A 941,335-nucleotide genomic window follows, 5' to 3' on the forward strand; every position below is an offset into this window, starting at 1 on the left:
GAAAGTGAGTGTAAAGGGGAACATGCACTCAGGTCAGTCTGTGTTTGTGACTCAACAAGACAGTCAGGAACACCAGTCTTGGGGGAAAAGATAAGACAAAAGACATGAATTCCAAAACCTGGAAGAAAAAGCAAGTTCAAGATAAGAAAACAGTGAAAATGAAGGATACTAAATAGAACACTCCAGAACGTGCCAGATTTTAAAAGCATCGCATTTACAGGAATTAGCATGAACCTAGAAAATGCTGCTGCGGACTACTTCAGTTTTTGCAGCACTTTGAACTTGAAAAGATTGGGTAATTGGTGGTATTAGTATTGTTAACAAGCTATCCTGAATTCCTGGCAAGCAAGGCAGGCAAAATGTCTTTTTTGAGGTCCTAATGACTGGTTAGACAGCTCGAGCTTACTGGAGAACTGACAGATTGCTGTCTGCTATTGTTTTGAAGGCTGATTTGTGAGATTTGGTTTTGAAGAATGGCAGCAGAAACTTGAAAAGAATCTATTTATACACAGAATTGCTTTACATGCAACATTAGAGCTGTTACATTTGACTTGTTTTTGCTTAAGACACAGTTTTGTTGCTATGCCAGTGATAGAGGAGCATACCAGATGGTATGTGGGCCTTCAGAGAACTTTATGAAGGTTTATAGATCAGTGATATATAATAATGGCCCAAACACTGAGAGAAGTAAAAGAAAACAAAAATATCAGTTTAAAATCACTCATTTTGAAATTGATACAAATTGAATTTGCATTGTCTTTAGCAGAAGGAAATACAATTTTAACGGTTTGATAACAGGAGTTAAAACCTGGGAGACACAAAGAGTCACATTCTGTGTTACATTTTGCAAACTGGCAAGGCAGTAAAATTGTTGTTCATTAGTAAATAATCAGCCAAGACAAAATGTGTCTATAGCCATTTCTGACAAGTCTCTATTGTTTCAACTATTGTTCTTTCACCTTTGATTCATGCCCTTTTGTGCCCTGTCACTTCAAGCAACTTTGTGTTAGGAGAAGGTTTACCTCAGCTACTGTATGAGAACCCACTGAAGTTGTACTGTAGCATAGAATCAAAAGGGTGTGTGGCAGGAAAATGCTTACAGCACTTCTGTTGGGGCTTGCCCCCAAACATTGTATAGGATAGGTGGAAAGTGTTTCTGCTTTGTTGTAAATGGTGAGCAACAAGACCAGCTGTCAAATACAGATGGGTTTGTGCTCGATTCTAAAAAAAAACCCAAAACCCAAAAAAATTAAAATTCTATTAAAATGTTGAAACGAATTCAGCTGCCACAGAAAAAGTGACAAGAGTTGTGTGTAGCACATGATGTTGCTCTAGCAACCTCACCATCCCTAAATATATGAATATCCAAACTATTTTGTTGTGAGAGCTGCACAGTCATGGCAGAGTAAGGCCTCAGGTTGGAACTGTCTCTTTTCTCACTTACCCAAGGGTTTTTTCTTTTTTAATGTCCATTGCATAGACAGGGGCTTTTTTTCTATTCAGCAAACAATAAAAACCAATACCCTTTGGGAAAGAATAAGAGAATAAGGCTGGTTTTGTAGTATGACACGTTTTAGATTGGTATTACTTTATCGTGATACTTGGTATCATTATTATGATACTTGGTATTATTTTTTGTGTGTATGAAGATACTTTAAAGCTGTCTGGTGTGGTTCATGTTTTCTGGAAACATGAACCATTCTGCTGCTTTACTACCATTCTAGAACATTTCTACTTTTGTTTTTTTCCTCACTTGAGGTTATTTGAGGTAATTTATTTCCAGTACTGTTATCTTGAGATTGAGCTTATTGTATATGTATTTTTTTGTTGTTGTTGTTTTACTTGTAAAAAAGTAAACACATTTTAGTTTATTGTTCTCTACTTCTCTGAAGTAGTTATTTGCTCTTTTGAAGTTTATATGTATTTGATTAAGAAACAAGAGAGAGAAAAACTTGAGTATAGAATTTCAGACATTGTGCTTGCTACCCATGTTGTTCATTTGGGCAAATGTTCTCTCAGAAATCAAGCTAACCATAACCAAAGGTCTGGCTAGCTCTCAAAAGGCTGTGACTTGTCAGAAACTATGCATCCGTGATACTTCTGCTGGGTTTTTTTGTTTTAACTTTCAGGTGTATACTACTTACGCTTGTGTTGTGGATAAATCTGCCTAAGGCTGGAACAGCCGTTTCACTGGGACAGTGGTGGAGTTTCCCATATCATTCTGCTCCCACAGCAGATCTCCCATGCAGAGTTCACCACAGGACTGCAGGCTATCTTTAGATCCTTTAAACAATTTCTGATAACACATAGTTATGGATGATCATCTGCTGCTCAATTTGTCATCCCTCAACACCCCTGATTTAATGGCCTCCTACATTTCCTGAGCAGTTAGAATCTATATTGAGTGACAAGATTATGCTAGAAAGGAAAGCAGTAGTTGCTGTCTATTTAACACGAGTTAAATGAATTTGAAAATATGCAGCTTCATCAGAATCAGTTTTGCATGAAATGCTGAATATGTGACCTTTGGAATGAAAAGAAGGGTCAGAAGTGTATGAACATACATCATTATCGAGGATTTTGGTTTGTTACCTGCATGTGAGGCCTCCCGTAGTGTTTGCAGACAAACCACTTTTTTTGTTTTGAGGAACCATTTTGAGAGGAGCATAACCTCAAAAGTGCAGGCCAACAGGTATTTTTTACCTCCTGAGTCAATTGAAACAAACACATTTCCAGTGTGTGCTTCCATGCCTAATTTTTGGCTTACTTCTATCAGGCTACAGTGCTGTAACTCTCCTATACTGTGGCATTTTTGACGTTGTGTAGTACAGAAACTGACAGTTAAAATGAACAGAAAATTCAGCTTCTGGCCCAGCATTCATATAACTGTCCCCATAATTCACCAAAACAATGTCACAGGGCTTGCATAAATACATACACAGGAGCAAATACATATTTGCACCAAACATTTTTACAACATCATTTTGGTTTTGGTGGGTTTTGGTTTTTTTATTGTATTTATAAAACCTGATCCAGCTATTTTTCCCCAGATAATTTTGAGAGAGAGAAGGGCTGAACTGGACTTCTGAAGGAGTACCTTTCAAGAGCAGAATTTGTCCTTACGCAAATAAAATCTATTCACTAGCATGTTATTAGTGCGTAAGCAGAAGCAGAGTTCTGTCATGTACTGTTCTGAATCTCAAAAGAACTGGAGCAAGGCATATACAATCTTTCATTACATACACTTATGTGTTATATTTTTTATGTGTTTAATTAATGAATTTAAATTCTAAAACCTCATTTTACACCAAATAGAATGCTAAAAGAATCTTTGCCTGCACTGGATAAAAAAATAATCTAATCCTAAAAATGGCTAGGCCAGTTATTTTTCTAAGAGAAAAACTCAAATCATCCTTTGAGCTGTTTTTGTACTTTCTTCAGGTTTCTTTATAACCTACTATAATTTGTTACTTCAAATATTGATATTTAAAAGCTGGAGTAATGGTTTTTGTAAATGCACACAGAAAGAGAGTAAGTACAGGTACACTTGCACTTCTAGGATCAGAGTTCCTTTCTTCATTTCTGTTTCTGTAATCAGAACAATACGCTTCGTTTCATTTTATTTTGCATTCAAGGAAAATAAGCCTCGTTCCTAAAAATATATCTTGATATAAGAGAAATATTTTTACTTCCCGTTTCCAAACTTGAAAATCTCATTAAGAAGCTATCTTTAAAACGTCTGGATTTAGAAGGGTCACACAGGTAAACTGGGATTTACATGACATTTTTTAACTGCTATGTAATCTAACACTGTCATATTATTATGAACGTTGCAAGAAAGGGTTACTGTTACTAGGCTGCATTTAACTGTTTGCACACAGTAAAAGCTTCACACATTTGGGGAAAGGATGACAACTTCCTGTTCTATCTGTGTAGTGAGATTTTATATTTACTGTAAAGTGAAAGATAATTTTCAGGGCTGTGACACAACCAAGCTTGAAACACTTTTAATGAGAAAGAACTAATGCCAATAAAATGCCAAGAAGTTATAATCACTTAATGCACACCCACACCCTCACCCCACACACACACCTAGGGAGCAACAGCCAGCATGGATTTGTGAAAATGGGCAACATCAAACCAATTTAGTTTGTTTTGAAGCAGAGCAGGAAGGTTTATGAATATGGAGAAAACAGCAAATGTTATCTGTGTCGACTTCAGTAAGGCTTTTGGCAGCATGTAATTATGACATATCCATAACTTGGGGTATCCTATGGTATAGCCATAAGCCACAGAAACATAACCCAGATCAATTTCCAGAACTGATTAATGGCCCAATAGTGAGTGGTCAGAATAGAAGAATTTATCATATGGGGGTGGGGGTGTTCATGTGGCTTCTGTCCAATCCTTGTATTTACAACCCAGGTCACAGGATGCAAACTGCAGATGACACCAAACTGAGACAGGACTGTAAACATGCTGGAAGTACTGCACTGAACTTAAGATTAAAATCCAAAGTGATCTTGCAAATTTAAGAAACTGTTAGAAAATGATTATGCAGCAGCACAAAAATCACTGTTCTATACAGGATCAAAAAGGAAAAAAATAAAGAGTGGCATAAATACAGATAAAACAGATGAGGAAAAACATAGCCTACATAACCATTCTTCTGCAGAAGCATAACTGGGAGTGATAACTGGCCACACCACTATGAAAAATGGAAATGCTGTGTTTGGTTGTACTAAAACACTACATCCCCAAGACTGCTCTTTTCTTTGAGCAGACCTGTTATGCCCAGTGCCCAGTAAGGCAAGAGCACTGTGTCCAGTTTGGGGTATACAGTTTGGGATATACAGCTTTATTGTGGCTGGCAGTTCAGAAACCACCTCTATTTATTCTCATTTCTTGAGATCATGGCTTTTAAGGAAAAGTTTAATAAATGGGATGTGCTGAATATAAAGCAGAGAATACCAAGGGGAACATGTCTGCAAGTGCACATAAAAACACTGCAAGAGGTAGACAAACATCTGTCCCCTATTTTCATGAAAAACAGAACATGTAGTGATTGCACTAGGCTTAAGCAATTCTTTCAAACCACAGAGATAATTAAACACTGGAGTATAACATCTGGTGAGATTGTGAATTCGTCATCATTAGAAACTTTTAAGAACCAGTTAGGCAAACATCTGTCAAAGCTGACATAGTTATAGTTGATCCTGCCTTCGGGCAGAGAAAGAACTGGATAATCTCCTGCTGCCTCTTCCAACTACGTTTTAAAAATTATAATTTCTCTCTCTTACTCTGTTTCCTTAGTCTGCTTTCCCCAGCTCCCTAATCTGTTTTCTTGTACCCAGTTTTGACAAGAACAACATGGGACAACTCAGAAAGTCATGCAGACCTCATGGAAGCTTTCTTTAGTTAAGACTTTCAATTAATTTTTACCGGATGAGACAGAAATATCACATGAACAAGCCCGTGCAGTTGATTTTAATACATTACAGTTTTCTTTGGTCAATATGTACATATGTCAAATGAGAAAAAACAATGTTTGAGTCTATTTACAGTATGAGTTGTAATGAGACTATCAGGGATGTAACAACTCCCCAGATTCCCAGCTCCTTTTAAGGTAAGAACATAAAGAGGGAAGAGGCAATGCTGAATAAAGGAGTGGATCTCAAGCTGTGATGAGCAAGCCTACAGGTTCTAGAGGTAGATGCTACTGCCTCTAAATACCTGCTGCTTCTTCCCCCATGGTCTCTGCCCCTCTGTAGCTCAGGGATGAAAGGAAAGACAGGCCCATGACTGCATGGACAGACTTCCCAGGCCCTGACAGTGACTGCAGCTGTTGCTAGGGTCAGGGATCCACTGGTCTGCCAGGGGCTGGGGCTGGCAGGGGTTCTCTTATCCCTGCTGCCAACCACACTTTGTGATGAATGTCAAAAAGACAGACAGACAGACAGAAAACTGTGGCAAACGTGGAAATGGGCAACTTTCCTTCTCCTGTGATCCCACCAAAGCCAAGCGCTGGAGCACAGAGATCACCCAGCCAATGCATCTCCAGCCTCCGAGGTGAACTCAAGCTGATAAGCAGTCCATAAAGCACCTATCAACCAATGGACATGATCCATATAAATACCATGTTGTCCCTGGTTTGTTCCCATACAGCATGTTTTTAAAAGGCCCTCTCTTTCACTGTGGGAGCCAGCACAAGAGGAGCTTAGCATCACACAAAATTAATCTCCAGAGTTTTTTCAATTTCTGACTGTTCATATTTGCTTCTTTTTGAAGGGCAGGGCAAGGGGAATGGTTAATAAGGGTTTCTGAAGACTTGCTTCACCTTTTAAGGCTTTGTTGGCATTTTCAATTAAAACAGAATAAACCTTTTGGGATGAAAACAAATGTGCCTCTTAATTGGCATGGCACATTAAGCACAAATAAACACAATATATATTGCCTGCATAGCATAAGCTATTTACTAAGTATTCCCTAGTAAGTACTGTGGTGCCTTATTTTCTAACTTCCTGTATGCTGACAGTTCCGTTTTCAGACACTCATGAAGTCATTAACATTTTTGTCACTTCTGTCTTAGCTTTACAAGCTAATGATTTTAAAGTACATTCTCTCCTTTAAAAACACCAAGAAGAATAAAATACATATTTTTAGGCCTTTCTCTTTTCTGGGGCTATTTAGTAAAACAACTTAATTATGACGGATTTTTTTACTGAAGCAAGGCAACTCCATCATCTGCATGTCATGAGTTCAATTACTGCTCCACTGATATTTTGAGTACCACTCTGAAGAATTCTCTCGCCATTTCTATCAAAAACAAAGAATGACTTGTGTCCTACATACTGACTTACTAGCGATTTTCATTTTGGGCAAAAATCTCATCATCAGACTAATAAGAAGGGAGAGCAGGAGCCGGGATGTTGCTGATTTAGGAACCAAAGCAAGCTCATTCTCCTGGCCACCAGGGGGAGAAAACTGCCACCGACATTTATAAAGTGCTCAAAATCAACTTAAAGATGAAACTTTTTTCTCTCACTCAGGCTTTTTCAGAGGCTTAGGTCCTTCAGTTTTCTTACTGGATTATTTATGAGAAAATTATAAGGTTTTTTTCTAAACTACTGTAAACCCCCCACTGGAATACAATTTTACTTAATTAACAAATGTAAAATAATTTAATTATCACATGGGTCATGTTCTTTCCTTCTGTTAATGTTGCATGCTACCATGTTTTAAAGCTAATCCTATTATTTCTAATGGGACTGAGTGCACAGTAAGATACAACTCAGCCTAAGTAAGTACAGAAAAATATTGCTGTAAGTGAAAGGAACAAATCTGTTCAAAGCAGGGTGACACAGGGTGACACACACTCACCCCTTGGCCTAGTATAAACTCTGAATAAGAACAAAAATGTAAAGAAAAAGAAAGAAAATGCATTTAACTGTTGACTCAAGGAGAGTAATGTGCATTCAAATTATCTTCAGAATGTAAGGAAAGAAGTTTAGGGGGCTTGCATCTTGTTAGAACAACCAATAAGAATATATCTGAGATTAAATGGTAACAATGCGAGTCCTTCATGTAGTTACTTTTACTGATATTGTATCTTGCATCTCTCCTTCTGAGCAGGTATTCAGCATTTCCTCACATATCGTCTAATGTTGTTTTTCCATACATTTACATTCATTGTGGGGAAAAAACCCATAGAAAATAGGATTTATGGCGCTAAAGCAAGTTCCATGAAGGAGCTGTTTATAATAGAGCTCGACTTTTTAAGTGGCACCTGATCAGATTTAAGAGTTGCCATGAGTTTTTAACCACAATTAGGACTAAATCTGAATACAACTTGCAGTCAGGCACACGAACTTGGGGTCAGGACGAGGTTTTGGGTGGTGTATAGGCAGCCTTCAGCCCTGCTAACCAAAAAGGCAGAAGTGATGCAACAGCTAATGTCCACTAGATGCCAGGCTTCCTTTGCGGAGCAGAGCGGTGGCGCCGGCTTTCCACACGCTTTATACCGATGGCCTCCGAGGTCTCCTTTTCTCTAGTGCTGTGGACAGAAGCTTTAGTGTTTAGCACCAAATCCTGATCCCGTTCAGGCTGCCTCTGGGTTTAGCACTGTTATCTCTCACAAATTTTTAAGAGAAGCAAAAGGCTTTCCAGAAGAACTAAAAGTAGGAATTATCACTAAGAAGAATTGGGCATTTTCTGAGTCCCTCCTTTTTGCACAAGCAGAAAGCTCCCAGTGAAGAGAATGGGATGAGTTCTGTGATTGACGTATTCAATCTGCAAACAAACCTAGCTGAACAGCGGCAAAGAAGAATGGTGGCTGCCTCCTGTGCTCCTGCTGCCATCATCAACAGGTAGGTGACCTCCAACCTCTGGCTGTCATCAAATAGGCCAGGCAGCAGCCCAAAATATTGACTTAAAACGACATTGGGGCAATATTTGCTTTCTGATTGTCTTGCTTCTGTAGTTGAGAGAGGTTTGCAGAGTGCAAGCATCCCTCTGTACGGGGGGAGAGGGGGATGGTGGGCCAGTAGCTGTCCATCAGTACCTGGGGCAGAGCACACTCTATCTCTCATGGTGGACCAGCCAGAGCAGCAGCAGAACTGCACACTCCTCCAGGAGGTCAACAGCTGTTGGCAGTGCTTCCCCCACACGCTGGCACAAATTCAGGCTTTTCTCTTGGGATTTGGGTTACCTCTAAGAAAATGGCAGGGCTATTGGAAGCCACACTAGCTCCAGTTTCTGAAGAGACCAAAGTTGTGTGGTGCTTGTGGTCTTACTAAATGGAATGGTCTTAGTAAATTCTAATTAATCTTTAGAATCACAGAGTCATTTAGGTTGGAAAAGACTTTTAAAATCATTGAGTCTAACCATTAACCCAGCACTGCCATGTCCACCACTAAACCATGCCCACAGATGCCACATCTACATGGCTTTTAAATAGCTCCACGGATGGTGACTCCAACGTTTTCTATTGTATAGGCAGCCTATTCCTATTCTTCACAGCCCTTTCTGTTAATTTTTTTTTTATAATATTTTACATTTTTTTTCCTAGTATCCAATCTAAACCTCCCCTAGTACAACTTGAGACCATTTGTCCTATTACTTGTTGTTTGGGACGAGAGACCAACCCCCACCTGGCTACAGTTTCCTCTCAGGCAGTTGTAGAGAGAGATGAGGTCTCCCCTGAGCCTCCTTTTGTCCAGGCTAAACACCCCCAGCTCCCTCGGCTGCTCCTCACAGGACTTGTGCTCCAGACCCTTCACCAGCTCCGTTGCCCTTCTCTGGACTCCCTCCAGCACCTCAATGTCTTTCTTGTGGTGAGGGGCCCAAAACTGAACACAGGATTTGAGGGGCAGCCTCACCAGTGCTGACTGCAGGGGCATGAACCCTTCTCTAGTCCTGCTGGCTGCACAATTGCTGGTATCTTAGTTCAGCTCAGTATTTATTTGCTGTGAGTAGGCACCTTAATTTTAAAGAAATGGTTGCAGAAGAAAATACTTGATTTGAGTAAAGGCCTCTGGCAAGTTAGAAGCTACATTAGTTAAATTGTTAACTTAGAATATTAACTACTCAAAAATGACTACCTATATTATTCAGAAATTCCTTTCTTGAATTCAAAACAGGACAATGGATATGAAATCTGTCTGGAAACCGTAACAGACAGATTAATTTTTAAAAATCACTACCAGAAAATAATAATAAATGCATAACATACTTGCCTCTCTGCAACCAACACAGTTTCATTAAAAAAAAAACCAAAAAAGAGAAACTTTTTGATTCATTCATTAAAATCAACTTTGGCAAATGGACCAGTTTAGAAGCATTCAGTATCCATGTTTATTCTCTCTGCCCTCAGATTTTGTCTCTGTGGGCCCTGTGTAGATTTGTGGTATGATTTGTGAAGCTCCTACAGACTCTGAGCAGAGACCAAGGGGTTTGAGAAAACCACTGAGTGAAGCAGTTCTCTGCTCACCTACCACCTCTCCCCTATAATCCTGCCGTACCCTACTTGCTGGAAACAATTAGGGGAATAGAATAGGGCGCTCTGCCACTTTGCCTGTCGTCAGCCTCCCTGTTGAGATCAAGTTGCATAAACGTTAATGGTCCTGCTCGTCTCATGCTCAGCGTCGTTGCATCCCTAAACGCCGCAAAACTTTGGGCTTCAGTCAGAGCAATCAACGTATGTGAAAGGATTGCTGTGGTGTAAAACTTTGTCAGCACCTTGAGCTGGAGCTTTATTTTAGAGCTCGATTGTCCTAGTGAGCAAAAAGAAAAAATGATGAAATCGGCTACTAGAATCACATACAGGAGAAAATGTTATTCCCTACCCACGTTAGAGGAACCAGCCATTTTACACTGGGCAGATGCTCGCAGATAGAGACATTTCTTTATTCATGTAACTCAGTGAGTGGTAAATGAGGCATGCTCACAGAAGTTATTTGGGATGGAAATGAGTCTAATTAGTCTATCCAACTTAGGGGTAGCACTGTGAAGCAAGTCTGGGGAAGCTGGGAGTTAGCAACAGAAACAGCAGTGGAGAAACAGAGTTACGTGCTTTCCACAGTTAAGCAGAATATTTATTTGAGGTTTCATCTGACAGAATAAACAATAGATAAGGGGACAGTTCAAGCAGGCAAACATTTCTAAGAAACTAGCTTTAAAACATTCTTATTTTAATTGCAGTGTCTGTAAGTAGCCTCCTACATATTCCTGCCTTAGTTTTCAACTTCATGATTTGTTGTACAGTAAATAGTAAAAAGCTGCTCAGTTACTTTAGAGCTTTCTCAATGGAGCAGATGTGCTCCAAACTTAAGTCATACCAATAAAAATTGGTGTCTTTTGAGGTTAGCAAGGGCATAACGGCGATTTTAAAATAGGCTGCTAGAATATGTACATGTATTTTATGTACTGACAAATCTTTTAATCTGAGAGAATCACATCTCGTAATGAATCGCATTCTTGGAGTGAATAATTCAGCCCTTGACGCCAACCTCTGAGGGAGAATATTGTGGTCATGGTGTCTGAACAGTGTGGTAGCTATGGCTACCTATATAATTCTTAGCAATGGAAAAAAAAGTGACAATGACATTAAATTTAATCAGGTTCCCCTTTTCTGTGGTTCCCACTGGGATGAGCCACTAGTGTCTTGCCTTAAATATTCAAAGCCTTCAAAGTTTGCATGTGTTCATATACTGGGACAATATCCTGCTAATACAGAACAATGGATCTGTCATGTATTTTTCCTGTGGGTAGCCGTAAGTCTGAATTTAGTTAGTATAGGGTATTATGATTGCTGCTTCTTTAGTGATTGTCTTTACATTAGTCTTCACTTAGAAGGAAGTAGAGCAGTAATGAAATGTAGCAAAAATACAATGAACTTGGCTATTTTGGTTTGGAAATATGGAGCAAAGGACTGTGTCTTCTTAAAAAGATCCAGCTTTATTTCCAGTCACACTTCATCTGATATGAATGAGCTGGTACTACATATCACATGGCTGAATACATTTGGGAAACATGACCTAACATATATTTAGGAAAGAGAGCTTAGAATCAAACTAGAGTAGTTAAATGCACAAATTCTTTGAATTCTCATTTGGCAAAATTCATTAATTCTTTTTGTATTTTGTTGATAAAGCTGTGAAAATGTGACTTTTATTAATTAATATTTACTAGTGCAAGAACTTTCCTTAATCTGCAGTAAAAGTCAGTAGTGAAAAAGTTGAAACTGACTAAATATTTGTGAGTATTGATTTGAAGCAGATATTTTAAAACACAGTCCTTGAAAACCATTTGCTTTGTTTATTTTTAAGTGGGAAGAGAAAAGAAGGGCATTTTTTGCTGTTAATTTGGAGATAAAAATTTCACAGCAGGTAAATGTGCCACAGGGAAAATTGGTGTCTGTACAGTTAAGCACATTTGAAAGAAAATTTTTCTCTCCTTTTGTATTTCTTTGGAAAGTCCCTGTGACCAGAAAATTACCAGATCTGTGATGATTTAATATTTTCTCTCACTTTTTTTGTAGCTTAATGATGCTTATCTCTGTTTGTCTGGCATAGTAAACCCAAACATACTCTTAATACTTTCTGAGAGCATCAGAACCACGAATTTGAAAGCATCCCTAGTAAGATGTGCCTTCTCTCACACACATACTCATGAAGGAATACTGGTGAGTGAACACACTGCCACAATTTCCACACAGAAATAAAAAAAAAATACAAAAAACCGTTGAGAAGAGGTGGCTTCCTCTGCACACCACGTTCTTACAAACTTTATCTCATTAGATGATTGGAATGAAAACTAAAAAACTGCCGCTCTCTTCTACAGTACAGTACATCATAAAGGAAACAGGATGTCAGCCACCTTTATTTATTTTTCTAGGTTATTATACAGTCATATATGCTACTTATGATCTTGCTGCCTGAATGCTTCTCACAGTTATGATGTATTTATGTGAAAGAAAAATAAAATCATTTCTCTTGCCCTTTCTTTGCTTTGTTCATAACAGAGCAAGCACACAGCTTTATTACCTATTTGGTTATTATTTACCTATTTGGTTTAGGTAATTTAACATTAAAGAATTAGATATCTGTTAAGCATGTAGCAAAGACTGCATGCTTTTATTTTTACATCATAAAATCCATTCTGTAGGGAAAAAAAAAAATCCGAAAAGTTTGTTTGAGCCAGTGCAGTTTGCATTTTAGCTAAAGAATCAAACTCCACTGATCAGGGCCATCAGTCTCATCAGCCTCAGTCCCTGAAGCTGCAGCACACCAGGAATAATCTAACAGTAGAACCAGACATTTAATTTTAGTTGAAAATAACAGCATCTTTTTAGGCACAGTCTGTCACTATGGGATCACAGAAATTCTTGCCCAAACAGTAGCAAGAGCAGGAGTGTCCATGTTTCCCAGACACACTTGCTTTCTCTGCTTGGAGATTTTCTCCAGGTGGGATGCAGGGACTCTGGCCCTTTGTCTAGGTCTTTACAGGCTGCCCCACTTAGCGCCAGCCTCTTGCTCTGAATGCAGATTTCACACCAGTGGCTTTTACACATGCACAGGCTGACGACACAGTGTGCGTGCAGCAGTTCCAGTTCTTCCCCAATTTAACACACGCGTGAAGGTTGGATGTCTCAGGCTGCCCATGGGCGTGTGCTGCCGAGCACATGCTTCCATCCAGGAGACATCAGATAAAAAAGGCAAATCTGCCCGAGACTTCTGGGTACCTTCAAGGATGAAGAGAGGAATGAATTCAGCTTGCATGAATTCTCTGTTCCTCCTTGCTCATTACCCAGATGTTCTTGGTGATGATTGCCCAGCCCTGCTGCATGTGTACAGATTTTGGGTTGAGATCCCTCTACCTTTTAATCCTGTGTTTGGTCCTGTTGTATGAACACTGATTCAGACTTTGATGTATGTTTTAAAACATCTATAGGACTAGTAATCCCATTTTATTTTTCTGTTTTACTTATCATTTTCTGTCAACCTCCCCTGACTTAAATCAACTTATCCCTCTTACTGCTGCTTCAAAAGCTTTGCTTTACAGGTTGTATCACTGATATGATAACGTCAGAAAAAAAGGCTTAGGAGAATAATCACCCCAAGCCTGTTGGCACCACAAAGTGATGTCTGGTCTAATTAAGGCCAAATAATGGGGTACGTCTTAAGATAGGAAACAATACAAAGTAAGTAATGAAAAACAAGTTTTACCCCTTGCTGTGTCACACTTGTTAACTGGACAGTCAAGTGCAAGAAATGACACCTGCTTTGACAAAACAACTTTTGCATCTCCAAAACAGAGACAACAAAATTTAATCTACTTAAAGGAGTGCCAGATCTTAAGCACAGCAGTAGCAAATACCTGATTAGTAGGTAGCACATTAAACAGGTCAGTAAATAAAGGGCTGAACCAGTTGGTTTAAAATTACTGTGCATGCAAAACTGGCCAGAAGCTTCCAACCTCTGTCCTGCTCCAGGGTTTCCCTGAGAGCTCAGGGATTTAAGGGGAGTCAGCTCAGCTTTCTGATCTGACTGAGGCCTGGGAAAAAAAGAGTCATTTCACATTTAATCTCAATACAAGTAGATACTGTGCTTTCTTTCATCTGTGTATTTTATGAACATTTAGAAACACAACAGCTAGTCACTGTGCCTTAAACAAATATTTTTATTAGTATTTCCCCCCGGAATAAATAAAAGGTGAGTTCAAAGTAAATTACTACTAACAAAACATTTCTTACCCAGTCTCATAGCAAACCTACAAACTGGGACACCTAGATATGGTAACTCCTGCTGGTCTATATGTTCTTAGATGAACCCAAAAGGTAAAAAGTTCTTTCCCCACAGAAACTGCAGGAACTCCTTTGGGAGCAGATATTACAGAGGTTGAGAGAAACAAGAGTCTTCCAAGGAACTGATGACAACAGGAGGGTTCACCAACAGCCAGCAATGTGTGAGCACTGCATTTCACACCACAGAGGTGCCAAGAGGAGTCAGCATAATCATGAGAATATTTCATCAGAAAATCACTGTTCTCTCTTGCCTGGACAGATCATGTCGCTCATGGTCAAAGCACCACTCTTACCTGCCTGATGATCACTAATTGATAGACAGTTGTCAGAACTATACATCTGAGAGAATAAATTTGTCATAGAAGCTTTTTTTCCTTGCAGTAATGTGTACCGATAATACGCACTGGTAGGCTTAGTTGTCATTTTAAATTGAAGGATATACCAGGAAAACAGCAAATTACAGAAAGAACAAAATTACTGTAAGTGGGAGTAGAAAAGCAGATTGTGACAAAATGTTGTGCTCAACACAGAGACAAAAATTCAAATGTTGGCATCTCAGTTTGAATTTTGTCTGAGATTCCTACAGCAATTACTAAAAGCAAGCAAGAAAGCTACCATGATCAGTTTTTTCTAAAAAGTAGTAGTGGACCAAGAGAGAAATGTCGGGAATTTTTGTCCTTCCCCCTCCTCTTGAAAGCCAAGTCAGGATCTTAGCATTAATGCAAAAAATTACTACAGAGTTCAACCTTCTTTGTGCATGTAGGGAAACGATGATGGTGCCATCCTGTGTTTTCTTTCTGGTTCCAAGGTTAGATCCTAGTGCAGGGCGTTACATATGGATTTTCCAAGTAAGTACAAACTTTAAGGGATGTTTAAAGAATACAGCTATAAAAACATTTAAACTACTTTATAAGTAGGGATAGTGGGGGTCATTCTGCTATAGTGTGATACCTAAACTTAGGTTTGATGCACGTTCTGTTTCCTGTGATTACAAAAAGTACTGCACATTATCACTTCTTCATTTAACACTTCACTTATCTTAAAATTGCTTCACTCTTTTATCATCATAGCTTTTAACTTCAAAGTCTTGAATGGTCCAAGACTGAAATGGACATCAGTGTACATATATTTAAGCTCTAGAATCTGTGCATGTCTGCATAAGTATATATTATATATATTATATTAGTATATATAAGTATATAATGTATGATATGATATTATATTATATAAGTATATACAAGTCCCAGTATATCAGCTTCACTCCCTGCATTTTCACAAGAGAGGCACAAAATGTTTTAGATAAGATACTGTAAGTGCTAAAACTGACAAATGTGAGCGCCCAAGAGGTAAAAACAAATGAGATGTACACAGCGACCCCTTCCAAAGGACTGCAACAGAATTTAAAATAGTCACATCATCAATAAAGCCATTTAAGCTAGAGGGAAGACTGATCATCTCAAGATTTGGTAGAAGAGCTGTGTCACTAAATAACTTTACCAATGGATAATAAAAAAACCCAAACAAACAGGAAGAGCCTTTTGAATCAAGACAGCTAACAAGAGCTGAGGGATTGTTGCTGTGACACAGGATAAAACTAACTGTAATACAGATTTCAGATTATGTGGTTAATAGGCCACAAATTAACACTTTTTTGCTTCAAATGCTAGTTCCTCCAAACCTGTTGCAAAAAGCACACACATACTCATACCCCAGCTATCTTGCTGTATTTTAGATGCAAACTCTATCATGAAGTCTTATCTGGGTATGATTAAAATAGCAGTTGGCCAAAATTGAAAGTTTTTTCTTTAACTTTCTGCATTGACCATAGGGAAACCACCTGACTCCCTTTCTGAGGTAACTAAAGGTACTAGTTAGGTACTAACTAAAAAAGATGCTGTTACAAAGTGAGGCTATGTGGGCTTAATGAAGGTGTGGCTTTTTATTGCCCAATTTTCTGGATCCCTGTGATAGCTCTCCAGGGGGGAAGCAATATAATAAAAAGGGTAAGCTGATACGGCCCTTTGAAACAACAATCTTCTTAATTGCTTTATGCATCTCTCGCACGGGCTCACCTCAGGGGAGCACACCCTGTTGTCAAACAGCAGGTTCTGTAGCGCAGGTATTAAACGCTGATTCCAAAGGGCACCAACTTGCGTGTGCCCAGCAGAGCCCGGCTGATCATTTATCAGCTCAGCACAGGGGTGATAAGGTTATTTATCATCCTGTGGCACAGCAAAGTTAGCTGTAGATAATTCTAAAACACGCTCCTGCAAATCAGTATAATATTTATATTATTGAGTGTCAGGACCATGTTAAGACTGGGGCATGAGCTACATATCTGAAGCCAGGGATGTCCTCCTGAACTAACAAAACTTCTGACCTGGTGGCAGGTGTGTCCCTGTTTAATATCATATATCCCTTTAAAATGGGGAATAGCTCTCCTGAGGCGCTATTATTGTTGGGTATTATTGTTGTCACAAACTGAAACATACAGCGTGACGTCTGTGGAGCTCTCTTCTTGGGTAGGATTTGGTGACAAGCAAATATTCTACCTTTGTTATTATGACAAAGACTCACTGTTCTTCCCATTGCGCTAAAATAAACCAGCCAAGTTGGCACAGTTGGGTTTCAGATTCCAGGGGACAGTGAGTCTCACTTGGGAGAAACTTTTTTATTTCACAGACTGAGGGACACAGACAGTATCAGTTGGAGACACATTGATTCTGTTTTGTTTTCCTGGTATTTGTGATCTGGCCTGCAAACTCTGCTCCCTTCACAAGCCAGTCATTCCCGAGTTTATGGGAGGTGTAGCTTCCTCAGTCTCATCAAGTACTAAAGCCCCATGCTTGCCACTGTTATATGAGGAATTTTTAGTGACAGTGTTTGAATTAAAAGAATCTGTGAGAAATCTAGGAACACCTGAATAAGTTATGAACAATTAACACCATCAGATTAATGAAGGATCAAAGGGGAGAAGTATCTATAATATATTGTGATTAGAAGGGGTACTATAGGCTAGGGATAATTTAATACAGTTGAAATTCTGCTTTATGCGGTTTGAACAGATGCCACAAACAGAAAAAATAATTTACAAAACCCATCTGGGCAAATACAAACAGCGCTGTCCTTCAGGAGAGTAACAACTGGCATATTAAGACTCTCACATGTACTTTTGCCCAGTGATTCTAATCAAACTCGTAACTTCTCAGCATAATAACCAACTAGATGACTGATGGCTGGGATACATTTGCACTGCCCACTGCTGCCCATGGCCCTGCAGGGCTAAGGCAGCCCTGGCGGGAGGAGTGGATTCTGCAGCGTGGTGGTGGGCAGCTGCAACCACCAACCTCCTCGACCTTGCACTAAATGTACCTTAAAGGGAAGGGGAAAAAAGTCTTTCCTTTTCATGATGGGCCCTTGTGAGACTGAACACAGCATCTCTCTTTATTTTTTCCTTTGAGACTAAGAAAGTATTCCATGGGTGCTTCTTTCTGGCCTCGGGAAAAAGCCTCCTGAGAACTGCATCTTAAGATGACCTGTTCAGGATTGGTGCCTGCATGAATGGCAGAAAAAGCTGTTCCCACTGCTCCTGGAAGCCAGAAATAACATTTGCACTCTCCAATGAAGTAAGAGGGCAGAGCTGTGACTGAGTCATGACAGAAACCTTCCTTAATTCTTTTGAACAGACATTTTATGCCCCAGTGTGTACATCAGTTGAATTCTGAAACATTTTTTGCAGCTTTCTTAATTTGCTTCCGCACATCATAGTTCAGTATCAAATATTCATACACTCCTTGTTCCCAAAAATATTTCCCTTTTTTCATTCCTAATATACTTACTAGTGTAAATTTCATTGAGGAACAGGGAAAAATTTTCTTAGTGAGCATAAATAGAGAAAAATATCTTTCTAAAAAAGGTGGGCTGTTAAAAACTCACCAAGGACTCACTAAAAACCATAAGGATTTTTTTTTCCTTATTTTGTAATTGAATGTACTTGCAAACAAGCTAGCTTTTTTCTTCCTTTATATCACTACACATTACCAAAAATGTGTTTTTTCCTATATTCCTATGAGCTAATCAAACTTTGTCCCATTAGGAATCTTTGATCTATTCCTATATTGTGTTGATAGTGTGATAGAGCAGACACTTACAGACAAAGAGTGTGGCATTTCTCATATTGTGCCTATCCCAGCCTTTGAACTTGCAGCTTTGAAAAACAGGGGTGATGTAGAAGTACAGAGAATCTGTGTCAGTCAGGCAAAATTACCAGTCCGAGGAGTTTTGCTTCTTGTTAAAGTGCATTGACTCTCTCCGGCCCAGCTTAGTGCTTTTGTATGATGACAGGGAAATTCTTCTGGGTAAATAATAAATATTTAGTGAGATTGGCTGCTTCAGTATTTAGGTGCTTGAACATTTTGAAATGGAATAGGAAAGAAGGGGCTCAGTTTTTTCCTTATTAAAGTTCATGCCTTTCAAAAGACAGCTTGGACCTCCAAAAATGGCGAACACAGAGCCTGGTGACTTTCCTGACAATCCTTCTGGTGGCTTTCAACCTTTTTACCTCTGCAGGAGCACCCCAAATCGCGGAGATTAATGTGAGAAATGCCGGTGCCGAGCGGCTCAGTGTGCGCGCAGCCCGGAGAAGCCAGGGCACCTGACTCCTGCCCGCGGCCGACGTTGATGGATGTCCCTGCACAGCGCCGGGTTCAAGTGCTGGGATTCCTGGCACACAGGCCGCGCTCCGCTCCCCTCTCAGATGCCCTACCGCCAGCTAATGGGGCGACACGGCGCGCCAATCCCCAAGGTTCAGTGTCTGCTACTTGGGCTCATTACAATTAGTCAACTTGATATATTGTTTACAATTTACACCAAACAAGCTTGGGGCTAATTATGACTTAGCTAGTTTGTCTCTTTGATGTCAAGATCCTCCGCAGGAGGCCCAGCTACTGAGCAGCAACTATGTTTAGTCTCAGGCACAGGTACAGGGAATCAAAATGGCCTTCTAATTCAACTGTAGCCGTGCAAAGTCCTCAGGCACTAAGAATTATATTAGCACAGCTGATAAACTTGCTGCAAATAGATTTATTTCTACATCCTCTTAAAACACCTGCTATCCAGGAAAGCAGCGATTAAGAAAAGAAGCCGCACGGCTGTGAATTTCAGCCATTCCTTAGGGTGTTCAGACACAGCGAGGCTTCATCCACACAAAATGCAATGAGAGACATACAAATATTCCTTCTTGGCACTGGAATTTATGGATTGTTTTCCTGGTTTAAGTTGTATCATCATGAAAGCTGCTACATAAAAGACAAATGGCTTGGCCCTTTCATGTAGAATTCTAGGTTTACTCCACCATTATGTTGCTAAAACAATGTTGTATAAATGAAAGCTACGTGATCAGATGCACCAGTGCATTTAATGTGCAATTCCAGATCACAGAAAGGCATCAGTAATGTTTTTAAGGGAGAAACTAGATCCAGTCAGAATTGATATAGGAAAGTAAAGGGTTTCCAACAGAGCATGGTGCTCCTTCCACCAATCAGAGGAATGAGCCACTAAAGTCCCCTTGGACACCACTGTCAGATCACTGACCTTGACTCTCACTCACACCTTTGGCACTGGGTGTATAACTCATGCTAGAACCAATTATCCCATCAACAGGCCCACAGCAGCAAGAAACGTTGTGGTTAGAAAAGTCTATGGTCTATCATACAGGCTCTCTTAAACACTCCTAGGTCAAATCTGTGCATTTTGGAGCTCAGTTGTGGGTTGGTTTTTACACCCTTCATTTATTCAGCTCAGCATAGGAAAAATGTTTCGTACTTCTTTTAACTCAGTAGCAGCAATAAAGGAGCTGCAGCTTGGTTTGAACCAAAACTGCAGTGCTGAAGTGTCACCAGTGTGGGGGATGGAGAGACTGAATTCACTGGAAGAAGTCTCATATCTCTCCCTAAAAGGTTAAGTAAAATGTAACAATAATAACTTAGGATTTCCTAGTAAACTCTACCATATTCCTGAACAGTAATTCTATCAATTAGTACATAAGTATTTCTAAAAAATGAAAGATGAGTGCAAAACAGGTGTTAGAAAGAAACTCTGTAAAGTCTGATTTATACAGTATGTTCCCAGCAACTTTATATTCCTTTATCTCCACCTGCAATTTTCTGTAATTACAGCAAAATTTGCTTTACTACTGAGGCAAAATGAGGTAATGGATGGGATAAAAATTGGGATCAGGAAAACATTAAAGTAAGAGTGGGTAATCAGACAAGATAATATCTGTAAATGCCACTTTCCCTGCCCACCTATGGAAGTAACCACTTGTGAGCAGTAAGGGTTGAAGGAGAATCATAGCTAGCATCCCTCTACAAAATACCTTGCCTGACAGAAATCAACCCAGTTCTGCAGACCTTATTTTTAAAAGCTATTTCAGTTGTGGACTTATCCCTTCAAGCGTTAAGAGATATGCCTCAAACTTGCAGTCTGAAATTAGCTGCAAACGTACCCCACCATTTTGACAGCCAGTCAGCTTGTCCACAGAGATGGTACTAACTGCAGCTTTCAGACCCTTAACCCATCTCTGCTACACAGAGCAACCTGCAAATTGAAACACCAATATCTGAGAGAGTCCTAACCAGCTTCCTCACAAGCACAAAAAAATAAGCTTTCTATTGGGTCCTTTTGGGGAATAGCACAGGGAATTCAAACTCCTCACGGGGCCCAAAGTCCTCCTGAATGCCCATGTGCATATATGAGAAGATAACTGCAATCACAGCAGTTATGTTCAATATGGAAAGAGTTGCAATGCAAAGTTTACCAGTTACAGATGGGATTTTCTGTTTCTTTTGAAGCTGAGGGACCATTGTGTGGCAGCAATGGCTGCTGTTATCTGCTATCTTTATGCCATTTGAAAATCTCTGACCTCTGCATTCCGTGTGTCATAAAAAGAACAAAGCAGTGAATATTGATTAATAAAAGTCTTTGACTCTACCAGCAAAACAGTTACAAGCACTGGGAATTTGTTTGAGTTGAAGAATATGTCCTCCAAGACTCAACACCTCTAGTTTCCACTCTTGTGACCCACAGGAACCTGCTTCTCTCTCCCTCCACTAAGTAAACTTACCTGGCCAGGTATTGTATTTCTGTTTCTCCCACAATGGAAGGATAAAGTTAAGGGAATGTTATAATGCCTTTACAACATGAAAACCAGTGGTGAATCTGAGCCACCTGAGTCCTGTCTCTGCAGGACAATGATAAATGTCCGCCTGAAGTGCAAAGATCAAGTGCTGGGAGAGCAAGGTCAGATGCTTTACATGACATCTAATGTGACTGTCATTTCTCAGGCTCGGTAGCCAATGGAAATGTGGCGACAGGATGAGCCAATCACTAAGGTACCACGTCTGGCATTTAAATAGAGTGCAGCAATTCCAGCAGTGCCAAATGATTAGAGATCTAATTGCCATTGTCTAATGAATTCCTCTGTGGTGTGGTATGCGTGTTCAAAGAAAGTGTAAAGCAAAGTCCAGCAAGGTACTCCCACAAAAAATGCATTTTTAAAAGATCAAATTCTGGTTTTCTACTCCTAAATAGTCTCATGAATTAATAAAAGGTTCCATACAGGCGTATCTATAAATAATGGACGACCATTTTGCTGTTTTATTGGGAATTACCTTTCTACGCATTCCAACATTTGGCTCTAGGGAAATACCACTGTCTGTATTAAATGCCCCTCCAAGATCATGAGAACTATACAATTCAATTTTTTTGTTTAAAAATCGTTATCAACTTCTTTTCTTCAAAGAGTGTATCGCCTTATGATTGTTTCAACGTACCAGTGACAGATACAAGATATAAACTATCTATTAAAGGAGTGGAAAATATGATTTATTGGGACACTGAAGACCTCCCTGTATTCAAGTTAAGGTGATTTGGTTGCACCCTTGAGCACCTTTGGGGGAACAGAAATTTGGTGACAGATTGCTCTTCGGTTGATTTAACTCAGGCTGTTACACCATCCTGTGGTGTCATATAATGAGGGCAGCTTGGGTAAACTCATCCAGAAAATCAGATGCCCCTTTTTAAAATGGGATAGTAGCTAACCAGCCACACAGTTCCCAAAGACCGTCATCACCGTTCTCTTCCTGCTGATGTCTAAATACAGAGGGAATTTTTATTTTCCAGAAAGCTATATTCTCTTTCAAAGAATTGCATCCAAAGTCAGGCAGTTCAATGGGCTGCAGCGGTGTGATTCCTGTCTGCTCATGTAATCTAAACATTCCCACTTGGATTCATATTTTGACACTGGTCTGTGCCACCTCCCCTTAGAAACTTTAGAGCTGTGAATTTGACTTGTTCCTATTCCAGAAAACTACAAAAGTCATAACTAAAAGTGTCATCAGCTGAACATCAACTGAAGGGAGGGTTTTATCCACCACTGAAATCCACCTTTTTCATAAATGGAGAAGTCTTTAAGTGCTTCTCCACGTCACTTTCTGATCTCCTCCTAAAGGTCAGATAAAGTAAACAAATGTAGGCAGATAAAGTTGAATGTGTAGGAGTCTGAGCATTTTTGCAGATCCTGTGATTGACAGCTAAGGCCTTGCACAGTGACAGTGTCACTTGAGAGACCCTACACTTTTTTTCCCAGGTTTTCTGCAGTCTCTGGTGTCACAGGGGGACAGCCCCCTGTGGTAATGCCAGGCTCCTCGCTGTCAGGGGGCTAAGACCTGGACTAATTCATTGCGGTGCAGTTTAATTAAACTGCACCGGAGTTGTTTCCCTGGTAAAATAAGTGTGGGAAGAGAATGTGTGTCAAAAGAGACATGCCTCTTACTGTGTGTGCTTTATTGTTACACCACAGCTAATATATTGTGGGAATTCCCATGGAGTCAATGATAAACTATATTATCAAGCTCCATAAAATAGGCATTCTACTAGTGAGGGTTACTGTAGCCCACAATTCCATTAATCCTCCTAATTTATTATATTATAGCTGTATGTGAGGTCTCATAAATTTATTATACCCCTTTCATCTTGATAAAAATGCTTGTTTCTCGTCTCAAATAAAAACCCTTATTATTTGTTGTGTCTGTCTCTAAAAAATAAATGTATCAGCCCCTTGCAAGAAAATATGATTATTGGCTGAGAAATGTAAACTGCATTTGACATGTCTTCTGACATAAAATTAAAGAATTTTATTAAACCTTGCTTTCTGAGTACAAAAACCAGTATATGAAGGCCCATTGAATTTTTATTTGCTTTTGTTTTAGAGCGTTGCATTCTCTTTTATATATATATATATATATCTCTCTTTACAAGGTTTTGTAATTTAAAGCCACAGAACCTGCATCTGTCAGCTTTGCCTTTTATGAAGAAGGCAATTTCTGAGACTCAACATTACATGTCTCTTGGAAATTCATGTGGGTGGGAAATAAAATCATTGCCTCTTTCAGGGCCTTTCACATGACTAAAATATTTGTTGATAGGTTACGTTGCAGTAGTCTATACTGAAGCATTTGATATATGCTAATATATGTGCTATATTGGGTAAGTATAGATGATGAAAATAGCAAACTTTTCCCTAAGAGCTTGTGTTCCTGAAGGGGGTCAGAGTGGCCTCTTTCACTGGAACGCAATGGGTGGAATAGAAATCTTGCATCATCCACGATCAAAAGAGAGGAAGTCCTCTGTCATGGTTCAAAGCAAAATATGAGCATCAGTGGAGTCTCACAACGAGCAGTATCAGGTTGGACTGGGGAACACAGAAAAGGCCGTGCTGGTTCAGTCCAACGGCCCCTCCAGGCCAATGTCTCTGATAGTGGCCAGAAGCAGGTGCTTAACTGAGAAAAGGGCAAAGACCCTCCCAGCTACTATCTCAGGCTGATTTCAGCTCAGATTTCTTGAGAGTCACGTGGTTTGTCTTATTTGCTCATCCACCATGGACCTGTCTTTTGAACATTTCTTCATTCTCTTCTTGAACCCTTGCAAACTTTTTTAAATCCACAACATCCATGCACCTACTTTGGGTTGGGGTGAAAAAACCCATCCTTGAGGTAATTTTTACCCTGGTTTGTCTGTGATTTGAGCACCCTCGATTTTATATTAGATGAAACAACAATCCCTGTCCATTCTCTCCACACTGCTCCTTACGTTGTTGATCTCTACTGTCCTCCCACTACATCCCCTAGGCTGCAAGCTGAAAAAGTCTAAGCCTGCTCAGTTGTTCCTTGTAGACAAGCCACTCCTTGACCACCTACATTTTAAGAACAGGATTTCCTCAGCCTCCTGGTTTTTTTTTTTCCTTTTTTGGATTCTACTTCCAGTTATCAAATTACAAGCTTTGTTATGTCATGACCATCCTCTAATCCATCTCTCCTTGCAAGCTGAGTGCAAGAAAAGCTGCAATACTCTTAGTAGAGCTTTACCCTGGAAACAGCTACCACCCAAGGTACAGTCACCATCAGGGAACAGTACCAAAATGTGGTTCCAAATCCCAGTTCAAAGGTTTGAAGCACAAAGAAGTGATGCTGAAATCCTACTGAATAGGAGACTTGCAATATATGGAATAGGGTAGCCTAAATCGATCAGTCAAATGTAAACTTCCCCCAGGCCACATTACAACTAGCACATCATGTGGATCTATAAGTAGTGAAAAGTTGCTCGTGTTAAAGATTACTTTCAAACATAAGCAAAAAAGCTGAAGGAAGAATTTTTAAATTTTGTGATGTGGTCTGAAAGGAGGAATGGGGGAAGTGCAAGAAGGTGAAGAAATGCTCTAGGCAGAAACTCTATTGTGAAAGAAGATTCAGTGTTATCTCAAAAACCACCTAATTTTCTCTTTCAACACAGTTTCCTGTTCCAAGCTAGAAAAAGTCTATTATTCCAAAAAACGTGAAGCTGTTAGAAGTGTCTGATTTGGTATAATTAACTACAATTCAAGGAATGAACATGAAGCAAATGGTTTCATTGGGAAACTGGGAAGAAAAAGAGTATTGTTTTCCAAACAGCCTGAAAAATAAAAACTGGCAGGTATTTCCCAAGCACACCTTTGCCAAAATTCTTGGGGAAGAAAATGATAGATTTAAAACTGCATTAAGAGTTTAACGTCACAAGTCTGGGTAATTAGTAACCACAGAAACGAGGCTAAGAGAGCAGTGTCTGGTATCCATGCTGGTGCTTACCAGGGCTGTGTGTATGGGAGATGGGAGGTGGAAAAAGCTCCTGTTCCTCAAAAGAATTGATAGGGTTTGTCATTGTAGGGGAAAAATTCTTTTCCCCTCAAGCTGTTTAAAATAGTCTGATGAGAGTTGCTTTCTATAAATCTTTATGAAAGCCCTCCATGTGTGGAACGTGCAAATCCAAGGCAGGACTCAATCATTTCCATACCAATTTGCACTACAGAGCACGTTTGGACAACACTACTAAAAGTATCAACAGTGGGACTTTCCTGGCAGTGAGAGAAATAAGAATCTGGTCCATATCATAAAATCTGCCTCTCTCCACAGCACCCACTTAACTGCACCAGGATGCACTTCAGGACTCTTAGCTGCCTTGAAATGACATCATGTTTGGTAGGGAATGAGCTCCCAACTGGTGCCACTTCCTGGTGTGGCCACTTTTAGACTGTTTTGTGTCTAAAAGCTTCTGATCTCATAACAGAAGAAAGAACTCTTACACATTAAACCAAGAACATGTCAGTAGATTTAAACTCTTAGGCCACATTTCTGTCCTAGTTCTGAAACCATGGTGCGATTCACCTTCCACAGCTGCATTCGGCACCACAAGATAGAGAAATAGTTGTGGAAACCTGAAACAGATCATAGGCTGGCTGGGCCATGAAATGTGATACCCTTTGCCTCAACTCTGTTGTTAAAATTTCAACAAAAATTGTAAGGCTAAATCAGAGTGAGATCTTAAGCACAAAGCTGGTATATCCTGGGACAGTGCTTCATAGAGAAATTCACTGTTCAAGTGGCAGCATTTCACACACTCTTCTTCCCCTTGACCCTTTCCTTTGTGTCAAAAGATGGTCTTTGTTCTTCAAATAAATACATTGCTTGTGATGATTTTATTGTGCTGAGTTGTTTTCTCAGTTAAAGAAATCCTTTTTCATGTTAGGTATGGATTTCTACCTGCCAGCAGATTGTTTCCTACCTAAAGATGCCTGGTTTTTAAAATGCACATATCCATATCCTGCTTGTAGTGACCAAAAAAAAAAAAAAAAAAAAAAATCCCTATGAGCTGGCAATGTGAGACAGTCTCTCATTCTGGAGTGCAAAAAAAAGACTCTTTAACACTGAAAAGTCTTCAGAAGCTTATGCTGCATTCTTAAATTTATGGTCCTATTTTCAGTATTTCACTTAGTTGTATTTAGCAGCCAGGTGATAAAGACAACAGAAATCTTTAAACCTCTTTACAATTGGTATCCTCAAACATGAGCAAATTTGTTCTATACTGTATTAAAATTATGCATTTCACATAGGAAATTGATCCATCAGGATTACAACATCAGAAGTGTGCTTCAAAATCAGCTTAGTACAGTAACCCTTAAATACAGCCACAGTTTATGACTCTCACCTTAACAGTCTTTTAAGCAGTAGGTATTTGCCACCCAGCTGGAGGATGGGTCACTGCTTTCACAGAGAACTTTTAGTGCCTGTGGGTTTTTTAATTTTTCCTTTTTAAGATATGTGAAATTTAGTTCAAGATTTTGACTAGTCAAAGTCCAGTACTTGAGGCAGAAGAAGCATGGACCCAAATATGACATTTTATCCCACTTAGCAACTTTTAGCATGATGCTAATAAGATTAACACACCCTGTTATTAATGGGCATTGTCTGATTCTTGTGGGATTTGCTTTGCTCAAATACTTTGAGATACCTGTGTGACCACTGCCACCACTGTAAAATGGCAAAGGTCTTCACACAAATCAAGGCTTTGCATTTTTCTGCTTTAATACAAGAAAGTGATTCAACAAATAGAAAATATTTGGCTTTTAAAGCCAAGCTGCACAGGTTGGAGGAGTGCATGGACCCTCACTGACCTGCCTCGGCTAACAACTTACAGACAGTCAGTTTGTACACACTCCACTAATCCCAGATACAGGAGCTATGCACAGGAGAGGGTGTATTATGCACATAATCCAGTGCAGAGATAGGAATCAAATTCAAAAAGGCATTTTGGACCAAATGCCGACAGAAGCGAGGGACTGAGGCAGCACACGGATGTGGGTAGGAGTACTTCTATATTAAAATTAATGAATATGTAAAGCAGGGAAAACTCTGTCGCACAGTTTTCTACAGGTCTAATTTAGGAGTATAGCTTAGAGGGAGACTAGAACCATGTGGAGACTGAAGCTCTGTTTTCTCAAGAAAGAGGAAGAACATTTGGTAGGGTTAACTGTGCACAGGTACAAAAGCACAGTTAGTGATTTTCACATGGGTCAGAAGGAGAAGGCAAACTCCACCCACATTTTTCAGCGGTGTTTAACTCAGATCACTGAAACTTGTACATTATTTTTCTTATCAGAACAGATCCTATTATTAGTAAAATAACTTAGGAAAATGCATGCCATTCCATTTTGTTAGCACCCCATAATCTGTAGGCTCTTAGGACCCAAACTGAAATTAGAAAAAAAAAAAAAAGATAAATAAGATGTTCACAGAATTGATCCATTTTTATCAGTAGGATGATTTGATGTAGTTGATTAAAATTGGAATTAACCCGCCATACAAGAAAATTTTCCTTAAATTCTAGTGGGCAAGTATGAATCCATCACATGTGCATCCTATCTTATTGACACATTGAGAAAGTACAGCTGCACAACTTGTTCAAGAATAGAAATGCACCAACAAACTAATGAAGTTACCTCCAGTCCAGACAGCAATAGGAATCTCAAAGCTCACCTCAGATACAAATGTTTGGAAAAATTGATTTGAATCATGGCCAGAGAGTTGACACTGAAAGGCACTGTGGGAAAAGTGAATGCTGACAAAGAGAACGTTCCAGGGAAACAAGCAAGGTTCCTTGTTCTGAAAATTAAAGCCTCTGCTCTAACTTGGCCAAACTCAGTTGTAGCATCAAGGGGGGAGAAGGGATGATGCAGGCTAATGGTATAACTTTTATATTGCTTTCTATTTGGAGTCCAAAAATTTAGTTGGGAAAAAAGATCAGAGTTTTACATGACTTGGCAAGGAAATGAAATGTGGGCAGAGAGGTGTGTGGGCAGGGAAAGGGTCCAAATATGAATTACTCTAATAAAGTTAAGAAACAGTTCATTCAAAGTTCTTCCATGTTGGTTGGCAGCAGTCCTGCGTTTACAGCGTGTGGTGAGCCTTGAAATTAAATAGACTCCAATGACAGCAATTGGAAAAGGTTGTTCAGTCTTAAAACAAAAATAAAGCCATTACACTCTGTCTGGAGGAAAGTTCAGGAGGGGGAAAAAAAGGGATGAGAAAGCTGTACAGCTGGTCAAAGTGAGGAAGAAATAAAATCACAGGACACAGATTCTCAACCTGGGAAGTTGTTTTCACTCTGCTTCCATAGGGACTTCATTGGACTTCGATTTTTTTGCAGCACTTCTATAACTTGCAAGCACTCTTGTCATGGCTAATACCTAGTGACCAGGTATCAGAGCTATCAGAGCTGCTTCTTACACTGTTTTTCGTCATTTCACCCTTTTTAAATACATTTTCCCAAATGCACAGCTGTGCCCTGTGGTAGGTCCATTGGAGCTGGCTGCCAATACCTGTGTCCAGTATGGGTCAGTCTCTGGCCTCACCCCACAGAGGGCGGAGCCCCTCCAGCCCCACACTGTCAGTGCCTGGGCACCTGTGCCCAGTACTCACAAAATTTCAGTGATAAAGCTTAATTAGAACACAAACCCCTCCCCCCCCCAAAACAGAAAGACAAACCAACAGAACGCCCCAACAACAACAGTTAAAGAGATCATATGCCAAGGGACAGAATCCCAGATACATATGTGATATGTAACAAACAACAATTAAAGATTAGCATATAGCAAAGGACAGAAACTCATTTATATCTATATATATATAGATGTGTGATCTCCCTCCAGCACCTCCTGCTTTTCCCATGCATGACTGCTTGCAGTCCAAATTCCTCCTAATAACTTTAAAAGGGGTATGTTAGCGCATTTGCCATTGATAACAGACCAATGCAAAGGAATTGAAAATGATACTGCAGGTTACAATCTCGCCTCTTGGCATTCAGGGAAACCTCTCCCAAAGGCTTTTTTAACATCTCCCTGTGAGCCCCAGTCCCACTGGGGAGAGGAAGGACTCGCTGCTGGCAGGTTGTGCTTGCCTCAGGCAGGATTCATTCCCATTCTCAGTGCAAGCACAGCCTGCTCTGCAATAACCCCAAACCCAAACACACCCAAATGCAACCCAAGTCCCACTAGACATAAATTTTACTTTCACATCTCCAGCCTGCCGCCGGGGCTGGTAGGAGCCTTGTGTCTACACTGAGGATGTGCTTCCAGGGGGTGGTGACAGCTCTCAGAAGAAAGCAGTGACTGAAAGGGGAACATGTCAGGGGGCCCTGTCTGACATGGACCTTAGCAGCATGGGAGAGGTTGCAGGGACGGCGGAGGGAGTCAGCGCAGCCTGGCAGGGGATGGGGCAGTCGGCATTAATTCTCACCCTTAGACAGAGCCTTCTACCAGCAGCTCGAATCAAAAAGAAAAGTTTGCTTTTAAATCACAAGGAAAGTTGCTGGGTGATAAAAAAAAAAAAAAAAATTGCCCACAATAAATGATGCAAATTACATTAAAGTAACATTTAAAATGGACTAGGAGTAATACACATTTCTGATCGAAACAAAAACTATTTACCTCAGACTGCTTACACACAAACCAGTACCTTTTGATATCAAGTCCACCTTGTCCCTTGACTGTTTATGTATTTTACTGATTTGTTTGAAACTCTGGTTGGGGACTGTTAGGAATTTGCTGTAAAACAACGTTACAGAGATCAGAAACACCCTGGGTGTTAAATAACCAAGGGCACCACTTCAAGCCTCAGGAACAGCCTAAGAAATAAAATGAACATTTTCAAAGATAAGTTTCCTATTTCTATAACTAAGAAATGCAAATTAAAGTCAGAGATTGTGTCCAGTGTATGGTAAAGAGCTGAAGCTCAGCTTTTACGCGTGGATTAACTTGTGTGATTGATCACCCAAGTCAGAGCAGTTTTGCTTCTGCTATGAGCTGGCTTCATCGCTTACAGAATTCAGCTTTGCTGAAGTGAGAAAAATGCCAATCCACAGGTAACAGTTTAACCAAACCATCCACACTCTGGAGAGAAAACAGGCAGTGAATGTGAAGGCAGTGTCCTTCCATCCCTTATTCCCAGGATTCTTTGATCTCACAGACAGAGCGGGCTGGGGAACGGTGGCTAGAGAGGATACACACTCCCACATTTATCCCACAGACACACTTGCTGGCTGAAGAGCAACTAGCTTTATTAATCCAGCCTTGAATGGAGAAGTCTGAGTGCAGTTCCTTTGTCCTTGTTTTTGGATTTTGGGGAAAAACACCAATGCAGATCTATCATTCATAAATAACACTCTAGTAACAAAACAGTAAGCAAGGGCTGGTGGTTTTCTGTGGTTTTGTCTGAGAATAGGGGGAGTTGGCAGGCATTTGAAATAATAATATCTTTCAGAGGTGCTCTTGAAGAGTACTAATATGAATTGGCCTCTGATGAGTAGTGAAGTACATACAGGACTTACTTGTCTGTAATGATTTGCAGCACAAATTTCAGTAAGTTTTAAGGTCAGGGCATACTTGAAATATGGACTTTTTCTATTACAAAGTTAAATCAGAACAAACCAACATTTTGTCATGGAGCAAAACCACCCATATTTTTAACACAAATTTTTGGTAAATTAATTGTAAAACAGCTTCCAGAACACATATCACACTTGCTCATATAGGCAATCAAGTGGTGAATATCTTCATTAAGTGCAGAAAACAGTCTCAGTAGGGAAACACTCCTAGTGATGCTGAATAAAACCCCCATTAAAGCATATTTCAGAGACATACTGAAGGTGTAGATTTGAGTATGGCTCACATTACCACATGCAGAAAGCCAGACTGAGTCCCAGGTTACCAGGCTGGTAAGACCTGAACAGGTCTGAGATAATATCGCAAGGTTGCAAGGGAAAAAAGCACACCACCTATCAGCTATCATCTTTAGACAGTATCTAGAATAAACCAAAATAGCTCTGCAAAGGGCTTCATACAAGCCTCCTCTGCCACAATGGTGTAAACACAGGAGAAGTGGCAGGAAAAATTGCACAACAATCTGGAAACCTGTTGGGAAAATAAGCAATTAAGAATAAGAAGCAGCTGTCATTCACTGGCCGTGCCATGAGGTCATTTCTGAGCATGTCTTAGAGATGTATGTGTCATATCTAGCATCTCCAAGTATTTTGCTTGGCTAGAGAGTTTTAAGGACAAAAATGCAACCAGGAAAGTAAAAATCATGGTCCATCCTGAATAACAATAAAAAAGAATCAATCCAGATTCACCAACCTGGACACTTTCCAGACATTTCCTATTGCAAACCAAAATGAAAGAGAATTGTGAAAAATCTTACCAGGAAGAATTACAGGAGTGGTAATTCTGATCATTTGTGCTCCATGGACATACAATCCTTTTAGAGGAGTAAGGGAAGGGCTACCTCTGGAGGTTTTTTCACTCTGGCAAAACCTGGTGCAGGTAACTCCATGCTGACTTCTGGATTTCTCACCATTGTGTCAGCTGGACCTCGGTAACAGCAGCTCATTTTACAGGCAGCTTTGGGAAAGATCTGTCAGAGTTAGTCTTGCAGGCACAGATTGTGACACTCTGTAAGGTCTCCCAGGTTGTCTAGCACACAAATTGCAACTGCAGAGCAGTTATTGTTAAAAGACAAATAATGATTTGGCAATGTGTTGAAGACAAAGAACAAGTAATTGCTTGTTTTCCTTATGGATTATAAAACAGAACTTTAGGCAAAAAGTGTCAGTTGCCATTAATTTCTAGCTCAGTCGATGAGAAATCTTTGTGGCACAAAGTGAGTGTGGACCCCTGTCAAAGTGCAGTATTTTCTCTTGTCTGTTTAAAGATATCAGAGAGGAAAGTGCAAAGGAGAAATGCCCCTAAGGAAGGCCAGATAAGCTCTGCTCACGTTGAAAAGAGCCTGGAATATAATGTGGTACCAGCTCTTCGAGCCAATCTTTGTGCAAGGAAGTCAACATTAAGGCTTGAAACGGGAAACTGAAAGAGGTCACTCTGCTTTTATTGAGCTTTTCCTTCATGTCAAACCAGCGGGTTGTGTGTTATACTCCTCACGGGTCACTGAGAGCCTATCACAAAGCCTCTCTGTTTGGATGCCATCCCTGAAACCTCACCAGCCAGCAGAGCAGAAACACTAAGGTAGAGCTACCATCCAAAAAGCTTCCCAGCACAATAGCTGCTGCTGTCATGGCAGGACAATAAAGTGGATTTTATGCTGGTATATTTTTCTCATCATATGCATGACAGAAAGTCTAATGGGCCTTACTAGTTTCTTAGTGGCTTTTAAGGCCCTATAAAATAGCCTACTATCAGTTCGATCTGTGTTCTCAAGACGTCTGCCTGAACATCAGAGAACTCCAGCAGGAGCTATGTTTTTATTCCCCCAACCTGCAGGGAAGAGATAAGCTAATTAGCTGAGAAATTAGAGAGGGAAACTATTAGCATCACAGAAGTGAAAACAAAAGCACTATGAGAATTTATAGATGGGGAAGACCTACCCCACCTACTGCTCTCTAAGGTCTGGAGGGGTTTTGTTAACGTACTCTTTATTTTCCAGGGGAAAGCAGTTCCTGCCAACAGCCATGGTAAGAAGGGACTTCTTTAATATTGGTGGAGAAACCCTTTACTCTTCAATAGTCTACTTGCAGTTGGATCTCTGACTCTTTATGTAGTTCCAAAAGGAGCCTAATTCCAGAGGACAAAAAGATTGTGCTTCAAAATTACTGATGACAGAAGCTACAGAAAGATTTAACAAGTAGAAGGGGAGATGCTTCTCTTCTGACCAATACATCATTTCTGGCCACTGAAGTCATACCCCTATCCCTTCTTTCTCAGCAGCCTAGGATTGTCCTATGTCATTTCACTTGGTGCCGTCTCCTTGGGACTGGTAAATCCTCATCCTCCCCTGTATCCATTGTTATCCTTGATTCAGGACAAAGTACAAAACTCATTAGTTTTTCTCTCTCAGTCTTGGTTATACTGGGCTGACCAACTGCAACTGAGTCCACAGAAACAGTACTTCAAGAACAGAAGAGAGATGGATTGCATAACCTTTTTGCAGCATAATTTACAAACTTGATTCTTAGAAGACAAAGAGATTGATTTTTTCTCTTTTCCATTTTACAAAGATTCAGATTCACTGTCTTGCTTCTAAACATATTATTGAAAAGCTGCAAATAGGCAAAAAAAAGCATAGAATCAGGATAAATCCGCCAGATATATCACACAAACCAATCATGTATTTACAAAATCAGCCATAAAACTCTTAATTTTTAACTTCTTCCCTGAGTTATGGCTATCCTCAGGATGTCTCCTGGAAAGATACCCTTGGCTTTAAACACTGCAGAAATCAAGGGTGAAGGTAAGAAGGAACAGAGAGACAGGAGCAGACCTTGTTCTCATAAAGTCATTTCTCTCAGAAGTTTTGTTCCTAGTTCTGACCACAGTTCCTTCTGACCAAGGAGATCACCTTTCCTGTCACATCTCCTGGTACATCTCTTTCCTGAGTTACTTTCCAGAAGGTTCCAGACCTCTAAGGGAGAGAGTACTGCCAGATCTGCTCCAGACTTCTCTAACAGCTCTTCTTCGTGACTGTTCCCGTGTTCCCTTCTTGCTGCTGAAGCAACTCTCTTTGTTCCTCCTCATGTCTCACAGAAGATGCATTCCCATAAATAGGTAAATACCAAACTCATTCCTTTTAGGAATTTAAGCCAAGTACACTTCTGAATAAATAACTTCCCCCCAATAGATCCTTTCCTGGAAATTTCTATGCATAACAACAAAATGAATGCAGCCATCAGTGCTGTGTCCCTTTCTGCCTGATGTTTCTTTAAATACCTTTCCTTAGATATGTTCCCCATATCCATGCTCCTGGAATCCCTCTTGCCTTCATGTGGTCCCACAAATGGAAGCGACCATCTAGGGAGCAACATGCTCCAGAAGCCAGTTCACAGAGGGAAAGACACTGTTTTGCTGCAATAGTGAATTTGGCCACAGGGTGCCCATATACGCGCCCCACCTCTGCTTCAGGCTAAATGCGCGTAGAGCGCTGTCTACGCTTTGCACAAGATAGCTCAGGGAGGTAATTACAAGTTAATTTTGCAGCTACATGACGGCTACTCCCTGTGTTACTGTATCCAACAAATCCCTGCAGCTGCTACCAGGGCTCTCTCTGCAGCCTCATGAAGCAGGTCACAGGCAGACACCCACGGAAGCGGAGAGACATCTCGGTTTACCCAAAGTACCCAGGTCAGGAGAGATGAATATGCATCACAGGCAGCCTTTCCTGGTGCACCCAGGCCCATTTTCAGGACAGAAAACACTTGTTTTAGTACCTAAACATATGTATTACAGCAGTACCTGGCTCTGTCACAGACATCTGGGAACAACCTGACTTCCTGCACTCCCCACCCCTCTCCTATGCATTGCAAAGACATGGGATTATGTGGCCCAATGTCCTACAATAGTGCCTTTGAAGGACATGGAAAGAAGTGGAAGTTAATAAAACTCTCTCAATACCCTCTTGAAAAGGCAAAGATTTTCAGCAGCTATTAAGGCTTCTTCTGTTGACTAGTACTTCCACTGAACAGATATATATTTACATAAACATTTTGTATATTTACTGGTGGTCTTGAGAGACATAATACACGTGTCACTGAGGTCAATAACATTTTAATTCTAAAGAATTTTTTTTTTTTTCAAATCCACCTGGGAATGGTTAAAACAGGATATGGGGCTTTTATTCCTGCCTGCCTGCCTTCACGAAGGCAGCTCCATTCTCTGCTGTACACACGATAGTTGCTATGCATACAGATAGAGCCCTAACAATACTATTCTGACATTTAAGTATTTCACGCTCTGTGCAGGACAGCCTGTTTGTATTTTTAAGCTTGGTTCTTGGGCCAAATGCAAAGAGACTACTGTGTGACTCTGAGCTTATCTTCTGTACTCCCATCTAAAAAGTTAATGCTTGGGTGTGTCAGGTATCACCTGGGGATTCAAGCAAGAGGCTTTTTGCAGTTAACCCAATCCCGTGACCTGCTCTGAATTACCTTTGATTTGAAGGCAGTTTCATTAAGTACCCAACTGCCCCTTCCACTAATTGGAATCAAATTCTCCTGAAATGTGGGTGCACAATAATTCCTATTTTACCTCCTTAATGGCTCTATACATACTCTGTTACACCTTAGAGCAGAGGTACTGGTGAGACACAGGTGGAGAAAGTTGTTTTGTTGTGCTCACCTTCTTGAATCTGATTTTCTTTGCTGAATGTTTGCGGAGTAGCAGCATCTAGTTAATCTGGCAGTTGTCTATATGGAGGCTAGTGCCTCCTTGATAATAGTGCCTTCTCATCAGTAGGCAAACAATTTATTCATTACTGGTTTCTGTTCTACCAATATTGTGATAACAATCACTTTTGCTTATCTCGCAGCATCTGGAAAAGGAGGGTAATAGGCATTAGCTTTGTCTCCTTTCTCTCACTACTGATTGAAAAGGTGGCATCCAACTTGTGTAAAGAGTGGTGGCATGACTGCCTTGGGGGCTAAATAAAATCTAATATATGCCCTCAGTCAAGGGCTACAGTAGGGTCTTGTATTGACCCACAAAGGAACTGAGCAGGTGATAGAGGTAGACAAAACAGCAAATTGTACTAAATGGCATAGGCAGTGGCTAAGTTATCAGCTGGGGTTTAGGCTCTGGAAGAGATGATCTGAGGGATGAAAGGATTACTGCTCCAGACGCACTGTGAGCCAGGCTCATCATCCCACCCCGGGTAATTCCATGCTGTCCCTGTATTGGCCCACAGAAGGCACAGGCAACTGTGGCTGCGCTGACACGACTCCTGCAGTGCCCTACAGCATCCGTGGGGTCAACCCTGCTGCTGCAGCCAGGATCAGCTTCTCTTGCAAGTCAGATGACTCCATCCCTCTGCAGCAATGCCTCCTCAGCTGTAGCCATGAACTATTGCATTGTGCAGAACAGGCAGCTAGAGGAGCATTTAAGAAATTATGTTTCAGAAAATATTTAATGCAGCATCAGTGACATTTACTTTCAACAATTTACCAAGTTATAACTGTCTTATAAATGCTTAGTTATGGCAAGAGTAAATAGCAACTGAAAGAGGAGCATCAACTGGAATTGAGCCTGGAAAGCTGGTATGTTTCTAGTCTCCATCCTTCACTATACCTGCTGAGTTTGTCACTGCTGTAGTTACAGAGACCTGTGCCACATATGCCACCTCTTTCTTGTGCAGGCTGACTTGCCCACTTAGGGAATGGTGTTTTTCATAGATATCCCATGTTTTACTTCCACAACTGGTGCAGAGACAGAGGCTTTACAACGGAATCCCTTATTTTGACCTAGGGGACATATGGACATGTATGTACATGGCAATTGTTATAATTTTGCCTCTCTAATCATTCCTTGAGGGCTGGTGCCTTTTGCTTACTGTCCCTCAGGTTTTTTGAAGCAGACAGATTACTGGTTATGTTTAAGATACACATTGGATACAACTTTTGGTAATTGAACAACACCTCTTGAAAATCCTGCTAGGAATTGTCCCCAGGGTGTTTCCTCTGGGACATCCTAACTCAATTTTTGTGATTTAAAGGTTCTGTCTAGTTCTTTTAAATATTCCTTTGACGTTGTAGTGCTCTGCTTGTAATAGATTTTTATTGCCCTATATTGGGTTTGCAGAGTGAAGGTAAATCTTTTGTGATGTGATTGTGCTACCCCAAACTCAATATTGTTCAGAGGTCCTTCATAACTCTCTGGTTTCACTGCAACAAGCGGGACAAATTTTCATTTTTACTCTTTTAGGTTTTTATTCTCTGTTCTGAAACTCTTAGGGACAATATTTACTGGCAATGTCTAGTGCACTTTTCATGAACTGAGAACTCAAATGCCGTGGTGGGACTGCAGTTATTCCCCCATCTCAATTTACAATATACTTAGGGACAGAGAAGGCAAGAGAGACCACATGTGAGTCCTGGCATCTTAGAGTAGTATTCCTAATAGTGTAGAAAACAAAAAAGCTTCCAGTTCTGGTATCAAGTATATTGTGGCAGTTCTTGCTTTAAAAATACATAAAGTATAGATTTTCATATAATATCCCCAGCCTAATTCCTTACAAGGGTTCTATAGGTATGGGAACCAGCTACACACCACAAAAGCCTGGTAATCAGAACACTAATGATCAGCAATCAGTAATCAGGTAATCGCCCATCAGTACCCTACACAATATATAGCTATGCTTTTTCCATACGGGATCTATACATGCAAATGTGTACATAAACACACATACAGTGGAAAAGTTGCTTATTTTTATGTCTGCCCAACTGATTTTTGTGAGAACCCTTCCTAAATGGATAAGTCAAATTTGGCAAGCATGATGTCAGGTCGCACAATACAGGTCAGGAAGCCTTCACTGTTTGATGCTACAGACCCAAAATATCTCTGAGTGCACGAGTCCCTGGCACATGTCTTGAGTGTCTTCCCAGGTTGCAGGCGTGCAGTCATTGAGAGCAACTGCCCTGCTCCTGAGAACTGTCTGGGGAAAGGAGAGTAGCCCCAAGGTCACTTTTGCAGTGGTCTTTGCAATTGCGTTACAGCGGGTGTGTGTGACAACCCCACTTCAAGGGCACCATCCCTATGCTTTCTCTTGTTCATCACACACCTTGGGAGAGGAAGGCTCCCCTGCTGCCCAATTCCCTCACAGAGGTTTAAATAAAACCAAGCAAAACTCTGGAGGCAGATTGCATTTCTTGAATGAGGCAATCAACTTCAAATTTCCTCTCACTTCATTTTTGAATATTTGGTAATGGCAGTGCATGTAGAATGGGGGTTTAAAATTTTGTCAGAGAATTAGTATATTTTTGCATGAGAATATCTTCATTTTGCATTCTGCCAAGTAGCCTCCTAGACAGAAAAATAAAGACAATTCTCAGCTTACAGAAGGATTTATTTAAACATCAACTGCTCCCAATCTCTTCTGTTTCTCTAAATGCTATGACTGCTTTTTAATGTTCAGGTTTAATTTGTAAAGCCACTCTGACTGCAGAGACAGTGTTTCTTCTGAGGAAAAAGGGAGCATTCTTTTTTTCTCATCATTGTATTAGCAAAAAATATCTGTACTGCCTAGGGCTATTTCAGAGAGAGACTCGACATTTATGCTGGTTAATAAAGCAAAGCAAGAAAATAGTTTATCACTATTGTGTAGCTCATCTTGTTTCATTTCGGTTTTCATTTGGGGTCTCTTTTTTTGTGTGTGCACATACTTCTGAGGAGGTAGGATTTCATTACAAATGCTAAAGAAAACCAATCTTAATTAGTCTGAAACACACCAGTAAACTCAAGCTTGCTGGCTCAGAGTCATGTAGTGTGAAAGGCCGATACACTGGGGTCAGTCATGGTGAGTTAGTGGTTTAGTAAGACTCCCATGAGTCTACCTCTCAAAACTATAAGCGGTCAGCAAGACAAAATAGCCTTGATCAGCATTCAAAGTCATGCCTCTCTGGACAGGATGGTTAGCTACAGTTTTCTGCCTACTAATGTTGCAATTATTTGTGGTGCCCTTTGTATCCTGGGTCTCTTATTCTAAAATGTTTGGCTCAAACTCTTTTCCCAGGTGAGTGCGCTTTGCCTTTCTCTCAGTTAGAAGTCCTTTGTGAGATGTGACTTTTACTCAGAGAACACGATCTGCGACTATTTTATGAGACATTTTGGGCTAAAATCCACTCCAACATTCAGGCAGACACCCCCTGCAGTACAGGCAGTGATGGCCAGGACAACAGATATATCTATAGTGTATCAAAGACCTTGGGGTAAACTGAGCTGAATTTCACTGAGACACTCAAAACACTTAGAACACAACAAAAAGCTGTTGATTTTTTCTGTTGTTCTGTCTTATGTTTTTTTTTAACATGCTGAGCTGAAATAAAAGAGATTTTGGACTTGCTGGGAACCCTTTCAGGAGAGTGGAGAAGGACAGTCATCAGGAAACGGAGAAGCCAGTGAGCAGGGAAGTCCCAGGCTGAATGCAGTGGGGGTGTCTGGTTTGGCACTGTGGGCCACTGTGTTACAGAAGGGGATATTGTCCTCACTCAGAACAGTAACTTGTCCATTTCAGATACTGGGAGTCTGTTCCAGCAAGAACAAGGGATTTAAAAACAAAAGTATCTTGTGGGTATAATTTCTCATTTGGTGACTTTCCTGTGGTCACAAAACTGAAGGTATCTTGGGAGGAAGGATTAAAAGAGAGAGAGATTGCTAGGCATTTGGAGTAGAGGTTTGAAAGCAGAAGTTTCAAGGCTATTCTCAAAAATTCTAAGTTCTGCAATATTGTGAACTGAGAGAAATGGTATCAAATGGTATCAAATAAATAAAAAAATCAGCATTGCGAGACACAGAGCAGCACTGCAAAGCTTTGGCACCTACAGCCTAAACAGACCCAACTAAGATAAGCAACCACAGAAGTATTCCAATCCTGTCTATTTTCCGAACAAAAGGCAACACACTCACCAAAAGAAACCCCAAACCACAATGTCCTTGCATCCTCAGGAGCTTCTGCTTCCCCTAAGAAGGCAAAGGAAGAAAGGGCATGTTCTGGTGTTTCTGCTGACATGGCCAAAGAAACCACAGAAACAGCTCTGGAGAGACTTCAGGGGGATGCTTATTGGATTACAAGAAGCTGTCCAAATTACTGCAAGGAACGGAGTAAAACTGCAAGGGGCTATTGGAGACAATCCCCAGCACAGCCCAAGGGAGTTGGGCTCCTGAGCAGACCAGGAGAAAAAGGGGCCCCAAGGCCAGGTTTGCCTATTTCGTTGGGATTTTTTTACGTCTGTATCTGTGTGGAGATCTCTATGGCTGATGTTTAGCTTTCTTTGTAGCGATTTTATCGCTGCTACATAACACATCCCAAGGCATTAACAAAAGAATAAAACTTCTGGGACAACCCAGCTGATCACCAGGCTCTGATAGGAAGAGGTGCCATCATCTGTCTTTTAACTGAGAGCCTTGACTGAAAGGAAGCTGGAAATAGGAGGCGAGGAGCCAGTGCCCAGTGACATTTCAGGCACCGCAGGAGGAAGATCACCTAACGCATTTTGCTTTCTTATTGTTAGCTTTGTCTGCTGCCGAGGTACAGGTGCTGGTAGGTGAGATTTCCTAGGGTCACTCCCCCTCTTCACACTCTGCATTAACTCCTTCTCTGCCCCATGGTGACAGCTCTCACACACCCCACCTACAGCACTTTGAGAAGTTATGTGGAGAACTGACAAAGAATTCAAAAGAAAGTCTTCCAGTAGTAAAGAACTTGGAATGGAAAAAGTACGCTGAAAGCAAGGAAAATTGTACTCTGAGTCTTCACAGAGCCTGGCTCCTTTGGGTCACATACACACACTAAAGCTTAGAGATGTCATCTCTTAAGGAAGATCGTAGCTTAATTTATACAAACTGGAATTTCTGAACCATGAAATTATTCTTTCTGCAATGAGTAGCAGAGAAAGAAAATCAAACATCATCTTTCCCTCCGTTCCATGTCCTTTCTCCCCCTTCCCCAGACTTTGTGGGACGCGTTTTTCCGAAGAGTTAAACTGGGTGTTTCTCAGGGGTTTACAACAGGCATAACTATTGCTGAAAAACAATCTGATACATTCAACTTAGCAAGGCCCTGCTCTTTCCCTCTAATCTTTCAGCAGGACCCAAGGGAGGCTAAAGCTGAGATCGGCCTATTCTCCCCTCGAACTTTGATTTGCTATTAAATTCCGCCTAATGACGATGACTTTGCCATCTCACGTTCATCAGCGGGCCCTGCGCAGAACAATGAGGGCCCAGCGGCGTATAGAGGGACATTGTTCCTGCCTCCTGGGTGCTCTGTTTGAGCAGCATCACGTGGAAACCCTCACAGAGAAGGGACATGTAAAACCAGCAAGGAGTATTACTCTCCAGGGTGCGACGGTAACTCAAGTCGTACCTTGTGCACAGGCGTTTGTATTTATGTGATCTCCTGTTGAGTTTAGAAAAACAACAACAAAGCCTACAAAAGAATAATGTATAAGGAACTACCAGACAACTTGGTGGAAGGTGGCATGCAGGGCTGTGATGGAGGAGTCTTGTTCACGTCTGCTGCCCGAGTGACTTAATGACCTGTGCTAAAATCCTTTACCTCAGTCTGTACACCTGGGCATGGCAGAAAACAATTTTTACAGCCTTCTAAATCCCTGATTCCTTATCTGTTTATAAATAGCACAGCCTTCAGCAAGTCAGCATTTTCCCCATCACTACTGAACACTACACAAAAATTCACATTCAGATTTCTGTGCCATTTTACGAAAGTGCCCCAGCCAGGAGCAGCTCTCGTTACTCTAAATAACAACTTGGTTTTCTTTCCTGTCCTGAGAGCTTATCAGTTTCTGAGATTTCCCAAGCAGACACATGTCAATGTATATCTGCTGTGATAGCCACAGGGTGCCACACGGATTGTGCCATGGGAGGCTGTACCCACAAGGTCAGCACACACAGCAGCCCTACCCCTGGGGTTGGGGGGCAGCCAGAAGGCCAGGAGCTGGCCGAAATACTCTTCCCCACCTGCATTATTTCACCAGGTACCAGCCCTATCGTTCTGTAACAAGCACAGCAGTTCTCTTTTGTTTTCTATGTCCCTACACAAGGCAAGAAAACAACAAAAACCCTGCATTTGCTAAACTTGCTTTCCTTTTCACACACTGTAACTCTTCCACTGCTCTGCTCCAATAAATAACGTTACAAAATCATTGTAAACTCTCTGGAAAGCTGTAGTCCAGGCATAAAGAATTTTATATGTTAGAAATTACTAGAAACAAGGATTCTGTGTCTTTGCATCATTCCCTTGTCTCTTAAAACAACCCTACACCTTTAACAAATTCAATTTCATTATTTCAAATATTTTTCTAAACTACTACAAATCTTTTCTAAACTAGTTTAGTTTTTTATTCAGTGAAAGATATACAGATACTCAAACTAGGTGTTTTTTTGAGCTGGTGCCCAAATATGTTAGTTCAACTTTTACCAATCCAGCTCAAAGAGAATCCACTGCAAACAGGAGTCATGTGCCCTTTATTTACCTTTCTGCTCTTTTTGCACTAGCAAACGCATTTTTAACCATTCCATACAAGACATCCAATCCAAAGGAGCAGTTCAGTACCCACTGACAGCAGGAAAGCAAAGTAGAAAATGAAAAAAACCAACCCTATGCCACATATCAGAAAGTGTTAGAAGTTTCTCTGCTGGCACACATGTCAGCCTGACTCAGGAACACAACCTCTAAAGTCATACTAGTGTCAACATTGCTTAGGGTCAAAGAAATCCATTCCCCAGGGCAAAACTTAATCTGATTTTTCTCACAAAGGTGAGATTTTCACTTGAGTCACTAGAATAAACAGATGCAGATATCAAATCTGGTACTTGACACAAATTTACTGAAAATCAGATATTAACAGCTTTGCAGAAGTTTGGTATACAGTAATTAATGTCCAGAATAAATGATCAGAAATAATTGGTGAAAATAGAAGCTTATCCAGATCACTAGAATAGCCAAGCTTGAAGCTACCTGCTCATTTATGAAAGGACTTGACCTAGGTTCGTATTCCATGAGGGCACTGAAATTTGTGCTCATTAAAACACAAAATACTGTCATGATATTACCCTCACAAGGGAAGAGAAACTGAACTTCAGAAGCTGGCACTTTTTTATTATTGTCTAAAAGGTCTTTCAGTCCTTTTTCTGATTATACCAACAAAAGAACAAAGAAAGATCTAAGTACTGGCAAAGAATGTTTTAACCCATGTTCCCATCAAAAGGAAACAAATTACTCTGCCCTTATCTGTGAAAGGAGATCGAGTCCCAGAATAACTTGGCCTCATGCAAGGATGTGCCCAGTACCAAAAAGGAAAGCTTCAGAGCAAAAAGGAAAACTTTTTGGCTTTGTAATTATTTTTATTACCTGGTACGTTCTTTTCCATATCAGGCACACACGTTAGGATTCGTTTACCTGAGTGGTCACAATTTATTTCCCTTTTTGAGACAATGAAAAAAAGTCTCAGCTCCTTTTGTGTGCATCTCTCAGCCATTTTGAAACACAAGCCACAGCTCTCCTGTGGGATTACTACTCAGGTTTGTTCCTTGGTTTATCAACCAAACTTGTGAAGCATTGGCTCTGCCAGCCTCTCACAGATGAGCCCCTGCTGCCAGTGGTGGGGAGTTTCCTCCCCACCTTCCCCGGGACAAGCAAGTCCCACTCTCATTCCCAAAACACCCTGAGTTCCACCCCACACACTTGACTCCCAACAACTTTGTAGGTGGCCTGTTATGGGTTTCACACCAAAAATTAATTCCAGTATCTTTTATGGAAGCAGTGCCCCATCCAGACTTCCATTCAGCTCAAACCACCTTGAACCACGGTAACATCCGGACGGGTCATTTTGACAGGGGCAGAAACTGGCATTTCTTTACTACATATAAATATCCAGGCAAGAACTACTTATAAGAAATAGATAAATCTTTCCTCAACTCCTAAAACCAACCCACACTGTCAATTACATTCCCACAATTACTCTGAAGCCAGTACAAGTAACAGACACAGGAAATCCTGTTGCTGGTCCATAGGAACCAATATACATTTTATATATAGGCCACTTGTAAAAATTATCTTTGAACAAGATATAACTGCTTTAATCAAAAGTATTTCTACTATTATATTTTTTCATTTTCCTCCTTTTTAGTTTTGGCAGAGGTGTTTGCAATCAATAATTATTTCATAAAGCAAATGTTATTTCACATACGAGGTAAATTTCAAATCTTCAGCTGGCCTATTAATCACAAAAATCTCAAAATCCTAAACTTTGGGTCAATTGTTCACTGTGCAAGAGAAGCAAAAAGATTGCTGTAATATCATGTTTTCTTCCATCTTTCACTCATCTTTCAAAACTCGGATGTGAATGGATTTTTCCCCTCTCAAAGCCTCTCCCCTTTAAATGCTTGTTGTCTCTACCACTGATCAAGTTTCTGAGAAATGACTTTACGTAAGAGATTGAGCAAGATAAAGTTGCCACATTTCGTTTTATCTTTTTGGTTGAATTATTAGGACTTAAAGTTGTGGTGACAAGACTGCTACCTTCTAAGGCCTTGTTGCCATGGGAGTGGGCTTTTTGAAAAGAGCAAGACCCATGGCCACCAAGACCTTTTTTACTATTATTTCCATCCTCGGCCAATACAGAAATCCTTAGTCACAGACAGGAAAATGTGGTGTAGTATACACAGTAACACTTGCTGACAGCGAAAAACAAAAGGAGTGGAAACTAATACTGCAGAAAGCTGAATTGCATCACAGCCTACAAGCAAAAGCATTTCTCTTCTGTAAAAGAAATTCTTTGTGCATCCAAACAATTCCCTCGCTCTGGGACTTCTTCAGAGATAAAAAGGAAAGAAGGCTGTCATCGTACAAAGTAGGCATTCCAGACCTGACAGGAATCTATTTTCCTCTGGAAGAAGAAAACACTATGCAGCAAAAACAGGCAAACAAGCAAAAAGAACCTGCCAGTGGTCCACCAGCTCTGGTGCCTGGCCACCACCTACACCTGGAGTGGGATTAGCCACACGGAGATGATTAACAAGGGAGGATTGCTGTTCATGTGTAGAGGGAGACCTGCTCCTGCCACCCCCATACAGAGAAATGGCATCATTCTGATACAGAACGATTAAAGCCCAGATGGTGAACTCAATCTGGAATCGCCCACCAGAATACAAAGATCAGGAACAGGTTGGAAAACTCTGGTGTCTTCCTGTAGACAAAGGTTTCACAGGCTTGATGTCTGCACACAGTCAAATCTTTAATTAAAGAGGTCTGTCAGGTAAAGCACTAAGTACAAACTGATTTTGGTGATTTAATACTTCTACACGGCTGAAAATTCTGAGATTTGTCTGCAGTTCAGCACAGCACCCTGCAGACTGCTGGTGAGAGAGGGGTAAATGGTGTGGTGGCTGGTGGACATCGTAAACAGTTTGCCTGTATGACAGATATTCACTATCACTTTATTCACAGCTATTAAAAAGAAAAATCAGTTTTATCAATAACAAAGAATTCTCTGAGGAAGATACTAATTTAGCTGCAGTCTAAGACAAAACCAAAAAAAAAAAATCAGAAAGCTAGAAAGGCATATATCCATGGAGCTGTGTAGAATTGATATGCAGCAAGTCACCTCTGCCTCCTGTGTCTTCAGAGGTGATTGCCTTGCTAGAAATTCAAGCCCCACAACTGTGGCAAATGCTACTCCCATTCTGCAGTGCAGCTCCTGCAAATTTGCTACCAAGTCCTCTGAAACAGAATTGTACGCAATGGTGTTACTACAGTTTGCAGTAGAAGAGATTGTTTAGGATGTCACCAAAGGGCATAGTCCTGGAGAAGAATTTAATTGGATGAAATTACTGCTAGCTGGTAGCATGTTATAGGAGCTCCAAGAACGTGCAGATCTGTAGGTAAATGAAGTTGTTCCCTTGATGCATCTGTGGATCTGTACTAGTTCAGTACTTTGGTTTAGTACTCTGACCTGAGCAGGCGACTTCGAGCAGCCTTTATTTCCTACAAGCAAGCAAACAGCTGCGTGGACATGAGAGAATGTTTTTACTTGGAGAAGTGAGCAGGTGAGGCTACAGGTCAAGCTGGATGAATCAAGATATCTCAGCAGCTCTGGAGAATGGGCCAGAGCGAGTCTCCTGGAGAAATCAGGAGGTGGATATTGATGGTCCAGGGGAGGGATCCAAGGATTGCAGGGGTCTCTAGACAGGGTGGTTTCTTTTTGTTTCCCTCCCCCTTTCCCACTACTGATCTGCACTGTTCCTGCAACGCCCTCCTCCTAATCTCACGTACAGAACACCCATCTCAAGGAGATGCCTGCACTTGCATTTACATCCTTACAAAATGCTCTCTTCATTCTCAGGCTTCAGTGCATCTCCCAGTCACTTTCAGGCATCTGCCAAGTTTTTCCAAAAAGGGTTACTAAAGGGTTTGGGGCTCAGAGGAAAGTAACAAATACATTGTTAAGCCAAGGACTGGGACCAAAGGATTTTCTTTTGCTGCAGCCATAGGAAAATGTACATGGTAGCTGTTGATGTTCAGGATCAAAGGTGAACTACTGGTAGTGCTGTTAGATGTTATATATATATGACTAATTTTAGTTCATAATGAAACAACAAGCTGTCTCTAAATGCTTGTTTAATGAGTTTATGTTTGGACTCCATGATCTCAAGGGTCTTTTCCAGACTAAATGATCCTACAATTCCTTTCTATGGTTCTGTGAATGTTTAATCAAAAAGTGCAAACAAAAAGAATAAGGTGAAATAATTCTGATGGCTCTCAGGACCTATTTTCAGAATACATTAAATGTGCAAGCAAAATTAAGTTTCTGGGTAATATTAAAGAAAAACAAATAAATAAGACTTATGAAACATAGATAAGTCACTCAAAACATGTTGAAGAAGGATACACATTTTAAATATGAGAAGATTGTATAGGAAGTTGAGGACTGGTTGGACCAGTAAGATATTCACTTGCTGAGGTATTTCACAGTTCTCTACTTATTCTTCTACTACAAAGAAAAAAAATCAGTTCATTTCCTGGAACATCTCTACATATAACATTATTTCTTATATGCACAACATTTCTCTTCCCACTATTTCATATTAAAAATACTTACTAATATCAACAAAATGCCAGGACTTTTATTGAGAGACACTGGGAGGTGCCTCTAAATTTCATAGACATCACTTCAATTTAATTTATGTAACAGAAATGTCAAGTGTCCATGAGAGTGGACCTCCTGGGAAGCACTCAGAAATGTAGATGTAAGGCCCATGCCTGCTCCTATTTAACCACATACACCCTTAGAAGCAGAGACTTGAAACTGAGTAGGGGTATTCTCTTGGTTGCCAGCTTTTTCCAGGCATGTATTTCAAAACTGGCTCCATTTTCAGTCTCAACTTACACTTAGTATCTGTCCCCTAAGGTAGTTCCATAAGAATCTGGATACAGGGCTCTGCAGAGAACGTTGTAAAGCAGACATCTCTATAAGTATCACTGTAATAAGTTCCAACAATATTTCCAGCTATGCTCAGGTGTCGGAACACTTATACCAGGTTCTTCCTCACTGACCCCAAGCACCTCCTGTGCAAGTAAACAGCTAAAGAGATCCACATTTCCATCTTACCTCCTGCCTCCACACCCCTACAAGCACGTGTTTTTACACCGACTTTCTTCTTTTCTCTGAGGGGCTGGTATACTGGGGGGGAAGCACAAATAAAAAGCCATGGTCTTTAAACTTGATTTGAAGGTGGCAAGTTTTGTGGTGGTTTTGATCTCCTCCAGGCATTCCATAATCGTGGGCCAAGTTGCCTAGAGATCTTTGTCTCCCACACTTCCAAGTCTCTCTGTTGTGGCTGACAGGTCTATTGTTTTGGAAGCATGTAGCTGTCATGGAGGTCATGATCTCCCAGGCGTGAGGCAGTCCCTTTCCTACTTTGGGTTGGGCTTTGAAGATAAAAATGGTAAATTTGAACTTGGGCGCGAGTGCGTTTGATAGAAAGCCTTCCCTTGTGCTCCTTCAAAGCTTGTGCCAGCAGACAGTGGGCACTGCAACAGCAAACCTCAGATCACAATGATTTTTATTAAATATTATGGTTTAATAGCTGAAGCCAGCTGGGTCAGGGCCCATAGTGCCTGGGATAATGCAGACACATAGTAAGTGGCAGTCACTTAGCCAGAGCACTTCCATTTGACCTTTATATTCCTTCCACTCTGTCCCCTCACTTGTCACCAAAAAACTTCTGCAGTGACACCAGTGTAGTGCCAATATAGTATTGCCTCATAAATTTAATCTAAGACAGCTCCTGAAAGTGAATCCCATATAAACACTTCAGAAGCGTAGATGTGAGGCTCATGCCTGCTCCTATACGATAAAATTAAAGAAAACCCACAACAAACATGTCTATATTACACACCTGGTGTGGATTCTGTGTCTTCCTACGTTGTATCTGAAACATACACCATTTCAGGGCATATCACCTCCCTCTGCAGAGGGGAAATAACATAAATATAGATACAGGCAATATTAGCTACCACTGAGCTGACAGGCACATGCTCAGGTGGTCCTGACTGAGCCCTTCCTTGTCGTTTTCTCAGGAACTAGCCCTGCAGCGTGGTGTGTGACTTCAATCATCAGGGTTTTTTTTCCTTCCTGCACTGATGCTCTGTCATCTACGGGTACCAGCAGAGTGGATTAGAACTGCCTGTCAGCTTTCTCTGCCTGTGTGAGCTCACAGAATAGCCCGGGCTCACGGCGCGCTGGCCCTGCTCCTCCTGGCAGAGGACTGAGCTCTGGTTTCTGGCAGCGCATCCCCCTGGCACACGACAGATGTGGGGCTGCCCTCACCCCAGTGCAGCTGGCAGCCTAACAACGGCACTGGGCCTGTGCTTGCCCAGTTTCTTCTGCTCTTACACTGGAAGGGGAATACAGCATATTTGTAGGGATGTATCAGCCCCTATATGAAGGGCTGTACAGCGAAACCGCACTGGAGTAGAATATTGTCAAATAAAAAAAAAAAACCCAAACAACAGAACAAAACAAACCAAATTCTACAGGGATTAAGAAAAACATCTTTAAAAGCAACAGAGTTATGTAGCTCAAAACCTGGTTAACACTGCCTGCACCCAGCATCACACACCTGCCTGCTCCCCAGCCCACCTTGGCAACTCAGGCTTCAGCTGAATACTGGTCATAAAAACAGAGAGCCAGGACTTGGAAAAAGCAAGTAAAGGGAAGCATTTTGCTCCAGCATGTTCTCAGACGCCTGAAGAAAGCTGCAAGACAATGTCTCTGCTGATCACTGTCACACCTGAGAGTTGCTGGATCTCTGCTTTCAAAATAGACTCCCCCAGGATGTACCCTCTTGTATTAAGGGCCAGAACCAGACACATTAATCAAGCAGCACTGCCTAAAATGTAGGCTACCGCTGGAAAGGCAACCTGTTGCTGGCCTGCTATCCCAACAGGCAAACCCTGTGGGCCATGCTGAGGGCTGTGCAGGAGGCTGGAACACTCAGTGTGACAGCACTGCCCAGTACCTCTATGGGCACACACTGCACCTGTGACAGCTCTGCACCAAAGGGGATTTGGGAACAAGCTGGTCACTAGAATTCCTCTGGGTCCTCAAGTGTGCCCTGAACAGCAGCATACAAAGACCATACTCCCCCTCAGACAGGTAGTGCTGGTGCTCTACTAAGCCAGGCAGATGAGAACATCAAATTTCAGTGGGTAAATGCAGTCATCTCAAAGGTCAGTTTGGGTGAATCAGGTGGAAAGGAACATTACTGGCACTGTTTGTCCCTTGTTCACCCATAAAAAGCTTTAACTAGATAAGATTCCAAACACAGTTTGTCTGTATGGTTTACAAAATCCAAAGTAAATACATTGTTATTTGGAGATGGAAGAATTGTACGTGGCAGATGCTGTAGGTGACTCAAGGTGCTAAAGGAAGCCTTACTGAATAAACTAGAGCCTCCTGGGAGGTGCACTTGCTAAGCTTTCCAATGTGAACCTTCATTCTTGATCTGGAGGCAGCTTTTGTGTTGCTTCTCCTTCCTCAAGTGCATTTCTGCAGAGAGAGAATTGCACTCACAGAAGCCCAGAGCAGCATTTACAGGTCAGCAGGCTTGGGATGGGGCAGCTCCACCAAGAGGGAAATTTCCAACGGGAACCCAGACTGAAGAACCCCAGCCAGTATGGTGGAGCAGGATATTCTGGTTTGGAGGCAGACATTGTGGGCTTGGATTTTAATTTAAGAGAATGCCATAAAAAATACTACGGGAAGTATTAATGAAGGTATGAGACCTTAAAAAACTTAAATCATTAGCATTTCTTGCCAAGAGGAGGGGAATAACAGCTTGTGCCCTGCTTTGCCTGCATCATCACCAGGCATGAATTGTCTGCTTTTTTCTTCAGTCTTTTTCTGCTTATACAGAAGTGTTAGTACTTGCAAGTACAGTGAGAAATAAAGAACATGCTAGTAAAAGATTAATATCTTACAATGCTGAATTACTCAGTGCAAAAATTGCTATTCCTGCTACCAATGTAATAATTTTTTAATTTCAACTAGATTAGATGATTATGTTTTTTTAGGTTAAAAAAATACTGGTACTGAGTTTAAGGTTTTAAAAATTAAAATTTATCCATTATTCAAGTCATTAATTACTTTGATGAGTAATACTGCCTGGAAGCTACTTCATTGTATTATCATTGTTTGTCTTTCATAATCATGCTTTCTCCTGCTGTTTCATGGCATGAAAAAATGAGGCACCTTTGGATAGCCCAGGGTCTGGCGTTTTCCAGATATGGGAGAACACAAGGATTATCATGCAGCATGGAAAAGGACCCTGAACACTGGGAAAGAGTACTCATATGAGTGGTTGAAGAGCATGGGTAACCGTGGTGGAGAAGCAGGGAAAAGAAACCTGACGCGGAGGAGATGAGGCCTTTGGTGAGACCCTCGTGTGAGAACAAAGGGATGGGGCAGCAGGGAGAGCTCTCAGCCACAGCTCCCAGCGACCCACGTGTTCCAGCAGGGCCTGAATCTGTTGACCTTCAGTACCTAACTCGAATGTTGACTAAACACTTAGGCTGTGTGTGAGGAAGGTGTTTGGGGAGCTGCTTTGAATTTTCATTTTGCCGGTTTATTCGGTTTGGCCTCTTTGGGTTTATAGCACGGGCACTAGTGAAGATCACTACTGGCAGGTTGCACTGCAGAAAGAGAAACCAAAAAATAAATAACTGTTTTGGGGCAGAGACTGGGGAAAGGGAGTCTTGGATACTATGGAACAGGAAAAAACAGAGGAAAAAGTAGCTCAAATCTCAACATGATAGCAATAAATAACCCTCTTAGTCTCTGCTTCAGTTTAATGTACATTAAATGCAAAAATAATTTTCATAGGAAAGGTCAAGAAATTATGATTATTTGAGAATCAGGCTGGGACAAGAGGAAGTGAGCTCACCCAACGAAGTACAAAATTGAAAAAAAAAGAAATGAAATGGGAGGGGGGAAAAAAAAACTAGGAGAGGAATTGGAAAATTCTTTCTTCCAGAAGGACCAATATTCTGAACATCTGTCTTTTCAGTTGTTATCTTTTATGTATCTTTCAGGTTTTTTAAACTAATTCTTTTATAGCCAAGAGGGCTTAGGGAGTTTTCATACCTAAAACCCAAGACAGACAAAATGCTTTCTCCCTTTTAAATGGACGGGAAAGTGATGCACAGGTGCAATCATTTGTTCAAGGTCCCCCAAGGAAGTCACTGACAAAGTCAATTAACATCTTGTCCACTCAACCACAGTGCTCTGCAGTGAAGTCTCTTCCATGTGATACAGGTCAAATTCATTGCATGAGCCATACCCACAGATACTTTGAGTTTATTCCTCAAAAATACGGATAAAGCACAGGTAACTTATTTTTATAATATTCTAAAACTTCATCCTAGTTCAGAGCTTCATCTTGCACCCTTGTTCCACCATCATATGTTACATTTATGTAGATGTATGTATCACTCCATAAAATATCCTGATGATGCAATATTTCCATTGTTAAGCTGTCAGCAAAACCTTGACCTTTGCTCCTTCCAAAACAAACTTTCCTGTCAATCACTATCTTGTTATACATGGATATGACATTAGACCTGTGAATAACAATCTCATTGATGGACAGCGCATCTGCCATGACTCTTTAAATTGCCCAGACTTTAAAGCCTTGAACAGCCAACCAACCACACTCCCCTCTAACCTGAGAGCTGTGCTTGAAAAAATGCAATTAACAGCCACACATACTCTAATTCCCCCGAAGCAAACAAGCAAGTTGGAGAGCTATAAGTATCTGAGGCTACACCTGAAAAGTAGGGGAAACAGAGGAAAACGTGCAAGAAAGCAGCAGATGATTTTGTAGGGCTTTTTTTCCCACCCACAAGGGGGCTGGTATTTAAACGGGGACATTTTCAGCGCATGACTTTAAGCAGTTACCAGTTTGGGGGAGAGAGGGAGGGAGAGGGGGGTAAAGTGAAGTAAACAATAAAACATAGATTAAAGAATAGCTGATTTCTAAACCAAGAGCATCAGTGACAAAAATCAGAGTCATCTGAGAGCTACTGAAACTCCCACCAGCTTGATGCAGTGACTCTGTAGGAGACCTCACACCTTCTTTATCACAAAAATAGTAGTAAGGGGCTAACACCATTGTTTCACAGTGCATTTTTACCACCCAACAGCTTAGTGTGTGGTCACAGACAAACTCCTTGACTTCAGGTCACAGGGTAATTTGGGTTGAAAAGGAGAGCAAAAGCTGTCTAATGCAACCTCCTACTCAGATCAGGGTCAGCTAGGAGATCAGACCAGGTTATTTATCCAATCAGGTATTGAAAACCTATTCATTTTGATTGAAAATTATCTCATTACTAGAGTACTTCCGTGGAGTATGACCTCCAAAGAACTCTGCCACTCCTACCTTTTATCAAATAAGGAAACAAAAATTGCAGTGATAGATGGGGGGGGGGGGGGAGGGGGGGGGGGGCAGAATCATTCATTCATTCATTCATGAGGATAAATTAGAGAGGATATGCTTGAGCCAATAATTACAGCTTCCAAATAGCATACATTTTGTACCATTTTGTTCATTCTGCTGCCAGAAGGGCATCAAAAAAGCTTATCTGTTTCCTGCTATACCATTCATGCGCTCATTCTAACTAGAAAGGCTTGAGATAACTAGCCAGCAATCATTCAGACTTGGCATCTTCCTTTAGAAGCTCCAGAAAAGCAAAGCCTCATAGAAGTGCAGAACGATGGGGGTCTGTGCAGCAGAACCCGTTCACACCACAGCTCCTTGGCATCCAAAACTCACCCACCTCCTGGCTGCTCCTGCCCATGCCCTCTCCCATGCACCAGACACAGGCAAATGCAGCAGAGGAAAGAATGGTACTACTGCCATTTAGAGCACTGGAAGGGCTTTGGAGAAGAGCACTGAGCATCAGAGGCGAGCAGAATGCCTTGCTGCTGGCATCTACAGGAGGTTTTCTGCACCACTCAGTTGAAGTCAAGCCCTGACCAACAGGACTCCAAGGAGAATAACGCTGAAAAGACACACTGTGGTGGAAAAGACCCAACGTGTCAGATGCTGAATGATGCAGTAGCACTTATTAAAGTACCCTGTCAGACACTCACATCAATATCATTTATGTGTGCCAAGACCATTTAACCTCACAGCTTCCTTTGAAGTGCTGAGGATTTCCTTCAGGTGCACTGGGATCAGGAAGTGGATTATCTCCCAAGAGGCTGCAGTGTAGCTTTCCCTTCTGTTCTTGCTTTTTCTCTCTCACACATACTCCCTTAGCTCTAACTGCAGCCCATGCTTCAAAGCCACGGAAAGGGAAAGCTTTGGACAGCAGAGCACAGCTTGCTGATTTGCTTTCCTCCCACTTCTCCCAGCTTTGCAAAGGTAACTGATTATTTCTGTGTTAATGTGACTTCTCTAGGTATAGGGCAAAGACAATGCTCCTCAGCTTTATATAAAAAGAATGAATGTCCTTGGGCTCTCCAAAGAATAAAGGATTTGGGTTTAGGGATAGGCTGAAGTTCAAGCATCCCTGTCCCTGCACTGCAGAACTTGCTGCGTACGAGGACATCACTGCCCTTGGTCAAAATCTGGAGTACAATGAGTGGATATTCTCGCAAGTTTCGACTCAATACGCACTTTGTGATTACTTTTTGAAACTGCTAAGAAACTGGATTTGGGGACAGTAATTGTTATATTAGTTTAGCTGTTGCTGTATAAAGTACTAAAAGTTGAAAAGTACTGGCTGCTCTTTGACATTACCAGATCCATCCCTGCTTTTTGTTGCAAGGCAACAAAAACCATGTTCCATCACCTACAACAGGAGCAGAATCAAATACAGCCAGGTGGTTTGCAGGACAGGTTGTCACATCCCTCCCCCAAGAGCTTAGCCAGAGGGCTCCTTCAGTCACACCTCTTCCCTTTCTGCAAACCTCTTCTCAAAAAATAAAAACGTCTGATATCTCAAACAAAATAGGGTCTACATTATTTATCATGGCCACACCACAGGTCCGTATGATTTACAGATCCTGTAATTTAGGAGAAGGCAGTGAACAGGGAGGGGATTGAAAATGGAATCAAGAAAGAAGGAAACATTATCCTATTCTACATTCAGTAACCATATTGGTGTAGATGCACTATTGTAAGGAGCAGTGTTTTGATGTAACATCAGAGAAGATTCACTTTTACGAAACAAAAAGTTTTGAATTAATGGAAGATGAGAATTAAGAACTATACCCTACAAGGAATCCAAAGAAAAAAAAACCAACTTGAACCCGCTGAATGTCATACCTGAAATATTATAGTTGTGTTGTTTTTCTGGGTGTCGCTTTCAGATTTGGGAAATTACAGGCACCGTGATAAATATTTCAGGCAGTTGATTACAATGAAAAGTAATTAACCCAGCTACAACAACAGGTGTTGTATGGGGAAATGCTGGCTTTTATCATAAAGTTGCGGGTGCATGTGCTAAATGCATTCGTCATTTTCTCCTTTCTTTTATTCAGAGAATGCCCTGGGGAAAGTATTCTAGTGCCAGCATTTATAGGATATAAAGAAAACCCATTAAATATGTATCTGACCGCTAACAACAGTGTAGAGAAAGAATAACTTAACTATGGTTATGTAAGGCTTCCTGTTCAGCTGGCTTTGGTGGTGGTGGTAGTTGTAATAATCCCATTTTAACTCCTTTGCCCTGTACTTAACTGCTGGTTTTGAGTTGAGGGGACTATTCCTAATTTTTGTGTCTTTTCACTTTCTAATTATCAAACGCACACAATAGGATTCAAACTTTGGCTTGCTTTAACAGAAAGAGTCCAGAAAACCCCTAAGTATGAACATGACTGTCTGTAAATAACTAGGGAAGAAAGTTCAAAATGAAAATAACAGCTGTTCAGAGAGCTAACATGTAGCACATGTGTGGGTTTAAATGATGTTGTACTTGCTTGCTGAGAGCCCACTCCTGACAGCCAGGCTCGGGCAGAGACTGAAGAATTTGGGAAAGGAGGATGCTGCAGTCAGTGTCAGAATTGGACTCACATTTTTGGTTCTCTTTTCCTGCAGCAGTCACCCTTACGTAGAAAATGCCATATTGCAACCCACGCCCCTCAACTAATGCAAAATACATGCAGAATCTTCACTCTTCTGCTCCCATCTGCATTTGGAAGGACACTAAGAAGCTGTGAGTCTGCTTTTCCTGCTTTCCTCTAACCTTACATGACCTTCCCCATGCTTCAAGAGTCTTGAACAGAAGACGAAATACAGACAAAATCCAGAGCAGACAAGACAGCTGAGTTGCTTCTGTAGCATGGCAGGGGAAAAGCAACACTGATTTTACTGCCCCAAGCCTCCTTCTCCTCCAGACAACAAGAACCCCATCCTTTGCTTTATTGCAAGAGATGTCTTGGGCTGCCTGGGCCTGTGCAGGGTTGGAAAAGGGTCAGGAGAAGCAGTTTGGCACAGGGCATCCTCTGTGCTTACAAACTCCTCACAGCCCTCGAGGAAAGGAAATCTCCCAAGGAGGAAATGGAGAAACACAGTCAGCATTGGTGACCAGCAAGCTCTGTGATCTCAAATACTTTGCATTTTCTTTCCTCTTCATGGGTTATTTCTCATTTAGGGCTACGCAGCAACATGGAAAAGAAAAACAGTATAGATTGCTATTGTCTTCCTCACCAGTGCTGCATGAATTCCCTACAGAAAAGGGCAAAGATATAACATTTACGATGGCACTTGTTCTTTTTCTCCAGAAGGAATAGACGCAGGGGGTGTGTTTGCGAGGCGGGTTTGTTTGTCTAAAGATAAACAGAGTCATCTCCCTTAAGCCAGCTCCATTATTTATGAAGGAAGACTTTTCAGCCTCTAAACAGCCTTAACAGCCCCTAAACATGCTCATAAAGTGTAATGTTCCTCCCGTCTGAGGCTGCGTGAGTTCAAAAGTCATCTCCCACTTGTGCAGGGATCACCGCTGCCTCATAAACTGTGAATTTACGGGGAGCAGGTTACATCCACTGACCCCTGGAGACAAAAGCTGAACCTGACACTGATTATTTAATATCTTACTGACAAATGCAGCTCAGAACAAAAAAAAAAAAAAAACAACCAGAAAAGATTATTTAACTCTGGGCATTTGGAAGTCTGAGCTTTCAGGTTTGGGTTGGACATTAAAACTGCGGTTGTTTTGGGTTTTTGTGGTGCTTGCTGTGTTATTTCCCAAATACAGACAGAAGCATCTTACTAGAAGAGAAAAAAAAAAAAAGCCTTTTCCTTATCACAAATGCAAGGTGGTTCAAAAAACCATCCATGAAATAAAGGACTGTAACTGCTTGTGGTGGATTTGACAGTACAGTTTGGCAAGTAGAACAGAAAGAGGACACAGTGTGAGGCAGGTAGAAAATCTATTTGGGGGTAAAAGGTCCTTCGCCTCTAGCAGCTTTGGGTTTCTGTGTTAAGCACCTACCTTAAACCTGCCACCTAAACAGCCACAAGCAGCTTGCAATCCAAGCACAAACACGTTTATCAGTCAGGTAAGGCTGTGCCTTGGCATCTCCAGATTGATAATTTTAATAAAGGCTGTTATCTGGCAGGGGGTGGTTTACCCCAGTATTCTGTAACACCTTGTTGGTGTGCACACGCACGCACACCATAAGCGTGTCAAAAGCACGGCTGTCTTCTGGCACCAGGAGCCTTCCCCCTGAAGGAATATCAGCCCTGTGCTCATGCTCCTGCCGTGCCATCGGCTCCTCAGTGTGCCTGGAACAGCCCCTGCTCTCCCAGCTCAGAAAGGCTCGCCAGGAAGATCCTCTCCCACCATGGAGTGAGAAACAGAACTGCAGGAGGGAAGCCCTCTGTTTAACCAAACACTGGAAGGGGAGGATGGATGCTTCCTCGGGGTGTCCTGGCTGGCCACCACCTCCCACGGTTGAGGCTGTTCCACGTCATACCAAAGAAGGTCCTACCCACATTTCTGCCAGAGGCTTCTGTACATCCTCACATGAAGCTGACGGCCAGAGGGGCTGGTCAATGCACTTGCTATTCCTCTCTCAAAAACACAAACAGAAATTAAACCCAACGTCAAGCAAACTAATTTCACTAAGAAAGCAAAGCAACTGCAATGACAGGCAAGTGCCAGGTAGCTGTTAAATAAAATCCATGTCTGAAGCTAATAAAAACCAAGATATTTAATGTCTTTGGGGAGAATTTTTTCCTGTTTTATAAATTAAAAAGTTACGAGGATTTTACCTAGGGTCTGTTTTAGTATTATGCACCACACAGCTGTATTCCTAGTCTGTAAACCATGTTAAAACAGGGCCAGACAGTAACGGGCAAGGAACATGGCCAAATTCTTCACAAGGTGGGATGCCATTTCTCTTCCTCCTGGAAAACCCTGCTTTCTGAAAAGCTCAGTGGCAACAGCTGGAGCTGAAGCAGTGGTAGATGCCTGCCTATGCCTGCTACAGGATCATAAGCATCTTGGACTGAACACCCCAAATTGGTCCAGACTTTAGGAATATCTCATTATTACTCTTCCTGCCTCCACCTCTCAAAAAAACCCGGCTCCACACACACCCCACTGCCGTAATCCCAAAGAGCCGTCTTGGAGCCAAACTGCTATCTGTGAAGCACTCAAGAAATTGGGGGGGGGGGGGAAGGGAAAGGGGGAGGGGGAATAAAAGCCTTATAGAAAAAAGTATCACCAATGAAATAATTGCTTTGTGTACATAGTAAAACATAAACTGCATACATTAAAAGGGGCCAACTGAACTGTGCATTCAGTAGGTCAGTACAAAAGGAGTTACCCAGAAATTGAACTAATTAACCAGTAACAGCATCTTGTGCAGAAGAATTGCACGCTAGGATCATGTAATTAAAAAAAAAAAGACCTCAAGCATTTAAAAATAATAAAATCTTAGGAAGTGGGTTTTCACAACAAAAGTTAATCTGACACCCTGTAGCTTCTGAAATCTTTGTATTTTCACCTTTTACATTGTTTATAAAATACTTCACAGATGGTTAGCTTTTTGTACATAACTGAGGGCAGAATGCCCTTCAGAGGGGTGCACCAGCTCAGCTCCCATACACATGGGGGTGATATTGCTTCTGGGAACCAACTGCTAGAAGACTGCAGAACTGCAGGGGTTTTCCTGAGTGTTCATAGACAACAGTTTATATCTAAAGTGACAAATTTTTAAAAAATCACTTGCATTGGGAGAGGTTTTACTTCTTATTATTTAAAAAAAACCCCAAGCCAATAAATGGACAAAATTCTTTTGTGACACTGACTCTAATTTAAACCTCACTTTAGCTAGGCAGCAAGCACAGTATTTGTGGCACAAGCTGACGAGAGATGCTGAAAGTGCAGCCTTGGCAAAATAAAGGTTTGAGGGAAGCTATCTGTAGTATTATTTACAGACTGGACAGCTGTGCTGGTGACTGAAGTAAAACACCCTGACTAAATATAATCTGAAGCCAGAGATAAGTAAGTGTTTCAAAGCTGCGTCCCTACAAGAGGCACATGTTTAGCTTTTCATGCATCACAATGGATGTCCCACATGAACTTTTTTCTTCTTCAGGTTTCCTTCAGCCCCCGACTGTCCCTGTCACCCTGTGCCAGATGGGAAGTGAGAGCTAAGCCGATCCACCTCTTTGTGGTGGAAACCCCCCGAGCTTCGGCTACAGGTTACTGAAGCCTTCATGAAAAATTCAGAGCTGGTATAACAAGCTTGCTGAAAGTAAAATGCATGTCACATTATCCACCCTCCCTTTTTGCTAGCACTGAACTACCACCGCTGAGAGCTAGAAAACATGCCCGTAACAAACTTGTACAGGGATTCAGATGCAAAAATAAACATTAAACTCTGTCCTCTTTCTGCCTTTTATTTTAATAAAATTAATATGGTGTGAAAATGAGGCAGCAATAAAAGAACACTGGAAATTGATTTATAGACACATAGGAGAAGTGGACACTGAAAACTGCTAAGCTGCTAAAAAGATAGGGATGTGGAAGTAGTTTGTGCCTTTCTCAGTAGTTAAATCCCTGTTGTCTCACATTAGATGTCATTTATGAGTGGTGTAATAACAGTTAATTTGTAAAACTATTTCAGAGGTAAATGTGGTGCCTATTAAAGGTGTTATTTGCTTTAAGAGATCAAGCAAAACAGTGGAAAGAAGAATGGCCTGAGCAGAAATCAGCTGTGTAATTTGGCCTAACCTTCCTCTGTGTGCTTTTGCGCTGCAGGTGTGAGGGGACACACACTCCCAGCAGTTACTGAGGATCATGGTGCAAGCTTGTCCCTACTCTCCAACACTCAAAACCCTAGAGATGGGCCAGGGAAGCAACAAAAACACAGCACATGGCTCAGTTCAGTAAGAGACCATGGGCTCGGGGAGGTGGGGAGCAGCCTTCTCTTTTCAGCCGACTGCCTGCCATGTCATCCCCAAGACCTTTGCTTCTTGCCTCCATGCTCTGTACTTGAGGATTTGTATGGAAAGGCATAAATAAGAGGGGTGGATCAATCAGAGAGAGGCTGTATAGGGATATAACCAGATTTAACCAGAAAAGGAAGTTGTCTTCAATGACAACTTCTCGCCCCACACCTCTTGAGTGGATGGGCATCAGGATGGGAATGTGGGGAGCAAAGTCTCTCCCAGTGTATGTAAAGACCAGGTTCATGACCTCCTGAGGAACCTGAATGTCTGTGCGTCTCGATGAGATGCATCCCAGAGCCCTGAGGGATTTGGCTGATGTACTTGCTAAGCCACTCTCCATGACATGAAAAGTCATGGCAGTCAGGCGAAGTCACAGGCAGCTGGAAGAAGGGAAACACTGTACCCATGTTAAAACAAGATAGAAAGATGGAGCCTGGGAACTACCACCCTGTCAGCCTCACCTCTGTGCCTGGGGATATGATGGAGGAGATCCTCCTACAAGTATGCTGAGGCACATGGAGAACAGCGAGGTGATTTGGGACAGCCAGCACCGCTTCACCAAGGGCAGGTCCTGCCTGACCAACCCAGTGGCCTTCTACAATGGAGTGACTGCATCAGTGGACAAAGGAAGGGCTACAGATATCATTTACCTGGACTTCTGTGAAGCCTTTAACAGGGTCCCCCACAACATCCTTCTCCAAACTGGAGAGTGATGGGGTTAATGAGTGGATTGTTAGATGGATAAGAAATTGGTTGGACAGTCACATCCAGAGGGTTTTGGTCAATGTCTCAGGGTCCCAACGGACATCAGGGACAAGTGGTGTCCCTCAGGGGTCTGTACTGGGACCAGTTGTTATTTAATATCTTAATTAATGATGTAGATGGAGGGATCCAGTGCACCCTCAGCTAATTCCCAGATGACCCCAAGGTGAGTGGTGCTGCTGACACACCTGAAGGATGGGCTACCAGCCAGAGGGACTTGGTCTAGCTCAGGAAGTGTGTCCCTGGGAATACCATGAGGTTAAACAAAACCAAGTGCAAGGTGCTGCACGCGGGTCAGGCCAACCCCCAATATCAGCACAGGCTGAGGGATGAGCAGCTCTGCCCAGAAGGACTTGGGGGTGCTGCTGGATGAGAGGCTGGACATGAGCCAGCAGCATGTGCTTGCAGCCCAGAGAGCCAAGCCCTCCTAGGAGAACAAGGGAAGTCTTCAAGGTGTTTTATGTGCTGGCTCCTACTGCGGCAAAACCTCACACTTGCCGTCAGTACAGATGCTGAGCAGACATTTCTCTGTGGGATGGTGGGAGCCAGGGTGGAGGGGACACTTCCACCATTCCTTCCACGCTAATTCCAGAGGCTGACATAGCAGACAGGAGGGACCCAGGAAAGAGACTTTGCAGCTGCATGATACCTGGAGAAGCAGAATTCAGAGGGAAGAGGGCTGGGCGCACAGCAATCTGTGGATTTCAGTAACTATATAAAACACAGGACCTGAGCATGCTGCATGCAGCACACCCCAACTTCACAGCAGGATAAGCTGTATTGCCTCCCTTGCCCTTAACCTTTTTCCTGGGAAGCAAATGTGGGTGTCCAGCCAGGGCTGGAGCCAGAGAGCTCCTGTGCCTTCCAGGCAGGCAGCAACACTGCCAGGGTGGACAGCCCTTGGGACTGCCTCAGCCAAGCCTGGACACCACATACAACAGCAGCCCTAATAGGCACCCCAGATGTGATCTCCCCAATGGTTAAATTGTGCACGAGAAAGCAGATTCCTGGAAAGCACCTCACTTGTAGTGCATACAGGCAACAAGTGTTGCTCCATGGCATTTATAGCAATTACAAAAGCAGACCTTTGCTTTTATTAAAGAGCACTTGGATTAAGGTATAATTACATGCTTGCTTCGAGTTTAGATAAGAGGTTTTAGGCTAAAAGAATAGATTGTGCAGACATGATGTTATTTCTACACACGTTTCTTGCCTTTCCAATTTCTTCTTTCCAAGAAAACTCCAACATAATAATTTCTGCATGAGTAACCACTGAGAGGACACCACAAAAGACTGCTGTGTACACAGGCTACTGCCAACATGTAAGTAGTCTCAGACACATTGGAGGGGAACCACAAGGAATAGAAACTCATATGACCACATCTGTCTTTCAACTCACTACTTCCTCCTTTTGCCAAACTCAGACATTAAATTAAAAAAAAAAAAAAAAAAGAAAAATCCCAATCATTTTTTATCTTAACCTCCTCTGAGATTTGTGACATGGTTTTACTCAAACTTGAGGTTGAAAAAATGATTTCAACTATTTCCCTAAGTTACATCCTTTCTACTGATGTTTTGTAGAACTCTGTCTTCTGAAATCATATCCATCATATCCTACTCTGCCGTCAAACACTGGCACAATTACGTTAATGGAAGTGATTAATAATTCACTGATGTTTTCTTTTATGGTATAGGAAGGTTTTTGACAGTTATAAATAACATTCAGCTTTGTTTGTTCAGGATTTTTTCCTTATTTTCCCCTATCTCTGTTATCTTACAACATAATCGTCTACCTACCTCTCCTGGCTGCTTTTACACTCCCTCATTGTTTACAAAATGAATAATTAATGATTGATAACCTGCAGCCAAATCCCTCCCACCCTATTTCTCCTGCCTGGTCTATGCCATTTTCTAGGTTATTCCAGCAGCTTGGTTTACAGAACTTGATATCACTCACATGTTTGAAGAAGAGAAACGGGAGCAAATAAAAATGTAACAAGGTGAAAGTTCAGGTTAACCTGAGCTGCAGTACTCACCTACTTGTAGGTCATTTTTGTGGCATTTGTGATACAGCAAAATGAAATATATCTAGACTTACTTTGTGAAGTAAATAAAAAAAGCACAGCCCTTCTACAGCAGCAAGAAAATCACTGCAAATGCCTTGTCCACTTTCTGAAGCACTTCTCCCATTTCCCAGCACCAGCCTACATCATCCCTGTCCCTCAGGGCATCTTCCCAGTACCCACAAACTGGCACTTGAATTTTCCGGCTCTCATGGTTCAGCAAAACCCTCACGTCCACCTATCACTCGTTTTATCATATTTTGTCAGTCAGTGCACAAATGTCAAAACGTGATCTTTGCCCCAAGCAGCAAGTGGCAGCTCACAAAGTCTATGAAGCAGAGCCATCTCATGGGCACGCCGGCTCTCCATGCGGGGATGAGCTTCCGCTTCCCCGCACAGCGACAAAGGCTGGGTCAGGGGATGCTCCATTTGACTTTCCTGTGATTGCCCTGACTTCTGAAGACTCATTTTTAATTTGATTTTCCAGCTCAGCATCTAAAGTGAGACCTGACTGTCTTCTTGCTTCCATTGCTTTGCTCTAGCAGCATTTTGCTAGAGTCACATGTGAGCATCACGGTGCAGGTGCTCAGCTGGCCCAGATGTGTCCCTCAACACCTGCACAAGGAAGCTGAAGCTGCCCAAACTGCAGGTGAACAATAAACTAAAATAAATAATAATAAAAGACGAAATTCATGTGATCTGGACTAGGCATGCCATGAAACTCAAATATTTGGCATCTGTTTTTCCTTTTCAAGCTGAAGTTGCATATATTTCTTTGCTATCGGAGGCAGCCAAACTTTGTAACCAGGAGCACTCAGATACCTGTGCTAACATGAGTGCACACCAGTCTAGTTTAAACCTGCTGAAGGGGGCTACAGAGCAGTGCTGATGAGCTGCTTATTTTTCATACACAACACCCATTCAGGTGGGAGTTTATGAACCAGAAGAGAAAAGCAAATGTCACTGGTTTTGTTGATGGGTCAAAAAGTTAAGATAACACACCTTTATTGTTCCCCCAATGATACATTTCCTGCAAACAACTACAAAGCCTGTTAAAATTGCTACCAAGTATATAATAAAATGCATCACATTCTGTAAACTTATAGAACAAAAAGAACATTACGATGAAATAAATTAGTGAAATGCAAAAAGCAAAGCTAAGAATTATGAAAATGCCCATGAATTGTAAAAACTGATAATTTTTTATTTTTAAATTTTTATTATAAATAGTTTACAGTTTTTCATGGCAAAGCCAAATCCATGCCTGCTAACAAATAAAAAAAGGACAACTGTCTCAATTCCATTTAATTTGGGGCCTGTTCATCTCTGATGGACTTAGCAGAGGGCAGAATCAGATTTCTGGGCTTTAGCAGCACTTTTACCAGCACAATGAGTTGGTGGTAAATCCTCTGCCTTTTGAGAGAAGGAAATTAGTCAAGCTGGCTGGAAGATCATTGCTTTGAGACTTGATTTTGTTCCAGCATCCACTCACTAGAAATTCAGAGATGGACATGGTTTTCGACATGCCACCTCCAGATTTCTGAAATGAAATCTGTTTTGCAGATGTGCAATGAGAGAAATGAGTTTCTGTCAGCAGCTGCCTGCAAAATCCCAGGCTCTGGGCACATCATGCTGGGTCCAGACACTGCCACTGCTTCAAACCACTGTTTTTCAGGCTCCCAAGAACCCCAAACCATCCCCCAGGGGATTTAATGAACTTTCACTGCCCCAGGTTAATGATGATCCTGGCATTGGTGGCATCCCCCAGAGCCATTCACACTGGAAGGTGCAAGTCTCTATTTGTCAGAGATGAATTCTGAAGGGCAGAAGACCTCCAAGCCTCACTACCTTTGACAGAGAGACAACCTACCTACATCTCAACAAATGTTACTTGAACCTGGCAGGTTTTCTGCAGAACAGTTTGCAAAACACACTACAAAGCAATTTTTTCCCCCTGCCAAGTTATTTAATTAGAAAAACCTGAAAAGTTCACTTGTTTAAAATTAGACATTTCACAGAGGGGCACTTGAAGAGGTTACCAGGGCAAGATGGTAGAAGATATGAGAGTAGTCAGTGGGACATGAACAATTGGCACTATGTTCAAGGTATCACCAGCCAAAATACCATTGCTGGTGTCTCCCTAGGAGGGAATAGCAACTTCTGATCATTTCTGCTTTCCGAAACCAGCACGTAGTGGTAGGATGTTCAGCTATGAGCCACGAGACGCTGGCTTATTCCTGACTGAATCGCAGAGGTTAGAAAAGCAGCTCTGAATCAGATCTTCCGCAATTTAAGTGGGGATGTTAATCCCAAATGTAGCTCATCAGGATACTTAGGCATGCTCCATCCAAGCACATAGTAGGACTTGTAGTTTTAGGATGACAAGTGTTATGAAATACAAGGGAAGTTTAAAGCAATTTGGTGGGACTGTTGAAAGGAAAAGAACAGGAACATGGTAGAAAGCTTCCTGCAGTCACAGGTGAAGAAAAGGGGTCAATAAAAGTTGGCATAGGTATAGAGCAGGTAAAGAGAGTCTGAACATTTTTGTAGGGAAGGTATCAAGAAACACATGAAAACTTAGGGTGAGATGTGAGGACATAAGAGAATGTTGGAAGGAGACAACTATGAAACTGCTACATGAAATGAAGGGCAAGGAAGGAAACTTTTAGAAGGATTTCAGAATAAGCAACCCTATTCCAGTCTAGTCCAAGCACTACTCATCTGTCTAGCCCAGATGCTAAAGAAAAATTTGGAGAAGTGGAGAGATATAAGCACTGGGGATAAAGAAAGGAGTAATGGTATCATCATGGCTCTATCATAAATCAGAATAATATATTTCTAAACTTAGCAGAGAACCAAAGTATTTCTGTAGGGAAATCTCGTACTAAGAAAATGCATGGCTGCCTAATTTCCAATTAAATCCAATTAAATTCAAGAGCTAAACATTTATATTCTTTGCATTAAAAAATTAAATATGGACAAAAAACCTTTTAAGAAATTTAATACTCTAATCCTCAAGAGACACTTTTATAAAAGGATGCTTACACTCAGCAGTTAAACAATTTCTACTAACAAGACGAGAAACATACAAAGACATTTTGAAAAATTATATCCACCTATGTGTTGCATGCAGGGTTTGGGGCTTTTTTTTTTTTTGCAGTCACACTATTGCCAAAGTAGCTAAGAAATGAAAAGGACCCATTAAGAAATAAAGTAATTTTTATTTTTTCTTTCTGCTACAAAAATTTTACACAAGCGTTCAAAAGGAAATTCTTTCTGTGTTTTTTATTCCAGCCGTAAAATGCACTTTACAGTAGCACTGAAATGCAACAAGACACATTTATGCTGTGCTCACATGGCTTTATGCCACCTGGCCAAGAGACATTGGTAAGGCAGTGGAGTACACACCCTGTCATGCATACTCAGCTTTTATTGCCCACTCAGAAAGCCTCGTTTTCATCATTTTGAAAGGGAACAGAACTCGCTCCAAGAAAAGCCCAGCTTGGATAAAATCAGAGCCAAAAGGAATCTGAATGCCAGCCTACCATGCTGAAAAATATTTAGCTGTTTCACTGACGTTTGCATTGCCATACTCTACCCCCCTGTTACAAGCAGGACTAAACTTTTCAGACCTATTGGTACCACATGAAGCTGCTGTCCAGTTATCTAATTTAAAGCCTTTTCTTAGGAACTACTTACTGCCCCTTTTCAGACTGGATAACAGCACAAATATGTGCAGCTACCTGAATTTTCAAAGCAGGCCCAGGAATGGGCTGGGCTCAGTACCACATGCCAGGCTCTGCCTGCCCTCCTGCATCCCCATCTGCCAAGTGAATAGGTACTCATTTGTGTAGGAGGCTTTTGAAACAGCCCTTATGGCTGTGTAGGAGAGGGCAGACACCCACTGCAAATACCATTGTTTTGGGGCCCTCCGGTAGGAGTTTCACACAGAGCTGGAGTAGCAGCCCTCTCCGTGGGCAGCTCCTGTGACAGAAGAAATGGCTGTGCTGGCCATGTAGCAGTTGGGTCTGCTACAGAAATGGGAATGAAATTCATTTCTAAGGGAAGGAGGTGAATTTTCCTATTTGGTTCTCTTTTTTTTTAAGCAGGGATCTCTTCCACATGACCCAAACAACAGAAATGCTCCTGGCAAAAAGTACTCTGGTACTTCGGTAAGTGTCTGGCAAGGGATCGATTTCTTCATGTGTTTTATGACTTAGAAGATCACCCTTTTTTCAAAACCTAAATGGCAAAGATTAACTTTTACAAGGTTCCCTTAAAACACACCATGAGTTGGCTTTTGTGCAGTGTGAAACAGACCCTCAAGGCCCGGATCCCAGCGGTTTCACCTGCGCTAACTGCCTTTGGATACATTAATACATGGAGTGCACAAATGATTGCCAGACATTCAAAGCCAGGGCTTACCACCCTTATTCGAGTGATCACAGAGCCCTAAATGAGACACCCACAGGACTCCAGCTGTGTTTGTGTCAGAAGGGCTTTCCAGCTGCTAAAGATGCCCATGTGAAACCAGCAAAGCTAGAATTATACAGCAAAACATCGAGCACCCACACGGAACATGCTAAGAGTGTTTTGATAATGTTTTATAACATCAACACTGAGGGCTTTCGCTTCAGGCATGGGATCCTTGTTTAGATTATGTTGGATAGCCTGTTTTAGTTCGGTTTATGGGCACATCCTGTGCACTCTTGCACAGTTGAGCAATCCCATTCAATTCCAAAGGCTTATTTATGAGCGTAAAGATGACTTACAGTAATAAAGAGCTACACCCTTGTCGTTCCAGCACTCACCTGCTTACTGAGAATCTTATCATAGTACAAACAATGAAAAAAATATATACTCAGATTCCATTTTGAACCATGCCTGAGCAAAGCAGAGAAGGATAAACAAGGATCCTCCCACAGCTTCCAATTCCTGTAGTGGTTTGAGGTGAGAGAAGAAAATTTGAACTACGGTTCTTAGAAAGATGAAAAGTTCTCATTTCACTGTGGATTCGAGACTCACACTTCTGCCATTTTTTTCCTTCATAGAAATGAAACACCTGCTTTCAAATGCCATACTTCTGGGTTTTCTTTTGGGATTTTGGTTGTTGTTGATTGGGATTTTTTCATACTTTGAGTATTCCTTTCTGTCATTATATCAAAACTAAACTCTCATGCAAGACAACCTAACTTTATCAACATACTGCTGTGCGATAGAATTGCAAATTCAAATGGATTATAGGAATGCAGGAATTTGGGATTTTTAATTCTTGTTTCTGTTATATTTTGTCAGTGGTTTTATTTCCACCAGCGATAAGCCTCCATGTTTCTGTTTCACTTTTTTTTTTCCCCTACAGAAGGTACACCAGGCCTGTGCAGATTTTCATCCTGTTTGCTTCATGTCTCTCTGGGATAAAGGCCCTGCTGCAGCAGAGGACAGATTAACATCCTGGGGTAGGCCCAGCTCAGACGGAAACAGATCTTTCCCTGCCAGTCACATCCTACTGGGATTCTCCCTACACACAGGCAATTCAGGGAGAGGTTCCTGCCAATATAAATCCAACTGGGCTCTGTAAACAGAGAGAAGGACCAGAGACTATGAGCACCAGAGGGAGATTGCTTCCTTGTGATAGACTAAGCTAATAAATAAGTTTTTAAAAGACCAATATCTCAAATGCGGAGAGCTTTAAAGAAGGATCAGCTTATGCAAAACTTATGGCTGATGTTTTGGAAAAAAAAAAAGGTTACTTTCACTGGCTGAATGCATCCTTTATTTATACTGATAGGAATAAAATCCTTTTAAAGAAAGAAAGAAGGGAGTAAAGGCCTTGCCTATAACACCACAGCTTACCCCTACCAGTGCAACAGGCTACACTGGCATGCCAGAGCCAGAGAGGGAGACCCTGGAAATGTCTGTCCCTCATCGTGTGTCACCAGCTAATGTCCCCTAACAGATGTGAGCTAACAGCAGAGAGCTCATGTTAGACATGTCAGGCAGCTCTGGGCCCATCACCACAAGACAGACACTGAGGTGCTGGAGAGTGTCCAGAGAAGGGCAACAGAGCTGGGGAAGGGCCTGAGCTCAGTTGTATGAGGGAGCTGGGGGTGTTTAGCCTAGAGATAAGAAGACTGAGGGGAGATCTTATTGCTCTCTACAAAAAGGAGGTTGCAGCAGGACTGGACATCAGTAACAAGTGACAACGGGGGATGACCTCAGATTACACCAGTGGAGGTTTAGATTAGATATTGAGAAAAAAACCAAAAAATTACAGAAAGATCTATCAAGTATAGAATGTGCAGGGAAGCGGTGGAGTCACCGTCCCTGGAAATGTTAAAAAAATGTGTGGATATAACACTTGAGGACATGGTTTAGTGCTGAACATGGTCGTGGTGCTGGGTTGACAGCTGGACTCGGTGGCCTTAGAGGTCTTTCCCAACCTTAATGATTCTATGGCTGTATGATTTTAGACTGATTCTTAGCACAGCTTTTGCAAGAACTCCTTATATTTCATTCTGAGCATTTTTCCAATATTTAGTTTCCTATTAAACCTCATAAATTGAAATACAGACTGGAACAATATTGTCTGCTTTCTGTTACGTCATAACTAAAATCTGTAGACCCCATAAGAAATTACCACTGTGTCACCTGTGTCACAAGCCAAGCTTCTATGCTTCATATATCACTGAAGAGTTTTAGCTAGGGGTGATATATATTAAAAACACACGCGGCATTGAACAGGGCGGGGTGGAGAGGCTCGCACTGAGGTATTTGGTGGGGCTGTTTGGTTTCTTTTTTGTTGTAGAGTCAGTATTAGCAGGAAGGGACTAAACTAAGGAGGGGGAAGAGGACGAGAGGAGAAAAGGGAAAGAAATACGAAAAAAAAACCCCAAAAAAATGTAAAAAGAGAGAAAACTGAAAAAAAAAAAGAGGGGAAAAGCGATCACAGGCCCCCGAGGGTCTCTGGCAGAGCTGGGAGCCGCAGCTACCATGGACAGAGCCCGCCGCCCGCTCGGCCCCGCCCGCAGCGGAGGAGCCGCCGCGGCGCTCCCAGCGCGGCGCGGAGATGCCGGCCCCGGGAAGAGCCGGCCCCGGGAAGAGCCGGCCCCACCGGGCAACATCCTCCGTGCAGGAGCTCCAGCCAGGCCCCCAGAGCCGGGAGCGGCTCAGCCACGGGTTTATGGGCTCCGCCTCACGCGGTTTTATGGCGGTGTCTGGCTTAGGTTGGGCTCCCCTGTGTTGATTCAGGGCATCCTTCGGAACACCTGCCTCCGAGCGCAAAGCCGTGAAGTTCAGTTGCAATAAAAAGTTAATAAAAGGGTTTATTGCAGGGTGCGTAAGCCGAAAATTTTAAATTAATCAAGACAGCAGCTCACAGGCAACTTCAAAGGCTATTTTTTAAAACATAACAGTGTCCTACTATGTACAACACAAAAGCTTTGTGGTTAAAAAGGTTTTGTTTTGGACAAACTGTTCTTCCTGCAGAAGGGGAAATATGAACCCTGACAGATTTTCCTTTTGGCTATACAGCATATTCATCACAGGAATTCCATATTATGGATTCTGTAGCCCACTACTCCTGCAGGATGGTTATTAGTAACACCTATTTTACCTAGATAATGTGATGCTAAAGGGAAATCTGAATTTGGACACACTGCAATACATACAGGGAGAAAGGGATGCAACTCCATGTAAGCGTAGGGTTAAGTGTTGGAGAGGAGAAAAGAAACTTAGAAAAAAAGTTTAGAGAACTAATAGAAAATATCCTAATTCTCTAATTTGATTTAAAAGTCAGACTTCAATAAAAAAACCGGAATTCATTTCAAAAGAAAAACTGTTATAGTCAGTTGTCATAAACCTGTGCTTAGTAATGTCCTTAAAACCAAGTGCATTGCTGAGGATGTTATTTCATGACACTATTTACATCCTTCATAGAGAATGAAAAATTCTGAATGTATTTAGCTGGATAATGAGGTATTATCATGCTTCTATTTATTACTGATAGAGTTTCAATAGATTTTTTTGATATTTCCTGAGAATCCCCATAATTAATGACATGAATTCACCTGCTGGCATTTGAACATCAAGAATACACTGTTAATGCTGTCTGTATTTTGGTAACAGTACTCCCTTTCTTCAGTAAAGTGTGGAGTTTGTAATGCTTAGGAAATTCCTTCAGAATACAACTGGTTGAATATTATATCGTGGCTAAATGAGAGTTTTATGGAAACACTGAGCTTTCTGTAGAAAATTAAAAATAGTCTTCCAAATTAGGCTGCTGATCTGGTTGACAGTATTGAATTGAATATTGAATATCTACACTCACAATTTTGTGGTCCTCCAAGTTGTGCTCAGGGCTGGCCGAGTACTGAGAGGGTTTCAAAATAGCTGTGCTCTTTGAAAAAGTGTGTCCATGCTCTGGAATGTAACATATTACTTGAGGGTCACTGTTTCTTAAGGCAAAACGATGTGTGGTGGTATGGTTGTACAAAAATATGTATTGGGCCATGGTGACAGAGATGTGTCACTGCTTCTGGGGTAATAACCAGAAAACTATTCATGGTCACAGCTGCTGAAAATCTACCTAAAGTTATGGAAAATAGGGGGTGAGGAAGGTAAATTTCAGCTTTGTATACACCTTTTTAATAATTATTTGCTTATTTTCACAGGCACAAATATTTGTCCGCATAAGCGGAAGTTGACGGAACTCCATTGCACATCTATTAAAAGACATCGTTTACCACTAAAATCTGTGGCATCACAAAAGTATCCCACAAGAGCTGTGTTCTCTGTCTCAAAAACCCTGAAATATTATTATGCAAGTTAGAACAGCACCTCCTGGCAATAACCACAGCGTTGTGCTCCAGACCCCTCACCAGCTCCACCGCCCTTCTCTGGACACGCTCCAGCATCTCGATGTCTTTCTTGCAGTGAGGGGCCCAGAACTGGATGCAGCACTCGAGGTGCAGCCTCAGCAGCGCTGAGTACAGAGGCACAATGTGAAAACAAGCATTTGGATCAGCCCAAAAAATGGGCATTGGTGTCCCTGTTTGTGGGAGGGGAGATGGAGCTAGATGATCTTTAAGGTGCCTTCCCACCCAAACCACTCTGCGATTCCATGGTTTGCCAGCTATTACCAGATCAGACAGGAAGAACACCTGCACAAGAGGGCCAGTATGTATTCAGAAGGGCAACCCCTGCAAAGCAGGTCATGACATTTGCTGTTAGCACATCTACTCTTCATCATTTACTCCAAAACCACAAAATGTGTGTAATGGCCAGCACAGGCAGATTTAAGCAATGGTCTCACATTTCTTTTGATGTCTCATCAGATTTCTTGGTCTTTCCAAACACAAAGAGAGGAGCTGTTTCTCCCGAGCAACCTGTCCAGATCTGTGCATGAATATAACCCCAAATAACTACACAGTATGGTAATTAACTATCTCCTGGCTTTGTTATTTCTCTCATCTTTTCCATTTGGGAAACCTCTGGTCAGCTTTCCTATGGTCTGTTCTTTTAGTCAAACTGTTTCCATCATCCAACTTAGATCACATTTCACTTCATACCACAATACCGAAGGTGGCAATTCTTTTCTCCAAAGAGGTGAGACCTTCCTGAATACAGAGGAGGTTTATGCTGATGGAAAACTGTCACACTGCTCTCCTATCCAGTAGTATGTTCTAAAAGGTTAACATTAGACTGCCACTCAAAAATCCTTACCCATTTTATTAAAAAAAAAAAAATTAAATATTCCTTTGAAAAATCAGAGGCCTGAAGTAATTTCCAGTAACATTTGATGAGAACTTTAGGATATTCTCTTCCAGTGAGGGTATTAGAACTCATAGAGTAATTCAGCCATTTGTTTTCAAACCTCAAAATGCTTGAAGGAGAAAATAAACAGTGCAATGCAAGAATTGTCAAAGGGAGTAGTTAGATGAAGATAGCAGAATTTAGGAAAATCTTTAATGCTATATTTTCTATTATGTTAATCGATTTTTTTAGCTGATTAAATATATTGATGTTGGTACTGTAGTAAAATCACAGAAACTGAATGCGCCAATTTTGCTGGCTTCCTTTTTTTCCTCTAGGCATGCTTATAAAATATGAATTTTGCACGAAAAAAAAAAATTAAAACCCAGCAGGAAACTTTCTTTCTCATGAAATCCATACTTTCCAAAGGCTGATGGCTCAGTTTTCCCAGAGTTGCAGAGTCTCCTAATGAAAATGCCCTGGGCTCCACCACAGAGCAGTCACTGATCTAGAGCCATTCACAGGGTATGAATTTTATGTGATAGCAGAAAACACGGCAGGTGTAATACCTACAGACTGGATATCAGGACAAAGAGGAGAGGCTGGCAAGAGTGGTTTGATTTTGTTTGATAGGAATGAGAGGGAAAAAATGAATTAGAATATATTCTTAATTTTTTTCAGGCAATAGAAAAGCTGAAATGGAACTTCTGACACTTCCAATAATTTTTCAAAAAGCTCCAAAAGTAGAGCAAACATCTTGAAACTTATGTTTTTACATTTCTCAGATTTGAAGCATTGAAAATCAAGAAGATCCATCAAAACAGATCAATTCAAGAAGGAAAAAAAAAAGTTCTCATCTCTGATAGTCTGTTGGGTTTTTATTTGAATAAACAAATTAAAGGTCTGCCAAAAGATGACATCAAGTTATTTGTTCCAAATGTTTCTTGCAGACTCCGGAGAGCCTTACTCAGTTTTTGCTTGCTGACCCTCTGTGGAGGCCCTGATTCTGCACCACCATCTATTTCAGGAATCTCCAGGTCAGTTCCCTACAGCAGCTCCACAAATACTATTCAAGGTGTGCGAGGATAATAAGTACAACTGCAAAACGCACCCACAGATACCACTTCAGTATTCCAATAAGAGTCCAAGTTTTCCTTCCCTGCTAAGCACCCAACTGCCACAGAAAACCTCTGAACACTCAGCAGCTTTTGAAGACCAAAAGCCTGGCTTCAGAAGACCAAAACACTTTAATTTTTATTTCTATTTTGGGGAATATTTTTTTTCTTGTTCCTGGTTTAAGAATGCTTGAAATTATGACCACAGCAGCTCTAAGGTAAGTTTAGACCCATTGTTTTCAGTTAGAAGATGCTCTTCTATTTACACTTCTCAGTTATTTAGAAAAACAAAAGGAAACCAAATATAGAAATATCCTTTCCAGGTGTCACTTGCTCGGGGGGTGGGAATACCAGGGGAAAAGCTATGAATTACTTTCTAAGCTCTTGTTTAGCCTGGGATATGCAAAGGTTAACATCCTTTACCTCACTTGGTGTGTGTAACCCCATTACTTCTTAACCCCAAAGTTACAATCAGCAACGCTCCCAAGCTTTCACTCTTTCCCAATATGAAAACCCTGGGAACCCTATGCAATTCAGAGCCTTTCCTTCCTTGAGAGGAAGGAAAAACAGACTTTTGTTTTTTAAAGAAAAAGCTTTCAGGATGTTCTGCAATGCAAAGAGGAAGCCACCAAACTGTAGGGCAGGAAAGAGAGTTAATTGAATGTCTTGATAGCCAAGTAATACAAGCATAATTGATTTAATCCAGAAATCTTTCAACAATCAAATATGAACCACACAAAAATTTGCTGTGAGAGTGTTTTTGCAAGACATTCTGGTAAGTGATGAAACATAACAATGTAATTCAGGCTGCATTTATCACATCTTCACTACAAATATTGCAGCACTGCTAACTTCAGAAAAATAAGAGATGTTCTCCCTACCTGAGAGGTGACCGAGGCAGGGAGGTAATACATATTCTGCACATCAGACTGTGCTTTAGAGTCTCACATGCCCTGGAAAACTACCTCACAGCCATGTTCTCACCCATCCCAGTGGGGAAACTCCAGCAGGAACAGATTCAAACTTAATGAGGGAACAAGCTATGAATCAGGAGAATCACTTTGCTTGCAAAAGCCTGCATCCACTCACCATCCTTCCCAAAATGCTGCTCAGCTTTATCATGTATCAGAAAATTCCACCTCTCCCTCCCTCTTGACCCACCCTAAATAACAGGCTACAGCTGGGGGCAAAACAAGCTGCTTCCTTGGGCTTTGGAAAGGATGACACTACCAAAAACCTTGGTGAAACATCTCTGGAAGTGTAAAGACAGCCCCTGGTTGAATGTCCTTTGCTTTGAGCAAAGTCTTGCAACTGGAAATACTTTTGAAGCAACTGGAATAAAGTGTGTTGTGTGAGAAAGTGGTGGCACACATCCTGGGCTCATGACCCACCTGTGGCCCTGGGCTCCTGTTGTCCACAGCAAGCCACTTAACATTGCTGGGCCTCAGGTCCTTCTCCACAGGCAGGATAATTCCTCCTCAGGCCAGAGGAGAAGATCAGGGACTGAGAACTGTAAGTAGTGCCTAAATTAGCCTTAGGCAAGCTCCCAGCTTTACATGTCTGTAGGATGGTTGTGCAGTCCTACCACAAATCATCACAGCTTGTATACAGTCGGCATTTTGAGGGACCTTCATGTAACACCGGCCCTTAGTTCAGCATTAGTACTGGCATGAGAAAAATAAAATAATGTAAACTGTGGCTAATATAAAGCAAATACTGAATTTACTTTCACCCACAGCAACTGAAATCCAAAGCGGACAAGCTGTGTGGAAGCACTTATCCCCCTTTTCATTGCTTTCCAAAATGGAGTATGAAAGAGCCCCCTCCCCGCTCTGAAAGGGATCCCTGCTTCCCCTGCCTTCCCTCTTTGCTCTGACCCTGTGGACAGCCCACTCCCGCTCCAGTGGAATAACAGCAAGGCTTCTCCCAGCCTCTCCAGCCGCAAAACGTTTAGGCAGAACTATCTTTTCTGTGTTAAAAACCCCCAAGAAATAAATGCACCACCCTCCTCCTTTTTTGAAGGAGACTTCAGAGAAGAGATATTGTAGGAGACATTGTCATGCACGGCTCTTACAGAAGCTGGGCCGATGGATTTAATAAATGAATGAATAAATAAATAAAAAAGCCGATCTCCTCGCACTGCTCCCAGGAGAAGTGGGGGCAGCCCCAGCTGGCAGGGAAGGGGGACCGGGGTGTAGCTGCTGGTCGCGGATGCCGCCCCGGAGCCGGGAGCGAGCAGGAACCTTTCTCGGGCAGGATAAAAATGTTGACTGTAGATAAGCGAGGTGCAGGTGGGGACTGAGGGCACGGCGGCGGCTCCGGCCGGTCCCCGGGGTTTGCTTTTGGGGTTTATGGGAAGCAGGTGATGCCGCTCAACGGACTCGAGCTTATTCAGCGTGTGCCCTGAACCAGAGTTCAGTCAGTACACGTCGGCGGTCCGGGCATCTCCCGGCTTTGCAGAGCCTTTGGAGGAGGAAGGGAGCAGAGAAAACAAATAAAAGCTCAGAAACTTGCAGAGTCAAATGCTTTCCCCTGTCCGGGGCCGCAATTCCGATAGCTCCGCTTGCTCGTTGCGGGGCGCATCTCAGAGGTGCCGGGCTGCTGGGTGCAGGCTCGGCATCCTGCCCGGGCTTATCGGCCCCGGACGGGGTAGAGGGACGGGCCACCTCCCGGCGCGTCCCGCCACAGCAGCGGTGACGGGTCCCGCGCTGCCCGCGCATCTCCCACGCGTGCCGGGGTCCCGCAGGCCGGGGGGCGACGTGCTGTCCGTCCCGTCCCCCCGCACCTGCCGGGCTCTGCCACCCTCTGAGCCAGAGGATTTTGCAGCGCAGTGCAGTGTTACACCTCAGCCCGTACGTGATGCGCTGCTCGCTTTCCATCCTGGCTCCTGCTTCAGGATAAAACTGCGTTTCTGAGCGTCGGATGGGAACAAAAAAAAGCCCCCAAGGCCGAAGATGTTGAAACACAAAAATATCAGTGGGTGGTTGTAGCTGAAATGATACGAGCTGACCCGGTAGGGTCGAGGGATTTGCTTGTCCTGAGCAGGTCTTTTAAACACCAATCTGACAAGCCGGAGAGGGGTTTACCGCGCCGGTAGGCCGGGTGTCCTGTTTCAGCGAGTCACGTACCATTAAAGAGGCACTTTTACAAGTTTGCAGCGAGGCGCTGAGGCATTCAAAGCTGCTCGCTCGGGAGGAAAACCTGCGGCGGCAGCGCTTGGGGAAAGGGTTAACCCGCTGGCCGCCCTGCCTGGGAAATGATGGTAAATTACCCGGCGCGTTCTCTCGGGGAAGAAATTAGACTTCAAAAGGGCTGGAGCCCTTCTGAATATATATCAAGCAGATGGGCTGATGCGCTGTCTCGCTGATGTGCCATTGATTAACCGCCCCACAAAAGTGCTGCGGCCCCGCTCGCCCGCGGGTGCGCGCCGCCGCCCGCCTCTCTCCCGGGCACCCCGGCGGCGGCAGCGCGCCTCGGAGTTGAGCGAGGGAAAAGGGCTGGCCGCTGCAAGACACCGGGAAAGAAAGATAAGAAGACATCAGAGAGGGGAGAGCAGGGGAAGAAGGGGAAGAAAAAGAAAACCAACCCAACAAAAAACAAACAACAAAACACACGGGGAAAAAACCAGGGTGAAATACAAAAATAAATCTCTTCAGAAACGGAGGGGATTTCCTTTCTCATCCCCAAATCTCGCCTTCCCTGTCAGCACTACGGAGAGCCTATCCCCGCGCTGCACAAGCTCCCATCCCAAGTTCCAGCTGCGCTCCGCGCTGCAGCGGGTGCGACGGGCCGGCACCTCCCCACCCCCAGCAACCTCTGTTAAACCGAACTGGGAGCGAAAAGCTGCGGGGAGCGGCAGAAGACCCGAGCTGTTCCCCCTCCCCGCTGCCTGACGGGGCAGAGGCGGCAGCTCCGCCGCTGGCGCCCAGCGGGGAAGAGCCTGGCTGCGGCCCCGGGCTGGGGGGCTGCGGGTGTCGCATCCATCCCCGGAACAGCTCAGTAAAAATGCCTGCTCCCTCCTCCCGGGTCTAAGCGGGGAGGGAGAAAAGCACACGCCAGAAAGTCACCCATTGTAGCGTTTAAATGCTTCACCGCTCAAACCGCCTTTGACACGCCTTGGCTGGGCTCCCGAAGGCATCCCGAGCCATTCGATAGCACTACAGAAGAGGCCTCTCTGTCTGCCCCGCTCTGGGCAGCCTGGAAATGGCCAGCGGCGGCAGCGGCAGCGCACACACCGCACATGATCAGCGCACCCAGCGCACAGGTGCAGCGCAGCCCGCGGAGCCGCGCTCCCATCCACTGCCGGGGATGCAGCAGCTCTGGAAAACGTCCTTAGAGAGAGTCCGCCTGAAGTTAACAGGAGGTGGCGGCAGGGCAGCAGTGGTTTTCCGAGGCCCCAGCCCAGCTCCGGGAGCGCAGCCGGTCGTGCGCCCCAGCCCCGGCCCCGGCGGACACACAGCCCCGAGCAAAGCCCCTTCCGCGTTGCAAGCACTTGGCTAGGGGCGGAAAACTTTGTCCTCTTGTCCCCCGCGGTGCGCCGGCAGCTCCTCGCTCCAGCCTGGCTTGCCCGCGGAGAGGATGCTTCCCACGCGGGGCCGGCAGGGTCCCCCTCACCCACGCACAAGCGGATCCCTCGCCACTTTCCGCGCATTTTTCTCTCCCGGATAAGCCCGTCACGGGCACAAGTGACAACGGGTGACCAGACACAAGGTCGGCTCCTGCCGGGTACCGGCATCGGTGCCCGTGGGTGGCAGTGTCAGAGGTGGGGCCTCGGGAGTCAGGGGCGCACAGAGAATCACAAGCCGGGAGGTGCCCCATGCGGGGACGGGGCTGTGGGGCGGAAAGTTTCCGGGGCGCTTCCCTCTGCTCCCGCACGGAGAGAGGGATTTCTACGTGTGTCCATCGCTGCTGCAGCGGCTCGGACCCCTGTGAGCGAGTGCACGTGTGTGCAGGCGGCCACGCGTGTGCACGCCCGGCAGTGCCGGCCTCCGCGTGGGCTCGCCCGTCCCTCTGTGGGCGCCTGCCTCTCCGCACTGTCGGAGCAGACACGCTGGGCCGTTCCTGCGTATCTTTTTCTCCTCCTTTGTCTCCCTTTCTTTGGCTTTGACTCTTTCAGGTGCCCCGGCGGTGCCCTCGCGTGCTGCTGGTTGCTGGGAGGTGGCGTGGCTGCCACTGCGCTGCTGTTGTGCGAGGGGAGGGAGGGAAGGGGGCTTGAATGCTGGCTGTTGTGCTCGGCTGGGGTGGGGGGCCGCCGAGGAGGAGGAGGCCGATGATGATGATGATGGAGGGGAGGGGGTGACGATGGAGCTCACCGCGGGCGCGCAGCTCCCTGGGGAGCCGCCTGAAAGGCCGCTGCGCTCACCAGCTGACAACGCGTGCTCCGCTCCAGACACGGCGCACCGCGGCCGGGAGCGAGGCCAGACCCCCCCTCCGCCCTCCAGCCCCCCCTGTCCCCCCCCTCATTGTCCGCCCCAAAGCATTGTCCGCCCCGTTCTAATTAAGAAACACTGGCCCCACGGCCAGCTCCCCCCTTAACCCCCCCCGTGGTTCCTGCGCTTTTCTGGTCTCCCCTCTCTGGGTTTAACCCTTTCTCCCCCTTCCCTTCCTCCTCCCTCCCCGAGGCCAGAGGTTGAGCAAACAGCAGCCGGAGAGCTGCACGGCAGAGATGCGCCACGGCCCCGCCACCACCGCGCCTCGTCCCGCTCCGTCCCCCCGAAACCCTCGCCGCCGGGACGGCCGGGCAGAGCCACGCACCGGAGCCCGCGGCCGTTCTTCATCCGGCGACCCAGGCTCAAAAGTCAGCGGAGCCGCCGCGAGCCTCGCACAAAGGCGACCGCCTCCCCAAGCCCCCCGAGCCGCCGCGGTCGTTTCGCACACCCCGGAGGACAGTTAGCGCTCAGCCAAAATTTAACGCTCGGATAGTGCGCTTCTGACTCGCCCTTTTCAAATAAAAGCCCGTTTAGGATGATAAAACCCCACGAAGCAAACCGGGCGAGACTGCTTCCAGGGGCTGGTGCGCGTCCCCGCTCTTGTTAAAAAACTTTGCGGTAGTCTATACAAAACAAACACTGTCGCAAGCTCAATAAAGCGATTTATCCATCTTCATTACTTAAAGAAATGTTGTCTCTTTGTTTGTTTGGGAGATATTAAGCATGCTTAGCTTGCAACACATAGTTGATTCCTTTGCTAGTATCTTGGATACTTGGAGCTGACTTTGGAAGGTAGGAGCTAATTGCTAATAATGGAGAGAAAGGAACCAGCCAGCATAGCGGGAGTGGCCTGGCATATGGGGAATGAGCGGTCTGAAATACTCAATGTTCAAGTTTCCAAAATATTAATGAGATTATAGCAACCTGCAGCTATACGTTACAGCTTGTTAACGGAGTGCAAGAGAGGGGGGCTGCCAAGCGGTTGTTATGCAAACTCTATAGCTGAACCTTAAAATGGGAATGCGGCTGGGTATCTCTTTCAAAGAAGAGTTAAAAAAAAAAAAGAAAAAAAAGAAAAACAAAAAGAAGAAGAAAAAGCCCCTCAGAGGGCGAGCGCTGCGCTGAGGCTACGAGCACCAGCCGCGCCATGCGCTGCGCTCGTCTGTCGGGGGAAGGGACCCGACCGAGGGAGCGGGGAGGATTTTGATGCGCTCTTTTCCACCACCTCGCGTGTTCGCAGCCGCAGAAGCAGCGCCCGGGACGGCGGGGCGGCGAGAGGTTGCACGCACCCCTTCAACTCATGGCCGGCACCCCCGGGACCCCTCCGCGGGTGCTGCCCCTCAGTCACGGGTACCCGCGCCGGGTACATCCCCAAACTAAACCAAATAAACAAAACAGCATCCCCAAAGTCGGTGGTTTTGTGCTCCGCCGCATCACTCCCGTTATGGGATCCCTCGCGTGCCCCCTAAGATACGAGACGGGCTTCCACAGCCCAGAAATCAGTGCCGGTAACCAAAGCTGACCTACCCCGACAAAGCAGGCGTTTTAATAGGAAGGGAAATGACCCTCCCGATAAACTTTCCACCCTGTGGGACCGTACCCCCTTTCGGCAGGTACGGGCGGCGGCCGCGGGTGCTGGCGGCGGGCAGGGCAGGGCGACAGCCTGGGGTTACCGGGGGGGCAGGTGCCCTGTTTCTGCAGGGGAAAGCGACACCCTCACGGGCTTCGATCCCGCGGGAGCCGCTCCCCCGGCGGCGCCTGGTTAACTGATCACCTCTCCGACACCCCTCTCTCAGTGTCACCTGATGAACCCAGCGGAACCTCGGCACCGACACGGCTCCGGTTTAGCCCCGGGTCTGGTGTCACGCGCGGGCTGGGCTAAGCATCAGCCAATCCCCCATTCCCGTCCGGGTTTAGCTCGAGCCCAGGGGCCACATCCTGATCCCCCGGCGACCCGCGGCGCTGCTCGCGTGTCCCCAAAACCCCGCCGGCTTCCCCGCCCGCTCCCGGCCCTTTTTGCTCGGCTGATACAGAGGAGGCTCCGTGGGGAGATCCGGTCGCGTCCCCGACTAGAGGAGGAGGTGGGAAGAAGGGAATGATGTGACTCGAGCGGTTGTGCGGGGACAGGCGCTACAGAGCAGCGACAAGCTCCTTACCCTGCACTTGTTGCAATTATCCCGGCTCCGCTGGGAACTGCGGGACGGAAACGGGACACGGTCCCGGCGGTGCAGGGAGCAGAGGGAGTGCTGCTCCACGCGGGGCAGAGCCCGCCCCGGCCCCGGGGTCCGCCCGTCCCTCTGCAAGCAGCCGGGGCGCCCCATCGGCTTCCCGGCGTATCGCCCTCGCCTCTGTACCTCTCACCACCGCCGCGGAGTTTCACACCACCGCGGCGACGGGAGGGTGAGGGGAGAAGTTGAACCCGACCACGCTTTGAGGCTGATTTTGTTTTGGTTGTTTTTTTTTTTTTTTCCCACGTTTATTTGATTTGAAAAAAAAAAATTTAGAATTAAAATACATAAAACAATGGCAGCTGGCTTTGCTAAAATCAAAATAAACGATTCTTGTCGTAGAAAAGAATTTTTTTTTTAAAAAAGAGAGAAGCAGAAAGAATTGCAAACACTGCATAATAAATACGTTTCCTATTACCACAAAAGGAAGATAAAACGGACATAAAAGTTTGACACGACAAAACTGGTTTCGTTTTTAAGAGAGCGTTATGATTAAGTGGCTTAATTAAATATTGGTCTCCAATTGGCAGTTAGTAGCTTTCCTCTTGAAACTGCATCTCCAGCCGCTGATAAAGTGCTTGCGCCAAGTTTCCCCCACAAAAGACGCCGACATGGTGCTCTAAGGAACATCCAAATTTTCTCCGCTATTTACAGGTTAAGACGGTGCGTTATTGACTTTGTGTGTGTGTGTGTGTGTGTGTGTGTGTTTCCACAGCAATACGACCCACGGCAGGATCGGTGTCCTGGAAGACGGGGGTGTCAGGGCGGGTTCACGGCCGGGTGGGGATGGCGCCGGCGGCATCGCGGCACCCCCGGGGCCAGGCTTTCTCCCTGCGCATCACCTGCTCGCCGACGGGGCGAGCCAGGCTCCGCGCTGCGAGGTGGCGTGTTGGCAGGAGGGAACGGCAACGACTTCTAGGCGAAAGAAACTTTCGAAGTGTTAACTAAAAATGAAAACAAACCAACCGACCCTGAGAGACAGGGCGGGTACAGTCACTCGCTAACAGCCATCCCCCCTGGACTAACCAGGGGCTGCCGGGGTGGGAGACGAAGGGGTGGATTTCAAAGCGACCGAGGGGAGCCGATGCCGTCCGTGGCGGCACCGCGTTCGGCTGCTCACCCCACGGCGGAGTCTGTGCTTCGAGGGGCGGCCTTGGGGGGTGCCAGGGACGACACCCCTGCCTTAGCTGGCCTCATCCGAATCGCTGTAGTGGGAGCGAGGCGAGAACTCCCCGTCGCTCCTGTGGGACCGGGGTGACGTCTTGCTCCTCTCCTGCGGCGGCTGCCCGGGCTGCGGCATGAGGAGGGCGGGGGAAGGGGCTCTCTGTCCCATCAGGGCGCTCTCCGCAAAGGAGAAGTGCAGCGGGTCGAGCTGCACCGAGTAGCCCCCCGCGGCCGGCGGAGGGGGGAAGCGAGTCCTGCCGTGCCCGGGGGGCGACGCTCTGGGCGGCCCCGGCGGCGGCGCCGGTGGCCCCGGCGGCGCTCCAGCCCCTGCGGCGGCGCAGGGCGGCTCGAAGGGGGCCCCGCGGTGCTCGGCCTTGCCGGGGGCGTCGGGAGGGGCGGCGGGGCCGTGCAGTAGCTCGGCCAGGGCGCTGATGTAGATCTGAGCCATCTGCAGCGTCTCGTACTTGGAGAGCTTCTTGTCGTTGTTGAAGGAGGGGATGACATTGCGCAGCTGGTCGAAGGCGTGGTTCAGCCCGTGCATCCGCCGCCGCTCCCGCGCGTTGGCCGCCAGCCGCCGCTGCTTCTGCACGCCGCTCACCTGCGCCCGCAGCCCGGGGCCGCCGCCGCCGCCCCGCGGCCGCCCGCCGCCCCGCGCCCCGCCGGGGCTGCTCCCGCCGCCCCGCGCCGCGCCGCCCTCCGCCGCCGCCTCCTCGTCCTCCCCGGGCAGCAGGTAGCGCGGCGAGGCGGCGGCGGCGGGCAGGCGGGCGGCGCAGCACACGCCGAGCCACGAGCCCGGGGCGAAGCCGCCGCACCCGCTCTGCTCCGGGCCCGGCGGCGGCTCGGGCGGCCCCGGCGGCTCCCGGGCGCGCTCTGCCCACGGCAAGCTCATGGCTCTACCGCCGCGCGCCCATGGGGCCGCGCGCAGCCCCCGCCTCGCGCGTGGCGCCCCGACGGCTCCGGTGTCGGCCGGGCCCGCGCCCCCCTTTAAGGAGCGGCACGCGCCGGGGTCCCCCCCGCCCCCGCGCCCCCCTCCCCCTCCCTCCCCTCCCTCGCGCCCCACCCCTCCCGCCGCACGCCCTCCACTCGCGCCGGTCGCGTGTCGGCGCGGCCAATGGCGCGCGCGCGCGCGGGGCCGGCGCGTGCGGGGAGCCAATGGCGCGCGGGGCGCGGGGGGAGCGGAGGCCGCTGCCGACGGCGGCGGGGGGGGTGAGCCCGGGCCGGCGGCACGCGCGGCCCCGCCCCGCCCCGCCCCGGGCAGGCGCGCGCCGGGCGGGCTCCCCGCGCGCGGCGGGGCGGAACTGGGTGGGGGTGCCCGGGAGCGCCCCGACGGCGCGTCCGCCCCGCGCCGGGCAGCAGCGGGCCTGCCGAACGGGGGGCCGGGGAGAGCCCCGCACCGGGCCTGCCGAATGGGGGGTGTCGGGAAGAGCCCCGACGGCGCGGCGCCCCGCACCGCGCAGCGGCGGGCGGCTCTGCCGACAGAAGGAACCGACACCCCGTGGCACCTAGCCGTCCCCGCCGCCGCATTCTCTGAGGACGCTCCGTCGCGCCCGCCTGGGGAAACATGCTTTTCCATATAGCCGCCGCTGGCCAAACCTCGGAGGCTCCGGTAATTGCCCGCCGTGGCCTCCCCGCGCCGGGCGCGAGTAGCCGTCGGTCCGTCCGGCTCTCACTGCGGCCGCAGCGAGCCTGCCTGAGCTGTCGGTGCGGAGCGCTGCCCGCCCGAAGCGGTGCGGGCGGCGGTGCAGGGAGCGTGGCGCCGCTGTGCGGGGGTTCGGCTGCGGAGCCGCCGAGGCAATGCCCTCGGTTTTAGAGCGATTAATGCCGGGGACACACGGAAAGCCCACGCAGGACCTGGTAGGTGAGAAGCGGTGGCGTTTGCAGCCGGGACAGCACATTGCCCCCAGAGCTGCCACGTTTTCGGCAGGGTCCCGATCCCCCGCGAGCGAGTCCTTTTGTTGGGCCAACAATAGCTGGCCAAAGGTGGTGGAGAGGGAAATAGCTCCGTGCACGCATCTTAACTTCCCTTCCGCGCTGCCTCCCCTCCCGCCACCGCCGCCTGCCTGGAGAGGAGAAGTGGAGGTTTGCCCGTGTGAATAGGCGTGTGGAGAACAAAGTGATGGGCACAGTATGAGGTAGATATGTTTTTTCAAAAGTGAATAATTCGCAAGCCAAGGAGGGAGCGAGGGAGCCCAGCAGCTCAAAGCGGAGTGGCAGTGACATGGAATGAGCAGCCTCACAAGTTTAGGAAGCTGGCTGGGCACGCTTGGTGCAAGCGGCAGGCTCCTGGGGCCCACCTTCCACAAACAACTGGATGGTATTGAGGAAACGCGATGCTGATGGTTTGCTTCCTTTAAAAACAAACTGAGGGAAACTTCCACTGTTCTTTTTTTTCCCCGACAATTATGCTTCAAAGGCAAAAGCTGCTGGATTCCCCCAAAACAAGTTGTCAATTTCTCGCCAAAATGAAAGTGTTTACTCAGTAAGAAAGGTGGCAAGGAGAAGAAGTTAATACCTTGTTTCTGTATAGTATCCATAAAGTTGCCAGACCATCTATTTGTATCTGGTAACAACTTTTATACCCTGCTATTGTTTAACACCCCCCCCCGCCCCCCCTTCAATAAACGCTTCCATCATGAACAGGAGGAAAAGCCCTCTGCACTGTGCTGCATGGTGCTGTTTGCCGGCTAAACTCTCAGCCCCCGGCTTCTCTTTCAGTCTGCAGGCACCACGTGCTCTCTCCCTGGGTCCCCGTGGCACAGGTGTGCTTTGCCAGCAGCCCTGCTGTGCTCTCATCCCCAGGGTTAAGCCTCTGTGTTCCCCGTTTGGGCGCCGGGTGCCACAGCTGTGAGCTGTTCCTTGCGAGGACCGCGGGCCAAAGCTTGGAAATGAGCATGAGCTTTGCTAAGCAGCAGCCACTGACACGCTTTTCCAGAAGCCTAGCAAGCTCCCAGCATGGGGAGAGCCAGGCTGGTGCAGTGTTGAAGTCTTAAACACCTCCCTCCAGGCTGGTGGCCTGTGTGGCTGTTGGGCCTCCTTGACAGCAGGCGCAATCCTCTGTCCCACAAACCACCCACTGGACTCTGGGCACAGAGGGGAGCAGCATCCCATTAGCCTCACATGTGGATGCAAGGTGGCTGATGCCCAGGCCTCTGGATAGCCCAGGGCTGCTGTCTGGTGCTGGGGACTTCCCTTAGCAGTACCTCAGTAACTGTATGGAGCACTGGGGAGATCAGCCTAACACCTCAGCGTGCTCCTTGGACGGGAAAACTTCCCGGCTGGGAAACACTAACAGCTGCTTATTTTTCAAGCGCGTGTTTTGTGAGCGCATGCATGCTTTGAAACTGGAGGCATCTGAGACTCACTCCACAGTTTGCCTTTGAAAGGACACACACAGAAAGGCATTTTCCCCACCAACACCACTGCTCAGAGGAGGAAAAATGTTTCACTGAAATCCAGTACTCTCTGTATGCCTGTAGCTGCTGTGTGTGCACCCACACTCAGAGTCAAAGTCAAAGGCAAAGGGTGGTTTATGTCAGCACTGGGTTTAGCTCTGCTCTCCCAGAATAAGATAAATGTAAGTGATGAAGAACTCCTGGGGCTGGCTGAACTCATTTTGTATTCAACACTGCCCGGCCCTTTTCACTTTCCCTTCTCCCTCTCTTTGTATGTTCAAGCCTACTTGAGTTTCTTTTTTTCTTTTGTAGAAGTTGGTTCTTTTGAAGCGGTTCGAGGCACGCCCTGCAGCAAAGGGGACTTCACAGGAGTCGGAAACACAGGCACACCGGTCTGAAACACTTACTGTACAATAGCAGGAATGTAGGAAGCCTTGAAAATGAATCTGCTCTAAGCAAGTGTCAAAGCTTTCAGAGGAAAACAAACTGAACTTACCCCCGTATCTTCATGCATATTTCCCCCCATCCTCCTTTCCTCCCCCCTCAGCCTGGTTAAGGGCCAAGGCAGCAACTCAGGGTCAGGCACATATTAGTGTTACAGAAAATGTGCTACAAAAGGGGGGAGAGCAAAAAGCCTCCTCTATCATTACAGCCAGAGACATTTTGAAAGCACACAAAGCACATGGGTCAGTCCTCAAGTTTAACTGTACTCAACAGTCTAACTCTGCATTCAATCCCATTTCAAGATCAGATGGCTTCTCTGCCACTGGTCAGAAAGTATTTTATTCCTCTCTTCCCCTTCCCCACTTTTCCCACATGTTCTCCCATTTCCTCCTTTTCTTTTGAAAAGTGCACCGGGGGGGGGGGGGACACATAGCCCTCTTTGTACCTCCCCCAGTCTTCAGGCAGTAAAACCCACAAGTGGATAGAGACCAAGGTGTGAGTCTTGCTCACTGAGATCAGGTAATCCTCAGTGAATCTCAACTGCAACCTTCCCAGGCCTCCTGCAGGAGGAGGGAAGGTGGATTTTTGCCCTCCCGGTGGCTGACCTGCACCCTGGAATGGCAAACCCCATCTAGAAGCTACTACAGTGAGCAACAACACACACAAAAAGACAATGTACAGCTGAATTATTTTCAGTCTCTGCATCTTCAGACTATTCACCCAAATAAAGTGTTCATACTTACATTATTCAGAGCAAGATTGCTTAAAGCAGAAGAGGGTCCAGCAGCAAATGTTTCTTAGGCTCCTCCTATGACCAGTGTCTGATGCTTTACTGTCAAATGTGTTTTAAATACACATTAGAAGGGATGACTGCAGGGAATACAAAAGCCCTGCATTTGGAAATGTGGGAAATCACATTTCTGAAACCTGCCCCTTTCCACTCAGGACAACCAGGACCATGCTGCTGCCGAAGCAGATGTGCCCTCATTTCTGCAGAGCAATCTTCCTGGGCAGATTTTTACACTTACCCAGTGTCATTTGTTTCAGCTCTTGGAGGGTTTGTAAAACTAATTCCCATTTCTTGGTGACATTTACCTCCATAAAGATCTATGCTCTGGGGCTAACCCTGTGGACACTTGCAACTGTATACAGTTAATTCCAGTGCAAGTACCTCCACTGCCTCCAAGAGAAATGCAAAGCATTGGTATAATAATACTTGCCTACCTCCTGGGGCCATTGTAAGGCATAATGAATTCAGCTTGGTGATATAGTTGGAAATCTTTTCTATGGAATTTGTACCTACATACATTTTGCCCATTTATTTAAACGGCTACAGATGTTACTGAGACATTAATTCATATTTTAAAAATAAAAAGCTTCATATTCAAGGAAACATCACTCATAATAATTTTCCCTTAGTAATTTAGTTTTAAACACTTTTTTGTTTTACACTCAGCTTGGCAAGGAGGTTGCACTAAAATTGCTAAATGCCTTCAGTCCCACCAAAGTCTTGGACAGCTGAGGCACTTCTCAGCTGTGGGACACTTTGAACAATGATGTTATTCCAGGTGCAGCTTGTTCATCCTTTGCAGCCCGAACAATTCTGCAGGGTCTGTGCATGCTCACAGGCACCACCCACAGGTCTGTCGTTTTAATTAGTCCTGAAATGAGCAGTAAGAGAACACTAATGACCATCTCTGCTATGTGAACAAGTGTTTTCTAACATGCTTTCATTAGGCTGCTAGTTGATATGTTTTACTAATATAAATCACTTAAGCAAGAAAATTACCACCGTGATCAACAGTTTTACAGCATATGATTGATACTTCATTTAGTTTAAGATCAGAGAATTAACATCAATCCATCCACAGAAACAATATATTTCCTTCAAATCGCATCTGGTCACCTCCTCTTGCTCTCAAGTTCTCTTGCACAAGAGCCCAGGAAGTGTAAGTACTCCAACTTTGCTGGGACTAGATTTATTATTTTTAACTGATCACCTCAGCATTCCCTTTTTCACTGTCACTTTAGTCACTGCACAAAGTACAGTTACAAAGGTTTGCTCTGGGAAAACATTCTAGTCATAGGCTTGGTGTATAAATGAAAAATTTAGCTTGCAGGCTCTCTGTGGCATAGTAGTAACACAAAAGTGAACAAGTGAGAGAAAAAATAACATTTGACATGTAAGCAAGAGAAAAAAAGAAAAAAAATCAACATTTGAAACAATCTGCCTTGCCTCTCAACAGCAGCATTACTTGAGCAGTAACCTGTGAGTGTAGGGGGCTGCTTCAGTTGTACTGGGCCTTCAGTCTGCTGTTCTCACATCCATCACCCACAAAGCTCTGGGCAATCAGGCAGCCCAGTCCCCGAAGGAGGTTTCTTAGCTGTGGAAAAGCCAGCCTGGAATCTGAACCTTTGCAGGTCTCCTGAGGAGGGAACATCTCTAAAATGTAAAGAGTAAATATTTACAGTCACAGAAGCCAAAACAATGTGGAGAACAGTGGTTCCTCTAAGGGGAAGAAATCAAGTGAATGGACCCAGTCTGGTGCTGATCAGCAGTTCACATGAATCCCCAAGAGCAGAGTATTTCCCCAAGAAACCCTTGTCAGCCAAGAAAAAGTAGTACCTTGCCATTCATTGGAAATCCTCTCATTTAATCCCTGACAGCAAAGAACACAGGGCTTCTAGGAACAATCCATTTCCAACACAACACAGCACAAACAGAGCTTTCAGGAACTACCCCTGTGAAAGGCTGTGAAAAGAAACCTTTCTGAAGACATCTTCAGCTGGTTCACTACCTTGTAAATTAGGATGTCTTAAGAATTTCTACCTGTTAAAGAAGTAGAACCATTTTTATTTCATTCCCGTCATGGGGTTAAGAGAGAAAGAAATACACAAAAATTAAGCATTAAAGAGGATTAAGCTTTAGGGACACCTCAAAATTCTGAGCCATACAAAGAAAATGAGAAAACTCTTCCCAGTCTATTAGACATCAGACAGCTTCAGCAGAGCGTTGTTTGCAGTGCCTGTGACAGTGTCCTCATTGGTTTTGTTCAAGCAGCAATGCTCAGCTGCAGTGCTGTAGCTCTTGGGAAGCAGCTCTCCTGTGGCAGTAGGCTTGCAAAACCCTGACTGCATCAAGACCTCTGGTATACCCCTGAGTTGCAGAGCGGATTGGTCTGGAGAGGGAGAGAGACTTGTAATTATTTCTATTCTTCAGGCATGCAGGATGATTTGACCTCCATAAAAGTTTTAGAAATTCCCAAAGGGTGAAACCTAGTGTTCATCTGCAATGAGCAAAAGCTCTGTTGAGGCAGAAGTTTAGGCTAGACACAGCTGATGGCCTGCTGAGGCCAGGTGCTTGAGAGCTTTCATCAGGAACCCACAGTCTGCAGAGGCCCGAGTGTATGGCCCTCATGTGACAGGGGCCACAGATGAACTCAGTGAGAGCCCAAGTGGCTCAGCTTTGGAGGGGGCTATGGCAGGAGGAACCAGCATCTCCCCCTGCCAGGTTCATGCGGCAGAAAACCCCACCTCTTGCTTCAGCACAGGTGTTGCATCCAGGCTAGGAAGAGTTCTCTCTGCCATAGGCCTCTGTGCCTTCACACCCCTGTGAGAGCACGAGGTAACGTCCATGGGAAGGCAGCACACAGGCAATGTCCAGCCGAAGCTGCTGAACAAAACCCTGGTGTCCCCGCGGGTCCTTGAGCGCCCTGCACAGCCGCCTGGGATGGACACGAGGGCATTTCTCTCCTACCTCTCCCAGCGAGTCGGGTCCCCCCAGCTCGGGGCTCCTGCTCTGCTGGTGTTCGGTGAGCACCGCTAGCCAGCCGGGCTGGCCGAGCCCACACCACGCCACTGAAGGTGCCCCCAAAAGCCTCGCCCTGGTGACACGGCGGCGAGGCCACCACCCGGTCCCCTCGGGTGGGGTGTGCGCCCCGGTGCTGCCCCGCTGCCGGCAGCAGGTTGAATATTGTAGGTGTGGGCGATTAAAGTGTCGCCGGCACAATGGCGGTCTGTGTCCCATTCGCCACGCCCGGGCTCCTCTTTGGAAAGCGCACACAAGAGGTGACACGGCGCTGGCCCCCGCCATTATCCCGGCGGCATAGCGGCGCGGCCCGCCCCGTTTCCCGGGAAATGGCGCTCCCCCGGCCGCCGCGTGACCACCGCGGCCGCGCACGGCTCCGCGCTCCCCCCTCCGCTGCCCCGGAACGGCGGCCCCGGCGGAGGGGGGATGGCGAGCGCTTGGCGGGGGGGGAGCCGCAAGGCTACTGCCGGCGCCCCCGGGGCACTTTTCGGGGACAAGAGCCCCCCGCCTCGGGCCGCCCCCGGGCGCCCTCCCCGTCGAGGCACCGGCAGCACGGAGCGCGGCCCGGGCAGGGCCGTGAGGGAGCCGGAGGCGGTGCCGCAGCGCCACCACCCGGGCGGCGCCGGGCAGGGCCGGGCCGGGCCCGCCGCTAAACCCGCCCGGTACCGCCGCTCCTTCATCGCGGCCCTTCGGCTCTGCTAACCCGTGACAACAGTGCTCTTCTCCCCCCAGCTTCCCTTTCCTTTCCCTTTCCTTTCTTTTGCAAGTGCCCACCATTAACTCAGGAAGAAGCCTGTGGCAATGGATGGAGTTCTGCATGCAAATGCACCACACCTGCCAGTTTCTCACATGTCTTCACCCCTTGAAATAGAAACTCATGTCTCTGCTCCAAGTTAACTTCTATTTATGCACTGCAGCAAATTACTGTGTGCCATGGATAATAACCCTCTGTCTGTAATGCCAATCCACTGGGTGTAAGTTTTGGAAAGAAACGCTGCTTCTATCTGTCAATACTTATGGAATAAATGCTGAGGAATATTTATGGATATGTTTTCCCTTTTCAAACAACTCATATAAGACACAGCAGACTTAATATACACATGGATAAACCTACATCTGTCAGACGATGTAGAAAGTCTTAAAAAGTAAAGACCACAGTGATATTTACTGAAGGCAAAAATGTGTCTTTCAAAAGTCAGTTTTCCAGGTGTATCCCCTCTACTTCTACATATCTTTTATCTTGATGTAAGGAAAACAAAGTTCCCTGTGTCCCATATCAGCTCTACTTTCTGTATTGTATAGATAGGCTGACAGGATAACTTTTGAAGCATATAAAGGGGTTCACGGAATTCTGTTTTGTTGGTGGGCAGGAGGTAAGAAAACTTCATCTGCAGTCTCCTAAACCTGGGGAGACATAAAACCAACCCAAGCAACAGCAGATATGATTCAGAAAGGTGGGTAAAAGAGCAAGACAAACCATTCCAGGGTTGCCTGAGCACTATTTCATAGAGTAGCACACTTTCCTGTTACACTGCATCAATTTCTTGCTGTGTTAGCCGTCATGCCGCAGAGACTATTCCTTAAAAATGTGTCAGATAGAAGGAGTAGCAAGTAACCACATTATTAGCTTTGTTCACAGTATTTGCTTTCTTTCTCTTGTTCCCCCGTGTGTAAGCAAAAGAATTAATTAGTAACAATATGGGTCAGCTGTGATTACTCTTAATGTGGTCCCCAGTGAATATTCATATCCAGGGAATATTCAAAACCAAACAAGACCTCCCCACTGTGTGTGTGAAGAAGCATGTCCCTGGCCAGTGGGGGAGAAAGGCAAACTTACCAGCAGTGGCAGGGCTACAATACACTCACAGAGCTGCCTGCTCCTCCTTCTTTTTTCTCCTGGCATTTGACAGGGACATGATCTAGACTGGCAGAGTGCAGCAAATGTAGCACAAACAACCCACAAAAAAGTGGTTTTTTCTTAATTTTTCCAACTGTGCTTTTCAATTTCTAGCAGTTGTATAATATTTACCACCTTCACACTCCCAGGAAAAATGCTTGCACAAGGATCTTCTGGCTGCTTCTGACTGTGCTGAGTGGGAAAAGAGGGTCTCTCCGCAATCAAGGGGAGTAAGTGACACCTGTGAGTTTTTCTTCGAGTGGCAACAAAAATTAGATTCATGTGGAGCATTTTCCTATACGTAGAAGGAGGGTATGATGTTTCCATCCCAGTTGTGGGGAACTGGGATACTGCACCCTGTGTAGCAAAGCTGCTGCTGCAGCCCCACAAGGAGGGAAAAGTCAGGCAAAGCTCAGCTGACCTACTGGGCAACCAGGTGTGAACCCTCAAATTATGTGTGTGTGTGTGTGTGTCTTGTGAGATCTTTGCTGTGAAATAAATTCCTGTTTCCTTTCTCCTCCCATTCTCCATAGCCTACCAGGGCCCTGGTGCTGGGGTCCCAACGGATGTGGAGGTGGCACACGAACAGCTGAAGCAGAGAGAGCAGTGGCAGAGAGCCCAGCACTGAGCACTCACCCGGGGGGCTGTAACACGAGGCACCTGTGGGACTGTGAAAGCAAACCTGCCTGCTACACCTTGGCAGAGGCTGTACCTGAGCTCTGTGGTGGGCTGACCCTGGCTGGGTGCCAGGTGCCCACCGAAGCTGCTCCATCACTCCGCTTCCACAGCTGGACAGGGGAGAGCAAACATAATGAAAGGCTCAGGGGTTGGGATAAGGACAGGGAAAATCACTCACCCATTACCATTGTTGGCAAAACAGACTTGACTCAGGGGAAGATAAATATGATTTATTACCAATTAGATTAAACTAGGGTAATGAGAAATAAGCCCAGATCTTAAAATGCTTTCCCTCCTCCCCTCCTTTATTCCTGGGCTTAACTTTACTCCTGATTTTCTCTACCTTCCTGCCCCTCAGTACCCCAGAGGGACCAGGAGTAGGGGCTGGGGGCAGCTCATCACACATTTTTTCTGCTACTCCTTCCTCCTCAGGGGAGGGCTCCTCGCACTCTTCCCATACTTCAGTGTAGGGTCCCTCCCACAAGGGACAGTTCTTCATGAACTGGTCCCGCATGTGTCCCTTCCACGGTGTGCAGTCCCCCAGGAACAGACTGCTCCTGTGTGTGTGCCCCACAGTGTCACAAATCCTGCCAGCAAACCTGCTCCAGCATGGGCTCTTCTCTCCATGGCTCCTCTCTCCTGGCAGAACCTGCCAGGAGTCTGCTCCAGCATGTGCTTCCCATAGCATTCCTTTGGACATGCACCTGCTCTGCTGTGCTGTCCTCCACGGGCTGCAGGTGCATCTCTGCTCTGCCTTGGACCTCCATGGGCTGCAGGGGAATCTGTACTCTGGTGCCTGGAACACCTCCTGCCCCTCCTTCTGCACTGTCTGGGGCTCTGCAGGGCTGTTTCTCTCATGTATTCTCACCCTCTCTCCCAGTGGCAATTCCTCCTGGGCAGTAACGTTCCCCCATTATTAATTCTGTTTTCCCTGAGGCACTAACATCATCTAGTTGTCTTGTAGAGCTGGCTGGGGTCTCTCAGACATGGAGGAAACTTCTGGCAGCTTCTCACAGAAGCCATCCTTGTAGCCCCTCCACTGCCAAAATCTGGCCACACAAACCCCAAACAGCTCTCATTTACTTTACTGCCACATCAGCTGCTGCAGGGGCCAGGAGAGCAACCTAGGAAAGCACCTGCAGCTGGGTGGTTACTTCAGGAGCTGGATGATTGTCTCATGTACCCCCCAAACCTTTTATTAATTAATGGGTTCGCCTTTTAATTCTTTATTTTCATTTGCAGGGTCAGTCTTATAACTGATTATATCTGGATTTGCAAATAAAGTTCTTGTTAACTTTTGTTTTGGGACTGTGAAGTGATCCCTTATCCCATCTTGTGTTGGTGCGTCACCCCCTTAGAACAAAGAATGGGACACAAGCATTTACTTTTTTTTAAGAAAGGGGAAAAATTATATTGCACTGAAAGAAATATTGGCCTTATTAGTGCTGGTACGAATAATTAGCTACAGAAGCACCGAGCTGTGATGTCATGGTGGAGGGGTGTTGTGTGCTTGCTGGGCTTCAGGTGGCTTTCTTTTTCCACTGGCATGGCAGTTACTGATCCCAGAAAGATTTGTTTTTTCCCCTTACAGCAGTGAACTGGTTCTGAGATGCTGAATTCTTCCTTCTGCCTCAAGTTTCCTGTGTGACCTGGAGTACAGTAGTCAATGACTTGACAGTTCAGTTTTCCAGCTGTAATGATTTTTTTTTCTTCTGACATATCTTGCAGAAATAGAGATTCTGTAGTACACACAAAATATCACACCACTGTGATGAATGGGTCTGGGGGGGACCACAGACTTTGTATGTCTCGACAGGTAGTAAATTTATTTTTATAACTACACCTCCTGCAAAGTATTTTCTTTCTAAATTATGTTCTTGGTTCCTGCAATTTTGGGGCATTGGTACAATTTTTATGTTTAGGATTTTGTTGAGCTATGAATCACTTCCCCTGCTCTGACCTTCTTTTGGAGGCCTCTATTTCTGACCTCATGAGTAATGCCTTGGGTGAGACATGACAAGCTGATAGATCGTGATGATGTCTTCACAGTTGCCCACTGCTGTTGATGTGACACGTGGATACATGTTCATGCCCCAGTGTTTATCAAAAATTTTGTCTGTGACTCAGATAAAGGGGGAGATACTTGGTTTTGACATTTATTTCAAAACAGCTCTGCAGAGTGAAGAGGAAGCATTAATTAGTACCGAGAGAAAAATGGTTAAAGCAGGGCTGTGTTGGTGTGATGCCTTTGCTGTTTTGGAGACTTTTTTCATTAGCTACAGCCACAAGCATGCACAAAGGAAGCTCATTTACTTTTTGTGTCATCACTTTGTGCAGAGTTGAGAAATTAAACTTTTGGGGGGCATTAACCTCTAGCAAGCTGCACTGACCCAGTGAGTGTTGGCAGAAAGGCAGCTTTATGTTCTCATCACTTCATAGCATCCTATGTAAGTAGGAAAGAAAGAGAAAAAGATACTCTGAAAAATCTGATTTGTTTAGGGAAATGGTCCTAGCCCTTTTTTTTTGGTGAAGACAAGAGGGAAACAAAAGGGACTTTGGCACTGGTCGTGCTGCAGCTGTGTCACTCAGGGCTGCAATCATTCACTTGGTTGGCTCAGCAAAACTATTTATCTCCAGGTGTTTCACTGTTGGTCAATAGAAACATCTTACTAGGAGATTCTTCGAAATCAGATAAACATGTTTTCTTCCACTGCTCCCTTTTTGTTTGTAGCTGGTATCTCAAAAAGGTCATATAACTGCAGATACCATGCAAACAACTCATCTTTATAAACAGCTGGCTTGTATCTCCAGTGGAGCTACTGCAGCAGAAACACTTGACAGTCCTTAACACTATTACTTCCCTGGAATTTGTTGTGAAGAAAGGGAAGTGTCACATAGGGTTCACCGTGATGTAGCCCATTATAGAGAGTACATATGTCATACCTGTAAAACTACCTGGCTCTAGAGAGGCGTGTCTGTGAGTGGGACAGGGACAAAGTGCCTCTGTTTAGGTGAACGATCCCCTGAATGCCTGCTAAGCTTAATAGAAAATTGTAAGAGGTCAGAAATATTAAGTGAATAAAATACACTGAATGTAAAAAGCCAGCAGACAAATTTTGGATGCTGCAAGTTAAATTGTCATGGCTGATGTTATTGCAGTACATTCTGCACAGCTTGCTAATGACAAGGTTATTAAGTTTAAAATGTTATTGAAACTTAAAAATTGAGAAAGCCATCATGTATGAAATATGGGCTACCTCCTCTCACACTAAAAGTTTTGTTTTAGGCAGTGTATGTCCAGTATCAGGGAAAATTAACCTCCGTGCAAATAAAGATGGCAAAGTGTGATTCTATAAAAATAAAGGCCGTGCTCCAAGAATATTCCTACATTATATTAAAACAGATGAAAGTGGGATGCAGTATTTCTAAAAATCATGTACCATACATGTCAGTGCTAAGGAACTCTAAACTCATCCTCCAAAATGCTGCTCGTAAATGCTCTCTGAAATCTAAGCCTTAGATTTCTAAGCCATTGATAAACATGGTAAACACTGGTGTTTTCCAAAGATGCTGTTCACTGAGCTGAGTCAGAGCAGCTTGAGGAGCTCATGCCATCTCCATGGGCTAAAACCCTCCAGTAGCAGTGCAGCAAAACCATGAGTACATTACCTTGTCATAGGCTGAAAATCCCCCTGCACTCAGCAATTGAACAGGAGGAAACGCAAGTTTAGAAAACAATTTTATTAGACAAATTATTTAGACAAATTATACACAGAAAGCTCTGCCACTTGTAACTGAGGCCTCCAAAAAGTGTTTTGTGTATCTGTATAATAGGCAACACATCAAAATAGGCCTATTTTAAATATCGTACATGGTTAACAGGTTTTTTAATAGCTAAAATCACTGCAACATCTGGTATGTCCCTATGTAGCTTGTTGGAAAGAAATTTTCTTTTTTTTTTTTTCTTTTTTCTTTTTTTTTCTTTTACTCAGAAGTGTGGATGAGTTCATGAATGTTGCAAGGGGGAAGCAAGTTGTGCATGCTTTTAGACACTTGCTACCCTGGAAACAAAATGGCCTTTTGCACGATAAGAATTCGTTCTGCCTTACACAGTAGACAATATTTGAAGATTTAGTACAAAAAACAGTGACAGTACAAGATGCTCCCCCAGAACAGAATTAGCATCAAAATAGAATAGATCTGAAGAATATACCTTTTATTTTATCCTAAAGCAAATCACATATGCTGATTCCTATTAATCTTAGCCAAAGAATGAGTTAGATTAAAGTAAGTGTATGGCATTAAAAAGAAAACCAAACCAAAAAACTCACAGGATAAACTGCTTGCTTTCTACTTAACCGCATTTTTAGTTTAAGGATTACAAATTGAAAGCTCTTCCTATGTTTCTAACAGGTAACGGTGTTACTTGAAAAAGCTGGTGCCAAAGTGGGCACTGGTTTTGCTCTCACTGCTGTTCTTTATCTTGCTCTATACAGTTGGCACTAATGTAAAAAATACATAGCTCCTCTAAATCTAATTTAACATAGAAAGGATTAAACTGAGTGCCTGTTCATATTTTTTCCCCTTAGACCAATACGTGATTATAATTAAGGCCACATCTGTGTGTCTTGAGGGCTTTTTTATTTTCTCTGTTAACGCCATTATTTTATTGATCAACTGTACTGACTTGGAAAAGGATTTATTGACCTTTGATCCATGTTTAACTGCTCTAGAGCTATATTAGCTGTTCATGAACATGGTATACCTAAGAGACAGTTCCATTTGTCTAATTAATTAAAAGGAAAATTATCAAGATTAGCCTTATAGAATGCTCAAAAGCCAATGCAAAACCTAACCAAAGGAGTTACATCTAGGTACAAATGTTTAATTGCCCTGGATGCTCTAATAGAAAAGTATAAAATATGCTCTGTTGGCAAACGATGCAAGTCAGAATAACATTAAAGCAACCTGTCTTTTCTAAATGAAAAGACACCCTGCACTGTACATCTCTCCTGTATACAACACATTTTTACTAAAGCTTTATTAAATGAATTGCAATAGCAACGGCTGTCATTTTATAGCTATATATACATGTATATATATATACACATACCTGTGCGTATATATGTATATATATATATGTATGAGATACTAATTTATTTAACACAACAGAGGCTTCTGCCATATGATACAGTTTACTGTACATAAGAAAAACTTTTAACACTGTACAATCACATAAAGGTCATATGCACTGTTGCAGTGCAAAAGTAGATTTAACTGTAGTCTTTACTGGCATAGTAATGGCTTTTTGTAATCCTACAAAATTGCATTCTTATATTATGGGGCCTGAATGATCTTTGAACTTCATTTGTTTTCCTTTTTTTTTTTAATGTTTTTTGTCTTTTTGCCTTTTTTTTTTTTAATTTTCCATTTCTTAAACTGCAGGGTTTGCCTTTGGTCCACAGTTAAAAGGACACACAGCAGTGGAGCGCTGACTGGATGCAGCAGAGTACATGAAAAATACTTAAGTTATTGCAATTATAGTAAAAAAAGGCGGTGGGGGAGGAGGAGCGAATGCCCTTCTGTAAAGTAATCCTCAGGGTTTTCCTATGCATGAATCACTGCTTGTTTCCTATATTTAAAGTATATGAAAAGCTTGTAGTAACCAAAACCTAACGTGGTGATAAACTGAAGAATAAGTGATTCAAGTAGTACAGAGAATAAGGGGAGGCAGAAGAGACTGGACTGAGAAAGCAGAGAAGAGGAGGAGGAAGAGTTGCTACTAATAATTCTGATTCTTAAATAAAATAAAGAAAAAACCCCAAAAACAACCCCTGAACAGAAAATAACCCCCAAACAAAAAAAAAAGAAAAAAACCCCAAACCTAAACCACAACCCTCAAAACCAAAAAATAAGGTAAAGAAGAAAGGTTACATCCATGTTAGTCCCACAATATTACAGCTGCTCCTTGCAAAGGGAGTCCTAAATAAGAAACAGTGAAGAAACTTGTTCTGATGCTCAGATGGAGGTGCCTCGGTCTGGATCACTACCGATATTCAGGCCCAGGGTAGGAGTTGGTTGGTAAGGGATGGATGACATTGTTTTGATGGGGCTTCTGAAAAAGCCCCCATTGGGTGCCCTGTGCCTGAAAGGGCCAGTTCGGTGCTCGGGCACACTGCCGAAGGAGAATCCCGAGGCGGCTTTAGCAGACAGCGTGCGGCTCAGAGTCTGGATCTGCTCTGGTATGAAGGTGGTTGTGGTGATGTGAGTGTTCCTGAAGTCACTGATTTGCTCCAGTGCCTGACGTGTGGGTAAAGTGTCAATGTCCAGCGGGGTCAAGTCAATCGAGGAGGTGGAGAACTGTTTATGGGGACTGTCGTCGTCTGTGCAGAGGCTGTTCACGCGCCTGTGGAGGTGCTCCAGGTCGATCTCCTTGTCATCCTGGGGAATGAGAAAAACAAGAGGCACCACTCACCATTGCCATTTGTGCTGGGCTGAAGTTTCACAGGGTAATCAGCACTGCTCGGGGAGCACAAGGCACAATTAACTAGAGCTGGCTCTTGGCTGATGGTGTCCTGAATGTCACCAGCAAACTCCCCCACCGCCTGAAGCCAGGTGGGAGAAGCCAAACCGAGGCAGACCCTTACACCACAGCTACCTTCAAACCCTGGATCCAAACAACAAAACTCAAAGCGCCACTGGTAGATTTTCGGGAAAAGCCAAGCTCGGAGCTAGGTGGGTTAGACTAGCAACAGCTGAATAAAAGCAAACTGCATGATCTCAAATGCCTGGAATGATGCCAGTTCTTCAACTCCGCAAAGAGAACTAAATTTGGATGTCAACATGGGAGGCTCTGAGGGATCAGGTTGCCATCTTTGTCATCCTCTCAGGGTTTAAGGAAGGGCTAGAAACATCTCAGGTTCCTTTTTGCCTTTATAATGTAAATTGTAGCATAGAAAAGCTGAACATACAGAGAAAAAATCCCAAGCACTGGTGACTCATTGACATCGCACAAAAAGGAGTACACCAGGCAATTTTAAATTACAATGCCGACAGAGGGATTAATTATCTCCTTACCTACAAAGAAGCAATTCCATCTATTCTGATGGAATTATACTTTTGTGGGTGAGAAGAGAAGGCAGCCTGATGTATTTATTATAATATAGCATAGCTCCTCTTACCTCTGTCCCTTTTCCTTCTTAAATCTCTCTTCCCAGAGAACTCAATTAAACAGGTTTGTTTGTTATAATTGAGAATTTAAATGCACAGAAGTTAAAAAAGAGGAGAAATCCTAGGTGACCCAATAAATCACCTGTGTTGAAAATACATATTTCTGCTGAACTGCAAAGCTTAATTCAAAGCAGCATTAAGTACACACGTACAGGGGTATTCCCTCAGTCTAAGTAGTGCAGCTCATTCAGAACAAAAATCAATTTCAACTAACCTTAAAATTTACCTTAATCTCTGTGAAATTTACTAGCTCTTCCAGGCCACTAGAAATATCTCACACTCTAGGACCTCACAGAGGATAATTAGGCAGCCGATAGATGTGCACTGATGACTTCCAGCCTTGATTACTGAAATTCATTGACTGGCTTGATCCAGAGCTCTCTGAATCAATGCCAAAACTCCTAGTATACCAAATGGGCTTGAGATCCCTCCTTTCTCTAGGAATGAAGTCAAGCACTCATTCCTAAAAAGTCCACATCTAGAACAAACTGCAGGAGTTCACCTACTTAGCAAAATGGATCACTGAACATTTGCGCTGGCACCATGCCGAACACAGAGCCCGACTGGAAGGAGACTGAGAGGTCAGCTCCCCTCCAGGACTGCACCCTCTGAGGGCAGGGACAGGCAGGCAAACCAGGGGAAAAGGGGAAGGGAACAGGGCATCAGGGATCTCCCAGGGACTGGATGATCACTGACCGCAAGGGCTTTGGTTTGAGCTCATCATGGGAAGGAAAAAATGCAGTGCTCATTTCTCGGACTTAGCTTTCTGTCTATCATTTATTCACAAGTGGACATAGACATGGATGCACATAACAACCACACAGGTGACATCAAATCCAAACGCATTCACCAAACGCTCTCTCCTAAAAAATTTGGAGCTGCATATGGATGCAGGAGAACTGGGGCCACATCAGAAGCTAAAGAAATATACAGAGGCTCCATTAGTGTGTGCAAGTCATGACTATGTCTCTGAGGGACAGTCCTAAATATTTTTCCTTTTTTCGTGTATTTTTTTTTCCTGGTTTTGTTTTTGTTTGTTTGTTTTTATTGTTGAAAAAAACAAACATACAAACACTTTGTAATTTAAAATAAAAGTCGGGAAAAGATTGGAATTACATAGTTTCTGAGCCTCTAAGAGTTACTCAAAATATATAAAATAGTCCTCTTGCTTTTACAGAGATGCATTTGGGGCTAGGGTCAGACCAGTGAAAATATATAAGCGGTGATAATCTCCCATGCTTAGCCCACAACCCAATCTCCACCCAATTGATACACCAAAATGAGACCCACTCACAGTAAGATTGTGCACATCTCCATAATATGATCTTTCCTCTTCTCTCTTGTGTGATCAGTAGTGAAATATTCAGCAGTTTTCACATTTAAATTATCATCAGGCTTCAGAGTCAACATCCCATTGAGATTACTGGGGCGGTTCATACTTCTCTCAGAGCTACTGTTTAAGGCTGTCTGCAGACTCAGGCAGACATCAGTGAATGGGTTACTTCTGGCACGCGACCGAAATGTTATCTTCGCAACCATTAGACAATTTGTTTCAGTATAAATGCTTGCATTCTGGAGCACAAGATGGCAGCCACCAGGAAAAAGGGTTGGCTTGCTGACCACAAACTGGCCCAATCTGACCCCCGATTCTGGACTAGTGGCCTGGAAGAGCCAATGGATTTCATGGAAGCTAAAATGAATTTTAAGAAAGTTAGTTAAGATGTATTTCTTTGCCGAATGACCCCCATATCCAGGATAATGGCGACATTCAGCACATACGTCCACGTTAAACTCAGTTTTGAGCCAAGCTTTTCAATTTAATGTTGAGATGAGCATTTAAATGCTAAGCTAATGACCATATAATAAAGATCAAGGAGGCCAAATTATACCATTTGTGGAAAGTACACACTTGAATTTCTCAGCATTTGAAAGTTGAAATAGAAAATTTTATACTTGCGTAAAATATCTGTGTTGGCATTTTTTTCTTTTCCTTTGTCATTGATTTTCATGTTTTGCACCAGATAAATATAAAGTATGAAGTTCTGAAAGTTTGGGTAAACAACAATCCAGTAAATTTTAGCGTTTTAAAATAATTTACCAGGTGAAACTCTATGGTTTCCGTTCCTGAGAAACCCAATTTAAAGACTAGAGATTCCTTTTTTTTTTTCCTTTTAATAATGGTCCGGTCCAGATCTTGAACAAAAAAGAAAAAAAGAAAAAAAAAAAAAAAAAAAAGCTTGGGAATTAAAACAGGCAAGAAAAGATTAAATGTATTTTAACATCAGTGCCAATGTTGTCTAATTAGGTGGTGTAATTAATCCTGCCTGATTAGACAGCATTAGATTAGCAGGAATAAACACAATGGAGAAACTGCAGAGAAGGCAAGACCACTGCACACAAATTAACAGCAATACCCCACAAACTACACAGATGTGCCTAAGCTACACAGACAGAAAAGCTATATTTGATAGTGCTACATTAAAGCTCATATTAGGTTCAGCTTTGGGTGTTGCTTCCAAGGATATTTTAATAAATCGTTTTGTCCCTAATTTCGTTTTAGCATTTTGCAGACGTAAAAACTTAATTATGAGCACAAGGAATTTGGTGCAAAGTTGCATAAGGCTCAGATGGCTGGTAGAGGGACAGGTAGATTACCACAGGAAGGAAAGCATTACACATGCAGGTGTAGAACCAAACTCGTCTCAGGTGAAAAATAATATATTTCTCTGTGGCCTCTGTCCAAGATTTTCTGAAACTAGCCTGTAGCAGGTTTCAGAAATAAGTCTGGTCTGAACCTGAACAATCTCACGTAGTCTTGCTTCCCTGGACTTCAGATGAAGTAACAAGAACCAAAGTTCATGGAAGTCTCAAGGGCTTAATGTTTCTGAAAATGGGGACAAGCTTATTCAAGAAGCTAACTGCTGATTAAAGGGGTAAATTTTGCAAATGCATTTTGAGAGGCTCAGCCACTGAGCTTAGGGCATGTATTTTTCAAGAAGAAGCTAAGACACCTAGTGAGAATTAGCTGTCACTAAAGGGAACAATGAACTAAATATTGATGTATTAATAATGTACTATTCTACAAGTAACAGTTGTGTTTTACTCAGAATAGTTGCATATTTATACATCATCAATATACATTTATTTTCATTCAAACTTTTCTAGAAAGAATAGCTAAAAAGTTTTTGAGGAACATCATTCACCTTAAAAAATCAGGAAGCTAAAGAAGTATCTCTGAATTTGATTCCCTTCCCTCTCTAGTGCTATAAAGCCAAAGCAGCAATCTTTAGGGTGCATGAAAATTCCCCAGGAGAAATGGAGGGTCTAATACCTCTTTTGATGGAACCCGGGAGCCTTTCCTTTTATTCCACCACGTTTCCAACATTGCAATGAAACAGGATAGGACAATCCCTGCAGCGAGGATGCAGAAAACACCTGCAAAACTTTTTATGTCCAGGGCACCTCCTTTCTGTTTGGTATCCACAGATGAGTAAAGATCACACTGACCGTTCTTCGGCCACCACTTATGCTTCAGTACGTCCATGTCGCCGTTCTGCTGCAGCTCCAAAATCCTTGGGGAGAGAGCACAGAGTCAGGGGTTACAACGGGCCTGAGAGTGTGAGGATGTAAATCTGACTGCCTGCAACCTTCCCACATGTCTCGGAAAGCCAAGCAGCAGATGAACCTGGGCAGACTGATTTAGCCAGAAAAGAAAGCTTGATTATGGGCTTGCCTGTTAGACTGAGCATATGGATATCTATGTCACACTTCAAATACAGGAAAGCACACACAAGTCTTTCTTTCCTTCTTTTAACTACCTCAGTGAAAATGCATTTCTTCATACACTGTATTTTCTCAATTGGCTTTTACTACAGTCTGTGTCAACTGACTTTCATAGTCCGTTAGATATTTGACAATATTTTGAATTCTAATCACTGGCGAAGAGACGTCAATTAAAAAAATCAGAAGGAATACTCATTTCAGATCTACCACACGTTACACGTGGTGTTGTTGTAAACTGATCTTTATCAGGTTACCTACTTTTGCTGCTTTGGAGAGAGAGCAAAGCCATCTTATTGCAATCAGTGATGACCTAAACTAGTCTTGCTTAATGTCAGAATGCAACCTGATGATAAGTGATTCCACAGGAAGGTTCCTTGCTGTGGAATTCACTTGTCCTTGGACCTACATACCCAGCCTTCAGCCAAATATTGACTGGGCAGCTTTGCAAGGACAACATATTTAACTAGACTTCCTGTGGGATGAAATGTTTGAAAAATGAGAATTTTGTTTGGAAGAATATTTTCATATTTACTCCATTTAATTCTAAGGAGAATATTTTTTTAAAAAAGCACCCAGAAATGATGATAATAACATCTGGGTGCCTCCGAAATAAAAAATTCAATGATTTCAACCAAAAAAAGAATAAAACAAGGGAAATGTTTTCCTTCATGTAATAAATTTGTTTTTCATTTCAGTGTTGGAAGGCAAACAATTACTACTGCAATCATTTGACACAGCATGCAAAAAAATCCAAGTGCACACAAACCAGCAGAGGTCTGGGATGTTGCTACCAGAGAGACTGTACTGCACCAGAGGAGGAAGGAAAGCTGTCCCCCTGTCTCAGGGCTACCACAACAGCTCAGTGCAGTGGTCTACATCAGCCTCGAAAGGGAGCTTGAATGCACCTGGGGACCACAGGGCAGCTGCTCTGTACAGAGGTTGCTCAGTCTCTGATGCTGCTTGAACAGGTAGTTGTGTCCATGAGGCCACTTAATCTGCTATGGCACATCCTAATGACCATACACTTGTGCTGTGGTCTTGCCAGGAATGGGAGGCTTGACACAGCCACCAGTGGCTGAAATCCCTGCACGGGTCTGGAGGGAGCTCTCACTTCCCACTTAGGCAGTATGTCCAGTGGCTGGGATCATGACCTGTTCAGAGGGGAACTGCTTGTTCATTCCTGTGCTGTCCCAAAGGGAACAGTGCCCTCCAGGAACAGATCACAGGTGATACACATGTCCTTAGAGACACTGGAATCACCTTGTTCATGTAGCTTTGAGTTTGTAAGAAGTGGGACAAATTCTGTGCAGTGTCTGCTGACAGTGCATCGCTCAAGGTCCAGGCCTGGAGAAGGGTAGTTAAGGTCAGACTTGCCTGGACTATATTTTGACTTCTCCCAAACCCAGAGACAACTTAGGAAAACCTCATCCTGAAGCTTCCTGATGGTGCAGGGATATTTCAAGGATGGGAGGATTCTCTGTTTTGATGCATGAGACAGAATAGCTGTTATGAGCCACCCATGTTCAGAGAAGCTTTGGAGGGATGGGTACCATAGGCAGGATTGCTGCCATTGCTGCCTGCAGCTGCCTGTTGGGAGTGTGTAGAGAAGATCAGGTTAGACCCTCAGTGACAGAAGGAGATGCAACTGGGATAAACTGGAAGATAAGAAATTACAACCAGATAAGAGGAGAATGGGAGAGGTCAAACACTGGAACAGAGAATTTATGGCATCACCACCCTTGGTAAAATTCAAAGACCCACTGGGAAAGACCCAGAGCAAACTGACCTGCTCTAAACAAAGGACTGAATTGGAGACCAAATTACTCCTCTGCAACTGCAAACAGAGTCCATACACTACCCTCGGTCACGGCATGCAGTCCTTATGGAAAACTCACCATAATCCTGGTTCTCGCTGCCCCGGAATCCTGTACTAGGATTAAGGCGAGTATTTTGGCCCAAATATTCCATTCTGACAGGTTAGCAGGAGCAGACAGCCAGCATAAACAGAGCCCTTTTGTATAAGTTCTTGTGGAGTAATAGTCAATTAATTTTCAATACCTAATCCAAACATATGTGCTTTTATATTTAGGAATTACTGTACAGAACAACATCCATGGGGTTTACTTCTTCCAGCAGTGGCTGTAATCCCTGAGCAGGGCTATTTTCTCTCCTTTATTCAGTCAGGAATAGAATGAACCATCCAAATGATTGCTCTATTCTCATTAATTAAATGATTCTTCACTTGTCAGTATAATTCCTGATTACACAAGACATCTTTTTAACAAAAGGCATTTGCATAAAGACACTGAGTTTTGGCTTGTTCCTTAACGGAGATTTATTCCTAATTGTATTCTTGGTAATTATTGGCAATTTTCTTTATGGATGTAACATATAAGTTCAATTATTTAAAGGAAAACGTAAAAAAAAGAAGTAGAAATTGGGGATAGTAATGGTATCATTACATGGGAAAGCTCAAGAAGTGGAAAGCTTATAATGAAGCCTTGTAAAACTGCAGCTGCAAACAAATTTAAGGGATAAAATACATATTGAGAGAAATGATAAGAGCACTGATATCTAACTATATTAATGTCACACAGGTAAAGAGGGACATCCTGCTTCTGTTAGGCTTTGGAAACACTTGATTCAGAATTCACCTGTTTGTGGAACCAAAATAATAGTTAACACACTAAGGAGATTTAACACTTCTAACCTGTTCCTAGTTATGAAACTTCCTATCTTTGCGGCTCATTTTCAGAGAAGAAAATTGCACTTTTATGGAAATTCCAGGAAAAACACAGGAGGAGGGGAGGTTCCTTGCAAGCAGGCGCGCCGCACACGGGCACTGCTATCCCTGCGTGCTGCAGGAGCCTCCCACACGATGGCACTCTTTCCATAAAAATACGTGGATTTGCCGCAGCTCCTGGCGGGTTCCCCGATACGCTAATCAGATGTACCTGTTGGGTGGCAGACACTACAATCAGTTTGTTATTTGATTTTCAAATTTAATAAATGACTAAAGCAATAACACATTAACTAAATGCTTCAAATGATAATGATGTTCTAATGCTGTAATTCCAGCAAGGGCATCTCCTTCTAAGTCTCAGAATTTTACGACTGAACTTTTTCCTCAATGGCCTTGGCTCTTTTGAACCTGCTTATTAGTACAGAGTCGTACTGCAAGCCATAAGCCAGTGGGAAGAGTGGTGGAAAGTAATAAGCAGGGTGCATGACTTCCTGATGTTTTGAAATACCATAGTCTTAAAAAGCTTACAAAAGAAGCCTATATATCGAAATAATCCGATTTGTCCAAAAAACTTGACCTTTAAAACTTGCTTATAGATAGAGTGTAGGTCTTAATATATTTTTCTTTAGCAAGAAAACTGCTAGAGTTACATTTTTCAAGGCAATGACGTAAATTTATTGAGCTGCACAAAAGAAAATATCTGTGTGCACTTTAACTGATTTGGCTCTGAATTCACAGTGCCAAGTGATGTCTCATGGATATAAAAACAGAAAACTAAGCTGCCTGTGGTTTCCAAATCTAACAGGGATGTGAACAAATCCTAATGAATCAATGGGAATAGGGCTGGATTCCACTTGATAACTACATACTTTGCTGCTGGCAGTGAAATGTAATTATTCCTCCAAAATACCCACAGATAAAACCCCCCAACTTAATATGATAGCAAGGTGTCACAAATGCTCCAAAATTGACCTCTGTGACAACATCTTTTTTGATCTAATTTTATTCTCAGCTATCAATAGTGAGCACGAGATATGAGAGATCATTTACAATGATATTGGAAATGCCAGTGCAGGTCCTGAGATGTCAAAGGTGACTGAATATCAGCTTCCTGCACCAGGAACACGTTGTCCAGAGGGATAACTTCCCCATTGGCACTGATAAGGAAAAGGATGTGATGAGGTGCTTGGCTCTAGTCAGCAGATCAGACTGCTGCAGAGAGCAGATTTGTAGAACCAATGTAATGAATGCCCGCTGTCAAAGAGGGAAGAAAAAGTAAATAAATTAAAGAAAAATGCTATAGTTGTGTACCTTGGTGGGCTCTGTCTCGGAAGCCTGAGCCAAGGTCCCAGCCCTTGTGCTGGCTCCCAGGGGGCTCACATGGGTCGCCTTGGGAGCACTTGGTGCTTGCAGATGGGACCAGGCAGTGACAAGACCTCTGGTAACTTCTGCTAGCCAAAAGTCAAATTCCTCAGGCAAAATCTTCTTGCTGGAGCTTTTCTAACAAAAATCTGGTACAAAGTCTTTGCAGAACTTGGTTCTCCTCTTCAAGCAAGATACAAAACTAAGCTAATGTGTAAGCTTCCTTCAATTATCAAAGTAGACAGGGACCCACAAGGAGAGTTTGTGGGTTTTTTATTTCAATGAAGCAACTGCCTAAATCCTTCCTATTCGCTGCACCAACTGGAGTGATGCCAGCTCCTATTGCATCTCCCTGAGCAAGCTTTAGGTTTTGGCAAAGCAGGGTCCTCTCTCGGCAGCAGAGCAGCTTTCACTGGTGCCACCTGGAAGGCTGGCTCAGGGCTGGTGCCAGAGAGGGATGGCTGCTGCCCAGCCTGGCTTGCTGCCTCGTGGGACAGACAGGGGGAAGGAAGAGGGCGATAAGAATGGAGACAGGCAAGCAGGAGACTCTTGAGGTCTTTTTCATCTCCTCTCCTGCCAGTGGTACCTCACTGTCTCATTGAGACCTGGCGAGTTTTCATATTTTACCCTCATCCTTGAGGCCTTGTGGGAGACACACATTGGTGCTCAAAGCCTTGACTTTGATGCCCTAAATCATATTTATAAGATTTATAGTATCACATTTCAGCCAAGAAAAGGACATGTGGGAAGGTGTAGGGCAGAAGTCATTGTCCTGGGATGAAAGAAAGAGGGGAGCAGTGCAGGTGCCTGCTCCTGAGTGAAGGAGGTGATGTTGGCAAAGCTTGCAAAATGAGCAAAGCAGATGGAAGCAGAGGTCATTGCTATAGCAGCCCTTCCTGCTACTACAGATCTTGATATCTGTGAGAATTTTTGGTTTTGAAGAGACTGTTTTCTGTTTTTCTGTGTGGATTTTTTTTAAGCCAGCTTTTTAATGAGCTGCCAGTCATGGGCTCCATGAGAGGAAATTTTGTGTGCCAGCCAAATGCTGCCAGAATAGACGAAGCAGTGCTCCCTCTGCACCCATTCCCACCACTTAACCCAGCAAAAGAGTGCCCTTGGGTCCAGCTGCAAAGCCTGTTTTATGGCAGGGGCTCCAAGCAGATTTAAGCCCAACTAACTGGAGGCCCACGAGGGCGGGCAGGTGGTCGCCTTCTGATCTGCCCCTCAGCAGGGCTCAGCACCACACTGCTGTCAGTAGGAAGTCAGTGCACAGAAACAAGGATAAGCATCTCGCCTTCCAGAGATAACAGAAGAAGCAGTAGTAAACCAGAGCTGCTGTTCAGCTTTAAGGATTTGCACATCAAACAATATTAAAAGAGAGAAAGCAGCTGACCTTCTGTCTTGTTCAGCAACAAACCATTACCTTCTAAAGATGCAGCACTCATCACTTGGATCCCACAAATTAGTATCACTTTGTTCAATTTAGAGAATTTCTTTTTACCTAAATCTGTTGAACTTACATGGACACTCCCTTTCAAATGCAGAAGGCTAGCTTTAAATGAAATGGCATCTGCAGTAATAAGAAATGAGATATTAACTCTATTTATTACATGACTGGTGGAATTTGATAAGGACTGCTCTACGATAGTTTTGTCCAAGCTGAACAGCTTTGCTGAGTACATAATAACAATTCAGAAACCTACATGAAGATAAAAATCAAGTTATTAAAGATCTTCTGCTTACTTTTTATATAGAAAAATAGAAGCGAGCTTTAATGGCCTTTCACTGTGAAGAACCTTCCTGCTCAGGAGAAAGCGGTGATAAAAGTATTAGTACTTATTTATAAATCCCAAATGACAAGAGAACATCTACAGACAGTTGCATAAATATCATGAGTTCATTAAGCTCAGTGCTGTTATGGTAAACACCAAATTAATTCATTATGGTGAGTCACGGTACACCGCCAGCCTTATTAAAACAAAGAAATGTACTTTCAAGGTACATTGGTTCCTGTGCACTACCCAAATTCCAGCCCCCTTTTAGAAAATTACTTGAAAAATGACAGTTACTAGGCTTTATAAAATAATTCAGTACTTCATGGCCACATGAACACCCTGGACATAATTTTCCTCTTGCTTTCATTACCATAAGCCAAAAGCAAGAGCAGAGACAGCTCGTGGAGTCTGCAGAAGAACCGAGCAGACTTTGATGTGCTCCCCTCCACTGGGACAGCTCTGCACTCCCTGTCCTTGGTTTGCTCTGGGAAATGTGCCTTTCTAACTGCCCATGCTTCCAAAGTTGCCTCCAAGATCCACAGATCAGCTGTGGTGCATGGGACTGCCACAGAATGGAGACAGTACTCCTTCCTAAACTTACACTCTCTTCACACTGTCTCCGATGACAATGCCTGTGCAACGCTGAGGGCAGTCAACAGTGATACTGGGGCTTTATGAGCAGATTTTATGCTTACAGACATACAGCTCAAGGACTTGAGTTGCAGGTCCCAAGCAGCATGTAAGTAAATCAGGAGCTCCTCTCAGAATTGAAGTAGCTGATAATTTCACACAAAATCAGGAAACCCCAATGTACAAAGCCAGCAGGAGATTCATCCTTAACTTTCAGACAGCAGAACCCAACACAGAGCACACACGAGAGCCCCAACCCTTCTGGATAGGCTGTGACAAAAGTGGCATTTTTCTGAATCAGTACAGGATTAACCTCGATTAACCAAAAATGGAAGGCTTGGAAATTGCCCTCTCAGCCTGCTGTTAAGGCTAAATGCATACTTCTTAGGTGTCTTCTCCCTCAAATCTCACCTCACTGAACATTTCCTCCAGTGTCACTTGTCAGCTGACCCCTGTCTGAGAAGCTCTGTGGTTAACAAGCTATGTAAATAACTGCTCCCCTGCTTAGCAGGAGAAAGAAAACAATTGAGAAAAGCAGTTTAGTTTGATTTTGTTATTTTTTTTTCCCCAAGAGTGAGATGCAAACAGTTATTAGGCTCAATTACTATTTCAAAATGCATTCTCAGATTTTTTGGACACAAAGCAATAATTCAAACACCAAAAGCTTTCATTAAGAAAATACCAAAATGAAATACGAAAATATTTGTCTTTCCTTTTAAGGAATTATTTTTTAATTAGATCATAAGGAAGAATTTTAACTAATCTGTTTAGAGCCTCTGCTGATGTGCTATGAGAAGGATAAATAAACTAGTTCACTGAACCTGACCTAGCACTTGTGAAGACACAAGCCTTGTCTTCAGCTAAGGAGCAATTACAATAAAAATCAAATCATTAACATGATTAATCTTAAGAGTTGTGGTGACTAGTGAACTTCAGTTTTTATATATTGTATGTGTTTATGCTGCCTGTAAAAGTCAAGCACTTATTCTGGCTATGACAACATGCTATTTGCTAATATCAAAATTGGATTCCAATGAGTTGACAAGAGGCAGAATGAAAGCAAGCCGAAGAGATGCAAGAGAGCTGGAAAGGAAAAGATAGTGAGTCCCATGGAGAGCCAGAGCATATCTGCAGTCAGAAAGGCAACACCTTGAGTGGTCTTTGAAAATGTCAGCAGCATCCTTAAGCACACTGTGATATTTGGGTTACTGGGTGCAGGAAAAGATCTTTCACTTCAGTGTAAGACCCTGGAATTGATCATGTTTGCTTGGAGTCATGCTTCCAGCAGTGTGAAGCCTCATTCTTATACAAACCACCCACATCTATACTTCGAGAAACAGAAGAGAAACAGAAGACACATTAGCTACACTAAATCCCTTGAACTGACAATCTAGAACAGCTCTTTCTTAAAGTAAGAGATCTAGGTGGCCCTTGCATATTTGACATTTATCTGCTATTTACCTAAGCAAAAATGACAGAAATATTTGGCTGATGATTCTTTCATGTTTTAAACTGCTTGTGCAGTGATTTTTTTTTAAGCCCTTAAAAATTAAAACCTCCAAAATTGCCATTTTTATAGTGTTTAAATGAATGATTTATGTACCTTGACCTAGATATAATAATTTGGATTTTAGAGACCCCAAATCAATAGCTTATAGCTATCTCCAAGGTGAACAGAGTTGTTGATAGAATAGGAGAGGCTAGACAGATAAATACAGAGTCTGAAGATCAAATCACAGTAATATGCTTTGTGTCTGAAATCTGACATTTAAAAATATCTCAAATGCTTTTATCTTCTTGATACTTGGTTACAGGAGTGAAAGCTTCCCAGATTCATTCCCATACAGGGTTTTAAACACACTGAGGTTTGAAACCACTACTTTTGAACACTGCAATACAACCTTATACATCTACATTATACTGAGGGCAGCCGTCTCCAGACAATCCCTTGGACAATGAAAGTAAAAACATTTAAGATTATTGTATAGGATATATTATTGCTTCAAAATTTAATTCATTACTTCGATGTGTTCTCCCAAGCAAAAGCATTTCATAGAGGAACCATTTCTAGAGACACCACCGAAATGTTTTTCTTTAAAGCTTTTTTCAAATCATACCAATGAATACTTTTCAAATACATACACCAGTGTAGAGACTAGCCAGGGAAGCCTAAGGAAAAGCCACAATTCTGCCTAGAAATTGTAAAAGTTCCCACCAAGTTTTCCAGAGGCACTGAAGCGTGGATTGGACTACACTTAAAAAAAATCGTATTTCTTATTCTGCACCTTGGGGTTTGAGGAATTCTACTCCTGCTGTTAAGGCTAAATGTGTGTCAAACCACACTTTTGACACAAGGCTGGCCCAGGTTACAAACAGATCTGCCTGAGATGGACACCCTGGAAATACTGCTTAGGGCACCTTGGCTGGTTTGGGGCTTGCTCTGCCTACTTTCCCTTCCAACCTGCATCAGGCAAGACTTCCTCAAAGACATGAGATCATAAATGTCTCTATCTCCATGAGCATTCAGATCTTTTAACAGCCCCCAAAAGAGGGTTTTAACTTCTCCTGAAAGAAGATTATGAAAGATAAAGTAGTACAACTTTGTGAGCAAGAAGCTGCCCGAGCACAGCGCTCGGCTCAATCTGAGCGCAGCACAAACCCATGGGCTGTGCTGCTGCTGCCTTTTGCAACCCTACTGCTCTTATGGATGGGGAGATAAGGTAGGAAGTTGCTCTTCTTCAAAAGACTGAGTGATTACTTTCAGGAAGGCATCAGCATGCCAGGCTGCCACCTCTGTGTCTGCTGGTTTTCTGCCAACAAGAGAACTTCTTGGCGATCAAAGTCCCTTTCCGTGCTCCCCAGGGCTACCAGCAATGCAGAGAGGTGAAAAAGCCTGGCACACAAACCCTGCTAGCTACTGCTGTTTAGGAAAGTTAATAACTGATGGTTTATTGCCCACCTTCCACTGCAGTGTCTGTCCACAGGGCCTGCAGGCTGCTTTGCATGATAGGAATCAGGCTTTAAGCAGCATGGTGTTTGCTTGAGGGAGCACACTACCTGAGATTTCCATGTTATGAAGAAGTGTCTTGATATGAACCAAGTGCCATTCAATCTGGATAACAATCTGCAGGAGGACTGAGTGTTTATCCTGTTAATAGAGGCAGCTCCCTGGTAATGCTGCAGTTTTTCAAAAGTTTGGCTGTATTCTTGTCTCACAAAATTTGCCTAATCAGGTCCCCTGGTCTCCTCTGCATTTCAATAAGCAAGGGCTGTACCTGTTCATGTGTGTAATGTTATTTTTTTTTCCCTCTGGATTTTAGTGCTTTGGAGCAATACAGAACAATCAAGACCTACCATTATTTTTGCTGGAGGAAGCAGAGCAGACAGGAACTGGCAGGAAGATCTGAAGTTTTGCATTTCAGCTCATACCTTTTTTCCCCTGAAATGTAGGTCCATATTATTCACACACTGATTACTGACCTGAAGGTTATATTCTATTCAGCTCAGGAGAACAGGAGAAAGGAAACATAAACTGGCATAACAATGACAGCACACTTGTATCCTAAAAGTATTCTACAGCTTGACCAACCAAATCTTCAATTACAGCAGATGCCTTGGAGCACAAATCTTTCATAGTCATCCAGACCAGATAATGGGCTTGCTTGCCCTCCATTATAGTACCTACAGTCATGTCTTTTATAGAATTATCAATCCCACTTGCAGTTCTGCAATTTCTACCATGCGAACCTCAGAGGAGGAATCTCGGGAGCAAATAAATGAACCTTTCCCTCCTTCTCCCTTTACTCCCTCTCCAGCAGACACAGCTCATGAAGCAGCTTCCCATGCAGCTTCCCACAGGGGCCACTAAGCTGGGCTTGCTCATTGTCCCGTGACACCGTGCCACAACTGACTGGCATGGTTCACTACTACTGACAGAAGGCAATGCCAGGATTTCCTGTGTAATGTTACAAAACACATCCCATCATTTTCCCGTGCATTGTGCCAAATAAACTGTGGTTGAAAGAAGTAACCCCAGAAATAAAATGCAAGGCATTCCCTGGTGCTATTCTGTCATTTCCCCCATGCAGAATGCCAATGGCTTTGTAGGAAATTTAACATTTTTATAGCATAGGTCAAAACCAAGAGACTTGGCACTGAGATTCAATTTGGATAAGCCCATGAGCCTGCTCAGTTGACCTGTGCATCCCTTTTTCAAGATCAAGGGCATGAAGTCAAATTCTACAGCTCTTTTTGGTAGCACAGAGAAGTGAGCTCCTTTTTGCAGGCAGAGGCAGACCGAAGAGCTCCTGGGCAAGGGCTCCTGTGTCTGCCACCCCACACATCGTGCAGCTCAGAGCATGGGGCAAGTTTGGTGGAAAACTCATCAGAGAGTCTCCCTAGTAAGGGGAGTCAGATGCAGAGTAGATGCAATCAGATGTAGGGTTTGAGGAGAGGCAAAAGAAAGGGAGCTATATAAAAAAATGTCACTTAAGTTTAGAGGAAGAATCAGGACTATCCTGATTTCTCTTGAAAAAGTTGCCTGGCAAGAGAGATGGAAGCATGAATGCCAGGGTATTCCCAACCCTAATTTCCCAATTCCAGAAAGTGAAAGTTTATTTGTGGGAGGGCAAAGGAGGATATTAGCAGGCTTTTATTTTTACCCAGCCAGTTCACCTTTCTTTACCTCTGTGTCTGACTGAAAATCAGGATTCCACTGAATGTCCCTGTCGCCATGGTGCACTTTCACAGCTGCAGAAGATGGCACACAGTAAATCACTGTCCTCTCACTGAGAGCTGCCATAAATAATGCCACAGGAGTTCCCCCCCTGCAAACAGCAGCTGCCTGCAACTGCTGGGAGCAAAGCTGTAACGCAGCCCCCCAGGGAACAGAGAGAAGGTAAAGCAACAGTCTGGAAAATAAGATCCTGGCATTTATCATCACATTAACTTGTAAGCCTCTCAAAATATTTGTCTCTTTTCTTCCACAGGAGAATTTCTATACGAAGTTGTCATAACTTTTGACAAATTTCAGGAATGTCCTTTGTTAATGCTCTAAAAGTATCTAATCTTAAAAGTATTTTCATTAACAGCAAGTATTAGTGCTCTGCTTGTACAGAGCAGAAAGCTGAGTCAGAGCCTGTGAAGCAAGAACGGAAAGATCAAACCTCAGGTAAGTGGTGAAAGCAGTGGCTGAACCCAGTTCCCGGTCCCTCTGCTCCCTTTTGCAGTTGGTGTATTTGCTTGTTTTCCTAAGAGAAGCGTGGAGGAAAGAGAAGGCAAGGGAAAAGAGCAGTTTGGCAGGCTACATGACAGGTGGGAAAGGCTGAAGACCTGGGAGTGTATTAGCCATGACTTCCCGCGCAAGCAGCTGGCTGACTCTATTGCTCAGTCTCTACATCACTGACAGCTCTGAAGGCTGCTGCAGCAGCACAGCCTCTCTCTTGCTAGCCACAGGCATTTCCCAAACACAGGCACAACCTCGGGGTTACCAGCAAGACCGGGCTCTGTGCAGGATTGGCCTGGCAGGGAGCTCCAAAGCAATCATCTGTAGCAGACTGGAAGGGACACGGCCCTCCTGGCAGCTGGGCAGTACCACAGCCCCTCTCCAGCTCCGAGGGGATCAGAGCAGCACCAGTGGCCAGGGACATGAGGGGGCGGTGGAAGAAGGGAGCGAGATCTTCCTCTACATTGCCAGCAAAGCTGCAGCATTTCCCAGCCCTTTACAGCACCACTTGGCACCTTGAGCTCTGTACCATTCACACCTTGGATCACACAGTTGTCCTTAACTGCAATTTCTTCACCTTATTTGGGTCAGACAGACTCCAGGGGATACTTCTCTCCCTGGGAGCGCTTGACTGAAGAGACACATCAACGATATGTATTGCACACCTCACGGACATAGCCTGCAGGTGGGGCTAAATAGATAAAATCTTAGGGTAATGTCAGATTCATTCTTCTCCCGCTTGGCAAAAAGTAGGAGCAGGGGCTTTTTCCAGCTCTGTAAATACCTTTTTTAAATAAAGATGTATTCAATCTCTGACAATCGGTTATAAAAAAAACCCAAAAAAGACACTAGGAACATTCAGATACAAAGATATGACTGTGATTGATAGTTGAGACTGTGATGGTAGAAGGAGCTTTACATGGAGACTGTTCTGTGGGTATTTAGGGTTGGGCAGATTCCAGTGAGGTTTGTGCCGTTTGTTTATTTATTTATTTTTTTAAGACTAGTTTCTAGTTCTGATTTTAATGAAAAACTAAGAAGATTACTGTTTTTTCCTTTCCAACCTTCTCTTTTTGGTTGGGTTTCAGATCAAACCGGATATTCTGACCAAATTTTTCAGAGACCAAGATGCACATGCAGGATGTAGGCAGACTGGGCTCCTATCCTTCTTGCCCGGTTCAAAGCAAGGACTGAAAGTGAGATCTCCTTTATAACAGAGGTTATCAGGTAGAGAAGTCATGCCAGAGACACAGATAAGAGCCCCTTGCAAGTAAATCTTTACTTTAGGAAGCTACTGCAGGGAGCAGGAAAATCAGATATAGGAATCTGCCTGCATTAAGGAAAGCTGTAAACCTCTGGAAAAAATCGGATACTGAAGCTTAGGCTTCTTCTTATTTCCCCCCTTTGAAACAGAATGCTTGTTTTCCAGCCAGCTCTTTGAAAAACTGGAATTAAATCCCCAGCACAGCATTTCTCTGTTGGAGAGGGCCACCTTCAGCTGTCGTCCTGTTGGACCAGAGCCTGCACCAGCCAATCATCGCCCACTCTGGCAAGGTGGATGCGAAAAGTCAAAGCTCACCCACACTGCCTGCTCAAGGGAAGCTCTTTGCACCAGTTAAAAGATGATGGAGGACCAGCAGCAGCACTGCCTGCTTTGCAGAAGTCAGAGCAAACCCTCTGACACTCACCTTCTCTCCATTCCCATCCCTTCAGACGAGCAGAGCACTGCAGCAGAGCCATCCCAGCCAGCAACGTGTTGAGCACAAGGCCATGCCCACGCTGTGAGAGTGACCCAACACCAGCTGCCCAAGGAGCCTCTAACCAGGGCCTGGGGCTTCTGATTGTGTGGTTCCAATTACAGGTGAATGGGACCAAAGGAAATGGAGCCAGCTGCAGAACAGGGCAGCAGGGATTTTCCCCTTGCTGGAAACCCAAGGCGGCCACTCCTGTAACAGGGGTGGGAGGCATGCTTTGTTTTATTGCCACTGCTGGCAGAGAGGAAAGCCAGGCCAAGCAGCCCAGCACAGAAAGTTTTTCAGGCAAAAAGATACTTATATTGGCTGATTTTCTTCTTACACTTGTTTTACTTTAGAGCACTAATGCTGACAAAACCGCTGGTTCTTTTCACATCTACAAGAGAAGTCAGGTTTTATGTCTTGTCCATGATAGATAAGCTCCTTAAGACTGTGCATATATTTGCAAATTGAATTAATATTTAACATTGCAAACTTGATTTTCCCAAGCTTATTTTTAGTGCAAGCACTGAGTCTAACCAGGTTTTAAGTGAAAGGCTTTAGAGTTAAGAATGAAGTTCAAAATTACTGCTTGCTTTTTGATTCTGGTTCTTAAATAAACAAAGAAAAGAATAAATGCCACGTGAAGACTCACTAGCTGCTGGAGCAGGTTCAGAAGAAACAGAAATTCATATTTGATTTTATAATAATTTTTAGGGCTCTTTTAAGATTTCTCTTTTGTAATTTTCCTTCAGAGGACATGAACCTGTTTTACATTTACTTCTATTACCTCTCTTCCCAGTCCTGTGCATGCTCCTGGGGCTAGGGAGAGACTTTACTGGAAAAGTGGCCACATTACAGTGGCTTCTGGGATGCTTGAGCTTTGTTTACCTGCTTAAATCTTTGAGTCAGGAGGAGGGCTCTGCTTTCAAGAGAGAGATTAAGGTCACACAGTTGCTTGAAGTCTGGTGTCCAGAAAACATATGGAGAAAACGACATGCTCCTTGGACACGCTAATCTTTTGCATTGGCAACATTTCCAACTCCCCTAATGAAGCCTTTTCCCTAAAGTACCTGCTGAGGAAGGCCAATGAAAATTTCAGGTGTGCATTCTTTTAGCTGTTCTCTTCATTGCTTAGAGTGTGCATTGCTGTGGGGCAGAACCCCAGAGTGTAACTCTGAGATGCTTGAAAACCAGAGATGAAAATGAAAGATGCATTTCCTTTTCTTTAAATGTATCCCTTTTGAAAAGCTAGTATCTTATTTTGGGGGCTCTGATTCACAGCTTTGGGTTGTGCAGTGCTTTAGACCATCACCATTTCTTTTCAGCCTGCAAACATGGGGATGTAATACACTCTTGTTTACCTCGTAATACTGGTTGACTTCTTCTTTATAGATCACAGGCCTAAAAGGAGGCAAGATAGATCACACACACCAAAAGGCAAAAAAGATTAGAAGATAAGGGCTTATGAACTGAGGCCAAGACAAAAAATTGTACACTTAGAAAAGAGAGGCAGAGATGAGACATGAGTGGAGATGGTAACTACCTGAGAGGTTGCAGTACAGCCATTGTGATGTGATCAGGTTGGTAGAGATAATAGGGTGGCTGAGCTGAGACTGGATGTTTAATCCAGAGCACGGGAGGAAAAGTCTCCCTTAACTGAGGGAGATGTCCCTGGGCTGGAAGTGTGGATGCACTAAGATATGGTGCTGGCAGAGTCAACAGCAAATCTTTCCCTAACTAGGGCACACAGCCCCATGGACATTTAGTGCCTAATTCTCCCTCTCAGAGATTTTGACCCTCTGTGCCTTGTTGGAGCTGCTCTCCTCAACTAAAGATTTAGTGGAGGGGATGGGGCTGTTGAGCTGATTGACCTTATTTGACTGGAGAGGGAGTAGTGGCAATATGGGTAAGTGGCTGAGGGAAGTAAGTGGGCTAATTTTAGCCTCCCTGCATTCTATCACAGTAAATCACAGATGAGATCTTTTATAACAGTCTGATAAAAAATCAGAGTTACCTGGTAAGTGGCACTGGAGAGACAGGTGGTCATGTGTTCCATAGAGACATGTAAAAATGGCACAAAACTTGCTAGTCACTGGGCCTTAAAATGTAATTAGTTTAATTTCTTTTCATATGGACACACAGTATGTAACAGCAGTACATTATCTCCCAAGACAAGAATTTCAGGCAATGTTTTCCAAAGCAGCTAAATAACGTGAGCATGCCAGGGTTTTGCAAAAATACACCATAGGTTTGGGCAATTTTACTTTTTTGACACATTATATGGTGCACCCAATCCACCTTTAACCACTACAGAACAAGTGCTGCCTGTCACCGAATCCCTGACTATTTTGTACATCACTATATTGCGGCAATATCCCGGTGGAGTGGCAGCAGGTTTGGGGATCACAAGCTCCTCAAAGGGGGTGCAATTTGACCACAAGGAGCGCATGTTACAACATCTCCTCGTGTGGAGGTATTGTTTAAAGAGAGGTGAACATTTCCTGCACAAGAGCTTTTTGCTCTGGTACAATATGAGATCTCAGTGCTGAGGGCAGCAGACACACGCACAGAGCCCTGTTAGAACAGAGCAGCAGGCAAATCCCATCATCTTTATGGAGCATGCAATGCCACACATGGCAGCCAAGCAGCAAAGCTATTTTCCTCCTTGTAATTACTTACAACAGCACTTCTTAACCTGTACAGCGCTGCCCCCCTCCACACCCTACCCCACTGAAATGCTACGAGGTGTGAAGCCCTCACCTCAGGAGCCATCAAATATGATAAGGTACAAAAAGCTCTTTTAGGCTGCTGTGGTTCAGAGGAAGAATTTAACGCACATGAAGCTTTTGAGACACTCTGAGAGAGGTCCCTGTCTCGTGGTGCTCATACAACACGAGCTCCAGGGCAGTACTGACCCTGACAGAAAACACAAAATGGCTCCTCAGCTCCCTCTCGGTTCCAAGCAGCAGGTGGGAAGAGCAGCCATGTGAAGCTGTACTGACAGCATCAGGTTTTCTTCCAAAACACAGGGCTCACTGTGCAGAGATAAAAAGTAGCGCAGCCATAGCTACCTTGCCTAGCTGGTGCCTTTATGGTTTGCATCTGATAAAAGCCTGGTTCAGAAAAGGTCTCCAGCACAGACACTTCATTAACAATGGAGACTGTGGCCTTTCAAACATGGAGTCTTTCTTATTCACGAAATTATTTTGTTCCCCCTGGGCCAAGTTAAGCAAAAACACCCCTCAGCTGACTCATTTCAGCAGCCAACAGTTGCTCCGTTTTTCTTATTAGCACCTTCTAAAAGATTTCCCAAGTTAAAAAGCCCTCAACTAGCTAGAAAAATAAGATAAAAGACAACTACAGAAAAAATAATTATCTTAATTATACAGCAGCTTTGTCCTCCAAAGGGAGGGTAGTTTTTCCACAAGACAGCATTGCTCTAATGGAGGATGCACTTTAAATAGGACTATGGTTTGCACACTGCAGTGAACTTCTAACCCCTCAAAACCTGTATTTTTTTCCCCTGGAACTGCAGATCCATTTTGCCATTCTCCTCTATTATGTGATGCCTTAGGTTTTAACTTTCATATTTTTCAAACCCTGTATTGCCTAGTGCGTAACTCTGAAGTTTCCTGTGGCCTGTTAACTACTGTTTTCTCATGCTGGTTAGACACAACAAACCTCTCTAGGTTTGCTCTCTAGGTTGTCCCAGGCCCCAAAATGTGTAAAATAAAGCTTTGGGGGGCAGGGGGGGAGGGCAAGCTTGGGGTAATTACATCATTAACTGAAGTTATAACTGGAGAATTAATCCTGATATGCAAATGGACCAAACTTTTAAAAGTGTGAAGAACCCATGACCTAGTGTCCATCTTGGGTGTAGCCTTTTGACTGCCCAGGGTATACCTTTGAAGGCCCTTCAAATAAATACCTCCTTTTATTCTCTTATTCTGGTCTACTCTCTGTGCTTTAGGTGGCCACCTCAAGGCATCAATGAAACTAAATATCCCATGATATTCCACAAAATAAATCTATACATATGACATTTTTCTTGGTGGGTTTGTGGGGTTGTAGTTTGGTTAGTTGTTTGGTTTTTGTTTTTTTGCTATGGCTGGCATTGCTCTCTCATTTCTCTGTCCCATTCCCTACTATTCTGTCCATCTCCAAGGTAAAGCTGAATGCTCTGAATTACTGTGGGTACCTGCTGTACAAGAGACTGCTGAAAAGGAGTTCTGGCAAATAACCTTTTTTTTTTTGTTCTGTGATGACTCTTTTGTCTTCTTGCCTCCAGAAAAACAGGTAAAAAAAGCCCCTTTGTTGTAGGTAACCTTCCCTTTGCTAATACTAGGTATTGCACTGCACTCCCCAGTTGGCAACGAATTAAGATGTTAATTCTGAAAAATCACACCAGCTGAAGTCACAGAACTTAAAACAGTAACTTAGGAAAAAGCTGTTGCTTTGCATGTTCAGAAAACCATTAAGCGCATCCTAACATGCTGGATGCTTAAGTGTCTCTGGCCATGGAGATCTGTAGCAGATTCTGAAGATAGAGCCCTATTTTACACAGCACATATCTTAACACAAACAGCATTAAAAGCATTTGTCTGCTACATTTTTTTTCTGCAGTGTTGTAAACACTCAAATTCTCTGTCAGGGTTATGCTTTTAGAAGAAGAAGAAGCTGTCCTTTTCTAATCTTACACAAACCAGGCTTCTCCTGTGTGGGAGTCAAGGCTTGGAGAGCATCAGATTCATTATGAGACTTCAGGCCATCTCATAAAACGTACAGAGGAGATATAGGATGGAAGATTCATGCAAGCCTTAAACTGAAATATTTACACAGGAGGTGCTCCTGATCAACAGTTGCTCTTCAAAGGTACAAGGGCAGTTTCTTTTATAAAGACTGGAGTGCACAACCACAGCTTCAAGGAACCCATTGTCAGTCAGGGGTGAGAAAACTCATGTCCGTGATTAAAATGAGATGTGACAGCTATGAAAATTCCTGAAGAACACTGAAGTGACTTAAAAATAGGAAGCTACTTGAAAATTCATAGCACTTCACAGGTTGGAAAAGCTATTTTGTTGCCACCAGTTTAGTCTGGTAATCGACATCACCAAAAAGCTCTCAGATTTCAACAGACTTTAGCTGGCACAGAACACGTTCCATTAGCTTGCTTGCATGTAGATGGGACAGAAAGGAACACCAGTGCTGAAGGACAGAGCCACAACTTCACAGAATCACCAGGTTGGAAGAGACCTTCAAGATCACCTGTGCCCTAACATCACCTCAACTAAACCATGGCACTGAGTGCCACATCCAATCTTTTTTTAAACACGTCCAGGGATGGTGACTTCACCACCTCTCCAGGCAGACGATTCCAGTACTTTATCACTCTTTCAGTAAAAAACCTTTTCCTAACACCCAACCTAAATTTCACTTGGTGCAGCTTGAGACTGTGTCCTCTCGTTCTGTCAGCTGTTGCCTGGAAAAAGAGACCAACCCCCACGTGACTACAATTACCTGAAAGGTAGTTGAAAAGGTAGTCTACCTGAAGGAGAGTCACCTCTGAGTCTTCTTTCTCCAGGCTAAACAACCCCAGCTCCCTCAGTCATTCCTCATAGGGCTTGTGTTCCAAGCCTTTCACCTGCCTTGTTGCCCTCCTTTGGACGTGTTTATCCCAGGAAGTTGGAGGATGTCACTCCTCCTTGCACCTGGAATGTATTTATTTATTTGTCCCAATAGCTCCTGAAAACTCTGTCAAAATGCAGCAAGGGCTGATCCCAATATTGGTGCCAGAAGCTATTGTCAAGAAAGAACACTGGAACTCTTGGGAACATCCTGGCAGCTTTCAGACTCGTGGAAGATGCAAGGCAGGGTAACTTAGCTTGGAAAAGCATTTCTCAACAGGAACACATGAAAGGCACCACCACAGCACTGTCACGCACAGAGATCCCATACCAGAATCTCAAGTCACTCATCTCTGGCAGACCCTCAGAGATAGCAGAAACAGGGTTTCCACCTTCCCAGGGGCAGACACAACTTAAAGAAGTGTTGAAAAAGTGCACCTCCTGAACCCAAAGAGAAAAGTTAGGCCTAAAGGCATGTCATAGGTTAGCAAGCATAGTCCCGGAAGGGACGTCCTTGCTAAGGGGTGCTTACAGTTTCCTCTGGGAACTGATAGAACCTATCAGCTGGCCAGGTTGAATATGGACAATTCTCTAAGCCACTTAAAGTTGTGATCACCTCTGTGATCCACACTTAAGAACAGGCAAACTCCCCCCCAAGCTCTCTCTCGTTTCCGGCGCTGGCACAGGTGGCTGCGGGCCCCGTGTGGGGGCCAGCGGGCCCGGCCAGGCCCTGCTTGGGCCAGGCCGGGCCGGGCCACGGCCATCCTGAAGCCGATGGACCTGTTCCAGCCGTGGAACCCCCCCCCACTGCCTTGCCGTGGGCAGCCGGAGCGGCTCGGCTCTCCCCCCTCTCCACTGCGATAAGAAAAATTCAACATTCCAGCTGCAAAGCTGCAAGGCCGAGGTGAGATTAACCCTTTTACTGCTGTGAAGAGCTGAAAACCTGAGAGAAGAGAGAGAGGAGATGCTTAAAGCTGAAATTCTGTTGTGAAGCTATGATATATCAGAGTATCCTGTTGTAATTTCATGAAGATATGGGGGGTGGAGTGTTCAACTCGTAAGCAAAAGCACCTGCACTGAGATAGGCAGATGCTGACGCAGCTGTAATTTCATGAGAAGTTTGGACAGGGAGAGATGAACCAGATGAGGACTTTTGCTCCAAACGGGAAAGGAGAAAACCTCAGTCCGTAGAGATGAACCAGATGAGGACTTTTGCTCCAAATGGGAAAGGAGAAAACCTCAGTTCCTAGAGATGCTCCCAGAGATAGTCCTAAAGATGAAGATGATGAAGACCCTTTGCTCCGAGGGAAGGAGAAGGGCCTCTGTTTTTGTTTCTGAACGGCTCAACCTTAAAATTGTACCCCAAAAACTTCAAGAGTGGACCCTCGAAAGCAGTTGTGGGAAAAGCTGCAAGTCGGGGGAAAGGACTCACACGCAGGCAGAGAGACTCCTCTTCCTAAATGGACTGAACAATATTTGGAAGTGGGCGGCTGTCTCGTTGTGATACTGTTTTCATAGCATGAGCAAGAAGAGACTTCTCTTTCTAAATGGACTGAACAAGGTTATTATGGCAGTGGTAAACAGACTGAACATCTTAAGGGTTGTCTTTTCACATTGTCAGTGGGAGAAGGGAGGAAGGTGGGGGGAGGAGGAGAGTTCTGAAGGTGGTATAATTTTTTTTTTCTTCTTTTAGGTCTGTTAATAAACTTCTTTATATTCTTTCAAGTTTGGTGCCTGTTTTGCATTTCTCCTAATTCTTATCTCACAGCAGATAAACAGTAATGAGTATTTTGGACCAAACCACTACACTAAATTGGTGTTTCTGCCCGGTTATAAACCGAACCCGCGACAAAATGGTGGAGAATGCGGGCAATTGATGAGAACTGTGAGATAATGACTAATTAGGAGGAATACTGGGCAAAGCAAGTATTAAGTCATAAGTTAAGTAGCATGATAGTGAGAAACTTATATTGCAATTGTATTGAACTATCTAGGGGTGGAATATGGTAGAAGTTGAATGTAATTTTGATAATAATTCTTAGATGTGTCTTCACAGAGGTGAGGGGTGGAGAATGTCATAGGTTAGCAAGCGTAGTCCCGGAAGGGACGTCCTTGCTAAGGGGTGCTTACAGTTTCCTCTGGGAACTGATAGAACCTATCAGCTGGCCAGGTTGAATATGGACAATTCTCTAAGCCACTTAAAGTTGTGATCACCTCTGTGATCCACATTTAAGAATAGGCAAACTCCCCCTCCAAGCTCTCTCTCGTTTCCGGCGCTGGGACAGGTGGCTGCGGGCCCCGTGTGGGGGCCAGCGGGCCCGGCCCAGACCCTGCTTGGGCCAGGCCGGGCCGGGCCACGGCCATCCTGAAGCCGATGGACCTGTTCCAGCCGTGGAACCCCCCCCACTGCCTTGCCGTGGGCAGCCGGAGCGGCTCGGCTCTCCCCCCTCTCCACTGCGATAAGAAAAATTCAACATTCCAGCTGCAAAGCTGCAAGGCCGAGGTGAGATTAACCCTTTTACTGCTGTGAAGAGCTGAAAACCTGAGAGAAGAGAGAGAGGAGATGCTTAAAGCTGAAATTCTGTTGTGAAGCTATGATATATCAGAGTATCCTGTTGTAATTTCATGAAGATATGGGGGGTGGAGTGTTCAACTCGTGAGCAAAAGCACCTGCACTGAGATAGGCAGATGCTGACGCAGCTGTAATTTCATGAGAAGTTTGGACAGGGAGAGATGAACCAGATGAGGACCTTTGCTCCAAACGGGAAAGGAGAAAACCTCAGTCCGTAGAGATGAACCAGATGAGGACTTTTGCTCCAAATGGGAAAGGAGAAAACCTCAGTTCCTAGAGATGCTCCCAGAGATAGTCCTAAAGATGAAGATGATGAAGACCCTTTGCTCCGAGGGAAGGAGAAGGGCCTCTGTTTTTGTTTCTGAACGGCTCAACCTTAAAATTGTACCCCAAAAAACTTCAAGAGTGGACCCTCGAAAGCAGTTGTGGGAAAAGCTGCAAGTTGGGGGAAAGGACTCACATGCGAGCAGAGAGACTCCTCTTCCTAAATGGACTGAACAATATTTGGAAGTGGGCGGCTGTCTCGTTGTGATAATGTTTTCATAGCATGAGCAAGAAGAGACTTCTCTTTCTAAATGGACTGAACAAGGTTATTATGGAAGTGGTAAACAGACTGAACATCTTAAGGGTTGTCTTTTCACATTGTCAGTGGGAGAAGGGAGGAAGGTGGGGGGAGGAGGAGAGTTCTGAAGGTGGTATAATTTTTTTTTTCTTCTTTTAGGTCTGTTAATAAACTTCTTTATATTCTTTCAAGTTTGGTGCCTGTTTTGCATTTCTCCTAATTCTTATCTCACAGCAGATAAACAGTAATGAGTATTTTGGACCAAACCACTACACTAAATTGGTGTTTCTGCCCGGTTATAAACCGAACCCGCGACAAAATGGTGGAGAATGCGGGCAATTGATGAGAACTGTGAGATAATGACTAATTAGGAGGAATACTGGGCAAAGCAAGTATTAAGTCATAAGTTAAGTAGCATGATAGTGAGAAACTTATATTGCAATTGTATTGAACTATCTAGGGGTGGAATATGGTAGAAGTTGAATGTAATTTTGATAATAATTCTTAGATGTGTCTTCACAGAGGTGAGGGGTGGAGAATGTCATAGGTTAGCAAGCGTAGTCCCGGAAGGGACGTCCTTGCTAAGGGGTGCTTACAGTTTCCTCTGGGAACTGATAGAACCTATCAGCTGGCCAGGTTGAATATGGACAATTCTCTAAGCCACTTAAAGTTGTGATCACCTCTGTGATCCACATTTAAGAATAGGCAAACTCCCCCTCCAAGCTCTCTCTCGTTTCCGGCGCTGGGACAGGTGGCTGCGGGCCCCGTGTGGGGGCCAGCGGGCCCGGCCCAGACCCTGCTTGGGCCAGGCCGGGCCGGGCCACGGCCATCCTGAAGCCGATGGACCTGTTCCAGCCGTGGAACCCCCCCCACTGCCTTGCCGTGGGCAGCCGGAGCGGCTCGGCTCTCCCCCCTCTCCACTGCGATAAGAAAAATTCAACATTCCAGCTGCAAAGCTGCAAGGCCGAGGTGAGATTAACCCTTTTACTGCTGTGAAGAGCTGAAAACCTGAGAGAAGAGAGAGAGGAGATGCTTAAAGCTGAAATTCTGTTGTGAAGCTATGATATATCAGAGTATCCTGTTGTAATTTCATGAAGATATGGGGGGTGGAGTGTTCAACTCGTGAGCAAAAGCACCTGCGCAGAGATAGGCAGATGCTGACGCAGCTGTAATTTCATGAGAAGTTTGGACAGGGAGAGATGAACCAGATGAGGACCTTTGCTCCAAACGGGAAAGGAGAAAACCTCAGTCCGTAGAGATGAACCAGATGAGGACTTTTGCTCCAAATGGGAAAGGAGAAAACCTCAGTTCCTAGAGATGCTCCCAGAGATAGTCCTAAAGATGAAGATGATGAAGACCCTTTGCTCCGAGGGAAGGAGAAGGGCCTCTGTTTTTGTTTCTGAACGGCTCAACCTTAAAATTGTACCCCAAAAAACTTCAAGAGTGGACCCTCGAAAGCAGTTGTGGGAAAAGCTGCAAGTTGGGGGAAAGGACTCACATGCGAGCAGAGAGACTCCTCTTCCTAAATGGACTGAACAATATTTGGAAGTGGGCGGCTGTCTCGTTGTGATAATGTTTTCATAGCATGAGCAAGAAGAGACTTCTCTTTCTAAATGGACTGAACAAGGTTATTATGGAAGTGGTAAACAGACTGAACATCTTAAGGGTTGTCTTTTCACATTGTCAGTGGGAGAAGGGAGGAAGGTGGGGGGAGGAGGAGAGTTCTGAAGGTGGTATAATTTTTTTTTTCTTCTTTTAGGTCTGTTAATAAACTTCTTTATATTCTTTCAAGTTTGGTGCCTGTTTTGCATTTCTCCTAATTCTTATCTCACAGCAGATAAACAGTAATGAGTATTTTGGACCAAACCACTACAAGGCACTTTTCCAGTCAATTTTCATTAATTAGGTTTTTCTCTCAGTGGTCTACTTCGAGTTCACAAAAAAACTTCTGATAAAGACATTTCCTTTTCTGCCAAAAAAGCATCACCCACCATGGACGCATTATTGATATGGACAAAACATAACAGGATTTATTTTTGATCTTAAGCACCACTTGTGAAACTAGTTGCAATTCTCTTAATTTATCTATGTAAAAAACCCTATTAAATAACCTGCTCAACATCTGTTCAAGATTCTTTTTGATGAAAGCTATATGGAGTGCAAAATAAATAGGAAACCTAAATATTCCATGCAAATATCAAGACACACTCTAAATATTGTGATCCTACACAATGCACAGTGTCAACTGTGACAATGAAGGCAGGATTTACTGCTCATGGTCCAAATACATAAACCACCATTAGTTCAAGTGCTGCCAGTAGCTGATCTACTTTATGTAGAAAAATTACACTCAAATGTGAATCCTAATTTGAGCTATGCAAGCTGAACTTTAAAAAACTACTTGAAAATAAAATGTTGCAATGGTAAAATAAAAAAATCACATGAATATACAAATTGTATTTTTAGCACCCAGTTTACATAATTGCCCATTTCCAAGAAGGGAGTTTGTCTGAATTTTTGATGATTTTAATGGAATACTTTATTCATCGTGGTGGCTTGTAGAACATCACTTAAATGAGAATGCTCAGACTTGCAATTCCTTTTTTAGTTCAAATAGAGTTGCTCATAGTTGCAATTCCCATTTTTCTTCATGCACTTCCAGTCATGGCTTTCTTGCAACATTTTTTTTCTAGGGATAGTTGTAATATTTTTGAGCATTACCATCTGTAGAAGATCTGTCTCCCTGTTAAAGATTCAGAAGTAATAACCAACCAATACAGATTCAGTTCTTTGCCATGGAGCAGCCATCCTGTGTTCTCATATAGAGAGCCTGATTTGCAACCTTGTTGAAGAGGAGACAAAATAATGCAAAGTACAAATCGACCTTTTATTCTGTGCTGCCAGGGAAAAAATGCATTTCCACTACAAAAATCTAATTCCTTCCAGAGTTCCTATGTCCTCATTCAGATACAATGAACAACCACATGGGCTATACCTACTCTCCTGTCTTGATCCATAAATATCATTATGGAAAGTGTTTCTGCAAGAAACCTTTGTCTAAGGGATACTGCAAACCCTGACACTCAATACTAGAAACCTGGTTTCAAACCTTGGAAACTAAAATTAGGTCTGTATGAAGTTGACATAAATTATGCTTTCTTTTTGTTCTAGAATAACCTAAACCCACTCATTCCTCTCTCATTTTGATAAGCTGAATAGGTTGAGCTTCTAGCATCGTTCATGAGAATCGCGTTTCTCAGATTCCAGACTGCTTATGTAGCTCTGAATTTTTATGAGGTATCTGTAGCAGAAATGAACTTAGTATTAATCACCAATAAAAATACCACCAGTGTTGCACACAGAAACAACAAATCCTTTTTTTCCTGCACAGTAGCATCAAACTTGTGTATTCAATTGCCGTTACTTCTCCTCAGGACTCTACAAATAATTAATTTTAGGGCCTGATTGTAATAGAAAAAGATAATTTAATTTCTAACAAGATATTTAATCTGGCCTAGAGCAAAATGCTTTCTTACAGATTTAAGCACCAAAGGACTTTCAGTTTTTAAGGTGAAATACAAAACAACTATGTTTAAAATTAATTTTGAATAGAAAAATTGTTATTCATATTTTTATGTAAATATTTATCATTCCTTTTTGGGCCTAATTTCTGAGTTAAAAGGAAGTTTATGTCACCATGACAGCTTTTTTTGTCTTCTCCTCTTTTCCCTCCTGAAATCATCCGAACAATTTCTATGAGGGCCAATTTGGGTTAAGGCAAACTGCAAAACCGAGCTACAGTGGCTACAAAGGTCTCGTTTCTATGCACTTTATTCTGCTTCAGAGTGAACCAATTCGAGTAAGAATACAAAACATTTTGAGAATTAATCTTTACATGCACAGTTTAGATGGAGGTGGATTGTAGTAACCTGAAAGCAGGGCCCCAGTAACGCCAAAAAAAAAAGAGTGCACTGGGCCACTCAAGGCAAGGTGCAGTTTGGAGAAAGTTTATTAACTGTGATGCTAAGTTAGCACTGAGCTACAGCAGCTGGCAGCTAGGGAAGCAAAGAAATAGACCTGTTTGAAATGTGAGTGCCACTGATTTGAAAATTTTAAAAACTATGAACTCTGGACCCAGAGGTGTCATTTTATAGTTAATTTTCAGAGAGCTAATACACAGCAGTCAATGCTGGAATAAGCCAACACACCTCACGAAACTATTTATTGTCAGAACCACAGCTGTGATACACACGGTTACTATTCCAGAAAACAGCCCTAGTATTACTTTTTAAAAGGGTAATGAATGCAATAAAAGGTTCTCAGCCACTGCAAGAGCAATAACAATATTAATGTAATTTGAAAAGATGGTCAAAACTCTTTGCTAATGCTCATGAATCATCAGCTGCTTTTGCAATGTAATGGCTGTGTTTGGAAATTGCATTTCCCCACTCATTCACATTATTCTGACCATTCTTCCAGTCTGTCTGTTTTTTAAAGCCATCACGTGTCCAAGAAACAGCAAGCATGAGCCTTGAATGTGCTTTTCTCCTGCTTTCATTACAGAGAAAGAAAATAGACTTGCAGGTGCCCCCTCTGAGCAAGAAAACCCATCCTTCCAGACAAGCACCTCTGCAATGTGACCATGAGCTGCTGATGGAGTTGCTATGGTTATAAAGAGGTCCTCTGTGGGGGACATCTTCACTTGTGATTAGGTTTTGACAGAAGCAGAGGGATGCTTGATGTGGGAAGGAAGGATGGAAAGAGTTTCCGCCATTTTATCAGTGTGAAAGTGAAGTTAAACGACATCTGAAGTGTTTTTGGAGAAAGCCCAAACCTTGTTTCTGACATACAGGGGTTTTCCATACAGGCCAGAAGCAATAACCATACACAGAAACAAAACAAGCAGAAATGGAGTTGGTCCTGACCTGTGGAGTTTCCTGCAATCTCATGCAAGAGATCATTACGCTCTCCACAGGGCAATGAGACTAAAAATAGTCTAACAGGTGAGCGAGCAAAGGCCTGGATGTGGCAGGGCCTAAGTGAGATTTTGTGTTCCTGCACCAGAAGCACTAAAGGCAAAAAGGATTTAGTCTTTTCTTCCCAGCTGCTTCCACTTCTGTTCCTGAAATTGCACCTGGTCACTAACTCAGGCTGCTAAGGAGGGGAGAGGCAGAGAGAAGCCAGGGAAGATGGAGGTGGCCAAGCTAACTGGGGCAGAATTTAAAGGAGTGAAATGCTGAGCATGGGACTGCAGCACCTAGAGACCACTGAGAAGCCTCTTCCTTTCTGTCCTTTGGGATGGAGCCCCTGGTACAACACCTCTCCTCTCTTCCTGCACACTTCTTTCTATCCATCCTGCCAACTCCAGCTGAGTGGGCAGCCTGTCTGAAATAGCACAGGAGGGGCAGCTACCCTCCACATTGATGCTTATTAAATTATTTGCCTTATTGTATAAAATTCATTGGTTTCCTTTCCTCTCCCCACACCCTCATCTTAGATCTCCAGAGCAGACCTTTCCATGGGAGGATGGGGTGGGAGAACTACATCTGCTATGGAGAGATAAACACCCTTGTAAAAGGCAAAAATGAACCAAAATCTCTATTTCAAAATACCAGGACAGCTGAAATACCAACAAGCAAAAATCATTCTGATTCTAAAGTTTTAGTGACATAAAGAAGGCTAACTGGAATGGTTCAGAGTGTGAAAAGTTGTGACTAATAAAAAATATGATTTCTGTTTTACTATAAAATCTCATCACATACAAAAATTGTTCCTGTGAATCATCCTTGATGCTGGCGAGCAGACTCTGTTCAGAGCACAATGTCTGCACTGTCCATAAATATTACCATGGCCAGTAAACTCAAGGCAATGACGAGGGGGCTGTAAAACCATTGAGGGTGCCATACACTGCAGTGGTTGTAAAAAATGCCATAAAGGAAAAATAATCTTTTATTAAATCTTTTGTTTGGGAGGAGCTTTGTATTTTAACAGGGCATTTAGCACCCGAGATAGCTTTCCAGAAGCAGCAGTATCTCTGCCCTTAAACTGGATTTGGAGTCCTGTAAAGTTCTAAAATTACTTCAGCCAAGAACATTTCTACATTTTCTAAGCTGAAACCTTCATTGCCTCGCTCAAATATTTTCAATTGAAACATACAGAAGTTCAGGAAAAAAGTTATTGTTTACTTCTAAAAGCTCAACACACAACTGTACAAGCTCAGTAGGGGAGTGCAAAGTCTGACATCTAAAAAGCTACACACAAGCCAGTTACAACTAAAACCCATCCATTTTATTTATCTTACATAGCTAAAGGTAGTGGCAGGGTAAGAAAGTTGTGTGGGGCCTGATGGGCCAAGTGTTGTGCTGTGGCTTAGTACCACAGATGGTAACCAGGCTGTTACTCTTCTTTTCCTGCAAGGGCATGCATCTGGAAGCACTCTGGGGTATCCACAAAAATCGCAATGGTAGGGGTTTCTGAAGTGCATCCATCTTCCAAGATAGGGGGAAAATTTGATTTTGACCTCTAGACTGTTTTCTGGACTTAAGGCAAATACTGAAGGACCTTCTATGTCCTGACCAGAGTGGAGACAGCTCACAGGAAGACACAGATATTATAAAACTCAGTTAAACTGCCTTCAGTTCTCCTATCAGGACTGACAGGTTTATAACCAAAGCAAAGGAATTTTAATATTAAAAAGCCAGACACAGCCTTTTCTCAGACTATGCAGACAGATGTTGATTACTTCAATGAAATAAAAATAAGTATATTGCTTACAAAATAAATTCATATTTTACAGGTTTGATAGCATTTGTCAACATGTGCAATCGTAACAAAATGCCATATGCTCTAGAGATTAAGTATGACGCTTGTGTAATGCCAAACGAGTACTTTGGGAGTTGTTTTTACATATTAGATGTTTAGAACTTGTTCCTTAGAGCATTAAATATTTCCTTTGGAATAGCAAATTAGCAGCAAATCCAGCAAAACCCTTCACAGTACACTATAAAACAAATCTAAAACAAACTCTACTCTCACCCACAGAGAGGGTAGGATAATCTTAGGATAGTTCCACACTTATTACTATTAAAAAAGACATAAATTCAATCTTTATCATCTTTTCTATTACAACACAGTCTCTCTATATTAGGACATGCAGAATCTAATCAAACACAAATGCTTACTTAAACTAGTCAAGCTCTGTGTATTTTGTACCAAAACCAGCATATTGTATCTAATTAACCCTTCTGCTTTTCTGGCTGTGTTGCTCGGATTGCACTGACCTGAGCACTAAACCCATGACAATGAAATTTAATTGAAGAGCTCACGAGGGAAAAATTGCACTCCATTCACCTTAGCCTTTTGTGGCATAAACCAGTAGCATTTTTAATATGGCCTGTGTTCCACCAAAATGCATCCCACAAATACTTCCGGAACAGCACTAAGGGGGAGGAGGGCAGCACTGCTTCCCCCCAAACAAGATTTGCAGAATCACACTATAGGATATAAGGGCAGTACTTGCTCCTGCAGGCACAGTAACTGAATTTCCAGGCTATAATTGGATGATGTGGTTTGCACCATCTCCAGAACCCCTTGATGGAATTACATCTGCCTGATAAATTATATAGTTTTCAGAGCTGTGTTTTACACAGTGCATGGAGCCCTGGGTCCTAATGTCTTGATGGGTATCATCTACCTTTTGCTCCAGACATCCGAAGGGAGGCCTAAAATAATATGAGCTGCCCTTTGTTCAGACATGATGCAGAACGAGAATGCCCATGGGAGAGCTCACAGAAGCCTTCTCCTTGCCAAAGGGACTCTCACAGGCTGACATTCATTCTCCCTCTCTGGGCTGAGGAGGTAGGGGGGAAAAGGGATATCTGCTGTTGTCTGCAACTCCTTTTCTTCACACAGAAAAGCAGTACAAATCCACAAAGCATCAGCCACTGGTTTTTAACAGGCTTGGTAAGCTGCAAGCATGACAGCACCAGGGACAGGCTGCTGAGGTTGGTTTGACCCCACATGTCTTTATTAAAGAATCTCAGTATTTTTTTACACCTGAAATTTTGATGTGTTGAAACAAAGTAGGAGCTTAGCAGGATTACATTTTGGCTTCCTCTGACGCCTTTATGCAGAAGACAGTATATACCAAGGGAGTGAATTTCAATCTGAGAATGTAGAAGGAATTGAAAAATAACCTATATATAACTGCAGTAGTCCTAATGGCAGCCTAAACCCCTGAGAACTGATGGAAAAAAACAGGGCCTGCCTTCCTCCATCTATCCCCTGACTAAAAGAGAATACACAATGAGGTTGGACAGAGAATAAATGAATGAGAAAATAGTCATTTAGTATACTTATTTAATTAGTTCTTTCTGCTTCTAATGGTAATGTGGCAGAATACGAGACTGAACAGAACAAGGTGGCTGCCTATGGCATAATTAGGCCTTTTAAGGAGGGAGAGAAAGACATCAGTCTGCACAGGCTGGTAGGGAAGGCAACTTCAGCGAGCACCCAATTTCCATAGCTGGAAACACAGAGCTTCTTTAATGAATGCCTCTGATAAAGCATTTAGGTTTTTTGGTTACAATTTTGAAATAAAACTTAGCTGTTACCTGTCAGTTGAAAATCTGGGTTTTCTTGGTTTGAAAACTTGGGTTTTCTTTGCATTACTGGAGTCCCCAGACTTGGGGCTCTCTGGCCTCGAATATGTAAAAGATGACTTGTCATAGGTTAGCAAGCATAGTCCCGGAAGGGACGTCCTTGCTAAGGGGTGCTGGCAGCTTCCTCTGGGTACTGATAGAACCTATCAGCTGGCCAGTTTGAATATGGACAATTCTCTAAGCCACTTAAAGTTGTGGCCGCCTCTGTGATCCACACTTAAGAATAGGCAAACTCCCCCTCCAAGCTCTCTCTCGTTTCCGGCGCTGGCACAGGTGGCTGCGGGCCCCGTGTCGGGGCCAGCGGGCCTGGCCAGGCCCTGCTTGGGCCAGGCCGGGCCGGGCCACGGCCATCCTGGAGCCATGGACCTGTTCCACCCGTGGAACCCCCCCCACTGCCTTGCCGTGGGCAGCCGGAGCGGCTCGGCTCTCCCCCCTCTCCACTGCGATAAGAAAAATTCAACATTCCAGCTGCAAAGCTGCAAGGCCGAGGTGAGATTAACCCTTTTACTGCTGTGAAGAGCTGAAAACCTGAGGGAAGAGAGAGAGGAGATGCTTAAAGCTGAAATTCTGTTGTGAAGCTATGATATATCAGAGTATCCTGTTGTAATTTCATGAAGATATGGGGGGTGGAGTGTTCAACTCGTGAGCAAAAGCACCTGCGCTGAGATAGGCAGATGCTGACACAGCTGTAATTTCATGAGAAGTTTGGACAGGGAGAGATGGAAGCGATGAGGACCTTTGCTCCAAATGGGAAAGGAGAAAACCTCAGTCCGTAGAGATGAACCAGATGAGGACTTTTGCTCCAAATGGGAAAGGAGAAAACCTCAGTCCCTAGAGATGAACCAGATGAGGACTTTTGCTCCAAATGGGAAAGGAGAAAACCTCAGTTCCTAGAGATGCTCCCAGAGATAGTCCTAACAATGAAGATGAGGAAGACCCTTTGCTCCCAGGGAAGGAGAAGGGCTTCTGTTTTTGTTTCTGAACGGCTCAACCTTAAAATTGTACCCCAAAAAACTTCAAGAGTGGACCCTCGAAAGCAGTTGTGGGAAAAGCTGCAAGTCGGGGGAAGGGACTCACACGCAGGCAGAGAGACTCCTCTTCCTAAATGGACTGAACAATATTTGGAAGTGGGCGGCTGTCTCGTTGTGATAATGTTTTCATAGCACGAGCAAGAAGAGACTTCTCTTTCTAAATGGACTGAACAAGGTTATTATGGAAGTGGTAACAGACTGAACATCTTAAGGGTTGTCTTTTTACATTGTCAGTGGGAGAAGGGAGGAAGGTGGGGGAGGAGGAGAGTTCTGAAGGTGGTATAATTTTTTTTTCTTCTTTTAGGTCTGTTAATAAACTTCTTTATATTCTTTCAAGTTTGGTGCCTGCTTTGCATTTCTCCTAATTCTTATCTCACAGCAGATAAACTGTAATGAGTATTTTGGACCAAACCACTACACTAAATTGGTGTTTCTGCCCGGTTACAAACCCAACCCGTGACATGACTTTAACACCTGAATGGTTTTTTTTAAACAAAAGGTGAATAAGAATGAGACAGCAAGAATGGAAGTCTCCAGAAGGAAGGACTGCCCCAAACCTCTTTTTCTCCTTCCCCTCCTCCCCTTTAGAGGCAAAAATCACCACTTTGTATTTTGACTGAGTGTCCTGGAGCTGAGCACTCTCACTTTTCTAATACATAGCAAGTGGTCTGAACACAGAGACACATACCCTGCACTGCCACCCATCACCCCGGAAGAAACCTGTGGAGAATCCACACGTTTTCAGAAGTCATTCAGGCTGCTCAGTACACTGCTGGGAACACTCAGAAGATTTAGTTACCAGCAGCTTGTATAACAAAGGCAGGGTAGCATAAAAAGCTGATCTTGTAAAAGAGGGCTGGAAGCTGAGTGGTTTGACAAATACACCCTTGTATCAGGACCAAACACACCTGTAAGAATTCTAGTTACAATAAGGAAGCAGCCTTAACTAAAATCCTTAAATGAAAAAAAAACCTATTTTGCGCAAAACATAAGTATTTTTCTTGGGCCAAAATGCATATGCACACTTACACATCCTCATCCCCAGGTGAAGTGTAACACCATTATAACCCTACATCTGTAGCATTAAAACCTAGAGACTCAGATGAACTGATTTTTTAATGGATTTTTTAACCTTTTCAGAGAATCCAGCCCCAAATCTCTCTCTTTTCGGAGAATTCTCCAAAAGTATCCAGGCCCCAGACTACTTCAGTGTCCATCTGCAACATACACTGCAGCTTGGCAGAACTCTTTCCCTTAAACTAATCAATTTTGCTCTAACCTACACTCCTGTGAGATGTAGGACAAGCATTATCTTAAGTGCATCTCTGTTTACTTAATAACCTCATTTAGGGTACAATAATTACACACAAGCAGCGATCAGGATCGTGTCTGGTAAGAAGCTGCTCTGACTGAAGTTGATAAATACCTAGCAACCGATTTTAGTTAAAATTGGATTGAACTTCCCAAAAGGTCAGTAAAATTAGTATCTACCTGAAAATTACTATAACCACTCCAAATTGTCACAAAGAATTTTTAAAATTAACTCACAGGATAAAATGAGGAATTAATGCCAGGACATCAACAGAAACCTAGAAAGTACCATTAAAAAATATAGTCTGATGGTGACAATAATTTATTTTTTCCGAATTTAATGACAATAATGTTTATGTCTTTATTAGCATTAATAAACTTGTATTTCCCTGCATGACACTGATCCTTCAGTCTTATTTCTTTTAGGTAGATAAGCACTTCATCAGTTTTTTTTTTTCTTTTTTGCTTAGCCATGCTTAGCTTGGCGTTGCCCTTTCATCTCCTGCAAGTCTGATTATGCAATTAGAAGGTTTTTCTCTTTTATAAAATTCAACTCAGCCTTGTATTTCAGCATGTTACCTTTATCTGGGGAGATGAGTAACAATTCCACTTAACTTCTATGGTTAGATTTTCAAAGTCTGGTGCTGCCGAGGCCATTCCTGGCAGGTGTTTGGCACCAGGCTTGCTCCTGCAGGGCAGGTACCTGGGTTTATCAGTCTGCAGGATTGCAGCCAGCCTCCCCAGCAGCTCATAGAGCAGAGCACCAGGTATCTCCACACCAGCCTGCCCTCACATCCCACCACCCAGGGCTTGGCCTTGGCATTTGGCATCCAGCTGGCACGGAGGTGTAAATCACTGTGACCACAAGGCACATTACTTTCACCTCTATGCAAACAGAGGAGATGTTAGATGGACACCCATGGATCTAACTGCATCCCAAAATCAGTTTCTCTGCATGTCATGATCTTGTCCACTGTGTCTACATGGGGGTCAAGACCTAGAATTGCACTGGTGGAAACCAGAGCTGAAAGGGGAGGTCAGCCCTCAGTAGGCAAGAATGCTGCCCTCACTTAATTTTCAAGAACACCTTTGTTTTTCTGCTAAAGGGGAAAAAATACCAGCAGAGCAGCTGTAGGTGATGGGGGACTAAGCCAACATCTGCTAAATTCCTGGGAAGGAAAATTGACTTAGGTGTGCTTTGGATCTCTCCCTCATTTTGCAGGGTTATTATTTTATCTTGCCCAGGTATTGCTTTATATAAGCCTTGGTGCCGCTTCTGCAAATACCCTGCTACACCTGATTTTGAAAATCCAGAGTAAAGTATAATACCTTTGGAGAAGAGAATTGATATATAAAAAAAATATCATTATCTGAAGTCACTGCCATTCCTTTAATCATAAGCTAGAAGAGAGATTTTGCAATTTTCTAAGTGAGATTTGCTCACTGCTAAGAACAAAATGTGAGCGCAGCTAATGTTAGACTGGGCAGTGCACCTTCTGAACATATTTGTAAGCCTCTTACTGGGAGAAAATAGTCACACGTTTTCCCAATCATTATCCTTGGACAAGGAGCAGCTCTTTCCCCTTTCAGATGGGTTTTACTCACAATGACATATTTAGTGTTAGAGACACCAAAGGGAACAAAATAATAAGCAGGTTTAATTTTTTTTTGTCAGGTCCAAAGCATCAATCTAAAATCGCTATGCCCAGTATCACTTTAAAAAGAGAATGGGTGAACATAGCAGTATTGTGTTCAGGTATTTATCTCAGAAACCAGAATACTAGGGTTTTATAATCAGAATTTTAGTATCTCAGCATTACAACAAAATTGTTTGCTAAATGAATTAATGGGTTTTGTTTATAGTTTCTGTTTATTTATTCTAAATGAATATTTAGGTGATAATGACACAATATCAGCAAGTTGAAGTGCAAAATTTCATAATTAGTGATCATTATGTTACCTCTTTTTTACTATTATTAAAATGATAACAAGCACTATATGAACAAATTAACTTAATAGATAACATGCAAACATTAAAAAAAATCACCTAATGGTTATTATTTATTTTCAGCAGAAATAGCTGCTGTAAGGGTTGGCTTCATGGAAGTCAGTGCAGAGCCGTGTTCTAACCTGACTCAATAAGCCCTGATAACTGACAGCATCTTTCAGAATATGCAGCACTGATACCAAACCAGTATGGTGGGACAGGCACCCTAAAACTACGACCCTTTGAAAGGATTTTGGCCCATAGGTTTCACACAGTGTTGACTTTTCTTCTGTCCTTCCTTCCATTTCCTGCTCTTGGTGCCTGCTAGAGCCTGGCACTGCATGTGATGTGGCTGTTCAACAGACCAAAGTACAAAAAATACTTAATAATGCCTTTTCCCCACCATGGTTAGCATGCAGGAAATGAATGAGGCTTCCTGCACAAGGGATAAATCTATAACTAAATGTCAAAAACTATAACTCTCTCTGAAGGTAGCTTATTAACAATTTGCTATGGTTCATTTTACAGTGACACTTCCATATTCAGGAGTGTCAGAGTACAGAGCAGCAGCCTGGGATCAATTCATTCTGACATTAAAAAAAAGATTAAAAAAAAAAAAAAGGGAAAGGAGGGAGAACAGGACTGGTATCTAACAAAGCATCTGGACTCGTTCAAAGATAAAGAAAATTCAAGGTTCATTACTGAGCCCCCCAGTCCCAATCAGACAGGCTTTGTGACACAGTCAGGGTGGTTATAGCTCACTGGAGGAACACACAGCAGCCCTAAAGCCACATTTGCTTAAGTGGCAGGATATGGTTTTTCCTCCCAAATCATGTATTAAAACTCTGCAGAAAAACAGCATGAGTGAAATACACTGTGTGCATATGACAGAAAGACCAATACCAAAGCTATTGAAAGGAAATTAATGAGTACAATAAACCCAGGTTTCTGATACTATCGGTTTTTGAAACCAATAACAGAAGCAATGCAAGGTTTTGCATAAAGGTTATAGAAAAAAGCAGCTCTGATTCTGCAGGTAGAAAGAGAGCAAGAACATAGGTTTGGGGCTAACAATTAAAAAAAAAATCAGTTGTAGGGGCTGGCTAAAACCTGCAAGTGACAACTTCCCCTCTGGAACAGGACACCTCTGTAGCGGTGTGCCAACCTGGACACAGCACCGATGAGGAGAGCTTCCATGCCAATGGAAAGGGAAATGTCTGCCCACACTGCCTCCTCCAGCACACAAACTTCATTACTGTTTGTCATCATCTTCTGCTTGGGAAATGAGGGATGGGTATTTCCCACCTTTAGAGAAGGTTTTAGACCTTTCTAGACCAGAAAAATTGCAGTGGAGCCAGGTGCAGCTCGAGGGAGCACTGCTCAGCTTGTTTGCTGCCTCCAAACTGCTGCAGAGGAAAGTGGGGAGAATGAAGGGCAAGTGTGAAAAGCCACAATGTGCTCCTCCTGCTGGCTCAGAGGGACCCCTGGCAATCTGTGGCAACAAATGGGTGGTCCTGAAATAATTTTTCTATGAATTTGCTCTCACAATAGCTGTCTGACAGCTGAGATGGGGCAGGTACCAAACTACCTGGGTGGTTATTGGCAAAGTACTTAACAAAAGGGAGTAAGGCATGTTCTGGCAGCTCTGTGATATAACACTATTCCTGGAGCTACCACCTCTTAACGACAACAGTTTGAAGCCACTTTGTTTACATTTCAGTGCAACTCGTGCAGAAAGCCTGAGTCAGAGATATCTGCAATATGTCTTGGCTTTGTTTAGCTTTCAGACGTCTCCAGTTCAGTTTCCCCACTTACATATCCTAGTTCCAAGTTTTTACAGTGAGCTTTACATCCTGGCATTTGTAAATGATAACAGGATAAATAAACAGCCATCTCTTAATTGCTTTTATCTTTCGGAGTGATTTTTAACGCCACATCAGAAATGAAACCCATCTTCTAAAGAACTAAAATCCCCAGCACTCCCAGACCCCTACATCTTTTATGGAGGTTGGTCTGTAAGAGACAGTTTATGAGAAAGAAAATTACTACCTGGCCCAGAGCTTGGACTCTTAGGTGCTACCTGCTTATAAATTTGCAGACTATCCACAGGAAATAAAAACCACAGGGAGAAAAAACTGGAATGCTCTTAAAGGTTCATAAAAGGAATGGTGATCGTAGACCATCCAACTTACCTTTGTATGCTCAGGTGGGGATAATGTTATCAGTAAAAAAGCACAGGTATCTCTAATAAGCTAACAATTTTCTCTTGGGGCCTCCCATTCCATTGGAAGTGTCTCACCTCCATAGTTCTGGATTTGGGTGTCAGCAAGACAGGATGTGGCTTGGAAAGGAGAGATGATGCAGGGCTGGGAGGAGGCCTCAAAGAAACAAATCTGGGGAGATAGTTAACAGTCAGGGTCTCGTGTCTCCTTTCAAAAAACTGTAAATAAATGTAAATGCAAGGAATATGAAGTCTGGTCATGCCATGAGAAATTACCTATGATTTCTAAGAGGCAGCTTTTCACTCTCTCTATCAGAGAAAATGCCTCGAACGGCTCACAATGGCATTACCCATGCAAGAACAGCTCAAGCGCTGCTGATTTTTCGCTCCTCATGAAAATGAGCAGAATCTGCTGTTAAAGAGTCACCTGACATTGCTGAGGTACTGCTGCTGCATCCAGTGCCAGTGTCCCATATGCTTTATATTATTTATTAACAGAGAGAAAAAGTTAAAATAGTTTGAATATTTTAAACAATGAACAAGCCAACAACTCTCTACCGCGAATAGATACAGAGAGATCAAGTGAAAACAGTAACAACAACAAAAATGAAAAGAAATTATTTTAAGAAGGATGCTTCCATTTGTTGCTAGGGATTTTCCCAATACCAGGGGAAGCTCTCCAAGCCCACATGGAGGATGGTGGCAGCTCTAGCGCCTGGGCACCTCACTGCCTAGAGACTGTTGTTACTTGGACCACACTTGAAAGCTCTCTGTGTTCATTCTCTCCTGTGTAAGTCCATTAACCCGGCTTCCCTCCTGGCTGTGCACTGTCCTGCCTGTTTGCTCTGTGCTCCTGGGGGGCTGGAGCTGGCTGATGGGCCTTCAAAGGCAACGTGCAGGGCAGTGCTGCTTAGGGATTGTCTCAAGCTCTGTGCTTTTTGCAAAATCCTTCCCAAGCACATCTCGTCAGGGCAGGGATTGTGACCACGCTCGGGTCCTGAGCCTGATGAAGTGCTTGGAGAGGGACCATTGTGGTTTAATTGATGGGAGCGTGAGCACTTCTAATGCCCTAATGCAGGAGAAGAGGCTTTTTTAGTAACACTGCTGGTGTTAAAGAAGGATTCACAGCAGAAAAGTTAATTACACAAGCACATGCTTCAGGACAAAGCTGAAAAATATTAGATAAATACTGCATTTGAAAACCCCTTCCACTCATGTTTTTTTTTAAGTGGCTCTTGTCTATTACAGTACTTCAGTGTGTTTTTAATCACAGTTTTTGAGTAGAGACAGGATGTATAACTAAAATCTGTTACACATCTATTCGATTTGATGTTAAAATGATTTAAAAGACAACTCTGATGCACATAATGCAATAGGGGATCTGTTCTCTCTCCAAGAGGCAAGGCAGGAGATTTCTTCTGGAAGTTTCTGGATGGGACACGGTCACATTTGCAAACGAACAAACTGAGAAACTCTTCTCCTATCACCTGACATAATTTTCTGCCTGCTTTCTTCTGTTTTAGAAGAGCAGCTTTCTTACTTGTATAGAGAAGAGATAATACCTCTTATCCAAAAAAGATCCCATTTTAATCACATTAGCATTAATTAGCAGAAAAATTTTATATTCTAATGATGATACTAATTGCTTGCAGAGATCTCAATACCTTCAAAGCATTGCATGAGAATGAATAGAGTAATGCATAACTGTGCATGCCTTTTATCAACTCCAGTATTATTCAATGCTCACTAAATATTTTCTGGAATTAAAATGCATGGTACTTGATACCTGCAAGCCCAGTTGTTTGAAAGAATAGAAGCCACAGAAGCAGCTTTCTGTAAGCTTTAATTTTCTCATCAGAGGAACAAAACATGTTTAGCTTAGTGTGTTTGCTGCTTATCTTACTATTCCAGGGAGCACTGCATATTGCAGTTGTGTGTCTGTTTTTCAGAGGGACTGTGGATAAGTACAGTTTATTAAACCCTGCTGAGGCAATCTGTTGTGTCTGTCTGGTTTAATGTTGTTATAAGACAGTTAACCATGTACCATACTTGTTAGCTGCATATATACTAATTTAATGTATTGATGGGCTGTCAGTACAAATACCTAATGAATATTAAAATACAAACTCAGATACAGAAATGCAAAGCAGAGCCAGCATGTGGTCAACATTTTGAGGGACAGGCAGAGAAAGGAGAAGACCAGAGTTCAGAGTAAATGACAGTAAACACTCATGAAATGAACCTGAAAACAAATCACTAGCGGCTTCCCAGGAAAGACGGAGGAAAATAATAATTAAGGGTCTCAAAAACACGGGCTCTAAATATACACTGTGAACTTTGTCTTCTGCCAGCTGATTTCAATATAAATGAAACAAAGGGTGGTTAGCAGACCAGTATGCCAGTAAGACAAAGGGAACTAGAGAAAACAGAATAAAGACACTGTACCAGGGGAGGGAGGGGAGGGGAGAAGGAAAAATCTCCCACAGTCTCTTCGGCAATGCTAATTTTGTGTTTAACAATAGCTCTAAAAATGGATAGCAGTCGATACTTTGCATGCTCTGCATAATACAGTCTTTCAGCAAGAGCATGTACGTACAAATCTCTCCTGCTCCAAGTGAATGTGGCAGGAGTTTGCTGGGCATGTTGCTCCCTATTAGATCATATTCAGAGCTGCAGTCAGCTGCTTGTTAGAGATTCAAAGGCTTGTGCACCATTCAGACCCAGCTCAGAGGCAGGCTGTCTATCCTTCACAAGGTTTGAAGCAAAGAGTGAATTACAAAGAGAAACCCCTTGGGCCAGAGCAGGAAATATCAAACCACTGTGAGTGGGGAGGCAGCAGGGTAGAGACACGTGAGCAGCCACGAGGCTGATCAAACCAGCAGAAACAGCCCCACAAATGCAGGATCTGTCTGGATCTTGATTGCTGCCTCTTTCCCCCTGTCCCACCTCTCCAAAATAATAAACGTGTCTCGAGGGGAACAGGGACCTGGCATATCTACCAGCTGCAGAAAAGGGAAGAAGAACCAGGGATATGCAAAGCTGAGGTGGTCTCCATCTGCAGTCAATAGGGAGAGTGGTCCCTATTGATTGATTTAGAGGTGATTTTCTCAGTGGAGGTCTTCATGCAGGACAAGATGGGAGGGAAATCTGCCAATTTATCTATGACAGAGCCTTCCTAGCTGGCAGCTTACAGCTGTTTTTGTGGATGAGGAAGAGAATATATCTTCATGGATCAAATGCATAAGGATATGTCAGAGTTTCAAGCATTACATAAATGCCCAGTGAAAAGATAAACAGCAAGCCTTTGAAATGAAAAGGAAAATCGGCGAAATTGGAAAATTCTGTTAAGAATCTGAATTTCACATTAAATATATGCTTTCCTAGTGGCATCAGTCACTAAAACATTTTACAATAACCTTCTGATTTAACTGTAACCTAACACCTTACTGCTTGAGCTAGAAGGGTAAACAGATAGCTTTCTTTGACATGTCTGTGCCTTCTTTGCTGCTCCTCTTCCCTGGTTCCTTTTCAGATGATTGGAAATGACTTTAAATGTGCCCCTATAATGCTATGAGGTGTGAAATGCACTCTGCTTCCCTGATCCTCTGGACCCTGCCTGCTCGTCCTGCAGCCTAGGAGAGCAGTAGCAGCAGTGGCCATCAGAAGTCTGCTTGAGGAACGGCAGCTGGGTGGCAGGCTGGGATAGTAAAGCAGAGGAGCAAGGACCAAGCTTAGCTTGGCAAGACGTACTTCATCACCTCTAATTTACAGGTAGGCAATCTTGCTGGGGGAAGTGGTGAGGGCAGGGACATTCCTGAAGGTAGAAGAGAAAAATGACCTGCTGTGAAACTTCAGGAGGAAATGACTCTTTGGGCCACTGGCAGACATTGGGTAGATGATGGAAAACCCAGCTACAGAGATCAGGCGAGGAGAAAGAGCACATATTTTGAATCCAAGGGGAACTACGCTTTTGGGATCGTGAAAAGCAGAAATTTGCACTCATTTAAATCTTTCTCACTCAACCCAAAATATGTGTTGTGGAGAGCTCAGTGCAAAGACACCACCAAAGTTTTAGTGAAGAAAAGCAAGATCTGGACAAGCACTAATGCCTGGGTCCAACCAATTTGTAAGTCTCTCTTCTCTGAATTTCCAGGGTCTTTTTATTTGCTTTCTGCCATCAGAATAAGGCCTGGTACACAAAGGTAGATGTCAAGCAAACATTCAGTTCAGTTTAATAAGATAGAGTGTAAATAACACAGGCTCTACGTTTGACGCTCACTAAATATGACTGCATTATTCCCGTCTCTTGTGGCTTTTTTCATTGCTTCTGGCAGGAAAACATAGAACGGCAGGAAATCACTTACTCCAAGGTAAAGGCTTTCCTTCTGTAATAACTCACTAAAGGCCTAATCCTGTTGAGTTTGAAAAAACTTGGTAAGACAAAGGATGTTTAATTTAATCAAGTATTAAGGTCATGTGCAAAACAAAAATATAAGGAAAATAAAGATGAAATAAAATGCAACCCTTCCATCAAGAGGATGAAAGCAAGACAAAGAAATAATAGTCTAACTGATGGCTTCATGGATGAATGGGTAGTAATATCTGCTATGCCCAGAAAATAACTGAAACATCTGAAATCACCCTTTAAACCAGAAAACAGCTCCTGCTGCTGAAAATGGACAAGTCTGTAAAATGCTTCACTGTGCAGCAGCAGCGCTGAACAGCGGTGCAACTGCAAGAACAAGGCTGCAGCACGAATCTCCCCATAAGCAGAGAGGGGAGGAGGGATGCAGGACCAGCCCCACGTGCCTCCACTTCAGGAAGGATGGAGCCTGCTGCCTCCCGCGAAGTGCAGCTGGAGGGAGATGAGGCGAGGGCACCGCAGGGATGTGCTGAACGAGGCAGAATAAATCCCTGCTCGGTCTTTGCTGACCTGGGGAGCATGGGAAGGTGTAAGTGTGCCCCCTGGGGTGAAACAATTCCAAATTCATCCAGGCACGGGGCAAGGAAAGTGACCTTTTTTCCCTTGCTCAGTCAACAGCAACCACGAGAGAACAAAACACCTCAAAAGCTTGGCTTAGCTAACATGTGCAATCTCAGCTTCCCATCAGTGTCACTCCTGCCTGCTGCTTGCTTCAGCCCTGCCACACACCAGGCCCACTTGTCTTGCCCTGCTTTTACCTGGATGGTTGGTGTGAGGGTTATTGCTGTACAGTCTTGCTGCTCCAGATGCAGACTGAGAGTTTTTGAAACACCTCTTTCTGCATTTTTCTGGCCTTGTGATTTCTGTGTGGTTAAAGGTCCAGAAAATAAACTTGTCTCTGGCACTGTCTTTAGAGGAATTGAAGGAATGAAACTGTATGGCAACTGAATTTCACATTTGAAGCTATGTAAAGTTAGTTCCAATCAAGCTATCACTTGTCAAAAATTAAGAGAAGGCCATCATTAGGCCTCATTCCAGCTGGTTGGAAATTAGTAATTAACTTCTCACAGAAAACAGATAATTTTGCAGGGAATCAGAGGTGACATTTTTACATGTGATATACTTTGTGAGCCAAAGGAGTCTGCATATTGACAGTAAACATTATGCCAACAAACCTCTATAGGCTGGAAGATTCTCCTGCCCTAATTGGGGATGGTTTTCAACAGTGAGGATATTAAAGCTGAAGTAAGAAAACACATTTAGACTGCAGTAAGCAGAGCATTAGCAGTCTGAGGTGATCCTACTAACCACAAGCAGAATCGAGAGAGGAATAAATGCAGCAGCAATCAGCTCTGCCCTGGCTCAGGAGCCTCCATCTGGGATGAAGTAAGCAGGGAGGCAGGGAAAGCCATATCAGCCCACCACAAACCCTCGATTATGGGGCCTCCAGGACAGGAAGGTTCCAGCTTATAGGTGCTTTGCTCTTGCTGGGCTCTCACGCAGAACAGACAGAGGAGCAGTCACAGGTGCAAAACTGCTGGCACCAGGCAAAGGCTGGGTTTCTCTGTAACCACAATGCCCAGTTACATTTACATGGGTCAGTTAGTTGTTCCTTGTTTGCTTTTTTAAGAAAAAATCCTGGGAATTTGGGAAATTATAGAAAAGTCTGTCTTATCTCACACCCAAAAATGCTGGTTCAGGCTAAAATCTGGAAGTTCTGTAAAATGCTGCAACTTTTTAAAATGAACACATCCCCACACATGAGCACAAGCATTAAGAGTGCAGCTGACAGTCATAAATCATGCCAGCTCACTGTGCAGACAGAAAGGGAAAAGAAAGCTGTCACTTTGGTGCTTGACAGCATGGTGATGAGCACCATACAAATGGGTAGTGCTCATCTAATATAAATTAGGTAGTTGTTGCCTAAAAGACTACCATTAGGGAGTACAATGCACTGGCGCTTAGGTAAACCAATAATATTAGGGAAACCATATAATATTTTCTGCAGCAAGCAAGAGAGGAGAGGCACAGAAGAGTGAAGTTTCCTTTATTAATGACTAGAAAAAATACTTGGTTTATTCCACTCTGGAAAAAACCCCAAAACCCAAGACAGCAGAAGCATAGGGAAATTCAGAGCACAGCTGAAGCACTGGGAAAGACAGAGGACAGATCTGCTTTGTCAGGGAAACAAACTGAGCGGTCTAACAAGCCTTTCCCATATCCGATTCCTTGTTTTATGTAAAGGGAAGCATTTTCTTCAGCTTGAAGAACTGCTTCTGCCCCAGTCAGGGAGAGAGCATGGGAGAGAGCACAGTAGGGGAAATTTCCTGGCCTCTTTCTTGCAGGGCTAAAGGCACAGGAATCTGCTAACCTGCACTCTTGCCTCATCTTGGAGGGTCTCAGATGCAACATTTCTACCCAAGTACCAGCACAGCCTTTACTGCTCCAGCTAAGGACCAAATTGGTAACTTCTATGCTGTAAAAGAAATTTAATAAAACCAGGAAAAGCAATTTTATTTCGCTTTGTTCTAAACAGGGATCTACTTGCTGACACGGATCATTAAGTGAAGTAGAATGAAAAAGCACTAGGAATGACTGAAAGCCTATTTAGCAGAGCAGCAGCAATACCTGTAGGACATTAACAGCAAAAAGACAGTGCAGAGTATATAAGGTGCTGGATGAAATTTCCTGTTCATCTCATCATGGCTGCATAGCCCAGCTGTTCTGAAATTTGTTCACGTGAATCAAGAAGACATACAGAACATACTGCAGCAACATGCAATTGGATGAGAGAAAATGAAATTCCATACAATAGTGACACTGAGCACTGTTATGCATGTAGACTCCTTGGAATGTTTTTTATTATCGTCTCTGCTACACAAGGCTTTGAAATGTGGCCATAAGAAGAAAAAAAAAGCTTCATAATAAGACTTGGCAGACAGCACAAGAAGATCTTAGCCCAAAAAATTGCTGTTTTCCTTTCTTCTCTTCTTCTCCCTGTACAGACCAAGACCGAAATTCACTTACAAAATGAGAACAAATAAATATATTTTCATTAAAGATGAATTAAGCATAACAGTCTAGCCTGTCTTACACATAAAAGAGAGGAAAGGAGGTTGTTCCTCATTTAGAAATATACTGCCTTCCTGTGTCAAAATAGCAGCTGGAACCTGAGCTACGAAACCTGGCAAGTGATTAATTGCTCCAGGTATTTAAACAAGTTCCACAGCACACAGAATAGATATAATTAAAAAGAGAGTTTGCTGTCTTAAATCTCCCTATTATCCTTCATCCAAATATGTAATCAGAACTGGCCTAAAGCTGTCGAAGCCTGTGAAACTGTGAGTTTTGTATTTCCACTGGGTCATGTGGGTAATTCAACCCAAACAGACCTTGCAGCACAGGGTGAGGGGAGGAATCTCTGAGATGTTGCTGAGACAGAAGAGTTCCACAGATCCCTCCAGGTAGGACAGTCCTTGTTTGGTCTACTTTCCCAACAGAGTCTTTTTGCAGGATATGGCATTTTTCTTCCCACAGAAAGGACGCTTGGCATGCTGGAACAGATCTATGCCAAAAGGCAAGAAATCTTGAAGGAATAGGCTAACCAGAACAAAGATTTTTTACAAATATCCCCTGTACAGACTGACCAATACAAAAGCTCTAGTTTTAATATGGCCAGAGCCTGCATACTGCTAATTAAGAATGAATTTGAGCATATTTATAATCACTAAAGAATAGGATGCCAAAGACAAGTATCAATCAGCAAGTACTTAGTTTCTTCAGTAATAAAGTGCATTAAAAAAAAAAAAAAAGAGTGCTGCACCAAGACCTCAGACCTCTCAGGGAGCCAGTCAATGAGAACAGATGAGAAAAGACTTGCAGAATTCTGATTTATCCCTGCCTTTTATCCAGTCAGTCTGGAAGGACATGCTTTAAAAACTCTTTCAGAAAAGGGGTAGAAATTAAAGCTGATTTTGCGGGGCATATGGATAATTGTGAATTCTGGAAAATTCCAACAGCTCTCCTTTTTACAAATGTGACAGTGCATGATGTTAAATGCTTTCTGTAGCTGCTCATGCATGATTACAAAAGATTCAAATAGCAGCTTTATGAGTTTTAATGAAAGCAGAAGGTGTCCAACCTGTGAGACTGCTTTGTTAAGAATATTGGCAGGGTTGGTACAAAAGCAGGAATTTTCTAGTAGGACTGGGTTGCTCAGTATCTGTAGCTCAGACTTTTGAAAAACAAAGCCGAAAACCTTCTGCATTTGGTGAATTTGATTCCTGGCTATTGTCTCTCAACTTTGCCAATGGCTATTATATGCAGGTATCCTTTATGTAATAGATCCCTCTAACACATTTTATTTCCTTGGCTCCCACCAACAGTTTCTAGAAAGAATGTGCTGTTATTCACTTAAATTGGACAATTCAACAGTAGTGGAAGGAATAATGGAGAGGAACCACAATCCCTCAAAGTGATAATAACCTGCAGAGATATTTCACTGCTCATTTTTTAACCAAAACCTGACATTTCTCATTATTTCCGAGTGCAGACTACCTAATCCAGAAGTCTATCTATCACAAGTAATTCAGGTACAGAACTGACATTGCAATTATTTTTACTAGTACTAGCCAAAAATGAACTATGTCTCAATGTGCACAGATCAAATCTCTCCTAGAGATATAGCAGTATACCTGCATGGGAAACTTCCAATTATTGGAATGCAAACACACAGTTGGCGATCCAAAGAAAGAGTTTAGGGAATAAAGTGTCCCTATTTGACTCCATTTATTACTTCCCAATAGCCTATCCCTGTCAAATAACAACCGTATTTTGTGATATTTAAGATGTAAAAATCCATCAGAAAGCGTAATAAATTTATCTCTCGTGCAGATATAACAGTAGTACTAGTGCAAAATGCTTGCAATAAAATATCAATCCATGGGAAATGCACTGGAGTTCAGCTTTTGTTGGAGATTCAAAAGCATGCCTGGTTTTGCTATAAGCTTCAGGACCCAGGTGAAGAGCACTGAGACAATTTGCTTTTCATCTCACAGCTCTTATATGAAACCATTGGTTTCATTGGTCGCAATCAAAAATACTACCTCTGACTAGAAGAAAAAGAGAAAAATAGACTTTTTTCAAATTTTACCAAGGCTGTTCAGCTTTTTTTTTGCAATGAAGTGTAGTAAATCTCAGTGGCACCATAGAAAAATTCAAGATTCTTGTAATTGTCCTACTACAATGAATAATCAGAGACCAAACACCGTGCTATTATTATCAGTTACGTCTCTGATGCAATCTGCATTTATTATTCTCCAGGTTTGCAAAGAATAGAGACTTGCTTGGAAGAAATGCAAACTTTAGTTTACAACAATGGAGTTTTCTTCTGTGCCACCATGCCCTTTTTGCTGAAGGTGTGTGGGTGTGAGAAAAGTCAATGGAATAGAATTCCCTCAAAAAAAAGCTCCCCTGAATAACCTAATGAAGGGTTTTTTACCTTGAACTGCATTACTATATTTACCTCAGGTCTTTTCTTACATAAATGAACAAACTGGAATTACTACATTGCTACTTAAGTACATCATGGGGATTTTTCTATGTAGGGCCTTCTTCAGTCTCAGAGTAAAAACAGAGAAAAAAGAAATTACAATATCCCCACATTTATGCCTTCTATGTTTATCATTTTTACTGAGGTTTAAGTAAGAACTGTATACCCCATTCTGAGGGCTGGAGAGAGCACAGCTGATGAAGAACAGCACACCATACCAGCCAGGCATTCATTGCTTGGATGTGAGTGAGGGCAGCAAAGGCTGACACGTAATAGCGGCCAACAGCCACCAGCACAATGAAGTTGCAAAATGGGCAAATGGTGTGCCAGAGCACACCAGCCAAGGTATTTCTGATTCAGATTCTGGCAGGTACACATGCAATCTCATCCAACACACTCCGCACAGCTGGCCTTACCCACCTTCATGAAACCAGAATCAGTGCAGATAAGAGATAACGGGGATGAACAGGAGAACAGAGCTCTTATCTCAGGAGGTAAAAAGCTTTGCTGACATGCATGGAAAAGGAGAACTGAAAGTGGCAGAAGGTAGAAACAGAGAAAAGCAATGTGAGGGAAACGCCAATATTAACAAAAGCTAACAGTTACACACTGGCTATGAAGAAATCTGGACTATAAAGAATATCCCTGGGAGTAATAGGGAGAAGGAAAAGCTTCCCAGCGGGAACGACATCAGAAAAACAACAGACCTCCCAGGGGAAAACACTCAAGTGAAAAAAAATCCCTCAGCCTGGTACTGAGATGGCTCTTGATGAAGCTATGAAAGGACTCATGTGGTGTGCTTGCCTATCATAGCAGGACAATGGATTCGGTGACCCAGCAGACCCCTCTGATTCTTATGGTCATATAACAGCAATAAAGCAAATTGCCTGTAGCTTTGTTGCTTGGGTCATCTATCAGACAAATGAAGATCTTGGGCTGCAGCTCTGAAACAAGCACCCCAGTGCAACAGCAGCAGGTTTTGGCATGCCCCATTGGTGCTCCCCAATGCTGTGGGTGATGTGTGGTGAATGAAGGGCACCAGACCTCTCATCTCCTTGCTCCCCCCGTCTCTGCTCTGTCCTCCTCCTGCCAGTGCCCCTTGGTTCTCCGCCTGCCCGGGAAACCTGGTGTGGGGCACTTGGCTTGTCCAGCTGCAAACCCCAAGCCTTGCTCCCTGTACAGCCAAGAAGCCAGAGGGATCTCAGCCCAAAGATCACATCCGAGGCAATCTGGAGCACCGAAGGCAAAGCAACCTCTGGATACCCTTGTGCAGTGCACAGCTGCCTTTTGAAAGCTGCTGGCTTTTGAAAACAGTTTAACTTTCAATGGCCTAGAGTAAGTGGTCTTTCTAAATAAAAATGTAATCTTAATGAACCACAACTTTATTAATGCCAACCAAGCTTACTTAAGTATTATCATAAATGAGCATATAAATAGCTAAGTAAATGCAAAGATATTTCAGACCTCCACAGGGGATATTAATAATGATAACTTCACTCCAGTGAGACCCTGAAGACTCTACTCAAAACCTAGGGTTTCCTTAGTAAAAATACATTGATCCAACAGAGATTTATTTACAGCAGCCTACTTTTAGTACAGAGGACTTATAACACTATTACTCTGGCTATGTAATTAGTGGGTAAAACACATATACTAATGAGCTTGAAGGTAGAATTCAAGTGTTTTATGGATGAATGGTTCACCCTCCTTTCTGTAAAGATTTTACACTCTTTACTGTGCTAATTTGTGATACTGGGAAGCAATTTCTTTCCTTTCACTCATTACATGTCCACAAAGGAACAGAAGATTAACTCTCTTTTCACCAGCCCTCTAAATACTTGTAATCTCAAACCAGTCTCTAGTGCCTTTTGGTGATAATAATCCTTGATATACAATGTCAGCATAACTATGAAATTAAAGCACATTATGGCAAAATGCCTTCCAACACTGTTAAAAGTTTTGGCCTCCCACATGAAATGAATCATTTCAGTATTAAGTCTTCTTTTGGCTTTGCTGTCAAGTTCTCTGTAGAAAAAAAACTGCCAAGGGTTTTATAATGGCTCCTCTCACCTTGCACCTCATGGCCTCAGAAACACATACTGCTGACTTCAGCTACGGCTTTATCCATAATTTCATCCTAAACAACCCTGAGCCCATAAAAGCCACAGAAGAAAAATCCCCACTTTATTATCATATTGAACATGTCATGTTCTTGAAATAAACCAGCATCATGAGACTTTAATCCTCTTTCAACTTCCCATAAATGCCATCAGTCAGAAAACTGTCAGCTCAAGTGTGACAAAAAACCTGCTTCCATTCCCAAGAGACTCTGTTGAAATGAATATTATTAGCCCATTTTCTCCTCTAAAGGGGTCTGTTACAAAAGAGTGAAGCATCAAGAAATGCAGTCTCTAGCACAAGATCAATATTGATGCCTCCCCTGTTGAGAGGCTTAAAAATGCTACCCAACATACAGCAAACCCTTTGTGGCTTTCCAAAGTGTGTGGTTGAGAAAGGGGCTGGAAAAGTGGCTGTGTGACTTCAGAAGGATGTGACAGGGCCTCCTTGCCTCAAAGCTGATCCATTTGTGACAGTGATGAGTGCAAAGTCTCCACTTTTCCCTCTCAAAAGAAAAGCAGATGATGCTTGTCCAGACTTTTGCTAATCAACTACCTAAAGACCCTTCTTCTCCTCTTTGTCTAAACACAAACTGACCATCAAGCAGTCTGGTATATTCCAAAACATCTCTGCTTCTGTCAAGTTGCTCAGCAAAATGATAAATTCATAGCATGGTGTGCCAGAGACACAGTTTTTCCCATTAGGAATATCTGACTTGAAAGGGCAGCAAAACATTTTCTCCAAATTTTGTAAGGAATTAATTTGATCCCATCCATGAAGCTATGAACTGAGCAAATAGAACATACATTTCTTCTTTCCAGACTTGTTTTGCATGGAAGGGGATTTTAGTCATTTTCAGAAAAGGTCCCAGGAGAGCATATTTGGATTGGTATATATTGTAATACTGCTCCAAGGCCCCACTCTACTGATATTCCCTGTTACTGTTTTACAGAAGAGCATTGATAGATTACTCTTATAAGCACCTGGCATGTTTACATAATTTCCTTTATCTTGCATTTTGTCTACCAATTTATGTCTGTTTACAAGGACTTCATCTTCCTCAGTCAATACAGAAAAATTTCCATACTCATTGCACGTGGATCTCCTTCAAGCTTGTGTGAAGAAGTTTTCAGACTAAGTTCTGCCTCTGCTTCATTAGAAAAATAAACCAAGCCAACCAACCCTTATTAGAAGTGTCAATAGGCAGGCCCAAAGTCCAAAAGCACTGAGATGGAAATTCCAGCCTGTGGGCACTGCCCACAGAGTAATACAGCCAGGTGACAGGAGATATCCAGTTAGCCACCACTTCTGCCATCTTTCTTTCCCAGAGCACCAGGGATGCTGGGGCTAAGCACAGGCTTAGGAACACAGGCTAAGGGACATAAAAAAGATTCCCTGTTGTTCCAAACATGTCTTGGGGCTCCTTTCTAAACTACTTCCTTGTATAAAATGGCCAAACCCCACGCAAGATGGGCAGAGGTATGAATATCACAGCAACCCGAAGAATGACTTCACAGAGGATGACCCATTTCTTTCATCAGTCATTTCAAATGTCATCGTGATTATTAAACCCCAAACCAGTAACATTCATCTAGGAGCTAAACTGAAAGACACACAGGATATTGATTGAAATCAAACTATCTATCAACTGCTGCAGCTCCCAAAATTTCGGTCGCTATGCAGTAACTGTCATTTTATGCTTCTTTGAACTGCTACTTCTTTTGGCCATCAGCTTTCTACACTCCTCCAAGCACACAAGCTGCAACCATCTGACAGTAATTGTCATGACAACTGATGCTGGTCCCAAGAGGACAAAAGACAATACCGCCAGCGAAATTCAATAAGCAACGTAATGAAGTGGAACACATCACAGGAAGTTAGTTGTGGTTTCATGGTATGGAGAATGAGCAATCTGGAGGATCCCTCGAGTGTCCCAGGGCTATCCATGTCCCAGCCTGGAGTATTCACATATGCTGCTGCGCGTGACGTTAGTGCCCTGGATGGGATGGAGAGATGCTGCAAAGGAGCAAATGATCAGCTTGGAGGAGAGAGGCAGCAGGGTGATGTCAGAGGAAGAGTGGTTTAAAATGAAGTGAGGAGATTTGTAGACAGTGGGGCTGGAAAGGCCAGTATAACACTTAGTCTGGCCTACACAGAATGTCACACTGATGTAGAAAAAGCCAGAGAAAGATCTTCAGAACAGAAATTAGGATTAGGCACCTTCCTCGCATGCATTTTTAACTTCCTAAGTTTGCAACTTACTGGCCTTCCCATCATCTGAAGACAAAAATCTAACAAGTTGTAAGAAAATTTAAAAGAAAAAAGCACACTTGTTTTTATCTACTCCAGTTCTAATAACTAAGGAAATGCCTTAATTATAAGCATAGGTTAACTGCATGGCATCATTATAAGGCTGATTTGGAGTTGCATGACTGAATTAACTGCATCCCTTGCCTTCAGGTTTCTTTGATGTGGAACTTTAATTCAGACTTTCATCATCTTATGATGACTGATTCTGGAATTATTATAAGTGTTCTTTTATACTTCTTTCTATCAAATAATAAGTTTTCACTTTCAACTCTAACAAAGATTTCAGTTTCTAATGACATTCAAGTATCCAGCTGACTCCAGCTAATTTAGCTAACCGCTGTGTTAGCATGGAGCAGACAGGCTAACTCAGGAGAAGTGGCATGCTAAGAGGAGCAGTTCTGACTGACAAGGCCTTAAGCTAGCTCCTCATATTTTTCTAATTTGTTCCCTACTTTGACTCAAAAAATAATCGCTAAATATCATACAATTCCCCCCTTCAACCATAAATTGCTCCATTTCGTTAAAACCAAGCCTGGAAAAAGAGCTGAAATTTGTTTGAGAAAACTCAAGTTAAGAGAAGGCAATAAACCCCCCAGCTAGGAAACAATTCTCTAGAAAAACAAATGTTGCCAAGAAAGCTTCCTGCAGCCCCGCTGTCAGAGCGCTGTGACTCAAGGCAAGCACCACTAACTAAGCTCAAATGGAAGCAATGCAGACTGCCACAGAGAACAGCAAACAGAAATAAGGACCCTTTTTGCCCAGATGCAATGTTTGTATTTGTGCTGGCAGTACAGCAAGAGGCTCAGAAAGTCCAGCACCAGGCCTACAGAGAAAAATCCTTTGGTTTGTAGGCAGCACACCAGGTATTCTGCCGTATCCAGGAACATTAAATCATCAGTTTTACCTGCAAGCATCACAAACTGAACTTTAAGAAGGCACCTGCGGATAGGAACAAACTATCTTGTTTATCCAAATCAATATATCAGTGCAGACCTGCAGCATTTCTCCTGGTGAATAAAGATCTGGCACTATTTACACAGAGATAACCTGCATCATTACTATTAAGATTCAGCCATGTGATAATTCCAGCTGTATGGGATAGGCTACAGGTATAATAGTGATCTAAAGGGATGTAACATTTAAAAATTTTAGCAAGGAGCTTATCCTTGCCTAGGCAAGATGAAGGACTGGCATCTCTACTTTTTCCTCAATTCAGAAAAAGATACTACTGGATATGCAATGCCTGCAGGGGATGAGAAAGCTTTTTGGCGAGCAAGCAAATCTTCAGAATTGAACCTGAAATGCAGCACTGTGGGAATCATCTTAAATTGCAACGGGCTGAAAGGCACACAGCATGGTCTTCTCCCAGTCCTGCCAGCCTAGGACAGAAGTTTCCTGGTGAGAGTCTTTACCCAGGTTTTATTTTCAACACAAGAAAAAGATGATGACAGTTCAGCCCCATGAACGGACAAACCACTTACACCTCTGAGAAACAGGGAAAAAGAAAGGAGACAAAAAATCCTCACTTTTTCACAATGAGCAACAGTACTGACCCCAAACAGCAGCTTTGTTTTTGAGGAGGTTTTGAGACCACTACCCCAAGAGGACAGGCACTTACAGCCCTCCCAGACCCAGACTGTGCCCAACCACCCTGTAGGTCACTCCCTTGCACCCACCCGGGGCTTCACCCCACAGGGTCCCCCTTCAGCCCACTACCCCTGTTTGGCAGGGCAAGGGGCAACGGGCTGCTACACAACACTGAACCAGGCAAAAGGGTCTGTGTTAAGTGAAGCAGCAGTAGGAAAACACTTTGGTCAGAAAAAAGGAAACAGGCAGTGGTGCCAAGGCACCAGGTAATTTGAAATAAAGCTGGCAGGAGCGAGAGGAAGGAAGCTGTGTCTGTGCACTGCTCACAGCTGTGCCAGCCCTGCTGCCTCCTTTAATCTCAGCTATTGCAGCTCTCCATGAAAGCAGAGTCTACTTCTCCTAAGCTCAGCCCTTAAAAACACTCCAACACCAAAGCCACCCTGGATTTCTTCTACCAAAGAAGGCCTCAGAGCAAGTAAGCAGTAAATCATGTGGCCTGCACTGGTAAAAGCTGAGAAAATGGGAAGAAAACAGCTAGTTGGAGATGCAAAGGGCTTTGCTAGGCGTTCAAGTGATTTGTGGAGTCAGTTTGGACGTATTGTTCATCCCCCCTGAGCTGAGTGTCCTGTAGCAAGTTGGAGTGACAGACCCTTCACTTGCAAAGCCAAGCAGCAGAGGGTATCGCTACACGCTGCTCTGCTCTCTGCTGCCAGCCCAGCCACACACGCAAATATTTCATTCTGGGGATGAGGATAAAATATAGCCACTGCTGCCAGCACAGCTTACCTATACCTACACATACAACCATGGATATATTTCTCCTTGTGTTAAACACCTGTCAGTGGTTCTTTCTGACACCCTGTATTTTCAAGAGACCTTGTATGTTTAACCTGGTGCAAGATTGCTAGACTTAAATAAATTAAAAATGAGTGTTGTTGGTGTTTTTAACTTAAAAGGGACATGAAGAAGATCAACAAACCTTCACTTCCTCAGGGCTTTAACCATGCCTCTTTTTCAATTGCTTTTCTTCTATGGATTTTACAATTTCCTCCAGACTTATATAAAATGGAAGAACACAGGGGAATTTGATGCTGCAGGTGAAACCCAATAGCTTTTTGAAAGCCCTGATTGCTGCCCAAGTGTGGCTGTCAGAGCTGACACGTTTCTCTAGCTTTGCATAGCACTTCACAGTGTAAGAAGAAGAAATGAACATAAATTCCCTGTTTCATGGGGATCTTAATCTTGAGCCTTACATCTAAATTATGCCAAAGACACATTATAGGATTAAATTCTCCCGTCAGCTAAACCAGTATAAATCTGGAGTAATTCCATGATCTGAAGATCCACTGCTAATTAACTAAATCCCCCCCAAACCCAAGGAAATTAATGCAACCAAACAATATTAAAAATAAAGTATCTATTTCTCAGTTAACTCAAGGCTCAGTTCTTCACAGTTTCTCTCACATGTTGCTGTAGGAATACCCTAGACAAAGCCAAAAAAACCAATCAATCCTGGGCCAGGAACTTCTAATCCCTGCTCTCAAGGCTGCAAAACAGTGCTGCTTTTCTCTCCAAATATTACCGTAATGGAGTTTGTTTGTTTTTTTTTTAATTAAAAAACAATTGGATTTTTAATTAAACAAACAAACAAATCCTAACACAGCTTATCTTTCTTATCAGCTTTCTGTAGGAATCTAATGTCTTTGAGATACTGATGATCTCTTTGGTCCTGTAGAGACATCCCACCTATGAAACTGCAGCCAATAAGAGTTATTTTTCCTTTTAATGCTTGTTACCAGCTGAAACCTTGCTGCTGCTTTGGTGGGAGCAGCTGGAGCATGTACTTATCTACAAAGCCAGGTAATTAAGTGGCAGCTTTTCTTCACTGCTTTGGAAATTCAGCTGTTAGGCTATTCTTTCAGCTGAAGACAAAAGTAGCAAATACAAGGAAAAAAAAATATTTTTCAATTGCAGTAAGAATGAAAGGATCATAACCTTTCCAAAGAAGTGTACTTCTCCTGGCTCAGCCCTTAACTGTGAGGGCTTTTAGAGCGAACTGGCAAAGCCTGTGCATGCTATTAAACACATGCAAGAGGGAGATGTGCTCATGTGCCATGACAAATTACTGCCACTAGGACTTAATCAGGAGTGTAAGCACACGTTCCAGATAGGCCAAAACCCCTTGTGATGTTTTTCTGTGACTACAACGGCCTTATTATTAAAATCCTTCTATTCAGGGGGATCGCTAGAGGAGTATGATAAAGTATTTGACTGAGAGAAAGTCCAAGTAAGACGCACTTTTCTGATTTACTACCAGACAGCTGAAGAGTGCCATTATCAATACCTTGCATATGAACTTGAAAGATCAAGCTTTTCCTGATTAATTCTTTCATATTAGGTTATAAACCCTGCATTCCCATTCTCTCCTCCTTAAAAAAAAAAAAAAAAAAAGGCTGGTCATTTAAAATGTCTATTTCTGTTAATTGACTCTAATTTAATTCTATTTTATCTATTGTTTTTTTCTGAAAATTTTCAAAATTCTGGTTCCATATAAGACTTTTCCCTTAGTCAGGAACTGCAGTCTGTAATAACAGCAGTCAAGGCAGTTCATTCTGACAAATGCATGTCAGAAAAGGACTGCTGTGACTTTGAAATATTGAAAGTGACTGATAACATAATGTGTGAAGCAGAATAAATGCATAGAAATGGAAGTTTTAGCTGAGCAGTCAAAGTATGAACTAAATACAGTGTCAGAGCTCTGCCCTGAAAGCTCTCTGTGCAGGTGGTTACAACAGCAAATTACTAAATGCACTTTGCAAAAGTGTTCTATGAATAAAACGGCAAACACAGTTTTTCCTTGGCCATATCATCATTTTTGTCTGCCTGCACACTGTGTTTAAGTGGAAAACTTGGGTCTGGAAAGGCATTTGGTTTTTAGGACAGTCAACAAAGCTATGATGGCTGGGATCAGGGCTCTGCTTTATTTTGGGCTAACCTTACCCAACTGGTGCTAAAGCAGAATATAAACCACACTGTTGCACATTGTGCAAACAAAAGTCTCCGACATTATCCAGCTGGTTCATGTCAGCAAATGCTTGCACCTGTTTTGACCCTGGAAAGCCTCTCTGCCACCACCAAGTCTTCTCTGGGATTTGGGCAGAGGTCTTTCCAACTTCATGATATCTCATCTCTGGAACATTTTTTCCTCAAGTCTACAGAGGAATCAGAGAGTAAAGGCTTCCTCACCCCATCTTCATCTTCCAACTAATCCAGACCTCTCTAACCACTGCACTCTGACATACTGGTGACCCTGCTGGGCAAACTGTCTGGCTCCTCCTCCCAGTTCCTCATGATTTCCTTGGGGAACAACCTAGAGCAACCTACTCCGTGAGATTGCTCTGAGACCCAGCAGAAGACTTCTCTGGCTAGTTTTTTTTAAGCTTTCTCACTTTGCTAATCTCCTCCTGCATGAACCTGAGCAATAAGGAAGGCTCCTTTTATCTGCCCTCCATAATCACTCAGGAGCACTCAGCTCCTCCCTGTCCTTGCTGCCTGTCCTGTCACTTCCTCTGCTGCTGCAACAAGCTTTCTTCTTCCTCATGCTCTATTTCAGCAAGGGAAGACAGCTCTGCTGGGAAACCTGCTGCCACTCTTCCTTGGCTCTACATTCTGGAGAATTTCCACATGCTCTTTTTCCCTTTCCCTACCCCTGAACTTGGGGGAAGTCATAAACCAAGGCTAGCACCTTCTTCACTTACTGATGAGTAAGTGAAGAGTGGGTGACAAATAGCACATCCGTGTTCCACAGTAGAGCAAATCTCTGCAGGCTGAGGTAGCCTCTGTTGCAGAAGTTCTACTGGTGGAAGCAAAACTCTCACTTCAGATATGCATAAATCCCTCCAGTTGTCATTCCATCGAGTTAATTTCAGCTTTGAAAAGAAGCTTTGTTTTCAGGCCTTTTATTTTTATCTAGGAAACAGGACTAGCTGAAAACGAGCTTTATGGTCCAGCTAAAGGTTAATTACTTTTTAAGGCAACAAAACGGGTTAGCAAAGATCTATTATTCTTTGGTCTTTTGCTACTCTTGCTCATTTTAACTGGAATAGGTTGACCAGGGTTTTGAAAACTGAGGCCAAGAGCCAGGAACATTTGGGAGGTAGTGCTGGTGTGGGGCAGGTGGGTTAAACCCTTGCTTGTGGTTCTGCCATCAGGACAACTGTATGACTGGATCCTTCCTTTTTCCAAGGAAAGCTTTGCACTCATTTTCCACCCCACTTTAAAGGCAATGCTGCTGCTCAGCTGAGTCAGAGTGAGTAGTTACACCTCTTCCTCTCAAGACTGACGCACACAAGTGTACAAGAAGGCAGCCAGAGAAGAAAAAGGTGTACTCCAGGACAGTGTGCACTGACGGTAAACCTAATCTCTGCTGCAGGAATTCATAAAAAGGCCAGTTCTTGGAGGGAAGCCACTCGCTGAGACTTCTTTTAGCTTTACTGTCATCAGATTTATAACCAAGCAGTTTCAAATTCTGCAGCCATGCACTTACTCACTCCATAAAACTTTAAAACACATGAACAACTCAGCTTACAATAAATGTCGCTTCCACATAGTTGGATGAGCAACACTTTTCCACTGACTGTACTGCACACCTCGCTGGGTAATCTCTGGCCATTTTACACGCCAAGTTTGAGGTGCCTGAGGCTGGAGAAGTGGAGAGAAAGTAATAAGAAATAGCTTGCAAAGTGCTATCTACTGATAATTTAACACATTACAATTAGACTGTTTTCTTTGGGGTGGTTCATGGGTAATGATGGGGAATTAATATGCATAAGCATACCCTTACCTGGCTTGCCTTTGTGAAAGTTTGAATGCAGGGCCCTTTCTGAAAGTGAGCATTGATTAGGAAAAAGAGGAAGAAGGAAGCTGCCTTTTTTCATGGTATCTTTTTTTCCCCAACATGCAGCAATGTTGGAAAGTTTTCCTTCACCACAGCGCTGCTTGGATGCAGAGGTGCCTTCCCATGGTGAAGCAGGCAGGCAGCTCTCTGGTGCTCATAGCTCTATGCTGTGTGAAGGCAGGAAGATCTAATGCCTTTCCTTATGATTTTGTTTCTCATGCTTCTTCTCAGTGCTGCTACTTCATGACTCTTTAACTTACCCCATCAATTAATGTTATGGTGTATTTTAAAAGCCCACTAATTTGCTCACTGCCTTTATTTGTTTTGATTGAGTAATTTTTCACTATGTGTATGTAATAAACTCCAGATCTGCTGCAGAATCCTTTAACCCATCTCATCAGTTAATATCACGGGAGATTAAGAAGTTGCCAAAGCCTGTGTTTCTGTAGGCGTCTCCATCCTTTTCAGCTCCTAATCATGAATTTACAGTGAGACCTGCAAGCACCAGATGCACACCATCAAGAATCAATAAAGCCATTTCTCCTGCTCTTGCAGCGTGATGTGTGGGAGCCACAGTTTCTCTGCAGTCCTACAGCCAGCAGCCCCCGCAAGCAAGCGAGTTGGGGACAGGTAATAAAGCCAGGAAACACTGCTGATGACTGTGCAGGAATCTTCAGAACCTGCAGCTCTGCATAGGCAGTTAGGGGAAGAGGATGCAAAGGGACAGTGTCAGATCATCTGGTCCTTGGGGAAAGCGATTAGCAATGTGCTCAGATAGGATTACAGAGCACTGTAAGCCTGGATCAGATGCTCGTGGACCTGGTAGAAAAAAGAAGAGAGAATAGCAGAGGGACAAAAGCTTTATGTTAGGGCTTTCTCATGAAGTAATGGATGCCACTTTTAAAAATCAGAATGAAGCTATGTCTTTGCTTATAATCCATGTGAGGTTACAAGTCTTCAGCCCGGAGTGGGGTGTGCAGAGTGTGAGCACCCTGCAGCCCCAGCGGGGAAGGTGGCTGGCTGAGCAGTGCTTCCACAAGGCGAGTTTCCTGGCATGAAGGGCAATTGCAGTTTGTCTTGGAGGACCTGTCTCAGCAAAAAGGAAGATGGAAGTGTTTTGAGACCTAGGGCCTCGTGCAATTCCCAGTTTTACCCCACAAGTCTAATGCAGACAGTAAAAAATAAGGATAGACTAGTTATTTTGGATGGTCAAGAAATATGACATTGGTGTGGTACTTAAGTTTTTTATTTAGTATCCTGGTTATCTGAGAAACTACCTTGTTAATATGTGCTACTCTGAAGTTAAGGCTTTTATTAACAATGACTCTATCTGAATAAATTAAGACTGGATTCTCATGTCAGACTCCTCAGAAACCTGGAATTGATTTTTTTTCCTCTCACTAATGTAATTTCAGTTATATGAACTTGTGACATGATCTAAAAGCAGACTCTCAAAATTAAACTCTTCTATCTAAATTCAGGAGTTTGCTTGAAGTCAAGTAATTCTCCCAATTTGCAGAGTTTCTTAATTTTCTGGAATTATCAGGAAAAAAAGTGCTTTGGGCGGATTTAGGTAGATTTTACTAGTTTGTCTGCTATATTTTTCAGAATGTTATATATACAGTTCAGAATAGGATTTCAGTTCTTAGCAAACTACCGAGACAAAGCAAAGTTTGTCTCTTACTAAGGCACCACTATTCTGCAGGTGATCACTGTATGTAATAATGAAAAATCCAATTACATCATTATTATCAGTCCTCTGCAGGGTTAGGGTGTAATCCAAAACTCTTATTTTCCACATAGCTGGTAAAAGATAAGTCAGAGAATAAGTGACACATTCTTGGGTTTTCATTAAAAGAATATTAAAAAAACAAAATAAAGAGAGGGGGTCTTCTCAAAGAAAAGGGTACATAGTCCCAAGAGCAGAGAAAAAGAAATCAAGGTAGTTAGGAATCAAGTAATTTTCCTTGCACCGGAGTCTTTGGACATAAGTGACCTCCAATACACAGAATGAAAATGTAACGAGAGAGAATTAATGGTGAGGAGACAGGAGGAACACATATTTATGGCTAAGGGCAGGAACTTTCTAAGACTCAGGATTCTGCTGATGAGATGTAAAAAGGACAGGAGAATATCCATACCATTTATTTAAAGCAGCTGGATAATAATTTGCTAAGGACAGTCTGAAATGCCATGCGATGGCTCTCTTCTTTCCCTCCAAACTTTTGGATATCTGAAAGCGCACCACTTGCTCCTAGGGAGGTGTCTTTGGGCTTGCCATGAGGAAATCATTATATAAAGTGTCCATTTCTTTTTCCCACTTAGGACAAAAAGATGTGATTGGCTTCTCTAGCAGCAGCACAAACTTGCTGTGACTTTTTGCGCATAATGTCAAATCAGACTGAGGTTTCTGCAGAAGCCATATGGTAGTTGCACCTTCCATACTTTTTGCCCTCACACACCCCACCTCCCACAGACAACCACCAGGAATTGTGGAAATGCTGCTGCTTCTTTTGGCACACAGACAACTTTAGGTGTCCATGAGCTTGTACTTGGCTGGGGAGGATCATTTGTGGAAACACAGCTGATGAACAAGCAAGAGTCCCACACTGTGGGCTCTGAGGGCAAGCTTGCCTTTTCTTTTTTATTCTTCCTATGGTCACTGTTTTCTTTTACCTAAAGGGGCAGATCACACACGGATGCTCTTTGGGATGTGAGGGGTGCAGAACAACTATGGCTTGATTTTTCAGTGGTTTTGGGTGTTGACATGTTCCAGTTACTTAAGTGAATAGCTGGCTACTGGCCTCTGCTGAGCACGAAATTAGTGCTTCCTCTCCCTTTGCCTCTAGCGTGCTGTGTGGCCGGGACTGTAGTGCAGAAGAAGAGAGTGAAACAGCAGAGAAAGTGGAGACATGAACAGCATTCCAGCACTTTGCTGCCACCCCTCCTTGACCCCCACCAAAAGCCAGCCACCAGCGCAGTGCCTGAGCCATTGCTGCAGCACTGCAGGAAGCACAGACAGCCTATGAAATACTCTGAAAGGCGTCTGCAATTATAGTTATACCTCCCAGGGGTGCAGTGGAAGTTTTAAAGTTTAGGGCTGAAAAGAATTCTTAACAGGTGTCAAATTTAGTGTCACCACACAGTTCCTCATGAACCAAAAGACACATCCTTTTCAAGCTCTCCTAGGAAATTTGGCAGTTCCTATTATTACAGCCCCTGTCATTACCTTGAAAGAAAAATATATATATAGAGAAAACTGACATGCTGCCTGGAGGCTGCTGGTGTTCAGAAGGTTAAGTCTTAGTGGCAAAGAAAAGAGGACAGCACTCTACCTGAGCACATCATCTCACTGCCTAGTGGCATGGCCAGTTGTGTTTGTTAACATTTGCAACAATGTGAATGAAGTCATCAGGATGGCTATGACAAGTCTACCTTTCAGATACTACCCAGATTCTTTTCTATATTATTTGTGTTACAGCCACATGCCTATTTTCAGGATGGACCCAGAGCACCTGTTTTCAGACAAAGCATTAGGCAGGGACTGGTCACAGATGCTGTGTGGGATCCCACCTGGCTGCTTTGCCATCCCTGTCCAGCAAAAAAGCCAATCTGACACCGCAGTCAGGCCATTCACTGCTGCTCCTGTCTTTGTTTTGGCATAGAAGGGATTTTTTTTGCATGTGAAAAAGAAAGGTCTCAAAGACCAGCTTCTTTACGCTGCTTCCTGTTGGTAAATTTTACCACAGTGTTACCCTGGGTGCAGCTCACATGCCATAGCTTTAGAGAGAAGGGGTGAGTGTTTTTTCTCTCTGTCTTTTCCTGTTTCTCTGGGAATCACCTGAATGTTCAGAAAAGCTTCCTGCACAGAGAACAAAATCTCCTGTAAGCTTGCCAGACCTTTTACAGCTGCACCCTAGGGATTTAACACTGCGCATCTTATGGCTTTATATGAAATTTCTTAGAAGACCTGTATTTTCACATAAATATATTTATTTTGGGAAAGATCAAGAAGTGCCAATATATTTTAAACCAGCTCCCTGATGCATTAAAAAAGTGAAATATTCATGTGAACATTTTCTAATCCTATACAATGGATCTATTCCTCTCTCTATTTAGCATGCAGGCTGCAGCTGCTGAAGGTTGTTGAGCCTTTTCATTAGGAAGAAATGTAAGGATGGTGTGTGAAAACCACACGGATGTAAACTTAAAGAACAGTACAGAAGCATGTTAAGAACAAAACCTTGTAAGCTACCTTGTAAGCATGATTTCTCTTTCATATGTTTGTTTCTTATTTGGTCTTCCACTGCTTTAAACTGTAAATGTATATTTATGGACATAATTAAAAATGCTATATAATATGCTCTCATAATACAGAAATAAGAATGTAAGCACAGCAGCACACACATTTTCAGACCATATATCTCAGGCTCTCTAAATTCTCCAGGAGGTAGTATCACTGCAAGCAAATTCCAGTTTCTCTGTTCAACCATTACTTCTGCTAATGTAATGAGTTATTTTCTCACCAGTGCTAAGTTCTGCGCATCCATCCAGATCCTCCTGTGGCCCAGTATCTGACAAGTAATCCCTCTCTTCATCTACCTAAACTCTGACAACTTTAGCAGGAAATCAAAAATGAGTGCCTATGATCCCTGATTCCACCAGGGGACAACACATGATCTTTGCATTTCATTTAAGTCTCCTGATGCTATGGATTCCCCAAGCATTAAGTGGAAATGGCATTTGCTTTCCTGAGAGATGCTAATGTTTAAGTATTGCTTCGAAGATCCTCAGATAAAAATACCTATATATGTGCAAATTCTTATGCTTCTTTCCTCTTTCGTATAGCTCCAAGATATAATAATACACTGAAAAGCTGAAATTTCCTTATGAAATAAAATTGTACTTGGAAATGTCAGGCCTGCACAGACCAATGATCCAGGAGTCGTTGAAGGCACTGTATCGGAAGAAGCCTCTCCATGTGCTGAATGCTGCGGCCAAGAAGAAAGTCTCTTGCCAGAACCAGCCATAACCTCTTTCCCCATATGCCAAGAGCTATACCCAGTATACAAACCCTGTCACAAGCAGTGTCTAAGGGCAGTTTGGATGCATCCAGCTTGACTTGCAGGGCAGCAGTGGTGGGCATGAGGAATGCGGGCGTGAGCCGTGCCATGTCACTTGGCGCTTTCACCGTGTTTAGTAATAAAGACACAGGCTATGAAATTCCCTAATGTCTTCCAATTTTTGTACTCAAGCTTACGTGGATAAGACTGTGAAGAGGATGACTTAACACCTTGACAAGCACCTGAGAACTCTAATAGGTGGAAGAATTTCTATGAAAGATTACAGGAAGGAATTCATCTCCTTTGTTTAGAGTGCCAGAGATTTTAAGCAGAGCCAGCCTGGTCACAGCTGGAATATGAGAGTATTACAGCATTTGGTAAATATTTGCCTCTAATACTCTTCGTAATATACAAAGCAGATCATGTTTCACAGAAACTACATTTCTCACTGATCCTGTGAAAATTTTATTATGTTGCTGCTACGTTAGCACAAAATTCAGCAATATCACTCCCGATATAGAACAGATTCAATGAATCCAAGTCTTCTCTGTTCATGCTGTAAGTGTGAGCAGAGAATGATTCCTCTGGATCTGCACAGTGTTACTCACTGGCTGCTTTCCCCCCACCATAGTCTTTGGACAAAGGCAAAGGCCCAAATTAAGCATATTTTGTATGTTTACCAGGCAGCCACACAACAGCAATCCCATCGCAGCAACTGTAAAATTTTGCTTCATTCACATAACACAAACGAACAGAAACAAGGCTGAGAGACCAGATTCAGAATGAAAAAAGGATCACGAGATTAGCCCAGATCTCCTAAGCGCCAAACTGCAGATATTACACTTTAAGAAAGTTGGGTAGTTTTTTTCATTTCACACGCATCCTGATTTAGGAATCAATACTGGAGTGAAGCACAAATACTGCAAAGGCACAATACATACAATTAATTTAGTATTTCCAATCCTAATAGAAAGACAGTACCAGTAGCATCTCTAGAGATTTCACTTTTGAAACCCAAGAGATCGATTAGTATGGGGATAAGGACCTATGCTTTTGGTTTCTAATAGGGGTCTTTCCACCAAAAAATCAAATGTTCTTGTTCATTCCCTTTAGTGTTCCCATCAGTGTCCAAATTCACTTTCTTTTTCTTTAAGAAACAGCTTCTGTAATAGGAAGGGTTGAGTTATGCTGACTCTCTATAACAAATGAAGCAACTCTTCCCTCATTTTCCTGCTAATGAAGTTGAGTTCATCTCATTAATGTTTTTCAAAAGAAACAAGAACAATTCAAATAAGAGCAACACAAAGCATTTTTAATGCAGTTTCTAGAAAAGTGAATAATTCAATGTCTCCGAGAAAATGAATGCCTACGCAAGAAATGAAGTGGATTGCAAATACAAGATCTTTTCCCTTCACCAAAAATTCAATTAAAAGAAGGGTCCAGAGCTGAGAGAAACCTTCCCTTCGTACCTGCTGCTCCTACTGCAAAGCCCTACCTTTGTGAGAAGACGTCTCGGTAGGGGCTGCCGTGCTGCAGGGCGATCCCATATCCTCTGTCCGCGACAGTGTTCCCGACCGTGTAGAAGGAGCACTCCACATCATTGATGGCCACGTACTCCAGCACTGCTGCGTCCCACACAAAGGCATAGTTCCCGTATTTCACCTGCAGTAAACAGAGGAAAAGCTCAGCCTACGGATGGCCAAGTCTGAAAGGAGGTCACTGCACCGGGAAATGGGGCAGTTTCAGCACAGTTCTTCAAAGGAAGTGAAGTTTGGGTGCCCAGCTGCTGCCAGCATCAAAGGTGCCCAGACACTGGTGCTATGAGGGGCTTGGGCTGAGCACCTCGGCTGAAACTGAAGAAACATGACCTGAAAACATGCCCTCAGTGACACAGTGCCATGGAGGAAATCTGACTGTCCCTTTTCAGGCAACAAAGGAAACACCATGGTCCCTCCACCAATGCTAAATTCCATGTGAAATCTTCCCCTGTTTTTATTTTGAAGTGTGAAAACAACCATTTAGAGGGAAGTTAGGTATTCCCATTGGGAGAAGCATGGGAGGGTAGGCATAGCTATCCAGAGGGAAGACCACTGTTCAGAATGGTCCACATTTCAGTCATGCTTCAAGTTCTGACGGACTTCACAAACACCCATTTGTCTTATGGGTTCTTGGGTAAGATCACACCAAGTAGATTTTTTGGGATTACTTTTCTCAGCATGAGGCATTTTCACATATCTTCGAAGACTTTCACAGAACAAGATCATGCAAGCCATTTTAACTGCTTGACTAAGATAAATCCAACGAGCTCATTACACTGAAAAGCTTTTAAAGTAATATTTTCCCATCCATTCACACTTGAAACAAATCCAGAGTTAAAAAAAAATTAAATATATGTGATGCATATGAAATTTCAGCATTTATTCAGAAGCAAGCCTTTAAAACCAGAAATTCGGTCTATACAAATCGGTGAATTTCTGCTTTCCAGAAAAATAATGTTTTTCTGAAAAAATAGTAATCTCTAGCTGCTCTACCAGACCCAGATCTTTTACAGGTTTTCTGTTTCATTGGTGTCTGTGTCAGACCAGAAGAATCACTCTGCTCTTTTCCTGCCCCTCTGCTTGGCTTCACTCAGCGCTTTCCCTGTGCTGTATTAGCCAACTAAGCTGTAAAACTAGGCTGAATCCATTGCCTTTGTACATCTAATGGGAATAAATACGTGACGGCTAAGTGAAAAGTAAACAAAACACAAAAAGGCCATGTGGGGCCAGGCAATCCAGAGAGAATTCGAAACCAAGTCAGCATATCAAAGTAAGCAATGTCAGTACATCATTTAGATTAGGCTTTGACAATGTAGATTATGTTTTTAAAGACTGTTTGCCTATAAAAGTTACTGAAGCAAGCCACACCGTCTGCTTGCTCACAAGATGTAGTGCACAAGGAACGATTGCATTTGGGACACATTCCTTTTAACTGCAGGCCTGGCAAGGGAATATTTCCTATTGCCATCTGTAGGCATGGCAGGGGGAGGATTTGTGCAGATTTTGGAACAGAAAGGGAGCCATATTATCTGTGGACTGCACAGGATTTGCAGGATAAAGAAAATTCAAAGTGCACACACAAGTGCAGGACTGGGTCAGTTTTAATCTTCAGGCTCTGAAAATAGTCAAGAATGGTTTTTCGCTCATCCCAGTGGAAGTTTAGGTCTATCTAAACAGTCAGGGAATAAGGGATAGAAGTGAATTTGAAATTAACAAACTATACAACTTGTGTGCTTGTCCTATAGGCACTGCCACTCACAGAGCTCTCCCTAGCATGGGTTGTTCTGATCCTCCTGCAGACACCACTTGAGTAAGAAATAGCATGACTGAGAAAAAAGCCCTTCCTAGGAGAATTTAAAAGGATAATGACTCAGCCTGAAAAAGGACCATGATGTGCAGAGAACAAGGGAGGGAAATAGGAGACAAAAGCAGAAGATCAGAAGTGGGCAAATGAATCCTGGAAAGGATCAGATGGACTTTCTGAACAAAAGAATTAAGGGAAAGTGGGGCTCAAAACTCAAGTAATTTTACATGTGGGACATAACCTTTGAGGTGATGGAAAAAGCAGAGGGTTATGTTTTGACACCCGCTTTTTTCCTAAGCTGCCTTTTTATCATCCTAGTGCATTGAATTCACCTAAGTGCTTGTAAAGAGACTTATCAACTGCTCAGCTGGTCAGAAAAAATTCTCTTGATTTAGCTGCCTTGCTGTAAAACAACTCACAAAGAGAATATATAAAAGTGGTAAAAGCACTTACTGTCAATAATATCTGTGATGAAGTGGTATATGTAAGATCCTCAGAGCAGAGCTGATAATATCACAGTTCAGGTTCCCACAAAGATATTACTTTTCACAGATAAGATCACAGTGAGCCTCAGTTAAAGTGCATGGGGCACAAAAGAGACTGGAGAGCCAGAAGGGATCATTCCCATCATCTACCTTCAACACATGATTGCTCCATGCATTAAAATACATCCTTTTTAGCATTTCTGCCCTATTCACTTACAAATATGAGGAATTCAAAACCATGGAGTAAACCTAAGTTGCAATTGTCATGCTTGCAATCCATCTCTTTAGAGAATTACTTCTTGCTCTAACATTTTTTGTTACTTCAATTTAGTCTTACTACCTATTTATATATATATATATATATATATATATAAAACTTTCTTATGTCATTCCTAGGTATTTTTGCTCTGCAGTTCTGAATACTCAGTCACACTTTGGAGCTGATACTTTTCAATTATTGATGGATCTTTCTGTCACTTAGCCGAGCTGGATATGGCTTTCTTCCATCCTTCCTTGCAAATCTATCAGTTTGGCCCTCCCATTAGCAGTGACACTACTTTTAAACTGTCTCCAATTCTTAATTTTTATGCATGGGAGAAACACCTTTTTCACTAAGAGAGAATCAGTTTTCTAGCAGCTCTGGAGCTACAGGATTTCCTTCTTGGAATACTCTTCTTCTGAGAATTGGTCTAAACTCCCTGTCCAGGGATCTTTCACACAGCTCAAGACTGGTTTTAGCTTAAAGGACTAAGAATAAAATTTTGCTAGAGTATAGCATACCTGGAACATTGCTGGTATTTCACAGATATTTGCACCTACACTATGGAAAGAGGAGATGATGCTCTCTGTAAAAGGACAAGAGAATTTCAGAACAAAATGTCAATTAAAAACTTATATCCTTCCCTCTCTCTCCCTCTTACTATGGGAAGCACATATTTTGTAGCTCTCCAATAGCTATGTGAAAGACTTCTACTTTGGGCCTCAAAATCAACAGCAAAAATTCCAGCTCTGTATTATGAGAAAAAGTTAAGAAACTTAAATTCAGCCAATTATGGGAGCTAAATGAAAGCAAAATCTCCTTGGAAAAAGAAACGGATCCATGCAACGCATGTAACTCAGTACTCGCGGAAAAACTGCGTACCTGATTCTACATTTCCTCACCATTATATTGGCCTTCTGTGCAGAGAGAACAACATTTCAGGATGGTGGCAGATCTGAATGCTGCTCACACATGGCCATGCAGCCCAGGATCACCAGGGAGGTGTTTGTAGGAGGGCAGCACATTATCATTCTGCAGCAGCCCCAGCTCTCCAGTCCACCGGGGCATGCAGAACTGACACTTCGCTCTCCTTCCCTGGGGCTTCCCGCCTGTCACTATGGCAGAGGCTAAAGAGACTTTTTGAGTATCTGATGTCTATTGTCATAGGGGGAAAAAAAACCCCGAAACAAAACCAGGCAAAATTGAAACTGTTAGTTGCTCATCAGGGTATTTTGAAGTCAAGCACCGCAGTGGTCATTAAGTGAAACTGGGAGGTGTGGTACCACACAGAAATGCTTGGCTTGACTTCATGGTCCTGTGAGCAATTCTGAAAGAGTTACTGTAAAAAGAGTTGTTACACAGAACAGGGGTCATCAGCACATAGATGGTAAAACTATTTCTGTAGGGCTGTTATATTTCTATTTTCTATCACTGAACACTTACAAAATTTTTCTTTGCTGAACCCGTGTCTGTAGATATTAGCTAAAATTTATCCTGGATGATTCCACCAAAAACCAGTTGAGTTATAAGAGGAAAACATTTAAAGCCATTGCACTGTTGCATATGCATATATTTTATGTCAAGATGGATGTGAATAGTATTTCTTGCTACAGCTAACCCGCTCATGCAGTGTAAGCTGAATAATGTATTTGTGTACAGCTCTGGCATTCTAAAAATCACATTTCTAGGTCTAGCGAATGTTAAATTTCAGAGAAAGTAATTGTAAGTAAACAACAACCAATTGCTGCAATTTTCCATACGTGTCTTCTTGGATAATATCTTTTCTGTATTTTGAATTCCTCTATAAAAGAAATACAAAGAATCGTTGTGAAAGAAAAAAAATACACAACAGATCGCAGGTTAAAAGGAACTGGCAATTTTTTTTTCCTGCAGGCCTCTTTTAAATATTTCATTGTACATAAAATGTGTTAACTCTTATAAAAACAATGGAACTCATAAGGGCAGGGAAGTCTTACGTTTGAACTGATTAAAATGATGTTAATTTTCTAGAGGAAAATCTTAAAATTTTTAGATAATGCTGATGAAGCCCATTTTCTTAACTCCCTGTGCCTACACCCCAGCGTCACAGTAGTGGTGCTTTTCTACTCCTTTCCATTATCAGTCAGGTGCCAACTGCTGTACACCTTTCCCTGCCTATGAAGTTGTGAGCTGCAGTATTTGTTGTATTTTAGCTAAGGATACAAACTGACTCTTCCCCAGCACAGAAGCAGCAGCTCCAGCTCTGACTTAAATCCAGTCAAGGACATTGGTTAATCACCTGCTCCATACAGCATTTTGAGAGTCCTGTTCTCCAAGATGGACCATTCCACTGCACTGACTACACAGAGGAAAAAACACCATCCAGTGCTTCTAGCTAGACCTTTGCCCATCAGCGTGGAGCTGAGACTTTGGCATGTATAAATACATAAATGAAATTTTTGATACACTCTTGCCATGTTCAGCAAATGTGCAGCAGCTACAGCTTGCAGAGGGATGTGCTCCTCTCTACAGCACAGCCTCACCAAGGCTGCTATTACACAAGGAATGAAGAAGAGGGGAGAAAATTGAGTGAACATTTGCAAATAGATGAGTGAAAGCTGGTATACGTAGTGTGGATATTGTACTCCAAAATGGGAAAAGGAAAAGATGAAATCTGAGGCGGAAGCCTAAATCTAGATTTTCAGATTGTCAGATGTTGGCGGACAGGTTGATGGCATTCACAAGAGAGGGTTTTTTTCAGCAGAAGGGAATGGAAACACTTTCCATAATCCTCTTGCAAGAGGCCAATGAAGTTGTTGTTTATCGGACTGCAGCAGAAGTCAGATCTTCTGCCTTCAGAGAAATTCTCATTTGCTAATTTGTTTTCCTCAGGGGACCAAGGCTTCAAGTCTTGGTTTTGTTCACAAAGGGCACAAATTCATCTGACTTCTGTTTGGATCCCAGTGAAATAAAACCTTACATTTCAGCTTTGTTGAATAGATCCCAATAATTTACAAAAGTAAATCATTCTGTACATCCAAATTGCAATTTTGGAGCTTCTTGCCCCACTCTCTCTTGCAGGACAGCGCGTGTGGCTGATCTGCATAACTTAAGACTGAAATGCAGTCATGCATTTAGGGAATCTGAATCTGACCGACAGCTCTCTGCAGTGCAAGACAGGAGCTGGATTCCCATGATGGTATTAGAGCACAGAATGAAAATTCATATATATTATATATATATATATATATATATATATGTATATATAAGAAACTCATCAAGGTAACCAGCTACTACTACTACTACTACTACTATTACTACTATCACCACCTTTAGTATGTAATTTTGCAGGGCCTATAGAAAATTATTTAAGTTCAAGGGCTACTATTTGAAAAACATTGAAGTGTATTCTTTGTACTTATTCAAACAGAAAATGCAGAATAGTTTCTAAAAGCATCATTGAGCCCAGGAGAAAACAGCAGCAGAAATGAAACACCTGGGAAGCTTAGGGGAAAAAAAAGGAGATTAGAAATCCCAGCCTCATCTCTTCTTCAGTATGAAGTTTATCTTTCATTACAGTGTCTTATCAGCTGGAATGACATGTCTATTTGTTACTTATAAAACTTAATAAGGAAAAGCATTAATTCCTCATATGCAGCCTGCCATCAACTTCTTGAGAAAAGCCTCATGATCACATGTTCACTTGTTGCACTGGGCAGACCTTGAATAATTCATCCAGAATAAGAATTACTCAGGTATGAGAGCTCTGTAATGAGAGGGCACCACAGTGTCAGAACTTTCCCAGTGCTCAGTGCTGTCACATTTTGCCATTGTAATTAAAGGTATCTTGTAAGTTAACACGAAAGAAAATAACAAGCAGAGCAAAACAGTGGAGGCCAACTGAAGGTACAGTTCTGAGGGTGGGGCAAGAACAGAGCCAGCTGCCTCTTCAGGTGATCACAGCAAAGCACTAAAAAACCAGCAGATCATGCTGATCACTGACATGCAGCTGAACCACAGGTTCGCTACAGCAAACATTCATTTCAGATGGAAGAGACACAGCAGAATAAAACAAATCTCAGCAAAGCAGGCCTTTGAAAGGTAAGGAAGCAATACCTTTTTTTTTATTATGCCAGCTTCTCACTTATTCTTTGGCAACCAAGTGCTGCAGATAGCAATACATACTGTTTTAAGAGTATCACTAGTGAAGGTCATATAGAGAAATTATATGAAAGCACTTCAGAAAATTAGATCTGTGGTAACCAAGTGGCAGTCTCAATAATGAGGCAACTTTAAACCAAATGTTGCTAAAGGCATCCCCCTCTTCTGATAAATTAATATTTTTGTGATAGTCAATTCCCTATAAAAGAACATTTAAATGAGGAAACGTACATGGGTCAATACTCCTCATTTGGGTGGAAAAAAAAAAATTGTGGCTTGAAGTACCATGGAGAAGCTAAACAGAGGTAAATTTAGAAAAGCAGAATTCCTCTTTATATTAAATCAATCCAGTATGATGCTCACTGAAGGGTTCTTGTCCCCCTTCTTTAGAATAGAAGCCTAACTGCAATTCTTGGGCAGCATTCCTTTTTCAAAGACACACTTACTGAATACCAACTGCAAGGAGAGAAAAATCATTAAACGTCAAAAAACTACTCATCAAAACCATTCATCAGTTGAAAAAGAACTGTAACCACAAGAAAAATCTTTGCAAAACTACCAGTGATACTGAAAAATTCTTTTTTGAAATTCTATTTTGAAATAATAGTTTCGTTTTAGAAACTTATTTTAAAGAAACTGACTTACCTTTCAGTTTTTTATATTCCTTGTACATGAGCCCTGGTCACTTTCCTAGTGGTAATAGGATTCAAGATGTCCCACTATTCACACAAAAGAATTTAACTACCTTCTTTTGAACCATTGTATTCTTCTCTTTTTGATAAGCATCTCCTGCCCAGATTTGGATGGAGCCAGCTTGGTCAAGACACAGTCTCTCAAGCTTCAAAAGAAAAGCTTCCCAGCCCCTCTTTTTCACCTATCTGAAATTACACTGCACAGCAACTTAGCATGTTTCCCCTCATTTTGATGACCTGCAGGAGACAAGAAGCACTAACTGCTGGCAACCCGCACAAGCTTGGGCTGGAGCACGAAGGAGGAGGTTTGGATCATGAAGCTCAGTGCTTCCATATCCATTTGCTTGCATACAGACTTTGCTTGTCTCAAAAGCCTCCTCTTCCTTTGGAGAACCTGCATGAAACCACTTATCTTCTCTGGCAGTTAATCTTCCCCCTAAGTGCAGCAGGTCATGTGGCCATGGAAAGAGGCAAACAGAGATTTGTCCCCACCCCTTCAGGTTTCTACCTTTCAGCAACCCCTGGCATCTGCTTTCCCTGGGAGCTCAATAAAGGCTACCATAGGGTGTCTCTGAGTACTTTTGGAAGACTGTAAGTTCAGGCTGCTGCACAGACTGGTTCCTAATGTCACCACACCATCCCTTGTCACTGCCTTGTCAGGTCTTTGGAGACCCCACTGCTGAATGCATTTTGATTCGTGCAAGAAGGTGCTTTGAACCCACAGGAAAAGAGAACATTACAGATTTGAGCCATCAAAGTTTTCTCTTTCTTTTGCGGTTTAGGACCCATGGAAGACATCAGGAGCTGTGGGAGGGGAAAGAAGACCAGTGCAGTCACATTTTTTACTCAGTTCAGATTGCCTTCTTGCTATCACCCTGCAGACAACTGAGAAGATGACACAACGGAACTTGTCCCATAAGGTCCCTGTAAGTCTTGAAGATGGCTCCTGTCTCTGCTGCCCTCCCTGCAGCAAGCCTACAGCCCCTGCTTGCAGTCACAAACTAGGAAGTCAAACCCCTCACATAAAACAGTGAATACAAAGGATGCTGTTAAGAGTCATTCACAATGCACAGCCAGGCAGAGCAAGGCCAGGTAGAGGAGCAGGCACCCAAGTTCTGTATGTGTAAAGGTAAATCAAGATGTAAACAGTGTCCAGAAGGAGTTTCAAGTTCAAGCAGCACTCAAAACAGTTCAACAGCTCCTGAGCACTCTTCACAGCCAACTAGGGATTTTATGTTTACTGCCACTCTAATTTCAGGTGATAGTTGGGCTTTTGCATCTTTACAGAGTGAAATACTTACAGCCTTTGCCTTCAAATGTACACAGACCAGTTCATCTCTGGCTACAGGCATTTCCACTTATCCAGGGCTGTAACATTCATTTGGCACACCTTTGTAAATAACAGATGAAGTGCAAGTCACACACTTCCATTATATTTGCTTTTAATTCATCCTGATCTGCCCACACCATAGCTCAGATGCCAGGAATCAGTTTACAGATGACAGAACTGAGAAACAGTTGCCAAACATCAACTGAAAATAAATGAATTACTGAAAAACAATCACTTGTGCTGGAGGAGTCATTCAGGACTGGTATTTTTCATGATTTTTAGTCCCTTCCTTCTCTTGAAACAGGAATCAACAGAAATTCCTGGGCAGGACACTTGACACAAACTCAGAGATGTAATTTTAAACACAGACCTTTTGCTTGGTGAAAGTGATAGATTGAGCTGGACAGAAATTAGTTATCTTTCTGCACAAGGAATTTCAAAATTTTGAATTAAGGAAAAATATCACCAAAACCAGTAAAAAAAAATCCAAACTGGAGAATATTTTTATTCCAAAAAGTTGACTTCAATCTGAATTACTTTCCTGCCATGGATTAACATTTCAAAATGAAAAAAACCCCACTTTGATCAAAAAGAGATAGTCGTTGAATATGAAAATACCCTATGATGACATGTTGACAATTTTAGTGCTTTTGAAACTATGCAGTATTTTATAAAAATACTTATCCTTCCTTACACAGTTTCAGTTTCAATTATGATTATATTCCAGTGAATAAATCCCTAATGATAGCTCACTCTGGTTTACTTGAGCCATGTTTTTAGGCATCTTAAAAAAATCTAAATATGTATAAATAGAATCATTAAGGCAAAAAGAAATTGTATTTCCTGCTCCACTACTGATTTCCTGTGAGTCTAATGAATCATGGAAACTGATGTCTCTTTATGTGTTGCTCAAGACTCTCAAATTCAAACTTGGACAAAGTATGCTGAGAAATCTCATTCTATCATAAACAAGGATAGTTCTTTGGTAAACATACATTATAATTAGTCACCCAGTCTTACTTATTTTCTTAATTTGAATTTGATGTGTATACCCCGTGTCACTGGGTATACAAATAGAATACAATTGGGTTAAAATCAAGTACTTGTTCTAGTCCTACCCTGTTAATAAAAATGCCAAGGTATCTTTGAGAGAAGTCATGAGAAAAGTAAAGTACTTATGTAAGAGAAAAAAAAATTTCATCATGTAATCAGAGCTTATTTGCCATCTTAAAATGAAGTAGCATTTCAGCTGGAATTAGGAATATCAACTGAGATTTTCTTAGTTAGAAAATTCACTTGCAAATCAGGTATTTGTGCATGCAGTGTTGGCAGCTAAGTGCCCACCTAATCATGTACATCAGTAAACATCTTACTTGAGTGAATGAAGTAATTTCATTAGGTAACACCAAACAATGGGAAAGGAAGTTGAAAAACACATGCAAAAGAATCCTAAAATAATGAACTTGATATTCTAGCACTTAATCTAAAGTGTAGCGGGTATCACCCAGCATCTGATGGCTTGAAAAAGGCCACTACCTTGTTAGGAAATGTAATCTCATCAGTGTTGTCTTATTTATTTCACTGAAAACCAAGTTGGACTATGTCTATGTAAAGAAGGAATATCTAAACTGCTGTTCCTTGTTAGTTACATTTATATCACAACATAACTTTAAAATAATTTCTCTTTCAGAGCTCTCCCGTGAGAAGGACAGTGTATTGGATACATACATACTAAAGTTAGGGAAGAACTGCAGTTTTTCCTCTGGCTTTCAAAAAATTAGGTACTTCATTTCACAGGAACATGTGAGCTGCCAGCACAGTGGCAAGGGTGGAAAAAGACCTTAACTGACTGCCAAAACAGAAAAATAATAATTTAAGTGCCCAGTTCTATATTATTGGCATGCTCCTTGTTCCTTCAGTATGGATTTTTAAATGGAAAATGATGAAATCAATGGGGTTTTTTTTACTTTTTAAGGGAGATGCTAAAGGATGCTGCACAGCTTCTGCCACATTGGTGATAAGTACCTGACTAAGTTTTCAGGAAAATCAGCTGCATGCCTGCATCTGTACAAACAGCCAGTGCAGTGCTCTGGGTGCAGATACAGCTCCTTTCTGTGTGCACTTCTATTAAAACATCGTACTGCACACACGTGGGCTCTTCATCTGAAAAGATCATCCCTTCAGACACAAAGGGAAAGCACGATTCCTACAAATCGACATCTATGTCAAGTCCAATATAGTATCATTGTTGCTACATCACTCATGTTCAATTTTGGAAAAACTTTAATTCACAAGATGTATATAAGAAAGCAGAGCAAATACAATGCCAGAAAAATATATCCTCCTTTATGTATGACATATCTATGAAGAGCATATTGTATTGTAGCTGAAGAAGATTAAACCACAATAATATTTTCTCTTGTCTCTTTTAAAACTTCTTTTTATTCTTTTTGTCATATTTCAAATTATTTAGAGCTGAACAATGCAAGTACAATGGGAATCTGAGACCCAGTACAGGCATCTACATTTGGCAGCTAGTGAATAACTAATAGTCAGTTCAATGGGCTTACTCTGTACCTACATGGGGCACACACCAGAACCTAGGTCTAGCAATGTATGGGCTGAATGAACTGAGATAAATCACAGACTGTAAAAATATGACAACAACCTAGTAAAAAACAAAGAACAGAAATCTAGAAATTGAGAATAACATGATAAAGATGAGATCAAAACTGCAGCTGCAAAATTTAGATAAAACTTGTCATGGAGTGTTAGAAATGCCTCATAGCTTAAAAATTTTAGGGTAGAAATAAATAAAATAATATAAATAAATAATATAAATAAAATAAATAACTAAAATAAACTGAAACCTGTATAGAAGGTGTGCAATATAAATCCTGAAAGGATATGGTACAATTTGATGCAGTATCAGCCCAAAAGTGTACCATGTGAAACTCTATGGGGACTGAAGAAACTCCACCAGGCCTAGGACTACTACTAGAAAGAAATTCAAAACAAACCTTCTGCAAGCTTCTCTGTTATTTGGTTGTGATTTGTCCTCCTTCAGCCAGGAATGGATCTGGATGTGATATAACGTTATGTTAAGTAATTCTTGTTGTCATGAGATTTCCCCTTTGTAACTCTGTTCACAAGGTCGGAAACAGCCAAGTCAGCTTCCAATTGGTGAATGGAAATAGAAATTGAGCTGAAGTCTACCACTGACTGCTTTCAATGGATGCCAAATTTGAGCTAAAGAATTTTCATGTTGGCTGTAGGGAGAAATTAACTTTGAAGATAGGAGAAAGGATGTGGTAGAAAGACAGAGAAAACGTTTGATGGGATGTCCTACGAAGGTGGAGAAGCCAGCTGATTAGAGGCTGAATTGGGCAATTCAAGATCTTGAAAAGCAGAACACTAGTTTGGGAGGAGAGAGGTACTGCAAGAAGCATAGCAAAATCCATCAGATATGATGAATTTATGTGATCTTTAGTTACAAGCTTGGCTGATATTTCCACTCCACTAAACTTCATCTAAATTTTGCAAAATCACTACAGTGTCTAATAAGGTGGGGAGATTCTCAACACCACACGAGAGGATGTATTTAGAAGTACAATTTTCTAACTCAAGATTGCTATTGGCATCTATCAAAAGACAAAATAATACCCTGAGTATTTTCCACAACTGTTGTAATTAACAAACATATGCTATATGTCATTACATTAGCCAGAATTTTGTTATGAGCTCTTTTGAATTACTTCTGGGTTTGCCTAGTTCGATTCTCTTCTAAAATCTCATATTGCTCTGCTGTCTTTGCTGTGTTCCATCTGCTGCTCACTTTGTTGGATCTGAAACGATTTAATGATCGCTCTAATCAAGAATAAGATACTGTTTAAATAAAACCATCTCCTTCATTTAGCTTTCAGCACAACCATTGCATAGTCAAAGAGGTTCAGTTTAGTAACAGCATGATCTGAAGGACTGAAAGCACTTTGCAAACATTCATTTATTGATGCTCACGTTTTCTTTTTGTGAGGAAACATTCCTGCCTTTGCTGGTTACACCTGCCCTGTGTGCACCTACATTGTTGTGTGTTGCCTCCTGACTATGCTGTGAACCACAACATTTGGACTCCAAGAGATTCATACAACAACTTGTGCATAAAGACATCACTGGAGAAGAATTGTAGCACTTAAGGCCAAAATTTTGATCCTGAAGATATTGCTGCTTCTAACCACCTAATTTTTTTCATGCCAAATTCTGCTTTTGAGCATGCAGTAGCTGTGGGCCTCCCCTCTAAGAGGGATGAGCAGACTGGTGTCCTCTCCCATACCAATTCTCAGTGAAAACCCATGAATGAGGTGAGTGGGTACTTGTGCCCATTGAGAGGCCCAGTCCAGCAGCTTTCAAGTGCATACTTGAAGTGTCACATAAAACACAACCACGCTCAGAACTCCTGCCACGTGTGAAACAAAATGTAAAGATTTTCAAACTTGGATTTGTCACATTTTTCTGACCACATGCAGTTTAAGAAGCAAGTCCATGCCATTTCTCCATGCTGCAGGACACAAATCATTGTTTTCGGCGTCTTCCCGTGGTAACAAATTCAGACCATTTGGAATCAAGTTATGTTGCAGTACCTTGGATAATCACAAGACATGTCCTGGCCATCAATCTCTTATAAAACAGAGTATAAAGAACTGCATTCAGGACTGAATGGAAGACTGAAATTTAGGGGTTCCCTGGGAATTTGTATTACAGACTGTCAGGGACAAGACTCACTGATGGGAAGGTGCTATGTCCTAGATTTGTTTACTCACAGGTTGAGAATTCTTGCTAGAAATATATTTGTGTTTGTTTTGACTGGGATGGTTAATTTTCTTTGTACTAGCTAGTATGGGCTATGTTTTGGATTTTTGCTGGAAACAGTGTCAATAGCACAGGGATATTTTTATTATTGCTGAGCAGAGCTTCCACCATGTCAAGGCCTTTTCTGCTCCTCCCACCACCCCACCAGCGAGGAGACTGGGGGTGCAGGAGGAGTTGAGAGGGGACACAGTGGGTACAGCTGACCCCAGGGTATCCCACACCATGTGACATCATGCTCAGCATATAGAGCCAATGGAAGAAGGAGGAAGGGGGGAACATTCAGAGTGCTGGTATTTGTCTTCCCAAGTACCTGTTACACGTGAGCCCTGCTTTCCTGGAGATGGCTGAACACCTGCCTGCCTGTGGGAAGTGGTGAATGGATTCCATGTTTTGCTTTGATTGCTTGTGTGGCTTTCTCTTTATTTATTAAACCATCTTTATCTCAAGCCATGAGTTTTCTCACTTTCACTCTGCTGATTCTCTCCCCTGTCCTGAGATGAGGGAGAGTGACAGAGTGGCTGTGTGGGGTTGTGATGCCAGCTGGGGTCAAACCTTGACTGCATTACAGGGAAATCCTGCTCTGAGGTCAGAGTGATAAAACAAAACAATCTTCTACCCTTTGATTGATGCTATGACCAGAACCCTTACAGACTTTTATAATGCAGTTGCTTATCTACTGGGTTTTTCATTACAGATGCCTTGTGTTCTCCACCCATCTTGATACAGCCCCTGGGATTGATATCTCTCCCTCTCTTACATTCAGCAGGGAATGGGGTCTGGTTTATTTGATTAAACAGCCCTTCTGCAAACAGCCATAAACACCAATCAGCCCCCATGCAGCGGGAAAGCTTTAGAGCTGGGAATAGTAAACAACTCTCTCCTGCCATTGTAATTCAGGAAGGGAGTTGTGCAGCCTATCTAGAGCAGTTATTTCATGCAAAAGAATAGAAGAATGATATGTGATTTCAGCCTGGTTAAAATGCTTCTTAAAATACTCCACGTGGCACTTTAATCATCTCCTTCCATAGCTTGGCTCTTGAAAAGAAACTCATTTATTGTAGTCACATTTTCAAACTGGACAACTCTGCCACCTAATTCAAATGCAAAGAGACATAAACTGCTTGATGGCAATTTAACTAAAGAGAATAAATGGTGAGAAAAACCCAATTATAACTACTCCTCAGCCTGAGGAAAGATTTTGCTTATTTAACAGAAGAATTTTAGCTTTATTTTTAGTTGACACACTTTAGGAAAACCCACTTGCCTACCTGGCAATAACTATGGAAAAGCAAAGCACCCCCAAAAGCCTTCGCTCATGTCATGATACCAGACTGTAGTGAAGCCTGACAACATGTGCAGAAGAGACTTTCTGCTTACTGCAATTATCCTGTAAAGCAATAACCCCCTACCTCCCAATCTCAGGATTTTGTTGGCATGAGTATGGTTTAAGCCCACAAACGTTAATCATAGGTTCTGGCATGCTGCAGAGTAGGACAGCAATTACTTTTGAGTAGCAACTATCTAGTTTGAACCACCAGACCTGCTCCAAACTGGTCCTCGTTCTCCTCTCTCCCTCCTTAAACACGATATAAGCATTTCTTTTTCTCATAACACTGTGAATAAATGAATAAGCTTAAGTGACTGAAATAAATCAATAAAATGATATACTCCAACAAAATGCAGTTTTACTAGAGTATTTCCCACTATGTATAATGAAATGACTGTCAAAAAGCAGCCAACAACAAAAGTCTGCTCAGTCTCTAGCCAGGTGTTTTCAGATTAGATATAAGAGCTCTCTCTGGCTGTAAAACTTCTATGTGCAATTAAATGCACAGAGCTATTTAGAAGCACAGACTTGGAGCTTGTAGAACAACCACCATTTTGGGGATGTATAGGGTTCCTCTTCTGTATTTGAAAAATTACACATTCTTTGTGTTTTATTTCTCTCCATGGTATCTTAAACTGTCCTGTTTTGAAACTAGGATGACTTTAAGGGCAATCAACTGTTTTAATTATATCTTCTGATACTTAGAGGCTTGATACTTATACATGTTAGAGATTAGAAAGGTTGATTTTCCCAAGTGTTCTGCGAGTGATTTTTAGTTTGCAATTTAATTTTCCTGCACCATTCTTAGTACTTCACTAGCCTGTCATCGCCTATCAGTAAGTTTATTAATGCATTGACTATTTAAGGATGATATTGTAAAAAGTTGCTATTGGAGCAGATGCAGGCTCTCCTCATCTATCCACTTTTTCTTTTCTATGACTTCCAGCTGTAAGAGTATTAGAATGGAAAAATTCTGAATCATTTCATGAGGAGCTATAAAGTGTCTTACAGTGGAGATTTCCTACAGATCTACTCACTGCAATTGCATTTGCTGATCTCTGGAACAGACATTTTGTTTAGTAATAAGTTGTTGAACAGAAATTATCTAAAGCTATCAAAACTGTTTTATGAATGATTGATATAGCAGCTCCAAAAACATGAAACAAGATCCCTCTGTTACCTCTTGTCCTTCTCTCACGATTTCAGACTCACAGCCTCACAGTCAAAGTTGTGCTTTAAGGCTGGAACATAGGGGATGTATAAAATGCACTCTTTCTCATTATTTCTGTTCATCTCTCTTTTCTATTGCATATATCCTTTAAACAGCCTTACATTCAATCCCATCATTTACATTTGTTAATGCATCCTGAAGTATTTCGGTATTATTAAAATATGTTAATACACAAAAATGATAACTGGAAACGTTAAAGCAAGAAAGTGAATACATTACCAAGTTCTGTGCCTGGAGCAGGAGTGTGCTCTCCTGCCTCCATCTATTGATTATTAGACAGAGCCTGCATCTCCCTCGTCTGTGTGTGATACATCCCCAGAGCAGCCCACCACACTATGAGCCTGCAACCTGGCTTCAAAGTCGGAGTTTGGGAATGCTTCATCTGATTGCAAATGGAAATGGTTGCACAGATCAACAGTGAAACACTGTAAGGCAGTGGAGATAACAAAGGGGATGTGTAACAGTCTGGAGAGGTGAAGGGTGGAAAGAAGGAAGGAATTGGCTGGGGAAAAGTTGGAGTAGCTGTTATCCAAACAGAAAAGACAGAGGGTCAAAAAGCAGACAAATGAAAAAGTAAGAGGGAAGAAACAAAATGAAGTGAGAATTCAGAAGGAAAAGAACAAGCAGAGGTTGCTGGAGCTGCGTAGGAGTCTGTGTAGTCCCCAGACACTCTTGGGAGGGTGATGTTATTAATCTTCATGAACCTAGAAATGTTACAGAACCTCTGCAGGAAAAGCACTAAGTTAATGGAGATAAAGTGGAGAAATAAGAGCTCACAGGACCAGAATAACAGATGCCTGATAACTTTCGTGTTCCCTGTGGCCAAACAGGAGTGCTCCAAATGCCAAACTACTCTTCTTTGTCAGGCATTTTGTAGAGTTTTTCTTTCTTAGGACAACGAGAATGCAAAATGAGGTAGCAATTTTTGACAGAACTTTTCCATTGATGCTTTTTAAAAAGGGATCTGGAACTAGATTTGGGCACAAAAGAAAATTTGTGGTTGCTGAACTACACAAATTCAAATCTTTTGTCATCCTCCCATAGGAAAATGTCTGCAAGAAGTGACCTGAAGAAGTAAAAGAATTACTTAGAGTAGGACATTTTGCTCATCCCAAGTTTTGCTTCCTTACAGGTTGCACAAACACGACCCATATCTGATGTGACCAGACTAGGAAAACATATGCCTGGGAGTTTGTAACTTCCATCAGGAGTCCCTCTTGTTTAATAAAGAGCAATGAATGTGCTACTCAAAAATCCAAAGAATGGAAAATCCCTCCACAAGCCACTGGCACAGGAGGAGGTTCACTGCTCTGCAGGCACCTCAGCACAGTTTGCTCATCTCTCATCATACAGTTTTTGGTCATTTAAAGCTGTTGGTCACAACCTTTTTTTCCAAAGCAATGCCACAGACTGAACAGCCTGAGAAGGTAGTGGATCAATTTTTACCAACAGCATTAGAGGTAGATTCATGGGTTGGAAAAATTCCAAACATTTATTATCTGGCAGAAGTTTCCTTGCATTGCTTTTTCATTACATATATCCAGCATGTCTTCACTGTAAGATGCCACACCAGGACCAACATCACTCTAGCAGCAGGACCCAAATAACAACTGAGACCTTACAAAACTGACCCCTCAGTATCTTTCTGCCCCAAAGAATCTGCATCTCCCAAACCCTTCCTGACCTCTGCAGCCAATAAACTTTGGTTTTAATTGAGAGAGCAACATGCAGCAGAATTTCACTTTGCTACAAATAGATCTGTAAAGACATTTCCAGTCTTGTACTCTTTAATAAATCCCATGTGTTACTCAGGAGATGGTTTGTAACAGCACCCAGGAGAGCTATTTCTCTTTCAGACCTCTCCCCTGCTAATGCATAATAAATGCATTCATCACCTACTAAATACTCACAACCCTTTTTATAGAATATGACAACAGCATTGCTCTGTTAGATGTAAATATGCACAAACTAAGCTACTCATTTGTAGGGGTGGGTTCAGCATCCTTTTCTGTTTATACCATCCTTTCTAAAAGGTGTCTCCCTAACACTGAGTGTGACCAGCTCCAAAAAATTAGGCAACAAATAATACTAGCAAAAAAAATTCCTGTGAGCATTATCCCGACATGCTCATACTCAGCTTTTACAACCACTGACTGAAAATGCATGCCTTTTCTTAAATTAGTTCCTAATTGTCAGTTTTCTTACTCCCTGATACCTTCCAAAATTTTTGATCCTGTAAAAATCCCAGCTTCAGGACAGAACTTGGAATTTCTACAATTAATCACCTGCCAGTGCAAATGAAAGCAGCATTCATACTGCTTAGTTATGCATAAATTTAAAGTCTCCCATAAATAATGCTTGAGATGATGCTATTCAGATGTGATAGAGGCATGGAAACAAATGTGGATACATACTGGTCTGGCAGCAATTCCCAAAGTGCTCAGGACCAGAAAAAGGCACCAGAAGATACAAAGTCCTCACACACGAAGCCACAAGCAGTTACTCCACGTGTGGTGGTCGAGGTACCCTCTCCATCAGAGTGCAGTGTTCCCACCTTCCCTACCTATCAGACACATCCAAAGTTCTCCAGAAATAACAAAAAACTCCAACCAACCAACAACAAAACAAAAAAGGAAACTCCTATTTGTTATCTCAACAGCTAGAGACTGGGGGCTATTAACACAAAATTCGTGCTACATTTTGCATGTACATAAGGATTATTTTAGACCAAATGGCTGGCAGTGCACCCTGGGCCTGATAGTGGCAGCTACCCCTACACTCCTACAGAGCTGGTCTTCTGCCATCAGGCAGGGATGCACTACAGACGTTTTGCTCATAAGTCCATCTTAATTAGTCCAGTTCTACATAAGAAAAAAATCAAGTGAAATCTGCACTCTCAAAGAAATCAGTTTTCCCCTCTGGACTGTTCTGGCCTGTAAAAATAGGGCTCCAGGGTTAGACACAGGCCAAGGTGTGAAGTACTGAGCTTTGCATTTGGCCATCAGGATGAAGGATGGGGACCACACACCCATCCCATGTTCACTCCTCAAAGGGCTGCCATCTATCGTTTCTCCAGCTGAAAAGTCTGGACTCAGCTCTCTGCAAAATGCAGTTCTACAGGACTGAAGCAAAATTAGTTCCTCAGGGTATATTTTGCTGTGTCTTATTTTTATTTCCATTTCTAGTCATGGAATACGATCTTAGTTTGGTAGATACTGTACAAAATAAGCCACCAAGAAAAATAGGATGCCATCTTAGGCACTCCTGACCACTCTCTAGAGAAGAAAATTGCCTGTCTACAATAGCTAGGAAAGAAACTTGGACACCTAAATTAGACACCTCAAGTTACACATGATGGGGGTATACTTATAGCCATTGACAGATCAAGGTGAAGCAAGGTTTTAAGAAAGAATTATCTTTGAACAGAAGATGGGATATATCTGTGGGAAGAGCCCTAAATAACCAAGTTTTCAGGCAAACAAGCATCTAAAAACAAGCAGAAAACTTCAAGATTAGAAACTACCTCTGAAATTAATGCAATGATGTTGTTGTTAATCAATGAGAAAATTCAAAAGAAACATGTAGCTGGCACCACTGAATCTGGAGAAACTGAAGAATAACATGGAGAAATTGCTCAATAAAATCTTATTTCCCCCCTCTTTTTTTATATTGTGTCAGACTGTTATGAACTTTTAGTTCCCATGCTCATCTTTTGAAGTTAGGCTGTAGCTCTCCTCTGAGGATGAAGGCTGAAAGGTCAGGCACAGAGAGTTTGTTTTTTGAGAGATACTATTCATCTGATAATGGTGGTGTTCATTAATTTAGTTCATTCTGGGGGTACAGTAGTTCTTTGGTTTCCCCCACATCCCATCTATGCCAGTATTTAGATGATTACAGTGTGCATTCCTCTCTGCCCCCTGATTTGGCAGCTATAAAATAAACCAAAGGGAGGGAAAGAGCATAAAGAAGCAACAAAACAGAGCTCCTCAGCTGATGGGTACCGATCATAGCACACCAGGGACCTGGTTGTCAATGTTTTTGTTACTGTAATAACAAAGGGGAGTGCTCAGGAGTTTGAAGGAAAGACATGACTACTGTCTTGAAGGAAAACATACCTTACAGAAGGGTCCTTAGAGAAAGCATAAAGATGCCTGCTTGAAAAAGGAGTTGCACTGGAAGCTCACACAAACGATTTCCACCTCAGAAATGAGAATGCTACAGGGAGAGTCAGAATTCACCATGAAAGGCCTTGAAAGTCAAGGCAATTTTATTTATTTATTTAATTTTTACCCAGGAGCATTTTCAATGGAACTAAATGGAAAAAAAATTCTTTATAGAGGCCCTAGAAAAGAACACTGGAAACTACTGAAGTGACAGGCTGGAGGTCGTATGGACAAAACGTAGACATGTCATGGAAAGTAAATTGGCAAGACTTAAATAGACACACCAGCAATAGAAAGCCACAGGAAAGAAAATTTAAAATGATGAAGTCAGCTTCTGTAGGCTGAAGGTTGAGCTAAGTGGTCAGACATGAACAGACAGCAGAGGAAAAACACACAAATTTTATTTCAGATGAAAGAAGCTCAGCTCAGTTTAAGAGAAGTAAAACTTCAAGTTGTCTTCGTGGAGCCAATTTGTTTGGACTTAAGGGACAGGGATAAGCTATAGATACAAAAGAATATGGTCTTGGATGTAGGATGGCCCACAAACATTTCAGAACAGGAATGTCTCCACCAACCAACAAGGAGACGCAAGCTCCCCTAGGTGCCATAGGCTTTTGGAGGATGCATATTCCTGAATACAGCCAGATTGTGAGTCCTCTTTATTTGGTAACGCACAAGAAGAACGATTTCCATTGGGGCCCTGAACAGCAACAAGCTTTTGCCGAGGTCAAGCAGGAAATCGCTCACGCTGTAGCCCTTGGCCCAGTTAGGACAGGACCAGAGGTGAAGAACGTGCTCTACTCTGCAGCCGGGAGCCATGGTCTGTCCTGGAGCCTCTGGCAGAAGGTGCCTGGTGAGACTTGAGGTCGACCACTGGGATTCTGGAGCCGAAGCTACAGAGGATCTGAAGCCAACTACACTCCCACAGAGAAAGAAATCTTGGCAGCTTATGAAGGAGTCCAAGCTGCCTCAGAAGTAATCGGCACAGAGGCACAACTCCTCCTGGCACCCCGACTACCGGTGCTGGGGTGGATGTTCAAAGCAGAGGTTCCCTCTACCCACCATGCCACCAATGCCACATGGAGCAAATGGATTGCTCTCATCACACAGTGCGCCTGTATTGGAAAACTGAATCGCCCTGGGATTCTGGAAATAATCACAAATTGGCCTGAAGGTGAAAACTTTGGTCTCGCTGATGAAGAATAACAAGAACAAGTGACACGTGCTGAAGAAGCTCCACCGTACAACCAACTGCCAGCAGAAGACACACGCTACGCTCTTTTCACCGATGGTCCTTGTCGCATCATAGGGATGAAACGAAAGTGGAAAGCAGCCGTATGGAGTCCCACACGACGGGTTGCAGAAGCTACTGAAGGAGAAGGTGGATCAAGCCAACTCGCTGAACTCAAAGCTGTTCAACTAGCCCTGGATATTGCTGAAAGAGAGAAGTGGCCAAAGCTCTACCTCTACACTGATTCATGGATGGTAGCCAATGCTCTGTGGGGATGGCTGGAAAAGTGGGAAAAAGCTAATTGGCAGCGTAGGGGAAAACCAATCTGGGCAGCTGAAGAGTGGAAAAACATCACTGCTCGAGTAAGAAAGCTGGTTGTGAGAGTCCGCCATGTAGATGCCCATGTCCCCAAGAGTAGGGCTAATGAAGATGAGGAGGACCCTTTGCTCCCAGGGAAGGAGAAGGGCCTCTGTTCTTAGAGATGAAATGCTCCCAGAGATGGGTAAAGAGAACTTTTGTTTCTGAACGGCTCAACCTTAAAATCGTAACCCAGTAATTCAAGAGTGGACCCTCGAAAGCAGTTGTGGGAAAAGCTGCAAGTCGGGGAAGGGACTCACATGCGAGCAGAGAACCAACCTGGGCAGCTGGCTCGTTGTGATAATGTTTTCATAGCACGAGCAAGAGAAACTCCTCTTCCTAAATGGACTGAACAAGGTTATTATGGAAGTGGTAACAGACTGAACATCTTAAGGGTTGTCTTTTTACACTGTCAGTGGGAGAAGGGAGAAAGGTGGGGCGGAGGAGGAGAGTTCTGAAGGTGTGGTATGATTTTTTTTTTATTTTCCCCTCTTTCTTCTTTTAGGTCTGTTAATAAACCTCTTTATATTCTTTCAAGTTTTGTGCCTACTTTGCTTTTCTCCTAATTCTTATCTCACAGAAGGTAAACAGTAATGAGTATTTTGGACCAAACCACTATACTAAATTGGTGTTACTGCCCGGTTACAAACTGAACCCTCTACAGTCTGGAAAGTTCTCCAAAAGAACTGAGAGATAAGAGAGAGAGCAAGCAAAGACAGCCATGGAAGGTAAAATGACACAGCACCATAGCAGGACAGCAGTCAGTGACATCTGAAGTTGTTGAAGTGACTGTCGGGCATACGCAGAGTGACCTTTGAACAGGAGTCAGGAGCAACCTGGGTGCCGTTTCAGGGAGAGGAAAAAGGGTAAGGTACATTCAGTAGCATGTAAGATGAAACAGGAGAAGATGAACTCAGATAAACCTTTCAGAAAAATTTGGAGACAAAGGGAATACAGCAATAGTTGGCTTGCTTAGTTGCTGGATGAACACATGTCCATGTAGATCCACTTCTTGATATGTAGGCTAATTCAAATTCTGACTTATTCATTTGAATAAAGCCCAACTCTGCAGAAAATAACTTTTACAGGTGTTCTACTCAAGATAAAACCTGTGAAAACTCTCTCGAAAGTCAGTTAGATCAAACTTTATTATATACTCAGAAGTGTTGGTGAGGGAGAGCAAGCCTTTTATTAGACATAGCCTGAATTCTGAGAAAATGTGGTAGTAAGAAAAGTCTTGCATTTAATTTTTAAAGCTATGCACAAAATCTGCTTCATGCTCTGTTAACTGTCACAGACCACTTATTGTACTTCCCAAACACACTGAGCTCCTAAGCTAACCAAGGTAACTATTAGCTGTTTGATAATGCCTGAAAGTAACGCCACACTGTGTTTGTAGTGCTTTCTGGTCAGGATTCTAATTTTTGTCACTGCTGTAAGTTTTTTAAAGCCCCAGATATGGCAGTAAAGATACACAGGATTATGGGAAAAAAAAATAGCCAGACCACCCATGATAATAGAAAAGTAAGGGCAGTGGGTGCCTTTGGTACTCCAAGGCACCTGCCAGCTCTAAATCATGGACTGTACAGGAGACAGTAATTGCAAAATAGAGAGCCTGCACCTTCAGCTGTGGGACTGAACACATCAAGCTCTTAAGGGTACTTGTTAACCTTATCACTTGTAGAGCAGACACAGAACATCTCACCTGCCCAAGAAGCATCAGCTCCAGAGGCAGAGGGGAACCAGGGAACTGGTGTTTGGGTTGATAATTAGCCTGCTAACCAACAGTTGCATAGTGTAGCTGATCCCCTGGGCGTGAACTGAAATAGGCTGGAGAGCTGTCCCAGCATTGTTACATGCTCTCACCTCTTCTGCTGCCTATCCCTTTCTTAGCCACTGCCAAACTGCTGAGTCATGGTGCACATCCAGTATTCCAAAAGTCTGTCTTGGTTCTCTTTTGTTTTCAGTGTCTTTTCATTGGGCTACTCCATGGCCAGAAATGTTCACAGGAAAGAGGTGGGGACTTCCATACATTAACTAGATGTTTTGCGGTGCTATCAGTGAATCTGTCACAAGAACAGCAATTCCAATGGCAAATTTTTAAGTATATCAGGATAATTAATGAATTCAGGAGGGGGTTTGGCCCACCAAGGTAAATATTCATGATGTCGCTACTGCTGTAGACAAATTAAGAATATCCATGGTCAGTTACTGACAATTTGTTCTAGCACAGAATTGCAAATTGTTATTACCCCTTTCTTCCCCATACGAGTAACCTTAGCAGAGCTTTGTTATGGTCTATTCATAAATACTTTTACTATTACAGTATTTTCAGGAGGGTAAGACTGCCATGCACAGTGTCCAGGGAAAACAAATGGGCTGAGCAGTTGCTAGCATGCTTCCACTGGCATTGCAATTAGGATCACAAGGAAATCCACATCTCAAGACCAAATTCCTTTTGACACTGTGTGCAAGCTGAAAAGGAAGTACTAGGAGCCTACAAGGAGTTTCTCTTAATGCACCATCCAGAAGCATTGTTTCACCAGACAATAATTCACAAGTTTTCTAGCAGCTAAATATTTTGCAGATAGAGTTAAATAGACAGAAGAGGTTTCAAACACATTCAGATTCCACCTGGGAAAGGAATTTTCCACTCTGTACTACTGAGAGAAATGAAGACGCTGTAGGCTATGGTATCGTGTTCAGAGGAACAAGGTGGGTAGAATAGGGCATTAGGCACTATTATACTCCAGGGAAGAAAGAGCAGACAGGGGCACAATGGAAGAGCTCCATTATATTTTAAATGGAAATAGTTCCAAGGATAGGAAAGCCTGTGGTGCTTGTAAAGGATTAAGCAGGGTAATGTGCTTTTTAAGAAGACATAAAGAGGTATGTAATGTGATCTGTTTAAGCCTAAATGATTTTTCTTGGAGTCCTCAATGAATGTTTAAGCAGGCATGACTTGGGCCTCTGTAAATCCTCTCTGAATAAATAACTTCCACAAAAATAGACATTCCTATGACAGAATGAGATGCATATTTCATAACCTATGCAAAAAAAAGGAAAATCAATTTGAGATACATGAAACGCTTAGGAATAATAAAGAAAAAGGGAAGATAAAAGTGAATAGTCTCCAGAATTATCCAGGCTTATATAAAAATACAGCTACCTCCCCACCCATGTTGATTTCACAGAGCAGGAAGACAAACAACTGAGTGCTTCCCTACCTTAAATTCAGACTTTCGACAGCCTTTTGCTGCCTTTTGAGAGAAGAAGAGACAATAAGTGGAAGAAAATATCTAAAGTGCCTGTGCTTTTCAGGCTGTCTCCTGTTTGAGGTATTTAAAACTTTTCTCTCTTCAGGGTAAATCTATCCAGCTGCTCTCTAGCTGGACCTGTGGTATTTATAGCTGTTCATTATGGATGGAACAGGAGCACACATGGTGATATGTATGCACCTGATTTATGAGAGGAACAGGACCAATAAATATCAAAACCTGAAAACTTACAATGGCATGATCTCCCCATCCTATTTCTCTTGCCTGCCCTGCCCTCCTGCCAGGAAAAGGAGGTCAAAGCAGTAGAATGCCTGATGCAAAGTGGGACTGTGCAATCATTGTCATTTGGCTGTATTGTGTTTGCACTCATACAGGTGCCATTCCCCACGAAGCCACTGGTACAGCAAGCAGGCAGTCCTGCTGAGTGAGGGAGGTCATGCTCTGGGTGAACCAGTGGTGGGTCCCTCTCCCCTTCCCCCTGTTTATATATACATTAGCATTAGACTGCTACTTTCCTCACAATAAAATGGTGCCACCTCCACTGGAGCTGTCAGAATAAAAGCAAGACAAAACGAAAGAACTTCTAGGATTTTACAAGAATATTTGGGGAAGTGTCTTCTGTGAAGTTCCTTGCAAACCCCATTTAACCTCTGAGGTGATGCAGCGAGGAGAGTTGTTAAAGATGGGAGTGTTCACTTCATCCCTGCACACCTCTCTCCCATGGTGGTCCATCCTATCTCACTCCCTTCATGGTCACTACTCAGCTGAGTGGAAATCCCCTTCCCTGTACCTATTTGGAGGCACTCATTAAGTCTCTGCTGTCTCACTTGGCACTCCAGGAAGGTTTGCTGAGGTGATGGCCAGTCACGCTTTGGTGCTGATGGATGGGGGAAACAAAATGAGGCACAGAGAAAGATCTGCTGGTTTAGCTTGCCCGGGGTTATAACTGGGTTAATAGCTCTGATGTAGCCAGTTAAATTCATTAAAGACCCTGAAGAGCATTATGAAGCATATAAATAGGCCAAGGGGACCCATGAATTCTTTCTGAAATGTTGGCATTTTATGAAGTGTGTTACAGAGATTATAATCTCTGCCTTTTATCAGATACCTTTAAAAACACTAGTTTTCCTTGCCTAAGATTAGCTTTCTTAATCCAGCTTTCTTCCTGAGCAGGCCAACTACAACTTCCCAAAAACTTCTGTGTGAACAGCAGCTGGCAAATAATCATTTTCGGTGTCATTTCTTCCTGTAAACTGAAGAAAGGGGAGAAACTGTGCACCCACAGGTAGATGTGTATGTTCATTAGAATCAGGCCTAAGACCTCAGATTTTTTAAAACTGGAGGGTGGGGGCTTGCTCACTTGACACGACTTAGTTTTTTTTGACATCGTGATTTGCTTATTCCTGGGAAGCAGAAGCATGAGAAATTAGGAACTTGGATGTTTCTGGTTTTGTAGGTTTTGCCATGTTTCCAGGAATGAGAAATCAATGACTGTAGTCTGGAATTACCTGCCAGCAGGATACACCACTTGTTTGTTTTTTTCAGCTAAAAGCTGTTAGTCAGCACAGCTGTGTTTGATGTACTCTGGGTTTTGATCCTTCCAAAACTCTTTTTATAACTTGGGAAGGGAAGCCAGAAGGAGGGAAGGTTTTTGGTTTCGGGTTTTTTTTTTTTTTATACATACAAAAAGCAAACCCCAGCTTTATCAGTCACTTACAAACTGAGCTAAAATATGTTTTCCCAAAAAAAGCAATTTCCTCTAGCCAATAAATCTTCAGGCCCTTTTTTCTTGCTCTTTCAGCTTATGACTTTATCTAAAAGGGTTTCAAAAGTGCATTCCCCAGGGCCTCTCTTGCCTCTTTTATGCTGTTTAGTCCTTCAGAGGAGAAAATATGATCTTGGTTATCCAGAGGTTGGATTGGTGATTTTTAAAACTCCAAATAATCTTTGTTATTTTGTAGTTCTATTATTATCAAGAGCTCACCAGTGATTTCATCATTCTTCTTAACATACTCTTTTCTCTTGTTGCTATCTAGAGTGAGAACACCGGAAATTACACATTTTCCTGGCCAATGGATTTTGGTGGAGACAAAATCGGAGTTCATCTGGATTTTTACAAGTCTCTAAATCGAGATTGTGACAAAGTGAACACACAATTCATGGATATTTTCTCTAAGAAATCTTCACCTTTTGAAGTTTAAAATAAAGTCAGCAAAATATGATATTTCTTTGATTCGGTTTGGAAGTCTGAATATAAAGATACAATGGTAGGGGAAAAGCTTGTTTACAGTCACTCATTAACCTATATTGACTCTTATACTGAATCCTTTCATGGACTGGTGTTTCTATAAAAGCTGTAGCTGTCAGCCACAATTTGGGAGGGAACTATTCCATTCACAAATGTCCCTACAAAGAGCTCTCAAAGTATTTTTCCATTGCTAAACCTACTACAGAAAGCGGTTGTGAGACTCTTCTTTAAAGTCAAATCATTCATTCCTGCCTTCTTCTCTCAAAACAAACATGACCCAGAGCTACAACAGAAAGCCAGGATTTTCAGTGTCAGGAGACTACACAAATAAGATAATCAATGTCTTGTATTCTGGGGTTCTAAGTCCAGTGATCCTATTTCCATTTTGCACCCTTACAAACACACTCATCTCCTGTAAATACACCTGTAAATACTTTTTGGGACAAACAGTCAAGGTACTCACATATCAAAATGCTATTCAATGCCACAAACCTGAGAAGTCCCAATCCTCCGTGCCAGTGCGATGGGCTTTCGGAAATTGGTTCCAGGCATGATCATTGCAAGGGTGCAAATGCATCCCTTGTAGCTAAAAGCAACGACTAAGCAAACATGGTGTTACACAGAGCATGTCCAATGGGAAGCATAAAGGAAGCATGCCAGTACCTTCTGAATGCCTGCGGTGGACTCCAGGACGTTGTTCTCCGAGCCGTTGCTCCTGTTGATCATGCGCCACATCTGGGAATACATGCTGTCCCTCTCGAAGGGATTCATGCCTTTCACTCGCACGTGCTCGTACACTGCGGAGTCCAGGACGGTGCCATAAGGAATATCCGTCTGCCTCGAGAGATCCTGGAGAGACCTTAATTGTTGGGGGAGAAAAAGAGACACAGGAGACTTTAATCCACATTTTCAAGAGGAAGGAGCTGCAGGCAAACAAAGGGCAACTCAGAGGAAGACAGCTCTCAAGACACTTTCTTCTGGTTTTTTTTTTTTTGTTTTTTGTTTTTTTGTTTTTTTGTTTTTTTAAGATAAAGCAAGGCTGAAAATTTGTTTTTATGGTTTAAGACACAAAGAGGAATATGAAGTGAAAGGAAGGGGTAGAAAAAGTGAAAATGGATGAAAAAAGAGCAGAAGGAATAAGAGGATCCTGGGAAATGCCAAGCTCGTTTGAGCAGGGGCGAGGCAGGGAGCATTGGAGTCCTACAGAAGTTGGGTACCTGCCTATGGTGCAAACACACACCCTGCTGTGGGGAGCTGGTGTCAGCACCAGGACTCATGAAATCCAGCCCAGAGCATCTGGGCTGAGCACCTCTGTGTGTTCCTGGGTTACACTGTGAAGGGCAGCGTGGTGGGGGTGTTCCTGCACTGAACTGTGCATCCATCACATATGTCACATCCTGTATTATTTTCAGCAATAAGAAGATTTCTTTAATGATCTTGCACTTTAATGAACTGTTTTTTCATCACGTTTTCATGTTATCATGGTTCATGTTATTTAGTCTAATAAATTTGTTCTGTTTACATGTTGTCTAGTCTTACCCTTCTCTATAAACCAGAAAAATAAACCATTTTAGAAGTTTCTAAAGTATCCCAAATGTGGTTTGATCAACCTGCTTTGGACTTAAAAAATGTATATAAAAATCCTTTAAAGTTTCCTTACCTCTTGGCCTGTATTCTCCTTTCCTGCAGAATTGCTCTCCTGTACCTTTGATTCTTTAATGGCACTCATTAAAATTTCAAAGTGACTACTGCAATATGTCTACTGCTTAAAACCCATTACAGCTTTCCCAGCCAAATTAACTGTGTATAAACTGCACAAATCTAGTGGATGACACATAAGGAGAATCAAGGAGCTCAGTGCTGTCTTAAAGAAGGCAATAGCAAATTGTAAAAGCTTACTGCAGACACAGAAAATGCAAACAGCAATGTAGGAAACTCATCAAATTCCAAGCTGTATTTCTGAAAAATGTAAATATGAAGGCTAGTGAAAATGGCCCTATGGGGCGGGGGATGGTAAAAATGGAATTCTTATATGTTGTAAGGATGGCACTGAAGAAAACAGTAATCACATTTCACAGGATGTGTATGCCATGAACAAAACAGAAAGCAGGAAAAGAAGAAATCAATAGAGATCAATGGCAAGGGTTTAGATGTTAGCTAAGTATAAAAGAAATCCTTTGAAATTTAGACATAGGGGCTTCGAAAAACATTGACCAAGAGCTAAATTCTAGTTAGATAACATATAGTAATTACAAGGAAGGGACGAATGTAATTGTGAGGTGTAAATAACTAATGGTATTGAAATCCCTCAAATCATCTCACTTTCTCCAACAAGATCTCATTCCTTTTAAACAGTCTAGGTACTGGGAACCTGCAAAGAATCTGTACATATATGGGGTCATCAAAGGTGAGATGCTATATGTAACATTTCATGAAGCCAAGTGTACTTCTACCAGAGGACCAAGACATGCCCTATTCTATGAGGAAAAATATGAGACTCTGGTAGACTAAAGCATCAGGACAATAAGTACCGTGGTTAGTTGGCAACTGAAAAGTAAAAAAAAATTATCGAGTCCAGATAAACACCTGTGAGTTCTGAAAGACTAAATGTAGAATGGCTGAGCTGTAAGCAAAAATGTGAACCCTCATTGCAGCCAGTGAGCAAAAGGGAAGCAGTAAATATTTTAAAAAGAGGCAGTCGGGGGAATTAGTAAGCTACTTAGGTCATATGCATAAGTTTAATAAACATACTGAAATAAGCATTGACGTAATTTTAAAGATCAGTCCTGAAGTCGACACAGCCACCAGGTAAGTTTCTCCAGGGAAAGCAGTTCAATCATCTATCACACTTTGAAATTACTAAAGAAACCCTAAGAATTTCAAAAAGAATTTCATCTCACCAAACAATACACAGATGGTGGAAGTACAGACAACCATCGAAGGAGGAATTTAGAAACATTTCCTAGCAACCCTGGGTAGCATCAGAAATACTCAGCTGGAGTGGATGCTCTTGAGGGATTTCAAAAGTAACAAGAACAGCTTTTGCAGAACTAAAAAGCTGAACAAGAAGAGTGTGACCCTGTGGATGGGGGCAGCACTCACAGCTAAAGCTGAGGTACTCAATGCCTGCATTGCCTCACTCTTCCTCACCAAGGTCTCCCAGGCCTTTGTGACTACAGGCAGGGTTCAAGAAGGCAAGGAACAACGAGCAGTAGGTGGTCAGGTAAATCTCAATCAGACAAGGCAGGGGATTGATCGGCGTCTCTAGATCCAGAGAAGTCAGAGTGTGCTGAGAGAGCTGGCCCAAGTCCTTGCAAGGCCACCTGCTTTAATTTTTGCAGGGTGTGAAGGAGGCTAAGGGAGATCCCTTGATACAGGAGAAAGAAAATGTCCAGACTATATTAAAAAAGTTAAAAAAGATGATTAATGCAATTACTGTTGGTCCAACCTCATGGAGTGAGTCCTCTCAGAGCACATTTCTAAGCACGTGAAGGAGAGGCAGCTGCCTGGCAGCACTCAACATTGACTCACCAAAGGTAAGTCAATGACCAATTTGGTTGCCTTCTACACTAAAATTACTTCATTTGTGGACAAGACTAGAGATATTGACATAATTTACCTTAACTTTAGCAAGGCAGCCTGCCTATTTGCGTCCCACAATATTCTTGTATCCAAATGAGATCATTAGGTACAGCTGTGTGGGAAACCAAATTTGATAAATTCCCAATTGGATTGTCATGCTCATAGGGTAGCTCACCTGCAGGCTGCTAACAGGTACTCCAGAGGTCTAACCTGGGACATGTCTTTACCAATAACTTGGAGGAGGTAAGCAAGCACCCTCCTGTCAAGTTTGCAGATGACATGACTTGGGGGGACCAACCACCTGCTCAAGGCCAGGCTGAAACTCAGATGGGCCTAGAAAGGCTGGAGGAGCAGGGCGTGAAATTCAGCAAGGACAAATACAAAACTCTAGAGTTGAATAAAACTCTGCAACAACCAGACTGAGCACAGCTCTGCAGAAAGGCACCCCGGTAGGCAGCAGTGGGCCTTGCTGAGAGTTTCTCCTTATTTTACCATTAGGCAAAGTGTTGTGCAAAGTGCTGACAGTCTATCTGTCATAAGCATCACTGATGAAAGGCACTAGATAAATACAGCATGCTATATTGATCCATTCTGTTACTGCTGCTGCCACCAGTACGCTCCTATAATCAACTGGCAGTGCTCAGCAGTGCAACGAGCTGTCACAGGATGCAGACTGCAATGTCCTGTAATTGTTATTTGTCATATTAGAAAAGTATGCAAAAAAAATTTATCCAGTCTCCAATTTCTAGTGACAACACTTGGTAAAACTGCAATCATTACAAGACTCTGTGTGGCCATATAATTTCTAATATAACAAGCATCAAAGCATTTTTTGGATATATTATTGCTAAGCAGTATGCAATTGACAGGTGTAGCTGCTGCCACAAATCAGTTAAAAACAGCACAAAAGAAAAAGAGCTCCTGCGTATATCTTGTGGCTATAAAAGCAACTTTGTTATTTTCAGAAGGGCAAACCAGCACAAGACATGAGCTATTAGTCTTGAAGTGTACTACAGTCAGGTATGGGAAGCAAACAGGCTGAGAAGCAAGTGTGCTATCACACACAAAGGCACCACCAGCAGGGAAATAACAAGGAGAAGAATTATGTCAATGCCTTCAGGAAGGCATGTTGTAGTTGCCAAGTCTGGCATTAACTAGAGTCTGCAGTGCCTCACTGTTAGATGTGCTATCCTGTAACACAGGATGCCTCTCAGCTGCCCTACTTGCATCTTTTCACAGTTGCAGGTGAGGTTCCATGCTGAGAAAATGATGACAAGAGGACAAAAGCAAGACAAATGTAAGTGTAAACTCTATGGATGCACTCAATGCTGCTGTTGGCAGTAAACCCAAAGTTCTGGTTCACCTGACCATATGCTGAGGAGAAAGAAAGACTTTTGGGAGCCTTGGAGGTGTACATATGTATATTCTGCTGCATAGACAAGCTGCAAATACAGTATAGATCTATCACACATCAGTGACTCCCTCCCCTCACACAAACATGTAAAATGGGATCATAATATATATGACCTCCTTCAGAAGCTGTTTGTTTAATAACCCACAGCTCTGCAGACTATTGCTGAGACATTGAACCTAGAAGCTATGGTACAGCAAAACAAAGAGAAATGACAAACTTTGAGAGAACTACTAGAATTATTAAACCACTGAGGTTCCCTTACAGAAGAAAGAACTCTTATAACTGCTTTGCCTCCAGCCTGGTTTATAGGTTACATATTGTTCAGTGTACCTGTGCTCCTGGATTAAACAATTCCTTCTCTTTTCAGACAAATGCCTTTAGTGGACATGTAAATCCTCAGCCTCACTCTGTCACTCAGTCTCAGCACACAGCTGCCACATCAGATCTCAAAACAAGGAAAAAGCCTCTGTCAAGCTAATTAATTCCTGCAAGGGATCCTTTGGTGCCCAAATTCTGATTCCATTACCCACACTGAAAATTTTTCAATAGTTCTCAGTTGAACTACCTGTAAAGCAAAGCACTCATTAGCATGAGTAAGCAAATGATAATCTCACATTTTAAAACTTTTTTCTCCTTGAATTTCTAATTTTGAAGCAATAAGGTAATGAATGATAAAATTTTCTTAAGAATTTAAAAAAAGCAGATATAATTGAAAAAACTGTTAAAAAGTAAGATACCTTCAACTGAGTTTGTATACATACAAATTCTGCTTCTAGGGAAGTGACCACGCAGCCAGGTCATAATTCAGCTTATTTTTTCTATCACTCATGCAGCACTGTGGGGAAAAATATTATGAGTGGCCTTTATGGTAAGTTTTTTTCCCATTGCAATTACTGGGATAATACCAATATTATCCCAGCATCAATATTACCCTAAATTAACTAGGCTAATAGGGCTATTCAGAGGAGGAATTGAGTCATTTGAGGAAGAATTATTAACAGATAGATGTATTTTTCAGCGTTTGTTGATTTTGTTTAGTATTCTACACCCTTAATCAGGCAGCAGTTGTCAGGTCACTTTCATTTTATGGCTTAGTGCAAATCAATTACTTTGCAATTTAAAAAATTACCTCTGCCTCCAGCTAGAAGAAAAACATAGTAGGATTTGGATATGTTTCTTTCTCCAAAGCATACCCTCTTCTATAAATTCAGATCCTAGACTCAGAATTGGTAACACGTTCACATGTTGGCCAAAAACATTAAAAAAGTACACAGAAAAACGCTGAAAACAAAAGGTCAGCTTCATAAATAAATAAGTAACCAAATTTCTTTTTAGGCGATAAAACACCACTGAGGTCAGAGACTTGGGCATCAACATAGCTTTGTAGACCTGGGTTATAGATCAATTCAGGCTGGGTGTGCTAGGCTTGAGTGATGCACAGAGCTGTTTGTAAGAACCAGTTACTGAATTTTCAGCAAAAAACAACTGATCTCATGGCCTACACTGAAGATTTTATTTATTACTAATACAGATAAAGCTTTCCAGTGCTTTTGAGGGTTTTTTCAGTTCGTTTGTCCGGTTGGTTGTTTTTTTTTTCCCTAGGACAGTAAGGATTAGTTCACAAGCAGATTTAGGGCTAAGGAACGGGGCACATTAAGCCAAGGGGTTTGACTGTTGTCAGGGTCAGCTGTGGCAGAAACCATGTTAAATAAAAGATTAATGGACATGCATTGGGCAATATCTAATTACTGAGTTCTAGGCAACCCCCTTGTAGAAATCCTGTAGTCAGTTGCACTGAGCTGTATAAAGCCTTGGGGACTCCTTAGCTTCAAATGAATCACGGTTTAGCAAAATGTTGTGAAAAGAATGATTAAGGAAGGAAAGACCTGCTTTCCCTCTATGCCTCCATGTTTGGAGGCAGAGGTCTCACCTACCAAACAAGACACACTAGTTATAACATGGAGAACATAACGGGAACTTCTGATTTTACAGAAGACAAAAGAAGCAAACTTCCCCCCACAATATGTACAAAGCTCTTAAGCTTCCACACTTTTAGAAGTGGATTAAACTTGAAACCACCTAGCACCAGGCTTTCAGATGGCAAATCCTCTGACTTCTTCTCTGTTCACCCCACTTCCCCAACCTTCCTGCAAAATGTCAGTGCCCATGTGAAGGTGGTGACACCCTCCCCTATTTCAGAAAACCGTGCAGTAATTTGAGTAAAATCAATCTCTGCCAATGGACTCTAACTTGGTCCTAAAGGAATCATAAAACATAACAATGTCAACACTGGCTCAGTGATGAACTGCAGAGCATGAGCACCTATTAGAAATAGCTCAGGACCTCCAAATTTATTTGGCATTTACCAAGAAAAGTCACTCCTAATTACTATTAATTTGTGTTGCATTTGAGAAAGTGATCCAAAGATTTAAGACACATAGAAATTATGCTTTGCTGTCACGGTGTTTTGGCATTTGAAATGCTGACTGCCTCGATTTAAATGTCATCTGCAATGTGGGTCAAGTGTGAACAAAAGATGCATCCAGGAACTACTTTAGAACTTGAGTGCCTCTGCTCTTGATATTACATGTTGGCAGAAGGTGAAAAGCTGAGCTCCCAAAGGTATTAAGAGAAGCCATTTCTCTGGAAAAGCAGATTTAGCACCCATTCTTTTTCTTCTAGTTTCTGAAAATTAATTTAAAAACCGTAAATATTTGATTCAAATTGAACATTGAAGCAGAGCACAAATGCCATCAAGTGAGGTTATACTGCAAAGATCTACTTTGAGAGTCTATAGAGAAAGGCAACAGTTATCTCTCTAAGGGTCCTCCTTCGTGGATGGATTGATAAAATTTTGCATGCTTTGCTTCTCAAAGTAGAGTTCTGGATACCATGAGGCACTGAGTAGGAAGAGTGGCCCAGTCTTCACACCAGCTGAGGAAGGGAAGCTGCAAGGGCTCTGAACACAAACTAGTTTCATACCCAAAAGCTGAAAGGCAGTAACTACCAAATGTTTAATGGAAATGAAACACGCTGTGGGCTGCATGTAATATGCATGTTATCTTTTGTAAAAGATATCACAAGGACCATACCTACAACAACACACTGTAATACCTGATGCTAGCTGGAAATCTGAAATGAAAAACTATTAACTACTTTTTATATCTGTGCAAACCCACTGACTTCAATTTCTTTCCTTTTTTTCTGGCTTGTCTAAAGCTGACAAGCACTACTAGCAGAATATGGATTTTTTTTTTTTTTTTAATGCTTATACTCATTTCCATTCTGGCCTTGAAGGCTCCCCAAGGTACAATTTGAACTGTCAAAAAAAAAAAAAAAAAAGAAGAAAAAGGAAAAAAGGAGCATCAGCTTTTTTTCTTTATTGCTTATTCATGTTTTCCACTTTGCAGTAATTCAGTATGGTAAAAAAAAATCCTCTCTTATGTGCTTGTTTAAGTTCCAATTTTAGCAGTTTTGTAAACTAAAGTTTTATACTCACACCATAGTTAGGATAACTTAATTCCCTCATGGATACTAAACACATCTAATTACTCTATTTTTGAGCTGGAAGTGCTGTTGAAAAATGTCTGTTCTTTCATTCCAGCAGCTTTCCAGCTGCAACATTTTCTACTGAATAAAACATTTTCAGTGACTTTGCCCATAAATAATACAGCACAAAGACCAATGTAGTCCCAACTGTACATGATAACCTCAAAATTCCACCGAGGCTTTTCTAGTGACATCATAATAAACTGCAAGAAAAAGCTGAAGATGTATTAAATTATAGTTTGGGTATATTTTATTCTTTTTTACACACCATAAGAAAACACAGTAATTTGAACATTTTTCTGGACTACTTCAAAACTAGAAGGGACATGATTTCAAAGCAGAACACAGAAGCCTTGTTCAGTCTTGTAAGGACAAACTGAATGAGTGAATATATAATTATTATTTATTTTGCATGCATAAATTCCCATGTTGTTTCTTCACAGTCCTTAGTCAAATTTAAATCTTTTTAAACTTAAAAAAATAAATAAATCAACTTTCCTCAAAATATCAAGGTCAATGTTGACAAGCATTGACACAGGATATCATTTTACTCCCATATAAATTTTGAGGGGATTAAAATTGAGACTGCAGGGTTAAATGGTTGAGTTGTGTCTAAATACCCCAGCAGCATTGCATAATCTCAAAATCTGTTATTTAGAACACAAAAGAAAATGATAACTTGATTTAACTGGTAATACAACTGTATCAAGGGAATAATTTGCTCATGTGACTTTAGTTCATTTTATATATCTCTGTCTTAGAGTATGTAGCCCTCTAATAGATGAAAGTGGTAAGGTTGTTACCTCAGAAAGGAAGGATAACAGCTGTAAAAAATTCCCAGTTGAATTGGGATGAATAAGGACTGGTAAAGCCTGGGCAATCTGGGCTGTGGAACACCAACTTCTCCCTCCACCTCCATCACCCGAGTCATAACCATGCACTCAAAGTCAGGTTCTGCTTCCGCTCTTGGGTCCGACTTGGGCTTCAGTTGCAAATGAAATTTGTCTGCTATTACAGATGTTTATTTGCCTGCTATTGCAGATGTTTACCAGCACATGTGAAAGCCAGGCCTGCTTTTAGCACATAGAAAATCCTCACCTAGAGGAGAAGTGCCTTTGTGTGAGCAGAGTGACTGCTGGCACACAGTGGTGCTTGATCCTGACCTGTGAACACACAGGAGGCCAAGGCTCCCCCTGCTCAGTCTGTGATAGTGGCTCACTGTCTCAAGGGGAATTTCAGGCAGATTTTGAAAGCAGCTGAACTAGAGGCAGAAAGACCTTAGGTGATGATACACACAAGTCAGGGACTTGAATCAATGACTGGACTGGGAAAATGGAATTTTCCCTAAGGTCATTGTTGAGCCTGACTTGAAGGTCAGGTTCTTACCTTTCTGAAGGAAGAAATATGGTGAAATGTGCCTCTCTTCTTTAAAGTCACTCTATGATTTTTGCAAAGAAGGATATATAGGAAAGGGTAATTTTGTCACTCTCACATACTTTCACAGACTTGTAGCCTCAAGATAAACCTGCTATGAAAAACTAGCCAGCTGCCCCTCACAGTGCTTGGCTAGCTAATGCTTCACTTTATTTTCTAGTGTCTGCTTTGATCCAGGAGCGAGCACTTGAAGGTGAAGGATGTCACTGGAGCCACGGGAGCAAGGATAACTCAGCAGGCAGCTTGCTGAAGGAGAGGATACTGGAGTGCAAAAGGGCAGAGAGAGAGGGTAGAAGACCTAAAAAGATGACATGATCTTCAAAAAAAGACTGGAAGGTGTGACAGAAAGAGTTCACCATAAGAGGGGTAGGAGAAGACCAGGACATTCATTTTAGGGAGGCATGAAGCAAAAGAAGGAATAGATGGGAAAGAGAGAACGATGCAGTCTGTTTATGTAGTAAGAGAGCACCAGGGAGCAGAAGGAGCAAAGATTACTGGTGACTGAGTTTGTTACTGTTTGTTGTGGTTAACACACCTCTGCCTTGGCAAGAATAGGGGAAGTCAGCTTTCAGCTCCCCATACATTGAAGAAGCATTGTGCTCTTCCTGACCAAAGTGTCAGAACATAAGTACTGTGGAATACATCTGAATGGAAAGCAGAGCTGGAGAACGCAGCAACAATACCTTCCCATTTCAAATACTGATGCTGTGTGGTCGTCTCAAACTCAACTGCTTCTTTCAAAATATGTATGTGTGCAAGCTTACATATGTATGTCTGCCACATGGAAAAGTATCTGCTAGAGGCCAACAATTCAAAGTCTAAAAAAAAAGCGTCTCCAGGGAGACTGACAGTCCATGGTATATTGTTATTTTTCTAACTTTCTAACTACTTCTCAAGAGGATAAAAACTTATTCCTTTTCTCACATTTAAGTAGAACAGTTATACCCCTTTACATGTATATTTATGTTCTCCCTCCTTTCCCTTGAATCATTCTTTGCCAACTTACTGGATGGAGTTCTCAATGCGTGTGATGGTGAGGAAAGCTGCTAGGTTGGCCGTGTAGGAGGAGATGACAATCAGAGCAAAAAGCCACCAGGCTCCCATCATCAGTCGGGTTGCCAGAGTTGTGTATGGAACCTCTCCTCCTGTGGGGAAGAAGGAAAAGCAAGAGTTTTCATTTGGCAGAGGAATGCTCATGCACTGCTCAGGATAACTGGACCCCAAGGTTAACAGCGTAAAGCAGTTCATTAAAACCTGGTGCTTCAGTAAACCGAGCAGGACTTGGAGCTGCACTTTCTATGCAAGAAAAAGCACTGAAGGGAGCCCATGCTGTCAGTTGTCACTCCTATATTTAATCTCTTTTGCTATTGTGCCTTTAATTGCAGTTCATCTGCCAGTCCTGTCCAGTAATGGAAATAGACTTCTAGATCTCAGAACAAAAGCAGCCAAAGTAAATTCTTACAATGGTCTTTCCTTAGAGATCTTATCTACAAACCTTAATTAAGTTTTTCTTTCATTCTGGGGAACATAAAGTCAAAAAATCCCATCAAAACACAATTAATTTTCACAGTTCTGTAGGCAGGCAGATGCTCGTGAGAACCGTATGTGTGGGTACAACTCGCTGCAAGTGAACTTGGACATGCAGGAAAAAAAACCACACGTATTGAAGAAGAAAGCAAACATTGTTTTGTATTTCTATGGTTGCTTTCCTTTAAAATCCAACTACCATGTAAACAGAACATGAGCAGCAATTAAGCCTCCCAGGATGAGCTGCACACCATCGATTGTGAGACAAGAGCCTAGTAATGCAAGCCATGAGAAGCAGTAGTCTTTATGCAAATAGCTGCCCCAAAACACACTAATTTGGAGTATTTGCAATAGCTCTTTCTGTTAAAAACATATGAATCTCAGATTTTTAGAGGAAGGAAATGTTTTTTTTTTTTTAATCCCCCTTTGGTCTGCAGTATGTTTTGTCACACCTACAAATAACTAAAGGGGGATAGATGAACGCAGCAAGCACCCACAGTCAACTGCTCGAGATGTTCACCCTTTTCCTCTCCCTCTACACTCAGCAATTTGAGAAGCTGACATTATTTTTGAGGTAGCTTTCTCAGATGTAAAATCTTATGATGGTACAATGCCTGGGATTTGCAAAAGCAATTTGTTACCGATTCAATCATCTGTATGTAGTTTGTTCTTCACTTATGTAAAAACTCCTTAATGTTTCCAGAGCAAGTAAGTTTAAGGGAATACAAATTATAATTATTCACATTCCAAGAACAAATAATTTTCACTTATGTACAGAAACTGTATGTTCAATCAATGTTGTCTATTAAGGATCCTCTTACTGCTTTAATTTTTTCTTACCTATACAAAACACTGGGAACTCTGCATTGCCATACAAATCTGAAAATTTTTTCCTGCATCAGTGATGTGGAATTGTCCCATATGTGAAATAACAATTGCGTCCATTCATTTATACTTTTGGTATATAAACACTGAAATCCTTTGCCTTTTGAGAATTCCAGAACTGAAAGATAAAATCTGTTAGACCTACATAGCTGGAAATGAGTTTTCTTTTATTTCCAAGATGCCATGTAATCGCCTGAAATAAGAATCTACTGATCACATTGGGAGATATTATTTCAGTCTAAGGATTATCAAAGGTGAACACTAACTTCAACATCTGAAGACTTGGGTTTCTCTGCTGCACAAATTTTAAATTACTTTTAATAGAGCATTTCTACTTTACAACAATTTTTGCGATGTCTTTGGAATACTTAATTTAAAAATGATTTCTTAATAAAATGAAAAGAGCAAACAATTATATTAATTTATCAGAAAAGGCTGTTTGTCCTTTTAACTTTCAGCTGCCAATCCCTGCAGATAATCTTCATACTTAATTGAAATGGGTAGTGTGATTGACAAGAAGCCAATAATCTTTTGGGCATCCTTGCATTTTCATTTTTCAGCTTAAAACTCTTAAATTCTCACATTTTTGAATTGAAATTAGATGTCAGAAGAGAGAGGACCATTGAAACTCACACACCTGCCTTCTGGTTCAAGGGAGGATGCTGTGCATCAAGTGAACACGAAAGTCACTACAGATGCCTCAGCCACAGCATTCCCTACTGTCCATACAGCTTTCCCATATGTCTGTAAGGTTGTCCCCACTATTCACTATTACTTTTTCCTTTTCCACCCCGTGTTAAAAACAGACTTTAAAACCCATGAACGCTGGTTAGGCCAAGCACTTTTATTTCATCTAGCTGTTTGTGAAGCCTTGTTCCTAATTCAGAGTTGTACCTTGTATATCAGCAGTCAATAAATGAAGCTTGAGGACAAAACTTGTATCTAAGTACATGTACAATAAACACATACCAAAATAATTCCTCACTCCTCTAACAATCCTTCCACTGAGGCTTCTTAAACCATCATTTCTAAAGCAGGGCTGACACCACAACTGCACAGGTGCAGGACTTTTAAGCAGTACAGGTAGGGTACTCCACCTTTCCCAGAGGAAGAAAAAAAGAAACAAAAATCAAAGGACATCTTTTACTGCCATGGTATAATTTCTTTGGCATCTCTTAGGAGACTTAATGCGATACAGTCTTGTTCCATTGCACTGTTTGCTAAGACACTTCCTGCACCATGACAGTTCACCTTAAGAAACCTCTTCACTCTCCCCAGTTTTGTTCCTGGGGACAAAACCTTCTGAAGTTTTCTTTCGGTCCCAATCCACATTTTCTCAGCGCAGAAGAGTGCCAAGTCACTCAGGAGAGCAACAATCACTGGTTTTCCCTTAACATTACCATGACAGAGAGCTACAGACCTAAAAGATACTACTACCCTTGACTTTAAATTAGTGTGCAGGAGGGACAGACATGCAAACCTCCCTGAGCTCTGCTTTCCAAGGTCTAGGATGAGTTTTGGGTGCGTTGACATCTTTATGGGTGACAACATAGTCAAGTTACAAGAGGCTACACACAGGACACACAGTACAAAGGATATACTACCTGCACATCACCTATGTTGTGGCTACAGCTCCCAGTATAATGCATCTGACACATGATGTGTGCTAAAATCACTTAAAAAAATCTGATCTGCCTTTAAAATTTTCAGATTGTATGTGCAGGAAGGGAAAGATATTTTCCAGGGTAAACTGGACTAGAAAAATCAATCTTATTGGGAGTTTTCTGAAAAAGTTGAATTACTGTAGAAGTCGCAGTGAAAGAAATTACTTTTAGTCCTCCCACTCTCATCTAATGCAGCTCTGCTTCATCAATCCTAGACCATTTTAATGCTGGCCTACTTCAGATGACAGGGTTAGACTGCAACTTATCTTATAAATTTCTGTTTATTCCCATTTCTTTCCAAGTGCTTCAAGCTAAATAGAAGGCAGGAAAAAGAATGCATTGTCTTGACAATGCAAACAATATAATGCATAATTATGACAGACCTAAATATCAGGAAAAACTCAACTTAGAAGATAAAATGTGAAACTCTACAATTACCATACAAATTTGTACATAAAAAAAATTATTTTCCCTCATTAGCAGTCAGTTTAAAGGTTTCTTCACATCAAAAATCACAAAAGAGGAGTACAGGCAAGAAGGAGGGACGAAATCACAGGACAAATGGGCAAAATAGGGAAAATGAGGATCTCAGCCTAGAGAGATCTTGGTATTTTATAATTCTGGACTAAATTTGAAGAATTCAAAATGCATAGGCTCTTTTTCCAAACATCTTGTTCTCAGGGATTTGTCGATTGTTTGCCTGAAGAAAAACCGCAGTGAGCTGAATTTCTGTGTAAGGAGTTTTCTAGATAATTTAAAGAAACATGAAAAATATGTTAATTGTGACTCTTTTGTGGAGGAACTGTAATACTATCAAAATTGAAAGCAAGAATCTCAACTGTGCTTTGAAAAAGAAGGTGAAGAAATAATAGTGTGGGTTATCTGGGGACAGATTTTGATTTTTCTTACAAAAATTCTATCCACATTCAGTGAATTATTGGCCTTTGGTAAGAAAGCACAAAGGACTGGGAGTTGGCTGCAATTTAGCCTTTAGCCTGTTAGAACAGTCACATCAATTATGCTGTGCCTCTGCAATTTCCATAAATAAAGAAATGTAGATGTCTGTTGCAAACAGTTTAGATCAATGTATTTCTTCTGTTTTCTTTGTGAAAGGGACATTAATAGAGAGTGGGTGTAAGGGAAGTAGTTTGTATTAACACAGAGGAAAAGGCATTTTATATTTCCGTTTTTTTTTTTTTCCCCATGAGAAACAAAACCTAAAGTTTGACTGAGCTCTGCGATCTTTGCAAAACTCTGCAAAGCAGAGCTATTCAAAGGCAGAATCTTTCAGGGCACTAGTTATTGCTATTGTTCTGTTAAAAACTTTCTATAAAATTATCTATAAAATCTTTCTATAAAAATTTTCTATAAAATCTCTCCTGTTTTCAATTGGAAATGTTCAATTCAGTATAGGACAAAAAATATTTTACAGTCAATGAAGCCTACACCTATTTATACCAGCTGTGAAGTAAATGCAGCTTGGAACTTGTCGGGAAATCTCTCATCATGAATTTTTCTTCCTTTATTTTCTTTTTTTTCCATCCATACATCTCCATTCTTCCTCGAACTTTGCATGTATTCCTTTCCATAACATCTAAGCTGGCATGCCATAACCTGAGCTTGTAATATTTCATTTTGTGCTAAGTTAACACCCATTGACCACAGCTGGCATGATGAATTATTCTACAGGAGAATACAACCCCTTGAACTGGTAATGCCTTCCAAATAAACTTGTAAATCAGTGGCTGAATTCCCTATCCTTGCAAATATTGGCAGATTGCAGGGGTTTGGGAGTGGAGAAGGAACTGATCATGAGGCAGGGCTGGCAGCCAGGTCTTACAAGGTGTGGAGAAGTTCGAGAGCCAGCTATAGTTTTTACTCACCACACCACCTGTTCCTCCTGTAGCATTTGGTTTGTATCAAAATGTGGTGATTTAAAAAAAAAAAAAAAAAAAAAAAAATCAAAAGAGACATTCAGATATTTTGTTTCACACATGAAATGTTTCTTCAGGTCTTTACTTCCTAAAGAGAGAGCACTGCATCTACATGTTAATACTATACTGTGAAAATACTTCAAATATATTAGGAACTGTTCTTTGAGTTTTTGGAAGTAGTAGGATTGGAAGGGAACCAATTTTTTTATAATCACTAAAGTGATTATAAAAGTTTCCATCAAATCCCAATGATAACTGCTTTTTCAAATAAAATAGTTAAAGTCATGTGTAGACTTTTTAAATGGTTATATGTTTTGAAATTGTTAAACGTCTGTTTATATTTGTTAAGTCTCATCTTGTTACATCCATATAGTAGGATGGAAGAAAAACTTGCACTGAAGTTTCAGCTTGGTCTTTAGGTTTACAATAGATTTTTTTGGTCATCTTTTTAGAACCTGCCCAATGTTCTAAGACTCAAATCAGCAAACAGAAATCTTGGAAGCTGCACAGCAAACTCTCTTAAATGTTTGGGCGAAATTTGTTTGAATTTGCTGATTTGAAACTGTCTGATGTTAGTAGCTACCATTTAACCTCTACAACACAGAAAGTATTTAATTTGCTATTTTCACAAGCACAGAAGAGAAATATTTATCGTCTTTCTGGCATAACGATTTTGAGTGGTGTCACCTTCACCTAATGCACCAATATCATTAAGGTTTCTATACCTCCTAACAAAGTTTTCAGCACCCTCCTTCCTGTTGTTCTCAGCTCTGCCTCACCTCTGTGTACACTTTCTCCCCATGTAATTTTTTCTCTGAAGTTTGTAGAATTTAACACTTTGGTGCAATCAATGTTCCTTTTCCTTTCAATATGCTCTACATATGCATTCCAGATGCTTCAGCGTGGGCAGCTGGAGGCTTGAAACATCCATCACTCAGCCGGACTACCCCTGTTACACCTCACACTTCCCCTTATGTGTTACGGATATGCATTATGGGAGCCAACCATCCTCCACTCCAGTGTGATTTGGTGGCCTGCAGCAGACACTGTCTCCCATCTCATTTTGTGCTCCAGTCATTAGCACACAGTCACAGAAAAAAAACCAAAATCAGTTCTTTCCAAGTTCTCAGCTTCTGAAATACCTAAGGCTATTTTGGCACCTTCTTGCCCATTTGCCAACCTTGTCCATCTGACTTTACTTCCAAGTGTTCCTACAAGATTTCAGAAACATCATGAAGACCAATTCTGTATTTCTGAGTCTAACTGTTCTTGTTTATTATTCAGATTTCTCCTGCTGGTCTATAGGCTGTTAAAGAATGTGTTCACTTTGTCTTTTGGTGCTCTGATTAATTTTTTTTGCCCTTTAATGTCTTATTTCTGAACTAAACAATCACTTACTCTTACCATTTGTTGTTAGTGTAATGATCCCCTGACTAATCTCATTACTTTTTCTCCCTGGAAGATTGTTTTCTTTCAGCTGGGTGGGAAGCACTGCCCTCACTGCACTCCCAGAAGGGAAGCAATGATGCACAAAAGAAAGCTTTCCTCATTTATTTCTCCCCTTTATGTGACAGGGTGAAAATCTTAGACTATCATTCCTCTCCTTCAGGCTTATTTCAAATCACTCCTAGTTATCTGAAATCTGTGAAGGAGTTTGAGAAGCTGCATCTTATACATGCTTAAAGATCCTTATCAACAGCTCTGGAAGCCAGCTAACCTGAGGGTATATGCAAAACCTTGTGCAGGCAGATCTAGGCTTCCCCCAGCCTCCTACCAAGGAGGGCAGGCATGAGCCAGCTCCAATCTGAAAGAGAGATTACCATGCTACCTTGTCACCCTCTGTTACTGCCCACCAGTAATCACCTCCAAGTTACATTTCATATCTTGAAAACTCCCTCTGAAAATCCTCCATTTGCTACTGCTGTGTATCTCTTTGGATGTGCCTTTGGCATTTGACTCACATACTAAGGCTCATTGCTCAGCTCTGTTTTCTCATTAATAAAAAGAGATTACCCATGCTGAGATTTCAAATGCTGGGACTAATCAAGTCACAAAGCCCTCATCAAGTTACATTCCAGAGAGCCCATCTCATAATCTGGTCAGAGGGCCTTGACATACGACCTGATGGACAAATAGAAATATCCAAAAGATTGATCAAAGGCCTGCTCACAAGCTACTTTGCTTGAAGTACAGGTTCTTCAGTCTTGTTCTTTGCAAATATCCTCTCCAAAGCTAGAAAATCCTCTAGCATCAAGAAAAGGGCCAGTGCTACCCAGTGCAAAGCACTTCAGCCTACTACAGCATTGCTCGCCACTGGGCTAGTAACCTACAGTCTTTGTAAGTTTGAGACTCTGCTATACCTATTATCAAATTATTTTTTGATCAGTCTTCAAATACCCAGCCTGCCTAACTTGATCTTAGTGTCTACTGCAACTGCTTCATTCTAGTGACAGAGGGCTAATCATTTGGCCACCAGGCTCCCTTGGAAAATTCTGCCAAGATACAGGAGGAATTGTCAGACGTCCTTGAGTAAAATTTTGTTTGAAAATTAATCTATTTGCAGCAGTCTGTCAGACGCACCACTTCACTATGTGCTTCCCTTTCCTCCCTGGGTGTAATTTATATACAACAGTAGTTAGAGGCACTACAAAGATGAAAAATAATTTGTGACAAGAGCACTCCTAAGGGCAAACCAAGGAGGGCATCCAGAGACAGCACACCTGTAGGTAAAAGGGAGTTGTAACAATAAAGGTCAGCTTTAACTCTGTCTTAACCCTCAGGAACTGAACACACTTCTTTTATAATGTTCACCATTTCCACTAAGCTGTGACTAGATAGTGCAGGATTCAGCCTCAGAATAATCTAGATAGAACTGTGCTCTATCTGCTGCTACTTTATAAAGCTGCTGTGTCCTTAAAGTTGTAAAACTATTCCATAAACTAAACTCTGTTCCTCCTAAAAAAAATTGTCAGGTTTGCAGAGAAGAAAGCAGAGAATGAAAACAGAGAAAATTTATTTTATAGGAGAAGCAATAGCAAGTCAAAACCAAAATCTAATGGACTTTCTTTAAGGCTATTTTAGACAGAAATTCAAGCCTCTATCAGAAAGGAGAGCAGTACAATGACAAAAATTTCAACTGACTTTTTCAGTCAGAAATTTTTAGATAAAACCCAAACATTTAAATATATATTGAAAATATAAAAAAGGGTCTAATAACTACATTCCAGTAGAATGGGATCTAATGTGATAATAAAAAGTCTAAACTCTTTTCAGCTGAGCTGAGATTCCAATTTTCTGCATCACTAGCAATGATAATGTTACACAAACAGTGTTCAATCATTAAATTAATTCCCATTAAATCAATGTCCTTAAAGGCCAAACAGGCTTTTAATAATTACCTGATTAAAGTGATGTTAGCATAACATATTAGTTATAGTATATTTATAATTCCCTTCACAACAATAAATTGTTTCTTTCCACCCATCTTATTGAAAGGGTGGCAATAATGCAAGAATTGGGAAGGGAAACATATCGTATCAACCATTTAGTAAATGCCTGCGGTCTAGCTTCTCCTGGTGTCTGTGATGCTTCAATAACATACATTAATCAGTTTTTCATTCCTATTATGTAGTATTTACAGGATGAATCTTCAAGATCTATAGGAATTAATTCCTGGCTTTTAGGCCTAGACCCAAGGTTAATGACATTTCAGATATTAGCAATTTTGCGGTGGTCAGATTCTGTCTTTCTGGGAATTAGCAAAATGTATTTTCAATTAAAAATCAAAGTTCATGAGAGATAAAAGAAAATGCTACAAACATTAGTGTGCATCAATATAATGCAAATACCTTGTAGTGACTTGTGCAACATAATCAGAGAGAGAGGGGATGAGTAGCCTGTACAGTGTTTCCAAAAGCTCTGGAAAATGTATCACAAAGTATATTTTGTTTTTCTCTCCTGCTGCCATTACAAAAGAGGAGCAATGACTGCAGCTAAAATGAAAATGTAGGCATCTACTGGGATTTGCTGAAGTTACTGGGAGCCCTTAGAAGAATAATTACTAGTCTTATACTACAAGCTGGAAATTTGAAAGTGCATCCTTTGATATCTGTAACTATGACCACATTGGAACTGTGAGGCTTGCTGTCAACCTCTCATCAATCTGCTAGACAAAATATACTGTATTAATGCTGCTGAAATGCACTGGTTTATTAGAAGACTTGGCAGGGTTTCAAATTTAATTTTGGGGTTACCAAATACAGTACCATCCAATTACATAATCATAAATAATTGTGCAATAAGCATAGCAATTTTACCAACAGCTCTTTGCAAAAAAAAAAAAAAAAAAAAAATTCTCTGAACAGATACTTCTTTGTTTCTACTTTTGACACATAAGGCAATAGTTTTACAGAATATAATTATTAATATACACACATGGAGACAAACAAAGACTAGAGCTCAATGTGCATTTGCAAGAAACACAGGGAGCTTCTGGGGATCCTCTTCAGGAGCACTGTGATGTGATGTGTGCTTTTAGGATTGCACTTGATTGCATGCCCGTGTAGAGGTGCTATTTGCAGCCACGGGGAATGCATCAAAGTGATATATGCTTGCTAATATTTTAGAGGATATTGGCACTGGATCTTAAAAAATAACCTTGCATACTGGCAGCATTTAGATCAGATTTCAAGAGATGCTGAGACCCAGACTCTCAATTACTAATGGTTGGATTCAAATGCTGCGAAGCCTCAAAGCAATCAGCCACAATTATCATCTCTGGTACATCTTCATAAGTGGCTAAGAAGATAATGTATGTGTTACTGGCACATTCAGTTTACTTAGTGTGGCCTTTCCATAGGCTACTGACAGGGTTGTGCCTAGCACCTTCAGGGACAGCAGAAAGAACTGTGCACAATGGACTGAAAACAGACCATCTGTATGTAAAATTAACATTAAGCTAAGCAACGTCATTTATGAGGTAATAAAGTGTGGCTTTAGCGGAGAGCCTGTCAGAGAGGACGTTATAAATATGAGGGAGAGAGTCCCCTTTGGCTGAAACTGAACAACTGTGAGCCAAGAGAAACACAAAACAATGCAGTGTGACCAGAAGTACAAACCCTTATTCCAGTAAAGCCCCCACATCTTTTGACAAGGAGTTTTCCCCATAATCTTTTTACCTCTATATAATTCTGTGACTCAAGATTTTAGGGGGTGAAAGGAATTTAAAAAAGGATTACACACTAAAAATTATGCTTTTGCTTGAATTTTAAAAGTTATGACCTGTTTTATAAATCTGTTCTTCCAAGATTTCCAAGCATCCATCAGGACAGAGTGAACCCTGACTACTTCAGAGGCAAGAGAATCACAGGCATCTCAGATACCTTAGTTCACTTCTCGTGTCACTAATTCTAGTTATCCTTTAATTTTCAGAATGCTTCTCTGCAATGAACTCCTAGCCTTATAGAGTTCAATCATTACCAGTGCAGGAGCTCTAACTATGTTCCTAAATAACACATTTTAAAATTCAAACTAAAATTCCACTTCAGGTGCGTCCTGTAATGTTGTTATCAAAGTGATCTCTAAAATTCAGATGACCTAATGTAGTATTATGACTGTGAACAGAGGACAGAATGAATCCCTCATCCTTTTAATTATCAGAGAAAAATGCTATAATGTCATTTATTGATGAAAATCACTAATACAAATGCTTTTGTTTGAAAGCTGAATAACCTGGTTTTCACTGCAAATCAGCTATCACCCTGCTTAAGATCACAACTCAGGGTGTTTAGAAGTGTAAAGAGACTTCAAAGGTGACTTTACAGGATAGCAAGGATTTTCCTCTTTGGGGATATAGAAATAAAAGAAGCCATTGTAAGAAGGAGGTAAATGCTTATAGCTAAAAATATTCTATTAGCAAGTATATCTGGGCATGAACAACGAACACCCCACTCAACAGATTTATTATCACTGTTCCTTAACAGACTGTTTGCAGATGACTTTCTTTCCCCTTTATTGCTACCTTTACTCTGTCTTAGTGTGGGGGAAGAAGAGTCTTCAGTCAAAACTGTGTTCCTTCACGTCCCTTTTGCCTGGTAGGTGAGGTATCACACATTTTTAACCCTGCCCCATCTCAATAACTTCAAAAACACTGAAAAGGTAAAGTCCTACTTTAAGATCTCTCCTTCCACTATTGATAGTGGAGGAATATAAATTAAGCAGCAGGAGACTCCTACACCAGGATGCTGCCATGATGAAGGTAACCTCCTTAATTTCCATGCTGGGAGGCTGACTAAAAAAAATTACAAACACCCCCCCCCCCTTTTACCGTATTTGCTGACACTGGTCTTTCATCTCAACAATCGGTGAAATGAACAGGTTAGTTTAAAAAAAAATCATTTGGTAGCATTTTTTGTTTCCTTTCTTTATTAATTTTGGTCTACTCCTTTTATAAACACTTTAATATTACTAGAGGTTCGAGGAAAAATCCCTCAGCTGCTGAAGAAGGGAGACTTTCCTGCCAGCAGCTTGAAAACCTCTTTGCTACTCCTGTCTTTACAGCTTTCAAACAATTTTCCTGGCACCTACCCACCAGTTGATGTTGTGAAGTGGATCTGCATGGGTGGATGCAGCTATGGCACAGCTGTTGCAGAGGAGGGGCTCCTCACACGGCTGAAAAGCAACAGAAAACTACCACAGGCTCCCTCTAAAACCCATGTTTATCTGGTGCCTTGGATGTCCTCAGCTGAAAAAGGCTGATCAGTTTGTGGATGAAGCTGCTGTCAACCCAAGCAGATGGGAAATATTTTTAATAAAGCTAAAACTCATTTCTCACTTCCTCCCTACCTTAAACACCTGAAGCCGTCAATTTAAGTGTAAATTCCTGTGTAGGAATATCAAATAGCAGGACAAGACTTGCCTCTTCAGCTTCTAAACATCTTTGAAGATAAAACTGGGGGTTATATTACTCCTCCATGCAAGAAACACTCAGTTCCTGACTAAATTGTTCTTCCTCATTTCCCCAATTAAATGCATATTATACACAGGTGAACCCTGAAAAGTCAAAACTGATTACCTAATCTGAATCTAACTTATCAATTCTTTACCCAATTACAGCATATAGTCATATGAGAAATTATAACAAAGAAACTGTTCTGAGTAAAATATTCACCTTAGAATATTTTTGGAAGGAACACAGAATGATGGACAGATGCCATGACCTCCAATTCTACTTTCCTTTTGCCTCGTTTGGTCTTGTTCAGCATTTATACTATAGCCAGTCAGACATTGCCTTCTCACAGTCAATCAAAGCTAGTCCTAGGCAATTAAGGTAGTTTTTGGGCTTTCACACTGCCATTCATTCTCCTCTTCTGAAGTGGTATATCAGACACAAAATCTCTAAATATACTGCCTCACATACCCAGTGCTATTACTCAAGCAACCATGTGCAGACAAGATGTAGAAATGCGTTATTTAAGATGCCTCTGAGAACTGCCTGAACCTTAACTTCAAATTAGGGGAAAATCCAAGCATATCCCCTAGCAGTTTCACACTAGTGGTATCACATTGCTACAAACAAATGCCCACACTACTGAACTGTTTATTTGGAGCACAGTTATTCCTTGGAATTACCATTTCAAGAAGAGACAACCAAATAAACCTCTGAAGGGACATAAAGCTACATCCAAGGCTTACAAAAGCGTACTGTGTACATGACAACAACTCTCAGTGCATGCTGTCAGTTCCAGTGGTTTCCAAATTCGTACAGGATGCAATTGCCAAAATGTACTCATTTTTTGACGCTTTCAAGAGGGCTGGCCAAACCACTGAGACGTGCAAAAGGAGCTTGGGTACCACAGGGCAGCAGTCCCCATTTCAGAGAGATGGTTTTATGAAGGTAAATATACTTACTGATACACTAGCCTAGATTTAATACAATAGCTTGAGGATTTAGGGGCTTCTATCTCGAGGATTTAAGGTGGAACTATCACGTCACAAATAAACCTCTTGGTGTACGAAGTTTGTTTCCTAACATGTTCAATATCTGACTTACCATTTTCCCAGCTCAGTGCTGCGCATTTTAGGCTCAGCAAGTCTGTTCCCCTTGCTACATGAATATGTCAAGACTGGCATTAGTTTGAAGAGCAATTAAAATTGTTAATTAATGAGACTGGCATTTAACTTCTGCCTTCCATCAGAAGATATAAAACATATTTTTATGAAGGAGGATGGGTAATATCTCCATTTTACAACTAAGAACTGATATCTAAGATATTAAATAAAGTTTCTGTGGTCAGCCAGCAGATCAGGTGAAGAAACCAAATTAGGAACTAGGTCCCAGTCTTAAAGCCTTTATACTGGATCATTTTTGTATTTCTAAACATACCCTCCCCCCCCCAAAAAAAAATCAAATCAGGTTTCACCACTAAATATCACATGTGAAGATATAATTAATTTCTAACACAACTTTTCCAGAATGATTCTAGAGTTTTCCTCTGAATATTAAATATTTGATTGTTGTACAGTTAATTAAGAGAAAATGTCACTAAGCAAGAATGTTGCTACAGCATAATGGTTTCCTGCTGATAGGGATATGCCGAGAGTGAGATAAGCAAGATGGAGTAATTTATTAAGCAACAGCAGACTCCAGGCAGTGCATTTCAGGAGGATTATATCACACCTTGGGTGGTGATAAAAGGAAGAAGATGAGAATTCTGAGCAGCTTTAACCATCTGAGAAGTATTATAATGACTTTGAAGTGCCAAAGCTTGGAGGCTGTTTTACTGCTCTTGTGAAATGTAATTTACACAAGGCAAACAGTAAGATTTGCTCATTTACCAGGTATTATCAACATAATTGGCCATTACTGACACCACTGATGACCAATCAAAACATCCAGTTCTGACCAGCATTTTAAACAAATATGAGGGGATAAAAAAATGGCCCACCAGTGGTGCTTTTACATCATCCATTTCATAACTTTGCTAAGTTAAGCAAGTGTAATAAGATCTCTGAAGAAAATTATATTTTTGCAGGTAATACTTCAAGCGCTCATTATCCTATGGTCAAATTCTATTTATAAAACGATAATGAATGTTTGCTTTGTTGCAATCACTAAGAAGTGATTAAATCTTGAATGATTCAGCCATTTAAAAGATATTTTCCATTATAGCAGAAAAACCCCAAATAAAACCCCAAACAAAACAGAGCCTTGCATCTTTACCTGCATAATCTAAAATCCTGCCAAGCCAGCTCAGAAATACCTTCTCTTATACAAAAATTCAAAGCAAAATGAGCAGAATGTGATAAGATAGAGACAAAGTCTTTTATGGTGTCTTTCACATCAAATACAAAACATTGTCATTTTCTCTAACTTCATTATTTTGTCAACATTCAGTTGAATTCTGTTATACTAAGTTAGCTCATCACTGTCTTCTGAAGCTAAATTTCAGAGGCTGCCTTCAAAACAAAATCCCCTAAATCATTCTTCTGCAAGTCCTTGGTAAAAAATTATGCACCATTTCACCAGTCTCAAAAACTGATCTATTATACCAAAAGGGTTGGGAATAACTCCAGACCTTGAACTTCTGTTTTTTAAATCATTGATTTTCTCCAGTACTGGTGAGAGCAGAGTGGTCTCTAGAGTGTGTTGTAACAAGAGCCCCGAATAGGAAGCTAATAGAAAACCTTCAGGAGATTAAACTAGGTTCTCAGCAAGTAAAAAAAGTCATCAGACTATTGCAGCAACTTGATTTAGTTGATCTGGATGAAGATTTTAGTAAAGTTTCTTGAACCCCCAAATTTCTTCTCTGAGAGTTCCTATGGCAGATTCCCAATATTGGCAAATTCTAGTACGGGCAAAGTTTGAGGGAGCAGCAACGATACCATGGCTCAAAAGAAGGAAAACCTTGGTTGTATAGAGTAGCACAAAAGCTGAGCAAAGAGTACATAATATGTCATTATTCATATATCACTAAGACTCTTTGAAGTAGAAAGGGACCTCGTCAAACACACCCTGCCCAAGCAGGGCTGCCTAGAGCCAGTTATCTGTCCAATTGACAAAGGGTAATATCCAAAAGAAGCAAAATACAGAGCTTTAGTTGTGGATACAAAAATGCTGCTAGCAAGGATTTTCTTGCTATTTTCAAAGTCCATGAGAGACTTTTCTCTCTCACAGAGAGGTAGCAGAGTTATGTAAACAACCAAACACCTGCAACCTTGAGAAGCCTTGTTTATGGTACAGTAGAAAAATATTTTGACAATGGATCTTTTAGGATTTTAGCCAATCACCCCCAAGGGGTGGCTGATCCTTTGTCCAATTAGACTATGAAGAAAAAAGTCTATAAAAGAGTTTGTAAAATAATTAAATAAATCAATCTTGCTGCACAATTCCTGCCTGCTGGATCTTCTCTCCTCCTCCTCCCTATGGCTGTGGGACATGGTGATACACCCTAGGACATTTTAATATTTAGTCACTTAGTTTTCTAGGATGACCAAAAGGAAAAGAACAAATTCAGAAGCCATGACACTAAATTTCAAGGCAACTGCAATCTTCCACAGTCTGAATCTAAAAATTTGCTTCATCTTTAGAAGAACAGACATTTCAGAGATAACAGATATTGTCTTAACTACTCATGCCTGAATTCTGACTTCAGAGTCAGAAACATTTGCTTTTAATATAATCCACAGCAGCATCACCATGATCACCTAAAAGTCTCTGCCCTCCTAGTGGTCACAGATTCAGTGGGTATATTGGGTAGGAAGCCAAAGCATTTCAGTGCTCTGCCTGCCTGTTTTTTGTTTGTTTTCTTAATAATGAAGGGATTGAGTACAGGATAAAACCCCCACTTTGTAGTTTATACACTTTTATATTAATTGGGCCTCCCCAGTTACATTACAGCCTTATCCTCATGTATCTCAAACATTAGAAAAGAAAAAAAAAGTATATTATTTTGACTGATCTCTATAATGAATGAACATCAAATAAAAAGGGAAACTTAAAATATACCTACCTCTATATTACCCATCTAAAAATGGTGGCCAGAGCGGTCACTAAAATATGGAGGGAAGAAATTGAAAGCCAAGTTCAAAACCTAAGTTTAAGTGATACAAGTAGCTGTGACATTAAGTTTCAGTCTACCTTTAAGGAAGCAACTAAAAATACTCAAATTTTGTAACTGAATATGACAGTAATTATAGACCTGCCTTAAAAACCACTGGATTGATCTGTGTTGACTTTTGTCTATAGACAATGACACAGTATTTTGGTGTTTCAAAAATTGCAAAAGGTTAAAACTCTTTAACAGCATTTAAACAAGACATCAGAGTCAAGGCTGAACAAAAATAAAAAGGGACACCGTGAACTAAAGCTACTTGCTTAAATCTGCCGAGTTTTTAACTATTTCAGAAGAAATGAGCTCTTAGTTTCAATCATAATAGGTTATGAATTCCCTTAAAGAATGCCTTGTATTTTTTTGCACCAGAGGGCTCTTTTGTCTTCAGAGCTGTGGCAGGTCTGGAGCCAGTCTCCATGCCTGCAAATTTTTCCTCTGTCTAGAGGAGCGAAAGAGAAGATGACGCCACAAATCACTTGCTAGCCCCAAAGGATCCAGAACTATCAAAGCACAAGCAATCCTCGGTTCATGCAGCTTTGCTTCTGTCAGCACAGGACATAAAAGCATCTTTGGCTCCATGTTTTGATAACAGAAATGAGTACCTTGTCATGCTTTAAATCGCTGCTGAAAGACTTCTTTAGTGAACCTGACAGTATTTGAAATGCTGCTGCACTTAAGGTCTGCCAATCACAATTAACAGCAACAGATTTACTATTCCAAAACAAATAAAACCTGCCATTTTTCTGCTGAATGAAGAGCTGATGAATGAAAACAGAGGCAAAATTACCACAATAGCCAGTTACCCTGACAATGAAAATGATTTTCATTTCTCTGTATTCACAAGGATTAGTAAACAATAACGCTTCAGCTAATATTGTTTTTGGTATATTCAAATTGAACGTGAAATGCAGGCTGACATTATAAATGCATCTCTTTTGCACTGAATTTCTGAGTTCTTCTGAGTCTTTATGTTTACTTCAGTCTGTAAGTGTCATGTATTTTGGCATCAACCCCTGTCAATGTGTTTCATTTTTCCTTCTAGCTAATTCAGGACAGTTCTGCTTGTTCTTTGTTCTTTGAAGGAGACATGTGTCTATAGCTTTCCCTTACTCAGTACGAGCCAAGTGAGTATTTTATATTGTTCTGGTGAATTCTATAGAGTTTTGTTGAGAATCCACATGGTAGAGCAGTAAGGTGTCTCTTCTCTCTGTAAATAATTCCTCCCACCTTCCAAATTTTGTGAATTTCTTTTTCTGAAGTCGCACAACAGTTTTGTTGCCCCCAGATGCTTTGTACCACCAGCAGGTTTTACTGAGTTGCACCTCACATCCCTCTTACCATAGGGAATGGATGCAGATCTGCTCAAATAAGTTCCTTTTCTTTTCTTTCCTTTTTTTTTTTTTTTTTTTTTGGTCGCTGTTGAATTCTGTTATTTTTGTCGCCTGGTCCCACTTCTTTTCATCTAACTTCTTCCTCAACTTCATGCTGAATTCAAGGCTTCTCTCTGAGCCCTCCTTAAGCACTCATTTTCACTGACTGGTCAAAAAATCCTTTTCTTTTTGGGCTAACTGAGCATCTATTGAAGGGCTCCCTTTTGGTCCACTCTGGATCTATGAGTTAGGAAATTTCAGGAAACCAGGCAACACAGGCTTCCTTGGGTAAACCATGAGGCAAACAATTCAGGTTAACAATTTTTCAGACTGAAGTGTGTTAAACTAGCTGTGCCGCCTTTGAACCTTTGCTGGGCAGTCTCCTAGAAAGCTTTTAGGGACTCATGTTGAGAGTACAGCAGGGATGCTCAGACTAATAAACCTGTGTAGAATGACTCACATTCATGCAGTAAGGAAACTAATTCACAAGTTCTAACCTAACAGGAGGACAGATGTAATGATTCTCATTCTGTAACAGACCAACTGCTCTCACACAGCTGGATTCCCTAAACAGTTACACTGGGGATGTTTTAGATAGAAAGCTTTATAACCCCACCTATACATATTCAAAAAACTTCCATAGGTCTCAGCTACTCTGAAGTCTTTGGTGTTATTAAAAACAACAAAAAAAAAGGAAATCACAAAACCCCTGAAACAATCTCTTCAGGTCTTCCTCAGCTAGTCATTACTGCTCAATGCAAATGATAATTTTAAAAGTAATGTCTCTATGCTCATGTGTTTAAAATCACCCCTCTTGTGGAAACTTAAAATATAATTTCTTCTTTTTTTGGATAGTGACATTAATTTAGCTTTTTTTACCCTTCTAGGAGCTTCATACTTGATTTTTATGGATACCTTTAGCTTTTGTGGATGTCATCTGATTGTTTCGAAACAAGAATAATGTAATGCTAAATAACATGTTGCCAGTGTTACGTAAATATGACCCCTTTACCTACAGTGTTCCATCCAAATTCAGGTTAAAACACAAGGAACTGTCTGTGAGTTTGGGGCTGTAGTGGCCATGGCTCTTTGTAGAGCAGATGTTCTATGAAATTAAAACAGGTGTACCTGCAGTGCCAGCAGTGACTGAGGAACAATTACATGGATAAGCAAGACGGTGTTCATTCTGTTTTGCTGTAGAGTGTTATTATCTAAACCCCCTTTTGCTCTTATATTAAGCTGTATTTTCTTATTCCACTTTGCACTACAACCCCAACTTGTAGACCAGAATCCTAAGTATTATATACCCAGCCAAGATCTGCAGTCCCTGATGTCTTTAGGATGCATGATTAAAACTCTGCCAGAAGAGTAAGGTTGTGAAGGACTTGGGAAAATAAGCAGAAGTGGGGAACAGCCTGGGCTACACCAGATGCTAGAGGGGATTGAGAAAGCAATCAGGAAGGCCAGAGAAGCTTGAATCTAAACATTATATAGGAAAATTGAGATAAATCAGAAGAGGGAGGAAAGACTATCAGACACAGTAAGATCGTTCAGCACTGCTGACTAGTCTAAACTTAGTCCAAAATCCAAATCCCAGCATTCTCTGCCTATGTAAGAACATAACACTTGTTAATGTTCAATAATTCTCCAGCAAATGATGAGCAATACTCTTTTTTAGTCAGAGCAAAATCACTTTTCTGTAATAACAAAACAACAAATCACAAGCTAGCATGTAGTGCTCCGAACTTCTCACGGTTCTCACATAGGGCAGCCAGATATCTAGGAAATCTTTTAGCACAAGGCTTTCCAATCCTCCCAGCTCTTGTGGGCTGTGGGAGGGAGGCAGGGAAGAGGAAGGTCTCTACAGCAATGGGGAGGACATACAGATTTTCTCTCAGAGGCAGAGCCTCCCTCTGTCTCTTACCTTGTTGCACAAAGGATCCATAGACAAACCACATGGAGTTGCAGAGAGTTGTAGACGTCATGGACCCCATCTGAAGGCGCGGGGGGTTGAGCCAGTTCAAGAGGTAGACCAGGAGCCCGACTAAGAGCACTGTGCCAGCAATGCAGGCCCACAGGGAGAGGTCAAACGGGGCCAGGCAGGCAAACATGTCCACTGTCTTCTCTGCCTTGCGCAGCAGCACGCCCACCGAGTAGTCCATGTAACGTGTTGTGAAGTCCACCACATTTTCCCTGTCCGGGGTGATGGTTAGGGCAGAGATCCCTATGTCAGCTCGCTGAGGAGAGGAGGAGAAAACAATGTGCATAAGTAGGAGCTAACAAAAAGATCTTTGTTCCTCTGTCATTTATAGCAGCTAAGCTTAGGGAGAATCAGATGCCAGGACCAAGGTCTTCAGCATCATATATGTGAGCACAGAAAGGTGACAAGGTAGATAGAACATGTGTCTTAGTTTCTGCAAGCAAACCTCACTTGGTGGACTCTGGCTACTTTATTTTTTACAGGTACAATTAGAACTTCAGTGAAAACAAGAAAGGTTATTTAAAGTGGACACATGAATACCATTTTAAAAAGCCCAAATACTGAGCAATAAGACTGTGAATTCTAGATGTTTTAATACGACAAAAGAGTACTTAAAATATTTAAACTTCTACTACCTTGATTTAATCCATTTTTGTTCTGCCTAGAGCAGTGTGGAGTCCTTTGGAAGAGGGTGAGGAGAGCACAAAAACTTGAAAGTACTGAGTCATTTTATTAATTCTTGAATTTCCTTCTTGCCCAAAGAAGGCAGAGATTCCTAGTTCCTTAGATATGTGATTTGAAATATTGAGTGGGAAGGTATGGCAGCTGAAGCTGATTAGAAAATTTTGTAAATCAACCAGACTCTTTTAATACGATGTGCAGAACACTCTGCGGCCCATGGTACAAACATACTCCTAACCACAGTCCTCTTAAGACTTCAGCTTAAATGACGTTACTTTAACTTTATATTGATTGTTCACTGGCTTGAGAAAGTGGCAGAGCCTAGCTGGAAGCCTGATGATTTGGACAAAAAAGGGTTTGAAAATATTGATTTTCTTAAAAGCTGTGAATTAGAGCTTCAGCTTTAATTTGTGTGTTAAATTCCCTGGTGTCGTAAGTGAAGCTGTGTTGATGAGCACAGCTGAAACCATGGCTTCACGAATTCACTTCAGGTCCCTTCCTACCAAATTCTTGTGAGTGATGATTCAACTGCCCTTGGCCCATGGGCAGCAGCAAACTCAGTCAGTAATTAGAATTGTCTATGGAAATGTTCAGGTTATCTGAGTCTCTCTATCCTCTCATCATATAACTTCTGTTTAACAAGTGACTCAAGTGATTCACAGCATCTGCTGACAGTCAAGTCCTAGCTCCAATGAGAAGGATGCAAACCAGCCAGCACCTGAACTGTTTTCCACAACTGTGAACATAAATATGTTTTAGAAAGAATTTACAAATATAAAAGTCCAATAGTTGTCAAACAGGAAATTACAATTATATTTAATGAATAGCATAGGTTTGGGGCTTTTTCCCTGAATGTATATCAAAAAGCAAAATAGGAATTTAGGGGTAAAGGAGGACATGTGAAAAAAAAAAGTCCTAGACTCAGCCTCTGCTCATTAAATTAGCTGGGTTATTAATTATCAGCATATTACTAAAATACTTCCCTACCCTACTAGATCATTGAGTTTCTCATTCAAGTTGCATTGTTGTAAGATGTTGAAAGATTTTCTACTGAAAAACGGCATACACCAGTATAGATACTTTTACCAAATAATAGTTGACTGTATGACTAATAGAATTTTTTTCTGTTTTCCCCTCCTTTTTACAGGAATTTTTTTTTCCATTAAATACATTGAAGACCATTAAAGGAAAAAAACAGACCACATATGGAATTTATGGATATACTACTTCTAATTTGCGTCTCTGGGAAGCAGGCTCTCTGCATTCCCCAGAATTATGGTTCCACTCCAGTTATCAACCAACTATGACAGTGAACAATATTGTGCTAATGGAAATGTCACATTTCCTTTGTTGCACTGCAGCAACAATAGCGATATAGTTGTGTCTTGGTACTTTATACGCTACATATTTAATTAAGACTTTGAGGTGACCTAATTGCAGCCTTCCTGTGCCTGAAGGAAGCCTACAAGAAAGATGGAGAGAGACTTTTTTTACAATGGCCTAGAGTGACAGGATGGGGGGAAATGTAAACTGAAAGAGAGTAGGTTTAGACTGGATCTTAGAAATTCTTTACTGTGAGGGTGGTAAGACACTGCCACAGGCTGTCCAGAGAAGCTGTGGATGCCCCATCCCTGGAAGTGTTCAAGGAAGAACTCTGAGCAACCTGATCTAGTGAAAGATGTCCTGCCCATGGCAGCGGGGTTGGAATTAAATGATCTTTAAGCCATTCTGTGACTCTATATGTCTTTACTTCTTGAGAGGTAGCAAAGTGAAAAACAGAAAGGAGAGATATAAATCCTGACTTCTTAGCACTCTGATGTTCAGCTGCTCAAAACAAACAAACAAAAAGCTACACTGAAATATGACAACTCATATTCTTAAACTTACTAAATTGGATCATAAACACCAGTTTCCCAGAAAACTACACTTTTAGCACAAAATCAAGCTTAAGCTTCACTTGATACTTGATTTACTGATAGTGAGCATTCTTGATTACATATAGACTCTGTCATCTTGTTTCAAAACTGGAAGATGAAAAAAATTAAATGCTCATCATTAACATGTCAGATTGGATCAGAGAAGATATCAGTTTGAAGAAGTAAAGGTTCACTTAGTGCTTTTGAGATAGAAAGGCAAATGCATGCAATTATGTCAATATTTAGATATAAAGCTGCCAATATGAATTATAAACATGTATAGCTCTCCACGCACTAAGTTTTTGCAGTGCCAAAATCAAACAAGCATCATATGTCTTACACGTTTCTCATGAATGAAACTGTGACTCCTGAAACAGATTGAAAAAAACAGCAGAGGGCATTATTTTGCTCTCTGTCACCTGGACAGGAATTTATATTTATCTTCCTTAGCAGCAGTTCTCCTGAGGCCATTGTAGAGCAACATAACCAGAATGAGAAAATCCAGAAGAAATGACCAAATGGGTCTGATAGCATTGCTACTGGTGTCACAGAACCAGCTTATCAGCAAAGCCTAGAAATCCCTGAAATGCCCCTAAGCTACTACTGTAGCAAGCACATCTCATACACATGGAAAGCAATCTTCTGATGATTCCTGTGGTTCATGATCAAATATAGGGAAAATAAATGAACCTATTCTAAACCGGTCCTGTGAGGCCCTTCATTTTATCCACTTTCAATGTTAAATCAAGTTTCAACATATGCTAGAAGTGATAAAATGCAGTCCCACATTACACAGTTATTAACACGGACATGCAAAAACCAATCAGAGAGATATTTTTACTCAAGTTAACACACATAGATCCAAATAATTCTCCTTTTACTCAGCTATTGTTTTTTCTTCTCACTTCATCCTTCCTATATGATTTCTTCCTTCTTATGCTACCCATCTTGGGAAGGTGCAATAAAAAAAGAGCCTCATAAGAGGTTTCTACTTGATTTGCAGTTTCCCTTAGGAATGATTAAGCACGTATTTTCCCTTTTCTGATGGGCTTAAGTGGAATCAGGCTGTTTTCCCTATGCTATTTGCTTCCTCATGGCTCCTCATTGGAAAAAAAGTCCTTGCAATCAAGGTAGCACGTCGAGATGTGAAAAGCAATGGTTGATGGATGTGAATATCACCAGGAAGCCCACTCACGCTGGAAAGCCTACTGTGCTCTCCCAGAAGTGGCATTAGCCACTTTTCTTGTCTGTCACACAGGCTTATCCCTCAGGCAATCTGGATAGAGGGCAACTAAAGGAATCACTGTGAGAAGACACAGATAATTAACAGCAAGAGAGATTTGTGGTAAAGCACTGCTCCCTTGAGATGGCTTTAGCCTCTCCATGAAGGGCTGCTGAACTAATCCTGTTTGCAAGATGAAGCTCTACAAGATGCAGTGAGAGCCCTCGTCATTCTTCAGGAGAGGGACAAGAGCACCACGTGTTTCTCTCAAAGAGCATTTACTCTCTGAAGACCACCTAGTTCAGATGTTTAGGAAACAGAAAGCTTTGTATGGCATGTTTACATTCAGGTTATTTTGACTAGAAAACATGCATAGACCAAATGTGTACCTAATATAGGTCTTGACAGTCAAAGGAGGGGAGGCTTGAATCAGTTTCCAAGTTCAAATTAAAGACCACTTACTATGTGCTGCTGATTCCAGCTCCTATTTTAGCAGCCAACAGAAACCTTGTCTTCAAAGCTGGAACAGAGTGAACTTGGCTCAGGGTCATGTCTGCAAAGCCAGCTGTGGGCCCAGGGCATGTACTTGGAACAGCTGGGTTCCTGCCCTGCTATCCAACTCCAGCAGGGCTGCTGCAAACAAGATCAGCCTGGGACTGCTCTCCCTGATACCAGGACCTGCACCAGTGACTGCTGCACACTGAAGATGGTTAATGCAAGCAGTGAACATTGATCTTGAACACAGAAATCATGTGGTTGCCACAGCAACTGCTATTTCATATGGCACATCTTCTGTGGTGGCCACAGACACCCTTCTCAATGAGATGCTCTCTACAACTACCTGGAAGGAGGCTGTAGCAAGGGAGGGATCCATCTTCTTAGTAACAAGCAATAGGACAAGAGGGAATGGCCTCAAGTTGTGCCAGGAGATGTTGGGAGAACTTCACTCACTGAAAAGGTGGCCAAGCATTGGAACAGGCTGCCCAGAGAAGTGGTTGAGTCACTCCCCTTGGAGGGATTTAAAAGACAAGTAGATGTGGCACTTTGGGACATGGTTTAGTGATTTACTTGGCAGTACTGGTTTAGCAGTTGGACTTGATGATCTTAAAGGTCTTTTCCAAGCTGAACAGTTGTATGATTCTGTGCACTCAAAAAGAGAAGGCAGCTATTTTCCATTACCCTTGAGTGAGACTTGTCTCTTGCAGAACTCATTCCTGGCTGACACACTAACAGGCAAAGAGTACTCCCACTGTTCCTGGAATTCCTCCACTTGTTGGCCAGTCTATCACGTAAAACTTGGTTGGGAAAACAAGGAAATGCTATGTTTCAAACACGTTAGGCCTTTAATTTAAAACTATTCTCTGCTCCTCTACCTCCCCTTATAAAGCTGCCAAGCGGATGGAAATTTTGGGTCTGGGAGCAGAACTCAGTTCACAGTAAATAAGAAAGCAGCCTTTAAGAACAGCTTGCACTTGGTAAGGGGTAGATAGACGCTGGCTGCTCGCCCAGCAGTTCTTTTGCCTTGAGAGGGACAGAGAATGGGAGAGAAGGACACAGTGAACCTTTACTGCTAATTAACTATATAGGGGTAAGGAAGATGAAAAATTATACAGTGCCACAGTATAGGGAAAACATGGGTTTTGAATTCCAAATGCAGTTCCATTAACTCTTCATGCACTGTAATGGAACAGAAAGATTTCATGTCCACAAAGGCTCATTTACAGCAAAATCATAACAGACTGATAAATCTGTTGCACTCGAGACATCAATTTACAGATCTGGGGGATTACCACTTTCAAAGAGCTATTCTTTGAATCCCTGCCTGCCAAGGGGACAAGAATACTATACATGTTTTTCCTTTGAGCCATTTCAGTTGTTATGAGTTCTGCCTTACGAATCATTCATTGCCAATAAATAGAAAACATTCCAGGCCCACTTCCATTTCCAGACCATCTAGGACTGAGACCCCTCCAGTCTGTGTAATGCAGTGGCCTGATGAGTACTGTAGAGAGTAGGGTGTAGCATAATATCAGATTTAGAGGCAGAAAGAATGGTTAAAAAGAAATCAGTGGGCCATTGTGGTGCTACATCTCAAAATTAGATGAGGGATTTTCAGTTGCCAAGGTTTAGAAGATGACAGAAAATCTACTTCTTTAGCTGTGTCCAGCTTACCATTCATGAATACACAATTCCACCTTCCAGCTTCATAAAGACATAGGGAGATGGCAAAGGAAGTTTATTATTACAGTGTAGCTGTATGAAAGTTGTTATGGGTACAGAATGAGTAGCTGGTTTTTTTCCTTTCCAACAGGCTGCCGGGGTAGGAAGGCAGAATAGGTTAAACCTATCAGTAATTTTAACCCATGGAGGATAATACTTACTTTTTTTTAAAAAAAAATATTTTCTTTTTCTTTATTACAAGTCTTAGGTCCTGTATCTGACTGTGATTCTCCTTTCTGTTTGCTGTGCTTGTGAATTAAATTCCACATGCAGATTTGGAAAAACACTTCTATAGACAATGTCTATGTTATTTACATGAATATCTGCTCCAGTTCTTTAAGGAAGCACAACAAATGTAGGTCTCAATAACTGTAAAAGCTGCCTTCACATGTTAATTATGAGCAAATAAAATACATATATTCATGGTACAACTGAGGCACCAGCAGAATAGAGCCAGCCTAGTCTTCTCTCTCTGTTTGCAGGGAGAAACTGCAAACAAGTAAGATGAGAGGAGTGGGCAAAAAAAAAAAAAGGAAAATATTGCATATGCATTTGGTTCAATTTATTTATTATATAATATTGAACAATTAATGTCAAATTAAGTAGACTAAATGGATTATTAATTACAGAATAAATATTACTCTTGATTCATACATCTACATAATGTGTCATTATATATCAATAAAACATTTTCTGTTGATTATATACTTCACGTATTCATCACGCCAACATTTTTCTAAGTGCTATACGTTATTTATGTAATGTATCACTAATTACTGTAACACCAATTTTTCCTCTTTTGAACAGCCTCTTCAACTCATTTGTGTCAGGTATTGCCAAACTAATTAGGATAATGCACATCCCATTATTTGACCGCATTTAGATTTTACTTTGGGTGGAAAAAAAGAGATTGCCTTGCCTCTTAAACAGTTACTAGCAAGCGTTATTTCCAGCTTTTTTTGGTACTGCCCAATGGACGTTATCAAGGTCTGGCAACACGCAAGAAAAGAAGTGCTATCAGTTACTCATAAAAAAAGGTTACTGGCTGATGCAAACAGAACATACCACATATTCCTTAACTGTATCACACAGCTTTAATCAGTAAATTATTAATGACCTTACCTTAAACACCAGTTCTCCTATCAGGCCGTTCCATGACCCATCATCCTGAGGACTCCCATACTTGTGATCCGGTGCTACATAAATTTCGTATTTAAAGCCGAGGTAAGTGGCCAAGGCTTCCAACACATCTATTGAGAAGCCCTGATACTTCTTTGGTTTCCCCAGAACATTTTCAGACACCATGACAAAGGGCTCTTCCTAAAAAAACAACAAAGGAGGAATCTGTTAATAAAGCAATTATATGCCACGTTTGGGTGCTGGAGGCTTTTTAAACAAAAGGAGGGACTATTCAAATATTACTTATACAAAACTTTTCTAAAATACATAGTTAGCAGTGCCCCTTACATTCTGTGAAATGCTATTTTTTGTTGGATTTCCTTCAACACAGAAATTTTATTCTCTATTACATATTTCAGAAGTAGATCTTCTGCTGTAACATTTCAACTGAAATGCTTTTTAGTAATGCCTGCTGACCACACTTATGGTCAGCAGGACAGACATATACTCAATGTCTGGCCATAAATATGGAGGATTCAACAGAACTGCCATTTTCCACTAGCTGGGCAAACATTGTACCTAATGCAACCACTAATTCATGTTGTAAGGAAAGAAAAACATGGCAAAACTGAAACATGTACTGCTCTTGTCCTTCTACTGAACCCTGAATATAGGTCAGCTAAATTTAAATAGTTCTATCCGAAGAAATTCCATTTGATTAGTTTAGGGACTATCAATTATAGGACTTAAGGCTGTTTATAAGAATGATTCATGACTATTCATCTAAAACTTGACCATCATAAAGGATACAAATAGATATCAAAAGCTGATACTGAAAGTTCAGATCTCCAAAAAACATTTTTCTTCTTACTTTTCCAAAGACTTGTAATAGTTTTCTCTATTCTGTTATTCTTTCTGTTGTGCGATTTCTACACATTCCCCTTCACTTTTTATTTAAATGACACACAAAGAGAGATCATATATCTAAGAGCAAACAGTGTATATTTGCCATAGATGGATTTCACTTGTGCTTGTTCTTTATTTTCTCTGAAAACACCTGCCTGATCTAAGTAGAGCAAAATATTAAATCATCCCAAAAAGCATGGAGGCACTGTAACACTTAGGTAATTTTTAAAATATGCTACATGTCATCCTTTTAATTCATTACATGGCAATTTAATTTCATATGAGGTTAACAGAAACACCTTTTCTGAGGTGCAAAAAAGTTAGTTCTGACTTGTCATGGCTTGGCCAGGACAAGCACATGAAACCACTCCCTGACCACTTTGTCCTGGTCTGCAAAACCCACAAATATATCGAAGAAAACAGAATTGATTTTTTTGCAGTATTTGTGGCCCAAACTTTCATTGTTTCTCCAGTGGAATTCTTGGTAGTGTTTAAAATATTTCTTTATTACTCTACTACTTATATGTGCAAATTACTTTAAAGCCAAAGCATTTTCACAATTTTTTCATTAAGCCTATACCTCACTACTATTTTTAGCTTGTTGGAATGTCCTTCTGTATGAACAAGTGTCACTGAATTGCAAGCAGGATGTTCTTGAAATAAGAAAACACAATTTGCAAATGCTTGAGTAAATATTCTCAAGGACAGCCACATGCTGAGGGTGCTGCCAAAGAAGAAAGGATGCAACCAGAGTGCAGTGACAGGATGTTCTTTTCTGACTCCAGAAAATCCAGAAAAAAACCCAAACCCAAAACAAGTAGAAAATGTACCAAACAACCCCATCCCTGACCAAAAAAAAAGCATTAAGGGTGGACTGCCTCAAGTTATTATTTCTAGTTGTCAGATAGAATTTCTTTCTTCCATATTATCCAACATCAGTGAAATTGACTAAAAATGGAGGAGCGAAAGTAAAATGAATATTTAAAGTTGTTTTCCAGTGCCCAGGTTCCAAGAACATTGAATAAATTGAGACTAAGTTGGTGAAAGCCTCTCTTAAATGAGAGCGCAAAATGAATTCAGTCTTGCTGATCACCTGAATGATAGATTCCGTAAATAAGACTCAAAATTACTGGGAAGAAATGTTTCTGCAAAAAATAAACATGGTAGTTTATCAATCTAAACAGAGTATGCACAAAATTCTAAAGATTTATGTGTACAAAGGATGTTTTAGAAGTTGATAATTTTCATATTAGAAAGGATTAATTTTTATCACTAAATTATTTAGAACATAGTTGCTCATAAACTGATTTTCTACCCAGTTGCTCACTGTAGTGATTTAATGCACTGTTTAAAATGCAGTTTGTCACAACTAATATCAGTCCTTTATTGAGCAATGCAATATTGTTTGCTGTTGAGAGATTGACAAAAAGCCCCGATGTCCAGTGTTCTATATATATGTAATGAAATATAAACAGTCATTCAGCTTTATGCAAAGCAACTAACACTTCCCAATTTTTGTTGAAGTCTGGAGCAGCAAATAATTTAATCATATTCCAAGCAAAACTAAACCAATCTACTGCTATGATTTTTTTTGGTGTAATTGTTTATATTTCTGAGAATGCATTGAAAGAGGACAAAAATATTTGTCTTGATATTTTCCCCTCATAAATGCGGCAGGCTGAAACTATGCCAGTTGTCCTTTTTTTTTTGGGAGGGTGCCACGGGAGCTATGGAATGGTGTATGCATCCCTACAATATGGATGTTAAAACAATTGTCTCCATCCTTGAGAAAGCTGAATTTGCAGAAAGAAAATACACAAAGCAAAGCAGCAAGGATAATGATGAGCTTGTAGAAAGTAGGTGTGAAAAACAGCTGAGCTAACTGATGAGTCTGGAGGTGGAAAAATTCACCTGGATGATGAAAGTTCCATTCGACCCCAATAAATTCAGGAAAATCCTGATACACTTTCTCTCCAAAGCAAGTGTTGATTCAGACTATGTGAGAAGGTCTTTATCAGAGAATCCATACAATTGCCATCCTTGGAGATGCTCAAAACTCCCCTGGACACCATTCCAAAAACCTGCTCTAACATTTACTCTGCTGCACTCAGCTGCCACCCAAGAGTCCCGTCAAACCTAAACTGTTCCAGAATACAGTAAATTGATCCAAGGAAGGCCACTGCTCCTGCTTCTCCTTTTCTTCCTTTTGGAGACACCTCTCTAGGGGTCTTGTAAGGCAAAAGAAGACTTCACAGCCTATAAAGCCTGTGAAAGGGAGGTCTGGAAAAGCAAACAAGTCACAACATTCATGGCTGAGGAACGAAAAACAAAAAGGACAGGTTGCTCAACCATAGCTTCTTGTTTTTGCAAGGCTGATCTGCCTCACTGAACCCCATAGGCACCCAGTATATTTAGGGGATGGTTTTTCACCCAACCTCAGTGGAGATCCTTTAAGGGAGGGGGTATTTTTGTTCAACTTTACCTTCAACATGCCCCCTTTGTCAACTGAATGCAGCACTACTAAGCCAATAATAAGGGTTCCTTTTCAAAATAGTTCTACAATTATCACTGCCTGGCTTCTTCTTGGGATCAAAGCTGTGCTGCCCTGACCCAAAGGAGGATGGGTTTAAGACCTGGTGGATTTTACACAGGACTATGGGTTTACCCCGGTGGACAGCTAAGCACCACACAGCCAATACCGCCTGCAGCAACATGAAAGTCAGCAGCAGACAGCTAAAGGTTATATTGGGTGAAGCTATGCATATTGTTTTTTATGGCTGTAGGAAGACAAAGTTTGGCTTCAGAGGTGCTCATGTCCCCCCCAAGCAAGAGAAACTGCAAAATATTAGACTAGCACACCTTAGGAAGGATAAAGGTGAACGCAAGATCAAGGCAACATGGCATAAAAAAGGGAAAACTTTGGGAAGATAACATGTTGTACAAGTACTTTGGGGGAAGTAGCTCAAGAAAATGTTTGTCTCCATTCATTTCTCAATTATCACACGTTTTAAGGAAGAAGCCACACAATAAGACTGACATAGGTTAACAACATGCTGCGTATTAAGACTGATATAATTTAACATTCCCAGCACCCCTGGAAACTGATGTGAGATGGTATAGCATAACCTCAGGGTCCTAGCTATGCCCCCTCCTAGCTACTGCAAAACTTAACCCTGTCCTGGCCAAAACCAGGACAATTTGCTAAATGCTTCAAGAGTCTAAGATTTAAAAATACAAAATACAGTTCTTATTTACTCTGATGAAATTCTCAGACGTACCAATAATTTGGATAAAATATCTGGTTTGGAGTAATCTTTTTATATTCTTTACTATACCCCCTAATAAAGTTAAAAATAGGAAAGGAGAGAAAAGCTTTTGGGCACAGAAGGCCTTCACGCTTGAAAACAGAGCAATACTCAAGCTAAATAGCGGAAAAGAACAATTAGGCTGAGTTTAACTTGGTTGTGTTAATTAATTAGACAATCAAAGAGAAACATTTGTTTGTAGCTGTGCTACAGATGTGGATGATAAAGTCAAGCAATAAATTCCAGCCTTAGAGGAGGCAGGGAGGGAGAACAAAAGAATAATTGCTTTTCAGAAGTTCAGTTCCCTAAACCCAGAGTCCCTATTTGGGATGATTTTTAGCCAGTAGAATAGTGACTTTAAATTCCAAGCTTTGATAGTAATCTTTTAGTTCCTCAATGAAAATCAAGTTTTAAAGGTCCAGTGTTTTTGTAAAGATCCTCTCTTTTTGGACAAATTACAGAAAACTTTATTGAAAGAACAGAAAAGCCCCATTCAGATCTTAAAGACAGCACCCTAATCAAATACATGAGAGGAAGAAAAAAGTTGTGTGCACTGGGCTGTTTACAAGGAAGTTGTGGTCTTAGCTCAGCTGTTCATGATTTTACCCGCGCCCACCACCTCATTATGAGATCACTCAATGGGCAGTGAGGTAGATTTTCTCTGCAATTACAAGTGTGGATTCTGTGGCTTAAAGCTGAGACTTATTTCAGGATAGAAATCATATGGGGCTATGATACACTGCTCTGCTGCACTTATTTGTGACGGTCTTTTGCTTGCTCTAAATATAAACGTGCTAAAAATCTAGGATGTACTTTACAAATGAAAAAGCAAAAGCAAAACAGAATGGTTTGGATTATTTTCCTGGTCAGCTGAATCCTCTTTGCCCCTTAGCATGGACAAAAAACTTCCTATAGAGGGCACCGTACAGAAAATATTCAGTAAGGAAAATGTTATTGGCTTTTAAGGTGAAAGAAACTAAACACTATTGGGATTTACAGCACAAATTGGAGCCTTATGTGTTTCTACTATCTTTAGAAGAATCCTTTGTTCAGTTTTAAACCCCTCACTACACCAGAGAAGGGCAACGGAGCTGGTGAAGGGTCTGGAGCACAAGTCCTGTGAGGAGCAGCTGAGGGAGCTGGGGGTGTTTAGCCTGGAGAAAAGGAGGCTCAGAGGGACATAACTGCTCTCTACAGGTATGTAAAGGGAGATCGTGTCAAGGTGGGAATTGGCCTCTTCTCCCAGGAAACTAACTACAGGACAAGAGGAAATGGCCTCAAGTTGTGGCAGGGGAGGATTACTTTGGATATTGGGAAAAATTTCTTCACTGAAAGTGTTGTCAAGCTTTGGAGCAGGCTGCTCAGGGCAGTGGTGGAGTCACCATCACTGGAGACATTTGTAGATGTTAGAGATGTGTAGATGTGACACTTTGGGACATGGCTTAGTGGTGGGCTTGGCCGAGCTGGGTTAACGGCTGGACTTTATGATCTTAAAGGTCTTTTCCAACCTAAATGATTCTATGAAGAGAGTTTTGAAATTAGGTAATTATATGGGTGGTTAGCATTCATAAAGCATATGAAAATGACCTCTGTGTCTACTCATCAAAAATTTCTGAACACACTGTATTCATTCAATAGGACTGCATTCATTAAATTTTCCCTTTTTCTCTACTGAAAGTAGTGAGAAAAAAGAAAGCAAGAAATGAAGCTCAGTTGTGGGCAAGACTGTCAATCTGTACTTGCCACTGACTCTAGAAACAGTGGACAGGCACATTAAACCATTCCCATAGCCCAGGATGAGCCTTGGCAATCTCGTGAAGTAAATATTCACTGTGACACTTTAAAAACTCCCATTCCCTCCAAATGTTAAGAAACTGCTCCCCAAACTGAAATTCACTCTTATTACTAGATTTCTCAGCTCCCTTCCAATGGCTGCTGGATGACCAAGCACAGCCATTATAACCAACAGGAAACACTAAGTCTTGTAAACTATAAACAAAATATTTTCAAGCACAAGATGCTATTGTCTTGTTGCTAGGCAAAATCACTTTTTCCTTGACTCATAAAATAATTAATGCCCTCCTTTTAAATGTTAGTGACTTTGCATTTCCTTCCCCAAAAGATTTTAGTGAAATTTGCAGCCCCAAATACTTAATTTCCTCAAGTGCTTTATTGACCACTGTTTTGGGGATTTTATTTGGCTACGAACAGCACAGCAGCTTGTTATTTTTAATTGAACAATAATATACATTAATTCATGTTAGAATCAGTGACCAAAATTTAATTGAAACATTTCATTCTTTCATTACAGAAATTCTCCCACTATCAAGAGTTATAAAATTCCTGCAAAATATGACATAGCTCCCACCTCTTAATAACACTAAAACATAGATAAAGGATTCAAATCTACAAGATCTTGGATAATTAAATACTATACTCATTCAATATCCTGTAGTGCCAATGGGATGTGTAACCGTACTGGCACTGAAAACCACCATTCTCTCTCATCCTGTGCTTTTCAAACAGATTGATTAGAAAGTCACTTGTACTGACAGAAAAGTCACCTCATCTACAGCAAGAAGTCCATTCACATCCCAGAAACTGAATACCTTATTAAAGGGATTTTACATTTGGCCTATTCTTATCCATGTGCGTAGTCTGTCACTTTTTTTGATATTTTTATTGTCATCTTCAACTAGACATGAAGTTTGTTCTTTCAGTTACGGTACTTTAAACAGTATTTTTTCCTCCAGAGTGAAATGGTAGCTTCTGGATTTATTATGGTCTTTAGTTTAGTGGTATTTACCAGAAATGAACAAAGAATGTTAGCCCCTCTTCCCAGTTCCTCCCATTTCTCAGCAATGGGACTAAGACTTCTTTCAAAGTGACCTGTGGCAATGGTCTATTAGGATGCTGCCAAGCTTTGTGCATTGATTTTAATTCACAATAACTTAATGCAGGTAACAGCTCTTTCTGAGCCATATTACAGGAATATGGATTGAGATTGGAATTGATTGGAATGTTTTAGAGTATGTCTAAAGAGTTCAATGCTTTAATGCAGATAGCTCAGACACTTGATTTAGCAAAAGTGTGATATGGGCACATTAACCTGCTGGGAACTACACTGTACTCCTTCCAGCACCCTTGCAAGGGGGCTCCTATTCATAAGGATCGTGTCACACAGTTCAGCTCCTTTTCTATCTTGCATAGCATGGAAGGATAATTACAGTCAGAGTAAGAGCCTCTTTCTGTTTCAAAGTCAAATTTCTGTGAACTGTGTGAATTGCTCTGGAATGCAAATATGCCCAGAGAGCAGATGGGTAAGGGTCAGCAAGAAGATGAGAGCCAAGGAGCCCTGAGAGGTAGCCCTTGACACAGAGATGAGTTAGGTTGGTCCTACCAGGCTTTGCACTGCCCCTACCTTGCTGTTAAACTGTGGCCCCAGCAAGTTCCCAAAGCATTTGAATTGCTTGATATCCACCTTATCTAGTATATAGTACCTGCTACTTTAGAAAAATGGATTGAAAATAACAATAATTGAAAAAAAAAAGGTGCTAGGTTTCCCAGCAGGCTGTGAGATTAAAGCTTGTCAAATGAATGATCGCAGTAGTCAATAACTGTAAGGTTTATGACCTGTTAATACAAGCTAGGTAGCTCAAAGGGATATAAAACAGCCATTCACAGAAACCTGTGCCCAGTCAGTAGCAATTTAAACTTGGCCCTTGTACAGGTGTGGTGGTTGGAAGAGGAATAGAAAGGCAGGTTCTGCCTCTATCGAAGAATATCACTTTCTGCTCTTATAATAATGATTTTAATTATTACTATTTTGGGTACTACTGTAGTCCATTATACCAATACAGAGAGCAATATATAATTCAGTATAATACATGCCTAATTAAAATTATTTTTCTTAGTGCAGAGATAGAGCTGCCTGGCAGAATGAAGAGACTTTACAGAAGTCCACAGCACCCAGTTATGAAATGGGGAACGGGGTTGGGACTGTATAGGAAAAGTGATCACTCAAAATATTGGGAGAACATATAAGAAGCATTATCTATGAGACTATTCCACAATTTATAAAATATTTATTCAATACTTAATGAGGTATCCTGCACATGATCTTCCTGAAGTTGATCTTTATTGTACAGTCGTTCACTGATGTTTTTGTCCTGACATTTTTAAACCTTTATCACTTCTGACTGTTTGTTCTTCCACCTATGCTTAAACATTGTCTTATTTCATCTTTCTTATGCCTTATGTCCTTTCCCCAGTCACTCTGAAAGTTACTCCAGCTTCTTGGAAAGAATTTTTTTTTTTTTTACTTTCTTTAAGCCAGTGTTGGAAGTCAAATCCCAAAGGCAGTTTCAGCTTTTAAAACCAGGCCTTAGCTTCATATCTAACTTTTCATCTTCTCTCTGAGTGGTAAATTCAATAAAAAAAGGGACCGAAGATGCAGACCTCCTGCCAGCTGATGTTCCTAAAGACATTGTCTGCTTTCAAATAACTTTCTTTTCTAATCTGTGCAACAAATGCTCATGAATTTATTACCAGACACTGAGAATTAACTAGTCCACATATGATAACATTTTCCATCGTGCAAATGATGTTTCTTAATTATTTTTTCTTTCTGTGCTTATCTAACCTTTTGCTAGTCCTTTCACTACATCATGTCCCACAGTGCCCACCTGCAGCCAAGGGTGACCAACCTGCAGCTCTGTGCAAGTAACCCAGGTAGTAACTCTCGAGGTACAGTGTTTAGGGATGTATGGCAAAGCATAATTCAGCACGGCTTGCTGTTATCTTTCTTTCCTTTATCCTGCCTGCCTTCTTAGAACCCTCCAGATATGAAAATATATTCCTGTTTGGGAGCTGTTTTGAATTTTCATGTAGAGTCACAGAAAGTCATGTAGAGTCTTTTGCACCATAAGGATATTATACCTTATGCACTTTCAGGAAAGGCTCTGTACCTTTTAGTCAAGGTGTTAATGCTCTAAAACAGGGAAATTCAAACTATTTCCTTTTTTTGAACAACAGGGGCTTTTTTAAAAATATGATTTTACAAATACCTGCGGGCCTTTTCATTGCCAAATGGACCAGATCTCTTTCCAACGTCTTAATATTCATATGAATAATTCAGTAATTGCCACAGCTAGTAAAATTATATTATGAGAGTATCTGCTGTATTGTAGGTCTTTTTCAATAAAACTGAACAACTGAAAAAGAGGATAAACTGAGACAGAAAAAATGGATATATAGCTAAATTTTTTCTTGGCCAATTGTTCATTCAAGACACTCTGAATTTGTTTGGAACTACTATGCTGACCTTTGATTGAGCTACATTTCAGAAACTCAGAATGCATTTCAGAAATTCACAAGCAAGAGACTTGAACTTAAGAGCAACTCGTCAAACACAAAGTTCAGACTTCAGCTTCATATGTGGAAGCAGTCCAAGACAGAGACAGCTGATATTTAAGACAGACAAAAAAACCCCTTTTCTAGAAGTGTACAGAGTTTGGTACTAATCCAACTCAGATTAAACCATTGAATTACATGTACACAAACATGACCATAGTTCTCCTCAGAATAAACCACAAAGAAATATTTCTTATTGCTATTTATGCAAAGGAGAGCATTCACATTTACTGCAGAGGAGCCGGGATTCTCTGCCAAGTGAAACCAGATGATTTCCAGTTTGGGGCTATACTGTATTCTGCCATACTCACAAAGAGATTTTGGTTTGGGTCTGCAGATACATAGCCCATAATTATTAAATTTACTTAGGGAAAGGAATTAGTAGATGGATGATGGGAACTGTTCAGCATTTGCTTACTGAAAGACCGAGGAAAGAAGTCACAATCATTTATTTTCAGACTCCAGAATGTTTCATTTCTTTAGTATAATGCAGTATAAACCCAGGTGCTGCAATTTGCTATCCTCTCAAATTCTACTGCAATTTTTAGAATAAGTCCTTTTCAACATGAAGGCATAACAAAATGAAATTGGAAGAGGAGAAGGGGTACTATCTAGAAAGACATGAGAGATTTGAACTGTTAACAAATTTGCAAATGAATGTAAACTTCTCAACTCTCCATGAAAAAGAAACCTATTAATATTCAAAGGTATATTATTTAATTTTTAACACTTTTTTCCCTGGATCAAGATCATACTGTTAGAAACTGGCAGAATTAATATCAATAACTAATCATTCACAGTCTGCATAGATTCTTTACTCTTAACAGAAAAGTATTGACCTAATTGAAGAACAGTGAGAAAGATGGAAGAGAAAATATAAAGAAGATCATCACTAAAATAAATTTAATTGGTGAAATCCCTCCTGCTCTCACATCCAAGGTAAGAATCACACATTTCACAGGTTAAATATAAATCTCCAATTTTGTCCTATCCAGCAGATATAAAACTAGTGAGGAGACTGAAGTGTCGTGTGCTCTGTCTTGAACTTTAAATGTCTGCTTTCATTTTTATAATTACTACAGAATCCTATCAGCATAGATAATTTTTTTTTTTGTGTATCTTTGCACGTTGATAAATATTCATGCTATAATAATGTGAAAGAAGATTGCTCTCCAGCAAGGTAACTAAGATAACTGGGGATAAACCAGTGGGGAGAGAGGAAAGAAGAACAACTTTATCTTTCTAGGGAAAATCCACAGGTCCTTTTTGTCAACAGATAATTATACTGAACCAATTAATATGAGTATCAGGGAAAACAAAGAGCAGCCACTGCCAACATGATGCTATTTTGATGAACGTGCAATTAAAGTATGATCCTCCCCCTCCCTGTTACTACTCCTTTTTTTCTGTGCATTCATCCTTTCTTGGCTGGCTTTTGCTGTTGTTTGGTTTGGTTTTGGGTTCTTTTTTTTTTAGGTTTGTGGTTCTCGGTTTTTTTTTTTTTTTTTTTTTTTTTGTTATTTGGTTTGTTTTGTCTTGTAGATACTGTCACAGGAAGTTCTCTAGTGTACTAAGAGCTGTAACAGAATGTTTACCCTGACAGATAAAGGTGTTTAAAGGTGTTTAAATACCCATAAAATAACTGAAGGGGTACAAAACTGTTGTGTCTGTGGCACTGACATGCTCTGGTGATTTCACTTTCCACCCCTGTAGGAGCCTCTTCCTTCATCATGCACTATCAGCAATGCAAAGCCTAAAACCTCCTCTTTTCTTGTTCTTTATAAACAAGTGCTGGGCCCTCAGACACTGAACTCAAACATAAGTAGATAGTAGCAAGAGGAAAATGGTTCAATCTAACCTTTACAATTCTGCAGCCCCAGATCAACTTTGTATTTGGGCATTGGTCCAAAGAGGGCTACATGTCTCATATTATTTTCTTTTTCTTTGTTTAAATTTTTTTCCACTCTTAAAAACTTTTCCTCAAGCAAAGTTTATGGCAGGGAATACATTGGCCTCATAACACGAAGTACCTTCTATTCTGGTAGACATTGTCTGTTCAGCTTTAAACCAAGAATTTTCCTGTGGCTGCTAAACACAAGATGCCCACAAAGGGGAAGAACCTGGCTGAAGAAAACTAGGATGGGACAGGAGATGTTTTACCAAACTAACATTACTTGCCCTAAGTTGACCTTGAATATTTCCTGAGTGTGACAATTTGTGTTAGACTGCTCTCATTTTGCCAAGGTGATTGGAATTGAATCATTTAGAGGTTCAGCTAGGTAACTTTAGCTAACAGGGCACTTGAAGTTGCCCTTTATCAGCTCATATGCTTGTCTTACCTAATTTAGAATGTGCTTGTGCAAGAAAAAGGTTCTAACATGTTTGATTCAGTCTGAAATGCACTGTACTGATAAATAATTTTATCTTGTGGAAAATTATCCATTTGTCTGGGTTTTTTTTGACCAGCTTAAATCAGACACTCTAATGCCAACTACCTTCTTGGTAAAATGATGTACATAATAAAAAGATGAGGCAAAAGGAAAAAAAACCCATTCCTGCTAGTGCAGAAGGTTGAGCATCTGCTTACCAGCACAGTCACCACACGCAGAACCACTCCTCGCATGTTATTCTCCAGCTTTCTGTCTGTTAGTGACCCATTCAGACCAGTGATGGGGTTCCAGCAGCCAAGCTAAAAGAGAAAACAAAAATTTTCTCATTGCCCATAAAACTTTGCTAGTCACTCCTCTTAGGTGGCTTTAAGCAGGAACATATGAAATAAACAGAATACCTTCTGGAATCAATGGCATGGAAACTTGGAATGGCTTGTGCACAGATTCAGCTTTAAATTGAAATTTAAGCAATTAAGGATATCAGTTTCTGATTTTAAATATCAGTGCAATGGATGACAGCATCCAGGATTTGGAATTATATGCATTGTTTTAAAATAGCTGAGAGACGACTTCTATATTACTTGAAAACATTTAAAAAGTACTGTAGCTGTAACAATATTTCTACCTTACTTTCAGTAATTGAAGAAATAATAGCTACCATCATTTTAGCACGCTGTCTGCTCCAGCCCATCCTTCCTAGTGGAACTCTGACAAAAGGAATTACACCAGCTTTAATTAAAGCTTATACTATTAATTGCTAATGAAACAGCAGTGATTTTAAGCCAGGTTAAAAATCACACTTAAAGATGATTGAGGAAAAGACCATTGGATAGGCACACCACAGTATTGAGAGAGGACCACAATAGATAATGCAGAAGTTCATCTACGCCATTCTTTGCATTGGTGCTATCGTATTTCTTGAGCTTCTGTGGATGAAGCTTTTGCTCAGGAATCTCTCTAGGATTATCTGCCTTTCAATCTGAGTTTAGTAGATACCGACTTGTAATTCAGCTTCTCTGAAAATACAACTTGCCTGTTTTTTGTATGATGGTAGATGCTTTTTTTGAGCACAGAGAAAGAAATCAATCAACCACACATCGTGCCTTAGCACCACATACCAAGATAACCAGTTTCATTTTTGAAATTCATTACCTCACTCAGCTGGCCTGCACAATTACCAGTGTTAAATCCAAAACCCAACAGAAGGAAATGACTGACTTCAGAGGACTTTGGAGCAGAGTCTCAATTAAGGCATGTAAACCAATTGCCTGTGTAAAGTCATTACACAGCCAAAGAGACAGCCACCTGCAGCTATGAGTTCTTGCTCTGAATTTCCTTCTCCATGGACTGTGAATGAAACCTTTCAAGAGATGCTCATCTTCTGACTCCTATTTAAAGGAACAAAAGGTCTTGCTCCCTCTGACAAATCAAGATTAACATCAGTAGGTTATTGTTGGGTCCAGTGGCCTCTACTAAGACTATTCTCTTGGAGCATTCAACACTGTAATCTGAGAGAAAAAGAACTGCAAAACATCGAAAATATGACTGTAATTTCACACAGAGTCACAGAAATGGCAGGTTGCCTCGAACCATCTGAAAGGGTTTGTAAAGAAGGGGAAAACCTCTGCTGACCATACTTGAGGAGGAATTTACGAAATCATTATTTTCAGCCTTTGTGTGAAAAGGCTTTGTATATGTGTTTCATAGATCTCTCAAAGTAAAACAGAAAAGAAAGAACTAACTTCAAGTAAACAAATTTAACCATTCCAGAAGTGGATAATTTGAAATATTTGTTTTCTTCATTACACCTATTTTGTAGCGACTTCTATATTTTTTAATTCCGATAACATTCATATCAATTCTTTGAAGATGCCTCCTTAAGAAATGTGTGTCTCAAAAAGTAAAAAAAAAAAACTTTCTGCAATGACATAGGAGTTGGGTTTGACTCAATGGTCTCAAAGGTCTTCTTCAATCTCAATGATCCCATGATTCTACGTTTCCCAAAGGAAGATAGCCTTAAAACAACGTAGTCACTTCTGTCTGCTACTTTCAGAAGTACTCACAGCTGATTCTTACCCTTCTGAAGTCAAAGTTATACTATCAGGGAATGAGTGAGGGAAATGCTGAGCATACTTGAAATCTCAAGGAATGACTGAATCAAGGATCTACTAGATCCAGAACACCAGAGAAATTGAAAGCACCAACAGGTTACAAGGAGAATCAAACTCAGGAGGCGTCATGTTACTCTCTTGTAATTGCTCATCTTTCCAATAGCTGTTTCTAAATAAAAGCACAAATTACTCCTGCTTGGTTTCCCCACTTCGTATTCCCATCTGATCACGAAGCCCAACAAGAGATCATACCAGCCCGCTCGGCTTCTTCTGGACCTCCACAGTGTATCTAGCTGTTCAGTAGTCATGGATGGACTGCTGACACGTTCCAGGTCCTCATCACTCCCCTGGCAAAGCCCTGCAACACTTTGAGCTGAATAACCTAAATGCTGAAGTGTGTTGACTATAATAATACAGCGAAATGCAGCAAATATACTTGCACTGTACTTTGTACGTGACAAACCACTGACATCCCATAAAGCAAAGCATTCCACAGGCTACATTTTCTGTACAAAAAATAGCAAAACCAGTACTAAGCTCAGAACAAAACTGCATTAAATTAATTTGATGATTGTCATTCTTAGTCACACAAAGAAACTAATTAGAACTTAGACCCAATTAACATATCTAAATGTGTTGGATGTATAATTACTGCAGAAACTCTGCTGCTTTTGCCAGAACTAAAACCCTAGGAAGCTGCTGAAGAGCCTTTTTATCCTTTTGAGGTTAAAGTCCACTTTTAATTATGTACGTTAATGTGTACATATTTATATAATTAAGTTTTTAGCCCAACCCTATCTTTTTTAAGGCAATCTCCCCCCACCAACTTAACTGATTTCTGGAAATGCAGCATAGCACCAATTTTCCTTTAAAAAGGCACTTTTTATTTTCAATTATTGTTCATTTAATTTTCAATTCAATTGTTCCTTTATGCAGCTCAGTCATGCTGAAGACAAATGTGCAGAGCTTGCCAACAAAGTTGAAATTGATTTTGAGTGGGAGCTGCTTACTGTTATTAGGAGAAAACAAATCAGCCTTTATTGATGACAATTTGAGCTTGCCGTTGGAGCAAGAAGCAAATGTAACTACTGCTGAAACATCGAGATGGGGTGGTATGAAGCTCCCTCTTCAGCTTTGTCTTGTTTAACTGCTGCTGCAAAACATTTGCTGCTTCTGCATTTACTTCCTTTTTTCTTTTGTTCTCTCTCTAATGGTTGAAATGAGAGAATAGATCAGACAATGACAGAATCTCACATTAACTCTGGTAGATTTGGGAAGATGGGTGATGGGAACTCTCTTACTGATCACAGTGCTTGTCATCTTCATACCACATGAAATTTATCATTTGTAGTACTTTGTACTTCTGTTGCAGTTTATTTTATTTATTCTAATGACAGCTTTCACTCTGCTACGTTTGATATAATAAGATGAAGATGGAAAAGTTGTCAGTCTTCTACTTCCTTTGCTATCCAGTTTGCAATCTCTTTCTGTTCATCCCACATCCCAGCTTGTTATCCTCACTATCATCATTGTTGAAATGGGCTTTGTTCTCCTGTTTTGCTGGCAAAGCCAAAAATTTACTTCCCTTCTTCATTAAAATATTTTGACTATATGAACAATGCATTATGAAAGGAATTTAATTTGTGTAGCAATATTAAAGTAGGCAAAAATCTATTTCATGTGTACTTACAATTTCATTATTTATAAGGAACTGGGAACACTAAAATGCCTTTACGACAGAGCTTACAGCCAGTTTTCCTCCCCTACTTCCTATGCAACCATTGAATTCTGCTGAATATCTGAGAGCTTTCACTATTTTTTCTGGCAGAGTAAATTGTGTCAATTAATCAAGAAAAATACATTGACCTGCTATGATCACAGTTGATGACCATCAGAGAAAATGAATAAAAGCAGAATAGTGATACAGATAAATTACTTAACTGCTTGTCACTACATCAAAGTTTAGAGTATTCTGTTACTTCAATGGATATAGAAAATATTCAGGAACTGGTTTATCCAGCACTGCAATGCAACCACCTCAGAACTCAGACTCCATTATCACAACACTACTTAGAGTCAAGAGCAGAAAACACTAGAGAAAGTGCAACGGAAATCTGAAAGATAAAAGTGCACTACGTCCACAACCAAAATCTGTAAGGACATTGGGATCACTGACTCTTTCATTTATTTCTCAGTCATTTAAAGAAAACAACCCCACCAGTATCTTGTTTTTAGTATGGACAGCCTGATGAAACATTTCCAGTGGAAATGCCTATGACAGAGTAGTTCATACAGAGCTGATGAGCCAGAGAAATAGCAGCCTCCTTGCCTGAAGTACCCACATGCTCTTCAGAAACTCTATCCTCCATTTTCACCCAGGTCCAACCTGCTTTAGGAACTAAATTCTTACAAGATCTGACTTCAACAGAAGGAATGTGCCTTAATAATCCTTTTTTCCATTCCAAAGCATACTAAATTCACAGAAATGGAAAAGCCCCCATGAAGCTGTCACAAAATGCCACTCAGTTGGAAGATTCAAACTCCCAGGAGTGCTGGGAAGACTGGAAATAGGACACATAATAAAAAATGATGAAGAAAAAGGTGGATTTTTTTTGTGATATGTGGATTCAGAATTTGCAACATTTTCCAGGACACCAGTCTAGGCAAAATTCAAGGACAACATAGAAATTGTTTTGCACAGAGTACTGCTGATGCCTCTTGTCAGCTGTTGTTTAATATAACATCCAACAGCAACTGGGAAATCAGAGACTAAATCCTATTGATTAAAGACTGTCTCAAAGAAAAAACACCATAAAAAAATCTTTTCATCATCAATATGATACTGTCAGTCATTTAAAATTTAGTCAGATGCTCTGTTACCTGGTTAAAGAATCCTTTCAGTTCAGCTCTTTAGCCAGCAACCAACAGTTTGTCAACCAGATCTGAAAAAAATCTGATGGCCAGGGGTTAACTGAGGGCCTTTGTAACTCTGGGCTTGACTGAAGAAGCAAGGATCAGTTTTGTTCTTCACAGCAATTTCCTAATAGGAGTGGTTAGCAGGAAAGCTTTCTGTGTTTAGCTGCTACCTTCACCGAAGCTTAGGTAACAGTCAGCAAATAGCAAGATGTTAAAATCAATAGAAAATACGGTGCTCAACAATTGGATAATGTATAGCAGCCCTTGTTTCTCCTGCATTCTGCGTGGTGAAATCTATATAGTTCTGTGCATTCAGTTAATTATTTTGTACAGTGTGTTTTACTGCTTTAATCTGTCTCTGGACTAGATGGAATGGCCTGCCCCTAGACTTGCTGTGTTATTTTCGAGCTATTAGGTGGATGTGAATACCCAAGTTTAGTTCTTTATCCAGTGGGCTAAGGATTGTAATTGCAGCAGTCAAGGTGGGGGATTTGTTTTGTTAACTGATCATAGACACAAGTGCAAGTGACCTAAGTAGGAATTTCTTTCCTCAAAGCACAAGGCAGAATAACGCTGACTGGAGTTAATAAAATATTTTGCTTTGGGGACTAACCAAATTTTCTTTTCTTACTGAACTGAAATAAAGAAGCTAATGGAAACTTACCTGCGGGTAACCTGCTGTTCATTTGCCTACTAGCTCCTGACTCATTGTTTTCTCAAGGACCCAGATTGCTGCCAGAAGTTATAATTGTTTTAGATCACTGAAAAATGTTGAATTTATGAGGGAAATGGCACGGACTTCATAGGTGTTCTCACACTCCATGCTCTACTCACAAAGCTGATGCTTAGTGCTTAGGCCAAGATTCTAGAATCTAATGGTATAATTTTTCAAATGTGTAGTAAATTACCACATCTCAAAGAAAATGAACCATGTCTCCAAGCCAGTGGTGTCATTTTAATGATCCCCCACTTCTCCTCCCCCCCATTTCTTTATCTCTGGCTCACTTTCTCTATCGCTTCTTTCCCTTTCATTTGAAATTCGTTGGTTTTAATCTATCATTTTCCCCTTCTGTCATCTCTTATCTTTGGAAAATACCATTTTTTCCCTTCTTTAGTCCTTTTTTACTGTGAATTCAGTACTCTCAGCAGTTCGCTCACCTGTCGTTATCTTCCTCTTTCCTACATTACAAAACCTCTTGCCATCCATTTCTCTTTGTACTATCAGTGTACTTTCTGTCCTCTCTGCTTTTCTTTCCCTTGATCTTCCTTTTCATTTCCTGTGCCTTTTTCCTATCTTGTTTTTTGTTTGTTTGTTTGCTTGTTTCTTAGGGTTTGGGTTGGTGTCTGGGGGAAAAGGGACCTCACTTTTCACTACATCCAGCTTTGACTCATCTGTCAAATCACTTTGTGTCCTTTCCCCTTTCTCTTTGCCCTTGGATCTCCTTTTCTCTCAGGCAGTCCTCTCAGAAAACTTTCCCCGAACTCCTCCTTCTCCTTTTGTGTTATGAAGGAGATGGGACTTAACAAAACAAATTATTGTACAGCCCTGTTTCCTTTGCTTTCATCTTTCTTGCATCTTTTTTACTCCCATCCCCTGACAACCTTACACAACTCTGAAGAGTCAGACAAGGATAATGGTGAGTCAGATGTTGATCTCTTTTCCCATGGCCTCCATATTTCAATTAACCTCAAATACTCAGAAAAGCCTGTTCTTTGACCCAATACCGACATCACCCCTTTGCTAACAAATTTCTTCATACTGCCAGAGTAAAACTCATGAATATCACTTTCATTTTACACTGAAAGCTTTCTCACTAATGTCTGAATTATCCCAAGGTAATTGATAATACTAAGTAAGTTTAGGTTTGTGTGCAGTATAAATATAGTCACTTTGATTTTTAATTGCAAATTACTGTCTCCTTTCTCATTAAGCATATTAAGAGTTAAAAAGGATGTCTTTTATCTAAGTCATGTGAGGTCTGGAAGAAAACCAAGAATCTTAAAATCAGGTTTTATAACTGAACTTGGTCTGTTTTGTCCACCATCTTTATGAAATCAGAGAAAAATATTCAAGGTTATTATTCCAGCTTGTATTAAATCACAATATAAAAGCTTTTGATACCATCATAAAACCTTTGATCAAACCTATTCAATGACAAACAATGAAAAGCAGTTTTCCACTTGGTTGCATGAAGCTCCCTCTCTACAGGTAGCAAGAAAACACACAGAGCACATTTCAGTTTCTCATCAGTTCCCTGGCAGTATTCAAACATTCTTCAGCAGACTCCCAGCTTTCCCCTCAGCTTAGCCAGGCACGTTTTTATGGTCTGAATTTTCAGAAATGGTTTGTCAAAGTGGAGTGTCAACAAAACCTGTTTGCTGTTCAGGGCTCAGAAATTCTGGGGGCAACATTCCAGTAAGAAATCAAAATAGTAATAGTGCAGAGCAAACCCACCACTGTTTCATTTGGAGGAAAGTGGGTTTACAGAGCAGCATTCTGAATAAACCCAGTCCAGCAAACGCCGTAAGTGAATCTTTCAGAGTAAAGTGGCCCATGGTGAATGCCCTGCTTCTGCAGCAGAGTGCTGCCAGCGCTGAGCTGCTTGGGCACCTCCACACTGCATTGCAGTCAGCTCGGTGAGCACGTATGCTGAGAAGCACCTTGGCTTTTTTTTCCCTGCAATAAAGATCTCCCCTTCAATATAATCACTGAATTAGAAGTCTGGGAGTCAGCTCTGGAAGTAAATCCACGTGGAGAATTGTGTATTAGATTCATCATTCTCCAAGCTGGGAAGAAAAAGAGAGGCTCCTGCAGAGCAGTAGTACCGACCTGTGCTTGCACTAAAGAAATCTGTTCTTATTTTAAAGGCAGCAGACAAGCAATGCATGTTTGAGTATATATGGGGCCCAATGAGGCTACAGAACATCTGGGCTAACCTCAGTGGCACCTCTTTAGCACTATTTTTGAAGTGTAAGCAGAATTATCACACCACTGCTTTCACAGAAATGCATCAAGGAACTCTACATCCGGTTATCTTTTCCTAAGAAGTACAATGTTATGAAGTGTACTTTTTTCAGGCATAGCATACGGGAATCTCCATTTTTGTTTGGCAGGCTAAAGGATTTTAAATTAAGCAATACCTCAGCACTATTTACTCAAAAGTATATTTATGTATTTATTTAGCTACTGAATGCTCACTAGGCAGTACTGCTGTGGTTGTTTTCCTCATGCAAGAAGAGCGAGTTCACTGGACTTGGGTGAAGGGTGGGGGATGTTCCCAGGATGCACATACCACGAAAATACATGTCCTGAAAACCTTGGAAATAGAGCAACCTCATTTCATATTATACTTACACTTAGCATCTTTGGCATTATTACACAATTCTCAACCTCACCATGAAACACCAAATAAAAAAAGGACACAGAAAAACACTTCCTCCTTAGTCAAGGCACTGATGTACTGACATGAAAACACTACTTTCAAATACAAAATACAAAGTCAAAGAGAGGCAGCTGCAATAAGATACTATTTTTGTCTCAAAGACTGTGGGTCCCTGTCTCCTCAGACACATTCAGCCTCTCATTGCCAACATGAAAAGCAAAGGAATTAGCATGTAGGTATTGTGGAAACATACAGCAGTGTTCAGCACAGACAATTTCTATATCTTTAAGCATATTTGTACCTGTCTAGAAGCTGTTCAATGTTACACAACATCAAAGTAGCTTACACTTTCTGTTGCTCAGCACAGCGGAGTTTTCCAGCTCCTTCTTAAATGTAGTACAAAGAGAGATCTGACAAGAGCATCTCCTATTCATACATGCTATTGCAACATGCTTCCCAAGCAGAGGGGCTAGGGAACAGCTGTTCACAAAGCATCAACACCAAAACGTAAATATTAGAGAAAAAAAAAAAAAAGAAAGAAAAAAGCAGATGGAGCATGAGAAATTTGCATGAAAGGGCAATTTAGCTTATTTCCATTTTAAATGTGCATATGTGAAGGCACTCTGGAGAGTGCCTAAAGAATGGAGAGCTTAGGTACAAAGTGACAAACCAAAACAAGCTTTTACTCAAATATTGCCTTCAAGTTTCTCACTACAGAGGAGCTAACATGGTAATGCAGCAGGAGTAGCACTAGATGACAAACTGCTTTCCATTGATTCTTCAGATTCCTGGGATGCTTAAATGAGGAACATGGAGATGGAAACAATCTTTGCTTACACACAGATCAATACTCTGTTGTAAAATTCAGGATTTATTCTTAGCACTGGCAGAAATAAAGAGGTCTGCTAAGTTGGATATGTCACAGAATTCCCAGCTTGATACTGGCTAGTAAATCAAAGCTGCATTTTGCCACTGATATGTCAGAAAATATTACTCCAGTATAACCCATGCTCACAGAGTATATGGCTACAGAGTCACCAGATTTTAGTGCATTATGGACCAGATATAACAAGTGATTTACTGGATCATATATTTTTGAGGGTTTGGTAGTGAAGAAAATAAGATTGAGGATGTTTTTTCCCACTCCTTCAGCACAGAGCAACATTCTTAAGAATCAGAACTATTAGTGAAGAAATAAAAAAATTTAGCACAGCAGTGACCAACCAGAGTTAGTTATCAGTACCAGGCCCCAACTGAGAAGAAACAGCACCTTCTTCTGAAGGCTCTCTTTTGACCCTGACACTTGGGGCAGTGGAGAACAGAAAGGTCCTGAGTGAATTTGAGGAGATGGTTGTGGCCAACAACGTGGATTACAACAAGTAACTTCTTCCCACTAAATTCAACTGCAATGAGAGCAAGTGTGCTCACCTAGAGTCCTAAAGATCAGCACAGGTACCAGGAGCATCCACCACTGGGAAATATTTAAATAATGTGGTCTGGTCATAGACCTCTATGGGGTCTAGACAATACTTTCTAAAATTTTTGCCTGCAGATGATCTAGCCTTAGTTGCAAAGCACAGGCCATTTTAGCATCAATAAACTGAAATTTTCTTAGGTCTAGAGGCCATGAGAGAACTGCTATGCTGATAACCAAATGCTATACTGATAATGGTCAAAAGCAATCCTCTAATTACCAACACCATAAACTCACCTTCAGCACAGTCCATAAATTCAACTTCATTCCTTTTTATATACCAGAGGGCATTTGCTTCATCACTAGCTAGCAGAAAGGCTGTCCCTAAAACAGGCCTGTACTCTCTATGGCCTTCTGATGTTGCCTCCAAGGAGACTTCAGAAGCATCCTCCCCTTACCAGCAGAAGAAGTGTAATTCTGACTGCCCAATTGCTTTTCCTGGGGGTGATGCTGTAGAGCTACCACAGCTGTACATAACCTGTTTAAAATATCTGTTACACTTGTGCATACATGATTTAGAGCAAATTTGGAGTCCATTACGCTTACTACTAGTCAGTGTTCCACTGAAGAATATCTAAATCCTATCAAGGTCTGTTAGTAACTAGTTCAGTGGAGCCACATGCAGTAGTGGGTAGTTCTGCAAAAAAGAAACGGAGGCATTAGTGTGAGTAAATTTCGTATGCTTTCATAAATAAGTGGCAAATTATATGCTGTAGAGTACCTGAAGACTTAAATAAAAGATCCTTGTGGAAAACAGTAAACCATTAGTTTAAAAGATTAAATGACACATCTAATAAACCCTGTCTAGAATAGCTGAATCACTAAAATAAATTTTTGTTACAAATGAAAATCACTGCTTTAATGACACTGCAATTTGCCACAAAAATAAATTAGAAATATATCTTAGTAATTAAAACTACAGAACGCTATAAATCTGTCTTGCAAAGGATGAGAATTATATTTGCTAGAACACTATATTCCTACAATAGATTCATACACACTGCTGAAATAGGGTAAAGAAACCAAGAACTTTAAACCACTGAGAATTTTCCTTAGTTAGTTTGATATTGCAAAGATCCTTCTAAGAACACATTGGCATCTATGGCAGTGATAATTTAACCAGCTAAGTATTAATACTGTGCTCTTCACTACAGTCTTTCTGGGATTTAATTTTAAGGGATAATACCTATTTTAAAATCATCTTTCCATTTGAAAAGATCTACTACTTTTAAGAAGAAAGAAATGTCTGTCTTAAGAGTACATTAAGAAATCAGTAGTTAGGCTCAAATAACCATCCCAGCTCCTTCCCATGTGAAAAATTTCTTTCATCTGGGAAGGGTGACTTAAAAATAACACCCTTCCAAATGCTAGACAGAGCACAAAACAAGAATCCTCAAGTCCTTTTTCTCCACAGCCTGTGTGTACCACTGCATTGTCTCCCAATGCACACTCAAAGCTTTTGCCTGGGGACACTGATCATCTTTTAAGGAGCAGGCCCTAAGGTTAACAGCTACTGGGGAAGGTGTAAATGTCGGCAGGACTAAGAGTGCTTGCTTGAAAGCTGACTCTTGGTGGGACTACTCTTGTCTCAGAGTTCATCTCCATTATAGTTTTGATGGAGAATGTTACTGGTTTTCCCAAATTTAGAAAGAAGATATTATTGCTACTAGCTTCAGGCTTTAACACAAACTCCCCCTAATAATTTTTTTAACTTATTTTTTTATTTTTAATATCATGGTCTTTTAAAATTTCACTGCAAAACTAACCTTCATTTATGCAATCCTAGCTAATGTGCTGTAAGTCTCCCACTTCAGGCTAAAGAGACAAGAAAAAAAGCCCAAAGAGCCTAGTATCTGGTGTGGCATCTATTCATTGTCTAAAGTAGAGATGAATGCTAGTAGTCTGTCAGCATTTGTTCTGATTTAAACACTTTACTCTGGATGCTTTATTAACTGTGTTGGCATAGCTATATATTACTGATTTAACCTGCACTTCATTGTGCTTCTAATACACAATCAGGCTTTGCAAACATGAACCTGAATATAAGGCAGTTGAGGCTGGAGTCTGGGTTGGTGTAAGCCAGATTTTAGTGAAAAGAAGCCTCCCTGGCCTATATGAGAATCCAATCCTATCCCTACACCTGCAAATGCAACTATATTTCTTCTTAGAATAGATCCTGAATGTGCCTCCATTTTTAGTACAACACCTGGGAGCTATGCTCAGCTCACTTTTCATTGCATTAAAGCACTCATTAAAATGAGAATTTGTACTGCTATAGAAAACATAAATTGCCTCTATGCAAGATGCACTAAGTGAATAATTCATCTATTTTTCATATACAAATTTATTCATGGAATAATATCATGTAATAGCCTCCTTTATGGAGATTACAGGCAGTTTCTCCAAAGCATTCAGTAATCAGAAAGCTATGCTGGTTTGTTTGCCTGGACACATTGTCCTTACAGGACATCTTTTTCTCATGATGGGACTGTCTGGTTTCTGGCATGAACATCTACATTTATCAGTTTAATCCTTACCAGTTTTACAAGCCGTGAAAATAGAGACCACATACCTTCTAAGAAAGCCTTGTCAGTAACTTAGTGCAAGCATTACACAACTCATGACAGTCCTACTCCCAGGAACCATCATTGTTCAGCAAATTCAAATTCCTTGAACAAGCAGAACTAAGTCCTTGCACAAACAAGCTGTTCTAAGTCCAAGTCCCTGATATCCAAACCTGTCTGTCTTGTGGTTTTGTGATTTTAAGACAGATTTGAAAACTCAGAATACTATTAACAATGTATAAAACTAGAAAATATTCATTAATGTCCTTTTTGCTCAGCTGATAGGATTCATAATTATCTTACTTCAGTAACTAAGAGAATTTCTTCCATATTTCTTTTTTACTCCTTATGTGCTTGTTCACTGACAAAAATAAGATATAAGTCACTCCAAAAGATCTATTCCTACCTTTAGTACATTGACATTTTCTATTCCCATCTCCAGAAACCTATATTAGGCTCATATCTCTTTTGAAAAACAGTCTCTAATCAGCCTGGTCTATTTCTGTGCTAATTATCACTCTGCTCAGAGTGACTACATTGAATAGATAACCTTAACATATATAACATATATTATTTTGAATTTTATGGGCTTCTGTCTCCCTGCTCCTACAGAAGTGTTGTTGTAGCTCTGCTGGTGTAATTCTATGAACCTGCTAGGCTTGTAAAGAGAAGTAATATCTTTTATTAGACCAAGAAATATAGTCAGGGGAGAGAATGAGTTTTGAGCTCAGAAATCTAATGAAAGTCCTCTGAGACAAAAATCTTTCTTGTTTTTCTTCCAGCTGTATTATTTGGTCTTATAAAAGATATAACCCTTTCCCTGTAGGCCTGACTGTCCTTGGATGGGCACACTGTCAGCTGTCTGCAGGAAGAAGGCAAGAAACTGGATATTGCACCAGTGATGTTCCGTGCATCTAGGAGGAGTAAGGATGTGAAGGCACTGAAAGAAGCACTCCTCATCCATATCTGTAGCAAAAGGAAGGCTATGGAATGGACAGGCTTGCTGCACAATGGGTAAGGGACCCAGAGACAGCAAGCTCAGAAACAAGAGGAGGAGCATGCTTTCCTTGACTGGATCTTTATTGTCAGGGTCTGTTCTCAGGCCTTCCAGCTCGTGCACCTCGTGTCAGAGTCTGGGGAAATGAAGTGCTACACATGGCACGGGGAAATCAATGAGGCTGTACTTAAATAAGAAAATGAGTTCAAGGAACTGCACAGGATATAGCTGATAGGGCTGAGGGAGATACAAATCTCTGATGTTTGAAAGTCTTAGTGGCTGGAAAAGGGCAAACACCTCTCCCATCTTCAAAAAGCACAAGAAAGAGGATCCAGTGAGGCAGAGACTGGTCAGTGCAACCTCAGTTCTTCGAGGGATTTTGAAGCCCTTTCCATCTGAAGGTGATGCTCTCTGGGGATCAAAGCAGGACATCCTGTCCATGGGCTGCCCACACAGTTTATGCCTTTGAAATGGGAAAGCAAACTTCTATAAATGGAGTGAGGAAAAATGGTGGAAAGTTTAAAGCCTCTCCTTCATCGAAGCAATTTGTATCATCCATCCAAACAATTCTCTTTTCCTATGAGACCCTCATCCTTAAAGTCCCATTTTATCAATTAATGCAGATTGCTTTTTATAGTAGACAACTCCTCCTCTAGTTATCTGCAAGTTTTATCAATGATGGTTGTCTAGTTTCTTGAAGATTGATATAAATATTTAAAACGAAAACCGAACAAGCCTATTTCCTTGAATATAAATACACCTCAGAATTAGCAGCAGCTGTAATACACAACCATAGAATAAATTTATTTATTCTTAGACATACATAATAGATGGAGGCCTAATCAGTAATTATTAAGGTCACCCTATCATTTGTGCTGTGAATCAACATTTTTTGCTTGCTAGATTTGGCAATTTGAACTACATAGGCTGAAGCTTTCCATACCAGATGTCAGTTCAGGATAAAATAAACTATCATAAATCATACAAATATATCATTGGAATTACAAAAGATGGTGTTTAAATAAATTGGTAATTTTCTAATTTCTGGGTCATATTCAACCTTGGAAAGGTTTTTAAATAGTTTTTATTTTTTAAGTGGTAATACAGTAGGAAGTGTTTTAGCATAACTTTTTACCAAGTTCCCCTCCTACTATTTTTTGACTTGTTTCACACTTTCCAGCTGGAAAAGTTCCAGCTTTTGTCTTCTTTGACTGACATTTAATTTATTTTTTTTTTTAAATTAGGGCAAAATTTCTCCAACTCTGCAAAAGAAAGATTGGAGGAAAAAATTACTCTCAAAATTAAAAAAAGATCTAAAGGTGTCATGACCTACTTTTGATGCTGTTTACGACAGGAAGCTCAATTCAGCGAGGAAACAAACAAACTGTGAAAAGGTTGCATGTGGTAGCTTAACCACTTCTGAGATAGGCAAACAGCTCCACTCACCATTTTCACTTTTATATCATCCTCCAACTCACATGGAAGATGATCTTGGTAATACCTGCTTTTGAAATTTTTAAAAATCTTACTAATGTGCCTTTTCTTGACAGAAGAGGATGGAAGTCCTAATTCACAGCTCAGCATATTAGAATTAGAGGTTTAAAATTTAGCAGGCTTTTTAGAGATTGTTTTCAATCTTACCAAAAGAGGCACTTTTAAGAGAATTAGCACTACCTTTAAAAACCTGAAATTTCCTGTGGACTACTTGAAGCTGTTCCTGACAGCTCTGATAATGGCTTGCTACTAATCAGTCATAAAAAAACCCAACTCACAACACTGTTTTATGGGTTTGGTTTCTGCTGTTTCTTCTTTGAAGAAACAATTCTTTGAGCTTCAGGAATGGCTGTTCTTTAAAGCAAAGAACTCTCTTTTTCTTTTTTTTCCTTTTTTTTTTTTTTTTTAAGTAGAGCACAGGGTTCTCATGTAAAATACCTAAGGAAAAATGTCTCTTTGAATAGGATAAAATTGCCTTTCCTAAGGTAGGCTTGGCTCAGTGATTTGTAATTTCTCGAGGCTTCAGGCAGGCTATTTTATTCTAACCCAAACTCTTCCTCTTTGAAATCAATCATGGGTACACTTCATAATTTGAATTAGCATCTTAAAAAATAGCAACAGACTCCTGCTTAAATGTAGAGGAACAAAAGATTTAGGCAATTCTGTCACTGAAGAAATAATATCTTTTCTATTCTTTAGCTAGTACAGAAATCATATTAAAAAGAAATTTTGGAAACAGCTGTCTTGCACTCAGGTCCCAAATCAAAGACAAGGAACCAAGATTAAAGTCTACCGACTTCAGATATCCTTGGATCAGAGTTCTCTGGCTTAGATGCTCAGCCCCACTTTTATTTTACTCTTCTCAAATTCTAAAGGTATGTGGCTGAAAAATTCTCTGTCAATGAATTACCTCATGGAATGAGCTGCCCCAGTTCCTTGTGATTTGTTCATAGCTATTAGGTATTGACAGAATTAATAAAACACAGAATATGGCAGAGCCTCAGATCATCACTTCAGCATTTCTCTACTTTGAATGCCATAAACTCTTTATTGGATGCTCTGATAGGAAAACACTACGGCACATCCTGGGCACAAGTATTTACCAGAAAATTCCTGGCCAAAGAGCAAAGGTGAGCTATGATGGTTGACTTCAAGCCACCCCCCAGCTCTCGGCTGTGCCATGAGTTTGGCAACAACACCAGCGTTTCTAGAAGCCTGCATAGGCTACAGCACTACTTGAAATCAAACTAATATCTGAAAATATTACCTTTGTCATCATATATTGGTTTTAATCCATGCAGCTCTTAGCCCTAGCATTCCTAGACATAATGCATAAGAAAGACATTCAACATATTGTTAGAATTCAGAAACTGAGTTAATAAGCAATGAGAGAAGAATCCCATAAGAAACAATGGGGGAGCAGTGGGACCAAAAAGGATGGGATTAGTTGGAACACAGAAATGCTTTCTCCTGAATTTTTTGTGTTAACAGTTCTGTAGACCCTCTAATTATTAAAGCACAAGACCTGCAATTCTAAAATGTAGAGTTTAATATGCATCAATCTTCTTGGATTTGCTTTTGCTCTTATGACAAGCAAATCCATTTGGTATGGATTTGCCATTCATTTTATCTGCAACAGTGAAACAGCACAATGACAACAACAACAACACAAAACCACAAACCCCAACAAACCCAGGAAATGGCAGAAAAAGTACCGTGTGCCATAAAATAATAAAATCCGTTGCAGCTGCAAGAATCAGTATAATCAGAGTCAATCTGAAGGTGCAGAGAATTTGTGGAGTTAAAAAAAGAAAAAATCTCCAAACCAACTCTTCTGGCTCAGAGCCAGGATGCACAGCATGTAAATTTGCTAATTCTCACAGACCTTTTGTAAAGCTTACTGCTGCTGTATCACTTACCTACTCAATATTTATAGATAACGGATGAAGTTAATGCAATTTATAATTTTTTCTTGGCTTGTTCCGATTACATGAACACTGCAAAAGCCATAAGCACAAGGGAACTGGGCTCATAAAGCATAAGTTAGCAGTGGAGTTAGGATTTTTCCTGTATTGAAGCCACTGTCATCTTTTTCCAAAACATCATAAGATGAACATCAAACCTCTTCCATAGCATGGAAGATGCTACACTTGCAATGTCTTTAGTCCCAAGTGGGATACGTGGGAGAAACTTAGGGTGATGCAGAACTTCCCCCTGCCCCATATTCAATATCTTGCCCAAATGAGCAGAATCAGACATAAAGACATACTCTTGCAAAAACTGAAAACACACAAAAAAGCCCCTAAGAAAAAACAATTAAAATAGATGAAGGTCCTGGCCAACCAGTTCTGGATCCAATTAACTCTTCGAAAATTCCATATCTTGACAAAAGTCTTCATTATCTCCTTTGATCACCACCTGCCTTTTCATGACCCATTGTAAACCATAAAGGGTCACCAGTATCATATTAAAGAATCACTGTTCCCTCTCCACCTCACACTCCTACTTTTGAAACCATAGGAATGTAATGAACGCCTTACCAAGTATAAAGTCAAAGCTAAAATGTTGACAGCTGTGATGAGAAGAACGAATTTCCCTTTATCTAAAAGTTGTGCTATTCAAGCTATCCATATCTAAGAGGAACATAGAAGTTGAATTTCATACTTGATGCAGTGTTCATATAAAAACATCAATTCAAATAGACATGGTCGATGCTGGTGAGAACTGCAGTACAATATAGACAAAGTTTCCACAATTCTTCCATAGGGCTTCTTATCACTCCAAGTGGTCTTCAAGCAGAATTCATTAGGAACACATCAGTAGTGATAAGGTTCAAACAGACAGAAAAATGGTAAGAAAAGATTTCTTATAAAAATTTCTTCTCTTATTGCTGTCCAACACACAAAGATCTCATTTCCAAAGACGAACTGGGTGATCTCTACTGCATGTCACTATTCCCAACTATTACATCATCTTGGTCTGTCTTATTAAGGGATTCCACAATTTGAATGCACACTGAACTTAGTGCCTGAGTTCTCATTGTCAAAACTGAGATACATTAGCCATCTTACCTCACTAGGATGTTATGAGTATAGTTTCATAAATACCTACTCACCATTTAAAAGAAAAACTTTTACAAAAAGCAAAAAGACACAAGTATTTGAGACATAACTACAGGTCCAAGTTTAAAGAGGAACAGTTCAGAATGACCTTCCAGAACCCCCCTTTGCACCAAAATTTTCCATCTTTTTAGAAGTTTGTGACATTCCAGCACTCCCTTTGCCACAAAATCTGCCTTGAGATGATTCTTAGGGAGTCTGAGCACCCATTTTCTTCCCATATATATTGACAAATGTAATACTGTCCTCACTACCTCCCAATAAAAACTATCTCCTGTTAACCTGACTCAAGCAAACATTCACACAAACACTGTTCACGTTATCTGTATACAGCATTCATGACAACATCAAACATCCTTTCTTAGGTTATTTTGGTTTCAAACCCGTGGTTCTCAAAATTACATGGTTTATTACAAGAGACTGGGGGACACCTCATCACAATCTACAGCTTCCTGATGAGGGGAAGAGCAGGGGCAAACACTGATCTCTTCTCTGTGGTGACCAGTGACAGGACCTGAGGGAATGGCCTGAAGCTGTGTCACGGGAGGTTTAGGTTGGATATCAGGAAAAGGTTCTTCACCCAGAGAGGGGTTTGGCACTGGAACAGGCTTTCCAGGGAAGTGGCCGCAACATCAGCCTGACAGAGCTCAAGAAGCATTTGGACAATGCTTTCGGGGACATGGTGTGACTCTTGGGGCTGTCCTGTGCTGGGCTACAGGAGTTTGACTCCATGATCCTTGTGGGTACCCTCCATGCCAGGATATTATTCTATGATTCTATGATATCTGTAACATGAGACTAGTCTAAGTGCTATATTAAATAGCTATGCAGCAATATTTTAAGAGTAAATCAAAGTTGTGATAAAAGTTTCAGTTCAATGACTGAAACCAAAATATGATGTAGATGTGCTTAACTTATCAATTCCTGATCTACACAAGATGATATCTATTACATCTGTACTTCAAAATAAATGTCATCGATTACAGTGGAGGCCGCAAAAATTTTTGAAGTTTCCAGGGACAGTGGTAATTTCAGCAAGAAGTCAGATACCTCTTTCTTTGCAGAAACATGATCCGTCATCATATATGAAATCACAAATTATATGCACTCTCAGAAATAATGATCCAATATGAAAAATATCATTTACATACTGAATTACCTGGGAGAATTCTATGTGATTATCAAAGATTATTAATCATAACAAGTTGATTAATTTGAATGTAAAACCCAATAAATCTGAAGAATTTTGGACAGTGCTTCTAATTTAGCACAGTGATATTGACTAAATTCTGTCCTCCACACCCTAAAAATAATAATATTGATGGAGAAAAAAATCAGGGATCAATATGCATAAAACTGAAGAAAATCATGACTCAGCATCAAGAGTACACATGTAAAAATGTTGATACCAGATACCAAGGAAATGGAGGATCATAGGAATGAAACACAAGAAAAGTTGATTTTTTTGTTTGTTTAGTTGATTTTTTTTTTTTTTTTTTAATATGAACACACTAAATCATTCAAACAAGACCTTAAATGATTTCTTGACTGCATTTTTGACACATAACTTCTTTGTGTGCTTAGAGTTGATGGTCTTATTTCAAAACTTGACGTAAAAGCAACTAGGATATGCTGGGTTTATTTCTCTTTGGAGATTCTAAAAGGGGGTAGAGAAGAGTATTATTGGCATGTTTATTGAGACACTTTCATTATTAGAGGCAATTGATAACAGTACTTTTTATGTAAATTACTACCTCTGCTATTTATGATGTAGTAGCATTACTATGATTATCGATGTTGTGTTTAGATACCTAATGAATGCTAATATTATCATCATAATGGTGACTGGGAGAAGAACTAAGGCTTTCGTTTGGTGAATCAAAATAAAAGAAGGAGAAACGTCTGTTCCTCAATTATTTTGAGATGTCACTGTCAATCAAGTGCTGCCTTACAGTTCATCTGCTGGAAATATTTTCCTTTCCACTCAAGCTCAGCTGCAGCTCAACTACATCCCATTCAACTATGTGAATTTTTAGATTTTCCTCATTCATATTCAGGAAATATTTCATTTGCAAAATTAAAATGATTAAGACTCTCTCCAGTTTCATAAGGGTTATTTAAGGATGACAGTCAGTCACTAGTGGCTTGGACTGGATTCAAATCAGTGACGTAAACATGGGACATTCTGTAATCTGTTATCATTTCCTGAGCAAAACACAGTGATGTTTTACATGTTCACATCAAGGAAAAGCATGTAATTTGATCAAACTGCAAGTGCAAACTTCTTGGCAGAGCCTGAGAGAAAGCAGTGACAATAAAATGAATAGGCAGGTTGTCAAGAGAAGTGAAAGTATTTTCAACTGCAAAATTTTAAAGCAAGTCTCGCCGTAGAGAGGCTGAAAATATTGTCTGCAACAGTGCCCATGGCTATCCTGGAGGTGAAGGATTAGTTTCTGAACTGCAGATATGCTATTATTAAATGAATTCAGATAAGAGTTAAATTCATTCATTTACTTAACTCTATTGTTGGCAAGGGAGCAAGTCCTCAGTGATGTAAAATGGAATTGGAGCCATGACAATTTCTAGCACGAGTGTCTGACCCTAGAAGTATTTATTTTGCTTGAGAAAGTAAATACAGTTTATATGTAAATGAGAGGCAGCTTGCCAGTTCTGTATAATTTGTCAATATGGATGCTAATTTCACAAAGACTGAGCAATCTCTATTCTAGAATAATAATAGGACTTCATTGCACCAACTCTTGCTATTATGGTGGTGGAACTAGAGGAACAGCTGGACACATATCATACGATACTTTTCTTCATATAATTTCTTTGATATGTTTCCTGGTCTCTTTCAGCATACTGAGGGATGCTAAGAGCTAAATAAAATTCTAGGACACCAATTAAAAGCCGGCTTTTCCATGGATTTTCACGGAGTACTATTGTTTGCAACTGGATATGGGTGTAGATTAAAAATACTACTTTATAGTGAAAATCTGATATTAAAACTACTGCTGCCTTTTTGTTTCTTCATTACAAAGGGATTTATGCCAGGGTGCAGAAAACATTACAGAGCTTAAGCCTGTCACATGAAGAATTTCTTGGGGAGAACTTCCCCTCCTGAGAGTTTGAGATATAAATCCAGATTCTTTGATTTATTCCCACTCTTGATAGCACTGGCCTCAATCTGGAGACTTGACTTTTAAGGATTTGAAACAAGTCTTAAAGCACCTTTAAAAGTGAGAATGTTCAATTCATTTCAAAGTGTCATAAGACCATAATGCAGGCTATAGACATATTTTTCAAAAAGGACACATTTAGTGTTTTATTAGACACAACATTGAATTAAATCACTTCGCCTAAGAGCTACCAAGAGAAAAAGGTGAAGAAAATAAATAAGAGCGTAATTCATTTTCACTTCACCTTCTCCTTGAAACTTTTGAATTTATTTTGTTTTCATTTTCTTCTGACCTCATCAACACTGATTTACAGTTTTTCAGTTGACTAACAAACAGATCCATCAGGATTGCGACATACGTTGTGACACTCTTTTGATAAAGTTTTCTAATAATCTTTTTTCAAATAATTTTGTTTGTAATAATGTCTTTAATAAAAAACAATGCATCTTTTGTGTTATATATGCGTCCTGTGATATAGGTTTAAATTACCTAGAACTGATCTCAATATAAAGCTTAGAAGCATCTGTTCTAACAATTATTCTAAACCTCTGTGTCTGAGGCATGAACTTAATTGGTGAGGTATCTAACTTACTTAACAAAGCCTTGTTTGGTTTAGCTTTGTTTTGTTTATCCCAAATTCTTCTCTACCCTGTCAATAGCTCTTTGGGGCTATAACTCTGCTAATTTTTTATATCCCTTAGCCTTGCCTGTCTTATTTCCTGCTGTCTGCTAGACATAATCTCTCCACCCCTGCAGAAAGCAATGGATATTATTCAGGAACATAATAAAAGCACACAGTTTGGCTTGGCTCCTATCTACCAAAATGCCATGGATGTCACTGGAATTTTAGCCCCTGCTTAAAAATAAGGCAGTGTCAAAAGACTCAAGTGTTTTTCAGACTGGGATAATTCAAAGATGGTAACCTAGGAATTACAGCAGTAACAACATTTATCTGAACTCAAAAGTCAATTGCCATAATTAAAAACAAAGGAGTACATTAGTTGCCTTTGGACAGAGAAGGGTCAGCTGGTACCGTACCAACAATATTAAAAATGGACAACCAGTACCTTCCAGAAAAATTTCTTTTTCATATTCTTAGTGTCACTTTAGTATTTACAAGGTCATTTGCCAATATGAAGACAGGCAGAGTAAATAAGCATATGCCAGCCCCATACTGTTGCTTGAAATATCTACGGAGCACAAGGCTGGAGTGCAGGTAGACATTTCAGCTTTTTCCTAATACTTCTTCCTTGCCACCAGCTACTGCAGTGGTCAGTAACCACACGGTCAGAAACAGGCTATAGAGCTGGGATGATTTTTTAGTCTGACACCATACATCAGTTCTTATCCTACAAAACCAAAAGACCCAAATGCCACGTCACAGTGCACTGCCAAAACATCACTGATGTTCAAGCCTCATCTACCAATCTTATTTAAGAAACTATCTTTATGCAGGATAGCAGATCTCACACAAGCCTGACTAATCTATTTAAATTTCAACACATTTTAAACAACTAAGCACGTTCCATTGTTCTATTATTATTTTTAGAAAGGATGCATTTAAGCTTGGTTTTAACTGTTTGTCTGAATCAGGTCCTGTACATAATTACTCCCAACATCCATACTTGAAACTTAAATCCCCCATAAACAGCTCTGTGCCTTCGGAAACTATAAAACATGAAACATATACTCCAACATTAGTTGTGTACCTCACTGAACGTTAAATCAAGCTCAGAAGCCCAAAGACAGTTTTAAATAAATTAAAAAACAAAACCCCAAATCACCATTATTTCATTCAACTGATAAAGGTGAGTTGCCTCACCTTCCTTTCACTGAAAAAGTTGAGGGGAAAAACTCCTTCCCTTCACTCCAGGAATAAATAAGTAGCACCTATTTCCTCCAGTTTGCTGCACGTCTCTCCAGTAGACTGCTCTTACATACGCAGACAGAAGACTGCAAAACTTGGAATAGGGATTCATGAGCCACATTCTCTTTGAGAGGGAAAATGTTAACAGCTTTTAAGAAAGTAAGGGAACATGGGTATCTTGTGAAGGAGGATGGAGCTAGAATGTTCACAAGTCATGCCTATGCAAAAAGATAAGGATGTAAAACCTGTAGGTCTTCGACTAAAGCTATTTTTTTCCTTCTAAATGTATTGTTCATTAAATGAATTTTTATTTCTTAAAGGACTTACTATAATGCTGTCTTAGCAAGCAGCACATGCGAAATTTGTGGTCTTCTCCTGTGTAAATATAGGCCATGGACACACACATCATATATTTTATAGTCACAATTTGCAACCTTTACACTTATTCAGATGTCTGTACCGTTTATTTGTCCTGTTATTGTCCCAGAATATTTTTATGAGCCAAGGCACCTTTCTTTTTTAATCAGAAGGAATACAGCTAGAAAATATACCAAAAGCAACATTCACATTTTCCATGACAAAAGTTTCACAGAACATAGATAAAGGTGCCCGCCCTTGATGTTTCCAAAATGCACGTTCCCTTGACACTAATGTTTCAGCATCAACTAACTTGGAAAGAAAAATGAGAAACCCAATGTTTCTAAAAAGACTTTAAAAAAATATTTGTTGGTCAAAGAGACACTTCAGAAAACCTCTTATCTTACTACATTTTCCAGTGAATGAAAAAAAAAAAAATATCTTGCCTGCTCTGACAGGTTATCAGGAAACTCAGTTTTGCATTCTCTGGTAAGTATAACTCAGAAAGAGGAAAAATAATGAAGGAAAAAATTCTTTGGTTTATATCATACATTTCACCAAAAGAATGCTATTTGATCATCATTTAAGGAAGTGGAGCACAAAATCATGACACAAAAAACCAAGAAAAGAAATACAGATACATTTTAATTGACAGTGCTGAGGTTTATACTTCTGATACATTTACAAGGAAGTGACTGATGTCTAGGTTTGTAGATGGGTATGGAAGTGGCTAATAGAGAATTTAGGCATTATTAATTTTATATGGGTGTCTCTTTCCTTATCAAAAAATTAGCATAAAGTCAAATATTACCTAATTTGATTGTTGATAGTGAAATGTAGTGTTTTACGTATTTAATTTGATTTCTGAGAAGAGACTGAAATAGATATCCTATACCATATATATATATGTGTATATATATGTATATATATATATGAAAGACTTGATTTCAGCACTGCAATCTCTTTTTCTCCCTCCTCTCAAAGTTAGTTTGCCTAAATTTCTTTAGGTGCAAGATTTTTCAGTTCACCCCATTGATTTATCTTTTTTCTTAAGTAAACACTGACCTTTCTACTCCCAGCCTTTCTCTCGAGGTGACACAGCCCTGTCTTCGGAAAAGTAGACCTGCTAATTTTAGCCAGAAGCAGACAACCTGGCATTTCCCAATAAATGACCTAATCAAACAGGCTTATAACACTAAAACTGTGATGACAGGTAACTTGGTCATTAGTTTAGCTGTTTTCTTGTGTTTCTTCTGGCATTTCACATCAACTTATGAGGCCAGCAGCTCTCCCGATCTGAATAATGCCAGGCAGTTCTGAGCTTGTGTGAGGGATACAAAAAACCCCACAAACCCCATCAGAAAATAAGAGGTCAGCCTTCAAATGCTATTGTCTGGAGAGAGTTAAAAGTCTAACTTCCAGCACTACATTTGTGTTGCCATACTTTAAACAGCACTGTCCACTAACTGTGCACTTACAATGGCTTTTACTTTGTTGAGCTGCTATTTGATTTTTGCACTATGCTTTTGAAAACAGATTGCTTCAGCGTATCAGCAAGATTTTTTTTTTTTTCTTTTTTTTGCAAATAGGACTAGACAATTTTGCGAACAATATGTAGAAGAATGACCTAAAAAGGGCTTTACAGGTAGGAGTGAGAAATCTCATCTCCAGATCTTCGATACAGTGGGTGCAAGCTCGTCTCACAGTACATCTGTGCATTAGGCTCACTCGAATGAGGAGACAGCTTCTGTGTCTAACACCCTTCCTGAAATAAGTTGTCCACAAAAAGATAAGGCAGTGATATTTGAAGAAAAAGACTTATTTTTCCTGTTTTAGGTGGGTGGAGAGCATCAACCTCTTTTGCACAAGCTTCTAGAAACCCATCAGATGGCTCTAATTTCTGTAGTATGGCCTGAGCCAGGATTTAACTGTAGGCTGAAATAAAAGCTCATTGCTGATATTCTGTCTCTAACAAAAAACTCCATGCACAAGGAAAATGTTCAAGTGTATTTCTTGGACTTGGGCTGCCTCCTCTTTAGTCAGTGTAAAAATTTGTGAGGTCTCTAGGAGAAAATTCTCTAAGCACTGTGAAAGGACAGATTTTAAATTTGTAGTACCAATAAAACTAAGACAAGTTTACACAACTGCAGTTCTGCCTCACAGTGAAGCATTTTCATCCAAAACTATTTAAGGAAAATATATACAATTCTTCATCTACAGTCAGACAAATAAAAGTGCATTTACAGTAAACAGGCAACATAAGATATTTAACAACAATCCAAAAAGAGGCTCTAAACCCAACACTTTTAACTTTAATGGAGACAGAAACGCTGCAATTTCATGATTTGCCATAAATGGCATGCAGCACAGAGAGTTTCCTTTACAGAAAAAATAGATGAGTCAAAATGAAACACAAAATAATTCATGCGACGGTGAAGACAGGGAAAGATACTGTAAAAGAATCAGATATGCAGTTAGAAGGAAAAAAAGACATCTAGAAAAGGAGATGTAGATAGCAGTTGGATCTCAAGACAAAACAATGAATTAGCCTGCACAATACCAGGATGCCTTAAGACAAGGGAGAAATCACAGCAAGAGCTTTAAGAGGCAGGAAAGGCTGCTCCAATCCACTGTGCCAGAAACTGATGGGAACCATCAAAAACGCTGCAAAAGAGTGGGACCACTCCACTGCCTTTCACCCTGCAATAACCTGAATAGGTAGCAGGCAGCCTTGGCTGCAGCATTATAAAGCTCAGGTTGCCACATTTCTCTGGTGTTGAGGAGTAACACCCCTCTCTTGCCAAGGAAGATCTTGTTAATCCTGTTCTAGCACAGCTGCCAGGCACCTGGGTTTTTTCAGTTTACATTATCTGGGTTTAGATGTCAGTCCAAGACTTATGAACAGAGCTATAGTTGCACCTACTGCATTCCTCAGACTCTTAACTAGTCACTGCTGCACGGCTGCCAGCAATCCTTTTCTGGGGGTGGTAGCAGTGAAGTATGCATATGGTAGAGCTTAGGAGTATTTACCATCTAGCTGGTGCTCTCTTTCACCCTGCCTTTCCTACAGCTTTGCTGTACTCAGACTGGAGAAATCAGCAAACTACAGAGACTATCTTCTGAATATCTTATTAGTAGAAACAGTGTTGCACAGTAATTGTTCTTTTCACACAGTTCACCAGTGATTATCAGTGCTCAGAATTAAATTCTGTTATTACTGCTGGTAGGAAAATCATTGCTGACCAAAGATGTGGGTGCAGCGATGAGGGAAAGCAAGTGAAGATAAAATCATATAGTAAGAAATAAGGCTTGTGGAACATCAAATTTCGCAACCTATCAGATATAATTACAGAGGCATGAAGCTCTTTGAGAAAGAAAGGTGATAAAGTTGATAACTATATTCCATCTCAAAACAATGTCAAGTTTTGAAGGCTGTGGTTTAAAGCGTTTGACCTCAGTCATTCACAAATATGCTGCTAAATCCTGCAGCCAAATATTACACTTATTCCCTGATTTCAGCCACTGGAATAAATGAAGATAAACAAATGGATGAGGATATGTGAAAGGAATTACACGCACACAACAGCTTCTCATCATACTTGAGCACTTCTGATGTGGTACATTACAACTGAGTATTAAAATCAAGGATTAGGGGCAAACACCCCTCACTACCTCAGAATAATTTTGATGAAATCTTACATGAATGCACATGTCAATGCACATACACATATAGATATATTAATACACATTTGATGAACATGAGCAAGTCAAAGACCTGTGCTTACATACAAGGCCACAGATTTCAAGTATGTGCATTTCCACTTACTCAAATTTCCACAATCAAGGTCTGATTTTTAGAAAAGTTCCACGAAGAGACAAAATCAACAGAAATCAATGCCTCATTAGATCAGTTCTTACTGGGTAAAACAAGCCAATCACTTTACATCCAGAGAACAAAACATAGAGCTTTTTCACCTGTAAAAAACCCCTGAAAAACTCTGTGTCCACAGATCTGTAGCTCTAGTTTTATCTGGAATAAGCACAGAACAGCAAGACACAGTGCAGAGGTCAAGTGAACTTGGGAATAAGGTATCCACAGAGACAAATTTCTCCTACCTTTCTTCTACCCATGTCAATTAGGCGGAACTCACATCCAGGAATTAGGGAAAAGGAAGAGGCCAAGTTGTCAGTAAACAGGAGAAAAAGAAAGAGATAGAAAGATTATTCCCTGCCTAAGTATTGAGAGATGTAAAGAAGAAACAACTGAAGAAAGAACTGGAAGGCCACCCAAGTTCACCAGTCTTACAAGGCGAAGGTAATCGTAGCTACTCAAACTTTAAAGACAGACTTTTGGCTCTTATGAATGTATCAAATCATAATATTCCCATGCTAAGAACCAGATTACAACTTGATGCATTTTATTTTAAAGATGTGACCTTACTGAATGAAGGGGTCGGCTTCTGGCTGTTTAAAGTAGACACATCTACTTTAAACACAAGTCAAGGGAGTTTAGAGCATTCTGTGCCTGGATTCACTGAGCAGTAAGAAAAAGTATTCTTTGGGGTTTTTTCTATGTAGCTGTTTGTTTCTCGGGACTTTTCTCACTAAGTTTGAAATCTGTAATGGCTGTGTGGTTTCCCCCCTATGATTTACTCCCTTAGAAAATTCATGATCAAAACAATATTGGGCATAGTTCCTTCTTATACAGCACGATATTCAAATCAGATGAACTCAAACATCTACGTGAATCAGGCTTCCATATTAAAACACTTCATTCAGTTAACAGGAACACATTACTTAATTTATTATAACCCCACATCAGTACACATCAGTAGCCCACAAACGTCATGTTACAATATTTAACAAAAGATATACTATTAAATAAAGTGTTTGTGAATAAATCAACAGTGATTTGTCTGCAATGTCTAAGTATGAGAAAAGAATTTGGCTGCTGACTTTTTCCTTTTGGTACAAGATACAATTGCAAAATACATTTTTAAATCTTCAATTATGTTGCAAGTTGCAGAGTTTGTCATTGGAATTATTAAGCTGACATTTATCCTTTTTTTCAAATTGCTCTGCCTAATAAAATTACCTATCTTTTTTTAACTACGTAGCTTCCCGATACACATGAGGCTTTAAATGTATTTTAAATATTAAAAAACTTTTCATTAAAATGCAGAAACAGGGGTGGGGGAGCTACTAAAAAAGGCTTTACTCTGTCTCCTTTAGTTTTATGTGGAAGCATTAATCAAAACCTTCATTAATATTGCATGAATTCAGAGCCTTCGCACAATTGGAATGCAGGTTACTTCTTATTTACAATATTTTTATTGTAAGGTGCTCCATTTAACAGAAAAATTAGGAATCTGAAGATATTTATGCACACGTAGAAAGTGCTATATTGCAGAACTCACGTTACAGGAAAACTTCTGGATTTACAAAATGGAAAATTGAAATTCTGTCAGAATCTCAAGCAGCATTTCCAAAAATCTGCATTTGATACGACTGCGAGTGACTGATTACTGAGTGCTTAGGATTTATGGTTGAGGCTTCCTTTCTTCCTTCCAAGACTTGGGGTGAAAAAACATGCACTGTCGACAGATAAAAAATCCACAGCCTTCAGGAAGCCAGGTGAGGTTAAACAGAATTATCAACTGTGCTGCTAGATACATAATTATGGGGGAAACAACATGCCTCTTTTAGATGAAAGTCACAAGTAGCAAAAGCTGTCATGACGTGTAAGGGAAAATTCTTTTCTAAATAACCAATGTTAAATGACAAAAATGATAAGAAGAAAGAAACAGTTTCATATTAGCAGGATATTAATAATATCCTGGTATCTGCACTCGTCTCCTGGGCTCCGCTCTTTGACATATTCATACAGCGTCAAGGAAAGTTGATGAAGAGCAGAGTGGCAAGGTTTGTGTATTGTGCTAAATAATTCAATTGAATAAACATGGAAATGGACAACAAAAAATTCAGATAGATCTCACAGTACTGAGCAACTGTGGTACAATAACAGATGCTGCTCAATGTTGATAAATGTGAAATGTACATTGGAAAAAACTATTTTAACTGTAACAGGACAAAAAACAGGAGGGCAGGATGGCGTCCCAGATTTGCATTAACATCAAAACCTTAAAAGGCTTCAAAAAGCATAAAGAAAAAATGTTAAACACAAAGGCACTATCTTATTCTGAGAAGCCTTTAAAACCTGCACTCCTGGAAGGTGCGATGGTTTGTGGCAGGACTAAAATGTTGTTTTTTTATTCTCTATCAGTCTTCAGTGAAGTGCATTGGACTAGAGGACCCTCTCAACCCCTTCTCATACTGTCTGAAATAGATTTGTTGCTGTCAAAATCAGACTTTTCTTATTTGTTATTAAACACTGTCATTACCTTTGTGATAATAATATTACACTGCACAATACTAAAACGCTATGTGCAAATACTCATGCTTTCACCGCTTCCCATTAATACAACTCCCATCTATTTCTCCTAAATACTGCTTCCCTTTCCATGCCTACAGCTCTTGCATACCCAGACAGAAGCTTCACAAATTGGAAAGGTTTCTTTTCTTTGGAAAAAATTGGTTCTACTGGATTAGTTCAGCTCTATATATAAAGAAAAAGTCAAAAAGTCAGAAATTACTTTTGGAAAAATACCACCTGGAAAAATGGCATCCTGTGGGAATAACTTCATTGAGGTCAAAATTTCACTTGTGGATTCAAACAGGTAGTTAAAATTTCACTGAAAGGCTTTTCAGAATCAAAGGAAGGAGAGGACTTGAGATCAGGCTTTTAACTGGAGAAAAAAGACTGCACAGCAGACAATTTTTACAAGATAAGTAGAATGTTGCAAAACTTTCATGGAATTGCATAATTTTTCCCCTCAACAGGACTCATTAATATCTTCTGGCTATTGGAACATAGATTTAAAAGAAACATAAGGATTTTAGTTATAGGCTAGCTGTTTTGAAATTAGTTAGAATATGAGGGAATTCAGGCCCGGCTAGAGTTAAAATAGTTAAGAGAGCTGGACCTGAAATGGTTTTCAAGATGTTAGTAATTGATTACTGAATGATTGATGATCTGTCACTTGTATGTTTGTTTAACTGTGCTTAGAAGGAGGAACAGAAACATTGGTAAGTCGGTGTAGGGAAGAAGGACAGTTACCAATTTCCTCCCTCTGTGAGAACCGGTCCAAAAGTCACACAAGAGAAACTTAGAGGTCACTAAAGTAATTAGGATTGTTACAATTCAGAGAAGCAAAAAGGTCAAAATGAGGAAGATGAGTTACTTCATGTTTTTAAGACCACTGACCCAATTCAAGACCACCGACTCAATTCAGGACACACACTACGCATGCTTAATGACATTTAAGCTCATTTCCATACGAAGCGGAGACTGGGAGGTGCTAATGTTATGAATATGCATTTGTATTTTGGATATTCATAATTTTTGTAAATAAAAAGCTTTGTGTTTGCTTGGATCAGGGCCCTGCATCTTAGGGAGCTATCCCACACAGTGCCTGGTGCCAAATAAAACATGCACTTTCTAACTCTAAACTGTTAGAGAGTTTTTGTCCTTCTCGGTTGGATATTGATACTAGATCGATATTCGTATTTTAATAAATCACTATGATGTTTTGAATTGCGAGCAGCAACATAAAAATGAATAGCTAGATATGAAATCCAGACCTAATCTGTGAACACCAGTCAGTATTTCGACTGCACTGAGAGACCCAGGTTATGTAAGTAAGCATATTAAATTTATATTCCTAGTTCACTTGTATGGTGTAGGCTTACAATTTATTGCTATGTGAATTTTAGAAACAGCGGGTCCAGTTATTTGCCTCTGCTAGAAACCCACTTGAGCATTTTCATTATATGTATTACACTCAATGAAATTAAAGGACTTTCTAATATTAAAGTGTCATCCTGTGGGGATGCAGAGCATTTAATTTTTAATTTTCAGTATCTTTACTTGGTTTTGTCAATTCTCTACATATATAAAGTACAAAGCTGATCTATATTTACACTGGATGATGTAAGACATCTGCTTAGCTCATACCTTCTCCAGGGCTTTCATTAAGAATGGAATTTATGTAGTTTGGGTTTCACTGCCCTCAGATATTTTTCAGTCCAGAATGAGTTTATATTTGTCTACAAGACTGCACTATAAACATGATGATAACATCTCCATCCCAGAAAGCAAAAAAACCCCTAATTTAATAGTGGTTCCTCTTGAAAAAACTGAGCTATTATGTTAGTGTGAACAAGACTAATAGAAAACTTAGAACTTAATGGAATGTTTTAGATTTATATAATTTCTCTTATTTTACAAAATATAAATGAAACTTTCCTACCCCAAAGCAGCACCACACTCTCTAATACTTGAAATACATTAAATCCACTTCGTAATTTCTAGATTATAGCTCTCTTTCCTCTAATTGAGATGTCCAAGGTGCTAAATTTGCAGGAAGCACCTTTAAATGTTAGTCTAGGAATATATCCAAGTACCATGCGTGTTGAAAATTAAACTGAAAATGTCTTATAAAGCATGTTTGACTGTATAAAACTTGCAGAGTTTTTCATTTGAGATTTTTTCTGCAACCAGCAAACCAGAGGTTCCTCTAATCCAAGGTATACCCGATTGCTGATGTTGGGGGTGGAGGGAGTGTATTTCAAGAAGGGACAAGACAGTAAAGCATCTTAAATTTATTCTAATAAAACTACTCACATTCTGTAGATATAAAATCAAAAGGCGCTTGAGGAGGCCACTGGTCTGAGGAAGCTACAAACCTTATGGGGAACAATTAGTGTCATGGTCCAGGTCAAGCTCCTTCCTTTACCTCATGATGTCCATCTGTTTAGAGTTAACTATTTGGGAGCCCATTTCCTGCTGTCTTTTTAGTTGCACATCAGAGCCCCAGTGGTAATGAGATACCAATTACGCATTTAAAAACAGTTCTGTGTTTAGTGACAGTCTAGCATGCTGAGAAATGAATAAGGAATGTTAAAAAGAGAGGTGCAATGTTAGGATTTAGGAAGGATGCCTTACACTAAAATAGTGTAAATTCTTTCTCCCCTCAGAATAAAAATATGTAAAAGTATATTCTTATGGTAAAGAAACATCAAGAGCTATAAACACTAAGGCTAAGAAATATGAAGAGATAATCCTATCTATTTATGTGTACATATATATAAAACTGGTTGCAGAGATCAATGGAGATGATATGTGCACGGATCTGGTGCACAAAAGTTCATACTGTGAATTACAGCAAGCATGAAATCTACATTACCTAGGGAATTTCCAAGATCCCATTTCCAAGATCCATTTTTTTGAATCAAAGTACAAAAAGGAACTGTCTCCATTCCAGGCTACTGTACGACCTGAACTTGATGCTGAAGATGTTGCTTACAGCATCTGATGCCTCCTCGCCTCCGATACTGCTGTGCTGATATGGACACTCTTCCTACTGCAGGACTTACAATTTTTCCAGTTTTCTCTCCATATACAGTGGTTGTCTTGGCCTGTCTTTACAACCCATGAATGCCTTAGTTATATGGATGGCCATTGCAGTTAACCAAGGTTTTACTATATGTACAACAGACTTAACAGGTAACAGCTAATTATCAGGCAAGATAATTTCAGCCAACCAGCTCAGTTCCTTAAAGAGAATAAGAAAAAAAGACAATTTCTATTGAGGTGTTAGGCTGCATAGAAATTGAAGCACAGTAGAAGGACAAGAATAGGATTGATTAGAAGCTATGATATGTTCACAGATCATGCTGGGAATCTCTGGTAAGCACAATGCATCTTTAATGCAAATCAATATAGACAGTCTGACAATGACCCTTGAGAAAGGAAGTGCAATCAAGCCGCTGCTCCAAGAGACGGAGCCGGTCCAGCAGTGAGCTCATGGGTTCTCTCTTCACAGTGTCTACAGGAGTGAGGAATTCATCTGATAATTAGAGCAGTTCAAATGATTTTTGCTGTTGAGTAGGCTGTGAAATTCAGGAAGGTAGTCTGGGTTTTGCCTTATAATGGCACAGTTACTCATTGACAGAGCACAGTGGCACCATTGTGGTGAGTCACTAGCAAACATCAGCCTCATGAGCTGCAGATGATGCATAATTTGAACAGAAGCTGCAAAGTTTCCCCCAGATTGTCTTGAGAGCTTTAAAAACCCACTTTCAGAGCCATGAAATTTTGCTTTTTTAGTAGCTTTTTTAGGGAGAGAAGTTACAAAAGCAAGGCACATATTTACCTCCAACCCCCCACTCTTAGATGCTCATCTGTAACCACGTAGGCCTTGTTCACCAAGGAACAGTAGGCGGGTAGTAATTTTTACAGTGTTCACTCATTTATTTCAACAGGGTGTCTAGAGTTATTTGAATTGTAATTCAAAGGAAAAAAGGAAGCATACAGCACCCCTAACAACTACATTCCTGTCTGAAAACAATGATTTCTTGAAGCAATTTCACTGAGATTTCAAATCTAGGCACACAGTTGGCAGGAAGCTCTACTCCTGCAGACCAAGAAGCAGAGGCAGAGGCAATGAGAGGACTCGCACCAGCCCTCATGAGGAACACTCATGGCCATTAACTGACCCTGTCCTTTTGCCCCCTTGCCTGAGTAAGTGGCGCAGGGACAGCAGCCAGGAGGGGCAGCTCTAAGACCACTTCAGAGAGGTCCAGTGTGAAGGGTTCAAATCAATTTGTGGAGCCCAGGCCCTTACATTGTGCAGAGCTCTGCAAAGAGAAGCACAATGCCCTAGCAGCTGGAGTGAGCTGAAAGCTTTCTAGGACAGCACTGAGCCTGCTCTCTGAACACCATGGATCTTCACTGGAGGAAATATGCAGAGAGAGAGCAAAGTTAATGATTACCATAAGGATTAATACTCACTCTGCGAGACCTTTGAGAGTAGGGGCTACAGTTTCCCATTGGTTTTTCCAACATACTACAACAGCTTTCATCTGGTGAGGCATCTGAAGATCTCAGATGATAGTAACTTAGACATTCAGTTTAACAGGAAATTTTGTTGCTACCAAAAAGTACATTTCCTTTAAAGCAGGTACTTTTTTTCAAATCCAAACAAAACAAGACAAATAACCAAAACATCACAAATTATTATATAGTGCTTAAAATTCACATGGATAAATCATCCTTGGAGTTTAATTGAGCATACAGTTCTGAATGTTTTGTTAAACAGAATAAATACCTGTAAAGTTGTAAAAATGGTTTAGATGTTATTAACCTCTGCACCTAAATTTAGAAACTTAAATCTTTAATTTGCCATATAAACATTAGCACTTTCATCTTCTGAGATGCTTAAGACTCTTAGCTCCCAATAACTTTGTGAATTTAGATATCTAGCACCCACTAAGGAAAAACAACAACTACATGCTTCTAGTATTTTCATCAAGTATACTTTTAGTTTGGAACTTCCTCTCTGAGGAACAATTATATAAATAAAATTAACGTATACGTATTTGTTCACATTACACACTTAAAAATTGCTTTTATAGTGCACTGCTTTATCTTACAATCTTAAATTTTAGTGATTAACATACTTTTTTTATAATTAACAATGTGTTAGTTATATAAATATCTTACCAAAAGAAAGAATAGTAGCTTTTTCTGTGTGAGCTTTATTATTTAGTCGCTAATCCACCAGACCATTTCTAAAGTGCCCGAAAGAGCCACAGATGAAAATTTATGTCTAAAAGGAGTCTAACATATGTAAGGGCTTCAAGCAGCTTTTCTGAATTTTCTGCAGGTTTTACTCTTGTTGGAATTTAAAAAAAATGAAATTGAACATTTCAGCAAAAAGTATACATATTAAATATATATGTATGTATGTATTTGTGTGTGTGAAGAACAATTCTTCCTAGCCTACATGAAGATACAGTTTACAGTGAAGAGAATCTATCACAAAGAATAACTCAAGCCAATAGAAAAATCAATCCAATATGCTACAGATAAAGTATGTAGTCTAACACATCCACTAGTGCTTAAACATCAGGAATAAAATTTCAAGTGTAAAGATTAAGGACTACTGCATGGCAGAAAAAACCAAATACAGTGCAAGATTGAAATGAGCATAATAAGTGCTACCCAATTGTGACCAGGGACCAGACCATGACTTAAGAGCATAAAATAGATTTGTCTCCTCCTCATAAATCTGCTGTAAGGACTCATGGTATTTCTAATGAACTGCTCCATCAAAGACTAACACAAAAAATAAAAGGCAAGTGACCCTCTTCTAATTTCCCATCCAAGTCACTTGGCTCATTACACCCTTATATTAGAGTGATAAAAGTCTGGTGAGTGATTCATTCATTTATCAGATGAAGAAGAAAATACAATTTGATAGCTTCCCTGAGTCTATCTATCATCATGTTAGGGAGGGACAAAAAGAAGAAAAAAACTGATGACAAGAATATTGAGAGTTAAGAATGTAAGGACAAATGTGCTGGAGGGTAAGAAGAAAAGAGAAACCAAGAGGTAAAATGGCTCCCTGTGAAGCCATTAATCCCAGAAGTTAAACCACGGGCACAATTTCCTGAAACTGTCTCAGCATAATGGATTCATTATTGCTATAAATACTGTTGATGGCGATGCTCTGCATTTACCATGGGCACTTGGGAAGAGAGGAGCTGGGGTGACTTTCCATTCAAAGAGGGCTCAATGACAAGGACAGGAATAAAAACAAAGACAGACCAGTAATATGTGCTACCGTCCAGAAGCAACCAATGAGTCTTTTGGAGGCCTGAAGCAAGCAATCCCTTCTAGGAACTTAGGCATCCTATGAAACAGAGATTTCCAAAAGATATATGATCTTCAGGAGGGAAAAGCTTTAGGGCTTTAGAAATACATAGAAAGAACTCGAGTCAGAAGTCCATCTCACCTTTGGGGCATTCAGGATATCTGAACATCCCGTATGTGAGGCCAGGCAATCCGTTTTCCCACTGAGAGCTCTGTGGTCTAGGGTTTTCTAGGAAAACTGCAGACCAGCAGCTGTGTGTGCATGCACCTATACGTATTTACGTATATGCACATATATATATTAATGAGCTTTTCTCTGAACTCAAAACTGAGCTCAGCCAAAAAGTTTTCTCAGCTACCCCAGGTCTTCCTAGTGCTCTGAACTTTGGGAGAGGGGTGCAATTTAAAGGCACCACAGCTATTTCTACATAAATAAGATACACACATAGTTAAAAATTACAAGCAGGCACTGCACTGGAAATTCTTTTCACTTGTTGAATTACAGGAAGAAATCTGAGGGCAGTGGCAAAATGCTACAAATACATTTTTCTTTCCAGTTAGTTTTCCAACTTATTAGGAAGTCAGTAGGAAAAACTGACAGTGAGATTCTAACTGTAAAGAGGAGCAGAGCAGATTATCTGTATCCAGCTTCTGGCATTTCACACTGACTGCGTGGACTTGGAACACTTGGACAAAACAAAGCAGGAGAGACAGCACAGAAAGCCAGCATAGGAAGCAGCTATATTAATTCCCTGCCCACACTTCTCCCAAAACAGTGGTTTTTTACTCTAAACTCTACTGTTCCCACATTGATGATGACATCCTTGCTGTTGTATCAGTCAGTGATATCAGAAACCAAAAATAAAGAGGCAAAGATGTATTGTTACTCCACAATGTTATTGAAGGGCTTCTTCCGACCACTCACTTTGAGCTCCTGTGTGCTTGCCCCACACTCATATCTCTAATTTGTACCAGTTGTCAGTCTAAAACTCACCTCCAAGGGGTGACTGCCCAGACTAGTCAAATCCCAGACACAGAGAAATGGAGACATAGAGAAATGCATCAGCCAGCCAGGTTTGTACTTTAAGTTAAAACCTGGCCTTTCTACTAATACAGAAATAGTCAGTAGAGAATTCCAGCTACTTGTGAGCCTGTCTCCTTCAAAAATGCAGGAGGGATGGGACGTATCCCACAGGACAGACTTGAAATAACAGCTACACAAGAAAGAAGGCAGGGAACTGTGTGGCAGCCCTGAGGCACTTCACAACACTGTGTACCAAGATTGCTGCATCAAATACATTGCATTTTTAAAACGTGTCATGATTCCTCTTTTTTGCTGTGTTGAAAGAGATATGATTGTTTCCCCTTTCAGTAAAGACACAGGCAAAAAATTTAATAGCTATGTCTCACCCTGGCTCTTGAACTGTTTTTGCTCCTTCTAATTTCCTGCCAAAGTATGTAGTCAATTTGCAAGGTGACATTTGCAGAGGCTCCTTACAGATTGATTGGCTAAACTGCTGGGAAGCCAAGAGAATTCATATAGAGAACGACCTTCGTTTATTATAAAATCAGACCTGCTGATGTTGCTGCATGCCAGAAAAGTCCAACCATTCCCCACATGTTTCTCAGAGAGGGCCACTGATGGATGCAGATCACAAGCAGGACAGCAAACAAGAGGCTGCATAATCTGCAGAGTTCCTGACAATCCTTGAGTGAAAACTCATGTCATGGTGCTGCATGCTGAGTGCTAGACAGGAAAGGAAAAAAGCAATCTTTTCTTGGAAGACATCCTGTATGGTAACAAAGAGCTACCTGGAGGGTGATAGTGACTTCAGGCAGTAAACATGCGGATCCCTTCCCTTTGTGAGCATCAGGAGGCTCTCCTTGCCTGTCCATCACAATTCACCTCCCTTTCAGACTTTTTCTTGAAAGTTGCTGTGCTCTTGGCATAGCTTAAACTTTTAACCACGGACACAACTAATCCTCCATCCTTTCGAACCAGGGGTACTTGCCAAATTTGCATTTACTACAGAAAAAGTCATTGCTCTGTTTAAAAACATTTAACATGGATTACCAGTAACAGCCATTTGTGTTTTAAGTATTTCTCAGCACAAAGAATCATCTCTGTGCTTTGAAAACAGAACAGATGCTGAACTGCTTTTGTGGCTCTGGACGTGTACCACACTTCTGTTTTCTTTCATTTCTTTGGCTTGAAGAAACACGTTGTCAAAAGACAAGATGTATTGGTTTATTCTTTCCCATTCACTCCTTTGTAAATATTGACATAACATAGACTTCCTGAAATATATGGCGAAACATAAGTCATCAAAAAGATCCCTTTGGGAGCTGCAAGTGACACGTACAAAATATGTGTCATTTCTAAATTATAGTCCCTCCTGCAGTATAAACTCCCAGCCTTCCTGAACCAATAATGCTATCATTGAAGAATTTGTTTGATTCCTTTGAAGTAAAACACAGGATTGACTGAAATTTAACTACACTCCCTGATTTAACTTAATCAGATTTAATCATGGCATGGAAATCAAACCTCATGCTTTTTTGTGATGTGTTTCACAAAACTGTTCATAATAGCACATGGTTAAAAAAATCAGCCACAGTTTATGGCTCCATGTATGACTTCTTAGTTCTCCCAGATACCAGGGATCAGCTCAGGGGTAACTCAGGGAGCTTGCAGATCTAGATCTTCTTTTCACAGAGTTTTGGAGGAAAGTCTTTTACAAGTTTTGAAAGAAAACAGTTGAAATTAGCCAGCAAATATCTGGCTAATTTTGGAACTGCCTTGTAGGGCAGTACCTCCTCTCCACATGTGGTAGACAAAGATTACTTGTTAACACACGCCCCTGAATTAGCTGCCTAAAATTGACAGGTTTTACTAAAATAGCACCTAGCTAACTATTCCAGCAAGAAACTAGAATGTCATTAGCTTTTTCACTGCTCACAAGACACACAGACTTTGTTTAAATATTTTTAACAAATATTTTGAAATATTTGTGTAAAATTATGGAAAGGAATGTATTGTCATGATGTTTTTATGAGGTTGAATAATTAAATAAATATTCCTAAACAAATATGTGCACACATCACAGAACAAACCAGTAAGCTCACTCACAAACAAGCTGAAATGAACATCAGAAACTTCATGGACAATTATTAATCCACAATATCCAACTTGCTATGATTTCCTGGCAAAAAAACCCCACTTACAAGAAAGGAAAAATCCTTTCTGCTCTTTAGTTAAGGGTTTGTGAAAAAGAGGCCAGTTTTAACTCTCACCAAGAGAGGGCAGTGACATATCTCAAATTATTAGGAGATCCCATATGAGAACCATATACCTTTATAGCAAGCATGATAGCAAATAATCTCTGCAGACATTTAATTTTAAATTCTGTGGAGCATTCAGCTGATGCTGTATTATTTTTAATTAACATCCTCCCACCCTTAAGTGTGTGTACTGTTGTGTTTGGAGAAAATAGAAAGAGATTATGGATAAAACTGTGAGTCCTGATGAAATAAGATTTTTTTTTCCTTTTTCAAAGAGGTTTTTCAAAGCAGAATATTAAGAAATACCTGCCTTCTACTATGAACCATGTTCAGAGCACTGTGTAAGCCTTATTTTCAATTTTAATTGATTTCTCCAGAATGTGAGGACTTAACCACTTAGCTCTATCCCACACTTTCTATTCTCTCAACCCCCAAAATATCAAGTTAGAGGCTGTTTTTGTTCCCAAGTCCGAAAGATCTTGTTACAGGTAAGCAGCTGTACTATGCTGTTCAGGATGATTGATTTTTTTTTTTTTTTAAGGAAGTTAGTATATCCATTTTTTTGCCCAAAGTTATCTCAGGACTATTGGCTTGTGAAGCTTAAATTGTCCTACCCCAAAATCTCTAATTAGAATATGTCCTAAGTCTGTTATTTTTGGTCTCCAAAGGACTGCAACATCTTCAAGTTCATGGCCTCTTGCACATCTACTGCTATCCCTGAAGTTCAAAAAATACAGCTGGCAAAAACCCAGCACCTTTCTCTTTTTCACAGCCTTTCAGTGGGTAGGTGTAGTCCAGAGGAAAATGTTATGTCTTCTAAAGAAGGACTTTGGGGTTAATTTTCAACAGAATTTATGAGAGATCACACACAAAATCTGTCCAATATGGCATGTGGTTATGTATTATTTTCTTTGCAATTTTCAAGGCATCTTTCAAAAGGTATGGAGAGGAGAGAGGAAAAAAGAGGAAGAGAGAAATACACTTCATTTTATCTATAGTCTTTGGAGGTTTAGAGCAGTTGGAACCCCTCTTTGAAAATGAATTTAACTAGATCAGATGCTTTTATATGGGCTTTTTCTCAATTTCTAAGGCAAATGGAATGAATAAGAAGACACAAAATAAAATAATGATGAGGACAAACATTTCTCTAACAAGGTATCATAACATTTTCTTATTGACGTTTTCTTTATTGATGTGTTGATTTCCCCTTCCTGAATGATTTGTCTCAATATTCTGGAGTGTCACAACAAGCTAGAAAGCAGCTTCTAATGACTAATGGAATGACTGACAATTTAGATGTTACAAACCTGTTAGAAAAGAGCTTGGAAGGAATACATAATGGGAACAAAAAAAAAATTGGAGGAATTGATCTGTAATAAATGTGGAGTATCATGTTACATACCAAGTACATTAGAGAAAGGGGGATGAGGTCCACTATCAGAAAAGTTCATCAGAATTCTTTATTTACTCTTCCTATCATGCCTGACATCACACCACATACATACACCCACACCCTGAGGCCCCCCATTGTAAAAGCAACATAAAAATGTCCACCACAAAATCAGCATCTTGTTAAATTCACTCCCCTTTGGACCAAACAGAAAAGCTCCAGTATATACAGATGCTAAAAGCATTTGTATTCAGTGCACCAGTCCTTGTTTAAGGCAATCTGTTGGTGGCCTACAGTCACAGAGCACATAAAGATTATATTCTCATGTGGGAAGATATCCATCACTGAGTTGGTCTTGTCATTCTTGCTTTCCTGCAGACACTGTAAGTAGAAAAGCTAAAAGCAAGCAGGGTATAAGGTCTTCAGCAGTAAGCTTAGCAGCAAGAGAGGACAATAACTTTCACATTCTGTTCTGTGTACAGCAAGCCCCAAGGCCAAACAGAGAAATCAATTCAACTATCCAGAATCAAGTGTATCAAGAGACTCACTGTGACTTTACTGGAGACCAAACTAGCTGTGAATTATTCCAGTCCTTCAAATATATTTGAAAAGGTAATTTGTGACCATATAGATACAGTGGAAATACAATTTACCTTAGTCTATACTGACCAAAAGGCTGTACTTCAAAATCTTTCTGCTAGCAACCAAATGTGCTGGCAATCCAAGTACTGTATACTGAGATCCAGGTAAAATATTCCTATAAGCTTTTACCATCATAGAAAAGAAAGTTCACCTTACCTGTTCCCTGATAAAAGACTGTTACACAGATAACATAAAAATCCATTCACTTTTGTTTTGCAAATTGTAGCCTCATTCTGGAATAAACTTTGTGGCACTATACCCACTGACCCCCAACACTAGCTACCATCTGTCTGTGGGCATAACTGCTCTGATACGAGGCTGGAATCTCTCTCTAATTCAAAGCTTAGACAACCTCTTCTGTAACCTTCTCTGAGCAGGTTTTCTGGAGCGCAAATGAACTGTTCATGCTTTTTAAGGCATTGCCTACATCCCACAGCAAAGCCTACAATTCTCAGACATTATTCCTTGCTAATAAAACATCACTTGTGACGCACTTTGCAAGAAAAGCGGGCTCCAATGTCAGAAGCAGAGCTCGTAATTTGTGGAAAATAAATGAATGAAGCAGCAAGAAACACACCCATAGCAGCAGGCCTGGAAGGCTGCTCCAGGGATTGCAAGGCAAGAGAGGAAATCAGTTTGTAATGTTGTTTCACCACTGTGGCCTGAGTGGGACTGACACTCCCTTTAAGTAGTTAATCGATATTTTGAAAAAACTGCATTAATTGACACTGCTCCAGTGAGAGTTTTAATAATGGATTTATGCTATTTAACTATATCTTAATTAAAAGACTTTTTTTTCTCACTTTATGTTTATGACAAATATTTGTCTCAAGTAATATAATACACACCTTAAAATAAACTGATTAATGAGAACTCAGACATGCACATTCTGTGGGGAAATCCCACATTTTATCAGTAGCTAATAAATTTGGAGAGCTAAGAGTACCTGAGTTCTACTTCAGAATACTAATGTTTAGAATACTGAAACCTTATAGAGTCAAACTGATGCAAAACACCAGCATCAAGGCTTTAAAATAAAATCTATTATTGTTAAAGGCAATCAAGTTATAATGCAAAATCAGTAGAAGTGTAGAGAAACTGAATGCCGCATTAAAATATTCATATAAAACACTTATGGCTCATTATTAAGGCACTCCATTAGAATGCATACTTTAAATCAGATTTTTATGAGCTCCAAGCCAATTATTTATTATAAAAGTGTGTTTAAAACAAACAAATAAACCCCTAAAATCAAATCCAGCATTTCAGACTAAGAACTTTGTGATGAGGTTCAGAAGCAGACTGGTTGAGCAGTGATCAGAAAAATGTGTTAAAGCTACTAGTTTAAATTGAAACATTATCAACTTAAATGTATTTTTTTCACACCAATGTATAAATTTTGATATGTTATGCTGTATTTTTTCTAAACCAATTTCAAAATTATTTACATATATGATCTAAATTAATTAGAGCTCAAATTTCAGTAGAATGCCTCCTGCAGTTTATCCCATTCTATCCTATTCTGTTTACACAAGAAGGATATTCTTTCTACTGCTACACTTCAGAAAGAAATGTCTGTAATATTTTTCATAGATTTTGAGAAATGGAGAGTAGTGTTGGAATACTGATGAGACTATTTTTTGACATCTGCCACAGGTGCCAGACATATCTTTCTTAATTCCTTAAAATATGTTTATCCCCATTTGCTTCTAGCCTAAAGAGTTTCAAAGCCTTGTTAGTGCACACAATTTCCTCAAAAGCCTTGTTTTTTTTCTTAAAGAGGTTCTATCAAATAATATTAATTCTGTTTATCAAAATGAAAATGTAAAGTATTTGAGACTTCATCCATTTTACTTTTTTTATTACTCCTGCTCTGCATTTTAAAGCAGGAGTACACCATGACAAGAATATTTATTATTAAATTCTATTGTAACTTACCCTTTGATTAAGGCATTATATCATAACTTTAGAAGAGGCAAAAATCTGAGCACTGTAATTTTAAGGCTGAATCATAAAAACCTTCCAACACTATCAAGGAACTATAAATATCATAAAGTCATTGAAAGCTTCACCATCCTCATTTTTATTGTTTGCAAAGATCTCAAAAGGTACAAAGAGGCATCCCTAAACAATTACACAGAGGTAACTTTATCTCTGGAAATCACTTTTAAGAGTCTTTTAATTGCAGGATACAGCTATAACCACTTTAGGGGAAACATATCTCAGCATTGCCATAAACTCAATATTGAGACAAAATGACATATCAGTTCTACTCCTGGAGTTCTTTTAGCAGATAAGAAGACTTAACTGAAAACTTCTACTTTACAAATGGATTTATGCATAGTAAACTCTGCCACATTTTGAAATATACGAGCTGAGTTATGTGGTGGGAAACTACAGTGCATTATAAACATGATACAGCATCCAAATTGAAACCGCAGGGATAGTTCTCTTTGTCTTCTCAAATATCACCATTTATTTCTTATCAGTCTTAAAAACACCACAACAAAGATTTACTGTACTTTCAACTGTGTTTTGCTGGAATGCAATTTCCACTGTCTGATGTGTCATTTCTCCTCTTCCTCTTTAGCAACCATTGTACCCAAGTGCACTTTCTCGTGCAGCCCAAAGATGAGACTCCCCCTTGACTCAAGCTGTTCTTCCTGCAGGGCGGCCCCTGCTCTCACCAGACGACGGCTGACCCTTGACTCTGCTAACGTAACACTTTCTGACTCTTGCCTATAGATGTCTACATCCTTCTGATTCATTTGGGAGCCCTTAGCAGCTTCATGGATGTTTTCACATTTGTGCCTGCTGTAAATCTTCTCCCACAGCTCTGAAGGCTGAGGGTGGTAGATACTACACACACATATATATAAATAGATATATAGAGGGTGTTCTCAGTGGAAATCTACAATCATCATTTCCCAATTGGTTTATGACTTGTCTAGCTCCTCTACATCCCACAGTCTGCATGTAGAGAACTAAAGGGATTAAATGTCTGTGTTTGGATTCTCCCTCCTTCAGTAGAAAATCTCACTGAATATTTTATGGCCACAGAGGCAAAGGGTGTTGGGCTTAGCAGGGTTCCTTACCCCACTGCAGGAAAATAGTGCCTACTGCTGTCAACAAATTATTATTCAGCATCATGCTCAATGAAATAGTCTTTCCACAATACAAACACTGAAAAACAAAACAAAACAAAACAACCCAAAAACCAAAAAATACCCCAAACCAAACAAAAATCAAACCCCAAAAAAGCACATCAAACCCCCCCCAAACCCAAGAAACCCCCAAAAAATCAACAAAACCACCCCAAAAAGACCCAGCCAAAATATCTGCCCAAACCAACCACACACACACAAAGATATCTCCTCCACAAAACCCCCCAAACAAGTAAACAAAAAACAAACCAAGTTTTGTCTCTGATACACATGAATAGTCAGTGTCTAAAAAGACACATTTTTATGTTTTCCTGCTAATACACTAACTTGGAACAAAGAGATTTTACTGCAAAAAATATAGTTCTGCCTACTTTAAACTTGTACCAGCAAAGTTTTGATTAATATGAGCATTCCAGGCCTTTCAGATGCGCCACAGAAGCTCATCCAACTTATCAGCCTACAAGATCACACAGCCTTCAAGGAGAAGCCTTTCACTAAACATGCAAATTAGAAGCAATCTATTGAAAGGTTGGACCGGATGATCTTTGAAGTCCAGCCTGGACTGTTGTACAATTCTATATTATCATGGGATGTGGCTGGGAGAACACAACAGGCCATATAATTGTGTCATTCTTGGCTTGCAGTTCTTGAAGAAAAAGACAATTTATCAAATTCAAATCCTGTGAAATGGCCCAGGTGGCCAATTAGGCCAATGGCATCCTGGCCTGTATCAGCAATAGTGTGGCCAGCAGGAGCAGAGCAGAGATCTTCCCCTTTCTACTCAGGACTGGTGAGGCCACACCTCACATACCAGATTCAATTTTTGCCTCTCTCTACAAGAGGGACATTGAGGTGTGGAACATGTCCAGAGAAGGGCAACAGAGCTGGTTACGGATCTGGAGCACAAGTGTTATGACTTAGGGAGCTGGGAGTGTTTAGCTTGGAGAAAAGGAGGCTCAGGGGAGACCTTATCACTCCCTACAACTACCTGAGAGGAGGCTGTAGTGAGAGGGAGGGTTCTTCACTGAAAGGATGGCAAAGCACTGGAACAGGCTGCCGAGGGAAGTGGTGGAGTCACCATCTCTGGAAGTGTTCAAAAAGTGTGTATATGTGCTGCTTGGAGACAGGGATTAGTGGGGGGCTTGGTGTTGCACTCAATGACCTTAAAGGTCTTTTCCAACCTCAACAATTCTATGATTCCAAATCTGTGTAGATCTACTTTCATGAATTATGGATTAAGATCTGGATTACAACCCACAGATATGTATCAGCCCTCCCAGGGATGTGCACTGAGCCCTTAATTCTGAGAACTGAAGCCTTCACCAGCCTCAAAAGCTAAAATTTAATGTCCCATTTCATATTACCGTCACTTCATGCCTCCTGTTAAAAGAAGCAGTTCAGTCTTTTACCATTCCTCTCTCCTGTCCACACGACTTTCCAGTTATTAGGAATTTTTGACTAGGATACCCAAGTTGCATCCAAATTTGGGTGGAAATATATAACTTACTGGAGATATAGTTATTATCTCCCTCTTCACATGATAAATTAGCTACAACACCCTCATTCTTTTGGATTAATGGAGGGTTAAATATACTTATTACTTCTTCCTATTCCTGGAAAACATATGTTTGTTCCAGTTCGAAGCATTTGTGAAATGAAGTAATTTTCATCAGATGATAACCTTGACTGAAAGCAAAGCAGCTCTAAAGAGCAAAAGACAAGCATTAAAAACTTTAATTCTGGAAGAATCTATAATTCATTGAGACTGTCCACCTTAAAACAAGTAATTCCAAGTCAAGCTAAGTGTTTTATCCTATTAATTTCAAGGATGATGAACCACATTCTTGAAGCAGCACCCACTGAGTACTCTCTTAAAGGTGAAGAGAAGTCCCTAATGGGATTTCCAAAATCACAAAGAAGCATTACTACCTGAGAGGCCAATGAAGCATTAAGTCCATTCTTAAATAATACAAGTTCCTTCTGACATTATTCAAAATGTCAGTTTTGAGGCACTTCAAAGTTTCCAAGCACTTCAGATCTCTGAAGCAAGTTACAAAGCTAATTTCTTCAGCAGAAGCATTTGAGGATAAAAATTCACAACTTGCCAGCCAGTTTTGCAGATCCATGTTCACCGGGAGGCTTTCACAGCTACTCAAGCAGAAAAAAAAGCCATATAACCATAATAAAGGTATTTCAAAAGTGGCCCAACCAATCATACTGAAAACTGTAAAGGGTTCTGCCAATATCAAGTTCGGAAAATCAAAAGTGATCTAATCCCTTGGTCTGGTTGATCTGAGCCAAGTGTGAGCAGTTCAAGAGGAATCCAGAAGTGAAGGAATCATATTTGATGGACACAAATCAAGTTTTACATGCTACATAAACATGACCAACATGCAAATTCAAATTTTCTTTTCAAATGTAGGTATTAAAAACTCATCATGCTAGTTCTGCTATTCAAAAATTTTCAGGACAAAAAAAAATTCTCTTCTGCAAAAATGACTGAAGTTCTCTGCCATTCTTTGCTCTCATGCCCATTTTGAAGCAAAGAATAATCACACAGGAGCCTCTGTGGTTAGGCACTTGCCTAGCAGCATCAACAGAGAACAGGAGTTGCTGCTCCCAGCTTTTTTTTTTTAATTATTATTAATTTTTGACTTATCTTTCTCAAGTTTTCATTGTCATAACAAGATATGAAAGGAAATTAAAAACACAGTTTGAAAGTGGAAAATATTTCTCCTGTTCTTTGCTGTCAAGACAACTATATTTTCTGCAGGAGATGGGTAAAATGTAACCTCTTTTCCAGATGAACAAAAATGACTAAAATGCATGAAACTATATAATTTAAAGTGCATAGAAAAAGATTTGTCTCTCTCTGATGAAAGCAATCAGTCAAAATAGGCAGTCCCCAATGCACTGAAAATATTTTTCCGTAAGAACATTCTTATCAGTTTTGACAGGATATACTGAGCAAAAGAGAGACGAGCCCATCCGTGCCAAAACTGTGAAGAGAAACACTAGAGTGTCAAGGTCCCAAGGGGAATTTCTGTTTGACATCACTACTTCTCCCCAGGGCTCCATTGCATTCTCCCCTTCTCCCCACACTGATCCCAATGCAGGAGCATGCCCCTCTTCACTCCAGAGGGCTGTAGTCGCTCAGAGGCTTAAGAGACTTTTTTTTCCAAATCAGCTCTAGCTCTGGAAGTCACTGTTAAAAGCCATCAAACCTGTGTGCTGGAAACTGGATAAACCTGTATCTTAATTATTTGAATTGAATTTTCAAAAAGCACTTAACCTTATTGTTCTAGACCAGGGAATCTGGACACCCACTTGTACTACAGCCTAAAATAATTTCTCTTTGTTACAACACACTAAACACACTGGAGCTCAGCAGACATGGCTGACTGTTCTGCTGAGAAGAAATAGTGCACTGTGCTTGCCTTGGCTTTGTGGGTATTAGTTTGGAGTTTGACTTCTGGGTCATTTTGCTCATATACCTGATCCTGGTTCTCATGTATTCCTGGTGGATGTTTTGCTCCACAGGTGAATAATTCATGTGGAGTGGGTTGAGTAGTAGCAACTCTGCTCTGCATTTATCAGAAGGATGACTTGAACCTTAAACTTCTGTGTTCCTGGGGCAGCCTCCACCAAGCCCCCAAATTAATCTCTGGCTTTACTTTGCACTTATTACAAGCAAAGAAATACTCACTCATCCAAAGACCCCAGTGTCAGGGCAGGCAGCTGGACAATCTAGCACCAAAAATTAGATTTCGCTCCCCCCAGTCTGAATCAGAGAGTCCAAAAGCTGGTAAATTCTCCAAATGGCACACTACTGATTGAGTCAGTCTGTCTCTCTTTCTGCATCCTCAGATTTTAAAAGAAAATGTTCCATTCAAAAGCAGAGAGGGAATTTTAAAAAAATACTTTTAAATTTTTTAAAATTCAAGAATACAACTATGGATGGATACTTTTATTTCATTTTCTGCTATACTCAAATATGCATTTAGTTTGGCCTTTAAGCTAAACAGAAGTAGACTTCCAAGTAAAGCATAGCTCTCTATTAACACTAGTTTCATTGTGATAGCATGCAAATCCCCAACACTTTGCAGCCAAATTAAATTTCACTGAGATTTGACAAAAGATTTGCAGAAGCTACCAGAAAGTAAAGAATCAGTCTTAATCTATTTATTGCATACCACTAAATGAAGGAAGGAAATGCTACTCTTCAGGAGGCTTACAGCAAAATTTAAGTACTGTGCTGAATTGGAACAGCAGGTCTTGGTTCATCAAGGTATTTAATTACCTCTTTAGTATTAAGTAGTTTACTTCATTTCTAGCAGGCTGATTAAGTATTTAAAGTTGCTTTAGAAAGAGTATCCTGGTAGAACTGTGCCAGGTCCACCTTCTCCATCAGCACTAGAGGCAAAGCAGTCAGACACAGCAACATTTATTTCAACTGTCTAGAAAATACACCACCAATAATGTCTCTGAATTGCAACCACTTGCAAACCACTTGCAAAGATACCATTGCAAGGGTATCTTTCAGTCACATCATAAATTGTATGTCAACCTTTAGAAACATCTACACAGGTCACAGCTTAAATTACCAGGTGCTGATACATACACCTTTTAAAAGTCACATTACACAGCTCTACCTTGACTGCACTCACAAGGAGAACAGGTGAACCCATCATTTACCTCAAGTAGCTAACCAGGAAGCTAACCAAGAAGGAAATACTTCATGTGCTCTTGGTTATTAAATGGGGTTAGTTAAAATGTGTCAGCAGAGCTGTATAACTTATCCTTTTACCTAATGGAACAAAAGGGAATAAGAGATAAAGGATGCAGAAAAGAAGTTTTAACTTTATAAGAATAGACAGCAACTTCCTGAAGATCAAAATATATGCTTGGAACATATGTTGCTCCGTGAGGCAAGTGTAAGGAAAAAATATAGTGTATTAGAAAGAAATGCCACTACTGTAAACAACAAGTGTTTTCAGATGAAGTGGAAGTAGCAATTATTTTACTAGAATGAAAAAATGCAAACAAATAGCACAACTACGGAGTGCTGCTCTTAACCCTTAATAGTCTGTGAAATAAAAACCTGCATGCAGGAAAGTCCTGCCACTTGCACTGGCAGAAGTGAAGAGGAACAATGTATCTGTTAGTGAGGTTTCAATCCTCTCACACAAAATGCATGGCACCACAGATCTGCCTTGTATTAAAATAGATAACATTTCCTCCTTAAGACAATCAAATCAAAATTATTTAGGACTAAGCCCTACAATCCTAATGAACAAATGCAGATGGCCCAAAACATCCTGGGTTACCCTGGTGCCCCTCCAAGGCTAACTGTTTTCCTGCATGCTCACAGCTCTATCCTTCCTCCAAGGCATCTCCAGCTGTCCTGAATGCAAAGGAAACCTTGACATGAACATCTTGGTGCAGGCAGAAACTGATGCAAGAGCAAGGTATATCATCTTGCTGCCTCACTGGGAGGAAATAACCTAAAAACATCTTCAGAGAAGAGAAACATACAGAAGGTGGGTGTATGCTAATATGGAAGTGGAGGCAGAGCAAAACACACCCTGATCTTCAAATGCGCACATGTGGTAAGAAAACCAGTGTGGGAACAGAAAGAAAGTCCCCTAAACTTCAAAAGATGTAGAACAGAGCCTTTGAAGATGAGCCCGTTCTGAATTACAAGGAGCACTGTAAGAAACATGAAAACCACTTTATTTCTGCGGTGCTGTTTTCTACACCACTAAGATGTAAGACAGGACTCGGAGCTATCAACTCCCTTTTGTTCGTTTGTTTGTTGGATGGTTATTCACAGGAATGGCAGCTTACATTTCAGCAGTATAGATAAAAGTATTGCACTGAAATTTAAATGTCAAAGAATACATACGCAAATGTCAAATACCAACAGACAAATGCCAACAGAGAAATGTCAGAAATACACCCATGTCTCCCACTGAACATAACTACATCTGCACAAATGCAAGCCACAGTACGATGTGTAAAAGCCAGAGCTTTTCTTCAGTTCCTTTGGCGTTGTAATACCACTGGTGCCAATAAAATCAGTGTCTGGCAGCAATCTGAGTGTACTATTCCAAGTACCCAGCTCTGGCAAAAAGTACACCTAAGTGATCCGTGGTCTGCAAGGTGATGGATAACATTTACAGTCACAAGGGTACAAAACTGCTGTTTCAGGCAAATCCCACTCCGGGATTTGTTAACTTGTCACTAGATGACGGAGCCCAACACAGCAACCTTTCACATGAATTCTCTTTCCAGCTATGACAGGAGCCCATGAAAGCTGAAGGCAGGGACATGAAAGCAGTTTCTCCTAGATACATGGCTTAATTTGTCCAAATAAAAAAAAAGCATAAACATGAATTCTTAGTGTATCCTAAACTATTTGCTTTTTTGAGTCCTGGGGATAATCACCTATGAATATAAGTGAACTTTGCAGAAGTATAAATGACTCCAGAACCCAAGGAGAACAGATTTCAAGCAGAATTTGGACTCTTGAGAAATTCGAGTGTGTTTTAAAATCTTACTTGCTTTATTAAAATCAATTGACTGTTCCTCAGGAAAACAAAATAGCAGTTCTTTACACAATTGACTTGATGGGAATCTCTGGTCCCAATGACTTCAATGGGCTTTTCGTAATGATTTTACCCTTCATTATGTCCTATAAAAGTACTTGAAAATATGTTGATTAGGGAAGATGCATTAGCTCAGAAATTTCAGTCAGTCTGCTAATTGCAGCTGCTTCTACTAGAGCTGAGAAATAAAAATGCTTAGGTAGTTCTGCAGTCAGATCACTAAATACATGAAAATCTGAAGTGTACTTTAATTAGTGTAGTTAACAAAAATATATCTGACTCCTGTAATTATTGTGATTTGGTTCTCACACCAGTAGCTCTGTAAAGTAGATGTAAAGTAAATCCTAATCAAAGATAAAAGATGTGAATTTTTGTCAAATAATAAAATTCCCTAAAAATTTTCTTCTCTGCCTCTGAAGGAGTAGTTTTAAGAAACCTACCTTGTTTTTCTTATCTCTGTGACATTGACTAGAAATACCACATTAATTTTAAATTATTTTCTTATTCAATTTATTGCAAAAATTTGAAATAATTAATTGGATTTTTTTTAAAGAAACATCTGAGAACAATTATCACATTCTCACAATATATACAGAACTTTCTAAAGAAAATTTCTTTCTGTACACCAGAACTCTTTAAAGCCTTCTCTGGAATACTGAGTGTTGTTTAGGAAAAAGAAAATTCAAACAGTTTTAATCTGTTCTTCTCTGAACCCTTTCTTCTTTTTAACTAGCTGCAGAGCATCACAAAACTCTATGGAGAGGCATTTACTATCTTGCTCAACAGGAAAATTTTCTTATAATATTGATATTTAATTTTAAATGCTCATCTTGGCAAACGAAAAAAACCCACATACTTTCAGTAGCTTAATTTTAAACTTTTTTTTCTCCTCAACAGGGTTGTATGATGCTGACTTTCATAATCTAATTATATTATGAGCAAAGCTCTATTCTCTGACCAACTTCAAATCCATTTCCCTCCAAAGATAGTGGATATCTCTTTGTTCTTGAACTATCCTAAAGAGTAAACAAGGCAGGTTCAAAAAGCCTGTTTGTATTATCCCACTGTTTTACACAAGTTAGGTGTGCCCACAGTCATTAACATCTGTTTTAAAATTAAACTCTACCAACTCTACTGCTGTTAAACTAGCAGTACAATTCTAAATTACACCATCAACCAAGAATTAGAATAGCTAGGAAGTCTTTTTGTACTTCTGTATTTCCAAGATCTCTCTGTGAGTCTCTCTTTCTCTTCTATCTTTTTTGGGAATGAAAAAACACAATTTAGTGCTTCACTCAGGCATTCACCCAGACAGGCCTGAAGTCGAAAAACCCCCAGTCAAAGTCAATGAAACAAATTAAACCAAGAGACACAGATTTGTCTTAGGAAGGTAACTCTAAAGAATAAATAGCTCCTCAGTGCGCAGCATGAAAAATAAGTCAAAATATGTTGAAACAGACAGAACTTAAAGGTAAGGGAATAAGGACTTATCCAACATTCTGGTCTCCCAAAGACTCTGTGAAGTTCCTCCAGATATCAACCAGATCCAGTTCTGTCTAGTTTCTGAAGCACCTATCAGGACCTCTGCTCAAGGTGACATAACTATAAGCACGTGTGTACATTAGGGTATTGACAAGAGATGGAACAGCAGGAACAGAATAACAATTCTGGTGAATAGTGGAGGAGACAGTTCAGTGTTTAGACACCTTGGACTTCTTATTTATCTCTTCCTTCTTTCAGAGTACTTATCTGTTGCTCCAGAAGGTGTGCAGACAAATGAGGCACTTCATCATCTAGTGACGCACACATGGAACCAGTTTACATATATTAAGAAAACTCTATCATTTCCTTTCAGACCTCACGTTCCTCCTGTATAAAACCCAGTATGATGTGATACACTAAATGAAGAGATCTTGGTATTTTTCAGGAAGTGTGTCTTTAAAGGACAGCTTCTCCTGGAAAAGCTTATTACTCTTTTATTCACCTGTGAAGTCCCAAACGACTTTTGCCATACTGGATAAGCAGTTGTTCAAAGCTAAGGATATTCATTGCAAATAGAGACCCGTTTCCACCATTTCTTACACAGGACTTAAATTTAGTTTTAGACTGGCAAAACTCAAATACCAAGAAAGAGTAATTTTGTGGGACATATATGCCATTCCCTGTAACATCCAAGTCCATGCATTTGGACTGTGTCTGGCAGCTGAATACATAACATTAACTTATTCTGTAAAAGTTAACTCATTAAAACACCATGTTTTTATTTCGTGAAGAGACTTCAGAAATTTTATCTGTACTACAAGAGATTTTCTCTTTCCATAGCTATGAATTTTAAATACCTAGCAGGTGGAACATCCCACTTTGACCAAGTATCAGCGACCAATCTCGGTGCTTTAAATATAATTCAGTGTAAAATTTGCTATTTTGGACAGAGGTTGCAAGGGTTACAAAACAACAGCTCTCACTGATCCTTTGGGATAATTGATCAGCAACTCAACACATTCTGTATTACAAATGATACCTTGATCAACACAACCTGCTCCAAGGCCTATTTGAAATAACAAAATAGATGAGTATCTCAAAGTTCAAAGCTTTTCTCCCATCTCTTACTCCTTAACAATACAGAACACCATGCTACCTGCCATCAAATGCTTTTCTATTAACACAGAACACAAGAAAGGTTTTGAAAATATCAGTAAAAATAGTCTCTTGTTTGAATATATGTAGCCTCACCTTGCGGATGCCTCTGCCAAGATCTTCTCCATAATTAGTTCCCAAAATTTCAAAATGTACATTGGGGTTCCCCCCATTTTCTGCAAATTCCAGTTCTCCTGTCAAGCCATTCACTCCACCCTATTGAAAAAAAAAGGAAAATGGAATGAAAACTCATAAGTAGGTAACTGTATTAACCTTCTGTTTCTCAAAGGGATTTATGCACTAACTATGCAGAATACACAGGTAACTACCAGCATGAGGACAGTTTTCCAAAGACCACGTTTCCCTAAAAATTCTGATGCTTACATTATTCTTGCATCATGATTAAGTTCTTCACAGAAGAATTAAAGTCAGCAATGCTACACAGATGCAATACAAGCAATAGTCTTACTCTTAGCATATTTGCACTCCAATTTCTGTTCTTTGACCCATCAACATATATGTATTGACACTCTAACCCCACCAAATTTAAAAGAAAAACCAAAACCATTTTGCAACAAAGTTTAGTGGAAGCAAAGCTAAACACAAATATATAAAAGAAATTGCACAAAAATTAGTTATGTTTGTTGATTTTTGCTTTTTCCCTTTAAATATTTCTCCCTCATGAAAGATTTCCACATGAGGGCAGGCTGAATTTTAGATGAAGTTACATGTTTTTTGAGCTCAACATATGTGATTTGCACAAATGAAGAAGGGCTTGATTCAAGGTCTAGCTGAATGCAGTGATTTTTCTTTCTCCTCCCAATTATCCTTTACTAAGAATACATGACATGTGCAAGAGTGAAGCATCTCTTCAAGCGTGCTTTAACTCTTTTACAGTTTTGCTGGAAGGGGTTAAAATATTACAGATGAAACAGTGAATAATCCCTACAAAGAATTAGAGTTCAAAGGGCTATACACACCACAGCCATACTCAAAATATATTCCAGAGTTAATTCAACATGACACACATTTCATCTTTGTATAAGAACTATGATGACCTGAACTATAAAATCAACAGAACCATGTAAAATGCCAATAATGAAAACCTTTACCCTTCAAAAATTTCTTCAGTGTACAGATTCAGGGAAAATTTGATGTTTAACCCTCTCCCTCAGAAAAAGAAAGGTAAAAAATATTTTTTTTATGTTTTTATGCACACACACACACAAAAAATCTGCCTCTGGTGTAAAACCCTATGAAATGCATAGTTTTTCCCCAAAACATAAGGCAAGAACTTTGCAGTTGTGATTGCTGTTTCACTTAGGAGCTTTTTTATTTAAACTGGAAAAACTTGCATTATGAACTACCTAGCTAAGCAAATGAGCCTTGCTGAATCATGATATTAAAAGCTCTATTCTTACATCTTGAGTTTGGACAAAATCCAGGAAGGACTACAGAATTTGCATCTCCATTGCAAATTGCTGTGAACTAACAGAATGTTCTCCTACTTTTACAAAACATGACTGTAATTATAACAAAAGTTATGAAATTGATCATTGAGAATATCTTTAGAATTTACTAGACAACTAGAAACTAGTACTATCAGGGAATAATACATTAATAATTATATATTAAAATAATAATACAAATATTATAATACAAATACGTAATGAGTGCCATTTACAGTTAAAACCAAGGAAATACTTTGTGTATATACATATTTAATGATTTTTAAAAAATATTTTCCATAATATTTTCTTTCTACAATATTTACTTTTTATTCCATACTACAACAAAAATAAATGTAAAAAAAGAAAGGAAAAAAAATCCAATATCCTGGTTAAGGCTATATCTGAACAGTCTTTTGCAGGAGAACTCTGGCAACTGCAAACCAGACAATTTTGACGTATGCTGGGGTTAGCAAGACACTCTGATTACTTTTTAACTTCACTACAATAACACTTTCATGGCTTTTAGGTTGGGGTTAGCACACCTCTGGCTGGTTCAGAGTAAAGTCAGAGTGAGCTTGTGTTTACCCACTGAATCATTTGAACATATCCTTTGGTAAATAACCGAGTTTCACAAACATGAACCTTTAACTTAAATCTGACTTCATCCTACTCATGGAACAGAAGTGGAAACTTGCCCCACATACCTTTTCTCTCATAGGTTCTTATTTGGCTTTCTGATTACCTAAGGCACAATTTCACAGAACATGTGATGTAGAAATGCCTGCAAATTGGCACAGACCTGCAATAGTTGGGATGCCCAGCTGATTGCTCAAAGACTCCATCTGGACACCTTACCAGATACTGATTTGATGATATTATACTTAATATTTCTTATATTACTTCCCAAAACTTTCCCCCACACTGGGTACTAAAACTGTGGGTCAGAGGTAGATAAAGTGTGAAAATTAATTAAACTGTTATAGACCACCTGAGCAGCACCATGATCTCAAGTGAGCCACAAGCAGGACCTGGAAAAAGGAAGGGAAAACTCTGGAACAAAATGGTGAAAGAAAAGAAATATTCAACAAAAAAAATCCCTACAATCTCTTCACACAGATGCTTTGTACAGCAGAAAAAAGAAATGAAGAGTATAGGATTTTCAATCTAGAAAATTAAAGCGACTTTATTTTCCATATTGAGAGTGGTTCCAATACTTTAAGGAACATGAAGATAAAATCATGTCTAAAATGTAAATGATTTTTTGAGACTTAAGATAGCAATTTAAAATTTTAATAAACTTCTAAATTTTTTAATAATATTTTTCCTTATTTGAGCAAATATGATTAAAAATAATTTAAAGAATCATTTAACCTCAATTATACTTGAAGTAATCAAATCCATTTCTTAAGAAAACACGGGATATGAAAATATATGTCCCCTTACATACAGTACAGGTTAACAGAATTACCTAACATATTTTGGAATTCGATCTCCATCCAGAAACTTTGTATAACTTTATTTAACTTGATTTTTTAAATGGCTGCAATTGTCAGGGCATGATACAAACTGTAAGTCCATCAACTGTATTTGTCTGGAATCCCATCTTAACCACCACAACATTATTTCTTATTTATCTATTTTGGCAATCCTATAAATCTTTGAAAATTTCTCGTTATGGACTGTCTTAATCAGAGCTTCCTCTCCTAGACTGTGTACGTATGAAAATAGTGCAGTAAGAGCTCAGATTAGTTGGGAATGATGCTGGCTCAGGAGGGAAGGGCAGAGGCAAAAATACTAAACAGCAAAAAACTGCCCATTTAATACCAACAATGCTAAATTTATAGGAAATTTCTTGGGGTCTTGATTTCTCCTCCCTACCTGGGACTGTTGTTGGACCATGCAATCCTGTTATTGGTCTCTACTTTTCCTCATTGTCCCACACAGCCTTTTTACAAGGCTTACACAAATCTGGTTTATTGCTTAGGGCTGATAGAGCGGAACAGGATATCGCCTAGGAAGATTTTCAGGACCCTGCTCCAATTTTTATGCATAGTCTTTCACAGTATGGATCTCTCTGAAACACTTGATTTATGGCATGAGTTTTATCCCTCTGCTAATGCATAGTGGAAGGAGATCACAGAGGAAATGACCATCTGTATGACAGCTACTGATCCAGTAACTTCCTGACGAGATTTTTACCAGTGATTTCAGTGTTACTCATGATAACCGGCAAGAGTAAAAGAAATTTTTCGTTGCATTTAACTTACAGGAACAATGCTACTGGGGAAACATGAAGACACATTTGTTATGCACCTTCTCAAATTCTTCTAAGGTTCAGCTGCAACCATGCAATTTCCTGACACATATGAAACTGAAGAGTGAAATGTCAGTTGCTGGGACAAAAGTGTTTTACTTATGATTCTGATCACTGCCCGGGGCTTTGCAGAGCTGTTATAAAGCTTGGCAATATAATTAAAGCCTACTTGAGTCTCATCTAGACTGGCAAGACAAACTACAGTTTATATATGCTTAGGCACTGAAGTAAGTCCCTGAAGAAAGCAGTATTTACCTAGCAGTCAGGACCTCACTTGGGAATGTCAGCTTGCCAATCATCAGCTATAAAATATTGTCCTTGCTCTCAGCTTCTGTTCAAACTTCCTCCTCTTTTTTTTTTTTTTTTCAAACTATGGTTATTCTCAGGTACTAGCTGTTTTGCAATTAAGGATAAAAAATGTGGCTATAGGCAGGGAAAAATGCTACAAACATCAAATACAAGTTCCACATTTCATTTTTGAAAAAATTTGATTTTGAGAACATGGCTGAGTTTTCAACTAGCAGACACCATCCAATCTATTACCTGAAAAACAATTTGGCACCTTTTTTGCAAGTCACCACTGAGTGTCAGTGACATTTCTGAGACCAGAACTAGTTGACAATCCCACTTATGATTCATGAAACAGCTCATTTCCCAGAAAGGGACAGGCTCTATGTTGCTGCTAGCACTAAAAATTTGCTGTTAGTGAGCTAAAAAAATGTGACTGGGAAGAGCCCTGAGATGCGTGAGAGAAGGTAGATGCCATCTTGCTGAGTTGATCCCCCCTCTAATCCTACTTACATTTATTCCCAGACTATTCAGGAAGATTAATTTTTCTCAAAGTAGAATTATTTTCTAGTGATACTTATTCCTCCAACTGTGAAATAGCTTTACTGAGAAATAAACAAGTGAGCATGTGTTTAGGGATAGTTCCTATACAGAAGTGAATTTAAACTAATTGCTGTAGCTGGCCAAATTCATTAGAAGGATTGTATTTCCAGATGGATTTAACTTTTTATTCAGTTCGAGAATGGGTAGAAACTGATATTAGATTTAAATAATTGTGGTGGGCTTAAAATTTTTTCTTTAGGCTTTTTCCAATCAGCTGAATTCACAAAGAAAAAAACCAGCTTTTGTAGCTGTTTGTAGAAATAGTGATGAATGAGTCGAATATTCAACAAATGACGATGAGGAATGATTTAGACAGCTTTTTTACCACTTTAAGAAATGTTTGAAACTCTAATTTCCTCTGTTCCCTACTCTCCCCTAGCAGCTCATTAACTATAAAAAACCAGTTTATTTACCACCAGAGTTCCATTTTTAACAATTGCTGCTTCAGGTAGAACATCAGCATCCCTTTCTCTTACCTTCTTCAGTGAGTAGCTTAATAAAGATTTCCCAACTCTTTTCTTATTTCCCCCTCCAGAAATCAAAGAAAGATTTCCCTCTGTAGCTAAAACACTTCCAGATGTTCCTGCTTCTGGATCTTAAACTCTAAAAGACAGATATTTCTTCTATAAAAGCTTCCTCTAGAACTAGGTTTGCTGTTGTTGTTTGTTTTTTTTTTTAGCAGCAAAAGCTCCATGGTGCTTCTGCTTTGCTGCTGCCAGAAGAACAACTGCTTGAGTTGTTGGTCCTCTCCTGAGGCAGGCAGCCTGGAATTAGACATCTCTTCCTCAACTCAAAACCATACTTGAGTACAATTTAATTCCTAGAGAACCTACACTGGGAGGAGGGACAACCTGAGACCAGGTGATGATTTCAGCTCTACAGTACAGATCATCATGAAGGAAGAATTAAGGTGTTGCAGAGGATGGAAGTTCTTTTTCCAGGAATATTTAAGAAATCTCAGAATGTATTTTCACCCTGAATTATATCAATATCTTCCTATGATATTCCATTATACACTACATCCTGTAAACAGTGGTGATTTCAAAATGAAAACGCAGAACTTTTTATTCAGAAACTATTTAAATACCCCGTGGTGACTTCCTCCTGTTTGCTTTCAAAATTAAGGAAATCTGGTATGTTTTTGTGAAAAAAATTCTATTTCAGTTGATTTTAGAGGACTCCCCAGGACAACAGGAGTGAAAACATGTTTAAAGAATAAGGTGAGATGGGAAAGAGAAGCATTCTCAAGAAGAGAGATTAAGTGGGGGCTTTTTTCCCTTCATTACTTTTGGATTTTATTGTTTTTGTGATGCCCCATCAGGCATTCATCAATGCCAAATTTTTAATTTCAAAAGTACACAGCTGTGATCCCAAAGTTCTTCTCCCTAACTGCTTTAGTGAAAGAAAAGGGAAAGTAGGCCACAAAACTAAAGCAGAATTCCTGTTCTTGTGCAATTCCAACTCTCAGCTGCAATCTTTAGCTTTCCTCTGCCTACGGATTGAAATGCTACTGACATCCACAGACAGTAAAATTTCTGTATTTCATTTGGATTCGATTTTGACTTTCAATTTTAGCACATTACTTCTAGAAATTCATCTCTGTCAGCACAGTGCAGTGTAAGGAGGATTTGGATTATTCAATTTACACCAATAAAATACTTTCTTTTCAAAGCCATCTAATTGAAATAACAGAGAAACCCAAAAGTGACAGGATGGAAGCGTGGTTAGCTGCACAGATCAGGAATTTCTTTGGCATTTGATTAACTTTTTTAGCAAACTAACAACAACTCTGGAATTTCCACTTGCTCCTGCCTTCTTGAACACTTTCATAATTCTCCGGGCCATTTAAATGGAAAAGTGTGCAATGGTATTTACAAAATGCAAGGCAAGAGGCGAACCAGCCTTGCCTGAAACATAGCTCAAAATACACAGCATTGCCAAATGTGAATTTGAAATTGCTCTGATAGGTAGGTTAAGAGCAATACAGTTTGGAGTCCCTTAAAGTCATATCCTGCCCCTGAAATAAGAAATGTGTCCTGGATTATTCTTTCAGTCTCATGACTTCAAACTGCTAGAATGGAAAGCGGAAACAGATACCAAAGAAATCCTTGAACTGTCATTTTGGAGGTAACGCAGATTAAGCTGGGACTGCATAAAATATAAGCAGTGCTCAAAGGAGTCTTATGTTTTGCCTGCATCGTCATAATTTCTGGTATAGCTAAATACCTAATGCAGAATGGCAACTTCTCATCACAACATTATATTTTAAATGGTTTTTATGTTCTGTAGTGAAAGCCACAATTAAAGCATTTAAGATTTTTTTTTTAAAATGGACAAAATTTTTGTCCCTTTTTTTTCCTGTGTTTACAATGCCAGCACTTTAAAAGTAAGTATACATTACAAGTAAGTGTATGCAGACAAATTAGAAGGCAGTTTTACGAAAGATATCAATAACATAAGGAAAATGACATGAATAACTTACAAGGAAGGGCAAACCCTGAACTTGTTCATATTGACTAAATATTGGCCCAGAAGGCTGCAATATTTGTCTGTAAGTATGTGGAGGCTGTAAACATTATGAAGAAAGGAAATGACTAAGAAAAATTTTCTTAAAAGACTGAAGAACAGGAAAAGCATCTTGGGCATGAGCATGATTAAGGTATGAAATAAAAATAACAGGGAAGCAGCAACACTGGATAAAGCTCTGTAGAGACTGTTACAGGCACAGTTTTGTGGTGGCTGAATATAGCCTAGCTAATTTAGGGGGTTCCTTATTCCCATTTCTATGATTTCACTTTATTAACATCAAAAACAGTGCAACGGTGAATTCCACAGAACATTACCCAGGTGTAATTCTGCAACTTTTTTCTTTTAGAAATAAAACAGTAAATTTATTTTCTTTACTTCCTAACCTGTGAAACTTACCTGTTCACCAGCGACACTTTTTCTTCCTTGAACATCCAGCTGGTTTGGTAGTTTTGGTAAACAAACTTATTGATTTTATTTCAATATGATTATTATGACATGGAAAACACAACCAACCAACAAACAACCCAAACCAAATAAAGACTACTTCCATTCAGGAACTGTGAATATGTAAAACCTATACTGCTGGTACTGGGTAGAGTAATGTGCACCTCAGCAGGAAATACTGCCTAATGTAAGTATTTTAGAAATCAAAGATGAGGAAATACAGAGAAAAAGTACCTTCTTGATGGTTTCCAACATTGATCGTCCTCCTTGCCAGGGTTTAGAATTCTTCCTGATGCAGGTGAGGCTGGCCATGCTGTGCCACTTCCTGTCCTCCAGCTTCTTATGAAAGGCATTTGCCAGCAGGAGGACAGTGTCATATACATACAGGTTTGAAATCTGTAAATGGATCAAAAGGGAAGCATTACCACTATTATTTGTAGCCTCCTGCCAGAATTTATAATTTGTTTTGCCTCACCCATAATCCTCTGGTAATTAAATACTTTATTTGGTATTAAGAAGAACCTGTAAGAGGCAAAATGTCACTCCTTTGGGCTCTGGTAAAACCTGCAGCTGGCAGCTGTAACGCTAAAAGTGATTTGCAGCAACAAACTACACACACATGAGAAGTGCAAGCAGCCCAGTCACTGGCACAGCTCCACCTGCCAGATTTACAGCTCTACTTATGACCGTAAACTGACATTCTTTTATTTTTAACCAGTTGCTTGTGAGACTCAAATTTCAGTCACCAGATATTTGGACACCATCAAATTATCTTCAAGGCTGTTTTGTTCTTTTGAAAAGCAGAAACCCTGAAAATTTAGAAGAGATCATTTCATTGTGTTTTTTGTTCCTGATTTGTGCAGTCAATTCAGATTGGTACTTTCTGGTATGAAATATGACTCAATGAAATTTTTGTCAGTGTGCAGTTGCATGTTGATTCTGCAATTTATAGTGTTTACTGTCAGAGTATTTGACATTGGCTCTTAATTCCCTGCAGGACAAAACTCCTACAGAATAAATGTATGTATGTTTCACTGTGAGCAGAGCTGCATACAGTGCGAGGAAGTTCCAGTTTGGGATCAAAGACAGAACAGTGGAACTCAAGAAGAGAAATCACTTGTGTGCCACTTCCACTTAACCATGTTCTAGTTCTATGTACGTGCTTTTGAATGCACACAGTGCCAAGTCAGATGTGAAAGACACAATTAAATGTAAAAGAATAGAACCTCAGAATTCATGAAAACTTATGAAACAAGTAATTTTCAATATAGTTTTATATCAGTCTTTCCTGTCCTCAAATGGCAGGAACATTTAAGTTACTGACAGTATCATAAAAAGAAACCTCAGCTGTCCTGAACAGAGGTTCTCATGAAGAAAATTTATGTTCAGAAATGAAAAAGACTTTTGGGAATATTATTTTTAGATAACCTATGGATCATCTGAAGTTACTGAGGGAAACTCAGTTTCCTCAGCTGCATGATAAAGAGCTCTGTAGAGCATTCCTAGTGCCTGACAACAAATTATCCAGTGGCAATTTGAGGAAAGCTTGCTGGGGCTTTTTCTCCATCAGTCAGACAAGCCAAAAGACATTTTCTCAGATTTGTGGAATATGTTGGCTGCTCTCTGTAAAGGTTTTTTACACAGGTATAGGTGGTGTGCTCAAAGTTTTAGAAGAAAAAGGAAGCTTACAAAAGGAAAGTTTGGGAATTTAGTGGCCCTATTCTGCTTTTTAAATATATCCAAAGACTGGGAAAGCCCTGCAGCTATTGGGAGGGAGTATATGGCAAGGAAGCACAATAATGTTGAGGATCTGAGACACTGATAAGCAAATCCACACATCCCCTTAAAAAAGGAGAAAATAAAAATTAAAAAACCCCAAACACCTCTCTTTCTACCTAATTACTCCTTTCCATATAACATATTTTTATGTTTTTATTTCCTTTGGTAAATCCCATCTTTATGCTGGCTTTGCTTGTGTCATCCGCAACCTGTTGTTGCATGCTGTTCCCAGGAAGGTCTCATGACAGATTCCCTACCTGCATAGCACCCAGGAAAGACGTACTCTCTCCTTACCTGGCCAGAATTACTTAAGACATCCCAAATGACTTCCCAATTTTATCAAAGGAAGACTAATGATCTGCTGCTTTCCCTTGTGATAAGCTGCTGGAATCCTCCCTTACCTTTACAACTCTACACTGTTAGTAGCAGAGATGCACAGAACCTCTGATCCTTATTGCCCCTTTTCTTTAAATGATCCTTCACTCTGTCTTTCTGGAAGGTGCTTCTTTACTCTTACTTGAGCTCCTCCAGTGACTATGAATACTTCCATTTTGGTATTCACCCAGGAACAAATCTCCTTTCTTCAGAGGCACAGGCCAGGCATCACTGTGCATGACAGGATTAAAAGCATGGATTGAGAATCTGGGTCCAGGTTAATCAAGCATTTTTAAAAAAAACTTGGATGATTTGCCTGCATATTGTAAACTTACAAAGAATTCAAAGCATTTCAGCTAAAACTGTGTTTCCACAACGAAGTCAGCTCTACAGGGACATTTGTTGGAGCAGGGAGGGAAAGAATTATCACTGCGCTGTGAGGCAAGCTTTTTTCATGTAAGCCTTTTCCAACAGGAAAAAAAACCCCATACCACCTCTGGAGAGCAGAGGGAATAAGGTCACTAATGAGACTAAATTGGTACATGACCAGCTGTGGATGCCAAGTCATCATTTCCCAACAAAATGACATTGCTTGCAAGGTAACTTCTGTAACCTACTATCAAGGGGAATAGAAGACAATTGTCAGTTCATGAGGAAGGATGCACTCACTAATCTAAGAGTAATATAGCTGGGCCTTTATCCAGTATTAACAGGGCTCAGGAGGACAGAGTTCAGCAGCTATTAAGCATTGTTAGTCCTTCACTAATAGTTGAGCTTAACATTTACAGCAATCAATCACTGATAATACAATGATAAAGACCCTACAATTAATTTCTGTTTCCCAAAATCACCCTTTCCTGCCACTACCAGAAGTATGCTTCATTAATATCTGTCCTGATGAACAGAAGGGGGTTGAAATTTAAAGTCACTTTACACTTTTATTAACTTCCCACGTTAATTTACTAGGGCATTTAATGCCTGGTGTCCATTACTGATCCTTTATTTACTCCAAGCCTGTTAGACTAATAGCTGGTCACTTGCATTACCAAGAAGTATTTAATTGCATAACCTTCTGTTGATGCAGTTCAAAATTCAGATGTAATTTTTTAATCCAGATTGTGGAAGAAAGGCACTTAGCATTAGATTAAGGATGAATGATTAATCTGGATTATCAGTGTCTATTTTATGTGTACCTATAATATTGAACGTAGTTTTTACACAAAAGGGTTACAGTACTAAATTCTTCTCTGAATCCAGTTTTTAACTTTCTGCCTTCAAAATGACACAAACTCATAGAGTTTGTTTCAACTAGGCCAATTCCAAAGACACAGTGAGATATCTTCATCAGAATGCTTTTCAGTGTTTTAATAAAGATGATGAAAAAAATTAATTATTCACACAGATTTTAGTAAATCAGAAAAGTAATTCAGAAAAAAATAAATCAAGAAATTCACCCTTATAATTTCCAGAGAATGTTTCTGATTAGTCACACTTCGATGTCATAAAAAAAAAAATTAGTAATTTCAATTTATAAACTGTTCCTACTCCCCACTGGATTAGAAACTAATTTATAATATTGTTGGGTAGAACAAAGAAGCAGCAAACAAACCCCACAGCTACTCAAAGGACTGTGCATCATATGAAGACACAGGGGAAATTGTGTCAGAGTTTTCCTTCCTTTCAGTTTGTAATGTTGTCTCAGCTAAAATAATGAAGTACAGCCATTCCAGGGAAAGCATGAAAAAAGTGACTCAGTTGCACAGAACAATTAAACCACTCAAGCTTCCATCACTCCTTTGAACAAAAATGCTGTGAAATCTTTCAATAAGAATATTGTAGCTCTCCAAGCTATAGGTAGATCATGGCACATAGGTTAAGGTATAAGATCTAATCTAACAAATTAAATGGAATATGCCAATTTGTCGAGAATAAACTTTGAATTTTAAAACTTATCTTTCCTAGAGTCAGCCAACTGCTGAAGTGAAAATGAAAGTGAAGTAGAAGAGAAAGACAAAGCAAAATGTGAAGCTTCCCATGGACACATGACTCTTGTTTTCTGCCTTGCTTTAGTCAGTAATTTTGTTCATGAGAACTGCTCTTTGCACTCTCTGGCTCCTGCACGTAAGCTCCTGCACATAACACATTGTCCTTAGACTTCCAAAGTTCCCCCTAGGACCATGCTGCCATGACAGAAAGGCACAGCCTAAAGGATTTTTGTACTTCCTAAATAGTCTGTAGAGATATCCTATGCACCAATGGGCATCACACATTCCTGTTTGTTTTGAGAACTCTAATAGGATCACTGTGCACTGTGCTATAGCCAGTTTTTCATGTCATCAATAATTGCTGGCTGGCTGCTTTATGAACTAAAATTACTGACAACAAAGGCTCTTACAACTAATCTAAAACAGGACAAGACTATCCACACTTTTTCCCTTACATATTTTCATTTTAAACAAAGACACTCTTCAAAACCTCCCTATTTTGCTCCTGTTGTTTTCTTGCCCTCTCAGAATCATTAGGTGGCTGCTTTTACCTGCTAGGTCAGATATGCTCCTCCCTCCACTGCTAAAAATTATAGTATGCAGTCATCTTTCTACAACTGCACAAAAGATCCCAGAAAAAAAAACCCCAAAAGTAAAATCAACATCGTAAGCCAATTTCACGCTCCTGATTTGCCATAGCTTTTTCATGATGAACCCTAATGAGAGAGACAGAGGACTTGTTCTTGGAAAAACTATGTGAGGTCAGGAGGAGGGATCCTGTAGCTGAATTCATGTGGTAGGAAGGCTCTTAAAGTTTAATTGTAATCTGTGATTAACAACCCTGAAAATAAGGCCTTGGAACTTAGACCCAGATTTAGATGTATACACTAAGACACTTGAAAGAGACGGTGTGGGTGCTCCCTGGAAGACTTTCTTAATGACAACATATTTGAGGCTTAGAGAAGCACAGCAACTCAGGAGACAGTGACTACGCAAAGGAAATTCTTCTTGGTGAGATGACAAAAATTAAAATTTATCAGGGCAACAAAATGGCTAGCCTACTACCTGGAGATCAGGCAGCTTTTTTTGACATTTATCTCTATTGCTGTGGAGCAGGCAAGTTGTTCTCTGTCAGACACACTCACCCCCTTACTCCAAGTATTTGGGCATGCCATGAGCCATTAAGCTACATGTCAGAGAGGACATGAAAAATAACACTGTTACAGTAAGCCCCTGGGGAAAAACTTAGAAGTTATCTAGAAAGACAATTCCCAGGTGGGGATAGACTGGCATATGAACTACCTCCATGCTTTGGGAGAAAGGGTCCTTCGGATCACACAGCGATGAAGATATTCTGTGGTTGCCTCGGAAACAGCGCTGGCTTACGTTTTGGGGGACTGGAAATGTCTGTCGAATAATTGTTAACCTTCCAATTGACCTTCTCACCAGCTCCTGCACATCCACATCATTTATTTCCTGAAAGATAAGGCAAGGGAGAGAGTATGCATGAGAGTCAAAATTCAGAAATGTAACCACCAAATTATAAACAAAAAATAAACTGAGTGGACCACGAGGCTGTGATTGACACACAGCTATTGTCAAACTCCACCGTAGCCTCAAAACCAATATGTGCATGCTCATTAAAGCAACTGACATACCACCCTTAACTGCAAAGTTCAAGATGTACTGTGCTCAAACCTCACCAAATATTTGTACATGTAATTGGTCCTAGTTGTTTCATTTGGGGTTTTCTCTGCCTCTCCTTTTACCTCTTCTGATCTTTTATTTAAAAGAGTTTCACAGCATCCTTGACAGATAATGTGTAAATCAGTAGGAAGCCATACCATGATGTATTTCTGAGTGTAGCATTGCTTAGGAGTTGTGAAGGTAGAGACAATTTTTCAGGCCTTAAGTGTTCATTTCCTAGAAATAGAATATCAAGAACCTATAAACAAGGTGCAAGTTAGCAAGCATCACTTACCAAAAGGGTAAAGAAAATGCATAAGAGCATTCTAGGTGTGAATGTGCTTGTTTATAGCAAGACCTAACTTAAAACCAAATTTTAATTCCGTAGGGTATCTATTAAAGCTTACAGCTGAACACTCAGCTCTACAGACAAATACTTTAAAGAAAAAATATCTAAGTAAATACACACATATTAAGCTTGAAATATTAAATTTAAGACAGGTTAGGGAAATCAGAAAAACAGTTTTTTACACAGCATAAATTCCTGCAGTTTGGGAACATGGTGTTTTACACAGCTGAATGATGACTCCCTCAGGGAATGTTGAGTAAGAGGAACATGGGCTCCCAAGCACCAGCAACTGACTCCAACCTTCACATAAGAACTTGAACTTTAGTTAAACATGTTTTTTTCCTGGTGATTCAAATAGACGGCAGCTTTCAAGATAATTCTGTGTCTGTATTTTCCTGTAAAATAGTAGAAATAATCTAAAATTTGTACAGTCTTTTTAACCAGGACTTTCCATCATTCTGAACTGTCTGTCCATGATCTCTCTTAATTACAGAGGTTGATGCCCCGAACTTTCCAGACTTTTAAAATTGTGGATATGCCCCCAGGAAGGGACGTGATTAAGAGTCTCCTATTAGCAGCCTGCATTTAATATTCCCTTGCATACAGGCACAGTTCATTGAACATTTTTAATTCTCATGTGTGCATTTATAGCTTTGTCATTTTTCAAAGGATATGGCACATCTGCATTGTTATACCTGTAATGAAATGCCATAATCTTTTTCTGCCTTAGCTTCCTGATCTATAACCATATTAAAGAATTTAGGAGACACCAGGAGCTAGACGTGATCTCAAATTATGGAATCTTTCTTGTGGAAATAAAGCCAAGCTTCTTGAAAAAGCAGCTCTTTAAAAGTTAAGACAACCACCCCAGTTATTTTGGCTTTTTCTGCCGTTACAGTATAATATCCTTTCATTATTTTGAAGGAACTACTTTGGACATACTGGTATTTGTTTATTTCCCTTAAATTTTGAAAGAAAAACATGTGAGATGTAAATTTTAACTTCAACATTCCTGACTACAGTAAAAGTATTTTATCTGCCTTCACAGATTATCACAGTTTCTGAATTCATCTGTTATTAATGTTCTTTATGAAATATAGATTTTTTTTTTTTGCTGCAAAGAGAAATAACATAACATCAGCTGTGTTCAGTGTAATATCTTGCAGTTCTGGTCGATTAATTCTTAATGTACCACAGATAATGGCTTATCTCAGCTTAAGATGCCGTCTTTTCATTTAGCCTGTACCATTTCACTAGCTATGAGGTAAAAAACCCCCATATATAATGCTGTTTTAGCAAAAAAAAAAAATATATATATTATAATACTTTCAATATAATCATAAAGGAGAGCTCAAAAAATTTCTTATCTTGATTTTAAATTATACACTTTCTCAGAAGATTTAGAAAAGTTTGCCTGGTTTCATTATACAGCATGCCCAAACGGTAACACCAAGATTACTAAACTCACTCTAATAATATAAAAAAGAGATGCCTGCATGACCATATTATATTGCCAAATACTACTTTAAAAGAGATTTTGACTTTCAAATCCTCAAGCATTTATCTTTTCTGCCATAAAAGCGTATTTATGTTTTCCGTATTCAGCACTTTTTGGTGCATTTTAAATAGAATGTTCTCATTTTAACCTCTAGGTTGCTACCTCATGTTTTTATACATCACCTGGGAAATAATAATAGAACTCAAAACACCAAAGCCATTTTTGTGTGGTGGCCAAGGAGGTCTACACGTCTATAGATTAATGACAGCTATTATTTTAAATGCTGTGAATTCCACTGATTTTATCATAAATCCAGATTTTAGATTGACAACAAAGCAATGCCATGCAACCCTAAATTCAACATTAGTAATTTGCTATGTATTTCTTTGTCATTTTTTAAATACTTGGCATTGACTGAGTGACAAGCCTTTTATATAATGACTCTCCAATATCATCTCTCATTCTTGAATTTTGGATCTCACTTAAGAAAACTATATAAAGCAACTATTGTATGAAAGGAAACAATTTTCATTTGCACTTCAAAGGAGGATACACTGTAATGATATAAGGGTGGCAGATGATCTGTTATACAAGCATTGAATGTCAAAAAAATTAGAAAGTTGGCCAAGTTGAACTGAGTTGGCACCTGAATAAATTTAGGCTAGGTTATGTGAGGTTGTCTGTTTTTTGTTGGTTCTTTTTGGTTTTTTTTGTTTGGTTGTTTTTTTGGTTTTCTTTCACATGAGAAGTTCAATACAGAAGTTCAATTCTGAGCCTTTCTTTTGCTAGTCTGAACTTGGAATTAAGGGGAGACTGTCCTGTCACAAATGGAACTAGGATAAAAATTAGATGTACACTTCATCTAAGCAGGCAAATAAATAAGGAAACAAATGGTGTTTTAAATTAAGAACTCTTTACAGATGAATTAGGAAACAAGAACTGAAGAGGATCATCTTGACATATAAGGCAAGACTCCATGGGAACCAAGACTACATACTGGACATCTAACATGTCCCATTATTTTAAGATAAGCAGCCCAGGCAGAGACTTACTATTCACCACAGAGCAATTGTACCTGCAGTGAGAGACATGGAGGGAAAGAACTTACTTACATGCTCCTGTATTAAGCACCAAACGAAGGCAGCAATACCTTTTCTTATGGAAACATCTTAACTTTGGGCCAAGAAGATGTTTCCAGTATTTATAAGATAGTGGACGTGCACTATTTTCCAGTGCATGCCAGGACTTCATCACAGAAAATTTTGACACGCAGAGAGGAGTGTTTCTTCCTCCTCCAAAAGTCAGCACAGGGGGAAAGGGTGGCTTAAGGCCTCTGGGCTGCCACTGCCCATGCCAGAGCATATTTTTGCTGTGCCCCTCCTGAATTTCTCAGCACTTTCCAAAGAGAAGTTGAGGGAAAGGCATGGCTAGATGAAGCTCCAAGAAAAGGAAAAGGAGATTTTGAAATGCATCATCACTTGCTCCATTTTATCTCCCTTAGGTTTTTTAGGCTTTGCAGAAAAGGATGAATAAAACCCAATAGAAGAAGGAGAAATCAACTTTTAGCTTTCTCAGAGAAAAAAAATCCAAGATGTTGGAGAAAGCAGAGTTCGCTCCATCTGTGCATTAGCTCTCACTAATGCCAGGAACTGGCAACTTGGTTGCCCACCTGTTCCAAAGAGGGTGTAATTTCACATGGACCCACCAACCCAATGAAAAATGTAAGTGCTCAAATGAAGCTCTAATGCTTTTATTAATCATTCTCCATAAGAAAATGTTGAATTATGTGAGCTCTTGGAACTGAATCGTGATTATAGGACCTGACCTAACTGCTTGAGCTTGAAACATGGTTATGCTCTACACTCTTATTCATGGTGGAGTGCATTAGGCTGAAACACAATGAACAAGATGAATGCATGGGCCAAGGAGAAGCCCTCTCCTAGGAAAAGTCAAAAAGAATACAAACTTTGAATACAACCTTGTAGGTCCCCCAGTCCTCTCTTGTGCTATGATGGGCAAATCTGTTGGACCTTTTCCCATAAATTAGTCTTTAAAAGACTCTGGAGGTTTTTTTCATTCTTTCACCATGAAGGAGTTTTTCCATCCTCTGGTGCCTCTGGTAATTAGAAACCTTTCACCAGCTTTTGACCTCAGTTTACTCATGGACAAATTGAACTCATTTGTTCTTGTGACAGCCTTGTCCTCTAGCCCTTGACAATGATGCATTTATTCACACTCAGTAAGTGTTTACAAACAGAGAGCACATCCTCTTTCAATCTTTGCCTTCATAGGCTAATCAAGCCAACCTTTCCAGTCTCTTCTTACACAAAGCAACTTTTCTGTGCACTCATTCCATTCTAATTGTAATAGACCTGGTTATAACTGACCACATTATTGCAGATGAAATCCAAACAATCCTTTGTAAAGTAGCATTAATATTTTCACCTCCTGTATTGCAACCATAGGCAGTGGAAACTGTTTGGGGCTGTCCTTGAGTAAACAGTAGTAACAGAGAACTGGTGGCAGCCTTGGGTATAGCAAGATAATAGCAAGATAACCCTGAATGTTTTAAGGAAAGAAAATACTTGAGCCAGACATGATTTAAAATGGAAAAAAGGGCGTTTCTTGCATTTAAAAAGAGCAAGGGAAAGTGATAAAAATCATACAAAAGCCCCTTCTTCAGTTCCACTAAATAAAATCTAAGATTACTGTACAGTTGTGATTTAAGAGTCATGGAAGAAATATCATTTTCCATCCTGGGTCATTGAAGCTATATTTACTATTATGCAGAGGAAATGAAGCAAGCAAAGACAGATAGACAGAGGATGAGAGAGTGTGAGAAATCCCTTCCCACATTTTGTTAAGGCATATTTGATCATGACTATGTTCAAATCTATGACTCCTGCAAATTTTAAATAAAGAATTGTAACATCTGGTTTAAGGCCCTGAAGAAATAGGAAAATTTATTGGGAGAGTATTTCCTCAGCTGACTATACTGATCAGAGGAGATTAGCATTATTTTCCACAGTCTAATGCAATGCATTATGTTTTAGAAAATTATGAATTCTTTCATTTCATGGGAACAAACCACCTCCTCCCACACTTACATTATGATACACAGTCTTCAAGAAAATTTGCTGTATTGCATAAAGTAGCAAGTAATGGGACAATAAAAATTAAGGAACTCTTTGCAGGCATTATAGCATTTAAAGTGAGCAATTAAAATAGCAGATGTTACCTCACAAAGCCTAAGCATATTCCCGATCACAAAACTGAAGGCGGTTATTTGCTTCTGTATTACTATAGTTGGTAAGAATGTTGTATTCCCTTGAAACATTGATGGAAAAGGAAAGACAATTCCAGCTTATTTTGGTACCTCAAGTCAAGGAATTATTTGAATCATATGCAGAATTTGTAAAACAATGCATTTTCACTGCCACAGATCATCTTAGAATTTCAAATTAGGAGGCCAGAGAAGCAGCGTTACTTATTTGACAGTGTCACTTAGCCAATACAGGCACTCAAGTACAGGTGCCTAAGCTGTCACAAAAGATTCACATGAGCAACAAAATGGGCAGAACTCTGAGATCGTCTCCCAGTCCTATGGAAGTACTATGGTCATCAACAGTTCATGGATGACCACCTCAAATGGATTGGGATATAAAGACAGCTGTTTTATGTATCACACTGAAAGGGGCCCACAAATAGCTGCATTTCCAAGTCTTGCACTGCCAAATAGAGGCATTGCAATCTCACTACTGAGCTGGCAAAATGTTGCAATAAGCAATTACCCAACATTAAACACTCAGGAAATATGTAGATTTCTGCTTTAATTTGAACATAGTGATAAGGGAAAATTGGGCAAAGCAGAACTCTTGCCATATTATTATTTACCGATCTTATTTATTGCTAATATGATTTCTGCATCCACATAATATTGAGATTATTTGCGTTTTTAAACAAACAGAGCTAGAAAGCTATCTAAGTCTCTAAGTATCTAAGATTTAGGTCCAGAAGCAGATTAAGATGAGATAGCATTAAACATGTTCACCTTCTCTGAAAGAGAAAAGAGGAATTACTGAATGAGATGCAGAGACTTTATTGACAATGGTTCAGATCAGTTTGTTGGAATGAACTTAATCACAGCTTTTACCTTTTTCATACACAAGACTATAAAACTAAGAAGGGATGGTGTACATTTTTCTGCGCAGATCATTCAGCTTTTTCTGCTGCTGGGACTGCAGCCCAGAGAAAGAGTTTTGGAGCAGAGAAGGCAGATCAGTGGTAACCACTTTGATTGCTCTGCCATTTCATCTGCTGCAATGTGCAAATAACAGTGCTTGAAAAGCAGATTTTTTTTTTCCCCATGGAGACACAAATTTCTGAATAAAAAGCAAAGAGAAAGCATATATACTAGGAATGGATCCTTGGTCTTGTTTTGTCTTTTTGAGGGTGAAGGAGCTGAAACAGCTAAAAGCAAGAACATTCTTTAGATCATTTGGAAAGTATGTAACATTTGAAATGAAAAATCAATGGCAGTGTCTTTAACTTGAACAGCAAGCCAAAACCTGAGCTTTGTCTAAGAAACTGCAGTCCAATCTACTCACACAGAAGATGGCATTAGATTCAGTTAATGCTCCTTTTAAAGTACTGAGCGTTAACTCTGAAGTGAATTCTGGTTTAATCTGACACGAAAAAGAAAGCATGCATGTTGTTCACGTGACCACCTGTAGATTCAAGCTGGCTTCTCTCCCAGCAAAGCCCCATTCAGTCCTGGAAAACACACACAGCACCGGTCAGGAGCAAGGCAGGGCCCACACTAATGGTTATGCTGGACCTGGTTTGTCTTCACAGCATTTCCTGAGACATGTTTTTCTCCAAAGAAAACTGGCTAAAAATCCACTGGTTTAGCCCAGCATACTAATGAAAATGCAGTAATTAAGTATGGAAACAGAAGTGTACAGTAAATCCAGATAGCAGAACATGGAATTTACATGCAATATCTCCAAGCAATCTTTTATCCTGAGAATATACAGGAGTTGAATGATTAACACGTTAGGAGATAGTTATCTACTATGGGAATCCAGATATCCTATAACTAAATTATTTTTCATAAAAACAAAAAACCTGAACTGCATTTTTCAATGTTTCGTATACAAAACTACTTCACATATTGACTTGTCATATTTTAACTAACAAGCTTTCATGGAAGAGCTTATTTCACAGTGTAAAAGCAGGATCTCAATTTAATTTTCTTTTTTCTCTTTATGAACATTCATATGTTACCTAATCCAGAAGTCTACCAAAAAGCCTCCCAACTAATCTCAACAGGTCTGGATATCAACCATGATGGAACATTTGGAGAATTCATAAAGGGATGGAAAATATGGGATTTTATTATTATTACTTTGATTATTAAAAAAAAAAATACTAAAATATAAAAAAAAATGCAAGGACTCCACTACATAAGATCACATATTTAAAAAGGGCCTTTAAAAGATCCTGTGAACACAGCCAGCTCAGTAGTGAAATCTCAAAATACTCAGAAATAAAGGGTTTTTTTCATTTTATTTTCCATTTGTTCATACAAGGACTTCCATTTAAAACAGGCAAGACAAAACAGCAAAGTCCAAGAACCTGTCATTCTACTTTTATTAAACAACATCTACTCCCTCAGTGTGCTTGAACTTTGTCATAGCTATTGCTTCCTGTTGGCAAAGTGAGAATCAGCATGAATATTGTCAGTAAGCCTGAAAACAGGATTCATGGTTCACAACAACGTTCACTTGACAGTTACCTCATTTATAATGATCCAGTGACAGTCAAAAGCAACCAAATTAGTCTCCACGACCTGAAATAGAGAACAAACCAGCTATCAGTCAGCTTGCTTGTGAAAGCCAGAAAAAAATTAAATAGATGCTCTCTGCAAATAACAAAAACCAAAGCACATGCTCTCTAGGACTTTTGCTGTTGAACTGAGGATAGAGAACCTTTAGCACTATTCTGCAGGAGCATTTGTGTTATTGTTTGACTTGCCAATTAAACTTGGAAAATACATTTCATTGCCAGAATCACAGGAAAGAATATGTTTCAGCTGACTGAGGAGAGAAATGAACACATTTTTGCCTTAGCACATTGTGCATTGAGAGGAAGCAACAGAGAGGAAGGCAGAAAATGAATATCAAGTAACTTTTGTCACATTTCTGTATTTCTTGCTTCTAAGGCCTTTCCAGTGTATATCTACGCTGAAAGCCTCTGAATAAAAGAAAAAAGAAACAAACCCAAACAAAAAAAACCCACACAACAAATGCTGGAGTTCATAGAAGTGTAAAGAGCAGGAAGGAAAGGATTCTCCTGAGAAAGAGGGCTGTCACAGGGATGACGAATTATAGCCTGTCTCATGTTCCTTGCACAGAAGGCCTCTCATCCTCCTCTCATACATCTTCTCCTTTCCCTTGTTGAAAATTTTTCTAGGACCTGCTTTCATGCTGGACTGAACATGTGCTTCCTAACTCATCTTTCACTCAATCCTTTCCCTCCTTGAATCCACTACACTTTTGTGGCAAGTCACTTTTGAATCAACTTCACAGCGCAAATGAAGAGGATAAAAATACACTTGATCTGCTTTCATTAGGTAGGAAAGAAATCATCAACAAAAGAGAGGCCAGAAACAAACTCTGGAAAAGGCTGGACACCTTAAATTATTTTTTCTAATTGAAATTGAATTAGGATTAACATGCAAATAGTTAAAAAAAAAAATTAATTTCTTTTCTATAGTTACCATGATCATCTTGAGTCATAACTCAAAACTACTGGATACTTAAAAATGTATTGAATACCCCCTTAAAAAAAACACAAAGAAAAAAAACCAAAGAAAAACAGAAACAAATCTTGGAACTGACAGTGTTTAAATGTTCAATTAGATGTCTGGTGCTGGGCTCTTATTACTTGGACCATTGGCTTTTAATGATGACCAACAGAAACAGCACTTGCCAAGGATGGTGGCAAATTATACTGTGCTATGTCCAAAGGAGAACAATTTAACTGGCCACAAATCTTAAGAGCATCAAAAAAACTCACACTGATAACCCTCATTATTAATTCAGAGGCTATTAGAATTGGGGTCACTGCTTGTTTAGCAGAATGACAGGCAAGATTGGAAATTGTGATTTGGAGAGACTTGGGAGAGGGGAAAGCAAGAGCAGCGGTATATGACTGATTTCTTATTTGAAACTCTCACAGCACCGATCAGAAATGTAGGGGAGTGAAAGCCATAGCTGCTAATGTGGTTCTGGAAAATTTCAATATCATTAGCATTAGGAATTAGCAAAGGAATTAGGGTCCTTTCTTTATGTGGAGTACGGTACTTAACAACAACATGATATTTTCTTGTGTTGCTTTCACATTTTCCTGCATTCTTCAGTGCAGGGGTTCCCACAGCACATATAAAAGAATAGGACAGAAACTGAGTAACTGTGATAGGAGGCAGCACAACAGACTGAGCCAGGATGCTTGAATAGGAGCACGGCTGTTCTGATCAGATTGCTCATAACAAACCAGTTGGAATACAAACACACCCAGGAACCAAAAAAGGTCAAAAGAGGACAGAATAGTAACAAAGTTCACAATGGAGCATTTCCTCCTTACATAAACTTCCAAAGGACAGAAAGTTTATCCCATTTACAACATAACCTGTCATTTAAATTTTCCATAAAACAGAACAAATCAAAGCCTTACTAAAGCAGGAACAATTCTGCTAGTCAATCTACATACAGTTCTGCTGAAAGCAGGCAGAATTAAATACAAAAACAGAGAACAAAAGGCAGCACAGTTGACATATTTTCTGATTTCTTGTCAGGGTCCTAGCAACCTTGTCCTTCCTAACTTTTAGCTCTGGGATGTCCTTCTGGGAACGTCTGCCCTGCTGTAACTGCTCTGCTGGAGATGAGGTCTCATAAGGTTCGTGTGGCTCCAAGGCAATCTGCCAGAGTGACACCCTTGAGTCAAGACTCCCAGTTGTGGTAGGAAAATTACAATAACTGTGTTCCACAAAGGGCTCCTAAGCTCTTTCTCTGCTTCCAAGTGGCAGTCAACCGAAAATTCAGATTCAAGGAATCCACAAAATGAAAATTCACATTTTCTGTTCACTTTTTATTAATGTGTTACAAGTGGGCCGGATAACTTCTTTGTGCCCGAAGCTTCAGCTGATCAGATTTTAATGCATTGTATTTCCCATTAAAACTTTTGTTTCAGTTCATTTAGTTTCATAATAAATATTTGGTTTGGAGTACCTATTTTGCCCAGATTCTCAGATTTCAATCAGAGAAGATCTTTTTAATTAAATATGGTCCTAAGTGTCACTGGTTTTGTTATGTAAAGCTCACAGACCACTTAAGCGAGGCACTGGAAGAAGCTGAGTGGTCCCACAAGTCACTGTTATTTCAAACAGCTCAGGGTACCTGTGACAGATTTATTCATAATTTGCAAATAACAAGATGAAATAACCCATTTTTTAGTTACAGCTGAAACTCCTCAGCAGAAAGATCATGTTTTATCCATTAAAGTTTATGCATTCATGAATCTACCTAATATTAAAAGCATTTTCAAAAAGCATATGTCAAATGGAGATGAACTTGTAGCACACTCAGAGACACTCAAACTAATACATTCCAAGTTTAGATGAGCTGCAAATAGCCCCTGATTTAAAAATTCACTTTACCTTTCAGTCAGCTAGAAGCTGCTTTTTGGCATGTTCCTTAGCACATCTACCCAAAGCCTGTTCTAGTATTGACGCTTGCTTAAAAAGATGACTGATGATGCCCTGAGAAAGTTGCTAGATTTTTAATATAAATTTACATCTGAAGTGGGACTCAACACTAGGGCTGGGATTTCAAGGCCATATTTTTGTCCTTGGGTCATTCAGTCTTATCTCTCACAAAAGAGCTGTTCATTCCAGCAGCATCAAAATGCTGCATCTCACTCTCCCCCTTCTTAACATGTCTTCTGCCAGCATGGCCTTTATTGTCCATTTAATTGACTTTAAAGTTGGCAGTGCACATTCTGTCTGTAAGAATTGCAGGACATGATAATGTTATCATCATCATTAATAGCCTTCCCATATTTTCCAAATATTATGCTCCTTATGTTTTTAAGTGTAGATGAATGCACCAGCACATGCACTGTTTTACAGAAAATAAATAAATGCAATGCTATGTAAACCTTCAGTTTTGATGCTTGAGAGAAAAAGTTGCCCAATCCTAAAGTTTTCTTCAAATGCTAAGAGTAGTCATATGCATAAACTTACAGTCAGAAGATTATCAGCAGCTATTAAGCACTAGTTTACAAGCACAAGACTATAATAAATCAGTTAAACCCCCAAAACCGTCTAAATTCAGCATCAACACAACCTAGATTATTCATCAGTACAGCAGTCATTACTTGCACACAGCAGGCCTTTACAGCCATGACACATTGTTCCAGAATGTCCTTGTCTATCTACTGAGTTTACCATTCTCTTTACTTTAAAAAGCCATGGCATTTTCTCTTAGAAGGGATGATAACAAGTAAGACTAAAGTGAAAAAAACCCAAAAAGACCACGCCTGGGTCTGCTTAAAATTGACCATAACCTAAAAAGTACATAAAGCTCAGCTTCATCAGAAGTATTTGAGGCAGTTGTACAGCAGGTTTCTATGCCTAATATGCTCAGAATGGTAAAACAGGTATTCGTTATCTGAGTGATATCTTTTTCTTGTTGAAATTCATATCTGCATGCATATCAAGTGAGCTGGCATGAACTTGTGTTCTGTGCCAGGGAAAAATGAATGTAGAGAATAATGCTTGCAAGCACATAAGGGCAGTAATGAAAAAGAAATCTGAAATCCTCTATTTTAGAAGCAATATAACAACTTGATTGGGGTGTGTGGGGGTTGGGGATTCAAGACCTCAAGCATTTGAATACAATGCAAGTTTCAGATTCATCCACTGGCTCTGTGACAGGAAGCAGCACTGTTCCCTCCCAAAAGGTAAGGGACAGATTGGAAATTTCCATACAAGACAGAGGGCAGGTGAACCTGTGGTTTATGAAGCTCACTTCTTAAGCAAAAACTGAGAAAAACTAGAGTGTGCATTCATAATGAGGGCTGAACACCAAAATTCTACACAGATATTAAATGGAGGAAAGCTGACACTTTCCAAAGCAAAGAAAACATGTACCTATTTGATAAGTTCTCATTTCACACATACTCTAGGGGAAATCATACAAGCTGTGGGTTAATAAACATATAAAGCTATAGGTCAATGCAAAAAGCTCTCTGAAGCTAAGCAGAGCTGCGAGCTGGGAGAGCATTAGGAGTCAGTATCATGTATCCCTACACAGTTCTTACTGTTCCTTTAGGCATTCAAACCACCTTTGGAGCAGTAAGGCACTGAAATAGTCTTTGGTTTAACCCAAGACAGCTGCCTTTGTGCTTCTAAATATAAGTTGCTTTCTTAACTGTGATGAATGGGACTACCTGTAGCTAGAGGAAGCAGAACTTATTAATTCTGTGCTGACTGTTCTGCAGTTCAGACTGTATTTATTTACTGAAAGGGGAAATATTTGAAAGAATCCCCCCCCAAAAAAGCATTTTGTGCTTCTGGGGTCCATTTCTACTATGCCATTGAGGACCTCCACTGTGCAGGAACATTTGTAAGTAGAACTCCGGGGTGAACTGGGGTTTCAGTCTAATGCCCATAGCCACTGACCCTTTCCTGTCTCAGACAACTAAATCAGTGTCAGAGGACTAGCAGAGGACAGCCTATTAACCAACTCCTTCAGAAAACTATTTTCTGAATTCAGCATTTTTTCATCTATAGACTGTTGGTATTCAATTATTTATAATGCCATATCACATAATTCTCCATTACTAAGATTCCAAGCACGCCAGTTAGCAGGCCAGTTCTGAAAGAGACCTTATAAAATTGTGGAAAAACTGGGAAAAAAAATCACTATCTACTCACTCAGCCTTTTCTCAGACACAGAGAGTTCACACTCGAGCATTTGAAAACATTGTCATTAGTTGCATAAATCCTGCAGCGAAGGATACAGCCTGTCAAGTATGCAGCACCATTCATGCACAGTCATAGAAATCCACAGCAATAGATACAAAAGATCATTCTTACCATCTTTGTAACTTCAGAAATGTGTTCATGTCAAACTCCAGCAGTTCTCCTAACACCCTATTAAAATAAATCAAACTTATGCTTCATGAGGAAGGTGTTCCACTTAGTGAAACATGGGTGCTATTGAACTGATGAGCACGAACGTGGATGAAACAGAAACTAATTTTCTTTTTCTAAAGAATTCAACTACACACTGAGGGAGATTTAGCAGAGAGCATAAAAACGCTGCCAAGATGACAAGTGATGAGCAAGGACAAATCATCTGTCATTGGCAGTAACTCCAGAACTTCTGAATCTTTGGAAGAGCTTGACAATTTATCATAACTATTTCTATTGTTCACACTCAAACCTTCAAATGGCCTAAAAGCAAGACAATCTAAAGCAAATAAAGCAGTTGTAGTGCCAGCATGCAGGCTTTTTCCATGTGCAGTAGTAAGCAAGAAAGAAAAAAAAAGGCTTTTTGACAAAAAAGGACAAGTCATTTAATGGAAAATGACATCAAAAATTATCTACATCGCTTCTTTCTTATAGATATGGGCCGGAAAGTGTGGGCAAAAACAAAGATACAGCTCAGAACCCTTACAAGGGAAACAGGAAGACCATTCTGGATTTTCAAAATTCAGCTCCACGCATATGCAGCTAGTCAGACAAGCCTTGCAAACACCTAAGCGAGCGGTAATGTTGCATGTATGAAAAGATCCTTGCAGGATCAGGCCAGCTCAAGTATCTCCTCTTTGCAACACAGAGGAGAGCTCCTGGGCTCCTGTTTTACCTGTGCTACAGCTGGGACTGGTCTGTGACAAGGCACCCAGAGGCCATGACTCGTTTCTCAAAATGCTGAAGGGAAGTGTCTCAAGCTAGAGCTTGCCCTCCTGTTGACTTTCTGCTCCACCAGGAGCTGCAGTATTGACTGTGAATCTCTTTCTACTGGACCACCACAGAGCAAAGCACACTTTCTGTTTGAGTTTTTTCACAAAAGCCAACAGATGGCATTATCTAGCCCATAGCTCTGGGAATGGCTGATATTGGAATAATTCAGGAAGTGATTTAGAAAGTTAGTTTCCCAAGAGCTGAGCTGAGACACCAACTTCCTGTTAACCTTTCCCAAACACTGTCTGCTTATAATATATCCAATTTATGAGGTTTGCCGATCTGAACTGCACTCTTCCAACCAGAAGATGGATAAAATTCTTCCATCCGATACCTCTAGATTTGCTGTCTATGTCTTTTCACAGGCCAGCCTCTTGGAGTCACCACTGCTCTTTTACAGGTGAACATGTCTTAACCTAATTTTCTCCCTCAGGGGTATAGCAATTTGCTGATTATTAAGATATGATAAAAAACAGGCTTCCAGAAAACACATGAGAGAGGAAGCCCCTCCAATTCAACCTTCCTCCCCCCTTCAACCTCAATGCTCCTCTCCAAGAAAAGGACAACCAAGAAAAAGCAACAACCAATCAAACAAAAGAAGTCAGAGGTCATTCCTTAACATGACCTCTAATTAAAGACATGTGATTTGACTAGTTTCAGCACCCAGAGCAGTCTCCAATAGTATAGATGGCTCCTCAAGGACTGGTGTTTAAAGCAAAATATGAACGTTAAAGACTATTAAATAGCTAATGTCCAGGTAGTACTAAGAAAGTTAAGGAATAAACTGAAGACTACCTTAACTGATCTGAAGTTTGGAAAGGTGAAAGTGTGGAGCTGTACTACTTAGTGTGTTGTACTATGTTAAACACTGCAGGACTTGTTCATAGAGATCCTCAGGTTTGTTTGCTTATTTATTTTTACTTTTTTTCCTTCTAGTTCCTAGTTCATCAAACCACCACAATTTTATCAGGCTACTGCCACCATTTCTTCCTGCTGGTGCCACAGCAACTTCTTTCTGTGTCCCCACTTTTATCCTTTGATCTTCTCAGTAGGGAAATCAGTTGTTGATTTATAAAGCTCATTCTTACACACCAGAAACTAAAGCTCATAAAAATCTCTCTTCACCAAAGGCAATATTTTTGTAATTTAATTTTAATCTCTACCCATTTCTACTCTTGAGACAGGGAAAAAACCAAACCACACATGGCAATACTTATTTTTATTCTTCTGGACAGTCACCTCTTTTTGGAATTCCTTTCCCTGATGTTCCTTTTCAGGAAAAAAAAAAAAGACACAAAAAAAAAACTTTGGGTGAAACCTGAGAGACATTTACCAAGGATTAGAAAGCAAGCTTCCAAAGCACTTTGGGGAGGCAGGCAGAAATTGTCTTCTAGTGTCCTCCAAAGGATGGGTGATATGGCTTCATTTTCTTCATTTGCTCCTCTCATGAAAATGCATTTCTTTTAAAAAGAAATAAATAGTTGAAGCACTTGATCAGTTTTCCATTTTTTCAGATTTATTTCAAAGTATGATACTTTTAAACTAAAAGTATTGGGCTATTCCACTGAATAATTAGTTTTATATTGACTTGGCTTGCCATCATAACTACATCTGAAATGAATCAACCTTCAGGGAACACTTTGTATCTGCTGTCCTAAGATTTTAAGAGATGGAGGCTGTTAAAGTAGAGAAATCAGCCCCATGCTAAAGAAAAGAAAACAATTAAATATTCAATAAAAGTAAATAAAGACAGCATTAATACTTCGGTGAGTTTGACCACAGGCTTGTACTGAGAGCACAAAATAAAAACACATTCCGTCTGGTAGAAGTGGCCATTTTAAATGATTCATTTCCTTAATCATTGAGAAAAGCTAATAATGTTTATTTTATAGGTGTCTAAATCTATGCATCTTCCTGAGGTCAGCCTGTAGACTGTAGGTTTAGAATAAAATAACTATAAGCAATTTATATATATTTCGTTTTAAGGATTATTTTATTCTTACAGTTGGTTTTCTTACTTCCAAATTTATGCCTTGATTAATATTCCTATTATCCTTCTGAAAAATGTTTGTAATATCCACTCTAGAAAAAAAAACCCAAAACAAACCACCACAGATTTTTTTCACAAGTTCTGAAACTGCTTTGCTTTAACTCAAACCCATGAGCACATTCTCCCATCTGCACTGCAAGACAGTTGCAAGAAAGCAGAATAATAGTATTCTTAATGAACAGTAATGTACCTTCCACCTAGAAACTATTTATTTGAAAGTGAAAAAGTGACTCAAACCATCATGGAAATGCAGAAATTCAGATTCATGACTGTTGAGTGGTTGCCTGTACCTGTCTTTCTTGTTAAGAACTAGATTTTATTTATAGTGATAGTACTAAATTGATCCCTGAAGATCTCTTGTTCTTTATCTGTTATTTCTATTTTTTTTTAAGCTGAATTCTATTTGGAAATCAAAGCAAAAAACTTGAGTATTTGTGTTGGACAGGGGCTTTGAATCAAAGTGGTTGTCATCACCTTTGAAGGTGAAGAACCAAGCATAAGAAGCCTAAATCTATGCTAAAGTATCAAAATTTCCTTGTCATTATGGATTAAGAGCTGGAGTCAGAAACTTCTCCCAGGTGTGGTGTTTGTTTCAAACACCTCACCATCTCCTACATGCAGACATATTCTGGAGCTACCCTTTTAGTGAACTCACCTAGATTGAAGGCTGTTGACAAGTCCTCCAAAAGATGGAAAATAATTGCCTTGCTGATTTTGATGCCTTTGCAACTGCCTTCACCAAGGCCAGAATCTCTCCACAAAGTCAGGGAATAACGAAGCTTTGTAACAGACTTACACTTACTCCATCTGCAGATGTAAATTATTTTTCTAAGCAGAATAAAAGGTTCAGTTCCTAATTTTAACCTGCTGCAGACCTTATAGGCAGCATCTATATTCCAAGCATTATTAATAAGAAAAAAGCTTTCAAACTGTTAATGTGACATGAGAAGTTCAGACAAACAGTCTAACTCGATGCTTTAACTTGTAGAGGAAAAAGGAATGCCAGTTAGAAAATGGATCATTCTTAATGTCTGCCTTAGGTAGTTAGGCTGCTAGTGAAGAGAGCTTTGGAGACTACAAAAAACCACAGATGATAAAATGGTATCTGTCCTAATTTCAATGTATGATACTTTGTTAGCTCATATAAAAATATGCAACTTCGTATTTGCTTCCTCTTTAAACATATACATAGTGTTTCTATTCATTAGTGTTTCTAACTGAGATTAACCAAAGTTACCACTTTAGTAAGCCAGTGAACAGTTAAGACTGAAGAAAAATACACCTGAGAGGCACAAGATTCCCTTCCAGTGTGGATTATTATGGGTTGACTGAACTCAGCAAAAGAAAAATTGATTCAAGTAAAACTTTTAAAAGAATCATGTAAAGGGTGTATTTTAAATAACCTTTCCCTTCTCATCCACAGTTGATGTTATATAGTTGATTTTACTTCCATAGATTGTAGTACAGTTACACTTTCTTTACACCAGTTTAAATTAAAAGAATATGAAATTAGGATGGAAGTCACTGTCAGAAAGAGGGTAAAAGGTATGGGCCTTGAGGAAAAAAAGTTTTGAAGTGGAGAACAGCAATAGCAGAATAGGGTGCCTGATTCAGAGGGCTATTTGGTAGTGTGAACAAATACTTTTAGGGTGCTATTGCTTAAAAGCCTGCAAACAGAAAAACCAAATACAAACCACCAGTTTTCTAAATAACAGCCATTTTCCACAAAAAAGCTTCCTGTCCAACTCAGGTACCAGCACTCCAAATTAATAAAACTAAAAATACAAATTAAATTTAAACTAGTCAGTTTTGCCCATTTTTTGGATTGTTTTTTGATATTAAGTGTGGGTGCTGTTGTTTTTAAAGGTTTGAAGGAATTTAAGAACTATTAAACGTACAGATAGAATTTATCTCTTCAAACTGAAAACACAAGGCTTAGTTCACCTTTTCCTCTTTTTTTCCCAAGAATAGCACATGAACGTTTTAGGGCCAGACCCTCTGAATTGCTCAGCATCTGTAAATTACTCAGATTTTCCCCAACAGGGGCTGCAGGATGCTGAGTGCCTTTGAAAACTTGCCCATTCCAATCAAGTTTTTAAATACAAGTTGAATGCCTTGAAAATCCAGCCCTGATTATGCTGGCAGTGTGTTGTTTATTTTATTAGTGATATGGAAATGCGGTTTCAACTCCTTTTGCATCTGTTAGCAAACTCAAGATTTAGTCTGACTGCATATCAGGGAAAATGTTAAACTGCATACAGTACAGAATATAAGTGTTGCTCTTTTTTCTTTGCTGTCTGCCTTAAAAGCAATTTTTGCCAAACATCAGACTGGCATTACTGAAACAGAAAGTATTTCATTTTCCTATCACAGGCATTATTAACAAAGGTCACTGTTCAAGTGACAAAATATCGCTAAAGCCATCAGCTCTTTTTGCTCTTCAGCTTCATGGTGGTGCCTCTCGTGTCATTTCACATATCTGTAGAGAACAACAGTGGCAGAGGTTCAAGCGAGATAGCCCCCATTTCTGACTTGCTCATAAACTTAGCATTCAGCTCCTCTCCAAGCATACAGGCTGAAAGCATTTTTTATGGTATTTGGAGTTCAAGAATCAGGAGCAGTTTAATAGAGTTCTGATCGGCTGCAGGCTTGAAGCTCCCTATGAAAAACATCCTCTCAACAGTACATGTACAAAGACAAAATCTGTTCTAAACATATTGAAAACATTCTTATCACCAGATTGCAAAGCCCAGTGGCCATTTTTTCTTCTGTGCTTCACAGGATATGAACAAAATGGATCACTCTTACTAAAGCTCCAAAGGCATTGCAGGCCCAGAAGATCTGCACAAGGACTCGCTGAGTCTTAAAGAGGACATGGATCAAAACAGCAGCATTTTCTCATTATGGTTCTAAATTTTCCTAATAAAGTACCTCTAGCTTTTGGGAAATTTGGCTGTTACTTCTGGGAGTAGTTCAGCCAGTCAACTGCATGAACCTTGGCAATAATTTAAAGATTTTTAATATCACCATAAAAATCTTTTTGATAAGCAATGTCTATCCTGACATCAACCATGTTACACAGTTCATATTCATCTTTTCAACAAAATACTGCTTGCCAGATACCTGTTCGCAGACCTTCAATCTGAATTCCTTCATATATGTCACTGAAGGTTATTAAAAACTAATCTTCAAGGTGAATATAAAGTACTCTCTGTATTACCGCATTTCTCTAGCTGCTAATGGTTAAGCTAACAGAAATATGATAACTCAGCAGAAACTGATATAGATTAAATTATATTCCAGCTCTAGAAAGATAGAAAATCTCTATGTTTTTCATCCTTGTTGGATGCTGGTTTAAAAGCTGGTTCCACACAGTAATTGCATCTGGATCCACGGAGTCCGAGCAGCATCTACTCCACAGACACTGGAGATATAAACATGCCAAAATTACAAGCTCAAGCACACCTGAAATGCAACTGCAGCTGGGACATCGGATCCTCTCTAAAATGGGACGGATGCTAACAGATTGAAAAGAACTTTATCAGTGAAAGAATAGCATCAGAAGCCAATATGTGTTCAATTACAGAAAAAGATAAAACTTTCTAGCTGTCTAGGATGGTTATTCTAACCCAATTCTGGTTTATCATCAGAAACGAAACACAGAGGAATTGCAGGAGAGGCAAAAGTTGCAATCATAAAAAACCAGAAAACTAGAAGCATTTAACACACACAGCATAATTGGAGCCTTTCTGTGCAGTTCTTCAATAATTTATAGGGATTAAGCTGCTAAGAATTGTTTCTCAAATTTTCATTGTGGAAGAGTTGCCCATTTCTTTTGGCTTACTGAGCAAAGAGGCTTAAATTAGATCCTTGCTATCATCTTTTAAAAACAAATTGGAGGAAAGTAAAAAGAGTGGAAGAACTTTAAGAGGATTTACACATCCCAGAAAAGGAAAAACAGAATGCACTTTGTTAAAAATACAATTAGTTCTGCACTTTAAGTTTGTGAAAGCAACTATAGCCCTAGCAAAATGAGCTATATAGAAAAATGAAGGCCTTTTTAACTTTCGTGAAAAGAAGTGTTGAAGACCATTCTACCTAAGCCCATATTACAACTTTATTTTTTTTAATGGAAAACAAGTCAAACTCATAATTGTAATTGCCTTTTGTTTTTTAGTTTAGATAGATAAACAGCAGTTAATTGATTCATTCTCATGATAACAATTCCTCTAAAGTCGATGTGATTACTCAGCTGATGAAATGACTCATGTGAGGAAAATAAGTCATATGTATAAGAGATTACTGGCACAGGTACCTTGATGTAAATTATGAAAGACACATTACAGAGTGTCATAAATTTTCTAGCAACACATTTCTTTTTCCCCCAGGTACTGTCAAACAGCTTTTTACCTTTAAGCACTGCATTTTTGTAGCATTCTTTCGATCATCTTTTTGACTAACCTGAACCAGAACGGTGATATATCTCTCCTATTCAGACTATTAATATTATGAGCACATGGTCTTTGCTTTTTGACGGTGATAGAAGCAAACTGACAGAACCAATATCCAGACAATCCTTGAAGTGATACATGAGCTTTACACAAGAATGATCAACAAGATAGAGCACTATTCTCTCCAGACTGATTGATAGGAAAAACAAGTTGGCTATAAGGCTGCATTTTCAGCTGGAAGCAAGTACATCAGAAGTCCTCTGTGGGCCCCCATGTATACAAAGTACAAAGCTTATCCAGACAGAAGAATAAAAATAAATAAAAAGGAAGAATGGCAAAAAGAAAAAAGGTTATAACAATATAAGAAGGTAGGTTTTTGCTCTATTATGCAGCAGAGAGGAGAAATACACATCTGTCATGATGACCTAAGCAAAATTCTTAATGCGTGAACATAATTATGGCCCATCTGAAGTTCAGTCAAATCCCAGTTTACCTGAGACAGACAGGCTGGCACAGCTCAGTAGAGCTGTGTCAAATGACAGGTGACTTCTTGAGCCATTTCCAAAGCTAAGTCAGGGACAGGAAGGGGTAGAGCTCGTCCCACATACCCCAGCCAGAAACCTCACACCTGCAAGCAAGAAGGGAACATGATCACTGCATACTGCCACGCAATTAAACACAACTGCTTAGACACTGCTAAATACTTGCACCTGACTGCATTCCTACAGCTGCTTTTAGGGCCAAGCTGCACTCCCTCTGTGCTTCATATATGGCACTGCCTATTCTGGGGATGGGCACTTATGTCCTCGTCAGCCGCCGGTCTCTGCCTGGAGCCACCATGTTTTCTCATCTGTCAATGCCACATTTGATCTCCATCCTCAAAGCATCATCAGGATGAGGAAAAAACATTTCAGAGGGAGAGCAGAAATGCACCAACAGAGCCATTGGTGGATATTTAACTGCTTTTCTTGAGTATTTCTCTCCTATGTCTTTTCAATCTTGCTGGTTGGCCCCTTCCTGAGTAGGAAACCATCTGGCTGTCACAGCAAAAATTGTTAGGGATATTGTGATGCATTTTGTTCCACCTCTTGCCACTTGGATAGGCAGTGTCTTTGTATCACATCTTTTCATGGCACTTCTTATGTGCACACTAAGAATTTTGTCAAGAGGAGTCAAGAGAATTATTTTAAAAATGTAAAAAAGTAAACTCTCATCTGCAATCAATCAGAAACTCAGAGAAGACAAAGGAAGGGATTTCTATAGTTTTGTGTTAATGTTCGTGAGAGACAGTTTTGAATTAAAGCTCAGTGTGACAGACAAGAACTCTAAGGAATCATGAGAAATTCATGTTCAGATCATTTTCTGCACTGGCATCCTGCAAAAATATTAAAAACCTTCATTACTGCAGTGTCTGATGCTGGTAACATAGGCTACAAAACACAGCTATCTGAAAACTAAATAAAATGAGCTTGTTTTCCCCTTGTCCCACAATACACAGTTGGTTTATATATATATGCATGCACCACAAATTTATTCCTATTTGTTTCATCTACCATGTCTTATCCTATACACTGTCAGCTTTTCCTGAGAGACCAGGGATCTATCTCTGTACATGTGAAAATGTCCTCTACGTGAGTTATAATCCAGCCCTTAAATTTATTTCCCAAAGCAGGCATTTTACAGGATCCTCCAAAGGAGAAAATTTTCTTCGTAAACATCATAGAAAATTCATTCTACTGAAGAAGATTCTAACTTTGATCCGTGACCCTCTACACATGATAACATGTCTCCAAAATGGAAGAGAGGCCATCAAAATTGCTTAATGTGCATCTATTTCACTCTCCCATGGGCAAAAGATAATAAAAGCAGAACAAGACCATGTTTCTGTCAAAATATGAATCTTCCTGGTTCTATGTTACAATAGCTAATAGATGGCTTGGGTTTTTTTTAACATTTAAGACAATGAAAGACACTTTTATCACTATAGTTCTGTACTTGTTTGATTTCTAACAATGGCATCCTGGCACATGACTGAGCAGTAGCACAAACAAATGGGGTACCTTTTCTAGCAAGAAGTTATCACTGTTCTTATGATTATAATTCGACATTTTAAAGAAATTACTATAATTTTGTCTTTACTTTGAGAACAAATGCAACAAAAAACCTTGGAATTAAATACACAGTACCGTATGTCCCAACCCCAAAACCAAGTCTGATCTGAGAGTAGCTAGGATTAGAGGTTTCATGGCAAGAACTACTCTTGGTTCAATGTGAGAAGGGATACATGGAAAAGAAAGAAAATTGATACTCCTTCACCTAATGAAATTAAAATAAGTGTTGTCATCTTGGAATATTTCATATTCTAAGCATAAAACCTGATTTTGAGGAAGCAGGCTTTTCATTATGTTCCATTTGCAGTTTTCCCTCATACACACACCGAGGCTCCCCACAGCCGTGTTTCACTTGTTCAAAGGGCATTTAAAGTACAAATGCTCTTGACATCAACTAGTTGAAAAAAAGCCTCCAGAGGAGGTCTCAGCTTTGTTCAATCTGTGCATGTATGCTTCTTGTTTTTTGGCAACTGCATACTTGTTTTGGCAGATGAAGGCACTGGAAAGGCAAGCTGAAATATCCATAAGTAAAAATATTGTGATCACATTTTTTAATGCTCCTCCTCTGGTCCTAGGGAGAAGGGGAAAACACAGGAAGTTGTCAACATCATAAACGGGTAGGAGGAGGGAGGTTTTATGGCTCTACCTTCCTTTCCAGGAGCAGGTAATCCTGAAAGGGGCAATTATGATAGGTGCTACAACAGTTACATGGAATAAATATAATGTAACAGGGAATTTTTATAACAATTTTTTAATGCTGTTTTGTCCTCAATCGGCTTCTGGTCCTAGAGTCAGTCCAAGACTTGTGCAGCTGAGCTGGTGTGTTCATATGAGCACTTAAGCAACATTCAAACCTTATTAATGGTGACTGAACAGTGTCTGAGGCCTGTTTATATTAGAGCAGGTTTTGTTCTAAGAATGTACCTACAAAAGCTCTAAAGCAGATAATAAAGTGACCAATTTGATGCAATTGTAGCACATTTTTCTTCACTTTAATCTGAAAAGCTTCCTTTATAATCTGAAGCACATTAATTAGCTCTAATTTTGCCATCTCTGCTGTATAAGCATGTGGGGATCCTGAAGAAAGGTGCAAGAAAAAGGACAAGTAGGAAAATGACCACAGAGTCACCATGCTGCCTCTGGATTAAATGGACACACCAATGAAGCCAAGAGCTGTTCTCTATAAGCACTATTGAAATACCATTATTCATTAGCTGCAGCAAGCGCCCCTAACTACAGACATGAAATAATACATCAAAAAATTTATCTGCTGTTAGAAACGTGACCTATAAAATGAAGTAAAAAAGACATCCTCCTAAAGGGAAGGAAATGACATGAAAATTCTGTGGGTATTGATTGCAGAGCACTGAGACTCAGACAACAAAAAAACCTCAGAGTGAGAAGAATTTGCAGTTTACTCCTACTTGGCTTATTTCGCACTGTGTTTCAATCTCACTAAGGGAACACAAATTTTTTAAGTCTGCACCTTCTTTTTCAAACCTCTGCCTTCCTCTTTGCTCAAAATGATGATATAAATACAATGGAAAAAGGATACATGACTGTATTAAATTTGGTCCCAAATTACACCCCTTATAAAGATGATTTTACGAAGCTTTTATTTACTAAAAAAAATTGTTGTTTCCATGGCGGCACAAAAAAAACAAGTGAAAGGAGTTTATATTATTTATGACAGTGTCCAAAACTTAGAAGTGAAGGATCTATGTTGGCTAGTGAGATAATGAAGCCAATATAAACTGATTTAGCTTTAGTCCTTAAATAATTTGGAAGAGTGCTGTGTAACATTCATTTAATCATTACCACAGTACTATGCTGTAAAATAGGTGCAATAAACGAATGTTTTCCTATCTGAGCTTCTGTTCCCTCACAAAATAGCTAAGTTAGCAGCCCTTTGCCAATTTATACTTACTGGTCTTTGGCACCTAGCTTTTTATATGTGTTGTTAAAGTGAGATTTTAAATGAGATAAAATTAAACTTTTATTTTTTAATTTTTTACTTAATATTTTTGTAAGTAGATGCAAGAAAATACTTCTATTAAAGCTCTATTTGCTTCCTCAATCTTAAAGGTAGAAACAAATTTTTATCTATGGCTTCAGGACCTCTGGCCCTGCTTCCTGCAGGGGAAGCTGTTTTCAGCCAATTGCTGTTATTTGTCAGTTCTTTCACTTAATTTCCAGAATAATAGGATGATATTAGTGATTTATTAGGGCAGAAGCACAACTTACTCATGGGAATGAAGCAAGTGTCTCTGAAATAATGGTGTAGAGATACTTAAAAAGACTTTTTCAAGTAATCTTGTAAAAAATAGTTTCAGTGTGATAGGCCTCTTGAAAGACCTTGCTTTGGTGACGGTGATATTTTCCCATTCTGAGAAACTCACCTTCCTTGTGTGATTGTGACTTTTCTTCACAGATAACTATTAATGCAGATGACTAAGGACAGAGGGGACTACAATGAATTAATTTCCTAAAGTGTCTCTAGCTCTGTAATTAAGGCAGGTAAAGCATGTAACAAATACTGACAAAGAAAAGTGAGACTCTACTGAGCTTATTTAAAATAAATAAATAATTTAAAAAAACCCAGTCCCAGGCATACACATCCCCATGTGACCCTGTCAGTTTATTATTTGTTTTACTTTAAAAGCTCATTAGCTTTGAGCTTTTTCACAGCTTATCCAGTTTCATGTAGAAGACACCAAATTCCTGTGGTCCAATGCACTGAGACAAATGGTGGTATAACATCACCCCTCCCCACCTTCCTATAAAAAATAATGAAAACTTATGTAAATCAGATCACCTATAAGTGCTACAGTGAAAAAGGCAGCTTTCTTCCAGTCACCACAATTAGCCTGCAGTTGACTCCAGATCGGATATGATATTCCCTGTGAACCATTTTCGATAAGGGTTGAAGCTGGATGTGAACTTTGAATTCAATAAGCAAATTCTCTGACTCATGGATTGTGGGAAGTCCCACATCAGAGCCCAGAACAGTATCAATATACCAGTTCAAATCTTTCAAAATAAATCAAGATTACACCTTTTCCTTCTGAGAATGTTAATTACTGATGGAATGGGGCTTGGGACACACAAGGAGAAGAGAGGTTTGGGCACAAGATGCTTTAAGATCTGATTTACTTGAAGTTATTCCATCTTTCCTATTCAATCAGTTCCTGTGCTAAACACAGTCCTCAGGGTGAAGCATTTACAGTTAATATGGAACTGCTATAATCCATCTTGCTTTCAAATTAACAATTTATCATAGTGACAAATTAATTCCACTTTTTTTTCCCCCCCCAGCATATTAGCACATCAACCACAGTGGCTAGCCTCATTTCACTCCCATTATTAAGACAGTTTTTCCTTTTAATTTATACAAAGAATGAAATTTTACAACCAGATCTAAAAGTCAGCTATGAATAACTTACTGAGGAAATTTTGCATTTCAAATACAAAATGACATAAATGTAACCAAGATTAAGCCACTGTACATAGTGCTGGTGAGGAAATCGGTAACTTTTTGGATAATAGGTTTTTTTATTTACTTCTTACTCAGTTATGACTTTCATACAACACTAATGAGTCCAATAAACAGACAATCAACCATTCTTCTAATAAAATGTTTCTTTATGATTCTTTTCAACACCTCATTCCCTTTAAAATCTGTAGTGTTCATTATTCATGGAAAATAAAATTAGAGCAAAAATATCCAGATATAGAGAAGTACCTAAGATGGCCCAACTAAATATTAATGAACCTATTAATGATAATTATGTTTGCTGACACAAGCATGTGAATATGTTGTCATAACCTGCTCACAGGCAATATGTACAATGGTCCTGCAAAACTGTGTTTGAAGAAGTGTTTTGTTTTACAAACCAAAGTATTATGTTTCTAGCTAATATAGAGAAACTGATCTTTTCCCAGGATAAATAATAACTATTTAATCTTAATTTTATAGCTGTATGCTTTTGAAGAAAACTCTTCCTTTACAGGGAACAAAAGTAGCCCTTGCCCCCTCAGCTAGCCTAAACAAAATCAAATATGAAGACACAGAAAGAAACAAAGCAACAGCTGATAAGAAAGCAAGATATGAGATATCTGTGACACTGACCAACTAAAAAGGAGGAGGACCATTACATTTATTATGTACTCCCATGCAATGTTTGTTAATAAACAACAGTATTGTTAGATAGTCCACAGTGACACATATTTCTATATTTACAGAGATGATTACTAACTGCTAGATGCCTTTAATCACTGCAGTGATGCTCTCCCTCCACCTCAGAGCTGATGTTAGAAACAGGCAAGCAGGGGAAGCTCAACAGAGGAGATGAGCATAATTGTGTGGCACCTCAAAGATGCCCCTTGTACCTTCCAGCCTTTGCTCTTTTCCTTAATATTTTCTATTAGTTTCCCTAGCTGTACTTTTCCTGAACTCCAGCTCAGCATAAAATCTCATTACCAAAATGTCAAGGCAACAACCATATCTTTATCTCTCTTCATTTCCATCCCCCCCCCTCCAAAATATATACACACAGAAAATGTTATTATGGCTTTACTGTTTTAGGAAATTAATAGCTCCAGTTCGGGGTAAGAATCAATTATGCCCATATTCTGTAGTGCATTCTGGAGAGCTCACAGTCCATATTAACATACAACATGTATTACCAATCCTATGTCAAACATAGCTGGTGTTCAGTGGGCAAACACGGAAAGAATAGAACGGCTACTATTAGGTGGCTCAAAAATCCTAAACCTTTTCTAAATAATAGCAGGTACAATTCAAATGCTTTAATGTAAGTTTATTTGCTGGACTAAACAATTATGAAAACTGATTTATTGTGCTTTGCTTTAGACACGCAACACAACTTGCCTGTAACAAGTTGTTTGGTTTTTTATTTCTGGAGAACAGATATTTTTAGTGGTCAGCGGAAGGTCCTTGATCATTCCTCACACACACATATCCAGCTGCTAATTGACAGCTATGGAATGGGGAGGATGCCACTTGGCTCCTCTGTCATGGTAACACCACCTGCCCATGAACCCACCCTGTTCACCTGTGAGAGAGACTCTCCTACAGTGCCTCTCCCACCCTACTTTGTCGAACAGGCATGAAAACTGATTCAGATTTGAAATGATCACAGAACTCTTTGTGTGCAATTTCTAAGCAATCATTTCTTGTTGCAGTGGATTTTTATATCCTTTCCCTACACAAGAGGTGCTTGCAGAGGCTGCACTGGTGGGGAGTAAATGGAAGAGCAGACAAGCCCAGTATATACAGATTTCTCTGTATTGATCTACACCACATACAAAGTCACATCAACTTCTGCTGTCCTGTGAACACATAGCACTGTAAGAAGTGGAGTGTATCAAAAGCAGGAATCCAGCAATAGATAAGTCTGTCCATCTGGAATAAGTGAGAGTTTCTTCATGTATTTCTCTATACCACAGTTTCTAGAGCTGAAACAAGAAACAGAATACATCCAATTTTTGTGATCATTAGTCAGCTGTCCAGACATCAGGAATGAAACCTTTTCAGACACAGATTATTTTCTCCCTTTTTTTTTTTTCTTTTCAAGTAAAGAATATGTCCCTAAATTCTCTTCAGGTTGCCTCACTAACTACAAAGAACTTGTTTACAATTCTGCTTTGAAATACACAGACATACCTTTGTTAGTGAAGCATGTCTGCTGCCTGGTGAACAAAGACAGAATGCCCAAACCAGGGACAAACTGTTAATGAGGAGCAGCAATTCTACATTTCTGGCTTTCTTTACATGTTGTAGACAGAGGGCAAGTCCCTTCACAGTTTAAAAATGACAGAATAAACCCTACCTCAGAATCGGGAAAAGAGCCAGAGTGACAAATCTGTCCTTCCTTATTAAAAAAAAAAACATCAACTAAGTAAAAAATATCAGGATTAAGTCTGAAGAATTAAAATTTTTATTTTAAGACAAGCTTGTCATGTTGAGATTGAAACACTGTTCTGTGCCAGGCGACCTACCTGCAAGTCTTTTAAATAGTCTGAGTTGGCACCACCACCCCCAACTCCAAATATCAGTGTCAAAAATGCTGCTCTTGAAGGTCTAGCCAGCAGCACTATAATGTGGAAAATGAACAAAATCCCCCAGTGATCCATTTCTCCATTCAAACCCATTCTTTTTCTTCACCTGCAAAAATGGAACCATTCCTGGTCCTCCAATGCAAAATCCCTGATGCATGACTCTATCCCTCTGTGGGGTCTGCCATTCTCTTGGAAACGTGGCCCTCCCTTGAGAAGGTAAGGGGGAATGAAGTCACCAAAACCTGCAGACTCGACTGCCTGCTCTCAGCACTGTTTGTATTTTCCAGGAATCAAATGTTGCATCAAATTTATTACGCAAAATGACAGCTGAGCATCTGAGCATCACCTTTCTCTTCACTGAGCTAAATGGCATCAGACACGCAAGCCACTGCAGAGCACAGCCTCCTTGGTGACTGATTTCAGTCTCTTGCTTTAGACATTACATGTAATTTTAAGGTTAAAAGGCTGTCAAGTGCAGAGACTACGCCATTCTTTGCATTTTGAAAAAACCTGAAGTCGGCAGGAAATTAAGTACAAGGACAGTGAGAGGATGTTTAAAACTACCTGTTGTCAAAAGCCTCACCATACCGATAACCTCTTCTGTTAAAAAAAAACCCAAACAAATACAAACCAACAAAAATCCATGCCTGCAACATTTGTTTTAAAACACTTCATTTTCTGTTATGAACTTTAGAGATCACACACATCTCATAGTGTCATTCTCTCAGCTGACACGTTCCTAATGAGGCTACTGATACAATCCATATTAAAGCTAAGTTCTCTTAAGACACCAGGAAAACAAACAGAACTGCAATCTGGGGATAAAAATAGGTCATGAAACTTTAAGGGACCAGCAAAATGTCTGCCTCTAATGTATGTTTATGAAAATTCACCTTAATTCCCATTCTCTCCTACCTCTTTCTTAGTATGCTATTTGAATCATAAATGCCAGCAAGAAGCAAAATGATTATTCCAAGAAACAAGGAGGAATCCTTTGTATCAACAGTGATTTCTTTGACTTCCCTGACACATTAATTAGCATTTTTTTTTCCTGAATACCCATAGACTCTGTCCAGAAGAGTGTCTAAGAGGAGAGAGTTTAAAATAAACAATGGCAGAGCTACTGTAACACCAGTTAATGAGGTGCCTATATGTGATCAGTTGAAGCCTATATGTGACCAATTCCCACAGTCTGCTGTTAGAATTTAGAGTGATTTAGAGTGACTTCTATTACTAGAAACCATGAGCTATTAGAATTTTGAAGAAAATAATAGCAAACAAAAACTTCCAAAGGGTTTATTCTGTTTAATCATGTGATGCTTTTTTTTAAACTCCATCTTAAGGACAGGGCCCCTCAGAAGCTCAGTTTCCTGGCCAATTTAAAGCAATTATCAAAGTCTGTTCCTATATTCCCAAGAACTTCAGTTCACTAAGTCCAAGCTTTTGCAGTGAAAGCAAGCTGGGAAGGACTTTTATAAAACGCTTAGAAAGCCGAGTGGGAAAAACTCCAGGATTTCCGAAAGGAGACCAGTGTCAGAAGGAAAGCAGCAGTTTAGCAGCACAAGTACTAGACACAAATGATAAGAAGAGGAAGAGAGTAATTTAAAAAAGCAGTACTAAGAGAATGTTAAGAAAAGTTTGGAACTGACATTAAACTTACATATAGGATGAGATAATTTCACTTACACTGATAAAGTTGGTCTATGCGCAGGCATTACTTTCTCATATGTTCTAAGACTCAAATTTGTTTCTACAGCCAAAGTCCTAAAGTGACCTAAAATTAAAGTTTCTTCCAGTTTAAGATAAGTTGACCCAGTTCAATGCAATGAAATAGCCAATCACGAGCAAAGTGAGCTTCAGGAAAATAAAAATTAGTGTAATTATATATCAAATTCTATTAATAATGGGTTCTATGTTTCTATAAAAATCACAACAGATGCTATAGCTCAGCACAGCTCTAAGAGTTAAGCCTGTGATATGTCTTCATCTTTGGTTCATCAGAAACCTTTGCTTTCCAAGAGAATTAATTTTTTACAGAATAAAACATTCTGTTCCAAGTGGAAAAGTGGATTGTAGAGCAATCGTTCTGGAATAGCTTTTCTGGAACAGCAGTAGAAATTGAAAAATCCTCATTTTTTTTTCATATAAACTATTCTACTACATTCCCCTTTTGCATTTTCACTCTCAATTGAGTAAAATATGGAATATGAATGTAAAACTAAACAGAGTGGCATCAGACATCAATGACAGGAGGTAAAAATACAGAATTTGCCTGTCAGAAGTATTTCTCAGCTATAACTACAGCTATACAAATAAATAAGAAAGATGAGGGAAAAAAAAAGATGACAAGAAAGAGTTGTAACTTCTGTAGGGTTTTGACAAATCCCAGAGCATTCCATTGTGTATCAACCACAAACTCAGAATGGTGAAAAGGGCTCTTCAGGTGCTCTTGCATCTACTTTACTGAGCTAATGTCCATGGAGAGAGAGTGAGATGTGGGGAGCATGGGGGCTGGAGTGCTGAACAAAATATCCCAGGACAGTATCTGAGTTCTGTCAGGCCCAATATCATTTTATAGCTCAGAGACATATCTGACTATTTGGATCTGGACTAGATCTCCTGCTTGTGCACTTTTATATTTTTTTCCCCCCAAATCTGTATCCTGAATTTTTCCAAGAAAATAAACAAACAAGCAAACAAAAAAAAACCCACCAAAAAACCAAAACTGCCAAACCCTGCTCTGTTCTTCCCAATCTAATCATAATAAAGAATTTACAAAGGGGCAGCAAGAAATCAACCATGTATAACAAAGATGGTAGCCTGAGAATGACAGTGAAATCAAGAGTGCTCATTTCCTAAAGGTAATATTCCTTTGCATGTCTATTTAAGGGGGTGGCTACATTTTCTCATTCAGCTCTGAATGTTTTGCACAAGCTTTTTCAAATGGTTTCATGCAGCAAGTCATTCTCTACTCTTGGCACTTTTCATTACTCGAATTTGACTGGTCAGGTATTTCAGAGTGATTCACTCCTACTCTCTCCTTAGGTGTTCATTACATAAATTTTGATTTCTGCTGATATTTTCATGTCTAGCATTGCCAATTTCTGGGTAATATTTTTGCCATTGCTTAGGTCAGGTGCCTCAAGTGTAGCCTTGAGAGATCTTGGAGGAAGATGCATTTATTTTGGCATTTTTCTCTTGAGAATCTGACAACCAAATATTTTTCAAATGATATTCAGAAACAGCTGGCTTACTAGGTAGGGAGAGCAATTTTATCTGTTTGGGGAATGCAGAAAGCTGTTTGTACCACCTGAATTGCCCCTTTCTGAAATACGGAAACCTCATGAAAACCCGTTAACTAATTTCTACAGTAATATAATCATTCCTGGCTTACCAATAGTTAAAAAAGACAATTATACAAACCTGAGGTTCTGATAACAGTAAAAATCCCTTATGTCCAAATCTGTGCAGAAGATTATTTTTCCCCTTCACATGTGGAACAATTCTGCAGATAAATCTTTTTTAAATGTCTAAGGACAGGTTTAATTCAAAGAAAACAGAAATCCCAACTTTTTGAATGGCCATTTCCATCTACAGTTTTATCTTTACATCTTAGTCCCCAAAATTATTTGAATGAAACATGAAAAAGTAAGAGGTAGAGTCAGTCTCCTCCGGGTGTAAGCTTCAAGTGTAAATCATAACAAAGCCAAGCTGACAACCTTTCCTGGGGCAGAATATGTTGCTTCTGTAGGTTTTGTTTTGTTTATTTGTGGTTTATTTTTTTTGTTTATTTTTGTTGTAGAATTTTTTTCAGGATAAATACATTGTTTTCTGTAATTGCAATATATGGTTGACTTGTATTCTTCAGAGAGGAAAGGAATTGTATGTCTGACTTCTTCTAAATCCACCTGCTGTGTTTATGAGAAAAGAGAGCAATATATACATCAATGCTCCATGCAAAGCTATTGCTTTAGCTGGCACTATATTGACATTTCAATAGTATAGATTCTATATAGTACAATATCTTTCTTTTGAATACTTATTATAGGATGATTTCTGGGGTAAAATAAAATGTGTACTGTAAGAATATAGGAATCTTCCTTTTTAAAACATGTATCAATGATAGTATCTTAGTAGCTTGCAAAAGTTCCTTATGTGAGTATTGACAAGGGGATTAATTCCTTGCTCTGGATTTCTGTTCTGGTTTTTCCAAGGTGCCATTAATGAAAACTTCTTTACATGACATTCATTGCCGGGTTACAGGGTATTTAGTATGCAAATAATGTCAATAATGGTAGAAATTTTGATTATACTCAGAAATAAAGTGCGTAACTACTCGGCTTTTTCCTTTTGCTTAACTACACTTGCTAGAAGCGGCAGAAAAACAATAGTTAATGATATTACCCACCATGAACAGCCAGATTAGACAATCCACTAATGTAGAGAATGGAAAACGGAAGACATACAGAAGAAAAAAGACGAGCGTAGGACTCATCCCAAAGGGACTGTTTCAGCTCAGAGACCTCCGTTCCCTGAACATAGTCTAGATAAAAGAAGAAAGAAGGACCTCTGTACTTCTTTCTTCTCTCCCTTTAATGTGCACAGTGGCAATAGCATGACCTTTCCTTTGGTAGTATAAAAGACAGGAGGAAATTCTAATAGCTTATCCACAGTATTTGATATCAGTAAGAAACAAGGACTGTTTTAATTTCTAGTCCAACTTATCCCCCTTCCCAAAACAACATACAACAGAACAAACAAAAAAGAAAACCCTTCAAAAGTGATTATAACTTACTGGGAATGTTTTCACCTATTGTTTAGGCAAGGACAGCAGGCGCTCCTCTACCCATCCCAGGCTCATGCTTGTGTCTCATCTCCAGTGCCTGAGCACGTCATGACCATTTCTTGTAGCCAGCTGTGCTCACTCCAATCAGATAAAAGAGAGGGGAGACCCAGAAGACCTTCCCCTCCTTGCTTAGCTCTTCTTCTTATTCCTCTCAGATAAAGGCACAGCAGGGCTTTCCTTCACCTGGACTTTCCATTACTGCAGATCAGCATTTTCTTAAGATGGAAACACCATTATATAGAAAAACAGTTAAGCTGCTGGCACTGTCACTACCAGGCACTCAGATTTGAACTCCTGCATTTCCTCTAAAATACTAAGCCTCTGCCAAAAAAGCAGCTCTCAATTTTCTACTTACTACCGTTTCTGAGAGGACCTTTAGATTGCTCACTGGAGCACGAGCCCTGTGTTCTTCCTGTACAAAACCAGAAAAAGAAACACAGCAGAATTGCCAGAACAGAGCTAAATGACCAGTTTCTCCCATTTTTTTACTTCCTCTATAGCAAGCTCTTGCCATGCTGCTCAAGAGGAAAGGAAGAGGAAGAATTGAAAGGGACCTTTCCATGGAAGTGCTGGACTTCATTCCTTACTCCGTAGCCATTAGAAACACATTAGAGACTGAGCAAAACATCTTCATTTCTGAAGCATTCCAGCCTGAATCACCAAGTAAATATTTCAGATGCTCTTTACACTTTAGAAAATCAATTTCAGACACTAGGCTAATGAGACATTCCGCTGGGAGTTTGTTAAGATGCTAGAAAAGTTCCTAAATTACAGCGTTGACTTAAACCCACTAAAGTAGCTTATTCAGTAACTTTGAAAACAATAAATGATTGTGCTGTCTTCTGGCTAGAAGAAACAATTACTGGTGCATTTGGACTACCTACAAAGTTCTGTCTATAGGGTTTAAACAGGTTTTTTTTTCTGACTGTTCCAAATACTGTTTAGATATCGGAAGTGATAAAGGCTGTATATCAGCAAATTGCCTCATTTGAAGCACAAATCTTCAAAACTGCATGAGAAAAAGGTGTCAGATAAGTTATCATGAGACCAATTATATCTCCTGTTTGTATTATTCAAACACCTGGAAGTGAAATGTAAGACAAGGACACTTTGCTAGAAAGTAAATCAGTTTTGGCATTAATCTTGGTCTAGTTTCTTCTGCATGACAAAAGATTGTGACCCAGATCGCTAAGTCAGCCATGTCAACACAGCTTATTCAGTGGGAGAGGCAGCTGAGGGGCTTGTCTTTGGTGGGTTTGGATACAGTTCAATTTGAAATGACTCAAGCAAATGTCATTTAAGATCAACCTATCTTCCACACCTTCAATTACCCTTGAAAACAGAAGCCTGCTCCTGCATTTCACAACACTTAACAGCTTGGTCATTTTACTGGGCTGAACTAAGTGGCTAAAATCCATAGCAAAAGGATCCTTTCCCAAATATTTGAATTGCAAAGAGGTGAAGCTGTGGCAGCCACCAAGGAGTGAAGAGACTTGGCCACCTTTAGAGACAAAGTAATTAGCAGGCATAGGAGTTTAGATTACTGAGCCCTACAATAAATGCAAGAGGTCATCAAATACCTTCAAGGTTTCTTTTCTCTATTTTATTATTAAACCCCCCTGTTTTCATGCTATCAGAGGTTTTCAATTTTCCTTGAAAATAAATTTTAACTTCTGGTTTTATGTAAGTCTGAAAGACAGGTCTTGTAAATGGAAACAGCAGACCCTGAAAAGCAGCAAAGCTATAATGTATTTCTAATGACTTCATCTTGGCTGAAGCAAGGTATTGCCAGTCAACAGTGGATAAAATTTCATTCTGCTATTTATGAAATATGAATTTTAAAGTGAGTATTTTGCTCAATGGCATAAAATGAAAGTGCTGAATTTTAAAGTTCACGAATCTCACGTGGATTTCACTTCAATTCAGACATTATATTGGTGTTTGGAAATAAGAGCCTTTCTGTGAAATTTCCATGAAAATCCAATTTACCTACTTTATAATTTTAAAGGCTTTAACTATAGTGCATGGTTTGTGTTCTCTGTAGCCTTGAAACTGATTTGGTGTTTTCCTAAGCTTTGTTGAATAGTTTGTGACCTTCCTCCTCTCCTCCAAATGTCTCTCTTTAAAATAATAATACTTAGAAGTCAAGAAACAAAAAGGAAAAGCATGTATGTCTAACAAAGCGATGAAGACAGTAGATCATGGCTCTTAAGATGAGAAAAAATTATCCTGGGAACAGCTTTAGAACATATTCAAAAATAATAAAAAAAAGGAACCAAATGAGGAAATGTACTTTCTCTTATAAAAAATTACCTCCCAAGACTATAATCCTTTCTGTAAATATGAATGAACATGTATTACAAAAATCAAGACTTATAAAATGTTCAACTCCTGAAAAATGCCACGGAAATTTCCATTATAAATACACTTCTGGTACCCAGAAGAGAAATTTAAAACCCTGGAGGAATTGTGATCAAATTTTACCTCTCAAAAAATAAAATAACTACTCAACAATCTATTTAATCTGATCATAACACCAGTTACACAGTGCAAAGCCACATGCACTCTAGCAGTATCTCCAAATGCTATTTTCATTAATTTCAGGTTTTGCATCTGCACAGTATATTAAGAACAAATATGAGCTGGCCACACCCATTCATGGACCTTAATGAAAGTCAGAAAAAGCACAACTCCATTTTAGTATAAAGCTTCCTATCAGCAGAGATAATTAAGTGATGTTCAGCATTATAACAGCTGAACTTGGCTCGTTTCCTACCCCACTCCAACAGTGGACAAAGAAAGCTCATGTCTGCCTAGAATGTATTCCATAGGCACAACCTTTTGGAAATTCACCTGTTACCAACTTCCCACCCCAAAGACAAAGGCAAACCTTTTACCTGCACTGCAAAAATTGGTTTGTGTGTGCGAACTCACAGGTTTATGAGAATGTGCTAGTTGCAGTATGTTCTCTCTAGTAAAATACCAGGACAATCTAATTTTACTTTCTCATTTCAGCCACATCCTAGCGTCTTGATATTGCTATTGTTATGGATTTATGATTTTATGCCTGCATTATTATTATTGTTATTATTCTCATTGTTATTGTTATTATTATATTGCATTTATAGTTATAGCTATATTTTAGCATCTTGAAAAGAAAATGCTTCAGCAGTTTTTTTTTTTTTTCTGCACTTTAAATCCCAAAAGAAACTTTCAAATACTGGCTTTTCATTGCAGCTCATTAAAATTCACAGGTCCCAAGAATTATCTCTAAGTTGAAAATTTTGGATTCTTTATATACATTTAAACATGAAATAGAACTCTCAGATATTCTGAGTGAGTAATTTATAATGCAGATAGCTGAACTGGACTATAATTATTTGAGGACCTTCTTTTGTCTCTCCAATCTCTGCCATCTCTCCTACCGTTCAAACAATAGAAGTCTGAACATCTGTCCTTCTGACTTGAGAGTTGTTAATCCTTGGATTTCATACCTACATTATGTGATTGTGTCATTAATATAACATACATGTATACTATATTTAAAAGAATTAGATACACCAAATAAAACACATGAATATATTTAAGAGATACCTAAGGATATTTTTATGGGCATCAGAATATTGTACCATAACGCTAACATTTTAAAAAGAGAGTAGTTACAGTAATACTTAAGCACACACTTGAACACTAACGCACCTGCTGGGATTCCAAAAGGTCTACATCATATAAATTTCTCCTGAGGAAAAAATGTGGATTGAATATCAAAGGGAATTTTGCATGTTTAACCTCCCTACATGTCAGTGATAGATTTTCAGGCAGCAGTATGGATTTAATAACAGTTTTAATGTTCAATATGCTTAAGAATTTAAACTGAATGTTGGCATGCATCTCAGGTAATTTTGCTTTCAGATTCTGAAACTAGATGATTTAGTCCAATCTGTATGAATAGCTTAATGGAGTATTTTCATTTTATAATGTCAGGAGCCAACCTGATCTAAATTTAGATTCAAAGCTCAATTCCTTGTCTGCATTGTAGAGTAGCAGTTACCTTAGGGGCTGATAACACCGATACTGGAAAACCCATTGCTCTCTGTGTCAAATGTAGTAGTATTCCTCTGAGCAGGAATATAGTTTGTCCTTTTTCTGGTTCTGAAATTAATAGCATGACCTGTCTTGATTTTCCTATTGCCATGTAAAAGCTTGTTGAATTAATTGTGTCTGACATTTTCTAATGAGTCTTTTCTTACAGCGCTAAATCTTTTCTAAACTACTTACAAATAACGTACATAAAATCATATGAATGAGACCTGTGACAGAGGTCTTCATAATTTCCAACTGTGAAGAACAGATTCTTCTAAGAACCCCAAGCACTTGCTGGTAAATTCCCAATTTCAGTGGTAATTTGATGCCTCATTCTCGTAGGTTCATTAACTTTGATGCCAAATTTCAGTTTGAGTCTCCATATTTTCCTGTACAACTTGAACCAGTCATAATATTTCTGACTTTCTCCCACAAGACACTACTTAGAGCAGTAGACCTGATCTCAGGGACACACACTTCAGTACTTCTTAAAGTGTCATGTCTGACACTTAGCAAATTTTAAATATGTTGCAGTACAGTTATATGAAGGGCAAAGAACAATTAGAATGCCAATAAACTCAGGTACCAACTAATCTATATTAACCAAAACAGACACCATTTTACATTTGCTTACTACTTAGATTGTATATATTTGTACTTGATATCTAAGCATAAAAAAGAAACAAGAGCTGCAAAAACTTAGTGACAAGCAATGTGCTTCAGCAAAGAAAACTGTAGGAATGTATATATGAAATATCACATACAGCCTGAGACCTGCCAGAGTAACCACCTCCATAAGTATTTCAAACAGAGTTATGTACAAAGCTCTCTGATATTATGCCAGACTCATTAAAAAAACCAAAACTCTGAAGAATTGAAAAATTGTTCCCCAAATCCACTCTGCGGCAGCTAAAAAACAAAATCTGAAAGTCTCAGCTCCAGCCTAGAGATTATATGTGTCCAATACAAGATAATGGGCACAATTTACTGTTGTAATCGTGGGGTCTTTTTTACTGGTTCAATTAGCAAGACAAGGTAATTTGATACAATTCTGAGCTAACATATTTGAAACAATGGGAACGGAATGTTTGCTGCTTTTAAAATGAACTTCTCACTTTCTAAGTAGCTGTGTCACTTGCTCTTGCTCCCTTTTTACTGGCTTGTCTCCATCGCCTCCAAGATCAATTTCCATTAAACAGCAAGAAAGCTGCTGCAGCAGCAATGCAAAACACTGGATTTCTTAGTTAAAATACCAATGCTTGTGAACTGCTTTGAAAATGTAAAAAAACTATGGATGTAGAAAGTAATTTTACTAAAAATAATGAAAGGGCAAGGAATATTGCCACCACTAGGTAAAAAAGATATTTTCTTATTGTGCATCCGGTTGTTTCAAAAGAGATAGACATTGTGAAATCACTATGTAAAATGAAAACCTTTGTCAAGCTTGTGGTTAGACCTGCATGAATAACAAAAACATTTCAAGTGTCACAGGACACAATAACCAAACTCTCTTCAGGAGATGGCCACTGTCTGAATAACCTCCTCAGTTTAAGGGCTCCCTGTGTCAGACACGAATTGGCACACACTAGTGCCAGAAATAGCAGTCACCTCTTCAGTGTGAATGGGCATGTGTTAACACAGCTTCAAGTTTGCAGCAGCAAAAGAGCTGTGTGATCTCTTGTCACTGAACAGTGTGGGAGCACCTTCAGCAAAGTCAGTTCACTGCCATGTCCTTGAGAGAAATATTTTTTTGGTAAAGAGCCAGCCTATTTTGAAGCCACACATGCTACCTGAACTTCACACGCTTACATTGTTCTCATTCTTTTTTGTTATGTATTATTTGGCATCACTAATGTTTTTAATTGATATGTTAATTTCAGAATACATTGTCCTACTTAAAAATTAAACTGCTTCAACCTTATCAAGACTGATATAACTTTAAAGCACTTAATTGTTACTGAAAACAAAGGCACATTCCTTGAAAATAATTTCATAATTACATTAAACTGTTTGGGGATTATATATGCATATTAAAAAATAATTTGTTCATGAAAATGGAAAATATTCCACTGCAGTGGGAGAGAAAATGGTCCTCTGCTTTGGCATGCCAGGCCCAGTGGTTTGTGATACTGACTCTGATCTCCCTCACAGTGACTTTGGTATTTGAGATGGTCAGTCTGCTTCAGCATTGCTGAAGTTTACAAGGATAAATGCCTGTCACATTTCAAGCGACACTTAAGGTCCTTTAACATCTTACTACTTCTGAAATTTTTTCCTACAATCTTGCTATGGCAGTTCCACCCTGTTCATTAGATCAAAACAGCATAACAGGATTAACAAAGATGAAATAAATATATGTGTCAGAAGTGTTTGATTTAAAGGCTGTAAGTAAATGATGCCCTAGCATTCCACACTACCAGAAATATTTGTTCTTGATTAACCAAGGGAAAATATTTATCCAGCTGTCACACAAAACAGTGTTCCTGACATTCTATGAGGAACTAATTGCTATGGATAATTTGATCTTTAAAAATGAAAGATTTGTGGTTCCATCATTACCAAAACTGGAAATGTCAAATATAATTCCTCTGGGATGAAAGAGGAAAGAAATTGCAACTTTAGAGCCAGAGACACACTGCTGTTTCTTCAGAGAATGTTAAAAGGGAGAGCACAAAAAGCTAATTTCTCTTCCCAGAGAATGTATTACACTGAAGGCCAACTGTAGAGGTAATGCTGCACTAGATAAATCAAAATGTATGCAACTATCTACAGGAGACTAACAACAGGAAAAAACCAATGTACTCAAACTGCAGAAAATTGAATATTGTTACTTTTAACAATGACTTCAGAAACACTCTATGATAGCTGTGTTTATGAAGAACGTCTAGGATTTAATCCCAACGAGTGTTTAGGGATTTTTTTTTTCTTTCATTTCAGTAATCAAAATGTATAGAAAGAAGATCTAGACAATAATATTTCACCTGAGTGACTATGGCTGTAAAACAGCACAAGAAATTAAATTAGGATATGCACACTGAATAACAGTTTAAACCCAGATATGATGTCCTGATATGTACAAATAAGGCAAACCCTGATTCAGACTGAATATTGAACTGTTAGAGAAGAGGTGTTTTATCCCTCCTATCCTGTTAGAGTGTCTAGTACAAGTGGGCACTCAGGAGGACTAGTCCACAAACACTCCATTTGAAATTCCAGAGGAAACAAAGTTGCCCGAGTATGCTCTTGGAAGACAAGAAGATATGAGCAGGTCAGGTACCAGTGAAAAAAGAATCAATGAAATAAAACCTTAGTACATTACAAAACATGTAAGTTGTGGATGCAGTCAGTACAACTGCACTTAGGCATTCAGGCTCCTTTAAACATCATACTTTGTGTCACACAATCTCTGAATGAATTAACTGTGGGAACTGAAGACTCATTCTTCCTTCACAATGATAAAATATTTTCATCTGCTAGTTTCACTGGAATTCCCTTGCACTTTTAACTGCAATGGTATTTGTCATATTTTGTGTCACCTGGTATGTTTTTGATTATCTAGTTTATGTATAAGAGTTTCAGTAATAATTTAGTTTGTGACTTCTACACCCATTTTAACAACTTGTTGTACTGACCAATTAATACTAAAGCTACATTAAATATTACTTAATGGCTTTATGACCTCGAGAAACACACTTCATATTTCAAGTTTTAATTGGCCACATATATGCAATAAAAAAGGCATTTCATTTATTGAAAGACTGTTAATGGAAAGAAACATTATCCTACATGAAAAGTGGGGCTAGAATCATAGAATCATATCAATAAAGCAAACATTTCACAACTAAGCAAACAGTTGAACAAGTGAAAGAGAAGGCATAGAGGTGCTGCAACATGCAAGTAGGAACACGGAGGGAGGGGAAAATCACAGCAGGGAGGAAATTATGAGGGTGTGGGACCTCAGCACAAATAAATCCTTAATAGCACTGCACATTCCACATAGACGTCCTTTAGGTCAAAACCCACTGGGCAGGCACCTGCATAAAGATGAGAGAGATCCTGCCTTCTGAAAGTTGGTATCTGACAAGATAGATCAGTTAAGTAGGTAGACAGAGTGATAGGTAGACAAGCAAAAGAGGAACAAAGATGAAAGGGAGTATTAGTCACCACAGCAGGCAGTTGTCTCAGCATAACAGCTGCCTGTACATTGTCAAGTTAATCATAGGAGAGGTGACAAAAGCGTTTGGAGGACAGGTCAGAAGCAGGATAAAGGATTGGTTTAGTGTGAATTAGTAATGTGCTCTTTCCACGTGCAAGGGAAAATCATGGAAGAAGCAAGATCACTCAGAAGAAAGCAATGAAAATAATAGATGGGCAAAGCAAACAAGAGCTGACATCCAAACACCATTTAAAATTCAAAAAAAGCAACATTCAATAATTCAGAAAAAGGCTCTGGGAAAACGCAAAAGCTTTGTGTTCTACACCACTAAGAAGGCAGACTCAAGAACAGGGAGAGCAGCAAGCTAGGAAACAACCTTTCATCAGTATTTTGAACAGCTTCAAGCCAGGTGAGATTGTATTTATCAAGTGCAGAGAAAGAGATTTTGCAATTGCAACACATTATAGCTGTGCACCTTTTATTTAGAAAGTCTGCACCTGAAAGTTACTTCCTAAATAGAATCAGCTAAATTGAAACACTGAGCAGATGTGATGGTCCTGAGAAAATGAAAAATTGAACAATAAGGGATGGATGAGAATATAGCAGCTTGTGCAGAATAATTAAACAAATAAAGGGTAAAACTTGCTTAAGTTTAGGTGATTAGACATTGAACAGATTTCTGAAAGACAGGGAGCATATTTAAGTTGTGTGAAAATCCAGAAAGAGCAATCAGCAGTCATTAGTGCAGAGCAGATTCTGAATTTATGTTCCCAAACATAATTTTCCAGACATTACAGACTTAGACAAGACAGCAGGAAATAATTATGCCCAACTGCAAATCACCAGCATCCCTACTGTGAGAGTCATCCATAGGATAAAAGCTTGGGTGAGAGCTATTCAGTTGATAAACTCACCGTAGCAACCTCTCAGAGACAAGAATTTACTGATGTTGATGAATTTTGTTGACTGGTAAATACTGCCTTCAAAATCTTAATAAGAAAAACATTTCCTTTTCCATGCTAAATTATCCTGTAGTGAAAAGAGGATGTGAATAGATATTTATCCCTTTGCTATCATTAATAAATAGAGAATTTCAATCCATAGGGAATTGCCAGTATGGAAAAACATGATACATATCTCCAATATAGAGAAAATGAAACATCTTTGTGCAGAATGTGCACAAATGTGACAGAAGAATCAATTGCTAGACACAACAAAAGATGTTAATAGCAATGGGTTGTGTCAAACAAATCCACCCTACAGCTATCATGGATAAAAGCTCCTTGAAAAAATAAATACCACTAGGAAAATCAGTTAAAAGTCATACAAAAAGAAACAGCGACGTGGTTTTGTGGAAAAAAACCCCACTAATTGGGTAAAAGTAGAAAAACGCTGTTGATTTGCACAAATATTCTTTGGTGTAAAAAATGTTCTTGTGAAAAGTATCTAATGCTCTATTTGTCTTAAATCCATCATGTTTCTTCTGCATCAGAGTAAACTACCACCACTAAGTGCTGCATTTTCTGAAAATCTGGTTTTTCTGTATATCACATAAGGTAAAATCAAAATTGCAAAACCCATCAGGACAAGAAGTGAAACCCTTGAGCAAGAAGAGGTGCAGGACTAAGCAAACCGCAGATGACCTTATATCAGCATGGGAAAGGAGAAGCAGACTGCCATGGAAATAAAACTGTGAGCTGTGAGGAGGCTATGGAGTTCTATGTCTTGACTTGGGGAATATGAAAACAAACATCAAATTTTAGAGGTGGAACAAACAAAGAAAACCAAAAATTTTCAAGCGACCAGAAGCTAAAAGTTCCAGTTTAGTACTACTGAGTGCAGTAGGTGTGACTGCCTCAAGCAAGCAAGAAATGTGCACAGAAGGCAAAGAGCTCATCATCTTCAAATTCTAAGCACTTTGACTCGCAGTCAGATTGACTGAACTGGATACAAAATAAAAAAAAGATAAACTAAACTAAACGAGGAAGGGCATCTTAAATCATTAAAGCATTAACTCCTGTCAAGGTTAAAAAACCCCAAACTACAAATGGGACTTTGTGTGAACACCACCAGATCATCATATAAATGATGAGAATCTGACACAGCCACCCTGTGAAAACCACTGTGTCCTCATGAAAAAATGTTTTTGTCAGATACAAAATAAATGGGAGTCGCATGCTGAGTTTCCCTCTGACTGTGTGGTGGTCCCCACAGGGAGAGTGGGGAGTGCTGTCTGGGGTCCATATGAGCACCAGCAACAGGGGGAGAGAAGGCAGCAGTGTGTATAAAGGGATGTGTAGAGGGATTCCTTGTGGAATATAGGATACCCCAGGAGGGCTTGGGCATCCCAGGGCTGTTGCAGAAGTACCCCTGATGGGGCCTCAGGCTGAAAACAGGCTTGCTAGGCACCTGCCAGCCAGCAGCCTTGAACAGCCTTGGGAAAAGGTATACACTGGTCAGCTCCCCCGCTGCTTAGAGGCTTTCTCATAGGAAAGGGGCGTGAACTTGGGAAAAAAGTATAACTTGGTGTAACCGAATAATAAAACTGGAGCACGATGCTCAGATCGTATTGGTGTTCATATCGTGACTCTGGCTGGATTCCCCTGCTCCCGGGACCCCCCCCTGCTACAGGGATCTATCCAAAACATCAGGGAATCCTGCAATAACCACTTAAGACTAAGAGTCTGCAAATTATGCCTCTGTTAGAAATGAAGACAAATAAACTGCCTAGAACTTTACAAACCCTGTAGTCCTATGAGGGTAACAAAAAACTTCTTTAAAAGGAGCAAGACCATAGCCATAATATATGTATGTTCTCATGGCAATCTTACAAAGTCAAAAAGGCAAGAAGGGTGAAGTGATACATCTAATTTTAAGTAACAATTGATATGCAGGGCATCTGGAGAATCTTGGTTAATGGAAGGTTTACCGGGCTAAATATGAAAGGAATTTCATAAAATATTGTGGCAAATGGAAAAAGCAGTATACTACACTGACCTTAAAAAAGAAGAGGTAAATATATACAGAAGAACAGACAAAAGAATAAAATGCTCTTAAGTGGAAACTCCATGAATTGTATTGAAGTATAAACTGTATCAAGTATTCTGAATGCAAGCAAACTGTGGAAATACATTTATTTTCAATCTTTTCACTTTATTTGATCCTCAACAATCATTAATTTTCCTTGGTATTCATTGACTCTTTCCACTTTCTCAATTCTTTCTGCATCAGAGTAGCTCAATCAGAAAAGCAGCATTTCTCATCAAGTAATATTACTTGTAATTCCTGCGAGGGGATGCACATTTGTATCAGGCTAAAAATTGTATTTCTCACTCTATGCTACATATTGCTATTTTTCAACTCAACAAATTTAATCCTGTTGAATTTATTCCACAATCCAAACAAAGCATTTGTGGGAACTGAAAGCAGCTCTGGTGCTTTCTCCCAGGGGAATTCTAGGCCTCTGTTCTCTTATCCCAAGCGAATGCATTATGCCCTTGAGACAGAAAGCTTTTCCCTACTTTTTATACCATACATTAGAAGTATCAAAAACCTTGAGAATGCACACCTTTTTAGTATTGTACAAACATAATAAAACATTCCTTGAGCAAACAGTAACAGTTATACCTCAGGGAGAATCACTGCACTGACAGACAGTATACTGTAAAGCCTCTGATTTACCTTCTTGATATAAGCAGGACAGTGAACAGATGTGGCAATACGAGATTAAGTTCTAATTTTAAAATAAAGGAAATCACTTAATTTCATATTTGCTCAGTACAGTTTTCTGAAAATAAATACCAAGTCTTCCTCAAGGCAATGAGCTTTGCCATTCCCATAGGCAATGGCAAAGCTTGGGAATATAGTCTGAGGGGGTTTGTCTTTTCACACACTTCAGGTGCAATCAGTGATGGGGAAGCGGCAGTACATTATGAGTTCTCTCACCCTGTTCTGCCTCCTCCCTTGTTCAATGTGCACTTCAGCCTGCATGAGTCTGTCAACCAGCTTGAGGACACCACTTAGCTTTCCGTGTCCTCTTTGAACACCAGTTTGACAGTCGGCTTGGATTCACTGTTGCAAGCCTAATTAGGATCCTCTGTAATGGCAGGCTGGAAGCCACTTCTCAAACAAGATTCAAATGAAGATTGATTAAATGGACAATGAAAAAGTACTTTCAGTTCAAACTTAGCAGCTGGCAATAAGGATACTTAAATGCCTTCATAGCAAAGACAGTGATGTTCTTTCTATACTGGAAGACCCATGACCGCAATACAACAGGCTGAAATGTAGAGAGCTTGGCTTGGAAGTAAGCTTGAAAGCTAGTCAAGAGAAAAGCAGAATGAAAAGAAAGGTCGCATAAGTCTGCAGAGGATGGAGATGTTTGAAAATCTGGTTTTATTCCAACTTGGAATGAAGTGCAAGAGCTTTGAAATTCTATGAAATACGTTTCGGAGTCCAGGCCCTAAGGTAATCTGCCTGCCTATCTCAGAAGCACAGACCATAAGAATATTGAAATTTTTGATGGAAAAAAGCCTCTTAGTTTTAGGCTTCAGTCAGGATCTGATATCTTAAAGTCAATGAAGTTTTACCAACATTTAAGTAATTTACAGAACAGAAACCACAGGCTTTATTCTTTAAATACTGATTCCAACAGTAGCATATACTGGCCTGATTTCTGAACTGCAAGCATGATTTTTGGCTTAGACATGTATTAGATAAATATATGTGAAATAATATATAAATAAAACATGGTTTAATTTTATAATTAATTTTATTTGCCCCCCCTAAAATGAAGGCAAAGTATTAAAAAAAAAAAAAAAAAATCAAAGAAGCATGAATCAGATCAACTTTTACATCACTACCATGAGGGTACACCAATGAATTGCCAGGGGATATGAAGCAGGTATTCTGTAGACCCAGCAGCCACTCTCTCCTGAGCAAAGAAAATTTCAATATAACACGTGTCCAGGAAATTAAAATGTTTTAAAGATATTGCACATGAAAAGCTTTCATTCCTCAGAGCATCTAAAAATGCCAAGCATGTTATTTTTGCTAGTCTCTGTTTAAATTACAGTTTGTGGGAAGGTACTTTCATCATTGCTTAATTGAATCTGGAGAAAACTTGACTCATCCACTTCCCTTCCCTTTTTCCTTCCTCTGCTTTCTCCCCAGCACACCTCACTTCTTGTTCAATGCAAAAACAGTGAATAACATATGCAATAACATATGGAAATTTTTCCACTATAAATCCCACTAAGGAATGTCCAGTAACATGATGAGAATCAGTCTACCTCCCTAAACTAAGGCCTTCTTTTGGCCTGTCTCCAACTACCTGAGGACAAGCCAAAAGGAGCCCCTGCTCTTGGTGCCTTTATAACTAGATGAATGCCTTCTGTAAAGCACTCTTTAAGGCAACTTCATTTACTGAATTCCTAAAGCAAGTTGACAAAAATCTATCTCTTCATTTAATCTCCTTTGAATTTATGTCCACCTAACTCCTAAGTAATACTGGCTCAGAAGCCAGATAAAGAACAAGAGACCAAACAAAACAGATTACTTTCCTCTTTTAACACAGCAGGTCAATACTATGATCTTGCAAATTTCCTTTTCCTCCTCGAGTTTTCATGTGTAGCAACTATTTCTTAGACTAATTTGTGCTGACAGCATAAACTCCTACTATTCCTTGTTGAACATGATGAAGAATTTTTTTATTGTGAGGGTGACTGAACACTGGAATAGGTTGTCCAGAGAGATTGTGGAGTCTCCCTCTCAGCAGATACTCAAAAGCCATCTGGATACAATCCTGAATAATGTGTATTAAGGGACCCTGCTTGACCAAGGAAGTTGGGCTAGATAACCTCTAGTGGCCCCTTCCAACCTGACCCATTCTGTGACTCTTTAGTTTCTCTGAAATACAGGAACTTCTGTAAGATCAAAATATTTATCTGTCTAAAACCAAAGGTTGATTCCCTTCCTCAGCAATTCACAGAATGGTTTGGGCTGGAACGGACCTTAAAGACCATCTAGTTTCAAGCCCCCTACCATGGGCAGGGACACCTTTCACTAGAACAAGCTGCTCAGAGCTCCATCCAGCATGGCTTTGAACACTTCCAAGGATGTGGCATCCACAGCTGAATGCACATGGCGGGGTCATGTCCACCCTCTCATCCTTCAGCACCCCAAGTCCTTCTCAGCACAACTGCCTAGTCACTTGTAAGAAGAGACAAACTAAGCAAAGCCCCCAAGGAAGCATAGGGCTCTTATTAGAAGACAGGGCCCTCACTGTGGATGACACAGGAAACCAGTAGAAAACGTGTTTCTACAAACTCAAAGCGATACTTTTTTACACCTACTCTCACAATCAGCAGAAGCAGCTGTTACTTTCATTTATGGAAATTCTGAGATGAATTGCAGCACTATTTAATATTCCAATTGAAATAAGAACATCCGGGACAAAAATCTCCAAATCTTTAAAAATTATTTATAAATAAGCTAAATAGCAGAAGTCCTAACTAGGGACAAATTATGTGGGGAGGTGAGAAACTTTTAATGTGTAAATCTAAAATTAGCTCTTGACATCAGCAGTCCCCAACTCCTGTTGAAACTCTGTAGAAACCATAAAATCAGCGACAGTTGGCTAAGTGCTTCCAAAATAGAATAAATTATCTTAAAACAGTCTTCAAAAATATTACTGCTGATTATGAAGTGTCTACAAAAGCAACCTGAATGAGATATCCATCACTGTAGATATGGTTTCTAATGGTGTTAATGTGCTGTTCATCTATTTACAGATAAGTGTCCAGTCAGGTTGACCAAATATTAAAGGAAAGAATTTATTTTGACACAAGGATTACAAGTATATGTGGCAAAAGCATTATAGCCATAATAAAACTACCACACACAAACTGAAAAAAGGGGAAAAACGTAGGAAACCCTGCTCAATGAAATTTCATAAGCAAACTTCCAGCAAATGCTGTGGAAGGAGTGATAGGGTATAAACTTCTACCTTTACTTCAGACAAACTAATGAGAGCTTCTTCAGTGTCACAGGCAACATTATTAGAAAGAAGAAATAATGGCTCTTAGTTTACACTTCAGTTTAACTGAAGGAGAAAATTAATTACATAATGATTGATTGTGATTAAATTAATTGTGTTTTGGGGTTAGAAACATTCAACACTGAATTTTCATGGTAGCTAGGAAATCAGTTATATTTTCTGGAAACGAAGTTAAGCTAATGCACTGACTATACCTCTTTTTTCTGGTATAGAAGAAAGGAGGCAGAACAGTTCTGCAAACCAGGCAACATTGCTTTGGAGAAAGAATTGGATTAGAAATAGTTTTGTCAGATCTTATCTCCACTATAAGCTAATCCTCTCTAGCTGTCATTTTATTTCAAAGACACACTCATCCCATGGCAGTCAATTGCACATTAGTTTTGCAGATGTTCAGAGTGGGCTTTTTATAACACTTACAAGAATCAGCCACCCTCAGTTATGTAGAAAATACACGCTTTAATACATACACTGACTGTCTCTACTGATGTGCATGTAATAGCTTTGTTGCATTAATGTGCTTTCTTTCTTTTTTTTTTTTTTTTTTAATTTATTTACTCTGTTTGGCTGGTTGAAGCAATTTACTCTCCTTGGGAAGACATTTGTCTCTCAAGAGGAACACAACAGAGATGTTTATAGTGAGGCTATAAAAGCAGGGAGGAAGGATAAGCAGTAACCAAGACTATCATATCCAATTAAAATCGCTGGTATGACAACAGTAGAATATAATTAAGTATGATAGCACTTTAAGAAAGCAGAACAAAGAATAGCCAACACAAATTGAAGGAGAAAAGAATTATTACATCTTTAAAGATCATGGGAGGTCAGCCCCTCAGTTATTTGTTTTAGTCCAGAAAACAGCATACCCAGCAAGATCCCAAAGAAGAGGATGTCAATTACTGAGTATTTGAAAGCCATGTAGAGAAACAGAAAGCAATTATAGGAAAGCATAACCAAACAGTTGTTTGCACAACAGCAAGTATTATGAGATTCTCAGAAAGTACATAATACATCTTCTACTCACTACTTAATCACTAAAGCTCCCCTTCTTTTCTCTCAAACACACTAGAAGTTTAACTACTGCTTTCAATACAAAATAGTGGTCGGAGCTTACATACAGTGTCGGGTTTCTTTCTTATTTTATTATATTCCAAGATGAAGAATCTTATTGTATAGCTACCCAAATTCTGATAGTGTAAATATTTGTACTGACAACAAGACACAGATCAATTATGGTCATATTGCCCTGCATACACCTCTCTAATGAATGTATGTGCATGTTTTATAAAAAAAAAAAAGTTTTGTTTTTACAAAAAAATTAATATGCTACAACTTTTGCTGTTGTCACTAGAGAGGTAGACCTGGTGCATATCTCACAGTTGTGCTACACCCTGACATATGATAGAAGCCAGCATTGTGTGAATATCTATCAGTAATATAGGTCACATCACTAAATGCCATACAGCCAGAATGAAGAAAACACTGAAAGAATAAAAATGTAGAGATAAGCTGTTTCTTATACTGTGAATCACACAAGTGCTCTAGTCCATATTGCCTTTGCACACACACTTCAGTGAGTGTCTCCTTATGCCACCAACACTCCATTAAGGGTATAAAACCCTAGAGAACCATGGTACAATTCATAAGGCTTATTGGTATCCCCAGCCTTGTAACATCAGTCAGGATTTTGCCTGACTTTTCTAACCTATGAGGCGTGGCTGATTGAAAGATGAGCACATCTCTATGCTGCTTCTCCTCAGCTGCTGTTATCAGCAACCCTAATCGAAAACCAAAACCTACAGAGCCAACACAAATGTGCCAGCTGAGCTCCACGCTACTGATACTGAGCCTTAACTTTCAGTAACAGCAAGGTACGGCCTTAGTTCTGGACCTCACGTCAGTGCAAAGGACCTGCAGACAGCCCCCAGCTCCTGCTCTTCTAAATGCAGACCCTCTGTGCCGGGTTAGATACCAAAATAATTGACCTTGGCTACAGTGAGCACTGCATTCTGTCCCAAGAACCCCAACACTACATTGCAAAACTGAATTTTACTGTTCCTGAAAACACACAGACAGAAAGGCTTGCTTCAGGCTGCAGTTTCAGTTATGATGCAAATAATACCTATCCCTTTGAAGCAGACTTATTTTACCAGTGAGACATTTTTCTTTCTTTTTTTTGTAACTAAAATGTTTTATCTTTCAACTTTCACCTTATGGTAAGCAAGTGCATATAAAATCTAAGCCAACGTCACTCTATTCATAGGCAAAAACCCAGTCATTTTCTCATTCAGTCATTCAGCCATCAGCTGGATGGCTTGCATTCAAGGATGCAAGAGCACAAAAAAGCAAGGAATTGGACTACCCAGTAAACCAATCGGACTACACAGTAAACCCTCAGATTTCACCGAAAGGTAAAATCTAAAACCCTCCAAGACCCCTTCTTGAAGGTTATAAAAAAAAAATCCGGGAGACCACATAAAGGATGGTTCTAGTGGTTCAACATTTTGAACATATTTTCTGAACATTCCTTTACTAGAGATTTGGAAGATCCTATGAAATAAAAAAATCCTTCAAGCCTGTATTTCAATTTGCAGATATAAATTCTGTGCTTTTAAATGCTGGAGAAAGAAAAAAGAAACAAAAGATAAATTTCTTAACGTTGTAATTATCAGCAACAACTAATTACAGTAGAGTAGGCTGAATAGGATTTTTTCCACCACAAACAATGGTGCAGAGAATAGACTCAAAAAAGGCAAGTATGCTTTCCAGGAGAGTTCAGGTCTAAAAGCTGAAATGCTAAGGCGATAAAGATGACCTCAAAGATGAGAACACTCTGCTTACTTACAAGAAAAGCAAAGGAGCAAACAGTCCCTGACCAAAAAATCTAATTTTGGCCTCTGCAGACTATCGCTCCTATATAAAATCCAATCAACATACACACTTCTGATAAAATTATAGGAAAAGGAAATAAAAATAGCAATAGGTTCATATGTCTGCTGCCAATTCTTCACTTTCATCACTGCCCTCTAAAAGAGAGCTGCCTGAACAACTCTTGCCTTTAGAGAATTCAGACTTGTGTTTTATGTAAACAGGATTATTTAAAAATTCCCAGCGATCATGAATAAACAATACTGAAAATCTCTGAAGCAAATTGTGCTGCATATCTGATGTATCACAAACATCATGCATCAATCTATCTGATAAAGAATTACTCTTTTCATTACTGTTAGAGAAACTACCCATCAGCTACCACATTCAGCAGGGCACAGAAAATTATGATGTACTTATACATGTGACAAACCACCACTCAGCCTAACTGGAAATCCAACAGGCTTCCCATGAAACCTGGGTATTTTTCCAGTGCATCACTGGATCAGTTCAATTGCTGAATTCAACAGAGCAAACCCTTGCTTGTCCAATCTCCATTTTACTTTGACAAGAAGAAGCTGTTCAAGTAGTAGAGTTCATCTGAAAGCATAAAACTCTGTGTGGGTTTTAGGTGGCAGATAAATACACTTTTGTCGTTGCAGAAAATGTCTGTATGTACACAAAGGAATGTTACTTTTTAGCTCATATACACTGTACACAGGTATGCAGACATACACGTAGCAGAAGAGAATCCAGCCTTCCTAAATCCCAATCTGATGCCTGCTCCTGAACATACTTGGGACTGGCAGGCTATGGCACACACAAAAAGGCAAACCAGCCGCTTTGGATTTCAGTAAAGGTTTCAATACTGTCTCTCACAGGATCCTTCTGGACAAAACGTGCAGCACTCAGCTGGATAAATACATCATGGGATGGGTGAGGAACTGGCTCATGGGTCAGGCACAAAAGGTCACAGTGAATGAGGTGACATCAGACTGGGGACCTGTCACCACTGGGGTTACATAGGGATCCATCTCACCCCCTGGACTCTTCAACATCTTCATGAATGACTTGGATGTAGCACTGGAAGGAATACTAAGTTCACAGACAATACAAACCTGGGAGGAGCTGTTGGCTCCCTCAAAGGCAGGGAGGACCTGCAGAGAGACCTTGATGAATTAGAAGGCTGGGAGATCACCAACCAAGTGAAGTTCAGTACGGGAAGGTGCCAGATTCTGCACCAGGGATGGGACAACCCTGGATGTACAGACAGGCTGGGGAATGAGATGCTGGAAGGCAGCGCTGCAGAAAGGGACCTGGGAGTCCTGGTCGGTGGCAAGTTGAACACGAGTCAGCAGTGCCCTGGCAGCCAGGAGGGACAACCCTGTCCTGGGGGGCACCAGGCACAGCATCGCCAGCCGGGCAAGGGAGAAACAGAAGGAAGTATTAAGCTGTTAGACAGCATCCAAAGGAGACTTACGGACATCATGAAGGGCTTGAAGGGAAACATATGAGGAGTGGCTGAGGTCACTTTGTTCAGCCTGGAGGAGACTGAGGGGAGACCTCACTGCAGTTACAATTTCCTTGTAAGGGGAAGAGGAGGGGCAAACACTGATCTCTTCTCTGTGGTGAGCAGTGACAGGACCTGAAGTTGTATCAAGGGAGGTTTAAGGTGGATATTAGGAAATGGTTCTTTGCCCAGAGGGTGATTGGGCACTGGAACAGGCTCCCCAGGGAAGTGGTCACAGCACCAGCCTGATAGAGCTCAAGAAGCATTTAGATAACATGCTTGGGCACATGGTGTGACTTGGCACATGCCATGCAGGACCAGGAGTTGGACTTGATGATCCTTGTGGGTCCCTTCCAACCCAGCAGATTGTGTGATTCTGTGAATTATGTGGATTTGATACTTGTCTGGAGTCTTCTACCTCTCCCTGCTATGTATGCTTTCTGTCCACACTTGAACAAAAATCATTGCCATCTGCTCCCACTGGAAACATCCAAATTTTTACTGCAGGTTTCAGTAGTAGTGGCACCCAAGTGCAGCAGTTTGTTAACTCCTATTTTCAACTTCATTCACTTCACCTCATATCTGCATATCATGCTTTTGACTACAGACAGGACTACTTTCCTTATTAATAAAAAGGAATAGAAAAACAAAACAGCTAATTTTTGTCCTAGCCTTCTTTAAGATATATGTAAAATAAGATTTGAAAAAAAAGTGTGGGGGGAAGAAAATACTAAATTTCCATGAACATTGGACACACAAACACTGAATAAATCTTTTGGAGAAGTTGAATAAATTTTCCTAATTCTCAGTAAATAAGCTGCTTAAAGAAATAAGTCTGGTTAGAGTACTATGTAACACTAAAGCAAATCCCTGTCTTTAGATCTAAATGATTAATGATTTGTTTCATGATCAAATCTAATACCTGGTAAAACAATAACTATGTCAGTACAAGAAAAAACCTGTATTTTTACAAATAATTACATTTAAAATTAACTGTTGTTTTCAACAGAGAGACAAAAATCAAACATAATAAAAATCAGGGCATTTGCTATCAGGAATAATCTCGTTTCACAGAATAAATGTTACTTCTCCTTCTATTCACAGTCACCATTAGTAAAAGCATGTTGAAGGTTCAATTACATGAAGCAATTTCAATTCCATTTGCTCCTTAAACACTCTTTTCTTTTTTTTCCACTTGCCCACTACATGGCAAGAACTCTTCAGTACTTAATTTATAAGCTTCATTCTATTTTCCCTGTATATTTTAACATTTAATTTATATTGAGTTCTTTTATTCATGAAAGTAGCAGTGTAGCTTCTTTTCATCCAAGGTAACCTTATTTTAGGACTGTCGCACATTAGCCTGGGATAGAAAAAAGGAAATTTATTTTCAAAACCATGTGTAGTAGATTATAGTAATGCTGAAAGCTACATGATTTTAATTTTCTTTGAAAACAAATATAGACAAATAAAACAACAGCTATATAAGTTAGTACAATAAATATGGCTGCATACACACAGGCCAGCACACAGGACTTACTTGCTACAACTCTCAGATTTGGCAGCAGCTAGTTTTGTTGAATACGCCTTTTCAATAATTATAACCCAGTTCTGTCATGCAGATGAGTTTAACTTTAAATACATTTTTAACAGTAAATATTTCCAATATCTCTATCATGCTTGAAGTCTGGACATGATGGTTCAGTGACTGCAAGTTTGTTGCAGAGTGAAACCTTGGCAATAATAAATAGCTAATAGTTTCCTTCACACAAACCATGCAGTGTACAGTGAGTTGAAAAGTAGTACTCTCCAGTCTGGGAAATGCCAGTGCTCACTTCATTGACAGCTTGAGGTTGTCAAGCCTCAGCAGCTTTGTTGGCTCATGCACATTGCCAGTGCTCTGAAAATTCTGCTAGATAAACTTCCGTATCTTGCTGCCACAGCTAAAAAATGTTCTCACCTCTCACTGTAAGAAGCCACTAACCCCTGCAACAGAACCTGAGAAGGGACCTTGCATGGGGCAGGAAGATACACAGTCACATCTGCTGAGGTTGCTGGGCTGGTAATCCCTCCTTTGAGGGAGGATGGAGGCAGCAGTGTCTTCAGCTGCCTCCATCCCCCCTCAAAGTATCCAAGGCCTTCCAGAGCTTGCCTGTCAAAACTCCAGCAAAATCCCTGGCTGGTGCTAGGGCTCTTTCACACATGGCTTACTGGATTTTCAATGTGTGAAGTTTTTCTCTATAACTAAATGAATGAATTAGCTGCATTGTCCCTCCCTTGTAGTCCTATTATCAGCTCCTGGAGTCATGACACAAAAGAACACATTCACATTCTTGCACTCAAGTGATAAGGTAGCTTCCTTAGCTAAACAGAAAAAACCTGAAAGCAGAGACTTACTGACAGCATTTTGGCCCAGTGGAGAACATCTGGCTCGTGTCCTGAAGTATTGCCTCCAAAAGTTTTGCTTCTCAAACTTGCTTTGTTATCCCCAGAACCTCTGCTGCTACCTGACTTTCCTGGCCTGACCCTGCCTACCCAGCCTTTTCACACTCGACGCTGGAAGTTCCTGATTTTTGTTGTCATGATGAGCTGGCAAGGACATCTTATTTAAGGACATCTTATTTGTCCTTTTTAGGGCTTTTCCTATCCATCAGGTAATCACAAATCAGAAGAACACATGCAACAATAATCCCCACCCCAAAATATAAAGCAAGAAAGTGGTACATAGTTCACATTCATCACCAGTGCTGTCAGATAGCAGAGCAAATTTTGTGCAAGATGGATATTTAGTCATCACAAAAGTTTCAGTGGGAATATTATGTTTCATCTATGGGACCTGGGCAACTATTTGAGAGCAGAGAAAAACTGCACCAGAAAAAAACCTGAACAAGTCACCAGTATATTACTGGCAAAGTATTTTTCCAGATGCTACCAGAAACTCATCTGTGGAGAGGTGCCAGTCTCTGCTAGCTCCATACGTCTGCACTCCTCAGCCCCAGTGAATTTCACTTGTTCAGCAGAATTTTTTTCCTTCTCCTCCTCCATCCCCAGCTCAAAGCAACAAAGGACATTTGGGAATCTGGCTGGCCCCTCCCTCTCTTTTTACATTATTCCTTTAGCCAGTAAGGAGAAATGCTGTAATACTTGCTCCCAAATCTTCCTGCCTTTCCATGCTGTATGCAGGGCAAATTAATACATAATGTTTAAAGAGAAGGTAGGCTTTTATTTCCACAGCCAGAGAAGTGTATTTACTTCTTAATCTCCATTTTATTGTGTGCGTAAGTACAGATCTGATCTCTGCAAGCTCTAGAGATAGAAAAGCCGCAGAGAAAGAAGTGTCTAACACAAAAAGCAATACTGCTAAAAAAAAAAAAAAAAAAAAAAGATTTCAAACACAGAATTCCAAAGAGTCTGAACAAAAATAAATTCTACACAAGCAAACTCCAGTTTACAGACTGCTTATTTACACAGGCCAGTGTCTGACTATTTACCCTGGAATAGTTGTTACTTGCATAGTAATCAAGACCACGCTTACTACAGCTGTTGCAGTGTGAATGAACCCTCTTCTCAGCTAAACAATGACGGGGTTCAGCCAGAGCAGTCATCTAAGAACGGACCAAGCAGGAGAGATTATGTGAGGTCTGGGGAAAGGAGCAGACAGTTCAATCCAGCGAGGCAAGCCAAAAGCTTCTCCTGGGCAGAAAAAACCCACGAGCTTTTCTACATATGCAGTTTTTTCTTACTATCTTCATAAGGATTACATGCTAAATCCACTAGGCTACACTGAATTTCACAGCTTAACTGATCATGCACAAGGCATAGGCTTTAGAATCAGCATGTCCATTAAATTGTTTAGCAATATCTTAGCCCACTGGCAGTCCACAGGCTTTATAATTTCTTTGCCCATACAGTACAGCTGCTGGTTTGACTCAAAATAACAGCTTTTAATATCCCTTGTAAAAGCAACCCCAGCAAACTTCTCCTTGTCCAATGACTTTGTGTTGGAGCTCAATTGTTTAGTTCATTCCCTGTCACCAACAGAAATAATGGCTATAATCACACTTCTGTTTGAGTGACTCTTCCTATTAGAAGGCTCCTGCTGTCAGTTTACCCGTCACATATCATACTCCAAATAAATACTCTTATCCAGCCAAACACCTGTATTATGAAGCTGATATGAGAGTCTTTCTTTGAACCACACTTGCAGAAGAAGATAATGAGCTTTCCTGGTAGACTTACAGACTCTAGGGAAGGAGAAACATTGGGAGCCTCTTGTTTTGCAGGAATTCTTGGGTGTTTGGTATTGGAATTTTTTTGGAGGGAGGGGGATTGTGGATTTGGTTTAGTTGTTTTTTTAACTGTCTTTTAATTTTTGGGGTCTTGAGTGGCCAGTGACAAAGCCAGAACTCTAAAGTAAATTGTTTACTTTCTTGACAACACGTACATGATAACTTCAAAAGATGAAAACTACTTTGTTACTATACCCAAGTGTGTAAAAATAAATGATAAAATGTACCTTTATTTAAAAAGAGTGTTTCTCTGTAAGAACAATGCAGGAGTTTTGTTTTGCTGAGTTACTCTAGTTAGAGCCCCCAACCATGCTGCTTACAAGTAGAATTGTGAAATATCTTATCATGCCTCTTACCAAAAAGTGACACACTTGTGACTTGGGTGATGAAAACACTGCAGAACAATTTAAAGGTGCCCAAAAATTGTTTCAACCTTATGAAGCACTACAGACATTTGGATAGAGCAGCAGACCCTCATTATTCAGAATTAGCAAGCGTCAAGTGTGTAATGAGGACAGTGAAAAACCCAGCCAAAAAAACCCAATGGCAAACAAAATTTTGAAAAAGAAACCAAGAAAGCCCTCTTCTAGCTAATATTCCTAAAAGGCATTCACTCAAGATTGAATATGCAGAAATAGTTTTTGAGTTTCAATTTCTGAAGACCAAGGCAATAGCATAGTATAGAAAAAAAGTAATGCAAGTTAGAAACAGATCCAAAGAGAAATTATTGAAGAGAAAAAGTGTATTTCTGTGGAACAGAAAAGAGATTTTTAAGCATTGGTTGACAATAAAGAGTATACACACAGGTAAAAACCACACATGAAATGACACAATGCTGTGTAAAAAGAAACATGCCACTCATTTAAAAAGATTGTACAACTCGTAGTCAAATGTCATATGCAGGTCTTCTGTCTCTAGATCCCAAAGAACCTTTTGAAAATCTGCTCCACATTGCTTGAAAACACTTTACTTTAGTCTATCATCTCAAATTCTTCATGCAGATCAAATCTTTCATATATTCCATTACCTTACTCAGCGGCACATAAGAGAACACTATCAACATGATTTTATACAAAAAAATAAAATTTAAATTAGGTAAACACATCTTATTCACAAATACATATTTTTATGTATATATATATATATATATATATGTATGTAAGAGTAATAAAAATTTCAGTGGTAAATATTTCAGTAATGGGCACCACAATGGCAATACAGCATCTTTGAGCTTCAAACAGAAGCCTGAGGGGTAATCCTTCTGCATATTTCCTAAATCTTCTTGCTCATGCAGGATTTGGTTTTACTTATTCTTTCTTTAAATGCACATGCATATTTAGGAACATGAATAAACACCCTTGCATGCTGATCTTTGAATAGAGAATATTTAAACTTTTACTTGGAGGGGCTGGTTTTTTTTGATTACAATTATGAAGCCAAATAAACTGAATCTTTTGACAGACCACTGTGGTCTTGGTCAGCAAAACAAGAAGAAAGCCTCTTGTTAAAATACATACCTCTGTCAGGAACGATTTGGCTGTGGAAGGGTTCATTATGAGGATAGCCCGTCTCAGGGTATCCCGATAGCGGTTCAGTTCTTCTATTCTCATAGTGGCAAAGAGCCCCGTGATCATTTTATTGATGTTGTTTTCTACTTTCTGTAATGCTACATCCATTCCCTGTTGAGATACTTTGTCTAAAAATTCTTGTATTCCACGGATATCTAGAAAAATCAGAAGCCAAACAAGATGTTAATTGGTAACTGGAAAAAAAGACACAACTGTTCAATTTATCTCATAGAAACATTTTGTCAGGTAGATCCCTGCAGGCTTTCCCTTAATATTCATTAAACCTCTTCCTGAGACATGTTCATTGCATTTCTTAAAGTACTGAAACAGGAGAAAGAGTGGCCACACAACAGCTACTGTCCAAAACAGCCACTAGAAAACAAACCTACAAATACTTGTAGCAGTTTTCCCAATTTGGCCATTCAATCATCACACTTCTTCCTAATCTTTCTTAAAGGACTTTCACATTAAAATCCATATGGAGCAGTGAGGCCATGGTGACCATCACACACAATTCTTCCCTCAAGCAAGAGTTGTCAGAGGGCAGGTGAGGATGAGAAAGGCAGGAAGCAGATTATTTTCTTTTGGGAAACTCAAAACTATGTTATCCATGCTACATAGCTTAATGTATCTAAGTAAAGCTTGGGCTGTTCACTCATCAAAAAGTCTCGTTGTTCTAAACTTCACAATTATTTATTTCCTTCAAAAGCAAAACAAAAGCCAAATATGTAGTTGTTGCAATGATACTGTCTGCTCCCATCTGATACTGCTGGCTGAGTTAAGTAAATTTTCCACAGCAAAGTGGTCCTGTAGGGTTTTCTGGCTTACTCTGAGTAAACCCTTCTTTAAGAATGACTTAGAAAGGAAAAATTGATCAGCAAAATGTTGACTGAGTTCACTACCTAGCTTATAATATATTTGAAGTCTACCAAACTGAAATATCTGTGTACTCTTCACAGATAGCTGGTCCAAGGCTTTGGGAGGGCTTTTTCCAGTACTGAATTCCACAAGCAGGCTTGACTTTTTCCTTCCCTTTGCTCTTTTGAATGGTTTTATCTAAAATGCCAAACTTTATGCTTAAAAATTGAAATCATTCAATGACTTCACAAGTCAGATCAGGGCCTTCTGGACCTCAGGAAAATCCCTTCAGCCTCACTCAGTCCTCACTATCTGACCCCTGCTCACTACCGCAGATTCTCAACCTGTTTTCAGGAGCTGAGCCACCAGTTCCCTAACGTGACTCTTCCCTCCAGCAGTCGCTCTGACCTGCTGTCCCAGAAGACGCTCAGCAGGACATCCTGCCTTCCCTACTGGCATGCCAACCTCCCACACATTCAACTGCTCTCAGTTAGGGGAAAAAGAAATAGCCTTAGAGTCAACACAACAGACACTAGCCCAAACATGCACCATGTTAAAAGAAAAAGAGAAGAAGAAAGGAAACCAGTAACCCCACATCAACGGGAATTTCTGAAGAAACATTTCCCCAAAAAATAAAGGTTCCTCAGGTTTATCAAGGCATTTGTGGCAAAAATCACCAGAAAATATTTCTCCCATTAGAATGCTAAATCTGGTCTCTCCTAGACGTGTAGCCTTAAATCCAGTCTCTGAGGGACTGCAATTCCTGCTTTGCTTCCCTCTTAGACCCTTGGTGCTGTATCAGTTCCTTGTCTCAATCGCTCATTTTCCAGGGGAATAGTCAGACCTGAAGGAACAGGATTTTTATGTGTCTTTCTTCATGAGACATCTTGTAGTTGAGAAAGCTTCCAATTAGACTTTCTTTCACAACAGCTTGGCTACTCAGCTCTTTCATCCTGACCTACCGACTTCCCCTGCTCTCAGCTCTTCTTATGGGGTGGTGGCACAGACAGTAAGATAAGAAAAAAAGTTCAGTCTGCACACAAGAAAAAAATGCTCTGCCTGCATCACCAGCAAAGATCAACTAACTAGAGAATATTAGAGACAGCCATCCTCCTCCGGCACCAGTTTACTGAGATGCTAGAAATGATGAAGAAACAGCCATGGAATACCTTATAATCAAACATTACACAAGAATTATTCAACAGGGTTAGTCCTGGAAGTCTGTCACAGTCAGCAATCTGGGTCTCTTGTCTAGAGCTCCAAAATACCATGAACTGGAAAGAAATGGTATTTTTGGCATTAAGGCTATTTTAGACATTTATCACCAAAACCTCACTCTCCAGACACTGCCAAAATATCAGTATTACTAAACACTTGTAGGATAGTTTAACCACGAATAAAATACATGCATACACTAAAAGTAAAGCTCCATAAGAATCAGATACTAATTACAGCTTCTATTTAATATCTAAATCAGGAAAATTAGATTCACTCTAATCAGAGATGTTAGAATTTTTTTGGCACTTTAAATGCCAACAAGATTATTTGAAGTGCTACAAATATGTTTAGTTTTATGCAAATGACAAAATAACTTCTTTCTGATTTAACCCCTTAATTCTAAAGTTCCTGGGGCTCATACACTGAGGATTACTCAGGATCCAGACTAATTAAATCATATAATGAGTAAAACTGGTTGAAGTCAAAATCATTGAAGCACAAGGAACACTTGCAGATGGGATCTAAATATGCTATCAAAATATCAGGAAGAAAATTTACTTAGGCTATGAAAGCCTTTTTAAAGACTTAGATTCTATCTCAAAAATCCATGTATTTTCTGACACCAGAACATGGTAAGCAGGAACCACCAAGCAAAGTTTTATTTGTCCTTTTTCAAAACAAGAACATAATTTCACTTGACCTGAATTTATAAACACACTGGGGTAATTGACTGATATTCTGCATAATCTGTGTTGGCCAGAAGACAGATTATAGAATCAAATGTCTTTCTTTGCCATGAAGGTCTGCATATAAACAATGAAACAATTATACTGATTCTTCACTAAATGATGGGACAAAAGGGACAGACATCCAGTATCATTCTCTACATTTATTAGGTGACTGTGCCAACTGTATTGCATTTGTGTGATATGCTTTTAGGAAAATACCACCATTCTAATGGAAAATGTACCAAACAGGATTCCTACTTCTTCTTTATTACTTCTGTCTTTGGCATTAGTGCAACAAAAAGATACAGGCAGGAAATAAACACAGACACTGGTTATATCTCGGCTTACCCAGTAGCAGAATGGAGCTATTGGTGGTGCTCACCTGATGCTGTGAAACAGCAGAAAGCATATTAAAACACCCTGCAATTTAAATGCTATTTAAATCATGATGGTACTTCCAATATTTCAGCAGCAAGTCACTAGCAACGATCATATTCAAAGAGTATGCCAAAGAACAGATGCTGCCACTGAATGGGCAGCATTATCTTTCCTGCATGGATTGTCTGAAAGTGGCACATATCCACACTGAACTGTGGAATCATCTTTTTAATAGATAAACTCCTTCTGCAGAAAAATCTGGCAAGCAACCTGTGGCACAGATGGCTTTTCTGAGGAGACACAAGACTGTTCATGTCTGGAACACAGGTGTTTCTTGCCCTGAATTTGCTAGCCAACCTGTTGCCCAGACAGAAGTCACATTTTTACTTTCTATTTAAGTCAGATGAGTCATAGTCATAGCCAGAAATTCAAAAGAGTTTCCCCATTATCACCATTATTAATTATCCTCCTTGGTGATCAAAGCCAAACTTAGCACATAGAGAGAGACCAATGCTGAAGCCAAAGTTGCTGTCTCCTCTCCCAGCTCAGTGCCGCTATTATTTAGTACTACATTTTGTGGTTTTTTCACTAGGCAGGCATCACTCCCAGTCTTGTGTGCACAAGAACAGAGTACCCCTCTGTAATCAGCATCACCTACAGGGTTAAACCAGACTGGAAAATTACATGAAACATTACCAAACATTCTCCTTATAACCAAAACTGTGTTCAGTGTAAGAGACTGTGAAGTTGTCTTGGAAACGCTAAAAAACAAAGCAAGCAAAATTTTTCAAGGCCTCTGTTTCAAGGCCTTCCCTGGCATAAATAACCATGCCACAAGGTGGAGGTCTACAGGGAGGTCTTACGGCCTGGACTGCTGGTGCACAGCAGGTCCAGCACTGGGCACAGCAGCCTGGCTGCACCCACAGCTGAGGCTCATACACAGAGCATCCTGCAGAGGTGAGCTCAAGGCCCAGAGCCTCTGAAGCTCTGCAGACCTGGCTGATGTATTCAAATGCAGGTAGTCAGTGTAACACTGCCCCAGCTGAGATCTGAATTCAGGTGACAGCTTCACCAAACTTGTCATTACTGTGTCAGCTGCTGTGGATTCTGACCTAAGGAAGAATTTAGGAAATGAAGCATAAACTCACACCCCATCTTTTCATTGAACAATCTTTTTGATACTGAAGAAAGCACAAGAAACAGGTAAGTATGTTAAATACAGAGCGTGCTCAGAGAAGAGCAAAGTGCCCTTCACAGACTACAAGTCTAAATCTTAAATGACCAGCCTGGCAGCAACACTCAGACCTCACCTAACAATAAGAACCATTTAATGGAAAGCTCACACACATGGTGTGACTTTTGGGGCTGTCCAGAACAGGGCCAGGCATGGGACTTTAATGAGCCTAGTGGGTCCCTTCATACTCAGGACATTCTATGATTCTTGCACAAGGATTTTTTTTAGTGATGGAACCAGATCTCATCTCACTTTTTTGTTCTCTCTGCCCCACCCCCCCCCAACTTTCCTTTGCCATCTCTGTTTTATACAGAGGGAGCAAGTCCCCTAATCCATCTTGGAGAAAGCCTAATAATCAGGGCATCCTAGAACAATACATGCTGGTTTTCAGGCATCTCATACAGGAATACCAGGATGCATATGCAGTGAAGATTTTATAAGCTGAATAAAATAAACAGCAAATATTAAATAACTCATATGCTAAGTACCTCTTACACCCTTATTAAAAAGGAAACATCTACAAGTAGATGCAAAGTTCATAAAAAAATTCTCAGATCACACTATAATCAGGAGAAGAGAAAGATGGCACTATTCACTAATGCTAATAAATTAATCCATCCACCCATAACATTGTGTTCCACCTAAATTACAAGGCACTCACTGTGCACTTTGGTTATCTCAAGCCTGGCTTACAGTCATTAGCTCATCCTCCCTCTGATGGCATTTCAGATCTGAGAACATTCTCCTCAGAGTATCTGGCTGATAAATACCAACTGATTCAGCTGTGGTGGTAAAGGTGAATGTGCCTGTCATAAATATTCACCGGCTAATTTGTGCAAAAGACCACTTTATTTGTACAGATGATGAGAAAAGCCATTGTGCAAGAAATAACACCGTTCAAATTCTTATCAAGATAGCTTTACAAGTGTACCACAGTGGTTCTTCCTTACACAACGCTGGCTAGCATGACAGCAGCTATTAACTGTGGTAATGCACTGTACACAAGGGAGGTGTGCAGCTTCAGCCAGACTCTGATGGGGCCCCTGCTCTGTGTAAAGGCTTGTGCAATGCGTTTGCGTTCCTGTGCACCCTGATATCTATTAACGTGATTAAGATCCAGCCTGATGAAAAAAACAACAATTTAGCAGCACGATTCAGTAACAGTCCTTCATTTTACTTGCACAGCAGTGGGACTCCCTCTCATTAATTGTCTTATATGTAATTTGTTGAACCGCCAAATTAAAACTAATTAAAAAAAAAAATCATCACAGCTTTTTCATATTAGCATGTGGGAACTGAGAGGGACAGTTACTTGAGCAATTTCATCTGGATGATGAACTTCAGAGAATATAGCAGTACTTCAAGCTCATTAGAAGTAAATTCAAGCCCAAATGTTTAATTACATATAAAATCTCATTTATAATATCAGAATTTGTGCAGCCTAAGAAGTGGAGATATATCTTGAGAGAAACTGAACATTTGTAAATGGTACAAATGACCAGGGTCTTTTTCCTCCTTGTTTGTAATTTTCTGACATTTTTTACACATAAAAAAAGAAGACAACAAATTGTCTCAATTTTTTTAGTATCATTGAACTGAGAAAAATGAAAAAAAATACACTTGTATACTTTTTTCCTTTTTGAAGATATTTCCAGTTCAAATTGAAAGGTAAGCAGGTGATTGCAATTTTTGTTGTTTGATATGAACTATTTTGGCATTAATGAAATATCTATGTAATCCCTACTTTAAATGTTCATTCAAATATCATTTACATTAGCTACTCTTGTGTTGTATTATACATCAGTTATTAGAAATTGTCCTTTAAATAAATTAAATCAATACAGATAGTCTTGAGCAGCTGAATCAGTGTTGGGGGAAAGATACCAAAATTTGCAGTTCTCAAATCCTGCAAGACTTCAGTTTTGAACCTTACTGATGGTTGAAAAAAGATGCTTCCTTTGAGTTTCTTTTTGATTTTTTTTTTTTTTTTGGACTGGAAAGAAAGAGGGAAAAAGCAAAGAGTAAAAAAGATAATAAAAATAAAGCTAGAACTAATCCTTCAGAGTATCAGTTGTTACTGTAGCTTCTCAAAAAATAGAAAGGAAGTCAGATTGCGATCACCAGCCTCACTCGTGAAGACTGACACGCCAATATATTCTATCCATGTACTTTTGACTATGTAACCTGCTTTCAATCTCTTGGTTCAATTTCCTTTTGACCACAGTTTGCATTAGAGATTTCCAAAAGGCTTCTATGGGTTGTCTTTGAGCGAAACAACCTGTTGCAAAGAAATGAATTGTCCCTGCCTGGTGCTTCCAAATCATGCCTAACTTAAAAAATTATGCTCAAATCCTGTACAACAGAACTTTATATCTCTGTGTAGATAAAAGCCTTTATTAAATAGCAACTATACATATATATTATGTAAGTCCATCTGTGTGATTCACCAACTCTCCCTGTAAGTCACTGCTACTCCCTGTTGGTTGTCGTAAGCATGAGGAACAATGCATCCTCTTCCAGGGAAGTGGGGTAAAGAGCAACAAAGAGAGTGTCCTTGCAGTGAACAATGTGCGTCTGCTTGGCACGCTGAGAAAGCTGGGGCTGTTCAGCCTGCAGAAGACAATCTTGTGTGGAGATCTCATAACAACCTTCCAGTACCTGAAGGTGGCCTACAGGGAAGCCAGAGAGGGACTCTGCCCCGGGAACTGTAGTGATAGGAAGAGTAGTAATGAGTTCCAAAGCAAAGAGGGATGATTTAGGTTAGATACTAGGAAGAAATTCTTGCCTATAAGGGTGGTGAGGCACTACCACAGGTTGCCCAGAGAAGCTGTGGATGTCCCATCTGTGGAAGTGTTCAAGGTCAGTCTGGTTGGGGCTCTGAGCAACCTGATCTAGTGGAAGGTGTCCCTACCCATGGGAGGGCATTGGAACTAGATTATGTTTAAGGTCCCTTGCAATCCAAGCTATCCCATGATTCTATATACATTATAAACTTCCTTAAGACAAACTGTTCTCTGTGCATCGATCTCTTCCTAAAGAGCATTTTCATTTGATTAAAAAGTTTACAGCATAGAAACAGGAATATTTTATGAGTGAACTGGTGCTGTGAAGAACATGACCTACAAAAGTAAAGCTGATAAACTAAGATTTAGCAGTAGTGCTATAAATATTTTCTAGTTCTTTCCTATCTCTCTGCTTCCTCTTTTTCTTGACTGGTTAAAACTCTCAGAGACAAGTTTTCTTTTCAATTCGTGATACTACTTGGCATTTATGATGTTATTATACCTAATTCATTCTTTTTTTTTTTTTCCCAATGGTGATATAATTTCTTCAATTCAACACATAAAAATTACTTTTCTCAATAGTTTCCTCATTTGATTATGGCTCATTTATATAGCTGCCAAAATATAAACTTACAAACTCAATTTTGATACTTCTGAGAAGATAGAACAATGTGTTAAGAGTTGAAAAATACTTAGCAAACAGTAGCAGATATCAGTGTAAGCTTCAGGTTTTCAAATATTCTTTAAATAAATTACTTTTCTTCTGATGCAGGCTGCATATACAAATGAAATCTTGTACCTACCTCTTCAAAACCTTAAAATAGCAATCATTTACAGAGTTCCGCCTCTGCACAGCTATAGGGAGAACACCTACAGTTTTATTTTGACCCCAGCTTACTAACAGAACACAGGTCTGTAAGGTGAAACCTTTGAACGCTTTATTCATCCCCTCCATAAGGGCTGCAACATGAGGGAGTGACAAACACTCTCTTATCTTTCTACATATTCACTTATAGTCCCTGCAATACATTTCTCCAAGTGTTATGTGGCTGAAAAGGAGAAGCATGTCCACTTTTCCGCTAGAGAAATTTTGTAGTATAATTCAGAAGCTGAATAATTTTAGGGTCGCCCAAAATATATACCCAATTTGCAGTGGTAATGTCAATCAGCAAATGCAAGTTGTGCCAGAAGTTCTCACCTGACACACTAAAGTTACAGCTGAAAATCAATGCTCCTTTCCTTATCTGAATGACGTAATAAATACTAATGGGAAAAAAAATTCAGTAATAAGCTTGAATTAATTATATGTTTATTGAGGCACAGTGAAGCAAATGAGTGTGGGAAGCTGGCAAAGAGCCAGATGAGTAATAAACAGTTTTAAGACTGTCTGGAGACAGACTTGAGAATATTATAGTCATCAAGCAGCTGAAAACAGCCTCAGGGTAATTATAAGCATTTGCAATCGATTAAAAAGAGCATGATTCTTTTATGAGTCTTTATTAAACTTGCATTAAAACTTAAAATGATTAGAAAATGTTATGGTTTCAAGCACGTCTTATGTCAGTGGTCATCATACTTATTTATGGAAAATGTGTGTGCAGGAAAGTGTCCACAGGATCACTTACTCTACATGGTTTTAAAGGAAATGCTGGGAATTTGGGGCCCACATACTGATGGGCATCATCTCAGAACATCATGCTTTAAAACACAGGAGGTAGTCTTTCTGCAAGCAGCACAGCCTTTCAAGTTCCAGGTATAATCCCTGTTTTTCCAGGATCTTTAAAGAATAGCACTCCAGTTCTTTAGCATTACACTCAATTTACTTGAAAACCACTGCGTTTCTGGAGTAGGGATGGGGATAATGCTCTTTTATCTTCATAGCTTCACAGACCTGTTTACTTAGGCTGAACTCCTCACTAACAGAGACGTCACTGCTCTCTCCTTAAGATGCTGTTTTATTTTTTCTCTTGCTCCAAAATCATCTTTCAGATTGAGCTTGAGACAGCTTCTACTGGCCAGGTACCTCACACCACTGCCTTCATTCTTTCCTTGTGCAGAAATAATCTGAAACTCCTGTATATGATAAAGGAGCAAGAAGGGAGATCCATGAGGAAGTTTTTCAAGACAGATGCCCACTAAACTCTTTCTTACTGCTAAGCTCCTCCATTTTGCTCCAACCAAGTCTTGACAATTACTTTTTCAGCCTTGGTTTCCTATGGGAATGCCTCCTTCAGCCTCACAGAGCACATCCCCTTCCGTAGCCTTAATGCTTGCTTTTTCTCCTCTTTACAAAAGTTAAAATTAAACCACTTAAGGGAATGACAAATATCCACTGCCAAATATCTGCAGTATTAGTAGGATGGTCAAAAAACTGTAAGCAAAGATATCTTAGTTCTGGAATCAGTAAATATTGCATGGATCTCCATTGGTGGCTGCATATCAAAAGCATGCTGGGACGAAATACACAAGGTTATGCCAGAAACTTAGAAAGAGAAGTGGGGTTAAGAATTTTTTTCTTTTAATATGAAATACAGAAGGGTTTTAAATTTTACTATCATCACTATAAAAGAATGGTGATTAAGACTAAATTAATTTTTCAGAAAAAAAATCTTATTCCCTAAACCTTTCAAGAGGAAAATTGCAGAATCTTTCTATCTACTTTAGCAGCAACAAAACATTAAAAATAAATGTTTTCAAACAGCTAGACTTTCTGTCTTTCATCTTAGAAATGCAGAGATACCTACGCTGTAAAGTGCACAAAATTCACAGCTATGTTCTTGCAGTGATTTACTGGTTTCTTCATAAAGAATTTACTACTACAGAAAAGTATCTACATTTTTTCCTGGAAAATACAGTAAGCTGTAAACTGCCCAAGAGTAAAACACGAATTGCAAAAGCTTGCCCTTTGTTGATATACCACAGAGATAAAACCCAACAGTGTGCTGGAATTCCAGCTCAATCAGTCTGCTTATATGGCCTGGGCTCACACATTCTGGTCTCAAATTACTATTTAATTCCATGAAATGTATCTGTCTTTTGCATGTTAGTTTTTGGGGACTGGCAATTGTCAGGTGCCAGTCTGTGGATGAGATAGGATTTGCGTGTTTCAACCTGCATTTTGCTTGCTTTGAACTTGAAGCCATAAGATTAAAAACTTGGTAAAGCTTGCTCAAAATATTTACAGATGGCACTGGTTCTTTTCCCAAATCCAAACTCTGTGATTTCCAAAGGTGTAAGTTATACATTTGTAGTGTCCCATATGAAAATGCCTTCCCTGAAAGGGTGCTGGTGCTCCTAGGGAAGAATTCAGACTTAGTGGAGGAGCTTCCCGGTCTCTACATCTGCTTGTAAGAAAGAGATGCACAAACGTCCTCTGCACAGTGATCCTACAGATTGAGCTGAGCAGTCAAGAATGAAGCGAGTAGGAGCTGATTTGGCTGCTTAAATGAAATAAATTTGGCTTGTACATACTGTGTGGATAGTAATTTTAATAGCACTTTAAGAAAGGCATCAGTCTACTGCATAATTTTGCTGCATTTCATGCCGCCTACTCTTTATCTCCACAAGAAGATCCTCTTTAATGGCCTTTGAAGAAGTGCAGACTTGTTCTTGAATGCTTTTAATATCCTTGTATTAAATTTTCTTAAAAAAAAATCGGATTTCAGGTCCTGGGCAGGCCTTAACTTAACAAAACACACTGAATTCAAGGGAACTGTCTGCACTGAGAGTTTGGTCTAGATCATGCTTGCAGAGTGCAAGGACTGGGGAAAAGACGATTTGTTCTGATTTTCAAAAGTTCATCTGAATTTATAAACTGCAGATACAATTGTAGCAAATGAAATACAATATCACCTAAGCCTGCTCATACAAAAACGTTCTCTTTTCTCACACCCCCACTCACTAACTGCTACTGCTAGTTAGCCTTACATTTGTTACTGGGAAGGCTCTACCACTGACAAGAGACTATGGCTTTTCTCGAGTCTTAGCTTAACTAAGTCAACAGTAAGAAAATAGTTTTTTTTACAATTATTAAAGGCATCCTTTGTCTTAGCCTACCTACAATTTTGCTTGGAAAAGAAACATCATCTGAAAACTTAGATATCAATTGTTTAAGAAATGCATTTCTACCTCACTTTTTCAACACCCAGCTGGTTATGACATAATGAAAGAATTGCTTCCTTCAAAGAGTTAACTTTCTTTGTCGGTAAAGAACCTTTAAGTAGACCTGAATTTTCTAACATTTAGATATTAGTACAGTAGTGTTAAAACAGTAAAACTGAATATACTCATCTACTTATATTCAAAATAAGAATTTGAGATTTTTAAGGAGAATAACATTAAGCAAATTATTCTCAGACCTGCAGAAAACATTTCCATTATAAAAAATGCCCTGATAATGAAAAGGAATCAATGATAGACTGCAAGATAAAGTTCGAACGCAATTCTACTGATAGGATTAAAAAACTATGATTTTGATAAATTGACACATAAAGGTTTGCAGCTTATATTGAAGGTGCAAGGCAACTGGTTTAGCACAGTTTGTGCTTTGGATAAGATCCCAATTTTACTGTAGGAAAATTTATTTTAAATATGAAAGGCCCATTTTTTTCATAGAGCAAAATTATTACTGGAAATAATTTCAGTAATACAACTAAAGTATTTAGTTTTAAGTAATTAAATTAAATCACTATACAAAATTTATTGGAAAGGAAAGTACTGGAATTCTGCTGGTTTCTGGAATCAATCAGGGTTTTTTCATTTTCTAACTTACAAAAAGATAGCAACGATGAAAAAAAAAAAAAAAAGATGAACACATACCAGAATCTATATTCTCGTTATTTCTCAAGAGTCATTTACTGCTGTGGAGACACCACTTCATGTTATGATACACACCTTGAGAAGGAGCAATCACTGCACATGAAAAAATACCACCAGGGTAAGAAATTGCTGCTTGTTCAAACATCAGTTTTGCAGAGGGCTGTGCACAACATATCAATAACCTCTTCCTAATATGAAATTAATCCTAAGGCAGGTATTGAACTCCCATCTACTTCAATGTTTAATACTAAATATTCTATTAAAATTTCTAATATTAACTGCTGCAAGCGGTTACACTGAGCAAAGCTTTTAGCAAGAATTTTATTTTAGGTCTGTATGAGTGGAGCAAATAAATAAGTCTCACAATGAAGCAGAACTTCTCAGGCAAACTGAGGAATGGGACTGGGATCTTCCAGAGGAAATTGCAATCACCCTTAGCTGCACTGAAACTGACCAAAAGGATGGATTATCCCTGGACTTCCACCCCATATCTGCATGCCTAGTCTTGACTTCTTTCTAAAACAGGCACAGAAGCTAACAGCAATGTTGTCTTCCTCAGGGTCTTCTGGAGTTCTTGGGCCAACTCTCTTTAAAAAAAATCCAAATTAATGCTGCAATCATTTTTTTTTTTTTTATTTGTAAAAATATTTCTTATCTACAGACCCACCTAACAATGGGTTTTTCAAACATCACAGAATCATGGAATGATTAGAGTTGTATGAGATTTCAGGACATCACACTGTCCAACCTGCTTCTCAAAGCATGGTGAATACTGAATTCAGACTTATCCACTCTGTAATCCATTAAGAAGTGATTCCAGCTCCTCTTTTCATGACACTAATTTCTTTATCCCTCTCTTTGTGCTAGTCCCTCTTCCATCAATAGAAAATCCCAGATGAGAAAATGTGAACTGCTAACATAAGAGAAATGTTTTTAGTTCATCAATAAAATAGCAGGAAAAGGGGAGAAAGTTATATAATTTGTTAGTATTTACAACAATCTGGCAAGATTACTCTCTAGGGACTACTAAGAAAATAATGTCATCCTGTGTCTGAGAAAAATTGCTGTCATAGGTAAAAAACTGGGTAAAAGAATTATGGACAGACAAAATGATTTCACCTGACGCAGGGTAAACAAGAGTTAGAGGGGCATTCCAGTATGAGCAACACATGGGAATGGAGAGCCAGTGAACTACTCTCATAGTAATAGAAAGAATGAGAGGCCTCAGGTTAGAGATGGTGATCTGAAAGTTTGGCTCTCCTGTTCATTATTAAAAATGGAAGAGGAAACAACAAAAAATTTTATAAAGAAACTGTAGGAAGCAAAAGAAGAATACAGAAATTGCTTGCTGCCCTGGGATGGCTGTTGAAATCAAGGATTTAGCTTGATACAGTTTAAAGAAACATACCTTTGCACAACTAATATCTCTACTCAGAGTTGCAGGTGAATTTAAAAATCAGGTTGTATTTAAAATCATCTGTGGTATTAAATTTCAAACTATGCACGCACACCCCTCCCCCCAAAAAAAACCTACTCCCCCCTCCCATCCAAAATACTCAAGCCACACAAATGATTAGAAATATACTGCTCAGTATATACTAAATGAAGAAATTTTTTTTGCACCTTTTCCTAATGTTTGTGATGGTGATCACTAATCAGTCAGATTGCCAATCTGTCTTGGTTAGTATGGCATTACTTGTAGACTACTGAATTCAGAATGCCAGAGAGGGTGGTACAGAGACCTAGTATTTGCCACAGGTCCCATCTGAAGATGATGTGTCACTGAATGAGCTACTGCTCTGAAACTTATTCTGCAGGCAGGCAGGCAGGCATCTTTGTTACAGAAGTCACACCGTTATGAAGTTCTTAGCCAGCTATCAAGGGTAAAATAACATGGTGTCTGAACTATATTCTCAAATTAAGAATTGAAACCTGAATAATTTAAACCCAGTATTTTTGAATAGAATTATTCAAAGATATTAATTATAAAATTTTGCTGGAGGCTTTTAAACTCAAAAATACCTACTAAAAGATACCTCTTAAATGAAAAGTTCATAGTTGTCTTCATAGATACCTGGCAATTAAATACATAAACTCAATTTCTGAACAACAATACTCTTTGCCATGAGATTTTTGGATATTTTGGTTTTTGTTTATTTGTTTTGTAGGGATTTGTGCGTGTGTGTTCCTTATTCCATGGCTGGTGCTTTTACGTGCTGCTTTATTATAAAGAAGGATTTTCCTATTCATCATTTTCTGTTGCTCTAATTTAAGAATTTATTATGTAGGCAGGGAACAAAAATCAATAACACCTGACCTGAATGAACCAGATATTATGCACAGCATTCCACTGAAGTGAGCATTTTCCTATAACTTAAAGATTTAACTTTGAAAATAAGTTTTAAAATGCTCATCCAAGCCAGTCATGATTACTTATGAATATTGGATGCATCTGAAGAAAACAGGTCTGGTTGCAAAGCAATTTTCCGTAGAAATAAAGTTTATTAAATTCGTTAGATAATACACCCATAGTAGAGAAATCTTTCCAGTTCTCCTGTCAGCTGTAGAAAATATCTGGACCACAATTGGCCAATTTCACCGAGCTGGATGGTACAGTCTTGTGACACTGCCATCTGTGTCACACTTACTCTATCACACAAAAACCACTGATTCAGCACCTTCCAGGAACACTGAATAAACTCGAAAAAGAGGGAATCTTGTCTTTTCCAAGCCCCCCTCCTCAAGTTCTTCACTCTCCAGAACTTCTTTTTACATGTTTTATATTTATGACTAGAACCTCGTTCTTGCCAAACCTGTGACCTACATTCACCCCTGCTTCAGATTCTGGCCAGAAAATAGATGCCAACAAACAGAAGAGATTTACTACACAATAAATAAATCTACAGAATGCAAATCTTATATGTTGCTTCTTGAATTGTCATTTTATGTTTCTACAGTCCAAAAAAACCAAAAGAGTTTGCTAAAAACTTTTATGCTTCGTAAACATGGGCAGAATAGAAAAACACGTAAATTCTTCATTTATCAGCTAACTCTAACAAAGACATTATCAAATAAATCTTTAAATGCTGACGGATTTTAGAAGTAGATTTCTCTGAGGTGCTGTGAAATGCTGCCAGAACCATAAATGTTCACAAGCAAAACATAATCTATTGGAAGACTATAAAGCTCTAATATGACACTTTTCAACAGGATTACGGATTTGACAAAAATCACCCTGCTAAATAAATACTTACCATAGTCATTATCGTAAAAAATAATGAATTTCTGCCAGGCATATTCTGTGACCACTCTCAAGATGACATCATTTAAGTAGACGGGGGGCCGCACAGAGAGCGTGTAGTCATCGTTGCGGTTGCTCCTGGTGAGCCCGCAGCCGCTCCTTGGCGTTCCTGCCGTGGAGCGCTGGATGAAGAGGTGAGGGATGTGCATGGCGTCGGCCAGAGACTGCAGGGATCCTGCTGATGTGCAGCCGATGGAGCTGACGAGGGCCAGGATGCCTTGGTTCATCAGGTCACAGGCTGGAAGAAAACACAGCGACACTGGGAGTGAGAGCGGGTCAGCGCACAGGGCCTATTTTTTGTCAAAACACAAACACTGGGAGCTGAAACACAACAGCACCAATCAAGGAAAATATGGGTACATTTTTCAGATTGAGTAATCCAGACATAAAATTAATCAAAATCATGAAGCTAGTCTATCCATTTTGAGGTGTCTTGTGGTATAAGGTGTAAGACTGTCCTGTCCACCCTATCTAGAAATGAATTCTCCCTTAGAAACGAGACCCACCACTCGATCTTCTCAAAAACACTAAGAACTGATTTCAGCTATGGAATTGTCGTGACCACCCAAGGAGATAAGTACTTTTCAAAGCCTAGCACAACAGCTCCACGAATAATAATATCATTGCATTATACAGGGAAAACTCAAAGAAATAACAGCTCAAGCTTTCTGTCAACTTTTGACGACAACTGAATAGCATTATGGACATTAACCTGTCCAAGGAAAAATGCAGTTTCTTTTGGGGTTTAAGAGGTATATGTATATACGGTATATGTATATCTAACGTAAACTTATCATTTTCTTTAGAAGACAAACAACTCTCCCCCTCAAAAAGCTAGTTTTATAAATAGCAAAATGTTTTCAAAATTCAGTGAACAGTTTCTATACATTTACTTTCCTCACCTCCTTAAGAAAGGCAAGAAGTTGACTGTGCAAAATACAACACCTTACTAATGGTCCTATCAGTTACAGTAGACAGCCCTAAGTATAATACCAGTAACATCCATATTAATACAAAAGGTGTTTATCACGAATAATGTTGATGCAATCAATAAATAGCAAAGAAATTAATAATTATGTCAGTAATTTTTAAGGGTTACCCTGTGAACCAGAGTCTATACTGTGTTTCTAACATGCTGGAGAGCTTGAATGAAGAAATAACATGGACTCGTAGCGTAATTCCCCAGAGCACACCCAAGGTTAAATTTTGAAATACTTAGTTTGCCACTGGCAGAGTTACACAAGCAGTTAACCTGCATTTACACATGTAAATGAGTAATGGGATGGCAAAGATTAATATGTATTTACATATTAATATCTAATACTAAACTGTACAATTACTTATTTTGCAGGACTATTCTGCACACGCAACAGGTGCAAGCAAAAACAAGAAACCCACATGTGAGAAAATATTCCCCTAAAAATATAATACCATATTTTAGTTCCAGACCTGTTGCCTTGTATCATATGGCTCTTACTCACACTGAGTAATATTTTAGTTTGCAAACACCTATTGATCTCAAGGGGAATATTTTCAGTGTGAGGAAAGGAGTTCCCCATTCAGGCCCATATGGAGATTGATTTTGAAGCCAAAGGACATCACCAGAGGTCATGAGTGCAGAGAACCACCTTCTCCTAAAGCTAGAGCATTATTCTCATTAAGAGACAGAGATCTGGAACATGAAAGTGTGTTTTCCCAGGGCCTACTGATGCTGCTGCTGAGGTTTTGTCCCTTGTGAACTCTTCTGAGTTCCTTCATGCAGATAACTATGGGAGAGAGAACGTTCCCACAGAGAGGTTTCAAAGTGTTTTGGTTTAGGATAAACTGTTCCCCTGTTACATGCTCTGAATACAGCTCAGCTTCTGGACTTCAAGTTAAAGGTAACATATTTTCAATAACTGAAAGTATCCTTCTTCAGAAAAGTATCAAATATGATTGGTAATGGGACAACAGAATTATCAGCATCTCATACGTTTCTTAAATTTGGAACATTTCAAAACAATCTTAATAGCTATTCATCTTTTATGCTGCTTGTTACAGTCCTTTATCATCACTTTCAACAAAGATAAAATACTTGTCAAGTGAAATTTTTAGGGAGATGCTGAATCTCTTTCTTGATATGGTTTTCCTGTACCAAGGACTGCAATATCTAGGTTGCATATCCCAGTGAGAATGCTACTGCTTGAGACAAAACTATTTTTGTTGATATAATGTTAGGTATTGATAGAATTGATATAAATAAAATTTGTTAGATTTTGCAAAAGCCTATTTTTAATACATCAAAAATTTAAGTTTTTTGACTCTGATGTCATCTGTTCAAATATAATATGTAGTGTGACCCTCCAGTCTCTCAAACCTGACTTTTAAAAATATAGCCAAGTCAAAATGCATTACAGAAATTGCTTGAAAATGTCTAAATTTCCAGGCACACTTTCAGACCCTGAAAAACCACTCCCTGTAATGCCATGAAGTGGGAGAAATGCTTTTTATGAAAATTGTTATTGAAACATGAAGGGGAAGGAAACAGCATGAAACGTTCAGCTCCACAGGACCGAATGTTAATACTGGCAAACAAACTGAAAAAAGGATTAAAATCTTCTCCCTTGACACTGCATCACATTTGTTACAATAGCCTCAGGACCGAAGTTGCCTGGGTGTCTCTTTATTCCGTGGAATGCTTATGAGAATTGTGAGTGCTGGATTCGAGCAATAGGCACTTAATTACGCTCAAATAGACCTTACTCCTGCATACTTAGAGACTATTTAATACACAGAGAGTCAGCTCTGGAGAAGGGACAATATTTCAGAGGCAGCTTTTTCTAGAAAATCAGTGCATGAGTTTGAGCGTTCACCTCTGAGTAAAACTGACTGCATTATTCTTTGAGCAGAAATATAATTTCTGCAGTATATACACATTCAAAGTAAAGCCTATGCAATATGTCAAAATATTATTGACAATATTCAAATATTCCTCAGCCAAGCAGATGTTTTGTTTTCTCCATGAAAAGAGTTGATTGCAAAAAAGCACAAGACTAAGATCTATGTCTTCTCAAGCCTTTTTTCCCCCCTCACTAACAGAAACTCTACTAAAATCCTTTTCCTACTGTTCCAAATCTTTCAATTGTATCTTATCGATTGACTAAAAGCTACAGTTCAGACATATTTAAAATCCTGGTTGCATTCCTTTCTTGAGCCTGAAATATCCAAGTTTTGTTTTGCCCCGTCTGTACTAAAAAACCCACCCACTCACATATATATCTATATACACACATATACATATATATATATATATATATACATACACACACACTTAAATGCTATCTTGGCATTCAAAACTCTGTTGCCATTTCATTTACTACAACCTCCTTCGTTGATTGTATTTCTAAGCTGGTATTTAGTCCACTGCCAATATGATCAAGGAATATTAGTTTGCCATCAACTAGAGAAATAAAAATATTGCTGTGTCTGTTAAGTCCTCAGTCATGTCTGTAGAAATGCCAAACTCAAATGGACCTGTACACAGCTCCATTACAAATTTAGCAAAGAAGGGGCAGAAGTTCAGTAATAGTGTTTCTAAAATACTGATTCATACTGTAAGTTACATTTAAACATCTGTTGTCCAGATATTAGTTCACCCTTATAACTGCCACACAGCAGATGTTATTACCAACTTCATCTTCACCAGCTAAAGGAATAAAACTAATCACATTATTTTAAGCATTGCATAGAGAGAATATTAAGAATATCAATAAGATGATTTAAAATGCTTCTCCAATTTTTATCTATATCTATATATATATCACACATAGCACACCCTGGCATGCACTCAGCATTATGTTTAACTCTGCAGCTTATCTGGGTTTTATTCAAAATGCAAAGTTTCTGAATTTTCAGCGCTGGTGGGCCAATCTCCAGTAACAGAAAAGCAACCTTTTCAAGTAAAATCTCTTGTTAGTTTGGCAGACGTCTAAAGAAAATAAAAAACCTAATTTTGTGGTTAGAATGCTATTTTTTTAAAAATAAAGACCACAGCCAATTCAATTTGAAATAAATAATTTACATCAAGCACTTCCAGCAAAGCAGAATTTAAATGGCTGTGGTAACAAATGTGTCCTTAAAATGAGTTTTCTCTAAAATGGAAACAATGGTAGGTCCTTAAATAACTACTAGTTGCTGTAATTTAGAAAGAAAACAAAACAAAAAACCCCTATAAATAAGAGCAAGTTAAAAACAGATGTAGGAGTAAATAAGAAACACCAAGAAAAGGGGATTACTGAGAATTAACTATTGCTATGAAAGTGAGAATTTTCTTACTTATTTCTCCCATGTTCTTCCTGATAGTAAATCACATCACCCTCATCTACTGTGAACTGATGAGCCAAACTGGAAAAAAAGGAGTATAAGATCTCTACAGACTTCAGTAGCAGTCCAAATTTGCTCCCACTTAAATTGCTGGTTAAACAAAGTCAGACCAACTCTTAAAATTATGTTTTTGGAAATGCTAAATGCTGTGCATACAGAGTGGGTAGGGTCCCTTTAAATAATCAGACATGTATTCTACAGTCCTTTTCATCTTCTATAATCTAGAAACTACCAGGCTCCTTCAAGAATTATAGCATTGTTTGACTGTGGTGATGTCGAGTGAACAAAAATCACACCTAAATGCTGTTCCCAGAATCATGGTCCCATGGGCCTGAGTCGCACATCCCAACGTCATTCCCCTGGATGTCCTCTTCAAAGCTGACATCATTCCAACCTCACTGCTCCTGGATGTTTTCCACATATTATCCACATGGATCAATGCCTCAAAGCTATTTATTTGAATGGGAATCTGGGGAAGAAAACTTCTCTTGACTGATATGTCTGGTTTGGGATAGAGACTATAAAACAGCTTGTTACTCTGTACATCTGCTCTATGCTTTGAAAGTGCTCCAAGGATTTTGTCACCAGGAGGGCTCCATACAGTTGGGCCAAATTTGCTTTCCTTTGGTTTCTGTTGAAGGTGAATACAGTCTTTCCACAGACACATTTTTTATCTTCTTACTCTCTTTTGGAGCCCGTACAATTCACCACCTGATGAATCACAGGTTCCCTGGAAGAATACTCAGATTTGTTCCCCATTCCATCCAAACGGCCAGGAACCTACAATCTTGTCAGAGGTCAGGAAAAAAAAAAAATCTAGTCCATAGGAGCCTCATACGATAGCAATGAAGAGAGTATTACTGGATTTATTAATGCGTTCCAGAAATTCATCATCCAAATCAGGATACACAGCTGATTCAAGGGTCAAAATATCCAAGCCCCTATAAATTAATATTAGGCAGCTTCTAAGCAGCTTTGGAAATACAAGCCATTATTTCTTGTTTATTTTGAGAATATGCTGTTGGTTGCTCCTCAAATCCTCTCTGGGCTTCAGGGTGCTCATGAACACTGAGGAACCATAGCATGCAAATTCTCTGTTGCAAAGGGTAAGGAATAAGGTTAAAGTCTGCATTTCTTTCACTGTGATGTTCTGCTCCCTCCCAAAATGCAATATTTTTTGTCTTTGTCACCTTGAAACACTCCCCAAACCACTCATGAATTCATTGCAGAAAGATAATGTAGTCACATGAAAGCACCCATGAAAACTGACAAGAAGTTTAAACAGATAAACTACAGGTCTTTCTGTTTGGTGTTCATAATCTCAGATACAAGAAGTAGAATGAAATGTGATTATGAGATCCATGATTAAGTGAGATTGGCCTCAAATTTCCAATAAATCTTTTTAGTCACTTTTGGATGGCAATTCTGCTCTTGCAAATTATTTTTCCTTCATAACACAGTGGTTCATCCCAGACTTAGAGCTGAATTATTTCGAGAAGAGTGACAGCACATTTTTAATATATCCTGAAAACTCTTCAGAAGGAAATAAGGAGAAGATGGGGGGGGAGGGGAAATTATTGACTGGATTTTAAAGAATATTCTCCTCTGCAATGCAGATAACTGAGTCTATCCTGTTCCTTTTTTTGATAAGGTTATAGAATTCCACTTCATTTACATCTTCTCTGTAAACATTAGTAAAAATTTCCCTCCTGCCACTACATTATGCACAACTCAGACTGCTAACAATATTTTAAACTCACTTGTAATTAACCTTTAAGGGATTTTAGTTTGTCCTGACTGTAAAACAAACTTGTGTTTGAGCCTTAGCAGCGGTGCTTTCTAAGCCTTGGGATTTCTTTGTTTGGGAAAAATAATCCAAACTTCTGGTACCTAAAAAACTATTACCAGAAAGTGCATTTGCATCTCTGTTGCACAAAACACCCCAACCACTTTTCGAATTTTTAATACTGAAAAGCATTTGAGAGTCTTTTCTGGGTCAGATATCTTCCTGTATACAAGCTTTGCCAATTATGGTAGCATTAAATCCGCTACATTAAAATTCAATAATTAACCTGAGCCTTGAAAAAATAAACTAAAAGTCTCCCAAGTTTGGAGGAAAGCAAGATTTATGTATAAAAGGTATTTTGATGCTGTTGCTTGCAGGATTCAGTGAGAGGGCTTGAAAGAAGCACAGCTTGCAAAGGCTACCAAACAGAAAGAAGGCTCCACAAGTTCTCTTTTTGGACAAATGTCCTGATTTATTTACTTTTTCTTTCACACCAGCCTACAGCTCTTCTGTTCAATTCCACAGAGGCACAAAGAGATACATGTCTTGCCAGGTTAGCATATCAGGCAGAGAAACAGCCGTACAACTGGCTATATTTTTTAAATCTGGTATCACCTGGCACTCAACAATTGCACCCAGGCTTTGTCTCAGAGAAATGATGGTTGCCAGCCTCTCAAGAAGCCTGAGCTTTTCAAAAAACATTTAGAATCACTCCCATCATTTTAAACAAGTTACACAGCCACAAATCTTCAGCTGAAAGTGGCTTAAGCTGCCACGTCTGTTAGGATGCAAACATGAGTATACTCCCCAAAAAGGACAGGGTGCTTTTCAGGGTACCTATGGCTGAGATGTTAAGAGGCTGTAGTATTGCTAGATCTGGAAAGAGGAGGCTGTGCCAGGCAGCACTGTTGAAGAAAGGCTTGACATATGTGCTAAGGGGTGAAGAGTGGCAGGGAAAGAAGGAAGTTAAAATCAATTAAAGTCAGGCACTGACATTCACTGGAGAAAAGGCTAGATACACATCACAAAATTGACCTCTAGAATCCTGGCATCCCAACAGGGATGTCTGTCTGAAAAGATAATATAGCCTATTAGAAAATAAGAAATGCAAGGAAACCCAGGCATAGATTCCAAGAATTACTCCAAAATATTCTCTTTTATTTGTGCTGAACTCCCACCTACATAAGCCAAATCTCTTCTACTGCCAGCATCCTTGCTCAAAGTGTTGCACGAGCAATTTCCATTCATCAATTCAGCAAAATGAAAACTTTTCATTTCAGGTGAAATCATTGGTAGATTCCACTTAATTACCTAATTTGTGATGAAGGACATATTACCTCAGTATGCCATGACAACTTCCTCCATCCCTTACTTTGTTCCTTCACCCTTGCACTGCTTCTGAATCTTTTATTTCCTTAGCCAGCACAGTTTGAGTAGTTATTAAGCAGCACATACTGTCTGATACCCTTTTAATATCTAGCTTGCCTGCTAGATAGCATAGCAGCAATTATACGGAAACAAAAAGGCTGAGTCTTAAAGCAGCTTAATATAAAATGAAATATAATTTTATCAAAAGATAACATCCTGATGCAATCACAGGAATTTACTCTAATTCTATGTTCCCTGGAATTCTGCAGAGAAGGCCTGGGGGGTAAAACCCCTCAACAACAAGGTTGTTAAAACCTTGAGCATCAGCATTTCTTGTTTTATGAACCTACTCAAAATAAGCCAGGGTAATTTTCTTATTAAGAGGATAAAACACTGAACTTGAGGACATTTGACAAAAATTATACTTTCCTTGCCCCCTATAAATCAAACTGTCTCACAATTTTCCCTTCCCTCCTTTCTGTTTCAATTCTAACTTTCCTTCCTGTCTGCTTTTCTTGCCCTGAGCATCACAGAGCATTGGCTGTCATCGTCCCATTGCCTGTTCTCCCTCTCTCCTTAGAATCTGCTCCAGCCAGGCAAAACAACTTGCTTTTCCTCTTCGTGGCACCTTCTCCACCTCTTCTTTTTAAATTTTTTTTTCCCCACCTACTTCACCCCATTGCCTCCAAAGTCCAGAAACAAGATCTAGAGGACTTGACACTGCAGTGAGAATCTGAAGACTCATATCCTGGGTCCAACTCTGCCATCACTTTGTTGCTAACTAATTTGGGATTAGTAATCTGATTTCCCTTATGCTTTGGTGATTATGATAATTTGACACCTTTGTAAAACAGTTTTTCATGACCTAAATAAAAGAAATTACACTTGTGTTTTCCCACCCATTTTTTTTCAAGGTTATAAGGCCTGTTCCTGAGCATAACTCACACTGCCAGAAGTTCCTTTACATCTCGTTTCTTTTCTGAATGCTTGTGTTTCATAGCCCCCCTTCTCTTGCCCAAACTATTAATATGGAGACAACAGGCTCTGCTGGAGAGATACAGTGAGAAGCACAATACCACAGCCTAGTCCAGGGCAGACAAAAGAACACACAGCTGGTAGCACTAGCTTAATTGGAAGCCCTACAATGGGAAAAGCTGCCTGTGCTGCCCTGGATGATCTTGGCATCCTTCCAAGCATAGATATTACTGAACAACACTGTTCAAAATAAGACCATCCCCCAAATGAAAAGAAATCTGTGAACAGTAATCTGGGAGAGCTTTCTTTCCTACAGTTCAAGCAGCAAATATTCAGGGAATGTTCTGCTATGGGGACAGCTAAGCAACTTTTTCAGTCTTTTAATGTGGCATTGTAGACAGAGTATAAGCCAAAAAGGGCACATACTGATTTCTTAAACCACCCTCCCAACAATAAAAATAAAATGAAACAAAACAAACAAACAAAAAACCAAACAAAAAACCCAAACAAACCAATAGTTCCAGCTGAGTGAATCAAACAGAGAAACTTAAGACCAAACAATACCGAGGCCAGATCTTGCATTTGCCACAAAAAAGGGAAACAGACATCAAATAAAGAACTTTGTATGAGAATAAGCAGAAGGCAAGGGAGGTGGTACATCAGTTGCAGAAAATACATGGCTGTGAAAAAACTGAGAAGTCTGTAGGAGTTCAGAATATCAGTTCCATTAGCAACTTAGCCACTCAAGAAAATCTCAGATGAGTCAAAACAACTCTCACCATTATTATTTGCTAAGAATAGACATTGTGCTTGATTCACTGACTGACACACAGAATAACAAGCATGATAAGAATAAAATAATCAACTACCTTTAATTTTTTCATTATTTGCAATTCTGAAAGTGCTTTGAAAAGATACACGGCATCTTCACCTCTATTTTACAGAATAAAAAACACCAGATGTGCCAAGAAGAGTTTCCTGCCCAAGGTCAAAAAGCAAGGCAAGAAAATTATTTTCCATGCCAAGCTCAAACATGTACAAAGGCTGAAAATAAAGTTCTTTGTTGTAGCTTTTCATTGTTTGTTTTGTGCATTAGTGTGCCACTGAAACTGTTCTATGTTCTGAGCCCAAGGTAACAATGCTTTATGAAAACAAAAAATTTTGAAGGAAGGCAAGGCAGCCTACAACAACAGGATTAAGTAACAAAGACTTCCAGATCTGCAGTGACCCCAAAGCAAGACCCCAAAGTTGATTATGAGAACATATTGAGTCACAAGCATGTAGGTAATGGAGAGTGAATGTGGAAAAGGAGAGCAGAGCTGTAGGTGAGACACAAACTATTGATGCATAACACAAAATGCCAGCAGACATGGAGAATGAATTATAAGCAGAAGTATTGGATGAAGGAGTAAACATTTCACAAGGAAAATTACAAATACAATGTTGAAGAGAAGGGAAATTGTAAGGTATTGAGGTCAGGGGGGACAGGGCAGAAACATTCATGGAAAATTCAACTCCTGGGAGCCAAACACATGATCATGGGTTTTAGAAAAAGACATATATACTTGTATCAGAGGACTCCAGCATCTCTGCTCATATTACTTACAAACATTCTCCACATGGTTTCAAACCTGGTGGGCAGTGTGATTGGTTCCAACAAACCCAGATAAGCCACAGATTCACTAACAACTACGTAAGACCTTGAAACCCAGAACAACACACTGACAAAGAGCTGAGGGTGCAATTCTGACAAAGTGAAGATAAGGATTCAGAAATGTTAAAACAGTACTAGTGAAAGGCATGGGGAGAGCAAAAAAGGGTACACAGTGTTTTGCAAGCAGGAACAATAAAGGAATAATACGAGGGAAGTAATCACAGCTTTGAGGTAACAGAGAATGTTAAATATTAGTTGGTAAGTGATGAGACAGATTTGCAGTCAGGAAGTAATAAATCCATTTAGATATCAGGGAGGAGGAGGATGCAGGTTGCTGCAATGTGGGAGTAATTGAAGAGAGCAGAAGATACAGCAAGGAGGACAGCGACAGTGCTACTGCACTGTATCTGCTGAAGTGCAAATAGTCAAGGCATTGACAAACGTGTCAGCTAAAAGGGCGCTGGGGAAAAATCAGCTTGGTGCATGTTACAGACAAAGCAGCAGCTGGGCTTGGCAGCAGCTTCAGCATGTGAAGAGAAGGAGAAAGAAGACAAAATGTGCCTAAGTCTGAGAGTCTACTCTTGCTTTCTTACTCCAGGAATAATAATGATGCAGTGTTCCTTTAGTGCCAGTTGCAACCTTTTACTGAGATTGCTTTGACTGTAATGGCTGCAAGAGATGCCAGGAAAAGAAGGTAATGCAGCTTTTCTGTTCCCTTGACTTTTTCCAATGTCACAGAAAAAGAAATTTGCATAACCCCAGAATGGAAAATATACATTTTCAACAAGGAGTATTTGAGTAACACTAAACACTTAACCTTAATTGAAAGCAGCAGTTGTTCTAAACCATGCACACTATGGTAAAACGTGATTGAAAGAAAATTTAAAACCTATCTCTGACATCAGAGAGACGTGTCCAACAAAAACACGCCCAATAAACTATTAGAAATCAATTGACACAAATCCTATTTGGAATCAGAGGTAAAGCTTTCCCGTGCTTTTAAAGTAGCATTTTAAAATTGTGACAAACACAAAACCACGTAGGGAGTGAAAAAAAGGTGGTCTCAGCTTCCAAAGCTGGAGAAGAAGTAGTTTTGCACAGCTATACAGCACAAGAGAGCCACATGCAGGAACACCATGTGGAGCAAAGCACTAGAACTGCTGAGTCTGCTCATTTGCTTTTCCCTGAAATGGAAATTACAATTTTCTTCCTAGATCTCTTAAAATCTTTTAATTGCTGTTGGATCGAAGCACCAGCGCTCACTGTGTTGTTTCAGATACCAGCAAGTCTATTCCTTCACTGAAGACTTCACTCCTGTGGTGCAGCACTTCATGTATTTACTGACATGATTTTTTTCTCCAGCTCTTTCATGCTGCCACAATAACTCCTCAAATCAAGAGTATTGACTCCACTACAGGATTCTGTCTTCTTTACTTATTTTGCCTTGGTATCACCTCTCAAGTAGTAACTGAGTTGGTCTGTCACTACTGGATGTGAAAGAGAGGGGAACCAGGATTACTGTGTATATCAAGAGCTCCTAGTAGTGAATTGAAAATAGTGTCATTCCCTTTGACTTGCTTTTTCCATGCATTTAGCTTGCCCTGAAACTAGCAATAAATGAGAGTACCACAGAACACCTTCTGATCTGCAGTACTACAGATATCATTTGTAGGAAAGCAGAGGCAAAACCAAAGAACTGACATAAAAAGTGTTCTTTTCATTCAAGCACGTCCAATACTTTATAAAAACAAGGACATATGTTTATTTCCATTTTACCACAAGACCTGAAGGATACAACAGAAAAAAAAAAAAAAGCCAAAAAAAAAAAAAAAAAAAAAAAGAAAACCAAAAGCAGCACATCTGAAGAACTGGAGTTACAAAAACCTGCTATTCTGCCAAGTAAAATGCTGGCCCATACACATGGAAGTGGCACTCCAAATGCCTCTTTACTGTTTGAATCCTGTGTGTGCAATCGAAAAAATGCTGAAGTTTCAGAAAGGCTTCCTCAGGACTGAGTCAAGCAGGACTTTTTTAAGTCACATAAGCACTGCCAAGGACATTGTAGCAATGCCTACGTGGTCTTTGTGCCATTGGTCTGGTCTGATCAAAGCACAGGCACTGCCTACCTTTCCCACTGCCTCTCATTAGAGTGCTGCAAGAGGTGTTCCACAGGAAAAAAAAGGTCAGTTTTCAGAAATTTAATTACAGATGACTAGCTGTCAAGAGTAAATAATTTCAAAATTCATTTTAACACATGAGTCTGCATAATTCTAATACATTATTCCATTGTCTGTAAGTCCGTTTCTGCAGAACTTGGATAAAATAGGAGGCTTAAGCTTAGCAAATAGCCCTGATCTCATTTCACCAGTTTTGAAACGTGTGAAGTTTTCTGACTTTTCCAAGAGTTATGCCTGATTTTCACTTATGAATTAGTGAGAAGAGAGCCAAGCACATTTTTCCATTCCTCAGGCTTTATACAATCAACTGTCTTCCTTTGTGAGAAGGGGAATTTCAGACTGCTATATTCTAAGGCACTGTTAGCCATAATTTTTCTTTTGTTCTCTCCCCTTTGCTGCTTTGGGTAACAGCTCATTTTTTAATTGCAACATAGTGAATAGACTGGAGATTTTTTTTTTTTCTTTTTTAGTAATTGGGTGCATGCATTTTCTTATTTGGTCTGTCAGCAGCACCCGTACACACAAATATGTAGGTATACACAGAAAATATGACTGTCTCCAACTTCTTGTACACGGCAATATTCTATGACAAGATGCATGGGCCAAATGCAAAACCAAGAGAAAAATATATGCCTTAACTTGAAGAACATAGTATCTATCATTTATGAAAGTTGCCTGCACTTCTAAGTCTTTAAGACATCCAACCGCAGAAAAAGTCTAAGGTCAGTGCTCCGCAAAACTTCAAGTAACACAGGCAAATATTTAGCATTAGTGCAAGGGATGACCAAAAATCCTGTGACTTTATCCCCACAATAGAAAATTAAATCCTTTTTTAGACTTAAGTTGACATTTGAACTAACGCAGCCTTCATTCCTTGTTATTTTGTATGAAGGCAGACAAGTGATGCCAAATACTATGGAATAAGGTGATTGGCACACATATAAGGATTGTCAAATTACCTCACTTCCCAAAGTAAGCAACAAAAGGTGAGACAGAGCAGGAAGGGGAAAAAGGAAATCCTCTTATTCTCAGTATCACTATCATTTCTAGTGCCAAAACTAATCAATGGTAAAATCCAGGGATGTCAAATAAAGAACGGCAAAGAGTAAGCCTTATACCTTCATGCATAAGGTTTGCAAACACCAGGAACTAGTGGAGTATTTAAAACATGAAAAAAACCCAACAAACCCACAAACAAAATGAAGACAAAGACACAACCCAGCCCTATTCTCAAACTTCATCTATTAGAAAAATAAGGACAGCCCTGGAAATGCAGTAAAAAGTCCTGTTTAAAGTGATTTTCTCAAAAATTTTTTCCAGTGAGAAACGCTTTTTCCTATCAGCTCATATTTTTTCCATTGCTTTTTGTCAATTGGCACTTAAAGCATTCAAGGATCTGAGGTTTTGGTGGCAAGCTAAAATTGTGATTACAATACCTTTAAATGCCTTGGGAATGACCCCCAGGACTGGCATCATCAACATGCCTTATCCCAGCTCCTTCTTGAAAGGTCTTGCTTCCCCAAGAATTCCTTTTTCTTGAAAGGAGAGGCAGGTGTAGATCCTTAAATAGATCTATATGACATGCTCAGCCTCCTACCCATGGGCATCCACACTCCCCAGTGGAACAATGTTTCAGCCACACTTGCACCTTGGAACTCAGGTCTTTAACTCACTCTTGATGTTTCCCATAAAGACAATTACCTACTTCCATATTCCCCTGCCTGTGCCATGATTTGGAGTAAAGTCCTCTACATCAACCTCCATAGAAGAGCCTGGCCAATCAGTTCCTTTTTATTTCCATATGCAGATTCCTGGAAAGGCCTGCAAATCTACCACCACAAGCCAGATTTGCAGATTTCATTGGAGAACAACAATGAAATGTACCATAAAAGCTCTTTGAGGTGGAAGGAAGTTTCAGGGGGCTGCCAACCTCAAGTCATCCTCTTCTGTCACCTTTTCTAGAACCTAATCCAGCTGTTTCTCAAAAACAACAAATATGCTTTACAGACCACAGTGACTTCTGAGGAACAATCCCCAACCTAACATACGCCACTGCTTTGCAATCGCACATACACTGCTGTGCCGCTGCTTCACGTGTTTCTATCAGCTAAAAGACAGCTTTCTTCGCACGCAAATTTTTTTTCTCTACCTGGGAGTATAACAGAAATAGAAACTCCTCTAGCTGCAGAATATGCAAACTGCCCACTGCCTTGGGTTACTGTCTTTTTGCTGTTAATAGGAGCTGGCACAGGCTCGTGGATTCACACTTGCATATCCTGCTGCAGAGTTAGGAACTACTGCTTTTTGTAAAGTGTCTTCTCCTTTCACAAAGGAAGAGTATAGCACATAATGCTGTTTCGGTGGACTGATACCATTGTTTCATTTTTAATAGATACCCCTGCAAAAGGAATTGTTACCAGTACTATTGTTATGAAAAATAAATTAGACAAAACAATACATTTTACAGAAGGCTGATCACAAGAAGAATGATAACATTAGCAGGGCAACTGTTTTTAAATACAGGCTACTACCACTTTCCCTCAGCTGAAGTAAAGAGGATTAGCAATTCTGCAAATCAGAAACTTGACTATTTCAAGTGAGGGGATTTTTAAACAGCATGTCCTGATGATGTTAGGTAAGCCTGGACAAACCAGACCAGGGAAAATTTCACATAAAGACAGACAACATGGCTGTGAGGAAGCAGACAGCTGTGAAGGAGGAGGAACTGCTGGATGGCAAAGATCACTTTTTTTTGACTTTGCCACTAGTAACAGAAGGCCATATTTCTTTACACATCCATTTTAAACACCAGCCAAGGGACACTCCAGCTTTCTGGATTTTTTTGTTTTCACCGTTCTACTTCAAAATACAGTTCCACTTGGTTTTCCAAGGTCTTTTGACAGAAATGGGTCCCTGTGAGATATATTATAAATTATGGCAATTTAAACAAGCTAAAGACCAGCTCTTACAAATTGAACTAACCTAGCATACACCCATAGCAGTCTGTCATAGGTTAGCAAGCATAGTCTCGGAAGTGATGTTCTTGCTAAGGGGTGCTTACAGCTCCTCTATGACCTGACAGAGCCTATCAGCTGGCCAGTTTGAATATGGACAATTCTCTAAGCCACTTAAAGTTGTGACCACCACGGTGATGCACACTTAAGAATAGAAACCCTGAGACAGAGGCGTGGTCTCGTTTCTGGTGCTGGGACAGGTGGCTGCGGGGCCCATGTGGGGGCCAGCAGGGCCAGGCTGGGCCGGGCCACGGCCATCCTGGAGCCGATGGGCCCTGTTCCACCCGCAGAACTCCCCCCCCCCCCCCGCCCCCCCCTTCCCCCAGCCCTGCTGTGGGCAGCCGGAGCGGCTCGGCTCCCCCTCTCCAGTGCGGCCAAGATTTCAGCTGAAGCTGCCCTGCTGTCTGGCAGAGGTCATGTAACCAACAGCGATAAGCCACATTCCAGCTGCAAGGCCTAGGTGAGATTAACCCTATTAGTGGTGTGAAGAGCTGAAAACCTGAGGGAAGAGAAAGAGGAGATGCTTAAAGCTGAAATTCTGTTGTGAAGCTATGATGTATCAGAGTACCCATTGTAATTTCATGAAGGCATGAGGGGTGGAGCGTTCAACTTGTGAACGAAAGCACCTGTGCTGAGATAGGCAGATGCTGACGCAGCTGTAATTTCATGAGAAGTTTGGACAGGGAGAGATGGAAGCGATGAGGACTTTTGCTCCAAATGGGAAAGGAGAAAACCTCAGTTCCTAGAGATGCTCCCAGAGATAGTCCTAGAGATGAAGATGAGGAAGACCCTTTGCTCCCATGGAAGGAGAAGGGCCTCTGTTCTTAGAGATGAAATGCTCCCAGAGATGGGTGAAGAGAACTTTTGTTCCTGAATGGCTCAACCTTAAATTTGTACCCCAAAAACCTTCAAGAGTGGACCCTCGAAAGTAGTTGTGGGAAAAGCTGCAAGATGGGGGGAAGGGACTCACACGCAGGCAGAGAGACTCCTCTTCCTAAATGGACTGAACAATATTTGGAAGTGGGCGTCTGGCTCGTTGTGATAATGTTTTCATAGCATGAGCAAGAAGAGACTTCTCTTTCTAAATGGACTGAACAAGGTTATTATGGAAGTGGTAACAGACTGAACATCTTAAGGGTTGTCTTTTTACATGGTCAGTGGGAGAAGGGAGGAAGGTGGGGGGAGGAGAAGTGTTCTGAAGGTGTGGTATAATTCTTTTTTCTTCTTTTAGGTCTGTTAATAAACTTCTTTATATTCTTTCAAGTTTGGTGCCTGCTTTGCATTTCTCCTAATTCTTATCTCACAGAAGGTAAACAGTAATGAGTATTTTGGACCAAACCACTACACTGAATTGGTGTTTCTGCCCGGTTACAAACCAAACCCACTACACAGTCTTAATAAGAGGGAACAAAAATCCAACCAGTCCAATGCTGGCACACTGTGGTCAGATGTTTACTTAGTATTCCATGATTTTTTCTGTAATATAATATTAAAGGAAGGACTTAGAGTTTATAACTACTGTATTATTAATTTTACCAATTCTTGTCAATCAATACAGATCTGTTTAAGGCTATATAACAGAATGTGGAATTGAAAGTAAAGCCTTGATTTCATCTTTTTGGGAAGTCCCTCACTACCTCTGGAGTTGTTCCAGGCAGAATAGGTAAAACCCTAAGAACAGACAGGCTGCTGCAGGACTTTAACTATTGCGTTACACAGTATTTCAAAAGACTTAAGGCAGGACTTCTACATAACTCTTACTAGTAGCTGTCTCTGCAAGCAAAGGTCACCAGCTTTTCATCCAGAGGGCTGCTGATGCCTTCAAATTCCTGAATTTAATTGGTTCACCTCTATCTGGACCCATAAACTCTCCAGCACAGTGGTAGAACAAATGGGTAAAGTGCTGTGCCTTTATGTGATAAGCCCTCGCAACAAAAGCAGATACTTGATGAGGGTCTGCAGTACTGGGAAAATCTTTTCCTTAATTATTAAAACAATTGTTGTGGCACTTTTTATTTGGAGAGACTTACCTCTTGAAATCAACACATAATCAACACATAGCAATTAAAGCCATCATTTAAGATGTGGAGGATTTAAACCCAGTTTTCTTCTTTATTCAACACCACCTTATGCGACCCAGGCCCAGGGATTCTGTCACTACTCAGAGAGGATTATTCTGGGCCCTGAAGCTCCAGCCTGCCTCTCTGACCATTTCACTTTGCATAGGCTATTCAAACACATAATGGAACATGGGCTGTAACCCATGGGTCCAGCAGCCTGCTCTTCTCCCATCAGACACTTTGTCCTTATGATTGAGATTTAAGTTGAAATCCTCTGAGGCAGAAAAGAATTTGTGCCTCCTATATCCTCACTGCATGCACAAATCACTCAGCTATCATGTAAAAGAAGAAAATGTCCTGCCTTAGAAATTCTGCAAATCTGGACTCTCACCCCTCTTACTGCTTCTTTAAAAAACTTCAGACAAACAATTTTGCTTTGGATACAGCAGATACCTCTTGTCTACGGGAATATTTTCTTTCTTATTTTATTCTTTTAATATCTTCTTTTCAACAAACCATGAAGTCTAATTGCACACAGGCATGAAATTCTGCATTATCCAGGCAGTCTTCAGCAGACTGCTGAGATCTATGGAACATATAACCAGCAAGCATCTTAAAGGAAAGGAAGCACAACTGTGTCTTTGAAAGCCATGCTCAAAACCCAACTGATAGAGAATCTTCAAATCCAGCAGTATAGAGATGCCTGTGGTGATACTTTACATAGATTTTGAAAGACAAATATGCATTATTTAATTTATTTAGTTTAGGGTAGGTGACAATACAAAATCAAAACGAGCACACAATAAGATCTGATGCTTAAGCAATATTTGGCCATTTTCTTGATTGCCAGAGAAAGCACACTGATGAGGAGTTGTCCAAGAGGGCTCACTTTGCGTTATACAAATTAAAATCAACCAACCAACCAAAACCCTCAAAATTCAGCTCAATTAAAAATCTGCCAGGCAAACAGGAAATACAAACAAGACAGTAAAATGTCTAAACATAAGGAAATAAACCCAAACAACGCCCCAACCCCAAAATCACAACAACCACCAAAATAACCAAACAAAAAAACCCTACACCACCACCAACCCCTCCAATACTTTAGGGATTGTATCTCAAAACAAAACCATTCAAAGCTTTTTTCCCACATCAAATAGCCTCTTACAGAAACTAAGGACACTTCACGCCAGACTAATTAAAAAAAAAAAAAAAAAAAGACATATGAAAGCCCCATTTTAGGTAGTTACAGGAATTCATTCCATACTTCCTCTAAATCTGCTATGCTTCTATTCTTTGCTGAACTGAAACCTCTTGGCTTTTGTATTTTATGAGACAGACATGCTTTTAAGGGAGCACAAATGAGCACACACAGCTTTATACGAGACAGTGATAACAGATATTGAACTTAGAGTTGTATGTAAGACAATTTACCTCACCTCCATTTTTGAGATTTTAGTAATCTCTATTGCTTTGCATCTGAACAACACCTATACATCTTAAAGATCTGCTGTCAAAAACATTAAAAACACAAAAAGCCTTCAAATATTGTCTATATTTACTGAAAGAGTGCAGGAGGAAAAAGAAAAAAGCTAAAAGGATCAGCAAGTATTTATTTTTGTAGACTGAAAATACTGCAATAATGGAAGACTGAACCAGGGTCATCCTGCAATAAGTTAGAAATAAGATTGTTGACACTCATCTGAGATGAGGGGCAACAAAAAAAATTCCTGAAAATATAAACAAAACCAAAATACTTTACATCCTTTCAACATGTGAGCTTGCCAGGCTACTTTGGGGCAAAAAGAATCCATTGTGGGCCTGCCTAAGTATTTTTAAGTAAACTCTGCTGGAGCATCTACAATAGCTCCATTTTTACGTATAACGTAAAACCAGTGTGATTTCCATTAGCAAGAATTAATTTCTTCTAAGTGGATAAACTGGGGCAAATTCAAAGCTAGTATAAGTAAACGGAATTCCATGCTGCTAAGGAATTGTTCAGAAAAATCCACTATGCTTTCATTTGCCCTCTTTTTCCTTGGTACCATTTTTCCTGGGGGAAAGCTTTCTTATCCAATTACACTAACTAGAAAGATAAGACAACTAGTAAACCTACCTGATAGTACTGTTCTGTATCAATTGGGATATACTGCTCAGTACTTTGAGGTTAAGTAAAGCACTGTGTAACGTCAGGAGAATTATATTAGATTGCTGGAGGTAAAACTGCTTCTAATCCTAACAGAGAGGCTTCATCACTCCTGGTTATCCCTCAGGAAGCAGGGGATAATAACATCAAGGTTGCTTTCCTCCTTACTTACTACACTCAGGCCGTTTCAGGTTGCTGAGTCATTGAATAAGATCTAACCCTTCAGATCATCCTTAAAATGTCACATTCAATTAAAACTGTCTTGTTGCCTTACTTCTTTGTCATCCTTCTTTCATCAAAAGCAAGCCTAGACATTGAACCTCACAACAACACCTTTTCCTGATTCCAAAACAAACCCTGGCACAAGAAATATTTATGTTCTAAGTGGTTTGGGCGTGCCCCTAGTCTAAATGTACTTAATAAAAAAGCATTATAAAAATAATCAGAAAATTCATCTTGATTTTTATTCTTTTTTATAATGATTCCTTAAGCGATTGCGAGGTACTGCCACACTTACTGCTTCATAACATCTCTATCTTATAAAGGGAATGTTTGTTAAAAGCCCACACGTCTAAACAACTTCAGCAGGTTGAGAGAAACAGAGATAAGGAAAGAAAAAAAGTGAAGCAGGGAAGAAAATGTTTAGGTTTTTTTTTGTTTTTTTCTTTTCACTCCCTTTGGCATTTGTTGAGAGGCTTTAGAGGAATCAATATTCTCAGATTTATAAGGAAAGCAAGCAGGGGGCCCCAAATTTCATGGCCTTTACAGAAACAGACTTCCTGTTAGCTCCACGAAGGAAATGTCAGATCATGATGACAGCCCACATCAGCAGCTACCCGAGAGCCATCACGTTGACTAAATAGCCCAGAATAGGGGAACTGTGCGAATCATCAGCTGGAAAGTGCTAAAAGCTGTCAGAAAAACAACCCCAAACCCAAAACACATACACAAGACACTGTGTTGTTTTAGCCAGGAGTGAATAGAGAAATAGGTCTTCTAGTTATAAATTGTTTTTGGTACCACGGAGAAGTGACGTGCCAAGGCGATCTCTCTAGACAACATCCCCCTGCAGAGCTAACAGAGGCAGCGACTACTCTTGCTCACTCACTGGCTATGAGGTGGCTGGCCATGATGTGCCAAATCTGACTTCAGGAGCAAAATCTTCTCTGTAGGAAAGTGACTGATGTTTGACCACAAGCACCACAGTAGCCTTATCATAGAGAAAGCAAAGAGCAGAAATTTTGCATCCCTTAAAAAAAAAAAGAAAATCAGAAAGCTGCATTGATTTTTAGCTTAAAAGAAAGAGAGGGGGGAAAAACAAACTGTGAACAAAATTCATGTAAATACTTATTAGTTACAAATGCTCTATTAGATCATCTGGGCAAAACCCACAAAAATAGCAACTTGTGAGAATGGTTGTTGGCCTGAGTGCAGGCCAATCAATCCATTATAATTTAAGTGCAAGCTGCTCTGGTAGAGGCAGTAGTTTCCTACTAGATCACGTTTGCCAGCTTGGGGCAGGGGGGATTGTTGGAACTGGAGACCTCTAGGACTGGGGCTTGCCAATGACTTGCAGATATCAGAGAGAACCTTGTTCATCATGTACAATGACTTGTCAAAATGTCCCGTTTTTACAGCACATGAGAAATGTTCACTTCTCAGAACAAGTGATTTCCTAGGAGTAGGGGCATCTAGATCATATATTCCCGTAACATCTAGGCTATAAGGAACAAAATTTTAAAAAATGGTGTCAAGCCAAGACATACTGACTCTCATCAAAATGCAATTCTCAAACACTACACCACACCCACTAAGATGTGACAAAATGTAATAGATTCCTTGCCAGAATGACAGAAAAATATTTTTCTTTTAAAAACAGATTTTGGGGGCGGGGGAGGGGAGTCGAGAGGAATATAACCAAGTAAACATATATATTATCCAAAGACTTCACGAAAATGAAAGTGTAGAAGGAATCATCCCCATGCTCAGAAGAAGATGGCAGTGTATCGTGCATTCATTAACAGCCAGCTTATGGCTTGCCAACCACCTGAACTTTTTCCAAATGCTTTAGCTAGCTCAAATTTGACTGCAGTCCATTTTGGCCACAAATTTAAAAATATGTCCTTCCGTTCATGTGTATTGCAATCATTTTGTAAGTGCTAGAGCCAGGCATTACAATTACAACATGCATTACTCAAGCATTTATGTGCTCTCTTTGGTTATTTTTATTACATTCATGCACGCAAGCGTACATCTCAAATAACTCAGACCACATCAATTTCAATTCATTTAAAGCACAGAAAACCTCTATGTTTGCTTCAGAAAGCAGTACACTAAGAGATTCCTTATCCAGGAATGGGAAACATTTATTGAAATGCCTTATTTTTAAGGCAATCTGTGTTTTTTCTTTAGCTTAACTGGCAGACACAGAATCACACAATGGGTCAGGTTGGACAGGATCACAGTGTGTCATCTGGTCCAAACTCCCTGCTCAAGCAGGGTCATCCTGCACAGAGCACATGGCACAGGATTGCATCCAGACGGTTCTTGAATATGTCCAGGGACGGAGAATCCACAGCCTCTCTGGGCAATCTGTTCCACTGCTCAGTCACTATTTATCATAGCTCAGTAGCAGTAAACATTCATGTTCATCATGTGTATTGTAACAAATCTCACTTAAACAGAATTCTGACATTTTCTACTAGAAATGCTCAGCTCACCACAGATCTCTTCCACACCAGTAATGAGTTTCAGCAGTGAAAAATGATACTCTCTAGTTTTTTTTCTCACTCATTTTCTCAATACCTATTTTCCTCAGTATTTCCTGCTGAGTATCCTTTTAAAGTTTAAATCATTTTTTGACATAATAGACAGGAAAGCGTTTCAATAAAAAAAAAAAACCAAACCAAAACAAAAAAACCCAAAAAAACCCACCAACATGAAATCTTCCAGGATCAAAATCCCAAACTACTGGAGAAGGGAAAGAGACATTCAGTAGGTGGTACATCTGCAACAAATCAAGTTATCTTAGCTTAAAGGCTTGGATAGCTAGTTGTTGAAGACAGAGGCTGATTCAATCTACAAACAATTTTTAACAGGAAGTGTTTCTAGAACTGAACCATCCTCCTGACACCCTGCCTTTGAACACTTGTATACATTGATGAGGCCCCCTCTCAGTCATCTCTCCTTGAGGCTGAACAGGCCCAGATCAGCCTTTCCTTGCGATAGAGATGCTCCAGTCCCCTCATCGTCTTTGTTGCCCTCTGCTGGAGCTGCTCCAGGGGCTCCACAAACCAGAACTTACAAACACCTGTTAACCATGATCACTTCATCAAACAGCCACAATTTCACCCCCATGAACCTATCTGTAACCAGCTCTTCCTTTGAACAGACAGTGTTTACCAAATGCAGAGCAGGCTAGAAATACAGAAAAGACTGTAAGCAGTATCCACAGTCAGGTGTCTCTCAACTTGGGACAAAGTACGGGTACAAATTTCCCTTCTTCTGTGTGAATACTCACAGGCTGCCTCTCTGCATAACCAACTATTTCTCCACAGGTATTTGATGCAGAAGGAGAACTGTCCCACTTTGCTGGTGTCACTTCAGTTTGATCCATGGTATATGGAGCCATGAAAGTGGCTATAATCTGGAAAGTATTTGGCTGGAGAGGGACTCAATAGACAAAAGTAGATAGAGATTGGACGAAGCAGCTGTTTAGTGTCATGTTTCTGGTTTTGGATATGACAAATCCTGTAGCATTTCAGCAATAACGAATATATTAACTAGCTGTATTATACTATATTGCAATGTTTTGCAATTGTTTAACTTGGTGTCATTAATGATATAGAAACATATCAATTGTCATGAAAAATGCAGCACTTAGAAGAAGATGAAGATCCATAGAGAAAACTTAGTTCTACTGAAGGCACTTAGAAGAAGATGAAGATCCATAGAGAAAACTTAGTTCTACTGAAGGCAGTGGCTCTTTCTCCTTCTTTTATAAATCCTATTCCTATCAACAACCTCCCTCTTTTTTTTGTTTGATTACTGTCAGACTCTATTTGTAAAGTCTTATTTTATTAGAAGGAATGTAAAAGAAATCATGGTTACCTATTTCCAAGTATATCTGAAATGCCAAATTTTGTATTCTGTTTCAGTGGCATCAGAAATTTGACTAAGCTGCAAATCAATTATTAAGGGTAGAAGAGGAGACTAATAAATTACCATTGCTTCTGAATTGCAGTGGTGGCCTTTCCCTCTTCACAGGAGTGTAATACATGCAGTATACACTTGTCATATATGTGTTATATAGAAGTTTCTGATGATTGATAAAAACAGTGTGATGCACAATAAATCACAGTATGACAGGCATGATCAGAGCAGCCTTATGAAATGTCCAGTCAGGTCTGAAAAGCCCAAGATCACAGAATCAAAGAATGATTTAGGCTGGGAAAGACCTCCAAGATCATCAAGCCCAGGCTTTGACTGATCACCACCTTGTCAACTAGACCATGGCACTGAGTACCATGCCCAATTTTTTCTTGAACACTGCCAGGAATATTGACTCCTTACGTCTTAACATAATGTAAATCTTTTACTTAAATACTGTTTTAGATCTAATTCTTTATACTGAAGAACAGCATCCTTCCCTATAATAAAATTATATTTTTCCCATGGTATAAAGCTACGAAATATAAGAAGCTCACAGGGAGGCTAGTAATCCTTCCAATACTTCTTGAAACAGCAATTCACCTATTTAATAAAAATTTCTAAAATTTTGCCATCATTTTCTATCTCTCTTACTTTCCCTCCTCCTTCCTCTACTTTTTTAATTAAAGCTTCTAAGGAACACTTATTGAAAGGTCTTTTATCCTCTTATTGCTTTTTTAATTCTTTACCTCAGTCCTTTTGTACTCCTCCTTAATCATGAATGCAAATAAAATTCAAAGTGTAATCAGCAGCTGCCTAAAGAGAGCATGGAGCTCTGTTTCCATGGGAACAGTCAAGTCAGTCCTTGACCAGCGGAGGAATCCCACCTACCTTTCTGCCTCATTCCTTGCACCATCCCTCACCCGTTTTGGTTTCTAACCATGCTTGGTTCCCTGGAACATGCCGCATCTGACAACAAATATTTTCCTTTGATCTAATGACAAATGATCACCAGCACAAAGTTCTTTTACATGCAAAACCAACCACCAGCAGCACTGGTTTGTGCACTGGTCCCCCCCACTGTGCATCATCCTAGGGCCCATGGCTCCTTCTCCACTCCATGTTTATTTGCCAAACTACGTCATCAATTACATCAACAGCACCCATCACATTTTAGGTGCAGCAAGCAGCTAGTGGTGCTGCCAAAGTAACAGAGCACCTGATTTTAGTCCAGTTATTAACAGGCAATGAAACTAGACTGTTGTTCCTGCAACATTATAAGGCAAATGGTTTCAATTTGAGGGAGAGTCTTCCAACTGCAAGACACCTCAGCACCTAGGCTTTCTACATAGTGACTATTTCTTACTAAAGAGCTCTCAGGGGTGCTGGATCACTACAAGAGAAGTAATATATTCAAACACCCATGTATTATATTTACTATTTATATGATTTTGGGGACAACCATTCTAACATTCTGCACTTCCTGCTGCTCACTTTTGCTGAGATTCTCGCCATACTTTGACACTTTGTCAGTATAAATAGGTCAGCCCAATGTTTCCAACAGCGGGATAAAAATGTCACTGGATTGTTTCTGAGAATCTCCAGACAGGCCTGGTTAAGATCCACTTTAGATAAACTGCAAATATCTGAAGTGGAAGGATCTGATAGTGATGGTCAGTTTTGTATTATTTCTACTTTCTTCATCACAGCTGGAGCTTTTGCCCAGCACTTGATAAATGTCTGACTCTTCTATTGTTTTTCTGGTAAGTGCACTAGAACTCAACAAATTGCGAATATGCCTGAGACATTCAGCACTAATTAAACTTTTCAATTAATAAACAGGAAAACCTTTAATCTTACAAACTCAGAATCCTCAGGGGACAGCTGTTGCCCTGACTGAGACAGCTGGATATTTATAGCACATACATATATCAGCTCAGACACGCATATATAGATAATATATATATATTCAAGAAAGCAAATGAAAACAAAATAATAAAAAGAAAAATAAGAATTTCCTTTTGTTAACCTTTATCTAGAAACTACATTAAATGGCCAAAGTCTAAAATTTCCTGCTTACTTAAGACTTGGTTAATTGCACTTTTACCCCTTGGCACTTGTGCCAAGGCACAATGTACCTCCATTAAATGCAGTAATAAAATATCCTAATTAGGCCACAGTCATCTCCATTCACTCTCATTATGCCAAACCAGTCTCATCAGAGTTGTCCCAACTCAAGCCAGTCTGTTCTAATGAAACAAAAGTAAAACACACAGGATGCCTCTGCATACCTTTAGGAGAAGGCAAATCTGAAATACACCACGTTCCCTTGCCGAGTGAACTTCACTCTGAGACATTCCCAATTATATCCCTGGGAACAGAGAGAACCACAGAGAGAACCAGCTTGCTCCTTCTTCTTAAATTGAGGTCTGAAAATTAATTGTACACGAGTCCGTTCCTATAATATCTTTATTCCTCTTTCAATCATTTGAAAGCTGAGTACAAATGAGAGCAAACTTTTCAAGGAAGACAAAAAGGCAAGTCCTTGAACAGAACCACGTGCTTTCTATCACTTCAAATAATTAACTGTGTAGCATTAAGAAAGGCCCTTCTGTATAAGCAAACCTTGACATTCAAAGTGTTTGTTAAACATTGACTACGTAAAGCCAGTGAAGCATAGCATAGATCTATGTTGTGGTTATTGGCAGTACTTTTTCTGGCAATTGTAAATTCCGTTTGTCTTGTCACAGCAAGAAGGCTTCAAAAGTTTATTTTGAATGTTTATCTTATACTCTGCAAAGAATACAACAGAGAAACTGTAACTAGAAGAACCAAATCAAAATAGGAGATAAATGAAAGATAAAAGCAAAGAAAAAGAAAATCAATCTGAAGAAATTGCTCTGATACCCTATTAGAATGACACTTCTTTTGGCAGTGTGTCTTTCTGGCTTTATGCCAGATGCTTGCTTCAAATAAAAATATCATTTATATTATATATAAGACTTCATGTAAATATGAGCAACACACTCTAATATAATCTCGCAGATTCATCTAACATTGCAATCTCTTGTGGGTAGCCCTCATCTTGATTAAGCAAGATAGATAGCAATAAAAAATTAAAGTTAATTAAAGGGAATGACAGTAAAAGACAATTTAGGAAAAAAAAGAATAAATGGGAATTATATAGCGTGCATAACTTCATTCTTAAATTCTCTGATTAGGTATGATCCTCCAATGAAGGAAGCACAGAATATCATTAGTTATAAAGGACACCTTGATGTGGTCAGGCTTCCTGTTTTCTGGCAGAGTGGTGGAGATGGGAAAAAAGGTGAAATAGGTTGAAACCATATTTCATTTTCCAGTTTTTATTTAAAAACAGTAATGCATCATCCTCTCTATACATATCTGTTTTGTTCAGACAGGGTGAAACTGGAAAGTCCAAACTCTATTAACATTTTCAAAAAAAACAATAAATCCACCTATCTCAGGACAACTGGTAATCACAAAATAAATGAGGTCACTCTGCCCTTCTCTTACAGCCTATGATTCTTTTATATCTAGAACATTAACCATGATAAAACATGATGTCTGTACCTACAATTATGCCAACACTGCCTCTGGAGGGCCTATGAGGTTTTTTCTCTCTTACTATTTACCAGGCTGTGTATTTATAATTCATGTCCTTTAATTACACTAATATATTTTATCCAAAGGTTGCTATTGTTGCTCTTCTTTTTTCTTTTTTTTTTAACTCCCACTCCTGCTTAACACATTATTTCACATCCAAACCCAGAGGTTCATGTCTCTCCCCTAGGTATCAGATTTTAAATCAGGTTTGCTTGCAGTCAGTTGTGAGCCTCTGTTAGCACTGTACGTTTCATGCTCTTGTGAGCACGACATGTAGTGCACACCCAGCTCTTGCCATGTCTTTTACCATCCTGATGCTGTACATTCCCTAAAACCAGCCGCGTGGGAGCACTCTGCAGTTACCTACCTTACAAGGAAACTCAAGAGAAGCACATCACACAATGCCTTCTGGAAATCACCTGCAGCTCCATTTGCATGATAAAAAGCAGTGATTTACTCATTCTCCTTGTACACAGTTCCTAGAAACAAAACCCTTTGCAGTGGGTTGAATCCCAATCCCATTGGCCTGAGGCACAGACAAGCTCTTGGGTTGTTTCTTGGTTTGAGAAAAGGAGATCGAAACCCCAGTTGTTTTTGTTTGAGACATTGATTGGGTCTTCCTCAACAAGTCTAACTCATGTCATTTAGCTACTGAATGGAGCTAAACCTTAAAAAGTAAAGTTCTATGTGTAGAATAATAACCCTTCTCTTTATTGTCTACTTGCACTAAACAGATGTGAAAGATGCATCCTTCACTTCGGTATTCTCTTGTGTTCTGAAAACTTAAATTTGTGGGGCTGCTTTCAGAACAAATCTGTTTTTAATTTCTACTTGGGCTATGCTATGGCGCATTACTTCTAGAAATGTCTCAAAACCATTTAATGTGTCTCAAAGTAAGCCACAAATATAACATTAATGATTTGCTTTCTGTGCATTGGGATGGCTATGAGGTGAATCAAGAAAAAATATCCTATACTTTGCTTTTTTAAAAATTTATTTTAGGGTGACTGTATTGTGCCCTTTGAAGGTAGCTTCAGCTCAGTTAAATCTCACAAGTGGTTTTTTTTTTTTTCCATTTAGTCTTTTTAAGAGAACCCTCTGGTTTCCCCTGTAAAATCTGAGCAGAAAAATCCTCCATCTTGCATCAGAATGTGGGGCAGGCTGTGAAGAAAAAACATTATTCAAAATGAAGTTAGAATGTAATAATTACACATTTGCCTGAGTAAGATATCAAGTCACCTCACTGTTGCTATATCTCTTCAATTTTAACTTCTGAAACAGTTTTGCTTTCCCTGTCAGTACCAAAATAAGCCAGTTACTCTTTTAATCTAATAGCCTTCAATTTTTCTCTTGAAATAAAATGTCACCTTAAAAGCAAAGACTAGTTTGATGAAAAATTATTTTGTTCTATTTTTCATTTGTCATCAAGCACATCTCTGCAACATCAACATGAAATTATCTTCATTCTCCAGGAGGAATCTGCATTGAATGAATTATTTTAGAAATAATGTATCTATTGTTCTGACTGTGAAAAGGAGGATGGTACAGTACTCAATTGTGACTGCAAAAGAATAGTGTTGCAAGGTACTGAAATATTGTACTTTATAAATAATTGGGATATTGCTTCAGATAGCATAAACCTGATTGCAAGGTCAAATTAAAAAACCCCAAACAAACAAACAAACATGCAAACCAGAAACAAAAATACGCACTCCAAACACTCAACTTCAAATCTGCATTTGGCAACTGCTTAACTAACTGATTCAGAAAAAATTGCACCTTTCATTTCTCTCTCATGGCTGAAAGCTGCTTCAGTATCAGACATCAATTCCATTTTCTCCTTCCCCAGAATTAAATCGGATGAAAATATATTGCACACTCTGACACTAAGAGAGCTCATAATCAACACAAGCCATAACAATGTTAGAACGCCTAGTAAAGCAGTATGGGGTTTCTTTGCCATTTCTGGGAGTTCAGAGCGACAATAAGTACAGCCAATTGCAATGTAATCAGCTTAAGTAATTCCAGTTTAACAAGTCTAGTTCGTTTAAATTAAGATTTTTCTAGTCACTTTTTAAAGTCAGAGTTGGAATTATTTGATATAAAAGTAGTGTCAGGGAACACGTCGGAATCATAAGACAAGTTTTGAGCATTTTAAATGGCTTTTATATACTCCACCATTATTGCTAGCATGTTTCATCTTGGATTTGGATACCCTTAGAACTGAAAGCTCTAATGTATGTGGAGGGAAACGAAAGCAATTTATTTGTACCTTGTTTAATGTGCCTATAAAAACTGCTAATATTTTTCCATAGTGGTTGCCTTTCTAGGTTTCTTTTTTATATGCTTCAGCTGTTCTCTTTAATAACAAAGTTAGTCTCTTATTCAGGAAGCAATGCCTGAATGTGAAATATTACAGATCAGACTGTTTTTAATGTAGATAAAAGCATGGCACAGTAAAATAAAAAATAAGTTGTAGTGCCTCCAATAAAAGAAATTTATAACTGAAAACCACTCTTTGCAGATAAAGCTTCATTACAGCTGTACTTGCTTTGTTTTAACCGGAAATTAAAGCAGTATTTAAGCAATAAAAGTAAAAGTTTCATTACAAGTTAAAGAAGTTAGAAAAGAACAAACACCCTAATGACAAATCAAACACATCCAGTGAACACACACTCTCTTTCACCATTGGAGACATTTTAATTTTCATCCCATTAGTAAATCTTGTTTTACTTGAAAAATTTCTTGAGAAATCTCCATTTCCCAGAAAGCTACATTCCAGAACACATAACTTCATAACCACATTAATGGTTATTTGCATAGAAAGAAGGAATTTTACATCTCTCCACTTAACCTGGAAGTATAGAAGTTACCAGGCATATACATAAAATAAATAGTATTTATAACAAATTAAGGCACACCAAAGCAATCAAAGGACATAGAAGTGAATGAACTGCCACAGAGCCAGAGCCACTAACCAAACTGCAAAGGAAGAAAGTAATTGTTTCACACCATGATGTAGAAAGAAATAATTTCTGGTTCAAGGGAAAGAACTGGACCTGATCATCAGGCACTGACTTCAATAACACTTTTTGAACTGTTCAAACTAAATAGGTTTGTAGTTTTCTATCCAATATTCCTGAGGCAGCAAAGTTTACATGTACCTGTTAGGATGCTCTGCTGAATCAGGCCCCTTCAGCACTTAAAAGCACTTAGAGCACTGATCTATAAAATGAAAACAAGCATTTCAAGCTACAAAGAGCTAAATGTTACCTGGTATATTAAGAAAATCAAAACCAAAAGAAAAACAAACAAAAATCCCCAACCAACCAACCCCCAACAAAACAAAACAAAACAACCCCAAACCCCACAAACCCAAATACAAACAATGAAAAATAAACAAAAGGTAAATCCTTCAAATTACCAGAAAGATGATTTTCTTTCAGGCAAAGCTGTTAACTGCTGCTGGGAGTTATGTAAATATTTAAGCATAATCAGCATCCAGCCATGGAGTTCATAGCGGTAAACAATGCAATGATTTACAACCTTTCAAACTGAACACTTCACATTTCTTTTATACTGTATCTTATATGCAAATTTACTTGTGTTTTCTGTTAGAGAATTACATGATGAAAAGTCCAGCTCAGAGAAACAGCTGGGTAGTTTGGGTTTGTTGTGGTTTTTTTTTCATAAAGAATTGGCATGTTTTTACACTTTGGTTTATTCTGCCTTCAGCAACGGCGCAAATATTTATCCGGCGTACAAAAGACTGACACACTGATTTCCCTTTAACCTAGTCTAATGGCCTTTGAAGTTTATACATTTAACCACTTCAGGTCGCTCCCTTCTCATCACTTCCCATGCAGGCTTATGGCTCAGCTTACCAAGTAGCATCTGCCAGACAAAATGGTCACACTGACACACAGCACCATGGTCAAGGCTGATGAGTGACAGTTTTACTCTCTCTTGTGACAAGCATTTATTTGGGCGGGAGGGGATGAGAAAATATTAAGGTAGGTACTACAGGCTTGTATTTCCCAATTTGTGAATCAGTGATTTTCAGTGTTAATCAGTTAAGGCAAAAGATGTCACTTCTAACTTTAACATTACAAAAATGCTTAGGCTGTAATTCTTCCCCACCCCTTTAGAAACACATCCAGTCTCCATGGTTTTGCTCCAATGTCTGAATTATGTACCAGAGGAAAGAAGAGAGTTTGTCTTCTCAAACTACAAAAGATGCAGCAAACCTACGTGAGAGATTTGACTTCTTCCCCGAGTCAGAAATATCTTCTCTTAGAGATGACATAAGGACTTCTTTGGGTATCTGTCTGCCACCCTAGGTCAACATCTTACTCAAAGGAAGGACACAACACACCTTCAAGTAAAAATGGTATTCACACTCATATTCTGTCAGAGAAAATGTAAGCCTGCTTACTCACAGTGAAACATCTGCAAGGCATTGACAGACAGTGAAGCGCTTGAGGTAGGAATGAATACCTTGGAAATTAGTGGTTAGCTGGATATTTCGTAGAAGACAACCTAAAAACAGAATCAATTTTCCCTACATACAGCATGGGGAAACCCTTTGGAAACATCGATGCTCTTGTACGTACAGTACTGAATGCTTTCCTAGTTTATGTTTGATTTACAGATAAAAATGTTCTGCAGATTTCTCCAGCTGTGTTCCCTTCGCAGATTGTGAGATGCAGCAATCTGTTGGAGAGCAGCTGTTACTTCATATGTAGTTTTATTTGCATCAATGTAAAATAGCAGCTTGCTACATGAATAAAACATGCTTTCTTTTGCCCTGTTCTGGTAGAAAGATTTATCTATTTAATTTATTTTTACATCAAAGAGCTTTATTTTTAAAGAAGATTTTTTTTTTTAAACGAAAATTTATTTTCAATTATGTATTTTAAGATTCTAAAATGCCCATGTAGTCTTTTTAGAATTGGTGGTATCTCTTTTTGCTCTGAACAGAGATAGCTTTGCAAACAGATTTTAAAATATGTTCAGTCAATACTTTGTTTGAAAAGCCCACCTCCATGCCATTCACCACAATGATCAAATGCACAGTAACTTTCAGAATTACATGCAGAAATGTGCCATCTCCAACAACAATGGTACCTACATAATGGTTCGGAACTTTTCAAACTTTTAGTGGCTAATTCTAAATGTCTAGGGAGATATTAATGATGATCCCCTATCTGAATGCCTCAGATGCAAATCAACATCCAATTTCGGCTTTAAATACTTACATTGGATTTATGCCTATCACATTCCTGTGGGACTGACCCTGGCCTTCCACATTCAGTGATGTCTGTTAATAGAGACCTTGTGTATAAGGCCACTGACCACTGCTGTAACTTCCCTAAGTTTTCAGTCTCTCCCATCAAACTCAGCTGGGAGCTAGGAACCAGTCAGGAGACAAGAGAAACACTCCAAACAGCAGTTCCAAATGGCTGTGGACCTTTTCCTGTGCTTTGTCTGAATGCTTTCTAAAAAGCTCTGTTTTGTAGAGAAGACCTATCCTACTGGTGTCTTAATTTCTGTCTTCTTTGTGTCTTAGATTTCTTTCTTAAGTCTGTCTTTTTATGTTTAGGTAGAATCATTTAAATACACTATGTCACAGCTGCTTCCTCAGTCAAGGAAATGTTTTTTGTCAACAACATACAGCTTTTTATGTGCTGAGATGTTGCAGGGCTTTTTGTTGTTGTTGGTTTTGGTTTTTAACTTTTGTTTGGGGTTGATTTTACATCCCATCCTTTTACTGCTTAAATGAACTTGCTTAAATATAACTTAAGATCATGCTTCCACTCACAGCTGCTGTATGACAAGAGTAGCTGAATTCAGATCATCTGAGTTCATTAAAATTTTTAAATTCAAGACCAAATTTTTCATGAAACCTTTTTAAACATATAGAACACTTCCTACTTGCATTAATGGTATTTCACAGTGGAGCTTGACACTTGAGGGCAAAATTAAAATGTGGGCGTTACTGTACCCACATTTACCTTTCCTCTAAACATTGAAAGAGGGCAGCAGGGAGGAACCACCCAACATGTTTAATTTCAGACACAGATCAAGAAACACCAGACTCCAAGGAAGAAAGATCAGCATTTGTTTGAAAATGTTTCAGCAAACCTGCAGCCAAACACAAACATCAGCATCTCATGCTTTTCCATATGAAATAAATCCCAGCTTTATCTGATTTCATCAGGCATTCTGTAATGTTTCTTTTATTTTTTTAAGACCTCCATTCTATGTCTCAGATTGCAATTGCTCTGCCATTCATGAGATTACATCTGTACCAGCTAAAGCCTTACCAGCCTTTACAATAGCTCCCAGATAATTTCCACAGATACAGGGCACCAACCATTTGTCATTTTTCTGCAACAGCTGAACTTTCAGATCAATTACAAAAGGAAGCAGTGATAAAGTAAACAAGATATGTCACCGCTTTGGATTCCAGAAAGTAGATTTTGCCACTCTGACAAACACCATTACTCTTCTCCCAGGGCATAACTAGGCTATTCATAAAGCAAGACACCACCTACACTGAAAAAGGGTTAAGGACCTGACTCTACATAGAATAGAATAATTTAGGTTGGAAAAGACCTTTAAGATCATTGAGTCCAGCCATAAACAAACATTGCTATGCATATGTCTTCATAAATTATACATATATATATACAGCATATTTTTAATCATATATCATGTATCTCTATTGTGGGTGTCTGTCTCTTCTCCTAAATTACAAGTGATAGGATAAGAGGAAACAGCCTCAAGTTATACCAGAAGAGGCTTAGCTTTGATATTAGGAAAAATTTCTTCACTGAGTGTGTTGTCAAGCCTTGGATCAGACTGCCCAGGGAAGTGGTTGAGTCACCGTTCCCGGAGGTATTAAAAAAATGTGTCGATGTGGCACTTGGGGACATGGTTTAGTGGAGGACTTGGCAGTGCTGGGTTGACGGTAGCACTCGATGATCCCGGAGGACCCTTCCAACCTAAACAGTTCTATGATTCTCTGTACCACAGCACACACATTGACCTTCCAGGTACCCAATTCCCACTCTTATGTTTCCTTCATTTGCAGCCAGACCATGCAATACCTGTTCAGCACCCTGGCTGGGTGCAGAGTCTTCCATCTTCACTGGAGCCTCATTTGTATCCAGCTAGATTCTCAAATGGATTTTAAAGAGACACTAGCACACTACTCTGAAAAAAGACACCAGATTGTTTGGATCTCATTATGGAATACAAATTGGATAAAAACATTAACTTTCTCTCCACTTCACATTAGGTAATGAGCAGATTTATCTTCTATTTCCATGTGTTTTTTCCCCTCACAGACAGCAGACAGTATACCAAAATAAGTATAAAAAAGCTTCATGTTTTGAACTCATTTTAACTTGTTTCCTGAAAAAGGGGCAATGAGTGCCACTGCCTACTGATCATTCTTTTGTTTCTTTAGACACTCCCTGAGATGATTTAATGAACTTTTCCCTATATAACCTCCACTGAAGTACTGTGAGAGTGAATGAAGAGTTGAATAGTTCATCTTGTTTTCAATTAAATAACTGCGTTCTTCTCAAGAATCCCATTCTATTTAAACTCTCTATGCCTAATAACTGCTGAGTTCATCCAATCTAAATTTCAGCTGACACCTTTTTATTAGTGTTATGTTTGAAAAGTAAGTCACAAAGCCTCATGTGAACCCAAATTCATTTGGATACTGCCACTGTGGATTTTACATTCCATTGAAATATCTACAAAAAGGCTTTTCCCATTAAATCACAGTGAACCTTAGGCTACTAGCAAAAAGTTGGTATATTCAGGTCTCTGCCCCTACAATGCTTCACAAAAGAAATACACTCTAAAACATACCAGGAACAATGTTGAAATTGATAGAATAGCCAATTAAAATTGCTAAGAGTGATGGGAACAAAACATTTGTGTAAGCTTAGTCAAACAGTGAAGGATAGGCATGAATTAAAGCAATTGGAAGTGGTCAATAAGTCAAGTAACAGGAGATTAAATATGAGCTCACATACTGAGTAAAAACACTGGAAGGCAGACAGGAAAACTAATACAAGTAAGCCAAGGTTTATGTTACTCAGGACAAAGATAAGTCAAACGTTTTTACCAAACTCCTCTCTCATTCTCACTGCTGATTCCTGTTGCCGTATTTCTCTACCTGCAGCATTCATCCAGCACGAGCTGTAGAAAGGGGTCCATAGCTCACTGAAGCAGACTCAATGACCAAAGCTCTTGTTTTCACTTTTCACCATTATCCAAGTAATTTCTTATTGTTATTAAAGACATAGCAGCTAAAAATAACTGAAAATCAGTTTTAAAAACACGCTTTTCCCAAGAGCCACGTTAAAAGACTTACCACACTCACTCCTACTCCATTTTTCAAAGAAAATGCATTGATTTTAATTCCTGGCTCCAAATACATCTTCTGTGTTGGATGTTGTGAAGATTTATGAGACATGAATAACAAAATTTGAAACCAGGTAGAAGTCAAAGTAACAAAGATCTTGCAGAACCAGTTCACTGCATAGACTGACTGATATTTGAGCTGCAAGCCACCAGAAAGGCTCAAGAGATTTTTGTGCCCTCCAGTTTAGATTAGACAATTGACACCAATTTTCAAATAAGTTTAAATCCAACCATCGATTTCTCATCTGTTCTCACTTTTTTCCTATCTTCTATTATTATCTAGCAGCCAGTTATGTTTTGAAGTGAGCTTCTCGCTAAACAGCAACGTGACTTCTTAAACTTTGAAGGGCAGACTTGCCCATTTAATAAAATATTTCATTAAAAATATATTTAAATTACCTTTAAAAATCCCCCAAACAAAAACACACACAAATAAAAACAGAACAAGCCAAACAATCTCCAACCCTCAACACCAGCCATGTTCCAAAATGCTCTGAAACAACCCAGCTTGCCAGTGGTTTAGTATAGCATTGGAGTCATGGGATTTTCCCTTAACCTTGTCAGACCTCAAAATGGGCCCCCTCTTGAAATCTCTGTATCTTTTATACCTGAACAGCTCCTATGCCACAGACATCCCATTCATCATATTCCCCAGACCTTGCAAGTGACCAAGTGCGTGATGCACAGTTTGGAAAGGATGGTGCAAGGATAAGAGAAGTACAAGGAATATATGGTGCTAAAGCAAATATTTGCTGCTTCCTGCATTCAGAAATAATCTAAAGTTCTTCCATCTTATACACTTCACTGAAATTTAAAAACAAAAAAGCTATTCTGACAGCTTGGTTTGGTAAAACATCTGGCTATTGTGTCTGTGGGACTGGAGGCAGAGCAGCTGATTTTGACAGGAGGAAAGTACAAGTCCTACAGAATTGTACAAGTCCCATTTATTGTCATCCTTACTATAATTATTTAAAAAAAGGAAATACATCAATAGGTATTGAAAGACATCAATAGAATCCCACAAATAACTTTAACAAGAGAAAAAACTGGCCCCTATCTTCCATATGATAATGAGCACAGAAAACCAGGCCACTTGATTTGACTTAGCACTGATGGAAGAGCTGCTGCTGCTTCTCCCTCCCTTCCCTACACGTTTTTGGATAACATTTGTAGCTCAGCAAAGCACCCAGTCACCACATCCTTGAGGGGTGTGTGTGTGTGTGTGTGTGTGAAACAGAGCCCTTCAGTTCTGAACTCAACACTTAAACCCAAGTCATAAGTCCGGGTTTGCTCCAAAGCTCTCGAAGGACGTTTTCTCCTGGTGTAGCCTTTGCCATTTTTCTGCTGCAGCTGAAGTGCAAAGATCAATGTCAAAGGGAATATCTCAGCAAGCAAAGAGGAGATGATACTGGTTTCATTTCTAGTGGCAAGATTCTGCCACTCTGCATCAGAAATAATTGTGTCCTTTACCGTTGAAGACCACAAGGCCATACATAAGCTCAGGCACAGCTTGTGGCAGAACTCTGCTTTTAGGGAAGGTCAGTGAGAGATATGTTATTGTACATACAGATATGGAAGCTCAGAAAGTCCCCATTTTCATTATTTTGAAGGATTTCTTACAACTATACTGACAAATAACAGATTTTTTTGCTTCTTTTATTTAATTAAAAACACTACACAGTAGGAATGCTGCAACACTATACACAACACAGAGTAAAAATGAGCAGAACCTGCAAACTACCCTATAAATCCATGTTCTCCTGCAAAGTTAATTTAGTAAGGTTCTCACAAACGTTCTTGTTTGATAATTAAATGGAGTGTAAAAATAATAATAAAACCTGGCATAATTGCATTGCTAAAATAATCCTGCACCTGCACAATGAACTGCTTGGTAATCAGCCAGATGTTACATTTTATCTAAATGCCCGTATTACAACACTGACAATATCCTTGTGTACCGCCTCCCTTTTCTTTCTCCAGGAGTAAAGAAACCCTCAGTGTCCCTCCCGTGGTTGATCCCAATAGTTCAACATCAGCTTCACAGTTGTGACTGACTATACTGAGTGTGGATCTCAGCCAACTTGAAATTATGTCCCAAAAAGTGCAGTACGTAGTGACAGGGAAGCGAGACAAACACATGCTTTTCACCATGGAATACAAGGTTACATATGCACCACTACATTTTACAATTTATTACAGTGTGGATGACTTTCACAGCTATAGCACAGCCTCCTTCCCCACAAAGGATGTAAAGGCAGGCATGAGGTATCAAGCAGTGGGCCCTCACATTCCAAATAGTTAATTAATTAATATGTTTACTGCATAAGTTAACAAATTGGAAAAAAAGATAGCATTTGGAACTGACTAGAATGCATTTCCTCTGTTAGCAAATGTGAGATCTTATTGCACATCATTCCATACAACACGTTTTTCCCTTTTTTACTTAATACCACAATGTCATTGTGCTTTTGTCACACTATTCATTTGAATAAACATTTTTTTTATGGTTTGTAAATGTAGGTAACAAAATCAAGACTGAAAAAAAGGCATTTGTTTTCTCAAATGGCCTTTTCATTTTCACATCCAATACAATAATATTCACTCATAATTTTCTTGGAAGACACTTACCTGTGATTCAGATAGCTCCCTGTAATTAAAGTATTACAGATGGTCAGAATGATGTGTTCATACCCCAGTGAAACCTTGAAAATTTGACTTATTATGTTTAGATCACCCCAACCTTTTGGATAAGATCAAGTTGAGCAACAGATCTCTCTCTGAGAAGCAGCAGGAAACCAGATTTAACGATCTAATAGGATTTTTTTTCTCCAAATATTCTAAAGGTTTTGATTCAATAAATCTTTCACCAATGTCAAGTATCTAAACTAAACTATTATGAACATTTGAGAAGAGTCAGTCTTCCTTACAATAAAAGCTGCAATCAAAGTTATATAAACAAGACTTGCAGACTGAAGGGTCAAATCCTCATTTAGTAAACACAAGAGTCTCAAAATACTGTCAGACTATAGCTGGGAATTTCCTGGTCCTCAAACTAATATAAAAATTATATACACTCCCAAAGTTGTATTTGTGTTTGTTAACCAAATGGAGCTATTTTAACTATGTGAGGCATTATATATTTTATATAATTTTATATATATATTTTTATATATATGTATATTCTTTTTTTCTCAACAATCAAGTGAAGCTGCTCTTTGCCAATTGCTGACTTTAGAATATTTTTATCAAATAGAGCTAATGTTTTATTTGCCCAAGGTGGGATTTCATACATAAACACAGCAAACCTTTATCAGCTAAAGCAAGCAAAACATTTCCTCTTTTCCCTCTGAGTTATTCTTATAATTACACTGAGTTTTAGAATAGCACTGCTTAAAAAAGGCAAAGTACACAATTACTGATAAACAGTCTGTTTTTCACTCTGTTGTCCCCTTCTGATCTTTTTTGCCTCCCTATTACTTATAACAATATTAATTAATGCCCAACCCCTCACCAACTGATTAGAGAGCACAAGGGAATCGTACCTACATGAGACTCAGTGCAACAGTTCAGCAGTTGGAAGAGACCAAGTCCAGCTGAGATAGTGCAGAAACTTTACAAAATACTTTTAGAAACCAACACTGAACAATAAAAAAAAAGAGCAAGAAAATCCCTGTTTGTGTTCCTTCTGTTGCAGAGACAAATGCTGCCGCTGCACAGCCATTGCCATCATTGAAATACAAACCCACAATATTGGTACAATACAATTGCACACTGTGTAATCACTCATTAATTTAGTCATTTAAGCATTTCAATATATAGTACCAGTACTTTGGTAACTGCGCTCTTGCTGCCAACCTCCTCAGTTTCCTGACCTAGAAGACAGGAATAGCCACGGAAGGGCTCTCCCCTGACAAACCCACTCTGCTTTTACTCAGGTCTATGGATCTGCAGCTGTTGCACTTAAGACGACTTCAGAAAATAAAGAAAATAACAAATTTCCAACTCTATATATTACAAAGCCAGTAACTTCCTAGACTGCCACCTCGTTTGCTGCTCCAACACTGTATTTTGCACACTAAGACAGTACTTTTCTTCTTTCCAGAATACACAACGTCTTCATGCAGCCCAAATGAATTGGCCAAATCTGGACATGGTGAGATATGGGCCATAATTTATTAATTTTCTCAATGTTTATTGAAAACTATTTTCTCATTTCAGAAACAAAAATCTAAGCAGTTTTTAACCAATGTGCCTCCTGTCATTTCTCATCTAAACAAACAACCCTTTCTAAGCTCTTTCATTATGCCTTTCTTTCCCCAAAAGAATAAAGTTCTCTCTTCAGTAATTGCAGAAAGCATAATGGATTAACACTTTTAATCTGTTTTAAAATATTATTTGCAATGAACTCCATGTGGTGCTTTTGATTACTCTAACAGATTATAACTATTTCTTTACTTTGTACTGCAGACTCCAAAACCAGTACAGTTTTTGTCAAATATGTAAAAGGAGATTAATTTTTCCACACTCCTTTTCACCAGGCTAAACACCTCCAGCTCCTTCAGCCGCTCCTCACAGGACTTGTGATCCAGACCCTTCTCCAGCTCCATCACCCTTCTCTGGACTCACTCCAGCACCTCAGTGTTTCTCCTCCAGTGAGGGGCCCAGAATTGAACACAGCACTTGAGGTGCAGCCTCACCAGTGCCCAGTACAGGGGCATGATGACATCTCTGATCCTGCTAGCCATGCTGTTACTGACACAAGCCAGGCCTTCTTGGCCACACTGCTGGCTCATCCCAGTGTGTATCCATTCTCCCAGAGAGCTGATGAAAATAAAAATCCTTCTCAGTGTACTGATGACCTCACCGGTGAAAATTTTCTAGGCATTCCTATAATTTACTTCCCAGTTTTTAGCAACTTAATAATCTATAGAAGCATTTTCCATCTAACACCTGTATCTCTGAATAGCATTGAAGAAAGTTCATCTTGAAGCTTTGTGGTTTTGTGTGTTGGGGTTTTTTTTATAATTATTTGAAACTTGAGTACATATTTTGAACCAAAAAAATTGTCTATCCCCTCAATAATATTTTTTAAGTGCCTGAGTAATATTTGTGATTTAAGTCTTCCTTCAACAGATCTCTGTGGCAGCTAAACAGAGGTAGCAGTGTCCATGTGCAAGAAATGTCATACATGACTCCTTCTTATAAAATGGTTTAAAAAATATCACCATCTGAAGCATACAGAATATCCATGAATAAATATGTTACTCATCCTTTCCTTGTGCACATGTAGTGTAACAGGCTGTCAACCTGCAGGATTACATGCTGTCTTTTCACAAAAGATGCAAGTCTCAATGGGCAGAACAAGCAATACTAACACATATAGTGATTTTAAAATTTGGTATTTTATCCTTATTGCTTAATGTTTGATTACAGGCCTTGTCTAGCCAACATTTCCCAAGTTAATACTTTTATACTTGAATTAAAAAGCAACTGTCCCATAAAAGCTGAGGAATATTCCCTTGTTCTTATTTATTGCTTTCCTAGCTTACAGGCAATGGGATTGTTCTTACTCCATTTAAATGCAAGTAAAACATGTTAGCTCGCATCACCGTAAATAGTCATTATTAAAAAGTGTTGGCGATGTGGGCAGAAAGTCTCCACATGCAATCAGAAAGGAGCTTCTCCATCAATCAGTGCCAGATATTTTTTCTTTTGTTTGCTTTATTTTACCTTAAAACAAAAGACCCTGTGTACAGGAGGGAAACAATCTGAAAACAAAGAACAGCAGGGCCAGACAACATTAAGGAGTACTCTCTTGAGAAGGAGGAAAATGGTTTTGTATTGCATACAGTACTAACAAAGCTATTATTGCAATACTCTCTTACGCTGCCCACACTTTATAGAAGACATTGATAATCTGGAAAGATTCAAAATGTAAACTAGTAAGAAACAACAAGAAAACTTGGAGAGCTGTTTCTCAGTAAGATAATGAAAGAAGCTCCATGTCCTAATTTACTTGAGCTATTGAGAATAACAAAAATCAGTGTCTCTTTGCTCTCTAGCAGCAGCAGATACAGGCAGAAAATTATTCAGTGAGGCAAGGCTTACAAATAAGGTGAAGCAGCATTTTTGAGTAGACACAAAAAATGTAAAAACTCTTAATTCAAGCCAAACAAAGACAAAGCAAATCTAATTTAAAGTACATGCTGAGAATAATAGTTCTCTATATAATGTGATTAATGTAAGTTCAAGAGGAAACTTGGACCAAGCAGTGCCATCTACTTCCTAAAGAAAAACATCTCATCATTAAATGATTACTCTTAGCAGATCTCTGACCATCTAAACAATTCTGAATATGCAGACCTCCTTCCCCTGAACCACTCAATTTTTTTTTCAGACAATAAGCTCTCACATATTTCAACAAATTAGAAGAACAAAAATTAGAAACACGTTCCACTTACTTTTGCAGTTGTTTGGAGTTTTCTAGTGAAGACATTCATACAATACAGAATAAAATCAGTGACTGTTTCACCATCAAGACACACACGGAGCAAAAAAACATCATCACCTTTCGAGAGGTCAGTATTATCCACCAAGATATTTCTATATTATCACTACGTGAAAACAATTCCTGAACTATCTGACCTATTTGATTCTTTCCACTGACATTCTTTTTTCCTGCTCAGAGGAACAGCCTGACAACAGTACAGGGAAAAACATTTTCTCTAACTCTTCCTCAATACTCTCACAGCCAAAATAAACTTGTTTGTAAGATGGCTTTCTTCTCATTGACTCAGAGTAAACAATAAAAAAGCACCACTGAAGTGGACACACAGCAAAGAAACAATTTCACCTTGGACAATTACACTGGCTGTTCAGGAAATGATGCACAATGGGCTCCCCCGAAACCAGCTCTAAAATTATTCATATCTGTAATGGATGTATCCCATTTATCACCATCTAGACTAAAATGGCATTCCCGTGTAGAGCTTTATCACAGCCCAGGGAAGAGCCTCTGAATTCAGTCTGCCTCTGGAATCCTGATACACGAATGTAAACTTTCTAGACACATGAAAAATGGCAACGTGGAAATTACTCCATACAAAAGTCTACCAACCTGTTCTTTCTCTGAGGAAGTAAGGACTATACCAAGTACACAGAGGAAAAGGATCGATACAGTCAAGCCCCCAGATATTCTCACAACTTTTCTGAGAAAAACATTCACAATAAAGACAAATTTTATCAGTGTAGCACCTGTCAGGATTATAACAGTTACATTGGTTCAGACCAACAAGACCTCACAGCCCAATTTCTTGTCTCCAAGATATTAGCAGGTGCTGAGGTAAGAGTAAAACAAGGGTAAGCAGTTATGCCACTTTGTACTGGTGGGAATGGGACTGGACAGTTCATCCTTTTTGATTTCTTTCAGGAGGAAAAAAAACAAGCCTCATGGAAAGGCATCAAAATATGTAAATAGTGGGGTTTGGTAATGAGAAACATGAAAAGCTACTCTATGCTTCCAATGGTGCAAGTCATGCATTACTTAAATTATTCCCACATTCACTCTTGGGTTTTGTCATGTATTTGTGTCCTGCCTGGATATCACAAACATAAGCACAGCAGAGCTGCATCAGAATGAAAGAGCATGGTGGCTGCACCAATGAAATATTGGGACAGCCTAATTATAACTCAAAGAGGTCATTAGCATGCCCCCTTATCTGTTCCTCTTGCCTAGGTTGGGAGATGTCAAAATTGCAGGTTGGGGAGTATCACACAATGAGTCTCCAGCTTCTCAGTATCCTTCATCTGCAGTGCTACAACTGCTGCCCTGAATTGGACAACAAGTATTTTCAATTAGTTAGTGTAAAAATGCACAGTTCTCAAACACCAACAAGTCAAGCACAAGCTTCGTTTTTCTTTTAAATTCTTGCAGCAAACTGACATATTTAGCAGATATATACTCTCACTTACGTTTATCTTTTCATATACGCTGTCCCTCCTTATGGAAATACACGTTGGTAAGCCTTTCATGTATTTAAAAGCCTTACCCAAAGTGCAAATAAGATGCCTCTACACAGCATCATTTAAAAACAGGAATGAATTACCTATTTAAAAGAATAACTAAAGGAATTACTATGATTTATTGTACAGTGTGCACTTCAGTATTGCTTAACAATAAACATCTGAATACAGACTTGCTCCCTAAATAGAGCTACACATCAACATCTCTCACTACTTTCTCTCTCACAGGACTGCAGCAAACTTTAAAGAACATTATGATGATATCTTAAATATCTGAAGTTGCTGCACCAGAAAAGAAACAGTTTTCACCCTATTTTGGATCACAGAACTATTACATTATAATGATGCAGCTTAGCACAATGTTCCTTTTAGTAAGAGCCTTAAAGGACTAGTTAACAGATTCTCTCTGAATACAGTCTCAAAGTCTGGGTTTGACAAAGTCTTTTGGCACAGCTCCTATTCCTTCAATCCCTTCTCTAGTACAGAGATAAAAAGGGTTAAAAGTAAAAAAGAGCACAGAGGTATCAGGCTTAAACAAACTAGCTTAGGCACTATTTCAGTCATCAAAACCTTCAACTCAGCACAGACCACAAAGAAAGAACCCATATTTAACTAACCTGCATAAAGCTCCATCTTTTTTATGCACAATTAGCTCACTGAAAGCTATCATAGGTATGGCTAAAGCATAATAAACAAAATAAATATACTGGAAAGGCCTAAAGGAACATGTGGGTAAGGGATTTTATGCAGATGTCTTTCCTCAAGAAGCCTACTCAATTTACTACCAAAGGAAAGCTACAGTGATTTTCCAACTTATTAGGATGACTGTATCCAGAGATGGCTGCTTCCAGCCCCCAGCCAAACCTAAAGCCATCCATCCAGGGCACCAAATCTGATTGCCATCTTTTCCCACTTCTACAGCACAGAGTAGAAAGGAAGGTGAAATGGGTGAGAAGCAAAATGGCTGAGCTAAGAAAAGGACAGAATCTTAACCTGATTTGTGACCATCCCCACAGAGGTCATTTGCTTCACTAAAAAAACCAACACAAGATACGCTGTAAGAGAATCATTAACTTGAATGCTATTGAAGAATTGTATTTTGTACTGCAGTCCACCAGACTGCTCACAGTAATCACATAAAAGTAGCAACAAACACACCCTGATTTATTGTGCAACAACAAATAAAAAAAGAACAAAATGTAGTTTGAATGTTCACAAATACTTTTTAACTGAAACAACCAAATTCTGTTATTTAATCATTTGCATCATATTAGCAACTGTATATGCATTGAATAGCACTTCTAAGTTACAGGAAAATCATGGATACAGGAAAAAACATTCGAATAAAAATATACATAAAATTGCTTTAATAGTCATCTCATGTTTTTCTTTAAGCAGCTCATGTAAGGAAATATCAGAAAATGCTAAATATTTAGGTCACATTGCATGATAAATTCTGCTCTTGTTGAATGTTCAGCAAGTTACAGTACAGCATTACACTACAAAGTCTGTAAATAATTTTAGGATGGAAATGCCTTCAACTTACCCTAAGACAGTCAGTCCTGTTTCTTTTCAAAACCCAAGAAAAGTTATGTAATATCTTCCTGAGGACTGTCCTGTTTCTTTTCGAAACCCAAGAAAAGTTATGTAATATCTTCCTGAGGACTATACATCCTGAATAAATATCACAGCAATATCACACTAGTTTTGTTGGGTTTGGTTTGTCTGTTTGGTTTTTAAACAGGTCAATTATGAAGTTTTTGGTTCCTATAAATGCAGTAAATCCACTGCACATAGCAGACAGTAACTTCTGACTGTGTATAACCCACATCATGTTTTGTACTGACTGCAGTGCTCTATATAAAATTTTCCATAAAAACCTGTAAAAATTGTAGTTAAAAACTACTTAACAACAGCATTTGTACGATAAAAAAGCACTTTAAGTTCCCACTAAACACCACTTCACACGGTTTGGGCAAGTTTTGTTGGAAGAAAATAATGTACAAAGCAGTTGTTGATGTGTCCAGATTCAGGAGTAATTAAGCACATGATTATGCACTTTGATGAACATGAGGGCCATCCTTTGCCTTAGGGAAGTGGCTCCCACAGAGCAAGAGCTGATACAGGCAGCTTTCTATGTAGAAATTCTGTGTCAGTACAGTTTCTCCTTTCTTCTGATTTATAATTGATGTGCTTACACTCTCTTTATTGTCATGGCAGTAACGCTTGGGGTAATATAATTAAGGTTGGAAGTTCATAAATATTTTTCTGAGAAATTTGTTGAGAAAGGACGATCTACTCAGCAGAGCCTAAAACTTCTATAATTTTATGTCTCTTGCTACAGTTACCTGCTACTTTTCTTGAACGACATGGAAGAGAACAAGTGGAAGATGTCTTATGAGTTCTGCAAGTATTATGTATTTATGTACCTAGAGAGGAGACGACTCTAGAAGTCCACTGGAAAAAGATCTCCCTTTACTTTTAATGCCTTTTTAGAGTAAAATCATGTATCTTATTGGTATAAATTACAGCAGCATCTCAAGAAAGTTTTGATATATGAGCAAAGGCACTTTTTACTGTCTACATGGTGATGCTTTTCTGATCTATAAACTTCATACAAAATTACATGAGACCATAATACATGAATTACAGACCAGACCTTGGACTACAAGTTGTAGGCTTATAGTCGAAACAAATTTCTTCCATAGCTAATATATAAAGCATTTTGAAGAAGGGTTAAAGTGAACCCCGGAATATCTTAACAGTTTCCTTAAGCAAAACACCCTCTTACTTGGTTAAATTTTGCTTGCAAAAAACCAATAAAAAGTACTTCACATGAGAAGCAGTCCAGTTTGTGCTCCAATTGAGTCCTGCCTAACTCAGCCATGATCTGGATATGAAAAGTTTCAAATTCATGGAATAATTTATTACAGCATTGTTTGGAAATGCTCTCAAAAACCATACAAAGCCTGGGTGTGCTTTGAGTATATATTTTATGGGTTGATATAAACTTTATAGTTTAAAAAGTTGCAATGAATACCCACATATTGGTATTAGCAGCATTAATTCTCGATGATACTTTTGCAGGTTTTTCCCAATATACTAAAAAACCTTGAAAACTAACCAACAAACCAAGCGACCAACAAATATTTGCGTAATCCCAGGTAGATAACCAACAACTTGTCATGAGGAACTTTCAATCTAACATTTACTGTGATAGACACAAGATTTGTCTGGTACACACTGATAACACAACTCAGGATATTTCCGGATATAGTTAAATCTTAAACACTATTGTATTTACTGATTGCCTCCCTTTTTAATACTTTGAGCTTTTAAAAAAACCTAAATCCATCTAAACTAATTCAGTGAATCTTAGTCACAGATAAATTTTGGTTCACTTACGTAAAACCAGATGTTACAGTTTATGTTCATGCTAGTAAAATTTAGATAAACCACCCTGTCTATTTCTCAATATTGTATAGGAGAGAGTGTGTGGGAAAACAGAAACCCAACTCTTAAAGTTATTTAAGTTATAGAAAAGCAAAAAGAGAAAGAGAAAAAACTTATCATCAGAAAATGCTACCAGCAGCAAAAGAAAACGCAACACATAAATATTTCCATGTAAACAACATCTTTCCCTGTAGCCAGCCTGCAGAGGATGGCAATGCCATTCATTTTTTAGTGCCCTAACACCATGTTTGAATTGTTTCTTTTCTACAGATATGGCAAACCAGTCTTAAGAGATATTTATCATACTCTGAAACAAGATCTCCTTCCCTGTTAGACATGAACTCCGTTTAACACTAAATGGGATTTGGACAAGCCTGTGATATTGGGTGAAAGAGCTGCCCTTGCTGCTAGATCTAAGAAACACCTGAGAAGTTTCCCCATGACTGCACCTTTGGGAGTTGTGCCATAGCATTACTCAATAAAGTGCTGACTACACGAGAAGCACAACCCTACAAGTCAAGTGTGATTTTCGGTTAAAATAGCTTCCTTAGACTTATTGATTGATTAGACACAGAAAGAACCCTCTGGTTTTACTTCTTTTTTGACAGCCTCACTTTATGTAGCACAGAAAAAAAACCCAGAAAATTTTAAAAAGCTCCGTTGCTTTCTTCTTTCAACAGAAGAACATAAAACAATCTCCCAAGCATGACAGTCACCACCATGACACAGACTAACTAAACTGTATAAACATCATAAAAGGAAGAAAGTTTGCCATAACTGAGACAACAATTATGTCAGCTTTACCTGTGGAAATTATAGTATGCATAATCTAATTACTTTTATTTTTCAAAGAAATTCAAGCCACTGAAATTTATGTAATTGATTCAATTATTTTATTGAACAAACTCCTATATTCATCCATCTTGCACGTAACAAAGAGACATCCGTGACTTCCATTTCCGTTTTCAAAATTAAAGTTCCTGTAGGAATGAGTTGCAATAGTCACAGTTATCATTGCCTCTCCAGCCCTCACTGTAGAGGAACTAAAAGCAAAAATCTGCTCAGAGGCACAGTCAGCTTTATGCTCAGACACGACTTTGTGAAGCAAGCAGGCACCAGCAGTACGGAGAGGAAAAGGAGGCAATGCGTATATTCAAAAGCTCTGCTATCTTTTTACTGTGAGAATTGAATGTATTTAATTTAAACAGAATATAAAATTAATCCAAATATTTTTTTGAAAATTAGTACTGACAGGATAAAAGTGATCACATTTACTTAGCCCCATTCGCTGATTTTTTTTTTCAAAACTGCAGACTGAAACACAATTTAAAAATAAAATCTTGAAATAAGATCCTTGAAATGTTGAACATGACAGAGGCATATTAACCATCAGCCTCAGTAGACTAGTCTGCATTTAAAGCTACTCAATTCTACTGAAAAATATAATGCAGTTCAGGATTTATTTAAATACATCTCCAAACTGTTTGGACAATTCAACAGATATGTGGGTGTTCTAAATATGCCCTCACTTAACTACTTAATTACACTTAAACTTCAACTTTGTTATTGCTGTCAAAGGTGTAAAGGAAATTTGCAACCAGATATGTTTACCACAGACTTTTCAACACTGCCTAGTTCTTTAAGGCTGAGATCATACACAGATCTCAGCATAACATTTTTTACAGTGAAAGATGAGCGTATTCAAAACAATAACTGCAGATAGAACCTTAAAAATATATGCTGGGAGCAAACCAAAAGTCTGAATGTCAAAAGAGGAGGATAAAAAAAAAAAAACCAACCACTCCTTGTGTCCATCCTACAATCATGTTTTGATGTAGAGGATTGACCACACTGAGTCCATCTCTCTGGTGCTTATTTCTGGAAGAGTCACCATCAAAATGAACCACACAGCAAAAGATTTGCTATCCTTTTTGTAAAAGATCTTTTTCTTTTATTCCCGAAGTCCCTTCTTGTTTTAGATGTCTTTTCACTGGGGATTAACTGGGTTGGTATTTTAGCTACATAGAAAGCAGGAGAAAAGGGAGGGTATTTAGTAGAAGAAACAGCCAGTATTGCAGGCTTCTACTGAGTATCCTCCATGAACCCACCTTTTTCCCTGCTTTCTGTACAGCTAAAATTTCTGTTTACATCCTCATCAAGATAAAGTGAGGTTATTGTAACTCCTCCTACCAGAGCCTTCTCTGTCATCTGTGTTACCATGCCTGTTCAAATGAAATGTAATGGTTGAAATTCAACAAGCCCAAACTTGAGCATCTATCTTCATCTATTTCCTTTAATCCTTCTGGCCATCACTTGCAAAGCCTGCGACAGATATTAGTTCCTAATACCAGAAATTGCCTAATCTTGCCGAATAATCCTGCCTCATTTCTGTGTCCCTGAACTCCTTTACTATTTGGGCTACTGCTTCCCCTGTTCCAGCTGAGCCAGCATCTTCTGGTTTTGTCCAGCTGCTTAAACAGCTACTTGGCTGAATGATGGCAGACAGAGAAAGTAAATGATGCCTTCTGTTTCTTTCAAACAAGCCAAGGGGAAACTGAAATCTGCACAACAGCAGTGCACACAATTTGACTAAATCTTTCTGAAGTTAGAGTGAAAGGGTTTTTACAGTCACAAGGAAAACTTGTAACTCTTTGGAAAATGCTGATGAAATGGGTTTTCTGCATACAGACTTCTAAAGAATGATAGTAACAAAATTCAGCCACTGTGATAGGGAGCTGTCATTATTTGTTGAGTGCAATAAAGATTTTTGTGGAATTAATCTGAATTATGAATTTGTTACACTTGTTTCTCCCTTGTGTGTTTTTTTCATGCAGGCAGTGTTTTGCTCTTGTAAAAATGTCTCAGGCTGTGGCTGGAATTTCAGTGCCATTTTTAGGTAGAATTTCAGAGCATGGCAAGCATGTATCCTCACATAATCTATGCAGTCTTCAGAACAAACATTGTAGTACCACACCCACTACACCTGCAGCTTGTGACTGCACTGGAGTGTCATTGTATAACACTGTAGTAGCAGTTAAATATTCATGTTATGGATGCCATTACTGTCTCTGGAGGAAAATTCCTTTCTTCCTGTAATCAGGTACAAGGAAATTCTTACCTGATTTTTTTTTTTAACTTTGGTTTTAAGTAACCCCCACACAATTTGCCAGAAAGTGACAAACTAGCACCAAGAAAAAAAAAAAAAAAAAGAAAAAAAAGAAAAAAAAAAGAAAAAAAAAAGAAAAGAAAGAAAAAAAAAAAAATAAAAAAAAAATAAAAAAAAAAAGAAAAAAAAAGAAAGAAAAAGAAAGAAAAAAAAAGAAAAAAGAAAAAAAACAAAAAAAAAAAAAAAAAAAAGGAGGTATACTCATTTGCCCCTGAAAAACTGAGAAATGTATTTAAAACTCTTTGATTGATAACCACACTCTCATATGGAGCAAGTCCAGAAATTAAAAAAATCAAGCTCCTTCATGTGACATAGGGAGTAGCAAACTTATCTCTTGGCAAGCATCCTCTTTTAGGTCCAACCAAAATGTGCTGAAGCCACAAGGCAGGAAGAAATGAGGGGGAAAAAAGAGACATGGTATAGAGAATGAGGAGTGGAAAAATAAGGAAAAAGCAAACATGAAAGTGGGGTTGAAAGAGATCTCAAGATGAATATAGGAAAGAACTGAGACCCACATACTTTGGAGAGGAAGTATGTTTGTATTGCAAAACTAGGAAGGAAAACATGTACAGGGTTGTACATAGATTGAAGAGCTGATCCCATGAAACCCAGCAGCCAAAGCAACATCAAAAAGAAAGAATAAGAAAAAGAGCTGGCATTCAGACAAGATAAAATTAAGAAAAAAATAGAGGTTCTTATACTGAAAACAAAAGACAATGGAGCTACTGGCAACTAAAAGGAGAGGGGAAGAAGTAGCGTGGGAGAAATGAAGAGACAGTGCAGAGACAATCTAGACTTTCACATTTAAATTGGTTCAACTACTTCCGAAAAGGAAAGGCATGGGTTTATCACTTTCACTAAATGGAGGAGAAGTGGAGGAGCAGCTCTTTAGAGCGGTAGCAGTTTTGAATCTGAAGAACAGATGATTCAATATTCTAGCAACAATTAGTATATTAATCATTTACTGCATCACACAAGTAAAATCAGACAATTCTTCAAAGTGAAGTATCCTATAGAACAACTGGGGAATTTAGGAATTTAATATAACACATTCAACATCAATTCATCAGGTACAATGGCTGTTTATGTAAAATAATGAATCAAAAGCTTTATGAATTTTGGCTCAGGGACTGGAAATGCTTGATACTTGAAATTTTAATAGGTTTGAGGGAAGAAAACTCTCCAATGAATAAACCTGTTTTATCTTACAGGCATCTCATAAACTGTTTAAATGAAATTTGAAATATATTAGCTATCAAAACCAAAACTGTTTTTAAAATGGACCTCTGATGAGTTTAGGGTTTAATTTTCCCACAAGAATCTCAAATACCTCACAAAAGGATTGTATAGGTTATAAAATGTGTCAGTTGCTTTCGTAGCTTTTCCTAATCTATTTCTTAGCCATTAGAGAACTTTGCTCCTGAAGCACTCACTGCACCTTTACCATGATGCCATCACTGGATGCCAAGCATTTTTACCAGGGGAGGAAGCAGTGATGCACGCAGAATGATTACGTGGCTCAATGAGCTGTGACAAAGGTGCAATAATAATACACTCAGGGTAGAGCAGTGAATTTTAAGGCAAAGCCCAGATTTGAGGGCAGCTTAGAGCCTTATCACCACATCACGGAGAGCTCTGAGTGGACGTGGGTGTTCTGGTTGGAGGTCAGACACTGGTGACTGGCAGTGGCCAAGCTGAAGTGATGCTCATTAATTTGACCTTTGGTTGCCACGATGATGCACACTTTCGGGATGATTTAGATGAAGAACACTGCCTACTACTGCTGGACTCCAAAAAAAAAAAAGAGAACAGCTCTTCCTGAGGGGATAAGGAAGTGGACTGTGTCTGGCTGGGATGAAATTAACATTATTTGTAACAGCCTGAATAGTGCTCTGGATATGGATTTCTGGCTAAAACAGCACTGATAAAACCCCAATGTTTTGCTGAGCAGTGCTTTGAGACTTTCTCTTTTTCACACTTTGTCACCCTGGTTCCAGGCCAGGGATAAGCAAGAAATTGGGAGCGGGTTCTGCTGACCAAAATTGAGCAAAAGGGTGCTCCATAATGTAGTCAGCGATAAAATCTCAAGAAAAGGTGGAGAAATTCCCAATGTTTGCAGGTATGATATCCCAAGAAATTCATTCTCAGGACCTGCTTTCCAGGAAGCGGCTGGACAACTGTCTGCAAATGTGAAAGAATTAATACATCCCTTATTTTGTTTTGCTTTCACTCAGAGCTTTTGTTTCACTTGTCATAGGTTAGCAAGCATAGTCCCGGAAGGGATGTCCTTGCTAAGGGGTGCTTACAGTTTCCTCTGGGAACTGATAGAGCCTATCAGCTGGCCAGTTTGAATATGGACAATTCTCTAAGCCACTTAAAGTTGTGATCACCTCTGTGATCCACACTTAAGAATAGGCAAACTCCCCCTCCAAGCTCTCTCTCGTTTCCGGCGCTGGCACAGGTGGCTGCGGGCCCCGTGTGGGGGCCAGCGGGCCCGGCCAGGCCATCCTGGAGCCGATGGACCTGTTCCAGCCATGGAACCCCCCCCACTGCCTTGCCGTGGGCAGCCGGAGCGGCTCGGCTCTCCCCCCTCTCCACTTCGATAAGAAAAATTCAACATTCCAGCTGCAAAGCTGCAAGGCCGAGGTGAGATTAACCCTTTTACTGCTGTGAAGAGCTGAAAACCTGAGGGAAGAGAGAGAGGAGATGCTTAAAGCTGAAAGTCTGTTGTGAAGTTATGATATATCAGAGTATCCCGTTGTAATTTCATGAAGATATGGGGGGTGGAGTGTTCAACTCGTGAGCAAAAGCACCTGCGCTGAGATGGGCAGATGCTGACACAGCTGTAATTTCATGAGAAGTTTGGACAGGGAGAGATGAACCAGATGAGGACTTTTGCTCCAAACGGTAAAGGAGAAAACCTCAGTCCGTAGAGATGAACCAGATGAGGACTTTTGCTCCAAATGGGAAAGGAGAAAACCTCAGTTCCTAGAGATGCTCCCAGAGATAGTCCTAACGATGAAGATGATGAAGACCCTTTGCTCCCAGGGAAGGAGAAGGGCCTCTGTTTTTGTTTCTGAACGGCTCAACCTTAAAATTGTACCCCAAAAACTTCAAGAGTGGACCCTCGAAAGCAGTTGCGGGAAAAGCTGCAAGTCGGGGGAAAGGACTCACACGCAGGCAGAGAGACTCCTCTTCCTAAATGGACTGAACAATATTTGGAAGTGGGCGGCTGTCTCGTTGTGATAATGTTTTCATAGCATGAGCAAGAAGAGACTTCTCTTTCTAAATGGACTGAACAAGGTTATTATGGAAGTGGTAAACAGACTGAACATCTTAAGGGTTGTCTTTTCACATTGTCAGTGGGAGAACGGAGGAAGGTGGGGGGAGGAGGAGAGTTCTGAAGGTGGTATAATTTTTTTTTTTCCTCTTTTAGGTCTGTTAATAAACTTCTTTATATTCTTTCAAGTTTGGTGCCTGTTTTGCATTTCTCCTAATTCTTATCTCACAGCAGATAAACAGTAATGAGTATTTTGGACCAAACCACTACACACTTCATAAACCATCTTTTTCTCCATCCCTCAGTCTTCTTGCCTTCTTTTTATTTACTCCCTGTCCAGTGGGAGAAGTGAGTAAATAGGCAGCTGGTTGGGTCTAACCCACCTGAGGAAAAAGGAGATTTTTTTCTCACAATATAGTTTGAAATTCCTATCAGGAGCAACTTACTCCCCCGCCAAAATCACAGTGAGAAAGAGGCCAGAGCCTCTGTTATATGCACCTGCAGCATCACAAATACTGCAACAGGTTGATAATGATAGCAGAAAAGCTCTTCTCCATTCCAAAATTATATACCTCAAGGTGCATGATTCCACTTAGAAAAAATAACTTTTGGTCTTTATAAATATGTTTAGCTTTTTTGACTGATCTGTTTGACAGATATTTGACTACAAGAGCCAGAGGTAGAGGAATAATGATCTGTTTGACAGATATTTGACTACAAGAGCCAGAGGTAGAGGAATAAAACACGTGATTAAAATTTTTACTGGATTTACACTGCTCTGAAATGTGATACTGAGTTGGTGCAACCTAAGGCCTCAGACTGCCTGTAGTATATCTGGAATGCTAATTAATGCTGAAAACACATGAAGTCAGTTTGAAATTTCTCCTGGGTGGATTTCCTCAGAGCTGAGGATCACTATATCATTGGTCTGATATATTTGTATTGTATTTCTTGAAAATATGGCATCTTCTCAAAAATAAATATCAGCTCGTTGAGCTTCTGTGAACCAGTTCAATTTTGCCTGATGCTATTTTCCTAGGATAGGAAGATGATGCAACACTGATTGGAACAAGAGATCGATGTAGAAGATGAAACTCAGATGAAAACAACAGTTCTCACTTCCACAGTGTCTGTGCATTGATCTTAAAATTTTAGATCTTGGATTTAAATCTGGAAAGCACTCGAATTTCTAAATAAGGCTGCCAGCAGACATCTGCCTGCCTTTGTATTGAAGACAGCTGGTGTGGGAGAGTTAATAACAAGGAAAAAATATAAAAGGAACAGAGCCCTCTATCATGGTTGGGAGTCAAATATTAATATTTTCAACTACAGAAAACTCCAAGAAGCTATAATTTTTATCTCTTGTTGATCAACATAGTCTTTAATAAATCCTAGGTATGAAACAATGAGTAAAAGGGACAGCAAAGGCCATAACCATATATGTTTAGCATCAATCTAAAGGTAAAGATGAAATGTGTAAATTATGCTGCTATTTTCACTGGATCTTTTGTCATTGTTCCTTCAGTGACTATAAAGGACAGAAGTAAAGAACTTCAAAAGAATAGATAATATCTAAAGAATGGACAAGCTGACAAAAGAGATTAGTGATGAGATGTGAGAGATCAGCCGAGCCAGATAATCCTAAACATCTGTGTAAGAAATGAAGGAGAATGTGAAGGTTACGTACAGGATTACTTTTCCTAGCAAGAGGCGTCTGAAGGACAAGAGAAAAGAAAAAGTTAACATTAAAGACTATTACCATAAAAAAGAAGTAAAAAAGTTAAAAAGCAGTGGCTGCTGCTTTATAAAGTGGGAACCATTGGCTACATGAAAAGGATTTATTACATCTGAGGCAAGAGCTCTGTTCAAATATGGAAAATACCGTGAAGAGGAGGAGAAATGAAATGTTCACGTCAGGATGTTGCTTGTCTTCAATGTCCCCTTATCTCTTCCAGTTACTAAGCCTTGGCTGTATTTTATATATGCTTCCTGTTTTCTTTCTTTGCATGTTTTTCTCAACGTGCTCTGGTGCTGACACTGAATTCTGGAATCAGCTATGCGTAGGAGAGTTTTATACTTCTCAAGATCAGTATTTTTGGTTGTCTGCAGGCTTGCCCAAACATCCTCAGTGAGGACATATACACCTTTTATACTACTGGCTTTTAGTATAAACCAGTATAGATCTGGTTTATACTAAAAAATCTATGGCACAGGTCCCTGAGGTACAGGCCTACAGGAAATGCAGTTTCTGCTGTACAACCTTGGCTGCACAAAAAGTGATCATCCTTTTCAACCCCACATTCACACACCACAGAAGTACCAGACTTGCCAATTTTGCCACTACCACCGGCAGTCTGGCATGCAGCATGTATTAGCTAGAGAGAAAGCCATATAGACTGAGGAAGACACTTGGCAGTGTTGCCTTTCTGCACCTGCTTAGCACTTTGGTGTGCATCAATAATTTGAAGAAGGTATGCAAATGAATTTGTGAATCAATTCAGAAATTACTCCTTAGAAACTATGTGGGACCGTAATACCTTCTGTACTTTTCCAAGAATAGCAAACTTTGATCTTAATGATTTCTTACAGGAGCTTTTTAGACCTGGGAGCAGGAATTCTCATCAGTCCCAATACAGAACCCACAAACTGTTGAGTCTATCAGCCTTGACAGGAACACTTTCCAGCTCTTTCAATGTCTGACTACTGCTTTACGAAAGAAAAGAGGAGGAGGAAAATCCAGGATTTAGAAACCCTTGTTAAACCTGTTTTGTTTCCACTCCAAAAAACTATCAAAATATTTAAAAATAAATGTCTGAAATAAATGTCATTGATACACCTATGGCACAAGCATTAAGATAAAATACCGGGCCCATTGACCATATTTTCAAGCAGTTACAAAGATTTATGTTTATGGATGAGCAATCCCTGGCAGAAGAATTCTTTGCACAGAAGGATTAGAGAATAATAGAGATCTGCTAGCTTTTTTAGGATTAAGGCTTGTGCCATGCCACACTGTGAACCCAAAACACTATGTGTAAACTGTATTATTGTTTCCTAAAGGATCTGATTTGTCACAACAGGGCAAGTGCATAAACTGGATTCAAATCCCTCCTAGTGGTGTATCCCTCTTTTTTAGGTTTCTGAAAACATGAAGATGCAACACTACCCAGTAATACAGCACCATTTGTTGGAGGGGATATCTGTCACTGGAAAGGTTTGAAGATGATTTCATAGTTATGGTTTTCAAACATATAAATGAGAACCAAAAAGGCCAGAAGTTTTTAGACAATGAGAAGCAAAGTGGATTCCTCTAGTCCAGTATATTGACCCAGGCTCATACAGGTTTGCTACATAATTGCCTACCGACAAGTTTTAATTCATAAATGAAAAACTCTGACTTTTCTACACACTAATCATGAATCCTTTTAGAAGTGAAATAGTCAGAATGCATGAAAAGGCCCATGAATAATAAAACTGTCTGTAAAAAGAAGTTAAGTTTGACAATAACGGCTTTGTCCGAACCCCTGGGCAAATTATGTCTGTGCTTTTCACTTCTATCCAACTCTACTTTTTATTTAGATTGTTTTCTGCAGAGAACTAGAATATTATTTCACAAGGGTTTTTCACAATCCCCATAGTTCTCCATTGCTATTCTTCCATAAACTTTCCTTTAAGAGTTATTATCAACCTTACTTCTGTAAAAATCATTTTTCCCCCAAAAATTCCCTCCGTCCCTTACATAATCTTTTTTGAGAACATAGTAAACACCTTATCACCAAAAAAGAACAAAAGTAAAATAGTTAGAAATTCATTCTAGATACTAATTTTTGAGGGAGAAATGCCATTGTATTATACTCTTATTTTATTTGGAAGAACATGAGGGTATCAGAGAGAGAGGATGAAAGATTTTAGACTTGTCAGTCTTGCTATACATGTGGAGCTGTAGCAGTGTCATGACCTCAATTCCCCCATGATACTTGCATCAATAAAACTAAGGATGTGGGTAGAGTTTTCAACCTCTTCAGCTCTTTCTGTTAATTTGTCACTCTCCAGGTTCTGGAGCTAAGAAACTCCCAGGTTTTCTACCTTCTATTAATATTTGACAAAAAAAGTTTATTACAAATCTTAGAAGTCAAAAAGCTAGATGAAGCTGAACTGACTTTAATGTAAGGACAATGAAAGATAATTATCTAATCTAAGAAAATTCAGTGGCATCTTCAGCAAAAGAAAAGGTTTTAAATATATATTTGAAAGTAGACATTTGTTGGCCAAATACTAATTTCTGAAAATGCTCATCTAATGCACATGAACTACTCATCCTATGCATTTTAAATATTTGCAAAATACATTCAGAGTGAAGCAAAAATACATTTTGAAACATGCAGCAAAACCTCACCATCCTCTGTTCAACTACATAAGCATATACCAACATAGGATCCTTTTTTTTTCTTCAGAAACACCTCTGATTTCTGCCATGTCCTATACTGAGGTATCACAGACCCCTACATTTTAAATAATCTTTCTAGATCTAACTTCAGATCTTCAAAGGTATTTAGATACCTAATTCCCTTTGATTTAGTTGAAAACTAGGCAGTTATACAATAAAATGTGCTTGAGTATGAAGAAAAAGATGTCATCCTTTTCTGGGAAATACTTAAAAGTTTAAAATACACCTTCTATAACTACAATCAAGAAAACAAACTGTTATCACAACTATGCAGGAGGAAATTTTCATCTGGTCAAGATACTTTCTTTACTCGGTTCAGTGGATTACTCAATTGGTCATCAACACCAGGGCTTAAAACATCTCGGAGACTGGTTGGGGGAAGGTTTGAATAATAAAAAAATGGCAGTACTTCACTGCCTGCCTGTTGGAAGGAAAGGGTTAAAACTTGAAGATTTTTTTAAGGAGGGAAAAATAGGTATTTTCGGTCAAGATGACCTGGCAGCTGGGGGATGCTAATATTCACTGTGGGAAATTTCATTGTTTGATGCCTGTCTTGAGAAGTGGGATTCCTCTAGAAGATAACACAATGCTGTAAAAGACCTAAAAAAATACTCTTCACAGGCCTAGGCCTGGTTGTGGGGGAGCAGAGAGATAAGAAGCTTGAGGATTGTAAAACACAGCCTTGTGATTGCACCTGTGCCAGGCCTTTGATGGCAGGTGGGAATGGCACGTGTGCTTTTTGTCCCAGCTAAGATGGAATAAGCTTAGCTGTGGATGTGTCTGTCTTTTGCCAGAGTGGGGATGGAGTAAATCTCTTTATGCTTCAGCTGTGGATTTTGGCCACCTTGGTTACCTGCATGTATTTCAGTTCTCACATTGCCTAAGCCTTCTTCCCTTCTCACGTGCCTTTACATGAGATACCTTCTCCTTTATCTCTCTCCCCAGTCACCTCTGTGTTACTCCTCCTCCCCTAGGTTATGTCTACACTATGATGCAAAACTCGCCACACCAATTAGCAGAGATTCCCAGGCATTGTGCACGGGTTAAGAAGCTCCCAAGGGCCATTCCCAATGGGTGTTTTTATTCAGTGCCCTGATTTTTGGAGACAAAATAAACTCACCGGGTTACATGATGGCTAGTCACGTCAGTCAACTCAGCGCCTGAGGACACAGTGTCAGAGTCCTTTACATCTTTATCTATGCTGACACTATTTCTGCCTGCCCTGCTTCTTATTTCTCCTGTTAAATCAGCTTTTGCGCACCCTTGCCTTTCTAGAATGGGACAGAGAAAGGAAGGGGTGAAGGTCTGCTCTAGGGCTGCTGTAAGGCAGCACAGGTAAATTGGGAAAAAAGTGAGAAGAGAAGGACTGAAAAGTACAAGAGGTGAGATGAAAAGGTCTTTCTCTTCCTGCTGACACTGGCAAAGAGATTACTAAGATTTCCTTGGAAAAGTTGCTATTGGTTGCTGCACAGGACATCAGCAGGTGCAAAGGGTTAGCCAAAAACAACACACAGGTTTGGTCGATAGAAACATCCAAACCTTGTCTCCTTTAGCTTCAGCAGCAGCCTGTTGCTGTCGTCAGTGCTATTGGCTATTTTGTCTGCTCTTTGGAACCAGCCCTTCAGAAACAAGACAACAGTGTCAACAAAAAATCTGAGGAATGCAGGAAGGCTCAAATGTCAACTTCAAAAAAAATATTTCCTTTTTTTTCCTTCCAGAAACGGGTACCTTGCTAGTGACATCACTTTGACTAGTCTCAGAAAGCATCAACATCCCAATGATGTAATGAATGAATACTATATGAGAAAAACCAAAATGTACAATTGCTGTACTGTCTTTCAGTTACATAAATATGATGCCAGTTGAATAGGAATATTTTAGCACATGATGAGTAGGAAGAAACCGGTGTTCAAAAAGTTCCAAAATATACATTAGCACCAATTAGTCTTCTGTAATAGGATTAAAGCACCACAGTTAAGAAGAAATTTTAAGCTTATTTCATGATGATTTATTCTTAAATGGTATTTCTCTGAAGTGCCATTTCACCATCAACCTCTCACTTACAGTCAAACCAACTCAAACTAAATCCAGCCAGCAGAAATTGCTAAAGCACATAGATAAAGCAAATATGAGTTGAGAATCGCCTTCCATCATAATTTTAGGTTTTCTTTTTGTATGGCTCAAGAGCATATAAATGATGTTTTGAAAAAGTGGATCTCATTGTAATATTTAGTCCAAGTGCTGAGCAGCATCACTTTCCACTTGAGATCTAAATACAGCCTTGAATGACTACTGTATTATCAGAATCTTCTATGTAAAATAGAGCAACTTTTGGAAAAACACCATTCTATAAAAATTTACTCACTGTTTATACAGTTAGGGTTTTTCAGAAAAAGATTTGCAGCAAGACAGAGATATGAAGCAAACAGTCTCTTTATAATCTGAATGTGCTCCCACAGCAATTTTTTTTTTTTTTTTTTTTAATGCAGATCTGGTAAGCCATGTATTTAAAATACCCCCAAGCTATACAAAACCCTCTAAGACTTTAATCGACAAAACATCTAGAACATTAAATCACAAGAATTGGGGGGGGTTGTTTTCTTTTTTGGTGAAGATTATGGGGAATAGCTGTCTATGTATTTTTGTTAAGCATGTTAAAGGCACAAAAATACACCAATGGTTGAGGCAGCAATATAAAAATCTCTCACATTTGCATGAGAAGTACTAGAGTTTGGACATGCAAGTGCTTTGAAAAAGTTCCTTCTTGTTATATCCTAAGTAGCCACTGCATTGTCTGAAACAGAAAGTACAATGCTTTCATGTCTGGCTATAGTCCAGTTTGGGTAATTGCATTCTACCTGCACAAATTGCATTGGCAGTTTTCATAAGCATGATGTTATTCTTTATTTCCAACCTTACATTGTTGCTATACGCTATTAACACACAGTTTCAGTGCTTCAGCCAGGAAGCAGCCACATACTGCAAGGAAGCCCCCCATATTCATCGTTTCTTTCTTATTCATCCATTCCCCACTGTTCCCCAAAACCAGTATTCTGGATAAAATTAGGAAGCAACTATGAAAGCAGTAATACATTGCCGTAAGTGTAATTTTACACATACCCCCACCATTTTTTTTAAGGTTTTAAGATAACCCTAAAAAAAGGAAAAGTTTTTTGTTGCTTTTCAGACATTTGTGAGGTAGTTACAACTTTTTGTGTGTCTGGTAATTTTCTGGTTTTAATGTTTAGGCATGTGGTTAGCTTACAGCAAATAGAATGAGAAATGAAAATGGTATTCGATCAGAATTTCATCCAAAACTAAATATTAAGAAAGTTTGGAAAAACACAAAAGAAATTGACCCCTCTGCATAACATGCAACATAAGCCCAAGTCCTGATGCAGAATGAGAGAAAGTCAACACCTGTGTTGATGGACTGAAAACAGTGGCAGTGGCTCCAATGCAGAACCTTTCCATTTATTTTGACAAGGCTTTGCAGATTCAAATTAATTTATAATGTTCTACACCAACCTACCCTGTTTCTTTACAGGTATAATACAGTTTCTTTTGTCCATAGTTTGAAAGTGTTTGTGAACCAATGATTTCCAACTTTTCAGTGCTAATTAATTAAAAGAGTATGTAATTAGATATGAATTAGCATCTCTTCCAGTATAACTGTTGAGAATAAAACTCTGAGCGGGTTTGGTTCAGAAAAATTGTCATTATGTGGGAAAATTCAGATTCTGGTACTAGAATCAAGATGGCAGTTGAACTAAATTGTTGTAAAGAATGATTGCCTGGCTAGTTTTTTAGTGGTTTGGTTTTGGATTTGCTTTTTCCTTTTTAACTGTAGAGCCTCTGCAACAGAAGATGAAGTATCAAGGTGTTAGCCCCATTTTGCTGCATCAGCAGCGAAAATAAAAACAGTCACTCTGAGATGGTGCTCAGTTGTACATTCTTCACTGCCTTTGTTCTGCCTGAAGTAGAAGTTTGATAACATAGGGTAGGTTCATCTTCATTTATCCAAAGATCTTTTTGACATTCCATAAGTTAGACTCGTGGCAGACATTTTTTATAACATCAGCCTTGATGAGCTAAAGACAGGAACGAATGTGTTCTCCTGTGGCTGCAGAGAGTTTCTCAGATCATCTACCACAACTCTGTCATAAATAATATCTAGAAGGTGGCTATTATCCTCTCGGATTAAATGATTAGACTAGAAGCTAAACCCACAGTTATTGATCCTAGAAAAATATCTCATATGTTAAAGTACGAAACCAGCAATGGATTTAAGGGAGGAGGAGGGGAGAGAAGTAGAGGTGCAAAGGACAGATTATGCAGCCAAATCAGTAATCAAGATGTTAGGTAATTATATGTGAAAAACAAAAAACCTGACACTCTAAATTGACTTTTGTCAGACGTTAATCTTTTTTTTGGTCTATTCAGGAACTTTTTCAGATCTAAAATAATGATTTAATAGCCCTTAGAAGGTGTGTTATTGATAAAAGAGCTCCATAATAACATGCCATCAATATGATAATTCCCAGGGCTGGAATTAACAGCAAGTTCCCAACATGGATCCACATTGGTGAGACTGTGGCTGCCCATTGTTGCCTAATTGAAAATACTTCTTTCTCTTAGTGGCATTACAGATTACCAACACCAAAGGCATTCTCTCAGAGGTGTCCTTTACTAAACTGGCAGTCATGGCAGGCAAAGAAGCTGCAGACCCTTCTAAACAATTTTTTATCTTTGTCAACAGCTCCTCAAGATTCTGTGAGATGGAGATGCCAGAGAAGAATGGCCACTACCATACCTAAGGATTGCAATTAGCTTTTCTGGAGACACACCAACTATTCCTTGAAGTGGTGAACCTAGTTAAGTTATCTTAATTGTCTGACCTTATAAAAACTAGTTAAGGTGCTTTAAGACTAGCAGAGAGATTGGCTAGTACTGTGAAGGCTCGATCATCTGTTGTAACACCAGATCGACAATGAGACACAGTCAAAACTACAAATCACTTCCATTGATACTTGAATTGGCTTAGTACATACATATGATTAAATCCAAAGAAAAAAAAAGTCAGGAAACATCCTTGCCAAGGAATGCTGCTTCACAAGCAGCAAGTCAGGTGAGCACTCAGAGCTGTGGTGGTATGAAAAGAAAGAGGATTGACAGCTTGAAAACCTCGATGTCTTGGTTAGCAATCAGTAGCAGTGCCATTTGACTTAAAAATCATTTTTAGCTCCCAGTCCCAAGGAGGTTTCCTTTGGGGTTTTCCTCAAAGGTGATAATGAAAAAGCACAGCTCTCCTATTCTAAAGGCTGGGAGACCCTTTAAAGGTGCCCAGTGGAAGTTATAGCCCTTTTAAATTAAGACCACAATTTTTATCAGCAGAGATCTTGCATTCATAATTAGACTTCCACTAAATAGTCAGAGCTTTTACCAATAGAAACAAATTTTCTATTCTTCTAAATCTTAAACCAAAATATCATTAACTTATTCCACATTTAGGACCATGCTTTTCTAAGTTTTTACTGCAAAGAAAGTAAAGCTTTACATCTTGTATTCATACAGCCAGTGCATATCTCCAGAGCCTCTGCTGGACAGAGAAATGAGCATGGTGAGAGTAACTCATTCAGAGCACTGCTGAAATCTCTGTTATTAATAAATTCTACTTTCCTTTTTTTTTTCTTTTTTCCTGCTAAAACCTTTAAAGTGAACAGAGCTATGAATAGAAATCATTGTCTTGCACAGGTGAATTCCCAAAGCTCAGCTGCCTCCAGAAAGGATATGCATTTCCATCATTGCTCCAGTGGATGTCAGCGGAATCTACAATTTGTTTTATTGTGTTGAGTCTACTAACCAGTCTAACTCCCGGTGCTTCTATGACACCCAATCCATGATCTTGTGAGGTTACAGAAATTACAGAACCATTTGAGTATTTGCAAGTGCAGCCCTGATAATGGTTTATGGTGGTTGGAATATTACGTTTGAGAACTGATCACAGTCCATTGATTCATAATGTCAGGAATCACGGTTCTGAACAGGAAATGGTTTTCCCATAGCTACACATCCTACTTCCAGGACTATAGGCAATTTTTTATTACTAAAAATTAATCATGGTAACCTATGGAGTGCATATAAGATGAATTTTTATCAACAGAAAACATATCTACATAAGTGACATGAAGGAGCAATATGACAAAAAATTAGTATTTAGGAAATATTTTAGAAGCAAAAGTTGAAACCAAATCCCTCACTAGCAAAGAAATTTTAGTGCACTGAGAATGCAAATTAAATTTCCAAATGAAAAAGTTACAATAAAAGCTTCTTAATGTTCATATGAAATCTTAAAGCAAATGTAAAATGTTTCTAGGAGATGCCTTTGTTTTCTTGGTGTTTACTTTACATCCTTGACATAAATGAATCAATTTCACTGTAAATCTCTGAGTTTCCTCAGTTGTGTGAGATAGTAGACAATATCAAGAACTCTTAATTTGGGATGCAAAAACAATGACCATTTTTACAAATTGGGAATAGCACACTTGCATCTTTCACTACAAATTCTGTCAGTCCTACTTGTGTTTTATTTCATTGAAACCTTTAAGGCATATCATCTGCACTGACAGCCTACACTTGGGATTTGATGTTTGGGTTGAGGTGAAGTTAAAAAATAAATCAAAAATATATTCTAAATAGGGAAATGTGATTAGCCAGATGCAAATTCCTCTCTTCTTCTTCCAAGTCCTGACATAATCTGGCTGACTGCTCTTAAGGGTACCAGATCTGTAGAAAGTGAGTATTCAACCATTTCAGCATATGTTTTTGCCTCTTTTGAGTGCCTCTAGAAGGAATGCCCGTCCCAAATCAGTAGCACTTTTGGTTTCTGGCTGAATAGTAGCATACTCATTATCTCACACATCTTGCAATTAGAGCTTTCCTCTTGGGGAAACAACCCTTGCTAATGGAAGGAACTGGAGGACATCCATGGCATCCTGAAGGTAACTGGCTGACCAGTTAACCCATGGCTTTATGGAATATCTGCAGAAGACTGCACATTTTATGAAATATTCTTCACCAACTCTTTCACTTATATTCAACCAAAATGAAGCTACAGAAGTAACCATAAGTAGATGTCAAACTGAAAAGTTTCTCTGTTTCTATCAGTTTACCAAAATCTTGAACAGTAGTTTCGTTTTGAATAAATTAATGCAGCACATTTTCACTAGCTGACTGAAATGCTTTGCATCCACTGTACAGTAATAATTTTAAAGATTGCTAAAAATATTTTTTTTTTCATGTGGCTGTAATAACTGTAAGAAGAACACTTTGATTTCAGAGAAGGCATGGATTCTTCACTTATAATGAAGCTATTACTATTTCCTGAGGTGTACTGGAGATATTGCAAGACTTTTTGAAACAACTCTCAGGCAACAGAAGACGTTCAGACCTGCTGGGCCATGTCTATTGTCTCTTGGTTACTACATTTCTGTCACTGTCTCTGTCAGAGTCCTAATAAGGGGGAATGGCCACTTGTTGGTGTAACAGCATCACAGCAAAGTACTGCTCTGTAGTGCTGACCATGAGGTATCAGGACTTGACTGTAATTGTACATGGATCTAGGGAGGGGATGCTCTTCCTGGGTACCATTTCTTGCCAATTGAGAATAACAAAGAGGACGCACTAAAGTGTTCTGCTATGCCTCTTATCCACATTAAAACAGAATTTATCTGGAAGACTGCCACGACACCGTTGCTCTCCCTAAATGCTCCTAATAATGGAGCAAATCTGATGGCAGAGAAGGGATATCTCTTCATGTAGCCAAGCGCCACCTCTGTGGTTATGCAGCAGTATGAAGCTGCTCTTCTTATTTGGAAACCACCACACCATATCTGACAGAAACTGAATTCAAATATATTCTGGCAAGAAAATATTAATTAGAGAAATATCGAAAGGATAAATATACATAAGACTCACATTTTGCCTCACACCTGCCACCCTCAGATAAATAATGATATTGATGCATATACATTTACTATCTGCCACCACATTAGCTGAGAAGCACAGACCAACATATGCAAGCAGCCGAACAAGCATGACAAAGATAGACTAAAATATTTTTCAACAGAAAATAACGAGAGCACTTTACGCACTCAGTATACTACGGTTCCATTTAATCTCAAGAGTTTTATTAAGCATTGCTCTAATTGTACATCACTTACAGTTCTTGATCTGTGACGGGGGATAATAGATGTCAAGTCATTGTGCTAGTAGCCATTCACTCAATTTATATTTTCAAAATAAAAATCACACACATATCAAAAATCCTTATGAGCACACTAAAAACTGCATCACAAAGCCATCTGTTTTAGGCCATGTAGAGCTCAGTAAGAAAACAAATGTTGCATTTCATTTTCAGATCCAGGCTTATTGATTATTTTATCTCCTCTGCTGCAGAGTATGCCAGAAGGCCCTGCTCTGGAGGCAAGTTGCAATGAAAAGAGACAAGAATTTTATTAGTGCTAGAAGACACATAGCTTTGCTTTGGGAAAAATTACACAGCTCTCCAATGGAAAAAATAATACAAATGAATGAGGCCTGACAAAAAGCAGAAAAAAGCCTGCAGCTGCCATAAAATTGATAAAAGCTGAAAGGGATCTCACAGATAAGCATAATAATGCCTAAGCCAATGACATTTCATTATTTTTTCTCAGTAGCTGTCTAGGAGAGCAGGTGAGCTCTTGATGCATTCTCTACCACGTCAATCACTACTTTGCCAACCAAATTAGAGACGAATCACCCACAGGATCTGCAGAACAGTCTAGTGCAGCTCCTTTTGAGAGAACAGCTCCTTTTGAGAGAACAGCTCCTTTTGACAAAGCAACACCTCCAGTAACATCATTACTGCCAGTTTTATTACCTGCTAACAGCACCCAGAGAATTCATTGCCTTTATCCATTTACGCTTTTCATCAGTTGGGAATGGCACAAGGCAATGTTGAATGCTCTGTGAGCTGGTGCTGTTTGTGGCACTGTGATCTTCATGAAGACATGGCAGAGTCAGTCCCTCCTTCGCACATTTACCGATAAAAGAATATAATTCTTTGTGTTTTGATCCACTCTTTTTCCACTGACAGGACTATGTCTTCCACGGACACAGCTGGGTACTGCAAATAGACTAATGACCACTCAGGCATGCAAGCACTCCCTCTCCATCACCATCTGGGAAAGGGCAAGAACCAGTGTTGTCTCAGACGGGAAAGAAAAGGTATTTAAGTGGGTATAGGCTCTTCATCCCCAAGTGAGAGTAAAGACAAGTTGCTGCTCCTCTCAGTTGTGTAAAGGGGATACTCGGACAGCTCTAGTTTTAAGTAACAAACACAGCTGTACAAGCACAAGCCCAAATTTGTCCATAAACTAGTATTTTCAAAAATCTAGTGCAGCTCCCTTCTGGACCAATTTGATCAATGCTGACTCAGAACACTGGCTCTGTTTTTTGCCTACTCTCTGCATAGTGGAAATTATTCCCTTTCTTAGGAAATAATTTATTCTCCCTCCCCAGATTCTTAGACATCTTGGTGATTTAATTACTTATCTCTAATAATAGTATATTACCATCAATCTTGTTCTCTTTCTCCCAGGGTTTCATACACCTTGATGATGACCTCCTCATTCTAGACACCCTTGAGCTTCACAGATCAAATCTGGCTAATCTTTCATCTCTTGCGGACTGAAAATCAGAGGTCTCCGTTGCAACCTAATCTCAGCAATGTCCTTCTCATTATAAGGTCACTGGAAGGGCACAAATTACTCCAAATGCAATTTTATTCTTTCTTCAATTTGTGCTGAAATAATTTAAAATTAAAGTAAGCATATTCTGTCTGTTTAAGACTCTGTATCAAGACTTGTCTCTTTTTTCTGCTTCTATGTAGTATTCAGAGCAAACTGGATTATCTACAAATAATAGTCTTGAATTAAAGTCTACATTTCTCATCCTTTTCCTACTGTAGGGTACGTATTATTAGTTTTGAGTCTCGGCTTCCCTTAACTGTAAACTTTAATGTCTCTAATGCATTAAAACAATCTAATACTGCTTTGTACACCAGTAGAAAAGACTACTGGATTATTTTAATGGATTACAGAGACACTGTATTTAAGGATACAACACAAATTCTGAGTTATCAGCATCAGTGAAAGCTTGTTTTTGCCAGTGGCACAATCCTTTTGTAATATCCTTCTCCAGAGTCAATTACATGTGAGGCAAACACAATCATTTTTAAAAATGAGTTATGTTGCCTAGAAATACTGCCAAATTTACTGACATTTGCCTATTAGAAGAAACAACAACTGAACCCCCACATTTTAAAGCGCTTGAAGTGTTCCCATTAGTATAGCTTGATTTCACTGATAGCAGTCCATTTTGTATTATATTAACAAACATGAAATTTAGCTAATGAATAATATAAATACTATATGAAATAGTCCTGAGTATAACAGCAGGGCCCAGTGGAGAGGCCAAAGAGGTTTTGCACATACCAGAACAGAACAGTTCAATTGTGATAAACTTCCTACAGATTCCTTTTATGATTCTCTGGATGCTGACAGGAAGCATTTAATTCTGTATTAAACTCTACATCTGATGTACGAAGCATACTTTGACTTGTAAGTGAAATGTCTTGGCATTCATCAGCAATTATGCCCTTAATAAGTTCTGACTATTGTCAAAGCTTTCTAGCTTGTCAGTGAAAAAGATGCAAGTGCCACAAGATGGAAGAATTGATCTCTACAGGAAGGCTTATGAATTCGAAAAAACCCTCTATAAAGATAGCACTAAAATCTGCCTTTAGGATCTACCACTATGTTTTATGCACAGTTTCACAGGAACCTCCCAGTCTGGGATAAGAATGAAAAATTCATAAGAAATGCTATTCATCTCTCATGAAAGTATTTGTAAACAGAGCACAGTTTCTCTGAATGTATTCATTATCACAGAGGACTGCAGTAAGCACGAACTCTTCAGTAATTTTAGTGGGCTCTGGATTAGATCTTATTTTAATTTCCTCTAAATGCATTTTAAGTAGGATTTCGCTTGCTTAGAAAGTTCTACATGGAGCTCATTTACAGATGACTGAGTATTTGGTGCTTGGTTTATTCAGGCATCCCACTGTTGCTCATATCAACATGAACAACATGGCACCATTCTTTTCCATTAGAGGAACATGATTGTAATCCTAATGAAAGGGAGCATGTAAAGGTAATGGGATATTTTAATCTCTCTAGAGAGGCTCAGGGATGAACTGGATTAGGGTGCCTCACAAAATTCCTACACCAGGTCGACACTGCTTATCCCCAGAGAAACTCTGTAAATTGTAGTTACAGCACTATGTTACACTAACAGCATGCAATCTGTAATTCAATGAGGAAAGATTTGGAGAACAGAGGCACAGATATAGAAGCAATGGGAAGATTATTTCAATTCAGGGGTGGCAGAGCTCACAGATAGAAAAACTGGAGACCTGCTCATTAAGCAATATCCCACGTGGAAAAAGCATCATCTACTTATTGATCTTCATCTTGCTCTTTACCACAAACGTAACTGGTTTTTACACAATCAATATGCATGCATGCTCCTGGTTAGAGTGGACAGAGGAATACTAATACCATGCTCATTTATGAACTTGGGGTTGTTTTCCGGTTTCTGGCCAAATCTTTGGGTGGGCCTGCAGTATGCACAGCACAGTCCTATCCCTGTATACTCTTCAAAGGATGACATTTAGCATCCTACTGATGAGAACAGCTGCCTGTCATGGCATCCTGGGAACAGGAACACACAATTATTCACCCACAGCCACAAAGGATATCCTACAAACCCTGCTTCTCATTTACATTAGTTCTGAATGAGGAAACTTCAGTGAGCAAGTGCTTAACAACTCAGTGAAACAATTCTCTCTATGCCCTCCTAACAAATGTACAGAGACAGGAGTAAGGGCAGCACCAATTTACATAAAGAAAAGCAGTCTTAACTATCCAATGCAAAGCTGTGAGCTGGTAATATATCCAGTAAGTAATTTGTAAGATCATGGATTTTACTACCTAAATTGTGTTTCTTAAAGGTTCAAGAAACCTGCTTTTAATTTAGCTTTTTAGTAATTTGCTTATTCTTTGTTGTTCTCCTATACATGGAATCTGTCTCTAGATTTCAGAATTACCAACAAGTGTCGATAGTGATTTTATCTTCTTTATGAGTGTGTCACAATTCATTTTGCAGCAGGATATTTTTTTAATCCTTTCATCCTAAAGTCCTTCTCCCCTTACCAACAATGAATTTGGATATACATATGACAGATAATCAGTACTCTGCAAGCAATGGTCAATGCAGACTGAACTGCATAATTCTTCTTGAGTCAAAATTCCCCAAATCTCAAAGCACCTACAAAGAATCCAAATTCTTTATCTTACTGCTTATCTACAAAGGTTGGCTCATTTGAACTTTTCTGCAGATCTGAAGAGAAATTGCACTGAGGCTTTTAGCTACCTAGAGCCCACGAATTGCACTGTGCTGCCAGGACACAATTACTGAAGTGGAATGTAGGAGTAGAGTAGCTTTTGTTAGTTTTATTTCCAAAATTACACCAGTAGAGAACCATTCACTTGCATTTATAACTGCAGACTATATTTCCTATAAACCAGTAACAGCAATAACAAGGAAAAGCATCATTAAATGGATATGGTTTGGTTTTCCTCAAAAACTAGACATATTTCATAGCAAGATGGACAAGATACAGCCTGGTACAGTGTTCTAAAGCTGAGTCAGCACAGCCAGCACTTCTTGAGTGTACAATTTGTCTGGAATAACAGTACACAGATTTTTACCACAAAATTATGAAGTGATTCGGAACTGCCCAGGATTCAAAAGCATACACATGCTGTATGTATGTCACAGGACTAAAACTGGGTAAACGTACACAATGGAACCACGGGGGGAAAGCAAGAGAATGAATGAAGCCCTCTGGAGATTCTGCTCCTACTGCTAAGTACAAGAAACAAGCATATACTAGAAGTGGTAAAGGCAAAAGAAACAATGAGACAGGCAAGTGGCCCCAACAAAGTGTGTTTCAAATTCAGCAACTTCTACTACACTTTATGGACACTTTTTAAAATGCAGCTTTACTGAAGAGTGCAAGAAATACCGTACTGGCCCTGTGCTTTTCATCAGTGATTGCTCTACGCCCCAGGTAACTGTGTGTGCCAATCCACACTGTCTCTCTGACTGTGGCAGTAGGGAAAGCTGCTGTATGTAACAGCTGCTATCTGCAGTTCATACATTCCCACTTCCCCTTCCCAGGCAATTCCAGTCGCTCACCCAGAAATATGGGACAGGAAAGATTTCCCTACCCCTTCCTCGTGATGTCTACTATGAACCTGTTGCCCACGTGTTTCTCTAATGCCCCATGAAACTCCTACTTTTGTCTCTCTGCATTCTCTGCAGAGGCAACAAATACCAATAATTCAATATCACTGTTGAAGAAAAAAGAAAGGAATTCCTTCTCTTCTACATTGTAAATGGGTTTTCCATGGTTATGGCATGTACAGTCCTGCCCTTCATGGTTTTGTTTGCTGCAGCCATATCCTCAGCACAGCATTTTATTCTCCAAACCAAAGAGCCCCAGCCTTTTTACCCTCCCTTCAATAGCTTCTTTCTTATGTCATGACAACTGTTCCTTGGCTCTTCTGGTGCTACTAACAGCCTTGCCACATTCTGCCTGTCTTGGTCCTAGCCCCAGAAACTGTGTCTATCAGCAAAAGAGAAAATATTATGCTCTGAGACTTCTGCCAGAAGAAGGGGTTTTTTTTGCAGCAGGGTATTATTTGAGAACAGAACAGTTCTGAAACATCAGATCTTTTCTTGATACTTTGGAAGATAGCATGCACAGCTTCATGGAGCAAATTAGAGTAATGCTTTCTGCAGTCATGAAATGAAGCATTTAATAGTGAAATAAGCAGAACCAGAGTTTCAAGAAATAATTGTCATCCCTGGAGTAACTCCAAATCCTCAGGAGCTTTGTGCATTTCTCATGAATTCCAAAGCAGGAAAATAGGTGGATGTTAGTAATCCTGATGAAGCTGAGTACTACAGAGAATAACTTGGTGAACTGCATTATTAGTGTCACTGTTGATAAATATATTCAAATATTTTCCCATTTTTGCTGTCTCTTTAGATTTCACATTGCTATAGGAGAAGACTAAGCAGACACAGTATCTGTAGAAAACAAAGATTATGAAGGGCACCTAAAGTTGATCATTATAAAATAAAAACTGAGTGTCCTCTGGGACAAGTATGTATTACTGTAATAATACCTGAAATCTGAACACTTTGAGATTAATTTGGTACTTATGGAATACAAAACAAAACTTGATCTCAGGAGACCTTGTCAAGACCTCAGCACTTCCCCACAAGGTACTTAATTAGTAAAAAAAAAAAAAAAAAAAAAGGTTAATCCTGAAGAGTTTTCAAAGCAAAGAACTTTGGGAACAGATCCAAAAAAGTAACTTAGGTGCTTTCTCTGTCAAAATAAATGAATCCATGCAAATCTTTGCCTAAGTGTTATAATTTGGAAGTTTATCAAATGTATTTTATTTCATGTGGAACTTCTGGTAGTATTTAAGTGGTTCCTTACATCAATGCAAACATTTCCTTTAGTCAGTTTGCCAGTTTGTGAATTGAAATAAAGAAAGACAAAAAAGGTAATTTGGGAGAACTTTGTTTTTCAGGTTTTCAAAACTGGATAAAATTTTCCTTAATTAAATCCAATCATTAAATGATGCAGTTTTAATTATAGGTAATCTTTCTCACCAATGTTGAAAGTACCCAAATCATATTACTCACATATGCATTTCTTAGCACAAAAGTTTTTCTAACTAATGTCAGCTCATAATATCATGGAAGATTCTCTTTCCCCTTCCACTTCACCTCTCAAAAGGAATTGATATTCATTACACTTCCAAATTCTATATGGTGACCTCTGAAAGCAACCACTGACACAGTATAGAGGAGCTCATGCTGTTGTTTTTGTTCAAGTACATCCTCCACACAGATTCTTGGGCTTTGCTTAATGAAATGTCCACTACCTCTCTCTTTGTTAGTCAAGAGTGATCTCGAGTAAATTAATGGCAAACATTTTCCATAAGTAAACAAAAGAAACTCCTGAAGGCCTCAGTACAAGATACTACTGTATACTTGCCCTGGAAGAAATGGTTTGTTCCTTGCCAAGACTAAAATCCAAGAGTCCAGAAACAGAACAATTCTAAACCAGAGAAAGCAAAATGGCAAACTTCTACAAAATTACAAACAAGTTGTCAGCTCAGGTTTTCTTCATAAGACAGACTTGTGCATTTTACCAGCAATAAAAAGTTACTTGTTCGAAATATATCACTATCATTATTTTTACAGTCTTGTATACATTCATCATGCCCCTCAAGGAAACAGGACTCTTGGTGACACAGCAATTTGGAAACACTAATCCATACACTCCTTGGTATTCGGAAAGAGACATAAAGGAACAGAAATAAGATTATGTTGAATTCCTTCACTAATGTATGTAATAATTTACAGGAAACCGATCTATTTATTAGACTGGAGCATCACAGGAAAATGAAATGTGGGACCATCAAAAAATCAGAGGGCCCATATCCAAACTTAAAACCATGAAGCTGCTATATTTTTATATGAGGTTTAACAGAATCACATTGCTGTTTGTCCCCATCCTTGCCCTCTACCACTGGGCTCAGCTGGGACTCAATTAAACTTGAATATATGCTTTATCGATACCCATGGGTTTGACCCCAAGTGCTAATTTTCACTGTTCACATTTTTCTAATTCAGTTTTAGGTTTCAAAATAAATAATATACCAGCTTTCCATGTTGTTTTTGTGTTTTTCAAAATAATTTTGTTTCTTCTAGCAAAATAGGTAATAAATAAAAGAGAAAATAAAAATGAAAAGGACACGCTGGCCTTGATAATGTAGTTAGGAAAAAAGGCTGAGAACAATAACTGTATCACTGTGCTCTCCTTTCTGGAGTTATCACTTCTCACTAAATACAATTGTATGGGAACACACATCTGTTGCAGGGTGGGGGTTTTAGTGCCTTTCAATGCGTCATAACCTAAGTGATCAATGTACGACAGGCAGGTAGGATTTCAGCCAGGAGGACAAGCCCATATTAGCTTTCAGTTACCTGGCACAGAGACTTCAGCAAAGGCAGAGGTGTGGCCTTAACTGCATCCACCAACTTCCAAGCTTGTTCACTGGTCCTGCTCCCTTGGCAGGCTAAAACTGACCATGTAGTCCCACACGGGATAATCGTACATTCACTTACTAGCTAGACACATTCTTCAAAATGAAAAAACTTCTGCAGGAGAAAAGGACATCTTCACCTCAAATATGCACCGTCCTTCCAAATGTAATGAGCTATATGTGTCCAGAACTAGTGAAAAATGGAAGGACATTACCTAAAAAAACCTGTAGAGCCTGAAATTGTAACACTGTGTATTGTAAAAAGGGGAAACACTTTTCAGAAGTCAGGTACATCATGGAGGATCCTTTCCTTTCTTCTTGAGGACTTAAAATCTGTGATTTTGACAATTCCTGATAATCAGTACATTCACCAGCTCTGGATAACCTACCTTTCAGATCTCTACATCCAAACTGAAGCAAAGGCTCAATAATTATGTCTGCAGACTAGATAGTCTAAAGCTATTTAAAATAGCAAAATAATAGCAAATATCCATTCTTCAGATAAACCTTTACTTTTGCAAGGCTATATCAAACTCTGGGATTAGTATCCCAACTGTAGCAATCATGCAGCTCTACTCTCTCTCTGGTCAGCATTAAATTTTCTGCCCCAGTTTTGTTCAAGTTTTAATACAAACTTAGCCATGCGTCTATGTAAAAATATTTCATATGTGGCATCATCTCTTCATGCACAAATTGAGATCAGTTCACCATTGTCTCATAAAGATAGAAAGAAGGGAAGGAGGTGGAATTGTAAAGAAATAAAGACATTTAGCACTCAATTATTTCAAACAAAGCGGGAAACAATGTCTTGCTAGAAGAAATACTTTTGTGAAACACAGATGCCATGCTGTGTACCTAATGACAAAATAGTTGAACCAGAAAGATGGATGGATTTTCACTGGCATTTCCTGCTGACCATGTTAAGTACCCTAGCTGAGAGATTTTTTAGACTTTCCTGGAACTATTTTATTTAAGACTTGATTGAACTAATGTGCTCTATGCAAATCTCTATATATAATGAAAACTGGAATCAGAAATGTTCCTTGCACTCACTCAAACCATAACAAACATTGCTGCGTTGCCTAAAATACAGAAACAGTGCTTGCAAAAAGCCTTCATGGTGGATAATGACCTTTCTGTGCTTTGCCAGAAGTTTTGGGTGGTTTTAGATTTCACCCTGAATTACAGAGGAAATGAAGGTGAGTTTCCACATTTCTCAGAGTTCAATCAATTATAATACTCCAAATTAAAGCCACTATACCTCTACAAAGGCTCATCACTACCCTGCAACATGATGCAGACATGATAATTTCATTAGTACATTCTGAGGCCTCAGTCACACATCTTGCAATGCAGTCTTCCAAATGAGCTGCTGCCAGATCCACCTAAAATTGCCAAGAGAACAGTCAAAGGCAACTTAGCTATTACAAAGCTTAAACAGGATGGAAATATAAGATGGGACTACCACACTAAGGCTAAGGCCTTCACCCAGCCAGCAGTCCCTCTTCTCCCCACAAGCAACAAAAACTCCAGTACAGGTTAAGTTGAAATAGGCTTCACTCACCACTTTCTGGCTAACTCAGTGGCTAAAGTAAAAATGCAGAAAATTATCTCAAAGGAATTTGAGAGAAGAAAGAATTTGATCTCTGTCATTGTTAGACTGTCGAGACTATTGTTCTGGGAGTGCTTTAGGCTCACTCAAATGTACCTTCCTGTGTTGGTTTATAAGTTCAAATTCTTTTCTTTTGTAGCTGTACTAGTCTGTGCAGCCCTTTTCAAAGCACTAGAGCTGTATAGACGAACTGCACTGATTTACATCGTTTCAGAATTCAATTCAAAAGACTTTAAGTAGCATGCTGAGATCGGATATGTAACATCTATACCAGAGCATCTAGGATTTGATTGCAATATAATGAAGAGTCATTTAAGTAATTACTTTTGCATAAATTACTCTGTGCTGGTACATTCCAATCTATAATTGCACCACATTATAAGCACCATGGTTACTAATCAAGGGGTGAAAGGAATTCGAGACCTGGAAAGAGCAAGAGAAATTAGGTAGAGCTAATGTATGGACAGACTAAAGAGCACATTATTCATCTTCCATCTTGACATGTAGTATGCATATGAGCAGGAAGGTAAGAAAATGGACCCAGAAGTGACACACCTACCTATCCCAGCCCAGGTAACTTGTACTTCAGTGTGTCACAGAATATATAAACAAATTGACTAGATTAGATTGATATAATGAATTCCCTCAGCGTGGGTTAAATAAAATGATAAATCAAGATGCCAACATTTCAATATTTTGTAATTCCATAAAAATCCATTATCCTCAAATGAAATTGTTCCATTCAGTAGCAAAAACCATGTGTTATAGATGTAACAGCCTCACAGCCTTCCTGTGTTTTAGGAAAGGAGTCTTTGGCCATAGCAAAGTCCTTTTGCTGATTTCCAATAGCAGAGGAAACCACTACACACAACTCCTGGCAAATGCACAAGAGTAACATGAAGTAGAGCACTGGTAACCTGAGCGAAAGCCTACCCATTCTCCAGACAGAATGGGAGCAGTAGCAGTTGCTGACTTCTGAAGAATATTTGCAAGATGTTTATGATCCTGTAGCATGTTTTTCAGTCAAAGCAGTTTTGACTGGTACTCAATTTTTGTTAGGAATACTTGGCACAGCTGCTCTCTTATAAAACTAAATGTCTAGTGACAGTAAACGTAGCATGATGGAGGGGGTCTGGCAAAGACGCCAAATGATCTTTGGCCCTTACAGATATGTGACATTTCCAGAAAAAAAGCGTTTTATTAGATAAGCCACTAGGGAACAATCCTTCAATTGATGGACATAGCCATGTTGTCCTGGCAAAGATAAGCTTCTGAGAATGCCAATCCCAGGTTAGGATATGTTCTGCAAAGCAAGTAGAAATGAAAAAATAGGAAGAGAGAACCCTTATAGAGGAGTTATATTTGGGCTGATTGATTCTTTAGGCGTCACCACATTCAGAACTGCCCACAGCACTTATCCTGGTAAAGCATTGGCACTACCCAGCAAGCTCAGCTGTCCCACCATCCATATGTCACTGTTATCATAAATAATTATTATATACTCTCAGAATATATTAAAAGCAGAGTGGAATTTGATGTAAATACAGGCAAATTAAGAACAAAACAAGACCAACGTGATACACTGACATTTTCAAAATATTGCAACTCAAGATGATTTCCTTTGACAAATTCCATCTGTAGTCCTGTCTCACAAAAAGTAGGCAAAGATACAAAGCCAGTAAGTTTACAAACCACAAAAAATGAGGCGTGGGAGAACATATCATGTCATTGATAACACCTTCAGCCATCACCAGAAAAAAATCATGACCGTATCTTCAGGAAATTGGGTCAAAGTCTGAACTACTTTCCTATCATCTGGAAGGAAAAGAGATGCAGAGTTTCTGCATAAGAAAAGGAGAGAGTAATTAGACATAATTAATGAGTACAACAGAGAGTGAGGAATACAAGAAAGAACAGCTTTGCTTTTCCCTCCTCCTTACAGGTTGTGTTGGTGGGCTATGTTGTCAAGCAATCTCAAGTTAAAGCTAACAAAGTCTTCTGTGTGGGAATAGATTTATATACACATATCACGCTCAGAGCTACATAAACACATATGCCCAAAGACAAGCTAATCCCTTTAATGAATCCAGCCCACAACACTCTAATCATTATGAATTTTCTTTATAATAGAAGCTACATTCAGATGCAGAAACAGTGCAGTCTTGCTTGTAAAGTACTGCAAACTTTATCCTTTTTGAACCTGAAAATAAGGCCTGGCTAATTTTCTCTTTAACTTTCAGGCCTCTTTGGGCCCAAATTTTAAATCTTCCTGATGTTAATTTCTGCAGCTTAATTATGTTAACGTGATTCTTTGTCCCCACTAGACATATAGTGTACAAATCTACCGAGAAAACATCGATTCCTGGCAAGAGCTCTTGGCAAAAGAATGATACTTCCCCCTCCACAGAGCCATTTTGGATATTCAAACTGCACACAGAAATACAAAACTTTGTCATGGGATGGGTAGGATTAGCTGAAGCCCCCTTTGAAGCATTGTTGAAATCCTGAGTTAGGTTTTGAGCTTGGCCTTTTCCTTGAGATGAAAAAAAGCACAGCAGAAAGATGCAGAGGAAACAAGAGAAAGCTACAGGAATAGAAACATTAGAGTAATCCCTCCAAACCTCCACCCCTCTAAAACTACTCTGAGCAGATGGATAAAGGTGTATCAAGCCAAAGCTGTTACTTTAGGTGAAACCTAAATAGATATAGAAGCATCTGATTCTCAGTAGTACCACAGGTTGCAAAAAAAATTGACTTGCAAGATACTTATAATTCTGAATCCCACTGGCTAATATTGGGTGCCTCCAGCCTTCAGAATTTTCAGGTTAGGTTTAGACTAAGTACTTGATCAATATATCCCTCTGCTATCATAATCTGTATGATATGAAGGGATTTTCACCTGGAAGGTAAATAACTAAATGGAGTAAATGAGATAGTGACAAAAACAAAACTTCATCAAGTGATCTATAGCTATCCAGTCATTATTCCATCTTGTAAAATTATCTATATATAAAGGCAGAGACTTCTAAAAATTTAAAAATTAATTAGTGTGGGCAGTCATACAACCTCAGCTTTTCCTTTTAGGAAAGGTGAGGTTTGAGTTTTTTGGTTTTTTTTTTGCAAGCCTCCCAGATGCATTCACTGTAACACATATTTGTAGATATATTGAATAATGAGTAATTGGTTGTAATCAACTTAAAAATAATGCAATTCTAGAAATGAGGCTATCGGACTAGTCATGTTCAGACAAAATCTTCACTGAGATACATATATCTGTCCCAACAGCTCTGCCTGTGATATAGAAAATTCCTGAGAAATACAGCATTGCATGCATAGATTGTGTCAGCCGTCATGTAGAGGAGGTTGTCAGCAGTTGAAAGGGGGAAGAAAAAATAACAAAAACAAGAATCACAGTTTTTACTAATGGAAAAATCCTTGCTTTCATTCTTCTTCCAATAAAAACTGCAATTCAACAGTAATAATATCGGGTTTAGAAGTATCAAATTCACCCATTTTGAATAAGCATTTCAGCAGTCAAATCAGTGAGGGAAACTGTTAATTCTCCTAAAGGAAGCGTCAGGTTTTTTGTGCTGAATTATGAGATCTTCTGTACATAAATAAATTACACATTATGTGGACTAGATTTACTCCAGTTCCAGGAAGAGCAGTATTTGCCCTATAAATTGCTGCAGCACTATTTTCTTCACTCCCACTAGCTAAGCACTGGCTAAACAAGGTGGAATACTGATATAGTATGGCTATATTGTATTATTGAGGCATTAAAGACTTTGCTATTACTAAGACATCAAAAGCAAGACAAAAATATTTTCAGTTGCCACTTGACTTTCAAGTGGTGGCAGGAAAAAAAAAGCTGAATTTTCTCTCAAAACCAATTTCAGCTTTAAGATTTTGCCACAACGTATTGTTGCCTATAGAGCATCTCTTGTTTTCAAGATCCACAATAAACCATAAATGCTTTTTTTAGCCACAGATGTTAAGGGTAGCTAAGACTTCATTTTAGAAGAACACTGAAAATAGGATAAAACGTTTCACCTCCAACTCCTTAGAGAACAACCAGGCTCCATGTCATCTTGGCTCATCTCAGCAGTGAGCAGATTTTAATACACTGTCCATGTCACACCTGGGACACAGCTCCAGTGGCCACACAAAGAAAATTTCTGGGCTTTTCTAGTTTATGTTACATTTTTATATTAAATTTATATGCCTTGTTACTACCATAATAGTCTGTTCTGACCTACAGAAGGATATATGGACTGCCAATGTTAGGTGAGCAGAACAGATCAGGGAGCAGTGGCATTCCCTCATCTTGTCTGCATTATTCACTTGAATTCAGTATGTGACTGCTTGAATAAATCACAATTTCCAGCTTATTTGACGTATTATTTTTTCCAGCTCTTATTATTAACAATTATGGGTGTTTTATTTAAAATAAGCTCATGGAGTACTCAGGGAGAAAGCCATGAATTAGACTCAATGTGCTTGGTTTCTCACTAAAACAGAGATGTGAATTTTTATCAGCAAACAGAAAGATTCATCACCTAACTCTGAGAAGGAGAATTGCAGTTTTACTCACACACTGAGACGCACAGCCAGACCCCAGAGCTATTACATAGGTATTTTAAAATATAACACTGCTAGAAATCGTATCATTATAAGTCGGTATAAAGCATATTCTTGGAAATATCATCCTGTGAATAACCCAGTTCCTCAGGCTCTCCAGTCCCAGCTGGTGGAAGATCACCACATAGTGAAAAGGCTTGATGGGGATTTTGTTGGGGTATTGCCAGCCAAAGTTCTGGTGGAGCAAAAGGCATTCTTTGCTGTGAGGAAATTGAGGACAAGATGCAGCACCTGATGCAATCATCAGCTGCCAACTGATTTGCCTTGATTCCCTGGCAGCATGTGAAGTTTGGGCAAAGAGGAGAGTTTTATACAAAATAGAACCTCTAGTCACTGGTAAGTGATGGACTTGTCAAAAGATGAAACACAGATGCCAAATACTGACTTATCTGTACAACTCCAGTTAGAAAATGGAGCATAAAAATGACATGGGAGCAAGAAAGGAAAGAGAAGAAAGAGAAAATGAAGAAAGACTGCGCAAAAAAAGCAGAAAGATGAGAAAGTTCAGTGCAAAGGAAGTCTTTCAAACAGCTAGGACTGCAATATGACCCGTAGGTTTGAAATCCACACCTGACTTTGGATCTAGTAGGCTGGAAACATGTGACTCGTGCCACTTCTTTCCCCTCTGTGCATGAAGACATGGAGCAGATGAATGCAAACATCTGAGTGGCTGGGTTTTGCACAGGCAACCAACTGCTGAAGATGCAAGGAAACAGAAAGACGAGGACTGCAACAGGAAAAGCAAGCCAGATGGCAATCTAAACATCATGTTCCAGATATCTACCGTGGTTTAATTAGTCAAAATTCTAATAACTCCATTAACCAGTCTAATCAGATTACAAGCTACAAATATTTCTGAAAAATATATTCATCAGCATTAAGGCAAGTTCCTTATTCAAAATTGTAAGGACTTAGCACCAGAGAAACTGTGTTGCAGAGAGAGTAGGAAAATATTTATGATACCATTGTCAAAGACAATGTTTAATGAAGCCAATAAATGCAAAATTGTTTTCTGACTTCAAACTCTGCAAGACATTTTAATGAATTTATGTCAACAACAGCCTGCTTTCAACAGTTACTAATACAATCTCTTTCACTGCAGTCTTGGAAACAGGCAGTTCAGACTTTTATGGCCATATTTTCCAAGTCCTGTACACTTTATGCTACAAACACATCTGTTTGAAATTAAGTCATGAACATGATTATTTAATGTGCACAATAAAGTCAGAGGGTCTAGCTGGCCATATGCTAACAACTGAACAGTACACCTGCCCTCCAACTTCACTATAGATCAGTTTATGCATCAAAATACAAAAGCCTGGGGAAGTTTGGCTCTTTTTCTCTGGTTTTATTTTTCTCTCTGCATTTGCACACCACTGGCTTACAAAATGTAACAACCTTTGGGCCTGAGATAATTCTTTTCTTGCACAGTCTTCAGCACATGGAGAATACTGTTAGGCAGGGCTTGCTTTTCAAAGCAACTCTGACAATAATTGCCAGCGTGCACTTAAATGTGTGTCAATCACAGCGAGCCTTAAAGTCCATAAAAATGTAGAAAGCACTCATTGTGTAATTTTATGTGACACTACTCATGATTCACAGGGGGAAATAAACCCAAACCCCAAAAAGAACCAATGCCGGGAAAGCTATATCCTGTAATGATCTGCTCCCCGGTAACAATGAATGAAATGTAGCTATGAAGATTTGTGGTATGCTATCAAATATTTATGTTGATACTTCATGTCTCCATGCTGCTCTTAATTAATTTATCAGCACTATTCTTTAGAAATGATGGCACTAAGCTCAAGAGCTTTGTTCGCCTTTGACTACTGAGCCCTACATTCCTAAAACCAGTAAGAAGCAACAGTTTGATATCTGATACAATACTTGCAACACACTTTGAAAACCCAGTGCTACCTGTGAAGCCAGAGAATGAACTACAGAAGCTTTGGGGATTTTATTTTTTAAAAACAATGACTCTATCACAGGAGGTATTTATCAATATTTTAATTAAAGTTATCAACTAAATCTGAAATATGTTTTTTCCTTCAAAGTACAAATGGAAACTTATTATTTCATGAGCGTAAAAAGGCAACCATGAACCTTATCGAAATGTCTGGTATTTTAGATAACGCATGATATCATTCTGAAATAGCTCATTTAAATTGATTTTTTTGGTACAAAATGGGATGGCCCTTGCCTGACTTCAAACATACTCTAATACAGCACTCAGTAATGAGATCCAGACAAAGCCCAGGACATAGAATAATTAGAATATAAACAGGCTGCTTGCGTATTTGTCCAGCCTTCAACCATTGTTCATTAAAATCAGAATTCACATCCTCTAATTAATGGTCCTTCAGGAATTGTTTTGTCCTTGAATTTGTCTAATGGCTTAGGATTCCTCTTTAAACTTATATAAACTTCAAGTATCTAGATAATTTGACAAGGAAATTCAGAATGTAAACATTTCTTGTGCAAAGAAGTAACTAGGTTTTGTGTGCAAAATGTACTTGTGTGCACATTAAGTAAATTCTTGGCTCTTTACAGAATTCTGAACATGTAACTGGGCCAAATAGCAAATAGTTGAGATAATTTGGGTTAATTCTATTCTGGAGAATATATTACTATAAACTATAACTACTGAAAGACTGTAGTTAACATCTGGACTGGAACAGTAAATTTTCTTTTCAAAACTAAGATCTTCTGTTTGAAATTATGGCTAATGCATGTGAAAGAAAAATCACAATATTTATCTTATATCAAAATAAAGCTAGAAGAAACAGTATATACCAATGATAATTGATATGCTGGGGAACGTGACCCTTAAATGTTAGAAAAAGCCACAGATCTAAAAAACCAACGTCTTGTCAATTACAGCAGCACACTCTCAGGTGCAACGCTGTAATGAGGACAGACTTGTTTAATATTCATTACCCCTGTTCTTGTTTGCTCAGTAGAGAGGATATTTGAACTCTAAGATGTTCAAATGGACTTTACAGACTGATTTCCTTTGGGTAGTCTTTTCATTGAAATTCCTATAAATTGATAACTAATAAAGAGAATAAAAGGGGATGGGAAGAAGTAAACAGTTGCAAAGCTGGGTTCATGAATAGAATATTTTCTAAGAGCCCTGAAATTTCAGGTATCAGATGATTATTTGATTTTTAGCCCTAAATGAATTTTATCAGATGGTGTTTTCTTACATTAGCACAGGTGAGAAAAAGACCAATTCTTAAATTATCAGTTTCCTTAGCAGAAATAAAATACACATTTTTGAATGAGTCACTCTGTTACAGAACATGAACAACTCAGAAAGAGAAGGCAGTCCTGGCCTTCTATTGATCTCATGGAAACAGAATCAAGACAAAAGATCGTCTTTTGGGTGAAGTAGTGCTACAGGTTGCATCTGGCAGTGACCAAGAGGTGATGTTTTATAACAAAGATACAAAACCACATTGCATTTAACCATCCACACAATGTTTTACTGAAAGTTGGTTGTTCCGTTTTTCTTAAATTGGTTCTTGCACTAATTGGCTTATTTTCTCTAAAGTGATTTGTCTTTTTTTTCTTAGTTTCACATAAGCAAGAATACAAATATCTTGAATTTGCTGGCCTGGAACCCACTTACAAGAGGCATTTTTCTCTAATACAAGAACAACCCAACACAGAAAAATTAAAATTATAATCCACTAAAAAGGCAACAAACCAGCGCAGCAATATTCCACCTTGAACAGATAAGAGTAATACTCTTAAAGGCTTTCTTGGTTTTCTTAGTCTGATTAGTCTTGTGATGGTTCTCATCTTCCAAGTTTTTCTTCTATTGTTCCATAATCCATCACTTGCCTTGAAAAACAATTTCTCAGCATTTATAATGCTCCTACAAACAGGAATGCTTTTCTTTGTTGCCTAAGACTAATTTTTTACCCTGCTGAGATAATCAATCTGACTGAAGCCAAAATTCTCCAAATAGTCATGGTGACTCAACTGGAAAGAAAAAGGTAAAATTGATGACAGGGCTGAGGCCACCTCATCAATGAATTACATGCCTTCAGTGGGCAGAAGTTCAACGTATTATATAGAAGAGACTCATCTAACTAAATTAATAGATGTCCTACTGTTATTATTAATGTTGAAACTCTGAAGTACAACTCTGAAACTCTTCACCATCCTTTACAATTCAGATCTTGCAGCAAAAACCAACAAGGATACATAAATAAAACCCAGCAGCAACTAAGCAAAAAAAGCCAAGTGGCTTAGGGTTATAGCCCCTGAGTGACAGGGTGAGGAGTATCTATCTTACTCTAACACTGTTTTTTTGGATGGCATGAATCCCCACTCTTCCTCTTCCTTTGCCTTCTCCCATCATCTGCTTGGGCTACATGTTCCTGCAACATATTTATGTGATGTCTGCCTGGAACAATGATATCCCAGTATTCTCTAGGGTTCTGCTATCTTCCTTTAACCCTTTAACCCTTTACCCATTTAGCATGCTTTGCTAGTGATTCCAAAGTTTGGCTTTGATTAATAACAGGAAAATATCAAATCTGGGAACTGAACTTTGATTTGAATTTAAAAAAGTTCTTTACCAAGCTTCACCAATATTAAAGAGCTAGCTCAATTTTGTGCAATATTAGGTCATCATTAGGGCCTCATTTTGCCCTATAGTCAGATCCATACTGATGTTGTCAACTCATCCTACTTCTTTAGAAGACTTTTGATGAAAATCTTCATTTTCCCAGAAGGACCATGACTTTGTTCGAGTTTTTTTACCCCACCTATTTTTTATTACTACAGTGAAATTGAGAAAGTAGTTCAGACCTTAGGCTTCTAATCTTTAATGAAAATCCTGCAAAAATAGATTTCAGAGTTCTGTCAAATATAACATAATAGTCAACAGGGTTTAACAACTTAAACCAGTCATTCACCTACGTGATATTACATATGCCTGTCACAAATCTGCATTGAGAGTCCTGCATGCAATGCACTAGTAGATGTCTTTTTACTTATCAGTATCTCTATTGCTCGTTCTACTGTCATGCCAGCACTTTCCAAAACTGTCCCAATGACTGAGCCATCAGTGTCTCAGTTCCCAAGGAGACTTCAAAAGAAGTTCTCAAAACATCATAGCAGAGTTTTGTCCCAAACCATTATTAAATTTACATCTGAGGTGTACCATTACCTATTGACCATCTCTCAGGCTGGTGTAAAATCCTTTGTCTTGGACATTTAGAAATGTACGTGTCCATCAGACCTACATGCTTAGTCATGGACTAGAACACCATGACCTGATGTGGTTACAGAACAGCCAGTACTGCACGTGGCTGACACTGAAAGCCTTACAGGTGCTCAATGCAATAACACTATTAAGCCCTCGCTAAGAAGAGCGGCTTAGCCACACCTTTTCCACAGCACAGTTTCCAGCTCCTGAGATATCTCAGAGAATAGCCCACTTTAGCCAGCAGCAAAGCCCAGAAAGTGCCAACCTGAGGAATGACAGAGTTGACAGACTCCACACTCAGCCCATGTTTCAGGTAGGGGCTGTCTTGGAGTTGGGCTGGGCCTGTGGGCTTCATGCCCTGTAGCCAACAGGTTGGATCTGCCAGCTGAAACTCACTTGAAAGAAATCTAGTAAAGTTGCTTCAAAATTACTTCTCCAGGAGAGGTGGATGGGGTTGATCAGAAAATGGGATTCAGAAGCTAAATCCTTATCCAAATGGAAAACTCAACAGTGTCCAGCTCTCACTCTCCTCCACTGCTCAAATGCAACCATGCCAGTGCCCTTTTTTGTAAAAAAACCCTCCAAACTTCAGTTGTCCACACTCTGCAGTAGATTTACATTTCACAGTGATCTTGAAAGATAACCAAGTACCAAGCAAGTCCAGTCCATCTACACAAGCTGTAGTTGATGTAGAACTGACCCTCTTAAGATCAGGGTGCATCATTAAAGGTAGTTCTCTTACAATTGTTGAAACTCATGTACAACTTGTACAATTACAATAATTACAATAATTACAATAATTGTAATTATTTGAAGCTGGCAGTACTACTAAAAACCTACAAAAGTAATCACTTCCTTGTCTGTAGGACTAAGGGCAAAGACTTTACTGAAAAGTTTTAATATTTTATCCAAGTTTAACCTAATGGCCATGAATCCACACACACCTCAACAGGATGAAGTCCTCTGGTGAGAAAAGTTGTGCTGTCAAAAAGCAATCATGAGACAGGGCTGTGGGAACTATGACCCATAAATTAGATGTCACTGACATTATCCAGTAGAAATTCCTCAGTGTAGGAGTGTATCACTGCTGGAGCAATTACTTTTCAATGGTTTGTTGGGGATTTTTTGGTTCTTTTAAATAATTTTCTAACCCAGCAGGGTCACATTAACTCTGAGTGCTGGTTCTGTTGGAGCTTGTCCAACTGTAAACTGAAATTCCCTGACCTTTGAGGCTCAGAGAGGACCCAATAACATAATTTACACTGATCACTTCTCGTAATTTAGCCTATTTGGGCTTTTTTCCCTACATTTTCTGAAAAACAACCACAGTGTGTGTAACAGTCACTTTCAGACTCTATAAATTAACCTGGCTTAACCTCCAAAAGAGAAAAATGTTTTAAAAGGAGAAGGAGTAATTATTAAGCTTTTTGTCCATGCTACTTGTCAATTTGCATAGCATTATCTGTAATGTTTTGAAAAGCTTTTTTTGGAGGTCATCTAATCTTGTTAAATCTGTCACAGGGCTGCTGCTGTATCAGATGTAGATGGCACGTTTGCATGACACAACAAGTCCCCAGCAATGATGATAAATGTGTTTGTTTCTGGCAGTCTGACCACGCAGATGCTTGTTATGCATGTATGCAGGCATTTACATTATTTAATCAGCTTCAGAAAAGAGAAAGAGGGCTCAGGCACCCAAGATATAGTTTGCTTTTTTATGTACTTACTGCCTGCTCATGATAGTTTTAAGCAAGCATTATCTGCTAGCTGATCCAGAAAGATCATGAACTTCCTTATGGATCCTACACTGTTAGCATTGTTTCTATTTGTTTACAGAGACCTATCCAGCAGATGGATAATATCCAATAGTATCTTTACCATGTCTAAAACACTCCAACTGGAGCCTAAAACATAATATGTGACATCAAGTTCGGGGGAAGACAAATGTGCATAGCTACACTGTTTGTAGCAGAAATTTCCTCTGGCTAACAAAACACATGAAACTATGAAGTGGACTGTGCACAACTCAGCTGCTTTTATAAAGCATGAAAAATTGAATTCATTTCCACTTTAGGAATCTAGTTCATTGGCATGCCAGGACAACAAGGAGCTGAGGGTAAAGTCAATCCTGTAAACCCACGCAGTTTGGAAAAAAAAAAAACCCTTTTATTTCAGGCACATCTAGGATTAAATAAGTTAATTAACAAAACAGAACAAACAAAAGCAAGCAACCAACAACCAACAGACAAAAAAACCCAACCAAAAAACCCCCCCAAACAAACAAAAAACCCAACAACAAAAAAACCCAACCCAAAAACAAACAATGGGCATTATTCAGAATCTGGCAGTTAAAAGGAAAACTGCAAGCAAGCAATTTGTATTCCTTAATATGAGAAAAAAGAAACACATCTGTGTCTCAGCATCTCATAAATCTGAAAGCTAATATCAAGCAAGCTTTTTCAAGAGCAGCTTAAGTCCATAAACTGTATCAACTGAGACATAAAACTTCAACTTAATCACTGTACTGAAGTACTATTTCTCACTGCTAAATTCTAATTGCTCGGCCATGTGTTTAATATGGTCACTTTCCTTTGGTCAACCATAGCAAACCAGAAGATGAATATACATATAGGGAATTAGGCTCAGAATTCTCATGCCATATGCATTTACAGGTAAACAATAACTCAAAACTCATAACTGCTTAGAGATAAAACTCAGTTTTTCCAGTACCAATTTCAGCCCAAAATGATAAAATAGGTAGAAAAATGCAACAACATCTAATGCTAAACTGCTAAATTAATTAGCAAAAGTATTATCTTAATGTAGCCTGTGGTTTAAATGGACTTTGCAATTTGAAAGACAATTTATTCTTATTGACTTAATGACAGAACATGAAGAACTAAAAAAGACAAACTTGCATAGTCATAACACTGACTGCTGTACCAATGGAGATCAAATGTCATTGCCCTCTGTAGAAAGATCTGTTTGTTTGGCTTCCTATGGAGTTATATCTATTTCAAATTTGTAGTTAGGCTGTCATTTTCTTTGCATGTGATGGGTTGACTTGAGACAGCTGCCAGCTGCCCACTCAGCCACTGTCTCACTCCCCCTCCTCAAAAAGGCAGGGTGAGAAAGACAAAAAAGCTCATGAGTTGATAAAAGGCTGGGAAGATCACTTACCAATTACAATCACAGCCAAACCACAAGGAACATAAAGGAAAATAATTTAATGCATTGACAGTTAAAATAGATTGGAATGATGAGAAAAAAACCCCAAAACTACATCACCTTCCCCCACTCTCATGTTTGTCCCTTGCTCAACTTCACTCCAACATCCCCAGTTTCTCATCACAATCTCAGCTATTTCAAGCAAACACTAGACACGTTTAGGTAAGCAATGATACTGTAATTTGCAGAAAAACATCAGTATATTAATGCTGCTTTATCCTAGACTATTTCCATACTCTTATTAGAAGATACCTCTAAATCACAAGTTGCAGCTAGAAGATTGACTTGGCTCTGAAGGCAGTAATAAGTTACCAAAGTCTGTAGATTATTTTTAATCATTTTCCTTTTTAAATCAAAACCCAGTGTCAAGTAAGAACTTAGGAAAATTTAGAGGAAAGCAAAATTAAGAACTCAGGCTTCCATATTGACACATTAGAAATTCTGTTCATAACAAAATTGTACGGTGATGATTAACACAAAGACTACATACAAATACTTCCCATGAAAATATTACTTTCATAATATAATACTACTATTACTAAGTAGCAAGTGACTGTTAAAAGCAGCATGAATATTAATAAAATTACACTTAATTGGTGTAAGTCTGCTAATTTCAGCAGATTTGCACATATTTTACAGCGGACACATCTAGCACTTTGTTCAAACCTATTTTTTCAACCTGTATAATAGGCTTTGAAAGAATAAAAACCACAACTAATTACCATTTTTTATGGAACAAAATGACTTTCACTCTATTTCTAACATGAAGTTATCTTAGCTATTGCAGTAATATAACAAAACCAAAGAATATTTACCTTTAATCCAAAAGTGAAGCTTTAGTTTCCAACAACCATTTTACAAGAATCTTACAAACATAATAGCTTTTTAAAAAGCAAGTTCCTCAAGTAGTTTCATGCAGTGTCACACACACACACTGCCAGAGCTCCTGGTGAGCAGATGGGCCAAAGGCTGCAATGGAAGTTGATTCCCAAATCCCTGATTATTCAAATACAACATTAATTTATGTTGCAAGCTGAGAATATTGCAGAAAAGTGTGTTCTGGTTATCTTCCTAAAGGTAATGCACTGTAATAAGCACAGACTGGTAGCAATCGCTTTTTCACTTACACATGTCAATGTGAGTATTTCTACTCGTACAGCGTGAGGAGATGGATTTTCAAAAGAGAACTGGGAGTTACAGATCATCAACAAATTCTTCTAAATGTTAAGATATGACATTCATCTCAGCACTTTGAAAATTGCCCACATCAAGTGTTTCTACTTCTAAAATGAGAAGGTAAAATTACAGTGTTTCCAGCATGGCCATCAATCTTTCTCCTTTGGTTATGACTACATATGTCTAAAATCTCTTGATGCATTTTTGTAAGTGAGAAAACAAATGTTCATTGGTCTGAATATATTGCTAAAGGGAAACTTAGAGTACCTGTCATTTGTCAAGAAAAATATTTTTATAAATACAAAATATTTTATAAATTTTATATATATATATCTCAGTGTTAGACTGTGCAACATATTGTTCACATTATTGCTGTTCCTGTAAAGAAATAATCGAACATATTCAGTACCAAGTCATAAATTCCAAGCCTTCCTTGACAACCTTACAGATGGTTATTATGCTAATATTGACTCAGATTATCTCTTAACAGTGCTTTTCAATCTTGGAAATATTTTAGAAATTAGGCATCACAAGAGAGAAGAAACTCTTACTCAAGAGTCTGTATCTTATATCCTCATTAAATTTCCAAGTGGCAGAGGAAAGAAATGGGTAAAGTCGCCAAACAAAATCCGAGCATTGTTTAGGAGAGAACAACTCCTGTTCACTATGAGTCAATTTTTGTGTCCTGTTTCATTACAAAAATACTGGCACATCTTCTCAAGAGAGAGGAAGCAACAAAATTTTGACATGATGATAACATAAGGATGCTAAGCAGACAGGATATTTTAAAGATAAATCCCAACTAGGGAAAAAAAAAACCGTAAGTACTTATCATCCATTTAATAAACTCCTTTGGAAATAGATATTCAAGCAAAATTAGTGGGGTTTTTTTCAGTTACATCAAAGCAATCGCATAATTTTTCATGAATATTGCAAAACAAATTGGAGTACTGTCATAAATCCAGAAAGACTACTGTTTGTCTGATGAAGGGTCTCCTGTCTTGAACGGCATCAGCAAATAAATTAACCCTCCAGGGAAGAAGTTCACCTCAAAGGAGAGAATGAAGGGGTGGGAGCAGGGAAGACAGTACACATGATGACAAGGGCATGAAATACTTTATTTGAAACATATCTGTGCCTTGACAAAAGACTTGATCCTAAACTTTGATCACATAATAAAGATCTTTTTTTTTTTAATCTGATCTGCTCTCTAAGACTTGCAGGACAACTGCCTTTGACTTTTACATTTGAGCAATTAAAGACATTGATTAAAGAGAGGAAAAAAAGTGTTCAGTGTTAAGCCTCATGTATGGAAAATATAAGTCAGCCATTCAACTAAGACTTTAACTGGGCTGTGAACTAAAGCAGGTGGGAGCAAGGTAGAACCTCGGACCCAGAGGATTTTTTTCCCCACAAAGAAGTTGGGTGAGGTTGGGAAATGTGTGATGAAGTTGGAAATGTAGGAGATGAAGCCAGCTTTTCCTGGAAGCATTATCCTTCTCTCACAAATTTAGTTATTCCTAAATTTCTGCTTATATCTGTATCAAACTACCCCCAGTAAATAAGCTTGGTAATAATTCAATAATAATAATAATAATAATAATAATAATAATCCCTTAAAAGGTGCAAAAAAAATCCCCTAAATTTTACATTTGTCAGACTATCACAGAACTGAGGAGGCTTATGAGCCATGAGCAGAATGGGGACAGACTTTATTTTTTCTTTAATTTTGTTTATGCTATGGGTTAAAATATACAGCATCTCAATTTCAAGGTCTCCAAGGAGACAAGGAAAAAACATGTTCCTCTTTCAATCACACAGATAAAAATGTTGGAAAACGTAAACTTCAAGAAAAATTCGAGGAGGTAATCTTTGGGAGATGATCTGGAAATAATTTTGACAGAGATCTCAATTTTCTAATCTGCTACACTGGGAGTGACATAAGTCGACAAATTATGTTCTTTTGTGATTTTGACAACATTGCAACTTTGAAAAGAAGCACAAGAGAAATTACAGACTCTGTTATTGATCATCTCAGTGAAGATGCCACCAAAATGAAACAGGAACTGTGAAAGATTTCTGCGCAATTTTCAATAACTATTTGTCTGCTACAGAGTAGCTCCTTGGGATTCAACCTACATGGGCTCAGGTAGACAAAGCTACTTAGTCTTTCCAAAAATATAGCACAGTCCATACATAAATCTGTAAGAGGATCAAATAAAATAAGCAAATAATTGAATGAAGGATCATTATTTACCAGATGACTTCACAATGGCAAAACTAGGAACTGTAAGAAAGAAGCAAGAACCTGTGCATATGTTTAAATATTCCAAGAATAAACCCAAACCTTACTTGAAATTACTCTGAGATTAAAGAAAAAGTCTAATTAATTTAGCAAATATTTGTGCTGACTCTGGCTAGCTGCGATCCTGGATGAGAGGAAAGGTTGATGAATATTACTAACCTCCAGGCTCGTGTGCTTAGTGAAGAGGGAAAGATTGTGTTTTCAGAAGGGCACAGCCCTGGCAGGGAGAAGGGAAACTCTTAGCAAAGATACATGCTGAGAGTGGGATAAGTGTGACAGAGCAAGGATTTCAGAGCTGGAAAAGGCCCAGACTGAACTCCATGGAGCTGGAGACTGTCTCTATTTTTCTACTTTATGTACGGAGTATATATATTTATGTTCAGACTGGTCTTTTCCTACCTAGGTGATTTTGTAATTCCATACATACTGTTCAGCATAAAGTACATATATCTCACTATACACACAGTTGCCTCTGAACACAAGCCACTTTGATTGCTTGTGACAATTTGTTTCTGAGTGCTAGGAAAAAGCCCTGGTGCTGCAGGCTCACATATAACAGCATTTGTTTACATGTACCATGTGCATATTCTACTAGGCATGTAAGTCCTATTACCCTAAGAGAATACATAATTCTGTCCTGCTTTGCATATTCTGTTTCCATCTGAAGCTCAAATATGGGGGTGGGGGTAGACTGCGGTGGGGTGCAGAGCAGAGGGAAATCTAGTCTCGGTTATTTCCATCACTGGAAAAAATAAAAAAAACAGCAGCAGGATACTTTGCAAAACAAGCTGTCCCCGAGAAATTTCTGCCTACTGCAGATTCAGTTGGCAGCCTAAGCTTTAAATAAGCTTCTCAATTTCTAACATGCTTCTTTGGAGAGCTGCTGCACATCAGAGTTTCCAAACCTGTGTGAGACATACAAACTGTGTTTTTTTTATTTTTCATGTCAACATTATTGAATTATTCAAATCTGAAAATACACACCAGAAAGATACACTTGCCTCTTCACTGTGCTGTTTAATCATTTACTAAAGACATTTGATGCTGGAAGTTAATTGCGCCAGCAACTAGATGGTCACACAACTTGTGCTTTTATGTCTTAATTCCACCCTCTCAAAATACTCTCTCTAAGAGCTCAACTGCCTGCATCCTTCCTGGAGACTTTTGAAACCCTCTCCCAGTGCTATAACAAACTAAAATGCCAAACATAGGATAAGAGGTCCTGGTCTTTCTTTAAGATTTCTCCCATAACTTATCAACAGTTTTTTGCAGCATAGGCCAGGAGAAAAACAGTGTCTGAGGGCACCTTCTCCCATATTCTCAAACTTCTGACGTATCAGGCTCCATTTACTGTTGTTACTTGGGGCTCTGGAACACTCAACATCATTTTTTTATCATAGCATTCTTAATTCTTTTCTTTCTATATAAAGATATGTAACTTAAATTTATATTTAAATATGCAAAATTGAAAGCTAGTAATGATAGGTAGAGGTATCAGTGGTTTCCACTAGTTAAATTTTGTTCTGTGTCTAGAACAAATTGTATAGGTGGTGGAACTTGCTATTTCCCTGAATGAATGGCATATCTCAAGGAGGAGCCCCCAGTTCATCTTAGGTTAAATGAATCTTTACTTAGCTTCACAGGTAAAGACAACTATAGTTCGTTGAAGATGACTTCCAATACACAAAATCACAGATGCCTAATACTGGTTTGGAAAGGGATGAAATTATTACCAAGGGAAAAGGCATATTTCTACAGCATAACATATTCAAGGATCTTCAGCATCCAAGTAAAACTGACATTTGTTTTAGCCAAGCGCTCAGATTTGGGAGAGCATGTCTTTGGCAGACCTCCATGACGAAACACAGTTTTACAGGATCACACTTGGAGATTACGGGTGTGCAAGAGCACCCACTGGACAAGTCTCATCAAGATTTTTGTCTACTGTCTATCAGTAGCTGCTATACTAAATTTTCTATACCATATGCTCAATATAGAGTTGCAGCTTGCAGAACATTTGGAGATGCTCAACTTCTAGCTTGCAGCAAGAGTAGCATGTCAATAATCCACGTTACTCCGAGTGGAGCACCAACAGATTAAAACATTCCCCAATTATGCCACATGCCACAATAGAGTATAACAGCCGTGAAGGAGCCATTGTGTCACTATTAAGTGTTTTGTCATGGTCTGTCAGACAATACTAAGGAAAATTCAAGTCTGTAGATTGCTGCTAAGATAATATGGAACAGCTCATTCAAATACATATAAAATCTCCTTGTGAAAGATTTACATGCAAAATTCTTCTTGGTGTTATGGGAATTAGCTCTCTGAATCCCTCACACATTTATGGCAGCAGGATAGAGCCTTGTGACAGCGTGGCAACAAAAGATTTGGAAATTTGTTAGTGAAGGAGGATTGAGAATTTATTGGTAGGTAGGCTAGTTGTCTTTCTTTGATTCTTTTCTTTGACTGCGATAGCAAGCTGTTTTAATTCCTTTTATACTCACACCCAAAAGGCACTGGTAGTTATCTTGCAACACCTCAACCAAGTAATTTCCCTCTCCCCGCCCTCTAAAACCTTCTTTGAAAAGCATCCATACTCCTAAACCTCTCATGCTCCTTCCTTCTGAATATAAAAGGAAACATTTCTAAATGGGTATATACAAACTTAATTGTACCATGTCAATTCTCAGGTCTTCCAGCAGTGAGAGGATTTCCTGACTTAACAAAAACCAGGACTGATGGAGTGACCCTACACCAACAAACGACATCCACCATATCAGGGCAAGCAGCTCTGCCAGCATCAAGTTTATAGATAATCCACGTTGACTGTGCTCATGGTAGGTTGTTATGAGCCCTTAACTAGTGCCATAAAAAGAAGCTATTGAGAGCTATTGAAAGCTAAAAAAACTGCCAAAGCAGAGAACCCAAAGTCATTCCCGCACTCCCTGTAAATCCTCTAAGACTACCACTTCAACAGCGCACAACACCTGTTGTCGCAGGCAAATACCATTCCAGTGAAGAATTCAGCAAAATTGAAAGTTTTACCCTTTGGCCTTGTCTTTGCTGTTTCAGAAACAAGAAAACCCTCTATGTAAACAAGTCTTTTACATGAGAAAATTCTGAGTTAGTTCTTGAGGACCTTGTTCATACTTCTTCCCTTCCAATTTATTCCTTTCTATACTAATCTACTATATTATTTCACATCAGAAACCTCCAATAAGACTTAAAAATCATATGACACCTCTAATGTAATTTTATTTCTCCTTTAGACAGATGGTCACACATTACATCCCACTCTGTTTAGATTCACACAAAACCTAAATAAATCTTGGGCATTGTACTCACTTTAAATAGCACCGGGTCTTAAGAGAAACTGAGCTAAGGATAAACATCTTTAGGGTGTTCTTCTATACCAGAATCAACATGGCAGGGCATTTTACCAAGTCTGGAACTCACATCAGGTTACAAGTAACACTGGGTGGTTTGCTTTGGGCACCCATTACTACAGGCTTGTGTTTCCTTTCAACAAAGTTTGTGCTAAGTCTTTCCATTCAATTTTATGCAAACCAAACACAAATATGTCACCTCATTTTAACTTGCACATTTTTGATTCATGAGAACAATGGAAAAAAGAAAGTTAGTTGCCAAGAGCAGTCTAACAACATCAGACTGTCAGAAAACACATCACATTAGAAGTTTGTACAGTTTCTGGCCTCGCATAACAAAGCAGAGAACAGCTTTGGCTGCGGGGCCATTCTAATACAGAAAGATGTGTTTTAATAATGGATGCAAAGTATTTTATCAGCACAACAAGGAGGGATGAGGGTGGGAAGGTGATGAATGGCTTAAAATTCTGCAGGGGGTTTCTACTGATGTAGTTGTTTAGAAAGATGCCGTGCTCTGTCGCACTGCTTTCCCTTTCTCCAGGCTATAATGAATTGAATGCAGCTAGGGAATCATAACCTAACGCAAGAGCACAGCATGGTCTTATCTATCTTTAAGATCTAGTGCTTTGCTATCTCCAGTCATGTGGCATCAGCTCAGAAGATGAATTTCCTCAAAAGAACCAAGTCAGTCTAGACCTTTTGCCTGCAAGGATTGCTGTTTGGATTAGCAATCAGAACACAACCTTTTCACTGCTCTCAAAGTCTACGAGGACATGCCCAATTTGCTTCAGACTCTTTACCTGCCTTGCAAAACAACAGGACCTTTTCCTTAACTACCTCAAAGCTAAATTTTCAAGGGACAAATTATCTATAATTAGTGTTCAGGAATGATATCGACTACATTAACCTTATAGGCTTTAGCTCAAAGACTTTCTCTTTTTTCATGAAACAACTAAGGTGCATTTGTCTCTTTTGCAGTTTATTTCATGGCAGTGTTCTACCTAGTGCCTAACCTAGATATCAACCCTTAATATCAGCATTAAAAGCAGTTGAACTTATATGTATGTGCACCTTCTGTTTAAGACTAATTCACATCACTGCCAGTGATTCCAGAAATGCACATTTACATTTTGCTTTCTCTAGTACCCAACTAAAATAAACAAAGTAAAAGCCAAAACTTCAAAAAGAAATTCCTACTAATTTTCAGTAAGATTCTTCCAGAGGTGTTCCAAGGAAACAGCTGAAAAATACAAGAAAATTAAATTTGGAATGTGTAGTCAGAGGCAATTTCACATACAGTACCTTGGAGCATGTCACTATCAAATGACAAGTGCAACACTCCTAATAAATAATGAGCTGCAAATGCTGTGGCTAAAGCATACAGGCAGTAAATAAAATATTAAATCAGAGGTAAAAAAGCAGTACTTGGTCTTTAGCATGCAGTACACCACAGGAACACCAAGTCCTGCACACAACATGTATCAGGTGTCAGGGACCTCACAGGGCACACACTGAACACAAATACTGTTGCCATTATATGGTGTCTCATTCAGCTGCAAATTGGAGCAAAACAGCACATCCCGAGTCACAAAACACAACTCTAGTAGCAAATTAGACATAAAATATCCGGGAAGTCAAAATCACAGACAACAGTTTAACAATATTGGAGATGGAATGATGTAAAATTAAGGAGGATTTTGACTGCAAGACCTGGAAACTACAGTAAAAGCTGCATTACAAACAGGTTAGATGTGGAGAGAGACTGTAACAGAGAGAACCCGAGCTGGCACTGCTGCTTGTGCAAATAAGTATATACTTCTCAGTCTTTCACCCCAGCAGGGAATCTGATTCCTGGCCTTCCTGAAAGCAGGACATCCAGCCCATTATCTCCATCATACATTTGTCTCACAGAAAGTGCACGAGCAAGACAGAACCTCTAGTAACAGGTTGTGCTTTTGAGGGTCTACACAGCCACATAGCCAGAAATTCTCTGAATACGCTGTGTTTAACAGCTTTGAATACAGCAGAGGAAGCAGCAGCATTTCATCTATTGAACTGTTAAAGGCCATTTATCACAATTTTTCAGAAAATACATGCTTATATTAGATTCCAGGGAGTAAAAGGATGTGTTGACAAAGGGCACATTTATTAGAGGAGACCTAAATTGCATACTTAACCTTAGGTACATGCTGTTTTAATGGCAAATAAAAATATGTCAAGCATTTTGTATTTTTCAGAACAAGGGCCAAAGGCAACAGAAGAATCAAGCTCTCAATACGGAAAAATCTTTTCTTTTTCCCTCATTTCATCATGGCTAAAGCAACCTCTGGATGCTCTCAGATTAGAATATCTGCATAATAATAAACAAGATGTTTTACAGAAGAGAAGCTGTGTTCTCTGCAGTCCCAACTGTTCCACCCACCCATCTGCATATGTACTGTATTCTTATCCATCTCAATAATAAAGCAAGTGTCTTTATAACTAATGGGCAATATTTGGTAAAAACTATGCTATTGTTAACCTGTTTGCACCTTCCTATCTCCATTTTGTTGAACTTCCTATCAAACCTTGCCTTTCCTACAAGTGCATGGCAAAGTACCTTGTCACACTGAGGGAAATCCCCTCCAATCATTTCCTAATAACCAATATGCTCTCAGTAACTGCTAAAATCACAGGAGCTACAGGGACCTAAATTGCTCTCCAAGGCTTTAGAGGGAGATGATGCATGATTATGTATTGAAAAATCCTTTTTGAGGGTAAAAAGAAACAAAACAAAGCGACATCTACATTCACTCAAGAAGAAGTCGTCAAATTGGGAGAAAAATCACAGCGTTCAGCTGCCTCTGCTTGAACCATGATGCTGTACTAGAGAGTCTACTCCTCAGACCCAGAGTCACTCTGCTGGTCTTCAAAGTTTTTATGAACTAATTCCTAGGGAAACGAAGGGGACAAAAACTCAGCACACAGTCATGTCCATCTCCATGAACCAACAAGGGCCAAGAGTGGGTATTTAAGAGGAAATCTATCTGTACCAGGTATCAGAATTTTCTTCCCAGTGTGAGAGGGAAGGATGAGAACTACTTGTTTACAGATTAGACACTCTGTGTTCCTTGCTCTGTGAGCAAAGATCATGTCAGTGACCAAACAGAAGTGAAAACAAAAATTATGCAGGCATGCAATTGTAATCTAAGACAAAACAAGCAATGTGTCTTCCTGGTTTGACAAAACAGATCCTTGGGGAGAAGTACCTTGTTACACTGGCCCACAGCTCCTGATAACCTGGGCAAAAGGAGCCTGAATATAATTCAAAACAGACCATCACAGAAGACAGGGAACTGGCACATGCATATTTGGTTATTCACCCAGGACATCCGTCATTTGAATTGTTTCCATCTTCTCACCACATGCTTAATATTTAACCAATCCTAGGGCTTACTCCCAGAAGATATCTGACTTGCTGAAGAATTCAGCAAAGAAGAACCAGAAAAGCTACCAAAACAATGGTCATATTTTTTGTTGCTTTCCCTCTGCCTTCATCCTCTGCCCGTGCATGGGTTGTACAAGCTCAGCAGTAAAAGCTCTGTGTGAATGTGTGACTGCAAACTCTCCTGAGACTGGCAGCCACTGAGCAGGTGGGCGATGTTTATGCCTCCTCCTCTGGTAAAGCAGGAAACCTATTGGCACAGCAGCATATTTGCCATGGTCAAACATTACAATGATACAATAAACAGGCTGCTGAATCCTAGCAAAATAACTTAAGAACACAGCTGTTTATCCAAGTGAATATTAACAATGCTTTTTCCTGTGAAAATGCCAACCTGTACTAAAAATAATGAGTTCTTGCCTCTTGCAATGCTGTGAGCAGAGAGAATGAAATTCCAGTATGTGACAGGAGTTGTATTTTTGTAGTCTCAGAGGTCCCAAAGTATGGAAAACAGGAAGAATCACAAGGTAATATAAAGTAACAGTAATATTTGAGCCTAAAATAGGTTTTCGTATAGTGAAAATAATGCACAAATGCTACTTAATTCTATGAGCATTTTGATAAACAAGCACATATTTTTCTTTACAATTTCAGATGGGAAATGGAGGAGGAGAATTGTGCTTTTGATAGACACGCAGGACCCTGTCATAGGTTAGCAAGCATAGTCCCGGAAGGGATGTCCTTGCTAAGGGGTGCTTACAGCTTCCTCTGGGAACTGATAGAGCCTATCAGCTGGCCAATTTGAATATGGACAATTCTCTAAGCCACTTAAAGTTGTGATCACCTCTGTGATCCACACTTAAGAATAGACAAACTCCCTCCCAAGCTCTCTCTCGTTTCCGGCACTGGGACAGGTGGCTGCGGGGCCCGTGCGGGGGCCAGCGGGCCCGGCCAGGCCATCCTGGAGCCGATGGACCTGTTCCAGCCATGGAACCCCCCCCACTGCCTTGCCGTGGGCAGCCGGAGCGGCTCGGCTCTCCCCCCTCTCCACTGCGATAAGAAAAATTCAACATTCCAGCTGCAAAGCTGCAAGGCCGAGGTGAGATTAACCCTTTTTATTGCTGTGAAGAGCTGAAAACCTGAGGGAAGAGAGAGAGGAGATGCTTAAAGCTGAAAGTCTGTTGTGAAGCTATGATATATCAGAGTATCCCGTTGTAATTCCATGAAGATATGGGGAGTGGAGTGTTCAACTCATGAGCAAAAGCACCTGCGCAGAGATAGGCAGATGCTGACGCAGCTGTAATTTCATGAGAAGTTTGGACAGGGAGAGATGAACCAGATGAGGACCTTTGCTCCAAATGGGAAAGGAGAAACCTCAGTTCCTAGAGATGCTCCCAGAGATAGTCCTAACAATGAAGATGAGGAAGACCCTTTGCTCCCAGGGAAGGAGAAGGGCCTCTGTTTTTGTTTCTGAACGGCTCAACCTTAAAATTGTACCCCAAAAACTTCAAGAGTGGACCCTCGAACGCGGGAAAACCAATTGCTATCTGTGTGTGACCTTGAACAAGCTGCAAGTCGGGGGAAGGGACTCACACGCAGGCAGAGAGACTCCTCTTCCTAAATGGACTGAACAATATTTGGAAGTGGGCGGCTGTCTCGTTGTGATAATGTTTTCATAGCATGAGCAAGAAGAGACTTCTCTTTCTAAATGGACTGAACAAGGTTATTATGGCAGTGGTAAACAGACTGAACATCTTAAGGGTTGTCTTTTTACATTGTCAGTGGGAGAAGGGAGGAAGGTGGGGGAAGGAGGAGAGTTCTGAAGGTGGTATAATTTCTTTTTCCCCTTCTTTTAGGTCTGTTAATAAACTTCTTTATATTCTTTCAAGTTTGGTGCCTGCTTTGCATTTCTCCTAATTCTTATCTCACAGAAGATAAAGAGTAATGAGTATTTTGGACCAAACCACTACACTGAATTGGTGTTTCTGCCCGGTTACAAACCCAACCCGCGACAGACCCCAGCTCATCCTTTTACATCTCCCAGTTAGGTATGTATTTACCACTACCACACACTTGTTCTACTGTCTTGTATTTTGAGACTTCACAAAGAAGGAAAGACTCGCTTCCTTTTACCAGTCAGTCAAATTTTTTAAGGATTATCTGTCATTTGCATTTTTTCTTGCATATTTTATCAGCAGTATTATTCAACGCTTCCATTCTGTCCACATCCTCTTCTAAGTTTACCATGAATGAATGGGCATATCATTTAATTGAAAAAAACCAAAAATCCCAAAAACCATTTCCAGAATGGTGAGGGAGAAAAAGACACTATTAATGATCCATGCATTTATTTTCACTTTTCTGAAACCAGTCCAAACTATGCATTAAGATACAATGAAATTTTAAGGTGAAAAAACAGACTACGCAGAGGAAAAAATGGTAAGGTTTCTACCACCATCAAAGGATATATGATGAATATGGAACAGAAAAAGTGGATTAAGAAAAAATTTACTTAAAAGAAGAATAATTAAAAAGTTGACATGTGAAAGCTGGAACTGCAGCTTATCTGAATGATCTTAAGCTCCTATAAGTAAACAACCAGACAAACAAACAAAACCTACTTCTGGTAAGTTCCTAATCCCCTAACCTGAAAAAAATCTGTTCGCTCCCTGAGAGTTCACTTAATAGAAAAATGTGTACTTTGTAGTATTTAAAAAAAAATCTTGGACTTACTGGAGTAATTCTGAACATGTTTCATGGAACATGGAGTATAATATATATTTTCTGAATGAAGGGTGACTGTAAGCAACTCATTTCAGATACTGCAGGTATGGATGCTGAAACAGGAAGTTTGAAATTGATCAGAATCTCAGAGTTCTCCAAAAAGATGGCCAGCACCAGAAGGAAAGCTTCATTTCTCCCTCCTTCATCTCCATTAAATTTTCATTCAAAACAAAACTAAACCAACACTTCTGAGTGTTAAAAAATGCTATGGTTTCATCAGTCAGAATGGCAGAGCTCTGTTATTCCAGCCAAGCAAGCTGAGCTCATGAACTGAATCCTCTGAGGGCAACTAAACAGAACCTGTAACCATGCGGATAACGTACCTGAATTGAAGCCTAATTTAATAAACAGTGTAGTCCTCTTCCCAGGAGTCAGGCTGACCCTGGATCTGATTTTGAGGAATTGAAGAATTTCATAGTCAAGTGAGTGGAAGGAATATTGTCAGTGACTTAAATCCCCACTCCAGAGGAAAAAGAAAAGCTTTCACCTTGACATGTTACCGTTTATGAAATACTTAGCTACACTCTAGCTGCACAGCTCTTGCTAACAAAATTCAAGTACTAAAGAATAAAAGTACTGTCAGTTTAGCCCTCCACTAAGTGCTATTTTGTAAGTTTTTTTCTTCTCTCAGTGTTTTTTACCTGCTTAGTTCCAGATTCTGCTTCTAATACCTACATTATGCATTTTGTCACATAGGGTACAAACATCAGTATCAACAAAAACAGGCCAACTAAACTGTACTAATAATGAATGCTTTCCTGTATTAGGTTTTAAAACTTGTCTGTACTCTTACCAAATTTCAAAATACATTTTAAAGAACATCTATTTTTTTGCAGTTTTTTCCCATGAAGTATGGGTTCCTAAAAAAATTTTCTTTCCATAAACTGAAAAAAGACCTTTCTATACATTTTCTGCATGTGCAGAAAGCTTCCAGATGACACTTTTTTCCCAGTCACTATTACAGAAATGAATATATCATACATGATTTTTCAGGACCCAACACAAGCTAGAAAAGTCTTCCCCCTCCCCCCCCATGTTAAACTTTTATTTAAGTCTAGCTCAGAGAATTCTAGGAATATTTTAATTAAAGCCTGCCATGTTTTACAAGTTGCCTTTACATGTGAATTCAAGGATAACTGCTGAAAGTGGGAAAATATGCTTTAGAATATCTTTGATGCTTAAACAGTCAGTAAGTGTACAAGCCTCTTTAAGCTATTTAATTGCAAATTGCAAAAACTGCTTAATATCACTGCTATATATAGTAAGTTGTTTTATGCATAAATATGTCAAGGTCATTTGGTGCCATTATTAATATAAGAAGCCATTTCAGTATGAATGTTATTAATTGGAGGATTAATCAGTCATACAGCAATGCTTAAGCAACTTCTTCACAAACCTTGCAAATTCCAGGGTCATCTCTCCAAATACTTAAAAGGGACAATTCTTTCTCCAGTTTACAAATCTTTCAAGGACACTGAGTCAGGTCCCACCTATCAACTTATGGAGAATTTCTGCCTCCACAGAGGAAATAGCTTCATAATTTTTAACCAACAAATAAAACAGTGGCTCTTACTATCGCTCTCTCTGTCCTCAATATATTATTTCTTACATGTTAGGCATCAGAAGCCGTTACCATGATTTCATAATTTGAGTGCATTCACCATTATCTACTTTAGCTTGCCCACAACAAACTGAAAATAATCAAATGCAGAAAAGCACCTTTAAACAGTGTACCATCTCCAGGTGAAAAGTATCTATAAATTTAAAATATAAAAAAAAAAATTTAAAAAAAAATAACTAATTATGGATGACAAGAAAACGCCAAAAATTACTAAAATAATGAAAGATGCTTTTCTGAGAGATTTAAGAAAGGACTGCAACTTGACCTACTCTGTTTTGCTAGTATTTTACAGTTTGTAGGAAAAACCACAAACAAAAAACAGTCAAACTCCAAAAAATCCCAAAGCCAAACCCAAGAGAATAGTGTGAACAGAAGCCTCTAGACATGAATGAGGACCTAAGGACTTTAAAATTATTTTATTACCATTTCTATCAGAAATAATTCAACATCTTGTTTCTTTCTAAAATCCACTAAAATTGGAAGAACAAAACCAGCACAAATATTAATAACTGGTGTTAACGTCTAAATCCTGTGTACTGAGTTAAAACATTTCAGAAGATATGAGTTTAAAATACAATCTGAGAAAAATTACAGTTCTGATTGCTAACTGGGGTTTGTGTACATCTTTTTTAAAGCTTGGTAACATTCTCACTTTTTACTTTACGTTGGGACATCTGATACTGCTGTGGGAAGGGAATAGCTTTTGGGTCAATGATGTTGAAAAAAAACAGAAGCAATTTTTAAGATGTTCATGATGCATTTTCAGAAAATAATAAGAGAAACATTACTTTATTTGATAAATATTTCTTCAGAAAAACAACCACTAAAGCCTAAAACTATTTAAATTAAAATGAATATATTTTGAATTAACATCTAAAATGAGCAATTAGGATGCAATTAATGTAAAATCTGAAAAGATACATATTTTAAAATATTTTAAATTCATTGAAAGCCAATTTTCTTTCCTGATTCCTACCTATGCAAAATGGAGATGAACAAAACAATATTAAGCCAAAAAACAAGAAGAGGACTCTAACTTTTAAAGTACAAAAAAAAAAAACAAACAAAAAACCATCAGATATTAGAAATAAGTTGTTTAAAGTAGTCCATCCTAGTTCAAACAACTTTGATTTAAACAACATTAATCCAGGATTTTCCCATCAGTAGAGCAATGTTCCCCAGCTAGAAAGCAAAGACCTGATTTAACTGTTGGGAGATTGCAATGAAGCCCACATAAGTTCATATTTTTTCATTATGCCAATAGGCCTTAGGTCTCTTCCTTTGGAAGTATTAAATTAGAGCTTTTCAACTCACTGAGAAATGAGTGCAATAGGCACAGTTCATAAACGCTGGCAGCATCCACCCATATGGAGTTCAAACTCCCTTGAGAAATTAAATAGGCATGATATAATGATCATGCTTTTATATAAAATTTACATTAAGTTTTACATACGCACCTGTATGTCAAACTGTTGCTCTCCACTTTTCTTGTTCCATTTATTTTTGCCTGTAACATCACAACACCTTCAAAACACACATACTCACAAAGGCTGGAGCTTCTAAAATAATCTATTTCTTCCCCTCTCTATCACAAATGCAAACTCATGCTTCTTCTCTAGAGGTTTTTAAATAATGTCTCCCTTTCCTGCCATGCAGCTGAGGGGAAGGTAAAAGGAGGGAAAGCAGAGCACAGCTCCTACCATCAGAAACACAGTGAGTCTGAGTCCATCTGGAATTGTTCAGGCTCTGTGTAAAATGGGCCAAACTTTTGTTGGGGCATTTCCTGGGCAGGAAGATATAGTACACATGTGAACCCACCAGTACCTCGATATGACAACTGCTCTGAAAGCTCTCTTTGGTTGTAAGACTACAACCCTTTTCCAAAATCCACACCTGAGCTCAGTGCAGCAATCCATCTGCTGTTTCTGAGAGGAACTTCACCACATTACAGCTTGACCTGGAAGATAACTGATACTGCCAGGGTGAGTCTGCTCTTTTTGGCCTGCATTAATACACGACACCATGACACAAAGTGCCTTTTACCTTAGAAATAGGTTTGTTGGGGTTCTTCCCCTGCCCATTTCACAACTACTTTTTATAGTACGTGATGAATCACAGCAAGACAGACAACTTAGATAAATTGGATCACAGCCAGTAAAACCCATCTCACAGCTGCTCTCTACCTCTGCAACAGACACATCCTTCATCATAAGATCTGTTAAAATAAGCTGTCAATAAAAATTCTCTGCATTTATCTGGAAAAGAGTTGCTGGCAGAAAAGGCCAGAAGCAATAAAATCAGAGATAGGTTCTGCAGCATCAGTCAGCATTCGGTGAGGAAAAAGAATCAAACCACTGCCTTACATTTAATTAGGATTAGGCAGAAGAAAATATCTGGCCAAATAAATATTCAGTGTTTGTAAATCACCTGAGCTCCACTAAGCCTTGCACCTACTGCCACTCACTAAAAATATGAGTGCCTTTCTCTGGAAATGAAATGCCATATACACTGATCTGGAAAAGAGAGGAAGGTGTTTATATCCTTATTAACATCCTGTACATCCCATCCAACATTTTCCTTTCAATGCAGTTCCATAGGGAAATATACTACCCTACCCGGAGCAGGCCAGCAATTTCTACACAGCAAATGCCAGCCCCTGGTTTGGGATGTGGCACCTGGTTTAACTGCAGGCAAGGAGCTGTACTGCCTGGGCTGCTCTAATGCTGGGTATTAAACAGCAAACTGTTTCTCTATGCACTGCACAGGCATAGGAATGACCTTAATAGTCAGTCTTGTTGCAACAGTACTAATAAAGTCATTTCCCATGTAATGGAAATAAGGCAATGAGACAGTAAGTAAATTGTCCAGCCACAGGCAGAGCCAGGAGTAGAAAGGAGATTTTCAATTCTCAACCTGTTGCTGTCACTTCTAGACCATATTTTAATCTTCTTAATAGTCCACTATTGATCCACATATAGAGGTCCTGTCAAACTTCATATGTCTAAAGCAGAAAAGACAAGACCAGATGATCTTTACTGGCATTAAGGTACTCCATTGTCTCAGAGTGATCTACTAAGAACAAAACAAGGTTCGTAACAATCCAGCACAAGACACTTACAGCTGTGGAAGAAGTGACTAATATTTTATGGATGTTTTATACTTCCAAGGTTTAACAGTACTTCTTTCTGCTTATAGAAAAAACTGTTTTTAGAAAATAACTAGAATTGCACCACTACTGCTTAGCTAAGAGCTAGGAAGAGGAAGAAAAATTACCCTAAAAATTCCAAGAGGGGACACTGCATTAGCTAAGTGTCTATTCTCCTTCACTGAAGGCTGTGGAACTTAGTGAAAATGAATGCTGTCACTTAGGTTATTTGTTGAAAAAAACTTCACTTCTCAAATTAGCTGCCAACTGAAGGTATACACCTTCACATTTTAAATTTCGATGTTTGATATCAAAGCTGTCACAGATGACATTGGTCAGTGCCATTTCCCACTGCTGATAGTTTGTGGGCTTGCACAGAACAAGAAAGTCAGGTTCTTCCCTTTTGATTGGATGGAGCTGAAGCTGTAGCTCCCACTGTAACCATCTAGCTATTTCAAAGGCTTGGCTAAGGTACTCCTAGGTTTCTCCCACTGACACTGTTCTTTAAAATAGTGGGTTTGAATATTTTAAAGTAAAAGGACTGCAAGTCAGCCATTCATCTTCCATTCCTTTTAAAGTGACCATGGATTTGATATCTTCATTTTTCTTTGGGCACCTGTTTACCAAGAGATGAAACACTTAAAACCCACTCATGGTGTGAAACCTCTCTATATTCCTTTCTGAAGAGCTTTAGTATAACTTGTTTGTGTTTACCATTAATTCCTTCTCTCATATGAGAGAACTCCTTCCATCTCTCATATGAATCTTTTCCTCTGTACATAATCCTTATGTGAAGAGAGAAACAAAGTTTCAGTGCTTTCTTATTGTGGATTTTATTCTTGCACTGCGAATCAATGCATTTTACATTAAGGCAATTTCTTCCATGTTATTTTAGCCAGCAATGAGCTGAACGTTCATCAGGAGCTGCAGGATACAGAAAAGAGAAAGCAGAATAAACTGCAGGGCTACACATTGCTTCCTTTGGGAATGAGGGAACAAATCCAACAAAAGACATGCACATCTTTTATCTAAATTCACAAAGACTGCATCACGGAGCACAAATAGCATTCAGGGTACCCTACCCTGGATATGGGCAGATTTTGTGATTCCACTGGCTCTACAAACTGAGCAAGAAATGGTCTGAAGTCTTCAGATTGATCCTATAACTGCCAAAATGTCACCAACAGAAGCACCCCTAAAATGGTGTCATTCCTTGCCCTGCTGCAGCTTCCATCATGTGAGGCACTCTCACTGACACAGGCTACCAGGCACAGCAACCCCCTGGAAAGGCATCCACCTATTCCCTGTTTGCCCAAGGCTATATCATATGTTCATTCTTATGGTTTCATAATGAAATACAAAGAGGGGGAGAGGCAGCAGTAATGCTTTCCTTACTCCTCTTGCATGAGCAATAGCCAAGTGTTGGGAATTCAGTGAGGAAAGGAAAGCTCTTGGTTCATTCTTGCTGTTTTGCTAGAGGTGAGGTTAACTGTGTACCTACCAAGAAAAAGTGATCCATGCAGCACACCAAATATAGAGCTAGAAGGCGCAGTATGGTGAAAACAGATCAAGATTTATAAAGTAGAGGAAGGAGTGCAATGTCATTATTGAACACTCATATGAAAGATCATCCTGATCCCTTTCCCCTGAACTGCCCACATGCACCACAATCCAACAACTGATAACCTGGCAAGTCTAAACCAAAGCCAGAGCAGCAGTCAAGCCCCCTAGGCACTAAAAATCAACCACTGGTCAGTGTGACAGGGCTTCTTTCCCAGCACTAACATTCCACCCCCCAGTTTCACTAAAGCCCTCCAAGCCTGTTCTTCACTGCTCTGAGTGAAGTCAATTCCACGCTTACATTCCAGGAGCTTCTTAATAATGACATTACTCAATGCTCTTTTTTTTTTTTTTACCAGTAAAAGTTTGATGAAATTATTAAATATATTTTAGAAATAGCTTACTGGAAAATAATGTTTTCTTTGAAATCTGCAATATTTACACCAAATTCCTTTCATTATGTTTTCTACTTTGTAACTAAAACAACCTTAAAAGTAATCTGCTGGTTTTTATACTCAAGCCTTCTAAACTATTTTCTTTCATGAGCAGTTACAGCCTTACATTTACACAGCATTACTATACGAGAATTTTCATGTTAAAGAAGGAGATTGTTCCACAACAGGCATTTTTCGGCTGTAACACTCACACAGAAGATCACTGAGTTTTCATATTGAAATTTGGTATGTACCAAAAATGCTGGTGAGGATAGTTCTTACACTGATAACAGGAGATAAGGGAGTTTTAATTTGGACAGTGAGAACACTCAGTAGTTTCTTGAACTACTCAGTTTCAGGAGAGCCTTTGTCATCTGCTGGATGTGAATAATGTTTCCAGCATTATATTTCCGGTATCCTTATGGTGGAATTTCACTCAGGTTATGACTACATATAAACATATGTGCGTCTCTGTGTATTACTAGAAATGCTAGTGTGAAGCAATTTCTGGAGTAGCAGTAGAAAATATTTTTTTTCCTCATGCTGATACCTTCAGGGACTCATAAAAACAGTATCTCGTGCTGACCATAGGCAACGTACCATAAAGACAATGTGTAATTTGGGTGTCTGTCCCTTATATACAAAGATTAAAAAAAAAAGATATTTTATATATATACATACACACTAGAGCAATCACTAAAATACATAAAACAGTAGTAAACACTGCTTACTTTTGGAATAAAAAAGGTGCAAGAAGCATTCCAGGAATATCACCTTTACTCTAGCATAAGTAATCTACCAGAACCTCTAACTGCAACAAGAGAGTGTAATGTTTGCCTATGTCATTTTAGCCCAGAAAAAGCTCAATAAACCAACACACCCACTCCCTTCCCCATCAGGAATATGTCAGTTTAATTGGACCTTTTTTCACAGAAGATTTTTTTCAGGCTCAGAAGAGAACTTCCATCACATAAGAACAAGCAATGCAGTACCACTAGAATTTGAAGAGTTTACAAGTTACTCTCTTGAATTCAAATAGGCATTATTAATGCAAATAAACTAATGGACATTACAGGCTAGGTGACCATGATACTCTACTGACTTCCACCTACCATAGATAGCCTAAGCTTCCTGCAGCGCATGAGATTTATTGGCACACTATGACAAGGTGCTTCCCAATTTTGGAGTTAGAAATGAAGGCACCATAAGACTAGAAAATGATAATTGCCAGGGGTTCAATGCAATGATTCAAGGTATGGGTCAAATAACTAGCATGGTACACAAGAAATCTTGATATTTGCTATTTCAGAGGGAAAATGTCCCAAAGTATTCAGGATTACTTTAAAGAGCTCTGAACAGAAGGAAAACTTGTAGAAATCCTGACTTCTTTAGATTAGTTTATTAGATGACATCCTAAAATTTCTCAAGACTTTCAAAAAACTTGTAGGAAACATAACAGAGAGGTAGGCAGACAGAAAAATAATCCTGTATTTTGGACAATTATTTTTTCAAAATAGTTATTTGTCCTTGAATTTTCACCTCTGTGAATTTTTTCACTTCACTGTGCCTTGTCTTCACAGGTTGTAATATTAAATGTGTAAGCAGTGAGTCACAACGCATCTGCGTTCAAGAGTATTCAATGTAAAAATTTAAAAACCCCCCACCTTTTTGCTATCATTTTTCAGTATTAAGAAGAGTGTTTTTGATCTCCTAAAATGAGACCAGAAGTTGGCGTGAACTGGCTGGTGTACTTCAGGGACTTTTCTAACCTGAGAGCAGAGAGCAAAGTGTTTGAGCACATTAACATTTCTGAGCTTGTCTACATTTTCACAGGAAGCAACAGCAGTGCATTCCACTGTGCTCTCCCCAGTGCTGAAAAAGCCTTCAAAAGCAACACAAGTATATTGGGCAAGGATTCCCAGGGATTACCCTTTGCCTTCTCTTTAAAATAGATGAAATACGTCAATAGTTTATATCTTAGCATCTTCTAAACATCTTACAGTGTTCAACCGGGATGGAAATTTTTCTACTTGCATGCTGCAAATCTACAGAGCCTGAGTATATAAATGTGAATTCCTATATATTGTGCAATACCTAGTTATTGACTTTGCAAAATTAGTACACTCTATTTCTTAAAATCTACACAAAAATCTAGCACTCTAATTACAAGCAGTAGAGCCTACTAGGAATAAACTATATTAAATGCCTTCTGCTTAGGCATAACAAATTATAGTTTCAGAAACAGACAATTCAAAGGGTTTCTTGCAATTGTTTCACTGATAAAAAGGCTCCACTCATAAAGTGGGTAATTCTAAACTGAGAACAAGGTAGCTTAAGGATTCAAATAAAGAATTCTTTCAAGAGAGATTCACTGCCAAGAAGGCATTACTGTAATCTGTTATTTGTGATTTGCAAAATGGTGATTTTAGCACTAGATCAGTTTACTGACCTGAAACTAAACCTTGTGCACTCCTGAAGCCAGAAACTCAATTTTAAATGAACTACACCTTATGTATGTTTATTTCCAAAAAGCCTCTTTCAAAACAAAGGAGGGGAAGAGTTGACTGGATAAATGATTCTGTTCCCCACGAATAAACACAATACAAAGCTATTTATATTATCTTGCCTACACAGCACAGTGTAACATTTTCCTTCTATATAATAGCATACTCTGCATTTACAGAACAGAGATATTATATGTTATGACAGAACTGTTTTATCCTGCTCAAAAAATGACATGCATCAATGAGAAAGTACCAAAAGAGCAGAAGGAGAAGATTTTTTATTATTACAGACATGGTGGTCTGTCGTAAATTAGCGGGGCCATTATCCGCCAGAACACCAATATATGCTCCCTGACAGAAGCCAATTTCAGGAACCGGTGACATTTTGATTAATGCTATATAATAGCACTGCATTTTACATGCTATATATCTTTAGACAAGTATTGCACCTTGGACAGGATTTCATCCTAGTTCTTGCCAGATGACATTAAGAACCTGGGTACATGCCTTAATTAAACATTTGATTATGAATACTACTTATTGCTCGAATTAAGACAACAACAAGTCTAATGACTGCTTTTTGGAATGAAGGGTTTCTTATTTTCATACTATGTAAATAGATGCAGAAACAACATCCATTGTGCTAAAGGCATTAATAAGAGATAATATGTTTTCAAAAGTTAAAACAATCCAGTTGATTGCATTAAGCACTGCTTGTGCTTGCAATTTTTCTTAGATGCTGTTTTGTGGAAACTGTTTCATAGGTGATCCATTTCTGTAATAGCTTCATTGTTTCATCTTTCACAGAAAAGCAAGGCAGGGCCTTAGAAGAAAAGCTGCGTCGGAGATTTGATACGTAACACTACTGAGTCACAAACACACTGTTTTTTTAATGTCTGCATTAAATTTGGGATTACTATTCCACTTTTCAAATGTGGCTGAGCTTGAGCTGCAGAGATAGTCATCAAAACCAGGTACAAAACAAGACAGCTGCCTTTTTAAATATAATATAGAAAAAAATGTCTAAAAAGAGATTTCCTATTTACCTGAGACACCTCCAGGGAAGGGGTCCCTATATATTCATTTGCACGTTGGGAATAACTAACAAGGAATGAGAGACAATGTGTCCAATGCCACATGCAAATTGTAGTTTAACAAAACAAAGCAGATATAGAATTCCGTAATTCATCTGCCTTCCACTTCCTAAATATGTCCTTGATCCTCCCTTCAGAGCAACAGAAGTCCATTAACCTCATCTTCACAGCTGCCCTTCCCACCTCTCCATCTGGATACCAGAAAGGCAAGATCAAAAAAATACAAATGCTTTCTTTATATGGGTAATCTAAAACTCAGCTAAATTTCAGGAGAAAAATCTAGCTTATTTTCAGGAAACAAGAAGAGAATATTTCATGTTTTAAAATAATACATATTTGACATCCCTTTTACCAGCAGCCAGAGGCCCATTGAAGAAGATAAGACACCTTTGCGAGTTGTGGATTCAAGTGAAACCAGCAAGACAGATCACTGTACCAGAGGTGAAACTTCAGCAGACTTGCATGGTTTCCATCTGACTTCTTTACTTTTTTGGGGGGTTGATCAGTTTTGAGAGACAAGACACTTTTACACAGTGTGTTTTATTCAACTGGCAGGCACAGAGCACCAGTTGTGTTTGAGACACACAAGATGCAGGTTGTGTGCAGAGAAGGCAAACAGGGTATGCTGTGGTCCATAAACCTTGAAACTTTTTGTGTCAGTAAGACTTGCCTGAAAAGTGAGAAACAAGAAGAAACTCACCTTCAAGACCAACCTCCAAGACCAGTTCCCAATGGTACAACGGGGATGGCCACAAACATCTCACGTTGTACACACCATTTCCCTTACCAAGGACCAGAGGAAAAAAAGTAGAAATGAATTTCAACCAGTAAGGAAAGCACTGTCTGAGGAAGGCTGACTTTAGAAATATGAAGGCATGCATTCTCATGGTGCTCCTTTTAAGTGCATCTTTGTTTGAAATATATCTGTTATTACTTTATGGGACTTAACACGGGCTCAAACCTTCAATTTCTTCACAGCTCTCCCTGACGATCTTGCCCTCAGGCACATGCTGGTGTTCTCCCTCCTTTCAACTTGTGCAGTTAGATCACATTCCTTATATTGGGTCAGCCCAAGCCTGTGTATTTTACTGTCTCTTGGGTGCATAGTGTCAGACAAGGAGAGATTAATGTATTATCACACAGCTTTGATTTAAAATTAGCCTACCTATTGAATCTCTTTTAACTGGCGTTTTGAAAAGGATAATATATTCCAACCACTGAGCACAGATGTCTCCTCTGGCATTGATTGAAATAAAAGAGCATTTTTGCTTGAAGAGGATTCCTTCTCTGACCCTTCTTTCACTCAAGACTTTTGCCTGTAATTTTGGTAACCCGAAGCAAATCTCTAGCATATAGTCATTAACCTCATGAACCAAAGAAGAGTGAAGCTTGGCAAGAGAAACACCTGTTTTACAATTTTCCTCCACCAGCATATGCCCTACTTTGTTTAATTTTCTAATCACTCTTCATGTGTGCCTTACAAGCTAATCTCTCCAGTCACAAAAGATCTAATTAGAAGATTGTATTCATGTACAATTAACGTTCAAACTGATTGTGAGTGAAAGTCAGATTTTGCTTTGACTTAATTATGTAAATGAACACTAGAAAGAGCCAGGCAGGTGAATACCACAGGCTTTGATACACAAGCATGTTGTCTCAACCCAGCTGAGTTTCTTTCTACTTTATGCACACATACAGAGAATTAACAATTATTTTACAATGGAAAGTCCATATTAATCCCATTGCAGCCCACACTGCCTGCCCATGTAGACAAGAATATTATGTACTACAAATTAAGGCTATACAAACAACATGAACTATACCAAAATTAACCTATCACGCCAGAAAGGACTGATAATTAAATTTGCATAGAATCAAGTTAAAACTCTCACTTAATGTCATATGCCCACAACATACATACTTTTACAAAATAAAAGGGAAAACTCTATATTGTATTCTCTACTTTTACTGTTCAGCCTTTGCTGATAATTTTGGAGATGAAAGTTTCCTACTGGCAAGTGATTTAGGACCAAAATTAATACTGGGTGTGATAAAGACATTTAACGAAAATAGGAATTTTAGAATGCCTATAAAAAAATATAAGGAGGGCAAACAGTGCAGAAGTGTGAGCTACGATATTACTGTAACTAAATAATATTTACAATACTACTGAAACTTTCTTCAGAATCTAGTTCATGTTCAGGAGCAAGTATATTTACCACTCATTCAGTTGCCAGCATTCTTGTAGCTGTTTCTCATTGAGGCTACAGAAGTCAGAAAGTGCATTTTTAGGGAAATCTCCTTCCCACAGTGAAACACTTCTATTCCTTTTGATAGAGTGAGATTCTGAAAAAAGAAAGCTTGCCATTGCTGACTCTTCAAAGGCACAACTCAGGTGAAGGCAGGTGTTCTGCTCAAAAAGCAATGCCCCACAACATTTTTTTTTCCAAGTACTTGAAGGTGGACCCGATGCTTACACATACCACTGTGAAACATTCATGCTTGCTTCAGTTGAGGTGAGCTAGCAAGATTTAAAGGCCCCAAGGTGCTGAAAGACTATCAAAAATACTGCTTAGGAAAGGAGTTTATTACTTGGAAAACAGAACTCCCAGACTGACAAGTTGCCCAAAGTAAGATGGCACAGAAATCTATCCCCCTTCACAATATGTGCCACATTTTTTCAGCAGATAAAACTGGTTTTGCTTCAAGCAGTAGATATACGACTAACAAGTTTGAGATGTTTTATCACAAGGTATGAAGTAGGCTTTAGCATTTTTAATGGAACAGTTGTTTTCAGACAGAAAACAGTATTTCCTTTTTATCATAGCCTGTAATACAAAGCTCATCTTTAGTTTTAAAAACTGTTTTACTGTGATTTTTCCAATTATTTTTTTAAATGTTTCATTTCCAGCATTTTTATAATTACGTGTTTTAAGATTAATGCAAATTACCATATGGTTTAATGCAGCAATTTTGCATGAGGCACACCTGGCTAAGTTAGGATGAAGGCATTTTTGTCTGTATGCTATTCAGTGCCTAATTCATAATCAAAGACTAATACAGATCACACAAAACTCTTGATGAGCTGTAAATGAGACTCCATCAATCCACAACCTGAAATCAAAACCCACTTGGTTGCTTCAGCATTTTGACGTGTACCACTCTGAGTAGATTGGTGGTAGACCCTAAGAAGGCCAAGTTCTTCATGCTAACTATGTTTGAGATTCAGCAGCCAACTTTAAGAGCCACAAACCTAGTGCTTGCATGGGTGTCTGTGATACTGCTTTCTAAGAGTGCACCCCCGATTTGTATGAGCACACAGACATACTATCTCCTCCTACAGAATGACTAAAGATCTGTGTACAGAAGATCCATTCCGATTTAAGTTATCTTGGTAAGTCTTACACACAGGATTATAAGAAAACTTCTGCCCAGACACTTATATGCCAAAGCATCTAAAAATGCCCTAAACTATTACGAAAATCACGCTGCATTACAAGACATTTTGTTATTGCACAGGACTGCAGGCACTTCCATACTGGCCATCCTGAACAGGACAGTGCTGTTACGGCATAAGGCCAGTTAGGATCCATAAATTATATGCCACTGAATTTCCCATGAGTAGCTCAGCACACGCCTGACACAAACTCCCAAAAGCCAACTAAGTGCAAAGATGAGCAGCACAAATACAGTAGGTCAAAAACAAGGATGCGTCTTTGCAATAACCACCTCCTGGTAGCAGGTGAAGGATTGCAGGCTGAAACTTTTCCCTAACAGAATTAGCTCAAACCATCTGTTTAGTCACTGCTAGTCAATAAAAATTTTAAGCCAGTCCCACAGTGCATTTTCTCTCAACGTGGAACGAGTGCCTTGGAAACACTGCAAAGTTCAAGGGTGTCGCGGTTCTATTAGATGGTAACATGCCGAGACCTTCCCAAGAGTGCCTCCAAGGAAGCCTCTCGCTGCAGCCAGCACGCTGGCACACACACACTGGATAGCCAGCTAAAACAGTCCGACAGTGAATGAGCAGGAAGGGTTTTCGCATAGGGTTCTACAGGAGGGATTTAATGCATCCACACTCGTGCAAGGTTTCAGAGAAGTCCCGGGGCAGAGCAACAGGGGGTCCAGGGTAAGGGAACTAATCAAGAAACTCTCAGGATGTATGAGGTAACAAGGGTTGTGGCAGCCAGTGGAGCCAACCAGGGGAGCAGAACTGGGGTACATTAACATAATAGAACAGAGCATTCTGGGTGAAGCTTTTCAGTCACCACAAGCTGGAAAGGAACCTAGGACTTATCCCACCATAGGACTCCTTTCGTTCCTTGTCCAGCAGGCCCACTGGCCACCACACAAGGGGACAGAAAGAAGAAAAAAAGGGACTTGATACATAAAGAAAAGGAAGAACCCAGGGTCCATGCCATTGCCCCCACCTCTGTGGAGGGCAGAAGCAACAAGAGACCAGCTGGCTTCTTTCTGGGGACAGGGCTTTATCTGCTGGTTTACAGTCATGCACTTGCACAGCATGATTGCCCTAACTGGAAGGCACACATGTCTCCTAAAAGAGTGATAAAATGAAGTAAAAACACTACTCTGAAGCAAGGCTGTATCACTTCTGAGGATCACAGACAAATGAGTGAAACTTGATTTCAAATTCTGCATTACACCAGAATAATCACTGCATGTCCCAAGATTACTTCATAAGTGAATATATAATAATGAATTTACTCAATAAAATTTTATCAGGTCAAAAAGTAGTTTGTTTCCCTACAAACTACTTTCTTTAAGCTAAAAGAATAAAAGTAAAACTAAACATAAGGAGCCTTAACCTGTTTGTCTGTACATCAGTTAGATACTCTCTGCCAAATTGGTGTGCTGACCATTGAGATGCAGAATAGAAAGGGGAGAATACACAAAATATTACAGGAAGTCTCACTGCATTTACGCTGTCTCTAAGTGAAGCAGCACCTAAATTCCTAACCATATGCCAACCAACTCAAGCCAGGTAACAACAACCAATACCATTCTCATGAGAAATATTTTACAGAACTGGAAGTGCTTCAGCGCAAAGTATGAATAGGAAGGATGAATAAGATCTCTGCAGGGAAAGCTCCTCTTCATAAAGAAAAAAAGAGAGCTAAATTTTAATGCTTTCATATTTAAATTTCTGTCAAGAAAGAATACTTTGCATTTTTAAAGCACCTAATTTATAGGAGTTTCAAGACACTCTAGACATATAAGTAAATTTCATTTGTTACCTCCCATGAAGTGTGAGAACATTATCCCCATTTCAACATTCAGAAGCTTAAAGTGTTGAGATTAAGCCATTTACCACAGATTACAAAGAAGATCTAAGGAGGAGAGACAAAGGTCACAAGCCTCTCAGTTCCTCTTCTCCCTGCTCTTCAGCATTCAACACTATGCTTTGCAGAGCAATTTTTTAAAAATATATCTATATTTTTTAAAAAAATCAAATGAAAATTTATATTTGTTCTTAACATTGAAAGAAACACCCCTATGAAATAAAGGGACGTGCACAAGGGGCCAAAGGGAGAAGATAAATCAGCATGTTCTCAAGGTCTTTCTTTTAGCAGTCTTTTCCCAGCTGAACAGTTAATTTGTCTTTAAAATATTCTTCCAGCATAACTGACTCCAAACCATCTCATGTGATAAACAAAAAACTCTTCTGTTTCTTCTCAGTGGGAACACTTAAGCACAGAAGTCAAAGCTTGTACAAAGGTACCCAAGGACTCATTGCAAAACATGGAACTAGCTAGAGATGAACAAACATATTTATTTGTTTTGATGGCATAAGTGAAAAATACTTAAAACCATTTTATGTGTGTGATTCTAGGTCAATCTGGAGTTCTTTTTTTCATCTATTGCTGTAGTGAGGAAAAAAGGCAAGAAAAGGAAAAAACAAATATTCCTCCTCGCTCGAAACTGAATGATACTACAATTCAGTTACTAAAATTGCTGATAAATTTTACTTTTTCCAACATAAATATGTTTTATAAATGTTATAAATGTTTATATATGTTTTATAAATATAATTAGAGATTTTATGTTGCTTTTTTTTTAATTGAAATCAGTTTTGCAAATAAACGCTGTATATTAAAACATTTCTGCCATCTTCACTCTAGTTTGCAGTCTGTCTGAACTAAACGAAAGGATCCAACTTCCAGACCCCATTTATGCTAACCAAGGGTGTAAGAGCCACTGATTAAAGAGCCTCCTATCACAGATCAAAACCCACCTGTGCTTACCCCACGACTCCCTTCTTAGGGCTAGCCACTGGTGTCCAACTCAAGTGACCCTGTTGTGTGCTTTGGTGACCTCTTGATGTTTTCCTGCCCTGCCTTCTGTATCAGGGAACCCAGCCAGCTGAGAGAAAAGCCTGCTCACAAACATGCCTGTTGCATATGGCCAGCTGTGAAAAGAGGGGAATCGGTGACATACAGCCTGCAGCTCCCGGGTTACAGATGTTATGGTGAGGGCTGAAGCTAATCTGGAAGACGCACACACAGACATTCTACTGGACACTTTCCATTTCTTCTGACAATAGCAAATACATAGACAGTCAAAAGGAATTGAAGATAAGCCAAAGGGATCACCCCCTTATCCCATAATTTTCTTTTGTGAGAAATTACAAGAAGTATAGATTTCCAAGACTGGATCAAATGAGATACTTACAAGTGATGGAGAAATTTTAAAACACCAAAACCTTAGACAGAATATATATAGGAAATAATTTCCATGCATCCAAAAAACCATCACTGTTTATTATGAAACAACAATTGTGCTGGATATTTACTCAGGCCATAATTATCCTTGTGTACTGTGTAAGCCTAGGCCGATGAAACAAACAAAACTCAGTTCCAGCACTTATAGTACCAGATCTTGTTTTCCACAGATTTGGAGCATTGCACTTTCTAATCCAGTGTATTGCTCTGCATCCATTGCTATCCCTGTATCTGTTCCTGCCCAGGAATAAGAAACAGATTAAACTTAGCCTTGGGGAAAGCATTCCTGCATGGGATACAGAACTGATGAGACAATCCTGCACTACATAAGCTTTGTGGTCCCAAAGGGATTCAGGGTTTTGAAAGGAAGAGAAGCACATGGCTCTTTGAGGGACACAGGTCAGCCTCCAGCCAAGATCCATTACTGCTGCAGCAATTCCACATTCTCCAGGGGAGCACAGCCAATCTGAGCTCTCTACACACCAGTGCAAAGGCTCCACAAACAACCCATACAAGCGAGGTGTGAAACACTACCTGAAACCCCCTTGTCTGCTCTTTTCGCTATTCTGATCTCTTTTCCCTTCTTCAAACAGGAGACATGTTAACCCAAAAAGAGAATCCAGGGCAAGATTTCTTAGGGAAAGTCAATTGCCCATGAATTCTTCTGAAAGGTGAATACACAGGACCTTAAACCCCAAACTGATGATCACCAACCAGCTGCTGGACACAACACTTCAAGCAATGGTTGACAGTAGTTGAAATAACAGCACATGGGGACTAGACTTTGTTCTTTCAGAAACTGTTTTTTTCACAGATGCTTTAGTTCAGGCCTAAAAGATGTTTATCCTCATGCTAGCACAGAGAATACCAAACAGCAAAGAAAATTCAAAAAGTGAAAAGGAAGGAGCAGTCCCAGAGAACTCACAAGTTTCACAAGACTTGAAATAATTTCTTATTTGCACTGTTGTCCAAACAGCAGATAAATTCAGCTATGATCCATCTAACATGTCTCCCTCTTATTTGTCACTTGTAAACCAGACTGTCCTTTAAATTTCAAAGCAATTGAAAAAAAATATTTATTTCCCAGTCTATATCAGTGATAAAGTTCTACAGTTTCATTGGAACCATATAATAATAGTGACAATTTCCTAGAGGTTAGGGATTTGTGCTTTTCTTTAAACCTGGATTGGACACTATGATTTTGTAAAATCTAAATTATTTCGCTCTACACAGAAATAGTTCTGGAAGCTCTGTAGCCATTATCATACAGCATTAATGATTCACCAGTCTTTTTCCTTTCTTTTTTTAATCCCTCTAATAAAAAGAAAAAACATGGATTTAAGTGTTTCCTGCTACAGGACCTACTTTACTAGTGCAAGACAAAATGTACCTCAGAAAAAAACCAAAGCATGAGATACATGTGGGTTTGCAGTTTCTAAAAGGTCTTTACTTCAAGATTCATAGTGTGTAATACACTTCCTGTGTACCAAATTACAATAGCTGTATTTGTCAGAGCACGGCAGGGGTAGTTGTTTCTTGTCTGCTTAAATACACTTCAGATCACTCTAAGTATTTAATGGCAAGATACAATTGGCAAAAGCAGAAAAAGCTGTATAAATACTTCAATACAGTACCATTTTTATTCACTTCAGATTTGAAACCGCTTTTTTTAGCAGGTGGGAGGCCTGCTAAACCTGTCATTTACATATGAGAGTAAACCAAGGATATTTTGGTAGGGAAGATACTGTTCTGACAGCTAGGTGCTCCTTTAAACACTTCACTTGTTTTCACTCCCATAACCTACAGCCTACAAAACAGAAACACGAGAAAAAATATGCTACTGCTAAAATTAGTGAGAAAGGGTTTCATCCCTCATGCATCTTAGACCTCTCCTGCAGGAGATGACATCAAGTGCCTCAAGAACTGCATCGTGCCAGCAATCCTCAGCAAACTGCTGCCACGTGGATATTGTTACCACTTGCCACCACCCAGGAGGGCATCAGCACCTTTGAGGAGAGGGATCTTCATGCAAGTAGGAAGATGATTTTCTGTGTAGCACCTACTTCCCAGGGGCAGTGGTAGGGGTGGAGAAGCAAAGCAACGTTACGACTGCATTCTGCTCTCCTGATGGTTTATGCAAGGAGGAATGGCATTTTCCTCACAAAATACAAATAGCCAGTGAATTGCAGGAAATGTAATTAAGCCTCATCTAGCTGCCAGCCATGTTTGTCTCCGGACAAACATTTCAAATCATTTGTGTTTTGGAAATAGGCAATGATAGTTTGGGGGGACTTTTTTTCTTCACATAAACACCCAAAATTTTTATATAAAATGAGCTACAGAACTCTGCAGCAACCTTTCTAATGAATGCTTCCAGTATCTCAAGGAAAAGAAAAAAAAAAAACCAAACCGAACCCAAATCTGCTACATCTCATGAATTCAGATATGAATACTCCCTAGAAAAGGCTTTCATTTCAGATTCATGAGATGCTTTATGAAAAAAAGCATGATCCCAGTTTGTAAGATGAAGCTACAGGGATGAGAATGCTGCTGAACGGGTTAAGAGAACAGCTAAGAACATCCTCTGCTCACCATCCTGACTTCTTATAATATGTCATTGCTTTAGGAGGAAGAAGACAAAACAAATCATGTCTGGTTGCATTGTTGATATGATTTTAACCTCAGGATAAACATCTGGACCAACTCTCAGCATCATTATTTGTTGCCACTATTACCCCAGAATCCACAGCTCTGGAGCAAGACCACAGCGATGCTAAACCAGTGTGTGTTGATAAAATAAAAAGGTTATTTCCCCAAAAACCTACAGATATTTGGAAAAAAGGACAGAAAATATAAAAAAGCCCCAAACAGTTAAGAAAACAATGTCAAAATACAAATGAGAATGGTATAGCTGCTCTCTTTCTATTGTCTCCTTTTAAATAATTCTTTGCATCTTTTCATGTCTCTTCCTAGTATACAGTAGGGCATTTCCAGTGGAGGAGGGTCTTTACAGGAAACCTTCTGAAACAGCACAGGTTTTACCATAACTTCTACAACACAGAAAGAGCCCACTAACCACATCTGTAGGGCAAAATCTCTTGAGAAACATCTGAATCCTGAAAGAATGAATGTGACTGACCAACAAGGAAATGCACCCCTTCCCTCTCCTAGGAGCTGAAACCAAGATATAAACCTAAGGCAGACACCACAATACCAGACATATTCCTCAGTTTCTCTTAATGCTTGTTAAACAAACCTTGGCTGAATTTTTCAAATTGAAAACTGAACAGCCCTTCGCCATACTTCTTCTGGTGACCATAATTACTGATCACATTTGCAACACCTCCTGTGACCTTAGCACTTTATGTCCATTAGGTATAAAATGTAATCCAATGTGATAGCAAAATTTGCTCTTATATATCTATGTGTTTATCACTAAAACTAAAGAGAAACTGTAGCTAAAAACCACACAACTCCTTTAATTTAGTTTGAGACTGACCCCTACCATAGAGAAGCTCCAGCATTAGGCCCAGACTAAAGAGGAGAGGGGCAGAAAGTCTATGCCAAACTCTAGATTAGCCAAATGGAAAGCTACACGCCTCCCTAAAATCAGGGAGAATGAATTTCTCAAAAGCAGCCAGGATTTTTGCAACAAGTCCTGGTTTGAAATAATTAAAACAGCGTAGATGTATTTTTACAGATAAAAGGTGCATTACAGTGGCTCTTCCTCTTATGAGAGTCTTGATTTATTTTGAGTGTTGGGGGATGGGGGTGTATGGGTTTTTTAAAGATTTCTCTGAGCCTTAAAAAAGATTTGTTCTTCTGTCTTTCCAAGCTAAAGGACAATGAGATCATATTTTGTGTTTTAGAAGGCTGTAAGCCTTCCTTTGGAAAACCATTAAGTTTATTCACAGCACTGAACAGTCCAAGTTGACAAGTTTATGGTCAAAACCCTAATTTTCCTTCTAGCAGGTCCAGCATAGGAATGCAGCTACAACACAGTTAGAAGTCCAACTGGAATTAAACTGAATTACAAGAAAACTCGGTAATCCAAGTAGTAGTACAAATTCCCATCATTACGAAATTTCTTCACCACTAACTTCCTGAAAAATTACTTCTTCCCTGTGCTTCATTTCACCTACACACAGGACAAGCATCTTTCCTCTGGCACAACAAGGGGCATGCCAAAATATTTGAACTGGTAACTCAGTTTTGTCAAACTTTCCTGTGAAATTGGGATTACTGTCATCTCTGGTCATGGGACCAGGCACTGCCTCTGAAAGAATGACAATACCTCTTCATCAACACAACTCAGAATGAAGGAAAGTGTTCAAATGACTGTTCTGTTTAGATGGATGCATTTCTCATGATATTTAAAATAAAGAAGGATTGATTCTACAACTTTCACAAAATTTGCAGTTGGGATATAATAGGAAGGAAGGAGAAATACTGACTTTTAGACCTAGGAGGGTATGAAGCACACCAGTAAAAGACTTGAGAATCTCTGAGTTGTGGTTAGCACCTAATGGGAAGTCTGGCACCAAACAAGCTTCCCCAGTGACCTGAGAGGGAACCTGCAGGGAAACATTGCTATTTGCTGCCCCTCTCCTGGATAGAGATCAGCTCACCAACACCATTATATCATACGTCACAACCTCATTTGAAACCACACTATTTCTCCAGTTCACAGAAAAGTCTAAACGGGAGAACAGGAGACCATGAACTGAGTAATATTGACAGGTTCAATTTAATAAACTAAAGTTTTATGAGGATTGCAAATCAGAGTCATTCAGACTTTGAAGATTTCTGACAAATCTTTCAGCCCTCCAAAAAGAACACTTGAAGAGATTAATCAGCTGAAACATCATTGTGAGTCCTGAATACAAACGGATCATTACATACAGTGGTGGGGGGTGTCTTTCCATGCCTATAAATACACACTTCCAGTGATATTATTGGAGAGAAGCACAGTCTAATTAGTGTTGTATATTTATCTATTTATTTTTTTAGTCTGGGGATTTCTTGAATAAATTTAATTAAACTGTGCCTGTGCTTCCACGCTTTGAGAGCTTGGCATGGGTGGGTTGAAATGTGCCTGCATACTTGATAGTCTGTTCCATTCGCTTAAGAGTCTTAGAGGAAGAAGGAAAAAAAAAAAAGGAGAAGGAAAACATGTCCTCCAAGTCACTTTGACTAAAACCTGCGTTTCTGCTTCACTCAACATTTACATAAAATCATTAAACTTGCTTGTCTGATTATAGAAAGACAGAAACTGATTTTAATTCCAATAATCTGGTCACTCCACATTAGCACTACATATAGAGGACACGATGACACCATTTTTGCCCTCTCTTTTATGTTTTGCAATGTAAAGTAGGTTACATGCCTCTGCATAGGTCTGTAATATATCAGTACCAGCCTAGAAGCTGAAACTATGACCTTGACAAGCAGGTAGGAATATACAACACAGTTCTTAATTCAATGTTATCTAACTGCGTACTCCTTTTTCTGCAACAGTCATTATTTCTCTGTTTGTCGGGTTTTTCTTCACTGTGAAATCCAAAGTGGGCAATCTCATGACTGAAGTGCTTATTTGGGCCCAAAAACTGAGGATAAAATCTAGGTCCTGCTATAGTTGAAGTGAGTTTTGTCACTGACTTCAAAAGTGTTATGATTTCACCTTGTGAAATTTAAATTCCTTGCCTGGTGAATCTAGTGTATGTTTTCCTTGACTACCCAATTCTGTCAGCTCTGAAATACTAAGTATAAGGGAATGATGCAGGAAAAGTACAGGAGAAGAAACAGAGCACTTGGTTTTAGCAGAAACCTATCTTTGTGGAAGACTCAAGTAAAAGGCCAAATTTAGGAAGTAGACAAAAAAAAAAGGAGAAAACAGAAGGGCTGTAACACCAGCACTTCACTTGACTATCAACTTCATGTATATGATGTAAGCACTCTGCATATGAGGAGCTCTACCATTCCACAAGCTGGTAAATTCTGCTACAGAAATCTATAAATTTAGCATTTAGTTAAGATTCTTTTCCTCACTGAAAACCACAAAGAATATAGAAAAATAGCTCTAATTACTACTACATTTCTGATCATCTAGAATTACAGGAAAAACATATTAAAAATATTTTGAAATTTTACCTCACATAATATGTGAGCAAAATATTTCAATGCACAATCTGTTTGCTGTAAAATTTCACCTAGACAATGGCTCTGACAAAAAATGACTATGAAGAAGAACCAAATTTTTATCCCAAAAACCCACAAGTACTGATTTCACTTATATCAACCAGTTTAGCAATCTTAGCAATAGGTCAACCAAATTCTATATGCAAGTATGTATGACAGACTAAGGTGTTCTCTCCTTCCTCCTGTCCTCAAATTCATCTGAACTATTATACTCACACATGCCAATGGCAAGCCATTGTTGTGAGCCAGCACATATTTCTGCCCATATAGATAACTAAACACCCAGAGCACACTATATACAAACACAGAATGAAATTGTGTAAACAAACCACTGCACTGCATACTCATAGGTGCAAATTATAACCACCCCTTCTTTCACCTCGTGGCAAGGAAAAAGGGCACCCCCATGGAGCCTGCTCCTTTCCAGAAGTACAGACAATCCCTGATCTCCAGGCACAATGATCACCCAGATTAGCTTTCTCTGGAGATGCTCTTATCAAACTCAGATGTTTCTCAGCTGTCTGTGTAACTTGGCCAGTACTATCCCACCAGAACTGCCTTCCCTGCAGAAAGGTGCTGCACCCAGTATCCATTCATCTCTGCATTGCTATAATTAATGCTGAGCTCCAAATTGGATTAGCCATGTAAGGCAGCTCCGTAAACAAGTTAATAGGATCTCTCTGCTAACAACGCTGTTACCAATATCCAATTACTGTAACCAGGTATTAATCTAATGGTGTTAATCTAATGGTGTCAGATTCTAAAATTTAAAGCACACTGCTGTAACATTTTAATAAAATTAAAAAGTAATTTTCTCCCTTTACTAAAATATGTGCACTAACTAATACTTTATTTTGATATCACAGCAATGGCCACGTAGAAAACAAAAAACCCAAACCAGCTCAGGACCTGTGACTTCCATTACTGCATTAGTCAAACAGCGATGCTGACACTTTTGTTTGGTGGGATTTTTTGCCTATTAGGTAGACCAAAGCATCCAACCAACTACTCTGAATAAACAACAAGAGGTTTCTATCAATTCTTCTAAGTTCCTTTGAAAACAAACATCAGAAATAATGATTACTACTAGAATTCACTGTGGAATTACAAAGAGAACACCTGTTCATTATTTAGAACTTTCACGTCTGTCATGGGTTAGCATAGCTATGGAAGTGATGTTCTTGCAAAGAGGTGCTTACAGCTTTCTCTACGACCCAACAGAACCTATTAACTGGCTAGTTTGAATATTGACAATTTTTTAAGACACTTAAAAAGCTTGACACACCTCTGTGGTCCACATTTAAGAAAGGAAAAACCCCGGGAAAGCTCTCTCTTGCTTCCGGCCTTGGGACAGGTAACTGGGCAGGGCCCGTGCAGCCCAGCGGGGCCGGGCCCTGCTTGGCCTGGGTCAGCTAGGACACAGCCATGGCGGAGCCGTGGGGCCCTGTTCCATCCGCGGCCCCTACACAAGTCTGGTACGTGGAGATGGCGTGGCCCAGCTCTACACACGCCCCCGAAGATTCAGCTGAAGCTACTGGCAAAGATCATGTGACCAACAGCGATAAGCGAAATTCCAGCTGCGGGGCCCAGGTGAGAGTAAGCCTTTTAGTGCTGTAAATTTCCTCCAGAACAGATGGAGCCTGCAGACATTAAGTAAAGAAGGAAGAGCTGAAACCCTGAGGGAGGAGGAAGAGGAGATGCTTAAAAGCTGAAATTCTGTTGTAAAGCTATGGTGGTGATGGACTATGATATATCAGAGTACCCATTGTAATTTCATGAAAGCATGGGAGGGTGGAGTGTTCAAACTGCAATTGTGAGCAAAAATACCTGTGCTGGAATAAGCAAATGCTGAAGTAGCTGTAATTTGATGTGAAATTTGAACAGGGAGAGGTGGAAGTGATGAGGACTCTTGTTCCAAATCAGAAGGAGAAGACCTTTGTTCCTAGAGATGCTCCCAGGGATAGTCCTAGAGATGAAGATGAGGAGGACGCTTTTCCTCCCAGGGAAGGGGGAGGGCCTCTATTCTTAGAGATTAAATGCTCCCAGAGATGGGTGAAGAGAACCTTTGTTTCTGAACAGCTCAACCTTAAAATGGTACCCTAGTAGCTCAAGATTGGACCCTCGAAAGCAGTTGTGGGGAAAGCTGCAAGTCGGGGGAAGAGACTCTCACATATGAGCAGAGAACCAACCCGGGCGGCTGGCTCGTTGTGATACTGAAGCCATGAGAAAACTTCTTGTGGAGATGTCTCCGTAGCATGAGCAAGGGAGACTCCTCTCCCTAAGTGAACTGAACAAGGTTATTATGGAAGTGGTAAACAGACTGAACATCTCAAAGGTTGTCTTTTTACATTGTCAGTGGGAGAAGAGAGAAAGGTGGTGGGAGGAGAAGTGTTCTGAAGGTGTGGTCTGATTTTTTTTCCTCTTCCTTTTAGGTCTGTTAATAAACTTCTTTATATTCTTTTAAGTTTTGCGCCTGCTTTGCTTTCACCTAATTCTTATCTCACAGAAGGTAAATGAGTAATGAGTATTTTGGACCAAACCACTACACTCAAATTGGTGTTTCTGCCCAGTTTCAAATTGAACCCGCTACACCATCCTAGGTTTTTTATCCAAATATTAAATACATTCTATCAAAGAAGAAATGGTGAATTACTGAAGAGATTCAACAGCAAATATATAATAGACCACAGCTTGTATCAGAAAGTGATTGGTTTTGAAGCTCTGTATAAGAAAGGGACTAACACAATAATTACGATTTCTGTTTGTTAGTTCACCTTCAGCATAACAAGTCATGAGCTTGCTAAGGGCTTCCACCACCTTGGGTACAGGAAGCTGTTGTAGCACATCAAGACACAATGAGCTGAGCACAAAATTAAAAAACAAACATCCATTAAAATTTGCATTCTGGACAGTATGATTATCTCTCAAAAAGGCATTATTTTCTGAATATCCATCCCAGTGTAAAAAAATTTTTAAAAAACTAAACAAAAGGTAACAATAGATAATTTATCACAGATTTCACATTTCTGAATGAAGTCTAATGTTGTTTTTGCTCCAAACTGATAGTGTTCAGCTCCAAGCAGGAAGGAAAGGAGATGCTCTCTGTCGGGGACAGCAGTTGTGGGCTCATCTTGTAACACCTATGGGCTCCACACTCAGGACCTTCAGAGAGACTTTTTCCTCCCCACTGAAGCATTGTGTGTGCCCACATCCCAACCCAGTGGGGATGGTCACGACCCACTGCCACCCCACTGCCCCCAGGGCAATGTTGCTGCTGCTGCTGCCAGCTGGTGCTGGGATGCTGGAGAATGAAATGCAGAGAAACTGGTCACAGCTGTGAGCCAGATCACAGTGCCAGATTTACACACCACCGTATGGGTAAGGGATTCAGCTTGCAGGGACAGCTTTTAACTAAGCATAGGATCAAAACACTGATCTGCTCAAGAGTCCAAGGCATAAAGGAGAAAGGGTAGAGCAATGGATGCCACCTTAGCTATGTTCATGAGCTTCCTACGAACTTTAAGCATGAGAAAGAAGCAGATCAGAAACAAGAAACCAGACTATGAATACTAAAGCATAAAATAATAATGTGAGGCTGATGTACAAACCAGAAATCTGAGGGACAAAATCAGATACAAGGGTAAAGTAATATCAAGGGTAAAAAGAAATCACAGTAAGTATAAGGAACTAATGAAACATCAACCTCAAATATGTAAGACAGAGAAAGAAAAGAGCATACTAGGGGATATGTAGAAAAGTATCCAGTCCATCTCATGCAGCTTACATAAAGACACCTTTTGTTATCATTTAAAGAATTGACAGAAGCACTCTCATAGGGAAGAGTGGAAAACAAAACATGATCTTTAAAAGCCAGGGACATATATAGACTAGCAGCATGAAGGAACACAATTGCATAGCAAATCTGTGAGCCCACATAGATTCATAAGTTGCTGAGGTACATTCTTATTGTGATGGAGCAGAACTAATATTTCCTAGCTGCCAATTTACTTACTTAATGTGGCTTTTGTGCTTCTTTATTTGTGCTGGAGTATTCGCTTTAGCACTTATTTTTCTGCTTCAGACCTACTGACTCAGGAGTCTGCTTGAGCTGGAAACACAAACCTTTGTTCCAATACACAACGTCTATGCTATGACTCTTTCTATGGAAAAAAACTCTACTCATAGAGTCAGCATTAAATTTCCCCTATGAAAAATAAATAATTTAATAAAGACTTCAGAATTAATAATATAGAGACAATAAACATAACATTCAACAGCTTAAGTTCTATTAGCCAATTGTAGATGTTACATGCCACTAAATGTCAGAAAAAGTAGCCCTGACTACCTATTTCATGGGGGAAATTGGTTAAGATTAAGAAATTGTAAATAAAACATTATCACATCATTACAAGTCTGAGGGCACAAATTATCAGTCCATCAATTTCTCCTTGTACAACACAAGCTATAAAAAAAGCACTAGCACTTGGTAATCCACCCTTTTCTGACACCCCACATAAACCAGTTTTATAGTAACACAAGCTATAAAAAAAGCACTAGCACTTGGTAATCCACCCTTTTCTGACACCCCACATAAACCAGTTTTATAGTAATAGGAAAAACCCTTAAGAAGACAAAACTCCAGATCACTCACTGGTTCACTAATAATGCTCAAGTAAATCTTCCTGAGATCTTCTACATGCCTTTCTTCATATGCTATAGCTCACAGTGCTTGTATAATAGTATAATACAAAGTGCAGTTATATATTTTTAAAGGCCTGATAAACAAATACTTCCATCTCTTAATAGATCCCAGAGGCCTTTGATTCATTTTATACTTCCTTAGCTAACATAGCTGGTGGAAAGTGCAGCACATTTAAAAATAATATAAATACATAAGCTTACATAAAATATAAGTACATAAATTTATGTTAACAATAAGCTAATGAATTGTTAATTAAATATAACTACAACTTACTCAGGATGAAGAAAGACTTTCTTTTCCTGATTAGACTTTAAAAACATAACTAGAATATCACAGAAGAGGTACCATAAGGAGATTGCCACATTTGGCCATCATGCATAGGTCTGACATAGAAAAGAGAATTTGGAAAATTTCCTCTCCAACACATCAGCCTTAACTGAATAGCTTTTACCTTTCTTTCTATTACTCAGTTATGGGAGGGCTTATATTTTCTTTCAGACCACTGCTACAAAGCAGGGCCACTAAGACATCCACATTTAACATGTCCATTCGTACATGTATATAGAACATCACTTCTTTTAGGATCAATGAATAAACTGTAAAGCCAGCAGAAGTTCTCTGAATTTGTGATGACTTTCTGTCTGCAACAGAAGAGGTCAATTGTTCAGAAATCTTTTCCTAACCCTTCTACAATCCCAAAGCACACTACATAAGAAGACAGAGGCAATCTGACACACATGTGAGTGCTTGAAGGTTTCATTTTATTTTTTCTTCCTTATCCAAGCTAAAATGCAAGCAGTGGGAAGAGAGATGACTATATGCATAATGATTTTGCAACTTAAAAATCAAGACTGGCAAATGCTGTGTTAAGTTATCCTTTCTAAATAAATCTATATTATTTTCCCATTTAGAATTCAATTTTCAAGAAGTGTATTGACATAGGAAGTTCAACAAATCTTGACACTACATCAACTTTGGCTGTATAGTGAAGGCATTACAGTGACAATGGGTTAGATTGTACACATTTTCCCAACTGCAACATCCTGGAAATATTCTGTCCCTTGCTTATGTGAGTTTTCAATGATTCACCCTTAACAAACTGTTGGAACTTGGTATCTCTAATTTAGGTAAATATTAAACATGTTATATTCACTTGAGTTTTTCTTTTCTGGTAAAGAAGTAGATTTGAAAAGTAGCCCATGAAGGTATGGAACACAAGACTACGAAAACATAGTAGCTTCACCAAAAGACCTTTTTGGTGTGTGGTAAAGAGCAGCCGGGAACAGATTCCTATTACATATGCAAAGATAACATAGTCTGTGGACTAGGGCCATTAAGAGAAGACACTTTCACTCCATTTTGATCCCCAGACTCTCCCCAGCTAACAGGAGGATTCATGCACCACAGTATCAGGCAGGCAAGTTATTAACACAACATGGTCATGCCTAAGAACTTCATGTGTTTTACCCCAGACATGCCAGGATGTACATAAGGACACATATTCCTAATATCACATTATTGTCAGGCCTCTCCTGATAGCCAGAATACCCAAGGAAACCTCACTCAGCAGCCCCTTTACTGCTTAAGGGTTACATCATAAGCTACTGAGAAAACCCCACAGCCCTTGCTGGACTTCCCTGCCTGAGCTATTAAAAGGCCCTCCCTTCCCATACATCATAAATATAACACATCAAGAGCAGTTCTCTTCTGAGCTACTTTTTAACCAGCCTACAAAGGGAAAAAAGCCTGCTTGTACTCTCCTCCTTGTATCCTTCTAAGCACACAGATGAAAATAATCTCTCCTAAAAGCATAGCACACCTTGCAGTGCTTTGGCCCATGTGCACCTGGATCAGGGTGAATACTCTTTTCCAACACAAGACTACCTGTTGGACTTCCTAGGAGGTGCAAACACCTTCCCCAGACTTCTCCCAGTCATCACATCGGTAGCCCAGGTCCACAAAGAATGTGCTGGAGGAGGAATGAGCAAGCAGGAGCACAGCTGGAGGCCTGCCTGCGTACTCACTCACCACAGGCGCTGTGTTCAGGGTTATCTATGTGCTGCCCAAGGCAGAGACATGCAGGATTCTGGGGAAAAACATGCAAACATAAAATGCCAGCTGTTCAGCTGCTGGGCCAAAAGCACTTGGAAAGTTGGGGGTATTTGAAGCTTATGGTGTTTTGCAGCTTCTGCTTTAGCATGTGGCAAGACAAACCCTATTGGCAGCTCCTAAACTTAGGGCTTTTATAGTCCTGACTGCTATACCAAGTCTATGCTGGAAGCTCCTGCTGTTGCAAAGTCCCATTGGGGGCCACCACACTTTCACACAGGGTAGGAAAGCCAGAAAACATGTTATAAACCATAGAAACACTTCCTCGATAAGGACCAAAAAAAATCCCCTTTTAAGTGCAAGCAAGCAGCACTGGCCTTGCAAAGGCACTGCTTGACCTTGAAAGAAGTTCTACAGTCAGCAGCACAGCATGGATTTACCCCTCCATTGAGGGGAAAAATTGAAAAAAACAAACACAAAGGAGAACATTTATAAAAAGGTTAGTCCCTTTGCAGTGACACAGGGATATTTTACTCAGAGCACTGTCCGATTACACAAACAAAACTATTATTTTTCTCATTGTAGACAGTACAAATTGGTACTGTTCTAAAAGAGAGGACTTTCTCACAGAAAGAGATCCCTCAAGATCTTTTCAGATGGTCTTCCATACTAGAGGCTATTTCCCAGGAAGGACAGATAACTCAGAAAAGGAGCAAACAATGTCTGTCTTGACCCTTAAAGCAAGTTGCTTGAGTGCTTGAAAAATAAAGCAGTCCTCAGTAAGAGGAAAGATGGTCTAAAAGATCATCTAATGATGCCAAACAAAAACTTACTTAGTTCCCCTCCTTGTCTCTCTCAGTCCTGGCATCCAAATTATGAGTCATTACGCATTCCATTCCAAGTGTTGTGATTATTCATCTCTGCTCACGTACGTATGGCATCACGACAAGCTACAATCACACCGCTGGACTCAGATTCAGCAATTCAGAGTGTGCAGGACAGTCTGGGAGCAGTAAGATGTGGTGGAGGAGGAGATGATGGCTGATCTCCCAGTCCTGACTACTGGTAGCTAAATACTCATGGTCTTATGTCCCAGATGCTGAAAGATCTCAACCTCCAGCTACTGCTCCAGAAGGACATGACAATCTTGTTGTACTTTGTTACTGCCTCCGTTTGTACCCTAGACAGTCTGAGAGATTCTCTGAAGCATTTCCAATCTGGGATGTAGCTCTCCACCTCTTATTCCCAAATTAAAGTCCACTCTGAGTCACAACAAGCAAGGAGCAGATAATAAGGAGACACTATTTTTTTTCTGCAGTTTTATCCTGCACTACAGTGAAAAAAGATAACAAGGTCAGCATAAACCCTTGTTCTCAATATGCAATTTTTTTTAAAGAAAAAAAGTTTAAAAAGGCTGTCACTCCTTAAGCAGGTCACCAATATTTTTTTTAATCTTTTTTAAACCATATGCCAGTCTGAAAGACACAATCACTTGTGTGAGATTTGGGGCAGAGAATAACCCTTCCATAGTCCCTGCCTCTTAAATCCATCCTGCAGTCCTCTTTTGGGATGCCTCACCTAGATTCAACTTATTCAATAAAATAAGGTGATCCAGAAATTGATTCCCTGACATATTGCTCCTACTCCTTAAATGAATGGGTCCCCTAAGACTCTTGACATGGGCCTTCCCTCGACATTCACGGTGGAAAAACAGTTGAACCCTCGTAGCTCACTGCGAATTCCTTCTGGCTCTGTTACACCTCTCTGGAAGAGGTGGTGAAGATACGTTGGCAGCTACTGGTCCACAGACAGGCTAAGGCACGCTCTCCTGAGAAAAAGGATTTCTACTGTCCACATGACTTTTCTAAGGCTGTCTAAGGACCTGGTTAAGGGAAACTTGGAATTCTGCAGATACACAAGGTTTTTGACAACTTTGTTACAAGACATACCTCCGCTCCTTAAGTCTGGTGTGCCTCCTTTCCTCCTCTCTTCTCCTCCCAGATATGTGCTTTTTCCACATTTCAGACTGCAGCCTCTTTGTCAAAGCCCTTCTGGATCTTCTCTGCAAGAGGATTACTTCCATGAACTGTTGTTATTACTTCAAAACAGACCTTCTTGACCTTCCTCATTGCTTTGTGGGTAGCTCTCTTAAAACTGCTGTGCATGCATACATTTTCAGTTGATAGGAAGACATAGATCTCCCTGAGCTTTGAGCAGAGCACCCCTCCAAAGCAGCATGCCATGCATGGAAGCATCCTGGCAGCAGTGGAAGATGGATGGTGTGGTCCATGCCATATGTCCTTTAGAGAGATGTGTTGGCAGAATCGGGTCATTCCAAGTGGGTCCCTGGGAGGTGCAAGCCATCCAAACTTCCTGCACACACTTTGGAGGGTGGGTGCTCCTGGGGTTTCACCCACACGTGCCAGATGGGGCATCCCACGGGCACAGCTAGGCACTAATCAGGGAAACGGAATTCCTAGGGAAGCCCATGAGGGAAGTAAAGACCTGCCCAAGGACACCTGAAATTATAGCAGACATGCTTTGAAGGCTCGTGGATGGTAATGATTGATACTAATCCATGGCTGCTTTTGTGGCATTTCATAATACAATAACTGTACAGCAGAAAGTCAAAGGGATTTTCCTTGGGCATTTTCCTAAGATGGTGATTATGAGCTCCAATGTCCAATAATGACAGGGTTCATCAGCTACACGAGTTATTTTTTTAAACTGTTCTTCAATATCCAAAGATTTAGTCAATAAAAGTGCTAAGATGGCAATGTAGTGAAGATGGAAAATGGGTATTTTTCATGCTCCTATATGCCCCTAAAAATTTCAGTTATCCTATGTATCTTTCATAGAAAATAAACTCACAATACACTGTTCATCTACAGCTGGCAAATGTAACCCTTATTTTTTCTCTATCACAGTTTTCTAGTGACTTGCTGTCTAACACAATGAATTAGTCACTTCTGCAATAAATGATGAAAGTTGTCTCTGTAACAAAATCATAGTGTTCCTACAAAATGGTATGTAATGGGGAAAAATAGAAGAAACTGATCTACCCGAGCACTGCATGCATTTATTGAGACTGATTTATTAGTTTTGATTAATCTAAGCTCAAAAACATCCTGAGCTCTCACAATATATAAGAAATTAATTTTATTTGGTTCCAAAATAAAACACTAATTCAGGTCAGTTTTTCTTGAGATTTGTCAAAACAGTTCTATGACCTCATAAAGATTCTTAGCTTAATTCAAAATTAAGTTTAAAAGAAATATCTGAACACAGGTGTGCTGCACGAGTCATATCAAAATTTCAGGAAATTCTCATACTGGATTTTGTCAAAGATATTAACTTTAATTTACCCTTTCTTGGAAAAGCGCCACAGGGTTTAAAATGGTCTGCTCAGTTCTTTAGCTTGACCTCTCACCATAAACACAACAGCATAAATAGCACAGTACTTTAAAGCCTTATTACAGTATAAAATAAATAGGAAGAGAACACCTCAATTTCCAGCAGTGCCTATGTCGATACCAGAAGTCACTGCTAAACCTTGTTAAACTCAGGAAATCCCGTAGTCACAGATTAGTAGCAGTAAATACAGTTATTCTGTATACAGACTACCCAGAAGTGCTTTGATTGACTTAGATTAATTCAGGTTCGATAACATCAAAACTTCGGGTCATTTTGCTGGTTAGACACGGTTTCTAAGGTTTGAAGCAGTATTAAAGATTTAGCACACAAGCTGCAGCTCTTTTGCTGTTTTTACTCTCGAACACCAGCTCCTGGGTCTTTCTAGGTCACCAGCAACTCAATGTCCATGTTTGTACACAGGATTCAATTAATTAATTAATTAACTACAGACTTCTTAACATAAGATTAAAACCCCATCATTATATTAATTGCAAACAAGAGTGAATCAATACTACTTTTTTCCCAAGAGAGCTTTATGCTATTACTCTACTTGTCTACCACCTGAGATGGCGATTACCCTCAGGAATTATGAGACAAAAAGGTAAATCACTTTAGTTCAATAGACAATTCGTATTACATGGAGTAGCAATTCATGCTTCAGTGCATATCAAATCTCTTACCTCTAGGGTTTTCCTCCCCCATTTTTTCCAGTTAAACACAGGATATAGACTATGAAAAATGTGAGTAAAAACTGTGCTTTTAGGATGAAATATTTACACTCCAAGTATAAAGTTTACAGTATGGAGGACTTTCCTGTAAGGTGTTTACTATTATTGATCACAATGGTGTCTTTAAGCAGAATTTTCTGTTCTTTCCTTTGATCTCTGTTGCAGATGGAAGCTGATAGCATCATTTTCACCTTTAACCCCTCTTAAATTCAGAAAGATATTATCAAGTGTATTGAGCAGACGTTGTTTAATGTGATGCGCAGCTATCATCCAGAGTTACCTTCAAGCATAAAGAAAAAAATGAATTTACTCATTTTGAAGAATAGCACCAAATAAATTAAACAGTGATAACTCCAGATATCCTGATGCTACAAGACGCGAAAAGGGGAAGAAAGGTGTGGAGAGGGGTAGAGAAAGGCAGAGAAGAGCACAGAAGATGGCAAAAGAGAAGGGAAAGGGAGTTGGGTGTCTGGCCTATAGTTACGGTTTTGCAACACGGGAGAGAAGGATAGAGGGGTTGAAGGAGGGGAAGAATGACAGAGAAGGGCAGAAAAAAGCTGATATCTGTGGGTAGGTATGGGCAGGCAGAAACCAAGGGACAAAAAGGAGTGGAAAGGGGACAGTGAAGGGCAGGAAAGGTCAAAGAACATAAAAAAAAAAAAAAAAGGTGGAACAGAGGAGAGCAGGGGAGAGAGCAGCAGAGAAGAGCAAAGGGAAAAAATGAGCAAAGAAAGGTGAAAAAAGAAAGCAAGAGAAAAAAGGCAGAAAACAAAGACAGAGAAGAAGAGTTGAGATGGCCAGGAGTAAAAGAAGAGCAGAGGAAAGAACAGAAAGGTGGAGAAGGGCAGAAAAGTTCAAAAAACTCTAAAGAACGTCAGAGAAGGTTACTGCCAATACTGGCACTAAAGGTGTACTAAGGAAATTCATCCTGTGATTGATCAGATTTGCTTAAGGCTCCATGATCAGTGCAGCAAACCTCATTTCCTTCAATAATAGACACATATATTTGCATTTCTCAGTTCAAAGGGGAAATGTGAGAGTTTTGCTCTCCTCTTTCCCTAGATTGCTGCTTTTGATCTGGGAACAGAGAATTCCAATTCTACTCAGGCCTGTCACGGCAAACAATTTCCAAACCATCTGCTATCTAATAAAACGACTCATGTAGACAAACGACCATCCAGGCAACAAATATGATATTGTACTTGAAGTCACCATAAGTATTAACAACCTGCCATATATAAAACAAAATATTTCATAATCAAAATACCTACACTGAAAGAATATTAAGAAGGCAATGCCAAGTACTCAAATCCTAGACAAAAAGCCAGTTCTCTCTACACTATCAGTTTTTAATTTCATAAAGGCACTTTTTATTCCCCTCCTGTGGGATGGGTGCTTCATTCAGTGTGTAGCGTGGGGCCATATGACACAAATTCATCAGGGCCAAGCAGTGAAGGTTGCTGTCCATGCCTCATTTGTGCCAGTTCTGCAAAGGGTTAAGAAATAAAGCTGGACACAGAGGAGAAATGGGGGTTTGATAGTGAAGACAATTGAATGTTACTCCAGAGAATTGGATTCCGACACCATCTCTGCCATCAAGCTCCACTGTGATGCTGGGCAAACATTTCACAGATGGCTACTAATTGTGTCTTTCTCATTTCCTACATGCTCAGTAGGCAACACCTGAGGCCAGACTCACGGAAATACTAAGCATTCAAACAGTATTTGGCTGAAGAACCTTTCTGAATGGAAACACTACTGTAGAAACTTGATGCCTCTGGAAATTCAGATCATGCCTCTTCAAACAAATGCTTGCTTGACAGTCTTGGTCATAACCTCCTGAAGAGTCAATCGTGTATTTGTGAAACAGAGATAAGGCAGCAACTTTCCTTTGGGTATGGTTATGATAAATTCATTAAAGTTTATGCAGCACTTCAAGACCCTCTAATACAAAATTCCCACTACAACACTGATGATGATGATGATGATGATGATGCAGAGTATTTAGTGAGAAGTTGCAATGGAGTGCATTAAATACAACATTCAGCAATACATTGGGGAGGATTAAAAGTACAAATACATATACTGAACAACCAACAATTTCCTCTGTATGTAAGACCTCTGAGAAAAAAATGTGTGACTTCACAAGAAAACCTAATTTACAACAGAACTACGTAGGAAAATGCAATGGATTACAAAGAGAAGGCAATTTTAATATTGGTATCACCTATTTTTGTAATATTTGGGTTTTTTTGCAATCCTAAAATTCATATTTTCCGACAGAATTTGTGCTTACATGAATCTATATACATTATAGAAATATTTCTGTCAAATTTCATAAGTTTAACAGTTGCCTTGGCAACTAAATCTAAACAGATCTCTTAGCTGCTCTCTTGACCCTTTCTTTCTGAAGCTGTTTTAAAATCTAGCTTTTCAATACTCCTCAATATCCTTCTGCTCTGAAAATGAAAATATACCAAAGCGTGCAGCAATAGGACTTCTATGAGATTATTGGAAATTCCTGTCCATTGTTGTTGCACACTTCGTAAAATCAGGCTTTCTGATAGTAAAAGTCACACTGGTTTCCTGTTCTCACCTGGTCCTCTTTAAGAATTATTTCTGAAATTAGCCACAACCCCAATTTGTGCTGAGGAGCAGGTATGGAATTTTATTTTTTAAACTTTGTAAATGAACTCAAAGGGGTTTTTTGTCTGTCTTTCTACAGTAATGATCAATAAACTCAAGATGAATGTTTTGCAGTAGGGCTTATCCTGTTGATGCACTAGTGGCTATACCTTGACCTTCCCCTTTTCCTTTCATAATCAAATCACAAATACGAGCCACCTCAAGGCTGCTCTAAATTGTGCTCAAATGCAGCAAAGTAAACAAAGCCCTTCTGGACTCGAGGATTTATTCTAAACATTTTTTTTCCCCCCTCTCCCTGCTCCCCAAGGTGTCATCTGACACATATTTCATATTGCAGGCTGCAAAGAGGAGTGAAATAAGACAGCTCTCCTGGCATGATGCCACCAAGGGATTTTCTTCCCTTCAGCACACTCCCTGGGCAGAAAGCTGCGCCAGCTGCCCTGCTGCTCCGATCTGCAGGAAGAGCGCAAAGCAGTGTGGAAGACGACAGAAGATCTGGGCCGCGGTAACGTTTTGAAGAAAGCACTGATTCCCATTCTGCGATTCATGCTCAGGATGTTTCAGATTAGTGCTTTTTTAAAACCACAGCTCTCAGGTTGCGGAAAATACTGAGAGTTTTGTGTTCCCTTGCATTTACCTGCAACAGGCTAAAGTTAAAGGGCTTAGAGCTCCCAACAGTGGGCAAGTAACAATGGATAACGAGCACAGATTTGCAAGAACTGGTTAAGCGTTTGTAAATGAGCCAGCAGCAGCAAGAAATACCATAAACAGGTCCCTCATGTAAGGTATTTTTTGAGTGCTTCTGTAAAAAACTTCCTCTAGAAAGAGAACCATGGTTATTTATGTGCTTTTTACGTCGAAATAATTACATTTGCAGGCTATTTTAAATGGTATCAAGAAACTTCTATGAAAAACTCAACAACCTAAATTTCCAGTGATAATGGTTTTCACCAAGTGACAGTTTCAGAAGATGTTCTGTGTGAAGAACTGTCAGTTTTCATTTATGTTTTGCATTAGAAGGGTGCATTTGGAATGATAAACTGTAAATTATAAAAAACTAAAACAAAATTTCATAAATCTTAGTTATATTAACCAAAGCATGATTCTGACATACCTAATACAAGAAAATCAATCAAACTCAGCTCCAGTTAAGCTCAGCTACTAACCAAAGAGATGCCATTGTCAGGAACAGTGATTGCTTTTGAAGTTCTGAGTAAGAATTCAAAGGAAGTTTTAGCATGTGGTATGTCATGTGGAAAAGGAAATCCTTGCCTTGTGGCTTGGATACACTGTGGAAGGGAAGCCCACGTGCCTAAGAAACATTGGGCAATGCTATTAAAATACACTTTATGCATATTTAGACTTCAATTCAAATCACTTCCATGTGAATTCATTTCTGTGGCTTGAAGTATTTCTCATTATGCTCTTCTACCTTTTGAACAGCTTGTGCTCAGCTGAAGTCACATACTGAGAGGAAATATGATAGTTTGCCATTCTGACCATGGAGGTCCATATTTGTCAGCGGCAATGCTGAAAAAACCCCATCAAGCAGACAGATGTATTTCATTCTGGAGAACTTCAGTAAGAGGCCAACAATATATGCTACATGGGATTATGTGTTTGCATTTGATATCTGTCTAATTCTCTACACACATAGAGACCAAAAGTCATGTAAAAGAAAACTGGTTTAGAGCCTTTTTAAAATTAGAGGTCAAGACCTGGACTTTGATTCATTTCCAATCCAAAGTGAATAATAAAATTTTTAAAAAATAAAAATCAAGTACTGTGCTGTAGTATCAGTTATGTTAAGACGATTATCTCTGGAGGAAAAAGGAATCATGAATATACTGGCAGCAAGTCTTCCCCAGACTTACATATTCTTACAGTGAAAGTGGCAACAGATCCCTAGCTGCACAATTCCATCTGCAGCATCTAAAACTACATGTGCTCCTTAGAGGGAGAGAAATGGAAGTGCTGTGCTCATCTACCAACCCTAGTAGCCTGTGATGCAAGTTTCCATCAAACGGTGCTTGGTCTCATTTACCACAATTTAGTACTGGAGAGGTTTTTTTTAAACTATAAATATATTTCGTTTTAGCTTAATGCTCACGTTAGTGACAACAGACTTTGATCCACTTCCTGCAAGTCTATGGTTCACCAATAAGACCAAGGCAAAATTACCTCAGTACACCCACATACATTAGCTTTTCTCTAGCAGAGAGTTGCTACAGCTGTACCTCCTCTACTGCTAGCTTGTCTTCATTTACCTAGAATTTAAAATTTTATTCCAATCCCACATTTTAAAATAAGACCCTGAACTCTCCACATAGCTATCCACATTTAGAAATGTATTTCTGTGCCACCTTTAAGTATTTCTGCCTTGCTACATGAAGGATTTATCTAAATTCCTTCTGGCTGTCAAAATCTTACAGCAACAACTTCCCATGATATTATTTCCTTTTATGATGAGCTTCCATCCTAAAAGACAAATGGGGCATACAAGAAATTGAGGGCAGACATGCGCACAATCAAATTATAATTTTTACTACAGTCCTTACTTAAGTCACAGCTCTTTCCCAGATGAAACAGAAACTTTTTCAGGACAAAGGTCATTTCCTGGGGTTTCACTCCATGCTAACACACTCCTACCACTCTTTTTCTCTTGCTCCAGTCCCTAGAGAAGGGAGCTGCTAGACAAAACAAGCCCAGACAAGCAGAGAATACAAGCATACAAGCACAGTTTGCATCCAGCTAAGTACACCGGCTTCCGCAGCACTTCATGTGGTGTTTGTGGACAGGGCTCAGTGCTGGAATTGGTGGTGCTGGGCTGTACTCTATGATCTTAAAGGTCTTTTCCAACCTATACCATTCTGTGATTTTAACCATAAACCACGTGCTCTGCTCTCTAGGCTCCCATGTTCGCAACAAAAAAAGTACACAACACTTGAATATAAGCTCTGTTGGCAAGATTTCATCACACTAGAATTAGCAGAATTTCCAGAGCAGACAAAAACAGTAAAGCAACAATTTTTTAAATTTGAGTTTGCATCCTCAGGAAATGAAGCATAACAATATTTATGTCGATATTTCATCTTCTGTGTTCACTCAGACTCAAGAAGGCAGGTTTCCCTGGCAACCTCCATTGTTTTGCCTCCACAGGTTGCTTTAGTCTTACCCTCACCTTGGCACCTGCGATACAGTGCAGCCAGTATAGCTGGGACAGAGCGGCACTCACTTGTGCTGCTACTACCACAGCCCTGACCTTCAGCAGGCTGCAGAGTCCATCACCAAAGGACCAGGGCTTTGAAGCCTGACCTTGCCTTCTTGGTGGAAGCCCAATTAATTTTCACAGATCTATCCCACAGCTTCAGGTTGTCAAACCACACAGCACCAGCCTGGGTTAAACTGCATCCAAAGAGACAGCAGCTACAGACCAGCTCTCTGATACAGCTGGCAGTCCATTTAAATGAGCTGCTAGTCAAGAGCTAAAGGGAGGGAACTTGAGAGAGTGACAGACAGACACAGGATGAAATCTCTGCTTCCAGAGGAATTGCCATAACGTGTCTGAGCAGGTGGCAACAATGAGAAGAAAAACCTATAAAAAGAATATGGATTTAATTTCTATCTCAAGTTGTTAATAGTAGTTGAGGCACAAGCCCTTTCACAGCTGAACTGGCATTTGGATTGATCAGTATTGACAGCTTGTTTACTAGGAAGATCTTAAGAACTAGAAGCGCTCACCAAGTAGCTTAAGCTCCTTCCTTCCAACGTAGGGAAAATACAGTGAGGGGGAGGCTAGCTCCTTGCAATCTGCTGCTACAAGAGGAGAAGAAAACCTTTTACTTTCTGGTTTTGCATTGAATTTAGAAAATTTGACTTGCTAATCTTTTATACGTTGGCATTCTTTCATCTTCTTGAGAGATAAATATTTTTAATCAGGCAATTCCCTTCAGGATAACAGTGATTCAAATTATACTGATGAATAATATCAATCAGTTATTAGGCATGAAAAATGTGTATGTCAAACCCTAACAATGTTTATCCTAACAAAAGTGCAAAGCTTTCTTCTCCTACTTAAGAAAACCCAAACCTCTAATAGTCTTTTTCTACACTCAAGAGGGCTTTTTTTTTTAAATGTTAGATTAAAACCAGCAGCTAAATAGTCAGTCCTGTTTGCAGTAGAACATTATTAAATGCACTAATTAATCAAATTAATGGAAGATACCATGCCGTATCCCTGCAGATATACAGAAGATATTTTCTAAAGCTGCTTTTTAAAATGGAAAATTAACATTAAATGGCACCGCTGACTTTAAAAGCCCTAGACATGGTTGGTTTCTTTTTTACCCTTGTTATTTTGACAGTTATCTATCTTGACTCAGACAGCATCTGACTTTTAAGGATTTTAAACGATCAGAACATCAGGGCCTGTCCCAGGGGAGTTCAAGCAGAGAGCTCTACCTCTCTCTGTCCCTTATCCCAGGAGTTAGACTGTGGCCCTTGCTGCAGGGGAGACAGCTTTGATAAAACAGGACATCTATCAAAGCTGCTCAACCCTCAGCTTGTTTGTGCAGTAGGGGAATGCCTGGACTACACCATGAGGTTTTCATTGGCAAACTCAATGCCATGCCAATGGCTGCACCAGGGCACCATAGCTATACATGACCATTCCACAAACCAGCAAAGAATTTGTGGTGGGTGGCGGCAGAAAATGTTGTAATGAGGAGACTGTGGTTTCAGGCAAAGCCTAAGGAAGGTATAACCACAAGACTTGCTCGATGAGACCCATATGCCAGCAGAAGTAACACCTATATAACCTGAGCACGTGCCTTGTTTGCCTCTAACAGGTTCCTGTGGTGATACAACAGGATGGGCAGCTCTCAGCAGATCTCAGTGGCTGCTGAACAAACTTAACTGATGAATTTGTAATGGAGGAAGCTGTATGTAGTCTCCATCTAGTCCATGAGTGATCTAAGTTTGTGTATAACACAACCTACTCACCTTGTCTTTCCTCTGGATTAAGCAGCACACCCAACACAACATTCCTCTACCTGACAGCAGAACAAATGAATATGTTTGTTTACTTTCCAGAAATTCCAATGAAATGTCCAAAGACCACAATGCTGACAGACCTCAACATGGATGGGATCCACATAGCATGAACAACTTAAAGGGATTCTTCTGAACAGTTGAGACAGTCAAGGTTCCCAGCTTTAGAAGGGACTTAAACTGACTATAATTTTTCCCACTACTTCTCTGATATCAAAAGAGAGATAAGATTGCTATCACCTTTTATACTTCCATTCTTTATGCAGTAAACTCAAACAGCCTCAAGTCTCTTTGCCTTACTTACTGAGACCCCAAAAGAACCTGCAGACCCTTTGTGAACAAAGGAATTCATGATGTGTATCAGGCTATCCACATGCTTCTCTCAGCTATCATACTGCCTTAAGTTAGAAGGAAAATAAAAACCAAAACCAAACAGCGCAACTCTAATTGGCCAGACCATGTTTTCTGAGGATAACACAAGATCAGTAAAAAGGGGCTGGAAAAAATACACTGCAAAATCAAGTAACAGACTTGTTTGTTTCACTTGTGCTTGACATGGCCTGCTTTCCTCATGGGACCAACATTAGGAGTTGACCCAAGAAGTCACTTGTGCTTCACCTGCTGCTCACAGAAGACTTGTCCCTCCCCATCACCACAGTCACAAGTAGGAGTGAAATGTTCAACAAAACACAGTTTGGCCATTACCATTATTTTAAGCTCCCTCTCAAAACAAACAAAACTGAATGTTACATCTCCAGCATTCAAAGAAAGAAAGGCATCTTAACTGGTGATCACAAAAGGATCCCAGTAGAAAATGAAAACAGTAGAAATCTACAGAAAAAATTACATTCTGAAAACAAGTGAGGAAACACATTCAATATCCAAACAATTCCCTACAGAAGTGCGATAGAGGACAAATAACGCTCATCAAGATTAAGTTAAGTAAAATTAATTCATTTTGTAAACAGAAAATTCTTATCAGTAATAAGCAGTATAAACACCTAAAGCAAAAGAAGATGCAGCTGCAAATTATGGCATAATGTCATTTCTACAGCTACCTTGTCATTACAGAACTAAGCATATTGCTTAGGTCCTGCTTGCAGAAGTAATTTTTACAAAACAATATTTATTTTATGCATAATACAGCTGGTGCTGAAGGTAGAAACACAATATACTAAATATACGCATGAAGATGTTTTACTTGAGTTTACACAGTCATCTGAAACATTGCACCTTCATAAAGAAGCCCAGAAAAATTTCCAAGTTTGATTATCTGTGCAAGAGATGAGTATGTTAAGAGGGTTTCCTCACAAGCCATGAATTAGAAGGTGTAGTTCAAAGAAATGCATTTGGCACAGAGAAGAACAAAAGACAATTAACAAAAATTCTTGCTTAGAAACATTTTAACCTAGAAAAAGTGCAGAAATATCAATCCTGGGCACAAAGTTCATTTCCCAACAGTGGATAAATACCTAATCCAAATTGATTCTGGCCAATATTTCATGCTTTAATCAATCAACAAATATATGTTGCAGAGAGCTATCTGGGGAAATTAAAAAAAAAAAAAAAAGCAAAACATAACAAAACATGGGTCCTGATCTGATGCCATGAAGGATATTCATTAATGCCGCAACAGATGGTTAATCTGCAGACTTAAAATATGTGAACTTCATTTAATTAAAAGTCAACATTATTATAATATTGCCATCATGAAATCAGATTCTGACAGTGTGCCAAATTTTATTGTTGTTTTACTTTTAAACAGAAACTTTAGATGAGGAGCAACCCATTCACCACTTTTGTGAACATTCATACATCTCAGTAAACACAGAGCAACTTCTCCTGAGGCCTCCCTCCTTCAGTGGCTCTGCCATGCACAGCAGGATTTTTGATCCCTCTACTCCTACACTCAGCAACATTTCAGACTGCAGCAGGTTCTGGAGCCAATACAGATACACTGCTACTGGGAAGGAAGCTAACTGGTGTTGTGTCAGATCAAATAGCTCATCCATCACCCTGTATTTGCAGTGTAAATGCACAGCAGTGGGCCTAACTCTAAGTGAGGTATAACTAATTGAAGGGGTGTCAATAGCTGGCTTAAGTTATTCGTAAGAAACTCAACACAAGGAAGCACCCAAATCAGGTAATACTCATTATTTACCATCACCTGCCACCGAAGTAAACTGGCACTGAGGCATGAGGGGTAACTACTACTGCTGGCTGCCAGCACCAGACAAAGCAGTCATTACAAAACACCACCAGAGCTATCCTGATCTTATGTCCATTACATGACTAATTTTGCCTGAGGCTTCTCAAATATTTCATTAAGGAACACCTCAATTCATCCCCTAGTGTTTCTGGATTTAAAATCCCAGATGCAGGGACTGTACCACTGAGAGACTTCAGCCTGCACTGCTATTTTGCAGAGTTATCTCTCAAAAACCTCTTCTCCAACCACAGAAGATTTCAGATCTTAATGGAAGAAGAGCATGAACTGCAGGGCCCAGCAGAGAGCAAGCATTTGACACCCACTGGTATCAGAGCAGAAAGGAATAAAATATTGATGTGCAAGCCCTGGTGACAGCTGGTTAGGGGATGCAAACACTGATATAAAAGTGCCAAGGAAAGAGACAAGCCAAGTCCCATCTGGTTATGGACTACTATGCTCTGAGGTTTGGTGCAGACCTAGATCTGTTAATAATATGAAATACCATCTTACTGGCTTGGATTAATTTGTCCCAAGAATAAGAAAATAAATGTAATGCTTTTATCTGGAAGAAAAAAAAAAGCTTTTTTTCTGTCTTTAACTAACACTCAATAGTTCTGAAGTATAATGCCTCATATGTCACTGACCCACAGATACAAAGTGTAAGTAACAGCACCACCAGGACATATTGGCTCAGGCGCCAGGGTACGAGAGCTTATTTTTATGTTCCAAGAAAACACCTATAGGCAGTGTTTTAAAACCATTACAAATGTGTGGTCAGCAGAGAGACTGTGAAAAAAAAATCCGACTGCTGTTTTGCTGTGTGTTCTCCGACATCAAATAGGGAGCTAAACTCCTGCCAGTTGCATCTGCATAATGACCCAGCAGCCATGTAACTCTTCGCTAGCCCCTTTGGACAGCTCCACAGCTGCCACAGCCCTGAGGAGCGGGGCTAGACCAGGGGTCAGAGAGGATGACAGAGTCAATCACACAGATGCCAGGCTTCAAAACAAGCAGCAAAAGTCTGTTTTGCAGCTCCTAAGCACACCTCTTATCTGAATGCAGTGTCTGAATTCGGTAGAATTCAACAGAGCAGGCAAATGCAGGGAACAAATTGATCGCTACTCTAGAGGGAACGTGTACAATGGCAATGAATAATACAGCATTTACAGCCTCAAAGCATTAAAGAATGCTAAGCAGAACTTGGTACATGCTACCAAAGCTTGGTATTTTAATAACTCTGTCTTTTCCTCCAGAGTTTTGGACCTTGCTCCTTGGATGCTCAGAACAGTGAAAGACACAGTCTCAGAAACATCAGTATAAAACATGCAGTGCATTCTACAAAGCTGAAGGCAGAAATGGGCTGCAGGATTGTCTTAAAAGTTTGTAATGCTCTTATTTTGAGACTAGATCAATAACTCCAGATTCCTATCACAAATCTGGATGCCACAAGAAATACGAGAGCTAAATACATAGGCATTATTTAGAGGGCAGGTTTTGGCAAATGCTGGTATTGTAAACCAAGTGGGAAGGCAGAAGCCAAAGGGAGCTGACACATTCCTGACTCCTATTTCCCATATGCAATCTTGGTATAGTTTGCTGTTAACAGATGTAGAAAAATGGCTGTGCAAAAGCCATGCCTCTTAGGTAACCACATCCCAATCCACTTCAAGCTGTAGCATGATGTAGAGATTTCTGCCGTTATCATCAGACACAAAAACATCTCTGGAAACCCAATGTACAGACCTATAGACAAAACATAGGTCTGAACCTAACATGATTCTAACAATCCCATCCTGAGTTCCCCGAAGTCCTGTATATGAGTGGAATTGAGTTGGACTGAACTGTGACAAACATACTTTCTGGTAGAAAAATATGCAGTGAACCCATCATCTCTCCATTGTAAGTTGTGTGCTAATTAGCACAGAATCTCAGTGAACATGATGTCTTGCTAGGTATAGTCAGGTATTCAACTTTTCCCTCATATTCAAAGTAGCAAACCTGACACGAACATTAATTAGGAGTAATAACTGCTGTTTGCTCAAACAAAGTCTTATTTCCACAAATTCTTTCTCCTTTTTGTAGTTGAACTTTGAACACTCTGATTTACATCAGTGTTATAGATCATAATTTTTAATATTTAATTATTTTGTCAATATAATGAAAAAAATATCATTTTCATATAACAAATAGAAGTTCACACCAAACCCTCACTGAGATCAATTAGCTTAGTAACTTAGTTACTTAGTAAATATCTGTACGTAATGCCCTGATGCATGAATACTTTTTCAAAGCAAAGAGTAAAAGTCCAAGGACATCTCAAGCAAAGACATATTTAAGATCCCAGAGCATTTCAAGAAAGAAGAGTGAAATTACAGGAAAATATTAAATGCTTACAACATGATCCAAAGGTCACCAGGATCAAAGGAGACACTCATTATGAGTTCAGTAAACATTGTGACTTGACCATAGTAATTCAGAAAAGGACACCAAGAACATATTCAAAAAATTAACAATAAATACATACTCATAGTTGAAATATTCAGTACTTCACAGTGGTAATACACTATCACTCTCATAGCATCTCTCATTAGAGTGAGTACTAAATTCTCACAACTCCAATAAATTCCAAGTATGATAAAAAGAGATCATATTCAAAGATAAGACATATGCTTATTACTTGGTATTTTTAGGTAACACAAACTTGAGTTTCTAGTTCAAGTCACTTATTTTAATCCTGACTAAAAATAGCAGGCTTGCCAATTCCTCTGCTAGCCTGACAAGTTGTCTAGACATGGTTAGATAATAGCATTCACCTTTGACAGTCCCCTCTGAGGTATTAAAAATTTGTTAATGGTTTAATAAATTCCAGTCAAATAATGCTTTATGACAGTCATGGCAGTTAATAAATTCCAAGATGTTTATAACTACAAAGACCAGCTTTGTCCTCAGACACCTGAATTAGCATAAATTATGAACATACAGCCTTTATTGACATGCTGAATAAAAATATAATTGATTGAAACATACTGCAAAATTCTCTTCATGCTTCCACAAATACAGGCAAGTAACAGTTAAATTTGTTATGACAGATACTATAATGAGCAATTAAACATCTAGACATTTTTGCCCTTCAAAAAATCTTCAGTCTTGCAAAAACATATTTAAAATTTTCATATTACTCAGCATTCTGTAGTCCTGAAATGCAAATACCTTTGATGAGAGGCAATTCTCCGTAGCACTTAGAGCCACAAGTCCAGCATGTCTCCCTTCATCTTGATGTATTTCGTGAAACAGTCTCTTTTCTCCAAAATCCACACACCCTTACTTGTCTAGAATACTTACTTTCTCAAACTAACCCCAGTATCTCTGAATAACATGCATCCTTTTACAAAGTGAAGATACAGTACATTTTCTTACAAGTACACCAATCCACACAGTAAAGAAATTTTTCACGTTACTGAAAAAAAATTAAAGAATGTATGCTATTTCCAGGGCATGTACGTATCTAAACCTTGTCCTTCAGCTTTCATATATAATTTCAAGCCATCATTGACTGGCAGAAGATTTAACAAGGAAGGAATTAAAGCCTCTATGTGACTCAGCAGCATCCTAATACAGCAATATCGTAATATGCTGACCCTAAACCTCCAAAGAGCATCTGTATTAGTTGATAAGAGATCTATACAATTGTTAGGTCACAGATCATTCTGCCTCAATGTTTCACTTTGTTGCAGTAAACCCCGATAGCTTCAGCAACCACAAATGCTTTCCTGCTCCTACAATAAAAGGTTTAATATTGCCAACAGATTTATTCACTCTGGTCTTCTTTACTCCCCATCACAGAGCATCAAAACCAGCAGATTTTACAGTATGCCTGAAATCAACGAGCATATGGGCCTCCATTTAAGAAGGATAAATTAGTTCTCTGCTGATTAGTTAAGAGAAATATAATTGGTGTCCAGCTTCTGCAGAGCACCTGGGTTTCCCCTATCACTCTTTTTCATAGTCAAGAGAAGGATGAAAATTTCCTTCTGTTTAATGACTCTGCAGAAAGAACAATGCTGCCGTTCTTGATGGGGAAGAAGGAAATCAAATTTATGGATGCCAACCTGACAAAAGCTTTGATTAGGACTTTTCTCATCTATTCCAGAAGGGCAAGGCAGGGAAATTAATCCACTGGCAGTTTGACTGAGAAAAGCAGTCACAAGTGATTTCCTATACAATATTTTGTTAATTGTTGTACTTGGACACTAATCAAGACATCTGATCACAGCACTTTTTTGTTTAGAGGGTCAAGGGCAGCTGAACTAATACAGCACCTGTGACGGTCAGGGCTTGGTCTTCAATGTGATAAAAGTTCACTCATCTAAGACAGACAGGGTAGAGATGTGATATCCTTTTCAGAGAACTCTCTCAAAATATCTGTGAATGCTTCAGGATCCAAAGTACCAACTTACAAATTGGTTCACAATTGAAAGGCTCATTGTTGAAGGGCCAGTCCCACAGCTGGTACATTTCTCACTCTATGGTTGATGATTATTCCTTTCCCATTTCCGTATTTCATTACTTCTTTGTCCAAGAGTACGAGTATCAAAGCATCTGCAGAGTGACACCACCTTGCTGGAAGTCTGTAATGTGGTAACTATATGGAGAGGGATAACGCGCAGTTCCACAAAGCCTGGCACCTGAGACCATGCTACAAACTCCCGTGGTGTCAATGCCAGGAGAAAAACCTGGTCTATGGTTTGGTGTCAAGCTGGCCACAACTTCTAACAGCCAGGAATTGCATCCAAAATCCTGTATTGCAATTCACTGGAAACAGTCGGGAAAGGAACTCCATATACCTGAAATTACGGTGAGCCTATCACCCTGGGATCACTCCAAGGTTCTGCCCGCCTGAATTTTTCCAAGCAGACTGTCAGACACTACAAATAGAGAATACCTACTATTTGGGTGCTAGCATGCAACAGGAAGACTGAGCCTCTGGGGCACAATCACATTTGACAGATAAAGACTTACCTGCATTGGTGAGCTGCTAGCCAAGGTTTGCATACAAAGGGGAGGGCAGCAGGAATGCTGCAAGCCTGGAGATGTACATTATCAGGGTGGAATAATTCAGGGCAATCTGCTCTGACCATAATATGAAGAAAACGCTGAAGTGCCTCCCCCTGCTGTGATCAAGCCTGCTTAAGAGCCTTATCCAGACACCATACTAACAGAGCAGCTTTTGACCTCACTGTGAAGATAATACCTCCCTCCTGCTTCCCCTGAACGTTCTCTTTGTGGAAGCAAAAAGGCAGTTTTCCCCTTTACACAGTGTCCTGCCACGTGGTGCCCTGAGGTCAGCAGGACAGCATGCTCTGGATCTAAATGGCCTGATTTTTCCTGCCACCTCTCTCTCCCCTCCCCCCATCACACTTCAGAAGTTTTAATAGTAATAACAACACTAAAACAGAGATCAAAATATCCTCCAGGAGACAGCTGAAACACATTCTAAATACTTATGTCTAGGGATGCTGAGGGGGAACCTTATTGCTTTCTGCAACTACCTGAACAGAGGCTGGAATGAGGTGGGGCTGATCTCTTCTTCCAGGTAACAAGTGATAGAATGACAAGAAATGGCCTCCAAGTTTCTCAAGTGGAGGCTCAGATTGGCTATTAGGAAAAAAAAATTCTTCACTTGAAAGGATAACTAAGCACTGGAGCAGGCTGCCCAGGGAAGTGGTGGAGTTACCATCCACGAAGCTATTTATAAGATGCGTAGATGCGGGACTTGGGGACACAGCTGAGTGGTGGGCTTGGCAGTGCTGTGTTAATAGTTGGGCTCAGGGATCTAAAAGGTCTTTTCCAACCTAAATGATTATAAGACCAACATCCCAAATTCACCTCAGTGGCTTCCAGTTTCCCTGCTCTCCGTCAAGGTCATCCCGGTGTTTCTCCGCACCACTACCTCTGCTCCATAATGAATCCTACAGGGCCAGTTTTCTCTTTCTACCAGGGCCCAAGCTTTTGCTCCTATGTTGGCTGGATGCTCCTCTCCCCTCAGACCTCCATCTCTCTTACCCTTCATCTTCTCCACTTTTTGTCACTCTTGCTTTCTCTTTGCTCATCTTCAGAATGGTCTCAGCACCATCCTTATCAAAGCACTCAGTAACAATTGCATTGATAAAACATATGAAAATTAATAATATTTTTCGAATCTGTGATGTATCTAGGTTTGCAACACCCCATAGGGGCTAGCTGATGCCTAACTATTCAGATCTTTTCCCTCAGTAACTCTCTCATAAAACACACAATTTACTTGCATCCATCTTTGTTCTGGCATCCAAGTTAGCTACACACAAACATGAACTCACAGATTGTCAAAATTCAGAAACCTGAAGCACTTTCTTTTTTCCCTGTGACGTAGCTCTCTAGATGAACAAAACACTCAAGACAAACCGCTTCAGAGTATAACTGAATAAATTGTACAGTTCACTAGCAGCTACTCCCTATATCATTTGGTTAATTATTTAAGTTAAGTAGGTCTATTTGTTTTATTGGAAACATGTCTTGTTTGCCCTTTAATGGCTTCTTTTCTTTTCCCCCACCATTACTCAACTAACGAATTTTAAGACATAAAACAAAACTGACAATCCTAAATGTCCCTGCTCCCAAATGAGAGGTAGATAATTTTACTGTCATGAACACTCTACTGGCACAAAACCACCAGGCAATTTTTGGCTTTGCTTACTAGAAAACCACCTTAAAAATGTGATAAAAAAAAAAAAAAAAAAAAAAAAAAAGGAAGAAAAAAATGCAATAAAAACCCACCAAGACCCTGTCCTCGGGAAAAAAGAGCAACTCCACTTCAGTATGCGGTTTGGAAATGGTCATAGGAAACTCACTGCACAAAGCTAGGACTGAGACATTTTTGCAGGTACATAACTTATTATTGGACAGAAATACTGAAAGAACAGCAATTTTGCAGATGTTATGCACCTGAGTTACTAGAACTGGCATTGCTAGAACTGGCAAATGCACGTTTAACGGGGAACACACATACACACTTCATGTCTTTCCCATACAGAGCACAGAACGTTTTCCTTGCCCTAAAGCAATCACTGTTGCTCACAAATAGGTCTGAGAATGCATACAAGCACAGATGTAACCATGCAGAATTACAGATCCTATTTAGGCACTATGAGACTGATCTCAAAATCCTGGTGGATGTTTTTTCAGTGGAGAAAAACTGATAGAATACAAGGGTCAGCCCCTTGTATTATCAGGGTCAGCCCCTTGTATTATCAGATAGCTCACCTGGTTCAATATATAAATGTACTAATCACCCATCACCTCTGAACCGGAGATGATGAGCACGTCTGGGAGAAAAGTAAGGGGAGGAAATCTCCTGTAAGCTTAGTATTGAAAGTAATGAAGGCAAGTGCCTCCAAATCCACCTGGAGGAAGATATATTTTAAAATGGATATTTTCTTAAATTCTGAGCTTTTAGTTCTCTCAAAATATTACCTCTGAAGGCAGAAATTCAGTTTTGAAGAGATGGCATCAACATACCTTATGCTTTCCCTGAATAGTTTCTCCAGAGCAACAAAACAAGTTTAACAACCTAACAAGGAAACAATACTCATGTAGAAAACACTAAGACAGAACTGGACAATTCACTGATAACACAAATGTTCTCATATTACTCCTCAGGTTAAAAAAAAAAACAAACATGAATATATAATGTAGGTAATATTTTTGAGTCTTTTCCACACAGGACAACTTTGTCTATAAGTAGGAGTATGTACAAGGGACATTGGTGCGTATCACACTAGCTCCTCACAGCTCCTTTTTTCTTCTAAGGATTCTTACTGGAATTGGAAAGTATCTTTGCAATGAAGTAAACAACTAAGAGTATCTACACTGAGCACAACCACAAGCTAACTAGTGAACTGCAAATCTACCCCTAATTTGCCTGGCTGTAGTTACCCTTCCCCAGCTAGAGAGAAGAGCAAAAAAAAGAACCCTAACTTGTCCAAATGCCACCACAAAGCACAAAAAGCTACCACACTTCTACTTCCAAAAGAAAAAAATGTGTCAGGAATGAATATATGGAAAACAAATTGTTTTCAATAAATTCTTAGACTGTGGAGTGCTTCAGATAAGAGACTTATAAAAATCAGTTGATATTTAGCAAGGATTCCATGTGATTTTGAAATAAACTGATGAATATTTTCATGATCAATGTAAGAAGTATTTCTGTAATTAGAATCAATATTTTCTGCTAATACAGTTATCAGATGAAGGTGGAGGAGAGGTTGTTGAAAACAGAAGAACCAAGGCCATGGTGAAAGCACAAATGCTAAAAATGTGTTGGGTACAGCGTTTTGCAACTGAATTGCCAAGAGAGGAGCTACACAGTAGCTCAATCAGTTTTATTTTCTCATCCAGTTCTTAGTTTACTTCCAAAGTATATTCAGTCGTGTGCAAACACCAAGCCAGGCACTTCACTAAATGATGCCACGTTCCTAAAGGCATTATCTGAAAAGTGCTTCACTTTGGTTAGTTTTTCAAGAAAAAAACAGTGATATTGATAGAATGCTTTTTGATTTGCACCACAGTACCCAAACCTGGCATGCTGCCCTTGCTGCCACCAGCATGTGTGAAGCACTTTTACTCTCTCTGGAGACCTAATGCACCGTAGAATAGGAAGGTAAGGACAACACAGCAAAAATCTCCTAGTACATATACCTAGGAACTCTTGATGACAGACGGCTAGGTTTTCTTTATTGTGTCCATGCCTTTGAGATCAATTCCAAGCCTTTCACTTTTGACTGAGGGTAAAACATCAGGGACACAATTCCTGCTCCCTGAAGTAATTTCTGAAAGTGATTTTATTTAGTTCATTGCATTAATTGAGCAATAGATCCCATTTTTAATAAAGTGCTGAATCATTCTCATGTTAAATCAAGAATGATTTTCTCTACCAAGACTAATATCTGCAATATATCTGGTTAGTGCAGAGATCTTTAAGCTTTATCAAACAAAATGGTAGAATGTAGTTCCAGTCTTTGTTCTTAGTTTGTTCTTTGTCTGCCAGTTCACTAACAAAAAAAACCCAGAAGCAAACCCAGACTCTTTTCTTCCTTCTTGCAGCATCAGACATTTCCATAGATATATTATGAAACATACCTGGAGTCTTTACAATAACACTGAGCTGCTTTATGTTTCTAAATTAAACTAAGCAAACTCATTAGAGCTTTTCAAAGAGCGTGAGAACACTTCTTCAAAGAAGCATCACTAAATTCTAAATATACATATGCTTACTTCAAAAGTTCTCAGTTGAACAGAAATTGGATCTTCCGAAATACTTCAGGATCTAAGCAACGTCAAGGAAAGACAAGACACACAAGAAAGAGCAGAGAGGAGCTTTTTCTAAGAAGTGATAGGAAGTAAGACTGAGCAGTGCAAAATTTTCAGAATAAGGACAAGCACCCAGGGAAAAGAGAACTGCTCTCCCAGAGGTGAGATAAAGACTAAGATCACCTCCTAGGACTTGGGTATCCTAGGTCCAAATGTTTGCTTTTCATTGCAACATACTGATGTAAAAATGAGAGGTCTTCTGTGATAGATTTGCAACTCTCCTACCAAGTTCAGTTGTACCTATCTGTGCAGTCCTGATACGGAATATGCATCTTCATTAGTCTCACACACTGAAACTATCCCTAACTAGACAATCTAAGCATTAGGGTTTGAGGGGTTTTTTGCTGTTATCGTTTTTACTTGTAGGATTTATTTTTTTTTTTTGTATACTGATTTTCCCAATCATACTCAATATTATGATTCCATGCCAGCCCATTTTCAAATTAAACTAATATAGCCTCTGTGACATTTCCCCCGTGCAGCAGCTTGTGCACTGCAGTAGGAGCCATTCACAGCCCCTGGCTCTTTCCAGGCTTAGGTTTCCAAACCATTACTCCTTGTAGTGTTCCTCATAAAGCAAATCCTGAAGTGAAACTGTATTTCCTAATAGGGGCTTCAAGCCATGTTAGAACAACTTAATGATAGCCAACATTTTTACAAAAATAAAAAAAAGAAAAAGAAAAAAGGGGGAAACATCTCACATCTCTTCATAGCTGCAGTAAAGACATGTTACACAGAATCACAGAATAGGCCAGCACCCTGTCCAGCTGAATATCAAATGTGTCCAGTGTTGGGGGATCCCCCACTTTATTCCAATGGCTGATTGCTCTAACTGTGAAAAATTTTCCTCTTGTGCCCAATTGTAACCTCCCTAGGAGTAAATTGTACACATTACACCTCATCTTTCCCATCTGACTCCTTGTAAGAAGGGAGTCTTAGTAGCCATCCTTGAAATACTGGAACATGGTGGTCCCCTTGCATGTCCCCTAAGTCTTCTTTTCTCAAGGCTGAACAAATCAAGCTCTTTCAGGCTTTCCTCATATGACAAGCTTTATAGTCCTTTGATCATCTCTGTGTCTCTTCTCTGGACCCTCTCCAGTCTATCCACAACTCTTTGCATAGCAGGGACCAAAACTGAACACAGAATTCAAGGCATGACAAGCTGACTGGAGTGGGACAATAATGATTTATCAGCTGGTGGTGCCCTTGTTGATGCCACCCAGCATCCTGTTGGCTTTCTTTGCCACAGCACCACACTGTCCACTCATATTGAGCTCATCATCCATTAAGACCATCAGGTCCCTTTCCACAGAGCTGCTCCTCAGCAGAGTAGATTCCTGTTTTCCTGGGTTATGTTTTCCCAGGTACAAGACCACAGGTACTTGTCAAACTTCAAAGGGTTCTTGTTAGCCCACTCTTTCAGCCTATCCAGGTTTTCCTGCAGGGTGGCTCTCCCACTCAGCCTTCTACCATCAACAAACTCTGCCAGGGTACACTTGGTCCCATCTTATGGCTCACTTAGGAAGACATTAAATACTGTTGGCCCCAATATCAATCCCTTTGGGACCCCACTTGTGACAGGTTGCCATTTTGAAGAGCTATTCACCACCACTCTCTGGGTGCTGCCTGTTAGTTCCCCACTCACCACAGGGACCACTTGTCAAGACCCTTAACACATTGGCTTCTCCAGGACAGGGCTTTGGGAAGCCATATGAAAAGCCTTGGAGAAATCCAGGTAGACAATGTCCACCACTTACCCCACATCAACCAAGCGAGTTACTTTGTCACAAAGGGTGATCACGTCTGTCAAGCACATGTTGCTCTTGGTGAATCCATGCTGGCTCTTCCCAATCTTGTGCTTTTTCTGACTTGTGATGGCCCCCAGGAGGATGTGTTCCATAATTTTCCCAGGGACTGAAATAAGACTGATGCGCCTAAAATTTCCTGAATCCTTCTTTAATTCCTTCTTGCAGATGGGGGTGATATTAGCCTTCTTCCAGTCTTCTGGGACATCTCCCAGTATCCACAACCACGTAGATTATGAACAGCAGCCTCCCAGTGCCGTCAGACAGCTCTCTTAACACCTTCAGGGGACAAAGTCAGGGCCCATAGATCATTGGGGGCCAAGCCCCTGTCACAGATCACATACAAACTCTTCCTTCACTGACAGTGGGTCTGTGTTTGCATCAGCCTGGGGTTTTGTTCCCAAGGCCTGGGGCCCAACAGTGCTGGTGAAGACAGAGCTGGAGAAAACATTGAGAACCTTTGCCTTTTCAGTCTCATTGGTGACTGATTCCCCTCTGCTGTTTAACACCAGGCCAGTATTTCCCTCCTCTTTCTGCTTGGTGTTTACATATCTGAAGAACCCTATATTGTGGTTTTTGACATCTCTGGCCAATTTCAACTTGAACTGAGCTTTTGGTTTTCTGATTGCATCTGTGCACACCCTGGGAGTGCCCCTGTAGTGCTCAAGGGGTATTGTCTCCTGTTCTATCTCTGGTACACTTCCCTTGGTTTTGAGTACACTCAGAAGGTCACAGTGAAGCCAAGGGGGTCTCTTGCTCCACGTACTTCCCTATCTTTAAAGAGAATGAAACTTTTTTGTGCTTCCAGGGGAATATTATTGAAAAAACTCCCAGTCCTCGCTAGCTCCTTTATCCTCCATGGAACCTTCCCATGGAATCCTTCCCATCTGAGCTCTGAGCAAGCTGAGTTTCCTCTTCTAAAAATCTAAAACTTTTTCCTTAGCCCTAGCCTTCAGTATGCTCAGCAGGATCCCAAACTCCACAATATTGTGATCACTGCAGCCAAGGCTATCATTAACTGAGACATCACAAAGCAGTTTTTCTTGGTTTGTGACTAACAACTCCAGCAGTGCCTCATTCCTGGTTGGCACATCTAACATTTGTGTGAGAAAACAGTCCTCTATGCATTCCAGAAACTTGATGGACGATGTGTAAGCTGCTGCACTGTTCTTCCAACAAATGTCTGGGTGGGTTAAGTCACCCCTAAGAACTAGGTTGTGTTGACCCAAAGCTTGCTTAAGTGACCGAAATATCGCTTTTTTGATTTTATTATCTTAGTTTGGAAGTCAGTGGCATATGCATACTGTAAGATTCCCCTTGGATCCAATCCCTTTGATCTTGACCCAGAGGCATTCCATAGGGCTGGAATTATCATAGTTCACTTCCATACATTCAAGATTCTCCTTTAACAAAGGGCACAACTCCTCCTCCTCTTTTTCCCTGCCTGTCTTTGCAAAACAGCTTATAGCCATCCATTGTGGTCCTCCAGTCACACCAGTTGTCCCCACCATGTTTCAGTTATTCCTATGACATCCTAACTTCTGCTCTTGAGGGAAAGAACCTGTATTACACATCCACATTGCAAGCAGCTCTGTGCACACACAACAGTGACCAGACAGTTTAGCTGATTCTTCAGTGAGGGCATCAATTTCAAGGACTTTGATCAAGTCCTGATGGGAAGGAAAATACCTGCACAACAAGCTGTTCCAACATACAAAGGTGAAAGTGGTCAAATCTCATCTTACAACCAAGTGGAAGAAAAAAGACACAAAAGGCACAGTTGCAATGCTGCCTTTGTAACCTAGGAAAGTGGTCAAATTCAAAAATTTCCATGTATTCAAATCAGGAGATTACATCAAAATTTGAGGCTGAATTTCAGCTGAAAATTAATCACATATTATTTCATCCCATCTTTTGCAAACATCTCGATATATCATATTATTCTGCTGTACAAAAAAAATACCAGCCATGAAATTTCACATCCAATATATTGAAAATTGAGTATCTTCTCGTGCAAGAAAGGCGCATGCATGAATACAGCTGCAAGTACTTAATCTCAATTAGCTTTACACAACTCACGTTTTATATAATTTTCATCCTCCCATATTCATTATCACTGATTCCTTTCCCTTGCACTTTATTTTGCCTGATTTTTTATCCAACACTTTCACTGATCTCTATGGTAGGCACTATGGCGTATATTGAAATAAAGTCTGGGCTCTGCAGCACTGTATTCTGAGTCACATAAAGCCTTTGCATCTTTAAAAGATGAAGGAGCATGTACCAGACAATATGAAATCTCAGCCATGTATAAACAAGTACAGATGGTGCCTGCCAAAGATTTACTGACCTACTAGAAGGCACTCTGAATATAAGTAATAACTATAGAGATGGAGAACTGGTGGTCCTCCACATCTGGCCCAGCCATCAAGCTCACCACACATGCTCACAGGTTTTGTTCAAAAGCAATTCCAGGGGCATGAGCCTAGAGGTCAAATCCATCTTGTACTTGCTTGAATAAACCTTTCCCCTTTTTGTGATCTCCAGCCATTGGGATTAACCAACAGTTTCAAACATGGGACACTGTCCAAACCCAAAGGAAGTCAAAGAGGGTCCTTCCAGGCCCAACACAGGTACTATTTGATGCCCAAAGCAGCAAGCATCATGTAAATATTAACAGCACAGGCTCCAAAGTCAGCACCAATTTTGATACCATTTTCAAACGTGCATGGTAAAATCCCATAGGTGCTATTGCAATCCAAGAAATTCAAAAAGGGCATAACCTCTTCTGTTATTACTGTTACTATTATTAATGATTGATCACCCAAAGCACATTGCAGTGAACAGAAAAGTCACTTGAGCAGGTTTTCATACATATGTATTTATGTATTTAGAATTTCTCCAGACCTACCAGTGTCAAATTATATTATGCTATACTAGAAACTGAAATAATTCACATGCTGGCACAGGCGATGCAGTTAAACATCCCAGTGAATATCTGTTAATGATCATGAGCACAGGGCTTCTACTGAAGCTTTTTTCATCTTTTAACGTGAAACACAGGCTCAACTGCAGTTAAGAGTAAAACTTGCATTTCTCATGCAAGTATTTTACATATTCAAAAAAGCAAAGGAAAATTGGTGGTTTTGCTTAAGTAAGTTACTCTAGTAATTCCATTTCTTGACTGTGACCAGCTGGGAAGTGCTGAATTCAGTCCAAACTCTGCTGTTAATGATTGCTCAGAGGCCATCCTACTTTCCATGATGTTCTCAGCAATTATGTGTCCGGTCTCAAATAGCAACATATGAAAATAACAGTCTCAGGGCCCTGCCCAGATTCTGCCTGGAAACTTTTACTGTTAAAAGATTTCCCATTAGTGAAAGATTTGGCCAGGCAGGAGGATGACTCACTAATGGCCACCCTCACCAGAGCCCGAATCAGAAAGATGATTGCACGCTAGCTGCACAAGAATACATGAGTCTGAACTCACCTGAGCTAGCAAATTGCCAAAAAGTAAACAGCAGCACCTTTGTTCAGCCTTAACAGAAGCAGAGACATCTGTGTCCAAGCACATGGTCCTGTAATACAGCAGAGACCAGCAAGAGTATTCTTTCCTACTGGACAAGAGCTAAGCACATACTTCTCCGCAGAACCAGGAAGAAAAAAAAGAAGCTGCCCAAAGCAGGTGTTCCTCGGATAGAAGAGGAAGATACAATGTTAGCAAACTATCAGAAGGCCTCACAGGTGAGCTTTACTTATTAGGCTCCTGCAAATAGCAGACCCAGAAAGAACCTGCTCGCTCTTCACTGATGACTAACAAAATACACTGCAGAACGCAAACTGGCAGATCATGACCTTGGAAAGGAGGAGAACACCACTTCAAACTCTGCTGCATGCATCTCCTTGTTCCCCCATCATGTTTCCAACCCACATGACACATCCCCACCAGCCCCTTGCCCCAAAGGACTTTTTTTGATATCTTCACCATCCTGGGTGGTCACCTTATATCCATGCACTAAATGCAACCTATTCTCAAGTACAGTTATGTCAATCACATTGTAAAAACAAAGCTACAGCCTTAACATCTGTGTCTGTGTCGTCCCTCTCTGTATGTCTAAGCAAATCCATGGTCGTTTCAATCAGGAAGGCTCTCTCTATGTTTTCCTTAAATTAACATTGAGAATCTCAACCTCTCGTTTAACTTTGCCTTGTAAAAACTCCCTTAGAAATGTTCAAGGGAACCTCCCTTCACCTGCTTGCATACTTGAAGGAATTCTGCAGCAAGTTAATTACCTAGGAGGTCCTCTATCATTGTACCAAGTCCGTAACCAGCTATATATACACATAAACACACCAACACACACAAAAACGCGCACACATCAACTACTGCAAAAATCACCTTAACTACTTCATCTTTTTAAATGAATTCATTTATTTTGGTGAAGGAGACTGTATGAATCACTGCTGTAAACCCATTGACGGAATCCTTAGCTGACATTTACTCAATTGAATAAAAATGTAGAGACCAATAGATGTCGAAAGTAGAATAATAAAGAACGTAATTGTCTCAGGTCCTTTTTTCTTAGTGCTCCTAAATCATAGCAGCACAGTTTGTTGCTCCAATTTGTCTATCAAACTATCAGATCCATCTGAGATCATTTTAAGCATTGTTATACTGTGCAGACTGATGAAGCTGCAAACAAACAGCCACAGATCTTTATATTATTAGAGTCATATCATTTTAAGTTGCTTATGACTTCGAGCATGAGGACTCAATTACCTAAGCACTTTCCTATTCCTATAGGCATACTGTGCTCAGGACTCTCTTTGAAGGTCCCTAGATGAATGTTATATGAAAGAAGCAAGCAAGCAGCAAGAAAATATATGGACCAAAGTCTGCCCAACCATTTCTAAATGCTCATGTCCTGAAAAAAATAAGCAGAAAGCTTAGAGATACATATATTGCTTCTGGCAGAAGTGCTTCATTAAAAATAATCCGCAAAAGTGAAACAGGATCAATGATTTCTTACTGAAAAATAGGTCTTAAACATTAATTCTTCAGGCCCTTTGCTGAAAACCTCGCCTTCAAAGTTTCTGCACTGCACATAAATGAAGCTTGGCTTCTGTCATAAGTCTAAAACAAGGCAGGGTTACTTGAAACTCCAACTCTCCCAGCAGGATTTTTTGTTGGGTTTCTTTTGTTTACTCTTAAGTCTATCGGTCTGCTTACTTCTTGTCTTCACTCTAAATATATGTCCTCTTAACTGGATTCCCACCATGACCATCACTTTTAACCCAAATCCAGCCCTTCATTTTTGCATGTGACATTTCTCTCTGTTCATTGTTCTTTCTAGTTTTTTATACTAATCTGCAACCCCTTCAACGACCTGCATTTTTGAAGTCCGGAGTACAATAAATCTGTATTCAGTCACTGCGTTAATTCTGCAAACACAAGCATAAATTCTGCTTTAAAGATGTCCTACACGTGCAATGAACACAGCACTGGCCTAAAATTACAGAAGTCCAAGAGGCTCTGACGTAGGACTCAAAGGAGCACCACTGCCCTACAGCATTTATCATATTTGTTCAGTACCCGTGTCTCCATCTGCAGCTCTCTCACAATCACCCAGTAGCTTTATAACCACATCTATTTCAACTCTTTGTCCTATGCTTTTCTTTCCTCACCTTGGTCTTTGCAATCCTGCTCTGAGAAGCCTTTCATATTATTTTTTGTCAAACAATGTTACTGTTTCACCACGATTCAGTTTCAAAGCTGTTAGATGAATTTGAAAATGTTGTTAAATCTTTTTCAAAACCAAAACAAAACACAAAACTTCTGCTCTTGAAGCCTTTATATTTTCCCTGAATGCCCAGTGATATTTCCCTGTTTTATTCATTCTTTGCATTTATTTCCAGTTCTACAAAGATCATGTGCAATTGCCTAGTTCCTACCTGATTTCTTTTTCTGAGCTGCACCAAGAAGTGATAAAGAAAATTTCGAATTTATAGACCAAACAAAATATTTCTATTAGTGCTTTAGAAGAAGTCCAACCACCTGCTCATTTTAAATAATATCATACTTCATACTAATAAAATTAATTAAAGTAAAGTAATTTCAGCCTTTTAAAATAACAATCAGTCCCAGAGTATTCACTTTGTGTTGCTCACAGAGTATTTTAATATACCATGCTCTAAATAAAATATTGGTTTCCATATAAATTGATGGTGGTCTTTAAAAAGATGTCATTATCTCCCTCTTTTGACTGGATTATTCTTCTCAATAAATATAATTTTTTAAAATGTCGTACGCATTTCAGCAGTAATTTCTTGAAGAGGTTTGTTACTGCATAAGGTTTAATTTCAACAAGGACATTGCACTAGAGAGAGAAAGGAAATGGTGCTGGGTGAAAAAGGACATGAAAAGAATCTATTATCCAAAAACACAGTGAGGGAGGATTCAACACACAGTCCTGGCTACACATTTCAAAGCAGAAAATGTGATTTCTAGTGATAAATATTTTTTAAGTATCTTTTTAGCTGAGGTGAATTTTCAGAAAAAAAAACCCTGAAATTAAAATTCAAAACAAAATTAAATGAGAGTCAAGGAAATAAATTGAACAGAAAAACAATTCTTCTCCTGAGCATCTGCTGACACTCTGAATTGAAGCTTTCATATTGAAGGTCAGGATAAAAATCAGGTTGGATTAACAGGTGTTAAAACTTAAATAATTTTGAGATGAGAAATTATGCAATCAATACAATTTGAAATAACAAAATGCATCTCCCAGAAACCTTACATTGTTGGGGAAATACCAAATAATTTCATCACATCTACAATTGCTCATGAAACTATAGCAAAAGAAATAATAGACGAAACAAAATGCTTTAAGGATAATCAGTAATAATATTTTTTGTCTTTGGAACTGTATCTGTAATATCAACTGGCAAGCAGGTGAATAAGAAGTGAGAATGCAACTCGATTTCAATAGTCCTGAATCACTTTTTTCCATTATAGGTTGCCCTACCTGTACATCACCAAGAAAAGAAAAGAAAAGAAAAGAAAAAAGAAAAGAAAAAAGAAAAGAAAAGAAAAGAAAAGAAAAGAAAAGAAAAGAAAAGAAAAGAAAAGAAAAGAAAAGAAAAGAAAAGAAAAGAAAAGAAAAGAAAAGAAAAAAGAAAAGAAAAGACATGATATGCTGTGCTGACAAAGTGGTTTGGGTTTTGGGTTTTGTCCAGTTCTTTGAGGGGGTTTAACACTTTTTTATTTAGGCTTTTTCCCCTCTTTTTCCTTCTTTTTTTCCCCCCCCCCCTTTAAGAGCCCTTGTTGGAATGGCCTTTTAAGGCAGGTGGGTGGATGACTATTGCCAACCCTCTTTGCTGTCAGTTTATTTGGGCACAAGCAAAGTACTGCACCAGCAGTACATGCACAGCTTAAAAAATATAAAGCTGTTATTTATTTATGAGCGTGTGCACACACACACACAAGACAGCAAGTTTAAGACTTGCTGGGCTATTCACTACCCTGATGAGAAAATCAAAGTATTTTTGCCAGCCAGGCAGACCCAAGCTCAGAGGAGATGGGCCAGTCTCTGGAGCTCCCTGGAGCAGGTACCCTGTGTGACCAAGCTGCCACCCCTCCACCACCTCTGCTAGCACCAAGGACTCAACCGGCTCACAGCTACATCTGCTGACCTCCAACCAGCCTCTCCTGTTCCTTTAGTTTATTTTCCTTATACTTTTCCACATTGACTCTTCTCTCAATTCTGTGAGGTATTAACAATCCTTGTCTCTATAACTCTGTCTCTGCCTGTAATTTTATCCCTTTTTACTTCTTTTTTTTTTTTTTTTTACAGGCTGTCTCACAGCTTTTTCTTATACTTTAACAATTTTCTCAGACATCTGAGCCCAAGTTTCTGAGCGGGGCTGTATTTGAGTAAGACCTTGGATCCCTGGAAGACTCACAGATGAATGGGGTAGTTCAGAAAGAAGTTCCAGGGCAGACACAGGCAGAAGAGGGTTACAGTGTATAGAGAAATCAATACTACAGGAATAAAATTGTCATTTTGACGTGTCTCCATCCAGCCCAGGCCAGAAATAAAAATACCTCAAATGTTGCATTGAAGAAAAAAACCCAACAAATGAACCAACCAAAACCAAATCAACCAACACAACACACTACAAAACAAACCAAAAACCCATCCAACAGTTAAAATACCTAGACACTGCCTAGGCTCACATGTACTGCATGTGTACTTGAGCTTAAAATTTCAGCATTTATTAAGTTATGAAACTTGCTTGCTAAAACAATATGCCACAGGGAACTCATACTCTCCTGACCACTAAGGAGACCAGAAGACTTTTGCCCTTCAGCAATTTCAGTACAATATCAGAGATTACAGTGTTATTTGTCACATTACCCTGACTGCTTATCACTGAAAAAGTCATCTCCAACACATTTTCTAGTACTTACTAAACCTTGATGTTAGAGTTGAATACAAGGATTTTAGAAGAGCATTTTTTGCCCTTCCTTATGACCACATCTTTTGCTGAAAATTGGTTAAATCTTTGGAGCATCTGTTTGGATTTGTTAGAAATCATGTTTCTCTTCTCTTGTGATTTAATCTTTAGCATTCCACTGCCCTTTTGCCCTGTAAATCCCCTTACCATAGGATATCAAAGCTCTTGGGGTACCTCATAGGCTGTGTGATAAATCTCATTTTTTAGTATGTAGACAGGATACTTTGTTTCCACTTACTTAGACAAAGCAAGTCTAATTCTGTGCTTTAATATTTGGGGAGTTATTGTTCAGTTGGTTAGAACATGGTATGGATAATGCCGTGGTTGTGGGTTTGATGCCTGCGTGGGCCATTCACTTAAGAGCTGGACTCAAGGATCCTTGTGGGTCCCTTCCAAATGGAATACTCCGTGATTCTGTCAAGCATTTCATGTAGTACCACCACATGTCTTTATTTTCTAGAATTAAAATCTGAATGATCTGAAGACCAAAACGCAAGAAAGAAATCCAAAGCTAGAAAATAAATACATACCACTTGAAAAAGTAAATTACATGTTCTTGAACTAGCTTATCCTACCTCTTCATCAGCTTCTTGGAATGTTTTCAGAAAGCAGGAATAACCGTTTTCATCATGTTTCTTAACTGCACACACAGGTTCTCTGATGCAAAGTTAAATGAGTTTACCCACTGTAAGATACACAGCTTGAGATGTGTAATTACTTCAGTGGCAGCCAATCTGAAACCCAAGTACAAACCTACTTCTGGCAGTCCTAAGAAATTACAAAGTCTAAAACATCAAGATACATCTCAGGATTCTTTCAGAATCAATAGTCAGTTAAGAAAGGATGTAAATATAACAAGAGTCAGAAATTCGGCTTTCCGGACAGAAATTATTATCTTTCTTTTATTTTCAACTTGAAATTCAGAGCTTTAAAGCAAGGAGAAATATTTTTCTTCTGTAAGACTAATTGGCCTCTGAAAAAGTTACACTGACAAAAACAACAGAAACACTTCAGAGATTCAGAATAACAGCACACCTTTTGGAAAGCTACGCTGTCTGTGCTCTTTAATACATAACTGATGAGATTGCTGTTATGTTCAACACATGCTCATGAGTCTTCCTAAATCTCAGCAGCAATTTATTTATTTTAGCCTCTGTCATATTACTTGTTCAATAACATGAGAGATTTCATTTTTTTATCGTATTAACAGCCCTTTCAGAACAAACATTTTAAAAATATATGTAATTATTTCCCAAAATGCCTGTAATTTTGTTCTGATTCTCTTTGTGACCACTGCATGAGTGAATTAAAATTATATATCACAGCTCTACTTGCAAACCTATAATTAGTATTTCAATTTTTCAAATAGTCTAGAGAGGTTTTTCATAACTCAAATTTATTATTCCTGCTACAGAAGGATGGAAATGTGAAGCCTTGCTGGCCATCATTCTATAGCAAAGATCTCCAAATCACACATTGAAGTAAGCTTCCAATTAATTGTGGGGTCAGAGTTTCTCAGAGAGTAGGAGCTATCTGGATCTTACTTCCATATGGTTTATGAAAACAAAGGAGGAGACAGTATATGGTCTCATTTTTTGTTGCTCTGGAAATTCAGAAACACTGAAGTTTTAATTAGCATTGGTAAGTTATCACCTAAAACCTCCCAAGTGGCAAAACCAACCAGTCAGCCTCCCCTTGCTATTATCCCATATATTTTGAGAAAGGAAAGTCAGGCTTTGCATCTCACAGTCAGAAAGAAAATAAAGTGATTTAAAACTTAGCTTATTACATAATTTCTTTTGTATGATGGTCAGCAGCACTAAAGTACTACGGGCATGTAATACTTGTTTAGCTGGTCTTCAACGAAGAAAGCTGTTTCAGAGCAAGACTTCAGTTGCTGAAAAGGATAATGATTCCTGACTTGCAAGCAGATGAAAACAACTACAAGACAAGTCTTCACAATCATGCATTTTACAGATGCAGCTGATAACTTTCAAGTTTGAAATCATAATACAACAGAGATACCACACTTACACCACAAAGGTGCTGAAATTTCCCTAAGAAAGAAGTAATAACTACCAAAATGTTTTTTTGATAAACTGTTATAGTTCTTAACCCAACCTGTCACTAGCACATGATCCAACTGAGAGAAAATAATTCACCTGTGTTACTGCAAACTCTGGTATCTCATTACATATTTAAGCCCACACTGGATTAAAAAAATAAGTTTGCATATTGTACCTTATCACTTTTACAGGACAAAACCCAGGTTGATTTGTAAAGAAATTATGTTCCTGTCTTTTAGCCCAATGCAGTAATTCACAAGCATTGGTAAAGAGAGGGAAAGCTATTATCAAACAGTTTGGAGGTTGGCTGTTTTTCAAACATAACCTTTGCAAAGTTCTGTTGGGATTTTTCCCCCAGTAACCTCTAACTTTTCCCAAAGTCACCATTTCCGATTTGGAGAAAGAAGAAGACAGAATTTTTTTTTTCTTTCCTCTTAACAGCCCTACCTGAACACTGATCACTCCACTTCTCCAGATTCCTGAGGCTCACACAGCCGCAAACATCAATGAAGGTTGAGAATACAAAGACAGACGAATGAAAATAATTCAAATTTGTGAATGTATCACCATGCTCATCTCCTACCTCATCTCTGGGGAAGACTTACAGGACTCTCAGGCACGGTCAACAACAGCAAATACGCAACCAGCTACCACCTATGGCAGCCCAAAATCACCACTTCCTTCTCAAAGACATTTTTCTACTGAGTTTAAATTGTTGACAGGCTAGACTTCCACAGCAGCTACTTCCTGGGGAGTGGGGTTTTAAAGACTGTTTTTTCTATTTTATACCGATAACACAACTGAAAACAAAACAACTTTCCTTTTTAATTTTAGTGTCACTCAGACTTAAGCAGCTCCTTTGTTTCTGCGATGATATCAACATGTTTCATTTTTATATGCTTATAATTATTTACATGGCAAAGCCCTTAATAGTGTTAATTTTCTCTCATTTTGTAAAAGCCAACTGTACACACAATGTTCCATTTCTAAAATTTTTAGTACAGCATTTTAATGACATGTTCATAATTTTATGAGTGCCACAGTTGGCAGCAAATCACACAAATGACATGGAAAACCAAGGAATTCTTGTCTATTTTTCAGCTCAGTTTTAACCATCTCACTAGAAGCTCCGGGAATAGACCCAACTCTTACTTTAGTTCTTAAACCTGCATCTTGTATTTTATCTTGCCAGGAACAAAATGTCAACAATTCAGGCAGAAGCTCTCAATAGTGAACGCATTCCCTATTTCTACTGATTGCTTGAAAAAAAACCCAACCAAACTACTTTAAGTGCACCCTGTAAAAGCAGAATACCAAGATGAGAGGAAGTTCAGCCCCATCAATACAGTCAATAGGCTTTGGAATTTAATCAATGATGTCTTCCATGAGTGGCAGAGTGAATAATTGCAGGTGCCCTCCTATAGCCACAAACACCATTCGCAGATTCATTTTAGCCTTCACTGGAATAACACAGCAAGTAAATCTCCATCAAGTCACTCAGCAATCCCTCCCAACTTTTTTTAGCCCTCGCAGCCTCAGGTGAAAGAAATAATTTAACAACAAAGCACTCCATCTGACTGGGAAATCATTGCCTCATTGATTTTTTTATCACTTCATAATATCACAGCAATATTTCTTAAAGAAAATTTACTAAGCCTTGGAATGGCAGAGTGCACTGAGCTCAGCCAGGTGTGCAATTCTATTGACATCTCGTGTGTTTGAGGTTCAGATTAGAGAGACTTATTTTTCTAGATAAGATAACCTCTCACAGAAAATAATTATGATCTCATTTTGCGAATCTCACACCTTACATGTGTCATTTCAGTTAGTGATCCATGTATCCTTTATACTTTTAAACACTGCCCAGCTCTGTTGCAGTGGCAACAGGTTTCCTAGGCTTTTCCAACCTGAGCCAGCAGCTGAAACATATATAGAAAAAAAATTTGCTTTATTTTGAAAAGTGAATCACCATACCCTCTTACAGCTTTACCTTTCCTCTCTTCAGTCAGTACAACTCAGGACTCGTGCAAGTAGTATCCTGCCTCTAGGGGATTTGGTTTTGAAAAGGCACAAAACATCTCTCATAGTAATGCCTACCAGATCTCCTAATGGAAATCTTGAACTGGAAGCCACTGAGCAGAGGAAAAGTCAAGCTAAATGGGATCAAAATGTATCCTACTCAACTTCAAGAAAGACAATTCTCTTGCTCTCCAGTTATCAGAAATGAAATGACACCTTATCTCCCATTTTTGAAATTATTAGAAGGCATTCAGCCACAGCTGCCTAACAGGCCACTTCCAAACACAACGGGAACTTGTTACTACCCTGTACTGTCAAAGAAACTTTCAAAAGTCTGCTTTCCAAGAAGCTTGAGTGACTTTCCTTCATCTCAGCTCTTTTAAGAGTTTAAGAGCTCATTACTTTTATCACTTCGTTCTTAGTTAAGAGGGTATGTGCTATTGAAACAAATTCCTGTGGGAAGTCGGTATCTATAGCTAAACTACCCCCTGCTGGAAAATATTATATTCTGAGTAATTAACTGCTTCCCTTTCTGCTACTAGGAATTCATTTCCTTCAGTGTAAACCTCCAATAAAGAAAAGAAATCCAAAAGAAAGTACCACATGAACAGTGTAATGAAAATCTCCTACAGGTCCCAAAATTGTCCCAACTTAGTTATTAAGAAACACTAACAAAAATCCACAGCAAATGTCAAATTTTTTTCAGTTACTTAAAAATTTAGACAAATGTATGTCTGTCTATCCAAAATCATTATAGTCCTCATCTAGAACCTACACGCCCAGCTAACAAGGTTGAAGCATTTTTATCCACCTAAATTAGTCTAAAATACACAAACACAGAGAATAATTAGGAAGGTGCTCCTTTGAAAAAGCAGAAGGAAGTTTTAATTATTTATAAAAAATAAAAGTTTTATCAAAAACTTGACTGTATCAATTTAAGGAATATATTCTCACAACAATGATTAATTTTCAGATGGCTCCCAGTAAGCCAAATAAATTGCATTTTGGACACTTACACCAGAACAGTTTCTACAAAAGATTACTGTCCCTTTAGAATAACTCATTCATAATTGTCGTTATCATCCCACTAACACAAAATTGCCAGTCTCTTGACCATTCCCTTCTTAAGTCTCTAAGGTTTCCCTGAAAATTCAACATTATAATCCATTTACTTGAAATGGATTTTTTCTGTTTAAGGTCTGTCCAAAAGCTTCTGAAAATAAGCTCAGAAAAATAAACGCTATCTAAGCTCTCTAATAAAATCATACTTCCATGTTTTCTCATGACAGCCTACAGATGCATTGTATTTAAATTTAACCTACTGAGTATCCAGTAAGGTTTACCAAAGTAAACAAGCACTATCTTGATGTGTTAATTGCAAGCTACCCTTCCTTTCTTGTAAAATTAATGTGACAGAAAGGCTCGGTGGCTCTCCTCTCTCACTTACCTTGATAGAAAGCAATTTTCTTTGTGTTTGTGGATCTGATAAATATCTAATAATGGAAACACTCATTTGTTCTGAGCTGTTTGGGAAGGAGTACAAACATGCAACCAGTCCAATTAAAACGAAAAGCCTGTGTTAAAATTTCAATACAAGTGTAACATTAATAATAAGCGCATACAACACGTAGAGTAGCAGTTCCCATGGCAACCATACATCTCACTGCACATCTAATAAAGTAGGGCCTTTCTTCACATGAATGCCAAAAGCACAGATAGCTTGCCAATCACTGGCATGGTATGTATTTATATGTATTTATATACACATCCTCTAGCACATTACTATGGAACTTCCTAACTACAGCTAACGCCGTAGTTGTTCTCTCCCCCGTGACCAGTGAAAAAAGCCACTACAGGAAAGTGTTTATCACTTTATACACAATTTCTCAACTATTTTGACACGCCTGTCATGGCTGTGTGACCTTGAAACCTCAGACACCCTTTAAACATCCCCTGATGCTTGTTAAAAGGGTCAGTGTCAAGACTTCAGAGTAGCTGCTAATACTGCATGCCCTGTCCTCTTTGCAAATGTAACTTCATGGTTCACTTATGTAATTTTTGCTTCCTAAGACTCTCCCTGCTTTCTCTTCTCGACTTTTTTCCCCTTTGACAACACAGTATTTCAATTTGTATTTAATCAAAAAACTTAAGTCTCTCAAGTTTATTCACTCTGAGAGCCCACTCTTGGGGCAAGAGCTCTTTAGTATTGCCACTCTACCCTCATTTCACTGCTAAATTTTTGCTTTCTCTACAGCTGTCACCCCTCCCCAATGCCCTTTCCAGTCTGATATGTGCATGTGTCCTGTTCAGCAATATGTAAAACAGTTTAATGACTAAAAAGAAATCTTTGAACATGTGCTGAAGTCTGCAGTAGCCTTACTGATCCAGTCCATGCTCAGCCACACAAGGACTGGTCTAGTACATCCTGGATGACCAGCAAATCCCAAGCACTGCACAACATCAGTCTAGATGTTCACTCAAAACCACACACGTTCATTTACAATAAACTCTCCTGCTTACAAGCCCAAACTAGAATTTAGGGATACAGTACTTTAGACCTGTCAAGAATAGAAAAGGTGAGATCATCAGAAAATAAACAGCTACAAAACAGCAGAACATTTTCCTCCATAAGTTGAACAAGTTGATTCCCATGGGCAAACCTCAAAACTTATTCCATCCACTGGCCCGAAAACAAACAGCACTAACACTTGAGATAACCACATGCTGCGGCTCTTCGCACCTCTGCACACTCATTAATGCAGTCTCAAAAAGCATTGAGATCCAGAACTATGACTAACCTTCTATGGGATTAGAAACAAGTATGTGGCCAATTTCTGGCTTTTCAAACTGCTTATTGTTAAAATCATAGCCTCAAGTCAACAGAGATGGAAAAAGTCTTTGAGGAGACATTTCTGACAGATTTATATAAAAAACCCAGCGCAAATCATCACTCCTAACATCTGGGCTTTTAAGAAGTTGAAAATGACAAATTACAAATCATACAATATTAGAGAAAATCTTACCCCCCCTCCAAAAAAAAAAAAAAAAAAAAAAGAGAAGACAAATGAATAAAATGACATGGAGTGATCTTTGTTCAAAAAAATTCAGGAATTAACTGTGCAAGTTATCAATACAGAATACACAGGGTAACAAAAATGTTGCTGGGTTTCTGAAAGGAATAACAAAGAAAGTGATTCCAAACAAGGAAAAGTAACAGAATTAGGAAAGCAAACCTTGAGAAGAACAAAGGTAAGTTTTTCCATTTAATATTAAAGACCTTCAGATATAGCACATCAAAAATAATGTACATATAATGCAGTTGTGCTCAAAATTTAGCTGTATTTCTAGTATAGCAGAATATGTATACTAGGAATATGTTAACAGATATTACCAAAATGCATATACTGCAAAAAAGGATGCTCAGATGCAGATTTTTACCCTCATTATACTCACTTTTTTTGTAAGCCATTCTCCAAATTTCCTTTTTTTTTAAAATTTCATTAACTTCTTTCTCACTATTCTTCTCTGTGTAATTTTCCCCATTTTCTGGCAATTTTTCCCTTTCTTTGTTTACCTTCTCCCACATCAACCACATAAAAACACTTGGAAAATAAATAACAATACAAGATGTTCCTTTAGCGAATGTCATAGGAGGATTACAAAACTGTTCTCTAAATTCAATTAAACTTAACAACATTCCTCTGCCTGCTGCAAAAGATTACAGTAACAAGCTTAAATATGGAAAAACTGAAACCAAGACAAGAGAGATCTGTCCATAGCTCCCAAAAGAGGAAAAAAAAAACCCCACAGCTGATGTGTTGATTTGGGCTGCTGATGCCTCAGATTTTCCATTTTCTTTTTGCAAATTCACTGCTTCCTCTCCTCCTACCCACTCTGTTGAGCACCAGAATTCTTGTAATTTGTTGTAACATAACAGGCACAGAGAAGGTGGCTATAGAATTCTAGACTACAAACCCAATACACTGCCAGAACTAATTCTGAGTTAGAGGGTCCCAATTCAGTAACAGATTGGCAAACTATAGAGGATGCACAACATGTATTAAAGATACTGCTCTCAAAGAAGGAGAGTTGCAAGAGGGCTGCCAGGCAGGCCTTGCAGGGGTGGGATACAAGAAGAAGAACTCAATAAAGGAACTTCTGCTCCCTAGGACACCTAGTCCTATCAGCATAGTCACAGTGACCCAACAGCAGCTCAGCTGGCATGTCAGTCTAAAAACTGAGAACCTACCATTACTAAAACAATTAGAAATGAAAATAAGAGGTCCAACAACTACAAACATGTTTAACCCAAGGATTTGATCAGGGAATTTCTCCATATTCTATTTTGGTTTATTTTCTATTAATTTAGCAAAAAAAAAAAAATCATTAAAAACTCCTTCAGCTTCAGCAACTTAGCATGCACCTTTGGATTAACTGAGTGGCAAATTTTCAAACAGGAAAGTGAAGAACTAATAAATATATGCAAACTGGCGAAGAACTAGGGAAAACATTATGAGCTTTACCATGAAACTTCTAACAAAAATACATTTAATACTCAGTGATGCTTGCCTCATAAAGCACATGAACGAGATCTTATTAAAAGGGAGACAATCTTTATACATAATCAGTATTGATGCTTGCTCAGAAGAAACTCAGAGAAATGGGAGACTTTATCCAAAGGACTACAATCAGATAGACATTTCTTCTAAAATGAAATTAGATGATAAAAATGGAAGAATCCATACTTTTAAAAAATGGACTTGAAAAGAGGAAAAAAACCCTAAAGCTTTCTACACCATGGAAACAAATGATTATTTACCTATTTGAATGTTCTAATATTATTCTGAAAATCAGAAAATAATTTTGACTCATCCAGGAAACACAAAGAATTCACAACAGAACCATGATTGAACCCATGGGTGATGTCAAAAAATCAGAACTGGTATGTCTTCTTTCATTGCCCTCTGTACTCTGTTGCTACGTCTGATAGCATCTTGATTAATGTCATTCACAACTGAAGAAAGGAGCCATGTCTATAAGCAAGAGTCATGTCTTGTAAGGGCAGTATGTTTGACTTTCAAGCAAAAGCAAAATGGAGCTTTGCTTTTTCTGTCTAATTAGCCCATTGATTTTTCCAGGAAATATCATTCATCTAGTTCCATCCTGTCTATGTTCTCTTAGCCAGAAGTGTAATTAAAAAGCCAGTTCCCCCAGGTGCTGGTAAAACTAAATGGAATGTGGGATCTCACAACATAGGACATTTCCCAAAGCTAGTAGAGAGCAAAGAGATGTTAAATCTTTTTGATGCTCTAAATATTATGGATCGAATGAATTCCTAAGGTAGCTGTGTGGAAGTTACAGTAATTTGCCCCAAGGGCAGACTTACAAAAGACATAGCACTGTCATAGTGTTTGTGATTTCCTGAACTGCAAACCAATGGCTGACATACTGCAGCTTTAAAGTTCTAAAACTTTTGAAATGGATATTTGTTGCTCTGGAAGAAGGAAACAGTATTTCTTACTCCAATAAAAATGTCACTGTTACAGCCTCCAACAAGACTAATTAATTAATATATTTAACTATAAAAATGCACAATCTGAAGTATCTTAGTCTTTATCGAGATGCTTTAAATTCCTTAACAGGAGTAAGAATAGACAGGAGCACAGATAAAGAATTACCATTAATACTATTAGAATTACAGGAAACAGGGACAAAAAGAAGATGTAAATTTAGACAGCTTTTAAGTGTTCAGTTAAGTTGAAAGTGCTATGGTACCCAAAGTGTACCAAGTTAAAGTGAGAGTTTATGTAGCTCATGATCAGTACTGACTGCCAATTTTGTAAGGTCTATGGTTTTCTGGGATCCAACTGGTATTTCCTAGCAAGGATTTCTTCTTTAAAAATAGGATGTTGATGCTAAATATTAATGCATTCAGCCTCCCAAAGTTTGCAGCCAAGGGCAGAAAGCCTTAATAATATCTTTTAACAAAGCTGTGATGTTTGCTAAGAGAAAAATAACAGATGTCTACCACCTATAATCTGTGTCCCTTACAGGCCTACCCTACATGATATAGGTTTGTATGACATGGGACAGAAAACTGAACGTCATGTTGCAAAAAATACTGAACCAGTAATGTATGTCATAGCTTTATAATATTTTCAGCATTTTTCTGTATTCCTTTCTTAATGCTGCCTACTGTTTTTATGGTTCCTGACCATTAAGCAGATATTTTTCATGAATTCCTAATAATGATGGAGAATGCAGGAGGTCCCTGACTAGCTACCTTTGATTATATCTTCTAAATGCATCAGTTTTTTGACTATTATTTTGAGCTATTCAAATTAAATCAGTAAAACAAATTAATTTTCAGATATTATAGCTCTTTCCCAAATTTCTGTTATCAGTATTCAAAATACAACCGGAATGAAAAAGACTGTTTCAAGGAATTTTTTCCAGATGGAAATTTGAAGCAGCTCTGAAAAATATGGTGACAAATTATATCTTTCAGCTCTCAGAAGCTGAATAACTACACAATCCTTGAGTTATGAAGAGACAAAACATTCCAGCTAAATATCATTCCAACATGTTAATGTGTAGGTTTCAGTGTAGTGTCTAGCACGTCTCACTTTGACTGCTCACTGTATTATAGCTCGCTGATCCCTCTCCCTACAGTTCATTTTTAAAGTTTTATGTACTGCAATTAGATACCCAAGTTCATGTGGGGTTTCGGATTCTCTGCCTTCTCTCCATCAATACAAGCTGCTTGTTCATCTAGAGACTAGAATTATTTGATGCCACATCCTTGCCAGTTTGCACCAAGGTTTCTGAGTGCATTTTTGTATTGTCATCAGAGGATAAGCTACCTTTGTGCCAAGCATGAACCACATGCACATTACATAGGCAATACACACACGACAGGGCAGATGTTTCTGGCGACTTCCTTGTGTGTTCCAACAAAATTTCAATCAGTGTAACCAAGAGGGAGCACACAGAATTATGGTCCTATTAAACATTCAGTCCCTTTCAGGAGTCCTAAAATAAGAATGAACAGAGATTGACTTATTTATAACAATTACAGTGCATTCTGTCAAACCGGCATTGATATTCTAAGACAATCACATAGACGTTTCAAAGGTGCAGTGTTCCTGGAAAAGATTAATAGTATCAGTGGATAACAGGCTAAGTATCCTCCTGGCAGCTGCAGGACATTTGTGCAGAACCTGTAGCATTTCATCCTATAACTTTTTATATAGGATGCGTATCGAGTTTGGTATAGAGGGTTTTACAAGTCTAAAAATATAAAATTGGTAATCTATGTGATTCTTAAAAGGAGTTAAAAGTATAGCTTTAGGTGCTACACCTGCTCTAAATGAAAAAAACCAACTGTGTAACCCTACAGGCACTGGAATACAGCTTTTTCATGATATAGAATAAATCATGATATCCAAAAAAATACCTGTACAGAATCACTCTCTCAGTATTTACACTGGTTTTTGCTAAGATAAGAATTTTTCCTTAGTTGCCTAGTTTTAGAATTACCCCACCCAACAGGGTTTAAATGCAGTACAAACTGCCTGAGTAAGTGACAGGCATCCTTGGACTGCATCCAGGGGCAGCAGGGGCATCTGGAAAAGTGGAAGTCAGAGACTATTAGTTATATTAGAGGATTTTAAAAATAAACTGACTTACAAAGCTAAGTGGATTTTAATTTCAACTTGCTATAAAGAAAGGCAGCAAAGTCTTCCAGAACTGTGCAATTCATGTCAAATTCCATCTGCCTGAGATACATTAATTGGGTATTAGCCAACTGAAGAGCACACAACACTTTAACCTCGTGTCAGCAATAGCCAGAGCAGGGTTCTTGTGCTCTGCCACTGAAAGTGCCTGCTAAGAAACAACAGCAAAGAGCACAAATAATCTATGAACATAGTGTTTTTCTCTTGCATGTGTCATATCCCTTAATGTATCTATCAGGGGACAGAGAGAAACCTTGGCAGGATGAAAGGGCAGAGAGGAAAGTACAGGTCCAGGAAAACAACACACAAGGAAAATTCTGGTCCCAGTGGTGTTAATTTAATGCTTTTCTGCCTCTAATAGGATCGATTTATTTCACTCTAGTAAGTTTGCAAAAGTGAAAGAGCTACGAATTTCTCCTTTCCTTGCTGCTCAGTCTGTAATATACACATGTATATTTTTCATTTCAGCTGTTTTCAATTACAACACTTTGCTCTTTGTCTTCTGAAACATTGCTTTTTCTAAAATCTGATGTATAATACATAGCTTGCAGCTTAATATTTTTCTATAATATGACGTGCTAACACAGTCTTTTCAACAGCTTTTTCATTGCTGCTGCTAGAGGAAGAATATTTTGCCTCAAAAATCCTTTTTTTCAGTCTGCTGTTGGACTGACCACCACAGAAAAGAAATCTGAAAATGAAGAAACTAGAAAGCTTCCAACACAAAGAATATTAAGAAATAGAGTTGAATATTTGGATATTATATGACAAGACATCTTAATGTCAGATTTACATAATCTGTCTGAAGATAAGGTAAGTAAAAGTCATCTTTTATCTGATCTTTTTATTGACCTTCAAGCAGTGATGTAGAAAGAGTAAAAACTTCATGACACTATTAAAATGAAGGTGAGCTGAATGCATAAAACCTTGTGATAATCAGCTAATGCAAAAGCCCCTTCAGTCTTAGGCTTCCTGGATGTATTTACCTAAGCTTTTTCCCCATGTCACTGTATTTAGATTGCTGGTGGCTGAATGCTCTTCTGAATAGGATCTCATATTTCTTGCTGGGCTGTAAAGCTCTTTAAGAATCAAGGCAAAGAATTACTCTTGGAGAAACTCTATGAATAAGTCTGATTTGAACTATTTACTACTGACATCAGTGAACTTCACTGCAGCCTAGGAGTGTCACTGGACAAGTTAACAAAAAGTCTGAACCTGAGAAAGTGAGATAACCTGATGGCAAAACCTCTCTATTAGCATTCTGCACCATGCCTAAAGGTACAGGTTCATTCATAGGCTGTATGACCATACACTTGTGAGCATAAATCTGATCTGCTCCAAGAGAAAAATAAATCTCCCTAACAAATTCTTCATCAAGGAAGGACTGAAGTTATTGGAAAGACAAAACCGCCTGCCAAATGGAATACAGTTTTTCTAGTGCAAACTTCATTGTTTATATATCTATACATCCTATTCTACAGGGAAATCCACCCAGCATTAGGCTATTGCTGTCTCGAAAAAGTAACGTCATAAGCATACAAGAATGTAAGAACCATCAGCTGTGAGATGCTATCAGTACCACTCTCAGGGCAAGGAATTATTTTGCTATAATAAAATAGTACTAGGTAAAAATACAGCAGTGGAATATTATTCTGGATGGGTAGAACTGAGGCTTAATTACCATAAGTTAGTGAACCGAATACTCATTTTTGTTAAACATTGCTTTATGTCAAATCTTTCCTCTTAAACAGAGCAAAACTCAAAAAAGCGAATATTCTTGTTGTGCTTATAACAGTACATGGAGCAGAGCAGGAATGGCAGTCTCGTCTTTCTTAGCCTTAACACACTTTTGCTAGTAAAACATCTGCTAAACTTGCAGCTTAAAATACATACATTGGTAACACCTTGTTGAACTCCTTAAGTTAATAAGCTTATTGTTTATAAATTATCTAAAATATCATAAGCCACTAACTGATAACCAGTGAGCACTCAGTCTGAAAAACAACGACGACTCTTTCTTATCATATGTACTGTTGTACTGAAAATACCTGGACTAGTCAATACTGGAAGCTTGTTCTAGTACTGCCATTAGCAACTAATTCAGAAACAACAGGAGAATGTTCTCCACTCATGACGGTGGTAACACCTACATAGTCTCTTGGGCTGCTTTTGCATTCTTATACAACATACCACAGATTCATGGTCCCCTGGGATGGTGGCCATACAAAGTGACACTTAGGCCATACCCTTAGGTTTTCTGTGAAAAGCAGCATATGTGCAACAGCAACGGGGGCAGGAATGGAGGGCTTGTGAACATAGCTGAATCAGGACAGTGCTAGATGCACAGCTGGACTCAGATCTGTGTAAAATAATTTGTAAAATGCTCTGAAATACATAGTACAAATGTCTGCCAACTTATCTTTCTTACAAGCAAACATCACTTGCTTAACAACAAAAATCATCTGATAATTATGTTACATTCCAAACCGATTTATAAGTGCTTGTGAAGACAATGCAGATACGTGAGATTAACTGAGATGATCAGGAGGAAAGGAATAAAAGTGAAGTAACTTTGATATCCCATTATAGCTACATTTTATGAGTACTATAGATACACACATAAATGGAAATGTGTTCTTTAGATAAACAACAACCTCTCTCAGCTAAACTTTGTGGCCTGCATAGTAATGCATTACTGTACAGTAATACAGTCCAAATATAAATGCAGTAACCTTGTTTACTTTCTGATATCTGTGGGGGTAAAATAAACAACCAGAAGACAAAAATCATGGTAACTCAAACCACACACAATGGCGTTAAAAAGAGAGCTAACTAGCTCCTGGCTCTAATATAGTACACAAAGAATGAGAGTAAAAAATTTATTAATTCTACTGTTTTAATGAACCTGTAGCAAAAGTTGAAAATGCAAAATTTGGTGTGATGGCATATATGAGATGGAGAGACTAGTTCAGTTAAAGTGAGGCACAACACAAACCATAAATTAACCATTTTTCTGAAATTTCAGAAGTTTAGCTTTAGAGGCTGGTTTAGATTTTTTTTTTCCCCACTGCCTGATTTTCCCAAGTGAATCAAAATTTGAAGAGAGAAAATTATAAACATGATTGAAGAACTTGTTATGTTTCTGCTCCATTTGTGATTTTAAGGAGTTTTCAGAAAGCTTTTTTCCCCATGAGATTTCTGATCATTTTTTCAAGAGTCAGAAGTCTCAGAAGGATAAAATTTGAGATTAAAAAAACCCCTTTAGTATGTTATCAAGTGTCAGAAACACTTGGTTTTGCACACATAGAAGTTGCCTACTCTTTTAGAGGAGAGGGATAAAGAAGGAAGTTTAAGGCTATAGAGTCCAAAGTCAGTCAAGAATTAAACCACAGAAAAGTTTCCCTGTATAACGTTTGTTGCCTCAAAAGGTGGCAGGTGCAATACAGTCTTTGCTCCAGCCCACCCCTGGTATTCAGGAGAAGAGCATCATGTCAAAGAGAGCCATTAAGAGGGAGGAAGGGGAACCAAAGGAACACTTTGGTGCATATGTTTTGAAGAGATTTAAACCATTTAGTTGTATTCCTAAGAGTTAGTTTAAATCTAAGAAACTCGCACAGATGTCTTTTTTGGGTCAATGGAAGCAAAGAGGAAGCTGTGGAGGTCTTGAGTTGACATAATTTAAAACAGTACGAATTCAGTTGGAATATATCTACCATTCCATTTAGTTTTGAAGGGCTTAGACAACTATATTGTATGCTAAATTTAGCATAAAAACCTTTATTTGAATTGGTGAAGAGATATAGTTACCCCCAGCTGTTATTATAGTAAGACAAAGATGCTACTACTCTAAGGTGAGAATGAGTCTGAGCAAAGAAAGTATCAACATCTGGTTTGCAGCACACAGGCTTCAACTGTGCTAAGCAGAAAAGCTCTGTGGGTCACTGAAGCTCTCCTCACATTGCTAAATGATAGGAAACCTCTTTTATTGGCCTACTTTATGAAGACGAATTTCACTCCACCAGAAAAGAATAGTGGAAAAAAAAGAAAAATCCATCCAGAAATGCTGGAATTTGGAACCACGTATCTGTCAGCCTGTAGCCATGAACCTAAAAAGTGAGGCTGGGCAGATCAAAAATAGAAACTGAAAGCATCCAAACTGTGTTGACACTTTTAATTTGATCTGGTGCTCAGAATAGGCTGCTTTTGAGGGGCTGTGTAATTTCCCATATAAAAGGATAGAGAATGAGCAAAATGAGAAGCGTGCAGTCTTTAATATGTTTTTACTTCCAGGGTATGTTTCAGCCCTTGTAGACATTTAGAAATACCCTGTTTTAAAATGAAAATACTAAACAACAGTGTTCTCTACCAACTTAGCAATACAAGAAAGAAATGAAAAAGCAGCTCAAAATGCACAGGGGAGATAGGAAAATTAGGCTGAAAGGATCATTGAGAACCAGACTGTAGGTTACAAACTAATCTTTGAAGATTAAAATGCATCCTTTAATGCAGGCAAGTAGATTATCGTTATCTACTCTAGATTTTGCTTCTTACTGAGAAGTTCCATTCCTTGCAGCATATAATTTAATCCTTTCCACCAATGTGTGTTCATGCTTTCATTGGCTTTAGAGAGAGCTACTGTACATTATGCATGACTTCTATAGGAAAAACCCCATAACTCAAGTTTCATGGTTACTCCTTTTATGGGATGCTGCCAACAATACAGAAATTTTGTTTTGTTTGTTTGTCTTAGATCTTAGATGAACTTGCCACATTCTGATTGAACAACCACATGTGGCCCTCTGGCTACTGAAAAGGAGAAAAGAGCCCGATTATTACTGACTATATTATAACCTTTTAAGGATATCAAAGTGCATAAGTTTCTTAAGGTGACCTTTTGATAAAAGCTGACAGAGGTCACTTTCTGTTTATTTTGTGAAGTGATGTTACTTTAGCAGTGACCTTGCAAACCCACTTTACTAACAATGTATGCTGGGAAACAATATGCTTGACTAGTTTTTCTTATTTGATTTCTATCATGTTTCTTGTAAACTTCAGTAAGCCAAGTGCTGTAGCAGACATCATTCCAATTTTCCCATTCTCTTCAGTATCAAAATTTTTACCATTATCAGGCTCCTCCCATTTCTTTCAAAGCCAGAGGTGCTGTTTACTCCACAGGAAAGCAGCAAGCACAACTTCCCAGGATTTGTGTGACCGAGTTGCTGCCTGCTGGGAGATGCCAGGTAAATCACTCAGGCTCCTCCCTGCCTCATGCTCCTCACCCACACAGTGCCAATAATTCTTGGTAGCTGCTTCAAGTGCCACAGAGATTAAGTAGATTATTGTGGATGGCCTTTTGGTTCCATGGGCAAAATTAGTTCTATGTCTTACATTCACATTTTGGTTGATTAGGGGGCTTTGTTGTACTGCTGTGAGCTGCTGTCAAGTATATGCTTGAATACAATTCTAATGTGAAAAGTACCAAATCTGCTGTTATTTCATGGGTGAGAAGCATGCAACAGCTTCAGTCACTGCCATCCCTTAGCTTCAAAGAGCAATGTGGCTGTCAGAAGTTCATGGGAAAGAAGAGACAACAATCTTGAGTGTGTATGAAGGAGCTGCCTTTCCCAATGCTTCCCTGAGGGGATGAAGCACATGATTTCTTGGACATACACATGCTCCACTGACCCAACCAACAGCAGAGGTTTTTACTTTTAAATTTAAATTTTGCTTAAAAAGTTAATTCTATGTTTCCTATAATTACATTTTTTTACAGAACCTTAGGCATGGTTACGCATTTCCTGAGCGTAAGATTATTTAAAAATGGCTCTGCCAAAGAACAGTGTTGAGACAAAAAAGCATAACATCAGCAGATATTGGGCTGGGGGACGGAGGCGGGTGGGAGCACAGGAGGAGAAAAACTGAGGAATAAACAACAGGTAAAGAGCACCACAAAAACTGCATCATAAATGCTTTTTTCCTAAATACAGAGAGACAAATACCAAATAGAGAAATTTTGCAGGCATAACTTCAAAAGAAACGTATAGGATTTGGATTCTTTTGATTGTGTAAGCAAAATTCAGGTGGACTCTGCTGATTTGTAATATTAATTCAGAACTTACAGGCAACAAATATCTTGCATCCAAAATAAAACAAAGTGTTAGTCTTACCTCTCGGCAAAACAATCACAATTCAATCTAAAAATTATCACGCTAATTCATTCTCAGAATGGTATGTCAGACTAAAATAGTTATTTTCTGGTATTGTTGTGATGAAACAGGAATCTAATTTCTCCAAAATTTTATAGAATAGTGATAAGCTTTATTGGCAAAGGTTCTACTGTGTTTACTGTTAAATTGTCAGTTTGTTCTTTTCGGGAGATAGCAAGAGTTTGTGCATGATCCAAAGACAGACAACCTTTGCCCAATAATTCATTGTATTTAGTTTGGGTGAGTTTTTCTCTGAGGAATGGAAAGTCATACACCAGCAACCTTTTCTCTCCCTGCTGCAAGACAATCAAAATAGCTTTTACTGTGTTAATAAAACTGATAAAGTCAAGACATACTTTTAAATTGCATTATCCAGGTTCAGATACAATACAGGGGGAGACAGTAGTTAAATACCCCATAATTCACAATGGCATTATTCAAATTTAAATTGCTTAAATTATCCTGCAGAAAGGTATTCTAGTTTACATCATGGTCCTTTAAGGCATGGGATGACTTAAAAAAAGCAGTTACGACAAAAAAGAACTTCAAGGCAAATGTTGTGTGGAGTAATTAATTCTATTATTTATAAGTTCATTTTCTTTGCATGACTAGCTCTATAAAGTTTCGCTAAGGCAGTTATAGCTGTATATCTCGAGTTAGTTCTTAATTTCCAAATGCACCACCCACTGTTCTGTTACTAAGATTTAGTGCAGCTAATAAATAAGATGACAAACTCCTTTGAGCAGGACTCACCTTGTTATTTGTGTAAAACCTACACACAGTAATAGCCATACAGTGAGAAAACACAATATTATCTATTCATCATGGTCTTGAACAGACCGTGATAAGCCACTCAGAACCGGGGTCTTGTGTAGAGTTGTATTTTCAAAGCTTCAATATGTATTAAGAAATAGAACTTTAGCTACTTGATAGTGGATGAAATGAGGTTCAGTTATTCATCATGCTACAAAAAATGGACAGTGTGCAAATTCCTGGTCAGAGAATGAGTCTGAGGCTTGGGGGTAGAACAGAGCAATGATGAACAGCTGTACAGAACTGTAGCTACAACTTTAAGTGACTTTTAGTGTTTACTGATAACCAGGATCATCACCCAGATTACACAGAATCATGGAGCATTTTAATATATCTACATTCTGCTTGACAGTTATTTCAATACATCTACAAATTATTATGTGAATTAAGATATTTTTAATTCTAAACAGTGAGATAACTTTAGTGATATGAAAATCCTACAGCCATAACATTAGTAAGTGGCTCTCAAGCTCTTTCCTTTCTCAATCTCAAAATGTATTAACAGTAAAGGTAAGTTTTGAAATGTCATCATTATTCTCTTTAGTAGCTTTCAGTGGCGGGGCAACATCCAGTCAAAAACTAAGAGTCAGCATTAGTTTATATAAGGATGAGAACTATATATGCAATATAGCTGAAAATAGCCCATCACCACCAAAAAATCCACCGAGGGAGGCACCTAGACACACGAGTACATGATGGGGATTCAAGGAAATCCTGGTCTTCTTCTCTCCAGTTTTCATCAGCTTAGAGGATCCTCAGTAATATAAGGACAGTGTAACACATCAGCAGTCGATGCCAATAACAGAAAGACAGAATCAATGAGGTTGGCAAAGACCTCTGAGATCGTGGAGTGGGATTATGAGTGACTCATTAAGTAGCCATGCAGGTGATGGATACAGAGCCTCTCCACTACAGGAGGAAATGCCCTCCTGCACTCCCCTCAAACTCTGCCCGACTCTGCAGAAAAGGAAAACAATGACTGCCCCACATCAAGCCAAGATGGGTCTCCCTGGATCTTGTCTGGATCACTCTGGACAAAAGGTAATGGAATGAATTGGCCTCCCTGCATTCAATATGCAAAGGGAAATTCCTCTGTGCAGGTATTTCTAAGAGTTTTGCAGTAACCTGAAGCTGCTTTGAAGTTGGAACCACTAAAAAGCACTTGAAAAGGGAGACTAACAGATCTGTTTACTTCAAAGCTTCTGAAGCTGAGTGCTCTAAAACTGTGCCATAAGGCTGACGTCGCCTCACCATCGTCATAACCCCACAAGCTCTGATGCAAGTACAAGAAGGCAGTGGAGACCACTTGGCCTCCTTATAGGAGTTTTGCCAAGGTCCACCACTTGAATCCAACACAGTTTTCCTCCCCAACAGGATGGTGTTACAGTCTTGACCTCCTCCAGACACATTACACTTGAATATTATTAATAGTTACTTGGGCTACAAGTAATTTTTCTATTTTTCCATGATTAATAATTAAAGCAATGTAAGGCACATCCACACATATTAGCCATTAGGTCCCTAAGTTGTTGAATATGCTGCTATTCTTAAGTAAGATAACACAACTTGGGTATTTAGGTGACAGCTGAGCAAACAGAGGATTAACATGTGCAAGTGTTTAAAGCAACAAGACAGATAGGACACAAAAAAATGTTCCCTTTCTTTTAAAACTAAAAACACTAAAAGGACTCACATTAGTATCTGTGTGCACAATTTACAGGAGCACATAATGATTTGACTGTGGGTTTCTTTGTAATAGAGAGAGAAGAGATGCAAATGTCAACAGGAGCTGGAGATCCCCTGCAACTGAAAGTCAAGCCTTTAATTTTCAAACCACCGGCACTTTTTTTTGAAAAAATAAATCTTGTTTTGAAATCCAGAAGTGTTTTTGAGCACACCCATCAAATTTAAATTTTTAACTCCCGTTTCCAGTTTCTTTTCTTTGCTCTCGTAAGTTCTACTTTCTTCTATTTTCCTACTTTTCAGAGGAGACTACTTTGAAGCCTCTTATGCACCTGGACCACAAGGAGCTGCTAAGAGGCCCTGCTGTGAAGGGATTCAAATGGAGACTCATTTTAATCTGTGCATGTAAAATAGGCCAGTGCTATTTAAAGTGACAAATTCAGGCCTTGATTCTTCAAAAGAATTATGCACATGCCTAACTTGACACACATGAATAGTCCCTTTGCTTGAATGTATTGTAAAGCTAAGAACAGTTTTCAATGGTTTAGGGTTTTAAATTCCACTTTCAAGTTTGTCTTACACACTTATTAAAAGACTTCAGGGTTTGGAAAACAGAACTTAGGCTTGGTTGTCATTTCAGTGCTTATGTTTTATGCTAACTGAAAATATATTGTACAGTACCTTCAATTCATTTTTCAGATCTATCAATGTAAAGGAATGAATTCTTAATACAGCAGCTCTTTGGAAAGGGACTGTCTGCTGCAATAAATAACATCGAAAAATCAATGGCAGTTGTATGTTCAAAATGAGTTCTGCTTTTTTTTTTTGTCATCTCTGTTCATAATTTTCAGGCTTTGGGCATCCAGTTAAGAAAACCTTGTCTGACAAATAAGGCTAAATGCTGAGGTTCACAATTAATAAGACAATTAAATAAACCACACTGCACAAGTCCCAAAATTTAATATTCAAGAAGTAGTTAAATTATGCAAGAAAAAATAGAAATGCATGTGTATATACAGTTAAGCTTTTAAAAACATCATACTAGCAAAGATCTAGGATGTCTCAGGCATTTTTGGTCCCAGTAAAACAAAAAAAGCCTAACAGTCATGCACTTTAATGCAATTTTAGCTCTCCACAGAACTTTTAGTGTGGATTCCCTGTTTGTAGAGCAAACACAAGACAATGCAAAAATTTAGAAAGATGCATAAGGCCTATTTACTCAGTGCACTGACTGTGATGTCCAAAGATGTAAGATATCAGAAAACTGATACCTCCCTTCAGCACAGCCCAGCGCTTTTGGAAGTCAAAGATTTAGAGGTATCAAGGGCAAACATCATGCACAAGCAATCTTCTACACTTGGAGACTTAAAAAATTTCACATGATAGACAAAGACGAAAGGTCAGATTCTGCAGCATCTATGTATGAATATTTCTTTATCTCAATGAGATTTGTGATGCCCCCAAAAATTCTGGAAATTGAATTTCCTGAAATCAATGGCATTACATTATCCAAAAAACCTGATAAATGTCCAGAAACTCAATAAACCTGAAATACTGACTTCCAGACTGCATATGCATTTTGGCACTCCTTGCTCTAGAAGAAATTATTTTTGAGAACACTTATACCAAGGAGAGATTATGCTATTTTGCTACACACAAGATGAGCAGTGGCACGTCATTCTCACAAAAAAAAAAAAGAAAAAAAAAGATTAAAAAAAAGAATTAAAATAAGTTTCAAATTTTTATCAAAACCAATAACACTGCCATAGTGAGTCAATTCCCTGGAAATTATTTTCAACTTCCAGTTGTCTTTTTTCTGCATTATGAAGGTCAAATCTTCAACGCTGCAGCAAGCCATACTGAAAAAATGCCAATGTGAAGGCTAAAATGTACCAAGCATTTGCCGTGCCAACATGTCCCTGATGAAAATCCCTTCCACTTCATGAACTGGACAAGCCGTATGCTTCATTAAATCACAGACAGCACACTCATTAAAGATCAATGGCATCTTCCAAATGCATTTTGTTTTGCTTTAGTCCTAACATATGGTCATAATAATGCATCTAGCAGTAAGCCTGAGAACTGTTTTTTAATGAAAAATAATGTTCAGACCGGCCCATGTAATTTGCTTTTATGTTTCTGACCTTGTTCTGAAATGAATCCCCATAGTTCCCCAACGTTCTCATTCCAGGTTCTCAGTTCTCTTGCCAAGAAAGGCAGATGCCATATTTGTAACTTACTACATCTCTGTTTAAATCATGCCCCTTCATCTAATGCTGGGCTAGGTTTTGCCTTACTAGGTGCACACCAGCTCCCAAAGAAGAAAAAAGAGATCCAAAGCAATCCCTGTCAACCAAAGCTGGTGACAGAAAGGCAGATATCCCTCACAGAGGCACACCGTGCTTCTGTCTAACTTGAGAAATGTTGTCATTTCAGACATACTACATCAGCCTATTTTACCATCTGTGTAGGAACTCCATGAGCCCAGAAATTATCAAAGTGACGAGTGATCAAAGGTTTGGCAACTATACTGACATATTTCATTTTTCAATGGAAAAAAAAAAGTCCAAAAAAAAGTCAGGTTTTTTGCTACTAAGGCACTGCAAAGAACAAATTCATACATTAGGGTTTTCCTCCAAGTATTTAGCCTAAAAGAACAAATTCTGAGATTAGACTTTCACTTTTGTTTCCATCACTTTTGCTAATTACATATACAGGCAGTGTCAAGCCCTGATTCGAGCTTAACAAAATGGCAGTGAACCAAACCCCACCAAAATTAAGAGATGTGGATTTTGTCATTTGTGTTATACCCTGAGACACTTCAAAAACCTGTAATGAACTGAGTTTTTCAGTCCCCAAAATCTACCCTGACTTCCAGCTTTAACCAGTCAATACATGTAGCAGCAGACAGTCCTCTAGGTCTTCCTTCATTACGTACCTGACAGCATCATTAAGTCCTTACTTTCCAAATCCCTTACATTAACTGGAAACCTGAAACAGAGCAATGCCTCCTGCAGAAGTCAGCTCTTGCTCTCCCTCACACCAGCACTTGTTCAAAAACTGGGGCACTGGCACAGCACAAAAAGAAGTAGAGTTCTTACAGCCTGATACATTGAATCTTACTCCTAACTGCAGCCCAATCCTAGTTTTTATCATAGCTGAAGGCACCTCAATTTTACAAAAGCACACATTGAAACTACTGTTCCATCAGTACTGTTTCACCTGGGATCAAAAATAATTTTAGCTCTGCAAGCCTAAAGAAGGCTAATAACCAGAGGTCCTCAGCAGCACTTTTCTCAAGCCAGCCCTAACCCTTGTTTTAATTAAAGTCTAATGATGCACGTGAATATGAGAACAAAAGCATCCACCAGCATCTTAATCGTAGTAAGTTTGCAATGCTCTTCAGTAGATCTGTCCAGTATCTGAATACCCAAATTCAGTTTCTAATCCTAGTTTTAAGCATACTATAATAATCCACCAATACAAGTGTTAAAAAAACTCAGCAGTCCTTTGTAGAAGAAGTCCTTTGTAGTCTCTGTCCTGTTGATTTTTTAATATATTAATGACAGGTGCAAAGAGTAAAAAGCTAAGAAGTGACTTCATCTTTCTTTCAAAAAGATTTCTAAGAGTCTTTTCATAACATAATGTCACTAAGAAGAGCATTATAAGAAATGCATAAAATGAAGATTAAACCTGCTCCAAATTTCCACAGTACTTTAATTAGATAATTATTTAATTATTTTATTATTTTAATGACTTTTCTTTTCTTCCTGATTTTTCTGCCTACAAGGTACATTCCTGTATTTAACTTTTTATTACATGTCATTAACATTCAAAACTGGAAACTAAGTTTCTATCAAAGTCAAATGAATTAACACTAATTCAAGGAAGAGAAATTTTCAATTAAATTTCAATATTTCATTTTTACAGTTTGATTTCAGCTTACACGTCTCAGTAGTACAAATCAGGCAGGATATATTTAGTCACTTTATGCTTTTATCATGAACAAATTTTTGAGTAGAAAAACCCTTCAGCTGTATGTTTAACTCCAAACTCAGACTGTTTGGACTGTGTGGAGTTCACATATGGGAAAGGCTCAGATATTTTGCTCAGTTTTCAGGTTTTGCACAAAAACTTTGTTTCTTCTACCTAACTGTAGCCTAGCTGCCATTTTTCACATACAGGTATCATTTTAGCAGAGTTGTCATTAGTTTGCAAGGCAGTTTGGAACTGGGGGGTTGGAAGGCACTGTGCATATTTAAGTTATTATCACATTTTGTAAAGTTTATTCTTGACAAGAGCTCCTTTGTGGTTTTAGTATCTTATTTTTGACTTTCCCCTAATTTGTATTTGCTTCTCTATTCCAGTTGGCTAGAGGGTTAAGTGATTGCAGCCACTGATTATTGTGACGTTCCATTTTCCTACAGCTAATTCTCAGCTCCATTTGCTTTCTTACCTTATTTAAAGATTCACATTTTGTTAGCCTTATTTAAAGATGCACTTGTTTGAGACCTTAGAGTGATCTACCTGCTGACTTAACAGCTATTATTACCTGTAAGGGGAAAATATATTTTGAAAGAAATGGAAAACATGCATTAGTGGAGAAGCTTTCATATCAGCAATTGAGTAACATCTGAATTAAAGTGACAGATTTGCAAGTAAACTGAAATCTTTGTTAAAAATTACACTTCTGGGAGCATCAATGTGGCACGATTATTTAACTTGCTGTAAAGGAAAAAAATTCCTCTCAGAATAAACAATACTGTGGCAACCCAAAGTCCACATACTTAATTATTTTAGAAGAGCTCAAAAGACACATTTTCCCCCTCACTCTTTCATATTAATTTAGCAAAAGGCATACTTTGTAAATGTAAATGTGTTTTTTTTATTAACTGTTGAGTAAGATCTTGGTGAAGAGAGCCATGAAGCCAATTCTTCAGCTTAACAAGAGGAAGCACAACTGATTAAAATCAAAGACAACTATCGCTGAAACATCCTCATTCTGAGATGGAAGTTTTTAAGGAGAGTGTTTAACTTCAATGAGTTTACAAACAAACAGAAGTACTGAGAGCAGCTGGGCATCACTGAGATGAGAGTGACAAGCTATCCAGCACTGGCTGCATACCGCTGGTATAACACAACTAAATCCAAGGCAATCTTTCAGTCATAGTTCCTGAAACTACTTATGTGCTTCAAATTAAGCATACATTTAGTTACTGCTGCTATACCAGACTCACGAGTTGTGAACTGCCCTGTACTCACCTGGTATTAAAGATACACCCTAATTGCAGAATATACCAATGCCAGTGGTAAAAAGTACTTTTGCTTTATTCGCATATTGAGTAAATGGCACATGTATAATTTCCCTGCAATCAATGGAAATCACAGATTTCCATACCACATGCTAAACGCTGAGGCTGATTACCATTATATTTAATTTATAGTAATCAGTGTGAGCCAAGTGGGGCTTTAACATTACATGGAGATTTACATCAAAAGTTTCCCTTTTTTTTACTTTAGGAAAAAAACAAGTGTCGATAGGATCAGAAATGGATTTTCATATACAACACACAAAATAAGTGCTTAGAAAATGATAGTATGTACTTTAAAACCATTTGAATGCTGCTATTTGAAAGTATTTCAATAGAAATCTTTTCTTTCCTCTTGAAGATCTCTCCTGAACAATAATAAAATAATTTAGTAACCCTTTTAACCCCATTTATTTCTAAAAGTCTCTGGAAATAGTTTCTTATCCTTCTCAGACTTCAAAAAATAAAACAAACTTCACATATTTTTTGCACTGGAAAAAATTACATGTTCAAATCATGTCAACACGTGGTAAGTACGTATGTTACCTCAATATAGCTTTTTTTATTTCATATACTGACAGTCCTAAGGCTGAATGTCTTATATTGCATGGGCACACTGTGAAAAAAGGAAAAAAAAGTGAAATAAAATACTTCTTTATCATATTAACAGGAGACTTCTGATCTTTCAAGTGGTGAAGCTGAAAGAAAGAAAATCAATAGGCATGAGAGAGCCAAATTCTCAAAATACTATCAAACAACTGACAACTCTCACAGAACTGAGATGACACCTGGAAGCAATTACCTGGAATACAGAATAATTCAACACTGACTTTCCTTATTTAGTAATCTGTTTGATCAGGGTTGGGTTTTTCTTTTGGTTGCTTGTTTATTCCTGTGGAGGAAGAGAGGTTGCCCTGGCTGTGTAGGCAGGACAACTAAAAAGGTGTTGTATATAAGCTTCCAGCCTATCTACTCCTTCTACAGGAAAATAAAGAGGCTGGGTTTCCTTTCTGTGCTTTACTTTCAAAATGAAGTTCTATCCATAACGCCACACAAAGTGAAAAATATCAGTATGTGTCTCTTAATACATCTAGGTTTTTTTTTTAATTGAACTGATTCCCATTTATGGTAACAGTTACAGAAAAAAAATCAGGTCCTGGTTAGAGTTTTCTTTTTTTACACAAGATGAAAATCTGCTCCCATATTCAGAAAGGTTAAGTCAGCCAGATTTAATCAATTGTGAGGTCACATCTATTAAATATTAATGCTGAAACTTCAATGGTTTAAGAAGCTAGGGGGTACTTGTGAGATGGAAGCACCAAGCTACAAGACCAGTCAAAAATAACAAGCATATAGGATGGATTTCAAGTCAAGCAAGCTTACACAGCCCATGAGATGATAAAGTCCATTTCAACATGAAAAGCAAATCAATGGGTAAACTGGGCAGAAAGCAAAGCAAAGCCATTGACACAGTGTCTACAGTTGAGTGTGTAAAATGCCTTTGATGCATAGGAAGAAGATAAGCTTGACCACTTAAGACAGAGAGGGCAAGGGTGAAAATCCTGAACTGCAGCCTGTAGAAGGAATTCAAAGGAAGAATATTATATCTTCTTACCATGAGAGCCTGACAATCTAATCCTATGATCATGAAAAATTGTATACATTCATATCTTTCTACTGAAGCCAAAATGACCATGTACTTTCTTCATACACTGACTTGCAGAAAATAATGTTAGACTAAAGATATATGAAATAAGGGCTACCTAATTATCTCTTTGAAATTGAACTATCATGATAACCTGAATTTATATCCAGAGCTCTGGATAATTCTAACTTTCAAATTATTACTTCTTGAAACACTCATCAAATGTAATACTAGCAGTAGATGAATTTAGAAGAAAAAAAAAAAAAAAAAGGCAAGAAAAGAGCAGAGATTTTTAGTAGAAAATACTATTCTAAGTTATGTCAGAAATTGTTTTAGGCTAGTGGAACATTTCAAGTATTCAAATTGAAACAGCAAATGAGAAAAACATTAGGCAGCCTTTCTCTGGGCCTTTTAAATAAATTTTTGCAAAGATGAGTCTGTTTTTCTGTGACTGTAACTGGTAGGTAGACTCCTTGTTTTTATCTCAGCCTATAAGCTCTTCCATCTTATTTTCTCCTTCAGTTCCATCAAGAAAGGGGACTGAGAGGGTGGCTGGGTGGGCATCTGGTCAACCCACCAGCTACAGAAGTTTGAATAGCAGGGATAAGAAAAATGCAGTCAGCACCAAAATACTGAGGATCGTAAAGATAAACATCACAGGAAAGTGATGACAAGAGAAAAGGAACATATATTTTTAATGTCTTCCCATATCCAGGTTACCTAGACTCTAAAGTGACTCCGGATGTCAGGAGACATCAGATCAGAGCATGTGCTTAGTGCTGAAGGGATTGGCCAACATTAATTTCTGCTTAACATTAACAGCTCTGTGGGTAAAGAGATGTCAGGCCAGGTTTGCAGGTCTACGTGTTGCCTACACGAGAGCACCTTGTTCTGAGAGTTTCTAGGCAAAACCTCTATTTCTTGGCTGCTTAGAAAGACATTGATTTCCTTATGGTGCTTCACTGTCTACTGGCACAGAGTACAACTAGAAAAGCATAAAACAGGATCAATACATATTTTAAGTTAGGTCATTATTTAAAGGTTTAATGTTATATTCAGAAACACAGAACAGTTGTACTCTTTTTAAGGGCATCTTGCTAAAAAGGTAGTAATATCAGAACAGATTTATGATCACATGGGATAATTAATTAGGAAGGTTAGGTTTTTATTCAGTCCCTTTTTCATTTATCAATGTTAAAATGAATGCATAATACGCATTGCACTTTGCAATGCCAAGCACAAGTGCAAATCAGTTCTTTCATGAGCGTATCATTACCTTGTATTGGAATAAAAGCTTCTGTCTTAGAATATGCCTTTTGTTACTGCTAGAAGTTAAAGACAAAATTACTTTCCTGAAAGCCCTTACAAGGGACTGAATCAAATTAGCACTCAGCCAGTGAAGTCTGAAACTCATGCAGAGGGAAGTTCACGTGCACTGAATATGCCTGAAATCAGAATTGCCTCTAGATAAGACTCCAACCAAATAATTGCAGCTTTCTTTTTAAAAGAAACAAGAAGGAAAAGAGTATGGAAGAGAAGCAATTTTGCTTGGGTAGTCTATGAGAGAACTCCAGACGCTTCTGCTTTCAGCATGGGTATTATATTTATCACCCCAAAAGTTAAGCATCCAATTCTTACTCTCACTGGAACAAGACAGAAAAATTGAGGATTTTGGCTCTGATTCTGTTCAGTGGAAATGATGCATATCAAGAAGAAACACAAAGCTGTCTTCTCAAAGATAGAAAAATTCATTTTACCGCTAAAATTAGATCAGTCTCAACAGAAACCAGCATCAATACCATTTGGTCCTATTTCTGTCTGAATGATTTGTTGATTTTGAAGACAAATGCAAAAGAAAATTAATTAAGATTTATAACAGTATTCTTTGTTATTTGTCTTTGATTTTGCTTATTTCAATCTCCAAGAATATTAAAAGGGCAATGACACACGCACAAGCAATAAAGAGCTACAAGTAAGATCTAGAAGTGCACAGGCAAAACTCTATACTGAAAGTTATTACCTCAGATATGGTTCTCAGAAATTAATGCCTGAAATGACTACAGCATAAGTGAGACCAAAATTTATCCAGTTGCTTTGAAAATTAATTCACGGATATAAAATGAATTAGCAATTCCACACAACACTCAATTTCCGTCCCTTCTGTTACTTATTCTTACTTATTTTCTTCTTAAAATTCATTTCACAACTGTGTATAACCAACAGAATATTCAACCTGCATTTCTGGTACTGAATATTGACATAGAATTCTCAATATTACACTCACTGCCTGCTTATGTAATCACAGCACTGTTCATGGTGAGTTACGATGTCTAAAAATAAAACTGAATTTTTATTTTTAAATTTCTCATCCAAATAACAGCAAGAATGTTAGCCACAAACAGAAGAAATATCTAGGAGGAAGTAGACTATACTTTCTTAATAAAAAGTATGGCAGAGGTTGGACAAAACCTGCCCAGAGCTTCCCCATGATTCCAGGATACTGAAACTTTGACAGAAAGCAGAGCTGTAGAAAGGACAGTAATGAAGCTCTTTGATTATATCGTGGAATCAGAAGGAATATAATTCTTTCATGTTGTATGGGGGAAGCCAGGAGCATGGCATCTGGAGAATAAGTGTTTCCTCATGGTTATTCAGATTTGTTATTGGTGGTAACTGGGCTTGTGATCAAATGCCTTTCAAGTCCCACAAAAAAACCATGGACTCAGTAGGAGACCAGGGGCAGGAAGATCATGCATGCCTGGTCCAGATTTTATAGGAAAAGCAAGCCAAAATCCCCACTGAATTTGGCTGCATGCATGTAACTGGAGGACAGTAGTGACAATAGAGCAAGTGTAGTCAGCTCCAAACAAATGACAAATGCAGTTTGACTAACAGTTGTTAATACCATGAACCCCGTTCAAGAAATCTCCAGAAATTTAGCACCCAATCAGTTATAGTCTGGTGACTAAGACGTTTTCCTGTTTCCTACGGTATAGCACCACTGTAAAAATTTAATAGTCCTTGGCACATTCTTACTGCTTTAAATACTACAGGCAAGGCAAAAAGTGAAAAAAAGAAAAAAAGAAAAAAAAGAAAAAAAAGAAAAAGAAAAAAAAAAAAAAAGAAATACAACATAGTAGTTCCTGGCCAAATCCTATTACTTGGAAATGTAAATTTACATGCTGAGCATGTTTTTTCTTTCTTATCTCCATTTTCTCATTTTGCAGCACTAAAAGTAGCTTCAGGGTGCTTTAATATTTAATTCCATTGAGACTCTTCAATGCTTACATCTAGCTTTGTAAACTTAATAAAAAAAAATTAAACAGAAATACTGCAAATACCAATGCTAGCACTTCAACATTGAGAAAGATCAAAAGGGAGAACACACATGCATACATACAGCAGCCAAGACAGTTTTTGATGCTAACAGTTAAAAAAAAAAAAAAAAAATATTGACACTCACAGCATTTTAATAAATTATCTTATATTAAACTTTGACACAAGAAAACATATCTGCAAAGAAAAGAATCAGGTCACATAACAGAACAACTGGGATGCAATTAATAATTTATGTTACTTTTATTTGTTTGTATAAGAGATTTTAAAGAACTCAAGACCATTGCTCAGTCTAGAGAAATTCCACAGAATACTTTTTTCCACAGAAGTTTTCCATATTTGAAATCAGAGTTTCTCCTCAGTGTATTGGTGCTCTGAACAAGGTCACACCAAGTAATCTTTCCAATGAACATAAATTTAGTAGGGTGAGGATCATTCATAGTTGAGAAGGTTGGAACTGTTTAGCTGGAAAAGTTGCTTGGAATAGCTTCACTTCACTTTATGATGTCAGTTAAGATAAAAATGGACTTCTGTGGCTATTCCAAAACGGTAAAAATAAAAAAAATTACTGAATATGTTATTTTAAAGGAAAGTTGCACAAATTATACACAAGCAATTATGTCAAAAGATTTAATTGTAGAACTATTTTACCATCTTGGAAACAAATTTAGACTATATATTAGCTTCTCTACCAGTCTATTTTGTAACATACATCATGCTTCTGTGTCATTACTTTTAAGACAGCAATTCTGTAAGGTGCTCCTTTTTCAACAAGTCCTATGGGTTTGAATGCCTATCACCCTACCATTCTCTTTTTTTTTTTTTCCCCTTTGCATTCCAGACTTCGACAAACCGTTCTCAATTTTCCTTTAGAAGAAAAGGCAGAAACTTTGACAAAATGCGAGAGGGGGGAAAAAAAAAAATCAATATACTTTGTTTTGGAAACTATCAGTTCCAAAGAATACACAATCCATTTATTAGAACAAAAAAAAGATAAAAGCATCACACCACAGTTTCCCCTTTCACTGTGCCAATAAAGAGTTGTACTAGAGTTTGTCATTCAATATTGCTTAAGTTTTACATAGTTCCTGCATATATTGATAGGAAAAATTCCCCTCTAATTCAGAGACTTAAACCAGAGGGCATCAGAAGCTGTATTGATTGAAGTTAACAGATACCACGTGCAATGCACTTGTGTCTGAAGTAGAGAAGGTGGTGTTCTGTACGTTGGTTTAGGCTTAAAGGCAAAATATTTCTTTTTTCTCCACAATCAAAACAAGGACAAGCGAACTGTAATAACAATCCAAGAATTAAATCGGTGACTATTTTCAATACTGGCAGCCTTAAAAAGGAGTTTGCTATTCAGGCCTGATTCTAAGAAGCTGTGTTACCAGGAAGTTTCTCTTCCTTGACGTGGGGGTAGAAGTGTTCACTTTCTCAGACATATTCACAAAAATAGGACATATTTCTGTTGAGAAAAAAAAAAAAAAACAAACTCTTTTTCAAGACTTGATTATAGTTAAAATTACCTACTGAATTTTCAGATATCTGTTCAGTTTGAAGACCTCACTGGAAAAATGTTTCAATAGCAGATAAGTAAACCTTTATTTGGTGCCTATACTGAAGGGGTGGGGGGAGGGGGGTGGGGTCCTTCATTTTAAAATATTCAACTATTGGGTTTTATATTCTCAGTTTTGAGAAGATATTAGATCAATCTTCCTATGATTGAGGGTGCAACCATCAGCTGAGAAAACTGGTCAACAAAAATATTCAGCGGCCCACAGGCAAAATATTTTGAATAAAACAAAAATAGTTTGATGATATACAGACAAGCACTGTACATGGTCCCCTGTGAGCCTTCTCCAGCATTTTTCAGAGAAAAGAATGGCTGAAAGAATGTTATAAATGCTAAGGGAAATTTATGCTCAAACAATTTCACTAACTTTCAGTAAATTTCAATTTATTGCAACAAATTGCTGTATCGCAATGCAATAGAATTGGACTGAGGACATTGCTAACACTCATCAGAAAAGTGTGTTTCCTTTAAATCAGAGCAAAGACACATAAAGCCTAGCACAGTTACACAAGACATAGAAAAAGCTTCTAAATATATAGATCAAGTAAGGTGCACCCCAGAAAGAACCAGCAATTTAAACACCATCAACTTCATGTTTTCACCACGGACTTTGAACTTCTCCCTAATTTAGCAATCTAAAGGTTGTATACAACATAACAGATACAAAATAACATTTGCCTTTAATGCCAAACCTTGTAAGACTTTGTAGTTTAAAATGGGGTTTAGTTTTCAAACGTGAATGTCAAAGCAAAGCTGAGCAGGTTGGAAAGAATCAATTCTATAAATGAATAGAACTTAAACAGTAACCTTAAGGATGAAATTTGAGCAACATTTGTAAGAGTGAATACAATTTTATTAACCTGTATAATTTATGTATTGGCTCTTTTTCTCACTTCATAGCAAAGCAATACTAAGGGTAAGAGCAGTATGACCATACAAGTATTTGGGAGCAGAAAAGTTATCTTGCAATGGAGCTAATGCATCTCATAAACTAGTTTTTTCAACTCATGGCTGTAATTTTGTCATTAAATATGACGGTCCAGAAGAACTTTGAACATAACAAAACATGTCAGAACTAGAACTGAAATGCCCACACTATAAATAACTTCAGTCATGGACAGACGTTTGGAGAGAGGGCTGTAAGATTCTTCTACTTCTGTCTCTCTAGTAGACTTAAGCACACTATAAAAATCATACCTACATGTTATCAGGAAAACAATCAGCTTTCTTGATTCCTAAATATTTTATAGATAAGGAAAAAATAGTATCAGTGAAAAATGACCTGGAGTTATTTATCCTGTAAATAAGAGGTTTTTGGTTTTTTCCACCAGGAAGTTAATAAACAAAGAAGGAAGGAGCAAACAATGTAGAATTTTTTGAGACCTGTGTTTGCTTAAGTATAAAAAATTACCAGCTGAAGATACCAGTTTTCAAGAAATCTTTCACCTCACATGGTCTTACTGGGAGCTCTCACCAGCACAGGCTCCAAGAGCAGGGTCTGAGCTAGCACATCAAGGTCTAGCTATGCAAGCCCCAGGAAGATGAAATCTATGGAAAACAAATGTTTAGCCCACACAGAGGATCTCCTGGGGGGCACTTTAACACTGGAAAAAACAAAAGCAAAGCATCATGATCCTGTTTCTGCAGCTGAGCTTTCTGCCTGTGCAGTGCCACTGTGCTAAGCCGCGCTGAGCACAGGCCAAAGTGATTTAAAGCCAAACTGCTGGGCTTTCAACCCCATTTGCAGTGCCCCAGGAAAGCAGAGCTCCTGACTGAGCTGCACCTGGGGAAAATGCTCTCTTCCATCACACCTCCCCAACTAACTAATAAGGATCGGTCATCTTTGAGCACACACAGAGTGAGGTGGCTGCGCCTCTGAGATGCACCTTAGCAGCATCTTGAGCAGTGCTGGCACTTCATTCTGGGATACCTACAGCATCCCTGCTGTCTGAAAACATCCCCTCCTCACAAATTGACAAGAAACAAAAAGACAGAGATTTACAAAAGATATTTACAAAGGTAATAAAAACGTGAAATGTTTCCTCCATTCTTCATTTCCCTAACTCTGACTCTCTCTCTTATCCTCTTCCCCCTTCCCTTTTCCAAGACAACTTTCCCTGTATTTTCTTAGAAGACCTTCCTATTACAACACTTGAGGATGATAATTGATTGAGAGGAGATAATGAGATGAAGATCAGTACTTCATCCTTCTTGGGAACTTCACATTCTCATTTCCAGAAAAAAGATACCCTGTAGATGAGCTCCTCAACACATACTTAACTGCCCAAATAATAGGATTGACTTTCAAGTATAGAGTGTAGAATTTTCAACTCTCTTCAGCCTATTTACTTAAATAATTTTTCTTTTAAAAATCTCTAACTATGTGCTTACCATCATTTACTCACAAATACCCCCAGGATAAAAACCCCAACCATACTTGTTTATTGACCAAATTTCAACATGCCCACCAGGTTTCCATATTCCCATTCAGCCAAAGAGACCACATGGAGGGAGAGAAGAAAAAGTTGTGGCCAGGCCCCACATTTCCTTTAAGGATATAGACAGTTAAAAGAGGCTTGGAGTTGAACTTTATCTTGAAATAAAACAAACACATCTAAAGACTAGAAAGCCCTCTTGGGTTCAAAATTACAGGCACAGTCAGAGAAAGAAAAGATACACTTCAAAGCTAATTGAAGTAATTAGTGGTACTTTGAAGACAATAAACTGTATTTAGCAAGATTTAAAAAATGATTAATGAATTGATCAACACACTGACTTCCCAGGTTGCTTAGTGTTTGTTTATTAAACAGAATTTGATCATTTCCCATGGAAAATTAAATTTTCCAGGATAGCACACTTCAATTGAAAATTTATTTTTCTATTTAACATCATCAGCTGTATCTACTGTTTATTGCATGCTTTCAATAATAAATTCCTAATTGCAGCAATTCTAGTACAGGTGATGATGATTTTAGATAGAATTAAATAAATTATTATAGCTTCACTGCTGAGTGCACCTGTGCTAAGTATCATTCCTAGTATCTTTTTCTGTGAGCAAAAACTATGCATCACACTGAAGCATACATTACCTTTTTTCTTTTTTTTTTAAATAGAATCCATGCATAGGTTGGGGACAAAAACATAAAATATAAGACACTGCTGTTGAAAAAGCTGTATTGAGTCTCTTTAGCTAGTCTGTAAGTCTTTTGTAAATATTCTCATACAAAGAATTCGAACTGGCTGATGTAATGGATTAATTTGCTTCAGCAACTGCATAGCTCCAGACACAATCCATCTAAAACATAATTAAAATACATTTGGTAGATCTGAGGCTAAGCTTTTTGAGAACAACAGATTACATTAGAAAGATTTTAATGAGGCCAGGGCTGATTACATCCTTGCTTCCTCTTTTGGATAGGGACTGGGGAATCCTCTGAATGAGGTTAACATACCATTTACCAACCAGAATTATATGGAAAACAAGAAAAAAGGGACTAAAATAATCATGGGTTTTTTTGAGTTTTTAGCAGTATAAAATGAAGGTGTTTAGCTTGTATTGACTTCACCAGAAGAAAAGCAAGTGGCTATTATGTATCACTGTCAGCAGAGTACAATTATCTGTGCATTATTCTTGTATCACTTCCACAAAATACTGCTGTTTTCATATTATGTCAGGCATGTTCTAGTATGCATCATCCTCCAAAGACTAACTAAATGCTAAGTACTCAGTGAAATAAAAAGTGTTTGGGTAGAAATGTGCCACACTTCTGAAGTAATTTAAATGTATTAGAATTCACATTAGCAATGTTAAATACCCTCTGATACCTCTAGATGAAAAGCATTGAGTCTTCTGTGGGATGACACGATGCTTTCATAATTATCAAGATTAATTGAAGAAGACAGAGGCAAGGTCTTCCTCAAAATGCAAATTCTGTGGGTACAATTCCCAGGCTTGTCAAATATTTTCTATTTCTTTAATTTTAGGCGAGTCACAGATAATTTCTCTAATGTCTTTGGCAGAGTTGGGATAGTAGTAATATTCAATATTTATTCTCTGTTGGCAAACTGGAGATAATTTTTTTTTTTTTTACTACCATGGTACATGGATGCATTCATTAACATTTGGGATACATTTCATGCTAGAGTGGCAGAAATTATATTACTAATCTCAGTGTTAATGATCGAACACTTATAAATTTCAAGACAATCATCTGAATAAATATTCAAAAGGATTTATTGCCTGTTACAGATACCTTGCCAGCCTCTCCATTTCCCCAGTACTAGCAACCCAGGCCATTGGTTTTGGCCTCTACTATGAAGTCAGAAGACCATATTTTGTTTTGTTTGGTTTTTTTTCTTTAAATCCTATCCTAAACCATCTCTCAGGATGAAAAGGTAAAATACAATATTTGGTAAAAGATATGCCTCTGTCTTCTTTTCATAAAACCCAAAGGGAAAGTGCAGGCAGTCACAAGAAGTGATCTGGGACTTCACAAATTCAGTGGTGCCTCAATAATGTCATCAGGTTATCAGGCAGTAAATCTTCACTAGCTCACTGTAATAGTTTCATTCCCTACCAGGATAACTACACAGCAAGATGAATATTGACTATTTAAACTTCCCCACTGTCACTCCACAGAATTTCTCGAAACCTGCAGCTCCCACAACCTCTTCAGTATATGATTATAGATTTGCAAGATATTACATAATTACTACTTAACACACAGTGTTGTGCCTACTTACTACTTTAGTTCAAAATTTTATCGCTGAAATACCTTTTGTAGATCACTTAGGTAAATTTTCTAATACCGTGTATGAAGAGTTTAATACTGTGTTCCATCTTTAACATTTACACCATGACACAGTTGCAAATCACCACAATGATATGCTCACTTGGCATTTTAAAACTGAAGTAATCTTTCCAACAGAAAGAGATGCAGGTGAACATGCACACAATAGCTCTTAGGGCTGATTGAAAGCTTAAATGTTTATTATGGTGGTTTAAAAAATCATGCTAGAAAAGGCTATGGGGCTTATCTGCAAGCAGATCATAACCAAGGGAATGTATTTCTCAATGTTAATTTGTTAGATGCCTAAAATTAGGCATAACTGAAGTACCAGGCACATACTGCAGAAAAAATTAGCTTATCCACTGACCCCAATTAGAATTGGAAAATTTTAGTAGTATTTTTCAGGCTAGACCTAAACTGTCTCACAATACTGTGAATTTGTTCTGATAGTATGAAACTAACTTCCAGCAACACCTAAAAATATTTCTTAAGAAATAAGATAACTTTTCAACAATACAGTTGATTAAATTTAAAAAAACCCAACAGACTACCCGAGTTAGGAATTGCAAAGGTCTTCAAACATAAAGACATATCCCAACAACCACAGACACACTTATTGCAAGTTGTAAACAATTCGAGCAAGAGTTCATGATGCGCAGGCAGACTCTGTGTCAGTGAACCCAGAATCACTCAGTATTAACCCTGAAGACAAGGGAGCAAATTCAGTGACCCAGCAATGTGACAGAGCCACACAGAAAACCAGTGTTTTTCAGAGGGGCACACGCCTGCCTCGTGTGCGCTCCCAGCCGGCCGAAGCAGCGAGACTGCTGCTAGCAGTGCCTGAGCCTGAGGAAATGCTCGGTTCAAAGAGACCGGGTATTCCAGCCCAGGTTCAGGGCTGTGCTTGCCACATTCACACAGCCTGGGGGCAGCTCGGAGTGCGGGCTGGGGGAGCTGGCGTCTCTCTGAGCAGAGCTGTGCTACAACAGGCACAGATAAAGAGGTGTCGCAGCAAGAACTGAGCAAACGTGAGAGCGACGCTCGGGTCAGAGTGGGGAAGGAGAAAGGCCAAGAGAAAAAGAATCAATTACTAGGACTCTGTCAGCATACCATCATGTACATCCTTTGTTTTTCTGCCACGATCTTCTAAAAGTTCTCTCTTCAACAGATTACAACCTTAAGATCTGGTTAATTTGTAGGCATGCCAAAATATACGGGATTACCTCAACTTTAAAAACCAGCAAGAATAACTAATATGATGGGAATTTTTCCATTAAACACTAAAGCTTCTCTTTACTATAAATAATTTATATTATAAAATGTTGCATAATACCTTAAGTACGGAAATTCCACCACCACAAAGACTTAAAGTTATATTGTAAATGTAGAGGATTCTTTCAATCCAAGTTGCTCTGAGAAATTCCGTTTATCCTCTTTCATTTAATTGATGATTCAAATGCTAAACCCATTTACTTTCCTTCTGGGGAATCTCATGTGCAGAGTTTCTAACTATGCAGAAGTGTATAAAAATATAATAATAACAGGAAGGGTATTTTTTCCTGGGATTAGTACATCTTTGAGCAAAGCAAAGCAACTCAAATGCATATGATTTAAAGGATTAACTTTAAATACATAAAGTATAACTCTCAAAAATTTGGATTTTATTAATTCCAAAGACATATGCTCCAATTTTCACTTCATTAGGCTATTTACATTTCATAATTCCTTTCCTTTTTATATTTTATTTAACTGATATTCAAACTTGCTTCATTCCCATTAGCTCTTTATGAATGGGAGGATTCAGGCTGTGACTTGTTTACTCCTTCTTGCAAGAGTGAAACATAAACTTGTCCTTTGATTCCACTGATCCAATATGTCCCTGGGAAAACCAAATGAAACCACACCACGGTTAATTTCAGGCTTTCAGAGCAACGTGAGCTTTTGATACTGGTCACTTCAAGAATCTTCATTCTCAGTATGGAAACAGAATATGACACTTTTCTGAATGTTCAAGATTTTTATGTGGAACATAAAAATAAAATGAAGTACTATATAGCAATTTAAATTATGAAAAGTGAATTATTGGAGAAAATGTGGAATGTAAGAATATTCCAATGACATTGAAAAAGTCACACTCACTTTGACTTTCCCCTAATCAGTTTTGACTGCATACTTGTAGTTCACTGAGGCACAGAAAATTTCATTTCAGAAATTTTCAAAGATCTTTTGTTTCATATACAAAGGTTAAACCACAAAATTTCTTAGTGGGAGACAGGCAGCTTTTTGACATCCCATAGAATATAAATCAGCAGTTGCCTTTTTACATTTCACCTCAGTGACACTTTCATGTGTGACAAGTTCTCCTGTGCAATTTATGTGAGGGACAAAGCCCAGCCTACACAAAGAAAAATAAATTTTAAAAATTGCTGAGATTATTTCAATGACTGCTAAGTAGTATTTCCTGTATTTTTAGTAGCAGTTTGGCTCAAGGTAAGTGATGTATCATTCAGGACCTCTGTCTGTGGCCACCAGCACTCACAGAATTAGTGGTAATATTTAGCTAGATCCAAGGGATGGCTGCTGTCTGGGTTTTTTAAAATAGTATTTATGACAAGGCATATACACAGTGCAAGTGGAAAAGGGGATGAAATGGAGCACCCATCCTTGAGCACATCTGATCTCTACAAAAGGAAGGGCTTTCAAGAAATTGTGCATAATATTTCAAGACTATTTCCTTTAAAAGTAGAGACTTATATTTTGCAGTTTCTACTAATAACAGAACTAGAGAGAAAAAGGAGAGCTATAAGGAGCTGTTCACATAATTAAAGATTTTTATAAATAATCACTCAGTTTACTATGCAGCTGAATTTTCCTACAAAGTCTGAAAGGAAATGATACACCTTCTACTAAGCATCGTGGGAGGTTCAAGAAAGCTACACAGGGTATTTTTTTCTATTTCACTCCAGAGGTGTTATGAGTTGTTTCTTTAGACCTATGTTATACAGATCTATAAAAGAGGTTATTTATCTAATACATCATATGGGCTTTTCGTTCCTTAGAATTATTTGATGGAAAAAACCTTGGTCTTTGAGACTATTACTATTTGAATGGAGACACAAGCAGTTTTTCAGTGTAAATCCTCTTTGCTGATAAATGAGGCTTAGCAGTTTGGGATGACAAGCCAAGTTCCACTACTCCTGAATAGTGGGAATCTCCACTGCTCAGCATGAAGAGCTATGGAAGTTCCCATGCACGCATGAAGATTTTTTCTTGAATAAAGCAAAAGGAGAGAAGCCACACCACTCAGCAAAACTGCTGATCATCCCATGCTCACCTGGGAGGTCCCAAGCCAAGGTCCTGAACAGCCAATTTAGGCTGCACTTGAATTCACATCTTCAGCAGAGGATAGTGGCCTAGGTTCTGTGTTGCTCCAGGGATGGATTTTTCCCTCTGCCTGGCATTATCTCAAATAATGAAACATTAAATAATGTCACTCACCTAGAGCACAGGACAGCAAGGCTCAAACACCAGACCCAGTGAGTAGTTAATTACTAATACAATGTGGCACACTTACAAATGAGAGGATTTCAAAGACAAATCAGGAATGTAGCATATTCCAAATGAGGATTTGAATCAGGCGTCGTGGGAACATAGATCTTGGCTTTGGGCCTTTACTTTTGATGCAAAGTCTTAACATTATTAAAACTTGCAGGAGAGTATTACTACAGAAAGCTTTGTTTTGGAAAACTTTCCTGTTCTTAGAAGCACAAGCAACTTTTTTTTTTTGCCCAACTTATTTCAAATGTCATTGGGAATTTGAAGTGCAAGAATTAGATCCTTTCTGAGCTGATTGACACAAAGGAGATTCACACTCCAGAAAGACACAAACAACTATCAGCTCACTTAAATAACCTAAACAGAAAAATAATTGGTCTGGAACATCTCTCTAATCTCAAATGAACATAAAGAAAATCCACTGCACAAATCACAAAAATAATAAAGCAGGTCCAGCCTGGAGATCAGAGAAATCACATTTTTCTGGAGAATGCAAAAGGTTTGAGGAGCATATAAGCAAGCAGAAGGTGTGCTCCTGACCAGCAGCAGCTTGGTCAGACGTTGAGAACGAGGTCTCACTGGTAACAGCATGGTGCCTAATGAAAAGCAAACTACTAAGACAAAAGAACACATACATGGTGCCAGCATAGGGTTTTGTAAACCACATCAAATCTAGCACAAAGAAGGCCAGTGGTATAGCTCTTGTGCCAATGGCACGAGACAGGTAATTTCTTTTTTTAGATTTTTTTTTTAGACACGTTTTTTCACTATTTTTTAATAGATCATGTGGAAATTGCACATTCCCATATAATAAGTACAGCCTTATTTATTTCCTCCCCATTTTGCAACACATTCTTCATTAAAATTTATACCACATAGACTTCCAATAACTGAGAGGGAAGAGAATTCACGACTATCACTTTTGCTGATAAATGCTTACCTTATCTTAGAAAACACTATTTATCCTCCTGTCTGATACAAGTTAACATCCCTGTGCAGAGAGAGGATCTATCTTGGAATTGTACAGTGCATATAACCAACTCCTCAAGAACTGATTTCTAGTCAAAGGCAAAACCCCACATGTACAGCATTCAACTGGTTTTGTAGGAGAGTCTTCTTTTCACTGCATAATCTGTGCACATATTTAAGCTCTTTATGATGTGAAAGGAATATGTTCTGTCACTTTAAAAATCAATCGGAGGAAAATGGGTAATGTAAAAATACGACAGGCAAGCACTGTGCTGTACTGGAATAAGCAATACCCAGAGAGTGCACGATTCTGAATTTCCCAGCACCAGTTCACAAGAGCTTATCTCTTGCCCTGCCTTAATCAAGGTCTCTGACACTGATTTTGCAGAGCCTGCTGATAACAACAACGGTAATAAAAAAGGTTTGGTGCTCAGTCCCACGTTTGCTGTTGTGCTTTTCTGATAGGTGTGACACTCTCTACTTCCCACGATGGTTGGGGTTAAATAGCCAACAATAGATGTGACTTCCAGTGCACTGCTCAAACTGTTCAACCATAAAATAAATACTGCTTAGCACGTTTTAAATAAATACTAAAGAATTAGAGAGCACATGGTAGAAACATTAATCTCATAATCCTCCTAGCATGTCTGCTGTTTACATGAACACAGACAGAGGGTTCAGGCTGGGGCTGATGGCTGCCATCAGCTCCAGCCTTGAAATACACTCAGGTCCTAAGTTCAAAAAGCAATGAATAATCACATTCTCCCTGAAGCTGTTGGATCTGGCCCAGTTATTTGGAATAGGCTGCTAACTGATGAAGGTGAGATGTGCATAAGACCAGCCCAGATACATAACGAATAGAAGATGCAGCTGTTGTGCCCAGAACCCCTGATAAAGACAATAAACATCTTCCCCCTTTGTATTTGGAAAAGGTGGCAAACACACAACTGACACCTATATCCAGATTTCAGCCTGTAAAACATTCACACAGTACGACTTCATTAATAGGTACTCTTTACAATCCACCAGTGTTTGTGTTTTACACCTCTTCCTCGAGAGCACAAGCAGCTACTTGGTGTGATACATCAAACCCACGTATGTGTCCCTAGAATTTGACATGCAGTAGCTAAAGAAAACCTTTTTCCCAAATCAAAATGTCACAAACCAAGAGTACGTATTGATCTTTACTTTGAGTATGATGTTCATGACACAGCCTAATTTTATTTCATTTAAAATAATGGCAAACTATGAAAGCAAACAAGATCAGATTTATGTTGATATTTAAAAGTCTTCTGAGGTCTTCTCTGATCCATTAGCTGTTGTCTGTCAAAACAGTGGATGTGCTGTGCACAAATGCATGCAGAATGAAAACCTGCAGCTGATTTATATTTTTATTACTTGACACTAGCAGAGTGTACTGCAGATCAGAGAATGCAATCTCTAAAATGATTTAGATCTGGATGATTTTATGTCATTAACATATTATAACCAGAGCTCAGAGGTGATCTTTGAACTGGAAGCATTATTTCCAGCCAAATGGAAATTGACATCACTTAGTCTTGAAAATAAATTAATTAATCCCTTCCATAAGGAATCTAATTCCACTACCACCTGTAAACTCCATGGTATTCAGTTTCTCATAATTGCCATCAAGGTTTCTACAGTAGGACTAATATATCATATTCATTTTTTTAATATTTATTTAGAAAATCTACCAATTAGATGCTAGTACAGTGCAGAAAGATTTTTACACGTGCTAGCTCATTTTGACAGCTGGGTTCTGCTAGCTACAGCAAATATGATGGCAAGAGCCTGTCAAAAGAAGAATAACTAGGGTGAATATGAGCAGAACTGGTCCCATGAGGAAACTCCTAGTCATTGTAAAATCCAGAAGGAAAAGTAAAATTAAACCTTTAGAATTTTGATTGTTATTTAAAAGGAAAAATTTCTCCTTACTCTTACACAACTGCACTTGTACAATTCATTACCAGGGCTTCATTTAATTTATAAATTTCTTATTTCATGACCCATTTCTCTAATCCCTCTCTGCTTTGTTTTGTTTCTTTCTTTGTCTGGCTTTTCATCTAACAGCACAGGAAAAGAACAGGAGTGGGGTGAAGGCAAAGAAACAGAGGAGAACTTATTTAGGTTTCTCTTTCAAACTGAGTTTTAGGTTGCATGTGGATAAGAATGGAGCAGGGAAAGCAGTGATAGCAGAGGATGTGGTGGAAATTGAGGAGTTGTCAGTGTAATAGTCCTCTTTTAAGCTGTCAAGTCCATGGTCTTTTCTCTACCAAAAGCAAGCACTGCTTGCTCTTTCCATCAATACTCTTCTTTCAAATACACACTGTCTCTCCTTCACCATGATTTTGCTCAAACCTTCCACTGTCTGGAAAATTTGGCTCAAGCTTTGCATTGCATTGCAATTTTTAAAAATCATGCAGCTTTCTCCATCCCTTGCCAGCTCTCCAAAAGCATAGGAAATAGCCAAAAAGTATTAAACTGTATGTTATTTTGCAGATAAATAAGCCTTTTTTCAGATACAAGGAAAATGAATATTAAGGCATTAACAGCATCATTTTATATCAGTTTTCAGTATTTTCCTTGAGGTTTTTTTCGTCCTCCTTACTGTTATTTGCTGCCCAAAAGGTTGTATGTGAGGAAGAGTTATGATTTTTGCAGTTACCTTTCCAAAGTTAACAAGGTAAGGTGATTCTCGGAACAAATAGATTGCTTTGTTGTTATCAACATAGCAGAAGATCAAAACATGTAGCAAGTCTTAAGGACTCCAGTATATTCCATGCTTATTATTCCTTTATTTTGATAAAGCTAACTACTGCAGCCTGCATCATAGGATCAAACAGTGCATGAGCTCAGCAATGGGTGAATTTGGTCATACATTGAAGTCAATTGTTTGCATGCAGGAAAGAGCAGATTATATACTCCAAGAGAGTCTGTTTCCTCCTTCCTTGAGATTCATTAAGTGACTCTAAGACTGTTTACTTTTTACAAAGCCTTCAATGTTTTACTGGGATTTACAAAAAAATACCTACATGACCTGGGAGCACAACTCACATTGATTTTTCCAAGAAACTGCTTCCAGATTAACTTGTACGCATCTGAAAATCCAGCCTCCCATGCTTAACCCTCCATTCTGTTCCAGCCAAATAGATAGGAAAACTTCTGTGCTGGAAATACAGCACATAGTGTCTAGGACAAACAATCACTAAAGAGAAGGGGAAGGATAAATCATGCCAGGAGCACCCCTATAACTGAGAGTCTGAGAATTACACCTCACAGGTGAAGGCTGCTTATGACTGAAGCATTTAATTGCAAAGACCAACAGCACAGTTCCTGCATTTTTTTCCTAAAATGACATTTTATGTCAAGAGATGCCCATGAAATTCATCTAAACCTTGTCCAACATCAAGCATCTAAATAGCATATACCCTGTTCTCTCCCAGTCCTCCTTGGCCAAAGTGATTGACTTTGCCAGAAACACTTGGAATAGTATTTTGACTGGCAAAAAGGGCTAAAATTTTACTGATGCCACAAATCACTAAATGCACACATGCATCTTTGCTTCTAGTTCAGAGTCTTTCATTCTCAGTACTGCTTTTGACCAAACCCTCATTTCTGCAATCTGAAAACATCCAGAAAGCCTGGGTACTACTTGTTTCCTATTTCTTAGATGCCTCCCAAGGTACTCCAAAACAGTCTGAACCAGTCTCTGCTTCAAACTTAACTACTAAACACTGTAACATACAGAAAAGTAAATTTCAAAGAGAGCAAGCTTCATGCACTTCCACTTGAGCCTTCACTAACTAATAAAGAGCTCAGAATATTTCAGAAATGGCAAGCCATATCTTTTACCCTATTAAAGTTTCACTTTTACTGTTGGGATAGCAAAATGTGAACATAGAGAGTATTTCAGGAAGAGGGAAGAAGATGCAAAAAGGTGATGTGGGTGATGTGGCAGCACTAGGTCTCACAAACACAGCTCTCAAGTGAAGTCCATCCTGCTGCTCAGCCCCAGTGTTAGGGGTGAAAAAAGAGAAACAGCAGGTCCCCTCCATTGCACAGGGTGAGCCGAGTTTGGCTTTCAATATACACCAGTTCCTCACCCACCACCTGGAGCATGGCTATGGACAGGTTGCTCTAAACAACAGATGCCAGCAAATAGCACAAACAAGTTTTATTTAATTAATTTTTATACAATTATCATTATCACTGTAATTAAAGGAATGAATGGGGATGAAAACTCCTAATAATTTAGAAAACACATTGGACTAACTAGTTTTCTCACATTTTTTCCAACCATAGCTCAAATCAAAATATTATACACCAGAATGCTCTTTTCTCTGTGTGTGGAAGGGAAGCTTAAGTACTATACATGGGTATAATTACAAAGCCATACCTGTTTACTATAAGGATAAGAACAGCTAGATTTTTATATTATCTGCTGATGATTCTAGGCCTGAAATAGAAATGCAACTATTTCATACTACTAAAAATAATACTGCAAGCACAGTAGCACAAACATTTTAGTAACCTGAAGATGTCTATGTCACTGGTAAAGGAAATACAAAGATAAGTCACTAAGATACAATAATATAATTTGCTTTATGAGGAAACCAAGATAAGGTTTACTTCCCTTTCAATTAGTTTTCCGCAGGAAATTTTATATTATCAGCTTGTAATTGGCAACATGTACAAAAAAATAAAAACCATTTTTTTCCATTTAAAGCAAGAAAGCTGGAGTGAAAAGGCAATGTCACACTCTTGGGTGTTAGGATTTCACCGCAGAGATCACACAGGAATTCTTCCTCTAGAAATAGCTTCAGACCTTCAGCAAGCCAAGTTGTATGTTTTCCTGCCCTGACATATCAAGTATTAGCCATCGATGCAAGCAGGATCATGTCTTCAACAGACCAGTTGCTTTGTTATGGAGCAAGTCACATCTCCAGTGGAGAAGAGCCAAAACATCATTTAAAAATAACAAAAGCGAAATAAATAACACACAAACAAAACCAAAAACAAGGAAAAAATACGAATCAGGAAAAAAAAGCCACAAAAAACCACCAAAACCAACCCCAAAACATGAATCAAAAATAGGCTGTAGAGGCCTGAAAAGTGACATTATATTTCATAGGCTGTAAACATCACTGTAGCTCTGTTTCCAAGAAGAGAGGAAAGCAGCATTGCTGCAGCAAATTATTGGAACTTGAAAAACTGGAAGGATAAGAAAAAAACTAGCCCTGCAAAAGAGATAGGAAGGTAAAAAAGCAACTCATAGATGAAGCCCTCTAAGGTAAGGAACTGTATCGTCACTGCCTGCCTCCTAAGGCTCCAGGCTGCCAAGGAGAGGTCTCATTTAGAAAGGTTGGAAAGTAAAAAGATGTAGAAGCTCCATTGGGTTGATATTTACATTTGGAAGACAAATTCAATTTGCCTGGATCACAGTCTGTTTTCTTCTATTCTGAGTGGATATTAGTACAAGTAAAATGTTTTATCAAATTAGTCTGAAAAGTGAGCTTTACACAAATATTTCTTTTGTATAATCAAACAAATTTTCAACAGACACATGGTTTTATTAAGTTATATTTGATAGAAATCTAAGTTTGATCCTGCTTTCTGTAGTTCAAGACAATTACATGAAGATTCCTTTGTAGCAATTTCTAAGCTTTGCAATCTTTTTTTCCCTTTACTTTCAGAATTCACTTCCTTGGTTTCACCTCAGATTATAAAAATGTATGCAACAGGTTGGGGTTTTTTTAAAATTCTGCTCTTTCCCTTTCTACAAAAATGGTTCAGCCTGTAGATGTATATTTCAATACAGTAAATAAAACACAAACTTAGTAGATATTGATAAAAAAATTTCAAAGCAATGGTAGTGTGTGAGAAGGGGAAAAGACAAAGAAGAAAATTATCCATTCCTTTTAAGTAACAAACTTTGTTAGCTAGGCTCTTCTATTAAAGTAGCCATTGTATAACTAGCAACTTCTAAATTGGCCATTTCCAATATACATAATTCCTGCAGCTTTAGCTTTTTCTTATCCTCTTGTAGTAGTTGAGAGCCCTTCCTGAAGCCCTATCAGACTGCAAAAAAGAACAAAAAGGACAGTAGTGTCTGCTCTAAAGACCTTTCAGCCCAAATGCAAGGCACAAGACAAGGAGCAGCGAGAAGCCCGGTAGCCAGGATGACAGGCACTGCAGCAGCCTGACTGCTGTCAGGCTTCTCCTAGAGAAACAGAATATTAAGGATCCATATCATGAGCAAGGTGGTGAGTGGCTTTGTGTGCCAATGCAAGTGCTCCCCCCAAGCTAATACAAGGAAGTAGATAGAATAAAATAGTAACGTGACAAAATCCTTGTGTCGCCTCCTGTCTCAAAAAGGACACAACGTCGTGATAGAACACAAACAACACATAGGCTGGGAAAGGCCTCCAGCATCACTGACAGAAAAAATGAGCACTTGATTCTGATGTGATAGAGGAAAGGAGGTTAGCTGAGAGCAGGCAAAATGTTCCAAGCCAGAGGTTACGAAAAATACTTGGGCAGTAGATGAGAGTAGATGGAGATTAGAAAATATGTCATCTGCCAAGACCAGAAAATAGAATTATTGGAATGTGAAATGTAGTGACTTTCAGATTTGCACATGGCTAACAAAAGCTGCATGTTAGAGCTCTTATGGAAAAACAAAATTGTGTAAGAAGGAAGCAGATGCTGGGATATAAAAGGTAATCAAAACTGAGATGAGATCAAGGTTATAGGCCAAAAAACAGTGAAGAGATGATACTCCCCACAGCTACTAGGAATGCTGCACCCAGCACTAATGGAGAGGAGATGAAGAGCTCTGCTTTAACCCCTTTGAAATGACAACCAATGGCAGGTGAAAATTAAACATTTCCTGCAGAATAACACCATTGTTAAAAAGGATACGAAGAAACAACCAACACTGCTATCAAGGTGTTAATTGTTTCTTACAAAAATACCTTTCAAAGACAGAAGCTGTTTAGAGCCTACTGATACCTCGACCACAAGCTGGACTATTACTGACAAAGGAGAGCAAGCTTCCTCTCACAATCCATTTTACAGGGACCAGAGGTGTGCAAAGCAGGTCATACCCACACCTACTTTAACTTAGATACACTTCCTTCATGTTTTCCGAACACTGCAATATCCCCAAGCTTTTTCTCAAGCCAAAGAAAACATCCTTATCATGCTTTCATGATAAGAGACTCCAGAGCACTGACTACTTCTGTGTGAGATGAAGTTACTCTCAGGGATTGTTATCACCACCTCCAAAACCACCACCCCACTCTGATCCTCAGGAAAAGATGGCACTAATTCTGTGAACCCAAGCAAACTTGAGAGGAGAACACTACAAACATAATTTGTCAAACAGTCATAAATACATCCTAAAAACCAGGAGACCTGAGGCAGCTAGATAACAGATTTTAAGAGCAGAATAAATTAAACAAATGGCATCCCCACAGGCAGTTTTTCTTACACTTTGGGCTTCATCTATACAAAACACTAAGCAAAATTTAAAAAAGGGAAAGGAGAGAAGGAGAAGAGGATACATTTCCTGTGATGCCTTTTGGTTCAGTAAAGCAAAGGTTAGCTTAATCAAACTTTCCTTTTGGGAAATATGTGAATATTACACCATGTGTAACAATGGACTGGAAAGGGAGAGGGATAAGATGGAAAAATGATAGACGGGTGGGATTAATACATTCACAAGTGGAAGTGAGCAAGTGCCATTCTAGTCTTATCTGTCTACAGTTCTGACTCCAGATAATGCCTAATTCCCCTTTATGCGAGTTTAAAAGAAACCTTTCTTCACAAGCCATATGAAATAAAATGTTCATGCAATATATGCCAAAAGTGCTTCTAATACCTAGAAAAAAAAACATTAGGACCTTGGGAATTAAACATTAATTTTCAAACACAAAAAGAACAAATCATCATGCTTTAAAACCCACACAATTTTGTGCATCTCTAAACACACACCCACACTGTACATACAAGAAATTCTCATTAAATTAAATCTGAGCCCATTTGTGGAGCTTGCAGCAGCACCACAAACAAAGTGAAAGGTATTTTGGAAAGTTCATAAATAATTTAGGAACAACAGAATAAGCTGTGTTGCCAAAGTTCAATAATGTTAATTTTGAAACTGGAAGAAATATTTAAACCAGTATGTTCTTAGCTAACTACAGCAGAAGCTGCACTGTAGAAAACAGATTTGTAGGTGTTTCTGCCTGTACCTAAGTGCAAGAAGGCATTCTAAAGACTTGAATATAGGCATTTTTCTTACCACTGGAGGTAATTAGACTTACACTTGCTACAACACTTCTGTTATCCTCCCACACAAAGAGAAAGGATCCTTCTTTTTTCATCATTATTGAAAGACATTTTCAAAGGTAGATTTCACAAAGTGGGGCTAAAGCAGTGACTCTCACAATGTGCTCAATTCTTTGGAAACAATTTGAAAATCACAAGTGGGTTCTGAAAAAAACTTTAATAAGATATTTCATCAGAACATGAATAAAAAGAAAAGCTCTGCATTTCAAATATTCCTAACGTAGGGAGATGTTTATGGTCAACCATAAGCAGCACATGAGAGTCTAAACCTTTATTTCATCCATGCATATATTTTTCTACCAGTTATCGTTTCTTCCTTTTCACTTCATGCATGGCCCAATATTTTTCCATTTCTTATGAAATATTTGTCCCTTCCGAACTTAATAAAGGCCTTTCATAACAAAAGTAATGCAATTTATTTGTTTAGCCAGGCTGAGCAAAAACCTTTGCAGTTGTGTTTGACCCTGGGACTGACCAGCCTCCCTCACATATTCACAAACCCCACAACCTCCACCAACACACCTGGCTATGCACAGAAGAAGAAAATTCGCATCATCTTAATGCCAGGCAGCATGTGTGAATATTTACAGATTTTTAATTCAACTCAATTAATTTGTTAAGGCCAGTTATTTCCAGTATTAGACCAGTTACCTATATCTTCCAAGTTTTATCTGCTCTAATGTCTGGCAGGATATTATATTGAAAAAAGGTATTTAGGAGCCACTCAATGAATAGCAGAGAATTTAGATGCAAGATAAACAAATACTAAGACAACTATAAGGAAGAGCAATAATTTTCCTAGCGGAAGCTCACTCACTACTTTCAATTCACAGAAGTAAATAAATAAAAATTACTATTATCCTTGGAATTTAGTACCTGTGAAAGAATAACCTTGCTTTAGATCAAAAAGTTTAATTCTCTGTTTTGAAAAAGAAGATAGGCACTTCTTAGTTGCAATGAAATCTTTAGGAGTCCGAGTACCTGAGAGTGCAGAAGACACTCAAGTTCCATACCACTGAACCCTCCTGGACCAAGATGTAAGTCTTTGCGTCTAAGCAGATCTACCTGAAAAAACCAAGATCCTAAGGCATAATCTCAGCAATTCAAGAAAAGAACCGACCAAAGACAATAGCAAGAGGCCTGAGACTAAAATCTTAAACCCAAGCTAAAAGTCAAAAAAAGGATAATTTTTATATTCCCTTGCATCCCTAAACTGAACTGATTTTGGAAGTCTCTTTTTCCAGAGTGTGGGGAAGGTCTGTATTGTTTGGGGTTTTTATCTATAAAATACTGCGGAAAGTGTAACACTCAATTAGACAGCAACAAAACTGCTCCACAAGGATGCATAAACCAAGGCCATGGTTTGCAGGACAACAAAGACAAACTAGTGATTTTTGGTCTGCTCTTGTGCACCAAATCAGCAGTTCCAAGCAGTTACAAATACTCATATTGACTGAAAACAGCAGGGCTGCACAGGTGTAAGTGGAGGGCAATTATACAAGGAAAAAATATCACTGAACCACAGCAACATCATCGAAGTTGTAGCACTGCCAGATTGAGAGTTCTCAGAGGTATATGTAGGGTTGGCAGTTTAGGAAATGCATGTTGTTACCTATCAACTGAGAATATTTTATATGAAGTTCAATGAAATATAGAAATTAAATACTAAGCTGTCATAGGTACAAGTCCAATGCTCAGCCTTGGACTTTCACTCTCTGAATGCAGTACTGACTGAAGGAAAGGCTGGCACACAGAGGTGCAAGAAGAAAAGAGAACAGAAGGTTCCCAACACAGAAATGATACTTGGACTTTGACCAGATTCAAAAGGTTTAAAGCTATTTTAATGTTTCTTCCTAGATGTCTTCAAAATATGTGGGAACATCAGAAATTAATGACCTCCCAGCAGTGCTGGTGAACCAAGTTTGCCTTCCCCATACATCTTCAAAAACAATATAGGCTATGTTAAAACTGCTTCCTTCTGTAATAAGAACAAACCTGAGAGCAACAGCAGTGGAACATAAAACACTGTAAAATAACTTAAGCATCATCATTGCAACAGTTTTTGTCATTCTTTATTACCTCTCCAAAGACTCCAGAAGAAGACAAAGCTTTCAGAAAGCAAATCAAAAACAATACCAAGGATAAATTAAATTTTAGATTTATTGCTAGGCATAACCAATGAAGCATTAACAATGTACAAAATTGCATTTAAAGTTATGAAGAACATGACCAATCTCCGGTGTTTTTTACAGAAATTAGGCAATAATTTTATTCTAAGTGAATGTTCCAGAGGGTAAATGACTTCTGCAGAGCAATAAACGGTACAGCAAATTGAGGAGTATATTTTAAAAGTAGGAGCAATTTTCCTTCCATAACCTTCACTTGAAAGAACATTATTGCTATTTTATTAAATGGACTAAATGAAAAATAAATTAGAAGGCATTTTATGGGGTTTAAATACACTTAATATCACGGTAAGATATGTGGATTTAAATGGCAACTTTCTAAATTACACCACACTGGAAGCATAGAATATACAGAACAATTTAAAGAAATAATCAAGCATCCTGACAGGACAGTTACTCTTGTTTCCTAGAGGACCCATGAATAATATCAAAGATCTATTCTATCTCTGTTTATGTAACTTATTATTCAAAATTTCTCTTCATATAAATTAAAGATTTTGGCAAGTTATTGCTCCCCTGCTAAAAAAATTGTGGCAAAATCAAATACCTTCAGGACACACAGCCTGCACAACCTATGTAGGGGAAAACTGTTAGATACATTTTACATAGCAATCTAATGCATTTCCCAACCAAGACAAAGTACACGCTACTAATATGCCAAAAAGTTGCTGAGCAAAGTTCTTTTCTTAATACTAGGAGAGAGAGATTGAGTTCTCAGAAAAAATGAAAGGAGCTTTTGCTGTTACAAGATGTTCTACAGCACAAAAATAAGCACAAAATAATTACTGAAATAGGTCTTATATTAAAACAGCACAAAAGAACAACTTCTGATTTCTTTTTTTGCCAAGGCTTACTGGGGATATCAAAACTAAAGCCTTGTTTCATTGCAAGAAAATGCCTGCTATGTTTACCTACCTTGCAGGTGATTTGAGAATTCGTGTTTCCATTGATTTAGTTTATTTTCATAATGTAGTTAATAACCTTACCAAAAAAATGGCAAAAAAAGTATGGGTCTCTCCACTAACCCTAAAAGGAAGTTGCTGCCTCGTACAGAAAGAGAAAAACCCATTGTGGAGAGGCAGAGGAAGCGCTGCCACTGTACAGTATTGTTTTTCATCAGCCTGTACTTGAGGCCCTGAGAATTTCCCAAGCTGTTCCATGCCTGTAAGTTGACTCTGGAATAGTAGTGGAGGTTGATGGCAAAGCTAGGAGCCCTCAGGTGAAAAACTCCGTGGCCAGGCACAGTTTGCCTTTAGCATGTGTGAATAGGGAGTGCAGTGTCATGGTGGTTTACTTTCTCACATGACACTCATTGCATTCCTTTACAAACGTACACGGAAATGTATTCTGCTCCTTTTTTATACGCTGGCAGTTCAAGACTCCCTCTTTGCTTCTGTTTATGAATTCTTTTGGCTGAAAGCTCTCATATGATGTTTTGAGAAGTGGCATAAATGTGAATATTTATGACTCGAACTATACACAGCGAAAAGGCATATGCAAAACCTTGTTCAGAAATACTCACTGCTGATGAAAAGACTGTAACTCTTGACTATTCCTAGGATTTTTCCTTGATGGTGCTATCAGTGTTTTGCTGTCTCCCATAAGGATATTCAGCCTACCTTTGGCACAATTCCAAAATTTCAGGACGGTGCAGACCTTCACCCTTTTTACAGACTGAGGGCTACCCTTTTTGACATACAGAATGTTTTCTCAGTATTCGAGTACCAAAGAAAAATGTTCACAGCTATAAAAACAGATATTAAAACCAAAAAATAATCCAACAGTGCAATATACTTAGCCTAACCTTAAGGGAAAAGCACGGGTCCACTGCTTTTTCCCTTTCTGTTTTTCCCGATTATTTTAAAATCACTTGCTAATGCATTCTCAAAAAAGTGCAACACCTGCTGGAAGGCAGAGGAGGACCACAACAAAGAACTAACCCTGGAAAGGTTTCTGTAGCCCTTTGCCACTTGGGTGTCATCACTCTTTGTCATCAACAAAACAAAAAGTTGGCACACACAGGCTGAGCTCCAGGACTTGAAGAGTCCTTTGCTGCAAAGTCAAGTAGTACCTTTGGAGAAAGGGACAAGAGCAGAAAGTGAGAAAAACTTCATTATCAATTCTTATAGCCTAAAGCCTCTTGAGATTCCATGACATTTAAAACAGGCTGACTGAATCTGACAGGAATCCTTTCACAGATCTATCCCAGGCCTTTTGAGCTAATTTGAGGCCCAGATGTTTCTGTGGTACAAAAATAAGTAACATCTAGAATAATTTTAAGACTTCCCCAGAATCCCAGTTCAGAAGAGTGTGTTACCAGTGAGTTTCAAACCTCAAACTCACTCTTAAATCTACACTAGGCTAACTGAACTGCTTTCCAATTTTCCAAGCTTTTATATGATTCTTCCTTGCAAACCAAAAATTACTCCAAATCTTTCAGAGTTCAGACACAATCTGTGCTTTACAAATGTATCTTAAACATGGCTTCAAAACTGTCGTAATACTTTCCAAGTTATGCATATAATTCATACATATGTCAGGAAGAAGATAAATTATCAAGCTTATATTTGTAAAGTATAAGCATAAGGCTTTTCAAAGATACGTGCATTTTTTAATTGCTATTTGCTTTTTAAAATTCCAAGGGAGAAGCTTAGGACTAAAACAGGAAGACTTGAATATAAATAGTTCTTTGCACATGAATGCAACAAGCTGTCCCCTGTCCCGCAGAATCTCTGTGGTCTGATGTGCCAAGGGCAGCTTTCCCTATGCTGAGGCAGAGTTTACAGTGGCAGATGTCTCATCCTTGCTGTCCAAATTAATCTGTCATAGTGAGTGAGTAAAGGATGCAGTCTGAGAGTGGAAAAAAACTAAAGCAACTTTTTAAGGCAGTTTCGTAATACAAAAGTTATTGTTGGCTTGTTTGGTTGGTTTGTTGTTTGTGTTCCTTGCTCGTCTATGCATTCTGCCTCTTTCTCCAATAAATCTCTCTTCAGGATTAAATCTTGTCTATGATTCATAACAGCTATTAGTTAAGAAATTATGGCCAAGCTGAGTGGCACTTGCAGAAAACTGATATAATTTATTTATTGACACTGATAAATAATATTTTGAAACTGCACAGTGATCTTAAATCATGGTCTTATTTTGTCATGCTCAACTTTGTCATTTCCTCTCTTCTCCTGGTTTTTAGTCCCATCTACTGCATTTTTCTTTGAAAAGTATGAAAAAAAAAAAGGCAGACAGCCCAATCCTAGAAAAGGCATTTAAGCACAGCATAGATCATGACAGGTCATTTCTGACTGGGGATGTTTGGTACTATCGTGAGCACATGTGTTTCTACCAACACAAAAGAAAAAAAAAAAGCAAAAAGCTCCCTCCCTCCCTTTTCCCAAAATAAAGGAAAAAACAACACTCCTCACCACAAACAAGCAAAAAACACCAAAACCAAATAAACTAACAAAAAAAAAAATCCTAAACCCTTGCTCCTTGCAGATCAAAATGGTTACAGAAACCCTACAACCTGTTGAAGTTATGTGAATAACACAGCTGGAGTATTTCTTCAAACACAGATGAATGCAGGCAAACAAATTGTATTTTTTGCATTATATCAGGTTCTTGAAGCTAAAAATGAACATGTATTCCCGTTCTAAATGGCAATAATTAAATGTGCCACCATTTGCTCTTTGAATAGAACTGACGAAATGCTTTCTGGATAAAAATATTCACCTCAAATTTATATCCATGAAAATGGCAAAATTAAATATTAAAAGCTTCTCCAGAAGCTGGGACATGGTCTGTGAGGTATTTATCAAAATGAGTTATTTAGAGGCACAAATGCAGCAACCAATATGATTCTGTGCTACAACAGTAGCAAGTAAGCTGAGCTGCATCAGAAGGGAAAGTTTGAGTTTCTGTTGGAAAGGAGATTGTTAGGAATTAACAGCAACAAAGTTGTTGCACAGAAAAGTCATTTGCTTTGTCATTCAACAGCTATCTATTTTGAAAACAAAACCCTATTAAAAGATCACTTGTACTCCAGCTTGATTGATGATTTGTCACTTTTGCTACCCTTTTACTGAGCAGCAGACCAATAAATAAAGAGTGACTTTGAGTGACAGTAAACCCAGAATTTAAAGTAAATTAGAGGAAAATAATCTGTATAGATAAGAGTCAAAACAAACACCAAAGTCTGATTTTTTTCAGCTCTTCTTCTGCAAAATTGGATGCAATTAAATTTTGTAATGACAGCTTTGAACTCAACCATCTGCCTTTTCTTTTCCCCCCTCATTTTTCTTACATTTCCATGTAGACTATGACACTCATGTTCCTAGGAGTGAAGCAAAGATTAGATTTACTAAGTGGTGACTCTATCCAAAGGAACGGTGGCTGAAGATGGGCATTTACAGGTCGTAGCACCTACTTAGAGGAACCTGAGCAACTCTGCAGTGGTGTCAGTCAAAAAAAGGCACTCGGATGTGTATAGATAAGCAAACACTGAGTAGGCTTAGGAAGGTCCAAGTACCTTTCATCTGCCACTGAATCAAAGTGCCTTTGGATGGGTGAGTCCTACCTGCCTCTTCATACTTCAGAAAAATTGTTGAAGACTGAAGATTCAAAAGACAACATCAAATATGAGCCTAAAAAACCAGGAAAGCATGACATAAAAAGGAGCATCAACCTGCTTTGCCGATCTAAAGGAACATGAAGGAGTGACTTGATTACAGCCTTTAAGAAATACATGAAGCAGAAATATTTGATAATGGAAGAATCACAAATGAATGACCGAAACCCGAAGTAAGATTAATACAGTCTGAAAATAAGGAGGTTATTTTTAACACTGGAGGCAATGAACCGCTGAAGCACCTTATCATGGGCTGACATCAGCTCTGCAGCATTAGAAACGTGAACGTTAAGCTTGGTGCTTGCCAAAAAGCACAGATCATTAGTTAAGAAATAACTTCCTGAAGAAAGGTCCCTGGTTAGATGGAAATGACAACTTACAAACTCCAGGATTTAATCTAGAGAAATAATTGGTGGGTACAGGAGGAAAAACAACTGGAGTGAATGGGTCTTGATGAGTTTACAGTCCTGCATGCTGAAACCTCAAAGCAGAATAGATGACAAAAAAGTACGATAAATTCTGTTTTCAGCAAGTAATATATACATAAAAAAATCTTATAGCATCCACTTCTTAATAGTTTTATTTGAATGTATTTCAAATTTCAGTGGCATCCCCTGAATGGTTTCTTTTTACCAAAAAAAAAGAAAAAGGTAGCTTAATTAAATTCTATGAACTCAAGAATTTGAATTGACAAAGAAGGCCAAAACCAACATGTGTTGTCAAGGCAACCTGGGCCAAGAATTGTCTTTGATATCTGTTAAACCTGACAGTTGATAATATTAGGCATCATTTGTACAGAAAACTGATGCATCTCACTGTAATTTTAATTTGTAATGAGAATTGAAAGCAATGCCTATAAGCAAGATAAAATCTCATGTTTTAGAAATGTGATGTAATTTTTAGTTTGATTTTTACTTATGCCAATCAAGTAATACTCAATATAACCCCCGGATGTTGGTGTCAGATTCAACACAACACTGGTAAAGAAGTGTTATCTCTAAGGGCCCAATTTAATTTTTAGCAGTTTAGGGTTTGATAAATGTTGGAAGTTAAGCAAAAATGGAATACCCTCCAGCAATTGCAGTCAGATAGTTTATTACAGCATTAATAACTCCATCTTTGTCATGTAATTAGAAAGTAAAATGCAGAAAGGCATTTGAAAAACATACCTTCATGAGCAATTCAGTTCCTAAAAGAAAGGAGAACTTAATACAGAAAGAGGAGGAGCGGTATTATTCTAATTTGTGGCAAGCACTCAAGACAGAAATAAATTCAAAGGCACCTAACACACAGAAATTCAGACATTTCATATGTACTTCCACAGTCTGGAAGACAAGATTTAACTCATACCATTACAACTGGGGGTTGGGGTGAGCAGGGAAAGGAAGTAAAAGGACTAAATTAGTGTTTAGGGCAGAATGTTTGCATCAGAATCCTGGAGCATTCACTATCTCTATTTTTCTTGCTGTGAGACATATCAGTAGTGCTAGACAGCAAATGCTTCGGTGTTTACTAACTGTTTACTGCTAAACCATCTAACCAGAATAAGCACAAACCTGGAGCTATAGAGTTGTCAGTGAACTGGTTTTTCTCTCTCCCACTTTCCTCTTTAGAAGAAAAAAAATGACTGACAAAGCAACTGATATTAATCTCTCTCTAGCACTACGCTGTTCCAGTTGGTTTGGAACGTAAGAAAATTCTTAGAGGAATTCAAGAACAGGTGAATAGAAGAATTTCCTATATTACTAAACAGGCTCATCTGTATCCAGATGTTCTTAAACTCCCCCAAACTACAGGTGCTTAAGAGACTACAGATTAAGAGTAGTACCCTAGAGCTTTTCTACTGAAGTTTTTGCTACTTTATAGCTGTAATTACAGTTTTCACAGCTGATACTCAGAGAAACCACTTGGAGTTTCCATACTACTTCATTAGAAAACAAAGTTTCACTGACTCCCCTTCTATCACAAAGCAAATTCAGACCCTACCTCCTGTCAAGGTGGTCTGCAAGACATCTGTTCCCAGAGATCAGCTGGATGGGGAAGAGGCATTCTTCCAGGATCACTGCATGTTTTTTCCACACCTTTTACTTCTCACTCAAGAAGCAAACCTCCCAATAAAAAAAAAAGCCCAACTTTACAACCCGTGGTGGATTTCACCTTGGCTGGCTGCCAGTGCTCACCTGGGTGCCCTCTCACATCCCCTACTCAACAGGAAAGGAGGAGAACATGTGATGAAAAAGCTTCGGGGTTGAGATAGACAGGGAGGTCACTTACCAGTTACCATCACAGGTAGAAAAGGAATGACTTGGGAAAGATTAATTTAATTAATTTCTAATCAAAACTAGACTAGAACAGTGAGAGAGAAAGATAAAACAAACCTACAAGACGCCAACACCCAATATATAATCTGAAAGCAAACACCAAAGAAAGCACAGTTTCTGCATTTCAGACAAAGCCATAGGTCTGTGATTGTTTGGATGTGACACTTGGACAAGCACCAAGTCTCCCATCCCAGCTAAATGACAAAATCCAGAAGATATTTGCATAATCGCAACAGTTTTGGCCTTCAGCTTTTTTAAAATGGTTACATATATCTGCATTGCAAACAATAAACAGCAAAATACAATTTCTCTCCTAAGCAAACTGGTGAGGAGACAAAGCCCTGGAAACAGGAGTCTCCTGAACCGGCAAAAAATAGGAAATGTTCCATCCTGTTTGTCAAGCATTTGGGGAACAGTGGTAACCAGCGCTGGTGCAGTGAGTGGAAACGTATGTCCATACAGCCAAAGTCTTGGAGTCTATTGCTACCTGAAACAGTTCCATATATGGTTTTGGGAACAAACAAAAAAAATACATAAAATCCAACAGCCTTGCATATAGATTACAGTGTGAAAAAAATGTATGGAAAACTAGACTGCATTACAGAACATAACCAAGATATGACCCGTTGGAGGAGAAAAAACATGAAAGTCAACTTGAGAGAGATGATTCATTTCCGTGAAGTAAACTGAACATCTAAAATTGATATATTTCTAATTAAAAGTCCAGAGGAATGAATCAATTACGTTTCTAGCCCAGCCATTAGTTCTTCTCTGTGCTTTTCTTATTGGATCTGATTGCCAGTGCTATCCATGTAAGGAGCTTCATTACTCTGTTGTTTTAATAAAGTGGTGTGAAGATTAACTGCCCTTCACATGCTAGTGAAGAAGATTAAAAGATCAAAATAAACCTGAAGCTGAAAATTAAAAGTATGTAAACTTATAAAAGACTAACACCATGAAAGGAAATTACTTATGTGAACTATGCTTTTCTTAAAGCCAGGCACCATCCTAGAATATCATTAACTGAGCAGAGCTATCTACAGTATCACTAACATTCCACTTCCACAACTGTGTTTTATGAGACACAAAATAAGAAAAAATTAAAACAGAGCTATCTATACAGGACCAAAGATCTGTTTTGTATATTCATGTCTTTGGAATGACATTGGTCTGCTCAGCTCCTAATTAGTACACCTGTATGTCCTAAGACCTCACTATCAACTACAAAGTACATTCATGTGGATTTTCAAACTGATCCCTAATTTTTTCAACTTGCTCCCAACTTAGAGCTGAATATCTGATCCTTCTTGCTTCATGTAACTATGAAGTATATTTACATATTTTTTTGCACAAGATATGGTAAGTAGAGAGCTGTTGTTTGTACCTCATCTAATGGTGAGCTTTGCTGTCTTGGAAACTCATTGCAGAGAAAATGAGATGACAAAAAAAATATTAGAAATTAAGTATATATTAAAAAAGCCTTTTTTTTTTTTTTTTCTTTTCAGATTACATATGCAAGTGTAAGTGCAATCGAAAACAAATCAGTCAACTACATGGAAGCCCACCCAGGCCTGCAAAGCATAAGGAAATAGCTGTGGCAGGAAGGTGAGAGAACAAACCAAAGCACTCATCTATTCTCTTCCTAATGACCTGCCACTACCGCACTGCCAGCAAATAACCCCCTGGGACAGACATGTTGTTGTATTTAATAAATTCTCTAAATCATCTTTGCTTCTTTTAGCATTACCAAATTACATTTGAACATGTTTGAACCCTCAAATGTCAGCTCTGAAACCTCATAGTACACATAAAACTGCCAAGAAAAACTAGAGCCATACAAAAGAATAGCTCTGATATGAAGGTGAAGGTAAGCAAAACACAGCAGAAGGAAGTGAGAATACCTTTCTTTCCATTTTTCATCAAGAAAACTGATGGAAGACATCTTCTTTAAAAATCATTCTTTGCTAGTCACCTAGCAAGTGGTGCTAGGACCTGAGCATTATACAACAAACCGTTCTGCAGTTTAAGAACTATGAGGAAAAAAAATTCATCGTATACCTAGCTCAAGCCTCTACTGCCTCCAGCAGTGACCATAAATTGCATTCACTGGTCTTTCCTGCAAGTCGAATAGAACAAATCATATTTCATATTATTTTACAGTGTATAATACAGAGGGAAAAAAGGAAAAAAATTATTTCTCTCAGTCTTTTATCCCTCAACTAAAATTTTATTTTTGCACTTGTTACCATAAAATATATTTTTCTTACCTGGAATGACCCAGTCATTGCTAATGTATAGTCTTGCTTCTCTACTTGCTCATATAACAAGTGGCTATAATAAAGAGCCAAAATCATGCATAGTACCAAGCCTGAGATTTAGAAGACCATCTATCATAGTGATAAATACATTTCCACTTTATTGATATTTTCTCTTTTCCATCCACTGAACTATCATTTTCACTGCAGTTCTGATTGTTCTGTTTATTCCTTGGAGTGTTTTAAGTAATAACAACTAAGACCAAGTCCAGTTCTAATGAAATGAGGGAAAGCTTTGCCACTGACCTTAATATGATCATGAAGCGGCTGTTAGTGAATAAAAGCTGTGTACCTTTTTATCCTCTGTATATTATTCAGGTTTCATAGCATGTCCAACATTTCTAACTTCTGCTGGTTTCTTAATGTATTTATATTTTTCTGCAAACCCACAGTGTCTTGCTGTAATGATCACCATCTGGTTTACTTTTAATTTTTCTTTTACTGTATAAAACACATGTGTATTGTGTAGGTATGTTATAACAGAGCACATTGGGGATGCACATTAGGGGGAAATTTGTTATTGCTTTGTCCTGCTTCTGCACATTGGGTCATGGTGAGGCTCCTGGGGAGAGAAAGGATTTCACTGGGGCTGAGATGCAAGAAGAGTGAAGAGAGAGAAGGAAGAAGGAGGACTGGGAAGGAGAGCTTACAGAAAGGACACGAATCTGGACAGCAGAAATGGCCGAGAGAAGTGAGAGGCAGTCGGGCCTTGGAGGTGATGGATAAAAAGCCTTTCTCTGGAGGAGAACACAAACATTGTTCTCCAGCCACAGAACCACTGTGGAGAAAACTAAGCCTGAAGGAAAGACTGGGGTTGTACCAGAGAAGGAATGGAAAGACTGCAAGTGGAAAGAAGTCGGGCAGAGTAAAATTTGCAAACTTTTAATATCAGTTTCAGTTTACGTGGATATTTTGAGTGGGGTTATTTTCTGCTTCAAAATATCAATTGCTATAAGTTATACTCAAGATGAGTCTGGCTTTTGAATTTAAAGCTATTTTTGTCTTTTGGGAGCACTTGCTACAGAGGAGAACTTAGGCAAATCCACATAGAAGGTATAGATGACTCAGTCTCATCACACCTACAGAATGCCAAATATTTGTAGGACTTTTCTATCACAAAATATGAACCCATGTGCTCTCCTCTGAAGACTGAGAAGCTTTATTACCCACAGACAAACTTGCACTACAGCTTGCACTCTGTCTTCCACAGATACCACAACCCTGCCAAGAAGCCCCCTTAAGTCACAACCCTTGCATGTAGAAATTGCAGCCACAGTTGTAAAATTTATTATGTATGCTCACTGGAGAGCTAATTCTCTAAAAAGGGGTACAGTAAGTTTTAATTTCTAGGACACTTCCCCTATTCTGTTCAATTCAAGTCTCCTTGATGACTTATTGTTATTAAGTAGAACACCCTGGATCTTTCCTGCAGGCAATGCTTGATCTCTCTCATAATTTCAGCAGTGGTAGCAGCTTTTTTTGCATAATTAAAAAACCATTCTAGTTTATCAAGCACTTGGACGAAATTAGTGTTTATAGAAAGGTGTTCTCTAGAACTTTATCTGTCCTTCAAGAAATTCAGCCTGAAATATCATCCCTTTCATATTTGGTAAATATTCTTTACTACTTGGTAAATATACCAGTACATAAAATATATCAAATAATACTTTTTTTCTCTGCTAAATAATGGAAGGGTTTTTCAATGAAAGGAGAGGATATGGATAAACAAATGCAGAACTACTTTAGACGTGATCTATTTTATAATTTCTCTGAAAGATTAATTAGCACATCATGTAGATGCTGGCCACATTCATCCATTTTCCAGTCAGATCCCTGGCAGTTTTTGAAGGAAACTTTGGCCTTTTACCTTTGCCTGCCTTCCAGAAGGGAAATTGAAATTATGCTTCAGAGTTCCCAGTCTAGAGACCCACTGCCCACCTTATCTCCTTTCAGTCAATCTGCTAAGCACTTGAAAATACCTGCAGGAAAAGCAATAAAAGGCAAGCACCTGTCTGTGAAAAGACTAAGTAGGGAAGACATCTCGGTAGTAGCAACTGGTCACTATACTGGTATACTTGTAAGAAAAGCTGAGGAAAACCATTACAAGAATGGACAGATTGCTGAAGGCTCTGTACTGAGATGTTGAGATGGGGGCGCTCCCCTACAGCTTCTGCCAGCTAAATACTCCCCAGCTGGTAAAGTCACTTGCATGTACAGCTTTTACAGAAGGAATTGATGAAACCCCTTATAATTCAAATATTAATCTAATCAAAAATTCCATTAACAAAAGATGTTGGAGTGGTGGTGTATTACAGATTAATCAGAATTCATTACAATTCTCTCCTGTGGTGCTAATGATTCATTGGTCTTTCAGAAGAAAACTAAGGATTATCTCTAGCAGCTTACAGGAGTTGTCTAAGAAAAAATGTATTAGTTCTTGCTCATTCTGCAAAATGCTGGCAAAAAGTATTCTATCTTGGAAGGGAAATACCATACTGAAAAATAAGCATGCTTATAGCACTTACCAGTGTGGCCACATGCACACAGAAAAGCAGGTATTTTAATCACTGACCTCTCTCAAAACTTAAGAACTCTCTCAATACCCCCAGTAATCTCACAAAAACCATAAGCATACCAGAAATCAGCAGGAAGAAATGGGGCCATAGGAAAGCAGATATGTGCAAGTTCAGTTTTCCCAGTGTTTAGTTAAGCTGTGGAGGGAAGAACCACTAAGCGTATGTTTTGCGTATGGAGGGCTTGGGGGAGGGAGATGTTAAATTCTTTTTCTCTGAGGCAAGGCACATTTGATTGCAGTGGCATGCTTTTAATAGTTGGAGGCATTTAACCTGAGTTGCAACCCACACAATTTTCTGCCATCTAATTTACAGTTCTTCAAGGCACAAGTTCTTTGCGTAAGAATAGGCAAGAGATGCCCCACAGAATGCCATGATTTTGTCATTGTTTTTTTACTTTTCTGCTTCAGAAAGTGTCAACTGTGCAATAAAACAAGGTATTTTGTGGCTGATTATACAGGCTGTGGTATGTACAGGTACTGCTCCAGAGTAGTGGTGACAGTGACCTGAATAAAGGTAATTTGATCTTCCCTGAAGTGCATTAGAGCAAAAATAGGATGATAACCTGAATCAGCATTATATTCCATTTTCAACAACAAGAATACAGACAACTGTGGTTTTTACCTTTCCTCTTTTCTTCTCCATCCACAAATATTTACACTTTTAAATGTTACCTTCTGGTACATGCAAAAAGAGTAAATAAATAGCATCAGACAAGAAAATGCAGGTTCTGGAGGCTTTACTCAAGGCCAGTACAAAACACAGGCAAGCACCTAAATTACTGCTGTATAGAAGACATGACAGGATACTTGTTCTTATCTTCCATGGACAGACATCTGCCAGTTGCATGGAACGATATAAAAACCACAGTTTTATAGGGCATAGTCTGCAGCTACCACATCAAAGTTGAGGCAGTGCTGAAAATGTCACTGACTGAGAAAAGGCCAGATTTTCTGTTCAGATGATATGCAACATGCAGCATGTCCTGTCACATGCAGTTCTTTCTCGCTCTCATGAACACAATCCTTATTGTGACATCAGTTAACATAGATGCTGAGGAATGAGGGAATTTATAGATGCTAACGAGGTCTAGAAGCAGAACAGACTAGGATGGTCTGCTATGTCTTTCCCAATCCTGAATTCTCCATATTTTTGAACCATTTCACTGTACTCCAACTTTTATGTGAATAAGAGAAGAAAACAAAGAATATGGGATATCTTAAGTAAACTGAGTTTAGCCTTAAGTAAAAGCAGCTAAAAATAACCTGCATCAATCTTACATTTAAGAGACAGAACCATACCCAATTAATTTTAATTAAGTTATTCCATTAGCACTGATTTTCTTTGACACTGCAGAGCACGACCTCCTCTATGCTATGGGTTAGCAGCAAGGCTGAGCTTCCATCAATAACAAACTACCTCACTTAAACTTCATTACATTGTTGCACTAATGGAGTGGAAAGGATAAAGAGAGCATCTTGCACATCTTTTGCCAGTATCTCTGCCCTCAGAGAGGTGTTCTGCTAGTTCACAAGCCCATATGTGCACTAGAAAGATGCTGTTGTCTGCTACAACAACTTCAGCATAAACTTCTATCTTCTGCATAACTTATTTCTATCCTAATATGGCAACAGGATGCACAAATTAGCAGATAATTTCTTGTTCTTGCCTTTCAGCTGCTCTATTCTAACCCACACAAGGCAATTTCTATTCCCCTACTATTCCATGTTCCGCTCCTTCCCACTCCAAACCTCTTCCCACCCTTTTCTGCAATTAATATTTTAAAACATTATGAAGATAGAATTTAAAAGAATACAAATATACTCCCTTCTATTGTCATCATGCAACACATTCCCAGAGCAGGAGACAGTAGCCTTCACATTGTGCCCTTCAGGCAAATGAAATGTTCGTTTGCAGGAGAAAAAGCACATTTCTACCTCAAATTTCTATGTCCAATTTACTGAGAAGACAGCCAAAAGGTATTTAGAGAACAGATATTTCCCTCCTTTTTCTTTCAAATAGATTTACCCAGAGCAGTGGCAGCTAATCCAGACACTAAAAGGGTCCATAGATTTTAATAAGATCTCATTGATGAAGACAGCACTTCCTGAAGCCTAGTAACCAATGTTACATTTTATAGCTCAATCTAAAGGTAGCTGAAGTCTATCATGAGACATTGCTTTAGACTACTGTGGACCTCCAGAGGTAATTTCATTTGATCATTTGAACACTGGGCTTTAAATAGCAAAGAATGCAATTTTGAAGGTACTGCATTCTTAAAAACAATATCCAACAGGTAAATTATAGGCAGAACTTAATATTAAAGCCCTAGAGACTCTTTAAAGCCATTTCTCCTAAGAAATGAGCCAAAACCTCTTGAATTATCAGAGGTGTCAAATCTGCTTTCCATAGAAACTCTCCACAGATCATTTCATTAAATCATTTGATCACTGGCTATTAAATAAAAAAGGAAATAATTTTGCAGGAGAGCAGAGAGGGAAAAATAGTTATAATTAAGTATAGCAATTTAAAGTTGCACTCTTCACACACCATTACTATCATTAGAAACCTACTAATATGCTAGCAAAGTCACATGCCAGAACTTGTGAATAAGGAAAAGAGAGTACAGAATTTGTCTGAAGAAGTTCAGCAAAGTTCATTTATGCCCACAACTATCTGAATTGCTTGCTTAGCTTCGTATGTGGGAATATTGAAAACAAAAATGTTCATCCAGTTGTACCAGAGGCCACTTCTCTGTATTTCTCCATCACTGTTTAGTCTGGGATTATTGAATAAAGTGCAGAAAGACCTTTAGGATTTTGATTCATCTTCTGCTTGAGCAAAATTGTGTTCTACCCTTCTCTCACAGAACTTGATCTAATTTCAAATAATATATGTACAAATAATAGGAATTAACAAATTGAAATGGAATTCATACATTTGTGGCATGACCTTGTTTTCTGTTATACAGCTCTAGTTCTCAGAGGGCAGTCACAAAGCACCAGTATGCCTGCTACATTTTCAGTAATAAAAACTCAAGAGAGATGAGGGAAAAGAAAATGAGAATTCAGCTGTGTACAAAAAGGGAAAAGAAAGGTGACTGTCATGCAGAGAAAGGGAGATTACAAATTTGCTAAAATGAATAATTTACAATTACACAAAAATGCATTCAAATTAGATTTTCTTAAGTGAATCTTAAAAATCATATTTTTAAAGAATATAAAAGAAACCACATTTTTAAAGTCTTAAATAACAGTATTTTGCCAGTCTGCACACAGCTACTGGTCTATCAAGTAAGCTAGTGATGAGGCTCTAGGGAGCTGTACTGGGAAGCATCTCCCCAGTTTCTCTGAACAATTTTTGTTTTCTTCTAGTCTTCATTATGCACCCTGAAAGATAGGTTTTGTTTATTTTTTCTTTGTATGTGGAACTCCAAGTGTCTCTGAACATAAAACTACTTGTGTTACAGGCGGGTTCTGTTCTGCCTATGTCCATTACTGCAAAGCACAGGAGAACAAGGGAGAGTCTACTAAATGGATGATACAATTTCTGTCTTCACCAAACCTTTAATAAATAACTGAAAATAAAGCACAAGGTCTGTAACACATCCTATTGTACACCACCATACTGTTACACAAAAAGTCTTCACACGTGTTAAGGCTATTAAGTTTTTCAAGTATTAACACTGAAAGTCCAAGGCAGTTTTAAGAATCATCCGTGCTCTAGATAGTCCCTGCGCACATGTAAGAAAAACCTCTTAACCTTCTATCCCAAGAAGCAGGAAACCAATACTGACTAAATGTACGTGATTCCCTGTGTCACAAATATTCCACAGGACTGCAGTCACATGCAGAGCTTAGTAACTCTCAGCATAATACGGAGATTTTCTGAAATTATTTTTTTAAAAGCTAAGAAAGAGCTAATAAAAATGACTTTTCTATAAGCTTAGCCTTCCCTGCCAGCAGAAAGGCCTCTGCTGAGCACCCTAACCAGAGAGTGCTGAAGCTATGACTCCTGAAACTGCTCTGAGCATAAATTTTCACAAGAGAGCTGACACAACAAGCTGCTGTTTATGAAAACAGAGTTATCAAAGCCCAGTCTCCCAGCCTTCTACTCCCAGTTGTCTTTCCACTGAGCAGGAGGCTGGGTCTGTTTTCTCCTACGTTGGTGAGCTCAACTGGCTTGCCAAGCGAGTAAGTGATCAATGGGGATCATTCAGGGGGAGACAAAGCAGGCCAGCAACAGAGGGAAGGAGAAAGTTGAAACCTTTCTTGCACATAAAGCATCATTTCAGTCCCTGAGATAACCAAAAATCACTTTCTCAGTTAATAGCCACCTCCTCAAATACACCTGAGGAATGAAGACTGCAACAACTACTTATTTATTACCTGGTTGTTCCTGCATTTATCTAGACTTGCACAAAGGGACTGCCACCAAGATTAAGGGTATTTTACATCCCTTCTTCACAATTTTAATGACTGTACAAGCATGTAACACACTGTTGTGGTCCATTCTGGAAGAGAATATTAAATACAACATTTTAACAAGTCAACCGATAGATTTTACGACAAAGCTGCAAAGCTTGAATACTGGAGGTGTGGAACTCAAGAGATTCTGGCCTAGGTGACTGCTGACAATCAAGCTATCATTTATTCCTTCTTAGATACTGGAAGAGGACAAAAAACCCCAACAATCTATATAAGCATTGTGCTCAGTTCATGACAGTTAAAAATTCTTACCTACAGGTCAATAAACAATCAGCATGATTAAAGAACCCATGTTGAATCTTGGCAAAACTTTTTCTATGAGGAGTTTACTCATCTGCTTAAGGATGCAACTTCCATCAGCAAAAGGCCTGGGAAGATGCCATTAGAGCATCAGATTGCAACACAGATTCAATTTCACAGCTGCTGGCTTGAGGCATAGGCTTGTAATGTTATCTTGATAATTTTTTAACATTTTTCAGATTTTAAAGACTTCCTGCTCTGTGCCACCATCACACCTCTGCAAGATAATGCACACACCTGGATAGTCTAGAGAATCATTCCCCTTAGTCCTGGTCTGCTTGACATCCATCAGAGAAAAAGAGGACATATGCGCAACGTCCTGGCCTTATTTAGTTATTTCTCACTTTTAGTTCATAGTTCCTATCTAGTTTGTTGAGACAGACAGATGACAAGCCAAAGAGATGGATATTTTAGTGCCTCTAACCATGGCATCTAATCATAGATCTTAATAGTGTTTGGGGCAGAAAAATGAAATTAAGATTGTGATGTGAGAAGGACGAGATTGAAACTTCCTGACCTCTGATCTTTTAAGCTGAAGAGTGATGTGTCCTCTAATTTCAAACCAAGGAATATAAAAGGAGAAAATGTGTCCTGCCACCTTGGTCTAATCATGCATAGTTAGGTGCTCCTAGCCATCAGCACTTTAGCATACTTGACTAGTGATGTATGAAGTAGGCCACCCCTGGAAATTGGTTTTCTTGCCCTGTGTCCGGGACCAGTGTAACCACAAGCCATAAATACTTAGACTGTTCAATACCCTCTTACTTGTATCTTTTTAGAATGATTTATTCACGTAACCAGGTTAAAACTGCAGCAGTAATTCAGATTGGGGATTGAAAAGCTGTCTGGCTTCAAGGCACTTGGGAGTTATTACCCATTTAGACTACAGGCAGAACAAGCCCTGTAGCCTGATTTGCTGACATTTGTCCAAAAAGGTTTCAGCACTGCTGTGTTAATCGACTGGCCTTGATCTGAGAAGGGGACAGAGCACAGATTTACTCCCCTATTTCACTGTAATCGCAATTCCTGCTTCCATCCTCTTTCGGACCACTTAAAATCTATCACCAGAAATAATTATTGATACTGAAATGAAATGCTCCCGTTGATTCTGCTGCCCAAAAGGTTCCAAGAATTGTGGTTCACAGAAATAAGCCATGAACTACAAAGTACAGAAGAATAAAGTTTCTAAGATAACAATCCTATTTTCAGAGTGCTAGCTTTTGGCCTCAAGTTGACCATAGAAAAAAAACCAAAAGACATTGCAATAAAAAGGAGATGCCTGCTTCAAGCTTTCCTAAAGACAGTCCATCCTCATTTTCAGGCACATCACATCTAGAAAGCAATTGCTCTGAAATTTTCATAATTTTCAGACTATACCCCAAAAAGTGACTTGCCTGTCTTCCTGACAGAATCCTGTCACCACAGAGCCAATTTTGAAAGCAGAATTACTCACAAAATTCATGGCAACATATCAGTATTATATACCCCCATTTCACCTCCTAGACTGAGAGTTCTCCATGAGGCCACCTAAAAAGTGAATAAAAATATATCTTCTTTTCTAAACAGAAAGACAATTTTGATTCCTCACACGTGCAAAATAATATTATTATCTGTTTTGGGACAACAGTCCCAGAAACGGCATATTTAACAGAGCTGGAACATCAAAGGATATTCAGATTGATTATCCAGAATTAGTTGCTTTCATTGCTCCTTTAAAATTGGATGAGCAGCGGCCTATCCCTTTCCTGCCAGTAATAACACAGGAGCAACCCAGATGTAGTCAAATTTTTTTATTTTATATACGGGCCTACCAGCTTTGTCCATGGTTCTTGTTCTCAACGTGGGTCCTATATGTGATAAAACACTTTGCTAAGCAACCCATCAGCACAGGTGTGAAAAAATGCAAAAAAGTGAAAAAGGTTAATTCATCTAGGAGCAAAAGCTACCCTGACAGAAGTATGCTGAGAGACCCTTTACACCCACTTGTCTGGATGCTGGGATAGGCATCTGGACAAGCACTGTATCATTTCTCCTTGAGTCACCACTTCCATACTGCTGACAGATGCAACCAGCATTTGCCCAAAGAGCAGATCAGTCTTCAACACCGTGAGCACCATAGTCTACACACAAGTTGTGCAAAACTGGAAAGAATGGGGGCATAATCCACTTTATTTTGTAGAAATATTACTCCTACCTCAGTTTACTTCCCTGATACTGAGCTGGCTAACTACAAATTGCAACAGAGGAGGGAAAAGACAATTCCATCAGAAAATGATTTCTGAAATATCCTGTTTAACAGACGTGAGGTGGGATATTTCTGTCAATCGCTAGATCTGGTGACTGACATCTCCTTCATGTTAGCACAACTTACAGAATGGCATCTGGAAGTATTTTTCTTCCTCCTTGTATCTTGCTTAATTTACTTAGCATCATATCTTGAACCATAATTACAAACCTTATGTGCACTACCCTCTGCTTGAAGTGCAGGTCTGTAGGATTTTCCAAAGGTTAAAATTTTCTCCCTTCATTCTGAATGCATCTGATCAAAGAAGCTATTTTAATCAGATATTGGTCAGAGGTCTTTAATGCTGGCATGTAGGAACTAAGAAACTGAACCTGTGGGATCCACCTACAATGGAATAGTTAGCTTTAAAATAACAAATTCAAATAACTGTGATGGGACAGCACTTAGTGAACAATATTAACCAGTACCAGGCAGTTCTCAGAGGTTTTGTTGATCTTCATCCTCAAAATTTTCAGTATCAGTATGCTCTTTACATAGTAACAGACTTCCACTTGGTAGAAAGAAGGGGAAAAACAAATGCAACAACTCCAGTCACCTGAAAGATGCAAGATACAGAGGGACAGGACATAAAGCATATTGTGGTGCCAGGGCAGCAGGACAAAACCCTGCACTCTGGAAAGGGCATGCAAAACTGCACAAAATTGCAATCTGGGCAAAGCACTAAGAGAAACACTGAGTGGGACCAGAGCTCATCAAGTTCTGTCCAAAAACCTGGATAAACTTGTCAATAACTACAAATGCACAAATACCAGCGTGTGGTTGACTGCCTTCTCCTCATGCCAGAGACAGGAAATAAAAACACTGTTTACAAATCTCCTGCGAACATTTAGGGCTTTGTGCTAGACCTAACAGGGCTTCAACTCATGTTGTGGGGAACAGTTGGGCTGCGTGGTGTGAGAGAAACTAGAAAGTCTGTGTATGTGGAGATAAACAGAATATTAAACACTGCAGTAAAACAAAAACATTTCCAATAATTTAGAAAGTGTTTTCAATCAGTGGAATCTAGAATCAATTTTAGAAAGGAAACAAAGCAAAAAAATATAACTACCTACCCCATTACCAATCTCACCAACTGGAATAGAAGGCTTGAAGTGCTTTCCACAGAGATGATTGTGATTGCCAAGTTTGCTTTTGCAAGAAAAACAAAAGTACTGTAGGATTTTCAAGTGTTCAGCACCAGAATGTCTAAAGAACCCTGAACTAATACTGATCATTTCTGTCGGCAGCCAAATTCAAAATTTCTTAGTTCCTCTCTACCTTCAAGCTGTACCTTTTTGTCCTTTACAGTTTTACGCATGTGCAGAGTATCCTGCACCTTCGAATCAGAACAATCATTATACAAACAACATATCCATTTTAAATAAAGGTATTTTGCTGCAGGGTGCTGGGAGGAAAAGGCACCTAGAAATTTACCCTTCAGTAAGAGATTCTCTGTACATACAGTTGCAGGAGCTGGGAACTAAAAAAAAGAAAAAAAATGGTCAGTACCCACCTGTCTTCTGATCTGAAAATCTGGAACTAAGATTTCCATCCATTGTATACTTGACAGGGATATAAATGTGTTTTACATATATATGTATAGAGTATATATCTGTTATGTGTTAAGACTATGAAATTTCACAGAAAATAAACCCCTTGCAGTGCAGCCTGTCAGTCCCCAGAGTTCAGAGGGCTTTGCAGCTCTGTAAGTCGGGTCATGTTAAATAGGAGCTTCCAGGGGCACAGATTCATAAATAGGGCAGTTTTTCACTTCAGCACTAGAATTCTGGTCACATTCAATAAGAATGTGCATGATCACAGATCCACAAATACTGAGATTAACCAATCCAAACTTATAGGTCCAGTCACGTTTAGTAAGAACCTTGAGATCACACACTAATAGTGCAATTTATTAAAGCAACAGAAAAAAAGTTTTGGAATTGCCATTGATAAATGCACGAGCTGTGATAGAGCTCTAACGATAACAATAATATTGTGTTAACACAGGTAATGGTAATCCTTTGAAGAAGCTTACAGTGAAGGCATCCCTCTTTGGAAGGAGGGAGAGTATCCTCTAGACTGTCTCTGAGGTCCTTTGGGTCTTCCTCCTAACGAGCTGAAATTTCTACCCTTCTTATATACAGCCATCTTATTTTTCTCCTCCTATGTTATGTAAAGCAAGATCTAAGCAGAGAGTTGAGTAATGCAGTCATATATGGGGTACCATTTACTTCATTAAGCTTATTAGCACATACAGGGTGTACTTCTAATATAAATGACACTGAATCAGGCAAAAGTTAATATTTTGGCCATGGCTGCCTTCAAAGTTCCAATCAGACGACTTTGTTCTGTTCTATGCTGTTCATCATAGCCAAACCAAGACCATTCTATCTCCACAGGACCTCATCCTTCAGCCAACTCATCTTTCCTTGACATCAGCAGATCTCTATCTGCAAAGATAATGCAGAGGGTACACAGGGTAGACCACAGATGGAAGAATTAGACCTTGCCTTTCTCTTTTGTCATCATCTTGCAGCTATTACAGCAGCCTCTAATTGCTTCTTACACCTCTTTAGGGGCAAACATATTCAAATAATACCCTAATACATAGGATAGATTAATAAGTCAATTTACTTATTTATTTGATAGCAAAAGGTCTTTTTTGCTTTGTTGGTTGCAAAGCAAACTAATCTAAAGTCTATGTGCAGGCTGCCAAACAGAATGGGCAATGAGAATCTATGAGACACACAGCAGACAAAGACAGTGCTTTTACCTTGCTGGCTCTCACACCAGAATGGGTTTTTTCCTTTTAAAGAAACTTATTTTTTTGAGTGAGAAAGAAGGAAGCAAAATCACCATTTAACGAGATTTAATGAGCCTTTGTTTTTCCCATTCAGCTATTTCCTTCACTGTGATAGCTCAGTTAGAAATACATCTTACAAACTACACAATATTTGTGTTGTTCTAAATTTATTTTTTTAATGTAATACCTTTCTTATTTTCCCAGCCCAAGCAACATAGTTAATAGAAATTATAACAAAAGTAAGGGATATGGACACCGCAGAAGAATAAAAGGAAAGAAACTGAAATTGTCCACTTTTTCACATGGCACATGAACTAGAGCTTTTTGATCTGTCAGTATATCACATTAAAAATATTCTTTTCAATATAGAGTGTGTATAATTTATGCAAGCCTATCTCATAAGAAGCTATGCCATTGATTTTCAAAGGCCTAACTCTCATTCCAATATGCTCATAGAATATTAACAGAAATTAGAAATCTAAATGCCTTACTGGACTGAGACTTTATCATCAAGCTCAGGAAATATTTATTTGCTATAGTACAATAGATATGTTCTACATTACAACAAAAGTATCTGAATCATGACGCAGGTTGTACTTTTCTTAATGTGGCTGAAAACTGTAAAGGATTTTTCTGTTTGAAATAATAAAAGAATATTTTTTCTTAATCATCAAAATTTCCTAAAGAAAATGGGAAAGAAACAAATAATAATGACAAGCAAAGGTAACATAAAACTTCTTCACATTTTAAAGTACCTTCTTGAAAATTTCACTTTTTGCAAAGGGGAGAAATTCTCCCAAAGGGGAGAAATTAATTTTCATTGAGAGTAGTATTACTGCAGTAATTTCAGGAACAAATTACATGGCCTTGGTTCAAAACTAAGAGAAACTCACCGACTAATATATCCCATATAGTATAGATATACTCTGAAAAGAGAGAACCTTTTTATCTCAGGTCTCTCTTATCTATGTCTGTGTCTACCTCTGTCAAACAGTGTTCATTCCTTTGTCGTTTTTATATATCAATTCTATTTTGCTTTCACCTAACTTTTGGTTTTGCCTAACTGCACTCAAAAAGTTTATTGAAATATTACCAAAGGTAAACTGAATTTGCTGAATTATTTTGGCTTAGCTGCCAGGCTCAGAGTGCTCATCCTGTCTCTCATGTGCCGTCAGTGATCATAACAATATCACTGTTTTCCTTTTGGAAGTCACAGACAGAAATGACTTCAGATAAAAATTAAATCCTACTCAGCAGATAGAGCAGATATTTTCCAACTGGAAGTGCTTCTCTTTGATATTTCCACCTTGGCTGAACAGAGGATGATATTCTCCCAATTATCACCTGTGTATGGTCTTTCACAAATTGTGCCAACTGGATTGAAAAATACCGTTCCTTTAATCGGGTAATGTTCTCCATTCAGCTTTTGCAAATAATTGAACTTGAAAGGTTTCAGAGAGTCATTGATTTCTTTTTAATCTGGCCTGCCCCAGCAATCTCACATAAATAATTCTAATGTTCCCTTGTTTTATTATGTTGAGACACATGTAGGTAATGCAGGTCAGTGCATAATCACAGACATACATATGGCATATAAAATATTTTTGTTTGGAATTTGGGTTATACAGCACAGCCATACAAATCTGAATTTCCAAACTTGCATACTGCTCAAATGAGCAAAATGTCTTGTCTTGGAATAGAGCCATCTCTAGCTGGGACGCAGACAATGCTGCTATTTATTGTATACTTGGTTAGAATTTGTAAAATGAAAAATTCCCACAATGGTATGAAAGGTTGGTATGAAATTATGGTAAATTATTCTTTTTAAATCAAAAAATATTTTGATAAACTAATGAAAAGGACTATGGAGCAACAGCAACTGTTTCACTGGTTTGTGAGAAAAAGAGGAAAACACTTAATAAATCCCAACAAAACAAACTTATACCGTTCTTCCAAGAAAGGAACACTATGTGATTGAATGAGAAGCCAAAATTTGAAATAACAGTGAATTTTCTCCTAAGTTTAACCTGTAGTTAGCCCAGATTCAAACACACATTAAGAAAAATGGCAATTCGTCTACAGTCTATTGATAGATTGTTCACTGTATAATTCAAGAGGAAAATAAGCTTCTGAGTATTAGCCTCACCATATTCAGCAATTACCAACAGTTTGTAAAACCTAAGAAACTATTTCTGCTGACACTATTTTACTTTCTCTGTCTCAAGGAAATTACATTTTAGTGACTTGGCCAAGGTCACACAAGGAAAAAGGATGGACTACTTCTTCCCTGTTTCACCTTCATCTGAAGTTAAATGGGCAAAGTAAAACAGAAGATAGTCCATAACAAGCACTGGCTCTCTGAGTGTGTAATTTTGTACACACAAACTGTTAAACTGAAATAAAATACTACAAAAAAAATTTTACAGCCAAATTTTTCAATGCACTGCATCGCACTCTAGTTTTCTGAATCTGAGGAAAATCTGTTTGTCACCAAGGATGTTTTAATGAGTCTGGATATGGAACTTATCAAATAAAAGAAGAAAAGAAAGGAAACAACGTCTTTTCACATAGGTCAAGAAATCATAAACAAAATTTGTGTGTATCATCTGTCGCTCTGGTGGAAATACAAATTAAGCAAAATCCAAAAACCCCTATGCTTGCTCAAACCAAGGCACAGTGTCTTAGCCTCTCTGTATCAGAAGAGCAATACAAGAACAATTCTTTCTCTGCATGCTCCACTGGCTACTCCATGCTGTTGGAAGATTTCTAATACAGATTCGCCTCTCAGTTATTTCTGGGATACATCACTCTATATTACAAAGGGTGTTTCTCTAGCAAGAATCACAAATGATTTTGTATGAAATCAGAAACTTGCCTCTAGCTGTAGTGACTGACAGAAAACTAGGCTTTATCCTCCTTGGGTGTGGGACTTTGCAAAGGCACACAGCTGCCAGAGTACCCATTACTCAGCGATGAAAAGACGCTCCATAGAAACGCAGGTGCTTTTCTGCTACCTCACTGCAAAATCTGGCATGAGCCTCAACAATATTGAAATTGCCAGTGCCAACACCTACAAAAAAATGAGATTAAGCCTGAATCCTTCTACTAAACAGGTATGAAGTTCTGTGAGTCTGTCCTGATACACAGGAAACAAAATTCTCTTTTTACCATAAAAACATGCAAGCAATAAACTGACATAAAACAATAAAGGCAGCTCTTTAACCATTTTAAAGTGTCATAATTTTGCTTGTACACTAGTTTGATGAGCAGAAGTTGAGCTTCTCTCTATAGCCAAAGCTGAACCATCAACATAAAAATGTATGACATCTATAAAAGTTAATGGGCATAACTCTAAAAGCAGCCAAGTATAAGAGAAGAATAAAAATAAAAGCTTTTGCCTTGAGAATCCCTGTAACTGTGAAATCCATATCCATCAGAGCACTGTGCCCTGTGTTATTTCACTCCAAATATAACACTGCCAGAATGTTATTTAAGCAGTGCTGTGAGTGCTTATTACATTTTATAAACACAACCACTCTTCAATAGACAAACTAATAAAAAAAACACCAATATACATAATAGACATTTCACAAAAGGATTTCAAGTCACACACCAAACTGGGAGTGAATAAGTCTTCCCACTCTACCTTAAGTACTGCTATTAGCTTGGCTAAATGAAGTCTGGCATCATGCATTGTCTGTATTCATGCTTCCAGACTGATGACAATAGCCAATAAAGGAGAAATCCAGTAGGTCCATTAACAAAGGTTTTCTTATTACCATCCTAAATTGTGGAATGGTTTATGTCTGTAGTCTGACAGCTCTTCCAGCAAGATCTGATGCCTTGGAAGGTTTAAATTGCTCTCCAATGACCTACTGATCTGTATGTAAACATAAATTATCCCCTGGAATATATAGAAGATCAATAACAAAAGAAATTGGATTTTATACATGTTTATCTCATTCCACAATTAAGCCTCAATTGTTCTACATGCCTGTAGAACAGTATTGATGCTGTCTCTGACAAGAAATATAAAACATAAGCCTAAGCCTGTGTTTAATTAAGAAATCCCTGCAGTCCAAAAGAGATGGTTGCAGACTTACAAAATCTCCATGAAAACTTATCAGTGCAGATGTAAAGACTCATTGTTTCTACTTATAATGATTATGAGAGAAAAGGATGATTGTCTTAACAAAAAAAAAAACAACAAACCACCAACACAATAAACCACAAAAAAACCCCAACAAAGCAGATAATGAGAATAATAAGCACATGAACATTAACAAACAAGTCAAGGTAGGATGAGTAGAATTGTGTGATCCTCCTATTTGTGGAATTGCAGGATATTAGTGGACAAAACATCAGAATGGACCATAAGTCAGGCAAACATGTTTCTCAGTTTCACATCCCTGTTACTAACACTGAAGTATCATTCTCCTGGAACCATTAATAAATTCCCCTCAGATTATTATACTGCAACCAAATAAGGAAGAAAACTGTTTTTACAAATCAGTAAAGCCCACATGATCCAATTCTCTCTGCATAGCTTGTCTTATCAAACAGGAACTCAAATACAACCTAAACCTAAAATGTTAAAAAAAAAAAAAAAACCTCAAACAACCAAGAATCCCAACAAAAAAAACCTCTCCAAACTGTTCTGGGATGATTTTTTCTAAGTTGATATCCATCCACCCATAGATGAAACCAAAGGTACTATTTGATAATATACAGGAATGCTTTGCATACTTCAGGAGGCACAATTCTTATTCTAGCTAATCACACATGGTGTTGGACAAGGTGATCTCAGGTTTTGCCTTCAACTAAATTGTCTTTTGCTCTTTAATTCCAGAGAGAGAGATCGGTAGAGAGAGAGAGAGAGAGATAGGTAGAGAGAGAGAGAGAGATAGGGAGAGAGAGAGAGAGAGATAGGGAGAGAGAGAGAGAGAGATAGGTAGAGAGAGAGAGAGAGAGAGAGAGATAGGTAGAGAGAGAGAGAGAGAGAGAGATAGGTAGAGAGAGAGAGAGAGAGAGATAGGTAGAGAGAGAGAGAGAGAGAGAGATAGGTAGAGAGAGAGAGAGAGAGATAGGTAGAGAGAGAGAGAGAGAGATAGGTAGAGAGAGAGAGAGAGAGATAGGTAGAGAGAGAGAGAGATAGGTAGAGAGAGAGAGAGAGAGAGAGAGATAGGTAGAGAGAGAGAGAGAGAGATAGGTAGAGAGAGAGAGAGAGAGACAGGTAGAGAGAAAAAATGGTCAAATAATATTCACTTAGTCAACAAGTAAGAAAAGCCCAGAGCAGGCAACAAAAACCAGAGTTTGGAGGAAAAAAGCATGGAGCCATACAGCAGCTCATGGGGACTTGGCACTGAAAGTTCTGTTCAACAACTATAAAAAGAAGCTCGGGAAGCAAATACAGGAAGCCATGTGCAGCAAATACAGGTGTTCCCTGGCAATTCTCCTGTGTGGACATCTGCTACTGAATGTCTGTAGAGCTGAGACATCTATCTCTACAATGCTTTGGAAGGAGTTCTTGATTTAGCAACACGTTGGTTTGATGGTGTAAAAAGTTTACCTCCTTCCCAGTAATGCAATGACGTGAACTTATGTCAGGACACTGGACGTTTATACCTTAGTGGGGGAAAGAAAGACATTATTTGTAGATTTTGAAAGTGGAAATACAACAAGCATTCTTAAGAATTTCTTATGTGTCACACTTTTTTATCTCCTTTTCCTTCCATTGCTGGAATCAAGTCATTTGGTTGCCAATGTGTCTTCCTCCATTCCTTCCACTCGTTCACAAAAATACCTACGTCATGGCTCTTTTCTCCCTTTCTCTCTCCCTGTAGGGAGAATATCAGAAAACTTTTTAGTTTCCAGCAACTCTTTGTGCCTTCAGATGCTTTTCCTGTGCTGCCAGCTATATGTGTACCTAGTTGAATGTAAAGTCTTCCTACAACCAGACACAGTAATGAATGAAGTGATGAGATGAAAGGAAACAGCAGCTCCTTCCATGTAGGAGTAGCATGAGGCGGGAAGGTGTCATAAAGTATGTCCATCTAGTCTAAAACTGTTGCATTGGGAGAGTGAGGCAACACAAAGCTGCCTGCAGTTACATTTAATGGTATCCTGAATGTCAGTCACTCACAGAAAGTTGTGATATATCCCAAGCTTTGGGTTCAGCTCTTTCCCAGGGGCTGTGGGGCTTCTTTGTTATATGGATCCATAGCTAAAGTACAGCAGAACAACTCCTCATACCCTACAATTCCTTATGGAAATAAATCAAGTTCCCCCTATTCTTTGGTGAACTAGCCTAAATTAGGTTCAAAGGTACCCAGGTAAACAACAGTTTTGGACATTTCTTTAACTTTCCAGATACAAAATCACACTGTCTTGAACTTCAAGCATCAATGGGGAAAAACCTACTACCACAGGAAGAAACCATGAACTCCCTCCTCTAGGAGCCAACCTGTTGTCACTCTCTGTGCATTAAAGCCAACAAGCTGAATGCCAGTTCCTCTCCTCTCCACACCAACATTCTTTTTCATTTTCCAACGTGGCCTACTAACATAGACAACTTAAAAGCTTTAGCTGGAAAAATGGTTTAAAGCACTACTGTTGTACAATATACAGCTATATAATAGCTTCATACACATACCAAAAATTGCAAAGTGTTTGCTAAGCCTCCTGTTTGCTGTTGTGACCCATTTTATTTATATACATCATGGAGTGTAAATACATGCTCGTATCTTGAGCAAAACCCCATCAATAAAAGATGCAACAAAAAGAAATTATTCTGTGCCAAGATTATCAGGACAGCTTCAAAGATATGGTCTCTCTAGACATTATAGTTTTTTTAATAAAGCTTCTTGTTTTAAGGGCTCTTGCTCGAGACCTTACGGCATTTACTTATAAAAATGTTCCAAATGATAAAATCTCCTGTGAAACCGTATTTTCACCTAGAAAATTTATCATAGAGCTATTTGGTTATAACTTAACAGTGTAATTCCACAAGAAAAAACCTGTATCACAAGTGAAACAGCCTAACAGTGGCTGCCTTTGCCAAAAAAGCCCATGTAGGGCTTTGCTGCTTGTTTTAAACATGATCATGACATCCACTAATGCCATTTTATAAACCAAAGCGTCAGACCTGGAGATATTCTTTAATTATAAATTAAAGGAACCCTTTTTACAAGTGTCTAACTATATCTGCATGGCATCCTTCAGGCCTCTTGTACAAGAAAATAAAACAAAAAAGAAAGGCACATTTAAAGAAGCTCTGTGTCTGTCCACCCTGGGGTAAAATTGCCACAATTGCTTCTTATGGGATTGTTTGCTGATTTAGCCCTTGGATGCTCCTCCCAGGGCTCCCATTGCTATATAAGAGTTGCTGAAGGAAGTTATCACTTGTGTTTGGAAGCTACTCGGCAAAGCATCCTGCTCTTCCTTCAGAATCCTACACTGCAATTTACACAAAAGAATTAAAGACTCTGATGCTTTTCATCTGAAAGTGCTAGTTCATCACAAAAAATTAAAACTGTCAAATAGCATAACAGTAATGAGAATAAATTTGCCCTCCCTTGATTTTTCTCTTCCTATTTTTAAATAGGTAATTGCCCTGCATAGGCTGTAATAATGCAATTTGCAGCAGGCCTTGGTAACTTGTTAGTAGAAAAAAACCTTATTACACTCTGTGGTAACATCTTGCAAAGACAAATATTCTTGGAGGAAAGAAATAAAAAGTCATGGGCAGAAATAATCACTGAACAGGCAATAAAAGATTAAGTAACTTTCGAAAGAGACCAGTGGCTTAGGAAAACAGCCACAACTAGAGACAGCTTTTACTGGAGTTTATTACTAATGTACCTATAATAATAATGTTAATGATAGCTAGGAAGTGGGATGACACAGCAGTCCTGATACAATTCCCAATCAATTTTATCTCCTCCATCTCTACCTTAATCTGGACTTTAAAAATAATGCTGCAAATCTGCATTTTATTAACAGAAAGAATAATTGAAAGAATTTAAAAGCCTGGCAGAAAAATTTCTTTGACATTTTCTACTTTAAAGCCAAATACTTGACTCCCTACAACAGATAGGTGAACAGGGAGGCCTCTGAGTGCTTTCTTGGCATTTTGCCATTAACTGAACAGCAGCTGGCAATTAATAACCTTTATCTAAATAATAATTCATACAGGATTAAACTGGTTACAAACACTACAGCTGGATGCTGTTGAAACTATTATGATGCAGTTTTAAATCGGTGCTTTCAATGAAATCATCCCCATGCCAAGTCTATGTGCGTATTTTGGCTTACAAGAGGGGGAGGTAGGAGGTGCAAGGATATTTGATCTGGTGAGTCACAACAAACCCACCTTTTCAGGTTTTTTTGGTGATTCTTATGCCAAGAAAATTACAGAGTTAAGCAGACTAAAATCTGTCTAAAAAGGAGAAGGTTAGTGAACAAAACACCAAGTTCCCGCACATTGTACAGAACATCTTCATCAACTTCAGATAAGTAATAATGAGTACATTCACAATTCGGGCTTCCAAATGGTAAAAAGTACACCAGAAGGACAAAAATAATAAAAAACATGTATCACTGTAGGAAAAGGCAGGAGAGGAATCTTGGGAAAATTAACCCACTTCAGGTCAAAAATCATGGTTTAGACACTTTGGCTATTCTCATATCCACGTTGTACCTTCACACCAAGAAAATCTCACATTTCAGGAACACTTCAAGAGAATTTAAAAAAAAAGTTAGAAGCTCTAGAGAAAACAGTAAAAGATGTATATTAGGTGCTAGTCAAACTGCAAATTGGAATGAAATGTAGAAATAGGCTTGGAAGACGAAAGCATATATAGCTCCTCTGTGTGTATGTAGTTCAGTACTAAGACGCCAGCTTTGCTGACACCCACTGTTTTAAGAAAACAGAGTCTTACATCTACCACCAATGATAAAAGTAGCATAAAAAAGCCAACACTCAGCCACAGTGAAGAAACATTGTAGAAACAGTATCTAGTATTGTTTTTTAAGTGAACTCTATTTTGGTAATAGCAGCTCAATAAAACATGAATGGTACAATTACACACTGCAGATAAATAACCTCTCTGGACCAACTTGAATTTGATTAAAAAGATGTTCCTTCTGAGTTTGCACTCAGAAAATTTTGCATATTTGTTAACTGGTTGAAAATATTATCACCGTAGCATCTAATTTGGAGAATACAGATCCTTTTTCTTGATAGAATTGTCCTCTCTCTAAGTTGGGAATGATGTAGCAAAAGGCAGACCCTAGCCATCAAAAATCCTGGGGTATTCCTCTCCCATCTTTTGTGGTATTTTTCATAACACATAACCCACGCATGTAAAAGCTGCTGCCTTAGAAGCCCAGATCCCACAGGCAGATGTTGCATTAGGACAAATAAATTTCACTGTCACAAACTTTGTACACCACCTTTCAATACAGGCCATTTTTTGTTCCTCCATTTATAAGGTACACAAGGAAAATTATAACCCCAACCATTCCCAGGGGCAGAGAAATTAAGGAAAGCATTCAGCAGTGTTTAGTATGCCTTGGTAGCCTCTATTCATCCCTTTAGGTTTTGTTTCTCCTCCTGCAAACCTTTGAAATTAAATGAGCAGGCAACACTGAGACAGCTGCACATCTGTAACTCCCTGCTACTTCGTGAGGGTGTGTGGCAGTGCAGCACAGGTGAGCTTCTGACCAGTGCACTTGTTTGAGGCTTTGCATGATTTCCCAATTAAGCCATTTCCAAGAATCCTATTATTACCCTGCAACCAATTAAGTTACCACATTCATGGCTGCTGAAGTTATCTTTCACCTTTGAAAACACTAAAAATGCAAATTAAATATACATTGTATTAACTGAATAAAACATGAAGCTCTCTTGCCCTCTTATAATAATGAAGAGCAAGGAGCAAAAGGTGGATCAGGCAATAAACTTGGGCTTGACTACCCTGTATTCAGAGTTTTAGTTAGAATAAACAGATCTAATTTGTTTATACAGCTGTAGAAAACAACCAGAATGTGATGCCAGAGGAAGTGGGTGAATGCAATGAAACAGATTCACGATGCTCAAGGATGTTTAATTCTCGCTGCTTAGGTACAGTGCCCTTCTAGTGATAGCAGTTATCCTCTGAAATCTCTCCTCTACCCTTATCCCTGGATTCTTTAGTCCTTCAACAACACACATTAATCTAAATGGCACTCACAGGAGCTTCCAAAACTCATCAACAGCAAGTGGTATTCACTCAGGCTGGGGAAGATTTGTCTCTTCTACTTGGACATCTGCATTTTGTTATCCTAGCCTTGCTTTTTCTGACAGATCATCATCAGACCATGGGGACAGCCATTCAGAACAGCCTCACCACTGATGCTGGAAGTCAGAGAAGAAGGCTGGGCTGCTGGCTGGCACAAAGAGAGCAGGGAAAAAAGAGCACTAGCATTCCTAAAAGGATGTATCTTCAGTATATGTTTCTATCATTTTCTGAAACAATCTCATTCACCAAGAACAAATGCTTCCAAATTAGTAAAACTAAGTGTCCATAATTCAAGAATCCTAAAAGTTAGCCAAGGAAATAATTGCTATTATGCTGGTACTAATTTTTAAAATAAAGATTGAAATAGCAGAGATCTTCTGCAACACTAAAGTGTTACTACTGCAATACTGAAGGAGAGTGACCTGGTAACTACAGGGCTCTCACAGCAGCTTCAACCACACAAAGAGAATAATGAAAAACTGTAGACTCAGAAGAGATTATAATTGGTACCAGTGATTCCGATAACTGGAAAAGGCTGAGCTAAATTTCAGGTTGACTTACGGAGAAAGAAATATTTCATAACATATTTTGGAAAATTCCAAAATAAGTCTTTGTATAAACTGCTATTTACCTGGAGTGGCAAGACTGCATGAAATGACAGCGAAGCATAGAACAGCTGCTAGGTAAGTTTGCAAGACAGTTTGTCTGGAATGAAATCTAAGTTACTTATTCTGCAGAAAATTAAATGCTGATCAAAATGTCATGTTCTACAAGTAGAGAACCAAGCAAAACACTAAACCAAAAGAAAGGAAAATTCCACATCAAGGAGCACTATGAAATTTTCTCCTGCTCCGTCCTAACCCTCTTCCCCCCCATCTTCTCCAAACTAGATGAGTTATTTACACACATGAAAATAGTAGGCAACAAGAAAATCAAAGCATCATGTCCTAAACATTAAAGGATTCTTTTCTATGTTCTCCTAACATTATGGTGAAACTTAATCTCAGGTAGTCTGAAATTCGAACAGCCTAGGCACTACCTGCATAGAAATTTGTTCCAAATTAGCAGTTCTTAAGGTGAGATCACACATGGTTATTTCTCTTTTAATTCATATCCTAGCTTAACACAATTCCTCTGGGTACAAAGTAACCTTTAACCCCCTTTGGTGCATTGTAAAGGTCTTGTTACTAGTCCATATAACCACAGCCCTGCAGAACTGTAATGAGGAGATCTGCCATAGGGAACCCAGCCAAGGATCATGCGCGCCTTCCAAATTTAGTGATGTCCAGAACACAGCCATCAGAAAGACAAAAACTGATTCAACTATTTCAAGAGGCAGCCTGGAAACAGCAAAGGTAAACCTCAGAAAGCAGGCCATTTAAATATTTATGCTCCACATACTTCTATAGTGAGAGTCGAAATACGAAATTATATTATTAAAATTAAATTCTATGAATCCACAGATAAAGAAACAATTCATGAAATAATCTGACTGCAGACTGTGGGCTCTAAAAGAATTTACAAACAAGCTACCAGAAGCAGGTAAACATTTCAAAGCTCCTTGTCATCCAAGTTTAACATAACATCAGAGAACTATATTTTACCTTTCCAAAAGTCTCATATTTCCAAAACTGCAATCTATTCTATCCAGATATATATTCCAGCTGCCAGATGTAATGACTGTGCATGGCAGATACATCTGCCAAGTGATTTTTATGCCAGGTAAAGCTTTGGGAAATGTCTATTTCAAATGCTCAAGTGCTGCTACAATGATAGGTTTAACAGAAAAAATTACTGATGCATTTGAAGACAACATCGAGTATACTCTAATAGCCTTGGTAACAATAACAATTTTATCACTAGTTAATATTCCATACAGATCCACACATGTCTATCTCTAACCAAAACAATTTTTTTTCCTAGCTATGGTAGCTTCTTTTCTTTTTCTTATAGCAATATATTAATGCATTGCTGGTTATAAATATCAAGAATTTATAAACATGGCTGATTTAAAGACATATCTTCAGATTCTTTGTATTAGCTGAAAAAAATCAAACCTGTCCCTTTCTTGCAATATCATTGCTCAGGCTTTCTGCAGAGTCCAACAGTGGTTAGAGGCATGGCTTTCTACTCAATTTCTATTTTGAAAGTGGGACCTAGAGACTTAGGCTTAAACCCTTCATATCTCTTTCTGTGACCCGTACACCAATTAAAGGAGTATAACCCAACCCCATGGGAGCTAGCTTTTCAACTCTTTTAATAGAATTTGTGAGTCCTCAATAGAAATTGAGAGAGAGGAAGAAAAAAAGACCCTGAATTAGTCAGGCACATTAGACGAAAAATATTTCAAGTCATGACAAGCAGGTGCATTTCATGTTTCTCTAAAGGTTTTTTTCATTTCCTGTTACAAAAGAGCCAGATAAATACATTTTTATACCTTGGGATGATATAATTTACTCTTGCTTGATAAACATTTACAGTTAATATAAATGTGGTTAATTTTGCATAAGTTCTGTGTGTCACAACTGAGGCCCTCAGAGTCTACAATCCTTTTTTCTCCAGACTCCAAAAAGAAAGGTTCTTGCATACAGAAAAAATCTCTGCTGTTTCCTTCTCCAGCTTTTCTGTATCCTTTATAGAACACAGCTCTCTCCAGGAGATAACTATTTAGAACTAAACTCTTTTGATGTAATCGAAAAGGCAGCTAAGCCCCTCCAGTACCCGCACACAGTCACCCCAAAACTTCTAAAGTTCTCCAAGTCTGTGAAGTCTGAACAGTAGTACGTTTATAAAGACTTACACTTATTGTTTGAAACCAAAATAGCCATCCTAATTCACCTCAAGAAACAGAGCAATTTAAAAAACTGAAGTAATAATTTCCTAGATAAGAGAACTTGCATTCACTCTGTAAATCTGCGGCTGAGAAAAAAGAGATCTCCTGAGATGCAGACATCTCATCAAAAATTGCATTACAAGATCTTTTACTTCACACTGGGATGTTTGTTCCTTAAAAACGTTCAAGTCCTCTTATGTAAGTAATGTGAGTCTTGCAACAAAACCTGTACCGCCTCCCAAGTGGCTCCATATCACCAGTACCATTCAAAATCTGAGAAGGAGATCTTCAAGCCATTTTTATTGTGATATGGCCAGTAAATACCTACATTTTTGTTTAATTGGCTTCTTCATCTTCTAGAAAAAGCAGTAAAAAAGCCACCACGAACTTTTTGCATTTGTCCTTTGGACAGTTTATCGAAATCTCTAGTCTTAACACCACTGCATTCTAACACACTTATCAACAACATTTGGAAAGGCATGAACAAATCTTTAAATGTTGCTTCCACATTCTTCATTTTTTACCATCCCTCACTATTTTCCTACACATCAGCAGCATGCTTCAACTTGTCAATTTGTGAGAAAGAAGTCTTCTCTGAAAAAAATGTATCAGTTTGTCTCACTTCCTACATTGCTTCTGTTGCTCTTTGACAGACCTTTCTTACATTTTGTGTATTTCAGCTACCTTTACTAAAACTGAACACCCTTTTGCATTGGGAAGAATCTGAGTTTAAGTTTGAAATTAATTCTACTGAGAAGTGACACCCACCAAGATCTCAGCAGTGAGGAAATTTTGCAACACACAGAAAATACTACAGCAACACAGTATCTACATTAATGCTATTTTGTTTCTATTTTTGGCCTTGACATTGAATAAAATCACTGTAGCAGACACATTGTTGAGCCCACAGATTTTTTCACGCATAATGTTTTTCAACTTGCACACAACCGATCACACTCAACTTATCAGAAAGATTTGCTGAGCCAGATGCTTCCAAGCATTAGTAGCCATACTGATTTTCAGAGGTAATTTACAATGAAGAATTTTTGGTTTTCATAAAGCCAGATAAAGACAAGTACTTTTGTTCTTGATTCTTATATAATCATGTCATCAAAAATGGCCAGATACAGCAAGCACTACGAGGTATAAAAATGACCATCCAGAAATAATCAACAAGAATAAACTAAGCAAGAGGAGAAGAATGGAGGAGGTCATCCCTTAAAGAAAAGCTCAAGCAGTTCTCTAGAAGCTGTGGAGGAAGATACTACAGTTTAGCAATACAAGAATTCCCATGATGGAAAACTACTCAAAATTCTGCTTTTCATTATCAAAGGAAATCATTCATCCACAGACACTTTTGATATCACTTTTTTTTTTCATGTTGCAAAATAAATTACTTCTCCAGTTCAGATAAAGAGTCATAGAACACTCCAAGTTGGAAGGGATCCACAAGGATCACCAAGTCCAACTCCTGAAGCCAATGAATAGACAATGAGGAGTGTTCTACATGAATTGGTCCCTGCATTAAACATTAATAGATATGAAGAATAAAAGGGAACAAACTTTCAAGTCACTATTACTGCTGGTGATAGGAAGAGAAGTTGAGCCTTTCTCCTTAAATTCCGTTCCCATTAATGCAGGAGGTAAGTGCAACTTTGCACCATGTTTGATCATGTCAATTTTTTCCTCAAGAACACCTTTTGCAGTACCAAATTACAGTCTATAAAGGCACAAACTGAACAAGCCAAAGGCACAGAGCACAAACACCCAGGAAAAAAGATTTCAAAATGCCAAGTAATTTAAAAAAAAAAAAAAAAAAAAAAAGAAAAATATGGAATTTAAAACTCCCTGACAGAAGATACATGGGACCAACTCTTACAAGGTGACAATTTTTAAAGTAACAAACTAATACTGTAAAATAACAAAACTTTGCTCTTATTATTTTGGTAGAAGCTCCAGAAAATAATTTGAAGTTTAAAAACTGATGCAGTAACTAGTTTTAAGAATGTCCTTAATATTAACAACAAGCACAGAAAGGACTATACCTTTCTCATGCTTTTGGAAGCTGCTGATTTCAGCTACCCATTTCCACTTTGAAATGGTTGTTTTTCAAGGTACTTTCCTCACAAATACCACAGAATGTGAACTTGTTGATCAGTTAGACCAAAGAATCATGTCTTCCAAAATCATCCTAATTGTAGCAGCAACTGATATTGTACTACGTAAAGTCCAAAACTCTTCTTTGAGGCACAGTTCATGGCAGAGCCTGAGCATCAGCAGTTGCCAAAGGAGGCTCCAGATACCATCTGTGCTCCTCCGGAGGCTGTTCTGGTTAGGAGTAGGAGGTGATCCACTATATTCACTACCTGTAGCCCCTGGAGCTTGCGCAAGGAACATCTGCTGATACACAGAAATTTCTAACTTTCTCATCAAGTTAGACTGCACGTGAAATGAATGTCTGAACAGCAAAAAAAAAAAAAAAAAAAAAAAAAAAAAAAAAATTACACAGGAGGAGAAACACATGTGAACTGGAAAATGTGTTACGTGTATCAACCTAGTTTGAGGACTTGACACAAAACTTGAACTCAGAAAATCTTGAGTTGTGATCTTGGCATGCCCAAATATATTTAATAAGTACATCTTGGAGTTTTGAAACTAGTTGTGCTCAATTCTCTATGGCAGATTGAGAAACACTGAAAAAGATATATGTTTTATGCTTAAAAAATTATGACTTGAGTGGAACTCATAGAGTCACTCAATAACTGCTCATGAAGCTTCCCTGGATGCTGACCTTATTTTAAAATGTTAATCCTCCAAAAAATGAAATTCAATGAAAAAACATCCCAACTACAGAATTCCTAGTAACTCTCAATATAATGCTGTTATCTGCTGTTGAAAGACATAATTTTTTTATTAAGAAAGAAGCAGTTGTTACTAACAGAGTACGAAGAAAAGTCTTGAATACAGGAACATGTTTTTCTGTATAGTTCTTTTATTGATTTGTGTTTGTTTGGAGGTTTTTTTAATATAAAGATAAGATAGAGCAATACATCTTTTAATGCCATGTAAACTAAGACAACAAAGAACATAACTTCAGAACATTTTCTTAAGTTAGTGCTTTCAGAGGTTTGTTTTACACTGTTATTTTTATTCTAAATCAAGGTCACCGTGTTTGGCTAACCCAGCTGAGCTAGGTGCCACTTGCTCCTGTACTGCACAGGTATCTCTAGACTGTCTCCTGCTCTCACCACAGGAACCAGTTTCTACTCCACAATGCGTGGAACTCAACGAGCCAAGCACACAGAAGAATATGATTTTGGCTCAGCATTTGATCCACCAGTGCCAAATTAAGAACGAAAAATACATTGAAAGGCATGATATCCAAATGAAAGTTGCAACATTGCTTCGTCTATACCAGTTTACTCCCTTTTCCTTTCTAGTATCAGAGAACTAGGATTAGCAAAGACCTCAGGAAAAAACTCAAATTTCGTGTTTTAAGTAGAACCAATGAGCCTCTTCACAAATGTCATGGCAAGTCGCTATTTTGCATCACCTCACTCTTCAGACTGCACCCGTTAGAGAGAATGTCAACTGTTGCAACCTAGGCAACATTTTTTTTTCTTTTTCTAAACTCCTGGTAAGTCTGAATGGATTTCATTTTCTCGAAACACTCATCTTCTCTGTTCAGGAAACAAAGTTTTTGGTATCCCTTTTCACTGAAATGGCATTTCAGAAGTGCAAAAGTTCTCTTAGGGCAGCTGTTTTTTCTGTGTTTGACAACTAATGATCATTTACTTTCAGCTCCTGGCATCCAACATTACAGCAAGCTGCTCCAACATCTGGCTGCACCTGGAACAGGGAGTTCATGCTCTCTTCCTGTGCCCTTAGCAAGGGCTGGCTATCACACGGCTTGCCACTGTTCACAGCTTGCTATTAAAGACACATAATATTTTTGAAAAGAAAGTAGCTTCTTGCTGGCTTCCTTTCCTGCACCAGATCACAAAGGGATGGGAGGAACATAAACTGTTTACCTGTAACATAAAACTGCAATTTCTGAGTACAGCTCTCTGGTACTCTGATGACCAAGCCCTGTACATCATAACCCTTTCAGTGTGAAATGTAATGTCAGAAGCCAAACCTCTGTAGGCTTTTACTTATTTAGCTGTGTTTTGTGGCCTGGCACTCTGGAAGATTCATTGTCATTTCAAACTTTTTTCCAGATGTCACAAGGCACAGCCATGACCTGCAGCCATATTTTCTGCTTCCAGCAATACCAGAGGAGCTACAGCCACCTGGCACATTTGGACAACCAGAGGTGCAGGATGCGAAAGTGCTGCAAAGATCTACAAGTTTCTGGAGAAAATGAGCCCTTAAAGTAAACAAAATAATGAATACCAGCTGCCGAAGAAAATTAAGTCACTGATTTGGGATTGCTTAAGTATATCCCTGCTCAGGAAAGCCTTTAAGCACGTGCTTAATTTCCACATCAAGTTAAGCCCCGTGTGTTAATTCCTTATACCCTTACATAAAGATCCCAAGGCCAAGCTCCCACTTCTGTGTCAACAGAACATGAAAGGCTCTGCAAGACTCCAGTGTCTGTTTCAGGCTCAGAGTAAATGTTTTTTAATTACTGTCAATGCTACCTGCTTCATCTGCCCGCTGCAAGTGCTGCACTTAGTGGCTGCATCCTTCAGAGTGGCTTGGCTCACTTCGGTATTCTCCAGACTACACAATGAAAAATTTCAAAATACTGGATTTTAAGGAGAAAAATGAGTTTCGGAAGAGCCTGTAATCACAGAAGCTGAAGGCCCACCCACAGTCAAAATGAATGAGCATCAAAATCCCACAGCAGACATCCTTTCAAAAAGATAGCATGAAAGGTTATGGTTTTCCGATATGATTAGTGTTTTAATAAAACTCTTCCTAGTTTCAAAATCTGTCCTTGTAACTGCACTCTTTTGCTCAGATAATTTTTCATAAATTGGTATTTAGTCAAAATTACTTGGTAGTGTACAATATAAAGGGTCTAAGTAACAAGGAACCGAGCTAAAATATAATTAATTTTCCCATCTAAGAGAATGACCTTCATAATTCACTTCAGGCTTCACCTCCAGAGTTGTCATGGCTCATTTCCTCATTACCAAAATTAGATTTTAAAACACTACTGTCCTCCATAAAGTACACTTTGTCTCTGATTATACAAAGAGAGAGAGGAGTGCGTATAAAATTATTTGAAGCACACAAATACCCAGTTGCCTCAAACACAGTACTTACTATGACTACAGTGGCCAAAGAACTAACAGATTACGACAAAACCAGCTTGCAAATGAAACAAAATATTTTTGAGAAGAGAATGAAGAAGTGCAAGGAAAGCTAAAAGGGGAGAATTAAATTAAGAAATTAATTTATTAAAATTAATTAACTCTATTGACTTTTAAACAAGCACTGACATAGATAGATGCAGCAAATATGGATCTGTAAGGAGTCAGATCCATGTTTGTACCTAAACAGTATGGTGAAACAAGGACCTGGTGACTTTCACTTAATTCATAGAATTTGGCCAGCAGAAAGAAAAGCAAAATCTCCAATTAACACTATGAGAGGACTCAGGAGGACTCAATAGAGCAGAAAACAGCTGAATGCAGCAGTTCATGGCTTGGTAGTTGCCACAACCTGCTGCAAGCTTGCAGGCTGTGAGGCCTGTCTGGGAATATCCATGTCTGGATGGGCAGTGATGATTGACTGCTCTAGTAATTTTAGTGGACACCATTCACAAAAGGTTGAGAAGAAAATCCAGAAAGGGTGTCCATTACTTACTTAAGGAGATTACTTTAGGGGACTAATAGCTCAGGGTGCTAGTTAAATAATTGACATCTAGGAAGATGAACCATCTCTCATTTCCTTTGTCTCTATGCTTTTGTTTGTTAAAATACCCCAAAACCCTCCAGGCGCAGTGGCTTTAAACGTTTAAACGTACTACTGATATTATTTAATCACATCACAATCTGCATAGCTCTCTTAAAAGTAAACGCTTAGCAGTGTGTCAGAGTACATTAACACAGCAGACTGAAGCTCTGTGCTTAATGTATGAAAACACATATTGGGCACTTGTGAATTGCAAGTGGAAACATGTCTATTGAGAAACCAGAAATGATCCAATCTAGGTTTGCAGAATAGCAGCCTGTCCAGCTTTTCCTTTAGTAATGTGATAAAATTCACTCTGTACCTCACCATCAAAAGGCATCGCATTTGTCCAGTGTGTATTTATTCATTTATTTGATCCACCTTTATAAAAGGGGTTAGAGGTTAAAAGTCTCACAGTCACATGCTTTTCAAGCAACAGCCTAGGAAGGAACTTCTTGCAAGCCTATTAAAATTTCTGCCCGTCATTTGAAAGTGGAAGCTCTGATAAAAATGTCAAAATCTGCCATAAAAATTAAGTCGAGCCAAACTTTGGCAACTGAAAATGGTAAATGGCATCAGCGTTAGGAAAATCAGTCCTGCTGCTTTCAAGTCATCAGAAAGCAGAGGGGGGGAAGAAGGACCCCAGAAAAGTAGCGTGGTAGGTAATGCAAAGTCTGAAACACCAAAGCCCTCGGTTTGATGTGTGGCCCCACATAAGCACCTTCAGTCACAGCGTTGCATTTGAATGCTGCAATGCATTGCAGTGTAACGGGGGATGTTACCAGGTCTCCTGGTCACCTGAAGAAAAGTGGTTTCCATAGAAACACTAGTATTCTTTCCTTAAACCGCAGCAAAGACATGCAGCATTCATAAAGTGTACATTCAGACAAAGTGGATAACAGCACCTAAAGAAAGGATGGCTGGATCTTGCCCTAGCTTGCACTGGAGTAAGCCCCTTTCCTCCCCTCTTTGGCTCAGCAGTTTGGAAAGCCTATGGCAGAGAAGGCTGTTCAACCACCTTAATATCTATAGCTTAATTTCTCACATTGCTTAAGCTACCCTGAAAAAAGCCATTCTTGGTAGACTGACTTTTTTAAAATTTCTTTTTTTCCATTTAAATTCATGTGGATTTGGGGGACTTTTTCAGGGCTGAATATAAACAATTTTTTAAATCTTCAAGTATCTGAAAGTCTAGTGCAGTTTACAGCTGCCAGATTTTACTTTCAAACTGGAAACAAAGATAATGGAAGTTGTCTTACAACCAAAGAAAACATTGTTACAGAAAGAATTAGGAACTGGAAAACTTGGAGGCTCAAAATCCAAAGGCTGGAAAGCGATGGAAGTCTTGCAATTACTGTATCTGCTGTACCACTCTGAGGCCTTTCTGAGAATAAATCTGGTCTCCTTTCACAGCCTGCAGTATGCTCTGAGTAGATTACTTCCGGGCAAAGAAAGGTTACAAAAGCTTTGAAATTGTTGATGAAAATATGTTAAAAGTGCATCCTGCTCATCCTAAACTAAGCCTCTATTACATGTCCCTTTTTTAGTTCCATCAGTGCTCACTCCTCCCTTCTCTGTGATCTTCTCCCATGCAACCACTGCCTTCTCAACTGTCAGGATGTTATCACCAGTGTAGCAACATCTCTTTTCTTAAGCTGTCGACACTTGGACTCCCATGGTACATTTATGCAGATTGGAGATCTGATTGATTTTGTGAGGTTAGCAAGACTAAAATGAGAACAAAGGCTGTGTAAGAGTAGTAGGCTCCTCACCCAGCACTTTGAGAACAGGGCCAAGTGCTGCAACTGCTGGTACATTATGAGAAAGCACAGAGGACAGGTAATTCAAACAATCTCCCACCGTATTTTCTGAAGTGCTCACGATACAAGAAATTTGCAATCGCAAACACTTCCAACAGTTTCTGATTTTACAAAGGACTTTTATATCATTATTGAAATGTTTCTCCTCCTCTTCTTCCTTGACTTTTTATAGCTCAAATCCTTCTTGATTTTTTTTCCTCCTCAGTATATCTTTTTGCATCAAAATCCATTTTACTGGGAAATAAAAAAGCATATTGGAAATAAAATGGAGGGCCAGTGAAGAAGTTCAACCCTGTAAAGATTTAATCTCAAACTGAACATGTACTGGTTAATAAAAAGCACAAGGAAGGCTCAGAAATCTGAAGAAATAAGTGACACAAAGTGAAAGAAAGTTTAGCAGGCCATGAAATCTGTGGATTTAAACAGATTTCTATGGTGATCAGAGAAATGGGAAAGGACAATCTTATTACACTCATCTAGTCCCAAAGGCCAAAGCAGATGTATCCATCAGGTTGTAATTTCTGACCATAAAACTTTGCTTGAATAAAATCCTGCATGTGACCTTCATACATATTGCTGCCCTACAAACCTCTGTTACTCTACAGCTGAATCCCATTTAGTTATGACTCACTGCCTTATTTACTTCACTGATCACAATAAGCTTTCAAAAGCCATTACGAAGGCTTGAGTTGGTGTCTGTAAGCATACTCTGGTGACTAGCCTGAATGACAAAAAGGTTGAGTTAGGAAAAAAAAAGAAAAATAAGCCTCACATATTTCTGATTGCAATAGGAAAATGTGTCCAGCAAAGCTAATTTCAAACAACATCAGTCAAATCTATTTGTCATGTGTTATAGGTAACCTATAGAAGAAAATACTGGATTACTGTAGAATTATTTTTCAAGATAAGTAAAATGTGATATTATCAAAAGAAAAAAAAAAAAAAAAAGAGTTAAGAGAAAGGAGTAAGATTAAAAAAACCCCACCAGAACTAAATGAAAAGCAAATGTTTGCCAATGGATCTCCAAGGTTGACACGCATCTTTGGCCGAGCTCTGACTACCTTCCAGATGCTGTGGATGCCTCAAGCACTGCAAACTCCTGCAGAGTTTGCTCCATAACTCTCGGTGTGCAAGTGGAAATGGCAGCAGGAGGGCTGAGGAAACTGTGCTGCACAAGGACGTGTGTCAGCATGAGCCAAGCTATTACCTTTGGTCCAAGCTACCAAAGCCACCCCTTCCCCCCACTTGCCACAAAAACACAAAGGCCATCACATAGTTTATATCAACCTTTCAGCTACTGTATGTCATATTACTAATGATAAATTAAGGACTGGAGGAAACAGCAGGCTCTGAACCATTAAATTAAAACTTTAATTATTAGTGTATTGAAGTAAGCACAAGCATAATAAAACTAAGAGAAAGATAAGAGAACAGAGTAATTTTCTGACAAATGAGAAAATAAGTGTTGTATTTATTTCAACCAAATTTCCCAGTGAAAGGAAAAAAAGAGTCCATTGCAAAGAAATAGAGAAGCATGTCTTTTATAAAAAAATAATTACAGTTTAAGTGTACGTAGAACTCAAACCCTTTTGAAGTCCTGTCCCATCCCTATTTAAATACTGCTGTAAATTGGAGTCTCACAGAAAAGGAAGTAAAGATTATACTAAAACACATTCTTAGCACCACTATGGATCTGGCTCATAATTCCTTGTTTCATAGTACTAAATCACTGACTTGCCACCATGCAAAACCTGACTATCCCAACTTCTTTCTGTGTCTATGTACAAAGAAAACTTCAGTTTCTGCTTTTCCTTTGTGGTACCTGACATGGGCACAGCATAAAAAAGCCAATCACAATATTGTTCCTCTCTCAACCACACAAGCAAGGAAATATTTTGAGACACTGCACAGAAGAGAACTATAAATATTGTGCAGTATTTTGTATTGATGAAAGAAAGAAAGAGAGGAAAGAACCTGCCATGTTGGACATTTCCACAGGGATCACTGTGACTTAGCGACTGGGCTGCAGCTTCCACAAGGGCGTGGGATGCACCACACTTGCTGTTGGCCCTTTCTGTGGCCAACAGAAGGGAAGACTAACTTTCCTAACTTCAAGAATTTCACCTCCTATTTCTATGCACTGGAACATGCCTATAAATTGTCCCTGAGGGCACTTCCAGTGATATTATGGGGCATGTCATTCATAGGTCTTCTAGGATAAAACCACTCAGCTCTGCTATAGTATCATCACCCCAATCAGAGCTGTTAATGAGATGCCCTAAGGTACAAATGGAAGACATTTAAGGGCACTGTAATGGTTTATGAAAAACACATTCAGAGAGAACAACACAGTACTGCACAGCTGGCAATCCTCTCAAATTATTTATCTTTACATCCCAAAATCATTAGGAAGTGTCGGAGTATTTCTGTTTACGTTGTTTGGGAGTTACTTGCCAATTTCACTAAAAGTGAAATAAAAGAAATAATGCAGGCTGTCCATTACTGCATTATGAAAAATAACTCTGTACCTAACGTCTTGTTTCATGAGGTCTTTGCTCATGACTTCTTGGCTTTTTGAAATTCACAGTCCTAGGCAAATTCTTTATCTTTCTTTATTGATGAAAAGGGCAGTTTAAAGACAAATTTAGACCATTTTTAGACCAAATTTAAGCTGTTATTATGGACCTAATGCTTTAAATAAGCATTTTACCAAGCATTAAAAGTTGGGTTTTTTAAAGGCTATTCTGTAATTTATACTATAAAAAAAAAGTCAAGACCTTAAAGAATTCCAGATATTGTGGCCTAAAACAATGCAAACTTCAATCAGTTTATATAAAAACAATTAAAACAAACAATTAGTAAATTAAATAAATTGTATATTTTTTAACATTAGGCTCTGCTTCATAGGAGATTCCATGGACCTCAGGCTCAGTGCTAGGATGCCAAGGAAAGGGTCATGCTTGCATGAAACAGACAAGTTTGAGAATACTGAATGTCACACATTGAAAAATATGAGATTTAGCCTCATTCTAGTAATTCTTTTACAAATAAAAGACTGGAATGGCCTGAATGTTTAAATGAACTTTTTTTTTTTTCTGGTATTTAGTACAGTGCATTTTGGTAAGCATTTGTCAAAGTTATAAACCACATAATATGTGACAAAAGTTAGAGTGGTCCCCTTCCGTGCTACTAACGTTTCTAGAAATATAATTAAGAGCAGAGGATGAGTGATATAAAGATACAGAGAAAAGGAGAAAGGCAAGAAACTGGTGCAAAGTACCTGAAATATTACACTGCAGCTTCTGCCTGTATTCAGTTAAAACAAAGCACATTAACTGTGGTAAAATATTTTAACAAGCAAAATGTCACAGATATGTACGTGCAAAAGATGTAAACCTCTGTTCTTCACTTGGATTATTCCAAGCAAAACACAGGGCCCTTAAAAGATAGGGAATATATTTGCTAGGCCTGTAGCTGTATTTGACCATGTATTCACAAGAAACAGTTTTTACTGGAAAATAGTGAACTCATCAATATCGCAACAGACCTTTCGTCTCCCCAACAGATGGTAATGAAATTTATGTCAAATCTGATCCATTCACATTTCAAATGTTGACTATACCAAGATACTTTCAACAATGACAAACACAACTTTTGCATAAAATAAATAATTGAATACTGAAATATTAGGTCATTAACTCTTTTGGAATGCTCTACTTTACTAGACACTTGCAGTTTCTCTAAATCACTAATAAATACTGTATTTAAAGCATAATTTCATTAAATAGTTTGCAACTACTCAACCACAATGATACAGGAAATTAATTGCTAATTTTCAGAGTTAATTAATGCTAACCACAGAGCATCAGCTAATATCATCCATCCTGGATTAAAAAAAAAATAAAGAAAAAATGTAGAAAGCATCTTAAAAAGATTGAGCTCACTTACTCATTTTCCCCTCTGAATTCTAAAAGTATCGAGTAGTTCCAGTTTCTATGTTAGCCTTTCCAGATGGAAAGAGATGGAATTGATTTTAACCGGAATACTTTCAAAATCACTTCTTTTTCTGCTTCAGTTCTATCAAGCACAGACTGCAATGCTTCTTGTTACACAGATCTATCTACTGGTAAAATTTAACAGAAGAAAATTGACTAAATTACTAAATTGTCAAAAAATTAAGAATGTCATTGGTAAAAAAACAAAATAAGCACTAAAGGCTTTTTCAGTAGCATTGCCTTGTCAATAGCCAATTGAAGCCAAACCTTTGACTACACAAATATTGAAGAAACTATTTGCGTATTTCCCTTAAATCTCAATGTCAATACAGAGCCAATAATGATATAGAAAATAATCAAAATTTACTTTTGTTGTTAAGAAAAATTTGGTAATATACCTTCAGTAAATAACTTTGGCATCTCAAGCAGCTGTTAGTGTGCCAGAAGAGCAAAGAAATAACAAATGCTTAAACCCCAAATTTGAATTCGTATTTCTAAAGACTTCTTGAGCTGTTTTTCCAGAGAACTCCTCAGTCACACCAGTGATTTACTAATCCAGCTCAGAGGGATTTCAAATATTATTTTCTGTTATCGTCCTGCCACTATTACAGGAGCCCAAAGTAGTGTCGTCATCCCTTGTCCAGTAATTGTGGAATGACACAAAGGTCAGGCTAAGAACAAAATCATGTTGGACACAGTCAACTTTCGAGTCACCAGGTTATCTTCTCATCCTTCCTTTAAAACATGTAACTTTTTCAGGCGTGCAGGCTGAAAAAGTTACCCACACAACAACCTATGTTTCCCAACAAATTGCCATTAGTTGCACAAAATTAAATGAAAAAGTAGCAGGAAGTAGTCATCATTTTGACAGTATCTTCAAAACAGGCTGGAAAAGAAGAAAGATGTAGGCAAAGTGTGTCTGACTTCTTTATCACATTTCAACAGCCTATACATAGAAAATGGATAAAAGGTGACTTTATAGCTAAAAGTCACTATGACCAACACGAACCAAAGCAGCTAAATCCAAAATTAAATGTGCTATTTGATATTACAAAAAAAGGAGCCAACAAAAATTATGAATTCCCATAAAGCTAAGAAACTATCAGGGTAATATTTCACATGTCACTGCAAAAACAACAGCAAGAAATCTCTTCAGTTGTCCTACCTTCTTGAACCGCCTGGAAAGGATTGTTGCCATCCACAAATGTCACTGAACATGTGATTTTCTCTGTTTGTAAGATTTCATCATTCTGGTTGAGATCAGCAACTGCCATTCGAAAAACTTCCTCATCTTTTTTGGCAGATTCATCAAAAATCGCCCCTGTGCAGAAAAAAAAGAACAAAAATCACATTTCACCTTTCACCTGCAGTATCCCAAAGTATTAATCATAAGCACTTAAGACATTTTTTGCTAGAACATCGTCCCTTTCTCACTCCTTAAGAGCCGTTCTCTCTATACAGAGCCCAGAAATTGCTTCACAATATACACAATTTTTACATTTTGACATAATTTAAGACATAAATTGAAGAGAAGCATTGATTCCAGCTAGAAATATTGGGGAAAAAACAGTTAGGCACAAAGCAAATTATCTGTATAAGAACACGGCCATGAAACGAAAATTGAGTTTCTTCCAAAAGTGCCATTTAATATATTGAATGACTACAGTGAGCTAGGATATACATTTAACATCATGTCTACTGACAATTAAAAAATATAAAGTTCAAACAATGTGAGACTAAGCCTAAAATGGTAGCAGCACTGGGTAAATGAGGTAGAATTGTCACCCATGATCAATAGACAGGTCAGCAACCAATATAAATTATTTCAGGTGCAATACCTATAGGATCCGCAAAACAACAGTTCCAGCTAATTGCCTGACTCTTGAGGCCAGTAAGTTAAATTTAAATGGTTAATTAAAATAAGTTCTGCCTTTAAAAAACTCACAGAAAGTGAATGTTCTGTCTGTTTCTTCACAACATTTCACAGAACATTGTAAACAGGGAACCAAAACACTCAAGAGGAGCTGGCAGAGTGAGAGTACCCAACTCTCATTTAGCCAATTCTTCACGTGTACTGAAAAAGAGCTCCAAGACTGATCCAGAGGTTTTAAGCTTTTTTTCTTTAAACCATAGGATCACCTTTAACATCACTGATTTCCTATTATTTTACGCTTTCTTTTTGTATGAACTATTTATCCAGAAATAAGCTCCAACTACACTGTTATAGTCCTATGACAAATGCTAGATTGTTTAAAACCTTAAAATCAAGGCTGTTAGATTTTCAAGCACCTTTAAAAGCTTTCATTTCCAGGCAGTAGATTAAAGAGACAGAAGGGCTGGTTCAAAATCAGACTTCTGAAAACTGTGTTTATTTATTTTTGAGGGTCTGCTGTCAGTACAGAACTCAGCTAAGGCAGTGAATGTGTTGAGGCAGACAATGACAACAGAAAATAGCGATCATTGATGACTCCAGGTAAACTCCTGCAATCAGTGCTGGAAAGAACTAACTGCAATTCATTTAGAAGAAATGGCTACTTTAAAATAAATAAACTTCATACAAAGTGTTTACTGTGTTTTTCCCACTGACCTCCCACACTCATCTCCCTGCCAGCACCACTCATCCTTCATGAACATCATCTCCTCCTACAGTCTGACCGCTTTGACTCCAGCATTTTCCCTCCTGAAGCTCCTACCATCTGGAACAGCTGTTCTTTACCTCTCCACCTCATTCACCTGTCATCTCTGTGCAAATCTCAGCTGAGAACATTCATTTTTCCCCTTGCCCCTGTTCCATTTTCCCTTGTTTTATTTAGCTCCATAAAGCAAAGCTGCACATGGCTGAGAACATGCTTGGTATGCAAGATGTTACAAACCCTGTTTTCTCCACAAAGACAGCTATTTGTGGATACATGTAGCATTTAAGGGGACAAAAAACTGTGTCCAAGACATGCCTAAACATGTTTCTAACCTCATGAAACTCAAACCAAACCCACAAAGGCTTCATTTTGGGGTTACACCTATACTGGTGATAATGACATAGCCCTGCAAGCATTTGAAGGATGGCTACTAAGTAACCAGGGTAAAATTAAGGGGGGAAAAAAAGAATTGGAAAATAATTATAGTAATTAGTCAAATTCTATCCCTGTAGAGTAATTCTGTCACAAATGCTACACTGTAAAGAAGTGAACATACACAGATTTCATACACACACAGGACAGCTGTCAACTGTGTTGCAGAACAGCATGGCAAAACAAAGATCTTCCAGCCAGCACTGCCGAGTACAGCTTCTTATTCAACAGATGGGAAATGTCATCTGAAGCCTGGCCTGGTCCCCAAAACAATTCAGGTCATTTATTGAGTAGAGGATACAGCAAAGTCCCAGGTAACTAGTTTTCTCTAGTATGTGTCATCATAAAAATCCCCTTCAGCACCTTTGCCCTTTCACTGGCTGCTGCAAAGATAATCCTGGGCTGGTGAATCCATCAAGGTTTCTCAACAGAGAAACCTTCTTGACAATCTTCTCTTTCTTTCGCACACAGATATTCCTGATAAACTCTTATGCTTTTTCTCCAGTTTCTCAACCTGAAACAAATCCTAACTCTATCAGCATCTGAAATGTAAGGGACTAGGTTAGATCAAACTCGATGTTGTTTTCACAAATGCTGCTCTTTCTCACTTGAGTACAATGCCTCCACTTTTGCTCTGACCACTGCTTATGTTTTTATAGCTCCGTGTTTCAGATGCAAATTTCAAAATTTCTCCTGCAACCAATATTGTATCTGACATTTTAAAGAAACTACCTCACAGAAATGACGTCACACACATTCTAGTGTAGGAGTATCTCCACAGGAAAACACATAGAGGTGTATTGCAAAAATTAGTTCTAAACATAGTTCCTGTCTAAGCATCCAAGCAGGAATTAGATTGTTTTCCTTCAGAAACTCAGGCCTCATTCATCAGAGTATCTAACTTCTCTACACAAAAACTGTTTTAAGATATAATAAAGATTGCACTGTTCCTTTCAGGAGATGGCAGTGCACAGCAGCACATGCATTACAATTTCAAACAGTGATAAGAGAAATTTTATTACATAATCGATTCTCAAAATTTAGTTTCAGTTGTTATATAAAATTGAAAACGAAAAAACAAAAGAAAGCCAAGCCACAAAACCCCTGAATAACTTTTAAATTGTTACTATTCCCATATATATAATTTTATGTCCCTCTTTCAGCTGTATTTCATGAGTCTATATATGTCTCTGTATTACAGAGATAGATGGAAGGGATATTATTTTTGCTTGTTTTCTAGAAGAAAATCTATTTCAGTGAAAAGATGGAAGGGATTGTTCACATTGTGTTAACATTGCTGGAATATTTCCCTTTCACTGTCATTTCAGAAATTATCCTCTAGTAAACAGGATTGATCTTTCTAATGTGAAACAGGTATATCAAAATTTTTACATCTAGCTCCTTTAACTTTTACCTAGGGGTTAACTTAAACCTTATGTATAAGGTATGATTTGCTCTTGCCAAGGCCTGAAGCCTGAAGATTTTCTGTGTATTCTTTCAAATACAGTCATTCAACCAAGTCAAAAAACCCAAATGAACAAGTAAAAGTTATCAGACTTTAAAATTACTTCCATAGTGAGACCTATATGCTCTCTCATTTCTTCATGTAGAGCTGGAAATGAGAGAACTGGGATGACCACAGTACTTACTTGGAGCACATGTCTAGAATGAACCCTTTTGGCCATAAGAAAAATTGTTACAGAAAGTAATAACAGCTGAGGAGGAAAAGCAGATTATTTCTATAGATACTGTAAGACACACTAGAAAAATGATGCAACGCTATTTACAAAGGGAGAAAGTCTTCAAAATTATACAAAAGTAATGCTGTTCATTTTTCTTCCACTCCCACTGCTCATCTCAGCTGGAAGTGGCCTCACACTAAACATGTCATTTCTAACTATGCTCAAGGAGCATTCCCATGATTGCATTAAGAGCCGACATGCTGACACAGCAACTACTCTGCACCAGCTTCCCCCTCCTGTTTTATTAGCATGTCATTACTTTCAGCTTTATCTCAGAATCTGGATGAGGACAGCACAAACATAATTCTCTTCTGGCTTTTTAAAAGCCCTCAGCACATCAATAATGTCATGTGGTTTAACAGAGAATTCTTTGCATTCAGCCATGCCACCAGAAATCTGTCATTTTAAGTTAATATAGACAAAATCAGACAAATGCTCAGTAAGTTCAGATACTGATAACATCATTAGAAGGGTTTTTCAATGATCCCTTGTCCCACTGACCCATGCACACAAAAAAAAATATAATCCAAATTAAGTATTATCAGCTATTTCTAGAGCGATTTGGGCAGTCTTGTGGAATCAGTCCAGAAAACAAAAGTGTGAGAGAAATGCATCATGATGGCAAGTGCAAAGCAAGAAGAAATTTAAACCACTGCTTGTCTTTCTATCAACTAAGAAAGGACAAAGTCCACTGCTTGCAATGTTCTCACGTATTATAATTTTATTATATATGGAGGTGTGACATTTCTGGACCTCAGTGCCCCATATTACCCTCAGAAAATAAAGTACCTTATTTCAAAGAGGAGGAAGAGCACATGGATTAAATACCATTGTAAATTGAGGTCACAGTTCAATTTTGGCACGTGTTTGATTTTCACCTCCTAACATTGCACACACACCCCTCACCAATAAAAACCATATATGCTTTGCCCAATAATTTACCAGCTCATTCCAGGAATGTTTGGAGAGAAAAGGAAGCAAATGGGAAAGTGTATGCATAGGAACTTTTTGAGCAACTCTCTCATGTTCTCAGCAGCTCCTGATTCTGTGACAGTTCTCTGAGCCACTGGTATTGCCAACATTTTCCAGTGTCTGAATCCAATTCCACTGTATTTTCTCAACTGCTGCAATTGAATTATTATTCTGAATGAGAAACTTAACACTGCTGCTGGGAGAAGGATGGCCATGCTGTTAATGCTCAGAACAGGAAGCTGGGAGTTTTGACTATTCATGGCAGATCTCATCTGAAATGTCCTTCAGATCTATGAGCTCCTTGCCACAGGTCTGGCTCCACAATATGAAATAAGGATATGAGACACTAATTTCTGGAGGCCTCAGTAAGACTGGTATTTGAGAACCTCAGATATATTGTGCAATCAAATCTCATGTTATTTCTAGGCCATGTGAAGGTCTGGTTGGGAAAATTTGTATCAAACTCATTCATTTTTAACTACGGTGGCAAACGTCTGGCTGTATCGCATACTATCGTATCTGATTTACTGAATATATCCATACAGCTTTAGTAGGCCAATTATAATGGCATTATTGTCAACAAAGAGAGGGACTGTAGGAGTTTTAGAGAGGGGCTGCAGTAATTTAGCAGGAATTTAGGAAGTCACATACAGAGACTTGGCCTTGTGCATGCAGCTCCCATTACCATGGTATTCAGCATGCCCTCATACAATTGGACCCTAAATTTCATTGTGACACATTTAGAGCTGCTGTTAAGTTTCTCTGTTGACTGATAGGCAGCTGAGTACGTGCAATCACATCTGATTTTGCCAATGAAGGGAAAACAGCGTCCTTTGTTTTTGTCTTTTAAGCTGTTTTAGAAACCCTGTAGAAACAGTACTGTAAGCTTAATTTTGTCATTGCAGCATAAAGGCAGTTGAACTCCTCTGCTTCCTGTATCAGGAGGGAGTTCCCAGCAGATATGTCCTGAGCCACCTCGCACATCAGGCTGCAGATGCCAGCCATGGTACAGGGCTTGGCCACTGAGCTCCCCAGTGTGTGGGGAGCACGGCTGGCTCACCTGGGGCCAGCGTGGGGCTTTAGCTTAGGGCACAGCCAATCCTGCACATCTGGAATTGTCAGCCTCGTGTGTTTGCTCCCCAGAGCCTCCCTACTCTGCACCACAGGGATCTCAGCACCAGAGTGCATCTAGGTCAAGCTGAAATTTTTGAAAACACTACTTGTTTGTTCATTTTAATTTTTCAAGACTTTCACAGCTCCCATGATGACGTTAAAAGAGACAGCAAGATAGGCTGAGGAGCACCTGCACCATCTTCTGCAGAGAATGTAATGTCTCCATGTCCACCAAACTCTAAAGATAAGATTTGTGTTTCTACTTTATATATCTCTTATTTCAACGAGCACAGTAAAGACATTGAGCAGTACCTTAGCACATATCTTCTACTATTTATCATCAGACACGTAAAAAAATTAAAACAATCAGCTTAAGAGAATGTACTTGCCACACTAATGTATAAAAAGTTCTACCTATAACTTTAGCAGCACAGATGAGATCAGAAATACTTCCCTTCAGTTTCTTGATTACCACTGATGCAAGACTGATCAAATAACAGAAGCATCAGGCCTACTGTCATCTTTTTAATGGACTTCTGTAAAGGTTTGCTTCTGATAGAGAGGAGCGGATATTTTTCCGGACCATGAGCAATGCCCATTTCCCTGACAGCAGTAGCACTGAGTGACCATACATTACATATGCCTGTGTACAGATTGCTGCTATCTCCAGAACGCATTCCTTAAATAACAACTGCATCCATTTTTAATGGAATGAAAAAACCCCGCAACAAACAGCAAAATTATTAAATACAAGGTCCACATATAACCAGAATATGTGGAAAAAAACCCACCCCAAAACAAAACTCCCCATGTTATTTTCTAGGGAAGCCACCCTCCCTACAAATCTTGTCCTCCCTACAAATCTAGTTCTGCAGTCTGGCGTATGTACACAAATTGTACATTACTGATGTTAATTAGAGAAGCTAACTTTTTAGCTGGACATAACAATTAAATCAGACATTTAATGACGTGGAATGGAGAATGAAAGTTTTCCCTGTTCCCACCCAAGTTTAGCAAATGCTTTTTGAATGTACAAACCTAAACTTAGGTATATGAATAGTCTCTCTCAAGTTACATCTGGAAACAAGACTGCTGAGCTTCATACAGTGCTTCCAACTTTGTATGGCACCACTTACCTGAACCATTACCCAAATCACAGTCCATTTTTGTTCCTTTTATAAGCACTTAACCCATTTTCAGAACAGCTATATGACTGGAATATCATGGAAGTGATAAAGCAACTCCTTCCCTTTACTGTTTTCATTTTCTAACTTGAAATATTTGAAACAGAGGCAAATGAGGAATTTTACAGGTGTTTCAATCCTGCAAATTGCTAGAGGCAAAGTCTGTTTAAAAGACAGTCAGAAAAGTGCAGCTATCATCTAAATACAGAAATGTCTCTCCATTCTTCTGCCAAAACATGGTTGTTTTTCCATGTCCCAATCTCACAGTAAAACAACCAATGCAGTTCCGCTTGGCTTTGAAAACCGATACTTGTTTTAAATTATTTGACTTCAGGAGGGTATCCCATTGTATTACACCTTGTCCTTTTTGTTATCTCTAGAGTATCTCAATCAAACTTTGGAAGTATGGTGGCTTGACAGGTTGACAAATTAAATAAAGACTTCACTTTTTAAGCTTTTCTGAACAGATTTACATGCAGTGGGAGCCAATGCTTCAGGTGTTGTATGTCAAACCTATAAATTATAAGGTAATAGAGAATTTCTAGGTAAGATGAAACACAAGCCTGAAGATATGGAATCAATTGTCTTTGCACTGCCTTAATTTAATTTTAATATGATTGGAAGCAGTCTGGAGTCAGTTCATTTGCACACAATAGGTGCTAGAGTTCTCTGGAGCTCAAGAATTTTTGAAAATTACTGTTCTGACAGTTAGCAAGACCAGAATGCATATGGAATTTTTTCTTCTGTTTAATTCTACAAGAACATTGTGGATACACATCAGTGTCATTGGGAATTATGTTCACATTTGGAAAGAACAGATTCTAAGATCTTATCCTCCTTATTTACACTGTCTGTCAGGCACATATGCAGAAGCACGAACTCCTTCCAATCACCATTGAATTATTTTAAGCTCATCCTGACAGATATTTCTAATTGTTCTCAAGTTCTAAACCATCATTTTACACTTATATTTAATGTAGCAAATGGTACAGTTTGTCAAAATCATCTGCTGAGTCTTGTTAATCTCATTTAAAAAACAGCTGTCATTTGCCAGTCCCTTTTGCTGATGTGTTATTGTTGGCTACCAAGTACAAGAAGGAGGAATACAGAGGGAGAGGAAGGCAAAACATTGTAGTCCTACCAAGAAATGCATTTTGTAGGATGTCATGAATTGGAAGGGACCCACAAGGATTATCAAAGTTCAACTCCTGGCCCTGCACAGGCCAGTCCCAAAAACCATATCATGTGCCATCAATTTTGATGCTTTTTTTTCTATGCAACATATAATCAATGGCATCTTAAAAGGCGACTCTGGAAAATCTCTAGCTAAGTAATAAAGTCCCTTCCCAATTGGCTGACATTCTCATTGACTTAAGGAGTCCTCAAGTAGAAAAGGGGTGTAAAAACTACTATATCAAAGAAATAACAATTGACATACACCTTGTTTTTCTTTTTAAGAGCCAACTAATTGATCGCACAAATTGCAGAGCCACGAAGTATTCGTTCCTGCAGACTGAAAAGTGCTGCACAAGCACCTGTTGTGCCATTGGAGACCACTAGCTACTTTTGTAAACGCAGCAGGGCACAATATTATCATCATATAAACAATACATTTTATACACAATGTACCTTTCACAGCATAAGTGTTAAGATATCTTCTGTGCACTGTTCCACTATAAACTTGATGTGGTGATTAACTACAGTGATAATATCTTCACATTCATTATGCAACAAATGAGCTGATAATAATGAGAAGCTTTTCATGTTTTCTATCATATCCATAACTATCAAGTTAGGGTCTAGCTGTGAAAAGCATCTGGTTTGGTAGATATACTTGCCATATTATTAACATCCCATACAGAAAGCTAATGTGATTATCATAAATTTACTGTATGGTATCCACATTCTTGAAAAGGATATTAAAAAACAACCTTACGATGTATTTTCAGAGCTTGTTTAAATGCTGGTTTAAAACCACAGCAAACACTGATTCTATGTTCTATTTCATCAATTTTATTAGCCCCTACCTGTTAATGAAAGAACACTTCAAAAAGTGTCAACAAGGATGACTGTATCCTAAAAAATAACTCCTAAACAGTTGTTAAGCTTTTGTCATCGCCTACTGTCTTCCACTCTCATACTTGTTGTTCTGCCTCTGTGTACAATTCTGCTTTGTGATTTTTGAAAGACAAACTAATGCTTTAATTAGTCAAATGATGCAGACTGCTAGGTAGAGATGAAGAGAAGACTGCTGCCAAACCATTTCTTTATGACATGAGGCAGCTGTAGCACCTCACTCCTGTAGCAGCTGAACTTAGTGGAGAATGAGATTCCAAATCTCCTGGAGATGTTGTTAATACACGAACATATGTCTGCGTACACACACACAGATGTGAAAGTGCAAAGATTAGAGTGTGAGGTCTTTCGGGGGGGGGGCACTTTTTCTGGTTTTTCCTTCCTATTTCACTTGGAAATTTCACAAGCCTTTTGCTACTAACAATTTAATCATTTCAAGGAGTACAGAAGCCTGGCTTACAAAACTGAAATACAGGTGTTGACACTGAATATTGCCACTGAGAGGGTGTTCCAGGGATAAGGGATTATTTCTTGATTACCACACAGTGTACAAACTCAGCCTCTTCCCACTGAAAAAAATAAGACAGAGGTGCTGAGTCATCATGCCACAGACCCACAGAATGGTTTGGGTTGGAAGGGGCCTTTAAAGGCCATGGGCAGGGACACTTTTCACTAGATCCAATGATGGAGCACGCACAGCTTGTCTGAGTACAACAGAGAAGTACAGACAAGTAACCTTTATATATATAGCTTTTTAAAATCTATCTGATACAATGTGTAGTGATATGAATGCCATGGCTAAGAATTAAATAACACAGGGAAGAAAGCAGGAATGAGAAGCTGTTTTATGAGCCTGACTGAATATGCAAAAGCAGACTCTGAAAATAATCTCTCTCTTAAACAGCTCTTCTATTCTGCTGGAAGAAAGACATTCAGCAAATTTACACATAGACATGGAATTTGAATGGAAATGAGAGCAACCAAACAAATTAGTCCATTTTCTTGCAAGACAGGACAGGACTACCTTGTAGAGAGCAATTTATATCCCAGTTGAAAATTAACATATGTAACTTCTTTCACTCTTATTTCACAGAGAGTAACAAATCTGGAATCAATCCATTTCCAGTTTCAACACAAAAAAATCACATCCAAAATTGCCCCAAGAAATAGCCACTTTCCAAGAAATGGTACAAATTACCCTCTTTCTACAAAGAATTCTACAAATTCTTATTTGCTTCTCAGTACAGATTTTGCCGAGCTAGTGTTATTCCACTTAATTATAATTTTTTAATTTTATCATTTTGGCAAAAGGACAACCCACGTGGCTCAGAAATTTTCTTTGAAAATATTCAGGACTATGGGCTCAAAGTGCCTTCATGATCCAGGATGTTGAATACTTAAATTCTTTGTCACTTTCCATAGAAGGTGATGCCTATCATCTTTGTATTTCTTATACAAGTTTGATAGAATATTTTCTACTTTCTCAATTCATCATTTACATGTGTGTATAAAAAATAGATTCTCAGAAAATATCTCTCAGACAAGTGACAAAATTTTTATCTCAAAAATTTCACCCAATAAATTATTGTAATGCAGTTTCCATTTTGGAATAGGCAAAATAAGAAGTGGAGAGTAAGAAAAAGTTAATGTCATCCTACATGAGACACATTAGAACATGACCAAAAAGTCCTGCTTTAAATTTCTTCAACTCTCTGCTGCAATTTAACTTCACCCTTTGTTCTAATAACCCTACTGTTCTTCAGAAATACAAAGCTCTTTGAAAATGATAACACTATCATGTGAAATGCCTGCAAATTCGCATTTCCCAAACTTCACTGGAAGTCAATTAAAAGCCCAAGTTCTTCAAAAGAGCAGTTTCTAGGGTACAATAAATGTCTGAACATTTTTTTTTAATCAACACAGAATTTCTGATTTTAAGACACAAACTCTGAAGAATGAAGAACAGGTGTTTCTTCCAATGGCTTCTTTAATGTTAACTTCCAGATCCACAGTTGGAATAAAGTTTAATCTCCCTAAGATCACAAATACTTTTGAGAAACTAGCCCTGGCTTTGGATTTTTTTAATGAGACCTAGAACTATGTGTTTGGTTTAAGTTATCATCTGTCAAGAACAACTTATAAAAAGCCATATGCAAGTGAATAATTACTCTCCCATTTTAGAGATTAAGGAATATTAAGCAGATGTGGAGTGACTTGTTCAGACACTCCATAATTAGTTGCCTGTCAAAATTAGAAGAATCTAATAAAAACCTGATTATTCAAAGTACCTATCTTTATTTCTATCACTTAACACAATCTTGGAACACTGATATTAAAATAACAGTAAGTATGTTATTATTATAGCTCCCACTTTATCTGAAAATTTCATTAGAAAAGAGACTTAGTTTGCTTTTTCTTTGGTTGGAGATTTTTAGGAAGAGAGGTTGTAAGTTTTGGTTTGTGTTCTTGGTTTGGATTTTTATTGGTTTTTTTAACTGAAGTGGCTCTAAACTGAAGGTGACAAAAATGTGTTTAATACCTTCAAAATCATTCTAACTTGAACAGACTCGAAGTCGAGTAACTTAGGCAAAGACTTTCTTTTACATTTTAAGACCTCATTTAAATCAGGAAAAAAACGCAAGCTGGCAAGTAGAAAAAGAAAATAAAAATGAAATTATATCTATTTAAAAAACCCCAAAATAAAACAAAGAACCAACCAAGAAAAACTGTGTCATTAAGCATATTCAAATTTAAACTTGCAATTTAGAGACCTGAACACAAATAAAAAAACCTCCAGAAGTTATACTTATGGAGGTATAAATCCTGTTCTTATTGCTGCATGATCTCTACTGATCCATTTAAGTTTGTGAGAAGCCAGCCAAAGTGAGAGAGAAGTGTTTTGACAGCAGCCAGTTGTAGGCAACAGATAATTTTGAGAAAATTTTGTTATTTATTTACAAAAGTGGGAAAAAGAGAACAAGAAAACTTCCACTACAATAAAAAATAGCTTTTCTCTTTAACAAAACATGAATATAATCTGAAATAATGCCAGCTACTAACTTTCTGAGAACCAAGATCAAGGTTTTGTTTTCCTCTAGTCAGCAGAACAGTACCTGTAAACAATGTGCATTTTATTTTCTGTCACATGTGATAAGCCTCCAAGTAATAAATAAACAGGGAAACCCAGGAAAGAAGAATAACCTTCCTACTATTCCTGTAATCACTTTTAGTATCAGCAATTCTCCCAGCTCACTAGCTGAAGAAAAAACATTTCTTATGATCTACTACTGCAACTTTGAGAAAACAATCCCAGTAGTCACTTCAATATGAACATTAAAGGAAATTAGGAAATTATTTTACAAAGCAGAAGGACATGTTACATTCAAGCCTAGAATCTAAATTCTGCTCTCCTCTACATTTAAGTACTCCAGTAGATAGATTTAGTTCCATTTTCCAGCCACTTCTGCCTTAACCAAGTCCTTTCATGGTTTGGGAAAAGAAGAGGAAACTTAGCTCACATTGGCTTTGCCTACAGGCCTGTCACATCACAGACATAAAGCTTTAAAATTTGTCTACAGGTTTTGAATCTCACTATTATCGTATCACTTAATTATCGTAGGACCATTTTAATTAGTTATTACTGTATTATTACCAATTAATACAGAATACCTTGAGTATATTGTGGCACATTTTATCTGGGAGAATGTGTAATTACTTTGTCAAATTACTCCAAAAGACTACACCAGAATTCTACCTAATATAAATGCTTTTGCACCCATAACTCCCGGTATTCAAATTCCTAACCAGAGGTTAGCAAAAACCCTGTACAACTAAGCACTCATACAGGGATTCCCCAGCCAACTGTGCCAAACACAACTTGTTTCTTAGAAGATTTTTTTTACATCTCTCATTGGCCTCTTTCCAAGCAAGAAGAGGATATCTAAATATTCTGTATTAGATCTCAGCTGCAGGCACGACTCCTAATCCCTCATTTTTAAAAGCAAGTACAACTTTACTGAGGTCATGATTTTCCATGCTAGATCATCACTGTACAATAATTTACTCTTTATAACAAAGTGCAGCCAAAATAAGATAAAATTTCTGAAAAAAAGGAAAACTATACTACCCAGGATTTGAGAATTACGTACATGTTGCGTAACAACAGAGCACGTGTACTTAACTGGCCCTTTAAAAAGGGTAATATTAGTTGAAGAAATGGGACCACAACAAGTGTTCACATCCAGATCTCCTCTTCCTTATCCTCTGTTCCAGACAAAATGTGAGTCTGTATTCAGATATGCAGCTCTAAAATCAAATTGTAGGTAGCAATCCACATTTTCATGAACAAAATTCAACTTCCTGCTGCTTGAGGGGAAAAAAATTCAAGCCTCAAAACCAGTTAATATTCTACAAAGGAAAAGTATTTTTCATCAGCTTGACAGGGCAACCAAGAGGTATTTCCCTGATTCTGGGATCTTAGAGGATTTTCCTTCAGTATGACCCTTTCAGCCTCTAGTCATCCCAGTAAAACATCTCCTGATAGTTCCTTTTACAGGTTGAAGAAAAATAAGCCTTTCAAAGCATCTTACCACTCATACATAAGCATTTCCGCTTTTCTCTCTTTTTTTTTTTCCTTTTTTTTCCCCCCACATACAGATAACGTAACTTTGCTCTTTGGTCTTAGAAATAGAACGCCAAAAAAAGATTCCTTGAAACATAAGGTAAAATTTAAATCAGACATTACCCTACCCACATTTCTCTTCCCATCCCTCCTTCACTTTCATGGGCTTTGTATCAATAAACTTTGCAGCAGATATATTTATAGCACTGGTAAAGCTGTTCTACTGTCGGGGAAGTAACTCAAAGTACCAGGATGCTGCAATGGTGGCTGGGACATTTTCATGGGACATGGTTTAAACTCCTGAGAAGGCACAAAACTGAGCAGACATCTTGAGCACTTTTTACAAGTTCTTTAACAACGTTCTAGAATACAAGAGGAAATATCAGGACCATTCCTTATTGATTTATTATTATTCTTTATCCTACTACAAAACACATTCCACTGTGTTTCATAAGTAAGGGAGTTCACACATCTATCTCCTGTAGAAGATTCAGGGCTGTATATCCCATAGGACTTCCATTCAATACTACTCTGCTTCCCTCAACTCAGGAAAGAGCCAGGTTTGAAAGCACACCTTTGTCATCAGCTATGCTTACAGAAGCCAGATATATTCTGGCTGAAGTTTCAGCCTTGCTCTTTGGTTATCTCAGAACAAACAAATAAAACACACATATGCAGACACTTCTGTGCTTCTGATCTGAGCCCCAGTAGCAGACACAAGTTTGGTGCCTGGGTAACTTCTTGACCTGTTTGCTACATGAAGCTATTCCACTGGAATAATTACCTGTCCTCAGAAGCTTTCACTTTCTATTTCTGCTCATCTTATCTCTCTCCTTCTGAATATACACAGAAAATGGGGAAGATGACTGTAACTCAAGCTTGAAGATGCATGACTTATCATATTTCACTTTAATTACATTTTAAAAAATCCCTCAATATTACTTCATATAAGGTAGAAGGGACATCTCCTCTCCTAGCTATGCAGGGTATATAAATAAAAACATCACTCTAAAAGGTCGCATTGTTATGTTTGCAGTCTGCAATAAGCCATCCTGCATTACATGAAATTCATGAAACCTTGGATTAAAAAATGAAAATGCATATAACAAGCTCACAGAAGGGGAACACTGTATAGAATTATCATCTCATGCATACACACTTTCTAAAAGAAAGTGAAGAAGCTAAAGAACATGGTTTCCTGAAGAGAAATGGCACATCACATATTTTAAGCCAAGGCAGAGCCTTCTAAAAGTGTAATAAAAATTGGTCAGGTAGAAGTCATTTGAGGTTTATCAGCTCTATCCTAGAATGTAACAGGATGACAAGGCTAACAAAGACTAACTATTCTATTACAATTCTTCAGCAGTAGCACATAAAGCCCATTATGTATGAATCTATATCTCAAGCTCCATTTTTTAGAGATGGTTATAGACACAAAGGACAAAGACTCAAAAGTAAAAAAGCAGTACATCTCAAAAAGCCTTGTGGAGTCAGTTCTGCTTTTTAAAGTAAACACTTATGCTTGTGAGTCATTATAAAACCTTAAGATTGACACCTAAGTTTCCACAAATAAAATCTTCAAACTTCCTCTTCCATATGACTGCACAAGAGTTTACCATATTACGAATATAGATTTGCATATTACTTGCCCCTCTTTTTTTTTTTCTTTGCATGTTCATTTTATATTAGGTTACTTCATCCTCAGAAATATGCAGAAGAGTTAGAGAGAATTCCAGAAAATAAATCCTTGAACTCACATTAGGAATTGGGAAAAAATAATATACAGTAAGATCATCAAATAATGATTAAGCAGCCATAAATCAGTGCTTAAATGCAAAAGGGAAACTATTTCTTAATGAACTCCCATCAGGAGATTATTTTTCCTAAGAAACCAGCAATAAATTGCTATCCATGCATCTTTTATCAAGAGTACCAGCATTTTGCAGTTGTGTTTCCAAAATGTTTGAATAATCAATTGCAATTTGCAACCATACTCTCATTTAAACAATAAATATATAAATATGCTTTAGAAGTATCTCCTTGGCTGCTTTCAAAGCCTTTTTACTATCAAATACTATGCTAAGGTTTTAAAAACCATATCCTGGTATCAACTTCTGAAAGTAAAAGGGAAAAAGAACCAAGTCTGAACGCCTTGGTGCTGGCTCTACTGCAATGCAAGTAAGTACCAGATTAGCTTCAGATACTGAAAATATCTGTGTTTAAAAAAAATACCATTTCAATAAAATAAGAGCCTGTAAAGCATTTTGGTTTTTTTAAGCAGCAAGCTAAAAAGCAATCATGATAATCACTGCAGAGAGGCTAACCTGCCTTTCACCTACTTACATTGTTTATGTACTGAAACAGTCTGGCAAGGGGTATAATCAACTGCTTCTTTGAGAAAGTAGAACTAATTTTCAGAAAGATTATTTGTGACAAATTTCCTGAGAAAACTGAAAAACTCTGTGGGTTTCAGGAAGAGCTTGACACTTGCTCCATATTCTTCAATAGATTTTTAAATGCACGCAGGACTGCTCGATACTTCTGCACAGCTCGAGCACATATCATCATCTTTAAGTAAAAAAACCCATTCAAAAGCAGATTCTCACCAAGCACTGCAAACTCAGTGCTGGCAAGCCATGGAAATTAAACAGACAGAAAGCTTTTAATCAGCCATGGTGAACCAATGCTAAGAGCAGCTCTTACCCCAGGGAGAAACAACTCATCAGAAGATACAGACAGAAACCCTTCACCAGGAATCCTCAGATGTCCTCCAGTTTAGGTCATGTTATAAATGACCCGAATATATTATTATGTATATATTTGAATATATAGTGAATATATTTTCTCACAAATTCTGCAAACAAGAAATCAGTGTGAAAAGAACAGCTCTAGAAGATGCAGTTGAGATTTTTAGAAAACAGGCATGGATTTGCAGTGGGGTTGTAGGCGTTATCCAGACAACCTGAAGTGGCCACAGCCTTTTTGCAACAGAATGCTATTGTGCAAATGAAGTGCTGCAGTACTGCAAATACAGAGTAATTGGGGGTTCACTTTTTATATGAAATTTTCAAGCCATCCCTCTTGCCATATTAAAAGGCTTGGAAGATGATCAAATAGTGCGCTGCGATTGTACTTTAAGGAAAATGTGGCACAAGGCTGCATGTCAGTGGTGAGGTAAACATGTTCTTGAATGGCAGCTGATCACATGCCCCCATAGGACTCAGTGTACCTGAGGTTTTCTGAACCAGCAAACCAGCATTTTAAGGATGCAGACAGAGTTTTTCCTACGCATTGCAGCAGGCTCAAATACTGTGCTGTGTAGCACAAGAGAAAAGCTCGCCCAGTCAATAGACACGAGGCTGATTTATACAACTGGCCTTTCTCATGCATGCATATTATTCTTCTGCATCACAACTATTAAGTCACCAGGTTTTTAGAGCTACTTGCTAATCAAAACCCCATCAGAACCATGCATTTGCAGCTGAAGAATATAGTGTCAAGGAAATTTCTCTATATATTCTGTGAGGAAGTGACACTTCCTGCAGCTTTGCTGCCTTTGAGAGGCTGGCACGCCAAGCCTTGACAGGAGAATGAATAGAGCCAGTCATGCTAAACATGCATCCTATTGTTTTGGGCTGTGTCGGTCAGATCCACTGTCAACACATTTTCTGTTTCTCCCTCTGCCTCCCCCCACCACCATCTTTTGTTGCTGTTGTTGGCAACTTATACTCATCCTATTTGATTCAAGAAGAATATGCTGCAAACCATGCTGCATCTGCCAGAGCCGCTCTTTTAAAGAAACACATGCACATTTGCTTAATTTTTATTTTTTTCTCTAAAAGGCCTCCAAAAATAACCCCTTGGGAAGCAGGAAGGGATTTCCCTTTTGAAACTAAATCAGTCTCAGAGAAAAATTAAATGAATTTCCTCCTCACTAAAGAATGAGTGTTTCAAAAGGTGGTGCTGGCTGGAGACACACCTCTCAATTGCACAGATGTGTGCTGGTATATACACAGATGTGCATCTCTTCTTACTGCTTTACAATGGTCAGGTTTTGAAGGCAGAAGTCTCCCAAACTTTAATCATGCTTTTTTCAAAGACTGGCACAGCTTGACCAGGTGTTTGATCCATAACTCAGCCTGAGCCAGCTCTGTGTGGGCAGAAAAAGTTCATGGTGAATTAGAAACCTCAACATGGGGACACACAAGTTGGGACTCAAACATGGGCAAAGTCTGAATGCTCTGCAGGTGTTTGAGGCAATTTCTATTCTACCTAATGAAAAACTGCAGTTTGTCTGTTTTTTTTCCCAATCAACAAATATCTCTTTAATACAAAATAAAATGCTTTAAATGAATGAAATTAAATTTAATTTAGTAAATGCTAATTAAAACTGTTTTATCTCTCTTTGCAAAGAGATTTATAAATTATGAGGAGAAAGAAAAATAAAAAAAAATTTTAAAAAGGTGTTATCCTCTAGGAACATATTTTACCTTCTGTGTCACAAATAGATAAATTTCCTGAAAAAAACATTGTCCAGGATTTTACTGTGGTCTGGAATTCTTCCAGATCAGAAAAAGCTTTATCAGCAGGGAAAACAAAAAAATGGGTGAACCATCCCTCAAAAAGTCATGAAGCCTAATTAAGATTCTATCTTAGAATTTAGGGAGCAAGACCTTAAAAGCCAATGACAAGTCAGAAGTTTTGTTTAATTTTCAAAAGACATTAACCTGACAACTAGCCTTGAGTTTAAAAAACAATAATGAAATGTAAGCACACTGTTCCTCTCAGGTTTCCCCTTAGGGAAAGCATTTGTCAGGATCAGGAATGCCATCTCTTGCCTTCCCTGTGGCCGAGAGCAGAACCTGCCTGAAGAGATGCTTATACACAGGCACTATGAATGAAATCAAATGACAAAATATAAGTTGCCAGGGTTCTGGCCTACACACATTTGAAGGAAGACTGAAACTACAACCTGCAGGGAGAGTCTGTCAAAGCAAAGAATGGCAGAAAGTCACCCTGCTAGACAAAATAGAAAAGACTGTGATATCTATTTTTTATCCATCACACAAGCTGCATCACATCGCTCCTTTTAACCCTGAAGCTTCAGGAAAGAAGGTAGGCTTCTTAGGATGCCTAGGTTACTGCAATTAGAGAGCATAAATGATGTTAGGAAGAGTGGGATCAAAAGAGAAAAAATAAGATGAAAACAGAGGCCTATCAACCTGTTTCAGGAAAGCTTGGGCAGCTCCAAAAACAGAAAACATTTTCTAAGTTGGAAGATCTCTTAAACATGGCAGACAGAAGTTGAATAAACATTGCTCCTCCAAGGAGAAGGGAGGGAAAATAATGGTCATTTAAGGACTTAACAGGCTACCCCTGATCAGCAGGGATATTATAAATTAAGAGATTTTTAGACTTTATTCCTGCTTTCTCAACCTTATGCTTCTTCTGATGACACCACTGCAGTATGATAGATTTACTAGACTATTTAATCCCATTTTACTTCAAACTCCAGAAATTTATGAATAGGGAAGAATGAAATGGATTGCCAAGGTGTGTTCCTCAAAAAGTACCTTGAGTAGTATTAAAAGACTGGACAGTGCATTCTGCACTGATCATGGCCAAGGGAAAATAATTTAAAACAAAACAAATAACAACCCCCACATATACTTTTAAATGTTTATTGATCAAAAGACTCTCAAATCTCTGGGTTACACCATCAGGAAACAAAAGAACAACTTCCCCTTGGCAAGTTTTCACACCCATGTGCTTCAACTTTAACTTGCTAACTGGGTACCAGGACTGATTACAAATTACCACAATTTTCATCCTGTGGGAAATGTCTTTGAAAGAAACTTGTTATGTGATCTCAGAGAACAACACAATTAAGTGTGGATCCTCTTTAAAGGTCTCCTTAATTTCTTCTTTAATCTTTTTTTCAGTGCTCTGTTCACTAAAGCCTAGATCCTTTTTTGCATTCTCTCTTCTCTCCTCCTAGGTTTTCCCTTTCAGCCTTAGCGCCAATTTTTTTCTCTGCTCCATTTACTGCACTGTTTCCCATATACTCCTAACTTAATCTGCTAAGCTTTTGCATTCCCTTGCAGTCTCTTTCAGAAACATGCTTTTCAATCATACCTATAAGGCCTTTTTGAATAGAAATACAATGCTTAAAAATGAAATGGGAAAAAAGTAACAAAATTAGTCTAATATCTTCTGAATGTTTTCTACTTTCCATCCCAAACATTCACTCTCAGTTACACTTTTAGAGCTACTACTTTAAAACAAAGATATTTAAAAGAAATTGGGACTTCAGTTTCCCTGGTTTCCAGCTACATAATTACCTATAGAATTGTCTATTTATTTTCCATGCCAAACCCTAATTGCTGGGCTCCTCCTACATCCAATTTCTTGCAACCTAAACACAACTGAGAAAGTGGAGAAGTATATAGATATTATAAGATAGGAGTGCAAATGTTAAGAGAAAACTTTATCATTATAAATCAACTCAATTCAAAAACCTACACCAAATTTAAATCAATATAATTAAATTAGGATTGGCTGTGTGCAAATGGCAATAACAGAATAGGTCATAATTTGTATTTTGGCCCTATTTTTTGAAAGAAAAAAATAATATGTTTTCTAAAGGCTTTTGAATATAGTCAATTTCCAATCTCACATAAAGTGTATGAAGATAGGTACATGAAGAACTGTGCAATCTTTTGATACTACAGCAGTATGGGCTAAGTATCATCACTGGAGCACTGAGGTAGAATTTGCTTTGACCTCAGATTTGTCTAGAGACTCACAGAAAAATAAGTAAATGTGTATATGTCCATATTCCAAGGGAATGCAAAGGAATCTATCAAAGTGAGAATTCAGAAAGTCAGGAAACCTCACCTTGGATTCATTTCTGGCACATTTGCTTACTCATCATTCAATACCTGAAATCAGAAAAGCTTTAGCAGCAGTTACCAGTTTTCTTTTTCAGAAATGCACTAGGCTAGACTTGCCCCATGTATGAACCTCTAGTGATTGCAAACTTGCCATTTTATCAGAAGATTTTTACCTGCAATAATTACTGTTATGACATCCAGCAGCACTACTAATCTGATGTTACAAGTTAGTTCAATTATTTCAGCATTAGGCATTAATAATTTAACTAGTTGTAAATTTTTTTTTTATATAAAGACTTAGTAAAGTGCAGTAGAAGTTTTTACTTATTCTAGAAGGATTTAAATGTAGCATTTTGCATCAATAAACTCAGTCTAATTTAAATAAAAGTACTGTAAGACTGAAATCAAACAGTCCTAAGTGCAACAGCAAAAATTTCTATTATTTCACGGATATACCAGTATGTCAGAGACGTCATTTTTTCTGAAAACAATACAATATGCAATTACAATATGCAGTGAAGAGCATCTGAAAGCTAAAACTCTACTTATGCCTGTGTAAAGGCCCCCATTAGCTTCACTGGGCTTTGAATCAGGCTATTACTGCAGATCAGTCAACGTAATTCCCCTCAACGTGTCAGACATTAATTAACATGGCAAAGAACAGCACACAGCAAACAAATGATGACTAAACTGCCCAAAGCACTCACCTACCACTGAAGCCTACCCATCAGGTACCATTTCAGAACCTCCTGAAAGACTTTCAGCCTCCAAACAACATTCTGTTGCTGTCATTAGAGCACACTCATTGACTTTCCTCAAAGCATTCAAGGTTAGTATTCACAGTTATTTCTGGCTACACCAAGAGGCAGCGTTTGGGTGCTGCTTTGCAAACACTGATTCCAAGTGGGAATTTTTCAGCCCAAGTTTATGAAGATTCATTCTCTGCTTTCTACAAAGTCACAACAGGATAGATCTTTACCGTGTCCTTACTCATCCAGCATACAGAAGAAATTTAAAAATGACATCTCTCTATCCTTCTGGAGCCATGCTGATCACCAGCTTGGACAACCTGGGTTGTGTAAATTCCACCTCCGCTCATTTATGAGCAAGTTACTATGTCGAAAAATCCTAAATGTATCACTAATCTTACAAAAGTCAACTTGCTTTTGAAGACAAGCTTTTAGATTCCTCTAACTCAACAGCTGCTAATTGAAAGCCAAGCAATATTAACCTTTGTAATCAAGAACCTAAAGTCTTACGGTTTTATGACAGTGTACTAACACAAACGTGAACTAATAGCAGGTCAGTCAGCCTATAGCCTCTGTAAAGGGTACCAAGTCAGAATATACATCTTGCAAGACAGATTAACCCAAATGAAATCAGGCATAAGGCTCAGAGCATTCAAATTATCTCATTCGATAATAACCTCTGAAGCATTGCACCACAGCATCCAGAAACTTCTTGCATTTTTCCTTACAAAACACCTTCATCTGTAAATATGTTTACTGTTCTTTTCCCAAATCCCTCAGGTTTCCCTTTGGAACCTGAAACTCTTCCCTTGCTCTGTCCCATGTGTGACAGGTGTGAAAAGATTTTTATTTCCTTATAGGAGAGGATAACTTGTACATGGCCTTAGTAAAATCAGTATTGCTCTGATTTCTCAAGCAAGGCATACACTTGTACACTAGCAGTTTTTAGAAGCCATTTGAGATGGGCCCCATTCACCTTTCCTGTGTGAGATCCTGGGTACTCAGCACCTCTAACCATCAGATCAATACTGCATGCTAAACAGTTCCTGTGTCAAAGGCTCCTCTGAGCTGGCACACTCAAGACAGTTGAGATCAACGTAAGTAATTCTAGTGTGAAAGATTTCTTGCAGAGCATACTTTTCAGAAAATTTGTTTTTCTACACAGCTATCTTCCAGTAAGGACTAAATTACAAAATTTAATCTCTTTCATTTGATTTAGGCTCATTTTTCACTCTCCTCTTGCTTTGATTTACTTTATCTCTGTTTCCAGACAAGTAGCTACAAGAGATGTATTTCTGCAAGCTCACTGCTGCTTTGATTCCCCTAACTCAGGTCTTCCAAGACAGTTTCTGGGGAATACCTGCACAGTGTTAGATTCTTTTAGGCTTTTGTATTTATCCATTTTGCATCATTGTCCAGAGTAGCTGTGGAAATATAACCACTTCATGCATCTCTTACTTAAAAACTTAGTTTGTCGTATAGAACAAACATGGAAGACCTGAAATTGGCAGCTCTTCAGAGAGGAAGACCCTGGGTTAAAAATGTTACTGAACATCAAGAGTAGAGCACCCTGGCATCTTCAGGGAACTTCTTTCTTACCTGAGAAACACAGAGTCTCGTGACTGCACGTTCTGTTCTCCGTGTCAGTAGGTCATAGAATGGTTTCAAGGAACTGAGAGCAAGATTTCTCCACTCAAAACAATGAGAGTTCAAGGCTACAGATGCAGATGCCCACCAGTTACAGGAAAGGGCTCACAGATTAGAGGAACACATAGGTGAAGGAAAGTGGCCAGGAGTCAGTTTGGATGCTTACAAAGAATACACTCTGCAATCATTCAAACCAGTTGTCAAGCATACAGAACAAGTATTAGCAAGAAACGGGCAAGTTTCTGATGGTACCTCCTCTCCAGAGGGGGAAGGTTTCTGCTGGAATCCTTCCTGGCTTCTATGTGGTTTTCATCACCATCAGCTTCTTATTGAAATTGAAACATCTTGCAGTTGCCTGGATTCTGAAAACATTAACTCTGATATTTTAGGGTTTTTTTCTTTACTCTAAATGAAACCCAACCTGATGCTGACTGTAGATTATCAAGCCTCAAATGACCAGAAGGTGGATTGCTCTGGGTTAAAAATATATTGGTGCTCTTGCTGTAAAGCTATTTTCCCTTTGTATGGAAAAGAATGAGACTGAGACTTGCAAGGCACATTAAGGTGTGCAAATACAACTTCAACTAACAAGGCACACCATTGTCTATTCGGTTAAATCCTAAAGAGGTTTTGGGATTCTGAGACTGTGGAGTCTAAATTACTGTGCTTACCTTCTAGCTCAAGAAATAAAGATTTATGTTTCCAGACTAAGGGGACAACAATTCTATCTTTTCGGATGTCCAGTTCAAGGAACATTTTTACAGTTTGAAGATGTATTAAAAGTTAGTCACAGTCACTAACTTACAAACACAATGTATTGGATAGATTTTCTTCAGTTAAAATAGGATGATGTACAACACACTACATCATCTCATTTTTTTTCCTCCCCTCTATCGTTATTTTTAGATACAGTTATGCTTTTATACCTTCCATTAACTTTCTGAATCTCACATATAGATCCTTATGCAGAAATTGCTACACCTCTCTTTTGAATTAGGAAGCCAGCTTTCATTTTCTTTGGTATATTACTATTTTAAACAACACAGCAAGAGATAAAACACATGAAATTGCATTTGTAAGAACACAACAAAATTGGCATGGTGACCCATAATCAGATGCAGTTTCTGAAACCACTGTGAAATTGATCTTTTTGAAAATGACAAGATTTTGTTAACATCCCTTTAAAGTACTACTTTACACCAGTGCATATAAACACCTTTTTTAAAGGCACAAAGAGAGAATTATATATCATAAATTAATGTCATCGTAATCATAAAAGGGAAGTCAGATTTAAAAGCAAAAGAAAAAAAAAAAACAAAAAAGCAACTGAGCACAAGTAATCAGTCATTCAACTCCAAAAATGAAAAATGGTGAATGCTTACATACTGCTACTTTCATCAGTCCACCAGACTGCATAATTTATGTCCAAGACAAGACAAATTTTGCCACATCGAAGAATGTATTTTTTTCACAAGCTTCAGAGAAGGTAATTTTCTCAGATGACATAATCCTTCATTTCTGTTTCAGCAGTATAAAAAATTAAAATATAGTCAGAATTAGTCTACTATGCTAAGTACTCAAGGATCTTGTGCTGTAACTTGTGTAGTCAGCTAGAATATATTGTTTACTTTAATCCAAGTAAAAATGAAAACCACAAATTGATGTCAATTATTTAGGTGTGAAAGACTTGTCCTTTGAATTCAGTTGCTCACACTGGTTCTGTATAATCAAAATAATACACAATCAGATTCTGCTGCTCTTCAACCACATAAAACTTATTACAGCTATCTTTTCCTACAGGATAATTATAAAATATCAAGTTCCTGTCATCCACTTACAATAAACTGAGTACCTCATTTATGATCTCTAACCATACAGTATTTCAGCTTCCATTTGAGAGAATAAAATAAACATAAACAAAAACCAAAAAACAAGTGCAGCCAGAAGACCTGAATTTCACATTCAAACATTCACTGAACCAGAGCATTTCAGGGCAGCTCACCCACTGAAGGGGTTTTCCTACAGATTAGAGCTCGGAAAAATCACACCATTTCCATTTTCTCTCATAGGCTTTATTAGCAAAGTAAAACAGCCTTTATTTTCAAGTTAACTGTGCTGTTGAGTCATGGGTCTTTCCCATTAAAATATAATTCAGACAAGAGTAAAGCAAACACTTGCTACCTGCCAAACGCAAAACACCAGCACAAAACTTAGCTAATGTCTTTTTTCTTCATTGCAGAATGAATACAAACTCTAGGAGGGGAAAACTTCAGGATTCACTCAAATATAATTAGCACTTCAAAAGGATCTCTATATCAATAAAAAGGAAGTTTATAGAAAAACCTTATAGTAAAGGGTTGAGAGAATTCAGTTCAAAATGTAATGAGGATGTGGTTTTGTTCACCCTACCGCCCAAATGAGTGTGTAAATCCTCATCACAACACATAAAAATGATTTAAGAATGGCTGTGGCTGGGTTATCCAGAACAGGTGGTCTCCCTACGTATGCTTCTCTGTAAAATCAATGTCAGAATGTTGGTATCTTATCACATTAAAAAAGAAAAACAAACAAACAGACATACATTGAGGTAAAAGGTTTGGAATTAGCACACCAGACAAAATGCCACTGTAAGGAAAACGCAGACAGCAACAGGAAGATTCCAGGCCTGGCGAAGCAGATTTGGGTAACCGCTCTGGGCATGAATTCTCACCGTAGCAAACTGTGGGAAAGGAAGCAAGTCCTTACACACATGCAATCCCAAGCTGTCAGAAGGGCACATACACATGGTGGACACCTGGGACTTGGACTGTATCAAAGTGGTACTTCCAGAGGAACACACTGGGGACCCCCACCACTGAGACCAGAGGAAGGGCCATCAGGACACCGCAGCACCCATGTGGTGGTGACCATCTTTCTACTTAACTTGGCGCTCTCTCTCTCTTCCCCCCACCCTTGTCCTCCCCAACCTTTACATTTACCACTAAATAAAATCCATAATACTGACTTTAGCATGTGGTCTCATTTGAACCTTAATTGGGGCAGAGGCATCTTTTAATAATTAGACCCTAACATTATTTGGTGTCATAAGTGAGATCATAACAAATGATCTGCACGTATTTAAGGCCTATTAACTGTATTAACATAAACCAAAGAACCTCAGCTGTGAGCCTATGCATCATAAAGCAAAGAGGCCTGTATCCTATCCAAACTTACGTGGGTTTATAATTAGCACGTCAAAGTGGCAGTTAATACTACTACAATGAATCTTCACCTGAAAAGCTCAAAAATACGGCTTAGGCAGCAAGATAAACATCTGTTCCCTGAACAGTAAGCGAAATTTGGTCTTGATATCTGAACAGTACCTCCTAACCAGAAATAAATGATCCAAAATGAAAAATAAAAATTCAGAGCATGGATCTTCTTGGCGTAAAAATTCTTCTATAGATCTGCATTAATTCTGCATGAATATGGTAAAAATGTCACCCTGTGGCTGTTTGCTGTGGGATTGTGCAAAAAAGCCAAGAGGGTAATAAAATAAATAAAATAATAATAATACAATAATAATAAATAATAAAAGGATTGCTGGAACTCCTTATAGCATTGGAGTGCTAAAAGACCAGAGCTGTCCATGGGGACTAGGAATAGAAAAATGCTTTTTTCTACTGTTCAGAGAGAAGCCATGGCCCTTGTATTTGCTTCCCAATCCAAATGATGATGCTTGCCCCTGTCATAATTAGAACTGTAAAGCTCAAAGTATGTTTCCTAAGTTAGCTGGCTCCCTGACGTTCTACAGTTTTCATAGATATAAGGAAGATCACTGGGGGAAAAGAAAAAAAATTAAAATCCTATTATATAGTGTACTGAACTTTGCAGGTGAGGCAACATGCTTATTTCTGAAGAATCATTACCACGGTTGAGCACCAGTATATTATAATAACAACAACAAATAAAAAAATTCACATTCTTCTCAAGCAGGAAAAAAGGTGCTGTTGGTGAGGGCCAAAAACCTTAAACACTAGATGATACCCCTTGTACTACCACAGAGGGAAATAAAAGTCAGAGTTATTACTGAGATCTGTTTTCTTGGCTCCTTCAGCAAAATGTCAGCAAACTGACTCAAATGACAGTGACAGTTGTTAAACCTTTGTTCAAGGAGCAGTTCAAAGAGTCAGTGTGAAACAAACAAGACTCTTATGTTTTCTATACTGATACACCTTGCTTTTCTATTGTACAGGGTTTGGATTTTTTTCTCTTATGTATTGACTTGAGTGTTTTTGTGCTGTGGGTATTTTTTTCCTTCCTATTCATTTTCAGTATGGCCACACTGACAGGCTAAATTTTAGGTTGAGAAAATCTGTGAGAATGTTTCTGATAGCTTTCACAAAATACTAACAGAAGAGAGAAAATAACAGCTTCATAGAGCTGTGCCTTGAAGCTCATTTCCTTCTGATGCCAACACAGTTGGTAGATGATCGGATATTCTCTTGTAAAAATGGACAGGGAAACAAAAATTTTCTGGAAGACCACGACAAGCATTTGAAAAAGCTAGAAAGCCCGTAACCATTCCAGGGCTGATGTGACGCTCCCGCAGCTGGCAGCGTTAAGGAAGCTTCCCTGTCTGACCATCCTGGAGCTCCTCTGGCAGCCACTCTCACACCACCTGAGATGGGACCAAGGCCCCTTCACAACTACACACCCCACACTCCCCCCAGGCTTCCTTACTGACTTGATCCCATAGCACAGTCTCAGACATCCTGATCATTAAAATAATTTAGTTATTGCACCATGACTAAATAACAAAATAATAGCTCAAGCTGGTTCCTCAAGGAGGGACCCAGAACCAAGGAGCCCCTGGGCTTTCACATCCTCACAGTGTAAGGGTGGGAAAGTCTGGAATCACCAGCTCCTGCTGTGTCCCTGGGTGTCCGGTCCCCTGGCTGGGCCACAGGTCCCTGTGCCCTTTGTTCTGCAAAGGGTCAGCACTCCACGGCCTCTTGCCTGGGGCTCGGGCTCCTGCCCCCAGAGCTGAACCTGCAGCTGCACCCCGAGCTACCTGCGCTGAATGGATTCCTCAATGCACCAAACACCGCGGAAGAGGGACGGACAAGGACACTGGCATCTGTAGCTTCCACACAAGGAACACAAGCATCAGTTTTTCTGGATCCAAATCTAAACAACATTAATACCTCCTCTAGCAGTCCCACAGACACTACTGAGGGGAGCCTGGCTTCTGACAAAAGTTTTTACAGTAGCCATGTGCCCATTCTCAATTTCCCAGCTGCTCTTTTTCATGACAAGAAGCCAGCAGGGAGCTGACATAACATCCAGAGTCTGACAGTGAAGCACTCTGCCTCCCTGCAAGCCAAAACATAAGTGCTCAATGATTTTTAATGACACTGGCTGCACTTTAACCTGGAAATCCAACAAATGTTTTGAAATTCCAACCAGATTTAATCTGTTAAGAGCACCTGACAGCAACAGTACCCTGGATTTAAATCTTGACATGAGAAGGTGTGACATACAAATATTATCATCAGCTCTGATTAGTTTAGTTGTATCAACAGTACTCTCCTGCTGCGTCTCAAAGTATTTCAAAGAACATGTTTTCCCCAAACAGTGCCAGTTCTCTAGATTTAAAGCCTTTGTTTGGACAACAAACAATAGTCAATAAAACTTCTGAAGCCCAAGATGAAAATCCTGGTTAAGACAGAGCTAAAGACCTGATTATGGAGCTGGATCCTTCACATCTCAAGAGAACACAATATTCTCTACCAGTTACCTCAAAATACTTTTCCCTGTCATTTTTCTTCCCATTTGGACTGACAAAAATACCAAAAAAAAGAAACTTTTCAATGAATAAAAATAATAAAAAATTGATTCTTGCCTACCCTATCTTTAAGAAGTCTGAGGGCGAACCCTGCTTAGTGCATGTCTAACCTTGATGGTACTTGAAAGCTGAAAAATTTCCTTGGGAAAGATCTTTAAAAGATTTTTACATGGATGTCTGAGTGATATACAGAAGTAGGAAGTAGTAAATGATTTATATCTTTCTATATTTTAAAGCAAGTCAATAATTAGTGTCTCTGGAAAGACACAAGCCTCAAAAAAAAATTCTGTAGTACTTCTTTCCCCTCAGACAAATAAGCACTGAAAATCTTGTAAGAATTGTGTCTTCAGAACTACGAAGTAGCAATATATGATTTAATAAGCAAAAAAGTTACTTTTGCTCAGCTTTTTTTTTTAAATATTCTGTTTTGGTGAACACATTTAACTCGGACATCTGGCAGAACAGTGGGAAGGAAATCCTTGTGATTAAGGGCCAAAGGAGATATGAGCACTGGGAAGATCTCCAGTGAAAGAACTGAGAAAAATGATAAGAAAAAAAAATTTAAAATAATCTACACCATCTAGGCTCACAATGTAAAGAAGAATCAAAAGCAAAAAAAGAATATGGCATAGAAATTCTACATACCCTTCCTTTTGTTTCAAGTTATTATTAGATCTTTCAGTCTCGCCTCTGATGGCTTTTTTTTTTTTTTTCTTCCTAACCATTTTTATCACTGGTCTCTGGATTCAGATCAGGCTTAATGCCATCAGAGGATGGTGCAGCCCTAAGGACACAGTAGTACATGGTAACTCACTTTTCCTTTCCCTTCGAAAGAATGGCAGGAAACAAAATTGGCTCAGCCTTTAAGTGTTTCACTACATGAATCACTCTGGGGTTGTGTGCCTCCTAGGATGAGCTGTTAAAAGCAAGTCATCTCTGCTCTTACGTCTGTATTCCATTAAGGCATTTAGTGCTGTCAGAAATTAAATTCAGAATCAACAGTCAAACATACTGTATGTAAATGCAAACCTGAACTCTTCAACCCAGCTGTATTTCAGGCCACGAAAAAGATACTGCAGCAACTTAGTTGAATTACACTTAGCTAAATCTCATGATTATCTCTTGTTCCATTTAATTCTTAGTTACTTCTATTAATAATACAAAAAAAAAATTGAAAAGAAAAACCAAATAGATGGAAGAAAGCAGCAGGGAACTGCTTTTAACTGCTCACTCCCACAGTTGTATTTCATCTTCCAGAGCTGTCTTTAAAACACTTCGACAGCTCAGTTCTAGACTTGATAAGCTTCTAGGAGCTAACAGTTCAACTCATCCCAAAGATTTCAAACTGCTCATTAAAGCAAGATGGCTATAGGCAACAATGAAACTAAAAGAATGAACTACAATCTGGTCGCTTGAGGGAAACCAAGATAACTTTGAGAAGCTCAAATCTGCTCAGACTTGAGAAAGAAAAGAGAACAAATTTATCTTCAGGAAGGACTTTCTCAAGTTCTTCTTCCCCCATTCCATGCTTCTCACTGTATTTGCATTCTATATTTCCTTCTTTCTTCTACTTGAATTAGAGGGAAAGGTCTCAGAGGAGTAACAAGTTGCAGCTAGCAGAAACTGCTCAGTCCATACTTCATAAGGGAGCTTTGGAAATCTCTCTCAGATGTCATGTTGCCTATATTTACCATGTTGAAAAGCTCGTATTTAACTTGGTCTGGTTTTCTGCTCTGAAAGTATAATGGCACAGGGTAGAGGTAGAAAGGAACCATTTTAATAATTTGTCTGGTTTGTTTTATTTGAATTACTAACATCCCATGTTTTAGATGAGCCCCCTTTTCATTTTTGAAATTTGCAGACCTTTCTGTAAACAGTAATTAACATAACATATATATAAATAAATATATATATATATACATACACACACACATACATGTTGATATAATGATAACCAAAATCTTTATCTGAGTGCAGAGACAGAGGCTGGATATGTGAGAAGGAAAAGAAAGAACCAACCTACTTATGAGTGTTCACTATTCCAACAGACTTCAACCCATGGAGCAGGCTTGACTGAGAGGCTTTGCCCACAATGCAATAGACAATTACAGGATCAAAAAGACAAAACACTTGCTTTGACTTTTGAGGCCTGGATATGCTTGAAGGCTCTAACACCTGAAAAAGATTTTCCCCTACTCTTAAACTAGCTCAGACATCTCTGTTGTTTCAACACTCAACCCAAAGCAGCTTTGAATGAAAATTACATTCAAGCAAGAAGTTGTCAGCTAGTTTGCACCAAATTATGAAATGGCACATAATCTGAGATGCTGGAGTGTCTTGGTGGTCACCCTATGAAAAACTGACACGACACAGAAGGGACTGGAGGAACTCCAGAGAACGAGGCTGAAGGCAAGGAAACAAAACAGACAACACAAATTTTACAAGCTCTAACAAAACTTTCCATGCTAGGAATGGGTTGGGTTCTCATTTTTAATCCTTGGTCAACAAGGAACAAAAGGAGAGGACATGAGATTTTGATAGGCAGAAGTGGAAAAATATTTCTAAGGGAAGAAATGGGTGTAAACGTCTGAAAGATAAGAAATATCTGTGACTCAAAATCTCTTTCCTTTAGACAAGTTTGTGAACAGTTCTCAAATTTACACTACTATTAAGATGCACTTATTTCATTAAACATGTATTAAAATTGTAGAAACATTTTCATATGGAACTTTATTTAAATTATCTGAAAAGACCATCAACCGAATTTAATTTGAATAAATCCAACATTAATAAACAGTATAGCAATAAACATTGATCATTAACTTAGCTATAATGATTCCCTCTGTAGATTTTAAATAGGTACATTTTATTCCATATTTCAAAAGCATCCTAAAACATTTACTGCGAGCTGTACTAGATAAAAATTGCACAAATACTGAGGGTTTGCTTCAGCATGGTTTGCTCAAACAGAACTAGCTCCTTAGATTTAGTCTACAACTGCATGAAAAAGCCTTTTTTAACTTCTGGGTTTTCTCTCAACACACTCTTATAAAACCCCATATTTACCAATTTATTTCACTTCATACTTTTAATTGCAGTTTCTGGCAGTGTTAGGAAATGAGCGGATAACTTGGTAACAGTTAGGACTAGCTTTCAACCTTAGAACAAAACAGTATTTTTTGGGCCTCTGGGCATTTCAGAACATCTGGAAAGCAACCAGAAACAATATCTAAAGAAAACTTACATACTCAATGAAAAAAAAAAATCAGAATGCCTAATATATCTCATACATTATTATTGCTTTAAAGACCCTCATCCTATTTTATCATCATTGCATTTGCATTAAGAAACAACTTCTTCAGAGAATGTGCTATTAAGAAATGCAACCCAAGGGGTACCATTAAAATATAAAATAAAATAAACTGATTTCCCTGGGGGTTGAAAATAGTTCTCAAGTTTAAGCCAAGATTCTTCCCCTATAAAGCTATATCTTAATTCTGACGGATTTCTCTATTTGATGGTTCACCTAAAAATTTTACGATGCCTATTCAAAGAAGGAGTCTGAAAAAGTCTTTGTCTCCTTTCTCTACACAAGGCTCCCTTCCCTTTGAAGCTCTCTGACTCCAGGGCCAGAATATAACATACCAGAAACAACTGACTGAAACCTGTAAGTCTCATTGAAACCTATGAGCTCTGTAGGCCAGCTATGTCACTAGCTACTAAAACCCATCACCCAAAAATCCTGCCCCAAGCCCACCAACAGACGACCAGAAAACCCCAGCATTATTAAACATGTAGGTTTATCTGGCAAGTATCTAGCAACCAGAAGCTTTTCATTACTGTTAGTGAAGAAAAATACACAGTATCAGCAAGCCAACCATCTCCTGAGCAATAAATACTAAATTGATATGACCCACATGCTAAAAGTATCTTTGCTCTGAAAGGATTGTAATATGTGGATGAATGGAGAAAACACGATGGTGAACTGTAAATTATTTGTAGTTTATTTATAGCCTCTAGATATATTTCTTGTGCTGCCCTGAACTTACAAGTAAATTTAATGGCTCAGTTTGTTCATAACACCTTGCACCGCTCAGCTAACCAGATTTTTGGCCGAAATTTTGACTTGCTTCCTCTTTCCAGAATGGTCTGCACTGCAAAAGGAGTATTATTCTGTGCACACAATAATAAAGATATTTACATCTTATTATAATTATAATAAAATGAAATTTTAAAATCCTCAAATCTTCTCGTGCTGAAAACCTGAAGCTGAAAAATCAGAAGATAAACATACAGCTGAGTGTATGGGGTCTAACAGTGAGAGAGACATTCTTATTTAGCATTTAGAGCTCTCTCCACAAAACATCCTCCAGGATGGCAAATATTAGGCTATCCATTCCTCCAAGCACACTGCACTTCTCAGCAAAACAGAAGCCTTGGCAATAAGAGATACTCAAGTAGCATTTTATTCTCTCAAGAATTCAGTAATACTGCACAGCAGGTCATATTCATCATCACCAACATTTTAGCTTCCTGCAGTACAGTGTTATTTGTGATGGTCCATACCTACATTTGTAACTTTGGATGGTACAAAACTCAGACACACTCCACACTTGTTTTGTCACAACACTAAGAAGGCCCACTATTTAGATTTTTAATTGCATACAAGTTCCACTATTTAAATGGACAAAGTGTGAAAAGAATACAAACTAATATAGTTATACAAATGCACCCATGCCAGATAAGCTGTGATGCTCATAGCTGCTGCCGCTGTACACAGCTAGAAAACCTGGCCTACTTACTCTATACACATACTTTAGTTACGATCTTGTCTAAGAAGAGAAACAGAAACAACTAATGAACCTCATGTGTGACATTTCACCAGTAAACCCATCATAGAATTTGAATTATCAGACAGTGAATATCATAGAAACAAGTAAAATTGAGAGTATGTAAACAGTAAAGACCTGTAAAGACCAATAACATCTGACAATGTGTAAGGTTAAGTAGTATGATTCATTTTGCAGACACTGTGCTATTAGATTGATCAACTGTTCTTAGAAAGTTAGTGATTGTTAACCTGTCACTCTGCTGTTTCTAGAAGCTTCCACAATCCCAGCAGTATCATAAATTTAACCATAGCCATTAAGTACTTGAATGATTCAAAGATTTTGGCTCATTACCTAGACGCTGATTCACATTAAAATCGAAACCTCTTTTCCATCAGTAGAGCTTCGCAAGTGAATTATAGGTCAGTTCCCTTGATTTAAAAACACAGGGGTCTTTTTTTTCTCCTTTGTACTGAATGAGAACAGGAAAGTTCAGGGCAATATCAGGTTAGCCTCTAACTATAAAGTCTCCTCCAATCCATAACCATTTTACCTGCAGAAAAAAGCCACAAAGTGCTCAACTAGAAACTCAGTAGACATGACTGTGCTTCTACAGAAGTTAACTGGCAATATCTGAATGCATAAGGGGGCACACAAATGCCAAATTGCCAGTTAACTGCATCCAACAGATCAATAAATTTCACTTTCTCCTTCTCTCATTAGTCCTGGAAGTTGACCTGACTGTTGAATTGTGCATACAAAACCTAATAAGCTTATTTTATCTTGTAAAGGTCACACAAGCACTCAAAAAGGTATGAAAATTTAAAACACTGCATTAGTGCATTTCACTTTCTCAGTTTATAATCTTCATGACTGATTTAGTACTATTTAAGAGTTACAAAGAATATATTCACGAGACTGAAAATATCTATTAGGTTCCGATGACAGACTATGGATCAGCACTCATTATTTGAAGTTTTTCCCCTTCTTTATATTGGCCTTATCTCAGATATTTTAGTTTTGCATCTTAAGCCCTAACAGCACAGAGTTGGGCACACAGTACATGACACAGTAAAATTACAAACCAGTTCATCTTATGTGCATGCTATGCAGTTGTGACTTAAAGAATCACCAGAAAGCAAAAAGAAATAGATTAGCTGCAATACTGAGTTGAAAAAAAAAAAATCAGACTACCCTATCCTGAGCTTGAAATACGTTATGCTTGCCTGAATGTACCTTCCCAATCCTCATGGTCCTCCTTTGGACATTTTCTAATACCTTAATGTCTTTTTTATATTGTAGTACCCAATACTATGATCCCCAAAGGCAGATGATCATAGAATCATGGATTGGTTTAGGAAATGGGTTGGAAGGAAACTTAAAGATCATCTAGTTCCAACCACCTTCTATGATCAATAACTGTTGGTAAGGTCATATCCTTAAAGCACTTCCATTATCTAAGAACCAAATTTTCTAGTTCCACTTTTTTTTGTGACAATAATATCAGGATGTTGCAACCTTGATTGAGCAACGCAGAATACAGAATTGTGCTGGCACAAAACGACATGGAAAGGTGCCATGCAGCTTTAAGCCGGAAACATCCTATTATCAAGGGAACTTAAAATGCAAAGAATACGAACTCTCTGAAGGAGAACCAGAGTAAATTAAGGAAAGCCTGGAAGCTTGTCTCTTAGTGAAGCATGTTAAATTAATACAGTAGGAAGAGACACCTCTTCCACAGAGCAAGGCAGAACTCAAGCAGCATCAAGCAGCCATCGTCCGTGTCACTTCAAATTCAAGGGCCAGGCTAACCAAAGGCTATGAAGAAGGAAGTAATTGTTCTAATTCAGGCTGTCAGTTACTTTACTTTGGTGTTAATTCTTTCAATATTTTATTGCTCTCAATACCTTCTTCATCTGCCAGTTGATCAGTGTCCACCTTTAAATCCTTTCAGGTAACTCAGTAAGAGTCTCAGGCTTGGTAAATAAATTATGCACCCCTTTATTTAGTTCTCTACTTTCTGACGGTTCCTTTTGTTTTAAAATGTTGTGATAGTAAAAAAAAAAATTATACTGGAATTAATTTCATGGAAGAGAGAATCACATTTCTCAAAGTAGAGCTGGAAAAATTCACCCTAAGCCCTGAAAAACACAGCCTGCTGTGGTACTTTCTACAAGAAAGGGGGGATAATTATAAATAGATTTAACTCCCTTCAAACTGACAATACAGTATCAGAGGCTACCCCAGAACATCATCTACAATTAAAAATACAAAACCATGTAAAAGTGTCAGTCGCAGATGTTATTCAATGACTGTCCCAACTCCTCAAAAATGAAGCAAAAGTTACTTGTCTATATAATTACGTCCTCATTTTGAAATTAAAGATGAATAAAAAGTCATTAATCGTGGGGTTTGTAAGGCTGAGCATATAAAACAAATACAGTGAAAAATGCAAAAGTTGTAACTGTGGCACTAGAAACTGAAATGTAGTTTTGTGAGGAAGCAATAAGGATCCTTCAGTGGTGGAATCATGCAATGTTTAGGGTTGTGAGACGAGCAGGAAAGAAACCAGAGGGCAAACAAAGCATTCTTGCCAGTTAGATGTTGGTAATACAAGACAGGATCACCCAGAACTGTAACGATTCAGCCATTCTGAATTCCGCGAAGCTTCTTTAGGTAGTAAATACACAAAAAGTATGTGCAAGTTGCATATGGAAGCAAATAAAGATGACTGCTAGAATATATGCAAACCTCATGCAACAATTATGGTCATAACTTTACCTGAGCAAAAGAGAGAGACTTTTATATGTAAATACAGAACCAAGAGAAATCATGCCTGACCTGGTCAAAAAAAGCTTCAAACACTTCTAACATCTAAGAGTCATTCAGAGCCCAGAGAAGATTCTACTCTGCTTTTTATCTTCCCTGATGTAGCTCACACAAAGCTATTGTTCATGCTTTCAGAAGACCAGCATTATTGTTTTCTGAAGGCAAACAATGATTTTTTTCCTCTCTTCACAAACCATCCATGGCAAGACTCCCATTAATGTCAATGGAATCAAGATCTGAAATCACACCTTTGCTGTTCATCCTCCAACGACTGAGTTATTGGTGCTGCAGTTACCAGCTATGGGAGAGGAGACATAATAAGACATAAGACAGCTGATTTTTAATTTTTTTTTTAAATCATATTGGTTGAGTTACTAGCAATAGGTGTTAAAGTAAAAATAAAAATAAAATTTCAAAACCCAACTAGTTCACATATGTGAAATACTGACTAGTAATCCATATTCCCTGCTCATTTACACAATAGTCCTGAGTGCTCTCCTGGCTGAGAGTAAAAGCACAGGAAGAAGAAATTCCCTATGGTCACTTAAACTTCAAGAGCCTTATTTTGGCATACAAAATGAAATCTTCAAAATGGGCTTTCCAACAAAAGCTATCTTGAATTCTGCCTTCCAAAGGAGAAAGCCCCAATTGTCATTTGAAAGCTTTAAAGGTTTATTCCTACTGGGAAATCCATTTAAACAAACATCCAGGCAGAGTTTTCTTAGTGCAAAAGAAGCTTCTGAAAACTTTAAAAATGGCTATAGGGTTTTTAGCCTCCTGAGATCAGTCTTCCTTGCCCAGTGACTGCCAATCTCAGTACCAATCTTCTTTGGAACAGTCAAACGTGTAGGACAGCTTGAGAAACGTTCTGCCAGGTGGAAAATATTTCTCTTGCAACTCTTATTAAACATTAGCAAAAAAAAAAAATTAGTTATCTTTCCAGCAACAATCTGAATATAAATAACTTAGCAAAGAAAGAGACATCCACAATAGGAATGATAGTCAGCACTGGTCTATGACTAGCTACTGCAAAATGTTACCGCAGCCCTAAGCACAGCCAGAACTGATGACAAGAATTGAAGTATCCCGAATGCGAAGTATTTAACTTCAGGACAGAACATAAGACCTTGAGAGAGAACAGGAGAAAAGGCCTGATTGAACGCCCACATGAATAAAGGTTGTTGTAAAACAAAGGTTATCGTGTTTCACATAACCCTTTCAGAAACTGACTACTGGGACAGGTGCCAAACTAAAACAAATTAATTTACCAAAGGATACGTCATTTCTGTAGTGGAAATGTGATCATACTTAAATGCTACCAAAAGCAACATAACCCCCTTGTTCTTTGTAACTTTTCCGAAAAGCCTCCCCGATAGCTTGTCTCAGTTAAGAGTCACATCCTTACAAACCACAGAACTGACATTTTCTTTTAAAGATCTATAAAGAATTGATCTTGCATATTCTCAGAAATTTTTTTAAAATATAATTTTACATCCTTTGGGACTGTGATTCCTATTTCTTAATATAATCACAGAGAACTATTGATGAATACTCTAAACACAGTTACCAATGATGAAGAAGTATCATATAATGATCTGGCATTTGCATTATTTACGATTTCCTTTTTTGAAAGTCATTTGCAAGGCTACCAAAGAACTCACCACACCACACATGCTAGGAAGATTACCCTACATGCAAAGAAGTCACACTGGTTTAACATTATTTTTTTCTTTGGGAACTCATATTGGCTTGTTCTTGTTCTTTAGGTTCTTAAGAACCAGTTGTTTGCAACTTTTCTCTACCCTCTTTTCAACTCCTGGAGTAAGGAAAGAGAAACTGTACTATCAGTCATGCTTGCTTTTCCTCTTTTGAGAGATTAATTACTATGTTTGCCCTTCTTCAGCCCACTGGGGCCAACCCATTCTCTATGAGCTCTCAAAGATAAACACTGCCAGTTTCTGAGCCATTGATCCCGTTAGTTCCTGAGGGATTGTAGGTAAACCTCATCAGACATAAATGACTTAAATACACCGAGATGGGATAAATATTCTCTGATTCATGCTTTTCCTGCTCTGGGTCTATGTACTCATTCTACTCTTGACTTTACTATGTTACATTTTTCTAAGTATCTTTCTTTTTAAAAGGCCTGAAGCACAGAAGAAAATAGACCTCTTTAGCTTAATAGGAGCTATTAATTATTTCCTCTTCCTCAATAAAAGGATTTATGGTTTTTCTTTGTTTTCTTTTCATACCTAATATGATAAACAGGACATTTTTATGGCCTTTTATTCACTGGAACTTAATCCATCTTTTTAATTTTGTCTCTGTATGTTTGTGTCACCGTTTTATATGTGCCATTGCCAAGACAGTGCAACTACCACTTACAGTACAGCTCTTCTCTGATTTAGGCATCTCTGACAAAACTAAATTTTTCCTTATTTCACTTCATATCTGTATTTTACATCAAAATAATTTTGTGTTGTGGTTTAGATATTGTCTCTTTTCAAGACCTTTAAATAACTTCTTCTACCTAATTATTTTGTTATTTGACAGAAACCTACTTTTCAATACTCATTGCCTCCAATCCTTTGCTATCATGCCTTCTCTTTCTTTATAGTCAGAAGGATGACAGGCACTGGACCAAGTAATCCTTTCAAATATTATGTTTCTAAGGTGTTTTCAGAACAGTTTCATCCTGATGGTCTTCTGCTTTCAGACTGAGCTCTCTTCTCACCATATTTTAGAATAAGTGTAAAATTATTGTTCCCTTGGTTATTTTCTCCACCTTAGCAGATCACCTTTGTTTGCTGGAAATGCAAATAAAAAGAAATTTGTTTCAAGGTGTTTTAGCAGTGATTCTTTTAGCAAATCAGGTATCCTGATACTGGCTGTACACATCAACTATTCTCCCTTGTACAAATCTCTTATGGTAACTTTCCATTTGTTATTTAAATGTCTTTATTTTTAAAAATAATTCTCTTAAAGTGTTTGATGTGGAGCCAGCTTTAGAGTTAAATCAGCTTTCACATTATTTACTAACAGCCAACAAATTCCACAAATGTAGGGAAATCATAGAAAAATGTTGGGGGGCAATGAACTGTGAGAAACCTCCCAGCACACAACATAGTGGAAATTTCTATTAATACCTCACCTTGACCAATTCTTCAGACAGAAATTTTTCAGCTAAGAAAGACTGCTTTCTACAACTAATCTTCAGAATACTGGAAAACAGTGTTCAAAAAAGAAAGTATAATTTATCACTACAATTTCCAAAATCCCCAAAGAGGAAATGGGAACTCCACAGCTAACATATAAAAATGGTATTACTACTCTTCTATTTTTTTGATAGTAGCTGAAAAAAATGTTTTGGGGCCCCAATTGCAAATGCACAAAAGCAACCCAACCTTGCTATTCTTCGCTTCAATGGTGCCCTACATTCAAAGCTAAATAGCATGAAGCACCTTTTGAAATTTAGAAAATTTTGGCAAATTTTAAAAAAATCCCAGAGACTAGGAAATCCATGTTATTTGGTATTCGAGATTTAACAACGAGTTTTTGAATATTTTTGTCATAGCATGTAGTATGTGAAAAATGCAATTATCTAGAAGCAAACATTTTTTCTATTACACTGTGGACAGAGTTACGTCTTCCAGAATTAATCTGTGCATTAGCTGCAAGTAAAAGTGCAGTGTCAAAATTCAAATGTACAATCCTTTTCCAAATATTTCTAAGCATTGCATGTCACTGCTCAACTGTTCAAGCAACTCCTTGCAACTGGATAATAATGAGCAACTATGAGAATTATTTGACTGCACTCGTGGACTGAGGCACTGGGAACAATATCTTCTTTCCAGTCATGTCTCGAATGGTTTTTTTTCCTAAACTTGCCTAGACTGTGGATAGCACAGGGCATCACCCTCTCCAGCTACTTGAACCAGATCTAGTGTATAAAAAACACAGACTACATACAGTATTCATGCCATTAAATAACAGTAAAACAAAATATTTTAACATGAACAAGCAGTAAGGTCTGAATCAAACATTACATAAAGAAAACTGAGAAAGTTAAAATCCACCTCATGGGAATACTTGATTAGAAGTGAGTGAAAGCAGTCTAAACAGGCAGGCTTTTGCTACCATTTATATTTTGCTGGATTTAGATCACCAGAACTTGCATTCCAAGTGCTGAAATTGCAGTCCTGCTATGTCAATGTCACAGCTTTCTAAATTAGAGAAAAGATTGGGATGAGAGTGCCATACTTCACTGAGCAAGAAAGATGTCTCTGGTGCATTTTGGGTCAAGCATTATTAAAATGTAATCTATTGTTTCAATTCACTGTTCCCTTCATTGCACGAATTGCTGTTACATTGATAAGAAAATGCATTTGAAGAAATGCAGTTGTGACTTCCAAGATGATATCTAGAAGATTTCACTCTCTCTGTCAAATAGACCATTCTCAACTGACTACAGAACACCCTACAGTTAGACCTCTGACACATATGAAGACTTTTGTATCTTTTTTGGCTAGAAGTAATGCAAGCAGCAACCAAGGAGAAAATAAAATTAATACAGGTTCAGTATTTACTACTTTTTGCACTACTCAAACAATAGAAACTTCAGTTCTGGGTGAATGAAGTCTAATGATACAAATACCAGATAAGGACACAAGAGACCCCCTATCAATTCCACAACATTTTTGGGGTTGAGAGAAATTACAGTACATGAAAAGAAATTTTATATCTCTGGCAGAAAAACATTCTGATTTTCCCAGATGAAGCCCAGCCCATGGAATTTATTTGGTACATTAGCTGTGACACAGCAGCATTTCATACTTCAAAACTAAAAGAACTTCAGGAGTACAAAACCAAACGAAAACTAACACCTCAAAAAAAGCAAACAAAAAACCCCCAACAAATCCAACCCAAAAAAGTACAATGGAAACAAAACTCCCTCCACAGTTCTCAAAAAAAATGAAAAAAAAAAAATTACCTTCCCAGGACCATTTTTGAGTTTTGTTGTTTTTTTTTTTTTTTAATTTTTTGATACCTTATTGTCTTTACTAATCCAAGAAAATCAGAAGGTGGCTTCTGAAAACCAGACGTTACTAATGGCTGATGTAATTAACAGTACCAAGATGACAATCACACAAGCCTCAGTAGTTGGATTTCACGTGCTAGACATGCCCTCACTGAAGTATGATAATTTCAGCTAAGATAGACTGCTTCATATGACTAATCTCATTAGCTTCACTGGGAATAAAAACGATGCTAAACTTTATAGATCACTGACTAATGCCAGACAACATACAGGAAACTGTTTGACCTGTTTGGACTCATAATAAAGAAACCATTTCCCCTAAGGACCTAGAATCTCTATGTAAAAATTCAGTGCTGAGGTTCCCTCATTAATTTTTGTAAAATATGTTGAGGTCTGGGATGGGAGCCACTACAGAAACAGTGTAATTTCCTATGATAAAAGGAGAGGGAAACACACAGGAGAGCAAGCTTCTAATCTTGAAAGCAGAAGTGCCATAGGAGCTCTTAATTGTTTACCATAATTATAAACTTATGAATCCTTAAAACACTACTGTCCCACTGGTGCAGCATATTTTCTATAACAGAAGATGAAAAAGGACAAGTTAGGTAATATTTTTTTGCAGAACACAATTTACATATTATAATGGTCACAAACTTGACATGAGTAAACACTTATGTTTTTGCAGAGAAAGATAAACATCACACTGGGATGTGCAGAGTGGTGTTCAGCCCATAAAAAACATCAGTTAATTCTTTTAATTTGTGCGATGCTCTCGAGGAAGCTGCAGAAGTGTGTTCAAAAAAAGAAAAAACAAATGAGAAAAAAAACCCCTAAAACAAACCCAAACACACAGCAAATCAATACACAAGTGAGAACAATAAGACCTAGAAAATCTGACCTGTGAGGAAAGTTCGAAAGGAAAGACACTGTGGTGGTAAAATTAATGTTTTATAATTGAGAGATCTGGCTAAGAACACATTTTACTACAATAATATTCTTTTTAACTAAAAGCTAACAGTCTGAGATGATCTCTAACTCCCCACTCATGAGCTAGAGTAATACCAGGTGGGCCATTCTTACGGCCTCCACACTGTCTCATTATTTACTTGAACCATGGCAGTTAGCACGCTACTTGAGTCCATCCCTCCCAGGGATGGACACCTGGCTTTAAGATTGAACTGAGTGTTTTCCCCTCACCTCTTTCTTTTTTCTGAAGCAGTCCATAGGCTGGGTCTCTGCAACCACCTGGAAGAGGACCAGGGACACAGGGCAGGGAGATGCTGTCCCACAGTTCTCTCACTATGACCATAGTGAATAAAACTTCTGTATGACCTGCCCTAATTTGTACTTGTACTGTTATGCACCTGAAGCACACAGATTCTTTAAAAAAAAGGATTAATCCTGCAGAAGGAAAAACGGCCATTGTGGGAAGGAAAATATTTCTGGTTTCCCTAATTTCTGAAGAAAACATTGAGGGGTTCTCATTGGGATTTAAGAAATTCAAACTGAATTCCCCTCACCCTATCTTTTTACTAGTATTTATTTATTTATTAACACCTTGCTTTATCTACTTAACACAGAAATGTTACCAAATTTTTTTGTTAGAATTCTGAAGGGATGAGTGCCTGACCTCCTCAGGTCCTTTCCAATCCCACTAATTATGATTTTACAATGTAAAGTCCTTTTAGGGTTGAGGATACAGAGTGATCCTGAAACATTCCTTGGCCGGGAGTTGACAGAATGGCCCAGGAGCATAAGACTGACAATAACCACGCTGTACTCCAAAACTAAAATGACTTATACCATGCTTCCCTGACCCTTAAATCACTCCCAGGGAAAAACCATCAGAAATAAATTTATTCACACAATCCAAATACTTACAGCATTTACATTACAGCTTACAAAAGCTTTAGAGAGACCTTAAAACATCCAAGACTAACATTTGATCATTTGATTTGATGAAAAAGCTTCCACAGCAGTCATATAATAATGTTCTCTGTACCACGAATGTATTTCAAAGAAAAGAACTAATTTAACTTTCATATGACCATTCAAGGCTTCCAATTATCATATCTAGGGCTTATATTGGAAAAATCAAATACCTTCAATTAGTAATAATCCAATTCAATTGATAATTTTCTCGTGTTTCTATAAAAAAGCCAACAGAACCAAAAAACCTTGGTCAAAAAAAAAGAAAAAAGTAGACAATAATTCCCACATTTTCTTTTATTTGTGTAATGACTTAAAGGGAACTCTTCAGAAAATTTTGTATTAGAGAGGGAATGTTAAGGAAAACTGCAGACGTGTGAAAAGTGGGAGTTTCAAGGGAAAGTATTTCACCACAGTTGCTACTAGCAACTGATACATTGTTTCACACACTGTATAAAAATGCCCTGTTTTACCTTTAGGTATCTTTCCATGAATAATAACTTTTGTATTACAGTCTTTACTATCCTTCTACCATCAAGAGCAAAATTACAGAAGTGAAGAAACGCACTGGGAGCTTATATTGGTAATTCTTCAATTTCCTATTCCATCTTTGGAACATATTTCTTCCTTCTCCCCGAAGTATTTTGATGAGAAGGCAGAGTTCAACACAATAATCCTTAAGACAAGTAAATGACACTCAATTCCTATAGACACCATAAAAAGCCTGGTCACTAAACCACTTCAAAAGGCTTTTACTTTCCTTATCTTGAAATTCTAGGTTTCAAACCCAATTGGTCAGTTAAGAAAAACGTGCTTAATAACTTAAGTGTTCATTAACCATTTTGAAAAGTTAGCTTAATAAAAATCATTTAGCATTTGGCCAAAGACAACCATTTTGACAACTCAAAACCAATTGTTTTATGTTAATCTGGTTTGTTTTGCTTTTAGAAAATGCAAAAAGATTGGCTAAATAAAATAATAGAATTTGGAAATCACATAGCTCTACATCATAAATAAACAATATGGAAATAGAAGAAAGCATTTGGGATGGACAATTTACTGAATTCATTTATTAGGAATTAATTTACTGCTTTCTTTAAAAAAAAAAAAGGCATTTTTTGCAGCACAAGTAATTTTGTATTCACCTATTACCCAGTTCCATTAGGACACTCTGAGCAATTTGGCCACCGTTCAAGGAAAGTGTTCCTTTTTTTCCCAAAATGCTGCACTATCTCTTCTATTTGCATTACAAAAATTCCTCCCATCTTGCTATAAGTGAAAGAATAGAAACAAGGGGTTGACATTTCTACAGGATAGGTGAAATTCATCACTCTGCTACGTTCAAGACAACATCCCATTAGACCCCTCATTTTGTGAGCCCTCCTTAATGACACAGTTAACATCAATTACTAATTTCCTTTCTGGTCAACAGCCTTCTGACACCATGGGTGAGGTGGAACTTCTCTAGTTATGCAGAAAAAGACTAATTGCTGCTGCTAAGAAGCTTTTTAGTTTTGAAATATCTATTCCTTACAAAATTTTAAGTCACATTTGTCTTCTGCAGAAGCAGGAATGTAGTATCATGGGCACAGATCATGATATGAGATGTAAAAATAGGACCCCACAACCAGACAACCAAAAAGAGTTGGCTCCCTCCCTTACCCTCTTAGTCTGGCACCCAGGCCTCATAGGCTTTGCTGCACATTCAGACACATCAGTAGCCAGAACATTTTGTGACAATTGGATAACCAGTGAAAGCACTTGTTCCCAAAGGGTGAGAGACTAAGATCTCAACAATTAAGAAGCTGAAAAATTGATAGTTTAAGCACAATTTCTGACATTTGTTTACCTCCACTGTTATTCCCCCTGCTGTCTTCAAGGGTTCATTACCAAGTCTGTGCTCTCAGCCCTCTCACCAGAGAGCAGAGCAACATAGCAGCATATGCACCAACATAACAAATAATGTGCAGCTCAAATCTCAGAGAAGTCATCCCTGAAGAAGACTGTTTATTCTAAAGGAAACTCTAAGCAGGGAAAGAACTGGGTTAAAAACTTCAACAGAGGAAGCAGTATAGGCTTGTTGTAAAATAAATTGAAAACATACAGCGCTGACATTTCTGTAACTCAAGGAAAGTTCAAACCAGAAGACAAACAGGCCAGTCCTCTTTCTGTTGCCTCTGGAATTCCATGAATGTGCATATTAACATAATGCACACAAAGTAGATGTCCCTACTGGAACCTCATTACTATAGTCAATTATTGGTAAAAGAAAAAAAATCCTAATGTCTAAATTAGGGTTTCTGAGCACTCCGCTGATTTTCAAAGATTACACAATCAAAATCAGTAGAGCCTTGCCTCTATTAGATTAGACTGAACTATTGGAGTCTTAGCCACTAAAACCATTTTCTCTCCGAACTAACCTGTTTCTTCTGCCACCAGATTAAACTCTGATGCAGGCCTGCTTTCTGAACAGAGCTGCATTTTGGGATGAGTCACACACAGTTCTCTTTCTTTAGCTTCAGTTAACAAATCGCACCAGAGTGCTAATTAGCGAGGAGATGATTTATATTGACAGGCAAATATCATTCTAATTACTAATGATGAGAAAAGAACTACAGAAAACACCCTTGTGGTTTAACTGTAATTCATCAATGATGGTGTAATATAAATCCTATTTAACTATATGAAAAAGTTGTGCACAGAGTATTCTCCAGCTCCTCTTTTAATCAAAACAATCACTGCAACCTCTTTTACAGACCAGACTTTTTTGTAATTTCCTCTTCTGTCTTCAAAGCTACAGAAAAGCTGGGGTCATCCTGCTACCCCTTTCACAAACTGGGTGCCTTAATCTCTCCTCTGATGTTTCACTGATGCCTACACATCCCATTTTACCCACCCACTGGGCTTTTCTTAAATGGTTCTGAGTTCTGACTTGGTCCATTGCACAGTTCCAGATTTGCTTTCCCTGTAGGTGAGGCTAGTTTTACCAGTAGTGAAAAAGGGAGAAGTTTTTTTTTAAATATATGCTGCAAGTGAAGAAATTTGTAGGGAGGAGGTACAGAGATTGACCAGTTCAGGCATAAAATATGGAAGCAAGTAACAAAGCCATATTTGACCCCAGCCTAAAGCCCACTTATTTCCAGATGATACTCGAAAACTGTGTCCCAACACTCTCCCATTTGGTTAGAAATTACTCAATAGGTACATTGATAAGAATTTACTAAATGCTTAGAAAACAGAAGTTCAGATCAATCAGATTTTCTACATTCTACTTTGCTTTTTTAAAGTTAATGAATGATGAAAATAGATTGATCAATTTATCCACTTATTCTATTTTTCAGGTTCTCAAACAGATGGACGCTCGTGTATCATCTGAATCTCAAATACTCTAGAGACAAATATTTTAAAAGCTGAACAGTGATTCCGTGTAGGAGCCTACAGTAAGAGTTGTTTGATTCTTTAAGAAGTCATTATCATTTTTAGCTCAATGTCATGTCATTTCTATTTCACATACCAACATTTCAGGAAAAATCTGACCATAGCATCCCCACTACAAGAAATACTAAGACATAGTTCCATAGTTTCATTGCTTGTTCTACAGACTTTTTTTTTTTTTTATTAGCAATCTCCATTCAGAATCTTAATGCCTCTTACTACCTCTTTAAAATGAGCAGGATATCCATCCAAGCACCACTGAACACCTAGGAGCCAATTTCACATAGATTTTCTTTTCCAGCATAACAGTAATTCTCGCCTACTGCTATTACTGGGTTTTATGCATGCCTTGAGACAGCACTTGTGCATGAATAAAAATTATCTGGTTAGAAATTCACTATCGTGTCAAAGATACAGCTTCAGGGATGGTCATGACACCAAGATCACTAGTTAGAAACACAAGGAGTCACATAAGGAAGGATACAAAGTCCTCGGAATAAGGAATTACACTTCATGCCTACTTAGAGTGTTAAGGAAATGCAACCCTGTTTGAATGCCAGAATTGGGATAAAAAACTATGTATGTTTTCTGGTGTACAGTGCTCTCCTCAAAAGAATAAAAAGAATGTGCTTTAAACAAGAAAAAAATAAAAGAACTGAAAAAACAAAAGGAAAAAACCCTAGGCATTGAATATGAGACACAAATAATATTCTAAAGCTCTTCAATACTCTGGCAAATATAAGTTCAAAATTACCTTGGCAATAAGCAGATTGGTGCTGAAGGGATGTCCAGTGTTACAAGAAACTACTGAGGAGCTGCTAAAACTGTCTGGCACGTGTCTCAGCTGTGACAATCTTAACATCCTTCTGCTAAACTAAATACATGCTGAAATCACCTGGCTTCTAACTTTCTAGCTCTTCATATAATTTGGTGGGGTTTAATAACTGAAATTGCAGGGGAGAGGCTAGGCTGATTGCTTGGAAAATCAGGTGGAGTTGCAAATGTTTGACAGATTTCTCTTTAATCCTTTAGAGAGAAATATAAAATTCAATACAATCAAGGATTATACGCTGATGACTACCACTGTTAGTCCCTTCTTTGGAATAAAAAATTAAACTATTTCAAAGAATTGTTCATCATGCCAAAAAAGGGAAAATTTATTTTCAAAGATGATCTATTTCATTCTAACCCTTCCACAAGGAGTTGATCATGGATAAAACAGTAACTCTCTTGCCTTCTCTTGGACAATGTCTAACCTCCAAAATATTTCTAGTCAAGTCTTTGAGGTGATGACTTCATTTTTAGCTCTGCTGTCACATTTTCACCTACACAGGTATCAGGTAGATATATTTCTTTTATGCTTGAATTATTTCTTGGTCTCAGGAACCCTAACTGCACAATGCTTCTGCTCTCCTAAACTAAAACAATACATCTCCATCTCAGGCCTGTCATACTTGGAAAAACTGCTTCCTAATCACAGTACAAAAATCACTGTTGACCAGAAGACCTGAGTTAATAGTTACTTTTTCAGCATCTCTTTCTCCTTTTTAGCATGAGGCATAACATTCTCAATCTGATTTTTAATCTGCACACAGATTAATACTCAATTAAATATTCAAATTTAGACTGGAAAGGTCTAAAAGTCAGAGGAGGAAATGTGAGACACAGCTCTAATAAAAAAAATGCAAGGCAGAAAAGAGCCTTATCAACTTTGGATGACTATATTTCCAAATTTAATTACAGTTTAGAAATTCCTAAATCTACTACAGACAGTTTGTTTTGTGATTACATTTGCATGAAAAAAATACAAACTTAAATGAGCTTGCACTTGCTTCTTCATGGTCAGCTGACACATCTCTATTTTTCACTACCTTGTATTCTTCACGGAGATTTCACTCACTATGCAGTTCAGGCTCTATTTAGCAGCCAGACTTTCACACATCCACTATCCTCTCTAAGCCCAGGAATGGAATGAGCCATTTAATTGGGCTCTGATTACTTGATTGCTTCACAGTTTACTAATGATCTGCACATTGAGAGGAGAATCCAAATATTGCAAGAGGAATAGCAATGACATTGTGTTTTATGAGACTGTTCAAAAAAGCCTCCCACATAAGCAACACAAAAGTGCCCAAATCTTTGATGCTAGCTATACTGCCTGTTACTTTCTATAATATTAGTGGGAAAAAAATGCCTTTTAACACTCTTTTAATCAACTGAATTAGCTAATTATCTATAGCTGTATTTGAGATAGATACTACCAGCCTCACTGGTTTTCCCTGCATTTTAAAGCCTGTACTAGTTTGAAAACAAACCAGTGGGAGGCACCAAGTCAGAATAACAATTTAATGGAAATTAAAGAAAAGGGGAAAAAAAAAGGTAAAAGAAAACACTGTCAAAGTGACAGAGTCAAGGTACAACCTGACACCCTGTTAGGCAGGGTGGTGGTAGCAGTCTGGTAGAATGGTGGCTGCAGTCCTCTGAAGCAGTGATCCTGTAGTAAAACAGTCTGCTCTTCCTCAGGAAGTCCAATGGTGGCTGTGTAGCTCCTGTCCTCTGGAAATCCAGTGGGAAGCCGGTGTCTCTGGTGTTCAGCCTCAGCTTATATCCACGATGGGATGCTTGGTTCCTCCCTCTGGGTGGAGCATCTCACAATGGGGTGATGAGTCATGAGGCCAAGTGTTGATTAGGCTCATTAACAGAAGATAGTTCGGAGGGAGTTATCTGTGAGTCATGCGGCAGGACAATGATGGGCCATTAACAGCAAGATAGTCTGGGGGGAGGAGGCAAGGAAACACTGCCCCACCTGATTTCAACAGCTGATGGGGATGGTAATAGAATACACTGCAACCCAGGACATTATCCACCCCTTATTCTATTACCATCTACATTATCCCAAATCAATACCTTCTTAAACTCTAAAACACACATACATATATATATATATATATACACAGTGAAACCTACACACCGTTCTCACCTAAGATTAGGTCTCCTTGTGGTACACAACAGGTTTCCCCATCTTTCTGCATTACCCACCAAGTGCAACCAGGTCCTTGAGCAAAGACAATCCCACGGATGGGTTTGTCTTTGCCTGAGGTGGGATTAATCCAAACAGTCTTTCCTAAAATACCTCTCAGGTGTACCGCAGGGACTCTATCTCCATCCACTGTGTGCAAGGGTTCAGACTCGGCAGGACCAGCTCGATTGATGGACCCTCGGGTATTGACTATCCAGGTGGCCTTTGCTAAGTTCACTTCCCAATTTTTGAAGGTCCCCCCACCAAGTGCCTTTAGGGTAGTTTTAAGTAGTCCATTGCAGCGTTCAACTTTTCCAGCAGCTGGTGCATGATAAGGAATATGATATATCCATTCGATACCGTGTTCTCTGGCCCAGGTGTTGATGAGGCTGTTCTTAAAATGAGTCCCGTTGTCTGACTCGATCCTATCAGGGGTGCCATGTCTCCACAGGACTTGCTTTTCCAGGCCCAGGATGGTGTTCCGGGCTGTAGCATGAGGCACAGGGTAGGTCTCCAGCCATCCAGTGGTTGCTTCAACCATGGTCAACACGTAGTGCTTGCCTTGGCGGGTTTGGGGAAGGGTGATGTAGTCAACTTGCCAGGCTTCACCATACCTGTACTTTGACCATCGTCCACCATACCACAGAGGCTTCACCCGCTTGGCGTGTTTGATTGCAGCACAGGTCTCACAACTGTGGATGACCTGTGAGATGCTGTCCATGGAAAGGTCCACCCCTCGGTCACGGGCCCATCGGTATGTTGCATCTCTCCCCTGATGACCAGAGGCATCATGGGCCCAACGAGCTAGGAATAATTCTCCCTTGTGCTGCCAGTCCAGATCCACCTGTGATACTTTCACCTTGGCAGCTCGGTCCACCTGCTCGTTGTTGCGATGCTCTTCATTAGCCCGACTCTTGGGTACGTGCGCATCCACGTGTCGAACCTTCACGGTCAGCTTCTCTACTCGGGCGGCGATGTCCTGCCAAATCTCAGCAGCCCAGATGGGTTTCCCTCTGCGCTGCCAGTTGGCTTTTCTCCAGCGATCCAGCCATCCCCAAAGAGCATTAGCTACCATCCATGAGTCGGTGTAGAGATAGAGCCTCGGCCACTTCTCTCGTTCAGCGATATCCAAAGCCAGCTGGACGGCTTTAAGCTCTGCAACCTGACTCGATCCACCTTGTCCCTCGGTAGCTTGTGCAACTCGTCGTGTGGGGCTCCATACTGCAGCTTTCCACTTCCGGTTAGCGCCTACAATTCGGCAGGAACCATCAGTGAAGAGGGCATAACGTCTTTCAGTCTCCGGTAGCTCATTATATGGTGGGGCTTCCTCAGCACGAGTCACTTGCTCTTCCTCTTCTTCAGAGGACAATCCAAAAGTCTCACCTTCAGGCCAGTTTGTTATAATTTCTAGAATCCCAGGGCGATTCGGGTTTCCAATACGGGCACGCTGTGTGATGAGGGCGATCCACTTGCTCCATGTGGTGTCGGTGGCATGATGCGTGGAAGGAACCTTTCCCTTGAACATCCAACCCAGCACCGGTAGTCGGGGTGCCAGAAGCAACTGTGCTTCAGTGCCAATTACCTCTGAGGCAGCTTGGACTCCTTCATAGGCTGCCAAGATTTCCTTCTCTGTGGGAGTGTAGTTAGCTTCAGACCCTCTGTAGCTTCGGCTCCAGAATCCCAGTGGTCGGCCACGAGTCTCACCAGGCACCTTCTGCCAGAGGCTCCAGGACAGACCATTGTTCCCGGCTGCAGAGTAGAGCACGTTCTTCACCTCTGGTCCTGTCCTGACTGGGCCAAGGGCTACCGCATGAGCGATTTCCTGCTTGATCTGGGCAAAGGCCTGCTGCTGTTCGGGGCCCCAGTGGAAATCATTCTTCTTGCGGGTAACCAGGTAGAGAGGGCTCACGATCTGGCTGTACTCAGGAATGTGCATCCTCCAGAAACCTATGGCGCCTAGGAAAGCTTGTGTTTCCTTCTTGCTGGTCGGTGGAGACATCGCAGTGATCTTATTGATGACCTCAGTGGGAATCTGACGTCGTCCATCTTGCCACTTTACTCCCAGGAACTGGATCTCTTGGGCAGGTCCCTTGACTTTGCTCCTTTTGATGGCAAAGCCAGCTTCCAGGAGAATCTGGATGATTTTCTCTCCTTTCTCAAACACTTCCTTTGCTGTGTTTCCCCACACGATGATGTCATCGATGTATTGCAGATGTTCTGGAGCCTCACCCTTTTCCAATGCAGTCTGGATCAGTCCATGGCAAATGGTGGGACTGTGCTTCCACCCCTGGGGCAGTCGGTTCCAGGTGTATTGCACACCCTTCCAGGTAAAAGCAAACTGGGGCCTGCATTCTGCTGCCAAAGGAATGGAGAAGAAGGCATTGGCAATGTCAATAGTGGCATACCACTTCGCTGCTTTGGACTCCAGCTCGTACTGAAGTTCCAACATGTCCGGCACAGCGGCGCTCAATGGTGGCGTGACCTCATTCAGGCCACGGTAGTCCACCGTCAGCCTCCATTCTCCACTGGACTTACGCACTGGCCATATAGGGCTGTTGAAAGGTGAATGGACCTTGCTGACCACCCCCTGGCTCTCCAGTTTGCGAATCATCTCATGGATGGGAACCACAGAGTCTCTGTCGGTGCGGTATTGCCGACGGTGCACTGTTGCTGTGGCGATTGGCACCTGTTGTTCTGCAACTCTTAGCAGTCCCACGGCAGAGGGGTCATCTGAGAGGCCAGGCAATGTACTCAGTTGTCTGATATCTTCTGTCTCCACAGCAGCTATCCCAAAAGCCCAACGATGTCCTTTTGGGTCCTTGAAATATCCATTTCTGAGATAGTCTATGCCGAGAATGCACGGGGCCTCCGGGCCAGTCACGATGGGGTGTTTCTGCCACTCGTTCCCAGTTAAACTCACTTCAGCTTCCAGTACAGTCAGCTGCTGGGATCCTCCTGTCACCCCAGAAATAGAAATGGGTTCTGCTCCCACATACCTTGATGGCATCAGAGTACATTGAGCACCGGTGTCAACCAAAGCCGTGTATCTTTGTGGGTCAGGTGTGCCAGGCCATCGGACCCACACAGTCCAAAAGACCCGATTCTCCCTTTCCTCTACCTGGCTAGAGGCAGGGCCTCTCTATTCCTGGTCATGTTGCATGTTGCTCCCTTCCGGTGAATACGTTCCTGAGGTCCCTTCAAGAGGATCAGTCATATTATCATTCCTGTACCGTCTGGAGTTCTGTGTGCGGGAGACCGGAGCAATGTTGACTCTAGATGCGCTTCTTGTGGTAGTTGTCCCTCTTTTTAGTTCACGTACCCGAGCTGCTAAGGAGGAGGTGGGTTTTCCATCCCACTTACTCATGTCTTCTCCATGTTCCTGAAGGAAAAACCAGAGGTTACCTCGTGGGGTGTATCCTCTCTCCCTGGTTGGGGGTCGCCGGCTCCTAATGGCAGAGACTCTTGTTGGTTCTGGTGGGATGTGGTAAATCTCTTCCTTAAGTTCCTTTTTCAGTTTCTGATGGCCTTCTTCAATCAAGCTCCGGACTTGCTCAGCCAAAAGACTTGTTTCCATGGATGAGACATGGGTGCGAAACGGGGCTGTGACGGTGTCCTCGTAAATCCTCAGTTTGTTGACCAAGACGCCCACCCTGTCCTCGCCTTCCCTCCATTGCAGCGTTGCCAGGTAACGGGAGTATATCTCTGGTCCAAGGCGTGCGAACCTCAACCACATCTGTGACGTGCACTGGACACCATCTGGGCTCTTAGGAAATCTCTCATCTTCTGAGAAAATGATCTCCAGCACAGCCAATTCCCTCAGGCACCGGATACCTTGTTCCATTGTGCTCCATTTTCCTTGGTGCACCTGGAGGTCTTCTTTACAAAGGTACCTGTCCCTTACACTTGTAAGCAGTCGCCGCCAGAGGCTGAGGGTTTCTTGGGTTCTCCCGATCCCCTGGTCAATGACCACATCCCGGGACAGAGATCCCAGTTGCCTGGCCTCACTTCCGTCCAGAATGGTGTCATTGGCTGCAGCGTCCCAGATGCGGAGCAGCCAGGTCAGGATAGACTCGTTCGTCTGGCGGGTGAATTCCCTCCGCAGGTCTCGCAGCTCACCCAGGGATAGCGACCGAGTGATGATCTCTGGCTCTGCCTCTTCTGCTGGGTGCGAAGGTCCTGCTGCATCCTCGTCAGTCACTATGCGGACTGATTTGCTTTTTGATTTCTTCTTCTGAACGGGGGCAACTGCAATCGGTTTAGGCTGTTCTGGTTCAGTGATGGTTTGCATGGGGACGCTGACAGTGCTTTTGGTTCCCTTCTCCTCTGTGTCAGTCTGCGTGGACATGGACGCTGTTGTCTTGTGTCTGGGTTCTTTCTCCTTTGTGTCAGTCTGCGTGGACATGGACGCTGTTGTCTTGCGTCTGGGTTCTTTCTCCTCTGTGTCAGTCTGCGTGGACATGGACGCTGTTGTCTTGCATCTGGGTTCTTTCTCCTCGGTGACAGTCTGCGTAGACATGGACGCTGTTGCTTTGCATTTGGTTCCTTTCTCCTCTGTGTCAGTCTGCGTAGGCATGGTGTTTGTTGCTCTGCTCTTTTTCCCTCCCTCATCCTGAGGATGCTGTGCCATAGCTCTGATTCTAAGCATGGTGTACATGGTGCAGACTGTACAGAGAAGACAAAGCAGAACTGACAGCAAGTTTATGCCGTCTTTGACATCCAGAGAGAATTCAATATTTTCAAAAACTGCTGTGCCTGGCCTGAAAGGCTGGAAGAAACCACTCTCTACTCCTCCCACCAGGGGCTGGGTGCGATTGTTGAGGAGATCCCAGACATAGGAGCCCAGACTAGGACAGCCAAACAAAACTGAGTATATACTCCGAATGGTATTCATCGCCTCACAGGTTATTATGCTGTAGACATAATAAACCATTAAAGCAATTCTCATACCATTCCCTGGTTTTAACAGGAGTAATACTACAGGCAGGTAGTTTCCCATGTGAGGAAAAATATAGAGAGCAAGATACAGTACCCATATAGACAAGCTGAGCACCATGGTGAATAGATTTCTGCTTATACAAAATTGTAATTCTGACTTTTTCTCAGAGCAAGCCCCACGTTGGGCGCCAAATTATGTACTAGTTTGAAAACAAACCAGTGGGAGGCACCAAGTCAGAATAACAATTTAATGGAAATTAAAGAAAAGGGAAAAAAAAAAGGTAAAAGAAAACACTGTCAAAGTGACAGAGTCAAGGTACAACCTGACACCCTGTTAGGCAGGGTGGTGGTAGCAGTCTGGTAGAATGGTGGCTGCAGTCCTCTGAAGCAGTGATCCTGTAGTAAAACAGTCTGCTCTTCCTCAGGAAGTCCAATGGTGGCTGTGTAGCTCCTGTCCTCTGGAAATCCAGTGGGAAGCCGGTGTCTCTGGTGTTCAGCCTCAGCTTATATCCACGATGGGATGCTTGGTTCCTCCCTCTGGGTGGAGCATCTCACAATGGGGTGATGAGTCATGAGGCCAAGTGTTGATTAGGCTCATTAACAGAAGATAGTTCGGAGGGAGTTATCTGTGAGTCATGCGGCAGGACAATGATGGGCCATTAACAGCAAGATAGTCTGGGGGGAGGAGGCAAGGAAACACTGCCCCACCTGATTTCAACAGCTGATGGGGATGGTAATAGAATACACTGCAACCCAGGACAAAGCCTGAATGCCAGTATGCACTAATAGAAATAAAGCATGATTTTATCTCACTTTACTTAAGTGAAAGATAAGAACCAAATCTATTATCTGATAAAGGGACTAATTATTTTCTAAAGTGGTATCCTACACAGCACCTACACTTAGCACTTCTGAGCTCTTGTGAATAGCACAAATCACCTATTCAGATTACATTATTACCTATCCCTTAGGTAGCAGTATTTGCCTAAAGGCATATATCAAGCAATAAAAATATTTCAGTTTATATATACACATATATCTGATTTATATAGACAGATACACAAAGGTGCACATGTTCACACACACACATCCTCTAAGCCAAAAAGTAGAAAATGTGCTTAGACATCAACGCTAAAATTAAGTATGCAAATTAAGTCCTCTCTTTGTTTTATTCTTATTTTTCTAGGAACTAATTTTAAAAACTAAGTCATAGCAATTCCATTGACAACCAACCTATTGCGTTCCTGTCACAGAATATAGAATGTTTTTTCACAGTAAAGAAAATCACCCTGAGGGAAGAATCCCCAAGAAAACCAAAGCAAGCAAACAAACACCTTCCTCCAGGATTAGATTCAGGTGGATGTCTAGAACAAGCCCTGAGGTCACTGAAATTAGGAGTCTGCAGCACTCAAAGAACTGCAGATCTACACTGTGACAAGTGCAATAGATATATTCCAGCAGATTGCCTCTCCTCTTAGTTGTCACCACACTACTACAATCAGGCTGTGAAGTGTACCTCTGTTGTATCTGTAATTACAGACTCAGATAGATTTGATGTGTCGACAGGTCTCCACTGCTTATGCAAGGAAATATTCGCCACCAAGTTTTCATGTAACTTCTCTTTTCTACAAAATAAAGAGAAAATAAACTGTACTTGGCAATGTACTTGAACATTGCCAATGCAAACTAATGACATCTAAGCAACGTGAAACTCTTATGCTTCATGTAATGAGGAAAGAAAAACTCACAGCAATAACAAAAGACCAAATGAATCTAACTGCATAAAAGCTTTGGTGACAGGTACAAGCACTGCACCAAAACATCTGCTTTAAAATGTGTGAGGGGTTTTTTTCTTCCTATTTTTTTTTCTTGAGAGTTCGGGAATTAGGTTAGCAAGTGCACTAAAAGACAGCCACTAAAGAAAAGCTAGGCGTGTGCAATGAGGCAGAGCCATCTCAACATCCCCTGGGTAGAATTAGCATATAGTCACTTAATGTGCATCAACTACTTGGTCACCTCCTCCCAAGTTCTATAGGCAGGCAAGTGCCTCTAGCTCATCTACTTTGGATTGCCTCAAACTGGCAGGACTTTCATTACTGAAAATAAACTACCAAGGATGACAGGGCTTATTGAATTTTTCTCTGCTGAGATTAGGCTACAGAGAAAATTTTGGGAGCCATTATTGTGCTGGATACCTAAACTTAACTCAATCTTGAGATTCTACAGCTGAAAAAGATTAACAAAAATATTGATCATCCTAATTTTTACAGTTCTGTGGCTGTGGGCTTGACAAGGCTAAATGCAACATTGAGAAAGGCTGACACTTCCCACAATGGAAGGCTGATAAGAAAATCATGCCTAGTATCTAGTAGAAAGCATTCTTCATTACCTTAGAAGATTGCTTTCACAGCTTTTGCTCTGGAAACCATTAAAATGTTTGATAAGATTTAGCACTTCTCCAGTATTGGTGCTTGCTCAGCTGTGGCACAAAGCTACTATTTCTTCTTACTAAAAAGCACCTGGGCAGATAGTCTTCAAATCACTTTACTTCCTTCTTGCCTCTTCTGACCACTTTGACATCAGAGAGACAACTCTGATCAAACACATGCCAGCTTTGGAAGACAACTATCAGAAATAAATAGTTCAATTCCACCACAGAAACCTGAGTGGAGAAATCAAGGCATGAGAGTCAATGGCAGCATAACTGCAGACTTAGCCAATTATTTGAAATCCCACCACAAATGTATGACTTGCCTGAGAACTGAAAGCTGTAAGATTTCCACTCACTTTCAGTAGGTCTCACACAATAGGGTATTTACAGCTCACTTAAAATAATCTTCTATGAAATGGCTTCAATAATATGACTAAACCATACCTTTGAATACACTCGTGGTAAATATACTACAGTTTGAGGAAAACCAGCTTTCTCCTCCCTGTGGTTGTGAGAGAATTACTAACTCCCACTCTAGGAATCCTTTACATGCAAATGACACAATCAATTACTGCTAAAAAAAACCTCAAAGCACCGAGTCAAGTACAATATTGATGTCTAAGAACCTTTAACTGTTCTTCCTACAGTAGGAGCTTTTCAACTCATGTGTCAAGTTCTCTCATTGCCAAGATGGCAAGCTGTTTTGCTGCTGTTGCTCTTCCAGATCATCCACAGAAAGACTGAGATTTAAGTTCCCTTAGGCTTAAACACACAAGTTGCTCTTTCAGCTGGCTGTCAGAACTCTCCTGGCTCAGCCACATTTATAACTGTGCTGGTTTGGGCTGAGGTGGAGTTAATTTTCTTCAATGTTCCTCTCCCACTTGGGCAATATGCTAAGGAAATTCCAAGCTTCCTATTTGGAATTACCATTATAAGATGCAATTATTACACTGTCAGTTTTACACCCAAGGTGTACCGATACTTTTCTGAGATTCTAAATAACTCTGAATATACAGAATCTATCTTTTCACTACTTGAAAAATCCTCAGTTCTCACATGGAATGATCCATGCCATAGTAGAAAAATCAGCCCCTAAGTCCTTTCTGAACCACTACTGTTTCCTTAGGCATGTCTCAAACCCCAAACTGCTTCTAGGTTCTTCCCTACAAAGGGCTTCCATATTTCCTTTTCCTAGACCTCAGCTTTCACTGTAACACACTTCCATGCCACTGTCCAGCACCCAGAAGTATCTAAGCAAGCTAAGCATACAAATATCAATGAATGATACAGGAATTATCCCACCAGCAACACCTCCATCACAGGGAAGAAACATTAATGTACAATGGTAAGGGTGTGTCCTTTCATTTCCTTACCTTTTGTCTGAAGTACAAAGCCAAGAAAAACAGCTAGGCTTCTTACCAGAACTTCCATGTGCCATTTATGCTACCTGGCTAATATTGTTAGAGTCCAGCAGCATAAAAATAAGTCTAGTAAACACGCCTTTCTGGCTGTATTATTATTAATAAGTGCCAGGGGATGGGGTTCTAGCAAGCTCTTGAACCAGTTTGGGCCCTTCCAGTTGATAACAGTGATAAAGTTGAGAGTCTTGGAGGAATTGCATTGGCTTAAAAATTACTTTGAGAGCTTTGTGCTTCGATGAAACATATCCAAGAGGAGACAGTAGTCACAAAGCCACAAATTAAAAAACTACATTTATTATTTTCACTTTGGCAATAAAGGTGTCCAGATCCATCCACAATGGGAAAAATCTTTCAAAACAATTTAACTCCTCTCAAAAGTTCTATGAAATAATACAGTAAGATCAAATTCAGGAGCAGAAATAAAGTACTGGAATTCAACTCTTTTGAACAAGCAAAGTGATTTTAGGTGTTCTATAGTACATAGAAAATAATTTTAAAAAATATAAGAAGCCTCACACAGCAGGACGCCAGAAATTATAGTCTGCAGGCCTCAGAAATGATAGTCTACAACTCACAAAGAAATAATTCTAACAAATTTAGAAAAGAAAAAAACTGAACAAAAATACTCTCATTTATCCTTGGTTATTTTTTTTCCCAAATGCAAAATCTGTTTTATTATTGTTATTTGTGATTTTTACAAGCTTTACTGTCATACTGTAGCACTTGACTAATACAGCATCATGTGAAGTGTGCTTGGAATCATTTTTTCTTGTTTTTGGAGGGAGTCCCATAGTAGAGAATTGAATGCATAGGGTCCACATCATAAAGAGGTGAACAGCAAAAAAATGGAAGAGGAGTGCAAGGGGTGCATCCCCTCTAATGACAGATACATCTGGTTTGAGGTGTTCTCCCAACTGGCTGCAACTCACTCTTACCCCCTTGCTTTTCTTTATTTCCATGGCAGAGACCAGCTATTATTGAATGAAGGTACATAAAAGGCTTCAGCATCATAACTACCTTTCTATTTTTACAGTTATTTCTTAAAACATTGATCATCACACATTCTCAGATTCGATCCTGTACACATCCCATTGTGGATTTTATACAGAAATTTCAGTAAACCAGGATCCCCTGTTCTGTGGTTTTCCTCACAAAAGAGCATTAGTCAGTACAGATTCTTAAATGGATAAGGGGTGGAGGAATGAAAATTCTGACTCGACATTGATTTTTTTTTAGCACCCTTTAGACCAAGTCAGTATCAAGGGTGAACTCTACTAACATAAGCTGTAACAGTTCCTGCCACAAAGCAGGGTCATAAAACAGGATAACCAAACAAGAACCAAACAGAGAGAGCTGAGAAGTTTAAAATCCCAAGCCATTTCCATCTCTTCTAGGCTTTTCTGATAAAAATCATTGTGTCTGCAGCAAAACCAACACAGAGAATAGGAATAGCCAGGTGGGGAGGAGGAAGACAAAATTATTCACATGCTGCTTTTATTTATTCCTCAGAGAGCACCACAGCTGCAAGAAATCCTGAGTAGATGTTTGCTACCAAAATTAATGTTATGTAGAAAGAACAAACATGAAACACCTCATTCTCCCTTTTGGTGCTGATACGAATCCTTTACACACCTCTCTGCATGTGGCCATCATTCTTTTAAGTACCTGACAAACCATAAGCACATTACCCCAATCCTTCACTGAAAACAGCTCCATAAAAACTGACAAGAGTTAGTTTGTAAGTATAGCCATCAAATTAACAAAATGCCTTTTTTCTTTCAGGAAATTCACCATTTAAGGGGAGAGAAGCAGGCAAGCATAACTGTGCACCACCACCTATGTGGGACAATTACATATTTGTGTGAGTGACTCATTTCTTGTCATACTTAAGTGCACATTGCACAGATGGAACTATCCATTGATATTCAAGCTGTGTGTGTTAACATCACACACCCTTTCAACTAGAGTAGAATTCAAGTCACTGAATGAATGAAAGAACATTCAGGGGAGATGCTGCTCCCTATTACTGTAACTATTTCCAATTCCTTAATTGAAGTTATAAAGTTGCACTGGCACTGTGGCATAACCCAAGTAGCGTACCAGGAAAGATATCCAGTACGAATAAGGACTGAAAAAAGCTCAGAGAACCAAAAGCATAATATTGTGCATCATAAAGGAAGTGTAATCTTCACTTGACTTAAAAAAATAGTAATACTCCCTATGGAAAGAAATGCAGGAGACTATGTAGAGCTCTAACAACTACTCAGACCCTAAAAAAATCTAACTCTGCATAGCCAGACAACTGGTACCACAAACTTAAGACAAATGTGAAACTGCGCAGAGATCTAAAGCATGAAGTTCATGTGAAAGTATATGAGAAAGGGATCTCAGAAGATAAGAAAAGGAAAATAAAATGAAGGAGGAACAGAAAAAAATTAGGGAAAAGTCTGTAAGAGATCATTGGTGTCTGTTAAGATAAATGCTTCCTGAAAAATGCTGCCTGGTATCAGCAAAGAATCTTCCTTTTGATTTCATAGAAACATAGAATAGTTCGGAGTGGAATGGACCTTTTAAAGGCCAGCTAGTCCAATCACCCTGCAAAAAGCAGGGAAACCTTCAACTAGATCAGGCTGCTCAGAGTCCTGTCCAACCTGACCTAGACTGTTTCCAGGTACGGGGCATCCACCTCCTCTCTGAGCAACCTGTTTTACCACCCTCATTGCAAAAAACTTCTTCCTGATATCCAGCCTAAATTGATTCTATTTAAAACCATTACTCCTTGTTCCATCACAACAGGCCCTGCTAAAAAGTCTGTCCCCACCTTTCTTATAGGCCCCCTTCAAGTACTGGAAGACTGCTGGGAGGTCTTCCCAAAGCCTTCTCTTCACTCCTAACAAGCCCAATTCTGGCAGCCTTTCCTCATAGGAGACGATTTAAGCAGTTTTTTAATTAATGATCAGAGGTGATTTCACTAATGCATGAAGAAACTGGACTTAACACATCTGTTATTCTTAACTAGGATATTTTCAGAGATATCTGCTTTCATCAACAATTTCCCCTCACCAAAACATTTCTCAGAAAAATGTAACCGGGCTTTTTGTTCCTTGGTTTCATTTATTTTTGATGTACATTAAAAAGAAAAACCCAATCACACAATGTGCCTTTGTTGGGTTTCACTGATACTGAGGCCAGTCATTCCTGCTACAGTGCTAGAAGTAAGTAATCTGAGGAGATCGGAAAAGTCTTGTGTTCCAGGAGGAAGCGTTTTTAACCGTGTAAAAAGTATTATCCTTAAAAGGTATCATTATGTTCTTAAGTCTGTTTCAGACACCCCAGAATTTCAGTTGCCTTCCCTCAGAACCATAATAGAGTGAAACAATGAAAGCTTTAGTGTGTATAGCCATGAAGTTTGGCATTAGGAGCAAAATTTTCCAGTTGTTTTTCAACTTATATTTAACTATATTTCCGGTCTGGAAGAACTGAATTTCTGTTATCTACTGAAAAACTTATTCTTTCAGCCTAATATTGAGAAGAGCTCCTGACAGATAGCATGACAATGCCATTTAGGATTTAATGTGTGATATAAAAAAATGCACCAGAAACATGAAATTATTTTTTGCTAGATAGATTTTACCCCAAAAATAGCTCATTGTTAGCTCAGGAAACTCAGCTGGCAGAAAGCACCACATCAGCTCGTTTGCTAAGTCCACTTGCATAATTGCAGTCTGAGGACTGCTATCAAGACTGATGCAAACCTAAGACACAGTGACCCTGTATTCATGCATGATGAGGCATCCCTTTGCACATGGCCATCCCCCTGAAAGTGGGATACAGTTTTTATGAAAAAGCCAATGACATCATAAGCATTGTCACAAGCAAGATTACAACAGCTGACTCCAAAATGGAAAGAGAAGCTTTGCACAGAGATGACCAAATAGAACTCTGGTGGTGTAGCAGCACTGTATGAATTTGAAAGTCTTTTTGGCCTATCATTTTCTGTGGTCCCACAGAGATACCAAGAGGGATTTTAGAAATGGTTACACTTTTTACTGTGGCTTCTGTATTTTAAATGAAGGTGTTAAATCTCCCTCAAACAGATTTGAGTTTAAAAAAAAAAGGAAAAGAAATCACAAAAAACCAAGAAACACCCCCCCCCCCCCAACCCCCATGTATTTACAATCAATATCTCGCCAGACACAATACATATGTGGGTGCATGCACACTTGTATTATCCATGTGTGAATTCTTCCTCAGTGAGTTTAGGCTCCAAGTATCTTCCAGAAGAAAAGAACAGAAGAAAATACATGCACATTCAAGGGTGGGGAGAAAGTGTACACTAACCTCTGCATACAAACATTCCATAGGTCTCTTACTTTCAGGTGTCGTGAGATTTAACCAAAATTCCAGAAGAAAATATAAAATCTGCTATTGCCCCAAAATATTTCCCTATCTCCTGGTTTCAGCCTTAGTCAAGGACAACATTTCTTATTATCTATCTCTAAAAATAGTTAATAGTATCTTCACCTTTTACACATCTTGCTTGTCTTTTCCTCTTACTTGTTTTTCTCTAAGTACTATTTCCTTGAGGAAAAGAAGTACTACAATTAACCAAGACCTTGTCACTTTAGGTAGCAAAAATATGTATCCACGCACTTGCTTTTCCCTTAACACAGTAAAGTCATTTCTTCCACAATCGACCTCTAATTTACTGTATGCAGATATTTCTTTCCCAAGTGACACTTGCTATCAGGCAGCATCTTTTAATTTACAAAGACAACAATGGTAATTTCATATTCCTTAAACACAGTAGCTCACTTTGTATTTTGCAGGGATCTTTTCCTTTGATTTTACTCCAGCTCATCCTGCTTTTTAAGTCCCCATAATCTCTGCACATCTGCAAACCATTAACACATTTTTCAAACTTGAAGTTCTGTCCAAACTCCATTAAAATTATCACCTTTTTATTTCAGATCTTGGCAGCTTATCTTTTTATATTCTACCTGGCTCTTTATTACATGGTTCATCTTTCCATCAGGAAAAGATCCCTTGCCACGCCACTTTCTCACAGAACCTTAGTTTTCCTTTTTTCTCTTCCTGTGCAGCTGAGTTTACTCAATCCTAATTTCACACAGATTACAGTTCATTATTTCATTGGTTACATTTATAACTTGAAATACTTTTTAAAATAACAAATAACAAGATAGAGAAATAGCAGAGAATTTTTAAAAGTTTATATTTAAATTCCTATTTAAAAGCAAAACACTACCGCATCCTCCATTGAGGAACTGTTGTCAGTCATCACAGTTGCACTGGTATCCATTTTGGATCATGAAAGGGGGAAGAATTGCAGACAGGACAAAAAGAATACAGTATGCATGCAAAGGCAAACCACTCTCCTGCAAGGTTAAACAAAGATAATTTTAGAAGCCATTCCCAGTAATGCATTTACGCAGGTTTTTCTGACCTAAGCAAAACCTTCGAACCAAAGAAAATCCCAAACCAACCAAACCCCCCACCACAAGGGTCCTGCATTACTTTCAGCTAAAGAAAGAGGAATTCTCTCTACCCACATGTAAGTGAAGCAGTCAACAACTTAACGACAGAGCTTTTTATAAGACTAGCCTTTTTAAAACAGCATTTTATTATAGTCCACTTATTAATAGAGAAGGTTCATAAGTACCAGTTCTTTTATACATTCAGATAGAAATCAACACAGAAAAAACATGCTTTCTCTCTTAGCCTACATGACTTTGGCTCTATTGAGATGTCATAAACCCTGAAAGGTCTGACAGATATTAGATAATGTCACTGAACCCCACTCTGCCTCTCTCTCCTAGAATGTTTCTTCAGCACTGATAATTACATCACTTCTAGGTACTTTGGCCCTTTTTCAAATGCAGATAATGTGCAACACTTGAACAGTCTCTTACTCGTGCTGCAAGTATAAACATCACTGAAATACCCACAGATGAAAGACTGCACACACACACGCCAGTATTCCCGGATCCACAGCTGGAAAAATGCACATACAAAACTACTAAAATATTCTAACAATGTGTGTACTATCACATGCATTCCTAGCTATCTTAGGTACTGGGATTGTAAGTTTGGAGAAGCCTCTTCTGCAGCTTCCAGTGACTACATCAGTAGTGAAGCAGAGTAAGAAGCACCCTTGCAATGCAGGAGAATGTGGTTTTGCACTTCTCCAGGCATTTTTGCCAAAATCAGCAGGCAGACCACAAGAACCTGCCCTCTGTTCACAACCTTACTCTTAATGTTACCTTATTCTGCGTTGAAGCAAACATCACCGTTAAAAGCAAAGACTCTAGTATTCCAAATTTTCACGCAGGGTTTCACCAGCTGCTTTTTCAATGCATTTTTGGTGGGGTTTTCAGCAGTACCTTCAAAAGTGTTTGTACAGGCAAATAGCTTTGGGTCATCAGTTTTTCTCCACATTTGCATAACATGAATTTTCACAAACAAAAAAAAGTGATAAAATATTTCGCTGCATTTAACTAGCTGAAAATCAAACATTGTAAAAAAGTAAATCAAGGAGTTTATTATCAAAAAGGAAGACATGGAGACTTCTACACCTTTGTAATCTCTCATTCAGAACTGTATTTCAAAACCCCAATAATACTTTCTCATGCACATAGCACTTATGTGATTTTCACAAGAAACAAAACATGAACCTACATTTCCCCATGTGAGACTCACAAGCCCATTCCTAAAATAAGAGGTCCTCTATCATAATTTTGTAAATAACCACTGCAGTGATATGTCAGTTAGTTTAACTGATTTTTAGAATAAATTTGTCACACCAGAATGCTGATGTCTCAACATAGCCCAGAATAGTGAGCAGTAAGTAAGTAAAAATCAAAGCTTGCTAAATTTTTTATTACGAAAACCAAGCCAAACAAATCCCAACATCAAAATTTGAATGCCTGGATTTTTCCCTCTCTACAAGTGCATTAACAGTAATCTTGACTGTTTTCTGCCACCCTGCTCCAACCCACCATCCAAACACAAACTCAAAGCCTTTGAATAAATGAAGGCTAAAGCCAAGAACAATAATTTTATGTTGTGTTCATCCTTTCTGAGATATAGGAATGAGACACAGTTCTACAGTTTCCATAATATGACACTGTGATTTCAATATACCTACAGAATGAAGGACAGAAAGCTAGCCTCCAACATGAATTTCATCCAGTTAACCAAACTGTCATAGAGGCTTACATAATTCACAAGAACTTTTGATGGTTTAATCCTCCTAATTTTAATGAATCTTTACCCTTGAGATGTTACTTACAATCTGATTTGGCACTGGACCAAAAAGTACTCTGCTTATGCAGAATAAGTTCCACATACTGGAGTAGGAATTTCCTTGATACTTTTGCCTTACGTGATACAGACATAGCTTTTATAGCACAGTTGCTCTCCACAGAATGGAAATAAATGCATTTTTTATTTTGTTTTCATTTTTTAAAAGGAGTGAATCATCCCATTTTCACTGGATGCAAAGTAGAAGCAAGTAAACAGGTCATGCTATTGAAAACTCACCAAAAAGTATCTTGAATTGTATATAACCACTCATTTTAAGCTGTTAAAAAATAACACCCTGTACATATAGATTTTCTAAGAGAAGTAGGATTCTTCAAGAGTTGTGATAGTATATGTGTGAATGAACAGGTGTTTGCCTACTAGATGCTGGATGCTGCTGCTGTCTTTTCAGTTTTTCACTAACAGATAACTACTTCTTTTTGATGGTGCTTCATTTCTTTAAGCTACAGAGTTGAGTGCTATGTGATATTTTTGTTTAAATATGGAGGTTAATGGAAGCCAAGGTTTTCACACACCAATTTATATTTAAGAGAAACTTGAACTGAGAGGTCTGATGGATTTTAAAAGATCATCACAATTAAAAAGGAGCTACTCAGACTGCACATTTGGAGAGAGACTGTGTGTTAGTTTTGCAGTCATGCATGCATCCAGAAAAGTCATCGGTGTTACCATAAAATAATTTGCAAAGCCTTTAAAGGTGGGGTAAGCCAATAATCACAGTGACAGTCTGATCCCTCCTAGTTATTGTAGGATGAACTACTAACCATCACTGGATGCTGAAGCAAGTATCCAGCAGCAGCTTTGCTAGAAAACTGCTTTTCATAGAATATGCCAGTATTTCAGTGCTTTATTTTCACTCCAAGTAAAATACTTCCCATTAAAATCTATTTTGAAAATATTTGAGGGTTTTTGTCTACTGAAATCTGACCATTATATTTCAGTAAGTAAAATTGCTGTCCCTTCTGAATACTTACAATTCATTTCATTCTAAAATTTTTACTATAGCAGTTTTATTTCATTTTAGGCTGGATATTCTAGATGTACTGGCGTTACAATACGAAAGGTTTTATCAAAGGAAATTATCTTTCCTTCTTTTTCACTAAATACAGCTTCAAAACTCATTGCATTTCTTTTTTCCTACTGAAAATTGACAAAACTAGATTAACGGTTTTTTATTTGAATTATCCCTGGGAAGAAACAAATCTGTTTAAAAGTGTGATTCAGTTCTAGGTGTCAGGTGCCTCATGAAAACAACATGGAAATTTTCTCCCTGCCATTGCCACACCCACACAGTGCCAAAGATCAGAATAGCAGCATCACCCTGTAGACTTCCAAGCATAACAAGGGCCTTCAATGGAGAGGAAAAGCAGCCTAGCAGGTGAAGAGAGCACAGATTCAGATCAAGAGAAACTGGAGGGAAAAAGAAAGAATATTAAAAAAGAGGACTATAAACGCATTCTTGAAAACCCTAACTTGTAGGTATCTCAAACTTCCTTAAATTACTTGGGTTCCTCAGATAGGACCAGCAGAAATTTGCTGTGCTTATTTAAAGTACGATGCATTTAAGTTTATTAAGTAAGGATTTAAAGCATTGTATTACAAAGTACACATCTCTAAATAATTTCTGTTTTCTGACAGACAGAAGCAAACATTCTAATGGATTTGCAAGCTGGATTTTTAAAGTGAAAAAAAGGCCATGTATTTAAGCACGATCATAACTTGATGTCTCAACAATACAATTTCTTCTTGCGCTGCTAGAAGAGAACATCTTTGACTCCATACAGGATATACTAATTTGTAACTCCTAACTACAAAATAATGAACAAAACAGAAGCAGCAGCAAAGATGAATAAATTGGACCACATATTGGACCCTAGCCAACATGTAGGTCTTAGCCTACATACAGAATAGGTGGAAAGAATCGTCAATTGCTCCCTTCACATTCATTCCATCAGCTTCCTTTATAAGTCTGTTTTATAATTTTTCACAGTTGCAAGAGTTCAAACATCCCAAGAGTAAAAGAATGCGAGATTCCTTGGAGGTTTTCAAAAGGAATTTTGGAATGAGTCATCACCAGAAAAATTTCCAATGTCCCACCCCAAAGGTAACCCACTAAAGTAAAAAGATGTATTAGAGCTGTTGACTAAACAGCAGCAAAATTTTCTGATATATTCAAAACATTTGCAAGGTGTCTATTCAGTGCCATTTAGCTTGAAGGGAAGAAAAAAAAGGTTTTGACTAGGATAGCTAGATGTAACTGAAAAAATTTTCTTAAAGTTAATTAATTTTCAAAAACACTCAATGTAAAAGAGGAAATATTAAGACTCTCATTCAACTAATTTGAAAGTTAACCCACCTTTATGAAACCACCCACAAAAAACTTCAAATAATTTTCATTTGCTGTATTCCACCTCATTTCTTAAAGAATAACCTGAAAATTATTGCAAGGTACTCTTCCTAGACTCTAACATGCCAAAAAAAGGGTAGTTTCATATAAACACCAGTAATACTGAAGTGTGCTCTATGAAGTAACTGGTGAGCTGACAGACTAAACAGTGAACCCTTCTTGAATTTTCTACAGGCAGAACAGGAAAAGTAGTCACCATCAATAACCAAGTCACAGAACACTATTCCTGATGAGAGTGTATTTTTTTATATAAATATTATTAAAACAACAACAAAAAAAGACCAAACAAACCTTACCTCACTCCAAAAAAAAAAAAAACAACCAAATAAGGAACACTGAAATTCCCACCATGGGGTTAAGAACAGCATCTCAAGCTGTTTCCCAAGCTCCAAGGACAGATGGTTGGAGAGACTGTAAGAATGACTTCAGGGTTATACTCACCATTAAGGGATTCTCTACTTTAGCAAGGAATACCTTTTAGAAAAGCATATCCATGACTGCTGCTATTGTATCAATAACATTTATATTAAAAACACAACAATGGAAAGCAGCAAGGTCACTCCTCTGAGTCACTAAACTCCCAAGTGACTCCTGTGTTACTTTCAAGACCAAACTACCATCATTGCTTACCTGCTGTTAAACAGAAATCTGCAAAATGACAATAAGAACGAATAGATTTGAGTTTTGCTAATGACACTTTGTACCACACACCACTGTCACTGCACTCCCTTGAATAACATACATGTATGGACTGCATGCACTTGTGGATTTTACACACATATCTATACTCACTTCTTTAAAAAATAAATTTTATATGCATCTATAAAGCAAACATGGAAAACTTTCTACATGAATAAGCAGCGTTGTGTGCTTTGTTTGAAAAGTAAAGAGCTTCTAAGACACCAAAATCACATATAATTGTATCCTGTGCATGCAAATAAAAGGAATTTTCCCTGTTGGCATTGTTTGTAGAACTTCTCTGAAACACTGAAGCATACGAGACATACCTAAAGCAACTCTAAGTCAGGAGAGCATTGCCTCAATGCAGACTTCAGACTCGTTCTTTGCTAAGTTTATCCTACAATCCCAACTGTGCAAACACTAACTAACATTAGTGAACTAAACTGAAATCTTAAACTTAGCTTCACCCATGGAAAATCCCTCCCGTAAACAAAGTTGTCAGATGTTAAACTTGGACTCCATGACTGCTCTAGGAATTGCACAAAGATCCAGTGCCACATGATGTTTGGCCCTTTCTTCTGACAGGCCATCTAAAAAAGCTACAAGAATCCTTCCCTCAGTAATTTGCCAGGTGACTTTAAAATTCAGAGAGTTTTCAGGCAGTGAGAAATTTGAAGGGATTTAAGAAAAAGCTATAGAAAGTTAATCTATTCCCAGGGAAAAACTGAAATGAAATGCCTACTAATTAATGAATTATAACTGAAATATATAACTATTTTCCAAAATTTAAGACTTCCGAAGACAATAATGGATTATAGATCCAAACAACCTACAAAAATCTCTCGATTATTTTTCCATTGCAACTAATATTACAGTACTTTATATAAGATTTCAAAATGTATAATATCTTCTAGTCTCTCCAAAATTTCGCTTGTTTCTGTTGGAAACTACGACCAAAAAAAAAAAAATCATGTCAACATACTTCCGAATAAGTATGAAATTAAGGGCAAATGTGTACTGAAGACAATCTTCGAAATTGTCAGTTTCACTTATGTGGATTTGTACTATATTATTTCACTCCTTTCAGTTTTTCATTTCTTCTCTGCTACAAAATTGTCTATACAAATATAATCTGAATGTAATTTTTTTCTTTTTACTGAAGTTATTACGCTCCACTTACTTACCAGTTGCCTGTCTGTATTAATATCAGAGTAAATACCTCACAACTTCAACACACAAGATGAAGAGATCTAAAACATCTCTTCATTGCTGACACAACATTGAACTTAGCCTTTTATGAGTTATAAAACCTCATTTAAATGCAGTGTTTTTAATGAAGCCCTGTTGACTTTGGGCTACCTATATTTATCACCAGATCATCATGCCCTGCAGGATATAAGAATTTCTATGCACTGATGTTCTCAATCTTCGCTTGCCTACTTATGTTCAGACTCCTGCTACATCCAAGTTTCAAACACAATCCACAAGTTGCCCTTTTCGAATATACATTAGGAATTCCTTCAGCATCAAATTATAACTACAAAGGGGGAAAAAAAACCCAGTATGAACTAAAATATCTTGAAATATCTCATTCAAAAAGTACTTTTCCTCCATGAAAAATATTTAGCATGAACACAAAAAGACTGTCCTGTTGCCTTCAGGCCCTGAAATAGAAAAGGTACCAAGCTTCATCAAGCACGGGAGGACCCATCAAATCTCTTGTCCACCCTTCTCAAATACTTTTTGTGTACAGCACAATGCCCTCAAAAGGGCTCAGAGTGGAGAGAACCCAGTAAATTAGGGAAGCAGTACAAATAACAAATCAGTCAAATATTCTAAACTATGAATACGTAGTGCTGCACCTAAGACCCAGAGGCATCCCCAAGCAGGAGCCCTACAGAAATCCCAAGAGCTTTTACAGCTGACTGTTGAACACCTTGATGGTCACATCTCAGCAGCAAAACCTGCTCCAGAAAAGCAAATCTGCAAACCAGTGATCCCTTTCATGTTAAACCAGTAGCAATCCATCTTAAAAGCCTTTTGGCACTAGATACAGAGACAGTGTGATTTATATGTTAAGGTCTTAATAAAGTCCTCAGAGATTTAACTGAGCACCCTATTCCTGTACGCTATCCTGTTGACTTACTACTACACTAGGAAGTAGTACTTCTAATTTAGCATGCAGTTTCTGTGCAGGTAAAATTCCATATTGAAATAAGAACTTGTTGGGATATAAAAGTGCTCCAAGTCCAGAAAGAATAAATGGCAAAACTCTTCTTATCTAATAAAAATACAGGCCTTTAATATACATCCTTTTTCTTTTGCTCTAGATCTGAGGAACTTCAGTAAACCATTTGGAAAATATTTTGCTTTTGAAATATCAGTAGCTGTGCAATGATAATACTTTTATCAAGGAAAGGATCCAATTTTACTGGACATAGCAGTTGGAAAAAAAACCCCACCAAAACCAGCCCCTACTCAAAAAAATTTCCGTAAGCAAGCCTAGGAAATTATAGAGAAAGGAAAAAAAATACCGAACTGCATTTTGTTGACACTGACCATCACTTTCCCAGATAAAAAATGGAAACTACAAGGTTTCCAAGTGCCCCTGAGGAAACTTATTTCACAGCTACCATAATTTGCCATCTGTAGCTTCCTTCTTTAATGAAGCCTTTAGAATAGACTTCATTGCAGATGAGTAAGAACTGTTAACTCTTCATTGTGGGGGTTTTGACAACTTGTGCAAGCTCTTTTAAATTAGAATTTCTTGCATATTAAAATGTAGGTTTATCCTTTCCTACATGAATCATGACACACTCTGTTAGCTTGTTAGTCAGCAAGAACATACCAGTGGCACTCTGAAAGCTGGCTATCTATTACTGTCTAATGATACCTTCCAACAATCTGCCAAAACTGAACAATGCAGAACTTCACATCTCCATGTGCTATAATAAAGAGGTATGATTGATGCTTCATATATTTCATTGTTCACATTATTCAATGAGAAGTTCAAGCAGATATGGAAAAGATTCTCCTAAAATTATTACATGTTGCTCTTTTATTTTGGCCATCAGGTTTAAAATCATCACTCAATGATTTCTTCAATTACTCAAAAAACACCCCCAACAGCTATTGAAATGATTTAAAGACCATTTGACAAGTAACATGTATTACAAAACTGATTCACCTGCAATTATTTTTAGGTCTGTCTTACTTTCTAAATAAACATCTTCATCAACATGATGCTGAGATCTACATTCATTGCTTTATTGTCACCTCAACCTTTCATTCTCCATCTGTCTCATTCATCACTTTCAGTCTGTCATGACCTATGCAAGGAGTCCTTTAAAGAATATCCTGTAGCTAATTCAGCAAACCAAAATGCATAATAGTGTACCCAAGAAAAACATGAACAGGTGATATTGAAACTGGTGTGTTGCACGGTTTGTCATTTAACTGTTCGAGTCATGGTCACTTCCCTTCATTTTCACAATTATGATCATCAGCACATCTGACAACCTTTATTTTGTACTCGTGTCTAATTTACCTACATATCTTCTTATCCTCAGACTTAACAGTCTGTTAAACCACAACAACATAAAATTACATGTAAGGAGAAAAACTGCTTCCTACACAAAAGCATTGATTTACCATACTGTCGCCATGCCTCCCAGGAATCAATTAAAGGAATAAAAGAGACAAACAGCTAAAACATTGAATACCCTACTTTCAACTCATCAGTTCTTCTTTTCAATCTCACCAATGTCTTTTTCATCCCCCTATCCCCATGTTTATATTTCAACTCTTACCTCCTCCTGCAACTGTGATCATGCTTTATGAAGGCTTAAACTAAAATCTGCACAGCTGTGTATATATTTATGGCCCAAGTCAAAGCTATAGACTGGCTCTTTAGGAGGGAGAGTGGTTTGTCAGACTAGCATAATGGAGGTTGACAATAGCACCATAAATGTGCAGTAAAATGGGAAATGGAAAAATTCATCAAGCTGCACAATCTCAGTGTGTGAGTACCCAGATATAGCTAAATAACTAATAAAAATTAAATGGAAATACACAAAGAATAACAGGTGTTTTTGGGAAAAAAAAGGCTAATCCTAGAAATCATAGAAAGTAGCCCTATATTAAAAACACACCCATTTTCTTTCTTTAATGAAGCTGCGCATTTATGCAAACAGACAATATCCTCCAACCACTTAATATTTACCATTACAGTAATATAATCTAATAGTCAGTCAAATATTAAACCATAAAGTAGTCAGAAAGTAAATAGCTCCATGGCAATTTTTAAGCATTTGCATTTAACCATGCTCTTTGCTTTATTTATGCCCAAGATAGTGTTATGTTCTTTCAGTGTTTTCTGTACTATACTAATGGGAATGTAATTTACCAAAACACTAAATATACCTCCCACAGTCAGAACAGAGTCTTGTAAAATATGTCAGAAGCAACCTTTTATCTGTGCCTTTTTTGGGGGGCTAGAACTATTTATGAAGTTCTAGTTTTACAGTTACTTTTCATACCAGTATTTTCATTTACAGTAGTAAGTAAACCTGAACTTTCAGCAAGATGTCACCTTTCTGACACAATATGCTTGAATTTCAATTAATGCCATGTGAATAAGAACATATTTGTTTTCCTTGCTTCCCTCTTGACAGCTATAATGTGAGAACACAAAAGGATGGAAGGCAGCAGAGTATGTGAAGCTTTATCAATATTTCAGTTTAGAATATTTAATATGATTGCCCAATTCCCAAAAATTTTCAACTTCAGCTGTTGAAACTTTCAACAATCACTGTTAATCATATATGTATTAATATGCCATCCTACAAGGATGAAAATCAGATGACTCAACTCGATATCAAACTCTGGCTAAATGCCCAAACTGGTCCCAGAAACAACACTAACCCAGTCAAAGATGAAGGCAAGGTTATTTACAGTATCGAAGGAAAGGAGATTTCTTGCCTTTTTTTAATGGACTCATTAAAAAAATGTTATCACTAGGATTCAAGAACTAAAACACGTGCAAACTTTTAAATAAAGTATAGTTTGAAGACAGAAAGCAGTAGCCTTTGAGCAAATGGTGTCTTACGCTTCCTCACAGAGCCTAACGGTGCCTCTGCAGGAGTAAGAGCAGGAACAGTCACAGATCTTACACAGTCACTCCCTGATACCATGTGACATGAAGTGCTTGAGTAACCTAAACCAAAATTAAACTAGACTTACAAAGAACTTACTATGATTCAGTAAAAAAGGCTCTAACTTCACATTGAATTTTGTTAAAGTTAACCCAGCTAAGATCTGCATAAATCATTTGAGAAAAGAGGAAAAGTGCAGAAGAAATAGTTTAGGTTAATTACTCTTTCCAAGATGTAATCCTGAGAATAACTGCATTCTGCAAAAGGGTAACTGCCCCAAACTCTTACTGATAGTTGAAAGCTTTAATATTCTACAGCACTTCCTTTAAAATCTTCAGCTTAGAGTATATACAGGACCTGTTAGCATGAAATTTGCAGATATTTTGTAGGTAAAATTTTGAAACATTTATGGAAGTTACATGGAGTACTGAAAGGGGGATTATGCAATAAAATAACATACTCTAAAAAATAATTCAGAACAGAACATAATAAAGAAAATCAGGCAGCAACTGCTACCAGTAGCCCATAGAGTCATTTTTGTTTGCTAAGCCAGACCTTTACTAAGGACTCAATCATGATAATTGTCAAGTACATCCTGCAGGGCTGAGTACCCATAGATCCTGTCCGGATTTGGGCCTCTTAATGGCAATGCTGCTCTCTGCCTGATTCAGAAATATGTGGCTGTGCAAGACTAATGTACAAGAGCATATGAAACACATAAGAATTCCAGGAGAAAGACTCAGGAATCCTGGTGGACAAGATGAACACAAGCCAGAACTGTGCAAAGGGTTCTAGGCTGCATTATGTACAGCATTGCCAACAGATCGAAGGAATTGAGAGCCTTCCCCTGTGCTCAGAAAAAGGACCAGAAGCAATGTGCATAAATTGAAATATAAAACCCCTCATTTAAACATAAGAAAACACTTATTCACTGGGAGAGGGTTGAAATCTCTGGGCAACCTGTCCCAGAGAAGTAATGAAGTCTCCTTGGTGGTACTCAAAACACAACATGAACCTGAGCAATCAGCTCCAGCTGGTCCTGCTCTGAGCAGAAGGTTAGACTGGGTGATCTCCAGAGGCACCTTCAAACCCCATCCATGACTCTGTGTGTGATATTTTGAAATAAATGAAAAAAATGTAGGGACTTGAGATGCTGTTCATTACAGCCTTGTACTTTCACATAATTGGACTAGACCTTAAAAAGTAATTTAATAAAACCAAAGCCTACAGGATTTAAGATTCTACAAACTTTGCTTGGTTTTTTTGCTTGCAGATTTTTGCATGCTCTTCATTTTCTTAGGATGCCTTGTAGAATTCCCCCTATATTTTCACATGTATCAAAAGTACCGAATACCATTTTAAGGTCCTTATATTAGCAGAATTAAGATACCACCCCTTTCTCACCTAGGTAGGGAAATATATTATGCTCATCAATCACTCCTATGTCCATCTAAAGAGAAACAGTGAGTACTAACAGAAGAGAACACATCAGCTGGTTTTACCTTTGACACAAAGTACTTTGTTGGACCTTAAAAGGCAAATTTGGCTTTGAGTCATTTGGCTGCTCTTGGACTTTTTTACTGTCAGCAGTGACACTGACCATTTTGTCTCAGAAAACAGCTGATTCTTCTGCAAGCCAGAAATTGCTTCAAAGCATAAGGTTAATTAAATACAACATGTATACAAGGGTATACACAATTATTTAAATGTCCTATAGGAGGGACAATCCCTAGAATACTGGGGGTGGGGAATCATGCGATATAGGAAGCAGTGTATCCAGCATGAGCACTTCTAGCTCTAGCCTCCCAGAACTGGAATTCCCACCTGGAATGGAACAGAGATACAGAATTTCTCCCTTCCCAAGTTCCCACATAATGAAATCTACTATACTTGGTTTGTTGCTGTAATGCATATTGCTACTTGTTTCTCTTTCAACACAAAAAAGACTATTTGCTTTAAAACAAAAAAAAAAAATCTGCTGAGTTAGTGGAGAAGGAGGGGGAGAAAAAAGTGCTGAGAAATTACACACATTTTCCAATCTGTCAAAAATAGAGCTTTTAAATTATAGATGCCAGTATGTACAAAAATATCTAACTAGGAAGAGCATAAACACAAGCTTGTTATGGATAATGAACTGAAATTGCCCACTATGTAAATAGGGAAATACTGCTGAGTCAATTCAATGTTGGGAGGGTGAGCAATGCAGCCTCCTCACTTACTCAACACTTTAAAGCTCTCAGAAAAAACTACCCAATAAACTAAAGTCAATTTAAAGATACAGGTAGGTGATGGCAATTGTGAGATTTTTCTAAGGCTTCTGAATTAACTCCTGACCTCAAAATTGATTCAAACCATAACCCTTTACGAGTCCATTTGAGAGCATCTCTTCTCCTCCTAAGTGGGTTTCAAAATACGCTATAAAATGATAAAAAAACCCAAATCACTTCAGATCATACAAGAACAAATTATCAGGAATCAGGATACAGTAAGAAAACCAAGCACTACAGCCATTACAGGTAGGATTTTCTCCTTCAGAAAGACTAGTATTCATTTTCTAAGTGACTATTCCACCTCCAGAGAGTCCTACGGGGCAGCAGCGAGCAGATCTGCAAGCGTCAATGCCTGCAGGATGATATGGCCACTTACGTGGAACACTCAGATCCTGCTGTCTAACAAACATCCACTCAGTTCAGTTTTCCTCACTCTCCCTTTTTTTTTCCCCCCCCGGTCATTTTGAATGGCAGCAAACATGCAGATGGATCTTCCTTCCAAAACCTCCTTCTCCTCCTGTCCCACAGAGGAACTCTAGGCTGAATCAGTCAACCCTGGAGTTGAAGGGAGGCTAATGTTTGGATCAAATTCTGCATGAACCAACCTATTCCTGAATAGATATTGTTATAACCTTTGCCACCACTAAAAAGTGACTAAACTAAGACTCACTGGCCATGAGCTGCAGGACAGATCAGCCACTTGAGGTCTAACAATAAGACAGAATCCATCATGAGTACATTGTACCATGTTTGTACAGTCTCTAATAAAGACAGAAGGAACAGAAGGCAAACAAGAGTGGTTAAACACAGTAGCACAAAGATTTCCAAGTGTGCAAGGAAACCTGGCCACATGTTTCTGTGAAAAAATCTAGCACTTCAAGAGATAGTCATCAATATAGCTATAAAAAAACCATCTCCAACATTCTTTGAAATGGAACAAAAAAAGTCAAAGAAAAACAAAGAACAATTGGTTATGCTAATGATTACTGAGGTCAAGTGGAAATTTGAGAAAAACTGAGTGATTTGTAGAACCTGATTAAAAATGGCACTCACCACAAAAGATCCAAGAGCACAAGGCTCTACAAAAAGTGAAGTTTTTATTGCCAATGACTATCACATTTTCCAAATGTTGCTTAATAGTGTCCCACAGTGCCAACTAGAAAAAGAAATTGCTCATTTTTCTGTTGCTTTTCTGTATTTCATTATAGCCTTGACTTGCATAAAGATGTGTTCTTTCATCTCAATCAATGCCATTATTTATTTTTCTGTGTTATCCTATACCTCAACTTGCAAGCCAATTTAATATACATTAAATCTGGAATCAAGGCTTTATACTCTGGTAAAAGCAAGAAGATGCCATAACTCTACTATTTGTTCACTAGAGGTGGCAGGAGAAATGTCATGCCTGGACAACTTGATGGGAATAAAGAAAAAATAAAGATGAGGAATACAAGCAGAATCTTTGTTAAAGGTAGACAAAGGAATCTGTAACAAGGTACAAGTCTCTTAATTTGCAAGTAAATGTCTCATCAACTAAGACATTTTTCTCTCTCCTCATAGTGATAATACTTGATACACTTAATATCGTAAAAAAATATAAATACTTTTACAGTTAATGCATAACACTGTATGAAATTTAAAGAAAATATATGTGTGGTATGTCTCAGCATCATCATACAATAGCATTGTAATCCTGCCCCAAGCAGACAGAAAGAATTGGATAACTTCCTAAGACTTTTCTTGGTCCACATTTCTATGGGGTTTTTTGGTAAAAATGGGTTGCAAGAAACACTGTACCACAAAGTACAAATTACTAAGCAATGCACTATTGTAATATGGATAAACACAGCATGAGGAACCTTACAAAACTCAACAAGGGCAAATCAAGTCCTGCCATCCGGACTGGACTGACTCCACCAGTACCACTAGGCCCAGAGTGCCTGGTTAGGAGCTCTGTAGACAAGGTCACAAGCGTCCTTGTGGATGTTTGGCTAAAGATGAGCCAGCATGGGACTCTGGAATAAATGAAGGCTGATAGCCTACTGGGATATAACAAGACAAAATGCTGGAAACTCAAGTTTCTGCACACAGTTTTTACACTGGAGGGCAGCCAGGATGGTCAGGGGCTGGAGAAAACAGGATTTTAGAAAATAGGATTTGTTCAGCCTCAAAGAAAAGAAGGCTGCAGGGAGCTTAACAGCAGAGTTCCAGTACTACAGGGAGGCTACTGAGAAAACAGAGCCAGGTTATTCATGGTGGTGCACAGTGGAAGGTTGAGAGACATCCATCCTGCCATAAATAGGGGCTTGCAACCGGATAAAGGGGAGCGGGCAGGGAAGGTTTCACCATGAGGATAACAAGGCTTCAGAATCCAGAGAGGCTGGGGAATCTCCATGCTCAGAGACTTTACAGCCCCAGACAGCACGGTCTTAATTTAATGCTGACTCCTCTTTGAGCAGGACCTTGGACTAAATGCCTCCTGAGATCTCTTCCAACCTGAGTGATTCTGCAATTCTAAATCATAAACCCAAAGAGATGCAAATAAACTCCTTAGATAGAACAGCAAGAAAATCCTTTCTGCATGATTATTTGCATAACCCTTGTACTGCTAACGAAGCTGTCTTTTCAAATGTCTGAACAACTGATTTGAGGACTAATGTATTTGACTCTGCTACCATCAAATTAGGAAAAGAAAGCTGCTCATTTCTCTAGCATTATTTAGTTTGGAGAGGCAATTTAGCAAAAAGCATCATTAATGTTGTATGAAGAACAGAATCATATGAATCACCAGCAAATACAAGCAGTAGGTTAAATAACCTAAGTCCTGCTAACTCCCACATTTCATAGCTTGGTCACTCCCAGGAAATTAACAGTCTATACATCTCCTGCTTGAAAGGCCAATAAAACAACATATAATCTAAAGAAAAAAAAGCAATTTACATAGAGTTATTTCACCCCAAACTGTGACACTTCTTTCTTGTGGCATGCAGGAAGGGTCACAGGAATGACTAGACAGGAAGTAAATTTTGAAATGTTAATTTTATCTAATACCAGTTTTCACCTGAGCATTTAGCTTAGACTGCTATGGCAGTGATTTTTCTAGAGCCACTTCCTATACTACAGAAGTCAACACTATATTTAAGAATTGCCCAGAGCACACATGTGGATATTCTGCAGGAAGATAACATAACCCTCATTATTTAAATGCAAAAACACTAACTAGTTTGTTCTCAAACTTTAATTATCCCTGACTTGAGTTATGCTTGAAATATACCAAATAATTTGACATGGGGTTTTTTTCCAGTGATTTAAGGTTAGTTATATATGATAGACATTAGTTCCCACAGTGACAAACAAAGAAAAAGTATTCCATATGCAGCCAGTAATTTCTCACCAAAACAATATAGTTCACAGAAGTATAAGTGAATGCCTTGTCCTGACACTGGCTTGCTGCAGCAAATAACAGAACATACTCCTCCATCAATACACAAATGTACTGACTTACATGACGTGATATTCTTATTGACTTCAAGCATACTCCTTATTCCTGTTCTCCTGGAAGTCTTATTTTTCAAGGAATCATCTGAGAGATCATCACATCCCAATGGGGGAAAAAGAACCCCGCCAAAAAAAACATACAAAACTACAACAAAAACAACCTTCCAAGAGACCTAAAACTCAAACACATCCTTTTTGGCACTTACCAGAAATCAAAAGATGGCATTTACCTGGCATAAACCTTGCATTAAAAGGATACTGAAGTGCAGTAGCTAAAAGATGCCACAATAGCATTGAGTTTGCTTGGTGAAAAATAATTAAATAAGTAAACATATATTAGTAATCATTCTTTCTTAAATCACTTCCATAATATGTTACCATTTCACCAAAAATTACTCTCTGGTAACAACTCTCACTTCAAGGCAACAAATGTAATACTTACGAGTATATTTCTGGAATAAATAGAAATGCTCTCAATTCCTTAGAAGAGAAATATAATTCTTTTACTGCCACAAACACCAGTGTTCCTTTCCTCAAAAGAAATACAAGGCCAAGCTCATTGCCCTACAGTTTAAGGCACTTCAGCATGATAAATCAATTGGGCTGTTCATGCACTTACAATTAGCTAGTTGCTTAAACACTGCTGAATTAGATGAAAAAAGAGGTAAAAGTGAGAACAAAGGTCTCACTTTCACTCTAGCACAATGTGCTTGGTTATATATTAGTTAGGACCACTTATTTTCTAGGCTGGGGCTCTACTCAGAGTAAATTTTCCCCAAGATCTCTTGCAGTGAATGTGAGAGCCACCTTTTTTTTTTTTTTTTTTTTAGCACAATATTTATTTCGTCATCTTCTGCTGGGCAAGTAATGAAGCAAACTGATTTCCAGTAAGCTTTATCAAAAGGCAATCAAAAGCTCAGCATCATTACCAAAAGCAAAATTGCATTGATTAAAGAGAAAAATCATTCTAATAAAAACCTGATAGACAAGTAATTGTGACTTCTTTCTTCTCTACAAAGCAGTGAAAAGATGACAAAGATCTGTTAACAAAAAAACCCCAAGAGACTGAAGCAAATATAGGCAAAACTACAATTTAGTTCTGAAAGTGGTATTTGAAAGTCCCAGTTAGAACTGGTTTTTCATTCTCAGAAGATAGTAGATGTTGCATTCAAGGTATGACCAAGTAAAATTAACCTCATTGCACGTTAATTTAGTTTAACTCTATTCTTAATCCATCTGGATCTCTGCTGGCAAATTTCTTTATTTTGCAAATTTCACATATAAAACTGGAGATGCAGGAAGAGTCTTGAGCAAAGAGTTTTCTGAGGGCAGGTTGAAGCAAAACAAAATTGAATTTTAGGTCAAAATTTCTTGTAACCAAAATGTCTCATTAAGCTGAGACATTACTCTGACTGAACAGCTCTGGGAACAGGTATTTGATACTTGGCTTTTCAAATGCTCTGTAGAAAAAAAGGTAGCATTTTCACACACCATTTTAAAGTACCACCTAGTGGACTAGGTGTTCTTCTCCATCACCACATGACAAATCAGAAAAGCTAGACCAAAAGGGCACTGTGCTGAACTCCAAAGCATGTTCCTAGCAATTCCCTACTTGCCTATGCAGGTTGTAAGACCAAGTCTGGATAAGACAACTATCTTGGAATTGAAAACAGAACCAAACTGGCTCATTTAGGTAACTGTGGTTTATATAAAGAGTAATGAAGAAGTAATTCTCATTTAAAAAAAAAAAAAATCTAGGAAAAACAAAAATGCAGTCAAAGTTTGTGGACTCAGTTTGAATGCCTAGACCAAAACAGAAGAGGTCCTTTTTGAGGTCACTTAAAAAAAAAGATGAAAAGCCAGACTAAGACAAAGAGCCTTGGGTAAGAACTAAACTTAATTCAGCTGTAATCTAGGTAGTGATTTTAATTATACTGCTGAGGTAAATTATACACTCAGAGGATGGGCACAAATGGCAAATTTGGCATCTAAGCAATGTTTCTGACACAGGCAGAGAAGGCAAGGGAAATAATAGCAGGAAAAAGCAAATAAGCTTGGCTTAAATACCGTTCCAAATTTCTAAGGGCAAATATATCTTTTACAAAATCACCTCCATACTCCTTAAACGCCGCTGTGCCATTTACCAGAGTGTTCAAATTCCATTGATACAGATTATGGAGCAGTGGCTGGAGTGTTTTACATGGCCTTGACTTAACCCAAGAGCCCCAGTCCCATCAGGACTTATTTTGCCTTCATAAACAATAGTATAGCTAGGGATAAAACTAAGTTAAGCTATCTAAGAACTAAGTTCATACCTTACAGCAAAGAGGTCGGTAAGATGCATGGCAATAATTCATTTCAAGAAACACTTTTGGACTCTGACCCAAATACCTCCCCTAAACATTCACAACAGTGTCAAGCAAGCTTGATACATGCTAAATTACAGCCAGCACTTTTGGTAGTGGTAACTTCCACTTTTACTCACATGGACACAACATGTACTTTATACTACTATATACTAGTATATACTATTATACTGTATACTACTATACATTATACTACATTATAATACTATAAAGTCTTTTACTAGGAAAAAAAAGGGGTTGCATACTGAACTGAGGCTTAGAGATATTTATTTTCTTTTTTTCCTCAAGACTTGCCTGCATCTGCAGCCTTCACCAAAGAACTTGTCCCTCAGACAGTGAAATAAATTGCATCTGAGAATAAAACTCACTTACCATAAATAAGTTGTAACAATGCTCATATAAGTGAACCAACTCAGAGAAGTATCCACATTACACCTTCTCCCTCCTACACCAGCAGAAACTGTGTCCTCACAGGAAAGTCACCACACCAAACCCCCTTAACTTTATCCCAAAGGCCCCTCCTCTGCTGGTTTTACAAAGCAGAAACTGCTTGACAAGGCCTTAATGAACAACTGGTGTGAGCCATTAGCCCAGGTGTTTCCATCACCTCCCTTTCACACAGCTGCACCCACTTTGTAAACAAGCTCTTGCTGTCTGAAGAGGTGTTGGAAGGAAGTTAGAGCAGAGAGCTCTTTCAGAGAGGCATTTCTTCCACCTGCCATCCCTCAGCTAAGATGAAGCCCAGCTGCTGTGATTTTACCCGTTATGAAAAATGTCCACATTATCATTATCACAAATACTGCTCTGTTGTTCAAGGAGCAAACCATACTCTGGTCTTTGACTGCAAGGTGGGTAAATTCCTGCAGCAGTGAAGCAGATAGGAATGGTGCAAGGTAATTTTCCACCAAGTAACATCCATCAGAAAACTGTTAACATAGATGACAGTACCCAAGTCTCTTGTTAATTACTTGACTATAAAACTTAAAGAGCTTTAAGTTGACGAGTGTTCTCAATGGAACAGACATAATTAATTCCCTAGGAAGAGAAAATAAACACTTTGAAAACACTTCTACGTACAGTGTAATTTATGTTTTCCACACTTCTGCTTCTTCTTTCCCATTCCCTCACAGACCAGAAAACATCTAGGAGATTTATATCAGCACTTTAACCATAGAAATAAATGCAGAAGTTAACTTTCCAAGATTTAAATAACAACAAATATGATATATGAAACAATATTAAGAACTAAGAAAAATGTTATCACAGAAAAAGATGTGTAACTATTGTTAAAATAGAGTATATTTCATTAAGGTGAGACCATTTTCTATTACTACTAAATAGTTAGTCTTTACTAACTACTAAAAACCACACAAAATAGAAAAGGAAAATGAAAAAAAAAGCATCTTTCAAGTATGCCGCCTAGTCTCACACAGCTTTTAGCTTTAGTAAGCAAGAGGTGAGGAAAACATTCAAATGCATTATTTTTATCTATTTTTAAATGGTTTTTCTCCATAAATATTTCTAAGCAGCAAGACAAGACCATGTACTATAAAGAAGTTGGTGAAATGGGATTGATTAAAGCAGCAGTATTTTTAGAGATGCTGTGAGAAAAATACAGGGCAATGCTTCTAGTGACACTGGATTTTCTCTTAAATAGCAAAAGGATATTTAAAGAATAATACAGTGTTTCAAGTAAGCTATTAAAATCTAAGTTTCTCATAATAGAAGCAAATCTCATTGTTTTCAGTGTGTGGTTTTTTAAGGACAAATCACGAAAAAAGGGTCATGTTTAACTTTTTATATAATAAGGTGTGACAGAAAAATATTCTCCAGGCTTTATATGGGAAGAAAAATGTACTGTCAGTTTTTCTTCCTCTTCCCTATTTTTTTTTTTTTCTCCTTGTCTATAATGTGCTGTATTGGCAAATGGAAATAAAAAAATGTCCTATTACTTTCTCTTCTCTAACATCTTCAGAAAAAAGCCTGATTTTTTAGATTTTTTTTCACTGGGTAGAAAAGACCATCTACTTCTCTCCTACACATTTACCCATTTAAATTTTCAAGACACATTTAGCTGAGCTTGGGAATCTCATTGGGGTTTCAGTCTATTATGGAGCTCAGATTTTAAACCATGACTGAAAATCTGAGTTCGCCTGAGACCTGGTTGTCTGATTTCTCACACTTACAAACTATTTTTACAAATAAGTCAGCCACCTTGCTCTCAGGCAGTTTTGCTCTGGACACTATTTCCCACATGCAGGATTCCACCTCATTCGACCCTCTCCATGCACACCTGATGTGAAGGAAACTTTCCTGTCTGACCATCCAGGAGCCAGTCTGACAGCCACACTCCTACCACCAGAGACTTTAGCTGCTGGGGCCAAGGCCCCTCCACAGCAGGAGATGACAAGCGTTACATCATCCAGTGTAAAACTCCCTGCCCCAGGGGGATACCTGGGCATTCTCAGCTGAATCTGAGTGAATAGGAAACCCACTGGGCTCTGGGTTTTCTGGGCTTTCTCCACTGGTCCAGACTGCAACCACACTTGGATAAGAACGGGACCCTCGCCGCTGAGACAACCTGAAGAGGACCAACAGAATACCATCAGGATCCACAGAGTGTAATATTTTTTCTACTTAATCTGTCTCTCTGTCACTCTCTTTCTCTCTCCTCCTCTCTTTTCCTATTTCTTTCTACCTCTCCCTCACATTTACTGTTAAATAAAAATCCATACTATTGACTTCAGCATACGGTCTTGTTTGCACCTTAATTCGGGCAGAGACATCTAATAATTTTAATAACCAGACCTTAAGAGCACATAACGCCTGCCCTTGCTCTTCTGCTTCAAAACCAAAAATTTATTGGACTGCAACACAGAGTTTGCTTCATGCCAGTTACTCTGTACAAAACCAAACAAAAAAAACCACTCAAAGATGGCCAGGAATAAACATTATGATAAAAGGATGTACAGATTACATGGGAAAACATTCCACTGGTTTCACTCTGCTGTAGAACGGATGAGGACAAAGGCAACTCTGCATCTGATCTGGGAGTCAGCCATAGTGTGGATTCAGGCAAAGATGAAAGTAACAGCTGAAAGCACATTTCATTAAGAACCAAGGTAACAAATTCCTACCAGACTAGGAAATCCCTACTGCATTTCCCACTGTCAGTAAACATTAGCTTTTTCAGACTCAAAGGGTCAAAAATTAAGGTTGAAGTGTGAGCTGTTAGGCAGTAACATAAAAGCCATTTGGATCACTCACCTGTTCCTAACAAGGTATTACAATAGGTTACCTAAATCTCATAGTAATTTACAGGAGAAGATCCTGGTTTTGGATGACAGGTGGCCTCACAAAAACTTCATTTCACCTTGATGCTATTTTACCCATAACTTGCTGGCAGACAGAACAAGACAAAGATGCTGATAGATACAAAGGGCAGACAAAGAATGATCCTTCTTTCTTTGCCTTTGAATCTTCCTCCTTAGGCTGTTCTTGTGACACATTGTGTGTTTTAAACATCAAAGTCTTTTTTAGGCCTGCAATGACAATGTTGAGACAGAAAATAAAAAACTAGCACAAACAGAATGTAAGGAGTATGTCATTGCCCTTCTGCATATTTTTTTTTTTCCCAGAGCTTTCAATGTCACATGTCATGAAGTACTATATTGAATGTCACAGTGTGTGACAGAGTTACATAATTTTCACATTTGGAATAGTTGCTCTGTCTGGGGTGGAAAGTCCTTTTTTTTTTTTTAAATAGAGATCTAATTTTGAATATAGATGTTTATTTACATGAACTGTTTTGAGCAGCATCCATATCTTGATGCACAGAAAATCAGTATAATGGTTGGTGTTGAGAAAGTGTAGTTAACTGATTATAGCTGCAGCTTAAGTTTAGGACTCCTGAATTATCTTCCGAGCTGTGCAAATGATTATTATATAACTGGAGTCTATGATACTTTACAATATTACAAAGAATCCTGAGGAACAAATAATATTTATAGCATAATTTAAGACCCCAAGTGAAAGGCATATTTAGCAGTATGACAATTAAAATTTTCTAGTTAAAAAAAAAAAAGTCATTGAGGGCATAAAAACTTCAGGGTAAGTGTGAAATGATCTGGGCTTATTGTTTCTGATGGAAGTCTTCTCAACCATGCCATGTGAAGATTTGCCCTGCTAATAATTTTTCATAAAATCATAGAATAATTCAGGTTCAAAGGGATCTCAGCAGGGCACCCGATCCAATCTCCTCCCCAAAGCAGGGTCAGCTGTTCTTTAATCCTTCCTAAGAAACCATTAATCATTCCCTCAGAGCTGAGTTATCAAGAGCATCATGAATTGTTTAGTAACCTGATTACAATGATTAATTAGTCAAGCCTGAATATTGTTAATCCAATTACAGTACTCTCAAAGAACTCAAGGCATGTTTGGATGCACAATGCAGTTACTCGTGATACGAGGCAATTCATAACATTTTGAAGATCAAGACAGTGTGGTTTATTTAGCAGTGCCTTTGCTAAGGGAGTGTAGACATAGGCATTCTCTGTTAAGGAACCAAAGGGTTTAACACAGCCTGTTAACTGTATAGAGGGGGACAGAATGCTTACAACAGCTCTTCTATGGATGGGGAGCCAGGCTCAGGCAGCCATCAGGAAGGAGGAATATTACTACAGATCTGAGAGTGAGGGTGCAGTCCACTAGAGGCAGCTCATGATTTATACACTGGGGCACATGAGTCACAAACAGCGCAACTGGCCACAAATGCCTTTTAATGCAGAGCTGGTAGAGAGCAGCCTTGCCCTGAAAACATGGATAATCAGAATATATTTCCTCTGTGCACTTTAGGAACGGCTATGAATGACAATCTCTTTCGTTTGAGCCAATGTGTGTGTTTATTTTGGGGAAGAAGAACCACAATAGGAAGAAAACTGAAATTATCATCTTGTCTGACTGACCATAGAATTCAAACCACACAAACCATCTTCTTTACCTCAACACGTTATATGGCCCATAAGATCAGTACTATTCTGGTCCTTCAAGGAGACAATACTATAAGCAGATAAAACTTATGAAGAGACAGCTTTTATAAAAATATCTGCATCCACTTACAAATTAACATACACCTTTGGCTAGTCAGAGTCCTCTGACAAGACTCTCCAGCTGGCATAAACCACCACTGCCCTATCGCTGATCTGTGCGTTTCAAATGATTCAGTCCACCAGAATCTAAGTCATTCTTTCACCAATATTTTAATGTTCTGTTTATACAGAATCGTTTTTGTCCTTCAAAAGAAAATGAAAAGGCAACACACATAAACAAATAGGATGATAAACAACTGCTTATTTGAAGTGGCATTTAAATTTACTCTCAAATCCTGCAACCACCGGGGAACCAAACAATTGTGACGGGATCGCACAAAGCAATCATGACTATATGGATCTCAGTCTAAAGGGAATACACCTAGAGGAAGTACAGTTACTTACCATGCATGTTTCATAAGTAAGTAAGGGTTTTGTACAGACAGGAACTGAAACATTTGTTAAATTTTATTTACCAAAAACATAACTAAAAAATACAAAACACTAAAACATGACACAGAGTTGCAAAGTTTGAAGAAATCCACAATCTAATAGCGGAAAGTTTAATGCATACTAGCCAAGATACAGAGAAGGTGACAGAGAAGCAAGCTAAAAATAAACCTGGTGGGTGGCAGTGTGGGCGTGCGATTCCACTGGTTTAGCCCGAGAGCTTTTCCCAAAGCCATACTGAAGGTCTCAAGTGCATCTAGTTAAAGCCTACTTTTAAAACTGTTAACCATTCATATATCTGAAGAGGGTTTTTGTTTGTTTTTTTCCATTGTTACATCTGTTGATGTACATCTCTCCTTTCCTTCTGTCATACAGGCGCCACCTGCTACTTTAACTCTCCTCCACTCTCAAGTCTGTGCCTGTACTGAAGGCAGCCTCTCTGGGTATCTGGACCTCAGTGACAACACATTGAATCTGAAGTATCTTTATTTAAATAATGCTTTAAATTATACTGTACTTCATAATAAAGCCACAGCAACCTGCTGGTTTGCTTCTGCTCCTGGGATGTTTACAATTAACCAGAGCATAATGCCATAATGTCATCCCACTCCTAAATTCAAGGCTGTGTGAAAAGAGCAGATAGGAATGCACTTCAATGCATGTATTATGTGCTCCCAGCCCCCAAGTTTAAGAATGCTATATTCAAAATCCTCTGCTGTAATACCAGCACGGTTAAATGACTATGTTTAAAGGCTGTAAGTTTATAAATTGTACTGAAATAATTTGTATAGAAATGATACCATTTCTCTTCATGAGCACAAAACCTATCACATTCTATCATGAAAAGCATTATTTTTCATTCTTTATACAATGGAAGCAATCTTCCTAATACTCTAAGCAGGTAAATATTATATATTTCATGCATATCCTATACAGTTGCAGAGCGGGGACACAGAAAAAATATCACTTTCTGTGTCTGTAGAATTCCATCAAGAAAACAATTAAGCAGTGCTTTCACTCACTGGGGCACTTCAACCAAAATTTGCACTTTCCTATCTAATATAATAAATCAAAGTTTATTTTAGGTCATGCCCAGCTGCATTAATGTAAGTATACTTGCAGCTTTATACACCATTCATAAAATATCCCCATAAAGCCAGGCACAGTGGTGATACCATGGCTCCCCTGCATAGTCGTTCTGTCCTTGCAGACTAGGTCTTCTACAGTCATAATTAAATTCAATCAGCACTAATTTATCTTGTATTTTAGCCAAAATTATTATACTGAGATAGGCTGGAAGGAGCTGTAGGGCTTTCTTTACTCAGTTATTACAGGAACTGCATTTGTTTCCAATAACTAATAAATGAGAGTCAATAGAGCTACAGGACAATACAGTGGCAATGATATTAAGCTATGCAGATTAAAACCATTTCCAGATATAAGTACAAAAGGCACTTAAGAGAGGCGGAAATACACATTTTCAGTCTAAATGTACCATTAACAAATTCAACCTTTCATTAACTAGGGCCAAACCAAAGACTTCCAAGTTGTCTTTAGTACCAGAAAGAAAAGGATTTGTCAGCCCAATATGTAAGGGTCACACCGTGTGAACTGCAGCTATGACTGTCAGGCAAATTCTAAAAGAGAATAAATAAGTGAAGACAAGCTGGTATAAAATGTTGAACAATTACTTTGAAATTACAAATAGTCTTGCCTTCAGAACTACCTTGCCTGGCTCTTCTTTTCACTTATGCCAAAACAAATTAATTAAAAATAAAAACAACTGCACATAAAAGAATAAAAAAGTATAAAATATAACTAAATATTTCACAATTTCATCATGTAAAAAAAAAAAATTCAGTTGTATTAAATAATGCTATATTTTGATCACCTGATGTTACTGCTATTCTGCTGTATGTCCAAACTACCATCACGGATCATTTTTCAGCATCTATATTACTGTTCTCCATGGAGCTATAATGATTTAGATGAGGATCTAACCCTGTTTTCTTTCCTTAAACAAATTTAAACAACATTTCACGTGAAATCCATTTTGCAGAACATCTGTTTAATCTTCATTATTAATACATGATCATCACAGATCTCATTCTGTTAGCTTCTGTATAAAACTAGCATCATGCAAGAAACAGTTTATTTATGAGGATTTCAACATCTTAAATACATTCTGTCCTTCTCAAGTTGTAACACTTTTTTTCTAACCAGATGATCAGCTTCCTGAATGGAACTATATTGTAATAATATCTCAGGTAATTTTGCCTCTGAAATTGGTGTTTAGGCATTGTAAAGTATGATTAAACTTACAGAGCAATGTTGTCTTGGTCAAGGTAAAAACCACACCTTTCTCTAAAGCCTCTTTTTTTCACCTCCACTAGGTGAAAAAAAATTAATTTCAAAGAATGCTCTAGGACTAATGCATAACATTTACCTCATTATTCTAACAATGCCTTGTAAAAAAGTTCATAAACAAAAAATATGCAAATAGCTCAAGTGAATGAGAAGAAGGCACCAAGAAGCATTTCTCTATTAAAACCACACAACACTACATTAAAGTTGGGCAACCCTACAAAGCATCATGGATATTACATGTATTGGGTGGATGTATCTAACTGATGCAGATGATAAAACTGCAGCTAAACTCTGATAAAGAAATAGCACCCTTGGGAAGGACTCACTTTTTTGATATTTTTGCTGATACAGGAGATACTGTAGCCAAAGACATCCCACAGCCTTAATTGTTTAGTAAACCCTGTACTTACCAGTCTACACTACTTTGCAATAGTGTTACAAGTACTAGAAAACCTGGCTGAATAGCTGCCTCAACAGAAAAAAAGAAACTTTCAAAAATTGCTATGCTGAGTTTCACCTATTTTTTCTCTCCACATTGTGGAGAAGGGCTTCCAGTTAAAAAAAAAAAAGACAGAGTAGAAAGCCATAACTAAAAAGCCATGGAAAGAATTCAAAGTTTCAGTCACAAACTTCAGTAACACAGACTCCAACATTTTGGATGAAGTCTTAAATATGAAAACAGCCTCACATCAGGGAAATTTAACAAAATGCTTTTAGTGATTTATCCTTTAACTTTTACAAACTGTTCTAATTGTTTTGAAATCTTTTCTACTAAGCTAATTTTTTCTGTTAATGAAGAAAAAAATGCCAATGCTTTATGTTAATTAGGTATCCTGATAACAACCACCATAATTCTCGGGATATTATTCTCTCAAAATTGTCACCTCCTCTACTAATGTTTGCAAACACAGGTAGAAATACATGACTAAAGTGCATTTCGTGTATATATTAACTTTAAACATGCAATGCAAATAAGTTCTGATCACCATAAAGATTAATACAGAATATGTGCATAAAAATATGTATATAAAATTTATGTTGTTTATACTCTGCTTTACATCAAAGAGAATAGTGATCACCAATAGACTGGTTTGTGAAAGAGGGTTATGTTCCACAGTAATACTGATTATTTTTTAATATCACAGTATACAAAATGGAGGCATTAATCTACTGCACAATATCACAAACAAATTAATATGGTTGGGCCTCAGTTCTTATTTTTTGCCTTCAGATACAAAATGAAAGAATCATGAATTTCACTACTAAAACAGAAGCATTTTGTCTCCTGTCTAGAAATAAACATGCTAGAGGTTTCTGATGGTGACGGGAGAGTGTTAACAACTTTACATGCATTTTGGATTGCCAACACATTTTTGCACATGCTTTTCCATTGTCCCCTGTGCATCTGGTCAAAACAATCATCTCGTTTTCTGTTATCCTTCAGCCTTTCCCACCTAAGACTGGGATATCAAGCGGTATCCTGACCTGTACCTTGCCCTATTCTGCCTGCAGAAACTTCTGTCCATTCTAGATTCAATTGTACAAAGACAGGGAGAGAATTCTTGCTATCTCCCATAAAAAAAAAAAAACCACGTTAAGGACTACTCACAATAAAAATAACAGGCTATAACTAAATTTTTACAGCATTTGGGATACTAAAAGTAATATTCTGATAACTACATTTATTGAAGATAAAATCTTCGATACTGAATCTTAATGTTGTTTAGTCAGCACTACCAGTGCACTACCAGTGCACTAACACTTTCAGTGGAGGGGAAAAAGTAAACTTCTAAAGCTAACAATTAAATATTCACTTACTGCTGGTCACTTAGGAATTAGGTTGCTTAAAGTAATAATAATTTTGTTGCATTAAAAATTCTAGGTAAAGTTAGTAAAATATAAATGTGGTTTGTTTTTTTTCTCCCATCAAAAACCCCTAATATCCCTTTTCTTCTCGAGAAATAGCCAATGTTGCCACTGCCCATCAGAGGCCCAGAACCAGCAGAGTCTCTGGCATTTAGGCTTTTAGTCCCAGAATTTGTGTTCTGTTGACAACATCTACCTACAGCTATTAATCTGCTGTCCATAAAGCAGTTGTTGCCATGGTGGCCCTGTTGGATTTTTTTCTGTAAATAAACATTAACATAATATCTGACCTCCGTCTTTCCTAGACAAAGCACTAGGCAGGCAAGAAGGCTTGGAGGAAAACCATAATTTTTTCATCACCCTAGAATAAAAATAGAGCTTCACCAACTATCTAATTTGTTGGATATGAAAATCCTAATAGTCACCTCAAACATACATGCATGATTATCACTTCTTTGGTCAATTCACTGGTGATGCCTCCTCTGTGCTGTAGCTTCCATTATTCTGACAAGCCAATGACACCCAAGAGACGCAATTTAATACCGCTGTTTCCCTTCCAAAAATGAGGAAAGCACTTTCAGTGTTGTCAAATCATGCTCTGAAAGATTTGATTTTGTTTTCCACTGTACATGAATCCTTAGAAAAAAAGGAGCATGTCAAGGAGAACACTCAAAGGACGATAAAAATTCCCGGCAGAAGGAGCTGGGCGCTGTCCGTGATGCAGGCCCCAGGCGGGGCTGTGTGAAGGCACTCCCAGGCCAGGCACAGCCACTTCCAGCCGGCGCCAACCAACCCACTTGGGCACAGCTAGGCCCCTCAGCAAAGGCGTTGGTGCCTCAGGGAAAGCATATTTAATAAAGGTTGAAAAAACCTGTGGAGCTGTTGGTAGAGAATAGCTAAAAATTAAATGTGTGAAAAATAGCCCTGTGAACACCATGGTCAGCGGAGAAGAAGGAGGAAATGCTCCAGGCACCTGGGCAGGTTTATCCTAAAGGACTGCAGAACCCACTGAGAACCCACAGTGGAGTGGGGAAAAAGTGGGAGGAGGAAGGAGCAGATGAGAGGACCTGTTTTGCACTGACTTCACCCCCCACTCCCTGGCCCCACCTGTGGGAGTTGATAGGAGAAGCTGGGGATGAAGGAGTGAAGCTGAGCCAAGAAAGAAGCAGGGACAGGCAGGGGGAAGGAGAAGGTTGGTTTGGTTTTCCTTCTTATCCTCCTAATCTGTTTTTATATGGCAGAACACGACAATAATTTTTCTCCAGGTCATGCCTGTTTTGTTCATGACACAATAGGTAAGTGATCTCCCTGTTTCTTGACCTAGAAGCTTTCTCATCTTGTTCTCTTCCTGTACTTTGGTGAAAAAAGGGAGTGAGGCAGTGCCTAGGTGGGCATCTGGCAGCATCCAACCCACCCCAGAGAGAACAGGGACATGAAGGCTGTGTGCTGCACGTACAGAAAGGCAAATTCTCATTGACTGCAATACTCAATCAGGAGAACTGCTGATACCTTTTCCTCCTCATCGCTCAGCGTGATGACCATACACATACAAAATGAATGTCAGATGACAGATTTCCTATGTAAATTTGAAAATGTTACCCAACATTGCAGCTGTGGCAAATTTTTGCTCTAATTATGTGACAGATGTACATTATGATGTGAACTTTGGCTCTTAGAAGACTTCAGTGTTCTTACAAATGAAGATCACTCCATTACAAAATACATAATCACATGACTAATTTTAAGCATATGACCCCACTTCAAAAGAACAGATCAATGATTCAAATTAGCTACTCAAAATTTAAGTAAGTTAGATGACTATGATTTGATTCTTCATTTCTTAGAGACACCTGAGGAACGTCTCCGGGTAAACGTAAAAAGTAAAAATAATACACAGAATTTAACTGTTTTAACCAGATATTTAAAAGCACACATTTAATTCCAGTTTTATGTCTATTTTCTTTGCTGACTGTGGAAAATAAATTTCTTGCACCACAACAGAATGATTCTACATGTCTTAGCAACTGTCATTGGATTTTGGTTTTCCCATAGACTCTACCAACCTGCCTGTTAGGTAAAAAACACTGTATGAGACTAAGTGTTAAATTTAACTTGAAACTGAGTATCAAGTTTCAGTGTACTGCAAAATATAAATTCCCATCTGACAGAGAATCCAATTGTCCCTGTTCCAGGAAATGCAGTTTGCCCATAACTTTTATTCCCTCAGAAATATGTAATTTACATCCTTTCAATTTAAAAAGGACACAGTAAAAGGTGTCACCTTTATAAAAGCCGTTTCAATAAAACTTTATTCCCATGTTATACTTTAAAATTAATTTGACCTTGAATTCTAAATTTCAGAAAGGTTGGTATACTACACTTCTTCCTAGATGACCACTTTAAAAATTACGTGAAAAGTTGACAGCATATCCACTCCATTTGAGACCACAAATTAGGACACTTGGGAAAGAAAGATTTGATGCACCCTAGCTTTTAGGAAAGCATATGTTATGGTTTGAAATATACTACCCCAGTTCCCTTAAAACAACTACATTTTTCTAACAGGTAATTAAAAGTTTAGTAGACTTGTGTTCTGGCTTCCCAAGATGGCAGAAGACGAACAAATTATTTCATATAATTATGCCAGTAAGGGGAAGGATCTGAGTCCCTTCAGTAGGAGTAGTTTAACCCTGATCTTGTAAGGAAAAGTATAAGGTACACATCAACATAGAGTAGCAAAGCTAAGATCACCAAATACTAGCTGAATTACCACAAAAAAACAAACAAACAAACACCAAAACAAAAAAAACCCAAACAAATAAACCACCCCACACCAAAAACAAAAGCACAACAAAAAGAACCCCTGAAATAAAATCAGCTTCTTTTATTTCTTGTTAACAGATGTCTCCTGAGACAGAGCTCAACTGGAAACTCCAAGAGGACATCCTCAAAATACCACATTTTTTATTACCCCATAATATCCAGTGTAGGTGCAGTGAAACAATACGTCTTGCTAAGGTGTAACTCCTCACAAGACAAGTGGTTTCTATGCACAGCCTGCCTCCTGAAGTAATTTTGTGCATTTCATAATGGCACTCACATTATGGGCCAACATCTTTTCTTCAAGGATCTCCAGAACTGCACTCTGAAGTATTTTTCTCTACTCAGACATTTAGCCTTGCCTGTGTTCTTTCACAGTTAGCAGCTATCAGCTGCATTCATAACTTCCTTTTGTACATTTCAGTATGGAAATTACATATAATGCACTGCAAGTCCTCACATGCCTTTTCTCCTTGAAATAGTCTTACAAATCACTGAGACATTCTTCATAGTAATCGGTTACCTCCCTACCCCCTAAATGTGACACCTTATACCTTCAGTTTAGTAATAGCTCTCATGGCTTTGTCCTCAGCCAAAAGACATCTTCTTACTAAGTTTTTCACATTTCAGTTCTCTCAAACTATTGGTAGCATACGACGTTATTTGTGAGACAGAGGGCTTGCAAAATGACTGAAGTAGTTTCAGACTAAAATTTCTAAGGCTCACTTCTAGGATTTATCTGACAATAGATCTATCTTGGGGAGAGGAAGAGAAGCACTCTCCTTAAGACTTAGGATTTTTCTCTGCTTTTTTACATGTAGGCTGTCAAAGCCATGGCATTTTATCCTGTGGTCACGAGGAAAGCACTAATTGGAAAAACAGTCAATGGCAACAGATGACTGGTCAGTTTAACTCCTATTAAGCTGATTTTTAATTCCTATCAGAAAGAGCAGGGCATCTGTGAAGATGGGAAGATTTGTTGGTTGAGCACAATGCCTGTTTGCCCTTCTTATTAGCAGCTCTCTCTGCAGTTTGAGTGTATGCTCTATTAGATGTTTTCATAAATTTTTGATCTAAATGGTGCATGTAAAAAGCATGGGAAGATATTCCTGAGGCTTGCAAAAGCATATAAATAAATATGTATAATATACATCTTTTTTCCTTAAATATTTTCTTCACAGCGCTCTCAGGGTTATCTGTTTGCACTTTATGAACAGAAGTACTTTAGTCCACTATAAACATGCACAATAAATATTGTATGAGAATACTTTAAAATGTAGGGCAAATTCTAAAATGCACAAAGAGCTGTGCATTGGTGGTATCAATCCAGGAAATACTCAATGGAATATTTTATTCTTACATTCTTTCTCAATGTAATCATGCATTTACTATATCTGTTTGAAAGTCTCTTCAAATGGGAGGAAGAACGCTTGGAAAAGTACTACTAACACTTTCTCAAATGTACAAAAAAGTGAAAAGTTGAGTTCAGCACAAAAATGCCATCAAAAACATCTGTATCCTAATTTCCCACTCTGTAAAGACTTATGTATGAACATCATTTTCTACACATATGAAGATTTCCCTGTAAATACCTGAGCTTCTTACATATTTCAAAATAAGCATAACATGCGAGCCTTTGCAGAACTGGGATTTTTTCCAGCTTATGCTGACTTCAATGGGAATCAGTTTATCTATCCTTCAGTCTAACAAAAAGCATGTTAACATAATTAGACTAAGAGAAGAATAGATTGGTTAGAAGTATCAATAATAATTGGGGGTATTTCAAATGCCACCGCACCTAAATTTATCTACAAGTGATTAAACTGAGAATTCCTTACCTTTCCTGGTTTTTGTGCTTGCAAATAAATGCAGGAAGATGTAACTTTTCCATTTTCACATAGTGCATTTTGCACATCAATCCAAACACAATACCAATAGGGTAAAGAAATAAACATTACTGCTTATAAAAAAGGACATGCCAGCTGTTTATTTTCCTCTACTCTGAATTATTTAGGACATTACAGAAATATTTTTTTCTTCCCTTACTGAAAGGGAAGATTATGGTAGAAATCTGGACTGTGAAGACAGTCTCCAAACTGAGAGACAATCATCTTTTAGACTGTTTCTATTTCATAAAGAGAGGCGGTTTTGGGGTTGTTTTTTGTTTGGGTTTTTTTTGAGAGCAAGAGAAAAAGATCAGTACTGGTTTTATGTTAGAATCAAGACATCATTATTATTAGGCTAAAACGAACTGTACTTCTTAAACATGATGCTTAAAGGCAATGGGCTGAGACTCTCAGCTGTTTCTTCATATCAGCAAAGAAACCCACTGTCATCGTTAAGGCCATGCAGGAACAAAGAAGCCCATCTGGACCAGGGATGATACTATTTCTTGCCTAATAAGCAAAGCTCTTAACAGAGATGGTGCTTAGATTTATCATCCAGGTTTCTAGAAAAATTGAGAAAGAAAATGAGGTTAGCAGATTAAGTGTGTTTAAAAATGTCTTCTGTTAAATGATGGAATAATACTAGTGCTTATACAATAATGCAATGATTTTTGATTTTAATATATTACTACAAGCTGCTCATGACTAGTCCTAGCTGAGAAATCTGAAATAAGATCAACTGCAAGGTGATATTCAAAGCATTTGAGACAAGAACTTTCCTACATATAGCAGTCATCCCTCCTCTTTACCCACAGACTTGCCCTTTGGCGAGATCCCGTCTGGTCAAACCCCTTTTCTTACACAGACTAACAGTCCAAAATTCCTGAACCGCATTCTTTCAGTGCTGTAGTCCTTGAAGCATAGCCAGAGTGTGATCCAGTGGCCTTTGGAGCAGACAGGAAGGCCTCCATGGCCTATACACAGCTGTGACCATCAAACTGTCCACCCCTGTTACTCTAATTTGGGTTCTGAATGAAAACGTCCAACCGTCCCGTTAGATCTTTGATTTCAAGCCAGGGCTTTGCCTACAGTGCCAAGTGTCACCCCTTTCCCAGAGATTTCTTTTGCATGCATGCATGTATACACACACAATTTAAAATACTCTATTCACAGAAGTGAGAAGAAGCAATTGGCTTTCTGTCAAGGTTAATAGAAGCCAAATAGTTAAGCATATCTGAAAAGCAAGAAGAGCAGTTCTGCTGTTACAGTAAGGGAATTTTCTGAAAGGGACATATTCTAAAAAGCTTTGCTGATTTTAGCACTACTAGTTTCCTTTCAGTTAGTAAGTTTAAAATCAGAATCTCAAATAAAGATGATTTATTCAGAAATGTTAATATAAGATTTTTGGTTCATTACACTCAGCCTTTTCTCTGACACAAATTGGATATTACCAGCTTTTAAACAAAAATCACATTTCTGTCTGCATATTTTCTGTCTTACTTGCAGGAAAAAAAACCATGAAAAAACACAGTCATTTTTTCAATTGAGGTTAAAATCTTTTCTTTATCCTCCAAGGAGTGTATTTTCTTTGTGTATGGTTCCTAAATTTTCTTTTTAGAGCTGAACAAAGTTGAATATTCCACAACTCAGATATTCTGTTATTCTCTTTCAACTGGATTTTGCATGAGCTTGTATAGAATCCACAAGTATATTACATTTGTAATTTCAAAATAGCTTCTCCATACTGATTGTCCTAGTGATCAAAAGACATAAATTACTTGGAAGAAAACAGAAAAACTGAGCGATAAGTTTTGCTGCAATCAATGTCTCTAATATGTATGAGAATGGGACATCATTTCACCAAAACAATCCATCTGTGAAGTATGCTAAGGGATGACTGCGTTTGGATACAGCAATTAATCACCACATTATTTATAGCACTTCAGAAGCAGCTTACAGTACATTAATCAGGGATAACTTCTGCTTAATTAATAGAGCTGCCAAAAACGTCAAACAAGACCATAAAAAACTGAATTGAGAAAGAAAGCAATAGCAAGGGACTGGTAATGATGAAATATTCAAAGTTCCTCTTCAGCAAAGGTCTTTTCCCAGTTTCTGCAGCACCAGTAAGCAACAAACTCCATCGACAAACTGTGCTAGGTGACCATATTGGTAACATTAGATACTCATGAGCAAAAAGAAAACAAAGCAACAAGAAGTGAACTGCATCAGTTTTAGTGCCCTGCCATGCACACATCCACGTGGATATGGAAGACACTGAAAATAAAGAAGCAACTTTATTTATTTATTTGAAAGACCTTACTTTGTGCAGCTCAAAGGGCCTCTAGAGTGAGAAACTGCATGGATCACACCTAAATTCATTGTCTCTGCTTCAGCATGGACTGCATTAGAAGTAAAGAAGAGGAGTAGTCTAGGGTTTGCTATTTAATCTGCTTTTCAAATCATGGCTCAATGGAAGTCTCTTTCTTATGTAGAGGTTCATAAAATAAAATCATGTTTTCCAGAAGTATGAAAGGCAGTGTAACTCTCCAATTCAAAGTACTTGAAAAGAAGTTTAGCAATTAAAACTAAGTAAAACATTAGTAAGATATGGAGAACACAAGTAATTTGCATGTTAGGCATATGCAAATTGGAAAATAAGATCTGGTTTAAAGGAATAAAGAACTTCATAAAATTACATGGCTATTAAAAGTAGCTTATATGCTGAGAAGTATTCTGATTTACATAAGCAAATTTATTTCAATTACTACATGCAAATGGTAATTATATCAAGTAAAAACAAATTTTTATTGAAAGCACATCTCATTATAGAAAACATTAATGATTTTTTCAGTTTTGGGTCTTCCTTGAGAAAGGGTGGTGGATAAAATACAGAAAAAATGCTTTTATTATTCAATGCACAGGTGAAGGTTTAACTATGAAGCAACTGCAATTAGGTTTTGTTAATCTTTTTTTAGCTTGGTGTCTATGGATCTCCAAATAACTTGAGATATCCACTGGAAGTAACAATGAAGTGCTTATTGTTACTTGTCACACTTTAACATTTTTATGTTAAAAAATACATATGTATTTTTTAACATAAAAATACCTTGTTTTCACTGTTGAAACTGTCTGTCCTTATGTAAATAAGGATACCTAAATCTATTATTAGTCTAAGATTTGACATGTATAAAGGCAGGTACATTTAGGAACTTACATTTAGTCTAGGACCATTTTTCACAGAAGTCTTCATTAAACTGTCACTGGACACCAGAACGTGCGGGCACAAACCCCACTTTAATGTGCATGTTTGTATGCATATTTGTGTTTATGAAATGGAAAAAAATCAAATGGACTGAAATGAAAATGGAACCTTCTACATATCAGAAGTGCTTGAAGAAAGATCTGTGAATTGATGTAGAAGAAACTATTTCTGTGTCACTTATAGCTGAAAGAAAAAGAATCATAGGGCCTAAAAAGAAGGAAAAGGCACACCAACTTTGTAAAATACAGATCTAAATAAATACCACTCCAGACTTTCACTATGTCTCCTCTGATTAAAAGTTCCTTATTTAGTAGTTGAATTTGGGGCAATATAAAAGAATACTTCCAGTGCTTTTAGTATTTCAGACAGTACCATTCATATAGTTATCACTTGTCTTAATGGCTCTTGAAGAGCATTTTTCTTGTCGCCCTGGTAAGAAAGACTGCCATGAGGTCACTCAACACACACCTAAAGGGCTCAAATTAAATATTCATCTTGGTAATTGTAAGACCTGTTCAACAGTAACATCACTTCAAACTATTCCGTAAAATAATACTGCCCTCCCAGAACTTGTGATTTGTTGAGCTCATTGAGTTTTCTCCTGACAAACCAAATGCATTTCAGATCAGTGGGGCCTGGGGTGAGGGAAACGAACCCTGTATAGCTTGGTACAGAAGGCATTAAGAAATATGGTTTACACTGTTTTGTCTCATTACTCCTTAAGTGAAACTATTAATCCAGAGGCCTATAAATTACTCCATTTTCCTGTATCAGCACCTTTTAATGTTTTGTTTCATTGAATGAAGATGGCAGCCTGTGAGCACGTATTGGTAGCATTTTCTCTCGATTCAGAGCAATAAAACACTAGATTAGTCAATCCTCAACAATCCTGGGCAGATGGTGTTCATTCTTCAAACAGGTGTGGGGATGTAAAACGTGCCTCTACCTTTACCCACTGACAGTTCGCTACAACAAATTGCTTAAAATAAAAGAAATAAAGTCTAACTTGGATGAAGCTACCGGCTTATTCTTCATGGATCCAAGACTCAGAGTGATTTAAATGGCATTCCAGCATGTACTAAAAACAGCAGATCAGTCTCTAAGGAATCTTACAATTCCTACCTATAGTGCAACTCAGTTTGCTATTTCCAGACAAGTCTTTTATGACTGAGACCAAATACTATCTATCTGAAGTCACTATTTCAATAAAAATTGCATCAGACCACACAATCAGAAATACATACCCCTGAATATCTCTACAATGTACTGTAAAATATACTTTTCCTTTCTTTTCTGTAAAAGTCCCATTATCACTGATAACTGCTCTTAGACAAATGACGTTCTTTCACCACTGATAAGTCTCCTAGACAGACAGACTATGCCAGACAGATAAAACTGATGCAGATAAGTACTTTGAGCATTTCATAGAACTATAAATAAAAAGTGTTCTAGAAATGAGTGATAACAAAAGTAACACTGCAAGCCTGGTGAAAAACCTCTGAACACAATGAGAGGGAGAGTTACACAAAAAATGGGAAAACTACAAACAAATATGACAGAGAAGGCTCCATCTGTAGAAAAACAGCATTCTGCTTGGAGTCAGAATGCATTTTAAAATGTAATGTAAGAAAACCCAGTCAGGCAAGACATAAGCTCTCTGTAAGTACACCCGAGTCAAATCAAAAAACTCACTGTTTGGCCACAAAACCCAACCTAAAAACTGGGACTACTGTGAAGGTCTATCTGAGGAAGTAACAGTCCCCAAACGGTCTTGTGAAAGGTTCCGCATAACACAGAAATTACTTACCTGCAAACTAAATGACATGGTATCAGCTTTCATTGACAACTTCCAAGATGCCCTAAAGTCAACAGGAGAATTCTCCTAATCTTATTCCTAAAAAAGGAGCATGCCTTATCACATGCCAGCTGCAAAACAAGAAACAGACAACCAGTGAAAAAAGAAGACAGAGATGGGTTTGCATGTCTCAAAGAAAACAAATTCTGAACTTTCCCAGGTCCTGGAATAGCTGCAGGCACTTGCATAGGCATAACTACCAACTACCAGGCAACTTCGTCAAGTTGACCCAAAACCACTGTCACAGTCCATTTGAATGACAGGTAAGACCTAAGCCTCTGAGAAAACTCCCTTTAGAGTGAAAAACTACTGCAAAATGGTTATTCCTCATTCAAGCCTTGAGACCCGAGGGTGACTTGCATTTTCACATGTAATCCAATTAGTAAGAGTGAGACTAAGCTAATTACAGTAGGAAAAAAAAAAAAACCACTAATCATCACGTAAACCTTGTGGCTTCGTGGTTTCACACTTTAATACCTGTCCGACAGACAATACAGGATTTTCATTCTGAACCAGCTCCCACTGCAGTGGGATAAATAAATACCAGAAATACTCAGGAGTCATATGCAATGCATTCTGCATAGAGTATTAGGTTGGAAATGAAACTATGCGTGCTAGTAATCAAAGGAATCAGCTTTGAAAGGGAAGGTAATTCTCTTTTAAACCTAAAAGCGACAAATAAATCTAGCAAAACTACCCCACAAGATCTTTGTCTTTCACTAGCACATCTTGGAAAGCAATCAACGTGAATTAGCAGCATTCATGGAACTGATATTTTGCTGGATAATTGCTGATTACTATGCAATACATAATAGTGAAGTATTTTGCATGTGTGAATTGACTAAACATTGGAAATAACTGTATTGAGGAATAACCAGTGATTTGGGTGAAAAGTTATATAGTAAGCAAAATGTTCTTTTCCCTGTTTCTTTTATTAGCCATGCCTTTGAGCTTAACGTTAGCGCTCCTTTGAAATCAGCCTTAATTTTGTCTCACCCTATTGTAAAACATAGTCACTTACCTCAGTGGCCTTTCCTGAGTCTGTCTGTAATACACTCTTTGGAAAGATTATAATATCACTTCATCAACTGAGGATTTTTTTTTTTACAGAGCATGCAGCAGCAAAGAACACAGAAATTCATTTCTATTTTGTTTTGCTTGGATAGCTGGAAGATTTCGATGTTTCAGTTGATCCTCACTATGCTAACAAGCTAAAGTGACTGTGGTCTAACAACAGAAAGAACTAATGAACATGAGAACAAAACAACATAAAACAAAAATAATATATACACTGCTGATTTTAGAGAGATCTGCCGCAAGACCGGGAATAAAATTATAGTACAGGCTCTGCAAATCTACTATCCTAGTTGATGATTCCTATTTTATTATCATACATGTGAGAGAACATTTATGGACTAAAGAGACTTTCATTTTACTTGAGTTTACATCTCAACACAGCTCTAATTCCCAAACCTTCTTACATTAATTGCTATGAGCACAATAGCCTACAAACACATGGAAAATGTAATTCCTGTACTTTAAAAATATATAATCAATCTAATGTTTCTAATCAATAGGCTAACACTCAATCCAAGAAAGAAATACAGCTACATACACAAAATATCTCAATTTTCAGCTCTCTGCCATTCTATTGTCGGTTTTTCGTCACTCCTTTCCTAAATGACATGAGCGCTACTTACTCAGCATTGGTGTCAAATTCCCATTTTTGATCTTTCAGCCACCTGCAGTTTCTACCAGGTCTGCTCACTCCTCTTCCTCTCTATCTTCACCCTTTCTCATATAGTGCAGAAACACTTTCCTGTTATCTAACACATGGAGCTACGCTTTGTCTCTCCTTTTCCATACTTTTGCTATCATTCTAAAGCTCCTTACGTCCAGTGATCTGCTGCTCAGGAGCCTTCTCAATCAGTGGTAATATATTTATGTTTAACACCCTTCTGAAATCTCTTTCTCTGCTTTTGTGCACTTGTTTTTTCAGATCCAAAAAAACCACTCGGCATTCCTCTAATATCCAATGGCCCAGTTTTGCTCATCTTAACTGTGTCTTCTGAGGAGCATCTTCTCTTGCTCATTTTGAGACTGCTTTCTGCTAACTTCCCCTGACGTGCCATTGTTCTTGTACAGAAAAAAACCTGTAAATAATAATTGTCTGTTCATCTTCTCTCAACCTAACAATGATTTCTGGATTCCTGTCACATACCCTTTAGTCATATATTTTTTTTTCTAATCTGGACTCCTTGATTTTTCAATTGCTACTTAGGATAAAGTAATTTTCTAACAAACTTTATCATTCTTCTTTTTCTTGACTTTGCAAATAGTAATATACCTGTCCAAGTCAGACTTCAATACATGGACATACTGTGAGTGTATATAAAGACATAAAATTTTTTCTAGGGTTTTTCCGCTCTTTTCCCTATAATTTCTAATGGCCTAGAAATACTCATTGCAGCCCTTGCATCTCATGCTTAAAAAGTAGTAATTAATTGGTTTGCCATCATTGTGTATGATTGCCGTTGGGATTTTTTTTCTACCTTTCTATGTATTTCTGCACATTTACTTAGACTGAATTTCATCATCTCCTTTTTTGCTGCACTTAGAAGTTGTTCCTTCTCTTCATCATATTGACTAGCTTGGCAATCTCACAAGAATTTCATTATTACCCACAATAAATCCCTTTTTCCAGAAAGTTAAGACCGCAGTGCAAAACCCTATGACCGAACCCTAACTCTGGCCCTGTTGTTTTGTGTTTTGTTTCTGTGGATTTTTTTTTTTTTTTTATACTTCTCCATGTTTAGTACCTCTCAAATTGTCATGGCTAGATAGTTTTTCCTATAGTTGTTTGGAAAAGGGAAATCTTTTCAAATACTTTCTGGAAACCTAAGTAGACTCTATTGACAGGACTACTCTAGCCCCCTAAGTAAATTCTAACTGTGAGGAATGACTAAATAAGCCATGTTGAGTCTTCCCCAAGATACCATATATATTCATCTGTCCAGTTACTACTATTCCTTGTCATAGTTTCTGTCAGTTTGGTGAATGCAGGCTCAGTGGTTAGCAGTTCCCTGGATACTCTAAAGAAACCATTTTCTAGCTTGGCATTATATTAATCTTTCTCCAAGGCTTTGGTACCAAGGAAATGTTAGGCAACACAATAAATACAAATCAACTTAACTCGTTCACCCTTAATGGTCCTCTAGACCTCTAGGGAAAATCCCACTGGATTCAGATATTTTTAATCAATATTTACTGTTTATTTTGTCAGTTTGTTCCGCTGTCTCTTCTGTTGAGTTACATTCCCTAATCAACTTTCGAAAAAAAAATCACCATGTGGGAATCTGCCCAGTTTATTCTGCATTTGTACTGTTACTGCAACAAATGTTTTCTATGCATGAATGCTGTGCTCCATCTTCTTATACTGTAATCTTACACAGGCCTTATGTACTACCTGGCAGACACTCCACACTTCAGGAGTTTGAGAAAGTCTTTAGAAGTTCTTCCTCTATTGTGTTTGCTCTGCCTTACAGGTTTTTTCACATTTAACATAGCAGATTCTACATTCCAGGGGTTTTTTTAATTATTATTCTTGAGATTTGAATAGGGATTCAATTTTGTGAAGAACATCTGCATATTTGATAATTTCTCTAATCTCAGTATTTAACAATGATGCTTTTCAAACTTGATCTTCCTACGATGCTTTAATGCATTATATTTTTTTAGCTTCCAATACAGTGGCATGAAACAATATCCATGTCATCTGTTAAGATGATTTTTTAGCCACCTCTAGAAGTTTCTTTTTAACAAGCATCCTTATTCTCCTGAAACTCCCCATTTGTAGAATTAAGTACTTCTGCATTGGCTCTTCTGACTTCTGTTGCTCCTGACAGCATGCTGAATTTAAGCACCTGGTTACAGAACGTACTTTGGTAACAACACTGTGTCAATAAACTGCCCCTGCATTGATTCACCAATTAGCTTCCTCAGTGGAAAGTTATTTATGGCGTCTAAAAGTTTAGTTTGACTTGACAGCTATTACCCAATTGACATGGGAGGCCACAATCATGGTGAGCTGAAATAACACATTTCTCTTGTGTTTCCTGACAAGTATCTCTGACCTATCCTGGTATGCCACATTCATTGATCAAGCACTTATAGTCTTATACTAAACGTAGGTCTAGATATTCAACAAGGATTCTTAATTACTCCCTGACAGTTAATTTGTTTATCTGCTATAAACGTGCATTTCATTTACTGCATGGCACTATTTCTCCACATGCATGACCACCCTTTCATTATTACCTTGTTATTATCCCAGTACTTCTATTCCTTACCGAAAATTCCCAGTATGCTTTTTATAGCAATAGGCTAAAATAAAGTTAGGCATCTCTTGGGGTTTTAGGAGCTCTCCTGGGTTTTTGGGTTTTTTTTCTGTTAAAGGAATTTTCCCCATACGTGTTGTTAGGGGGACAAATTGCTGGATATTTAAGAAAAATAAAAGATCTACTCACTGAGGGTGGGGTGCATCTGGCTACTCTTTTGTTTCACCTGGGTGTGTGGACAGTCGGTCCCCAGCATTTGGACAGAGAGGGAGGCTGCTCTCTTCGGCTGCTTTTCCTTCTGCCAGAGAAATCCCAGGATCCCAACCCCACCTTCCCTGCCCCACTGGGAGCCAGGCTGTGGCCGCCCTGCCCCCGCCGCTGCTTTGAGCCTTCGCTACGTTGTAGCCCTGCTCACCCTGCCTGCCCAGGCCTCCAGGGGGGTTCCCCGTTTGGATACATCTCATCTGCCACCTGGGATTTGTGCTCATCCCAGCCTGCTGTTCCTGAGGGTCTGGCCAGACACGGGGATCGGCTGCCCAGGGGTTTGTGAAGCCTTTGTTCCATCCCTTCCCGGGATCCCAGGGCACCGGTGCCGCGTGCTCCCCGAGCTCGCTCCGGAGCGCCCCCTGCAGCCACGGGGGAACCATCGCACCTGCCCTGCTCACCGGGAGCCGCCAGCGCCCCTGCCGGCTGCGAGCGGAACTGCACCCGAGGGGAAAGGGCCTGACAGCCGAGAAGGCTGGGACTGGGTTTGTGATTGTTTGCTGTTACTGCCACAGTTATTGTTGTTTGTTTGACTTGTTATACACATATAGATATATAATAGTAAAGAACTGTTATTCGTCTTTCCCACATCTTTGCCTAAAAGCCCCTTGATTTCCAAATTATAATAACTCGGAGGGAAGGGGTGTCTCATCTGCCATTCCAAGGGAGGCTTCTGCCTTCCTTAGCAGACACCTGTCTTTCAAACCAAGACAGATCTTGGCGTCCAATATGTGGCCTAAGGGCATTAAGAGAAAGGAGTGAAAGAGGAATAACAGTTCCTGGGTAACTTAATTTTGTGCGCTGAATATAGGAACCTTGCTAGGCAGCACTATGTGGTCTAGTTTACCCTGGTTCGGGTGGCAGGTGGTCGTGGCTATATTCTTCCTTCGCCTTTGCAGCTCCTTACCTAAACATGGGTCCTCTGATTAAGGCTACCATTGCTGTTATCCAATTTGCACTATGGGTCAAGAAGGTGAGGAATTCATGGGCTTTTAACTTCCTCCGTAATGTGGGCACATGGATAAAGGGCTATCACACACTAAGTGCATGTTTTTGGGGTTATGTTAACAATGGTACCTTCTGTGTGGAAATGACACCAGGGGAAGTTTTCTCCCAACTCCTCAACCAGTTCTTTGGGCCCACCCCATCAATTTTTGAAGGGTTTAGATTTCCTCTGGGTACTAACCAACTGGTGCTGATAGGCCTACTCTATTTAGCACTCAGGGATAAGTTGAGATTGGTTTGGATATCTACCCGGACACCAGCCCCAGAGACTAGAGATCCTACCCCAGAGCCTGATCCAGCCCCAGAGCCTGACACAGCCCCAGACACTAAAGATCCTGCCCCACAGGTTGACCCTGCCTCACAGCCTGATACCGCCCAACAGCCCACCTCAGAAATGGACTACCCGAACTGGGTGGGGGTACTGGTGAAGGGGATGCAGGAGATGTGCCAGGAGATGTGCCAGGTGCTAAGGGAATACACTTCAGCTAGTGAAAAACCCTCTCCCTGCCCCAAACAGGGTGAGTCCGATGGTGCAGCAGTGGAACCCACGGATGCTACAACCATCCAGGTTTCAGCTGAACCACAAGGACAATGACAGTCAGCAGCAGTCGCCCCTGTGCAAAGGAGGAAGTGTAAGACCAAATCAGTACGACCAGTTAATGATGATGGGGAACCAGGGCCCTCACAACCAGCAGGAGAGCCAGAGCCAGAAATCCTCACTGAGTCCCTGTCGTACGACAGTCTCCGTAGTATGCGAAAAGACATTGTGCGAAGGGGGCATGAGCCTTATACAACCTGGCTGCTTCGAGTTTGGGACTTTATGGGCACAGGTGTGCAACTGGATAGTGGTGAGGCAAGGTATCTGGGATCGTTGACCCAGGACCCAGGTGTGGACCAGATATTTGCGAGGGAGCCAGGGCCCCTTTCTCTCTGGGAGCGGCTCTTAATGTGAGAGAAAGGTTCATCCACAAAGAAAGAATGCAGGAGTACCATCATAGAATGCAGTGGAAGACACTCGAGGAAGGGATCCAACAGCTAAGAGAGGTGGCAGTATTAGAGGTACTCTTTGGGAAGGATGGACAGCATGATAATGACCCCGATAAGGTCAGGTGCACAGGACAGATGATGTGGAACCTTGCAAAGCTAGGGCCACCACAATACACCACCTTCATTGCAACGATTGATGCTGACAACAACCGAGAAACAGTGGGCTCTGCTGCCAATAGGCTCAGAAATTATGACAGTATGGTCAATCGTCCACTGAAATCTCATGTGTCTGCTGTGGTTAAGGACCTCAAAGAGGAGATGAGGGAGGAGATGAAGGAGGAGATGAGGAAGATCAGTGTGTCACCAGTGCGAGTCACAGGCCCCCAAGTCAGAGACCATCATCCCCCAGCTAGAGAGAGAGGGTACGCCCCATGAGCTGAACTGTGTTTTTTTCTGTACGAGCATGGGGAAGACATGAGAAGGTGGGATGGGAAACCCACTTCTGTCCTGGCAGCACGGGTGCGTGAACTCAAGGAGGGAGGCACTAACCGAGGGGGTTCCGCTAAGGTGAAGGTAGCCTCAGCCTCCCGTGACCGAGCTGCCAGGTATTACAGAAGGGAGGATGATACGTCGGATCCCCTTGAAGGTACCTCGAGCATGTATGCCCAGGGAAAGAATGATAACCAGGGCTAGAGGGGCCCTGTCTCTAGCCAGGAAGAGGCACGGGAGAACCGGGATTTCTGGATGGTGTGGATTCGATGGCCTGGCACATCAGAGCCACAAAAATGTGATGCATTGACTGGGGCACAGTGTGCTTTAATGCCATTGGGACATGTGGGGGCAGAACCTGCATCCATCGCTGGGGTGACCGGGGGATCACAGCAGTTGACCCTTTTGGAAGCTGAGGTGAGCCTGACTGGGAAGGAGTGGCAAAAGCATCCGATTGTGACCGGCCCAGAGGCCCCGTGCATTCTGGGCATAGACTTCCTCCGGAATGGCTATTACAAAGACCCAAAAGGACTCAGGTGGGCGTTTGGGATTGCTGCTGTGGAGGCAGAGGGCATTAGGCAATTGAACACCCTGCCTGGACTATCAGAGAATTCTTCTGCAGTTGGGCTCCTGAAAGTGGAAGAGCAACGAGTGCCAATTGCCACCTCAACAGTGCACCGCCGGCAGCATCGGACAAATCGAGATGCTGTGATCCCCATCCACAAGATGATCCATGAGCTGGAGAGCCAAGGGGTGGTCAGCAAGACCCACTCACCCTTCGACAGCCCCATTTGGCCTGTGCGCAAGTCTGATGGGGAATGGAGATTGATGGTGGACTATCGTGCCTTGAATGAAGTGACTCCACTGTTGAGCACTGCCGTGCCGGACATGTTGGAGCTCCAGTATGAGCTGGAGTCCGAAGCAGCGAAGTGGCACTCCACTATTGACATTGCCAATGCATTTTTCTCCATTCCTCTGGCAGCAGAGTGCAGGCCTCAGTTTGCCTTCACCTGGAGGGGTGTGCAGTACACCTGGAACCGACTGCCCCAGGGGTGGAAGCACAGTCCCACCATCTGTCATGGACTGATCCAGACTGCACTGGAAGAGGATGAGACCCCAGAACATCTGCAGTACATTGATGACATCATTGTGTGGGGGAACACGGCATCGGAGCTATTTGAGAAAGGAGAGAGAATAATCCAAATTCTCCTGGAAGCTGGATTCGCCATCAAGAAGAGCAAAGTCAAGGGACCTGCCCGAGAGATCCAGTTCCTGGGAGTAAAGTGGCAAGACGGACGACGTCAGATTCCCACCGAGGTCATCAATAAGATCACAGCAATGTCTCCACCGACCAACAAGAAGGAAACACAAGCTTTCCTAGGTGCCATATGTTTTGGAGAATGCACATTCTCGAGTACAGCCAGATCATGAGCCCTCTCTACCTGGTTACGCAAAAGAACAATTTCCACTAGGGCCCTGAACAGCAGCAAGCCTTCGCCCAGATCAAGCAAGAAATCGCTCACGCAGTAGCCCTTGGCCCAGTCAGGACAGGACCAGAGGTGAAGAACGTGCTCTACTCTGCAGCCGGGAACAATGGTCTGTCCTGGAGCCTCTGGCAGAAGGTGCCTGGTGAGACTTGAGGTCGACCACTGGGATTCTGGAGCCGAAGCTACAGAGGATCTGAAGCCAACTACACTCCCACAGAGAAGGAAATCTTGGCAGCTTATGAAGGAGTCCAAGCTGCCTCAGAAGTAATCGGCACAGAGGCACAACTCCTCCTGGCACCCCGAGTACCGGTGCTGGGATGGATGTTCAAAGGAAAGGTTCCCTCCACGCATCACGCCACCGACGCTACTTGGAGCAAATGGATCGCCCTCATCACGCAGCACACCCGAATTGGAAACCCAAGTCGCCCTGGGATCTTAGAAATAATTACGAACTGGCTGGAAGGTGAGACTTTTGAGTTATCTTCTGAAGAAGAAGAGGAGCAGGTGATTCGTGCCGAAGAAGCCCCACCACATAATGAGCTACTAGAGCTTGAAAGACAATACGCCCTCTTCACTGATGGTTCCTGCCAAATTGTAGGCGCTAGCCGGAAATGGAAAGCCGCTGTATGGAGCCCCACATGACAAGTTGCACAGGCTACCGAAGGAGCAGGTGGATCAAGCCAATTTGCTGAACTCAAAGCTGTTCAATTAGCTCTGGACATAGCTGAAAGAGAGAAGTGGCCAAAGCTCTACCTCTATACTGATTCATGGATGGTAGCCAATGCTCTGTGGGGTTGGCTGGAAAGGTGGAAGAAGGAAAACTGGGAGCATAGAGGGAAACCAATCTGGGCTGCTGAGGAGTGGAAAGGCATTGCTACTCAGGTAGAGAAGCTATCCGTGAAGGTCCGTCATGTAGATGCTCACGTCCCCAAGAGCCGGGCTAATGAAGAACATCGTAACAACAAACAGGTAGATCAGGCTGCGAAAATAGAGGTGTCCCAGATAGACTTGGATTGGCAACATAAAGGAGAGTTGTTCCTAGCTCGATGGGCCCATGATGCCTCAGGCCATCAAGGCAGAGGTGCCACCTATAAGTGGACACGAGATCGAGGCGTGGATCTAACCATAGACGGTATCTCCCAGGTTATCCATGATTGTGAGACGTGCGCTGCGATCAAGCAGGCCAAGCGGGTGAAGCCTCTGTGGTATGGTGGGCGATGGTCCAAATACAAGTATGGGGAGGCCTGGCAGATTGATTACATCACACTGCCTCAAACCCGCCAAGGCAAGCGCTATGTGCTCACAATGGTAGAAGCCACCACTGGATGGCTGGAGACCTACCCTGTGCCTCACGCTATGGCCCGGAACACCATCCTGGGCCTCGAAAAGCAAGTCCTTTGGAGGCATGGCACCCCTGAGAGAATCGAGTCTGACAATGGGACTCATTTCAAGAACGGCCTCATAAACACCTGGGCTAGAGAACATGGCATTGAGTGGGTGTACCACATCCCTTACCAGGCACCAGCAGCTAGGAAGGTTGAGCGGTGTAATGGATTGCTAAAAACCACCTTGAAGGCACTGGGTGGGGGGACTTTAAAAAACTGGGAGGTGCATTTAGCAAAAGCCACCTGGTTAGTTAACACCCGAGGCTCCACCAGCCAAGAAGGCCCTGCCCAATCCGAACCCCTACAAACAGCAGACGGGGATAAGGTTCCAGTGGTGCACATGAGAGGTATGCTTGGAAAAACTGTTTGGGTTGTCTTCACTCAGGGACCAGGTTGCACCTGGTGGGTGATGCAAAAGGATGGAGAGACTTGATGCATACCTCAAGGGGACCTTGTTTTAGGGCGAACTACCCATGGCTCTGTACTTGTATCAGTATTTGCATGTGTATATATATGGTTAAAAGGGTTAAGTTTCATGTAATATGTCAGTGTGGGAACAATTCGGGGTGGATAAAGTTGGGGTTTTAGGAGCTCTCCTGGTTTTTTTTTTTCTGTTGCTTTGAGCCTTCGCTACGTTGTAGCCCTGCTCACCCTGCCTGCCCAGACCTCCAGGGGGTTCCCCGTTTGGATACATCTCATCTGCCACCTGGGATTTGTGCTCGTCCCTGCCGTTCCAGCCTGCTGTTCCTGAGGGTCCGGCCGGACACCAGAATCGGCTGCCCAGTGGTTTGTGAAGCCTTTGTTCCATCCCTTCCCGGGATCCCAGGGCACCAGTGCCGCGTGCTCCCCGAGCTGCTCCGGAGCGCCCCCTGCAGCCGCGGGGGAACCATCGCACCTGCCCTGCTCACCGGGAGCCGCCAGCGCCCCTGCCGGCTGCGAGCGGAACTGCACCCGAGGGGAAAGGGCCTGACAGCCGAGAAGGCTGGGACTGGGTTTGTGATTGTTTGCTGTTACTGCCATAGTTATTGTTGTTTGTTTGACTTGTTATACACATATAGATATATAATAGTAAAGAACTGTTATTCCTATTTCCCACATCTTTGCCTAAAAGCCCCGTGATTTCAAAGTTATAATAACTCAGAGGGAAGGGGGGGTCTCATCTGCCATTCCAAGGGAGGCTTCTGCCTTCCTTAGCAGACACCCGTCTTTCAAACCAAGACAGCATCCTATAAAATCCAGGTATCATGAAGTTTACAGCCTCCCCCCTAAAACTCCTAGTGTTTAAAGAACACAGTATTGGCAAATTCAATACCTCAGATGTTGGAAGATTCCAGAAATAAGCTTGTCTAAACAAACTCTCCCTGACATCCTTGTATGCATATGGCATATTCTCTATCTACATTCAAATGCTGTGTTTCTACAGGACAACTCTTCTGTTCAAGGCAGGGTATGAAGAGCACTCAATAGATCATTATTCCTCTCTTGTTCCCACATTCACCACCCAGACTGTAATCCCACAGTGTATTTACTGGACACAATCCAAATTCTGCACTGAATACAAAATTATCACTTTCCTCATGGGCCTTCAACTATTCTCTTATTCTATTATCTTTCTGTGCTCCTCTTTTAAACAAATGGAATTAATCTAGCTTCATAACTCTCCTGTAAAAGGTGGTTCCATATTACACACAAAGAACAGAGGGGAAGCAAAGGTAAAACTGTCCAGAAGTCAATTAATTTACCTGGCTAATAAGAAAACAATATCTTAGAACCCAGTCTGTATTTCTGTGAAATTTCCAATGATATGATTAATGCCACAACCACTCCTCGAGTAAGAGACCGTGTATATCAAGTGGGGGAGCCAGAAAAGAACAAGCAGAAAAGATTACATTTTTGTGACTCACTGCATATTCAGCAAATATTGGTACTCTACAGCAAATCTTTCAAGTCTACTTCAATTCCTATTCAATTGTCATTTTTTCCACGTGCCTTGAACCAAAATAAGAACAATCTATGCAACTTTGCTTCATTCCCATAGCACAGGTGGTCATGTATAGAGTCCCAAAACAAAAAACAAAACTAAAGATCAAACCTCTACAAAACAACAAATCAAAGACACCTGATCATATAATCATACTAATGCAATAAGCTCATGGAATAAATGTTAACAAGAACACTGTGATCATCACTATGGACATTCTACAAGAGCGTGAGATGTCTACACTCATGAGATGCTTCTACACAGTGGAAATGTCTGTTAGGGACAACAGGTTGGTTATGAAAATAGTTCACAGGGATTTCAAAGAAATATAGTGGAGAAATTTTTTCCAGGTAAACAAAGAGGAGGAGATTTTTTCAGCCCTTTAAATCTACCCATCTCCCGGCCTGGATATAGTATCTGCCTTTTCAGAATTTTGGATAAGCCCCAACAAAGAGTACTTAAGAAAGCGGTATAAAAATCTGTCATTTGAGATCTCAGTGATTAGCAAAACAATGCGTAGCAGCATTGAAGACAGGCTAGAGATAAGCTAGAGGAGATGCGGGATGGTAATCCACAGGTACATAAAAGGCTGCTAACAAAGAAGATGGGAATAGTCTGTTTTCCATGTTCATTAATGGATTCCACTTGCAGCAAGAACAATGCATATTAAACATAATGAAAACTTTCAAGCAGGGAAAAGAGTAACAGACTGTGACAAATTGCCTGGTGAGGATGTGGAAAGTCTGTAATTAGAACAGGCAAGACAGATATCTGCCTGGAACAATACACATAAATTTACTCGGGGCAAGAATATTACCTCTTGAGGCCCATTCCAGCCCTAGTTTTCCACTTTTCTTTATACTCTCTAACATCATTAAAAAATTAAAACTACTTCCCTAAAATTCTCTCTGTATGCAATGTATATTTAAAAGAATTCACCTCTCCCAGTAGCCAGTATAAAATTTCTGTGACTATTCAACAGAAAAGGAATAAAGAACATTTCGTGTTTCCGTATACTAGTTTATATCAACTGAAATACTGAGAACTCACTTTTATGGGTAAGAACAAATGAAAAAGCTCCCTGTGCACACAGAAGCCAGGTGGCTGCCTATATACAAGATTATGACATGCCAAGTCGAAGTGCAGTGACCCAAAAGCATTCATCTAAAAGTTAATTCAAATATGTCTCATTTGCCTTTAACTGTTGAAAAAAAAGGAAAAACAGAAAAAGGGAGGGGGCAGAGGGGAACCTGTAGGTAATAGTGTCAATTTTTCACTCATATAAATGTATTCCAATATGACAATCATAAATTCTTATCACAGTTATAACCACCTGAGCACTTTTTTTTCCTCTAGCGAGTATCTGCCTGGGTCTAATTTATCTTTTTTAAACAAAGGCAATTAAACTAATGTTGAAGAAGAGATCGTGTTCCTTGTGTTGCCATTCCAGAATCCCAGTCCCATCAGGTTTCATTTCAACGATGTGCCACAGTCACCTTCACAGATCTCTGACACAAGAAAGTTCTAATGTAGCCTCACTTCTGATTCACAAAGTCTCTTCTGATCTGAATTCACTACCTAAACTGCACTGTTGAGCTCAAGCCCAAGACTGACCAGGACTATCCATGAAGATGCAGCTCTAGTAGCCTGCAGGCAGATCAGGCCCAGGAACTGGAGCCGAAGGCAGACAGCTCATTTCTCCAGTATTTTTCCCAGATTTATTGGAAGAGGACAAGAGCACAGCAAAGGAACCTTCATGACAAGAAGACAAAAGGGAGACAAAAAATACATCAGGAGGGGTATGAGAGAATAAGGGGAAATATGGAAGATGCAAATAAGTGACACTCATAGGTGGGTAAGAAACAGGACTAAAGAAAGAAACTGGTAGCAGGAAGTTGAAGGGAAATGGTAAAGATGCTTGGAAAAGGCATCCAGAATGGCTCTGCAGGAAAACTGTGCCTTCAATAGAAGCAGAGCTAGCATGAATGAAATAATTTGTACAGGGACTAGGACAAACAGGAATACGAATGTTAGGATATAAGGTAATGTGGAAAACTTGGACAGAAGAAATCTGTATTTGCTTTGCGTGAAATCTGAGAAGGAGGAGCTAGGAAGAAGAAATAGAATTTATATCAAGGAAAACAATGAAGTTCTGAACTAAACCTAGGACTGTTGAGAAGATGGGGTGGCGATGTAATGGCACAATGGAATAGGAAGGAGACGATATCTAGATTTGGATTCAGAGAACAGCGAGAAGGGACGAAGAAAAGGCGGGGCGGGGGGAAGAAGAAAAAGACTGGCTCATACAATGGCAGGAGGGAGAGAGAAGTTGCTGGCAAGGAGCTCAAGAAGAAAAAACAGGGTCTTAGCAAGTAAAGAAAAAGAGCCTGGAACAAGGAAAGGAAAACAGTGGAATCAAACATGGGACAATTTGGAGTAAATGAAATATATGCTATGCCAGAGCCTGGAATGCAACCAAGGAATCCCAGTCTTGCCAACACTCTGCTGTCAGCAATCACCTATGAATCCCATCTGAGAAAAAAACACAGTGAGCTTTCACAGATAGTCAACAATTGCAGGCTCTGATTTTCTGGTCGCCTGCCTGGAGACCCTGGGGTCTGACTTGCAGAAGTGCTAAGCACTTGCAGCAGTGAGTGAAGGCAACAGAAGTCACTGTTGTGAGAATAAATTCATTACTATTTGGGATGAACTCAGATACTACAGCAGTGAGTGCCATGGTGAAGCTCATAACTGTGACTTCCTAAAGATTTCAAATGGAGTGCAGTAAATAAGATACAGAGACACACATGCAACATCACGATAAAAGCAAAGTATCAAAGTTGCTCACAGAGGGAACCCATTTGGTTTATCTAATGCACTGTGAGGTAGAAGATGTATAAAGCAAAAGAATAAAAATAATATAGACTATTAATGTAGGTACACAAGGAGAAAATTTGTTTAGCATAGTGAATGCTTGACTTTTGAAGCTGTATTACATGATTGGTGTTATTCATGTGGATGTTATCTACATATTCCACTCCATTGAGTAAGTGGTATGACCTCAACATACAAGCTACACCTAAAGGCCAGCTCCTGTCTTGCAGACTTACTAGTGTGGGTCACACACGTTAAAAGTCAATAGGGGGTTTGGTGACAACTTTCACCAACATGGCCTCAATTCCGTTATTAGTTCTATGTAGAGTAGCAATACAAAAATGCTTTCCTCAGATTTGCAAATATCCTGAAAATGTTAGCATTCATTGGCCCATTACAACCTAATACACATTAAAAGAAATTAAGAAAACAATGCTTATATCTCTGTAAAACAATGAAGTGGTAGTTTTAACAGTGTTAGAGGGGGTTTATTCTGCTTAATATTACCTGATTCCTCTTTCCACTGTTGTCAGTTTGGCTAACTATCAAGGCCAGCATCATATCCATACTTCCTGAGGTTACTCAATGCAATTTCTGGACTAACGCTTAGGATGGTTTAAATCTTGACTTTCTTCATTGCTAAATTTATTTTCTTTTTGTATTAAAGTCAGCTCACCGTATTAGTTCTCAAATACTGGTACAACTACTCTTTCATGACAGTTTGCCAGTAAATAAAAACTTACCTGGCTTAAGAACTGAGCCAAAGATTAAAGTCAGCTTAAAGTCAGATGGGAAGAAACTAATTCTGCCCAAATCCAGAAAGCAAATGTTTAGTGCTCCCAAAAAGCAGGATGTCCTCAGCTGAGCAACCCAAACATTTATCACCTTAGGAGAAATCTCCATCTGACTGCTCAAATACAAAATAAGTTGGAATGCAAGTCAGATGTAAATCCAATTCCTTCACTTTCAAAAATTCAACCCTTTGAATTGGCATGGAGACAAAGATGCACAAAATCATTCACTGCTGATTCAACTGAATTGTGAACGATTTAGATCCTTATCAGGATCAGCATTTTTTCAAGTTACAGTCAAGGCCTATTAGTTTTTCACATTATTGGATAATTTTTTATCTGTTTGACAGGACTGCTTACATCAAATATTCCTGTAAAAGCTGTAAGTCACATGCTGTTTGTACGGCACTGGAATTTTTTACCTACACATTGAAGTCACCTTAAAAAACAACTTGAATTCCTGTGATCATCTGAATAAATGCAATTTTCCTTAAAGCTTATGCAGTATCTGCTTAGGGGCAAAAACAGGCCTACTAGAGTGTCTTCCTGCTACTTCCAAGAAGCAAAATTTCCTTCTATTAGATAAAAGGTTTTAACACTTTAAAGTGTGTTATTCCCTAACAAAGCAGTCATTATATCCACACTTAATGATTTGGGGTTTTTTCCTTAAAGTACCACAGAGATGAAGGCTCTCATAGAAATGTTCTACGCAGTAATTTTCACTCTGGATGTGTGAGAAAGTTCAAATAACATATGAAAGAAACTCCATTTGAAAGCTTTTTAAAATTCCATTTTTCAATGCTTCCTGGTTCTCCCCAAAAACATTCTTATTCACACTGCAGTAGCACCCAGTCACTTCTGATCAGGACTAGGACCCAAATTAACATCAATATTACTTCACAAATTTCAAATGTCTTTTAATAAAATATACACTAATGTTGGCATCTATCACAGGCATCATCTAGCAATGCATGTCTTAAATGTACACACAGCTAAGCAGAGAGATCAGTAACCTTGGAAGCCACGAGCAAAACCCTTGCACACCAGTTCCCTGTCAGCTCTGACACACATACATCATGAATGCTCTCATTTTTGAGACTGAAGTCCCAGTGTCTAAGATGTTTGGGATTTTCTCCTTGTTTAGATTAGTGATAAAAATGGACAGGATGAAGGGAGGAAAAAGATCACTGTTCTAAAGCTATTTAGCAGATTTAAACAGCAATATCAAGTTATCTGCATCTGACCTACGGCTTTAACCCATCTGTTGAGAGCTGGAAAGAACAGCTGAAACACAAAATACAATATCTTATGTTATGGTTAGTTATGTCCCCAAAGACTTTCTTAACTTGCCACAAGAAATTAAAAATTCAAGCAAGCAATGAAGGAATGCTTGAAAAGTTCTAATGTTGCCCCTCAAATCGTATAAGGAACATGACTGAAGAGAAAACAAAAAATTAAATAAATAAATTTTCACTCCTGGTAGAGGAAGGAGGTCCTGATGGAAAAACAAGATAAAACTTAAATTAGAATTCAAAAAGCAACAAGATTTACCACAATGTGTTTGCTTTCCGTTTTAATCTGCTGCATTAAAAGGGATCAGGATTTGGAATTTCACACTTATTTATCACCTGGTTAAACAACATTCAGTAACAGAGCACCAGGGAGCTGCTGCACCACTGAGCAGAACATAGCCTAATTCTACCCTATCAAGCAGCAGTCATTGCATCTCCGTATCATTAGGTTGCCCTTAGAGAGAGATCCCGGTACTGTGGCTATTCTAATTAAGAGTGTTATCAGTGAGTGAAGTGTGGTGCACAGTAATTCAAACATTTCTGTGGCAGAACTACAGAGCATGTCAACAGGTATGAAAAAAAAAAAATTAACATGAAAGCCTACTACAGCTCTGGTGTACAGCTACTGAAGAAGAAACATTCCAGATTTGCATCTTCATATCTGCCTTCAGAAACCCAGGACTGAGGTCAGCTGACAGACCTTAGGGCTTAATTGAAAAGAAAGCCTGTCAGTAGCTTTCAGTCTCATTTTGCTCCTGGGTAACAGACTCAGTTTTAATTTGTTTTGCAAGATGAGCATGAAAAGGTAAGACTCGGTCACCTAGTGAGTCACCACACAAAATAAATGACTAATGGGTCTATCTGCATTTGACAGATTGAGGTTCAAATCCTGCTGCTCCTTCAGGAAAGGCAGATCTACTGCTTGGAGGAACAGAGATTCATGGTGCATGTTATGCAGGCAGGGTTTAAAAGAAATTTTAAAAGCCAGCCGCTTTCTACATGCTGCCTTTAGAAAGTTCCTGTTAACTTTGTTTATCAAGAAGAAAACAAGATTGTTTTGTGTGCAATCACTTGCCTCCACACAAACTCTTGCACTAGCAAATATCACCTTCTTCATTCTTATGATGTGGCTCTTATCTGACCCCTCCATTGTACAGTGGAGATTAAATTTCTTCATTATGCTTCCCTGCTTGCCTACACTATTCTGTTCTCCTATTTGCTTTTTCCCCCCACACTAAAACGGTCTATTCAGTCTCTGTACCATCTTCTCACTTTTGCATTTCTCTCAAATTGTGACTTCATCAAAATACAGAGGTTTACCAGACTTCTTTAAATGCCTTCTAAGAAAATTTTGCTTATCACATGGACAGCTCTTTGCTAAAACCAAAGTAGTTTCCTGAGGTTGTCTACTTAATCTCCTTGCAGCTTCTGTCCAGCACTGAAGCATTATGCATTATACGCAGAAGAGAAAAAAAAATAAAAGAGATAAAAGCAATACACACACAAAAAAATCAACCCCAAAACACAACACCCCTCGAAACCAAATAGTTTATAAGGCTTGTAGCAGTCCAGAGAAGCAGCAGTCAAAACCAGTGTCCAACCCCAGTGTTCAGACCATTCTATATATTTTGTGGCATGGAAAATCATGCATATGCATCAGTCAGTCCTAAAATACCCCACAATTGTTTTCTATTCATCTGTATTAAATAAACACCTCAGTGATTTTAAAAAGTTGCTTGTTTTTAATAGAAGTAACTTGAATATACAGGCTAATTGCAGTTACAGAATGCTGAAGTTGGGACATAACCCAATGCTCAAGCAGGACCACTTAGAACTAGCAGCTCAGAACAATGGCCCCAAATTAAGGTGCTCCTTATCAGGCAAGCCATCTCTCTTAGCAGAAATGCTTTTTAAGGTAGATCCTGTCTCTTCCAAGTATCCCACAAAACATGCCCCATGGGCCTAGACCCCGGAAAGCAACCATTAGTATTTCCCTTTAGAGTGGGAGGACAAAGGCAAGAAAACAATCCAAGCACAGGTCTAGTCATCCTGTTCAGATGGGCAGTTTGCTCAGACACCTACTAGAAAGTTTTAGTTGGATAAAATAAAACAGCAAGAAGGTTAGAAAACCTTCTCTCTCCCTCATACAATTCTTTCAATTAGGGAGCTATGTGTAATTCTTGTTCCTTCAGTGTTCAAGCCAGAACCCTCTGGTGTCAGTGTCTACCTCTTTTATCAGCCCCAACTGAAAGTACTTTGGTATAGATTGCTTTGAAGTTGGTAACATTTTCTTTTAGATGTCAACCTCGCTGCAGCAGTTGAGGACACTGCTATGACAGGATCACAGAGTTAAACATTTGAAACCAAGCGGAGCCTTTTGTTTTTTCTGAAAAGAAGCTGAATAACATTTCCAACAGAAAGCATCACCCAACTGCACCTGCAGCAGCAGCTTGTGGGGAGGAAGACAACCAGAATGCAGGGAAAGAAAATTACAGCTAATAGCTAAGAGGAAGAAACAGATTGATGACTTACATTTTTGTTTCACTGCCCACAAAGGCAGCCTGAGATGCTAATTTATTCTAAAACAGAAAGTGTTTTTGTTCTATTAGATACTTAGATTTAGATACTGATTACACAAATCTTTATGATTTGATTTTATTTAATTTGCTAGATATTTCAGAGATATGCCAAAATGCTTCTTTATTCCTCCAAGTGGAGACAAAGCAGTGAATTCATAACAGGGACAGCTTCTTTATTGTTTTATTTTCAACCCTAGTGCTTTAATTAAACAATATCAAAAATTCCAAAATATTAAAATGTTATTCTTTTCATATTTATTCAAGTGTTACTTGAATAACGTCTTTATATCAATGCTTTGTTAGCCCATTGTACTACTTTCAGTGCAAATATATAACAACGACCTTTACTCCAAGAAGCTTATGGAGGATAAAGCTATAGATAACAGCTGGATGTAACTAGAGTACAAAAACAAAGCTGGTATCTCCAAGTTACCACAATACTGGTATCTCATTTCCACAGTACATCAAGGTCTGAATTTTTAATTTAAAAAAAAAAGAAAGAAAAAAATTAAAAAGGAACTCAGACCTTTCTTGCATATCACAAAACCAAAAAGTGCAGAAATTTATTGGTGGCAAGGAAAAGTTCATTCTACAGTACCAGAAGACGCATAGTAAAGATCAGCAAGAGTATGCCCAAACTAACATGAATTTCCACCTGAGGAATTCACTGACCTGAGTAGGCACCATAGTCCAAACTTTTATAATAGGTATGAGCACAGCTTTGTTCATCTTTAAAATTCTTTCAAGTCTAGTAATGTTCTCATCCTACCTTGTAGAGTGGAGCTAGGTTACTAGTTGATAATAAAGAGAAATCTATATGGTACCAAATGCCACTGGGAAGGAGAATTCAGTTTGAGGAGTCAACTTTACAGACTCCCAGGTCGCCATCTGACAAGGTCTGAAAAGCTCATCAGCCTCAGGGAACTGTCCAAGGCAAGGGAGATTTGGCATTGACAAATACCAGAAATTCTGGCACTGCAGAAGACTAGATACCTGTGGAAATGTCACTGGGATCAAATTAGGAAAAGGTGTTTTAGCTTGCTGGACATAAGCAATTGTGGTTCAAGATCTTGCTGTACTGGCTCTTTGATTTGCTTGGACTGGTAGCCAACTTTGTTCAAATAGGACAAAATACCAAATGAATGCATCAGTACTACTTATGGACGGACTCTGCAGGGACTGTCAAAGTAAAAAAGCATGAAAAAAATATGCTACTCCACTATCTGTAGTTCCCATGCTTGTCTCTTCAATCTTTCTACACAAACAAAGTCATCATGAATGGAAGGTTAAATTCACCCTCCATTCCCCTTGCCAGTGTTTCACCTGAACTCAAGCAGCTGTACTGAAAAAGGTTATTGACACAGATTGCAGTATTAGCATCCATTTTTTTTTTCAGAAAGAGATGCATTAAGGTAACAGACTCAGCAAAGTTTAAGTATTGCTTAAAATCAGATACTCCATCCATCCCAGATTTATCAAATTAAAACAACCAAAAAAAAAAACCCAAAAACCCCAAAAAAAAACCAAAAAACAAACAAAAAAAAACAACAAAAACACCAAAACAATACAAACCCAAACAAATGAAAAAAACTGCCAACATTGTTAACAGTATTTTCTTCCCTGATTTTTACTGGCAAACAGTTTAGAAACTAAAATAAGCAAACCAGATCTAAAAAAAAAAAAAATCTTCTTCCCCACTATTTTATTCATTTGTCACACTCACTTGTAAAGCACTGCACTCTTCTTGACCTGCCTGCAGGAGAACATTGGTTTGAAGGTACAGTTTCCATGATTTGACTGTGAAGGACGTGCCCCTTCCAGTCACAGCCTCCCCAAGCTTCTGTCAAAATAATCTCTTTATTTATTATTTGATGCTGACATCCTGGAAAACATTACTTGAGAAAAAAAGGCAAACACAAACACAGATGTGTACACATGCTTGGGAGATGGGTTTGGGAGGGTGGGCATAGCTGAGGAGATCAAAAGAACACAATAACCTTCTATATCAATGAAGTCAGGGGCACAGCATCACTATAAAACTGCTTCAGCTTCATGTGAGGACCAGCATTGATGTATGATTTTAAATGACTTTTGAGAGTTTCAATGGATAAGTTGTTGGAAAAACAACATCTTTTCAAAGTGTCCAGTCCCCTACATACAAACATCTCTGTTCACACCAATGCCTGTTCAGAGCACACTGCAGCACTGCCTTTCTTTCAGCTTTGACAATCCAGACAACAAGGGAAGAAGCAATGGCTGCATCAGTGATGCTTAATCGATATTTACAACCGCTGATTACAGAGGGCCACTAGGTGTTTTGGAGGTAAATGCATGCTTCTGTTTTCTCTGTAATATTAGAAGACAGTATTTTGATATCATTTTTTCTACTTATTTATTCTTTGCTACCAATAATTCAGGTGATACTAGCAACTAATCTCAGTTCGGGTTTTGGGGGTTTTTTTGTGCAGAGACAAGCAGGGACATGCTTCTCCTCTCCCTTCTTAATGTTTCTGTTGACTGCCTACAAAGCTGACTAATCCAGTCCCACAGTATCTCAGTATCTGTCCGGATGCAACTGCCTACATCCAGCTGCCGTCTCGTCCTGTATTCAGACTGTAGATGCTTTAGAATTTCAAGTTATCTTTCTTCTTTATCAAGTTGTCTTTATCAGTTTAGCAGCAACAGTGTGTCCCTGTTAAAGACTAGAGGTGTCCAAGTGCTGCAGTATTGCTAATTCCAGTACCTACAATTGTTCACTGGTTTAATAATGTTATGTGGAGTTAGTCCAGATTTGTAACATTACAAGAGTAAATCATCAGATACACTCTGTATAAATACAAGAGTTAAAACCTGTTGCCTGGGTTACTCTCAATGTACTATAAAATGGCTCTGTGATTTAGAAAGACATTTCATTCATACATTAACTTCTAGCCAGATTTACCTCAAAAAAGCAAGCAGAAATGAACTTTTCAAAATAAGATGTAAGAATTCTTCCATTTCCAGTAAACAATATAATCAATTCACAGAGACTTCGACAAAGATGACTGGTGACTAGAAAGAAAAAAAGTATTTCTATTTTATAGAATGTGAAGATGTTATTCTTATTGGCAATAGGCAACTAAGAATGGTAAAGCTACTGGTAATAGCAATATCTAAACAGAATTTAGAATCAAATATGAAAATGTGCCTCATCCAGTTCTCTTCCCACTCTACATTATAACCGAAAGTTCAATGACTAATTTCAATCAGAGCCAAATGAAACCCTTGAAACCTCCTGAGAACACATGAGGGGAATGTATCTGTCTGGGTTACAAACCAGAACAAGCCCAACTTCATATGTGACAGCACCATAAATGCTACTGTAAATCCACTGCTTACACCCAAGACAAGGATGAGCTCTCTCATTCCCTAGAGTACTTCCTTATGACCTCTCACATGAAGACAGGCTGAGAGAGTTGGGGCTGTTCGCACTGGAGAAAGAGTAGGCTCCGGGGAGACAATATAGCACCTTTCGGTACTTTCCAGGGGGCTTACAGGAAGGCTGAAGAGCAACATTTTGAAAAGGCATGCAGTGAGAGGACTAGGGAGGATGACTTTTAGCTGAGAGATGCAGATTTAGATTAGATGTTAGGAAGAAATTCTTCACTGTGAGGGTGGAGCAGGTTACAGAGAAGCCGTGGATGCCCCATCCCAGGAAGTACTCAAGGCTGCCTGGATGAGGCTCTCAGGCAACCTGGTCTAGTGAAAAGCGTCCTGGTCTGCAGCAGGGTGGGTGGGAACTAGATGATGTTTGAGGGCTCTTCCAACACAAACCATTCTATGATTCTAAGACTTGAGTCAGAAAGAAACCAAACAGGTATGCTCTGCATGTCTGAGAGCAGACCTGAACATCTGTCTGTCCATAAGTCAGACCTCGGCAGCTGGAAGTCTGTCCTGCACAGCCTTGTTCCTCTTCTTGTGAACCAGGTTTCAAACTGAGCTGACATTTAACAAGTCCAATATTCATGTTGTCAGACTAAGTCTGGGTCCCTTGAAAGTCTACTCAGCTCTGTTTTAATTTCCACTGTCTGCATGCAAATATCATGATTTCAGAATACACTCTTCATCTAAGTGTGACCACAGTGGTAAGGGTAAGCTATAGAAAACAAATGTAAGCTCACTCCACATCTGTCAAAAGCAATATCTGTCGAAAGCAGAATAAAACATGAGGAGATACTACTAAGTATAGCTAAAAACTCTCAACTGTCCTAAGTTTCAGCGGCTGCAGCTTACACAAATGAGTTCAAAGTATTTCCTGGGATATCCTTTAATAGTTAGCTGCTGCCACAGGAGAAGGCTAAAAAGATCAGCCAAACCAAAGAACACACTCGGATAGGCACAAGGTACCATGTTCACGGCCTCTGAATTCAGGAGGCAAGGAGCCTTCTGGAGATGATGTTATGAGGTGTGAGAGTATGGAGGTGCTAATTCTTGCTCTCAGTTATTTGCTGAGTATTTCATAGGGCATACAGTCTCTCATAAGCAAAACTCTTTAAATTATTTAAGAATACTAAAAAGTATGTATTCTTAGAGGCAAAAAATAACAGCTAGGAACACACTAGTGTATTAAAGACAGTTACACTATCAGAAGTCCCTGGAAACATCAACAGTAATTACCTCAGTTTTCAAGGAAGAGGTAAGATGTTATAGGACAAAACACATCTATTGATGAAGATTATTACTGAAGAAGGGCTTGATAACGAAAGAACACATTGCACTTATTTTTCTCCTCTAAAGCTCTACCAATGTATAGGGGTGTTTGTTTAACCCAGACCACAATTCTTTCTTATTACAGAGTCCATAAAATGTCTCTTTTAAATTTATGATTTATATTCTTAATTCTTCTTACCTTCTTTTTTTTAATGTATGGCTTTTATTCTTACATTTTTTATAAGAAAGAATGGCAGCAAATAGCACATTACATGTTCTCCTAAATTAGTGAGCGTTGCAAATATAAACGTCTGTAAATATGAGGTTTAAATCAGTAGTGACTCGTTAGTTTTTTAGTGAGTAAGGACTCAAAGCCCCTCAAAAAAAAAAAAAAAAAACCAACAAAAAACCACAACCAAACCAAAAAACCAACCTATCCCATTCAGCTTCATCATAAAAAGACGACCTGAAACGTATACTTGGGTAATAAATCCACACCACTTACCCCAGAAATGAAACCACAGTGCAGCCAGGCTGCTGAGGCTGTGTAACATACCCCCATGGATCACATTTTCTGTTCAGGTTGAGTTATGCATGCCAGTCTCTGAAGTTGTGTAAATAGCCAAGGAAAGCCTCACTGATAGCTGCTGATGGCTTGAGGTGCCAGATTTAGTGCTAGCATGTGTGCCAGTCACAGTTAAAAAAGAAGGGAAATAAGGCTCAGAAAAATTATAAAAGTTATAAAGCTTTGGAGGCATTAGACAACACAGTTCTGAACATAGCAGCCTTTCTAGCTTCAGTTCAGACCAATAAACTCAAGTAGGTCTCCTCCTTTAAGCTCACAAAAGGGTATTTAGATTGCATTTTATCCCCAGGTTCCTGCCCACAATCACTATATTTTCAATCAATATATTTTGAATATATTCTTCCAAAGGGTTGGAAAAGTTTCTTCCCTCACGAGATCATCTATTAAACAGATTTTAGTGGTTTAGCAGCAAATACTTACTCTATTAATGCAATAAACTGTAACCTCCTCAGCTGTAGGATTATAAATTACCTGGTCCCTGACCTCATTAAAAAATTACTCTGTAAAAGTGTTAATGAAACAAAAGAGAGATACCAGTTCTCTGATACATGTTACAAAAGCCAGGAAGTTGGAGTTTGTCCAGAAGGGGTTCAAATCCAAACAGAGAAAACTTATTTCATCTGTGCAGTGTTCACTTAACTCAGTGATTGTAGAAGAGGAAGAAGAAAGAAGTTGGTTTTATTGTAGAATGAATCAGCAAACACGAAACAAAAGGGGAGTGGAAGCTAAGGTTTCTGTTAATTTGCGCTTCTTTGAAACTCAAACATAAAGGTCAAAGGTGCAGCATTCAAAAGGAAGGAATTTTGCCATACAGATGACAGCCACATAAACAAATTAGATAAAATATAACAAAATAGTGCACCTAGAAGGTTTATAAGAAAAATTTCTTGTTAAGGCGAAACTAGAGAACATGCCTAGTTCTTACAAACACTTCTACTCAAGCTTTATTCATTTTATTGTCCACTGACATGCAAGTCACTTCTAATTAAAGCAAAATTTAGAGCTCTAAAATAAAGCTGGATGATATGTTCTTAAGCAGATGCTACAGGAGTACTCATCAGAAAGCATAAGGTTCTGACTCTCATAATGTGTAACTGACATAATTTCTGCACAATCCCATATGGCTCCCAATTCTGAATTCCGAATTCAATTTCCCAATTGAATATAGAGTATTGTATTCCTATTCAACAGAAACAATAAAACTACACATTTACACGAGGGCTTCTCAATATTCCTAAAACTATTGGTACTAATACTAGAAATATCTGCAACTATGTGCTTGTCCCAAGAGTCCCTCACCAACTCGGAGGACAAAACATGACCCAGTAAAACACCATTACCCCGTGTTTTGCAAACTGCCCTATAGCAAAGTCCTGGGGCACTGCTGCTAGGCTTTGGAGACCAGATAAGGTGGATTTATCGCAGGCTACTCAATATTACAAGAAAATCCTACCAAAGAAGGAGGTGCTAGTGAAGGCACTGTCACACAGCAACAGAGTTGAATATATGAATCAATATGCATTAGTCTGATTTGCTATAAATCAATATGTCATGCAGGACAGTTATATGCTTTATACTTCCTAATCTATAGAAAGCCTTGTTTTAAGCAGCATCAAATAAATTTTATAATAGTGTTTGATTTCCTTAGCTATCAATTGATTACATGTAATTAGCCCTCCACCAGCTCTTCATTCACTCAGAGAATTCTAAGTAGCAGTTTACTATGGCGTTCCAGTGGGGACAACAAAACCCTTTTTAAAGAGAAAGGATGCTTGGCAAAATATTTAAGCTTTAATCACACTTGTTTCAAGTTGTCACACAGAAAAATACATGCAATACAATAAAATAACAATGCAAAATTGTATAAGTGTGACATAGCATTCATCCCTGGCTTTGAATCCTGTGAAAGCTTGAGCATGCACCTCTGGCCTTGAATGGTGCCCAAACTCAGCAGCCCTGAAAGATCCTCTCCTTGACAGAACAAGCTAAAACACAGAATCCTGTAAGGAACTGCCACTCATGAGACAAAGAACACCAGCTCATGGTATGACCTGCACTGCCTGCTGAGAATCCAGCTATAAATACAAGCTTGCTTTGCCAACCCTTCAGGCTGGGAAGAGGCTGCCGGTGGCTGTGCCAGAGGGGCTCCCATCACCCAAACACGCAGTGTCACCTCCTGTTGCTGGGAACACCTACTTCCTTCTGCAGCATTGAGAGGACAGTGATCAGGACCAGAGGATCAAGCATTTGTTACTCCTCAGTATTATACAGTTCTTCCTTGCTGATAACAGGTTATTGTTAATCCCAAGTGAGTGAGTGTGCAGGATGTGGTCTTTTCACTGAGGAACTCATGAACCTAGTCACAAATCCTCAAAGATGGTGCTCCAGCAAGTCACTGGGAGCCTACTCCTTCTTACACTAAGCATCACAGGCGATGTCCAGCATGCTTTTTAGTGGCATGGTATGGTTCAGGCACTTTCAAGGCTCTGAGAAATAGTTTAACCCACAGCATGAGATCATGCTTTGGAAAGTGGTCATGTTTGTGGGATAAGCAACCCCTCTGACGATAGCAAACATGACCACTGAAGCTTCATCTACACCAGCCACTTACTGAAATTCACAGACTGCGGTTTATCTCTTCAGACATGCAAGAAGTTCTTACACAAACCTTGACCAGCCAAACTCTCAAAAAGCAATTTAAAGTTGTCTGTCTTGTTCCATACCATTTCCCCACACCTAACGCTTTCCTTTGCCAAGAATTCTAGCTTGCTGGGATTATTGAGCTTTTACTTTACATAAACAAACATGGCACAAAATGATAAACAGCTGTAGTCTACTTTTCCTCCTCTCAGATGGGGTGTATTTCCCACCAGGAAACAAACAGCACTGTACAGAAACAAAGCAAACCACAGCCTTGCTGACTGGAAAAAATCAATGGCCTTCATACACTTCATGCTTTTTATACATAGTAAATGTAATTTCCTGTTTAATTCAGCAGAATCTTTGCTTTCTTCTCAACCAGTTCATCAATCCATGACATTTGCAATACACCTCAAACTAGAGTCTGCAGTTTAAAGACAAAAGTAAAATGATGCATATAAAGCACTTTTTAAAACCTAAATTTATACATAATTATAGAAAAGGTATTTAATTTGGTTTTGTGTTTGAATTTGTAATCACATTAAATTCAATTTGCATGTCAGCAAATTGAAAATCTTTGAAGTTCTCTGAGAAGTGCTCTGCATAGGTATGCATGCCCCAGTCTCTTCCAGAATCAATACAGCTGAACATTAAGCTGAGAGACAAAAGAGATCATATTGCTTAAACTGATAAAAATTACACAGAAGGAGATTATTTAAGAAGAGATAATCCACAGCCTGAGACCCTCTGATAAAACTTAGTCTAAAAAAAATACAGAATGATCTGTGTATTTCCTATGCTGTAGTGACTTTTGTTTGTCTAACAGCATTAGTGGCAGGAGATCTTTCTAAAGAATGTCAACAATGATGCAAGAATACTGCTAGGAGAAGCTCGAGGAAGCGGAATCTAGATTTTTTTGTCTTCCCCAGGATGGAGGTGTATGACTTTTTGTTCAAAGACTAATATATGTACAATATAAGATTGCAAACAACAGAAACAAAAACCCTGAAACTTTTGAAAACTGAAAATATACATTCCTTCTCTTTTAATTAACCCACATTATTTTTATATGGATAATGAATGAAAATTTTTTCTTTTATCATAGAGAAGTTCTATGATACTGGAACCACAGGAGAAATTCTTATTTATAGTTTCTCTTCCATAAGTACTGTGGAAGACATGGCTTGATTAACCTTTTCCAAGGCCAGAAATTATCACAAAGAATCAGCCTCAACCTTCTCACTTAGTTCCTAAGCCATTAGATCAACACCAGCTCAGTCAATAAGACACCAGCGGAAAAGGGCTAACCTAACCAAGAATGTTCATTGCCACCAAGTAAATTCAGACAGGACCTTTTCTGTGTGGTTCCCCTGAATTTCTTGGGTTAATAAATATATTAGATTACTAAAGTTATTGGGATTTTTGAACAAGAAAGTTAATATTATTATTTATATTTCAACTGACTTCTTGTCGCTTAAATTTACCTGAGGTGTCTTCACTTGTGTCTCTGCTAGAATGAGGGACTTGGCCAGCTGGTCATCCAAGCTAAATGAATGCATATTCCTTTCTACCTGCCAGCGATACCACCACAACTTCTGGCATAAAGGTCAGTAGTTAAGAGTTTCAATTGGAAATAAGATGATGGGGAACACCAATTTGTCAGATATTGGAAGCTAACGGGAGAGGGAGCTCTGACAAACAGCCAAGACAGGTGTCTTCATCTTAAAGCACTCTAACTGTTTGGTGACTAATCTGGTAATGATTCACTGAGTTTGTATGTGTACATAGAAAGAGAAAGAGAGTTTGTAATTTGGCACCTGCTGTGTACACTGAAGCCATTTCTTTACAGAAGCATTCATGAAATATGCATGAGTTTAACTTGATTTTTCAAAAAGTTCAAATTCCACTGATTTTCTAGCAAGTTACCTCAAAGCTGTTGTCCTCAAAGGAACTAACTGAGCCAAGAAATGATTCTGAAGAAACCACAGACTTTCTTTAGCTTAAGAACACATTGAGATAACTTGCTCCTTCTGTCCGTAGCTACAATCTACTGCAAGAGCAAGAATTCTCCTTGGAAAACATCACAAAAGAGTGAAAAGGCAGCAGTGCCCTGGCACCCATGATTAAAAAGAATGTGGTATTTTACAGAGGGCTGTACATAGGAGGGAGAGAATAACCAGAGTCCTTATGGCTTTTCTTTGTTCCTGCTTCAGAATAATCTTTTGAAGGCCATCACTTGCCAGATGGTAAAAAAAGTTTTCCTACTAGAAAACAAAAAGCACAAATTACTCAGGGCAAAAGTTTTTCAAACCAACAGTTGGAAGTCAAGGGACCATGGAGTCTGAATTAGATGCTGTGAAAGCCTATTTTGCTCACATTTGACTGTAAGCAGACCAGAAGCTATCACAAGCAGCAAACACTGCTGCAGACAAGAACTAAAATACAATTATATTCGTATTTTGACAATACACAATGAATCAATGTATTACTTGTATTCATCATTCATTTCCCACACCAATCTCATGTATGGTAAAACATACAAATCAAGAAAACCATTCTGCAAATTGCATTTCTCTTTCTGTTTTTCATATTCTTAGATTCTTTTGCCTTTCACAGACATCAGATAGCTGCACAGTGGTGTGGGGGATTAGGAAAACTGCAGAGTAGTTCTCTGCAGCATTTTAAGAGATGCTTCTAATCACAATAGCTAGCACAAAAACAAATGTCCTACTGAAGACAAGTGTCTGCATCATAATCTGAAGTCTCCAACTCCTTAAGTGTTTTTCAATTGCTACAGATGTACATGTTGATGGAAATACAGACTCTAATGAGTTTCCAGCTACTTTGACTGGCCCATCAGCCCTGTTAATAGAATTGTGTTTCTTTCTCTTTTTCACACTGCTAATGTGCTAATGGCTAAAATTTATCTTCCTCCAGCACAACTCTGACCAGCTAACCTACAACTCACAATGTAACCCTAAAATGGCTTAAAATGCTAAAATATACAGGCTAGGACAACTCATTTGCTTCCTCTTCACAGTGCAGGGAATGTACTTCTCCTACCTTTTACATTGCAAAAACCACATCTTTTTCCCATTCAGAGCAAGGTCAATAGGCAAAGTTGACACAGTGGCTTGTGGGAAGTTTTGAGAATTGGTGTGGTTCAGAAACCAAATTACTTGCTCCCTACAGAACTGGATATTGCTTAAGTCTAGTTCCAGAATACCAGCAAAACATTACTGAAGTCAGTAGGGCGCACAAAACCAACAATATTCACATACAGGAGGCCGAGTTACCTACTGACATTACCACCTGCCTGCTAGTATTACATATGTGTACCCACACACCCCTTCTAAAAATAAACATACTAAAAATTCTAAAAATAAACACTACTATTTAACTGATAAACAGAGTTTGTAGCTGAAAGTCCCTTTTAATAGGCAGTTATGGATTTAAAGAACAATCAATGCACTGTATTTCTTCCCTCTTGTCTTAATTATTGTTCTGCATAGTTACAAATGATGAATAAGGAAGAAGAAAATTAGAAGGCAAATTAATTCCTTAATCTATTCAGAAAACACTGTAGGATTATACAAACATACACGGAATTACTCATAGAAGAGCTACATAGGCATACTGAGACAGAAGGAAAAATAATTGATATGCAGGAGAAATAACTGTTAGCAACCAAAAGGAATAGTTTATCTTCTACAATAGTAGCAGCCTTAACATTACCAATTTAGATAGCAGATATCCATAAAATCAATGTACTTAACTGTTAGTCTGGGTTAAGGCATCCTTAGTAAACACTACAGCATAAAATAAAACAAAATCTTACAAGGAAGCTTTTATTAAGCTATAAAAAAACCCAATGTCCACCCATGTAATTTCTTTGTCTTGAATAAAAAGAAAATAGTAAGTTTGGGGATTTTTTTATTTTTTTAATTTAACTCGCCTTGTTTGTAACATTAGTATGTGGGTCAGTCACGGTTCTCTAACCATGAAATTCTTCAAATAATTATTTTTAATCATTTGTTGAAATAGAAGCTATAGTCCATTTTCAGTAATGTTACAAGTAAATCGTCTCTCTCAATATTGCTGGGGGAATGAAATAGTAAAAGTATGTGGTTGCATGTGGCTGTGTAAGTAAATATGTGTATGAACAGTCTAGGAAGAATTCCCACTGCCACACTAAAACATTTTATATATATGCTGTCATCGCCTTGTCAAGATCTGGCAATACCACCTCAGTTACATATTACAGATCTTATCTTTCAGAGGGAACAGAACATTCTGAGTGTGCCTCAGAGTGACATGGAAAAGCTCAAGGCATGGGCTTTTGTTTGTTTTGAAGCTCCAGATTCTGCTTATCTGCTCAGGATGCCCCAGCTTTTCAATGTTCTCTTATAAATCCTAATAACTGCAAAATAATATTCTGAAGATAGTGACAGAGCCAGAAATGCTCACTGTTGTCCACACAATGCAACAAGATGAATGACTTGCCCAATGTCATGCCAGAATTAGTGGAAATAGCAAAAAACAAAGGAGTCTCCTGAGTGCAAGTCAAGTGCTTTAACCACAGCATTATTCTTACATCTAAAGTGCACTGCTAATCGGACCTTGCTTGCTCAGAAAATATTCCTAAAGCTGAAGGTCTACTGTGAGTGCTAACATTTCTTCCTATTAATATTTTAAATAGGATTTGACTATTCAGCCAGCATAATAAACAATACAAATCTTCCTAAAATGTGAATTCATGCTTAACACTTAAGACTTACAGTTGTTGGGTAACTTTAAAAAAAAACTGCTTTTACTCAGCCTGGCCTGAAATGAAATACCATAAAATTATCCATTCTTTTAAAAAGCCTTGCAGATGAAGAATCTGAATTACTTTAAACTGAGCTGTGAAATGCATGAACTTTTCAGAGCTTATTCAAACTTAATCCCTTTAAATATTTGAAGTATACAACGTTGCAAACCGGTCGACTTCAGTGTGAAAATAAAGGAATACAAATACAATATGCTTTATACTTGTACCCCTCGGCCACCTGTAAAAAGGCAAATACAGATCTAATAGGAAAAGACAATTAAGGGGAGTTTGCTGCCCTTAAGAGACACAACTGGAGATACCGACACATGCGCTTATAGGACAGCCAGATGAGAAAGATGAATCCCAAATTATAGAAACTCCACACAAATAAGCAGGGCAGTAGGACATCCTTCAGAACACAGCAGTGGATGTTTTTGGAATCACAGAAAAGGTGAAGCTGACCAAGGGGTGGTACACAAGTAAGGACATGCAGAGAAAACACTCATCTTGGATGCAGACTGCTCAGTGGAACAATGCATAATTTTTTTTTTTCTTTTCTGCTCAGGAAACGTGTCTCACCTCTTTTTTTGATTCCTATGTCAACTTTGAGCAGTGGGTGAGGAAACCAACTGATTGCTAGGCTTGTTTCATTTGCTGTACTTATCCTGCAGGCTGCACATCAATTTAGTGGTGCCCCTCTTTCAAAACCACACAATGTTTTGCAGCAAGCTGTTCTGTTAACTATTAGGGCATCTTCAATTATTATTTCCAATAGAGAAGTTGCTCTCAAAATTACTTTTCTGTTTCAAAATCTTGGTAAGAAGAAAAAAGGTGTGAAATTAAAGATGATTTTAAGGCCCACCTGAAGTACAGACATTAATTCAAAAACAGATGTGTACTTCTCTGCCTTAACACTTGCTCTGCCATGTAGAATAAATGACATTGCTTTAGTTAACCTGTTCTTTGGCAGACTTACAATGTTGTAGTTTTCTAGGTCAGAGAAAAAACAAACACAATCCTCTGGTAGTTCAGGAAATCATCTAGAATTTTCAGGTTTAGGCTTTCAACCTGGATATTTCAGGTTCTAATTGAAAGTAGTGCAGCAAATGCAAAATAGAGCAATTCCTTCAGATAACATGTTTACCTGCAACAGCAGATAAGAATATGTAAAAAAATAAACAGTTTGTTTCCTATTTGTGGGGAGATGCATTTACAGTGCCTTTTGAAACACTGTCATAATTGCCTTTACACAAGCTAGAGCTTGGCTGCTTTCATAAATAAACATATATATTTTTAACTTGCACCCAAAGCCCCAGTTTCTGCCCATAACAGTAGCAATCCACATCAGCACTTTCCACCCTCCAGTAAAACTGAGCGAATACTCCAGCTCCATCACTCACAATCATCTTGGAAGCATATCACAGAATAAGCTCATTGCTTGCATCCAAATTTTGCCTTCCTAAAATAGAATAGCTTGTTCTAGTCATTGATGCAAAAAATACATTTTTACAACCAACAGTTGTACAGGAAGCTTCAAAGCTCTCAGCTGAAATGGTATCACTGGCATTGGCCATGCAGATACAATGCAGCACAAGGCAGAGCTCTGCCTGAAGAATGCAAACATAGCAGACAAGGCAAAAGGTGTTCAGTAAGGGGATATATTTCTCCCCGTGGAAAAGAGAGGTTCAACAAGTCAAGGCAATAACTGAACAGGGTGCAACACTAGCTCATACGGAGCCCTGATGATCCCATTTTGATATCATTGTCAATCATTGCATGTGTTCCTCCAGATCAGGAAAGAGTCCAAAACTGAATTCAACTTTCACAAATTCTAATCTTATTCCTTAAGTATAAAACTACTGTTTGTCTCCTTTCCTGTTAGCCATAATAAGAATAAGGCATGGAATAGAGGATATACAGTTGTTGCCCTGAACAGATGTCAGTGTAGTCCATCTTGTTCTGTCTTTAGCAGTTGACAGTAATCAATGTTTCAGAAACACTGAAAATTAACTTGCTTCTGAATAAGGCTTTTCCTGTTCAGACAAAAATACTTAAAGTAATACAAAATACCAGAAGAGTAATAGGAATAATGTACCAGTGGGATTCCCACCTATGTTTAAACCTGAATGTGAATTTTCCCTGGTCAGTCTTCCTCAATTCACACATACATTACTGAAAGGCTGCTTATGAGTATTGGCAGCTACTAATGCCTTTGCATAAAAAAATGCAAGGCAGTAGTTGATGGGAGAGAGAAGGAAAGGATAAAAGGACAAGAAGGAATTGCATAAATATAGAAGATATGATCCAAAGTCCAATAAAGTCGATTGAATGATTCATGCTGATTTCAGAAGTCATGAGAGACGGAGTCTGAAAACACAGAAAATAGATTTCAAGCCCAATGGTGGGCATGCTCTTCCTCCAAAAGTTTTACAACAGAGGACATAATGATTTTATCTAAAAGAATCATCTATAAGAAGATAGTTATAGCCCATTTTGTTTCCTTTTAAATGGCTCTGGCAGCTTTTTCTAACATGTGATATGAAAAATATTTTCTTTTATTTCCCCCCACATTATGTCCTAAAAAATGGTTCTATCCACACGCACTCAGGTCTGTCAGACTGCATTAGTGGCTCCACTACCACAGCCCTTGGGAATGATGAAAATAATGTCAGCTGGGAATTACATGCCCTGCTTGAAAAAAGGTGCATCAGTGACTACTTTGAAAATCTACTTAGCCCTTCACCGCGTTCCAGTTAGAGATGAGAAAAGGAACATGGCCAGCAGTCTTTATCCTGATGACCGTTCCAGCAGGAACTATCACCAAGAAAAGAATTAATACAGGATTAAAGCTCCATTTGAACCAAGCAACAAGTTCAAATGCACACTATGGTCAGACAGTGAGAGGGGACAATGACACATTCGTTCAGATCTTTACAGAATAGAAAAAACCTAAAGTCTGAGAATATTTCAAGGCTGTAGTCAGTCTGCAGCACCAGCAGTCTGCAAAAATACTGCTTTGCATGACATAAAAACAAATGCATCAAAAATCCTTTGTTGTGTCACTGCAAAAACTTCTTGGCTGCACAACTTAGTGTTATCAATTAGAAAAAAAACCCTGAGCTTCTCTATCTGCTCTTCACTTTTGATTACATATAAATGCAGCTCAATACAGACTATACATCGAACATGACCAAGTAATTCAGGTACTGTGCCCAGCCAAGTTAGCTCTAGGATCCCCAAACCAGTGTCATTTATATCATGCAACCAGCAAGAACCTAGAAATCCTCTTTTACAAGGAGCAGACTGATAAATAAGCAATTTAACTAGGATTTTTTTGCTCCAAATATTGTGTAGTGCTAATAAATATAATCTGTCAGCACAGATGGGGAAAAATAAGAAGTAACAGAAGCAGAAATATTTCCCAAATAGTTTCAGGCTAAAAGAATTATTGAAGCTTTCTTTTGCCTTTTTGGTAACAAAGATACAAGAGCGTTGTCCTGGGGCATGAGACCAAGTAAATGAAGCTTATGGGAAACAAGACACCAAGATTACAAAAACTTCACCATGGACTGCTTTCTACTACACACTTTTTGCAGACAGCACATCAAACAGATCTATCATCTCGGATGCTCTCACCCCAACATGGGTACTTAGCAATGCTATTGGATGAACAGCACTAGGGAACACAATTTGCCATTTAGCTACAAATTTCAGTGACAACTCTTGCCTTAAAGCTGTTGCCTCAGAAACTTCTCCATTTCCTCCCTACCATTTTGCCAGATCTCAACATAAATATGCTTGCATGCCAATACACAGTCATTTCATCTCAAACGTATGGATCTCCATAAATACAGGTTTTTGCAACATAGGTACTGTGACAATAAATATCATTGCTGGTATCAACTTCTGTCTGGAGGGAGTGGCCCAAGACATGCTGAAGAGAGAACTTGCTAGAAGTACCTGCTAAGGAGCAGAGAACTCTCCATTTTGTTGGCTTCAACCCCTGGCATTTCACGAGCACAGGAAACTGCTGGCATGCGGCTAAAGCCTTAAGTGCCCTCTGGAAGTGTTTTCTGTGGTAGGAAAATAAGGGGAAGCGTGGGATGGGATGAGAGAATCTTGTTGGGAATGACATAGGTAGGCAGCTGCATATACAAAACAGGATAGTCAGGGGTGGCCAGGAGCACATCCAAGCTGTTTTGGTGAGAAGATAAGGAAAGGAGGAGAACCTTACACCTGCCCAGCTATGAGCTGGTTTAGCTACCATGAGTGGCTCCTCATCAAACTGTATCAGGATACTCCTGTGCGAGCTCACTCTCAGATTTGTGCCATTTAGACCCAGAACACTTTTAGCCAGGCTACTGTACCTTTTGCCAATCACACTTTTAAAAAGACACTTGCTTATTTACAAATATAGGTATGTACAGAGGAGGATTCGCAGTAAGGACTATGTTTCTGAGCACTTCTAGAATTTTTTTTTAAATCCCACAAAACACCTCTCTGCACAGCTTTAAGAAAATTCCAATGATTCTAAAGGAAGAAGCAGACAATAAATGTGTGCCTTGCACAGCACTTTACCTTTTTTATACTCAATCCTGGAGGCAAAATTCATGAAGTCCTGCAACAAATCACCAACCACCTTTTCCCTTGCTCCTTACTCTTTGGTGCTAGAACAAGTGCTTCCTTTCCTTGCTCCTGGTGAAATCAATCTCATTCTTCATCAAGATGCTGGGAACTAGAGGGATCAGTGAAAAGACAGCTGCTAGAAATTGCTTTGAGTCCTTTCAAAAATAATGGATTCATGATGTAGAGATTGGCCTCCTTAGCCCTATCACGAGTTGCTTCTTAATAAAGTTCAGTTCCTGCTCGTATGTGCTTTGAATCTGTCAGTATTGAAACAGTTTTAAAAGGCAAGATAAATATTTACATACAAGGAGACAAGCAGTGAAACTGATGTGGGAATGTATCTGGCTTCGTTCTCATGCAGGTCACCATGTGACAGACCCAGCAGAGATTACTCAGCACCCAGTCACAAAAAACAGCGATCCCTTCAAGGGGCAGGTTTATTGACTGACAACAGTGGGCTGGGCAATTCTATTTCATCGGCCATTATTCACTGTAAATGTGTGAAAAATCCATCTGGTTTTATTTCTCTGTATACACCAGATATGAATGGAAAGAAAAACCTGTCTAAGCAAAAAGTAAGAGCATGACAAGAATACACTTATGGTAAGACCTCATTCTCACAGTTCAAACAGTCTCTGTTCCCTCTGCCTCACACAGAGGTTTGCTAACACAATAGAAGATGACTCTCTGTACTCCCTCTCACATCAGATAAACCAAAATACCACTCAGTGATAGTACAAGACAACATAGTTGCTTGAACTGAGTAACAGACAGACAAGAAATCTTTCATTCATCCTGGATTTACAGTTACTTGTCTCAAACAAGTAACTTTATGGGTAATCAGCCTGTCTACATGAAAAACACGGAAAGCAGCGGGGGTTTCTGAGGGGCATTTTGGAAGAGGTGAAAATCTTTACACCTAAAATAACAAGTGAAAGACCTGACTCCTCAAACACACAATCAGTTCCAGTTGTACTTCCAGCATGGAAAAAATAATACAAAAGAATAATGCAGGGTAGAACTGGTTTATAACTGAGGAGAATTTGACTTAGCCAGTCTTAGCTACATGGGTCACGTGGCTGTTGCACCAATAGGCCTATGGACATACAGTACCTGTACCTCAGCAAGAAATGCTGATGAAGATTATTTCAGCTAAAAGAATATGAGATATGATCTATTTCTGTGCAAAGCAAGCTAAGAACATTAGTTATACTCCATGCAAGACTATGAATAAACAAAACTCAGCAAATCTTTCTAGGAGGAGGAAGAGAAAGACACGAAAAACGCTTCCACTTGGCCACATGTTGCCTTTTCTTCTCAAATGGAATTTTTATAAAATGCATCTTCTAATATGGATCTTCAAAATCCTTCCTAAAATAGACAATCCAACAGCTACTTGTAGTCTGTCATTACTAGATTTCTCTTCTTACTCCCTTCTTTAAATACTGTGCAAGATTTGGCTGTTTGCTAATATGAGTGAAGTAGCTTTATTACTATCACAGAAAGCATTTCCTAACAGATACCAGTAAGTTAGACTGGCTTTTGGAATAGGTTTAAAACTGGTCAGACCCTCTTCCTACCAGAAGCTGAATTACTCCTGCATATTCAGCTGAGAGAAATCTAAGGATGGAGATGTTCTGGTACCAAGAACATTTCCAGCCACAGCTCACACTCTTCAGTGCAGCTCAACTTCCACATGCAGAAAGGGCTGAGTGTTTAGGTGGTGTTCAAAACCCCATAGGAACACTGAACAAAGAACTGTTTCTCAGTCCACAAAAGTTATATTATAAGGAATGAAGCTTTTTACATACCCATGGGGAATACACTCCCTTGTTGTTTTACCGTGCAAACTGTATTTTTAGTTACCACTAAATTCTTGCTGTGATGAGAAGTGGTTGTAAATAAAAAGGATTCTGCTTCAAAACTGGGGACCAAGCTGGAAACAGTTAGAAACAGGCACCATTCTAGTCATATACCACAAATATTTATTCCTTTATGTGAGCTGAGAGTGTGACACAAAATCTCTAGAAGTCAGTGGTCCCCACAAAGAGTTTGTGACTTCCTGAACTAAAATACTAATTTAGAGTTAGACTTTTCTTCATGCCGTGACTCCTCTGCTCTTTCTGGGAATTATGGAGATTTTTAAATAGTACTAATTCTCACTAGCAGATGGTAGTAGCACTTTGTCAGAGCATTATTACATTTAAGTTAACACTTTGGAATTTTAATGCAACGGCTCCAAGACTTACTTCTCAAACCCCTCCATAAAAGGGCCATTTCAAAGCTTACATCTACGACTGCTGCCATCCACTGGCTTCAATCCATTTTAAGAAGTAGCCTTTGAAATAGCAATATTAAAAAATGATAAAATACTTCCAAATCTAAAACGGTCAGGGGGAATTTGTGAAATGAACCGCAACAAGGAACCTCTGTTGTATTACCAAAGCAATGCCAACAACAAAATACATCTCCACGGCCCTTACTCCTGAACCTCTTTCAAAAAACCCAAATGCTGGTTATTTCTGAGGAGCAGGCGTTTACTCATTGCAGATGCCTGGAGGTGAGAGCAAAAGAAATCAGCACATGCTTGTTCTGAAGGGAGGATTAGTCAGAATGAAGGGATGAGGGCACCGGGGATGATTCCAACAGCTTCCAAATCACCAACACCAGCAATTTCAATATTCTATTTGTTACTCCAAGTTTCTGGTACAAAATGACGCAAGGACCTTGTTTATAGAAAGTTAGCCCCTCTCTCCCTTTCATGTTCTCTGTGGAAGTCTGTAAACCTAGTATTTTCTGAAAACACTTGTACTCCTTACTTGACACAACACAAAGAGCCAATTAATTCTAGCCTCAGGGACATTTGGCAGTCTTACAAAAAATGGGGGGAAAAATGCATCCCTTTAAAAAAATGCTAAAAACCTCCAACCCCACAGTACTTTAATGAACAGACTTTTTTTTCTTTTTTTTTTTTAATGACTAAATCCTAAGATGATTTTCAGCAATAGCAGTTTCCAAATGCTATCATTATCTACCTTCCCCTGAGGAAGTATTTACCTCCTCCTTCCACACATCGTTCCCTGTTGTTAGAAATCATTGACCTCAAACAGAAAAATATTTTAAAAAACTACTATCCCAGTTCTTAATGTGTCTCATTTACAGGAAACACAAGCCAGTGGCTGTGCCTTTACTGCCTTGAATGGGGGTTGGACAAGGAGGATGTTGACAGAAAACCAGACCAAATGAGGACATATGCCACAAGATAAGTGTGAAAGGAGATCCACTAACCACTCTGGAGCTTCACTGAAGAAAGATGTAACTTTTAAAGCAAGCTATGCAGCTATTTGAGATGAGGAGAAAACTAGCACTCGCCCCCTCATTCCATGAAAGTCACGGCAGGCTTTGCATCCAGAAGCTGCATTATTTACCCTTTCCTTCCTTCCTAAATTAGGTCAAAAATCAATGGAGCAGAAGCTGTGGCTGTGTGCATCCCTTCCTCCTACTCACCAGCCACAGAAGCTGAGTTTAAAAGGAGGCATGGTACAGACCAGCCTATGAAACAAAATGCTAAGATAATGCTGAGGCACAGGAAGGTACAATACTCTTGGAGTTACCCTGGGAGGAGAGGAGTGGAAGATGACACCTCAGTACTCATTGTTTGCATCTGTGTACAACAGTATTAAACAATACAAAGGTAAAATGGATCTCACTTTTCTGCCAAATAACCAGGTACAATTATTGGCTGAAAAAACTCAAAAAATTAAGGTCTACCACACAAACCAAATGCTGTATGGTAAAAGCTATAGAGGCTAGACAGTGAGAAACAATCCCATTTTCTAATGTATAATTTAGTTTCTTTAAAACTTAATATTATCTCCTAGCTATATTGTTCTCAAAGCATCATTTGCATTATATTATTAATCTTTTCAGTAATATTTGTGCCATTCCAGTCCCTCGCTCCTTTGGATTTCCCAACTTTTCTCATATGCATAGGCATATAGCCCTCCCCTACAAGGCCTGTCCCAAACATAAAGCCCAGTCTCCAAACATAACATTTCCTGCTATTCCTTGAGTACAGGCATCCTGTACTCTTACAGAGATAGGCTGCCCATCATGCGTGCCAACCCCTCCAAATGTTTCCTGCATCCCTTCACCACCCAGCCAACTCCCACCACTGCTAATCCCCTTATAAAGCTCCCACATAGAAGGCACCACCAGAACCCTGCCCATAGTGGTCCTGCTCCCAGAGCATCTCTGTGGCAGAGAACACGTATTTCTTTCCGGCCCACTCCCCTCAGCCATTTTATTTGACATAGGCCCTATACGCTTTGCAATGACACCAAAAATGGCAGAACTTTTTCAAGTAAATGAGTGTTTCTCATGTATCTCCAGGATGCAATCCAATTCCATAACAGGAGAGCTGCTTCCAGGAGTTGGAAAATCATTTCTCGAGATTGTTTCAATAATATTTCCATAGCAATACAAAAGCTTCGCAAGACTTCCAAATGAGGCTGCAGATACTTTCAGAATAATTGACTATATTAAAGTATCTCCTTTAAACAAAGTAGGGAATTTTGCAACATATATAGTTCCACTTTCCCAAGAAGGGGTTTTCTCCTCCTACCTGGTCTTCCAAAACTGTACTATGAAATATTTGTCCAAGTGAGACAGAGAGTGAGAGTGGGCATATGCATAACCATGCATTACCTCCTGTACTAGGTAAACTCAGAGAGTAACATGGTGGCAGCTGATGAGGTAATGATTGTTTCTATTTGGCCAATTTAATCAGTGTTACTGGCAATAACATACTGTAGGTAATAATTATAAACACATTGCTGCCCTTCATTTCTTGTCAGCTCTTTCACCTCACAGCCCCAGATCAGGAAATTTTGATACCAGCCACACAGCACCTGCCCTGACAGGACATCCCTGTAGATATTTCTACCTGCTTTCATCCCTTTGTATCCAAAGCGATCATTCACAAACATGAATGAGTGAATCTGCCTCTCAAAAGACACACAAGTCTCCAGGTGTACAAACCGAGTCCCAGACAGATCCAAGCCCTCTCTTTCACTTCATCTTCAAATCTCCTGACAGCCAACTTTTTGTTTCATATTTGTACAACTTCCAGCACGGTGGGGTGTCATTTCATGATTTGTATTCACGTTAGGCTTCCTGCCTGCAAGCAAAAAGCCTCCCGAATCTTCGTGTTGTTACTTAAGGTGGAAACTAATACCATCCCAAATTAAAGAAAAATCTAGTCAAATACTTTCAATAAGAATGTTCTTCTGACTACTGAAAAAGTACCTATTTATATATTCTATATGCATACATTAATACATACACAGTGCTTTCTATCAACTTGTAGCATGGAGCTAGAATAGCTCCAGAATAGTAACTCTTTAAAGATGTTTCTAGCAAATAGATTAGTGGACATACTTCAATACTCTTCAGCCTATTTATTCCCAAAGAGGAGAGCTGAAGGAAGACTACCTTTAAGAATAAAAACCAACTTTTCGAGGTGTATTTGTCTCAAAAAAAGGTCAAATAAGTGGAGTTCCAAGGAAATTTCCAGAGAAAAAACAGTTTTATCCGTCCAAATAACAAATATTTGTGTTATGGTATGTTTCAATTTTTCTTCCTGGACATTAAAAGCAGATATTTAAGAGCATAGAACAAAGTGACCATCACAACTTCTTGCCACGAGCCTGGAATGTGAGAAAGAAACTAATAAAAACAATGAAAGGGAGAAATTAATGTGTTTTAATAAGACCTAAAATAGCTATCGTCTTTCCACAGACCACGCTGTACACTGGCCACACACTGCCACTACCCTACAGTGGCTTCACTGAGCAAGAAATATCTTTTCTACTGTCTTTTTCCCTTTAACAACTCTCTAGTACATGAAAAGGTTTTAAAATATTTCTCAAATGTTTAGGTTGAACACTAAAAAGATGGCAAGAAGGCAAAGGATATACAAAAAGAAATATCCTTGCTTAATAGCGTATGGTCTGGAGATACCCCCATTGTGTGCTTTTAGCCCAGGGTACACTGCCAGACAATTTTAATAGTGATTTTAATCAGCGAGGTAACTCTGCAGTAGTATCCTGGCACCTGAGAAATACAACTGACATCTTCAAAACATCCCAAAGGCTCAGGAGGCTGAGCTTGACTGAGATGAGTTCCTGCATGCTTTAAAACCAAAGCAATTTACTGTCTGTCATCAGGTCTAGGTCCCAAACAGAGGTCTGGAGTTGGCAACCCAAGGCAGGGAAACCTGCCCTGTACAAAGTTTCATTTCATTATTTAAAAATAGGTTTGCAAAATTGTTTTATCTGCATACATTAAAATTAGGCACAGCAAATCCAGGCCTGGCATTCAGGTCTGCTGTTCTGCCATCCTCTGCTCTCTCCAGAGCTATCATCCAGAGCTCCTTTCCACAGCACTGGAGTGGTGCTGTTTGATTTTGATTTATCACAAGTGAATTATTATAATGAAATCACCAACTCGATTTAAGCCTCTGAGAAAGATATGGTTGGACTAACAAAAAATTGTTCTGCAAAACAAGCAATTATTGTTAGGTTCACTGGATATTGGCCTTAGCAATCCAACTGATTACAGAAAGTTAATGTTTTAAAAAGTAATGAAAAAAAAGGTATTAAATCCTTTAAAGCTGCATGAAAGGCTCCAGGAGAAATTTTACAGTTATTTTCACTGCATATTTTATTAGATATGTGATATTTTATTCATGGGTAAAGCAAATAAAACAATTAGGAATAATTAGCATTTCAGCACAGAGTGTTATCTAATACATTAAAATACACATCTAATTCTTCATTTAAATTCTGTATCCTCACATTTTCCCCTTTCCGGTTCAGAACTTTTCCATTGAGCATAGCATTTACAGGAGCATTATATAGCTCCTAAAGAAATAGAAACAGACAGAACTAGTGGCTTTTGCCTTTGATATCTTATTTTCCTCCCCTCCTCGCATTTTTACTCATTTTCTTTTTCATTTTCCTCTTGATTATACAGCTTGTCAGATAAACCAAGCATAACTTTCAAGAAACTTTTTCCCTTTCGTCTTTTCCACCCTACTCCCCCATCATTTCACAACTAATGTGTGTAATGGAAATCTACTTTAAATCTAACCCTGCTCTTACAAATCCATCCAGTTTACAGTTGACTAAAACTAGAGTAATTGCCCCTGTACCACCTCTTCCATCATAACTTTAATGCTATACAGAAATGCTGTAGTTACTGTATTATCCTTTCTCATTAAGTAAGTGTCACTTTTTATGAGGGCTTTTCTTTCTTTTTATTTAATGCAGCACTTACAGCTCTCACAATATCCTTTCCTTGAGCTTTTGTGGTTAGTCCCAGACCAAAGCAGGAAGAAGTCTCTCCAGCTGAAGTGCACTCTGCGGTACAATACAGAACACAAAATACCTCCTTCTCTGAATTAAGTATATTATCACTGAAACTAGGACATAAATTCTGAACCTTACAAAATTACAGCACTGCACAATATCAAACACGCTCCCTTGCCAGGTTTCAGAACTGTCATCCAAACACCAGCACATTTCATTTACTAGCCTTCAATTTCAGCCTGTGTCCTCCATATTAGAGAGATCACTTATGACTCTCCAAGTCACATAAGCCTTTATTAATTATAGTGGTTGCAGACACAAGAGAATCTTTCCCTTACTCCACCAGCTCTCACAACTGCTTGGCAAGCAATAACCAGAAACCAAAGCCTGACTCCTGTATTGAAGAATAGCAGAGGAAACTGCCCTGACGGTGCTCATGGGAAATCCAGACAGACACCTGTTCCTCACCCACTCCTCCTCCAAATGCTTCCATATCAGTCTTGGTGTTTAAATTACTATGACAAGAACACAAAACTACATCCTGCCTCTGTGGGGGTGACAACAGCACTTCCTCTTCTCCTCGTGCTGCTTCAGATGGACAAGCCAGCTTAAAGCTGTGCCCAGAAGGCTTTGCCCAGGCCTTCGTTACCTGGTATTGAGGATGGATTAACTAGCACTGCACCAAACTTATCCATTTAGCACATATTCCACGCCACGTGTCACACTGCACTCCCTCAGTATTGCACCTTTTCCAATACAGTCTGCTAGCCTAGATGAGCGAGGAAGCCACGGTCAACACTACTCCGGAAAAGGCCAACAAAACTCATTTTGGTAACTACTGCAAGCAACAGGCCAGCAACTACTTCCTCACAGACATAATACATGATGCAGGAAGATAATGTAACACCACAGAAGGAGAGGAAGTGCATCTGTATGCAGGAAGCCCAGTAGGAAGCCAGGGACTACACCACCAGCCTTGGGTACAAAACACCTCAAAGAAACATGAGCTGTCATGACCAGCTCCCAGCCACTCTGTCAGGTTGCCAACAACCTGCCTGTTATGCTTTACTTTTGTGCTGTGACAGTCATGCTCTTGGCACTTCTAGATAGCACAAACTGTATCTGAGGCTCTCATAAATGGGTGTGAGCATGACCAGAGCTATGAACTGGACTGTAAGGTCTATAGGATGTGCAGGTGTGGAGCTGCCCAAGTTCTGACATGCATGCCAAGCCTGAATCTGAAATTAAAGTTTTCTTCAAAATTTCAACAGCTTAGATAATAACTTACTTCTTCTGGAATTCAAATCTAAATGAAAAAACAAGAAGAAAAAAAAAAGCAACAATTGAATTTGCAGATGCAGAAAGGTATCTGAATTTGCCTCATTACCAATGTATTACCTGAAATCAACCTTTGGCACATACCACCATGTATCATAATATATGTGCAAAATATGTTTTCAAAGTTTGATCATTTTCTTATAATTGCTCAAAATACTTGAATACTACTTCCTTTTCTTATTGGTCGCTTGTAAGCCCAAACATCAATGGTAATTATCTGTGTCTAGTAAGTTTGTGAACATTAAAGATACAAAACAAAATATGTTTGGAGAGAGTGTAGATGGAAAGTGTTACCATGTTCTCATATATAACCCAGGTAATTAAGAAAATTAATTAGAAACTGATAGCCAAATAGAACTACTCTTACACATAAACTGTTTTTAAAACCTTTTTTCACTGTGCTGAAAAAAAAAATCAAGCAATGGAGTAGCAGTAAACAAAGGGTAAAAATACAAACCTCAACTCAAAAGGCAAAAGCCTCCAATAAATTTCAGCCAAAACCAGGCTGTCATGGCAGATTATAGATAGCTATACGTCAAATGGAAGAAAATAATGTAAGTTCAAGTCTATATCTAGGGAGTAACCTAATGGCTTACAGAAGTCATCTCTTGCCAATGCCACTTGCTTTACAGGGCCAGGGAGTGGAAGAGAACCATACTTAATGCCTTTGTTCATTAAGTTAAATGAACCTTAGTTGGTAGGTTTATGCAGTCACAGTCTTGAAAGATTTTTCTCCAGTGTGTTTTTTCAAAGATGGCATTGTGAGAATAAAGGCTCAGTGCATCCCTAAGTACTCATGTGAAAGCACAGAGTAGCAGCAGTGATTGCCATGTCAGACATTTGTTAGGGCACCACTTGAAGACGGATGGTTGATTTTTTTTTTTTTTACTCTGCCTTTATCAAGGACAAGGAACCTGATGTAACACTACAAGTTATTTAAGAACATGAAAAGGAGCTGCCTGCTGTGGTCAGCAATCCACAGGCTCAGCTTAAAATCTTTTGAAATCAACTAAGCAACTCACCTGGATTATGACAGACTCTGGATCAGGCCCTGAGGATGACTAAGAAACACTCCAGAAAGCAGTGACACCTAATGGCAAATATGCTTTTGGATGATGGCAAATCCTAATCCATGGCATGCAAAGTCATCCGTCTTTAGCTACAGAGTAACTAACACACTTCACAGGGACTGAAACACTACCACAAACCTAAGCACCTGGGAAAGTGTTTCAGAAATAACGAACGTAGAAGCAGAGAGTTTGTCACGCAGGCTGAGCATTTAAGTAGAACACAGTTACTAACAGAACCTCCTGGCTGCTCAGCCCCAGCACTCTGGGTTTCCAGATCTACACTCATATGTGTGTTTAAAATAAGCAAGTAACCTTCCCACACCCTAGAGCAAGGAAAACAGGGACCTGAGTGCTCCTCTGTGGACACTGCAGGCACACAGAGATTTATTTGTTTTTAACAAATCTGTTTTGCTTGTTTGTCCTGTGCTTTACAAATGTATGTGAGAATACTGTAATGAACAGTTAGTGGCATACACTACATACCTCCTAATGAGGCTTCACCAACAGCACAGCAAATTAAATCCCCATTACCAATTCACAACACAACCCAAGCTGCATTGTAGCACATCAGCTTACAAGAAGAAACGTGGACGTGCATACCACCAAGCAACAAGAATCCCTTTCCCTTACAAAAAAAAAAAAAAAAAAACATTTTAGTCACCGCTAATATCAAGAGGAGAAACAAGCAATAGACCCCATGTTGGAATTGCCTTGATATTATTAACTATGGTACAGAAGAACTTAAAGGTACGAGCCAAAGCTAAGGACCCAGCAATATAGGGAACTTGTCCAACACAAGGAATGCAGCAATCCTGGCCTACAAAGTCTAAAAGCTGAGAAGAGTGAGGTAAGAGCAGAATTAGTTTTCTCTCTCAGAAAAAAAAATATTGTATATAAAAATATATATATTAAAAACAGATGTATAATTATATGTAGAAGCATATATAATATATATATAACTGTATCTTACATATATTTATGAATTTCCCATTAAAAATAAAAAAGCCAAGGGCAGTAAACTGACTGTGTATGACTGAAGTTACTGATAAACATGAAAAGCAACTTGAAGTAATCAGGGAGGCTGAACTAGATTAATTAGCCTTCAAAAATACTTTAGTGTATTTTTTCAGCAAAACTTTTGTACCACACAATGTGACTGCTGCCCTAGGTGATTTTGCAGCACCTAAAACACACATATCTGCCTATATGTTTCTATAGGCACAATAGGAAATCCATAAGTGTGTACATATCAGGGGAAAATAATGAGCACAAAGTACAAGATATAAAAGCATGAGACTATCAGCGGTAGAAGATATAAAGCATATGCAAACTGTGCAGTTGACAAGGAATGCCACCTAATCCCTGCTTAATTAAAACACTCTTCTAAACTCCTGTTTAGGGAGTGAGGAGTGTGGGACGACTGATGTATGAAGAAAATATCAGGCAGCGTGGCTAATCTCAAAGACTTGGGAGCTTTCGAGCTACATAAATCAGAGCGACTTTTTGAATAGCCTCATAAAACACAGAATCATTACCATTCCACTCACGACTTTCAGATTCTTCCTACAGCATACAGATCATTAGGAAACTTCTAAGCAATCAAGTAATGTGGGACTGATGAAATTACTCAATCAATGCACGGGTTGAGAGAAGCAGCATAATACAGGATTGCACAGTTTTGACATGGTAACCCTGCCCCTCTCTTTTTTATATAAGGGTAAGGAAAATTATAGTGGAGTCGATTCATTTCACCATTTTCACAAGAGAGCTTAATGTAGTCTTTCTGAACTGCCAGCTCCTATTTATAATAGCAGGGCAGCAGAAACGTACAGACTACAAGCAGCTCTACCGATGTTTACAATATGACACAGGAAAACCTTTCTGTTTTAAATGTGCACATTTACATACACACAGACCTGCTCTAATGATCAAATTAGAAACTGTGCACAGAAGACAGGAATATGAAAAAGCACTATCATAGATGGGTATCAGTCACCGTATCCCTCCCACTGACATCATCAAGTCATTAATGTCTACTCACTAAATTGTAACATTTTTTGGCATTGTCTAAGAGATGCTTGATAAAATACTTTGAGACAGAAAGAAACCTTTTACAGGAAACACATAAAATAAAACACAGCCAAGTTAAGAGAGTTTGTGCATTATATTGAAAAAAGTATGTACTATTAGGAAAAGGGTATTCACAGGTAGCATGTTATTTCTTATGACCATCTGCCCCTCTCAAACATGGAAAATATTTTCCACTTGAATATCTTAGCACAGCAGAACGAGAAAAAAAGATAATGCATTTGTTTGGTCTGTTGCCTAAGGCATCAGTACTCCCTCTGGTAGAATTTCTTTTCCCCTGAACTGAGCATTTTGGTCTTTTCTTTGGCTTTAAGAGTTCTTCTATAGTTAATTTCTTCATAGAGTACCATGCTACTGCTTTTGCTGACTCATTTAAATAAATACAGCTTTTTACTTATGTCTAAATATTTTATGCATAAGTTTATTTAGTAAGAGTGGAAAACAGCAAAAGGGGGTCAGAAGACCAGGTCACAAAATACAGTGGTGCTACTCGGGGCCAAATTTTCATTTGTGAGCTACACAAGTTGGAATATTTAGCTGTGTACCACTTACTGTTAAAACAGTTCTAATTTCAGATCATTTATTTTCAGAGTGTTCATTTTAGTAGATTTAAAGCTCTGTATAACAGTTACATAGTTTGCCATTTTCAGGGCAACATAAGCCAGTCTATAAAAAGAGTTAATCCCCTTGTCAACTGTACTAATTGTCTCTCAAGACAAATTAATTGTGTGAGAAGCAACTACTTTGGCTTTGCTAGTTTGGGTTGGGTTTTTTTTTGCTTTCAATGAGGATTTACTGTGTTGATGTATCTAATCACTAACAGCATTATAAAAAAATTTAAAAAGAGAGTTAAAATGTGATGCATTTATCATATAAAACAAGTAAACCAAACAAATTTTCATTAACACACGGGGAGGAAAGCTGCTGTCTCCCCTGACGGTAATGCAAAGGCATACAGCTTGCCCAGCAGCACTCCTTTAGCCAGGAGGATGGGCGGCAGTGGATTGAAAAGAAACTCATCTGCCACACAGTCAAAATTTCCCCCCAAATTCTAGGACGTGATCGTTTGTTACAAGCTCTTAAGAAAGAAATCCTAAGGCTGTCTCCTAGTGTCGCTTTAACAGTCTACAACTGGGAAGCATTAAAAAAGTCCTTCTCCCTTTAAAAGGAGGGCATAAAGCGCTACCTCCCCTGTGCAATATTTGCTGCTTCAGTCGCACACAGCCAAAAGGACTGACCCCTATAAAGTTGCGGTACGTAAGGGGAGCGGTGGCTTGTGGGCTCGGGAACGGCTACACGAAGGGCTGGTGCACCGCTGCCCAAATATCGGTGTCCTGCAGGAAAGCTCCTGACGGCCGGGCTTTCCAAACACTCCCCGCTTCCCCTTCCAGAGAAACCCGCTACGGGTCCCCACGACAAGCACCGGCAGACATATTTATAAAGCCAGCCCCGGGGAGAGCGACAGCTGCCCCACAGACGGGGCCGGCACCGCCTCAGGAACCTCCCCAAAACCTCGGCGGGACCCTGCCCCCAAATGCATCTTCCCCGGGGCAGCGCGGCGTCGGCCGCCCTCCCGCCCCCGCTCCGCCTGCGTGCGGTGCCTGCAGATGGGCGAGCGGCCGCGGGGGAAGCGCCCTCCTCTCCTCATCTCCCCATCCCCGCTGCTCTCCCTCCCCGCGCATCCCCGGCCGGCGCAGGGGGGCGACCCGCTCTCGCCAGGCGCGGGAGCGAAGCGCCGCTCGGCAGCGGGGCTCGGCGCTTCCCAGGGATGCGCCCGCCGAGAGGGAGGGCTGGCGTGCCGGAGATGGCTCGGGATAACGGGGAGCGAGGGGGCACGGGCGGCTGGAGTGCGGGCAGCGCCGTGCACCGGCATCACCCGAGCTGCCCCCTGCCCTTCCCGAGAGCCGCGTCTCCGGGAGGCGCGCCCGGAGCCGGCGGGGTGGCGGCCGGGAAGGGGGTGCCGGACGGCCAGAGCCCCCCGCGGCCGCCCTGCCCGCCCGCGGCAGGGGAAGCGCTCACGTTGCCAAACCACCTGTTCCGCCGCGGGAGAGGAAGGCGGGATGGGGGGTGGGAAGGAAGAAAAAGTGTGGGGGGTGGGGGTTTTCCGTGGCCGTCTCCGCGGTGTGAGGAACTCGGGGAGGCGTGGGGTCTCCCCCGGCCGAGGGCGAGCCGGGGCAGCGGAAAGCAGGTTGGAGCTGAGGGGAGGTGGGGAGGAACAGAGGAAGCGCCCGAGCCCTGGGCGCCCCTATCATCAGCCTCATCAAAACCTCAAGGTCTAAAGCACATACCCCGCCGCCAAGAAACCTTTACACAGCGCAGTAGGGGAAAGAGAGGACGCCTAAGATCCTGGTTGGAAAGCAGTTATAAGAGGGGACAAAACAACAGGAAAAAAAGCAAGCGATCAAGCGATAAAAGAGAGTAGGGGCAGCGGGGGGAGGGGGAAAGCCTTCCAAGAGAGGGAAGGTTGCAAAGGAGAGCTGGAAAAGTGTCCAGCAGCACCAGCAGGCGCAGCACCCCCTTACCGATATGAATGATTGAATCTGCAATCGCCGCTTTCCAGGTTCGAGTCCAACAGACGGACACGACCAGGATGAGGGAGAAAACTTCCATATCCTCCAGAGGTCCAGGCTTTACAACAACAGATCTCTTCGCCACACGGTGCGGCCGTGGAGGACAGTGCAGCGCAGGAAGCCCAAGAGTTTGAGGTGCAGCCGGAGGAGCGTGTAAAATCCCGATGGCTGGCGCAGAGCCGCGGCTGGTCAGGGAGCGAGCCCGGGGCTCCTAGCGCTTCTCTCCGCGGCGAAACCCCGCGTCACTTCGCGGGGCTCCTGGGCAGCACCAGAATTGCTGGGAGCGCCGGCAGCAAATCCATCCAGCCCGGGCGCCGCCGCGGGCAGCAGACGCCTCTGCTGGTCAGACAATCCCCATCCTTCCGCTGGGTCCAGGGATCCGCTCGGTCCCGCTGCTGCACAGCAACTTCCAACCCACACCACGCACACGCTCACACACACAGACACACGCGCACACACAAGCAGACACGCACAAACCCTCTTGGCCAGAGAAGCCCCAGGAGCCCGCAGCAAATAGCTCGCCTTCAGCGAGGTGGGAGGAGCGGGCGACCGAGGGAGCAGGCGATCCCGCTCCCAGCAGCCAGATTCCTGCAGGAAAAGCCCCCCCGGAGGCCAAAAAACAAAGTGAACTTCAAGGTAATGCAGATAGTAATGCAGAAATTTCCCCCCACCCTTCGCCTAGAAAAATCGCTTCCCACAACTGGAGGGAAAAAAAAAAAAAAAATCTGCCAATGGAGCCCAACGTGCTGTCTCTGTCGCGCAAGGTGGTGGTTGGACAGGGCAGAAGCGAGAGGAGGAGTACCCGGAGCGAGGCAGAGGAAAGCAGATGATGGTCTGCAGGTTGCTTTTGGAGCTTGCTTTGCTGGTGGGATGCAGAGAGAGCTGGCAGCTCCAGCACCAGCCAGCACGTTGCCTAGAAATGGATCACCTAGGAGAAGGAGAGAGAGCGAGAGATAAGTGCTATCAGCCAGAGAGGGAGAAACAGAGAGAGCGAGCGAGTGAGAGCGCTTCTCTCTAATAACCACCTCCTCCCCCTATCTGCAATACATGGGAGAAACAATATAGAGCCCTCGACTCCCTTGAAATCTTCAACTGGGACTAAGGAACAGACATAGGCAGGAGTGCATACAACCTAAAAATACATTGGGGGAGGGGGGAGAGAGAACCTTTTTGAAGTGTTATGCTCAGTTTAAAATAAAAACCCAACCCACCCCATTTACTTAACCTTGCAACTTCACTGTGGGGATCAAGTTCAAAGCTAGATGGGCACTTCTGCTTCCTCAGTCTTTGACAACTGAGTCAGGGACATTACTTGAACGGGAACAGAAAAAAAAAAAATCAGGGACACCTGGCCTCAAGGGGAAAATGAAGACCTAAAAATCTATTAATATTACTTTAATTATCTGTGTTCTTGATGGAATTTGCACAGTTCTTTAAAGCAATGAATTAGCTTTTTTCTTCCTCTCTCTTTAGGTAATGGAGAAAATTCTATGGGAAACATTTAGAGTGCACTTTTCATGCTCAGGGTTCTATGAATTCATTAACCGATTAATCCTCAGACGTCTTGTGCTGTAGTTAAATACATTATCCCCATTACACAGACAGAGAATTGTACAGAGAGGTTAAGTATGTTCCTATAAAACAGGCTAAATCCCCACTTTATGTCTTACTACACTTTCTTCTGACTTTGATTTTTCTAGTCCCACTAGAGACAGGAAGCAGAAATCAAAGAAGTGCTCATAACGTAGTAGTTATAGCCTAAATTGACACAAGCCATTGATAAGTCCTGGTAGTCAACCAGTGAGAGGTTGATCAACCAATTTTCTTCAGAATAAACCTCTTTTGAAGGCATCTTCTTAGTTATAATACTTCTAAATTCATCATAACTAACTTGTATATTTCTCCTGTTTCTCCTGACTTGCATTTGTCTTCTTTCAGCTATGGGACTGGTTGGCAAAAACAGCTGTATACCTATAAAATTTAAGGGTTTAGTTCAAGAGAGAGAAATAAGCATTTCAAGAAGAGCTAAACTAAACCAACGGCAAGACAACTGATTCTACTAAAAGAAAAACAAACAAAAATAACTAACATTACCAAGAAAAAGCACCAGCAGCAATTTCGACTTTGCTTAAGTCCACCTTGGCAGGTGAGAACTTTTCTACAAATAGTAACACTCAAAAGGCTTCAAGCCCAATCCAAAGCACAAGTCAGGGCTCATCTTTTCACAGGTTAGAATAGACTCTCTCTCTTCTAAGACCTGTAACAAATCACAACTAGAATTGCTTTAGAGACAAAAGAAAAGGTATGTAAAGTGAACAAGAGATGAGCAGTGTGAAGCAAAAGTCTCACAAATTATGTCAGTCATGTGCTGCATTTGTCCCTATCCTCTCTACAAGTCACATATCTATTATCAATAAGGGCAAACAGCAAAAAAGAGGGGATTTTTTTCCTACAAATGACAATTTATGCACAGTATCAGTGAATGTAATGGGCATTAATTTCACAAGTAATAAATTTTGATTAATCTGAGAAACTTTTGGAGCTGCTTGAATCATTATTACTTCTTCACAAAAGAACAGAGTTCACACGAAATGTTAATTCACTTCTTTGGGGGGCATGTCAGAGCAGTACTCTTTAATAATGTACAATGCACAGTAGGCAGAATAAGAAATGTAATGGAAACCTTTGGAAAATAATAACTTTTTAATCCTCAGTTTAGATAATACTAAGAATTTTGAGGCCTTATCTAGGAACCAGATGTCCTTACTGACTCTTTAAAACCTCTAGTGCCCTAAACTGGCCACACTAAATGGAATTTTTTGCAGAACTCTGTAGACACATATAACAGAATACATGAGACAGCCAAGAGTTTGTAGCTCACAAATACCCTCTAACTAATACAAAAAAAGAATTTTGAGTGGATTTCTGAATAATAATTCCAGTGGTAAAGAACACCATATAAAAAATTGACAGGAAAGAGACTGAATTTAAAAAATAAATTCAAATAAAATTACTTCAAATAACGAACGCATTATTGACTTAATATACATCTACCACAGATATAAAGTAATTTTCACTTCCTCATTTCCATTCTCTTTAATACTCATTCATTAAAAACAAAACCCATTTAAACAGAGTGAAAAAAATCTTGTGCTATGTGGTTAGTTCAAGGTATCATAAAAATATTAAAAACAAATAATTGTCTTTTCTATTCAACAGAAACAGAACATTTGCAGAAACTTAAACCTAGGGGAAAGAAAGAATTTCAGAACGGAGGAGTTACCAATACTGTGAAAATATCCTAAAAAATAATGAGCGCATCCAGGCTCCTAAAAAAGCCATAATCACCATTCGCAGGTCTTCAGCGGTTGCTGCCTCAGGAAATTTGGAAGCTGAAGTCCCACAGGTTTCAGCCATGCCACTCTCTGTTTGCTACGACTTCCCTCCCCAAATGCCCTCAAGTCCCTCAACGTCACTCCAGCTCCACTGCTGGTGTCCGTGGGAGAAGTGCCACCAGTGACCAGCCACGGTTTTTAACAGCAGGGAGGGGTTGTCTTCTTTCCAGCAGTCTGACTCAAATGTGGTTAATGGCTGATGTACCTTATGTTTGCACTGATCAGCTATTACAGTGTTGCACGTTAAAGCAGCCCCTGGAGGAGCAGCAGAGAGAGGCTGTTCTTGTAAAACAGATGCAGTGCGGGGAAAAAGTGTATATCTAAAGTTTATTTCCTCACACCCACATAAAACACACTGCTACCTTAACCAAGCCAGCCTGGGACCTGAGCTTCTGTCTTCAGAGGAGAGAGAGCTAAAGCCAAAAGTTTCACCTGCTTTTCAGTAATCTAAACCCTTAATTTGGATAAGATAGTGCCCCCTTCCCCATCTGTTTGGCCATACAAACAGCTCTGACCACGCAGAGGTCAACTTTTCATTTGTTTAATTCTAAGTCCCAGGAGATCCTTCAGGTATTCAAAGAAATTCAGACAGTGATAAGACACATACATGTAGAGAGCCATTTCAATGGGCACAGGATCTCCCCATAAGGACACCATTCCCAGATCATATTCTAATTTACATGAGGCAAAAAAAAAAAGTTATTAATATTAATTTTCACTATTTATAATTATTATGATGTAGGTTCTGAGAAGGTGTACCTAAATTTAAAACTTGGTATACTCAAGGCTGGCCAGATTAATATTTCATGACTAAAACAACCAACCATGAGCCTCCAACCCTAATTTATGTAGGGCAACATGTTCCATTTGACAATACTATTTCAATCTAAATAACACAGTTTCCCCCCATTTTCAAAACACAAACTGACAAATATCCCTCACCTTGCAATGCTATATTTTTTTTAAACTGCTTGCGTTCTAAAAGTGCTGATATAAAGCAACTGACTGAGAGACCTACCAGAGACCATGTGCCACAAGCAAATGCTCCTGTGCCACTGAGCTGGTGCCCAGACTGTCGGGGAACGCTGCTCTCTCTAAGAGGTTACTTGAGTTGACACATCCACTCAGTCTTTGCTTTACCTGGCATAGCTTCAGACAAGAAGTCATCTGGGAGGGCTTTAGTTAAGTGGACATCTGTCCATTAGGAAATAGACTTGCTTCAGTGACCGCCAAATAACCTTTAAATTTAAGCTTTAGCCTACTGCCAACTTTTAGGTTGCTCTCTGCGTTATAAGAGAGGTCCAGGTTAATAAAACCATTCCAATTCTAAGTAGTGGCCCAGATACTGACTCCATCTGTCCTGTCACACTTGGAGTGAAACATACACTCTTGGACCTCTGTCACCCCTCCTGAATAAAGTGGATAATCTTGCCTTTACTTAATGGAATAGCTTGAGGACTAACTAGTTTGTTCATTTTCAAAAAATGCAAAGTATTATACCCTTTTTCCAATTTCCTTCACTCAGTTTCTACATGGTTTAAATATGTGAATGTGTGTATATCTCCAAGAGTCTGTGTGTGTGTGCACATGCAGATAGGTAAATAGATAGAAAGTAGTTTCATTTGGGCATTACAGAAATAAACAGAACATTAAATATTTACTGCATTTCAACAGACAGTGCATGATGTGGCCTTGAATATCTTATCACAAATGAATGCATCACAAAACCAGAATCAAGAGTTATTCTGCTGGGCTGGAGAATTGGGAAAAGAAAAAAAAGAGTATTGATGCAGTACATACCAAGGATTTCAAAGCTTTCTGCTTTTTCAAAAACTACAATACAATTGAGTTTAGTTGAGAGCTTGTGTTTTATCCTTTAGCCTCACTACATAAAACTTAGAAAGTGGTTATGAAGTAAAGTCAACCCTTAGAGCAACCAGTGTTTTCAAGTGATTTTGCAGAGACTGCTGCTGAGGTAGATTTATTTTGTCTCCATTCAAACTCATGTTATAGATCTCCTATGTTGCCTGAGCCATCCTGTGATGTACCTTGCTTAGAAGCTATTAGGCTGCTGGAGGGAGGAGGACACAGGGCCTAAGAGCCATAAGGTTTATTTGGCATGGTCTGAACAGAAAAAAAACCCTTGAGAAAACAAAACAGAAGAAAAGTGGGGTCAAGTTATTCCTTTCATTGGTGCCAGAGCAAATGTGATGTTCTGAGATACATACATATGTAACATCTTTTCAATTTTGACTATGTTAAAAGGAAACCAGAGAATAAATTCTCCCTTCACTTGCCACTTCTGTCCAGCGAATATTAAGCCAAATCTTCTAATGCCAAGTCCTTCCTGTCTCTGTAATAACCCAGCTAGCTGTCCTCCTCAGCCTCTCAGACTCTCATTCAAACTCCCTGTTATTCAGCTCTTTGCAGAATTGTTGTGCTCCTGGTCTTTCCTGGTTCCTCCCAAAGATGCTTTACTGTACTTTACATGGTAAATATACAGTTTCACTTTTCTGTCTTGCTGGCATTCCTGTCCTTCTATTCCTCCTCCTGTTACTCCCTACATTGCACGGTCATAGCCTCTGTTGCTATCGTCTCTTTGCCCCTTCTTTTCTTTCCCTTCAAGAGCTGTGGGAGGGTGAAAGACATGCAAGGCACTCTCTGCCAAAGCCACATCACAATTATGCTGGGTGAAAAGCACATCCCAAATGGAGGAGAAAACCCATAGGGGAAGCAAAGAAGCAGGGAATACGCTGACAGCTGCAGACACAGGTACAGTTTGTACCTGTGGATCTTCTGTTGGCAGCAGGAGTGGAGTGACTTTCAGCAAGAGCTTGGGCAGGTCTCAGAACCTGGATAGGGTGTGACTGGCAGTGAGAGTGCAGAAACAGCACTCCTAGTAATTGCCCAAGGGTATGGGAGTGTTTTCTGCTCCAATTCTGTGCATCTTACTCCTACCTCCTCTCCCAACATCCATTGATGACTTTAGGCTCATTCTAGGCACAGGCTAGAAGCCACCATGACGGAGAAGCACCAAGCCAAATATACCAGTCCCTGGAGAAAGCGTGCATGGAGGAGAAGTCAGGAAGGCTGGAAAACTATCTTTGAGAACACAACATGTTACAGTAGAGAGAAATCTGTAGGAAAGCTTTGGTGGCAGACAGCAGAGCGGTGGCAGAGCACAGTGAAGTCACAGTTCAGATCCAAGTAGCTCTTCATTTAGCCTTTCAGTGTCACATGGCTGAAGGACTCAGACTATTCTGGGTACTATATGGAGTGAAAGAGCCAACCAAGAGCGAACCATTTTAACTGGGCTCATTCTATGCCTTCACTGCTGCTGAGAAGAGAGAAGGCAGTTTCAACTGTGACAGTAAAAGAAAGGCCAGTTGGAAGTCATCACTGAACCAGAAAAGCCACATGCTGTTTGCTTTGTATAATGCAAGACCAGAATCAGCTCAGTCTTTCCTACTCCAAGTGGTGGAAGAGGTAATCAGAAAAGCGTAGTGTGGGAAAACAGAATTACTGTTGCTCTGTGAGCCCATGGATCTAGCAGGGGAAAACCTGGCACACTAGAGTCTTTTACCTGTTTGGAAAAGGTATCAAGAAGTCTGTTAAATCTGGTGGTTTAACAAAAATAGGATTCAATTATTTGCGAAACACAGATAGTGCAGGCATTGCTGGTTGTTTAACACTGTCGTTAGGCTGACACCTGCAAAGCTCTACATATTTTTCTATTGCATCTTTATTCAGTAATAATCATTAGTGTTATATTACTGTTATATTGAGAATACTAGCAAGACTACGATTTCATTGTGGCAGATGCAGCACAAGAAGTATAGCAAAATAGTCCTCACCACAATATAGTAACTTCCGATTACAGGAGAAAAACTAGAGATGGGAAGGGAAGCAAAAAAGACAAACATATTCTCAAGATCCTATGTAATAAAATCTGAAGCAGAATTTGAATTTTCCAATTTGCAGTACAGGAAAGTCCTCACCAAAACTATCCATTCTTTCTCCTGGTGCATTGGAACATCTTCTGGTCTCTTTCAAGAAGCAGCTACAGCATGAGAAAAAATTACTTTTGCCTGTAAACTTACACGTTTTTAGTACCAGGATCCCAGAAACACTTGATAAGTTCTTGTAACACAAGGTCTGAACTAGGATGTACACTCATTCCTGTGTGCTGACTTTAAAAAATAATTCTCAGTGCAAAATAAATCTCATGTCTTGCCTAAGTTTTACTCTTTACAATTATTGGTGCTGGGTTTTTCCAACAAACAAAGCATCACCTGAACCAAATGAAGACCCAGGTAGAAAAAGATGGCTGATGAATTTGAGAACTGTATAAGTTACTACCTTTATGCGAAGAGTCAAACAATTCTCCAGGCCAGAAGGCACCAGCTGGTCATTACATATTGGATATTATTATGTCTAGTAGTCTCTAAAAGAATCCTTCCTTCATAGATGAGAAAAATATGTTTCTGTATCTGAGAGTCTCTAACCATTCTTAATGACGCATGTTTTCACACTGTCACTTTTGGTACTAATCCCTCACCTTTCCTTCCTTCCCTTCTCCCCAAAAGACATATTAAATCAAGGTAACTGAAATAACCTATTTGAAATTTCTTTCTTTGATGCATTAAACATAATTTCCTTCTTTCTGTGTTTTCATCATAACAAACAGCATCATTATAGTTGACATTTACCTTATTCCACAGAATTTCTGTCATAAATTAAGAAAGAACCATTAGATCTGATGACATGACAAGGGGAAAAGCACCTAAATAACATGATGAATTATTTGTGGTGATTTTTAAGATAATTCAGCTTTGTCTGTACAGTACCTAAAATTAAAATAAACAACGTATTTTTCTCAGTTGGACTGGCTTCTACAAGTACTTTTCACATAATATTTACCCTGTATAACCATCCCAACAGGACTGGAAAGGCTATAGAGCTCTGAAGTGCTACTATTTCAATGAAAGCCAGTCAGAAAGACTTAATTTCAAAAAGGCTTTTGAAAACATACAATTCTAATAAACCTCTACAATATATGGGAAAAAAAGGGAACATAAGGTAAAATTACCTTCCTATTATGACCTATTTTTCATTGATGCCTACTTCATTTACTTCGAATTACTAACAAGTGAATTTTGAAAGGCAAAAGCTGCACATTCTGTTTTGACTAGGTTAAACATTTTCTTCACATTAGTGAAGTCATGCTGATAAATTGAAACAATTCCTATTAGCATGACTGCAAAATGTGTTTGGATGAATCTAGGTATCAGATGTTCATGCATCATCCCCATTACACAGACAAAAATTCTACAATATCTATTTACATTACAAGCTTGCCAACTATTACTGTTCTCCATGTTCATTAATGTCTTTTCTCTTTTCCTCTTTAGTGTTTACTCTTCCATCTTTTTCATCAGCTTAAATCACAAAATATAAGCAGATGGCCAATATACATTTAGGTGACTAATGACAGGTAAGATGTTTCTGAGTACCTACCAGTTTGATGAAACACTGGGAACAAATTCACCACTGGGGATGATAACAAAGCACCCCATTCCACTGTCCTTTACAGTGTCCTGTACTTTTCAAGTCCGTGGTCTATTCTGAAATAGCAAGCAGTAACAATAATTTAACTCTTTTAACTGTTAATTGTAATTAATACTTTCTTCCTTCCAAGAATTAAGAGTATAACCACACTCCTGCCCCAAAAGTTCCTCTACAAAGCCTCATTTTATTCTTCAGAAGATAAGATATTGACAGTAGTGAATGGCTCCATAACATTCAGTACTTCCATTTGCCATTTGGCTATGGAAATGGGGAGGTGATCAATAAACAGAATGTTTGCCTGTGTTACACTGTAGCAAAATAATTGCAAAGCCAAGCAAGGTCTGAAAGAAAAAGCTGAGCACTATATGCACCTTATAAAAACCACCCACCTTCTAATTACTTTGTTAGACAATCCTCCAAGTAGAGTAACTGTGCAAATGCATATAAATTATTCTTGTAGATAAGCAACTACATGTTTTATGATGCTCCTTACATGCACAAGACTGAATGGACTTCTACTGACACATGAGCTACTTACTTGAAAAGCTGCAAACCATTTAGCCTGAATATCTGGCCTGATTGCTTATTTCCCTTGGGTATCAAAAAATTGTTCAGGTTCAGTAAGTTCCACTTCACTAAAGATCTGCTGTAAATTCTTTGCTTTTCCCCACTTTTATTCTCATTCATATATATATATATATATATATGTATATATGGACATGGTGAGACATTTATGCAAATACATGGAGTTCTGGCCCTTTAATATAAATTGCTCCTCAAGTAATTGCAGGGAAGTGCAGTGGGATTGTGTAAGGAGTAAAGGACGGGTGACAGTCCTTTGAGATGGCCCTTGACCTGTCCAACTTAGTTGATGAGCTGCAGTACCAGACTTTAAACTGTCACTCTTGCAAAGCAAATTCCACACAGAGAGAGGAAGAACCCAGTGAGGGGGAAACAATAATTGCATTAAATCTCATTTGAAACATTTTTGATGGGTGAATCTTGGCACAAAGTGGAAAGCAGTAAGTCACCTCAGGGGTTTAAAACTCTGAGTGAATCCAGAAACTTGTGTTAGCGTCACAACTTGGTTACCCAACTCCCTTTCAAATCAGTTAAAGCCTCAACTAAATCGAGGCTAAACACATCTGCTCTATTCTCTGCTTCAGAGAGTTTCAATCAAATCAGAGACTTTTCCCATATACAGAAAACTGAACACACAAATACAAGTTTAAAGGACTGGAATTTAAGGGCATGTGATTTGTCTATTTGTTCCCCACGGCATTTATTTTACCTCTGTTCTTAGAAAAATGAAGCAGAAAAATCAATAATCCATAGAAAGTACCATGTCTCCTTTTTGAATGTCCATGGTAAGTGGAGGGAAAAAAAAAAAGTATTTAAGAAATGACAGAGCATAAGCAACTTTATAATAAACACCTTGTCAGAGATACTTCTAACCCCCAGCTTTGGGTGAAACTACCAGGCACAATACAAAGCAGAAGTAGTCTGACTCCAGTCTCATTACTAAGAGAAATCAAGCAGTTCCTCCTTTGTAAATGAAAATCATTTTGCAAGAATATATGAAGTTTGGACTTGAGCTTAAATTAAATGTGTTACAAGTGTCACAAAAGGTGAAGTTCAACAGGCTAAACTGAGTTAAAACAAACCAAGTAATGAATTAAGCACTTCAGACTAATTAGCTCTGTCTTCTATCAAGCTAGTTATAAAATGAGAATTATTTCTATATAAAAAAATCAGACTTCCAGTAGAATGAAGTGAGAACTGAATTTTTGGATCTACTCAGGGGAGCAGAAATAAGGGAGTGATCTTCCCCATTTGTTGGAAAGTCACCTTTAAAGAAAGAAAGAAAAGGAAGTTTCTAAGGACTTATCACAAAAGCATCCAGAGGAAGCAAAACCAGTTTCATATGCAGCAATAAAAGATCCTTCTAACATTTTTAATAAGGAGGATCTGGGGGACAGATCACATGTCCTTCCTCTGGATTAACTTCTGTTATCCAAACCCATGTGTAAAATAACACAGGGCCATGGATAAGGACTGAAGCAGGAGGGGACTTTCATAAACACTGTGGGAAGTAATGCTAAACTAAAAGGTGGATAGGAATTTTGAATCCCATGTTAGTTTTCTGTGGTATTCAAAGCAATAGAAAGGGGCTCATCCAAGAATGGTACACATTTGAATAGCTGGTTTGTCATCAATTTAGTTTCTCTTGAAAGACAAAACCAAACAAAAGCAAAACCTCAAGTTAAAAGCAAAACATTCAATGATACACCGCTATTAAAAAAAAAAAAATCCAAAAAACCCAACATCATCTCATATTAAACTGTAAGGCAGCCCTTTGGCTGGAACCTGGGTCTCTGCACACCAGATGAGCCCCTGAAGTATTATGCTATAAATAAGGTCTGGCTGAATGTTGCTCAGAGCTCTCAGGTCATGGTTCTCTGTGTGAGCACCTGGCCAGACCAGAAACATTTGCCTTCCCTAGATAACCAAATCATTGGCAGGACAGAGGCTCTCATACATACCTAGGACTAGAGCCTGACACAGTGAGGGTGAAAATGCAGCACTAGGAGCTCAGTACTCCTTGGAACAGCAATTTAAACAATGCACCTGAGCTTCTCCTGACAGAGCTGTCCCACTTTCTATAAATAATGCTCTAGCTAAGGGAGACTGACTCTCTGCTTAGGCCATTCTCACATATGATTTAATTTGAATTTTCTACTTTTTATTGTGAATGGTCCTGTCCACAAAAGCAGCAGCTATAGTAAGATTTCTTTTTTTCTTTTTTTTTTTTCCTTGTGGTTTAGAATACACTTGGTAAGATTTAAGATTAATTACAGGAAGGGGCAGATCTAAAAAATTTTGAAACATCTGTGAAATAGATCACCTGTATTACACTAGGCCCATGTATATTATAAATGTCTCCATGATTTTTTTTAAGGTGTTAGACTGAAGTTGCTGTAGCAGAGTACACCAGCAGCCCTGAAACTGTTCTGTGTTTTCAACTTCAGTTTTAAAAGTGCTGACAGACATAAGGTAAAGGACAAAGATGTGCACCATTCTTTGTTTAAAAAAAACCCAAACAAAACAAGACATAAAAAAAGTAAAAAGGAAAGAGTATAGATGAAAGCATCAATGGTATTTTCATCTGGTCTTTATAAGAGTTTGCAGTAAAAGTCAGTACAGGTAGAAGAACCTATCCCCAACTTGAAGCATTCCCAGCAGGTCGTAACCATTAAAAAGAAAGCCAGTATTATAACATAGAGACTTCTTCCTGAACTCCAGCCTAATATCAAAGAGACTAACCTTTGTTTCAGCTCCTTTTAGTACATCTAGAGGAGGGACGTGAACGCTTTATGTGTAGGAAATTGCCAGGGAGACAGAGAAACAGGGTCAGTATTTAGCAACAAGTAACACTCCCTACTGCTCTTGGCTGTTTGTACAATTTCCACTCTGTGGTAGAAGTCAGTCTGAAAAATCTTTAGAGAGAAAAACCTGATAATTGTTCCTTTGGCAGAGTTAATAATGTGCTATGAAAAAAAAGTTGAAAACAATAAAGACTAAATGTTAATAATGCATAATAGCTGTCGGGAAATTTTTGGATGCTTGATTTTTAACCAAAATAGTATCTTGCATAAGCATCCTCGTGCAACTGAACCTCCACACATATTTCCAAAATACGCAATTTGGCCTCAAATAAAGGATGGAAGCATGCTTCCAAAAGCTCTCATTTGGTTAGCAAAATTTTTGATACCAGACAATCAGACAGGAGACCTCCAATTCTCCAGTTTTCCCTTGAGTTTTACTGTGCTTGAGAATTTCTAATGGACATCTCTAGTCCACACTGTCTCAGAGTTTCACATACTACATGTGAAAACCACCATTGCAAAATAAGTTCCCTTGCAATTTATAACAGTGTCATGTTTTTATCACAGTACATAAAAGACAGCACAGTGGCATAAGAGACAAGGTTACTTGGCTTGTACATACGTACAGATAATTTCCTTTCCCAGTATGTCATGTTTCATAATTTGGTTGTGGTGCAGAGTTAAAAAGGAGGCAAAAAAGTGCCTACAGTTGATAAGCAAATATCCACACATATTTACCTCAAAATCATTATTTATATGGACTTTGAGTTTAAATTTACACGTATACTGATACTGCATATTTGAGAGTGGGTTTGAGGTTTCCCTAAAGAGAAAATCTATTCCCAAAGTTCAAAACTACTTCAGTTTAGAGCACTAGCACTGCACCTTACAAACCTTCTGACATTAAGATAACTTCACCTACATTGCTTTCATATACAGTATATAATATAAACATGATTTGTTACTGATTTTGAATTTACGTGGGTCATAACTTTCAGTTCTTCTTAAAATTGTGTTTATACTCTCCTTCTTTCTGTGCTTGATGTCTTGGATATTCATGTGACAAAATGTTACACTGTCTGAAAAGGGAGCCAGGCAAAGCCCATTTCCTTTATGGGGGAAAATCTGCAAGCTCCTTGACAGACGTAATAATTTTGAGATTTCATCAACACCTCTCAAGCAAAGCTGCTAAAAGTCAAGTATGTTCTTATATCAGTTTGACCTAAAGAAGTTACCAAAAAGACAGGAGGGCAAAGCCACAGCCTGTTATACCAACAGTGAAGTCCTTATTCTCAACATTTCAATAACTTCTCTTTACTTTCAACAAGGCATGTAAATATTAGTTTTATTGCATATCTTACATACTCCCCAAAATAGAAAGTAAGTTAAGAAAAGCAAAGAAAAAGTGTAGAAAAATCACAGAGTGGGAGCTTTAATTTTTCATGAGTCAGTAAAAAAAGATTAAAATTTTAAGTTTAAACACTTTAAGCTTTTCAAATTTCAGCACAAAGACATACATAATACGTCTCTCTGTATAAATATATATGTGCACTCATATTTCAGCAGTCATATTTGTTTTGAAGTCTGCTTTGTTTTCACTGTATTAAACGTCTAAATGGGGTCTGCCATGCACGACTAGACTAAAATTTTTACTTTAAACTTTCATGAATTCCTAGAAAAATTAGACTTAAATTATTCCTTAGAACACCAATTAAATATTTTCACTAACCAAAAAATAGAATGATGGTAGTTTAAAAAGAGAACAAGATCTCCCTATCCTCAAAAATTTCTGTCTATAATGAAAGGTGATGGGATACCCCCTGAAGGATTTCTCTAAAAGGAATGTCTTATCTCAGCTGCTTTCATATCATGGAAGTTAATGATCATGCTGAAATAAATGTATAGTATCAATCAAGCAACATTTAGAAAAATTATGATTTCTGCTCCTGGTCTCTTTCTTTCCGTCCAGATATTTTCCTAAAGGTTTTCCCTCTCATTAGACCAAATTTTGCTGAGTTGATCCTATACTTCAGTATACCTCAGTGCTTATAATTTTGGCTGAAACACAAATGTACTCTGGTCAACAGCAAATTAGCATCAAGAGCATGGATGAATCATAGGTCTGCAAATCTTTGACATCACTTTAAAGAGACAGCTGGGGAAAAGAGCAAGCTCTTTGATGAAACAATCGAAGAGACAATCATGGAACAATTTATTATTTCCTTAAAAATGAAATGATGATAGGTATGCATAGATTAAATCTTATCAAAATTTAGATCTGCTCAATAGGGTCTAATAGACTAATTTTTAGATATCCTTTAGGTTCATCTTTTAGACTATCGAGACTCCTTTGATTACCAAGAATACTTATAAGTAGGTTTGGAACCCTGACAATTATGAGGATTCATATTTTGCTAATGTAATACTCTGCTGACATTTTAACAACTCGTCTAGATACATCAGACTGTTTCCACATCATTTGTTCTCTTTCAGACATATGAATTTCTTTCAGCTGATGTATTCATTTCACTCAAAGCTGTCAATTTGTGATGTTCCTTGAGTGCATAAAATTTCTTTAGTAATTGAATCATGTATTTTGGCTTCCATTTTTTTATACATATCTTGAAAGCTTACTCCTCCTCATCTGGCATTCACTTAGTCTCTGAAAGGTGTATGTCTAAACTTTGTGCTCCTTCCAAGTATTAACTCCACGCCTTATTAAAGTATCTCAAGTTGTGACAGTCAGTCAACACTTAAAACAGATTCACCAGCAAAGGAGTTTCTTCCTTAACTGCCCCAACAGAGTTTGAAAAATACCTGATTTTTTTGGAGAGACCTGAATAATCTAAAGTGTTAACACAGAGTCGTTTATTGTAGGTTCACGATGCCCTCTGGGTTGTAGATCTCTTGCTAGGGAAGCAGAGCAGATTTCTGCTTTAAAAAGACAGCACTTCGCTAACACATCCCTAGCCTGTCCAAGCAGTTTTCATTTCTGTACATAGGGCCCAAAGTCATCTTAGGTTTTTGTCTGAAATCTTTCTTTGTAGTCTCTACCACATGTCCCACAGATGGTTCAGAAAGCTAAGCAGCATTCACATGAGCTCAGATAACTTCTCCAGCTTACTGCTTCATTCCTCTCAGTTAAAGTTTCCTTTTTCTAATCCTCAGATGTCACCTATTGGCTCTTCTTCTATGTAGCTATGTTAATTTTTAAATTTCCCCCATTACTCTTCAAGATAAAAAAATATATGCTTCTTTTCTCTTTTTTTTGTCTTGTATTGACTGCACAGACACAAACATTTCTTCAGTGCTTTGAGAATTGCAGGACAATGCTAGCTTTGGCATATTTGAAGATTACCGAGGCTAAAATGTACTCTTGGACGAAGTGTGCAAATTTGAATTTCAGCATCCAAATTCTTATGTTACCCCAAAGGCTTTAAAAAGTCTATTTGAAGATGCATTACAAAAATTTGTTTTATCTTGACCATTCTAAAATTCACTGGAGATTTCTGGGAAAGGTCTGTTAAACCTACTGATTTTGAACTCAGTTAACATAAGCTCAACTCAATGAATACAAGCGTATATAATGTGAGTTTGTTGTTATTGCAGCAGTGAGCTTGCATCAAGGGAATCAAGGGATTTCCCTTACACTGCTCACAGAATTATAGAACCATAGAATAGTTTGGGTTGGAAGTGACCTTAAAGACATCTATTTCCAACCCCCCTGCCGTGAGCAGGGACACCTTCCACTAGACCAGGCTGCTTAAAGCCCATCCAACCTGGCCTTGACCACTTCCAGGGATGGGGCGTTCACAGCTTCTCTGGGCAACCTGTTCCAGTGCCCCACCAGCATCACTGTAAAGAATTTTTTTCTAATATCCATTCTAAAACTACTCTCTTTCCGTTTGAAGCCATTCCCCCTTGCTCTGTCACTACATGCCCTTGTAAAATGTCCCCCTCCATCTTTCTTGTAGGCTCCCTTCAGGTACTAGAAGGCCACAAATAGGTTACCCTTTTCTTCTCTAGGCCAAACAATCTGAATTCTCCCAGCCTTTCCTCAAATGAGAGATTCTCCAACCCTCTGATCATCTTGGCAGCCCTCCTCTGGACCCATTCCATCAGGTCCATGTCCTTCCCGTGCTGAGACCCCAGAGTTGGATGCAGCACTGCAGGTGGGGTCTCACCAGAGCAGAGCAGTGGGGCAGAATCCCCTCCCTCTCCTGCTGCCCACACTGCTTTGGATGCAGCCCAGGTTGTGTTTGGCTTTCTGAGCTGTGAGTGCACATTGCTGGGTCATTTCCAGCCTCTTATCCATCAGCACCCCCAAATTATTTTTTCTCAGGAATATGAATAGTTTTTCTTCTTCTCCACACTGTATATGTATTCATAACGTTGAATTTTAAGTGTGGACAGTAACCATTATCAACAGTTCAAGGTATATATCACTTTTTAAGGGATGGTCACCCATGGTTGGTGGTTGTGGAAACTACACAACCTTCGCCAAGTAGTACAGATTCAAACTAAGTTAGAATAGGACCAAATATTTTCAATGTGTCTTTTGCACTCTGCATTTACTTCGCATTAGAAACAAAACAACAACAACAAATCCCCAAGCAAAACCACTATTCTTATGAAACAATAAAACTTTCCGGGGCAAAGGAAAGAAGCAGGCACAGAAACTAACCTGACCAGATTGAAAACAATAGGAAAAATTAGTATTCCAAAAATTTGCTGCAATTTTTCCACTTTAGAGCAGCGTGTATAGGAAGAGCCCATTGAAAGACAGCCCCTGCCACGAAGATTAACTGCACCACCAGCTTTAGACAGTACAGACACAATCAGTTCTGCAACTCACATTAAAGGGGTAAGGCTTGCATTTGTAAACAGATCTCAGTACCTTGAATCCCAGAGTCCTGGTATATTTGCTTTGTGTTGCAAAGTAGTATTTCAGCCTACTACTTAACTCTATCCAAACAGAAGACAGTAAGATCCCCACTCATGTGAGGCACGAACAGTAATATCTACTGATGTGTTGAATTATGAGATTAATGCTTAAATCTAGTAAGGCTTTACTGTAAATGCTAAGACACAAAAGCTGTAGAAAAAAGAAAATTCTTTAATTATTCTTGGTTTTACTTCCTCTAGCAGTGAAATTTCAATTTATGGAAAATTTCTGTTTACACGGAAATTAGAAAATTTCAGATCTTGCCAATCTCTTTGTCACAGATCTACCAGGAACAGCAACAGAGTCTGACCTTATGTGTGGTTCTTGTGAAAACACGTTTGTGGAAACAGCCCTGGGAATTCCATGGGCAGCGTTTTTCCACTGACTTCTCTATAAAGTATTTATTCTCTATAAAAATGTTGGCACTGTGTACTTCCTGGGATCAGATGCTCCTTTTTATCAGCTTCTTCATGAAACACACTAACACTGGTAAAAGAGGGACTGCAGACCCACAGGTACGTCTACAAAACCCTCTCTGGCTCCAGGTCATTCACTCAGTTACACATGTACACACCTATTAGTCTTAAATGGCTTTGGATCCGCAGCTCAGGGGAATAATCCAAAAAGATTTGAGTTGCTCAGGAAAAGTTAGGGGAAGCGACAGGCCTGCAGGCTTTCTCTGACTACAGACAATACATGAAAAGGAAAGAAGTCAGTCTGACTGTTAAATCTTAGATCTGCTTGCTGGGCTGCAAGACAGATTTTATGTTACAAACAAGTACACATTAAACAGAAAGAATAAAAAAAAAAAAAGCCCAAAACAAGTGGAATATAATGAACACAGAATCCCACAAAAGAAGTATACAAATAGCCCATATTACCTGGAGTGGCAATTTCAAAAGACATACTTCTGATATCTTTCCCATCTCCTGAGGAGACCTCACTGTATAAATTTAACATTAAAATGCCTGTAGGATTTTATTTACAGTGTTCAGAAGATGACACAAATTCATCCAGCAGATATATCTTTCAACAATGAAATGATAGGTCACCAAATTCAAAAGCTTTTATTTATTTTCATGGTTTGTAAAGAGATATTTGAAGATTATTTTGTTCTGTGCATTTCAGTAACAGATTCTGCTTTATACCTGCGTAGAGGGAAACTATGTGAAAAAAAATCTGGGTTCTACTGCTTATGCAAGCTACTGGTATTTTCATACATATAGTTTTCTATTGGTAACAGAGATAAGGATTTTCACAGGATTTGTGCTCCTAAATTGGACCATCAGAGAAAACTCCTGTAAACTACCTCTTTTCTTGCAGGTGCATTCTATGCTTCATAGTGTGGTCTAGCAACAGACTGTGAACCCATTGCTTTACTCCAAAGCCGAAGGAGTCTCTTACCACAAGGCATGCACCATTCATCAACACTGAATTTCAAAACCTCAGGAAAGCACATGACTTCAATTTCTTGGTGGCTCTCATGATTGATTTTATGTCAGTCTTACAAGATCCGCTACTAATCCCATGCAGCAATTCCCTTCTTGACATTACTCTATTTTTCTTCAGCTGTACCAAAAACCCGATGGACTGAGCTGCATCAAGAGAGAGATTGTCTGACACTTCGCATAAGACCTTGCTAAAAGGACACCTCAGTGTTCTCAAATCAAGACCTTTTGTTTTCTTGTGCATGTATCTCAGAAAAACATTGTGACCATGAAAAAATTTAAGCAGATACTGCTTTCAGTATACTGCTGATTATTTGCATTTGAGGCATTCAACTGACATGTCAAGGCCAGAGAAAAAAAACCCTGTCTTGATAAATAGTGCTTATACAAAATAGGATCCCTGCAATTAGAGCAATGGCATTTGTCCTGCAGCTGAAAAGCATATCTCTGGGTGTGGTTCACCTTTTACAGAGTTGTGAAATCAAAAGAAGGGACCTGCCAGGGAATTCAAGTCATTTTCATGGTAGCATTTGATAGCACCCTGCGAAAAGCACCCATTAAATTCAAAAGCTGTTTCACCCAATGAATGACTGCACAGCCATGCAAGGAGTAGGATCCTACTTGATATTCATCACCTTGTAACTCATGAAAGATTTGAATATTTTACTTTCCAGCCACATACATAAACCATTGAATGGAGGGAGCTGAATAGCACCTTTTTTCCTCTCCTCTGGAGAGAAAGGAACACACATATTCTGCTTGAGGAACATGAAAAGTACATGGACATGCAAGTAGAGGCCAGTGTAGCGTTCTGAAAGAAATCCATACAGCGGTGAGCTTTCATTTTTCCACTGCTTTCTTTCTCACAGGATGTGCACTGGGTTATCACCATGCCACCAAAAAGAATTGGGGGATGACCCTTGTAGCCCTCAGTTCCCAAAGCATGAGGGAGGCTGCATAGTCGCTAAGGTGAATTTTTGAGGAGTCTGTGAGACATGCTCATGTTGGGTGCTTCTGTGAACAGGAAATTGCCAAGTTGTGCGATTGTCTGCACACCAGATTTTTCCTTCAGAAACTGATTAACAACAAAGTAAGGGGGCTCTGAACAACCAGGTGGAGTTGAAGATGTCCCTGCTCATTACACGGGGCTTGGACTACATGACCTTTGAAGGTCCCTTCCGGCCCAAAATATTGTATGGTTCTATGAAATCATTATACACAGAAAAATGTAACCTCAAAACTTTGTGACCATATACAACTGAATAAAGTCCACAACACCTGTTGTGTCCCCTCCTATTCTCATCCAGTTTTCCCTCATTTCTCCATTCTGAGGAGCATCTAGAAATAACTCAGTGGCAAAAATATAGTCTAGGATATGCATCCTGGTCTCCTTCACACAGACTGCATTATAGATAATATAGTCCCACCCTTCTGGATTTTAGGCCATAGGAATGGTGTTGGGTTACATCACAGTTATATTCCTGGCACAACTGCACTTCCAGTTTTCACATTCAGTAAGTTTTTCTACATAGCACTAGACTTTTCACAGACAACCGCAGTCAATCAATTTCTTTTTTCATAGGTAGGGTCTTGTGTCTCTGTAAGCACTCTCCAGACTGGCACAGCAGACTTCAGCTGGGGTACCTTATCCTTGTCCCCAGAATCACTGAACAGGTGTGAGAAAAACAGAGCTGGGAAACACCTTCCTGACATCTTTACCATAATAATGTTAATCAGGTAATAGCAGTAAACAATTATTCTAATATCCAAGATTGGTCTTAGACTTAAAAATCTTCCAACCCTTTTCTCCCTCAAATATGAAGATGTAGCAGATCTTCATACAAAAGGATGTCACTCAGCATGACATTCCTATGCACACAGCAAACCTGTTTCTCACACAGCTCTTCTGCACTGCTTGTGTGAACTCCCTTAATGCTGCAAGCACTGTGAGACTCCAGCAAGACAGATCATCACTGTTATTTGATCGATTAAATTTTGTCCGTAACTTTGGGATGAGGGGTAAACTGCAGCATTCTGCATATCCTGCCTCCAACAGCTTTTGATAGCCAGGAAGAAAGTTCGGTCAAAACACAGTGCTTTGTTTGCTGGAGAGTACTGACCCAGTCTAAAACTCTCACCATGATCATAAGGTTAAATTCATATCAAAAGAATATAGAGTCACACAAGCTGATAGTTTCAAGATGGCCCTGAATGTAATCACTGAGCTCAAACAGGTGGCATTAAGTGGTCAAAAATTTTCTCTACACCCTGAACAGAAGTTTCATAAACTTCAAATAGCGATACCCGATTTCAATTAACACATCTGTATTCTGGTAGCCCCAAAACACTGGATCAGCCATTCCTACTGCTGAACATGCTTCATCTAAATCCTGTGTAGGATGGTCTGAACCGTAGCTTAAGTCTTGCTCAGGGCAGCTATCAATAGTTGTCATAAAAAGCCCAAATGAAATACTCAGAAATCTGAAACCTCGAGTAAAGTGGAGAGAACAGATAAGACAATGACTTCCACCAGAAGAACCAGAAATGCAACTGATATTCCCATCCAACAATCAAAAGAGAGAAAGTGTTTCTGTCCTCAGACACAACACCCAGACTTGTGCAACTACAAAAATTGCGGGAAATTCTTTATGCTTCTGGAACAGGTAATTTTCATCTACTTTGTAGAAATGATTTATGAAGAGTCTGGTGATTTTGGGGATCTGCTAGAAGCCTAAATAAGTCTAAACATGATGAACTTTAAGACGAAAATTCAATAACGATTTACTAGAGTTCGACCTAGAATAGATAGGGAAAAAAGCCAAAAAATGCTGTTTCTGATAATACACTGCTGGAATTGAGTATCAAGTCTGTACTTACACTGTTGCTTGCTTTGTCTGTTTGGTGACAATCAGAATAGTTTAGGTTGGAAAGGACCTCTGGAGATCACTTGCTCCAATATGGTTCTCAAAACTAGGCTAATGGCTTATTATTTCTCTAGATTTTAAATGTTACTTAGACTTCAGATGAGGGAACAGGAGAAGGCAGTCTCAAAACTTCCTTTTCTTAAGAAACACATCCCTCATTTTATCAGTATTAATAGACTAAATATTCTATTGAACTGGAAGAACAGACCATAGAGATGTAGCACTTCTATTTCAAAGAAATACACATTTCTCTTTACTCCCAATGAAGTTAAAAGCAATTCTTACGTCCTGCTTTACATATGAGAACAGATACAGGTCAATGTGAAAGTAAGGTGATCTCTAAACATAAGAAATGTGGCCTCTACTTGTAACCACCCCCATGTGGAACAGGGATTCCATTTTTAGTTTGCAGCTCATTAATAAAGAGAAGAAACCAACATCTGCTATGCTTTTTAAAAGAGTGGCATATCTGAATTTCTCTTCTCTGTGTAGGAAAATGGGGTCTTATGTCTGACATATGACATTGTTTTAAAACAGCTCTACTCATGTCCACTCAAACAGTGACGATGGCCTAGTTAATGAAATGTTTTGGCTTCAGCTGATAGGACTGAATGACCCAGAACTTAAAGGGGAGAAAAAAAGAAAAGGTAGGTATTTCTCTGCAGTTTGATAAATTTCCTTAGCAAGTTTCCATGTGGCTCATTCTTTTCGTAAGTGATGGAAAGTTATTCATATTTTAGGTTGCAAATAATTTTAGTACTTTCAGCTTTGAGAGATTTTTCAAACTATTATTTTTCTAGAAAACAATGTTTACCAGCAACTTATATCTTAAGTTTCCTGTTCATCTCTGTTAATTGGACTAATGACACTGTTGATTCACGCAGATAGAATACTGCATATTCTTGGGAAAATCTGAGCCCTTACACAAGCAAGTAAATGAGAATCTTCCTTTTAACTACATGGCCTAGTTTTCATAGAGTCATAGAATGACTTGGGTTGAAAGGGACCTTAAAGACCACCTGGTTATAAACACAGCCCTGCAACCCCCCAGGCACTTTTGACTATAATACAATATAATTTTCTTCCTAGTAGCTCGTATGGTGCTGGGGTTTGGATTTATCATGACAATAATAATTGATGACACACTTATGTTTTCATTATCGCTCAGAACTGCTTACCCTAAAACAAAGATTTTTTAGTTTCCCATACTCTGTGAGAAGGCACACAAAGAAGCTGTGAGGGAACATGGCCAGGACAGCTGATCCAAACTGGCCAAAGGGTTATTCCATACCACAGAACACCGTACTCAGTGTATAAACCAGGGTGAGTTGGCTGGAACCACTGATCAGTGCTGGAGGATGGACTGGGCAATGGTGAGCAGGGAGCGAGAACTGCACTGGGCATTGCTTGTTTCTCTTGGGTTTTATTACTTTCTCTCCTCTTCACGAAAATTATCATTAGTATTATTAGCATGTTTTATTTTGTTTCAGTTAATTAACCATTCTTATCTCAACCCCGGAGTTTTATTTTCTTTTTTTTCCCCTCTTGATTTTCCTCCCCACCAGGAGGGTGGGAGTGAGTGTGCAGTTACACAGTCCTTGGTTGCCAGCTGGGGTTAAACCACAACCTTACAGAAGGTTTCTGTTTGAATACCTTATTTGAAAAGCATTTTAGACACAGAACTGACATAATTTAAAAGAGATTAGCTACCCACTCAATGATACAGCATGTTACATGCTACCTTTCACTGTTTTAAAAACAAAAACAAAATACTCAAGGAAATATGCACCATGGACACCAACATCCACACAAAAAGGAGAAATGAGGACAAAATACACCACACAAATTTGTTCCTGGACCGGTGACTCCAGTATTCTACATAGATAGTGAGAAAAGCTCTCTGCAGGACTTCTGTAGAGGGAATTTTTCTCACAAGGGAATTAAACAAAATGAAGTCACAATGCCACAGGGTTTTGCTGGTCATAATGGAGCAAAGATTACTTCACAGATTTACATAATAGAATAAATAGTCTTTTGAGAAAAAGACTGTCTGCTGACATAAAAGACTGACTGACATAATTGCATAATTAAGATTCCACTGGAATGAGGGGAAAATACACATCAGAATCTACTACCAACTAGAGATTTCTTTTTTCCCTTTGTATAGTAAAATAATTATATAAGTTAAGTTCTTGCCTTAAGGATGATTCTGAGGTGCTTTTCAAATGAGCTTGCAAATGAGTAATGGCCAAAGGAAAATGACTTCAAAAGGTCAAGAATCACCCTGTCTCCCATCAATGTAAATGCTTAAAAGCTTAAACTGAAGAAAGCCTAAGCTAACGTGGTGTCTTTGTAATATTCCTCTCTACACAAAGAAAATGGAGTTAGTGCTTCTCTAAAGTTCAAAGCAGGGGGGGACAGCAACCCTCATATCATAGAGGAAATTTTGTTAATGTTGAATTTTATGGCCAGGTTGTTGTGAGATGCTATCAATTTAAATGTTTCACAAACAAAATTATTCCCAATGATTTATTTCACCCAGGTTTTTAGGGTTTTTTTTAAAGAGTATTAAGAAATGGAGGTGGTTAGTTGTTGAGTATACTGGCCTACTATCCGAATAAACAATAGCTCTCTGTTTATTTCAATATGTCACAGAGCAACCAGAAAGACATTACAAAGCTCTGAACATCAAACTGAAGGATTATTCACGTTTTCTAGAAAATTCTGTATGTGAAAGGCCTGCATTGTTACTGAAGTTGCAGCCTCAGGAAATAATTCTACCCACCAAATCAGAATCTGCATTTCCATCTATACCCTTTTCAAGTTTCTGAGTACCTGTCTGTCAGAGAAATTGAACTATATCTTTCCTTCTACAGGATTTGCCTCCCTTGGAGTACTTTATCCAGATCACCTTACATAGAATTAGAATTGCAAGCATCAGATACACTCAAATCACTGTTTTTTAAGGCTACAGTGTGTAGAGTTCAGTGAGATTTGTGGTTTCTAGATTTTCTCATCTATTTCTAGAATCAGGTCCTTAAACACAAGGGTCATACAATAATACTCATACAATAATATTTTAATTATATTATTTATTAATAATATCATTTCATGCAAAACGCTAGTAAATTAGTTTTGTGCAGGTTAAAGGTTTTAAATTATATTCCATATTAAGTTACTTCATTTACTGTATTTTTCAATTCTTCCTTTCTTGAGGAATTATTTTATTCGGTACACTTGCAAGTGGATGAATTTTATTTTTACTTTTCTTCTGTCAGTAACAATAATACTTAAGGTACGTGAATAAGCTTCCTCCATAATATTTCAGCTTTTATTTTCATTCTTTTCTGTTTTAGGTTTTTCCTTGTAATTCTCCAGTAAACCCTTGTGGACAGTAAAATACAGTAAGCAAGCTGCTGGCTAGACTATACATTCCAATTTAGTCTGTAATCATTAGTATAACTGTTCTCTTCAGCTTTCAAAATACATGTATTCCCAAATGCCTTTCAAATTGCAAAGCCAGCTCAGCTGCAGATTCAGGTATCATGTGTCACAAGTTTCTCTGTCTTATTTAACATTTTTATAATTAACTTCTGGCTTGTTGAATAGAAATGCCTCACTGAGCTTTTATATCACAAACAATGTGAAGACCCTCTGTTGCCATGAACTGCAGTTAATCACATTTGAAGATTAGGGTCTTTGTCAGAAATAGCTCTATGGTTCTATAGACGTGATTTGAGAAAATGTTTGCAATCCTGACATACACATGCAAGAGGCAAAGTTAACATGATGTATGGAATGTTAACTTGATCATTTCCTGCTAGCTAGATACTTTCCTTAACCATATAATTTTTAACTCAAGACAACAGCATCAGATTAGCATTATTTTCTTCTGGAAACAAGATTTTTTGGCACGTTCCAATTAAATGTATGATCGCTGAAGCATTCACTTGACAGATTATAAACTACTGCTCATTAAAAGTTACATTGTTTCACAGATATAATTGCTGGAAAAGTTTTAAAATATTGTATTTTGTTTAGAAATAGGGAAGTAATATTTCACTATTTTCCTTATATCCTAAAAGTACTTCTCTCAAAAGAAATTATATAGAGTTAACTACTCTAAGTGAAACTATTAAAAAACTTCAGTTCTGATTAGAGCAACATAAAACCTCAGTTATAGCAATTGCACAACTCTCACCATTTCAATCTTCAGCAAAGATAGCTAGAAAGCATTTTGATTGCTCACATACCTTCTAATATTCTTTACATTATGGAGACAACTGAGCTACTGTGTACAATCCTGTGCAGAACTTAAACTGACACATTTTTCAAAGGTAGAAATTTTTGGTTTTACATGTATATGCATATTATTTTTAAGGTTTGTAAGATAACTAAAAAAGAAAAAGAGGAAAGAATGAAAACATGCTCAAAACAACTTGGAGGAGTCACCCTAAATGTGATGATCTAGGTTTTTTAAAAGGGTATGACCTGAGATTCACATGCCACTAGGAATCTTGTTCAGCTGCCAGTCAGAAAGAACCAGATTGTTATTTCTCCAGCTAAATGCATCATGATAACTCTGCAAGTTACAGTCTGCAACTTTGAAATGGAAATGAAACTTTGAAACGTGTTTCTAAGACAAAGGCTGCAATGAATTATCCCTTTTTAACTTGACTAATTAGCTCCACTTCCCCTGAGACCCTCGTTAGTAGCTTCTTTTAACTTCAATGTCACCCTTTCATGGTGACAGCACCGATCCACATACAAGCCCATTATCACAAGTAGGCTCTTGTTTCAATGATTAGTACAAAGAAACAGAGGAAATAAACAAGAAACAGGAGATTAGCTTGACAGGTATAATAAAGCAGAAGAATTTTAAAAAATAAAAATTACATGTGTCAGCAGAGATGAATCCTAAAACTTTTTAACTTTAGGACTTGGAATATAAATATCTTTTCTTTTGCTTTCTGATACGTGGAAACAACATCCATTTATACAAATATATGTATTTATTACACACTGCACTGAAAGCCACAAAAAATATTCTTTTGCTCCTTGATAGGACAGTATCACATGCTATTTTAATCTAGAAACACCTTTTTTCCTATTATTATGTCCAAATGGTCAATTTTTTTCATATACATTCATTGTGTTCACTTATATCTACAGAGCTTTTTCTATTTCTCTATTAGAGATATTCTAAAGAATATCTCTATATTTGGTGTTTTCTCTCTCAAAATGTATTTTGATGAGAACAAGTGTCTTAAAGGTTCAGAAACTAACATATGCTTTCATAAGCACTGGAGTTAATTGTTGCTTCGATTTTTTCTTCTATTTTGGGAAATTAATATATATTATACATTTAAATGGGCAATAAAAAGACTGTAGTATACAGTAATTTGTTATTTCGAAATGCACAAACAAAATAATTCTGAAAAAATTCTATCCTATTAGTCAGCAAGAACTGGTAATTTATTCACTTATTCCCTTTCTGTCCAATAATAGTTACTAACCTATTAGATGTGTGACTTTAATCACACCCCAGTTCTGTGTTGTGAGAAGATTACCCAACTTCCCGTAAGAGGCTGGGACTACTGCTATTACACAAGCTGTCCCATGAACAGAGAAAAATTAGAACACCTCAGTTTCTCTAACTCCATGTGTGCCCAAGAGGGACAGAACTGAAATAATTGCTTCTCATCCATGGAAAGACCTGCCTACCTCCTGCTGTGAGCAGGGACTGCAGTGAGATTTTCTTCTGCTTTCCATTCCCCCTTCAACCTATTTACTCTCTGTCAGGAAGCTAGAAAATTAGAAGGGGCTTTCTACAATTTGAATGGCATCACAGAGATGTCTGGAATAAGCCAGGTGCCTACTCCTTACATATCTTTACCTTTGAACAGGAGCAGAGATAGTCTCTCCTTAACTGTTGGTGGTATTCTACCCACAGATGGAATTTTCACATTGTAGAAGCAGTCTCACAGGCAAAATATTAATCTCACCAAAATTAGTGAAGAGCAAGGGCCCATAATGCATGGACAGGAAACAAAATATTTGGAAGTGATTCAAGCATCTGTAAATAATTTTTTTGCCTTTGCTGTTTCTCACTTTCTAGCTAAAAATTTAGGCCAGTGCTGCTCATAGTTCAATACCTGTTCCAAATTTAAAATCAGACAGATTGACTATTTCAGCAGTACTAGAGGTTGAATTGGACCCTAGTAACTTAATGTGCTGAGCCAGGATTATTGTGCCTCGTGGTTTTTAGACTCGAGCACGGTGAAGCTGTGAATCAGATACAGGGGGGTTTTAGTTTGGAAGGAATTCACAACTCCTGTACAGCACCAAGGAAAAGAGGAGTGTTTGAGTTTTCAGAAAGAGACTGGGATGCCTTTCTGTAAGTTGGCATGTTTCAAATTAAAAATAAATAACTAAATACGTAAAAGAGTGTTAAGCAATTGCAAGAGGGTAAAGTAAGCAAGTGGCTTGCAATATAAGAACGGGAGCCTGATTGCATCTTGTAACTCAAAATGCACTTCGCTGCTATTGTGTTGTCAATGTCTGCAGTTCATTTTTCCCATCCTGCTCTGGCTTCCAGTAAGTCTGTTCCACTTTTCACCTCTGAGCAGTGCCTTCCTTGTAGAATCCCAGAGGATAAGGGGCTAGTGTGCGTGTCTCGAACACGATAGCCAGATGGTTGTGCAACCAACCAAGGACTGTTGGCAATAACAGACAAGAATTGTTGCTAGTAACACGCCATGGGAAAGAGCAAGGTGTAGCTGGAGCAGGTGGGCCATGTGGGAGCAGGGCACCACTTTTCCGGGGTTCTAGTTCCTGCAGATAAGCACAACACAGTACAGCACTAGAGCAAGGATGAGGCTCTGAAGGGGGCACAGACTGTAGGGGAAGATCAAGACCACCCAAGATCCCCAAAGCCCTCTGGCCCACTTCCAGAAAGGTCTGAAAGAACGGTGTGCATGGAACTCATTTGCATAAGAAGTGAGAAACCTGTCTACAAAAAGGTACCCCCACCAAGGCTGAACGCGTGCTCCAGAACCCTGGACATCCCACCGGCTGGACCAACACTGTAACCAGGACTGGTGACCTTTCTTTCCTTCCTTCATTCCCTCCTTCCTTCCTTCTTTCATTTCCTCTTACCCCTTTATCCAAAGCCCATCTCAGTGTGCTCATTTAGTAGGTTAGGAACCAACATTCTAACCTCCGTGCCAACTGTGTAATTTACTGAGAAAACTTTGTGAGTTTTTGCAGACACTCGGACTTTCATCATTCCTTTCAACCACAAGCATCTACAAATCTTGGGTGCTCCCTTGCCCTTAAGGGTTGAACATCACACTCCTGTGCTGTGTGCTGGTTCAGGGGTCTGCAGAGCTCAAGTCTGAGAGATGAGCTCTTGTCTTCAGGTCGGAGCCTGCTGCTCCTTAAACAAGTAAACCAAAGAAGTCACGCTAACATAAAAGTGTTCTTCAGGAAATCAGACATCAGGAGGAATAATGGAGGACTGGCAAAAGAAAGATGTGCTAATTGAAACATGCAAGCAGGACACATGACTTAGGTTTTAACGTGAGTAACAAGCATAGAGTGAAGAAGGCAGTATGTGAACATGCGGGAGTAAACAGGCTAAAACTAATTAACAGTGTGGGTTTGTTGAAAATATGATAGGTCATGTCAAGAGAATCTAATAGCTGGCTTGTGCATGTTTGTTTCTGATTTTAGTTTAAAACAGAAGCAGTAGGTTCTGGAAACTGAGTTGGATTTGGATTGGACCAAGTTTAATACAGCATATCATGCTCTAACCATTGTGCAGCACTGCGTGCATTTCAGTGAGAAAAACACCCTTAAAAGAAAACACGGAAAAAAAGCAAAGCAAATAAAAGTATTATTTTAGCAAACACTAAAAATACCCTAACAAAGTCCATACTTACTGCATCATTTACCGTCTCTTATCTGTGCAATCAACTAATTACTGCATGTAAAATACAGAAGTTCATTTAGCATGGCTCAGTAGAAATGTCAGAAACTCATGCTGTTTACCATTTGGACAATTTTGCATTCTGAATTTTTACATGCTGCCAGGTACAGAAATGGCTTTTGTCACCAGGAAGGTATAATTGCACACAGCTCATTTACATTGAAATGCAGTGATAGAGAATAATGAATCCAACTAAAACTGCAAAAGAACTTGTAAGCAATTAGACTCCAAAGAAGGCTCTGAAAATCTCCCATGACTAGAGAATTTGAATGAAAAATGCTTATTTCCTTCTATTTTTAGAAGTGGTGAAAACCTCAAGAATACCTCTCAGTAGACAGTCAGTATCAGTAAGCTGAACTTTATTTAGAAATTTTTATCTGCCAGCGCACAGTCAGGAAAGCACCTCTTTAGCAGCAGATTTGTCTTAGTGATTTTTACTTTTTATATACAAGCATTAAAAACTTTGCTTAGTTTTATCAAACAATATATAAGAACTTAGATTTGTACAAGAGTGCAGTCTCTTGCCTTCCAAAAACGTTGTAGTGATTCACTGATCTATACCCAACTAGACTGAAACAAGAAATACACTTAATAAAGTAAGTACCACTGGAATACTACTGTAGTGGAGTGTTAGTGCAGCACTACAGGAACAAAAATATCTATTTGGGGAATTATAAAGCAATCATGTATCCAAGAAACTATCGTAGCTATCGCCTCAAATACTTACTGATTGTACTTCACCGTCACCTGGACCTACAGCTCTTCTACGTGGTCACCAATAATACATTGGTTATTGTTCGTGCTTTATGAAGGATGAAAAGCATAGAAAAATCCTTTCCAAGATTGCCACCAAGTAGAGTTTAACAAAGTCTACCATGCAGCTACAAATGTAAACTTTAAAGCAAAAAATTGAAGAGTAATCAAGCACTGAGAACTATATGTATCTTTGAAATTTAGTCCAAATTCATGAGGAAACAAAAAGAATACATGTACCACATTAACATGATGAAAATCCAGGAGAGTCCGCCTGAAACAGGTTAGGGTTTTTCCCCCCCCCCCATTCAAAGGCATGCTGTATACACTATATTTATGAACATATAGTATCCCTCTCATCTGCTTTAAAAGGAGCACTCTGAGTAGCATGGATTTAAGAACCCAAATGAGATGTACCAATCCTATTAAAATGTACACTAATAGTTTATTAATTAACATGTACTTCAACCTTCAAGAATATGGCCCCAGCAATGGTGAATTTTATAGGCACTATGGAGTTCTGCACCGTTTCTTTTTCAGAAGTGGGGTGGGTGACCATGTCAGTGAAAGCATATTTTACTGTAATAAAATACATATTGTGATTCAGCTGGAACACTCCTTCCTGCTACGACAACCAGCCATCAGTTCCTGATTTAACCCTGAGGTGCTAGTTACACCTAACAAAACAGATAACACCACTTTCTTCCATCCAAAAAGCAAGCTCGACAAAGATTAAATGTCAAAGCTGATAGAGCAAACTGAACCCCTAAGAATATATGACAGAACGGTGAAATAAACAGTCACTTTTACCAGATTATTTCAGGTTAGCTGCCTAATTTAAAAATATAAAAATAGGTAAAAACTGCTAAAAGTACTCAAGATGAAAGTGCTATCCAAATGGATAACTACGCTTCTTATTTAGTGTTAACATAACACATAAAAAGGTGCGGACCTAAGCTCTCAGTGGTTTTGCTGTAATTACTATACAGTAATACTAATGCAGAATAAAAGACAATTGGAAACTCTCTACCTAAAATATGACAAATAAATTGACCCCTCAAAATTTAGATGCTTATGAGACCCAAGCTTCACACTGTGGACAAATATTTCCTATTTATCTGTTTCAAATAATTTTTAAAATTAGAGAAGTGAGGCTTTTTCTTGTGTCCTGCAGGTTAGTTTCTTGTTCCAAGGAGAGAACTGTGAAGGTTGCCTCCACCAGAGAGATGTGGCTGGGCTCCCTGGCCTTCAAATTGGGGGGGGCAGCAGTCTCAGCTCATTATTAACTCTGCTATTGATACAACAGCTTTGCAAGAAAAACAGCCTCTGAAAGAGGGAAATTCAATACCATCTAAGGGTCTGAAAATGCCTAAAATTTTTGCTTGTAGTCCAATGCTTTCTCAGTGCAGTTTCCGGATTACCAGGGTGATTTACACAGGGGTCTGAAACTGATCTCTACAGATGGAAGTTGGATGAAAGTTAGAAAAGTAAAGCACTTAGCAAAGAATCCCTCCCAAAACACACACATATGCAAACACCAGACCTCAACCCCCTTTTCTTGTATGAATAACAGTTGCTGTGCAGACAAAAGCATCAGCTGCGACAGAAGAAACTCCTTAATGGTAACTAAACGATTATTGAAATAGGGCACATAACTGTCCTACTGTGATGTGCAATTCCTCATGAACGCTTCCAGTCATTCTACAAAAAAAATTGAAGGAAACTGGGGAAAACAATTCCTTAAAAAAGCCCCCAGCAACTTTCACAATTTTTCTCTAATTTTCCCAGATTCTCAGACAAAAGCACCTTTGATGGCCATTTTTATCTCCTCTTCCTTCCTTTCACTGTTAACTCTCTATGATCAACATACCTGAGATCATACCTTGCACGTGTATTCCCACAAACACAGTCTCTTTTCATTGCATGGAGAATATTACCAACCAGTTTTTGAAGCAGCCCCAAAGAGTTGTTATAAAACCAATAAGTGTTATATTTAAAACTGAACTGCTGTGAACAAACATCCTTGAACCTTTCACTCAAAAGAGAAAAGATGGACTTAAAACAGATAAATTCCCACAAGCACACAGGGCAGCTCTTTGACAACAGGACCTTCTTAAAGCATTCACTGACATACACTACCTATAACAGTATTTCCTTTACTTTTCTCAAAGGAGAATCTGAAAAAAAAATGAAGCATTTAATAAAAATACATTATCAGTTGCCAATGTGCAGCACATAATACAGTATTCAATCTGTCAGCACTCAGAGGCATCACACAAAATTCAAGGGCAGATGCACCAAAGTCTGAGCCAGTTCTTAAAGTTCCTTCCATCTTTGTCCTTTTATAATTCTATCTTGAGGGTGTTTGCTTTATGAGATGTGAGAGCTGAAAAGAACGCTTCGTGATCATCACAAAAAGATATTCACCTTCTAAGTGGATAGGTATCTTCGAAGGGCACTTTACCAAAGACGCATCAATCTTCATCAATTTTTCCTTCAGAAACTCTTTCTACAAACACAGCTCCTTCACCTCTGTGCTGTCATCAACTTTCATAAAAGCTAAGCAGCTGGGGGGTAAATTACCCCACAGTGTGTGTTATTCAATCTGACCTTTTGAATGGTTGAGCCTTTTCTAGCTGCATTTGGTAATTTTGTGTCTTTATTTGAGTGACCTTTATTTTTTTCTGAAACAACTTCTCTAGCAACTGCTAAATATTTTATGGAACTACTTAAAATAGTGTAAAAATAAGTGAAGGAAGAATGCAGGTGACAGAAATTGAAATGAACAGCACAAATTTAACCCTTGACATTTGACTAAAGATTCGTCTACCTTGTCTAACTTAGTATAGAACTGTATCTGGACAAGGTTTGTAACCCTGAATTGAAGTGTAACCAAAAAATCATGGATTCATGTAATTGTGGATTGAAGATGTGCTGGGAAAAGATGGGAACAAAAGGCAATATGGTATAGTGTGAAATACTATTCCTTTTAAGAGAAATATTAGAAACAGAGTGGAACCTTAAAATGAAGAGGGTTTATATCCATTAAGTATTGGCAATTTATCTCTTTACTTGCTGTGGTTAGAACATAGATATTTTGTCTGATTGTGAACTTAACTTATTAAGACTTAAACTTAAGAAAAGATACCTAGTGTACTACACCAGCAGCAATTTCACATTTAAAAATATTTTTACCTATGCAGCAATTGGAAAGGTCACATGAAATTTATAAAACCTGTAAATGAACAGGGAGGTGGTCCTGCAGATCATTTCAGTACCCTACAATCTTTCAAGTGTCTCTTGTCCCAACAGATTATTTGCCCATATTTCACAAGGGAACAAAAGCAGCTATGCCCTGGTAAACCCTATCACAAGCAGGGAACAGTATATTTAATTTAAATTCTATGGAAAAAGAAAAGACAAGCTTTTCATCAGATTTTGCAAGAAAAACCAACTTGTCTATACATTCCTTAAAGATAGAATGAGCAGATAAAATCTGTCACCTGGCATATACAGATAAGGCAGAGCATTTCGCTTGGGAGGAAAACAATATTTGATGCAGTATAGAAAAGGTTTGCTTTTAGCTCTGGAGAAACAATATGACAGGCCTTCATTACGGTCCTTACAAACATATTTGAGAGTTTGCCTTGTGAATCTCCAGAAAGCACTGCTTCTCCCCAGTAGCCTTAATAGCAGTATTAGTGGTGGTTTCTTTGGAGAACTTCATCTTGCAAGTCAGACACAGGGCAGATGTCAAGCCTGTACTGCTAAAATACCTGTTTAAATGGAGGAGTGGGATAGGACTAGAGGATGTGATAGGTCAACAGGAAATGGCTTCAGGCTGCACCAGATAAAGTTTAGATTGAATATTAGGAAAATATTTTTCACCAAGAGCGTGGTTAGACACCGGAACAGGCTGCCCAGAGAAGTGGTTGAGTCACCATCCCTGGAAGTGCTTAAAGACGTGCAGATGTGGCTTAGTGGTGGGCTTGGCAGTGCTGAGCTGATAGTTGGACCTGATGATCTTAAAGGTATTTTCCAGCCTAAACAATTTTTTGATTCTATGATACTGCTGTCCAAATAAAATGTTCTAAAAGAAACCTTTCCCAAATTTTAAGTTGCTGCAAGAGTTTCCTATGACTGCTTGCAAAACTAAAGCTTGGTCTCTTTACCAGTTTCCTGAACTTGTATTCTCAAAGTACATGGAAACCAAGTGGGACAAATTAAAGAATAGAGTGAGTGTCTTCTCTCCTCTTTCACTGATAAAGAGGGCTGGTTCTCCTCTCCAAATAAATGGGTCAAATAGAAGCACCAGTATCATTGGAAAGGCACACATGCATCCCAACCTTTTATGCCATGGTTGAAAAATAGAGAATTAGGCTCTTCAGCTAATTATTCACAAGCACATAGCTGTGAGGAAGAGATTTCTGACTACATTATTCACCTGCCAAAAAAAAAAAAAAAAAAAAAGAAGAAAAAAAAAAGAAAAAACTACAACAAATCAAACTTTGTTACATACATAAATAGCTTGCTAAAAGTTATCTGTGAGTCATAGAATAGAATTTCTGCAGGAATGCAGTTACAGAAACAGAAAAAAAAAAGCATTAAGTTATATCTACACATATTACTTAATGTTAAATTATATCTAGGCATGACACTTTTCTCCATTCTCTTCCCCCCCAAGTTGTTTTTTTATTCCTCATAAGTTCTTCTGCATAAATACTCTGTTCAAAAAAAAAAATCCTTCAGAAAACAGACACTTATTCTACAGGTACATTTATTCCAAGGCAGAAAACTCCATTTAAACTTTCTCAGAAAACACATGAGAACTCAAGATGAATAAGAAACACCTATTTTAAAAAAATCATTAAAAGTGAGGAAGCATTAACAGATCTGTTTGTTTTGCTGGCTAGATGGATACAAACAACATCTAGACGAATTAAGAATCCCATAAAAAAAGACTTAAAACCTGAAGGAAAACAATTACCTGCCTTAGAGTAATTGGTAATTTTGTCAGTTAGTGGCTTGCATTTGGTGGATACAATAAGTGGTAATTTTGGTAACCTGCAATCCATTACCATAAGCACGCAGGAGAAAAACTCAATTCCCAGTCTGGTATAATAGAAATTACAGCAGAGATTTATAACAATCCCAGATTTATAACAGCCCCAGACTGCTAGCCAAGGTCTGAGACAGAGAATAGCCTAAGCATTGTATAATCTATCTTTGAGATAGATGTGGGCCCACTCCAGCATAATGAATCCAAACATACGGTAGTTGACATAATGCCTGAGCACTTCACAAGTATATGGGTGTTAGTAAGAAGTGCTGATTAACTCATCCTCTAAATTATTTTAGTTCCTGAGTACAGCATGCAATTTAGTTATGTCCATGCACCAAAATTCAGAAGCGAATTGGCTCGATATTATGGTCTTTGTATTATGCACAGGGAAACCAGCAGCAAGAGCAAGCAAAGACACTTGTTCAGGATTATACTGCTGGCTCACGCAGAAGTGGAAGCAGAAGCAATGCTTATGCTCGCACTTAGCCCATTAGATCAAAGGTATGTAAGCATCTCTTGAGCTATTAGATGCTTGTACATCTACATAAATCTGGGATTTCCCCCCGTTCCTGGGCAGAAAACCAAACACACTTTACATTTTGAAAGGTTGCTGAAGGCTTCTGACATGGTTTCTGGAGTTCACCTTCTTCCCCTGAAGTTTTCTCATTAAGGACAGAGAAGCACAAGTCTTTGTGGAACAGTTTTCTCTGGCACATTTCCCTTTCCTCCTTCCCCATACACCATTCCATAATAAAGAGCTTTTCCTGATGCTCACACCATTTCTTAGTGATGGCATCCCAGTTTCAAACTCTACGATCTTCCAAAATAGCTGTCCTGCTGCCTCAGACCTCTATTCTGCACCAAGGTGCAAGCTACCTCTACTTCAGGTACCAAGTCTGAAATGATGAGGTGGGAAGGAGAGAAATCATGTCTTCCATCCATATGATCCTGAAACACCATGCCAGGAGACATAAGAAGATGGAGTTCAGTTTGGTCAACCTATCTTCCCTCTACCCCCTTTCTCCCCGGCCCTCATTTCATATGATATTATTGGGAATAGAATACTTCAAATGCCTGTCTGAAAAAGCCAGAAAGGAACATGCTGCCCAGGGGAATAGCGCAGTCACCATCCCTGGAGGTATTTCAAAGACACTTAGGGACCTGGTTCAGTGATGGGCTTGACAGTGCTGGGTTAAGTGCTGGACTTAAAGACCTTTTCCAACTTAAATGATTCTATGACTCTATAAAAGGAAGATGAGACACATACAGCAAAAAGTGGGCAACTGAAGAAACTAGTGCAGGGAAAGGATGGGCGCTCTAAGAACCATAGCAGGAGTTTAAGAGCCTGGAATTTCACTGCCAAGTCAGGCTCCTGACTGCTCAAAGTACAGTACTTTATATATACAAGGGAAGTGTCTGCCTGGGCCAGACAGCTGAATCAATATTAAAAGGGATCAAGTAGGAAGTGTTTAACTGCACTTTGAATAGCTAATTTAAGGGAGATGAATCTTATCCTTCGGGCCACATTTTGCATCCTTTCTTCCCTCTGAGTAGTACATTGCTTAATTCAAAATGGCTATTTGCAAAGTATATATCTTTGCAAAATGAGCAAGGGTATTACAAGCCGACTCTCATACTATATAACTCCAGAGCCAGGGAGTAGCTTTTATTGTATGCAGAACAAGCTTTGGCTGTGCTGTTTGACACTACTGAACATACAAATATTAAGTAGGGAGTAAATAAGCAGTCTAAGTAAGCAAAGAATCCTATAGTAATTATTTGTTGTTGAGTTTCCCTAATAACAAAATGTCAAGTAAGGAAAGATGGATTTTTTTTCTCCCCCTAATCTTTTTGGTTTCTTTCTTCTGCTAAACTTTTATACTTTAAAAATACTGCTATATTTTTATGCATACAAAAGGACATGGGACAACTGAAAAAAGACCTCTGTTATTTTGACTACAGACTTAATGACAGTCAGATGGTTTACAGGAGCCTAGTAACGTGAATATATTAACCCCTCAGGCTGATTGCAGTGCTCTGTATGCTACAGGCAGGGTTAGAGCACTGAATTTAATGTTGCACAGAATGTTGGATTTAATACCAAACGATAACCTTGCGCATAAAATTTATAGTGCAATTTACAGGTGAATTTTAAATACAAAAATCAAAATATCATAAGAGGAGAAAAAGACATGTTTTATTACTTTTATGTTATTTAAGAAATTGATCAATAATAGCATCAAGTCAGGCAAGGCACAAATTCCTAAACAGAAATAAGCCCACCATTACCATCTGCTAGTAGTAGTTGTATATGAATTAATATATTCTTAGTCTGTAAGGCATCATTACATCATCTAACCTAATTTCCAGTGTTTCACCAATAAAATTTTTGCCCATTTTTCTTGTAGCATGTGAGTAACCAAGATTTTACTGTAGTAAACATAATAAGAAAGAATTTATGTCATTTTGAGCCTCCCACATCCAAACTCTGAACTACTGTTTCCTATGATGCATGGTTCCACTGTCTATTTAAAACAGGGGCTGATGACTGGAACCCAAAAGGAAGGCCAGCAGGTGATACTGTGCTTGTAGAAAGCTGGAAGAAGTAAAAATTGACTATGTTGAAAATAAACCAAAACAAACCAAAACCCCAAAGGAAAAAAAAAAAAAAAAAATCAATTCCACTTCTGAAAACAAGATTAGGCTATTTGTAGACTGTTACTAAGCCTAACTGCAGTCTAACTGTCAGAAAGAACATTTGGTATTAATTCCTTATCTTCAGGAAATACACAATCCACAGTTCCCCTTGGCAGTTGTTTTTTTTCCAAAGGTTAATCACTCTCAGCATAAAAATCTGTGTCTTATTTTTAATTTGAGTTTATGCATCTTCTGCTTCCAGTCATTAGTTCTTGTTATGATGATTCTGTTAGATAAAAGTAGCCCATTAGTACATTTTCTCAAGCCTGTCAGTCTTTTTCTATAGCTCATTTCCACATTATTTTCAGGTTGGTTTTCCATTAAATACCAGCATTGGCTTGTGCAGTGCAGCAGAATCAGTCTCATCAAGACTGAAAGCAAGGCAGCAGCAGCTATATTATTTCTGCAAACTCTTTCTAAAACCTCTAGTGATATAGATTCCTCAAGTCTTCCTTCCAGGTGCTTCAAGACTTCTCCCAGCATATGACAGCCCATCTTTGTTATATGCCAATCAGCTTGATGCATAGGAGAATATGGAAAATACTTAATTCATTCTGTCACTGCAGCTAATTCAAATCTGCTTGGAAATTATCACCTCACCTCCTCTGCTTTCTTTGCATCTCAGAATCCATTGTCTTCAAGAATTCTCCAAACCTTACAATGTCCTAAGCTTCCTAACATTTTGTCAGTGAAATTTTCTAGACTTCACTCCCTTGGCCACAAATTCCATGAAGTATGATGGAAAGTTAGGCACAATAATTAAAGTTTCACTACTACTAAAAGCAGCAGGGGGGTCTCATTTCCACATTTTGCTGGTGATCAGCACCTGAGTAGTCATGTCTACCTTTAAGCACTGCCACCAATGATACCATGTTCCTATTGAGAGGGCCATGTGTATGACATTAGAGATAAGCCCAAATGTGGTGCGCAGGTTTATATAAAAAGTTAGATAGCATTCGACAATACCCAGCAATGACCAACATGTTCAGACACAGTCCCACAGACTGAAAAGGTAGGTTTTGCATTTTTTTGAAGAAGTGGTGTGAAAGAATGAATGTGTAATAGGCTTTATGCTCCCTGTTGTCACACCTCACCTGGCATCAAAGCTTCGCTTGCCCTTAGTGAGGGGAGTGTTTAGTCTGATATGACAGTCTGTGTGATGTACTGCCTCAGCTCCACATATTCTTTGAGGAAGAAGGTGTCTTTATTTAGTTGATTCATTTTGATAGCATTAAGCTTTGGATCCTTCTCTGTACCTGGGCCATCTTTATATCACTATTTGCTGTTTATAATACAAGCGACAGAAGTCTTGGGTGAATAATGAATTCCACAGTTCAGACAGATGCTGTGCTGTTCACTGCAAAATGCTGCAGTTTTACTCTTTCTCCTCCCAGTTTTAAATGTAATTGAGAAAGAGTTTTTCTGTGATATGTTTCCTCCATCAACTTCTATCTTTAATATCATGGTAAGTATAAGATCTTTTCATCTTATGTCATTATCATGGATATTAATAGTGAAAAGACAGAGCTTTTCTTATGAAACTCCATTTATATAATGAGCTCTCAACTGAAATATATAGTATTTTTTATGTTCAGATTTTCAACAAGTAGCAGTGCTTTAACTGAAAAAAGTTTACACACATGACTTCCTTTCACATATTTATCATATATAAAATATCTTCTTACATGTCCTGCAATTTAAAGAGGCTGGTTTTGTTTTTTTGTTTTTTGGGTTTTTTTTAATGCAGATAGGTACACATGTCTAGAAAAAAAAAAAAAGGGAGAAAATTTCATTATAATATGCTATAAACTCATAGCAAATTTGCATCTCACGGACTGTGCAGTATGATCCTCTGTCTACACAGGCCCTGGAAAAACTGGAAAGTCTTCAAAAAAAGAACATAAAGGATAAGATGGATTCTGTAATAAGGAGTGGGGTTAGACTTGAAGACCTCCCAAAATTCTTCCAACCTGGATTCTATGAATTAATAGGTACAGACTTATTAGTCTGAATAAAGAGACGGATGTGCAGCAACTAACTACTAAAACATTAATGACATGGAGGGAAAAGGGTCTACAGTGATCACCACCTCTTCTAGTACAAGAGCTCAATTGTTCCAAATTAAAATTACTACATGAAAAATTCTGAATAACTGAAAGTAGTTCATTCCTCTCAAAGCTTGTAACAAAGCTGTAGAATTCCTGGCCACAGGATACTGCAAGTTAGTACAAGTTCAAGAACAGCCTGGGTACCTTCATGAAAGAGAAATGCATTTATAATAGTTTTATTAACCTACACAGAAAGCTGTTCTAGCCCAGTAACTTTCCAAATCATAAATGGTTTGAGGCTGGGAAAGTAATGAAGTATTTCTGTGCACTTGCCTCAACAGCCTTCTACTCTCCCTCAAGTACTTGCATTTTCCCCCCAGACACTATCAGAGACAGGACGCCAGGAGAGATAAATGTCCTGCCTGTCCCAGCACAACCTTTTCATTACATTATCTTCCATTGTCCTTAAGCTAAACCATTGACTTCCAATGTTTTAACCGGAATTTTGCTCATGAGTATTTTGTCTTATCCCTTCATTTGCCCACTTTGAGTTAAAACAACCTCACAGTAAATCTCAACTTTGAGCTGCAAACGAAACATTCTGTCTTGAACCAAGTTTTACAAATGCTTAGTAAATTTTAATTGCATTTCTGAATTTTCTTAGAAGCCACTTATCTGTGAATATGATGGTCTGACAGGTTTTCACAGTATGCTACTGAAGGAGTACGTCTACCCAACTCCCACAGTTGTCAAGAAACACCGCTCTGGCACAGCTCACTCCTGTTCTCAGTGGAGTTCATGTCAATGTGACTGCAACTATGACAAAAGATAGGTGGGATTTGCAGGAGGAACTGTCTGGATGCTCACATAATTAATGCAGTCCCCTGACGGGGAGCTGGGGGGATTTTCAATTGACTTCAGTGAACTTTGGCCTGCAAAACAGTGTAAAATGCTGCTGCGGACTGGGCCAATGGGGCAAACAGTTTTGCCAAGGTTGCAGGAAGCTTCCCTGTGGATCCCTCTTTCTGGAAGGGCTGGCTTCAGGCTATGTCCATCCTGAAGACAGGAAACACTCCCTTCTAGATGCATGAGGAAAAGCACAAAAATCTGGTCACATACAGAAATAAAATCCTAATGTAGCTCCATAGGTGCTTTGTTGCTTTGTAATCACGCATTCTGCAAGGCCAAAGGTTTTAAACCTGTATGTTTCTAGCCAAACCTGCCTTATATTATAGCCCTTTAGACCTGATGATGCTACTGCATTGGCAGTGCTTAGGTACTGTATTAGCAATAAATCTAATCATAATCATCTACATAATCAGTATCACGCTTCTTGTATCTGACCAAGAGTCTTCTCTCTACTACTCTGCCACAGTCAATCAATTACAGAAGCTGGATCAGGCCCTCAAAGTGAAATGCCACTTATAGCAATGCCCAAAAAAATGCAATTTTCACCTTCAGTTCTGCTCAGGAGCAAGAGAATACTGTTGCACAGTACCAGAATACAGTTTTGCTTTGCCTTCAGCATTAATGCACACAAAAAGTTTCACCTTCAAGGAATATCTAGTTATACAAATCAAGCACTTAAAAATTGGTCTTGACATGAATCCATTAGTCCAGTCCTTATGTGATTAAAACTGAGAGTACAAGTGTGCAAACAGTGACTAAGACACTATTCAAATCAAAGTCTAAGATGTCTTTAGGTTTGATCTCTCCTTTAAATTCAATCGACACATCTGAGCAGTGAAAATAGGTTTTATTTAGTTTGCATTAACTAAAATGTCACATTCTATACCATTTCACGCACTTTATGTTTTGCTTTCAAGTTTTTAAGTCTGCCTGAGTTCTGGGATTGTTTCCTAGGAAATGAAGGAGAAAAAAATAAAGCCACGAGCAAACAAAAAGCTACATACACAAAAAACCACCTCCACCAAGCAGGAAAAGACACAGCCCTGCCCTGATAGTTCCAAAGTCCAATTAAGACTTGTTTTCTCTTTGAATCCATTCTTGTTGAATGCCCTTTTTTTTTGCTCACAGACCCATGTCTTTAAATACCTCTGAAGGAAGATGAATAAAAACATGTTCTATAAAGTTACAGTGAAGAAAAAAAAAGTAATCTTTCTTTACTTTGAACCATGAATTACCGTTGTTTTCTGCAGAAAGGTCTAATTGCCTTCTTGGGTCATCTAATTCCTCCACCTTTCAGATATCTCTTGTTGATAAGCCTAAGAAGCCCCTGTAACTATCTACAGCTCCCATGATGTTAAGTTATAAACACAGAAAACTAAATAAAACTGAAGCACTGTGGCTGCAAGCAGAGAGACAATATCATCCACTTAGAAATTCCATATACTCCATTGTGGAAAGGTCACATTATCTGCTCAGAGCACAACCATTCAGGGAAAGGCTTCATATACAACTGCTAGCAGGTCAGTGGTTATTGTGGGATTCATTCTTTTAGCAAATTCTAGGGCACAGAAGTCCAGATATTTAAAAACAAACTCTTCTTCTGAACACTTGGAAATTTACCACTTAAAGTAAAACGATCTTTCTAGCACTCCGATTGCCAAATGTACCCTAACACACCACATGTACATGGGCATTTTAACATATAAGAAACACAAAAGTTTAAGCATTCAATAACTAAAACCTCCAAATATCAACTGTCTAATTATGCACCAATAATTTTCTTTGAAACTGTGATCTTGGTTAGCAGTTTATCCTGGTAGAAATGCATTTATACTACTAGCATACTTGATTTCAGCTTAGAGAAATATGCTCCAAAGTTATAATCTCTCTAATGAATACTATGTCTTTATTAGTCTCTGTTTATTGACTTACATTCCTGCTATCATGAAGGAAAGGTACAACAAAGGCACTTTAAATAGAATGAAATATCCATTTTGGGAGAGAAAGTGAATAACCAGATAGAAAAAGTATATGAACTGACATATTTATATTCTATTTTCTACCTCAGAAGACAAAAGTAGTTCAATTTTCCTCTGCATGAAGATGCTTTATAATCAAGTTTGTACAGAATAAATAGCTTTCCATTCAGACAAATACAACTTACAAAACAAAAGGAGGGGCTCCTGATTTGGGGGCAGAGCATTAGAAACAAGAATTTCTACTAACAACAGTTGCTGGCTCTCAATGTCACATTGCAGCAAACCCAAGTAAAATCAGTGATGACCAGTTTTTCTGTAGCCCTTTGCATGGTAGTCAACTGGTCTGTGAAAATCATAGATAAATTATTGCTAAAGAAATAATTTGGTTCCATTTTATAAAACCACAGCTGCTAGACAGCTATGATTTGCTTTCTTTATTTGCAAAATCAGCAAGGTAGCCAAACCCTCTATGTGAGGAATTGGTACTTTAAATACAAGCAATGTTTATAATCATTCTACCCTTCTCACATTTTGGGGTCTGGTAGAGGTAATATTTTAACATAGCATATTGCCAACGACCACATTTAGCAGAGAGAACAAGTTACAAGTGAACACTGCAGAAAAACTAGAAAAGTTTTTTGAATCTAATATCTTCTGGTTAGAAATTATTTTTCCCATAGCAGTCATTAGACTACTTTTGTAATATTACATAAATAAAATGAAAATGTTTGCAGGTTCTTGGCAGTTCTTTTGTAACATGGGGCTTTAATAACACACATGGATTCAATTTAGACTAGATTGCTAATGCAGTCATTTGGAAGTCCACAATTCTGAAATTTGAACAAAAGTACATATTGTGAAAGCAGCTCATGATAAAGATTAGAGGAAGAAAAACCTGATTTATATGAGGGATAGAAAAACTGTTTTGTTGTTAACTGTTTCTTCAATTAGGAAAAATATCTTTAATACAACTCTTACATAACCATTATGAAAGAAAAACACAGAAGGTTAAGAGAAGAAGATGAGGCCTTATGATATCCTGAGTAAAGTACGTGTTCCAGTCATTTTAATATTATTTAATTTAGAAGATAGAAGAAGAAAAACCTGAGTTTCACCAACTGAGCAGTGAAGATATGATGGCATTCTAGCTGATCATTAAATTATCACATTCTGTCTGTTGCCTGAAGATAAAAAAGCAGACCATTGAAAATCCCATTTACCTTTGCAGCATTATTAAATGCTTCAGAGCACTCAGGTGGAGAAGATCAGTTTTAGGATCCCAGGGCATGCCTCTAAAGTCAGAAATTAACTAGCTAGACTAACACTTAGTTTCATTCCTATGGTTTGAATTACATTGGCCAGACTTTACAAGCTTCCATGAACTTGACTGCCATGGCTTCAGCTGCTGGGAGGGTCACTGATGAGGTTGCCTCCACCCAACAGCGTTCAAGCTACAGCTTTGTCTAAGAGCACCTAAATACCTGAGGGCAGTCTGAGGACTGGCAGGACAATGCTGCTTCCTCCTCCATTGTTGATGGTATAAATTATTATCTCAGAGGGGCAGTCTCAAGCTCATCAATGAGATGTTGACATGCTACTGCAGTACAGGTAGTAATAGTAGAGTGTTCTCCTGCAGGACATGGCTCACTGTTCAGCACTGAAAGCCAAAAGGAGCGTTCTTATAACCCACACTGCCTGAAGTTACAATGCTCTTGCATTCAGTGGCTGGATACCATGTTGATAAAAAAATATCCCTGAATACTTGTGGAGAACAAAAACCTGCCAGTTCTGAAATTAAGTTACTTAAATTAGTAATTAAATACTAATTAAAATTTCCAGTGGTGGGTACCCTGACATATTCATAAATAACTGCCTGCTTCATTGGAAAGACCCTCCTATTTCTATTACAGCAGCTAGTGGCCAGCTTTCACAGACTTCAGCCTTAGTTTCACAACACATGCGTGAGTTTAATAATCTTATAATTTGTCTAGGCTGGAAGGTTCCTATTGCATGAAAATCACTAGGATAAAATCTCTATTAGATCAAACAGCAGAGTACATTTCTTCCAATGATTTAATTATTTGAATAGCTATTGACACAAACATTTTTCTATCGTTTCCAATTGTTTTCTGTTCTGTAATGTTTAGAAATGTCCTTTGTAAACAGGTGAGGGGGGAGGGAGGACTCCATTTTCTGAAGAAAAAGCACTACAAAGTAAGTAGCAAGTCTCAATTATTGAAGGCCTCACTTGGCAATTTCCTATAGTACAGCATGGAATGTTATATACTATCACAGCAAGTTGTGATTAAGGTTGCTCAAGGATGACATGTCTGCAAGGTTGGCTAAGGAACATTTATAGTGCAGGATTGGAGCTCATTTTCAGAGATGGGTAAAATCCTGCCAAAGCATTTGCACATCCAGCTTTTAAAAGCTTGCACTACTCTTCTGAAAAAATAACTAATCTGTTCAAACTATTATTTTTACAGCCTTGATAATTATCTCTTTTGCTCAATTATAAAAAATAAAGATGGTATACAAAATTTATTATTTTTAGTTAAGTCATCAGACTCGCATAAGTTGGTTTCTCATACTGAGAACACTAAATTAAGATTTTTTTGATAAATTAATGGGTACATCTTAAATTGCAAATATTTCTGAAGGTAATGCATAGAACAGCACTTCATTATTTTGAATACATCTTGTTAAAGGGCCAAGGTCTTGCCTATTTCCCATGAGGAAATTGTCACTTCATATTGTCCACTTCAATTTATAGAAGCAGTAACTCAGGTGAGCCAAAGTTTCAATTACAAGGCTTCATATGAGTATCGAAGTACTTTTTCTCTTCTCTCAGTTATCAAGGTTTCAGTCTCAATGGATCTGTGACTTGCTCTACATTGCACTTCCTCTTCTCATATTATAAGTTCTATTCTTCAAAGTCAAAGTTCCTTGTGAGCAAAGTATTTCTAGGTCACAGAAAAAACTGGGATGAAACACATGTGGTATAAGACAGCTTTACTTGACATAATCAGTCCAAGTCAAGCAAGTCAACAGTATCTGTTCAAAAAGAAATCTCTTCACTTGTGTTCCCAGAACTGATAAAACTAGCCTGGACTTTAATCAATCTTTATGATGGTTCCTTTACATCAAGCAAAGAAACAATAATTACTAGCAGACACTTTATCTGACACCTAACCTTTGCATTCTGCTCTAGGATCTTACTCTAATTCTAATTCATGATCCTCCTCCTCATCCTTAAGGCTCCCTGCACTGTAGGACCCACCCAAGCACTTCTCTCCATTTGTTTTCTAATAGTCTCCCAAACTGCCCTACAGGAATAGCAAACTAATCTCTTCTTGGTGTGTCTGTCCACTGTGGTTTTCAAGATTTGACATCTGTTATCATCTGTATCTTCTTTTTTTTTCTTCTTTAAATGTCTTCAAATATGAAGAGAAAAACAGATGGGCAAAGTGACACCTGTTTTACCTTGAGTTTCAGTTTTTTGATAGTCATGGTACAGATACTGAACCCATGCAAGTCAGTCATATTTTGATGTAGAAAACTCACCAGTGTAGAAAAAATGTCATAGTACAGTCACATGAGTTATCTCATCCTCACCCATCCATGATTTTCTGCTCAAGATGTATCTCTTTCTTTGCTTCAGAATGATGACCTAAAGCTACACAGTATAAAAAAAAACAGATATCAAGCAAGTGATTCCTAATCACTTAGGCAACTCTGAAAGTTTACCAGATGCATAGCCTTGCTTCCATTAATCGCTGTTCCCTCCATTTACCTTGGTACAGCAACAGAATTCTTAACATAGTATAAAAATGGAGAAGTAATTATTTGGGGTTCCTAGGATAAGAAACTTAAAAGAGAAGGCAGGGTAAGCTGTTCATCTAACTACTCAGGGAATAACATTACGATGGCAGCCCTTCGTCCCAGTGTAAATATCTCCAGTGTAAATAAAAGCACTCTGGATCAACCTGCCAGCACTTCTCTCTTGTTTTCCATTTATTTAGACCACCCATTCTAAGAGGTATTTCTGAGCAGCCTAAGTTGTACTGTTATCCATACTGACCTGTCTCCTCCGCATCCCTGTGAATACAGCACACAGGGAAAGTTATGTGCCCTCTGTATAGCAGGACTGACAGGTGGAGGTCTGAGGGGAATTTGCTCTTTCTTTTTGTTGATGCCATGTTTTTGTGTGCCCAGAAAAGGGCAATGGAGCTGATGAAGGGGCTGAGCACATGTCCTATGAGGAGCGGCTGAGGGAATTGGAGAAGAGGATGCACGGGGGGACTTTACCGCTCTCTACATCTGCCTGAGAGGAGGCTGTAGCCAGGTGGGGATTGGTCATTTCTCCCAAGTATCAGGTGATAGGACAAGAGGAAATGGCCTCAAATTGTGCCAGATGAGGTTTAGATTAGGCATTAGGAAAAATTTCTTTACCAAAAGGGTTGTCAAACACTGGAAGAGGCTGCCCAGGGAAATGGTGGAGTTGCCATTCCCGGACATATCCAAAAGATGTGTGGATGTGGCACGTACAGACATGGCTTTGTCGTGGACTTGGCAGTGCTGGGTTAATGGTTATACTCATTGATCTTAGAGAGCTTTTCATTTTCATGATTCTATGTTTTCTCTCTTTTTTTCCCCCCTATCTGTTCACATGGGGATAAGAAGATATTTTTCCATTTATCTCTTGAGATTCTGAGCTCTACCTCTTCTGGAGTTCAGTGTGCATCTTCTATTTTGGAAGAATAAAAAAAAAGATTTCTCTATATGCTGGTAATGTACAGCCCTCAATAATAAAATAGCTTTTTGAAAAACATTTTCAACCTACTGTTGGATAACAACAATTATACACACGCAAAAAAAAAAGAAAATCAATTTTTTGACCTGAACATGAAAAGGTTTGTCATATTGGAGAAATAGCCACAGAGCTTTATATCAGTGGGAGTGCAAGAAAAATAGCACAATAGGATAGAATAGAAAAATAAGTACAGATCACACAAATCATTGCAGCTCAAGCGCTACATATGTAATTTTCACCTCATTTTACTCTGATCTGTTTAACTTTATGGTTTTTTTCAATAAAGATATGAAGAGTTCTTACTTTCAGATTTACTACTATATATCTAGGTTAAGTATTAATGAATTTCTTTAAAATGTGTTTTTGTTTCAGTCAAAAATTCAATTCAGGGACTAAAAAAATATTTAAAATCACTGTTGTGGCTTAAAAAGTTCAATAGCCCTCAGCACAGCAAAACTAATCGATATCCAAAAAAAACCCCCCACAAACACCATTCCCCTTCCAAAAGCCTGCTTACTGTTTATGCACTGTATTTTTATTACCAACTGAGAAAGAAGTTGCCTTAATATCCTCTGTCGATTATATAAATTTATAATAGATTATATAAATAATGAATTAAAATGATGACATAAAGAATAACTACACATTGTGGTTGCTTTCATCCATCTGAACACTTCTTTAAACCAGCTGTTTCAGATCAAAACATTATGCTCATTCTTTCCATTTTCATTCATGCACTAGGGACAATAGGATATAATTAGAGAGCTGTGACCATTTTTAAACCTTACAATTCTAAGCTACAATTTCATAACAAAATAGATTTATTTTCTTTAGCAATCCTATCTTTTTGCTGCAGTGTTAAGCACTTCTCATGCTCAATTTCCATTTTATTCCCTTAATTTGAGTGTCAGGAAGCCTCTATTCATCTTCTACCACACCATATGAGCTGAAATGGATTTTCTCTAAACAACTGTGTGTCCTATAGGTGTGTGGGTTACTGAGGTTCTGTGACACTTATGAAGTAAATTAACTCAGATACTGTAAAGTCACCCAAAAGACCAACTGCAAACCCCCAATTTTGTCTGAGATCTTTTCATACAAGTGTGCTGAATGAAGATCTCTCCTTTTACGTACCAGCACTTTGTATGTGCATAAGAGCAAAAGGAATGTTCTTGGTCATCCAGATATTTGACATTTATAAGATAGACTGGACTGTCTCATCTGCCTCATCCTTAAGAGCATGAGCTTCTATGGATTGCCATTCTCCTGTAGGGGTTTGCCTCCTTAATCTTTTGTTCACAAAGTGCTTACAAGTTTTAAGATTATAATCTATTCCTTTCTAGTGTTTTCCTTAGCTCCAACATGTCACTGCCTCCACTTGAATCTAAACACAGTACATGGAAAGAAACATAAGATATTATTATCATTATTGTTATTATCATTAGACATTCTATTAGTGTAGGACTGCAATGCTGTGCCTAATATTAGCCACAGCCACATCATCCTTTTCACATTACAGTAGTTACAGCTTGTTTATGTGACATAAGGGATGCTCCTGCTCTGCAATCACAATGAACATTCAATGGCTTAATGGACATGGCAAAGAGTAAAAGTCCATTTAGTGTCAGGCAACTTTTCATGAGTAAACAGGCATTTCAGGGAAGTGAATATCTCCACATTTTCTCAGAAGTCCCTTCACTTCTGAAGAAAGTAACTTTATCAGCTGCTGCAGTTGTGACGGTGAAAGCAGCACACTGCTCTGCACAGCTAAACCATCCCCATATATATTTGCCTAACCTGTGTCACAAAACCTAATATTTTGCCTCAGGATATTTTTCCTCATAGTTTGAACAGACTGTCGGAAACTGTCTGTTCCACCCACCATTGCTTTCTTTTTCTTTCCCTTAAGTTTAAAGGAGGAGAGGTATAAGAGCTGCCTTTTAAGTTCAGCACCAAAGCTCCTCTTTTCCTTCACCCACCTGGGTCCTGTCATTGCTGATTCTATGGCATTTTAAGCTTTTTGTCTAGTTCAGTGCTGTTATGCCCAGAAGCCCATTGTTGTGACTAATAGCAGGTAATCACCTTCACCACCAAATCACTGAGGTCTAGAGGCACCCAGGGCAGAAATTGCTGTCAGCCCGTATTTTGCATACAGATACAACCCCTCATTTCTACTCAACCTAAATATAAATGTGAATTAAATTAGGCACAGAACTATAAAGGATTGGGGGTGGAGGGGGTGGGGGTGGACCCCAAACCGTCATTCCCATTGTGGATGTTCCAGCTAAGCATCTCAATAAGGACTAGACAAAAACATATTCTACTTGACAATCTGACCATAAAGTTGTGAAGTTGCAGTGTTATTGAAAATATTTTCGTGCAGTAACTCAGGGGAAAAGGCTGCACCTTGATTGCTATATGTGAATACTTTAAATCACAGAAGTGTAAGTTCAAACTAATTTAAATCCCATGCACATTTATTAGACTACTGCATTTCTGTTGAAATACAGAAAGAAAATGTCCCTTATGCCTTATAATCTGTACAAAACAAATTACACTGGAGATGGTTCAGTGTATAAATCTCAATTGATTAATATTATATTTCTAACTCAATTTAAGAGATCAATTTCCCCCCATTTCCAGAATACAAGAACTTCAAATACAGTAGTATTTGTACAAGATTAACAATTTGGGGTAATTCCAATATCCTTAATCATGTTGAACAACACTTTGCTTTGCCAGTAGCCTGAGTTAGTATTTGCTGAGAAAATTACTACCCAACAGCAGAAAGAACATCAGAATACCATTTTAAATAAAATCCAAATTAAAAAAAATAGAAGAGAGAGAAGAATGATATATAGTGCAACTATTATAGGGAATATTAATATAATAAAATGGTAGTAGTGTTCCTTGTATGCCTGTTAGATAGATAGCAACAATTCAACATGCACAAGATTGTTCCATTTTCAAAGAGCTCTAGCAACATGTTTTTAACCTTAATTGCTGAGCAATTACAGATATTTGTTTCCTACAAGAAGACTGAGTCCTTAAAAAGCAAAGAAAAGTTGTGTCCTGTAAGCATGGGTGTAAAATTACCACCAGAGGTGAAACAGGATTTTCCCTGCAATTAAGGACAGCAGGAAGAGGGTCAGTGTAGGAGGCTGAATGAAGTTCAAACTCTATGCTTTATTTTTCGAGCCCTGTTTAGAAGTGTTTATGAAAGCTTGAATTTTCAAATGAGCTGGGTCTCCTTCCTCAGTTCTTTGCCTTTGTTACTTGCAGAAGAACTAAATGATAGTTCTCACCTGATACTTGTATAACAAACCTTAATTGGGCTGAAAAAGTATTATTAGTTAGGAAGAGAGTTATAACTGGAAACTGGTACACCTTAATTGATAAAAAAACTACTCACAATCACAGCACATTCCTTGAGAAGGGCATAATGAAATATCCCATCATGGTCTGAGGGCCTTGCAATGATCCACAGACCTCTGTTGAACAGTACAGACAATTTCCATAGCAAGTGAGATTTGTCAATATGAATGTGTCAATTTCACCAAAAACAGTCTATCCAAAAAAAGGGTGGTCAGCTATGTCAAAACAGGAAACAATCAAGGTTTAATAATTATTTAGGAAGTTATATTCTTTCCTGTAGATAACTGTTTTAAAATAGGATAGCCATATGTCAAGTTCTCTATATTTGAAATTATCAGCAAGCCTAAGATTCTTTCTAATTATGCAGGTAACTAAATAATAAACTAAAAACTTTTAGAAAACAGATGTGCCTTGCCACTCTGAAGAAAAAGAGCTAAAAAAAAGTTCGTTTTTCCTTTACCAATGAATATTATAGCATTTATAAATCTAGGAAAGCTGTTCTTTTCCAAAATTATTTAGAAAGATAAAAAGAAAAACATTAAATAAATCCCTCACATTGCATATTCTCACTGCATTCAGAAAATGAAGGCCATAGGAAAAACTGAAAATGCCAACATGCAAAATATATGCATTTCTATTTTAGGAGTTGAAGAAAGTGCTAATCTTTACTATCGTCTTTCCAAAAGAAATTGAAGCCATGGAAGCTGTAACAAAAGGACATTAAATTATGAAACTGAGCACTACAATAAGTTCTATCTTAATCCTACTCCCTCCTTTAAGTTGGTATTACGATCCAGACACCCATTAGTCAGTCTTGTCCTCTTTTCCTCCTTCTTGCAAAAGCTGTCCTACCTCTGGGAGGCACTCAGGAATGTGGAGAAAAAGTTAACATGTAGAATTAGCATTCTTGCATTTAGTACTCTTGCATTTTCATATATTCAAATACTTGACTTTTGATATATTTTTTTGAAGATGACACAGATCAATAAGCTTTTTAATCAGGAAATCCATCAAGGACTTCCTTTAAGAGCTTAGAATTGATTGCTTCAGATTTAAAGGATCACCTTCCCTCCAGAAATCCTATAGCTAGCAATCTGAAGAAATATCCCTGGTATAAGGGCTGTAAGAAGAAGACGACTTTACCAGATTGTCTTTGGGTAGGTGAAAACTAAACTAGGTCTTCATGGGTGTTCTTCTCACTATGAAGTTGCAGGTACTACCTGCACAGTAACGAAAATTTGAAGTACTGCGGCTACTGCCTTGCTCTGTGCATATTCTGGGGTTCACAGAGAAAAAGAAACACATATTCCTGCTTACAGTATCTCTTTGCAGACCTTGACTGGTCAGTTGTGTCTCTGGAGTAATGCCTCCAGGGCTGGTTTAACACATTTCATGGAATCATTTAGCTTGGAAAAGATCTTTAAGATGAAGCCCAACCATTAATCCAGTACTGCCAAGTCCATCACTAATCCATGTCTCTACACACCCTATCTATGTATATTTAGAACACTTCCAGGGACAGTGATTCCACCACTTCCCTGTTCCAACGTTTGATGACCCTTTCTATAAAGAAATTTTTCCTAATATCCAGCCTAAACCTCCTCTGGTGCAGCTTGAGACTATCTCCTCTTGTCTTATCACTTGTTACCTGGGAGAAAAGACTGACCTCACCTGTCCAGAACTTCCTTGCCCCAACTCTCTGCAGCTAAAGCAAGCAGCAGAGAACCAAAGGATAGGAGCAGCAAACTGAAGCTGTGGTGCTCTACCAGACTGCTTTGGAAGTCTGTAGAGCCCTAATTAACCAGCATGAATGAAGCAACTCCAGCACCAGCTTGCTGGTGGCACACAATTGCAGCAGTATTCTGCAAACCCTTTCCCCATCAATTGTCATTATGGAAAGCATGTTCTGGTGGAGGGTGGTTTCAAAAGAAGAGGAAGGAGCAGTTGTGCTGTACTGAACCCACGAGTATAACTTGAAAATGTTACTTCTTAATTCTGCAAGCATAACTTGGCCGTTTTTCCTCTTCAGCAGTGCTGCACTGGCAAGGCATGCGAGGCCAGGATCCTGCAGAGCTCTGATATGCTCAAGGTTGCTCAGGCTTGTATTCTTTGCTGATGGCAATTGTAATACATTACTAAGTTAATTGATGTACTGTCAGTGAGATTCACTTGCCTATCATTCTTTCAAGGATCCCACTTATTTGCTGCTGCTGTAGATGATGAAGCTGCACTTGTGCCACAGTTAGGCCAAGTACAAAACACAGTTATATGCTAATCAGTCAGATGAGAGTGATTGAATGAGCACTTGAAAGGCTGAAGGCAAGATGGCACTAGTTCCCAGTTTGGAGCTAATGGCTGAAAACATTATAAATAAGTCTTGCTGGCTACCTCTTGTCAGCACAGCCAAAAGTGAATATTTTTGTAAAGTATGTATCCTGCACACTGATTTTCTTTACTGATTTGTCCAACTGGAAATCAATGCAACCAGCAATGTCAGCCCAGTTGCAAGGCAGGCAGTCAGTGCTGGACACCACATGTGCACACATCCAATAACAGGATTTAGATGTTGTGTGCACATCTTGTCCTGTGCTTTGCCAAGGGTTATACTATATCTGCATGATACAGGAGTGTAAGTCCACACATATTTTAAATTCCTGGGATGCTGTGTAGTAATTGCAAAGCACGATCCTGTAAAGCTTAATAGGTTTCAGGCAAGAATAGATGTGCTGTTTAGTTACATCAGAAGTCTCATAAAATTAATTTCTACAGGTAATATTACCCCAAAACTTTACTAAAAGCTTTTGGCTCAACCACATCTTGTGAATTTCCTCATACATATGCTAAAGACAGCCAGTTAATACAAGCAAAGCTACGCACTTAATATATTAAAGAGCCATGGAAAAGGAAGTCCAGACAGACTAGTTGAAGCAGTAAAAATACAGCTTTATGGTAATCATCATTTAAGATGAACATGCAAACAAAATTTCACATCCTAAGAACAGCTACAAGCAAAGATGTCTCAATAGTTCAACTGTGTTTTGCTAGGATCGAGATAAAATCATGCATTCCAAACTCCTCTTGAAATAAACTAAACACTTCCTTTGTAATTATAATCGCAATACAAACGAGGGAAATGAGCACAAATGCACAGGTAACATGGCACTGCACTTATTCCATGGATCAACAGCACAGAGAAGAAGACTTGTCAGAAAGAAGTTTCACATTCCATTCCTTTTTGTTAAAAAAAAAAAAAAAAGTTGTGTGATAGAAACATAACACTAACATTTTCTTATTGGGGCAAAGTATGAATTTTGGTAAATTTCTCTGCTGTGGAGGAAAGCATACCTATAGGGCCACTTGCAATATTTTTTAACAAGATATACTGAAACAGAACTACTGAAATGCAAAAGTCAGTGGGGAGTTGGGAGAGGAGTGAAATTAGCACCTTAGAAATATAAAGAACAAGTGACAAAAAGACAAGATATGACATTTTCTTGCTATGTTCAATTATAGGTGACCACTAGACAGTGTCCAGAACTGCAGAAGCATTTGACACAAACTATTGGTTTACAAAGTGACCTTTAAGAAATTTTGATTTTTTTTCTTCCCCTAAAGGCAATGCCTGAAAAAGTTAGTTACTTATCCAGTCACAGCATGTGCTCTCTGAGAGCAATGCTTCTATAGAAGCCTGTCTTCCTTATGGTAGATAAAAATGCAAAAAGCCCTCAAAAATATACATAAGTCTGAAGAAAATGATCAGCAGTTAGTCTGGGTATCTTTTTTAATGCATCACAATCAATTCCAAGTGTGAGTTTACAAGGAAAATGGGTTACACTAACATGCTGCTTCTACATACAACCTTACAGAGAAAAGGACTCTTCTCCATTCTAAATTATATCATATATAGAGGATTCATACAAATAGTTCAGATGTTTCATTTTGCAGTACACCAAAATGAGTGACACAGTCTACCTAATGTGCTGGTACACAGCAGTCTGACATGAATAAACTGTGGATAATGCCAGGAATCCACATTTATCTGCAGGCTCCATTAAAAACAAACCAAAATGTAGATTGTTTGTTTGTTTGTTTTAGGGAATTATGGAGGGCACTATCCTACACAGAGCTCCTTTCCTTGCATTCCCAAGGCTCCTGTATGTGGTGAAGGCAATGCTAGTAGAATATTCTCTCCAAAAATTCTAGCCAAAAGGAGGACTGTGAGACCTGACTTGAAGCAGTTATTATTTCTCCATGGACAGCCCTGACTTCCTGAAGATCTTGGGGAAATAGTTGTGCATCTATATAACTTTGCTACTGAAGAGAACAAAAACCTTTTAATCTCCTCATGTGATGACAAAGTAGAGCTGCTTTCCATGGAGGGGTCATTCTGTGCAAACACTTCTGAGTTTTATAACAGGAGGAGTCAATCAAAACAAAAGCCTTGTGTAGAAGTACACATGTATTAGACACAACACTTCAGATTCAACACTTTTAGTTGTAACAGGGCACCAGGATAAAAATAAGGATATCTGCACTTTGTAATTCCACATGCTTCCCATACACAATGGCATTCACTAATTAACATTCTGATAAATGTCACACCCCTCTCACTGGGAGTCCAGATTCACTCCAGTGTATTGGCGTGGCTCTGAAAAATAGATAACCTGCCTACAGGAGACCTTCATTATAGTCCTGCACTAGGGACAACGCTAGATTATCCTTATTTACCCACAAGGGAGGAAAAGCCAGGTGATAAGATCTGATGGGTCAGAATAGGGTTTGATGCAACAGATCTGGCCTTAATTTTCCTGACACAGTGTTGAGTGTTAACTGATTTACAAAATGAATAGCACCTGCTGAGTAACTGCTCTGGTTTATATAAAGTGTTACACAAAGAGTCTTGCTTTAGGACAGATTAAATACAGAAATGTCTGAGCTTTTAGCAGTTCAACCTCTCAAGTGGAACCAAATCCCAAGGTTTCCCACATTGCATATGAGGAACATCAAAAGTCTCTACAGAATGGGGCAATGAGTTCAAACTAGTCCATGTAAAATGCTAACAATATCTGTGTACTGCTTCCCTTGCCCTAGGCCACCAAACCCTGAGCTGGTCTCATACTGTGCCTGACTTTGACCTATACCAGCCCCAAATCCTCCCCAGGAGTCAAAGCACACAGTTGCTCACAAAGACCTGATGAGCTTTCCTCTAGGTGTGGGTTCTACTAATGCCAAGAGTGGTTTCCTTATGTTAAAGATGACCCTCAATTCAGGAAACTGCAGAATGAGCTCAGTTGCTCTTCCAGAGCCAGAAAGAGTATGATGCTGTTATATGTTTCTTAAAAACAGTTAAGACATCACTTCTAAATCTGGGACTTGACTATCCCTCAATATCTTTTCTGACTGCCAAGAAAGGGCTCTAAACCAACAATATACCCATAGATTTTTGTTTCAATACAATGCCCCTGCCTTTCTGCATACCAAATATCTGCAAGTAGAGTAAGGACATGGATAGTAAAGACAAACTAGAAAACAAACAGCTTTGGCAGCAAGTAGCAACATAAGTAAATATAGAAAAGGACAGCAAGCTCCCAAAATAGCTGTCAAATTATAAAAGCAAGTAACTGGTTCTTTCTTCTGTTAACTGAAGCTTCCCCTGTCCTACATGAGCCTCTAACAGTATCCAGGGACTCGGCATGCAACCACCCTACAGCTACAGGTCAGAATAAAAATGAAACTGAAACGAAGAAAACCCACAGCCTTCAAAGGTTGCAAGCAGCTTCTGGATGGATCCCTGCCCCAGCAAGGAGCCTGCAGGGTATACCTGGCTGAAAATAGGGGAAACTCGCTTTTGGATGGGCAAGTAAAATCACTCAGGTCTTATCAAATAAGGAGACAAAATCTTAAAGAAACTGCTTAGGTGCTTTGTTGCTTTGCAATTGTGCATTCTGCAAGGCCAAAGACTGAATTTGCACATTTCTAACCAAGCCTTCTTATATTTGACTCTTTAGACACGGACTGTTGATCAAATCTGAAACTAAGTGATCCTAGCCACACTTAGACTTCTCTGAGAAATTTAGACAGCAAGGAGGTCTCACTGAAGCTCATGACTCAACAGGAGGCACCACAACCTAATTACAGCATAATCAATTATAATAAATGACAGTGTTGTTATTTAGACACTGCACTGCAATATTTAAACACTGAATTAGCAAGAAATCTAATCATAACCATCCATGTCATTGTAGTGTCCTACTTCTCAGACCTGGCTGAGAACCTTCCTCTCTTGATAGCTCCACTACAGCTATCAGAACTTGAAGGAAGATATGTTAATTCTCACTGAAGAACGTGTACTTAGTCCAAAACCAAACGAATAGTTCCAATTTGATTAAGAATACACCTTTATAAACTCTACAGCAATCAGCTAGGGAAGGACTTCTCCTTTGAACTGTTAATTTGCAGTCCTCTTCAGAAAAAATGACAATGTGAAAATGATAACTTTCTATTCCCTTCACAAGCAGACAGTCTCACATGATCTGACTTCAGGTCAAATAAAAGATGATATATTTTACTCCTCCTTGTCCTGCAGGATTGGGATAGATTGAATCATCTGCATGCTATTTCTATACCTTCCTGACAGAACTGTCACTAAGTACTAATCAATTACACCTTGCAAATGTATTGTGAGGAAGGCTTAAATTAGCTCTGTTTCCAGTGATCAAATGAATGCCAGAAACATGCAATCATAATTGTTAACCATAGCTGTTTACAGAGCTAGCAGTTTGTTTGCAAGATGAATAACTTCTAAATTAACTGTGCTCATTTAATAAATAACTATCAACTGTCTATTTCCAAGTCGGTTTATAGCTAATTAACTCAGTCAATAGACAGATATATCCGGGTATCTTTTTATCAAAGAAACCAATGGCAATCACCAAGACTGTTTGCAGAATAAAATTCCCCCCTTACTACCACTGTCAATACTTAATTGCCAAATGAAACAACAGCCTTAAAATGTAAGTTCTGTACCCATTGATCCTGAAAGGTATTTGGCAGAGTACAAATTCCAGGAATTAAAGGTGTCAGAGTAAAACAAAAGAGCAGCCAGTAATATAGAGGCAGTCACAGCTCATAGTTTGGGGTTCATTCCGCAATCATAAGGTTTCTGAAAAAATTGTGCATCAGATGAGCACAACAGACAAGCAGCAGTCGAAGTTAAATTCAGTAAAATCCCATGAACCTTCCTCTAAAGAACTTTTCTTTCAAGAAAAAGCAACAGTTGATTTATCTCATTTAGACAACATGCTGGAACCAATTGAAAAATCTTTTGAACACGCAAGACAACAATCGTGAGGTTTTTTCACCCCCTAAGATAGGCCAACCAAATGTTATTTTACAAGGGCATTCTTAGGGTTTACCTGCCTTTACAAGGTCACCAACTAGTGATAGCTGGAATTTTGCAAGTGCTCCATCTATGGAAGCATTCAGAACTGTACAAGTTTTAATGTTGGCACAGCTTTATCTATCAAGTTTCTTCCAAAAGAAAAAGACAGACTTTCATATGCTGCCTTCCTCCAAGCTACATTTAACTGTGATCACTGACCTGATTTAAGGATGCAGAGGCTAGACAACAATTTCACACAGAAAATTTCACCAGCTCCCTACGCCTTCAGCCAGTGAACTGAACATACTGGACACCGCAGGTGTGATAAGCTAAGTACCTACACTGTCCATCCATGTCCTGACCCTCGGGTGCATTCACACTGTGCAGTCACATAACCTTCCAAACCATTTCTGGGATGTAGAGGCATCTGAAATCAGCAGATCAGGGGCACATGCTTTCCTACAGCAGGTCCCACGTGTTCATGCTGAAGTGCCAAGAGTACTTCAAATCTACAGGAGAGGAAGACACAGGATTCAGAGGCAGCTCTGGCTGCCAACAGGACAGGTTGCACTGCAGCAGCATCCAAGAACCCCTGAAGACCACTTGTGATACTAAACACGAAAGAGGAAACAGCGGCCTGGAAGAACTCTGAATGGAAGTACAACCACAAATTACAATAGCTTGACGAAAATACTTACTGACAAAATTGAGACTCCAACTCACATTTTGCTTTCCTTGTGGTATATAAGCATTTTAACACACCGTCAAGGTCTTCAGACCTGATCATGCCCACACACCATTATTCCTCTCTATAGTTTCACTTGACCGACCCCAAGCCTACGAGGTAGCATTCAGCCACATTGCACAGAACTCAGGAGGAGATAAAAGACTTACCTGGGAAGCATCTTGCTCTTTTTAATCTCCTTCTGGGACCTGATCTAACCAAGTGATACTTACTGAAATACATCTACTGACCCAGAGTAATTACTTGGTCTGTAATAGCAGCCTAGCCTTGAAGTGCTGCCTTCCTTTATGTTTAGAAAATGCAGAAGGTGTCTGGCACTTGACCACATCAATACCTGCACATAACATCCAAAGAAATTGTTTCAAAGAAACTAGTACAGGAAACTAGTAGGTTGACATTTCCAGTTTAAGTCAGGGAGTGAAGACACTACAGAAGCTGAGGGGGAATACTGGAATACTGAAGCACAGAGATGTTACAGAAGTTGAAGGAAAAAGCTATTTCTAACAGAATAATGTTAGAAATGTTATAATCAATTTATAGAAATACTAAGTGGAGCCATAATTTTTATAATACTCAAAATTACCTTATTTTTTTGCTCTGATTTGTAGTACTGAACCAGCCCCAACCTTCTCCTTCACTAGCACTGTCCTAACCTGGTACTAGATCCAGTCTACAAACAATTACAGGGAAAGGATTTAACCTTTAGATGGATAAATTGAGGCTCCCAAGTAATCCACAGCACGATAAGCAAGCTGGAGTTGTGTTGCTCTCACACTGCAACTTAAACCTGTTAAATGATAACATCGACCATAAAGGAAAGTTGCAGCCTCTTCGTTCTAAGGTACCCCAAAGACTGTTTTGACCTCAAAACCATCAGGGGTTAAGAGAGTGAATGAAGGTGCTGTAATACTAAAGCCTGGTTTGCCTGCTAAAGTCTTATAATGCTCTTCTGGGAAAGACAGGGCAAAACTTTCCTCTATGGTTTTTTTCCTCTTTGTTTGTTTTGGCTTTTTTTTTTTTGTTTTTTCTTTTCTTCAATGACTGGGATAAAACTGACATTGTGCAACACAAAATAGTCCAGAACAGTGTTTCATACCTCTCTAGGAGCCCAAAACTCACACAGTTTCATGCAGTGGAAGGGCAAAGACAGCACACTGAAATTAAGTAGTCTGTATAACCTGGCAGTCAAAAGGGACTTGAAAAAGCTTTTCACATCTGCCAATATATCATGGCTCATTGCAGGTGAGCATAAAGAAAACCTTTAAGACATTGTAGTAGCACCTGCAGCAAAACGTTATCCTCCAAGTGTGACTCACTCTCACAGCTCCATTCATAACGTGGCTTGCACCTACTGCTCAGTGCAGGCTCTGAGGAAAACTCTCACAGCTACACATGGCTGAGCAGAGCCGGATCACTGCAGAGCCTGCAGTCAGCAGAGGGCAGTGGAAATTATTTTCTTCTCTGAAACTTCGTGTAATGCTTCTATTATCCTCCGCATTTAGAAACTTCCCTGATACTGATCTCCCACGGTGTTATAATGAACTGAGTAGAAAAGCTCATTTTTTTTTTATTTTGTCTTATGCCTCAGGCTTCTGGAAGGTATTAGTCCATCACACCTCCTTGATTTTAAATTTTGCTTCATAATAATAGATATACCGGAAAATAGTCCCACTCGAGTATTTATTTCACCACGTATTAAGCAATCTGATTTTAAAAGATACAGAGCTCTAGATATAAAACAACTCCTGGCTCCTCAGCAATCCATTGCAAGCAATTTCCTCAATTTGATATTGTCACAGCACATCTACACGCAGCAGCAGAGAGAGAAGTAGTTTAGATGGGCCAGGGGCTGTCATCACAGGCACTGCTTGATTTCGATTTGCTTGAGCTAAAGTCTCATCCCAGCTGGATCAGCAACTGGTAATTAAAATAGATCAGTTCATCATACCAGGAAATACTGAGAGAGCACTATTTCGTGCTATTAGCTATGTGCACTTAGTAACTTCAATTAAATAAAAAAGGGGAAAAATTAAAAACTAGGGCATTTGTCTTGCCTAATCCACACCACCTATCTCTACTGCATGATGACATAACCACCTGGAGGCCATTTTTCTTTAAGCTTCCTCATCATACTCTATATGGATAAATTAATAAATTAAAGTTACCAGGTTTTTGAAATTACTTTTTTTTAATGGACAAATGATTAAAGGGTGAGAAAACAACCCACTCTGCAGCATCCAAATACCATATTAATCCCATTGCTAATAAATATCCTTTCCTTGCTGAAATGCTGTTTGAAAATTTTGAGAAGAACAGCATGTTGCTACAGCAAAAGTGAATTATAACACATTTTCAGCTAGTTATTCTTTCTAAAGTAAAAGCATGCACAGCCAGAATGGTCAGAGCCACCACAAACAAATCCAGCACCTCTGGGAAAAGCTGCAAGAGCTAAAGGTTTCTCAGAGTTACTGTACAGTAAGAAGGCTATCTTAAATGCATGCAGCTACTTCTGATAAGCCTCTAGCTTCTTTTATCAGAGGACCATTAGCCTTCATTTTATTCATAAGATGCAGAGAGGCCAAGGAAGGGTAGAAAGATAGAGAAGGAAGACAGATGTACCTTATCAGGAAATAAAGCTACTGCCAGCACTCCTTGTGTTACTATTGGGTCCCTGGTTTCTTTGCAAATCTTTATCCTGTCTCTTGCTCCCAAATGACTACAGATTTACTGAAAAGCATCTGAGCAGATATTTGGTACCAAATTCTTGTGTTAGAACCAGAATACTGATGTCTTTCTGCAAACTTCTTGTAAATCAAATTAACAAAACTAAGAAAGCAACACTGTGTCTGAAAGCAGATAGTGTGTCCTATTAAAGTGTATTTTATACTATTTACTAATAAAACCATCATAATTAAAACAGAAAAGCTATACTAATCATTCCTGAGGACAGAGATGTGTCCAGCAGGTTTCAGCCAGGAGCATATGTTCCTAGTTATCCCATAGTCCATAATGCTGCCCTTAAGTTGTTACATTGTCACCTGCTTGCTATAAATCCTAAATGCAACTGCAAATTCTACAATATTTTATTTTTACTCTAGAAAGCAATAGAAAAAAAGAAAAATTTTTCTAGATAGAAAAATTATATTGTGTCTAACACTTTGTCTCATTTCTCTAAATTTCAAGTACTACTAATAGTGTATGGAGATCATTTTATGTAAGTTATCTTAACTTGGTTCAGGGGCCCATCAAAAACAAATAAAGTTTCATCTATAACTATCATACACTCCCGATACCCAATTTATCTGAGTTATAAAGGAACATCAAAAGCTTTCCTCCTACTTTCCTGAGGTTTTGTGGGTTGTTGGCTTTGGGTGTGCTGATACCTTGTAAAAAATATTTATATATCTATATAAAATTGACATTATGTCAAAACAACACAAGCAGCATCTTCCAAAGGAATTCTTTAAAGATATCAGTTGCTGACAAGTACAGACAGACTGTGAAGTCTAATCTTTACAGCAGTATAACTCCTCAGTGGGGACCACGGTTGTATCCTCAGCAGCACTGCAAAAAGCCAAAATTAACTCAGACTAACCTTTTGAAGTTAAGCAGGTAGAGACAAACAGCGCAAAACTCCCCCAATCCTGCCAAATATCAATGTTTGCAGCAGTCACCTCAACATCATGATTTGTTTTCTAGGCATACACACAAATGCCTATGACCTGATTACTCAGCATCTAGTTATGAGATCCTTGAAAGGCTTTTCATTGGGAATAGAAAAAAAGTTTTGACACCCTGAGAACGAAGTAAAAATTAATGAAATTCATCCAATAACATAAAGGCTGCTTACAGTCAAAAGGCACAGAAAATAAAGGTGAAAGGAGCCCAGATATTCCCTCTCCTTCTCCATCCCCTTCCCACTGCTGCTTATGCTCCCTTTGAGCAGTTATCAGCAACCTGATCAGCATTTAGCTTAACTTTACCCAAAACTGACCTTGATTATTTTATAACAAGTCTCTATGAAAGTCCTGCAGCTTCTAGAGCAGCTCCCCCCAAGTAACTAGCTGAGGGCTTCAAAGATATGCAACACTCCCCCTGATTTTGCTCTAATCTGAAAAGGGGTGTAGGCACTTATCTGCACAGGAGATTCAAATTTACCGCTCTAGAGTTTAGCATACAGCCTTACAAAGGTCCTCAGTAAATGTGTATTTATCAAAACTTGCTAGAAATTATAGAGATTTTGCCTTACCAATGCTCAGCATCACATCTTCAATACCAGGGCTTCTACAGCCATAGAGAAATATTTTAAATTTAAGGGGAGGGGTGGGTGGAGTTGTGGTGTGTATATTGATCCCAAAATCAAGGTTTTAATGAATTCCAGCTGCTGGCAAGGCTACTTAGAGTCACCTGTTGCAGCAATCTGTGATGTCTGTAAAACTTAAAGACTAGAAATTTTTCTCTCTTGCCTTATAAGGCTGTTCAGTCTGTTCAAAACTGTAGAAAAGTGCACCTGAACCTTTTTCACTATGGTAACCCATCCACTGCCCTAAACAGTTACGGATAATTAACTAGTTTCCAAACTCCTGGTATTTTCAAAACTGCACATAATATTTCTCATATTGAAAAAAAAAAGGTACTTTTTCATACAAGTATTGTTCATCCCCTTCAAATTTAAAAGTTTCTTTTCCTAGGTACTGTGTCACATTGCAGGTGTCAGATTTTCTCAGTTTCCAAACATTTGTAAGGTCTTCACATGTCTGTATAGGCAAAAGCCTTTTAACAGGTCTTCTTCATACTTCAGGTAAGGCTGAGAGGAAAAAACCCTGCAGATTTACCCTCCCCAAATGGTGTGTGTCCTCAGTTTTCATGCCAGCAGCCTTTATCATTGCCTTACTTGGGGCATTCTTTGGGGACTCTGTTATATAGGAACCTAGCTTGCTTTTGCTGCAAGTAAAGGATAATCTCCTAATGCACAGTCTCTGCAAAATCATTCTATTTGTCCCGGGAACAGTAGCAAGATATGACAGTTTAAATGTGGCAACATGTAAGTGCATCTCTATAAACTCTAGAGAGTTTCACTGCACAGCTCCACAGATCTCACTGGGAATATTCTTGCCTTTCAGGCCACTGCCTGCTGTGGCCAAGCTGTACAAATCTGAAAGGTTTTGTATTACAGATTATGACAACCCCAGGATATGACCTGTAGACAGTAATATGAGAATTCACTAGGGCTCAAGTTTAGAGGTTTGGGGTTTTTTTCTACTCCTCAAGTCTTCCTACTTCATTAGGGAGAATACAGTGTATTAACCAAATCTGACCCAGTCTTATATCATCTACAGGAAAGCGCCTTTAAAGGAATATATTATAAAATATAATTAATTATAATAGCTCTGATACTCCTGCCATAAAAATGCTAAAATATTGAGACTGTTGTAAAGCAAATTATTTTATGAGTTACAGAACCATTTGGCACTGACACTTTCCTTTTTTCTTGACCTGCCTTATCTTTACACTTACCAAGCTAAGCCAACAGCTGTAGCTATATCTTTGGCAGAGATAACAACCTGGATTTAGATGCCAAGCATATGAATACTCTGCGTTTTACTCCATCTCTCTACCGCCCTCAGGAATAGACTCAAGGTCTGCATATGATCTTTTCTGATCAGTTACTTGGCGAGGTCTTTGAGAAAAACTGATCATTGACAGTAGAGCTTCACTGACTGCAAAAAGAGCTACAGAAAGACTCAGAAAATTTAATTAGGTTTGATATCAGTTGCTTAGACTCTCTGCCCAACAGATGATGTCCTACCACATAGCAAAATTTAACAGTGTCCTCAAGCTTTTATTACCAAATGAAAATAGTTTAATGGTAAATCTCTTTTAGATCCTATGCCTGCTTTCAACACAGAAGTTTCTCTTCAGTAGAATCAGTTGGTAAGAGTAAACTCCAGCCACAATACTCAAAGCTGATGTTGTATGCAGTAGAATCCACTTAATCTTATTTGTTTCCAGCCCAAAAGCCTATGAGAAATTCTGAATTGAAAATGTGAAAGAAAAGAGTAACCGGAATTGCCTTTTTCCTCTCGTTTTTTCAATTAGCCTGCCTGACTGGGTCTGAGCACTGTAGAGGAATGTGCAGGCTGGGAGAGAAGCAGTCTTTGTATGTGGAAAGGGTTTGGTAGTAGCTGAAGTAACTGCTCTTTTTTACAGTGACAGACAAGCAATTTGGTGGGAGGCATTTTAAAGAGCAGGCATTTTAAAGTAGTTACTATCATTTAAGAACTCATTCAGTTGTAAGAGGTAGCAAATGTACAGCAGAAAGGGGATCTGTGCACGTTGTCATGTGAGAGGGGTGATACATTCATAAACCCACAGAGAACTCTCTGGCAGCATTTCAGCCACTGTCACAGCTACTCTTTTGCAGCCATAGAGAACCAGAGGTGCTTTGGATTCCCAAATAATATTTCATAGGCACACTACAGTGAAGAAGACAGAGAGCATTCTTCTTGTTCCATAAACTTATAGGATCCATGCCTGCTTAAGGAGTCCATGCATACATGCAGTCCTTTAAACCAAAAATTTGCATCAGCGCTGACACTAGTTATTGCACACAGCGTTATCAAGGCAGCTTTAAATGAAGGAATGTAAAGGCTCTGAAGAAATGGATTTGTACTGAAGTATCTTAATCAGAACCTTTGGAAGGGAGGTCATAAATAAAGCTGGTATTTCATTTCAGCAAGCAATCCATCATCCCTATCATCCCATTGAGTTATAACAGCGTGGAGTGAGTTGTTATTTATGCACACAAACACTTCACGCCGAAGCATGTCAGTAACAAAGGAAGAAACAAAGCCACAAGCAGTCTCTAATATTAAAGTAACAAGTGCTAAGTAAGAAGAAGAGGTATGTAAAGCAGTATTCCATGACAGTAACACCATGCAAGGTCATGCCGAGTAGATAAAACTCGGAATGACCCAAACAGCCACGTACAAGAAGGGTAGAAAAATTGTTTTTAGAAGTTATTAATTTTTCTGAACTACATCAAAATAATTTTGAGGATAATCCCACCATTGCAGTGTTCCCAGAGGACAGAAACATACTAACCATTCCCAAGCAAATGCTAAAGGTTAAAGAATTTTACTTTCCACGTGTCATTTGTTACTTGATACAAGAACTGTTTTATCTTAAACACCATTAATACAACACTTCCTAACATAACACAGGCTAACACTCTGCTAGTCATCACCCAAAAGCAACTTAACAGTGAAAAACACAGATCTAGATATCAACAAGTTGAAATCTGACATAGTTATTTAGAACTTGATATAATCCATTGCACGATAATAGGTCAATTTTACAGTCTTTGCTTGGGTAAAACTCCCATTCCTTTCTAAAAGAGCTCCATCTTCTCAAAAAAGATCAGGCACTTAGATAAGAAGGCACTTTGGGAGGGACTGAGAGGATACTGAAGAAAGCCTGAAATATATTCAAGTATTTACATGACTCTTTCTACAGCAATTATAAGAACAAATAAAATATGTAGACAATTAAATATATAGACTTCTACTGTAAGTAGAAGGCAAATGTACCTACAGGAGCACTTGAACAAAATTTCATCTCTCATCAATAAAAAGCAACTCCCAAACTCACGTTATTGACTGCCTAGAAGATTATCTTGGAAAGCAGTTGCTTGACCTCTTTCTTGTCATTAGCCTTTCTGGTGTGTAAGTCTCTTCCTGTCATCCACAAAGTCCAATGATGCAAGCAGCAGCTCATTGAAAGGATACAGAATTAAATGATACCAAGAAATAAGTGTAAAATGCAAGATAACCCAAACAGGTCAAATCACTGTGATCAAAATAGAATCTATAAAGCAAGAGTTGAACTACAATAATAAGTCGTCTATCACAGACCAGTGAAGTATGCATATTTGTAGAGAAATAAACTTTGTTACAAAGGACAAAGAATCTGTGATGTCTTACATAAGCCTGAAGATGACCTTTACCTGAAGGGTTTCGCAGAAGACCTGTGTGGAGCACCTTGGGAAAATGCTGACTGTGAGAGCTTAGAGAAATCAAGAGAGAACTGCATGCAAGACTAAACCAACACATGGCAGACATCAGCAAAAGCCCAGCCAGCTCCCAGCTAGGAAAACATGCCTTATCCACAGGTTATAGAATAAACACAGATGCAGCAAAATGAGTCACCAGAGGAAAACAAAAATTTAAATTGAAGGCAAATGAAGCTTTTTGCACATGCATGACAAGAAGTCCATTGAGCAAAACTAATTTTATGTCTGTGCTGGAGTAGCTGTCTTGCATGTTGGAAAAAAAGACTACAATGCTAAGAAGGGAAATATCACATAGCTCAGATTTTAGAAAAAAAAAAAATAGAATCAAACAGCCCATCCAAATAAAATATTTCCTTTATTCATTTAAAAAAGGAATTGAAAGGCTTCTCATGGAGACTTATGTTAGTATCTTTTAATTTCCATGTAGTGCAGGCTAAGAAGATACCACGCTCATTCAAGCGCCTCAGCTGATAGCAGCTCGTTATCCCACAACATTACTTTGTTTCAAATTGCAAAGCATGACTGGTGTCTCTCCATATTTGGGGGCATACAGAAAATAAATGGTTTCCAAAACACATACATGTGAGGAAGGAAGGAAGGGAGGAAGGGAGGAAATGAAAAGAAAGAAAAGAAAGAAAAGAAAGAAAAGAAAGAAAAGAAAGAAAAGAAAGAAAAGAAAGAAAAGAAAGAAAAGAAAGAAAAGAAAGAAAAGAAAAAAAAAGAAAGAAAAGAAAAAAAAAGAAAGAAAAGAAAAAAAAAGAAAGAAAAGAAAGAAAAGAAAGACCCTCACATTTTAATGATTTTATCTTCTTTATAATGAATATCAGAATTCATCATCCAGTCAGACCCTCATCCACTTGGTTCTCTGCTAACTCTGAGGGAAAAGCCAGGTTCAGTTCCAATGAACGGAGTTCAAGTATTAATCAGTCATCTTCTGAATTGTGTGTTAAAGATAAATATTTTCATAAAAGCTCAATTATGAGGTTTTTTTCAGAAGAATGCAGTGTGTGAGGCGGGTGCTTCATGCACAGCATACCCTAAACCTTTACTGTATCAAGGGAAGTGAAAAATGCTTCGAATAATCTGTAAACATTTCCACGATATAGTAAACAGGATTTATAAACTCCTTGAAAACACAGAAAATAACCTACAGCTTCTTGAATTTTTTTTTATACTATTATGATTTTACACCAATTTATCTCCCCATAATAGCTTTTCTAGCACAAAAAGCCCTATTCACAGTATCAGAGCCAACTGATTCCTACAAGCCAGCTGTGCGAAATAGCTGTTGTCAAGGGGCAAAAAAGTCTGTATCAAACTCAGGAGCCACAAAGTAGGGTTTCTGTGCTACTATATCGTTCTAACAACTTGTTGAATCTTCCCCTTACCACCTATGTATGCTGATTCTTGATCATCCAACAAGAGAAGGACCTGAATAAATATTTTCAAAGAGATTCACTGTTCTGACATAAAAGGGAACACATCAACAGCTTGGCAGAAATGTACATAGGTATGTGTTTATTTACATTTGTATTCATTCATGCTTTATGTTTCCTAAGTTGTAGGAAGTTGTAGGAAGATAGAGTGTAGAAGTTTAGAAATCTAAGTAAAAGAAAAATACTTTGTGTAGGAAATGAGGGAAGAGTTTAACTCAAATACGTCACTCATTTTAGGAGATGTAAAATCGCATACAGTGAATGAATACAAGGAGAGAGAGCGTTCAGATATACATGGATAGTTGGACCTTACAGAAAATTCTCTTTTTATATGGTAGCACATAGGGGTACATGCAAGATTGTAATCTTGATTTTAGGCATGGACCCATAGGAATTGAAATGCATTCTGTTACAAGGCATCTCCACATCTTGGAGTCTTTCTCATTTGTGTGTTTGCATTTTAAAAGGGTTTAAAAAAAAAAAAATCCAGACAGACTTGTCTGGACATATACTTGCAACAGAAAAAAATAATTGAGAAGAACAGTAAGTGCTAGTTGCTAAGCAATCCACTTTTCCTGGTCCAGATGGAGTGCCAACCTTCATGGGATTCTTACTCTTTCCCTTTAAACACTGTACAATAACACCATTTGCAAACATGCTCTCCAAATGGTATCCTCTAAGTCTGTAGAGTGAAGTGCTTGGTTCAGCCTGGCTGAAGTCATGAGTGCTGCCTGAGGAAAGCCCAGCTGTCAGGCACTTCCCCTGCCTCTGCATTCAGCAGTTGTCACGTTAGGAGCTCGTTGCATTTATGGGGACAGACAACTGCATTTGTAACTGCTCTGGGGTTTTTGTCTCCTTGGCAGGTGTGGAGGGGAAAAAAAAGGAGAGATAGAAACTCCACTGGTTCATGCCTATGCACTGCCAGCTGGAATAGGCTTTCTTCCCACTTTATTTCCACTCAGGATGAAACTACAAAAAAACCCAAAACCAAGCCCTAAACAAACACAGGCACACACCCCAGAGCAAATTACACAAATGGGGGGGGGGAGGGGGAAAGAAAGGAGAAAATCAGGAGTGGCAAAGCAAGGATTCATCACAGTTCAGCCTTGCTCAGCTCAGGCAAGACTATAGGGGATTGTTCAACCACCAGGTTCAGGCAGCTCCCCCAGCTTGAGAACAAGCTGGGGCTGCCTCCTAATTTCCTATTACAGCTGAACTAGAGCAGAATAGACCATGCCTAGTTACTTATAGAAACATATAGAAACCTTTGCTAGCTTAATTTTCAGAAATACCAATCACTATCACCAAGTTCCCAAGCAGATGTACCAATAAACAAGTTAAGCCAAACATTCAAATATTTATTTACTGACAACTTTCAACTATACCAAATATCACTTATACAAACATGGTAGGATTTAAATATCACAGTTGTGTTATTGCTGTGAGATGATGTGTAACAGCTGGAAATCTGCATTTTCTGGGTATTCAATATTACTGAACAATGTTAAAGAACATATTGCTCTTATAGGGCCCAACTCGTGAAGATGAGGAGCTCTGACTCCCATTTCCTTTGCTGGGAGCCATGAGAATTCATCTCAGAGGAACACTTTAGAAGGGTGAACTTCAAATTACATTATTTTATTATTATTATTATTACATTCTGGATCTTATAATAAGCACAGCTGTTTACTTATGCGCTAACTATATTTAAATAGACATTAGAAGTTAAAATTTGATTTTCTAACTTCAATATTACATGCAAATGGTCTTGCTGCTGCCAAAAAGTCATAGTTTGCTATAAAAATCCATAACCATCTTCATCTTTGTTTTCATACTTCACATACATGCTAGAATGAATAAACATGCTGACATTCAGAAGCAGCAATGAGTTTTTTGGAACATCTCAAAAATTGATACGGTAGAGCTAACTGCATATCACAGCCAATGAAACACATTTGAAAAGATTGCATGTTATTTTGCTTTTTTTCATGGTTATCAGATATTTTGCCAGACTATGTTATACCAAGACCAAACCAGGAGAGGTTTCACCTTCCTTCCAGTTTCCTTCCATTGCTCTGCTCATCTAGCAAAGGAATTGCCACCACTTGTAGCCCCTGCAGTGGAATGTAGAGCAGTTCTTTACTGTATCACAGTAAAGTCAACTGAATAAGGCTCTTTTTCAGAAAGGGGGGTATGCTGCACCACAAAGCCAAAAAATAAAAAATTAATGTTTCTTAACTACCTTTTAGCTTTACTACACTTTCCCAATTCTGCATGTTGTGCTGAATGTGTAAAACTCTTCTCCTTGAATAAGGTAATTCCATGAATGTGCGTTGTTTGTCTTTTTATCATTAGAAGCAATTCAAGCAATTGGAGGAATAAGAAATTTTCTGTCTTTTCTGTTGCAATTGCTAGTCTACATCAAGTTATTGATTAAAAAAAGATGTTTCTTCATTTATAATTCTATTACACTCTGAAGAGCCTGTAAAGAGAGTTGGAATATGAGCTCTTTTTTTTTTGTGAGCTGCAAGCATATGTTGGTTGGATTTTCAGCAGTTGATAGAAGTGTGATTTTTTTTTTAAATATTATAATATGTGCTTACATTATTATGCATGGTATGTGCATTTATGTGTAGGTATACAGTAGGTAAAGCCCTAAGTTTCTGTTATAAAAGGGTAAAATATAACAAACATAAATGGCATTAGGTAGCACTGATAGGGACAGCCTTTGAACATTCATTGACCACATAAAGAAGACTTTTGAAAGGATTAATTATGTTATCTTAGCTTCCTTTGTGTTGTAATATTTCTGCTCCTTCAGAATTTACAAAAGTCTTATTTTAGTCAAATGCCAAAAACAATATCACAGAAAAGTAAAGAAATATGGGAGCAAGAGAGAGCAATCCAGTGTTGAAACAACCACTGTCAGAAAAGGGACATAAACCAGCCCTGCTTCCATGTGCATGAGCACACAGTCTATGACAGTGTGCTCACATATGTGCTCCATAGGGAGAGGGATGGCTTCAGAGTGGGGCTGTGCAGTCCCAGAAAGCAGCAGCCAGTGTGCTGGAAGCACAGCATGCAGGGAAATCACAGAGGGAAGGGCTTTAAGGGAAGAAGAAGAAGGAGAGGAGGCTGAAAAGGGTCTTAAGCAAGGACACAGTTTCAGGGAATATCAATGATCTTTAATGCTGTCAGAGTCCTGGTGAAATTGAAGTACATAACTATAGTCATGGGGAAGGGGACTGAGCTCAGCCAGTCTTGGAACACCCTGCTTGGCAATCTGCAGGATCCTTAGTGACCTCATTGGAGGTGTTTGGGGCTCATAATGCTTCTCTGTATGATCCCAGGTCCATACTCAGAAAAAGAGGCTCAAAAATAGCCAAGTGGAAAAATGCAAAGGAAACAGAAAGAAAGAGACGGGCAGTAAGATGGTCTTTGAGAATGTTAATATTGAGTTTCACAGCTTAAAAACTTACAGAATGCAGAACTCTGAAGCAAAATAGAGCACCAACACACATGGCAGTCTGAAAAATTTAAACATGGGTATTGGAATTGAGAGATGGGAATGAATTCCCTTGTTGAAAGCTGAGTGCCGTTCCAAAGTGGCAGAAAAGGAGGCACCGCAAATGGAACATCAAACATTTTAAAAAGCTGATATTATACCATATTCCTACTCAAAAACATGGTGAATGACTTAGCGTGACATCAAAGGAAAAAGGAGAGTAATGTTATTATAAAGGTTGGTTTGAGGCTATCTTATATTAAAAGTCATGCAGTGTAACTGAACATAGAAAAATCCTGGGCAGCAGAAAGTATTTCCCAAAAACTTCTATTTGTCGGTGGAAATCAGTGAAAGAAGGCCAAATGAAAATATCTTCATCTGAGTTCTTTAAAGTGGACATCTACCAGGTGGAAAATATAGGCAGACAGAGAAGATTCCCTAACAGATCAAAACATACTATATGAAACATATTCAGGAAGCAATGAAGTCTAACTTTTAGTCCTCTTCCATGTAGAGACAAACAAATTCAGGTGGAAAGTCCTCAAAGTTTCAGACAGACAATCTGCTTAATTTTAGATCAGGAGCCATTTGGACAGGAATTCCTTGTTTTGTAAATACTTCTATAAACCTAGTACAATTTAGTCCTAGCCCAGAACAAGGATTTTAGATGTGGCTGTAATTAATAATAAGAATGAGAGTGGCCAGAATAAAGAAGCCATTCTCCAATAATGCCACGTCACTTGGAGAAGACATTACCAAAGCAATGCCTGGGTTTTCTGAATAACTTTGACTTCGTCAGTAGAATGAATACAGAACCAGACAATACTTCACCTACTGATACAGTCCTTGAGAGAAAGCCATAAAAGAGATGAAGCATCTCATTGCTGGAAAATAGCTATAATTTAAGACTTACTTATGTCAGACAGAAATATGAACGCTCATTTCTCTGCAAATACAAGAAGATACTCATGATTTAGAGATTTTAGTTGCAGTTGTTTTAACAAATTTCCAGTGTTGGGGAGAAGAGCAGGTGAGAAAGTAACTGCAATTGTTCTTGGCTAAAAAGAGTAAACTGTTATTTTTTTCCCTGATTTATAACTAATCAGATGTTGGACATTAACATGGAATTTTAAAAAGTTCTGCAAACTGCTGCAGCTTAAAGGAAAATGTCAAATCATGTTAATTTGCCAGAAAAAAGTATTACAGCTATCAGAGTTGGAAAGATGTGGTGGTGAAAGGAGGTGACTAGCAAATGGAAAAATGACTGCTAGCTAGAGTTTTATGCCATTCTATCCTCAGATTTTAAAGAAAAAAAAGAAGAAAAGGAAAAAAAAGACCAAACTCACTAAAGCTTAAAGTAGCAATGGCTTTCCAAGAGTTTAAACTGTTTGAAAAGCTGTCTGTGGTGAACACTGTTAGAAGGTACAAGGTGCACTGGAGGGGTTTGCAGGAAAGCCAAAACCAAAGCAGCTTTCGAGATCAATCAGAAACTGCTGTTTCAAGGAGCTGTGCTAGAGTTAATGCCAAATAAAATGCATGCTACTCTACAGAGATTTTAATGAACCTGCTTGGAGGCAACAGAATGAAGGTGCCGTTGGCAGGGAGCAACATTTCAAAATAACCTGGAGCAAGTTACCTAAATTCCCAACATTTATAACAAAACTGAACAAAACACAAGCAGAAATAGGGAGGAGGTTAATGAAGTCCTGTGAGCAGCATCAATCACTTCCTAAAACACACAGAGAAAACAAACCGTGTTCAAAGGTGGTTTTTTAAGCACTGTGAGATACATTAAAATCCTTTGAAAAGAAGTTCCTTTGAACAAATTTAAGCATTTACATCCAGTAAACAAGACATCCTGAGAAAAATTCTAGTCAAGCTCTCCTGTCCCTTCAAGCTAAGTTCTTTGGTATTTGTCTCTCCTTTTCTTCTCCATCCACCCCACACTCCTTTTCATCTGTGTTTCACTTTCAACACACCCCTTGGGATCAGTGCACAGCAGCAGCCGGAGCGCTGCTGTGTAGCTGGGCTGTGCCTTAGGTAGTGGTGGGTTTATTCACCCGTCTGCCTAAGCAGCAATTCCAAGACATCCTTATTTCAGTTTTCTTTTGTGTGTTAGGAGATTTACTCACTACTCCTGGAATCAGAAACATGTTTCACTCAGCTATGTGGTAATTAGAAATTACGCTCTAATCATCAGTGCATTTTTCAAGCATCTCAGTGTTTGCAAAGAGGTTATTTTTATAGTCGGTACTGAAGCAGAAGGGGTGCTTCTGTTATCTGCCATAACATATATTGCTCCTTTTTGTCTCCCCAGGTCTAGTATGCATCCTGGCCCTCAGAGGAAAGGATCACCACCACCAGCACCTGACAGAGCTGAGCTGCAGTTGCTAGGATGAGTGTTGCTTGTTTGACCTATGAAGATTGGGCCAGGTTGTTGTTCTGGTAGTATTAATTAATGGTGCTGAGTTCCAGTTGCACCAGCATAATAGTGCTGGATCCTGGCACAGTCCTCACTTCCTTGTAGTGGTGTCCCCCAACTGCAGCTGAATTAGTGAAAGTATGGAAGAAAATCTCTAAGACTAAGAAGAAAAGCCAGAGCACAAGCTCTAAACTCATTAAGCTACTGCAAACTTTCTGGTGAAAACTAAATTTCTCCAAATGAGACATTTTAGAAACTAATTTTTACTTTGAGGAGAGTTTTTTCATTTATATTTTTTTCTGGGCAGCTTGAGTGGATGACATTAATACATAAGGTATGGTACTTCAACACGTATGGCACTGTGATGGAACAACTTGCCATAAAATAGATTGATAGCTAGATTTTTTTATCCCACTGATAAATAAGATGATGACATCAGTTTCAGATGCCAAAAGAACTTGAAAGTCTTTACTATTTAGTACTCACATTAGGAGCAACACTGTTGATGACCATTATGGATGTCCCTCATGGCCAGTTCTTATTGCACTCTTGTATCTCAATGTGGGCTAGCTGGAGTTAACTCTCTTCCTGAACAGTAGGAAATAATTGATCTGTGCAGCTATTCAAGCCTGGTTGAACATGGTAGGGATGAGTGCATTTGTAGCAGGTGTTGAGCAGCTCGCACAAAACTTTTGTGCCCAGAAAAAGGGAACCTGTTTTGTTAGCTGCATGCATCAGGAACACTTAACTATCAACAAGGAAATGCTCCTAATAATATCTATGGTCTTGTATATATCAGGCAGACCCCAGAGGTGGTGCTGTGTGGGGAGGGTTCATTCTTTATTCTTTTCTTTCTCCTACTTTTCTAAGCTTTTAGAAATGTTTCCGTGAATTATGGTTTGAAAAGTTTCTGGGGCTCCCAGCAAAGCTGCAGTAAAAAGCTATTCCTGGCAGGCAGATAAGTGTACCAAAGCTATGAATATCCACAGGTGGCTGCTTTGCAAGCTCTACAAACAAGCACCAAGCACAGCTGAAAATGATCATCATCTTTGGGTTTGGATTTGTATCAAGAAATGTCTTTATTTGTAGGCAGGGCAAAGAGGAACAAAACTTAGCAAAACTCAGAAATGTGATGTGTGCAATGAAGGAATCGGTGGCTGCCAGTGGAGCACCGTTTCCATTTCCCTCTGATTCCATTTCCTTTCTTTTAGAGGGTCTGTGCAAACCTGAGTCCTGTGGCCCACTGAAAGGCACAAACACTGATGATGATGAAGCTCATGGTATAAACAAAATCTTTCAACAGAAACAGTAGGCTTGGTGGTATCAGGTTTAGGATCTCAACAGTCTTTCACCACCGAGCTCAGGGATTTCAGGACTAGGCTGCAAAGGCCTACTGAGAGAAACATTCATTATTTATGACCTTGGATAAGGATAAATGTAAACAAAACATTGACAAACAAACAGCTCAGCAGAAATTATACCATGTGGTTTTACTACATTAGGAGTTTTGATTAATAAAGCGTGGGGGGAGGTTTAGCAACAGTGTACGAATTTAAAATAATAAAACCTAATGAAAAATTAACAATAACATGAAATGTTTCAGTAATGTTCCCTGTAATGGCTGTTGATATGGGAAGTAAATCATCAAAAGGCTTTCTGAAGAACAAATTTAGCAGAGAAATATCTAATAAGAGTGGCTTAGATAGCCATATTCAGTACATAGATTTAAAATGTAATTCTACATTCTCACACATTAAATATTTAAATTCTCATAAGGAACAAAGAGTGTGGGACTATCTCTTTCTTCAGGCATATTACATTTCAAAGCAAGGATGTCCTTAGCACCCAGCTAAAGCCTGGATCTGTGGCTGCATTCTATTGTTTGGCCTCAAACTAATTGTAGCAGAAAATTAATTACGTCCAACATTTCAAACTTAGGTTTTAAAAGCAGCTTGATCCTGAAGGGCAGGAGCTGCTCAGCATGTTACATATTGAGCACTAAGTGGCCTGGTTTTTCAGAACTGCTTGACTTGTCTAACACATTAGTTTTTGATAGAACCAGATGGTGTTTTGGTCTCAGTATTTCAAGGCACCTTGACACAGATCCTTAGATGCATTTCTGTGTAATTCACACTAATTTCTAGCATCTCAGAGGGTCTTGCCCATGTGTATGTAATGGTGTCATTTGGAAACTGCAGTCTAAGCATTAAACCTGGGTGCATGTCTGTGTAATTTAAGGATTAGAGAAAAGGGGAAAAGTTCTTTTTTGTATCAGTCTAAACCAGCAAAAGATCATGGAAAGTTCAGGGTGGTTTTTTGGTTTTTTTTTTTTTTACTTTTTTTTTTACTTTTTTTACAGTCTGGAACTTGTAAAAGGACTCCAAGGTTAAAAATCTGCTTAGTTGCTCCAGCTGAAAACTTCGAACTTTTTTTTCAGGGATATCAGGCTATGTATCACAAATCACTTTTCTAACAAATAACTGGAGTGGTGAAAGAAAAATTAAGAGAGAAATCCCATTACATAATAGATTAAATTATGGGGCTTATTACCCATACTACACAAAACCCCTGAATTTTAATTACTAAAAGCAAAACAGCTTGAAATTAAGACTTGTTGACTAGCCATGGTACAGCCAAAGCACTCTGGAAGATTTTGCTTCAAAAAGGTGGGCAAATATTATTTGGGAAAGGCTCAATTCTCTCATGGAGGCTCCTCACTGCAAGGTGGTTATGCTGGGTATTCTCTAAAAGGATTGACTTGAAATAGAAATGTCCTGACCTTGGCTTGTATTGAAACTCTGACACTTTCTGCATTTATCACAAACTTAAATGGTGGTTATGCCTTTTGGAAACCCCTTTGAGGGGTTTATGAAGATATTTATAAATTTCAAATAAAAAAATAATGTCAGCTACAGCACCAACTCTGTAATTGAACCCCATCATCTTTTCCATAATCATTCAACTTGAATATCATACTCTAGACCTCTTTGGTTTAGTATTTCCTTATAGCTTGGCCAGCTGTTGTCTGAATTTAACTGAAGCTACCATACTAAGGTGTTACCAGAGCAATCTATGATATCCACCACCCACCACAAATACCCTATTCATCTTCATTTCCTTTTGTGTGCTATACTAGTCCAAATGCCTTCAACATAATGACTCCCCTTCCTTCGCCCTGCTGTGAAATGAGCTGCATGACCTTTACAAACCTACTAGAGATAGTGTAGAGGGGAAAAAGGTAAATAGAAATCAGAAGTTCTACTGCATTTTAATTCTTGTATTGGTCTTTTAAATACTCCAGCTTCAAAACCAGCACAATTTAAGTGTCAACAATTGCAATATCCCCAGCTGGCTGTACTATTCACAGTATTTCAGATTATGTGAGCAACTCCATCGATTTTGATGGAAACAGATATTATTCAGTTTTATTTTGTGGTTTTGTTGTCGACATTAAAAAGCAAGGAGGAAATGGGAGGTGGCAGCAGGCTCAAGAAGCAGCAGCAATGTGTGCAGAAGAGCATAATCAATCAACTATAACCAGTCAAACTTCCAATGTCACATCTGAGGCAAGACTTGGTGTGCAATAAATGTCTCACAGATGTGGTTGTTCTCAGTAAGACCCTGGAGTGGCCCTGAGTGGCCAAAGCAAGGAGAGCTCCCTGCCTTCCTGGCTGCCCTGCTAAATCAAATCTAAATGCAGAAAGGCTGCTTGGGTCTCTCAAACTGTCTCAAGCTGACTTCAAGACTGACAGACTGACAGTATTTAATTTTTTTTTTCCTCTTAGTCTTGCTGGATCCTTTTGGCTCTCTAAGCATCTAATTTTTCCAAAGAACTCTGCTAGAATAATTTCATTTAACCTCATGTTTAACTCTCAGATTACTCAGAAAGTGTCTCACATTTTAAAAAATCCCACATCTTTGACTTGTTATCTACTCAATATCCTAGAAGGAGAGGATCTGTTACTTTCTTTCATTTTCATGAAGCCAATTTCTCTAACTATCTGTGTATTCACGTGAGTCATCTCCTATCAGATCTGACTTTTTATTGAAGCTATAAGCAATGCAAAAGCATTTTACAATGTTTATTTATTTAAACTTACTGTAAAAGCATCAAGACATAAATAGCATTCTTCTGAAACAAAGATTAATGTTTATACAGAACAACCTGCAGAGCATGGAGGTTTTAAACCAACACCCATTTTGTTTTGAAGGAAAATTATGGAAGCATTTGGAGCAGAACTGTAGAGGAAATTAAGTAGTTGACCTTTTATTATGCTATTCAATGTGATCTTTACTGTGAAATAATAATGATAATGATGGCAACAATGACAACGCTTGCTGATTTGAGCTACTCAGAATAACGAGGAAAAATGTGTCCTGAAACCTGACTTAAAAGCAAAAATGAGCTGTTAATTCTCACAGGATCCCTCTAGTATATAATCAATAAAACTGCAACTGATTTTTTTTTCTTTAAATCCATCTTCCTCAAAAAAAAAACCCAAGAGACAAGAAGATAAGGGCTAATCATACTATGAAGTACTTGCCTACTGATGCCACATTCAAACCAACTTTTGGAATGAATAAATATAACAGTGTTATTGAATTATATACAATTTGATCTTATTTAAAAATGTGATGCACTTGCATCGATCTGGCTCTCCATGCATGAAGATTGATAAAAAAAAATTCAAAGAGGGAGTTCACTGTTAAACTAGAGACAGGTCAGAATCAAGCCCTTGTCACTATGCATTGCAGCCACACAAGTGATTATGTTTTAGAATCCACAATATTTTTTCAACAGAGCTCAGTGAGACACTGAAGCCTGGCCTTTGCAAAGTGCTAAAAATGCAGACAGTCAGGGGGAGCATTGAATGTACAGAGAGATGAACAACGTGAGCTGACAGGTCTTTTCAACTTTACCTTGTTATCTTATGGGTTTATCAATAGGGAATGGAGAGAAATCCAATGACTTTCCCAGCCTGAGGATGTAGTTGAATAACAGACTTCTTAAAAAATTCCAACTCTTTAAGGTCTTACAAGCTAGGATTTCACTGTTGCAAACCATTGAGCTAATTAATATACCAGTTTCCAATTCTAAATTTTTTCTTTTCTGACTAAAGCACCTCCTCTTTCTTTTGCTCAGGAAAGAAAAGGTGTGGGGTAAAATTCTGCTTGCTGAAGTCTAGTGAGAAATTACTCTCCTCCCACAGAATGAGTTCACAGCAATGATGTCAAAAAGCTTCGTTTTGTGCTCCTTTTCAAACATCTTGAGCGTTTAGAGACTTTTTGTACTGTGTGTTTTTATGGGTGAGGTATATGCCTTCAATACAGCTCTAGCAATGGCACTGAACAGCCTTGTACAGATTAACAGCAATTAAATTATACCTAAGATGTAAAGGTGTTTTTCATCTTTTAAAAAGAAAAGAAGTGATTATTTATTTCTATTGCAGGTTTCCTCGACATGCTGCTTAATACTGGTTGTACTGAGAAGTGAAATTGGGAAGTGAAATGAGGAAAGGGCATGCAAGGAACAAGATCTTCTCAGTACAGTCTTCTAGTGCCAGTTCATTCCCTGCTCCCAGAGACTGTCCATAGGTTTTTTGAGTAAAGAGGATCTTGACTATAACCTAGGCCATTCAAAAACTTTACAAATGAATCAAATTAAACTACTTAACAACAGGAAAGAAAGCATGTAAGATAAATATGATGAAAACAGTCGAGCTTAGGAGTGACCACAATCCCTGGAGGTATTTAAAAGACATGTGGATGTGGCACTTCAGGACGTGGTTTAGTGGTGGACTTGGCAGAGCTGGGTTAATGGTTGGACTCAAAGAACTTAAAGGTATTTTCCAACCTAAATGATTCTGTGATTCTACATTCAGGATAACTTACAACCTGTCAGAGAAATGAATGGCATTTATATATATCATTTTAAAGCCACATAGGAAATATGTGGCATAACAGACATGGGAGGTTAGGTACCAACAGGAGCAAGCTTACTTCAATGTTTGTATATTCTTACATTTTTGTTTGTTCAGCCTTTGAAAGGCTGAATATCATATCACTTACAATACTCATTAATTACCTATTTCCTTGATACTCATTAGCATTTTGTTTTTCTTTGGTGATGGATTCATATGTAGACATATTCATTTTTTTGCTTTATTGTCTTGCCTGGGAGACTAACAGAATAGCATTAGCTACAGAAATAATACTGTGATTTAATGTATGAAAACAGATGGTTATTTAAAATTACTTAGTTCTGATGTTTAATATTAAGTAACATGCTTAATGAACACAAATGTGATGCTAATTAGGCATAGTTTATTCATGTATCCCTCTGAAACATTGATGACAATTTATTTGAGAAAACTAGGCTCATCTGCATGTTAGTTTGCTTACATGCTATAAAACCAAAAAGACTTTTAAACTGTATCTATTAATATAGATCTATTTTTATTGTTATTCAGAAGAAAAGAATGATACTTCTGTGTTAGCTTGATTTTTTTTTTCTGCTGGCAAATGAATCTTGTAAACCAACAAAAGAATTGTTAACTCAAAAAAAAAAAAAAAAAAAAAACCACCAAAAAAAAACCTTCTGCCAATCCAAATATTTTTACACAAACTTTGCTTTTACAATGAGGCAACCAAGGGCAAAACCAATTCCTTTGAGGAGAAAAGGCTCCTGCCATTTCCAGGCCATCAGTGCTCTCTGTTGCTAGAGCTGTGTCACTAGTGGAACAAAGTCTTTACTGTATGACTCAAACAGAGCCCCAGAGAACACTGAGAAGTCAGGGATTCCAGCTATGACTCAGGCTTAAAGTGTCAGTGGAGCCTGGCAGAGATACAAACTGACGACAGTCATGAAGTATAAAAACAAAGGATAAAACCCTTAGTGGGTCACAAAGCACATATGAGGCAAAGAGCATTAGGCTTCTGACCATTTTACCACAGAGTTTCCAAGTTGGTAACTTGTTTTTGGCAAACCTAAAGCATGAGGCAAACAGTTTAAAAAGAAGCTCAAACCAAACCAAATCAACTCACACTTTCTAAAAAGCTACAATTGACAAAGTCTAGGAATATATAAAATGGACAAGGAGACAGAAGAAAGCTTTTGACGTTACAGTCTATCATCAGAAAAAAGCCATAGTGTGAGGATGTCAGCTGCTTTAGATAAAGCATTGACAAGCTATCGACATCCAAAAAGAGAAAACATGATCATAATTGCTATAGAAGCACTTGGGTACAAACATTATATGAAATACATATGGAGAGAAAAGTTGGAACAAGGCCCTCCAAGATCCACAGTTGTCATACCAACAATCAAGCTAGATAAAAAATTTCCTCCAAGGGCACCCACCATGCCAAGGTAGAAACAAAGCTGCAATCATTACAAGCCTGTGCAGCCACGAGATGGCACCTGGAGTGACAGTGTGCAAAGGTACATCCTCAGGACTCTGGAGTGCCTACCCTCTCACTAATTAAAGTTTCCAGTGAACCATACACAATGCCTGCTTAGTCCTGGCATTGCACCCTCTGACATGCTAATGAAGGAAGACAGGAGTACAATCTTTAAATGCTTCTCAGAGGCAGAATACCAAGTATGAAGGGGAAAATTAAACAACTGCAAGCAGATGATGAGATGCATAAAGAGAAACCAACAAGCAGATTATATTCAACCTCTCACCTCAGTAACACCAGTTCAAATCTTGCATATTCTGGAGTAACACCATATCTGAGAAAATAAAAATAAATATAGGCTTGGGCCTTTGGCTTTATTATCTCTTGTCATAGCACTGAAGAAATTACGCCTTTGGGAGTCTCAGCTCAGTGATAAAAGTATTTATTAAGAATTTAATAATTACAAAAATTAGGGGAAAGAATGGAATATCACAAAGCGCATCATAATTCCAAAAGATAATTATTTATTTCAGACACAGACAAGATAACACAACATGAAAGGTTTTAGTTTGAGAATAGAATGGTGTGATGGACCAGGATATGCATTGCCTTTACACTGAAAGTGGAAATGGAACCTACTTTTTTCTCCTTGCTAGTGTGGCTTTTAACTATTAATATATACTACCTCTACAGTAGTAGAGTAGTATATATTAATATACACTACAGCAAGAGACTGTTCCCTTATACTTCCTTATTTGTTTCCAAAGGATCAGCCACAAAGGATGCTGAGAACAGCAAACACGAAGGAGGTAAACAAAGACAGGTTTCATTGCTAAGCTTGACCATTGATAAGTTTTGAAAAATCCAGGTACCACAACTTATTTTTCATCACCTCACATGAACTCTTCCCTTGTTGACTGTGTCATTCTTTGTATAGCTTAAATTTCCTCTCTATAAATATCAATAAACCTGGCTAAGAAACCTGACAAAGATTGCACCTGAATATTCTAATTGCAGTGGCCTTTGCATCCTCTCTTGCATTATCATTCCTCTTGCACACTGATGCAAGACAGCTGGGAGAGTCTAATCCCTGTTTGCTGAAATCATTCCTTACAGGCTGCTTACAAATGGCCTGAAATGTAGAAAAGATGCAAGTGGCTTAAATAATACTTAACTTCAATCCTGGGTTTTTTTGAGCAGAGCTTGGACAGAAGCAAAGTCTCCTGGGACACTTTCTTTGTATTAGGCTACATCAGTTGTTCCAATTAGAAGTGTAACAACATTTTTCAAGATCAGTCGCTGTGTAATCGACCTAGCATCCACCAATCTTCATCAGGAATGGCAAGTAATTAAAACAGACCAAAAAAAACCCCCACAAACTCAAAAAACACAAGCAAAAAAAATCCAAACAAAAAAACCACCCAAAAAACCAAACAAAGGCAAAAAAACCCCCAAACAAACCCAAAACAACAATAACCCACCAAGAAAAACCCCAGAACAAAAAAAACCCAAAAAGAAAACTAAAAGGAGGCTTGGGTGAAGAGATCAGTTCTTCAGTGGAGTAATTAAAAGAAAATCTATTATCCTCCCAAAGGCTGCAAGATTCACACCAAGTGAGCCAACTCAAACTCAAGGATGATAAAGGGCCTGGCAGTTTCCCAGCACAGTTGCACTACTTTTCTGAAACAAAGACTGACATTAACTATGAGAAAATACTCCCTTATTAGGTCATAGTGGAGCAGATATCAGATCTCCTGACTGTTGTCAAACCTGTGGAGTTACTGAAAAGATATTTTAATTGAAAAAATGTTATCTTCCTAAAGACGCATAAACTAGAGTCTTCTTTTGGTCACTGCCTAAAAAAAATGGTATCAGATTCAAAACAACTTCCTGTTTCAAACTTGTATGAGCAAACCACAGAGCTACAACATCAGGGCCAATAAAACTCTGAGTTAGGGTTCCATTCATTTCAGAAGATTGAAAGAAAACCAAATGCAACTTCCCTAAACACAATAGCATACTGTCTACCAAAGAGGACAGTCGCTGATTTTTAGAAGAAGATAATCTATATGACTGTCCCAAAAGACATTGTCACCTGATACCTCTAAAGAAAGACACTGTTCTTTTTGAAGTAGAAACATGACTGAAATTAAAGCTGGATTTCTGTTCACATAGCACTCAAGAAAAAATAACATTGAAAACAACTTGTCCAAATTAGCAGAGTAGTACTGTGGTAGACAGAAGAACTGGAGACCTACCAAAAATCTTTTCCAGTGAAGCAGTCCATCCTGCAAATATGTCTATGATTTAGAGGGTAACACCTTCCTTTGTGTTTTATTAAGCTATTCTTTCAAACATGAAAATATTTCCAGGGAAGTACCTATCGATGTGAAAATCAAAGACATGCTGAGTTCAAAGGCATCCAATGGGATTACCTAGTTCATCTTCTTTCTTTGAGGCAAGATGAAGTGCATACCTAGGACACTCCAAGCAGATGTTTGTGTGACTTGTTCTTAAAAACTCCTGGCTTACCTCCTTACATAAATCCTCTGCCTACAGAGGATGTCTTATCCCATGTACAGGAATGACACAAATTCCTGATGTGCTAGAATATTTTCTGTTTCTCTAACAAACCTCCTTGCATTGATAAAGCAAATCCAACACTTCTAACTTTCTAAATCAAAGTTAATTGCTATTATTTGAAACTTGTCACTCTCTTTTAAACACCACTTCCTTTTTAAAGGGGGATGTGGTGGACAGGTCCTGATACTTCCAAGCACAACGTATCTGCTATTATGTTCCATGCAAAAGGGAACAGAAGCGGTGCCAGCATCGGCAGCGACAGAACCTGTTTGCCTTCCTCCTTCGGGAGCAATCCAACATGTGGAAACATGAGGGCTCTGTCATTTGCACAAAGTGAGGCGATTTAAATGAGACAGGATCCATCTGCTTCAAGATGAGCAGAAGATTGTTTGCATGATAATAACCTCTTTGGATGTTGCAGAGGATCTCTGCCACGTTAGCAAATGGAGAAGATGTGCAATGATACACTTATTTGTTTAGCTGTAAGTCATAGCTGTCAATATTATGGAGGATTTAACAAACAGTTAACTTTCACTTAAAGAAAAGCTTACAAATAGAGTTACTTGAGGAGATTTGGCACTCATCCACTGGATGAGTGGAGCTTTTTTTGTTGAAACCTCTGCCTGACCATGGGATTTCACCTATAACATTTTATCCCCTTTTCACAAAACTGCTACTTTTAAAAAATCTCAACTGATATGATTAATATGGAATGAATTTCAGATATGATATGGAGCATCTTAGCTCAGCAAAAGGACACTGGATCAATTGTGGGTGCAGAAGGCAGCTTTTATTTATAACATAGAAATAAGAACAAATACCTATTCTCCAGGTTTATCTACCTTATTGCTAGCTTTTCCTCTGTTACAATAATCTCCTCTCTTCTTTAATTTATGCCCACAATTACCTTGTGCCTAGTAAGTATATGAAATGGTATGGAACACTCAAAATTAATCTCAGTGTTTGACCTGTAATATCGGGTAAAACCCAGAAAAAACAACTAAATGAGCCACTGATGACTCAAATAAGACACCATCAAACAAGTCATCGGCACCAAAACATATACCCTGTAGTTAATTTATTTGAAAGTACTATCTGAGATTTTTTTCATGAGTAACGTTATTTAAAATAATTAGCATATGCAAAGGATGGATTGTAACTCTCTTTCACCAAAGTGTTAATGCAAATAGAGCGATTAGCAATTACTGATTCGGTCCTTAAAATAATGTAACTTTAAGGTTATGTTCTCCCCTTTCCTCTGCTCAGAAGTATTTTTCACAGTGGTGCAGATTGCCTCTAAACTACAGATTTATGATATAATAGTGAAGCAATATGCAATGACACAGTGCATATTATGTTACATTTCTGCTGGTTGGGTTCCTCTTTTTTTTTTCCAATTTTCAGCAACTGTATAGCCTGTTTTAGCTACTGAAGCATGGTTCACAGAGCATAGATTATATTCTTTAATACAGTTTGCATTATTCCTCTGCTGGAATATGGATGAAGAGCACACACTCCTATCTCCCACTAGATTACCTGGCACTGTAAATCTAGTATCCAGTAAATTTAAAATACCTTTGATATAACACACTGTGCTGCCTTGGGGAGAAGCAGGGTAGCAAAAGCTCAGGCTATGTAATACTAGGTGACAGTCTCCCTGTTCTCTCCTTTTGTTCTACCAGTGGTCCACCTAGATCAGAGTAGCTCACACATTACATCACCAGGGACCAGCTCTATCATTTGCTGTGAATTCCTTTGTCCCAGGAGAAGGCACAATATTTGTTTTTGTAATTAAAAAGACTGGGGAATAGAATCAAAGTCATAGAATCACCAAGGCTGGAAGAGAACTGCAAGACTATCCCATTCAACCATCCACCCAGCACTACCACTGTAACCCCTAAACCACATCACCCAGTGCCAGATCCAGATGCCCCTCCAACACCTTCAGTGATGGTGAGTCCACCACCTCCCTGGGCAACCTGTTCCAATGCCTGACCACTTAACAGTGGAAAGTTTTTCTAATATCCAATCTGAATCTCCCCTGTGTCAGTTTAAAGATAATTCCTCTGCTCCTGTCATTGCAGGCACAGCAAAGACCAACCCCTACCTCACTTCAGCCTCCTTTCAGGAAGTTGTAGAGAATGAAGAAGTCCCCCCGAGCCTCCTCAAGACTAAACAAAACCAGCTCCCTCAGCCACGCGACGTAAATCATGTTTTCTAGAATATTCACAAGTCACAGATAGCTTTGAGACTTCATTTTCAGTATCTATTTATAATTCAATTACCTTTCCATTACTTACCTATGGATGAGAATTTCCTTTCATACAGAGTAACAGTGGAAGCTTTCCTGCTTGTGGATACCTGAGCAAATACATTTGGAATATTAAACACCTGCTAATTGGAGGCAGATTTCCAAAATCAACATGTGTGCCTACTTATGTGGGCAAATTACAAATTCCTCTCCAGCTGGACAAGAGAACTGGTTCAAGGATTTTGTTTTCAGCAGAGAGATCAGTGCCATACTAGTTTGGAATTCCTTTGTATGTGAGGAAGCCTGTAGACAGCCTAACTGGCCAATGTACATGATTTAGACTAGTTATTTTCTAATAGCTCTGCCATTAGACTAGCCAAGTATGTGACAGGTTTTCTTCACACCTTTGTGAGAGATCTTTATATAATCATTCATTTTCACTGTCAGACTGTATTTCTTATATCTTAGTGTTCTTCCCAGAAGGAGACCTAGACTTAACGCATAACATCAAAATGTCAGCTTGCACTGAGGTACCAAAGGCACCACTCAGTGTGTGGAGATTTTGAGAAATAGCAATAGCAATGTTGCCTTTTAATAAACTATGAGGTAAGTACCAACAGTTTAAAATCTTGCCTTTGAATGACTTAATCTTGTCCACTAAATGTGTAAAAAATTAACAAAATAATGGCGTAAAAAGGCATAATTTTAAAATAAATTTCTAGGACTAATAGTGGTACAGGGTTTGTCTTAAGAATTTGCCATGAATCAAAAAGCAAAACACTTCTAAATTAGAAAATACCATAAAATTATTCTGTATTAAAACTACAATAATATGGCATATCCTTATATTTGTGTTTCTTTCTCAACTCCTGGTCATAAATTCCTGTCTGCCAATGCTAAACTTAGAAAAAAATATCTCTGGATTTTTTTTCTTTTCAAATATGTTCCAGGAGTATAATTTTCTTGTAAGTGGTCTTGTCATGAATGTTCTTACTGTGGCTTTTTTTCCCCTAGAAATATACCCCAAGGAATACTGGTCTTTTCTAAAAGTGTTTTGCAGCTTTATTATAACACATGACAAACTTTCTGTGTATCATAATGAAAAAAAAAAAGAGGATTTTACAGAGGGGGAAAAAAAACAACCAACAACAAAAAAACTGCCCCAAAACCCAGAACACCCAAACAACATATTTTGGATATGCTCTTCATAATATACCTGATTAAAAAAAAAAAAAAATTAATCATTTTAATATCAGTGCCAAGAATTTCCAGGAGCAATCATTTTCCATCTCTAAAAAGACATGATAGCAGAAACAACTACAGTCCTGTTCCCTGCAATTCCAACTTCAGATCCCTAAGGAATGATCTTCAGAAACTGAGAAATTTCTGGTCTTATTCATCTCTTCTCTCTCAGTACATCTTACTGCCTATTCACTGGTAATTAAGCAAGGATAGCAAAAAAAAGCCAAGCAAAACAAACAATACCAACCCAAACCAAGAACAGCAACAAAAAAAAAAGACCCATAGAAAAGAAACCAAAACAATAAAACCAAAAATCTAACCCCACAATCAACATCAAATTGACTCAAGAAGATCAAGAAAATTTGAAATGATGCCCTTATCGTCAGTAACAAAGAGTAAATGACAGACTAATGTGCAAAGAAACCCAGGGTGCATATAAATTGATGGATGAATTACAATGTTAAAATTAGAAAAGAGGGAAGAAAGATAATCTGTCATTTTCATAATACATCAACATTTGCTTATGCTCAGAGATCTTTTTAAAATCCCTTTTTATCACAAACTTCAGACTTCAGCTTGGCTTAGTAACAAAGCATCTGAATAGGGGGGATAGAGCGAAATTGTCTCAACAGCCTTAAACAGAGCATTACAGTTGGATGTTACTGTAATAAAACTGCAACACTGCTCTGAAGAGGAAACAGAACCTCATGGCTGTTACTCAGTAATTTTCTGAAAGATAGGTTCAATAAAAATATATCCAGTTTCTGCACTACTAAATCTCACAAGACCACAAAAGCTTTATATATTTTATTGAATTATGCCTGAAGCATAGGTTTGTAAATGAGAAATTATCTGTTCCTGAAGCCTAGCAAAAAGATACCATTTTATTCTCCAAAACTGATTGTATCACTCCGTCTACTCCTCCCCCCACCTTTTTTCCTGGGCTACAAAGAAGTAAGCTAAAATAGCAGAAAATGTTGAAGACTTTCTTGACTGTTTAAAATACTTATCTGCATGCCACAAAAACGCAGATGATTTTCTTTAAAGTGAACAGTGCAATGAGATATTGTTACATGGTGATAGAACAATCCTTTTTATGCTCTCATTACGATTTTAAGTAGGTGAGTTTATTGCATACAGCACTTACTCTCTTAGTGAAGCATGAGCACAAAGACTGTTGCTGAGATACAACTAAATTTTTTAAAACCAACTAGGAAATGCTTTTTGTTCATTTTGTTTCCAACCCTAATAGATCTTTTTGATACATCTACGGGTTTGTTATGTCTATGCAAGTTGGCATATATGCACAATAGAAAGGAGTCAAGGTTCCTCTCCATTTTGAATAAAAATATTCAAATTATTTGTTTAGTTTTTAGCAACTTACTGGATTTAAGTCAGTGGACAACATTCACCTGGAACAGCTACCCGCAAGAAATATTTGCACAAAGTCCCCACATCTTAGCTGCAACCATAGTAAGTCTTCGACATTCAAGAGGAGGAAGAAAAACAATCACTAATGAAATTTGCATGACTCTTTCCAACAAGTCTGGAGCTTCTAAAATGTGGATTCTGTTTTCTCATAAGCCCAGAAACCAGTGCTGCAGCCAGAGATTGCTGCATGTCCTCTGTAGCATTGCCCAGCAAGAGGCCATACGTTTTAGAAAAGCAAACCAGAAGAGTGGTGCCTCCCTGTGGAAAAATTACTGTATTTTCACAAATGTCAGACTGATCCAGCCATCAAAGGCAACACTGCTCACTGATGTCTGAGTCAGAGACAAACAAACAAATCTAAAGATAACTTTAACGGAGCAGATATAAAAGGATCAAAGAGGAAAGTAGGTGCATGCAGCAGTAGTACACATTCAGAGTTAGCTGAAAAACAAGGAAATTCAAAAGGAGGGAGGGAACATGATTTCCTACTTCCAAAACTCAGACATAAGCATGGCACCTAAAAAAAGACACTGAGACATAAATCTAGTTCACCTCTCCATCACCACATGCAGCTGACTGGCAGTAAAGCCAGCAACAGCCCCGCTGCACACTCTGTCAAGGTACAGGTTGACTGCAGGGCAAATGCTCTGATCTTAAAAGCATACTGAAATCTCAGCTACTGACAGCTAAACATTCCACCAGGCAGTCCCACTGAGAAGCCACTCTCTCCAGTTTTCCACAGTCACATCCCACTACCATGGTGTCTCAAAGCCACTCAGTACTTTCCCAGCAGAGGTAGAGAGTGTGCATGGGCTAATGTTGAATAGATTATAAAGATGAACAGCTGGTGACTAGGTAGGTTTGAAATGTTTGTGGATAGGGACAGAAAAGGATATATAAATGGAATCAAAGCACTGTTTAGCTGTTACCAAAGCATGAGCTCTTTAAGGTCCGAATTCTTCTCCTGACTCAGGAGATTCACAACAGCAGTGAACCAACTCCTGATTTACATCATTCCTGCACAGCCCCTGCTGATGAGGGCTCAGCTTTTGCTCCAGTTAGTGTCATCTGAAGATTAATCTTTTAAGACCCAAACCCAGATACTGTAAGAATATACTAATCCCCTGATCTTTATCTATCTTCAGACTAACAGCAATAGAGAGCAAAACTTAATATTGTTTTATTAGCTCTATTATCATTTATAACAGAAACCCTTGATCTCTTAACCTCATGCCAACTACATTTTGCCTAGCTTTGCAGCATAGATTTTCCTTACCTTACCAGTAGCTATTTACCTCTTTAAATAACACACACAGTTACATTACAATAAAACCAATTTGCAAGTACTGTTATTGTAGTAGGCAACGGGAAATTGCTTCTTACAGATTTAGTGCAGTTTTTACTGTAAGAGCAGTTTTTTAACATATCCTAGGACAATATCAGTTTGTCATAATCAGCAAATTGCGTCCCTGTCACTGAATTTACATAATGACTTCAGCAGAGGTAACTACAACTATTAACTTTAGTAACTCTTCCACAGTTTAATGAACAGAAAACATCTCATGTTATCTCTAAAAATAAGCTGTTAGCAGCTTTCTAAAGCAATCTACATTGCAATAACTTCAGCTTGCCTTACTGTGAAGATCAGGAAAAGGTACTACTTCCTCAGAAGTATCAACAGGAGAAACCCACCTCCTCAAAGAGTTTCCTGTTGTTTTGACAACAAACAGGAAGAAAAGGTACATGTTTCCACCCTGAATGTGTTCCTGCTCTTTTTTTTCATTAGAAAGAGCACTTCAGCAGGGCAGCTTATCCCTTTGTGACTTTAGGGACGCTAATAAGCCACAAGTCACATGTTGGGGACTAGAAAATTCAGAGAATTGCTATAAAATGAATATTTTATGATGATGGGGAGCGATCTTACAAATTCTTTTCTTCTGATTCCCATCAAAACATTATAAGTAAGGCCTACTAGGAATATTTACATATTGCAGTGGTGTCCCAGTGAAGTCCAGCTCCCCTAAGACTAGTCAGAAACTAGCATGTTTTCAATACCTGCCTTTCTAGGTGTTTTAAAATTAAGTTAAAAAGTTGTAATTACTAAGAAGGGCCAACAGCAAGGTTTATGGAAAGCCACAAAACACCAAGTGAAAAAGGCAGTCAGAGCCTTGCATACTGAAGATTACTTTTCTTTTAAAATATTTTCAGAAACTTGGCGCACAGAATGATATTTAAGAGAGTCTTTAAAAGAACGTTAATTACAAATTAAACAATTAAATTGATAGGAATAAATTATGAGGAAGCCAGTGAAAACAGAATTGCCTATTACCAGAGAAGTAGGACCCAAAGAGAATATTAGTCCTCATTTTAACTTTTCATTTTCTACACCTGTTGCATACTACACAAAATCCAGTGGTCCTTAATCACTCTGAGGTATCATAAACTTTCAAATATTAGAAAATACATTTATGCACAACTTTCAATACCTATCCCTATATATTTCTATACCTACATAAAGGTACTTCTGTATCATGTATCTATACTTTAAAGAGTCTTCAACGTTCAAAGTTTCAAGCTTTCTTTAGAACACTGAGATCTGGAGATTTATTTAATGAGCTTCTTTGCTTTTAACTAAGTATCAAGTTGAAATTGTTGAGAAACAAGGAAAAAAAAATCAAAGTGTGTTTTATGAAACTGGAACCAGCTCTAGGGAAAACAAGCACATTAAGATAGGGATGCTAGCTGCTTCTTTGCTTAATGTTTTCTTGGGATAATTTTAGTCAATATTTCCATAGATCCCAAACAATCCTAAAAACTGTATAGTTCACACTATACAATACCTTGATTAAGTGTAATGCCATGTAAGTAGAAGTAATGGGAGGAAAAAAGGGAGATTATCAGCGGTTTATATGACTTCAGGAGCAACCAGTGTTGGTTGACATCCAGCTGAACATGAGCTGTCAGTGTGCCCAGGTGGCCAAGAGCCCCAATGGCATCCAGGCTCATATCAGAGAAAGAGTGGCCAGCAGAACTAGGAAGTGATTGTCCCTCTGGCGCTGGTGAGGCTGCACCTTGAATCTTGTGCTCAGTTTTGGGCCCCTCATGACAAAAAAATAGACATTGAGGTACTGGAGCAAGACCAGAGAACGGCAGCAGAGCTGGTGAAGGATCTGGAGCACAAGTCTTATGAGGAACAGCTGAGGGAACTGGAGTTATTTAGCCTGGAGAAAAGGAAGCTCAGGGGATGCCTTATCACTCTCTACAACTACCTGAAAGGAGGCTGTAGCAAGGTTGAGTCAGTCTCATTTCCCAGGCAACTATTGACAGGAAAAGAGGAAATGGCCTCAAGCTGCACCAGAGGAGAATAAGGTTGGACATGAGGAAGAATTTCTTTACTGAAAAGGTGTTTAAGCAATGGAATAGACTGCCCAGGGAAGGGGTGGAGTTACCATCCCTGGGAGTGTTCAAGAAATGACTGCACACGGCGCTTTGTGCTATGGTTTAGTTGAGATGATGATGTTCAGTCAAAGATTGGACTTGATGATTTAGGAGGTCTTTTGCAACCTTAATGATTTTATGACTCTAAATGGTAATAATTGCACAGACAATGTTAGTTCTGGCCCTTCAGTTTAGTCCTCCATTTCACATTGAATGTCAGAAATCTTCAATATTGCCTTGCTTGATCATACAAAGACATAACAAATGAAAAGTACAGTAGTTCAGAAATGTTACCTGTGTACCATAAAAAAATAATTAAAATTGCTCTGGGAACTATTACCTCGTTTAAACAAGTACAGTAGGATAATATTAAGTACTCCCTTTAGGTGTCTGATGCAGAACACTTAACACTAAATCTCCTGCTGTTACTTTGGCTAAAGCAGTTCCATGGTTCTTTTTCAATTAAATTTTGCAAATTTTGTGATATAAAGAAAAAGGCTGAAGTTTTGATAATAGTTTTGCACTTTTTAGTATGCCCATAAGAAATTAATATATCTTTCTAATTGCACATAATTAAGCTGTTGTGAATGCCGTACCACTGATAGTGAACAAAACCTTTTCATACTTAAAAAAATTTAAGAAAATTATGCCCTTACATAAGCAGAGGCAATCTTGAAAAAAATGAAAGTCTGAAATGATATTCAAATGAGTTATCGAGCTATTTTTTGATAATTTTTACCAGATTTTTGAAACCTTTCAGCATCTGATTGGGTTTTGCTGTGTCTGCTACATGCTTGAAAACTTAAATCTTATCCAGCTATCAAACCTCACATTTGTGTGCATTATGAACTGGGATTATACTTTGTCTGATCAATATAGAATCCACCTAGAACAACATTAGCCCTAACTAATGTTGCTGGAAACTTTCCACGGTAAGAACTGCATTTCAGTAAACTAAATGCAGCATATGTAAGAACACAGAGTTTATAAAAAGTCTGTGTTTCCCCCTAAATTATTTTTCCATACACAGATTGCATCCTTTGTGGCCTAAATTAGCCTAGAAACAACAGCAGATGAATTTAAGCTGCTCAGACTGAAATTTTCTATGTTGCATGTCTACCTCAGGCTGATTTCTTTTTCCTTTAAGTTTCATTTAAAATAGTTCAGCCTACTTTTAGGGGACAAAAATACAGTGCTTTACACTATGCTGGAAAGCTTCTGTGCTTTGAAGTGCAGGCTTGAAATCAGGATGTGAAATGTCTGGGTGTCAAGAGTATGTCTCTTGCAATCCCTATGAAAAATCCAAGGGGAAAAAAAGTATTTTAAAAAAGGTGGCAGTGCAATAATACCCTTCATTCTTCCGCTCAGCTGATTGAGCTGCTAATGTGGAACACAGGGCAGAACGACACACAAATGTGAGAGGCAAAAAATATCCTAGTTTTGATCTTCATGTGGCACAAATAGGAGCATGGGAAGGGGGAGAATTGGTTTTCACTCAAGAGATTTGTCTAAAGTTTCTGTCCTGTTCACCAAGATCAAAATCAGCGATGAGAAATTTGCATTGATTGGCAACAGTTCAAGTGAAATTCCCACACTTCCCTGAGATGTGTTGCCCATGAAGCTCTCTCCTAAAGAGGCAGCCCCACTCTGCCTCTGAGCATTAATACTGACATTAATACTGCTGTGCCTGCCCAATGAAATGGGTCAAGAAATGATCTGCGCTCAAAGCTAATCCCGACAGATTTAATTATTTATTTGTGCAGACCTAGCCACCAAAGAGGAACTACTTCTTTTAGGTAGACAGGCATTTCATGACAATTTAAGTGTTCATGGAATCATGGGATTAGAATTGACTTCTAGGGAAACAAAAAAAAATCATATTTAAAATGGTGTTTAACCAAGCATTAATTGTGAAACTCTGAGCCAGTCTATTAATAATGAGGTTGCCAACCAAAAATTTAAAGAAGCAAAGATCAAATAAAGATGAAACAGACTAAATCTAATTTTTATTCTGCATTTTTATATAGTGAAGTATTTTATGTCATTTAGTCTTTTCATACTTAGAGGCAAAATGACCTCCTACTGTTTTGGGAAAGCTGTTGAACTGGACTAAAATTGTCCACTGAGATACTGCCAGCTAAGGATATATTATGGAATTGCACCTGCATGTCAGAATAACATTTAAAACTCAAATGTGTGGAAGTGGTTTTTTTTCAAGATGAAGGCCCAGTTTTCTGTAGTTTACAAGAAATTTATTCATTAATACAGGCACAAGAAGAATTTCTGTATAAATCAAGATTCATTATAGGGTTGCATTCCCATTGCAAAGGTAGAAGTGAATCCAGATAAAACCTTGTAATTCAAGCTACAACTGCACTTTCCATTTTAGCTTTCTATTTTTCACAGCAGGGAAAGGAATATTGCCATCTTCATAACAAAATATTTAATGGCAAAGCACGTGCATAAGAGCATGGTTTATGAGTTGCTTTGTAAGAGCATGAGCTCGTCAGAATTACTGAAATAACTCCCTCCTAACTTTCTCGCACTGAAGATAGCAAGAGATATTTTGCTTTGTGATTCGTTTTCCTCTCCAGGCAATAATTCCCCTGGCATCCTCAGTTTCCCTTTCAAGACACTTTTATAAACAGAGAAAGCAAATGCAAAGCCAAAAGAATTATAAACATAATGCATTATGTATTATATTCAAATGCATTGCATTAAAAATTATATTCAAAATAAGACATTTGTAAGCGAAAAATTTTTGCAACTATTTCAGAGACTACTAATAGTTTTCTGGTCATTTTAAATTGACTACAGATGTTTCACATTCACCACTTACTCTTTGCATTTGCTTTACAAATATGCTCTTACAGTGTAGTTGAATGTCTGGGTTTAATCTATTTTGTAACAATGTAGTTACTGCAAATAAATATTTTTTAACCATGTAGTAGAAGAAACAATTTCTGTGTTTTCCTAAATTTGCATTCTCCTCCCTCAAGAATCCACCATACTGACAGCAACCAATCCCCATTAAACCACTTTAGGAAGCGATGAAATGTCCTTGATGTGGCCTTAACGTAAGAGAATAAGGCACATTCTATTTCATAGAGATGCTTTATATTTCTACTACCAAAATAAGACTAAACTCAAGTGCTGGCTCCTTGTAAATCTGACTGCCATTTACACTGAGACCTCTTCACAGAACTCCTGCTTCCTGAACTAACATTAGTGCAAAAGCAAATTAGATCCCTTAAGTCAATGACCTAGTAGTTGATCTAGTTAAACTTGGGGGGGGGAGTGGAGGGAGGTGGAATGGGTGGGTATGTATAATTGGCTCCTTGGAACTTTTCTGTTTGTTCCTTTGGATGTGTGAATAGCTATTGATTACAAGAAATAAAACTTGTTATACAATCCTTCCAGGGCCATTTTTGTAGTTTCTTTGTGTTTGTCTGAATAAATATAAAAAAGAAAGTTTAAAACAGCCTCCCTTTTAAGACATTGTGATAATCTAAGCTGTAAGGGTCCAAGTAGAATTATTTAATATGACTTTTAAAAGTATCCAGTGGTCTAGAATATAATTAGATGCTTAAGTGTGTTTTTGAAAGTCCGTACTTGACTCAGGATCATTAGGATCACATGAAATGGCAATCACAAGTTCTAGGACCATCATCAGCAAAAACACTTCCACTCTGGATAATGACAGTCTTTGAGCAGTGTTCAAACTCTTGAAGGAGAGCATCTGGCATAAAGATGTCCCAACTGATTATGATTTGTCCTTCCAGAGGGTTTGGTGGTGATGAATTAGAAGCTTATTTTTCATGTGTTGTAACCAAGACCTTGAGCAAAACCAGAACAGGCTCATAGGAAAATATTACCAACCAAAGAGTCTATATCCAGGTTGTTTATTTGCAGCTCTCAAAATATCACTAAAGAAATGAAGTGTTGCTATCCACATCTTCCAGATAAAAAAACTGGAGAGTTTCGCCACAGAATAGTAACAAAGCAAGGCAAGTAGTATATTTCCTTCACTTTTCTGTTCAAGAGACAGGGTCCTTGCACTCCTTTAAGCTATGTACCATATTCCTTCTTTACAGCAGTAAGCCATGGCTACCATTACAATTTTTTTCTGCTCAGAAATTGCCTCATTGCAAAACTGCATAGTAATACTTTAAGGGGAATAAAACGTCTTAGTTCTTCCTGTGACCTTGGATTACATCAGAGTTTCAGCAGCCTGTCAGGTGCTGTATATGCACACAGAAGTAGAGCAATTATGGCTCTGTTAAATGGAATTCTAAAGAGGGTTCATCAAGGGTGTTTAGAAATTAACTAATCCACAAGATTGGCTTGTGAATCTGTTTACCATCCAAACATGAATAAAAACATTAAACGGATATAGCAGCTGTTAAATACTATTGTAAACACTGAAAGAAACAAGTAATGACATGAGCAGGCCTCAATATTCATAGGGAAAAATATCTTGTATACACACCCTTTCAGCTTAAAGGCAATGCCTAAAAGTTAGTGGACTAATACAGCTGTTTTCCTGCCCCACATCCTCAGATCATTAAAATAACTAAGATCCTGCTTTCCCTGAGACTCAGTAAAACAGCAAGGACTGAAGAAACATCTAATACTGCTCTCTGAAAGATACATCTCTCAGCTTTGTCAGGCTCAACTTCTATTACTTTAACTCATCTCAGTACAGAGGTGCAGAGAGATGACAATAATATTTGAATATGTTTTCAATCCAGTTCATCTCTGGTTTAGCTCTTCTTTTTTGGAGAATGACAATTGCTACCATAACATCAGTATTACTGCTATCCAAAGCCAATTCTTCCAAAATGTGTTTAAATATTAGCACATTCCTATACGTAAAATGGATCGTGGCTATGTGTGTGTCATCCTACCACCACCCTGAAGCTTCCCCAAGACACTCCTGGATTTCTAGCAGTATCTGCTAGTTAAGCACTGCGTCTGATCTGCCCTTCTCCTTCACACACCTGGTGATGGTTACTGCACAAGAAAAGGTCATTATAGGCTAATCAAGCACCAAGGAAAACCAAAAATCACTGAATTGTCTGTATGTGGCAAGGTCGTTTCTTGGGATGGGAAGGGTGGGCTGCAGGGGCAGCCTTTGTGAGAAGAGGATCAGGGGCTGAAATGCAAGCAACTCTCCTGCCTATGTGATAGCCTTTAAAAGATGGGTAGAATCAAATCTGGTGTGTTAGGAACATTTAAGAAGCAAAGAAGTTTAGTTAAGACCAATTCTACAGGTTTCCAAATTCCCACAGACACCCATTCAAACTGCACAAGCTGCAAAAAACAGTGTATCTCACTACCAAAATTCCTCAGCTCAGATCTTCCATTAAACCTGAATTGCTTACCTTTAAAATCCTGCTACCCTCTCATAGTTTCTGTCCGATGGATCACTTTCCCTTTTTTTTTAAATTTTAAATAACTAATTACCTTGTCACAGACTACAGTTATATTGCTGACCCTTCTCAACCCAAGCAAACAGCTCTGGGTTGGTTCTCACTATTCGCAGAGAGCATCACTGGTAAACTTTTGGTATTTGGAGAAATGCTGCTGTTCACACAGAACATGTAAACTGCCCTTTTCCCTTGAGGCAACAGCTTAAGTAGTTTCCTTTCCCAATCAGCATAGCCTGAGGAGACAGGACTCACTCTCACTTCACGGTGGGGAAGGCATTTGATGTACAGCCGAGACCAGGTGACCACTCAGCCCCAGCTTCACCTGCTGCCAGACCCACAGCATTCCCTGATCTTCTGGGCTTTGCTATTGATCCTCACTTAGCCAGGGCTGCTTCTTGGAAGATGTAGGACTGCAAAACTCACTAGAGCAGCCATCCAAGTCCTGGTGATGGTCTTACAAAATGAACCAACCTACCAACCAACAAAAAAGCCAACCAAACAAAAAAACCAAACCCCAAACCAAGCCCTACAATCCTAAGCACACTGCTGTGGTGGTGATAGTATTTGATGCTTGCAAAGAAATGAAAGAACTACCCTTTACTTGAATATGCGTGGTGTTCCTCTTCAGACAAAGAGGAAAAGAGCTCTGCTTTCTCAGAAGATTTCTTCCTGAGATTGGTAGGCTGCTTCAGCATAGGGTAAATGGACTTTTTTTTCTCTGGAACTAGTTATTAATTTCAAGTTGGACTAAAGGATGCAAGTCAGAAATTTGCCAGCAACACTGATAAAAACATCAAGAGAAAATCTATAAGTCGTAATTACAAAACAGAGCAAGACCGTAAATTTCATAGTTGGGCTAAAGGCTCATTAAAAATTGTGGGGTTGGAGGGAGAAAAAGGTGGAAGTGGCGATGATAATGAATCCCTTTTTTTAGCTTGGCTGTGTGAAAGAGGAGTTCACATGATGTGTTTTGTGATTAAGAGCTTTATTGCTAGAGGAAAATAGAGAAAAAAGCTCAATTTAGTGCAAGAGGAGTTTACAGTTAAGTGACTTCTTTAGAGCAAAATTTCTGAATTAACTTTGGAGCAGTAAATGAAAGATAGGATTCTCTTGTCCAGTGATGTGCACAAGATTATGATATCTTAATCTCCCTTTTATCTACTCATAGTTTCCCCCTTTTCTCTTAATATTAAAGAAATTATGGAAAATGCCTTACACAAAAATCACTACAATCAACCCAACAGGGGCATGAGAATGACCTCAGGTAGAGAAGGAAGTTGAGCTGAATGTCTCACAGTCATGTACAAGGACATTAAGCGTGGCAACAATGCGAGCAGAGAAAGCAGATATCCTTATTTCCCTCTTAAATGACCTGTATCCTCTAGTAATGACTACTCTGTCAAGATCCATGAGGCAGAAAGCGTCAAGGGAAGAAAATAACCCTTTTCTGGATAGTGACTCTTTTTAAGCATCAACTAGACTACTCAATCCTATCAAAGCTGAAGCCCTTTTAGGCATGAAGAGAAGCAGTCTTCTGTGTGCTTGTGGAAAATAGAGATAAAAAAAAATATGACAGCATTAAAAGAGTGAGGCTGAAGCTGTTTGAAAATGTTTAGGGTTGAAATTTGGGATTTATTAATGTTTTTATCTGAAGTTTTAATGGGTTTGAAATGCGTAATGTGTTTTAAAATGTACTGACTCTTGCTTCCAAGTGCCGGTCCAGAGGTCATCCAAACTTTTAGAGATGAGTGTTTCTATCAAGCTTCTTTGATTCTAAAGTTTGTTATTTGAGCCCTAGATAATATTCTCATGAAGCAATTATAAAAGTAAGGACTTAAATCCTACTTTCAAACAGCATATAGCTTAATTCTACTGACAAATGCACGCTTAGGCACTGGGAGAGACAAGCATTTAGCTACTGTACTCCTGCTTTCAAAATAGGCCCTACAGCACGTATGTGCTGCAAAAGGCACTAATTTTTAAATTCCACTTAGTCAGCTGTTCTCCACATCGTACTGTGGGTGTATTTCCATCACATTGCATCTTGTTAAAATATCAACCCGTGACCTGGAATCACTCCCCCTGCACCCACACTGCTTCTCAGACCTAGAAGCAGCACAGTTGGTGCTAAACTACCTCCAAGTAGAATAGACATGTCCTTGATTTCATTGTTAAAAGCAGTTTAATTATGAAGTATCAGATAAACAGAAATAAATTAATTATTGGGTAAAAATATGTTTCTCTCAAAATTAGGGGAAAGAAAAAGGGGTGGGAATAAACGAGGTCATGTTTCTGCAGTTAGATGATGCCACAAAGTTACTTTCCCTGACTGCTCCGAGGATTTTTCTTACCCTTATCTGCATAGTAATTCCTGGTCCTGGATGGGGAAGGACACTGGAGGAAACTGAAAGTGCCCATATAAGAAAATAAGTTAATTCAGTTAATTCTGCTTATGTAGTTGTGATGATGTTGGAAGTGGGAAAGGCAATTTCAGGCCATTTATTCTTTTTCAAGGCAAATTTTGGGAGTTTTGGTACACACTCCTGAGACTTGCCCTTAGACTTCTTCAGGATGTTATAGCAGCTTTGAACCAATGAACAGCAAAAAACCTTCCCCTAATGAAATTAAAACAAACAACCAAAACCACAAAAAAAAGACATTATTTATCTTTTAGCTATACCATAAGACCAAAAAAACTCCTTTAAAATACCGACATTCGAAACCAACTAGACACACTAAACAAACAAAACTACCTTGGCTCTCCCAGAAGGATGGCTCATTGCAGAGGCAGCAGAACTTCAAAGTCACTTGATATAATAAAGTTAGTTATTAACATCTTGTATGTAAAAAATTAGAATGAACTTTTCCAACCAACATTCCATTTTGTTATTAATGCTCTTCAAGAGAAACCACTATTCCTGGTGTCCCTGTCGAGTACAGTCAATCTCTTCACTTTACAGTTTATTAATAATCTCCAAGTTTCTGCCAAGATAAGCAAATTTCTCTTGCATTTTAGGTTTAAATTTGTTTGGTTTTTTCTCAAGGGTTCTTTCATAGGCAAGATTTGGAAAGAAAGCAGCTGTCAGTTACATTGTAGAATATGGTTTTGGCAGAGACATTTATTTTCTGAGCGTTGAGATCAAATCTAAGAACTGATAGGCCAAGGTCAAACCACAGTAATCTTTGGAAAGTAAATTATTAATCTTCTCAAGTATTTTGTCAGGAATCAAACTTTTCCAGCTGAAGGGCCATGGAGATACAGTACACAGAGAGGTGTGCATAAAGATAAATATTTATATACACATGTATCCAAATGTGTGTGTACATACAATGCATTAAGAACTGTGGGGAAAAAATGTGGCTTTTGCCTTTAACAGCATAGTCTGAGGCAACCTTGATGAAGAACAGGTTTTATTCTATTATATCCTTGTTTCTATAGGAAGTAGGGAAAAGTTGTTTGGGGTGCAGCTGTCAGGAAAGCACTAATTTTTTTAAAACCTCAGGCAACAGTGCATTTCCTTCTCAAAAGAGAAGTACCTGTTAGAAATTTTGGAATAAATAGATCAAAAGATCCTCAGCTTAAAGCATTTTATGAAGCGACTGATGAATGTAAAGGATTGTGGTTTAAATGCAGATACAAATTAAATCTTCAAAACATACAGATCCTAAATACCTGTACTCTAGTTGAACACAAGGCAATGTGACAAATCAATGGATGAGCAGTTCTGTCCCTCCAGCCCCTGACTCCTTGGGGAATGATGTTAACGTATTATTGATAATTCAGCGCGCTTCCCAGAAGAGCTGTGGAAAACAACGCTGCTTACTAACGACAGCAGCAAAGAGCAATGCACAGGAGATGAGCTCCTATCCATCCATTCCTGCCTGAGGCTACACTTCCATGCAATTTATTAGTCTCCTTGCAAACTGTCGTGTTGGACTGCTCTCTTCCTGAGGACAAATATGATGAATAGCATCCCAAACTTCTGTTACCAGGTGTAAAGTTTGAATTTCATTTCTTCCTAACCCTCAAAAGCAAAAGTATCATTTTTTGCCAACACAGGTTGGTTAATTTAAATATCCTGATGGAGAAAATACTAGCAACTTTCCTGTTTTCCTTTATAACTAACGTATAGGGGGGAATGGTGAAAAACAGGAAAATATTCTGGCAATTAGTCAAGTCTAGAAAGTAAAGAATAGCATTGAGCTGACTTTAGATGAATGATCACTATTTTCAAGCCACAGTGAGACAGATTTATTACAAGAAATATGCATTTACAAGGGTAAAATGCAAATAAAGTAACAAAGATGTTTTCACATGAGAAGCGAGCTTGTTGCTCCCCTTTTCACCATGCCTGAATGTAAAGCAAACATGAACCAATCTTCATCTTTAAGGTTTGCTCCTGAGAACTTGTGGAAAATACACCTTCTACAATTCTCAATACGTGTTTTAAAACATAGAGGTAAGTCAATAAGGATATTCAAATCAACAATGTGATTTTGTATTTAGATTTTTGAGGATACTTGAGGACTTTGGATGCTGAAATATTCTGCACATTCCCAACACTTTCATCTACCATCACTGTCTTAAGATAGTTACAGTCAAGGATCACACATCTGCATTTGTCCTTGTATTGTTCCTGTGGTTTTCAGATCAGCCAGCCCTAGAAACAATGGCCTTTTAAGGGCTCTCCCCACTGGCATGTGGGTTCAGTTTTCTTCAGCCCTCTTATCATTGATAGAGGTACTGCTTTTTAAAAAGGTAGATTTTAAAAAAAGCCAAGTTTTGGTGAATGTTTGTCTTAGAGTGTTCCAAAGTCTTGGATTGCCTTTCAATGACAGAATGACTAATGGGTGGTAGAAAGCATTCCTCTAAAAAGGAGCACACTGACATGAAAGGAAGCATTTGAGAGCAACACCACTTGAAAGGAAAGACCAAACCAGCGTTTGCCACTAACGTCATTATGCTTGCACTTCCTGGAATTACTCTATCTACACACAAAATGCTGGTCAGGATGGAAAAATATAAATTTGCGTTTGAAGGTTATTTTAAATCCACTTAACACCAATGATGAATGCAGTAACAGCACAAGGAGAGGACATTGCATAAACTACACATTTAGAGATCCATGTTTAAAGGTCTTCTTAGAAGAAAAAAAGGAGTCAGATACTATTTCAAAACACAAAAAAACGCAGATATCAAAAGGAGTAGCTTAATTATTGTGATTAAAAAGATTATGTGGTTCTTGATAGTACTGAATATTGTAAAGGAACATTTTAGACTATTTTCACTTATGAAAACAAGACAGGGATATTAGTTCAAGCTTATTTACATTATAAAATAGAACTTTTCTTCCACTAAAGAGGAAAATAGCCTTAATGTTCTGCTGCTAGTTTACCTAAGTGTACTCCACTTATCCATGCATCAACCACTCAGTTCTGTGTTTGCGCCATTAAGAGTAGCATCTGCTACATTTCTCAGCCTAAAAGCTAGCCTAATAACTCAAATTAACTCAAGTCATGTGTGTTTTTCTCTCTACATTCACATACATAAACCAGTACTACTTCTGGATATCACACTGCAAATAACTTTCATGAATCATAAAAAGATGCTGTAATAAGCATTTTAACAATAGAAATGGAATTCATTTTCTGCTTAAAATTTGTTTCCATTCATCCAAAAATCTTATTAAAGATCATACCTGCAAATCCTGCAATTTTTGCATTTCTTATTCAGGCATCTGTTTTTCTCTTGTTATTAGGGCTGCAGAATCAAACACATCTCTATTGCATTATTTCCTAGGGAACATGTAATTTGTTCTCCGTTTTTGGTCTTTATGAATATTTGGAGACAGATGCAAAGGAAGGTGATACAGACCTCGCTTTTAAAAGGGAATAAGGGCCTAAACATGACCTTAGGCCACAGGTTACAGGCAGGTTATATGCTTTTTCCTCTACAGTCAGAAATGTTAAGAGAGAACACAAAGAAATTTAAATTGTCCTTTTCCGTCCTTTTCTTTTTCCTTGAGGCCCAAGTTAATACATTTCACTAAAAGGAGGCTGGAGGGAAAAAACCCATGCAACACTATAGAAATAGTAGGGAAGGAAATACCACAAAACTTTTAAGACTTTAATTCCCTCCACAACCTACTGAAAAAATAGTAGTCCTGCTGCCAATCTCCCTGGCTCTACTCTAATTCAAACTTGTACTCTTCTGGTGTTAATCATTCATTCATAATCTGACTTAAAACACTAGAACTAACCAATACAGAGCTCCCATGGAGAAAACAAGTTTTTAGGAAAACTTAACAAAGAGAACAAGTTCAGCACAGGAGAAAAAAAAGACAAATAATTGAGGGTGAGGCTTTTTCAGATAGTGTAGCCCTCAAATATTGGATGCAACAAGAAATAGTGTGGTGAAGGTCAACAGAATACTATAAAAATTGATCATAGGTCAAAGAATTATCAATAACGCAGCTGTACTGCAATTCTCTGTATGTAATTCCTTGCAGAGCTTTTTATCAATGTCAAAGGGAACACACTAACTTTTGTCTCCTCTTAACTTCTTCCCCTACTGAGGGGGGACATCAATAGTTAAAATGCTGATTTTGGCACAAATAGCACCACACTTCAGGATTCTTCCCTCAGCCTGACCTCCAAAGGCTGCTTAATGTTTGTGCTGCACACTGTTCCAACAGTACTTCCACTTCAGGTGAGACATCAACTGAGACAGAGTGTCCCAAAATGAGGGGGTGGCTTCTTGCTACATGGTGGCCACTGCTGCTACAGATTTAATACAGGCTGGTGCTCCTGCTGCACTGGATCTAGGTGAATGAAGGAGTGGAACAGGTTTCTGGTGAGGTCCTAATTTCTGTGTGGCCACTCCACTGGCTCTTCCTTTTTGTTCATCTATAAATTGAAGCACTTTGCATAATCCAGGAGAACAATAGCAGGTGCTGATGCCAAAGCTTCTCTATCATTTTAAAAGCTTGTTCCCGACCTGGACCTCATGCCATAACTCCTACCTCCTCTTTTACTGCAGCTTCTGCCAGAGATTTGGTTAATTTTCCCAACCCATATAATGTATATTATATCTTTTTGTTTTCACTGACTGAGCAATAAGCAACCTTGAAGAGATTGTCTTTAGGACAAATTTTCTTCAACTTTTTTTCTTTTTTTTACTTCCAAGATAAAAGATAGGCAAATTGTAGAGCACACACTTAGGGATCTGCAATACAGGTGATGATTGTGAATAACTGCTTTGATACGAGAAGTAATAAAATGGGTCAAGAAAGATGGCACTGACTTCCTCAAGCCCTCTAAGAGGGAAAAAAGTTCACAGAAAGGAAAAAAAAAAGAAAAATCAGAGTTGAAGTCACAGGTCTTTATCTAGTGCTAGCCAGATCAAAGAAAAATATAGGCAAAAATAGCTATTTGAAAGAGTTTGATACAAGTTCATGGATGCAACCTGTACTGTGGCCATTATCAGCACTTTTTGACCTGCCTTTTTAGATGACTGCAGCAACACTGCGTTTAAATACATTTTATTTTACTGATTATTTCAAAACATCTGTCTTATTCACGGTCTCAGAACAGAATCAACTTACTTTACATGGAGTCATGGTAAACTATATTAATATTATTTATTCACAGTTTTGCAACTATAGTTTGTGATGTGCTGTCAGATGCCTTCCAGATTTTGAATATACACTGTCTACCATGCCAACTGTTAGGTCTGTGACACTTCAAAAGAGCTCAGATTTCTCTCAACTGCTTCAGCCTCTAGCTCAGTGATCAAATCTTAGTTGCAGATTTGGAATGCCTAGATATCTAAATCCAGGAATTTTTTTTGTTTCTTTTCCTTTTATGTTGAAAGACTCTGGTCCTTTTAAGTCTCAAGGGAAAATATTTCTGACTTTTTAAAAATTCCCTATATTTCATGCCAAAATCTGACCATATAATTGAATATAGCTGATCTTATGTGAACGTCTGAATAGCAGGGAGAAGTGCTTGCAGACATGTTACACAATATCTATTAGTAAAGCACTTCACTTAGAACAATTTTGCTTTTTGTGGGTTAAAGCTTCACAATAAAGTTATGGGGGAAAAAATCAAATTCTGATGTTTAGATGAATTACAAAGCCAACAATTTGATCAACACTGTGGCAAAGATCTGTCATTTGCCTCACTACAAACTCAAATTTACACTAGGCTAAGTGTACTTTGCTTTAGCTTTTCTTTCTTAGTTTTCATGACAGTAAATTCACCGGTACTACTGTGACTTCAGGAGAGACAGAATCTGTCTTCTACATAGGTAGTTGTTCGTCCAAAAGTCAAACTTGAAAAAAGACTTGAAAAAAGTCAAGTCCCCCACACTGGACACTTGTCACTTCAGTTCACTTTAATTTTTTGCACCAGAATTGTTTCCCCCACCCTCACTCACCTACAGAGTACTGTTGCTACCACATGCATCTTTTTTATTCAGAGCACACAAGACCAAAGCGTTGGTATTCAATGGGCACAGATCTCTCTCCCTGGTGCTGAGTCTGGAAATTTTAATCAAGATCTTAAAATCCAAAACCACTGTTATATTCCAACAGTTACTTGTTTCCTGTTAACAGTAAATTGGTGCTTACTTTTGAATGTTTTTGGCAAGGGTTTTGCTTTGTGAAGCCAGGAGTTCTGCTACAGCAGTATCACCATGCTTAGCAACTTCTCTAGAATCAGAAATAACTTGGTCTTTTTTTTGCTCTTAAGCACAGATTTTATGAAGAGACCATTTGGATATGCTGGCACAAGCGATTTCTGGTAGACAGGAAGCAAGCAAAGCCGTCCTGCCTGTCACTGCTGTGGCAGGCTTCTGAAACAAGACAAAAGCTACTAAGGAGATACCATCCCTCTTACTATGATTATATAATCCTTATCATTCTGTGGTGCTGCATAAGAGAAAAGGAAATAAGGGGAAACTGCACTAACATGCAAACAGAATTCCCCTGAGCTTTGTCTATTTATTGTGAATCAAACCTGTATCATAAAATTAAAACGCATTCATTTTCTTTGCCACACCTGCTAAGTGACACCTTTCTCCCAAGCACCAGTGGACATCTCATTAGTACACCAGAGGAAGCCCTATGTGTGCACACCTAAGGTCAACAAATTCACACCACTCTAGATGGCAAGGATACACCTGCCAGCACCTCTTTTGCCGTGAGAAAAGCTCCGTTTGGAAGCTGGGCTGACCTGGGCAGTGACAGCACAGCAAATGGCTCACTAAGCCACAGGAATTTCAGCATCAGGTACTTGCACATGTACCCTGTCAAAACTGCAACTCTGTTCTGGAGTAACAGCCATAAAGGAACCTTTTTTGAACGATACACTCTCCTTCTATCTCTAAGATCAGGAGATAATTGTTTAAAAGGCATGCCATGTACACCATGGTTGAATAGTGCCCAGGAGAATGACAACAACACAGTATTTCAGAGTGATGAATGGTATCCATTCCCCTGGCCAAAAATGTTTAAGAACATACAGATAAAAGTGATTAATTTCAGAAAGATGCATATTATAAACGCTAAATTGTGCTGCCAATACAGTTTCAGCGCACCTTGAGACTAATAAGGTAAAATATATGTTACTCAATAATATATTTATTAAAATAAGTTCCATGTAAATATCTAGGTGACTTTTTTATTATACTGAGCCAACCAGAGTATTATATACTGACATAAATAGTCTAAAATTACTTATATTTCATGCTGCACAGTTCAATTGCCTATCAATAGTAATACTGGAATTCCTCTAAAAAATAAAATGCTTTTAAAAAGAAAATATCATTTAGCAGGCTTCTACCAAGTGGTTCTGAGATACCTTTTGTAGACTGGAAAAAAAGGTTACTTTCTGTACATATCTTTTGGTGAAATACAGGTACATAATCAACGCCTCATCCCCTGCTTAAACCGGTTGGGATGCTTCAAACGCACGAGGGCCATCCAGCAGGTTGATTCACCCAAGGATAAGCACTATGTTGCCTTTCCTATTGTGATTTTTGGAAAGTCCTGCTTTGCCCATTAAGAAGGCAAAACAGAAGGTGCAATTCCAAACAAGATCATGGCACAAAATTGGTCATTTAGGAACTGATGTTCCTAAAAACATGTGGTTAAATTATGGGAACTTTTCCTTGAACTGAAGAAATTTGATCTCGAGAGGGATGCTATGATTTATATTTTACAAAACCACTTTTTTTTCCATTAGAATACTTTTTTCTCTATTTTTATAATCTGTTTTAGCATATTGTTTTTAACTACTTTTATTAATTAGAGCTATATCATGGTTAGAAATTGATTTCTACTTTGAATCAATAAGACCACGACCTTTATTTGTTCCATCACAATTCTCCAATATATCTCTAATGAATCATTGCAGTTTGCTTTGGAAATTACAGATCCCATGATGGTTAATTTGTTTATATTTTTCATCTATATTCTAATTCATTTCTCTTGTTAAGAGGATATGCTTGTGAACTTAAAACACTTTTTTTTGAGGCAAGAAATGTCTTGCTAAATGAAGCTATCTGCTATACAAAGTTGTTATTGAATTCCTAGCCATAATGCGTATTGTCAGCTGAGTACAATACTTTTCATAGCCTATTTTTGTATAGTTTTACTGATATAATTTTCTTTTGAGTGTATTTTCTTCTCACTCTTTGTGCCTCTATTGAAGAGTATTCTGGAAAAGGTGCTGACCATTTAGCACAAAGTCTTGACTTTCTTTACACACTTCTCTACTTTTTTCATCTCTCATGGTTCATGCATTCAAACTTTGATGGTACTGCTGAAGTCAATGGATAGTTTGTACCTCTAGAGGATATGAGATTTATATCTGTATATCTGCTTCCTAGACTTAGGGAACAAAAAAATAAAACCAAAAACCCATTCAAAGGACAACTCTAACAACTTCAAACAGTATTATGTCAACTATGAAATGGCACTGACTTCCATGGTCCACATTATTTTTTCTGCATTAATGGACATACTAAAAAAAGATTTGTTGTCCCCTCTAAGTTTTAAGATGAGTGAGCATGTGTATAAGCATGCATATCCACAACACTCTGATGGAGAAGGCAAGCTTTAAATCATACAGCCTCATGAAGTGTGAGCTAATAAAAACAACTGGATTAGGGATAGCACTTGACTATTTCCTGAATAACTTGGGATATAATAGAGGAAGGTAATAAGGAGAATGAAAAACAATCTGGTTGGAGTCTAAGATAAGTATGGCATTAAGAATAATCCAGAAGCTATATTGTAGAATCAGCAATGTTAGTGACAGTGAAATCCGCATACAAAAGTTTTTAATACATATATGGGGGGGAGGGGTGCAGAAATAGCACATAAAAAAGCTGATTGACCTGGGATTTTTAACAAATGTATCATAGGTCAGTTCAGATTAATGAATTCAGTTCAAGAATTTGATCTGTAAGCAAAATTTGTTCATTGCACAGACAGCATGAAGTGAAAGGGAAACAATCTTTTGACCCTATGTCACATCATCTTGATCTGAATTTAACCCCCATAACTGGATAAATTCTAACTTGAATCAGAGTTCAGATACAGAGAGAGTAAACGAAACATCATGAACTACACCTAACATAGAAAAACATGAAAAAATTACATGTGGGAGTGCAAAAAAAGCTGACTTTTTGTGATCAGCGATTACAATTGAGGGGCTGTGTCTTAACAAGATTTAAATCTAGAAGAAAAACAGGTAAGAGCCTCGTTACTCATTCCTGTTGCTGATCTCCTGCATTGTTGATGTCTTATGGTTCCTACCATTAAATTCCTTACACAGGTTAAAGCATTTGGCAGTACATCTTTAACATCACCTACATCCCCTGGCACGTGCTTGCAGACCACAGGTTGACAACCAACCTAAGAGGATTACCCAGCCTCCCCAACATTTGCTGAGCAAACAAGCAAAGCAAAAAAAAAAAAAAGAAAAAAAGCCTACCAAGGACCACAAATTCCTTTCCTATAGAGATGGGGGGGAATTATGTTTTCTTCAGCAGGAAGGAAAAGTCCTGTACAGACAATAGGAAAAATCCCAGATCTGACGTCCCTTGTTGCTTTGTTAGCTACTAACAGAGGAAGAAGTTCCCAATAAGCAAACAAAAAGCAAGATAGAACTGGGGTAACTCATCCTGTGTTTATTTCTGTTCTCCAAATGCAGGCATTTGTTGTTATTTCTGTTAAACCAGGTGGGGTTGGGGTGAAACAATTTACACTCTTAAAACTGCAGCTTCCTTCCATGCAACAGCTTGATTGAAAACTACTGATGTTTTTCCTGATAGTGACCCACTGAACACCCTTAGTACAGTCTCGGTTTTCAATGGAAGTAAAAAAAAAATATGGGACAAGTGTTCCAAAAAAATCGTCTTATCTCTTTGAAAATTTGTTTAATAGATGGATATATTTTGGATGCTACTTCATATCCAATAAAAAGGTTTTATTTTCTCCTTTTAGGGCATTTCTTTCTCAAATTTCTTCTTTTAACTGCCATGCTAACAAATTAAGACAAACTAACAAGCCCGTCTTCTCCTGAACTCTTTGTAAATATTACATGCTACCAGAGCAGAAAAGTATCTGATCTGTCACAGTTCAGGATCTGGGCTGATTGACAAATCATCACAGGTTTCTGCAATATGTCTTTTTAAATGAAGTAAGTTAGAAGTAAAATGTTTCATCTTAAGTAAAATTAAAGCACTTCAGAGAATACCGTTTGACTCTGCTCCTTGCAAATATTCAAAGCCAAGCATATACTTTTATGAGAATGATTGATTAATGAGGGTTTAATTTAAGATAAATCTCATTTTATACAAATCATCTAGAACTATTTTCCAGACAGATATTCCACAAGTATATGATGCTAGTCAATTAATGAAATAATATTTGTGTTAGGCTGACAGAATGTCTTTATATATCTCAAGTTCTTCTAGAACAGAGGCTCACATTCCCAATAATTCTTTGCAATAAAAATTTTTTTGACTACATTCAATACTTTATGGACTCTAGAGTATTTCCTTAGTGATTAAGTTACACTAGTAAATTTGAAATACCTTAGATCATACATTTCTATCCAGCATTGCAATGTCATACTTCAAAAATTTACAAGTTGTATGTAAAAAATTCACTAGGGCTTGGGGGGAGCCTAGCTAATACCTTATTAGTGAAATTGTCTGGGTTTATGTCTTTAATTCTCTCTCATTTAACTTAGCAGCCAACTTACATTAAGCAGCACCTGCTCTGTTGATTTTATGACCCACAATTAAAATTCAAATTTTTTTTTAAAAAGGTAATTGTCTGACTTAGTGCAGACGAAATGAGAATGTTTTCTTCAGAAGACTACAGAAAAATATTTGGGTGGTTTTCTTTAATTTGTGTAAGTGCTTACATATGTGCCTCCATCCACAGCTATATTCACACAGTGAGTGAGGACCAGATCACAGAGTTGAAATTATTCCTCTTTTGAAGCGCCTATAATTCATCTATCTATAAGTACTAAACAAAGGGCACAAGGAATCAAAAAGCCTGGTCAGATTAACTGATATGAGTTACTCCAAGTCAATTGCACCAATAGAGAAGGGGTAAACATTTAGATTTTATATAAGGCACTTCTAAAGATACCTTAAAATGGGTGAATTACATATGGATGCATGGTTGATATAAGAGGGAGTTCTCAGTGTAAAATAAATATTTATTTTTGGTAGAACTTCTCTTTTGTGGACCTCAAAGACCTTTAAAGTGAACTATCCAGCTCAACACAAAGAACCTAAGCAATACAGAATTCTAATTAAAAAAAAAAAAAAATTGAAAAGTGGTAGAGAAATTTTTTTCCACAAGCATACATAGACAAGTAACAGATAAAAATTACTCAAAGAATAAATAGAATCTTAATCTATTCATAAATTTTCTTCTTTACAGATCATGAGGAAGGATTGCCTACAAAGATTATAAAAAAGAAAATCAAGGATCTTAAAATACATATGAAAAGAATTGCATCTCATCAGATAATGAGCTCGTTTTCAAGTGATAAAAATGATAATGAGCCCATTAGTAATGCTATTTCCAGGATTAAAAATGAAGATGGTGATTTTGAATGAGTGTATGAGAAATATTTCCATTCTAGATAGAAGAAAATAGTGTAAACAATAAGTAAATGAACGTTACCTAGGGGAAAAAAAAAAGGAAAGATATATGCTCATTACAAAAAAAGCAATAGAAGCTTTACTCAAAAATGAAAAATTTTAGAACAGAATGTGGTATTAGTAGAACTGAAATTGGAAAATACAGAAATCAAACCAGATAAACCAGGAGAGATATGAACCTATCCTTTCTTATCTCACTTTGAGTATTTTAATGATTTTGCAAGTCATTTATATGCTTTTAGGTAAGTCATGACCATGTTCTCATCTTATAGTATACCAATAACATTATTTCCTATATTCTAAGCTTTGCAACATTTTTCACTCTTGAGCCTCAGGACCTGTACAAAGTTGTTCTCAATGGAAAGATGTATGCAACATAATTTTCAGTAGTGATAAATATTATGTTGAATAAACAGTTGATGTTTCCTGACAAATTCAAAACTGCACTCACACTAAATAGCTTTATTTTACATATTTATTCACATTAGTAACTGCTCATCCCATGGGGAATTTTAATCTCATTCTCTAGACATTTGAGGGAAAATTTCAATTGAATAAAAGTACTGAACAGTTACTCTATTAAAGGTGCTAGGCATTAAATAGTCTTAATAGTATTTGATGTTTCATAGTGCAAACAACTAAGTCCCTCACCCAGAACTCACAACTAAAGCATCTTTCAAGTCAAATTTCAATCAGCTACTCTACACTAGTTAAGTGAACAAACAGTAAAAAACCTAATTCATTTGAATATTTGGTAAATAAAAATGCTGTTATTGTCAGAGTTACATTCCAACTAGCAATATGCATCTGCTGTGCTAAAAACACATATTTGACATTCACCAGTCTACTAATAAAAAACTTGATATGGCAATCTGCCACAGGAGTTAAACAAAAGGAAGCAATCATTAACTCTTTGGGAATTATTTTTGCTTGTTTGTGAAACCTGAGAAAAAATAATGCTGATTTTATGCTCCATGTTCAAAAATGGCATCCTTTTTTCAGAGGTAGCACAACAGGCCAAAAACACTCTGGGAAGAAAACATTTCCTGAATGGTTCTTTCATCTCTCCTTGAAGAAGGGACAGAGAAAGAACTACCTGAGTGCATTCTGTACTGGGAATAGTGGGAGGGAAATGTTGTCTAGGAGCAGTAAATTGCAGAGCATATTGGGACTACAAGTATTCAAGGCCAGAAGTATTCAAAGCAGACTGCAGTATTCGATAAATTCAGTCAGCGATTTTTAAAAGTGACCTTAGGAAGGAGAGATACAGGTGCTGCTGTCAACGTCTCCAGCAGTAGCAAGAGTACACTGCAACAGACCCAGAAGAGATTTTCAGTCTGGTTTTGGTCTTTAGCATTAAAAAAACCCCTAGAAAATGCCTTATCTTTTGTTCTCATCATACTTGTAACAGACCAGACTGTTTGTCCTTGCTGTAGCTGGCCATGGAAGCTAGAAGCTATCTACTCATACACAGCCAAAATCTGTTTACCAATTTGGACACAACTCCCCACTGGAAAACTGAAGCTCATCCTGTGAAGTGTATTTTCTTGCAAGGTATTCTTCAGACAAAATTTTCATCATATATGTTCTTATGAATATTCATCAGGCAGGACTATTTCACTCAAACACCCTCAGTTTTGTGCTGTTTCTAAGTTCCTGTCTCTTGTCCTTCTAACTGGTAAAATATACAATGGACCGGTTGCACAGTAAGACTCAAAGCCTTCCTCCCAAGGCACTGCAGACTTTTCATGGTTAGGTTTCACTGTAGTTAAAGTCTACCTGGCCAGTTCATGTCATTTTGTTGAGATGGACAAGAGCTCAAGGCTTAGAATGGGAAATTTATTTTAGATTTCTTAAAAGCCTTATTAGTGCAACAGAAAACAGCAGATTAATGTTATTGTGTGTACATCCATTTCTGTGAAGGGATATACAACCCAATTTAATCACCTCAGAAAAGGCATAATATTTACTAATGAAAAAGGACAATGTGTATTAAATATGCATTTACTGACCTAAAATGTAGACTATCTGATGCATGGTGGCTGCAAGAATTTGTAACATGTTTGATTCAGACTGAATCTGGCACCTGGATTTTACTCACTCTCAACACAGTCACAGGAGACAATGGTGGGCTTCCTGCTCTTTCATGACAAACACTGCTTTATAAGTAAGTGACAGTGAGTAAAATTAGCTGATGTTCTATATCTGTAAACACCTTCAGCAATCCATTATTCATTGAGCTATGTACTGAATTTATTGGAATAACCTTTGTTACAGTTAATTTAAATTGAGTTTCTGTTTCTTATACAGATCAGATGATACAATAAAGCACTTGTAACACTGTAAGATATCTTATGTGCTGCTTTCTGCAAAGTAATTGACAGCATAAATCCATCTAGGAACATACTTGAGTGTTGTAGTCCCAATAATTGTAATGAAACTGTCTCAAATCAACAACAGGATGTTAAAGCAGAATCAATTAAAATTTAATATGAGGCTGTAAGCGTCAGACTCATCCTGAAAAAACACTGTTTGTAAGACTGTTTAATTTATTTTATGGAATAGGTATAAGAATCAAGATAGCTTTATCCACAGAAGCATCAAATAAAGTGGCCTTGTGTCAAAGAAAGAGTGATTTTTACTTTTACTTCATCTTGGTGCCATTCATAGGACACAGCTTCTGAAATACTGTGGTAGGTGCTAGATTTTGTTTCCCGGCATTATTTGTTAGTTGGAAATGTACCACTAATGCCTTGCCCTGAAATCTGCATAATTTTCTTCTCATGCATCTCCACCAGCAATAAAGTGCCAGCAGGCCCCTGGGTGACCCTCAAGGACACACTCCTGCAATGCTTTTAGCCATTAAGTCTTTTTCCAGAACAGAGAGCAGAAATTGAAAAGCCGTTGCATCTCAAGTGGCTAAAGAGAAATAAAAGCTTCCAAAACTTATAGAAGAGATGTGGAAGAAAAAAAAGTATTGGCTATCTATACTAGTTACAGTAGTTGACTTAAGCTTCCATGTTAAAAAGTGCAAGTGGATTATAGATGAAAAGTAATTATTACCTTAAGGGCCCAGAAAGAGTTCTACTCCTAAAAGACAGAAATTCTTTCATTCTTCAACTTCTCATTTCCAAACTATGGGGAAAACTCACTTTTATCTTAATCCAGTCTCTTCCATAAAACTGGCAACATGCAGTTTCCTTCTCTTCCCCCACACCTCACATTCACTTAGCACTTTCTCCTTTTACATGAAACCTGAATATTTCAATGCATGTGGTATCACTTTGTGGTGAAGGGCCCATAATGTCATGAGTGGGTGCCAAAAAGTAACTAAATGCCCAATTCCATTTAGTGACCTTGCTTTTGAAGCAGGTCAACATACTGCCAAAAACATCCCTAAGTTTTTGAAGGATTTCAGTGCAATTTATATGCACAACATGGAGATGTCATTATTTAAATGGCATTTAGCCATTTTCAATTACATACACATTTGAGGTGAGGTTATTGTGCATTAGTCACATAAAAATTCATTATTACAGAAGTATCTAAGACCACGTGTCCTAGTGTTCCTTTGTTCTCATCCTTCCTTCTCACAAAAGGAATGAGAGTTTATTCCTTTGTATTTCCATGCGTGCTATTTGTGAATATTCAGTTGTTAATTTGAGCATATTCTCTTAAGCTTCCTAGTAAACAATTGATATTTCTAGAAATAATTAAGCCCATTTATAATTACTTCAAATTACTCTTAGTTAATCCAACTGTACCGTTAATTTGAACTGTTCCATAATAGTTGGCAAAATACACAGTAATAAATATTCATTTTCAAATATTTGTATTTAAAACATTGTGTTTCTTCAGCAGGTCTTTGTCTATGTAGCAGTACAAATAAATGTAAAGCTATACCAAACAAAAATGAGCTTACATGTCACATCCATACCTGTCCTTTTTACCTCTTAGAAACTCACATTTGGTGTAATAAATTCTGTCTTGTTAGTAAAGATGTGAAACAAACACAAAGAAAGAAAATCACCCCAAATATATATATCTATGTAAAAAAAAAAAAATCTTAGTATGATGCAAAATTTAAGGTTATTAAAAAAAACCCATACAGTTTCTTCCAATAAAATGGCAGAAATGTTTTTGCAAGTTCAAGCAAAACAAACCTAATGCAAGAACAAGGAATGCTGTAAAGACTGCTTAAATATGGAGACTACACTGAAGTAGGCAAGATACAAGAAATTAGAATGATCCAGTCCTCCATTATCTTCACAAAATGAGGAATGCTTCAGATACTTAAAAAGATTCAGAGCACTCATCTTCAGCAGGTTGCTTTATTCTAAATAGAATCCTGCCAGCCAAGAACACAAGAGGTAAGAAGCAAATATTCCCTGAAATCTCAGCATCAGAAACTGGGCACTTACATATTGAGTGCCAGACCTGCTGCAAATTTACACCTCTGGAAACAGAGATGCGTTTGGATGCAGCTCCATGAAGGACTGCACAGGAACCAGTTTAAGATGTGTCCATATACAGTGCTGCAGACATAAACAGTGAAACTTATCTTTCTATGCTAGGACGCTCACATTGCTGACACACCCATGAACAAATATTCTCAATGCTTTACACACAAGGTGTACTAGAGCAAATCAACTTTCTTGTATTGCTTCCAGAAATGCAAATTACTGGAAATAGTCTTTTCCAAAACAACACAGTGAGATGCTTTAAAGGGTTTGCTGATGATGAATTTCATGTTGGAAAATTTTACTACATTTCACTGAGAGAGTGCCGAGTGTGATGCCACACTTCTATTCTGCTGCTCTGCAGGAATCAGATCCTCAAGCAGTTTGGAAGTCTGTAGCTTATGAGCTACACAGCAGGTGGATTGCGAATGAGTTAAAAGTATCACTGTAACCACTGTCACATCTACTGTGGCATGACTAATCCATGTATTATTTTAAATGATAAAAGCCCCTATTAAAGTGAAATTTGTAACCTTTTGCTTTCTTTGAAACAAAATACTTAAAAGGTATTTACCTACTTTCCTGTCACACATGGGCTATGCTAATAAATGTCAGCCCGCTGACTGGGTCTGCGCTTTTAGTCAATTGCTCTAATTTTCCCCAACATGTTAGAAATGAAGTTTCACAAAGACAAGTAGAATAATGTATGATGCCATCCTGTTCTGAAATTTCCTCTTAACCACTGTCAGGTTCTATTAAATGTTTTCCCAATTAGAAATTTTGAAAAGTTTTTCTTTTGGCAAATAAATTTTTGATAAATTTACAAGAGCTAAAAGAACATTGGTAAAACTGAATAGTTTACTGCCCCTTACAGTCCTTCTCAAGATTAATCCACTTCAAGAATTTCAGAATGCCAAAAAGTCAATGTGTGCATAACAGTGAGGAATGTATGTTCAGTTTGGAAAAAAAAAAGGGGGGGGGGCGAGGGGGCACGGGGGGAAAGTCCCCTGCAAACTTAAGATTATTTGGATCACCTAAGGTCTCTGCATAAATAACTTCCCTCTTACGTTTTTTTGTTGTGGTTCTAATGTGTTATTTCACTTCACTGTCACTATGCTCAAGCTAGCTCTCCTACCAAGTTTTTCAAGTGTCCTTTCCCATTTGAAACTCCTTTAAAACTTCACCATTTCTTCAAGTGAATTTTTTTTAATTTGATGAGTCCATTCATTCTAACCCATTTTGACAAAGAACAGTGTTTGTTTCCAATGATGCATCCTCTATCTTGAAGTCTTTCTTCCTTTCCACAATTCTGTAAGTATACACTGCCTTGGGCATATTTATCTCATTTTTCTATTACAGAGGTAGGAAAAAAAATTACAATAAAATTAACAGTCCTTCCCTTAGCTAGTGGTCAACTTCGTATTAGTAGACAGTACTGTGCTTTGACTACATTTGAAATAATTTACAGAGAAAATAAATAATCATTTTAAAGAAAACATTCTTCACATATTCAAAATGGTCTAAGAAAGCAAATGATGCTGAAGAAATAATCTAGAGGATATATTTTAATTTTAAACTCTATATTTTGGAGAAGATTGAATGTAGATATCGGGGAAATCATCCAGAAGAATATTAATGGGTGGAAAAGAAATGCCCTTTTCTGTCTTGAGGTGCCTGGAGTTCGTATGTAGTACCAAATGGAGACTACATTTCATAGGCATAAAAAAATGCCTTTCAGATGTTAATGACATTGTTATCCTATAATTTATAAGAATCTGGAAAGTCTGAAGAGCTATTGCATTGAATAACACTGAATAGAAAGGGATGATAATTAAAAGTGAATGTAGGGCTGAAGATTTTTAAGTGAAATACTAATAAATTGGAAGAAGCTTAGATGTTACAAGCACAAATTTAATAGAAGTCCACAGATCATTTTCAGCTCAAAGAAATGTGATTTCTACTAATACTGTACCATATTCCATTTAGTCATCTGAAAAAATATAAACTTTCTACATTATATTTTTTTAACTTGTTACATATTCTAAGGGACTCTGCCTTGCCTGGTTATTGCTTTTTTAGAGGGGTTTTTAAATTTACTTCTCCCCCCTGCTCCTCTCATTTTCTGTATTGTCTTTTCAGGTATATCTTCAGAGACTTCAGCATTCAAAGGAACAACAGAGCAGCAAATAGAGAAGTAATATGAATTCTGCCAGTTTGATGAGAGTGGGAAGGAGAGCAAGGGCAGGCAGGAGGTGAGTGACCGAGGAGGGATAAAAACCACTTAGAGGAGAAGGTGGTCAGAAGGTAGCTCACAGAAACAGGCACATTTTGTATTTTGTGTCGTGAATGACTGGGGGAGTGCTGATTTAACAAACAGAGTCAATATAGGTGGTGAAGGATGAGATAAACCAGCTTTGTTGAACAGCTCTGTGTAGGAGCAGGGAATGCAGTGTCCCAGTTCAATTATAATTCGTGGGAGGACTGAGCAACGTGGACCATAGCATTGAAGCTCATTCACGAAGTGATTGTAACCTGAGGGAAAAAGGAGCTACATTCCTTAGGGAGAGCACACCAGAAGGGAAGAGGCCATTATTAACAGATAATGAATTCACAAGAAGACTACAGAATTGGTGTCAGAGTTCAACATTTTTATATTTTGTCATTAAGACTTGCAGAGCAACAGGCAATAATGCAAACTGTTAAGTTTGGGAAGAAACAGTGAAAAATTTACATCATCTGCCATTGTCCATTCAAGAAACCAAGGAAACTAACTAGACACATTACCAAAGGCCAATCCTTGTGTTCCTATGGGGCAAGAAAATGAAAACAGCAAAATAAGAGAATGATAGTCTGATATTATTTCTTAACAAGATAATGCTTCCTTTTATGGCAAGTCAAGATATGACAATGAACAGAAAGTAATCTCAAATAGTGAGATACAATTGCACCTACAGTCCGCACAAAAAGAACAGGATCACATTCTCTCCTTTTGTTTTCACGAGTCTTGTCCTACAGTAAACCAACAAACAAACTAAAACCAGGATAGAGTAAGCTGATTGCACCCTTTTGCATCAATGGCTCATCTCTACCAAAGATAAATCACCACTAAGGGAAGAAAATGCAGTGAAAATAAGGATGAATAACAGTAAGATGATTAGACTGATTAATGTTGGTTCTCCTTCAAGCATAAACCCCATTTCTATATTTTCTAAATATAGAGAAGAAAAATATTGAAAAACCAAAGGATATGTTTCTCTCTCTGACATAGGAATTGTAACTTATATTTTTGAGAAATACTGAGGGGCATCCAAAGTGGGGTTGAAGGGAAAAGAAAGCATAAAACAAAAAAAATACCTAATTAAAATTTGAATCCAAATTTGTTGATTTAAATTGTCAGATTTCATTCATCTTCACCTTGATCAATGTGATTCTACCACCTTCTATTATTACTTCAAACCATCTCTTGGAAGCATTATGGAACCCTGGTACCTTCACATGTTATTTTTTGAAATCAGGATTATCCACTCTATTATATATGCCAGAACCTTGATCATCCCTTCATGCAGGGCTGAGTTTGGCTTGGTTATCCCAAACATGTCTCAGGATAAAATCTGAAGGTGTATTCTGTACCTTAAGCCAGCTGGCCTGCTGTTGATAATGTCAGGAAAGTATCTCAGAACTTCTGTCTCACTCATAATGGGAACCTGCTTCTTGGCTGCATCCATTAGGAAAAATCACCACCTATCACAACCTATTTCATTGCTTTTCTGCAGTTCTGAGTGCCTCCAGGGGCTAAAAATTGACTCGTCAAATGTCATCATTCCTCTTCATTAGAAAATTGTTTGCCTTTACCTTACAAGAATTCTTCAAATTGTCAGTTTTTTAAACTGATGTTTTCACACTTCCAAGGTAGACAATTCTGTTTGTGTTAGACAATCTCACATACTTGGCTGCCTACTCAATTTCCCCCTTCTACCTCCCAACTGATAAGTCACCCTGAGAATACAGTTCAAAAAAGAGTGAAGCAACTGCATCTACTGAACTTTCTGTAAATCTAAACATTAACAAACTTACTTGATATCAATATCCAAGTGTGATTACGCTGTTCATTATGTAAACTTCATTGAAACAATAAATTCTGCTGAGTGAGTGCTGGAAAGACAGCAGATTAACAACTCACACTACAATATAGCCTAAAAATACCAGAGTAGAGACATTTCATAAAAAGTCAGTTGTAGGTTACTGTTCCAATCAAGTTTCTTGCCTCTGTATTGAAGCTTCTTTCTACAATGAAAATGACTTGAGGGATCTTGATGGAACATGTGCATTCTGCCTTTTGTCATTGGCTAAAATACACACATAACACTAAGGGTTATATGGTCAACGCAGTAGAAACCAGGGTAAGAACCTCCCAGTTGCTGTGATCAAAAGGAGTTTGAGTGCTTAGCAAAGCAATAGTCACTGCTGAATGTAGGCTCATTCTTGCGTGACAAGGCAGAACCCTAATTCTTCTAAGTATGCTTAGACCATCCACAGAGTCTTTGTGGTGAGAGCTTCCCCTGTGGTTACCAGACAAATTGTATTGGTGAACACAGTATTTTAGAGGAAGAGAAGTAGGACAAAATCCTCATCTCCTTGAGGTAACACAGAACTGTAGTTCTCTTCTCCCATGGAGCTATTTACATTCTATTTATAGAAAAAAGTTCTCTTGTTATAGGAAAAGCATAAGTTCAATTCATGTTAGGAGAACATGGAAAATGCATGAATTAAAATTACAAAGTCTGAGCTTGCTAAAACCAGTCTTTTTCAAACAGCATTCATACCATAATAATAATACCTACATGGTAGGCATGTGTGTCAGCTCTTTCAATGGACTCAAGGTTCACCAAAAACCTTCCTGGTTTGGCCTCTGCTTGGAATACACACAAGAAAGCACAGCCATTGAAAACAGATCTCCTGGAGCACAACTTTATTCCAAACTTGACACAGCATTGCTTAAGGAGTAGAATTTCCTCAGATATATTTCCATGAATTTTAATTTACATAAACCAAGAAATCATCCAAGCTCAGACTGGAACATCCTCCTTCCTAAATTAGTTCTGCTTGAATATCTGGGGAGTAATGGGCTCATCAATGTGAATTCAGGTGTGATGAGAATATCACATACTGCTATTGCTACTTTTTCCATGTCTTATCATCAGAATATAAGAAAAAGTCATGGAAGCAGCACTAATTATGTTCTTGCAAAATATTTCCTGAAATGGCACTAGGTAGATGACCAAAGTATTCATCTCCTGCAACCAGCAGCAAACTCTCTTCACTGAACTATAATAAAAAAATAAGGCACTTCAACTATTTATGTTTTTGTTCAAAAGACAAGTTAGACATTAATAGGTTTAATGTTTATAGACCTTCTGAAAAAAAACTTGTGTTCATAGAACATTTGTAGGTAATTTACAGTTATTGTTGATTTAACTCATTTACAGGCCTTTCTAATTCAGTGAAGATGATTTTCCCTCTGTCTTTCCCCCTGAGACTCACACTGGTGGCAAAGTCAACTTTACAATAACAAACTAAACGGTATCATTTTGTTAGTTTTTCAGCACAGTAGCAGAAACACTCTGCTGGACCCCTGCTGCTGCTGAGATTTCCTGTCATTGTTTGGCAAGTTAAAGTCAGTAAAAACACAAACATTTGGGGTCACAGATTTGTAGCCCCAACCTTGGCTCTCTAATACTCAAAGTATATTGTGGGTAACTGAAGCCATGTCACTTGTAATTAGTTTTACCCTTGGCTTCTGCACTCAGCACACTTCTCTAAGTGAAAAGTAGCTTCTGGTACTGAAAATTGGTTTACATTTAACATTTCATTAAAAACAATGCAACATTCTCGATCTCTACTCATAAAAACCTATAAGAAGGTGCACTTCAATTATCACTTTGCTAAAGGGCTAACACTGTGCCTGTAGAATGCCTCCTGGCTGTCCCTGAGACGCAGTTCTTACTGAAGAAGCCTGCTAAAGATGGTCAGTTTAAGCATTGTGCGAAGCACAGTCTTTGCTCAAGTCAGGGGACAGCATCTTCCAGGGACTGCCTCCAAGTCCTCGTCCTCGCCAGAGACAAAATAAGTTAAGCCCTGGAGGCATGGAAGCTAATCAGAAAGAAGTTTGCTCTCCAGATCTGTGGTGCCACAACACTGTTGGATTACTTCCGATTTCCCAGATGGCAAGATTTATGTTCAAACCGCATGTTGGAATTTGGGTCTTTGGGGAGGGTTTTTTTTTCACTGAAAAAAAAAAAGTAATAATGACCTTAAATTCCTTCAACAATTACATATTCATTTTAACTCTCCTACTGAAGATACTGTTACTTCTCTTACGTTCAGACTCCTTTCTGTTATTAAACTTTCTTTGAAATTAAACCCATTCATTTAAGTAAAGAAAAAAACAAACAAAAAACCACAATTGAGATTTGAGTGCATAGCTGAGTACCCTTTTCTGTGCTGATCTGGGCACATTTCAGGAAATACATTATTTACATCTATACCGTTAAGATCTCCAGGAGTTTCCTGGTGCATTTTAAGCTTCCTATGCCTCCATTAACAGCCTGCCTTCATCACAGGAGAATCAATCTTTAGTTCTTCATACCTATATTACAATTTATATGTTTTTTAGACAGAACTAAATTCTTAGACAAGGTTTAAAAGTATTACTCAGCTCTTGAAGGCTTGTACTCAGCAACGTCTACCAGTAAAAAAAAAAACCCACCCCACAAATGCAAATGATGGCTATAAGGGATGCACAAATTGGTTGCCAAGATAAGCTTGTACTGCAGTTGAATTACTCCAAGTCAGACAACTGTCCTTCCTGGACATGAGAATCTATTTAAACTGCTTGGCATGGCACTGCATTTATTCACTTGATAGGTTTAACCTAAATAACTAAGTTATTTTAAGTTATTATCATACATGTAGCTGCCCTCCCCTCTTGTTGTTGTAACCTTGACAAAGTAGTAGTTTTTTAGACTAGCATCATTTCTGAACTACATGTTTTACAGTTCAGGCTTCTTCATAATCCATACTAGTTTTTGTGTATCTGGCACAACACTTTCCCACCTGTCACAGCCTCATGATACAACTTTGACAATTACTTTTTGCTAAAAACTGTTAAAGACAAGACAACAAAATGTGTCTTTGCTATTTGACTATTTGTTTTTCCTCCATTTTGTCTGAACTACTCTCTTACTCACCTGAGTTTAGAAACTAAAGTTTCATCACAATAAATTAATTTTCAACAAGTTTGAACAAGGGGGAAGACTTCCAGTGAAATAAGATAATTGGTCATGTATAAACAATGAAGTGTCCAGCATTCAGCTGTGTTTCTGCAAATCAGTCCCACCCTCAGCATGCATTGAGCCTGCTGGAAAATCTGTAGGCCAGATCTGCTGACCTAGCAAGAGGGGTTTTTCTGGGAACAAATAGCTGAAAGTGACAAAGTTCTAAAATATATGTTGAACTTATCCTCCTAGAACTGTTTAAGAGGAATGAGCTGTGAGAAAAACTTAATTCCTAGAATGGTAGTAGAAAATAAATTAGCTAAAAAGCAAATTTTTCTTTCATTCTAAATCAAGTCAAAGTCAGGATTTATAAGCTGATTTTCTTCACTTTTTTCTTGGTTTGCAAAATTATGTGTACAGACAATAAAAGAAAGATGATCTTGCCTCTCTGAAGTAAGAGGTAGTCGGATATAGAAACAATAGACCTTTTTTAATTGATCAGAACATGTATTGGAATCAAACAGTTTTACTTGGAAGAGCCAAGTAAAGAAAATAAATGAACTCCTAAACACAAATCAGTACCACAACTAACCCTGCCAAATAAATAAAGGAATTTTTCTTAAAAATAGAGATCCTTCTTACCAGCGCACTTTGGCCACGGCATGCTTATTAACAGATAAAGGCCATACCATTTATAATGAGACCATTGTAGAAGCCCTGTGTAACATTTCAAGCATCCATAGGATTATATGACTTTATTTCTTCCCAAGAAAAGTTAGCACTTAGCTAACTGAATGGGCATGTGTCTTAAAACTTATTTTCATGATTTAAAGTGCCACCAAAAATTTCCAAGCTCTCTATCATGGGAGTGTCTCTTTTCCTAGATTGTCTTACTGGCAAAAAGATCTTTGATAGTTTTTTCTGAAAACACAGACTTTTCTCATTTCTAACAGCAAAGAAAAACAAGACAAAACTGGGTCAGAAACGAAAAGCATATAACAGGTGCAGGTTTTCTTAAATACAAGAAAACTCCCCAGTCTTGGATCTTGGGGTGGCAGAGGTAGATAAGTAATATGCCTGTACATAAAGATTGATGCTTCAGTGGAAGGCTGCCTCTCAACCTGTTAAAGATATTTAAGTAGGGTTAGTTTTCCAGCCACTCTTGATTATTCTGAACTTTTACTGAGCTTTTATTCAGTTACGCTTTTGTTATCAGCTGAAAAATAGACAAAAACCTCAGTCTGTCTTTTTGGAGCCAAAGCACAGGAACTGTAGTTCACCTGACTCCTCAGACATCAAAAGGTGATCACTTAGATGTCCCTTGACTTCTCCATGTATTGGCATTCATAGTTGATGCAAGCCCAAGTATTAAAATTGGCTTTCATGGTTTTGGCCATTCAAATCAGAAACAAGATCCCATTAACCTGAGAAGGTCTAGATTGCACTTTTTACTCAGGACAATAACAACTTCAAAAGGATCAAGTCAACACCATTACCTACAATACCAATACAGACACTTCAAAGTTTCAGACATTATATGGACTGCAAAAGTTGCAAAAACCTGCTATGAACTGGTTGAAAAATCAAACTAGAAAAAAAATAGATCTCCAAATATTTTAGAGGTTAGCACAAATTGAGCTTCTTGTAGCATTGCTTGCACAGCTCAGTATCCAAACTGTGATGTGATGCATCACTTAGGAGGCATTTAAAACTTCAAAGACTCTTCTTTTTCCTGCATAGTGTAGTTTTGTTCCCTGAGACAAAAGGCTAAGCTATTACAGTGCCACATTCCCATGCCTTGGAGCAGGGGTAATCCTTCCAGACAGCCCTTGCGTGGAGCAGGTAACCAAGAAAGTTTAGTCACTTAGAACACACACCACCCTAACTCAAAACAGCAGCTTGGAAGAGGTAACAGGGTCCTGTGCTGTCATGTCACACAGAAAAGGTTACTTTTTTTACAGTAATACATATGATTTTCACCAATCTATTACTCCTTGGCCTGCTATGCAGGCTGACATACTGTCACCATAATCACAGAGAGTGGCACAGAGCAGAAAGAATTCTAATGGTATTTATCAGTACCTAGAAAGACGAAAGGAAAAGCATAATAATGCTCCCAACACAGAGAGAAAACACTTGTCAACACCACTGATGGGCTAATGAAGGGTCAAAGATACCTTATCTTCTCAGCATCTCAAAGCATCCATCCTTTTTTCCCCCCCCCTCAAAACCTTGCCTGATATTTTGCTGCCTAGTACTTAGCCCTTGTTCCCATCCACTTCTTTTCTCAATTTTCTTGTCTCAAGCTCAAAATTCAGCAGATGTCCTTGCAAATTAAGAAGGAAGCTTATATATTTTTCCTTCCTGATTGGGCTTTCTGCCGGCTATCGGGAAGCAATAACCTTCAAAAGGTGACTGTCAGCCAGATTATTGGCAAGCAACATCCTCATAATTCCAAACAGCAAAGTGTAAGAGACAAGGGCAAGTACAACTCTAGCTCTTTTACCTCCCAATATAGCAACCTGCTTTTATTTTTACACAGTGACCATTACTTCTATTAGGGACATACTTCGAAAAGTTCTTCACCATCAAAGATTAAAACTGACAGTGCAGGATCAAGAATTACTCCAGCCTAATATTTGGAAATCACACGCCAAACTTTGTCATTAGATATTGATCATATTTTACAATAACACCAATAATGGGAGTGATGGTGGCCACCCACACAGATAAAAATGCAGCCCCTACACGGTGGGGCAAGCAGGAGATACATCCTCTGCACTCACTGGAAAGGATGCGGCGACCCATGAAAACACGCAGCTGCCCAGGCCTCAGGCTGCAGCCAGGGCCAGAGCCTGTCACTGGTGTCAGAGGTCAGCAGAGACAGCAGCTGTCCAGGTGTGACAATCTGCCCAGCCTGGTGGCAGAGATAAGGCAGGCACTCAGGGACCTTGAGGAGGTAGAATATGCCTCCCCCAGACCACCGTCCCCAAGACAAACACACCACCAACAGCCAGGGATCCCCTGTCCTCCCACCACCAGGCAGGAGGGGACCAAGGCGAATGCAAACAGGTTCTGCTGGGGAGAGGAGTTGGCAAATACCTACCCACTCAAGTGCCCTGACAATAGGCACTTGGGGACCAGGCAAATGACAATAGGCATGAAGATCCATCAGGAAGGCTGGAGGAATTGCCTAGGGCAAGTCAGATCTACCTCCTAGATCACAACCACCTCCTTAAGACAAGGATAGGGCAGTTGTCATTGGTGACTCCTTCCTGAGAGGGACAGAGGGCCCAATAGAACCACCAGACAACACGTAGGGAAGTGGGCTCCTCCCAACAAGAACAGTGAGGACAATAGGGAGCAACCTCAAGACCTTGGGATAACTAGCTGAGACATCTGGAGCACAAGCTCTGTTTTCCTCCATCCTGCCTGTGGCCATGAATTATGGGAGTAGAAACAGGAAAAATCTAACAGATCAATACCTGGCTCCAAGCCGAGTGTCCTTGAAATAAACTTCACCATTTCCCCCATCCCATGTTGTAACTTGCTTGCATTGGATATCCAGCCTGTTTTCTGGGTGAACCTAAAAATCTAGGCAAAAACTGGGAAAGGGGTCAATGAGAGAAAGATGAGAAAAGTATCACAGCAACATTTTTGTGCTAGAGTTGGTACTTAGTCAAAAATAAGCATAAACACATGGTAATTTTGACTAAAAGTGTTATGAGTGGTTTTTTTGTTTAAGATGCAAATAACTTGTTTACTTATTGAACTCAAGCTTCCTTTTTTCTCCCTCATTTAGCAAAGTACGGTCATGTTGTTAAACAAAAACTTCATTCTTAGCCTTTTAAGTATTAGCAGTTTGACTGGGCCATGGTGCCTCAAAATGCTTATTGTGATGTACTGTAGAAAGGGTACTGTTGCTGGATGTTATACAGGGGTTTGCAAAGTCAAATTCTCAGTTGCTCAAAAAAACCCTCATAATTCAACTAGTAACAATAGGACCTCCACCATATTAGTCCTCCATATAACACAATGCAGAGTTAAACCCTTAAATCTGCTGTCACACTGAAGAAAGGTCTCTAGACTGCCCAGAGAAAGCAACCATCTTTCCTAAAAGCACGAAGACAGCATACTAGAAGAGCAATGCACACAGCCTCAAGAGCACAGAATCCACTTCAATGATACTAATTTATCAAGGAAACTACACTTTTTCTTCAAAGAGAAATGTGAAGAGCCCCAGGTATCTTCAGAGCTTACAAAGGTGAATGCCAGGTACTTGCTCTGAAGGATGAGACCATTTTTTGCTATTAGCACCAAAAAGCACCACAATTCCATAGCTAAAGTAAACCCAGGCACAGATGTATCTGCCAGTCCTTCAGGATGCATTTACAGTGCAGCATCACAGCCCCTGGAAGAGTTGCTGTAATTAGAACCCTCAGGGCATCTCATCCAGGGATTGCTGAGGTCCACTGCTTGCCTGATACATCAGAAAGTGCTTAGGGAGTCTCAGGCTGCCCCACATCATCCCATACCACTGACTGAGGGAGTTGACTCAATGTGTTACAAGAAGGGTCAATGATCAAGCATTTCTGTGACAGCAGCTTTACACCATAGAGCAGTGCTTCAAAATTGAAAAGATACTCTTGCAGCCATTTCTCTACCCACATCACATCCCTTCCCCAGAAGATTAGGCATTAATAGAATCACCCACATTGTCTTGCATATTGATTATTTTGATTCTACATTATGAAAATACAAGAGATGTGCTTGAAAGACTTAGTGAGCATAAGGCAGGACTTGCTTTTTTTTTGTTTAGAAAGAAAAAAAAAGCTTGCTTTCCTAAGTCAAAGACACTACTTCCTGGTTTGCTACATATATACAATTGTATGCACAATTTTCTTTATCTACATAGGAGAGAAACAAATGGCTCCTCTCCTTGCCCTTCTCAGGGTGCCAGACAGTTTCAAGTATGACATATCTTGAACAAACAGCACAATTTTTATGGTGACAGATGGAAATTGTCATTATTTCTATAAATATTTAAAGAACCTTAAACAATTTCTATGAATATTTTGCTGCTTTATAAATACCTTAAGTAATTCACTTTCTTAGTCCTTAAAATAAGGACTCAGCACCCTTGATTATATTCCTTCTGAACAGGAAGCTGCTGTGGCTCCTCTTTTCCTACATGCCAGATTTTAAGAATACGTATGTAAACTCACACTCATGATCATGAGGTTTTGCACTGGGAAGCATATCTCAGTTTCAGTGATACAGCATAAAGTGAATTTGATCTTTTATGGACTAAAGGCTTGGTGTCTGACATTATGACACATGTAGAAGTGGGGTTTGGGAGCTGCACAGAGTCTGCAGTGATCTTTCATTATGTCAGAAGCCAGAAGGCTAAAACCACCTGGATAAATTAGATTCCCATATGGCAGGTCCAAATAATATGATGTGACCCAGTGGCCACATGCCCCTGCTGCTGTGGAACAAGCTGCAGCTATTTCAGAAGAAAGAATTTGACATTACCTGATACCACAGCACCAAGGTCAGAGCACACATTCCATATGGGTCAGGACATATGTCCCCTAACTACTTAAGCTAGACTGAAGTGACATTTATTTAAAAGAGACTCCCATAGAAAGGGAGGGAGGGAAATTTTTAAACCTGGGATAGTTCTGTGTCTAGTTTAAAGAACAGCCCTCCAGTTTGCATGGAGGCTTTAGAACCACATCTGTGCATAATTGAAACACAAGTAAAGGAAATCATAGGTTTCTCCTGAAGTAGCCTGCCTAAAACAGTGCAATTTTGATTTCTCAGCAAAGGAAAAATATTCCTCACTGGGGCAATTAGCATTAAGGGCTGACTGATTGTGTCCCCGTACACAATTTAGGTTCAAATTACAGATAAAGAAAATAAGATTCAGCTTGCATTGCCAAGAAAAAAGGCACTTTTTGGGTCTGCTGGTGGTCAGTCTCCACTGTCCAAGTTCTTTGCTGATTTTATAAGCTAGCTACTGTGGAAGGCAACCCATGTCCAGCCCTGGCAGGGTTTTCTGAGATGCAGGAAAGAGATTATATGACAAGGATCTTCGTCAGTGTAACTTCTAGACAATAGGCTACAGAAACAGTTCCTCAAGGGATTTCATATGCAGGGTACAGAACAGTTAACACAGACAGAATTGTCTCTGAAAACTACCAAGACATACAGCTCCTCCTCAAGTGAAAGACATTTACTGGTTAATTGAACCTAATTGAATCCCTTCCCAAGCCAGCACAGGAAGGCCATATTAGTACAAACCATCCAAAAGCTGATGGGGGTGGAATCACAAATCCTTCAATTTTTGATTTCCCATTTACCACTGGATTAGCTGAACCACAATGTCGGCCCTACTGACCACTACACATTTTCCACTAGATTATAACTCAGTGTTTGGAATAGATTAATCCCTTAAAAAGACAACAAAAATATGTTAGCTGTTGCCAGCAAACACCAGCATGTAAAAAAGCAGAGAACTGAACAGACCAGTGCGTGCCATTGCTACCAGGGTAACACAGACAAGACAAGCACTCCCTGCACCTCCCTAAGAACTTCCATAGCCAACAGATTCCTTTCAACAGTTACCTTACCAGCTCTACCAATACCAGTTTATACAATCACACCTCAGTGTGAGAATGCAGGGCTCAGGGGGGAAAGTGTACTTCTTGTTAAGGTGCTTCTTTCTTTCATGCATCAGTGTCCTGAAGTCACTATCTTTTTACCTACTTCTGAGCCATATACTACAAATATCTGCATTTTCTCAAGTCTTTAGTGCCTGACACACACACGAGTCACAGAAAGTTCTTTCAAATACCCTTCAGTGGAGATGATTCCCCAATTATTTATCAGATAACTATACTGATAACTCATGGAGCAGATTTAGGGATCTCACTAGCACTCAGTTCCCAGAGTTTTGATATGCCATCCCATTGCTTATCACCGACAAGCCTGATTGTGTCGCTTTCCCCCTTTCAAATTACCTTAAAGAGCCCTGCTAGCTCCGGTAGTCAAACCTTTTTTCCCCTCTGGGAAAAGTGCATCCCATCAGGTGTCAGTAGACCTTCCCAAGGGAGGATGCCACAGGAATGATCTATGGGCATGTGTGTTGGTGTAACATTTTCTTTCTCAGAATTTTTTCTGTTCTTCCAATCAAAACAGAAATACCTGTCACGAGGATATACCCCCAGGAATTTCCAAAGGAAAAAAAATGTCAGCAGGTTGCTAGGTCTGAGATTTCCTTTATTGAGGGTATACAAATGCTTACTAATATCAGCCTTAAATTTCCACATTCTAATACAATTAGAAGGTTAATTATATTTGAAAGGGTAGGACAAGAATATTACATTTATAAGTGAATTTCTAATTAATTTATAATCACTCTTGAAATAGGGTATAACAGTCATTTGCTCAAAGCTGTCCACCACTAATTTAGATGTCCTAACATACCACATCCAGCTTCTAGTTGTTGCTCTGAAGGAGCACAGGTCTTCATTTTTACTTTTATTTTTTCACCTCCTTATCTCGTATAGATCCATAGGCAGAGCTGTTAGGGCCAATCAGACACTTGGTACAAGCAAACCAGGCAAACAGTCCAAGTGGAGAGTGGGACAGAAAAGGAAGTGGGATTCCATGAAACAGTGGAGCAATCCAACAAAACTGCTACTGAAATAAGATACCATGGTTTTGAGATGACTATTATATAACAGCTAGGCAACAGAGGTAGGATATTAGCAATTGAAGGAGATGAAATTAATATATAAAAATACCTATATCATTGCCAGAAAGCAGAAGGGCAAGCAGTGTCTGAACTGAGCAGTCAACTCAGCCTTAGAGTCAGTGTCAAGAGTCACTGGTCACTGGGGCAGCACTGCCTTCTAGAACTACAAGATGAAGTTCTTTTTCAAGGCATAACCTGGGAGTGTTTTCCAGATTGTTTCAAACAGATACACCAGATTTTAGTTCTGAATTTTTTCCTTGGAGTTTGCCTTTCAGTTCAGGAACCTGAGAGCAATATCAGAGCTGCCAAAGTCCCATTGAACTTAATTTGGATTGTGAAAACCTTTTAAAAGGACCCCAGTTACTCTGCATGATGCGTTGCCTTTACCATTCTATCAGCTTTTCCACCGGTTATGAGTTAAAGACCTTCCTTTCACAGCAAAAGGAGATTTTCATTCTGCTTTCATTAATCCTGTTACAGGCTATAAGCCCTTTGAGAAACGGCATGGGTCAATACCTAGCAGTGCCACCTCCGAGTCCATACAAATTGCTTTATCACAGCAATATATTGCAGTGCTATGGTTCCAAGACTCAGGCTCTTAATTTAACAGCTAGATTACTCCCACTACATATGACAGTTTTCTTATGTCTTTTCACATCAGACAAACAAGTGACACTGTCCACATGGTTGAATTAATGCTGCATTTTGTGGACTACTTCTTCCTTAGCTTTATGTAGTGGCGCATTTCCATAGAAACTAATAAAGAAAATTGCTTACTGCATATGCACTTTAGCTGATGCTTCTCTAGTTCGTACTTTTTTAAGTCTTGGTGCAGCTAAGACACTGAGTTGCCTTAGCTCCCCTTAATGGAGTGGAATGCATAGAAAATTCCACAGTTAGGTTCCTCCTACTCCAAGATCCTATCACGATACTTTTTCTATCATCTTCTTATCTAGTTTGGTCTGCTTCAAAACCTAAACTTAGAATCAAACAGACATGGGAAGAATTGCACCCCCGCAGCAAGAAAGCAAAAAGGCTTCAAGAAGGGGTAGTAACAGCAGGTTCACAATGGCTCACCTATAAAATTTTACATTAGATTTTGTGTGTGCATGTCCATGGGTAAGAGCAGACCACAAATTTGGATGTTTTTCTCACTTGGGTCTTAAAAATCAAGAGTCTCAGACCTTAAGCTAACACAGTCTGGAAAAAAAAGGCCAAAACCAAAAGCAGTAACACAGAAGAAATAACTACCCCAGGACTACACACCAAGTTACCACACACACCTAGCAGAATTAAGAACACAAATTCACACAATTTATAGTTGGAGCTCTCTCCATTAAGCCATGTTAAGTAGCAGGAGAAATATCACATTGACTTCAGTAGACACCATTCACATTTCAAAATGAAAATCAATTTAATAGGAAAAGAAATATAACAGGCAAGTAATTATATACAGGCATAACTTCTAGGCCCATAAGCATAACAAACTAAGGGATTAAACACAACCCAATGTTACTTAGTGAGTGCAAAAACACTGGACTCCACAGCACAACCATCTCCACTGAACAAACCATAAAAAAAACCCCCAAACCAAAAACCATAGGAATGCACGGACTTACCAAGCACTTTTTCATCTGGTTTCTTGCAGCATCTTTTATGCAGACAACTCTTGAATTTGTGAATTCAAATCAAGTAAAGAGCCTAAAGTACTATACTCTTAAACCCAACTAACCAACCAAACAACAAAAAGACCACATAAATCAGATTATGCCACTCACAGCAGCATTGTCCTACCCCAAAACACACTTCCACTACCTTTTTCTAGGTGTTACTCACCCCAAACCTCAGCTACTAATGAAAACAATAATTGCCTTTCCCACCCTTACCTTTTAAGGCCTGGTACTTATCTCATCACCTGGTAATTAAATTAAGCACAGGTGAAACTCAGTTCTTAATGTTCCCAGTGTCTGAAAGGGGTCAGCATAGTTTAGAATACAGATAGAAATTTGTAATAAAGAGAAATATGAGAAAAGGAAAAAAGTGAAGGGTGGAAGGAGGAACAGATTAAAATAACAAGTAATTTGGAGCAATATCTGCATCTAGCCAGTGCTGCAAGCAGGGCTGGTATGCAGCAGCCTAAGGGTAGATGCTGATTCCTCTGACACAAAAGTATTTCACGTTTGTCATCAAAAGAAGTGAAATCGAGCTATGCTGACTATTAGAGCTCTTCCAACACTTGAAAAATCTGAGAGATCAACTCCCTTTAATTTCATATCAGTGTTT

At 39.0% G+C, this 941,335-nt stretch overlaps 2 protein-coding genes and 1 long non-coding RNA gene across 5 annotated transcripts; 1 reads left to right on the top strand and 2 right to left on the bottom strand.

The window, feature by feature from the left end:
- Window positions 1–81,857: 81,857 nt before the first annotated feature.
- On the bottom strand, window positions 81,858–83,603 carry ATOH1 (atonal bHLH transcription factor 1). The gene has a single exon (XM_032110412.1). The coding sequence runs from the start codon at window positions 83,601–83,603 to the stop codon at window positions 82,734–82,736; it is 870 nt and encodes a 289-aa protein (XP_031966303.1). The 3' UTR covers window positions 81,858–82,733.
- Window positions 83,604–96,659: 13,056 nt separating this feature from the next.
- On the bottom strand, window positions 96,660–806,842 carry GRID2 (glutamate ionotropic receptor delta type subunit 2). Of its 3 annotated transcripts, none has more exons than XR_004240290.1 (17): window positions 806,682–806,842; window positions 653,567–653,722; window positions 387,534–387,818; window positions 372,212–372,417; window positions 320,962–321,015; window positions 312,934–313,107; window positions 307,727–307,888; window positions 299,960–300,079; window positions 246,102–246,203; window positions 233,895–234,092; window positions 226,677–226,989; window positions 207,268–207,406; window positions 196,946–197,141; window positions 168,829–168,995; window positions 103,495–103,735; window positions 101,458–101,853; window positions 99,286–99,374 (listed from the first exon to the last, which is right to left on the bottom strand). XR_004240290.1 is itself a non-coding variant. In XM_032109710.1 (16 exons), the coding sequence occupies exons 1-16, from the start codon at window positions 806,767–806,769 to the stop codon at window positions 98,952–98,954; spliced, it is 3,024 nt and encodes a 1,007-aa protein (XP_031965601.1). In that variant the 5' UTR covers window positions 806,770–806,842; the 3' UTR covers window positions 96,660–98,951. The 3 variants fall into 3 exon arrangements, 1 of the variants encoding a protein (XP_031965601.1); XR_004240289.1 differs by having other exon boundaries at window positions 101,458–102,356; XM_032109710.1 differs by lacking the exon at window positions 101,458–101,853 and having other exon boundaries at window positions 96,660–99,374.
- A 77,448-nt stretch (window positions 806,843–884,290) lies between these two features.
- LOC116443980 lies at window positions 884,291–899,695 on the top strand. The gene is made up of 3 exons (XR_004240136.1): window positions 884,291–884,305; window positions 896,733–896,736; window positions 899,607–899,695. It is a non-coding gene; the product is annotated as an uncharacterized LOC116443980 (long non-coding RNA).
- Window positions 899,696–941,335: the final 41,640 nt, after the last annotated feature.

The sequence above is a fragment of the Corvus moneduloides genome, chromosome 5 (assembly GCF_009650955.1).
Source record: "Corvus moneduloides isolate bCorMon1 chromosome 5, bCorMon1.pri, whole genome shotgun sequence".
NCBI lineage: Eukaryota > Metazoa > Chordata > Aves > Passeriformes > Corvidae > Corvus > Corvus moneduloides.

Coding starts and splice junctions, on each gene's coding strand:
- ATOH1 (XM_032110412.1), bottom strand. CDS start 83,603: ATGAGCTTGCCGTGGGCAGAGCGCGCCCGGGAGCCGCCGGGGCCGCCC.
- GRID2 (XM_032109710.1), bottom strand. CDS start 806,769: ATGGAAGTTTTCTCCCTCATCCTGGTCGTGTCCGTCTGTTGGACTCGA. Junction 653,723..806,681: donor AGATTCAATCATTCATATCG/GTAAGGGGGTGC, acceptor TTTTCTGCACAG/GGGCGATTTTTGATGAATCT. Junction 307,889..312,933: donor CTTTCTCCCAAAGCATGGAG/GTAGTTCATATG, acceptor ATCCATTTACAG/ATTTCAAACCTGTATGTATA.